At 42.0% G+C, this 1101915-nt stretch overlaps 4 protein-coding genes and 3 non-coding genes across 7 annotated transcripts; 2 read left to right on the top strand and 5 right to left on the bottom strand.

Moving 5' to 3' along the window:
* Positions 1-9231: 9231 nt before the first annotated feature.
* Positions 9232-9306, bottom strand: Trnat-ugu (transfer RNA threonine (anticodon UGU)). Its single transcript has one exon. It is a non-coding gene; the product is annotated as a tRNA-Thr (tRNA).
* A 43070-nt stretch (positions 9307-52376) lies between these two features.
* Positions 52377-210245, top strand: LOC126174576 (nucleolar complex protein 2 homolog). Its single transcript, XM_049921046.1, has 13 exons — positions 52377-52736; positions 75264-75463; positions 82629-82729; positions 89291-89400; positions 89756-89913; positions 109901-110125; positions 137365-137553; positions 139707-139826; positions 168521-168652; positions 178753-178968; positions 183102-183359; positions 184907-185022; positions 209276-210245. The coding sequence occupies exons 1-13, from the start codon at positions 52478-52480 to the stop codon at positions 209436-209438; spliced, it is 2247 nt and encodes a 748-aa protein (XP_049777003.1). The 5' UTR covers positions 52377-52477; the 3' UTR covers positions 209439-210245.
* Trnat-ugu (transfer RNA threonine (anticodon UGU)) lies at positions 58226-58299 on the bottom strand. The gene has a single exon. It is a non-coding gene; the product is annotated as a tRNA-Thr (tRNA).
* A 7432-nt stretch (positions 210246-217677) lies between the features above and the next one.
* On the top strand, positions 217678-607172 carry LOC126176520 (leucine-rich repeat serine/threonine-protein kinase 1). The gene is made up of 46 exons (XM_049923710.1): positions 217678-217905; positions 230682-230838; positions 230944-230984; positions 252095-252260; positions 449559-449718; positions 452391-452535; positions 471877-472013; positions 481644-481797; positions 484766-484889; positions 487469-487620; positions 487692-487919; positions 489562-489741; positions 491328-491473; positions 494263-494413; positions 496296-496472; positions 496555-496742; positions 497481-497681; positions 497905-498074; positions 498303-498475; positions 503102-503252; positions 503988-504265; positions 505585-505730; positions 505840-505984; positions 506098-506207; positions 506295-506434; positions 520613-520837; positions 527138-527260; positions 530289-530488; positions 534417-534573; positions 534749-534954; positions 535059-535219; positions 543846-544090; positions 544208-544374; positions 547075-547187; positions 552291-552480; positions 552574-552780; positions 561824-562075; positions 572805-572946; positions 573070-573179; positions 578861-578983; positions 583880-584075; positions 591619-591805; positions 601507-601761; positions 601897-602096; positions 602572-602705; positions 603078-607172. Exons 1-46 carry the CDS (start codon positions 217852-217854, stop codon positions 603453-603455), a joined length of 7845 nt encoding a protein of 2614 aa, XP_049779667.1. The 5' UTR covers positions 217678-217851; the 3' UTR covers positions 603456-607172.
* Trnas-cga (transfer RNA serine (anticodon CGA)) lies at positions 384225-384299 on the bottom strand. Its single transcript has one exon. It is a non-coding gene; the product is annotated as a tRNA-Ser (tRNA).
* A 4039-nt stretch (positions 607173-611211) lies between the features above and the next one.
* On the bottom strand, positions 611212-988942 carry LOC126174559 (serine/arginine repetitive matrix protein 1). The gene is made up of 9 exons (XM_049921045.1): positions 988774-988942; positions 757422-757515; positions 630994-631199; positions 626255-626330; positions 625844-625981; positions 624571-624634; positions 622829-624284; positions 615966-616223; positions 611212-612056 (listed from the first exon to the last, which is right to left on the bottom strand). The coding sequence occupies exons 2-9, from the start codon at positions 757513-757515 to the stop codon at positions 611916-611918; spliced, it is 2433 nt and encodes an 810-aa protein (XP_049777002.1). The 5' UTR covers positions 988774-988942; the 3' UTR covers positions 611212-611915.
* An 8254-nt stretch (positions 988943-997196) lies between these two features.
* Positions 997197-1036738, bottom strand: LOC126174543 (cathepsin B). The gene is made up of 6 exons (XM_049921044.1): positions 1036436-1036738; positions 1011986-1012195; positions 1009462-1009662; positions 1006834-1006981; positions 1001428-1001544; positions 997197-997929 (listed from the first exon to the last, which is right to left on the bottom strand). The coding sequence occupies exons 1-6, from the start codon at positions 1036553-1036555 to the stop codon at positions 997712-997714; spliced, it is 1014 nt and encodes a 337-aa protein (XP_049777001.1). The 5' UTR covers positions 1036556-1036738; the 3' UTR covers positions 997197-997711.
* Between the last annotated feature and the right edge of the window lie 65177 nt (positions 1036739-1101915).

Genomic DNA, 1101915 nt, shown 5'->3' with positions numbered 1-1101915 from the left:
ATCACTTAACTAATGAGGAAGTATTGAATAGGATTGGGGAGAAGTGGAATTTGTGGCACAACTTGACTAGAAGAAGGGATCGGTTGGTAGGACATGTTCTGAGGCATCAAGGGATCACCAGTTTAGTATTGGAGGGCAGTGTGGAGGGTAAAAATCGTAGAGGGAGACCAAGAGATGAATACACTAAGCAGATTCAGAAGGATGTAGGTTGCATTAGGTACTGGGAGATGAAGAAGCTTGCACAGGATAGAGTTGCATGGGGAGCTGCATCAAACCAGTCTCAGGACTGAAGACCACAACAACAACAACAACAAAGTAAGCACAAGGCTAAAGGCAATTGCTAGCAACTTAACAAGCACACATAAAAAATATCAGACTGCTCCCACATCACAAACGGAAAAGGTGCGCGCGCAGTCCCCAGCAAGCCAGAAAACCAATAACACACACTCCAGTAACCGAGCCAGCCTGACCACAGTAATTTCAACTCAGAATCTGGGCGCGTGAGCACACCGGGTCCACGCAAAAGACACTGCTAAATAATTCGCACCAACAGATACGGCTGCCCCCCCAGCGGGAAAACGACGGCGGCGACCAGGTACACACCTGCCGAAACTCGACACCCAGACTCCGGCACGCAGAAAATATAAGCTACAGCTGAAGTAAGGTGAAGTAAGGTGAAACGAACCCCGCCACGCAGTCCGGACAGAGCAAACACACAGAAAGCCTGCCCTGCAGTCCTTACAACTCCTGGGTGCGGAAACACAAGCGATATCGTGGTACATTTTTCAGAGGCATTGAACCTCGAGCAATCACGTGCGGGGATCCATCAGTTGTCCACTACACCACATCATCAACACGCCACACTGCCCAACGCCCAAATCAACGAGGCCCGCCAACAACGAGACCACACCTCTGTGCCGAGGCGGAAGGCAAAATAGCACCAGCTCGGTGCGAATCCAACTCCCGAGCCGTGCGCCCCCCCCCCCCCCCTCTCCCCGAAAAACGCTCCAGAGGGCAGCAGCCGCCTCAGCGTCTGCGGAGGCCGAACCAGACGGAAACAGAAACACAAGTCACTATCGATAGTGCCGGATACGCAACGCGCTAGAGAAATGGCATACTTGGATCCAGGACCGTTCAGTCTGCCGAGTGGAAGTCTACCATTGAATCATGCTGCTAAACGCAAATTACAAAGCATGGTGGAAAAACTAAAAACACTAATGGGAAAAATAATATGCCCCCACTAGATATGTGCCGTACCGAGCAGGACAATATTTGAGGCTGTTGCCAAATATAGGGACTTCATCATCATTGCAGCTGTAAATAAATGAGAAGCATCGATTGTGTCGATAGGCTTCCATAAAGCTTTTGACCGCGTGACCACCATTTCCTATTCAAAACCATGAAAAATTCGACCTCGGCGAATCCTTCATTAAAATCGTTTAGAACATCCTATGCAATGCTGAAAGGTGACAAGCCACTCTCTCACTTTAACTACTCTGTCAGTCAGATTACTATTCATATTTTAGGCCATGATCTCCATGTTATCCAGTACTACATTTTATATGTGTGGTTTACGACTTTTTTACATGAGGAAATGTGAGCAGAATGTCCTTATAAGTGCATGTGTAGCCTGCAGAGAACTTGTACCTGAGGGGCTGTAGTGGAGGTTATGGAGAACAGGGAGAAAGATGGCTTGTGGGCCACAAATGCTGTGTCCAGCGACCTGGCTGTGCTAGTGATTCGGGGAAGCAGCACTCTGTAAATTGTACCTGGACAGTGACCTCGGGCCATAGCACTCCACTCTTCTCACTTAGGTTTGGAGCAGGAGGGCACTGGCTCACAAAACATTTTGCCTGGGCCAGGCGACAGTCCGTTGCAAAGGTGGCCAGATGGCGGAAAGTGGGTGGCAGAAGCCATTTAAGAGAGACTGCTGCAATCTGAGCTTTTGTGCAAATGGCGGGACGATCATAAAGCTATAAGCATTCTCATGTTAGAAGCTGGTACAACACGATCAGAGCAGCTGGTGCACGTTTCTAGTGGAGGTAGGACTGTAACTCCCCTGATGCCAGGAAGTTGCCAACTGCTTTTAGCAAGCGAATATATATCGTATGCATGACTGTCTGGGAAGCTTAACAGCCTTCTTTCAGAAGTTGGAAATGGTTGGCCTGGAAAGATTAGATACCTTTGTCAATGATGGATTGTGGTCCCGTCTAGGTAGACATCTTTCTCCAAAATATGGCCATACTTACCGTGAGATCGACGCCTCCCTAGTCTAAAATCTTCTTTTCCAGACAAGGGAGATTTTGAGTCGTTGATTGGCTCCCTTCAGGATGTGCAAAGCAGAGGCTTGCTCCACCAGCGTGGGAACCCTGCTGATGTGTCTGGATTGGCTACTAGCTCAGCAGAACTTTTTTTGCTAATTTGGCTCCTGAAACTGATTGCGATTCTTTGCTTCGTCATCCTCTGGTCCTACTCTGGTGGAGAAACTTGAGTCTTTGCCTATTGGATGAGACTTGTGATATGTAACTTGTGGTGGACTAAGGGCTAGTGGCAGTTTCCAACTGTACCGACAGTGGAGCTTTGTGTCATCTTAGACATATCGTGTGTCACAAGAGCGAACTTATTCGTCCTGAGTAGGACGTTTGACAATTGCAGCACACACCGCCGTGCTTGTGATTCAAATTGGTTGGCAGACCAGCGAACGGGTGCATCTCACACTGAAATCGCCGGTATTTCAGGACTTTGATAGGGAAGTTTCCCACGTTCTAATAATCAGCACGCCAGTCCATGTAGTTTGCAAGTTTTCATGGCCACGTCAGAACATTACAGCTGCCGCTGCTCGCCACCCCTCGCCCACAATGTGCCGTTTTCTGCTGCCACCTGAATCAAGGTGAAAGGGTAAAGTATTGCTGCACCACCGTAGGGTTGTTAAATGATATTCACAGTTTCCTGTTCCCCATGAACCATCGTTTGTGGTGTGCCCGCTCGTAGTTGATTCCATTTGCAAAAAATTTGGCCTCACAGTGGATTCATGTAAACATAGTGTGATTGCGCTGTAAAGGAATTAATGCGGGGGAGGACTTATATAGTTTCCACCGCAATGAATGCTTTGCCAGTCACGCACCATTCCTTTCCTGATTTATGTTTGTCATTTTTTGTGAGATTTATCAGCTCGATTGTAGTTATAAAAAGATGAATAAAAACTTGTCATTATTTTTATAAACTTAAATACGCCATTGTATTCATTCATACTACCCCAGCCAGTCACATTTTTTTAATTTTATTGTGTTGATACATGGATACACCAGCAATTCAGAATGCAATTGTACTAAATTATTTAATCCGATGATTAATTTGAGTTCTGAAAGTGACTGCAGACAAAGGCAACGATAATGTCATGAGTAAATTCACTAATTTCATATATAAAAATGAAGGGTGTAGCTCACGATTTGAAGATTGTTGAGAAGATAATACTTTTCTGTATGTAAAGATAACATTTAGCATCACTTGGGCATATATATACATGATAAAGCAAGTAACATCTTGCAGTGCCACATCCCGAGCATCAATAAATGGCCAAAATATGAAACCCATAAAAATACAGAGATTGGTAAGTCAAGGATGTCCCCTCTCGATGAGATTGTTCGCATTTCGACTGGACCCTATGCTGGGAAAAATAGATGACACCACAACAGGAATCACATTGCTAGGCACTACATTAAAGTGCAAAGCGTATGCTGACGACGTTGGTTTCTTCGTGAGAGATAAAGAGGTCCTCAACTAAGTAAATGAAGCCCTTCAAACATTCACAGAAGCAGCATGGAGCCAAAATAAACAAGAACAAAACTGCCCTACTACCGAATGGGAGCAAAAAGCTGTATGAAAGAAGTACCTGGTACAAAGTTGACAAAACACTTAAGTGACCAGGGCTTAAAATGTACTCATGACCGAAGATTATGCTGGCGCAAAATTGAGAGAAGAGTTACACGTAATAAGAGATCTCTCCAGAACGAATGGCAACAGAGAGCTGGACCTACTCCAGAAGGCGAGGCTCATTAACGACGAACTCCTGTCTAAAATAGGGTTCCTCGCACAGGTGTCTTAACCGCCAAAGGAAACAGCAAGGTCCACTGAAGGAGCAATACATTAATTCCTCTGGCGTCGGGAAATATTCAAAGTGCAGGGGTCCATATGCACGCTAGACATCCACGAGGGAGTAGGCCTCACTGGCGTCTAGAAAGAACGCACCACACTGCTGATACACTGCTTCAGTACCACAACAGAGAACAACCCAAACACCTTGAGAGCCCCCCTGATAAATACGTACTGACCAGCCTCAGAAAAAGCACCAGTAAACATAACAACTATACCCTACAAACTGAAAAACCTGAGATAATATTTTGTACAAAAAGATTACGTATTAGACACAGCAGAAGAATGAGGACGATCAAGAAGCTCTATGCGAAATTGAGAGGAGAGGCGCAGTGGAACAATACAGAATCAAAGAAACCAAAATACATTTGGAAACAAGGATGGCTCAACCCACATCAAGGCGCAGTCAGTACGAAAGTCAGATAAACGTGGTAGAAGGCAAACAATAACACTGTACTCACCAATGAAAGGTCAGTGGCAGTTCACCTCAGACCATCAGGAAAATAACCGACTACTATTGCAAACGACACCTTGGAACGTCGTTTCCAATGTGGACAAACGAAACAAATATGGGAGACATGCAAGACTATGCTGGCATGATAAACAGAAGTACACTAGAATGGATAAACATCGAACTATTGACTGTTCCGGACATAAAACCATTCCCAGATCAAAGAAACAAACCACCACATGGATTATAGGCCAAACAGTGTATGCAGTAATAGAACAGAACCAACAAGAGGTTATGGAATATATCACACTTAATGGAGGAACACAATAAGTACAAAATGTAGAAAACAGAATTCTCGAACTTCCTCAAAATCGCCCTACAAACAATCTTTCGGAGAGCCATACCAGCCTCCCGACGTGAGTGCCTACCAGATCCCTGCAGAAGAAGCCCACTCAAGGAAGAACGGTGGCCAACAGCAACGCTCACTGCCGCCCAAGCACACCACTGCAGCCAAGGCCAGCGCCTGCCAGCTGTCCCATCATAACTGTCTAGTGCTTCAGTGAAATTTTCATTCAGTATTGAGTGCAATGTAGTTCGTGTTCAGTGTTTTATCAATGCTCTTGCCAGTGGAATAGTTAATGACAAGTAGACTGAAAAAACAAAATCCCCCCCCCCCCCATTCTGTGGAAAAATAAAAGCTCATTTACCAGATGCTAACAAATCTACAAAAATACTACTCACTTTAACTTTAAAAAATAATCAATAATCAATTCCATGTTTTCAAATAAAAATTGCAAATTTGTTCACACTTATCATTGCCAAAATAACTCATTTAAAATTAAAAATGGCCCAGTCAACCATCATGACACATACATAAATACAGAGACTGAATATCTATTAAAATTAAATGCAAACAGAAAAAAATCTCCTAGAAATGAAACAAACGAACTCAGTACACAAGAATGATATTAAATAAAAAATAACTGTATAAAAGGATAATAGAAAACGAAATGTAATGGATTCAAAACATACCTCATGTCTATTTATATATAACGAAATTAAATAAAGTTTATGTATTGTTAAAAAAAAGCGTTGTTGGCAAGCATGGTGCTCTTAGCCCTTGTTAGGCAAACTGATGAGCTGTTTGATTGAGAAGTAGCAGCTCTGGTCTCGTAAACTGACATACAGCTGGGAGAGCAGTGTGCTGAGCACATTCCCCTCCATATCCACATCCTATGATGCCTGTGCGCCATGGGTGGCATGGCAGCTGGTCAGTATAATTGGGCCCTCATGGCCTGTTCGTGTGGAGTTTAGTTTCTATATACTGACAAACTTTGAAAAAGCTATTTCAATTTTTAATTTCACTCTTAGATTATGACACATTATTTTGTGTGCTACACACAGGCACGTTATGATGACGTGGCGCTAGTAACAGCAAACTGGGTGTTAATTCAAGGCACACTCTCTCGCCTCCAGATGATACAGCACTTGTTTTGTCACAAATTAGAAATGCAATACTCAGAAGGCTTTTTGACATCAGCAAATAAAGCAACACATTTGTGATAGAACAAAGCAAATGTGTTTAAGAACTTACTGATCCTCAATGGTTAATAGACCTTGCATTTTTGACAGATTTACTGAGTAAGTTAAATATAATGAATATGATGCTTAAAGGAAACAACAAAAACCTCTTTCTATGAAATTATTAATTTTGTAAATTTTATGACAGACTGTCATCTCTAATTTTGAAGAATTGAAATTGTTTACTCATCAAATAACTATGGTAATTACAATTTTTGGCAGCACTCACTTATGTGAGCAAACATTTTCAGTTCTTAGCTACAGAAAACATGAATATTGTTATTGTATCACAGATGAGCATATGAAAACCATTCTGTGAATTTATACCTCAGAAATGAAAGCAATCATTCACAAACAGCCACTCAAATACAGCCTCCAAAATCACTTTAAATTTTTGTTTGTCCCAGATGTCACAATGTATTATTATTTCAAAATTCACACTTAATTTGCCTACTTTTATTCTAATTTCCTTTTTGCCATTGCTTGATTAAAATTACAATGAAATATTTGTGTTTTATATTTTTAATGTCATCGATACAGTTACAGATGCACAAAATTTTTAACAGGTGTGGCCCATATTTATTTCATTTTGGCACTCTATGGCTCTTGCTGCTAAAGTTTGCCAACCCCTGGTCTATGGTTTCCATCATACAGCCACAAACAAGTGATGTCACAGCAGACGACATGACAATTAAAACTACAGTGGAGACGAAAGCTGCTGTCTTTACATACAACAGTAAAAATTCTAGAGGTGCTTTTATCAGTGCGGTAGCAACTGAAAACATAAGAACAGGCATCTTGCAGAATAACATTGCGCCAAGGGCGAGATAAGAAGAATAGAGACACAAATATTTGGCTCAGAAGTGAATGACATTAAGAATAACATGTCGTTATTAAATACACGATGACTTATTTGTTATTCTGCAACAAATTTTCAGCTGTTGTACTTCATGCAACTTAATAAAAATAAAACGATGTTCATTAAGTCATTAAATACCCAGTAATAAAAAGAGATTTTTAGAGTTTCAGGTCCTATTAACAAGAGCCTGAGTTGACAAGTAACATTGACATGTAAGACATAAAGTCGATTTATATTTGAAGGAACAGAATGTCAGAACATTCCACAATACATTTCAAATAGTCATCAATGAAAAGGAACAGGAGGAGATGAAACCGTTCTTGGGGAGGAAGTTGTCACATGACATTGTTGGAGGCAGCAGTGTCGTCATCTGCTAATATCGGAAGTTAACCTGTGTTCGCCACACTAATTCATGCCATACTAATGTATTTATTGCTTTTGCGTCATCCTAGTTTTTATTTTAATTTATTCCTTTGCTTTCTAGATAGACTCCAAATGTTCTATGACGACCTGGATATATTTTGCAATTAATGTTCTTCCACAAGAAAGGTTTTACAATGACTGCAGAGAGCTGATATACTGTGTATAAATAAGAATGTAGATTGATCAAGCAGATTTCATGAAATAACCTTTGTGTAAGTGAAAAAGTCTGCTCTATTTCAGGAGAAAATTACTGCTATTTCTGATATCATCTGGGGTCAAAGAATACAATGGCTATCGTAAACAGGCTATATGTGTAATGCATAATGTCACATAAGTGACATTGTCAATTTCAAATAAAGAATACATAAGTATTAATTACTGACATTCTGCATACTCATTGTAATTATCATGTAAATGCCAACACTATTTGGCCTCATCTGTGTCACAGAAATCACTAGTGACAAGATCTGTAACCTCTTCTATTTCGTCTGTTATTTTTCCTGCTCAGTATATTTCTTTTCAATACCATCCTGGTGTCTGTAAACTTGTTTCCATTCTAGCTGGGTAAGATGGCGCCGGTCAGTAAGGACGTAGTTCATTCAGTTCCGCTAAAAAGTAGAATTTTATTAAACATTAAGTGTGTGAAATGCAAGAAAATTGTGCGAAACGGCATCCTTTGTGATAAATGTGATCTGTGGAACCATTTTAAATGTGCCAACGTCGACGAACAGAGCCTGTCCGAAGATAATACTGAGTGGTTCTGTACTCCATGCTGCAACGACGCTAGCCTGGACAATCTACATCTACATCTACATTTATTCTCCGCAAGCCACCCAAAGGTGTGTGGCGGAGGGCACTTTACGTGCCACTGTCAATACCTCCCTTTTCTGTTCCAGTCGCGTATGGTTTGCGGGAAGAACGACTGTCTGAAACCCTCCGTGCGCACTCGAATCTCTCTAATTTTACATTCGTGATCTCCTCGGGAGGTATAAGTAGGGGGAAGCAATATATTCGATACCTCATCCAGAAACGCACCCTCTCGAAACCTGGCGAGCAAGCTACACCGCGATGCAGAGCGCCTCTCTTGCAGAGTCTGCCACTTGAGTTTGCTTAACATCTTTGTAACACTATCACGGTTACCAAATAATCTTGTGACGAAACGCGCCGCTCTTCTTTGGATCTTCTCTATCTCCTCCGTCAATCCGATCTGGTACAGATCCCACACTGATGAGCAATACCCAAGTATAGGTCGAACGAGTGTTTTGTAAGCCACCTCCTTTGTTGATGGACTACATTTTCTAAGGACTCTCCCAATGAATCTCAACCTGGTACCCGCCTTACCAACAATTAATTTTATATGATCATTCCACTTCAAATCGTTCCGCATGCATACTCCCAGATATTTTACAGAAGTAACTGCTACCAGTCTTTGTTCCGCTATCATATATTCATACAATAAAGGATCCTTCTTTCTATGTATTCGCAATACATTACATTTGTCTATGTGAAGGGTCAGTTGCCACTCCCTGCACCAAGTGCCTATCCGCTGCAGATCTTCCTGCATTTCGCTACAATTTTCTAATGCTGCAACTTCTCTGTATACTACAATGGTCCCATAACACTCCCCTGTGGCACGCCAGAGGATACTTTAACGTCTGTAGACGTCTCTCCATTGATTACAACATGCTGTGAAATGATAATTAAATGGACACCCAAGCTGCAGACGGGCGTTGATGTACTTCATTGGGAACATGTTGAAAATGTGTGCCCCGACCGGGACTCGAACCCGGGATCTCCTGCTTACATGGCAGACGCTCTATCCATCTGAGCCATCGCGGGCACAGAGGATAGTGCGTCTGCAGGGACTTATCCCTTGCACGTTCCCCGTGAGATCCCCATTCCCAACATGTCCACACCACTACATTCGTAGTGCGCCTAATAGATGTTTGCCCATCATACTCATTACTCGTGGTAGATTAATCTACCAAGTCCCGTACTAGTTCGGGCATAGCGTGTGCGTTCGCACAGGAAGGTCAATGGCCGGGAAGCCATATTTTAACTATATATGACGGTAGTATCTGTTCCCGAAAGAACAGTTACCGTGGATGACCATGCAGCTTTGCTAGAAATGAAATGATAATTAAATGGACACCCTAGCTGCAAACAGGCGTTGATGTACTTCATTGGGGACATGTTGAAAATATGTGCCCCGACCGGGACTCGAACACGGGATATCCTGCTTACATGGCAGACGCTCTATCCTTCTTTTTTTTCTTTTTTTTGTTTTATCTCATTTTGTTCGTTTTCGTTCGTTGTACATGCTCTAGGCGGACGTCGAAAGACACCCGTTTTAGTTCGTTGTTGATCCATTAACTCAGTTTTTTTATTACAGAGGGCAGCTGGCCCTCTGACCGAAAACGCTGAGCTACCGTGCCGGCCATCTGAGCCATCGCGGGTACAGAGGATATTGCGTCTGCAGGGCTACAGTCGTGTTCAGGCACTCGGCCAGTGCACATCGCGCGGTGACGGGCGGTAGCGCGGGCCAGTGTTTACGTCGCGAGCAGTACTGAGGTGGAGAGCTGAGCGGCGTGTGCGAGCGCTGTTAACGTTTGTTTCTGTATAACTGTTGTAAGTAAGATGTCGACAGTTAACAGAGCGAACAGCGTTCAGTGTGTTTCCGATCGCGCTGCCTTGCGACCGACGGTTTTTGAAATTCATGATTGGATCTTTGAGGATCTGAAATTGCCTGAAGATATAGCCGACACGTTCCAGTTGGACTTTGTGCAGTACTTGTTATTTATCAAATTTATTTCGAGTGACACTTATGAGAAATTCGTTGAGGAGCATGCTGGTGTTAGACCATTACGTCATAATGATGGCAGTATTAGTAATGTCCAAATCGTGCCTTCGGGATACGGAGTGAGAACCGTCAGGATATTTAATGTGCCACCTGAGTGCCCTAATGATCTGATTGCACGTTCTCTTTCACTGTACGGCGCTGTTTTGTCAGTTACAAATGAAAAATGGTCGAGTGCATATCACTACCAAGTTAACAGCGGGGTGCGAAGTGTACGTGTAGACTTAAAAAAGCATATACCTTCGTATGTTGCCATTGGCGGCTGTCGTGCACAGGTAACTTACATTGGACAACCCCCTACCTGTTCGATCTGCCATTCAACAGAACATCTGCGGATGAACTGTACACGTCGACGTCCATTTCAACTTCCACGGGAACGTCCTGCAGACGGTAGTGAAAAGCTTGTTCTGCTATTGAGTCAGTTAGTCGCAGGGACTGTACCACCACCCCGGCAGCCGGAACGTGTTAGCGAGGCGGAGATGCCAGTTTAGGTTGAATGCAGTGCCGAAGACATTCGCGGTAGGATGGACGTCGATTCGGCACCGTCATCCTCACCCGGGCAGTTACCGCTGGATAGCAACGATGTGCCAGCCACCTCTGAAACTAAGCCGTGTGAGATACAGGAGCGGGTGCAGATCAGTTTGCCTGAACCACCCCTATTGGTAGAGACTGCAGCAGAAACGAAGAAAGGCCACCGAAGGAGAAGCAAAGGGAATAGTAGCAAAGAGGAAAAGTCGGATGATTTGAGACCTGTACACATGTCAGAAAGTGGCAGCGAGACTGAACCTCAATCTTCTTGCTCCGTGCGCTGCGAGGGCACCGCGAGGCAAGAACGCATTCGTGAACAAACACCTGAAGGCACTACTGAGCGCTGAGAGGGAACAGAGCACCGTAACGGCTAAAGGCCGGTTCCCACTAGGGCTGCCGCGCGTCAGCGGCGTGGTTGCCATGGAAACGGCGTCAGCGGCACGGCGCGGCGGGCTCTGCGTCGCGGTTTGACCATGTCGAACCAATTCCGCTGCCGCGTGACGCGCCCCAGGTGCGCGCCGCCAATCACAGACCGCGCTGAGCGTGACGTCAGGTACGCAACCCCGGGCCACAAGAACTTTCGCCGAACCGCTGGCGCGGACGCGGCGGCAGCTATGAAATACTTATCATCCGATTCCAAGGAAACTATTCGGTAGAAAAATTTGATTCTTGGGCATGTTACAGCCTGATATCTTCTCTCGATAAAGGGCCGAATTTCTTTTCGATATTCGTCGTGGTTACTTGCTGTATCGCATTTACGTAAACCTTTACACGAAATTTTAATGAGTGTGCAGAGGTAAAAACGCATTGCGTGGACTTTGCGTACAGTTCATTTTAGGTAATACATTATTGCGTATGAAATTTAGTCAACATATCGAAATTGCTTTTAAAGCTGAGAGCAGAACGATAGCTATCACCGCTCTCGAGATATTGGGTGATATGTAGGCGGACGGGCTGTGCGGTGACCACGCGCGGGTCGCTCGCGACGCGACCGATACTTCGTCCTGCTCGTTGTAAACCATGTGGTTGTATCAACTGCAAATTTCGTAAACGGTTCAAGAAATCTAAAAGCGTTTTTTTGCAAACGATAACTTGTAAAAAGTCATGTATTTCGTCGCATGATAAATATCCAAAATCTGTTTATCTACCGAGATATGAAAGAAACTATAGTTTTTCAGAAGGGATAGACGATTTTTTTAAACAGCATTTAATAGCGTGTGGATGAGAAGTTAAACAGAAACTAATTTGCTGGTATGTCATAAGATGTAATTTGCTAAGTATCTACAGCTATTGATTATTTCCTTTGGTAAGTAACAAACGTTTTTTTTTCTTTATCGAGTGTACTTTATTGGTTCAAGACGCGTTTCGCCTTTTACTTTAAGGCATTTTCGGACATATACGTTTCCCCTCACCTGGTCACATGCTGGAGGTTGAACTAAAACTTAGATTATGGAACATAAGCACATTTTCATGTTCGCTCTTTTTTCTTCTGTCATTAGCTGTAGACATTTTACCGAAACACTGATTTGAAGTCGTAACTACAGTGTGTTCACCTCATGCCCCTTCCTGTCTGATTTGTTTATGTATATGTTGCCAACCTAAAGAATTATATGCTGAAATTGTTTGTTTATTTCTGTTCTTCTTATATCTGTATATGTGTGGGGCTAGCCAGTGATAGTTATAGAAAGTTGAAAGTGAATGCAGTAGTTGTCAGACAGTGGTTGAAAGGTTTGGTGTTCAGCTGATTTCAGTTTTGGTTTAAATGTTTTGTGGAGGAGTGCATGGAAGACTAAATTCACTGCTTACATTAACAGATAAAATAGTAGAATAGCATTTGAACAAATGATTATTATCAGAATACTTTCACCCAACCCCTTTGTCCTCACTCTTTGACGCCTCATAATATGTCCTGTCAACTTACCCCTCTTGTAGTCAAAGTTGTGCCGTAATTTCCTCTTCCTACTCTATTTAATTCCGTACCTCTTCTTTAGTTACACGATCCTCATATCTAATGTTCAGCATTCTTATTGATCACCACGTTTTGAAAGCGTCCATTGTCTTCTCGACAGAACTGTTCATCGCCCATGTTTCATTTACAAGGCTGCACTCCACACAAATATCTTCGTAAAATAGTACCCAATCATTACAATTTATATTCCATGTGAACAAATTTTCTTTTTCAGAACGCTTTTCTTGCTATTCACAGTCTTCATTTTATATCCTCTCTACTTCTGCCTTCTCAATTACTACTTCCCTTTCAAGTCATTGAAGTCTTAGAAATGCAGTTTTGTTTCTGTACAAGTTGTAGATAATCTTGTGTCCCACTGTTTTATCGATGACATCTCCAGAGCTTCAAAGAATGTTTTAATTAAGATTGTCAAAACCTTTCTCTAAACATGCAAATGCTATAAACACAGTTTCGCTGTTCTTCAGTGTGTCTACTTAGTTAAGTGGTAGGATCAGTATTGCCTTGCATGTTCAGACATCTCACAGGAATCGAACATCGTACTTATGTTCGTTTGTACAACCCCTCCCCCTCTCCTGTCTACATATTCCTTCCACTATCTAGCCTTCTCTTATTTGCTTAGTTCTGGCTTGCCAAATGACTTCTTGACAGTTGCTTCTCCTTTGAGCAAAGTTTTCTTTGTTCTTTCTCATTTTCATTCCCTTATGTTTTCCAAGTGCAAAATCACGTTGCAATTTTGGACTTTCTGTCAACGTCATGTTTAGACATTTCTATTTCCAATGGCCTACTTTATTTGCTGCATTTTTATATTTTTCCCTCTTGTCAGATTTAATATTTCACGTTTTATCTAACGATTTCTACTGTACCTTCTTCCCGTTCTCATACTCTGCTGCATTCACCCCTTCTTCTCTCAAAGATATCCATTCGTATTCTAGCGGATTCCTTCCTCTGTTTCAGTCAGTCGTTGCATTACGCTAACTTTAAGATTATCGAAAAACTGTGGGTCTTATTCAAGTTCCATTTCTTTAATTTGCTACCATTTACTGTCTCTTTAGTTGTAAACTGCAGCTCATAACTAATAAAGTATTGTAGGTTTGCGTCTGCACTGGGAAATGTCTTATAATTTAAAATCTGGTTTCGAAAACTTTGTTCCAAATATGTATTATTCTTTCATGATTCTTAAGAAATGTGCTAGATAGTGAACAATGATGAATGGTAGTCATGCAATCTGTTTATGGTGAAATGAGAAAACATGCATAATGGAATATGTGAAAGAGTTCATTGTACAGAAAATGAAAAATTGGTATGTCTTCACCCAACTAGATATAGTTTTTCAAATGCACCGCGCGTTTCAGTGGGTCTTGCCCCGTACCTCAGTGGCTGTCCGTCATTGGCTACCGCTAACGTCTGCCGCTTCCAAATGGGAACGCCGATTCCGCGAGCTGCCGCGTCAACGGGGAAAGCGCTTGCCGCTGCCGTTGCCGCACGCCGCGCTGCCGCGCTCTAGTGGGAACCGGCCTTAAGAGGAAGAGCGACCAGAGCAGCAAGCAGCTGCAGCAGCGTTCCCGCAGGAACTCGATGACGTCAGTCGCAGCCCCGCGTGGTGGCCAGGCGGATGCGACCACGTTGACAGACCCAGCCGGAGGTGGCGGGCAGGGCGGCGCACGCACCGCGCAGCAAAAAAATGGTTTAAATGGCTCTAAGCACTATGGGACTTAACATCTGTGGTCATCAGTCCCCTAGAACTTAGAACTACTTAAAACTAACTAACCTAAGGACATCACACACTTCCATGCCCGAGGCAGGATTCGAGCCTGCAACCGTAGCAGTCACGCGGTTCCGGACGGAGCGCCTAGAACCGCTAGACCACCGCGGCCGGCACCGCGCAGCACCCCGACAGCAATGAGCCGTGGTGGCAGCAGAACGAGGAGATGCAGCAGTAGCTGCTCTCGCGCATGACCATCGCGCTGCGACATTTCCATTCCCTGACATGTTATTGGTTTTGACATTTCGTTTCGTACTCCAGACGTTCCAAACGAGTTTGGTTCAAAGCCGTCGAGAAGGATGATCCCACACTCAGAGCTAATTGTCCTCTGCACCATCGTGTGCGATAGCCAAACCTACAACGTTACCACACTTAACGTCAATAGAATTCAAAGTGCGGTGAAACGCCGTTCGTTAACTGATTTCCTGTATGGTACCAGCGTTGATATTGCCCTCCTACAGGAGGTAGTCACAGTCTTAGAAGTGCCAGGTTACGTTCTCATTGATAACATCAATCTCCAGGATTCTGTAGGCACTGCCATACTTCTGCGCGACAGTAACCATTTACGGATGTGCAGCGGCTGCCTAGTGGTTGTGGCATTTCTCTTCGAGTGAATGGTGTGCAGATTGTTAACGTGTACGCTCCCTCAGGTAGCACTCATAAGAGAGATCGTTCAAAATTTTATAAAAACGAGGTTCCCATACTTCTTAGCGCTTATCGTGCACATCTCATCCTCGGTTGTGACTTCAATTGTGTGCTTAACGACAGAGACCAAACTCCTAACACGAACAGATGTCTCGAACTTGAACATTTAATTCGTGGCATGCGTCTTCACGATACATGGCAACAACTGCACAGTGAACGGGTAGCGTACACCTTCGTAACCAGTCATTCTGCCAGTCGGCTGGATAGGATCTATGTGTCCGATGCCCTCCAGCGACACACTGTGAACTGTGACATAGCTCCTGTCAACATCTCCGACCATTGTGCATATCAGTGTTACCTTAACCTACAATGCCAGCAAATATACCGCGGGAAAGGCTACTGGAAATTGAATGTCAGCCTTCTGCAGGATGCCCAACTTGAAGAGGAGGTGAACATTACGTGGCAACAGCTCCAGCGGCAACGACGTCGTTACGATAGCGTTCTCCAGTAGTGGCTTCAGTGTGCTAAGCCTAAATTACGCCTCACCCTCATGAGCTACGCCCGACAAAAAAGCTTTTGGCAGAAACAGACTATTGAGTTTTGTTATCGCTGTTTGAGAGAACTGTACAGTCGCACTAACAATCCTTCTCGCGATATCGACGTAAAGATCAAACGATATAAGGCGAAAATCACGGCGATACAATGCCAACGAATGCAAGGCATCATCGTGCGAGCCCACCCCAAGGACGTTGCCGCCGAAGAACGGGTCTCTCTGTACCACATCCTGAGAACGACGAAACGGTGTAAAGCCATGTTGATTGAAGCCGTCGTTGATGACGCTGAGAATGCCATCACGAAGCAACGTGACATCATCTCGCACGTCTACGACTATTGTAGTGAACTTTACAAGAAGCAATCCGTTGATGAACACTCGTGCGACGATTTTCTTAGGACCTTGAGCTGTCGCTTGTCACAACAGGATAATGCAAATCTAGAATCTCTTTTCACAAAGGACGAAAGCCGACTGGCGGTTCACAGTGCAAAGAAAGGGAAGTCACCAGGACCCGACGGTCTCAGCGCTGAGTTTTACCAGCGTTACTGGAACCTCCTCGGTCCGACACTCCTCGAGATAGCGAATGAACTCTGGCACCTGGAAGTTATACCCAAGGCATTTACGGAAGGTATCATCCTGCCCTTACCGAAAAAAGGAAACAGCAGGAAGGTCGAAAACATGCGACCCATCACACTCCTGAATGCCGATTTCAAAATCATCACCAGATCGATTAAGCTAAGGATGCAAACCGTTATGTACAAGGTTTTAGGCAGTTACCAGTACAGTGCTGTGCAAGGCCGAAGTGCAATCTCAGCTGCCTGCGATTTGAGGGACATCATCTGTTCATATGCTGAAACCAAAGGACAGGGCGCTCTGATCTTTCTAGATTTTGAGAAGGCTTACGACCGTGTACGTCACGACTTCCTCTTTAAAAGCATGAAGAAACTAGGATTTGGACCTCATCTCACAGAATTAATTCGCAAACTTACTACAAACGCCTTTTCACGGATTCTCATTAATGGCCATTTTACAAAAGAAGTTTCCATTGAGCAATCCATACGCCAAGGATGTCCTCTGTCAATGGTTTTGTACGCCACTGCCGTAGAGCCGCTACTGAACAACTTAGCGCATAGTGGGATCGGACTCAGCGTCGAGTCTGTCACTATCCCATGCACTGCGTATGCTGACGATATATGCGTAACTGTGTCATCATCGCAACAACTTCTGTCAGCGGAAACTCTTTTACAAACCCTCACCTTTCTTTCAGGAGCAATACTAAATAGAATTAAAACCACAGCTTTGCAGATCGGTGGTGGTATCGGAGACATATCACATGTTACCTGGTGCAAGGTCAGGGATTATCACACAACCCTCGGTGTTACCTTTGAGGCCAAACCAGACAAATTCCTGACGAAGAACTGGTCACACATGCTTAATAAATTACGTGCTGCTTTGATACTTCACTCCGACCGTGACTTGAACATACTACAGAAAGTTAAGACCATCGAGATCGCCATTACGAGCAAGATGAATTATTTGGCGCAAATTCTTCCAATCACCGACCATCTAGCCAAGAGTATACAACAAGCGTTATGTTGGTTTCTTTTTAGGGGGCACATTTTCAAAGTTCAATTAGATACCTTAACCTTACCTTCGTTCAAAGATGGCCTTAACCTCATTAAAGTACACAAAAAATGTGTCACCCTGCTCCTAAATCGCATCAGGAAGGAGTTTCGTACCCGGTGGACCAGTATCATCACAAACCTCATTCAGCGGTGGAAGCCTCAGAGCCTTGACCCACCCGTTAATATCGCCGGCATTCCACTTTCTTACCGACATGTGCGACTGTACTACATGGAAATGAGCTACATTCGACACAACATCGTCGATAACGGAAGCCTGACGAACAGGAAGCTTTATGGCCATCTCATGACAACAAACCACAGGAATCGTCTCGAAGACAAACATCCACATACACATTGGAGTATAGTATGGCGGAATGTGCACAGCGACGTGTTACCGTCACGCGTCATAGCCGACTGGTATCTAACAGTCAACGATAAAGTAGCAACGAATGAAAAGCTACATAAAATAGGCCTTCATCCAACGCCCAACTGTGACGCATGCGGAAGAGTCGATACGCTTATTCATAGGTTCACGTGCGGACATGCAGAAGAAATTACTACATTTCTTCGTCAACGATTGTCGGTAATAGATCGTACGACACCCTGTGGTGTTGACCTTTTAGAGATCATTCAGCCGCAAAAACTGAGATATCCACGAGCAAAACACAACGCTGCAACGTGGATCATGGGCCACACAGCATCGTTTATTGTGCAGAATAGGAATGCTACTTTCCTCGACTATTATTCTTACATAGAAATTGAACACTTTCAAATGAGCCAACATTGTGACTACAGGAGGATATTTGGAAATATGCTGAAAATCATAATTACCGTTTAAATGCTTCTTTTTTTCGTTTTCACATTTCCCTTCTGTCGCAGAGCAGCGGAGCAACTTTCCTTCAACTATGAAGTGATAGTCCTTTGTGCACCATAAAAATTTCTGTTTACTTGGCCAAAAAAAAAACTCAAGAAGACATTTCATTTCTTATATTGCGCAACGGCAGCCTAGAAATGATATATACTTTTGTTCATTCTAAAAGAAAAACAAAACAAAGAAAAAAAAGAAGTGGTCAAAAAAAAAAAAGATGGATAGAGCGTCTGCCATGTAAGCAGGAGATCCCGGGTTCGTGTCCCGGTCGGGGCACACATTTTCAACATGTCCCCAATGAAGTACATCAACGCCTGTTTGCAGCTAGGGTGTCCATTTAATTATCCTTTCATTTCTAGCAAAGCTGCATGGTCATCCACGGTAGCTGTTCTTTCGCGAACAGATACTACCGTCATATATAGTTAAAATATAGCTTCCCGGCCATTGACCTTCTTGTGCGAATGCACACGCTTTGCCCGAACTCGTACGGGACTTGGTAGATTAATCTACCACGAGTAATGAGTATGATGGGCAAACATCTATTAGGCGCACTACGAATGTAGTGGTGTGGACATGTTGGGAATGGGGATCTCACGGGGAACGTGCAAGAGATAAGTCCCTGCAGACGCACTATCCTCTGTGCCCGCGATGGCTCAGATGGATAGAACGTCTGCCTGTAAGCAGGAGATCCCAGGTTCGAGTCCCGGTGGAGGCACACATTTTCAACATGTCCCCAATGAAGTACATCAACGCCTGTTTGCAGATAGGGCATCCATTTAATTATCATTTAATTTCTAGCAAAGCTGCATGGTCATCCACGGTAACTGTTCTTTCGGGAACAGATACTACCGTCATATATAGTTACAACATGCTGTGTTCTATTTGCTAAAAACTCTTCAATCCAGCCACACAGCTGGTCTGATATTCCGTAGGCTCTTACTTTGTTTATCAGGCGACAGTGCGGAACTGTATCGAACGCCTTCCGGAAGTCAAGGAAAATAGTATCTACCTGGGAGCCTGTATCTAATATTTTCTGGGTCTCGTGAACAAATAAAGCGAGTTGGGTCTCATACGATCGCTGTTTCCGGAATCCATGTTGATTCCTACAGAGTAGATTCTGGGTTTACAAAAATGACATGATACGCGATCAAAAAACATGTTCTGAAATTCTACAACAGATCGACGTCAGAGATACAGGTCTATAATTTTGCGCATCTGCTCGACGACCCTTCTTGAAGATTGGGACTACCTGTGCTCTTTTCCAATCATTTGGAACCTTCCGTTCCTGTAGAGACTTGCGGTACACGGCTGTTAGAAGAGGGGCAAGTTCTTTCGCGTACTCTGTGTAGAATCGAATTGGTATCCCGTCAGGTCCAGTGGACTTCCCTCTGTTGAGTGATTCCAGTGCTTTTCTATTCCTTGGACACTTATTTCGATGTCAGCCATTTTTTCGTTTGTGCGAGGATTTAGAGAAGGAACTGCAGTGCGGTCTTCCTCTGTGAAACAGCTTTGGAAAAAGGTGTTTAGTATTTCAGCTTTATGCGTGTCATCCTCTGTTTCAATGCCATCATCATGCCAGAGTGTCTGGATATGCTGTTTCGAGCCACTTACTAATTTAACGTAAGACCAGAACTTCCTAGGATTTTCTGTCAAGTCGGTACATAGAATTTTACTTTCGAATTCACTGAACGCTTCACGCAAAGCCCTCCTTACGCTAACTTTGACATCTTTTAGCTTCTGTTTGTCTGAGAGGTTTTGGCTGCGTTTACACTTGGAGTGAAGCTCTCTTTGCTTTCGCAGTAGTTTCCTAACTTTGTTGTTGAACCACGGTGGGTTTTTCCCGTCCCTCACAGTTTTACTCGGCACGTACCTGTCTAAAACGTATTTTACGATTGCCTTGAACTTTTTCTATAAACACTCAACATTGTCAGTGTCGGAACAAAAATTTTCATTTTGATCTGTTAAGTAGTCTGAAATCTGCCTTCTATTACTCTTGCTAAACAGATAAACCTTCCTCCCTTTTTTTATATTCCTATTAACTTCCATATTCAGGGTTGCTGCAACGGCCTTATGATCACTGATTCCCTGTTCTGCACTTACAGAGTCGAAAAGTTCGGGTCTGTTTGTTATCAGTAGGTCCAAGATGTTATCTCCACGAGTCTGTTCTCTGTTTAATTGCTCGACGTAATTTTCGGATAGTGCACTCAGTATAATGTCACTCGATGCTCTGTCCCTACCACCCGTCCTAAACATCTGAGAGTCCCAGTCTATATCTGGTAAATTGAAATCTCCACCTAAGACTATAACATGCTGAAAAAATTTATGTGAAATGTATTCCAAATTTTCTCTCAGTTGTTCTGCCACTAATGCTACTGAGTCGGGAGGTCGGTAAAAGGAGCCAACTATTAACCTAGCTCGGTTGTTGAGTGTAACCTCCACCCATAATAATTCACAGAAACTATACACTTCTACTTCACTACAGGATAAACTACTACTAACAGCGACAAACACGCCACCATCGGTTGCATGCAATGCAATGTTGCAGCAAAAGACCACAATTCATCTGATGCTATTCTTCAGCAATTGAAAGAAGAAAACGAATTACTGTGTGAAGGAATTAGACGACCCAAAGAATGCTGTGAGCAGAACGACCAGGAACTATGTAAAAGGTTGGTTAATAGTGAGTCATAAGAAATAGGTTATAGGCCTAATATCGACGCCAACTGGCCGCCGCTTAGAAACAGGCCTGGTACTAGTCAGGTAGAACAGTGGAATATTGTGCCTTTAAAAAACAGCACGAAATCTGTTAATAACCCGAAACGTGATATAACCCTTTCAAATAAGTATGGTATTTTGGAAGCTATCGATGGGGCAGAGAGCATAACCCCAGTCTGCATCCAAACCAATTCAAGGTCTAATCTACAATTCAAGCCAACAACAAAGATTAGTAAAGAAGTCCCCAGAAAGTTTGTACCTATGCCTAGAAGATCCGTAAACATTCAAATTCATGCTGATAGCCAAGGTACGAATGTGTATGCTGGAATAAGGGAGAAAAGCAACTTCAATGTTACTAGTTTTGTGAGACCAGTGGCATGCTACAAGGAAGCCATCCAAAGTCCTGTGGGAAGTATCAAGTCAGACCTCGACGTTACTGTACTACTTGTGGGAACAAACGATGTGGCGAGAAATGAAAGGCAAAATCTTATCTCCTCACTGAAAGACAGGCTGCAAGATCTTCGGAGTGCCAAACGTATCTGTGTTTTTTCTGTTCCAACACAGTATGATCTACCTGTATGGTCAGCCATCAATCAAGAGGTGAAGAAGGCTAACCAGGAAATGTTTAAGATGTGTAAACGCTTTAGTAATGTCACTTTCTTTGACCTCAACAACATTGGTAGGAGTTTTCATGCATCTCATGGTTTTCACCTAAATAGGCTAGGTAAAAGATTTGTCTCAGATGTTATTGTAGACATAGTAGAAAAATGTTGTCTGAATCAAGCTAATTACCATAATGCAATAGCCTTAGAATACAATGGTAACCACCCTGTACACTCTGATAATACTTTTCTAGTCTAACCAAGCACATTGATTTAGCAGTGAATAGTAATATCAGTGCTGATTCTAATTCCTCACAAAATAACCAATCTCAGAATTTGCTGCCTCAATGTGCAAGGGCTGAGTAGTAACTCCCTAATATTGAATGAATTTGCCTTAGAACATCAGTTTGATGTAATTTGTGTTAATGAACATTGGTGTAAATATGATGAAATTTGCTTTATTCAATTTGATGACTTTAAACTGATTAGTAACTTCTCCAGGGATAAGTGTATACACAGTGGTACTGCAGTCTACGTTAAAAACTCTTTGCTGGGCTATAGTAGCAAACTAGATGTGAGTTCTCTGTGTAAGGAATGAGTTTTTGAGGTATCAGGAATGTGTATAAATGACATAAAGTTAGTAGTTTTATCTCTTTACAGTTCCCCAGATGGTGATCCCTCTTTGTTTGTTGAAAAATTGGGGGAATTGTTTGAGTTTTTTAATGGTAACAAGTGGTAAAAACTATGAGATACTAATTGGGGGGGGGGGGGAGGGAGGGACCTAAATGCTGACTTTGATGTCACAGAAGATAAACCCAGTGTACGAGAATTTAAAAATTTACTTAGGCAGTTTAACTTTGTCTACCGCAATACCAAACCAACCAGAGGCTTGGCCTGTCTTGATAACATCCTAACAAACTATATAAGATCAACTTTTTCATGTGTTGTAGTCAACTTTCCCTTTTCTGATCATGATGGTGTATTTCTCACCTTTGAAAATTCTTTTGTAACTCACAATACATCTCATAAGTCCAAATTAGTTGTAACAAGATCTGCAGATAACACAAAATTGTTTCATTTTAGAACCCAGCTTAGTTCCTTCAATTGGTTTGATATGTTTGCTAAAATAGAACATTTGTCAGCTGATTGTGTCTTTGAGAAATTTTTTTCAATATTCAATACTTTGTTTAAAATGACTATTCCGCAAAGAAAATGTAAAATTAAAGTGACCACCAGTGAATCTAAAATCAAAAAGAGAAATAAAGAGTGGCTTACTCCTGAATTAGCCAATTTAAAGACTAAAGTTATGTTGTTTTTCGATCTAAATAAAAAGATAAATACTCAGCAATCCAAATTTTTCTTTACAGAAGCTAAGAAAAAATATAGAGTAGCTATTATTTAGGCAAAAAACAACTTAACACTAACAGTATTGAGGCATCAAAAAATAAATGTAAAAAAGCTTGGAATATAATAAACTCAGTCGCCAAAAATAACAAACCAAAAGAGGTAGCTGTTTCATGAAATTATTTTAACTATTTCTGTGTACAGTCAGTTAGGGATATTCAGAAAAATATCATTAAACCCGCGGAAACTGCTGCTCAAAATGATGGAAAATAATTTGGCGTTTAGGCATGACAGACATAATTTTTGTTCTCTGAAGTGACGCAGCAGGAGGTTTTAAATATTGTAAATAAGTGTAAGTCTTTGAGCAGGGCCGATATACACAGCATATCCTGTAAGATATTGAAAAATGTTATTGAATGCATTGTCAGCCCTCTAACTTATGTTATAAATAAGTGTCTGACACAGGGAATTTTCCCCAATGTACTGAAGTTATGTAGAGTTGTTCCTGTGTATAAGAATGGAGATGGAAAATGTCCGTCTAGTTACCACCCCATATCCCTCACTCCTGTTTTTTCTTGAGTATTAGAAACTGTTATGTATAACCAAATGTGTAACTTTCTAGATAATAATTCTATTATTTCCAAAGAGCAATTTGGTTTTAGGAAAAATAGATCAACCACTCATGCTATTGATTGGCTCGTTAAAAAGGTTCTCCACGTATTCGAAGATAAGGAGTTTGCTCTGGTCACCTTTTGTGATCTGAGTGAAGCATTTCATTGTGAGAACCATAAATTAGAGATTTTAGGTTTTCTAATCAGTGGCTTGGGTATTCTTAGGTCTTTTTTGGAGCATCGTAAACAGATTGTTTGTATTAATGAAGATAGATCCAATGTAGCCGATGTCCTGTGTGGTGTGTCTCTGGGCTCAGTGCTTGGCCCATTGCTTTTTCTGATCATCTCCGTCCCCTGCTACGCCTTCACTGTTGTGGCCTTCCTACCCTTCATCACCTTTCCAAAGGTTGCTTCCATCAACTCCCCCTCCCAGATGATGCCCTCTCTCCCTCCATATATCCCTCCTATCAACTCTGATCCTCACCCTCCCTCCTTTCCTCCGTCCTTTCCCTGGGCTCCCTCTTTCCCCTTCCACCTTGTTTTCTCCCCACCTAACCTCTCCCTACATCCCTTCTCCCCCCCCACCCCCGAGTCTTTTTGTATTCCCCTCCTCTGCCTTCCCCACTCCCTGTCACGTCTGCCCACCCCTCTTATGGGTCCTCATCCTCCATCGGCTCCTTTCCTTCTCTCCCCCTTCGTTTTTCCTCTCCTTACCCCCTTTTTATTTTCCCATCATCCGTCCAGTTTCCCCTCCACCTGCTATCGGCTGTGGTATGCCATGTTTGCCAACTTTTTAGTGCAGTGTTCAAGTGAATGTTCAGTGTTGTTCGTCTTTTCAAAGAGTTGTGAACAGAAACCATGCTGTCGCTGGGTGTGAATTTTATGTCTTTTGCGAACAGAAACCAGAATGTCGCCGTGTTTTTTAATTGTCTGTCTATTATTTTACCTGTCTGCTTCATATGTATTTTATTAGCATCATCATCCCTTTGTTCTATGTTTTAAGTTACACGATTTTTTCGACATGTCACCATTCAAGTCTCCAATTTTATCGCCTGTTTTTATTCTTTATTATCTTCATCCTTTTAAAACAAAGTCTGTAGGCTTAAGAGCGGCATACTAAGCTGCTGCCAGCCCGCCCCCTTCGGGGAGAATCGAAACTCAATAAAGAAAAAAAAAAAAAGAAAAAGAAGAAAAAGCTCAGCCAGCCAGTCTAATCTAGCGTACGTCTGTGGACACATCGCCCCGCGTTAGACAGCTTACTTACGTTCTTGTTCTGTGTACGAGTGGACGTGTTTGTTAGGCTTCCTTGTGACTCCGTTGTTAGAACTTGTTCGTTCTGTCATTCGTTGGTCGTGTCCGTCGTCTTCCGTTGTACTGCTGTTCGCGGGCCTATCCGCGGGTCCCGCCGCGCTTTCCGTCATTTCAACCCCGCGACCGTCCTGGTCGCAGTTACAACAGTAGTAGATTAAGTTCCTGTAATTTTAATAGTAGAGAGGTTTGATTGCAGCACATGATAAAACCTACTAAGTAATAGAGCTATACCAAATTTTAGAATTGTAGTATTAGTAACAGCTACTAGCAATTATAGTAAAGGTATGGTTCAGAAGTAGCGATCTACTGTTAGTTCCACTATAAAAATTCTAGAAGGCAAAGTTTTTATTCAAGCGAACTAAAACTTTTTTGTGCTTTCAAACAACTTACGTAAAAACATGTAAAAAATTAAGAAGATTCTGAATTAATTCATGACTATGTTATTAATGATTCTTTATTAAGATCTTCATTAAGATTCCTTGAGAGACGGACTGTGACAAATCGCGTTTTTGCTGTAAGAATGGATAGTGAACACGCGAGGACTGTACACCGTCCAGGAACGCTTAGAATTCGCCAAAGTAACTGTTAGTGTGCCATCCGGGATAATTACAAATCCGCATGGCAAGTGGCGACTATTATTTCCACTTTTATGGCGAGCATTTATTTCAAACATTCATTTGAGTTTTATTAGTCAGGGCGAAAGACAATCTGGTAAGAACATACCGTAGAGGTCACCTCTGAACTGCTAGTTGTGCTATTTATGACAGAAAGATTTGCTGTCAATTACACATAGTGAAATTCAAAGTGTTGTACTCGAGAGACTTTATTCAATATATCTATGAACTATAGCTTTATACTTTCATTTAAAATCATAGTCCTGATCCCGCTAAATAGTAGAATGGAAACATTTCTTTCAGTGGGCTGGATCAGAATGTGGCTGTGCAGATTGGAAACTAAGGTCAGTATGTTTTCCTTCGCTTTCTGGCTGACCACAAAATTAGTTGCCAGGCTCGCGAGAGAAAGACGGTGTAAAACCAACTATCAATCATCATATAAATTTTACCCGCCGACACACAGTGCGTCTGCAGTGAGTGGTCGCCGGAAACAGCCGCTCTCTGCCTAGGGGGCAGGTCGTGGGGGCTCTGTCGTTACATTTTAGATGAATAAGTTGCACTTTATTCTGTTGATGTAGGAGCGTTGCCCCAACGTGGCGGCCAGTGAGGGAGGGAGGGGTGGAAGGAGGGAGTAAGGGAACCTCGATTTTCGGCAGTTTGTGGAAGCCTATCAAGGAGAATCCATGTTCAACTACCAACCCCTCTGCAGACTTTCAGGACAACGATTTTCCTCAGTGCATGTGCTGCATTATGACCCGTTCATTACGAGTACTGTTTTTTTCACAACAATTTCGAAGTTTAATTAAAATTGTAATGCATTTATTCCAGCAGAATGGTATCATTATTTGGAATCAGTTACCTGGGCTGTAAGTGGTTTTTGAGCAGGCGTCGGTAGCGAACTCTGATGTCAAACAATGATGGATACTGTATGCTTACAGGTAATGCACTTTTTAAGCTCCTTTCTGTCCAATACCAGCACCTCGTCTGTTGAATATTGTTCCTGCCAAAAAGAATGAAGATAGTGCCTTACATCTCTGCCTTTTAGAGCTGTATTGCGCTTTTACGCCGTCCTTGTGTACAGTTGTGTAATTAGGCCTTATCATTGTGATTAATTACGCAATTAGGATCGATCTTTGTGTCAGTTTCCTCTCCCGCATCAGTTTCCATGAGTTACAGGTTGCACTTGCGCTTTCCATCCAATAGAATCAGGTTTTGAGTTCTGGAAAGGGCACAGCTATTATTAATTTACCGTCAATTCCAAGCGCCTATGGTGGTTTAATGGTGTTAAGGTGGTACACTTGGGCTTTCTGCCCATTAGGACCAGGGTTCGAGTCCCAGAAAGGGTACTGCCAATTTTAATTTCCCGGCAATTCCCGGGTGGGGGTGGGGTGGGATGCCAGAACAGCCTTGGGACAAAGAAGTCCCGCCAAAATTCGAAATTCCCACTAAAATTCAAAATTTCCTCCAATAGGGTAGGTTGGGGGGAGGGGGAGGGTGGGGAGGGGAAGGAGGTGTTGGGGCACACATGCAGGCTGAAAAAACACAATACGTCATCCAGGGGCAGGGTGAACGGGGTTGGGCAGGGGCGGTGGTGATTAATTGATCAATTTAATTAATTTGCATATCAGTTTTATTTCAAAATTGCCACTAGCCTATACTACTTAGAGATGTTAGCGGTTGTCTGCAGAATACACATCATCCTACTTTGGTTTACACCATTTGAATGGGCCACTTGCCTGGGGCTTGTACTAGCATGCATCTCTGTAGAACCCAGTCCTCCAGATCTGGTAAACGCACAGTCTACCGCCTTCCTGCACGTTAGTCTGTCTGTAAGGAAACCATGATCATACAGACGCCCAAAAAGTGGTCGAAATGTTGTGTGTTGTATGATGTGGTTGGTGTCTGTGCGGGTACTTGTTTTGTATGGGCATGATGCCTCTCAACCATTTCTGTCTCCTTGGCCATACACAAACATCATCTCGCCTTGTTCCCGACGTGATTACCAAACCACTCTGCTGTTTACCGTATGCTGCATCAATTACACAGTTTGCACCACACAAGGAACACACGACACACTATCAGGGGAACTTTCATCAATATCCGCTATATACCTTGGCACTGATACAGTTCCAGACACATGTTCATGGGACTCTTTTCCTCCATTCCAAGTTAGGAATACAGCAGTCAGGAATTAACTTAGTTTAGAGGAAATTCACGTGAATTTGACATAAGTCTATTTGTTGTTCAATCTGGTGGTTTGTGACACCTGCAAACGCCTTGGTCATATGGCATGGAATTGCACCAAATGTGAGTGAATTGCTAGGAGAAGAAGGTAGAAAAGAAAACTTTCACTTAATAATGTGTGGTAAATACAACTAACAGTGTTTTGTTTTCTCTCTCTCCCATTCCCATTGTGGAAATTAAACTGAAAGATGATGGTAATACCTGAAGACACCTCCCCTTTCATTATGTTTCAATGAGTAACATACAATTTAATTCATCTTTGGTGTATCGAAATTTTCCCTGATTGATATTAATCTGATGGACTATTAGGGTTAGTGTAAGCCACTAGTTGATCTCACAGTACTTACATGACTGGAGTAGCAGTCATAGAATTAAACTCAGCTGTAGAGACAGATGTTTGGACGCTGGAGGTGACCATTGTATTAGGGGCAGCATTAGAACTTTCCCTCGGCAGGAAGCCGATTCGCAGATTCCTTTGGAGTCACTGAAACGAGCTGTGGGCCTGGCTGGGCAGTGGTTTATAGGCCGCCATTCTGGCGGCCGACCTTGTTCCGCTAGCAGCCAAGCGAGAAGGTAGGAACGCCATGGCTGAATGCGAAATGACACTCCTTTAGAAACTGGCGGCGCCGGGCATCCTGACGCTTCACTGCTTTATTAGTGAGTGGATGTGGTATGGGAGCCTGGTCTCCTTATCCCGTGTGTGGGTCCAGACAAAGCAGCTTCGGGCTGGCGCCCAGCTAATGTGTTTATTATAAGAACATGTACCCTGTGAGACAGGACGATGAATTTCTCCGGATGTCATGTTTCTTATATGCTGCCGCGCCCTGCCAAGACGGGGCCCACTAAATCGTTTTATGGATGAGACAGAGCTGGTTTTCACTAGGAAGCTTCCCTCATCTTGTGAAATGCGCCGGGGCTTTGGCTGCAGGACATCCAGGCATTGTGTGCTGTTTTTTTTGGAGAATAGAATATGTACTGCACTGCAGTGATTGGTTGAGGAAGATCGGGTCTTCTTACTAGAAAACATGATGGGCATGGTAACCACTGCTGGGCCATGATAGGTTTATTTGAGAACATCAGGGGAATTCTTATTTTTTGATATGTTCAAAAAAGTTGTTATGTTAGTAATCACTTCTATGTAAGTCAATTGGAGACATTATTTTAATTGAAAAGTATTTCCAGCAAATTTATATTTAGAAAAGCCACCACTGTATTCATTTATTGTTCTTTAGCTCTGAGGTAGTGTTCAGTGTTGTATCCCTAAGTTATTTATGAGGACAAGAATTTTTTGTAATTGTAATCTTTAAAAAAGCACATTCCTATACTCAGATTAATACCTGGATTTACTTGCATAGTGGAAACAGGAATTTGTTAGGTTAATAGCAGTTTTAAACCTTTACTCTATTCCTCAAATCAGCATCTCACATTTGGGACACTGACTGAGCTCTCTACACTTCTAACACTGTGGATTAACTCAAGATCTTCTTTGCTTTGAATATTTAGTTGATGAGTGAAATGATGTAGTAGATGCATCATGTCTTCGGGTCTCACTATGGGTGCCCATTATTGAAACAAGCCGTTGTGGTTGTGGATGCCATAATGCCCACACCCAATGTTGCCATCAGTATTAGTTTGGAAACTTTTGTATTCCGAAACTTAAACGATAGAGAAGACTTTACCCTATCATTTGCTGCTGCTGCTTCTGAATATTAATAGTGGGTGCATGAATTCATCATTCTCAACATCAATGAAAATACAAAACGTGAGTCGTGTCCATATTTCTGTCCTATCTCTCAGATACTGTCCTTTCCCTCAATTTGCAGTCAGCTCGGCCACAAAAAATCACATTATCTGTCAAAAGAAAAACCAAAAGTGGATTCCCTTTCCTTCATTGAAATGAAAGAAATCTATTAAACCCAACATAGAATCAATCAGTTTCCCTTAAGATATGACAGCTACAAAAATAACTAACCATTATTGCATGATATATGTGCATTTAAATATGTTGCATGAGGTCGCTTTCTAGCTGTCACGGTTTTCCTCAGTACTAGTGTACCATATCTGTGAGAAAATTTCTCACAAAATATGAAAAAAAATTATCAAAAATCACCACATATACATTCAAGTTATGTTACAAAATGACCATACATGGAGAAATCATGCTAAAATTAAGAATGCTAAAATTAAAAATGTTTGCTGGAAACAGAGTGGTATTTTTATAGAATAACAAACAGCGGAATTAAAAGCTACTACGAGTGAGCATTCATTAATGCTAAATCAACAAAAAATATATAACAGCGAAAACCCCATATAGCACCTGATGCAAAAATTGCACTAATCTAGTCCTATTACAAAAAAATGTGATCCACGAGTACAAATGTCGATAAGACAACCCCTCCAAAATAATTTCAATGCTGTCAGTTTCAACGGAATGTAATGTGGTACTGAACCCTAACACTTCAACGAACACACACAAAACAAAACAACATAAAATTACTGAATAAATGAACAATATCAATGGCTATTACATGTGCACCACAGAGAGATGGAGAGGACTAGAGGGACAGAGAGAGGGGAAGAATGAGATGGACAGAGAGAAGGAGAGGTGTACATGGACAGAGAGAGTGTGGATAGAGGAGATGGGCAGGAGGGAGAGAGTGGGGAGAGGAGGGGGAAATGGAAATGAAAAATCTCACAAATTATACAGGTGACAGAGTCATTGTAAATAATTGGGAAATGACAGAATATTGCGATGAGTTTTTCATAAATGTATTAAAATCAGATCTTGATGTAATAATTAGCCTTAACAACATGAGTATCAACAGTTCTTTCTATAATATGTAGTGCATAAATTGCTGAACTAAATGTTTTGACAATTCAGATTAAGTCATAACTTATTTAATTTATTGTGAATATGGAGGGTTAAAATTTTTGAAGGATGAACTTGGCGTATGTATTATTAATTACATTTTAATCATATAGCCTCCTGAAACCCGTGAAAACATAGTTGGCAAATGCTGAAATGCCATTTTTCCAGTTAAATAAAAGTTTTTTCTGCTAAGATAATAAATTTCCTTGTAACTTTTGCACATACTGAAAGGTCATTTATAAAAATAAGAAAGAGTTGGGAGCTCAGTATAGAACTTTGCAGCACTCCTATACCTACTGCTTCCCAATTAGATGAAGCTATCGTACGTTTACATGATTCAGTGATGTTTTCTGTTTTCTATCAGTTAGGTACAATGGAAGCCACATTCCCACTATATCACTTAAGACAAAAAGGCTGCTTTTATAAGGAAAATTACATGGTTCACACAGCTGACAGCCTTATTTAGATCACAAAATATCCCAGCTGAAGTCAATATGTTGTTAGGCACTTCTAAAACATTATTGGTAAAGGAAAATATACCGTCATCAGTTGATAGGTCTGTTTGGAAACTGAACTGACAATGACCAAGTGCCTTGTGAATAGCTGTTTCACAATTCCCTTAAGTATAAGTTTGTCTAGAACTTTTGAGACTCGTGTTAAAAGGGAGATAGGCTGGTAGTTTGAAGCATCGGTTTTTATCCCTTTCTTGAATAGTGGTTTCATATCAGCATACTTCTACCTGGCTGGGTTGATTCTACATTAAAGGGGTTCATAAAATATATGACAAAGTATTACACAAATAGCATTATGACAAAATTTAAGTACACCAATTAAAATAACATCAAAGGCAGATGAATTTTTGTTTTGCATTTTACTGATGATCCTTTTTTCCTAACTGACTGTGAAAGAGGCTATGTGCATTTGTCTTATTTTGAATAAGCCACTTCCTGAATGAGATTTTCACTCTTCAGCGGAGTGAGCGCCGATTAAAACTGTGTGCCGGACTGAGACTCGAGCTCGGGACCTTTGCCTTTCGTGGTCAAGTGCTCTACCAACTGAGCTACCTAAGCACGACTCATGACCCATCCTCACAGCTTCAGTTCTGCCAGTACCTCGTCTCCTGCCTTCCAACTTGCAGAACTAGCACTGCTGGAAGAAACGATATTGCAGAGACATGCCCTGGCCACAGCCTGGGGAATGTTTCCAGAATGAGATTTTCACTCTGCAGCGGAGTGAGTGCTGATATTCCACCAGGAGTGCTAGTTCTGCAAGTTTTGCAGGAGAGTTTCTGTGAAGTTTGGAAGGCAGGAGACGAGGTACTGGCAGAACTGAAGCTGTGAAGACGGGTCGTGAGTCGTACTTGGGTACCTCAATTGGTAGAGCATTTGCCCGCGAATGACAAAGGTCCCGAGTTCGAGTCAAAGTCCTGCACACAAGTTTAATCTGCCAGGAAGTTTCAAGCCACTTCCTTTCAGAAGAAAATTGCCTCTTAGACGGAGCCCATACAGCCAGTTTTCTCAACAGTTGTTAGAAAGTGATTATTAAAGCCACTTGCAACTACACCAATTTCTTTAAACATATTTCCACCATATCTAATTTCTATGTTGGGCTGACTTTCACCTTCCTTCCTCACCTCCCTTTTAATAATACCCCAGATGGTTACTATTTTGTTTTTGGAGTTGTCAATTTCAATTTAATATGTATGATTTTGGAGCAGTTTATATTTCTTTTTAAGATTTTACTATATAATCTATAGTGCTCTTTTATTCCAAGCTCATCAGAAAGTCTTCAAAAAATGGTTCAAATGGCTCTGAGCACTATGGGACTTACTTTCTAAGGTCATCAGTCCCCTAGAAGTTAAGACTACTTAAACCTAACTAACCTAAGGACATCACACACATCCATGCCCGAGGCAGGATTCGAACCTGCGACCGTAGCGGCCACGCAGCAAGTCTTCGTGATATATATATATATATATAAAATATACAGTCTGGGAAATCTTTCAATTATTTATTGCACAAGAACTAAATATTGTACAGATGTCATACACATTGCATTTTGAAGAGAAACTCTGAAAGTTTTTCTTACAAACATTTGATATGCAAATCATGAGTGACCCGGCAAATGTCAATACGGTAATCGAATTCTTGTCATACCCATCCCAGCAGGGCACATTCGACTGCGGCAGTCGCTTCCCGTGTTCTCTCCGAGGGCTATGCTACATCAATTGGTAGACGCAGTACATACACCTTATCTTTAATGTGTCCCTACAGAAAAAGTCACTCAGAGTGAGATCTGCTGATTGGGGAGGCCTTTACATGAAACAGCTGTCCCCTTCTCCTTCTGTAGCATGGCCGATCCATCGATGCAGCGGCTCCGTGTTCAGGTACCCACAAACTTCACGATGAAAATGGGGTGGAGCCCGATCCTGCTGAAAGATGAATGGAGAGTCCGATTGCTTTTGAGTTATCAGCCATTGCTGCAACATGTCCAAGTAGGAATATCCAGTGACAGTGCTCTCGGTGAAGAAGAATGGCCCATACAGTTTTCAACGTGACAAGGCACAAAAAACATTTACCTTTGGGGAATCACGCTCAAATTCAATGCATTTGAGTGGATTCTTTGTCCTCCAGATTCGGCAATTACGCCTGTTCACAGCTGTAGCATAATTATTTTTGTCAAACTCCATCACACAAAAAGCTCGCTTCGCACCTGAACTCGCCATGTTTGCGACTAGCGCTGCCTATCGACAAATGACCAAACAAAGCTGTGGCAGTATACATGAAAAAAAAACATTCAGGGTTTCTTTTCAAAATGTGTGTTATCTGTACAATGTTTGGTTCTTGTGCAATAAATAATTGAAAGTATTCCTGGACTTCATTTACACTTTATATATATATATATATATAAAACTCTCTTTTGCCTTAATAAAATTTTTATTCCTTTTGTAATCTGGGGTTTCATTTCGATAACCTGGGGATTAATTTTTAAAGTTTTCTTAGAAAGTACTGCTTCAGCTGTACCGTGGATTCAGCTGTGAATAGATTAAATTTGGTTTTAACATTTCTTTCTTTTTACACTGGGCTTTGGTCAGTCTGCTGCAACTGATGACTGAAAGTTTCTAATGTGTAAAAGTTGATTATTTTAAAGCATCTAAAAACTGATTTAGGGAGAAACCAAGTAGGTTTCCATTTGGATGACGCCAAAGCTTCCTCCTCGAAATACTCCATATAGTACTTCTTTTGCCCACCCAATAAAACACGAATATTATTGGGAAGTGTCAAAGACGATCCCGGTTTGCGGAAGGCCGGCATATACCAGATTCATCGTCAGTGTGGGAAGACTTATATGGGACAGACAGTGTGCACCATCGAAGATCATTACCGAGAACATCAGAGGTGCACTCGACTTAGGTACCCCCAACAAGTCGGCGGTTGCAGGGCACTCTTTGTCTAAAAATCACGAAATAGACTGCCAACATTCCAGTGTCTTCGCACAGACATCTAAATACTAGAACAGCGTCGTTAGAGAGGCTATAGAAATTTGTACTAGGGACGGACTCATCAACCGAGATTGCGGCTATAACCTCAGCAAGGCATAGGAACCAGCATTGAATCTAATTTAAAAAAAAACGCTCAGCAAAGAAAACGAACGGGCGACCAGGGCGGACGAGGCAGTTACACCGAAGCCACCACAGACTCCAACGCCAGCGTCTCAGCGACCGCCGACGCGCGGCCGCGGCCAGAACGCCTCGCAGGGGGAGGGGTTGAAGACGGCTGCCCATCCTCAGGAGCTCAGTTCGTCAGCGGACCTGACGATGGCGACATGTCTGATCGCCGACATATTGTGCCCATTGGACACTATGGACTAGCAGTACACCTGTGGACTGTTCGAGAAACCTATGTTTGATTTGTTTGATTTTCTGCAGCAGTGTGTGTGTGTGTGTGTGTGTGTGTGTGTGTGTGTGTGTGGTGGTAGGGGGGGGGGCAATATTTGCAGACCAGTGACGTATTCCACAATCTTAAAAGATTTTTGGATGAATAAATAAATAAAGTAAATACACATAACCATTAAGGCCAGTCGTATAAACTTCATGATTTGTGAGACCAGGTATTGTATAAGTTGTGGATTTTATACAGGAAACAGTGTGAAGTGGAAGTTGTTAAACTAAATGTTAGCTGCTTCCTTGGTTCCCGGACGTTGCGTCGGATAATGTTGTAGAAGCTGCACAATATTTCGACTACACAGCTGCTTGTTATCTTCAGGTGCTGACTGACGTGTTGCTGTTTTTTTTTCCTTTATTGAATTTCGATTCCCCCCTAATGGGGCGTTCTGGTAGCAGCTTAGTACGATGCTCTTCAGCATGCAGACTTTTTAAAACGTAAGAAGATAAGAAACAATAAAAGCAGGCGATAAAATGGTGATGTAAATTGTAAAATGGCGGAAAATTGTGGAAAGTTGAGACATAAAACAAAGGGTTGGCAATGCTAATAAAATACGCATGAAGCAGACAGGTAAAAAGTAGACAGACAATTAAAAATCATGGTGACAGTCTGGTTTCTGTTCGCAAGAGAAGGAAAAATCACAACACTTCGGAAAAGACACACAACACTGAACACACTGTAAACACTGCACTAAAATGTCGGCACAAAGGTGACACACCATAGCCAAGGGCAGATTGGGGGGGGGGGACCTGGACAGATGAGGGGGAAAACAAGGAGGGAGGAGAGGAAAAACGAAAGGGGGGGGACCGAAGGAGGTGGAGGACTCATAAGGGGGGAGGGGCAGGGCAGACGCGAGAGGGAATGGGAAAAGGCAGAGGAGGGAAATGCAAAAGGACTCGGGGGAGAGAAGGGGGGCAGAGAGAGGGTAGGCAGGGAAAAAAAAAAGATGGAAGGGGGGGGAGAGGGAGCGCAGGAGAAGGACGGAGGAAAGGAGGGGGGGGGTGAGGATCAGAGTTGATAGGAGAGAGAAATGGAGGGACAGAGGGCATCATCCAGGAGGGGGAGTTGATGGAAGCCACCTTGGGAAAGGAGATGAAGGGTGTAGAGATGGAGGGTAGGGGGACACAACAGTGAAGACATGCAAGGGGGCAGGGATGGGAGAGGAGAGGAGCAACCAGGGGGTGAGGGGGATCAAGGCGGCGGGGGGTGTAGAGTATGCGGATATGTTCGAGGAATAGGAGCAGATGGGGGAAGGGAATGAGGTCATAGAGGATCTGCGTGGGGGAGAGGAGGCTCATACGGAAGGCGAGGCGGAGTGCATGGCGCTCTAGGATCTGGAGAGACTTATAGAATTTGGGGGTGGGGGGAGGGGGCAGATATCCAGGCGGGACTGGCATAACAGAGGATGGGATGGATTAAGTATTTGTAGGTGTGGAGGATGGTAGTGGGGTGCAACCCCCATGTCCGGCCAGAGAGGAGTTTGAGGGGTCAGAGGCGGTTGTGGGTTTTGGATTGGATGGAGCGGAGATGAGGGATCCAGGTGAGGTGACGTGTTGCTGCAATGGCTCGCCAATATATACGCTGGCTCCCTAGAGATGCGCAGACGCTAAGGGTTAAGGCTATAACATCATCGTAGACGAATCATACAGCTCGGCGACCTCCAGTGCCCCGTCACAGTGGTTAGCACACTGGACTCGCATTCGGGAGGACAATGGTTCAATCCCGTCTACGGCCATCCTGATTTAGGTTTTCCGTGATTTCCCTAAATCGTTTCAGGCAAATGCCGGGATGGTTCCTTTGAAAGAGCACGGCCGATTTCCTTCCACTTCCTTCCGTACCCCGAGCTTGCGCTCCGTGTCTAACGACCTCGTTGTCGACGAGACGTTAATCACTAATCTCCTCCTCCTCCTCCAGTGCCCCCTACCCTACAAACGGCCCACGGGCTTCTCATTCGCGACGCGGTAAAAGCTCAGCCACAAATAACGGCACAACGCACCTGCTGGCAGATTGTTGGCGCCCTGTTTAAGTGTGCAGACTTTGATTCTCCGTCTGTGTTGACTCAGATTCGTTCGGCTGCGGCCGACGACGCCTTAGTACCGCCAGTGCTGGTTCCCATGCCTTCATGAGTTAACATCCCGCTTCTCTATTGATAAGGTCGTTACTAACACGAATTTCGACTGCTTCTTTAGTGATGGAATCCTAGTACGTGGAAGCGGACGAAAGGATCTTTGTCTCTCCGTAGTTCATGCTGTGCCCGTGTGAAGAAAGTGTTCAGCCAAAGCAGACTTTTCTGGCTGACCCAGCTTCGGTGGCATGTTGTTGTGTTGTTGTGGTCTTCAGTCCTGAGACTGGTTTGATGCAGCTCTGCATGCTACTCTATCCTGTGCAAGCTTCTTCATCTCCCAGTATCTACTGCAACCTACATCCTTCTGAATCTGCTTAGTGTATTCATCTCTTGGTCTCCCTCTACGATTTTTACCCTCCACACTGCCCTCCAGTGCTAAATTTGTGATCCCTTGATACCTCAAAACATGTCCTACCAACCGATCCCTTCTTCTAGTCAAGTTGTGCCACAAACTTCTCTTCTCCCCAATCCTATTCAATACCTCCTCATTAGTTACGTGATCTACCCACCTTATCTTCAGCATTCTTCTGTAGCACCACATTTTGAAAGCTTCTATTCTCTTCTTGTCCAAACTAGTTATTGTCCATGTTTCACTTCCATACATGGCTACACTTCATACAAATACTTTCAGAAACGACTTCCTGACACTTAAATCTATACTCGATGTTAACAAATTCCTCTTCTTGAGAAACGCTTTCCTTGCCATTGGCAGTCTACATTTTATATCCTCTCTACTTCGACCATCATCGGTTATTTTACTCACTAAATAGCAAAACTCCTTTACTACTTTAAGTGTCTCATTTCCTAATCTAATTTCCTCAGCATCACCCGACTTAATTTGACTACATTCCATTATCCTCGTTTTGCTTTTGTTGATGTTCATCTTATATCCTCCTTTCAAGACACTGTCCATTCCGTTCAACTGCTCTTCCAAGTCCTTTGCTGTCTCTGACAGAATTACAATGTCATCGGCGAACCTCAAATGTTTTACTTCTTCTCCATGAATTTTAATACCTACTCCGAATTTTTCATTTGTTTCCTTTACTGCTTGCTCAATATACAGATTGAATAACATCGGGGAGAGGCTACAACCTTGTCTTACTCCTTTCCCAACCACTGCTTCCCTTTCATGCCCCTCGACTCTTATAACTGCTATCTGGTTTCTGTACAAACTGTAAATAGCCTTTCGCTCCCTGTATTTTACCCCAGCCACCTTCAGAATTTGAAAGAGAGTATTCCAGTTAACATTGTCAAAAGCTTTCTCTAAGTCTACAAATGCTAGAAACGTAGGTTTGCCTATCTTAATCTTTCTTCTAAGATAAGTCGTAAGGTCAGTATTGCCTCACGTGTTCCAACATTTCTACGGAATCCAAACTGATCTTCCCCGAGGTCGGCTTCTACGATTTTTTCCATTCGTCTGTAAAGAATTCGCGTTAGTATTTTGCAGCTGTGACTTATTAAACTGATAGTTCGGTAATTTTCACATCTGTCAACACCTGCTTTCTTTGGGATTGGAATTATTATATTCTTCTTGAAGTCTGGGGGTATTTCGCCTGTCTCATACATCGTGCTCACCAGATGGTAGAGTTTTGTCATGACTGGCTCTCCTGAGGCCATTAGTAGTTCAAATGGAATGTTGTCTACTCCCGGGGCCTTGTTTCGACTCAGGTCTTTCAGTGCTCTGTCAAACTCTTCACGCAGTATCTTATCTCCCATTTCGTCTTCATCTGCATCCTCTCCCATTTCCATAATATTGTCCTCAAGTACATCGCACTTGTATAAACCCTCTATATACTCCTTCCACCTTTCTGCCTTCCCTTCTTTGCTTAGAACTGGGTTGCCATCTGAGCTCTTGATATTCATACAAGTGGTTCTCTTCTCTCCAAAGGTCTCTTTAATTTTCCTGTAGGCAGTATCTATCTTACCCCTAGTGAGACAAGCCTCTACATCCTTACATTTGTCCTCTAGCCATCCCTGCTTAGCCATTTTGCACTTCCTGTCGATATCATTTTTGAGACGTTTGTATTCCTTTTTGCCTGCTTCATTTACTGCATTTTTATATTTTCTCCTTTCATCAATTAAATTCAATATTTCTTCTATTACCCAAGGATTTCTATTAGCCCTCGTCTTTTTACCTACTTGATCCTCTGCTGCCTTCACTACTTCATCCCTCAGAGCTACCCATTCTTCTTCTACTGTATTTCTTTCCCCCATTCCTGTCAATTGTTCCCTTATGCTCTCCCTGAAACTCTCTACAACCTCTGGTTCTTTCAGTTTATCCAGGTCCCATCTCCTTAAATTCCCACCTTTTTGCAGTTTCTTCAGTTTCAATCTGCAGTTCATAACCAATAGATTGTGGTCAGAATCCACATCTGCCCCAGGAAATGTCTTACAATTTAAAACCTGGTTCCTAAATCTCTGTCTTACCATTATATAATCTATCTGATACCTTTTAGTATCTCCAGGATTCTTCCAGGTATACAACCTTCTTTTATGATTCTTGAACCAAGTGTTGGCTATGATTATGTTATGCTCTGTGCAAAATTCTACAAGGTGGCTTCCTCTTTCATTCCTTTCCCCCAATCCATATTCACCTACTATGTTTCCTTCTCTCCCTTTTCCTACTGACGAATTCCAGTCACCCATCACTATTAAATTTTCGTCTCCCTTCACTACCTGAATAATTTCTTTTATCTCGTCATACATTTCATCTATTTCTTCATCAGCTGCAGAGGTAGTTGGCATATAAACTTGTACTACTGTAGTAGGCATGGGCTTTGTGTCTATCTTGGCCACAATAATGGGTTCACTATGCTGTTTGTAGTAGCTAACCCGCACTCCTATTTTTTTATTCATTATTAAACCTACTCCTGCATTACCCCTATTTGATTTTGTATTTATAACCCTGTAATCACCTGACCAAAAGTCTTGTTCCTCCTGCCACCGAACTTCACTAATTCCCACTATATCTAACTTTAACCTATCCATTTCCCTTTTTAAATTTTCTAACCTACCTGCCCGATTAAGGGATCTGACATTCCACGCTCTGATCCGTAGAACGCCAGTTTTCTTTCTCCTGATAACGACGTCCTCCTGAGTAGTCCCCGCCCGGAGATCCAAATGGGGGACTATTTTACCTCCGGAATATTTTACCCAAGAGGACGCCATCATCATTTAATCATACAGTAGAGCTGCATGTCCTCGGGAAAAATTACGGCCGTAGTTTCCCCTTGCTTTCAGCAGTTCCCAGTACCAGCACAGCCAGTCCGTTTTGGTTAATGTTACAAGGCCAGATCAGTCAATCATCCAGACTGTTGCCCCTGCAACTACTGAAAAGGCTGCTGCCCCTCTTCAGGAACCACATGTTTGTCTGGCCTCTCGACAGATACCCCTCCGTTGTGGTTGCACCTACGGTACGGCCATCTGTATCAGTACTAGGTCGTTTTTTACAGAACCCAGCGTAGTTTGCTCTCGCGCTGGAAGGCGGGAGACACATTTTATTTGATGTTTCTCGAACAGCCTGCCAATCTTAAAGGACACGCCGCCAACATACAGTAGAAAAACCATCCTCTTGGAGTTCTGTTTCTTCTGACTGTTCTAGAGCTTTAGTGCGCGCAGGTTTAAATGCACTACGGATCTGTTTATCAGAGTACCCGTTTTGTACAAACACATAGCGAAGATGGCTAATCTCTGCTGATAAGCTCTCTGCATCAGAGATCATCCTGGCCCTATGAACGAGAATCCGCAACACGCCACTGCGTTGAGATAGGTGACAGCAGCTCGTAGCTCGTAAATATAGGTCAGTGTGAGTCGGTTTGTGAAACACACTTTGACCCAATTAACCATCTTCCTTTCTGCGGACCAAGATATCAAGAAACGGGATCTCTCCATTTTTCTCCGTTTCCATGGTCAAGCAAATGCTACGATGGAGGGAGTTAAGATGTTCCAGAAATGCAGGAAACGTTCATGCTCCATGTGGCCAAACATCAAAAGTGTCGTCCACATATCTCCAGAAACATTTAGGTTTTAACACCGCTGCCTGAAGTGCTTTATCCTCTAAGTCTTCCATAAAAAAGTTAGCTAGTACGGGAGACAAAGAACTATCCATAGCAACACCGTTGGTCTGCTCAAAATATTGTTCGTTAAATAAAACGTACGTCGGCAAATGTTTGAAAAGATATAAGATGTCCTCCTCCAACTTAATTCCTATAAATAGTAATGAATCCACCAAAAGCACTCGTGTGAACAAGCGACAACATCGAAACTCACTAAAATGTCAGCTGGTTCGAGACGCAAAGTCTTCAGTCGCTGTATAAAATCTATTGAGTTTCGAATGAGATGTTCACATTTTTCTACTAATGGGCTTAGAAGAAAAGCCAGGTGTTTTGCCAGGTAATATGTCGGGGTTCCTATATTGCTCATGATATGGCGAAGAGGAACCGTTGCCTTAGATTCGTGGTGGAACTGGCGCTTGTACTCTTAAGCTCTTTTTAAGACTTCAGGAAACTGGCTGGATTTGAGGAGAGGATTGAGTATGATCTTCAATAAGTGCTTAGGCAGAGACATGAACTGATAGAGTCCTGCCCTGGGTTCTGTTAATATTTCTACCAAGTACTAGTTCTTTAGCATTTTTTCTTCCAGAGATATCTGACTCGAAAGAAGGCCAAAAAACTTGAATTTTTTTTTGCATGTTTTGGTTTACTCTTGGGTTACTATATTTTTCTGATTCAAGGTCAAAAGCTGTATAAGATTTGAAAACAGGAGGTTCCTTGTTGCTGTTCCCTTATACTAAGGAAGGTTCAATCGTTGTGGTTAGCTCGCTTCCACCACACACTTGTCGAGGAGCTCCTCAGATATTAGTCCACAGTTTCCGACGTATTGGGTATTATGAGCTCAAATTTTGCATGAGTTCATTACTATGGTATATCTGAACCCATCGCCAATATGAACAAAATAGGAAGTGGAAGGGTAGTAAACTTTTGAAAAGTGTGATTACTGGGGATGGAATGACCCATTTTCGTCTCCTGTGTTATTTCTTTTATAAATGTGATTGTCGCTCCTGATTTGTCCTTGTGCAAAATCCATGGGATCCAGCATTTGGGTTCCGTCTTCTTTGTATTTAACTCTTGTCAATGCTCTAATATCATAATCGGCACTATAACATTAATACCTATTCATATGGTTTCAGTTGACGCCATATTGAAAGCTGTGCGGCTACGCAGAATTTGTGGCATTCTGTATGAACGGTAGTTCTCGAGCGCACTACAGAAAGCCATAAGCTGTGACGCCACATTAGCTGCATGTGTGAACCAGGCTTAAGAATAAGCTACTGTCTGTCGTGGTCAGACAATCCACTCAGTATTTGACTGAAAGGACTACAGGCTTTTTCATACACTAATCAATAAAATGAGTGTCAGTCAGTAGGGCTTATGCAGCTATCTGTCACTCGAACAGCTATTTCTACTTCCGGTACCACAATCTAACATAACAGTCACGACACTCATTGCTGTAAACTAGAGGTGGCACCAAATACAATTCAAACTCGCGCGCCTCACCCAGCAGAACACGTTACGAAACAAATGAACGCCACACAGCCACAACAACACGTAATGGCAGCGAAAACTCCGCCTATGTTTTGAGTAATCAGAAAAACTGCATTGCCACGCGAACACAGGCAAAGAAGTAAGCCTATTTACTTCGCCAACAACACAGGAAAACGTACCACAACTTCAAAACTGTAAGTAACAGAAACAAAACATGATACAGTCTTATTTCCGTTCGTAAATGCATAACAAACAGAAAATAAATTACGTTTTTGATGTTTGCAGATGACAAGTTGTATATTGTGTAGCAGAACAGCTACCAAAACAAGAGGACAATAACATCATGTAAGCTATGTTACTGTTCGCCAGTTAAGTTATAAATGCAACCTTCACATAATGCTGTAAACGACGCAAATGTTAATATGTTAACAACAAATTTACAGTAAAAAATAAAAATAGAACCCACTGACGATAGCACAAAAGTGCTGAAACATGTATGGGTGAAACAAAAAGAAAAAAGGTGTCTTGCATAAGGCGGAACTTCGCATCCCATTTCCCCAATAACGTAACTGATAGAAATAACCGGTTAGTGGGAAGTAACGGTTACTGTGATAACCGCTCATCTGATACTGACAGTTGTTTCAATAACTGCCAACAGTGCCCCATTCCATCTGTTGACCGAAGACCGTACTACGCTTTCGCGTGATCTCATCGGAGACCTGGCTATGAAGGAGAGGATAGACCATTTGGAGTGCGTTCTGTATGTCATTGGAATAACTGTGAGACTGCGCCCCATCTGTTGATAGAACTGTGTATTATTTCGTGCGCCTTCGCTACTTTTAGCACAAACAATTAAATAAAGTTAATGTCAGAACGGTGGCTGATAGAAGCTGCAGTACAGGCATTAACAGGTACGGTTGCTCCCTTGAGCCACCGCCTTATATGTCAATTTAGTTTGAGCGGGTAGTACGAGGGTTACCATACGGAAATAACTGTCAGAGATAGATATTTTTCTCTGGCAGTTATTGGCTTACAGTTCCCGTTCTCTGGCAGTTAACGGGCTGTCACTATAGGTAACCTGAAAGTAGGTAACGGAATAACTGTGTTCCTGACTCAGTGACCCCAGTTAAAGCTCGTAGACCCTGGTGATATTTCCAGAGTGGATAGCTACTGGAGCGAACAAATATTTTCGTACTGTTACGGAAACAGCATCCCTTTTCTTCGTGATTTACGAAATATTTGAATTTTTTTGTCTTTGAGAGTTTGTGTAATATCAGAAGACAGATGTTTCTAAAAATTATTCTAAAATGAGTGCAAGTAGGCAAGTGGCAAGCTACAACACGTTCCTGAAGAAACACTTGTGTGAAGTTCGATACAACTGCAGCTTACCACATTGATATAAAAAAAAATACGCAGATGTCACCTGTTGCCACATTATATTATTCTAAGTGGGACGAGCAACTGCCAAACAGTGGGAGAAATATGCTGTTCATCTAAACACTAAGTTCTCAAAGCCAAGAATACAGTCAGAGGTGTTGTCATATGTTAAATTTGCCATTAGAGACATTTCATCCAATGACATATTTACTAGTTTATCAGTATCGGGTAAATACTGAACCTTCTGCTTTAAAAGGTGGAATATATTGTCACTTAACCCAAATTTTATTTTTACGGCTTCCATGTCCCTCTATAATATATGCACTGGTAGAAGTATAAAACATTCTGACAAAACCTGTATGCCTGAGTGCTATAATACAATAAATTTAGAGCAAACAGCTTTTTTTCCATCTTGCAGCACATTTCTCCTCCAGTGGCATGCTAATCTGGCTTACTAATAAGTCAGTGGCATCGTTTTTTAAATATCATGATCCTATAGTCTTCACATTGTGTTTCTGCTTCTTCACTTGATCCTTCTGATACAGTTTCTGTTACTGTCTGTACTTAAAATCACAGGCACTATAATTGTCCCATAATAGTTTTGCACGAAGTCTAGCGATCTGCACATTCTGATGCTTCACGCGCTTTTGCAAGAGACAAATAACTGCTCTTAATCTAAACACAGGTCTGAGTTGATGATTCAGATGTATCTGACTCTGATCTATGGAGAGCTGAAGTGGTTGTTTCTATGTGTGGGACTGTTTTATGGCTTTATACTAATTGCCGAACATTTGTGGCAGTTTCCTCTTCATTGCCAGCTGAGGTGGCTTATGTGGGACGTCGAACATTGTGGGTACTGTATTCCACACGAATTTATTAGTGTCTGCATTCATGAACTGGTTTGATTTGAAATGTAGCAAACAAAACTTAACATTATTATAAAGGTAAATAAGGTCTTTTTTCATTTGTTATTCTCATCTGCTATTCACTAGTCACTGTATGCTACTAAAATGAAACATTAGTCATTAATACACACATGTAGTTTGCAAGCGAATCTTGAGATATAGTTTAGTAACATAATGGTATATACACTACGTAATCAAATGATCTGGACACCTGGCTGAAAATGACTTACAAATTCGTGGCGTCCTCATTCGGTAAAGCTGCAATTCAATATGGGCTTTGGCCCACCCTTAGCCTTGGTGACAGCTTCCACTTTCGCAGGCATATTATCAATCAGGTGCTCCGAGGTTTCTTGGGGAATGGCAGCCCATTCTTCAAGGAGTGCTGCATTGAGGAGAGGTATCGATGTCGGTCGGTGAAGCCTGGCACGAAGTCAGCGTTCCAAAATACCCCAAAGGTGATCTATAGGATTCAGTTCAGGACTCTGTGCAGGCCAGTCCATTACAGGGATGTTATTGTCAAGTAGCCACTCCGCCACAGGCTGTGCATTATGAACAGGTGCTCAATGGTGTTGAAAGATGCAATCACCATCCCTGAATTGCTCTTCAACAGTGGAGAAAGCAAGGTGCTTAAAAGCATCAATGTAGGCCTGTGCTTAGTGACACACAAAACAACAAGGGGTGCCAGCCCCATAAATGAAAAACATGACCACACCATTACACCTCCGCCTCTGACTTTTACTTTTGGCGCTACACACGCTGGCAGACGAAGTTCACTGGGCATTCGCCATGCCCACACCCTGCCATCGGATCACCACATTGTGTACCGTGATTCGTCACTCCACACAACGTTTTTCCACTGTTCAATTGTCCAATGTTTATGCTCCTTACACCAAGCGAGGCATCGTTTGTCATTTACTGGCGTGATGTGTAGCTTATGAGCAGCCGCTGCACTATGAAATTCAAGTTTTCTCACCTGTGGTAGTACTTGCAGTGGATCCTGATGCAGTTTGGAATTCCTGTGTGATGGTCTGGATAGATGTCTGCCTATTACACATTAGGAACCTCTTCAGCTGTCGGCAGTCTCTGCCAGTCAACAGACGAGGTCGGCTTGTACACTTTTGTGCTGTAAGTGTCCCTTCACATTTCCACTTCACTATCAAATCGTAAACAGTGGACCTAGCGACGTTTAGGAGTGTGGAAATGTAGCGTACTGACTTATGACACAAGTGACACGCAATCACCTAAGCACGTCCGAAGTTCGTGAGTTCCGTGGAGCGCCCCATTCTGCTCTCTCACGAGGTCTAATGATTATTGAGGCTGCTGATATAGAGTGCCTGGCAGTAGGTGGCTGCAAAAAGCATCTAATATGAAAAACGTGTATTTTGGGGGGTGTCCAGATACTTTTGATCACATAGCGTACCTCCCAGCATCCTTAGGAAACCTAAAGAAAGACAATGTGGTGCCTTCTGCTTGTTGCTGCTGCTGCCATTTATTGCGCCACAGACGCTTCCGTTTGAACAAACCGTTGTACAAACAAAAATAAACAACCAGAATTTGCTTTCACGATCGCACCGAACTCGCCAGTTTTGCTTACTTACTGGCGCTCTGCTAGTGCAGAATATAACAAAATCGAGGCGAAGTGTTGCGACTGTTGTGTTGGACTATGACCGGTACTGGAATTAAGTTAAAGGTGTTTAATATGTTGGTGGCTTAATGAAAATTACAATGGTTAATTGTGATAATATTTAGCAAAGTGTTGTTGATGCTGACTAACAATAATTATCCCCAAAGCGCAGAAGGGCCTCAGGTCGTTTCTCTCTATAGTTTTCTAATTCCAGAAAGTGCCATTCGAGTTAGCCAAAATCTTTATTTAATCCTTTCTTAGAATATGAAGCAGAAATATACATCTAGTTTATTTATTTGAGGAAGCTGTAGGTATATTATTATAGTCAACACAGTTGAATGAGTAATAGTGAGTTATAGACATATAGTGCCAGTAACTATATTTGCACTTTCAGGTAAAGTACATCGAACACAACAACCAAGGAACATTATATTACACACATAACGTTCAGGGCGTACGATAACACCAGACAGGTCTATTACTCATATATTTCGCATGATGCACTTTGCCGCTGTCTCACACGAAATGCATTGTTCAGACAATTCCAACATCCCTTTTTGAACATGTATTTTGTGGTTTGCCTTCACAAGATAAACCAAATAGCCCCACAATTGCTCTTTGTCCAAGAGTTTCGTCAGAAGGTCAGCCAACATGTCTTCTATGTGCAAGTGGGCATGGTGATGTTCTGTCACTCTGTGTGGTCCTGGATAAAATGGTGCCTCATAACATTATGTTTTGTCCTAGCGCTAGTGACATCATTTTTAGCTAGGTTAATGACTCCATTACTGTCACACAAGATTGTTATAGGTTCCACACTTAATATGGGTTTTATGTCACATATTAATGTTCTTAGCCACAATGCTTCCTGTGTGGTATAAGATGGCGCCATAAACTCAGCCTCTATGGTACTCAATGTAACAGTTTATGCTTTTGACAGGACCATGAAATGAGGGCTGACATTAATTTAAAGGAGCAGCCGGTAGTGGAGTGCCTACCTCCCAATTCACTCCTCCCAGTCTGCATCGCTGTAGCTTTCTAGTCTTGCTTTACCTTCTCTATGCTATCTCAATTCGTGGTTTGCATTTCCTCCTAAATAACAGAATATACTTTTCACAGCTTTCCAGTGGTTTTCCTTTGGATCTCTGCAATACCTGCTCACTGCATTGGCGGCAAAAGCAATGTCAGATCGTGACGTTTGAGACAAATACTACAAACTCCCTACTGCTTCTAAATTTCGAATGTTCTTATCACATTCCGCATCTGCTTCATTTATATTTGACTTCACTCTTACTTCCACTGTAGTAGTTATGAGCTTACAATCACTCATGCCAAATTTCTTTAAGAGTTTTTCTGTATATGATGATTGATTTATGCTCGATTCTTGTCTCTCTTGATCCTTAGTGATCTGCGTATCTAAATAACGTTTAACTTCTCCCAAATCTAGCACCTTAAACTTGGTTTGCAACTGTTTCTTAAAAATTCTCATTTGGCTTTTGTTTTCAGTCAAAATAAAGAAGTTGTCCACCCATATTGCCATTATTATTGTCACTTCTCTTCCCCTTTTATAGTATATACTGGGATCTTTCTTAGATTGCTTCATATTCATATTTATTAGAGTTTTATGTAGACATCGATTCCAGCAATGTCCACTCTGTTTAGGTCCATAAATACTTTTTCGCAAACGCCAAATCTTTTCACTTTCTGATCTCGTTTTCATGATTTCTCTTGGTGAAATGACATACGTCTCCTACTCCAATTACCCATTTCAATATCCTGTTTTTACATCCATATGATGAATTGTTAGATTTTATTTTGCTGCTAAGGCTAAAAGATATCTCAATGACACATACTTGACTACAAGTGAAAAAGTTTCTTTGTAATCTACCCCTTGTTTTTGCGAATATCCTTTTATTACAAGTCGTGCTTTGTACCTTGGTGATGAATTTTGGGGGCTTTTCAAAGTGAATACCCGTCTTGCCTATAATGGTTTCTTATCTGTTTGCATATTTACCCATTCAAAGGTTTCATTCTGAGAAAATAATTCCTATTCCCTCTCCATCGCTTCTTTCCACTCTTGAGAGTTTAGGCCGCTCATTGCTTCTTCTGCTGTTGCTGACTCATCTTTAAAAGACTGGGCTGCATGCATCTGAAAATCGGGATATTCTTTCGATTTTGGTACGTGAGAAGAACGCCTTTTATTGTTCTCTTCATTTTGTTTGTCTTCAAAGTCATTGTCATCATAAATAGTCTCCAATTACCTTTGACTGTCTTCTTCCTGTTCTTCACTTTCTCTTTCTTCACATAAGGTTTTACTCATGGAACTAGGTGCAGTTACCTTACTAGTCTTGCCCTCTTCAGAGTCCTTTCTAAAGAATACTACATCTCTGCCTGTAATTATCCTTTTATCCAATGGATCCATTAGTTGGTAGCCCTTTGAATTCTCACAATAGCCTACAAAAATCTACTTTTTAGCTTTTAATTTCCATTTTCCTCTCAGCTGTTTTGGAGTGTGCGCCACTGAATCACACCCAAAAATCCTTCTTTTGTTTAGGTCAGGTTTCCTTCTTACCAATATCTCGTAGGTCGTTCTATTCCATAATGCTTTTGTAGGGTATCCATTGTTCAAATATACAGCTGTTGACACCTCCTCTGCCTAAAAATCTTTTGATAATCCAGCATCAGTTATCATGCTCCTTGCTTTTTCAGCAATGGTCCTATTAGCCCTCTTGGCAACCCCATTTGTAGATGGGCTGTACCTTATGGTAGTCTGGTGCCTGATTCCCATTTTTGCCAGACATGTTTTCAATGTCTGGTTAATATATTCTTTCTCGTTATCAGACCTGATGATCTTAATCATCTTTCCCATCTACCTTTCGACCAAGTTAGATATTTCTCAAAAGTGTCACTCACTTGGTCTTTGGAACTAAGAAAATAATCGTGAATATTCATCAATAAACTTTCGAAAATAATAACTCCCATCTAAGGATTCGCACTTCAGTGGGCCACGTACATCTGTATGTATTAACTATTAGACCTCTGCAGATTTACTTTTACTAGTCGTAAAAGGTAGCCTTGCTTGATTTCCTTTTATGCGTATCTTACAAGGGTCCTGGGATACACTGTAATTCTGTATTCCCTTTGCCGTATCCCTTATTAAAGTCATACTCTTTATTTAGGTGTGCAAGTCTGTGGTGGCAAAAAAAACCTTCCGTTGAGTATACTAAACGACTAACATTTCTATATTTACTGTCAGTGGTATCCAACTAAAAGTACCCCTTTAGTTACTTGCTGTAGCTATAACTTTACCATCTTTGTTGATTACTCTTGCTCCGTGCATGTCAAAAGTGACTGTATTTCCCTTCTTGAGAATTTCCCCTACAGCCAGTAGGCTACTCGCAACGTTTTTTTACATAATGAACATCATGTGTTGTAACCATATCAGATTCCCCTTTTACACTTAAATATAGATCTAGTTTCCCAGCCAAATGACATTGGAGCTTGCTGCAAACAGTAAATATTCCCATATGAGTCTTATCTTTAACTTCATAAAGAAGAGATTTGTCTTTAACAATATGCACAGATGCACCTGAGTCTAAAATCCATTCCAGTTGGCTATTATCCACATCTCCAAAATAGTAAAAACAGGAGAGTGCCCTACCTTTATTATTGGTCCCCTCTCTGTGCTATCAACAACATACCCCTTTTGCTGTATGTCTGACCGTGGGTTTATTTTTTGTCCGCACCAAGATGCAATATGTCCCTTTTTTGACATCTATAGCACCTCACTGAATTCTTCTTTTTCTTTTTTGAATAAAGAGCAGTTGCAGCCTCCTTCTTCAATATGTGACTGCTTGAAGTACTCTACATCTTGTAGGATTTTCACTTTAACGCTGTCGCCCATGATCAGTATACCTGATCTTCCCAGCCCCATAATCATAGGCGCATACCTTTCAGGCAGTCCTGCCAACAGTGGTGTTCCTATCCATTCGTCAACGATCTCAAACCCAATGTTTCTCAGTCGGTTCGACGTGGCTGTTATTTTATTGACGTATTCGTCTACACTCGCATTTGTCCAGCTGAGTGGTAATTAGCTCACATAATAATCCTACTTTCCTTGTACGACCTCCATCCTGAAATGCACTTCGTAATTGGTCCCAGGCTTTTTCAACGTGATTTTGCATCCCTATCCTTACTTGAATAATTCTGATCTGTGGATTCTGATCTGTGGATTTCATTGTCCCATCCACCACACCCCATAGGTCGTCCAAACATAAATACGCTTCTACTGCAAATTTTCACGATGCATAGTTTTCTCGACGCATAAGTCTTTCAATCTGCGGAATTTGGGCCGCGCTCAATTTAATGGTAACTTGATCTTTCTTGACGTAAAGAATAATACCGAAGAATAATACAAAAGGGTTGCGTTAGTGTTGTAAGGATAACTCATACTTGACGCAAGTGTACTATTTGGACCCTTATACTTATTCCAAATGCATCGCTGGTCCCATAACCTATTAGAGTCGACACAGTTGAATAAGTAATAGTGAATAAAAGACATTTAGTGCCAGTAACTATATTTGCACTTCTAGGTAAATTACATCGAACACAAAAACCAAGGAAAATTATTATACACACAAAATTCGGAGCTTACAATAGCACCAGAGAGGCCTATTATATTTCACATGATGCACTTAGCCGCTGTCTCACACGAAATATATTGTTCACACAATTCCAACATAAATAAGTTTAATTCTGACGTACTCCTCTTTGCTTGTTATTTTTTTTATCGTTTCTGATATTTTTCATACATCAGTCCAAAGATGTGATTATGAAAGGGATATATATTTTGTATCACTCAAGGAGATCTCCTTGGTATGACTTGGCTGCACTGCTTAGTGCTTATTAGAGATGGGCAAACTGAAACACGTAACTGTTTCGAAACAAATGAAACAGTACAATGTAATGTTCCGATACGCTGTTTCGAAACAGTGAAACAGTTTGTGTTTTGTAATGTAATAAACCAACACATTTTATCATCTTGAATGTCTACTGTATAAGTATGTCCATATAAACACAAATGAGGTGCGACAGCGCTAATCATGTCGCAGAAAGTATGAAACTATCACTCAAGCGTCTTGGCAGTTTCGTCCAAACATAAATACGCTTCTACTGCAAATTTTCACGATGCATAGTTTTCTCGACGCATAAGTCTTTCAATCTGCGGAATTTGGGCCACGCTCAATTTAACGGTAACTTGATCTTTCTTGACGTAAAGAATAATACCGAAGAATAATACAAAAGGGTAGCTGAAGACATAAGAACCACCACGAACGGAACTGGAGGTGGGAACAAACTGCAGAAACAATGGATATTCTACTGGGAGTCCCACATTCCGATAGTATCGGTAATATACCCATCCTGATAATTTCCATCTAGACAAAGGGAATCATTGTGGATAATAGGCACAGTGACTACAGACTCACAAATAACGCCAAATAATTCGAATAAATAACAAAATATAACAGAAAAAATTTTTGTCTTTCAAGGTGTTTAGAACCGTGCCCTTCCCGTACACCATTACACTATCAGTGATTTGTCAAACAGATTGCTTGCAATTATACCTATATCAAATTTATGTATATGTCTAATAACTGTCACTCTACGCCTTTTTTTATTCAAAATGTTGTAGGCTTACTTGCGTTTCTTAATATGATTACTGTACATGAACAGAGAAGCGTCTGTTATAAAAAAAAGTGTAATTTAACTGAATAATTTTCACATATTTATTATTTTAAATTTGAATAGTATGCGTTGTTTTATTATTTGGTTAGTGTTTATAAAGCAGATGTTACGCCATTTCGAAACAGGACAGTCAGCTAGAAACGAAGCTTAATTTTCGGATATCTTAAGGTTCATGCTATTGCTTGTCAAAAAGATTTCGACACTCTTGAAAGAGTTTCATGAAGTGGTATGTTGTGTTTCAGTACCTGTGCCGAGCCCGAATCTCGTCCGACACAGAGTGGAATGAAACATCATTGTTTCGATACAATTAGTCCGTTCCAGGCACAGATGGACTGAAACAGCCTTATTTTGAAACAACGATACAGTTTCTGTTTCTAGCTCGAGATCGAATCTGGGCCGAGACAGGGGCGGAATGAAACACCGCTGTTTCGAAACAGTGAACCACAACCGTTCCGAAACACTGAAACAGTTCCACGTATCGATACACTGTATCGAAACATAGAAACAGTGGCCAGGTCTAGTGCTTATTCTCTGTGATAAGGAGCGTGTTGTTTGTTGTTATGTGTTGTGTCCGTGGCCACGCGGTTATTGAGGTTAAGTTTGTGTTTTAGTAGTGTATGTGACAGCATAAAAAATGAAGATAAAATCGAAAGGCAAACCAATAACGAACCGGTTATCCACTGTCAAGAAATCCAATTTGAGGACCAAAAAGAAGAAATCTGGCGTTTTTCGGCCGCAAACAAATATTAAAGTGAAAAATTTTGAGAGAGAAAGTGACAGTGCAGCAGAAGAAGCGATTTCCGAAATGAGAGAGAAATATGTGAAGAAGAAAGCAACGTCTACAAAGAATGCAAGTCCAAAGGGCTTCGCCAGACCTAGGTTTTCTAACAATGGTTCGTAATCTGTGAAATAGCCCCTAGATTTTTAATTATTACTTGATGAGATAAGAGACTGGTGTAGAACCCAAGATTTTTGCGTAAATTTATTTATATTTTGCTATCTGGTATGTGATGTAAAGCTAAAACGGATTGCATCTTAAGCTTTCTAGACTGTGTGACAATGCGATGAGATGTTTTTCACAGTGTAAAAAATTGTATAGTCCTTTCAGATAGCGGTGCAGCAACTGTGGATTTACATTGTGTGGATATGAAGCTGTTTGTATGGCAAGGTGTCTGCAAGCTGCAAGTGGCCGATATGTGTGCCTAACATGTTTCTGAATGTAGTTTGTAGTTGCTTATGCGTCTTCCATTTTCGAATGATAACCATCAAAGGGTCTCGTAAACCAAGTGATGTGTAAATACTTTACTAGCGAGATTGACTTTCCAGATATTCTCTGATTGGGAAATTATACCTGTAAGGTATCGACAGACTTTGTATTAGTGAAGTAGTTCAGCGAAATTATGAAGTCCAACAAAAGAAGCCATATTCGAGTATCCTACATTTTCTGTACTGGTATATATTTCTCGCTTCCCGAGCACGGGGTCCCGGGTTCGATTCCCGGCGGGGTCAGGGATTTTTCCTGCCTCGAGATGACTGGGTGTTGTTGTTGTCGTCTTCATCATCATCATCATCATCATCATCATCATCATCATCATTTATCCCCATTACGGTCGGAGGAAGGCAACGGCAAACCACCTCCATTAGGACCTTGCCTAGTAAGGCGGTGCGGGTCTCCCGCATCGTTCCCCTACGCTCTGTAAAGAAGCATGGGACTTCATTTCCATATATCATAAGCTGTTAATCTAATTTCTAAAGTCGTTTGATACTTCAAAGAGATTGAAAGCTAGTCTCCACCGTTTGCTCGTAACTGTGAATTTGTAGTTGACTGCAATAAGATATCATTTATCTTTCATTCCTTTCAATTTCTACTGAAAGAAACTGTGAACCTATTAGTGCCAGTTGTTACTTCTCCAGCTAATTGCGTCGCCACTTGTGTATTTATTATCATATTTTGATTAGCTTCTGGTCTTTTGAGACAAATTCGAGGGCTGAAAGTCAGTAATTTTTATGATAGTTACTAGTTAGCTGCCCCACCACTCAACCTGGATGACCAGGTTGCATAATCACAATTTAATGCACTGTATTTTTCCTTTAACCCACATTGTAGACAATGTTTTGTGTGTTGATAGTGGTGGCCATAAGTATAAAGACCAGGTCGCTGCAGTTATCCCTGCTGGTCTCTTCATCTCTGCATAACTACTAACTTCATACAGTGCTGCACTCTAAGACAAATCCCTTCAGGAAGGACTTCCTAATACATAAATATATGTTAGATTACAAATACATGTTTTTTAGAAATCATTTTCTAGTTATTGCCAGTCTCAATTTTATGTCCTCTCGACTATGGCCAACATCAGTCTATTTCTACATTACATAGATACTCTGCAAGCCACCATACGGTGCATGGTACTCTGTACCACTGGTAGTCATTTCCTTCCCTGTTCCTGTCGCAAATAGATAGAGGGAAAAACAGCTGCATCTATCCCTCCATATAAGTCCTAATTTCTTGAATCTTATCTTCCTGACCGTTAAGCATAATGTATGTTGGCAACAGTAGAATCATTCGGCAGTCAGCTGCAAGTACTGGTTCTCTAAATTTTATGATTAGTGTTTATCGAAAAGAAAGTTGTCTTCCCTCTGTGTATTCCCATTTGAATCCCTGAAGGATCTCCGTAACACATGTTGTTTGAACCTATCAGAAACAAATCTAGCAGCCCGCCTCTGAATTGCTTCAATAACTTCCTTCAATGAAACCTGGTACGAATCCCAAACACTCGAAGTATTGAGGAATAGGGTGCACCAATGGTCTCCTTTATGGAGGAAACACCCTTTCCTAAAATTCTCCCAATAAACCAAAGTTGACCATTCATCTATACTACCACATTCTATTCCATATCACTTTGCAATGTTATGCACATATATTTAAATTACCTGACTATGTCAAACAGGACACTAGTAATAATGTAAGTGTGAATTACAGGTTTGTTCTTCCTGCTCATCCTAATTAACTTCCATATTTCCACATTTAGAGCTTGGTGTGGTTCATCACACCAACTAGAAATTTTGTCTAAGTTGTCTTTTATCTTCCTACAGTCACTCAACTTCGACACCTTACGGTATACCACATCATCATCAGCAAACAACAACAGGTTGCTGCCACCATCACCAAATCATTTATGCTTATAGAGAACAACAGAGGTCCTATCACAGTTCCCTGGGGTTCTCCTGATACTATTGTCTCTTATGAACATTCCCCATTGAGGAAAACGTACTGGGTTCTATTATGTAAGAGGTCTTCTAGCCACTTGCATATCTGTGAATGTATTCCGTAGCTCATACCTGCAATATGGCACTGTGTCACTTTCCAGAAATCTAGACATATGGAATCTGGGGTCAGCGGAGGCATCTGATCCTACCCATCGGCTTTGACCCGTTACGTAAGGGTGTTGTGGTGTGTGATGTCATGACAGCACTGAGTTTAGATTACGAGTATGTTGTGTTTGTAGATGTCATCTTGTTGCGGTTGGAGGTGTCCTCTGGTTGTGTGTGTAGGGTCTGCATGTTATGTGGTGTATTGGGTTCATTTGGGTGTTGGGGGTTGAAGTGTGCATTTATCGGTCGTGACTGTTATAGAAGAACTGAAATTAGTTTCAGTGAGTTAAGAATTAAGTTTTCGTTGTGTTTGTGTTATTGCGGTGTCGTTTGGTGTTATTGGTTTGCTGTTTGTCGCACGGCAAGTCATTTAATACAATTTTTGGCTTCTCTTGTTAGGTATGGATATGACTTCTAAGCTTAATAGTGCACGTCTGCAGGCTGAAATGGGGGACGACATGTTGTCTGTCATTAAGTTTCTGCAACTTTTTGGGCCTGTGGTGGAGATGGTGAAATGCAGCGTATGCAAGCAGAATATGTGAGTTGGATTTTGTGTGTGTGTGTGTGGGGGGGGGGGGGGGGGGAGATTGGCGTGGATTATTGTTGAGTCAGTGTTATTTACTGCATGTGTTGGTGGTTGATGTTTCGGTATCGGCACTTGTGGTGGATTTATGTATCGTAGGGGAAATACTCGATTTTGATTTTTTTGGTATCGTGAGTTGTATTTAAGCTATATAGATCATGGGAAGTGACCAATTCCAATGTGTCACTGTAGATATGTTTTTTGGTATCATGAGCTGCCGTTCACCTATATAGGTCAAGGGAAGTGTCGGATTCCAATGTGTTGCTATAGCTGTGTTTTGGTATCGTGAGCTGCTGTTGACCTGTATAGGTCAAGGGAAGTTCCCGATTCCAATGTGTCGTAGCTATGTGTGTTTTGGTATCGGGAGCTGCTGTTGAACTATACTGGTCAATGGAAGTGTCAGATTCCAATTTTTGCTGTTTTAGGCGTTGGTTTTGTGGTAGTTGCTTTTAATTTTGTGGTATCGACAATTGCGGTTGAGCTATGTAGGTGAAGGGAAGTGACCAATTCCTTTTGATATTGTAAGTGTAGCACAATTTGGGAATTTTGTGGTGTTTTGATGTCATCGTTTTGCGTGGTTTGGGATTTTTTTTTTTTTGTGTGTGTGTGTGTGTGTGTGTGTGTGTGTGTGTGTGTGTGTTTATATTTAGTTTGCCCCCACCCAAAAAACCCCAAATTCATGTGCTGTTCCCGTTAGTTTGGAGGGAGAGGTGTTTGTTTTATATGTATTTTAGTGTTCGTTGTCGTATTTATGTAATGATGTCATAGGCGCCATATTGGAGATGTTGAGAATGATCATTTCCGCCATATTGGTGACATCATGGGTCAAAGCAGATGGGTGGAATCGGACACTTGTGTAATCCCGGAATCTGCTTGTTGACCTTCATCCATAGTTCACAGTATATCGTGTGATAAATGGGTGAGCTGTGTACCACACTAGTGATGCTTTCTAAAGCCATGCTGATTCATGGACATAAGCTTCTCAGTCTGAAGAAAGTTTTATTACATTTGAACTGAGAATATGTTCAAGGATTCTGCAGCAAACGTAAGTTAGGGATATTGGTCTGTAATTTTGGAGGTCCGTTCATTTATCCTTCTTATTTACTGGAATCACCTGTACTTTTTTCCAATCACCCAGGGCATTGTGCTGGGTGAGAGATTTGTGATAAACGCAGTATATGTAAGAGCCAATGCTGTAGAGTACTCTTTGTAAAATTGAGTTGGGTTTCCATGCAGACCTGATAATTTATTTGCTTTCAAATCTTTCAGTTGTTTCTCTATGCCAGGGATGCTTATTACTATGTGGTCCATGTGGTAGCTTGTCCGAAGATCAAATGACAGTATTTTTGCAAGATTCTCCTGTGTGAACAATTTCTTGCATGTGAAATTTAAAACTTTAGCTTTCGATTTGTCGTCTTCAACTGCCACACCAGACTGGTCAACAAGGGACTGAATGGAAACCTTAGACCTACATAGCAATTTTACATAGGACTAGAATTTCCTCGGGTTCTCTGCCAGATCTTTTGCTAAGGTATGACAGCAGTAGTTATATGCTTCGCGTATAGGCCTATATCTTTTAACAGATGCATGAATCTCTACTAACCTTTGCTTGTCGTCACTTGTGTGTTCTCTTTTGAACCGAGAGTGCAACAGCTCTGCTTCCTCACATCTTCCGATTTCGTTATGAAACCATTATGGGTCTTTTCCATCCTATATCCACTTGCTAGGTGCGTAACTCCCCAGACCACAATTTGTAATCTGTGTAGACTTTGTCCATAATTCCTCTACACCCATTTTACTGGAACTTAAGTGATTTGACTTTATACTGTCTGAATGATATGCTAACAACTGCTTATCTGCTCTTTCTAGCAGAAACACTCTCCTAGTCTTCTTGACTGATTTATTAAATGATGACTAACTAACTGAAACCCTCAGCTGCCGACATGTGTTGTTGATATACCTCGATGTGGACAGCTGAAAATGTGTGCCCCGACTGGGACTCGAACCCGGGAACTCCTGCTTACATGGCAGACGCTCTATCCATCTGAGCCACCGAGGACACAGATGAATAGCGCGACTGCAGGGAGTTATCCCTTGCACGCTTCCCGTGAGACTCACACTCCTAACTGTCCACAATTCTACATATGTAAAGTACCTTATAGACATTTGCCCATCCACTCATTACTTGCGCACGCTTTGGCGATTCCCGTAAGAGTTTGGGCAACGTGTGCGCATTCGCACAGACGGAGGTCAATGGCTGGGTAGCCTTTTAACTATATATATGAAGACAGTAACTGTTCATGAAAGAACAGATACTGCTGATGACCGTGCAGCTTTTCCCTGGAATAAATGATGACTAACTAACTGAAACCCTCAGCTGCCGACAGGTGTTGTTGATATACCTCGATGTGGACAGCTGAAAATGTGTGCCCCAACCGGGACTCGAACCCGGGATCTCCTGCTTACATGGCAGACGCTCTATCCATCTGAGCCACCGAGGACACAGATGAATAGCGCGACTGCAGGGACTTATCCCTTGCACGCTTCCCGTGAGACTCACACTCCCAACTGTCCACAATTCTACATATGTAAAGTACCATATAGACATTTGCCCATCCACTCATTACTCGCGCACGCTTTGGCAATTTATTAAATTCCATAACCTTTGTTGCCACAATAACATCATGATCACTGATCCCCGTTTCAATACAGACATTGTCAACAAGGTCCGGCCTATTTGCAGCTACAGGATTAAAGAAATTTCCATTGTTTGTGGGCTGCTGAGCTGGCTGCTCAAGACATTTATTCAGAAAACATGTTCAAAAGTATCTCACTTGACTGTTTGTCTGTACTTCCCACAAAGAACCCGTAGACATCCCAGTCTTCTCCTCCAACTAGTATTGCACGATCTGGGTGTTTTTGCACTACTGACCACAGATTTTTTTTGAATGACTATAGAACTTTTACAGTAGGGTCTGGTAGCCAGTAAAAACATCCAACAATAAACTTAGTTTCACCTAGACCTGTTATACGTAACCAGGTAACTTCACTGTCACTTCGACCACAAGTAGATACAATATTTTTGTCAACTGCCATGAACAATCCCATCCTATGGCTTCCAATCTGTCTTTCTGGTATAAGTTCCACACTTTGCTAAATATCTCTGAGCTTTCCACTTCAGGTTTCAGCCAGCTCTCGGTCTCAAGAATAATTTGAGCATGAGAACTTTCCTGGAGGGCAGTATGTTCAGGAACTTTATTATGAATACTTTGACAGTTTACTGATAAAATTTTTGCAGTGGCAGTGTCTTTACTCTGACCACTGTCTGATTTCTCTTGCTGTGCATCGACTGGTAAGTGTTCCTCAAACTACTGTCTAGCCTAAAAAACCCTCATGTGGACACCACAAGCACTCTACTACCTGAGTAGCTGCTTCCTTTGTTTTGTGCACCCTTGACCTATCAAGGCAAGTCCTACAAATCTCCAAAATAGTTAAACTGATCAACTACCACTAGTGTCATTTCCCAACCTGATTCTCTCAGCATTGCCTGATAACTTGACTACTTTCTATTGTCATTGTTTTATTTATGTCTGCCCCAATAGCTGAGTGGTCAGTGTGACAGGGCCCGGGTTCGATTCCCTGCTGAGTTGGGGATTTTCTCCGCTCAGGGACTGCGTGTTGTGTTGTCTTCATCATTATTTGATCCCCATCCGGCACGCAGGTCGCCCGTTGTGGTGTCAAATGTAATAAGACCTGCACCAAGGCGGCCAGACCTGCCCCATAAGGGGCCTCCCGGCCAATGATGCCAAACGCTCATTTCCATTTTTGTTGATGGTCATTATTATCCCTTTTCAAGACTGTGTCCATTCTATTCAGCTGCAAGTATCCATTCCATTCAGCTGCTCCTCTGAGTCACTTTCATTGTCATGGCAAATCACAGAGCTTTTATTTCTTCTCCCTAAATTTTAGTCCCCTTCTCAGATTTCTCATTAGTTTCCTGTACTACTTGCCCGATGTACAGGTTGAATAAAATTGGGGATAGGCTGCAACTCTGTCTCATTCCCTTCTCAACCCCTGCTTCCCTCTGATGTCCATTGTGTCTTACAAATTTTGCAATCTGGTTTCTGTTCATGAAATAAATAAATTTTCACTCTCTGTATTTTATCCTTATTTTTTTCAGAATTTCAAAGTGTATGTTCAAATTACCATGGTCAAAAGTTTTCAGCAGACTTACGAATGTTGTAACATAGGTTTGCCTTTCTTCAGTCAAGCTTCTGGGATAGGTTTTAGGGTCAGTGTTGCCTTGTGTGTTCTATATTTCGTCAGAACTCAAAGTAATCTTCCCTGAGCTCAACTTTTACCAGTTTTTCCAGCCTTCATATCAGTATTTTGAAATGATGACTTACTGAACTGATAGTTCAATAGTATTCACATCTGCTGGTACCTACCTTCATTGAAATAGGAATTTTGAAGTTTGGGGATATTTTGTCTGTCTCATATGTCCTACTCATCAGATGGAATAGTTTTGTCATGGCTGGCTTTCCCACAGAACTCAATAATTCTAATAGATTGTCGTCTACTTCAAGGCCGTATTTCAGCTTAGGTTGTACAATGCTCTGTCAGATTCTTCTCACAAAATCATATCTTCATTTACTTTCTCTTCTTTTTCTGTAATTTTGCCGTAAATTTCATTTTCCTTGTTCATTTCCCTTGCTTAGTACTAGTTTGTTGTCTGGGCTCTAGTTCATACACTTGCTCCTGTATCCTCCAATGGGCAATTTAATTTTCCTATAGGCAGTGTCTATCTTTCCCATAGTCATGCATGCAACAGCCTTTCATTTGTCCTCTATCCATTTTGCATGTTCTTTCAAGCTCATTTTTTAGATGATTGCATCCTCTTTCACCTGCTTCATCTGCTGCATTTTTATGTTTTCTACTTTTCTACTTTTCAGTTAAATTCAATAAATTTATTGTTAACCAAGATTTCATACTAGATATTCTCTCTCTACTTATTTGAGCCTCTGATATGTTCACTATTTCACCTTTCAAAGCTACGAGTTTGGGTGCTATTGTTCCGCTTTTGTTCGTTACAGTCAATCACTGCCAAATGTTCCCTCTGAAATTCTCATTAATCTCCATTTCTCTCAATTTATCCATGTCCTGTATCCTTGATTTTGTACATTTCTGCAATTTCTTAAATAATTTTAACCTGCAGTCCATTACCAATAAGTTATGATTGTAGTCCCTATGAGTTCCTATAAATGTTTTTCTGTTAGAATCTGGTTCTTAAATCTTTGTCTTTTAAGAAACCTTCCAGTGTCTCCAGTTCTCTTTCACATTTACAACCTTTTTATGTGATTCTTAAACTAAGTGTTAGCAATGATTGAATTATGTCCCTGCGGATTTCTACCAGATGGCTGTCTGTATCATACCTCTCCCCCCAGTCTGTGTTCCACTGTTTTTCCTACTCTTTCTCTTCCTGCTGTTGAACACCAATTCCTCGTCATAAATAAACTTTCATTTCATGTCCCTTAACTATCTAATAGGCCTAATTTTTTTCTCCAATTATACAGTCTTTCTGTCTCATCATCATCATCATCATCATCATCATCATCATCTGTGGAGCTAGTACTACCATCGTAGCTGGTGGCTTCGTGTGTATCTTGGTCATGGTAATGCATTTGCTTTGCTGTTCATAGTAGTTTACCTGTAAATTTATTTTCTTATTCATTAATAGATCTACTCCTGCATTATCCCCATTGATTTTGTAGTTATAACCTTGCACTCACCTGCTTGGAAATTCTGTTCTTTGCTCCATCGTGCTTCACTAGTTCCTAGTGTGTCTACCCATTTCCCTTTTTAACTTCTCAGAGCTAATCCAGTTAAGGTATCTAACATGCCAATCCAACCTGTAGAGTGCCAGTTCTGAGTTGTCCTTTCCCGAAGATCTGACAGTTCTTTTTTACATGCAGAATATCTTACCCAAGAGAATGCATGCAGGAAAAATAATGGCTGCAGTTTCTTCTTACTTTCAATCATTCACAGTACCAACTCATCAAAGCCATATTGTCTCTAATGTTATGAGGTTGGATCAGTGAATCATCTGCAGATACCCCTCTGTTGTGGTTGCATCAAAGGTACTACCGAGTGAGGTGGCGCAGTGGTTAGCACACTGGACTCGCATTCGGGAGGACGACGGTTCAATCCCGTCTCCGGCCATCCTGATTTAGGTTTTCCGTGATTTCCCTAAATCGTTTCAGGCAAATGCCGGGATGGTTCCTTTGAAAGGGCACGGCCGATTTCCTTCCCAATCCTTCCCTAACCCGAGCTTGCACTCCGTCTCTAATGACCTCGTTGTCGACGGGACGTTAAACACTAACCACCACCACCACCACAAAGGTACTGCTGTCTATATCGTTGAGCACGTGAGCCTCCCCACCTTTGTGGAATCTGAGGGTTCATGAGGGAGGAAGTAGGCCTGTATTAAAAAATATAAATAAATAATGTGCCCTGCCCATATACAGATGTTATAGTTGACAATGCACACAGCCTTGATGTAAGGTCCCAGAAACAACACACATCTGTTTTCTACTTTGTTTTAACTAAAGTTGTTGTCTTGCTGGGAGTCTCATCCGAGATGTGGAGGAGGCCCTGCCGGCGGCGATAGAGAGCACTGGGTGCACCCGACTGCAAATTGTTGCTCATGTTGGCAACAATGACTCTTGCTGTCTGGGTTCAGAGGTCATCCTCAGTTTGTACAGGCGGTTGGCAGAGTTGGTGAAGGCAGAAAGCCTCGCTCATGGGGTGGAATCTGAGCTAGCTATATGTAGTATCGTTCCCAGAACCGATCGTGGTCCTCTGGTTTGGAGCCGAGTAGAAGGCTTAAACCAGAGGCTCAGACGATTCTGCGGAGATCTGGGGTGCAAATTTCTCGACCTCCACTATCAGGTGGAGAAATGTGGGGTCCCCCTGAATAGGTCAGGCGTGCACTACATGCAGGAAGTGGCTACAAGGGTAGCGGAGTACGTGTGGAGTGCACATGTGGGTTTTTTAGGTTAGAGAATTCCCTCCCTAGGCCCGACAAAACGCCTCCTGAGACACGGCAAGGTAGGAGTAGGCAAAATGCAACAGGGAATAACAATATTAATGTGCTAATAGTAAACTGCAGGAACGTCTATAGAAAGGTACCAGAACTGCCCTCATTAATAAACGGTCACAATGCCCACATAGTACTAGGTACAGAAAGTTGGCTGAAACCAGATGTAAACAGTAACGAAATTCTAAACTCAGATTGGAATGTATACTGCAGAGACAGGATGGACAATGAAGGGGAGGCATGTTTATAGCAATAAGAAGTGCAATAGTATTGAAGGAAATTGACGGAGATCCGAAATGTGAAATAATTTGGGTGAAGGTCATGGTTAAAGCAGGCTCAGACATGGTAATTGGATGTCTCTATAGGCCCCCTGGCTCAGCAGCTGTTGTGGCTGAGCACCTGAAGGATAATTTGGAAAATATTTTGAGTAGGTTTCCCCACCATGTTATAGTTCTGGGTGGAGATTTTAATTTGCCGGATATAGACTGGGAGACTCAAACGTTCATAACGGGTGGCAGGGACAAAGATTCCAGTTAAATTTTTTTAAGTGCTTTATCTGAAAACTGCCTTGCACAGTTAAACAGAGAACCGACTCGTGGCGATAACATATTAGACCTTCTGGTGAAAAACAGACCCGAACTATTTGAAGCAGTTAACGCAGAACAGGGAATCAGTGATCATAAAGCGGTTACTGCATCAATGATTTCAGCCATAAATAGAAATATTAAAAAAGGTAGGAAGATTTTTCTGTTTAGCAAAAGTGACAAAAAGCAGATTTCAGAGTACCTGACAGCTCAACACAAAAGTTTTGTTTTAAGTACAGATAGTGTTGAGGATCAGTGGACAAAGTTCAAAACCATCTTACAATATGCGTTAGATGAGTATGTGACAAGCAAGATTGTAAGAGATGGAAAAGAGTCACTGTGGTACAACAACCGAGTTAGAAAACTGCTATGGAAGCAAAGGGAACTTCACAGCAAACATAAACATAGCCAACGCCTTGCAGACAAACAAAAATTACGCGAAGCGAAATGTAATGTGAGGAGAGCCATGCGAGAGGCGTTCAATGAATTCGAAAGTAAAGTTCTATGTACTGTCTTGGTAGAAAATCCTAAGAAATTTTGGTCTTATGTCAAAGCGGTAGGTGGATCAAAACAAAATGTCCAGACACTCTGTGACCAAAATGGCACTGAAACAGAGGATGACAGACTAAAGGCCGAAATTCTAAATGTCTTTTTCCAAAGCTGTTTCACAGAGGAAGACTGCACTGTAGTTCCTTCTCTAGATCGTCGCACAGATGACAAAATGGTAGATATCGAAATAGACGACAGAGGGATAGAGAAACAATTAAAATCGCTCAAAAGAGGAAAGGCCGCTGGACCTGATAGGATACCAGTTCGATTTTACACAGAGTACGAGAAGAAACTTGCCCCCCTTCTTGCCGCGGTGTACCGTACGTCTCTAGAAGAGTGTAGCGTTCCTAAGGATTGGAGAAGGGCACAGGTCATCCCTGTTTTCAAGAAGGGACGTCGAACAGATGTGCAGAACTATAGACCTATATCTCTAACATCGATCAGTTGTAGAATTTTGGAACACGTATTGTGTTAGAGTATAATGACTTTTCTGGAGACTAGAAATCTACTCTGTAGGAATCAGCATGGGTTTCGAAAAAGACGGTCGTGTGAAACCCAGCTTGCGCTATTCGTCCACGAGACTCAGAGGGCCATAGACACGGGTTCACAGGTAGATGCCGTGTTTCTTGACTTCCACAAGGCGTTCGATACAGTTCCCCAAAGTCGTTTAATGAACAAAGTAAGAGGATATGGACTATCAGACCAATTGTGTGATTGGATTCAAGAGTTCCTAGATAACAGAATGCCGCATGTCATTCTCAATGGAGAGAAGTCTTACGAAGTAAGAGTGATTTCAGGTGTGCCGCAGGGGAGTGTCTTAGTACCGTTGCTATTCACAATATACATAAATGACCTTGTGGAAGACATCGGAAGTTCACTGAGGCTTTTTGCGGATGATGCTGTGGTATATCGAGAGGTTGTAACAATGGAAAATTGTACTGATGCAGCGAAGTGACGCATGGTGCAGGGAATGGCAATTGAATCTCAATGTAGACAAGTGTAATGTGCTGCGAATACATAGAAAGAAAGATCCCATATCATTTTGCTACAATATAGCAGGTCAGCAACTGGAAGCAGTTAATTCCATAAATTATCTAGGAGTACGCATTAGGAGTGATTTAAAATGGAATGATCATATAAAGTTGATCGTCAGGAAAGCAGATGCCAGACTGAGATTCATTGGAAGAATCCTAAGGAAATGCAATCCGAAAACAAAGGAAGTAGGTTACAGTACGCTTGTTCGCCCACTGCTTGAATACTGCTCAGCAGTGTGGGATCCGTACCGGATAGGGTTGATAGAAGAGATAGAGAAGATCCAATGGAGAGCACCGTGCTTCGTTGCAGGATCATTTAGTAATTGCGAAAGCGTTACGTAAATGATAGATAAACTCCAGTGGAAGACTCTGCATTAGAGACACTCAGTAGCTCGGTACGGACTTTTGTTTAAGTTTCAAGAACATACCTTCACCAAGGAGTCAAGCAGCATGTTGCTCCCTCCTATGTATATCTCGCGAAGAGACCATGAGGATAAATTCGGAGAAATTAGAGCCCACACAGAGGCATACCGACAATCCTTCTGTCCACGAACAATACGAGACTGGAATAGAAGGTAGAACCGATAGAGGTACTGAAGGTACCCTCCGCCACACACCGTCAGGTGGCTTGCGGAGTATGGATGTAGATGTAGATGTAGAATATACACACATTGTAACGAGAAGAGTACAGGTGGTCAGCTGTAGGTTTGTTGAGGGAACCACCCTGGTTTTTACTCGAAATGATTTAGGACATCCTAAATTAGAATGGTTGGACTAAGCAAAAAGCAGATTGTGCATTGGCAAAATGCTACAAAGAAGACTGCATGCAAAGCTCTGTGTCAATCCATCCTAAAATATTGCTCAAGTGTGAGAGACCCATACCAGATAGGACTAATAGGGGTATTGAATGGATACAAAGGAGGAGAACACAAATGGTCACAAGTTTTTTTAACCCATGGGAGTGTATCACAAAGATGCTTGAAGATAGACATAAAGTATCGTGTGAAAACCTGCTTATAAAGTTTCCAGAACCAACTGATTAATACAGGAATGTATTACAACCCTATGTTTGTCACTCTCAGGGGGTTTGCGATGACAAGATTAGACTAATTATGACACACACAGGCATTTAAGCAATCATTCTTCCCGTGATCCTTATGTGAATAGAACAGAAAGAAGCCCTCATAATTGGTACAATGGAACATACCCTATGCCATATACTTCACAGTAGTTTGCAGATTATAGATCTATTTGTAGACCTTTATTCTTCATAATCTGAGGCCATTGTGATAATAAATTCACCCACTCATTTGGTTGTAGCAAACATGCAATTCTCTTATATGTATATATAAATGGAAACACAGGAAGTAATCGTACGCTGTTTGTTGAGACTCTACACACTTGAGCACTGATTACCTTAAGACCACAACCATACTGCCACACCCATGTTAGTTAGAGACTTGATGGTAAGTAATCAAACAAAGAAAAAATGTTTTAGTCATAGATAACAAATATAGTGATAGGAACAGTTCTGGGAAATAAAAGTAAGGGAACTCAAGAAAGACAATATTATATCTATTGAAAATAAAACAAAGATGGTGTTATAAGTATGCTGATAAACAGAAACAAGAATTCATTTTATATCCTGAAACTGTAAGGTACTGGCTTATAACAAGCAAATCATTTCTCTTTTACTACCTACCATACTTCAGATGAGCAACTGTTTGTCTAGAATTGAAAAGAGGCGGGGGGGGGGGGGGGAGGGGGGGAAGAGTGGTTGCAGCAGCCGGGGATAGACATTAGAAGTCAATTGATATTACTGTATTGCATCTTTATTTATCTGGTGGGTTTCTTTCTCCTGTTTGTGTGAGGCAAGATGCTACTAATGTTAACCAATCAGGATATGTACCTTTTGGAAACATTTCATTTACAGTGTTGAACAAGGTATAATTGTCAAGAAATACAAAAAGTGTTATTGACATTACACACAAAAGTGACCAGTCTCAGTCTGATGATTGTAATACTAGTAACATACAAGAAACCACAATCATTGTTATTGGTAAAGCTACTGAGTGGTTTTCTCTTATGCATATGTAATCATAAAGTATGCTCATTGTGAACATATTTTGCTTATTGGAATCAATTTCTATTTTATTGTTATGCATGCAAGGTACTTCATGTTGCATATTTGTGTACCTGTAATGATTTGCAGTAAAGGAGGTGAAGCAGGAAGTTGTGGCTTAGAACTGTCAGACCATGCAGAACCTTGTCTATATGAAAACACATTGGCTCATATGGGTGTATTCCTATTTTTGAAGCCAAGTTTCTCCTATCTGGGAAGAGTAAGTTTCCTCAAAGAGATGAAACTCCTTGTAATTGGACTGGTTTGAGTTGTATCCGTAGCTACACTGCAAAGAAAAGAGTACATTGTGCTCTGCTATTGCAGCATTAGGTTTAGCCACATAGGGAGCAATAGAAGACCACAAACAAAACTGAAAACTTCACTAGCTTTTGAATGAGAAAACTCTCTCTCTCTCTCTCTCTCTCTCTCTCTCTCTCTCTCTCTCTCTCTGTGTGTGTGTGTGTGTGTGTGTGTGTGTGTGTGTGTGTGTGTGTGTGTGCGTGTGCATGCAGTTATATAGTACCATCTGACTACACAATCCTGGTACTCCAATTTGGCAGGAACAAAGGGTGGGGGGACAGCTCGCAGGAAGGCAGCAAGTGTACAGGATAGGAATGTGACGCATGGGCACCGGATCTGGTGAGATCGCGCAGTGCACAAGTATGATTATATGGAGGAGAGATTTGGGAAGGAGTGACAGAACAGAGCAAGGGAAGACTGTGGGGAAGAGGGTGTGATTGCAGGAGGTTAATGGAGATGGAGACCAGGAGGATTACAGGAATGAAGGATGTGTTGCAAGGATAACCCCCATCTATGTAGTTCAGAGAAGTGTGTGATTGGGGAGAGGTTGGGGGTGGGAGCGCAGTGAAGCTGTGTACAGGTGTGAAGATGACAGCAAGAATGGTTGTTGAAATTTCTTGCTATAATGATGACTATGACTACACCTGGCTGAACACACTAAAAGAGGTAAAAAATGAAAGCATTTGTCAGATTGTCAAGCACTCCGTAATGCAATTTATGATGTACGAGGTATGTTCCAAAAATTCCAGAATTTTGTCCCAAAAATTTTCTACTCTTACCTTTTACTTTTTGTACATGGTTTCCTTTGAAATACTCTCCTCCACAATTGATGTACCACTTCCAACAATGTTTCCAGTTCTGGAAGCCGTCTTTGGTATGCATCTTGTTGGATCAGTGCGAATTTTCTTTTATCTTGTTTGTTGTTGCAAATTTTCATCATTGCAATGGGTTTTCAACTTTGTAAATAATAATTAAAAAAAATCCTGCAGAGGCCAGGTCGAGAGAGTGTGGAAGTTGAGGCAGCACAGTGATTTCATTTTTTATGCAATAGTCACGCACTGACAGAGATGAATGTGCAGACGTGTTATTGTGATGCAAGAGCCAAGAATTGTCTCGCCACATTTCAGGCCATTTCTTTCTCACATTTTCTCTCAGCAACATGGCTTTGACATATGACCTGGCATGAGGAGCTTTCTGTGGTCTTGGAGAAGCTTTCCCGACCCATTGTGGAGATTGAACCTTGATCACAACATCATAACTGTAGGCTCATGTCTCATCACCAGTTGTGATTCTCTTAAGGAACATTTCATTCTCATTTGTGCGATCCAAACACTCTTTGCAGATTGAGAGGTGAAAATCTTTCTGGTCTTGACTCGGGAGCTGTGGGGAGAACTGGTGGCAGTGCAATGCATTCCAAGATGTTGTGTCAGGCTTTCATGGCATGATGGCAATTGAAATGTTACATTCTTCTGCTATCTCTTTGACAATAAGTCTTTCATTGGCACGCGCAATTTCATTGATGTTCCTGACGTGAGCACCGTCAGTAGACTTTGAAGAAGTCTTGAACGAGGGTCATCTATAACGTATGTCCGAGCACTTTTAAACCATGTTAACCATTCATAACACTGAGTATGGCTTAAGCACTCGTCATGATAGGCTTCCTGCATCATTTGGTGTGTCTCCGTAAAGGTTTTCTTGAGTTTCATGCAAAATTTAATGCAGATGCATGGCTCCTCTAACTGTGCCATCTTGAAATTTGCAAACTGTGCAGCACAACTTTCCACTTAATATAGCACCAAACAATAACTAACAGACATACAACAATGAAACTTCTGACAGTTACACATTAAACACAGGTGTGTGTAGGGATGTCGACCGCATTTTGCTCCAACACACCATTGGCACAAAATTACGAATGTTCTGAAATTTTGTGAACAGACCTCACATATGTTCATTGAGAAACTGGATGAAAACATTCCCTTTAAATGTCTTTTGCAGACTATACAATCATTGCTTTTCATGTGCCTTCCAAATATCATTAAATCCCTGTTCGAAAATTTGCAGGATCTGCATGTTTCTATGACAGCCATTGAAACAACATTTGCAGTTCTTGTTATGGCATGAGTTAGTATATTGTCAATATATTTGAGGGATTGTGTTTCTTATTTAAACCCCTCTTTCTTTATCATTTGAACTTAAATTGATTTTCTTGTTAATATAGGTGAGTCATTGTACTGTTCATTATTGAGATTGTCTCCATCAGTTATGTATTTAATTTGATGGTTATGTACTCTATAATGCTTTGTTGGGTGCAGTTGTCAGTGTAAGTGTAGGTGGGATTCAATTCAGTATGAAATAAAAATAAAACAGTTTTTGCATCCAGCACTTGTTTATTATGCCACTACACATTTCGGAGGTTCACACTGTTATCTTCTGGTGGAGAACTGTTTATTTACGTGGCTGGTTTTGGTGAAGAGTGCAAATGTTTTTTCAAAGTCACAGACCAAGGGCAGTGTAGTTTATTTTGCATTTTTTGCTAATGATGGAAGTTGTTTATTTAGAAAAGGCTCTAAAAAGAGGTTAAAAAAATATGAATTTCTGACAGTGAATTGTATTTATAGGGACGGCAGAGTCGTAAAAGATCTGCATACTATTGATTGATGTGTGCACTCCTACTGCACTTTACATTTACATTGTCACTTCAAAGATACTGTGCATGCTACAGATATGTTTGTACATAGGTTACATAGAAAAAAGATTAAATGGTGTGTACATAAACATGTTTTTCAATTTTAAACTATGAATGAATGGGCTGGACCATAGTATTGAGGTATGAATAACTCTGGTATTATATTAGGTAGCTATATAAACTTTTTATTTTTTGGGAAATATGAATGTGCTGCAGCATTGGATACAAAAATATTGGTTAAATGTTTGTTTTCCTTCTGCTTTTTTTAAAAAAAAAAAAAAAAAAAAGTTGGATAGTTGAACATACTGAGATCACACGCATCAAAAAAAGTTTTGCGTCACCCCGGTTTCCAGAACTCCTGAAGATACATGTTGACTGTTGATATTGTAACACAGGCAGAGTCCATTTGACTGTTCAGAGAGGTCACTAAACCTGCCCAGAGATGTAAACAACAATGCATGGGCAGTGCCTATTAGATGGAGGGGGTCCAACAGCTGATTAGTTCCAGTCATTCCACCAGGAAAGAGGTACACGGCTCATTTTGTTTGTAGTTCAACCATGCCTAGATGGTCAATACTGTGGTTTAATCGCATCCGCATTGTTACTTTGTGCCACGAAGTGCTCTCAACAAGGGAAATGTCCAGGCGTCTCTGAGTGATCCAAAGTGATGTTGTTCGGGCATGGAGGACATACAGATAGACAGGAACTGTCGATGACATGCCTCGCTCACGCCGCACAAGGGCTACTACTGCAGTGGATGACCGCTACCTACTGATTGTGGCTCGAAGGATCCCTCAGCCATGGGACATCGTGTTATGACTCAAACTGTGCGCAGTAGGCTGCATGATGCGCAACTTCATTCCCGACTTCCACGGCGAGGTCCACCTTTGCAACCACGACCCCATGCAGCGCAGTACAGATGGGCCCAACAACATGCTGAATGGACTGCTCAGGATTGGCATCACATTCTCTTCTCTGATGAGTGTCGCATATGCCTTCAACCAGACAGTCGTCAGGGACGTGCTTGGAGGCAACCCAATCAGGCTGAACGCTTTAGACACACTGGGTGACATAATGTGGGGCCGTCATACGCCGCTGGTGGTCATGGAAGGCGCTGTAATGGCTATACAATATGTGAATGCCATCCTCCGACCGATAGTGCAGCCATATTGGCAGCATATTGGCGAGGCATTCGTCTTCATCAACGACAATTAACACCCCGATCGTGCATATCTTGTGAATGAGTTCCTTCAGGATGACGACATCGCTCGACTAGAGTGGCCAGTATGTTCTCCAGACATGAGCCCTATCGAACATGCCTGGAATAGATTGAAAAGGGCTATTTATGGATGACGTGACCCACCAACCACTCTTGAGGGATCTACGTGAATCGCCATTGAGGAGTGGGACAATCTGAACCTACAGTGCCTTGATGAACTTGTCAATAGTATGCCACGACGAATACAGGCATGCATCATTGCAAGAGGGCGTGCTACTGGGTATTGGAGGTACAGTAGTGTACAGCAATCTAGACCACCACCTCTGAAGGTCTCGCTGTATGGTGGTACAACAAGCAATGTATGGTTTTCATGAGCAATATAAAGGGTGGAAATGTCTTTATGTTGATCTCTATTCCAATTTTCTGTACAGATTCTGGAACGCTTGGAACCGAGGTGATGCAAAACTTTTTTTGATGTGTTTACAACTACCTAATATAATAACTGAGTTGTGCACATGTCACTATTCTGGCACAGCCCGTTCATATTTTAAAAATGAAAAACATATTTATGTAGACACCAGTTAATCTGTGTATCTAAGCAATAGTATGTAGACCATTTACAATTCACTGTCAGAAATTCATATTTTTTAACCTCTAAAGTGCCTTTTCTAGATAAACAGTTTCTAACATTAGCACAAGACACAGAAAACCTACACTGCCCTGAGCCTGTGATTGTGAAAAGATGTCTGTATTCTTCACTAACCCCAGCCATGTAAATAAACGGTTCTACACCTGAAGATAGTTGTGTGGACCAGTAGTGGCAAAAGAAACTAGTGACTGATGCAGAGACTGTTTTACTTGTATTTCTCAACAGTAACAGCTCTCATAATGCTGTCCCTTCTGGGTGAAATATTCAATTCATTGTCAACTCAAATATTTTCTGTCACTTATTGTTACTTTCAAATCTAACAAACCATTGTGTATATGTAAGGAATCAGGTTGTGTGCTGTTTCTGATTCCATGTTAAATTGTAGATACTACTTCTTATATACCTGAATAATAAAAACAAGCAGATGGGAGGGACATTTTTTAAATATTTCAATTGGATGATGTAATGGTACTTTTTGTTTTATTCTTACTGTTGCCAGACCATAGCAGACCCTTGTTCCATATGCATGGGATACTTGAACTTCGTCATTAGTAGTCTCATCACTAGGGGGTTCAGTAAATACAAATGAGAACAAACAATCAGTAATTTACCTCGTTTTTATTCACATGTGAATTGATTTGCATGTTGTAATAATTTAACATCATATTGATTGCATGTATCAGTGGATAGTACCATTGATTTACTCAGTTAGTAAAAGTTTTACAATAAGAAAGTAGATCAATTTGACCATACATCTAACTTCAAGCAGTGCTATTGAGAGAAAGCTGTGTAAGCTGTCTGGCTCAAGTTAAAAAACAAGCTGATGCTAGTGACAAAAGAAAAAATCAGCAATGTGAAAGTTTCATTAATATAAAGACAATTCTCAGGATTCAAAGATAAAACATTAGTTGATATTTTTCTTAGTAAAATTACATTGAAAAATATTTAAAAACTATGGTTCTGGTAGTTGGGCACTTGACACTACACAGTGTAACTGGATGACTAAGTTAACTCGGACATCTGAGGAAGGCAAGGGTACTCAACTGCCATAGAGCAGTGCCAAGAGTGGCATTGTGGTGTTCAAGCAAACCTTCTGGTTGATTACTTATTTACACTAATACTTTAAATCAAAGAAGCTGTTAATTCCTAATTTGAATGGACAGAAAGTATGTTAAATGCCTTTTGGAAACGGACAAACTCTTTATGTGTCTGGTCTGGATAAGTTCTAATAAAAGGCACTGTTCTTTTACTTACATGTTGTTTTCATGATTTCCTTGCTTGAAAGTTTACATTTCGTACTGCTTGCCTGTAACATCATTTCTGTCCAGATTAAAACTGTATGTTAAACTGAGATCCAAACCTGGACTAGTTGTGGATCTAAACATGCCTCATAGCTCAGCTTAAAGGTTCAGTCTCCCAGTACCTGTATCTTATTCACCCAAACTCCAAAGACTGTCTCCTCTCTGCATGTCATGCTAGACTAGGACAACTCCTGGAAGAGAAAATGTAGTAAAGAAATACTCTAGGCTGTGTTTCCAGAATAAATTGTTCACTGTGCAGCAGGATTTTCATTGTAATGAAGCTTCTTGATAGACTAAAGCTTGGACATTTCATTTTGGGCTCTGTGCGTCAATTTGTAAAAACAGAACCCTTAAAGGATCACTTTGTTATCCATCTGTCTGTCTGTACATCCGACTGTTAAGAACTCTTTCCTCAGGTATCGGGAGACCTATCAAGTTAAAATTATTGTCACATACTGAGGTCGATAGTTCCTTGGCGGTGTAGAAGACCCGACCATTTATGTTACATATTTTGATACTCACAACCTTCCTCATCAAAACCTATAAGTTACTTCCTGTTGATCTAGAATCATGAAATTTGGCAAGTAGCAAAAGAAAATATCTGAAAATTGTTAATCAGTAATTATGTCAAACGAAAAAAATATTGTTTTGTCATTTTTTATCTGTCTGTCCATCTGTTAAGAGCCCTTTTTCTCATGCACAGGTTGCCATATGAGGTTCAAGTTTATATTCACACACTAATGTCTGTGGTCACTTGGAGAAGCGAAAAATTTTGATGGTATAAAAAATTTAACCTTCTAAGTCAGTGCAATGGAAAGATTTGGCCACTTACATCACATACTTTGATACTTGAAAACTCAGTCATCAAAATGTGTAGAGTGCTTCCTATTGATGTAGAATCATGAAATTTGGCAAGAAGCAAGGTTTCACAGCACAAATAAAGGAAAAAATCCAAAAATTGTTAATTTGTAATTATATCACACAAAAATAATAAAATAATATTTTTTGTCATTTTTTGTCCAGCTGTCTGTGTGCTTGTTAATCCCCGTTTTCCCCTCAAACAGTTTGGCACTGCAAATTCAAATTCTTGTGACAATCTGAAGTCTGTAGTCTCTTCGCAGTGTAAGAAATCTAATGTTTTAAGTTAACACAATCAAAAGATTCAGCCATTTATGTCATGTTTTGATATGTGCAAACTCACTCATCAAAACTATAGTGTACTTCCCACTGACATAGAACCATGACATTTGGCAATTTGCAAGGTGTCACAGTACAAGCAAAGTTTTAAAAAAATAAAAAAATTGGTGAACTGTAATTATACAACATAAAAGTTTCTTTCTGCCATTAGTACGTACATTACATTCATCATCCATCAAAAACACAATAGACAGACATTACTGCATGCAAATATATAAAAAAAAAGTGTATCGATGTGATAACAGGCATTTTTTAAAATGTCATTTTACTCCAGTGCAGAGAAAAAGATTCCTTCTGAAAATAATGTCAAATCTATTACTAGTTAAGGTAAAGATAGTTCCACATTCTGGCCCAATTGATTTCCATGTCATCTTCGGCCAATAGCATCATTGGATGCAATATGGAGGGCCGTGATGTCATCATGGTGTTGGTTTCTTGGCCTTGGAACTGCTGCTCCTCTGTTAAGTAGCTCCTCAGCTGGCCAATAAGGCTTGAGTGCACTCTGTTCCATTTCTCTCACCCTGGCAGTACCAGAAAACGAACCTGGATCCCCTGCATGACAGTCAGCTGCACTGACCACCCAGCTACGGATATGGACAAGTCACCTGTTAAAAAAAATTGATGTTTATATTGTTGCAACTGTAGGACTAAAATTTGCTATCTTCTGATACACATTTTTTGATGTGGCTCTTCTGTGTTAACTAATTATAGAACTTTCTGTTCAGAGGATATAAGTGACAGTGATGATGCTGTTGCTGATGGTGCTGATGCTGAACACACAAGTGATACAGACAATGAAGAGTTTATGAGTAATGAAATGTCCCTTAAAAAAATGGGAGAGCTGCCACCTGAACTTGACATGTCTGATAGTGAGTTATCAGATGATGAAGCAGATGATGTCCACAAGCCACCTGATGAATTGGAGGTAAGAACAATCAAGTAAACACAAAATTTACTGCAGGTTTTAATTCTTTCTGAACAGTGATAGTACATGGAGTTAGGGAAGTGGAATGTACTGGAAGTTAACTGAAAGTTAAGAGAACCTTTTATAAAACCTTTATTTGACATCAGTAACCCAAACAAGAATCTAAAATTGCTTCATAGTTGTACCTTTTTCTATCATATTACTCAATTCTAATCAAAAAGATTAATTCTTCAAATATTATCCATGCAAGTAAACTCTCTTTTCAATTTAATAGAACACCAGTTGATAAAAATTAAAATGTCGTAAAATAAAGCCTTACTAGACTTCTACAAATTACACTAATCTTTCAGCAACTATGCTCTAAACACACTAATTTTACAATAAGGCAGAAAATTTGTAAAGCTTTTCTTGTCATTAGCAAGCAGATATATCCATTTAAAAATATATGTAAAATATACACTCAACATTTAACTGAAACCAGAAAATTAAAATGAATGTACTTCTTAAGCACTACCAACCTCTACGACCGGTCTGTTTTCTCAAAACTTTAAAGGATGTTACTCTTTCTCTCTGACTTTTCATGAACAAAACTGAACATAATTTATCAAATTACCAACCATTAGATACAGTAGGACAAGAGCCCTACTTCCTTGACAGTCAAATTATACCTGTATTAGATTAAACTGTGCTACTTTCTAATTATGAAGTTAAAATCTTCTGGATTATTAGGTCACATCATATTTCTTAAAAAAATTGACGTTTCAGCTCATCTGCTGGGATCTTCTTCAGGATCTTGTGTGTCCACTGTAGATCAAGCACTGTTAGAGACCAGTGTCACCTTCTCTTGTGAAGGGCAGTTTTCCCGCACTTGTGCTGGAGAAGTGGAGTTATTGGGTAAAAAAAAAATAAAAAAAAAACAACAGCTTGAGCTACTATTGGTGGGCGATTGTCATTGGAAAGTAAGAGAAATATTCCCACACTAATGGTGAAGAATGGGATTATTGGCTATAACTCCTGTGGCTACCAGCAGTCATAGGTTAGAAAGGGATTTTTCCTGTACATTTGGTGAAGAGTTATTGGTTATACTTCCTACTGCTGCTGTTGATGGGCCCACATCATTGGCTAGAAGCGAAATGGACAGAGCATGAGAGGGGAATGTTATCCAAAATATTACTGTTCACGGAGGTGGGTTCCAGGGCATTGTTTGTATTTTCCCACACCATGGCCGTATATTTACTTCCTTGATGGTGGGGAGCTGTGTTGTTCGTTTCATGTTTGAGATGACATGTTATTCAGCTCCCCATGGGTCTAAGAGAATGACCACCTACATGGCTCCATGCTGAGTGTTACTCTTCCTCCTCACCATCAATGAGCTAGTGACCTCCATCAGACCACTGGTCACTCCCATGCTGTGCGTCATTGACTTTTGCATTTGATATAGCTCGCAATACAAACATGAGATCGGCATTTCTCTCATTGTACCATGGTCCATCATGATCCAGAATTCTATTTGAGTATCCGGAATTGTATATGTTTGCACAGTTCCAATTTTTAGGCCTCCTCTTTGATAAAGAGATGTGGAGCTATGTGGGTAATCATTCTCTTGGATTCGCGGGGAGCTGACTGATGTGTCAACTCAGTGCCTGGATTTTACACTACTCTTGTTTCCATAATTTAATCAAATATTAACTGAGGAACTACATCACCTTGCTGTTTAGTCCCTTAACCCCCAAGTGAGGAACCAACAAACATTCTTCTGTCTGCAGATTAAGAGGGGTTTATAAAACATCTTTCTATGAAATAGCGATGTTAAATTGTGCCACATGATGCAATGTTAAATTATAATTATTAAGAAATGTGTGTTTTTTTTTTTTATTTAGCATATGGTGGAACACATGGTGGTGTTATACACTATGTTACAAATGTAAAACTGTAGTACCAATGAAAAATAAAACATACAGTACAGATGTATTACATATACAGCACACTCGTTAAATGGAGAAACAGTCATTAAAATTAATTTGTCAGTGTTGACAACAGTGTCCAGAGTCAGTCAGAGGAAGTCTTTCACGTTGGCTTGATGTGATGTGAGAGTACACACCTGCACGATGTGTTGGATGGTCTGGGATATCTTCCTGCAACTGCAATGTAGATCAGATGCTGCTTTCTAGTTCTAAAGAAAGTCCTCACATATTCCATGGTTTGTGTGGATTCTGTGAGCTGTCTGTCACATATGTCAAGGTTCAAATGGTTCAAATGGCTCTGAGCACTATGGGACTTAACATCTGTGGTCATCAGTCCCCTAGAACTTATAACTACTTAAACCTAACTAACCTAAGGACAGCACACAACACCCAGTCATCACGAGGCAGAGAAAATCCCTGACCCCGCCAGTAATCGAACCCGGGCGTGGGAAGCGAGCAGATCAAAGGATGTGTAGATCGGTATGTGCTCCTGACGGTGCTTACTTGATCCATATTTGCTACCATTATGGCATGTATGAAAATCCGTAATTAGGAAGTTCTGTGCAGTTTTTATTGCTTGTTATTGGGATTGCAGCTTGTCAGATGTCACACTTGGGATATAATCAGGGAGGAAAGCTTGGGACTGTCCATAACTAGATGAAGGAACATCTGGTTCCAAAAACTAGCGTTTTGTCTTCTTTTGATAATCTCTGTCTACTGTTGCCTGCTTTCCCTATGTTCATTTAATTAAAATTATTAATGTAATTTTCCTTTTATGGATAATATTAAGGGAGTTTCCAACAGTACCAAGTTCCTGAATAATGTACAGATATTAACTGAAGTGAACACAAGCTGCGTGGCATTGTTAAATACATTGTGGCTCTGCTGTTAGTCAATGCAATCAACAAGTCGAGGACCTTTCAAGTGTGACACCCAAATACTTAAGGGTAGTGTTGCATTTTACAGATTTTCATTTAAATTGATTTACAGTTGGCAGTACACCTGTTTTATTGAGATATAAACGTGGACGTTGTTTTACTTTGGTAGACTTGAGCAGCTACTAACAAGAGTACAAGTAAGTATTTTATTCAAAGACCTACTGACATGTTCTGCACCATGATAGGTTGTTGGAAATATGATCCACAGACATGCAAAAAACTAAACTAAACTGCCACCAGATTGAAAATTTATTGTCTTTCCATATTCTTTCAGTTTCATCTATAGTCTTTCTTTGGCTACCATGTGCGTAAGCAAACTTCAGAATCATTTGCTTGCTGATTTTTCTCTAGAATAACTTTGAAACATATATTACATAACATATTATTTAGTAGCTGAGCTAGAGTTGTACCAGGGATACTTCTAGGAACTTTAGGAGTACCCTCATAATTGCTGTTAAATCAACAAATTATTATTATTATTATTATTATTATTTTCGATTATTCCCATTTAAGAGAGCGTTTGAACTTGAATTCCTTTATGATGATTATTTGTGTTTTTTCTGAGCCCAAATTTTCTTCATGTGTTCACTGTGTTGTTTCTTTCGCTCCGCTGTCCATTTGCATCCTGGTCTCTTCTGTGTTGTGGTGTCAAATTTATGTTTTTTGATGATGTTCCTGAATTCAGTTCTATTTTCTGCATCGTTTACTGTTATGTGTGCTTGTCTGAGGTCCTCTTCAACTTCTTTTATCCATTTTGTTTTTCCCCTGCCTGAGTTGATGACTTTAAGAATTCACTTTGAAATTCCGTTTTCATTCATTTTGTGGATATGTCCGTAGAACTGCATTCTTCTTTTCCTTATTGTATCCGTAATCTTGTCTGTGTATTTGTATAATTCTGATGTTGGTCTCTTCATCCAGATTCCTTGCTCTCGTATCGGGCCCAAAATTTTCCTGAGAATTTTCCTTTCTTGTTTCTCTATTTCTTTGATTTTAGTTTGCCCACCTATTTGTGTTGTTTCAGATGCATACAGTGCCTCCGGAAGTACGACAGTGTTGTAGTGCCTCAATTTTGCGTTAATGGATATGGACTTTTTGTTATAATAGTTCCACGTGAGTTTATATGCTTTCTGTAGTTTTTTTATTCTTTCCTCATTGGCCTTTAGGTTGATCCCTGATGGCTGGATGATTTCTCCCAGGTACTTCAAATGTGGTACTTGTACGATTTTCCCATGGGTTGTCACAATAGGCAATTTGTCTTGTGGCACTCTTTCTATGTACTGGGTTCTCTCATATGAGATTTGCAGGCCAGTTCTTTGTGCAATTTCGTGTAACTTCTCTATGGTGTTAGTGGCTTCTTTTCTATTATTTGTGAGGATTGCAAGGTCATCTGCAAAAGCTAAACACTTCAAATTGAATCTATTACCTTTTCTAATGCCAATTTGGATTCCTTTGACTTCTTTTTCCCATGTCCTAATAATTTTTTCAAGAATGATATTAAAGAGTAATGGTGAAAGTCCGTCACCCTGTCACACTCCAGTTTGGATTGCAAATGGTTCCGAGATATCCCCCATAAATTTAACCTTGGAGACTGTGTCAGTTAATGTTTCCCGAATGATTGCTCTTGTCTTTCTGTCAATGCTGAATTCTTCCAGCGTCTTGCAGAGCGCTACTCTGTCTATTGAGTCGTAGGCCTTTTTAAAATCTACAAAAGTAACCACTGTGTTTCGGGTATTTCTCATCTGGAGAATCATTTTCAGATTCCAGATCTGCTCTATGCATGATCATCCCTTGCGAAAACCAGCCTGGTATTCTCCTATTTGTGGGTCAGCTTGTTCTTCTAATCTATTCATGAGAACTTTTGACAGGATTTTATATGTGACCGGTACGAGTGAGATACCCCTGTAATTATTTGGTTCAGTTTTGTCCCCTTTTTTGTGGAGTGGATGGATGAGTGCGCATTTCCATTCAGAAGGGATCTGTTTTGTTTCCCAAATGTTTAATATGATTTTGTGAATTTTTTCCTGTTAATCTTTCATCATTTAGTTTCCATAGTTCTGCAATAATTACATCTTCTCCTGGGGCTCTATTGTTTTTCAGTGTCTTGATAATTTCTACTATTTCGTTGATGGTTGGCGGTTTAGCGTCAGTATTTGGTGTAGACGTCTCGTAGTGAACATCCTCTGTAGGTCTTTCGCAGTTGAGAAGTTTGTTGAAATAGTCTGCGAGGATTTGGCAGTTATTCTTCGTGTTAGTTTCTAGTGAACCATCCGGTTTCTTGAAGCAAAGATTGGGTGGCTGGTATCCTGCAATATGTTCTTTAAACGTCTTATAAAAATTCCTGGTGTTGTTCTTCTTAAAGTCTTGTTCTATCTCATCTAGTCGCCATTTGTCATAATTTCTTTTTTCCCTCCGAATAGTTTTCGATGTTTGTTTTCAGATTACTAGAAATTGTTGCCATTTTTCTGATGTTTTGTGACTATTGAAGTTTTTCCAGGCATTGGTCCTTTCTTCTATTGCTTGGTCACATATTATATTCCACCACCTGTGTTTTCTCCTTCTCGGGGGTTGACCCAATTTCATCGTGGATTAAATCAACAAATATTATATATGTTTTAAAACCTTCTTGTGAAAGCTTTTTTCAGTGAAGGGTATGAGATTGAGGGCTTGGTATGTGCAGGTGTGATCTCCCTGAAAACCATCTTGTTCAACTGGGTTGTTATTAACCTTCCTCTCCCTATGCACCATTGAATTTGTATCTTCCATTGTTTAGAGGAATGTTGTTATTTCCTTGCAACAGCTCTGTTATTTTGTTGTACATTTCATATACATACTGAAAATGCGTGACCATCGACACAGTTTTCTTGCTGAGAAGGAAATGTTGGGGACATCTGAGTGCAGAATACTCTTTTCTGCTAAAAAGTGCTTTACAGAGATGGCATTGTAGGCTATTATATTGTTCTGGTACAGAATCTGTAATTTGTTCCTCCACAAATTGAGTAGTTTGTCCCGTATTTGTTGTTTCTGCGTGGCTGGAACTTTTGGGTAGTACTTCTGAATTGTTTGCTCCTATTCAGTCTATATTGCACCCTGTTTATCTAAAAAAATGTTAGTATTGCTTTCAGTTTTGACTGGCTTATACATGATAGTTTCAGTTTAGGCAACATAGGGAGTCTTTCAGTGTATTGATTAGAACTAAACTCTACAATCAGACCCAGAGGACCATACAGTGCCAAGCTGACCTATCATCCTCTGACATATGGCACCATTTGAATGCTGTATGGAAAGGGTCAACATGACATTCTCTTGGCGGTTGTTGGATTTCGAGACCTTGGAGCCACTACTTCCCATTCAAGTAGCTTGTCAGCTGTCATCATGATGTTGAGTGGACCCCATTCTAGTCGTCTCACCAAGGAAAAATTCCTTCTTCACATGGCAGTCAGACATGCTGATCACTCAGCTATAGAGATGGAGAGGAATGGTAAAACATTACAAAAATTTGTAGCCATAATGGATGCTTGTATCATCCCCGCTGCATTGTAAGATGCAATCATTCTTCACTAGATGTCCTGTAGATCATGTTGCATCTCTTTCAAAAAATTAGACTATTAGTTATTGCAATGTAAAAAGTTAAATTTAAAAAAAAATTGCAATGTTAGTATCAGTAATGTGTAGACAGATTCCAGTTTTCTGCATATTTTATTTCAAATCTGTATAAAGCTGACTTTCATGTATATGATGTGAAACATTCTACCTAAAAGAACTCATGCCAAACTGGGTCGTTGCAAACTTTTGGCAAAGCAGCAGTTTCCACATCCTTTATAATGTGGAATATTTCTTAATAAAAATGATTTCTGAGGATGCAAAATAAGATTATAAAAATAGAGTTATTGGTTGATGAATTCTTCTCAGATTATCAGCTGAGAGGTGGTGTCGTCTTCACAGAAGATGATGGGTATGAAACTCATTGAAACATTGTGACTAGACGACACCACCTCTCAGCTGATAACCTGAGAAGAATTCATCAGTGGAATACGCCGAGAAAGGCTGCAATTGCATATAGAGTTTTTTGTTATTGTGCCTCTGCATACATTAGCTAAGTTCTCTGTGGAAGTATGTAAAGGTGCATTCTGTTATGAATTTCTCTGTGTTGCTCAATATGTAGGTTGTTAAGTAATGACAACTTCTCTTGGATGATAGTAGATCGTTTGGTTTTGACAGATTTATTATCTCAAAAGTGTCATAAAAATATATTTTCTGTCATAGGTGGCAAGTGATGAAACTGATGATGAAACTGTTCCAGAACCACCAGGTCTTGTTACATTAAAAATGGTAGAGGAGTGGCGAGAAAAGTTGAAAACTGATAAGTATGTATTATGTTTATAATAGATATTAATTGTTTTTGTATATGTGTTGTAAGAATTTAGATTTGTGATGAATATATCCAAATTACCATACTGTGAAATTAATTTTCTTTGTTTCTATTAAATTTGCAAAATGAGGAAAGGGAGACAAAAAAAAGAATTTTAATGGAACAGTGAATGTCTTCAACAAATTATATATTTATTTATATAGATTTTCTGAAATGGTATTAGCAGCATAACTTTTTTTAGATCTGGAATGCTTTAGTGCTCAGTATTCCCCTGTAGTAAAATATTGTATGTAAGGAATATTAACTGAATGTGAACAAAAATGAGTGTGTGTATGAAACCTGTGATGCAAAAGCATTTGGAATTTTGGATTTATAGCAGTGTAATGTGACCCTTCTAGTAGAATACTGCAATTACATTACAGTAGTTTCTGTATGATGCCATTTGGTGCCAAGCTAATTGAAACCTGTGCTAGTATGAGTGAAGTAAAGACAATTGAAAATTGTGGGAATGTACCAATTGCAAAGATTTGTAAAATTTGGTCTAAGAGAACTGTTTGGGATTCAATGTTCTATCCTGCTCAAAGCCAGACAACACAATATGACCTTTAGTTAGGTACCATGGTTATATGACACCATTGGGTGGGCTCTAGCTTTGCAGTCAGTGTTAATAGTAGATTTTGGTTGTCATCTCTTAGATACTCTCAGGCTTAATATATGTTTGTGGTTGACAACCACAATAACAGACTCAGACTTGCTACAGGTGAGATCAGGAACTGTGTTTTGATTTCCACATAAGAACCATCAATTAAGCTATGTATGTATATACTTTGATATGTTGAAAACCATTGTTAGAATTATTAGGTGAAGCAAACTTTAAATGTAATGCAGACTCATTGCTCTAAATTTCTTCATCTGTTTGATTAAAGAGGGGAAAAGTAGATTTCCATGAGGCAATTAACATACACACATCCTGTACTGAAGGGACTCCACAGTGCCCTTTTTTGTTTCCATAAGCACCTATGTCAATGAGTTAAAACCCGAAATTCACAGAAAATCTGCAGATACACTGAGGATGCCCCAGAATGTTGCTCATAAGCTTGTTGTTGTTGTTGTTGTGGCCTTCAGTCCTGAGACTGGTGTGATGCAGCTCTCTATGCTACACTATCCTGTGCAAGCTTCTTCATCTCCCAGTACTTACTGCTGCCACCTACATCCTTCTGAATCTGCTTAGTGTATTCATCTCTTGGTCTCCCTCTACAATTTTTACCCTCCACACTGCCCTCCAATGGTAAATTTGTGATCCCTTGATGCCTCAGAACATGTCCTACCAACCGATCCCTTCTTCTGGTCAAGTTGTGCCACAGACTCCTCTTCTCCCCAATCCTATTCAATACCTCCTTTTTAGGTATGTAATCTACCCAAGTAATATTCAGCATTCTTCTGTAGAACCACATTTTGAAAGCTTCTATTCTCTTCTTGTCCAGACTATTTATCATCCATGTTTCACTTCCATACATGGCTACACTCATACAAGTACTTTCAGAAACGACTTCCTGACACTTAAATCTATACTCAATGTTAACAAATTTCTCTTCTTCAGAAACGCTTTCCTTGCCATTGCCAGTCTACATTTTATATCTTCTCTACTTCGACCATCATCAGTTATTTTGCTCCCCAAGTAGCAAAACTCCTTTACTACTTTAAGTGTCCCATTTCCTAATCTAATTCCCTCAGCATCACCTGACTTAATTCGACTACATTCCATTATCCTCGTTTTGCTTTTTTTGATGTTCATCTTATATCCTCCTTTTAAGACACTGTCCATTCCGTTCAGCTGCTCTTCCAAGTCCTTTGCTGTTTCTGACAGAATTACAATGTCATCGGCAAACCTCAAAGTTTTTACTTTTTCTCCATGGATTTTTAATACCTACTCTGAATTTTTCTTTTGTTTCCTTTACTGCTTGCTCAATATACAGATTGAATAAGATCGGGGAGAGGCTACAACCCTGTCTTACTCCCTTCCCAACCACTGCTTCCCTTTCATGTCCCTCGACTCTTATAACTGCCATCAGGTTTCTGTAAAAATTGTAAATAGCTTTTCGCTCCCTGTATTTTACTCTTGCTACCTTTAGAATTTGAAAGAGAGTATTCCAGTCAACATTGTCAAAAGCTTTCTCTAAATCTACAAATGCTAGAAACGTAGGTTTGCCTTTCCTTAATCTTTCTTCTACGATAAGTCGTAAGGTCAGTATTGCCTCACGTGTTCCAACATTTCTACAGAATCCAAACTGATCTTCCCTGAGGTCGGTTTCTACCAGTTTTTCCATTCGTCTGTAAAGAATTCGCGTTAGTATTTTGCAGCTGTGACTTATTAAACTGATAGTTCAGTAATTTTCACATCTGTCAAACCCTGCTTTCTTTTTGATTGGAATTATTATATTCTTCTTGAAGTCTGAGGGTATTTCGCCTGTCTCATACATCTTGCTCACCAGACGGTGGAGTTTTGTCAGGACTGGCTCTCTCAAGGCCCTCAGTAGTTCTAATGGAATGTTGTCTACTCCCGGGGCCTTGTTTCGACTCACGTCTTTTGGTGCTCTGTCAAACTCTTCATGCAGTATTGTATATCGCATTTCATATTCATCTACATCGTCTTCCATTTCCATAATATTTTCCTCAAGTACATCGCCCTTGTATAGACCCTCTATATACTCCTTCCACCTTTCTGCTTTCCCTTCTTTGCTTAGAACTGGGTTTCCATCTGAGCTCTTGATATTCATACAATTGGTTCTCTTTTCTCCAAAGATCTCTTTAATTTTCCTGTAGGCAGTATCTATCTTACCCCTAGTGAGATAAGCCTCTACATCCTTACATTTGTCCTATAGCCATCCCTGCTTAGCCATTTTGCACTTCCTGACGATCTAATTTTTGAGACGTTTGTATTTCTTTTTGCCTGCTTCATTTACTGCATTTTTATATTTTCTCCTTTCATCAATTAAATTCAATATTTCTTCTGTTACCCAAGGATTTCTACTAGCCCTCGTCTTTTTACCTACTTGATCCTCTGCTGCCTTCACTACTTCATCCCTCAGAGCTACTCATTCTTCTTCTACTGTATTTCTTTCCCCCATTCCTGTCAATTGTTACCTTATGTTCTCCCTGAAACTCTGTACAACCTCTGGTTTAGTCAGTTTATCCAGGTCCCACCTTTTTGCAGTTTCTTCAGTTTTAATCTACAGTTCATAAACAATAGATTATGGTCAGAGTCCACATCTGCCCCTGGAAATGTCTTACAATATAAAACCTGGTTCCTAAATCTCTGTCTTACCATTATATAATCTATCAGATATCTTCTAGTATCTCCAGGATTCTTCCATGTGTACAACCTTCTTTTATGATTCTTGAACCAAGTGTTAGTTATGATTAAGTTGTGCTCTGTGCAAAATTCTACCAGATGGCTTCCTCTTTCATTTCTTACCCCCAATCCATATTCACCTACTATGTTTCCTTCTCTCCCTTTTCCTACTTTCGAATTCCAGTCACCCATGACTATTAAATTTTCATCTTCCCCCTCATACATTTCATCAATTTCTTCATCATCTGCAGAGCTAGTTGGCATATAAACTTTTACTACTGTATTAGGCGTGGTCTTCGTGTCTATCTTGGTCACAACAATGCGTTCACTATGCTGTTTGTAGTAGCATACCCGCACTTCTATTTTTTTTATTCGTTATTAAGCCTACTCCTGCATTACCCCTATTTGATTTTGTGTTTATAACCCTGTATTCACCTGACCAAAGGTGTTGTTCCTCCTGCCACCGAAATTCACTAATTCCCACTATATCTGACTTTAACCTATCCATTTCCCTTTTTCAGTTTTATAACCTACCTGCCCGATTAAGGGATCTGACATTCCATGCTCCGATCCGTAGAACGCAGTTTTCTTTCTCTTGATAACGATGTCCTCTTGAGTAGTCCCTGCCCAGAGATCCGAATGGGAGACTAAATAGGCCTCCGGAATATTTTACCCACGAGGACGCCATCATCATTTAACTATACAGTAAAGCTGCCTGCCCTCGGGAAAAATTACGGCTGTAGTTTCCCCTTGCTTTCAGCCGTTCGCAGTACCAGCACAGCAAGGTCGTTTTTGTTAGTGTTACAAGGCCAGATCAGTCAATCATCCAGACTGTTGCCCCTGCAACTACTGAAAAGGTTGCTGCCCGTCTTCAGGAACAACACATTTGTCTGGCCTCTCAGCAGATACCCCTCCGTTGTGGTTGCACCTACGGTACGGCCATCTGTATCGCTGAGGCACACAAGCATCCCCACCAACGGTAAGGTCCGTGGTTCATGGGGGGGGGGGGGGGCATAAGCTTAAGGATTTTTTAAAAAAAAATTATACATAATAAAGTAACTTTCAACTAAGAATTTATTTTCTCCAACATGCACCTGAGCCAGTATATACTGGCGGATGCAAGAAATGTCGTTATGCTGTGACAGAATCAATTTGTACTCAAATGCATTAAATTGGTACTTAATTGTGTGATTTGTGTACAAGAGTTTGTTGTTCCTATAAAGGCTCATTGTCTTTAAACTTCATACTGAAATACATGTGCAGTCTATGGAACTGTGTTCGTTATGTATTTTATTTATGGCACAGCTGGTAGAGATTCAATTCAGTGAACACCAAGAAGCTTACCTAAGCATTCACCATTACTTGACATAGTCAGTATTACCAGAAACTAACTGCTGACTTGGTGAGACAGATGATTTGCATGCAGTGTGCATATGCTACTTGAATATCATGCAAGGAAGATTCAACCAGTTGCGGTAACAGATGATATACTTCTTCACATGGAAGCATACCTGTCTAGAAGAAAGTGTGCTTTTGCATACAAAACTAGATTTTCGGTGTCTGCAGTGTGGCTGACGTTGTATTACAATTGACTCCATTCGTAATATCATCAAGAGTTATTTGTATTCAGGATGTAATATTAGAAACGACACAGTATTCTTCTTTTTTTTCCCTTTTTGTGCACAGGTGCAAAGAGCTATGAACTCCTTGAGGGAAGTCATTTTTCAGCGTAGGCTGTTGTTTTATTTAGAAATGAACAAATTATTTCTTAATTTCAAACAATTGAAAATCTAGGATGGAATGTAAGAATATTATGTATGTATATTATGTTATTTCTTAATATGGTGATTAGCTTATTTCGCCGCCTTGGGCATTATCAAGTTACAGTACAAATTGTAATGCAGATAGTATGCAACATGTGATTGCAACCCTAATTACAACTTTCCAAAAAAGTAGTAAGCATATGCACCACTATGTTATACTTAAAGTCCATATGAAAAATGGAGGACACACACACACACACACACACACACACACACACAATGCAGTCCTTACATGTATTTTGTCACTGTGCCAGCTAACTATACATTAAAATATGTAAGTGTAACTATTAAAATGTAAATGCATTTGATGTAGTCAGCATCTTAGAATCAAATGGATGTGTGGTGATATGTCATGCTAGGCCCTTCTAGCTGTGCCCCATAAGGCAAGGGCACTGGTGAGTGCCTGTCAACGTGCAAGTGGGCAGCTGCAGTTAGTACAAGCTACCTGCCTGGCAGTCCTATTGCCCATGTTTCTGTGTAAACCATTTTGTCACCCCCTGCCATTGGTGGAAGGCCAGGACAGTATAGTCTCATAAACTACAGCCCAGTTGCGTGACTGTCTGCACTTCAGCTGAACGCCCACCTGTGACCATTGCTGCCCATGGGTGCCCAGCTGCCAGCGGCTGGACACTTGAACTGGAACAGCCTACTATATGCGCTACAATTTTTACAGTAGCATGGTAATGCCCAAGGGGGCAAAATTAGCTAGTTGATACACCATGAAATAAAGTGTTTATTTCAAGGCAAAAATAACAGGCTACACAGGAGAGAGCCTTCTCTCAAGGAAGCAACAATATTGTGGATAACTGTTGCAGGTTTATCACAATGATACCTGTTTTAGGATGGTCCTGCTAACAGATCAGGTATCATTTACCAGAGAGAGCCCTCTTAAGCAAATCAATTTTCATATGAGAAAATCAGAACTCATTACTATCAGTTACAGTTTACAGTGGATGTAAAGACAGCATTTATTGGTAATCTGTTCTTTTCATTGCATGTAAACAGCCAGGCATACCATGTCTTCATGGAGCAGATTATTTTGATGTTATTATGTCACTTGCCATACACCGACAGCTATAAATGTAGCAGGTTAAAGTGTTCACACATTTTAGTGTCAAAACCCAGAACTTGAGTGTCTCTTGGACATTTTGTAAGGAGAGAAAATGTTCTTATATGTCCACTGGGGGTCTAAATCAAATCTTTATTAAATGATAAATGAGTAGACAATCCACAGCCACTAATATCCAGAGTATTTGCAACATATAAGAAGCTTTTCAAAAGTCTGAAGGTACTTGAATGGCTGTGTTGAAATTGACAAATTGTTATGTAAATTTTAGTTATAAAATCCGCTAATTAACACTGTTTGTGTTTCTATTTTTAGGACTTCGTCAACAATAAGTTGTGTTGTGAAAGCATTTCATGGTGCTCTAAACAGAGTGGCAGCAGAAGAGGATAAAACAGCACCATCACTCAGAGTTGTTGGAAGTTCAGGTAACTGTCATATTTATATTTTGAAAGTAAACATGATAAATTTTCAATTACCCCAGTGTAGTTTCAGCTCTCTGAGACTGCAGGCATTTGTGCAAGTTCCGTTTGCGGGAGAGAGAGAGAGAGAGAGAGAGAGAGAGAGTGTGTGTCTACTGCTGATAAAGGCCTTAATGGCCGAAAGCTACGATTGTGTGAATCTTTTTGTTGTGCCTATCGGGACTCAGCATCTCCGCTATATGGTGAGTAGCAACTTTCCTCGTCTGGCATTGTTACATTCCATCCTGGATTTTCCATTGTTCAATTACCCTCACTGTTATTTCTGCAAGTTATATTTTTGTTTGTTTGTATATTATTACAGTTTTCAATGCTGTTGTCCAGTTATGTGTACTTGAACTACAACCTGCTATCAAAAGCTTTCTGCAGTTACCTCCTGGGAAACGAATACCTCCGCATAAATGTAAGAAATGGGTGAAGATTAAAACTACACTCAGATGCTACCTAGCAGATTTATTAAAGGTTTGTGTGTATTTCTTTTTGCAGTTGTTTTGTGGAATTTGTGAATGTCTGGACATTTCTATCATAGATAAATGCTAACAGACTACTATAACTGACAAGTTTGTTTGCCTGGCCATCCTCCGCAGCAAGCAAAGAAATACTTCTTTCGTTAATAAAATTGCCTTTTCTTGCTGCAACTTAATTTTTTTTCCCAGAAACGTTTCGCCTTTTTCTTGCTCTAAGGCATATTCAGTGGGATCTGTAACAATACAGTTTTGTTATTTTTAGATTATCAAACAGTTCCCATTGCATTTCTTATGTAAATAAGTAATTACGTATAGTTTTCTGTGATCTGTGTTTCCTCTCATTCGGTCTGATCGGAAATAAAGGTGACCTCCAGACCAGATGAGAGGAAATGCAGATCACAGCTGACTGTAAGTAATTACTTATTTACATAAAAACATGACATGAACTGTTTGATAATATAAAAATAACAAAATGGTATCATTATAGATTCCTCTGAACAAGCCTTGGAGCAAGAAAAAGGTGAAACACATATGGGTAAAATAAATTAAGTTGCAGCAAGGAAAGGTGGCTTTATTTACAAAACAAGTATTACTAAACTGAGTTCACTTCTGACTGACTGCAGCATTCTCTCAGAATTGCTACAATTTATAGAGCAGTACATCCAAAAAAAATTTTGTTTAAAGTATCAAATGATGGCCAACATTGTAATGATGCTAAGATTTTGTGACACAGTTTCTTGCTGATCTGTTGTTTATACTGAAAGTGGTGTATGTTTTACATTCTGATACTGATTATGACTGTAGGAGTGTAACTATTGCATACTTCTTTGCTGACTGGAAACAAAGTTTGGATGTGTTTGAGCAATCAGTTCTGTCATGAGTTAAACAAGTGGACAAGAGCTGCTTCATTTTGTCCCTTTTTTGTGACTGGACCATCTTTGACATTGCTGTTGTTCAAAAAGACAGTAAAGATTCAAGAACCTTTCGACTGATTAAAATGAAGTTTAATTTCTCTGCTCTAATGATGTACACAGTTTTTCTTTCAGTAAATATTAATTTGTGTAATATGACTGTTCATATTACTTTGACAATGGTTTTGGGTCCAGGAGTGCTAGTAGAAATAAATAGAAAACTGCTTAGTTCTATTTAGCCAACCTAAAACTTGTAATTGTGGCAAAGACGAAACATTGATTGATACCGACGAAGTAGTTTTGTATGATGAATTTGGTAAATGTTAATTGACACTGAACTGCGTTTGTGAATTTCACAAGAAAGAGAATGTGTTCTTTTAGCAATGGCAAAATGATTTGTGAAATATAAAGAGACAACTGAGAAGAGAGACAACATATTGAGAAACTAAGTAGAGTGAATTGCACTTTCTGGTCAAGTCGAATGGAAATGATTCTAATAGATTCTGATTTTTGGACTATAATTGAGTCTTGTGAGATGGAACTTGATGGAGGTGGGCCAGTCGCTGATCAAAAGGCATATATATCATGTAAAGGTAAGGTACTAGCAAAAACTGTACTTTCCAGATGTGATGAGCTGCAAGTGCTTATACCAAATATGCAAACTCGTAAATAGTAAGGAAAAAATTTCAAAAATTATACACCTCTATGGATAGCAAATTTCACGCTGTGCAACTGAGAAGGAAGACTCTAAAATGGAGGACTATAAGTCTGTGGAAAATTATCTGGGGCTGAAAAATAAAACTGTAGCAGATCTAGTGGATATTGGTGATGAAATCGAAGATGGAGATATAGTAGTGTTTAATCTGCTTGGACTTTCACACAAATGTTATGCAACAGTTACAGCTCTGTGAAATTTTCCAGGTAATGATTTTAAGTGTACTACGGTTAAAAGACTGCTTGCTGATGATGCTGTTGATGTTATGAATATACAGGATGTACATAAAGTCCGGGAACACTTTCAATTATTTATTGCACAAGAACCAAACATTGTACATATATCATACATATGTCATTTTGAATAGAAACCCTGAAAGTTTTTTTTTTCCATGTATACCATGTGGTTCATGGTGTAGGTTCCTGTAGTCATGTCCTAGTTCATGAACCACGGGCAACGTATGAGTGGCCAAGTAAGTGGTCCCGACAGTCGGGATACCAGTTACTTTGGAATAAGGCTGGGCATCTCGGACATATTCTGAGTCGTGGTCACCTTTGTGCTCATACGGCAAAGACTACCAAATCCACCGGTTAGTCCCTCAGCCATTAGGGGTAAAACCCAATGGGACTCGGGGCAAGTAAGGCTAGCAACCTGCTTCCCTGGTACTTTAAATATGATGCTGGCAACAATCAGAGCAAAATGCCTTGGACCTTTGGAGGTGACGGGAGTCCCACCTCTAACTGACAAACCAGGGACTCCTAAGATACGACTTGGCAAACAAATGGTAATGAGATGGGGAGCTATTAATATCAATGGGGGCTACTCTGGGAAGAAGGTAGAGCTGGCAGAGGCTGCAAGTAAGATGGGGCTGGACGTTTTAGCTGTTAGTGACATTCGGGTAAGGGGTGAGAAAGAAGAGAAAGTGGGAGAATACAAGGTCTACCTGTCAGGAGCCAAAGCAGGAATAGCACAATGGGGGTAGGGCTTTACATCAGGAAAGAAATGGAACCCAGCATAGTTGCAATAAGGTATGTAAACGAACGACTGATGTGGATAGATTTGACAGTGTCTAGCAAGAAAATTAGGATTGTGTCAGTATATTCGCATTGTGAAGGGACAGATCAAGATAAGATGGATAGTTTTTATGAGGCACTCAGTGATGTAGTTGTTAGAGTAAAGGACAAGGACAGTGTTCTGCTCATGGGTGATTTTAACGCCTGGATTGGAAATCGAACAGAAGGGTATGAAAAGGTTATGGGTAAATTTGGAGAGGATATGGAGGCCAACAGGAACGGGAAACAACTCTTGGATTTCTGTGCCAATATGGGCTTAGTAATCACAAACTCCTTTCTTAAACATAAGAACATTCACCGGTATACTTGGGAAGGCAGGGGAACCAGATCTGTCATTGACTATATAACAACAGATCAGGAATTCAGGAAGGCTGTGAGGGACACACGTGTATTCAGGGGATTCTTTGATGACACTGATCATTATTTAATATGCAGTGAAATTGGGATTGTGAGGCCGAAAGTGCAGGAGGTCAGGTCCATATGTAGGAGGATAAGACTGGAGAAACTTCAGGGTAAGGAAATCAGGCACAAGTACATAACAGCGATCTCAGAAAGGTACCAGTTAGTTGAATGTAGTCAATTACAGTCATTGAAAAAAGGAATGGATAAGGTACAGGGACCCCCCAGGGGGTCCACAACTCTTTTGTGGATACGTGCGTAGCGAGCACGGGACCCCGAGCTAATGTGGCCTTCCTTCCTTTCCGGGCTGCATACCTTCCCATTCCGCATCCTTCCCCATCCCTATCTTCGCCCCTCCTCCCCTCACCTCTGGCTCTTTCCTTCCCTTTCTCCCTATCTGGGAGTATGGTTTGTGCCTACGTCCGGAGACGGACGCTCGTAAATGTACTGCATTCTTCGCCTTTCTTGCTTTTATGTCTTCTTCCTTCCTTTGTCCTTCCCTTTTTCCTTACCTCTTCTCTTTCCCTTTTCTCCGCTGCGGCGTTTGAGACCTCTCTTCTTTCCTTTCCCTTTCTCTTTCTTCCTCCCTGTGCGTGTCTGAAGGCCGACCCACGCCCTTCGTGCGTAGCCGGTGACGGGGTAACGCGTAATTCCCCGCCCCGGGTAGACAGGTAGGACACGTACGTACCCCCTGGTATCGGCCAGGCCCAGGGAGGGGTGATTACCCGAGCTGATACCTTCCGAAAATGCCGATTGGTCCCTCCGTCCGTTTGTCGGGAGGTGTGACCTGAGGTGTGAACAATCACCTAAGGCGGGAGTGCCCTCAGAGAGGGTCCCCACAAGGGAGGAGCGCGCCATCGGAGACGCCGGTAATCATGGGGGATTCTTCCGCAATGGTTTCCTCACCTTCCACTATGTCTGCTCACAAACGTAAGTATACTGAGTCTCAGCCACAGACGATTCTTCCATTGTTGCCACGGTTCCTTGTTGTTTCTCGGACTGATGAAGGTCACGACTTCTCCACGGTCAACCCTTTCATTATTCAGAAAGGTGTCGACGCAATTGCAGGTCCTGTAAAGTCTTGTTCCAGATTACGGAATGGCACCCTGTTGTTAGAAACACACAGTGCCCTCCAGGCACAAAAATTGCTGCGTACTTCTCTGCTCCACACCTTTCCTGTCCGGGTGGAACCGCACCGAACCTTAAATTCCTCACGTGGAGTCGTTTATACACGCTCCCTCGATGGATTGTCTGACGAAGAAATTCAGCACTATCTGTCTGACCAGGGCGTAACGGCAGTTCATAGAGTAATGAAACGGGTTGACACGAACATCATTCCAACCCGCACTGTCTTCTTGACATTTGACACAGTTCAACTCCCATCGAAAATCAAAGCTGGCTATGAGATAATTTCCGTTCGCCCTTACGTCCCAAACCCTACGCGTTGCTATCGATGTCAGCGGTTCAATCACACCAGCCAGTCCTGTTCCAATCCAGCCAAATGTGTTACGTGTGGCAAGGATGCCCATGAGGGTGCTTGTCCACCTCCATCCCCTCGCTGCATCAACTGTATGGGTGACCACGCTGCTTCCTCTCGAGATTGCCCCATTTTTAAGGACGAAAAGCTCATCCAGGAAATAAGAGTGAAGGAAAAGGTGTCGACCTTTGCTGCTCGAAAATTATTCGCCAGTCGCAAGCCCACCGTGCCTCAGACAGGAAAATATAGCACTGTCCTTGCTTCTCCTCGGCCAACAAAGGAGGCGGCCACGCAGACTTGCGACCTCACCTTTAGTGCCACGGTCGTCAGATCGGCCAGCGCAAAGATCGCTCGTTCAACCTCACCACTTTCGCCTGCCCACTCTATGGCTCACCCTTCGTCGGGTTCTGCTAAATCTCGAGCCCAAAAGTCGGACGCCAAGTCTTCGAAAAAAGAACATACTCGTGAAGAGTTTTTACGTACCGCAACTTCCCAACCATCGGTTCCTCCATCTAAACATCATTCTTCCAAGAAGGCTACAAAGAAACCCAGTTCCTCTCCTTCTCCGCCAAGGCGTGTCCCATCTACAGCACCACCTGGCGGAAATCGCCCTCGGCCGTCTTCTGTGTCGCCGAGGCGCACTGCTGGTGGCCGGTCAACCGGCCGATCGCTGGTGGCAGGAGCCGCTCCTGACCAACCTATGGATCAGGATCTTCTGCCTTCGGCTGACTGCCATTCCATGCTGTCGGTCGCTAGCTCCGAGCAGTCTTTGACTTGACAGCAACTTTGGTCCCAGTCCTCCATTTTCTGTTCACCCTATGTCCATTATCCACTGGAATATCCGCGGCATTCGAGCCAATAGGGATGAATTGTCGATCCTCTTAAGATCCTACTCGCCGGTCATCTTCTGTCTTCAGGAAACAAAGCTGCGTCCCCATGACCGCTTTGTTCTCCCTCATTTTCAGTCCGTCCGATATGATCTCCCCTCTGTTGAAGGCTCTCCAGCCCATGGAGGACTCATGATTCTTCTCCATGATACTCTCCATTATCACCTAATCCCCTTAAACACTTCCTTCCAAGCTGTCGCCGTCCGTCTTTCCCTTTCCGGATACACGTTCTCTCTTTGTACTGTATACATTCCATCGTCCACACCAATGGCACGAGCTGATCTCCTTCATCTTCTTGGTCAGCTTCCACCCCCCTATTTGCTGGTTGTGGACTTCAATGCCCACCACCCGCTTTGGGGATCTCCACATCCTTGTCCACGTGGCTCCATATTGCTAGACGTCTTCCACCAAGCGGATCTAGTTTGCCTCAACACTGGGGTCCCCACATTTTTGTCTGCCTCCACGACAACCTTATCTCATTTGGACCTTGCGGTCGGTACTGTTCCGCTAGCTCGGCGCTTCGAATGGTTCGCCCTTGATGATACACACTCGAGTGACCACTTTCCATGTGTCCTCAGACTGCAGCCTCAACTGCCATATATGCGCCCGCGACGCTGGAAGTTTGCCCAAGCCGATTGGACACTTTTTTCGTCTCTCGCGACATTCGATGACCGTCGCTTTCCCAGCGTCGACGATGAGGTCACACATATTACCGACGTTATCCTTACAGCTGCGGAACGTTCAATACCACGCACCTCCGAATTGCCCCGGCGCCCCCCAGTTCCGTGGTGGAACGAGGCATGCCGTGATGCAATACGTGAGCGGCGACGTGCTCTTCGCATTTTCCGTCACCATCCTACTTTGGCCAACTGTATCCGCTATAAGCAGCTCCGTGCGCGATGCCGTCGCGTCATCCGCGATAGCAAGAAGGCAAGCTGGAAATTCTTTATTAGCTCATTTAACACCTTCACTCCCTCCTCGGAAGTTTGGAGTCGGCTTCGACGGTTCTCAGGCGCGCCTAGTTTCTCCCCGGTCTCTGGGCTCACTGTCGCGCCTGACACCTTAGTGGACCCCGTCGCAATTTCTAACTCGTTGGGTCAGCACTTTGCTGAGATTTCGAGCTCTTCAAATTATCCGCCAGCGTTTCTCCCGAAGAAACGTGCAGCGGAAGTGCGACCTCTTGCTTTCTCCTCTCAAAATCACGAAAGCTACAATACTGTTTTCTCCATGCGGGAACTCCAACATGCCCTCTCATCTTCTCGCTCCTCCGCCCCGGGACCAGATGGTATCCATGTCCAAATGTTGCTGCATTTATCAACCCCTAGTCTGCGTTACCTCCTTCGCCTTTATAATCGAATTTGGACCGACAGTACCTTTCCCAAACGGTGGCGGGAAGCTATTGTCGTTCCTGTTCCGAAACCTGGAAAGGACAAACATCTCCCCTCTAGCTATCGCCCCATTTCTCTCACGAGTAGTGTCTGTAAGGTTTTGGAGCGTATGGTGAATTACCGTTTAGCTTGGTGGCTGGAATCCCGCAGTCTTTTAACACCAGCCCAATGCGGATTCCGGAAGCATCGTTCTGCAGTTGACCATCTTGTTGCTCTCTCCACTTATATCATGAACAATTTTCTCCGGAAACGCCAAACGGTAGCAATATTTTTCGATCTGGAGAGAGCATACGATACCTGTTGGAGGACAGGCATCCTCCGCACACTGTTCTCTTGGGGCTTTCGAGGCCGGCTGCCCCTTTTTCTTCGCGAATTTATGGCAGAGCGCACTTTTAGGGTGCGGGTGAACACTACTCTCTCCCGTACTTTCTCCCAAGAAAACGGGGTACCCCAGGGATCCGTGCTGAGTGTTGTACTGTTTGCCATCGCCATAAATCCAATTATGGATTGTCTCCTTCCTGATGTCTCGGGCTCCCTCTTTGTGGACGATTTTGCGATCTACTACAGCTCTCAACGGACCAGCCTTCTTGAACGACGTCTTCAAGGATGTCTCGATCGCCTCCACTCGTGGAGCATCGAAACCGGCTTCCGTTTCTCACCCAGTAAGACCGTTTGTGTCAATTTTTGGCGACGTAAGGAGTTTCTTCCGCCCTCCTTACATCTAGGTCCTGTCAACCTTCCGTTTTCAGACGTCGCTAAATTCTTGGGTCTTATGTTTGACAGAAAACTGTGCTGGTCCTCTCACGTCTCCTATCTTTCGGCTCGCTGTCTGCGATCGCTTAACACCCTCCGTGTCGTGAATGGTACCTCCAGGGGAGCGGACCGAGTGGTCCTTCTCCGCCTCTATCGCGCCTTAGTGCGCTCAAAATTGGATTACGGAAGCATTGTCTACTCCTCTGCTCGGCCGTCTATTCTTCGGCGTCTCGACTCTATCCACCACCGTGGATTACGTTTAGTGTCTGGAGCTTTTTACACTAGCCCTGTGGAAAGCCTTTATGCTGAGACTGCTGAACCTCCTCTGTCCAATCGGCGAGCAGTCCTCCTGAGTCGTTATGCTAGCCATCTGTCTTCCATGCCTGCTAATCCAGCCCATGACCTTTTTTTCGACGCCTCCTTTGATGTAGGGTATGCAGGCCGCTCCTCCTCCCTACTACCCCCGGGAGTCCGCTTCCGTCAATTGCTCGATTCTCTTTCCTGCCGCTTTCCGAAAACCTTTTTGACAACTTGGGGTACAGCACCGCCTTGGCTCCGTCCCCGGATCTGCCTGCTCCGTGACCTTTGTCAATTTCCCAAGGATGGTACCCCTACACTTGTTTATCGTCGGGCATTTGCTGCTCTATGTGCACAAATGACGGACGCCACGTTTATTTACACCGACGGCTCGAAAACATCATTAGGTGTAGGGAGTGCCTATATTGTTGGCGACACCCCAAATCGCTTTCGACTTCCCGACCAGTGTTCGGTTTATACTGCGGAGCTTTACGCTGTTCTCCAGGCTGTCCACTACATCCGCCGCCATCAGCGGATACAGTACATTATCTGCTCAGATTCTCTCAGCTCTCTCCTCAGTCTCCAAGCTCTTTACCCTGTGCACCCTCTGGTCCACCGGATTCAGGACTGTCTGCGCTTGCTCCACCTGGGGGGCGTCTCGGTGGCGTTCCTCTGGCTCCCGGGACACGCTGGTATCTGTGGGAATGAGGCGGCCGATATGGCGGCCAAGGCTGCAGTCTCTCTTCCTCGGCCAGCTATTCAGTCGCTTCCCTTCACCGATCTACGGAGCGGTTTATGTCGCCAAGTTGCTCATTTATGGCATGCGCATTGGTCAACACTTCCCCGTAATAAATTGCGGGAAGTGAAAGCCCTTCCTTGCGCTTGGACCTCTTCCTCCCGAACGCATCGTCGGGGGGAGGTAATTTTAGCTAGACTCCGGATAGGGCACTGTCTTTTTAGCCATAGACATCTTTTAAGCGGTGATCCTCCTCCACTCTGTCCCCACTGCTCTCAGCCGTGGACGGTCAGACACCTTTTAATTGAATGCCCCTATTTTAATCTGTTACGCTCCCGTCTACAGCTATCGCCTGATCTATCGTCGATTTTAGCAGATGACACGCGCTCAGCCGACCGCGTTCTCCAGTTTATTAGTGACAGTGAAATGACGTCAGTCATTTGAAGTTTTTTTTTTTGGGGGGACAACCACCCCCTGTCTGTACTGGATTTTTAAGCATTCTTTCTACTTTTAGTTTCTCCAATTTTATGAGTTTGTTTCCATTGCTGCTGGTTTTCAATTTCGGTTTTTTACTGTCTTAAGTCACGGGCTGGGCGCTAATGACCATAGCAGTTTTGCGCCCTTAAAAAAAAAAAAAAAAAAAAAAAAAAAAAAAAAAAAAAGTGGCTAAAGAATGTCTTGGAGCAGTAGTGTGTAAAAGTAGGATGAAGCAAACAGCTTGGTGGAATGATACAGTCAAGGCAGCCTGTAAAAGGAAAAAGAAGGCGTATCAAAAATGGCTACATACTAGAACTCAGGTAGACAGAGAAAGTTATGTTGAAGAAAGAAACAAAGCCAAACAGATAATTGCAGCATCCAAGAAGAAATCGTGGGAAGACTTTGGAAACAGGTTGGAGACTATGGGTCAAGCTGCTGGAAAACCATTCTGGAGTGTAATTAACAGTCTTCGAAAGGGAGGTAAGAAGGAAATGACAAATATTTTGGACAGGTCAGGAAAACTGCTGGTGAATCCTGTGGATGCCTTGGGCAGATGGAGGGAATATTTTGAAGAGTTGCTCAATGTAGGTGAAAATGCGATCAGTAATGTTTCACATTTTGAGGTAGAATGGGATAGGAATGATGATGAAAATAGGATCACATTTGAGGAAGTGGAAAAAATGGTCAATAGATTGCAGTGCAATAAAGCGGCTGGGGTGGATGAAATTAAGTCGGAACACATCAAATACAGTGGAATGTCAGGTCTTAAAGGGCTACACAGGATAATTGAAATGGCCTGGGAGTCGGGACAGGTTCCGTCAGACTGGACAAAAGCAGTAATCACACCAATCTTTAAACATGGAAACAGAAAAGATTGTAACAACTACAGAGGTATCTCTTTAATCAGCGTTGTGGGTAAAATCTTCTCAGGCATTGTTGAAAGGAAAGTGCGAGTATTAGTTGAGGACCAATTGGATGAAAATCAGTGTGGGTTTAGGCCTCTTAGAGATTGTCAGGACCAGATCTTTAGCTTATGGCAAATAATGGAGAAGTGTTATGAGTGGAACAGGGAATTGTATCTATGCTTTATAGATCTAGAAAAGGCATATGACCGGGTTCCTAGGAGGAAGTTATTGTCTGTCCTACAAGATTATGGAATAGGAGGTAAACTTTTGCAAGCAATTAAAGGTCTTTACATGGATAGTAGGCAGCAGTTAGAGTTGACGGTAAATTCAGTTCATGGTTCAGAGTAGTTTCAGGGGTAAGACAAGGCTGCAACCTGTCTCCACTGTTGTTCATATTATTTATGGATCATATGTTGAAAACAATAGAGATATGTGAACACAAAATAAGCAGTCTTGCATATGCGGATGACTTAGTTGTGATGGCAGATTCGATTGAAAGTTTGCAAAGTAATATTTCAGAGCTAGATCAGAAATGTAAGGACTATGGTATGAAGATTAGCATCTCCAAAACGAAAGTAATGTCAGTGGGAAAGAAATATAAACGGATTGAGTGCCAAATAGGAGGAACAAAGTTAGAACAGGTGGACGGTTTCAAGTACTTAGGATGCATATTCTCACAGGATGGCAACATAGTGAAAGAACTGGAAGCGAGGTGTAGCAAAGCTAATGCAGTGAGCACTCAGCTACGATCTACTCTCTTCTGCAAGAAGGAAGTCAGTACCAAGACTAAGTTATCTGTGCACCGTTTAATCTTTCGACCAACTTTGTTGTATGGGAGCGAAAGCTGGGTGGATTCAGGTTACCTTATCAACAAGGTTGAGGTTACGGATATGAAAGTAGCTAGGATGATTGCAGGTACTAGTAGATGGGAACAATGGCAGGAGGCTGTCCACAATGAGGAAATCAAAGAAAAACTGGGAATGAACTCTATAGATGTAGCAGTCAGGGCGAACAGGCTTAGATGGTGGGGTCATGTTACACGCATGGGAGAAGCAAGACTACCCAAGAGACTCGTGGATTCAGCAGTAGAGGGTAGGAGGAGTCGGGGCAGACCGAGGAGAAGGTACCTGGATTCGGTTAAGAATGATTTTGAAGTAATAGGTTTAACATCAGAAGAGGCACCAATGTTAGCACTGAATAGGGGATCATGGAGGAACTGTATAAGGGGGGCTATGCTCCAGACTGAATGCTGAAAGGCATAATCAGTCTTAAATGATGATGATGTATACCACCACAGCATAGTTTGGTAATTTGCCAACAGTCAGCGCTAGCCGCAAACATGGCGAGTTCAGGTGCGGAGTGAGCTTTGTGTGTGTTGGAGTTCGACAAACACAAGTGTGCTAAAGCTGTTCAGTGCATGCTTAGAACCAAGTTCGGTAAGAAGCCACCACCAAGGAAGGCCATTTACCACTGGCACAACAAATTCGTTACGACGGGTTGCTTGTACCCGGCAAAGATAAGTGAACATCCCAGTGTGAGTGAAGTGAATGTGGAGCACGTACAAGAGACATTCTTAAGGAGTCCAAACAAATCGGTGTGTTGTGCATATTGAATGTTTGTAAAAAAAACTTTCAGAGTTTCTCTTCAAAATGCAATATGTATGACATATGTACAATGTTTAGTTCTTATGCAATAAATAATTGAAAGTGTTCCCAGACTTTATGTACACCCTATAAACATTCTGCAGTGTCCCTGAAAGCTAATTCTAGTAATTCAAGGTACCAAAAAATGCCACTTATGTAAAATGTGACAAAGGATAGGAACAAACAAAGAAAGAAACCACACAAAGAGGTACATTTGTTTGTTATAATTGTCACAAAGTTGGTCACATTTTCAGAAATTGCCATGAAAAGGGGACATTTATGAGAGCTAAAGGAACAAGGTGTTCTTAGTATGAATGCTTTCTGCAGCACAGTTACATTGGAAAATGATGACTGAGTAATGGATTTTGGGGCAACTCATCACACAGTTCCAAATGAAAAGTATTTTTCTACTGTTTATAAAAATATTTTAGTTGGAAACATAACTTTAGCTGATAGCAGAAAAACCGAAGCCGTGGGTAATGCTATTGAAAATGTAATGATAATTAATAACAAAGTTTAGGCTAAAGAATTTACAGCTAAAAATACACTACTTGTGCCTGAGATCGGCCACCCAATCTTATTTGTGAGGCACTCACTGAAAACAATAAAAGGATTATTTTCGATAAAGAGTGTTGCCAGATCTAAGATGAATCTGCAAGAGAGCTCATGAAAACGTAGCAAAAAGTTCGTTTATATTATATAAATACAAAGCCATGTGCAGAGGAAAGAAAGTCAATAAACATATTGAGGAATAAAAAATTTAACACTAAGTCACTAGAGATGGGCCATTGTTGAATGATGCATGCCAGTAAGACGACAGTCAACAACATGATAAAAAAGAAAGCAGTTCTGGGATTATATTGTGAAAAAGGTGAAATAAATCCATGTGATGACTGTTTCATGAGTATATCGACATGTAGACTGTTTCTGAAAACTGTATCACAAAATTTGAAGAAATGTACAATCACTTCAGTACTTGTTCTTAGTGATCTCATGGGACTTATTCACGTTTCAAGTTAGGAGGCAAAAGATATTTAATGAGTATCATGGTGATGCAACCAGGTATGTATTTGTGATTTCTTAAAAAATAAAGATGAATATTTGAAGAATTCAAGAAATGAAAGATTCAGATGAAAAGTAAACCAGTAACTACTTGAAGAGAATCCTGACTGACAGTGGCTTAGAATTCTCTTCTAGGAAATCGTTGCAGTTCTGCAAATCTGAAGGGCTTTGGCATGAAATGACTGACATATACATTGCAGCAAAATCCTATAGCTGAATGCTTAAAGAGGACGGCTAGTGGCCAGTGTTGCTGCCTCTGGATCATGATGTCCCAGGCTCGATTCCTGACTGGGTTGGGGATTTTATCTGCCTGGGGACTGAGTGTTTGTGTTGTCCTCATCATATCATCATCATTTATGAAAGTGTCTAGATTAACTGTGTAAACATTGGGACTTTGTACGGGTGCTGATGATCTCACAGTTGAGCTCCCCACAAACCAAACATCATCTTCAAGAGGACAGTAATGGATATGGCATGGTCCCAGTTGCCAGGATGCATTTTACCAAAGAGAACTTGGGCTGAGCTGTTGTACACTGTGGCATAGATAAAGGGTGACAGTTATTGAACTATATGAAATAGAATTGTCATAACTTCTGAACGGTTTGGGTTAGGAATTCAAACTGCATGGTTGGCTGCGGGCATTATGGGAGTTAGTATGGTTTGGTTTACCAATGAAGCCCACTTTCATTTGGATGGGTTTGTCAATAAACAAAATTGGCACATTTGGGGACTGAGAAACAGCATTTCACAACCGAGAAGTATTTTCACCCTCAACGGGTGACTGTGTGGTGTGCAGTGTCCAGTCACGGAATAATTGGTGCGATATTCCTTGATGACACAATGACTAGTGAACAGTATGTGAAGGTTTTGGAAGATGGTTTCATCCCCAGTATCCAAAGTGACGCTGATTTCAACAAGATGCGGTTCATACTAGACGAAGCTCGACCCCATGGAAGCAGGAGAGCATTTGATGTCCTGGAGGAGCACTTTGGGGATCACATTCTGGCTCTGGGGTACCCAGAGGCCATTGGCATGGGCCTCGATTGGCCGCTATATTCTCTGGATCTGAACATATGCGATTCCTTTTTATGGGGCTATATTAAAGACAAGGTGTACAGCAATAACCCCAAAACCATCACTGAGGTAAAAACAGCCATTCTGGAGGTCATTGATGGCATTGATGTTCCAACACTTTAGTGGGCCATGCAAAATTTCTGCCACCTCATCGCCAATGATGGCAGGTATATTGAACATGTCGTAATCTAAATCCGAATATCTGTAGTGACATTTACATGTTGAATAAAGTGTGTGCACACCATAGTTTGTAACAAATTTACATATTTTTTCATATAGTTCAATAATTGTCACCATATAAGTAGGGACTGGAAAAATTCACATTTTGCAATAAATGCGAAATAGATGTGAATTCTACCTTAAAATGAAAAAATGCAGAAATGCAAAATTAGTTAATAGACATTGTATCCAGATGTGCTGTTTATCAGAGATAGTTTGCAATAGTTTAATTTTCTGCTTACAGTATTGAAAATATAAGCAGTTACTGGCATTGCACATAATCTGGCGAAGCCCAATTTGAAAAGATAATGTGAAACCTACTTACAAAATAAAGTGTACGAACACAACAATGTATCGATATGCTTAATGATCTGGTGCTGTGTCAAATCTGGATTGTTGAATGGTCTGTTTAAGATACACATCGCATAATGCAACTTAGTACTAAGCCATGGGACCTAGCATTTTATAAGAAAGAAACACATATGTTCGTTTGTTAGCTAAAGCTCAAAAGACCGTATAATGCAGACAGTTTTAATGTGGCAAATTAGATGGCGGATTGAACTGAAGTTGCAGCGAATATCACTGGAGGTCAGGCCTGAACTACATCGTTAACAATACTCTGCTAATTTCAATAAGCAACTGTGTGGTAACCATTCCTGAATACTTTGTGTTGTGCAGTGCCGGTCGTTTTCTTTCCTTATTTTGAAATAAGTGAAGCAACTAATCCTGGTCCGTCACGGATTTTGATTATGACCCGTACAACATTAGAACAGATCAGTGGTCCCTGTAACAATGTATCAGTTCTGCTGTAGGCTGCTGTCCAGCAAAATGGAAGTGGTGGTGTTTTCCCACATCACTCCTTCCCCTGTTCACGCTTGCGGTCATCTGTGACTATAGCCTATAGCACCCGTCCTCTGCGCTATGACGACTCGAAAATAAAATCTGTGACGCTTTTCGATGGTGCTTAAATTCTTCCCCTAACATTAAAATTGGGTTGCTGTTTGTTCGGTTTTACTTCTGTGCTAAGTGTCTTGTCAATTCTATCTGTAGCATTGCCAAGCAGTGGTCTTAGGGCCATGAAAGTCCACGAAAGATCAAAATTAGTAGTCTGCATATTTTTTAATTTTGAAATTGGGTGGGAAAAGACAAAATAATTATGTCTAGAAACACCTTTTATCAGAGAAGCATTCACTTAAATGGTGGAACAATGCTGCTGCTTTTCAACAGAACAAACATTTTTGAAAGTGCAAATACAGCCAAATGAAAAAAAACAGACACATTCCGGAAGAAAAATGTGTTGAAGTTTCTGCAAAAGCAGACATTCCAGTCAAAAATTTCCCATTCAGCATTTTTCAAAGAAGTAATAATTTGTATGTCTTCACTGATGTAGTGTGACAACCTGTTAAACGTGCGCGTATAACCATTTAAAAACAAAGGAAATAGGAGCGGATTTTGACAAAAATAAACATGAATTTTGCAGGAAGTAGAGGCAAATTTTGCCAGAAGTAGATGCTACATTTTTCAGTCCCTGTACATAAGAAATTGTTATGAATCACTGAAAAACGAAAAAACACCTTATGAATTGCCAAATAAGGGGATTAAGAATGGAAAGGCTCACCATGGTTTAATATCAAAATTTGGTTGAGGAAGCAGAGATTGTTCAACTGTTAGTTCAAAATTAATGTGGAAAAATTGACAGGCAAAAGTTAATAAAAACTCATATAACTATAAAAAGAGTAATGTGGGAAGCATTCAGATACTTCTAATATCATGCCTTGTTGTTGTTGTTGTTGTTGTTGTGGTCTTCAGTCCTGAGACTGGTTTGATGCAGCTCTCCATGCTACTCTATCCGGTGCAAGCTTCTTCATCTCCCAGTATCTACTGCAACCTACATCCTTCTGAATCTGCTTAGTGTATTCATCTCTTGGTCTCCCTCTACGATTTTTACCCTCCACACTGCCCTTGAATGCTAAATTTGTGATCCCTTGATGCCTCAAAACATGTCCTACCAACCGATCCCTTCTTCTAGTCAAGTTGTGCCACAAACTTCTCTTCTCCCCAATCCTATTCAATACCTCCTCATTAGTTACGTGATCTACCCACCTTATCTTTAGCATTCTTCTGTAGCACCACATTTCAAAAGCTTCTATTCTCTTCTTGTCCAAACTAGTTATCGTCCATGTTTCACTTCCATACATGGCTACACTCCATACAAATACTTTCATAAACGACTTCCTGACACTTAAATCTATACTCGATGTTAACAAATTCCTCTTCTTGAGAAACGCTTTCCTTGCCATTGCCAGTCTACATTTTATATCCTCTCTACTTCGACCATCATCGGTTATTTTACTCCCTAAATAGCAAAACTCCTTTACTACTTTAAGTGTCTCATTTCCTAATCTAATTCCCTCAGCATCACCCGACTTAATTTGACTGCATTCCATTATCCTCGTTTTGCTTTTGTTGATGTTCATCTTATATCCTCCTTTCAAGACACTGTCCATTCCGTTCAACTGCTCTTCCAAGACCTTTGCTGTCTCTGTCAGAATTACAATGTCATCAGCGAACCTCAAAGTTTTTACTTCTTCTCCATGAATTTTAATACCTACTCCGAATTTTTCTTTTGTTTCCTTTACTGCTTGCTCAATATACAGATTGAATAACATCGGGGAGAGGCTACAACCCTGTCTTACTCCTTTCCCAACCACTGCTTCCCTTTCATGCCCCTCGACTCTTATAACTGCCATCTGGTTTCTGTACAAACTGTAAATAGCCTTTCGCTCCCTGTATTTTACCCCTGCCACCTTCAGAATTTGAAAGAGAGTATTCCAGTTAACATTGTCAAAAGCTTTCTCTAAGTCTACAAATGCTAGAAACGTAGGTTTGCCTTTCCTTAATCTTTCTTCTAAGATAAGTCGTAAGGTCAGTATTGCCTCACGTGTTCCAACATTTCTACGGAATCCAAACAGATCTTCCCCGAGGTCGGCTTCTACCAGTTTTTCCATTTGTCTGTAAAGAATTCGCGTTAGTATTTTGCAGCTGTGACTTATTAAACTGATAGTTTGGTAATTTTCACATCTGTCAACACCTGCTTTCTTTGGGATTGGAATTATTATATTCTTCTTGAAATCTGAGGGTATTTCGCCTGTCTCATACATCGTGCTCACCAGATGGTAGAGTTTTGTCATGACTGGCTCTCCCGAGGCCATCAGTAGTTCAAATGGAATGTTGTCTACTCCCGGGGCCTTGTTTCGACTCAGGTCTTTCAGTGCTCTGTCAAACTCTTCACGCAGTATCTTATCTCTCATTTCGTCTTCATCTACATCCTCTTCCATTTCCATAACATTGTCCTCAAGTACATCGCCCTTGTATAAACCTTCTATATACTCCTTCCACCTTTCTGCCTTCCCTTCTTTGCTTAGAACTGGGTTGCCATCTGAGCTCTTGATATTCATACAAGTGGTTCTCTTCTCTCCAAAGGTCTCTTTAATTTTCCTGTAGGCAGTATCTATCTTACCCCTAGTGAGGCAAGCCTCTACATCCTTACATTTGTCCTCTAGCCATCCCTGCTTAGCCATTTTGCACTTCCTGTCGATATCGTTTTTGAGACGTTTGTATTCCTTTTTGCCTGCTTCATTTACTGCATTTTTATATTTTCTCCTTTCATCAATTAAATTCAATATTTCTTCTGTTACCCAAGGATTTCTGTTAGCCCTCGTCTTTTTACCTACTTGATCCTCTGCTGCCTTCACTACTTCATCCCTCAGAGCTACCCATTCTTCTTCTACTGTATTTCTTTCCCCCATTCCTGTCAATTGTTCCCTTATGCTCTCCCTGAAACTCTCTACAACCTCTGGTTCTTTCAGTTTATCCAGGTCCCATCTCCTTAAATTCCCACCTTTTTGCAGTTTCTTCAGTTTCAATCTGCAGTTCATAACCAATAGATTGTGGTCAGAATCCACATCTGCCCCAGGAAATGTCTTACAATTTAAAACCTGGTTCCTAAATCTCTGTCTTACCATTATATAATCTATCTGATACCTTTTAGTATCTCCAGGATTCTTCCAGGTATACAACCTTCTTTTATGATTCTTGAACCAAGTGTTGGCTATGATTAAGTTATGCTCTGTGCAAAACTCTACAAGGCAGCTTCCTCTTTCATTCCTTCCCCCCAATCCATATTCACCTACTATGTTTCCTTCTCTCCCTTTTTCTACTGACGAATTCCAGTCACCCATGACTATTAAATTTTCGTCTCCCTTCACTACCTGAATAATTTCTTTTATCTCGTCATACATTTCATCTATTTCTTCATCATCTGCAGAAGTAGTTGGCATATAAACTTGTACTACTGTAGTAGGCATGGGCTTTGTGTCTATCTTGGCCACAATAATGCGTTCACTATGCTGTTTGTAGTAGCTAACCCGCACTCCTATTTTTTTTATTCATTATTAAACCTACTCCTGCATTACCCCTATTTGATTTTGTATTTATAACCCTGTAATCACCTGACCAAAAGTCTTGTTCCTCCTGCCACCGAACTTCACTAATTCCCACTATATCTAACTTTAACCTATCCATTTCCCTTTTTAAATTTTCTAACCTACCTGCCCGATTAAGGGATCTGACATTCCACGCTCCGATCCGTAGAACGCCAGTTTTCTTTCTCCTGATAACGACGTCCTCCTGAGTAGTCCCCACCCGGAGATCCGAATGGGGGACTATTTTACCTCTGGAATATTTTACCCAAGAGGACGTCATCATCATTTAATCATACAGTAGAGCTGCATGTCCTTGGGAAAAATTACGGTTGTAGTTTCCCCTTGCTTTCAGCCGTTCGCAGTACCAGCACAGCAAGGCCGTTTTGGTTATTGTTACAAGGCCAGATCAGTCAATCATCCAGACTGTTTCCCCTGCAACTACTGAAAAGGCTGCTGCCCCTCTTCAGGAACCACATGTTTGTCTGGCCTCTCAACAGATACCCCTCCGCTGTGGTTGCACCTACGGTACGGCCATCTGTATCGCTGAGGCACGCAAGCCTCCCCACCAACGTCAAGGTCCATGGTTCATGCGGAAGATTTTGTCAAGAATCTGAGAAAATTCTGGTTTTGGTGTTATGCAATATCACTAAGAAGATTGAAGGCTTCTGTGCAGCCACCCATTGATGAGTCTGATGTGGCAATAGAAAAGAGCAATTTTTATGTATTGCCTTAAATGATCATTTATATATATATATATATATATATATATATGATATGGTTATAATAGAAGGAAACATTCCTCGAAGGAAAAATATATCTAAAAACAAAGATGATGTGACTTACCAAATGAAAGTGCTGGCAGGTCGACAGACACACAAACGAACACAAACATACACACAAAATTCAAGCTTTCGCAACAAACTGTTGCCTCAACAGTTTGTTGCGAAAGCTTGAATTTTGTGTGTATGTTTGTGTTCGTTTGTGTGTCTGTCGACCTGCCAGCACTTTCATTTGGTAAGTCACATCATCTTTGTTTTTAGATATATATATATATATATATATATATAAAAAGAAAGATGATGAGACTTACCCAACAAAAGCGCTGGCAGGTCGATAGACACACAAATAAACACAAACATACACACAAAACTCTAGCTTTCGCAACCAATGGTTGCCTCGTCAGGAAAGAGGGAAGGAGAAGGAAAGACAAAAGGATTGGGTTTTAAGGGAGAGGGTAAGGAGTCATTCCAATCCCGGGAGCGGAAAGACTTACCTTAGGGGGAAAAAAGGACAGGTTTACACTCGCACACACACACATATCCATCCACACATACACAGACACAAGCAGACATTTGTAAAGGAATGTTTCCCTCTATTATATATATATATATATATATATATATATATATATATATATATATATATATGAACTGTAGCAACTGTTATATTGGAAAATAAATTTTGCTTTGTTTTGTATTTCAGTTTTTGAGTGCTGTAACATCAGAACATATACTTTCTGTACTATTAAAGCACCTCCATCAAATGATTCCTTTTGTCACCAACTTTTCAAATGTTACAAAAGGATTAGTGAAGAAGCTGGTTGAGTTGTGGTCATGTGGAGAAGAAACTATCAGAGTTCTGGCATTTATGTGCGTATTGAGATTAACAACCAGTGAACAGAAATCACTGCTTGACAAAGTACTGAAGGTTTGTACACTGTTACAGCTCCTTATATTTTAAGTTTTCTGTCTGTTCATTGTTTGCTGTTTTTCCGTATACATGCATTTTGAACATCATTTTCTAAATACAATGCTCATAATTTGTGATGAATATAAGAAACACTATTGAGGTAGGTAGTAAATATACTTATGAGTTTGTAAATTATTCAAATGTATGTAATTTGTGTTTCTGCCTGCTACTTTGCTCTTTTGTGTTGAAATAGGTCTTGCAAACATGTTGTTAGTTTTTGATATATTGTAAAATAAAATCCGTAAAGGAACTACTAAACAGGGGAGCAGTGACTCATCTCACAGATGTATAAAAATTTGGTGGTCCCTTGACTTGACCGTTTAGCTTAGAATGAAAAATAGGACAATAGTCGATGAGACAATGATATAAGTGAGCTATAGCTGAAATTAATATGTTGATTGTGACCATTAGGTTAGTATTGTTTGGCTTATTAGTTGCGTGCCAGACTATGAGTCCAAAGCTCTGGGTTCAGTCCCTAGTAAGTCCTAGAATTTTTATCTATCACTTATCAAATCTTGTACCTCAGGCAATGTTTGTTAATATGAAAAAATGAGAAGTTCCTGCCTGGTATGGAGTTTATGTTAAATGTAGGTCCCACTGAATGGGCACTGGCTGGGGTACTGTGGGTCACTATTTCAAACCCAACCACTGTCAATTCTTTTTTTATGTAGGTTTTATTATTCTGGAAGATTCTCAAAATTTGTTAGGTTTGTAATGCTTGTATATTCTGGAATATTCTGTGTTTGTATGAATAACAAAACTCTGTGCCACAAGTTTAGTTCTGTTCTATCTGTTTGATGGTGTTTGTAATAAATGTGCTTTCAGTGCCAAGTGTTGGGCTTTATTAATGACCCAGCTTTTGGATTTGGACTTGATTGTGGTTATGACATGACATCATTTGGTGGAGGAGATGGGTATTTAAAAACATCAACATCACTTTGATTCCAAATAGGTACTGTAAATGCCTAGAGAGACAGGAACCAGAATGCAAGCCATAAATCATTCCCAAGGTTCAGGAGACAACTGGGTTTCAAAATAGCAACAAGTTAACTGCACATCAGGCATTCATCAGCATTTTCTAGAGATGTTAGTAAGGACCAGACGAAATGATTCAAAGGATTTGACCAAGTCTCCAAATACAACAGATGGGATGACATTATGTGTTTAGCAAATGTTTGCTTTTACTTGGATGGCACAGCCCAGCACCAGTTTGAGGATAACAAAGAGAAACTTGTTAACAGAAACAAATTCCAGGCCAAACTGAAGAAAACATTTGTTGAGACAATCAGCAGCAGGTCAGCTTTGCAAAAGAACAGTTGAAGGACAGAGTGCAACATCATGGGGAAATGACACAATGTTACATACAGAATGTTTTGGTGCTGTGTCACATTTTCGATCTAAATGTAACTGAAGCTGACAAAATCTCACACTTGATGAGAGGAGTTGCAGAAGACGTACCAGGCTCTTCTGACAGAGGATATCGCAGCAACTGAGCTGTTCATCAGGTGGTGGCAGTGCACTGAGAAAATGTAATGGACAGGGGCTAAATGAAAGAAGTATGACCGACTACCAAATGTTGTCCCTATGGTGTTTATTGACAACCACCACAACTTTGCCTCTCACATTCTCAAAATGGTAATAGTAGTAGTATAGCACTTTATGGCAGCCAACTGTCAGAGATCGAGTTATCAAGGGGTAGCAGCCATGAAAATCAACCCCTTATGTCAGGAGGTAGTAGAGAATATTGAAGAAGAGGTGTATCAATACTTTGCACCATGCTCCACCACCCGTCAGACGCAGCAAGAAGAATAGACTAAGCGGAATGTGAGATATGTGGCAGCTCTCAAATGACAACCCAGCATCCGACCAACACATACAACCAACAACTCTGTCAAGTATAATGCCCCCCCCCCCCCTCCCAAAAAAAAAAAAAAAAAAAAATTTGGAGAACAGAGCATAATATACCGCTGTGTTTCTACGTGAACACATTGAACACTTTGTACACTACTGTAGAGAAAGAAAACAAGTGTTCTAGGACTACTGTGTTGAAGTGTATTCAGACTGCAGGCATCCACCTAGATCCCAGAAACTGCCTCTCCCTCTTTGTTGCCCAAGAAATAATAATCTTAGGGCACCTAGTGAATGGCAATGGAGTCTGTCCTGATCCAGAAAAAATAAGAGCAGTCACATATTTTCCAACTCCTCAGCACATTTGTGACGTGAGAAGTTTTCTTGTATTGTGCTCATACTACCAGCAATTCATAAATGACTTCTGTACCAAGTCCCATATCTTGCAAGATCTACTGCAGGAAGACATCAATTTTTTCTGGAGAGAGGTGCAAAAAAGTGTTTCTTTATTTAAATGAAGCACGAACATCCTCTCCAGTCTTAGTGCTGTGTCATGAGAATGGCAAGACAGACCTTCATGCTGACTCTAGCAGTTATGGGATAAGTGCAGTTCTAGTACAAATTTAGGAGTGTACGGAGAAGGTGATAGTTTATGCCTCTAGAGTACTTTCCAAATCCAAGATGAACTATTCTACAGCCGTGAAAGAGTACCTAGCAGTTGTCTGGGCCATCAACACATTCTGGCCATATTTATTTGACGAGCCATTCACCACTGTGACATACTATAATTTTCTGTGCGGGATGATTATTTTTTTATTTGTTTATTTATTTATCCATACTTAAACAATATACATCATATGGATGTCATCAGTGAATGTACAAATAATGGTATGAAGTCTAAATATTTTCTTAACAAATGCCATTTACATTGTTTAATAAGCATAGGTATTTTAATGTAGAACTAACATACATAAATACAAAGCCCTGCATACATATTACATAAATGAAAGAAATTGTATTGTTTAAATAAATATACTAGGTGTGTTGATATGGAACTGACACAAATACATAGGCATGTTGTTGTTGTTGTTGTTGTTGTTGTTGTGGTCTTCAGTCCTGAGATTGGTTTGATGCAGCTCTCCATGCTACTCTATCCTGTGCAAGCTTCTTCATCTCCCAGTACCTACTGCAGCCTACATCCTTCTGAATCTGCTTAGTGTATTCATCTCTTGGTCTCCCTCTACGATTTTTACCCTCCACGCTGCCCTCCAGTACTAAATTGGTGATCCCTTGATGCCTCAGAACATGTTCTACCAACCGATACCTTCTTCTAGTCAAGTTGTGCCACAAACCCCTCTTCTCCCTAATTCTGTTCAATACCTCATCATTGGTTATAGGCAGAGGCACCTGTTTGTGGTGAAAATTTTTGCCCGATTTCGTCATTTTTAAAAAGTTATTTCGGTATATTTTTCTCTAGTTTTTTTTTTTTTCCACTTCGTCAATAATTTCGCTAAATTTTATTTCCACTTTTCAGCAGTAAAAGGTAAAGGAAATACATTTATGGCACATTTGCAGTGTAAAATCTTTTATTTTACATAAAGGTATGTTACCTTCCCGTAGTGTTCCAGCTGAGGGTAAGTCTCCAGCACCTTAAAAATGTCAATAGATCTGCGATTAGAGTACTATGTAACGAGTTAAATTACCACATTACCCAATTATAAGACTTTTTTAAGAGGGTGCTCGAGGAAAATTTATTTTTAATATAGGCCTATTCTGAGCAAAAAAATTATTGGCTATCGAGATTACCTAATCTATGCTGCGATTAGCAGACGGTAAATTAATTATTACACAAACCTGGTATGTATTTGTTCATCCTTTCTCTCAGCTTCAGATGATCAACTTTTTCCGTTGGAATATTAGCCTCAATGAAAGCTTGAGTAGTCGATAAAATGAATTCTTCTTTATCATTTTTCGCTCGTTTTGCTGCTGCAAGGACTTCCATGAGCGTAGCTTGTCTTTTTATACCAGTAGTTGTTAGCACCTTCTCCTTGTTCTTCTTATGGGAAGAACTGTTTCTAATGTGTTTCAGGCACGTGTCCTTCCTCTGCCACTCAATACACACGCAGTATTTGCCCATAAGTATCTTCCTACTTTTGTCGAAAACATAAAATCCTTCTGACGGAAATTCCTTTTCTCGGTCGAAAACTGTCACTACCATATTAATCGTCTATAGCACGAAAACAAAACACAAAATACCACGCTCAATGCACCGGTGATCCACAATGATTTCCAACACACAATAGTGAATACTCTGCCAGAACATTGTAGAATGTCTTTGGAATACTCGATATATTATATATATCGAAATGGTGTACAATAGATATCCGGATTGTATTACCATAACTCCAATCGAATTTCCGCAGTTAGGTTCAAATGATGAGATTTTGCAAAGTTTCGTCAATTATTTCGCGATTTGGCTTAAAAGTAAATAGTTTCGCATTTTCAGCAAAATGTGTAAAATTTCATGAAAATTTTGCGATTTCGTGCTTTGCGAAAAACAGGTGCCTCTAGTTATAGGCATAAATACATAATACATGAATGACAAAAAATATGATGTCAGGAATAACGTCTACAAGGTGTTTCCAACAATTCTTTGGTTTTCATATAAGATATTCATCCAAAGTGTACAGTTTACAGTTTTTTTTTAAAGAATACATACTGCTAATTTCTTTTCTATTCTATGGCAGCTTATTATAGATTATCATGCCTCCATAATCAAGACTTTCTGAGCTTTTAGCTTATTTTTTTCTATCTAAATGGAGGCAATGACTCAACCTTGTGTTATGACCAAGAATAGTGTTGTTCAAGCTATAATTGTCAAAATTATTTCTGAGATACTTTATGGTCTGAAAAATAAACTCACAAGGAACAGGTCAGAATGTGCAGGTTTTTAAATAATACTTTTCAATGAGCCTATTTATTGCATTTTGCCATTATTATTACAGCTCTCTTTTGTAATCTGAAAACTGTTTGTAGATTCTGGGTACTATTTTCCTAAAAGATTATTCCGTAGCTAAGGATGGCCTGCACATAACCAAAGGGGGCCGACCTTACACAGATGTCGCTGCATACTGATGCAAGAACTCTAAGTGCATAGCATGCTGTGGAGACCCTTTTTGAGATAATCGTGACATGTACATCCATTTTAGTTGGCTGTCGATGTGCAGTCCTAGGAATTTAGTGTTAGTTACATCTGTTATTGAAGTGTTGTGTAGTTTTAAATTTATGAATTTGTGCTTCTTGTTTATTCTAAATTACTTGCTGTTTGTTTTTTTAATGTTGAGAGTTACTCTGTTCTCTGTAGACCATTTGTAAACATCTGCTAGTGCTTTAGTGGCCTTTTACAATAGCAGGTCAGGTTTCTTGCTGGTAATCAGTATATTACTGTCATTAGCAAAAAGTACTTTTTCTCCATGCTCCACACATTGTGGGAAATCATTAATATAAATTAAGAGCAATTTTGGGCCCAGAACACTTCCTTGTAGGACTCCTATATTAACATACTGTGGCTCAGATAAGTGATTTACCACATATTTCGATGTGCTATGTGAAATTTCTACTCTCTGCACTCTGTTATATAGGTACGATTGGAACCATTTATTTATCATTCCCCTGATTCCCAGAGACTCCAACTTGTGTAGACTCGTGTAGAAGAACGTCGTGATCAATGGCATTGAAGGCCTTTGATAAATCTAGGAAAATTCTAGTTACATAACTGCCCTTGTCTAGTAATTCAAGAACAGTTTTTGTAAACTGAGCTATTGTGGTTTCAGTGCTTCTGCCCAGTCTGAAGCCATGCTGTTCCTTGCAGAGAATATTATATTTATTTAAGTAGCTCATAAGTCTATTTTTCATTAAAGTCTCCACTATTTTGGAAAATACTGGAAGTAAAGCAATCGACCTGTAATTTTTTATTTTTTAACATTACCTTTTTGTGAAGATGTATGATTTTAGCTAGTTTCAGGTAGTCTGGGAAGCAGCCAGTTTTAAAAGACTGGTAAATGATGCCAGTTAAAGGGGCTTAAATGCTGTGTATGCACTCTTTTAACACACAAACTGGGACTTCATCCTGTTGAAGATTTGTTTTTAATTGTTTTATGGTACTGCTTACTTCTCTTTCAGTAGTGGGGAGCAGAACCATTGATTTTTTTATGTAATTTTGCACTGGAGTGTCAGATCTTTTTGGAAATTTGCTCTGCAGGTCTTTTGCAATAGAAGTATGAGTTCATGAAGTTAGCCAGCTCTTTTTGATCACTGACTGTATTGACTTGATTTTAATGTTTGCGTCTTCCCCCCACCCCCCCCCCCCCCACCCCCACCCAGTCTCACGTTTAACTAAAGTCCAAGCAGCTTTACTTTTGTTATTTGTGTTTTTTATCAGTTTGTTGTTAGCTGACTTTTTAGCTGCCTGAAGTACCTTTCTATAGATTTTTTGTAGTTTTTGTAGTAGCTTACAAAACCACGGTCACTGAATGTATTCTTTATTCTGAAGGTTTGGGCAGATTTTGTAATCCCACTAGTAATCCATTTTGTTTTGCTCTGTGCTCCAACAGGAAGAAAGACTTTGGGAAAGGATTCTTCAAATTTGAGCTCAACCAATGACATGAGTGACAGAACTTTTTGTTGGCATCTGTTTGTGCATATACATCGTCCCAGGTTTCGTGACTTAACTCAACAGTAAAATTTTGCATGGCTGATTTGGAGTAGATTCTTTTGTATGCATGTAGCTTGGTAGCTTTTCCCAAAGAAACATTTATTTGTGCAATTTGACAAAGATGGTCGGAAAGTCCCAGATTTTTGAGTACTAAGTCAGTTTTCTGTGCCAATATCAGTGGCTATATGATCAGTAGTAGAGGCTGAGTGTGCCGTTATCCTTGTTGCACAGCTGACTAGTGATGTCATTCCAAAGCTACATAAAATGTTCAGAAAAGCATTAGTAACATTATCTGTGTTAAGATCTCCACATAGAAGGATGTTACTTTTAGTATTTGATGCCTGTTCTAGACACTCTATTACTTTTGCACAGAATATGTCAAAATCACCACTAGTAGAATGATATGCACATAATATGACAAGTTTTTTGGAAACATTTCGAGATGATAGCTTTAGTGCTGACACTTCAAAGAGTTTTTCTTCACCACGAGAGGCAATATCACTTCTTACTTTATACTGGAGTTCATTCTTAATATAAATACATGACCCTCCCCCTTTAATTGAAATTCTACAATAAGATGCTAATATATATGAGGGTAAAGTTACATAGACAATTTCACTTTCCTTGCACCAGTGCTCAGTGATGCATATAACTGAGCTATTTAGGGTTTGCAATTCGACTTCAAGCTGCTGCACTTTGTTTTTGATACACTGAATGTTTTGGTGGAACACTGTTGGACATTTAATTGTGTGTGTGTGTTTTTTGTTTTTTACAAAAGCACAGCTACCTTGGTGAAGTGCTTCCCTGCAGTTACCACTGACACTAATGCCTTGTTTAATCTTAAGCTACTAGAAGTATCAGCTACTTACGTAAGTTAATTTGCGTAAGACCATTAGCTGTTAAGCCAGTTTTTTCTTGTTCAGGGCTGCTGGGATGTTGGTCTGTGCTACCATTTACTATAAAAAAGTGTTCCTAATACCTCTGATATTTAGAATTTTGTTTAAGTCACCTTTTTCTCTGATAATTTTGCTTATTTTGTGACAAAAGTTTTTTGCCTTCGAAATTTAGGTGAACCCTTGTTTGGTATTAAGGCATCTGTCCAATTTACCTATATCATCTACTCTACATTTTCCAAACAAAGTACACAACTGTTTCATTTTGATGTTCGTTTTTGGAGTCACCTTGTTGACACACAAATTATATATTAGGTCATACCTATGAGCCTGAAGTATTGCCAAGTCAGCCAAAGAGATGGGCACTGATACTTCAGAAGTATGACATTACAGTGTTATTCAAAAGTGGATGCAAACACAAGGACTTCAACTGTCTTTATTTGACAGAAAACAGCATTGTGAACAAAATCTCAGTCATCACCACATTAAATGATGCACTGACTAACTCACCTGCTACACTATCAGCAAGGCTGAGTAGACTGCTGAAGCTCTGGAAACTGCAAGAATTCATGTAGAAGGCATTTTGAAGCATGGAGCCTCTCCTGCTTCTCCCCCCCCCCCCCCCCCCCACCACCACCACCACCACCACCACCACCACCACCACCACCAAGTGATGAGCACTGATTGTGAAAAACTTTTGTAATGAAGACTAGTATTGGGATGACAACTGAGTACCATCCACATACGAATGGTCACACAGAATGCTTCATCAAGACATTGGCAGATATGCTCTCAATGTACATTGATGTCAAACAGAGAGATTAGGTTATAATACTGCCCGTCATGACATTTGCGTATAACATAGCGAAGCAACACTCGTCAGGCTTCACAGCATTCTTTCTGGTCCCTGATCGTGAGGACAAAATGCCATTGGATACACTGTTCCCATTTCAAATGGATGACACTCAGGATAGAAGAAACAACACAGCTAGTTCATATATGGTCAGTGGATGACCAGGAGAAAGACCGAGAGCGCTTTAATGCGAAGCAGCGATCAGTGAAATACAGCACAGGAGACTTGGTATTATTTGTGCAGAAAGTGGGGCTATTGGAAAAGTTAACGAAGAACTATTTGGGCTGCATTATATCCTTTCCCTCTTCTTGGATGTCACTATAAAATTGAGGATTATGACCCTTTGTGAAGAACACAAAAGCACAGAGACATTCTCCATGTCATGCGATCTACAAGGTAAGCTGCAACAACTGTGCTGCATTCTATGTGGGCATGACAACCAACAAGCTGTCTGTCCACATGAATAACCATCAACACACTGTTGCTAAGAAACAGCTGGACCACTCTATTCCACCAATCCACTTAGAGGCTTTTTACTTCTCCCTACTACTATCAAGAGATGTACATTGATGATGACAATGGGAGGTTCAAGGAAACTGAAGACCAACTGAGTAGCCGTGAAGCATTGGTGGAAGAAGATATCTTCAATACACATCATAGCAAAGAGGGTATAGCAACATGGCAAGAATGCAAGGACCCATCAGTGCTTCCTTATGGAAGACCATTGAGAACATCTAGATCCAGGGTGCTGTACTTGGTTTCAGTGAGGACTTCTGAAATTGCAGGTTGCTGTTTCTTAAGGAGAGGAAGCAATGCTACAATCTCTTCTGCATGTGGTGTGGTGTAATGATTAGCATCGATGGCTGATATGCCATGAGTTGCCTGTTCAAAACCAGCTACCAGCAGTTATTTGTTATTTAGTATTTATCATTTCTAGAATATTTTTGAAATTTCTTCTGTTTGTATATTCTGCAGTATTTTGATGTTTCTATAAATAGCAACACTCTGTCCAGAAATACATTTCTTTTCTACCTGTACATTGGTGTCCCTAATAAATAAGCTTTCACTGACAACCTCGCTTTTGGATTTGGACTGTATTATGGTTATGACATGATAATAAAAAGATTGCAGTCACAGTCGTTCGATTGACTTGTCAGATAGCTTGGGATGTAGCATAGGTATGTATGAGAATGCTTCATTTTCATGTATTGGATTGGAAAGGTTATTAGATACCATTGTTGTTCCTCTGAGGATTTGGAATCTTCAATCTCAGATCACATCTTAATCACTGAGATTCACATGTTACATTGTCTTTATTAAAAGATTGTCATTAAGCAAATTTTATATCATAATCTTTCACACACTCCCAGTGCAGTAATGGTATCTACAAGCATTACCCTTCTACCATCTGTATTACTATCCAGGAGTGTAGTAATGGTATCTACAAGCATTACCCTTCCACCGTCTGTATTACTAACCAGTCATCCCAGAACTCGATACCAGTTGCATGTTGCCTATCTGATGACATCCAGGGCAACAAAAATTTGATTTTCAACATTTCACATAATTATTGACCAAATTTAAAAATTTTAAATGCTGCCATAATCTACTGAGTAAGGGGTATAATGTTATGTTAACAGTTAACACACTAAGACAATTAAAACAGTTAGAAACTTTTTATATGTCATGAGACAGCATAGCTGATTGCACACAAATATATGGACTTCATTTGCGTAGCATTTGGGAATGAGAGTCTTAGCGACTTCCAATAAACTTTACACATAATTTCAAACATTTACAAAAATTTTGCTTGCTGACACCTTCCGACAAATGTTGAAAGGAAAAAAGTGTTTTGCATACATTTCTGCTATTCATTCTGTAAGACATCAGCCTTAGACTTGGGGTTTTAATTTATTACTTCTTTACTATCATTTCTATTCATAGCACAGTTTGCAGACAGTGTCAGCATACCTCACAGAATGTAACTACAAAATTCTATCATTTTAGACACACAATTCAGGAGATATGACATCACAAATATTGAGATACATGATAAACTAGTTTTGCTTAAAATGGAGCACAAATTACCCACACTGTATTCATCCAGTGCTTCATAATTAGAGCACTTAGCAATTTCCAGCAACCTTTAAGCTTTATTTCAACCTTTTTTAAACGTTTTTTCTTACATACTGAATGTTAAATACTGAACACTTAAACAGTTTAGAGTAATGAAATGTTTGAAGCTGTTTTATATGTGGATGTTCAATTCTTTAAAGAATCAGGGATTTACTGCTTTTTGTATATTTGGTCACTATGTTAATAGTTTTTGTTGTAGATCTCATTAGTAACGATGTTGTTTATACCTTTTATGAGAGGTGTGTCTCATTAAGACCAAGTATGATATCTGCAATGGCTGGCAATATTTCAAACAGCACTTCACATAGCTTAGAATATTTTTGACTGCCTCGTTAGAACCTACGGATCTCTCTGTGAGATTCTTCTGTTCCTTTCATTTGTCAGAAGTGTTGCATTAGTTCTTGTTTTTAATGATATTATGAAAAGGATAGTTGCTACTCACCGTATAGTGGATAGGCACCAGAAAGTGAGCTGTTGGCCAACAAGGACTTCATCGGAAGTAGACAATATACATGCGTGGGCATGCACACTCGCACACCCACACCCTGGCTGCTGAGGCCAGACTGCAAGGAGCAGCACATGATGGGAGAGGCAGCTGGGTTGTGGAGTGAGGAGGAGAGGAAGGAATAGTAGGGTAGGGGTGAGGGAGGGTTGGTGGAGTTCTGCTTGTGCGAGCCTACATGAGCAAGGTGGAGAGAGGGTAGGACAGCTAGGGGCAGTGAGGAGGTTAGACGGAGGGTGGGGGTGAGGTGGGAGGGGTAAGGGGTGGCAGAAAAGGGGAGAAGTAAAAAGCCTCTAAGTGGATTGGTGGTATAGAGGGTGTGTAGTGTCAAAATGGAAACAGGGAAGGGGCTAGATGGGTAAGGACAATAACTAATGAATGTTGAGGCCAGGAGAGTTACAGGGACATAGGATATATTGCAGGGAGAGTTCCCACCTGCCCAATTCAAAAACACTGGAACAGGTGGGAAGGACCCAGATGGTAAAGGCTATGAAGAAATGAAGAACATCATGCTGGGCAGCATGCTGAGCAACAGAGTGGTCCAGCAGTTTCTTAGCAACAGTGTGTTGATGGTTACTCTTGTGGACAGACAGCTTGTTGGTTGTCATGCCCACGTAGAATGCAGCACAGTTGTTGCAGCTTACCTTGTAGATCACATGACTGGTTTCACAGGTAACCCTGTCTTTACGGGATATATCTTACAGTACCGTAACCTTCCTGGCCTCAACCTTTGTTAGTCATTTTTCTTACCCATCTAGCCTCTTCCCTGTTCCCATTCCAGTGCTACATAGCCCTCTGTTCCACCAACACACCTGCAGTCTTTTTATTTCTCTCCTTTTCCACTATCCCCCCCCCCCCCCCCCCCCCCACTCTGGCCCTCCATCTAATCTCCTGGCTGCACCTAGCTGCCCTACCCTCTCTCCACCTTGTCCCTGTACCCTTTTATTGTCCCCCAGCCTTACCCTGCTATCCCTCCCCACCCCAGCCTCTTCTTTACCCCCACCACCCATTTGCCTCTCCCATCATGTGCTACTGTTTGCAGTCTGGCCTCAGCAACCAGAGACACTCACTCACTCTCTCTCTCTCTCTCTCTCTCTCTCTCTCTTTCTCTCTCTCTCTCTCTCTCTCTCTCTCTCTCTCTCTCTCTCTCTGTGTGTGTGTGTGTGTGTGTGTGTGTGTGTGTGTGTGTGTGTGTGTGTTGTCTATTTATGATAAAGGCCTTGTTGGCCGAAAGTACCCTTTCTGACAGTCTTTTTGTGGTGCCTATTGTGACTTAGCATCTCCACTGTATGGTGAGTAGCAACTATGTTTTTTGTAATATTATTACATTCCATCTTGGATTCTCATTTTTAGCCATTTGTTTGGTGTGTTGTTGGTATGTGGTTGAAGAAAGTGAATGAGAAATGGTGTTCTAAAGCATCGCCAAAAGCCCTCCACTTTGAATATTGGTAGAAACTCACGGCATGAGAGTACAAGCCACTTCTGTTCACTTCCTGTGTGTACTATGCCCAAGCTGCTGTTGGTATTTTGTTGCACAGGTGCCTGTGGCATTGGTAACACAATGAAAATCTCATTTACACAACTGTAAAAACTTGTATGTTGCAGAAATATTTTTAGTTCTAGCACTTTCTTTTTATTATTGCTACGCTACTTTTAGATCACTATTTGTAATATTGCTAACTCTTTCTATATGATTCTATTGGTTGAATACAAAATGACTTGCGCGCGCGCGCGCGCGCACACACACACACACACACACACACACACACACACACACACACACACACCTGCCAACTCCAGCATCTAGGGCTGGAATGTTGTTGTAAATCTGTTTGTAATGCTCTAAGATTTATTTAGATAGAGATAGCCTACTGGAATGAGGTTCTTTCTTTATGCATCTGCTCTGCATCTTCATTGAAACTAGTAAAAAATACCAAACTGTAATATTTATAGCATTAGCAATAATGTCAAGGTAAAGAAATACTAATGTCTTTTTTTTCTGTGCTCCCAGAATTTCTTTCTATTCTTTCCAACATAAAATAGTGACCTACTTGCATGTAACAAATATTGAAGGTATAATGGTTCAAAAGATAGTGGTATTATTTTTCATCTTCCTCTCTGAAATCGAAGCCAGTGAGCAAAATTTGTGCAGTAGCAGAGAACTGCATCTTTGGTACATTGCTAGACAAGAGATATTGTTTGATTGAGACAGTAGGAAGCCTCCAGTGGGAAAATACATTTTTACTTGTAAACATGTCTGACACCACTATAGTTTTGCTCACCTTCTTATTACTTCCAGTTTTAAAATTATTTCATTTGAAAGTATGTCTGTGACTGAAGGATTTACCCACATTTGAATTTCAGGGGGGATTTTATTTATAATATATTTTTATTTTTTAAGATGCTTCTTTAGTAACAGTCTGTAACTGCCACACCAAGATATCAATCATTACTGACACTACAAAACAGTTCCATATGTATAATTAAATTGAATAAGGTTATTCAGTTAAAACTCATTACAATGCAGTGCAGTGATACACATTACATGTTATAGCAGCTTTTTGTTTTTGGTGAGCACAAATAATTTTTTATTTTTATTTTTGGTAATTTGATGAGTGCCATTAGATTTGGCTAAACATCCCTGGGTTATCTATTTAGATCCACCATTTGGTTGTGGACAATGGGAAACTAGGGGAAAACCATAAGAAGAGCCTTCAATTTCATGTCATATGTACTAGTATTTATCCTTTAGAAAAAGTTGTGCAAGGAATATGGATTAACAGATGAGGCTATCAGCTTATATAGTACAATAGACAGGATTAGACAAATTCTATGGATTCATGCACAGATGAGGACATGATCATACAGAATTACAAAAAATAGGCTGTACATAGGGAAATATCATTAGGATGGCTGAAGGACGGAATTGTTGAACATAAATTATCAAGTTTTATAGGAGGACAGAACTATCAAAGTAAATTAAAATATGTTCAGTCATTGTAAACATGAAACATTAAACATTTTTTATACATGTGTAACTTTATCCAGAGCCAAGCCAGTCAAGGTTGTGGTTGTGTTTGTTTCTGTGTGTGGTTTAGGAATACACCATCAGCGGTGACCTTAGGTCCAATATCTTGAAAATGCCATGCAGGAAATTGGGTGGCAGCTGTACATGTAACAATCATACAGCAAATATCAGAAAACATATGACATAATATATTCCCTGAAATTCATGTTGTACAACAAAAAATTTAATGTTGCACTCCTTATTGAAGAAAACAGAGGTACACAGATTTCAGCGAAGTCATTGTTATGACCACACAAACTAAAATCCGAGGATTTGGGAGAAAGCAGTCTAAGTACGTAATATATTTATTTGTGATATACATATCTTTAAATTGCCATCGAGTTCACCATCTGACATGATATGGATATCACATTGAAATACAAGTCAGTACTTGTTCCATACTCTGTCATAATACGTACAAGCTCAAAAGTGTGTCTTTGCTATTTATTGTTCACATTCATTTAAATTATCAAATACACTTAGCTGTGGTTCCGGTTTCACCCATTTGAACAACAATACAGTCTGTCAGCCCCGCAGCAGTTACATTCACAGCCTCATTATTCTTTTCCAAATCTTAGTGTGGAATGTTTGTGCTCATTCCATTTGGCACTGCCAAAATTCACGTTCATGGAGACAACAGCATTCATTACACACACAATTATATGATTTACACACACCATCTGTGTCAATGATTTTAAGCTTGCATTACGTTGTTTCTTTTCACGTACTGCTGTTTATGGTGGCTTAAAGTTCATAGACGTTCTGATCTGTCAGTGTTGCATATGTATGTATTGTCAATCTGTGAGTACAGCTCAAACTGCATCCTCAGAATACGAGATATTCGAGACCACAGCTCCCAAATCACATGTGAAAATCAGGCTACGTGAATGGCTATCTACTTATAATGCAAAGTCTCATCATAGTAACAACTAACCTAAACTGAACTAGGAAATAGCACCTTTGCTACATCAGAATTATACCTCTTTCACAACTTTACCTAGCAATACCATGAAAGGAACATTGTACCTGCTTAGCCCTCCGTGGCCCATTTACCTACCAGTACTTGTTCCTAGTCTGTTGTATAAAAGTCATGCACTGAGGTTCAAAAATTTTTTGCCACCTCATTGTGTTTCTCAAACTGGTTAAAACATCAGTATCACAGACAAGAAATCTAATTATACACTACATAAACACAAGGTAATGTGCATAAATTGCAGTGTTCAAAACTCAGCCAATTGCTTTCTCATATATAGGTTTCTGTTGAGCATTACTTCTGGTTTATCAATTTTTTTAAACATGATCAACATAAAGAAATAAACTGGGTCTTCAAATCCTACCACTTACTGTATCAGCAGAAAGTGACTTCTATGCATTCAATGCAAGTCATACTTTGTTATCAAGGAGATTCTTAAAATTGCAGCATGCAGGAAAATAAATATATGTGTTCATATGTTAGTAGTTCTACTAATGTTCTGTAGTTCATGAGAATTGCTTGCTGACCACTAAAATTAACATCATGTCCACAAAATAGACTTACTTACAGCTACACTGATATGCACACTTTCACATATCACAATTACCTTAATTGGAAAAGTTCTTTGTGATTATCATACACTTTTATGTTGGGTCACAACATAAATATATGCTATACCAAAAAAGCAATCAATTTTTGAAAACATCATGAATTAGATAGACAAAAAAAAAAAATCTACTCACCATGTGGTGGCGGGAGAACAAATGGGTATAAAATATTACATCTGCAGATATCCTGTCTTCCACCTTTAAGCTCTCACATTTTCAGATCTCACCCGATACGGTCTCCAACAATCAGTCTTTCTTTCTCATCACATCTGGTAAGTCTACATCTACATCCATACTCCGCAAGCCACCTGACGGTGTGTGGCGGAGGATCAGAATTGTACCTCTTTCACAACTTTACCTAGCAATACCAGGAAAGGAACACACTGACCCGAGGTCCTGGGTGATTTTTCCAAACTCTATCCCTTTTCCTAAACCTCACCAGTCCTTTTCCTTCACTCCCCTTTTTTCCCCTTCAATCCTTCTGCCAGAAGAAGGAGCCACTGGTTTCAAAAGCTTGCATACGTAATACCTGTGTTCTGCTGCTTCTTGGTCAGTAGATTTTTTATCTATCCAACAACATCATAAATATATGCTATTACTTATATCCTGCAAGGCAATCACTTTGAGTACTTACATTCACAGTCTATAAAGTACACATTACAACTTTCAGAGTTCAAGTTGTTCTTAGCGCTTCATAGCATCATAACAATGTCCTTATTTATACATAATTGACTACAACTATGCTAAAAAAATAATTATTGAATATCTTCACCCAGTATATGTAGTATGAGGTATGAATATATATTTGATGTGGAAATACATCAAGCTGATATTCATAAGAATGAATTGTCCCAGGTTATTCTTCAAGGAAATTTCTGTACTTAAATAGAGGGCATTTCAGTTTGGATTGCTGGCTAGCATTTAGATAGTGAGATTCATTACTTGGTCAAAAATACGTGGACTAGAACTCAGGCTGCAGCGTGTGGTGACTGTCATCCTCATTACTAATGATTATCAACTTAATGTCTTGGCAAAATTACCATGAGCAGCATCCATTTGCAATAAATCCACAATTCATCCTGCCCATCGACTTTAATATAATGTTTTCCTGAGGAGAAGACATGCTGTTGTAGTGCCTCTCACAATCAGGAAGTCGATTCCTCAAATACAATCAACTATGATGTTATCTGTTACTAGAAATGTGCTTTGAATAGCTGCATTTTCTAGCCTTAAAAACAAATGGGCTTTTATCTTTACGTTTTTTGACCTGGTACCAGTTGTCCCAGGATTTGCAATTCATAACTGACAAAGTACGTACTTTGATAGATTCACATACTCTCTTATACAAATTAGCAGACAGCACATTCATGGCTGCAGTGGTATCCAAAGCAATCCCACATGTTCTTGAATATCCAATAGTGATACTTGCTTTCACAGGATGACTAGTACAATCATTCAGTTCTTGATCTAACTTCCCATGTATGTCACTCCTGTCAGCATGTTTACATTATCATCACTGCCCCCACTCCTCCATTTACCGTATTTACTCGAATCTAAGCCGCACTTTTTTTCCGGTTTCTGTAATCCAAAAAACCGCCTGCGGCTTAGAATCGAGTGCAAAGTAAATGGAAGTTTTGAAAAATGTTGGTAGGTGCCGCCACAACTAACTTCTGCCTTCGAATATGTGTAGCGCTACACGGGCATGCTTTGCAGGCACAAAGATAAATACTGGCGCCAAAACCTCTGAATCAGTAAAAAAATTTAAAAAAAGGTGGAAGACGAGCTTTTTTCTCCGCCCTGAGTTTCGAACCACTGCATTTTCGTACATTATCCGACAAAGTAAATACAAATTCCGTATTGTTCATCTTCGAATGTAGCAGCATTTCAATGTACTACGAAAATCCGACTGGCAAGACTGTTTGGGATGTTTGTCAATATGGCCAACTCGACGTTCTGAATTTTTTCCTACCTGTCAGAAGAGATGGTTGCTAATAGGAACTTTCATGAATTGTGAATCACACGCAGTATTCTCTTCACCTTAAGAATAATACGAATATAAACATTTTGCCATGCATTCTTTCATATTTGCTGCTATCTCATTTAAACACTGTCTGCCTAATAAACTACGAAACTAGAGTGAGACAACAACAAACGCGGAAGAATATACATATCATTTAATGTTTATATTCGTATTATTCTTATGCCTAATAGTGATACAGTCAGAATTGAAGCACGGCAATTAACTAGATTTTTAAATCTAAGATGACTAATTTCTGTGCAGAATATAATGTACTAAAGAGGCGTCTGCAAAGATTTTCAAACGGAGAATAATTTTCGCTAAACTCTCGTTCAGAACATCTTCTATCATACGCAGCCTATTATTTGGTTCTTGTTGATCATTACCAAAGAAAACAGTAGTGTAAGTAACAACAAACAGCAGTCTCTTGCCATTGTTTCGATAATAAAACGATTCCTCTCTCTTTTTTTTTTTTTAATTGTAAGCGGCGGTAGCGCGCACAAAAGCAAGCCATGCCGCGAGCGGTGACAGGTTGTAAACACTCATTATCAGAATGCGACAAACAATGCATGACAGTACAGTAATGCATTTTCAGCTTAGAGTGACGTAATCACCTATAACAAAGAGAACGGCACTTATCAGATCAAAGAAAAATAAGCAGTCAATTCAAACCAGAGGAAGCACGTGAAAAAGGAAGGGTACCCATATAAATACGGACGGAGCGACTGACGCATAGCAATGGCTACCTGGTGCAGCTTAACTGCTAAGCTTACGACTTGAACCAAACTACTGTAGCTGTATCGTCATTTATTCGACCTAAATTGTGTCTCATATTACAATGGACCAACTTTGTTTCGATTTGGAGGTGTGGCCTAAAACTTTTCTCACCTCTTGAATTTCGAGTCTCAAACTTCAGGTGCGGCTTAGATTCGAGAAAATTTTAATCCTTGATTTCGAGTCTCATTTTTGAGGTGCGGCTTAGATTCAAGTGCGGCTTAGATTCGAGTACATATAACCATCATTCTAGGGATTAATGTGATCGCCCTAGCTTCTTGGTTCAGAAATGGTAGAAAAGTTATAAATCTCTTCCACTTCATATCTGGAGTCCAGCTGTTTCATTTCTGCTCCTGCCTGTGATCCTGCCATTGAATTCTGATAACTGGGCCTGTACTGGTTATCTCGCTGTTGTTGCGACTTCCTTTTAATAGTGTGTGGTGATCTTGGTAGACTGCTGTTGTAGGGCTAACACGATAAATTTGTCTGCTCTTCTTCACAGAACCCATGAGCCATTGCCAAGATTGTCACTGATCCATTATTAGTACCTTATTAAATGTTTGTTAAAAATGCCAGCTTGTTCCTGTTGTGATGTACATTACTTGGTCCAGCTTTCCCATCTATTTATATAATGTCATTTGAACCCTGACATTAACTCATCCAAGTTGATCACCAGAACATTAACCAATTTTTCTCTTAATTTGATGGGCAACTTAGCCTTGAGTACTTGTACAATGTCCCTGTTTGAGAGTGGTTCATCTCAATACTTGATTTTATTAATATACTTTTCAAACATACTTTCTGAGATTGCTTTTTTTTTAGATCAGTGGTTCTGGATTAAATAACTCTTTGCAGATTCTTTCCTGAATACCTGTAGACTTGTAATTAGCAAGGAAAGCACATTCAGAATCTTTGTAACTGTCACAAGATTTTGCTGCCTTCATGGTCCAAAGAGTAGCATCACCTTGGATGTACTGGCTAAGGAATGTGATCTTTCTCCATTCGTGAGTGAGACCAGGGTTGCCATAAGTTCTGGAAATCAAGAAATTTCAGACATTTCAGGGAAAGAAGGGAAATTCAGAAAAAAATACACTGGAAAATCTCATTTTTGCGTCAATGGATGAAAATGTTTGTTTGGAGACAATAGACATCATCACTGGCTGGGCACAGCCGAGCAGCTGCTGGGTTTTATGTGTCCCCTCCCAATTCCGTCCTTCCTCCGTTTCTCCTGTCCCCACCGCTCCCTTCAGTTTGCAGTCAGCACTGCCACCACTGCTTGCTGCTAGCCAAGCTGTTGCTGGTGAGAGTGATGGGGAGGTGTGGGGAGTGGTTTGTTTGTATCTCAGAGTATTCACACAAGTTATCCATTGCACGGATTTATCACTGCGGTCTCAATTCAGCAACACACTGTTGGTGACTTGTGACTGTGGGCATGAATAGCTGATCTCACAGAATTGGATTTCTGCAAGAGGCAGGGCTTTGTGATCAAAATGTGCTCAAACCTCCTCCTTACACTATGTGATCAAAAGTATCCTGACACCTGGCTGAAAATGACTTAAAGACACTTAGCCTTGATGACAGCTTCCACTTTCACAGGCATATTTTCAATCAGGTGCTGGGAGGTTTCTTGGGGAATGGCAGTCCATTGTTCAAGGAGTGCTGCACTGAGGAGCGGTATCGATGTCGGTCGGTGAGGCCTGGCATGAAATCGGCGTTCCAAAACATTCCCAAAGGTGATCTATAGGATTCAGTTCAAGACTCTGTGCAGGCCAGGACATTACAGGGATGTTATTGTCATGCAACCACTCCGCCACAGACTGTGCATTATGAGCAGGTGCTTGATCATGTTGAAAGATGCAATTGCCTTCCCTGAATTGCTCTTCAACAGATAGAAGCAAAAGGTGCTTAAAACATCAATGTAGGCCTGTGCTGTGATAGTGCCATACAAAACAACAAAGGGTGAAAGCCCCCTTCAAGAAGAACGCGACCACACCTTAACACCAATGCCTCCGAATTTTACTGTTGACACTACACACCCTGGCATATGGTGTTCACTGGGCATTCGCCATACCCACACCCTGCCGTCGTATCACCACACTGTGTACCATGATTCGTCACTACACACAAGGTTTTTCACTGTTCAGTTGTCCAATGTTTATGCTCCTTACACCAAGTGAGATGTTGTTTAGCATTTACCGTATGATGTGTGGCTTATGAGCAGCCGCTCAACCATGAAATCCAAAATGAGATTTTCACTCTGCAGCGGAGTGTGCGCTGATATGAAACTTCCTGGCAGATTAAAACTGTGTGCCCGACCGAGACTCGAACTCGGGACCTTTGCCTTTCGCGGGCAAGTGCTCTACCAACTGAGCTACCGAAGCACAACTCACGCCCGGTACTCACAGCTTTATTTCTGCCAGTACCTCGTCTCCTACCTTCCAAACTTTACAGAAGCTCTCCTGCGAACCTTGCAGAACTAGCACTCCTGAAAGAAAGGATATTGCGGAGACATGGCTTAGCCACAGCCTGGGGGATGTTTCCAGAATGAGATTTTCACTCTGCAGCGGAGTGTGCGCTGATATGAAACTTCCTGGCAGATTAAAACTGTGTGCCCGACCGAGACTCGAACTCGGGACCTTTGCCTTTCGCGGGCAAGTGCTCTACCAACTGAGCTACCGAAGCACGACTCACGCCCGGTACTCAACAGCTTTATTTCTGCCAGTACCTCGTCTCCTACCTTCGCAGGAGAGCTTCTGTAAAGTTTGGAAGGTAGGAGACGAGGTACTGGCAGAAATAAAGCTGTGAGTACCGGGCGTGAGTCGTGCTTCGGTAGCTCAGTTGGTAGAGCACTTGCCCGCGAAAGGCAAAGGTCCCGAGTTCGAGTCTCGGTCGGGCACACAGTTTTAATCTGCCAGGAAGTTTCATATCAGCGCACACTCCGCTGCAGAGTGAAAATCTCATTCTGGAAACATCCCCCAGGCTGTGGCTAAGCCATGTCTCCGCAATATCCTTTCTTTCAGGAGTGCTAGTTCTGCAAGGTTCGCAGGAGAGCTTCTGTAAAGTTTGGAAGGTAGGAGATGAGGTACTGGCAGAAATAAAGCTGTGAGTACCGGGCGTGAGTCGTGCTTCGGTAGCTCAGTTGGTAGAGCACTTGCCCGCGAAAGGCAAAGGTCCCGAGTTCGAGTCTCAGTCGGGCACACAGTTTTAATCTGCCAGGAAGTTTCATGAAATCCAAGTTTTCTCACCTCCTGCCTAACAGTCATAGTACTTGCAGTGGATCCTGATGCAGTTTGGAATTCCTGTGTGATGGTCTGGATAGATGTCTGCCTATTGCACATTATGTCCCTCTTCAACTGTCGGCGGCCTCTGTGAATCAACAGACAAGGTCGGCTTGTATGCCTTTGTGATGTAGGCATGTGATGTATGTGTCCCTTCACATTTCCACTTCACTATCACATCGGAAAAAGTGGATGTTTAGGAGTGTGGAAATCTCGCGTTCAGACGTATGACACAAGTGACATGCAATAACCTGACCACATTCCAAGTCCGTGAATTCCACAGAGCACCCCATTCTGCTCCCTCACGATGTCTAATGACTACCGAGGTTGCTGATATGGAGTACCTGACAATAGGTAACAGCACAAAGCACCTAATTTTCAAAACGTATGTTTTTGCGGATGTCCGGATACTTTTGATCACATAGTGTAGCATTTCTAGATACACAAGCTTTACTGATCCGGCTGTGATAAATAGCAGCCTAAGAGTTAACAAGACTGGAATCTCAAATACTTTGCAGTCATTCTCTTTGCAGAGTTGTTTGAGTACTAAGGGCTATGAAAAAGTTGAGAAAGAATTTGTAAAACTGCATGCTAAGCAAGAATTTTGGGATCTCTGCATAAGCTTCAAGATAAGTGAGATGAGACACATTCACTTGGAAAGACTTATTGCATGGTGATACCACCTGTCAGCACTTGTATACCTTTCTTTAAAAGAGTCTCATTCTGAGCCATGGTCAAGCCTATGTAGAGCAAGGTTTTTACATTAATGATGAAGAGTGTATGGTAGTCAACCAAATCACTGGTAGCCACATGTGAAGTATATGATGACCTGGAATTGGCTGCTGGTGTCTTCAAGATTGATGTTAACAAGAGAATGATTTTGGACTATCACATTGCTTGAGATCAGCATGACAAGGCTTTAAGGCAGAAACAGTGTGAAGAAAATGAAGAAGCCGAGAGAGCTAGTTGGAAGAGGTCTATCATCCACCAAGTTAATGGACAGAGGGCCAAAAGGTCACAGATTCTGGCTGAGAGGGCCACTGAGCTGAGTGGAATTGACGAAGAATGAGCTTCTTTCACACAGGAGTTATGGCTGTTTTCTGTGATTGATTTTAATTGTTTGTTTGACTTTCTATTGGTTGACAAAATACTCAGTATTATTTGGTAGAGACAATGTCACTCTGCAGGCTCTAGTGCTGCCATTCTTATTTTTGAAACATCAGTGTTATGTTATACAACATATTCGTTTATATTTCTTGTCTGAGGTTACACATTACCTCGTCTGGAAACTTCATAAACCCTGAATGGAGAAAAGAACAAAAACTTGCTCTTAATTTAAGGTTTGAGTAAACTAATTAATAAAATCAGAAATCCTTTAACTGAAAATAGCTTTTATTTACACCACTTATTTCTTTACTTTCTTTTCAGATCACAAATTTTGTAAAGGAGATGATAACTCTCTATTCATTTGAAACTAGACAATATAACACTTTTTGGAAATACAGAAGTCCTTACATTTATTGTCAGCTTACCTGTTTACTTACCCTTCAGAACTCAAAATTTACCAGGGAAAAATGTTAAATCTGTATCATCAAATCAAAGAATTGTCAGGGAATTTCACTTTGGGAAACTTGTGGCAACCCTAGGGACAGTACACCCCGAATGAGTGTATCAGTGCGACACGGTGTATGCTGCATGTGTCAAGTAAAAAGTCATGAATTGCATATGCCATATTAGATTTTCTACTAGTAATGCTGACGTTACCTTCAGGGCAGCCCTCATGTTTGTTCAATGGGAATTTGAGCTGAGGGTATTGCAAGTGCTGTTTTTTATTGTAACTCAACATAGACTGGCACATTGTGTCATTTCTATGTGCGAGTGATTTCTTATTGTATACATTTTCTTACATGTCCACAGTTTTCTTTTAAGTGAGTTTTTTTCTCTTCTGGAATGGCATAACACTGTTCAGCAAAATCTGGCACTACAGTTTCTCTTTAAACCTTTAAGTTCCATCTGGACTTGCTCTATATAGGCTTCTTGTTCAGACTGAACTTCAGTCAAGGTGCTAGTCAATGTGTCTTTAATTTTATTTTCAGGTTCTACTTTATATGACTTAAGTTGTTCCTTAGCTTTTTCTTCACGTTCATTAAATTGTGTGTCAATTATTGTGACAGTTTGTTTACCCTTCTCAGAAGTCCATTTAGACAATTTCTTGGGTAGTTGACATCTATGTGCTTCAAACAGCTCCATTAAAATTCATTCCTGCTCAGTGGAAATACGATGGGAATTTGTAGACAGCATCTGCTACACTTCTTTGGCCTTGGGTAATTTGAGCAACTTGATTTGATAATTGGTGAACAGTTTGTGCTATCTCTGTCTGTGCTAGGGTAATTTCAGGAACTTGACCTGATATTGAATCCACACTGATGAAATTTTGCCTACTGCATTAGGACAGTGGTGAAAAGAAATGTTTTCTGGAACATTTCTGCCATCTGACCAACTAGTTTGGTTATTTGAACTGTTGATTTTTCTAGTTGCAGGTCATGCTAAACATTACTTAATTCGGTTGTGTCTACTTTTTCCTGTTAGGCAATCTGTACATCAGTAATAAATAGATAAAATATTGTTTTTTTGTTCATAAAATTAATTTATTAATCTCTTGAATTTATTCTAATTTCCAAGATATACACATATAATAGCAGCTAATATGAAGAAACATTCTGGCACTTTTTCGCACCCTCGAGTACTCTGCAGCCCAAGGCTGCCCTCTTGTTCCTGTAAAACTACTCATAATTAAACTGCTAATGAAAATGAATAATCTTGTTGGCCAAATGTTAAATATTGACAGTACTAGAGCAAACTCATATGCAAGCACAAGACAGAATAGGAATAAATTGTGCTTTTTTTACCCTCCAAAATTGGTTTTCTCCCTCCACTAGCTGTAGTCTTGTCTTACAAACTTTATCAAACTTTATCATGCCCTGTTTGTTTCCAGTGAATAAGTTTTTTTTTCTTTCTTTTTTTTTTCCTTTACAGCTTATCAGATTTTTGTTCATGAAATAAAGAATAGACAACAATTGTAATTACAAAAAATCATATTTTTTACAGCTATTTTATTTCACCTTGTCTTACTGAAAAAATGTAACAGGGTAGTGCAGGCTTCTATTTACTGTTCTGTTATGATTGCCATTTCTAATATTGTTAACTCTTTCTATATGATGCCATTGACTCCGTAATTTTTTTTTTCACCTCAGCATCATCAGCAGAATGCTTTCCTTTCGTGTGTCTTTTCATTCTTGGGGGGAAAAAAGTCACACAGGTCAAGGATGGGTGAGGAATGAGAGTCATACCACTTGTAGTCAAGAATTGTCATACAGACAGGACTGTGTGGGCACTGGCATTGTCTTGATGGAAAAACCAGTTGTCCGACTACCACAAATCAGGCTGCTCCCACCACACACTGTTGTGCAATCTTTTTTCAAAACTTCCAAGTAGAGAACTTGGTTAATCTCTCATAAAAAAAAAAGCTGATCAGCTTTTTTTTCACTTGACAAGCTTTCTTGAATTCTTGCACTGGCTTGATTGACGCTGTGATTCAGGATTGTAAGCATAGCACCAAGTTTCTTCACCTTTGATAAATTAAAAAAAAAAATCTATATCACATTGAGACTCTTCTTTCAAAGCACAGCATGCTTTAACGTAACCTTGTCTTTATGCAGCAGTCATGGCATGAATTTGGTAGCCACCCTTTTTCATTCCTAAATCTTCCGTCACAATTCGTGCACTTAACTCCATGTCACTCCTGACAGCTCCACTCAGTAGTCTGTCATTGATCTTCGTTTATGATTGCACGAATGTTTTCAACATTATCAAGTGTTCGGGCCATGAAAGGATGACTAGAATGAGGTTTGTCATCAACTGACATTTCACCATTTCTGAAAAGGGTAAACTGCTCAGACACTTGAGTTTTCCCCATATCGATGTCCTTGTAAGCCATTTTTAACATTTCAGAAGTTTCTGTTCCACTTTTTCTGAGCAAAAACCAGAATTTCACCGCCACATACTGTTCAGGAACATGAGCAATTGTGAAAGCGACAGTCGCACAAAGCAATTTTCACTATAAACTCACTTGTTTTGACGTCCTTCAGTGGCAGCACTCGGCTTTTTGATGAGAATATTTGCCCCATGTGCTCCTAGTGGCAAAATGTGGAACTACAAAAGCTCTGACTGTCAAAAAATGAGTTCAGTTTCTTTTGGGATTCTCTTGTATGTTGAGATAGAAGAAGAAGAAGAAGAAAAAAAGAGACTGTAATATAGCAAAGAAAGAATACAAATTTTGCATTGTATCAATGCTGTTAGATATTAGCTCATTGGTGTCACTAGAAAGTGATTATGACTATATAAATGGGACATTTTTTACATCCCTCATCACTTTGTTCAAATATTTTCATAGCAGAAAGTCACCAGAAATATAGGTTTTGTGCAAACTGTCAGTGGCTATTTCTACATACAGTTGAGTATAAACACATGAAATAAATAAGCCAATATTGAACTGGAAATGGATAAAATCATTTTAGGCTGTGAAAGAAAAGATAGTAAGAGAAGTGGAAAAACCTATCAGTCCATCTCCAAGCTAGAGTCAGCTGCGGCAGATAAAGACAAAGTCTAAATATTGAACAAAACACAGTCCAACAAATAGCACTATTTGGTACACAAAGCACATGGAGTTCACTGTTGAATGCCAGTGTAGGTAGACACCAAAATGGCTAGCGCAGGCCCACTATCGGCTTATGTGGCCAGTTCATATGATACACTTGTGCCAGTCAGCTCATGGCATCACTGCCAGACATCATCATAGTTACAAGACAATGAGAAGGGAGATAGTCTTCTAAATGTAGTTCTGTTGGAAATGCTCACTAGGTAGGAATCACCTGATAATGATAAGTTGTACATTGTCAGAGTTTTTATAGCTCATATGGTTAAAACAAGGCTGAATGCCACCATATGAAACTAGCTGGTTGACATAAAAAATATATTATCATGAAAGAGGAAAATAAATTGTGGTGGGATTTCAAAATGATAAAAAGAATGTTGTTGTTTTGGGAATTTAATTAGTAGGATAGTCTGAAATCATTACATCATGTATTTCTGTTGTGCCCCGCTGCCCCAATATATTGTGGAATGAGCTGCACATGCAAATAGAAATTTAATTGTCTACGCCAAATACACGTTGCCCAGAGCCTCGCTGTAATATCTTGTGATTATTTGCTGAATTGAATTGAAGTACATGTTTTTATTTATTTTGATTACTTGAATGTTAAATATTATAAGAGAAAATCATAATGTATAAGATATTATAAATAATAAAACACTATACCTGCAACCTACATTAATATAATACTGTAGTATAGTTCTCACAATTAAGTATTTACATAAATGTTTCTTTATATTCACTATGAGTGCAGAAGAAGAAGCAAAATGTTTCTGTATTGTTGGTGGAATACATAAATATCTGTATCGTTTTCTTGTTTCAGATGATGTACATGGCATTTATAAAAAACTCAAAATTTGTCTCACCAAACACATTGCCTGCAGTTAATTTCATGAGACGATCACTCACCGAGCTGTATAATTTAGATGAAAACATTTCATACTACCACGTTTTCCTCTACATTCGTCAGCTTGCTATTCACCTTAGAAATGCTATTACTGTTCAGAAAAAGGTAAATATACTGATTTCTAACTATTGAATGTTCATAGAAAAGTTACTTTGATCTTTTTATCATATTAGCATTTGGCTCTGTCAGAACTAAATACAATTAAGAAAAATACTTTATAATTGTAAATGTTACTTGTTATCTGTTAAAGGACAAATTTAGGAACTGTGGCCTTTAATGTCATCTAGCCATTTTATGAAATATGTTTTTTCTTTAGTCTGAAATCAGAATAGTTGACTAATTCAGTACAGTAATATACACAGAAGAATGTGGAAAATCGATGCATTTTGGTTAGATTGACTCACTTTGGTCATAGTACTGCTCTCAGAAATAATTTCTGTACTGTCAGCATGTGTAAGTCATTTGCACAATCTAAAAATTAATATGCCTCATAATTATTGTCGTCGTAAGGTGCAGTTGAGATCATTTGCTATATAATTTTCAGATAACTTGGCTCCATTTGTTTCCAGAAACAATATACCTATTCAGAATTATTAAATTGTGTGTGACAGGTGAATTATGCTTGTTCAGTGAGCTCAAAATGATTTAATTTTAATTGACTGAATTCTCTCTCTCTCTCTCTCTCTCTCTCTCTCTCTCTCTCTCTGTGTGTGTGTGTGTGTGTGTGTGTGTGTGTGTGTGTGTGTGTGTAAATTTAGATTTCTTTTATAATTCATGTCACTGAATTCTGTATATTATCTGATAAAGCTAGTCTTGTTTTGTTAACTGCAGATCTAATGAATGCTGAGGATGATTGATTGTAAACTGAATGTTTGTGAGAAGATAAAATTATTTACCAGGCTGAAACCTAAATCTAGATAGCTGATTTTTTTTAGAGACAGTGCTTTCCTGATCAGTCCGTCTCAAGGTATTAGCTGCTACAGGTTTTGATACTTACTAAAGTTGCTATCATGTAGTGTTCCATGAACTGTGAATGGAACATTCAGGCTACTTTTTGGTAATAAGCAAATGAGCCTGATAATTTTTTTATTCCTTCATCTCTGAATGTATTGTCATTTATTTCAGTTGTCTTATGTTGTATTGACACATTTTGGTTACAGTCAGATCTTTATTTTTGATGTAATGATAATTTTATCTGAATATCTGGACACATGCTGTTGAATCACATTAGCAAAAATTTGGGAACATCTTAAAACAGTTTAAGTGTGTTTTCCTTTATTATAGTTGAGCACAGTGATGAGAAAGATAATGCAGATCAGTTGCAATGAGGTTGCAGTTGCATAGGGTCAGGAACACACCATAATAAATTACCACTTCCTTCATGTCTTGCTGTAATTGCTACTTTCAACAACTAACCTTCTTTTGCGTTATGACAGGTTTATTACATTTTTCTGCATTAGTGGCTAATGTAGTGTTCAAAAGGTAGCAGTTGTTAGAATGACATCCTCATTGGTATATATTCAGTTATATTTCTATTGCTGGTGGATGTTCTAGAAGTTAAGACATTGTATGTCTCTTGATTGTTTCTCTGTTGACTGTTTTGTATAGTTGAACAAACTTGGAAACTTTTTATCTTATTGTCTTTAAGCTAATTGGAAAGGTTAACGCAGTCATGTTGTAAAAGATTCCAGTTTCACTCAGATTTTCTTTACATATTTCTTAAGCCTGTACAAAAGGGAAACCAGCTACTGAACAACAGTCTCCAGTCCATTGGATGATAGTTATATTGTCCACTTGTGTCTGGCTGTGGTTTCACTAATACAAATTTCCTATCCCATATCTTTGCAAACTAGATTTCTTCTGGTGTTATACAGATCATTGAAAATATCCCAATAATTTAATAACAGAGCTATATGAATCTCAAACATTTGGATCCTTGCCATTATGCTCTTTCTTTAGCTCTCATTGTGTTTATCTATTCATCTGAGCTGTCCAAAACATTGCATTGTGTAACATTAAGCAGAGGAAATTTTATGGCTTGTTTGTGCAGTTATAACAATCTGTTGATTATAATAACAGCAAAAGAGTAGTTCATGAAATGAAAATTCAGTCTTGTTGAAAGATGCAAATGATTTGGAAATGTTTATGTTCAGAAAAGTAGAAGCATGTAAAATTGCAGGAATGGTGAAATTTTTACCATTTGTGCCCGTATATTAAGTGAAAATATATAGTTTTATTCAAGTATAAACAATTTGCAGGAAAACAGACAGGCAGTCTGTAATTGGCAATTCATGCAGTCAATTCATCTGTGGACTGACCTTTTGGGTGCATCGGTCAACAAACCACAGCTGCAACAACTTGTATATCCATTAGTACAGGTAAGATTTTGTTTGTATAACAGTGTTTACATATGACAATAGGAAGAGAAATGATTAAAAACCACGAACAAGACAAATGGGCCTGAGAAATAGTGATGCTGCTATTCATATGTAATGCAGGTTTCCATTCTTCTCTAGGTGACTGATATTTCTGCTGTGCTCTAAATTGAAAAGTAGGCACAGCAGTGGGGAAAACTGGCAACCATCAGAACAAAAAGAGGGAAACAATTGCTTTTGGCAGTTGTTTGGAAGATATTGTTATGAATAATACAAACTCTGTGTCACATTGTGTGCACTTGAGCAACAGTTAAGCACTATCCTGCATGGGAATGCTCCTAAAATGCTATTCAAACAGCAACACCAACTACATCAATGCATACAGTTTTAGTCAAGGAACCATCAGAACTTTGGGTCACACTGATTAGATTGAAAATCCACTTCATTTGTGAATGATATATCTTTTATTGCATGATTACTTTTGGAGGCCTGAAGCTCCATTGTCAGGTGCCACACACCACAACAAGAAGAGGGGTAGGACATGGGGCAATGTGTTGTTAACTTTACAAGAAAAACAAGTAAATCCTCAGGTAATGGCTACTACTCACATGGTTTGTTAAGTCACGGGTGTGGAATGGGCAGCCCAATTACGAAATATGCACTCGCACTTAGGAGACATTTGGAACTGCAACAGGAGAAACAACAGTAATTGCCACGATAAAGAGAAGACATGCCTCACATCAAAAGTAAAAATATAAACATCTGCAGTTTTCACATGAGCAGTGAGAGTAGGCTACCTCACCAGTACACAAAGAAGTGAATGGCAAGGTCTGTTGTCTTACCGGCTGTGTGTGGTAGAGCACGCAACTGGCAAATGAACTAATGATTTGGGGACAGAAAGTAAAACTGGACCATTCGCTTCATATATATAAGACTTGGACAATAAGGATGAAACAGAACCATTGTATAAATCAAAACATATAATTGTAATACACCCAAAAAAGAAGGAAAGAAAAAAATCTTCGTTCTAAAATGAAACCCAATATTTAGGCAACAAAAATTGGGTAAAGCATACAAAAAATTTTATACTAATATGAAGAAATGCCATATTTAAGAAATAATATAGGATGAGAGAGAGCAGTGAGATCGTACAATGTAAACCCACCTGCCTCTAGTGCTCATAAAGACAATAAAATGTAACAAAGCTACACTAATGACCAAGAGTGGCAAAAGCAGAAGCCAACTCTGTGCTAATGAGCATCTGATGCGTGCGCTCATGGGTTGTAGAACATGGTGTGAGCTAAAAGGTATGAAGTCAAAAGTCAACTAGATGTCAGACATACAAGATTGAGATATATAAACTTAAAAGTGTGTGACCACATGTCAACAAATACCGATAAAAAACAACCTATGGTTAAATGCTTCACATGCTCATTAGCCCAGAGCTGGTGTCTGTTTTTGCTACTCTAAGGTGTTAATGTATGTCACACTTTATTGTCCATAGGAGCAGTACTCCCTTTAGCGTGGCAATTTCTGTTAAGTGCAAGTGCATCTTTCGTAATTGGGCGTTCCGTCCTGAAATATTGCACAATGTTATCCCGGACGAGCCCCCAGTTGAAATACGGCTAACTGTTATCCCGGCTGACGCCCACAATTGAAATGCGGCAATGACACAAGTTGAAAATATGATCACTATTTTTTATTTACTTAAATTTGCCATATTTCGTGACAGTACCTTTTCCATTAGACGTTTACACGGCGATATAGTCTTGGCTTCAGTTGTCTAAGTATGATTCCACAATGCGTCTTTGTTGGTTGCAGAATTGACGTGGTTCAACGTGTTTCTCTCATTTTGGTGTTTCAAATACAGTTTCTTCAAATGTAGTTTCTTCTTTTTTTAGTTAATACAAAAATAATAGTAACATACTTCAAATTGTTCTTCCGTCAACACCATGGTCAACACACACCAAGAGTTAGCTGCAGACTTACTATAGTCAAAGATGACTCCAACGTCAAAGATGTTTTACACCACACACAATCTTCCAGTTGTAATCAGTCTCTTTGCTATTCTTCGATACATTTTCTAATAGTAATCAATATGCTTTTACTCTCAAAAACAGAAGTAAATTAACATATAAAAAGACAAATTATAATAAATCCTGACAAAAATATAAGAAAACATTTAAATTTGGTATCGACAAATACGGTAAAAAAATAACATCTTCCAGATCCATTACAACTGCTCCCCAGGGCTTTTGTTGTTATGGACATATACAACAAAATCCCGACCACACTCAGTAATGGATCTGTATTACACAATTAGTACATTAATGATGCAGTCTGATAACCTCTTCCAAATTTGGACTCTTTGAATCTGTGGACTTGTTACTGGCTGTTGTTGCAATACTTCCCCATCAATCTCATACACAAAAATTCAAGTAAAGAAATTATTTGACATGACAAATATACATGGTATAAATTATACATGAGAAATATTCTAACATACAACATACAGATTGAAAATAATAGAAAGGCAAAACTCATTTCCTACAATAAGATTAATTTTTTTTTTTTTTTTTTTTTTTTTTTTTTTTTTTTTTTTTTTTTTTTTGCAATTATTTATGTACACTTTCCTCTGCTACAATATTACTACAAATCACATTCTTGTGAAGAGTACTTTTGCTCCCCACAACATCAGTATAAACAACAATAAACTGCTCATATATCATGAGGCTTTATCTAAAATTGGTTTTGAAACTTATACCTTTGCATGCATGTCCTCACATGCATGCCTTCACCCACAGGGAAGACTTAGCTTCCAAAAATTAGAAAAATTCAGAAATGCTCACTATGGAGACTTTTTTTTTTTGTAAGAAAGTAAAATAAATCTTTCTCTCATTCTTTGTTACAGCAGTGTTTTTTTTCTTTTTTTTCATCAGTTTCAATTAATATGTGACTTCAAATTATTAATTTATACACGCAAATATACATACTTGGTTGTACAGGCAGTTTTGTTCTAACAAGCGTATTCCAGTGGAGGACTTTTGTTTTAGATGATAATAGGTTATTTAAATTTTTGAAATTATGATTTCTGTTTATACAGTTTTAAAGAGACAACATTCCTGAGACCAAATAATTTCTTTGACTTAGGATACACCAAACGATAAGCATTAGGGTGTGGATTTTCTATGACTTCAAAAGGCCCAATATAGATATCAAAGAATTTTTTAATTTCTGAAGTTAACATTTTTGATTTTTCATGAGATTTGACCAGAACAAGATCCCCAATTTTAAAAGTGGTTAATCTTACCCTATTGTTATGTCTTTTATTCCTCTTTTCCCCTTGTTTCCTCATAGTTTCCCTGACAATATCTTCTCTCTCTTGCATAGTTAAAGGTGTACATTTAGGAAATTCAATAAGTTCTGATATAAGATTTGGAGGTCTAATATTAAACATAATCTCATACGGTGAAAATCCTGTGGAACTATGTTGTAGGCTATTCATAATATCTTCAAAATTTCGAATGTGCTCAAACCAGGTTGGATGTTTATGGCTGCAATAGGTTCTACAAAGTCTCCCAATTTCCCTCATATATCTTTCTGCAGGATTGGTGGACAGAGAATAAACAGATATAAGTATATGCTTCAATTTTGATCTTTCAATAAACTTTTTCCAAATTTTAGAGGTGAACTGTGAACCATTATCTGATAATATAGCTTTTGGTTTACCCACCTGTGCGAAATAATCTCTTTCAATTTTTATTATAATTTCATGGCTAGTAGCTTTTTTCACTGGATATAGTTTAACTAATTTTGAAAATACATCTACCATAGCAAATATGTAACAGTGACCACCTTTACTCTTTGGTAACATTCCATATAAGTCCACTGCGATAAGATCTAAAGGTTTTTCCGGAATAATGTTTTGCATCTCTCCACCACATCTTTTATTGCTCACTTTAACTCTCTGACATTTGTCACAGGTTGCCAATTCTTTTCTTACCTTCTTTCCAATATTGTAAAAATAAACATTTTCTTGTATCTTTTGAATACACTTCTGTATCCCACAATGACCAAAACTTTCATGTATGTAAATGATCAGCTTATCAGCATCTGCCTCTGGCCAACACAGTTTCCAATTATCAGAATCTACATCTGTTCTCCGAAATAAAATCCCCTTATGCAATTTGTAAAATTTATCAAGTTTCTCATACCCCTTCTTGCCTAAACATTCTTTGATTAATTTCCAACTCTGATCTAAATTTTGATTTTTTCTAATTTTGTTACACATAGCTCTAATTGTTTTTTCATTTTCCACCCCTTTCAAGTATCTAATTTTAAATTGCTTTTCCTCCTCTTGTTCAAAAATCTCCTTTTCTCCCCCAATTGGTAACCTTGAAAGTCAATCAGCTACTACATTCTCAGAACCTTTTACGTGTTTGATTTCAAAGTCAAACTGTTGCAGAAAAATTGCCCATCTGGTCAATCTACTGTGGTATAATTTGCACTCTTGTAAGTAACTCAAAGCTTTGTGATCCGAAAATACTATGGTTTTATGTCCAACAAGGTAAATTCTAAATTTTGTAAAAGCCCAATGAATTGCCAAAAGTTCCTTCTCTGTGACTGTATAATTTTTCTCATGCTTGAGCAACATTCTGCTTGCAGATGCTATGGTACAATGTATCTTAACTCCATTCTCTACTCTTTCTTGAAATAACTCTGCTCCAAGCCCATAATTACTGCTATCAGTGTTCAAACAAAATGGTAAATTAAAATCAGGTCTGTGTAATAAGTGTTGCTTCCTCAACTCATGCTTAATTTTATCAAACTCTTCCTGACAACTTTTATCCCAAACCCAAACAGTGTTTTTCTTAAGTAATTGACTTAAACATGGTGCATTCAGACTCTGATCACTTATATGTTTTCGGTAATAACCGCATAACCCAAAGAACGACTTTAATTGTTTTTTAGTCTTAGGAATAGGAATTTCTGAAATTGCTTTAATTTTTTCTGGATCTGGCAAAATTCCCTTGTCTGTGACAACATGACCCAAAAATTTTAATTCAGAAACTGCAAATTTACATTTCTCTAATTTCAATGTCATCCCCCCTTTTCTAAGTTTTTCACAAACTGACTTCAAAATCAAAAAATGTTCCTCCCAATTTTGCCCTGTAACCAAAATGTCATCTACATAAATTATCAGTTTAGACGCAAGTTCTTGCCCCAGTACATGATCCAAAGCTCTTATAAATTCGGAAACAGAAGAATTTAACCCAAATGGCACAACACAATATTGGTAACTCTTACCATTGTACAAGAAAGCAATATATTTCCTAGAATTAACCGAAAGTGGTACCTGATGAAAACCTGAAGTTAGATCCAAACTTGACATGTATTTTATATCTGTAAATTTATAGAGTAACTCATCAATGTTTTCGGGATGGTCTGTCTGTCTGAACAAAATTTTGTTTAAGTGTCTAGAGTCCAAAACCAATCTTACTCCACCGTCTTTTTTCGAAACTACTACTAGAGGATTATTATATGCACTGATACTCCTTTCTATTATATTACATCCTTCCATCTTTTTCAGCTCTTTCTCAACAGCAGGTCTTTTTGATATTGCAATACTGTATGGTTTTATGAAAAATGGTTCATGAGATTTTACCTGAAGCTCACACTGATAACCCTTTACTCTACCAGGTATGTCACTGAAAACATCACTGTATTCCCACAGCAGATTTTCTAACTGTTGTTTTTGCTCCCCAGATAAATTTTGTGTTTCTGAAATTTTCAAATTTACTAAATTCCCAAATTCAACTTCATCAGTATCGAATCTATGAGTTTCAATATTCTCCAATCTATTTTCTTTTAGTAAATTGATACTGTCAAAATTTCCATTACTCTGATCACCAAGTGTGTTCACAAAATTTGTCTGAATGTATTCCCTTTCACTAGTTTCTATCAAAAGTTTTCTTCCAACCCAATCAAATGCTGTATTTACTTTTACTATCCAATTCATACCCAAAAGAAAATCCTCATTAAATTCCTGAATTACACAACATCCATGTGTAAACAACTTGCCTTCAATTAAAAATGTCACTAAAGCCTGGCTTTTTACCAATTTACTGCTCTTCCCAGTAGCACCTTTTATCTTTACCCCAACAACTGGCATTTCAACAAAATCTTTCCCCACTTTCAATTTCTTGCTTAACCTTTCAGATATTCCCGAGATTTCACTTCCTGTATCAATTAAACATTTACCAATCCATGACCCAATTTGACCTTTTATATAAGGACTGCAAAATTGATCACTTTTCTCAGAACCTGTATCCTCATGTAACAAATCACTTTCAATTTCCCCAAACCTATACTTATCAGAATCATATGGCATATCATTACATGTATTATTTGTCACAGTTATAAAATTTGCACAAGACACAAAATTGTCGTGAGTACTCTCTATTATCTCAAATAGCCAAGAATTTTCATCCAAATCACATTGTATACTATTGAAGTACTTATCCTTCAGCTTTTCAAAAATAAAATATCTCATCTTTTTCCACCACTCAGGACATACAGTTTCACATACATTAATAAGTATCTTTCTAAAGTTCTTGTCAAAAGAAATAGTTTCACTGTTCAGCCATATATTCATAAGAAATGTGTGTGTGTCATTAGAATCTGTAAAAGTTTCACTTAGGCTAGAAATTATACATGTGTCATCGTTATTTGTGTAGTCAGATTCTTTACCAACAACATCTAAATTCACACTTTCACATACATCCAGCTTGTGAGTCTTATTCATCTTGGTAACATCCCTGGGAATTTCTATAAAATTCTCACTATTTAATCCATTTTCAACCATGTGTATACCCAACTCCCTATTTAAACTAATAAAATACCTTTCCTCAACATCATCATCAATATCATCACCATCATTATCAACTTTATCAACAACATCATTATCATTATACATATTCAAGTCATACACATTCAAATTATCCCCCAAAATATTATTTCCCCTTTCTAAAGTTACCAGATCCCTTTCACCAATATTTTCATTCTCACAACATGCATTCTCTCTTTCATTCACACACATCTCTGAACTACTACAAATTACATCATCTGACAAAGTGTTGTTCTTTTCTGCCCAAGTGTAAAACTCTGTTAAATTAAATGGATCACAATTACTTTTATCTACTGTATGTTCTTGTGTACTGAAAATTTTATCTTTATCAATATTATTTTCCTCTTGAAATTTCTTCAATAAGTAACAACTAATGACCTCATGTGATAGCTTAGGTTTGGAACTGTCATGTTTCGGTTTATGATACTCACATCCATTGGTCCTTTCATTATGCTCACCTTCTGCCTCAACCTTGCGGACCTTCAAGGGGGCGTCTACTCGTTTTTTGTTTCCTGAATTACAACTTGTTCCTGCTTGAACTGCTGATTGTGGTTCTGCCAATGTCTCTGATCAACATTTCTGTTCCCATTCCTATGCCAAACATTACCTGATTGTTGGTAGTTTCTATCGTACTGATCTCTATCAAAATTTCTGTGATTTTGATCCCTAAAGTGTTCTCTATTTTGTTGATTATTAACACGAACATGTTGTTCTTGTTTTGGATAAAAATTATGGTCCTTCTTCTGAAAATTGTTATATCCCCCTGAATTTTGACTGTTATTTCTGCAAAAATGTTGTTCCTGTTTTGGATAAAAATTATGGTCCTTCTTCTGAAAATTGTTATATCCCCCTGAATTTTGACTGACACCATGATAATTGTTTTGTTCCCTTTTTTGAAAGTTATCATTTCCCCAATTTTGACCATTACCTTTCTGAGTAAACCCACTGTGTGTTGTTGTTGTTGTTACCCTATCCAACTTTTCAATATAATTGAGAAACTGCTCTACATTACTATCAGGACAATGAACTAAACTCAACTGCATTGCTGATGGCAATCTTCTCTTTAAGGTATCAATTTTGATCAAGTCATCCAAAGGTTTTGTTAAATGAATAAGTTTTTGAAGTTCACTTTTGCAAAATTGTTTCATGCTCCCATCTGATTCTCTATAGTTTCGCCCATTCAAAAATTCACTTTTGATTCTAGTTTGTTTAAGATCATCCCAAAAATTTTCCAGAAATTTTGATTCAAATTCTGAAAATGTCATCCCCATAGTTACAATCTGGTTTGCCCAAGTCAAAGCTTCCCCTTCCAAGAATTTTTTCACAAATTTAATTTTTATTTCATCTGGTGAGTGAGGTAAAAAACAATCCTTACAATACTGCACAAAATCAACGGGATGTAAGGGTCCATCTACCGAAAAGTGCTTCACTGGAATATTAGATACAAGATTACATGTGTTGAAATTGTAATTTTTGCTTTGAAATTCAATGTTAAAACTTTCAATTTTTTCGCGAAGTTCTTTGACAGATTTTTTGTTTTCTAAATCATTGCATTCTACTTTTTCTTCTAAAGTAACCAAACGATTGTCAGTTTTTTGTTCTACATTTTTTACTAAAACTTTTGTATTCTCATCCAAATTTTTAATTTCCCCTTTAATGTCATTAAAATCAATTAAATTTATTTCCCTATCTGCCCGTAACTCATTTTTTACAGTATTAATTTCACCGCTCAATTTAGCATCAATTTCATTTACTTTTGCTTCCATAGATTCAATTTTTTCCTCAGCATTGCCAACTCTGTTCGAAAGATCACCCACTTGGGTATTGACTGCTTGGACTTGAGCAACAAAATGTTATCAATTTTTTCATCCCAGTAAGTCTTATTGTCGTCAAGTGTTTGTTTAATTTCTTTCGTGAAATTTACAAGAAAACTTTTTAAATCAAACTTATCGGTTCTTTCACTTTCATTTGACCTGTCCTGATGTTCGAAGTCTATTAAATTACTACTTTCTACTTTAGGCACAATACTCTCGAAAATCTCATAAGTCATTGTGAAGAACAAAAATTTATACACAACAATACAGAACAAGATAAAAAGATTGTTTTAACAAAATACGATGGTTTCGTGACTTATCTGGAACACTCTTCTACTGTTGCAAAACCACGTTTTCCATCCATGTGATTGTTGACCAAAATTCTTGAAGTATTTTCTTCTGTCGAAAATTATATTTTTCGCCGAAACATTTCTTCTCCAAAACTTTTACTTCCCGATGAACACAAACACTGTAACACACATTCTGAAGAAACTGGTATTAACACACACAAATTTTCTTCCTCGTAGCACTGTTGAAAATCTCGTGAACACGACACCCCGGCTGAGCCCCCAGTTGAAATATTGCACAATGTTATCCCGGACGAGCCCCCAGTTGAAATACGGCTAACTGTTATCCCGGCTGACGCCCACAATTGAAATGCGGCAATGACACAAGTTGAAAATATGATCACTATTTTTTATTTACTTAAATTTGCCATATTTCGTGACAGTACCTTTTCCATTAGACGTTTACACGGCGATATAGTCTTGGCTTCAGTTGTCTAAGTATGATTCCACAATGCGTCTTTGTTGGTTGCAGAATTGACGTGGTTCAACGTGTTTCTCTCATTTTGGTGTTTCAAATACAGTTTCTTCAAATGTAGTTTCTTCTTTTTTTAGTTAATACAAAAATAATAGTAACATACTTCAAATTGTTCTTCCGTCAACACCATGGTCAACACACACCAAGAGTTAGCTGCAGACTTACTATAGTCAAAGATGACTCCAACGTCAAAGATGTTTTACACCACACACAATCTTCCAGTTGTAATCAGTCTCTTTGCTATTCTTCGATACATTTTCTAATAGTAATCAATATGCTTTTACTCTCAAAAACAGAAGTAAATTAACATATAATAAGACAAATTATAATAAATCCTGACAAAAATATAAGAAAACATTTAAATTTGGTATCGACAAATACGGTAAAAAAAATAACATCTCCCAGATCCATTACAGTCCCACACCCATGATTTAACAAGCCATGTGAGGATTTACTTGTTTTTCTTGTAAAGTTAACAACACATTGTACCGTGTCCTACCCCTCTTCTTGTTGTTGTGTGTGGCACCCAACAATGGAGCTTCAGGCCTCCAAAAGCAGTCATGCAGTAAAAGATGTATCATTCACAAATGAAGTGGATTTTCAATCTAATCAGTGTGACCCAAAGTTCTGATTGTTCCTTGAATAAAATTTTGTGCATTGATGTAGTCGGTGTTGCTGTTTGAATAGCATTTTAGGAGCATTCCCATGCAGGATAGTGTTCAACTGTTGCACAAGCGCACACAATATAACACAGATGGGGTTACATTATATGATCTAACCACACCCTCAACATATTTTATTGCCTAAATAGGGCATTTTTTTGATTTTAGTATAAAGTTTTTATATGGAGTACCCAATTTTTGTTGACTAGATACTGGGTTTCATTTTATTATGAAAGGTTTTTTTGGTGTGTATTACTGTAACATTTATCAAACAGTGGAAAATCCAGGATGGAATGTAACAATATTATGAAAAGGAAAGTCGCTACTCATCGTATAGCGGTGATGCTGAGTCGCAGATAGGCACAACAAAAAGAATGTCACAAATAAAGCTTTCGGTCATTAAGGCCTACATAAAAAATACACTCACACATATGCAACTCTCACACACGACTACAGTCTCAGGCAACTGAAACTACACTGCCTGAGACTGCAGTCGTGAGTGCGAGTTGCGTTTGTGTGTGTGTGTGTGTGTGTGTGTGTGTGTGTGTGTGATCTACTGTTGACAAGGACCTTAATGGCCAAAGGCTTTTTTTGTGACAGTATTTTTGTTGTGTCTATCTGCGACCCAGCATCTCCGTTATATGGTGAGTAGAGACTTTCCTTTTCATAATATTGTTACTGTAACATGTTTGTGTTACACCATGGTTCTCTTTCATTCTTATTATTGAAAAGGCCTTATATTTATGTAAGTGGACAGTCCATTTAGTACTGCAGTTTTATAATTCCTGTGGTTTTATTTCCATCCCCACCCACAGTAGTTCATATGCCAGTTCCCAGCATTGTTATGCCCAACTGGTAAACCAGCAGGCTGTTCATGAAGGCACTCCTCTCAGTGCTATGGTACCTAAGTGTGAATGTTTATGTTCTTGCTTTTGATCTGAGACATGTCCCGCCTCCTAGCATTCTGACTTGTGTTGTTTCCCTGTTGCATAGATGTGGGACAGATCTTTTTTTGAGTAAATAGTCCACCCATCCCACACCCATGACTTGGGGAAATCACATTAATAGTAACCTTTAACTGAGTCTTTACTGTTTTTCTTGTGACATTCTTACTGGATGATGGAACTTTGTGTCTGAAACTGTTCATGATTTTCAGCCTAATCAATACTTCTCAATGTTTCTGACTAACAGTAAGCCTGTTGAGCAGTGAATCAGTACTTGGAACAAATGGTTGTTGTACACTCCTGGAAATTGAAATAAGAACACCGTGAATTCATTGTCCCAGGAAGGGGAAACTTTATTGACACATTCCTGGGGTCAGATACATCACATGATCACACTGACAGAACCACAGGCACATAGACACAGGCAACAGAGCATGCACAATGTCGGCACTAGTACAGTGTATATCCACCTTTCGCAGCAATGCAGGCTGCTATTCTCCCATGGAGACGATCGTAGAGATGCTGGATGTAGTCCTGTGGAACGGCTTGCCATGCCATTTCCACCTGGCGCCTCAGTTGGACCAGCGTTCGTGCTGGACGTGCAGACCGCGTGAGACGACGCTTCATCCAGTCCCAAACATGCTCAATGGGGGACAGATCCGGAGATCTTGCTGGCCAGGGTAGTTGACTTACACCTTCTAGAGCACGTTGGGTGGCACGGGATACATGCGGACATGCATTGTCCTGTTGGAACAGCAAGTTCCCTTGCCGGTCTAGGAATGGTAGAATGATGGGTTCGATGACGGTTTGGATGTACCGTGCACTATTCAGTGTCCCCTCGACGATCACCAGTGGTGTACGGCCAGTGTAGGAGATCGCTCCCCACACCATGATGCCGGGTGTTGGCCCTGTGTGCCTCGATCGTATGCAGTCCTGATTGTGGCGCTCACCTGCACGGCGCCAAACACGCATACGACCATCATTGGCACCAAGGCAGAAGCGACTCTCATCGCTGAAGACGACACGTCTCCATTCGTCCCTCCATTCACGCCTGTCGCGACACCACTGGAGGCGGGCTGCACGATGTTGGGGCGTGAGCGGAAGACGGCCTAACGGTGTGCGGGACTGTAGCCCAGCTTCATGGAGACGGTTGCGAATGGTCCTCGCCGATACCCCAGGAGCAACAGTGTCCCTAATTTGCTGGGAAGTGGCGGTGCGGTCCCCTACGGCACTGCGTAGGATCCTACGGTCTTGGCGTGCATCCGTGCGTCGCTGCGGTCCGGTCCCAGGTCGACGGGCACGTGCACCTTCCGCCGACCACTGGCGACAACATCGATGTACTGTGGAGACCTCACGCCCCACGTGTTGAGCAATTCGGCGGTACGTCCACCCGGCCTCCCGCATGCTCACTATACGCCCTCGCTCCAAGTCCGTCAACTGCACATACGGTTCACGTCCACGCTGTCGCGGCGTGCTACCAGTGTTAAAGACTGCGATGGAGTTCCGTATGCCACGGCAAACTGGCTGACACTGACGGTGGCGGTGCACAAATGCTGCGCAGCTAGCGCCATTCGACAGCCAACACCGCGGTTCCTGGTGTGTCCGCTGTGCCGTGCGTGTGAGCATTGCTTGTACAGCCCTCTCGCAGTGTCCGGAGCAAGTATGGTGGGTCTGACACACTGGTTTCAATGTGTTCTTTTTTCCATTTCCAGGAGTGTATATTATGAGTGCTCCAAGAATTTTTCTCAAAGTGTAAGTCAGGTGCTTGTGCATAGCTGCTCATCTGATTCCTTTTTTTCCACTTTTTAATGTGATTTATTCAATTCATGTTCATGTAAGTAATTCCAACTTTTTGTTATTCAACTTTATATATGATTCTTTCAGTGTAAGTATGATAAGTATTTATGTAATGATTGTGTTTGTAGTAGCCTAAAATAATCTCACTATTTTTGGTTGTTAAAGTCATCAATTAGCTTAATGGAGGAACTTATCTTTTTTACAAACAACAAATAAATTATTAAAAACCATGATTTAAGATATCTAATTCTATAGAATATACTGTAGTACATTGGTAATGTGTATTAGGAAATTTCATTTGCTCATAAATCAGAATTCTTTCTTACTTACTTATACATGGCTTGGGCCTTAGTGTCCATATGCTTGCTCCACACTCCACTTCCATCGTTCCCGGTTGCGAGCCTTCTGCCACCACTCACCTGCTCCTAGTCCAATATCCTCAGTGTCCTTGTCAATATTGTCCTTCCATCTTGTCCGCGGTCATCCCCGGTACCTCCTTCCAGCTACAGCTCCCAGAAACACATCATGGGGTATCCACTCTTCATTCATCCTTGCTACATGTCCAGCCCAAGTCAACCTTCTTCTTCTTCTTATTCTTTTTATAATGTCAGACTGTGCATAAAGCTCTTTTAATTCTTTTTTTTTTCTCCCAAATTCTCCATTCTCCTGTTTGTGAATCTATCACAGGACCATATATTTTTTTGGAAGATTTTTCAGTCGAAAACAAGTAGTTTCCCTTTATCTGTTCTTCTAAAGGTGAGGCTTTCACAACCCTACATAACCACTGGCATAATCATACTTTGGTACAGCCTGATCTTAAAACTTCTTGACAGGGATCTTTTCTTCAGCACATTCTGAAGGCTAAAGTATGCTCTGTTGCTTCCGACAATTCTTGCGTTTATTTCAATTTCACAGTGGTTCTGATCACTGCAGAGACTACCAAGGCATTTGAAAGTATTTGACCTTTTGAACTGGAGACTGTCCACCGTGAGCAGGTCCCCATCTCTTGCTGACTTGCTCAGGACCATGTATTCTGTCTTATCTTGACCGACTTGCAGGCCTGCCCTACTGGTAATATTGCAGTACGAGCCTGCCATTCTTTTGAGTTCTTTTCTACTACCACTGATTAGGATTGTATCATTCGTGTATGCCAGTCGAGTCATTGACGTGTTGTCTAGGGGTATTCCAATGGGGTCACTTTTCATAAATTCCCAGTCTATTTTTTCTAGCACAAGGTTGAATAATATAGGGGAGAGGGCGTCTACCTTTCTGAGGCCGGTTTGAACTTCGAACTGTTCTGGTCGACTGGTACTTGTCTGCACTTTACAGAGTGTTTGTTCTAGACATTTTGCCACCAAGTGAAGTGGATTATTTAGATGGAAACTGAAATTCCTTTAGCACTCTGATTATAGTACCCCTGTGTACGCTGTCTAGGCTTTTTTGAGGTCAATGAAGATCATGTGCAGGTCTGTATTGTATTCCCAGCATTTCTCTGTTGTTTGACGTAGGGTAAATAGGTGGTCCACTGTTCATCTGTTGTGTCTAAACCCACATTGGTAGTCTCCTACAACTTCTTCAGCAAGTGGTGGTATCCTATTTAGGAGGCATCAGAATTCAAAGGCATTAATTAACTTTCCAGGTATTTGCTTTATTTTTGCAAGCCACAGTATGGTCATGAATAAAACCGTAAACCAGAAAGTGAAGAAGAAATTTCTTTTATTTCCATCTATTGTCACAAAACTTTTGGATCTTAGACTAATGGTTTCAATCAGCCAAATTTGGTGTTGTATTTTGCCAATCCCCCCCCCCCCCCCCCCTCCAAATCTATATGTATTCTTGCCAAATTTGTGTGGTTTTCTCGTTTGGTTTTTTCCCCCAAATTTGGTGTGTCTTCCAATATTGACAGCAGTTGTTGTTTTAATTTATTCCTACACAAATTGGTGTTGCTTTTTTTTTTTGCTAATTCTGTGTTGTTCCCCAAGTGACCCCCCCCCCCCCCCTCCCCCTTCGCAAATTTAGTGTTGACTTTTTTCCAAATTCAATGTTGTTTGTTGCCAAATTGCGTGTCCTATTTTGCAAAATTTGGTGTTTTTTTCCAAATTTGATATTGTTTGCAAATTAGATGTTGTTTCTTATTAAGTAAGTTTTTTTCCTTATGTAAGTTTTTTTCTTAAGTAAGTTTTTTCTTAAGTAAGTTTTTTTCTTAAGTAAGTTTTTTCTTTAGTTGGTTGTCTCTTTGCCAAATTAGGTGTTGTTTTTGCAATTTCAGAGGCTTTTTTCCATGTTTTAATGTTATTTTTGCCAAATTTGTTGATCTTTTTTGTCAATATCAGTGCCATTTTCCTCATCACATCAAAGTTTGTTGCACAGGAAATAATCTATCATTTAATATTACACAGCCTAGAGGAGATTAGAAGTCAAAATGCAATTTTAACTTTCAATGACTATCAGTTACAAATATTATTTAATTGTATAGATAAAAAATCTACTCACCAAGCCGCAGCAAAACACACACACACACACACACAAATGACTGTTGTGATTGGCAAGCTTATGGAGCCAGTGGCTCCTTCTTCAGGCAGAATGGCTGAAGGGGAAGGAAGAAGGGTGAAGTAAAAGGACTGGAGAGGTCTATGAAAAGGGGTAGATTTTGGGAAAGTCACCCAGAACCACGGGCCTGGGGAGTCTTAACTATATGGTAAGCTTGCTAATCACACCAGTCTTTTGTGTGTGTGTGTGTGTGTGTGTGTGTGTGTGTGTGTGTGTGTGTGTTTTGCCACTGCTTGGTGAGTAGATTTTTTATCTATCCAATTAAATAATTTATTTAAAAAGAAAGATGATGAGACTTACCAAACAAAAGCGCTGGCAGGTCGATAGACACACAAACAAACACAAACATACACACAAAATTCTAGCTTTCGCAACCAACGGTTGCCTCGTCAGGAAAGAGGGAAGGAGAAGGAAAGACAAAAGGATATGGGTTTTAAGGGAGAGGGTAAGGAGTCATTCCAATCCCGGGAGCGGAAAGACTTACCTTAGGGGGAAAAAAGGACGGGTATACACTCGCACACACACACACATATCCATCCGCATATACACAGACACAAGCAGACATTTGTAAAGGCAAAGAGTTTGGGCAGAGATGTCAGTCGGGACGGAAGTACAGAGGCAAAGATGATGTTGAAAGACAGGTGAGGTATGAGCGGCGGCAGATTGAAATTAGAAATTAGCGGAGATTGAGGCCTGGCGGATAGCGAGAAGAGAGGATATGCTGAAGGGCAAGTTCCCATCTCCGGAGTTCAGACAGGTTGGTGTTAGTGGGAAGTATCCAGATAACCCGGACGGTGTAACACTGTGCCAAGATGTGCTGGCCGTGCACCAAGGCATGTTTAGCCACAGGGTGATCCTCATTACCAACAAACACTGTCTGCCTGTGTCCATTCATGCGAATGGACAGTTTGTTGCTGGTCATTCCCACATAGAACGCTTCACAGTGTAGGCAGGTCAGTTGGTAAATCACGTGGGTGCTTTCACACGTGGCTCTGCCTTTGATCATGTACACCTTCCGGGTTACAGGACTGGAATAGGTGGTGGTGGGAGGGTGCATGGGACAGGTTTTACACCGGGGGCGGTTACAGGGGTAGGAGCCAGAGGGTAGGGAAGGTGGTTTGGGGATTTCATAGGGATGAACTAAGAGGTTACGAAGGTTAGGTGGACGGCGGAAAGACACTCTTGGTGGAGTGGGGAGGATTTCATGAAGGATGGATCTCATTTCAGGGCAGGATTTGAGGAAGTCGTATCCCTGCTGGAGAGTCACATTCAGAATCTGATCCAGTCCCGGAAAGTATCCTGTCACAAGTGGGGCACTTTTGGGGTTCTTCTGTGGAAGGTTCCGGGTTTGAGGAGATGAGGAAGTGGCTCTGGTTATTTGCTTCTGTACCAGGTCGGGAGGGTAGTTACGGGATGCAAAAGCTGTTTTCAGGTTGTTGGTGTAATGATTCAAGGATTCCGGACTGGAGCAGATTCGTTTGCCACGAAGACCTAGGCTGTAGGGAAGGGACCGTTTGATGTGGAATGGGTGGCAGCTGTCATAATGGAGGTACTGTTGCTTGTTGGTGGGTTTGATGTGGACAACCAGCTACAATGGGACGGCCGTTGGACAGGTGGAGGTCAACGTCAAGGAAAGTGGCATGGGATTTAGAGTAGGACCATGTGAATCTGATGGAAGCAAAGGAGTTGAGGTTGGAGAGGAAATTCTGGAGTTCTTCTTCACTGTGAGTCCAGATCATGAAAATGTCATCAATAAATCTGTACCAAACTTTGGGTTGGCAGGCCTGGGTAACCAAGAAGGCTTCCTCTAAGCGACCCATGAATAGGTTGGCGTACGAGGGGGCCATCCTGGTACCCATGGCTGTTCCCTTTAATTGTTGGTATGTCTGGCCTTCAAAAGTGAAGAAGTTGTGGGTCAGGATGAAGCTGGCTAAGGTAATGAGGAAAGAGGTTTTAGGTAGGGCGGCAGGTGATCGGCGTGAAAGGAAGTGCTCCATCGCAGCGAGGCCCTGGACATGCGGAATATTTGTGTATATGGAAGTGGCATCAATGGTTACAAGGATGGTTTCCGGGGGTAACAGACTGGGTAGGGATTCCAGGCGTTCGAGAAAGTGGTTGGTGTCTTTGATGAAGGATGGGAAACTGCATGTAATGGGTTGAAGGTGTTGATCTACATAGGCAGAGATGCGTTCTGTGGGGGCTTGGTAACCAGCTACAATGGGACGGCCGTCCCATTCTAGCTGGTTGTCCACATCAAATCCACCAACAAGCAACAGTACCTCCATTATGACAGCTGCCACCCATTCCACATCAAACGGTCCCTTCCCTACAGCCTAGGTCTTCGTGGCAAACGAATCTGCTCCAGTCCGGAATCCTTGAATCATTACACCAACAACCTGAAAACAGCTTTTGCATCCCGTAACTACCCTCCCGACCTGGTACAGAAGCAAATAACCAGAGCCACTTCCTCATCTCCTCAAACCCGGAATCTTCCACAGAAGAACCCCAAAAGTGCCCCACTTGTGACAGGATACTTTCCGGGACTGGATCAGATTCTGAATGTGACTCTCCAGCAGGGATACGACTTCCTCAAATCCTGCCCTGAAATGAGATCCATCCTTCATGAAATCCTCCCCACTCCACCAAGAGTGTCTTTCCGCCGTCCACCTAACCTTCGTAACCTCTTAGTTCATCCCTATGAAATCCCCAAACCACCTTCCCTACCCTCTGGCTCCTACCCCTGTAACCGCCCCCGGTGTAAAACCTGTCCCATGCACCCTCCCACCACCACCTATTCCAGTCCTGTAACCCGGAAGGTGTACATGATCAAAGGCAGAGCCACGTGTGAAAGCACCCACGTGATTTACCAACTGACCTGCCTACACTGTGAAGCGTTCTATGTGGGAATGACCAGCAACAAACTGTCCATTCGCATGAATGGACACAGGCAGACAGTGTTTGTTGGTAATGAGGATCACCCTGTGGCTAAACATGCCTTGGTGCATGGCCAGCACATCTTGGCACAGTGTTACACCGTCCGGGTTATCTGGATACTTCCCACTAACACCAACCTGTCTGAACTCCGGAGATGGGAACTTGCCCTTCAGCATATCCTCTCTTCTCGCTATCCGCCAGGCCTCAATCTCCGCTAATTTCTAATTTCAATCTGCCGCCGCTCATACCTCACCTGTCTTTCAACATCATCTTTGCCTCTGTACTTCCGTCCCGACTGACATCTCTGCCCAAACTCTTTGCCTTTACAAATGTCTGCTTGTGTCTGTGTATATGCGGATGGATATGTGTGTGTGTGTGCGAGTGTATACCTGTCCTTTTTTCCCCCTAAGGTAAGTCTTTCCGCTCCCGGGATTGGAATGACTCCTTACCCTCTCCCTTAAAACCCATATCCTTTTGTCTTTCCTTCTCCTTCCCTCTTTCCTGACGAGGCAACCGTTGGTTGCGAAAGCTAGAATTTTGTGTGTATGTTTGTGTGTCTATCGACCTGCCAGCGCTTTTGTTTGGTAAGTCTCATCATCTTTCTTTTTAAATATATTTTTCCCACGTGGAATGTTTCCCTCTATTATATTCATATCATTAATTTGAATCCAATTAAATAATTTTATCAATAATTGATTGTTTTCATAGTTACAAATATTAGTAACATGCCATTCACAGATTTATAACATTTTTCTGTGGCAAAATTACAAATTTCGTGATGTCTTCTACAAATTGCAGATTTTGTATTATTTTACTAAAAACAGCTGATTTTACATTCTTTTGTTTGCATTATTGTTTTCTCCAAATTTTCCTGTCTCTAGTGAAGACCATGTTCAGATCTGCAGGAAAACATGGGAAAAATAAATACAACTAGTGGACAGCTTACATATTTAAAACAATAAAATCTGCCATAATGAAAAATATTACTTTCATACACATGGAAAACATGCACTTAAAATATGATGATTTTGAACATCATGTCATTACTGTGGTAGAGATTGTATAAGGGACCAAGACTCGAACTCGGGACCTTTGCCTTTCGCAGGCAAGTGCTCTACCATCTGAGCTACCCAAGCACGACTCACGCCCCGTCCTCACAGATTTACTTCTGCCAGTATCTTGACTCCTACCTCCCAAACTTTACAGAAGCTCTCCTGTGAACCTTGTATAAGTTTCTTAACAACAAACTTAAATCTGTTTACATATTCAGTACCTGTTTTGGTGTTAAAAACAGTTCTGAGCTTGCAAATTCAACCATGGATACACACATACCAAATAATGCACCTCTAGCACCCCTGGTTATACAAAATCTCTACAGTAATGTCTGTGTAAAAGAAACTATTGAAATTATTAGACATAAACTGCTCATAATAAGATTAGTACTGCAGAATGTACAGAACTAACTGAATTTTTGGATTTTGCTTTAGCTTACAATGTTTTTTTTTTTACATTGAATGACAAAATTTATACACACAAACATGATCTTGTGATGGATATTAGTCTGGTAAAATTTTCTATCAAGGCTCCACAACTAAAATACTGTGCACAAGCAATTGGCAGCAGTCATCCAAAAATAACTTTTACCATGGAAATAGAAGAAGGTGACCCCACTAACTACCAAACCTTACTATTAAGAAAGTTCACAACAAAACATAAATTTTCAGTTTTCAGAAAACCAAAGTACAGATATCATCATAAGTGCTGTAGTTTGTTCAAAATTACTTTAGAATTGACAGTTCACCAGGTGTGCAAGAAAGCACGAAGTAGAGTTGCCATGTCCCACATGGAATTTAAGCATAATCTTCCGTTTCATTCTGCTCACTCAAACTTGCCTGTTACTCACTTATGAAGAGCAGACTTGCATTGATGTGTTGTGGAAGAGCTGCACTATGTTTTTATTTTAGTTTTATCTGCGGCAACGAATTATTGATATGATATGACAGTTTACACAAATGCATTTTCTGACATTGTTACTGAATTATTGGCGTTGGGGACTTTTTTGATATTGAAGTTATAGCTTGTGTCATGTTGGAAGGTGGCCCTACTTTCAGTCATTCTGCATGTCCCTCACAATTAACTGATAGCAGCCAATAAGATTTATTCTCTCTCCAAGCTGCTAGCTACGAGTTACAAACTAGACTGTGAGAATCTCTCTCCCACAAACTGCACTGTTCCCGTATTTTGCGAACGATTGAATTATTCAATCAGATGTTGATGTTACTTTCTTGTAACATTATAGCTGTGTATGTGTGATTTTCCAGATGAATATGTCAGGTGACGGCAAGAACGTGAAGTTCCTCACAAGCAACTTTAATTAAATTGCATGCCTATGGAGTATCGTCTTAGTCATGTGAGTGGTTTCGTGATTTCCTGTCAGAAAGATCACTGAATGTAGTAATTAAGGGAAAACCATCATGTAAAACGGAAGTGATATCCGGCATTTTTTCCTGATCTAATAAACTATTTAGGAGACAATCTGAGCAGCTCTCTTAAACTGTTTGCAGATGGTACGGTGATTTACTGTCTTGCAAAGTCATCAGAGATTAAGACAACTTAGACAAGATATCTGTATGATGAGAAAAGTGGCAATTGACTCTAAATAATGAAAAGTCTGAAGTCAGCCTCACATGTACTAAAAGGAATCCACTAAATTCGGTTTACAGGATAAAACACGCAACTCTAAAGGGTGTAAATTCAGATAAGTACTTAGGAATTACAATTACGAATAACTTAAAATGCAACAATCACATGGTTAATGCTGTGTGGAAAGCAAACTAAAGACTGTGATTTATTGGTAGAACACTTAAAAAGTGCAACAGGTCTACTAGATAACTTCCTCCCTCTTCTGGAGTATTGCTGTCAGGCGTGGGATCCATAGCAAAAAAGTTCAAAGATGGGCAGCTCATTTAGTGTTATCGTGAAATAGGGGAGAGACAGCCACAGATATGATACATGAATTGGGGTGACAATCATCAAAACAAAGGTAGGATTCTCTCTCTCTCTCTCTCTCTCTCTCTCTCTCTCTCTCTCTCTCTTCAGAGTGTGAAAGTACTTTGTCGGCACCCACTTACGTGTGGAGGAATGTTCATCATAATAAAATAAGAAAAATTAGAGCTTCAAGGAAACATAAAAGCGTTCGTGTCTCCTGCGAGCTATTCGAGAGGGGAATGGTATAGAAATAGCTTGATGGTGGTTCTATGAATGCTCTGCCGGGCACTTAATTGTGAATTGCAGGGTAATCATGTAGACGTAGATGCTTCACAAGCTGGTGAAGAGGTTTACGTCTATCATTTATAACTTCTGCAAATGTGAATCTGAAAACGGTTCTTCTATTTTTGACATTTTGACGACTCGAGAATGGACCGCATAAGCATGTGTTGGCAAGAGAACTGTACAGAGAACAGTAAAGAAAAGTGTTGGAGCTGCTGAAACCTCTGGAAAATTTGTTTTCGTGACTCCTGAAAAATCATCTAAATTGAAAGAAATCTGTAACACAAATAGATAATTTTGATAACAATGTTGTAAAGTGCCCCGAGTTTGAAATGTATTTGAGAAAGGAATACCCAACATCACAAAAACTTGTTACAATTATGCCTGAGCAAATTGGCTTCAAAGGTAGTGCTTTGTCAATGTAAAGAATTTTAAAATACATTGGTTTTAAACAAGTTAAAGAGAGAGTTTGTAATTGAAAGAAATGTCGTAGAAGCAGCACAAAGCAAATCCATTATAAAGATGCACAATAAAAGAGGAGAAGGTATTTCTACAGTGTATTACCTTAATGAAACATGGGTGAATAAGAATCATTCCATGAATACCTGTTGGAAAAGGAATGATCGTACTGGCAGTTTTAAAGTTACCTTAGAAAAAGGTTCTCAGATATTTAATCTGCATGTTGGGTCTTCTTCTAATTTGGTTCCTCAGAGTAAATGTGAATTTAGGTGTGTAAGAAAAATAATAGTAACTTCCATTCGGAAATGAATGCTGTCACCTTCAAGAAGTGACTCATTGAACAATTCTTGCCATACCTAGTTTCGAAGTCAGTCATTGTAATTACTGTGCCAGTTATCATTCAGCTGTTACAGAGAATTGACCAAGTATGAGCACCAGGAAAGGTTAGACAACTTTGGGGGTTTGCTGTGGCAACAGGTTATGCGAGATTGGTGGATTACAATCTGTGCCTCCCTCGTGGTGTCCCCACTCACTACTTCTGTCATAGTTGTCAACCATGAAGTAATTCTGGAATAAAAAATTCAGGATGAATTGTAATAATATTATAAAAAGGATAGTTGCTACTCACCACATAGCGCAAATGCTGAGTCACAGATAGACGCAACAAAAGGACTGTCAGAAAATGGTCTGTCAGCCAACAATGTCTTCATCGGAGATAGAACACACACACACACACACACACACACACACACACACACACACACACACAATAAAAAAAAGTCGTGTGTGTGACTTGCATTCGTGTGTGTGTGTTTTCTATCTTTAACAAAGTCCTTGTTGGCCAAAAGCCCTATTTTTGACAATCTTTTTGTTGTGCCTATCTGTGACAGCATCTGCACCATATGATGAGTAACTATTGTCCTTTTCATAATGTTGTTACAGTAATTCTGTACAGTCTATGATTCATGCCATCCACCATAACATAAAAAAGCCTTTTTCACCTCAGTGTCAGTACAATAGGCTAAAGAGACAAAAAATAATTAACAGGTGCCCACTTAAAAAAGCAGAAATTATAAAGAAAGAATGAAAACTATTCTAGTAGAATTTCACAGCAGTATGTCCAGGCAGAGAGAGAAATGTTACAGAAAATCTAATGTTAGTCATTTTTAAAGTTATTAAAACTCAAAAACTTCATGTAAAACGTAAGTTAAGAAGTGCATATGGCAAATTTGTGGCTCGAGGTATGCAGAATTGACTGTAATGTGATGACTATTATACCAGACAAACCAGCTGCTCTTTTAATGTAGGGTTTAAGGAGCATTTGCAGTCACATAGTGGAACTGCCTTGGGATTACAGTTAGCAGAAACCAGCCATACTATAGGGAGCATTGAGTATAATTTTCACATTCTCCACAGGGCACAAAAAGCACATGCTCACGATTTGTTGGAAGATCTTGAAGTGTATCAAGGCAAAAATAAAGAAAAAAAGGATCCAACAAAAGAGCTCAGTGGACAAAGCGATTTTGAGCCCAGTGCTTACTTTTTTTTTTTTCAACATTTTATGTTAGTCATCTACCACTTCTCTTATGTGTATTTTGCTTTGCCATTGCCTGTTATAGCGTCCATTAGATATTTTCTTAATTTTCTTAAATCAATCATATTACCTTCGTATTTGATTATTTGCTCTCTCTTTACATATTGTATTCCTAGACTGTGATGTTATTGACTGGAACAAATTTTTATGATCGTTTTCTTGACATGGCATGTTGTGGAGTACAAGAGTGGTTAAGTTCCTCTGATTATCTCACTTGTGCTGCATTCCTGTGGTTACACCAACAGAGGGTGCTGATTACTTACTTCAGTCTTTTTGTTTCATCCATCTGGCTTCTTTCTGTAGTTATTTTATGATTATTAATAAATTATTTTGTTATCTCCTTAAACGTGATCTTGAATATGTTTTTTTTTTTTTTTTTAAATATAAAATCACTACAAAAGTGTCTCAGAATCACTCATTTATATCCTCACTCCTACCTTCTAGATGCTTCCTAAAGTTGATAAAGCCAGCCACCTAGGACACCTCATTGTGGCCAGTTACTGTGCCTCCACAGGGAAGATCTCAGCTCTTGTGGACCAACACCTTCAGCTTATTACTCGTGTACCCTTCTATATTAAAGACGCAAACTATTTCCTTCACCAACTTTCCACAGTATGTATTCCTTTACCACCTGGCTCCGCCCGCATCTCGTGGTCGTGCGGTAGCGTTCTCGCTTCCCACGCCCGGGTTCCCGGGTTCGATTCCCGGCGGGGTCAGGGATTTTCTCTGCCTCGTGATGGCTGGGTGTTGTGTGCTGTCCTTAGGTTAGTTAGGTTTAAGTAGTTCTAAGTTCTGGGGGACTGATGACCATAGCTGTTAAGTCCCATAGTGCTCAGAGCCATTCCACCTGGCTCCCTGCCCATTACTGTTAATGCCATGTCCCTCTACATTAACATCTCCAGTGCCCAAGACATTGACACCTTAATTCCCAACTATTGATTGACTCCAAACACACAACCTCCTTCCTACTTACCCTGACCAACTGTATCCTCACTTGCAATTACTTCTCCTTTGGTGGCTCCCCCTCCAGCACTACACAAGCTTTCTAATCCACCACTACACTATCCTACTAGTCTTTTCCCTTACCTACATATCCCCCCCCCCCCAAAAAAAAAAAAAATCCCTTCCCAATCCCTACCCCTTTTCCACCCCAACTGCATAGTTCAGAGAAACTTGTGCAAGAAGAGAGTATCCAGATGGTTTGAACAGTGAAACAGCTGTTGAAATAATTTGTTTTGTGGTTTGTAGCATGTACAACAACTCGATGGTCAAGTTTGTGGTTTGCCACAGTTTGACAATGGCCCTTCATGCGAGTAGAAAATTGGTTATTTGTCATGCCCACATAGAATGCTGTGCAGTAATTGCATCATAGCTGATATATAACATGACTGCTTTAACACATGACGTTGTGATTTATTGAATAGGAAATTCCTGTGACTGGACTGTGGCGGAGGTGGTGGATGGGTGTATGGATGTATAGGACAGGTTTGCTCCTGTGTTGACCACAGGGGAGTAACTCATGTGGCGCAGGATTGGGAATAGAACTAAAATAGGGATGACAAGAACATTCCATAGTTTGGGTGGGTATCAGATGCTACATGGGATGGTATGAGTAGGATATCCCTCACCTCAGGGCAGGGCAAGAGGTAGTTGAAACCCTGGTGGAGGATGTGGTTGAGCTTTTCATGGCCAGGGTGATACTGGGTGATCAGAGATGTTGTGGTTGGTGGCTGGTTAACAGGTTTACTGATGTCAGAGGAGCAGATGGTATGGGAGATTTGTTTATGGATCAGTTGGATAGGATATTGTGTGTCCATGAAGTCTCTGGTAAGGTTATTGGTATATTTGGACAACTCCTCCTTTCCACAGCAGATGTGGCATCCATGGGGAGGTAGAAGGGGGGGGGGGGGGGCAGGCTCTAAGGAAGAGACTTTTTAACATGGAAAGGGTAACAGTTGTGGAAGTGGCTGTACTGTTGGTGGTTGGTGCACTTGATATGGTCAGACGTATTTATGGAGCCATCTGAGAGGTAGAAATTGACATCTGGAAAGGTGGCTTGATGAGCTGGGAAAGAACATGTGAAGTGGATTTGAGAGTAGGTGTTGAAGTTGTGAAGGAAAGAGCAACGATTGTCCTTGCCACGAGTCCAGATCATGAAAATATCATCCATGAATCTTAACGAGACAGGATGTGGAGAGGTGGTGAAGGAAGCAGGAATGGGGAATGTAGGATGGGAAGTTACAGACAATAGTATGGACGTGTTGGTAAAAAAAGGCAGAGGTTCATTCTGTGGGAGCATTTTAACCAGTGAAAATGGGATGACCAGTAGGGTGACTTATTGCTTTGGGTTTGTGGCATTTTACTGCAGTCTAGTCACAGGCATTTCCCACCCATTTAGAGGCAGGGCCATGTATGAAAGCAGTCATGTTGTGTGTCGGCTCTGCTTCAATCACTATACAGCATTCTATGTGGATATGACAAGTAACCAACTTTCTACATGTATGAATGGCCACTCCCAAACTGTTAAATGCTGTAAACTTTGGCCATCCATTTACTGAACATACTGCATGCCTCAACACAAATGACATCAACAACTGCTTCACAATGTGGGCCATCTGTATACTCCATTCAAGCCCAAGTTTCTCTGAACTGCTCTCTCTCTCTCACTCTCTCACTCTCTCACTCTCTCCTCCCCTCACTCTCTCCCCCCCTCACTCTCTCCCGTCCCCTCCCCTCCCTCCCTCACACACTCCCTCCCTCACGCACTCCCTCCCTCATGCACTCCCTCCCTCACGCTCTCACTCCCTCCCTCCCCTCCTTCCTTCATTCTTTCCTTCCTCACTTCATTCTTTCTTTCTTTCCTTCCTTGTTTCATTCTTTCTTTCTTTCCTTCCTCACTTCATTCATTCTTTCTTTCCTTCCTCGCTTCATTAAGTCTTTCATTCTTTCCTTCCTTCCTTCCTTCCTTGTTTCCTTCCTTCATTCTTTCCTTCTCCCCCCCCCCCACCCCCCACCCCTCCAAATCGATCCCATCCCAGAAGTCTAACATCGTCTCAAGTAGTGCCCCAAGCCCTTAGGTCTGCCTCAAAACCTGACACCTGAATTCATCTCCCTCCTCACACCATCAGCCCCCTGCACTTCTATCTTTTACCTACTTTCCAAACTCCACAAACCCTGTTCCATAGGTCTCCCTATGGATTTTCTCATTGTGGCTGGGTACAATACATCTACAGAATGGACCTATGCCTTTGTTGACCAACACCTCCAAACTATTGTCCATAACCTCCCATTCTGTATTCAAGACTCTGCTAACTGCCTTCACCATCTCCCCATAGTTCCTGTCCTGTTACCACCAGACTTCTTGTTGATTACTGTGGGTGTGACCCATAACTATAAACAGATCTGTGGTACTCCCATGCAAACTTGCATGGCATCTTATGCTATCTTATTAATGGTCATTTGGAGGAATCATTCCTATCTGGAGAAATCCTACCTATCCAGTCAACACCTAAAACAGAGTTGTCAGGTTAAGATTCATTGATAATATTTTCATGCTCTGGATTGATGGCCGAATGTTACTTATATGGTATTGTGTAAATACAATGCAATAAACAGGTGACAACATATACATGAGATACATGAATAATGTGACAGTAGTAATTATATTAATGTAGTATGGCACATCACTTTTATTTATAAATCAATTTTACAGCTGCAGTAATGTATGACTGGCCACCACATTTCCCAATTTATATGTAATTAATGCTCACAGAATATGGTATGTTTCCAATGTAACGTTTATTCTTTGTAATATAAATACTTGTAATGCTAAAACAACTACTTTACTGCAACTATACTTGATTCAAAATTTCAGTGCACCATAGATGTTAATATAATTGTTACTGTCATATTATTCATTTTATCTCACCCCTATGTTGCTCCTTGTATATAGCACAGTATTTAAATAATAACATATAAGTAGCATTCACAGAAGCTGATTAATGCATCTGTCAACTTCATCTGTAGTATTATATGCTCATAATGTAAGGTTTGTGTTTTAATTTTCATTATGTTATGTTATCCTTTAAAAATAGTCATACTGTGAAATCAAAGCAATCTGTATATTGTAATGTCTCTGAGAGAGAATGTCTCTGACACTGTTGTATTTATAAATCTGCAATCTTTGTGATAACTTCACATGTGGCAAATTCTTTTTGGTGTGTGTGTGTGTGTGTGTGTGTGTGTGTGTGTGTTTGTTGCTTAGCACAATATGGTGACGTACAAATTATGTAAGTGCTGGGTATATTTTGGAATATTCAAAAAATATTTTTGACGTGAGTACCGTAACCACTTAACCTCACATATTTATTTACTTTGTATTTCATCATTTGGAGGTTAGTTATTTTCACACAGGGCACTTCTAACACTGTTTTCTACCATAGGACACCAACACACCAAGAATATTTTGCCACAGTGGAAGGGTAAAAATCGAAAACTGACGATTATGTAAAGTGTATCTTGCAAATCATGTGAACAGCTGTCTGATGATGAACTTGCAGTTCGAAACCGGTTACAGTGCTATTTACCTAAGTAAATAGCAGTATTAATAGTGGCTGGTTGCTGTCTAATTCTTTGTAAGAATGAACTACATTAATTGTACGCAGCCATGGTCTCACCATGTCAGTTTTAGACAAAATAGCATTAGAGTATCAATACTCCTCAAAAGCTAGTTCGGATGCTATTTCCTGTTAGGTATTTCTGTGCTACTTGCATTGGTCCACTACAGGTGAGAGGTTGCCTTTCCCTTATTTTATGTATTGTTCCATCTAGGAATTTCCATTACTGTTGTAAATGAATTTTGTGTATTTTCTACCTGTTTCCAAATGTATGATGATTCAGATTTTAAATGGTTTTCATAATTTTTATGTTTCAATTTTATTGTAGGTTTCCATTGGAACCATCAAGTTAGTACCTTCTGCACAGTACTTTCCTCTTCGGTTCCACTGCCTTGAAATGTTAATAGAACTATCAGCAAATTCAGGTGTATTCATACCTGTGTTGCCTTTTCTTCTCGAGGTAAGTAGCATTATTTCTAAAAAAATTAATTACTGAAATTATAAGCTTTACCAGTTATCACTCGTAAGTTTGGTTCCGTGCAATTCCATTCCTGTCATTTGCCAGCCATCCTCTTCATTTAGCATAACTGTTGCATTATAAATCAACAACACACTGCCTTATAAATACATATTCAGGTGTGCCACTTTAAGTCTTCCCTTCAACATTCATTAAAAAAAGGCGTTTAAGCAATGACTGGTGTTGTAATGTGTGTCCAACCATTCTCTCTCTCTCTCTCTCTCTCTCTCGCTCTCGCTCTCGCTCTCTCTGTTTCATGTTTGTTATTAGACTTTCTTTTCCCACTGAGTGAGGAAGTAATGCCTTCATTCATTCCTAATTTGATGAATGTATCTGATCTTTCTAATTTTTTTAATTCCTGTTGTTCCCATATTTTTCACCCAACTTTGACCACAACCTTTTGTGAAAATCTTTCTGTACTCAAGATTTTTAGTTTTGGATGTCAGCAACTATTTCTTTTTATAGAAATCCTTTCTGGCTCATGTAATCCACCTTACTATGCATTTCTGGAGTCTTTATGGTTTGTACTTTAAAGATACAGGGTGTTTCAAAAATGACCGGTATATTTGAAACGGCAATAAAAACTAAACGAGCAGCGATAGAAATACACCGTTTGTTGCAATATGCTTGGGACAATAGTACATTTTCAGACGGACAAACTTTCGAAATTACAGTAGTTACAATTTTCAACAACAGATGGCGCTGCAAGTGATGTGAAAGATCTGGAAGACAACGCAGTCTGTGGGCGCGCCATTCTGTACGTCGTCTTTCTGCTGTAAGCGTGTGCTGTTCACAACGTGCAAGTGTGCTGTAGACAACATGGTTTATTCCTTAGAACAGAGGATTTTTCTGGTGTTGGAATTCCACCGCCTAGAACACAGTGTTGTTGCAACAAGACCAAAGGACCGAAAAGCGATACAATAAAGGATCTGTTTGAAAAATTTCAACGGACTGGGAACGTGACGGATGAACGTGCTGGAAAGGTAGGGCGACCGCGTACGGCAACCACAGAGGGCAACGCGCAGCTAGTGCAGCAGGTGATCCAACAGCGGCCTCGGGTTTCCGTTCGCCGTGTTGCAGCTGCGGTCCAAATGACGCCAACGTCCACGTATCGTCTCATGCGCCAGAGTTTACACCTCTATTCATACAAAATTCAAACGCGGCAACGCCTCAGCGCCGCTACCATTGCCGCTCGAGAGACATTCGCTAACGATATAGTGCACAGGATTGATGATGGCGATATGCATGTGGGCAGCATTTGGTTTACTGATGAAGCTTATTTTTACCTGGACGGCTTCGTCAATAAACAGAACTGGCGCATATGAGGAACCGAAAAGCCCCATGTTGCAGTCCCATCGTCCCTGCATCCTCAAAAAGTACAGGTCTGGGCCGCCATTTCTTCCAAAGGAATCATTGGCCCATTTTTCAGATCCGAAACGATTACTGCTTCACGCTATCTGGACATTCTTCGTGAATTTGTGGCGGTACAAACTGCCTTAGACAACACTGCGAACACCTCATGGTTTATGCAAGATGGTGCCCGGCCACATCGCACGGCCGACGTCTTTAATTTCCTGAATGAATATTTCGATGATCGTGTGATTGCTTTGGGCTATCCAAAACATAGAGGAGGCGGCGTGGATTGGCCTCCCTATTCGCCAGGCATGAACCCTTGTGACTTCTTTCTGTGGGGACACTTGAAAGACCAGGTGTACCGCCAGAATCCAGAAACAATTGAACAGCTGAAGCAGTACATCTCATCTGCATGTGAAGCCATTCCGCCAGACACGTTGTCAAAGGTTTCGGGTAATTTCATTCAGAGACTACGCCATATTATTGCTACGCATGGTGGATATGTGGAAAATATCGTACTATAGAGTTTCCCAGACTGCAGCGCCATCTGTTGTTGAAAATTGTAACTACTGTAATTTCGAAAGTTTGTCTGCCTGAAAATGTACTGTTGTCCCAAGCATATTGCAACAAACGGTGTATTTCTATCGCTGCTCATTTAGTTTTTATTGCCGTTTCAAATATACCGGTCATTTTTGAAACACCCTGTATCAAAATTTATCCACATCTTGACAATTCTCTTGCCCAAGTTTAACAGTTAGCCACCTGATCTGTCCTCCTGCTGCACTCATCGTTACCTTTTTTAAAAATAATTATTATGTCATTTTATAATGCACATTCCTTTTCATTAATCACCTGACTCTTCTTGTTCACATTCCGTGAGTATCAGCAAATACATCATGCTGATTTGCTGTCCGTGACAAACAACCTCCCTTAGTTTGTCTCTTCAGTATACACTGCCCAAAAGAATTAGGGGAACATAACTTTGGACATCTGCCATGTTCCATTGATCAATAATTGAGGACAAAATATGTTACCTCATTGTACTTCTATCTTTCACAAATAAAGTAGGCAACAAAATGTCATTACATCCTCGTTCATTTACACATCAAAAACTAAAATGTCTGATGGGCGTCAAAAGAAATTGGAAACAATCGTTCTTACTGCAGTCCCATCTGCTTGTCATTTAACTTTGAGAGATTCAGAAATATGTAAGCCCTCTGTGAGCATTTATCACTGCCTGACACCTATCTGGCCCACTCCATATAAGCCTATGGAGGTCACCCTGTAGTATCCATTCCCATTCTTCATTGAGTGATCTTGAAGAGTTCTTGAAGTGAAGTGTCTGGCTGAACAGGATCACGAAGAATATGTCGGGCTAACATGTCTCACACCTGCTCAGTGGGGTTTAGGTTGGGACTCAGTGTTTGGCATTCCATTACTTCAATGTCCAGGCTTCACAAGACATCCCTGACCATATGCGCCACACAGAACCTGGTATTATCGTGCATAAAAAGAAATTCACCATATGAAGCAGCCACCGCCAACATGGTCAAACAGGATCTGTTCGATTTATTGCATGGTGGTAAGGTGACTGTGAATGACAACATCCATACAGCTCTCAACACTGATGCCACCCCACACCATCCCAGAACTTTAGCCGAATCTGTCGATTTCCTGGATGACATCTGGTGGGCACTGCTTAGCTTGGCATCTCCACACATAAACTTGGCCATTACTGTACATCAGAGGAAATCTGTTTGTGAATAACACATTTCACCAGTGACGAAGTTGCCAATGGACATGGGAAAGGCGGAATTGAAGGCATGCTGCGAGATGATGTCATGTCAAGGGGTGTACTCAAACAGGACGTGTGGGTAGTAAGGTCCTGTCTTGTAATCTATTCCTTATAGTCCGATTGAACACTGTGGCTTCAGTGGCTCTTCTGAGATCATCTTGCAGCATTCTGGCAGTAGCTGTACTATGCCACAATCCAAAATTGGCTGAATATCAGTCTTCATGTGGGGTTGTATTGCGTCGGCGAACTTGTCCAACTTCTCTTGTGCATTGACCAGTATCTCTATAGCACATCCAAAACCTGTACACGACAGGCAAAGGGACAGTGGCATATGCAGCAACATGATGGAAAATCCATCCTTCTTGGATCAAACAGACTGCTCTTGCAAGATGCACTGCATTAAGATGTTGCACTGGATGTGCTTGGTTGAATACAATATCCACTAATGACAACTGCCATTGTGTACCTTACTAGGGAGCACTGGGACACCAGCACTCACTTCCTTTTGAGTGGTTACCTAACACTGTCATGCTAACACAGCTGACAGATGGTGAATGACTTTAGTTGCTGCGTACATTGAAAGCAAATATTTCACACTGTGCAATAAGACCACAAGTATCGCCTGTATCAAAATAGACTTAACGTACTGGACATTCATACATGTGTTCCCCGAATTCTTTTGAGCAGTTTTGGGATGACATCTCCAATGTGGTGTGTCAGAAAATTAATTATCCTTCTAAATGATTAATGGAAAATCTCATATAGAGATGTGAAACAAATACTAACAAAGAGATAGAGGGGCTGGCCAGTACTTACCTCAGCTCAGTACAGCCGATAGATACACATAAAACAAAACCGAAAATTTTCGGTTTTGTTTTATGTGTATCTATCGGCTGTACTGAGCTGAGGTAAGTACTGGCCAGCCCCTCTATCTCTTTGTTAGTATTAATTATCCTTCTGTACCAGTATGGTATACTGTAAAAAAAAAAAAAAAAAAAAAAAAAAATCAGTCCAGTCCACATGATCAAAAAGTCTTCTGAATGTATGAATGCAGTATATGCTTTTTTGTTTTTCCTTCATCTGCCTTCTATTATTAGCTGCAATGCTAAAGTAGATTCTTAAGTGCCTCTACTTCTCCTAAAACCAAACTGCTCTTCTCATAATCTACTGTCAGATCTCTCATCTACGCTTTGATAAAGTGCTGCTGAGTATTTTTGACCCATGCACTGCACTGAACTTAAAGTTAGCACATGGCCGCTGCCCTGTAGACTGCTACATATTCTTGGTGATTTACTGCAGTTTATGTACTTGCCCACATCACAATACTTAAATTTATTCTTTTGTTTTCATTTTTGGTACACAATAAATTTTCTTTTAGATGTTTCATATGCATCCTGTTTATTCTTCATTTTTTGTGAATTTGGTAATGTACACTCCTTGTCAATGTTCTGTTACCTGGTGTTTCCCAGTTAAACCTTTAATCTATTCCTTTTTATGTTAAGGATTAGAGTTCAGAATTAGGGCATTTCTATACTTTCTATTTGTAAGTCTGACATCAGGCATTCATTCCTAATAAAGTTTGAAAGAGCCATACAAGTGTCATTCACTTAGTCGCTATAAACACATCAAGCAAAAGTCAGGTAGCCTAAAGCAGAGCAGAACTCCGCAAGTGGTGACCCCCATTGTGATCAGTGGTATCTCATTCGAATCGAGTGATGGCTGATGAATGAATAGTATCGAGAATAGCAATGTGCCTGTCACTATTCTGGCTGAATAATCCTGTCCTTTGGTTTAAGCTAACAGAAGCAAGTTCCACTCCCCCCCTCCCCTTTGCAGGGATAACTAAGTTCGCATTCATAGTAAGCTGACTCAACAATCGATTCGTTGCTGAGGTGCAAGATATAAATTATGGCACCACTGGAGACGGACTCCTATCCCAAACTCAAGTAAGAATTGATTCAATGAGTGTCCACATCAAAAGAGGAACATATATGGCAAGTTCTTACTCAAGAAAATATGGTCGATAGAAAGCCATTCCAATTTCTGAGATGCCTATGCAGTAAGGTCAATGCAGTCGCTGTGGAGCAGTCGTGTGCTGCTGCCGATAAAAGTTATAGTTGTCTCTCAGACCTATATGCTGATGGATGCCGTGGCGAAGCTGGCCAAACAAATATGAGATGCAATCGCATCTGCATAGATCAGCACAGTTGCAGCACTTGACAACAGTGCAATGCAATCTCTGCAGCAATAGTAGCACGGGCTGACCATGACTTATTTGAGGCAAAGATTGAACTGTTGTGTGCCCAGGTCAGTGTGCTGTTGTCAGAAGACAGCACTATCAGTGTCAGAGATTGATACTAATGATCTTCAAGGAGTAGATCTTCTGGTGGTGTCGTGACTTTCAAGGCAACATACAGATATGCTGGCACCGCTGGTGTGGTGATCAGATGAAGAAGTGTTCATCACTGTGCTCTCACCCACATACAACTGGTGGTCACTAGTAGGTGCAGCCGATTGCCAGACGTCCTCCAAGCACCTGTTTGTCACCAACAGATGTGCCAGCATGAAATTCTTAGTAGATACACGGCCAGATCCGAACAGCCTGCTTCAAATGTCCATGCATCTTTGCCTGCCATCAACGGCCTTCCGTCTGATGGTGATCAACAGCCCATCAGTCATGACATACAGTGGATGGAACTAAACCTTGAACTGTACCATTCATAGGTGTGGGACTGCACGGTCATGGGCGTCACTGAGATGAGAGCAGACCTCATGGCACACTGCTGACTACTTCCAGACATTGCAAATGTAGTGTTGGCAGAAGAGCCAACACTGTGTTGCAAGAGGAGGCCGAAATGCACGCGTCAACTCACGCAGGTGGCGCTACGTCTGAAACAGGATACGTAATGAATGCTATAAAGAAAAGTACGTAGCTGCTGGAATACTTAACTTTAATCCATCATTTGTATACAGCATTCTTGATGATACAAGTGAGACTCTCTCTAGAAATGGTTAACGGCGCCTTGCTAGGTCGTAGCCATGGACTTAGCTGAAGGCTATTCTAACTATCTCTCGGCAAATGAGAGAAAGGCTTCGTCAGTGTAGTCGCTAGCAAAGTCATCCGTACAACTGGGACGAGTCCTAGTACGTCTCCCAAGACCTGCCGTGTGGTGGCGCTCGGTCTGCAATTACTGACAGTGGCGACACGCGGGTCCGACGTGTACTAATGGGCCGCGGCCGATTTAAAGCTACCACCTAGCAAGTGTGGTGTCTGGCGGTGACACCACAGCAAATGCTTGCTTAGTGAACAACGTCACCGGCTTAGCGATCACTAGTTTCCACCACAGCGCAGCAATTCTTAATGCCAAGTTGATGCAGGCTTCTGGGGGTGACTATGCAGAGTTGTTAAGCAACTACCCAAACTTGACCAGGCCACCTGGTGCTCCTAAGCAAATACCGCATGACTAAGTGCACCACATAAAGACGACAGATAGACCCCTTGTAGTGTGTCGGCCAAAATGTTTGGCTCCAAAGCGCTTAGCAAAAGTGAAGGCCAAATTTGGTTCTATGTTTTATGAAGGCATAATGTGGCTGTCTAAAAGCCCGTGGTCCTTATCATTACACTTGGTTCCAAATAAAGGTGGAAAGGTGCCCATGCAATGACTATCATGAGCTTAACCCACAACCAGTGCCTGACAGATACGCTGTACCATTTTTGAGGGTTTATAATTGTGTGTTACTTGGTTCCTGTGTATTCACTGTTCTGGAGCATGTTAAGTATATATTCAGATACCAGTAGCCGTGGAACACGTACTCAAGGCTGCCATAATAATGCCTTTTGGGTAATTTGGAAGCATTTTGATGACTTTTGGGTTATGCAACACCACTCAAACTTGGCAAAGATGTATAGACTCCATCCTCCAAAGGCTACCATACTGCCTTGCGTACATTGATGATGTCCTAGTGTTCTCCGCCAACTCGGAACAGTGTCGACAGCATCTGCAGGAGTGACTGGGTTATATGGAGCCATCCTGAATGTTGTCAAGTGTGTCTTTGGGCAGCCGGAGGTGACGTACCTTGACCATAAGATCTCTGCTGCAGGATCCCTTCATCGGCCTGAGAAGGTGGACACGGTACTGCTGCTAGCCTGGCCAACAGCAGTCAAAGATTCTTGAGTATGCTAAACTTCTGTGGACGAAACATTCCTCATGCTGCAGAGTTACAGGAACCTTTATGGTGGCATTATCGGTCTCAAAAGTTAATAGCAAGTCTGTGGTGAAGTGGACAGGCAATGTGTGTTTTGTGTGTGAGATAGTAAAGAAGAGCCGGGCCAATACAGCAGTTCTGGCACATCCATGGTTTGACGCACCACTAGTTGTAGTGATGTGTGTGAGCCATATAGCTGTCAGTGGAGCACTACAGCACAAGAACAATGGTCAGATAATGCCTGGCAACCACTGGCACACTCTCCACAACAACTGTTGCATTTGCAGAGGAAATGGAGCACACACAAATGTGAGCTCCTGGCTGTTTACCTGGTAGTAAAATGCTTTTGTCCTCAAGTCAAAGCATGAGTGCTCACAATTTATACAGATCACAAGCCATTGATGTTTGCATTCAGGTGGAACAGTGCCCAGTGTTCACCCAGACAGTTTAACCACTTGGAATTCATGCCTCAATTCACAAGAGGCATTAAGCACATATCTGGAATCGACAATCTCATCACGGATTGTCTATTGTGTGTTAACAGTGTCTCCAATTCAATAGATTTTTCCACACTTGTACATGTGCAGTGAGAAGATGATGAATTCTTTATGTAAGTCAGCAATGCTACATCAGCATTGAAGCTACAGCTGATTGACATTCCAGGGGAAAGAATGCAACTGTACTGCAATGTCTCTCATGGCTGACCTTGTCCATTTTTCTGTCACCAGTGTTCAGAAGGCAATCTTTAAACACTGTCCATGAGTTGTGCCATCTAGGGGTGCATCCAAGAATTTGTGTAGCATCTCAGCGTTTTGTGTGGCTAGGCGTGCAGAAAGACTGTCAGGAATGGGTCAGATCTTGTCTCAAGTGTCAACACTGCAAGATTACCCACCATATCCAAGTCCTAATCGCAGACCTCACAGATACCACCACTCAATTTGCCCATCTACATTTGGACATTTTTGAACTGCTTTACCCATTGAATTGGCAGAGGTACTTATTAAAAAGTTCGCTCAGTTGGCCAAGTTTTATTGTTATACTCACTGTAAGAACACTAGCTACCATCCGGTAAACAATGGTATGATTAAATGCTGTCACTGTTGTTTGAAGGCAGCACTAATGTTCCTCAAAGAGACCTGGTTATCGGCACTATTGGTGGTACTATTCAGTCTGTAAACGATACTCAAGTGTGACATTGGTTCGCCAGTGACAGAATTAGTGTATGGTGAGGCATTGTGTCTACTTGGTGATTTTTGTCGACACAGACACATTAGAAATAGCCACACAAGATCAGCCAGAATCTTTGCATCACTTGAGAGGGTATGTTTCCAGGATCCATCCTCTGGAAGCCTCACAGCATGGCGCACCACCCTCCTTCGTGCACCAAGATCTGGAACATTGTACACAAGTTTGCTCTACACTGCACGCCCCATATTCTGGCCTGTATAAAGTTCTCCAAAAACATACCCAAACAGTGGACATTCTGGAGAACAACAAGGCTACAAGTGTTTCATTGAACCATGTTAAATCAGCATATGTCTTCCACAATAGTCCACTGACAGTGGCTCGACAGAGGCATCCACCCACCTCAGATCAAGACGCTATATCATAAGCTCCGCCACTGCAGCATCCGTCTACTAATGCAGCTCCTCCTCTGATGCTGATGACTCATTCTGACTGCCAGGTGTGTTTCTTGGCATGATTAGTCAATGCCAACACTTTGCTTCCGCCTAGGGGACTGATGTAGTGCCCTACACATTAGCCGCCTTGCATTAACTAGTGCACAGAGCAGTGCAGTCTTTTTAGTAAGTGAATTGCAGCTGTCTGAACAGTTATGCTCGCAGCCACCAGGGGTACTGTGTTTTTTATGTTTCTATATGCTTTCTGTTTATTCTTTGTTTCTTGTGAATTTGTTAGTAATGTATGCTCCTTGCCAATGCTCTGTTATCTACTGTTACCAAGTTATAGCCTGTAATCAATTCCTTTTTGTCAAGGATTAGATTTCCAAATTACGCCATTTCTATCCTGTCTGTTAATAAGAGTAATGTCAGGTGTACATTCCTAATAAAGTTTCAAGGAGTCAATACAAGTGTTGTTCACTTGCTATGAACTCACTAAGCAAAAGTCGGTTAGCCAAAAGTAGTGCTCAACACGACACACATATAAAAAGATAAGTTCTAGGAGAAAAAAATAAATGCAATTGGGAGATTAATTTACTCAAGGCAACAGAGTAATACTGGTATAGTTTCGAATCTTTTTTAGTAGACTTGTATTCAGTATTTCATATGTGATGCAGTAGTTTCCACTGCCAAGAATATTTCTGTATCTTCTGTTCACCCAAAAAACATAATTTACACCTGTAAGTAGACTGTTTACACTGTTTTACCAGTGACCTAGACTTGTATGTTTACTGTCTGTTGGGGGGGGGGGGGGGGGAGATATTTATTTCTTAATAAAAACGAAGTTAATGATTGTTTCTTACAATGGATTTTAAAGTTTCTCTTTTCGTAAAATGTTTGAAGTTTTTTTTTTAATTATAGTGGTATTGTTGTGGTGCGATACCTATTTTCCAGCCTCCTGCAAAAAGCACCACAGTCTTAGTGATATTATCAACAGGCACAGTTTTACAAATAGTTAATGTAAGTTTTTAATTTGAAACTAAATATTATATACTTATTAATTGTTTAAGGTGCTGACAAACTTTGATTTTAATAAGAAACATAAGAAAGTATCCATGAAACCTCTGGACTTCACATGCATTTTAAGAGTGTCCAAAGGCCAGTTGCAGGAGAATGGATTTAAAGATGCAGTCATAGAAAACATTTACAAACTACTCCTTCAGTATATGGCAAATGAATCTCACAGCATTGCATTCCCAGATATGACTGTTCCAGCAGTGATTCAGGTAAATATTATTTCTCAGTTCTCTCTTCAGTATATTATCTTAGTCTGATATGAAAGAGTCTTTGTGTTACCATTATCTTACTAATTCACACCCCATTGAATGACAGACCATTCCAAGGTGAGTTGGCTTATGGGTTGCAACAATATTGTAGTTGTATGATAGGTGTAACCACAATGTAAGTATATCTGTGGAGAGGCCAGATTAACCCATGGTTCCTGAAGAGGGGTGGCAGTCTTTTCAGTAACTGCAGAGGCAACAGTTCGGATAACTGACTGGTCTGGCCTTGCATCATTGGCCAATGTGACCTTGCTGTGCTGGTAACATGGAATGGCTGAAAGCTTTCCAGAGAGTATGTAGCTCTACTATATAATATAGTGATGGTGGTAAAATAATCCCCAATTTGGATCTCTGTATGGGGACTGCTCAGGTGGAGTCATTACTAGAAAAAACAAAACTGGCATTCTATGGGGTGGAACATGGAATGTTTGGTCACTTGACTGGGAAGGTGGGCTAGAGAATTTTAAAAGGAGAATGGATAGGATGAACTTAGTTGTAGTGGGAATTAGTGAATTCCAGCAAGAACAACAGGACTTTTGGTCACGTCAATACAGAGTTATCAACACATAATCAAGTAGGGGTAATGCAGGAGTAGCCATAATAATGAAAAAGAAAATAGCAATATGGTTAAGATACTACGAACAACATAGTGAACACATAATCATAGTTGAGATAGACATGAAGCCAACACCTACCACCTTGGGAGAAGGTTATATACCAGTTAGCTCCATAGATGAAAAAAAGAGATTGAGAGAATGTATGATGAGACAAAAGAAATTTTTCAAATAAATAATGGAGATAAAAATTTGTTGTAGGGGACTGATATTCGATAGCAGGAAAAGGAAGAGTAGGAAAAATAGTAGAACTGGACTGGGGCAGAATTTTACACAAATCATAATTGAATAATCACCAATGCTTGGTTTAAGATTGATGGAAGAAGGTTGTATACTTACTGGAAAGCTTTTGATTGATTATAAGACAGAGAGTTTTACATTGCAAGTCATTTCCAGGCCTCTGGTCCTAACTTATTGATTATGTACTGCAGATTAAATCTGAAGAAATTTCAGAAAGGTGGGAAATTAAGGAGATGAGACCTGGATAAATTGAAACAACTGGGGGTAGTTGAGAGTTTCAGATGGAACATGAGGCAATGTTGAATGGAAGCAGAGGAAAGGAATACAACAGAAGATAAATGGGTAGCTTTGAGAGCAGAAATAGTGAAGCAGAAAAAAGTGTATACAAACAGCTAAGAATGAGATTGACAGAAATTGCAAAATGGGTAGAGGGCAATGAAAGGCAGTAGAAACATTGATGACTATGGAAAAAATAGATACTGCCTACAGGAAAAGTAAAGAGGCCATTGGAGAAAAGAGAAGTAACTCTGTTGATGTCAAGAGTTTAGGTGACAAAGACACTACTAAGCAAAGAAGGAAAAGCTAAAATGTGGAAGGAATAAATAGAGGTTCTTATAAGACAAGAAGACTTGATGACGATATTATATAAAGGGACTAGTAAGTAAGTGAAAATGAGATTGGAAATAAATACAGTGAGAAGTATGTGACAGACCACTGGAAGGCCCAAGCTGAAACAAGGCACCTGTAGTAGATGACATTCCCTCAAAATTATTGACATTCTTTGGAAAGTTAGCTGTGACAAAACTATTCCACCTGGCATGCAAGAGGTATGAGACAGTGGAAATACCCTCAGACTTCAAGAAGATTGTAATACTTCCAGTTTGAAAGCAGTCAGGTGCTGACAGTTGTGAACACTACCAAACAAGCCATTTAATAAGTCATGGTTGCAAAATATGGACATGGTTATTTACAGAAGAACTGGAAATCTTGTATATAACCACTGGAAAATAACTTTGGGCTCTGGAGAAACATATGAACACGTCAATACTGACCCTATGTCTTACCTTAGAAGATAGATTGAAGAAAGGTGAACCCATATTTATATAATTTGAAGATATGGAGAATGCTTTTAACAATGTTCGCAGGCAAGTGCTCTACCAACTGAGCTACCCAAGAACGACTCACGCCCCGTCCCCACAGCTTTAATTCCACCAGTACCTTGTCTCCTACCTTCCAAACTTCACAGAAGCTCTCCTGCGAACCTTGCAGAACTAGCACTCCTGGAAGAAAGGATATTGTGGAGACATGGCTTAGCCACAGCCTGGGGGTTGTTTCTAGTTTGAAATTTTCACTCTACAGCAGAGTGTGCGCTGATATGAAACTTCCTGGCACACTCTTTGAAATTTTGGAGGTATAAGAACAAGGTACCTGTGACTTTACATGTGTGAGCAGCCCATAGTGGCTTGCCTTGGATGTATTATTTTTTAAAAAAAATTTGTGAATAATACTTCATCGCTTGATTTTATTTTATATGCGACATGCCAATTTGAATGTTTAATTTCTGATGAAGGCACTCAAAGAAGTGCCGAAACCAGGTCAAAAGACTTAATTTTTGTGACCGAGGGCTTTAATTGCTTTAACTTCGTACTTATGTGTCTAACATCACATCAAATCATGCATTGTTAACTGGAATACTCACGTGTCAGAAAAATAGTATTATTGCTAATGTCACAAATGTCGTGCACCCCAAACTCACACTCCATAGAACCTCCCAGCTCAACCACCCATTTGCAGAGTATAGTGCTCAATGCTATGCACTTTGTGAACAGATAATCACAACTCATGCCATTGCATAATTTGCCCCCACCCCCTTCCCCCTGGCTCTTGATCTCTGAGCACAAATTAGTTTCTGTGAACTAGCCTTAGACATACCGTATTGTACAGACTATTAGACACACTTTTTTTCTTCAAAAAATTGCCTCCAAAATGCAGGTGTATCATATACTTGAAATTAATATAAAAAATGCAGTGTTTTAATTTAAAATTCCTTTCATTTTTAAAAATGGCCATATGTTCGATGTCGCGGGAAACCTGCCTGTATGGGATTCAAATGGCAGCAGCAGTGCACCAGTGCAACGAATATGAGTTGCGGGAATTCACAAGCTTGTTAACACTGTCTCCCTCCCAACCCGCCATCATAAAACAGAACACTGTCTAGCCTGTGACACGTCATTGCAGTTTACAGTGCCAGTGAACTTGAACTAAAAGTGAGTTTTTTAATCAGTAACAGTACAATAGTTTTATTAGTAGCTAACGACAATGTAGGAAAGGACAGATTGCTACTTAGTGTGAACAAGACATGTCAAGTTGCAGAAAGGCAGAATAAAAGACACTTACATAAAGCTTTCGGCTACAGTCTTCATCAGCAAAAGAGAAACAAGCATCATTTGCACAAACAAGCAAGCACGTATATGACCGCCAACTCCAACATATCAGATCGGAATGCCAGTATAAAATCAAACAAGTGTGTCAGTGGATAAAACAGTTGTGGTCTAAAGTGAGAGAAGAAATTATTATTAAATCTTTCAAGAAGTGCGACATAAGTAATGCTCTCGATGCCAGTGAAGACTTTCTGATATATGAAGAGAACAATGGTGATGATGAAGTGGAAGTCTGGATTGGTCCGGGAAGTGTGCTCAGGTAGCCAAAGTGGTTAAGGCGTCTGCTCGCAGTAAGGAGGAAATCCAGGTTCAAGTTTTCATTTGTCAAATTTTCATTTGTCACAAACAGCTGACGTCAATCTACATGCACAAAATGCGAGTCCATTTATAATATGGTGTATTATTTCATCCTCAATGTCTGTTGTGTCCCTATGTTGGTATTGGGTTCTTACCTAGTATCACATGAATAAGTCCCTTAATTTGAAAAATCTGATGATGTTGCATAAAGCAGAGGAGGACTGTCCCATTAAATGAAAAGATCCTATAAATTTTCTCATAGAAACAATTCTGTAAAGAATGTGACCGTTTAGAAAACACGTGCTAAATTAACAGTCTGTTTATTTAGAGTAAAATCGATGAAAGATGAGAATTATATTATTTTTGTGGGCTGTGATAAGCATTTCTTGTCCTAGAAAATGTTGAGTTACTGCCTGATATATGCATAATGTTTTCATGTTGAGTTACTGCTTGATATATGCATAATGTTTTCTTTTATGTGCAGATAAAAATGTTTCTGAAGAATTGTAAAAATCCCAATTATTGCAAGAAAATGAAACAAATTTTAGAAAAGATAGAAGAAAATGCACACTATATTGAAGAGGAACGAAAGAAAGTATCATTTGCACTGTCTGACAAAAAAGCAGTAAGTGCTTGGGAAAATGGTATAAAATTGCAAGGTACGCCTTTAGCAAAATTTTATACCAGCTGGAACAAAATGAACATACAGCAGCTAGCTAAGAAAGCAACAGATAATGTAAAGGTATGTTATGTTTTTTACATTATTGGAAATACCTTTTCTGGTGAAAACTTTACATGTCCTAAAAATTGATGTGTGTAGGCTAAATACATGACAGCAGTTTAATAATATCATTTCTTTATTAGGAACTCTTTATTAATTTGTTGCACATGATGTGTCATTTATTATCGGTATGCTAATGTTATTAGGAACATAAAGTGAAAGTCCTCCTCACCAGCTTTTCATCATCTTTCGAGTGTTACATGCTGAAAATCTATAATGGTTAGTTTGAAAATGAAACAATCTTTGAGTGTTGTCAATTCATCATTATTTTTCGGTATTCTTATAATTGCTATTTTTCATTTGGCATTTCAGTATGCATGTAATATTGTCTGAAAAGCTAGATAGCAGGTGGTTTTTGGACATGTTACTCAAGTTCTGTCATGTCTTGAAGAATTTAGGTCCCACGGTTGAGCATAGTCTGTGTAACTTGCTCTCTATTATAAGAAAACTAGTTTTTCAGATCACAATTTTTATGACATCATATCTCCTGAACTGGATGTGTCGTAAAATAATATAATTGTGTATGTACATTTGGTAGTACATGTGGATACTGTCTGCAAAGTGTGTTGCAAGAAAAGTTAATAGTACAGAAGTAATAAATTCAAATGTTGTTCCTGATAAACTGTCTTTCGTCCGTTATTTTTTGGGGGAGGGGGTATGTCAGTGCAAAAAAAGTATTTAAAAAATTTGAAATTAAGTGTAATGTCTGTTGGACGTCACTAAGTGCTCTTCTTCTCAAATACTGAATAAATATGGGCTGGGTAATTTGTGCACAATGAGTTAACCTGCCTCAAGACAAATACACAGTTTCTAACTTTAATACTGTTTGTGCTACACCTTTAACATAAGATTGTAGCTCTTAATGAGTAGATTGTGGCAGCATCCTAATTTTTTAAATTTGACCAATAATTATATGAAATACTGAAAAGCAAATTTTTGTTGCTCCTGGAAGCCATTGGACAGGCAACTTGCAACCCAAACTAGATAGACATTTTATCTGGTTAGTAATATAGATGTTTTTATCTTTTATAACCGTATTTAACTGCACTTGGATGTTGGATGCACTTGGATGTTGGATAGAGGATTTTGACATTTCTCTTTAGGTGACTGGCATGGATTAGTTAGTTCAGTAACAGGTGAAATGCATTTCCAGTACTAAGTTGTAGTGTGGTTCTGATTATGTGTGAAACTGTATGATCAAATATTCTGCAATTTGAACAGCAAGCTGATAGTCTGATTCTTTTATGATTTTCTAGAGGGATTATCTTCTAAATTCTCATCTGTCAAGAGCCTCTGTTAATATAAAACATCCAGACTGCAATTTAATGTTATTTCTATTAACTTGACTCGCAAGAAGTGTACTAAAAGCTTTACAGAATCAACAAGTAACAGAATTTTCTACCTACATTTGTAAGATTTCTTTACACCACAAAAGTTAACAACTTTTGTGTTTTGTTCACATTATTATATTTGATTCTTTTATATTTTACTGTGGCATCAAATTTCAGCTTGGAGATTACAACATCCCAGTTATAAAGAAGCCAGTTAAATCCACAGCAGGCGACGATGATGGTCCTGTGGAGCTGTTTCCATCCGATGAATCTGATGCAGATGAATTCTTTGGGTAAGAAGGCTTTGGGCTATACCTCCTGTACTGATTTTCCCTGCAGTTCCTGTTTGTTAGTCTTTGCTTGTTGCTGTGAATGTCCGTCCCTACATATTAACATCTTCTTCCTTTCCTAGCATCTTCCTGAACTCAGACCCACCATCTTATTTATAATAATTTTGGCTAACCACACCATCTTATTTATAATAATTTTGGCTAACCACACCATCTTATTTATAATAATTTTGGCTAACCAAATCCTGATCCTTAATTATTTCTCTTTCAATGTCCAATTTTACGAACAAATCAACAGAACTTCCATGAATACTCACAAGACACCTTCCACTACCATACTGTGGTCGAGAGTCATTGATATCTTGATGGTCTGTGTGCATGATGAGAACAGCCCCTGCTTATTTCTCTAGAACTTCAGCATCCATTTCCAGATTCGCTTCACGTGGCCATGCCCAATTAAATGAGCCTTCACCTTCCATACTGTACCATAAAATTTCTCTATCGACATCGAGTTCACCGACCACTTTGATAGTTATTATTTGCTTCAAATCAAAAAGTTGTCCCTCTGTGGTTTGAGGTCTGCGCAGATGTGGATATCCACAGCAATAACTGCTTCGCAGATAAGAATATGTAACAGTGCAAGCATCTGCAGGTATACCTTCAGATATCCACAATAATAATGACTTTGTGGTTAAAATTAAAAGGACAAAGTTAGTTTTGCAATTTTTTGCTATGTATATTATATGCTATCAGTGATAATGATGATAATTATTTTTGTTTTCCACCACTATTATTACCCATTTAGCATGGAATGTGCCGTTGTTGGCTTCAATGTGCAGTGTCCTGGAAAGGGTAGATGTGTTGTTGATGTCTGCAAGGGCTAAAGATGCCCTTTTTTTTATTTTGTGCACATTTACACATGCATCATGCTGCTGCCATACCAGCAGCTGGCTGATACTATTGCAATTTATGTCTCACTTTAAGTAAAACAGGTCACATATGCAATTGCAATTGCCAAAATTTGTCAAAAAGCTATATGAAAACTCTTTTAGGGTACCCCACTGTTTGTAATGCTTGCTTCATGGCATGCTCCTGATTGTGTGTCACATAACACACAAATAATATTATGAAAAGGAAAGTTGCCGCTCACCCTGTAGCGGAGATGGTGAGTTGCAGATAGGTACAACAAAAAGACTGTCACAATATAAGCTTTTGGCCACCAAGGCCTTTATAGAAAGTGGACGACAAGCACACATACACAAATGCAGCTCACACACACAACTGCAGCCTCTGGCAGCTGAAGCCACATTGTGAGCAACAGCAGTAGTGCATGGTGGGAATTGCAACTTGGTGGGGTAAGGACAAGGAGGAATCTGGGGTGGGGAGGGGGAGGGATAGCAGGAAAGGGCTGGGGGATAGGAAGAACTGCTGAGGAGCACGCAAGGATGAGATGGAGAGAGGGTAGGGCAGTAAGGTACAGTCCGGAGGTTAGATGCAGGGTAGGGAAGGGGGGAGGGGAGGTTTCAGAAAAGGACAGAATTAAAGAGACTGCGTGCATTGATGGAATGAGGGTTGTTTAGTGCTGGAATGAGGACAGGGAAGGGGCTGGATTGGTGAGAAAAATGACTAACGAAGGTTGAGGCCAGGAGAGTTACAGGAACGTAGGGTATATTGCAGGGTGGGCTCCCACCTGTGCAGTTCAGAACCTGGTGTTGGTGGGAAGGATCTATATGGAACAGGCTGTGAAGCAGTAATTGAAATGAAGGATGTTATGTTGGGCAGTGCACTCAGCAACAGGGGGGTCTACTTGTTTTTTGGCCACAGTTTGTCAGTGGCCATTTGTGCAGACAGACAGCTTGTTGGTTGTCGTGCCCACATAGAATGCAGCATAGTGGTTATATCTTAGCTTGTATATTACATAACTAGGTTTCACAGGTAGCCCTGCCTTTGATGGGGTCGGTGATGTTAATGACCGGACTGGAGTAGGTTGTGGTGGAAGGATGTATGGGACAGGTCTTGCATCCAAGGTCTATCACAGGAATGTGAGCCATGAGGTAAGGGGCTGGGAGCAGGGGTTATGTAGGGATGGACGAGTATATGGTGTAGGTTTGGTTGATGGCAAAATACCACTGTGGAGGGGTGGGAAGGATAGACCTCCCAAAGTCTCACCGTCCAACCACAGAGAAGCATTCCCTCGTAACTGAGTATCACTCAGGACTGGAGCAACTGAATTACATTCTCTGTGAGGGTTTCAACTATCTCTCATCATGGCCTGAAATGAGAAATGTCCTGCCCTCTATCGTTTCCACTCCTCCCACAGTGGTATTCCGCTGTCCACCAAATCTACACAATACTCTTCCGTTCCTACACAACCCCTGCTCCCAGCCCCTTAACTCATGGCTCCTATCACTGTAATAGACCTAGATGTAACCACTATGCTGCATTACATGTGGGCATGACAACCAACAAGCTGTCAGTCTGCACGAATGGCCACCAACGAACTGTGGCCAAGAAACAAGTAGACCACCCTGTTGCTGAACACACTGCCCAACATGACATCCTTCATTTCAATGACTGCTTCACAGCCTGTGCCATATGGATCCTTCCCACCACCACCATGTTTCCCGAACTGCACAGGTTGGAGCTCTCCCTGCAATATATCCTACGTTCCTGTAACTCTCCTGGCCTCAACCTTTGTTACTCATTTTTCTCACCCATCCAGTCCCTGTTCCCATTCCAGCACTACACAGCCCTCATTCCACCGATGCACCCAGTCTCTTTACTTCTCTCCTTTCCCCCCCCCCCCCCCCTGCACCCCCCCCCTCCCGACTCTACCTAGTTGCCCTACCTTCTCTCCACCTTGTCCTTGCGTGCTCGCCAACGGCTTTTCACTGTCTCCATCCCTACCCTGTTATCCCTTCCCTTCCTCGCCCCAACCTCCTCCTTACCCCACCCAGTTGCCACTCCCATCATGCACTGCTACTGTTGCTCCCAGTGTGGCTTCAGCTGCCAGAGGCTGCATTTGTGTGTGTGTGTGTGTGTGTGTGTGTGTGTCTTATTTTCAACAAAAGCCTTGATGGCCGAAAGCTTATATTGTGAAATACAGTATGGAATGTAATAATATATGAAAAGGAAAGTTGCTACTCACCATATAGCGGATATGCTGAGGCGCAACAAAAAGAATGTCACAAATAAAATTATTGGCAAAAATCATCAAAAATAGATGGCACACACACACACACACACACACACACACACACACACACACACACAAAAACAACACTCACAGCTTTATTTGTGACAGTCTTTTTGTTGTGCCTATCTGCGACTCAGCATCTGCACTATATGTAGCAACTTTCCTTTTCCTATATTATTACTTATTAACTTAACAAATGTAGTAACACAATTCAACATGACGACGACTTAATGTACATTTGATAAATAAACTACATTTCTAACTCTAACAATATGCAGTATGTTAAGGCTTCATTTGACTTACCAGTGTAGCGGAAATGTTCCACAGAAAGCATAATAAAATTCTTGTCATCAATTAGAACAGAAAGTTGTAAATTACAAAACATATCAAGAATATGACAGGCTATGTTTTATTAAAAGGTGTTCTTGATCGACCGCAACTTTCTTAGTAAGCGGAATGTAAATTGCTGGGACTGACTTCAGCTAACAAAAATTTAGGTCAGGGCAATGCTACCATCAGAGCTCTAATGTACCGAATGGGTTTAAATGCTTTGGCGCCCTAAATGTTAGGCGAACCTCTGTTATGAGGAGGCTTATTGATCACTATTTTATGGAAGTATAAATTGTTTTACCAGTATACACACATGACCACCAACGGCAGCATCTTGGGCCAGAATGCAACTATCAATTGGGATGCAAGCAGCAATCTGGATGGAGTGAGGAAAGGGAATGGGTAGTAGTGTACATGGCATAGTCCATATCAATTCAGGCAGGCTAGGAAAAAATCTTACCTTTGTAGTCTCAGATGATACTGAATTTAGCGTATGTTAAAGTGAAGGACTAAGTAAGAAACACGTATTTTTTTTCGTTTTCTCAAAAAAAAAAAAAAAAAAAACAAAAAAAAAAATCTGCTCCGAGATACAGCCTTCCAAAGGTGACACTGCACATACCATTTTGAAGATGCAAATTTTGGAAAAAAATTTAAAATGCTGTATTTCTGGAACAGTGCTAGATTTATTTATTTATTTAATTTGAAAGCTAATTGCTTTATGATTACAAAGACATCCTCCATTTGGACTTACCTGTCAAAGTTCTTTTACTATAGTGTTCTGAACTTTTTTATAATTTATGGAAAAAAAAATTTCAAAAATACCAATCCATAAAATTTTAATTTTTTGTCTGTTGATTAGTACCATATAGTTCTACATTCCCTGAAAAGGAGAGCTTCCACTTTTAGGTTGAACAGATTTTATAAACATCTGAAATTTTTGCCATACATAAAACCTGTTTTGTCATCATTTAACAGGCTCATAAAAATCAAAACCTAGCCTTATTTAAAATAATTTTAGTTTTGAAAGATGAGTAAGAGACTCATTTTCAAGCATTTTAAATGGTTCCAAAATGTGTGTGAAAGGTCCAAAGACTTAAAGGTTTCAATTTATAAAACTTCTGTGCACTCTGTTTTGTACTGAAATTAGCCAGTCAATGAACTAAAAATGTGTTCCACTGCTTCAGTATCTTCCTATATCTGTTGAACCAATAGGAACTGGAGCACTTACAGTCTTCAAAATATTGTGAACAGGGAGTGAGCACTGATGGTGACATTGCTGTTCTTCAGCTGGAAACCTGTATCCAGCAGCTGGTCCATGTGGTAGCATAAAGTTCACTACAATGTCATTTAAATCATAACTGTTGTCTATTAGTCTCTGCAATCCATCAGTCACAGTCATACAAACACACACACACACACACACACACACACACACACACACACACGCACACACACCACAAACTCCACCTTCTCAGGTTGTGAATCTGAATATTATCCTGCTGTTTCTGAGGTGTTGGCCAAATGAACGAATTTTCTTCTTTCTTGCTCTTTAAAGTGCATGCAAGGTGAGTTCACCCATCACTTTGAGTCCAAAAATGTGTCTTCTGAATTCCTTTCACAGGAATAGTTTGTTTGGACCATTCTTCTTTTTTCTGCTCACGGAATTCTTCGATTTCCTCTTCAGACAAAAGAATGAGGGCTGTGGATGTGTAAGATTTCACGACTCTTGTAAAATCCTCAGCATTCTGAATCACAGCTGTATTTGGTCTGGAAAGATTATGTTTTGTAGCATGGTGCTTCAGCAGGCCTCTTACACATCACAAGGCCCCTTCCTATGACCAACAGCACTGTATACCCCATCAGTTGGCACAAGCGACTTCCTCAATTCAGACAGCTGGTAACGATTTTTAAAATGAGTAGGAGCACCATCAGAAATAATAATGATCTTCTCTGCCCCTGTTTACAGTTGAAGAATTTTATGCATTGCTAGCAAAGCACTTATAACTGCAACACTTGTGGTCTTGTTTTGAAAATGTCAATCCTGTAAAGATTGAAACCTGGTCATTACTCCAATGATACCCTTGTACTTCGTATGGAATAATTGCAGACCAGTTCCCAGCAAAATCACAGTGAAGCACTAAATATAGTTCTTCAGCCTGTACACACCCTTTCACTTCTGCGGTGTGGTGGTGTTGCAATTTCTTCAGATGCTGGCGTGTTACTGCTTTCACTGACCGTTTACCAAGTTCATCACTGAAACTGTCAAAGGCAACAGTTTTCTTAATTAGTTTATTTTCCTCCCATGTTCCATATGTAATTTCTGCAGAGTCACCCACTACGTCGTCCAGTCCAAGTGTCTGTAAAGACATTCCTCGCTTTCCAGGGCAGTCACCACCTTCTTGAAACAAACAAGTCTCTCGCTTTACATCACAGACTACTAATGACTTCACATGCCCAACCAAGGTGTCATATGTTACATGCTCCAGTAAGTTCTTCATAGCTACCACACAAAGCTCCCCCTGCGAGTCCAGGGGTTAGAACAAGTCCGAGCTATTCCTGCCTGTCGTAAGAGGCGACTCAAAGGAGTCTCCCACGTTTCGGCCTTCATGTGATGGTCCCCTGTAGGGTTTGACCTCTATTTATCAAAATTTTCCCGAAGAGTGAGCCAATTGGGGAAGGGTGCTGTTCATGGTGCATCATGTCCATCATGCACTGAGATCTTTCACATCCTTTGTCGATGGTGTGCACTTTCGCTCATTCTCCAGCTGTTGTGCGAGGTCACCCACCTGGGTGCATTTTCTTCCATCCACTGCTCAGTATCGTTTTCTGTGCTGACAATGATAATGGACTTGTTTGCCCGTTGGCACTTGATATCCAGCATGGTAGCCATCTGTTGTGGTGGGGCCGCCATGTACCCTGTTGGTTGTAGCCCCCTGACCACACAGGGATCACTCTGCTGATGCCTGCGCTGTTAACTGTCCACATATGCCAAGGAGTAGGTGCCCATCACTCTGGGGCTTGGAACTCCTGCTGTGGCCATCCCGCCAGATGGCCTTCACTGCGGCTCGGTGGAGTGGGTGGCAACTGGGCAGGTGACACGCCATGAAGTGTAGTACATCATCTCTTGCTGGTGATCAACCACCAGCAGTCTGTAAGTGTTCATGGGATCAATTTATTGCATAGAAGTATGACCCAAAATTGTTCCCCTCCCTGGCCACACCATGGGAGGAACGCCAGGCTAAGGATAGCAGCAAAGCTTATTCGCCCTGGTACCTTGTATGCACAGGAGTTGATGGGGAATCTTCCATGTCAATGAAGCCTCAGTTTTTTGTGGAGCATTTAGAGAACAAGTTTGGGGAGGTGGAGGGCTTGCCCAAATTGTGGTCAGGGTCAGTCTTGATGAAAACAGCATCCTTCGCCCAGTCACAGGTATTACTCGCTTGTGACAATTTGGGGATGTATCTGTTATCATCACACCCCATAAGAGCCTAAATATGGTCCAGGGCATTATATTCCACAAGGACATTCTCTTGCAGTCTGATGACGAGCTGCTCGCCAATTTAGAGCGGCGAGTTGTTCATTTCGTCCCGCGTGTCCATCGGGGTCCGAGGAATAATCAGGTTGCCACCAGTGCCTTATTCCTGGAATTTTGAGGGTGACACATTACCCGAGAAGGTCAAGCTGTTGGTCTACTGTGTGATGTCAAGCTATATATCCCTTCCCTGTTGCGGTGCTTTAAATGCTGGAAGTTCGACCATATGTCTTACCGCTGTACTTCCACCATCACATGCGAGATTGCGGGTGTCCATCACATCCCAATATTTCATGTGTCCCGCCTCCCATCTGTGTCAACTGCAGAGAACATTATTCACCTTGCTCACCAGACTGCAGGATCTTACAGAAAGAGAGGAAAGTCATGGAATACAAGACACTGGAATGACTGACCTGCCGAGGCTAAGAGAAAATATGAGAGGCTACGTCCTGTGCATATGACATCCACTTATGCTGCCGCTATGACAACGGTTCTAGCACCTTCCGTTCTGCCGCATGTAGTTGGCTCTCAGAACCGTCAGACTCCACCTGCCCCCTTGATGGTGGGGGGCACTTCCCTCCCTGTTGCTCCTGCAGCACCTACTTCAGGAGCAACACCCCCTGCCCCCCACCCCAACCCCCACGGTCCTCCTCAGTCCCTGAGACTGACTCAGTGAAGCCCTCCCAGCTAGAACAGCCAAAGGTGCAGTGAGAGAAAACCAAAAAGAAGACCCCCAAGAACCCAGACATTGTGGAGGCACACATTCCACCCCTCCCTACAAGCTCTGCATCTGAGGATGAAGTGGAGATTCTGTCGTCCACTGAGGACCTAGATCTCTGTGGGCCCTCAGACACAATGGATGTCCATCGCACAGGTGTCAATCGGTGGCAGCAGGTGACCCTGAGGCATAACCTGCCTCATTGAGCGTTTCATGGCTTCCTTGCCTCATGATAACGTCATCCTCCAGTGGAATTGCTGCTTTTATTTCCACCACCTGGCTGAGCTACAGCAGTTGTTAAGCTTTACACCTGTTTTCTGCATTGCACTCCAGGAAACCTGGCTCCCGGCAATGCGGACCCCTGCCCTCCACTGCTCTAAGTGATATTACAGGAACCATAATGACTATAATCGAGTGTCAGGTGGAGTTTGCGTTTATGTCCTAAACTCAGTTTGTAGTGAAACTGTGTCCCTTCAAACCGCTTTTGAAGCTGTGGCTGTCAGAATAAGGATGACACAGGAAATAACTGTCTGCTGTGTATATCTCCCTCCAGATGGTGCAGTACCCGCAAATGTATTAGCTGCACTGATTGATCAACTCCCTAACCCTTTCCTACTTTTTGGAGATTTTAATGTCCATAACCCGTTGTGGGGTGGCACCGTGCTTACTGACCGAGGCAGAGATATCGAAACAGTACTGTCTCAATTCGACCTCTGCCTCTTAAATACTGGGGCCCCCACACATTTCAGTGTAGCTCAGGGCACTTACTTGGCCATTGATTTATCCCTCTGCAGCCCAGGACTTCTCCCACCTGTCCACTGGAGAGTACATAATGACCTGTGTGGTAGTGACCACTTCCCCATCTTCTCGTCACTCCCCCAGCATCATGCCCACGAACACCTACCCAGATGGGCTTTCAACAAGGCAGACTGGGAAGCTTTCACCTCTGCTGTCACCGTTAAAACTCCCCCACATGGTGCCACTGATGTTGTGGTTGAGGAGGTAACTACAACGATCAATTCTGTGGCAGAAAACGCATTCCCTCTTTTTTTAGCTTGGCCCCGGCAAAAGTCAGTATGTTGGTGGTCGCTGGAAGTTGCCGAGTCAGTTAAAGAGCGTTGGCGAGCTCTACAGGGAAAGAGGCACCCATCCCTAGAGCACCTAATAGCCTTTAAGCAGCCCCGTGCCCATGTTTGCCAGCTTATAAAACGACGGAAACAGGAGTGTTGAGAGGGGTAAGTCTTGACCATTGGGTGCCATAAATCACTTTCCCAAGTCTGGATGAAGATCAGATGTGGTTTTGGGTACCAGACCCCAACAGGTGTCCCTGGCATTACCATCGATGGTGTATTATCTATCAATGCAAACGCGATTGCCGAGCACTTCGCTCATGTGCCTACGTCGGAGAATTACCTCCCAGGCTTTCGCACTCTTAAACTGCGGATGGAAGGGAAAGTCCTCTCGTTCACTAAACGCCACAGTGAACCCTATAACACCACATTTACAAAGTTGCAGCGTCTCAGTGCCCTTGCACATTGCCCCAACACAGCTCCTGGGCCGGATCGGATCCACAGTCAGAAGCTTAAACATTTCTCGTCTGACTACAAATGACGTCTCCTCGTCATCTTCAACCGAATTTGGTGTGTTGGCGTCTTTCCATCGCAATAACGGGAGGGCACCATCATACCATTGCTCAACCCCAGCAAAAACCCGATTGATGTGGATAGCTGTCGGCCCATCAGCCTCACCAGCATTCTTTTTAAGCTGCTAGAACGTATGGTGTGGTGGCGGATGGGTTGTGTCCACGAGTCACGTGGCCTACTGGCTCCATGCCAGTGCAGTTTCCGCCATTAAGGAGACTATGAATGTGTGGAAGTCCTCAATGCGGGCCTGTCGCTTGGATTCCGTGGTGCTCTGCCAGCTCCGCATTGGTCACGCTTGGGTGACCCATGGCTACCTGCTTCACCATGAAAACCCGCCTCAGTGTCGGTGGCACCTGGTTGAGAGTGGCCCATGTCCTGGTGCACTGTCCTACTTTGCCCTGCGACGAAGTCTTAGGTCACTGGAATCGTTGCTGCTAATTTTATCTGATAATGCCTCATTGGCTGATTTAGTTTTATGTATTATTCATGAGGGTGATTTTTATCATTTGATTTAAATTTTAGCACATTCCTTTGTCCCTGTGTGTCCTCTTCCGTAGTGCTTTCAGGGTGGAGGTTTTAATGCGTTGCAGAGTGGCTGGCTTCTCCTTTTTATTCCCATGCTTTCTTGTTTTAATGTCTTCTACCTGTTTCTTGCATCTCTGAGGTTTTATTGGCCCCTTTTGTCCATTTAAGTGTTTGTTTCCCATCCGTCATTCTTGTGGTTTTTCCTTTCTTTCCGTTTTGTGCTGTATGTCTCGTTTGTTTTCTTCTGACGCTTGTGGCACTGTTTATTCAGAAGGAGGGACCGATGGCCTAGCAGTTTGGTCCCTTCACCCCTCTTTTAAACTAACCAACCAGCTCACACCCTTGTGGAATTATTTTACTCGGAATGAGGGACTGATGGCCTAGGAGTTTGGTCTCCCCCCCCCCCCACCCCCCCACCCCCCCCACCCCCCACCGCACCCCCTCCACCCCTCTTTGAAACAAACCAACCAACCATACAAAGTTCAAAATTTGCACAGTACACACACAGACAGACATCACTAGGTGGGTGTGGAACTACCCACTTAGGTCGTACCGCATAAAATTTTGATCTTCCAATATATGAAGTTGTATAGTTGCTCTTATAAATTGCAAAAGTTTCTTTAATACTGCGAGTCGTGTACCTCTTCACTTTCACAACTTTTTGACGTTCAACTGTTACAGTTATAGTGTCTCATGTGTTGGCACTCTGATGAGAAAAGTCCCATTTATCTTCCAGATAAAATGACTGCACTATTTAACTTGAGCTGCTTCTAGAGGATGACCATAATAATAGAGATCTGGTCTTTCAAAGACTCCTTTTACAGACCTCACATTTCTTGATTTGTCTGCCATGTACTTTGATACTGAGGGAATGTGGTTCAAAATTGTTTTCTTTGAGAATTTCTCTGGAATAATAGTTAAAACTTGCACCTTTTCACTGTAAGATGCAAAATATTCAACAGCTGAATTGATATTTGTGAAAAATATCTGGGAAGAGGTGAAAGAGTGCTTTGGTTCATTTTCTTCTGAAGATGGAATTTCTACTTTGAAGAGTGTGGTCAGTTTTGCTGTAGTGTATTCATCCATAGCTTCAGTAATTTCTCTGCACTTTCTTGGTGCATAGAGCGTATGACTCGACTTCACTGACCACAGTTTCTTAACATGACTAACACCTACCTCTGTAGTTTACTGATTCAGGGTATTTAATTCTTGCTCAATTGATGCAAAATCTGCATCACCTGCACCGTGGGAGGTTTCACCTTGTTCAGATATTATCATTGTTGTTATTCTGTCAAAACATTTAGAACACAAAGAGTCATCACTGGAAATATCTTCACTTTGAAACGGAGTCTTCAAATGAGAACACTTATTCTCCAACTTGAACAAAGCCTTTTTTTTTGTTGTCTTACATATCACTCTTTTATGGGTATGCAAATAATCAGCACACTTCACTCTCCTGTGACCCCAGTCAGAAGACATTTCAAACAGCCCTTTTCAAAGAACACACTGCAACCGTGTCAACTGCCAAATTCCTCACAAAAACACAGAACTCACTGGATTGTCTCAGATTTCTTAGAAATCTCTTCAGTAAACAAATTAGCACTGAACAGCTACAGTACAGAAACCTGCAATGAACAACCAATGAACAAAAAACTGACAAGAAACGACTAAAACTGTAAGCAATATCTGCAACAAAGAAAGTGATAAGAAATAACTGTAACAAAGACAATAGACATAAACATTGTAACAAAGAAATGAGTAAGAAACAACTTCAGTGAAAACATACATTACCCTTGAAAGTTAAAAAAATGATTTTTAAAAATAAAACCTGCCCAACTTAAAAGTGGAAGCTCTCCTTTACAGAGAATATAGTACTATGTGGTACTGATCAACAGAAAAAAAACTAACTTTACTGGATTGGCATTTTTGAAAATTTTTTTTCTGTAAATTATTTAAAAAATTCAAAAGGCAAATGGAGGATACCATTGTAATCATAAAGCAATTATCTTTTAAATAAAAAAAACTAACAAAATATCTAGAACCGTTAACAGAGATACAGCATTTTAAATATTTTTCTGAAATTTGCATCTTCAAAATGGTGTTTGCTGTGTCATCTTTGGAAGCCTGTATCTCAGGACAGGAATTTTTTTTGGAGCAAACAAAAGAACATGTTTCATACCTACTCCTGAATTTTAACATACGCTAAATTCAATAATGTCAGAGACTATGAAAGTAACCCCCCTGCCTGAAGTGATACGGATTATGCCACAGGTTGGGAGGGAGAGATACATATGCTGTCTGGTGGAGTGTATAGGGACTAGACTGGCAACAGGCGCAGAGTCAAGAGGTTGTGGAGCAGAAAGGTGAGGAAAAAAAGGAGAGGAGCGGGGAAAGACGGGTGGATGCATTGGCAGAGGGCTGCAAATAAACAGGAGGAGAGATGAGAATGGGGAGTAGATGATGGGACAAATGAGGTGGAAACTGTTGGGTGGAGGATGTGGGGACAGTAAGTTACTGTAGGTAGAGGCCAGGATAATTACGGGACCAGAGAAGATACGGTAAGGATAACTCCTGTCTCCACAGTTCAGAGAACCTGGTGGTGCAGGGAAGGATCCAAATGGCTTGAGTAGTGAAGCAACCATTGTAATCGAGTGAGATATGTGCAGCTGCATGTTGTGCCACAGTATGGTCTACTTTGCTCCTGGCCTAGTTTGACAGTGGCCGTTCATCTCGATGGACAGCTGGTTGATAGTCATACCAATGTAAAAGCTGTGCAATGATTGCAGCAGAACTGGTAAATGATATGGCTGCTTTCACAGATGGGTTGGCCCCTGATGGAGTAGGATAAACCTGTGACAGGACTGGAATAGGAAATGTTTGGTGGATGGATTGGGCAGGTTTTGCAGCTGCCTCTCCCACACGGATATGATCCTTGTGGCAAGGGGTTGGAACTGGAAGTGGCATAGGGATGGAGTAGGATGTTGTGTAGGAACACCACTTCAGGGGAGCGCAAAGTATCTCGGTTAGGGTGTGCCTCATTTCAGGGCATGATGATAGTTAATCAAAGCCCTGGCGTAGGATGTGGTTTGGTTGTTCCAGTGTGGGGTCGTATTGACTGGTTCTTGGGGGTGGTGGGAGGATAAGGGGTGTGAGGGGAAATGGTACAGGAGATTTGTTTGTAGACTAGGGCTGTGGGATAGTGGCTGTCTGTGAAGACATTGGTGAGACTCTGAGCATACTGAGCAAGGGAGTTTTTGCATATATGCCTTCCCCAGGTGAACAGTCTGTGTGGGAGGGATTTTTTGGTGGAAAGATATGACAACTGTCAAAATGCAGAAACTGTTGGTAGTTGGTGGGTTTAATGTGGACAGAGGTGCGGATGGAGCCATCAGAGTGAGGGACATAAACATCTAGTTCAGTGGTACACTGTGTTGAAGAGGAACATGTGAAATGGATGGGAGAGAAGGTGTTGAGGTTTTGAAGGAACAATGATAGTGTGTCGTGGCTCAGAGTCCAGATCATGAAGATATCATCACTTAACCAGACTAGGGGTTTGGAGCTCTGGGAGCCTTGGAAAATCTCCTCTAGATGGCCCATAAAAAGGTTGGCATAGGAGGGTGCCATGTGGCTGCCCATGGCTGTGCCGTGGATCTATTTATATATCTTCCCTTCAAATGAAAGTAGTTGTGGGTTAGGATAAAGTTAATAAGGTGCCTGAGGAATGAGATAGTGAGTTGGGACTCTGAAGAACATTGGGAAAGGTAGGGTTCAATAGCATTAAGACAACGGGTGTGAGGGATGTTTGTGGATGGGGAGGGAGCGTCAATAGTGATGAGTACAGATCCAGGAGGTAAAGGGGTGGGAATGGTGTAGTTGGTGAAGGAAGTTTTGGGTGTCTTTGATGCGTGAGCTAGATTACAGGCAGTTGGTTGGAGGTGTTGGTCAATGAGGGCTGAAATTCTTTCAGTGGGAGCACAATAACAGCCACAATGGGATGTCCATGATTGTTGGATTTGTGGATTTTGGGAATATGTAGAAGGTTGGTTTGCAGTGTGTCATAGTGACATGGAGGGAAATGGATTGAGGGGAGACGTTCTGGGAAGGGCCTAGGGCTTTAAGTGGGTATTACACTTTGTGTTGGACTTCTGGGATGGGATAACTCTCGCAGAGTGGATAGGTGGAGGAGTCACATAATTGGTGGAGGCCTTCTGCCATGTAGTTACTGCAAGGTTGTGTATGGTTGTTCTTTTATCTACTGAAAGGTGGGTGTTCTGAGGAAGGGACCTGGGAAAGGATGGTGAGGGTTTATTAGTCCTGGAAAGTGGCCAACAGGTGCTAGGTGTGAGTGGGGAGGATCATGGTTGGGATGATGGTATGGACTGGAAGAGGCAGGATTCAATGTTGGAATCAGGGTGGTTGTGGGTGGAGGGATTGTTGGAAGGGAAATGCTTCCACTGCAGGTATTGGGACAAGGAGAGTAGGTCTTGGACAAGTCCAGCATGGTTAAATTTGGTTGTAGGGCTAAATGCAAGGCCTTTGGATGGCACTGGAACTTCTGTGGAGCTGGGGGTTTTGGTGTAAACGTTAACAACAGTATTATGGAAATGTTTCAGCTCTGAGTTTAGTGGAGAGTTGGCAGGGAGTTTTGGGGGATGTGGCAAGTTGGAAAGGTCAGCTTGGCAGGGTTTAGCTGGTATCAGGGGTGGATGACGAGGAACACTGTAGGTTCGATAGGCGTTGTATAGCGGTGCCCTGAGGCAGGAATGGGATGTCAGCAGATTGGATAATTTATGGACGTCGTACCTGGAATGCTCCTCCAGGTGCTGGTGATAGGGATTCAGTTGCAGAGTAGGTATTGCAGAATGGTAGTACCCTGCGGATGGAATAGAGGTGTTTCTGGGATACCTGTGCCATGCCGATGTGTTTTTGCAGTACCGGGTTTGTGAGGGCCAGAGATTGGCAGAATCTGAAAAGCTGTAGGTCATTGTGAAAGGGGAGGTAGGATCCAGACAAAGGAATCTGTAAAGTTAATCCGTGTGGAGGGATTCCTGGCTTTAGGCAGCATTTGAGAAACAGGATGTGGGACTGGGTTCTAGGAAAGGGATACTTTTCTGAATTGGTGCAGAGAAATGGAGCCAGGTTCCATTGTGGCAAGAATGGTGTAAAGACAAGGGTATTGATGCAGAAATGGGCATAATAGGTGTTAATAGTTGTGAGAGGAGCTGTATAAGCCAAAAGACATGAAAGGCGCATGAAAAATACGTAAAGACATGCAGAAACAGGATGTATACGACCCGGGACAATCAGGAGATCCGGGAAAAATCCAGGAATTGTTTAGAATTCCTGTACGTTTTCATTGTTTTACTTTTCAGTAAAATTTTGTGATTTTGACTGGTAAGAAGCAATACTATAACAAAGGATATTACTCTATCCCAGTACTGCAGAATAATACTGCACCAAAAAAACATGTACGAGAGAGAACAAAAACGAAAATAAAACTTAAGTTTCAAAGGAAATGCGCCGTATACAACAACAAATCGGTGCTCATACAAGCGTCTGCCAACAGCGAAGTGTGTCAAAGGCTTTAGGAAGACTATGCAATGCTTTGTAACAACAAATTGCCTCCAATGAGCGTGGCGTGACAACTGTTTGAATTAGATTCGTTTGAGCAGTTGTGGGCAGACTCTTGCGCACGCGCAGTTTTGAGTCGTGTATGGGTAGTACCTTCTCCCACTTCTGGTTACAGAAGTGTGGCTGCGGGCCACTACTTTATATTGCCCCAGTTCGGAAATTAGTAAATCTGGAGCTGATGCACAGAGCAGTCTGACTTGTGGAGGGGAGGTGGGTCGTCTCCACGTGACCTGGGTTTACATTTAGTGATTTAGTTGTTTTCTCTTCGTTTGTTGCTCTCACATTAAATGATAACAAAACGGATTTTTGTGGCCGGGAGCTATCAAATGAATTAAAATATGTTCGCATTATTACGGAAGGCGAAAATATGTTATTAGTTTTAGATTTTATTTCCACCTTTCTGACAGTCAAACATTAATCGCCTTACAGAACAATGAAGTTATTTTTGCCGGTTTGCTAGAGAGATTTGGCTTTTATTAATCTTTTCTGTTGAGGCAATCAATTTATTTGAAACTAAGTGTGTAATTTCAGACTATTGGTTAGTTGCAACTGTTCACTGCATTTCAAGTGCACGTATGGCATTATGCCATAATAAAGAACATGAGATAATACAGAACATGAGATAATACAGTACTGGTACTCCAAGAAAATTTACATACTAATGTGCATTTTAAGCTGAATTATGCGTTTTAGTATGGGTCACGAAATTCCGAAGCTCTTGAAGTATTCTCTGGTGTCTTGTTTCTTTTATGACATAATGTAAAATCTTTTAATGTTTCACACGTACGAACAATGGGCTTCCTGCTTCATCGTAGGTGTGCAAGCGCTGTGACGCTTGTTATCTGGCGCTCTCTTGCAACTGCAGAAACGAACCTATTTCTAACAGGTCGCGGGAAAATATTACGAGTGGTGGTTTGAAAAGTGTGTCATTCAAAGCAGATTTCCTTTTACTTAAGATGAGCTATATGCGAGAATGTACGATGGATTTCTTAAATTACAAAGCGTTTGACTCTCATTTAAATATCAACTCTTTGAGGACGATCATTTAGAAGAATTTTGAGCCCAGAAGATCAGACATTTACATCATTATTAAAAATTTTACTGGCATGTTTGTGTGATGTATCTTAAAGTGTAACAAGCGCAAAAAAGATCAACATTATATTTAGAAGCTTAGCTTCTCTTCCAGCTTATTAATCTTCAAGACCAATATTATATGTGAAAGCTATGTATATTAATTTAAACCATTAACTTTTCTTATTTGTGTGTTCGCGCTACTTAAGAGTGATCTTGCTATTTGCTGACTACATCACGTGTCCTATGCCGTCATCAGCTGGCGAGATCACGTGACATGAGCTATGACTGGCTTACAAAAGCACATTGCAATCTCGATTTCAGTGCTTTGGAAAGTGACATGCAGTATTTGGTGAAATCGAATTTAAACCTTCGTAATACGAAAATATGCAGCGTACATGTGCTGCACATCAAAGGTCTTTCAAAACATGTTTTTCCCCCCAGAGTTTCGTTTTCTACAGTGCTGGGAAATTCTACTCTGGTATTTGAAACCATAAACATTCAAAGGATTGATGAGTCTTACAGTGCCGAATAAGAGTATACTGTCACTTAACGCGGAAAAAGTTTATCTTCACCCGGGAGAAAGTTTATTTTTAACCGGTAAATCTGGGAAAAATCCAGGAATTTTTTTTCCTTGTCCGCGTATTACACCCTGAGAAAATACGCACAGATATGTAAAAATACACACAGATACATAAGCGAAGAGAGAGGGAGGGAGTTGGTTAGGTCGAGGATCAAAAGTTCGTGTGGCAAGGGCAGGTGTGGAAAACAAAATCCTAAAGCACGTCAGGATGAGGGATGAAATATAATTATATAACTATTAGAGGAAAGAATCTAGGGCATCATCAACAGTCCACGTGGTCACAGAGTCTGTGTTGTGCACGCAATCGTTGGTACACTGTGGCTCAGAAGTAGATGCAATTGGGAAGGTGGTGAATAAACAGGAAAGAATATAGAGTGTGGAAAATGAGAAGAGTAATGCTGTAGAGAAGAGTACATACACACACACACACACACACACACACACACACACACACACACACACACACACGACCGCCAACTCCAGTATCTCATGCTGGAATGCAACTATCATGTCGAATGCAAGCAGCAATCTGGAGGGGTGGGGAAGGGGAAGGGGAAGGGGAAGGGATAGTAGTGTATGGGTGGGGAAGGGGGAAGGGGAGAGAGACAAACGCTGTCTCGTGGCGTGTGTAAGGATTAGACCACCAACAGGCACAGCTTCAGGAGGCTGTGGGGCAGGGAGGTGGGGAAACAAGGTGCAAAAAGGAGAAGAGCAGGGAAAGACGGGTGGATGCATTGGCAGAGGGCTGCAAATAAACAGGGTGGGAAATAAGAGTGACAAGGAGATGATCAGACAGATGGGATGGAAACTGTTGGGTGGAGGGTGTGGGTATAGTATGTTACTATAGGTTGAGGCCGGGATAATTATGAGAGCGGAGAATAAGTTGTAAGGATAACTCGCCTCTGCACAGTTCAGACAAGGTTGTGGTGGAGGGATGGATCCAGATGGTTCGGGTAGTGAAACAGCCATTGAAATCAAGTGTGTTATGTTCAGCTGCATGTTGTGATACAGGGTGGTCTACTTCGCTCTTGGCCACAATTTGGCAGTGGCTGTTCATGCTGGTGGACAGCTGGTCGGTAGTCATACCAATATAAAAAGCTGTGCAATGACTGCAGCAGAGCTGGTAAATGATATTTGTGTGTATTTTTGTGTATGTGTGTGTATTTTTGCATATCTGTGCTTGTTTCTGTGTATCTTTACATGTCTTTTCAAGAGTGCAGCTCTTCTCACAACCATCAACACCTCTTTGCCCATTTCTGCATCATTCCCATTTCGTTTACACCGTTCCTACCACAATGGACCATGGCTCCACCTTTCTACACCAGTTCAGAAAAGTATTCCTTTCCCACATCTTGTTTCTCAAATGCTGTGTAGACCATGGAATCCCTTCAAACGGCCTAACTGCTAAGATTCCTTTCTCTGGACCCCACCCCTCCTTTCACAATGACCTTCAGCTTTTCAGATTCTGTCAATCCCAGGCCCTTGCAAATGTGGCACTGAAAAAACACATCTCCACGGCACAGGCTTCCCAGAACCAACTCTGCTCCCTGTGAAAGATACACTGCTCTACAGTCCATACTTCATATAGCTCTTCTTTGAAATTGAATCGCTTGCTCACCAGCGCCACTTCCATACATTATCCAACATGCTAAAATCCTACTGCCACTTCATTGTACAACACCTATTTTACTCACAGTATCTCTCCTTGTCCACCCCTCAAAGCACCAAAACCCTGCATAGCCGACCTTCTCAACTTACAACATTCCACACTATTCCCTACCAACTCTCCATCAAGTCCACAGCCAAAACATTTCCATAACACTACCTTTCCACCAAAATCCTCAGCTCCACAGAAGTTTCAGTGCTGTCCAAAGGCCTCATCGTTAGCCATACACCCAAATTTAACCAAGTTGTACTTGTCAAAGTCATACTCACCATCTCCCGATCCCTGCAATGGAAGCACTTCTATGTCATCAATCCCTCCGACCAAAACCATCCTGATTCCACAATTGAACCCTGCCTCTTCCAGTTCATACTATCATCCCAACCACGATCCTCCCCACTCACACCTAGCACCTGCTGGTCACTTTCCAGGACTAATTTACCCTCACCATCCTTTCCCAGGTCCCTTCCTCAGAACACCCACCTTTCAGTAGAAAAAAGAACAACCATACACAACCTTGCAGTGACTACCTGGCAGAAGGCCTCCACCAATTATGTGACTCCTCCACCTATCAACTCTGCCAGAGTTATCCCATACCCTAAGTCCAACACAAACTGTAATACCCACTTAAAGCCCTGGGCCCTTCCCAGAATGTCTCCCCTCAATCCATTTCCCTCCTTGCCACTATGACACACTGCAAACCAACCTTCTACATATTCCCAAAAGTCCACAAATCCAACAATCATGGACATCCCATTGTGGCTGTTATTGTGCCCCCACTGAAAGAATTTCAGCTCTCATTGACCAACACCTCCAACCAATTGCCTGTAATCTAGCTCACACATCAAAGACACCAACAACTTCCTTCACCGACTACACCATCCCCACCCCTTGACCTCCTGGATCTGTACTCGTCGCTGTTGACGCACCCTCCCCATACACCAACATCCCTCACACTTGTGGTCTTACTGTTATTGAACACTACCTTTCGCCATGTTCTTCAGACTCCAAACTCACTACCTTATTCCTCATACACCTTACTAACTATATCCTACCCACTTCTCATTTGAAGGGAACCTGTACTAAAAAATCCATGGCACAACCATGGGTACCCACATGGAACCCTTTTATGCCAACCTTTTTGTGGATCATCTAGAGGAGATCTTTGTAGCTTCCCAAAACAACAAACCCCTAGTCTGGTTAAGGTTCATTGAAGATATCTCGATCTATACTCAGGGCCAAGACACTTTATCTTCGTTACTTCACAACCTCAACATCTCCTCTCCTCTCCTATCTGTTTCACGTGGTTCTCCTCAACCTAGTGTACCACCTTACCAGATGTTGATGTCCTCCACTCTGATGGCTCCATCCACTCCTCTGTCCACCTTAAACCCACCAACTACCAACAGTTTCTGCATTTTGATAGCTGTCATCCCTTTGGCACGAAAAAATCCCTCCTATACAGCCTAGCCGTCCGAGGATGGCGTGTGTGCAGTGACAACAGCTCCCTTGCTCAGTATGCTGAGGGTCACACCAAGACCTTCACAGAATGGCACTATCCCACAGACCTGGTCCACAAATAGATCTCTTGTGCCATTTCCCCTCACACCCCACACCACCCCCAAGAACCAGTCACAAAGGAGTGTCCCCTTCATCACCCAGTATGACTCTGGACTGGAACAACTGAACCACATCCTTCGCCAGGGCTTTGATTACCTATCATCGTGCCCTGAAATGAGGGACATCGTACCCGAGATACTTCCTACCCCTCTTAAGGTGGTGTTAAGTAACCCACCCAATCTCCACAACATCATAGTCCATCCCCATGCCACTCCCAATCCCTAACCCTTGCTACAAGGATCATACCCATGTGGGAGACTCAGGTGCAAAACCTGCCCAGTCCACCTACCCAGCATTTTCTATTACAGTTCACTCACGGGTTTATCCTACTCCATCAGGGGCCAGCCCACCTGTGAAAGCAACCATGCCATTTACCAGCTCTGCTGCAATCATTGCACAGCTTTTACGTTGGCATGACTACCAGCCAGCTGTCCATCAGGATGAACGGACACTGCCAAAGTAGGCCAGGAGCAAAGTAGACCTTGTGGCACAACATGCAGCTGAACATAACACGTTTGATTTCAATGGCTGCTGTGTTACCCAAGCCATCTGGATCCTTCCCTCCACCATGAGCTTTTCTGAAGTGCACAGATGGGAGTTATCCTTACAACACATTCTCTGCTCCCATAATTATCCCGGCATCAAGCTATGGTAACATACTGTCCCCACACCCTCCACCCAACAGTTTCCACCCTATCTGTCCTATCATCTCCTCCCCATTCACATTTCTCCCCCTGTTTATTTGCAGCCCCCTGCCAAACCATCCACCCTTCTTTCCCCACTTCTCTCCTTTTTTGCGTCTATTTTCCTCACCTCCCTGCCCCACAACCTCTTGACTCTGCACCTGTTGCCAGCCTAGTCCCTACACACTCCACCGGACAGCATATATATATATATATATATATATATATCTCTCTCTCTCTCTCTCTCTCTCTCTCTCTCTCTCTCTCTCTCTCTCTCTCTCTCTCCCGCCCCTCTCCCTCTCTCTCCCCACCCGTACACTACTATCCCTTTCCCTTCCTCACCCCATCCAGATTGCTGCTTGCATCCCACATGATAGTTTCATTCTGGCCCGATTTGCTGAAGTTGGCGGTCATGTGTGCAGGAGGCGTGCTTGCTTGTGTGTGTGAATGATGCGTATCTCTCTTTTTTACTGATGATGGCTGTGGCCGAAGACTTCATGTAAGTATGTTTTTATTGTGCCTGTCTGAACTTGATGTGTCTTCTTTACAGCAAGTAGCAATGTGTCTTTATCTACATTGTCGGTATTCCTACCTGGAGTTCCTGTTGTTCGATTTTGATTGGTATAAAGTATTGTAAGCTCACCCTGAGAAGTTGATGCTGTCTATTGTAAACCTGTGCTATTAATTGACTGTCCACATTTTGGTAATAGAAGAAGAAATAAAATAAAGATTTGCTCAACTTTCTAAGCCAGTAGTTTGGGGTATTACTTTCTTTTTTTGATCCATCAAATACTGCATTATTGCAGATATTTCGATTTGTAAATCTCCTGGAACTCCTCCCATAAGCTAACTTGTGAGCTAGCAATAACACTGGAACTGCATCATTTTTTTGTTTCTTTCAGAGATGAATTCACTTGAGATTCTGTTCCCGTGTAACTTATCCTCTGGATTGAGGACATGGTCTCCTTGAAGAAGCCACTTGCTGTAAAGCTGTTGCAGATGTGCCTTGATACGTCAATCACAGCAACCTTCTTTACTTTTAATTATGAGGTTATGGCACAAGGAAGTATTACTAGGTCATGTTGTCCTTTGATATCCTTAAATACCTTTGATATCCTTAAATACCTTTGTGAGAAGATTGTCTTTGCTGAAAGAATCTAGCACCACAGTTCTCCTTCGGTTAAGCAAACAGCATGGCATTCTGCCCCTGACAACTGTTGGGCTGCTGTTATTGTTCGTCACTCATTGGACCACAACAACCACCTTTGTTGTCCACTACCAGGCCGTGGGTGACCACAAACTCTACCAGACTTCAGCACCTCCGACACTTGTTCACTCCTACAATCCTCATGGCTTCAATGTCACTAATCCACAACTTCAGCTGATCTCTTCCCACTCACTTGCTCTTGCTTTTTGTTCTTCTGTTATTTTTCAATCAATTTCTTCTGGTCCTCGATTTAATCATTGATCCCCCACATCTAGCCTCCTCCCCAATTCCCCATGCCACCCTATACTTATCTGCCCCATCCTTGCTCTATACATCTTCCTTCCAGTTGCCTTAGACTGTGTCTCTAACCTCCACCTCTACCCCAACTATATCTGGACATACTACTACCAAAAAACAGTATCATCAGATTTGTGTGTGTTTGTGGGGGAGGGGGGGGGGGGGGGGGGCACGCTTGCTGCTTTTTTTTCATCCTGCAGTTTCCATTGGTATAATACATGTAGGGTTTCACTCTAATAACATTTTTTAGACAGTCAGTCATCTGTTATTTGCAATCAAAAATGTGAAAGAAGTGTCAGTAGGTTACTCTTCAAAATAAAAGTGAGGACAACACTCGTGCTTAAAGGAAATATATTAATGTGACCAACATAACAAATCTTGCTGCAATATTAGCTCATATTTTCAACATTTATCATTTGATATAGGTGCCTGTCTCTTGTCAGTGTCTCTTCTGTTTATAATTTTCGTAGACAAGTAAAAAGTTTCTCATAAGATCATAGAAATTGTTTAAAATCATAATAATGTAATGTATCTGTGACAGTTGTTTCTACACTGCACTTAAGTTATTCAGTAATAGCTAGTAGTCATGTAAATACTATAATGAAAAATGAAACTGAAACAGAGTTAATATAAGATAGCAAGAAGTGTGTCGATAGATACAGACAATAGTTAAAGTAGCTTTTGAAATGGGATTCCATCATATAGTAACAGTAAATGATTGGAAGAAAGAAAACTTGGGTATGGAAGTCACTCAGGATGGTCAGCCAAAGCAGATGCTACAGAACGCTAGAAGAATTAACAGTGAAAAGCCAGCAGTGGTCAAGATTTAAATATGTGGCATGTTCAAAGTGATCAAGAGGCTGCATACTAATCAGTGGTATGGGTGAGAGAGAGAGAGAGAGAGAGATCAAACAGATACGGTAAGGGTAAGTATAATCAAGTAGGGGGAGGGATTTATATTAGAATAAGTTCAGGCCAGGTGTATGTTGAAATCAGGCCAGTGCTGTAGAGTAAAGGGTAACTTGAGCACATGTGCACAAGCACGCATGTGCAAAAAAAAACACACACACACACACACACACACACACACACTCTCTCTCTCTCTCTCTCTCTCTCTCTCTCTCTCTCGCGCGCGCGTGCTCGGACATTGTGGGTTCCTTTTTTTAGGACTGAACAGACAAAGTGCAGCACAGTTCATCAAAATTACCCAATTGAGATGGTGTCATCGTTAAGACCCTGGATTCGCATTTGGGAGAAGTGAGATTTGAAGCCCTGTGAATCATCTAAATAAAGGTTTTTTTCTGTACATTGATTAAGATGAGTGCTAAGGTGGTTCCTGGGAACGGACATGGTTGATTTCCTTCCGCATTCTCATTCTGTCCAAGCGTATGCTCTGTGTCTATCTCGTTGATAAGATGCTAAACATAATTCAGTCTGTCTTTCTAACAAGAGTTTTACTGATTTAGTTGTAGTTATTTCATATTACAGTCTTAAGTAATAGTCTGAGATTGTAGGGTTTCTTAGATCACTACTGATTCACATTATTTGGTTCTACAGTGCTGAAGCTCAGTCCAAGAAGAAGAGAGGTAAAAGAGGAAGTAAGAAACAGCAGAATCCCAAAATTGAGACAAAGATAAAATCAGAGATGAAGATAAAGCCCGAAGAAGGAGAAGAGGTGGAGGACATTGTTGAAGATTTTGAATTTTCTGAAAGTGAATAGAATGACGTGTATTACTATTAAGTTGTAAAATTTGTATTATATACTATACTTAATAATTTAATATGTTGTAGATAAAATATGAATTAAAATTAAACACTTTGTTAGTTTTATAAATACTTTGTAAACCCGTTTACATCATACAGTTGAAACCCACTCAAGCATGATTTTTACCTTGAACACAGAAATTTGTAAACTATGTACATTATTCATGTTGTTGTTGTTGTGTTGTTGTTGTCTTCAGTCCTGAGACTGGTTTGATGCAGCTCTCCATGCTACTCTATCCTGTGCAAGCTTCTTCATCTCCCAGTACCTACTGCAACCTACATCCTTCTGAATCTGCTTAGTGTATTCATCTCTTGGTCTCCCCCTACGATTTTTACCCTCCACGCTGCCTTCCAATACTAAATTGGTGATCCCTTGATGCCTCAGAACATGTCCTACCAACCGATCCCTTCTTCTGGTCAAGTTGTGCCACAAACTTCTCTTCTCCCCAATCCTATTCAATACTTCCTCATTAGTTATGTGATCTACCCATCTAATCTTCAGCATTCTTCTGTAGCACCACATTTCAAAAGCTTCTATTCTCTTCTTGTCCAAACTATTTACCGTCCATGTTTCACTTCCATACATGGCTACACTCCATACAAATACTTTCAGAAATGACTTCCTGACACTTAAATCTATACTCGATGTTAACAAGTTTCTCTTCTTTATTCATCTCGGACAGAAATTTGTAACTGGTTTTGTGGAATTTTTATACAGAATCACATGTACAAAACTCAATTAAATACTAAATATTATTAAATATAATGAATCTTATTGATTCCACATTTGCCTGAAGATGGTATTTTGCCTAGTAGTAAAAACAAACCTTCCTTTCCGACATCTTTAGAAATGAAATGTTAAATCATTTTACTGCATCTAGCAACACGATATGGGAAAGGGGGGGGGGGAAGTAACTTGAGAGGTTGGATGCTTCTAAATGAGTAGCTTTGGAAAGAGGTTTTGAGATTTTAAAATTCCCTTAAATTTGAAATTTTACTGATTAAAAAGTTGCTGTAGTAGTAACCGCTAATTAAAAATTAAATTTTAGTACACCTGCAGCTGTAGAAAAGTTAATATATGCATATTTACAATAATCAAGTGTTATATGGTGACAATATTCAGTAACATAAAATTTAGCTAATTCATTGACATTTGTATGTCACATAATGTTTTTCTTTTATAAAGTATAGATCCTATGTCAGTCATTTGCACATAAATAAAACTGCAAAAAGTTGTATAATTATATAAGTTCATAGGCTTCCGCGGCCAGTCAGTCGACATAAAAGTTTTCAGCAGTAGTAGTTTTATATGTTATGACGTGGTACCATACCCAGAAAACTTTTATGTCGATTGTATAATTGTAGTTTCTTGTTGAACAGCTATCACTAAATAAGTTATCTAGAGTCAGAAAATCATGTTTGTCACTATGAAGCAATCAACTTAGGTGGAGATATAGCTAGCCTTTCACACTGTAGTAGTTGTGCCCGTTTCTCCACAATAATGGAGAAATAGCAGCTGATTGTAAAACTCAAAGCTGATCTGTTAGTAGCACAAGTAGAATTAGAACAGCTGATAGCTGCCGTAAGGTTGGAAATAGGGTGGATGACTGGATTATGGTGAAACACGTCAGATCAAGCGACAGCTTAAACAGATCTTTCAAGTCTGGTAGCTTTAATCTAGATGTCTCCAACAGCTCTGCAGCTCCGGAGACTATTGACGAAAGTCTGTAGACAACTGAACGCATTCAAGAACATTCAAGTAAGATGGAAAAATGTGCAAATTCATTAGTACTCATAAGATTAAAAAGACAAAGGAGGTCCTTCTGTTGAAGAGTAGCCATGTGAAGAGAATGTTTGAACTACACTGCCTTTTGTGAAAAGTGCAGCACTGAGAAGGAATTACCCAAACACTTGGTGGAAGTGGTGAAGGGTGTGCAAGCAATATGTGATACATTTTGCAGCAAGGTGGGCTACACGTAGGCCGAGCAGACCCTTCTCATGTCGGTCCAACAGTGTTGGTGTTGTGCCTAGTGTAGTCGGTGCATAGCTGTCACACAAGAAGGAAACAGTAGAGTGAGTGCCAGTATGCCTCGTCGATGTCAAAGGGAGCCATATCGACATGTAAGGTGAGTTCGAACGGGGCAGAATGATTGGTCTCTGGGAAACAGGGTTGTCATACCGTGACATTTCGCCTCGCACAGGGCATGCTGCTACGACAGTTATGCATGTGTGGAAGCAGTGGATAGAGAAAGGTTGTATGCAGCAACAAGTGGAAACTGGACCATGGAACATGACCACAGCTAGGGATGACCATCATCTTGTCCGCATGGCCATTACGGACCATACTCCATCATACACAGTGTCGGCTCGTCGCTGGAGCACCGCAACAGGTGTGAACTATTCTGCATCGACGTTTCATTGCCATCTGGTGCAGGCTGGACTGGTTGCACATGCCATTACATCGGCTTCCATTGTCCAGAAACCACAAGCTCCTCCGACTACAATGGGCACGTGAACACTGTCACTGGGTTGCTGAGTGGCAACATGTACTTTTTTCGGACAAGTCTCACTTTAATGTGTCCTACAGTGATGGCCTCATACATGTCTGGCAGTACTGTGGTAAGTGCAACCTAGAGGGCTGCATTATGGAGCGGCTTAGCGGACAGACACCAGGTGTGATGGTCTGGGGTGCCTTTGGTTACAACAACCGCTGTTATCTCTTAAGTATTGCAGGCACTTTGAACAGCAACCCAGCAACCGGTACATAATGAAGATTGTGGAGCCTGAGGTACTCCCCCTGCTTCAAGCATCTCCACAGGCCACATTTCAACAGGACAGTGCCTGGCCACATATTGTGTGGAATGCACAGGCCTTCTTCGAAGAGTGATGGGTACCATTGCTTCCCTGGCCTGCACATTCGCCAGACATGTTGCCCATCGAACATGTCTGGGATATGGTTGGTCAGCACCTGGTGCGTCACAGTCCTCCAGTAACTGGTGTCATGGATTTCTAGGCTTGGATACAAACTGTGTGGAGGGAAATCCCTCAGGAATGTATTCAGAACCTTATCGATTCAATGCCACAACATACAGCAGCTATAATTGCAGTGCATGGTGGCCACACAACATACTCAATAGTAGGGCTCAAAGTGTGATGAAGCAAGAGGGAATATTTTTACTTCTCCTCTTGTTTTGCCATCTGCCTCCGTAAATTCGTTTTTTCACTTTTAACTAATTACTATTAACATATGTGAGTGTAATCTGCATTTTGATGAAAGAGAAAGGTTAGCCCTCGGTTGTAAAGTATATATCACCAGATCTAATTTTGTGCTTAATTTTTGTATGTAATTGATTTTCTAATTTATTTTGACTATTCCTATTTAATACTTTCATTATAGAGTGAAATCAGTAATTGTTTCGTAACTTAAATTTTATTATTGACATATAAGCAAATATAAATTCTGTAATAACTGTAAACATCTGGAAGGTGAAATGCTAGTATTCTTAAGGGATCTGTTTGGATCTATTCAAAAACATGTTAGCAAAGCCAGCCCTTAGTTATTTCCAAAGTAATTAACAGTTTTATCAAAAGGATTTTTTTCTTATATTTGTTAATTTCATGATTTAAACAAATAATTTGGCTTAACACTTGTAGTAGAAGAAACTGTTAAAAAGAACCAATTTTTTGATGTATTCAGTTAATTTAATGAGTTAAGTTTTAATTGTAATTTCTGTAAATTTAACTTCGAACAGTTTATAGTCTCAGCACCTATTATTGTGAGGATATAAGGACCCGAGTTTTGGTCCTGAGACAGGCAGTCCACGGCAGAGTTTGACGAGAAACCTGTGTTGGTTAGAACAACAACAACAATGCTTCAACTTAACTGTGAAATAAGTGTTACACAATTAAGCCGTGTGTAAAAACAATGACAGTGTCTGCTCCATAAGTACCTTTCTATTCTTCAAGAACTGTGAACTTTGTGGTTAGGTTTTTACTGCTCATAGATGTTCAATAGTAAACAATGTTGCTGTATGTGGATGTTCACCTGAAAATGATTAATGAGGCTTATTGAAAGTTAAACAATAGTGCACTAGCCATATTAAATGTGTATTTGAGGGAGGGGGTTGTGAAAAGTGAAAGTAAACAACTGTGAAACGCAAATGTGCACCTGTTGGCTACATCATTTACAGTAGACAGTACTGCATTTCCACCCCAATTTTTTCACCCAGTATGTCGACACCGAGAACAACATACGAAGAAATAAAGCAGAGAACGTCGTCACAAAAGGACATGTACAGATTTGAAAAGGTAATCATTTGTTACTTGTCATTTACCTAACCTGTGGTATTAAATAAATTGAATTCATGTGTTTCCTTCTTGGTGTTGCAATTTTCACAAACGCTAGTGTAGTAAAGAAACCCTAGTAATGAATGTCAGGTAATTTGTTAGGCATTTTAACTGATGAACATCTCACATAGGAAGAGCATATCAGCTTCATCTGTAAAAAGATTATCAATAATATTTTCTTTGTGAAGTATTATACCCCCCCCCCCCCCAATTCTTAAACAAGTGTTCTACCATTTAATCCTCTCACACTTGCAATATGGGAGATATAGGGTGGGCCACCCAAGTCTACAGGGATAGAATTTTCAGGCTTCAAAAGAGAGCAGTTAGGTTAATTACTAATATAAGCAAACACCAGTCCTGTAGTGACTACTTCAAAAATTATAGTTTACTGACTGTGTATTCATTGTATGTCCTTGAGATTATAATGTTTGCAAAAGAGAATGATGAAATAAGTGTAATGAACACACACATCCATAATTACAACACACAAACCATGTGTGACTATCTTAGGATACTGTCTAATAAGAGCAGTCTCTTTGAAACTGAAAAAAAAATTCTGTAATAAGCTGCCAAATAATATAAAGCAACTTCATGGTAATCTCTTTAAGGACAACTTGAAACAGTTGTTAATTGAAAGATGTTTAAACTCGCTTAAAGAATTCTGAGCTGCAACACAGATAGTTCTACTTTTGTATACTGCAGTATACTAGTGGTAGTAAATGTTATAGAAGACTATATAATGTGCTATATGATGTATGTATTAATTATATGTAGGGTGTGATATTGTTATAAATGCACAAAAAAATGACGATGTCAAAGACTGTTAAGTTAATATGGACAAATAAAGATTGTTATTATTTTTTTAACAACTAATATTTTTAATGAAATGAATACCTCTAGCTGCATCCAGGTGTTGATATAGTCCATCTGAGCCACTGAGGACACATAGGATAGTGCGACTGCAGGGACTTATATCTGACACCCCTCCCGTGAGACCCACATTCGCAACTTATTGTCTCGCACTATATTCATGGTGCCCCTGCACAAGCTCTGTGTGAAATGTGCTGTTAAGTGTTTAAACGCAAACCTTCAGTAGTGTGTTAACAGAGCGAGGTGGTCACACATGGTCGCATTATATGTGACATGGTTTACATCTGAACAATTCTGCTAATGGTAAGAGGTTATTTTCACTATTCGGTGTAACCAGAACACTTGCTGCCCAGTCCGTGTGATTTCCAATATTTGGTGGCCGAGCGGTTCTAGGCGCGTCAGTCTGGAGCCGCGTGACCGCTACAGTCGCATGTTCGAATCCTGCCTCGGGCATGGATGTGTGTGTTGTCCTTAGGTTAGTTAGGTTTAAGTATTCTAAGTTCTAGGGGACCAATGACCTCAGATGTTAAGGCCCATAGTGCTCAGAGCCATTTGAACCAGTTTTTGATTTCCAATATTTGATTTAGGCTGAATTTTTCCTAAAGACAAAGGTGCTACACAGTGGTGGCCTTAGATGTAACAATTAGTGGAGAATCAGAAAAAGGCAGTCTTGGACAGCAGAAAGCATAACAATCAATTGTATATTTGGACTTTCTTTATCAAAACATAAGAAGCTTCTTAAATAAGAAAGATGAGCTTCTGATACAAATACAAAACATTGAATAATCTGAAGGTATTTCTGAAGATGTGTTATGCATAACAGAATGTTATTGGGAAATAACAGAAATTGAACACACACATTTACATGGGTGCAAGTTAACATCACATTACTGTAGGAGGAATACAATATCCAGTCACACTGTGACCATCTGACGGAAGCCTCAATAGCTATCTTTTGCAGTGCAGACTACGGTGAGACATGCAAGAAGAGAGTCAATGAGGTTCTGGAAGGTACCAACAGAAACGTGGAGCCATGCCAACTCCAGTGAGTGTCAAGCTGTGCTAAGTTTCCCGGTTGAGGATCCATGTGCAAACAACCCCTTCGAGGTGGTCCCACAGATTCTCCATTGGGTTTAAATCCGGGAAGATTGGTGGCCAGGTGATTAAAATAAAGTCATCCTGGTGCTTTTTGAACCACGCACTGCACTGTGGACTGTAAGACACACTTCCTGAGACTGCAGCTTTGTGTGTGTGTGTGTGTGGGGGGGGGGGGGGGGTCACCAATGAACAGCAGTCAGCATGGGTGCATGAACTAAACAGGTGTTGCAGAGGTCTATACACAGCAATATTCACTGAGGAGACGTTGCTGACAACCCCTTGGTTTATCTGGGTGGACATTTGCTCAACAGTTGCACACCTATTTGCCTCCACAACTCTGCAACTGTCATTCACCCATCATCTGTGGCCCATGGTGCACCACAGTTACCTTGGCACCAGTTTTGTATAATGCTATTTTGCCATGCACAGTATACTTGAACTATGCCAGCATGTGAACAGTTTACAAATTTAGCTATTTCAGGAATGCTTCCACCCTTGCCCCAAATGACAATGGTCATACCCTTTTGGACATCAGATAGATTGCTCCGTTTTCACATTGGGACAACTTCACTGTTTTCTGTCTCTCCCCAAAATGCTTTATATACTCTCCACTGCTAGTGCTAATATCCGTGAGTTGTTATTGCTCATTGACAGTGAACATAGGCGGTGGTCGCATTACTGTGACTGGAGTCATGGGGGAGTGGCCATATATACAAAATGTGGAATAAAGTCTCATGCTCTTGAAGGAACAATGCTTTGGCTGTCTTTACGAGTACGGTCAATATTAAGGAAGCAGCATTCTCAGTAAATGGGAAGGAGGTGGGTTAGCAAAAGACTTTGAAACCCATTGCCTGAGACACCGTTATCGTTATGACAAAACTAAGTTGGTCTGTGGGTATTAATATATAAAATACGTGTATTTTCTAACAGTTCATTGCCAATGAAGCAGTTAAGCTTACTTGCAATTTAGTGTAATAATAATAATAATAATCCTCATCGTCGTGCAGGGCCTAATGAAACCTTTCCTCTTTGTATGAACACCAGCGCTACTTTGGAAATCCAAAAGTAACATTTTTTCTTAAATAATTGCAATGACGATTGTTAATACAACAATATTGAACCTCCTGCCTTAATATTACAGTGTTTTGGAGTCTTTTGGGTAACGCTGATCTACTGCTTTACATAAGACATGGTGTGTTTACAATTTTCTGCTTAAGTCATTGTCGGCTCTTATTTATGAGTCTATGATTTCTACCATATGCTCCGTCATTGGACCATTTTTTTGGGTATTATGCATATATTTATTGGTCCCAATGTTTTTTGCATTATTAGTCCACTTAATTTTGGCCCTCGATTTACGTTATCAACACCTATGGCATAAAACCCGTTTTCTCACTGAGCTGAAATATCAGGTCCTAAAAAATATACAAATACGAGTCAACAATGACACTAAGCTTAACAGGACAGTATACATGACACCAAAAGTTAACAAACGCGGTTTTACTGTATGAAACTGGTATAGAATATCAGACGAACAGCGGACTCTTGCGTTGGTGGTCCGCTACAATAACCTTCTCTTTTGCGCGACTTCCTCTTCACGCTTTGAGAAGCTACAAAAACTACAAGAACTTTCACTGTCATCGGTAGCGTCGTCTGCAACACATCGAGACCCTTTGAGAGAGAAAGTGCGTCAAAAACTACAGAGGAATGGAAATAATGCAATGAACTTTAGTTATTTATGTCTATTCAGGTCATTTTGCTGTCTCTGTAGAATTAACGATGCATTACTGCAATAAATATTTCAGTTTACTAATGTCAAACGGGTTTGTATCTCATCGGCCAGACATGTCTTCGTCAAGATCTTTGAGCAGAATGTTTATTTAGAAATCATTGACAGTTTCGTCTGTACGAAAGAAAGTAAAATCATTATCTCAATCATGTTGCAAATTTTACGTATTAGTATTTCTTCTGGAACGATAATATCCTCTGTTGTGGCTACATTTAACCACCTTTCCGGCTGTATATGGAAGAAGTAAGTGGGTGTCTACTGAACCATGGATAATTTGACTCCTGAAGACGAAGATTTTCCTGGCAGGCTGTTACACCAGGTAATCTCAAAATTTAAAATGCATGTAAAATTAAGCGTCTGAATTTGATGTGTAGTATTTTATGTTACATGTATTAAGTGTCAAATATTCTTTTTTGTCTGTTGGACGAAAAATGTTAGATGATTAAGACAGCTTTTTGAGAAACAGGCCGCGGTTTGCAATGTTATATTAACAAACACTGTTTGAAGTTTCTACACAGAATAGGAGAATTAAGCTTCAGGAGAGAAGTACGAATCTTAAATGTGTTTCTCATTGATCATCATGGGTAATATAGTAGACAACCTGTAATGATGCAGCCTGTCTCATTGTTAGTCATCAATCCACGCCGTTCATTACATGAACACACTGATGTAATGTAGCACAAAGCAAACACAGAAGCGGTCACTCTTCTATTTCTTCCAGTTTGCATACAGCACTACTTGTGACATATACTTATTGTGTGGCATCCAAACAATGCAGCAGTCCAATGTGACACTCGGATATTTCTGTTTTGTACTGCTGTTTCGCCCCAGGAGAATTAGAAGTTCCTCATGCCTCCTGATTTCTCAGGTAAAGTCAACTTGCGTAGATTTTCTGTGTGTGGGTTGAGTGTGTTTGTTTTATGACAAGCAGAGACTATGTCTAGGGTTGTTGACAACTTCTGCATTCTCAAATATCTTGCTGTGGACAATGATAGCATGATTGTTGCTATCCATGAAATGTCAGTTCCCTTCAGGTAAGGGTTGCTCAATAGCATAAATATTCTGGAATCAGATGTGCATCAATCTTTCTCTATGTGTCTTCAGATGATTAGTCTTTGCAGCTACTAGCGTAGGTGGTACAAGGAAATTAATCAGTAATTTGTTAGGGGCTTTTTTCTCTTCTGTAAAACATTGGTAAACCCAGGCTTGCTATTTTTTTTATTATTATTATTTTTTCAAATGCTGCAGTTATCTATAATGAAATAGTAGCTAGTTTTTTTTTAATATATAATGGTTGAAAGTGGTCCAAAGATTGGTAGCTTGGTTAAATGTTCAGAAATGTGAAGTTGTGTGCTTCATGAAATGCAAGAACATAATATCCTATGCACAATATCAAATAGATACAGTTGGAATCAGCCAATTCATACAGATTTACATTTGCCTGTACCATACATCTGCACTCTAAAAACCACTGTTGTGCATGGCAGAAGATACCACCCCCCCCCCTCTATATCATATATTAGGATTTCTTAAACAACTGTTGCCAGGGAAAGGAACACCTCATAATACATATGGGCAGCTATGACAGATGAAATAGTGAAGGCAGCAGTGGATGAAATAGGCAGAAAGATCTGCGTCAAAACAAGGCCTCCTTAATAGGTGACATTTGTTGCAAGAATCAACTGTGACAGAAATACTCTCCTGATATGTAAGATATAGAAATACCCTCAGACTTCAAGAAGACTTTAATAATCCCAATTCCAAAAAAGGTAGGTGTTGATAGATGTGAGAAGCTCTGAATCCTCAGTTTAATAAGTCATGGGCCGCGCGGGATTAGCCGAGCGGTCTAAGGCACTGCAGTCATGGACTGTGTTGCTGGTCCCGGCGGAGGTTCGAGTCCTCCCTCGGGCATTGGTGTGTGTGTTTGTCCTAAGGATAATTTAGGTTAAGTAGCGTGTAAGCTTAGGGACTGATGACCTTAGCAGTTACACACACACACACACACACACACACACACACACACACACACACACACACACGGGATTTTCAGAGAATGACTATGCTGACACTGTGGCTTACTGTAGAAGATAGACTGATGAACGGCTAACCTACATTTACAGCATTTGTGTATTTAGAGAAATTTTGGCAATATTGATTGGAATACATTCTTTTAAATTCTTGACATATAAGATACATGGGGTAAAAAGGTATCTAAAATTTGAACAAAAACTGGACTGCTACTATGAGAAGTACATTAAAGGAAAACCCAATATTGTCTGGAAAGTTCAGGTTGTATGGACGTCTGGTTTCAACTGGAGGAGTTGTTGCCTGAATCATATGTGTAAATGTACATTGGAGAATGTGATGCAATGTCTGGGTGATCCACCAAAAGTGGTATTTTGTGGACAAAAATCTTCAGGCAGTGGGAGTAAATGATACTTTTGTTCTGTATTGCATGATCTGAAATACAGTGTTCCATTACAAAACAGGTGCAAAGCTCTGTCTGAAGACAGTGAAAATGTGTGAAAAGGACTGCAGTGTCATAAAAGAATGCTTAATTGACCGAAGCAAGCATAGACAGATTTCATTCACATTACAATCTAGGTTTAAGATTCATGAATGCACAAACTTGCAGAGGAAAAACAATTATAAACTACAGAAATCATATCAGGCATTGTCATAAGAAGGTGAAGGGTAAAATACTCATCTTTTCCACAAGCTATGGAAAGGGTTTACCTGTAATCATGGCAGAGAAGTATGTACAGTACATAGTGACAAGAAACACAAAACCAAACATACCATTAAGTGAAGTGCTCAGGTAGTGTGATAAATTGGTGAAAAAGTACCAACTGGATCATAATTGGCAGAAGTGGGGTTTCTACCCTGTCCGGCCATCCCAACTTAGGTTTTCCATGGTTTTGTCAAGTTGCTAAGATGAGTGCTGGACTGGTTCCTTTGATAAGACCATGGCCAACTTCGTGCCCTATCTTCACCTAATCTTATCATAATTTGTGCATGTTTATACATGTATATATTATTTATGACATGTGCTATATTATTGTGCTGAATGATCAAAGGACAAATAAATAAATAAAAATGAAAAAATTGATTCCTTTTATAGACTACCAAGCCCCCCCCCCCCCCTCCAATATAACCAGAACTTTTGAGAAAACCCTGAGTCCACCTGTGCATATGTTTCTCAATGATACTGTTGTCATTGAAGGAGACTTTAATTGTCCAACAACCAATTGGGTAGTTATAGTTCTGTAAGCAGTGGGTTTGACAAAATCTTTCTGTGACACAAAACAAAATGCATCCTCTTAAAAACTACATAGATCAGATAGTTTGGAAGCTCAATCATAACAGTAATATATTAGATCTAATGGCAACAAATAGACCTGACCTCTTTGAGGAAATCATGTTGAAATTGGTATCAATGACTGTGAGATAGTTGTGGCAAAAAAGAACTGGAAACTTAAACAAGCAGAAATATTTATAAGTTCAGTAACCTAGATAAAGAAACAGTAGTGTCATGTCCCAAGGAGAGGCTCTGGGCAGGATCTTATAGAGGAACTGTAGTTCAAGTTTAGAAGAATAATTGTCCAAGAACTAGATACATACATGCATGTAGTAGAAAGGTTTGCAATGGGAGGTACCATCCATGTTATACAGTCTCTATAAAGAAACTACAAAAGAAACAGGAATGACTGCACTTGAATGTAAAATAAAGCATAGGGCTCTCGATCTGTGGCAGGTGCTAATGGAAACATGTTTGTCTGTCAGAAGGGAAAGCTACAAAGACTGTTAAAGATCTCAAGAAACCCTAAGAAATTCTGTTGTTTGTAAAGGCTGTTAACTTGTGCTTTAGTGCCCAGACACCCATGAATGACACAAGAACTGAAATTGAGGAAGCAAAGCAAAAGTAGAAATGCTGAACTCCATTTCCAAATGTTGCTTTACAAGGGGGAAATGCAGAAGTGCAGCTCCAGATACTAGTCTCAGCAGCATTAAAAAATAGTTGGAGTGGTTAAAACTAAAAAGGACTCCTGAGTTAGTCTGTATTTAACTGTGATATACTGTAGGTGCTGGAAACGAAAGTCTGTGATCAGTAGATGCCTTTCACACCCATCTCTTGCAGAAACATTGAATGTTTTCTGAGCTTTAACGTAATGAAGTATCTCCATGCCAACCAACATGGATTTCAGAAACATTCACATTGTGAATCCCATCCTACTTTTGTCTACTGATGTTCTGAAAGCCATAATGCAAGGCAGCTCAGTGGATGCGCTATTTCCTGACTTTCAAAAAACATTTGTCTCAGCACAACACCAATACTTATTAATGAATATATGATCATATGGGTTGTTTGTGTTGTGGTCTCCAGTCCTAAGACTGATTTACAGCTGCTTTGCATCCTGTTTTTCATGAAAAGCCTCTTCATTTCCGAATAACTACAGCAGTCTACAGCATTTGGACCTGCGTACTATCGTCATTTCTCAGTCTCCCTCTACGGTTTTTACTCCCCATATTTCCCCCAATACTGTATTGATAAGCCCTTGATGTCTCAGAATGTGTCCTACCAACTGGTCGCTTTTTTAGTCAGGTTATACCACAAATTTCTTTGCTCCTCAATTTTTTTTTTTTTTTCAGTACTGCCTCATGGGTTACATGAACTACCCATCTAACCTTCAGCATTCTTCTGGAGCACCACATTTCAAAAGCTTTTATTCTCTTCATGTGTGAACTGTTTATTGTCCGATGTTTCACTTCCATACAAGGCTACCTTCAAAAAAGATTTCCAAACACTTAAATTTATATTTGATGTTAACAAATTTCTCTTCTTCAGACACACTAATCTTGTCATTGCTAGTCTACATTTTATATTCTCTCTACTTCAGTCACCATCAGTTATTTTGCTGCCCAAACAGCAAAACCCATCTACTACTTTTAGTCTCTCATTTACTAATCTAATTCCTTCAGCATCACCTGATGTGACTGCACTTCATTATCCTTGTTTTGCTTTTGTCAATGTTAATTGTATATTTTACTTTCAAGACACTGTCCATTCTGCTCAATTGCTCTTCAGAGTTCTTTGCTGTCTCTGGCAGAATTATAGTGTAATCTGCATACCTCAAAGTTTTTTTATTTCTTCTCCCTGAACTTTAATTCCTTCTGTAAATTTTTCTTTGGTTTTCTTTACTGCTTGCTCGATGTACAGATTGAATAACATCGGGGATGGGCCACAACCTTTTCAACCACTGATTCCCTTTCATGCCCCTTGACTCTAGTTTAACTGCTGTCTGGTTTCTGTACAAGTTGTATATAAACATTCACTTCCTGTATTGTACTCCAGCTACTTTCATAATTTGAAAGAGTGTACTCTGGCATATGGGTTGTCAAACAAAATTTGTTATGGAATTGAGAGTGTCTTGGCCAGAGAATGCAGAATGTGCCTAACAAGACAATTTATTAACAGATGTAGGAGTAACTTCAGGTGTGTCCCAGGGAAGTATGTTTTAACTCATGTTGTATATTAATAATATACCTCAGACTTTTTAAGGTGATGACACTCATTGATAATGATGTACAGTCTGAAAGAAAAAAGGACTTAACATTCAACCAGATCTTGATGCAATTTCAAAGTGTTGCAAAGACTGGTGACTTGCATTTAATGTTCAGAACTATTAAATTGTACACTTCCAAAAAGCATCTTCTTTCTCAACATTTGTCCCACAATTTAATGGGATTCGCCCGTTTGCCTCTTCATCTCCACTTGTCACGATATTGTGCTTCGTCAGGATGGAGACTTGCTATCAAGAGGTCTACATGGAGGGTATCAAGCCAGTGTTGCCTCAGACTCCCAACAGATCACTGACTAACAATTTTCAACAAAAACTCAGGTTTTTGTTATTATTTCTTGACCTGCTCAAAGTATATGCCCATACCCACATAGGTCCCCCATCTTCTAAACAGTAGGTGTCATGTTGTACTGCCTGAGAATGTCATCCTTGGTCACATTATCGTGAAGTGTCAGGTTACGTGTCGAGAGAAGCATTTTGATTTACTGTGACTGCAAATATCATTGAATCTCCATTGGAATTGGTCAACTCATTCAAATGCCACTGTGTTAATGTTCGTGGGGATATGGTATGGAACATAAGCTCAGTTGTGGGTAATGCAGGTAGCAGACTTCAGTTGGTTGGTATGATACTGGGTTAATGCAATCTGTCTACAAAGGAGATTTCTTGCAAAATATTCATACACTGCATCCTACACTGTCTGACAAAAACACCGAAGCACTCGAAACGCAAATGAAATAAAACTTCATGGGATTGAGTGGGAATGTGATGTTATTTTAGTGATTACAAGAGTTGAGTCAAATTTAGAAAGAACTTGACAGTATGAGCCAACTTATCAGTATGATATTGCACCCCCTCTGGCCTGGACGCGTGCACAAATTCCATTGGAAAGGCTGTCATAAAGTTGGCCCACAACTGTTGTAACTAGTCCTCAGTGTCCTGGATACTTGCACTGGTAGGGAGTTGACATCTGAGATGGTCCCTCGCATATCCTGGTGACATATCTGGGTATCTTGTTGGCCACAGGAGTACCTCATCACCACGCAGACAGTATATAGAGACACATGCCAAGTGTGGACATGTATTGTCCTTTTAAAAAATGGCAATCTGACACTCTCACATGAGAGGGTGTCCACAACTTGCCATGTGTGGCAATAAAGAAACTGGACTGGTTGTTGTGTGCATTTCTGGATTCATTGATGAAAAAGAGAATATTGGGGGAATAACCGTGGACCCTTGCTGACACGCATACAAAATTACATGTCACTGTGGTGGTTAGTCTGGCTGTAAGTTTTCCTAGAAATGGGTCATGTGTCTGAGCCCTATCAGAGCTGTGCTATGCGCTAAAGTGGAACAACGTGTTAACATTGAATTCCTAACAAAACTTGGAAAATTCACCACAGAAACTTACAGTTTTTTTAAACAAGTTTATGGTGATCAGTGTTGGACACACAAGGTTTTGATTGTGTTAAGAGTTTCAAGGATGCTACAGAAGACACCGAAGATGATAAAAAATCAGACTGCCCTTCCACTTCAGAAACTGAAGAGATTGTGGAGAAGGTCAGTGGAATTGTTTGAGTAGTTTCAGACCTTGCCTGCATCAATAAGGAAACCATTAGATTTTACATGATGATCTGGGCATGACAAAGATTTGCGTTAAACTGATGCCAAGCATCCTTATAAACGAGCAAAAGTGACATTGAATGGACTGCTGTGCTGACACTCTTGAAAACATTGAAAATGACCCTGATTATCCAACAAAGTAACTGTGTGTGGGAAATATGAATATTCTAATACAATCCAGAGACTAAGCGACAATCCAAGCATTGGAAGAGTCCTCAATCCCCTAGGAAGAAGGAAGCACATATGAGCAAATCAAAATTCAAAGCAATGATGATTATTTTCCTTGATTTCTGAGGGGTTATTTACATTAATTGGGTGCCCGAAAGTCAGACTGTCAATCAGGCTTATTATGTAACTCTTCTGAAGGCCCTCCATGTATGTGTGTGATGAAAGAGACTAGATCTGTGGATGAATCGCACTTGGGTTCTTTGTCAAGACAGTGCTTTGGCCCATAATGTGATGCCTGTGAAGATGTTTTGGTGAAAAGCAACATTCCAATAATGGAACATCCACTGTATTCTCATGACCTAGCCCCATGCAACTTCTTTCTATTCCCAAAACTGAAGTCTGCACTCAAAGGAATCGGGTACGAGTCCATGGATGCAATTAAGGAAAAAGTAATGAGCCTCCTCAACAGCGTAAAAGAAAAAGACTTACAACACTGCTTCCAACAGTGGAAAATTTACATGGAGCAGTGCAGCGATCGGGGTGGGGACTACATCTGAAGGGGACAACATTTAAGTTGTGTACATTTTCTCAGTAGAGTGTTGGCGCATGAGTCTGGTTTCTTTATTGCCACACCTCGTATGTCATACCCTGTGGCTTCATACACTATGACACCAGGAGTAATATTGATGTGCCTCTCCAAAACATTAGAAAAAATGGGACACCTCACTAGCCCTACTCGCCAGTGAGTCCATGCTTCCTGGACATGGCTCCAATCAAGACAAAATTGTTTGTGTTGTGGTAAAAAGTGCTAAAGAGAACGCGTTAAACTTCAGTTACATGATAAATCAGTTTAATCTAAAAGCTGTAAATTCAACTAAATACCTAGGAATTACAATTACGAACAATTTAAATTGGAAGGAACACACAGAAAATGTTGTGGGGAAGGCTAACCAAAGACTGCGTTTCATTGGCAGGACACTTAGAAAATGTAACAGACCTACTAAGGAGACTGCCTACATTACACTTGTCCATCCTCTTTTAGAGTACTGTTGCACAGTGTGGGATCCTTACCAGATAGGACTGACTGAGTACATCGAAAAAGTTCAAAGAAAGGCAGCACGTTTTTATTATCGCAAAATATGGGAGAGAGTGTCACAGAAATGATACAGCTTTTGGGATGGATATCATTAAAAGAAAGGCGCTTTTCGTTGCAACGGAATCTTCTCACAGAATTCCAATCACCAACTTTCTCCTCCAAATGCGAAAATATTTTGTTGACACTGACTTACATAGGGAGGAATGATCAGAAAGATAAAATAAGAGCTCTTACAGAAAGATATAGGTGTTCATTCTTCCTGCGCACTATACGAGATTGGAATAATAGAGAATTGTGAAGGTGGTTCGTTGAACCCTCTGCCAGGCACTTAAATGTGATTTGCAGAGTATCCTTGTAGATGTAGATGTAGATTAATGGCAGTATACGCATGACAAGATAATTCTGTAGTCGGGCTGCTACTAGTCTTCAACCAGAGGTGCAGGGTGTCACAAAATGTTGCAGAGAGTCCTTTATGTGTTCTCAGATAACAGGAACAGATGTTAAGGGGATGCAATGTGCTTGGTACACAATGTGGCAGTCCTCTCTTGAGGTGCTCAGATGTGAGTGACTGGAATCTTGATGACGAGCATGCCTGCCCTTTGGTTCCTATGCAGTCCAACTTTGGGCCACTATCACACGCGAGTGTCCCACAAATCTGGATATTGCCCAATTTGCTGAACAACTGGAGACTCACTGTGAGACCCCTTTCAAACTGTCAAACTCTGTTAAGTGCTGCTAATGCTGTCTCACACTAGTACACTGTGTCTCCATGTCCATCACAGTGTTCACACAACACCATCACACCCCCATATACCCTAGTAGGTCTGGTAACAACACTAGACACGAACAACGCTAACACTCTCTGACGGATTTCTACCTCTCACAGAGAATTGCAGCTCTGATCATTTTACATACAAGCTGATGGTGTGTACATATGGAAAGCTACATTGACATCTGACAATGTCTTTTGGGCCCTTCACTTTTTGTCAGACACTGTAAAGCATTACTCAGATGTGTAGGACCCATACCAAATAGGGCAGTAAGGGGTTATCGATGTACCGGGTGATCAAAAAGTCAGTATAAATTTGAAAACTGAATAAATCATGGAATATTGTAGATAGAGAGGTACAAATTGACACACGTGCTTGGAATAACATGGGGTTTTATTAGAACCAAAAAAACACAAAAGTTGAAAAAATGTCCGACAGATGGTGCTTCATCTGATCAGAATAGCAATAATTAGCATAACAAAGTAAGACAAAGCAAATATGATGTTCTTTACAGGAAATGCTCAATATGTCCACCATCATTTCTGAACAATAGCTGTAGTCGAGGAATAATGTTGTGAACAGCACTGTAAAGCATCACTTGTGACTTCAGGTAACCCCAAAGCCAATAATCGCACGGACTTTGGTCTGGGGACCTGGGAGGCCAAGCATGACAAAAGTGGCAGCTGAGCACACGATCATCACCAAACGATGCGCGCAAGAGATCTTTCATGCGTCTAGCAATATGGGGTGGAGCGCCATCCTGCATAAACATCGTACGTTCCAGCAGGTGTTTATCAGCCAGGCTGGGGATGATGCGATTCTGTAAGATATCGGTGTACCTCTCACCCGTCACGGTAGCAGTTACAAAATCAGAATCACGCATTTCCTCGAAGAAAAAAGGTCCGATAACGGTAGATGTGGTAAATCCAGCCCATACCATGACTTTCTCGTCATGCAATGGAGTTTCCGCGACAGTTCTAGGATTTTCGGTAGCCCAAATTCTGCAGTTGTGGGCGTTGACAGACCCTTGAGTGTGAAATGAGCTTCGGCGGTCCACAACACGTTACTCAACCAATCGTCATCTTCCGACATCTTTTGAAATGCCCACACCACAAATACCCTCCACTTCACTAAATCGCCAGGTAACAGTTCATGATGCCGATGGATTTTGTACAGATAGCATCGGAGGGTACGCCTAAGTGCCAACCAAACAGTAGGTGTGGAATGCCGGTGCGACGTGCGACTGCATGAGCGCTGACTTCTCCGTGCATAGGCAACTACAGTTTCCATTTCTTCCTGAACTGTCTCAGCAGCATTACGCCTTGTGTTCGGTTGGCCACTACGGGGTCTATCGTCTAAACGACCCGTGGCTTCGAACTTCGAAATCATTCTCGCCACAGCTACATTTGTCAACGAACCTTTACCCGTTCGAATCCCCTTCCTATGGCGTTAGGATTGTAACGCTGAACTAGCACATTCCCCATTCTGATAATACAGCTTCACTAAAAGCGCCACGTCAACATGCTGCGACTGTTGGCGCATCTGATTTTCTCTCTCATTATAGCTCCTTTTATACACAATTGTCATTGCAGTCACTGACATTTTGCTGTCCAGCTCCATCTGTCAGACATTTAGTGAACTTTGTTTTTTTTTGAGGGGGTCTAATAAAACCCCATGTCATTCCAAGCATGTATGTCAATTTTACCTCTCTACCTACATTATTCTGTGGATTATTAAGTTTTCAAATTTATACTGACTTTTTGATCACCCGGTATACAGAAAAATGCAGTGTGGATGGTCACACATTCATTTGATCCACTAGAGAACATCTTGTAGATATGAAAAACCTGAACTGGCAGATGCTTGGATAAGTGCCAGCTATCCTGCAAAATCCTATTTACAAAGTTTCATGAATGAATGTTAAGCAACAAATATAGGAATATACTACAGCCCAATATGTATTTGTCCCATAAGGACAGTGAAGATAAATTTATACTAACTACAGGTATTTAAGCAGTCATTCCTTCAGTGCTCCATATGTGAAATAAATGGGAAATACCATTTGCAATGCACTTTCCACGGTAACCTCATTTTCTGGGCATCCTGGTGATCCTCATCAAAAACAGATGTTGGACCATATTTAAATTTGTTGCACTGTTTGTAACTGTTAAAATAAAAAAAATGAAAGTCCAGGATGGAATAATGACAGTATTATGAAAAGGATAGTTGCTACTCATCATATAGTGAAGATGCTGAGTCACAGACAGACACAACAAAAAGACTGTCAAACAAAGCTTTCAGCCTATCTGTGACTCAGAATCTCCACTATATGATGAGTAGCAAGTATCCTTTTCATAATCTTGTGTCCAACTGTTGTCATATGTGATGAACGGCCACCTAAATTAGGATTGAGTTTTTGCTTGTATCACACGCATTTTCCCATCCAAAAGCAAAAAGTGAATCACTGAATGACACTAAACTTTCTCCATCTGGGTGAAAACCATCCAAACTAAGTGACAAATCAGAGTAATTTTTTAACACATGGAAATGCCAGTTTGTGTCAACAACAATGTCTTTCTTCAAACATGGGTACTTATTGAATCACCCTCGTCTCTGCACGCAAACACTGAAAAATGTAAGTGTTACCATGATTTTTTATTGTGTCAATGTACATTGCTACCCAGGCATTAAAGGAAGATGTGGAGCCTAAATAGATTGCACTTCCATGTTTTTAAACCCATAAATGCAAGTTTTTGATATACAACTTAAAATGTCACCACTGAAAGATTTAATCTGTTCTACATTTTACATGCTTTGTCAGCTGTTGCTTAGTTTGCCAGGTGTTAGTACAGTTGACTTCTTCTTCTTTAATGTGTCTGTTATCCCACATTTCAATTGGAGGTTCTCTGTTATATGTCCTTTCGTGAGTATCATGCTTCATCATATTTGTCCATTTCTTCCAAATCTTTTTCTACCTCTTCCTCTCATTTCTTCCACATTTTCCTCTATAATTCTTTGTTGTAAATAATTCCTATGCAGTAAATGTCCCAGCCAAGAGTTTTTCCTCATTGTGATCAATTTTAATAATCTCTTTCCTTCCCCTATTTTCTTCATTAGTTCTTCATTCTTAAGTCTATCAGTCCACTTCACCTTAACCATTTTTCTCCATAGCTACATTTCAAACCTTTTGAAATATTTTACTGTCCACTGTTCACTGCTGTATAACGTTCCACATCAGGTGTAACTTTTAGCAGATATTTTCCTTGGCTCTATTGGAAATCTTCTAGCTTTTAGCAAGTGCTTCACCTTTTCAAATGCTTTCTTTGCCACAGATAGTCTCCTCCTTAATTCCTTTGTACAGCTTCGCTTCCATGTCATTCAGCTTTCTGGGTACAGAAAGTATGTGATTTGTTCTATCTTTTTTCTGTGTAAGAACATTAAAAGTACCATGTACTAAATAGTTAATATTTATGTTGTGTCTTCTGTCTGTAGGTTTCATAGAGGATAATTTCATGCTTCTTTCTTGAATACTGTTATTGCAGTGAAGTGACACATTGGCGTAGTTTAATGGCAAGTCAGTTTAGTTTTAGCCAGAGAATTTAGTGAAACTGACACCATGTGAATTTAGTATTATACCAAATACTCGTGGCCTGAGCTAACTATGTGTTGTATATGCAGTATTCTTATTTGTGTGTTATGGTATAAACTTTGTTTTCTTCTTTTGTATGATTTATATACATTAGAAAATTTCATTACATACATATATCGACCTGTGAAACATGAGTGGTATTTTGTAATCCGTATATTTTGTGAAATATCCCTGTTGTTAGTCAGTAATTGTAAGTTATTCTTTCTGCAGGCAGCATTATGGGATAATGCCGAATTGTTGGAAGATTTATTGCGTGGAGAACAGGTTGCACACATCAACAGTCAAGATTCTTGGGGTCGAACTCCTCTTCACGCAGCAGCAACTACAGATAATTCCCGCTGCTTGAGTGTTTTGTTAAATGCTGGTGGTATGTTTCTTTATTTTTTTCTTTTGTTTCTCTGCTTTTTGTGTTGCTGTAATAAATTTCAAAGTATAGCATCAGTAACACAAATTTTATTAATTTTTTTTCCAGCTGATCCAAATATTGCCTGTGGAATAAGAGGTGAAAATAAGGTAATAAGGTTTTAGGGTTATAAATTATTTGTATTTTTTAACTCTTGAATGCACTGCAAGGCCTTTACTTGTGTGTTGTTAACAAGCTTGTGTTATCGAACTACACCATTAAGTGAATGCTTTGAAAGTGTGTTGTGTATGTACCACGTAATGAACCTGAAGTGTATAGCTACATCAGGAAGTTACTGTAATGTTTTTACTTAAATAGCTACTCATAATTGGTGTCACAGACTTGTAGAGAAGCTAATATGTGAGATATTGTATGTGTATGCCAGTACTGTAATATCCTTCTACCCTCATTTGAAATACTAGGTTATTATAAATTACTGAAGCAATTTCACAGGTTTACTGTAGCTATATTACAGTGCAAAAATACTGTGAAGGCAAAAATGATGCTGTCAACACCTTTCTGTGGTCGAACAGGGTCATGTAATAGGGCTGTGAGAAGTTGGATGTTCCTTCTGCAGTACTACAGAAAAAACTTGGCAGGAATGTAGCCACTGTACATGGTTGCTGGTAGAGGTTCCCACAAGGATGTACAGTTGCAAGGAGGCCAGGCTCTGGACAGCCACATGGCACTACGGAGAGGGAAGACCATCGTGTTCGGTGTATTGGCTGTGGAACATTGTACTGCATCTGCAGCAGCAATTTGAGCAGCGGTTGGCAGCACAGTGACACAATGAACTGTTACAAATCAGTTACATCAAGGACAGGTCCAATCCAAGTGCTCCGTAGAGTGCATTCCACTGGCTCCAGACCACCACCATTTGCAACTTCAGTGGTATCAAGCGTGAACCCATTGGAGGGCAGTATGGGTGTCTGTTGTGTTTTCTGATGAAAGCTGGTTTTGCCTTGGTGCTAGTGCTCACTGTGTGTTGGTTAGGAGGAGGCCAGTTGAGGTCTGGCTCACGACCTGTGTGCATGCTAGACATACTGGACGTGCACCTGGAGTAATGGTCTGAGGTGCAATTTCAGATGACAGCAGGATCACTCTCATGGTTATCCGATACATTTTTACTGCAAATTTGCATGTCAGTCTGGTGATACAACCTGTTGTTCTGCCATTCATGAACAGATTCCAGGGAGTATTTTCCAACAGGATAATGCTCACCCACCAACCGCTATTGTAACCCAACATGCTCTACAGATCATAGACATATTGCCTTGGCCTGCTTGATCACAAGATCTCCAATTGAGCACATATGGGACATAATCGGATGACAACTCCAGCGTCATCCACTACCAGCATTACCCATCGCTGTCTTGACTAACCAAGTGCAACAGGCATGGAATTCCTTCACCCAAACTGACAGCTGGCACCTTTACAACACAATGCATGCATGTTTGCATGCTTGAATTCAACAGTCTGGTAATTACACTGGTTATTAATGTACCAGCATGTCTCATTTGCAGTGGCTTACGTTAATCTATGATCTTGAAATTTTAATCACATAAAAAAAGTTACATATACAAATGTATTCCAAAAATTTCATTACTCAAATTAGCTTTTTTTAGTGGTGCAATACCGCCCCTACTGACATTGCAGATATCAAGTTCATAACATCTACATATACATAAATACTCTGCAAGCCACTGTTTGATGCAAGGCGGAGGGTACCCCATACCACTGCAAGTTCTCCCCAAGTCTGACTTAGTGTGTTCCTGTCAATCTGTTAAAAACCCTGTTGATATGAGCTCACAGTATGGTACGTTTGATTTTAGAGGAGGTGTAAACACTTAATCTTTCACATAACTTCACTCAAAAAAATTGCGTGGGTGTAGGTGGTTCACGGTGTGGGTTCCTGTAGTCGTGTTCTAGTTCATGAACCACGGGCAACGTATGAGTGGCCAAGTAAGTGGTCCCGACAGTCGGGATACCAGTTACTTTGGAATAAGGCTGGGCATCTCGGACATATTCTGAGTTGTGGTCACCTTTGTGCTCATACGGCAAAGACTACCAAATCCACCGGTTAGTCCCTCAACCGTTAGGGGTAAAACCCAATGGGACTCGGAGCAAGTAAGGCTAGCAACCTGCTTCCCTGGTACTTTAAATATGACGCTGGCAACAATGAGAGCAAAATGCCTCGTACCTTTGGAGATGACGGAGTCCCACCTCTAACTGACAAACCAGGGACTCCTAAGATACGACTTGGCAAACAAATGGTAATGAGATGGGGAGCTATTAATATCAATGGGGGCTACTCTGGGAAGAAGGTAGAGCTGGCAGAGGCTGCAAGTAAGATGGGGCTGGACGTTTTAGCTGTTAGTGACATTCGGGTAAGGGGTGAGAAAGAAGAGGAAGTGGGAGAATACAAGGTCTACCTGTCAGGAGCCAAAGCAGGAATAGCACAATGGGGGTAGGGCTTTACATCAGGAAAGAAATGGAACCCAGCATAGTTGCAATAAGGTATGTAAACGAACGACTGATGTGGATAGATTTGACAGTGTCTAGCAAGAAAATTAGGATTGTGTCAGTATATTCGCATTGTGAAGGGACAGATCAAGATAAGATGGATAGTTTTTATGAGGCACTCAGTGATGTAGTTGTTAGAGTAAAGGACAAGGACAGTGTTCTGCTCATGGGTGATTTTAATGCCAGGATTGGAAATCGAACAGAAGGGTATGAAAAGGTTATGGGTAAATTTGGAGAGGATATGGAGGCCAACAGGAACGGGAAACAACTCTTGGATTTCTGTGCCAATATGGGCTTAGTAATCACAAACTCCTTTTTTAAACATAAGAACATTCACCGGTATACTTGGGAAGGCAGGGGAACCAGATCTGTCATTGACTATATAAGAACAGATCAGGAATTCAGGAAGGCTGTGGGGGACACACGTGTATTCAGGGGATTCTTTGATGACGCTGATCATTATTTAATCTGCAGTGAAATTGGGATTGTGAGGCCGAAAGTGCAGGAGGTCAGGTCCATATGTAGGAGGATAAGACTGGAGAAACTTCAGGATAAGGAAATCAGGCACAAATACATAACAGCGATCTCAGAAAGGTACCAGTTAGTTGAATGTAGTCAATTACAGTAATTGGAAAAGGAATGGACGAGGTACAAGGACACAGTGCTAGAAGTGGCTAAAGAATGTCTTGGAACAGTAGTGTGTAAAAGTAGGATGAAGCAAACAGCTTGGTGGAATGACACAGTCAAGGCAGCCTGTAAAAGGAAAAAGAAGGCGTATCAAAAATGGCTACATACTAGAACTCAGGTAGACAGAGAAAGTTATGTTGAAGAAAGAAACAAAGCCAAACAGATAATTGCAGCAACCATGAAGAGATCTTGGGAAGACTTTGGAAACAGGTTGGAGACTATGGGTCAAGCTGCTGGAAAACCATTCTGGAGCGTAATTAGCAGTCTTCGAAAGGGAGGTAGGAAGGAAATGACAAATATTTTGGACAGGTCAGGAAAACTGCTGGTGAATCCTGTGGATGCCTTGGGCAGATGGAGGGAATATTTTGAAATGCCTTGGGCAGATGGAGGGAATATTTTGAAGAGTTGCTCAATGTAGGTGAAAATACGATCAGTAATGTTTCAGATTTCGAGGTAGAATGGGATAGGAATGATGATGGAAGTAGGATCACATTTGAGGAAGTGGAGAAAATGGTCAAAAGATTGCAGTGCAATAAAACAGCTGGGGTGGATGAAATTAAGTCGGAACTCATCAAATACAGTGGAATGACAGGTCTTAAAGGGCTACACAGGATAATTGAAATGGCCTGGGAGTCGGGACAGGTGACATCAGACTGGACAAAAGCAGTAATCACACCAATCTTTAAACATGGAAACAGAAAAGATTGTAACAACTACAGAGGTATCTCTTTAATCAGTGTTGTGGGTAAAATCTTCTCAGGTATTGTTGAAAGGAAAAGTGCGAGTATTAGTTGAGGACCAATGGGATGAAAATCAGTGTGGGTTTAGGCCTCTTAGAGGTTGTCAGGACCAGATCTTTAGCTTACGGTTAATAATGGAGAAGTGTTATGAGTGGAACAGGGAATTGTATCTATGCTTTATAGATCTAGAAAAGGCATATGACCGGGTTCCTAGGAGGAAGTTATTGTCTGTTCTACGAGATTATGGAATAGGAGGCAAACGTTTGCAAGCAATTAAAGGTCTTTACATGGATAGTCAGGCAGCAGTTAGAGTTGACGGTAAATTCAGTTCATGGTTCAGAGTAGTTTCAGGGGTAAGACAAGGCTGCAACCTGTCTCCACTGTTGTTCATATTATTTATGGATCATATGTGGAAAACAATAGACTGGCTGGGTGAGATTAAGATATGTGAACACAAAATAAGCAGTCTTGCACATGCGGATGACTTAGTTGTGATGGCAGATTCGATTGAAAGTTTGCAAAGTAATATTTCAGAGCTAGATCAGAAATGTAAGGACTATGGTAGAAGATTAGCATCTCCAAAACGAAAGTAATGTCAGTGGGAAAGAAATATAAATGGATTGAGTGCCAAATAGGAGGAACAAAGTTAGAACAGGTGAATGGTTTCAAGTACTTAGGATGCATATTCTCACAGGATGGCAACATAGTGAAAGAACTGGAAGTGAGGTGTAGCAAAGCTAATGCAGTGAGCGCTCAGCTACGATCTACTCTCTTCTGCAAGAAGGAAGCCAGAACCAAGACTAAGTTATCTGTGCACCGTTCAATCTTTCGACCAACTTTGTTGTATGGGAGCGAAAGCTGGGTGGATTCAGGTTACCTTATCAACAAGGTTGAGGTTACGGATATGAAAGTAGCTAGGATGATTGCAGGTACTAGTAGATGGGAACAATGGCAGGAGGGTGTTCACAATGAGGAAATCAAAGAAAAACTGGGAATGAACTCTATAGATGTAGCAGTCAGGGCGAACAGGCTTAGATGGTGGGGTCATGTTACACGCATGGGAGAAGCAAGGCTACCCAAGAGACTCATGGGTTCAGCAGTAGAGGTTAGGAGGAGTCGGGGCAGACCAAGGAGAAGGTACCTGGATTCGGTTAAGAATGATTTTAAAGTAATAGGTTTAACATCAGAAGAGGCACCAATGTTAGCACTGAATAGGGGATCTTGGAGGAATTTTATAAGGGGGCTATGCTCCAGACTGAACGCTGAAAGGCATAATCAGTCTTAAATGATGATGATGATGATGATGTAGGTCGAGAGGCCTTGACATGAATTGGTGATCATCAATCCACCTTGACCGATCAATCGATTTCTCAGTTTCCTGTTTAGGAATTCGCAAACATCATGATCAAAGTGGAGTGGAGCACCATCCTGTTGGTAGATGAGGTCCACATGTCAGGCTCAAGTTGTGGCATGAGCCAGTTTTCCACCATGTCCAGATACAAATGTCCTGTAACGATCTTTTAGCAGAAGAAAAATAGACCCTAACTTTAAGCTGTGAGACTGCACAGAACACATTAACTTTTGTTGAGACCTGAGTGTTCTGCATGATAGTGTTGGGATTTTCTGTCCCCCAGATTCACACATTGTGCCTGTCACAAAGATGTTGCTTCATCATTGAAGATGAATTTCTCACAAAACTCATCCTCTTCCATAAACTTCTACAACTGTGTTGAAAATCCAGAGTATCTGATTTTGTCTTCAGGATTCAGGGCTTGTAGTAATTGCAAGCAGGAGGCTTCAATTTCAATTTCCTTAAGATTTTCCAGATGGTCAGCTGTGATATGTTCAGCTTTCTGCTTGCTCTCTTCATAAATTTCTGTGGGCTACATGCGAAACTCTCCTGCATGCTGTCAACCGTTTCTTCGCTTGCTATATGTCAGCCCATTGATTTGCCCTTGCAGATGTATACTGAAAATTTAAAGTGTGCGTATCATTGCCAAATGGAGTTGGCAATTAGTGGATATTTGTTGAACTTTATTCTGAAGTTTCATTGCACCATTGCGGCATACTGATGTTAATGCATTTCAAGCACAACATAAATTTTCTTGATGCCTGCCACCATCTTGCCAAACTGCTCACTCCTGCACTCTCATGGCAGAAATCTGAAGTGCAGCTGCTACTGTGCAAAACTTCTTGAGCTTTCTATATGAGTGTCGAGTTTTCTCACAATATTGTCAGTTAATGCATATGTAGTGATTTTATGAAATTGCTTCAGTCATTTACAATAACCTTGCACAAGCATCTCCCTGCAACAGAATACAGTGAAGAAGGGTTTGAGAAAATGGACACTGCTGGTATGTGAATCACACATTGGTTTCTGATGAAATTACTCTGTTCTGCAGGTAGAACCCAGATTTAAATGAGTGAGTGAAGTTGGGAGCTACTACAATGGATATCAGCAGAGTCAGACACTGGGTTTTTTCATTAAATGGAAGCAACAGTATGAATATCAGCTAATCAGAAGTGTAGTGAATGCCCAAGCTCTCTAATGACTTCACCAAAAACAGCCTCCATAATGAGATATCATTTGCATTGACTGTTGGAGAACAGCTAAAAAATGTTGGAGCTTTCCATCATTGAACATAGTGTAGTTACCATTATTGATAAAGGGTTTCGAAAGGTTTTGAGCATGACAGGTACCGCAGATGACAACTAGCAGTAATAAAGTTTCAAGGAAAACAGTAGCCAACAATTTGTTGCATCATTTCAAAACAGAAAGAAAAAACTATGATGACATGGGCTGATTTCTTCAAACTTAAATAAAAAATAATGGCAATTGACAGCACAGCCTAAGAAAAAAAAAATTTAAAGCTGTATCCACAAGGAAAGTGATGGAAATTTTCTTTTGGAATTCAGAGCCTGTAGAACATGGTGATTTTTTTGGAGAAGGGGAAATTAATCAATCCTGTGCAATGCATCAGCAGCTAGAAAAACTTGAGCCACAACTTCTTCAGATTTGTGAAGTGAAAACTCTGGTGCTTCTATGTGACAATATTAAACAAATACTTAATCTTACGAGTACATCCTGATTACAGTGTGCTGTATATCTGTTAGTATGCAAATATTATTTCTTTTATTGCCCATTTTGTATCCTTTTTATTTGTGTCCTTTTTTTATAATTTTTTTTTACTGTTTTGATACTGCGCTAGTCAGTTTTTGCCTTTTTCTCTCTTTTTTAGCATATCATGTGTCTTCTTCTCTAGATTTTTCTCTCCTCCTGTGTCAGCAGAGAGCCTATCTTTTATTTTCCCTAAAACGTTTCTTAAATTTCACTGTACATTTGACCTACTTTTGCAAGTATTACTCTGCAACATGAACTGGTTTCCTGAGTATAGCAGGAGCTATGTTGGTCTATTTACAGTTATATTACAGATCAAATTAGGGTGTGCTATTACCTTGCAGTGTGGTGCTAAAAGTGATAGTGGAAAATACCTTCACAATAAACTGTGACAAACTGCTGTTAATGTCATTAATATTACTGACAGTGAGAATGAGAGAAGTATTTTAGTGCTGCAGAGAAGGCAATGGAATGAGCAATCAAATGATTACAAGCAGATATAAGTAAGTCAGCGGTGTGCAAATTACGGAAGGAGGGAATGATGGCGCATTGAACAGTATTCAAGTATCTGCCCCAAAGGAGAATAAGTAAAATGGACACAATAAATATTTCATTGATGATACAGACAAGTGTGTTATTAAACAGCATTTTATTTATTATGAACAGTACAAGGAAATACTATTTTTGCAAAAACTTCACAGCTTTTGCTGCACCAAACTGGACTTCCATGCAAACAAAAAGCTATGAGAATAACTGTTCCATCCATGCTATTTTAAGATTTCCCACCATGAAAGTCATTATTTGCAGATGAGAGAACATGCAGTAAACTCCCATTTATCCAAATTGCGTTTATCCGAAATCTGCTTTATCCAAACAAATTTTTCCAATTTTTGCTGCTCTTATTGGTGCTGTCTGACGCATCGTGCTGCTACGCTTTTGGCTACCTAGACTGACACTTGACAAGTTTCAACTTGTTTGCACCTGGAACCATGCATTTGCTGGTGTTTTCCGGCAGTCTACTGCTAATCAGTGCACTGGCACTTGTCAAAAGTCTGAGTGTTGTCAATTTGTGTGAGTGTTGGTTGAAGTTTTAGCGTGTTTCTTGTTCGTATTGTGTGGTTTCGTGCCATTGCCATCTACTGGAACTCCCTGGATGTACAGTACATACAGTATTGCTCTATGCAGCACAACAGCCCTGTTGAAACCGACAATGAGAGTGCAGCGGCAAACACTTTTTGCCTGGTATCGGTACATCAGACAAAGCCAAGCATTTAACAGTTTAATAGTGAACGTGCAATGCTCTGTTGTGTTGCTGCATGGTCTTGGGTAGGACAGGGGAGAGGGGATAGATGTATCAAATGTTTTCATGCGATGACTGCCACAGTGTGGTTTCAAAACTCAAAACCTTTGTCTAGTGCTCTTCGATTGTTGTCAAGTCTTACATGTGTGTTTTCTATTTAATGTTTCGTGTTTACTCTACATGCTTTAAAATGTCCAGATTTAAAAATGGCCAAAAACCAAAAGAGAATCAGTCGAGTGTCAGCAAAAAAAAAAAAAAGACACTGAACATGACTACGAGTGTGAAACAAAAAAAGAATGTGATTGGAACAAAAGCTTTGCACTTTTCAGAGAATTGATGCTGGTGAGTGACCTGCGAAGGTTGTGTGGATTTGAACATTGGTAGGAATACGATTACTGATTGGAAGACAAGTCGATCATAACTTGAAAAAAATTTTTCCGTCCAAAGTGTCAGGCAGCACAGTGAAATCTCAAAAAACAATGAGAAAAGGTGCACATCCTCAGTTAGAAGAGGTCTTGTTTTTGTGGTACAAACAAATAAGAGACAAAGGTGTGCCAGTTTCAGGTCCTGTACTTTGTCAAAAAGTGAAGAGTTTTTATGAGCTGATTGAAGGAAAGGAGCAAGAATTCCTCGGAAGTGATGGCTGGCTGGATTGGTTCAAGAGGCGGCATGCCATTCATGAAATTGCCATCAGCACAAATCATTATCCGGGGATGAAGCCACTATCGCTGATTTTAAGAAGAAACTGCACACAATCATTGACAAAGGTGGTTATACTGGTGATCAACTTATTAACAGTGATGAAACCAGGTTGAATTATAAAATGTTGCGAACAGAAACCATTGTCTCTAAACTAGAAAAACGGCATCTGGATATAGAAAAAGCAAAGAAAGAGCTACTGTCCTCACATGCAGTAATGCCACTGGCAGTCATTAATTGCACCCTAATTTAATTGGCAGATCCAAAAAGCCAAGAGCATTAAGATGGCAGCCAGCTGATAAACCTTTGCCATTGTGGTACACAAATCAGTCTAAGGTATAGCTGAACAGTGCCATCTTCAAAGAGTGGTTCCAGGGAGAGTTTGTTCCAGCTGTAGAAAAATACATGGAGGAAAATGGACTTCCTCGGAAAGCACTACTTGTTGTGGTCAACGCTCCTTCTCACCCAGGTGATTAAAAATGGGGTTGTGAAAGCTGTATTTCTCTCACCAAATGTCACATCTCTACAATGGACAAAGATGTTCTTGAGGCAATGAAAAAACATTACGGATGCAAGCTGCTGGAATTCTTAATCGGTGCGATTGATGCTGAAAAAGATTTTGTGCAAGCTCTTAAAAAAATCGATCCATTGGATTGCTGAAGCTTGGAATCAAATTCCTCCGATTTCTCTCTTTAGGGCATGGAAAAAACTCTTAGGTCATAAGGCAACTCATCAGTGGTGGGAAGAAGGAGGCAACACTAACTTAAGCTGACGTGCCAGAAACAGATGAAAATGATGTAATTTTGGTGAATTTACTGGAGAAGCTACCAGGTTGTGAAGACGAAATCTTCGAAGACGTTGAAGAGTGGATGGAAAACAAATTTTTTGATTTGATTGAGGAAGAAATCATCCAAGTTGCGACCAAGCAGAAAGCGTCAGAAGAATATGTCTCTAATGATGAAGCAAAGAAAAAGATTCCTCACACAGTTGGCGACAAAGCGATCCAAACCACCCTGGCGTACATCAGCCAACAGGAGGAGGCGACTTATCCCGAATTCGTTTGTTTCCAATGTTGGAGATATATTGCTGCAACAAAAGCTTCTCATGCCAAAAACCAGAATACAATTATAGACTTTTTTACTGAAAAGTAAATTCTAATGAAGTGTCCTAGAACTTCAATGCCCATAAGTTAAAAGTTTTTTGTCTTTTTACTTTAAAGTTCCTCTAGACAAACTTTTCATTCCTTTGAGTAATCTCTAGATTTGTTTCTTAATTTTGTACGGTAGTTTATTTTTTATTCAGAACAGTAGGTTGTAAAATTAAAACTTCTGTTTTTTCTTGCTGCCAAATAAGTCGGACTTTTTCTGTAAGAACACAAAATAAACTTGCTTCGTTATTCAGCATTTAAAAGCTTAGAGTTTTCATTCATACTGTGGCACCTTTTTAACACGTTAACACAATTTTTTCAGTTAAAAACATGCAGGCTTATTCACAACCATATCAATAACTTTCTACATACCCTATGCACGTTTTACAATCATATTTCACGGCATTGACGCAATTTGGGGTGTTTAATGTGTGAAAACGGGGACTTCGGTTTATCTGAAATTTTGACACTTGACAAGTGTCTTTCAATGAAGTACAACACCTGTGTGGGACAGAAACAAATTGTGATTCCAAGACATTTCTGAGTAAATATTCTGCTCTCGGAAAGCTGTTTCCTCCTCTGTTTCTGTCACCCCGATCATTTCAGATAAACGGGAGTTTACTGTACTAGCAAAACGATGCAAAGATGACATTTGTCCTCATAGGAAAAATTTGTTGACAGTCACTTGACAATAAATTTGCAATCTGACTTCTGTTGTGGTTAGATCATCTGCGCCCTAAATGTGACATATGCGTTCTTGTAATCAGTTTAGTTCTCTTTACATTTTGCACTTAGTGCAGTTAATATTTCACTTCACTTTTGCTTGCTCATTTAAACATCAACATAAAACTTCGTTTCATTTTTCACTGCACTTAGAAACACATAGAAACATCAATATAAATCATTGGTTAAAATGTTTCCCACAATACATATGCACAGCAATATTTTATGTCACCTGTGCACAGCAGTATTTTATGTCACCTGTGCATTTACACATCAATATTTATTTGCAATGTAGAAAAAGATAGCTTGCTACTTACCATAAGGAAGACATGTTATGCTAAAGACAGGCACAACTGAAAGTGTCTTTCAATGAAGTACAACACCTGTGTGGGACAGAAACAAATTGTGATTCCAAGACATTTCTGAGTAAATATGCTGCTCTCGGAAAGCTGTTTCCTCCTCTGTTTCTGCTATTTTATGAGCTGTTACACTAAGGTCATCTAAATGCTGTATTAACAATATAGGGAAGATAGATTGCTACTTACCATGAAGATGACCCTTTATGTTGCAGACAGACACAATTAAGACACATATAAGCCTTCGGCCACAGCCTTCATCAGAAAAAGAAAAACACAACATTCATTCACACAAGCAGGCATATCTTGCACACACGACTACCAACACTGGCAGCTTGGACCAAAATGTTAAGCTGTATTGTTATATTACATGCTTCATTGGCGTGTCCAACTTCAACTCAGAAATGTTCCTCCATTCCTTGTTTATTATACAGCAGCAGTCAGTCTACATATTTAGAGCCAGAACAATATCCTCATTGGTCACATTAATTATTTTTATTTGTTTAGACTATATGAACACCTGTGTTCCATATTCTTTACATTTGCCATAAAATGTAAGTTTCCATATATCTTTAGCCAGTACATCTTTTGGCTTGTCGTTATTACACAGAATTGTCAAGCCTTCCCCTTTCGGGACATAATAACCATTGTTCCTGACTCAGGGGAGTCCAAATACTATCATATAATTTTGCAAACTTCTTAATGCAGTCCTTGGGAATTTCTCATACTGGTTGAAGCATTGTAGCTTCACATGGTTAATGATCATAAGTGGACATTAAAATAAACTTTTGCTTGCAAATTTTGTGACTGTAATCTATCTCTTTACACATCAGTTAGTTGTTGCTCAGTTTTGCATGATACTGCTTTGGCTTGTCTGTTAACATATAATCTCTCTGTGGTTGTGTGTACATGAATGTATTTTGATTTCCTTCAGTTTTGGAAGGTATGGGTAGTTCTCTGTACAAATGAAACCCTTAATTTTCCACTAATGGGACATTCAGTACACAGCTTAATATATGACCAGACATAAACACCTATCAACCTCACTTATGCATAACAACTGGCGTCCACTCTGTTCTGTTGGAGCGATTTGGCACTCCTTGTCTGTAATGCCATTCCAAATAAATGCAAGTATTTAACTATTTGTACTGAATTATTAGGTGAGGTTCCAGTGTTTCTTTGTGTGCATTTGCTCTGACTCATTATGTATTGATACAAATTGTATTAACTGTTCATTGAAAGTAGTGATCACAGCTTAAAAACTGTATCATCTGATCAGTGCTATTAGCAAATTCATTCAAGTATCCATGAAGCCTTTCCACAGTCTTGACAGTGATTTCCTTGTTACCATGAAGGTTAGCTACTGTGTGACTCAAACTTTTTAAAGTTGCTTTGACTGTTACTTGCTCTTTGGTCAACTTAAGCAATTACCTCTTTTCATTTTCAATTAAATCAATATTTGAATTGAAATGTAAGGCATCCTTTTTATCTAATATCCCAGACAACATTTTACTAATTTCCCTCATGAAATTTAAGACACCTCGTTTCCTCTGTGTTTCACATTTTGTTAATAGTCCAGTTATATCTTGCAAAGTCTTGATATTTATCACATGTCATTCTAAGGTTTGTTCTATGGTTGTACTTTCTTGCTCACTTATTCCCAAACTTGTTAACTTTTTTTAAAAATAAATACAGATAAATGTGTCAGTCTCTCTGCCTTATTAGATTTCCCATGAAGCTCCCTGAAATGAGCATAGCTACAGATTTTCCATTTCACACTATAAATTTGTACTTTGCTGTAACTATTGTAACATAATCCTGGTGACAAAGGAAACTTATCTTTGCCAAAACCCTGATATTGTCCAATGGTCTACACCGCGGCAATACAGTTCATCAGGCCCAACACACTCGTCAGTTTCTTCATCTGAAATTCAAATAAAACTTCTATTTTAGTAGAACTCCTTTAATCTATTGGCATGCACCATTAAAAATTTGTTTCTCTTTCAACTAATGACCACATTTCAGCTTTTTTGACCTTACCACAGTGTCGCTGTGTATCTAGCTTATGCTTTCTACCCCTTCTAACTCTTTCATTGTATAATAGAACTTGATCACCTGTTTTAAAATCTTTTGAATTCTGATCTCTATCATAGTACTCCTAATTATTCTCTTTACACTGTTTGTTATAATCCATGGCACATTGGTGCATCTGTCTGATCTCTTTAAATTCAGGTACGTAATGTTGTAATTATAACTGACACCTGTGGCACCTTTTTGCAATGCACACAGTATGTTACATTGTGTGCTGAAAAACAACTTGTGATGTTTAATTTTTTGTGCTCTGGGGAGTGGTATTATTCACAAATACCACAAATTGGAACCATTGGTTGCAATCTGATTGCACCCTGTTGATGCAATGACTCAGAAATTCCACTGTATTTGTATGTACTCTTTCCAATGCTCCATTTGACTGGAGATTGTAAGAAGTAGTGTTTAGCCTACCAGTCTTTTACAATCTGCTCGCTTTCTGTAGTGTCACTCAGTATTACTGACAGTTTCCCACATCTCGAAATGATTATTTCCTCAAGGATATGAGCCACTGTACCTGAACCCTGCTTTTATATCAGTTCTGCTACTATGGACTTTGTTGCAGCATCCTTTAGTGTTACTATGTAATTATTATTTCTATGTGTTACCATCAACGGACCGACAATATCAATATCACATTTACTAAACACCCCTTGACGTTGGTGGTGCGACCAACGGTATTTATGTCATCTTTTTTTAAATTTTTTAAAAATTATGTTCTTGTGATTCCGTGATGACCATCTATGGGTGCATCATGGAATTGCCGCAAAATTTCCACTTTTTCTTCAGCAGTAATCTCCTGCCATTCATTTTCCTTGACTGTAGACTTTTCCTGCCTTCCATTTTCCCCAGTTTTGGCATCAGCTGACTGTACCTCCCTTATTCTAACCAGTGCATCAGCTACCTGCTCATTTTTGCTCTTTTTGTATACATTTTTGCAATCACACTCCTCTGATTTTAGTCTGAACTTCTTTAAATGTAAGGACAGATTGCTAATATTTGTGAGCCACTGCAGTGGTTTACGATCTGTACACATGGTAAACTTATGGCCAAACACATGCAAGCTGAAATGTTGGACTGCCCAAACTATGGCTGATAACTCTTTTTCAGTTGTGCTATAAGTTTATTCAGCATTGCTCAGATTTCTGGATGTGTATGCAACGAGGTCTTTACCTACCTCCCTTTGGCTAAGAACAGTGCCAATTGCTTGTGTCAGTCAGGATTATAAACTTTTTACAAAAATCAGGGTACAGTAATACAGGGAGGTTGAAAAACTTCTCTTTTAGCACTTGGAACATGTGCTCTTGCTTCGTGTCACTCGACTTTTTTCTCACTCCAGAGTTATTCTACCTTACATACAGTCTGCTTCAGACTTGTGCTAAATTGCGAAACTTCTGCCACTTTAATTTGAGGCATCTCAATAGAAACCACCTCCTCTCATGTATTAACACAGTAATCAAACAAGAGCTTTCTCATACTCTCACCAGTATTTCTGGTTGGTGCGTGCCTTCCTGCAACATCCGCACCCTTTATCCTCAAAATCCTCTCGTCATGAGGACCTAACTTTTTATTTTAGCCATCTGATCTTCCTTAGGCTCTGCAACTTTCATTTCTTGTTGGTGACACATCTGCCTACTGATATACGAGTACCTTGTTCACTTAGCCATTTCTTTGGCTTACTTTTGTTTACTGTCTCCTCTGTGTGATTCAGAGAAATATTAACTCTAGTGCATACACACTTCACAGTGTGTACTTGCACCCAGCATTTTTATCCCTGTATATAGTTTAACTGGCTTGGCCCTGAACCACAGGTTTTACTTTGCCGTAATTAATTACTATGCAATACTTCGTGAAGAAGTCTATCAGTTGAACTGGCAAAGGGAATATCCAGTTCCTCTCCTGCCAGTGAAACTTGTGTTTCACTCGTAGTGCCTGAGCTATTCCTAGATCTAAAACAGCTGTCAGCACTGCAAACTCATTTTTATTTTCACTGTCAACTTTAAATATTTTTCCCAATTCAGCGTAAGGCAACTAATCTTATGCTTTGCTGTCATTACCCTGCTTCTTGTTTTTCACAGAATACCACATGTTGTTGGTACACTCACTAGCCATGTGCCTTGGCCTGTGGCACTTGAAACACACAATTGGCTTCACTTTCTTAGAGGGACTCTGACTGTTTTTGAAGTCTCTGATTCTCTACTCGTGTGAGCTGATTATACTTTATGTGCTCATCAAAGATTCTCTGAATGACTACTGCTCTGCTTAATACTCCCACTTATGCCAAAAATCTTGCCAGTTTCTTACTCTGGCATTGCACCATGGGCAGCCTCACAAAATTGATGTTGAAGCAAATCTACTTTACTTTCCCAGTCTGCAATTGATTCCCTCTTTGATTGTTTACTGGAACCCTTTTTAAAGGCATAGAAGTCCAAGGTATATGTACATGCATAATTTTTGAACAATTTTTTTACTTCTATCCGTGAGTACTTTACTCCATGTAGGACCCCAATATGGGTATTTACAAATTTTAATGTATTGGATGGTCCACTTCATGCACTAGTTCAAAAGCAATGTCCACACTGTTTGTAAATTCATTGAATGCAGATTTTGTACCATTGAAATCCTGGAGAATAAGTTTAAGGGCATCACTGATGTTAATGTTATCTGCTGCTGCATTCCTGGCATTTGTAGTGTCAGATGAGGCTGTGACTTACTTTGTCTACTGAAGAGTTGTACAGAGACAAGCAGAAATTTCATAGCCACTGAGTGTGTGTCATTGCGGGTATGCTGTACTATGAGGGATGTGACTGCACGACTCCCACAGTTTTGCTTTGCTCTCCTGTGCAGGGCCATTGCCCACTGAGTCGCTGCTCACTGCACGTAGTTTGCGTGGACATTGCTGGAACTCACAAAGATGCCTTGCGCCCTCAGGACCGCGCTGCCTCTGCTGCCATCACAGCTGAGCTGTTGCCGTGGCGGCCTCTCAGGACTAAGGCCCCTGTTCCAGTACGTTGTTGCTCAGCCATTCCCATGCCTTCCATGACGTCGTGAGTCATGAAGATGGTCTGCTCTGGCCGCATTTTCCATTGTCCGGACATCTGACTCTTCCTTCTACTCTTCTTGCTCCACCTGTTCTCACTGGAGTGCATGTGATGCTTTTAATAGAGTTTCAATGATCTCAGTCCAGTCATGGCATTGGGCTTGGTCTGAATATATGTGAACTACCCATCGATCTCAAAAATCACATAAACTACCCCTCACATTGCTCCATAAATTGTTTACATATGTCTTGTCCTGGTATGTCTTGTTGTGGCATAGGATAGAGGAAGACTTTGAGAACTTAAAGGGGGTTGCAGGTCAGTCTGCAGTTACTGAGCAGTTAGAAGCAAATGCAGGAAGGTAAAAAGCTTCCCATGATGGCAGGTAATTATAAGAATACTTTACACAAGTTTAAATAAGTCAAAGGTCTGAAATATACGTACTTATTGCATTCGTACTAACTGGTGCACTGAAGGCTATTTCGAAGCATTAGAAAAAGCAAATAATTTGACTTTTGGCACAACAGATGTCAGTATCTGAATCTGTGGGTTGAGATCTAACAGAATCAGTAGTCACTACAATCATCATAAGGTACAAACATTTGAGGGGGCACTCCAAGTGAGAAAACAGACTTGTTGAGGAACACAGAGTTGATGTCCTGACAGTCTGACTAAGCATTCTTTTGAATAAAAACAAGAGTTTTTAAAGGATAATTATGACAGACGGTTCTCTCTATCAATCATCAGTGCGCAAATCCACTGGCGCTTTATAAACATCGACCAGTCTGACATGTGGCTCTTCAGCTCCCTGATGCTGTGGCCAACCACCCTCAGATGCTTTCCCTTCTCCTACTCTGTGGGTAGGAATGTTCCTGGCCTCTACGCTAACAAACTCTTATGTTTTGTAGCAACAGTGTTAAACTAGAAACTAAACCTCACTACTCTTCCTAAAATGCTAGCAACAACAGTGCTTTACGTTGCTTTGGCCCACCCTACGAGCGAAGACTGTTTCTCTGGGGTAGGCACTACAGTTCCAGCAGTTTAATTCATTTCCTGCCTCACTTGTGTGAATCCACTGGCACTGGTGTTCTCAGGAGTAAGTACGAGCTTGCTGCATATGCTAAAATGTGCCATTTTGTGATTGCCATTTACTGTGACACTTTACCAATTAATTCTCTGAACTGAAATTCCTGTCCTGGAACAGCTGCCTGGAGTCTCCGCAAGTCCACATGTCTCTCCCATTACTGTTTACCTCCTGAAATCTAAACGCTACAATTTCCACCTGCCCTCTGCTTTTTGTCTCTCTTTCCTGTCTTGGAGTGCCTTCACTGGCTTCCAACAGTCCCATACTTAACAATGGATTAGTCAATAAGTCATAAATACATGGGAGACTAACAGCTGATGCTTTTAATGCTACGTAATAAATGTCATGTGCCATCTAGCCTGATGCAAACTGTTTCATGTAACAATACTTCAACGACTTGGGCATCAGTTGTGCTGCTTTGTATATAAAAGCGGCTTTTCAGTTGGCCTCACAAGGCTGAGTGGGTCTCCTTCCAGATCTTTCAACCAGAGAAAAATTTGAGTTCATTACAGGGATTTGAACTAGGACTTTGGCATTAATAACCAAAAACACTAATCATTACATCACACAGCAGTTTGCTCACACTTCTGTGACATTAGCATTTAATTAATTTTGTGACATTATAAGAATTGAAAGGCTGTGTATCATACCAAAATAGTGTGTGCTGACTTCTGGGGCAGAGGTACTTTGAGAGGATAAAAAACTGAAAATGTAATAAAATCAGGTGGCATAGCTTTGAACAAAGGGTCGGCGTTATCATCCATGACTGAAGCAGCATATGATGAATCAACAGATATGGCTGATGAAGATAGCAGTGTCAGTGGAGAAGGTAATTTTATGGATAATGCCACCGAAGCATTGTGAGCCGCCAAGGTGAGATAAACTGTGTGTTCTGTTTCTGCTCATGTTGTAAACAGGTACTTCATTCAGTGGCACATACAGATATGTAGCGTGTCACAGTGCTGCACTTTTAATATTACTGGAGTGTACATCATTACTCCCTCCCCTCCACACTTCTTGGACATAAACACAATGGTGCTGCAAACCTGACCATGTAATCATTTTGCTTTGCCAAATAATACTTTATATGTAAATTGAAGGGGGAGGGGGCAGAAAGCACGGGAAATGGAAGGGATTACTAATGTCACGCACATTGGAAAATTGGAATCAGCAGCAACAAGTGAAAATGTGTGCTGGACTGGGATTCGAACTGTGGGTCTCCTTCTTACTAGGCAGGTGCATTAACCAGTGTGCCACCTAGACACAGTGTTCATCGCAACTGCGTGGACTATCTTGGCATGCCTCACTGCCGACCCCCATTCCCACTGAGCACCATCTATCCACAGCCCCTGTCCATTTCTCCCATGCTCGCTACTCTGAGATTCCCGCAGGAGGTCAGACGTACTTTTGCATCTGCACTGAAGAACGTGCATCCATTGCCCATCTAGGTGAACCAATTATATGAATGCAAGGTGTCTGTTCTTTCGGATGTGTCTGATTTCATTATTTCCAGTCTTGACATTTAGTTTCCAGGTCTGCGACTTGTCTGTTACATACCAAGCTGTCACATTGCTAAGACACTGGTCTCATATTCAGGAGGACTGAGGCCGAGATTCAGATCTGGCATTGCAGATTTAGGTTTTCCGCAGTTTCCCTAAATGGCTTAAGTAAAATTTTAGAGGAGTGGTGCATTTGAAAAGCACAAGTGCACTTTCCTACCCCTGCCTTCTCCAATTTGAGCTTGTGCTTCCCTTCTCCAATTTGAGCTTGTGCTCCAGCTGTAGAGATTTCATCATTGAAAGGCTGTTAATTGCTAATCTTTTGTCCTTCTTTTTTCAGTTTACTTTTATCTTTTATTTTTCTCTTGTGTAATAAATGTAGAGTCTGGAACATTGTAACTAATGTAGTCTCAATCGTTAATATCTTGTGTCATTCTAAGATTTTGATACTTGTTATTGAAGTTAATAGTTTTCAGTTTTGGAAGCTTTGATTTTTCTAAATTGTCCCCTAATAGTGTTGTATGCCTACACGTATTACCACTACCTTTTTGCTTTTGCTTCCTGTGAGGGGAGAACAAGCTACATTTTATTTGTATTAAAAAGCAAAAAAATCATACATTAGTGGCATTATTAGTGAAATCAGTTAGTGATATCAGATTTAATCTGTACCTGGGACATGTTAAATTCCTTTTAGGTAACAGCAGCCAATCTCATGGCCTTTTCAAACATGGCTAGAATATTACTGAAATCGATCCACATGTGAATGTTAAGAGTCATGGAAATAAATTACAGTCTTATATGATCAGATATTAAAATACATCTTGAGAAGGCACTTCTTTCATTGTTATACCGTGATGTTTGTTCACTTCCATATTCAGTGTTGATGAAGTTAAGGCAAAGTGTGGAATGCTGTTACAATTTGAGTCGAAATAAATCGTAAGATTAATCACAAATAAAAAGATGTTCTCTGAGGGTGGTGATGAAAATGACAGAGGAAAAGAATGTAAATGAAATTGCATGTACTGAAAATTTGCCATTCACTTACAGGCCTGCATCTGTAAATAGTGTTGTTTGTGATCTTCCTGGCTGTTGGAGAGTAGAACAGGAAATGTTTCTTTAATGAGAATGGGTCGTAGATAGCAAAAAACAAAACTTGCAAAAGTTGTAAGAAATTTGGGACACTGGGTCCAGGAGGAGTATATGAGGAATTAATATTTCATAGCAGTGTGCAACAGTTTGTGTCATGCTGTGGGGAAAGGAAAATAAACCAGATGATGTCCCTGTGAAAGAATATCGTTAAACATAAAGTTCAGCCCATAAAGCTGCTTTGTAAATATTATCTATAGCAAGTGAAAAATCTTTAGAACTTGTGTTAAAGCATTGGAGAGAGACAGATAAGAAGCAGCTAATGTTTTCAGAACTGTCTAAAAAGTTGCCAAAGCAAATCACCCGTTAGATGATTTTGAGTAAGAAATTGATGTTCAGAATTTAAATGAAGTGCACATGGGTCGTGCTCTTCATTCCAAGTTCACCTGTGTCAACATACTAAGTCATGCTGCTGCAGACATGAAATCCAGAGTCTTCAAATAATTGAATTGTATAGCAAAATTTCTGTGATACTTGATGCAGATTCAACAATCAGCCAATTGTCTTAAATGATTATTGATATTTCAGCAATGCTCCCTGATATGATGGAACCAGTTGATATTTCCCTAGATGTCATTGAAACAGAATGCATGACAGCTGAAGGCACAGTCAATACTGCGATGCAGGAACTCCTTCACAACTGTTCAACATGACTCTTTGTGGAGACATGGTTCCTGAATGGAAGATACCTGATAAGAGGCACAAAAGGAAGGAGCAGAAACAGGAGAAATATGTTAGAGATATTTCGATGCTGATTTGGGATCTAATTTAAACAATCAGATTCATCTGCAAGGCATTTCTTTTCCCCTTAATTCTAGATCATATACATGAATCTGAATTATTTGCTTACATTAAGGTACACGTTAAAAGCATGATGTAATTTCTTACTGAAATAATTTCCAAATGTTAGACATTGGAAGCTGGTCACTCCAGTACCATGTCACTTTTTTCCAGAAATCGGCACTGCATAATACCAATTGCAGCAGTCAGAATAAATATTATAACTTTATTTAAACTCAATGATTTCAAGTTTCTTACCTTGCTTTGAAAGACTGTATATATGTGTTTATAGGTCCCTCTGCATATCAGTGCTGAGCATGGATATGTCAATAATATTAAACATCTCCTAGCACATGGCGCAGATGTGGTGGCAACAGACAGCAGTGGCCTAACAGCCCTGGATATTGCTGAGAAATGTGAACATACAGAATGTATGGAAGTACTGAAAAGGGCAGCTGGTAAGTGTCAAGTTCATGCAGAGTTTTTGTTAACTAAGATGATGGATGTTATATTCAGATTTTCATCAATTAAGAGTTGTATACAATTTATATAAATAAAAATGATAATTACTGTCTTACATTACTGTTATTTGAAGCAGAGAGAAAAATGTGTAATTTTTCACTATGTAGTGACTTTACCAATAAGTATTTTTATGATTATTTAACTGATATCAGGTTAATGGTATTGGAAAGAGGAGGAAGAGAATTGACTAGTAAATCAGCATGTTGTGTACTGGATGACAACATAGCAAAGTATTGTATCTGGTAAATATGTAAATGGTACAATTGCTGTTACAGAATCATAACTTTCTTTGGCAAATGTGTGATATAAAATATCTTTTGTGAGAAACAGTACACAGAAAAATTACAGAAGCTATCTCGTACTCAAGAATATGAACATTGGAGACTAGAATATGAAAATTGGAGACTACAATAGTCAATGTCAGGTCATTACCACAGCTAAAAAACAGAAAACGTATTTGAAAACATAATGTAATTGGATAGATAAAAAATTTACTCACCAAGTGGCAGCAGGAGAACACACATATATATTTGGCTAATAGATAAGCAATTGTGAAATTTATGTAACTGAATAAGCACAAATGTGAGAAACATAGTTGTTTTACTGGTTGAATTAAAAAGTGACTGCAGAACACATCAGGAAACGGAAATTGGAATGTTATTGTCAGCTGTGTGTTTTTCCTTTTTAAAAAAGATGTGAGAAGACATGGGATTCCATTTTTATGAAAATAATAATGTAATGTTATTGCCAGAAGAGTTGAATTTTTCATCAACAGATGGTTCTTCACTTGAGTTAGTAGAGTATGGAGAGCTGTAAAACAACCCACAGTTGCTTACATTTACACATACAATTTAAAAGCAAAAGTCACTTTTCCACAGGGTATTTTACAGGAAGTTTGCACTAAATTATCTATTTCTACCAGGCAACAAGTCTCTTTAAATAACACCAGCTTAGCAAGATGAAGCTCTGTGTACGGAAAGATTGGCCATTCTTTTCCTCTTTGCATGCTGTCATCAAGTCACATCTGACCATACTGGATACTCCTGTTACGTGTGTAGCATATTGGATGTGTTGTGTATTTACAGTAGTTTCCTTTGAAGTAATGGAACAGTGTTGTTGGCTACACCTTTCAAGGCCTGGAGGGTGGAAAATTGTATGGGATTTGTTTACATTCGTTTATTGCATTGTCACAGGAAGCAAAGTGATAAAAAAGAAGATAAGAAAAGCATGAAAGATGTACAGATTTGTTTAGCAAAAACTACTCCAGAATTCTGCTGTTCGTCCTGCTGCTTGGATGTTCCCTTGTAAAAATGATGTTTTTCAATGTAATATCGGTACATTTTTTTCTGCTGCTATTGCTGATTTTTTCTGCTGCTGTTGCTGATGAATCACAATGATCAGTTTAAAGCTACTTATGACAACACTATCTATAGCCCGCTTCACGTAGGATGGTACTACCATGCATAGAGGCAGAGCGTAAGCAAGCCGTGGAGGCTATGAGGTCTGTGCGTGCGTGGCTGCAGAGAGCGGATAAACAAAAGTCTGTGTTGCTGAACTGTGTTGCTGCTGTGTTGCTGTCATCAATAGTCAGGTTCACTTGCCTATGGTGCATCGTATTATCTGTTCAAATCTATGAGAGGGAACAATACATTTTAAAACTGATTTTGATCAGTCGTCTACATGAGAGAAATCTTACTTCATGTCTTGACTTTGCGTCTGCTACTCCACAACATTAGCCTGCATGATGTCAGAAAACACGAAGAGCTGATGCAACTTTTTGGAGACATCAGGTACAATTTTTCTCAAAATGATGATTGTCTAATGACAAGATAATCGAAACTGGTTGTGACACTTGTCATTTATTGCGATTTAGACTTTATTATAAGTAAAAATGTAATAAACAAGAAAATTAACTTAAAACTCAAATCAAAATCATTATATACGCTTGACAGCTGTTTTTACTCCATGCATTTTTTTAAAAATGTGTATAATTTGTGAATGTATATGGGTGTGTCTGACTGTAGTTAAATGTAAATTCTTGTGAGTAAAGCTGTATTACTGGTATGAAAGACTAATGCAAAAGACTATCATAAAAATTGTCAGTATGTTATCGTAGTTCTTGCTGTCAAAGGCCATTGTGTGTGGAAACTAACTCATTCGACTCTACAGTGAGAGAATGCATTTATAATCCACTGCAGAGACAAATAGTTGACCATCTTCTATCAATAATTCGAGCGAATGCTGACCAATAACATCAAAAACCACCGATATCTCGACAGGTAACACTTCCCGTCATTTTGAGGCATTTTCCAGTCCGTGCCTTGATAATGATAGGGATGTACTTGTCGCAATATCAAAGTTCTTGACGAATTTGTTGAGCCGCATTCTTGCGAGTAATTAGGCATACAGCATGCTGGGCAGAGCTTAGCTTCTCCTTGAACAGTATGTTGAACATTAGAGTCTACATACTTTATGACATACTAATTCCTAATCAATAAAGCCTAGGAAGTTCTTGTATACCATGTATGCAATTGATATGTTGATATACATACTTTTTTAAGCCATGAGTCTTTAAAATGAAGAAATAATATTAGTGCACTATGTTCCAAAGTCTACATTGTAATACAATCATCACTGCTCTCTGAGTCCATGACTGAACCACCTAATTGTAGATTCAGGATAGGTTCACTGCTTCTGTCCATCTTCAACTCCTTATCAAAGTCTTCTTTCTGAAGCTTTTCAGTGTGCCGCACACAGTGTGCTTACGCTGAAGGAGATGTCGTCTATTGCTTCACGCACATGTGATTCAGGTTCTTTTATGTTGAATGTTTTGTTTTTTCCTGCACATATCCTTTAACCTAAGCCCAAATTAATTGTATCGGATTACACTCACAGTGATGTGAGTAGACGTGAAACTGTGTGACCACATTCATGTATATGGAAGTGACCACATTCATGTATATGGAAGTCAAATTCACATGTTCTTTTGTGTGACTTATATAAATTAACAAGCCACAGAAATTTGGCATGAGCCTGGGTTATAATGTGCAGAATATTTTTATTTAAGCCAGAGCACTATATCTGCTTTCGTGGTGTTTGTACTTAGTATTTTCTCTGTAACAGCTGACTGATAACAGGCATTTTAATTACTATGAGCAACTTTGAAGCAAGGTATGGCAAGAATTGTTTGGTGAACCACTTCTTGAAACTGACAGTATTCATTTTCAAATGATAGTCACTGCTGTTATTCTTATACCTATATATAAGTTTACTCTCTGGAATGAAACAAAAGGAAGAGCCACCATGCAGAATAATTATCCAAGAATTTTTCATACAGGTAATACATTTTTAACTACTTCCTTGTCTTGTATCATGCACCTTTATAAGAGATGTGCTTCATGCTGCATCTACACTATGTGACGAAAAATATCTTGACACCCCCAAAAAATATGTTTTTCATACTAGGTGCATTGTGCTGCCATCTACTGCCAGGTACTCCATATCAGTGACCTCAGTAGTTATTAGAGATCGTGAGAGAGCAGAATGGGCTGCTCCGCAGAACTCACAGACTTTGAACATGGTCAGGTGATTGGGTGTCACTTGTGTCATATGTGTGTCACTTGTATCATATGTCTGTAAATGAGTTGCCACACTCCTAAATATCCCTAGGTCCACTGTTTTCAATGTGATAGTGAAGTAGAAACGTGAAGGGACACGTACAGCACAAAAGTGTACAGGCCGACCTCTTCTGTTGACTAACAGAGTCTGCCGACAGTTGAAGAGGGTCGTAATGTGTAATAGGCAAACATGTATCCAGACCATCACACAGTAATTCCAAACTGCATAAGGATCCACCGCAAGTACTATGACAGTTAGGCGGGAGGTTAGAAAACTTGGATTTCGTGATCGAGCGACTGCTCATAAGCCACACATCATGTCAGTAAATGCCGAACGACGCCTCGCTTGGTGTAAGGAGCATAAACATTGGGTGACGGAACAATGGAAAAACATTGTGTGGAGTGACAAATCACGGTACACATTGTGGCTCTCCAATGGCAGGGTGTGGGTATGGCGGATGCCCAGTGAATGTCATCGGCCAGCATGTGTAGCACCAACAGTAAAATTCGGAGGCGGTGGTGTTACAGTGTGGTCATGTTTTTCATGGAGGGGGCACTATCAAGCAAAGGCCTACATTATTGTTTCAAGCAACTTCTTGCTTCCCACTGTTGAAGAGCAAATCAGGGATGGCGATTGCACCTTTAAAGACGATCGAGCGCTTGTTCATAATGCACGGCCTGTGACGGGGTGGTTACATAACAATAACATCCCTGTAATAGTCTGGCCTGCACAGAGTCCTGACCTGAATCCTATAGAACACCTTTCGGATGTTTTGGAACACTGGTTTAAAAATGGGAAGCCATTCCCCAAAGCACCTTCCAACACCTGACTGAACATGTGCCTGCAATAGTGGAAGCTGTCATCAAGGCTAAGGGTGGCCTAATACCATATTGAATTACAGCACTACCGATGGAGGACGCCACGAATTTGTAAGTCATTTTCAGCCAGGTGTCAGGATACTTTTGATCATATGGTGTATGTCACTCTTTCCATCAAAAAGTCTTTTCTTAACTTATTTGAAATCAATGTCTTTTAAAATTATTTGCATTGACGGAGTGCTATCTCTGAAGCGAATTTTCTCATGAATAACTGTAACAAGTTTTTGTGATGTCAGGTATTCACTAGTTATGTACAATTCAAACATGGAGCGCTTTAAAATATCATTGTCAAAACCATCCATTTGAGTTACAGGTTTCCTGAGATTTCAATACTTTCCAGGTGACACAAAACCAAATTTTCCTGAGGTTTCTATAACCCTGACTCTTTTATTTACTATTCTCTGTGTAGTTCTTTGCTAACATGTTCTTCTGCAATTCGCACTTGTATCTTCCAAATGTCAAAAATAGGAGTCCCACTTTCACATCCACGTTTGAAAAATTTGTAAATGTGGTAAACAAACCTATTCGCCTGCTTGTGAAGCACTTCACATCTACTGCATATTCATTTGACATATTTATTTGGCAATCATTCCAAAACATTTACAGATACACATTCACTTCTATACTGATACAATAAAGTAACATTGACAACTGAATGGATAATTCGGTTGGTCTGTGAATGAAACTGTATTTTCCCAAAGTATGGCGACAGTGCAGCATGCAGGAGAGTGATTTTCGCAGTCTGTTTGTAAATCATGGCTAGCAGTTCAGAGAGAGAATGAATATTACTGGTTGCATGCAGTCAATGGAGGGGGATGCGCAGAATGGCTGAAAATTGGACCGCCTTTCTACATGAAGTGAACTGTAACTGAGCTTGCTGCTGTAAAAGGAACTGCAAAAGTTGTTGCTGTCACTTGTAGTAAATGAAAGCAATACAAAACTCTAGGGTTTATTCCCATCACAAAAAATATTTTTGATACATATTTTGTTGCTAAGTTCTTTTAATAGAAACTGTTCAATATACTATGGTAGTCAATGTATGAGCAGCAGTACGATGGGCTCAAAATGACAACTGCCAGCAAGCAGACAATAATTTCTCTATGCAGAGCCTTCGCTTAGAAACAGCTACAGTGCCATTTGTTAGTGAGAAATATAACTGTTAACATTTTTGTATTATTTTTTTTAAAATTCTGTGTTTCTGGCTATTTATTGAAACTGCATTACAAGAGGGCAAATACGAAAAAATGTATAGTGTAGCCAAGGAAATAGTATTTCAGGGAAGGAAGAACAAAACAAATAAGCAGATAGAAGGGAAAGTGACCACATGCTGTTCAGAATAGATGTAAATAATATATTGAAACACTCTATGAAGTGGATCAAAGACCTTCCGATCTGCAGATTGAAAAGGAAGGATCAGTAAATGAAAATGAATGAAGGAGATTTTATCCTAGTTTCATAGGTAAATAAGGCATTGGGAGAACTTACAAACAACAAAGCATATGGTGTAGATGACATTCCAGCAGAAATGAAGTTTAAAAGAAACAACCGAAAATGAGTTGACCTCTCTTTGCAACTACATCTATGACAAAGGGGAATGGCCAGAAGACTTTCTCGTAAGTATAATAGTCCCAATTTCAAAGACTAATAATCCCAAAAAGTGTGAAGACCACGGGACAATCAGCCTAATATCACAGGCAGCAAAAGTAGTTCTTCGGATTATGAATAGGAGGCTATAAGGTATGCTGGAAGAAACACTTGGTGAAGAACAATATGGTTTCATAAGGGGAAAGGGAACATGAGATGCCATTGGACTTCTAAGAACCATTGGCGAAAGATACATAGAAAAGGGCAAAGAAGTCTATGCTGTCTTCATAGACCTCAAAAAGGCCTTTGATAGAGTGCAGTGGGATAAGCTGTTAGGTATCATGAAAAAGAAGGGAGTAAAGTGGAGGGAGAGAAAATTGATCGCAAATCTGTACCTGAATCAGAAAGCTTGGGTACGAATAGGTAATGGGATCTTTGAAGACAGCAAGATTGGAAGAGTTGTTAGACAGGGCTGTTGTCTCTCACCGATTCTCGAGGAAGTACTGGAAAGCTATTTGGATGGGATAAGAGGCGTCAGGATAGGTGGGCAGAAAATTGAATGTATACGATTTGCAAATGACATGGTGAACCTCGCAGAAAATCAAGAGGCCCCGACTTAAATGCTAAATGACCTGAATGGAGCCTGTGCAGCATATGGCATGAAAATTAATAAAAAGAAAACCAAAAGCATGGTGATAGGCCTAAATAAAAGAAAAGTGAAAATTAAGTTGGGGTCAGAAATCATAGAACAGGTAAGACATTCAAGTATTTGGGAAGTTCGATTAAAGAAGACATGGATTGCCAGCAAGATATCAAAGTGAGAATGGCTCTGGCAAAAGAGGCATTTCAAAATCAGACAAGACTCCTAACTAGTTGTTTAAATAAGGAATTAAGGAAGCCAACTGGTTAAGTGCTTAATATGGAGCATGACCATGTCTGGAGCAGAAACATGGACTTTGAGAAGCAGGATGAGAAGAGAATTGGAGCTTGTGAAATGTGGATATGGCAGAGAATGGAAATGACCAGCTGGACTGATTAAGTCAGGAATGAAGTAGTACTGAGGAGAATTGGAGAAGAATGGAGGATGCTGCTGATGGTGAAGAACAGGAAACTAAACTGGATAGGCCTCAATCTAAGAAGGGATTGCCTTCTAGTACATGCAATTGAAGGTTTCATTGCAGGAAAGAGAGGGAAGGGCAGAAGAAGGTTCCAGATGCTGGATGATGTCAGCAGGCCACAAGGAGGGTAACAAAGAATGAAGAGAAGCACGGAAGACAGAGAAGCATGGAGGGCCATGCAGTCAAAACCTCCCACAAGGTAGACAACCCAATGATGATGATTACTTTAACAGCAGTCTTTCTCTTGTTTTTTGAGTAGTAAGCAAATTATGGCAATCGTGCCTTAAGGATTCATTTACAGACATATTTTAAAGTATAATATTGTAACGGAAAATGCATAACTTTGTTAGTGACACTTCAGACTACAATGACTAATTGAGAAAGAACTTTAAATGCTAAAGATTGGGACTGTTTGGTGCTATGTATTTTTCTTATGAAGATTATAGTGTAATAGTATGACTTACTTAGATGTTAGTTATATAAAAGAAACTGTTTAAGGAGTGGTTACACAACTACTTAATATTTACTATTTTACCAGTTTCAAAATTGATACAAGCAACGTTACACACACAATTAAACTCAGTTCTGACATGTTTGTTGTCTCATTGCCACATCAGTACTTAACTACTGTAAAGTACTAACAAGTAGCCTACAGTATTTTCACCAAGTGGGCTGGTATGGTGGTTCAGACACTGGATTCACATTTGCTGGGAAGGTGATTCAAATCTGAGTCTGGGCGTCTAAATTTAGATTTCCATTCCTTACATTAATTGGGGCAAATACTGAGATGGTTCCTTTGAAAAGAATGTGGCTGGCTTCCATCCCCAACTACACTTGTGGTCTTCTCCTAATGGCCTCAGTCTTCTTTCTTTTTTATAGTATTTCCAGATGTATAGTATTACTTTGTGCAAAAATAAAACAGCACTTTTCAAAAGAGAAAGGGAAGAAGGCCAGTACTGCTTCTGTAATTCATTTGTACTCGCAGCTTATCAGCATGTCCATATGGATCATTGTGAAGGACGATATTGCTAAATCATAATCTTATTTGAAACATTACAGTACTCAGTAGTGCAGGCACCCTTAAAGTACTACTAGTCTTTTTTTTCCGGGTGTTCCTTTCATTTCAGGAATGCATTAAGTGCTAGTGGAAGATAATTCATCTCCTGTCTATGGAACGAGCATATAGACGGCTGTGAAATGCTAGGAAGTTTCTAGTAGGAACCATGTTATTGAAATATAGCAAACAATTTTCATAGCCATTTGGAGGAGGGGGGAGGGGGGGGGGGTAATGCTGACCACATCCGTGGTATTTTCGATAAACATGAATAACTGAGATGAAAGCAATGGAAAGGAAACAGTATAGGTAGAGATAAGAAGGAAATAATGAATTCCAGCTGCAGCAGCAATGCAACAGCACAACTTGAAAATTTGTGCCAGACTGAGACTTTAACCTAGATGCTCTCTTTAGAAAGGTTGCCTTAACTGTGTCAGCTATCAGGACAAGCTTTCTGTCAGACACAACTTCCCACTTGTTGCACTGCAATGACTCCCACCTATTAACCCCCTACTCATAGATTTGTGATTCTTGTATGAGTTCAGATGTTGACTGTGCCTTAGCTATGCTGTGCTCATAGAATTATAGATATGAGTGGCGTCTGTTTTACCAGACATGTCTGACAAAACCCAGTTCTAAGCACAGAAGGGAAAGCAGAAAGGTGGAAGAAGTATATAGAGGGGTCTATACCGGGGCAATGTTCTTGAGGACAATATTATAGAAATGGAAGAGAATGTAGATGAAGATGAAATAGGAGATATGATACTGCATGAAGAGTTTGACAGAGCAATGAAAGACCTAAGTTGAAACAAGGCCCCGGGGTAGACAACATTCCATTAGAACTATTGACAGCCTTGGGAGAGCCAGGCCTAACAAAACTCTACCATCTGGTGAGAAAGATGTATGAGACAGGCAAAATACCCTCAGACTTCAAAAAGAGCTCTTGGTATTCATGCAAGTGGTTCTCTTTTCTCCGAAGATCTCTAATTTTCCTGTAGGCAGTATCAGTCGTACCCCTAGTGATATGTGCCTCTACATCCTTACATTTGTCCTCTTGCCATTCCTGCTTAGCCATTTTGCACTTTCTGTCGATCTCATTTTTGAGACGTTTGTATTCCTTTTTGCGTGCTTCATTTACTGCATTTTTATATTTTCTCCTTTCATCAATTAAATTCAATATCTCTTCTGTTACCCAAGGAGTTCTATTAGCCCTCGTCTTTTTACCTACTTGATCCTCTGCTACCTTCACTATTTCGTCTCTTAAAGCTACCCATTCTTCTTCTACTGTATTTCTTTCCCCCATTCTTGTCAATCATTCCCTAATGCTCTCCCTGAAGCTCTCTACAACCTCTGGTTCTTTCAGTTTATCCAGGTCCCATCTCCTTAAATTCCTACCTTTTTGTAGTTTCTTCAGTTTTAATCTACAGTTCATAACCAATAGATTGTGGTCAGAGTCCACATCTGCCCCTGAAAATATCTTACAATTTAAAACCTGGTTCCTAAATCTCTGTCTTACCATTATATAATCTATCTGATACCTTCTAGTATCTCCAGGGTTCTTCCATGTATACAACCTTCTATCATGATTCTTAAACCAAGTGTTAGCTATGATTAAGTTGTGCTCTGGGCAAAATTCTACCAGGCGACTTCCTCTTTAATTTCTTCCCCCCAATCCATATTCATCTACTACATTTCCTTCTCTCCCTTTTCCTACTATCAAATTCCAGACAGCCGTGACTATTAAACTTTTGTCTTCCTTCACTATCTGAATAATTTCTTTTATCTCATCATACATTTCATCAATCTCTTCGTCATCTGCGGAGCTAGTTGGCATGTAAACTTGTACTACTGTGGTAGACGTGGGCTTCATATCTATCTTGGCCACAATAATGCGTTCACTATGCTGTTTGTAGTAGCTTACTCGCATTCCTATTTTCCTATTCATTATTAAACCTACTCCTGCATTACCCCAGTTTGATTTTGTATTTGTAACCCTGTATTCACCTGACCAGAAGTCTTGTTCCTCCTGCCACCAAACTTCACTAATTGCCACTATATCTAACTTTAACCTATCCATTTCCCTTTTTAAATTTTCTAACCTACCTGCCCGATTATGGGATCTGACATTCCACGCTCCGATCCGTAGAACGCCAGTTGTCTTTCCCCTGGTAACTACGTCCTCCTGAGTAGTCCCCACCTGGAGATCTGAATGGGGGACTATTTTACCTCCGGAATATTTTACCTCCGGAATATTTTACCCAAGAGGATGCCATCATCATTTAACCATTCAGTAAAGCTGCATGCCATCGGGAAAAATGCTCTTCATACCACAAACAAATAATGAAGAATAAACAGCGCTGGCACCATGATTTTGCCGAACTGAGAGTGTTGTGCTGACCGAAAAATGCTGCACTGCAGTGCTAAATGAAATGAGTGCTCTTCTGTGTACTTCCAAGAAGGACTGAGCAAATCCGAATGACAGGCTGGGCCTTGGTCCAAACGCGGCTTACACATGCTGCACTCGTGAAGTTGGCACACCATGGCCAGCCCTGGTGTGGAGGAAATATAGCTTGAGTTCAGAAGAATAGTTGACTATGTACTGAAGAGGTAAGTATCTAATAGGAATACTGTATGGGAGGGACACTGGATAAAAATGTGCCCAGTAAAACACTTCAGGATGGGAGGGGTGCTTCATGGAAGAAACTTCTGAAGACACAGAGACTACTGCATAATGGCTGTAAAACAACATAGAGCTATAGAGAGAGAAATGTTGAATAAACATGTTTGGCTGTCAAGAGAGCACTGTGTTAAGCCTTTAATGACTGCTATAGCAGAATATTATTGAAAGATTTGTCTGTATGTAGTGGCTGTTAGTGGCACCAAAGTTAGTGTTCAAATACTCTTGGACAAGACAGGAACTGAAATTGGGGATAGGAAAACAAAACCAGAAATGCCTATTTTCAATAGCCCTTTACAAAGGAAAGTCCAATAGTAATGCACCAATTTTATTCTCACACTGCTGAAAAGATGAGTGAAATAGATGTTAGTATCAGTGGCATTGAGAAACAGCAGAAATTATTCAAACTGAACAAAACTCCTGGGCCTGATGGAATCCCTAGTAGACTTTATACCAAATATTTGGCCAAGTTAGCTCCTCCATTAATCATAAGATACTGAAGATCCTTCAAACAGAAAACTGAAGATAGCACATCACACCCTTCTATAAAAGGACAGCATAAGTGACCCAAAACTACCATCCAGTGTCACTGACATCCATTTGTTGCAGAAGCTTACAATATATTTTGATATCAAATATGGTGAGTTACCCCAAACAGATGCTCCCTCATGCAGATCTGCGTGGATTCTGAAAATATTGATTGTGTAAAAACAAATTTACACTTTTCTCTTATGATATTCTGAAAGCCATGGATTAAAACAGTCAAAAAGATGCAGTATTTTTTGACTGCCAGAAAGGCATTTTACTCAGTACCACACATATGCTTATTGTCGAAAGTATGATCATATGGGGTATGAAGCAAGATTTGTGCCTGGATTGAGGATTTTTTGGTGGGAAGGACACAACGTATTATTTTTAACAGGGAGTTATCGACAGATGTTCAAGTAATTTAAGGTGTGCCCTGAGGAAGCATGTTGGGACCCTTCTTTTCATTTTGTGTATTAGTGACCTTGAAGACAATATTAGTAGTAACCTGAGACATTTTGCAGATTATGCAGCTATCAGTAACGACATACAGTCTGAAAAAGCTGCACAAATATTCAATCAAATCTGGATAAGGTTTCAAAGTGATGCAAAGAGTTAAAACTTGCTTTCGAAGGTTCAGGAATGTAAAATTGTGTGTAAGGCAAAATGAGAAACTATAGTATCATATTGTTACAATATCATTGAGTCAAAGGTAGAATTGATCAACTCAGTGCAACGGTTTGTAGGTATAGAAAATGGAATGATCCCGTAGTCTTTGTTGTAGGTAAAGCAGGTGACACACTGCAGTTCATTGGTATGCTAGGGAAATGTCATCAGTTTACAATGAAGGTTGCATACAGAACATTTGTGCAATCCATCTGGAATATTGCTGAAGTGTGTGGGAGCTGCACCAAATAGGGCCAACAGTTGATATCGTATGGACATAGAGAAGGGCAGCACAAATCATCACAGGTATGTATGACCCACGGCAGAGTGTCATGAAGATGCTGAACGACCTGAACTGGCAGAGACTTGAAGATAGATGCATACTATCCCATGATAGCATACTAGAAAGTTTCTAGAACCAGCATTAAGTGGTGAATCTAGTAATATATAACAACCCATAAATATTGCTCCCATAGGGATCGCAAAGACAAGATTAGCTAATTACAGTGCAGACAGATGCTTTTAAGCATCATGATCACAAGTACAAATACTTGTTATCAAATATAACATTCATACATCATCAAAATTCACGAGACTTCAGACCCTTTCATTACAAATCAGTTTCATTCTCGTTGCATGCTACAAGTATTTGTACTAAGATCTTCGGTATTGAAAGCTCTCAACTAGGAAATAATTTGCCATGTAATACCAGTGAAGTTATAAGTTACTCCAGTTTTAAAAATGAATTACAGGGTTTGTTCGTGGTAGCTCTTCCTTTACTTCTCACTGAATCCATATACAAAATAATCTAATCATCATATTGCTATCCAAATCCTTAAGATACATTTTTTACTCTCTGCCTACTTGTTCTCTATCTCTTTTTTTTATTAACTGTTATATTTATCTCTTTCTCATTGTAAGTTTGGTAGTGTTATACTGAGTGTAAAATAAGACATGAGTAATTGCCATAGTGCTCTTCAGTTGAAAGACCCTTTTTCTGCAGGCCTCCATAGTAGTTGTACCATGTACAAGCTTCTTCTGCAAAACTATTGCATTCTGCAGCCCCATGTACCTGCTTGCTGTAGTCAGGTCTTGGTTTCCTCTCTGTGTTGTCCACCTCTCTCCATTATAAACCTAACTATTTCCTGTTTCTTCAGGATGCATACTAAAGATCTCTTCTTTTAGTGAAATTGTGCCATAAATTTCTTTCTCCTCACTTTGGTTCAGTACTTCCTAATTAGTTATGTGATCTACCCATATAATATTCAGCATCCTTCTGTAGAAACACTTTCAGAAGTTTTTGTTTCCTTCTTGTGTGAACTGTTTATCATCTACATTTAACTTCCATACAAGTAGGGCAAGTCTGAGGATATTTTTCCACACAAGTGTCGTATCACTTAGTGCTGTATCCCCCCTTCTTTTTTCATTTTGACGTAACATTATTCCTGAGAACTTAAAAAGCTTTTGGTGGATAGATAAATAAGTAGGTCTACTGTATTGTAGTTGTAAAAATGTGTGCCATTTATTAAATTGAGTTGAAAGAATGAACAAATATATATTTTTTAAAAGTAATGGAAACTTTTAATCCTATAATTTAAGCATTATTTCATTATCACTTTGGAAAAAGTGAGACAGAAATACATGTCAAATATAAGCACTGTTTAACTACATGAGTTGTATGCTGTGTATCAAAGATACTCAGTCAACAGGTAAATTTTAGAAAATTTACCATGAAAGTAGTTGAAAGATTGATAAACATTGTCAATTTTTTATGTATGCAATTGAAAAGGAAAACATAAACTTTTGTGTGGTACAAGATACTAATATTACGAACATGAAAATAACTCTGTCTATTAAGTTTTCACAACTAAACCACTGAACAGATTTCAGTGATGTTTGGCATGGAGATAGTTTGAACGTCAAGGAAGAACATACACTACTCAAGAAAGTGTGTAGTACAAGATGTTTATTGATATGAAGAATGTAACGCAAATTAGAGAAAAATTTTTGCTTTTTAAAGAGTTATTTACCTTTGACTTTTGAACTTTATCATATTTGTGAAAATGCTGTCTTTGGTTCACGTGTTTTTTGTAATACAATTCAACATAATAGATACAATGCAGGTTTCATCTGTTTCATCTATACTTCCATACTAATATTATTAAATGTGAAATATAACTTCTGTTACATTTTCATGAGTACACTGGTGAAGTGATTTTGATGAGATTTGATATCGAGAGGGCTTGAACGCTGGGGAGTAACATAGGCTACTTTAGTAGGAAAAAATCAACCCCTAATGTGTGAAGTGGGGAATGGAACATCCTTTTTAACATCAGTGAGCATAAGCAGTGTTAAAATATTATTAAATTTGTTGCATAATGTATAACTACTTCGATAGCTCGATAAGTAACTGTCCATACCTCTCTGCAAACAACTTTATAGCAACACTGTGTGTGCTGCTTAATTAGGTGGTGGGGCAATTGCTGGCGGTGGAGGAGGGGGAGGGGGTGACACATCATGAGCTATGATTATCTGAACAGGCAGATGTGTGAGGACAGCTGACATTATTGCATGCACAGTAGCTTACTTTCTCACTGTCAGTCATCTTAACAAAAGTACTGATGAGCGAGCTTGGCTGTGGTAACACCTAGTTCTGTTAAATAAGTCATTTATAATTTTCAAAGCTGTTCAGCATATATACCGATGTTATTTCTATTGAATAAGAAGATTATATTGAAATTTTTCTAACATTTAACTTAGCAGCATCCTGTGAAATATAAAATTTGATACTATTGACTTGCAGCTATAGGCTCAGGTGGCTGAGATTGACACTCCACACAACCATTATTCAGGAAATGTTGACTTTTCAGCTTGGGTTTTAAAAACCTCCTTTCACTGCTAGAAGGATTCATAAACTTACAAATGTATTGGAAAATATGTCAATAAAATTGCATTTTTTAATCGTCATCACTTTACAGAGTTTCAAGATGAAGGCTTGTAGTTGTCCACCATCCCACATCTGCAGACCAAGAATATTGTGAAGAAAGCTGAACCCACTAATATTACTATCCAAAAGTTCACATCTATTTTGTGTGTGCAGGCAGCTGTATCTGCAATAATGTAGAAAAAATTACCGTAATGGTATGATCTTCCTCACTTTCATCAATGGATTCATCATCAGACTCATAAGTAAATTGTTTCTTCACTCTTCTGGGTTGAATTTTCTCTCCTTTTTCAAAGTGTGAAAGAGATCCAACTTTGTGCTCATTGTCATGCCTCTGGAACCACTCTCACCTCAGCATCCTAAGAAGCTGCTTGTTTTGCTTGGGCCTTAAATCGTCCATGCACACAAGGAAATACACCAGATAAATGCCTTCTGAAAAGACTTCCTAGTCATTACATTTACATTCAGTGATTACAAATTTATCTTGTACAGAAATAGTTTTGTTGTTATGATTAGTCTGCATTTTAATTCTCTACTTACCATTGTCATTTATTTTGTTGTCCAAATAGCAAAACTCATCTGTTGGCTTTAGTGCCTCATTTCCTAATCTAATTCCCAGATTAAATTTGGCTACTTTCATTAGACCACGGATTTTTAGGTCATTAAGAGTGCATTTTAGGCACTTAAAATAGGCTCTTTCAGTGCCACATTTACACTATGTAAAATCTGAAATAGGCCCTAAAAAGTATTCTGCAGAAAAACTAAACATAATGTAAAATACATAGTGTTGACATATGAGCATATTATTATTCGTTAAAAATAGGAAAACGAAACAGACAGGTTGCAGTACTGTGTATGTGTGTGTGTGTGTGTGTGTGTGTGTGTGTGTGTGTGTGTGTGTGTTCATCAGATATCTTAATTTAAAGTGTTTGCTTCAATTTTGATTTTAGTTCAACATTTGTCTTGTGTAAGTGGAACATTTTATCATTCGAAACTAATGCAAGAAAGAAATGAGATGCTGTATAGAAGAGCATATAAAAAGCTTTTGGTATTATTAAGGGTCAATGGTAGTTAATTTTATCAAAATAAAATTAAAAAAACATACAATATACTTTAGTGATTTTAGTTTTCCACCCATCCTGCCCATGCCTAGATTTTTGTCATAATTCAAAACTTTTGAAAAAAATCAAAACTTGGTGCATCATGTTAAAAACATTTATGCTTTGCCTTGCAGGTTTGACATTTTCACATCGTTTACTTCTCCTTTGTCTCAAAATTGAACTCTGCTATTTAAAAATGATAAAGTAAACAATTGAGTTCCGGTGTCTTTTAGTGTAAGTTTAAATGGTATTTCTAAAATACTCTGCATCACAAATGCTCTGGTGTCAAAAGATGTGAGAAGAAATTCGCAATTCTGAAATGGCAGGAAAACCTAAGAAGGATAAAAACATAACACCTAACCTCTTTGTTCCATGGTTGGCAGAATATAATTTTTCTATCAGTTGTATAATGCGGAAGCTCTGGTAGCCACAGTATTATACACCTAGATTTTCAACTGGTAGTTTTCAGCATTTTCTTCTGTTGAACTATTGGTTCACTGAAACTAGAATGAGTTTTGAACGATGAACATCTTACATTTCATGCGTCCATCAGTACACTCCGTACCAGTTCAGTTCGTTGGGTGGAAAACAAAAATTTGACAATGGCTTCGCTTTCCTACAGTGAGAGCCTGTGTGTAACCAAGTAGTGAGATGAAGTTTTATTACTAAAATGGCTAGGCAGCTTTAAGTCTCCCTTCTTGTATGTGTTTGTTCATCTGAGGCCAGTTCAAGGTCTATGAATTACTTCCTTTGTGGAAACAGGCAGTTGGATAGGATTATATGAGCTTCAGACATTTTTTTCCCCATATATTGCAATTCTGAAATGACAGGGAAACCTAAGAAGTATAGAAATATAACAACTAACCTCCTTGCATGTTTGGCAGCCTTGTAAGCAAATCTAATTTTATGAAAATACAAGAATTTTATCTTAAATTAAAGAAGTAGATACATTTTGTGATTTTAAAGCCAGAATAGGCAAAAATAGGTGTTAATATCGAAATAGGCTGTTTTAGGTGCTAAAAAAACTAATAGTTTCGAGTTTAATTAGTCATAAAATGCATAAGTACAAGTTTATTTGCAACTACGAACCCAGGAAAAGAATAGAGTTTTACCTAAAAGTTCGGAGTGTATTCATTGTCCATTTTTCAGATTTGTTGATATTCATCTTATAAGCTCTTTTCAAGACATCAATTCAGATCAACTGATCCCTGACACCCAAGCTAATCTTCCCGAAGGTTGGCTGCTACCAGCTTTTCCATTCCTTCTGTAAATAATTTGTGTCAGTATTTTGTGGCAATGACTAAATAAACTGATGGTTTGGTAATTTTCACTTGCCTTCTTTGGAATTGGTATTATAACATTTTTGTTGAAGTCTATTTTACCTTTCTCATATAGTACATACCAGTGGAATAGTTTTGTTGTGGAAGGTTCTTCCAAGGATGTCAATAATTCTGAGAGAATGTGCTTTACGCCAGATGTCTATCAGTGCTCATTCAAATTTCTCTCGTTTCTTATCTCCCATCTCACTCTCATCTACTTCCTCTTGCCTTTCCATAATATTGTCTTCAGGATTGTTTCCATAGAACTGTCTTGCCATCTGTGCTCTTTGATATTCATTCGGTACCTCTCTTTTCTCTTTAATTTTCCTCTAAGTGACATCTATCTTTCCCATAGTCATGCATACTTCTGCAGCTTTGAATTCTCCTCTAGCCATTTCTGGTTACCCATTTTACTTATATCAGTCTCGTTTGTTAATTATGTGTATTATTCCCATTTGCTGTCTTCATTTTCTGCATTTTTATATTTTCTCATTTTGTCAGTTGAATTCAGTATTGCATGTTATTCAAATATTTCTGGTGGACCTTGTGTTTTTTATCATCTGCTTCACTAATGCAGCTTTCACAGCACACAATTTATTGTATGTGTTTCAGTGATTGTATGTGATTCAGTTTCAGTCAAGAAAGAGAATATGAATAAGGTAATTATCACAATATAAACCATTTGTCCATTCTCATATACGATCTTTATTACAAAAATTATGTATGTGCACGCCATTAATTGTAACAAATGTGGTTCAGTATGAGAGAGTCTCTGAATGTTTTAATCTGACTATTGTAAATAATTTCATAAAAAGTAAAAAGATGGCCTTATGATCTCCTTCACAGATCTGAGGAAGGCTTGGGAATTCCATTTAATAAGACCATGCCTAGTAAAGTAATTAAGTATTCAGAACAGTGTTTGGGCTCATGGCTATTTCAGTACTTTGTCAAGCTATCAGGATAACAGGTATCAACATTTTTCCTGTTGTTGCAATTTCTCTCAGAAACCTTATGTACTGGCCAAATGAATAGTCATTAACCACATTACTTTTTTTGGTTTTGCTGTAGCCTCCTCATTCTTCCAGCTGGTTTGATCCAGTTTACAGTTTCTTTCTGCAATGTGCTACTCTTTTCATCTATGTATCTGGGTATATAAGTTTTTGCCCTTTTTTATGTGCCCTTCCAGTGACTAATTTACCATTCTGTATAAACTAAATCAATCTGCAAACGTGTTTCTTCTTCTGATAAGAGATTTCCCCTTTCCTTACCTGTCCCTCTCCTCTTTGTACCACCCCCTATTTTATGGTTCAAATGGTTCTGAGCACTATGGGACTTAACTTCTTAGGTCATCAGTCCCCGAGAACTCAGAACTACTTAAACGTAACTAACCTAAGGACATCACACACATCCATGCCCGAGGCAGGATTCGAACCTGCGACCCCCTATTTTATGTCATTGTCAGTTTGCTAAATTTAACATCCATCGCTGGGTGACAATATTTGAAGGGAAAACATCATTTGCTGCTGTGTGGTATCAGCGCTGCAGCTCTATTTCTGTGGTCGGCGTAAGTTCGGTACTTCCTCCTATCCCTGTTCGCCCCAGTCAGATCTCGCGCTGGTCCCGGTCGAGTGTCTCCCAGGCTGCAGTCACAGCGAAGGTCGCCCACTTTCCGTGCTGCCAACGGCCTGCGGAAGGCACAATGTCGGCAGCGTCTTTCCGTGCCTTCCCATACCCCTCTGCTTTGTTGACTTGGCGCCGCGCACGCCATTTGGCAAGAACAGGTGCAGGAAACAGCGGAAGGAGCGACTAGCGTCTCTCTTGTCTCAGCGAACTACCTCCGCGTCAGGCTGTCTGCGGGTAATGTTTGGGCCGTGAGTGAAGTAGTCGCCAGTGTGAAGCATATTTTGAACACGAAAGTACTTTTCTGTATGATCTCCGTATTAGAAGTGCTATTTCTGACTGAATGTATCAGTTGGCAGGACACATCCTGGGGCGTGTGTGTGTACAATAAGCAGATTCAAATGGATGATGGTTGCAGTAGTTATTCGGAAATGAAGACGCTTGAACAGGATAGACTAAATGGAGAGATGTATCAAATCAATATCCCGACCGAACACCGCAGTAACAACCTTTGTTTTCCACCAATCTGATAATCGGCTCACCATACCAGTAAAGGGAATCTACCGTTGAACGTAGTACCTAAACTACAACATTTCTCCTTATAAGGGTATGCAGTGCATTGGCTGAGGTGAAAATCGCATTTACTGTCAACATCTGTAGTCGACTGAGAATAGAGTCCCGAAACCTTTTTAAAGGTTCTGACTCTGACGTCATATAGTAGAATTATAAATTTGTTACCATTCACGAAGTGCTAACCGCAAGTGGTGGACTTCGTTTGATTGGTACGTTATTGGTAAAATGTATTGTCTACAAAAGAGACCACTCGCAAAACACACGTGCTACCCGTCCTAGACTATTGCTCAAGTGTGTGGGACTCACGCCAAATACGTCTAACGGGGATATTTGACGTATACAAAGAGGGGCAACACGAATAGTCACAGGTTTGTTTGAGTCACGGGAGAGTCTCAAGGAAATGCAGAAAAACCTGAGCTGACAGATGATTAAAGATACACGCAAATTATTCCGCGAAACCCTGCTTACAAAATTGTAAGAACCAGCTTTAAGTGAGGAATCAAGGCATAGGCTATACTATTGTCCCCTGCGTATCGACATCGTAGCAACTGCGAAGGCAAAATCAAATTAATTACTGCGTCCCCCACCCCCTCCCTACACACACACACACACACACACACACACACACACACACACACACACATATATATATATATATATATATATATATATATATATATATAAAGCACCCATTCTGCACTCCGTACGCGAATGGAACGGAAAGAAACCGTAATGCGTGGCGCTGTGGGATAACCTTCTGCTATGCACTTCACAGTGGTTTGCGGAGTATGGATGTAGATGTAGAGAGGGTGAGTGAATCGAAAATGTATTGCTTGCAGTTAACGTAGTAGAAAAAACTAGCAGATCCGAAGTAAGTTGTCGTTCACCATGATTTTCCTTGTGTCAGTACGTATCCGGAGAAAATATTTAAATGATCTCCGCCCCCTTAGCTGAGTGATCAGCGGACCGGGATTCGATTCCCTTTCGGGTCGGAGACTTTTTTCGCTCGAGGACAGTTGTTGTGTTGTCTTCGTCATCATCGACATGCAGGTCGCTCAGTGCGGCGTCAACCGAAAAGACTTGCAACTAGGCGGCCATACTTCCCCAGGTGGGGACTCCCGTCCATCAGTGCCATCAGATCATTTCATTTAAATGATAGTTGGTTTTGATTCGTCGGATGTTCTATATTCGATAGGCGTAACGCACACGCATTTAGGTCGCTATGATAACGTTTTAATGGAAAAATCTTCGACCATATTCGTAGCCGAAGGTAGCCGGCACGGTAGCTCAGCGTGGTCGGTCAGAGGGTTAGCTGCCCTCTGTAATAAAAAATTGTGTGAACGGATCAGTGATGAACTTGGACGGGTGTCATGGGAGGTCCGCCCCAGACAAATGCAACGAACAATAACGAACAAAATGAGATCAACAACAAAAAAAGTTAACGTCGCTGCTTTCGGTGCGGAAGGACCCGTGTTCGATTCCCGGCACTTCTTCAGATTTATTTATTTATTTATTTTTTTGAGGTAGGGGCATTTGTGGGGTCATATAAGGAGCTGCTTGAATAAAGAATCAGCGGCATCATCAGTATCCATCTATTGGCAATACAACAGATGGATTGATCATCACACGTCCCATGATCATATATCGTTCCTCGCACTGCCTTGTAGGCAGCAGTCGGCCACTCGCAATAGGCCTAAAGCCAAATTCGTAAGTGGCATTTACATTTACGGAAAAAGCTCCAACTAGCGGGATAGCACTGAAATATATAAGTTCTTCAGTTAACCTTATATCACTAACATGACATGTGAAATGTACCCGAGATGTACACAAAGCTAGCAGTGGTCGGTATTCATTGTGCTTTCCGAAGTAAATTGTTAATTGTGTATATAAAATAAAAGTAAAAAGAAGTTTGCAGACCAGTGTGACCCGCGTTCCTCGGTGACAGATACAGTTAAGTGCACAGTGAAGAATACTGGTACTGCAAGAACAATAGAAAAACTACGTCAGATAAATTGTAAGACTAATTGAAAAGAAGTAGTAACGCTTGAACGTTTAGTTACACAGTGCGTGGCCGATTTCGTTGCTGGAGGCACATTTCCAATGGGGCATCCCTTTGCGGAGTTGAGTGTTTATAAGCTGGTTCAAAAGCGTTAAGGAAGCGTGCGTCCTTGTATACGCTCCCAAGTCTAGTGACGGTAGAGTGTTTTCTTAGTGTAATATTCATATGGGGTGGCCTTCAAGGTCAGTGCGAGTATGAGAGCCCTCTGTACATGACGTACAGTAAAGCAGTTTGGTTTGTGACTTGATTCGTTGGTGGCAGTTTCCGCATTTTGATGGAAGAGGATGGGGAGCTGTCTGTGTGGTCAACAGTCAGAACCATCATATCTAGAATTAAAAATCGAGATACTTCTTACTGTACACGTAAGTACATACACTAACAACGCTTTCCAGTGCGCTGAGGATGTGTGAATCAACACACTGTGAAATACCGCTTACACGAGCTACAATCAGCACTCATCGTGCTATCTGGATTTAGGCAATTCAGTGAGTGGCATCCAAAGGGCTCGAGGTCGATTCTCTACAGCAGATGGTATGGATTTGCAACTCATCTTTAAGAGTTGCAAAACATGTTTCATCCACAGTGTGAAAAGGTGCGTCCTTGTTTTGGCGTAAGATCCTGCCGTCGGTAACTTCTCCTGATTACTCCTGAAAATTTAGCATAGAGCATTTCGATTGAAGATCTCTGAAAAGACAGACCGCAGAACTTAGAATTTGTTGGATGTATTCCAGTTTGTCTTCCCTTATACTTTTTACACTCTACAGCTCCCCCGAGTATGGAAAATTATTCCCTGGTGTCTTAACACATGTTCTAACTTGGTTTACTTCGCGGCTCACAGTTTTGATGTTAAGTTTATCGATAATTCCATTCTCATACTCTGTTACTTTCGTCATTCTTCAGTTTACTCTCTGTCTATATTCTGCACTCGTTAGACTGTCATTCCATTCAACAGGTCTTGTAATTCTTCTTCACTCTCATAGAAAATGGCAATGTCATCAGCGAATCCTATCATTGATACCCTTTTACCGTGAATTTTAATCACACTCTTGAACCTTTCTTTTATTTTCGTCAATATTCCTTCGACGCATAAGTTGAACAGTAGGGGCGAAAAACTGCATACCTGTCTTATACCCGTTTTAATTCGAGTACTTCGTTCGTGGTCTTACATTTTTACAGTTTTCTTGTATTACCCATCTTTCCCAGTAGCTCATTCCTATTTTTCGTAGAATTTCGAACAACTTGCCCCGTTTTCCACTGTCGAACGCCTTTTTATAGGTCGACAAATCCTATGAACGTGTCTTGATTTTTTAAAGTCTTGCTTTCATTATAAAAGTCACGTCAGAAATTTCTTTGTTGTGTCTTTACGTTTCCGAAAACCATACTGATTTCCATGTATTACATCTTCAATTTTCTTTTCCATTCTTCTGTATATTACTCATGTTAGAAAACTTGGATGCGATAGTTCTCGCACTTACCTGGCTTTGCTTCTGGGTCGTGTGGATGAAATTTTTCCTAAACTCTACGCCTGTGTAAGTTTGTAGTCTCATAGATTCTACACATCTACTTGAATAGTTGTTTGGTTGCCAGGTTTCCATTTCTAATGGCTCTTATCTACCGCTTCTGCCTTATTTGATCGCAGGTCTTAAAACCTGTGTTAAATATCGCCTCTAATACCGGATCCGCTACGTCATCCATATCGACTCCGTTTCTCCTTCTGGTACATCATCGAACAGTGTGACATCTGTATCGACTCTCATTTCTTCTTCTATCACGTCATCGGATAGTTCCTCCACCTCAAGTGGCCTTCCAATTTTCTCTTTCTACCTACCTATTCTACCATCTGCGTTTAACAGTGCAGTTCTCATTGCACCCTTAATGTTGAAGCCCTTGCTTTTAACTTCACCGAAGGCTGAACGTTTGACGTTGGTACTCACATCAGAATACCCTTAATGATCTAATGACGGCAGTAAGCAAAAGCCGGTCATATCGTGAATTATATAATAATGCGCGATCAAGACGGACAGTTATTATTGTTGTTATTATTATTATTATTATTATTATTATTATTATTATTATTATTTGCGAATTCTCCCAATAAATGGAAAACGTTAAACAGTCAAATTTTCTTTAGGATCGTCTTCTTGTTGCAATGGCTTTCATTCTTTCCGAGAGGGCTTGTTTACGTTCTTTCCACTCCTTTGCTCTGTACTATTTTTGCTTTCGTTGCTCCCATTTGTCTACTTTCAAATGTCGGTTGGTCTTATCAACCGTCTGGGATATGTCGTCCTAAAATTTTCCTAATGATTTTTCTCTTTTCTGCGTTGATTTCTTCAAGTTATTGTTTTCTGTTGAGCGTCAGTGTTTCGCTCGCGTAGAGGGCAGTTGGTTTTATGACTGTGTTTAATAGTGCCGAATTTTTGCCAGTCTGACATGGATTTTTTGTTGTTGAGGTTTTAGATCAACCCCAATGCGATTTTACTGCGAGATTTTTTCAAGGCCTGTCGGTTCTATGGATTCTCCGAGGGCGGGACAGTGTTGATTTTACCGTATTTTGTTTTCAGCTCGTGATTTCTGTCTTTGAACATAAGAGCTAAGTGCGATTTGCCATTCTTTAAGCGTCTCTTCGTTCTCTGCAAGTATCGCTAGATCGTCCGCAGATGTGGGCAGAGGTTGTTTTTGGGAAAGCCCAATAGGACTGGCTTCTTCAAAGCCCACATTTCTCGAGTTCTTTCTCCCATTCTTCTATAACAGTATCTAGGACGACGAAAAACATAATAGGAGAGAGTCCATCTCCTTGTGTCTCACCTCTTTGAGTGTCAAAGATTTCAGAGATTTCCCCCAGAAATTTTACTTTAGATTTCATGCCAGTTAGTGTTTGTTGTATTGAGTTCTCGTGTTTTGGGATCAAGTCCCCTCTCTTCTAAAATTTGGAATAGTAAGGGCATGTTTACAGAGTCGTACGCCTTTTAGAAATCTACAAATGTGGATACTAGAGGTTTTTGTCTGAGGGCTCGCTTTTGAGTATTGTTTTGACGTTAAAATTTTGTTCTGGGTGTGGCTTGTTCGGTCTGAATCCTGTATGATATTATGTTAATTTGGGTTCTCATTGATTTTGTGCTCTATCCAAGAGACAAGCCGATAGCATATTGTAGGTTAACGGTAAGAGGGAGAGTCCGTGGTTGTTTACATCTGATTTGTTGCCTTTTTTATGTAGTGGATGGGTTAGAGCAATCTTCCAGCCAGGATTTTTCTTTTTGCCAAATGTTTAGGATTATTTATGCAATTTCTTTGAGTGAGTACGGGCCTAAATTTTTCAAGATATTACCGTCCTCCCCTGAGTTTTCTCCATGTGTTGGTGGTGACGAACTCTCTTCTGTGATTTCTGGATGTAATTTCAGGAACCTCTCTTTGGGTCCAGGATGATTTAAAAGCTCTGAAAAATATGTGACTAGTTCATATTAGTTTTCTTTATTTGCGAAGGTTGTTTTACTATCTTGTTTTCGAAAGCAGTGGTTCTATGGCGTGAGTACCCTTTGATATGGTTTGAAAAGGTCTCGTAGAAATCACATGTGTTGTAATTTTTGAAGTTTTCTTCAATTGACTCCAGTTGCTCACTGATATTTTCGTTTATTTTGTCTTACAATCTTGGACATTTGTTTGCGAACTTCGAGGAATTCTTTCTGATAATATTCTTCTCTGGTGTGCAACCGGATCATAACGTCTTCATGACACAATATTTCCGCGGTCCAACTGGCCGCCATCTTCAGGTGAGAGTGCTGGTGCATGATCTCGCCGGAACTGACTTCCCAGCGCAAGCGTCGGCCCCTATATAGGCCGCAGAAGGTGCCGTAACTGCCCTCTAGCGCAAATAAACATACCGCGCCGCCAGTGGTGGAAACAGGCGAAATCGAGATATCGCTATCAAAAATTAAAAAAATTTAAAATTTTATTCCGACTATCGAAACACAGACCGTTGTTTTTTTAATGTCTGATAACACCGGGTCCCAAGTCTTCTTGTGTCAAGCTTTCTCCATCTGAAGTGGCATAAGCTCTTCTCGCCAACCTCCGCAGGAACGATGGATGACAGCTAGAAGCATGCAGGTAACGGTCCGTGTGCGTAGGCTTTCGATAAACACTGTGTCCCAGTGTCCCATCATCCTTTCTGTACACCAGAACATCCAGAAACGGAAGCTTTCCATCACTTTCCACCTCCATGGTAAACTTGATGCTAGGATGCAGGGAATTAAAATGATCTAGGAGGCGGTCAAGAGCTTCTCTCCCATGAGGCCACACCATAAACGTATCGTCAACGTACCTCCAGATAGTGTAGAGTAGGATGCGCGAACCTTCGACCCTGTCCCGACCAAACTGTGAGCGTTGTGGACGGCTGTTTAAAGACAGAGGATCAGAGAGGATCTCCAATGCTTCCTATGTGTTGCAAAGTTGGTAATGCGATTAGTAGCTCCGCCGTAGCTGTTTGGCAGGTGTGTCTTATTGTATTATTAATTTATGTAGATGACATACAGCTGGGATGACTGTCTAGAAACATCTGTCAAATCGATACTAGTGACTACCATGTACGACTATTCAGAATTATTGTTTACTTTTTTAAACCGCATGGAAATTTTGCAGTAAATTGTGACACCTATTCCAGTTGCGAGAAATTTTTCAACAAAATGATTTAGTTATGGCTATCTGACACTGTCAGCAGGAGAGCGATCTCTGAATTCGAAAAATGTAAAGAGTCCGCAGCTCGTGGTCTAGTGGCTAGCGTTGCTGCCTGTGGATCACGGGGTCCCGGGTTCGATTCCCGGCCGGGTTGGGGATTTTCTACGTCTGGGGACTGGGTGTATGTGTTTTCCTCATTATTTCATCATCATCATTCGTGACAGTGGCTAGATTGAACTGTGTAAAAAATTGGTTTGTGAAAAAAATTGGGACTTTGTATGGGCGCTGATGACCGCGCAGTTGAGCGCTCCATAAACCATCATCATCATCATCATCATCATCCTTACTATAGAAGTTTTATTTGCCCAGATCGCAATAAATACATTTATAGACAACTAGTTCCGGCACTTTAAATTGCCATCTTCAGATCGTCCACAACATCAATCATTGCGCCACTCAGTGTAGCGCACTGTCATCTAGTCATAAACATATTTGGAAGCAATTCTTTGAAGAAGACGCACCTGTGTAACGTCATATATCATACAATAAAACAATACCATTGATAAACACAAAAGTTTTTAATAAAGTACATTTGGTTCACAGGGTGTTGCTTGCTGTGTCGGTGTTGGCAGCTGACGGTACAAACATTATTCAGAATAGTGTAGGTTTACAGCTAGAGAACCTTAGAAACGTTTAACATGAACACTTATTTAGGTAATCACAGTACCCAATAAGTTGGTCCGTTGCGATAGTGAAACGACGACGTAAAGTAACTAGAAAAGATGTCACCACCAACAACAATAGCATAACGAATAGTTACTTGAAATTTATGTACATCACTGTCTGCTCACTCCTCGGGTGTACCATCCGACACCAAGCAACCTATTGTGAATCATTTCAGAGAATTTAATGTCACACATTAATTACAGTAATAATTTAATAACTACCAAGAAGATCGTTGTCATAGACACATGCGAGAAGAAAACTCAACCAAACATTTAGCACTAAAGCGCCCATGGCGCACTGGAGAAAAGTAGGACTTTTTCTAGTGTGGCCAGGACATGACTTTAACTCCCCTGCATCTTTTCTCATTGGCGTCCCGTGTGCCACAACTCCCAGTTAATCTCGTGAATCTTCGGAGCGGTGTTTGTGGGGCCGTGACCCCAGCCAGATCTTTTCTCATTGGCGTCCCGTGTGTCACAACTCCCAGTTAATCTCGTGAATCTTCGGAGCGGTGTTTGTGGGGCCGTGACCCCAGCCAGATGCGGCGCCCCAACACGTGTGTGGGATTAAATGGATTATCACACAGATGGGCGCTGTGTTACTGAAGGTGAACACACTGAGCACCTGTGGACGACGTGACAAGCGTTGATAACTGATCAGTGTCACGAAAGTGTATCTGTTCCTTAAGTTAGTCATTGGTAATCTGTTCAACTAGTTGAAGTGTAGTAGGGCATGAGAAGAAAAAAGTTGAAATAATTATCAGCTCATTTGTTTGAAATAATGTAAGATGTAACATAACATTTTCAATAGTTGAACTGCACTTTCATATTATACAACTTTCTGGACCATTTGTGCGTAGTTTTGCGCAGTTTGTTTTATTATCGCACTAAACAGTTTACTTGCAACTCATGAGAACTTGGTCCTAGATGGCATGGGAGTCTGATCCAAACTTTTAAAAGGCTTAAATGATGTGTATTGAGTAGGGAGGGATGATAGTCTGGATAAAACTATTGTTATTCAACGTGTCAGATTTCACGATTAGCAGAGGTGGAAGGAAATATAACCTTCGTGCGGCAGCCATTGCCAGTGACACCAGCAATGTTAAATCGCACCAATAGCCACATTTTTCAACTAATCGTGTAAGTTTAAGAGACTTGCAACTCCGTTAAATATTTGCAACAGTAAGGTATGGTATTTATAGACTTTTGCCGAGTTTTTCTCGTAAGCTCTAAACCTTGGTAATACAGGGTGTTTCACAACTCCTATTATAGGCTTCTAGCGGGCTTCTTACGACTACAGTGACGGCTGCGAGAAAATGGTACGTTCGCGACTAGGAGGGTTGACTGAGGTGCTCCACGGGCGCCCCGCATTCTCGACTTTGAAGAGCACGTCCTTCGTCACGTAGAAGAGAACCCCACGACGCCCGTACCGTGGCCTCCTGTGTGCTCAGCCTGTGTGCCACGAATCGGGAGATAGGAAAGTGATCCGATCCCCAGACTTACTTTACATCCGAACGCTACTTTTTCGGACGTGGGTTCCTTATAAAAACTGAAAGCTTGTAATAGGAATTGTGGAATACTTTTATGTCCTCCTTCAGGGGAAAATTTGAGCTTGAAACAGTAGAATATTGCGATTTTGAGGATGTACTCTGCACCACAGATATCCATATTTCTGAATCACTGGTTCACTACTCTGAAAGATTAATTCCTCAAACATGAATAATGAAATGATTAAGAATCGCATCGCCTGCAGGGATATACGAGGGTCATTCAGTAATTAAAGAGACAAATTGGTGTGAGGAAAAAACTGTTTATAGGGCAAGTTTGGTACTTTTATGGCTTTAAGTTGGCATCACTGGGATAAGTCCTGAACAGCTGATGTATCAACATTGTTTTGTTTATAAGCTCAAAAATACATTTCAAGATGGCTAGTCCGCTTGAAGCGTCCACATTAGTGGAAAAATGTTCTGTTACTCGTTTTTTACTCGATGAAGGCGAGAAACCAGTGAGTACATACTGTGGAATTTCTAAAGTTTATGGTGAAGGTTGTACGAATCGTGCAAATTTTTACAAGTGGGTAGAGCCGTTAAAAAATGGTCGCGATTCAGTGACTGACGAACACCGTTCTGGGCGACCAGTTGCGGTTTCAACTCCCTCACTTGAAAGTCGAATTGATGACATTATTCGTCCCGACCGTCTTGTAACTGTGGAAATGATAGTTTATATGGTTCAAATTAGTACTGGTACAGATCATCTGTAACAACCCGAAGTACCACAAAACGTGCAAGATGGGTCCCAGAGGAGTTGATGCGGCTACACAGGGAAACAAGGTTGAGAGTGTGCACGGAGCTAAAGGAACGTTATGAAAGAGAAGGTGAGCACTTCCTCAACAAAATTTTAACTTGTGATAAAACTTGGAGTCACTATTATGAGCCAAAATCAAACAGACAAAGCATGGAGTGGAAGCACACAAACTAACCAGTCAAGAAAAAAACCAAAACCCAAGCATCAGCAGCAGGAAAAGTCATGTTGACGGTGTTTTGGGATGCTGGAGGTCCAGTATTTTGTGGTTATCTCGAAGAGCAGCGTACAGTGAACAGCCAATACTACTCGGATTTGCTTTTAAACAAGGTGAAGCCAGCCATGAGAGAGAGACGTCATGGATCTCAGAGGAGACATGTGATCCTCCGGCAAACCAACGCGCGTCCTCATACACTACTGGCCATTAAAATTGCTACACCAAGAAAAAATGCAGATGATAAACGGGTATTCATTGGACAAATATATTATACTAGAACTAACATGTGATTACATTTTCACGCAATTTGGGCGCATAGATCCTGAGAAATCAGTATCCAGAACAACCACCTCTGCCCGTAATAACTGCATTGATGCGCCTGGGCATTGAATCAAACAGAGCTTGGATGGCGTGTACAGGCACAGATGCCCATGCAGCTTCAACACGATACCACAGTTCATCAAGAGTAGTGACTGGCGTATTGTGACGAGCCAGTTGCTCGGTCACCATTGACAAGGCGTTTTCAATTGGTGAGAGATCTGGAGAAAGTGCTGGCTAGGGCAGCAGTCGAACATTTTCTGTATCCAGAAAGGCCCGTACAGGACCTGCAACATGCGGTCGTGCATTATCCTGTTGAAATGTAGGATTTCACAGGGATCGAATGAAGGGTAGAGCCACGGGTCGTAACACATCTGAAGTGTAACGTCCACTGTTCAAAGTGCCGTCAATGCGAACAAGAGGTGACCGAGACGTGTAACCAATGGCACCCCAGACCATCACGCCGGGTGATACGCCAGTATGGCAATGACGAATACATGCTTCCAATGTACGTTCACCGCGATGTCGCCAAACACGGATGCGACCACCATGATGCTGTAAACAGAACCTGGATTCATCCTAAAAAAATGAAGTTTTGCCATTCGTGCACCCACGTTCGTCGTTGAGTTCACCATCGCAGGCGCTCCTGTCTGTGATGCAGCTTCAAGGGTAACCGCAGCCATGGTCTCCGAGCTGATAGTCCACACTGCTGCAGACGTCGTCAAACTATTCGTGCAGATGGTTGTCGTCTTGCAAACGTCCCCATCTGTTGACCAGCACGGCGTTCCGTATTACCCTCCTGAACCCACCGATTCCATATTCTGCTAACAGTCATTAGATCTCGACCAACGCGAGCAGTAATGTCGCGATACGATCAACCGGAATCGCGATAGGCTACGATCCGACCTTTATCAAACTCGGAAACGTGATGGTACGCATTTCTCCTCCGTACACGAGGCATCACAACAACGTTTCACCAGGCATCGCCGGTCAACTGCTGTTTGTGTATGAGAAATCGGTTGGAAACTTTCCTCATGTTAGCACGTTGTAGGTGTCGCCACCGGCGCCAACCTTGTGTGAATGCTCTGAAAAGCTAATCATTTGCATATCACAGCATCTTCTTCCTGTCGGTTTTCGTCATCTTCGTGGTGTAGCATTTTTAATGACCAGTAATGTATATCTCAACTAACCCGCGAAACCATCGACAATATGGGCTGGGAAGTACTGCCTCATTCCCCTTACAGTCCTGATTTGGCACCTAGTGATTTCCATTTGTTTTATGCACTGAAGGAGGCATTATGTGAGAAGATGGTTCAAATTGCTCTGACCACTATGGGACTTAACTTCTCAGGTCATCAGTCCCCTAGAACTTAGAACTACTTAAATCTAATTAACCTAAGGACATCACACAAATCTATGCCCGAGGCAGGATTCGAACCTACGATCGGAGCGGTCGCGCAGCTCCGGACTGTAGCGCCTAGAACCGCTCGGCCACTCCGGCCGGCAATGTGAGAAGAGCTTCCAGGACAACGAGGACGTGAAAAAGTTTGTGGGGAAATTGTTTCAAACATCAAGATAAAGAGTTATTTGCAGCCGGAATAAAAAAAAAGCTTGTAGCCCGTTGAAACAAGTGCATAAATGTTCAAGAAGATTCTGTTGAAAAGTAGAAAAAGTATTGCTTTGTAAAAATAAACTCTTTTTTCTCCATACCAATTTATCTTTTTAATTATTGAATCACCCTAGTACATATTGTTGGGATTTTCTGGTATATTGCCGTTGATCTACATCGAAGTAATGTCGAAACAATAAGTTTTGCTAACATATGTTTGTATCACATAGTGGTTGGGCCTAATAATGAAAAATACATCGATAAATAAAAAGATGTCACAAAGTGCAGTGAATTCTTCTTATGTGAACAGATCAAAGATGCTCCGATGTTTATCGAGATTGGTCTTCAGATATTAATTATTCGTGTATTTTAAATCCAGTTCCCTTTTTTTTATCATAGCGTATGGATTTAGACAGGCCTACGAGCCTGCATTTTGAAACCGTATACTCGCTCACGGCCAACTTGTTTATAGGAGCTTCACATGAGTCCACGGAAGAAGGAAGCTGACTGCCACCACTGCAGAAGTGTAATATCGTATTCGAGGAATAAAGGACGTTGTTTTTGCGGCGGACGATGTATGACGCTACTTAGTCTCCAGAATGACCAGGGTTTGCTTCCACTATCATGACAAATTCGCGATTGCAGCGTGCACTGTTGGTTTCAACGGTGTTGAACCATTAAAAGCGATGTAAATATCACAGTTGTTACGAAAGTAAGAACGTAAAAGTTCGGTGTCGTTCATAATTGTGCAAAGAGCTGAAAGGCGACGCTTTTCCACGACAGTCTTTTTTGGAATTCATTTAAGTGCCTAAGATCATTATATTTTTCATTTGGCATTTCTTCTCGCTCCATGGCCACGAACTTTGGTAATTCATTCACGCGGTTCAGAACTTCTCTTGGAGATCAGAGACGACCAGGAGTCCAAACAAGAGCAGCCACTAAAGAAAACGCGTTTCATATTTAGGGAACTGAATAGAACGCTCGCCGCACCTGCCAATACATTACGAGTTCATTCTGATTCAGATCTGCGCTTCTGTATAACGGCTCACAGTGAGAGCGTTCATGTCAGTAAGGATTATACTCTCTCTGTTTGTTTGCATTAAAACCTGAAATTTTCGTAGCGGTTCCGATCTTTTAACGTCACCTCTTGTAACACATGTATATAATGTGTATTTGTGCTTTCGGTCACTGGTATTGTACGAGCACAATGAGACTTCGATAACGTCTACCGGCAAATGGCTGACTTAACGCGGACACATGGCTGAATCCTGGAGTTTTCTGTTCCCTGAGTCAATTTGCACATGTGATTTTCCAACACCTTCTGTACAGTATAACAAAGTAGTTCCTTTGTCTTCCTTTCCAGTGCATTTCGAATGTTTAGGATATGGAGAGCTGGTTAGTAAAGTTATCCCTTGCGCTGTTTGTGGATAGGCGTATGTAGACAGTATTCGAATTTCCGGAAACAAATGTAAACTACTGGATGTCCTTCACGCTTTCGGAAGGCAGACAAAGCGTTTGTACGGAAGTATAAAAATGCTTAACCGTTGACAGAAGTTTTGAGGAAACAAATGTTCGTGTTTGGTGAAATCAGAACATTTTTCAGAGAGATCGAAACTACTAATGCCTAGTGAAAGTGGGAACAGAAATAAAAATCATTATAGCTGGTTCTGCCTCGGCGGATTATGTTCTCTGTAGATTAACTGTATAAAGTTCCATAAGCATCCATGCCGTGGCGCACCTGAGCCGTCCGATTGCATGTATAAATTATATAAGCAGTCTCACCCATAGTGAGTCACGGGTCACAAGACGCCATTTCGACACTGGCTCGGCGCAGGAGCGCTAACCAGGAAAAATTTACCACATCGAAATACGAAAACAGGGAGATGTTCTGTTCATAAAATATTTTCATCCTAACTAAATCTGCAGCTATTTTTTGTATGAAGTGTACCTTTCCGAATTGCAGTCAATACAGTCGGTTCCAAGAGTGTACGGAAACCAGCGTCGCGAAAGTAATTAATAATCGTCATAAAATTACAAAGCATAATTAACAACGATTTAACTGTGGAAATACTGTAAATAAATTGCTTCGAAAAACGAGTAGCACAAATTCGCACACACAAGCGACGACAGAAGTCGGAGGGCGAGAAATTAATTTATGTTCGTAAACCAAATCCTGTGTAATTGCAAATTTTATTTATACTTGATTGTCTGATATATTCACATACTTGTCTTTATATTATTCATAAATAAGCTGTTGCATCCTCAATCATATTGATGGAGTTGACGACTTGTCAGGGGAATGCGTGGGTACTAAACTTTCACAGGCAATTTAAACAATATTGCGACGTCCTTTCCCCATTCAAAGACTTTTCGTGAGCGATGGTCACTTTATGCTTAATGAATCGTCGCCGCACACCACTAGATTAGAAGTGAACACATTTCAAGTTCTATACTAAACGTGTCCACGGACTTTGGGTCTTGTCACGAGGGTGTTTTTAAGGGGTGTAAGGGTTGGAAGGGGGGGGGGGGGGCATTGTGTGTCTCATCGATACAGGTAGTCGCACCATAGGCGCAAATTAACAAAAATGGTTCAAATGGCTCTGAGCACTATGGGACTTAACTTCTGAGGTCATTAGTCCCCTAGAACTTAGAATTACTTAAACCTAACTAACCTAAGGACATCACACACATCCATGCCCGAGGCAGGATTCGAACCTGCGACCGTAGCGGTCGCGCGGTTCCAGACTGTAGCGCCTAAAACCGCTCGGCCACTCCGGCCGGCTGCAAATTAACAGCTGAGGAGTGTCTGTCGAAAAGCCAGAGTAACATGTCTTTTCAGCATTTTTAGCGGCAACAGTTGATTGCTTTAACGATCTGGCCTTGTAACATTAGGTAGCATGGCTTTGCTGTGTTGGTACTGCAAACACCTGACAGCAAGGGGAAACTATTGTCGTTATGTGCACCTTTAATGTGCGTCTTAGTGATGATGACATCCCCTTGGATGAAATATTCTGGGTGCTAAATAGCCTCCCATGTGCATCTCTGGGTGGACTTTCACAGGAGGATATGGACATAGAGAAGAACAAAACTGACATTTTACACGTCGTAGCATGGAATGTCAGATCTCTTAGTCGTGTTAAGCAGCTTGGAGAATTCAAAAAGGCGAATGGATATGTTAAAGTTAGAAGTAGTGTGAGTTAGTGAAGTTCGATGGCAGGAGGAACGGGCTTGTGGTCTGGTGAATACAGGGTTATAAATACAAAATGAAACAGGGTAATGTAGTACTACGTCTAATAATAAATAAGAAAACACGAATGAAGCTAAGCAATTACAAGCAGCATGGCGAACATATTATCGTAGCGCAGACATAAACGAAGTCAACATCCGCCACTGTAGTAGACGTTAATATGATGGTGAAGCGATTGAAAGAATGTATGATGAGGCAAATTATTGAGATACACTATGCGATAAAAAGTATCCGGACACCCCTAAAAACATACTTTTTCATATTGGGTGCATTGTGCTGCCACCTACTGCCAGGTATTCCATATCGGCGACCTCAGTATCCATTAGACATCGTGAGAGAGCAGAATGGAACCGCTCCACGGACTTTGAACGTGGTCTGGTGATTGGGTGTCACTTGTGTCATACGTCTGTACGCGAGATTTACACTCCTAAACATCCCTAGGTCCACTGTTTCCGATGTTATAGTGAAGTGGATACGTGAAGGGACACGTACAGCATAAATGCGTACAATCAGACCTCGTATGTTGACTGACAGAGACCGCCGACAGTTGAAGAGGGTCGTAATGTGTAATAGTCAGACATCTATCCAGACTATCGCACAGGAATTCCAAACTGCATCACGATCCACTGGAGGTAGTACGACATTTAGGCGGGAGGTGAGAAAACTAGGATTCCATGGTCGAGCGGCTGCTCATAAGCCACACATCATGCCGGTAAATGCCAAACGACGCCTCGCTTGGTGTAAGGAGCGTAAACATTGGACGACTGAACAGTGGAAAAACGTTGTGTGGAGTGACGAATCACGGTACATAATGTGGCGATGCGATGGCAGGATGTGGTTATGGCGAATGCCCAATGAACGTCATATGCCACCGTGTGTAGTGCTAACAGTAAAATTCGGAGGCGGTGGTGTTACGGTGTGGTCATGTTATTCATGGAGGGGGCTTGCATCCCTTGTTATTTTGCGTGACACTATCACAGCACAGGCCTACATTGTTTTAAGCACCTTCTTGCTTCCTACTGTTGAAGAATAATTCGGGGATGGGGATTGCATCTTTCAACACGATCGATCGCCTGTTCGTAATTCACGGCCTGTGGCGGAGTGGTTACACTACAATAACATCCCTGTAATGGACTGGCCTGCACATAGTCTTGATCCGAATCGTATAGAACACCTCTGGGATGTTTTGGAACGCCAACATCGTGCCAGGCCACACCGACCGACATCGATACCTCTCCTCAGCACAGCAGTCCGTGAAGAATAGGCTGTCATTCTCCAAGAAATCTTCCAGCACCTGATTGAACTTATGCCTACGAGAGTGGAAGCTGCCATCAAGGCTAAGGGTGAGCCAACACCACATTGAATTCCAGCATTACCAATAGAGGGTGCCACGAACTTGCCTTTTTCAGCCAGGTGTCCGGATACTGTTGATCACTGAATAATTCAACAGTTGGAAAAGAAAGAGAAGAAAAAATAGTAGGAGGATACCAACAGGAGAGAACGGAATGAAAGGGGAAGTCGCCTTGTAGAATTTTGCACAGAGTATAATCCAGTCATTCCTGACTCTTGGTTTAAGAGTCATGAAAGAAGGTTGTGCACAGGGAAGAGTACTGAAGTCACCAGAAGCTTTTGTGCAAACGAGGAATAGATGAAGAAATCTTGGGATGACACAGGAATGGCGTTGAAGTCGATGAAATGTTGTATTTGTCATGTTGTTGCGTCGTAATAACAGTCAAACGTCAATGTCGTACTTTAACTAGTTTTCTTTATAGCTGAAGTGATCTTGTTCTGTGTGTTTCGTTCCGTTGTGTAAATTGGAATGCTGTAGCATCATGGTTTTGCCGCTGGCGAAAATGTATGGCGAAGGTGTGTGTGGAGTTTCCTCTTTTACTTTCTACAATGAATAAATGAGAGTAGCTGAATTATGGCAGAACGTTTATTGAACAGGTTCCACGTGAGGGACATCCCGAAATGTAAACACTTGAAGTATCTGGTGACTAAACACGTGTCAAATAGCAGAGACCATAGGCATACCGGAAGAGAGTAGGGTGAAGTTTTACGTGAAAAATTGAGTATGAGAGGCTTTGGGCTACACGAATGCTGCAGTTGTGGAATGATGACGGAATGTGTATGAAATAACGAATTTCTGAAGAATGTTTGACCATTCTGAAAGTTATCCAGCTGATGAGATGCGCCGATTTGTTATTGTTGGTGAGACTTGGATCAATAGTGCAAGAAACAAAGCAGGTATCGAAGCCGGTGGCTGTACACCGATAAGGGGACGTCCATTTTATATGCCGAAAACGTTGTGGCCAATTTCTTCTGGGAGTTGAAATGGAATCTTCGTTTTCATTATCTGGGAAAAACAGTAAATAGCGAACTCATCACTCCTCTAACGCAACTTGATGAGACAATACGTTAGTAAAGACCTGTATTGCAAATTGTAAAATCACTCCTTAGTATAATGCACATCACCTTAAACCTGTTTTGAAAATTACTTGAGGCAATAAAGTACGAAATGGCCTTTTATAACAACACTTAGTGTGTGTCTCAGTGGTTCAGTGGTAAAGTGCCTCAAATCCGAAAGTCACAGGTCCAATTCCCGATCACTCCTAGAATTTTATTTAACAGTTCGTTCACATCTGGAAATTTTTACTACTGTGCAAAATGCACCTACATTTTACTGAAGGCTTCACGATAATTGACCGGTTACATCAGTTCAGTTAGAGCTAACAGCATACCGCCACCAGTAGGACTCTGCCTAGTATAGCACTGTGGTGTTCAGACCAACCTTTAGTTTGCTGACTGCTGTGCGTTTTTAACTGCACTTCGAGAGTGGGATCTAGTCCTGAAAAAATGTTCAACATACAACATTGACCCAAAACGGGATTACGTCAGAAATTACTGCATGTTTCTGATATTATTATTATTTTATTTATTTGTTTATTTTTTTGCAACTCGTCTCACGTAACGTATCAAAAACTTTACCGTGCTAAGGACGCAGAAAAATTCTCTTTATGTGCCAGCATTCTCCAACTACTTGTGATAGTGTGGTCTGAATCTGATACTGAACCTGTAACATCTATGATCACTCAGTACCCGAACCTTACAAATTCCCCGTCGTTTGTGAATGGGAAACGAGAACTTTATTAGGGAGAGGGTTTTTTTCAGTTCCTACTCTCAAAAAATGAGTCTTTGTGGGGTATTTAACGTGCAGTCTTAGATGTTTCCCTCCTATTTTGTTTTTCTTTTCGTAGTGCGCTATAGTTGCCTGAAAAAAATTCATGGATAGAATCAGCGGAAGTCTAACTGTGGCTATTGGCACACCTCTTAAATTACGCGCGGCTGTCAGACTTCACACGCAGTTCGTAGTTGTCACTGTCCGGTTTTAGACAAGCATGCTGTTGCCCCCCCCCTCCCCCCCCCCCCCCCCCTCATATAGCGACATCGAAATTGTACGTTCTGCTACAGGGATCAGGTCAAAATTCTCTGTTGACATCCGTGTCGGTCTCTGTACCATCAATTTTAAATTGGAAGTCTGGGAATAATGGCGCACTATGACGTTGCGTCTTTACTTTGACACGGGATTTTGGCTGTTAATTAAATTATTGTCTGCTCCCTCATGCTTGACACACTATGGGAGACGCGGTGCTTTTTCTGAAAGAGACGTGGTCACGAATATGAAATTTCATCCGCAGTTACATAATACGCCAGCTGATTAAGTTCCGTCGCAGTTTATCTGACAGTAATACATGCTTCGTAGCTGCCGCGTTTGTGTCTTGTGCATTGACATTGCTTCGACGATGTCCTTGAATAATCCTGTAGTTCCAATTTATGGCATTAGTGCGTAAAAATCGGCTAAAGACTCATTCCTTGAATATTACTGAATAAGACAATTTTTGTGCTACATGCCACATCACGGATTTCGAGTGCAAATACGGATCTCCTATATATCATTCAGCTTTACGGTGACTAGGTATGCCGTCTGGCTACTTAGAAGCCAATTATTCGTTCACACGTATTACTGCTTTATTATATCAAATACTTTATTGTATCGATTTTCAACAGGTGGCTTGCGTGTGGTCGGTGGTGTGTCGGATATACGAGAGATCAGTATTGACGGGAAGGGACAATAAAGCAAATAAGAAAGTGGAAGACGGTTCTTGCGATGGATAAGTGACATCTAAATAACAGCTAATGAAGCCAGATCTAAACTAGCTCACTTTATAGTTCAACGAATTGTAGGGGCACATGCATGACGTCTTGCGCTCTATATATCGCTACGCACAGTTCACGACCTATTTCTATTTCGCAGTCACGTTTTCAGAGTGCGGTAGCTACTTTTTCATCAAGGTCGTTCTCAAAGAAGTGAACTGAATGACATTTCCGATAAAGGTATAAAAGTAGGGTTGAGTAAAATACCATGTGAAGGAATCGACAATACCTTTTTTGGCTGGAGGGTTAGACACTGAGAGTAGTGTATTTTATGGCTTTTTGCACACATGTATATCTCTCCACATATTCCTTTCAGTACGTGGTTAGCGCCTGATTCCCATGATTATTGACGGTAACTTGAAGTTTCGCACCTTTGTTAGGTCAGTTACGAAGAAACCAATTTCCGTAGAACCTTGTGGTAGCGGGTGGAATACCCCAATACATGAAAGAAAATAGTGTCACGGAAAGTTTTTCACAGAAGTTAAACTGTTAGTCATGAAAGATGGACTGTCCACTGAATTTACACATTTCTGAAAGTTCGTTACTGCCATCTGCGTAGATCAGGAGAAATACATTTGCAGAAACATCAAAAATGGTTCAAATGGCTCTGAGCACCATGGGACTTAACTTCTGAGGTCATCAGTCCCCTAGAACTTAGAACTACTTAAACCTAACTAACCTAAGGACATTACACACATCCATGCCCGAGGCAGGATTCGAACCTGCGACCGTAGCGGTCGCGCGGTTCCGGACTGTAGCGCCTAGAACCGCTCAGCCACTCCGACCGGCGCAGAAATATCGTGAATAACTCTTACCATTTAGTAGGTCTGTGTTGGCGGCGAGAGAGCTTTTTCTGCTTGAACCAACATAAAAACTTAAAGCAGCTTCGCGTTATGGTTAATGTTTTTTTGGCTGTGTTGACACATTAGTTTCATTCAGGTAGACCGAACTGCTGCAACATCAGTTTCTCACTTGCTTGTGCACCTGGTTTATGTAACATTCCTACAGATGCAATAACAAACAAAATAATACAAGCCAATTAAAATTGGCTGAATTGTTCCTCTAAATCAGGGATGTCCAACCTTTTAGCTCACCTGGGGCACATAGGAAGAAGGCGAGTATTTTCGAGCTACACATAATATACTGTACTTAACAGTAATAATAACCGCTGAGAGAGAAAAGGAAGACGGTCGGAGATATATGGTTAACGCATTTAAGTAGTTTAGAGTTTATTATTTCATGATTCTTTATTCCAAGAATGCAATATGGAATTAGACATTTTATACAGTGTGCTCAGAAACAGCCTGAAAAGCTTGTAAGGGTGTTGCAGGGTTGTTTGTGTTGAGACATACTCGTTAAGATACGTTACGCCGTTTCCGAGTTAATTAGCATTGAAGTTAGCCAGTCAGGCCGTTGCGCGCGCGAATTCAAGTGGACCATCAGAGACGGTGCCGCTCGACGTGGTCTTCGTTTTACTTTCCTAAAACCGAACGACAGAGCGATACAAAACTTGGGTATGGGACGGTAGTAAAGATCGAACCCGAGCCAAATGCTGAGCAGTCTCGTGCGCTATCATCTACATTACGAGAACAACTGACACTATTTGCTTCTGATGGGCCGCTTCAGTTTGCGCCCGCAACGGCCTAATTGGCTAACCTCAATGCTAATTGTCCGCCTGCTTAGCTGGGCGGTAACGTGCTCTTGCTTCCTATTCACTGGGCCCGGGTCCGATTCCCGGTCGGGTTGGAGATTTTCTCCGCTCGGGGACTGGGTGTTGTGTTGTTCATCCTCATCATCGACCGCAAGTCGCCCAATGTGGTGCTGACTGAAATAAGACTTGCACTTGGCGGCCGAACTCGACTGGGACTTCCCGGCCAACAATGCCATACGATCATTTCATTTCAATGCTAATTAACACGGAAATGACGCGACGTGTCGATTTCTTTCCTTAACAGTTATTTCTCAGTAAATCTACCCTGGAACACCTTTACAAACTTCTGGCTGTTCGTAACCGCTCTGTATATGCTATTTCATTATTATGCTCACCTCTTGGGCCGCATGCGAACTGTGGACCCTGAGTTGGAAACCCCTCCTCTAAATTTTGGTTACACGAAACGTTAGCTGAATTGTCACCCCTTAAAGACTATTGCCTACGTAAAGAAGATATGTACGGTTACAACTTGTGGTACACGAGTAGGTTCTTGCACTGTTACTGACATATGTGGTATGCACTCGTAATTTATCTGGTTTCCTTTCACAATATTTGGAAATAGAAAATGTATCAACTAAGAACCGTTGTGTTACTTATTTTAGCTAAATTTACCTTCCATGAAACCAAACGTTCAGACCATCCTTTGCGTGTAATAATGCGCCTATCGTGACGATCATTTCACAAATAATGTTGACCTGAACACCGTAGTGAAAAATATAAGATAATAATAATAATAATAATAATAATAATAATAATAATAATAATGAAAGGCAAGTTTCTCGTACGTACACTGAGATGAGAAAAGTCATGGGATACCGATATGGCCGGCCGCTGTGGCCGAGCTGTTCTAGACGCTTCAGTCCGGAACCGCGCTGCTGCTGCGCTCGCAGGTTCGAATCGTGCGTTGGGCATGGATGTGTGTGATGCCCTTAGGTTAGTTAGGTTTAAGTAATTCTAAGTCTAGGGGACTGATGACCTCAGATGTTAAGTCCCATAGTGCTTAGAGCCATTTGAACTATTTGATACCGATATGCAGATATACAGATGGCAGTAGTATCGTATACAAAAAGTATAAAAGGGCAGTGCATTCACGGAGCTGTCATTTGTACTCAGGTGAGTTATGCGGAAGGGTTTCCGACGTGGTTATGGCCGCATGAAAGGAATTAACAGATTTTGAACGCGGAATGTAGTTGGAGCTAGACGCATGGGACATTACATTTCGGAAATCGTTAGGGAATTCAGTATCCCGAGATCCGCAATGTCAAGAGTGTGCCGAAAACACCAGATTTCAGGCATTACCTCTCACCTCGGACAAGGCAGTGGCCGGCGGCCTTCACTTAACGACCGAGAGCAGCGGCGTTTGCATAGAGTTGTCAGTGCGAACAGACAAACAACACTGCGTTAAATAACTGCAGAAATCAACGTGGGACGTACGACGAACATATCCGTTTGGACAGTGCGGCGAAATTTGTCGTTAATGGGCTATGGCGGCAGACGACCGACGCGAGTACCTTTGTTAACAGCACGACGTCGCCTGCAACACATGTCTTGGGCTTGTGATCATATCGGTTGGACCCTAGACGACTGGAAAACCGTAGGCGGGTTCAAATGGCTCTGAGCATTATGGGACTTAACTTCTCAGGTCATCAGTCCCCTAGAACTTAGAACTACTTAAACCTAACAAACCTAAGGGCATCACACACATCCATGCCCGAGGCAGGATTCAAACCTGCGACCGTAGCCGTCGCGTGGTTCCAGACTGTAGCGCCTAGAACCGCTCGGCCACTGCGGCCGGCGTGGGCGGGCCTTATGAGGCCCGATGTCGGTTGGTAAGAGCTGATGTTACGGTTAGAGTGTGGCGCAGACCTAACGAAGCGATGGGCCCAAGTTGTCAACAAGGCATTGTGCAAGCTGGAGATGGCTCCTTAATGGTTGGGCTGTGTCTGCAGGAATGGTCTGAGTCCTCTGGTCCAACGGTACCGATCATTCATTGGTAACTGTTAGGTCTGCTACTTGGAGACCAATTGCAGCCAGCCATGAAGTTCATGTTCCCAAACAACTACGGAATGGGACAATGCGCCATATCAACGGACCATAGTTGTTTGCGATTGTTTTGAAGAAGATTTTCGACAGTTCAAGCGAATGACTTGGCCACTCAGACCGCCCGTTATGAACATTTACGGGACATAATCGAGAGGTCAGTTCGTGCACAAAATCCAGCATCGGAAACACTTTCGCAATTATGGACGACTGTAATGACAGCATGGCTCCAAATTTCTGCAGGGGTCTTCCAACGACTTGTTGAGTGCGTGCCACGTCGAGTCGCTCCACTACGCTGGGCAAAAGGAAGGTCCGACACACTATTAGGAGGTACTCCACGATTTTTTTTCCACAGTGTATAACTTACACCAAACTAAAGTAATAGGTTGGTAACGGTAGCTATAGCGGTGCTAATTTGCTCTTGTTGTGCTCATCAGTCCGAAGATTGGTTTGATACAGATCACCACGCTAATCTGCACTGTGCAAGCCTTTTCATCTCTGAATAACTGCTGCATCATACATCCATTTGAACCTGCCTACTGTTTTCGATCCAAGCATCACAGTTCCCTCCACTACCAAACAGACGATTCGTTGATGCCTCAAGATGTGCCCTATCAACCGATCCCTTCCTTTATTCAGTTTTGGTCACAATTCCGCCCCCCCCCCCCTTCCCCCTCCCCACCCGTCTGAATTCAGTACGACCTCAATAATTATTCTACCTACCGATATAATCTTCAGCGTTCTCCTGTATCGCCACAGTTAAAAAAGCGTATATTCTATTCTTGTCCACGTTTCACTTCCGTAAAATGCTACGCTCCAGAAAGATACCTTAAAAAAAGAGTTCCTAACATTTAAGTTAATATTCAGTATTACCAACTTTCTCCTTTTTAGAAATGTGTTGCTTGCTGTTGCCAGTCTACATTTTATACCATCAACAGTTATTTTGCTGCCCAGATACCAAAATTCATTTAGTACTTTACCACTCCTTCAAAAAATGATTGATCAGTATTAAATGTGTTGGCATTTCCGTTTGTTCTAGTGTTTAGCTCATTCCTATTAATGATTATCTCTTCCATCTCTTTTGTTATTATCTTTCCTGTGACGTGCTATGTAAGAATGCGTGGCACGTCTCAACACTATTAGTCAGAAGTGGCACAGCGGTAGTGTTATGCTGCCTCCTGCACCAGGCCACTTGTGTTGAACGGAAATCGCGCTATAGCATTAACTAGCCAGCTGTGTGGCTGAATTAGTGGAGTTAGGAAGAGGAGGGAGGGCTACCGGGCTTATGTATACAATCCGTGTCGAGCTAACGACTGTCCTGAGACCTCAGTCTGAGACAGAGAGCGCCATAAGCCTGTACGAAGAAGCCTACAATGACTGGTGCGTAAAATTACTAAACACTGTGTAGTCTCATTTGCAACAGAAAACGTTGGGGGACGCATGCATTGTGAAAGTGAAAGAAACCTTTTCGACGCGTTACGGGACGCAAATAGCTCAGTCGTCACCATAATGGAACGCGTTAGTCTCAAACGCAACGGAAGACTTATTCTAACAGTGAATTGACAGTATACAGTCCCCACAGCATCAAATCAGTCTCGTTACATCGTCGTCAATGGACATATCCGCTTTAAACGGCAATACGTGTAGTCATGGCCTCATGGTAACTCCAGCTAATTGCTGCACTAGGAGGAAATTAACGCTGCGGATGTAGGCGGGCATTAAATTTAACGTCTTCCGCTCTAATTATGATTCGAGTTTTTGCAGAAATTCAACCTTCTTTGGTGCTGTCTTAAATCGAGATAGCGATCTGCTAACGATGTCTCTGATGTCTTCAATATGTCACTGACAAAAAAGGTGTGGTTATAGCCAAGGAGTAATGCACGGCGCCCGCAATGCCGGTCAGGACTATGTCGGTGTGTAACACCAAAGGAAGTGGAAATCTCAAGCAGACTGATAGAGGAAAATACACGTTTACGTGGAGAGATGAATAACAAGGCTTCATTCTTTTTATCACAAAGGTGGAAGTAACGCGACCTTTCTTGTTACTAGTCGTCGATAGCAAGTTGCAAAATGCAAGAGAACTTACTGCAAAATCTGGCAATTAATTTTCTATACAAGCATATGTAATATGTTACGTTCAGGTGCAGGATTATCTCGTGTCATACATCGATCTCATTTGTTTCCACAGTATTAATAATATATTTAAGAAATACTGCAATCATGGACATGTGGTTTATACCACTTCGAGCTGTAAAGTCTGCCAGACGGTGACGAAGAATCGAAACAAGGTGCAGGAAAAAAATAGTTTTTTTAGTAGCAGCTTTCGGTGTTATATGTTAAAAATGGAATGTCACGCATTGACACAGGCGGTAGTGATCATGTAATGTTGATGTGTTTCTTAGATTTGCAGCCTGGTCATGTTGCTATAGTTGCATGACGTTTTGTGTGATAACCTTCACGGTGTCATCATTTGAAACATTTCTAAAACCTCGAGATACAATTTAAAAAGTAGTAATAACTATCACGACACTGAAGTTAAACGTTTATGGCAACTAATGTTGTGTATGGAATGCTTACCTGCATGTCATAGTGCAAAATGCGTCGCTTGGTAGTTAACAACGTTGGCAAAATTGATGCTCTTTACTTGATGTTATACTCGTATAAAGTTAGGTGTAAAACAGTTTTAATGATCTTATCCAGAAGCTTGAGATCTGGAATCACGTTTTTCGAGATATTGTACTCCATTTTACATTCCTCCCCTTACGTAGTGCTCGGCAACTTAAGAATTGTTAGGCCGCGTGAGACTCGGTTATATTCGATGTTCATACAAGCGGTTATTAACATTGGTTTGCTCTGTATATACATGTCCATACTCGCAGAGAATATTGTACATGTCTGTTTTTCGCAACCTAAATCACTCTTCACGGAACTGAACAGTTTCCTGGTTTTATGTGTGAATGAAACTCGCATTTTTCTTTATAGTACCTCGAGGTTCGTACAACTTTTAACTCTATTTATGGAAGACATTTTTTTGTGATCATTTTCTCTCCAATTAAGTCTGTTCTTGTTTAGAACTTTCTACTCGCCCAGACGCCATTGAAAAAACGTTCAACGCTCACAGCCAGCTAAATTTAACTAGTAATTTTCCGAAACATCTCCGTCTGAAAAAAAAAAAAAAAAATTATATATATATCTACGTTTTTGAGTACCATCACTCGGTTGTGAACCCTGGAGACATTTCAACAATCGTTACGCTGGGAAAATCTTAAAGTTGAGATCCTGCGTTTTTGTTTTTTGTTGATATAACTTTGTGTCATGAGAGGCCATCGGAAAAAAAAATCAGATTTTTAAAAAGGTACTACGACCTAAATATAATTGTAGCGGTGTCTGATGTCATGAGATTTATCGCAAGCATTCGCAAAACGCATAGGAATGTAAGTAGGAATTTTCTCACGGAAATAACGTCAGATCCAAATTTCAGATACTGCCCGACTCCCTGGGATCCACACTAAATAGAATTAACAAAGCAGATAGAGAAGGTTCATAGGTTAGTTGTGTGATTAATCGCGATTTTATTTAGGTAGATCGAATGTGCCACAGGTATGCACGACAGGGTCTAATGTGAGGTGCCAAAAGAAAGATGCCTTGCTTCGTAAGATGTAAGTTCGAGACTCCACATTCTTAGAGGAACCATGGAAGAACTAATGCTAGCTGCATATATATAAAAATCTGGACTCATATGGAGGTGTGCAGGCATTCGTCCCGTGAGCGCACCATCGGCGATTGGAACAGGGAGGCAGACTAATGATACTGGTAAAGTACGAATCTTTTGCCACACAGTTGTGACTTAATCTATGGGGTGAAGTGTGTTATGAAAACAGGTGTCACGTAATAGCCGTGTGAGAAACCTGGTCTACAATGAGCAGGATATAAGCTGACGCGTTTGTGTTACGGGAATGAAGACGTTGAGGAAGAAAGGAACATTATTGTTTAAGGTCCCGTCGACGACAAGGTCATTACAGACTGAGCGCAAGCCAAGGTTGGGGAAGGATATGGGGGTGATACTATATTACGCAGAATAGGAAACACATGGCCAATTATCGCACACAAGTGTGAGTGAGGTTCGATTCCTCCCTCGGCACGGGTGTTTGTGTTTGTCCTTAGGATAATTTAGGTTAAGTAGTGTGTAAACTTAGGGACTGATGACCTTAGCAGTTAAGTCCCATAAGATTTCACACACATTTGAACATTTTTTTCCCCCGAGTATTCTACCAATGAACCGAAGTCTGCCGCCTGTTTTGGCTATGACTTTACCTACAAGCTGTATGACCGTTCCATTTCACAACCCTATATTTGAGGCACTGCTCAAAATCTTTCAGCCAAGATGTTGTTGTTGTTGTTGTTGTTGTTGTTGTTGTGGTCTTCAGTCCTGAGATTGGTTTGAGGCAGCTCTCCATGCTACTCTATCCTGTGCAAGCTTCTTCATCTCCCAGTACCTACTGCAGCCTACATCCTTCTGAATCTGCTTAGTGTATTCATCTCTTGGTCTCCCTCTACGATTTTTACCCTCCACGCTGCCCTACAATACTAAATTGGTGATCCCTCGATGTCTCAGAACATGTCCTACCAACCGATCCCTTCTTCTAGTCAAGTTGTGCTACAAGCTCCTCTTCTCCCCAATTCTATTCAGTACCTCATCATTAGTTACACGTGATCTACCCATCTAATCTTCAGCATTCTTCTGTAGCACCACATTTTATATCCTCTCTACTTCGACCATCATCAGTTAATTTGCTCCCCAAATAGCAAAACTCCTTTACTACTTTAAGTGTCTCATTTCCTAATTAATTCCCTCAGCATCACCCGACTTAATTCGACTACATTCCATTGTCCTCGTTTTGCTTTTGTTGATGTTCATCTTATACCCTCCTTTCAAGACACTGTCCATTCCGTTCAACTGCTCTTCCAAGTCCTTTGCTGTCTCTGACAGAATTACAATGTCATCGGCGAACCTCAAAGTTTTTATTTTTTCTCCATGGATTTTAATACTTACTCCGAACTTTTCTTTTGTTTCCTTTATTGCTTGCTCAATATACAGATTGAATAACATCGGGGGTAGGCTACAACGCTGTCTAACTCCCTTCCCAACCACTGCTTCCCTTTCATGTGCCTCGACTCTTATAACTGCCATCTGCTTTCTGTACAAATTGTAAATAGCCTTTCGCTCTCTGTATTTTACCCCTGCCACCTTCAGAATTTGAAAGAGAGTATTACAATCAACACTGTCAAAGGCTTTCTCTAAGTCTACAAATGCTAGAAACGTAGGTTTGCCTTTCCTTAATCTTTCTTCTAAGTCTTAGGGTCAGTATTGCCTCACGTGTTCCAACATTTCTACGGAATCCAAACTGATCTTCCCCGAGGTTAGCTTTTATCAGTTTTTCCATTCGTCTGTAAAGAATTCGCGTTCGTATTTTGCAGCTGTGACTTATTAAACTGATAGGTCGGTAATTTTCACATCTATCAACGCCTGCTTTCTTTGGGATTGGAATTATTATATTCTTCTTGAAGTCTGAGGGTATTTTGCCTGTCTCATACATCTTGCTCGCCAGATGGTAGAGTTTTGTCGGGACTGGCTCTCCCAAGCCTGTCAGTAGTTCGAATGAAATGTTGTCTACTCCGGGGGCCTTGTTTCGACTCAGGTCTTTCAGTGCTCTGTGAAACTCTTCACGCAATATCATATCTCCCATTTCATCTACATCCTCTTCCATTTCCATAATAGTGTCCTCAAGTACATCGCCCTTGTATAGATCCTCTATATACTCCTTCCACCTTTCTGCTTTCCCTTCTTTGCTTAGAACTGGGTTTCCATCAAAGCTCTTGCTATTCATGCAAGTGGTTCCCCTTTCCCCAAAGGTCTCTTTAATTTTACTTTAGGCGATATCTATCTTACCCCTAGTGAGATAAGCCTCTACATCCCTACATTTGTCCTCTGGCCATCCCTGCTTAGCCATTTTGCACTTCCTGTCGATATCATTTTTGAGCCAAGATGTGAGGATTGCTATATAAACTGTCTCGTTTTGATGCACTGTCCACGCATTTGCTTCAGCGTTTACTTTGATGCGGAAAAAGAGGAGGATCGGTCCACTTTTTGTGGGACGGCCACCCACTGCTGTGTCGGTGGCTACATCTGAATTTGGTTGTCTAGCCTCTAGCGCACGGACTGGTCTCAGTCGCACGCATTAGGCAATGGAGCAGCAGTGGCAGCCTCCGCCTTCCACGGCGTCCACCCAGCTGTGGCGGCAACAGCGACGGGTCGATTGCGCGAGAAGTCGACCAGCGTGGTTCGACCGTCGGCGAACACACGTGCGAGAGCGCCGCCGGCTAGCAGCCAGTGCTCAGCCGACGCTCAGCCCGGCAACGTCTGAGCGAGCGTGCGCTAAGTCGTCGTGCTCACAGTTCCGTCCTCGCGTGCCTCCCCGCACAGCATAATATATATATTATCTGTGCAGTAGTGTTCCTATATCGCATTGCTCACCAGGGATGCGCGTCGACCGCTGCTGCAGCCCGACTCTCGCCAACCACATCTGCCGTGCCAGTCTGCGGTAGCCACACGGTTAGAAGCCGACCAGGACCCTGTGGTGATGCTACAGCATAAGCCGCTATCGCTCGCTTCCCGTTCTCTCGGTCGCATCAACAATTTGGAACGCCTTGTGAATGCCTTGTGTTCTCTTGAATCGCGTGGGTAGCAGATACCTAGGAAAACAATGTGTTGCTGGTTCCCTGCAAGAATCTACCGGAAGCCAGTCAGATGCCTTCTCCCATCTATCTTCTACGTGATTTTTATTTTTTTCTTCCGTATCATTTTATCTCCTCGTGTCTAGCCCATCTTTTCTGTTGACTGTGTACGATTGCTTTTCGCACTAATAGAGGATTCATTTGCACGTAACCTTTATCGATGCCTGATCTTTTTGTCTCTTCTTGCAATACATCGCCTCATCAAAATCTCTCCACTTGAAATATTTACATATTTGTGCTCGAGCGTGGTAGCTTAAGACATGGACTCGCTTTCTGGGCACTAATCTGCTGTTCTGTTTTGGTTGCTCTTGCATCATTCGTTTCATATGTTGGATTTAGTTAGTGTATTTTTTTTAGGTTCACTAAATTCCTTGCCTATACTTGGATGCTTTTCGATTGTACAGGATCGCATATAGTATTCACGATTTTCATTTTCTCGCTGTAATGAAACTCGTTCACTTTTCGTAATATTCACTTTCTTTTATCCTTTAATAGCAAATAAGTATGACAATAATAGCTACAGTTGGTGTAATCCTCACATATGTTGTGCCCTTATAGGACTAGTAATATTGACTTATTTTCAAGATGGTGCAATGGTGTGTAAACACTGTTCTGTTTAAAACAGAACTCGGAAATGGCTAGAATGGAAACTTGTTAATTGCAGGCAGGTGGACTTTTAATGTCGTTGCCTTAAAAAAATTACGGTAGTTGTAAAGTTTACTGCCCAGAGCACTTTGCGTTTGCTCGTTTGTTTCCTCGTTACCCTTCTGTAAATACTGATAGCATCTAAAGTAGCGTTACACTTCATAAACTTACGTTCCATACTTGTTCATTTTCATTTGTTTATCCGTACGCTCGTAAGTGTAGCGATTATTTTTATTACTATGACTCGCATAGACCATGTGAATAGTACAGACATCGTGCTGCTTCAGCGAAATCGGTTCAGTTATGAAATTACAGAACGATTGAGACCAACTGCACCAACTTTATTGTCTCTTCGCGAATTCTCCGACGGGAAAAACTCGACGAAGAAACTAGACATGTCCTCTACTTCAAGAGATAGGGGTGGCGTAGATTATTTGATGTGTCTCAGAACAGTCGTTTTATCCATGGGATTTTGCCCTTTGTAGTGACCGATATGACATTGGTAAAACGAAGAATATCGTCGTTACTAAACAGATAGTTGACAGAAGTGAAGGATTGTGTAAACGCTCGTGAAAATTTACAACATAAACAGCACAATAATATTCACAGCTCGACATCTTCACTCTGGGAAAATTTGTGAACAAAGCACAGTCTGTCTCGGCCGAACAGGGCTCTTCTTATGTAAAATGTGGAGCGCTCTGTAGGTGACAACTATTATCGGCATCGGCTGATACGCATCGTCAAAACTGCAATTGATGCCGGCGATCCTCTCTACAAGACGTGCACCAACGGATGCCGGTGATGCTATCATACCATCCATATTCCGTACACGAATACGAACTATTCAGCCGATACCGGTAGTTACAATAAGTATACAAATTGCAGATAGTACTTTGTTGATACATTTACATTAAAAAAAACGAGTTCACCTGCCCTGGTGACATGGCCGCTTTCCTGAAAACTAAAAATTGTGAATCCCGATTACGTTCTACAAATGACTGAAAAAGTGTCAGTGTTTTAAGAGTCGGGTGGATACGGTTCTCGGAAATGTCGGAAGTGTGTTGCAATTAGGGATGTGCGTTGTTGGCAAATTGTCGACGCTGATTTATATTTAATGGTAGACGTCGTAATATCGATGGCCAGTAACAATAGACTCTAGAACATCGATGTTAAATACGGAAATGCTGAAATTGAAGAATGGCATATAAAGCAACGTACAGATACATCTAATATTATATTTATCAACCTTAAATACAGCAATGATTAAGATTACATAACTAACAACATTGTGTCTACAGACTAAAAAAAAAAGACATTTTCGAAAGATATTTATCCTTCATTCTTGCTATTTTGAGAAGGAGCATATCCTGCTATTGAGAACAGTCTGGAAAGTGATGATGTGGCTATATAGTTAAAATATTTAAGTGCAGTTTTTTTAAATAATTTCATACTTCTAATAGATCGCGTTTAAGATGTAGAAGGCTAAACAATGATTTTACTTGCATTTCTATTACAGTTCGCACGTTAGTCTTTTTTGTGCTATTTTACAACGTTCAATTCACAAATCAAATTTGGTTTCTCAGTTTACCCAAGCTGCTCACACTACTTGACATCACGAAAGCACGAAGTGAGTGAACAATAAAAAGCTTAGTCCACACACAGCTACAACACTAGCCAATGGTTTTAGTTCCACTTTACCTTCCCATGGCCACAACTGACAAGTGGTAAATGTGTTGGGCTTGTGTTGTTACGCAGTGAAGAAAATGCTGACTGGTAACAAGTAGCCTGGTCTTTTTGCCAGCATGATGGTCGATATTTTATCTTTAAGATCCGCGTTTTAAATACTTCAGTTTCGATATTGTACCGTTTCATCCGTGTTTAAACGTCATATATCGATGTTAATCGAACATCCTTGGATGCGATCTCCTGCAAATATGACGCGCTACGTGTCGAAGAATTATTGTCTCTGTTGTCAGCTCTTGGGCTCGCAATCCACAACAACCCTTTGCCGTTTGGGCCGGCCGAGAAAAAGCCTCTTCTCGCTACGTCGTTTTATCTCGGAATTGATGGCTCCGGTTGCAGGTGATTGCGGCCGATTGATGTAGCGAGGTAGAGTTTCTAGGGTGTGGAATTCGCGAGGAGCGGCAGTTGCATAATGCTCACGTGGGTCGACCCCGTGAGCCCCGCCGCCGCGATGCAGTCCTGCCGGCAGACGCCGCTTAAGAAACGCACGCCGGACGCCGCCTGCTCGCCATGTGGTCTTCGGCGTCGGGCCGCGCTCTCGTATCGATTGGCCGTGTCGTCGGCCCGTGCGTAAAGACCTCCCCCGACACACGCGCCGGGCCCATCACGCCACCCTTCCATTGTGGCCTCTGCCAAGTCACTCCACTAGGAGCACAGCCTCGTGTGAGACGGAGTTGACCCCTTGTTGTGCTCTCCATTATCGAGCTATCCCTTCCAGTAATATTTGAAGAAGAAGTAGTATCCGAGCTCGTAGAAGATCAGTTTGGGTTGTGGAGAAATGCAGAAACAGGCGAGGCCACACTGTCCTTGCGATTTTTTTCGAAGAAGAATGTCTGAAGAAAGGCAAACCTACTTTTGCAGCATTTCAAGACTTACAAAAAGCTTTTGTTAGTGTTGGACGGAATACACTCTTTGAATCTCTGAATGTAACGGGGCTAAAGTACGGGGAGCGAAAGGTTATGTACAACTTGTACGGAAACCGGACTGTAGTTGTAAAAGACGAAAGACGAGCAGTAGTTGAGAAGGGAGCGACACAGGGTTACAGAGCGTAATCAGCGTTATTCGATCTGTCGACTGACCAAGCAATGGAGGAAACCGAGAAGAAATTTGGCAAGGGATGTAAAGTTTTGATGTTTGCCGATGACACTGTAATTCGGTCAGAGACTGCTAGGTCTTGGAAGAGGAGTTGAATGGAATGGATTGTGTCTTGAAAAGAGATCATAAGCTGATTACTAACAAAAGTAAGCCATTCGCCTTCCCCACTACAATTCTTACATGCTCGTTCCATTTCGTATCGCTTTGCAACGTTACGCCTGAATATTTAAACGACGGGACTTTGTCAAGTAGGACACTAATGATGCTGTATTCGAACATTACCGGTTCGTTTTTCGTACTCATTTGCATTAGCTTCTATTTTTCTATATTTAGAGCTAGCTGCCATTCATCACACCAACTATAAATTTTGTCTAAGTCATCTTGCAACCTCCTACAGACACTCATCTTCGACGCCTTACCGTACACCACAGCATCATCAGCAAACAGCAGATTACTGCCCACCCCGTCCGCCAGATTTTTAGGTACATAGAAAATAATAGCGGTCCTGGCACACTTCTCTGGGGTACTCATGGCTCTAACAATGTCTCTGATGAACACTCGCAGTCGACGACAACGTACTGGGTCCTATTACTTAAGAAGCTCTCGAACCACTCATATTTGGGAACCTATTCTGTATGCTCGAACCTTCGTTAACAATCTACAGTGGGGCACCGTGTCAAATGCTTTTCGGAAACCTAGGATAATAGAATCTGCATGTTGCTCTTCATCCATACTACATAGGGTTTTTGACTGTTCCGTACCGAGCACGATCTCCACATCTCTCACTCACCGCTCGCCCGGCACTACGATGCACGAACAGTATGGCACAGACTTGAAGCAGCGCGGGTGCACTACATACGCACGCAATCGTCAATCAAATAAGCCAAAAATCGTCCGCGTCTCTCTTTGTATGCACTGAACGTCCCCTGAGAGTCCTGTCTGATATAGGATTGAGACTTACTGAACGAACATGGCACCAAGCGTTGGTGATATATCTGTTCCCTCTCACATAGTGTACGCTGAGGAATTGGCCCCCTTTCGTGGCTTATGTATATCTAAAAAGCGATCCGTCCCTGGTGGCTGCAAAAGTGCGCGATTCTCTTGCGCGTATAAAGAGAGTGAGAGAAAGGATGCGCAGGGCTGCAAACCAGTATCACTAACGTCAATCTTTGCACAGAGAATTTCCTAGCCTCCAGCATCATGACGTTCTTGGGGGGAAAGAACAATATCTTGTGAAACATAGCATTTTTTCCCCACACACAACGTATCTTCCAAATAGAGCATTCGTGTGAAAGAATCACATAAGTTACACTGGATGGCTAATGTTCAACAGAAACGACAGGAATGTCGTGGGCCTCAAGGGTGCATATAATACGGCTGGTTATGTTCTCAATATATAAATGGTTCATCAGATAGATCAGTGCCATTGGTTTATCAGACAGGATCAGCGGCACTCTCGTTCGCTCACGCTCTGTTGTCTGTGCGGAAGAACAGTTGCTGTACGATTGTAAGGAAGTGCAGAAAGATTTCCACAGTATTTCCACATGGCGTACATAATATGAATTCTACTTAAATATGAGTAAATCCAAAATAACGTTCATCACAGTGTAACAGTGCAGGATAGAATTCGATTAAAAGAACAGGGTAAAATTTCTGTAGTTTGTCATGGCTTTGAAATACCAAGGAATAATACTACGAAGTAATCGGAATTGCTGCTATGGGAAGACAGATTTGTTGGGCGGTCCGCGGAAACTGCGATGCATTTGTAACGTAAACCGCACATAAGATGATGTTGCGACCAATTCTCTAACCAAATGCCATAGACACGTAAACCAACTTGTCGTCGTCTTTTCGTTATGTTAGTCACTACACTTTGGCAGACTTCTCTCCGTCTTGAACAGTGCCGAGATACGGTGTTACTTTGTTACGAAGCAATAAAGTAATGTTATCGTGATACAAAAGGAATTTTCATTTCCTGGACATTTGAAGTTCCTTGAGGCTTTCCGCGTATGATGATGTATACAGGGAAGTCACAACGCTAGAAAATTGTAGCGACGCTTGTTGCAAGGAGTAGCAATGGACCCTCCCAATAAACAAATGTAAAGGATTGCATGTCAGTAGGCAGAAAGATTCGTTATTACATGATAGCACGCCCAGTTACTTCCATAAAATATATAGAGTATGCTTACGGAGAGATCTGAAATGGAACGACCGCATAAAATTATCACGACTAAGGCGGACACCACACTGAGGTTCATTGGAAGAATCCTCAGGAAATCTAGTCCCTCAACAAAGGAGATAGCTTATAAAACCTGCGCTCGATTAGTACTTGGATATTGGTCGTCACTCTGCGATCTGCACCGGATAGCTTTGATAGAGGAGATAGAGAAGCTCCAGAGACGAGCAGCTTATTTCGCTAAGGTTCATGTAGTAAGGACGAGAGGGTCATAGAGATGATCAATCAACTCCAGTGTCAGATTCCGCAAGAGAGACGTTCTGCATCACGGTATGGTTTACTGCTAAAGTTCCGAGAGTGTACATTCTTAGATGAGTGAGTAATTATATTGCTTAATCCCAAGTATATCTCGCGAAAAGACCATGAAGATAGAATTGGTGTATCGAGCCCACGTGTAGGCTTACCGACAGTCGCTACTGGGACAGGAAACGAGGGGAGTGGCAGTGGTACAACGCAAGATGACTTGCTGAGTGTAGACGTACATGAAGAATCCACGAGCTCCTAGTGGAAACAGTGAAATAGATGATGCAGCGCTTAAGCCATTGGAATCATATTCTATAGAACAGCTGTTCAGATGCTGACCCGGGCATCCACTTTAATGTTTTCCACGTTTTGCCTAAATCCATTAAGAGAAAGGCAGGGGTGCTTTTTATCTAAAGGACACGACCGATTTACTGAACCATTCCGAGCTGGTCCCCAGTCTCTAACGAACTAGTCGTCAATGTGACATTAAACCTTAAGCTTTCAGTCCTCCCGAGTGAAATACGAATGTGTCGCTGAACAGTGAAGAAATACTACACAGCGGTCTCAAACTTTACTGTGTGACGAGACTGGTAATAACGCTTTATCGATTGAATCAGTTTAGTTACTTGCTCGGTCTCAACGGATATAGTGCAAAGAAAATGGACGCTCTTGCGTTGATGTTATTACCCTTCTTGTAGATCACAGTGGTAATGAGTTAAAGTGACGCGCATTCCGTAAAACTTACCCACTCTCCAGAGACGTTTAGAGCGCGGAAGTCTCTATAGCGGTCAGCCCAATCCCTAAACAAAAAGGGGCGGGGAGAGGGGGCGGGGTAAAATAAAAGTAAAACTGCTGTTCCTACACAGATTCGCGTTCCTTATACAATTACGAGTTCAGTGGTTGTTGGCATGGGGCTGCACAGCCCTTGATTAAAAAGATGATGAATTTAATTCTCTTGATTGCGCTCTGTAACCACAGATAGCTTGTCTGAGTACAGGACTATCAAACGGTGAGGGCGGGGAAATTTCTGGGTTCAACTACCAGTTCAGAGTGGCTTAGTACTCTACAAGGTCTAGTGGTCAGTGGTTTGAAACATCCCCACAAGGCGACGGTTGCGCGAAGGGACACCGGCCTCTTCGACGGCCAGACGCCCTCTCATGTTGGCAGCAGGGACCTTTTCCTCTTGGAGGAGGCATACAGTGTGCGAGGACCCGAGTTTAAAAACCTTCTGAGAGTCGCTCTCTTGAGCTCAGTGATTGGTAATGTCACTTCGTGGCAATGTAGTTTAGGCTTTATTTCGCGACCAGCAGTCGTGCGACAGTATCTGCCATTTTACGCTTCATGTGTCCGTGTCCAGTGTCATGGAAGCAACCAGGCACCCTTATCCTCAGTTTTTCTCAAGCCATTCGCGGTAGAGTGCTCATTGCAAAGCCGACCGTGTTTAAGATTTAAATATTCGGTTATAACCGCGAGAGATCAGCATCAGCCTCCCGTTTTTATCAATGTTAATTCGATTGTCTTTGTCGTGCTGTCCCCTGTCCGTATGCTCGCAACGCGTTTCCACTCGTGGCTCTTTACCATAACTTGTGATACGAATCCTGGAATTCATCTTTGTTAAGTTGCATCAAAACCCTCTGTAAGGACTGAAATAGTATTCATATTTTGTATCTTTCCATGTACTTGTGGCTTGACCCACAGCAAGTCTGCAGGTAGCCTGTATAGTCCGAAGTTGTGAACTGGCGAGTTGCCGGCAATTTCTATCGAGACTGCCTCTCATTTCAGGTTGTAAACTACGAGAATATATCTGCTTTTCTCTTAGCTCTCAGTTACTAGGGTGTAGTCCCCTCCTGTTCTCTTCATTAACTAGTTAATTTCAACCAGCAGTCGAAATCCTTGCAGTATCCGACGCCATCATAGCCCGAACAGCAGCAGATCATCAGGTGAGGGTCTTCTAACTTCATGATAGGGAACACGGTGACAGACAGGACTTACTTCTTTCACTTCGATCCCTCCCAAGTGAAAAGCAAACAGCAAGCAACAGTACAAATAAACCAGGAGTCACTGACGTCACTGATGAGCCAAAACATTATGGTCGCATGCTTAATAGCTTGCTGATACACTTTTGGAACGCAATACAGCAGCGATTTCTGCGTGACACGGAATCAACACGTCTTTAGTAAGTTTTAGTACGCATGTCGCCCCAGATGTCTACGCTCAGACCGCACAATTGCTGTAAATTGCGGGCTGCCGGTTGGTGGCCGCGAAGCTGACGCCGAATAGGACCCAAAGATGTTCCACCAGGGTCAGATCAGACGAATTTGGTGGCCAAGGCATCAACGTGCGTTCACTGTTACGCACCTCAAACCACTGCAGCTCGATTCCAGTCTTTTGAAAAGGACTGTTATTCTACTGGAAGATGCCATCGTTGTCGGCGAAGACATAAAGCAGAGTGAATGCAAGTGGTCCGCAATAATGTTCACGTACTCCACGGCCGCCATGGTGCCATCAGTTACTACATCTCCTGTGGAAGTCCGGTGACTGTCCGTCATAACGTAGTAAAGCCCCCAACGGCCCGAGTCTGTGGCGCGGTGTATTTTTCGAGCAGCCGTTCACCTGTATGAGGGCGTATCTACATACGACCATCGACCAGCTGCTAAAGAAAAGTTATTCCTCCGATCAGGCGACATATTTCCATTGATCTACAGGCCAATATCGATGATCCCATGCCCACTGCAGTCGTAATTGAATTACAGGTCATTTACTGCGGAGACCCATGTTCAACAATGTGCTCTGAACAGCGTGTTCCGAACGCTTCTGCCTGCACCAGCACTGTGCTCTGTCCTCAGATCTGTTGCAGCTCGCCTTCTATCCTAGTTGACAGAACGGGCAAGCGGCGGCCTCCGAGGTCTTTGATGGGGTAGTAACGTCCATACCTTGTTGCCTACGTATGATTTTACCGTCCTTCAGCCGCTTTCCATAGATGCTCGTGACAACAGTAGCGAACAGATGACAGCTTCGTCGTTTCCGAGAGGCTCTTTTTCCCGGCACCTGGCCATAAAAATACGCCTTGTATCAAAATAGCTTATGTCATTCTCCATTTTAGACCAGTATCGAAGCTAGAATGATTCCCTGTTCGTCTCTAATCCTTACCGCGTCACATACCCACTTCGCGCTTCAGTCTCGCCGTGGGCTGTGGTCATAATCTTTTAGATCATTAGATTAGATTCCAGATCAGCGTTTTGATAAGGACAGAAAATACACATACCTTTATCGTATGGAAACCGCAATATCTAAGGTTCAGGTGACTAACTGGAAATGTTTTTATTTTCTTCGCACATTACCAGCTTTCCTATATGAAACGTGACAGTAGTCTGTAGTGTAATTGATTTTACTGTGTGTAACTGGTCAGTATGTGCAGAGTCTAATGTTGGTTCTGGTTTGTTGAACACAATGGTAGGACTGGGAGATGGTCAAACAGGGTGCAGGCACCTGGCTACTTTTCTCAAATACCACCAAGGGAACCTCTGAGTTGAAAGTGTCCACATGACAAGAGAGACACCATCGACACTGGTACATGGCCTCCATCTGTGGGGAGCTGCTGAGGGGCTTGAAATTTAACACAAGGCACTGACGGATCGCGTGTGTCGTTAAGGCCCGGACTATGCAGAGCACAGCGGCTACGCGCTTTCGCGGCTTCGCGCTGCTGAGGACAGAAGGGGGTCACTACGAAGATCCAAAGAAGACTGCACACTTCGTTACAAGTTTGCTTGCTCACGTTAGAAGTGCCTTGGACATACCGAGAGATAAAAAAGGGAGGCGCCGTAGAACAAAGACATTGCTGATTACACAAAGGATTATTCTTAAAATCCCATTAACCTTCTTCCGAGCGCAGGAAAGGGCTAGACTGACCACAGTTGTGAAATTAAGAAACTGAGTTTCTTAGAGGGATGTACAGAAGCTTCATTCTCGTATGAGGGAAGCATGGAGGCTAATGACACTGTTGTTGTTGTTGTTGTTGTTGTTTTCAGTCCGAAAATGGTTCAAATGGCTCTGAGCACTATGGGACTTAACTGCTGAGGTCATCAGTCCCCTAGAACTTAGAACTACTTAAACCTAACTAACCTAAGGACACCACACACATCCATGCCCGAGGCAGGATTCGAACCTGCGACCGTTTCAGTCCGAAGACCGTAGCTCTCCACGCTAGCCTGCCCTGTGCAAGTTCTTCTGTTGCCCAAGTCATCTATTACTTTTTATTGTTCCATTTCCTAATCTAATTCCCTCAGAATCGCCCGATTTAGTTGGACTACATTCTATTACTCTTGTTTCACTTTTGTTGTTCAAGTTGCAACCTTTTTTCACCATTCAACTACCCTTGCAAGACCTGTGCCGTCTCTATAAAAGTTTTTACAGATATTTCTTCTCCGCGAATTTTAATGGCTTTCTTAAATTTCTTCTTGGTTCCTGTTACTGCTTCCTCTAGTATACAGATCGAATTACGTCGAAAATAGGCTACAACTCTGCATTATTCCCTTCTCAACCATTGCTTCCCTTTCATGTACTTCGACTCTTTATTAACGCAGTCTTTAATCTGCGCGAATTGTGCATAAGTCTTTCGCGCCCTGTATTTTATACCTGCTACCATCAGAACTGCAATTTCAATCAACACTGCCAGAAACTTTATTGAAATGTATGAACGCTAAAACTAATTCTGCCTTTCTTCAGTCTGTCTTTTAAGATAAGTGATTCCACACTGACCCACTTTTTCCGCCGTTTGTGCGGAACCCGAACTGATTTTTCCCGAGTTTACTAGTTTTTCCTGTAACTAGGGCCTTATCGGCGTCGATGTTCATCCTATCTGTGTCCTCCCGGATGTAATCTCACCACCTAATTCTAGGTCTCCCTGTTCCTCTCGTTCCACCTACTGTCCTGCCGTATGGTATTTTAGGTAGTCTGTTATTGCTACAAGGCCTACCCAGTTCAACCTTATCGTCTTTAAGATTTCAACCAAGTCATGATGTTTGTACAGCTCTTTTAATTCTTCATCTTTTTCTAATCTTACATTCCATGTAATTTTCATCATATACCGATCCAAAATCCTTCTTCAGTATTTTTCTTTCGACTATTAACAGTTTTTGTTTATCTTTCTTTCTGAATTTTAATGCTTCACATCCGTATGATGGTAGTGGTATAATAGTCGATGGAGACAAGCGGATTTTTTGATAAGTTGATCCTTTAAGATTTTGATAAAACGAAAATGTGTTCTCGCTGTTGATAGACGTACAACTATTTCTATGTCCGTTCTACTGTTGTTAGTAAAGAGACTCCCTAAGTACTTGAAGCGGTCAACTGACTTGAAAGTGAATCGCTGTACAGCGAATGTTGCATCACTTTGGATTTCCTTACTTATGACCATATATTCTGTCTTTTCTTCATTGACACGTAATCCTGTTCTCTGAGTGATTTTGTAATAATTTTGCATCATTCTTATTAATTGTATTGTGGAACTACTTCTTAATACTACTTCATCTGAGGGGGCAAGTGCGGTAATGTGCAGCTCTTGTCTTTGGACTCCTTCTGGACTAGTTTTCCTAAATTCGTTATAGATCTTAAGACGAGGTTAAAGAAAGTAGGTGCCGCGCTGGATTAGCCGAGCGGTCTGAGGAGCAATCATGGACTGTGCGGCTGGTCCCGGCGGAGGTTCGAGTCCTCCCTCGGGCATGGGTGTGTGTGTTTGTCTTTAAGATAATTTAGGTTAAGTAGTGTGTAAGCTGAGGGACTGATGACCTTAGCAGTTAAGTCCCATAATATTTCACACACATTTGAAAGAAAGTAGGTGAAATAGCGGCCCCTTGCCTGAGTCCAGTGATCACCTTAAAAATTTAAGTTTCTCCTACAGGTGTCTACATATGATATAAAGTTCCATCAATACGGGTTTTTACTAATCTGATTAAATCTGATGACATTTCAAATTCTCTCATCATATTTAGGAGTGTCTGTCGGTGCAGGCAATTTTTTGTAACCATGACTTTTTAATGTTTACATCTGTCAGCACTCGCCTTCCTTGTAATTGGAAGTATTACGTTGTTCTCGAAGTCTGAGGGGTAATTCACTTGTTTCATATCTTGCATAACAGATCGTGCAAAGTAATAATCCTGTAACACTCCGTTGATATACTCGCCAAGCTTGTTTTACGCCTCAGATTTTATCTCCGTTAAGAATGACATTCCGTATTGTGTTTACTAGGAAGCGGAACTAGGAGTTCGGTCACAAGGCTGGTCTCATATTCCGTGCGCTCTACCTTATTGCGAGGTAGTTCTTTGCTTATCTAACAAGTATCCATTTAGGTTGTTTCTCCCCTTCTTAGCTACCTAACACAGCCGTATTAGTGCAAGATCTAGCGACGGGTAATTAGCGGAAGCTGATGGATGTAGCGGGTGAGGCGCCGTAAGGGGTGGGCGGACCTGTCGCCCTCGCAGTGGCCGGAACCTGCTGCGGAGGCCGCGACGGCGCCCGAGCCAGCTGCCTGCCTCTAGCTTGCCGCCTGTCCCTGGCAACGAGGCTCCTCGCCGTTGCTGGACCGCTGACGAACAAACCTCTCCGTGGAGACAAATACGGGGTGTTCAAAAAGTCTCTCCGCAGTGCCGTATGATTGTTAGCCTCGCGTGCCGTATGCCGCAGTGAATATATCGAAATGAAACTCAGTGAAATACAAGTTATTAATTTATTGAATATTCATTTTTACTGACGCTGGCTGAGATAAACGAAACAGTGGAATGTTGGGAGAGTCTACTTGAGGGGAAGTACCCCAGGCAGGCGAACAGTCATTCGGCACGCACGGCTAACAATCATACGGCACTGCGGGGAGACTTTTTGAACACCCCGTATTACTTAATATGTATACGTACACTACAGACCGTACGTAACGGGAACAACCGCGCCGCTTTGGTGACAACTTTGTCAGTGTGTAAGGTCTGACTGAATAAAATTCAGTGCCACAATGTTGATATCGATGATGGTGCGGGAATCCCGCAGTGCCAGAAGAGGTTTTTTATTGTCTTTGAATCGTCAATAAAGTGACAAGTATCGTAGACCAATGTCTGATTTACCGATGGAGGTCACTATGTATTTCCTAGGTTCGATCTCCGCACGGATGCGAAAGCGGCAGTTGTAGAAATAAGCGAGGGCAGGTTTGAAAAACTGCGTAAATCCTTACGTATTATAAAAATGTAAGGAAACACGTTTATCACTTACTGCAATAAAAGTGCCGCATGAGGGATGACATTATAATTTATTACTTCTTTATGACTAACTGTATTAACGATACATTTTGTAGGCAATATGCACATATACCACTGAATGTAAATGCAAAATTATTTAGTAGTACGAGGTATAGTTCAGAAGATACTACGTCATAAACAATGAGATGCGTGAAAATATGCCGCATTGGGTATGAAGTTTAAATTTATTACTTCGTTGGTACTAACACCATGTTGTTGTTGTTGTTGTTGTTGTTGTTGTTGTGGTCTTCAGTCCAGAGACTGGTTCGATGCAGCTCTCCATGCTACTCTATCCTGCACAAGCTTCTTCATCTCCCAGTACCTACTGCAACCTACATCCTTCTGAATCTGCTTGGTGTATTCATCTACGATTTTTACCCTCCACGCTGCCCTACAATACTAAATTGGTGATCCCTTGATATCTCAGAACATGTCCTACCAACCGATCCCTTCTTCTAGTCAAGTTGTGCCACAAACTTCTCTTCTCCCCAATCCTATTCAACACCTCCTTATTAGGTATGTGACTATTTTACCTCCGGAATATTTTACCGAAGAGGACGCCATCATCATTAACCATACAGTAAAGCTGCATGCCCTCGGGAAAAATTACGGCTGTAGTTGCCCCTTGCTTTCAACCGTTCGCAGTACCAGCACAGCAAGGCCGTTTTGGTTAGTGTTACAAGGCCAGATCAGTCAATCATCCAGACTGTTGCCCCTGCAACTACTGAAAAGGCTGCTGCCCCTCTTCAGGAACACGCGTTTGTGTGGCCTCCCAGCAGATACCCCTCCGTTGTGGTTGTACCTATGGTACGGCCATCTGTATCGCTGAGGCACGCAAGCCTCCCCACCAAAGGCAAGGTCCATGGTTCATGGGGGGGACTAACTCCATTTGCAACACATTTTGCATGCAGTATCCACATATACCGCTGAATGTACCTACAAAATTATATCGTTGTACGACTTACAGTTCAGGAAATAAGACGCCATAAACATTAAGCACAAGGCCAGATGCTGTGTGGTATGCACAGCTATAAGCATGTCACTCTGCAGGATGAAGAAAAATTGGCACACTCGCAGCGCGATTCCTCACATAACTGGCAATACAAAAATGTTTCCCACAAAGTTTCGTCGTGCGCGTAGTTCGGGTAGCAAATGGACGTTAAAGATCGGGAATCTGGCAACGCTGTAATCAGGTGTAAGTAACTATCTCTGTCAAGATACAGTAGTATTGCTGTGCAGTTGATGCAGTAGATAGCGTTCCGGGGTAGCATGCAGGAGGTTGAGTATTCGATTCTGGGTCGTGGATTATTTGTTTTTATTTGCTAAAAGTAGTCTGCGTGGTACTGTATCTGGCACCTTGATCGTCACACAGCGATTGCGGTGGATCTTCTACAAAACACTTGCAGTTATGCATTACGAACATACAAATGGAAATACAATCGTTTTCACTGGTCAGATTTTAAAGAAACCTTTTGTATGTTGTGGACGCGAATTGTTTCGCACCACTGCCACCACTGCATGTACTAGATTTCAAACTTGTTTTGTGTGTACCCTCCACCAATTGTCCAATAGATTAATGCCAACTATTATTCTTACCACGTTCGGGTCAATTACAGTCTGTTAGGGCCTTACGTCAACTGTAGAGCTAGCAAAGTGCTTTGCAAATAATTTCGATGGGAGTGTTGGGGAAGGGTACACACAAAACAGATTTGCAATGTAGTAGTTGTAGTGCCGCGAAAGAATTTGCGTCCACGACGTGCAAAAGGCTTCTTTAAAAGCTGGCCAGTGAAAACGTCCGTAATTGCAAATATTAGTAGAATATCGCTGTATGACGATTAAGAGCCCCGATACCGTATCACACGGACTACCTTTAGCAAATAAAAACAAATATGTCTCGATCCAGATTCGAAACCGAGACCTCCTGCATGCCAACGTAAAACACTATCCACTGCACCAACTGCACAACGCTACGTTATCTGCAGACAGAGGTAGTTACTGTGCATGTGGTTAAAGTGTTACCAGATTGCTAATCTGTAACTTCCATTTACTGCCCGAAATACTAGCAGGACGAAATTTTGTGAGAGATTTTAGTATTCCCAGTATATGAGAATCGCGCTGCGAAGTTCCAGTGCGTAAATGTGTCTTCACCCTATAAATAGGAAAGGCTATAGGACCTAACGAGGTGTCTGTTAGATTCTATTTCGAGTATGCGGAAAATCTGACCCCTCTTTTAGCATCAGTTAATCGTAGGTCACTCGAACAGCGAAGCGTACCACGTCATTGAAAAAAGAAAAGCGCGGCTCGTTCCAGTCTATGAGAAGGTTCACAACACCGGTGCTCAGAACTGTGAACCTATCTCACTGTGACCAATTTCTTTTGGAATTATGGAAGATACACTTTGTTAGAATATGAAGACTTTTTGTTAGAATATGAAGACTTTTTGGAGACTGGACAACGCCTTTGTCAGGATCAACATGGTTTCGGTAGCAGCGATCGTGTGAAGCTCTGCTTGATTTGTTAGTGAAATCGAGAAGGCGATAGATAGCTCAGATCAGCTCGATGCTGGTTTCTTGATTTCCAGAAAGCCTTCCATACAATCCCATATCGTCGCCTAGTAAACAACGTACTCTGATGAAGCAACCTTTGTGACCACGTGTTAATAGCGGGTTGGTCCACCTTTCGAACGCAATACAGCCGCGATTCTGCGTGGCATATATTCGACAAGTCATTTGGAAGTTTGCGGATGTGTGTGACACCAGATGTTCCTCGCTGGTCCGTAGCCGCGGAGTTGGCGCCCAGTGGCGTGACAGATGTATTCCATTGTGTTCAGATCAGTCGAATCTGACGGCCAAGACGTCAAAATTAGTTCACCGCCATGCTCCAAACCACTGTAGCACGATTCCGACATTTACTCGCTGAAAGATGCAATAGCCGTGACGGAAGGCAGCAGTCATGAAGGGATGCAAGTGGTCCTCAATGATCAGTAAGACCGCAGCTGTCAAAGTGTCTTTAATTACTTCGAAAGGTAACTCCATGTCAACATTTCCCAACAGCATACCCCCTAGCCTGCGTCCGTGCGATCGTAATTGACGATATGGTTGGTTGGGTCATCATGGGAACACGCTGTCTGCACCACACTTTTCTATAGTTTCTGATCCATTGTCAACATGACATCCCTCATAAAAACACCAGCTCCTTCCATATGTTTCTTCTTGCTCTAACCCTGCTTCTCTTGCTCGCCACTGTTAAAAATCATATTCCTCCTAGGTATGCCGGCCGGAGTGACCGGGCGGTTCTAGGCGCTACAGTCTGGAACCGCGCGACCGCAACAATCGCAGGTTCGAATCCTGCCTCTGGCAAGGATATGTGTGACGTCCTTAGGTTAGTTAGGTTTAAGTAGTTCTAAGTTCTAGGGGATTGATGACCTCAGACGTTAAGTCCCATAGTGCTCAGAGCCATTTGAACCATTTTTGAACCTCCTAGGTATGTTTTTTTTCATCTGTACGTGTCTCACAATCACATGATTTTAAACGTATTGTTTCACACTATCTGCTACATGGGAGTCCAGTTTCCGATATGTTCTAAATGAAGATACTTGCTGTACACGTGGTTAAGAGTGTTGCCAAATTGCCATTTTTGACGCTCATTTTCTGTCGAAAATATGAACAAGGCAAAATTTTGTTACTGGTTTTTATGTATGGGTAGTAGACAAGGAATTGCGCTGTGAAGTCCAAGAACGTGATTTTTTTTTCTTTTTTACTATGCATGTTAGCGACTTGGCCGATAAAATATGGTAACCGTTCGAAGGTGTTTGCAGACAACAGAATTGTGTATATGGATATGGCATCATTAGAAACTTCTTACTAAAACACACACACACAGCATGGGTGTCCGCCGCTCGTGGTCTCGCGGTAGCGTTCTCGCTTCCCGAGCACGGGGTCCCGGGTTCGATTCCCGGCGGGGTCAGGGATTTTCACCTGCCTCGAGATGACTGGGTGTTTGTGTTGTCCTCATCATTTCATCATCATCCAGGAAAGTGGCGAAATTGGACTGAGCAAAGATTGGATAATTGTACGAGCGCTGATAACCACGCAGTTGAGCGCCCCACAAACCAAACATCATCATCATCATCATCAACACAGCATGGGAACATGTAGGGGTCGTCTGCTGGCTGCACTGTACTGTACTCCTCTATATTTTCTGATCCATAGTCAACATGACTTCGCCGATTAAAGACCGTCTGACATCAGGACCCCAACGATATTTGTGCCTTGCCATTGAATTCTTCGTTTTGTCCCAACGGCGCTACGGAGAAAGCGAGACAGCACCTCACCACAATGAATGAGATGCTTAGCTCAAGAAAATGGAAAGAGGGTAGAGTTAGCCATCACAGATCCTGGGCATAAAATTTTATAATAAGACCCTTAAAACTTTTGCAGTTTACTGTGGAATGTCAGTTGCTGATTATTATTAACTGTTAATTTTTTTACCATTCCGTGCTCTGTGTTGCCTCAATCTATGTAGTATGAATTACGTAAGTGCTATGCTTTAACTGTCTTTCTGAGATTTTAAGGACATTATAAAATATTGTATTTTAGTTATCTCTTTAGTATCCTTCAGTAGATCATTGTACATTTTTATATCCTTGTGCTAAATGCAGTTTGGTGATTTTTGTTTGCGTACTCTTGGTAAATGTAAGGTTAGTTTGCCACTCCGGTAAATGTTTCTCTATTTTATTGGCGCGTCAGATTTGTTTGCGTACTCGAGCTGTCGACGACTTCCTGTGTCATCGCCAGGAGTTTACTGTCGTACTAATAACTCGTGTTGTTGTTTCGTGTGTAGGTGGCCAAAAGTACCACGTGACCTATTAGTACGACAGTAAACTCCTGGCAACGACGACAATGTAAGACGTGGAAAGCTCGAGTATGCAAACAAATATGGCGCGGCAAGCAAACCGAGAAACGTTTATGCAATAATGTCGCCGCGAAAAACTACGTTCTCATAACATACTACTTCCTCCGACACAGATCTCGTGTAATGGTCACAATGCTAAAATTAGGGGAATTTGGCCTCACTGGGAGGGGTACTAACAATCTTCCTTTCCTCATATCATCTGAGAATGGAATAGGATGGTGGGAAAACGGGGCTGGGTACCCTTTGATCCCTCCTACCCACCGTGCGCTGACTTGAAGAGTACAGATACAGCTATATGTACGGGTGTGATGAGTGCTTGTACAATGTATCGTGCGAATCATGGATGAAGGCCAACAGGCGCATTCCATCTTCCTAGATTTCCGGAACGCTATTGGCACAGTGTCACGCTGCAGGCCGTTAATGAAGGTTCAGACATCTGAACGGCTCGAATACTTTAAGTAATAGAGGCCAGTAGATTCACCTGGACGGTGAGTGTTCATCAGAGACAAACATATTCTCGGACTGCCACAGGAAAGTGCGATAGCACCTCTTTTGCTCTGTATATATGTTCGGTAGTGTAAGATAACTTGTGTGACTACCTTCTCTTCGTCCTGAAACCACTGGCGCTATGCAACATCAAACGGTGAGTATGCGTCAGTCTCTCTACCAATAGTTGGCGACACCTTACGTGTAAGGCAAAGGTAGACGCACTGACCAGGTTTCATGAATGAACCTCATACATAAATGATGTGACGTACAGAGTGAGCAGCACTCTGCGACTGTTTGCTGATTCCGCTGTGGTTTACAGGAAAGTGTCATCGTTGAGTGACTGGAAAAGGACGCAGGATGACATAGATAGAATTTCTGTGTGATGTTACAAATGGAAGCTTGTTCTACAAGTAGAAAAATATAATTTAATGCCGTCAGTAGAAAAAACAATCCAGTAATGTTACAATATGGTGTTAATGGTGTGCTGCATGGTAAAGTCACGTCGATTATATGCGTAAGCAGAAGGCCGTGTTCTCTACTGCTCGAGTTTTCTGGATTCTCACTACGACGGATTAAAGGAAGATATCAAAGCGATTCAGAGGCGTGCTGCTAGATTAGTTACCGTTGGCTTCGATCAAAATGAGTATTAACGGATGTGGTCCGTGAACTGAAATGGGAATTCCTGGAGAAAAGAGGTAGTTCTTTTCGCGAAACAGTATTGAGCAAGTTTAGAGAACGGGCATTTGCGACGGACTACAGAATGCTTTACTGCCACCAACGCACGTCTCCCGTAAGGCCTTTGAAGACAAGATAAGACAAATCCGAACACATGCGATAGTATATAGTCGTTTGTACCTTCGCTCAAGTTGCGAGTGGAGCAGTAAACGGAATGAGTAGCAGTGGTTAAGGTACGCTCCTTCAAGCACAGTATGGGGGTTTCCGAACTCTGGATGTTGTTGCAGGGCCGACCGTTGATGGCCGAGTGGTTCTAGGCGCTTCAGTCTGGAACCGCGCGACCGGTACGGTCGCAGGTTCGAATCCTGCCTCGGGCATGGATGTGTGTGGTGTCCTTAGGTTAGTTAGGTTCAAGTAGTTCTAAGTTCTAGGGGACTGATGACCTGAGATGTTAAGTCCCATAGTGCTCAGAGCCATTTTGTTGTTGCAGGTAACTGGGCCACAACAGAAAAAGAGTGGAGCATTATATTTCTTTTAAAAGTACCAAGTCGCAAAATACTTGGTCACTGGTAACCCAACAACAGTAATTAATACAGTTATCCAATACAGCGTAAACACTTGCAATGACATTACCTCCTTTAAGGAAACCAATATTTAAAAACGCATATTACAATCATACCAACACTGATAATAAAACCTGCGATTTAGTATCTTAAAATTGAACCTTTTATGGCAGTATTTCAATTATTGTTCTTCCTTAGAAATTTCAATTACCTTAATCTTACTTAAACCAATAATCAACTGCTTCCCTTCCACACTTACACACGAGCCAGAATAAGCATAATCAAATCAACTACCAAATCATTCAACTTACAAGAATATACAAGTGATTATACAAATTAGTTTAGGACTTACAGAAGACTCAGCGGGTGCAATGGTAACCAAATTATCTTTATGTTCATTAACATTAGTTTTGATACAATTAGAAGTGGAACATCGCTTTCCCTTTTAGTAATGTCTGGTCGTTGACGATCGCTGCTCCATCACACACCTTGTCTAACGATGTGCTCAATTCGTCAGACAATGTCAGCTCAAACACCTGAAACAGTTTAGTGTCTGAGGCAAAAAATAACAGTAATTTTTAGAAGACAAATAGTTTCAGCTGCAGCCACGTGACACCACAGTTCCCGCAAGCGGTCTTTACCAGCGTCATTTGCCCGCATCTCGTGGTCGTGCGGTAGCGTTCTCGCTTCCCACGCCCGGGTTCCCGGGTTCGATTCCCGGCAGGGTCAGGGATTTTCTCTGCCTCGTGATGGCTGGGTGTTGTGTGATGTCCGTAGGTTAGTTAGGTTTAAGTAGTTCTAAGTTCTAGGGGACTGATGACCATAGATGTTAAGTCCCATAGTGCTCAGAGCCATTTGAACCAGCGTCATTAATAAACAAACAGGCACAAATGAGCTTTAGCTAATTCTGTCATTAGTGAGAACCCCTTCTTTATGGATTTCTTTAGCACAATACACTGAAGCAACAATTCAGTCTCTTAACTCAAAAGGCTGCACAATCCTCAAAAGTCAAGGCTTTAAACACAAGCATGAGCAATGTATACTGGCACTCCATAAGTTAATGTTCGACCAAGATGATGAGCCTATAATATTGACGAATGAAAGTAGCTTTCGCAAACCTTTCATTAACCCAGCGGCTACATTAACACTTGAGTTATCGGGCCGCTTGAGACATGTTAGGTGTACCACTGTCTGCCTCTAGCCACCGTCTCTCTTACTTCCCCCGCCCACGAAGCTAACTGCTCTTGAAAGCGTAGGTTCCATAGAGTAAACAACGGCGCACTCGCTTGGCACCGCGCTTTCTACATCTACATCCATACTCCGCAAGCCACCTGACGGTGTGTGGCGGAGGGTACCTTGAGTACCTCTATCGGTTCTCCCTTCTATTCCTATCTCGTATTGCTCGTGGAAAGAAAGATTTTCGGTATGCCTCTGATTTTATCCTCATGGTCTCTTCGCGAGATATACGTAGGAGGGAGCAATATACTGCTTGACTCCTCGGTGAAGGTATGTTCCCGGAACTTCATCATAAGCCCGTACCGAGCTACTGAGCGTCTCTCCTGCAGAGTCTTCCACTGGAGTTATCTATCATCTCCGTATCGCTTTCGCGATTACTAAATGATTCTGTAACGAAGCGCACTGCTCTGCGTTGGATCTTCTTTCTCTCTTCTGTCAACCTTATCTGGTACGGATCCCACGCCGGTGAGCATTATTCAATCAGCCGGCGAACATATGTACTGTAACTTCTTTTTTTTCGGACTTCATTTCCTTAGGATTCTTCCAATGAATCTGTCCGGCATCTGCTTTACCAACGATTAATTTTATATGGTCATTCCATTTTAAATCACTCCTAATGCCTACACCCAGATAATTTATGGAATTAAGTGCTTCCTGTTGCTGACCTGCTATATTGTAGCTAAATGATAAAGGATCTTTCTTTCCACGTATTCGCAGCACATTACACTTGTCTACATTGAGATTCAATTGCCATTCTCTGCACTATGCGTCAATTCGTTGCAGATCCTCCTGCATTTCAGTACAATTTTCCATTGTTTTAACCTCTCGATATACTATAGCATCATTCCGATGTTATCCACAGCGTCATTTATATATATATATTATGAATAGCAACGGTCCTACGACACTCCCCTGCGGCACACCTGAAACCACTCTTACTTCGGAAGACTTCTCTCCATTGAGAATGATATGCTGACATGCCACTCAAACCCAGGTTTCTTTCTTCTCCGTACATTCCACTCAAACCCAGGTTTCTTCCTTCTCCGTACATTCGACCACTCTCTCTCTCTCTCTCTCTCTCTCTCTCTCTCTCTCTCTCTCTCTCCCCCTCTCTCTTTCTCCCTCTCCCCTCCGACCACTGATATCGCTTCTTTGAAACTTTGCCTGTTCCGCAAGTAACCCCCTTTCCTCCTCAGAGGAGTTCCACAAACATAGACAGGGTAGTCCAGTCAACCCAGATCGGTCCGTGCCGACATAAATCATCGTGCTGTAGACTCACAGTTTCGATGTAGACTACACAAAGAAAGGGACGGAGAGGACCATAACTACATAATCCATCAAGTTCTTGATAATACGGTGACGATTACCTATATACCTCCACTACCACTCACCATGCCGCCAAAATTATGTCGATAAAAACGTCTTTCACCGCAAGAAATCCTAGTGGGTAACTTTGACTTGGCACTCGGTACTACCGCTATGCGTTCACGATCTCGGCAAGGGAGGCTTCCTTTCTTTGGTTCCATAAACCACGCATGATTTTCGAAATGTTTTTTTGAAGAAGACCACTGCCGATATCTTTCCCTTTTCTCCTCAGAATAGTGTGTAATGATCTCTCTGTCATGAGTACATTGTCAGAATAACACAAATTCCTGTCGGACTTAATTGTATATATTTTTCATTTAGGCATGCTTTTTAATATAAAACGTACAGTAAACTCTGGTATTGATTTCTAGTGTGTGTTCTTTACATAGACGTACTTTCCTGTATTCTAACGAATTAGTATTCAATACTCGTGCGTCCCGGCCGTCCTGATTTAATATTGTCGTGGGAATGTTCCCAGTGGAAGACCGCTGTCGAAATCTCCTCCCCTCCCTCGTCAGACGGGCGGCCAGTGGCATCGCTGCGCGCGGGACATTAAACCCTCCCCTCCCGCCCGAGTCCATCGCGTGTCTTCTGAGTGCTGTCTTATTATCCTGCTGATTATAGATAGGCTAACGAAGATTTCTCGGTATTGCCGCTGAGTAACTACGTTGCTGAGTGTAGCCCGAAGCGGTCCACCGGCTGAAGTGGAATCCGTGAGCTTTTTGCCGTCAGTGCTCGGTATTGAGGGAGGTGGTGCAGTTGTTAAGTCACTGCGTTCGCTGTCTGGCGACCCGGGTTCATATCGCGTCTGGCCATCCAGATTTAGGTTTCTGTGCCTTCCCTCAATAGGTTGAAGCACAATTGCGCAGTGGTTCCTGTGAAATGGGCACGGCCAACTTTCTTCCGCTTGCTTCCAAAATCCGAGCATGTGCTCCATCTCCAATGACCTCGTCGTCGATAGTATTTTAACTCCGATTCTCCCCCTCCACCTCCTCCTCCCTCATCTTCATTTGCCCCGAACGTCCTCTGTAATTAGTTGTAACAATCCTAGCCGTGTCTACCCCTGCAGTCTTCCTCCTCTTACTTCCAGCGCCAAGTTAGTTATTTTTTTAGATGTGATAGCACATGACTCAATAATCATCCCGTTCATTTTCGCAAAGTTACATGTTGTTGTTGTTGTTGTTGTTGTTGTGGTCTTCAGTCCTGAGACTGGTTTGATACAGCTCTCCATGCTACTCTATCCTGTGCAAGCCTCTTCATCTCCCAGTACCTACCGCAACCTACATCCTTCTAAATCTGCTTAGTGTATTCATCTCTTGGTCTCCCTCTACGATTTTTACCCTCCACGCTGCCCTCCAATACTAAATTGGTGGCCCCTCGATGTCTCAGAACATGTCCTACCAACCGATCCCTTCTTCTAGTCAAGTTGTGCCACAAACTTCTCTTCTCCCCAATCCTATTCAATACTTCCTCATTAGTTATGTGATCTACCCATCTAATCTTCAGCATTCTTCTGTAGCACCACATTTCGAAAGCTTCTATTCTCTTCTTGTCCAAACTATTTATCGTCCATGTTTCACTTTCATACATGGCTACACTCCATACAAATACTTTCAGAAATGACTTCCTGACACTTAAATCTATACTCGATGTCAACAAATTTCTCTTCTTCAGAAACGCTTTCCTTGCCATTGCCAGTCTACATTTTATATCCTCTCTACTTCGACCATCATCAGTTATTTTGCTCCCCAAATAGCAAAACTCCTTTACTACTTTAAGTGTCTCATTTCCTAATCTAATTCCTTCAGCATCACCCGACTTAATTCGACTACATTACATTACCCACGTTTTGCTTTTGTTGATGTTCATCTTATATCCTCCTTTCAAGACACTGTCCATTCCGTTCAACTGCTCTTCCAAGTCCTTTGCTGTCTCTGACAGAATTACAATGTCATCGGCGAACCTCAAAGTTTTTACTTCTTCTCCATGAATTTTAATACCTACTCCGAATTTTTCTTTTGTTTCCTTTACTGCTTGCTCAATATACAGATTGAATAACATCGGGGAGAGACTACAGCCCTGTCTCACTCCCTTCCCAACCACTGCTTCCCTTTCATGCCCCTCGATTCTTATAACTGCCATATGGTTTCTGTACAAATTGTAAATAGCATTTCGCTCCCTGTATTTTACCCCTGCCACCTTCAGAATTTGAAAGAGGGTATTCCAGTCAACATTGTCAAAAGCTTTCTCTAAGTCTACAAATGCTAGAAAAGTAGGTTTACCCTTCCTTAATCTAGCTTCTAAGATGACTCGTAGGGTCAGTATTGCCTCGCGTGTTCCAACATTTCTACGGAATCCAAACTGATCTTCCCCGAGGTCGGCTTCTACTAGTTTTTCCATTCATCTGTAAAGAATTCGCGTTAGTATTTTGCAGCCGTGACTGTGACTGTGTGTACCAAGTTACATGTAGACTTACTTTTTCATCTACTTTATGTAATCCCCTTTCATTTCATACTTTGTAAATTTAATTGATATACCCAGCGCCCATTAAAATTGCAACTCTGTGAACACAACATGCAGCAAATAAGAGTGGAAGTGGGAACTCTTCTAAGTAACAGTTCTCATATTTGTCAGAGGAATGATAACACAGTGTACCTTTCTTTGTACACAGCTAATCTGTATCCAGGACTGGTTGCAAGTGCAGTAAGAGAGATTGTACAATTTGACTCAAGCAAAGAAGGAAACAGCAACCAGTCACTGTTAATAATGCTATTTTCTTATACAAATAGCGCCGTTACCCGTTCCGAACCGACAGGTTCGTCATCAGTCGGCTGTTGACGTTTGTATTACATTTTTTTTTTGTTTATGTTAGTTCTTGGCTGTTTTTTGTTCGAAAACTAATGAAAGCGACTGCGAATATAATATAAACGTGAACAGCGGTCTGAAGATGAACCTGTCGATTCGAAACCGGTAAAGGCGCTATATGTGTAAGTAAGTAGCATTAGTAATAGTGGTTGGTCGCTGTTTTGTTCTTTGCAAGAGTCGACTTGTATTTTGATCACAGCTACGGCCCCAAAAATACCAGTTTTCGGCAAAACAGGTGGAAGAAAATATTTGTTTCAAGTGCCATTAATAGAGAGGCACTTGTAGATCGTAGTAAAAAAAACTATTTCTCGTGTCTTTTAATGTCCGGGCTTTCAGAGGGAATCACAGTTTGGCCTAAAGACGATACGGTGTCTAGTAATGCATGTGATTTGGCACCTGAATCAAATCTGTCGGCATGCAACAAAGTACTGCCAACGGAGGAAAATGCGTTTTGTGAAAAAGTGGCATTTAGATCGTATTCCATTTACACTTTTCAAGTCTCAATTTGACACTCTTTTGCCGCAACCGCATGATGTAGGTAAAAGTAACGCCATCGTCATTCTTGGACAAGGAAAGATTACGCAGCGGGCAGCGGGTTTATCGTCCAGAAAATGTGTCTGAATGTTGGATGTTTGTGAGAAGATCGTGTTGTCTCCGTATAAGGAGGTGGAACGTTTGCCAGCACGTGTCGCGGCTGGACAGCGGTCTGTCGAAACTGTAGTTTATCGTTCTGCGGTATTGGAGCTCGCCTTGGTCGGAACCCTACGACTGCCATGCAGATACGGATGAAATCTATGGATTCAGGAGGGCTATACGTAACGACATGAAAGGTTTCAGCGCACCATGTGCGACTGAGGCCCGAGAGGATGGACACAGTGTTCACTCGGCCGTGCAAGGTCGTACAGCTTGGTCTCGTACCTTGAATAGGAAGTGGTCTTAGTTGCAGAGAGACAGGTATCTACACGGGCAGCGCGATGACGTCTGGAGCAGCACGGGGATCATTGTTGCTATATCCCTTCGCGACAGCAGAGATGCGCGCGGAGAATGTGTGTCGATGGACAACACAGTACACATAAGTGAGGAATCCCGGTTAAGTGCATAGAATCATGGTGGCTATATCTACGTGTGAAAGACATTGCCAGATTGGATTTACCACCATCATCATCATCATCATCATCATCATCATCATCATCATCATCATCATAAGGGACCCAGTATGGCGTGGTGTTATCTCTGTATACTAAATTTTGCGTCATGTACATCCCCAAAGCACCTAAAAACTCAGTCATGAATTGTTCCTGCCCTCCTGTTTGCTCACAGTAAGTAAAATTTCCATATTTTATATCCTTCCCGGTATTCCAGTTTTAATGGCCGGTAGTGTACCTAAATTCTGCTCTCAGACTGCATCCTGCATGCTATCAGTTTCTCTTTCCCAGTTTTCGCACAATCCACATTTCGTTTCCATTAAGCGCAGTTTACCAAATGTACAGTTTCAGAAATTCTTTACTCAAATCTGCATCAGTATTTGTAAATATACAGAGGTCTTTTGTTGAAAACTGATTTTTCGCTTGTGCCAGTCTACTTGTCGTGGTTCCCTCGCTTTGGCATACAGTATTTGCGTAATCCTAAGTCTCATTGGTTATCGTGATGTATAGTCTTCGTTAACTGTCTCTTTTCTCCACTGTTACAGTTGCCTGCCTACAAGACTATCAGATCCTCAGCCCATTCCACAAATTTTATAAAATCCCGCTTGCACCAAACGTTTTCCACGTTTCCTATAAGACTAAACAACGGCTGTCAACATTCGCTTCATAGTGACTCCCGCTATTTACCACCTTCCTCTTCACAACACTGCCAGTATGTACTTCATTATTCGTTAACGCTGATGTTGTTGATGGCAGTTATCAGAATTGTTTTTAATTTTTCTCTTGCATGACACTAGACTTCACTAACTTAACGTTCTAGCACTGAATCTCATTCTTTGGATTTTCCAGTTTTCCCATGTTGTCCACACTTCCAACATCGCACAATATGATTTGCAGCGTTTTAATCCCACTTCTTCACTCCTGATACCCTTTACTGGTCTATTCTACTGAAAGATTTGAACGGTGGCCAGTATGAGGTTGAGAAGTCTGCAACTAAAGAAGTTTTTAAACATGGGGTTTTATTTCACAACTAGAACCCCCAGTACTCCATTTTCATAATCTCAGAATATCTGAGTTCACTGTTTCGAAGAGCACTGTCCAGTCACATTAATGTGACCACCAGCAACAGCCTGAATAACAATCTTTTGTAGCGCGGACCGCTGCGAGACGTGCAGGAAGAGTGTCATTGAAGTTCTTGAAGGTACCGACAGTGATCTGGAGCCATATTGGCTCCAGTGCAGTGGCCAGCTGTGCTAGGTTTCTCGGCCGAGGGTCCATGGCACGAACAGCCCGATCAAAGTGATCCCACAAATTCTCCATTGGATTTAAATCCGGGTGTTTGATTGGTCAGGGGAGTAGGGCAAACTCATCCCGATGCTTTTCGAACCACACACGTTCACTGCGAACTGTGTGATACGTTGCATTGTCCTGCTGACAGATGCCATTGTTTTCTAGAAAAAAATAAACTGCATGTAGGGGATACGTTGCATTGTCCTGCTGACAGATGCCATTGTTTTCTAGAAAAAAATGAACGTCATGTAGGGGTGGACGTGGTCCCCAAAGATAGATTCATACTAGTGTTGATCCATTGTGCCTTTTTGAAAGACGAGATCACCCAGGGGTACCACGAAAATATTTCCCAGTCCATAGCTCTCCCTCTCCTGGCCTGGATCCATTGCTTTCAAACGTTTCACGCCGTACTCGCCACCAACGGCGATGGCGCATAAAACGTGATTCGTCTGAAAAGGCCAACTGTCGCCATTCAGTGGACGTCCACTTGCGGATAGGCTTTGCAACTTCCAACCTTCGTCGCCGATGAAAACTGCCACCACGGGTGCATGAGCCAGGCGCCTGCTGCAGAGGCCCATACCAACCAACGTTCGCTGAACGGTCGTTGAGGGGACACCGTTAGTAACTCCTTGGTTCATCTAGGCGGTTAGTTGCTCAACAGTTGCACGTCTATTCGCCCTACTCATCTCCGCAATTATGGTTCACCCCTGTCATCTATGGCCCGTGGTGCACCACAGTTGCTTCGCCACGGTATACTTCAACTACAGCGGCACGCGAACAGTTTACAAACTTATCGCCGGCCGGAGTGGCCGTGCGGTTCTGGGCGCTACAGTCTGGAACCGAGCGACCGCTACGGTCGCAGGTTCGAATCCTGCCTCGGGCATGGATGTGTGTAAAGTCCTTACGTTAGGTTTAATTAGTTCTAAGTACTAGGCGGCTGATGACCTCAGAAGTTAAGTCGCATAGTGCTCAGAGCCATACAAACTTATCTGTTTTGGAAATACCCGAAAGCCAATGTTCATGACCGTTTGGACGTCAGGTAAATCTCTCACTTTCCCCATTAACCAGCGTCTTCCTCGCCCCGCCATCGGCCTCGAAACGCTTTATACACCGTCCAGTGCTAGTGGTGCCACCTGCTGTATGTGAGTGGTTGTTGCACGTTGACGTCGAACATACGAAGCGGTCACAATATTGTGACTGGACCGTTTGTTACCAGCGTGTTCAGAAGAAAGATAGTGACCTGCCTCTCGCGACCTGCGTCTCATCCAACTGGCTTGTAACCTATTCGCATTCAAAGGTCTTGCTCATCCAATTTTCATTGTCACATTGCAACTCTATCAACTGAGTTCAATCTGTATGATACCCGTTACGTACCTGTCATTAGGATTATTTTCCGGGAGTGAATCATGTCACTGTCGTTAATCTGGAGGGTGCGTTTTGTTTAAGGCAATGCGAAAGTTAGCAGCTGTTGTACTGCATATTTTGATTTCCATATGTTAGAAGGAAACTCAGATGTGGAGATTCCCGTCGACAGCGCGGTCATTAGAGTGGAAATTCACCTACGTCATAAATTTACAGGCTGTCAGATAAGTTACCCGTCTTGTTTATAGGAAGCGTGTTGGAGCTGGTACCATATGAAAATGCAGGACTGTGAAATACTATTCGTGGTTTATCGAGGTAAACTTAAGGACAGGAGAGAAAGAATTTTCCCTAGAGCGTACTGCATGCTGCATTGCCTTCTTCGCAAGAGGTCAAATTTCCTGAGAGCCAGGGTTAAAAAGCAGTGGTCGAAAGGATAACTAGTTAAATAGCGACAAACCTGTTTGGAGTCTGTGATTTCTGAGGATTCAAGATGTGGCTGATAGAATCTGTGTTTCTGAGTGTGCACTCAGTGCAAAGAAATTGAATTATCAATCCCTCTGAAACAGGACCCAGGATTCCCCCACCGCGCCAATGTAACTTTGCCTCCACCATTATTTTTAATATGCCACATGTAATGTTCTAAACTTATTTTTACTGCTGGTCTGCGTCTGCTAGGGTTCATTAATATCTGCAGCACCTGCTTAAGACCTAGACTCGTGTCTTGTATGGTTTTAACGCTTTTCAGTATTTAAGAGAAGAAAACGCAGATTAACTCAGTCTTTTTCTCTGTGTGAGATAAAACCTTTCTCAGAGTTAGGATGCAAGTGCGATTCCTCTGACAATAATTCTGCATAAATCGCGTTTTCAGCAGTACAAGATAATGATTTCATATCTCTCTGACAGTCACGTCAACGTATAAAGCAAGCCTGTTGCACGGTCGATTAGCAGTAACTTGCTATTACTACAGATTACTGCTATTCTAAGTTGAAATGCCATTTTGAGACTTTGAATTGAAATATCACCACTGTTTACTGACGGAAAAAATTGCAAACCAAAAAAATAATTAATGCAGAGTAGTGATATTTCGAGACTACATTTGTCTAGGTGACATATTCAAGTGATTAACCCGTTAAGTACCAAATTTTTCTTCGACATTTATTTTTGTGTTGCCTGATTGACATAGACATGAGGAAAAGGAATATAAAATTTAAAAAAATGCATCAACCTGGAAATAGATGATTGATTTTAATCTATCCCCAAATGGGTATCAACGCACATGCCACTCTCTTTTTACATTTTCTTTTCATTTTGGGCCCGCATCTCGTGGTCGTGCGGTAGCGTTCTCGCTTCCCACGCCCGGGTTCCCGGGTTCGATTCCCGGCGGGGTCAGGGATTTTCTCTGCCTCGTGATGGCTGGGTGTTGTGTGCTGTCCTTAGGTTAGTTAGGTTTAAGTAGTTCTAAGTTCTAGGGGACTGATGACCATAGATGTTAAGTCCCATAGTGCTCAGAGCCATTTGAACCATTTTTTTTTTCATTTTGGGCCAGACAACAAAGCAATCAATATGAAGTCCCACATTGCACATACAACGCTGTTTCCTCACATTTTTCTTGCAAATTGCACATTTTCTTTGTCTCCCTAGTGTTGTGTGCGTTCAATCACATGTCCGATTCCAGAAGTCCTGAGTTCAATTGGAACACGCGAACGGGATGATTGTGGATATGATGGACGTCTTGCCATTTTCGGATCAGAAGCAGCAGATGATTGAACACCATCCTTGCCACCACCATCTGGAATTGAAGCAGTGGAATATTTTCATTCGAGAGGCAGTAGATGACGTGCGCTTTGACCAACGCTACATGTATTGCAGTGATGAACAATGGGAAGTACCATTTCTTACCTCGAATTCTCACACGATATTTCTGCACAATCCGGCCCAGCTTGTCCACACCTCCAATATGATTGTTATATTCCGACATCATACTTGGCTGTGGAACTTGCACTTCTTTGTTCTCAGCTTTTCTCCATCTCTTTATTTGGCTTACTGGATGCACTGTCTCATGGAAAAAGAATTTTACACAGTTGTTATCCTTCCACATTACTGCCATTATTTCCGTATTCTTGTCAAATCCATAGTCATAGGCTTCTCTTCGTTTATTCTTCATGCTGTTCTCAGATTCTTTTGGACAATTATTCATTCGGTTCGTATGGGCAGTGCCAGTTGCCCTTATTCTCATGTCTGAGAGCTCTTTCGTCAAACGGAAGCTCATGAAAAAGTTATTAAAATATATTTTGTGAAGTTCAGGAATATGCAGAAAAGAAATCATATTCAACACAACTGATCCGCCAAGTCCCGGAATTGAATCATCACTTGTTTCCTTCGATTTTCCTTCATAGACTGACATATGGTAACAGAAACTGCTGTGACAACAGCACGTGGCCCACTGTTTGAATCCAAATCTCACTGGTTCCCCGATAATGAACTGTTTTAGGTAATGGCGTCTATAATCAAACCATTTTCTCATCAATGCTCAGGATATCGGAAAAAAACTTGAAATTTTATTAAATTATTATTCAGTAAGTCCATCAACGGATGAATTTTAAAAAGTTTATTCCTTGCGTCAGGTATGATTCTGTTCAGATGTGTGTCATCATTGAAATGAAGGTGACGCTTTATTTCCAGATATCTGTTGCGACTCATACACTGTCGTTCACACCTTATATCAAACTCCCAATCTTCATTCCAATTAGCCATTCCAGTGGAAGAGCATGGTATACAGTGAAGACTAGTATACCTATGAACTTTTTTATGCATCCATTGGATAACTCATAGCTGTGATTATTGTTCTGTGTGGCATATCGGACACTTTCACTGACAATCGAGTTCAATAATAGTTCATCAAAAAATTCTTCAAAGCACTCAACAGCAGATTTTGCTTTTAGTGCTGCTACCAAATTGGATTTTCGACGTTCACTTTCTGCTGTATCAGGATAGATTTTAGAGTAAGTCGCATCTTCTGTTGTCCAATAAGAAGTGATGGTAGCTTTCACTTTCTTCTTTCGTTGGCCTACATGGTCCTCATTTTCCTTTTCTCCATTGGCATCAATTTCCAAGGTACCTGACACATCAGGTGGAACAGTATTTTCAGCTATATTTTCGTCGATATCTTCACAGTCAGAAATCTCATCTACACGATCTGGAGGGAGCTCGATAATATCAGTGGTCTCATTCACATCACCATCACCACCAAAAGAAGCCATGAAGTTCGGATAATTTACAATTTATCCAATTTCCCTCATAGAAAGTGCTTCATAGCGATTCATTGTGCCTGAGGAGTAAATAGAAGGAAAATAAAGTTTTACGTGGAAACTGCAATGAGCCCCAAATGGGGATCGAAGGTCAGACAGGTGTCATGCAGAAGTGAAATAGGTCTTCGAAATAAATGATCGATAAACATCTTCTCAAATCATTACAGAGCATACCTGTACGCACATATTGGAAGTGATTTACATAATAGTATAATGAACGCGGTTTTGAGAATGTGCAACTCTTGTACCATTGAAAAACGTAGCTTCTTCACAGAACTTAGAGCGTACAACTCACTAGGTTAACAACTGACGAAAGTTCAACGCAAGCGCTGGACAAAGGTCTGGATAAGCATGGCAGAAGGTAGCTTTCGCCGCCAGCATTCTTAGAATTACAAAATTTCCGTTGCAAAGATAAATCCCCAAATGGAGATCATGGCACTTAATGGGTAACATTGCAGGACCACAGGTTAAAAAGTGCGAGAAAAGCCATTGTAAATGTGAAACGCCGGTACATTAATAACCGGTTGACAGCAAGAATGTTGAATGCAAGCATGCAAACGCGCATGCATTGCGTTGTGCAGGTGCCGGATGTCAGTTTGTGGGATGGAGTTCCACAGCTGTTGCACTTTGTCGGTCAGTACGGGGACGCGAAGTGCTGTTTATGGATGACGGTGGAGTTGTCGTCTGATGACCCATATTTGCTCGATTGGAGACAGGGTGGGTTACATCAGTGGTGTGTAGGCGAGCGTTATCCTGTTGGGAAATACCTTCTGGAAAGCTGTTCATGAATGGTAGTGTGTTGTCGCCGCCAGACACCACACTTGCTAGGTGGTAGCCTTTAAATCGGCCGCGGTCCGTTAGTATACGCCGGACCCGCGTGTCGCCACTATCAGTGATTGCAGACCGAGCGCCGCCACACGGCAGGTCTAGTCTAGAGAGACTCCCTAGCACTCGTCCCAGTTGTACAGCCGACTTTGCTAGCGATGGTTCACTGACTACATACACTGTCATTCGCAGAGACGACAGTTTAGCATAGCCTTCAGCTACGTCATTTGCTACGACCTAGCAAGGCGCCATATTCAGTTACTATGTCTTCTGAACAGATAATATTGTGACTCATGTACCATCAAGAGCGACGTTCATCATTAATGGATTAAAGTTAAGTATCAAACCAATTACGTCCGCTTTCTGAATTCTAATTCCTTGTCATGTTCCAGACCTCACGTCAGTATAGTCCTTCCCTCCTCACGCCAGCCTGCGTGAGCTGAAACGCCTGCATTTCGGCCGCCTCTAGTAACACGGTGTTGGCACTTCTGCCAACACAACAGGTTGGACAACAGGTCGAATCACTAGATTTGCAGTCAGTGAGCGTTAGATGACTACGAGTGTGCTCCTGCTGTACTACGAAATCGCACCCTAGACCCTAACTCCAGGTATAGGTCCAGCATGTCTGGCACTCAGACATGTTTGTTGCAGGCCCTCAACTGGCCTCCTAACCAATACACGGCCATCATTGGCAGCGGGGCAGAACCGGCTTTTATCAGGGAACACAAGAGACCTCCACCCCGTCCTCCAATGAGCTCTCGCGTGACACCACGAACTCGCATATGACGGTGGTTTTTGGGGTAAACGGAGTGCACCCTACAGGGCGTCATGCCCGGAGTCGTCCTTGAAGTAACCGATTTGTTAGAGTTTGTTGTGTTATTGTGGTGCCAACGGCTGGACAAATTGCTGGCAGATGCAGTCGATTCACCAGAGCCATACACCAAACACGGTGGTCTTCCCTCTCGGTAGCACCACGTGACCGTCCGGAGCCCAGTCTTCTTGCGACCATACATTCACGTGACCACTGCTGCTAGGAATCACATGCATGGGCTACATACCTGCCAAGTTTTTCTGCAATATCGCAGACGCCGTTCAAACTCAGCGAGGTGTTGACAATGGCATCTTTGTCGCCTTAAAGACATTCTTGAGTGACATTAACCAGCCACGCCCAACCTCAAATGTAACTAACTCTCACGATCGTTACGGCGTGTATTTAAAGCAGATCTGATTTGCATCCTCGTAGTGGCGTTACTAGCGCCACCCTTATGCGAGTGGCGGGAAATTTGAATAGACTTCATCTTTCAGATGAATAAACACGCCTACCAACTTTCGTTTATGTCGCACAACTTTGTCGGTTAAATATCTCTCCCTCGTATTATCTAAGGACGCTGATTTATTATTTTTATTATTGTGGTGAAACGTGATCTGCAAAGCACTTGTCCAAAAATTTGACATACGTCTGTGTCATGCGAACTGTAAAAGTTACAAACTTTTACAGCTTCTTTTCTATACAGTATATAAATCGAAGGCACTTGCTCGCGTCCATCTGTATAAGGAGGCTAATCTCAGGAACTGCTGCAGGGATTGTGATCCGGTTTTGACTAATAGATATACTGATTCATGATGAAGGTTTTTACATGTAATTTATAAATATTTCGTACAAATTGTATGAATTACAATGAATTAACAAAGATAAGTTGTACAAACCATGCTATCGTAACGTAGCCAGCAGCCGCCACAACTCGAGAGAGCAGCAGTGTAGTGTATCGAGAAAGCGGCAAGCTGAATCTAATTTGCATCTGGTGTGGTGGTCCAGCGTTAGCGTATGGGGCTGGAAACCGAATGGTTGCCGGATCGAATCCTAGGTGGATAACTTTTTTTTTTTTTTTTTTTTCATTGTGCCTTTTCAACTAGCATTCACCTCTCATTGATGCGTATGTCGTAATATGACGACAATTTCGGACTGCCAATCTGCTTTTCCCATATGATAGCAATCGCAATTCGCACTCTTAATTCACTGCAAATTCTTCGAACAACGGGCAATGAGTTATTCAACATTTAAGTATCGTTATAAATATAACCAATAACGAAACGATAACCACCTCCTCATCACGTTGTAAAGTGAGACTTGAAATTTGAAATAATCAAATATTTGTAACCAATATTTTCCTGCAGTCGTTTGAGAACAAACATTCAGTTCCAAGATACAGGGTGGTTTGTAATTAAAATTTCCACTATGATAAACGAGTGATGGTGGGACAAAAATGTTTCAAATGGCTCTAAGCTCTATAGGACTTAACTCCTGAGGTTATCAGTCCCCTACACTTAGAACTACTTAAACCTAACTAACCTAAGGACATCACACAACCCATGCCCGAGACAGGATTCGAACCTGCGACCGCAGCAGGAGCGCGGTTCCGGAATTAAGCGCCTAGAACCGCTCGGCCACAGGCTCGTAGGACAGTGAAAGTTTGTGGAAACATTTGTAAGGACATGCGGAAAAGAAATAACAAACAAACCATTGAAAGAAACACATTTTAATTTCCACATGAGAGAGTAACATTTGTTAATTGCGTATCATGTATGCGTTCCAGGTTACAAATGTTGCTCCGTGTGAGACCAGCTGCATGCACGACAGTCTGGAAGTTTGTACGGACGCCATTTCGCAATTGTTCGTTGCACTTTCCGAACTGTGGACGGTGGAATATTCAGCTGTTGTGGAATAAGTTGTGCACTGCTTGAAGATCTCACCTTGCGTCCAGCGTTCTCAAGCCATGGCAACAGTAACTTCTTCGACAGTTTATGGCGTAGTTGTCCGTCGACCTCTCCCAGATGTAATATCCAAATCGCCAGTTAATTCGAATTCCCGAATCATGTTTTTCAATCCTGTGCGGAAAGAGGATCTCGCTATATTCCTTTAAAGCGCTGATTCTCGCGAAGAGCAGCAGCGCTATGGCTGCTGTTTTATAAAACAGCTTTACAAATAAAGCCCTGCTCACGTAGTCACGACCCGTGCTAACAGTCTGCAACTGTAATTTCACATTGAATCTTGTGTTTCAAATTTACGTCGCCGTACCAGCACCGGCGGTGATGACACTAACACTACCAACGCAGATCGTGCAGCGCACAGTCTGGACATCATTCCTATAAAGTTTGGTACCCGCGAGGTAAATAGCTTTCCGGCAGCACTGGCTTAGGTAGCGAAAGTTTAATTATAACCATCCTTTGTGTGGTGTTGTATGCTACAAGTAAAAAGTTTTCCGAAAAACTTCTTCAGCATCTTTGGTTCGTTTGCATACGGTACGGTCTTTCAGCAGCGCAGCAGATGACTCGACTTCAGCTTTCTGCCTTCTTTGTATCAAACCTAGATGTGGACACGATTCTTTGCGTGACAGGACGAAGTAGTCTGCCATAAAGAGTCGACAACAAAGAATATGATTCATAATATGAATGCTGAACCACGAGTTAAAGATGTATATCATGAGTATTTTTTTTTTGTATTTTTTCTTTTATTTGTGTCACTTCAAGCAGCTTCCGATACATATTTAATCTCTTAATCACACACACTCACAGACACGATTCGCATATAATATTTACATTGGTTGTAAACATATTACTTGCATTACAATGTCTTCCCATCATTTCCATGAGATGTTAGTCTAAACGCCCGTTCATGTGGAACACACAACGTTCATGCCTCCAGATAACTATCCTGTGGTGCGCTGGTTTGAATTTTATTCTTAACTCTGCGCATTGGACTTCAAGCAAAATACATTGAAGCGCCAAAGAAACTGGTAGAAGCATGCGTATTGAAATACAGAGAGATGTAAACAGGCGGAATACGGCACTGCGCTCGGAAACGCCTATATAAGACAACATGTGTCTGGCGCAGTTGTTAGATCGGTTACTGATGCTACAATTGCGGGTTATCAAGATTTAAGTGAGTTTAACATGGTGTTATTGTCGGCGCACGGGCGTCGACTCACAGTATCTCCGAGGTAGCGATGTAGGGACGAAGTGGGGATTTTCCCGTACGATCATTTCATGAGTGTACCGTGAATATCAGGAATCCGGTAAAACATCAAATCTCCGACATCACTGCGACCGGAAAAAGATCCCGCAAGAACGGCACCAACGACGACTGAAGAGAATCGTTCAACGTGACAGAAGTGCAACCCTTCCGCAAATTGCTGCAGATTTCACTGCTGGGCCATCAGCAAGTGTCAGCGTGCAAACTACTCAACGAAACATCATCGATATGGGCTTTCGGAGCGAAGGCCCACTCGTGTACCCTTGACAACTGCTTGAGTTGATAACTGGAAATATGTAGCCTGGTCGGACTAGTGTCATTTGAAATTGTATTGAGCGGATGGTCGTGTACGGGTATGGAGACAACCTCATGAATCCATGGATCCGGCAAATCATCAGGGGACTGTTCCAGCTAGTAGAATCTCTGTAATGGTGTGGGGCGTGTGCAGTTGCAGTAATATGGGACCCCTGCTACGTCTAGATACGACTCTGACAGGTGGCATGTACGTAAGCATTCTGTGTGATCACCTGCATCCATTCATATCCACCATTCATATCCATCGTGCATTCCGACGGAATTGGGCAATTCCAACAGGACAATGCGACAGCCTAAACGCCCAGAATTGCTAAAGAGTGGCCCCAGGAACAGTAATCTGAGTTTAAACACTCCCGCTGGCTACAAAACTCCCCAGACATAAACATTATTGAGCATATCTGGGATGCCTTGCAACGCGCTGTTCCGAAGAAATCTCCACCCCCTCGTACACTGACGGATTTATGGACAGGCCTGCAGGATTCATGGTGTCAGTCCCCTCCAGCACTACTTCAGACATCAGTCGAGTCCATGCCACATCGTGTTGCGGCAGTTCAGCGTGCTCGTGGGGGCCCTACACGATATTAGGCAGTTGTACCACTTTCTTTGGCTCTTCAGTGTACGCTGCACCACACCAGTCGGGCCGGATCGGTAATATGGTATAATATCGAAGCGTACACTCACCTATCAATATTTCACTTAGATCTAAGTTTGTGCGCACAGATCTTCAGAGTATGGCTGTGTAAGTGCCGTGGGAGGTGAGGATGATGTATCGTTCTGCCGTTTTAACCGACGTTCGGGGAAGTCAGTCTTTCTGTAATTTTTTTCTTAGTGGATCATCTTTCCCCTTATATCTTGCCTTCTCTCGCCAGTTCCACCTGCAGACTCACGACCCGTGTCATATTTGTTGTTGGCAGCGCGTATGGTTAGTCTGTGAATTAGCAGTTTTTCTAAGCCGGAATGTTTTCGACACAACACAAATCAAGCCACGTGGGCTAACCGTCAAGAGCGCAACTGATATGTATCCTGATCGAAAGGAAGATCCCTTTTTTTTTTTAACAGTTTCTTGCCATTTTCAAGATTGTTGGTTTTCACGATACTGCAGTCTCCGAAAATTGGCTGAAGAATTTGGAAATAAATATATGTAAAATTTTTATCGATTTTAGTAATTATTTGTTTCGAGCGGTGTGTGTGTGTGTGTGTGTGTGTGTGTGTGTGTGTGTGTGTGTGTGTGTGTGTGTCGATCATTACGTACCGCCTCTGAGTTGTTACATGCTTTGAATCCTCAGAAATATATCCTTTTAGGTGATGAGGCACTGACAGCAACCAGTTAGTCATTGATAATTTTACTGCTGCAAACCTGTTTTACCACGACGCGACGCTCAGCTTAACTGATTTGAAGTGTTTCTTCTACTGTTTTGAATAGCTCATATTGTTTAGCAGCTGTCTAGAGTAACGTGCTGGGTTTTGATATGAAAAGTATTTAGGGCCATGCTTGATATGAATGTTTGGTTGACTCCAGACATCTGCTAAAGACATAGCATCCATTTTTCAGTCTCTCTGCGGGAATAAATCACATTCTTTCCATACTCCGGGGTGTTTTGTGAGACCGTACTTCACAGTTAACTGCAAATTATTGCGACTTACCACTTTTAGTTACAAAATGGAGTAGAATGAGTGTGTCTGATCTTTTTTAAAAGACTACGTACTGCATGCACGACTACCTAGGTAATAAATAGCTTCCATTACTGAGTTACATTGTATGTAGAGGAAAGTGTTAATCTATTTGTCGTGACACACAAATATTTTGCAGCAGGATTAGTGAGAAGACAAACATATCTCTGATAAAGGGGACCAGCTGATAATGGCTCTGCGTACTGATTAACCTACATTCCTGGCTTAAGATGCAAATATGCCTGAGTGTGCCGTAGGCAGCCAGCAGCTGCCGTTACGTCATCATCATCTGCGAATATCACCAGTGCAAAAACTTGTGTGATTGTGTGTGTGTGTGTGTGTGTGTGTGTGTGTGTGTGTGTGTGTAAACTTCAGGAAGCAAACTGGCTTCGGCCATAAAGCCCGAGTCGTGGCTTAAAGTGGGCGAATTTCTAGGGAAAGCAATGCGTTGTTCTTGAAGTTCACACAGTGGAGTCAAACAGCATTAGCGTATGCGTAAAATTATGATGAATGATGATAGAGAAACCAGAATGCTAGTTAAAAAGCAACAAACATAGTGGAAAGGTAAGATGAATAGTTACAACGACCCTCCTTCAGTTAAGAGTTCCTAGGATAACCGGTGTCCGCGATCGAAAATTAAATCTCCTCCGCCATGTTGCTACCTCGAGAAAAGAGTAGAAAGCGTTCTGCATCCTGTGCTGTATCTGCTAAATCAAACCTCGGATGCTCAGATGACAAACGCGCGTAAAAACATAAGATGTTAGATTGACACTGGGTTGGAAAGTGGATCAAAATGGTGCGTCACTTAATAGACTACGATGGCTAAAACGAAAGTACTCCCTGTATGTAGTCTAGTTAAAAATTATCTACCCGCGACGAGACGGACGAGAGGAAGCGAAGGTGATACAAGGCATCAGCCAATTTCCCGAATATCAAGAGCGAATTAGGTGATCGGCAGTCTGGCGTCGTGGATGTCACTGACCGTAGCTATAGCATGGTTCTCGCATTTGATAAAAAAGTCAGGTCTCTCGTATTCTTCACCGAACCTCAAGACAGCCACTATGCTTAGCCGGCTATATTATCGCTGGTATTTTACTTATTTTGCCATTATTTTAAGATTTGGTGCGCAGAGATGTCCGTATTTTGCAATTTTTCATACACTCTTTCTACAGACCCGCATGGGCAGGAAGTGTGATTTACGTGTCTGCGCGACCAATCTACGTATGACGCTGGGGCCTGTGCACGATGACAGCATAAGACTAGTGAGGTTTTAGGCTGCATTTTTCCGACAGAAGCTGTAACACGGAGAACGTACAGTTATCACCACTCCACAGTGCAATTATTCGACACCCTATTGAGAATGCATGTTCGTGGCACAGAGAGGCGGGGGCAGGCGATCTTCCAACCGAACAATGAAACGACTCAGCAGCCTACATGTACGAAACTAAGATTGCCATAAAGTTCGCCGCTCGGTCTAGGGCGTCTTGTCATGGTCCGCGCGACTCCCCCCGTCGAAGGTTCGAGTCCTCCCTCGGGCATGGGTGTGTGTGTCGTCTTTAGCGTAAGTTAGTTTAAGTTAGATTAAATAGTATGTAAGCTTAGGGACCGATGATCTCAGCAGTTTGGTCCCATAAGACCTTACCACAAATTTCCGAATGTTGCCATAAAGTTCCAACCTGATTATTAATGACACGTGTGATAATTTTAAAACTGAGTAGGATAAAAAGATTTGTATCCAAATTCAAACTTTTAAACACATAGATAAATACAGAAATATGTTTCTTCCTTTAGAAAACCCAAATTCGTCATCGTTGCTCAAGGCAGAACCATATTTCCTTGATAACGTATCTGAAAAGAAACAAGAACAAAAGAGTGAGCTTCAACCTCATGAAGAATATTTTAAACCCAAGTTTTAGTTTATTTTAGATGAAGATCGCGATATTACAGTAGTGGCTGTAAAGAATGAGACCCTTGGGATACTACAGGTTGCGAGACTTCTCAATGCATACCTGTATCCTGCTTATTCTCTGAAGAGCCACGTTGTTTGGTGAAATCCCAGTTAGGCTCGCTCACGCTTGAGCGCTTCCGCTGAATTCTTTCGTGAGCTATGTGAGCTATGTGGCTCAGTGATGACGGTAGAGTTGCTTTGGGGAGGACTGCGGTTCAAACCTTTGGACGACCATCCACGTTAAAGCTTATTGTGGTTCTCAAAATAGTGTAAAAGAAATGCTGGGTTAGTTTCTTTGAAAGAGCATGATCAGTTTCTTTCCCAACCCTTCACCAATCCGAGCTTGTGCTCCATAATGACGCCGTAGTCGTCTTGACGTTAAACCTTGAACTTTCTTCTTTCCCTTTTGTTGTTCAATATGTACATTGAGGAAGCGTTAATGGAAACCAGAGGGAAATTTGACGAATCAAACTTCAGAGAGAAGAAATAAAAACTCTAAAGTTTGCCGATGACTTTGTAATTTTGCAGGGACAGCAGAGTAAAGAGTGGACAGTGTTTAAAGAGGAAGATATAAGATGAACATCAGCAAAAGCAAAACCAAGGGAATGGAATGTACTCGAATGAAATCAGGTGATGCTGAGGGAATTAGAAACTAGACTATAGAAACAATAGATGAATTTTGCTATTTGCTGTAACTGACGATGCCAGAAGTAGAGAGGACTTAAAACGCAGACTGGCTATAGCGCGAAAATCATTTCTGCAAAAAGAGGGATCTGTTAACATCTAAAATAGATTTAAGCTTTAGGAAGTCTTTTTCAAGATATTTGTCTGGAGTGTTGCCATGGACGGAACGGAAACATGGACAGTAAACAGTTCTCGCAAGAAGAAAATAGAAGCTTTCGAAATATTGTGCTAAGAAGGATGCTGAAGATTAGATGGCTACATCTAGTAACTTATAAAAAGGTACTCAGTCGAATCGGGGAAGAATATAGATTTTGTTGACTAAAAGAAGGGATCGGTTGATAAGAGATTCCTGAGACATCAAGGAAACGTAATGGTAATGCAGGGAAGTGAGTGAGTGTGTGTGTGCGTGTGTGTGTTTTGGGGAGGGCAGGTAAATTTATACAGGGAGACGAAGAGATGAAACAGGTTGAGAAGGATGTAGGTTGCTGTAGTTACCCGGGGATGAAGAGGCTTGCACAGGATTGAGCAGCGTGGTGAGCCACATCAAACCAGTCTTTAAACTGAAAATCACAATAAATCTTGGGAAGATTTATTTACTTCGAGTGTGTGGCGATGTTTCTCCTCGCAACACAGAGAGCGTACAGTACTCTCTTGCCAACATTCCTTGTTGTTTATACTTTCGTCGCCACTTAGGAACCTAAGTATGGATTTTGACTGTCATAATTAAATGTATTGATCATTTTTTGTCGCAATTCCAAATATCGGGCGGCCTTTGTTCCCAGGTTAGGTACGAAGGTAGGTACCTACTAAAACCGACTTCCTCATATAAAGACATAAACATACCGAAGGCGAGCAATCCAAAATCCGAAGAGTATATCTAATGTGTTGATAGTTGCAGCGAGCCCAACTTCGTTCATTGTCCAAACACGAAGCACGTTATTTGAGCAGCGGCTGTCGCTGAGAGTTCCACAAGTGACATTTACAGCGATAATACTATAAATATCCCAGTTAAGATCAAAACCATGACTGCTACTTTTGAATAGATTTCTTGTCTCGGAAATGTGCAAGGGGGCTAAGAAACGTCCACAGCCCCGACAGTCCGTAAACGCTCCGAGGCATCGAACTTTCTTAAAATGGGTTTATGTGCCTTTTGAACGGTATACTATGATCCTTAGAGAGGGTTGTAGAGATACCTTCATTAAAACATTTCCAAAAGAAATTTAATAAGGATATAAAACAATAAAAACTTGAAGGAAATAAGAAAAACGTGAAACCTGAGTGTGCCGGCATCATGTAGTTTGCCCACTCACATTTTTATTTTTATTTTTTTCAAATGTTAGCAGAACTGCATTCTGTCGAAGGCTCTTTTAGATTCCAGAATGAGATTTTCACTCTGCAGCGGAGTGTGCGCTGATATGAAACTTCCTGGCAGATTAAAAATGTGTGCCCGACCGAGACTCGAACTCGGGACCTTTGCCTTTCGCGGGCAAGTGCTCTACCAACTGAGCTACCGAAGCACGACTCACGCCCGGTACTCACAGCTTTACTTCTGCCAGTACCTCGTCTCCTACCTTCCAAACTTTACAGAAGCTCTCCTGCGAACCTTGCAGAACCAGCACTCCTGAAAGAAAGGATATTGCGGAGACATGGCTTAGCCACAGCCTGGGGGATGTTTCCAGAATGAGATTTTCACTCTGCAGCGGAGTGTGCGCTGATATGAAACTTCCTGGCAGATTAAAACTGTGTGCCCGACCGAGACTCGAACTCGGGACCTTTGCCTTTCGCGGGCAAGTGCTCTACCAACTGAGCTACCGAAGCACGACTCACGCCCGGTACTCACAGCTTTACTTCTGCCAGTACCTCGTCTCCTACCTTCCAAACTTTACAGAAGCTCTCCTGCGAACCTTGCAGAACCAGCACTCCTGAAAGAAAGGATATAGCGGAGACATGGCTTAGCCACAGCCTGGGGGATGTTTCCAGAATGAGATTTTCACTCTGCAGCGGAGTGTGCGCTGATATGAAACTTCCTGGCAGATTAAAACTGTGTGCCCGACCGAGACTCGAACTCGGGACCTTTGCCTTTCGCGGGCAAGTGCTCTACCAACTGAGCTACCGAAGCACGACTCACGCCCAGTACTCACAGCTTTACTTCTGCCAGTACCTCGTCTCCTACCTTCCAAACTTTACAGAAGCTCTCCTGCGAACCTTGCAGAACCAGCACTCCTGAAAGAAAGGATATAGCGGAGACATGGCTTAGCCACAGCCTGGGGGATGTTTCCAGAATGAGATTTTCACTCTGCAGCGGAGTGTGCGCTGATATGAAACTTCCTGGCAGATTAAAACTGTGTGCCCGACCGAGACTCGAACTCGGGACCTTTGCCTTTCGCGGGCAAGTGCTCTACCAACTGAGCTACCGAAGCACGACTCACGCCCGGTACTCACAGCTTTACTTCTGCCAGTACCTCGTCTCCTACCTTCCAAACTTTACAGAAGCTCTCCTGCGAACCTTGCAGAACCAGCACTCCTGAAAGAAAGGATATTGCGGAGACATGGCTTAGCCACAGCCTGGGGGATGTTTCCAGAATGAGATTTTCACTCTGCAGCGGAGTGTGCGCTGATATGAAACTTCCTGGCAGATTAAAACTGTGTGCCCGACCGAGACTCGAACTCGGGACCTTTGCCTTTCGCGGGCAAGTGCTCTACCAACTGAGCTACCGAAGCACGACTCACGCCCGGTACTCACAGCTTTACTTCTGCCAGTACCTCGTCTCCTACCTTCCAAACTTTACAGAAGCTCTCCTGCGAACCTTGCAGAACCAGCACTCCTGAAAGAAAGGATATAGCGGAGACATGGCTTAGCCACAGCCTGGGGGATGTTTCCAGAATGAGATTTTCACTCTGCAGCGGAGTGTGCGCTGATATGAAACTTCCTGGCAGATTAAAACTGTGTGCCCGACCGAGACTCGAACTCGGGACCTTTGCCTTTCGCGGGCAAGTGCTCTACCAACTGAGCTACCGAAGCACGACTCACGCCCGGTACTCACAGCTTTACTTCTGCCAGTACCTCGTCTCCTACCTTCCAAACTTTACAGAAGCTCTCCTGCGAACCTTGCAGAACCAGCACTCCTGAAAGAAAGGATATAGCGGAGACATGGCTTAGCCGCAGCCTGGGGGATGTTTCCAGAATGAGATTTTCACTCTGCAGCGGAGTGTGCGCTGATATGAAACTTCCTGGCAGATTAAAACTGTGTGCCCGACCGAGACTCGAACTCGGGACCTTTGCCTTTCGCGGGCAAGTGCTCTACCAACTGAGCTACCGAAGCACGACTCACGCCCGGTACTCACAGCTGTACTTCTGCCAGTACCTCGTCTCCTACCTTCCAAACTTTACAGAAGCTCTCCTGCGAACCTTGCAGAACCAGCACTCCTGAAAGAAAGGATATAGCGGAGACATGGCTTAGCCACAGCCTGGGGGATGTTTCCAGAATGAGATTTTCACTCTGCAGCGGAGTGTGCGCTGATATGAAACTTCCTGGCAGATTAAAACTGTGTGCCCGACCGAGACTCGAACTCGGGACCTTTGCCTTTCGCGGGCAAGTGCTCTACCAACTGAGCTACCGAAGCACGACTCACGCCCGGTACTCACAGCTGTACTTCTGCCAGTACCTCGTCTCCTACCTTCCAAACTTTACAGAAGCTCTCCTGCGAACCTTGCAGAACCAGCACTCCTGAAAGAAAGGATATTGCGGAGACATGGCTTAGCCACAGCCTGGGGGATGTTTCCAGAATGAGATTTTCACTCTGCAGCGGAGTGTGCGCTGATATGAAACTTCCTGGCAGATTAAAACTGTGTGCCCGACCGAGACTCGAACTCGGGACCTTTGCCTTTCGCGGGCAAGTGCTCTACCAACTGAGCTACCGAAGCACGACTCACGCCCGGTACTCACAGCTTTACTTCTGCCAGTACCTCGTCTCCTACCTTCCAAGTTTGGAAGGTAGGAGACGAGGTACTGGCAGAAGTAAAGCTGTGAGTACCGGGCGTGAGTCGTGCTTCGGTAGCTCAGTTGGTAGAGCACTTGCCCGCGAAAGGCAAAGGTCCCGAGTTCGAGTCTCGGTCGGGCACACAGTTTTAATCTGCCAGGAAGTTTCATATCAGCGCACACTCCGCTGCAGAGTGAAAATCTCATTCTGGAAACATCCCCCAGGCTGTGGCTAAGCCATGTCTCCGCAATATCCTTTCTTTCAGGAGTGCTGGTTCTGCAAGGTTCGCAGGAGAGCTTCTGTAAAGTTTGGAAGGTAGGAGACGAGGTACTGGCAGAAGTAAAGCTGTGAGTACCGGGCGTGAGTCGTGCTTCGGTAGCTCAGTTGGTAGAGCACTTGCCCGCGAAAGGCAAAGGTCCCGAGTTCGAGTCTCGGTCGGGCACACAGTTTTAATCTGCCAGGAAGTTTCATATCAGCGCACACTCCGCTGCAGAGTGAAAATCTCATTCTGGAAACATCCCCCAGGCTGTGGCTAAGCCATGTCTCCGCAATATCCTTTCTTTCAGGAGTGCTGGTTCTGCAAGGTTCGCAGGAGAGCTTCTGTAAAGTTTGGAAGGTAGGAGACGAGGTACTGGCAGAAGTAAAGCTGTGAGTACCGGGCGTGAGTCGTGCTTCGGTAGCTCAGTTGGTAGAGCACTTGCCCGCGAAAGGCAAAGGTCCCGAGTTCGAGTCTCGGTCGGGCACACAGTTTTAATCTGCCAGGAAGTTTCATATCAGCGCACACTCCGCTGCAGAGTGATAATCTCATTCTGGAAACATCCCCCAGGCTGTGGCTAAGCCATGTCTCCGCAATACCCTTTCTTTCAGGAGTGCTGGTTCTGCAAGGTTCGCAGGAGAGCTTCTGTAAAGTTTGGAAGGTAGGAGACGAGGTACTGGCAGAAGTAAAGCTGTGAGTACCGGGCGTGAGTCGTGCTTCGGTAGCTCAGTTGGTAGAGCACTTGCCCGCGAAAGGCAAAGGTCCCGAGTTCGAGTCTCGGTCGGGCACACAGTTTTAATCTGCCAGGAAGTTTCATATCAGCGCACACTCCGCTGCAGAGTGAAAATCTCATTCTGGAAACATCCCCCAGGCTGTGGCTAAGCCATGTCTCCGCAATATCCTTTCTTTCAGGAGTGCTGGTTCTGCAAGGTTCGCAGGAGAGCTTCTGTAAAGTTTGGAAGGTAGGAGACGAGGTACTGGCAGAAGTAAAGCTGTGAGTACCGGGCGTGAGTCGTGCTTCGGTAGCTCAGTTGGTAGAGCACTTGCCCGCGAAAGGCAAAGGTCCCGATTTCGAGTCTCGGTCGGGCACACAGTTTTAATCTGCCAGGAAGTTTCATATCAGCGCACACTCCGCTGCAGAGTGAAAATCTCATTCTGGAAACATCCCCCAGGCTGTGGCTAAGCCATGTCTCCGCAATATCCTTTCTTTCAGGAGTGCTGGTTCTGCAAGGTTCGCAGGAGAGCTTCTGTAAAGTTTGGAAGGTAGGAGACGAGGTACTGGCAGAAGTAAAGCTGTGAGTACCGGGCGTGAGTCGTGCTTCGGTAGCTCAGTTGGTAGAGCATTCTGGAAACATCCCCCAGGCTGTGGCTAAGCCATGTCTCCGCTATATCCTTTCTTTCAGGAGTGCTGGTTCTGCAAGGTTCGCAGGAGAGCTTCTGTAAAGTTTGGAAGGTAGGAGACGAGGTACTGGCAGAAGTAAAGCTGTGAGTACCGGGCGTGAGTCGTGCTTCGGTAGCTCAGTTGGTAGAGCACTTGCCCGCGAAAGGCAAAGGTCCCGAGTTCGAGTCTCGGTCGGGCACACAGTTTTAATCTGCCAGGAAGTTTCTCTTTTAGATTATTATTATTTTCCTAACATTGCTTAGTGATATATAACTGTAATGTTTTTCTCAATCCACTATCGATAGGCTGTTCCATTAAGAAGAGAAATCACAGTTAATATGATTGTAGACGAAGAGAAGAGAGACTTAACCATTTAACAAAGAAACTTACGCTCCTCCGCAGTCGATGTTGTTTGTGCAGTGGCACTCTACTCTGAGATATCCGGTTCGATTCCTGTTGGCCAAGAAATTTGCATCGCTTGTAGTTTGGCTACAATCGAAGAGGAGATAGAGCCGCGACTCTACGCTTCGTCCTGGGTTACATTCCGTATCAGGTGGATAAGGTGGGTGTGGCAACAATTCATACCTCAGTTCGTGTAATTTTGCCATGGCGACGGCACATGTGTGCGGACACGCATTGTCTTGATGGAAGATGACTTTCTTCCTTGCTAAACCTGGCCTTTTTTCGCGTACCTTTTTGTGCAATTTGTCCAGGGGGTTAGCATAGTATTCTCCAGTAATTACCGAGCGAGGTGGCGCAGTGGTTAGCACACTGGACTCGCATTCGGGAGGACGACGGTTCAATCCCGTCTCCGACCATCCTGATTTAGGTTTTCCGTGATTTCCCTAAGTCCAGGGGGTTAGCATAGTATTCTCCAGTAATTACCGAGCGAGGTGGCGCAGTGGTTAGCACACTGGACTCGCATTCGGGAGGACGACGGTTCAATCCCGTCTCCGGCCATCCTGATTTAGGTTTTCCGTGATTTCCCTAAATCGTTTCAGGCAAATGCCGAGATGGTTCCTTTGCAAGGGCACGGCCGATTTCCTTCCACATCCTTCCGTAACCCGAGCTTGCGCTTCGTCTCTAATGACCTCGTTGTCGACGGGACGTTAAACACTAATCACCCCCCCTCACTCCAGTAATTATTTGCCCAGTGGGGAGATAATCAACAAACAATTCCCTTCGCATACCAGAACACTGATGCCATGACCTTTCCCGCCGAAGGAAATGGTATTGCTTTCTTTGGTGGCGGAGAATCAGCATGTTTCCACTTCTTTGATATTGTTATTGAGATAAGCGACTTTGACAAAGGGCAAATTATTATTACGCAGTCCGCCCCCGTTAGCTGAGTGGTCAGCGCGGTGGAATGCCACGCGAAATGGCCTGGTTCGATTCCCGGCTGGGACAGGAGATTTTCTCCGCTCAGAGACTGGGTGTTGTGTTCTCCTCATCATCATTTCATCCCCATCTCCGATGCGCAAGTCGCCCAATGTGGCGTCGCATGCGGTAAGTACTTGCCCACGGCGCCAGAACTTCCCCGAATGAGGGACTCCCAGCCCAAAATGCCGTACTCTCATTTCCATTACTACGCAGAACCTGTGAACGAGTATCTCGAAAACAGCGAAGCTATTCGAAATTCACGCTATACTGTCTTGAACATCTACGAAAAGAGTTAGTACAATGGAACTACCATTAGACACTAAATGGTTAGACGTCCACGATTCCTGATGGCCAAGAAATTTGCATCGCTTGTAGTTTGGCTACAATCGAAGAGGAGATAGAGCCGGGGTTCGGTGGCATGTCTGCTCTGTAAAGTACGATAGATGATGATCTGTGGCATCTCTGCCTAAAGAGCAGCGCACGCAGAAGTGTTTCGGAGCACACCATTCATCGTACATTGTTGAACATGGAGCTCAGCAGCAGACCCACCTCTACGTGTTCACATGTTGACCCAACGACGATTGCAGTGGACACGGAACCAATCGGGATTCGACCGCCGATCAACGGAAACGGGTGAATCATATTTTTGCTATTCTAGGTCGATGGTCGCCTCCCCAAACGGCGTCACCGAGGTGAACGACGGGTCGGAACGTGCAGCACACCTCGGACGTAGGCTGGTAGGAGCAGTATTTATGCTGTGGGCGAACCGTCTGCAACCCTCTTGGTTGCTGTCTTCCGCAAAAGCAACATCATCTTTCAGCAGTGTAATTGTCCATGTCTCGGTGCGAGAAAAGTGATAAATTGTTTTGAGGAGCATTACCAGGTGCACCGGTTTGAAATGAGCGTTTTTTGTGAAAATGAAACACTAATTTTGAATTCAAAGGTAAAAACATTTTATTCAAAGTACTGACCATTGCTTTCTATACAGTTTGACCACCTTTCTGGCAATTTTTGGGCACCACGCCAATAGAAATGTTCGTCTTTTGAAGCAAACCAATCAGACACCCAATTTTCGACTTCTTCGTAGAAATCGAAGTATTCCTCAGCCAATGCGTGTCCCATTGATGAAAACAAATGGTAGTCGGAAGGTGCCAAGTCTGGTGAATACGGCGGGTGGGGTAGCAGCTCCCAGCCAAGTGTTTTGATTGTATCCTGAATCAGTTTTGCTTTGTGTGCAGGTGGATTGTCGTGTAAAAAAATTACTTTGCCATGTCTTCTGGCCCATTCTGGTCTTTTTTCGATCAATGCATAGTTAAAATTGATCATTTGTTGTCTTTAGCGATTAGTATTCACAGTTTCACCGGGTTTTAGAAGCTCATGATACACCACACCTTTCTGATCCCACCAAGAACAGAGCATTCTCTTCTTGCCTAATCGATCTGGTTTTGCAGTCGATGTTGATGGTCGTCCCGGATTAACCCATGATTTTTCCCGTTTAGGATTCTTAAAATAAATCCATTTTTCATCGCCAGTAACAATTCGATGCAAAATTGATTTTCTTTCATGTCTTTGAAGCAAAATTAGACAAATGGTTTTTCGGTTTTCCATCTGTCTTTCATTCAGTTCATGTGGCACCCATTTTCCACACTTTTGGACTTTTCCCATAGCTTTCAAACGGTCAGAAATTGTTTGATGTACAACATTTAGCATTGCTGCCATTTGCTTCTGAATCAAAGTATCATCTTCATCGAAGATTGCTTGCAATTCGGCGTCTTCGAACTTTTTTTGTGGTCTTCCACGTTCTTCATTTCTTGCATGAAAATCATTATTTCTGAACCGTTGAAACCATCTTTTGCATGTTGCTTCTGATAGAGCATGATCAACATATGCATCGACAAGCATTCGATGCGAGTCTGCAGCACTTTTTTTCAAACGAAAACAAAAAATTAATGCTTTCCGCAAATCATCACTTTATGGTACAAAATTCGACATGCTTAACACGATGAAAACATATGATGTTGTTTGTTCCAAGACTTGATGTATACTAAATATCTTTGACAGATGACATACCAACCAAACAAACAAAATTTCAGGCTCGTTCACTACAAATGTTCCCTATCGACACATTTGTATCTTAACGCTCATGTCATACCGGTACACCTGGTATATTGAACTCACGTTGATCTCTCGGCGATCAAATTCGCCCGATGTAAATCCTATGGAACCCTTCTTGATCGCTATCGGGCGCAATCATCGCGTATGCAGATCAGCGTCCCGTTATTTACGCGAATTACATGACCTGTGCGTATGTATCTGTGCCACATACTCCACAAACCTGGAACAAACTGTCGGATCCATGATACGCAACATCAGTGATGTATTTCTTGCCTAAGACGGACAAGCAAGCTATTATGCAGGGGGTCATAATGTTTTTGCTCATCAGTGTATTCACTTTAATTGCATATGTACATTGCGGTCGGTATGGTTTCCTCGCGGAGGCCAAAATTTCCTCACGTATATTTCATTTTCCGATATTACAAATTCTCCGTCTCGTCTGGTTTAGTTTAATATCGTAGACTGATTCTGAATAAAAGAATTTCGGATTGGTACCTGTTCTTTCTCGTTAAAAGCAAAGAAAGCTTGCTTGATCACCACTTCCGCTGTACTTGACCTCACGGCGCTCTAGATATTCACATTTGCGTGCATGGTTCAGGGTGCCCTTCCTGCTGTCAGACCTTCGGCCAAGTTACCGACATTGATATGTCTGGATCTCCTTGAATAGCGTTGTCGAGTAAGTATTGCTATCGTCGCTAAATACCACGGTCATTCATATCACTCCCGATCGTAAACTTTTTATATTTTCTTTCCTTCGGACGACTGTTTGAGACGCTAGATGATTTGCAATCGGCAGGAGCGCGGTTCGACTCTGTGTTTAGTATGTTGCTGCGGTTGGCATATAGAGAAGCGCAGATCTCTATCTTCTTCGTCTTTTTTTCCGAGGAACTGTTTGTCGTATATCACTGTACTACCGACCCTCCCCGATAATTTTGTTTTCGATCCATTTCAAAGATAATCCGTAACAACACAGTCGATACAGTAGACTCTAGACACATCTGTTGGAGACAGGCTAAACGATGGGAAGCTCCGTGTCTGCGACTCTTTCCGTAACACAAATGTGGCACTCCTACACTGAGACCATCTAGTCCCCTCCCAAACCCTCCATCCTCACAGTTGCGGGTGTTACTCGTCAGTCAACATTCTACAAAGGCCCACTTTCTCTGGTTTTGTTATCGCTCTGTTCAGTCCAGAGCTTGAAATTCTCCCATTCAGTGAAATATTGTGGTTCAGTTTCTTAGATAAATCCGTTCAACCACTGGAATTATCTTGTGTAAGAGGGGGTGCTAAGAAAACGGAACATCTATATTTACGAGCTGTTCTTATGTTTTCAACAAAAATGGAAGAAATGAAATCATAATTCTACATACCTTTAACCATGCTTTTATTATGTCGCTTTTTTGCATTTGATTTTAGACTAACATCCTGATGAGTTAGAAACTTGAAATTTTAAACGTAACTCAGTTCGGGATGGCCTTGCTTGCCTGGTGTGTGTGGTGGAGCGCACTTTGTGTACATCTGTCGTTTCCCCCCGTTTCCTGTTGGAGTGGTGAATGGTTCGCGGGAAGAACCATGCTGGTATGCCTCCATTTGAGCTCGATTCTTTTGTTTTTAACTTTTCTCGAGATATACTGAGGAGGAAGCAATATATTGGTTGAGTCAGGTGAAGAGAGATTGAAATAAACCTGAAATTTACCACGTGTTTGTTATAATCTTATCAAACTGTTTGAAATCGATGAAAATTTTCACACAAAGAAGACTAAAAGATAAAAAATAATTATTTAAATGAAAATCAGTTTTTAATATACCATCTTTTTAAATCGTACTAAAAAAATATAAAGTAAGTTTTCCTAGTCCCATACAGATTCCTAACCCTGTGCAGGTACTCTTGACAACTTGAGATTATGATTTTCTTTATATTTATGGGGTGCATGCATTTCATAATTGATGCATGATTATTTCACTTCGTCACCGACACACTACTTACTAATTGATGAATTACAGGCGTCCACGTTTTTCGTTTTAAATCGTAGAAGTATTGTCATGACTACCAAACATTCAGAATCACAAATTGTCAAGTTTATCTGTATGGGTTTAGGAATAGTGTGACACTAGGAACTATGCTTTTTAGTACGATTTAAATACCTGATTTGTAAAAACACCATTTTTATTTAAATAACTAGTTGACGAACTCAGCATTACCCGCATATTCAGTTTGCCAATTTTCTATTAGAAACAAAAAATGAACTGTGTTTGTAGTGCAATATCGAAAAAAATCATTTGTATGTGTTCGTGAAAACACTGTGAAACTATGAAACAGTCGTACAAAGAAATATAGGTAATACACAAATCTATAAGTACACTGTCCAAATTAAGAAACATAGCATGCAAAATACAAATTGTCTGTAATGTTTGTTTATTTCAGAACTTGATTATAAATAATATTTCTAATAACATTTCCATCGACATTTTTTCACGCATCTCAGTGTTTATGACGTCATATCTCCTGAACTATGAGTGGTACCATTATATAATTTTTGGGGGGAATTTAGCTGAATAGGTGGATACTGTCTGCTAAATTTATTGTTAATAGCATTAATAACTCAGAAGTAATAAATTTAAACGTTATGCATGATGCGGCAGTTTTTCAGGCATTTCATTGTTTATGACGTCACATCTTCTGATCTATGATAGGTAGGTGGTTTTTAAACTCCCCCCCCCCTCCCCCCCCCCCCGCAATGATCGTTGTCTGACGGTAAGGGATACACGGGGTGATTTTTTCCAACGTATTCAAACTCAAGGGATTGATCGATGAGAGGATACGGAACAAAAAAGGACTAATGAAGTTATGTCCGGAAATGCATGGTTTCCATGCGAGAGACCATTTATTCAATCATACATTGTTACAGAGACTGCGGTCTAATACGCGCCGTCTCACGCTTCCAAAGTTACAGTATGTGTTGAAAATAGTTTCAGTGTGCCTCAACGCATGCGTGTGTCTTAGCATGTTCCTTATCCCACGTTCACATCCGGCAGGCTGCAACCGAAAAGTGTCAAAGGCAGCATGAATACGCTGCTCCACTGTCTCAACATCTGGAATGGGTTCTGCATACACGATACTTCTGAGATGGCCCCTTAACCAGAAACCGCACAGGTTGAGATGCGGTGAACGAGTAAGCTATGCAACTGGACCCCTTCGTCCGATCCATCGACCAAGGAAGACACCATTGAGATGCGTCTGGTCGTTAACGGCGAAGTGGGCTGGAGCACCGTGATGTAGCAGCTATACAGCCTTCGAATCATCAATGGCACTTCTTCCAGCCGGTGAGGCAAAGTGACCTGTAAGAAATGCCGATAGTTCCGGCCCGTTAGGCGGCGTGGAAGGAAGACTGATACGGTCACCAATTACCCCGGCCCACACATTCCGGCTGCACCGGTGCTGATGATTCGCTGCACTATACCATGGGGGTTCAGCATACTATCCCACAAATGAAAGTTGAAGATACCACTCCGCGTAAAGGTGGCCTCATCTGTGAATAGGATGGATGACACAAATCCCGGAATCGTGGTTGCCTGGTGAAGAAACCAGAGACAAAACTGCTCCCATTGTGGAAAGCCTGTTGCTAGTAAGCCCTACAAACGCTGTTGGTGATAAGGATAATAACAGTTGTCATTGAGAATGTTCCACACGGTCGTCTGGCTTACCCTGTACTGTCGAGCCAACTGCCTGGCAGTGACACGGCGGTCACCTTCCACAGTTTTAATCACATTTTCCTCCAAGTCTAGTGTCCGAACATTGCGCCTACATCCTTCGTGATTTCCTGCTTCCTGAAACGACCATGCCTCAGACAAACGGCGAAACACTGTTGCAAACATTGAATGCTGTGGTTGTTGTCGGCGGGGATTGGTCTCCTGATACAACATTACTGCTCGCCGCCCATTGCCATTTGCCTTTCCGTAAGTAGACACCATGTCGACAAGCTCTCGATTCGTATACGGAACCATTGTGTACATCGCTGTTTCCACTACAAGGTGAGTCAGCAAGAGAAGTGAATCGGGCACAACTTTACCAGTGACAATGGCAGGAGAAGGCGCTAGGCGTGACGTTTGTGGAGCAGACCCACCCTCTAGGAGGAAACCATGCATAGTGTAACTGTGCCTGCATGACACAGCGCGTATTACACCGCAGTTTCTGTAACAAAGCATGACTGAATAAATGGCCTCTAGCATGGAAACCGTGCATTATACCTGTTTGTTCGGTTCCTCTCATAGATGAATCCCCAGAGTTCGTACACGGTGGAAAAATTCACCATGTATATACCAAGTTTGGTTGAAATCGGTCCAGAAGTTAATAGGAGGCGATATGGAACATACATACATACTTCATAATTCTCATATGTATGGCTTATTAATAACTTTTGTTGTTTACTGTAAGAGTTCAAAAGAAACTTGGACTTAGAATTAAGGTAGAACTGTGGCAGGGTACAATTTTGTTACTACCGTTCAAATTTGATGGCCTCATTATGACTGTATGCCTTCACAGGCACCTTTTCTCTTTAAGTTGAATCGAGCCATCTGGCTCAATGGTAAAAGCGCCGAATTCTCATTCGGGAGGGGCGGCGTTACACATTCCCGCCCAGACATACAGATTTAATGTTTCCATCGGTTCCGTAAATTTTTAAAGGAAAATGCAAGTGTGGTATCTTTGAGGAAGACGCGAACCATTTCCTTCCCCAAATCGAGCTTTTGCTCCGTCTTATATGAGTACATTGTCGGCGGGTCGTGAAATCCTAGTCTTCCTTGCCACAGCTGAATATGTATTTTACATCAGTAGCACGTACTTCTGCTACCCCCTATAGGGCCTGTCGTAGCAAAAGCAGCACGCCCTCAATACGCAGAATCAGCCAGTGATCGCGCTAGAACAGTAAAATACGAAATCCTCGATGGATTTAATCTTTACGTTCGCAATTTGATTTGGGTTTGTTCCTCTTAAGTACATTCACGGGGCCCAACCAGTTTTCCGTCTTCTTAGCTACCACAGCTCTTAGCGTTCTTATTTAGAATAAATAAAAAACGCTAAGGCTGTTTGCCGATTGCTCGTCAATAGCTATACTGTCGCGCAGCCCTGATACGGAGCAAGCGTAGTGCTGTTGAACTCTGCCAAGATATGCGAAGGCGGAGCTTGTAACTGATCACGCATGGATACGAATTCATTTGAGAAAATGTTAACAGGGATATGAATTATACTTTGTGGAAATCGTAACGTGGGCTCTGTATTAACGGTAGGCTGGAGGAACTCTCAAATCATCCCTTGTGCCGTCTGCTCCCTCAAGATATACCATGCGGATCCTGCGCCTCTGGCAGAACTGCGAATGCTACCCTCCCCTCCTTCCCCCTTCCCACTTCCTCACCAACCACCGCCGTAAAACTTCCTTTCTACAATTTATTCTTTGAAGATCTGGCAAATTTTGTAGTTTTGAATGGAGGTAAGACGAAGATTAAGCACCGCGAAACCTAGTCTAGAGTAGTATTTCATACAAAAACTACATAGATTAAACTTAGAGCTTAGGGCTTAGCAAGGAAACACAAGACTTTCAATGCTTTGACGTATGTCAGAATTTCTTTCGAGCTATAATAAGAACGACAGTACATAAGTAAAGCCTATTTCCACTCGTGTTACGCCTCCAGTTGCCGCCGCTGCACTGTGGAAGAGCAAACATTTGTTTCCACAAGATTTCAGCTAGCATAGATGAACAAAGTACCACCTCTCTATGAGTAGCAACTCCCTTAATATTATTAATCAGCCACAGAAGACTTTTTTCTCGATTCTGTTTTATTTACACAGCAGGTCGTACTAATTGGAGCAGCAAACCACTAGTTGGAAGACCAAGTAAATTACGTACCCCTTCCATATTTTTTCGTCGGTTCCTCCAACATCGCCAGTCTCGAGTCCTCAGTCGGGAGAAAACGGCAAAACTCGGAAGCCTGCGGTCAATCATATTTACTTCAGCGTCCGCACGCCGACCTTTGAGATGCTACACTGCCACAGGGAAGTGGCAGCAAGAACACCATTATAGAACATGAGCGAGCTGTGTAGGCGGACTCTGGGTGTACCGAGCGCACAGTTGCCACACGAAGCATGTTAGCGATAGATTTATGTTGGGTGGTAGTCGCTCCTTCATGATGTTACTTGGACGAAATGTCGCTTTAGAAATGCCACTGTGGCAGCAGCGTGGCTTTACAGTCGCGGTTCAAATGGTTCAAATGGCTCTGAGCACTATGGGACTCAACTGCTGTGGTCATAAGTCCCCTAGAACTTAGAACTAGTTAAACCTAACTAACCTAAAGACAGCACACAACACCCAGCCATCACGAGGCAGAGAAAATCCCTGACCCCGCCGGGAATCGAACCCGGGAACCCGGGCGTGGGAAGCGAGAACGCTACCGCACGACCACGAGATGCGGGCTACAGTCGCGGGCCGAGGACAAGGCTGCTCCATGAAGGCAGCATTAGGAGAACTCACATACCTCGGCCGGTTAAATCTTAAACTGTCGCTTTTTTCCCCCGCAACCTCTGTGCCTGCGTCCTTGGCTGGGGTCTATCCTCTTGGCCACACTTTAAGTGGTATGAGGTCGCCGGCTGGCTTAAAGGAGACAAGAGTACGATACCAGGTGGGAGCAAGCAACCACAGCGGCGCGGGTCTCCCGCGTCGCCCCTACGCTCTGTGAAGGAGTATGGGACTTCAATCATCATGCAATCTCTAGAAGGGTAGGGCGGTACCGAGGGTCTGGCGAGGCAGGCCCCCGGCAAGGGTGCGAACACAGAGGGGGCGTAAAAACTGATCCAAAAATGAGGCCTTTCCCTCGGGTCGCTGCTGTAAATATTCGCTTGTACCACTGTGTCATTTCTACAGTGTCCTCACGTCCAAGTACCATCATAAAGAGACAATTATTCCCGAACAAACGAATATAGCTAGAAGTGTTTATGTAGTAACATTGTGCATCATTCACACAGTTGCCGCTTCCACAGCTCCCTAATATTCAACACTATAGAGCGTGCTGCTACTTCTCTGTGGTACAGTTCGGTACAACTGTGTTAGAGCTAGAAAGCCAGCCAAATTATAAATATGTTTGTTTACAGACGACTGATGATGATTTGTATCAATAAAACGAACTGCGTCTGCTGCAAAAACACGCACTTTCTTAATGTTGCATAGACAAACGTAAAATACCATTGATAATTGTAAAACAACTAAGGACATTATAGCCACACAAATGAAGAGCGTAAAAGCTACTTTATTTCAGTGACAAAATCACTTAATTTGCTTCACCAAAAGCAAGGAAAAGCGAAGTTGTATAATAAAAACATAATTCCTGGAAATTTATAGTTTCTCTACTCATTAATTACAGCCTCTTATCTTTTACTGGCTTTTCCCGGCCACGAACTGCTGTAGCTCAGTCTAGTTAAATGTAAAAGAAACCAAGGAAAAAGCACGCATTTCTAATATGTATGAGAATCAGATATAAGTCATACTTTCCTTCTCCCCCCGTTCCTGTCCATCACCTCCTCTCCCCTCTCGCTGTCCGTCTCCTCCTCCCTCGTCTCCCCCCTCCCTCCCCCCTCTCTCCGTCGCCTCCTGTCCCCTCTCTTTCCCCCTTTCTCCGTCCATCACCACCTGCTCCCGTTTTGTGTCCAGCTTCTTCTCCCTCCCCTCTTTCCATCTCCTTCTGTCTCCCCTCCCCGCCCATCTCCTCATTTCTATGTCCATTTGTTCCCACATCTCTGTCATCCCCTGTTCGCCCCTCTCTGACCTTGAGCCTTATTGTTGTTACAAATTCAGATTCTGTAGTAGTATTCTAATCATAACTCGCTAAGACATGAATACAACTTTTCTGTTTGCTAACAACGTTTCATATACACACACACACACACACACACACACACACACCAAAAAAAGTTTATCACCTCAGTTCCGAGAGTTCCGAAACCTGTACAGAAAATTGAAGGAGGAAGCTTCGTTTGACATTGACCTTACACATCGTACATGTATGAAGATAGTAACTGTTCTCGAAAGAACAGATACCATTGATGACCGTGCAGCTTCTCTAGAATAAATGATAATTAATTGAAACCCTCAACTGCCGAAGGTGTTGTTGACATATCTCGATGGGGAGAGCTGAAAATGTGTGCCCCGATCGGGACTCGAACCCGGGATCTTCTGCTTATATGGCAGACGCTCTAACCATCTTTTTTTTAAAGTCTCATTTTGTTCGCTTTTGTTCGTTGCAGCTGCTCGGGGCGGACGTCGTATTTTAAGTTCGTTGTTGGTCGATTAACTCAGTTTATGTATTACAGAGGGCAGCTATTCCTCTGACCGAACACGCTAAGCTACCGTGCCGACATCCATCTGAGCCACCGAGGACACAGATGAATAGCGCGACTGCAGGGACTTATCCCTTGCACGGCTCCCGTGAGACCCACATTCCCAACTGTCCACAATCTATATACGTAATGTAACAGATCTTCAGAATATTAGTATGAACATCTTGTGCCACCTACACACAAAATCTTTCCATTGAATTTCCAGATGCATAAAACATTAAATGAGCAATGTGTTGGCACATGAAAATTAAAAAAATATTATGTACGTTACAATTCGCCAATTTGTGCGTAGATTGCACAAGATGTTTGTAATAACCTTTATGAAGATCAGATGATGGTAACTTAGTTTTACCGTAAACAGTTGTCTACAATAAAGCTATCTTGGCTAAGACGTTCTTCTTCTCCTAAGTAAAATGAAATTTACTATCAGATTCTGTGGTGCCTCAATGGAAATGAATTGAGATGCCACACACCTCTTTGATTCAAGTTCGTCCAACGTGGGGAATGGTTCCAGCAGACAGTGTCCTTCAGTGTGCTCCATAAAAAGTAGTCACAATTTGTCAAAACTAGCGAATATGGTTCCAAACCATCCTTACGCTATGAAAATTGCAATAATCCATCGCAGTGACTCTGTTCCCGTAGTATTTCACGAGAAAGCAGAACACTTGGTCGGGGCGATGTGGTCTGGCTCCGTCTTGCATGAACCGCTCGGTTCCAAAATTGCAATGTAACGTTCGCTAGTGATCGTTTCTCACAGGAAAAAGGGCCGATAATGCCTCTGCAGCATAGCACAGCACAAACAGTAACTGTGGAAGAATACGGTTGTTTCGTTTCTCACAAATTGTAATTTTCAGCATCCCAAAATGGCCAGATATATCTATCCCGACTCCACTCTGGTATAAATGTGCTTCCCCTATGAATCAGATGCGGCCGACATCAAATCCTTCATTTTCTATCATTGTAAGAATCTGTTTCGCAAAGTGAGTCCTGTGTCCCACCGCTCTTACTGATCTGGCTTTGGATTTTGAATGGGAACGAATCAATGCTCTGTCTCAATTTTATGCATGCTGCAACGCTTCAAACCAGTCTCTGTTGCAATTTTTCGGTCGGATTTCCTTGGATTTTGGTGAATAATTCCAGAAACCGTGGCGACAGTTTCAGGAATAACTTGAACTACAGTTTGTCTACGGCCAACATTCTCGGCTAGGTCATCATCCACGCTGCCTGTCTGTTGGAATTTGGCGAAGAGGTTGCTAGTGGTTTTCGCATCGAGTCATTATGGAACATTAAATTGTGTCTGAAAACTGTGCCTTGTTGCCGTATGACTGTGTTCTAACCTGTGGCATGCCAGTACCGGAATAATTCTCGCTTCCTATCACGTTTCAATAGTGGAACTGATCGCTCTGAGCTGCGGCACACTATTATAGAGCGTTTAAAATAAGTTGCGACTTCTGACAGTTCAGTGCGGAGGGAGTGGAGGGAAGCATAGTTGCCAGCGTATGTTGGGCGTGTCAACAGGTGACCACAATGTAATGCCTGATCCACTCGGAGCGGAACCTGTCAGGCTCGTTTGACTGCGTGAACAGCAAGGCAGCCGATTTCCGAGCTCTCTCAATAGATTTAAAGGGAACTATTCGGTACTAAACTCTCATTCTCACACATTTTATAGTTTAATTCGTCAGTTTCACGAAGAACCGCCCACCGTTGAACAGCTGTAGCATACTTGTTTTTGTCGAACTCCAACACACACAAACCTCGCTCCCCACCTGAACTCGTCATTTTTGCGACTAGCGCTGACTATCGGCAAATTATCAAACTACGCTGTGGTGGTATACAAGGAAAAAAAAAACTTTCAAGGGTTCTCTTCAAAATGACATATGTATGATATCTGTACAGTGTTTGGCTCTTGTGCAATAAATCATTGAAAGTGTTCCCGGACTTTATGTACACTCTTTATTTACGTTCCATTCAGTTTTTCTTAGGTTCAGTAATTGCCGCAAAACCAATTATCGTTTGTTTTATATGTTTATTCAATTCAATTTTGTTTAATTTAACTCTTTTTACAAATGAATTCATCAAATCAGTGAAAGATGACAATTATGGAAGTCGAGAAACCTCAAAAGTTTAGTGTAGTCGCTCAAGTGTTGGAAGTGTGAAGAGGGTCCGAACCCGATAATGCTCATTTCTTTTATCGTGAATCACATATTTTGAGGTCTTGCGTGAGTATTAGATTCAGCAGGTGGCATATCGCATTTGTTGTGTGAAACTGGTTCTTCTGGACAAAAAGTTTTATGAATTGTTTCTGTGCCATGTTTTCTAAGATTATTAATTTAAAACCACTCATAGGATTGCGTGAATACACTTAGTATATTGCCCGTAGGGGGAACATTGGTACTTCAGAAGACTGTAGAAGATATCACCGAAAACGATTTGAAATAGCACCAGTAATCACTTACTAAACTACAGTTCTTCATTTATTGGTTAACGTTAAGTCTGCAATATGTATTACGTTGAAAACTGCTAAAGTGCAGTATAAGATTATTTTGCCTGTCTTTAATACTTGTCGTCGAAGTTTAACACAAGTGATACTTGGACGATGTAATACTATAACTGTTGTGATTTTTAGGTCTTTCGAAATGGCTTACAAGCGCCATTTTCTGGTTGGAGATCAGACAAGGTGCACACAAATGATCACTCACATCTTCATGCGTCAGACGACGATTTGGACGACCATCGAAATGTACGAAAAATGATATAGTAAATCTGGTTAGTTACCCTCAAATCGGTATTCTATTGTGACTGCTGTTAACTTTTAGACGAAGAATGAAATGAGTTTCAGGTATCGTTGATGAGCAAGTATTAATTGCCAAGCAAATGTGGGAATAATCTCTACTAATTTTGAGACGGAGTACGCGTACGACAAACATAAAAAAACTGCTGCTGTAAGGAGATGGAATTCCTTTGGCCTATCCTTCGTCTGAGGAAGCAGCATTTTTGAAGCAGTTCCAACATCTTGTCGGACTAATAGGTCAGGTCGTAGGATAGATAGAACAACAAATAAAAATATAGATCACGTTTGATGAAGCCATAAACATAGTTTTGTAAAAAATCTGATCACGTACCAGAGAAATACTACGAAGGACGAGAGGTCGGAGAGAAAATTGTAGTTTGAGGGTCGCAAGTACAGTGCCAACAAACAACCAGTTTTATTATATAAGGGGTTAGGACAGTAGTTTGGAATGCGCGAAGAAGTCTTTTAGAAAGGACTCGTTCAGATTTTTCCAACCTGTATGGAAGTTATATAACGTGTGCTGTGTCTGGTGCAGTCTCTCTAGTGTTAGATGCGTACGATAATGAACTACGAGCTAGTGACATATGTAAATATTAAAGTATCAACAAAAAGATTAAATTACTGACAGTTGAACATGTAGTAGTCATGAAGTGTTGAGGTAACAGCGATACCATTCCACGCCTTTGCAGTTTTTTACAATAGCATGCTTGCTCCATGTAAAAAAGGTCCTATTAGGACATTGCCGACGAACAATTAGTACGCACGTTATACATCGCACCAGCATTGACTTTTTGGAAATTAGTATCGTCAACACACATGCCGTTACTGAGAGCTGAAAGGAAGAAAACGGAACATGGTAGCAAAGGTGGGAAATTTATTGGTCGTTGGACATTCAGTTGATGGGAGAAATGATCAAATTCTTTTCCAACGTAACGACAAAAATTCACCAGGATTTTAGTAAATTACACATACAGCTTGCGACAACCGCTATTTGAGTTTTCCACCATGATCGCTTTCTCCCTGAATTGTTAATTGCTATCGGGTAGTGGTATCGCCCCTATTCATTCGTCGAGCGATTCACCTATTACTCCAATCGGCTTATCTGAGCCCAATTTCACGTCCTCTCTCAAATGCTGTGATCTACGTGTATGGTTCACGTGCCTGTCTGCGGAGCATAGTTGCTGTTTAACTGAGTACCCGGAGTGAAAGTCTCAAAGACTTTATGTACCCTGGTACCGACGTGTCCCGTGTTTACCCGCCTTGCCAGCTGCACGGTGAAACTGCGCTGCAGCGCCAAACATTCATCCATTTGCCGCTAAGGTTTACAGTTTTGCATTTTCCGCTGGTATCTGTATAAAAATCAATTTCTCATCAACTTGCAGAACTCCTTCGTGCTGCGTCGTTTTTCTTTCCCTTTTTTACTTCTTATAGCGTATTTTCACTTACGTCGCCTCTCTTATGTTCAAAAAGAATTAGTTTTGTATAAATTTTCTACCTGTTCCAAGGCGTGTCACATCTGAATAGAAACTCTAGCGCTAGAATATTCCGGCAGTCAGTCAAATTTGTGCAGATCCTTAACGTATTCAAAAGTAACACGGCTTAGAACCGGAGAAATTTATAGGCAACTTGCCAGATAAACGCCATAGGCAACTATGTTGCCTCCAAAATCTTCCGGGTCGTATCAGAAACTGTTTATTCGTCAAGCGAAATGTAACTGCCGCTACGCGTTGTAGGCGCTGTCAGGTAACAGCTAAATGCAGGGATTTGTCACAATCGATTACTTGTGTAGCCTTGTGACTTATGCAACGATCTTGCGAAAAGCATGATTTACGTTGTTCGCGTCGACACACATTCGATTGGCTGCATTGTAGTCGCTGAAGCCATATGTATGGTGAGAACACGTGATTGTACGTTTTCTTTTGTGACTACGACGCGCCACGCACGGTATTTTGACCTTACAGAAACAGCTCGTATTTTGTCATAGGGAACTTTATGTATTCACGTCCCTTTTTTTTGTAATTTGCTTCCTAATTTGCTTTGTTATTAGATTTATTAATCTGTCAGGAAGTTTCATATCAGCACACACTCCGCTGCAGAATGAAAATCTCATTCTGGAATCATCCTCGAAGCTGTGGCTAAGCCATGTCTCCGCAATATCCTTTCTTCCAGGAGTGCTGGTTCTGCAAGGTTCGCAGAAGAGCTTCTGTGAGGTTTGGAAGGTAGGAGACGAGGTACTGGCAGAATTGAAGCTGTGAGGACGGGTTGTGAGTCGTGCTTGGGTAGCTTAGTTGGTAGAGCACTTGCCCGCGAGCCGGCCGGCGTGGCCGAGCGGTTCTAGGCGCTACACACTGGAACCGCGCGACCGCTACGGTCGCAGGTTCGAATCCTGCCTCGGACATGGGTGTGTGTGTGTGATGTCCTTAGCTTCGTTAGGTTTAAGTAGTTCTAAGTTCTAGGGGACTGATGACCTCAGAAGTTAAGTCCCATAGTGCTCAAACCCATTTGAATTTGAACTTGCGTTCAAGTTCGAGTGTCGGTCCGGCACACAGTTTTAATCTGTCAGGAAGTTTAATGTTTTGTTATTGATATTGTTACAGAAGACGTAGCTATTTCATTTTCATCTGCCATGCAAATGTACTACTATTGAAAGGGCGACGTCTGACCCACATCTTTTCATTCCCATATAGTAATGTAGCTTAGACATGAGTAGATTATTTGTTCCAAAGAATAATTGCCAATTTCGTAAACATAGAAGTAAATAAGTTGACATGTTTTCGACGTTTTCACTTTTTCCTGCGGTGTAGTACTTTGAGATGTATAATTTAAAAGAAAGCATTCATTGTGCAATAGAAACTATTAGATCTGCGTATGAGGATCAAACGAGTGCTTGTGAAGAACTTCAGTTTCATCAACTACGGCTTAAAAATTACTGACAGTACTTAATCTCTCGATCCGCTCTGGTTTGGGCATAGCAGCTAGATGCAGAAATCATCTTTACTAACATCTATTTTAAGTTAAAAATGAGAAACTGTGTTATATGTAAGACCATGAAATTCCATTATAACTCAGTCAAAAAAAAAATAATAATTTTCTGTTGATCACTTCAAATACACTCCTGGAAATGGAAAAAAGAACACATTGACACCGGTGTGTCAGACCCACTATACTTGCTCCGGACACTGCGAGAGGGCTGTACAAGCAATGATCACACGCACGGCACAGCGGACACACCAGGAACCGCGGTGTTGGCCGTCGAATGGCGCTAGCTGCGCAGCATTTGTGCACTAGCTGCGCAGCATTTGTGCACCGCCGCCGTCAGTGTCAGCCAGTTTGCCGTGGCATACGGAGCTCCATCGCAGTCTTTAACACTGGTAGCATGCCGCGACAGCGTGGACGTGAACCGTATGTGCAGTTGACGGACTTTGAGCGAGGGCGTATAGTGGGCATGCGGGAGGCCGGGTGGACGTACCGCCGAATTGCTCAACACGTGGGGCGTGAGGTCTCCACAGTACATCGATGTTGTCGCCAGTGGTCGGCGGAAGGTGCACGTGCCCGTCGACCTGGGACCGGACCGCAGCGACGCACGGATGCACGCCAAGACCGTAGGATCCTACGCAGTGCCGTAGGGGACCGCACCGCCACTTCCCAGCAAATTAGGGACACTGTTGCTCCTGGGGTATCGGCGAGGACCATTCGCAACCGTCTCCATGAAGCTGGGCTACGGTCCCGCACACCGTTAGGCCGTCTTCCGCTCACGCCCCAACATCGTGCAGCCCGCCTCCAGTGGTGTCGCGACAGGCGTGAATGGAGGGACGAATGGAGACGTGTCGTCTTCAGCGATGAGAGTCGCTTCTGCCTTGGTGCCAATGATGGTCGTATGCGTGTTTGGCGCCGTGCAGGTGAGCGCCACAATCAGGACTGCATACGACCGAGGCACACAGGGCCAACACCCGGCATCATGGTGTGGGGAGCGATCTCCTACACTGGCCGTACACCACTGGTGATCGTCGAGGGGACACTGAATAGTGCACGGTACATCCAAACCGTCATCGAACCCATCGTTCTACCATTCCTAGACCGGCAAGGGAACTTGCTGTTCCAACAGGACAATGCACGTCCGCATGTATCCCGTGCCACCCAACGTGCTCTAGAAGGTGTAAGTCAACTACCCTGGCCAGCAAGATCTCCGGATCTGTCCCCCATGAGCATGTTTGGGACTGGATGAAGCGTCGTCTCACGCGGTCTGCACGTCCAGCACGAACGCTGGTCCAACTGAGGCGCCAGGTGGAAATGGCATGGCAAGCCGTTCCACAGGACTACATCCAGCATCTCTACGATCGTCTCCATGGGAGAATAGCAGCCTGCATTGCTGCGAAAGGTGGATATACACTGTACTAGTGCCGACATTGTGCATGCTCTGTTGCCTGTGTCTATGTGCCTGTAGTTCTGTCAGTGTGATCATGTGATGTATCTGACCCCAGGAATGTGTCAATAAAGTTTTCCCTTCCTGGGACAATGAATTCACGGTGTTCTTATTTCAATTTCCAGGAGTGTACATTTAAAGGCGAATGAAGGTGTTGCTTCTCTGCGACTGTTTTTGTAGTAAATGGTTAGTTCCACGAAGAATAAAACAATGTCATTGATCAACTATTAATAGTTTACTGTTCATATATAGTCATTTGTTTTTGTGGTCCCCACTCAGCAGTCTGAGTTTTGCAAATAATATTGGAGTTATTCCATCTTTTACGACTGCATCTTCAGTGGTCAGTGTTTTGACTGATACTGTATTTCCATGCATTCTTCTACATACAGGCGTTCGAGTTTTAGCACACTCTACTGCACTGACAAACAACAGTTTTTCGTTAGTATTTTATACATCCACAATCACAGTATACACTACACAACAAAATACACGTGCTGAGAGTGGATATACAGGGTGGTCCATTGATCGTGACCGGGCCAAATATCTCACGAAATAAGCGTTAAACGAAAAAACTACAAAGAACGAAACTTGTCTAGCTTGAAGGGGGAAACCAGGTGGCGCTATGGTTGGCCCGCTAGATGGCGCTGCCATACGTCAAACGGATATCAACTGCGTTTTTTAAAATAGGAACCAACATTTTTATTACATGTTCGTATAGTACGTAAAGAAATATGAATGTTTTAGTTGGACCACTTCTTTCGCTTTGTGATAGACGGCGCTGTAAAAGTCACAAACATATGGCTCACAATTTTAGGCGAACATATGGTAACAGGTAGGTTTTTTAAATTAAAATACACAACGTAGGTACGTTTGAACATTTTATTTCGGTTGTTCCAATGTGATACATGTACCTTTATGAACTTATCATTTCTGAGAACGCATGCTGTTACAGAGTGATTACCTGTAAATACTACATTAATGCAATAAATGCTCAAAATGATGTCCTTCAACCTCAATTCATTTGGCAATACGTGTAACGACATTCCTCTCAACAGCGAGTAGTTCGCCTTCCGTAATGTTCGCACATGCATTGACAATGCGCTGACGCATGTTGTCAGGCGTTGTCGGTGGATCACGATAGCAAATATCCTTCAACTTTCCCACAGAAAGAAATTCGGGGACGTCAGATGCGGTGAACGTGCGGGTTATAGTAGGGAGCTTTGACGACCAATCCACCTGTCATGAAATATGCTATTCAGTACCGCTTCAACCGCACGCGAGCTATTTGCCGGACATCCATAATGTTGGAAGTACATCGCCATTCTGTCATGCAGTGAAACATCTTGTAGTAACATCGGTAGAACATTACATAGGAAATCAGCATACATTGCACCATTTAGTTTGCCATCGATAAAATGGGAGCCAATTATCATTCCTCTCATAATGCCGTACCATACATCATCTCGCCAAGGTCGCTGATGTTCCACTTGTCGCAGCCATCGTGGATTTTCCGTTGCCCAATAGTGCATATTATGCCGGTTTACGTTATCGCTGCTGGTGTATGACGCTTCGTCGCTAAATAGAACGCGTGTAAAAAATCTGTCATCGTCCCGTAATGTCTCATGTGCCCACTGGCAGAACTGTACACGACGTTCAAAGTCGTCGCCATGCAATTCCTGGTGCATAGAAATATGGTACGGGTGCAATCGCTGTAACATTCTCAACACCGACGTTTTTGAGATTCCCAATTCTCACGCAATTTGTCTGCTACTGATGTGCGGATGCCGCGACAGCTGCTAAAACACCTACTTGGGCATCATCATTTGTTGCAGGTCGTGGTTGACGTTTCACATGTGACTGAACACTTCCTGTTTCATTAAATAACGTAACTATCCGGCGAACGGTCCGGACACTTGGATAATGTCGTCCAGATACCGAGCAGCATACATAGCACACGACCGTTGGGCATTTTGATCACACTAGCCATACGATATCGACCGTTTCCACAATTTGTAAACGGTCCATTTTAACACGGGTAATGTATCACGAAGGAAATACCGTCCGCACTGGCGGAATGTTACGTGATACCATGTACTTATACGTTTGTGACTATTACAGCGCCATCTATCAAAAAGCGAAAAAAGTGGTCCAACTAAAACATTCATATTTCTTTACGTACTACACGAATATGTAATAAAAATGGGGGTTCCTATTTTAAAAAACGCAGTTGATATCCGTTTGACCTAGCGGGCCAACCACAGCGCCATCTGGTTTCCTCCTTCAAGCTAGACGAGTTTCGTTCTTTATAGTTTTTTCGTTTGATGCTTATTTCGTGAGATTTTTGGTCCGGACACTATCAATGGACCACCCTGTATATATAAAAGCAGGGTCACACTCATTCAAAAACCACAGAACCCGAAGACGTTGCTGTGTCATGGCGAGTAAGTGCCGCCATTACAATAAGCACTGTCAACACCCAAATCCAGGACGCGTCTGAAGTGGGAACCATCGGCATCCTGGTCAGCGTCTGTTCACACAATGTGCGGCTGGTCATAATGCGCCAGGAACTAACAATCCCTGGTTCTAAACACCCAGTGGAAACACTGGACCAACTTGATTACAAGCAAGTATGACTCGTGCAAGTAATAACAACATTACCCCAGGTGGTAACCAATCCACCCATCAACAGATGGCAACCAGGAATTCGGATTCTGGGGAGCCTGGACTTACACGATTACATCAGAGAAAGTCGGAGCTCTCTGGCAAACTTCCACTTTAAACACCTACATACATTGGAACCTTTAACATAAATACATTAATCCAACCAGGAAAACTTCTAAACCTTACAACAGAACTTGAAAAGCAAAAGATAGTAATACTAGCTTTACAGGAGACACGTTTTACAGATGAAGAAACATCAGATTATGGCAACTATCGCATCTTTAAGAGCAAGACGGATAAACGAATCGGAAGAGGAGCCCCCCATCTCGGGATGGCGTTTATCATACACAAGAGCGTGCTCAGCTCTATCAAGGAAGTTACTCCCGTAAATAATAGGATAATGACGATGCGCTTACAATGTGCCAACAAAACATACACAATGGTTAATGTTCATGCTCCCACAAACGGAGACAACAAGAAAAACCCCATAGAAACAGAAAAGTTCTGGGAAAATTTGGAGAATATAATGGCCAAGATTCCGAAAGATGATACAAAAGTTCTACTCGGCGATTTTAATGCCCAAATTGGTAGAGAGAAAATCCACCAAAAAACCGTAGGCAAATATCCTGCACATAAATTTACCAATAAAAATGGTACAAGGCTCGTCGAACTATGTAAGCAGAATAACCTGAAGATAATGTCAACATCTCTAAGAAACTGTCCAAGAAAACAAAAGACATGGAGATCTCCTATACAACAAATTGGCGAGTTTCAAATAGATCATGTGGCGATTTCATACCCAGTACAAAAAGAAATTTACGACGTCCAAGTACGCAGAGGAGCAAACATTGATTCAGACCATTACCTAACTAGAATTAAAATCAAGTTTACAGCACGAAGAAGTCATCAGAAGAAAACAGAAATACAGAAATATGACACCAAGAAGATTAAAGAATCTAAAGTAAAAGAAGAATGGGAGAAGGAAAAGGCAAACACATGGGAAGAATTTCATTCTAAAATCACGCGAATAGCTAAGGAAACTATTCCCTTGAAAAAGATATTCAAACACCCTTGGTGGGATTCAGACTGTGAAAATGCATTGGAAAGGAGAAAAAAGGCATTTCAAGAATATAACAGTAAAAAATCACAAGAAAGTCTACATTTATTTAACGAGGTTAGAAAACAGGTTTCAAAATCTATTAGGCAAGCAAAAAGGAAGTACACAAAGGCACAACTGGATGCCATAGAAGAAAATTTCCAAAACTATAATACAAGAGACTTCTACAGAACTTTCGCAGATAAAATACGAGGATATATCCCTCAAAATTTATGTTTCAGAAAACCAGATGGTAAATTAGCCCTAACAAACCAGGAAAACTGTCAAGTATTGGCTCAATATTTTTCTAACCTACTAAATTGCCCAGAACCTAGTTTAAGGTTTCCCAAAGAAATCAGTGCCAACGCTCAACCGGATTCATTACCACCAACACAGGAAGAAATCAAATGTCACATTAAAAACTTAAAAAATAATAGAACATCTGGCGAAGATGGCATTGTTGCAGAGCTATTAAAAAACCTAGGACCAAAGACGTTGCAAGAGCTCACAAAAATAATAACAAAAATATGGGAAACAGAAAAATTACCAGAGGATTGGAAATGTGCCCTTATTCACCTGTTACATAAAAAAGGAGACAGAACAAATGTCAATAACTACAGGGGAATCTCACTTTTACAAGTCACCTACAAAATTCTCTTAACATGCCTGCTGAAAAGAACACAAGAGCAGCTGGAACGCTAAATTGGTGATTATCAAGCAGGCTTCCGCCCCGGTCGCTCATGCATAGAACAAATATTTAATTTAAAGACAATATTAAAACACAAAGCAATTAGAAATGCCCCCATAATTTGTACATTTGTAGATTTTAAGAAAGCCTATGACTCAATTGACCGGCAATCTTTGTTTACATTTTAGAGGAACTTGGACTTGACTCCAAAACACTAAGGCTTATCAAAGAATCACTGACAGACACTGTATCTAAAGTTAAATTCAGGGGAGAAATCTCTGAACCTTTTCTCATAAAAACTGGAGTACGTCAAGGTGACGGGCTATCTCCACTTCTGTTTAATATAGTCCTGGATAAAGTCATTAAGGAATGGGAAAAAGAATTAAAAAATCAATCCTACTGGAAACCAATCCATCTTGGTAGAACCAAAGACAACGTGGAGGTATCTTGTTTAGCATTCGCGGACGACTTGGCCATACTTGCAGATGATGAAGAAATCGCCACCAAACAAATAGAGATCCTTAAGGAATGCGCGGATAAAGTAGGTTTACAAATTTCGTTTCAAAAGACAGAATTTTTCTGTACGAAATTCCATATACACAGTTTGAACACAAAATATGGAAAAATAAATAGACTAAAACATTTTAAATACCTAGGTGAAATTTTGGAGCCAACCGGAGGAGAGAAAGTTGCACAGAAGATCAGACAACAGAAAATGAAGAGAGCATGTGGTATGACACATGAAATATACAATAAAAAATGCATCTCCTCGAACACAAAAATCAGACACTACTGCGCAGTAATTAAGCCAGCAGCACTATATGCTAGTGAAACGCTCACACTCCACACAAAATGTGACTTAGAAAAAATACTAAAAGAAGAACGCAAAATTATGAGAAAGATTTTAGGTCCAAAATTAACAGAAGAAGGATACCGGATACAATCAAGAAGAACCACAGAAACTATATCAAACCTGGCAGCAGACATAAGAAGGCGAAGATTAAAATTTTATGGACATGTCACTAGACTTCCCCCCACACGACTCACCAACAGAATTCTCACTTACATAGAAAAAGTCAAATCAACAACACCATGGATTAGCCAAGTAAAATTAGATTTACAAAAAGCAAATATTGAACTTAAAGATGTCAAAGATAGAAAAACTTTTAGAAATAAGGTGGAAAAGTGGAGAAGGAAGCACTAAAGAGACCAGGAACAAAATGGACAGAAGAAAGAAAAAGAAAACATGGAGAACGAATGAAAGAAGTATGGAAGAAACGGCGTCAGAAAGCTTTGCGTGATCCTTCTGGGTCCATTCGCGATAAGTAAGTAAGTAAGTAAGTAAAAGCATGCAAATTACTCGTGTGTAAAAGAACATATGGAAATAATGCAGGAACAAAAAAAAGTGACAACTGACAACCGAAGATGTTTTAAATAAAGCGACACACGTGTCTGGTCCAAGTAAGACTTTATTACAGCCGCAAAAGACGGAATGACACCCATATTACTTGTTTACTAATAACAATTGCATTGTGTAGAGTGGAATCCAATCGATCTGCCTCGATACTTGTGTATTTTTGCAGATGTTCTGAGTGACTCATCGAACAGCTGGAGCGGCCGTTGCCTTCGCGTGAACGGAGTATACTCGCTGAACACGCTCACGCCGCCGACAGTAGGCTGAACCCGTGCATGTGCGTAATGCGTTTAACCAGCACGGTCGCAGGCGCGCGGCCCAGGCGCGGCAGGAAGTGCGGCCACGTTACTTTCTACTGTTTTCGTTGGTCAACTCGAGGTTTCACTTTTCGGTTTGCTGTCCGCTGCGTACTTGGGAAATTTTTTTCCATCATATAAGTAGGAGGAGACGAGAGCAAGGATGCTTTGCACATTCAGGTAGAGGCTTTCAAGTTAAGAGAATTAGATCTTTCAGCAACTGTCGAGCTCATATCGAGGTATGACATGTCAGTATCAAATGATGCAGACAACGACTATGGACTTAATATCGTCGGTCCGGAAATACATGATGTCACAAACCTTGGGGGCCGAAACTATATGGGATGGAAGAGGCTCCTAAACTGATTTCTTTGACATAAAGACGTACCTTTTGGAAATGTTATTTAGTTTCGTATTGATGTAGACAGTTTACAAATTATAGTGACAAGCTCGTTGGAACTGATCAAGGTGACTATCGCCAATCTCAGTGTATGCATTAAATTCGTCCCACTCTCCCAAATTCCACTAATACAGGGTGACACAGAAAAACGGGAACATTTCCACAAGCCAATAAAACTAGAAGTGATGAAGGAAAGAAAGTGAATTCATAATAATTGTAACCTTACAACTTTGCCACTTACGAAACATTGATGGCATTTATCATTTTTTAAAAATTACATCTCTTAGATGGCGTCCTCCTGTACGAATACATTCGTGAAATAGGCTCTTGAGATTCCTCATTGGCCGCTGCAACTTCTCAGCTGGGATACTGCGAATTGCATCCCGAATTCTCTATTTTAACTCATCCAGGATTCTTGGTCGAGTCCTGTAGACTTTGCTCTTGAGGTAGCCCCACAATAAAAAAATCACAAACGGATAAATCTGGCGATCTGGGGGGCCCGGGTATGTTACCGAATCGTGAGATCACACGGTTGCCAAATAATCCTCGCACACATGTCATTGATTGCCGTGCAGCGTCTGATGTCGCTAAGTCCTGTTGAAACCAGCCTTCTTGAAAGTTTGGAAAGTTGTTCAATGCAGGCGTAACGAAAGTTCGTAACATCTCCACGTAACGATCGGCATTGGCAGTTATTGTGTTTCCTTATTCATTTGCGAAAAGATACGGTCCGGTAACCCCATGTGATGAAACACCATACCATACTGTCACTTTACTAGCGTGTAAAGGGCGCTCATGAACGTCATTAAGATTTGTGTTTGCCCAGTAACGGTAGTTAGGTTTATTCACATAATCTATGAGATGAAATGTGCCTCATTTGGCATCCACAACTTGTCTTGAAATTCATCTTCATTATTTATTTTTGTTATCATTTGTTGACACGATCCTAATCGTAACTGGTAATCGTTGTCCTTCAATTGTTGCACCATCTGTAGTTTGTAGGGATGAAATTTTAAATCAAGATGTAGAATTCTGCGAACACTCTCTGGGGCATCCAACCACTGCTGCGTGCTTACGAATTGAACGCCGTGAGCTCCTTAAGACATCAATGTTCGCTGGAGAACGCATGCTTCTTGGTTGGCCTGTTGGTTTCTTTTTGAGGGCAGATCCAGTCTCTTCAAAGTTATTAATCCAACATTTTATTGCGTGTTTCGACGGAACGGCATCATGACGTCCTAAATTATAAAACGTCGTAATTCCCTCTGCGCCGCCGCTACCAAACCATCATTGTTTTTATAAAACATTTTTATGGCTAACGCACGCTGTTGTTCGTTCCACTGATCCATGATTACTGAAATGGCGGATTGTTTACTCGCTAACTGTAACGAACTCGCAGTGCTGCCTCTTGCCCATGGCTGCCACTGCTCATTTCAAACATTCCCGTTGTTCTGTGTCACCCTGTATATACCATATAAACAGCTAAAACCGTGCCAACAAATTCTTCATTATGTCTTTCTTCGGATTCCATAGTGGGTGGAGGTCGCATACTTTTATACAGCTGTACCACAATTTATTTTGATGTTCAAATATAATGTAAATCGATTTCAAGCCTGGCTTGAAATCGATTGTACGTTAATTGAATGTGAAATTGTGGTACAGCTTTATGGAAATATTCACTTTATTATTATTGGAATAAATTGCTCTTCAGTTTGTATCGGGTTTGGTAAGGTAAAAAAAAAATTCATGTAAATCAGGATCCCGATTTCGCTTTGACCATGGGACACGACCTCCTAGTCTAATGACGAAGGTATCTGTTGTTCATGTCCTGATGTACATTAATGTCCAAGTGGAGTGGTGTATCTCATGCTGAAACATCCTCTCGCTGACAATAAGAGGTACAATGTCCAACATATACCTAGGGGTTCGTGATTCATGGGAGTAATGAGCCTCCCCCTCCCCCCCCCCCAAAAAAAGCACTAATCACGAATGTAAACAAATACTGTAATTATATTAAAACATTTCATACAGTTTGGCAAAAGTGCAAATAAGATGTCCATGGGTTTTCCGTTGCATATTGCTGTTTGTTGAAGCTTCCCTTGATGAATGTTGGAAAGTGAACGCGATGTATCATGACTCGGACTTGGATAACAAATCCATTTTTCGTTCGTAACTTCCTGTGCTACTTAAATGAAGTTAGCTGCTATTTTGTGTCACTCACAACAACTTAAATTGAGCTGAACTAACTACCCATCACTTCAAGTATCGCGACATACTCCGAAAAACACACCAAATATTTGTGACAACCAGGATTACATGTCATTGAACGATTCTAATTGGCTATCGTATACTATTAGTTGATTGACTGCGATCAAAGATAACGAATTGCCAACAACAACAACAACAACAACAACATGCAATTGAAGGGCTGCAGGCACCGTAACTGCACTGTTGCCTACATTGTATTTTTATTATTAAAAATCTAATCATCTGTGCCTTGTTGTGCATACGCCTGACGGTACGTTATATTTGGGGTGAGGGGGATTTAGGTATGCCAGTGAGTGTCGTAGCACGTTTCGAATGAACACCGGTTAACGTGTACTTCTCAAACGACTTGGGAATAATAAGACATTGTTAGTTCATGTCGCTTCCACCCTACAAATCAACTGAGAACCATTGCTGTTGATCTGACATGAGCTAGTCGCGGTGATTTTCTTAACTACAGACAGGGTTACTGCGGCATATGAATACACAAAAACGGCTGGAAAGAGACGTCAACCACGAACAATACGAATTGCCCTGTGCAAGATAATCCGTTGTCACAACTAAACTGTGTGTCTAAAATAATTTGGCCTAGTTGTTTGCACACTTGGTCTATGGTTGCGATGTAACTGCTGCTTTGCACATTGTATTCTTCGCAGCGTGCATTTAGCAGAAAATTTGGCATGTGGTTGTTGGTCGGTCCTCTTCCACACGATCAAACTCATTTTCCTCAAATTCTACAACTCTTTGTAGGGAAACTTGACTTTAGCTATCCAGTTTCCTGTAATTTTCCACGTTCGGCGGGCGCTTAATGTCTTCCAATTGAGATGGCGATTGTTGAAGTTTTCTTTGTACATTTATTCAGCTTTCCACGTCCTGTTGCATCGTGCGTTAAATGAATCCCTGCAAATTCGTGTAACGAATAATGCTCCGTCTTCGACAACCAGTTATGAACTGTAACCTGTGGAAAACTTCACAGCGAACTCATCATGTGGCATCAACGTCCTTGCATGAGTAACTTGTTTTATGAAACATAGCCAGTTTACAAACGCGTGCCTCATATGCGTTGCTTATCAAAGTTCTCGTTATGACTGACATATTCATACGTTTCCTTATTGCTAAATATCCGCATTAGGATCATCTGCCCTTCATAGTATAATTTTGACCTTACAGGTTTAGAACAAACTGTAACTTTTATGTACACTGGGCTGACTGTAATGTCTCGTTGCACAAATGGCGATAAATAAAAGAACAATTTGTCTATAAACCTTTCTCCTTCGACTCCACATGCCTTATACTTTTCCCAGTGTAGCGAAGTTTTGAGCAAATGGCGCTCGTGTATAGCACTTTCAAGACAGGCCTACAGATTAGTGTCGGAGCCGAAAGATTTGCTGCGTGGAGATTGTAATTTAGCGTCCGGGCTCGAATTATCGTGACAAGGTTCGCTTTAATTCGCAACCTGTACGTCCAGACTGAATGGCCAAAAACTGTTTACGCTTTCGACAATGACAACCGTATCGTCCCTCATTTGAATCCTGGGTGATTGGCTTGCTTGGTACATCGGAACCAATTACGCACACTTGGTCTGCATATTAGTTGTACATTAACACTTACACTAGTGTACTCTCAACAGCTCACTATAATCAGTGCATTGCTTTGCGTTGAGCCGAGAAGGAAGCTTTCGTCTCCGTTCTTGCAGCCGATCTGCGGCTGGCTGCATGTCAGACGATACGCGGCATACCAGGAACTTCGGAACCTGTTCGGCGGTCGATGCGTCGAATACTCCGCTTATAATCAGGCAGCACCCAAGTGTGGAAAGCATTAAGACTGCCAACATCCAACACAATTCGTGTTGATAATTAGTTTACCGTAAACTATTCGAAGAGTCTATCAGTCGGGAAGAGCTTAGAGTTCGCAACACACATTCTGCGCATTATGCCGCGTAGATGCTTAAGGACTTACCATTGTTGGCCGTAATTCCAAAGTTAAGACTATTTGTATTTCGATCATAAAACTGTACAACTTGTAAATTCTTCAGTGTTTTACTTCCTACTTGGTTTCTCGCGTCACGGTTAAGTATTTGTACGGGAAAGTTTTCCCGGAATGAGCGATAAGATACTCTGTTTCATAGCTAAAGGAGGAAAGGTGCTGGCGTGTAGCTCATTCGGCATCGATGATTTGAAATCTAAATATCTTCGCCTATTAAAAGATTAAGAATTGCACTGTTGAGGGTCATCTGTTCTCGATGCGTAGGTTAAATTCAACGGTCTGTATGCATACTTCTCGAGGGTGCGATTTTGCTGACACTGTCCTACCCCGAATCTTCCGTTCATTTTCGTACACATCCATAACATTCCTGCAATGCTAGATTGCACGAACATTCACCAAAGATACCTACACGACAGATCTTGATATGCACCACACTCCGCTGCAGAGTGAAAATCTCATTCTTGGCCTTAATTGATAGCGTTGTTAGATGTCCTCCTGAGAGATATAGTGCTAAACATTGTCCGATTGCGCGTTAGATCGTCAAAATCACGAGACGGTTGGCAGACCCAGTCCTTAATGCTCCAAACGTTCTCAACTGGGGGGAGATCCGGCGACCTTGCTGGCCAGGATAGGGTTTGGCAAGCTCGAAGAAAACATTAGAAACTCTCGCCGTGTGCGAGCGGGCACTATCTTGCTGAAGTCTAAGCGCAGGATGGCTTGTCGTGAAGGACAACAAAACGGCGCGTAGAATATTGTCAATATACCGCTGTGGAGTAAGGGTGCCGCAGATGACAACCAACGGGTCATGCTGTGAAAAGATATAGTACACCAGATCGTCAGTCCTGGTTGTCGGACCGTATGGCTTTCGACGGTTGGGTTGATATCCCACCGTTGTCCGCGGCGTCTTTAGACGGGCGCAGCCCCGAATCATCCCGAAACCAGGTAGGTAAGCAGGTAACAGGACCGAATGCCCCCAAACGGACACAATGCGACAGAGCATTGTCCGCGCTAATGACCACAGCTACCTGTTTCGCAGTTCGCGGCAACTTACAGTTTCAGGGAAGGAAAATGTTGGTTTGGAAGGTAATACCTTCGGTTTTCAAAAACGGCTGAAAGATGGTCTAGCACGATGGCTGCAGAAGTTTTCTTAAAACTATTTCTATTGAGGAGTGTCAAGAAGAGCACAATCATGAAGAAATGCCTCATAACAAAATGCAGAGGCAAGAAACCATTTCTGGCCTAAAGAGAAAAGCCATAGAAGATATTTGTGAGAGACCGTCAAAACTAATATACCAGAAGTTAAAAGGAGAAGATACGCAAGATATAACTACGAGAGATGTGAACAATTTCGTAAATCTATTTACAAAGCTAGGCGCAAAATTCTGCCAACACTGCCCACGAATGCTGCAGATGTTCATGATGTTATCAACACGCTGAATGTGGAAACCACAGACGGGACAAAGTGATTATTAGAAAATAACACAGAGAAAAAAGTGATCAGATCAGATTTTGTGACTCTGCAAACCTTAAAACAATAACGCAGTGTGAATCTGTATATGTTGAAGGTACGTTCAAGTGCTGTCCAAAGTTGTTGTTTTTTTTTTCAGCTGTTTACAATATTTGGGTTAGTTAATGGCCATTACATTCCATTCATTCCATTGGTCTTCACAGCATGCATTTCAAAGCATTGTTGATAAATGTAGTGATGTAGGTTTGAACTTTTCGCCATCAACAATGTTTTCTGACTTTGAAGATAGCATAATGAAAGCTGGAAGTGAGGTCTGGCCTGATATTCGCATTCAAGGATGCAAATTTCATTTAACACAGAGCTGGTGGCTAAAAACACAAACATTGGGGCTTGCACATGACTACTACGCAAAAAATGAAATTGGAAGGTTTCTGTCGTACATATTTGATTTGCCCATGCTGGCTCCTGATATGGTTGGCGACTTTTTTGTTAATGATTTCATGGCCGAGATACCTGTATTGCAAAGACGTATAGATTTGCTGGAAATGTAACCATAATTCATAAAATGAACACTGAGATAGAATATATGTAGCGAAATCATGATTTGCTATTTTAATAAATTGATTATGAAGAAATAAAAGCTATAAATGATTCGAGTTTCTAAAAGTAAATGTGTAAATAAGGTAAAAGATAAAACTTTTAAACATACAATACACGCGAAAATTTTTTACATCTTCTACTGTAACTTCATATGCTTTCCTTTGCCTGCTTGGAGTATTCACAACGTTTAGAACTGCTATCTGCTTCAAAAGGGAGGATTCGGTCCCATCGTTTTTCAGACCCTTGCGGGCTTGGGAGGATTCGGTACCATTTTTCTGACCGCGGGAGGATTCGGGGCTGCGCCCCTCTGGACACGACTTCGGCCTGGAATCTCAATGACGGGAGTAGAATTGCCTTCAGTGATGAGTCCCGCTTCGAGTTGCGCCCCGAGGACCAGCGAAGATGTGTCTGGGGGCGCCCCGGACGGCGGTGGGATACCAGTCTGACTGTCCCCAAAAAATAATCAGAATCTGAGAGGCCCTGTATGTACTGTGTTTTCCCATCCTTCACGCATATCGCCAACCAACCTACCTATTATCTTAATGTGGTTTCGCTGATGCCAAGTTCTCTGCCTTTGGTGTTCCATACATCATCTTTGTATAGTTTTATTGCTTAGTTTTCGTTGTCATATAACGTGTATTCCACAGCACAGCATGCGCTGCAGATTCCAGTCCACTACCGCACCTCTGTTGTACCTACACACCACAGTCCATAGCTTTATTAGTTGACAGGCTGACATACGACTTTGTTTCAAGGACGAACTGCAGCGTAACGAAGAGGTGCATTTCCTGCGCTTGAAAACGCAAAATTTCCTTGTGGCCAGTCTTCTTTTAGAATTGGTCACTCAGAATTACATTAGTTTCTTTTACGATGCCAGCAACGTTACGATGTGACTGTAATTTTGGAACTAAGCGAGGTGGCACAGTTTTTAAGACCTCGAACTCGCATCCGGCAAGTTTTCCGTGGCGGCAAGTTTTCCGTGGTTTTCCTGAATCCGATAAGACAAACGCCGGGCTCATTCCTTTGAAAACACCCTTCCCCTATATGAATTTGTTCAGACGGAACATTGAACGATGACCTTCCTTCCTCCCTCCTCTTGCAATTCTGGACACGTGCTACACACAAGTTGCTGTTTTGGTTGAGAATATGTGCCATTTTCATTTAGTTGTGCTACTTGTGCAGATGGTCACGAGTGTTTATAGGTTTGACTTAAGATTAAAAGCTCGCCTCATATTAGATTCGGACTGTTTCGTTTTCGAAATCCACAAAACGTTATTGTAAGGCATTTATCATTAACTTTACGAAGTTCGAAGTAACGAGACAGTGACTTAATCAGCAGTTTTATTCGCATTTTCAAATGTTCACTTAGGACGTTCATGATGAAGAGCGAAGCGAACAACTGCCAAATTGAATGAGAAATCGGAAACTAGAGAGAGAGAGAGAGAGAGAGAGAGAGAGAGAGAGAGAGAAGGCGAGTCGTCATAACGATGTTTGCATTCCCGTTCCAGAAATGAGGAAGAGAATTAAATTATCAGCAACTGAATCTCATCATGTATGGAAATTTTCTACCACCTATAACAAAAATTAGTCTCAACGTACGGTAATCATATCAACAGTGATATATCACATCGGAGCGTGTTTTCAGTCAGCCCTGGAAACAGTATTACGTATTTTGTTCGCACAAGATAGTGTGGGGTTTGTGTCGCCGTTTTCAATGCTGCCTAGCATTTGAATACCTGACTACAGGACACACAAATGGGCCGCGCTATATACTGACTCGTGTTCGCGTTCGACACGGCTGTCCCAGGTGTAGGGTGCACCAACCATACAGCCAGAAGCAAGCGTGGCTTTCGTCTTGTCCCGTAGTACTTGTTCTACCTCTTACGTAATGCACAGCGCATCGACTGCTTGCGCTCGTGAAAACAGTAAAGTGAAAGCAATCTGCTAACTGGAATAACGCCTTCCATAAAGAGGAACGAAGAACGAGGAGCGAAAAAATACGTACTACCCACAATGTCTCATAAGAAATAAACGGCACATGAAATTTATCCAGGGCAAAAAATCTTCAGTAGAAAGAAGAATCATCAGTCAGCCACAAATTAAGGTCTTTTCTTAATGTATAAGAAATATAACATTATTAGTCACGAATTACGGTACAGCATCTACATGTTCTTGTAGTCGTAGGGGTCTAACTATTATAAAAATTCCATAGCAAAGTTGTACCTTGTAAACAGCTTTGGAGAATGATGAAAATCGCCGTCAACCGGAAAATTCATCCCAGCGTCGACATTAAACTTTTTTATGGTTCCCGAAATAACTACTGGTGAGTGCTGCGACAAGGCGGCTGCCGATTTCATTGCTAATGCTTGGGAACTGAGCCAGGGCTCAGTCTTAATTTTCCTAGCAGTCGACGACAGATCGAGCGCGAATCCTCATTCCGAATATTCGTTTGAAAACCGTCCTTCTTTAACTGGCACGGCGCTTGTCTTTCAGCGTCCTGTAAACGGACGTACCAAGCCGCCTGTTTGTTAACGTGCAATTTAATATGGGTCACGAACCAGTGTGCAGTTCGGTAGTTTCCACATGCTGGAAACACTGCCAGAGGTGAAAGTGACACAGCAGAAGAAAAGCTAGTACAGGGATCGAACTCTGAAGAAGCCTTCGATTGATGCTCTGACACGCAGTGACAGGCGTCACAATTCGGATAGTTATAGGGAAACCGTTAACTGATGTCCATTAATCTTAATTCCTGAATGAGATTTCCACTCTGCAGCGGAGTGTGCGCTAATATGAAACTTCCTGTCAGATTAAAACTGTGTGCCGGACCGAGACTCGAACTCGGGACCTTTGCCTTTCGAGGGCAAGTGCTCTACCATCTGAGCTACCCAAGCACGACTCACGCCCCGTCCTCACAGCTTCACTTCTGCCAGACAAAGGTCCCGAGTTCGAGTCTCGGTCCGGCACACAGTTTGAATCTGCCAGGAAGTTTCATTAATCTTAATTGATGTCCATTACCCATTTCCATTCTTACCGTAATTTCGCGAAGAAGGAGCAGCTTTTATGACACCTACACTACTTAGAGATTTCTCAACTGAAATCTTGCAACTTTCACTGCTTAGACAACGAATTGCCGTAATTTGGTTTAGACACGTTTTGCGGCGTATTAAATACGTTAACATTTGGTCATTGCTGGTCTATTGCATTCTTTTTTTCCTCAGGGCCAGACGCAAATAAAATATTATCATTGTTTATTTACGATCGATATCTAAGTACTTTCGTATTGTAAGATTACCAGCGACGTGCAACTCCTTGCTGATATACATTTTCCGACGAGATGCATGGATGCAGCTTCTCCCGTAAGCCTATACCGAATAAAAGTGGAGAATTTGAATATGCATACTACGCTGTGTGTCACGTCACATCAGAAATCTCCGTCACTGGGGTGGAACTGTAAAGGAGTCGTTGTCAGATGTGTCATGATCAGCCGGCCGAAGTGACCGAGCGGTTCTAGGCGCTTCAGTCTGGAACCACGCGACCGCTACGGTCGCAGGTTCGAATCCTGCCTCGGGCATGGATGTGTGTGATGTTCTTAGGTTAGTTAGGTTTAAGTAGTTCTAAGTTCTAGGGGACTGATGACCTCAGCTGTTAAGTCCCATAGTGCTCAGAGCCATTTGAACAATTTTTTTTTTTTTTTTTTGTCATGATCACCAGGCGCATGCGGTTGAACTCGAAATTTAATTTCAGGTTTTCCCATTAATTTCAAATTCTTATTTCAGTAATGGAGATACTCGTTTTTGGCACATCGATAGCACGTCAGATCCTGAAACATACAACAGACCTCTCTCTGGCCGAGATTTGACCATTGCTCTTGTTTCTCGCGGCCGTGAGACCAGGACCTTGAGGTCAACTACTCTACCTATTCCGCCACCTGCTGACCTTTCCCAGATGGCAGCTGTAACTTCCGACGATTCCAGTGAAGGCCAATAATAGAGAGAGAGCTTTTGGAGAGATAGGATAATTTTCTGCATTTGCACCATGTACTCAATGGAATGTAGTCGAATTAAGTCGGGTGATGCTGAGGGAATTAGATTAGGAAATGAGACACTTAAAGTAGTAAAGGAGTTTTGCTATTTGGGGAGCAAAATAACTGATGATGGTTGAAGTAGAGAGGATATAAAATGTAGACTGGCAATGGCTAGGAAAGCGTTTCTGAAGAAGAGAAATTTGTTAACATCGAGTATAGATTTAAATGTCAGGAAGTCGTTTCTGAAAGTATTTGTATGGAGCGTAGCCATGTATGGAAGTGAAACATGGACGATAAATAGTTTGGACAAGAATAGAATAGAAGCTTTTGAAATGTGGTGCTACAGAAGAATGCTGAAGATTATATGGGTAGATCACATAACTAATGAGGAAGTATTGAATAGGATTGGGGAGAAGAGAAGTTTGTGGCACAACTTGACTAGAAGAAGGGGGTCGGTTGGTAGGACATGTTCTGAGGCATCAAGGGATCACCAGTTTAGTATTGGACGGCAGCGTGGAGGGTAAAAATCGTAGAGGGAGACCAAGAGATGAATACACTAAACAGATTCAGAAGGATGTAGGTTGCAGTAGGTACTGGGAGATGAAGAAGCTTGCACAGGATAGAGTGGCATGGAGAGCTGCATCAAACCAGTCTCAGGACTGAAGACCACAACAACAACAACTCATAGAATTACATTCCATAGTTTTTCAGCTGATGATTCTACGAAGATCAAATTAATAAATATGTTTGTCTAACAATGCGAGGAAATTTTATTAAGAGCAATAACATCCATTCAGGATCTATAAGAATCTGCTGTTATAATCAAGGGTACGGCTGATACTGATCCGCAAATTAAAAGTATGCAAACACAAATGAAATTTGTTAATAAGATCTACTGTTGTACACTAGGAGATGCAAGTGAAGTATTTAATTGCAAGACATGCAGCCCATCGTCAACGGCATAGATTCACTGAAGCCGGTCATGTACCACTGCTACAACATAGTTTATTGACTTCTGTTAACTGGGAGACTACTACAGCTTAACTTGTCTCGCTATTTTCCCCACCAAAGCCGTCAGTGTATCAGTTTCTGAGTAAAGTGTATGAATGCAGAAACGATCGAGGCCATGAAAAGACCTTAGGTCAATTTCTACTTCTACAGCCAGAACATTATGACCACGGACCTACTGTTGATACAAACCCGTCCAGGCGTCACCTGGCGAGGAGTGACTGATGTTCAGACACACGCACGGTGCATGTACTATCACTGAGCGTGCTGTCCATGTGTAAAATGGGGAAAGCGCCCGATCTATCTGAGTCTGACCGAGAGCAGATTGTGATGACCCGAAGGCTTGCCCCGGGCATTTCGAAAACAGCGCAACTTTTCAGGTGTTCCGGGGGTGTCGTAGTGAGGGTCTTCAGCAAGTGGCGAAACCAATCGGAAACCACGCCCAGACTTCGTGCCGCTGCGCGGCCACCTCTCGTTACAGATGTCGGACGTCGTAGGATGGGCAGACTGTTAAAACAGGACAGGAGACGAAGTGTGGCGAAACTAACATCAGATTTTAATGCTGGGCAGATTACAAGTGTGTCTGATCACACAATGCACCGAACACTCCTAACGATGGGCCTCTGCAGCCAACGACCCATGCATGTGCCTGTGTTAACACTACAAAATCGGCAACTACGACTGAAATGGACACGGACGTCGGCATTGGATGTTAAGGCTGTCGCAGAGCGTTGCATGGTTCATGAATCCCGATACCTTCGACATCATGCCGACGGGAGGGCGCGAATCCGTCGTCTTCCAGGGGAACAGCTCCTTGACACCTGTACTGCAAGACGGAGACAAGCTGGTGACTGCTTCATTATGCTCTCGGGAACATTCACGTAGGCATCCGTGGGTCCAGTGGAGCTCGTGCAAGGCACTATGACGTCCAAGCAGTATCATACAGTGGTTGCAGACAACCTACACGACTTCATGACGACCATGTTTCCCAACAGCAGTGGCATTTTTCAGCAAGATAATGCACCATTTCACAAGGCCATGGTGTGATGGAATGATTCAAGGAACACAGTAGCGAGTTCCAATTAATGTGCTGCCCCCCCCCCCCTCCCAATTCGCCAGATCTGAACCCGATCAAACATCTCTGGGATGTGATTGAAAGTGGTGTCAGAGCTCATCGCCCCCTCACCGGGGTTTATGGAAATTAGGCGACTTGTGTGTGCAGAAGTGGTGCCAACTCCCTTCAGCGACCTACCAAGGCCTCATTGCTTCCCTGTCACGACGCCTTCCCACTGTTATCCGTGCCAAAGTTGGACATACCGGCTATTAGATAGTTGGTCATAATGTTCTGGCGGATGAGTGTATATCTGTACTAAACAAATCTCTGTAAAGTGCGTTTCATTCTTTTCGTGATTCAAACGAAGGAGTTGATTGAGCCGGCCGGAGTGGCCGAGCGGTTCTAGGCGCTTCAGTCCGGAACCGCGCTGCTGCTACGGTCGCAGGTTCGAATCCTGCCTCGGGCATGGGTGTGTGTGATGTCCTTAGGTTAATTAGGTTTAAGTAGTTCTATGTTCTAGGGGACTAATGACCTCAGAAGTTAAGTCCCATAGTGCTTAGAGCCATTTTTGTTTGAGATGATTGATTCTGTAGCTCACTGCGAGATGTGTAGTACAGTTTTAATGTCGCACTATCTACGGTAGTTAACAGTGAATCAAGATATTCCTAGATTCCTTCACGAAAATTCGTTTTTGAAGTTTCCGTCATTTGTAAAGGATCTTTCTTGTCTCATCGGTGATCAAATGGTGAAACACTGTTAACAATTTCTGGAGTCTGAGCCTGTGTTCCTGTGAGTAGATGCAAATGGCACAAAATTATGTTTCTAAGTTTGGTTTAAACAATTAATCGTACATTTAATGCAAATGAGCTATCAAATAGCTGTGTTCTTGTGCTTAGGCAAGTGGTAGGGTACTTACCGTAAGTACATCATCATGTGACTTCATAAACATTTCCATATGTGGTATAAATTAACAAATAAAGTTTCAAATCGAACTAAAATGTGTCACCTACGAATGGACAGTATGCAACACTGTTTACAAAAACAAACAAAACAAGTGTTTCGGTACAAAGTTTTGTTACGCCTAATACAGTTACCAAAATGAGCTTCCAAATCGCGATAGAAAATACGCTTAAAATGAGCACGAACGTTCTGTGCCGTTTCCTGTACATTTATTTCAGGGAGCGAGAAAATTACTGATTTCACCTTCTCCAGTAAATAGACGCCTACTTGCTATTAATTGCTTTACCATCTTCATTTCGTCGTGAAGCTCAAGCACTGGAGAGAGAGAGAGAGAGAGAGAGAGAGAGAGAGAGAGATGAATGAATTAAACATTTCACATACGCTCACTGTAAAGACGTAGGCAAATGATAGATTAGAAAATAGTAAAAAATCAGTATATTTTGCGTGATGACGTGTTCGGTACCTGTGTTGACACCTTGCTTTGATCTTTTGACAAGTACTGTGCTCGGCTTAGCGATCTAGAGCCGTTTTGGTGGAAACTACCTGTTCCACCATGGCTGCTTCTTTCACTGAATACAGTGCAGCCGAGCCTTTGCTGGCGTACGCGGGTGTGGCGTTATATAAACAGTGGCCCCGCATGCCTGACGAGTGGCAAACAGTGGACATAACCGGAGAAACGAGTTTTAGGTGCTGTTTTCTCGTTCACCACCACCCCTCTTCTTTTTCTTCTGAATACGGTTCGCGCCAAGTCCTGTCTGCTTTAATGATCTGGCATTGAGACCCTGTAGAGCGCCAAGGTTCTGGAAGACTAATACTTCCGTTATATAAGTAGACTTGCGTGCTCCTAAGGGAGCTCTTGCCCTTCACACTGATACTATTTTAACGAAAGGTCACGTAAAAGAAGGGGGTGATTAAAAAAGCTATGTAACAAGAGCTGTCAGGGACATAGTTTATTCCACAAACTGTTATGCAAGTACATGATAGGACACTGGCTTTCATTACTTTTCAAGATGGACACGATGCTGCAACCAGAAGGTCGAGGCATTTGTGACCCCGTAGGGAAAAATCTGGATTAGGCTGAGGTAGCTATCTATGGGCTACCTAAAGAAAATATGTGATAAAGTACTTGGATATTGTAATAAATATTTTATTTTCATTGAAACTCGAAAATTATCTATTGAATGATTTCTTGATGTCTTAAGCCGCCATTCTCTTTATTTCATGTACGGTTGTGCAATTTCGGCCTTAGGCCATTTTCAACTGTCTGAAAGAAAACGTTATACATTGGATACACCACTAGTGTCACTCATTCAAAAAAATCACCGCGGGAAAATGCATCGCAGTTGCAGACCCTGTGGCAAGGAAAATTATCGAACATTATCTTTTGCATTTCACTATAGTAGACACAGAAGTCAAGAATATTCACTGTTAATGAAATACTTGAAAAACAAAACGTGTCATTGGTCCAGTCAAGGTGACTGGTTTCCTTCATCGGGACAGGCAGTTTCCACGAATGTGCCTTAGTGTAATAGCTGTTAAATACTATTCACGTGTAAATAAATGTCAATACATGTCATATTTTTGTTGGTAGGCGTTTTTTTGGCATTTGATACAGAATAACATGTATTCGAAACAAGGAAGCTAAAAGCAGAAATGTCACCGTCGATGTAAAAATGCTTAAAAACCAGTAGAAAATACGTAATGAAAACAATTACATACATTTTGTTCATAGGAGCCTGTTTAGGCCTAATATTAGACAAACAAGACATTGATTGTGTGCACTTTTTAACTTTTGTCACACGGACTTTAGTAACAGTTTTCACGATAGAACACTTTTGTCCCCTTTCTTACACCAGCACGTTTTCATGAACCCACTCTTTGCATACGAAACACTGAATCATATCATCTTTTGTGTCATTTCCACAAAACCAAGCCTCCTTCCGAGACCTAAGCCTAGTCTTCTCTAAAACTTCTGAAGGAAACGAGAGCTGAGCTCCTGCTGACATCTTGGGTGTAAGTATGGTTTTGTAGACGTCTATTAGGCCTACTTGTTGTTTCCTTTTTACCCTTCCTTGTTTTCTACATCTACATCTACATCTACATCCATACTCCGCAAGCCACCTGACGGTGTGTGGCGGAGGGTACCTACAGTACCTCTATCGGTTCTACCTTCTATTCCAGTCTCGTATTGTTCGTTCCACTCTCTGTAAGCACTGCTAGTTTCAAAAATGGCTCTAAGCACCATGGGACTTAACGTCTTAGGTCATCAGTCCCCTAGAACTTAGAACTACTTTAACCTAACTAACCTAAGGACAGCACACACATCCATGCCCGAGGCAGGATTCGAACCTGCCTCCGTAGCGGTCGCGCGGTTCCAGACTGTAGCGCCTAGAACCGCTCGGCCACTCCGGCCGGCGCACTGCTAGTGATTTTGGTTTTCTTACCTTTATAAAAGCTTCTTACTGGAGCCAATTTGTGCGGTGTGGGAGAGATTTCATCCAAGGAACCTTTCGGCGCCAGTGTTGCTATGCTAGGTAGAATAGAGTCTGGCCTGTCTTGACTTTCAGATGCTGAGACGACAGCTTTTGACCAAGGCCTATGTAGTTGCAGAATTAGCTCACTGACAGGTGCTTATCCTACATCATTTATTTCAGACTGCATCACAGCTACAAAATGACAATCTTTTAAAACATTCCTTTTCAGTGGCCAGTGTCTTGTCTTTACAAAGCCATTCACTGTGTTAACTATTGTTCTAGCTGTCCGTATGCTTTACCGAGTTTTTCAATTAACTGTTATACAATTTATTGCTGCAAATTAATTTTTCAGTTAACTAATACCGGAAAGAGTGTTATATAATTAATTTTCTCATTAATCATTGCTAATTTTGTTGTTATTAATTATTCCATTGCTTATCACTCAAATTATTAGTCAATTAATTATTACTCGTGACATTGAAGCAGCTATCGTATTTGTGTAGTACGTAACTCAAACAGATGTTGCGAGAGTAGGCGCAGATACAGTTCCCATCATTGGGTCAAAGACTCATTCATGGAGACGCAGTCCGCCCCGATAGCTGAATGGTCAGCGTGACGGACTGCCGTCCTAAGGGGCCCGGGTTCGATTGTTGTGTTGTCTTCATCATCATTTCATCCCCATCCGGCGCGCAGGTCGCCCAATGTGGCGTCGAATGTAATAAGGCCTGCACCAAGGCGGCCGGACCTGCCCCGTAAGGGACCTCCCGGCCAATGACTCCAAACGCCCATTTCCATTTCCATGGAGACGCGAAGTCGCTCATTCAAAGAAACCCGCACGGCATTGCTCAACACCTAGTCTCCTCCAGAGCTCGTAAGTTTATACTCTGGATAGGACAAAATGGAGTGAATTGCCCCTACTTTCGAGTGATGGCTGCAGAAATTAAATCACTTACCATACGAGCCAGACGTTTCAATCATTAATACTAGTCAATTACAAGAACGTAGTGAAAGTCTTACATTTTAAGATAACAACTCTCTATCAACACGGGAAACATTTAATGACCGCTAAAATGCGCCTATTGTCAGTATGCACAGAGAAGTTGAACCGGCCCATCGATAGCAGCGCTACCTTAATTCCATGGGGCCACGTCACGAGAATGTAACTAACGCCCGTATACACTATACGATCAAAAGTATCCGGACACCCTCAAAAACATATGTTTTTCATAATAGGTGCATTGTGCTGCCACCTACTGCCAGGTACTCCATGTCAGTGATCTCAGTAGTCATTAGGCATCGTGAGAGAGCAGAATGGGGCGCTCCGCGGAACTTACGAACTTCGAAAGTGGTCAGGTGATTGGGTGTCACTTGGGTCGCCTGTACGCAATATTTCCGCACTTCTAAACATCCCCAAGGTCCACTGTTTCCGAAGTGATAGTGAAGTCGAAACGTGAAGGGACACGAACAGCACAAAAGCGTACAGGCCGACCTCGTCTGTTGACTGACAGAGACCGCCGACAGTTGAAGAGGGTAATAACGTGTAATAGTCAGACATCATCCAGACCATCACACAGGAATTCCAAACTGCATCAGGACCCACCGCAAGTACTGTGGCAGTTCTTATACCTTTGACAGTAGAACACATTTACCGGTACTGTTGTTGCTACCCAGGTTCCTGTAACATATCCCACTTGTTACTCGTCAAGGAATATGGTTCCGGTTTGATGGAGCGACACCTCACTTTGAACTGAGGGTTCATCAACACCTGGATCAGACATTTCCTGAAAATTGGATCCGCAGAGGAAGTGCTGTTTCATGGCCAGTACGTTCACCTGATCTCATCCCACTTGATTTCTTCTTGTGGGACCACATGAAAAGTCTTGTGCACGAGACGACGCTTGTCGAGAGTGAAGAGGATCTCTGGCAAGAATTCTCGTTGCCTGCGACACCGCTCAGACGACACCGGGGATATTAAAAACAAGTAGGAAAGAACTTCGTGCGACGATGCCATGAGTGCATTGATGATGGGAGGGGGGGGGGGGAGGAGAGGAGGAAAAAAAATATGATGATTAGTGCTTAACTTTCTGTCGACGACGAGGTCATTAGAGATGGAGCATAACCTTGGATTACGTAAGGACGGAGAAAAAAAGCGGCCTTGCCTTTTCACAGGCATTTGCCTTCAGCGATTCAGAGAAACCACGGAAAACCTAAACCAGGATGGCCGGACGCGGGTTTGAACCGTCGTCCTCCCGAATACGAGCCCTGTGGCTAACCACAACGCTACCCCGATCGGTTTGACGCTGGGGGACAACATTTTGAACAACTGTTGTGTAACTGTAGCAGCTTGTGAAACTTGTGTAGGCAAATTGAATTCTTTATTACTATACCGTAGACTTAGAATCTTCGGTCTCTCACATTACGGGCGCCGTTAGTAGCGCGTTAACGGGGGAAGTTATCTGAGGGTATTTGGGAGTATTCGGTGGGAATTCTGTAAGTCATGATCAGGGTTCAGGAGTTGGGTCCTTAGTTTTGAGCAGATTTCCGCTTATACTTTTCGACTTGGTCATTTCCGGACTAGGGGCGCTTATTTCAAATTGATACATTTATCCTCCTCCCACATCCATGAAACTTTGTAACATCATCACGGAATCTCCTTTTATAGCTGCTGTGAATGGAAACTGTAACTGTGTTTGCGGATGTACTGTGATACAGCTAGCTGCGTTGTTGAAACAGATGGCGGCTCCAGACAGTACATCTACATCTACATGATTACTCTGCAATTCACATTTAATTGCTTGGCAGAGGGTTCGTCGAACCACAATCATACTATCTCTCTACCATTCCACTCCCGAACAGCGCGCGGGAAAAACCAACACCTAAACCTTTCTGTTCGAGCTCTGATTTCTCTTATTTTATTTTGATGATCATTCCTACCTATGTAGGTTGGGCTCAACAAAATATTTTCGCATTCGGAAGAAAAAGTTGGTGACTGAAATTTCGTAAATAGATCTCGCCGCGAAGAAAAACGTATTTGCTGTAATAACTTCCATCCTAATTCACGTATCATATCTGCCACACTCTCTCCCCTACTACGTGATAATACAAAACGAGCTGCCCTTTTTTGCACCCTTTCGATGTCCTCCGTCAATCCCACCTGGTAAGGATCCCACACCGCGCAGCAATATTCTAACAGAGGACGAACGAGTGTAGTTTAAGCTGTCTCTTTAGTGGACTTGTTGCATCTTCTAAGTGTCCTGCCAATGAAACGCAACCTTTGGCTCGCCTTCCCCACAATATTATCTATGTGGTCTTTCCAACTGAAGTTGTTCGTAATTTTAACACCCAGGTACTTAGTTGAATTGACAGCCTTGAGAATTGTACTATTTATCGAGTAATCGAATTCCAACTGATTTCTTTTGGAACTCGTGTGGATCACCTCATACTTTTCGTTATTTAGCGTCAACTGCCACCTGCCACCTTCCACCTGCCACACCATACAGCAGTCTTTTCTAAATCGCTTTGCAACTGATACTGGTCTTCGGATGACCTTACTGGACGGTAAATTACAGCATCATCTGCGAACAACCTAAGAGAACTGCTCAGATTGTCACCCAGGTCATTTATATAGATCAGGAACAGCAGAGGTCCCAGGATGCTTCCCTGGGGAACACCTGATATCACTTCAGTTTTACTCGATGATTTGCCGTCTATTACTACGAACTGCGACCTTCCTGACAGGAAATCACGAATCCAGCCGCACAACTGAGACGATACCCCATAGGCCCGCAGCTTGATTAGAAGTCGCTTGTGAGGAACGGTGTCAAAAGCTTTCCGGAAATCTAGAAATACTGAATCAACTTGAGATCAGTTTTGCTATTTTTCTGCTAATTGTAGTTATTTGCAACCTGTTTGACGTATGTTGCGGTTGACTGGGCGCAACTATATGGCTTTTACCGCCTGGTTCCGCAGCCGCGTGACGTGCTTTATATAAGTAGCCTGAATGCTGCCGGAAGGTCACCGGACAGCGCATCGGCCGTTACGTAAATTTTCTGAAACCGCAGTGTAATGCGGGGTTTAAGGGCGTCGCTGGACTGAGATCGGATAGCCGCCACCGCGCACGTAAGCGAGCGCCCCGCCGGCGGAAGGTCCGAAGACCGGCAGAGGGGACAGGTGGCTGTGGCTGGCCCTGAGAGGCCGGGCGGGCAGCGCCAGCGACCTCCTGGGAATGCCGCGGCGCTCTCTGTGAGGAGCGAAGCCGCCGCCAGAGTGCCAGCCACCGCGCGCTCACAGCACCACACATTTTGTACAACTTTTTTCAATCCGTGGCCGGATGTTACAGCAGCCAGAGATAAATGTTTTCAAGGGCTAGACAGTCTTGGCTGCAAAGGAATTTTATCAGTTTTCCAGTGCCCGCTTCTTTAACTCTGACCTAATTCTCTTCCCATTGTGCTACCTGCTGCGAGCGGCGCACACTAGCTATACAGGTCTTCTAGCCCAGTAGCCAGTATTATATGCGGCCAGAAAATGTGCGACTGCATTTCGCACGTGTTTACGTTTTGTGACGCATTTCCGAATGCCTGGTCCCGTTTTTGGGGTTTTTTGTACTGCGCCATATACTGGACAAGGTATCTCCTGCCTCCTTGCCATGAATGCTGTTTTGGCTACGTTCTGATTCATTTTGTCTAATATGTCACTGCGTGAAATCTCTTAAAACTCTACAAGGGCAACTACCTACTGAGATCTCTTATGTATCTTAAACGTAACTTCCCATGTACACAACACTACAGGGTGAAAAGTATTTAAACCGACAAACTCTGGGAGGTTGTAGGGGACATCAAAACAAATATTTTTCCCTAATGTAATTTTTTCCTATGAGTAGTATTTAAACCGGTAGAGGAAGATTTCTCTGGCGGCAAATTAATTAAACCAACAAACACTTTTCCATTTTTTTATGACCAAGAGACAACAACTAGGTAGCAGATACGGCCCAATTAAATAGTCTCCAACAACACCGACCCACACATTAACGAAGAACCGCACTTGATGAGCGCTAGTAACTGTGGCATGTGGGTTATCCTCACTCCAAACATGCGATTTGTGCATGTTGAAGACTCCACCACGCCCGAACGTTGCTTCATCGGTAAACAACACAGAGGATGGAAATGTAGGATGCATTTCACACTGTTCTAGGTACCACTGCGAAAACTGTGCTCTGGGTGGATAATCAACTGGTTCCAGGTTGTGGACACGCTGTAAGTGAAATGGACGTAACAATTGCTCTCGAAGGACTGTTCTTACATTCGTCTGATTCGTCCCCATGTGGCGTACTATTGCTCGGGTGCTGATTGAAAGATCCCGCTCCACAGGCTGCAAGACAGCTTCCTCAAATTGCAGCTTTCTTACCGTGCGACGGTATCCCTGTCCAGGTAATCTGCTAAATGACCTGGTCTCACGCAGACGTTGGTACACAGCATCAAAAGTCGTATGATGCGGGATACTGCGATTAGGATATTGTCGTTGATAAACCCGCTGTGCAGCTCGTCCGTTGTGGTGCGCTATGTAGTACGCACCAACCATATCAGTGTACTCACTCCAGGTGTATCGCTCCATTAGTAAGCAGAGACAATGCACTACTACACTGGTGGACAGCAGTGGCCTACAACTGAAGAGCGTAATACGCCCTCTAACTATTGAAGATCGTAATACGGCCTCTATCAACTGAAGAGCGTAATACTGCCTCCATCGGTTTAAATAATCCTCGTAGGAGAAAATGACGTTAGTGAAAAAATATTTATTTTGATGTCCCCTACAACCTTTCAGAGTTTGTCGGTTTAAATACTTTTCAACCTGTATATTATGTAAATTGTTTTGAATGAATTTTCTGTTGTGTGTATTGGAGTCGTTGATGGACAAGATCAGTTACTGGCTTCTGAATACTTTGGGCTATTATATCCTATTTATTTTAATTTTAAAGGGGCACCAGCAATGTTCTTAAAATATTGATAACGACGTCTACCTGCTAAGACATTTGCGAGAGCGGCACCCTACGTATTTAACACCTGTCGTGCCAATAAGTTTGTTTTAATATTTTCCTTCTTAGTCCAAAGTTTTACTAAATTTTACTACATCGAGATCATGCTATTTGTAAGAAAAGTCTTTATTTCTCTTTGTAGGCACAATATGAAGATGACTTAAACTAGGCGGAACGTTGTTGTTGTTGTGGTCTTCAGTCCTGAGACTGGTTTGATGCAGCTCTCCATGCTACTCTATCCTGTGCAAGCTTCTTCATCTCCCAGTACCTACTGCAACCTACATCCTTCTGAATCTGCTTAGTGTATTCATCTCTTGGTCTCCCTCTACGATTTTTACCCTCCACACTGCCCTCCAATGCTAAATTTGTGATCCCTTGATGCCTCAAAACATGTCCTACCAAACGATCCCTTCTTCTAGTCAAGTTGTGCCACAAACTTCTCTTCTCCCCAATCCTATTCAATACCTCCTCATTAGTTACGTGATCTACCCACCTTATCTTCAGGATTCTTCTGTAGCACCACATTTCGAAAACTTCTATTCTCTTCTTGTCCAAACTAGTTATCGTCCATGTTTCACTTCCATACATGGCTACACTCCATACAAATACTTTCAGAAACGACTTCCTGACACTTAAATCTATACTTGATGTTAACAAATTCCTCTTCTTGAGAAACGCTTTCCTTGCCATTGCCAGTCTACATTTTATATCCTCTCTACTTCGACCATCATCGGTTATTTTACTCCCTAAATAGCAAAACTCCTTTACTACTTTAAGTGTCTCATTTCCTAATCTAATTCCCTCAGCATCACCCGACTTAATTTGACTACATTCCATTATCCTCGTTTTGCTTTTGTTGATGTTCATCTTATATCCTCCTTTCAAGACACTGTCCATCCCGTTCAACTGCTCTTCCAAGTCCTTTGCTGTCTCTGACAGAATTACAATGTCATCGGCGAACCTCAAAGTTTTTACTTCTTCTCCATGAATTTTAATACCTACTCCGAATTTTTCTTTTGTTTCCTTTACCTCTTGCTCAATATACAGATTGAATAACATCGGGGAGAGGCTACAACCCTGTCTTACTCCTTTCCCAACCACTGCTTCCCTTTCATGCCCCTCGACTCTTATAACTGCCATCTGGTTTCTGTACAAACTGTAAATAGCCTTTCGCTCCCTGTATTTTACCCCTGCCACCTTCAGAATTTGAAAGAGAGTATTCCAGTTAACATTGTCAAAAGCTTTCTCTAAGTCTACAAATGCTAGAAACGTAGGTTTGCCTTTTCTTAATCTTTCTTCTAAGATAAGTCGTAAGGTCAGTATTGCCTCACGTGTTCCAACATTTCTACGGAATCCAAACTGATCTTCCCCGAGGTCGGCTTCTACCAGTTTTTCCATTCGTCTGTAAAGAATTCGCGTTAGAATTTTGCAGCTGTGACTTATTAAACTGATAGTTCGGTAATTTTCACATCTGTCAACACCTGCTTTCTTTGGGATTGGAATTATTATATTCTTTTTGAAGTCTGAGGGTATTTCGCCTGTCTCATACATCGTGCTCACCAGATGGTAGAGTTTTTTCATGACTGGCTCTCCCGAGGCAATCAGTAGTTCAAATGGAATGTTGTCTACTCCCGGGGCCTTGTTTCGACTCAGGTCTTTCAGTGCTCTGTCAAACTGTTCACGCAGTATCTTAGCTCCCATTTCGTCTTCATCTACATCCTCTTCCATTTCCATAATATTGTCCTCAAGTACATCGCCCTTGTATAAACCCTCTATATACTCCTTCCACCTTTCTGCCTTCCCTTCTTTGCTTAGAACTGGGTTGCCATCTGAGCTCTTGATATTAATACAAGTGGTTCTCTTCTCTCCAAAGGTCTCTTTAATTTTCCTGTAGGCAGTATCTATCTTACCCCTAGTGAGACAAGCCTCTACATCCTTCCATTTGTCCTCTAGCCATCCCTGCTTAGCCATTTTGCACTTCCTGTCGATATCATTTTTGAGACGTTTGTATTCCTTTTTGCCTGCTTCATTTACTGCATTTTTATATTTTCTCCTTTCATCAATTAAATTCAATATTTCTTCTGTTACCCAAGGATTTCTATTAGTCCTCGTCTTTTTACCTACTTGATCCTCTGCTGCCTTCACTACTTCATCCCTCAGAGCTACCCATTCTTCTTCTACTGTATTTCTTTCCCCCATTCCTGTCAATTGTTCCCTTATGCTCTCCCTGAAACTCTCTACAACCTCTGGTTCTTTCAGTTTATCCAGGTCCCATCTCCTTAAATTCCCACCTTTTTGCAGTTTCTTCAGTTTCAATCTGCAGTTCATAACCAATAGATTGTGGTCAGAATCCACATCTGCCCCAGGAAATGTCTTACAATTTAAAACCTGGTTCCTAAATCTGTCTTACCATTATATAATCTATCTGATACCTTTTAGTATGTCCAGGATTCTTCCAGGTATACAACCTTCTTTTATGGTTCTTGAACCAAGTGTTGGCTATGATTAAGTTATGCTCTGTGCAAAATTCTACAAGGCGGCTTCCTCTTTCATTCCTTCCCCCCAATCCATATTCACCTACTATGTTTCCTTCTCTCCCTTTTCCTACTGACTAATTCCAGTCACCCATGACTATTAAATTTTCGTCTCCCTTCACTACCTGAATAATTTCTTTTATCTCGTCATACATTTCATCTATTTCTTCATCATCTGCAGAGGTAGTTGGCATATAAACTTGTACTACTGTAGTAGGCATGGGCTTTGTGTCTATCTTGGCCACAATAATGCGTTCACTATGCTGTTTGTAGTAGCTAACCCGCACTCCTATTTTTTTATTCATTATTAAACCTACTCCTGCATTACCCCTACTTGATTTTGTATTTATAACCCTGTAATTACCTGACCAAAAGTCTTGTTCCTCCTGCCACCGAACTTCACTCATTCCCACTATATCTAACTTTAACCTATCCATTTCCCTTTTTAAATTTTCTAACCTACCTGCCCGATTAAGGGATCTGACATTCCACGCTCCGATCCGTAGAATGCCAGTTTTCTTTCTCCTGATAACAACGTCCTCTTGAGTAGTCCCCGCCCGGAGATCCGAATGGGGGACTATTTTACCTCCGGAATATTTTACCCAAGAGGACGCCATCATCATTTAATCATACAGTAGAGCTGCATGTCCTCGGGAAAAATTACGGCCGTAGTTTCCCCTTGCTTTCAGCCGTTCGCAGTACCAGCACAGCAAGGCCGTTTTGGTTAATGTTACAAGGCCAGATCAGTCAATCATCCAGACTGTTGCCCCTGCAACTACTGAAAAGGCTGCTGCCCCTCTTCAGGAACCACATGTTTGTCTGGCCTCTCAACAGATACCCCTCCGTTGTGGTTGCACCTACGGTACGGCCATCTGTATCGCTGAGGCACGCAAGCCTCCCCACCAACGGCAAGGTCCATGGTTCATGGGGGGAGGCGGAACGTGTTATTGCCAAAATATAAACTAATGAAGACGGTTTTGCAGCCACGATTGTTCACCTCTTTAAAAAAAAAAATTATTCACTAACCTGCTGGCGCTTGAATGATCGTGAGTCCTTGAGTCCATTTAAGCACACTGAACAAGAAATTGGTCCCCCTCTAACACACCCCTAGGCTTGATAAATGCCCCAGTTCTGGGGTGATTGATAGTCCATGAGTTTCTTCAGCTATGCCATATACAGGGGCTGCACAAAAATACAGAAACACCACAAGAAATGTGTGCTTCAGCATAAATGCAGATGATAGTCTAGCCTGCAGGTTGCGCAGTTGCACAATATTTGACCACGAACGGTACCCGTGGAATATGTTCCGAGTGTCAGTCATGATCACAACAATGTTCTGTGTATGATCACAACAATGTTCTGTGTAGTTGCAGTGCATTATGTCGGAGCTGAGTGCATTCGAACGTTGGCAAATTGTTAGTGCTCATATGGGTTTTAGGGTGGGGGGGGGGGGAGGTGCTTCCGTAAACAAGGTAGCCGAAGTGTTTGGTGTTTCAAGAGGTACTGTGTTGAAGATTTATATTGCACACAGGGAAAGTGAAAAAACATCGTCAGCTAACTGAGAACGCAGACGAAAGTGTGTGTTGAGTGATGTTGACAGACGGTCGATGAGTCTTGTTACACACTGTTTCCAACTTATGGTCCTGTTTACATCTGGTGTACGCCCTAGGAAGCCAATGACGCAGACTACTTGCTGTTAAGAGTGAAACATTGCTAGAATTCATTGATGATTTGGGCAGTCGTATCATGCTATTCCATGGTCCCCATAGCTACTCAGCAAGGTCTCATTATTGTCAAGGATTATGTGACTATTTTGGGTGATCAGGTCCATTCCGAGGTACAGTAAATTTTCCTCATGATGGTTTCGAGATGACAGGGCCCCTGATCACAAGGCTCGCATCGTTTCGTGAGCACGAGGACAAATTGTAGCATCTGCTCTTGTCACCTGTCACCAGATCTCAATATTATTCAGCCTTTAGACTTTGGAGAGAAGAGTACGGCTTTTCCATCATCGTTACCACTATTTTGTAGAAAGAATGCTGTAAGACTCTCCTTGAAAACCATGCAGAATTTGTGTTTATCCATTTCGAGGCAACTTGAAGCAGTTTTGAATGCCAAAACCTTTCCTACACCGTGTTAGGCATAGTAATGAGTTGTGTTTCTGATGTTTGCATATTTTTCTCCGTTGTGTACAGTGGAAGCCAGTCGTTAGTGATTAGATCCCATGGTAGACGTACCAGACTGCGGTACCGATTCCATGGTCCCCATAGCTACTCAGCAAGGTCTCATTATTGTCAAGGATTATGTGACTATTTTGGGTGATCAGGTCCATTCCGAGGTACAGTAAATTTTCCTCATGATGGTTTCGAGATGACAGGGCCCCTGATCACAAGGCTCGCATCGTTTCGTGAGCACGAGGACAAATTGTAGCATCTGCTCTTGTCACCTGTCACCAGATCTCAATATTATTCAGCCTTTAGACTTTGGAGAGAAGAGTACGGCTTTTCCATCATCGTTACCACTATTTTGTAGAAAGAATGCTGTAAGACTCTCCTTGAAAACCATGCAGAATTTGTGTTTATCCATTTCGAGGCAACTTGAAGCAGTTTTGAATGCCAAAACCTTTCCTACACCGTGTTAGGCATAGTAATGAGTTGTGTTTCTGATGTTTGCATATTTTTCTCCGTTGTGTACAGTGGAAGCCAGTCGTTAGTGATTAGATCCCATGGTAGACGTACCAGACTGCGGGATGTTGACTGCTACGTTTCATCCGCCGTTCCAAATTATCCTGGGCATTTTATATGGAATTAAGACTGGTGATTTAGCGGAACAGTCGAGGTGCGATAGGGCGCCATAGTGTTTGTCAAACCAGGAACGTATGCATGGAGCCATGTAAACGCGACTAACGTTAACTTGGAAGATGGCAGCGTCAGCATCAAACCTCCCCAATCAGCTACTGCCCAGTTTCTGTGTGTTTTGGCAAACTGAAAACGTGTAGCTTTATATGCCGTTGTGAGAAATGGCCAGTTGCGAGGTACCCACTCCAAATGTTGTATATTGCATGTGGTATTATTCAAGATGTAGAAGAAAGGGCAACACCTGCCCACCGAGAATACTAGAATAAAACGTACTGGTTCATGTTCACGGTAACCTGGAAGAGTGGGTCCCAGTCGTGCTACGAAAAACACCCCCAGAACATTACAGATCCACCTCCAGTATGACCTACACCCTCCACTCACTCTGCGTTAAACGTCAGTGGACCATCGGTGGACTCGATGCTTTGCATCATTTGAAAAAGAGTAAAAATTGCGACTCGTTGGACTACATCAAACCTCCCCAATTAGCTGCTGCCCAGTTTCTGTTTGTTTTGGCCCACTGAAGACGTGTAGCTTTATATGCCGTTATGAGAAATGGCCAGTTTCGAGGTGCCCACTCCAAATTTTGTACATTGCATGTGGTATTATTCGCAGTGTTTGCTCGGAAACTGGTTGAGATGGAGAGCATTCAGTGATAGCAGCAATTCCTGCCGGGTTTGAAGCCGATTGCCATTGGGGAGGCGTGACAGTTGTTTCTAGTCCATGTTGCATGACTGCGAGTGGTACAACATTCTTTGCGAACATGACGGCAGTCTGCGTCGATGCACCAACAAATCAGGCTACTTCGTTCACAGCGTACTCAAGGGCACCTCTAAATACGGTAGCTCCTTTCTGCTATTTTGCCACATTTCCTCGTCGACCCATCTCACGTAGACGTGACTTCACTGCCATGACTTCCGCTAATGGCTGATGGTCATAATATGACTGCCTGGTATCAGCTTAACACCATCTACAGCGCCCCAGAGTTACCACTGTGCTCTTTAAAGGGGGAAACTAATAACTGGTCAGGTTCAATCGATCATATACCTTTTGTGTTTCTAAAACTAGTAAGACGTAATGTCGAAGCTGAATCAATGAAAATCCTGTATAAGTAGAATTAGTTGCCACTCCCTTTATTTGAGCCCGATAAATCCTCTACAACTGAGAATCGTTTTCGTGATCAGGCCGTCTTCAGTCCGAAGACTGGTTTGTTTCAGGTCTCCACGCTACTCTATCCTGTGCAAGCCCCTTCGTCTCTTCGTAACTTCCGTAACCTACATCCTTTGCAGCTTGCGTACTGTATTCAAGCCTTGGTTTCCCCCCGTCCCCACACCATCTTCCATTACCAAACTAACAATTCCTTTACACCTCAGGTTTGGTTCTCTCAACCGATTCCTTCTTTTAGCCAAGTTTTTTCTCCAGTTCGAATTAGCATCTCCTCATGATTTATTTATTCGATCTACCAATCCAATCTTCATTATTATTCAATAGTACCAGATTTCAGTAGCTTCTAGTCTCTTCTTGCCTGAACTGTCACTTTCGTACAAGGCTACACTTCAGACAAATACCTCCGAAAAAGGCTTCCTAACACTTAAATCTGTACTAGATGTTAACGAATTCCACTTTTTCAGAAATGTTTTCCTCGCCATTGCCAGTCTGCATTTTAGATACTATGTACTTCGGCCATCATCAGTTATTTTGATGCCCAAATAGTAGTACTCGTCGACTAATATTAGAATCTTATTTTCTAATAATGTTACCTCAGTGTCGGTTGATTTAATTCAACTACATTTCATTACCCTAGTTTAACTTTTAACGGTGTTCATTCTGTAATCTCTTTTCAAGAAACTGTATGTTTCGTCCAGTCGCACTTCCAAATCCTTTGTCGTCTTCGACAGGATTAACATATCATTGGCAAACATTAAAATATTTATTTCTTCTTCTTGAACTTTAATTCCTTTTCCAAATTTGTCTTTGGTATCTTCACAGCTTGCTCATTGTAAAGAATGAATAACTTCGACGACAGGCTAAAACTGTGTCTCACTCCCGCCTGAGCCATGGCGTGCCACATAACTGTATTCTGGTTTCACAAATTGTAAATAGCAGTTCGCTCCAAAATGTCGTGTCAAGGAGTCCAGCCAACATCGTCAAAAGCTTTCTCTAAATCTACGGATGCTATGAAAGTAGGTTTGCCTGTTGTTCACCTATCTTCTGAGATAAGTCGCAGGGTCAGTATTGCCATTCGTGTCCTGCATTTCTCTGGCAACCAAACTGTGTGTCTTCTCTGGGGTCGGCTTCTTCGAGTTTTTCCATTCTTCTGTAAATACGTCGTGTCAATTTTTTTGCAAACAGGCTTATTAAACTGATGGTCAGCATCTGACTTCTTTGGAATTGTTATAAGAGGCTGATCAAAAAGTTTCCATTTGAGGATGTTGGTGCAACGTATATGCAACGTTGCATGACTCTGATACGGGTATATAAGCAACGACATTTAGGGAAGGGATTAGTGTGGCATTCGTGTCTTTCCGACGTGCGCGCGGCAAATGTGGACTATGGCGACGTTATTATCAAATGCGTCCAAACAGGACCAATGTGTTGTTGGCCTTTTCATGGTTGCCGAAGGACAAACACCGGTTCCATTCTTCTGTAAATACGTCGTGTCAATTTTTTTGCAAACAGGCTTATTAAACTGATGGTCAGCATCTGACTTCTTTGGAATTGTTATAAGAGGCTGATCAAAAAGTTTCCGTTTGAGGATGTTGGTGCAACGTATATGCAACGTAGCATGACTCTGATACGGGTATATAAGCAACGACATTTAGGGAAGGGATTAGTGTGGCATTCGTGTCTTTCCGACGTGCGCGCGGTAAATGTGGATACGTGGACTATGGCGACGTTATTACCAAATGCGTCCAAACAGGACCAACGTGTTGTTGGCCTTTTCATGGTTGCCGAAGGACAAACACCGGTAACATTTATCGGAAAATGAAAAAAATGTGTCTGTCGAAAAGCACCGTTGTGGAATGCTACACCAAGGGATGCTGCTGGTTCATGATAACACACGTCCGTCTGTTGCAAATAGCCTAAAGCAGAAGTTACGCCAACTCAACTGGAAGACATTTGAGCATCCTCCCTGCAGTCCTGATCACTCACCATGCGATTTCCACACCGTCGATCCCTTAAAAAAGCAGGCAGATACGGACTACTTCACGCAGCAGGACACGGTGTTTCGCCAAACGGGTATTTTCAGCCTGGCGCGTCGGTGGGGATGATTGGCTCAATGCTCACGGCGATTTTGCCTTATTGACATACCGGTTCTGGACGGTATGGCCTCGAACGGAGACTATGTGGTCGCCCCTCATACATTCTTCCTGAGGTCTGAGGCTATTTCGGCTGCCTCATGTATCTTGCAACCAGGTTGAATAATTTAGTCATGGCTGGTCCTCCTAAGGACCTCAGTAATTCTCAGGGAATGTCGTCTGCTCCAGCAGCCTTGTTTACGCTTAAGTCTTTCAATGTTTTGTCTAATTCTGCTTTCGTTTCGGAAAGACGACGGTTCAAATTCGTGTCCAGCCATTTAGATTTTCTTTGATTTCCCTAAGTCGCTCCCTGCAAATACTGAACTGGTTCCTTTGAAAGGGTAGCACCGATTTCCTTCCCTGTCCTTGAAACATTCCGAGCGCGTGCTCCGTCTCTAATAACTTCGATGTCTATGTGACTTAACCGTCCTTCCTTCTAAGCCTTCTCGGAGTATTATGTCTCCTACCCCACTTTCAGCTACTTTTTTTTCTCCTGTTTCTGTAATATTGTTTTCCTTTATTACTTCCACGTTTCAGCTTTGCCTTCTTTGCTTAATACTGATTTGCTATCTGAGCTGTTGATATCCGTACAGCTGCTTCTCTTTTCCCCACAGGCCTTTTTAATTTTCCTGTAGGCGGTATCTACATTTCCCCTAGTTGCACATGCTTCCACAGCCTTGCTTTTGTCCTCCAATCGTTTCGGCCCAACCATTCTGTGTTATCCGTCTATCGCATTTTTAAAACCTCTGTATTTCCTGTAGCGTCCTTCATTTACTGCGTTTTTACGTTTTTTTCCTAACGTCAGTTAAATTCACTATCTCCTGTGTTACCCAGGAATATCCACTAAGCTTTATCTTTTCACCAATGTGGCCCTCTGCTGCCTTCACTATTTCACCTCTTCTACTGTCTTATTCCCCCCCCCCCCTTCTGTCCAACAATGCCTAATGCTCCCTCTGAAACTCTCAACAACCCCCTGTTCTTTCAAATTATTCGGGTCCCATCTCCTTAATTTCCTACCTTCCTGCAGTTTCGTCAGTCTTAATCTGCAGTTCATCACCAGTAAGTTAGGGTCAGAAGATGCATCTGTTTCTGGAAATGACTTGCAGCAAAAAATCTTTTTCCGGCATCTGTTTCTTACCATTTTATAATCAGAATGAGATTTTCACTCTGCAGCGGAGTGTGCGCTGATATGAAACTTCCTGGCAGATTAAAACTGTGTGCCCGACCGAGACTCGAACTCGGGACCCTTGCCTTTCGCGGGCAAGTGCTCTACCAACTGAGCTACCGAAGCACGACTCACGCCCGGTACTCACAGCTTTACTTCTGCCAGTATCTCGTCTCCTACCTTCCAAACTTTACAGAAGCTCTCCTGGTAGAGCACTTGCCCGCGAAAGGCAAAGGTCCCGAGTTCGAGTCTCGGTCGGGCACACAGTTTTAATCTGCCAGGAAGTTTCATTTTATAATCAGTCAGAAACCTTCCGGTGTCCCCAGGCGTCTTCCACGTATACAACCTAATTTCGTACTCATTAAACAAGTGTTAGTGGTGATTACATTATGCTCTGTACAACATTCTCCCTGGCGGCTTCCTCTTTCATTGCTTTTCCCCAGTCCATATTCGCATACTACTTTACCTTCTCTTCCTTTTTCTAATTTCGAATTCCAGTCCCCCATCAAAATTAAAATCTCATTTTCCTTAACTATCTCAATAATTCCTGTTGTCTCATTATACATTATTTCGATCTCTTCGTCATCTGCAGAGTTAGAAAGCATATAAACTTGTGCTACTTTGATGGCTGTTGGCTTAATCGCATTCCTATTTTCTTATTCACTATTTCTCCCACTGATGTGTTATCCCTATCTGATTTTGTGTTGATAACTACGTACTTATCTGATCAAAAGTCGTGTATTTCCTGCTACCACATTTCTTTAACCCCCCACTATATCGAACTTCAAACTGTCACTTTCTCTTTTTACACGATTAAGGGGTTTAACATTCCACGTTCCGACCCTTTGATTTCCGGTTTTGTTTTTCCTTATGACGTCATTCTCGTGAGTAGTCCGCGCCCGGAATTCCGTATGAGGGGACTATTTTTACGTAGGAAATATTTTACCCACGATGATGCCATCACCATTCAACCATACTGTAGAGATGTATATCCTAGTAGAAAAATTGACGGTTATAGTTTGCCCTTGCTTTCAGCCGTTCGCAGTACCAGCAAATCAAGGCCGTGTTGGCTAATGTTACAGGTACCCCTCCGTTGTGGTTGCACCTAAGGCACGGCTGGCTATCTCTTTCATAAGGGCATGCAATACACCCTGCCTCGGAAAGGTCCACGGTTCATGGAAACCCTCTCTAAGAAATACTACCCAACGTATCGTCTCAGTAAGCAAGAGGCACTTTCAAGCAATGCGTGGAAACACCTAGTTTGCCTTTATTAATTTTATTCGGAATTTTATATATACGTCTCCCGATTTTTCAGGCGAAGTATCTTTGGTGTTTCGGTATTTATTTGCAACTGTGTTTTTGCAGCGTGCAAAAAACAAATACAGTACATCAGTTCATCACACGTCCATACAACGTCTAGTGTCAACAGAAAACGTTGGTATGTTTCTCGTCACAAAGTTTGCTAAGTGGAATTTTGAGTGTTCATTAGATGTAACGGCCCCAAATAAGTCTAACACGCTATTGGGCTTAACGAAATGTGTTAACAGGGACAGGAAACACGAAGTAGTAATGAACATTATTCCAGCAGCGACTGCTGCTGCTACTGCATGTTATTGGTTGCTGCTGGACTACTGTACTGGCGATTCTCGTGTTTCGCTGCCGCCGTTACTACACGTCGTTCAACCGAATACCGCACTAAATTTATTTGTGACCACTCCACCCTGTGGTCATTCAAAATTCCAATTTGAACAGCATTTTGTTTATGAAGAGAAACAAACTAAATTTTTCCGTTGATAATAGTCGTCGATGAAACACATGATGACCGCTATTTATTTTAGCGGATTCCATCTACACATTGCAAAAACGAAATTGCGATGATCTGAAGAAACACCAGAGAAATTGCGCCGACGATTCTTAGGAGAGGCACCCAATGTATAGGTACGTATATAGCTATAAACTTGCGAATTTGGAGAAATCGAATGTTTAATTGTTTGGATTTAGAAGACAACTCACAAAGGAATGAATTAAAATGGATTCAGAAGACGTCTTACGCCGGCCAGTGTGGCCGAGTGGTTCTAGGCGCTACAGTCTGGAACCGCGCGACCGCAGCGGTCGCAGGTTCGAATCCTCGGGCATGGATGTGTGTGATGTCCTTATGTTAGTTAGGTTTAAGTAGTTCTAAGTTCTAGGGGACTGGTGACCTCATAATTTAAGTCACATAGTGCTCAGAGCCATTTGAACCATTTGACGTCTTAGAAAGAAATCTAGCGCACTTGAATCAAACATTACGGACGCCTAACATGAAAATATCTACCAGCGTATCCAAAATAACTGATATGTAAGAAAATCTTTACACAGGACTAACATAGTGGTTAATGACGATTGGTCCGCAGCTCGTGGTCGTGCGGTGGCGTTCTCGCTTCCCACGCCCGGGTTCCCGGGTTCGATTCCCGGCGGGATCAGGGATTTTCTCTGCCTCGTGATGACTGGGTGTTGTGTGATTATCTTAGGTGAGTTAGGTTTAAGTAGTTCTAAGTTCCAGGGAACTGATGACCATAGATGTTAAGTCCCATAGTGCTCAGAGCAATTTGAACCATTTTTGTTTGTTAATGACGATTAAAATACAACGGGTACATTCATTTGAAGATCTAGTTCGCAATAAACATTATACTGACTTAGCAGACAGTAACCAGAAGTAAAAGAAGCCGAATGGATGCATTAAAAGCCATTTTGAAAACATACGAGGAAAAATCTTGCAAGCAGAATACCTAGAATATCGCTAAACCTGCTCTGTTCTGAATTAGAGTGACATGAAGATAAAGGCCACAGGATAAGAGAAGACTAGAAATTTCGGAAATAAGATTGTAACGACAGATCAAGGAAGTGACTTGCTGAAATAAGTTTGTAAGTGAAGATATCCACAGGGAACGTAATATCAACAAAATGAAAAACGAAACTACACAACTACCATGGGCAACGTATCTTACATTTGCAACAAATTATCCAAGACCGTCTTCCGTGACAAGCGTCATATGGACCCAAAAGAAAACGAGTCGTTGCCCAACCTCAAGAAAGTGCTACTCAGCAATTACGTAAGTTTCGGAACTTGATTTTTACCCAACCTTGCTTGGCAGAAGAAGAAAAATACGAATACGCTCTCCCCCCCTCCTTCCTCCAGAATACCAAAACGAAAAAAAAAAAAAAACATTTCTGTCAGTAAATGTGTAATGTAAGTCCCTAGGCGTTCACTTTGGTGCATGATTTTACAACATGACTGGGTCCAAAACTTAGAATATTTTTATAGAATGTGTATCATTCCTCATAATATATCTTGTAGGTATGACGTTCAGTTGTTACAAAATATCTAGATTCTTGAACCTGGTTCCCACGCAAGACGCAGCTGATAGATTAAAAAACATTTCTACAAGTGGAGAAAACGGATAAGTGAGAAATACCTCTCTATTAGCGAAACAGTTTCCTGACCTCTTGAGCTCTCGCTTAGTCAGGTTCGATTGTATATAGCAGAAGATGTTAAAATTCTGTGGGACAGGATACTTAAGATTTGCAGCAAGCATTATTATCACTTTATCAGAGAACGGAGGGTAAGAAAAATGCGAAAATTATACGCGATCATGCGGTTGTAAACTGCTGATCTGTTTAATACGCAACAGAGAAATAGCGCAGAAAATCTGAAAAGGTACTGGTGGTATGACAGTATTGTTTCAGGGAAAGGTAAAGGTACCTGTGAAGCAATCCTCGCTTTACGCGTAGTAATGGAAATAATAATCAGGATCTTTTCATAAAATGCGTGTTGTTTTATCCTCATGCACAACAGATCAGTGTTGGACTTTTCCAACCGTTTACTTCTAATTATTCCCAGTGTCAATCAGATCTTAATCAAAACCTTGAAATCGGACGAAATTTTTGCATTTGGGAGAACCATGGTTCAAACCCGCGTACGGCCATCCGGATTTGGGATCCCCTTCCCCGCCCCTCCTAAATCGATTCAGGTAAATGTCAGTATGGTTCCTGTGAAAGGGCACGGCCGACTTCCTTCCCTAAATCGATGGGACCGATGACCTCGCTGTTTGGTCCCCTCCGCCGAATCAGCCAACCAATCAAGCAACCAACCGGATGCAATTTCAGTAGGTTGCGGTTGCGTGTGCGAGGTGACGTACGTGTACAGGCAGACCCACTCAGTGCGTTTCTATATTGGTATCCTGTTGGTGTTTTTTATGACAGAGGTGGGTGAAACTCAGTCCGTAGTACATAAAATCAAGAGAACAGCAGAGTTCTGCAACCCTTCATCTAACGGATACATCGCAATCAACATTTTCGTATGCCTCTCGTTGCACGAGAGGCGGCGATGTTTTTGTGATACAAGCGAGGACAGTGGTGCATAGTTCGTCCATCTCACATATTGCGCCACCGATTCTGCTCCCCGTGCTAACCAGATACTGCAACTGAAACGTTCTTCCACTGCCAGATAGCTCCAGTCCGAGTCAAGAGCCGCAACAAAGCGTGGGTTAGTGAACTCTGCTACGGCGGTTGTACCAGCCTGTGATTCTGCGCGTTATCGTCTTGGAAGATCCAACATGCTCTTGGAAACAAAGACTCCACCAGTGCTTTGACCTAATTTTAAGTTCAGTGCCGCATGATGCCCATCGCGATTACACAGTTAATAAGAATGTGGGTGTAATTGCTTAAAGAAACTGCGGGAGGAGGACGTCTTACGCCGTGAACTGATACGGAAAGCGGGAGGCACTATACGAATCCGTTATCTGAATAAACGACTGACGGCCTGCATGCCATACTCGGCAGTCAGATTGTGGTACACGGCGATGTTACACTTTCGTTGTAGCAGTTCTATTTTCTCAGTTCTCGCCTCGAATACCCATTAAGCCAAAACATATATCGCAATAGCTCCAGAAAGAAGCGCGGAATGACGTGGGTGCTGCTATCTTACAATCTGATTTCTTTGCGCTTCTGTTCATAATGTGTGGCTAGTATACCAATTCAGAGTGTAAAAATATGTTGTGACGATGAAAAATTGGCGAAGTGCGAGAACCACTCGCACACTGAGTGTTCCGTACAAGCAAGACCGTGTCAAAATCTCAGTCTACCCCGGACGTACAAAAAGAAGTGAACAGGGGATTTCAGTTTATATGTGTGTAGAGAGAACATATTTTAAAATTGCAGTGTATGTTCAAATGGAAAAAAAGAAATTTTCTATATGATATTACAATCTAACACGTTCTAGTTTTTTGCTTTACTTGTACTGTGAAACCGTGCTTCTTGGCGAATTTCATGATTGTTGGTCAACGGGGAACATCCTACAGGTTTTGACGAGTGAGTTTGTGAATATCAAAATATGTCACATAAACGGCCTTATCTTTTGATTGAAGTGACTTAGGAGCTTAATATTTTTGTCCTCCAAGGGACGACCATTGACCCTAATATGTGACATAAGTTTGAACTTGATATGTTTGCCCGTTCCTGAGAAAAAGGATTCTTGACAGACGGACAGACAGATTGACTGACAACAAAGTGATTCTGTAAGAGTCCCGTTTTAACATACTGAGTCAGAGAACCCTAAAAAACGATGAAAAAGAAGCAACAGGAAATGACGTTTCATCCATTTATTTCACCATAACCGTTTGGGGCTTAAGTCTATCTTCAAATACTGTTATAATTTTATTTGCACTTTATTATGTTACGCTAACGTGATTTTTATAGAATTTCTAGTATGTTAAGGCCAACTTTCTGAATATTAATGTGAACTACAGTTTGCGGCAACGGTGACAAGTTCGCCTTCTGCTACAGAACAACTGTACGACGCTGTACACAAGTGTCTCGTGTCCAACTTTGTAATTAATGTTAACACTCATTAGGTACGACTTCTGTACGTGAGAAGAATTCTGTGAAAATTACATTAACATAACATACTAAGGGGTGTGAGGATCTATCAGGAAATACATTTAAGCCTAATTACAGTGATACCTACACATTGTTATGACGAAGAAACCTTCAGCGGATGCAACGTTTTGGATTAATTTTCGGGTAACGGGAGGAGTCGAAGATTACGTGAAATGAAGAGTGATTGCAGGGTGCTCCAGGAGGAACGGTCAGTATTGAGGACCTGATAGGAACGATAGTTCGAAACAGAAAAGTCTAGTAAACATGAGTTCTAAAGTGCATACCTTAAGAGCTATGAGCGCTTGTTCAGCAGAAGAGATGTGTTCGACAGTAGCGAACTCTTAGCTCTTAAGGTACACATTTTAGAGCCCATGTTTACTGGACATCTGTGCTCCGAATGACTGTTTCTTTCATTTCCCCTCCTGGGACACCCGCTATTACTTAAACTGATAGAGATTTTAATCTTTACGCGTATCCATTTACATACTTTACATGCTGTGTACTTCGGGGACAATTTCGTTGAAATATAGGGAAATGTAATAACTAACAGTCGTTTGATACCCATATAAAATAAAATTATTTTCATCTCAGTAGGTAGATTTCAATATCTCTGCTGTTGAACATGTGTTGTTTGCGGGGGAAAAAAAGAAAAAATTAATGGAGTGAGGTGGCGCATTGGTAAGACACTAGACTTCCACTCCTGAGGACTGTGGCTCAGATTCCCGTCCAACCACCCGGGCTTATGTTTTCCTTGTTTCCTTCCTCATCCTTCCCACGAGCTTGTGCTTCATCTCTAATGGCCTCGTCGATGGCGAGACGTTAAACCCGTATTTTCCTCATTTCTATTTTCTCCCCAGAAACTTTTTTTAAGCTATAGCTATATAGCTTTTCTCTTAACATTAATTTAAGTCTTCTATATTTTTTGTAAAATTCGTAAACCGAAGAAGGAATTCCAGTAAGATTGTACGAACAACCAGTGACCCGCACGGACCACCGAGCGCTTCAACGTGCAGCTTCTGCAATACGGGGAGGTAAACCTGCCCAGGATCGAATCGGGCCTGCGGCTTAACGACGAGGGCTGGTGAGGCGGCCAGGCTGATCGTGGTTATTAGGCTGTTTCTCACATCCAACTGGGTGAATAACGGGCTGGTACCCACGTCCTGCCGCAGATACACGCATCGCAAACGTTTATTAAACAACGTTCTCACACTTGAACATAGATTCACTCTAGATGCAGACAAATGAAGTACGCAACATCCGTCTCGAGGGGGGAAGAGGGGGGAGGCGCTGGAGAGGGGGCGTCAGGAAGGCCAACCGCCTATCACCTGCCACGAATATTGCCTCTGTCCATATATACTGTTTGACGACTGCTAGGAAACACTGGCACTTGCTAGGGAACAACTGTCAGTTTCTGTGAAATAACCGCCAATTTCTGCGGAACAACCGCCAATTGCTACAGAACACCCGACCAATTGCTACAGAACACCCGACCAATTGTAGTAAAAGGAAACTTAGAGGAGAGGACGTGTTAACTGCAGCGAAGACTGTGCAAGAACGGTCTGTATGCATTCGACAGTTCATGCAATGCGTTGTTTGACAAAGGTGGTTGTGGAACCGTTAGGGTGACGTTGTGTGTGTCATGGCAAAATGTCTGCAAGACATCATATGGATGCTTAAGATCGTGAAGGAGCAGTTGGATACCTCGAAGCCAGTCTAAGTGTCACCGCTGTGGCCGCAGCAATGAGTGTGTCGAAAAGTGTCATCTCGCGATTAAAAGAGGCCGTTGAAGGTGGAAATGGCGTGCGAAAACGTGCCGGATTAACAGACTAATCTCTCATCTATCCTATCTTCTTTTTATATTCTCCTTAAAAAAGCAACAAAATTTTATTTATATATCGACCTTAATTTATTGTTATTTTGAGAAGTATCATTCTTTGTAAATGCTGTAGATAAAACAAAAGGAAAGAAAACTGTAAAAAGATGAAAAACGAAAATTGTAAGATGTACGACCTGTTTTAAACATCAGGTAACAGGTCTATAATTTGGCAATAAATAAATAAAAATAAATGAATTAATAGACGGACCAACACACTGCACGAGAATCGATCAGCAGGCCTGGTGGCAAAAGGAACAAATGTTTCACTCGAAGGCAGATCGCTGCAGACCTTACGCTACCAGTACACGTGTTTCTGCGAGAATCATTTCCCAGCATACACCGGTTTGTTTGCTCGGAAGCCTGTTAAACGCATCCCACTTCAAGCACGCAACTATCGAGAAAGGGTTCGTTGATGGAGGGAGCATGTTGGTTGAGGTCTGTAACAGTGGCCCAGAGTGATGTTCTCCGACGAATCCCTCTCTTTTACTCTGGCAAGTGATTCTGGCCACCAAGTGGAGTGGAGAGAGAGAGAGAGGGGAACACGTTACACACCACAGAATGATCATGAACGTCATCGGTGTGGACTACGCGTTATGCTGTGGAGAGACATTGTGCACAGTGGGCAAACACTGCTGCATATCTTTGCGCGAGTTTCCGTTCCGGCACAGCAGTATTGCAGATACGCGTCCCGACTTAATTGTTTGAGGACGACATTGCCCACCCATACAGGACCCATGAAGTACTGGACACACTGGGAAGTTAGATGTCGAATGTATGAGGTGGTCTGCGTACTCCCCGAACCTAAACCCTATCCGTGTCCACCCGAAACCACACGATCGTGCGGGTTCGGTTTTTATTTTTTTACGACAAACTGAATCTCTTGCCTTGCTTCCAAGCGACCTGCAACGATCGTGCAGGTTGTGCGCTACGCGTTTCTCATGTTTATGTTGCCATTCGGCGCCAACAGATTGCAGCACATGATGTTTAAGTTGATCGAGAAGTGAGTATTATGCCGGCGCTTGGTTAGTTGCTCATAATTAAGTTAAGTTGAATTGTTTCGCCGATTTGCTGGAGCTAGTTATTTTTAATAGTGTGTACAACGTTGTGATATTGATAATTATTAGTCTTCATATCTTTGCACAGTAATTGTGCGTTAAATTTGTACTAGCACGATTGTGCGGGTTAGGTGTTGACTGTGTAACTTCATCCTCGAGGGGGAATTGTTGATTGTGTCATTGGCCTCCCTATGTTACTGAATTTCATACAGTTTTAAATGGGAAACTTTTTATGCCCATTCCCGTTATTGTATGCAGGTTTATCAGACAATCAAATCCGTTCTCTATTAGAGGATTCGGATTTGAGTGGCATTTCGTCAGATGAAGACGACGAGCTTGATCCTTCTCCTTCAAATATTCAGCAGGCAGACGACCCGTCTGATGATGATTTGAGTGCCGAAGAAGTTCCTGAAGAGCGCAGGAGTTCACACAGTGTCACAGAAGGTGTCAGACCACTGCTTTTTCGGAGATCAAATTTTGTTCAGAAGTTTCCTCCTCTGGACCTGATGGGATACCAGTTCAATTTTACACAGAGTACGCGAAGGAACTTGCCCCCCTTCTTGCAGCGGTGTACCGTAGGTCTCTAGAAGAGCGTAGCGTTCCAAAGGATTGGAAAAGGGCACAGGTCATCCCCGTTTTCAAGAAGGAACGTCGAACAGATGTGCAGAACTAACGTCGATCAGTTGTAGAATTTTGGAACACGTATTGTGTTCGAGTATAATGACTTTTCTGGAGACTAGAAATCTACTCTGTAGGAATCAGCATGGGTTTCGAAAAAGACGGTCATGTGAAACCCAGCTCGCGCTATTCGTCCACGAGACTCAGAGGGCCATAGACACGGGTTCCCAGGTAGATGCCGTGTTTCTTGACTTTCGCAAGGCGTTCGATACAGTTCCCCACAGTCGTTTAATGAACAAAGTAAGAGCATATGGACTATCAGACCAATTGTGTGATTGGATTGAGGAGTTCCTAGATAACAGGACGCAGCATGTTATTCTCAATGGAGAGAAGTCTTCCGAAGTAAGAGTGATTTCAGGTGTGCCGCAGGGGAGTGTCATAGGACCGTTGCTATTCACAATATACATAAATGACCAGGTGGATGACATCGGAAGTTCACTGAGGCTTTTTGCAGATGATGCTGTGGTGTATCGAGAGGTTGTAACAATGGAAAATTGTACTGAAATGCAGGAGGATCTGCAGCGAATTGACGCATGGTGCAGGGAATGGCAATTGAATCTCAATGTAGACAAGTGTAATGTGCTGCGAATACACAGAAAGATAGATCCTTTATCATTTAGCTACAAAATAGCAGGTCAGCAACTGGAAGCAGTTAATACCATAAATTATCTGGGAGTACGCATTAGGAGTGATTTAAAATGGAATGATCATATAATGTTGATCGTCGGTAAAGCAGATGCCAGACTGAGATTCATTGGAAGAATCCTAAGGAAATGCAATCCGAAAACAAAGGAAGTAGGTTACAGTACGCTTGTTCGCCCACTGCTTGAATACTGCTCAGCAGTGTGGGATCCGTACCAGATAGGGTTGATACAAGACATAGAGAAGATCCAACGGAGAGCAGCGCGCTTCGTTACAGGATCATTTAGTAATCGCGAAAGCGTTACGGAGATGATAGATAAACTCCAGTGGAAGACTCTGCAGGAGAGACGCTCAGTAGCTCGGTACGGGCTTTTGTCAGAGTTTCGAGAACATACCTTCACCGAAGAGTCAAGCAGTATATTGCTCCCTCCTACGTATATCTCGCGAAGAGACCATGAGGATAAAATCAGAGAGATTAGAGCCCACACAAAGGCATACCGACAATCCTTCTTTCCACGAACAATACGAGACTGGAATAGAAGGGAGAACAGATAGAGGTACTGGAGGTACCCTCCGCCACACACCGTCAGGTGGCTTGCGGAGTATGGATGTAAATGTAGATGTAGAAACATTAATTACAGTACTGTTGAGGTCAGTGACAAAGAGGTGCGATCTGAGTTACCAATTTCGTGTATCATTCCCAATTTTCTTACTAAAATACACTCCTGGAAATGGCAAAAAGAACACATTGACACCGGTGTGTCAGACCCACCATACTTGCTCCGGACACTGCGAGAGGGCTGTACAAGCAATGATCACACGCACGGCACAGCGGACACACCAGGAACCGCGGTGTTGGCCGTCGAATGGCGCTAGCTGCGCAGCATTTGTGCACTAGCTGCGCAGCATTTGTGCACCGCCGCCGTCAGTGTCAGCCACTTTGCCGTGGCATACGGAGCTCCATCGCAGTCTTTAACACTGGTAGCATGCCGCGACAGCGTGGACGTGAACCGTATGTGCAGTTGACGGACTTTGAGCGAGGGCGTATAGTGGGCATGCGGGAGGCCGGGTGGACGTACCGCCGAATTGCTCAACACGTGGGGCATGAGGTCTCCACAGTACATCGATGTTGTCGCCAGTGGTCGGCGGAAGGTGCACGTGCCCGTCGACCTGGGACCGGACCGCAGCGACGCACGGATGCACGCCAAGACCGTAGGATCCTACGCAGTGCCGTAGGGGACCGCACCGCCACTTCCCAGCAAATTAGGGACACTGTTGCTCCTGGGGTATCGGCGAGGACCATTCGCAACCGTCTCCATGAAGCTGGGCTACGGTCCCGCACACCGTTAGGCCGTCTTCCGCTCACGCCCCAACATCGTGCAGCCCGCCTCCAGTGGTGTCGCGACAGGCGTGAATGGAGGGACGAATGGAGACGTGTCGTCTTCAGCGATGAGAGTCGCTTCTGCCTTGGTGCCAATGATGGTCGTATGCGTGTTTGGCGCCGTGCAGGTGAGCGCCACAATCAGGACTGCATACGACCGAGGCACACAGGGCCAACACCCGGCATCATGGTGTGGGGAGCGATCTCCTACACTGGCCGTACACCACTGGTGATCGTCGAGGGGACACTGAATAGTGCACGGTACATCCAAACCGTCATCGAACCCATCGTTCTACCATTCCTAGACCGGCAAGGGAACTTGCTGTTCCAACAGGACAATGCACGTCCGCATGTATCCCGTGCCACCCAACGTGCTCTAGAAGGTGTAAGTCAACTACCCTGGCCAGCAAGATCTCCGGATCTGTCCCCCATTGAGCATGTTTGGGACTGGATGAAGCGTCGTCTCACGCGGTCTGCACGTGCAGCACGAACGCTGGTCCAACTGGGGCGCCAGGTGGAAATGGCATGGCAAGCCGTTCCACAGGACTACATCCAGCATCTCTACGATCGTCTCCATCGGAGAATAGCAGCCTGCATTGCTGCGAAAGGTGGATATACACTGTACTAGTGCCGACATTGTGCATGCTCTGTTGCCTGTATCTATGTGCCTGTGGTTCTATCAGTGTGATCATGTGATGTATGTGACCCCAGGAATGTGTCAATAAAGTTTCCCCTTCCTGGGACAATGAATTCACGGTGTTCTTATTTCAATTTCCAGGAGTGTATGTATGAGCGCTGCAGTTCCAGAACAAAGACAAAGTACATAAAATGCAATCAGTACTTACGTCTTGCCAAAGGAAAGGGTTGTTTCAAATTATTTCACGAAAAGTGAAGCAGTCTGAACCATGCCTTTGTGTTACAAAATAAAAAAAAAAAATATTATTAATTTTTTTTTCTGCAGAATATGATTTGCAATCTATGTAAGATTTTTATAACAACTAATGAATAAAAGAAATGAAAGAATAATTTTTTATTCATAACTGTTCCTCAGGTAATTTATAATATCAAACAAATAGCAGGAAGTCAGAGAATAATTTTGGTGAAATAAAACCTGACCCTCACGATTGTGCTACTTGTTTTCCCGCTACATTTTTTATGGAAGAGTTTTTTATTATTTTTCCCAGTGTCTACTATGCCCAAGTATACAGGGAATTCAACTTTATTCACCATTAAAAAAAAAAAAAAGGTGTTCAGGATGGAAAGGGCTATAGGGAATCCCTGGGATGTTCTTGTCAGACGTGTTCCTCAACGAACCCCCACCCCTTTCCCGAACCGCGCAGGAACTGAAAACCGCCTTGAGAGAGTAGTGGCGCAATATCCCCCAACGTGCAAAATGTGCGTTAGTACCCGCGGAGGGCATACACCTTACTCAGAGCCCGATATCGAACTTTACGGTGGACGTCAGGCCTGTGTCAGAACGTTGTTTATGTCTTTTATCCTGCTTTCCATTGTGGTGAAGTCTGTACAATTTTTCGAGCGGTTCTAGGCGCTGCAGTCTGGAACCGCGCGACCGCTACGGTCGCAGGTTCGAATCCTGCCTCGGGCATGGATATGTGTGATGTCCTTAGTTAGGTTTAACTAGTTCTAAGTTCTAGGGGACTGATGACCTCAGCAGTTAAGTCCCATAGTGCTCAGAGCCAGTTTTTGTACAATTTTTCGTTGTAAATATACCACTCCACCTCTATTCCACGTGTACTGTGTACCATATCGTCCACTTGTAACTATTCGTGTTCAACACTGTCTCCGTTCCATAGCAATTTTCAAGCAGCATAGCAATGCCGACCTCGTGGACGAATCGAGAAAAAGAAGAGGAGGAGGTGAAGCTGAAGTATTTCATATAACCTAGTTGCTCTTAACCTACGTTCTCCTATCTCTTTGTGAAATGAACGACCATTCATTCGTCAGTGGAAGAGAACAGCGGGCAAGCGACAGCGTCAGACTCGTGTGTTAGTGAAAGCATCCGCCCTTGACTTTGTAGGCCGCTACTCCATTCCCCTGGTAGTGGCAATCAAGCGACTAGCTAACTCCGCAAGAGAGCTTGTGGCTCCAGCTTCTTGATTCCCTCCACACCCCTTTCTCCGCACTGAATAGTCCTGTGAGAGAAGCGTAGTTGTACGCAAAACTTCGGTGTACGCGCTTACTGCGTTTCATTTCTCAGTAGCTTTTCCCCTCCCTATGTATACCTGAAGAATATTTCAAGATTATATCTATGATTCATTCATATTTCATTTCATCACATACAACGTCCGCAGCTTGTCAACTGACAAGCGAATCAGGTTTAAGTCAGTTCTGTCAAAAGAACCGGCGTGTCTCTTTTCATTATTTCAGTTTCTCTGTTATCTTTCGCTACAAGTAATAGAAAGTAACTCTTCATATTTTATGGGTCAAGATTAAAATGTGTTACCGTGCTCTATCTCCTTCATCGACATCTACATACATACTCCACAAGCCACCGCATGGTGCATGGCATAGGGTACCTTGCACCACTGCTCGTTATTTCCTTTCCTGTTCCGCTCGCAAACAGATCGAGGAAAAAGGCATGCCTATATGTCTCAGTACGAGTCCCGACTCTTCATATCCTCGAGCTCCCCATGTGAAATTCACGTTGGCTTCAGTACAATAGCTCTACAGTCAGTTTCAAATACCGGTTCTGCAAATTATCTCAATAGCGTTTCGCGAAAATTAGGTCGTCCTCCCTCCAGGAATTCTCATTTCAGTTCACGAAGCGTCTCTGTAATCCTCGCGTGTTGATGAAATCTACGAGTAACAAATCTAGCAGTCCGCCTCTGAATTGTTCCGACGTTTTTCTTTAATCCTACCTGGTAGGGATCCCAAACAAGCGAGCAGTGCTCAAGAATGGGCCGCACAAGTGTTCAGTGTGTGGTCTCCTTTACAGATGAACCACACTTTCCTAAAACTCTCCCCATAAACCGAAGTCCACCATTCCCCTTCCATGCTACCGTCCTTAGGTGCTCGTTCCATTTCATTTTGGTCCGCAGTGGTACGCCCAGATATTTTAACGATGTAACTGTGTGAAGCAGGACACTGCTAAAGCTATATTCGAGCATTACGGGATTGTTTTTCCTGCTCATCAGCATGAACTTGCATTTTTCTACTTCTAGAGAAAGCTATTCTGCTACAGCCATTCAACGACGACAGCTTTCTGTACACTATAGTATCGTCAGCGAACAGCCGTAAATTGCTTATCACCTTGGCCACCATATCATTTATGTGTACATACTTTCCTGGTGACGACACTTTTGTCGCTTACAAACACTCACCTACGAGGACAACATACTGGGTGCTATTACCTAGGAAATCTTCCAGCCATTCCCATATCTGGGAACCCTTAAGCCTGCGATAGGACGCCGTATCAGACCTTTTCCGGAAATCCAGGAATATGGAATCCGCCTGTTGTCCTTCATCCATGGTTCGCAGGCTGTCATGGGAGAAAAGGGCAAACTGAATTTCGTTCAACCTTCTAAATCCGAACTGATTTTTGGATAACTTCTTTTCCACCACAGAGCCGACGAATCCTATGGTTGAGACCCTCCACTCTGCTCCAAACCAAAGGACGTCGATCAACTGTGGGATCAATGCTGCACATTGCGAGCTCTGTTTGCACCCTGCGAAAGATGCCAGCAGTCTTCGCCACGTCCGCCAGCCGCCCTTATAAAGTGAGGAACCCAAGCAACAGACATAATTGATGCTGACGTAAGCCAAACTTGCAGTCGACTTGCCCCTGCACACTAGCCGCAGGCAGGACCTCCTCCAAATCTTGGATGAGCACCCACCTCCTCTTCGTTTATAATGGCCAACACAGTTTCGTTTTGCAGAAGTTTGTTCCAGAACGTGTGGACACGAAAATGGAAAATTGTGATTGATAATCAAGAAAAATAACTTCATTCTCTGAAGATTCGTTTACTGTTATAACCGAAGAGCCGGGGGAGACGATGATTTGTTGCGGTGGTGCAGGTAAAAGCCTGAGCATTAGTTTTAAGCAACAAACACGATAGCAGCGACTGGCGTAATGTATACCAGAGCGTACAATACCTCCAGTCACACAAAAAGCAGGTATGAAAATGAAACTTTTACTTCCATGAACGGTAACGGGTCATCCGGATTGGGAGCACTGCGTAAAGGTATAAGACGCTGGATCGCTGACCCGGAAAGCGGCGAAGCTTTCACGATTCAGCGCCCCTTTTTTGCATCGGCACTCTTACAACCGCTTCCACCGCAGGTATTCCGCTTTCTTGCACCCAATTGTGTAGTTATATGGACGTCTGCCTACCTAACGGACTGTGCCGGGTATTGCATCTTTTTTCTCGTCATCTATTGAATGAAACGTTTTACCAATATATGGGTACTAAAAGCAGTTGTTACGGAACTATTTGTTTAGAGGCATGCGTCCTCAGGACGATGATACTTGGATTCCAAATCGATGGGCGGGCTTCTTTTTTGTCACGATCGGTTGCAATGTTATTCGCAGAGACCCAAGGAGATAGCATAAGAAAAAAGAATGCTTACGCTGTTCTGTGGCTTTTCCACTCAGCATTTGCAGCAGTAAGTACAATCTGCGCTGAAAACTGAGAGACGAAATCAGAACTGAAATATTCGGTCCCCAGCTTCCGCGTGCGGTGATATGAGTATCTCGGTTGGTTAAAACTGGGCACTGGATCCGAACTCACACAGATTCTTAGGTCTCTAAGCACCATGTCTCATAGATCGCCTCAAATGCATCAGTCTACGAGTATCTGTTTACAAATTTTCCAATCTCTAACAAAGTCATTCTTCGCCACGTCCTTACTAGCATATCTGCTACCAGAGGGCTGCTAATAGCTTGGGAAAGTAGGGGCAGAGAGAGACTGATCGACTGAAACTCTTAGTCGATCGATAAAGCCGTGCTCGGAAGGCCGAGAAGCTCAACAGTTCCCAGCGAAGGTCACAGCAGGCAGTGGCCTGTGCTTCGCTTTTTCCTGCCAGAATGGTTCCGACAGTTTCGACGAACGATCAGTTTCTGAGTAATTATCGCTTTGTGGAGCTGCATCAGTCTTGTTTGGATTTATCCCAATTTCTTGTCACCGTCCCAGGTGAATGTGAGGAGGGTCCATCAGTGAGCCATTTCTGTTTAAAGTGACATGTTGTACCATATCTAATAACTTCATTGACAGATGAGCTCGAATGAAAAAAAAAAAAAATCTAATAACTTCATTGACAGATGAGCTCTTATGTTATTCAAATGTTACTTCCCGATTAACTCGACCAAAGAAACTAATCCGTTAGTAGAGTCACCGTGCGTATACGAAGTTTGATTTTAAAAAAATAGTGACTGCTCGCATTAGTAATGAATTATTTAGCGTGGCGCGCTGCTTCTGAACCGTGGTACAAGTCTCATCAAAATCATTCGACTCGGTAGCACTGAGGAAGATGTATGTGAGGCCTACCACAAAATAAAGAGAATTATACTGCTGTTTTGTGTACTTACCATTACGTTCAGCTAATGGCTGTCGCCTGCGATGCATGACCATTTTGAGCCGACACACGTACGAATACGTTCCTGTAACGTTATGCATAAGCTCTCCTGTCTTCGGGTTTCTGCGGAGCGCAAGAACACGTCAGTAGTAAATCGCTCGCCCATTGCTATTGAGTTGATCGATTTTGATTAAATTAAGGTCATGGCTCAAGGTCGAGAAACAGTCACGTACAATTAAATTTCTACGTTGTCATATTTTGTACTTTTGTATTTAATGATTACTGAGCGGAAGCCCAAAGACTGCAGCGCTGTGTGTAGTGTGAGTGCCTCAGAATCTTACCTAAAGAACCATCTCTTGTATATAATCATCTACCGTGATAGATAGTTTATGTGCCTACCGAGTGGTCATTACTAATGCAAGAAGTGGAAAGTAAGCTGCGTTCGCAACCTCATTGCTGTACGATGCCCATTGCAGGAAGATAATATTCCAGCGTTCTGTACTACAGGCCTACCGTTCAAGGTCTCATCTGACTACCAGCGTGATCTGTGATGCGTACGGAATTTTGTTCGGCATTTTATGTTGTTTTTATTTAATTGTACTAGATAGTGATTCTAAAATCAGTATACTTCGCTATCTTTCCGAGACGATTAAAATATCACAGTGTGTTATATAATTATGGCTCCAGCCATCTGTGGATCGGCTCCAAGAGTGGAACGAAGTACAACATAAAGAGGCTAAGCCGCGAACCCAAGTGATAGATGTCAATAGTTTAACGGACTTCACAGTCGACCGAAATAATTTCGACTCTCCTTGGTAATGTATAGTAGCAGTTATGGAAACGCCTGTTATCAAATCATATGAAACGTTCTCTTCAGCTTTCGAGAATACAAGTACACCAGCATCATATTTTATTCGTTTGATGCTGCCTGTTGGCTTGTTTTCAAATGTTGAGTTGACGACACGTATCAGACGATGTAGCTTTCACTACATTTGTACACTAACAGCTACAAATACTCGTATTGCGCCAATGACTGAAAATCAGCTTTCAGTCGTCAAACGCTGAAGTTTGACGACGTGTACGTTGGTATTAGTGTGATGCTGCTTTTTCCTTTAAAGCTCGTTTGTTAACTGCATTTTTTCTTTAGTGTCATTCGCCGATTGAGACAACGTTGGATTAAAGTGCTGACCTTGTACCTTGCAAAGTCAGGCTCCTGACAGCTTTATTTGCATTTTGTATTTGAAGTTATTTACTTTGATTCCCACAGATGAATGATGGTTTCATTAGTGGAAGTCAAGGCTGATGTCAAAACGTAGTGTTCTGTTTCTACGGAATCACCTGTTGACAAGAAGTTGCATGAAAAAAACCCTCTCTCTAAATCGAAGTTGAAGTTTTACAGTTTTCCTTCTCGCTCCAGTCTCTCATTAATAAATGCGTTCTCTAGCTAATTACTAGACTAACTTTTGGCAAGAACCACCCACAACAGCCGGGATTGAACAGCAAAGTTTTAAAGTATTTAATGACACTTTCTCTCACCTCTTAATCACATTTTGTTCCACAAGTGTTTACTTGTTAGCTTTCATACTGCCACTTTCCGAACTGTGAACTTTCTTTGCGGCGGTGGCGTGACTTCATCCCTTACGTCAACTACTTTCCCCTCTTCTGCCACTTTAATCAGTTTCTCGGTGGAAAGTTCTTCAGCCTTGCTGCCAAGGAGCCCATGAATATCTTCTTCATCAGTCTTCATTTCTAGCTCACTCACGAGCTTCGACTAGCAATAAAGGAGCGCAGATGATGGGGCGCCGGCTCCATGCGTAGCTAATTAGACTGTGGATGATGATGGCAGGCTGCCAGAATCTGGTCAACCTCAAGAATAACGATACATTCTATAAAAATGTGTGTGTGTGTGTGTGTGTGTGTGTGTGTGTGTGTGTGTGTGTGTGTGTGTGTGCGCGCGCGCGCGTGCGTTCCACATCTCCTTCTAAACCACTGGACCGATTTCAACCACACCTGGTACACATGTCCCTTACTGTCAGGACTGTCAGGCGACAATCGCTGCAGGGGTAAGAACACCACCACCTAAAGGTGGTGGTAAGAACGATCTATCAGAGTTCAGGAGATATGACATCACAAACACTGAGCTGCGCCAAAACTGCCGCACAATGCTACTACCTCTATTCGCAATAAATTTCGCAGACAGTATCCACATATATCGCTAAATGCACGTACAAAATTATATCATGGCCCCTTTTACAGTTCAAGAAATATGACGTAATAAACACTGATACGGGTGAAAAGATAATGCCACATTTTGCGTGAAGTTTTAACACATTTATTCTTTACTACTAAGACACTCCAACAGTCGAGTCAACTGAAGGAAATCCCTGACACTTGGTAGCGCTTTTGACAGGTTTCCATTGCGAAGCGCTAACGGCTGTAAGCGAAAACAATAGCTGTCAATAGAGCTGTGAAGAGGTGTTGCCCTAGAGACGTTTACTAAATCGCGTTGTAGACTCGCGAAGCAGCTGCGCCCAGAGTACAGAAACTATACTTTCTAATACAAAACTGGCAAAATGAATACCAGGGCAATGCCGGATTTGTCACATAGTTCATCGTTTTTGATAAAATACAAACGTTTTCACCGTCGCGACCCCATTAAGGTCGGTCTTCTCTCCCTCCCTCCCCCTCGCTCCCTCCCACCCCCCTCATTCCCTCCCTCCCTCCCTCCCTCCCCCCTCATTCCCTCCCACCCCTCTCACTCCCTCCCTCCCTCCCCCCTCCAACCTCCCCCTACTTACTGTGTTGTTCAAAAGTTAACTACTTCGGTTTCTTGCCTGTGACACAACTGCGTGCCTATTTCCCCGCAAATATTGAGTGACAATATGAAATACTTTTGCACGCTACTTAATATTGTTATATCTACATCCCGATGTAGTGAAAATAACATTAAAGGGATTTCATATGTTCGTTGCTAATGGATGTCGTCTATATCCACCAACATTCTTGGCCTGACGTTCCTGGGCAGTATTTTTCTCTCCTCCTAGACTTGCGCAGTAGATGTCGATTTCCCAACATTCATGTACCGCATCCACTGTCGAAATTGTTTCATTCTTCTCGTTTCGCTTAAGGACCCATATTCCTGTTGAGGTGCGTCTGAATTTCGTTACGGCCTTCCTGAATTAGATTGTTCATAAGTTCTCTAAATTCTTTCAGCTAAAGACTATATAGTTTCAATAAAGTAAGGAGAAATTCCCCTTTCCCCTCCTACCAACTAACTTATTATGCTCAGCTAAGTTGTCGACGGAACGTGTTTTATTTGGAATTGCCTATGCAATAATCTTAACCGTGCTTTTGCTGTTCTTCTTTTGCTGTTCTTTAGAGTGCTTCTAGTGTTTTAAAATTGCACAGTATGTCACAGGTTGCTGTGGCACGAAGCTACACAAGTTCGTCAGAGTACGAATTTTTACATCGCATATATACTATGTGATCAAAAGTATCTGGACACCCCCCACCTCCAAAAAAAAAAAAGTTGTTCATATTAAATGCACTGTACTGCCACCTACTGCCAGGTACTCCATATCAGCGACCTCAGCACTCATTAGACATCGTGAAAGAGCAGAAGGGACGCTCCGCGGAACTCACGGACTTCGAACGTGGTCAGGTGATTGGGTGTCACTTGTGTCATACGTCTGTACACGAGATTTCCACACACCTGAACATCCCTAGGTCCTCTGTTTCCGATGTGATAGTGAAGTGGAAACGTGAAGGGACGCGTACAGCACAAAAGCGCACAGGCCGACCTCGTCTATTGACTGACAGAGACCGTCGACAGGTCGACAGTTGAAGAGAGTCGTAATGTGTAATAGGCAGACATCTATCCAGACAATCACACAGGAATTCCAAACTGCATCAAGATACAATGCAAGTACTATGACAGTTAGGCGGGAGCTGAGAAAACGTGGATTTCACGGTCCAGCGGCTGCATATATTCTCTATTTTACACCTACTACCTTTATAATATCCAACACTGCCAAAACATTTCTCTAAATGTGCAAATGCTACAAATGTCAGCTTGCCTTTCTTTAGACTATTTTCTAAGATAAGTCGTTGGGTCATTATTGCCTCGCGTGTTCCACCATTTCTCCGGAAGCCGCACTAATTTTCCCCGACGTTGGTCTCTGTCAGTTTTTCCATTCTTCTGTAAATAATCCGTGCCAGGATGTTGCAACCATGACTTATCAAACCGATGTTTCTATAATATCCACAGGTGTCAGAACTTGCCTTGTTTGAAATTGCTAATTATTACATTCTTCTTGAAAACTAGAGATATTTCACCAGCCTCATATATCTAGCACATCAGGTGGAATAGTTTTGTAAGGATCTCAATAATTCTGAGAGAATCTCGTCTACTCCACGTATTTCGACTCAGGTCTTCCAGTACTCTGTCAGTTTTTTCGTGCAGTATTGTATCTCCCATTTCATCATCGTCTACTTCCTCTTTGGTTTCTATAATGTTGCCTTTAAATTCACTTTCGTTTTATAACCCTTCTACATATTCCTTGCACCTTTCACCTTTCCCTTTCTTAACTCAGCACTAGTTTACCGTTTCAGCTCGACACGGGGTTCACATGTTCACATGTGTGTGAAATCTTATGGGACTTAACTGCTAAGATCATCAGTCCCTAAGCTTATACACTACTTAACCTAAATTATCCTAAGGACGAACACACACGTCCATGCCCGAGGGAGGACTCGAACCTCCGCCGGGATCAGCCGCACAGTCCATGACTGCAGCGCCCTCGATCGCTCGGCTAATCCCGCGCGGCCGACCGGGGTCTTGAAATAACTGTGTATCAGTGTGTGGGGCAGATGTTTGTAAACTGCTTGTTTCATAACTAACAATTGCTTGCTCCGTCGACGTTAGTGGCGCTAACTTGAAAAACAGTATACAGACGTTCGTAGTTTACCCACGGTCGAGTTTACCACTGTTTATAGTTCACGACTGTAGTCGGAGATGAAGCGTCATTCGGAACAGGAAGTTGCTAACATATATTTAATGCATGCTGCGGTGGGATGTAGTAACCGGAAAGTTGAACGAATGGACAGAGAAAAGTGTCGCAACAGGAGCCATATTAATTGGCAGAAATTGATCGCAGCGGGTATAGATTTACAAGAAATTGGGTCCTTCACGCCAGAGATATCTGTTCATAATTTCCGACAAACCGTTTCTTCGTATAGCAACATTTGAGGAGATGAATTCGGACCATGTTCTAGAAGGTTCATCATTAAGAAACCCACGTGAAATGCACTTTTTGAAAAATACGGTGTGGAGAATACTAGTGAAACAGCAACATTACCCATATCGCAGGCAATGAATGTAAGCAATGTGGCCCTAAGATTACGAACTTAGATTTCTTTTTTGTCCGTGGATTACGTTAGAGTGCATGCATTTAGGCCATAATTTTGAACCGTTTCTATGAGCTTAAGTTGTTACTATAAGGCGTAAGAAATACCATTAGCCCCTTATCTAAGAGTATTCGCCTGGATAAACAGACCTGCTGGAACGCCTGCTTCCGGACACGGCGAAGCGCGCCTACCTCGGATCGAATTTGCTTGGCTGATTAAGGACGAGGGCCGATGGCCCAGCCAACCTGGATGTGGCTTTTAGACGGTTTCCCACATCCAATTAGATAGATACCATGCTTGCATCCACGTTCCAACTCAGTTACATGCTATACAAACATTTCGAAAAACTTCCTGACACTTGCATACACACTTGTGACTATTGCTCATCGCGACGTTGGATCCCGCCTGATGGCCTGCGGGCACGTTACTCGGTAACAAAAGTATGTAAGCGGACCAGACACGGGCAGGGGATTGCCCTAGCGAAGATACGGGCTGCAACTGGGGACATCCATTCAGACAAGTGACTTTGACAAAGGGCAGATTATTATTACGTAGGGCCTGTCAACGAGTATCTCGAAAACGGCGAAGCTGGTCGAATGCTCACGTGCTGATATCGTGAGCATCCATGTAAAGAGGTAGGACAGTGAAATCACCAATAGGCGATAAATGGTTGGACGTCCACGACTCGTCACAGAACTTGGGGTTCGGAGGCTTGTCTGCTCTGCAAAATACGATAGATGGTGATCTATAGCATCTCTGTCGAAAGAGTACAATGCTTGTGCATGCGCAAGTGTTTCGGAGCACACCGTATATCGTACATCGTTGAACTTGAAGCTCTGCAGCAGGCGACCCCTACGTGTTCACACGTTGACCCAACGATATCGCCAATTACGATTGCAGTGTGCACGAGACCATCGGGATTCGACCGTCAATCAGTAGGAACGCGTCGGCTCTTCGGGAGAATCACATTATTGCCACACTAGGTCGCTGGTAACCTTCACAAACGCCAACATCGAGATGAACCGTAGCTCGAAACGTGCAGCGCGCCACGGATGCAGGCTGGTGGGAGCAGTTTTATGCTATGAGAGGCATTCTCCTTCGCTTGCATGGGGCCTGTGGTAGTAATCGAATACACGCGGACAGCTGCAAACCACTTGCAGCCTTTCAAGCTTGATGTCTTCACCGAGGGCGGTGTCATCTTCAGCACCATAATTGTCCATGTCTCGGAGCCAGAACTGTGGTACAGTTGTTTGAGGATCATTATCGTGAACTCACGTTGATATTTCGGCGACCAAGTTCGCCTGATGTAAATCCTATGGAACCCTCTGGGTCGCTATCGGGCGCCATCACCGTACATGCAAATCGCGGTCCGTTATTTACGTGAAGTTTACGTACAGTTAACTTACAGTTCATAGTAATTGACGGAAAGTCATCGAGTAAAACAGAAGTGATTTCTGGCGTTCCCCAAGGTTGTGTTATAAGCCCTTTGCTGTTCCTTATCTATATAAACGATTTGGGAGACAATCTGAGCAGCCGTCTTCGGTTGTTTGCAGATGACGCTGTCGTTTATCGACTAATAAAGTCATCAGAAGATCAAAACAAACTGCAAAACGATTTAGAAAAAATATCTGAATGGTGCGAAAAGTGGTCGTTGACCCTAAATAACTAAAATGTGAGGTCATCCACATGAGTGCTAAAAGGAACTCGTTAATCTTCGGTTACACGCTAAATCAGTCTAATCTAAAAGCCTTAAATTGAACTAAATACCTACGTATTGCAATTACGAACAACGTAAATTGGAAAGAACACATAGAAAATGTTGTGGGGAAGGCTAACCAAAGACTGCGTTTTATTGGCAGGACACTTAGAAAATGTAACAGACGTACTAAGGAGACTGCTTACACTACGCTTGTCCGTCCTCTTTTAGAATACTGCTGCGCAGTGTGAGATCCTTACCAGATAGGACTGACGGAGTACATCGAGAAAGTTCAAAGAAAGGCAGCACGTTTTGTATTATCGCGAAATATGGGAGAGAGTGTCACAGAAATGATACAGGATTTGGACTGAAATCATTAAAAGAAAGGCGGTTTTCGTTGCGACGGAATCTTCTCACGAAATTCAATCACCAACTTTCTCCTCCGAATGCGAAAATATTTTGTTGACACCGACCTACATAGGGAGGAACGATCACCACGATAAAATAAGGGAAATCAGAGCTCGTACGGAAAGATATAGGTGTCCATTCTTTCCACGTGCTATACGGATTGGAATAATAGAGAATTGTGAAGATGGTTCGATGAACCCTCTGCCAGGAACTTAAATGTGATTTGCAGAGTATCCATGTAGATGTAAATGTACGCGACCTGTGCGTAGACATTTAATGCCACATACCTCCATAAACCTTCCAACAAACTTTCTGATCTCTGACACGCAGAGTCAGTGATGCATTTCGTTCCAAAGACGGACAAGTAAGCAATTACGCATGTGATTATAATGTTTTGGCTCACCAGGCAGACACACAGGGAACACAAATTCCGTCTCGGGGAGAGCGGTCGCGTCAGGAAGAGCATCCGGCCACCCACTACTAACATTGCCAAATTTTTTATGACTTCGTATAGTATAGTGCCCATAGTGGCTACGCAGCATGCCGTTATAGATCGGATATTTGCACATCAATCTGTAATAATCATAAATTAGAAGCTTGTGTTGAATTACAGTAACAACAATTTTGGATCGTCTCCTAAAACTGTAACAAACTGTTGAAGGTGAAACGCGGACCGTTTTAGCAATTCCCCTAAGCTAGGTGACACTGTGCTAAAACAATGGTCTCGTATTTGAAGGATAGTGATTCAATTCCGGATGGTGGTTCAAATCCCCGTCCGGTCATCCACACGCAGGTTTTCCCACGATTCCTCTATTTCGCTTAAAGCATATGCCAGAATCGGTCGCCTTGAAAAGGAGAGAGACGATTTCCTTCTCCAACACGGACTTGTGCCTAGTCTGTGATAATTTCTTTGTCGACGGAACGTTGAACTCCAATCTTCCTTCCTTTATCAGTTCTTAGAGACAAATCTATGTCAAACATGAGAACAATAAGTATATCGAGTGTTTCAAAATGCACATAGAGATTTTAAGGCTTTTCAGCATTTATTGTATTCAACTTAAAATTGTAAACAATAAATCAAATGAAGGAGAAACTCAGACAGTTTAAATCACAGATGTTACAAATGAGCACCATTGGTCACAGATCACATATCGAGTCGATAGGCGAGTTCTTCCCAAATCTCGATCAGTGTGTCTGGAGTAATTGTTGCAACAACTGGTTCCGTCTTGTTTCTGAAGTCGTGTTGATCGGCTGGTAGCGGAGGCACATACACACGATCCTTTGTGAACCTACAAAGGCATGGCGTCAGATCGGGTGAACGTGGAGGCCAAGCGGAACAAGCGCTGTCGTCCGGCCCCTTGCGGCCTAGCCAGCGGACGTGTACAACGCCGTGTCGTTTAACCGGTCGTCCACCGTTGCTTCATCGGAAAGGCAAGGCCTCTACATTTTCCGCCGGGATATGGCACAGAAAAGATTCAATTTAGGGGAATCTCGTTGAAATTGTACCTTTTCGTGGGGATTTGCTGACAAACAGAACTGTTCCAGTTGCTCTTTCAAGCGATGCATTATTTATAAGTTGAATGCAATAGGTGCTACAATGCCTTAAACCGCTGACATTCATTTGGAAACCGGCGGTACGAATATCGTACTCAAGAGACTCATACGCAGTGAAGGTGAAAAAGACGAAACGTATACGCCAATACTGAACTAGAAAAGCCGGTTGTTTCGATACTAGAGCGTAATTAGCGCCACCTTTTGTTTCAAACCTAAACATATTCTGATCATACATAAAGGCTGGTAATGGGACCAAAGTTAGTGTCCAGCGACACAGAGGACACAGCAACTGAAACGCTTAGCTCCGTTTTCAAATGTTCCTTTACGATCATAAACACAGCAGAATTGTCCAAATTTAATTTCTGTAGCCCTGAGAAGGTAAGTGAAATAGGTATATGTGTTAGTGATTTCGAGAAACAACTGAAATCACGAAAACTGAACAAAGCTACAGTATCCGATGGAATCCCTATCAGATTATACAGGGTGTCCGATTTATCTTGACCACCCTAAATAACTGTTTGTCCAGATGCAAATTACTAAATGTTCCAAGCACATGTTCTTTAGCCATGAGGGGACCTCAATCAGCATGATTTCCTTCGTTGTAGTTTTGTTTTTTACAAAGATACGAACAGCGGTATGACTTTTTTAAATGGAACCCTGTATTTTTATTCGGTAATTCATTTCCTCACCTAAAAACCCATTAAAAATGTATCACAGTGTACCATTCACTGAAACACAACGTTATTAATTACATAACACAACACTGACTTCGAGCCCTGCATCACAAACTCGTGCACTTGTTGGAGTTGTCAGAAAACAAACGAAAACCAAATAAAAATATAACACAAAATTGACTTTGACTCTCCTGTACTACAGCCCAGGAGAGGAATATTCAAAGGTGCTCAAAGTGGTGACCCTGGACACCGATACACTGGTGCACTCGTTGAATGAAAGAATTATTTACTGCTTCCGGTGTTGCCCGCTTAAGAGAATTACAAGCAAGCACGATACTTCCTGAATGTCCTCTGGAGTTGTTGGAATATCAGATAGACAACGTCTTTAATGCATCCCCAAAGAAAAAAGTCCAGAGGATTTAAATCTGGAGACCTAGCAGGCCAAGTAACTGTTCCTCCTCGACCAATCCATCTGGCAGGATACCTTCGGTTCAGAACACGACGTGCACGCAAGGCATTATGTGCTGGACATCCATCGTGTTGATACCACATAAGCATTCTGGTTCTTAGCGGCACTTCATCCAGAAGAGGCGGAAAAATTCGCCTGGGGAAGATGGCATATGCTGTGCCGTTTAAACTACCATTGATGAAATAAGGGCCAATAATTGTAGTACCAAGCATCCCACACCAGACGTTAACCCTCCATTGACGCTGATCTTCCACCTGTCTAAGCCATCGTGGGTTGTCGCTGGACCAATAATGCTTGTTCCTTGTATTTACCTGTCCTTTGTTTGAGAAGGAACATTCATCGGTAAATAGAACATTGGAGAAGTAGTTCCGGTTGGCGAGGATTTGCTGCTGTGCCCACTGACAGAACTGTACGCTACTCTGGGAATCGTTCCCATGCAATTCGTGATGTAGGTGTACATGGTAAGGGTGAAACCGGTGACGTGTAAGAATACGATGTGCACTGGTTTTAGGAATGCCAATCTCGTGTTCAAGCTGTCGTGTGCTCATATGTGGATTCATAGCAACGGAAGCGAGAACAGTAACTTTAGTAGCTTCGCCTGTACGAGTGTTACGACGATTGCGTTGTCGTGGGTTGAAACTTCCCGTTTTCTGAAGCGTCTCAGTAAGTCGAGAAAACATCCGTCGGGAAGGTGAGTTCGTGTCAGGATATCGCTCTCTGTACAGTTCCGCGCCTGCTTAGCATTTCGCCTACCTTCAACAACAACAATAAAAGAAACGCTATGTCGATACAGTTTGTAGGAAGGGCAGCCTTTACTGTATACCTACTCTACACAGCAGTATTTAAAAGGACTAAACTGCTGTACTAAATGCACCCGTACATAAGAAAACAGTATTGCAATTACTGTTCTGCTAACTTACATTACCCATAGATGAGTAGCATTTCTACCTTCTCTTCGTTGGTGTACATTCTACTCACACAACTCTTCAACTGTCAATGGTTGACGGAATGACGGGTGTGCATTTTCCGTATGTTTACATTTGTCCTCTGTCAACGTCAGCACGTGGATGTGTTCCATTACCCCGAGTACCTGCACTAAGCGCTGGTAGCGTCAACGCCAACGTTGTGTTATGTAATTAATAACGTTGTGTTTCAGTAAATGGGACACCCTGTATACTGTATTTGCAGCTGACTTGACAAGTTGTTCACTCGTAATATACGGTAGGCCCCTCGAACAAGAAACCGTGCCCAGTAGTTGGAAAAAACACAGGTGACACTCGTCTACAAGAAGGGTGGCAGAAGTGATCCACAAAACTACCGTCCAATATCTTTGACGTCAATTTCGTGTAGAATCGTAGCACATATTCTGAGTTCAAACGTGATGAGGTGTCTCGACCAGAATGATCTCATCCATGCTAACCAACATGGATTATGAAACGCCGATCGCTTAAAAGCCAACTTTTTTCGTATGACATTCAGAAAGCCATGGAGCCAAGCAGTCAAGTAGATGCAGTATTTGTCGATTTCCGAAAAGCATTTGACTCTGTATCCTATCTACGCTTATTATCAAAAGTACGATCGTATTGGGTATTAAGCGAAATTTGAGACTGGACTGAGGATTCTTTGATCGGTGATGCAGCACGTTACTTTGTACAAAGAGTCATTGACAGAAGTAACTTCGTGTGTGCCCCAAAGAAGTGTGATGGGACGCTTGCTGTTCACGTTGCAGATTAATGACCCTGCGGACAATATTGACAGTATATGCGATTGCAGTCTTTCTCGGCGTATTCCACTGATGAATTCTTCTCGGGTTATCATCCGAATGGTGACGTCGTCTTGTCGCAGGCACACTTCGGCAGAAGGTGATGGGTACGAAACTTATTAAACGTTGCGACCAGACGACGTCACCACTCGGCTGATAACCCGAGAAGAATTCATCAATATTGACAGTAGCCTCTCTCACTTTTCGCAGTTGAGACAGTTGTCTATAGTGAAGTAGTCCTACAGTCTGAATTAAGCTGCACAAATATTCAGAGCTGGATAAGGTTTCATAGTGGTGCAAAGATTGTTAACTTTCCTTACATGTTCAGAAATGTAAAACTGTGCACTTCACAAAACGAAAAAAATTAATATCTTAATGATTACAATATCACTGAGTCAGGATTGGAATCAGTGAACTCATGTATACCAGGGTGTAACAGTCTGTTAGGGATACGAAATGAAACGATCACATATTCTCAATCGCTGGTAAAGCAGGTGACAAAATCTGTGGTTCATTGATACAATAGCAAGGAAATGAAGGGAAGATTTCTTACAACCGTGCGACCAATCCTAGAATATCGCTCAAGTGTGTGGAATCCATACCAGATAGGACTAACAGGGGATACTGAACGTATAAAGAGAAAGGCAGCACGAATGGTTACAGGTTTGTTCGACATATAGAATAGTATCACGGAGATGCGGAAAGAAATGAACTGGCTGACGCTTGAAGATAGACTCAAATTATCCCGTGAAAATCTACTTAGAACGTTTCTAGCACAAACTTGAAGTGATCAATCTAGGAATGCATCACAGGGATCGTGAAGACAAGATTAGACTGTTTGCAGCAATCATTCTGCCAGCTCTGCATACGTGATTAGAGCGAGAGAAAGCCCTAATAACTGGTACAGTGGGATGTGATCTGTGTCATACTCTTTAAGTGTTTCTCAGAATGTGGATACAGGTAAATATAGTTGAAGTTAATGATTGAGAACATAACGGTCAATTCTCAAAATTGTCTCTATACGTTCAAGACGTCTGTGAAGCTTTGTATGCAAATAACTTCACAATGTCTGAGTCCCTTTATTTGCACATACAGTCTGCGGCGTGAAACGTCCGTCGCTTACAGCCGGTGCACCATCGCCGCCTGGCTGTTTAGCATACAGCGTTTTGTTTTCACCGGCGCCATTTCAAAGCAATTGGATTCAGAAAGCGGGCTGGTAACGCAGCGGACGCAGCAGTCTCTTCCTCTATCGGAGGTAATTGGGCCGCTTCCTGCACGCGGATGGCGCCTCCTCTCCCTCCCACGCGCAGCACGTGCTGCTCCTGGGTGCAGGCAACAGCGTTCACAACAGACTCAACTTTATATTCAGAGAGCGCTTCACTCGCGAAGGTGAACCTCTTGTAGACCTGGACTGTCGGTGTCGTTAGACATATAACAATTACCGAGCTTGAAACTGCATTTAATACTAATACGTCACTGAACTCAAATTGCAGTGGAGTGCGGCTTCCAGTCTTCCTATAGTCCAATTAAAATTACTTGACAGTTGACGTCTGTCACTTGCCGCTACAGTGCTACCTCATCGGCAGCCGGCTACTGCTCGGTTATATGCAACACACAAACACCACAGGTCACTTCACAAATGCTGTTAATGTGTAACGCGGAGCAATGTTAGAAGAGGCCGGCGAGGGGTATGATGGAAATGCAAGATGCTCTGTCGACAGCTGATTTTAAGTGACAGTGACTGATCTGCAGCACACGACACGTCTCGTAGCCGCGAATAGGAACTCATGTCGTCACTTAACGACCTCCTGATGTGCAGTGTCTCCGAGAAAACGGCTGTCAGCGATCTGACGATCGCTTTGTTCACAGCAGTTAATGTTAACGTCTACGAACAAACTTAAGACAGAGAGATTTCACTTTCAGCCCTAAAAGCGAACAGTAATTTCTCGCTATCATTTATTACCTGAAACTATCCTCACTCTGGCTACACGAGCTGCCACATTACCGACCGATGGTCAGTCCTGATTGGCACTAGGTTGCAGATTATATGCGGCACAGGCAGATTCCAAACGAAAGAAATAAATAAATGATGGGAAGGAAAATAAGAGCAAGTAAAAGTCAGTAAGATGATAAAAATAGCGCGGCAGAGTATTGGAAATGAAAAATGCATTTAAACACATTAATTGAATAATTGTTAGATTTAGAAATTACAAGCCTTTGACGAGATTCAAACTTAAGTCCTTCCGCACATCGGGCCATATACGCTAAGTACTGCGCTACGATATTGCAATGGATTTGATTGTTATAAATATAACTATGCTGAAGCACTCGGAACGATGAATTGCAGTCTTCAAAAATTCGGCTTCACACAGTGTCGTGCGAAGTTTATCTATTTAATGTAAGTCAATCTCTGTGTGGGGGACGCTGAACCGCATCTTGTGTGGAAGTATCCAGCGTAGTTTGGTTAGTGCTCTGTATGAAACATGTATATTTCGTTAGCATCGTGTGTGTGTGTGTGTGTGTGTGTGTGTGTGTGTGTGTGTGTGCTTTTGCTTTTGGTGTGCTTACCATGTAGGATGAAATACGAGATAAAAGAACCAACCCAGCATTCGGGATCCAAATACACCAGGCAAGAAAACCGGACGAGGAATTTGAAGTGAAATGACCATTTCTTGTGTCAGTTTGGCAACGACGAACGGTTCGGGCGTGACTTTCAGTGTGCTGTGATAGGAGGAAACCAACTCCAACACGTGAAGTGTCAACTATCAAGTAATTTTAATCGGGCCATAGTCAGCCAAATTAAGTATATCTGTGATATAACTAAAGCTACTCATGCGAATGTTACATTTGTTGCTTAAACAGATTTTATCAGTCACTCTCTTACTGGCATAAGAAAAGCAAGATCTTATGCAGAAAGTATATCGTGGCAGTCGGCCGCAACCATAAACAAACGAGAACTTCAGGGAGACTGCCCGAGGCGAGAGAAGCGATGTGGGGGAATAAGCCTCGCCTCACTCTCGAAGGGCGCCATCCTACGCCGCGTTCTGTGCTTCCACGAAAGCAGAACTGACATAAAAGTCATAAGAATCGCTGATTCATTTTGTTGTGGTGAGAGTCTCATTCGAATCCCTTTATGCACCAGGAGTCTCTTCACTTATTTCAAAATAAGAAAAAGAAAAAAAGACAAGGAGTCCACAACCCAAAGCAAATTGCAACACATAAAGGATCTGGTAGTGGTTAAGCGCAATTGTTTGCTGCGGTTGGTAGTGGTACTCCAAGCCAGACCTCTATCGGTATCTTATGCAGCCATAATTAAAAACACTCCTACCTAAAACTGCCACGAAGTAGTGTCCCCGTAATATTAAAGAAGAGGAGGGAGGGGGCAGATTACAATTTAAGATCTCATCGACGACAAGATCATTAGAGGCGGATTGGCAAAAGGCTATCGGATGCGTGCTTTTCAAAGAAACCATTCCGCCAGTTGCCTTAAGCGATTTAGGGAGATCACAAATAACCTAACCCTCCAGGACAGCCTCATCTGGGATAAGGGGAGACGTGCTCGCCCCGAGTCGAATCCACCTGGTGGATAAAAGACGATGGCCGGTGTGCCGGTCAGCCTAGATGTTTTCTGGCGGTTTGCGAAATCTGACTCGGTGAATTTTGGGCTGATTTCCACATCCTGGCTCAGTTACCTGATTCACAGATATTTCTAAAACTTTATTACACTTTCACACGGGAAACGCTACGCACAGATATCATCTCATATATTATATGAGGTATACAAATTCTATCCCCAGGGGGGAGGGGCGACAAGAGGGGTATTCGATCACCATCTACCACTAACAGTGCCAAATCTAGATTAGCATGCTGACCTGGTGAAGATATGGGATAAGGCCAGAACCCCGCGAATGTGGATCTATTGTCTTGCCACTACACCACCTCGTTTGGTTGGACTGGTAAGCAAGTAAAGTTCATCGCGTTAAACTTTATTAAATTGTGGCATTTTTAACGCTTTCGTTGAAAGTTTCAATTGGATGTAACGTACAATTGTTTGATGGCAGCCATCTGAAGCGGCAACGTTTGGCATTTGAGATAACTGTAGCTATTAACACGTTGCTAATAATCTTTTTCATTCGAAAACTGAACAACTGGATGGACCAAAATCGAATTGGGTTAAATTTATCCAGACTTCCGCTGTGATTTTGACTACGTACCTCTGGTTTAACCGGTCCTAAATGTGGTCGCAGAAATGAAGAAGATAAAGCGTGCTCCGGTCCAGCAGTTCAATCCACCACAAAGAAAATACTGAAAAGAAGAGGGTGATGATATCACTGTGATAAGATCACAGTGGGCAACTGAATTACGTTATTAGATTCTGCACGAGAGACTGAATATGAGAAAGCTTTTTGTGCGTGGTAGTTGACGCGAGTGCAATTTTTTGGACAAATTCTACGCTTTAGCATGCAACGTTCAGGTCCAGTCTACAGGAGGCTTTCCCCTAATCGTGACCTCAGATCAAGCTTGAGTCAATGACCACACTCCCGCGTCCAAACAACAATCCTAACATCTACATCTACATGACTACTCTGCAATTCACATTTAAGTGCTTGGCAGAGGGTTCGTCGAACCACTATCATACTATCTCTCTACCATTCCACTCCCGAAAAGCGCGCGGGAAAAACGAACCCCTAAACCTTTCTGTTCGAGCTCTGATTTCTCTTATTTTATTTTGATGATCATTCCTACCTATATAGGTTGGGCTCAACAAAATATTTTCTCATTCGGAAGAAAAAGTTGGTGACTGAAATTTCGTAAATAGATCTCGCCGCGACGAAAAACGTCTTTGCTGTAATGACTTCCATCCCAATTCGCATATCATATCTGCCATACTCTCACCCCTACTACGTGATAATACAAAACGAGCTGCCCTTTTTTGCACCCTTTCGATGTCCTCCGTCAATCCTACCTGTAAGGATCCCACACCGCGCAGCAATATTCTAACAGAGGACGAAGGAGTGTAGTGTAAGCTGTCTCTTTAGTGGACTTGTTGGATCTTCTAAGTGTCCTGCCAATGAAACGCAACCTTTGGCTCGCCTTCCCCACTTATCTATGTGGTCTTTCCAACTGAAGTTGTTCGTAATTTTAACACCCAGGTACTTAGTTGAATTGACAGCCTTGAGAATTGTACTATTTATCGGGTAATCGAATTCCAACGGATTTCTTTTGGAACTCATGTGGATCGGCTCACACTTTTCGTTATTTAGCATCACCTGCCACCTGCCACACCATACAGCAATCTTTTCTAAATCGCTTTGCAACTGATACTGGTCTTCGGATGACCTTACTAGACGGTAAATTACAGCATCATCTAACGACGGACAAAGGCTGGTGACAGTCTTATACTCTTATCTAAGGTAAAAATAAAATAAAATTAAAAAAAAGTTTGTCGACTGGAAAGGTTATGTAGACTTTCTTGGCCGTAAACTATTGATGACAAACTCTTTGGTATCTAGCAGATCGGTAGCGTCAAGATACCGAAATTGTTTCGACAAGTGTCATACTAATCATCTTTTGACGAAGTGTGATACTTTGGCAAAAGATGATGAGTGTGACACTCGTCGAAACATTGCAGTATTTTAACGCTGTCACCCGACCGGAAACCCGAAAGCTTCGCTTTTCATGTGCAAAGGTTCTGTTTTCAGAAATTGTCGGGATGTAATCCTGTTACATTACTCGAACAGATCAAGTATACTAAAAGACTCGTTTGGTGCTTCGTTATTAGTTTGAACAAAAATAAATTGAAGCGCGACCAAGTCTGACACCGACGGAAAGTACTGATTTCACCGGTGTACGTTCGAAATGACATCAGCTGTCGCAAACCAAAAGTTGCATCTGTAGTAATTGTGATTAATTCCTTGAGCATCTTACTCTTTTGTTTGAACCCCAAATAATTTAGTCCTATTTCTTAACATGAAAAATAACTTAATGAGGAGAAATTGCCATCAAACGAAAATCTGATTGCTTCCATAATGCAGTGTTTTGCAATGTTAGATCAAAGTCTACTTTCATGGTAGGTTGGTAAAATGTTGAAAATAACGAGATCAGAAGAAAAACCGCTGAAGGAGATGAAGAAGCGTTGAAACACGGAAATAAAAAAAGAAAACTTCTCCGCAGTTACCAGTCATCCCGTGATCAAGACATTTGATTCTTATTCGGGGACAACATGGTCCGACCATCCTGATTCAGATCGCCGTAGTTCAAGAGAAAACTGGGCTGATCGTTGCCCAGTTGGATTTGCACTTCATTTTTAATTATTCCCAGCGTTAGGTGCGCTTTAGATATTTTACCCCTGTACTTACCAGTCGGAACCAACTTCAGAAAAACATTATGTTAAAAGCAATGGCGATGTATTTTGACTTCAACATCGTGTCATCGAAAACAAGGAAGAAGACTACTTAAGTGATTCGATATTCCGTGACGTAAAGATTCCTCCACCAATTTATACCAGATATTTCAAAGTGCTGTTGCGGTAACTTCACGTTCTTTGGGTGTACGAAGTTTTAGAACGGCCAAAATTTCGGCTATGCCCTATATTTTATATACATTTGGCAAACGCAGGATCCAGTCCAGATGGTTGTCTTTTATCTAGTTGAATTTGTGGCCTTGTTCATCTGTCCTTCAGTAGAGCCTAACAAGGAACTGTAAATTTCTGTGTACTTACGTGTGTCCTTGGTTTCTCATCTATGTTCTTGATTCATGGTACTTTCCGTATAGTTTTTTAGCATTATATGCCATTTACACCTGGAACGAAAGGTTACATTTCATTTTATTTTAGAATGAGTTTGCATCTTAGCAGATATCTTTCTTCCCTACTCAGATTGGTACAAGTTAGCCTTCCTATCATATATGTTATCCGTCTTCACCTTCTCCCCATTTTAACTGACAAAAAGATTGGCCATCCCTATATGACAATTTCATTCATATTCTTGATAATGCTTCTTGCCTTTGCAAGAGACGTCCTCTTTCACGAAACCGCGGGATACGTTTCGTATTGATGTGTCGGACGCAGTGTCCAAGAACCGTTTTTGGAATTTCTGCTGTTTCTCGTTTAGTTCGATCCAAATTATGTATGGAAAGCCAAGTCTCCCAGTATGCCTTCCTGAAGTTCCATTGTGTTTTTGAATGGTTTTGATTATTGCTACCTGTTTTCTAGTATTTAAGATTAATGATCGTTGGTGACTAATGGGAATGTTTGCTAGTATTTTTCTGGAATGAGGCAGGGGAGTTAGTGTAGTACTTGTTGTAATCCACAATACCTAGTACCGTGTGCTTTCACAACAACGAGCTGAGTTGTAGGATATCGAGCCCTTGACATAGCTGCTTTTCGGATGTATTTGTGTAATCCGATGTTGTTTGTATGTAGGCCGTTGTTAATCTAATACTATATTCATCCCACCTTGATGATAGATCATAGAATAATGGTTAAGGTTGTCGCATCTGTTAAGATTGTGGGCTCCAGCCTGTTTTTTATGTTTCTGTTCTAGTTTTTGTCCATTAAAACTGAAAAATACGAAAAGTTCATGTAGCGGAAACCTTGACCTACTGAGCAAAATAAACTTCAAGGAAAAATTAATATATCAAAGTAGCAACATTAAATGGTGTGTGCTGGTTAGAATATTTGAGATGGTGATGTTTCCGTCCAGTAAAAAAAGAAAAAAAAAGGCGCGACGTACATAGACGTGTACCTCGAATACGAGACCAAATTTTTTTGAATTCAGCTTTGGCAACAGTATTTTATGAGCAACTCGTAAATGTTGCTAATAATACATCTTCAGATATAACTTTTAAGTAAACTGTAAATATGAAAAATAAAATGTCTGCCAATCACATAATTTTTGATAACTCGTACGACAGATTTAGATCCTCATCATCAGCTGCAATGAGTGAATTTCTACTAGTGTTAATGAGTACAAGTGCTTCATCCGCTGGATGCAGTCAGTCATGTGCGTTACATTTGCTGATGCTACAAAATACGTAGGTACGTCCCACGTGTTATTCATAATATGCTATTACACGTGGCAATAAAATTACTTACAAGATGATACAGTTAGTCGTAAACTGTTCGCAGTTATCAGTAGCACACATTTTCAACACTGAATGGCAAATAAAAACAAAAACACTCCAAAGATAATGTAGTCAGAAGACAAGCAGTGACTTACAAGCAACGCTGCGGCCGAGGTGGTGGGAAATATGTAAAGGGTTACACTAGTATTAACTATGAGTATTTTATAATATACACACATCACCCCGGTTCCCAAAACTCCTGAAGATAGACGTTGACTGTGGATACTGTATCACAGACACAGTTCCTTTGACTGCTCAGAGATGTCACTAAACTTGCACAAAGATGTAAACAACCACGCATGAGCAGTGCATATTAGACGTAGGAGGTCCGACAGCCGATGAGTTCGTCATTCCACCAGGAGGGAGGTACACGGCTCGTTTTGTCTGTAGTTCAACCATGCCTAGACGGTCAGTACCGCGTTTCGATCGCGTCCGCATTGTTACTTTGTGCCACGAAGGGCTCTTAACAATGGCAGTGTCTCCAGGTGTCTCGGAGTGAACCAAAGCGATGTTGTTCGGACATGGAGAAGATACAGAGAGGCAGGAACTGTCGATGACATGCCTCGCTCAGGCCGCCCAAGGTCTACTACTGCAGTGGATGACCGCTCCCGACGGATTATGGTTTGGAGGAACCCTGACAGCAACGCCGTCATGTTGAATAATGCAGCCGCAGGACGTCGTGTTACGACTCAAACTGTGTGCAATACACTGGATGTTGCGCAACTTCACCCCTGACTTCCACAGCGAGTCCATCTTTGCAACCACGACACCATGCAGCGCGGTACAGATGGGCCCAACAACATGCTGAATGGACCGCTCAGGATTGGCATCACGTTCTCTTCATTGATGAATGTCGCGTATGCCTTCAACCAGACAATTGTCAGAGACGTGTTTGGAGGCAACCCGGTCAGGCTGAAGCCTTAGACACATTGTGTAGTGAGTGCAGCAAGGTGGAGTTTCCCTGCTGTTTTGGGGTGGCATTATATGGGGCCGACGAACACTGCTGGCGGTCATGGAAGGCGCCGTAACCGCTGTACGAAACATGAATGCCAGCCTCTGACTGATAGTGTAACCATATTGGCAGCATATTGGTGATTCATTCGTCTTCATGGACGACAATTCGCGCCCCCATCGTGCACGTCTTATGAATGACCTGCCTCGGGCTAACGACATCGCTCGACTAGAGTGGCCAGCATTTTCTCCAGACATGAACCCTATCGATTGTGCCTGGGATAGATTGAAAAGGGCTCTTTATGGATGACGTGACGCACTAGCCACTCTGAAGGATACACGCCAATCGCATCAATGCAAGAGTACGTGCTACTGTGTATTAGAGGTACTGGTGTGTACAGCAATCTAGACCACCACCTCTGAAGGTCTCGCTGTATGGTGGTACAACATACAATGTGTGGTTTTCAAGAGCAATGAAAAGGGCGGAAATGATGTTTATGTTGATCTCTCTTCCAATTTTCTGTACAGGTTCCGGAACTCTCAGAACCGAGGTAATGCAAAATTTTTGTGATGTGTGTATAATAAGGTGGATGCACAGTTGTTCTGTTCAATAGAGCAGAGAATGATGTGGTGCGGAGGTGAGACACTGGACTCCATCCAGATGCACAACAGTTTGAATTATCGTCCAGCCATCCAGATTTAGGTTCTCTGCCATTCCTTTGAAAAGGGCACTGCTGATTTCCTTGCCAACATTTCCCTGTTCCTAGCATCTACTCCAGTCCTAATAACCCCATCATTGAAATTATGTTAAGCTCCACCATTCGTTCATGCAGTCTGTGTACAAAAGACAGTAATTTATGGGCACAAAATCTTTTCCTTACCTTACATGGTTGCGTAATAGTGCATTTCAGCAGCTCTCAATTAACTGGAAGGACTAATTTTTGGAAGGAAGGAGAGAAAGGAGAAATGGTTGAGCATTCTGTAAATAAACAGCCATAGCATTTTTGGAGGAACCTGACAGTATCTGGCTAAACTGATTACCAACATAAGGCTGAACTTAACCGCTCATTGGTGTTCCATGGATTGCATAATAGGGACTCACTGCAGGAAACGTACCCCATGAACAGAGTTAGATGCAATCAGCAACCTCGGATCTCTTATTCGTCTCTGCAGAAGACAGAACATTTGTAAAGTAGGGCCCTACTCTCAATAGATATAGCGTTTTGAACAGAGTAGTAAATGTTGTCATGTAAAAATTTTTGTGAAATGTCTGCGATTACAAAAATATGTTTACTACAGCTATAGAAATTTCATAAAATCACACTAAAGTATTCTCGACACTGTTCATAAAAATTACAAAACAGTGTGCGATTCAGTACCTGAAATAGACTTAACTAATCTACTGCTACGCATTAATAGCCCCAGCAAGATCTAAACATTGTCTGTCTGATTTCTTTGCACCAGAGCAACTTACAGCATATACGTTTGGGGAACATATGTTAGTTTTGCATTGAATGAAGAAATAATATTGAGATTTAGTGACAAATGGTAATAGGTACACATGCTATTAGTCAATGTTCATTACATGCCCAGAATTTGTTCAGACAGGTATTGAATAAATACGTCTGACTGTTTGATGGAGCAAGATGAGCGTACGGTTTGCAAAAATGTTTATGTTCTGGAGGGTTGGGGATTGCAGCACCTGCCTTTTCCTGTGTACGTCCTTTCTTGCCTATTACACATTATTCCTCCCCTGTACATCTGTGGGTGCTAGAAATGTCTGTACTTATAGATAGGACTTACGTGCACCCTACATTTCAGTTTATAATGGTGTGCCATTCGGGGTACGAAATTTTGTCGTCTTGATGACATGTTGATGACTGTATGTACAGTGGAACTGGTAGTTGTTATGAGGTACTATGAAGTTAAAGAGACAGGTTGCTTATTGCTAGTAACTATTAAAATTAACAGTTGTTTTTTGCACACATTCATCTCCTTTCTCGTGCTTTTTAATCTATCGAGATGTGCAGGGAAGCCCAAGTGGAGTATGGAAAGTAAGACAGAAGTATTGAGAACCTTGTACTTTCATCTCGGTCAAGAGATATGCTTGAATAGTTTGGCCAGTAAGAGCATTGCCCGCAAAAGACATAAAAGGTTTTAATTTTTTGTATCGTGCACTCAATCTGCATGGGTCATGCTACTGTCATGCAGCTGCGCAACAGTGTAAATTAAATTCCCAGTGGAACTCAAGAAAAATATTGATAGCCTACATTTGCTGCCCTTCATATTTAAACTACACAAGTCTCTGACTTTTTGTTAGATTACTAGATAACCTTTGTATTGTGTGTGAAAGGAGTACGATACCATACCTCATGTGGTGTGCAGGTGAAGCTGAAACTAAAAGATCCAACTGCAGGACCAGGCCAGATTTATTGAGAAATGGTGCTCAACTGCTGCTTTGTTCTCCTTCCTATGATGCCGTTGGATGCATCTGATGAAGAGGCATGGGGTTTGCACATGGCCGTTGTAAAAGTTTCTGGGAGTAACTTGTTTTTTGAGTGGCTCACCACTTATTCTCATGAAACTGAGTGGACCTCATTCCAGAAAAAAAAATTGTGGCAGTCAGACCGTGAACCTCTCAACTATGGAAGTGCTCAAGTATAAGTTGAATACTTCAAAATAATTTCATTGGAAATCTTGGCTTTGGAGTATTTTCTCTACACAGAGAGTGCATATAATTTTACTTGTTGCAGATGTGTGATGTGTTACAGACAAATATTTGTTTCAAATTCTGTCATCTGTTTTGGTCTGTGGAAACTGTCTTGAAAATTTTCTCCTGAGGGTTTTCTCCCAAAATCACTATTAACTATCACGTATCCACATCACCTTAAATTGTGATTTACTTTGCATAGTCCTTTTCAAAACTATTGTTCATCTTTGGCTCTAATTGCTGTAATTTGTGTCAGTAGAGTTCAGAAAGAAATGATTGAAAGGAAAATGCTGTAGCATCATTCCACATTGTGTTCCATCTCTAATTCTCTCTCTTGCTGTTGTTGCTAACTTTGTTAATGGAAATCAGTTATCATATATCTATTTATGTAAATCCCAATTTTTTTGCTGGGCTCCATTTTGATATCTTTTAAAACATTTTTCATATAATTTTTCCCCACTGCTATTGTAACTATTGTTTTAAAAAATTATACTCTAGGTTCTTTTGGTCTTGGAAAGAACAACGAATACATAACATGGAGTTGTCAATATGACAAAGAAAGTGGATAGTGCAGGAACTTAAGCTAAATATGGAAGCTGAGTTATAAGGAACAATGCAGCAGCTGCACAGGATGTGGAGCTCAGGCTCTGGAACTGATACCTCGGCTGATCCAGCATATGATGCCTGCAGCTACTTTGTAGATGATATCAGTATAGGCAAGTTGAATGTTAGATCCATGTTTTTTATTTACATTGGCAAAAGCAGTTGCTTAGGCCTCTAGCTGCTAGTCTATATTTAGTTGGGTTTTGAGTGTTTTTGAAAGATGTATGTGGAATACTAATAAGTGTTGTGATTAATTGAAAAAAAAAGACTGTTTCTCGTATTGACATATATTTAAAGATGGCCTTAAATGATTATGTGTTTTACCAATAGAAGTAAATTACTGTTCCCTCAAATGTTAGACTAACAAATGTTTGTTTGGTTTATTAGCCTGTTGATCACACTAGTGTGTAGTATTTTAAATATTCTGTTAATTGAAAATTGGACAGATATTTAGAAAGGTATTCAGTGGTTGACTTGTGTCATTGTAATGCACCTAGCACACATGCACATTGTTATAAATATAATTGAAATTTGAATTGATTGCAAGATTTTGAATTTTCATATGAGCACAAGGTTTTACTTTATTAGTTACTTCCTAGAAAATGTAATTGAAATTCAAATTTATTGCACGATTTTTAACTCAACATTACCTGAGTAACAATGTAACCACCCCTCCTGCAAGCTAAATGTTATAAATTGCAAGTTATTTTCATCACACTATAGTTATGGATATATAGAGCCTTCTGTTCCAGGAATGTGGTCTAGTTAGGATTTTCAAAAATGCTAAGCATTTGTAGAATGAAAGTCGTAGGAAGTGTTGGGAGAAAACTATGTAATACTGATCAGTCATCACACTTTGAAACTTTGGATTTATAGTCAGATATATACTGATGGAGTCACCAAACCTACAATTAACAGACTAATAAAATATTATCTAACAATTTACAAAAACACAATGTACATTTTAATTTAGACTGTCCAATATGAATTCTGTTTTGCTAACCAACCGAATGATGAATATTCATGAGAGACTTTTTAATCTTATGCTTCAGGTCTCCAATAATTTTTTCATTTATTCTATATTGATGTTGTGATCTTGCATCTTTATAATATTTCATGTGGGAAACAGTTACTAGGTCACACTGTACACCTGTAGTTGACAGAAGAGCAGCAACAGTTGAATGTTACTTCTACTTTTCAAAACAGCTATTGATTAATGTATTACTTTTGATAAATGATGTCATGAGAAGTAATAAAAGATAGTTCTTGATATTATATTTTATAAAATTATTGTGCTATTCTTGTTGCAGATGTTAAAGAGACAGAGAGACAAAATTCTCATCAAACATTACGTGAAGCATGTCTGAATGGTGATGTAGCTCTTGTGAAATCTATACTACAACAACTGGGATCTGATGCAGAGCTTGTAGTTAACATGGCACCTAATGGATCCAACACACTTCTATTCACGTAAGTTCTCTACACTGCTAACAAGTGTTTATTATTGCCTTTCCTTTCTCAGTCGTTATGTCTGATTAAAAATGGAAAGTGACGCGGACCTTGATCAAGCGTGACTTCCTTTTAACTGTACGGTATATGTTACATTGCATTTAGGAACTTTTGGGTAATTGAACATGTATCAATAATTACAGAGTTCTGTAGTTGTATATATATATTTGGATGTAGCTGTATTGTGTTGATGTACTGGTGGATATTGTGTGGTATGACTCCTGTAGTTGATAGTATAATTGGTGTAATGTCAACTTTATCCTGATGCCACATGCCCTTGACTTCCTCAGCCAGTTGGATGTATTTTTCAATTTTTTTCTCCTGTTTTCTTCTGTATATTTGTTGTATTGGGTATGGATATTTTGATTAGTTGTGTTAATTTCTTCTTTTTATTGGTGAGTATGAAGTCAGGTTTGTTATGTGGTGTTGTTTTATCTGTTATAATGGTTCTGTTCCAGTATAATTTGTATTCATCATTCTCCAGTTCATTTTGTAGTGCATACTTGTATGCGGGAACGTGTTGTTTTATTAGTTTATGTTGTATGGCAAGCTGTTGATGTATTATTTTTGCTACATTGTCATGTCTTCTGGGGTATTCTGTATTTGCTAGTATTGTACACCCGCTTGTGATGTGGTCTACTGTTTCTATTTGTTGTTTGCAAAGTCTGCATTTATCTGTTGTGGTATTGGGATCTTTAATAATATGCTTGTTGTAATATCTGGTGTTTATTGTTTGATCCTGTATTGCAATCATGAATCCTTCTGTCTCACTGTATGTATTACCTTTTCTTAGCCATGCGTTGGGTGCATCTTGATCGATGTGTGGCTGTGTTAGATGATACGGGTGCTTACTATGTAGTGTTTTCTTTTTCCAATTTACTTTCTTCGTATCTGTTGATGTTATGTGATCTAAAGGGTTGCTATTATTATTATTATTATTATTATTATTACTATCAATGCAAATTAACCTATTTAGGAGTATACTGAGTACTTAGGAATGTTGTTTGATCTTCCTTTGTGTACATATTTCCTTAAATTTTGCCATGAGATTGTTTCTTCTATTCTTCAGATTTTCCATGTTAACAACATGTCATTTACATTTTTAAAAATTTCTTGCTCCGGATACCTTCTTTTCTGATACCTGCCAACTTTAGATCTCTTTTATACTTCCTCAATTCACTTCGTAGTTTCCGTTTTTGCTTTACTGCTTGCGTAATGAATTCAACTCTTTGTTTTTTAAATCTACGTGGTTGCATTCTCTTGATATGGCTGTAGAAAAAATTGTGTTTGTCTTCTGTTGTCATTGTAAATGCCTGTGTACTTGTAGCTGGCTGGTTGCTTGTCAGTCCAACCAAATTGCCTAAGCATTTTTTGTCTGAGTATTTTTATTATAACTTTTCATTCTCTTTTTCTTCAACGTTTCAGATATCTGCTTTCCTGTTCAAAATTAATGTTTCTGGAATCTAGAGTCATTGTGATTTTATGGTAGAACTATAATGTTTCAGTTTAATATATTTTAAGATGCTCTACTACTTGTAGACTTTTTGATGAGATGGTGTGCTCTTTCCAATTTTCCACCATGTAACATAATTAGCTTTCATTTCAGTTCCTTGTTTCTAAATAATTTAACTGCTCTACTGATATTGTAGGACTCACTTTATTTACCTGTATGGTCATTCTTTATTGCAAATAATATATTCTGCATGCTAAAATGAAATTTACAACCACAGTTTTTCTGCAATTTCTTTAAAGAGTTCAGTCTGTGTCTGGAATGTTTTGATGTCACAGGTCAGGTTGTATATATTTCCAAGTGTGTATTTCTCTGTGTACTATGCCATTTATTCATGAAGTAACTTCACAAATAAGTGGTATTGTACACAGAGAAAGACACACTTGAAAATGGGAATCATTTCCTGAAATATGTCATGCTAAGCATAAATGAAAGAAAATCATGACTGTTAGGTGAAATGTTATTTATATACAAAACCCAGTGTTGATGTAATTTTGTGGAATTTTGATTGCTGTGTTATGGAGAGTCTCCCAGGTTCCACCCAATGTCTCCTCGTCTCTTCTGTTGTCTTATTACTACTACTACTACTACTACTACTACTACTACGAGTTTCAGTAGTAGTATGGGGGCATTTTCACATATTATTATTAAAAAGTTAATTTTTATTTGAATGTAGACAAACATAGTTTTTACAGTTTATGTAAGTGACTGTAATCATCTGACATTTGAATCATCCAGTACAGTTTGAAAAGACAGAATTCATGCTGACCTAAAAATCTGCTTTTCATATTTCCTGTTTACTTACTTTCTGTAGTAACTGTGTTACAGGTATGTGCCATTGGGTTCTTGACTTACATTATCTGTAAAGTTTAATGTATGTTGATAACAATTAAAACTCATCATTCTGCTGTTCTAAGATATTAGTATATATGACATCACACAACTTACAGCATACATAGTCTCTATTTGTGGCTTGCTGCAGTACCAGTAGTTTACGTTGGAATTACAGTGAAAAGCAAAGAGTATTGAAATTTTTCTTGAGAACATATTTTGTGACCTGCTTTTGAGACAGAGTAGTTTATGAGTATCATTTACATTTATAAATATCATTTACAATTTATAGGGCATGTGAATCTGGGCGGAAAGAAATTGCAAAGGTACTACTCGAATATGATGCTGATGGAAGAATGCATCCTGTAACAAAATACTCGCCGTTGTATATTGCATGCTATAGTGGGAAAAAGGACATTGTTGAAATGCTACTGAAGGTAAGCAACACAAGATATAAATATCTGGCTGTGTGTATTATATAACGTATTACATATTTGCACTTCCTTTACATCATCCACTGTTGTATTGTGTTTGTAATTGCTGGCTTGCAATATGTGGGACCAGTTGTTTGATTTTGACTTTCTGCAGTTATCATCATTTAAGATTTGTAATTTTTAGGAGAGTTTTAGGTCTTACTTATTTGTGAAATACTGGAAATTACTAGAACATTTTATGTTTGTTTAAATGGGAACAGGCATGTGAGCTCTGTGTGTATGTCTGAGTGCAGTTAATAAAGGTACTTGAGTGTGAAGGGTTAGTTGCTGTTGAGGGGAGAGGGGTGGGGGGGGGGGGGCGGGAGGGGCAAACCAGAATACCTGCCTGGACAGAAATCTAGGAAAAAAATCTTGTTTCACAAAGCACTTAGCATCCAGCTCACGCTGATCCATCAATTATTCATATGATTTTGAAACACATCCATGTTGGCTTTTGAACATTTTTGAACACATTCTAAGTTGATTTCTGAACAAATCATAAGTTGATATTTGAATCTGTGTATAGTGTACATGATGTCTGTGCCAGGGGAATCCCCATTGTGTCAAGAAATAAAATCTTTCACGCAGATAAAAGAGGATGGGGCTATAAGACCTGAGCCGAATAAACCTGAATGGGTTAATACCAGTTGCTGTTTGTTGATGTAGTTGATTGGGTGTGCGAATTATAAGCATGTTTTAATTATTAGCAAAATCCATAGAATACTGGAGAGGAAATAAACAACTAACAGGAATAACAGGTAAGAAAGATTACGTATTATCATCTTGGTGTACCCAGGAGAAGGAAATTTGACAGAAAATTTTTGCCAGATCGGTACACTACTAAGGGCCAGTTGAACAGTCCCCAGTAGCAGCTGCTTAAGTTCTGTTCTTGGAAAAGAGCAGAACATGTGTTGTTAATAACACTTAAGTAGTGAATAAATGCGGGATAACTGAACTGGTGATTCTGACAGGTTTAGTGAACTTCTGGAGAATAAGTTTTGGCAGTGGGAGGAAGAAACAGAATGAGTTATGACATGTTAGTTTGTTAGAATGAGGAGGGAGAAGAAACTGGGACATCACACAAATTACGTGGAAGAATATGACAATTCCAAATTTACATAAAGTTTTTGTACTACTATAGTTTTGATCTCATGCTTGAGAAACTGGGGCATATGAATGAAACGAAACCATATCCTAAGAAAAACTTTCTGCTTGCAATAGGCCTAACAAGCATTTGATATTGCTAATTTGCGAATTATATTCTGTCATGTTATTTATGTAAATGAGGTAGATAAGTGACCATTTGTGTCAAAACAGTCACACTTATTTTTCATGTGTTGCAATTGCTGTGATATTAGAGGAGCCTATTTCATTTTATCTAGGAGACAGTAACAAAGTAGACGTAATCAAATTGAGAAACCGCACCACTCTTGGGGTACTACTCGTGTTAACAGCTTTTTCAGTACTAGTCAACGACATTAACAAAATCGTTCACTTACTTTGATGAGGTAATAGATCCTTTCACAAAAAGAAAAGCACGCTGTGGAAAGCTGTAGCAAGATTAGAGGAGAAAAAATGCTGGGGCCTAAGGATTCAAGAAATGTGTACTGTCTTGCTTGTCTTTACTGGTTTTATGTTTCATGTATTTAATTTTATGCCACGCAAAAGAGAAAGTTATTAGCTAATAGGCAGTAAAGAGTCCAAATTTCCTGAAGAGTTCTTATTCTCTCATTCACAAATAATCCCAGCTAGATTTAATTGCGAGTTCTTTTTTAAGAGTGATAGGATGTCAAACTGGCCGACTGAGAGTAGGAGAGGCACGACAAGACACTTTAATTTCCACTGTCCTGAATGTATGTTTGATGTCTTCCATTATGAAATATACATGTTTGAATTCCACAGAGCGAAATACAGTGAAGTGTGATAGAAGAATGCCGTGTGAAGTGGCGTGGCACTCCGCTTTGCACATTTAAGACCAAATAAAATCTTACATTTCCTTGAACATATATATTTGTATATAACAAGCTCTTCAGAAAGATGTGTGCTACAAAATGAATGTAGTTTTGAAAAATTGATTTTTTTAAATTGTTGACATCCTATCTCATGCTCAAGTAAGAGGAGAGGGGGGAAAGGCATCACTGTAAAGTTTTTGCCCCATTTTATAAATATCGCAGATACGGGTCTGATTGAAGATTTGGTTATTGTAAGTGCTACTTGAGTCTGAAGTCTAGTTTGGTGGAGACATCAGGTATCTCAGACACTGACATTGCCTTGGCCCCAATACAACCATGCAAAAGCTGTCACCTTCATGGGCAGGAATCCAAATACAAACAGCACTTTCCTCCTATGGTCCAAACTGTCAAGGTACCATTGGATACAAAAGTGTTGGCGAGTCAAATGCACATTAGATATTTAGCATTTTGTTCATGAGGTGCTGGCCAAGATCTGACTAAATGGCTGAAAAGATTGATCTTTTCAGTAAATACAACAGAATGGGATGACAAGACATGTCCTGTCAGTGTATACGCTTATTGAGACTGTACAACCCGGCAGTGGTTGGAGAACAAAGTGGAAAAGCTCAGTAAGTGGAGCAGATTTCAGGTGAAAATTAATAGAATAGTTGGTGACAACTAGCAGTAGGTCCACATAGCTAAAGAAAAACTGGAGTACAGAGTGTAGTGCCAGGCGGAGACAACATATTCCTGCACACTGTGTTTTTTGGCTTTGTGTAAAATAGCAAACCTGAATATGATAAAAGTCAGACAAGTCCTATTCTTAAGAGATTGTGTTGCATTGGATGTGTATCAAGTGGTGCAAGCACATCAAGGTAATGCACCAGAAAAGAATCTGGTGAAAGACATTCAACAGATTCCCAAATGCCGTACAGGTATCAGTCATGGAAGACCATCAGGACCATGCATTGCTAATGTGGCAAATAATAAAACGAGAAATGGTGTCAGAAACATTGGGTTTATGCCATAGCCATCAATTAACATCCAAGGTTCTCAGTGACACAGATACAGCTGGCTCTTCGATCATGCACAGAAAAATGGGTTTGTTGAACACTACCATAAAGAAAGCAGGGGAGTATTTGATGAAATTTATGCCCCAAGGCATCAAACAGGGCAACACTGTGGATGCCAAGGAGCTGCTGATGACTGCAGCTAACATGCATTTCAAATCCTATCACCATATACTGATCAATGTCACTCTCCAATGCGCCACAGCTATTTCCTGCCACCATATACTGCGAGTGAGGTGGCACAGTGGTTAGCAAACTGGACTTGCATTCGGGAGGATGACCCACGTCTGACCATCAAGATTTAAGTTTTCCGTGACTTCCATAAATCACAAGGCAAATGGCTCCTTTGAAAGGGCGCGCTGATTTCCTTCCCTATCCTTGACACAATCCAAGCTTTTGCTCCATCTCTAATGACCTTGATGTCAGTGGGATGTTAAACTCAATCTTCCTTCCTTCCTGTCACCATACAGAGATTTCAGTTGCATCCCCAGCCCCTGAAATTATTAAAACTAAATGAGGTGACCATTTATGAAGGTGAGGACAACACAGATGAAAATCTTTCATGATTGACAGATGACTAACCTTTCCAGGCACTAGTTGATTCTGGAGCATTGTTTTTGGTGAATATTGGTTGCTTATCAGTACCAACTGAAGATGATTGTGATCTGAGACTCAAAGACTATTGTGATTACATGAGGTGTGGACATGGCTTCTTTTTAGGTTAGAGGAACTCCCTCTGAAAGTTAGTGATGATCAGTCTGCCAAAAGCAAAGAGAAATCAGTCACATTACTCTCAGAGCATAACTTTTATCCTTCCATATCAGAAAGAGAGAATGTTAATATGACATTAGTGAATTGTAGGAATGTCCATTGTAACATCCCAGGATTAGTATCACTTATTAAAGTAATAATGCTCACATGGTGTTAGGAACAAAAAACTGGCTGAAACAAGACATAAATTACAACAAAATTCTAAATGTAGATTGAAATATATGATGTATGTCCACAAAGTAAGTTCTGTTTGGTTATATAAAACAAATGTGTACAGATACAGAAAAAAATATTTATTGTACAAAAATACAACTGTTAAACTGCTTTTCTACATAGCTTCCAAAATGTTGTAGGCACTTGTCGTAGCATGGCACAAGTTTTTCTGTGCCTTCTTCATAGAAGGTTGCTGCCTGTGTATTCAACCATGTGGTAACATGTTCCTTCAGCTCGTCATCATCGTTGAAGTGTTGACCACCAAGGACGGATTTTAGGTGTAAGAAGAGATGAAAGTCACTAGGAGTGAGATCTGGGCTGTATGGAGGATAATCAAATGCATCCCAGTGAAAGCCCTGTAGGAGTTGTTTGGTCACATTCATCGTGTGAGATCAGGCATTATTGTGGAAAAGAACACCACCTTTTGACAGTAATCCTCGGCGCTTGTTCTGTATTGCGCACTGCAATTTCTTAATGGTCTCGCAGTAACCATGTGCATTGATTGTTTGGCCTTGTGGTAAGAAATAAATCAGCAAAATGCCTTTTCTGTCCCAAAAAATGGTGCACATGACTTTTCGAGGTGTCAAGATTTGCTTAGGCGTAACCTTCGTTGGGGATGGAGTATGCCTCCATTCCATTGGTTGCCGTTTTGTTTCAGGGGTGTCGTACAATACCCAAGTTTCATCCCCCATGACTATCCGAGAAAGAAAACCATCACCTTCTTGATTGTAGCATGTCAAAACCTGAAGTGCACTACCCGTCAGTTGTTTTTTGTGTTGTTCAGTAAGAATTTTGGGTAACCCACGTGAGCAAACTTTTCGAAATTTCAGTTTTTCAGTAACAAATTCATGAATTAGTGATCATTAGATTTGTGGAACTTCCATAGCAAGGGCACTAAGTGTAAACTTACAATTGTGCTTGATCTTCTTTTCAGTTGTGTGAACCAGTTCATCAGTAACCACAGACAGGTGTCCACGTCGTTCTTCATCGTGCGCTTGATCACGTCCTGTAACCTCCCCCTCACTTATCGACCTTAATGACAGTGAAAAATTAAACCGCGTGTACCTAATGGAAATTTGGGAAAAGCAATCGTCACCGAAGTTAATCTGTCGGTAAAGAGGGAGGAAAGGGTTACATCTAAATGAAAGGGAAAATGCAAATGAAACTGGTGGAAATTAATTTTGAAAAGGGGTAAAGTTAATAAAGAAAGTAAATGTGCGGCCGTTACGTTAACAATTAACTAGTGGTAATTAGATATTTGAGATTTAGGAGAAATTAACGGTCACCAGTCCTATGGACAATTACTATAGTAACTGAAAAAGAAAAAAGCCAGACCCTCTCTGCCCGCGCTCCATGCGGCAGAGTTAACACTACCGAAGATCCTAAACACTCTGGTTCTCCACACGACCTATCGATGTATTCGTTCGATAGCATAGTTTTCCCTAGGCAAGACCCAGCGTAAAAATACAAATAATATTTACAAAACAACGAATTATACATCGACATAAATGCATAAATATACATATACAAATAGTAAAACAATTACAATATATAAAGACACAGAAATGTCATATCTTGAGGTAACAAAACAAGGGAAAAAATTATAGTACAATAGATGGAAATAGGAGGAGATGCATTTCCGGCGTTACACGTGCCCCACATTGTCTGAGGATGTTCGTGTAACCTAAACAGAATCAGAAAATGTCCCAAAAAAGAAACAGCGGAAATGCATATGCTCAAAACATCAACAAAATTTAGCATTCATCTAATTAAGCATGAATCAATTTTTAGACCATAATAATTGAGTGGAGGCACTCCTAATCTTATTCCACTCTGTCATCTTGCCCAAAATATAACAGGTTGACAACATATTAAAATTCATAGAAAACATAGAAAATGGTTTAGCTATTCTAAAATCGTCAAAATTCCTAACAGTATCAAGAAATGGAATTCTATTTACAAAATTAACCAGAGTACATGGTCATAAAAAACAGGTATATCAAAATAAGCAAATTAATAATTAATTACATAGAATACACATTTTATATAACCTTTTCATAATTAATATTCTTGTCATGAGAGTCCACTTAACGCTAACCAAGAAAATAATATACAGCAGATCGACAAAAACATAAATATTGACAGCAGAATTCTTTCACATCAGCTGTCCGGGAAGAAAAACAACTCCACCTTCAGAACCCGCAAGTACAAAGAATGCCGACTGGCACAAGAGCCGACAGCGGCTCCGCCTCGCCAGTACTGTTGCGCCCTCCTGTGTGGCACGCTTGATCTCACTCGCCTGTGTAACGGCATTTTCAGAATATCCGTTTCACTGAATTCTTTCGGAAAAACTCACTCCTGAGTAATCTCAAGCAGTCCATTAACACTATCACAGTGGATAACTCAACACTGTCCATCATTACACATGTACAAGCCTGGAACTTAAAACATCGTCTAAGTACATCGGCAGTGACTAGTAAAACACATATTCATGAAATCTTACAGATAGTTACAAAATCATATTTCCATTCCTTAATCTACTGTGACTCAGCTGAAAACTTAAACTAGCAGCTTGGATTTTTCAGTAGATTAATAATCAGTTTCTCTTAAATCATTTAGTCAACATTAATTACTTATTAATTACAACTTCTTTAATGTCCTCTTGGTCAGGCAAACGCATGGCAATCTATCAAATTCTTAAATCTTACACTCTATATTTACATACTGTACAAATTACCCATTCTGTGGTATTAATCAATCCTAGGTTGGTACAATTTCAAGTCTACAATCTTCCGTATACCTAATAGTTTTCCAGAGCTTGGATACTCTGAGCAATAAGCATTTGTGTGAGGTATACCAGTGACTTTATATGGTCCATTATAAACAAATTTAAATTTAGAGATTTCATTGTCTATCTCGCTCGATTCCTCATGAGATTTTACAAGTACTAAGTCTCCGATTGGAAACTTAGCAAAACGCGCTTTAGCGTCATGACGACGTATGCGACCATCGGTTTTTAGCTTCATTATTTCTGGCAAATGATCTTTTTTCACACCAATACTCGGTTTATGTGGAAACACACTCTTATTCCTCTTTATTACTTCATACAGGCCTCGTCTTTGTTCGTGTGTTACATTTGACACACCATCTACAATAGCTTCCAATTCACTTTCTACACTATTGTCAATGCCAAGATTCCTCACGTTACAGTACTTCAAATTCATACCTACGTCAATGGCCTCCGGCCAGTTAACAATGTGTATAGGCTGGTATTGCCTATGCACACCATCTCCTGCCTCGTCAAAACTAACTACTGTTGTGGTTTATAATTTATATAAAAACAGCTACCAGCCACATGTATGGTTTAAAAAGGTTTATTATCTTCAGACCATGACCGGTTTCGGATTTTTCTTTACAAATCCATCTTCAGATGGCAGATTACAAGCATTCTTAGTTGGACCTAGTTTTGTTTATGTTATTCATTTGCTGCATAAACAAAACTAGGTCCAACTAAGAATGCTTGTAATCTGCCATCTGAAGATGGATTTGTAAAGAAAAATCCGAAACCGGTCATGGTCTGAAGATAATAAACCTTTTCAAACCATACATGTGGCTGGTAGCTGTTTTTTATATAAATTATAAACCATAAGTACAACAGCCACGTTCCTTAACATGTCGACTTTCGACAAAATAGTGGTAACTACTGTTGTTTTATCTTGTGACGTACAAGTCAAAGTTTTGCTTTCGCATTTAATCACTGCACGGTATTTTAATGGCGAATCTAACCCGATAATTACTTCCGTAGTTAAGGCTGGCACGATGACAAACTCTTGTTCAAATCGTGCCCCACATATCTTGAAGTTGACAAAAATCTGTTTTGTGACCAGTTTACTGGCCTTCCCAATAGCACCGATAATTTTCACTCCTGTTACTGGCATAACTACGATACCAGGTCTGTCTTTCAGTAACTCAAATATTTTCCCAAATACAGCACTCAATTCTGCACCGGTGTCAATCAACACGCTTAGTTGTAGGCCGTGCATATTAACAGACACTACTATCTGTCTACACTTGTCCTCGACTGTTTCTTTATTTTCCCACAGTAAATCCTCGTCTATATCCAGGTCACTCCAGAAAAAACCATCTGGCTTTGATCCTAAATCCGGCTTATCTGGCGGCTTTTTCAGTCTCTGTTCACATACAGTTTTAATTCCAACACGTTTGTCCTGAGACTTAGTCTGTAGCTTCGCCTCCAATAACGAAACCTTTTCCTGTAACTCGTCAACTAGTGAGTGTTGCTTTGCTATCAATTCACTTATTGTCACCTTCGTTGATTCCTCTTTGGCCAGATTGATCTCATCCGCCAATCTACCTGGAGGAATGTGCCCCGTAGTATCTGCAATTACTTCCTCTGGATCTGCGCAACCCACATTGCTACCGTCTGACCGTATAACGTCAGCACTAACCTCATACACGCTGTAATCTACATGCTTTTCTACCAATCGTGTCCGGCTATCACTAAAATTCTCGTAATCTTTCTCCTCAATACTTTCGCAATGTTTAAACTGGAGTTTTGCGTCGGATGGGTTGGCCACTTCTAACACTATAACTTTCGGTAAAGTCAACCGGTCAGGGCCAGAACTTTCCGTTGCTACTTCAACATCCAACTCCTGCGGGACGAAACACGACGAATCTTGCTCGTGCTCCCCATTAACATCAACTATTTCTGGTAAAGTCTGCCGGTTAGGGCCAGAACTTCCTATCACTTCACAAACACTATCTTCCTGCGGGACGAGACGCGGCAAATCCTGCCCGCGCTCCCCATAAACACTTCTCCCGTACAGGCCCCTATAATTTCTTAGTTCGTCGTATAAGCGACCGAACTGCCTTAACCAGACCTCATCCCTCTCTGCATCCCCTCGCTCGGTGACGGACGTTTTATCCGACATCTGATCTTCTCTCAATAATTGCGAATCATTCTTAAACTCAATCTCCAGTTCCGCTGTGGGTGTTACAGCTGCTACTTTATAATCGATTTCCGGATCACTGCTTAAATTATTCTCACTGACAGTGAATGTATTTTCTGCTGCCGTGTCTACAGCTGATCTACTACTTGTGGGCGCACTCCTTTCTCTTAACACTGGCACACTCTCCCGCCGTTGATTATTCCATACGGAATTTTCATAACGATGACACCTCGGTTTTCTACTGTTATTGGGCCGCCAAAATTTCTCCACGCCCGGTCGGCCCCTCACCGGCGCGGCTAATGGTTTCACTATCTCGTCCCAGTAGATCTGCTCCCCGGCTGCTGCTGAAGTGGCTTATTACACCCTCTGGCGTTATTAGTATTCTGTGAAGCCCGTATCACGTTAGTATGATACTGGTTTCCGTCATTCCTGTTATTATTTGCACTGTACCGATTGTTATTACAGTCCGAGCCATTATTGTTATTGCTGCCATGGTTGCGGTACGCATTATTCCCATGGTTATCGTTCTTGTGGTTGTTGTGGTACCCATTGTTATTACCACGGCCTCTATCACTGTCGCGATTATTGCGCCAATTGTCCTCGTCCTCAACTCGTTCCAGGAAATCATTGATTGTCTTGTAATTGCTTCCTGCGTAGCGCTTTGTATCATCTGGAAGCTTCTTGTAGAGTTCCCAGACTATTTCGGATTCCGTGCAGCGATCACGCAAATATTCCAACTTGCGGATCCAGCCCTCACAAAACTCCTTCATCGAGCCGCGCGAATTCGCATCGAAAGACCTCAATACGACAAATTCGCGCCAGACACTTTGTTGTTTTTGCTCTGACCAGTATTCAGCCAGAAACAAATTTTTAAACTCGTCAAAAGTCAGGTTCGTAATGTTGAGGTTTAAGCCCCAACGCTTGGCATCACCAGCCAACACGTCAATAACCGCATTAATTTTTCTCTGGTTAGTCCATGATCTGGGTAAAACTCTTTCACAATTTTTAATGAAATCCGTCGCGTGTATACCGCCTTTTTTCAAGGGGTCGAACCGCTCCTCTTTCGTCAACAATTCCGAACTATTTGCACAGATTGGCACATAGCTCTGTTTTTTGTCAAGTTTCTTTTCTAATTCCGACACTCTCCTAATTACTTGGCAAGTGGTTGTCGCAAGCGTTTCCACTGCCCTCTTTTTCTCTTCGCAAGTATTAGCCTGCTTCCTCACTTTAATATCTACTTCGGACACTAAAGCCTTTAAAGTTTCCATCTTCTGTTGATCCTCTTTTTTTCACTAATTGAATTTGTTCCGTCACCTTATTCTCGATGATCGGAGCAACTGCTTCTCCTACACTTTTCTCGATTCTGCTAATTTCGGAATAAAAACGAGTATTTAAGCTCGCAATTTCCGCCTGAACGCATATCATTTCCTGTTTATGATTATCGATTTCGGTATTAATCACAACAATATCTTCTTTGATTTTATCAACTTTTGTGTTAACAACTCCAACATTGTTTTTAACAACATTAATAGCTTTGTTCTGATGTGACTTCTGAAATTTTCCCGGCGTATTTCTTCTTCTAATAATTTCCGGGTATGCAGCCGGATCCCGTCGACATTCTGCCACGATATTTCGGCCCAGAGACGTCCGGCCATCATCAGGTGAGTACACAACTACTGAAGAGCCCAGGTGCAGTCGCGGTATTTATGCCGAATCTCGCGCATGTGAAATGTACTGGCATCCTACAGCGCATGCGTCAGGTGTTGACATGCGCAGCATAGCCGAATTGTACGTGCTGCCCTCGGTGGTGGAAATAAAGGTTCATCTAGTCATTGAGTATCGAATGACACTGTCGATTCCGCTGTGATTGTATAATTTTAATAACAGGATTCCAATTTTTATCCAGCTGAAAGCCGTTGTCACGATTTATAAGATTATTGGCAAGACGTATTTCCACTGATTCCTTGATTACGGAATCCCAAAAACCGGAAACCGGGGATAAAATTTTTGTTACATTGTATTCCATTGAATGTCCCAAAGAAATACAGTGCTCTGCTACTGCCGATTTTGACGGTTGCCGCAGACGGGTGTATCTTTCATGTTCTATACATCGTTCATGGACAGTTCTTGTCGTCTGGCCAATATATGCAGCGCCACATTCACAGGGAATTTTGTAGACGCCTGCCTTCTTCAGTTGTAAATCGTCTTTAACGGATCCAACCAGGGCCCGGTTCTTAGCTGGTGGACGAAAGATAACCTTGATTTTATTTTTCTTCAGTAATCGGCCTATTTTCGACGACACATTCCCGGCGTATGGAAGGAACGCAGTTGATTTAAAGTCATCATCTGGGTCCTCAGTGCGTTGCTTCTTGTTATGATAGTTGCGCATGGCCTTCCGTATTTGGCGAGAAGTGTAGCCATTCTCTTTGAAAACCTTCTCCAAGTGTTCTAATTCTGCGTGGAGATTTTCATCATCCGATATTATATGCGCTCGATGTATTAAGGTACTGAGAACACCGGCTGTTTGTGCTGCCATCACCCAGCACAAACAGCCGGTGTTCTCAGTACCTTAATACATCGAGCGCATATAATATCGGATGATGAAAATCTCCACGCAGAATTAGAACACTTGGAGAAGGTTTTCAAAGAGAATGGCTACACTTCTCGCCAAATACGGAAGGCCATGCGCAACTATCATAACAAGAAGCAACGCACTGAGGACCCAGATGATGACTTTAAATCAACTGCGTTCCTTCCATACGCCGGGAATGTGTCGTCGAAAATAGGCCGATTACTGAAGAAAAATAAAATCAAGGTTATCTTTCGTCCACCAGCTAAGAACCGGGCCCTGGTTGGATCCGTTAAAGACGATTTACAACTGAAGAAGGCAGGCGTCTACAAAATTCCCTGTGAATGTGGCGCTGCATATATTGGCCAGACGACAAGAACTGTCCATGAACGATGTATAGAACATGAAAGATACACCCGTCTGCGGCAACCGTCAAAATCGGCAGTAGCAGAGCACTGTATTTCTTTGGGACATTCAATGGAATACAATGTAACAAAAATTTTATCCCCGGTTTCCGGTTTTTGGGATTCCGTAATCAAGGAATCAGTGGAAATACGTCTTGCCAATAATCTTATAAATCGTGACAACGGCTTTCAGCTGGATAAAAATTGGAATCCTGTTATTAAAATTATACAATCACAGCGGAATCGACAGTGTCATTCGATACTCAATGACTAGATGAACCTTTATTTCCACCACCGAGGGCAGCACGTACAATTCGGCTATGCTGCGCATGTCAACACCTGACGCATGCGCTGTAGGATGCCAGTACATTTCACATGCGCGAGATTCGGCATAAATACCGCGACTGCACCTGGGCTCTTCAGTAGTTGTGTACTCACCTGATGATGGCCGGACGTCTCTGGGCCGAAATATCGTGGCAGAATGTCGACGGGATCCGGCTGCATACCCGGAAATTATTAGAAGCTTTGTTCTGATTGTCTAGCTTCCGTTCAATTTTTTCAGACTGAGCTTCTTGCGTGGCAGACTGAGCTTCTTGCTTGGCAGCCTGAGCTTTAATTTCTGCCGATTGACTCTTGATTTCGTTAATCAAAACATTCAATAAATCAGTTAAATTCCCGGAAACTACCGGTTTTACTTCCGTAGCGGCTTCCTCTTTAATTGTTCCCCCGTATTCGTCATCAAGGGATTCACATTTGATTTTCACTTCCGATTCCGAAACATTTTCTAAAGTTTGGAATTCCATTTCTGCTCTTTGTTGCATTTCGGCGGTCGCGTCTTTCATGCTAGCCGCCTGCCCCTGAACAATGGGTACCGCAGTGCGCGTTTCCCACTGTTCGACCGATTGTTTGGTATCCAAGTCTACCAAATTTTGGTAATTGTTGCATTCACTCATTTTAATAATTTTCACTATAAATGCCAAATCTCAAATAAAATTAGGATTACTCCCACTACTTATCCCCGCTGACGTAACGGCCTGTTCGTAACCAGTACTTGGTTACAAGATTTGCACCATACAAAATTCGTGTCCAGAACAACCTCAAATCTGAAGACGGTCCTGTCACCAGGTCGCCAAGTGTAACCTCCCCCTCACTTATCGACCTTAATGACAGTGAAAAATTAAACCGCGTGTACCTAATGGAAATTTGGGAAAAGCAATCGTCACCGAAGTTAATCTGTCAGTAAAGAGGGAGGAAAGGGTTACATCTAAATGAAAGGAAAAATGCAAATGAAACTGGTGGAAATTAATTTTGAGAAGGGGTAAAGTTAATAAAGAAAGTAAATGTGTGGCCGTTACGTTAACAATTAACTAGTGGTAATTAGATATTTGAAATTTAGGAGAAATTAACGGTCTCCGGTCCTATGGACAATTACTATAGTAACTGAAAAAGAAATGTTATTACACATATAATTAGCACTAGAAGCGTGGCAACTGAAGGTTGACACGTGTAGTGTGAAAACTGAAAGTTTGTCAGAAGTAAAAAATTTCGCTACACTCTGACTTAATTTAGCAAACGAATTAATTAAACCGGAAAATTGAAAGTTAATTTAGTGACTGAAATTAATAGTGAGCTTTGTTTCTGAAGCACATCGAAATTCAGTATTTTAACAAAACTTGCACTCATAATTTGTGCTTGTGTAATCTAAATATTGTAGCCAGCAATGAATACTTTAACTGAACTTTGAAATTAAAGCAGTGAAATGGAATAATATTACTTTAATGCTGGCATTTGAATTTCAACGACACTCGGGTTCATTCCAGAAAACGAAGGGACCTTGCTTGGTAATGCAATTGGGACAATGAGCAAATGTTCATGCTAAGTTGCTGTAATTTTGTGATGCAACAATTTTAAAAGCTGAGGTCTGCCATACAGTTGTAAAACTTTACGTGCTTCCAGTCTTCCTTGTTGGTTGATTGAAGGTTTGAAGTCATCGATTGAGGAGGTGGCGACAGTCACTCATTGTCGGCCATTGCTATTGCAGAAGCTGGATGTTGGCGCGCCTTCTTCTCGACACGGTTGCCAGGCGAAACGGGCTCTTGATGTGCGCCAGCTAATGCTTCCCGTCTGTGACACCGTGTCACTGCGGCAGAGTTAACACTGCCAAAGATCCTAAACGACCAATCGATGTATTCGTTCGATAGCATAGTTTTCCCTAGGCAAGACCCAGCATAAAAATACAAATAATATTTACAAAACAACCAATTATACATCGACATAAATGCATAAATATATATATATACAAATAGTAAAACAATTACAATATATAAAGACACAGAAATGTCATATCTTGAGGTAACAAAACAAGGAAAAAAATTATAGTACAATAGATGGAAATAGGAGGAGATGCATTTCCGGCGTTACAGTCCTTTATTGAACAGTTTGACCCATCTTCTAACCATTGAAATACTCATAGCATTTTGTTCGTAAACCTCGCAGATTTGCCAATGAATTTCCTTTGGTTTAACTTTCTTTGCATTTACAAAACGAATCACAGATCTGATTTCACACATGGTGGTTTTTTCAATTCCGGCTGACATTATAAAGAAGCACTACAAAGCACACGTCGGCAGTAGCGATCTGAAAATGGTGTACATGTCTTCTCCTTGAGTCAGAGTAACTGCCGCGCATGCTGTGAAGCGCGATTGTAGCACTGCCATGGATAGAAATAGAAATGGAACTTACTTTGTGGACAACCCTCGTATATCAGAAGGCTAGGCTATCTGCTAATGTTAGCAGCATATTATTTGCCATAAAGAACTCGAAACAGTCTAGTGATGTTATAACGGAGTCCAAATGTGAAATAATCACGATAAAAGTAAGCATCAAAGGTGGGGCACACATGACTAGGGGAGCCTCGGGAGCCACACTGGCGGAGCACTTCAGAGAAAACATGGAGAATAACATGAATAAGTTTCCTGAACAAGCTATCATAATTTGGGGAGACTTACATTTGCTGGGTGGGAAATGAAAGGCGTGCAATTAAAACTGGTGCAAAACACAGGGATTCTGTGAGGCTGTTTTGAACGAATGATCTGAAACCTACTTCTGGTAGATGGTAAGACAATTGACCCAAAAGGGTAATGTTTTAAATGTCCTAATAAACTACAGGTGTTGAAAGAAATGTTAAGAAAGGTACAAAAACATTTTTGTGTATTAAGAGTGACAGCATACCAATTGCAGAGTATCTGATAAGTCATCTCTGAGGACAGAGATCTGAAGAACAAATGGAGAAAATTCAGAAGCATTATACAATACACCTGAGAAAAATATGTACCGAACAAGATTGTAAGGGATGGTAAGAGCCGGCCCACCATATTAACAATAGCTATGTTAGAAAGTTACTACAAAAGCAGAAGAGCATAATCACAGATTTAAGTGAAGTCACATTCTATTTTTTACAGACAAAAGGTGATTGGTTGGTTGGTTGGAATAATTATGCAGTACTCTTATTAGTGACAGCATCACACATTGATACCCCCATGCAGATATGCTGATGGGTGGAATATATTATGCATAACAATTTTTTGTGGGATGTAGCTTGAAATGCTGAAGAGGGTGAAATTAGCTAAAGAAATTCACAGCAGATGTGGACCTATGCAAACAAAAGCAGTAGTCTCACTATGCATCATCATCCACGAGAAGACAACTGGGTACCATCTGTAGATAATTGTCTCACAGAGCTTTTTAATAAGGCATTGAGAAATATGATCTAGGTGTGCAGTGACATTGAGCAGAGAGACTGGGATATGATACTGCCTGTCATAATATTCTTATATACAGCGAAGCAAGAGATTACCGTTTTCACTCCATTTTTCCTGAGCCACAGTCGACACACTGAAATCCATTGTCGAATGGATACTTTGTTTCTGTTTCAACCTGACAATTATTATGTCAAACAGCTCATCATCAGAACTAAAGAAAGGACACATTCCATGGTTCTTGAATGCTCATTATAAGGATCGTAAACATATAGCACCAGACACCATCCTGCAACCGACAACCCAGGTGATCTAATATGAATTTTTTTTTTTTTCACCTGTGTGGAAGATCAGGCTATCAGAAAAAATTATTGAAGCACTACTTAGGCCTCTTTCAAATTCCGTGTCAGTTGTAAGACACTGCCTAAGAAGGCAAGGGTCATAAGATACCACTGTGGAGACAAAAGCGCAGAGATGTCGTCCATATCTTTTGCAGGAAATCTTAGCCCTAAGGTAAAGAACTACAATGAGTCCTTCTAATACAAGGATCGTGAAGATGTATTTGATGATCAAGAAGCCTCAAAGGAAGTAACTGCATTTGAACATTGCATCGACCCATATGGACAGGACAATCCAGCCAGAATGTAAGGATCCATTAGCGTGAGCTTTAGAAGGACCTCCGACTAGACGTAGATTTAGGAAGCCAATGTCCACTCCAAAACAGCAGGTCATTTTTGAGAGGAAGGGCATCAGCACTTTGTGGTGTATGTCATCTCCCATGGTGCAGAGGCTGAGGTCGCTGGCTGGCTGTGTGGGTCACCAGTTTTACTCATGTGCCCTGCAAGTACGTACCATTTATGATTGGTAATTTTTGTAATGTTCTAGGAAAGTATCAGTCGTGAATACTGATTACCACTAGTAATTTATATTCACTGTTGATAACTTCTGATGCAGGTCATTATGGTAGTTTGGTGATAATAATTGTTTACAGAGCGTATGTTGTCTTACTGCATATACCCAATATACCTACTAGGTTTTAAATTTCCTTGCATAATCCTCTGTTGCTGCATTTGTGCCTTCAAAATGACAGGGTGTGCACCTCAAAATATCGGCAATTGTTAAAGACGTCACCCGCTTGCATTCTTGTAAGTTGTTTGAACATTTTGTACACCAGGAGAGGCTCAAGTTGTGTGTGTGTTTAAATAGGAGCAGACAGTTGATCTCCACCTGTACTTTTGTGTGTGGTTTACAAACATACTTTTAGTGTAAAGTGTGTGTGTTATAACTGGCGCTCAGTTGCAGATTCTGTATAACAAAAGGAGTATTCTGTACATTATAATGGACTAAGAATGAACAAAATTCAATATTTTTGATTATCGACTGATTATTATGTGTGAGGTATTTTCATTTTATCTATACAGAGAAATAGTGGTATCAAGTGTCATATTTCATATAAAATGACCAGTAATGTAATGTGCAATGTTCAGTAGATCCAGATAGAGCATCAGACTGTGACATATATTAGATGTAGGAAGACCCTATGATAACCTCTGGACAAAGGATATATGCACACCAAGGTGACAAAAAGTTATGGAATGGTGATTCACACATATACAAATGGCAGTAGTATTGCATACACATTGTATAAAAGGGCAGTGCATTGGCAGAGCTGTCATTTGTACGCAGGTGAAAAGGTTTCCAACACGATCATAGCCACACAACAGGAATTAACAGACTTTGAATGCGGAATGGTAGTTTGAACTAGATGCATTGGACATACAAATTTTGGAAATTGTCAGGGAATTCAATATAGTGAGATCCACATTGTCAAGAGTGTGCTGACATTACCAAATGTCAGGCATCACATCTCACCATGGGCAATGCAGGGCCTGATGGCCTTCACATAACGACCGAGAGCAGTGGTGTTTGCATAAAGTTGTCAGTGCTAACAAACAAGCAACACTGCATGAAATAACAGCAGAAATCTATGTGGGACATACAATGAAGATATCCGTTAGGACAGTGTGTTGAATTTGGCATTAAATGGATATGGCAACACATGACTGATACAAATGCCTTTGTTAACAGCACATCATCATCTGTTTGGGCTTGTGACCACATCAGTTGGACTTTAGACAACTAGAAAATTGTGGCCTGGTCAGATGAGTCTCAGTTTCAGTTTGTAAGAGGTGGTGATTGTGTTAGAGTATGGTGCAAGCTCTGTGGAGGCATGGACCCAAGTAGTGTACAAGGCACTGTGCAAGCTGGTGGTGGCTGTGTTTGCACGGAGTAGACTGGGTCTTCTGGTCCAACTGAACCAATCATTGACTGGAAATGGTTATGTTCTGTTACTTGGAGCCATTTGCAGCCATTTATGGGCTTCATGTTTCTGAACAATGCTGGAATTTTTATGCTTGACTATGCGTTATGTTACTGGACCACAGTTGTTTGCTGTTAGTTTGAAGAATATTTTGGATGATTCAGGTAAATGGTTTTCCCACCTGGACTGCCCAAAATAAATCCACTGAACATTTATGGGATGTAATTGAGAGGTCAGTTTGTGCACAAGAACCTGCGCCAGCAAACCATTTGCAATTATGGGTGGCTATAGAGGCAGGTTGCTACAATGTTTCTTCAGAGGGCTGTGCAATGACTTGTTGAGTCCATGCCACATTGAGTTGCTGCATCACACAAGGCACAAGGAGGCATGACATGATACGAGATGGTATCCCATGACTTTTGTCATCTCATTGTACAAAGCACTGACAGGTATTTGGATGACAAAAGCATGTAAATTGGTATTTTTAAGGGTCGAACTCAAGGTCTTTCAAAATAACTCATAAGCTACGTCTGGAAGCCAGGAGTGGTTACTTGAGATACGGCTGATGGTTAATGGGTATGAGGAAAGATCCATAGGCAATGTCTCAGTCACAAATCCGATGAAGGCATCACCAAGAAAGGCAAAGTGATGTTCTTTTACTCAGGTAGGCACCATATGCCACAAAAGTAACCGTGGAATAAGTATAATACTTTGAAAGAATATGCTAAAGCCAACATTTTTATGGGAGAATGAAATAAAGAACTTCAAGCATGTCCAGAATAAACTGCAAGGTTACAGTCATGGACCAACAGCAGAGTATATTCTGAATCCATTGAGAGCCTAATGTGCAACCATCTGTTTCTGTTATACTGTGATAAAATGAAAGTAAAAAAGGTCACCTTTCTGTACTCAACACTGTTTTTTGACTGTGTCCCCAGAACAAATGAGTCAATTCAGGTGTTCCTGAAGATTATCCCAACAACATTGACACAATATTGAGCTGAAGATGGTTTGAAGACTGGTATAATCAACAGTCCAGAAATTGCAGATTTCATGATGACTTGTGAATGCCAGTGGACGTATTCATTGTACTTTGTTTTGTCTCACTGATTGGGAATAAAATTTTTGGTGTTTGTTTCTTTGCTATGTGATTTTGATAGAAAGTATTTGATTACAAATAGAAAAAAATTATTTGTCAGTATCTGCAATCAGTGTCATTTATTTCTTATCTTCAAGATGAACTTGTTTTCTGATGTGTTGTTGCTAATTGTTTTGATGCAGAAATTCCCAGAGCTGGTCAAACAATATACAGTGGAAAGATGGCTGCCTCTACATGCATGCTGCATTAATGGGCATACACATGTCATGGAACTTCTACTTAAATACCAGTATCCCCCACACATAATGCAAAAATTCAGGTGACTATTTGTATTTCTTTGTGTGTGTGTGTGTGTGTGTGTGTGTGTGTGTGTTGCCTTGCCTTTGTAGGCACAGTGGCACAATAAAGTATTAAGTGTTACATGTCTTTGTGTGAGATTGAAAATGGTTATTTTCAGTGGAAAGTTGAAATGTCATCTGTCATCAAATAAAAGTGAACAGCATCCTTTAATTCAGTGACTGTTCTTGATAACACATTTAATGTATGTCGTATTGATTATAGATTTTGTTGTACCAGTTTTGCTCTTGTGGATAGTTTTCATTTATAATCATAAAACAACATTTTACAATCTAGGTTATTAGTAATGCCTTTTAGATGATAGTTGGTGACTTCTGGGGTCTCACATTACAAGATTTTGTGTGCTGTCATCAAATACTAATTGATTGACACATTGTAGTTATTTTTATTAGTTTTCATATATTTATTACTTTTGTTATTATCTTCACTCTCTTGTTTGTTTTTTTATTTCCACTTCCTACTGATCATTGTGTCTAATACGAGAATTAACTATTTTTATATGCCCTTTCTCTCTCTGGTTTTTCTGTGTTCGCCTTTCTTATACACTACTGTCAAGTGAACACACCTTTCTCTCCCTCCCTTTACCTTTCCACTCTCTGTGTCCCTTCCCTGTTTCTTCTTATTTTCCCCCACCATTAAACATAAATCTTAATACTTTTCACTTACCTCCTCCAAGCCTTTTATTTTCCTTTCCACAACGCAGACTGTCTCTTTGTGGACTCCATCTCTCATCCTTACTCCATCCTCTGTTGTGTCTTTCTCACTGTTCTCCTTCTTCCTTGATCCTCCTCATGTCCTTTCTATTAAACTGCCAGTGAGATGCTATTTATTTCACTTGAAATGAAAGTAAAATTGTAACAACATTTTGGATATCTGCAATTTATCAATTGCTTAAACTAGAACAGTTACACCTGTACTGAAAGACATAAAACATGAGGACTATATGTTCCTTTTTCTGTTACTTCTATGCAGATATTCATTTTATGTCAGATTAATAAAGAAAGAAAGTTGTTTCGGCAAAAAAGCATTGTTGCCTTTCATAAACTACTGGTATGTGCAAATCTACATTGTCCTAAACACACTGGAACGTAATAAAGTACTGCTGATACCTCTTCCATCCCAAATGCTTTTTGTTTGTTTCCTTTTCTGAACCTATGAGAGGTATGAAAAATACTCTTGGAAAATAAATGGATGTGGTCCAAGTATATGGACATATAAAATAAGGATGAAATTAATCTATAGCCTGCATGATGCTGCACACAGAAAGTATTTTATAAATAATTCAGGGATGCAACAGATTGATCAGTGTTAAAATAACGGATTAAAAGTGATGTTTGGAAAATATAGTGATCTGTAATAATAATATGTGAACTCAACATTGTATTTACTGTGTGCAACATGAAAATACCAAGTCAGATAAGGAAAAAAAAAAAAACATTGTTTTCTGAGGATAAAAGTCATAATGAATTTAGATTGTTGTCATTAATAATACATAAGAAAGGAAATTGACTTAGAAAACTATAAAATTACAAAGAGACATTATGGCTGACCAGTATTTAGTTTCAGGAGCTGAAATTTCAGTACTGCTGTCAGACATATGTAAATTAGTGTTCCAAAAGTTAGGGACAGCTTTACGCTTCTAAATGAGTCTGTTGACAGTACTGAATTTCATCTCCTGGAGATGAGTACCTGTTAGCCATCATGTGTCTTTGTAATTTTATAGTTTTCACCAGTGCTTGACTTATGAAAAAAAAAAAAAAAAAAAAAAAAGGTAAATGTACTGTGATCTTCCAGAGCATATTTTTGAAATTTAGACTTCTTAAAATGTTATTGTAACACTTTTCTGAATATTTTAAAAGTATGAATGCAACATTTGTTCTGGTAAAAAATAAAACTTCGATATGCACCACCAACAATCTTTTATTATTTACTGTTAAAAACAGTCTTGATCACGATTTATTTATCAAGGTGACCGGTTTCGACCACTACTGTGGTCATCTTCAGACCTACAAGTTGCATAGAAAGCTTTAATTAGAGGGCTACATACATTAAAGAAAATACATAAAGTTATAAAGCTATAAAACAATGAATTACCATTGAGTAGGAACCTCTTTCTGTTAGAGAATCACTACTGGAGACACCAGTGCATGTCTTATTATATATAATGGAGGCTCCGCCCACTTCTGACGGCATGATGTCAGTACTAACTAATGAGTTATAAGTTGAATAACAATTTTAAATTATATATAGTAAGACGTGCACTGGTTTCTCCAATAGTGATTCTCTAACAGAAAGAGGTTCCTACTCAATGGTAATTCATTGTTTTATAGCTTTATAACTTTATGTATTTTCTTTAATGTATGTAGCCCTCTAATTAAAGCTTTGTATACAACTTGTAGGTCTGAAGATGACCACAGTAGTGGTCGAAACTGGTCACCTTGATAAATAAATCATGATTAAGACTGTTTTTAATAGTAAATATCTGTAAGACATTGATCACTGCCACTCCCATAGTGTATTCAAAAGTAATATTTTATTACACGTTTCATTAATTAAGTTAAGTGTTCTCAATTTATGCTGTGTTACAAAAAACTAAATTACAGTAAGGTGAACCCATGTAAATTTGAACTATAAGGTATTGAAAAAGGGAAAAAATCTTAAATGCTTCTTAGCATAAAGTTTACAGAACTGTCCCAAGCTTTAAGAGGTTTTTATTGTCCGCCCCTCCTTTCTATCTTTCCTTATTGTTGGTGCCCATAATGGAATGCTGCCCATGAAGCAGCCAAGATTCCATGTATTTTGAAGGGTCAAAACAAGTCAATGGCACGCCATCTTGCACTGCCAGCCACTGCGTACATCTAGGTAAAGCACAGTCTAGTTCCACACTAAGTAGGCATAGTCTTTCATCGCTTCAATCGCAGCAGAAGTTGTATCGTATCGAATCTCAAAATCTGTGGTTCTGCTTTTTTTTGTCAGTGGTACCGGTACAGGGTACCTTTGCATACTGGCACAAATTGAGTTCTTGTTTTTGCTCATAAATAGTGGAACAACTGTTTTTTTGCTATGACTTACAAGTACAGTTAGATCCTCATATACAACTGCAACTACGTCAGTACTTAACAAGCTATCTTATGGTGTGTGGTGCAAGGCTATTGGTGTGCACTTTAACTCCTAACTAAGCTAAAGTCTGCCCGAACAGGCCATGAAGGGCCAATGGTACCAACCAGCTGCCATGTCATCCTCAGCCCACAGGCATCACCGGAAGTGGATATGTAGGGGCATGTGGTCAGCACATTGCTCTCCCAGCCATACGTCAGTTTCCGAGACCGGAGCCACTACTTCTCAATCAAGTAGCTCCTCAGTTTGCCTCAAAAGGGCTGAGTGTACCCCGCTTGCCAACAGCAACCGGCAGACCGGATGGTCACCCACCCAAGTGCTAGCCCAGCCCGACAGTGCTTACTTCGGTGATCTGACAGGAACTGTGCTGCCACTGCAGCAAAGCTACTGGCACTTTAACTACTGTACCTATTCCAGTCTCAAATGGTTTGAGGGAGGAATGGTTGTTGGTAAGCCTCTGTGTGAGCTCAGATCTGTCTAATTTTACATTTGTGGTTTGTGGCTTTTTCACAAGATATACATGATAGGAAGCAGTATGTATAGTGCTTGACTCTTCTAGAAACATACTCTCTCAGAATTTTAACATTAAACCATTCCATGATAAACTACACCTCTCTTGTAGCATCTGCCACTGGAGTTGGATGAGCATCTCTGTGTTTCTTTCACTCTTAACTAAATGAATGTGTGATGAAACACACTGCTCTTTGTTAGATCTTGTCTATTTCTTCCATCAGTGGTACCTAGTAATGGTTCATGATTGATGAGCCAACTGCCTTATCCCTACATCAAGTGTTGTTCCTCTGTTGGTCTTCCTACATTTCACTGTAATAGTTATACTATATTGTGGTATAGTGAACCATTCATGCTTTACTACCTGGTGATAGTCTGTTGAATAAATATTACTTTGCCCCAATTAATTATAGTTAATGAAATTAATATATGAAGTAGGACTTCTTCGCCCAAGTGCAGCTTTGATTTTACAAAAGAGATTAACAATTATTAGTTATTCCAAAACACCAGATAGCGTGGAATATGCACCACACCTAATATCAAGCTCGCCAAACACTTTTTTTCTTTTATGAAATGAAGACATAAGTTTTTAATGCAGTCACATACACTGACATCGGGAATTACTTTACTTCCTTTTTTATTCCTTATTGAGAACATGTTTACAATAGGTCTTTAGCAATTGCTAAGCATCAGTAAAAATTGATGTATTTCTGCAAGTGAAATGTGTGTATAACAGACATCAACTCAAAAACAAAGTGCCTTTTTCAGTACTTTCTGTCATGCCAAAGTTTACTCCACTGAATCTAGCAAGCAGCAGGGAGTACTGTATTGACTCGTGCATTACTTCACATGCATATTATCTCTGACTAGCAGGTAACTGACCAGCAGATACAGTGACTTCTCTATCTACAGCAGCATCACCTTCGAACAGCCTCAAGAAGATTTCAGTGTTATCTGCTAGGTCATTTATGTAAGCTGTGATCAGTAATGGTCTTATAACACTCCCTCTCAGTACACCCAAAGTTACTTTTACATATGAATACTTCTCTCGGTTAAAAATGATACGCTGTGTTCTATGTGCTTCAAACTTTTTAATTTAATCCCAAAGATGGTCTGATATTATGCATGCTCCTATTTTGTGCGTTAGGCGATAGTGCAGAATTGTGTAAAATGAGTTCTGGAAGACAAGGAACAAAGCGTCAACCTGGTTGCTGATGTCTGTGACTTCTGAGACTCACGGATAAAGAGGATGAATTGGGTTTCACACAATTGTAATCCATATTTGTTCCTGCAGAGGAGATTTTCAGTCTCAGGAAAGGTCATAATAAGCTAGCATAAAACATTTCCAAAATTCTGCATTACTGATATAAGTCTGTAGTTGGGTATATCTGTTCAACACCTCTTCTTGGAAATGAGATTGCCTGAGCATTTTTCCATTTGGAAACTATTTGACACTCCAGAAATCTACATTACAGCATTGTTACAAAAGGAGCAAATTCTTTTACAACTCTATGTAGAATCTTACAGTTATGCCATCAGGTCCAATCACCTTCCTCTATTCAGCAATTTTAGTAGATTTTCTATCTTCTGGTCAAATATTTTGATACCGATCTTTTATGCATTCATTCAATGAATGAAAGGAGTAGCTACATTTTCCTCCAGCACACAGTTTTGGAAAAAGGAATTTAATATTCTGGCATCTCTTTCTCATTCTTTGCTTTTATGCCATTATGGTTTCTTAGTGTCTGGAAAATGGTTTTTACCTCTTCATGTATTTAACATCAGGCAAAAACTTTTTTGAATTTTTTGTCAGATTGCTAGGTACCATTTTACTTTTTTTTTTAAACTCTTTGAACGTTTCACGCGTAGCTCTCCTTACATTTAAGTTTGGCTTCATTCAGCTTTCTGTCTGTCTACAAGGCTTTTGATGTGTTTAAATGTGCAGTGAAGCTCTCTTTGATTTTGGAGCAGCTTTTTAACATGACTGCAAAACTATGGCAGGTTTTTCTCATTCCTCCAATTTTCCTCAGCGAACACCTGTCTAAGACATGTTATACAAAACTCTTGAACTTTGTCCATTTACATTGAGTGTCTTCACTCTCATTACTGAATATTTGAGCCTCACTGCTCAGGAAATCTGAAATCTGTGTCTTGTCACACTTACTTAGCAGAAAGTAAATAATTTATGAGTAAAATAGACCACTTACTGAATAGCAGGCACACATGAAAGAGAAAGAAGACTTGCTAACTTTTGGAATCAATCCTCTCTTGAGCTCCAGTGCAAAAACACACACACACACACACACACACACACACACACACACACACACACACACACACACGGGGGGGGCACCCAATGTGTACGCGTGTATGTGTACCCATGAACTGAACTGCTTTGCAGTAGCCATTTCTATTGTTATCTGTTCGAAGCCAATTGCTTCAGGTGGTAATAGCTGTTGTGTATCTTTTACCTTTCCACATTTGTTTGACGTATTTCTGCTTGGGTCTTCCTTTGCTGTTCAATCCCTCCACTGTATCTGCCTACATTAATTACGCCATACTTTTATGCCTTAGAGTATGATCTATCCAAGTTTTTTGCCTCCTCATTATTATATCTCATAGATCTAGTTTCATTCAAATTCATTGCAGCACTTCATTATTTCTTTCCCTTTTCGACACAAGATATCTTTATGATTTGATGATACATACATTTTGAAGGCTTCAGTTCTTCTTTCCTGTGGTGGTCCCACTGTCCATATATCCTCTTGTACAACAGCATAATCCATACAGATACTTTCAATTGATTTTTCTGTTTCTAGATTTTTACTGTATTAAATAAATAGTTTTATTTGACTGTTTCTTGACACTTCTGCTGATTGGTTAATTCTACTCAATTGTGCTCCCACTACCAGATGTTATCTTGCTTTGTGAGAAAGTAAATTTTGATACGTTCTCCATTGTCACTAAATTCAAGACAATTTTTGCTTGTATCTTTATTTTACTCACAAATAATTATTTTTTAGTTTGCTTAGCATTAGAATTCCTATATTGTTCCATATTTACCAACATCTCTTTCAGCTATTCATCACTTTCTACCAGTATTTCGTTTTCAAAATTCAAACATGTAAATACTCTCTCTTTGGATGTTAATGCCTGCACCATTGTAATACTGAATTATAGTGGTGATAATAAGCATCTCTGTCTTTCACCTGTTCCTGTTTTGGCACATTGTTCATGGTATCCAAATCTTACTACAGCCATTACTTCTTTGTATGTGTATATGTGGGTAAAGGAAGTATTAAAGATGACAACTCACCACATAGTTACAGCATTGAGTCATTGTTAGGCAGATAAACAATACTAAGCATATTCGTAAGCTTTCAAACAAATTCTTCGTCAAAGTTACAATACACATGCAGATTAATTGTTCCAGGTGGTTACATTCAGGCAGCTCTGAAGCTTGAATAGGATAAATGGTTGTATCAAGTGTCGTGGTCAAAGGTGTGTAGGAGGGGAGCAGAAGAGAAGGTTGTGGAGGTCTGAAGGCTGGGAGGAAGAGGCAGCAGGTGCATTAGATATGATTATGATTCCAGTGATCTAGTTTGTCAGAAATGATAGTGTAAAAAGAAAAAAAAAGTGTTTCAAGTGAGTAGTGAGCAATCCAAGACAGAGGAAAATGATGATTAGGAAGCTGTAGTACACTTTGAAACAGCAGGGAGCTGTTCTGCATGGAGGGGAAGTCATGCTATGTGTTGTGTGCTTTGTTCTTTTTGTCATTCGCCATGGTATGGTGATTATAGTCAATCGCTGGTGATGTGCAGATCACAGTTTCAATTTTTGCTTGCCTCCTGCAATTATTCATCATTTAACATTAGTGATTTCTGGAACATTGTGGGACTAACTAATTTATGGAATATTAGAATTTACTAGAAAACTCTTGTGTAAATATAAATGAGAGGACTCACTGCTGAGGCAGGCAATTCAGCTTGGAATGAACTTTTCTTGTGTAGAGAATAAACATTCTTTCAGTCTGAAGTGTTAGTTCTTGTTGGCAAACTTACTCTTGTAACTGGTGCTCAATTCTAGAGTCTGTGTGACAGTATCTAGACAGAATCGAAATTTCCTAATTGTTTGATTGCTTGTTTGTCAACTCCATTTTTGATAGATGACAGCTTCCCCTTCATGATTTTTTTCCTATTGTCAGATACAGTAACACAGCAATTGCTTTTTTTAAAATTTGTTATAATGCTTCATGAATTATTTTTGTTGTAAAACATAGTTTCACTATTGAATATTCCCTAAAACAATGTTATTTTCATTAATGTTAACATCACCTTGTATCTTATTCATGGTTTGTCTTGTACACACAGTTTTGTGGCAGACGCAGTTTTCAGATTGTATAATATTTTGTTTTATTTCCTACCAAAATTCCTAGCAGAACTGGCTAGTAACCGGGAATTCCAAGTTGGGAGCACACAATGAGGCAGTGACTAAAAGAGGTATCAGCTTAGTGTTTTGTTTAAAAGACAAGGCAAAAATCAGGACAAATTAAATTGTGTTCAAATATTGCTAATGCCTCAGCATAAGTTAAATACACAGTGAGAGCTGATATTGCAGCACTAGCACAACAGGTGATCTTCCAGTATCTCCTTTGTCACTGGCAGTGTTGTAGGGTTTTGTTGATTAGCTAGAAAAAAAGGTGTACTACAAACACTATGGTGGAAACTGCTGCTCAGTCAATTGACCCTGAGCCAGAGAGTGCTGGCTACACTGCTGGTAACTCAAAGTATGTTGTGTGATGAAGTGCCATGATTTGCAATTCCTAGTCCATCAAGGGAGAGGCTGCTTCACTTTGTAAAACCATAAAGAAGTAAGATGAAGATGAGCTCATGTTATCAGAAGTTACTTTCAGTATACAGTTACTAGAATAATGAAAACTACATTTTATGGCCTTCGACTTCTTAACTACCAATTTTCTTCCATATCTTTTCTGAGAACTATCTTGGCAATGTGATTAAGTTCATGCATTTGTATCCATTTTTTTCAAATTACTTGGATCTCACTTTCATGAAATTTCATACAGTGACCAGAAGTGGAACTACTTAAAACAGTTATGCAAAGATTTCATTGTAATTATTGTTTAGATAGGTTCTTCTAAAATTGTATTATGAAGAAAAAACAAGATTAATGTTAAACAAATTCTCAATTTTGCTCAGGGATGACATAATGCACAGCATTTTTTTATGATGTCATTAAAGTCTGATTCTGCAATGTGTCTAGATCATATGATGTCACGTAGTTCTCAACCCAAGTTGTTGAAGTTCATTTCTTTTCGTGCTTCCCAGGAGTACTTGAACATGTCTAAATTTGACTAAGTTTGTGCAGCTGTTTGCATTGTTGATAAAACATAGAAGCTTTCACTATATGCCAGAGGCTAAACAGTAGCCGAAAGACCAATGAATGTAATAATTTCAAAAAAGTGAGCAAAGTGGTACCTGACAATGGTATCAGTTGCATGATCACTACATCAACTAATAGATAATACAAGGTGATGTATCTACATTTGACATTGAAGATGGAGCTCTTTCCTCACAAAAATAGCATCATCACTCTTAAAATGAAGTTACAAAATCTCATGAACTGTATTTTTAGTTGCTGCCACAGATGCCAGTTACTATCAGATTGAATTCATAGTAAGTTTCTGTTTATCTCACATGCTGACAAATACCATTCTGTATACATATTAAGAATAAGAGGCTCACACTAGGAAGTAAAGGAATACTTGCAATGTAGATGTAAGTAAAGATTCCTATAGAAGAGGCTCAACATAGTTTTAATATTAAATTTACCTCACATGTGAGCAATAGATACTTGTAAGTTAGTTTCATATGTGGTAAGTAAACATTATTTTAGTGGTTAGTAAAATTGGCATACTTAGTTATATACGTATTTCTATATCCTTTAGGGATCACACTGGTGAATGGGAATATGAGATGCCTTTCGACATTAATATGCGTGATGTAACAGGCCAAAATGTGTTGTATGTTGCTTCACTTCTTGGAAACTACAAAATGGTTGATCTCCTACTGAAATTTAGAGTCAAAGCATACCGCGTAAAGGTACGTATTCTTTACAATTGGATTGTTCGCAAATATATAGGTATTCACTTAATAGACTAATATTGCTTGTAACTGTTTTTGTACATGTTTAATCAATTTGCTTTGTTCTGAATTTTTCACGGTCATATGCTTCTTTTATTATTATTGTGTTCTCCCTCTATCTCTGCCAACTACTCCTTAGAATTTCATTTAACTCAACAGTCATGGGTATTCATGGAAATTTATAGAAGAGGATGTGAGATTGTTAAATTGCTGTTTTTGATACCAGAAAATTTGAACAATTTCTGGTTGTTATTAACAAAAATAACCAGTTGAAGTGAAGAAACAGGAAATAAATTGTAAAATCTCTTATTGAACTTATGCCACATATAACACTGTTTGCTTAGAAAACTTCACTTATTATCATGTTGGTAGATTTATTACAATTATTTTCATGCCTTCCTGCTATGTTTTTGGGTTGTTTGGGTAAGTGTAACACATGCCAACATTCAGCGAGATGAATGTGGGAAACTCCCTAGTACAGAGACAGGGTTTGTGGTACAGCCAACCCTTTTAATAGCCTAGAACTGGACCAAAATAACAGTGTATTATGCTGTGTTGGACCCCATGGAGATTTAGATGATCACTTCTAGAAATGAAGATCTTCTCTACCTTGGTTTTTCACATTCTTTTCTACTCTTCTAGCACAGAAAATCATTTTTTTTTTCTTTTCATCTGATACATTTGGATCCTTAAATGAAATACAGATGAACGCATCTACTGTATAGAAAGACCATGTTTTTCAAGGCCTACTACAGTCACTCTCCCACAGTAAAACTGGATGTTGTTTCAGCAACCTTTGCTGGGTCGTCTTTGGCCACATACAAATGGTGAAATACTGTTGTGATTAAGCTATTCAGCAGTACTGGTAGTAGGAGAATTTCTTGTGGGAATTGGGTATAACGCTGAACAGGTATACTACAGCCATATTAATTTGTGCTGGGAATAGGCACTGAGATTTGTGCACCAGTGTGTTCTAATGGTCCCTTTCTAGAGCTCAGTGAGGAGTTTATGAGGAAGAAACAGAGGATGATTTTGAGAGTCTGTTTTGGCAGTATTCTGCAAATATTCACTTCCAATTTGAATGCAGGACAATGCTGAAATTGCTGCTGTGCCAAATAAAAGGCATAATTTCCTGTGAGAAGCCTGTGTGAGAAGTCTATACCCCAGAATCCAGAAGGGGACAAATTCACTTGTACATTCACCCACTGCCAGCATTTGTCCTGCTTCTCTCTCCTTTTCCATAGCTAATGTGGTTTTTCCTCGTCACTTACCAGTCATGCTTGTCCTTACTACATAAGGCCACAATGGTCTCTCCCATCTTTGCCTGTGGCCTTTCTGACTTTGCTATTGCATGTTTGCTGTAGCTTTCAACTAACATCTCACTGTTGCACCCATCCCCATTCCACCCAGCCCAGCCAGTTGTGTCCTCCACACTGTGCTGCTATCAGTCATCCGCTCTCTCTCCCCCCCCCCCCCCCCCCACCCCCCCCTCCATTTTTCCCTTAAGTCTGTTATTTCATCAATGCTGTTTAACTGAAATTCAAGTTTGGTGTATGCCATGACCTAGTAGAAGAATGACTTTAGGAACTGAAAGTTTCCTTGCTGTTTGTAAAATTAGCTGCACCATTAATGTGCCACAATTGTTGAACAAAGGGTAGTTATAATGATCACCTCAAAAAAATCACGTAATTCATTTTATGTTTCTTGGCAGGTACATATCTGCAGTCCTGGTTCATGTTGAAATCCTTGCATCACACGACTTATTAAATATATGGCTAGAGGAGCCAAAACAAAAATACTCCAAGTGGAGTATTGTCCATAAATCATTTTCTGAATTTGAAAGGGAACTCTATGCTGGGTTGTTGAAAGTGTATGGAAACAAATTTACCATTGTTTATGACAGTGGTTTGGGGGATAAAGACTCTTCCACTGTAGTCAAATAAGTTTGTGTGTTGAATAATTAAGTGACTGACCATATCTCTGTGAATGAGAATTGCAAGAGAAGTGGAGGCCCTGTTCTTCAAAGATCAGCATATCACAATTGAGCTGGTAGTGCAAAAAGTGAAAATCAGTCATGGATCCATTTTCAGTGTCTTCCATGAGATGATGAATTAGCTTACGCCCATTCAAAAAGCCTGCTAGGAAAATTTTGTAGCTACTTCAGGGCAATCATGATGAGTTATTTAGCTGCCTAATCACTATGGCCAAATGCCTAGTGTGTCACTATTACCCTGTGATGAAGAAGCAAAGGAAACGATGGAGACATATTGATTCAGCACCACTGAAAAAAAGTAAGGGGCGAAGCATTAGCAGTCAAGGCTGTGCTGAGTGTTTTTTGAGACTGCTGTGGGTGATGCCACCAGATTATACTCATAAAGGTCAACCTGTCACAGTAGTATAGTGCTGAAATCTCCTGATGAGGTTATGGAATACTGTCAAGACAAAGCATTGTAGGAAGCTGTTCGAGGGGGTTGTTTCTGCTCCTTGGCAACACCACAGCCTGTTATGCACAGGGTTTAGTCACCCATGCTGTTTTTTGTAGAAACCATTGCATCACAGGTATTTCCACAAATACAACAAGGTGATTTTTGAAGCGGAACATTTCCTGGACAGCCAGAATACAGACATCAATTGTCATTGTCTCCAGAAACCCATCCGTCCATCATGAAAAAAATGTGTTGCATTAAAGAGTCAGTATGTAGAAAAGGACTGACACAATCACCAAGTTTCATGACCACAGCTTAATATTTTGGAGGTGATAATTTAAATTTTATGGCTACTTCTTGTTTGTGGATCTCCTTATAATAGTATTATGATCTTTTAATATGTTACTGCTGACATTGATAGCCCCTTGTCCTGACTATAATATTTGAATTGTCATTGCTCATTTATTAATATTAATATTATCTAATTTCAGTCATTACAGAAAGATGATGAGAATGATCCTGGCAGAGGTGGAGAGATTGTTAGCCCAACAAGGAGGCGTATTTCTGATGGAATTCAATCAATCATGGCTCGTCTTAATCTCAGTCGGGCTGGAGAAAATCAAGGTAGTTTTTAAGTTTAAATATGCCAGTCACAGTTCTGGAGCTCCTTAACTTAGCCATTTTAGTCTCTTCATGAATTTGAAGTTAATGTAAGTTCCTATAATACTTCTAATGAATCCACTGTCACTCATTTCCCCAAGTTTTATCTTCATCTTCTCCTGCCTGACATACCCTTCTTCTTGAGTATCAGTTAATGTTTGTCTGTTGTTGCCAGTAAAATCTAATCTCCATTATTATTTAACAATGAAAACAAACACTGCTACACATTTCTTCATGTATGAGTGTAATTTCTGCATGATAAAACCATTTTAAAAACCACTGTAGGCTGTCCATTTTATTATACAAGATGCCTTTGTTGCACCATGTATATGCATTATTGGCCTTTCATCTTGGAGGACAGCTGGTTGGTAGTCATGCTGACTTAAAACACTGTCTAGTGTTTACAAAAGAGTTGGTATATGGCTTGGCTACTTTTGCAGATCCCCCAGTCTCTAATGGGGTACAGTAAGCTCCAGGTCCCTTCCGAGGAACATTGGCCTTTCAGCACAAAAAAGGACAGCCATACACAACCTTAAAACATATCCTGATTTAATCATCCTTCCTGCAGACAAAGTCTCCTCCACAGTTGTGATGAGTCACTGTGTCTGCCTGGCAGAAGGCCTCTGACACTTTCCCATCCCAGAAGCCTGGGTTCAATTCCCAACTGGGCTGGGGATTTTCTCTGTCCGGGAACTGGGTTCTTGTGTTGCCCTCATCATTTCATCATCATCATTTGTTACAGTGATTAGATTGGATTGTGAAAAAAATGGACTGTGTAAAAATTGGGACTTTGTGCGGGCGCTGAAGACCGTGCAGTTGAGTGTCCCATAAACCAATCATCATCATGATCATCGTCATCCCAGAAGTCACAACATAACCTCCCATCCCCATTGAAATGCATAGACCCTTTCCAGAACCTCTGCCCCTGAGTCCACCTTTCTCCTCAACCCAATGACTCCCTGAACACTCACTTTCTACATGCTCTCCAAAATCCACAAATCCAGCAATCCTGGACACCCCATTGCAGCTGATTGTTGTGATCCCGCTGAAAGAATTTCTGCTCTTGTTGATCAACACCTCCAACCAGCCTTCCATTTCAAAGACCAACTCCATTTAGTGACATTCCACCATCTCCACCCTGTTACCTCTTGGATCCCTACTCGTCACTGTTAATGCCACTCCCTGTACACCAACATTCCTCATGCCCTTGGCCTTGCTGCTATCCAACACTACCTCTCCCTTTATTTGAATGGAAGATATACAAACAAATCCACAGCACAGTTATGGGTACCCCTCACATACCCCTAATCCCCTGACCTCACCCCCACGAATCAACTTCAAAGGGTCATCAATGTGGAAGACCAATGTTTAAGACCTGTCTGATCCACCAGTCTAGCACTTCTGGCTCCAGTCCTTATCCTACACCTTCAGAGGCCAGGCCAACTATGAAAGCAGTCATGTCATACACCAACTCTGCTGCAAACACTGCACAGCTTTTGATGTCGGTGTGACTTATCAACCAGGCGTCCATCAGGACGAATGGTTACCACCAAACTTTTGCCAGGAACAAAATTGACCACCTGACAGCACAAAATGCAGCTTAGCACAACACGCTCAATTTCAGTCGCTGCTTCCCAACCCAGGCCATCTAGATTTTTCCCTTCACCAACAGCTTCTCTGAACCATGCTGACGGGAGTTACCCTTGCAACATGTCCTTTGCTCCCAGAATCATCCTGGCCTCAATCTCCAGTAAATCCAGTGTTCCAAGTTCCAACACCCTTTACCATTTCATGCCCACACATCACCTTCAGTGTACACCACTCCCTGCTAAGCCCATGTACTTAGCTGGCAAACAAGCTTTTGTGTGTGTGTGTGTGTGTGTGTGTGTGTGTGTGTGTGTGTGTGCGTGCGCGCGCGTGCGCGCGCGTGCGCGCGGGGGATGCTCTAGCTCAAGAAAGGATTACTCCGAAAGCTAGCAAATTTTCTTTCTACTTTTCGATGAGTGGTCTCCTTTACTCCTAAAATATTTACATTCTACCAGAACTTTCCTATAACTTTAAGGAAAGAGAGTGTGATGAAGATTAGGAGGCATAATGTCTGAGAAAAAGAAATAGCACTGAAATGGAGGACATCACAGAAATGAAGCTGGAGAACTGTAAAACAGAGGTGATGGAAGAACAGACACTCACTTAAACACAGCAGAGAAGTAGAGCTTCAGTCAGCTTCATCTTTTAATCTACACGTACTGTGGTTGTTGTGCCAACATAAGTTAATTTCTTTGTTCAGACTTTTGCATTAGTTCATACTTAATTCTGGAACTGCTTTTGTCCTGATACATTTGAATCTCTCTGTACAAATTCTTATCCTTTCAAGATAATGAAATACTCATCATGAAAATATTCCATTTTCTGCATTTTAGGCTCTCTGTCATGTGTGCTGTATGCTTTGAGCAAAGTAAGATACCATCTTGTTCGGAATAAGAATATCATGTTCCACTATTAATCTTTGCTTAGAACACATACTAATAACTAATTCATTTCAGGTCAAGCTGCCAAAAATGACTGCATGCTAAGTCCTTTACAACTAAATATATACTGCAGCAACAACAGTGAAACAGCTCTTCATGTTGCTGTAAGAGGAAAGCATTATGAAGTAGCCAGTGCCTTACTACTTTGTGGAGCTGATCCAAATTTGGCATGCCGAATGTCAGATCAGGTATTGTATATGGGACCATTCATATTTGTGACAGATACTAGGCTTCTAAGTGTCTCAGTGCCTTTAGGATGCTATTTTTGCAGGTATCGTCACCTGACACTGAAGACGTTGGTACTATTAGCAGTTCCACTGCACTTGTTGAGGCATGCAAGAATCGAGATATCGGCATGACAGATCTTCTTCTAAGGCATGGAGCCCGTGATGATGATTGCAAGGCACTTCGTGTGGCTACACAAAATCGTGATGACATTCTTACTGCCAAACTGCTATCAACAAAGGTTGGTAAATTAATACTGTTCACAGGCTGTATATTCAAATGTGACATAGAAAGAAAGCCAAGCAGTTGAGGCCTGTGAATCAACTGACGTATTACACTTTGTATGTATATGTTTATTAGCTTCCCACAAAATCTCTAATTGCAGGATTTAGGACATACTTTCTTTGAATAAATATAGCTCAATGTTTTAATCTTTTTATTTTTCTGTGTTTGTTTAAGAAATACATAACATTTCTATATGATAATTGCACATTTGCTTATTGAAATTGTTATATTCAGCAATGAGGCTGTTGAAACTTCATGGCAGATTAAAACTGTGGGCCGGATCGGAACTCGAACTTGGGACCTTTGCCTTTCGTGGGCAAGTGCTCTACCATCTGAGCTACCCAAGCACGACTCACGTCCTGACCTCACAGCTTCACTTCTGCCAGTACCACGTCTCCTACCTGCATAGTGAAAATCTCACTCTGGAAACATCCCCCAGGCTGTGACTAAGCCATGTCTCCACAATATCCTTTCTTTCAGGTGTGCTAGTTCTGCAAGGTTCGCAGGATAGCTTCTGTATAGTTTGGAAGGTAGGAGACGCGGTACTGGCAGAAGTGAAGCTGTGAGGTCGGGGCGTCATTCGTGCTTGGGTAGCTCAGAATGTAGAGCACTTGCCTGCTAAAGGCAAAGGTCCTGAGTTCGAGTCTCAGTCCAGCACACAGTTTTAATCTGCCAGGAAGTTTCGTATCAGCGCACACTCCACTGCAGAATGAAAATCTCATTCTGCAATGAGGCTGTTATTAATCTGAAGTGAAAATGTGAAAGCTTAGGATTTTATTTTACCGGTACAAAGAGTGAAATGTGTGGAGGTATCAGGGGAGGGATGGGAGCATTGTTAAATCTGGAACAATCACTTGTACCTGGAAGAGATGGAGATGCACCTCCGAAGGTGATCACATTGCAAGCTGCAAAGCTTTAAAAATCTGGAGAATTTATTAAACCACACTATAAAAGCCATGCAAACAACGCTAAACTTCATGTACTCTCACAACATATATCTTGTGTGAATAGATTTACTCTAAATGAATACATGGCATGTAAAATAAGTTGCTAGGTGTCATCAAAGGAGAAATTCTGACACTTTGTGGAATGAATTACTGTCCACTTTCTTTTTCTTTCTTACTTTTAAAAGTCGTGCATGCTTTTATAATGCCTGTTGCCTTAATGTCATTGCTGTCGGGCATTGCTTTGCTAGTGTTTTCCATTTGATTACAGATCTCCTTTACAGTACGTGAAACAGATATATGCAGGTTCTCATAGTCTACTGCTGACTGCATTATATGACTGCCCTACACAATAAAAATAAAAATCATATTCACCAGGAGCCAGATTCAAATCCTATTCTTGTCACTTTGATTCAGAGTTTTACTTGGTTTTCTCTTACTTACATCAGGCAAATGAGTGGTGTCTTTGCAAACAATACTGTAAATTCCTACAGTACTAACTGTACTCTTAGAGAACATTATATACAATGAGGATTTAAATCCTAATACAGAAGAATAAAAAGAGGCCATAGTGCTAACAAATATATGTATGTATGAGCTGTAATGTTCTGAAATTCAATTAACCATTTTCTAAAATATTTTGTTTTATATTAGGCATATCCTGATCCCGAATACAGACTGAATAAAGCAGCCATGACAGAAGATGGAATTGGTTCAGTGTCACATTTAGGTCTCAGCAGCTTAACATACAGCTCACTCTTTCCAAATACAGCTGTAATGATAAACTGGCACAACCAACAATGTGATCTCGCACAGCTACGAAAACAGTGGTTGGTGAGTAGTGTGTTCTCTTTTCGTTCATTGTTAAAAATAAATTGCTGTTAAGACCAGAGGCGGCTACGTGAATGTTTAAGAGTTGCAGTTCTACATAGAATAACCATCAAATGCATTAGTCTTGTTTGTGTTTGATGTTGCTACCAGGTCTGAACAGTGTCTGACATTGAGTAATCACTGTGAAGGACACTAAGATGCTGTGTACTCTTGTGAGACAGTGTTATCAGCACTTGACAGAATTTGATAGAGGACACATTGTGGGTCTTTACATTATCCAGATTTGTGAGGCATTGGGATGTGACAGTGGCCTGATGTCAGACTGCATGGGAATGTAAGGGTAGGCGCTACTCGGAGTGGCCGCGTGGTTTGAGGCGCCACGTCACAGACTGCCGGAGGATCGAGTCCTCCCTCAGACATGGGTGTGTGTGTGTGTGTTGTTCTTAGCAATGTTAGTTTAAGTAGTGTGTAAGTCTAGGGACCGATGACCTCAGCAGTTTGATCCCTTAGGAATTCACACACATATGAAATTTTTTTGTAAAGGTAGGCATAATCATTATCAAGGTTCTAATCGATTAAGTCAGACCACCACAAGGAAAGATCAATATACTGTGTGCCAGGTACATCGTAACCCCTTCACATCTTAATCTGCCATCTGAGAATAAGTAACGGTCTCTCAGTCACATTCTGTATCATCCTGCACCATTAGCCAGAGACTAGCAATAGCTGGGCCAAGGAATTCCATCCCACACATAGGCTGCCATCAACACAAGATAAATAGCTGTGTTTGGAGTGGTGCTGTGACCAAGAAGCTTGCAGTGCTGATGAATGGCATTGTATTGTGTTCAGAAATGAATCATGGTTGTGCATTACCCGGATAACTGTCATCTGCTGGTATGATGACAGCCAGGGGAGAGGTCCCATTATTCTAATGCTTTGGAGGGACATAGTGGTGTTACTTCTGGCAGTGTGTTCTGGGGAGTCATCGGGCATGACTTCAGGCCACAGCTGGTAGTGATTGATGGAACTCTGATGGCACAACAGTATCTCACTGATATTGTGCATCCTCGTGTCTCACTTCTCATGCAACAGTATTGTGATGCCCTTTGCAATAGCACAAGGCTTATCCACATATGTCAAGTGTTTCTATGAATTGTCTGTGTGATGTTGAGGTACTCCCATGAGCAGCAAGACCTCCAGTTCTGTTCCCAACAGAACACGTGTGGCACCAGCATGGATGTCAGCTCTGTCCTAGTACCAATGTCCAGGATATCAAAGACCAGTTGCTTCAGGAAAGGATGCAATGGCTTTTGACACCCCTCCCAACTGAATCAGAACATGCATCCAAGCTAGAGGGGTGCAGTGTCGTGCTGATAAGTGAGTATTGCCAAGTTCTTTGTAAATTAGACTCTATGTTGTAATTACTGAGTTAACACCACATGTCCTCTCAACTCAGGAAGGTTCATTTGTTTTCTGCCTCTCCTTCTGAGTGCTTCACTCTTTTTGTCATATAGTGTATTTTCACCTTCATATTCTTAGCTTATTTTCATCAGCACAGTTTTAATATTTTTCTGATTTTTTTTTTCTAGGTTGATGCAGCTCTGAATGTCAATCCCAAGCTTAAATTAAATCCAAAGAATCAAGATATTGTTCTCTATGCAATCACAAGGATAGACTTGTCAAAAAATTCACTTACTTGGTTACCTCTAGTCATTTTTCAACTTCATAGCCTCAGGTATGTTAAGAAAATTGTGTGTTTAACTTTTATTTCCATAGTACCACACATGTACAATGTGCTGTGTAAATTTGATTGAGCATGAGTATTTCAGGGATGTGGAATGGTGAAAGTATGGACTTTCCTTTATTTCAGATACAACTGCATTCAGTATTTTCTTGGTATAAGATTGGTGATTTGCTCTAAGATCTCAAACGAGTCTGATCTGTCTATCAGATAATCTAGGTTTTTAGGGAGTGCCCATCACTTTATCTCAAAGGTTCCATTCTCTATTAAACCATATGGCCCTAATATTATCTTGAAAGTGAGCTGATTTGTCAACCAGTAGTTTACTCCTCCCCTTTCTTTCTTATGACTAGTATTCTTTATACGAGCTCCACAGACAATACTAGAGTATGTTCTTTGCAACCTAATGCTATACTAATATTTTACGAATAACAGATAACAAAATCAGTTTTTGATAAATTAAGCCCCTAAAATTTCCTCAGTGGCAATGAGTTATTGATTTTGTGTGTACTGGACTTATTATTTTGTTTTAGACTTGCAGTACTAGTACAGTACTTGACAACTGTGGATTTTCTGTTCAAGAATACTGACCATCTTCCATTTATTAAACTATGGAAACTCCAGGTAGAAATATCAACAATGCAAGAAAAGTGTGTGCCTGAGGTGTGTTACTTCTCTCTCTCTCTGTCTCTCTCTCTCTCTCTCTCTCTCTCTCTCTCTCTCTCTGTGTGTGTGTGTGTGTGTGTGTGTGTGTGTGTGTGTGTGTGTGTTTTTATTGACAAAGGCTATGGCCAAAAGCTATAAGTGAGTGTGTTTTAATCATGCCTGTCTGCAACTTGACGTGTCTTCTTTACAGTAAGTAGCAATCTGTCTTGTCTTAATGTTTTTGTAGTGGAATAGGTGCTCATGTTGCGCAGGCATTATACTCAAATAATTAAGTAAACAAATAGAAGTTTATGATTAAGAACTTAACACAATTGAAGTTACACAAGCATAGTTTAATTTGTGGATAATTCATCAAGTGACATTGTCTCTAAATGTTGCATACTTTACCCTAATCTGTAAACTATAAAATAATTGTAGAAAATCCATAGAATAATCCTGAAAATATGGAATGCATTGAGTTACATGAAAGCCAGGAAATAAAAATATTAATAGGTCCAATTTTGCAAAAGACAACATTATAATTGCTTGAAACATAAGCCAATACATGAAGTAGATTGCCATATGTTAATTAATGTTACTGAAGAATGTCTGAATGAGGATACACTATCAGTTATTTACAGATAACTAAATTTGTTTCCATTACAAAAATCCTATCGAATGCAGGATACAGCAGCTCCATGGAGCACAGTGCAACTGTCATTAGTATCTCCAACAAAGAGTAGAAAATAAAAGAAGGTCTGTGGGAAAGGAAAGAAAGTATAATATTATCAGCTGACAGGGTAATGTTATGGACTTCATGCAACTAGTGAAGAAGAAGAAGCTTTTTGATCTTTTGATCTCTATATCAACATGACTCATGTCAACACATTAGGTCTGCCACATGATTTCATTAAGTGTCAGAAAGTACAAGTAGCTGTAACACCACAACATTCTGAGCTTTCTAACCTTGGAAAGAAGGAATTCTTCTGATTGTAAGATCATTAGTTAGTATATTTTGAATTGAGTGAAGCAGTAATAATAATGGGTAGCCAGTTATCTATATTGTAATGAGCCAGTGTATTGAACATTTTGCATGTCAGAATGTGTGAAGTTGAAGTAAACATGTTTCCATCTATTAACTGACTAGGATGACAATTTTTTTGTATAGCTACTTTGAACATACTGCCATGTCTTTTTAGTATAAGAGGGTACTGTGGGGTCACATAGCAGGGAGAGGACTTTTATTGATTGTTTGGAGCAAACTTCAGAGCAAAGCCTAGAGAAAAACATCTGAAAAAGCATAGAAGCATGCCTTGCCTGCAAAATCAAATCCAGCCAGTATGCCATTTATTATCCTACATTTTATGGCATAACAAACAAGTCATACATAGGAAGAACATGGTAACAAATAGTCAAAATTCGTTCCTTGTGTCATAGAAAACTAAAAGGGAAGAATAAGAAATAACAACAACATTATTCACCTAAACAGCATTGCAGATAAGCACCCACTGCACAAGGTTCAAAGTATAATCATAAAATAAAACATAACAAGACTAATCTTCTAATGCAGTCTCAAGAGTTTCTGGGATAGCATAATTACAGAATACAGAAAGCACGGATCTTGGAAAACCTAATGGACAAAGAAAGATATTTAAAAATAACCAAGCCTTTGACTTCTGCTCTCGGTTTATTGATGTCTTGCTGATAATTTTATCAGACACAGACAATAAACTTCAAAGAGATGTGTATTTCATCGAAGAACATTGCAAGAGTTAAAAATAGCTGTATAAAACTTCACAACAGCAATGTGGGTGTATAAAACTTCATGACAGCAACATTACTATACAGTCAAGGTGGAGTCCAGGTAATGAACATAAGAATATGACTTGTTTCACCCTATAAAGATGTCTTGACCAATCTTCAAAATATTGTGTATGAACATGGAGCATCAGTTCCACTGGATTCCTGAAAAATACTCTTTGGTAATTTTGATTTGAAACACTTCTTCAAGATTAACTCATGTACCATAATCTTTATCCTGTTTGCTTCTTAAAACTGGTCTGTGTTGTTATCAGATTTGGTAGAAAATCCTTTTTCTGAAATGCTTTTCAATTAATATATACATTTTCCTATTGCAGGTACTTGAATGTTGCTCAGAACAAAATTGAAAGACTACCATGCCCAAATGAAGCAGGTTCACTTTCTCCAACACGAGGAGGAGGAAACAAGAATAATAAGTTTAGAAAAACTGGATATACTGCACCGGTATTGGAGGAAGTCTATTTACAGGTGACCAACTATACAGAATAAACAGAACTTTTGCTTTAGTTATTAACACACTGATTGACTGAGCGTGATGTATAGCAGTTAAGGTGCCAGGCCTGTATTTGAATGGAGTGCTTTTTAGTCTTAAGTCATTCTTTGTCGTGTTCAGTATGCACCATATTAAAGGAAAACTTTCATGGTATGGTATAACTCAAAGTATATTTTAACAAAGACAAGTCACTGTTACAAACTAATTATGCTTATATTATATGTTATTCATCCTTATACATGCTAGAAATAACTTTATAAAACTAGAAGGAAACCTGTTTCAGAAGAAGCTGCTAATTCCCCAGTTACGAAGCTGTTTATGTGCTAATGCTAAATGAATATTTACTGACTCCACAGACCTTTGTGAAAGAATAACATTTTATCAATTTACATTGAACAGTCTTACTTTTCCACTACAAATGTCCAATTACTGGATTTCGATAATCAGACATTTTCAGAATGATTAGCTAATAAGATGCAATTTTAATTTGCTTCTGATATTGTACAGACTTTGGAACCTGTACTGTTAAATCTGCCAACAGCTTGTTAAAGACCTTTGTGGAGAGTGAAACTTTACTAAGTGTTCAGGGAAATATTTTCTCTATCTCGTATTGTGGTTGTGTGTGTCACACTTAATATTTTTGTGGTTAGTACTAGTACCATTAAGCTGTAAATGTATTGGAATCTGAGCATAAAAATTGCAAGAGCCTTGTGGAAGCCCCTGTAAGATCTGCAAGTTATCCGTTTTATATTTTTATTTCTACTTTCCTAAATCACTTATGTTTCTTTAAAAAAACCACGATAATTTTCTTCCCCCTCCATTGAGCAAATGAACTAAGCTTTGCTCCAGATAATCTTAATATGTTAATGGTACATTCACACTCCTACCTCACTTCTACTGTTATCTACAGCCCACCCCTGAACACTGCCACCCTTCCACCCCCTATTACTGCATGCCATTCTGCCTGCAACCAGCGATGTGAACAAGTGGTAAAACACTGATTTATTTCCATGTCATTCACTGATTTGAGCTTTTGCTCTGTCTCCAGCAACCTCATCATTGGAGGCTGTTAAACTCTATTCTTCCCTATTTCTTTGTCTCATTAACAAAAGGAAAAATAATATTTAAAATGTACATCAAATATGGTGCAGGAAATCACATTTTTACAGTTTTGTAAATGAGTGAAACAAAAAGATTTTCAAAGCAAAGTAAGAAAAGAATTAACTAATATTCCTGTTAAAGTATAACTCTCCATAGAGCATTTATGGAGTTTTGAAAATAGGAGACACATATTGGTGGATAGAAGCCTCAGCTTGACCCACATATTTGATCTGTCTGAAAAAACCATCTGATGATGAATTGTAAAAATTTGAAAACGGTAACAGTACTTTGTGAGTAAAGTAACATGAAACCAATTTGTGGCTGGTAGCTGTACACCATCAACAATTTACACAGATTTAATGTGCCAGGATATTTTGAAACAACATACATTCTGTCTCTGGGTGTATAAGATTCAGTCTGTTGTTTCTTTAATTACATTACTGTATTAGGCTGCTGTTATGTATTATTTAGGAATTCTTACCACCAATCTTAAATAGCTTTGTGTAACAACTATTGATACATTTATTAATAAGGAAACAGCAAGATATTATTGATGAATTTATTAGTGAAAGAAGAATTATGGTCAAAGTGGAATTTGAGTAATAAGACAGTAAGAAGTACAACGCTGAGAGGCTGTGAAAATAAATAGTGACATACTGTTAGGTACATTTATGTATTCCGATTAAAAAATGAAGAAACGTCTTGTTTTATAGATTTTTTTAAATTTAATTTAATTTTTTTTTTAAACTTATGCAGGATAATCGACTGGAAGTTATTAGTGATGACATTTTCAAATTGTCATCTCTTGTGACGTTGGATATTTCAAATAACAAATTGCAAGAGCTACCATATGCTGTGTGGAGAGCTCCAAAATTGAAAGAACTGAACGCCGCATTTAACCTGCTGAAAGAACTTCCTATATCTCCACCAGAGGTAAAAAATTATGCAATGACTGAAAATATTCTGATAAAACTGTAAATTTAAAATTACACAAATGTGTATTAAAATTATTTAGGAGCATACTGAAGCCCAGAGTCCTGTGCATAGTGATGGTACAAAATCAGCTGGTGTAGCTGATTATGGTGACCATTCAGAATCGACCAGTTGCTCAGAAATTTCAGAAGACTTGAACCTTAGCAGTGAAGATCATCTCCTTGATGCGCAAACTTTCCACTCAACATTCATGAAAACCAAAACTGTCGAGTGAGTATCACGAACTCGTATTGACAATCATATAACACAATTAGTCTTTGAATGTTTGTAATACAATATGTCTTTGACTGAAACTAAGTTTTCTGTGAATGAATGTGCAGTTTCTTTTTAATCAGTTCATTTTGACTTTCAGATCCATATTGATATTTTGAATTGTAAACAGTTTCCCTTTTTTCTATTTCTGCACCACGACTTCGTTTCAGTAATTAGAATAAGTTTATATAGCTCATGGGCCACTGCAGATTTTTTTGTTTCCTTGTGTTTTAGTAAATGATATCTTATGTATAGTTAAAATATTGCAGAGTTTTTCCTTGCCCTTAATCCCATTTCCTACCTTTTTTAGTTTTGTTCCTTTCAGTCTCATTAATTATTTTATCTTCGTTCTCCCAGTTCCCCTACTCACTACTTCCTCTTTCCATTACCCATTACACATTACACATTATTCATATTCATTACGTCCTCCTGTGTGGACTATCTCCCTCTTCATATGTTATGGTTTTACTTCCCTTCACCTTCTTTCTTAGCCATTATTTTTGATATTGATGACATGTTTATGCAATCAACATGTATATTGTATGTTTCGATGTAGTAAATTACATATTAAAATGAAACAACTTTGTAAATAGCACTGTTTTTCTGCTGGTTTAATCATACTGCTTTCCTTTATCAGTAATACTACTAAAAATGAAGTTCATGTGGTTATGCATTTCCTCTTTTTGTTTGTTGTAGACATTTGGATGTTTCTCATCACAACATATGGAGTCGCAGTGTGGAGGTGACTGAGCAGATCATGCACACAGATGAAGAACATGACGAGAATTGCTCAAAGCTCTCAGCTTTAAATTTGGCACATAATTTATTCACTGGTGTACCAATAGCACTGCCTTGTTTGGCTGTAAATTTGACAAGACTGAACCTTAGCTATAATAGGTATTGCTTGTTCTGAAATCTCTTGTATTTCTAGATGTAAATATTTGTCACTGTAAATCATGACAAAAACAAAAGAGTAACGAATAGAATTCCAGGAGTGGTGTAATGTCATTTTAATTTTTGCACTTTTCTTGTAGTTTTGTCATGGCTACTTTGCTTCTCTTATTCATTAATGTTGTCACATTGTACTATGAACATACAAAATGTTGTTAATACTTCACAGCCTCCGTAGTATGAGCCACATCACATCGTATCCAAGTTCACTTAAGCAGTTAGATGTGTCACACAACCAAATATGTTGCTGGCCAAGTTTACCACAGATTGATGGTGTTGATGGTAGTGAGCATTCAGTAACTGCCTGTTACTCTCTGGTAGATGCTGGTATGAAAGGAAGTACAAAAATACCATTAATGCCAGGCAAGTCATTCTAATCAGTATTAATTAATATGACATGCAGTGGAACATTCACAAATAAATATATCATTCAATGCCTGATGGAAGTATGCTGTATGTATGTTTCATGTGCTGCCGAGAGATTATGAAGTCACTTGCTAAGTTAATAAATAGAAACACCTGAAAGCTTTCTTAACTTGTTTGTAATAAGTTTCTTTGTTCCCACAGGTCGACGATCATTAAGAAGTACCATCTTGAATTATGTTTGCACACACAGGCGACATCTTCGACTTGACAACCTCCGCACACTTATACTCTCTGACAACAACCTTAGCCGTATACAGTTATCAACAGATGATGATGGGGGAAGTTCTGTATCTGAAGAAGATGAAACTGATTGGGTATGGTCACTCTGCAACTACTGAATTGATATAACATTATGTTGAAAGAATTCAAAAAATTAGAATAGATTTAAAATCCTAATCTCTTACTTACCTAGGTAAGTGTTTCATTGGCTGTTTTTTAACTACATAGCCTCTGTGCTGATATTTAGATTATAGTGAAATTTAATTCTCTTTCTCCTTACGATAACACCAAATGAGGTACCACAAATTCAATATTCTAGGCTCTTGTTTTGAAGCACCAAGCCCAGAACTTTTGTAGAAACACTTGACACTTATTTCCACATAGAACATGATCCAAACACATCAAATGAATATGGTTTTATCATGAAATTCTGTAGGGTGAAAAAATGCAACCTTTTGACAGCTGCAGTGATACTGGCACTCCAAGCTGCTGGCCAGTACTAACAGAAGAACACCATGGTATCAACTGAGAAATTGCTACTTTTTATTCTGTTGCTTCCATATTTCCAAGTCACTAAATTGGGGGGGGGGGGGGGCGGCATTTCAAATACAAACAGGAAAATTTTACTAAACTAATTTCCCACCTCCTGCTACTGTTAAAATATAATAATAAAATCAGGCTGCAATATAATATATATAGTTCACTGTAACAGAGTCACAATCATATCATGGTAAATGCTTTAACATAAAAAATGAATTGTGACCTGATGTGACATAAGTTCAAAAGGAACTTGATTATGAGTATATCTGGATGCTTGTCACGTACTTGCTGATGGTTACCTCCAACTGCAGTTAGTTTCAGGAATTTCCTTACTGATTACTAACTCATGTTAATACATTCAAAACCAGGCACAATTTACATTCTTAGACATGACCCACTATTTATTCATGTCGAAGACTTTTTCGCGCTGTAGTTTCTTCTGTGCCATGCATGTGCCTATCACGTTTATCAATTCTGCTTCACAGATATCAAAATGTATGTATCCCTTGTACATTCTTTTTCCAGGCTGTAACATTTAGCCTTCCAACATGTCCACCTGTAGTGCTTCCTCCTGATTTATGTGCATATCTTAACCTGCAGCTGGCACATGTTCCATTAAATTCAGCACTGATTCAGTTCCTGTTCACTTTTGGCTATCACTGGTGCATCATCAGTGAACTGTATTGTACTAATTTTGTGTCCTTGACAAACAACAATAGTTTTTTTGATTCCTTCATTCCCTTTTCAGTGAACAAATAGACATCAGAGGTGACAGTGAACTTGACTTCCACCTTTCCTGGTTTTGGTGTCTGATACAAATATGTCTGTACAGCTTATTCTATTTCACTTTGAAGAAAGAGAATGAGTTTCCATTTCTTTGTTATAGCTCATTTTGAAAACCAAACACAGTACAAGAAGTCAGACAGTTCATCTCATAACGCACACATAGGTCAGTGTGGAAAGGCAGCATGAGTAAATACTGAAGTGGCCTATGCCAGACTCTAGCCTGCTGGCGCACATGGAACCTGGCCCACATCACAGCAGTTACAGAGTGCAGTGATGTATTTTCCATGTCAGTGTATACTGAGGCTCCTTAATCACAACCCCCATCCTCTATTTTGAAATGGCCTTTAGTTCCTAAAATGACCTACCCAGTCCAAGGAGTATGCCTGTCATGTGTAGCGTAGGTAGGGTGGAAATGGTTGACATTCTTCTGCTTTGGGACATCCGTTGAGTGAGAAGGCTGTGGAGATGCTGTTTCATTTAAATGGGTGTTGCCACCGAATAGGAGAAGAGAACAGTCAGTCAAAAGTTACTGAATGGTAGCTGCTGCATTACCTGCTGAGAGCTCATGACACCTGGCTCAGATAGCATAAGCACTGCTGATCCTGGTGTTGTCACAGTTGATCCCGAGATGTTTCAACCATCACCAACTGATGGCCAAGACGAGCCGCAGTAGATCTCTGGTTTCATCCTGGTGTGACCCCAAATGTTTGTGCTCACTTTCGCATATCAACTTGGGATGGTGTAGCACTGTCCTCCACTCCCATCATTGGTGTGAACAGTAAATTGGTGAGCATTCAGTGAGGCTGACTGTGAATCAGCTTGCCTTCACAGGTGGTACTCTGTATGATGGTAGAAAACTATTTAAGTTTCTTGCAGATGTGGTAACACAAAATTATTAAGCATCTGAATTTTTAAAAATATGCACAGTTGTCTTTGCAGTGTTATTGTATGCAGGGTGATACAGGGGCATGGTTAGATGTTTCATGTTGTTGCAAGTGCAGATGCACTTTAAAGTGGCTGCTGTAAGTTGCAATCCATTTATCAGTCTTGCATTGCGTGTACCCTCAGTGGCAAAGATATTTAGTAAAGTCGTAGTGGTGGCTGTCATGGCAGTGTGCTGTTAACTTAAGCACACATAGGAAGCAGGAGTATGAATTATTCCAGTGAGCCACATGGCTTCCAAGAAATGTCCCTTTAAATCAGCATCAGGACATTTGCTTGGGCTCCAGCCTTGGGAAAATGTTTGCGAAGGCACTGATTGTTGCGTTCTATGTACCTGGCAATGCTGGATGAGGTGTGTAATGTCCCCATCCAGCTTGGTTCAATCAACAGTCTTCTTATAAATATTTTTTATACTTGTAATTGATGAAGTAAGTTAAGAATGCAGTATAACAAAGAGTATGGTATAACAACCCTGCATATTTCATTCTCATAAATTAAGAATAGCACACTTTTGAAAGCTTGAAGTTGTTGCTTTGCAAAATGTTGACACAGGGTTGACTGTTGTGCTGTTGATAGTGTGATTGGCCTAGCTTGTTGCGTATAGGGCAGTGCTTTTCTGAAAGTAGGATCTTGCCTCTTAGCTATAGCTACATCCTGAAACATGGTGAGGAAGCCTTATGGCAGTTGATTGATGTCACAGCCCATTTGAAAGGTAAGAATTTAGTTGCTATTGATCCCTGGATCTGGTCCCATAGGCAATGTAGGTAATAACTCTGCATTTGAGCATTGTTATGATGAGCAGTAATAAATGGTAATGTGCTTGATTTTAATGGCTTCTTCACAACCTGGATCATCTGGATACTTTCCTCCACCATCAGCTCTTCTGAACTGCACAGATAGAAGCTGTACTTACAGCACATTCTCTGCTCCCAAAATTATCCCAGACTCATCCTACAGTACCTACTGTCCACACACGCTCCACCCAACAGTTTCTGCTCTCTCTGTTCTGTCACCTCCTCCCCTCACCCTCATTGCATGCCACTCTCTTCCAATGCACCCACCAGTCTTTTCCCATTCTTCACTCCTTTCCTGTTCCACTCCCCATCTCCTCCCCCCCTTACCTCCCCACAGCCTCCCAAAGCTGACCCTGGCAGCAATGTTCTGCTGCCTTCTAGTACTTGCACACACTGCCAGACAGTGCTCTTCCCACCCCCACCTGTGCTCTGCTATCCTTCCCTTTTTCATGCCCACTCCTGATGGCTGCTTTCCTTCAACACAAGAGTTACAGTCCGATCAGAGTGGCCAGAGATAGTCGTCATGTGTGCATGAGGTGTATCTTTGTGTGTGTGTGTGTGTGTGTGTGTGTGTGTGTGTTTGTCTTCAACTGAAAGCTTAGTAAGTAACATTTGTGCCTGCCTGCAACTCCACATGTCATCTTCATGACGAATAGCGATCTATCCTTTTCTAATTGTTGATATTTTGAAAATTTGGTAGATATAAAGCCCAGCATTGGAGCTGGTGTGCAGTTTGATGGACAGTTGGAATTTTGGCCCAGAAAGGGAATGGAAGGTTTTTGCTTTGTAATTGGGTGAAATTTATAGTGATGTAAAAAACATTTTAAATTTCTGTACACCAGTAGTAAAGGCTACAGCCTCTTTTTCATTTGAGAATGTTATTTTTATGTTGGAAATAATGTTTTTTACGCAATTGGTGAAGGCCACTTGGAAAGTTATGTGATAAGACTAAGCCGGTTCCATGTGAAGAGATGTCAGTTTCTAGGATCAGAGACAGACCTGGTTGATATGCCCATTGGCAGGGTGATAATTTTATCTTGTTTTACAGTTATTACAGTTACTCAAATTTTGTATTTTTCTGGCACAACAGATTCAAAGAGAGAGAAAGAGAGAGAGAGCGCGAACATCCAAGGATTTTGTTCATTAGACATTATGACAGCACCATCTTTTCTCAAGTGCCTCCAATAAGGTCCTAACATTCATTTTGTCCATCGTAGGTGAACCTATCATTTACCATACTAGGCAGTGCTTCCTTTCTCTAACATATCTAATTTTCTGAAAATAAATATTAGTTTCTTATTTCAGCACATGTTAAATCCACAAACAAATAACACTATGAGAAAGTTCCTGAGGTTCAGTGACAAAGTGAAAATTCAACTTCAATAACAAATAAGTGAATGTGATCCTTTAACTAGTATATTTGTTAAAATTCGTGTGTGATCCTAAAGAAAGTCATTTCAGTACTGTACTAATAATTTTTCTCACTATTGTAGATGTAGTAGACTTGTTGTGCTACAAGATTGGTCATACACATTTCTTTGCACTATGAATTCCACTGTCCTTGATAGCAGTAAGCAAAAAACAAGTTTTTTTTCTGGAGAGAAGATTCCTATCATTTTGAAAATAAATAAAAAAGGTTGTATCTTTTCCTATTTTCAGGACCTGTTAAATTCTCCTGCCAGTTCAAAGAATCGACTTATGTTTCCAAATTTGAGTATGTTGGATATTAGCAACAATCAGCTCCGTGAAATACCTCAAAACATCCATGAACTGAGTAACTTATCTGTTTTAAACGTCAGTGGAAATCCAGGTATTTATATACATTTTAACTGGGACCATTTGGTGTAGTGAAAAGCTTAATCATATATTGGTACTGTTACATATTGTCTTATTACATTTGCAGAAAGCGTGTCAATAGCTTGCATAAAAATATGATTTTTGTTGCTGTTAATCAGATTCAGAAAACCAAAAAGAAAAGGTTTTTCAGGCATTTAAATATTTGTCTTTCACAATTGCACATATTTTCATATTTTCCAGCCCACATTTAGTAAATGGTTTTATTAGAGTGCAATTATTTCCATTTATTCACTTAATAAAGGAAATAATTTACAGGAGAAATTGCCATAGAAATTTAAAAACGATCATTGTAACTGTTGAATCATATACTAAGTGGAAGAAAAGTAGGACTAGGCCATGATGCTCGTTTGCTGTTCTCTATGCTTTTTTTTGCTATTATTTTCTTTATACGCTGGCAGCAAATGCCATCATTACCACCAATGCAACCATAGTTATCAGTGCTAGGATGTTACTATAGTTTATTATTACTTATTAGTTTTTGATGATTTATTGTGAAACATTATCTTCAGACTTGACAACAGTTTTGTGTCAGCTCTGCCATCTTATGCGTTTGCTCCAATTTCAGCAAGAGATACTTCGGAAAATGCCAGTCTTCATCAGATTTTCTTAAATGTTTACTTTTTAATCGTAAATATTTTGTGGATAGATTTTTTCTGTATTTTTAGTGTAAATACTGTTTTATTTTCAGATATCTGTGAACTCCCACCCCAGATGGGTCTGTTATCCAGACTATGGAATCTGAATACACGTGGATGCAGTCTTCAGGAACCACTTAAATCTATGATTGATTCCAAGAAATATAAAACAATGGATGTAATTGGTTACTTGAAATCAGTACTTGAAGATGCAAGACCATATGCACGAATGAAGTTAATGATTGTTGGTGTCCAAGGAATTGGAAAAACTTCTCTTTTGGAGCAGTTGCGGCAGGAGGGAACTGGTTCATACAAAAAGAAGCCTGTTGAGGTAGATATTAATTTAGAAACTTCAGTGTAGGAAATCAAAATGCTTTGTTGTTAGCGTGAGAAGGTTGTGATAGGGTGCTAAATATGTGACAAACAGACGGCAGTAATTGTTTTCCAGGAATGAACATTTAGTAAAGAGTGAATGAAATATTGTACAAGTGAAGTGAAATGAGATGAGACAGGTCAGTTGAAAGAATCATATAAATGCAACTTTTCAGACTTTTGTGTTTGCTTCATGTTATTTTACCCAACATTCATCTTTGCTGTTCAGAGAAAGATTTGATTGTATGGCAGTGTAGGACATCACTGAGACATTAGGGGATTTGTTATTTGCATGGCTTTCAAATGTCCACTGCCTTATTGAATTTGTACATAATGGTAAAGTTCGTATTAAAACAAAGTCAATTTCTAGACACTTTGCAGTGAGGATATTTATCTTACACATCTGCACATGTGTCTCTCGTTCTGCTGTCATCAGTGCCATATGAAATTTTTAATGTGCTGGATTTGTTTAATCAGTCTATGTATTATAATTGTGAGGACACTTTAACATGATAGCTGTCCACAGGCATAAGAAAATGAGAACTTCAACTTCCATGGGAAGGGTAGAGGGGTGTGGGGGATCAAGGAACACCTCCCTCTCACAGGGTTGGCAGCCTACATCTGTGATTGTGCTTCTGTGGAAATGAAACTGACATCTGGTCATAGGGATCATTAGTCTTTTCTGGTGTTGTGGAAGCTGTACCCGCACCCGTAGGTGCATCAGGATTAGTCCCATTACTCGTTTGAAAATAAGAAAAGAAAACAGCACACAACAAAGTAAAGTGGATTACACAAGCTTCTGGTAATGGTGACCACAAAACTGGTTGCTGAAGTTGCAAATATCATAAACAAGGCACTTCAGGCCCAACCTGTGCTGATATGTCACATAATCATAGATCTAAAACCTCCCAGCTATAACTGTCATGTTAAAAGTGTCTGCACTATGTTATTGTTGTTGTTTTTGTTATCGTTATCGTTGTTTCTTTCCTCCGTTTCGTACTACACGTGTGGTGAGATCTAATCTATCTCCCCACTCTTCATTCACATGTTGTCTACTGTTAAGAAAAGTGGGAAATCAAAAATAAGGCATGTCATGTAATGAAAAATAGGGGTGTCATACTTTGATTTTCATACTACATCATGTTATATGATACAGTAGTGGTTCATTTCTCGTTCCTCTGTAATTCTCAGCAACTGAGCATACTTTAATCTTAATATTCTACTTAACAATGATAACAATTTTAATTTTGGAAGTCATTGCCAACCTTTATTTTTCAGCACTGGGCAAAAAGGATGGGCAATAAAAATATAAATGTGAAAACTGCAAGAGGATGTAACATGTCAACAGTTGGTGTAGACATTGGAGACTGGATTTATGAGAAGAAAATAAGAGGGCAGTCATCTTATGGACCAGTTGTTTTCAGGTTTTGTCTTTTACAGTGATGGATGTTGGAAATAAAATATATGACTTAAGGTGCAAAAATATATCCTTGCTTAAATTTGTAATATTTTGTTAATTTATTTTTGTTTTAGAACATGGGACTTTGGAGGTCAAAGGGAATATTATGCTACACATCAGTATTTCCTGTCCAAAAGAAGTTTGTATCTTGTTGTGTGGAGAATCCCTGATGGACAGAAGGGCATTAACGAGATTTTACAGTGGCTGGTGAACATACAGGTTAGCCTTTACAGGTGTTTGCAAATGAGAATTACATCTGAAAAAATTATTACCAGTGTTAAGAAATAGTTTCATGTTTTAAAGGTAATAACTATTATTATTCTTGCTGTTAGGCTAGAGCACCAAACTCGCCTGTCTTAATTATTGGTACACACTATGATCTCATGAGAGAACAGTATCCAGCATCAACATCAGAAGAACTTCAGCAGATAATAAGGGATAAGTAAGTGTAAAAAAGGATTTTCCCTTGTCCTAGTTAAAATGCAGTTTTTTTATATTTGTATTTAAACTTTTCATTTTGTTTTAACAGGTTTATCAACATAGTAGATGCTGAAAAGTGTGGCCTTCCAAGAGTACTTGACACAATAGAAGTCAGCTGTAAGACACGCCACAACATTAGACTTCTTTGCAATCTGGTTTATGACACAGTTTTCAGTCTGAGGTCACCAGGTGAGTCCTACATTTTCGTTTGGCATACAACTCTGTTTGTTAAATACAAAAGCATGGGTCTTCTTTTATAGTTTCTGGTAGAGTGGAAGCCATGACCTCCACCAAAATGCATTCTCTATAAAGGCATACAGCTCATTCTGTCTTCGCTAGTGGTGGTGCAATTATCATCAGCGATAAAATTTTATGATGTAACTAGAAAACAAAAAGCACATTTACAGTGGATGGAAAAATTTGCAATATTAATCTAAAATTATTTAGTTTGCAATTAAATCCACATTTTTGTAACCAGTCTTTCTTCATCTTTTTCTTCTTCTTCTCAAATACATAAAAAAGGATGTTTGATTCACTATACTGAGATTGTATGTTAGTAAATAAAATGACATACAGACACAGCCCATCAGTTGAAACAATGGATTAGAACATTGTTTTATGCTACCTGTCAGAAGTGGTTATAGATGAAGACAGACATTAGCATCCAACACAAGATTCAACAAAAGTAGTGGCCTCAGATTTCTGAAAAAAAAAAACTACTTCCTGTGAGGATTGTAAAAGCAAAATGAAAAAAGTCACAGAAGTGCCAGCATTTTAAAAGTGAACAACAATAGCCAAGTCTCAAAGAGATATTGTGTGAGCTGTGCTGCATGCAATAGGGCATTGTGCAGGTTGCCACTTCGAACCCGATCACCAGCAATTACTGTTTTTCTTGTTTAGTATTAATCAATACTGGAAGGTTCTCAAAATGATTTATGTTTGTAATGTTTGCACTCTCTATACAGGAGTTCAGTTGTGTTTTGTCGGTACATTGGTGTTCATAGTAGTCCAGTCGACAAAGGAAAATTAATGAAAAAATCATATATTTACAAATTTTTGTACATTTGGGGGGGGGGGAGTGTTGTGAACAACATACTAAAACTCCTGACCGGTGGTGTGTGTGTGTGTGTGTGTGTGTGTGTGTGTGTGTGTGTGTGTGTGTGTGTGTTTTCCTAGAGATCACTTTTTTATGTTTTTAAATATCTTGAAATCTGGAGCTTCCCGTGAAAATGCTTCCCAATACAAATTTGAAACTGTATTTCCTGGAAAAAGATACTATTCATTTTTTTTCTGAGACTAATAGTTTCCACATTCAAAAGCTGAAAAAATTGCAGATTATTAAAAATAATGTTTTAATAGATTAAAATTGATGTTTATTATCAAGTGAAGTGGGTTAAGAACAAATTTTAGACGTGTGTACCGCACAGTGCAGGAGAACCATATTAAGGAATAAATTGTATTCTGAGATATGTCAGGATGGAAAGGAAAGAGGGATGGAAGTTAGAAGCATGAAGATTTGGCCATGTACTTCCCTCCTTCATAAGTCTACAAAGTTAAGAGCGAGCATGTGGTTCCCCATTTTCTCTACCCCATTATATCACAAAAAGCAGCTACAAGGTATTTGGCAAAGTTATACTGACCCTTCCACAGCCTGCCTTATGAATCACTGGTGACGTAGTGCAGACATGCCTGAAGATGTTTATTTTCCACAAAGTGGGTTGGATTACTATGTGGTACATAAATACGAATTACTAATTATACTACTGCAAGAAATGCGTAAGGACTGAATCTATGTAAATCTGTGGACAGTTTTTTACACAGTTTGCGGGGGACTGGGTTTTTTGTCATCCTGTACAACAGCTGTTGCGTTCGTCCGGGAGAGGCAGCTTCCACCTCCATGACTGCTGCCCACTTATCAGGTCACAGATAGAGTATACCTCCCCAGCATTTCCTGTTCATTTCTCTCACTTGAATAGACAAAATAATTTCGCTGAGCTTGTGTTTATATAGAGGAGTTATTATCAACTGATTAAGTGAGTATTTACTTGCAGTTGTCAAATGGCTATTACCTAAAACAGCTCAACAGTTGGAGCCACACTGAAGAGCCTGTTCCAGATGTAACATGCAGGTAAAATGTATTCGACAATATTGATTTCTTTGCCTCCACTATCAATGACTGGAATACTTTTCACAGCACAAGGGGTATCAAATGCATCACCCCAGCCTCATTTCTCCCAACATCTGAAGAGGTCCAGTGGCTTAAATTGGCATCCCCTGTACCAGAAGTGTGCCACTTAGTGTTATGGGACTTTAGATACTTCAACAAACATCAAGCATGCATTACAGCAGATTATTGTGCTAGATATGAACATCACCAGTTCTGTTCCATCAGACATGTTGACACCCAACTTGCAAGATATACTGTGGAAGTGTGGAAAGTGGCTCTGCTCACTGCAGCCCATTCTGAAAGTGCCAGTAATTCCTGACTTAATGGAGATTTATGCATCTACCAGTAATGCAATTCATGGTGAGAGAATTTCTGGTCAATTCTGGTCAATTCACCACCAAGTGATTACAGCATGGTTACACAACTGTACAGTATGCTGTCAATGACAGTTAGCAGCAAGATCCCACATTTATCCATCCAATCCCTTTCCCACCAACACTACATTATCATATGTACAAATTAAGCCCTTCTCAGTCTTTGTTTATAGGAATGTATTTTCCATAAAAGCTCACGTAATAACTGCAAAGATGTACTCACTTATAAACTGAAAATAACTTCTACTATACAAACACAAGTTTGGTGAAATTATTTTATCTACTTATATAAGAGAGCTAGACAGGAAATACTGGGGAGGTATAGTCTGTCTCTAAACTGAAAAGTAAGCAGTGCTCGTGGTGGAGGAAGCCGCCTTTCGTAGGAGAATGCTACAGCTGCTGTACAGAATGACTAAGAATCACTGTAGTGGTGTAGAACACTGTGCAGAAATTTACAATATAGATTTCCATATGTTTTTCTTGCATTAGTGTTCTTAGTAATCCACACCAGTGTTCCACGTAGTATTAACATACTCTCTGGAAAATAAACACCCCTGGGCACATCAGCACATCACATTACCAGTGATTCATAAAGATTGCCATGAAAGGGTCAGATTTACTTTGTGAAATATCCTGTAGTTGCTTGTTGTGATGTAGTGGGGTAGAAAGAATGGGGAATCACTTGTTTGCTCTTCAGTCTACAGACCTATGAAGGAGAAAAGTGTGTGACCACAATCAGGCAACCTACTTTCCCTCACACTTGTAATCTCCACCCTCCCCCTCTCCACCCTGTTACAGACCCAGAATACAGCTTATCCTTTAATATGGTTCTCATGCACTTAGATGTGGTACACACATTTAATATTTGTTATTAATCCATTTCATTTGACGATAAACATCAATTTTATACCACTAAAAACTACCGGTAGTTAAAATCATCTGTGATTTTTCCATCCACTGCAAAGCAGAAACTATTAGTCCTAGAGAAAAAAATTAATAGGATCTTTTTTATAGAAAATTTAATATGGTTTTAATTTTGTACATATTCGCTGGTACCTCTGGATTTAACAAAAGGGTGTGGGGAGGGGGGGGGGGGGGCGGGCAACCTGTAAAGACCCTCCAGGCACATGCTCACACCTCACGATTCAGGATTTTTAGTATGTTGTTCGTGACACTCCCCTCCACCACTGTACAAAAACCTGCAATTACACAAATTTTTCTTGCTGTCGACCTTCTTTGGTCTTCCTTTACTGTGTGGTAGTAAACATGCTTTCATTACTGCTAAGTGAAACCCTGCTTTAGAATTGGACTTGATTGTGGTTAGGATGTTACATTGTTTTGAGGAGATACTGGGTAGTTGAAAACGTATGCCTCACTGTGACTCTAGTTAGGCAATATAGAAGCCATCAGTTACACAGACTGTAACCAGAATGTCAATAATACATTGTTCCCAAGGTCCACATGAATTTCAAAACAGCAGTAAGTGAACTGCACGAAAGATCTAACAACATTTTTCGGAGATGCTGGTCAGGACCTAACAAAATGGCGCAAAGTATTTCACCAAGTCACCAGATACAACAGGTGGGATGATATGATGTGTTTTGCAGATGTGTACTTTTACTTGGATGGCACAACCTAGCAGTGGTTTGAGAACAGTAAAGAGGAGCTTTATAGCTGGGACAAATTCCAGGTTGAACCGAAGATAACATTTGGTGACAACCAGTAACAAGTCTGCTTAGTAGCAGAGCAGTTGAAGAGAAGGGACCAGTGTAATGGAGAAACAACCCAGTCTTACTAGGACATAATGTTTTGGCCTTATGTTGCATTGTGAATCTGAATATGACAAAAGCTGACAAAATCCCATACCTGATTAAAGAAATTATGGAAAACATACACCAAGCGCTTCTGGTAAAGGATGTTACAGTAACTGAGAAACTCATCAAGTGGTGCCACTGCAATGAGGAAAAGTGCAAGAAAGATTCAGATGAAAGAAGTACGACAAACTCCTGAATGTTATCCCTATGGCATATGTGAAATAGTAAGAGAAGAGATACAGGCAGCAGTTTATGGCAACCAGAACTGTCAGACTGAGTAAGCAAGAGATAGCAGCCATGAAAGTTGACCCCATACATCAAGTGGTAAGAGAGAACATTGATGAAGAGATAAGCCGTTCTTTAGCACCAATCTCTGCAACTAGTCAAATGTGTCAGGTGGATGGACTCGACCAACTTAACTCTCACCACTGCCTTCAAACAACCACTCATCATCCAACCGATGCAAGTGCAACCAACTCCTCCGCCAAATATGACGTCCCGCAGCATAACAGACATTTGGAAGACGGAGGGAAAAAAACACTGGCATGGTTTCACTGTGGACACTCTGAACATATTGTACTCTACTGCAGAGAAAGGAGATGAGTGTTCAGCAACTATTACACCATCAGATGTCAACCATCGCAACAATTCTATTCACATCAGTCAACTGCAGATGATTATAGTCAACCTGTGGGACTAATTCTGACGCCTTATACTGGACTACTGTCACTCCCTAACATCCTGTAGTTGTTCCCCGTCTCATACAAAGGTGTCATCTGTTCACATAGCTGCCAGATTCAGGAAAAGTAAGCAAAGCAGCTGTCTGTGGAGGTGAGGTGCAAATCCTCCATGGACAACAGTTATCAAGATGTCAGGAAATCTTCATGATGTCATCATCAACAGCCAACCTGTCCAGGCATTAGTTGTCTCATGGGCATCTGGGCATCTCTTTCTGGAGTTTTGAATGCTTATCATAGCCAGGTAAAGGATACTTTGTTCCGTGATGTGAAAGCTATTGTGCTGAAAGATGCAAATAGGAAATGTTCAGCCAATGGGAACATGTATTACAAGAATAATTATCAGTGAAAGGAAACAGTCCTTCAAATTTTTCATTTTAACAGAACGTACTTGTAATGTTATTTTTGCACTGGACTTCTTGCAGGCGTCACAAGCAGCCATAGATTGTGGAAGATTGAATCTCCGGACCTACAAAGCTGTTCTCACAAGCACTCACAACAAAGATACCCCAGGCAGTTGTTTTCTTTCATTAAAAATGTTGTTAGCCACTGTCATCAGCAAGACAACTCCCATTCTCAGTCTAGATACTCATTTAAAGCTTCAGACTTTTGTTGATTTAAAGAAGCTACTCAGGATCAAAAGAGAATTCTACATACCAATGCTGATCACAAGCATTGCAGGTGGTCAAGGAGAACTTTGGATTGCTAACTGCCACAAGCAGCTGCGAATCATCCCTAAAGATGTTTGCAGAGGGACTGCAAAATCAGTCCAGGAAGAGCAGCGTAATGTCATTGACAAAGACACGTGCTTCACTATCACCACAGACAATGCAATAGAGGAAGCTACTGTGAAACACCCGATAGGCTCTGGCCCGACTGACAAACAACATGGACAAGTAGTAGCCATTCTGCACCAATTTTCAGGTGCTTTCAGGTCTGCAGTGGAATAAAGACAGGCCAAACAGACCATGGTAAAACAAAATATATCAACACTGTGGATCATATGTATAGGGTGTTGCCGACTGAATGAGAGGTAATTTGGGAGGAACTGATCACACACACACACACACACACACACACACACACACACACACACACACACACACCATGAAGGTGCTACAAGATGATTCATTCAACTTTCAGAGAGTGCTTGACATGCTACTATGGTCCTTGTGAAAATAAGGATAACACATGGTATTTCTGTATTGACTACCAACAACTGAATGAAATCATGAAAAATTATGTCTGCCGGTGCTGAGACCCTAGACCGCTTGAAAGGAGCAAAGTATTTCTCAACTATCACCATACAGTTAGGCTGCTGACAAATGGAGGTTGATGAAGCTGACCGGGAGAAGACTACCTTAATAACTCCTGGTGGCCTCTGTGAGTTCAAAGTTATGCCATTCGAAGTACTACGTAGTGCTCCACCCACCTTCAAATGTTCAGTGGACAACCTTCTTTGACACCTTAAATAGACAACACATCTCTGCATTGTTGATAACACTGGCCTGTTTTTTAAAGATATTTGAAGAACATCCATGCCATTTGACAACCATGTTAAAGTGTTATCAGAGTACAGGCCTCCACCTGAATCTGAAGAAGAGCTTCCTCATCACCCAAAAAATAAAAATATTGGGGCACATAGATAATGTCACTAGAGTCTGTCCTGGTCCAAAGAAAATGAGAGCATTCGCATATTTTCCAATTCCTCTGCAAGTCCAAGATCAACCACTGTACAACCGAGACAGACTGCCTTCTAGTTGTTCGGGCCATCAACAGTTTCTGACCATATTTATTTGGCAAACTGTTAACCATTCTCTATGCTGGCTGACTATACTGAAGGATCTGTGAGGTCAACTGGGCACACAAGCTTTAGGATACAGTGTCACAGTTGTATACAAAAGCAAACCTGAAGACAAGGACACAAACAGCCTTTTTGAGGAATCCTTAGGTTGAATGCAGCAGAGTGAATGAAATCTCAATCACTGCAGTGAATGCCATTGCTGCTGAACAACAGGAAAATCCAGCCTTCGAGAAAACTATAGAAGTACTGAAGAAGTTGGAACCGACCAAAGGAGAATCCCAGTTAATGAACTGAACATTGCATAAGAAGAAATATGATCCGACAGGGGAGAATTGGTTGCTTGTCATCCCAGCTCACCTACAGCCAATCATCTTTCAATTTTTCACACAGCTCACCAACATCTGGTCACCTGGGTTTTATAAAGATAAGGTGTAACATGTCGTTCTTAGAATGAGATGTCCCATGTCCTTGATATCCAGCGGCCAAAGAAAGGTGTTCGTGGGTTAAGGTATTGGTTAAGTAGAAAGCATCCATTTTCAGGAGGTTTTTTTTGATGGTTTGTGCAGATAGGAACTGTAGTGAAACTGTGCTATTGGTAATGTGGGCTGCAGATTGGTGCTTCTACCTGCTGGTGGAGTCATTTGCTCCTTGGGGCCATGAGAGAAAGGCATGGAGTGTATCTGACCTCTATGATGCCCAAGAAATAATCACGACATTGGTGTTGTTTTGTTGTACTATTGTTCTGAGTCTCTTGTGAGATGGATACATGACAACATCTAGCTGGAATGTAATACATGTATATTTGACTCATTAAGAGAAGTTGGAATTATACATTATAGGAAATACTTTGAGTTCAACTTTTCTGAGTGTATTATTCCATGGGAACAAGAATAGCCTCTTTCAGAATCTTCGTTGTAACAGATTGAAGTCCATGGGGTTGAAACTGTGTCATGGTTCAAGGGTACTGAATAGCAGCACTCTTGCAGCATTGGCATTGTATGGCGACCATGAGAAAAAAGTAAGAGAAGCAAGATACCTGAGTTACTAATAGACTACTGGATTGTTGCAATGGCTTATTCCCACACCTCCATTAGGGAAATAAAGACCAAGGAAACATTCCAAAGGCACTAGACAGAATCAGATGCAGGTATCACTGGTCAGGTCTCTACCTACCTGTTAGAAACTATACAAGCCACTGTCAGCAGTGCCAGTGATGCTAGAACTTACTGCAATTACCTTCATGGCATCTGGTGCCAATTCTGCTTGCAGCTGCACCATTGCACCAAACTGAAGGTTCCTGAAGTCAACAAAGGAGAATCAACGGGTAACAGTCTGCATTGACTACCTCACCAGCTATACAGTCCAAAGCTGTACTAACTTCAAAGCTCCAGATATTGCAAGGTTCCTTGAAGAATAATTTTGAAGCATGGAATACCCCATGTGATGATTTCTGATCATGGTCAAGTTTTTCATTCAAACTAGTATTAGATGTAATTTCATGTTGTCACATCACCTACGGGATGACTACTGTTCACAGACAAACAGCCTCACAGAATGCTTTAGTAAGACATGGGTAGAATGTTTTTGATGTAGAACAGCAATATGAGGTTACACTACTGTATGTCATGATATTCACTTACAACACAACAAAATAAGACACTACAGGCTTGTCACTGTTCTCTCTGCTCCACAGTCAATGGAGTCAATGGATAATCTTGCTGTTTCAACTGGATAATTCTCAGCATGATTATGTGACACATCTCATCACCAGGACTGAAGAAGCAAGACATCTGGCTCTCTTATAGTCCCTGGACACCCAGAAGAAGGGCCAAGAGTGTTATAATGCCAAGCAATGGCCAGTGAGATACAGCTCAGGAGACTCGGTAGTGATTTTTACTCCTGTGTGGAAAGTGGGTGTGTCGGAAATATTAGTAAAGCTCTACTTTGTGGCATATTGAAGCCTTCATCACTTTTGGGTCATCATGTACTAAGTGGAGGATAACAACGCTTCATCAAGAAGACAAAAGCACAGAGTTGTATGAAGGTGTAGTACAGTCCTGAAGCGCATATTGACAAATGTGGCTTCTCATTCCAGGAAATTGAAAACCTGCTCAATGATGACAAAGCTTCAGTGGCAGGAGCTTACTTTCAAGGGTATCCGAAGGAAGAAGGTGTGATAATATTACCAAAAGTTGAGAATGTTCCAGCACTGCCGCACAGAGGACCATTGACAAAATCTGAACACAGTGTGCTACAGTCAGCTCCAATGAAAACTTCTGAAAAAATGAAAAAAGACGGAACAATTTCATGAGCTGTGTTGCATCCACTGTGGCATAGCAGCTATTTTCACTGGCTGGCATGCTGCAAGTTGCCAGTTCTAACTCGATCAACAACAAATATTTGTTGTTTAGTATGTATCATTTATAAAAATTTCTTTAAATTTCTTATGTTTGTAATGTTTGCATATTCTGGAATATTCAATATTTGTGTAAACAGCAGCACTCTCCATACAGTAGTTCAGTTCTATTCAGTCTCTGTGTAGGGGTTCCTAATAAGCATGCTTTCATTGCTAAGTAATGTGCATAACTGAGGGCACTTCTTTTCGATTTGGACTTGATTGTGGTTATGGCATGACAGTATCTAAGGTCATTGTGCTGTACATTTTACCCGTTTAGAAACTTATAGGAAATATCCCATACTTGTGAAGAACATTCAGTCTGGATGCTACGAATACATTTTTATACAGGATATGATCAGTTTTCTCCCCTCATTCTTCTCCTGTCCTTGCTTTTTCATCTTGAATAATGCGTCCTGCAGGTTCAGGAGTTTGCAATTCACTATTGACAATATAATCCTGCTGAAAATGGCCTACAACAGACTTTCCTACAAGGACAAAATTTAAATGTAGTAATTTTTAGTATCAAAAATGTATATGGCACAGTATTCATACACAGCTTTATCTATGGGGCTTCTGAGATTGTCTGCTTACCTTCATGTGATCATTGCTGTGACAACAGGTTTTTCTAGATACTGCATTGGTCATGTTCTGTCTGATAGGTTGGAAAACAAGAATGGTGTCTCTCAAGAAACTGAAGTTTTTCATTCTTTGCCATTGCTATTAATACTAAAACATCTTTGGCAAAGAGCCATATTTAATGCCCCTTATTTTTTGATAAGTTTTCTTCCCCTCTCCAACTCTGCAACAGCAATTCACCAGTTGCAACTTACACTTAGATGGGTATAGAAGAGATTTGTTTTAGTTTTTCTACAACTAAATGTGTGTGTGTGTGTGTGTGTGTGTGTGTGTGTGTGTGTGTGTGTGTGTGTGTGTGAGAGAGTTTATCTACAACTAAATGTGCGTGTGTGTGTGTGTGTGTGTGTGTGTGTGTGTGTGTGTGTGTGTGTGTGTGAGTTTGTGTGTGATTTTTAACCATTGTTGTCATTTTTATTTACATGACCTACAATTTATCTTAAGCAAGATCCCTAAAACCACTGAACATCTCGAAGTGTCGTAGCTATAAGTCTCAGAAAGCAGACAGATCATACTGCTTAATTTTTGTAGAGGTATTGTTTGATCCCAACTGGACTAAAGGTGTGCAGTGTAAATGAAATGAAATGATTGTATTGCATTGATGGTAAGGATCCCCACCAGTGGAAGTCTGAGTGCTAGAGTTGCAAGTCTTTTCAGTTGACACCACATTGGGCAAGTTCAACATGACACCAATTCCCCACGAGGAGAAAATCTCTGACACAGGTGGGAATCAAACTCGGGTCCACTACATGGCAGTCAGATGCGCTAAGCACTCAGCTAAGGGGACAGACTGCATAGTGTAAGATGCAGCAAGACCTACTTGTCTCAAGATCATGGTCACTGCCCACTATGAAATTAGATTGGCTGCCACTGCCTGCTAGACCTATACCCAAGCTCTGTAGTGAGGCTGTAAAACTACTGCTTGCTTGCCAAATGATGGAAGGTCCTCATAGTGCATGAGACATAAATTCCTCACTGTTCCAGAACATTAGCAGCATATCAATTCTTTGTTCACTCTGCTGTGGCATCAGTTTTTGTAAAATATCCATGAGAAACAAGGGCATTAACATAAACTAGTGATACTTCTCATAGGAAAATTACCAGTCCCAACTCAGGATTGGTTCCGACTGCCACCATGGTTACTGAAGAGGCCCAGAAGTATTTTAGATTTATTGAGGTTACTGAAGAGTAGGTTCTGTGGGATATATTTTTAACTCTACATTTTATTAAGTTTCAAATAGATGCTACAACTATAAGGTTATTTTCACAGATGGGAATGAGGGGGGACTGCTGAGTTACCCTTAACATTAAACTTAGCTAACCAAATGATTTTTCAGTATCTAATGCATAGTTACACATTATCTTATGGCCATTGTGGCAAATGAGATGTCCTTGTTGTTAGAAATTCCCCACCTTCTATAAGTGCCTACATTGCTTTTAGTTTACATAATCTATATTTCCCAGATAAACATGTAATGAATATCCTTCTTCAGCAACAAAGACTGAAGGTAAGAGGTGTCATTCTGAAGGGTGCCAGGGCACATGAGAATTCAGCAAAATGAATTAGCAGATGTTTTAGTGAAGAAAATATGTATGAAATTCCTGTGCCTCAATGTGCTGTTCTCCTATAGTCTATCATCCCATTATTAAGTTAGTCATGCATCAGTCTGAAGAAGTGCACCCAAAAGTGATAGACAATAAGTCAGCTACTTGGTCACATCATCTGCTGTTTTGACCATTGTATGATGGGCTTAAGAGTAAAAGTGGATCACGTCCAAAAAATTGAAAATCTTAGTTATCAACAGTTCTTCAGATAAATTGTGAACCAAGTCCATACATCAATATCAGTGTGCTGGTTGCTGTAGTTACTTAACGCTATAAGACAATAGCATGTTCTGACATAGCTGTTGTGAGCCACAATACATTTCATAGTACATTACAGAAAGTCTGGAGGTAAAATGCGCCTGCGATAAAATGTATGTGGCTACATTTGCTTTGCAGAAGGCAGAAGGCTTTACCTTTCCCTAAGTTATTGACATCTATAGCATATTAAAAAGAAATGTGTATGTATACAATTTTGTCATTCATATTTCTTCAGTTGATCCCGAACCAAAACATAAAGATGGCTCTCACCATGTTAAAGCTAGTCAGTGATAGAAATGCAGGTGGAAATAATTGACCACATATTTATTTTATTGAGCTATTTATAAAGTTATTAATTAAAATTTATTAAAAGACAATTCCATTTTCCGCCATGGCTCTTATACAGTCTCATCATTTATATCACAAAATTAGCTGATTTCAGTGACTTGCCATTTATATGTGCTACTCCTATCATTGTTTCTTTACACCATCACCCTGTGAGTGTATAGAAAGGTGTAACTGTCATTTACACATACTGTTAATGTAACAAAATTGTTACATCCCATCCTGGATTTTAGATTGTTTGATTTTTAACTGTAATTTAAATATTTAACCATCATTGTAGTAGACTGGAATGTAGACTGTTGTTCTCTCTCAACCCATGTACAATGATTGTTCAATATTTAAATGACAGTCACACATTTGTACACATCCACACAAGGTGATGGTGTAAAGTTACAGTAATGGGAGTATCACTGGAAAATAACACATTGCCGAAATCACATAATTGTGTGATACGAGGGTGTGCTGAAAAGTAATGCCTCCAGATATTTTATGTGATAACTCTTAAAGCTTTTTAAACTGTAGTGTGCAACATGACAGAGTGTAATGTAACTACATCAAAAACAGCATGCTGTAATTGAGTTTCAAATTCAAAGAGGTTTTCCACAATGGAGTCCCCCCCCCCCCCCCCCCTCTTTCAGCATGACAATCCCTGACAATCTCAGACCACACACTAGTACTGTGACATTTGCAAAATCCGATGCCTTGGGTTCACTGGCATTCATCACCTCCATACAGTCCCGAATTGACACTATCCAATTTACAAAACTTGAAGAATGCCTTTGAGGGCTTCACTTTGGTAGTGGTGAAACAATGCAAACAGAGGTGAGACCGTGCATCCACCAACAAACATTCACAGCTATTGTATCAACAAACTTTTCTCTCATTGAAGAAATATGTTTGTCACCAGGGTGTGTGTACATGAAGAATAAAGGTGTAGAGTGTTAATAATTTCTTTTTAAGTTAATAGGTTTTGAGAGTTTTCACATAAAAAATTTGGAGGCATTACCTTTCAAGCACACTCTTGTGAAATGTACAAAATGCAAAGCATCAAAATTTGAAGTTAATATAATGAAAAGGTAAAATTTTGTAAGTACAGATTCATTAGACCAGGCAATTACAAACAAAAAACAAACTATGATGCTGTGAAATAGATTATATAAAAATTCAACAAGGGGAATAGCACAAAATGGCTGGTAACATTTTACGAATATACTGAATTAGTGAATGGAGGTGAAATGCTGTTATGTGGTGAAGAAGAAGAAGAAGAAGAAGAAGAAAAGGCAATGTTAAGTTAACTTGCTTGTAGGTTTGCAGTTTGGACCATTAATTACAAGAAAAAATAATTTAAGAGAATGCATTAAAATGAGGAAAGAAACAGAGGTGTAAGTTTAATTATATTTGAAGTCCACAGTGAAAATTTTGCAGTGTACTATTTTTATGAGTCGTGTCCACTAAATTGAAAATAAACTGTAAACAAAACTTTTATGTTAGTGAATATGTCTGTATACATTGTATATTAGATTAGTTCATTTTGTTCTTTCCACTGTATAAAATGTTAATGTTTAATTCTTCACCTACAGTTAAAGATATTACTTTAATTTTATATCAGTTTTACTCAAAAGAGTATAATATGGACTTTGTTCACTTTATAATTGTAATTTGTGCATCAGAATATTGATTCCCATTCCAGATGTTGACAGTTAGTGGAATGGGATGCTGTTCAGGGAGTGAAATGAAATACCATTCAGCTGTTATGTCTTAACATAGACACTTATTGTTGACTTGTGGAGGCTGGTTTGTGGTCATGTGAATGCAACCGCAGAATACACCTTTGTACACTTTTAACCTGTAGTGTGCAGGCCGTGCAGAAAAATTTCTTGTAGCTGCTGCTTTGTTCTGTGGGCAGTTAAGTGCCCATTGATTCTATTTTTTTTGTACATTGTTTGGTTTTTAGGGTAGTGTTCTCGCAGCTACACATAACTGATAAAATAACTTATCATATAGTATTTTTATTTTGTGTACAAAAACTCTATCAATAATGCTGTACTATCAATCTTACCAAAATAATCCCTTGAAATCTGGTACTTGATGTAAATTACGTGTCATTTAGTTACTGTTACAGATATTCCCTTGTCAGAATTTGAAGCTTTCAGGCAGTCTATCTGTGTATCAGTTTATAAACTGTTTTGTTAATTTATTCTTGGCATTCTATTTCAATTTTTCTGTTGACAGGAAGTAAGGAGTTACTTTTGGAACAACGTGTGCCAGCAAGTTACTTGGCCTTGGAAGATGTTGTCACACATCTGGCAGCTGAGAGACGACAGACTGGTGTGGACCCTGTCCTGAATGCCGAGCAGTACCGCGCTGTTGTAACAGCAGAAATGCAGTACCGATACCAGAGAACTTTCCGTGATGCAGCTGAACTACACCAAGCAACACTGTTCCTACATGATAATGGTAATCCTTTTACTCTGCTTGCATTTCATTTCAATTGCCAAATTGGCTGTGCAAATTAGCATTTATGTTTGCTTGGTTGCAGAAATAAGGTACTGGTTGTTGTGCAGGCAAGCTATTAGGGATTGTGTCTTATTATGTGTGGGGTGAAAAGACAATAATGCTCAGTATTTAGGGACAGGATTCCTCATGTAAAAATACACAAAACAGTGTATAAAGCCAATACAAAAGTCCTTACTGTGAGTAATAAGATAGCCAACTATGGATACTTCATCAGTTTTGTGTGTTTCGGAACTGAATTAAACATTTCTGGAACTATATATTTGCTTGAATATTTGGATGACATAACACTGTAATATAGTGAAGGATATATTTTCATATCCAATGGCATTCCTGCACAGTGTAATCGTAAATGTACCTTAATGCTCATTAGTCTGGTAAGCAGATATGTAAAGGTAGACTGCTGTAATCTGCAGCAGTAAATAAAGACTTTTGCCATTATAGTATATACTGACAATCAAATTTAAAGCAACTTAAATCACTGGGTCCTTTTTCTGGGAAAATTTGCAGTTCACAACAAAAAGTAAATAAAGTAGGAGAAATGGCAATTGAAGTTGTAGACTATCACAGGATGCATTCAGTGACTCTTGATAATAACATTATCGATTTACAAGAGTGTTCCACACATCATGGGCCATAGTAGCACAGTTAGCTAGTGAAATTATTTTAAAATCTGGCACAAGTAGTAGAACACTGCTAACAAAGACAAACTCCCTTGCCCATACAGCAGGGTAAGACAGTGAATTCAGCAGAATCCATTGGAGTGGAGTGATGTCATCGAGCCAAGCAGTAGTGGCAGTGAGAATACAATGATTTAGTATAGCCGGTGATGATCTGCTTGAGGTGGCTGGCTGAAGAGAACTATCTCTTGTATGCTTGGTGACCAGTTATATTGCCATCTTATTAATTCCCCAGATTGCTGACTTGTGTAGCCTGTGGTGTATGACAGAGTTACCACCACTTGTGATGGGTCCCTAACCCTACAATGTCTGTGGTCTCTACCATTGATGTGTTTTTGTCCACTGATACAAAGATATAGCACGATTCCATGATGATGGAGAAAGATATATCAATTTGAGATAAGGGACCCTGGGGGGGCAGACAGCTTTCAGAGATTGTAGTGCGAACATAAACATAAGCTCTAAACTGCATACTTTAAGAGATTTGAGAGCTTGTTCATCTTTGCTACTGTGAAATACATCTACTGAACAAGTGCTCATATTTTTCCTGTTTTGGTTCATACTCTGTATCACTCTGAATATTGTCTGCCCTACAAACTTATGTTCAGGATCGCTGGAACGGCTAAGGCGGTGGGCAGATAAATAATTTGGACAATTTTTGTGTGACAAGGCCATTTATTGGCAGAATATGCATTCAAATGGGCAACATGAGTCAGGCCTAGGGAGGCGAGGGTGAGCCAGAGTGTAGTGGTAGGTGATGAATACTTCACATCAAACCTGGGCAAAGTTAATGAATAGTTTTGTCTGCCATTTGGACTAGTCTGAATGGCGTAGTGGCTACAAAGACAAAGTTCACGGCGCCGCAGCACCGGGAGAGGCAGGTGGTGTTCACAGCTACAGAGCACGCGGAAGAGAGAGAGCATCTTGCCGACGGGCAGCAGGGTACATCCAGCCCGGCCATGCGGCTTCCTCTGCCCTGATTGGTCAGAAGTCGAGATACCCGCTGGGACGGCATGGAAAGTTCTGAAGCATGGCCCGGTCAGCGTCGCCTAGGCGGCATTACTTCATCAGCACACGAGGGAGGTGCATGATTGAGATTGCCCACCCCAATGCTGACTTGCTGTTGCCAGACCATGGGACAAGAAAACTACAGGCATCCGAAGCTGCTGGCTAATGGTTGTCCGTAATGAGATAATGAATTTAACCTTTCGAAATCAATTAACGATAGACTCTAGAATCCCCTACTGTCTGGCTCAACCTTACACTTAGCAGCAACAATACCAGTACATGTATTCCACTGTCAGAGGTATCAGAACAATTTTTGTTTGTAAATTCAACATGGTCATTTCCAGACCAGGGTCTGTTACCTCAGATTGATACATTTACTCTTTTCCATGATCCGTGAAAGTTTGTAACATCATCACACAATCATCCTCTATAACAGTGGATGAATTCCCTTACCTTCCCTAATCTTTCTTCCACTTTATTATTTTCACAGCTGATGACTTTATTTGTTGCTTGTCATATACTCATGTTTCAGTTTTTTGGGGAATAGATACAAAAATTCACTCTGTGCCATGGTTGAGCAGCCTGATTCCATTGGACACCAGTCTTTATTGGTAATGTCTAATAAAAATGACAGTCACCATCTTTAATCATTTTCATAAATACTGTTTCATAATTTCCATATAATTCTTCTGCACTGTAGACCTTACCTGTTGTAAGATGATTTACCAGTGTTTTGTCCACTCTTGTAAGTGGACTTCATCAAAGGGTATATAACACTACCACAGCAGTGAAACCTTTTCTCTGATGGGAACACGCTTCTTTTGTCACCACGACTGCCAGCTATAGCTACACATAGACACGCAGCACTCACAAGGCAGTCTCATCATGCATGGATGCAACCACTTCTGCAGTAGGTATACTATGTGTACTGATCTGTCCAAACTGCTGTAGGCACAGCATCACATTTCAAAAGCAACTCCCTTCTGATTTACCAGTGTGAGCCAATAAAATGCCATCTTACAATTAATAAAGAATATCAGCTCCCTACTCTTCCCTCCCACCATCTAATTGCGACAGTTAAATTTTATTTATACTCCTTTTAAGGAATTTTTGGGGATTGGAGGTAAGCCTGTGTCTTAAAGTTGTGTTGCGCCAATGGCATTACGTACCCTAATAGAAAGCCATTTGCAGCAGGGCTGAAATGTTGACACATCATTTTATAGCATGAAATAATCTACAGCAGTGAAGAATTTCAGGGGAAATTGAATCCAGCCATGAAAGCTTATGAACTTTCCCATGTTTCTTTAAATCTTCTCCTGTGCATGTGATAGAAAACTACAGGCTCAGTTCTTATTTCCTCTCTTTTTAGCTGTGTATTTCTCTCCTCTCTTCCAGTGCTCAAGTGCTCCAGGTGATGCAGTTAAGGGCAGTTGAGAAATTTGTCCCTTTAGCATTATTTTATCTGTTTTACTTTTCTTTGTGATGTTTCTTCGCAAAAGATTACTTACTTTTATTCATTTGTGTAATAATGTAAGAACATCTTTTGGGATTATTTTGCTTGCCCTGCTATGTAATTGATGCCATTTACCTTCAGATATATTTCTTTATGTTTTCAGAGTGCCTTAAATATTCTTTTTTACCATTTTCTCTGGTGCTGTACAGAAATACTTTTAGTCTACTGGTCTAAGTTTATTGTTATTCAAATGGAAAATCCCTAAAGGAATGAGGACAATATTATGAAAATGATAGATTGCTAATCGGCATATAGTGGTGCTGAGTCGCAGATGGGCACATCAAAAAGACTGTCAAACCAGTAAGACTTACTTCAGCAGCCAGAGACTGTGGTCATGTAAGTGTGAGTTGCGTTTGCATGAGTGTGTTTGTTTCATTCCAGTGAAGGCATTTTTGGCTGAAAGCTTTCTTGTTTGATGGTCTCTTTGTTGTGCCCATCTGTGACTCAGCATCTCCGCTTTATTGTTAGTCTTCGGTTGTTGTTGTTGTGGTTTTCAGTCCTGAGACTGGTTTGATGCAGCTCTCCATGCTAATCTATCCTGTGCAAGCTCCTTCATCTCCCAGTACCTACTGCAACCTACATCCTTCTGAATCTGCTTAGTGTATTCATCTCTTGGTCTCCCTTTATGATTTTTACCCTCCACGCTGCCCTCCAATGCTAAATTTGTGATCCCTTGATGCCTCAGGACATGTCCTACCAACCGATCCCTTCTTCTAGTCAAGTTGTGCCACAAACTTCTCTTCTCCCCAATCTTTGGTATATAATTTGAAATGACGATTTGTGGAACCAGTTAGAATGTGTATCCATTAAAACGTAGCGTACGTGTGTTATGGCCTTGATCTCACATTTAAACAGCCTCAAAAATATTCATGTACTATAATTCATTTCTTCCCACATTTTCAAACAGTGGAAAATCAAGCATAGAATAATGACAATACAGGGTGTTTATAAATTAGTTACACAAAAGTAACCTTTCATTGTGAAAAAGGTAAATAATGTACAGAGACATTTGATACAGGCCTGAATGCAGTATTTCTTTAAGTTCTTTTCCTGCTAACCATTGTTAGTTCTGACATTCATGCTAGGTGATATGTGCAAATAATTTGTTTCAACAATCATCAGGAAGTTGTATAACATTGCTGGGCACGTGCATTGAAATGATTGAACAATTATTAACAGTTTTCTTTGAGTTGGTGGCTTGTGATATTCAGTCCTGAATATCTCATTTGTGTGTGCCACCTATTGGGTTTGTCAGGAACAAATAAAATTTAAAGATATACTGCATTCAGTGCTGTATTTACCATTTCTGGAAGTTATTTATCCCTTTCACAATTAAATGTTACTTTTTTATAACTAATATATAAACGCCCTGTAAAAGATAGATCGCCACTCACTATATAGAGGATACATTGAGTCAAACACGCATAACGAATAGACTCCTACACATTTAAGCTTTCAGTCAAAAGGCCTTCTTAAACAAACACACAAACACACACACACACACACACACACACACACACACACACACACACACACACACACACACACAGTGCAGTGAGGGGTGAAGGATTGCAGGGTTGGGATGGAGGAAGGGTAGTGCTGGTTGTGGGTGCACGCAGGGATGTGGTGGGGATAGGGTAGGCCTGCTAGGTACAGCTGTCTCCACCATATCCCTACATGCTCCCACAAGCAGCGCTACACCTTTCTAACCCCTATCCTGCAATCCCTCTCTGTCCCCACCACCGTCTCCTCATTACCCCATAACATGCATTTGCTGGTCACAGTCCAGCCTCAGCAGCTAGACACAGTCGTCATGTGTGAGTTGTGTTTGTGTGAAGAAGGCTTATTGGCCAAAATCTTAAATGCTTAAATCTTTTTGGTGTGCTTATCTGCGACTCAGTGTCCCATCTGTGTGGAAATTTGTCTTCCCACATTTTGTTCCGCAGCACCTTGGGATTCCACAGCACTTTGGGGTTCCACAGAGAAGTTGCAGCATTAGAAAATTGCAGCAAAATGCAGGAAGATCTGCAGCAGATAGGCATTTGGTGCAGGGAGTGGCAACTGATCCTTAACATAGATAAATGTAATGTACTGCGAATACATAGAATTCTTTCTATGTATTTGTATCCTTTATTGTATGATTATATGATAGCGGAACAAACACTGGTAGCAGTTACTTCTGTAAAATATCTGGGAGTATGCGTGCGGAACGATTTGAAGTGGAATGATCATATAAAATTAATTGTTGGGAAGGCGGGTGCCAGTTTGAGATTCATTGGGAGAGTCCTTAGAAAATGTAGTCCATCGACAAAGGAGGTGGCTTACAGAACACTCGTTCGACCTATACTTGAGTATTGCTCATCAGTGTGGGATCCGTACCAGGTCGGGTTGACAGAGGAGATAGAGAAGATCCAAAGAAGAGCGGCGCGTTTCGTCACAGGGTTATTTGGTAAGCATGATAGTGTTACGGAGATGTTTAGCAAACTCAAGTGGCAGACTCTGCAAGAGAGACGCTCTGCATCGCGGTGTAGCTTGCTGTCCAGGTTTTCAGAGGGTGCGTTTCTGGATGAGGTATCGAATATATTGCTTCCCCCTACTTATACTTCCCGAGGAGATCACGAATGTAAAATTAGAGAGATTCGAGCATCCACGGAGGTTTTCCGGCAATCGTTCTTCCCGCGAACCGTATGCAACTGGAACAGGAAAGGGAGGTAATGACAGTGGCATGTTAAGTGCCCTCCACCACACACTGTTGGGTGGCTTGCAGAGTATAAATGTAGATGTAGATGAGAGCTGCAAAGGGGTACTATGAAAAAAAGAACCTTAGGGTCAAATGTAAAATGAAATTATTTGAGTGAAATATGTTTAGGCAACAAAGGTCACTTCATCTAAGCACTTGGAAACTAACCTCTTGTGCATTTTTAACAACACTGGTGTGTGATTGTTTCAGCAGGTTTATTGTAAAAGACATTGTGCAACTAAAGATTGGTAAATATTCCAAGTTTAAATTCTAAATTTGATTAAGTTTATTTGTCTTTTCAGGTGTTCTCCTCCACTATGATGATGCTACGTTGAAAGATTTGTATTTTCTGGACCCACAGTGGTTATGTGATATGCTAGCACATGTTGTGACTATTCGTGAAATTAACCCATTTGCTCGTACTGGTAAGTGTAAAAAAATCATTTAATACCTTTACCTGTCTTTGTCACATTGTCAACATTCCTGCAGAAATTTTTTTCAGTTAGGTAGTTTACACTATTTAATAAACAGTAGCATACATTTAAAGAAATTCTTTACAGTGAATTGATGGCTTTTCCATCATGTTATGTTGTTTTAGAAGTGCCTAGTTTTGGAATTTTGTGTGTAGAAACAGTGAAGTAAATATGTGAGGGATGATAGATAACAGAATATATTCTCGGTAGGAAACTTTTATAACCCACTACATATCCGTAAACATAACCTCAAGTACCAGCAATGATAAGTTCCTTTTTCTGGAACTAAAATGAAGAAAATAAATTAAAAGATTGTATAAGCAAGACTGGATGCATATTTAGTATGGGTTGGTGATCAAGAGAAGCCCATCAGATAACAGATAACAAAGAAATCTGGATTGAGGATGTTACTTTGGTTCTGAAAGCTAGTGACTTGAAGAGCTTACTTGTGTGCTTTTGTATGTGCCATCTGTGTTTACCTTGACTTAGAACTCAGGATGAATTTGCTGCTTTATTCATGAATGACCCAATTTCCTCTCTTTGTCTGGATGAGAAAACCCTTGGTTCAAAAGATAATGTTCTCGTAATGTTTTGACCTGTGCCATGTGTTGGCATGAAGTTTACTCATAACATAAAGATCGTCATATCCACCAGCTCAGCCGAGAATTATTTCTGGTTCAAGCTGCTGGAGGTGGTGGTCATGTGTGCATAAGGTGTGCTTGCTTGTGTGAATGAATATATCTGTGTGTGGCTCAGCCGAGAATTATTTCTGGTTCAAGCTGCTGGAGGTGGTGGTCATGTGTGCATAAGGTGTGCTTGCTTGTGTGAATGAATATATCTGTGTGTGTGTGTGTGTATGTGTGTGTGTGTGTGTGTGTGTGTTTTTTCTTTCTCTTTTTCTGATGAAGGCTGTGGCCAAAAGCCAATGTGCAAGTGTCTTTTAATTGTGCCTGTCTGAAACTACACATTTCATTGCTGTGTAATTGATTCCAGTGAATTCTATGAATTTTTAAAGTAGTAGTTTTATGTCTTTCAGAAGATGGCCTTGCCCTGGAGAGTATTAAGGTTCAAAGCCCAAGTAGCCATTCTCATGTACACTATGTAATCAAAAGTATCCGGACACTTGGCTGAAAATAACTTAAAAGTTCCTGGCGCCCTCCATCGGTAATGCTGGAATTCAATATGGTGTTGGCCCACCCTTAGCCTTGATGACAGCTTCCACTCCCACAGGCATATGTTCAATCAGGTGCTGGAAGTTTTCTTGAGGAATGGCAGCCCATTCTTTACAGAGTGCTGCACTGAGGAGAGGTATCGATGTCGGTCAGTGAGGCCTGGCACGTAGTTGGCGTTCCAAAACATCCCAAAGGTGTTCTATAGGATTCAGGTCAGGACTGTGTGCAGGCCAGTCCATTACAGGGATGTTACTGTCACGTAACCACTCCACCGGAAAGATGCAATTGCCGTCCCTCTCCATGAAAAACACAAGCACACCATAACACCACTGCCTCAGAATTTTTCTGTTGGCACTACACACTCTGGCAGATGACGTTCACTGGGCATCCACCATGTCCACACCCTGCCATCGGATTACCGCATTGTGTACCGTGATTTGTCACTCCACAAAACATTTTTCCACTGTTCAGTCGTCCAAAGTTTACGCTCCTTACACCAAGCAAAGCCTTGTTTGGCATTTACCGGCGTGATGTGTGGCTTATGAGCAGCCACTTGGCCATGAAATCCAAGTTTTCTCACCTCCCGCCTTCCCGCCTAACTGTCATAGTACTTGCAGTGGATCCTGATGCAGTTTGGAATTCCGGTGTGATGGTCTGGATAGATGTCTGCCTATTACACATTACGACTCTGTTCAACTGTCGATGGTCTCTGTCAGTCAAGAGACGAGGTCGGCCTGTACGCTTTTGTGTTGTATGTGTCCCTTCACATTTCCACTTCACTATCACATTGGAAATAGTGGACCTAGGGATGTTCAAGAGTGTGGAAATCTCGCATATGGTCATATGACACGAGTGATACCCAATCACCTGACCAGATTCGAAATCCGTGAGTTCTGCAGAACACCTTATTCTGCTTTCTCATGATGTCTAACGACTACTGATGTTGCTGGTATGGAGTACGTAGCAGTAGGTGGCAGCACAATGCACCTAATATGAAAAATATATGTTTTTGGGGGGTGTCCGGATACTTTTGATCTCATAGTCAATTACCATCATCTCCCTTGTCCATCTGAGGTACACTACCATCTCTAAGTATGTTGATGTCAATGGGACATCTAACCGTAATGGTAGAATGAAAAAAATCTAAAACTTTTGTGGACTATCTAACACAAAAAATGAAATAGGAAGTCTTATGTTTACTAGAATCTTTACCGAAACATCTTTAAGATATCCACGTCAAATCAGTGTAGTCTCAAGGCTTGTAATGTAGTATTAAGGGCCAGATTCTTCAAGAAATATGATTTTGAAGTATGAGTGATATTTGTTGGCTACAGAAGAAGTTATTAATGAAAGCTATTTCCATAAGTGAGGTAGGTTATTTTTTTAATTTAATATGACTTGGTTGTAATATAAACAATGGAAGGAATAAAGGTAATAGTTGAGGTGTTGAGCAGTAAACAGGCAGAACTGAAATCATTACAAGGCTTTCTGAGAGCTTAGAAGCTAATAGACACAAAATGCTAAATGTGTGTCTGCTTTTATTAAACTGCTAGCTCTGAAGAAGCGAAATGACAGTCTCATTCCTGTTTACATGCCTGTCAACTGCTCCATGCCTCAGTTAATGGTGGATGGGTGCCTTTACTCATTCCTCTGTCCTTTCACAGTTTGATATTTTAATATTCGTGCCTGTTGACATTGTTGTGATTTTAGACAATGATGAGCAAAAATTTGTAGATTGTACAGTGCTTCAGTTTCTGCTTCAAAAATGTGTTATCACATGAATGTTGTATCTGAATTTAAATTTTCAGGCGTGATGAAATTAGATGATCTGAAACATGTCTTTAAGTCATCAAACATTGGGCCAGTGGACACCCGTGGATACATTGTGAATTTGCTGAACAAGTTTGAAGTAGCACTAACATGGGACAACAGAACACTACTCATCCCATCATTGCTTCCCTCAGAAGAAAGTTTAAAAAGCAGTCATGTTCAGATAGTCAGGGTAAAGGTGCTGCAAATCATCTTCTTCTCTTTCTCTCTTTATTGTAAAATGCATGTTCTTTTTTATGAGCATTGCATTAGTATATCTGAAATCATGCATGTGTTGTATAGTTCTGAAAGTCTCAATAATTTTTCTGTTGTGTGACGATGTAACAATGTTGTTTTCTTCTTCTTTATCTTGCTTAACAAGCATGTTCCTCTTGTATTGTTTCATGTTATCATATCTTGCACCTTTGTAATTATCTGAAATTATTTTATTTAACATATTACTCTTACTTTATATTGTTTGTTTGTGGTGTTTAGCTATACTAGGGAACAGCGAAACTGACTGCAGAATGGGGCATGTGAGTTCTCTCATTCTTTGCCTTCTCTTCATTCATAACTGCCAATAAGCAGCTTTTGGCCTATCTGGCTTGGTCTCTGCCTCTTAACCGCACACTGTTGTTACAGGTCATTTGTGCCACAGCTGCCATCCAGATCACATCGTAAGAAGTAACAATTACCAGACACACACCTATTGCTTAGAGGTGTGGCAACACTGTGTTTCATTCATGCTTTGCAGTTTTGTTACTTCTGGTTCTTCACTACATAGAAGTGTTCTGTGTTGGTGAAGAGAGCTATGATTCAGTTCTTGCATGCGAGTTAAGAGATCACGTTATAAGACACACAGAGCCAAACAGTAGAAATCACATACTATGTGTGCAAATTACTGACATTCAGGATTATGGATGTGCAGAATTTACTTCAGGAAATCACTGATGATGTTATTGTGGAAGGCTGAGTTAAATACATACACAATCCCACAAAATTTGCAAGAAAATTACTGTCTATAGAAAGCCACCTGAGAAAAAATCATTAAGAGAATTTGATTGCTTAGTTCTTGGATACACTTAGTTCTTCAGAGCAGGACAGTTAAAAAATAATAAATTATATGTAGTTTTATGTTTCTTGCTCTTTTTTTTCCCAAACTTGTAAACACTGCTCCCTCAATACATTTCCTTTCCTATCATATTGTCCTTTCTCCACTCCTCCAAACAAAATTTATAAGTATGATGCAGAACAGCCGCCAAGTGTATAATAACTGTGCTGGCGTGTTTGTCATCTACATCTACATCTACACTCTGCAAACCACTATGAGGTGCATAGCAGAGCATACGTCCCATTGCACCAGTCATTAAGGTTTCTTCCCGTTCCATTCACACACGGAGCGCATGAAGAATGATTACTTGCATACCTCTGTGCATGCAGTAATTAGTCTAATCCTTCCTCACAATCCCTATGTGAGTAATACACAGGGGGCTGTAGATACTCCTAGAATAATAATTTAAAGCCAGTTCTTAAAACTTTATTAACAGACTTTCTCAGGATAGTTTACTATGTTTGTCTTCAAGAGTCTTCCATGTCAGTTCTTTCAGTATCTCTGTGACACTCTCCCATGAATTAAACAAACCTGCGACCATTTGTGCTACCCTTATGTGCATACATTGAATATCTCATGCTAATTCTATCTGGTATGGGTCCCCCATACTTGAGCAATATTCTAGAACTGGTTGCACGAGTGACCGCTAAGGAATCTCCTTTGTAGATTGATTGTGCTTCCTCAGTATTTTACCAATAAACCAAAATTGTGTTAGTGTTAGTTGTGGGGAGCAGAAGATTTGTATTGTCTGCTTTGTACCAAGATTAAAACTAACGTGCAGAACTGATCATTACGTAAATGTTCATATAATCAAAACTGAAATAGCTTTTTAATTTAACAGATGAATACTGAAAGTGTATTTTGCTACAATATGACTTAAAATACTGTGAAAATACATTAATATAGAAAGGCTCAAGAACGGAGCTGCGCCTGATACTTCAATACAGCATTTTTCAAACATTTTCGTGACGTATTGCTCCATAGTCGTAATGAATGACATATAAAGGGTCATTACCCATTTCTGGTTTTAAAACTTTTATTGCAGCTTGCTATGTGCTGATTTCAGTAATCATGTCATTTTCAAGTGTGTGCCTAGTAATACAGTGTGCATACATTTGTCGGAAAGCAGGGATTATTGATAAAGTTTGCTGAAGGCTTCCACATGGTGTTGGCAGGTGTATGACTAGAACTTGAATGATTGAAGAACACAAAAAATATAAAGGAAGCTACCTTCTATATGCGACCCTCCAGTTGTCATTTTTGCTGTTCTGTAGAATAGCAGTTTTAACCGTATTGCATTTCCTTTCAATTCATAGCATAACTCTTATAATCCATGTTATTTGTTCAATGCTCACAAGTTCCTTGCATGTAATATCATATTCAAGCTTTTTGGGAGTTACATTTCAGTTGTTTGACTATTTTGTTTTTATGCATATTTCTGTGTTGTTAAGACACATATTTAGCAATGTATATTGATCCATTTCAATTGTAAATTGTTTGTAAAATAATCCAGTTACTTGCGAACAATAATATGAAACCTTTGAAAAATATGGTATGTAAGCATGACATAAAATTAACATTAACATTAGCAAATTTTATTTTAATTTAGGTCTCAAACAAAAAACATTTGAAAAATACTGTGAAATTATTGATATTACAGTCTCTGCTAAGCTTAGTGAGTGTTAACTATCTTAGATAAATCTAGAATGTGAAAAGTAGACATTCATCAAAGATCCCATTCAGGTTTCAGTGTCCTGTGCTTATCCTGATATGCACCAAGCAAACTGATGATTGCATAATTTCTCCATTATATCAACACTACCCAAACAATGAAAAACACAATGCTAAATTCAGAACTAGTAGACATTAACTTCCTTTTGTGTCTCCCAACAGTGTTTGTGATGACAGTATATACTTGACATTTAACAGCACTTCAAGGTAGGTTTATTTGCTTGACTTATAACGAAGTAATGGAAGAAAGTTGAATAGAGTAATGATTCACCAAACCTAATATGACATTCAACTGAGTGTGATTGGAGCCAGCAAATACCTGGTGAACAGTATTGTGGCTGTTGTGACATTTGGAGTAGTTGTACGGTGAAAATTTATCTTCGGCTTGGCCTTCTGGTTTTGTACAACGACAGAATAAACACAAATGTTTACAAAAACATTTTAGACAACAGGACACTTTGACAATGTCTTGGTATTTTACCTTAGCATTAATAATTCCCCTGTATACCAGGACAAGTCTTGTTGTATACCAGATCATACTCCTACTTGAACACAAACATACATCTAGGAAAGTGCTCATTGCATGCACGATGTTGAACAACAAAGCCTGACGGTCATTACTCACCATACTTCATGATAAATGGTGACAAGTAAGACTTCTGTATATGAAATTAAGCAATAACATTTTGAGGAGAAAAGTGCCAACAGAAGCAGAGTTGTGAGGGTGGATTGTGCTTGGGTAGCTCAATTAGTAGAGCATTTGCCCGTGAAAGGCAAAGATTCTGTGTCCAAGTGCCAGTCTGGCACACTTGTTTTAATCTTCCATGAAGCCTTATATTCATTATGAATTAGATATAAAATTTTTACAGTCTTTTAGTCCTATTAAGAGAGGACTTTTCAAAAATAAAATGTAGCATGAAGAATTAAGTTAGTATTAACCCACATAAATGAGTTGCTACTATGCAGCACTAGAAGCGAGACAAAATTCTTTTTCTCTTTGAAATTTCTTAGATGCATAAATCCAAAATTATTTTAGTGTATTTTGATTAAATAATTTGTCAAAATCACATGGTGAATTACAAAGTGTCTAACATTTAAGTTTTTGCTCTTCCACATGTAACAAATGTATGTGCACTGCATGTTGAAACAGCTTGATATTAAAATAATAGAAATGGGAAAATGTCACTGTATTAATCTCACAACAATATGTTGGAACTGTAAATAATTTTTTATGTCTATTTATCATTGTTTGATTTTTTTTATTAAATCTGGAACTTTGTGTCAGATTCCAGTTCGGTCCCGTGGGTGGGCAGTTCGAACCAAGAAAATGGCTATATCGAGTGCTTCTACACTTGTTGGAAATTCATCTTTCTATACACAGAGTCCAGAAAAATTTCGCTTGCAAAAACCTCATAGCTCCCCAGGTGCATTTAGGATATCAGGTAATTGCATACAGCAGCAAAAATGTATTACATATAGTGTATAAGCTAGGAGCAGCTGTTCATCTCTCACTAACTATGGTCTTCTCAGTTGTTTAAGTAAAGGCAAGACCATAATGTTTGTCAAATCTTTCGTACTAAGGATGTTGATTTTGAAATCTTTATTTGTTGATATTAGGACCAACTGCACCAGAAGAAGGAATGGATGTCTCAGCAGCAATGCAATGTGAAATCACACACCGGTCTGACCCTGAATGTTCCATTCGGCGTTTGCTCTTGATGTCATATTTTCCAAGTGGTTTTTGGTCCAGACTTATCACACGAATTTTAGCAGATGATGCTATTGTAGATATTGTCAGGTCATTTTTCATTATGCCAAAGGAGGTGAGTTAACATTCTAAGTTCCACTGGTTTCTATAGTGTGTATTGAACATTACTTTTGTCTTGATAACTTGTACTTTCCAAAATCACACTGTCGTTCTTATTAGGTTGTTCAAGACGCAAAGTTGGCCCATGTTCTTGATGTCAGAGCTGAGTGGATTTTGTGGCAAACTGGAATGGAACTTCAGTATGCTGATACAGTTCTGTTTCGAATGAAGGAAGTTCTCCCTTCAATGAGAAACTCTCCAATAGACTACAGGCAACTGAGGTACAGCTTTTCTTCAGACATGAGAAGTCATAGTGTGCTTGAACAGATCTTTTGTGCATGTTTCTATGGTTTGTTACCACATCTGGAATGAAAACTTTGCAAAGATTTTGTAATAATTTTTTCATTGCAGCCAATTCATTTTTTTCTCTTTTTTTCTTCTTTCTTTATGCTTTTTGTTTCTGTGGTGTAATGAAAACTTCTGTATGTGAGTAATCTGGGGCAAGAGTAAAATACCTATTGTATACAATAAAATCAGTTTCTATGTGCAAGAAAACCAAAACATAATATGAGAAAAAAAGCATTTTTATAGGCATCAGCAGGACACATTCAGCTTCATTCTTTTCTGGTTTCAGTTTTTACAACCATCATCACTGGAAGGGAAACAGTACATCAGAAGGATCAAAACTGCATTCTATTCATACAAGACTCATTAGCAAACCAAATACAACAGTACCTCAAAATGGTATTAAAATACACACAATTTAACTATATAATGTCATTAGATAGATAAAAAATCTACTAACCAAGTGGCAGCAGAACACACACATAAAAGAAGGTTATAATTAGGCAAGCTTTCAGAGCCAGTGGCGCCATCTTCAGGTAGAAGTGTTGAAGGGGAAGGAAGAGGGTTGAAGGAAAAGAACTGGAGAGGTCTAGGAAAAGGGGTAGATTATGGAAAAGTCACCCAGAACTTCAAGTCAGGGGAGACTTACCGTGTGGATGAGAAGGAAGGACCGATTGCTGGGGACTGCACCGGATGACATTTGAAAACCTGAGAGCTTAAACGTGGTAAACAGGGTAATATGCAAGACAGAGGTTACTGCTAAAACGTTGTGTACAAGTTAATAAGAGTCAGAAGTTAAGTGCATGGTACATAACAAAGATGGGAGGGGGATGGCAAAAATAGACAGGTAAGAAAATGACAGATTTAGAAAACTGAAAGGGAGTGAAGAAATGAGTAGTTACTGTGAAGAAATGCTGAGACCGAAGAAATTAACGTAAATTAAGGCCATTTGCGTGGTGAGAACCATGGACATGTTTGTAGTACTAGTTCCCACCTGCGGAGTTCTAAGAAACTGGTATCTGGGGGAAGAATCCAGGTGGCACATGTGCTGAAACAGCCACCAAGGTCATAATTGTTATGTTGTAGAGCATGCTGTGCAACAGGATATTGTGTGATGCCAGTATACACCCTCTGCCTACACCCATTTATTATAACTGATGTAAAAGGCTGAACACTGTTTACATAGCAGCTGGTATATGAAGTGTCGTTTCACATCTCTCTCTCTCCCTTTGATAGTATATGTTTTGCCAGTTACAGGGCTGGTATAGGGAGGGTGCATAGGGCAACTCTTGCAGCATGGGCAGTCACAGGGATATGAGCCATAGGTTAGGGAGATGGGTGCAAAAGGAGTGTAGGGTCTGTCAAGAATATTGCAGAGATTGGGAGGGTGATGAACAATTCTGACCATGATCCCAACTTGATCCACCACAACTATCTCAAAATCATCCCTTATAAACATCCCAAGAATTCCTCACATCCAGCATTGCTTCACAATCCTTCCTCAGGTCCCTACAACTTGACCATAACCAGTCCTCTACAGAACTCCAGGCTTTACATTCCCTAAAAGCTAATGACTCCATCATTATCCTCCTAGCAGACAAAGGATCTACCACTGTGGTAAGTGACTGGAAGGAGTATGTAAGTGAAGGTGTACGCCAGCTGTCTAACACCTCTACATACAGCCTGTGCCATAAAGATCCCAACCTTGCGATTCAAAGTGACTTGCAGGCCCTCCTTAAAACTTCAGGCCCCTCACAAGAACTGTCACCTCAATCCGTAAAACTTCTCACTCCATCCAAACCACATATTCCCCCCTTTTACTTTCCTCTTAAGATCCACAAAGCCAATCATCCTGGCCGACCTGTAGTTGCTGGCTTCAAAGCACCCACCGAATGTATATCTTCCTTAGCTGTTCAGCACCTGCAACTCATAGTACAAAGGCTTCCCTCCTATATCAAAGATACCAATCATTTCCTAGATTGTCTGAAATCCATGCCTGTCCCACTCCCACCGCACACGTTGCTTGCCCCCATAGGTGCCACCTTATTCTATACCAACATCCCCCACATACATGATCTGTCTGCTGCTGAACATTTCCTCAGTCAGCACCCACCTGATTCCAAACCTATGACAACTTCTCTACTCATCTTAATCTACTTTATACTTACCAACAACTACTTCACTTTTGAGGGCAGACATACAAACAGATGAGGTGTATGGCAATGGGAACCAGGATGGCTGCTTCCTATGCCAACCTTTTCATGGGTCACTTGGAGGTGGCTTTCCTGGGATCCGTAAGACTTCATCCCTTGGTTTGGTTTAAGTACATTGATGGCATCTTTACCATATGGACCCATGGTGAGGCTGACCTGTTAAAATTCCTGGAATTTATGAATACCTTCTCTCAATTAAATTTCAAATGGTCCTATTCCAAATCCCATTCCATTTTCCTTGATGTTTATCTCATCCTCACCAAAGAACAGCTACTCACCGAATGCCATTTGCACACTTCTGTCCACATTAAACCTACTAACAAACAACACTACTTACGTTTTGACAGTTGCCATCCTTTTCATGTCAGGCATTTCCACCCATAGAGCCGTGGCATCCGAGGAAAACCTATTTATTTGGGTGCAGACTCTTTACAGAAATACACCACCATTCTTCACTGGCTGTAATTACCCCACCAATCTAGTTCAAAAGCAGATTCCTCAAGACATCACATCCAGTTCTGGTACTGCTGATACCTTCAAAAAGCAACTTCAGATCACACCACTGGTCACTCGGTATTATCCTCATCTGGAATGTGTTAATCTGCTACTTCTACAAGGCCATGACTTCCAAAAATCATGCCCTGAAATGAGATCCATTCTGTTGGAGATTTTGCCCACCATACCTAGAATAGCTTTTTGTCGCCCTCCCAATCTCCACAATATTCTTGTCAGATTCTGTGCTCCTTCTGCATTCATCTCCCTACCCTATGGCTCCTATCCCTCTGACTGTACCCACTGCAAGAGTTGCCCCATGCACTCTCCCACCACCACCTATACCAGCCCTGTAACTGACAAAACATATACTACCAAAGGGAGAGCCACCTGTGAAACGACACGTCATATACCAGCAGTTACGTAAACACTGTTTGGCCTTTTGTATCGACATGACTACAATCAAATCATCAGTTATGATGAATTGGAATAGGCAGAGGATGTATACTGGCAGCACACAATATTCTATTGCAGAGCATGCTCTACAACATGACAATCTGTTTCGCCACACTCACCATCTTGACTCTTCCCCCAGACACTAGTTTCTCAGAACTCCGTAGGTGGGAACTAGCGCTACAACATGTTCTAGGTTCTCACCACCCAAATGGCCTTAATTTACGTTAATTTCTTTGGTCTCAGCATTTCTTCACAGTAACTACTAATTTCTTCACTTCCTTTTAGTTTTCTACATCTGTCATTTTCTTACCTGTCTATTTTTAGCCATCCTCCCACCTTTGTTGTGTACAATGCATGTAGCTTCTGACTCTTATTAACTAGTATCTGATGTTTTAGTAGTAATCTATGTCTTGCATATTACTCTATCTCCCACCTTTAAGCTCACAGGTTGTCAAATATCTTCCAGTGCAGTCCCCAACAATCAGTCTTCCTTCTCATCCCGTCTGATAAGTCTCCCCTGACCAGAGGTTCTGGGTGACTTTTCCAAAATTTGCTTCTTTTCCTAGACCTCTCCAGTCCTTTTCCTTCACCCCTCTTCCTTCCCCTTCAACCTTTCTCCCTGAAAAAGGAGCCACTGGCTCCGAAAGCTTGCCTTATTATAACCTTCTTTTATGTGTGTGTTCTGTCACCGCTTGGTGTGTAGATTTTTTTATCTATCTGATTGCATTATACTATCAAAAACTGATTGTTTTCATAGTTACATAATTTAACCAGTGTCATAAATCACATAGACAGTTTGCATAAGAAATACTAACCATTGTTTACAGTAGCGCACATTTAGTATCTATCTGATGTACTACTTTTCTTCCAGTGATGATGGATTGATGGTTGTAAAAACCAAAGCTGGTTAAGAATGAACTTGAATGTATATGACTGATGACTACAAAAATGGTTTTCTTAAAATATTTAACAGCTACTGCAAGTTACTTATACAGTGTAACAAAGCATAATTTTTGGAAATTGGTGGATGGGTGTCTTGCCATCTATTCTCCATAACATAAGAAGTAATGCATCACAGTATCTGTCAGATAATGCACATGTTGATTCATAAGAAATTTTGTAATCACCTGTGCATTAACTTTATAAAACTCCAAACCTTTGTGTGCTGTGACTTGACTAACGTCCTTGATTGATATCACACATACTAATGTTAGTGTGTTGCTACTTACCATTTCATTATGTTTGGTGCACATGGTGGCTTTCATCTGCCCAAGTTCCTATCATTTTTAAATATTTTAACCAGTCATATCCATTCTCTTGTTTATGGATGGGTGCTTCATATTGGTACAATGTCAAGGGCTGAATTCCATAAGGTGTTACATCCTCTGTGTACAGGGACAGTACTGTTTGGAGATAAAATTTAGCCACTGGCAAAGAGAGTAGGCTGAAGCATTATAATCGATTTGTTAGAGAATGATGATGTATTTCTAGTGTTTCAGAAAATAAATAGAATGACAAGAGGAAAAAAGTGTTTTAAAACTAATACCAAGGAAAGGGATAGATTAATGTAACATGTATTTAGAGAAGAAGGCACTGACACAGGCCATTGATTGCTAGCCCTCTCAATTTCCCATCTCACAGTTGTTAACACTCTAGTTCTGTCATAGGCATATTCATTATGAGTTAAAAATAACTTTTTTCACCATCTGTTGGTTCTGTTAAGAGAGGTGTTTCAATAACAATCAAACATATCCTTGACGAACATAGAAAAGTAAGCCTTGTGTAATTCAGAAAGAAAGTGGTATGTGTTTTCTTCCCTCAGAATTAAGCACGTGAAGCTTGTATTAGGGATTGTTATACCATTAATCTAGTGTTGTGTTGTACCAAATGAGGTGTCGCAGTGCTGATGTAGTTGGTCTTGCATTTGGGATTAGTGAGGATAAAATCCCCATGTTTTTCATAGTTCTCCCAAATAAGTTATGGTGTACGTAGGATGGGTCTGTAGAAAAGTAAGTGGATGCATTTCTTTCTTATACTTGATTATCCAAACTTGAGCTCCACTTCTAATGACATCACAGCCAACAAGAGATTAGATTTTGCTGTTTTCTGTTCCTCCTCCTGTGCTGCAACAGCGACCTGTCAGTTAACAACCTACAGTGTGGAGGTTAGAGGAGTGGGCTGCAAAGAGAGGTTTTCAGTTTTTGCAGATACGTGTGTGTGTGTTCATTTTAAATGTTCGCATCATATTTTTAATTTACCTGACTTGCATATGAGGGATATCATTCTACATTTTAAAGACTCAGTGAGGTCTCTTGAGTCCAGACTGTAATGGTTACCATACTTGAGAGACTTGAAAGCCAGGACCCAGAAGGCTCTGTATGTCTTAAAGTGCCTTAGCCACAGGTCTTGAGTAGCAGACAGGACGCATCTGCTCCAGTTTTATAGGGCTTTCTTGCACTCGCAGCTAGACTATGGGAGCACAGTGTATGGTTCAGCGAGGCCTTCCTAACTGAAGATTATTGATGCTATCCACCATGAGGAAATTAGGCTGGCCAGGGTTGCATAGAGGACAAGGCCCATACCCAGTCTGTATGCTGAGGCTGGGGAGCTCCCACTCACCATCCAGCAGCAGCTTCTCAAAGTGTGCCAGGCATTTAAGTTTCTCACAGCTCCAACTTCGCCTGCATACCATACTGTTGCTCATCCACCTCCGGAATGCCTTTTCTCCGATTGTCCAATGCGACAAGGTAGTTTGGTATCAGTGTGCAGCATGTGCTGGAGTCACTTGGCATGGAGCACATACAACCCCAAATCCAGGGTTTTAACTGTCTGCCACCAAAATTCTGCAGAAGCCCAGAATAATTTTAGATTTGGTACAATACAGGAGAGATTGCACTCCTGGATATGTTTTTAATTCATTATTTTATGATTTTATCTGAGCACCACAACTCGAAAACTGTCTTTACAGATGGGTTGAAATGGGAGGACTCTGTTGGTTACTCTGTTGTTTTCCCTGATCGTGTCCTCAAAGCCTGATTGCCTCTAGACTTTACTGTCTTTAAGGCAGTTCTTGCAGGCACTGGAGCAGATGAGGCTGTTCACTCTCTACAATGCTTGTACTCTGCAAATAAAGTAGTCCAGAATATTCAGGATACCCTCCTTCAACTACATTGAGTGGGAAGGAGGTGTCTTTCTCCTGGGGAGCAAAAGGAGGCATGTAGCAATCATCAGTTATGGCAGTGTGTTATCCTCTGCATCCTACTACCTCACTGTTGAGATACACAGTTATGGTCGATGGGAAGATGAGTGGCTGGAAGTGACTGAGAATAAGCTGCATCTAGAAAGGCCCACTACATGGCCATGGTGCACCTCCTTCCAGCCATGCAGACAGAATGAAGTTCTCCTTACTCGTCTTTGCATAGGCCACAGTTCTCTGACTCATGGCTTCTTGCTCTGGCGAGAGTACCCTCCTGTGTGTGGTGCTTGCGACATACAGATCGCTGTACATCACATTTTACTAGACCAGGTGGCAGTGACAGATTTGCTGGCAGATCTATCCTCTATTTTAAGTGAGAATGAAACAAATGTGGTTAGAGTTTTAAGGTTTTGTGATATGTGTAACTTGTTTCCTCAGATTTTAGGGAAAGGTTCTTAATGTATTAACAGGGTGACAGGCTCCCCATATCGTTTGTAAGTGGTCGGCCAGTCACATTTCCCTGTGCCTTTCTTTTAGCTCTTCTGTGGTTTTACTTCTGTTTTAATCCCTTGTATAGCAGCTTTCACCCTCCTCCATTGTATTAAGGCCTGTAAGATAGAGTGATTGTGTGGGTTAATGCAAGTGAGGTGGGAATGAGTGCATATAGGTTTGCTCCTCACTGTGTGACAATTTTAGTCATTTTATCCATCTTCGTTCCTTTTAATATGTGCAAGGGCACTGATACCCTTGTCACTGAGCACCTGTAAGCTCCAAACGCGTTGCTTTCTTCATTTTTATGGAAGGTGTTACAGGTGTGAAGTGCAACAGCACCACTACTAGTGAGGAGGCAGACAGTTGAGGCAGCTTATTTAATATTGGAAACTGTAGAAAACAGGGAACTTCATTGTGTTATGTTTTATTTCAAGCCAAAAAGGTTACTTATTTTTATGTTTTAGAAGGCTGCCAATACTGTGTTGGCACATGACCTTACAAGTTTTATTTAATGGGATTTTATCAGTTTATATTTGTTGTTGCTTTGCTAAGAAATTTGTCTTTTTTGTCATTGTGTAGTAAAAAACACATATTTTCTATAGTCTGATGTGAAATCAAAACTAGCAGAATTATACATCTACAGGATGAGAGAAAACTATCATTTATGCATTGGTAAAGAAAATATTTTGTAGTAATTTTCCGATGTGTTTTTCTTAACTTTGTTCGAAAACATATTTCCATTCAGTTCTCATTAACAACTGGACAAGGAGGTGTCTGTACACAAGAGCTCATCAGAACTTTCTGTTCTGCACTTCTAACTTATACTGGAAATAGTATTTTGCTACAAAGGTGACCTTGTGTAGTCAGTAATTAAAATTTCACAGTGAGATGGCACACTGGTTAAGACACTGGATTCATATTTGGGAGTATGGTTGTTCAGAACTCTGTCCAGCCATCCAGATTTTTATTTTCTTTTTTTCCCTCATCAAATGCTGTGGTGGTTCATTTTAATGAGACATTATCCATTTCTTACCCATTGTTTACCAATCCAAGTGTTTGTGTGTTCCCTCTCTAACAACCAGGTGATTGGTGGGAAGTTAAGTCATAATCTTTTTCCTTCTTCCAAAGAATGAACATTGTCAAAATTGGTACAAAATGTAATAGTTTTCACTCTTCTGGCATTATATTTTGAGGCTGTATGCAAAGTATCAATCAGCTAGATCTTGTAAATTAAACCCATAACATTAGAATTATTCTCATGTTATTCTGTGCTCTATGATATGAACATTTGTGGAAGAGAGAAATGTTTTATAACATATGCCTACATTACCTCTTGCTGCTAAACATGTGGCAATGGTGCCTGCAGTTTTGTGGAGCTTCATGCTCCATGCTGGATGTAATTGGGTGCTGCACACTGAAATGCCTGCTGCACTGATAATTTCTCATTGTAAGAGACATTAACAAGAAGCAAATAAAATAAATACATTTTAAATATTTTTTAATTTTTCTTCTTTGTAGATTGTTTAATCAGTCTGCCATATTTGATTTTGCTAACATTAGTATCCTCTAGATGCCATGTTTATATCACACACATAGCTCAGATCAAATTTAAAACTGTTGCACTTTTTGAACTGTGTTCGTATTTACTAAGAATTGTTCAATAGTCACAAGTATATTTTACATTATTTTTTAATTTTTTTTTTTCCTCTGTAGGTTTCGTCTAAAACAGGAGGAAGCTTGGACTGATGTTGATCTAATAAATTCTTCTATACTTGAAATATATTTTCCTGTAGATACAATTGTTATAAAGAGACCTATCACAGATGAATATGCTGAAGGAGAACCTATAGGTTATCAGGCAATTGTTCTGGACCCTAGTCCAGAATGCACTGCAAAACTCCTAGCATTAGCTGTGGATCATATTGATATCTTACTAGAGGACTGGTACCCCACTCTCGGTAATACTCTAATGTCTTATTCCATCAGATATCTCTTTGTGTTATCATTATCATCGGTGAATAGCACAGTTATCATTTGTAGCTAATAATAATTATGTTACTTGTCATGAATGACAGGAACCAGGTTTGTGCACACCTCAGAAGGAAAATTCCTGGTTACAAGATTAGTACCTTGTCCGAGGTGTCTCGCATCTTTGGGAGACATGGATCCTATGCAGCGTATGGAGAGCTGGCACAGTCATGATCCTAATAACTTAGGAGTAGGTCCAAGAAGCTTGGCAGAGGTAAAAATAAATTATACTGATAATTTTGGACATAGAGAAAGAATTTCACTGTAGAGAGGACTGCCATATTCTAGTTGTGTATTGCAATAAAATATAACATAGATAAATCATTGGTAATTGTTGTGTAACAGAGAGAAATTTTAAATTGGGTACATATTTTTGGAGGTACTCATTACTGTATAAAATATAATGTCCAATATAGCAGGTACATTCTTTGTGTTTCATAAATGATTCAAAATACAGGAACAAGATGTTTTGCAAGTAAAAGTACAATAAGGGATAAGTTTTTTACTGTATTGTAAAAATTCTTTAATTTTATGAAGTTGCCAAAGTTTGTGCTTAAAAAGAAAAAACAGGATGATGAATGTGCTAAATATTTACACTGAGAATATTATCGATGGTTTGACCTCCATTCCCACTTAAACATTACATTATATGTAACCAATTAACTGTGATAACTATTGAGTCTTGTGATTTCAAACTAAATACAAGATCTTAAGGAGTTTTGAAGAGCCAGAAGAATTGGAATGACAGTTTGTAATAGATAGTACATCTCCTTTAGAAATCATGGTCAGAAAAATTTCGCAATATGTGGAACCAAAGAGACCCAAGTGTAACGAAGATGACTGTAGGCAAAATTAGAAGCTAAAGAAAATGTTCTTGACTGAATTTTCTCATGTTGAAAAATCAGAAGGGGGGGATCTGTTTTACTTGCTAAAAAGTTTCAAAAGCCAAGATCGCATAAATACTCTGGAAAACTACTGCATATACAAATCTGGGACATGTTTTATTAGATTCACCAGATCAATAACAACAAAATAAATGGAAATCATACTTTACTTTAACCTCATACAGTTTTGTGATGGCTTCGTATTAGTGAAGTTGCTAAATTTCAGGCAAAATCTTCTATTAACTGTAACTCCATAACTAAACATTTGCGGACCTATGTTTATATGAACTTTTTCCTTTAGTTTTACCTGTAGAACAACATATTAAAATATTTGCATATCTTTGTGAATCACCCTGTATAAAGGTTTGTCATAAATAATGGAAAATCCAGGAAGGAGTGTAACAATATTATGAAAAGGATAATTGCTACTCACCATATAGCAGAGATATTGAGTCACAGATAGGTGCAACAAAAAGGCTGTCGGATAGTTAGCTTTCGACCAACAAGGTCTTCATTGAAAATAGACAACATACCCACACATACTCGTGCAAATACAACTCACACACACATGATCACAGTCTGTCGCAGCTGAAGATAGACTGCAAGCAGCAGCGCATAACTGGGAGAGGCAACTGGGTGATGGGGCTAAGGAGGAGACTAGGGCGGGGAGGGAGAAAGATAGCAGGGTAGGGATAGGGGACAGTTAAGTATTGTTCGTGGGAGCATGCAGGTATGAGGGGGAGAGAGGGTAGAGCAGCTAGGTACAATTGGGAGTTTAGGTGGAGAGTCTGGGGGAGGGGGGCAATAGAAAAGGAGAGAAATAAAAGAGACTGTGGGTGAATTGGTAGAATAGAGGGCTGTGTAGTGCTGGAATGGCAACAGGAAAAGGGTGAAATGGGTAAGGACAATAACTAAAGAAGGTTGAGGTCTTGAGGTCAGGAGAGTTACGAAAAAGTAGGATATATTGCAGGGAGTTCCCACCTGTGCAACTCAGAAAAGCTAGTGTTGGTGGGAAGGATCAAGGTGGTACAGACTGTGATGCAGTCATTGAAATGAAGAACGTTGTGTTGGGTGGTGGGCTCAGCGATTGGTGGTCCAGCTGTTTCTTGCCCGCAGTTTGTTGGTGGCTATTCATGTGGACAGACACCTCTTTGGTTGTCATTCCCTTGAACAAAGCACCAGAGTGGTAGCAGCTTACCTTATAGATCACGTGAGTGGTTTCACAGGCAGCCCTGCCTTTGATGAGATAGGTCATGTTTGTGATGAGACTGGAGTAGGTGGTGATGGGAGGTGTTGCATCCAGGTCTATTATAGGGTTATGAGCCACATGAGGCATGGGGCTGGGAGCAGGTAGGGATGGCCGAGAATATTGTATAAGTTCGGTTGGCAGTGTACCACTTTGGGAGGGGTGGGAAGGGTAGTGGGTAGTACATTTCTCATTTCAGGGCATGACAAGAGGTAGTCGAAACCCTGGTGGAGAATTTAGTTTAGTTGCTCCAGTCCTGGATGGTACTGACTCATGAGGAGAATGTGCTACATTTTATATGTATGACAGCTCGGCATGAGGTCCAATTCAAAATGAACACATTTTATAACAAAAATTTTTGAAGACCTGAAGATGGCAGCATAGTCTGTTGGCACTGGTTGTTCGTAAATGAAGAAATATTTTGCAATCGTGTTCTTAAGTTGCAGAGGTTGGAAAGATGAGAAAAGAGCAATAAAGAAAGAGGGAAGAAACAGTAGAAGGAAATGCATGAAGAAGTGAAAAGCCACTGGTATGAATTAAACCAAGCAAAGCACAATATTTTATTCATAATAAACAATTAACATTTGTTTATTGTGTGTGGCACCCTTACTACAGTATCTCCTTTTTTCTAGTGGGTATGGAAATCATGTATATTAAGTCAAATTTAAAAAAAAAAGTAATATTAAAATAATAGTGATAAACAGTAATTGTTGCTTATTATAATGATAATGTGAAGTACATATACATGAAGAGAATTCTATATTGATTTTGATTTGTTGAAAAGGCACTCCATCAGGCTGAGAGGGATCGCCAATATGGACCACAAGTACGGAAGTCACAAGAAAGTTACACGTCAGATGTTGATAGTGGTGTTGGTCCTGATAGCACTGGCTCCAGGTATAACTTCTGATGTTACTCCAGTGATCCTGTGAGGAAGTTTTAATTATATTCTCTTTCCTTTTAACACAGCTGATAAAATATACACTGATCAGCCAGAACATGATGACCACCTACCTGATAGCCAGTATGTCCAACTTTGGCACAAATAACAGCAGTGACGCATCGTGGCACGGAAGCAATGAGGTCATGGTAGGTCGCTGGAGGAAGCTGGTACCACACTTTCACACCCAAGGTACCTAATTCATGTAAATTCTATATGGGTTGGGGGGGGGGGGGGGGGATGACGAGCTCTGACACCACGTTCAGTCATATCCCAGGTGTATTCGATCGGTTTCAGTTGGGGGACCAGCACATCCATTAGAACTCACCCTGTGTTTCTGTAAACATTCCATCACACTCCTGGCCTTGTGACGTGACACACTATCCTGCTGAAAAATGCTACGCCTGTCAGGAAACATGATTGTCATGAAGGGGTGTACGTGGTCTGCAACAAGTATACAATATTCCTTGACTGTCATATTGTCTTGCATGAGCCACACTGGACCCATGGACACCCATGTGAATGTTTTCCAGAGCATAATGGAGATTTCCCCCCCCCACCTTGTATCCATCTTACAGTACAGATATTGAGAAAAAAGCTACGCTCCTGGAAGACGATGGATTCATGCCCTCCCATCGGCGTGATGATGAATGTATCGGGATACATCAGATCATGCAACGCACTGCCTCTGTGTCAATGTCCACTGCCAATGGTCACATGCCCATTTCAGTTGTACTTGCCGATGTCATGTGGTGTTAACATTGGCACATGCACAGGAGGCTGTGGAGGTGCATCATTAGGAGTGTTCGGTGCACTGTGTGTTCAGAAACACTTGTATTCTGCCCATCACTAAAGTCTGATGTTAGTTCTGCCACAGTTTGCTGCCTGTCCTATTTTACCAGTCTGCCCAGCCTATGAGACCTTTTATCTGTAATGAGGTGTGGCCATCCATTCCCACGACATCTGGACATCGTATCACCTCGGTTTCACCATGTGTTGAAGACACTCACCACAGCATTCCTCGAACACCTAAGAAGCTGTGCAGTTTCCAAAATGCTCGTGCTGAGCCTCTGACCAGTCACAATCTGTTCTCGATCCAACTCAAATAGATCACAAGCCTTCCCTATTCTACACACAGACAGTGTGCTCAATGGTACTACATGCACCATGTGTGTGTCTAACTAGCAGTCATTCCTTGCCAGGTGACTTTGCTAATGCCTGTACAGGTTTATATTGATAGTGGGTCAGTGATCATAATTTTCTGGCTGATCAGTGTAAATGCTGTTCTTTGAGCAGATTCATAGCTTAAAATAACAATGTGTAGAATAAGTCTTACTTGGTTATACTTAAAGCCTATTTTACACGATGACATTGGATTGCGCCACTCGTTATGTGGAATGAGTTGCATGCAGATGAGCTCATATTTGACTGTAGACATGGCGAAACCAGTATACACTTCAGTTTTGTCATTTTGTAGGTTCATTAATCGTGTCTGAAATGAAAGTTTTGGCAGCTGCACGTCGCACGAGTTGTGATGGAGTTAAAACTTGTTGCATGGGATTGCTGCATAAGAAAAAAATAAGAAACGTGTTTCGATTCGTGACTGAATGAAGAAAAGACGTAAGCTCTGAAATAATTTGTAATGGAAGATCCAAGAAGTTCTTTTAATTACCTTAGAATGTCACCAGAACTGTTCAAGTTTCTTCTAAATAGAGTTCATTATGCAATAAGAAATAATGGTACTGTAATGCATGAAGCACTGCCGCCAGAACTGAAATTACATATCACATGTCAGGCATTACAATCGAGAACACTCGGCATGCCATATGATGCGGTTTAAGTTGGTGATGAAGCTTTTTCATTAACACCAATAATTATTTACATTAACAGTAATAATTATTAACATTAACAGCAGTACTCTCTTGAAATCTGTACAGTGGCAATATTTCAAAATTCAAACATATTTGAATGGAGAGCACTGCTGCGACTTTTTAAATAGATGAATATTGAATAAAGAATGCAGCTTCTTGATTTGTGTAGCCTTGCCTCCTATTAGCAATATTCCTTAAAAAGTTAAAAAAAATTGTCAAACTATCTGTGTTCTGATCACACGTGATGCTCTCAGGAGCAGCAATATATTGCTTATTTTTGTAATCGGCATCACTGAAATCTCACAAACACCTATGCAAAGCATAGATATCCAAAAAGCGAGCATTATACTCCATTCCTCATTGGATATTTAAGTTTGTCTACACTCTATGAACACATATAACCTCAAAACTCATGCAACTAGTGTTGCCAAAGTTGGAACATGCCAAAAGTGTTTAGTTTCACCGATGAGTTGCGCAAACGTGCATCGCGCATGTGCAGTGGCCAGTGGCGCAGTTGCCTGCAACCTAGTGTCGTCGTGTAAACGAGGCTTAAGGGTAAGTTGTAAGTAGAGGCTTATTACTTGTAATAATATCTGGAGCAGTTAAAAAAGCTTGATAACTGACATGTTGGAGTGATGGAAACTAATGTTGGAAGACAATTTCCTTCCAGTATACTAATGCTGCCACGTCTTTCAGATCACCTGTCTTGTATATCACTTTTTATTTGCAATTCTGATGATGGCACCTGAGGGAAAAGGGATGAGTGAACGTGATCACTCACTTGGAGGGCAATTCTGGGAGAATTTGTGGCTGATGTTTGTGGTGAACCAAAAAGGGAGTCATTAACTTTTGTGCGACTACTAAAGATTCATTACAACAGATGAAAAATGGTATTCAGCAAGTCCTGTGGGATTTGCCTATTGTTTCATTGATCAGTTCGCCAGCAGCCATTTATCCAAAACTATGTAATTTTTGTCACATCAGTCACAGGCTGCTGAGAAGCAAGGAAAACTTGTTTAAGTAATATCTTGGTAGAAGAGGTCCCATAACAAGTAGATAAAATCTAAGTGGTGGCAGTGATTTTCCAATTGCTTGCCCCACCATTCTCCTTGGTCTAATGCCAACCATGTGTTAGTTTTAATCAAGCATTCTCACTAGCTTGGAGATAATGTGTTGATTAAAATTTTTAGTTGCTCTTTAATAAGCATTTCAAAATGCTCTTTATAAGCAGGTGTGCAAAACTTAAGGATGAAAGTGTCACTGCCAACTAACATAGCTTAATGAAACTTTGCCCATACATAAAAAAAATTGCTGCAGCATAGTGCAGAAGGTACTTAAAAGAGATATGCAGTGAGACAAACAGAAATGTTGGTCACAAGGTTGTTAAGCAGTTTTTGTGGAAGGGTGTTTCATTTCTCCAGCAGCATGTTTGGCAACTACTGGATGGTCATTGGCACATGTGGGTGTGCTGCAATATATGTCCCCAATGCATCTCAAACATGCTCAATCGGATTTAAGTCAAGGGAGTGGGCAGGACAGTTCATGTCCTGAATATCCTCTCATTCCAAGAACTGCTCCTCCCGCACTGTTCATTGCAGTCACACATTGTCATCCATAAAAATTAAGTCAGGACCAAATGCACCCCTGAAAAGATGCACATGGCGAAGGAGTACAATATCAAAATAATGTTGTCCAATGAGTGTTCCATGTTTATAGATTTGGATGGCAGGATGTTCATGGAACATTCTGCCTCCACACTCCATAACATGTTGACCTCCAAAATGTTCATGTTTGACAGTGTTCCTGGTATATGTGATTACACACTTTCTCACATATTGCAATGATAAAATTGCCTTGTGTGATCAACTCAATTGTGGTGTTGTCTTGTTGCAACATTTCAATGAGTTTCATACCCATCATCTTCAGGAAAAGTGTCAGGATGCTGTGTTCTGCATACCTGTATAGCTGCTAGACTGCTGACCTCTTCTGTGGGTGGGCCAAGACATGTTTCAGGAAGCAGGTGACATATCAGTGGTGCTGTGCCGCATTCACCCACCATAGGTGTGGCACCGGTTTCTGGAGGCACTTGATTGGCCCACTACAGAAGAGGTCAGCATCCAGCAGCTACATAGATACACAGAACACAGCTTCCTGACACTTTGCCTGAAGATGATGAGTATGAAACTCATTGAAAGATTCCAACAAGGCACTACCACCACTTAACAGATCAACCAAGAAGAGTGTATCAATGTTCCAACATCTCACCATATGAGGGTATGTCCAGAATCACTAGTCAGACTGAATCTGCTCTCATCCAAGAAGAGCTTGTGACCCCATTCTTCGTTGGTCCAGTTTGTAGGCTCTTGTTGCTGTTGCTAATGGCGTCGCCAGTGTGTGGGTGTCTACAGAACACAGCTTACTGGACACTGTGCAAAGACACTGTCTCTGTGCAGTCACCATGCCTTTGTGGAATGCAAGATTGCACACCTTATCGTCCTTAATAAGTGTGGTTGCAATTGGTGAACCCTCCTTATCTGTTGCACAGTATAGTAGTTATCTGCTGCTTTAGTTGATCATATCAAGTTGTTCATATGTTGTGTTACTTTACCTATCACCTCCTTAAGTTTTGCAGTGCAGCGTATAATCAATGACAGAAGAGTTTCTACATCTGGCTTCTGTATCTTGTGGCAATGACTCTTGCCTGAAGGTTCATTTTATGATGTAATCCCTTTGTGTTAAAATGAAAGAAGTCGTGATTGGATTTAAAGTTATATCAGCTGTATGTAAAAACATCAACATTAAGGTATTTTAATGGCATTTTTATGTTAATAACTTCTTTTGCTACTGTTTGCTAGAATAATTTTATAGTTACATTTGGGAAGAGGAAAAAAAAAAAGAAAAAGAACTGGTTATCATTGTGTAAGATAGCAGGTTGCTAGTGAATGAGTTTTATTTCTGTGCCATCATTACATTTCAAAGTTAACTTTTTCTCTGCAAGGTTTTGCAACATATCTTTCGGTGGTCATGTCTTTTGCAAAGTTATTGTATGATAATGGCCTTGTAAATTTTATAAGACACTGCAGGTCATTTACAGTTTCTGTTTTAATTTATTCTTTACACAAATGCTTTCTGTTTCTCTTATATCTTTAGCTGCATTGGTATTGATCTACCTTCATTGATTTTGTGCAGCCGCAAGCCATCTGTTGAAGGTCACCCGGGAATTTGTGGAGAAGAAAGTTCACATTTACAAGAAGAAGTTGAGTCACCACCACAGTATAGTTGGATAGTTGAAGAATGTATCTTAGCTGCATATGACAAGAAAAGTGTGACGTGCCCCACACATGGTGATATACCTCTCGCCCAAGTAGCACCAGACACAGTGAGTTAATTTTGTAGTGGTTTATAGGAAGAAATGGTGCCCATAATCAAATGTATATACAACTTATTGAATTGATATTCTTTTTTGCCAAAGGTGTTTTTAGACTTAGGAGAAAGATACCTTATAAGACCGGGAAACATCAAGAAAGGTCGCTTATTGGGAAGAGGAGCATTTGGCTTTGTATTCAGAGGATCATGCAAAGTACGAGGTTCCAACAATTACATTGATGTTGCCATGAAAATGTTGCAGCCTGTTCAGCCTGGTCCAAATGCCAGGCAATCTGCAGTAATTGCTTTCAAGGTAATGCACATTTTTCCCAGAGAAATTTATATCTGAGTTGGAGAGTGCAGTGTTTCAGTTTCTTGTCAACATTTTTTTTTCCTTCACCCCCCCCCCCCCCCCCCCCCCCCCCCCCCCACTCTCCCAACTGAGTTTAGTGCTTGAGTGGCTGACGTTTCATTTCATTATGGTCACCAAAGAAAACACATTAAGATTAGTGGAGACCAGATGTTACTTATAACAGATAGTTGTAAAATACTTACTACTATTTCTAGTGTACTTTTTTGTGGATACAAGTAAATCTCTAAATCATAACATTTTATTGCATAAATTAAAAGAATCCAAGATGAGAGAAATATCCTTTAAATTACTTACCTAATAATTAAAAGACAGGAAACAATGTTTTAAGGTAACTTATAACAGGAATGAAAAGTTGCTAAGAAATAAATCAGCTTAAAACATATGTCAGTGAGGCAAGACTCAGAGGAGTATATTAGGGCCTTGTCTGTTCCTTTTTCATGCTAATAATTTAATTTAGTTGGAAGATTGAAACCTACGCAGTTGGCACATCCTTCGTCAGCTGGGGCAGTGATGTGCAATCCACTGTCAACAGTAGTTCAATGAGTCACAGTATTCTGTCAACTTACCTCAATACAAATACGCTAGTTCTAAATTAAGAGAAAACAGTGACAATTTAATTCCTGCATAACTGTAATCTAAATACAAATGTTACTCCATTTACACCTCTGATGGCACTCTTCTATATAGATAAGCACAAATTTATGGGTACGATTGTAGATGAATGTTTGTCATGTAAAGAACATATGAATCATATTTGTAAGGAAGTCAGTGGAAATTTGTATTGACTAAAATGCGTCTCAGCCTTCCTGAACTGTGTTACCTAAAGGCAAATATATTTCGGACTGAAAAATCCTCATCTTCAATATGATATTGAGATGTTGGGTGCGGTACTAGCAGTCTATACAGTCAGGCTTTTAGATCACAAAAAAGGCAGTATCAATGTTAGCAGTCATAAGCAAGTAAGAACCTTGTAATGAAATTTTCAGAAAATACAGGATGATTAAAAAAAACATATTTTACAAACTGACATGACATATCGGGCACACAACAAGGCTCAGTAATCACATACGAACAGGATGTTACAGAGGCCATCTGGGGCTACTAAACGACATTGCAGTTATTTAGTCACATGCTACAAATGGACACCCATTACAGAAGATGCGCAAAGTTTTGTTCAGGAGCATCAAGGCATGCATGATATTGATGCTGCATTCAGCAGCAAAACCTCTCAGAGATGCCTGGTGTATCTCAAAGATGACCTACTGCCACAACAATCCTGCCTACTGGGTCCTCTAGTGAGATAACAGGTCTTTCATACACAAGGCCCAGCAGATACTACCACAGGAAAAAATTGATTTGAGACAGATTGGGTGATCGTGATGGCCATGCGACTGATCCACCATGACCAATCCAGTGGCCGGGAAATGTTACCTGCAGACGTGTGCTCACTTGTCTGCTGAAATGCCTGAGATACCATCACACTGAAATCAAATACAATGATGAATAGGCTTGGGAACGTCATTCAGCATGTTTGGGGAAAACTCTTGCGGGAATGTGAGATACAAACAATGATCAAGTCAGTCTGGGAGAATGTACAGCCCAATTCAACAGCCTCCAACAGCGCCAGCCCACACATTAAGGGTAAATTGCCATTGTGAGACATGCACATGTGTAGCCTGTGGGTTCACATCCACATACTTATGAAGGGTGTGAAAACAGTCATAATCGTACCATTTAGCTGGTTCAAGAGTCTCATCATGACATTTGGTTTACACAGTGCTGCTTTCTTGACAAAGATTCATTGACTCCATGTTGCAAGGGTTGTCATTCTATTCAGGATACCTAGATGACATCCTCGTCTTTTCACCCATTGCATAAGAGTACCAGCAACACTTGATTGAAGTTTTCAAATACTTAGAATATCACGACTTGGTATTAAATACTGTTAAGTGTGTTTTTGGTAACCCACAGATTACCTCCTTAGGTCATCTAATTTGACAGCAGGGTCATTGCTGTTACTCAAGAAAGTAGTCTAAGGGCAGTTCACCTATCCTGTGAACAGACCCAGTGCACTCAGCTTTTGAGACTGCAAACCAAAGCATAGAAAATGCTGCACTCCTACCACACATCGCATTGGATGTATCTTTTGGGTTGGGGATGGAAGCTAGCCAGGCTGTTATTGGTGCAGCATTGCAACAGCAAGTCAATGGTGCTTGATAACCACTCACCTTCTTCCCACACAAGCTGTCCTTTTTGCAACAAAAATAGAGTGTTTGTGATAATGAGCTTCTTGCTATCTACTAATCAATCAAGTCCTTTCATCCTCAGTTGGAAGTCAAGAGTTCACAATATTTACAGACTACAAGCTATGTGTCTACATCTTCAGACAGAACAAGTGCTCACTGTGACAGTATAACCATCTGAAATTCATTCCCCAGTTCAGCACCAACATCTACCATATTTCAAATATTGACAATGTGATTACCAACTACTTGTCTCAAGTTAGCAGTGAACGAATGTTATAATCCGATGAGAGTCCGATCAGGGACTTTTAAAACTGTTGAATGACACATCGTCCACCCTTCAGTTGGTCAGTGTTCTGGGCTCAGATGTGAAGCCACACTGATTAGCCCAAAATATTACGACCACCTGCTTAATTGCTTGTTTGTCCGCCTTTGGAAAGATATACATCACTGATTCCACGTATCAGGGATCCAACAGTTTGTTGGTGGGTTCGTGCAGGTATGTGGCATTAGCTGTGCATGCACAGATTGTGTAATTTGTGTAAATAATGGACCACTGATTTGTGTACACGCTGATGGCGACCCAGATGGGTTCCATAGGATTTACATCAGGTGAATTTGGTCTCCGAGACATCAGTGTGAGTTCATTGTAATGCTCCTCAAACAACAATTCTGGCTCCAACGCACTGCTAAAAGATATCAAGAATGAAGGGATGCAGGTGGTTTGAGTTATCAGCGTGTCTTCGATTACTACCAAAGGTCCCATGCAAGTACAGGAAAATGTCTCCCCATAGTATAATATTGCTCCCACCAGCCTTTGTCCATGGCATGCTACACATTTTGTCCTCCGTTCACATCAGAGATGGTGTTTGTGGAGATAATCATTAACCTAATGTAGGAAAAATGTGATTCACACGAAGCGCTGACACATTTGCACTGATTGACAATTGAATCCTGATGGTCCCATGCCCATTGCAATCATAACTGACAATGTAATTGGGTCAACATGTGAATACATAGGGACGGTCTGCTGTGGAGCTCCATGTTCAACAATTTACGATGACCGGTGTGCTCCAGAACACTTGTGCATGCACCAGCATTGTGGTCTTTTGGCAGAGATGCTACAGAGCACCATCTATCGTACTTTACCCCATGTTCCGTGAAGAGTCATGAACATCCAACCATTTAGCATCTATTGGTAGTTCAACTGTCCTCCTACCTCTTTCTGTAGATGCTCGTGACAATAGCACATGAACGTTCAACCAGCTTTGCCATTTTTGAGATACTTGTTCATGGGTTCTGTCTAATAATAATATACCCTTTGTCATAGTCGCTTGTCTCAATGGATTTCCCCATTTGCAGCCCATATCTTCACTAGGGTGATCCCCGTCCGGGTCTGCTCCACTTATGTACTTTTGCCAGCGCATCACATGCCCACAAGTGTACCTGGTGGCATCCAATGTCGTGGTGGGTAGCGGTCATGAAGTTTTGGCTTATCAGTGTATAATGCAACATTTAAAGCAGAAGATCTCATCCTATCCTGCTCAATGCATTCTGCTTACATGTTTTCAATAGCCTTCACAGCTGTGCCATCCTAGCATCAGGTCATCAACTCACCTATTTTAATACTTTTGTGTGCCCTGGTATCCAAAGTGGTTGTTACAGGTGGGCTCATGTGTGCCTTCAGAATCACTGTAGCAAGATATTCCGTCTTCCTGCATGTGCCAGTTGGAGATTCTGTAGGTATGACTACACACTTTGTGCATGTACACATTAATATTGTAGATCCACTTCCACCATCAAATGGTCAGTGCTATGCATTAACTGCAGTTGACTGTTTCACTCATTGGTCAGAAAGTATGGCAGTTGACAGCACATTGGCAGAAGCACTAGCCTTCGCCTGTGTGTCAAATTGGGTATTGTGCTTTGTGCACATAACTATGGACCACAGCTGGCAATTCAAATCATAGTTATTTACACAGCATAGTAAATTCTGTGCCACACACTATCACAGGCAACCAGCAACCATCCAGGAAGCAATGTCATGGTCAAATGCTGGCACTATTCTTTAGAGGTCTGATGTCTCATGACAGTTGAACCACTGCCTTACCCATGGTCTTGCTTGGTCTTTGCACTGTGTACAAACTGGACTTTAATTCATCACCAGCAGAGCTAGTGTACGATGAAGCAGTCCGACTGCTTGGTGAGTTTATAGATGCAAGTTCTGTATGATTACCTGACAACAACCAATCAGACTTCATTTGTTGCCTTATGTGACATATTGCATGCATTTATCCTCGTCAAGTGCCAAGACGTGGAAGGACACCTGCCTACATGCAGTGGTGTCTTGCAAAAATACACGTATGTCATGTTATGAACAGACAATTTCAAACCATTGCTACAACCCTCATACACAAATGAGATCTGGATGTCAAGTGCATTTTCGTGCAAGATTTTTTGATGATGCTCTGCCTCCAGTGAAGTGGCTGATGGAGTGGTCTAGATCACTGACTGCTGTCTTTGTCAAAACTGTCAAAAGATTTCACATTCCAGCTGCCACAGGTGCTGATGTTTGGGATCAGTGGTTGATTTGTTCTTGTTGTGCATTGTGACATACTGTGAAAGTGTCAGGGTGTGAGAACTTCATTGCAAATAGAGACAGATCTCTACGAGCACTAATTTAATGCAGAAAACTGGTCTCACGTTCTTACACAATATCTTTTTCTGTTTACATTAATACGGGGCCATGAGTTTGATCATGGCTGGGTCGGAGATTTTCTTCATCTGGGGCTGGGTTTTTGCATTGTCCTCGTAATTTCATCACTCGGGAAAGTGGTAAGACTGGACTGTGAAAAGATTGGTAATTTGTACGGATGTTGATAACCACACAGTTGATCTCTCCACAAACCACATATCATCATCATCATCATCATCATCATCATCATGTTTACATTAATAGAAGTCTGTTATTCCTGGTACATTGGATGCACACCAGGAGAGCATAATTAACATAGAGATTCTACCTCATTGAATTGTCATACAGATTATGCTGAAATGTTGCTCATATGCACAGAAGCTAATAAAAGTTAGTCTGTCTGAAGCAGTCAAGGTGATCAGCATTATTTGGAATAGGTATGCTCAGCCAGAGAGACGCCCAGTAACCTGAAATCATAGGAACAAGAAATGAGAAAAGTCTAGCTGATTTCTGATAATTCATATTTTTTGAGAATTCTGACAAAAGTTTTTTCCTTGCTATGTACATTTTCCATGAAGATATCAAAAAATGAAAGCAATAATGTTGTTTTTGTGGAGCAACAACAATTATTCATTTTGTTTTATAATTTATTCATCTCTGAATACAACATGGAGAACCAAATGAAGTAGTACAATGCTTGGAACAGCGGACTGTTATTTGGGAGGAGTGACCACCAATTCATGTCTGGCCATCAAGATTTAGCTTCTACTACAGTTTCCTTGATTACATTAAGGTACCTACTACAGATTTTCCTTTGGAAGATACATGGCCAATTTCCTTGTTCATCTTTATTGAAAACAATTACTATTCTGTTTATAATTACCTCATCTTCCTTAATTTTTTCTTCAAACAAAAGAAATAAATACACCCAATCACACTCTACATTATGGTTCACAAAATACATTTTCATACAAAATGTAAGGTCAGAGTATAAACTGACATTTCAAATAATTACTGTGGGTTAATCAGGAAATCGTTTACACCGTTGAATTTTATGCAATTATTGAAAGAACAATTCACACAAGTTGCTACAGCCAGTGCAGGTATACATTTAGTGTCCTTTCCAGGATTATTTCATTTTTTATTACAGTGATAGAAGTTGGAGAAAGCTGTAAGATTTGAAAACCAAGACAGTATTGATAGTCTCTGATCAACTGCTTTTGAGTCATGATAAGAAACTGTGCTGGATAACTAATTGACATCAAACAAACGACCTCCATTTAATGATAAATAAATACCACCTTCAAACATAAAATTACTTTTCTGTTGCTGCTTACTGAATTTCAAAATCTGTGGGTCCATTTGCAGGTACAGGTAACAACTGAAACATTCTGTTGTATTGTGTGAGTATATTGTGTGACTGAAGGCAGCCTGTATTTATCACAGAAATATCACAGCAACAGTTGTGAAAACTTCCATTATAGATCAAATGAAGCTTTCAGTTTTGAGGAAATGCAACATTACCATCATAACACTGTTAATTAACTAAGCTGACATGATCTTGGAGTATTGCTTATGCCTTTTCTGAGATACTTGACCATATCCTACGTCTTTCAGTAGCTAAACGATTTAACGTAGGAGATCAGCTCCCTTAAAATTGCATGGGTTGCTATGTACTTTATTCCTCAGTTACAACTCTAGAAATATTCATGATTGACATTAAGCTTGTAGATGCTGAGTAAGTGGTTAAGGAGACCAAACAGCTGAGGTCATAAGTCTCTATTCATCTGCCAAGACAGAAGCAGGGTACCTGATATGTTTATGTATAGAATAAATTCTGTATGCAAGTGCAAGAAACTGTTCTAATTCAGAATGAGATTTTCACTCTGCAGCGGAGTGTGCGCTGATATGAAACTTCCTGGCAGATTAAAGCTGTGTGCTCGACCGAGACTCGAACTCATGACCTTTGCCTTTCGCAGACAAGTGCTCTGCCATCTGAGCTACCGTAGCACGACTCACGCCCGCTACTCACAGCTTTACTTCTGCCAGTATCTCGTCTCCTACCTTCCAAACTTTACAGAAACTCTCCTGCGAACCTTGCAGAACTAAGGTAGGAAATGGAAAATTGCCTAAAAACCACATCCAGGTTGGCTGCCCCACTGACCTCTCATTGTTAATCAATGGCCGGCATACCTCCCCATTGTTAAAGGAGTTGCGTTAACATGCTCAGCTACCAGGATAGGTCATTAAGCTCAAATAGTCCATATTATTCTAGTTACAAAGTATGATATCTTGTGTGTTCACTGCATTGATAACCTTTACCCAGAACAGCAGTTCTGTTGGTTTTAACATGTTGTAATGAATTTTTGAAACAGATGCAGTGATTATTTAAGTTTCTCCTACTTTGCAGGAACAAATGCAAGTAACTAACCTAACCTAACCTCAGATGATCAACAGGTATTCATTGGACAAATATATTATACTAGTACTGACATGTGATTACATTTTCACGCAATTTGGGTGCATAGATCCTGAGAAATCAGTACCCAGAACAACCACCTCTGGCCGTAATAACGACCTTGATATGCCGTGGGCATTGAGTCAAACAGAGCTTGGACGGAGTGTACAGGTACGGCTGCCCATGCAGCTTCAACACGATACCACAGTTCATCAAGAGTAGTGACTGGCGTGTGGTGACGAGCCAGTTGCTCTGCCACCATTGAGCAGAGGTTTTCAGTTAGTGAGAGATCTGGAGAATGTGCTGGCCAGGGCAGCAATCCAACATTTTCTGCATCCAGAAAGGCCCGTACAGGACCTGCAACACGCGGTCGTGCATTATCCTGCTGAAATGTAGGGTTTCGCAGGGATCGAATGAAGGATAGAGCCAAGGGTCGTAACACATCTGAAATGTAACATCCACTATTCAAAGTGCCGTCAATGCGAACAAGACGTGACCGAGACGTATAACCAATGGCACCCGATACCATCGCGCCGGGTGATACGCCAGTATGGAGATGACGAATACACGCTTCCAATGTGCATTCACCGCCATGTCACCAAACACGGATGTGACCATCATGAGGCTGTAAACAGAACATGGATTCATCTGAAAAAAGGACGTTTTGCCATTCTTGCACCCAGGTTCGTCAATGAGTACACCATCGCAGGTGCTCCTGTCTGTGATGCAGCGTCAAAGATAACCGCAGCCATGGTCTCTGAGCTGATAGTCCATGCTGCTGCAAATGTCGTCGAACTGTTCGTGCAGGTGGTTGTTGTCTTGCAAACATCCCCATGTGTTGACTCAGGGATCGAGATGTGGCTGCACGATCCGTTACAGCCATGCGGATAAGATGCCTGTCATCTCGACTGCTAGTGATTCGAGGTCATTGGGATCCAGCACGGTGTTCCGTATTACCCTCCTGAACCCACCGATTCCATACTCTGCTAACAGTCATTGGATCTCGACCAACGCGAGCAGCAATGTCGCAATACGATAAACTGCAATCGCGATAGGCTGCAATCCAATCTTTATCGAAGTCGGTAATGTGATGGTAAACATTTCTCCTTCTTACACGAGGCATCACAACAACGTTTCACCAGGCAATGCTGGTCAACTGCTGTTTGTGTATGAGAAATCGGTTGGAAACTTTCCTCATGTCAGCACGTTGTAGGTGTCGCCACCGGCGCCAACCTTGTGTGAATGCTCTGAAAAGATAATATCACAGATCTTCTTCCTGTCAGTTAAATTTCATGTCTGTAGCGTGTCATCTTTGTGGTGTAGGAATTTTAATGGCCAGTAGTGTATTATCTGCTAATTATTTGTTATATATAGTTTCCTTCCTTGTGCATATCTAAGTTTAAACATTGCAATGTTTTAAAATGTATATATTAACAATGTATGATTATCATGTGCAGTTAAATCTGACATTTGTCTTGAGAAATATACTGTGTTAAATGGTAATGAAATAGAACTGTGTGTGAGAAATTAATTTCATCTCCCTTTCAAATGAGTTTAAAGAAGTTGTGTTTTCATTTGTTGGTATAGGCAGCCCAAGGAAAATGGGATCGCGATCCTTTACAGTATGCATGTAAGGCATACTGTACAGCACGTCAAGAGCTCAACATTCTTCTGAATTTGCGGCATCCAAATATAGTGCCACTAGTGGGTGTCTGCCCACGACCACTCGCCCTTGTGCTGGATCTTGCACCCCAAGGAGCACTGGATGCCACCTTGAGACACTACAGACGCTCTGGTGCTCGCATTGGTGCTTATGCACTACAGGCCATTATCTTGCAGGTAGCTGCATTGCTTTAAATGTTCTGTTTGATTATTTTTGAGTAAGTGTTGTAATGTAAAGTTTATGTATAGATTTTATTGCTTTTTCTGTTGACGATGTTCCACAAGTGACAAATTACTTAAAATAAATTTGCGTACTTCACAGATAACCATGTTCCCAGAATGGCAGTTGTATTTTTTTACATGCCATGAATAATTTTTGTAAAAATCACACAGTTTTTCTTGCTTTCAAAGCTCCCAGTCAATGATAAAAGTTCTCACAATGAGTCACTGGCTCTAACCAATAAGAAAAAAGATACTTCAACTACTTTCCTTTCTCCTACCTTTAACTTTTTTAAGTTAATTTCAGTAGATTCCTGACTTAGCAATACACAGACTGCAAGTGCCATGATTTGTATCATTCCATTATTGGTAGGATTAAAAAGACCAAGTGTGATGACTCAGTGGTAAGACACTGGATTCACAATTGGGATGATAATGATTCAAATCACCATCTGGACATTGGGTTTTCTTAAATTATTTAAGGGAAATTATGGGATTTGTTCCTTGGAAAGGGCACAGCTAATTTCCTTCCCAATTGATCCCCAACCTGAGTGTGTGCTCTATCTGTAACAACCTTATTGTCAAAGGGATGTTAAGCCCCGATCTCCCTTCCTTTGGGAAGAAATAGATTGTAGGATGTGGCACACATGTATGGATTTAGTCACTCTGATTTTAAGATGCCATATTTCATTTTATAGAATGGTATATTAAAACGATTAATGGAAAATCTCATATAAAGATGTGAAACAAATACTAACAGAGAGATAGAGGGGCTGGCCAGTACTTACCTCAGCTCAGTACAGCCGATAGATACACATAAAACAGAACCGAAAATTTACATTCCTAGCTTTCGGAACAAATGTTCCTTCATCAGGGAGGAGAGAGGGGAAAGAAAGGGAAGAAGGGAAAGGACATTCAGTTACTCACAACCCAGGCTATGAAGCAACAGGGAAAGGAAAATAGGGAGGGTAGCAAGGATGGAGGCATGGTTGTCAGAGGGAAGCCAAAGATATTCTACTGTAAGTACTGTGCCAGCTTCAAACCAAAGAGGATGCATACAGAAGTAAAGAGGTATATAGTATAAAGATAAACACAACTATGTAAGATGAAAAGATGCATGAATGGCTAAAGAGGAAAGGGAAAGAGGAGAAGACTGAAGAGTAAATGGGAGTGAGGTTGTTTAACGTAGGTTCAGTCCAGGGGGATGGCGGGATGAAAGGATGTGTTGGAGTGCAAGTTCCCATCTCCGCAGTTCAGAGGGACTGGTGTTGGGTGGGAGAAGCCAAATGGCACATACGGTGTAGCAGGTTCCTAGGTCCCTAGAATTATGCTGGAGGGCATGCTCCGCTACTGGGTATTGGGCATCTCCTAGGCGGACAGTTCGTCTGTGTCCGTTCATGCGCTCAGCCAGTTTAGTTGTTGTCATGCCGATGTAAAAGGCTGTGCAGTGCAGGCATGTCAGTTGATAAATGACATGTGTAGTTTCACACGTGGCCCTGCCTTGAATTGTGTATGTTTTACCAGTAGCGGGGCTGGAGTAGGTGGTTGTGGGGGGATGCATGGGGCAGGTTTTGCAGCGGGGTCGGTTACAGGGGTAGGAACCGCTGGGTAGAGAAGGTAGTCTGGGAATATTGTAGGGTTTAACAAGGATGTTACGGAGGTTAGGGGGGCGACGAAAGGCAACTCTGGGTGGTGTGGGGAGAATTTTGTCAAGGGATGATCTCATTTCAGGGGTTGACTTGAGAAAGTCATATCCCTGGCGGAGTAATTTGTTGATGTTTTCGAGGCCAGGATAATATTGGGTGACAAGGGGGATGCTTCTGTGTGGTCTGGGGGTAGGAACATTGTTGTTGGACGGGGAGGAATGTATTGCTCGGGAGATCTGTTTGTGGACAAGGTCTGCAGGATAGTTGCGGGAGAGGAAAGCACCGGTCAAGTTATTGGTGTAGTTGTTGAGGGATTCATCACTGGAGCAGATGCGTTTGCCACGAATACCTAGGCTGTAGGGAAGGGAGCGTTTGATGTGGAATGGATGGCAGCTATCGAAGTGAAGGTACTGTTGTTTGTTTGTGGGTTTGATATGGACAGAGGTGTGGATGTGAGCTTCAACAAGATGAAGGTCAACATCCAGGAAGATGGCTTGGGTTTTGGAGAAGGACCAGGTGAAATTCAGATTCGAAAAGGAGTTGAGGTTATGGAGGAAAGTAAGGAGTGTTTCTTCACCATGAGTCCAGACCACAAAGATGTCATCTATAAACCTGTACCAGGCCAGGGGAAGCAGCTGTTGGGTCTTCAGGAAAGCCTCCTCCATGCGGCCCATGAAGAGGTTGGCATAGGACGGAGCCATCCTGGTTCCCATGGCCGTTCCCCTGATTTGTTTGTAGGTCTGGCCTTCAAAAGTGAAGTAGTTATGGGTGAGGATGAAGTTGGTAAGTGTGATAAGGAACGAGGTTTTTGGAAGATCTTCGGGTGGGCGTTGGGAGAGGTAGTGCTCAAGGGCAGAGAGACCATGGGTATGTGGGATGTTTGTGTAAAGGGATGTAGCATCTATACTATATACCTCTTTACTTCTGTATGCATCCTCTTTGGTTTGAAGCTGGCACAGTACTTACAGTAGAATATCTTTGGCTTCCCTCTGACAACCATGCCTCCATCCTTGCTACCCTCCCTATTTTCCTTTCCCTGTTGCTTCATAGCCTGGGTTGTGAGTAACTGAATGTCCTTTCCCTTCTTCCCTTTCTTTCCCCTCTCTCCTCCCTGATGAAGGAACATTTGTTCCGAAAGCTAGGAATGTAAATTTTCGGTTCTGTTCTATGTGTATCTATCGGCTGTACTGAGCTGAGGTAAGTACTGGCCAGCCCCTCTATCTCTCTGTTAGTATTTGTTTCACATCTTTATATGAGATTTTCCATTAATCGTTTAGATCACCTATATGGTCCACATCCTTCATTGTTTTGTCCCTTTTGTTAGCTATCACTTACGTCTGTCATCTTAACACTTTCTCTTCTTCAGTGTTTTATATATACATAAATAAATATTTTCGTCACCAACTGTGCTAGTTTCATCTTCCTCCTATTATCTTGTTCCGTTTATAGTCCTCTTTTTTATTTATTGATTTATTTATTCAACATTCCATAGTTTTAACGTTCGTTATTCGCTGTTTCCCAGCCAACAATCACTGCCAACAATCTCTTCCACACCTACCAGTATCATCCATTTCCGTCGATTTCTTGTTGCTGGCGATATTTTTGTGCCATTGGCTATCTTTCTCTGCCACAAGAAAATTTTTTGGGACATTTCTGCGCCACCCGCGATCTTTTTTGCGGCACTCGCGATCTTTTTTGCAGCACGCGCGACCTTTTTTGCGGCACGCGCGACCTTTTTTGCGGCACGCGCGACCTTTTTTGCGGCACGCGCGACCTTTTTTGCGGCACGCGCGATTGCTTTTTCGGCACGCGCGATTGCTTTTGCGGCACGCGCGATTGCTTTTGCGGCACGCGCGATCGCTTTTGCGGCACGCGCGATCTTTTTTCGCCACTCACTATCTCTGTTTTTGAGCAACGTGTGTTCTTTTCCCCTGATCTGGACATACTTGCGTGGTCTGGTCAACTTTTTCCGTATTTTTCTTATTTAGTGGTCTTCCTTTGGTATTGAACATTACCAACACAATTTCTTTCTTTCTTTCTTTCTCGTTCTTCCCTCCCCGTTTTATTCCTTCTTATGATTACTATTTCAACTTTAGTTATTTAATTTCCCTACCCACCAGTTACCCACTATGTATCCTAATCCTATACCACATTATTTACATTCATTCCGGAAACATGCATTCACCGTAGCCAAACTGCAATCCCACATACTTTTCCTCCGGTCCTGCTTAACCTTTGGAATTATCCCTAAAGGGCTTACCTTAAAAGTTCCCATCTCCGGGTGCAATTCCTCCTTCCACCAGTCTCTCCTGGACTTCCAGAACCTTCAATCCTTAGCCCTTACCCAACTTGTCCTGAATCTCTACACTACTTCATGTAACCACCACTCCCAACAGCTCCTATCTCTCTTCAAAGTCCTTCACCTCTCAAACCCTTGCTTGGAGAACACACTCAGGAACATCATCCTAGAAGCCAGCTGCAAACTTGAGTTCCATGCCACACACCACCTGAAAAAACTATCCACAGTGCTAGTGCAACACCTAAGAAGTGGGGTCCCTCTCCCTATCCCTCACAAAAACCAACCACAACAGAACCTTCAACAAACCCCTCTCATAGCCAACAAACCTAGCCACCCTACTCAACCTCCCCATCCCAGCACATACCCCACACAGACCAAATCTCAACTATAACCACAGTCAAATGCCACATATCACTAGTCCCAATTCAGTCCTAAACCTCTCATCCAGATCCCTCTCTCCTCCAGAGACATCTGTTCTATCAAAAGGCTTAACCTTTAGCCCCACGCCTAAATTCAACCACACTGCCCTGGTTAAAGATCTCCTCTCATTCACCCGGAACCTCAACTGGAAATATCACTTCACTACCCAAACACAGCCCCCAAATACTAGACCCAGTGTTGAACCCTGTCTAGAACAGTTCCGACTGCCTTCCCAAAGGGATCCTCCTCCCCTCCCCCAAAACCATCCCTTGCAGACATTTCAGGAATTCCTCACATCCAGTGTTGCCTCCCAGTCCTTCTTGAAGAACATCCCGACAACCCCCAACATCACCCCAGCTGAATCCCGTGCCATTAAGGAGCTGAAAATAGACTGCTCTATTGTCATCCTCCCGGCGGATAAAGGCTCCACAACTGTCGTACTTGACCGTGTGGAGTATGTGGCAGAAGGACTGCGTCAACTCTCCGACACCTCAACCTACAAAGCTGTTACCCAGGATCCCATTCCCTCCATCCAGACTGAGCTGCAAAAAATCCTAAAAATCCAAGGTCCCTCACAAGGCCTCACAACGGCTTCCATAGACTTACTCATTCCACCTGAGCCACGTACCCCTACCTTCTACCTATTACCCAAAATCCACAAAGAGAACCATCCTGGCCGTCCCATTGTAGCAGGCTTCAAAGCCCCAACCGAACGTATCTCAGCTCTGGTAGACCAGCACCTCCAACCTATCACCCGCAGACTCCCATCCTACATCAAAGACACAAACCACTTCCTAGAACGCCTCAAATCCATTCCCACTCCTCTCCCACCTGAAACCTTTCTTGTCACCATAGATGCTACATCCCTTTACACAAACATCCCACATACCCATGGTCTCTCTGCCCTTGAGCACTACCTCTCCCAACGCCCACCCGAAGATCTTCCAAAAACCTCGTTCCTTATCACACTTACCAACTTCATCCTCACCCATAACTACTTCACTTTTGAAGGCCAGACCTACAAACAAATCAGGGGAACGGCCATGGGAACCAGGATGGCTCCGTCCTATGCCAACCTCTTCATGGGCCGCATGGAGGAGGCTTTCCTGAAGACCCAACAGCTGCTTCCCCTGGCCTGGTACAGGTTTATAGATGACATCTTTGTGGTCTGGACTCATGGTGAAGAAACACTCCTTACTTTCCTCCATAACCTCAACTCCTTTTCGAATCTGAATTTCACCTGGTCCTTCTCCAAAACCCAAGCCATCTTCCTGGATGTTGACCTTCATCTTGTTGAAGCTCACATCCACACCTCTGTCCATATCAAACCCACAAACAAACAACAGTACCTTCACTTCGATAGCTGCCATCCATTCCACATCAAACGCTCCCTTCCCTACAGCCTAGGTATTCGTGGCAAACGCATCTGCTCCAGTGATGAATCCCTCAACAACTACACCAATAACTTGACCGGTGCTTTCCTCTCCCGCAACTATCCTGCAGACCTTGTCCACAAACAGATCTCCCGAGCAATACATTCCTCCCCGTCCAACAACAATGTTCCTACCCCCAGACCACACAGAAGCATCCCCCTTGTCACCCAATATTATCCTGGCCTCGAAAACATCAACAAATTACTCCGCCAGGGATATGACTTTCTCAAGTCAACCCCTGAAATGAGATCATCCCTTGACAAAATTCTCCCCACACCACCCAGAGTTGCCTTTCGTCGCCCCCCTAACCTCCGTAACATCCTTGTTAAACCCTACAATATTCCCAGACTACCTTCTCTACCCAGCGGTTCCTACCCCTGTAACCGACCCCGCTGCAAAACCTGCCCCATGCATCCCCCCACAACCACCTACTCCAGCCCCGCTACTGGTAAAACATACACAATTCAAGGCAGGGCCACGTGTGAAACTACACATGTCATTTATCAACTGACATGCCTGCACTACACAGCCTTTTACATCGGCATGACAACAACTAAACTGGCTGAGCGCATGAACGGACACAGACGAACTGTCCGCCTAGGAGATGCCCAATACCCAGTAGCGGAGCATGCCCTCCAGCATAATTCTAGGGACCTAGGAACCTGCTACACTGTATGTGCCATTTGGCTTCTCCCACCCAACACCAGTCCCTCTGAACTGCGGAGATGGGAACTTGCACTCCAACACATCCTTTCATCCCGCCATCCCCCTGGACTGAACCTACGTTAAACAACCTCACTCTCATTTACTCTTCAGTCTTCTCCTCTTTCCCTTTCCTCTTTAGCCATTCACGCATCTTTTCATCTTACATAGTTGTGTTTATCTTTATACTATATACCTCTTTACTTCTGTATGCATCCTCTTTGGTTTGAAGCTGGCACAGTACTTACAGTAGAATATCTTTGGCTTCCCTCTGACAACCATGCCTCCATCCTTGCTACCCTCCCTATTTTCCTTTCCCTGTTGCTTCATAGCCTGGGTTGTGAGTAACTGAATGTCCTTTCCCTTCTTCCCTTTCTTTCCCCTCTCTCCTCCCTGATGAAGGAACATTTGTTCCGAAAGCTAGGAATGTAAATTTTCGGTTCTGTTTTATGTGTATCTATCGGCTGTACTGAGCTGAGGTAAGTACTGGCCAGCCCTTCTATCTCTCTGTTAGAATGGTATATTACTATTATGTAAATATTTCTCGTCTATTGTTGTTGTTGTTGTTGTTGTTGTTGTTTTCATCATCATCATCTGGCTGAAAGCTAGTCTGTTATGGCACTCCATGCTAACTTTCTTGTGCAAGTCTCAGTTCCCTCCATTAACAAACAGGTGATTACTTGATGCCTCAGGATGCATATTAGTATCCTATCCCAGGGAATTTGTGTCATAAATAAATTTTTCTTTGATTCAGCAGTATGGAAAGGACAAATAGCTACTCATCTCATAGAGGAGTTTCAGACAGTTACAATGAAAAAGATAGTAGAAATAAGACCCTTAGTACCCAGAGAGAGTGACTGTGTGTGTGTGAGTTGTTATGAGAGTTCTACTTCTAAAGGACTTTGTTCGATAGCTGAAATATTTCTAGTATTCACACTGCTCGTGTGTGACTCAATGCCTGCTCTAGCAATATCTTTAGAATATGTTCTTCCCGTATGGTTGTTTTTCCTTGATTCAGTTTGGTACCTTTTTGTTAGTTATCTTATGCACTCATTTGATCTGCATCGTTCTTCTACAACACTATATTTCAAACACTTTTATCCTCTTCTTGTCTGTACTTTCTGTTGTCAATTATACACTTCTATATTAAGTTACGCTCCAGACTAATACTTCCAGAGAAAACTTCCTTACACATAAACGTATATTAGAGGTTACAATATTATGAAAAGGAAAGTTACTACTCACCATATAGTGGAGATGCTGAGTCACAGATAGACACAACAAAAAGATTGTCACAAAATAAGCTTTTAGTCAACAAGGCTTTTGTCAAAAATAGACCCCCCCCCCCACACACACACACGCATGCCTGTGCAATTCCAGACACGCAGCTGCCAGAGACTGCAGTCATATGTGTTTGTGCGTGTACCTGTGTGTGTGTGTGTGTGTGTGTGTGTGTGTGTGTGTGTGTGTGTGTGTGTGTGTGTTATCTATTTTTGACAAAGGCATTGTTGGCCGAAAGCTTATTTGTGTGCCTATCTGTGACTCAGCATCTCCACTGTATGGTGAGTAGCAACTACTTTCCTTTTCATTATGTTGTTACTTTCCATCCTGGATTTTCCATTGTTATATCAGATGTAAACACCTTTTTCAGAAACAGTTTTCCTTTGATTTCCAGTCTGCATTTTATAGCATCTTTACTTCTGCAATTATCAGTTATTTTATTGCTCAAATACTAAAATTCATTTACTTCTTTCAGTGTTTCATTTCATAAACAGATTGCCACATCATCACTTAATTTTATTCAACTACATTACATTAACATTACTCAACTTTTGTTGATGTTCACCTCATAACTTCTTTTCAAGGCACTATCTCATTCCATTTAACTGATCTTCTATGTCCTTTGCCTGGCAGAAGTACGCAATCAGCAAACCTCAAAGTATTTGTTTGTGGTTGCTATTCCCATTTAATCAGTGTACGCATTTAACAAAATTGGGTTAGGCTACAACTCTCTCTCTCACCCTTCCCACCGGCTGCTTCCCTTTCATGCCTTCGAGTCTTGTAACTGCAGTCTAGTTTCTGCACAAATTGTGGATAACCTTTTACTCCTTGTATTTTTACCCTTCTATCTTCAGAATTTCAAAGAATCTATTCCAATCAAAAGATATCTACAAATGTAGGTTAGCCTTTCTCCAACCTGTCTTGTAAGATAGGGTCAATATTGACACTTGCGTTCCTACCTACCTCCAGAACCCGAACTGATCTTCTCCAGCCCGCATCTCGTGGTCGTGCGGTAGCGTTCTCGCTTCCCACGCCCGGGTTCCCGGGTTCCCGGGTTCGATTCCCGGCGGGGTCAGGGATTTTCTCTGCCTCGTGATGGCTGGGTGTTGTGTGCTGTCCTTAGGTTAGTTAGGTTTAAGTAGTTCTAAGTTCTAGGGGACTTATGACCACAGCAGTTGAGTCCCATAGTGCTCAGAGCCATTTTTTTGATCCTCTCCCAGGACAGTTTCAGTCTTTTGTAGAAAACTTGTGTTAGTGATTTGCAGCATGTCTTATTAAACTGATAGTTCAGTGCTTCTTGCACTGTACAGCACCTTCCTTCTTTGGTGAAGTCTTATCGTATTGTGACTTTCTCAGATGTCTTGCATACCAAGTATAACAGGATGTTAATAATCAGAAAGGAATGTTTTTTATTCCAGGTACCCTTTTCCCATGTAGGTCATTAGACCAATAAGTATTCAAATTTTTATTACAAGTTTCATCTTACTTATTAAAAAAGCATTGTGAAAATAAGTAATCCTGCCCATACATAAACATGCAAATATATGTAAGGAAAAAAAATGAAACAACTGCAGCCATCATTTTGATGTTATTTTATTATATTGCAGCCTGTTTTTGTGACTCAGTAAGCCATCTTCATGCCTTAATTGATGCTGAGTGGTTGACCCCCAATCATCCAATTATATACACAAACCATGAATGGTCAACATCTATGAAGTGACTCCCATAGAATACTTTGAAAGCGATGTTGTGTTTGCAACCATCAACAACCTGCCCACCCCTGTAGTTTAAGGGACTGGCAATTCTCACATTCTACTGTTTGCACTACTTTATCTTCCCATACCTAACTCTGCAACCTTATCTCACTTACTCTGCAAAATCAAAATGTGAATAACATGTTACTACAGATGGTAAATAACTCCTGCACAGAAGACTGTATAAGTTTTTTCACATCAGATGTCACAGCCTTGAATTTATTAAAAGACAGTTCCTCTTTGCTGTTATAAAATCACAGTCATTTATATTGCACAATTAGCTGATATCAGCGACATATCATTTTCGACTGCTACTCTTACAATCGTAACTTTACACCTCTTGTGAGTGTGTACAAATATGTAACTGTCACTTAAATATTTAACCACTGTTGTTGTGGGCTTGAGCATTCCAAAATGTTGTTCTCAGTCAAGCCAACTACAACAGTTGTTCAATATTTAAATGACAGTCACACATCTGTACACATTCATACAGGGTGATGGTGTAAAGTTATAATGACAGCAGTAGCACTTGAAAATGATATATGGTGTTGTGTCATGTAACTGTGTCAGTGTGTGAGAAACAGTATGCTGTAACTGAATGTTATTGAAAGACAATTCCATTTACCATCTTTGCTGATTGGCCACGCATGAAGCACCCTCTCCTTCAGTATGACAATGCCAGACTATACATGAGTACTGCGAGATCTCCAACAATCTGATGCCTTTGGTTCACTGTCATTGATCAACCTCCGTACAGTCACAATTTGGTCCCATGTGATTTTAACCTGTTCTAAAACTTAAAGGTCACCTTCGAGGACTTATTTTGGTAGTGACGAAGGGGTGGAAGCAGATAATGATTTTATAATAGTCAAGGTGGAAAATGAAATTGTCCTAAAAGAAAACAGTTAAGTGGTAATCTTCAGACTCTCCCTCTTTCTGCGTGTTTCAAAAACTAAAATACTCTTTGTTTGTTTCCAGTGTGTTCCATTGTTTACAGCCTATGCTGCACCTTCAAAATGTTGATATGAAAAATAGTTGTATGGTTCCAAACCTCCTGTCCTGATATTTCTGATTTCATTGTAATTTCACATGTTATTCATTTATATTCATTACAGATTCATTGTAAATACATTATTATGTTCTCATTCACAGGCAGCAAAGGCAATAGAATACCTCCATCAACAGCACATTATTTATCGTGATTTGAAGTCGGAGAATGTTTTAGTGTGGGAAATGCCACCACCATTTCATGACGAAGCTGACAACTGTGTTCATATAAAACTAGCTGATTATGGTATGTTGTATCTCTTAGCTTAGCTTATTAATTTATACAGTTACTATTTGGGGAAAAAATATCATTGACACTTTGAACTAGAAGTTAAGCCTGACATTCTCAACAATAAATTCTCTATTTCAGGAATTAGTCGGTTGACATTACCCTCTGGAACAAAAGGTTTTGGTGGAACAGAAGGGTTCATGGCTCCAGAAATTATGCGTTATAATGGTGAAGAAGAGTATACAGAAAAAGTAATTTTTTGTTTGTCACTTGTGTTCTTGGTAGTATTTATTTTAATCCTCTGTTTTCCACATATGCGTGCATTGACTATTAACGTTTTTGCAATTTATATTTCTGATTCGTTTCAATGTATCACCTAGTTTCTTTAATTGAAATTACAGAGTATAAATAATGTTAAATTACAAAGGGATAGAATGGTTGTTCAGTACTTAACTTTAGAAGGTGTCGTTCCTAATAAAGCCAATAGAAACACTTAAGCACAAAATAAATATGGAATGGAAAGGTATGTAGGAATGTAAATAATTTAACAACTCACCATGTGGTAAAATCATTGAGTTGTTACATTAAGTACAAAATAGTAATCCTAAAATTAAATAACTCCCTAAAATGATTAGGTGACATTTTAGAACTATGTGTTTCTTTCTTAATGAGAATATAGGATTTGGTAAACAGAAGGGAGGGGGCAGAGATCACTAAGACAATTGTTTGAGAGGATGCCACCTGCTGTGAGGGTAAGGGGGATGTAAGGTAGCTAGTATGAATAATTATAATTGAATTTATGTATAACTATTGGATACTTCCGGTAGGTGGGTGCAAAGTGTTTTTCATTGTTCAATCACACAGGACATATATGGAGACTCTTGTGATATTGAACATTAGCTAGAAAGAGAGTCATTTTAATCAAACCGAATATATATTCAGTTAAAAACAGAAATCATAGAAATATCCATTTTTCCCAACTAAAATGAAATCCAGTCCTCTTTAGAAAGAAATGCGGTAGTATGATTATTGAGATGGTATGCCTTTCCTAGACATTCAATTGCAACTTTTTATAAACTGCTGAGAATTAAACCTCATTTATTCCATTCAAGTTACAGCACACTCGAGCTACTCTTAAGGTGAATTAGAACAGAATTTTTTTTTTCACATTTTTGGATTTTTATCTCATTATAAAATTTGCAAATTTCCAAATAAAATGATATATACATCACTTATAAACTCACATGCGAAGTATTCAATTTTATTTTTTAAGTATAATCTACACTGGTTGAAAATGTTAAAATTTTTACATGCATTACTTCAAGATCTAATAAAAGCTGTAATTTTATATATATATATATATATATATATATATATATATATATATATATATATATATATATATATATATATATATATATATATATATATATAAAAAGAAAGATGATGAGACTTACCAAACAAAAGCGCTGGCAGGTCGATAGACACACAAACAAACACAAACATACACACAAAATCTAGCTTTCGCAACCAACGGTTGCCTCGTCAGGAAAGAGGGAAGGAGAAGGAAAGACAAAAGGATATGGGTTTTAAGGGAGAGGGTAAGGAGTCATTCCAATCCCGGGAGCGGAAAGACTTACCTTAGGGGGAAAAAAGGACAGGTATACACTCGCACACACACACACATATCCATCCATACATACAAGACACAAGCAGACATTTGTAAAGGCAAAGAGTTTGAGCAGAGATGTCAGTCGGGACGGAAGTATAGAGGCAAAGATGATGTTGAAAGACAGGTGAGGTATGAGCGGCGGCAGATTGAAATTAGGAATTAGCGGAGATTGAGGCCTGGCGGATAGCGAGAGGAGAGGATATGCTGAAGGGCAAGTTCCCATCTCCGGAGTTCTGACAGGTTGGTGTTAGTGGGAAGTATCCAGATAACCCGGACGGTGTAACACTGTGCCAAGATGTGCTGGCCGTGCACCAAGGCATGTTTAGCCACAGGGTGATCCTCAGACAGTGTTTGTTGGTAATGAGGATCACCCTGTGGCTAAACATGCCTTGGTGCACGGCCAGCACATCTTGGCACAGTGTTACACCGTCCGGGTTATCTGGATACTTCCCACTAACACCAACCTGTCAGAACTCCGGAGATGGGAACTTGCCCTTCAGCATATCCTCTCCTCTCGCTATCCGCCAGGCCTCAATCTCCGCTAATTCCTAATTTCAATCTGCCGCCGCTCATACCTCACCTGTCTTTCAACATCATCTTTGCCTCTATACTTCCGTCCCGACTGACATCTCTGCTCAAACTCTTTGCCTTTACAAATGTCTGCTTGTGTCTTGTATGTATGGATGGATATGTGTGTGTGTGCGAGTGTATACCTGTCCTTTTTTCCCCCTAAGGTAAGTCTTTCCGCTCCCGGGATTGGAATGACTCCTTACCCTCTCCCTTAAAACCCATATCCTTTTGTCTTTCCTTCTCCTTCCCTCTTTCCTGACGAGGCAACCGTTGGTTGCGAAAGCTAGATTTTGTGTGTATGTTTGTGTTTGTTTGTGTGTCTATCGACCTGCCAGCGCTTTTGTTTGGTAAGTCTCATCATCTTTCTTTTTAAATATATTTTTCCCACGTGGAATGTTTCCCTCTATTATATATATATATATATATATATATATATATATATATTTTGCTGTGTTATAAAGGTTAAATTACGTGTTTGTATTGGTAGCACTGTAAAAAACAGTATCGTATCATTTCATAGTATAAACACGCATTGTATGTCAAAGTGCTAACATTTTTCTGAGGAAAAGTGACGAATAGATTGGTAAATCTCTCAAAAAACAGAAGAAACATGGGCTTCACAGTAATAGATTTTTGAGTAAAGGGAAACATTGTGTTCAACATGTGCCATGTGAAGTTACAGACAATGAAATACAGGCAAACTCATCAGTATCTAGAGAAACACCCATTAGTGCTTCGAAGATTAAAATAAAATGTCATGATACACAGTTTTCTCAAAACAAAAGTGATGTAAATGGTAGGTTAGGTTATATTCCAATAGATTTACACATTCTAACAAGGCTGTTAGGTGAATGTGTGTGTTGCAAAATATGTGGAGGGCCAATTAGTTTACATGAAGACAGCGAGGTATCAAATGGGCTAGCCAGGAAACTTATCATTAATTGTACCAGTTGTAAATATACTCACTCATTTTTGAATTTTGATAACTGTAAAGATAATTATTTTGAAGTAAATGTTAGGTGATTTTACGGATTGAGGGCTATTGGCAAAGGACACACTGCAGCAGAAACAGTGTGTGCCATGATGAATACACCATGCCCACCTTGTAAAATCAACAAGTATGCAGGATTTATTGGAGCTGCTGTGGAATCTGTTGCATGTGAGTCAATGAAGGGTGTTGTAAACGAAGCTGAAAAATAAATGATGGTATAACTGACATACCAGTAGCTTTTGATGGCACTTGACGGAAGAGCGGCTACAGTTATAGGAATTCTGTTGCTACGGTGACCAGTGTGGATACTGGAAAGGTAATAGATTTCCAGATTTTAACCAAGCATTGTTAAAAATGTAAATCAGGAAATGAAGAGGGGCATATCTGTGGCAGAAATTATGAAGGAACAAGTGGTGGTTTGGAGGCCTCTGCAGCTATTGAAATTTTTAATCGATCTGTGAATGAAAGGGGAGTGTGTTCTCAGGTGATGGAGACTCAAAAGCATATAACAGTGTAGTAGCCGCTCAACCTTATGGTGAGAAGATTATCACAAAACTGGAATGTGTTGGTCATGTCCAGAAGAGAGTGGACACCAGGTTGAGGGGTTGAGGAAGTTGAAACAAAGTTTGAGAGACAAGGCACTTTTTGATGATAAAAGCCATAAGACACAGGCTGACAGACAAAATGATTGATGAGTACAGCAGCATTATGGGATGGCCATTAGAAATAATATTGAGGATCTGTTGAAAGTGAAGCAGGCAGTATGGGCTACCATCTTCCACAGACTGTCAACTGATGAAAAACCAGTACACCATCTTTGCCCTCCTGGACCTGGTTCATGGTCCAATTACTTTAATGCCCAGTACTCAAACAGTTCATACAGCCATAAACATTCCATCCCAGCAGCCGGCATGGATATCAGAAAACCTATTTACAGAGATCTGGCAAATCCTGAATTACTGAAGAAGTGTCTGCATGGTCAGGCTCAAAATCCCAATGATTCATTCAATAATCTTATATGGACTCACTTACCAAAAAATGTTTTTGTTGGAATTAAAAAATTGTATTTCTTAAAGCAGTGGCTGAAATGCAGTTATTATAGTTCAGTAGACTCAGAACATACAGTTTAATGTCCAGTAAAAGTTTCATGTCAATGCTACAGTGGTTCCTGAAATACAGGGAAGCCAACTCACTAAATTTAACATTGCCAGGATAGGGCTTTCCAACTCCCCTCAAGTAAATGCGCATATGTGGCTCACGTGAGCACATCACAATCTTGTATGTTGAGAGTGTGACACTGAACTCAACAGTAGCAGATCACTTCATATTCTTCATAACAGCAAACAGGGAAAAGGGTGATGCCCATGTCACTTCTCTGTGCCCTCTTCCTCATAGAACATTGTTTCAGGTCTAATCAGACCCAGTGTACAGCAACCATACATTGGGAATGAACATCTCCTTACACGCTGTGCACTGCACATGTACAGGATGTGTTCCCTCGATGTGTGCTCTTGCTCAGCACTACCTGAGAACTTGCAGTAATATAGGACAATAGTGAAACTATACATAGTGTAAAAGTACATACAATACACTAACACAAAATATCATATTTTTGAGCATCAACTCCTCCCTTCAATCTGCTCTACTGGTACCTTCATGCTATTTCTTTGATCTGACAAATATTTATAGAGACACATACCAGTTTCATTCGGGAGGACGACGGTTCAATCCCGTCTCCAGCCATCCTGATTTAGGTTTTCCGTGATTTCCCTAAATCGTTTCAGGCAAATGCCAGGATGGTTCCTTTGAAAGGGCACGGCCGATTTCCTTCCCCATCCTTTCTTAACTCGAGCTTGTGCTCCACCTCTAATGACCTCGTTGTCAACGGGACGTTTAAAAAAACACTAACCTAACCACTAACACATACCAGTTCAAAGTTTACTATTTTTACTTTTGAAATATAGAGTATGCAAGTAATATGAGTGTCCCACTAGTGAAATGCACAAGGAATCGCTCCAGTGGTCTGTATTTCACATGCCTTTCCACCACAAATAACTGACATCACAAGATTGTCCTGTTATATAAGGTGTGGGCATGATTTCATCTCTTGTATCTTGGAAACAACAAAAAAACTAGAATTTTGCTCATCTCAGTTCTAAGACACTTAAAGGAAACATTTGCTATCATTTTTGGAGAGATTTGGAGTAATGTTTTAACACAAAAACAGAGCACTGATCTTTCAGATAAGTTAATAGTTATTTGAAGAGAGAAAGTAACATGAAATACCTTATATTCAGGTAGTTAGCTACGATCAAACATTTGAAAATCCAGGTTGGAACATAACAAAATATAATTAAAAGAATAGTTGCTACTCACCACATAGCCGAGATGCTGAGTTGCAGAAAGTGCAACAAAAAGGCTATCAGTAAGTTAGCTTTTGGCCTACTAGACCTTTGTCAAATCAACTATCCTTTTCATCATGTTGGTATTTAGGTAATATTACACAGTTTCTTTCTTATAATTACTTCCCATTACTTTCCGTGTTGAACAACAAGCACAGTATTTTTGGATTTTACTGAACCATTTATCTTGTGTTGTATTTTCTTATCCCATTACAGTGCTGTAATTTTCTCTCTTATTTTACAGTTGAAGGAACATCTTCCAGATAACTTCATGAAAATATTCTTTTTTTTCTTCAGGTTGACTGCTTTTCGTTTGGAATGTTTATTTATGAGCTGTTGACCCTTCATCAGCCTTTTGAGGGACATGAATCTGTAAAAGAGTGCATACTAGAGGGAGGAAGACCACCACTGACTTACAGGGTAATGTTTATTTTTGGTTTTTCAAGATCACTTTGCATTTTATGCAAGTTAAAAACATGTGCAAAAATGAGTAAGACTTTTCTCAGTAAGCATGAATTTCTCTGCAGTTGAATATGTGGATGTGACCGAACCTTCTAAACCAAAACTTTCTAGAACTCGTGTAGTTGACAGGATTGAAGCAGAAGTGTGGAGAACGTTCAAGACACTGATTTCATAGTATTGGAAGTGTTTTGTTGTCATTTGAATTACATCTCATGCTTCTTTCTTTATTTTTCAGATGTCTACTCTGTTTTTCTTGGCATTACATTCCAGGTTGTCCTTCATTTCACTGCATTCTCATAATTTCTGTAGTGTTTTTGTTTCTGTTTTTTTTTTTTTCTTAAGGATCAGAGTGTCTTTTTTCCCATGAACTCTGTTTTCAGTAAAGGGAAGAAAAACTGTCTGGGCTAATAGCAAATAATTTAGGGGGGGGGGGGGGGGGGGGGCTCTGTCACAAGTGATGAAAGTACCAGTGGTTACAAGTGACAGAACAGCATTTTTTTTTTTTTTTTTTTTTTTTGAGGTTATGATTGAAGAAAGATATACTCAAAAATTGGCTGGAAAATTAGGTTCACCCACTTGTAACACAGCCAGTGCGCAAACCCAGGTATCCTTATTGCATCAGAATATCTGAGGACTAAGAAGTAAGCTTATGAGTTGCTTATTTGTGTTGAAGAGTTACAGTTGAGAAAACCAATTGATATATTCTGCCTCTCTGAACATCATGTGGCTGCTGGTATAGATATGTTAAATGTTACAGGACTCAAATTAGCTTCTTACTTCTTTAGAGAAAATGTGGAGAAAGGAGGAGTTGCCCCATTTGTCAGAAACTGTTTTGATTTCAATAATATTGATATTAATAAATTTTGCTCAGAGCAGCACTTAGAAGCTTGTGCAACAGAAGTAGTATTTCATGATAAGGCCTTTATAGTAGTAGGTATATACAGATCACCTTCAGGGAATTTTAACCTCTTCATAAAAAATCTGGTAACCATATTGTCCCACGTCACAGTAAAACATAAGGAAATAGAGGTTACCAAGCGAGGTGGTGCAGTGGTTAGCACACTGGACTCGCATTCAGAACGACGATGGTTCAATCCCACGTCCGGCCATCATCATTTAGGTTTCTGTGATTTCCCTAAATCGCTCCAAGCAAATTCTGGAATTGTTCCTTTAAAAGGACACAGCCGACTTCCTTCCCCATCCTTCCCTATGAGATCGATGACCTCGCTGTTTGGTCTCTTCCCCCAAACAACCCAACCAAGGTAATGAAAATAGTGGTTGCTGATGATGTTAATGTGGATTCATTGAAAAGCTCTTGTCAGTGAACAATTATTGCATTCAATTTAGTTCCTTCTGTGAACTTTGCAATTAGGATATGTAAATGCTTTGAGACTGCTGTTGATAATATCTTTGTAGACAAATGTAGGGAAAAAAGTCATATCAAAAAATCAGTAGTAAATGGGGTATCTGATCATGGCATGCAGCATCTTGTGTTAAATGTTGAAACTTGTCAGCATAAAAAGTCTCTTAAATCGGAGTACAGGAGGGTAATAGTCAAAACTTGAGCAATTCAGGAAACTGCTCAAAGACATGAACTGGATAGATGTTTACAATACTTCTGACTCAAATGGAAAATATGAAGCATTCATTAATAAAGTTACCTTCACTTTTAAAAATTGTTTTCGCCTAAAGGTAACTCAAATCACACAGAAGTCAAAAAATAAACCATGGATTACACAAGGAATATAGAGATATGTGGGACAAAAAGGTAACTGTATCTACTATCTAGGAACAGCTCTGATGTTAGCATTGTAATGCATTACAAAGAATACTGCAAAATATTAAAGCAAGTAATCCAGAAATCAAAGCAGCTTTATTATGAGAAAAAGATAACTACATCAGGCAACAAAATAAAAACTGTATGGAATATTGTGAAGACAGAGACAGTTGGGGCCAAAAAGGAGATATAAGTTTAAAAAAATCTCGCATACTTTGATTACTTTCATTCTGTTATGTCATACGGGATCATATTCTGGGGTAACTCATCAAACCGAGCAAAAGCTTTTAGCGTGCAAAAGTGTGTAATAAGAATCATTTGTGGTGTAAATTCAAGTACATCTTGTAGAAACCTGTACAAGGAACTTTGTATTCTAACCACTGCTTCTCAGTATATTTATTACTTGATGAAATTTGTTTCGAGTAATATATCTCTATTTCCAACTAATAGCTTAATACATAGTATCAATATTAGGAATAAGAGCAATCTACATAAAGACCTAAAATCACTTACTTTGGTCCAAAAAGGGGTCCAGTATTCAGGAACACACATTTTCAGTAAATTGCCACAACCATTAAAATTTGATTTAAGATAAAGAACAGTTTAAACAGAGACTGTTAGGCCAGCTTAAGTAAAAATGTCTGTTGGATTTCAGTTTTGACAGCAGTTGATCACAACAGTCAAGATTAGGTATTTTGTATGTGATAAATTTATCACTGGTGCATAACAATGTTTCATTTTGACAGTGTATTAATTCTGTAAATATTAGCTGTTCCAGTTTACTGTGTTATATTCACCTATTTTGAGAGTCTCCTGGCATATGATCAGGGTAGTAAGTATTATATTCAAATGTTTTATGTTTTTATGTTATACTTTCTGACATGTTCCACACCCATGAGAATCATTTCATTTTTTGGGTGTATGGAACGAAAACTGAATCTAACCCTATCTGATCTCTTCATCTCCTAAGCTGAAACATTACCGTGTCCTACTATTGGTTTCCTTATTTTTCTCAATATGTTATAGCCTTTATACACCTAATAAGACATGCTAATGAATTACTGTGATGATATAAAGTCAGATGTGAAAATCATAAACTCTATTTATTAGACATATTTTTGTTTTTTCTGTGCTGCTAATCGTATGTTATTGTTTACGTGAATTATCATCTGACACTCAAGCCTGATACATAAGTTACCAAAACTGTTCCTAATGTTTTTTTATCTACAACTGTAAATATTCCATGCATTACTCTATTTGTTCTTATACACAATTGAACTTGTCTCCTCAGTCTTTCACACATCTCACATTGTACGTAATGATGAAGTTGTCTACATGCACAGGAATTACTACAGAAGTTTTTAATTCTGGGGAACTAAATAAGCTCTTTGAAGGTAAATGTAAAAAAGAAATTGAAATAATAAAACAAACAGCTGTTGCAAATGGCTATAACAGCTCTTTAATAGACACCCCAGAAACACTCAATAGTGCCAAAGCATTCACATCACAGTAATAATAATAATGTCCATAAAATCCCATTTGTGAGTAGTACTTCATATCGGATTGCCTATGTCCTCAAATGAAAAGCATAAACATATCATTCACCACTGACAACAAGATTGCACGGACATTACCTCACAACAGCAATGGAGTGGTCTCATTTACAAATATACCATCACACCAACGGCTTATTTCTCCTGTCGGCTTGGAAATATATGTACATCAACTAACAGCATAAATTGTATATCTATCTGCATATTTTTAAAGCATAACCAATGTATTACTCCACCCTTTACTTAGTTATTATGTGAACAGATATAGACTTAAGAACCCACTGATAAAGAAAAGTTTGCTCTCCTCCATCACTCCTTTCCCCCTCTGTATCTGAATCTCTCCCATCACCCTGCCCCTGATATCTCTCTCTCTCTCTCTCTCTCTCTCTCTCCCTCTCCCTCCCCCTCTCTGTTTCTGCCTTCTGCCTCCATTCTTTCCTCCCTATCTCTGAATCCCAGCTAAAATTATTATTTATGTGTAATTTTACCACTGTTAGCAATGTAATTATTGTGCTTAAAATTTGCAACATGTCACCTGATGTAAACGAGTATAAAATTTAGTCTATATAAACTTGACAGGAAAGGATTTGTATACCACTTAAAATATTTATTCCAACACATGTATCCAGCAACTCAAACAAAGATCTTGCAAACCTTTAAAACTTATTCTGAAATAATAGTGATGTTGTTGTGATATATATTCTTTGTACTTCGAGATAATGTTTCTGTTTTGCTGTATGTTCTTTGCACCTAGTAGTTTCCAGACACTATATTTGTTTACCAAATATGACAGTTAAAATATGTGGTGTTATGGCAGAGAAAGGAGCGTGTGACCACAGGAGGTATTTTAGTTTAGTTTTATAAGTCTCATTAATTCAGATCTCTGAGCTTGTGGTGATTTTCATTTCCATTTTCAATAGGAGTTAAAAGGCTGGATACCAGAAAAGTTACAGAATACCCACTTTTGTAAATACTGGACTGGTTCCCAAGTTCTGCCTTAGGTTATGTGATGCATGAACACCTTGAAACATGATGTCACATTTAATCTATGATATACACTAGACACAGATAGGACGTGTAAATGGGTTCCTCTTTGGGATGGTGAGGGGCAGGGCCGAGCTAGCAGCAACTTTAAAATGTGTTTGGAAGTTGTGACTTCATCATAATAACGGCATATATACAGGCCTGGTTCTCTGTGTAATTGGGGAGTACCATATCGGACCCAACATGACGATCGTTGGATGGAGGACACCAAAATGGATGAATGAATAAGCTTTACAGAATGTTCACAGTTTTGTTAAGTAAGTTGAAATAGATGAACAGTGGATTCTGTCTGTCTTACTATGCTATTATCAACACAGCTTAATGAAGTTTGTTATCAACTTTTATGTTGTTTTTATTATACCACTACACACACCAGCACACAGTAGCCAATTACTTCTTTTCCTTAAAAAGATACAGTATCATAATAAACTAATATTTTATTTAACTAACTCTTGAACTAATATAAAAGTTTCATTGCAGGAAACACTTTATCCAAGCTTTATACTTGATCTGATGGTGCTTTGTTGGTCTCAGTCTCCAAGAGATAGACCATCTGCTAGCCAGATTGTGTCAATAGCATCTGCACCTGAATTCACACACCTTGGAGATACTGTGTCCCTAAGTCACACTGCTCCAGTTGTTGCCACAACAGTTGTCAACATGCCACAGTCTGCAGGTAAATGACTTTACTGATTTTTATTTTTCTGTAATCCATCTGAGCATTTCTTGTATGGTACATGAGGATTCATTGATCAGATTTTGACCTTGATAATTAAAGAAAAAAATTATAATTTGAAAACTGTTTCACTTTTCATTGTTCAGTAGCTCACAAACTAAAACTTATACTTAAGGTCTACTATGCTGAGAAGAAAAAATCATTTTTAAATTACAATCAAACAGTGGAGACTCCAGGTAGGAATATCAATACCGTTGGAAAAGACTGATTGCTACTTATCATAAGGAAGATATGTCAAGTTGCAAACAGACACAAATATAAGACACTTACATAAAGCTTTTGGCCATAGCTTTCATCAGTAAAAACACACACACACACACACACACATGCACACATATGCAAGCACACCTCACACACACAATTGCCAACACCAGTATCTTGGGTCGGAATTCTGAGTTCGACTGCCATGGATTAAACATGTTGAGGATTGTATAAGCATTGTATTCTAGCTGTTACCCATGACTGCACTCACATACCATTAAAATGAAATGGAATGTGTGTATGGCTTTATTGGCCCGGAGATCCTGGTTGGGAAGTTTGGGATCTTGGTGCAGGTCTTTTTATTTGTGCCCATTTTGATGACTTGCAAGTCAATGACGATAAAATGATGATGACAACAGACACATCCAGATTTGAGCAGGGGCTGTGGGGGGGGGGGGGGGGGAGACCAAGCTAGAATTGAACCCAGGAACTCATAACCAAGAAATAACAACACTAACCGCATGATCACATGCTGTTCATGCAAAGTTGAACACAACGAAGAACTTGTAAGTAACACGAGACACACAGCAGTAAAAATGTGACTGACTTGTGATTGATGTTAGTATGAAAGTATGGATTAGACACTTATAGGAGTATAGAAACATTGCAATCAATACGTTGAATTGTATTATGTAGAACATATTGAAAAACAAAAACATTTCTCAAATATGATAAAATTCTAAGAGTAAATAGAATTTTCAAAGAGTTATTATTGTTCCTCATTTCACATTATATTCTTCACATCAGTAAATATGTTGTACTACACACTTTCTAAAGTAGCCAATATTCTTCCTCAGAGTTCAATATCAAATTTTATCAAAATCTGTTCAGCACATTAGTCATGAAAGTGTAACAGACAGAGTTTCTTTAACATGTATAATATTAGTATGGATTAATTGGGTAGTACAATAAAACCCTTTTTTAGTTATTCTGTTGGTACCCAAGTATGTGATAAATGGAATTTATAATGTTTGAACTTGGAATATCTTCAAGAATTTTGCAGGATACTGGCTTTGAGGATATTCTTCTGTAATTATAGGGGGTCTGTTCTTTTACCTCCCTTATATGCAGGAGTCACCTGCACTTTTTCCAGTGACTTGAGACATCGCGCTGAGCAAGAGAATCGTGATAAATGCAAGCTAACGCAATAAATGTAAGTTAAGTAAGTGGACAATGCCGCAGAGTATTCTCTGTAAAACAGAATTGGGATTCGTTCTGGACCTTGCGAGTTATTTGTTTTCAACTCTTTCAGTTGTTTCTCTACATCAGGGGTGCCTATTTCTACGACTCCGTACTGAAGTGTGTTTGACACTCAAATAGCGATATGTTTGTGCAAACCTCCTGTGTGAATAGTTTGTTAAATGTGAAATTTAAGACTTCAACTTTCCTTTTGCTGTCTTCTATTGCCATCCCATACTGCTGGATGAGTGACTGGATAGAAGCCTTCAACCTGCTTATTGATTTTATACAGGGTGAGTCACCTAACATTACCGCTGGATATATTTCGTAAACCACATCTAATACTGACGAACCGATTCCACAGACCGAACGTGAGGTGAGAGGCTAGTGTAATTGGTTAATACAAACCATAAAAAAATGCACGGAAGTATGTTTCTTAACACACACCTACGTTTTTTTAAATGGAACCCAGTTAGTTTTGTTAGCACATCTGAACATATAAACAAAAACGTAATCAGTGCCGTTTGTTGCATTGTAAAATGTTAATTACATCCGGAGATATTGTTACCTAAAGTTGACGCTTGAGTACCACTCCTCCGCTGTTCGATCGTGTGTATCGGAGAGCACCGAATTACATCCAAGGGTAACGGTGATGGACCTTAGGTACAGAAAAGACTGGAACAGCACATTAGGTCCACATGCTAACATCTTTTTATTGGTCTTTTTGACTGACGCACATGTACATTACCATGAGGGGTGAGGTACACGTACACACGTGGTTTCCGTTTTCAATTACGGAGTGGAATAGAGTGTCCCGACATGTCAGGCCAATAGATGTTCAATGTGGTGGCCATCATTTGCTGCACACAATTGCAATCTCTGGCGTAATGAATGTCGTACACGCCGCAGTACATCTGGTGTAATGTCGCCGCAGGCTGCCACAATACGTTGTTTCATATCCTCTGGGGTTGTAGGCACATCACGGTACACATTCTCCTTTAACATACCCCACAGAAAGGAGTCCAGAGATGTAAGATCAGGAGAACGGGCTGGCCAATTTATGCGTCCTCCACGTCCTATGAAACGCCCGTCGAACATCCTGTCAAGGGTCAGCCTAGTGTTAATTGTGGAGTGTGCAGGTGCACCATCATGCTGATACCACATACGTCGATGCGTTTCCAGTGGGACATTTTCGAGCAACGTTGGCAGATCATTCTGTAGAAACGCGATGTATGTTGCAGCTGTTTGGGCCCCTGCAATGAAGTGAGGACCAATGAGGTGGTCGCCAATGATTCCGCACCATACATTTACAGTCCACGGTCGCTGTCGCTCTAGCCGTCTGAGCCAGCGAGGATTGTCCACGGACCAGTAATGCATGTTCCATAGATTCACTGCCCCGTGGTTTGTGAAACCCGCTTCATCGGTAAACAGGTGGAACTGCAACGCATTCTCTGTTAATGCCGATTGACAGAATTGCACTCGATGATTAAAGTCATCACCATGTAATTGCTGATGTAGCGACACGTGAAACTGGTGACGATGCAGTATGTGCATGACACTATTTGACTCAGTCCACCGGCTCTCGCAGTGTCCCGTGTACTCATGTGTGGGTTCATGGCAACAGCAGCTAACACACCAACTGCACCCGCTTCTCCTGTGACGGGCCTGTTACAGACCCGTTTGCATGCTACGACCTTGCCTGTTGCATACAGTTGGCGGTAGATGTTTTGCAATGTGTGGCACGTTGGATGCTCTCTGTCCAGGTACCGTTCTGTATACACCCTGCAGGCTTCAGCTGCATTTCATCGACACTTGCCATAGCTGAGTATCATCTCCGCCTTTTCAGAGTTCGAATACACCATGGTCACAATTCCTACAACACTACACTATCACAGACGTCTGGTAACACAGTGTACTACAGTTGGTATGCGTGCGGAGACGAATGCAGAATAACAATAGCAGCAAGCGCTACATGCGGACACTGCGACAGCTAGACCAAACCACAACAGTGCACTACAGCCACACTCATAAACACGGTCATCATCGTATGCATGTCCCTGCAGATGCTGCTCGTCGACCGTGGCCCGTGTTTGTTACAACACGCAACTGAACGTCGGAGGTTTCAAGCGTCAACTTTAGGTTACAATATCTCTGGATGTAATTAACATTTTACAATGCAACAAACGGCACTGATTATGTATTTGTTTATATGTTCAGATGTGCTAACAAAACTAACGGAGTTCCATTTAAAAAAACGTAGGTTTGTGTTAAGAAACATACTTCCGTGCATTTTTGTATGGTTTGTATTAAACAATTACACTAGCCCCTCTCCTCACGTTCGGTCTGTGGAATCGGTTCGTCAGTATTTGATGTGGTTTACAAAATATATCCAGCAGTAACGTTAGGTGACTCACCCTGTATACGACCAGAATTTTCCTAGTTTCTCAGCAAGATCTTTCAGTAAGGTATGATGGTGGAAGTTGTTGTAAGCTATGCACGTTGAACTTCTTACAGATGTACAAATTTCTAATAACTTTTCCGAGTCGATATTTCTGGGTTCGTTTTTGGACTGAGTATGCAGTAGTCTCTTCCATTCTTAATCCATTTACGTGGTACATAGTCTCCAGAGCACAATTTACAAGCAGGTTAAACTTTGCCCGTAAGTCAGTCATATTGGATCTAAATGATGGCCATTCATTGTCTAAGTGGGATGCTATCAACTGCTTATCTACTTTTTCTAGCATAAATACTCTCTTAGCCTTCTTGAAGACTTCATTAACATTAAGGCATGCCTGTTTGTAGCTAGAAGGTGTAAAATATTTCCATTATGCATTGGTTGTGTAACTAGTTGTTCAAGGCAGTTTTTAGATGATGTATTCACAAATACTTCGTAAGACTGCCTGTCTGTACCGCCTGCAGTGAATCCACAGATGTCGCAGTCTATAGTCAGTAGCTTAAAGTCACCTCCAACTAATACTGCACTACCTACATATTTCTGTGCTACTGAGCAGATACTTTCCTTGAATGATTCTGCAACTCTTACGGTTGAATCATATGGCCAGTATAAAATCCGACACCTAACTTGAGTTCACCTAGACCTGCTATTTGTGTCCAGATAACTTCGCAGTCAGACTGCATTTCATCCTCTACAGACATAATATTTTTGTCATTGGCAATGAACAGTCCCCCTCCTGTGGTGTCTAATCTGTATTTTAATGTATGTTCCATCCCTTGCTAGATGTTTCAGAGTTTTCTACTTCAGTTAATAGCTAGCTCTTCGAAAGTTCAGGTACTTTGTTACGAGTACTTTGACAATTTACTGTTAAAATTATGCCCGGTGAAGTGTCTCTACTTTGTATGTGATATGATTTCACACTCTGTTTATCAATTGGTAATCATTCATTAGAGGGTCTCAAACTACCACCTAGCCTAAAAAAGCCCCATGTCCACAAGTACTGTGCTGCCCACTAGCTGCTTCCTTTGTGTAGCGCTCCCCTGACTTATCAGTGCGAGTCCCACAGTTCTCCACCCTTTAACACAGGTCCAGAAATCTGCAGCCATGGCCATTGCAGAATCAGCAGCGCCTCTGGTTGGGACCGTCCACTCAGCTCCCAGACAAATGACCCAATTGCCTCTGGGTACGATGCTTGGCTTGCATCACACGAACAAGGCTAGCAGTCTTCAGCACTTCTGCCACATGCCCACTTACAAAGAGAATGGGGAAGGCCAAACAACCAGCTTCCACACTGACTCTCTATCTCGAGCAACGCAACCATTTAATAACCCACCACTCACCCTGCAGTTATTGCAGATTCCTCACATCAGGTTTGCTGGAACGAGCATCAGCAGCAGAACCCATGTGCTAAACAAGCAACATCTGATGTCCGCCATGCAATGTGCCAGTTTCTTTGCTGGCTGACTGAGCTGTGGTTACTGATCATTCAAAAAAAGACAACCAAACAAATTATACTGTTCTACAGACTCTGCAAATGAATATGTTACCTTTACTAAAACGCAATGTTATAGCTCTCAAATATAAAAATAGGCAATAAATTTAATAATTAATCTGTTCAAGCATACAAAAACATGCAAATAATTTAAGAATTGAACTGTGAAAACAGATCAAAGACCTAAATAGGTGACTAACTAATCTGCTAGTGCTTGACCAACCAAAACAAACAAATGTCTACTGTGCCACAGACTGCATAAATGTACATGTTACCATTAATAAAATGCGATACTGTACCTCTCAAATACAAAAATATGCATTGAATTTAAGAATTAAACTATGCAAACACACAAAGGATGGAGCAATTAAACTATGGAAAGAAACAAAAAAGCTAAATACGGAACTTGCTAGTATCTTGGTGCGTCATCAATGAAAGCAGACTTGTTTGAAAATACAAGGAATAACTCCAGACTCTTGGACTGGTTGGGAATTTAGTCATAGCCATTTACTGTTTGCAAACTTTTACTGCTACTAAAGGAGATATTCATTGAAGGTGGGAATTGCTATGAAATCCCCAAACCACCTTCCCTGCGCTCTGGCTCCTACCCTTGTAACCGCCCTCGGTTTAAAACGTGTCCCATGCACCCTCCCACCACCACCTACTCCAGTCCTGTAACACAGAAGGTGTACATGATCAAAGGCAGAGCCACTTGTGAAAGCACCCACATGATTTACCAACTGACCTGCCTACACTGTGAAGCTGTCTATGTGGGAATGACCAGCAACAAACTGTCCATTCGTATGAATGGACACAGGCAGACAGTGTTTGGTGGTAATGAGGATCACCCTGTGGCTAAACATGCCTTGGTGCACAGCCAGCACATCTTGGCACAGTGTTACACCATCCGGGTTATCTGGATACTTCCCACTAACACCAACCTATCAGAACTCCGGAGATGGGAACTTGCCCTTCAATATATCCTCTCTTCCCGTTACCCACCAGACCTCAACCCCCGCTAATTTCAAGTTGCCGCCGCTCATACCTCACCTGTCATTCAACAACATCTTTGCCTCTGTACTTCCGCCTCGACTGACATCTCTGCCCAAACTCTTTGCCTTTACATATGTCTGCTTGTGTCTGTCTATGTGTGGATGGATATGTGTGTGAGTGAGAGTGTGAGTGTATACCTGTCCTTTTCCCCCCTAAGGTAAGTCTTTCCGCTCCTGGGATTGGAATGACTCCTTTCCCTCTCCCTTAAAATCCACATCCTTTCGTATTTCCCTCTTTCCTGATGAAGCAACCGTGGGTTGCGAAAGCTTGAAATTTGTGTGTGTGTTTGTGTGTCTTTTATTGTGTCTGTCTACCAGCGCTTTCTTGTTTGGTAAGTAACAGCATCTTTGTTTTTTAATATATATATATTGATATCAAAATAGCCAGATGCGTGAAAAGGTCACTCTGTTTCTTCCTAATCTTGGTTCCTGTAACTAAATCTGTTTCCCCTATCCCATCCCTTCACCAGAAGCCATTTTCCTGAACATCAGCACATTGATACTTTCATGACAATTCAGCCAACCACCACAGAGTCAACACTTCAACAACTGTCACATCTCAGACTCCAGTATTACTTTTCCCTACGCCGTTGATATATGTGAATGTCACATCCCTAGTAATGAATTGTCTCTGATGGTGTGATGGAGACTTCCTCTGCTTGGTTAAGTTAATAAACAAATACTGCAGAGTTCTAGGATGAGAATTTAGTGCAGTTTTTCGTTCACGAATCTCGTATGTGGTTAGTTATATTTGTTTTTTGCTCATGATTAATTAGAATTGTTGGCACTTGTCACCATGAAAGGAATGTTTCTATATAGTTGCTCCTTTGTGAGTATTGTGCTTCTAGTTACTAGTATAACTAACTTAGTTTGCCACTCCTCCTAACACTCTCTCTCTCTCTCTCTCTCTTTCTCTCTCTGCCCATATATAGTGCCATAACTCTCAATTGCAGCCACTCTCACAAGCAAGTGCCAAAATTATCCCAGCCGTTGACCTCCATCATCTTATAAATCATGAGTAGAACATAGATTTTTTTGTTTCAGAAGGAACTGTCAATGGTTCTGAACTATGGTTGGCATGCTCCAATGCCAGGGTGGATCTACTGCTGGCTAGTAGCCGTGGCTGGCTGCAGTACTGCAGCCTTTCTCTGCCTAAAAAGCCAACAGCAGCATGCACAGTCAATGGCAATGTTTGGCTTGGTGATAGCATTGGCCAAATACATGCATATGTGTGAGTACATGTTTCTGTAAGAGAAATTGTTTCATAGCTGTATTTAACCAAATTTGTATACTTTGATGTTAAAGAGCTATGCAGTTTTTATTTCAATACTAAAGCTAAAATCAAAACATCTGTTATTTGAAATACTATAGTTCATTGATAATTGTTGATATATATGCAAGTCAGTTGCTCAGTTTAATACCTCAAAATGTGTACAATGTAATGGACTTCTTATTTAAATGCAGGCATCTTCTAAACACAGTATACTTTTCTGACAAAGCAGTCATCATCACATTTAAAGAGTGTGTTATTTATGCATGCTTTATAGCACATTGCATTGGAAGCTCCTGATTGTGATTCAGCTAGGAACTATTGGCCATTCTGTTATAAATCAGCCTAAGCAACAACAATCATATTTCAGGATGAGTAATAGAGCATTGCCCTGAAAAAATGGCACATATGATAATCGCAACTCTATTTAAAATGGGAGCATGCTAAAGCAACAATTAATTCACGGGATTTGAAACTGCTCCACTTTATTGTTTATCCTAGCAGGTGCTGCAGAAATATCATGTAATCTACTTTGAGACTCAGTGATACAATACATGTCTCCTTTAAAACCCCAGAACGGTGTTTGAAAATTAGATGCAGTAGTATGTAATTAACTTACATACTTTTTTAGTTTTTCGTCAACAGATTTTCATAAAATGATACTGGTCACAAAATTTAACTGAAAGGAAGCTCGTGCTCTAGGTATTCTAGAAATCACAAATATTATGGATTCATGGAAAAGAAAAATATTGATTGTGAGATACTTGCATTGGAATCTGTCAATAGCAGTATGATAAATACTTAATTTTTCAGTAAATGGTCATGACAGTAATGACCTGTGAAGTAAAGCGGCTCTTGTATTGTGAAGCAACATAGTCCCATTTCGAACCTAAATCTGTAGTATATGAATTTTCTGGAACAGTTTTTGTAAATGAGTAGATCCCTTTAAATGGATTAATGGCTGTACATAAACAATGTCAGTTCTGCATATAAAGTGAGACAGAAAAAGTTTGCACGCTTTATTACAGAACCAATATTGAATGTGAGTTAGGAATGTGTGTCATGGATTTAGCTTCTAAAAATCAATTTTTCAAAAATACATTTTGTAATCTACAGAGTATGATTTGTGTAGTCTATAAATTTTGTTATGATAGTAGCATTGTAAATGCATTACAACTATTAAAATGTTTAACTCTGCACCTGATGTCATACTTTCTGTCCAGATGTTTGGGTAACTGGTGCCCATTGCAGAATTTGAGTTAATGTCAAGGCTCTTTTCATCTGATATCTTTAATTGACAGTTTTGCTGCATGACCCTACATTTCAGCTAAAAGCAGAATATTTATGTTATGAATACAGTTTAGTATGTGGTGAATGAATTTTCCAAACTGTCATGTTATAATGAACAAAAATACATAATAAGAGGCAGCAAAATTGTGTTTATAAGAAATATGGGTTCATGGAAATCAGTGTACCAAGAAAGTAGAGAACACAGCTAGAAATAAAGAACATAACCTTTCTAATTCAGTGTCAAAAATTGGGGTGGGGGATGGGAAGAAAAGCAACTGACACTGTTAACTATGAAACCAATTTTAGGCCATCGTATGGTCTGAGATGCCTTGGAAAGGGTAGGGAAAGAGCTAATTTATTGTCTACTTTCCTGAACATGCCTCCACTATGTGTAAGACTGGACAAAATAAATAAAGAAGTTTCAGGTTCTGTATGTGATACTGCCAAATTTGCAAAGAAGAAATCAGTAGAATAATTAGTGAAAAGTAATCAAAAATAAATAGACATTGGGGAAGATACCATGATAGTGCATCTCTTACAAATACTTTGGATCTCTATGTTTTTGTAGATGGGACCTGGATGAACAAGAGGCACAAATCTCTTGTTGTTATTACACCAGTAATTGACATTGATTCGAGTAAAGTTCTAGATATAGAAACTATATCTAAATTCTCCCACTTATGTAACTCTCAGGCTCTCCCAGCTTGGGTTGTCAGGTGTTCTGCCAGATATCAGCATCATACTTGCACAATGCTGATATCCGGCTGAACACCCGACGACCCAAGATGTCACTGCCACTTATGTTCAACGAGAATAAAGTCAGTCTTATACATAAGAAGTCTAATTACTTCTTATTTTATTGTTATATCAATTTAAACCCCATTAAGTACTCTCTCTCTCTCTCTCTCTCTCTCTCTCTCTCTCTCTCTCTCACACACACACACACACACACACACACACACACACACACACCTTTGGAGCTACTGTCCATATTTCATTATTCTAAAATGTACCTCTCTGTTCATTTGACGAAAATCTTGGCAATTCATTTTGAGTATTTTGAATTCTTAACTGTATCATTGCGGCAAATTCTTCATAGCAACCAATGACAGTCACTACTGAAGGAACAATGGCAAAGGTTTATAAGATTCTGCATGAAAAGCTTCAGGTTGAAAATAACTGCACTCACTGAATGTGTCATCTTCAGACACCCTAAACAAAAAAATAAAAGTGCTTGTTGACTTCAGCTAGCAAATCCTACAAAAATCAGTTCTATGCAATAAATAGCTGTGTTTAATGTTATAACTGGTGGTGTAACATGGCTCTACTACTTCTACCCTTACTCTTAAATAAAACAGCACTCACATTTTTGGGACCTGTTAAAAGTGAAACAGAGTGTGAAGTGTGGGAAAATACTAACAATGGAAAATCCAGATTAGAATGTAACAGTATTGTGAAATGGAAAGTTGCTAATCACCATATAGCAGAGAAACTGACTCACAGATAGGCACAACAAAAAGACTGTCACAGATATAGCTTTCGGCCAGTAAGGCCTTCGTCAAAATTAGACAAAAAACACACATATACACACTCACGCAAATGCAACTCAGACACATGACTGCAGTCTGAGGCAACTGAGGCAACACTGCGAGCAACAGCGCCAGTGAATGATGGGAGTGGCGACTGGGTGGGGGCAAGGAGGAGGCTGGGGTGGGGAGGGATAGTAGGGTAGTGGTGGTGAACAGTGACGTGCTGTTGGGGAGCACGCAGGGACGTGGTGGAAAGAGGGTAGGGCAGCTATGAGCAGTCAGGAGGGCAGAGGAGAGGTGGGGGGGGGGGGGGTAGCAGAAAAAGAGAGAAATAAAAAGACGGGTGCGATGGAGGGATGAGGGCTGTCTAGTGCTGGAGTGGGAATAGAGAAGGGGCTGGATGGGAGAGGACAATGACTGAGGCTGAGGGCAGGAAGGTTATGGGAACGTAGGATATATTCTAGGGAAAGTACCCACCTGCACTGTTCAGAAAAGCTGGTGTTGGTGGGAAGGATCCATATGGCACAGGCTGTGTAACAGTCATTGAAATGAAGGATGTCATGTTTGACAGCGTGCTCAGCAACAGAATGCTGCATTCTATGCGAGCATGACAACCAACAAGCTGTCTGTCCAAATGAATGGCCACCAACAAACAGCGGCCAAGAAACAAGTGGACCACCCTGTTGCTGTGCATGCTGTCAAACATGATGTCCTTCATTTGTGTGACTGCTTCATAGCCTATGCCATATGGATCCTTCCCACCAACACCAGCTTTTCTGAATTGTGTAGGTAGGAACTTTCTCTGCAATGTACCCTATATTCCCATAACCCTCCTGGCCTCAACCTTCATTAGTCATTGTCCTCTCCCATCCAGCTCCTTCTCTGTTCCCATTCCAGCACTACACAACCCTCATTTTTCCATCTCACCCTGTCTTTTTACTTCTGTCCTTTTCTCCTATCTCATCCCCCACCCTCACCTCCCCACCTCTCTGCTGCCCTCCGTCTAACCTCCCAACTGCACACAGCTGCCCTACCCTCTTTCCACCTCATCCCTCCGCGCTCCCCAACGGCACTTCTCTGTCTGCTACACCTACCCGACTATTCCTCCCCCTCCCCACTCCTGCCTTCTCCTTAAACTCACCCAGTCGCCACTCCCATCATGCTTTGGTGCTGCTGCTCCCAATGTCACCTCAGTTGCCTCAGATTGCTGTCATGTGTGTGAGTTGTGTTTGCATGAGTGTGTATGTGTGTGCTTGTCATTTAATTTTGACAAAGGCATTACTGACCGAAAACTATATTTGTGACAGTCCTTCTGTTGTGCCTATCTGCGATGCAGCATCTCTGCTATATGGTGAGTAACAACTTTCCTTTTCACAAGTGTGGGAAAAATATTGATCTGCATATTCTATGAAAATAGTAACCACATTGCTACATTTATTGAGAATGAAGGCAATAGAGTAACTTCAATTTGGTGTCAAACTCTTCATATGCATAAAGGCAAAATGTCAGAATTTCGTTCTGACCTGGATCATGTTGCATCTTGACAAATCACTAGCTCACCACGTGTAAAAATAACAATAGCTCTCCATAAGGAGACTCAAGTATAGAGACTTGTTCATCCATTGTATAGCCCTGATCTAGGTCCATGCATTTTCCTCTTGTTCCTCAAAGCAAAAGAAACCATCTGTGGTCATCAATTTGAATCACCAAAAGGAGCCACCCAATTGTATCTGTGGACCTCATAATTGAAGCCTTCATGCTTTGGTTTGAACAGATGCAGTGATGCATAGAAAATCAGCATACATTGAAAAGATGTATTCGGATGAGGTTTAAAAGATGATGATTAAGTAAACATCTCAAAACTTTCATAGTGTCCCTCTTGTATGTTAAAGTTCAGTAAAATTCATTTGTAAAATAGTAGTAGTCCTAAGCAATAAACTACTGATTAGTGAGAAGGGGTCATAAATTTTCATGATTGCATCTACAAACATGCATACATACTCCACAGGCCACCATGCAGTGCGTGGTGGAGGGTTCATTGAACCACTGTTATTCACTCTTGTCCCAATTGCAGATGGAGTGAGGGAAGAACAACTGTTGCTAAGCCTCTGTTAGAGCCCTAATTTCTCTCGCCTTATCTTCATAGTCATTACACAAGATTATGTTGCTGGCAGTAGACTCATTCTGCAGTCAGCCACAAATGTTTTCCAAACTTTCTTAGTAGTATTTTGCGAGAAGAACATCATTTTATCTTCAGGGATTCCCATTTGACTTCACAAAGCATTTCTGTAAATTCACATATTGATCAGATCTTTTGGTCACAAATCTAGCAGCACAGCTCAGAATTGCTTTGCCGTCTTCCTTCAATCTGACCTGGTGGGAAGAGCAAGCAGTTGAGCAGGACAAAAGAATGTGTTACACAAGTGTTCTATATGTGGTCTCTGTTATATATCAGCTACATTTTCATACAATTTTCCCAATAAATTGAAGTTGAGCATTTGCCTTCCCTACAACCAACCTTATATGCTAATTCCACTTCATGTTGATTTGCAGCATTATGCCTAGGTATTTAATCAACATGACTGCATCAAGCAGCAAACCATTAATACTGTATTCAAACCTTACATGATCATTTTCCTACTTATCTGCACTAGCTTACATTTTTTAACACTTAGAGCAGTCTGTTTTTCAACACATCAAACAGGAATTCTAAGTCATTCTTTATTGGATGAAGGCAAGAAAGTCACTCAATGATGACTATCCTGTACACAAGTGTGTCATCAGCAAACAGTTGCAAATTGCTGCTCACCCTATCTGTCAGATCATTTATATCATACTTTTCAAACTTTTTGGATTGACAGCTGTCTTCAATTGGACATAAAAATGCACTGCTTATTTCTCAGTTTGACATCTTACTTGAAGTGTGGGGTAAATAAACTTAAGTTTTGAAAAAAATGAATGAAGGTAGTTATTTCTTTATAAGTGTTGGCATAACATATTTTAATCAACTTTTAATGTTATTCTACCTTATCCTCACAATTAAATCAAAGGTAAGGATGAGCTTGCTTCATCATCATCAGTTCTTCAAATGTCAGCCCAAGACTGGGAATTACTACTCCCATCTCCACATTCATTTCAACCTGTTTCTTGCATTTATGACTATCAGTGATGAAAAACCTACATCACATAAGTAAGATATTGCAAAAGGTCTAAAAACTCTAAAGGCCTTGCTACTGGTTTGCTGGCACTCCTACTTCACCAAGCTCCAAAACTCATTCATTGGTGAGGAAGTGAGTGATTTCAGAGTGGATTCTCAAGAGATATCAATAAATTGCTCTTGTTCTCCAGTGCTAAGTGTTGGTGGAAGTTCTGTACTGAAAGGGTCTTTGATCAAGTTGTGCTGATCTTGTTTTGGGAAGTGCTTCAGATAGTAATCACACAGTTCAGTTAAATTATCCACAAACACAGACTTCAATTCTTCTCTCTGTCTTCTAAAACTGTGTGAAGAGGAGAGAAAACTTATCAGTTGAGGTAAAGGATCCTGGTCCAGAAACTACAGGGGTGGAAGTTGTAAGAGTCTGGCTTTTAATTGCATACCTTTAACTGCTGTGAGCACTTGCCCATCTTTGCTGCTGTGAAATGCATCTCTTCTACTGAACCTTTAAAGCTATGTCATTTGTTCATCTTTGCTACTGTGCAACGTATCTCTTCTACTGAAGAAGCTACCCATATTACTGGGCATTTTTACTTGTTATAGTCCATACTAAGTACTCCCAAAACTTGGAAAGCAAAGAGCTTGGAATAGAGGAGTTCCATTGTCAGAGAGCTCAGATTGATTTTTGCTTATAACTTACAACTCTGTCGTTTCTGGACCAGGATCCCTTATCTCAAACTGATATATTTACCCTGCTCAATCATCTCTGATGATTTGTAGCATCATCATGAAATCATCCTTTGTATCTTTATCATTCAGCTTCCTGTTTCACAATACTTGTTTCTTTCTGAAGGCTGTGAATTGGTCTGACAGTTGCAGAATGTTGGTCTTACTACTTTGAAGAGATACAGTCAATAAATGGATTTTCAATGATTTCTCAAAGGTACACCAGCAACCAAATGTAGTCACCATTCTACGAATTTCTTGGTATGCAAATGTTCCTCTTGAACAAGACAAGGATAAAAGTCATTCCTGAGTTAATACTTGCTTTTCAAGATATTCTTATGTGAAAGCCAATTAATAAATTAAGGAAATGGGCTCAACCCCCATATCAACACACATCTGATGAGAAACATCTCAACTTACGTGGCTGACATTTAATTAAGTTAATTCACTGATTTTAGAATGAACGTCAAGGGCTCGTGCTTTTCGGCACCACTACTTCTCGGTGAATATAATAGTGTGTACAGATGGCATGAGGAGTCTTCTTACAGATGAGAGCTTGCAATCCGGTATAACAGCCTGCCATGCTATGACCTCCATCTGTACTCACACGTACACAGTTTTCCTAATTTATTATTTTGGTCCATAAAAGTGTGTGATATTTCAAAAAAAAGAGGCCTGTTGCATTTGTTCCATGAGTTATATTCATGCAAATAAGAAGATCTTTGATCTTTGTGAAATTTATTGTCTTGTGTCAACCACCATGTAACAGATTAGATAGGCATTATTGTGTCTTCATTCAGCTGAATAATGGAATCACCATTACATTTGAGGTTTTCAGCCAATGGACCATTAATGTCATCATTCATATTGAGTATTTGATTTAATAGTGTTGTCTGACAATGGCACACTTGCCAGCTGCTTAACAGCAGACTCACCTATCATAATAGGTAACATGACCAGCTCATCTCAGGTGCACAGACTTCTGTGAGTCCTTGCATTGTTGTGGGGAAGAGGAGGTATGTTTGTATTTCTGTAATGATGAACACTTTCATAGGCGACTTTTGGCAATACCTGTGTCTCTGATTAACACTCGCCACCCAGGACAGTGTAATGGTGTAATGGATTGCATTACTTAAAAAGTTTTCAAGCCACTTGCATACCTGAGAACTTATCCAATATTCTGAGACCTTAGGTAACAGGCTGTAGTGGGGCACTGTGTCAAATGTTTGCTGGAAATGCAGAAATATGAAATCTGCCTGTTGCCCTACATCCATGGTTTCCATAATATTATGCGAGAAAAGGGCGAGCTGAGTTTTGCATGAGCTCAATTTGTTTTTTGCCTCTCTTGTGCCTGACTAAGATTAAATTAAGACCACTAGATGTAATTTTCATTCCTACAGTGTTCCTACCACGTTATTTAGTAACACTGCTGCATTTGTCAGATTCTGTGATGAATATCAAAAGGCACAAAATCATTATTATTATTATTTTATTCTTGATGATGCTACTACTGGACTAATCATAATATTTGTCTCAAGTGCAGTGTGTAGAAAGAATGGTCCTAATGAATCCTGCTTTGAAGAATATATAGCACAGTTTACAGTGATAAGTGATTCAGAGTTCTGTCTGTAGTGAAATGAACTGACTGGTGGGATAAATCCAAGAGTACCATCTTTTGTGTTTATGGAAAATTCAATGCTATGCTAAGCTAAGTCACTGAAGAACTGTGAAACAAAATGAACAATGTTAGTGCCTTGCTAGTTATGTGAGGTATCTTGCTCTTTTATATGTATCACAAAGATGGAAGTTGGAAGGTGTGAGATCCGGGTTGTAGGGTGCATGAGGATGAACAGTCCAGTGGAGCTTTGTGAGTTCTTTTCAGGTGCACAGACTTCTATGAGTCCTTGCATTGTTATGAAGAAGAACAGGACTGTTTGCATTTTTGTGATGATGAATACATTGCTGGAGTCACATTTGCGTGCGTGCCATGTGGGAGATTGGACAGGTTTGCACAACTTTGTTGCGACGGTCACCGCGTCCAATGACTTGCCGTGCTTTTGTTCACTGCCAGGTCTTCGTAGATGTTCTTCAGGCACCTGCAAAAGTCTGTGATGCTGTGGTTTTCCACCAAAAGAAACTCAATGATAGCTCTCTGATGGGAACGCACCTCTGTTGTAGACGCCATTTTGAAGGCTACATGTATTGCTGCCACATCTGAGAACTTCATGAAACTATAGGGGCTGAAGCAGGAATGTTCCACAATGTCCCGGAACAAATTCAACATTTTTTCATCGTAAATTGGCCCAGGAAAAAACAGTGTTGCATTGCATATTGAAAACCCCTTGTATAATTTTGACTTCAATGCACTAAGGGGATTCTGAACAAAAATCACTGCACTGACAAAATTTTGGAGCTCAAAATTCTATCCCTCCTTCAGAGAACTCAACATCCTATATTTCAGGAAAACTATGCTTGACTACATATGGTAAATAATGGTTGAATTATCTGTAATGAATGAGTGCCACTGCTTCCCAGGCAGTGTGTGTTTGTATGATGTGTCACCCATCAAAAATCTCTGGTACATGATTCATTGACAGTTTATTTCTTACCATCTTCAAACTGCCACTGTTCATACTGTGTGAGCTCGCATATAAATCAGAGAGAGAAAGAGTCCTCTAGGACATATCCAGACACTCTAATTTGCAAAGTCAGAGATTATTTACAGTTTTGTAATTCATTTGTGTTAATCATGTATATAACCTGTGAGGTAAAAGTACATTTCAGTTACATATATATTCATGTTACATTTTTCAGGAACATTAGTGTAATTAAACTGGAGCTTCTGTAACAAAGAAACAGCACCTACACGCCCAACTGTACAAAAATAATGTTGTTATAAAGTAATGGAATGTCACTTCATGTTCTTCTTCTTGATTCTATTTATTTTGTTACAACCAATTTAGGGGGAGTGACTGTTGCAAGCTCTTCAGTTATGCACTTGACCCAGATGCACCAAAACCAGCAGCTGTCTGCAGCCTGGTACCTCTTCCAGAACTCCAAAGGGTCGCTATTGGACTTAGCAATGGCAGGCTATTTCTGGTTCGCAGTGATATGTTGCCTACATCTCCCACTATGGGAGAAGGAAGCTTTGTTATGACTGAGTTGGGAAGCAGCACAGCATTACATTCAGTTACTGCTGTTTTTAGGGATAATGGCATGTAAGTACTAGCTTTCTAACTAATCACATATAAAGACACATTTTCACTTTAACTGACAATATTACTGTGATTATGAATCAGTTTGCTGTATTCTGTAACCATGAAAAGTAATGTCCCATACTGGTTTTCTTTCAGAGAGTGTGAACTGTGGTGTGGAGAATCTCAAGGAAGTATTTCAATATACACAATCCGAGACAATATTGTAATGGCCCACAAAATTATAAACCATTATGAACCTGTGATTGAAAATGTTAATGTATTAAATCTTATTTCTACCCATGTTCCAATATATTATGACAATGAAGAAGTTGTTGTTTGCTCTTACGTGTACCCAGGTATGATCATATAAAAATGAAAATAATCAATTTTTGACAATATAATGTATTCGGATTGATAAAAATCTACTCACCAAGCGACTGCAGGAAAATACACACATAAAAGGAGATTATACTATTGCAATCTTCTGAGCCAGTGGCTCCTTCTGGCAGAATGGTTGAAGGGGTAGGAAGAGGGATGAAGGAGAAGGACTGGGGAGATTTAGGAAAAAGGATAATTTCAGAAAAGTTATGTAGAACAGCTGGTCGGGGGAGACATACCAAATGGGATAAGAGAGAAAGTTTCTGACTCAGAAAGCTTGCAATTGTATAACCTTCTTTTATGTGTTTTCCTGCCACCACTGGGTGAGTAGATTTTTATGTATCCGATTACAGGTATGATTTTATGATTTTGTATTATCTCAGCACATATAAGTTACTAATTCTTCTCTTAAAATCCGTAATTAACAATTTTATGTATTCTTCTGTAACTTAGGGTGTGTTGTATATCAATGGGAAACAGCAACTCACACCATTGTCAATAAACTGGACTGTTCTAAGCTGGTTCCTTGCTCCGAAAGTTTGAAATCTATCAGTATTGAGGAACACCTGAGCCCAGGAAAGTGTCAGGTAAATTATTTTAATATTTCAAAATATATTAATCAGAACTTCCCAGGACGATAGTGAAAGAGATCAGAAAATGTTATCACATTGAGTCATCAAGCAGCAGTAGGAGGAGGAGGAGGAGGAGGAGAAGAATCCTCCAGTCTCATTTCATAAGCAGGGCTGCATTTTCCTGTCCACTACTTTCAATTGTCTTCATAGTTAGCCTTCTTGTCACATGCTATAATGAGTTTTTCTAGGCATTTGTTGTTAGCTTATTGCTTCAATATTAATATTTGTCCTCTCTTGACTCCTGAAAGAAAGATCCTGTTTTTGTTACTTAACTTTTTCAGACATAGGATAGGTGTTTATGTATGTTATGTACTTTATCTGTTACAGGTAACAAGTTTAGCCATATTAAACAGTGAGTTGTACATTGGTACAACATGGGGATGTATTGTTGTCGCAGAACTATCAACAATGCGCCCAATTACCGTGTTTCGGCCTTACGAGGAAGAAGTGAGAGCCATCATACCTTTAGTGAGACTTTCTGCTGATATTACTGGTTTCAGAAATACAACAGAGGACTGCAATACTGGAAAAATTTCATATCCACTGGTTGCTTCAGTAGGGAAAGGTTACCGCAGCTTAATTTCACGATACACTGATACTGTTGTCACACCTTCAATACAGAGTCCTACAAGTGTACCTGCCGATGCACGTAACCAAAATATGTATATAATTCTGTGGCGAACAGAAAATTGGGCAGCTGCTTAGAATCTCTTATTGTCATTTCTTGGGGTATATTTCGGTTACCTCATAACTATAGCACAAATTAATGACCTCACCTGCTCAGAGTGAAAAATCAAGTGATCTTGAAGTAATCATATAGTGAAATTCATTGACTCGCAGACATTGAGTTTCTTTTCTTATTCTCATCAGTAAAAATAAATGGATTTATTAATAAGAAATGATTGTGCACTGAAATCTTCAGTTGATATTATTGTGCCAGTGCCTCGCTTGACTGCTTGCCTTATACTTGTGATTTTTTGAGGAAAAAAATGTAGTAATGGTGTGAAAAGTTAATTTATTTTTGTTTGTTTAAATGTTCAGATGCAGATTCCTTGTATTTAAGTTCTGCTGCTTTGCAGCATTAATACTCATCAGGTACCGCAACTAATTGGTTGTCAGTGCATAGAAAGGAGAAATGGGAAGTTCTCTCACTGCTCACCATTTTCTGGGTTCAGTATACTTATCGTAATACTTCTCCAGGTATTTGAATATATTTTCATAACTGCATATTTTTCACTTATGAAATAATTCAGCAACAGTTTCAGTTTGTTCTGGAACACAAGCATTCAACAATATGAGTCTTACTTTGTTTCTAGTGTACTTGTCTGAAAATTGCCATGCATATACAATTGTATGAAAACTGACTATATCTGCCCTGCTTGAACAAATGAGAAGTATACATATGTGTAAATATTAAAAAATTATTTTTTTAACTTTTCTCAGAATGTTAGACAGAATTGCAGGAATCTCGTCAAACTATTAGTTAAATTTCTTTTATGACATTCAGTTCATTCAGGCTTTTAACACAAAGCATATTTTAACATTGCAGAAAACTGCAAAGCCATACTATTTGGTACACTACTTGTGATACTCTATATCGTTTATCATCTGATTATATCCTTCAGCCGCCCCAGAATGGTGGAACTGTTACAGTGAAACATAATGATTGCAGTCTTCCCGTTTTCTGACAAGCAGATAATGTAAATGTAAATTAAAAATTAATACGGTCATTGAAAAGGAAGGTGGGGATAGTGCAGCTTGGTACATGACGTGAACACCTGTCTGCAACAATTTCCCAAAGTTGTATAATTCTGGTTTTTACTTTCGTTGTGAGATCAGTTATTAAATTTCATATATGCCTTCTGCAACATCCTCTGCTTGTCTGCAACATCCTCTGCACATTTGAAACAGGTTGTATGCTTTTTAAAGCAGGAATCTTCTGACTTTGGTGAGGACTTCCTGGAAAGTAACTTCTGTTATGCTAAAGCAAATTTAGCAGAAAAATCTTGAAAACTTCATCTTCTGTGCATAAAATTCTTTCACTTAAGATTTCTGGAACACAACAAGTACAGAACTTGCAGTACCCGAAATATTTAGCACAACTTCATGTAAAACACTTCAAGAACTCTGTGGAAAGTGCTTTAACATTTTGGATATTGTGAAATTTGTTCACAAAGTTTTGTCAATTTTTTTGTACCAGTTTATTGTTACTTACAAGTGGACAGTCACTTCCATTGTCATCGTCATCGTCACCTGTTTCATCATATTCAGTCCACTTATGGCACAAATTTTGCAATAAACATCAGCAGCTTTCAGATTTTTTGTTACTAAAAATCAAATTTCTTATTTGACAAGATGTTCAGTTATAAAAATGAGCTTGAAATGCTCATTTTGAATGGCTACTGTAAGCGAACAAAAAAAAAATGTGGCTTTCTCATTATCTCAGCTCACTGGCCTACTGCTATGCTACTTTTCAATAATAAGTACTGTTTGCCATCTTATTGCATTTGTTTTAATTAAATTTTGTATGAAGCACATATGAAATAAATACAAAACTGAAGGCTTATGTAACAGACATTTAACACTCATCAGGCAGTTTCATAATTACTACAAAATGTGATAAGGAGTAGACGCACACAGAGTGCATTAAATATCTCAACATTCTGCACTCATTAAAATGGGTGACACTTTAGTTGTTAATTTAGCACATTTTGAAATAATATTTCAGAAATCACAGCTTGATAGTTTCAGTAGCACATCCTGAAAGGCAATGTTATTTTGTTACTGACTTCCTAAAGCTATAGTTTGAAAGTAGCTACCATAAAATAACACCCTCTCTCTCTCATTAGGATGCATCTGTAGAATTTTTTTTGGTAGAGAATTACTTGAGTTTACTGCCACTGACATTTAAACTGTTTACAACAAAAATACATTATTATTTGTAGAGCTTTAATTATATTGTTACTGTATTCATACAATTTTTTGTTCATGATAGCTCATTTATAATTAAGGCTTAGCAGTAGTATTTGAATCAAGTACCAATGCATAATTTCTTAACACTAGGTTCCTTTATCTTGAATGGGGAAAATATTTTGATAGCATTTAAATGAAAAGCTCCCCCCCCCCCCCCCCCCCAGAACAGATTTCAATGCAAGCATTTCTAAAGACTCACCATGTGTTGTTTACCTCAGCAGAGGATTTTTACTGTCCATTTGTAGCAATTTTTATGTGTTTTAAAAGTATTAATATTTTCTTTAAATGCTGTGATACCTATACAGCTGTAAAAAAATATGTTGGCCCAAAACTTCAGTCCTATGGAATATACTAGAAAAGTTGACTTCACAGCTTTTTTAGATTCTTGTGGTGTGATGATTACTGTGTTTGTAACAATTTGAACATTTTGTATTTGTGTTATAGACTTAATTTATAAGAGAAGCTTGAAGCAGTACTGTTGTTGTTGACAGTAATCCTGCTGTAACATTTGTAAGTCTGTATATGGTTGTGCAAATTACTGAAGAATTTCTAAAGTCTGTATTTCTAGTCATTTCAGTTACTCAGTGAATCCTGTAAATGTAAAGTATTAAAAGCAGCACTCACATCCAAATATATGTTTAAATGGAACATATTTTCATAGCATAGTGATTGCACATCTGTTTGTAATACTTCAGAAAACTGTATCAGATAAGAGGAAATAATTTTATATGAATTGTTTACAGAAAAAAATGAGGAAGCAATTTTTGAGAAAGTGGTTTCTTTGTTGTTGATGTAAAGTGATCTCATTATTTTACCTGTTGTAAACTGTTGTTAATTAATGTAAATAATGATGTACATATTGTTTCTGCTTATAGTAAGCAATAAATTGTTCATGTTTCCAACTGTTGTTTACCTATCAACACAATCTTTATTGAAGAAAAATTTACACCAATATTTTTGAAGTAGCAGTGACCTTTCCTGAGTAACACTTCCTCTCCTAATATAAATCTACAGATATAAAGTAATGCAGACATAGAGAGGTACTGGGGGAAGTACAACTGTGAGAGTGGATCATGAGTCATTCTTGGATAGTTTATTCTGTAGAGCACTTGTCCATGAAGGGGAAAGGTCACAGGTTCGACTCTTGGTTCACCATAAGTTTTGATCTGCCAGAAAGTTTCAATGCAGAAGTAATTCCCATAATTATCAGTGTTTGTTGTTAGAACATTTTATAGCAGTAGCCTGCAGCAGCTGCTTTGCCTATTAACATATAACTTAACTTTATCCACATTCCTTAGTTATGCGATTTATAGATGACGATGTCTGAATGAATGCAGTCCATTTTTCCGTACCATATGTGCTGACTGCAGAACTGAACTGTGGGATGGAAGGTTGATAGCTTGGTAGAGAATAGGATGGTATGGTTCGTAAAGCAAATACAGGATAGTGCAACAGCAGGAATAACAGTACAGTATTAATCAAGCAGAAACATCATCAGAAAATTCCATAATTCAATCCTTAACTATGAAATCATTTTTTGGAGATCAAATGCACAAGATATGGACACCATTGCACCATTTTCAAAGAAGTTTCATTTAAAAATTCGAAATGCATGTTAACTTCAATGATTAGAAAGTGTCCACAGAGGCAAAGTAAGTGATCGAACAAAAAACCAACCTTACATGTTTTCTGTATCATGTCTGCCAGATTCCTTACATCTAGAACAAAGACTTGTTGTGTATGAACTTCCCTATAATAAAGATTTGCGCAGACCAAGAAATCACAGGGCATACTTCTTCAAATCAGTCTGAATTCTTTCTCTGTTTACAAGGCATAAAAGGCACACGGTCACTTATCATAATCCTCTGCTATAAGACAAATTCTACAGGGTGTCTTGTCTGTGCCAAAGTCTCCAGAAGTTATTTAAGTCAATGCCAAGGAGTAAACAAGGCATCAAAATTGCACTATGATAAGGAAGATATGATAATCCATTTGAACTTTCTTTTTGACACTGTAGCCACATCTTACACAAAAAAGTTCAGAATGATATCATTTATAAATTAAAAGCTTTAAATATTCAAGTAGAGCTGTTAGCATCCAAAACAAAAAATAGGACCTCCTCTACAAACCCACCAAAGTCTGTGTACAGCTGCACAGGCATATGTAGTTTCTGATGTACTTTCTTCAACAACAGGAGCTTATATCCTGCTACGGCATTTCCTTTATAAAAGCAATCAATTCAACTAGTGGTATTTGTTTATGCATATTACACTCGGTCTGGTGAGAAATTCTGATAATGCTCGCCATAAAAATGGTACTGGATTTACACCAAAAACTAAATTTCCTAAGATATTTGGTGCGAAGGTGAAATAAAGAAGTGATATGTGGTACAAGTTTTGGCCATACAGTGAATCCAACAGGAAGATCTACAAGGGAAGCTTTATTGGATGTTCGAAATAAATGTTTTTCAAGACTCCATACAGCAGAAGACAACGACTTTGTAAATGGTATTATAAACATGTATGGAGTATCTATTTCCAAATGTTTTCTTTTGTAGAAGTAAGTGTCCAGTCATGCATGTGGTGGACCCTGCAGCGATAGATTTCCTGTCAAGTAGAAGCTTGTGCTTCACCTCTATTAATGTCATTGTTGACAGAACATTAAATGCTAAAATTCATCTTTCTTTCTTTCTGAAAATTTTATGTAAATTATCTGGCATATCATTGTTCTTTTCAAACCTAACCGTAGTTGAATATTTCATTCAATTATTTTTATAAAATCATAATCAGACCAAAGGGCGCAGCTTGTGGTCTAGTGGCTAGCGTTGCTGCCTCTGGATCACGGGGTCCCGGGTTCGATTCCCAGCCGGATTGCGGATTTTCTCTGCTCAGGGACCGGGTGTTTGTGTTGTCCTCACCATTTCATCATCATCATCATCAGTCCTAACAGTGGCTTGATTGGATTGTGTAAAAATTGGACTGTGAAAAAATTGGAAATTGGTACTGATGTCCGCGCGTTTGAGTGCCCTACAAACTGAACATCATCATCATAATGAGACAAAAAATTTATTATGGGCTTGTATAAATTTATTTGAAAAGGTTGAATTATAAGTCATTGGTATTAAATTAATTACAGCTGGATGTAAAAGTTGTAGAAAGTCCTTTGGTCATTGTTAGGAGTGCCCAAAATGAACGTCAATGTTGTACATTCAAATGATCAGCTCTATCTAATACAAAAAAATTAACACTGAAATATTCACTCCAAATATTGCAACATATCTTATTAATACCCCATACAACTCCTTGGTGAAGTTTGATTCGTTTCGTATTCATGGTTTGCACACATTCAGAAATGTGGGACAGAAGTCAAAGAAATATGTAGCACCGTTCTTGTTAGTAGCTTAGGTCGAGACTTGACATTGCTTTTTGTGTATATTATTACTTCTCCTTTCCTGTAGCCCTTTCTATACTAATATTCCTGGTCATCTTTTGTAGCTCTTCTGTTGTGCAGTAGTTTGGACATCTGTGGCTTATTCTATCAGTCAGAAGCATCACGATCTTCACACTAATGTCAGAGAATGCTAAGCCACCTGTCTCATGTGATTTTCAGTTCTGGAAATGAGTTTACTGTCCAAATTTTTATCTGAATTGCCAGCTCTTTTCCTGACATGCCCCTCTAATGTGCTGACAAGTTAGGTCAAGATATTTATTAGGTTCATAATATGTGCAAACTTATGCCATGAATCTCATGAAGTTGATATATTTTTAATCATTTCTTGTGAACTCTCTTACTGTAAATTAAGGCTGATAATGACCTATTTTCAGTTTGAAGATACTTATGACGGGTTGTATATTTTATGATGTAATGTATACAACCACTGTTTTCCAAAATTTCCACCAAAGAGTGTACTGAGCTGAAAGCAGATAAAGTTTATCATTAAATAGTTCTGAAATTGCTATAGCAGTATGCAATAGAGATGGGCAAACTCATTCATCCTTGGGAACTGTTCATTTTTACTCGTTCACCGTTCATATGTGCATGGTATATGGTTCTTATGAAAAATTGAAGATTAGTAGCATAGGTTTCAGAACAATGAAAGATGCCAAGAGGGGGCACTTGTCTCTCCCCTGGAGTACAGAGTTTTTATTCATTACAGAATTCTCACGCACTCGTAGAAGGAATTTCCATGATTCTGCAAAACCTCTCATTTAGCCAACTGTAGCATTCTGTGGCTGATCACAGTGAAATAATACAAGGTGGCACATGAAAAACCAACTCCAAGTACAGACTGCTCACCAGTTATGCATGATTTGTTGACCACTATGAGCAGAATACATAAATATGTAATAATTAGGCAGTAAAGAAATAACAAATAAGCTAATGCAAACAACAACTTCGAAACAATAGATGACGATTAGTGGGCGACATTGGGCACCACCCTGTGCCACTGAAATAATGCTGTAGAACTCATCACATTCTCTTTACAACATTTGAGACCAGACATTTGGTTGTAAGTTGGTCTGCATTCTTTAACAATGAACATTCTGTTTTACCTTGGATCAAAATGGACGGAAAATGGTCACTCGTGTGTGGCATGCAGACTTCCTTTGCATGTGTAATAACTATCTGCATTCTTTAACAATGAACATTCTGTTTTACCTTGGATCAAAATGGACGGAAAATGGTCACTCGTGTGTGGCATGCCGACTTCCTTTGCATGTGTAATAACTATAACTATCTCTTTGGTTGTTTATCGAAATAATGAAGTAAGCTGATATGCCCTTTTGTTACTGTTACAAATTTTTTATGTAATTTACATAATTATAAAATACATTTTAATTATTGGCGTGAATGCTGAATAGAATACGGAAAGTACCAGAAGTCCAGAGTTGAAGAAAGGTCTGAAACAGATCTAGAATAGGCGAGCGCAGTGAACGAAATGAACAACAACTCAATACTAAACTAACAACGGGCAGCCGGCAGTGAAACTGTGATGAGTAGCCACACAAAGATGAACAAGTCCGGCCAAGGAAGACAGAGACAGAGACGGGGATGAGTCAGAGGTCGTAACGAGACCAAACGACATGCCATTGCAGGAACAAGACTGACTGTTTCTCGTTCCCGGGAACTATAACTAGAAAGCTGCAACCGAAGTGAACTAAGAGAGATCATTCCTTAGAATTCATTCCTCGCTCCTCCTGTTCATCTTGGTGAACCGTTCCGTTGGATCCATTAGTTCGTGAACGACCCATCTTTAGTATGCAATCAATGTAATTTTGGTAGCATAACAAATGCCAACTCCAGTGAATCTGACTTTTTGTGTTTTCTAGTAGTCTGCATTTATGAGTTGATCATAATTGTACTCAAACATACTTAATCAGAATTTTGTGCCTCTTTAAGTGTTCTTAGTTAAAATTAGGAAAATAAGTGGAGAAAAAACTCATTTGTTGTAACAGTGACAAGACAGAAATACTATGCAATACTCATCTTTCATGAAGAAATATACAAATGTTTCTTTATTATTATTCAAAATAAAGAATATAATTTATGGATATTCTTATTACAAAATTATGGTGTTTTACTTCTCATTTTAGTGGCTGAGTTACAAAGCCTTGCAGCACAATGTACAGGTTAACTTTTTTCACTTATTAAAAAGCAAGCAGAAACAGTTTTACTTGATAACATCTATCAACAAGAGCTTTTAAAAAGTCCGTAACATATGCCATATAAATCAATAATTCTATACAGTAAAAATATTCAGACCAGTGATTTCACAAATAAAATGCGCACTAAATAAGTGACATCACAGTTCTCCTTAAAGCTCAAGTTCATTTGTGAATCATTTACTCACAATATCATTAAAAGAAGAAAAATTATAATTTTACAACTTCTTTTTGAGGCCATCGAAGCACTTAGCAGTTTCTCTATAAGTAATTATCATCACAGTCCTTCAGTTAGAGCAGCATGTAACTTACAACACAGCATTACTGAAATTATATTGGGTCTTATTTCTAAACCCAAATGAAGTACCAGTAAAAAAAATTGTTATTGGGGAAAGATAACACTCAGCATAGTTTAATACAATAACCAAGTAGGAGGATAGTGTGTATTTGAAATTAGACACCAGTTGATGGTGTTAGTTGTGACAAAATAATTTTCAGATTTATTCCCAGCAATCACTTATATGAAGAATCACATTATCACACATGGCATTGCACAGCACAAGGGGAGGCATACTGGCACAACAGCTGCACCTCCTGAGCTACTGCTCTTGGATTTACTGTAGCTTTCTGCTTCATATTTGTATTTCCCCTTTGCCCTCCTACCAGATGCCTGGAAAAAAATGAACACCAGATTCAGTAAAGTACAGTGGTTTGAAGCAAAACAGAGCAAGGCAATGAACGTTTGATACAACCTTTTTATTTCACTTTTGTATATGAGGTAACTTAATACAGATAACTAAGTCAGAAAAAAGTTTGTATAAGGAAGTCATTTTTTTACATCTTACAAGGAATGAGAAATATGTGTGAATTAAGTATTTTGAGCAGACTCATGTAAGATAGTCATGGAGTCTTTATCAACCACAAATACCGTCCAATACCCTCTAGTGATCTACAATGCTGTCACAGAAGATGATATGAAAATGGACAAGGTGGCCATTTGATGAAAGACAGCAATTGGTATTGGCATTGTGTTTTCTAATATATCATCCATACTGTCTCATAGAGAGCAGCAAGTTAGTTAAAGTTTATATATATTTAGGGGTTCTTCTCACACATGCTTATGATTATTATTACATTTGTAATCAGAAATATTTTTTAGATACATCAAAATGAAGCAAAAACATGTTAAATGTAGCTTGTATGGGTAGTCCTATATCACAGATTGAGGTGTGTGTGTGGGGGGGGGGGGGGGGGGGCACCATTTGAACGAACACCATCCATAATTCTGTGTTTCTCTCAACAGCAAAATGCTTCACCAAACAAGGTACTCGTGTAGTTGTGTATGACACTTCTGGGTTTATGTTGTCCATAAAGTATTTAATTTTATACTGTTATTATGTGCAATTGGTTTTAGGATCACAATGATTTTTATTAATGAAGAATTATCTGACAGTGTGCAAACTTATGGAACATGTGTAAAGAGCAGCAGAACTCATCTAAACTTATTATTCTAGAATCAAAAAATCACCTTGTTTCTTGCAAAAAAAAAAGAGAGAGAATTAAATGTCTGCATCTCAGTAGTTAACAAGGTTACGATAAGACATGATTCTCTATTTTATTAGGCCATAGTGGATAATGGGTCAGAGTGAAAGTAAATTATCCATATCTTTAGAATATCAAAAAGTACTGTAGTGCAACAGCTGCCTCGCCCTATATGAGGGATTTGAGTGAGCAATGCTACCCTGAGACCATGTTGGCTGAATTTTTGAAATTCTCTCGCTCAGAGTGAAACGGCCTGAAAGTTCTGCCCCAGAAAAAAATGCTCTGAGAGCAGCACTTGTGTACGGTAGTCCCAATTTCTACTTAAGGCAGTAAAACATGGTTTTTCAATGCAAAAAAAAAAATCATTAAAAAATTGAAGGTTGCTCTGTGAGCTGGGAATCAGTAAGAGAGACAGGCAAAAACAAATATATCAAGGGAACAAATTGGAAGAAAGATATAATTACGACTAGTGAAAATGGAATAGAGGTGGGTGAGACATGTAGGAAGGTGAAGAATAGATAGTAGATGGACCAATGAAATTCTTCACTAGATTCCAAAAGATAAGGAAAGACATGATGATGACCTAATCAAAGGTGGGTGGCTGTACTTAGAAAATATGCAGGAATGACAAAAATGCATAATATTGCCAAAGTATGTATGAAAAAGTCTAGAGCAGGCCTTTTTCCAGAAATGGAAGTCAGATGGCTGTTGTTGCTGCTAATGATGATGATAAATAAATCACAACAGGCAAGTTGCATGGCTTACAATAGGAGAAGGATGAGCTTATCACAATTGCTGGAGCTTAAATTGTGTCCAGTGCATGGAGATTTTATAATCATCACCAGCAATTTAAGATATTTTTCCCCTTTCTGTTAGGTAGAGGCAAAGCTGTTGCAAAATGTGTTGAACAGTAGTGAAATTAAAAATGGTACAAGTGCAAGACTAAACAAAACAGTTTTATGGCACCATGAGAACAGCAGATTATTGTTGACTGAGATTTTAGGAGACAGTGTATATCACGTAAGTTTCACCATATGGTAAAGGATGCTCTCTTTTTTGTAAGATGTGTAACTATTGACAGAGAAGACTAACAGATAACCATACCAATGCAGCTGCAGCTGCACCTGGGCTCCCCCCCACCCGCCACCCCCATCTGCCCATCAGATACCAGATACTGGCTTCAGCCATTAGCTCTCATGCTCAGATCAGAATCTGGGCTATATCTCACTGAACTAATGCCACATATATAGGCTGAGGAAAGCATATGTCACATGAACCAAAATTTGTGTCAGCACTGCCATTTAATGATGCAACCTACACTAGTGAGCAATTGAATTACCATACAAACAAATTCCATATAGAGGAGAACAGGTTCTTGTCACTACTCCTGACTATTGTGTTGCAGCTAGTCATGATTTCCTCCCTTGTGCCAATTCTTCATCTCAAAAGAGCACTTACACCAAACATCCTTTGCCTGTGCTAGTCTGCTTTTATGATCTCCTAGCTTCATTGGTCCTTCTCCATCCGTGTTCTGCTTCTGAGATATAATAATTCCTTAATTTTGTCTGCTTTGTGGCCCCAACTTTTATGTTAAGTTTATCGCTAATCTTATTTCTGCTACTCCTCATTACTTTCTTTATGCCGTTCACTCTTCATCTATTAGTGTGTGGTTCTTAGACTGTTCATTCCATTCAACAGGTTCTGCAAGTGTCATCAGTGAATCTTAACACTGATATCTTTTCACCATGAATTTTAACCTTACTTCTTAAGTTGCCTTATTTAATTCATTGCTTCTTCAGTATACAGGTTTGAACTGTAGAGGAGATAGTCTGCATCCCTAACTTGCACCATTTTTAATCTGAGCACTTTTCTCCTGGTCTTTCACTCTTATTGTGGCCTTTTGGTTCTTGTGCATGTTGTGTATTACCCATCATTCCCTATAGCGTATAACTATTTTTCTTGGGATTTCAAACATCTTGCACTGCTTTAAATTGTCAGGTACATGTTCTACATCATCAAATCCTGTGAAACTGACCTGATTTTTCTTGTATTGCAGTGCAAAGATGTTTCATCAGTCTGAAAACTAACAGATTTCAAGTAACAGTTGTTGGAACATCCATGCTTTTCACCAGATTCAGCAACCATTGGCTTTCAGTTATTCCCACATCTAAAGAAACCTGTGACAAGAATACTTTTAGCCTACGATTATAGCAAATATAGGCAGGTGTTTTACGAACCTGCGAGCATCACATTAAAGGTATAGGGCCCTACTTACTGGAAAACTGTTACACAAAGTGAACTGACCTAAAAGGCATATATAAAATTTCTCACTGAATATTGTGCACTTAGCATCTTGCATTATAACTAAACAAATCTGGAGGGCTGAAAGCTAAGTAATTTTGCACAATTGAAAATGGACCACTTAAAGTTAACAGGGTGCTGGTTGTGGATTTTATGGTTGTGAGCTCAGAGTCCCTTAACAGCATATCTCACAGTGTCACAAACTTAATGCAACTTAAATTACATCAGTATCCTGCAGTTAGTTCTCTGTCTGATATTTAATTTTCTTTCTAGCTTCCTTGCATGGAATATTTTGATTCCTGTTGTGAATCAGTCACTTTTATAACTTATAATTTAATTTACCTTCAGCTGATGTCAGTGTGGGATAGGCAATAATTTAAGGAGTAGGTGGCTGTTTTATGTGCATATTTTCTGCTTCCTATTACTCTGCTCCAGATTACCACTAAATACAATGACTGAATTATTGCTGAGCTCCTTAAATGTAATAAAAAGTGACTCAGAATATTACCCTGAAGTATGACACATTTGAACAACAATGTTGCTTCAAATTAAATTTCTCAAGCCGTTATTTGACTCTGTAATGGTTTTGGCACTTTTAGTGCATTAGGCATACTGGAAATTTTACTGTTCAAAATTAAAATGAAGACATGGACTATCATTGTTTTTGAAACAATAAGACTGCGTACAATACATATTTAGACTAAGAAAGTAATTCAATATACAAATAAAATTTTACCATTGCCATTGACTCTTCTTTCTTTGAAAAGAGCTCCACACCAGGTGGGTAGAACACGGGAGGTCCAGGTTTGTTGACAGTTCTTTCCCTTGCTTTTATTTCAGTTTTAGCTTTAGTTTCTTCGACTTTCACATTCTGCTGTGTTGGTGTGACAACAGCTACAGCATTAGTGTCAGCAGGCCCTCCCGGTGGATGAGCTGGACTGGCAGTCATCTGTTTTTCTACATTGTAGTGCTTGGGATGAGGTGATATATCAGTCTGAAACAATAAATTAATTGTTTGTCTATTGATAATGGAATTGTGGAGCACAATATACTAGAAAATACCATATGCAATGTTATGTCAATGCTAATTCCAAATTTTCCAAGGAATGTCAGTAAATCAGTAAGTGTTTTGCACAGATAAAACAGCTAACACTTAAATAGAAAGTTTAAAAGGCTCATGAGTAGGTGTAACTGGCAGTAATTTTTCAAAGGATGAGGAGACGTGTGAGGAAAGAGGAAGGATACTTAAAGCTCAGTGTACAGGTTGTATTAAAAGTTATGTTACAAGGCATGGTGATTATTAGATGGGTACCATGTGAGCATATTTTGCTAATAAACTTTTGTAAAAAAACACTTAGTTTGTTTGTTAACATCCCTAATATGTGGACGAGAATGCACGCGGTGTGGACCACACAAGCTAGGCGAGGAGTAAAGGAAAGGTGCGCAATATGACTGCCACTGACTTCGATACATTTTGTGTATCACCTGATGACGTCTTACCGAACCCTGGGAAAGTTTCCAGCATATCGTGGATGACTCAAGCTGTTACTCGTATTCGTGCAGAATGATCTTGTGGTGGCTCAACGGGTGTTTCATACACCACGGTTTTCATGTACCCCAAAATGAAAATCAAGTGGCATTATGCACGGTAAGCGAAGAATCAAGAGTTTGGCAAGACATCATCAGGTAATACACAAAATATATCGAAGCTGGTGGCTGTCATCTTAGACACCTCCTGTAAGTGCATTAAGCTGATCTTTATGGACAGTAATGTACATTGTCTCCTTGACTCCTTGCCTGGCTTGTGTGGTCAAACTGCCTATTTCCTCCTCCACATTAACTAGGCTTACATGGTACCCATCTGTCAATCAAAAATGCCTCACCTTTTGATACACCCTGCAGAGAATGATAACACTATCAGGAATGATGTTGTTATGAACTTGCTAAAACAACAACAACAAATAAATTTCTCCTCTCTGATATGCTGAAAGAGCATTTTAATCTCACATCAGTAACAAAATTCCCTTGTCTTCACAACACAATATAGATTTTAAATGTTTCTCTCTAGAAGGTAGCTTCAAGCAGACACGTAAGCCCATTTCCTTCAACCCTTTTCCCTCTTTCATTAGACAAAAGGCACTCTTGTTTTTGTAAAGTATTTTTGTTTCTTTTTTTGACTGCCATCAACTTAGGAGTACTTCTGTATCTATTTGGTCCTAATTTCACTTGGAAATCCTTTTCTTAAATAAATTATTCTTTTTTTTATAAGGAATAAACTTGCTGTTTCTCTATTCTGATTTTAGAACATATGGTGAATATTCAAACAAGAAATGAATTATAAAAAATCCAAACATTTTAAATATACATCATAAAATAAATATACTACAGTTAAAGCAGTTGAAATTGTGTTCAAACAAAGGCGACATTTTCCACTGAGGCTGTAATATTTATTAAGATCTCATGTTGATCACATCATATACACTGAAGTGCCAAAGAAGTAGAGTAGGGATGCATAACAGAGACATGTAAACAGGCAGAATATGGCGCAGTGGTCAAAGTTGCCTATATACGACAACAAGTGTCTTGCACAGTTATTAGATCAGTTACTGCTGCCACAATGCAGGTTATGAAGATTTAAGTGAGTTTGATCGTGGTGGTACAGTTGGCACACGAACGATGGGAAACAGCATCACTGAGGTAGCAATGAATTGAGGTTTTTCCTGTACCACCAGTCCATGAATGTACCATGAATATCAGAGAGAATTCCAGTAAAACATTAGATCTCTGACATCGCTGTGGCCGGAAAAAGATCCTGCAAGAATGGGACCAACGATGAGTGAAGAGAATTGTTCAATGTGACAGAAGTGTAGCCCTTCTGCAAATTGCTGCAAATTTCCGTGCTGGGCCATCAACAAGTGTCAGTGTGTGAACAAAACATCATCAATGTGGGCTTTCAGAGCTGAAGGCCCACTCATGTACCCTTGATGACTGCACAACACAAAGCTTTATGTCTGGCCTGGGCCCTTCAACACCGACATTGGACTGTTGATGACTGGAAACATGTTGCCTGGTCGGATGAGTCTCATTTCAAATTGTATCATGCAGATAGACGTGTATGGGGTATGGAGACAACCTCATGAATCCATGGACCCTGTATGTCAGCAGGGGACTGTTCAAGCTGATGGAGGCTCTGTAATGGGATGTGTGCAGTTGGAGTGCTATGGAACCCCGGATACATCTAGGTATGAGTCTGACAGGTGACAATATTATGAAAAGAAAAGTTGCTACTCTCATATAGTCGAGACGTTTAGTCGCAGATAGGCACAACAAAAAGACTGTCACAAATAAAGCTTTCGGCCAGTAAGATCTTCGTGGAAAAGAGACAACAACACCCCCCCCCCCCCCCCCCCACATACATACACACACACATGCAGTCTCAGGTTACTGAAGCCAAACTGCAGTCAGCAGAACCACAGCATGATGGGAGTGGCGACCCCAGGTGGGGCTAAGGAGGAGGCTGGGACAGGTAGGGCGAGGGATAGTAGGGTAGGGATGGTGGACAGTGAAATGCTGCAGGTTAGACAGAGGGCCAGGGCGAGGTGGGGAGGGGTAGCAGAAAAGGATAGAAGTAAAAACACTGTGTGAAATGGTGGAATGATAGCTGTGTAGTGCTGGAATGGGAATGGGGAAGAAGCTGGATGGGTGAGGACAGTGGCTAATGAAGGTTGAGGGCAGGAGCATTGCGGGGACATAGGATGTGTTGCAGGGAAAGTTCCCACCTGCAGAATTTGGAAAAGCTGGTATTGGAAGGAAGGATCAACATATCACAGGCTGTGAAGCAGTCATTAAAATGATGGATGTCATATTTGACAGCATGCTCAGAAACATGGTGGTTCACTTGTTTCTTGGCCACAGTTTGTCAATGGCCATTCATGCGGACAGGCAGCTTGCTTGTTGTAATGCCCACTTCGAATGCATCACAGTGGTTGCAGCTTAGCTTATAGTTCACATCACTGGTTTCACAGGTAGCCCTGCCTTTGATGGGATAGGTGAGGTTTGTGACCGGATTTAGTAGGCGGTGGTGGGAGGATGTATGGGACACGTCTTGCACCTAGGTCTAGTACAGTGGTATGAGCCATGAGGAAGGGGTTGGGAGCAGGGGTTGTGTAGGGATGGATGAGTATATTGTGTAGGTTCGGTGGACAGCGGAATATCACTGTGGAGGGTGGGAAGGATAGTGAGCAGGACACTCAGGGCAAGACGAGAGGTAGTCGGAACCCTGGTGGAGAATGAGCAACTGAATCACATTCTCCGCCAGGGTTTCGACTACCTCCTTTCGTGCCCTGAAATGAGAAATGTCCTACCCACTCTCCCTCCCACAGTGGTATTCCGCTGTCCACCCAACCTACATAATATACTTGTCCGTCCCTACACAACCCCTGCTCCCAACCCGTTATCTCATGGCTCATACCCATCAAAGGCAGGGCTACCTGTGAAACCAGTGATGTGATCTATAAGCTAAGCTGCAACCACTGTGCTGCATTTGAAGTGGGCATTACAACAAGCAAGCTGCCTGTACGCATGAGTGGCCATTGACAAACTATGGCCAAGAAACAAGTGGACCACCCTGTTGCTGAGCATGCTGCCAAATATGACATCCTTCATTTCAATGACTGCTTCACAGCCTGTGCCATCCTTCCCACCAACACCAGCTTTTCTGAATTGGACAGGTGGGAACTTTCCCTGCAATGCATCATATGTACCCACAACCCTCTTGGCCTCAACTTTTGTTAGTCACTGTCCTCACCCACCCAGCCCCTTCCCTGTTCCCATTCCAGACTACATAGCTGTCATCCCAGCATTGCACCTAGTCTTTTTACTTCTTTTCTGTTACCACTCCCCACCTCTCCTCTACCCTCCATCTAACCTGCAGCACTTCACTATCCGCCACCCCTACCCTACTATCCCTCCCCCTCCCTTCCCCAGCCTCCTCCTTATCCCCACCCAGTTGTTAAATTCCATCCGGGATTTTCCATTGTTTGATTTTTGAATGGCAGGTGACCGGTACATAAGCATCCTGTCCGACCACTTGAATCCATTCATGTCCATTATGCATTCCAAGAGACTTGGACAATTCCAGCAGGACAATGTGACAGCCTACACGTCCAGAACTGCTACAGAGTGGCTCCAGGAACACTCTTCTGAGTTTATACACTTTCGCTGGCCTCCAGTCTCCCCAGACATGAACATTACTGAGCATATCTGCGATGTCTTGCAATGTGCTGTTCAGAAGAGATCTCCATCCCCTTGTACTCTTATGGATTTACGGACAGCTCTTGCAGGATTCATGGTTTCAGTTCCCTCTAGCACTACTTCAGACGTTAGTCAAGTCAATGCCACATCATGTTGTGGCACTTCTGGATGCTTGTAGGGGCCCTGGATGATATTAGGCAGGTGTACCACTTTCTTGGCTCTTCAGTGTATAAACGGTATTCAAAATCATTGTCTTTCAGTTTAGTTAGTGGCTGAACTACAGCATATATTTAGTCAAAGGAATAAATCTATCGCAAACTTGTAGAATTTATGTTAACACGAAATATTAAAACATGGTAACAATGTGTTTTGTGTGGACAGTTAGATTAGAATTTCTAATCTGTCCATTGCTTTGTACACAGCCAAACGATGTACTGGCCTAATGTAAAATTTCCTGCTGCCTATATCTTTTGTCTACTGTTCTGGTCTCTTCAGTTAGTTTGTTACTGAACAGGTAGCACTAGCAGTAATGGGAGAAATAATTCTGAGGTACATATACAGGGTGTCACAAAAAGGTACGGCCAAACTTTCAGGAAACATTCCTCACACACAAAGAAAGAAAATATGTTATGTGGACATGTGTCCGGAAACACTTACTTTCCATGTTAGAGCTCATTTTATTACTTCTCTTCAAATGACATTAATCATGGAATGCAAACACACAGCAACAGAACATACCAGCGTGACTTGAAACACTTTGTTACAGGAAAAGTTCAAAATTTCCTCCGTTAGCGAGGATACATGCATCCACCCTCTGTCGCATGGAATCCCTGATGCGCTGATGCAGCCCTGGAGAATGGCGTATTGTATCACAGCTGTCCACAATACGAGCACGAAGAGTCTCTACATTTGGTACCGGGGTTGCGTAGACAAGAGCTTTCAAATGCCCCTATAAATGAAAGTCAAGAGGGTTGAGGTCAGGAGAGTGTGGAGGCCATGGAATTGGTCCGCCTCTACCAATCCATCGGTCACCGAATATGTTGTTGAGAAGCGTACGAACACATCGGCTGAAATGTGCAGGAGCTCCATCGTGCATGAACCACATGTTGCGTCGTACTTGTAAAGGCACATGTTCTAGCAGCACAGGTAGAGTATCCCGTATGAAATCATGATAACATGCTCCATTGAGCGTAGGTGGAAGAACGAAACTAAAATGAGCTCTTCAGTACTGGGCACCTACCACTCAAAAATCAAACAATGGAAAATCCCGGATGGGATGTAACAACTGGGAAATTAAGCGTTTCTGGACACATGTCAACATATCTTTTGTGCATCTTCAGGTTTTGGCGGTGCAAACACTGTTCCATTAAGTTTCGGGTGTGCAGCCGCAAGAAATCTCCTTCTTCTTCTAATATTTCGACTGTATAACGTTCAACTATCTTCAGAGTGAGCCGCAAGACTGCCGCTCCAGTGCTCGCTTCGTCTCTTTATACTCGTGTACCGCACGACTGCGCATGCGGCCACAGATGCAAATGCGCCGAGATACAACTCGCGCATTATGCACGTCTCTGCCGCCGACCAACGTCTTTGGCACATTTGCATCTGTGGCCGCATGCGCAGTCGCGCGGTACACGAGTATAAAGGGACGAAGTGAGCACTGGAGCGGCAGTCTTGCGGCTCACTCTGAAGATGGCTGAACATTATACAGCCGAAATATTAGAAGAAGAAGGAGATTTCTTGCGGCTGCACACCCGAAACTTAATGGAATAACATCTTTTCTTTATTTGTGTGTGAGGAATGTTTCCTTAAAGTTTGGCTGTACCTTTTTGTAACACCCTGTATATTACATAGTATGATACTAGTTCCAAAATTGATGTACCTATGCACTGAAATGAAACTTCATAGCAGTTGATGAACTGATCAGGGATATTTAGCTGAAACTATGGAAGTTTTGAGATTGCATGACAGAAAGTACTATTTATGTAACCATAATGTAGAAAACAACATGCACTCTTTCTTGCAAACCTTTGAAATGTGTGTATACACAAGAAAACTACCTAAATTTCCATGCACTGCTACAGCTTCAGGGAAAGATGGAAAGTCTCAGGATAAATGTGGTGTGTTTTCCTCTAATGAGCTAGACCTCCACTTCTGGCACAAGAAGGAAAAAACTGAGAAAAGTCATCAAGCTATGTAAAACAGTGAGATTAAAATTAATGACCTAAAAAAAGAACTTACTGAATGCAACTTCCTGTCTGTGTTTCTTCAAGACTCAGACATGAATTAATGTATACCATAACTAATATATTAAAGCAAGCATTACAAACTATAAGTAATCCCTCTTACCTCTGTATCAGAAAACGATGCCATAAGATCGTCCAGCCTTTTTGGTGGTTGACCATTTGGAGGATAATCTGGTCCTGGAGAAGATGTAGGGAACGGACGAGGCAGAAGTGGTTGCTGCTCCTCTGGATGTGGGTGTGGTGGATATTTGTTGGTGGTATTATGACTGGAGTGGCTTGAGTATTTGTAAGTGATGACAGTGGGTGGAGGATTTGGCTCTGCAGGTATGACCAGTGGCTGGTGTTGTGTTGGGAGGAGGGGTTCTTTCTCAGGCTGCTGATGTGGGGAAACGTGATATGTCACCGTGTGTTCTACATTTGGTTTGTGAGGCTGTTGATCTGGGTATGGATGGTCAGGTCCTGGTGGATAGGGATGAGTATGCAAAACACCGGGCTCTCCTGGGAGCTCATAAGTGTACGTTCTCACTGTTGTTGTAACTTTAGTTGGAGGTTGGTCTGGACCATCACGGTAGATCACAGTCTGAGTTGGCGGTGATGAGTGTTGTGTCGGTGGTGATTGTGGATAGTGAGATGGGATAGGAGGGGAAGTGTCAGGGTAAGTTGGTCTAGAATCAGGCACAGGACCAGACGTGTACGGAGGCTGAGTTAATGAACTGCTACTAGAACTGTAGTTGTAAGTGCGATATGCAGTGACAGTTGTTGGTGCACTATTGGGCTGTGGAGCATAACGATCAGGCTTGTCTGTAGTGTCTGCAGGTGGTGATGTCTGCAGCCTATGGGGAGGTGGTGAGGGCTCTCTGTACCTGTCTGGTCTAGGAGAGGGCACTACTTTTGACACATTTCTTGTTTCATAATACACTTCCTGTCTCTGTGGTGGAAGGGTAGATGAAGATTTCGTTTCATAATAGACATCGTGCCTCACAGGTGGAAGTGTAGACGTTTTTGTGTCATAGTAAACGTCCTGTCTCTGTGGTGGTAATGTGGAAGTTTTGTGTTCATAATAAACATCTTGCCTCGGAGGAGGAAGAGTGCTGGATTTCTCTGTTTCATAATACACCTCGTGTCTTGACGTTGATGATGGTGGAGGAACACCAACTCCAGGTTCAGCATCGTAATAAACTTCGTGTCGCACAGTTGTGGGGTAGGGTGTCGAATCCTTCGTCTCATAATACACTTCTTTCTGAAGACGACGGTTAGAAGGTGACTTGTCACGATATCTGGCACTTCCGTCAGTCTCGTAATAGACTTCCCTTCGAGTGACAGATGTAGCTACAGGAGAAGGTGAGCGTGTGCGCGTGGACCGTGCCGGTGGCGATGGCTCGTAAGTGAGTTCACGCTGTGCAGAAGTTGAGCGACGTGGCTGTAGCTGAGGCGCATTTCCAAGACTGGTGTCAGCACTCGCACTGCGGGCTGAACTGTACTGACGATACTGCACGGACCGAGAAACGTGCTGCTGCTGCCGAGTTGGAGGAGCTGGTGTGCTTGTGTCTAGAGGTTCCCTGCAGTTAGGCAAGATAAAATAACTGTAATGTTCTTAAATCACTAGAGATAAAGTTAGATGATGCAGCTATTCATGAATTTTTTCAGTTGTGATTTGCTAAATCTCTTGTGTATTCATCTTGTTATTTAAATAATTTACTATTTTAGTACTAATAAAGTAACACTGTTCTAACCTGGACAGTTGTTAATAGATCAAGGAAAATATTTACAGCACATTGCAGATACATTGTTAGTAAAATATATCACATTTTTGGAAAATCATCAGTTAATGACAGTGTAACTTACAACAATCCAGGGTCCACTCCTGTGCGTGACACTTCAACTCTATTGACTGTGGTGCTTGCAGTTCCTGGAAACAAGCAGAATGTAAGGTGAACTAAAATGTATGTAAAAATTTAAACAAAAAAATGCAAAGATTAGAAATTAGATGTACTTTTCATTCCAACTGATCCAGTGTGAGAAACTTCTCCTGAATGAAGAACATGCCAGAAAAACAATACACAATAAAAATTTTCAAGTAAAAACAAATATGTACTGTTCACAGATCCAAAGTGAAGTGGCCCTCAAGGACATGGAATAAGTCAAAAAATATTAAACATATTTTCATTTAAAATATTTGTATTTAAAAAGTAATAGCTTGTCACAAAACATGTAAAAGTTCTGTACACTGAGGTGCATATGATAATTCTTAGGCTGTTAAAGCCATTTGTCATCAAACAGAAAAATCATTTCTCAGCACTTGTTTACAATGACCACATTATTGCACTGAATTTTCAGAGTAGTCAGAGTTTACTAATACTCACATTACTTGATATTATTAGTAACATATACACATCAGTTGGTTCTACTCAGAACTTCATCAGTGAAGTAGAAGTTGGTCACCATTTAATCCAATGGGCTCCTCTTAAACTGAACTTTATTAGTATCAAACTTTTTATAGCTGCTGGCAAGTTACTGAAAATTTGTGTTCCTGAATAATGGACACCTTTCTGGGCCAAATAAGTGACTTCAATCTTTGTGAAGATTATTCTTATTTCTAGTATTTATTCCATGTCCTTAGCTGTTGGTTTGAAAAAGAGATACTATACCTTTAGTGACAAATTCAGTTTCACAAAGGAATAAATATATTGGGAAACAGTATTTCCCTGCAGAATGTTCTTGAGTTCATACCACATATAATTATTATTACATGGTTTTGAACCCAGAAAACTTTAGCTTGGCTTGATAAGTCACTCCAAAAAATAATCTCCTGTGACATTGTGGCATGAAGATAAGCATATTGTGCTAGCTTTCATATTTTTATATCACCTACGTCTGACAACATTCACATTACAAATAGATATTTGTTCACACACTGCAGCAGTTGTGTAGTACAATGAAAGGAAGTTATGGATGGAGGAGGTGGGGGAGGGGGGGGGGAGATGTGGTGATATTTGATAAGTATGACAATGTGATATGATTTAATGAAAATTCGAGGCACAGTGGCCACGACATACAGAACATTATAAAAGGACTTCGAAAGTTGTTAAAAAAATTTGTAAATCATGAAATAACTCACCTTGTGGTGTTCCAAAGCCAGCTTTTTGTGCCTGGTGAAGGTCAACAAGCAGGCTATCAAGTTCATTTAGATTCTCCCTTAACCTCACATCAGGTGTCTGGTCTGAAGGACTGCCAGCACTGCTGCTCAGTGCATGTCCTAGAAAAAAAATTTAAAAATGTCCAATGACATCCAAATGTAATTATCAACAGAAGAAATGTGTTTTTCAGGTTTTCATTTAAGTTATATAATTTGAAAATGTATTACATTTTCATGTCCTCAAACTAAGTTACGAAACAAGGTTAAAAAAAAAAAAAAAAAAAAAATATATTCTTATTCAATTTTCCATTTATATGAAAGGCCCTGGATACACCAACTTGCTCAAAGTGAAAGAGTTAACCTAAGAACAGAGAAGTAAAGACAATATCTTACCAGGCTGACCATCAGATGCACTGTACTGATAAGAGACAGTTTTGTATGCAACACTTCTTTGTTCTCCTGCAGCAGGCTGAAAGAAATAAAAACATGTATGCTCAATTTCAAGTTTTAACAAAGCATAATTGATCTGTAAACATACCTATATGTTCTAGATGTTGTGTCCTGTGAATCAATAATAGCCTTAAGGCTACATAACAAAATCAGCCTCATTGTGAAAGAAACATTAGTGGATGTAGTCTGAAAATAGTTTTGCAAATTAGAACATGCACCCAATAGATCTTAGTAAGGGTATTGAGTGATCTAGTCTGACACACGCATGTACTGTGCTGAGGAATAAAAACATGTCACCTTGTAGAAAATTTGTTTATTTGGAATACAGTAAGCTTCTAACCCATTCTCTCCTAACTTCTCTTAGGATGTTACTTTCTTGCTCCGAGTGAAACATATAAATATAACAGTTTTTGTAGTTCACGCCTTCATACCATATAGCACTTATGCACTCATTCCAATACACAGATTCATTGTGCCGTAACAAGACTAAAATAATGTATAATCATCTCATTGAAAACAAAAGAATACAAATTAATGATGATACCATGGAGTTAGCTGATGAGCTTTTGTAAAAATGTCCTAGTGTTTCTGTTGACGACGTGTACGACAGATCCTTTGATGAACAAGAGCTAAACCAGTTCACTCCTTGATCCTGTTAGTGCATGAGAATTGATGTGATACACAACTTTGGTGAACATTATAACAACATTTTGGTCTTAAAACCATGACAAAGATGAAAGTGCACATTGTAATCTAACTCCTCTACTGTAAAGCTTATCCAGTGTATGCAAACAATGATACATTCCCACACCAAAGAGGTGAACAATGTGAAACTTGAGTCAGGAGAAACTCAGGTTTCACACATGTCCCACAGATTTTCTGGTAAACTAAACTGAGTTATCAAAACAAAGCTTTGAGTACTTCTGAAACAAAAAGTTTACTGTCAAATTGTGTTAGCAGTTTTGATTTACGCTAATGAGACATGCACTTTTAATTAAAAACTAAGTGTTGCTCAGTGAACATAAAGACATGCATGTTGGAAATTACTAGGAGAGAGAACAAAACAGATAAATGGATCAACAGATGGGTGGCCAAAAAATGTGTGCTACATGACAGAAATTCCACAGGAGCAGCAACAATGTGTAATACTGAATACTGTAGTGCACGGAAAAGTCTATACACAGCCATTATTGAGCCGCGGATGTCAGATGGTTGATAAATATACCATTGTTCACCTTTGTGTTCAAGCTAACAGAGTAATTACTGTTTTTTTCTGAAAACACTAAACATATAACCACATCATCATGCAGTCACATATAATTCGTCACATTCACCTCCTGTCAATTGTAAAATGGCTGTAAGTACAGTAATATGATCAGGTGTAGTGTGATAGTTGTTTTGCACCTCACAAGTGGAAATTCATTGTGGGATGCACTGCTGATACCATCTTATAAACAATAGCTGTGGGTTCGTTGCAGAATGTGTAATTCGATACCATCATGCTTAGTGGGCAAAGATAAAATCAACAAAGCACTGGTGACAAATGATTATGTGTGCCATATTTAAAATTGGTGGTAATTCTTGTGAACAGAGTAATGGCCATCACTTACTGGTGGTAAGTCTTGTGAATAGAACAACTGCTGTCACTTATTTGTCTTCCACCCAGAAGAATGTTAGCAATTATGCAATGAAATATGTTGGGAATGCAAAACATTGTGTTTATACCTGGTTTTAAGTAATTAATGAGAATGTACATAACAGGTAGCCAAAGTATTTATAGAGATAGACTGAAGATAAACTTTCATATCATAATCTTATGACATCCTCAGGCATCCACTGCATTTCAAAAGGAAACTGATAGAACTAATGGAGAACTGTGAAACACATAGGCTGTGAGAGCAGCACATCTGAATGTCACTATAATGTCACATTTTGCAAATTACTCAAGAATATTGGGGTTAGCAATAGGTGGCATTTAGAGTGAAAATGTTAAACATGAAGGCCATGCTGTTGGAAATTTAAGGTAAGCTCTCACGTGCCAGCCCAACCACGAACTTAAGTCACATGTCTTTTAGTTTGAAATACATTGGTCATCTATGTGTGGCAACTGATACAGATCTCCTACAAGATAAAGAATGGCTTCCAATACAGATTGTCTGCCTTAACATTTAGTGCCACTAACAAAATTACTTTCTGTGGGATGTACATAGTCTCTGAACATTGTCTTCAGAACCTCTCTTTGAACAGTTCAGTAACTTCATTCAGGCTTCTCATGCTATCATTTTTGTTGGTTTTACTAACACATAACCAATCTAACCTAGACCTAAGACTACACTACAGGGCAGTCTTCTACCACAACTTTCATTCCAGATAAAACTGAGTGAAATAGAAATATTTCAATTCCAGTGCTAATGCTAACTGACTCAAACGATCAGTGTGCATTACGCACACACACAGTCATTCATGAACTTTGATAACAAGATATATGTTTACCCTGGCTATCAAAGATCACAAAGATATCAGTGAGCGTCTGTGTTTCCCCATACACGAGATATTCTGAGGAAAAGCATTATTGTTTCTAAGTTGTACTGTTGTAAGTGATGCAACATGGATGCATTATATGATAACAGAGATGAATCAAGAACATAGAAACACATACACCGAGCTGACAAAAGTCATGTGATACCTCGTAATATTACGTAAGACCACCTTTTTCCCAGCATAGTGCAGCAACTCAGCTTGGCATGCACTCAACATGTCTTTAGAAGCTCCAATGCTGCCTCTGTAGCCATCCATAATTGTGCAAGTATTGCCAATGCAGGATTTTGTGCACGAACTGACCTCTCAATTATGTTCCGTAAATGTTCGATGGGATTCATTTTGGGCAATGTGGGTGGCCAAATCATTCACTTGAACTGCCCAGGATGTTCTACAAACTGGTCACAAATAATTGTGGCCTGGAGACATGGCAAATTGTCATCCATAAAAATTCTCTCATTGTTTGGGAACATGTAGTCAATGAATGGCTATAAATGGTCTCCAAGTAGCTGAACATAACCATTTCCAGTCAATGACTGGTTCAGTTCCATGTAAACCATGCGCCACTATCATGAAGCCACCACCAGCTTGCACCATTCATTGTTGACAACTTGGATCTGTGGCTTTGTTGGGTCTACACCACACTCTAACCCTAGCATGAGCTCTTTTCAGCTCTTTCAGTACTCATCTGATCAGGCCACGGTTTTCTAATTGTCTTGGGACCAACCGATATGGTCATGAGCCCCTGAGGGGCATTACAGATGATGTCGTACTGTTAGAAAAGACACTCATGTCTGTCATCTGCTGCTATAGCCCATTAGAGCCAAATTTTGCTGCACTGTTCTAACAGATATGTTCAGCGTACATTCCACATTGATTTCTGTGGCTTTTTCTGTGCTTGTTTGTCTGTTAGCATTGACAACTGTACAAAAACTCCGCTGCTCTCAGTTATTATGTGAAGACATTGGCCACTGCATTATCTGTGGTGAGAGTAATGTCTAGATTTGGTGTTCTTGGCATGCTCTTGACACTGTGAATCTCACCGTATTGGCTTCCCTAACGATTTCTGAAATGGAATGTGTCATGTGTCTAGCTCCAACTACCATTGTGCATTCAAAGTCTGTTAACTCCCATCGTGCAGAGCCATAATTACGTCAGAAACCTTCCCACATGAATCACCTGAGTATAAACAACAGCTCTGCCACTGCACTGCCCTTTTATATCTTGTGTATGCGATACTACCATCATCTGTATATGTGCACATCACTGTTCTATGACTTTTGTCACGCCAGTATATAATTACAACCATCAAATAAGGTTTAAATTTCTCAATTTACAAAGGAAGTTGAGTAAATTGCAAATGCCTTTGCTGGATTTCTGTAAAAGGAAGGAACAACTTGTGCTGCCAGTTACTGTGGTAAATTAGAGTAGGCAGTCTGCAGAAAACAAATTACATTTCTGTTGACAGATGGGTAGCATTTCTACTGCAATTTAATACTTATCTGTCAGTGCATGTAAATCGTTACGGAGGAGGAGGAGATTAGTGTTTAACGTCCTGTCGACAACGAAGTCATTAGAGGCGGAGCGCAAGCTCGGGTGAGGGAAGGATGGGGAAGGAAATCAGCCGTGCCCTTGCAAAGGAACCATCCTGGCATTTGCCTGAAGCGATTTAGGGAAATCACGGAAAACCTAAATCAGGATGGCCGGAGACGGCATTGAACCGTAGTCCTCCCGAATGCGAGTCCAGTGTGCTAACCACTGCGCCACCTCGCTCGTTATGTCACTTCATTAGTGCTGTACTGGGATACCCCCGTTACAGTGACAAAAATGAATACAATGTTTTAGGCCCCAGAATAAGGAGCAGAACAGTCATTTGTTCATACAATTGGCACGGACACTTAGCACTGTACTGTGATATCAATGCACACACTTCTGCAGATTTTTGGACACAACATGACTTGGTGTAATAATGCAACAAATATTGGAAAAGCATGACTATTATGTTGAGAAGCAATGAGTACCAGTGCCACACTAGAGTATGTTAGTACACATGCTGTGGAGTAAGGGTAGTCTGTGAGAGCACTTGTTGCTCTACTTTCTGAATCGGTCTCATACAAGCTCACAATGTGCTCGTGCTTACTGACCTGCAACAGGGGGCTGGGCTCCCGCTCAGCGACCACAGTCGTGGGGTTGGCAGGAGACAGGTATTGCACCTGCGGGGAGCCGGACACCTGCTGGCGTACTTGACGTATTTCGCGGTACTCCTGGTGTTGCTGGTGACCGCCACTCGGCCCGTTCATGGCGCTGCGGCCTCGTGACACACTAGTCTGCAGGTCCTCCAGTAGTGCGTCTGTAACATGACGTCAGTTGTTTGACTCCTGTGCAAGCCAAGCTGGACTTATATGTAATGTAATACATGGAGCAGTCATTTATTTATTCATTTATATATTGATCTTGGTAAGTCCCATCATGTTGAAGAAGCTTTGAGGGAAAGAATACATCGACAGAAAAGAAGTTACCAAAAACTACTACTTTCAACTGTTGGTACAATGTACTGTCATTTAAAATAATCTCAATTAAATTTGACATTTTCAAACTGGAGCACACAATATATTTTGAAAAATACTTTTTCATCCACAGTTGTCTTGATCACACTTGGTGGGCTTATGACAGTTTGCTGGTTTCATTTACTATGAGTCATCATCGGAACTTAAAATCCAGAGAAGACTAAAATGTGAAATTACTATTAAATATTAAAAGTTTTAAAAATATTAAAAAGTGGAAGATAAAGAGGAAAATTTATAATAATAACAGTTCACCTTTTGTCTTTTCTTGATGTTTAGTTCTGATGGTGACTCAGAAGATTTGAAACTGATAAACTGTCAGGTTCACCAAACGTGACCATGAAAGTTGCAAATTATAGAGTATTTAAAAAAAAATAATGTAATGGGCTTCTTGTGTTCCAAATCACAAAGTGTACCTTCAGTAAAGTTGCTGCAGAAACCAATAGGCCTAGTTGGAAAAAATTATATAAACATGTTATTTGATTCTTCCATCACTGCTTGGTAGGACAACTTCATAATTATAAATGAAAAGCAGATAATTGTGAGTGTCCTACAGTAGATTTTGTGTTTTTCATATACAATTATACACTGAAGAGCCGAAGTAACTGGTACGCCTGCCTGATATCGTATAGGGCCCCTACGAGCATGCAGTAGTGCCGCAACACAATGTGGCATGGACTTGAACGTCTGAAGTAGTGCTGGAGAGAACTCACACCATGAATCCTGGAGGGCTGTCCATAAATCCGTAAGGTATGAGGGGGTGGAGATCTCTTCTTAACAGCACATTCCAAGGCATCCCAGAGATGTTCAAAAAATGGTTCAAATGGCTCTGAGCACTATGGGACTCAACTGCTGTGGTCATAAGTCCCCTAGAACTTAGAACTACTTAAACCTAACTAACCTAAGGACATCACACACATCCATGCCCGAGGCAGGATTCGAACCTGCGACCGTAGCGGTCGTGCGGTTCCAGACTGTAGCGCCTTTAACCGCTCGGCCACTCCGGCCGGCCCAGAGATGTTCAATAGTGTTCATGTCTGGGAGTTTTGTGTCCAGTGGAATATTTAAACTCAGAACAATGTTCCTGGAGCCACTCTAGCAATTCTGGATGTGTGCAGTGCCACACTGTCCTGCTGGAATTGCCCAAGTCTGTCAGATTGCACAATGGATGTCAAGTGATCAGACAGGATGCTTACGTACATGTCACCTGTCAGAGTCGAATCTAGACGTAACAGGGATCCCATATCACTCCAACTGTACATGCCCCACACCATTACAGAGCCTCCACCAGCTTGGACGGTCCCATGATGACATGCAGGGTCCATGGATTCATGAGGTTTTCTCCATACACATACACATCCATCTGCTCAATACAATTTGAAATGCGACTCGTCTGACCAGGCAATATGTTTCCAATCATCAACAGTCCAATGTTGCTGTTGACGGGCCCAGGCGAAGCATAAAGCTTTGTGTCGTGCAGTCATCAAGGGTACAGGAGTGGGCCTTCGGCTCCAAAAGCCCTTTCGATGATGTTTCATTGAATAATTTGCACGCTGTCACTTGTTGATGGCGCAGAGTTGAAATTTGCAGCAATTTGCGGAAGGGTTGCACTTCTGGCATGTTGAACGATTCTCTTCAGTTGTCGTCAGTCTTGTTCTTGCAGGATCTTTCTCTTCCCACTTCCAGTCAAATCAAATCAAATCATTACCTCGGAGATGCTGTCCCATCCCTCGTGCGCAGACTGTAACGCCACGTTCAGACTCACTTAAATCTTGATAACCTGTCATTGTAGCAGCAGTAACAGATCCAACAACTGCGCAAGACACTTGTTGCATTATACAGAGATTGCCAACTGCAGCGCCGTATTCTGCCTGTTTTCATATTTCTGTATTTGAATACGCATGCCTATTCCAGTTACTTTGGCGCTTCAATGTATAACCACTGTTCACTACAGCTGTATAATATTACCCTTCATGTTATTTGGTAATACAACTTGATTCGGTCATTCTCTTTTTTTCAGATGTTCCATGTGAACTAAGCACATTCATACATATCACCTTACGATAATTTGATTATTCTATGAATTTCAGTAGGCTTCATCCTTCACAGCTGAAAAACTGAATTCTGTCCTGTTCCGCATTAGTCTGAAATGAAGTAACTATCTTTATGTAAATAAACTTATCTTTATGTTAATAAACTCAGTGTCTGTTCATCTACTCTCTGCTGACGCCATATGCAGAGCAGTCGGTAGGTAATATCTTACAACACTTCCTACACTAAAAAGTGATGGTGGAATTCTTGAATTTTCATTATAAGGGTGTACTGATGATGAAGATAAACTGATCGGCTTTAATTCCATGAAACACTTGACTAATTCACAACCTAAAACTTCCATGAACGGACCTGGAACAATGGATGTGAACATATTGGCAATCCAGTGATACAAAAAGATGTACTTCAAGGTATTGGTTAATATTGTAATACAACTGGAAACAAGGTTTTCACATTGTGATAAACTGTTGTTCCTTAAGTTAAGCGATACTACTTACTTTGCCAATCACTAACAGTTGCATACAGAACTGGAGACTGTATTTTCTTCCAAGCGCAAGGAAACACTTCACTCTGTCAGTTTGTGAGACACTCAAAAGAATCACTAACAATAAAATGGACCCAATTTTTCTAAAAGCTTTCAAAATATTTTGTCCAAGTGCTACAAATCCAGCAACAGGTGCTTCAGTTGAAAGCAGTTTTCCTTGTCTTCAATGCATAAAAATGCATTTGAGAGATGGCATGATGCAGGATCGTTTACCAGCTCTTTCTTGTACCTCAATTGGAAAACTAGCAGTGCGAATACTTAAAAAGGCGACACGCATGGTATACGGCAATGTCATCGAAAACTTCAGGAAGAATAAAGTTTGTCGAGTTAACAACGCTCAAACGCAAAGTCTATCAGTTCGTTCGTAAATATGTAAATAAAACTTAGTGTTAATTTTATTGTAACCAATAGTTGTTACAGTGGTAGTCGTCGCATTGGTGGTCATTGGGAAACGCTAGGTAGGCCTGTCCTTACATTAAAAGGGAATAAAAGCGGATTTTCAAAATGTTTCCTGGGCTACCCGGAATTTTCGTTCATGATAGGCTACTGCAGCGAAAAAAATAGACTAATTACAGCACGGACTGAGGTATTTAATTAGTGATTCTTCTCACACAACAAACGTGAACAGAACGGGATGAATCCTAACATACGTTCCCATGGTAAATATCTCCCGCCATATGCTTCGCAGTGGTTTGCAGTGTACGGATGCAGATCACGATTATTTAGTAACCTTGAGACACGGATGGCGGTTATCGCTAAACAACCGATCGCAGTAGTAACGATTTTTTCCACGACAATTTAACGTGACTTAAAACGGCTCAAAAACCGGTTTCTTAACAACCAATTGTCGGTTTTTTATTTATATTATTTCCTATAATAAACGTACAAATCAGACAAGTACTGAAAATTTTTGTCTCATTCAGTTTTAAGGCACACTGAATCAAATTATTAAATTGTATACGCAAATAAAGCTTACTACGCCTGCAGTTCGCTGCTTTTCTCGAAGAAAAGATAAGTGGTTGAAAATTTCAAAAAATCACCAGTATTCTCTTACTGATTCTAATTTTTTTAAACTCTGCTTAAAAATCATGTTGTAATCGGGAATTATGTCACTATTTGGGCATTACAAAAAGTCAGTGCTAAAGGGTGAAAACTAAGGCTGAAAAACACTGCTTTTCGTGTTAATTTGTCCGTTTTCAAGGGCTGTAAGCCGATAAAGGCGTATTATGTAGGCACAGACAGCAGATCAGCTACTTCCTATTTTTATTGTATACTAAGAATGAATTTAATTTAATTTATGAATTTTAATTTATTACTCTTACCTTAATTTCCTTTTTCTTTTATTTTTCATAGAAATGGCAGACAAATTTTAATCTTTTAAAGCAAATGACGCATAGAACTTCGTTCCTACGTTACTTCGTAAAAATATTTCATTCTAGATTACAACGGATGTCCGGTGACGACAGTGAGAAGCCACCGTATAGACCAGGTGCGGGCATATCTTGCACTGCACTAGGTCCGTGTTACACGCTGCACGTGCACATGCACGTATACGTTAGAACAACGACACACGGCAACACAGACATTATCGTCTGGGCAATGCTGCAACAATTCTTATGCCATGTGTTTGTTGCTCCTTACTGTCGCCATTGTTATTAAAACAGCTTTTCCCTTCTTCTATAAGAAGCCAATATTTCAAACCAATGAAGATTTTACGAACAAAAATTACTCCTCCTTTAAAAAAGGTTCCTTTAAAAATGAAAAATTTTAGCATTGTTGCTGTGGATAATTGTTATTTGGTTTTTTACTCCGTTGTAAATAAAAACTAAAAAACTCCTGTTATAACTGAGATCAAACACCGAAAATACCTGTCATTCAGAACTAAAATCCCGATATCGGTTTTAACTGGTCTATTTTTCTCCATCCCTAATGCAAATGTAGATTGATCCCCAATAACGAGTCTAAAAGTGTCATGTGGCTATCCTCTCCGCATCCTTCTTGGCTGAAAACACTAAATGTGTGGGACCGATGACCGTCGCAGTTTGGTCCCTTTAATCCCACAAACCAACCAACCACTAAATGTGTGCTTGTATCAATAATTATGTCAACAGGACGCCATATTTTGTTAAGTCGAATATAAGAGGAAAAATTCGCAGGTCCTCTGTTTCAAGCCCTCATGGAGTTAGGCATATCGTGTAGCAGTAAAAGTAGATGCTTTTGTTATGGTACGGCGCCTACTTGGAACGGTGGGGATGTTACGTAGGCCACAACGGCTCCGCAGAAGCGGTCAGAGGCCCTCCTGTGTGGCTATTCCACTGACCGAGTGCGCTTTCCAGTGAGCCAAGTGTTGCTCAACAAGAGCTCTTTATAGACTCTGTGTTCATAATGACTCAAGAGCGCTTCAAGGATTCGCTGCGCTAGAACTGTGTATATTCACGTTTGTTGCTCTATACATGTAATACATAAGCTAGTAGGCGGAAGCTACGCTATGTACCAGTAATACTTTTCACCATCCTGTTCCTTTCACGGATGTTGCGAGGCAAGATTCACGATCACAATCCCTATGTTTAAGCTTGAATTTGACATATCTTACTGTCATGTTTATTATGCGAAGTATATTTCGGAGAAAGTATTGTGTTCTTGACTTACTTAAGAATATGATGTATAATATGCTTCTTATATACCGCGTAGCGACTCGCTCTTAAGCTAACTGTGGTCTGACAAAATAAACGAGGGTTCTGCCGTTACTAAAGGACTCTCTGCGTAGCGTATATGTGCATGTTTATTTGTCGTTTTTGGACTGTGTCTTTACATTGTGACAAATTTCATCAAATTTGACAGCTTAGCGACAGCATACGACAAAATTAACGACGGGTGTGTTTATGACTGTTGCCTTCAAGCTTACAAGAGCTAGTCCTATTTGCAACCGATGACTAAAATTTATCCTGAAAAAATAATACTATAGATGTAGAAAATTACAGCCATGAATAAAATAATACTTCTCCGTTTCTCGCTGACACATGAAGCGTCACTCAAAACATTTTAGACGCTATTCATAACCACAAATGTGCGAGAAAACGATTTTTGCCACTCACACACCTATTTCCACCTACCCCCACCAGACTCCCTCACTAACAGGAGGGACCAAGGGCTATCTACCACTACAATCGCGAGTGGGTGGCAGTGGGTGGTCATGGAATAAAATTTGCCTTCGCGCACACGCACTTATTAACGAGCTGATAACTATAAGAATGGTTTATCTGGAGCTTTCATGATGTATGAACATACGTCCTTAACGGAGCCCCTATTAATATCCAAATAATAGCTGCAGATTTACTTTATTGTTATTAACGTGTAAAGCAGTTCTGCTGCGATTTTGATGCGTTTTACTCTTGCCGTTCTTGCCGTCGTCTGGCACTAAAGAGCATTTCCTCAGAGTTATTAAGATCCTTGGAAGAGCAAGCCATGACAAAACTATTACTACTGATTAAAGCATACCGTTAAGGCCGGTATTACGCTATCAAATTTCTTTATCAAAGATTTGATCAAATATTCGTCAAATATACACTCCTGGAAATGGAAAAAAGAACACATTGACACCGGTGTGTCAGACCCACCATACTTGCTCCGGACACTGCGAGAGGGCTGTACAAGCAATGATCACACGCACAGCACAACGGACACACCAGGAACCGCGGTGTTGGCCATCGAATGGCGCTAGCTGCACAGCATTTGTGCACCGCCGCCGTCAGTGTCAGCCAGTTTGCCGTGGCATACGGAGCTCCATCGCAGTCTTTAACACTGGTAGCATGCCGCGACAGCGTGGACGTGAACCGTATGTGCAGTTGACGGACTTTGAGCGAGGGCGTATAGTGGGCATGCGGGAGGCCGGGTGGACGTACCGCCGAATTGCTCAACACTTGGGGCGTGAGGTCTCCACAGTACATCGATGTTGTCGCCAGTGGTCGGCGGAAGGTGCACGTGCCCGTCGACCTGGGACCGGACCGCAGCGACGCACAGATGCACGCCAAGACCGTAGGATCCTACACAGTGCCGTAGGGGACCGCACCGCCACTTCCCAGCAAATTAGGGGCACTGTTGCTCCTGGGGTATCGGCGAGGACCATTCGCAACCGTCTCCATGAAGCTGGGCTACGGTCCCGCACACCGTTAGGCCGTCTTCCGCTCACGCCCCAACATCGTGCAGCCCGCCTCCAGTGGTGTCGCGACAGGCGTGAATGGAGGGACGAATGGAGACGTGTCGTCTTCAGCGATGAGAGTCGCTTCTGCCTTGGTGCCAATGATGGTCGTATGCGTGTTTGGCGCCGTGCAGGTGAGCGCCACAATCAGGACTGCATACGACCGAGGCACACAGGGCCAACACCCGGCATCATGGTGTGGGGAGCGATCTCCTACACTGGCCGTACACCACTGGTGATCGTCGAGGGGACACTGAATAGTGCACGGTACATCCAAACCGTCATCGAACCCATCGTTCTACCATTCCTAGACCGGCAAGGGAACTTGTTGTTCCAACAGGACAATGCACGTCCGCATGTATCCCGTGCCACCCAACATGCTCTAGAAGGTGTAAGTCAACTACCCTGGCCAGCAAGATCTCCGGATCTGTCCCCCATTGAGCATGTTTGGGACCGGATGAAGCGTCGTCTCACGCTGTCTGCACGTCCAGCACGAACGCTGGTCCAACTGAGGCGCCAGGTGGAAATGGCATGGCAAGCCGTTCCACAGGACTACATCCAGCATCTCTACGATCGTCTCCATGGGAGAATAGCAGCCTGCATTGCTGCGAAAGGTGGATATACACTGTACTAGTGCCGACATTGTGCATGCTCTGTTGCCTGTGCCTATGTGCCTGTGGTTCTGTCAGTGTGATCATGTGATGTATCTGACCCCAGGAATGTGTCAATAAAGTTTCCCCTTCCTGGGACAATGAATTCACGGTGTTCTTATTTCAATTTCCAGGAGTGTATTTGGCAAAGATCTTTGACGTGGCGCTAAAAAGGGGTCAAATTTCAATATGGCTGACAACAACAGCTTGTTATTAACCTCAGCAGTTCCATGTACCACAATTGCACTGTGTGCACATGCGGAAGAGAAGTAGAGAAAAAAAGAAAACGTACCTCGGTAAAGCCGTGGGTTTTACGACGACACGATAAAAGCATTCAACAAAACTTGTTACGTGAGCTTATAGTGGAGGACATCAACTCGTACAGCAATTACTTAAGAATGGATGAGCATACATTTCAGTATTTGCTCAGTGAGGTGTATCCTCATATGACAAAGCACAATACTCACTTAAGAACTGCCATATCTACAAAAGAGAGGCTCACTGTAACACTCCGATTCCTTGCTACATGAGAGAGTTAGGTTAGGTTAGGTCTCGTCTCGTCTCCAATCTTCCTAATCTATTTTTGTATTCAGGGTGCCTCGTGTTATAAAGCACCTCATCAGCTTCATATATCTGTTTAATTTTGTAGTTGTCGCTATACACCAATTGTATTTACCGGCAATGTTAGTAAAACACTACAGATGACAGAACAGTGCAGCGATGCTAGCGCTCCACGTGGTAACATGTCACATTGCAGTGAACAGAAAGCAAGCGACTTCTTTGATCAAATCTACAGCGAGCATGGAGGTAAGGCCGGTATTACACTATCAAATTTCTTTGTCAAAGATTTGATCAAAGATGTGATCCAATATTCCGTCCAATATATTTGACAAAGATCTTTGACGTAGCGCTAGAAGGGGTATTACACTGTCATCAAATTTTTTGTCAAAGTTCAAGATGGCTGACAACAACTTGTTATTAACCGCAGCAGTTGTACGTACCCCAATTTCGGAAAAGAAGTGGGGGAAAAATGGAACCATACATACGAGGTTGACAGTCTTAAAGTCCTGGGATTACAACTTGATAATAAATTCAGTTGGGAGGAGGACACCACAGAACTGCAGAAAGGCCTTAACAAATCTGTATTTGCAATTCGAGTGTTAGCAGACATAGGCAACATAAAAATGAAAAAGCTTGCATACTTTGCCTACTTTCATTCCATAATGTCATATGGGATATTATTTTGGGGTAAATCTTGAAGTCAAACAAAAGTTTTCAGAGTCCAAAAGCGTGTAATACGTATTATTTGTGGAGCAAATTCACGGACGTCCTACAGAAACCTCTTCAAAGAACTGGATATACTAATTACTGCCTCTCAGTATATTTACTTCTCAATGAAATTTGTCGTAAATAATATATCTCTTTTTCCAACAAACAACTCAGTTCAAACATGATCTGCACAAGGACTTAAAAGCACTTACTATAGTTCAAAAAGGGGTCCACTACTCAGGAACACTCATCTTCAATAATTTGCCAGGAAACATAAAAAATTTAGTTAGAAATAAAGATCACTTTAAAAGGAGCCTGAAAAACTTACTACTAGCCAACTCCTCCTACTCCATTGGCGAAATTTTTAATAGAAACAAATGGTGTATTGTATTTATTCATACTATTAGTATTGTTATTTCAGCTTAAAAAAATCGACATGTTCCACATCCACGACGATCTCCTCAGCACGGATCTATGGAACGAAAAACTAATCTAATTTGGGTGAAGCCGTGGGTTTTACGACGACACGATAAAAGCATTCAACAAAACTTGTTACGTGAGCTTACAGTGGAAGACGTCAAGTCGTACATCAATTACTTAAGAATGGATGAGCATACATTTCTGTATGTGCTCAATGAAGTGTATCCTCATATCACAAAGCACAATATTCACTTAAGAACTGCTACATCTTCAGAAGACAGGCTCGCTGTAACACTCCGATTCCTTGCTACAGGAGAGGGTTAGTTATGTTAGGTTAGGTTAGGTTAGGTCAGGTCAGGTCAGTTCTGGTCAGGTCTCCAATCTTCTTAATCTATTTTTGTATTCAGGATGCCTCACGTTGTAAAGCGTCTCATCAGCTTCAGACATCTTTATTAATTTTGTAGTTGTCGGCACACACCAATTGAATTTACCGGCAATGGTTATAAAAACACTACAGACAACAGAACGCTGCAGCGATGCTAGCGCTCCATATGGTAACATGTCACATTACAGTGAACAGAAGACAAGCGGTTTCTTTGATCAAATATACAGCGAGGCCCTAGATTTGATCAAATATTGGACGACATTTGACAAAGTCCCTATTACACTATCAAATATCTTTGACAAAGATATTGGACAAAGATATTGGACAAAGAAATTTGATAGTGTAATACCGGCCTAAGAATCTTACCCCCATGACAGCGAGGCCCCAGATTTGATCAAATTTATTTGACAACAGACGAGATTTGACTAAGTTCTTTGACAAAGAAATTTGATAGTGTAATACCGGCCTAATAACGGCAAAATGCGCTATCTAAAACCGGCGCAGGGGCAACAGTGGTGCACCATGGGCCGTAGATGATGGGGGTGAACGATGGCTGTGGAGATATGTACGGACGAATAGAAGTCCAACTGCTGAGCGACTGACCGCCCAGATGACCCAAGGGGCTACCAACAGTGTCTATCAATGACTGGTAGGGGAAAGTTGCTGCATGTGGACTTACTCGGCTGGCACCAGCTTCATGCCCTCGTGCTGCTGCTGTTAATTGGCGACGAAGACTGGAATTTGCACGCCAGTACCGCAACTGTACGTCCACTGAGTGGTGACAGGCGGTCTTTCAGATGAATCACGTTTTATGCTGCTTTGGATAGACGGCCGTTGGCGTGTATGGCGTGAAACTTCTGAGAGCAAACACTCTGCAACAATCGTCGGAAGTGCCCTGGACTGTCTGGAAAGCACAGTGGACCAACAGAAGGATATGTCTAGCTTTGGGACCGTGTCCACCACTACATGCAGTTTGTTTTTCCTCGGCAGAATGACATCTACCGGCAGGACGTGTGATACAACTCACAGTATACGTGTGCAGTTCGAAGAGCACTTAGATGAGTTTACGGTACTCCCCGGTATTAAACTCAGTCGAGAATCCGTAGGACCACCTCGACTGGGCTGTTCGCCCCATGGGTCCTCAACTGAGAAACCTAGCGCAGTTGGCCACGGCACTGGAGTCGCCATGGCTCCAAATCCCTGTTGGTACCTTCGAGAGTCTGCAGCTCGTGGTCTTGTGGTAGCGTTTTCGCTTCCCGCGCACGGGGTCCTGTGTTCGATTTCCGGTGGGGTCAGGGATTATTCCTGCCTCGAAATGGCAGTGTTGTTGTGTCGTCTGCATCATGATCATTCATCCCCATTACGGTCGGAGGAAGGCAATGGCAAACCACCTCCACTAGGACCATGCCTAGTATGGCGGTGCGGGTCTCCCTACGCTCCTCGGAGTATGGGACTTCATCATCATCACCTTCGAGAACCTCACTGACTCTCTTCCTGCACTTCTCGTAGCGGTCGGCGTTGCAAAAGATGGTTACTTAGCCTCTTGTCAAGTGGTCACATTAATGTTACTGGTCAGTATATAATAGCCCCACACTCCAAGAAGAATGCAAGAATTTCAGCTCCGAAAAAGGCAGTTGCTGACAATTCTGAATATTGCACAACGGTCAGTTTAATAAGTCATGGATGGAAAATACTGACACGAATTATTTACAGAATAATGGAAAAACTGGTGGTACCACCAACTCCCTCCCGAAATATTTACTATCTGTCTCGAAACACTCTGTATACTAAAATGTCTTTTGATACTAATAGTACAGGGACTGAGGTTGGTACATCTGCATCTACATCTACTTGGTTACTCCGCAATTTCACACTTAAGTGCCTGGCAGAGGGTTCATCGAAGCATTTTCATACTACTTGTCTACCATTCCACTCTCGAATGGCCGGTGGGAAAAAGGAACACCTAAATCTTTCCGTTCGTGCTCTAATTTCTTTTATTTTATTATGATAATCATTTCTCGCTACGTAGGTGGGTGTCAACAAAATATTTTCGCATTCGGAAGAGAAAGTTGGTGATTGAAATTTCGTAAATTTCGCCATAAAGAAAACCGCCTTTGTTTCAGTACTGCCACCCCAACTCGCGTATCATATCAGTGACACTCTCACCCCTACTGCGCGATAACACGAAACGGTCTGCCCTTCTTTGCACTCTTTCGATGTCCTCCGTCAATTCTACCTGGTAAGGATCCCACACCGCGCAGCAATATTCCAGCAGAGAAACTGATGTTTCAGACGGCTGATATTTCTTAATAACGCTATTGACATGTCCACGCAGTCGAAGAAAATGTGATTTCGGTCTTCTTTACGGCAGTCGCGCAGAGATAATGATGTTCGAATCGATCGTGATTAAACATTATGAGGAATATAATGCCTAAGAATTCCCGTCTGCAGCTGAGCTCACGGTACCGAGGTCTTGTTGCCATCGTTAATACTATCGTATCACAATGTCTTCTGGTCGCCTGTGAGAATATCCAATATGTGTTCTTATATGCCTTTGTAGATTACTCTCTTCGCTAGAGCGTCAGCTATTTGATTCACTGGTGTGTCGATATGTGCTTTTGCCCAACAGTTTGCAATGCTGCGTCCCTTTCTAGTCAGCCGTGTCCCATTGGACGCTTTCTGCTTTCTATGCGGCCGTGGACGCAGATTTCAATGCTGCAGAGGTGACGTCAGGCGTGGGCTGGTCCAGCCGCAGTGTTCCAGTTTGCGACGGTCCGACCGCAAAACCGCAGGCGGTCGCGACCCTACGAGGTCCAGTGCGAGAAGCAGCATGAACAAGCCACTGCAGGATGGGTAAGGAATTCTTTGGTTCAAAGAACTCAATGGCGATTCTTCTTCTTACGGATGGGGCGTTACTTTCTGTTGTTACTTCACAGGTGTCCTAACGATGCACTGACCTCAACCTTTCTTTGAGAAGTTAGAGGATTTCCCGTGGCGATCATGTTGATGGAATTTTGTTGCTGTTAATAATGATAATGATGAAGCACAAAAATAGCGAAATGAGATAAAAGATATCGATATGGAAACGCCCTAGTTAAAAGTAGGTCCTAAGTTGTTGTCAACGATCGCTAGGTGCTTGTTTCAGTTCAGGGCAATCTAGAACACTATAATTACATTTACAGCAACTCTAGAGGCGACTACGTAGCATTCTAATATTTCTCGTGTAGAAACGCATGAATAGCAACTAGGTCATAACATATCAAAACTTCCTACTCCGCTAGTAGACCCGTTGCTCAGGCAAACGTACACCAACTAACCATAAGTCGACTATTCTATTAATTTCAGTAGGCTCCAACCTTCGCTGCTGAGAAACCGAACGCTGTTCATGTTCCACGTTAGTTTGAAATGAAGTAGCTATCTTCTGCTTGGCAATGTTAAGGGGTTTGTTCATCTGCATTCTGCTGGTACGATATGCAGAAGAGTCTGTACGCAATTTCTTACAATACTATCTACTTAAAGAGTGATGGCGGGACAATCAAATTTTCATTATAAAGGCATAGTTTCATTGCGTTTGTCTCATAGAAGTGACCCGTTGCAGAAACCACTCTGTACATTGCGTTGATCAGTTCCACGTTTTGTTATTTCTTGTACTTTAAAAACTGTGACCCTTGCCATTAAGTTGATAGACAGAGTTCAACACTGACATTCCCGGGAGTCAATATGAGCTCTATACTGTTCACCAGGCTTCCCACTACTTACGATTGATCCCTACGAATTTTGATAGTTCCGATAGTGTTGCCAGATGTCTCGTTTGTCGCAGTATATCATGACACGTCCCGCTTGGAGGACGCCAAATGTCCCGTCTTTCGGGGACCGTCAACGATTCGAAATATAATTTCCATTCACTTAAAATATGGTTAAGTACATGAAAATTCCGAAATGGGTTTCTGAACATGTCGATAGAGGTAACCAAAAAGTTAGAATATAGTGCGTCAGGAGGTCGCGATCATGCGATGCGCTAAAGGGATGCCTCAGAGCATGCACGGACTTTACGTTACGAAAACACCTAGCCGCGTGGCTTCCATTCTTATATTATTACCACCAAGCCGATCCTTTATGGACAGTGTTTGAACTTCTCCCCCTTTCATCTCACTGACTCCCCGCGACTTCTTCAATTAGTACTTTGTTGAATTGTGCTGAAGTGTGAGGGTTTTTTTTTTTTTTTATTGTCAGCCTAAAGCTGGTACAGCGTTTTTAATGAATAGAAAAGTACTTTTGAATACAGCTGTAACGGTGTACCAACTTTGTTCAGTATCTATTATAAGGTTATATAATGATTGAAAATTTACTTTTTTCACATCTCGACCTTTACGTCCATTTCCTGCCATTTTTAGCCAAAAGTCACTAAATTTTGCAAACAAGTTCTAGCAATACTGGTACCATCGCATCTGTGACCAGTGGAGACGCATCGTTCTGATGGCTTCTGCAAGCTAGCATCTAATCGTTCAAGGATGTTATCAGTATATCGAAAAATACCTGAATAAAACTATCAGATTTAAAGCTTCATTTATGAGAGGCCTGACAAAAGCAAACAAGACTATCCGTTTTACTAAGCAAGTGTTATCTTTTAGAAAACCAGCACAAAAGACTCTGTTGTGAGTTATACTGGTATCGAATAATACACTATATGAACTTCAAAGCGCTAAAGCGAAGCCGGCCGAAGTGGCCGTGCGGTTCTAGGCGCTGAAGTCTGGAACCGCGAGACCGCTACGGTCGCAGGTTCGAATCCTGCCCCGGGCATAGATGTGTGTGATGTCCTTAGGTTAGTTAGGTTTAACTAGTTCTAAGTTCTAGGGGACTAATGCCCTCAGAAGTTGAGTCCCATAGTGCTCAGAGTCAGAGCTAAAGCGAACCTGGACTCTAAAAATATGAATTATTAATTGTTCACTCTGGAGTTACGGCGCAATGTTTCACGCGAGTAGCCATTTAGACAAAAGTTGTATGACTTACACTGATTAGTCAGAACATTATGACCACCTACCAAATGACCTTTGGGACGGATAAGAGTGGCGACGCATCGTGGAATAGAAGCAATGAGGCCTTGTTATGTCGCTGGAGGGGGTTGGCACCACATCTGCAGACACAAGTCGCCTACTTCCAGTAAATTCCAAGGAGGGGGCGATGAACTCTGACGTCACAGTCAGTCACATCTTAGATGTGCTCGATTCGGTTCAAGTGTAGGGAGTTGAGGGGCCAGCACATCAACTGGAATTCGCCACTGTGTTCCTCGAACATCACACTGCTGGCCTTGTGACATGACGCATTATCTACACTCCTGGAAATGGAAAAAAGAACACATTGACACCGGTGTGTCAGACCCACCATACTTGCTCCGGACACTGCGAGAGGGCTGTACAAGCAATGATCACACGCACGGCACAGCGGACACACCAGGAACCGCGGTGTTGGCCGTCGAATGGCGCTAGCTGCGCAGCATTTGTGCACCGCCGCCGTCAGTGTCAGCCAGTTTGCCGTGGCATACGGAGCTCCATCGCAGTCTTTAACACTGGTAGCATGCCGCGACAGCGTGGACGTGAACCGTATGTGCAGTTGACGGACTTTGAGCGAGGGCATATACTGGGCATGCGGGAGGCCGGGTGGACGTACCGCCGAATTGCTCAACACGTGGGGCGTGAGGTCTCCACAGTACATCGATGTTGTCGCCAGTGGTCGGCGGAAGGTGCACGTGCCCGTCGACCTGGGACCGGACCGCAGCGACGCACGGATGCACGCCAAGACCGTAGGATCCTACGCAGTGCCGTAGGGGACCGCACCGCCACTTCCCAGCAAATTAGGGACACTGTTGCTCCTGGGGTATCGGCGAGGACCATTCGCAACCGTCTCCATGAAGCTGGGCCACGGTCCCGCACACCGTTAGGCCGTCTTCCGCTCACGCCCCAACATCGTGCACCCCGCCTCCAATGGTGTCGCGACAGGCGTGAATGGATGGACGAATGGAGACGTGTCGTCTTCAGCGATGAGAGTCGCTTCTGCCTTGGTGCCAATGATGGTCGTATGCGTGTTTGGCGCCGTGCAGGCGAGCGCCACAATCAGGACTGCATACGACCGAGGCACACAGGGCCAACACCCGGCATCATGGTGTGGGGAGCGATCTCCTACACTGGCCGTACACCACTGGTGATCGTCGAGGGGACACTGAATAGTGCACGGTACATCCAAACCGTCATCGAACCCATCGTTCTACCATTCCTAGACCTGCAAGGGAACTTGCTTTTCCAACAGGACAATGCACGTCCGAATGTATCCCGTGCCACCCAACGTGCTCTAGAAGGTGTAAGTCAACTACCCTGGCCAGCAAGATCTCCGGATCTGTCCCCCATTGAGCATGTTTGGGACTGGATGAAGCGTCGTCTCACGCGGTCTGCACGTCCAGCACGAACGCTGGTCCAACTGAGGCGCCAGGTGGAAATGGCATGGCAAGCCGTTCCACAGGACTACATCCAGCATCTCTACGATCGTCTCCATGGGAGAATAGCAGCCTGCATTGCTGCGAAAGGTGGATATACACTGTACTAGTGCCGACATTGTGCATGCTCTGTTGCCTGTGTCTATGTGCCTGTGGTTCTGTCAGCGTGATCATGTGATGTATCTGACCCCAGGAATGTGTCAATAAAGTTTCCCCTTCCTGGGACAATGAATTCACGGTGTTCTTATTTCAATTTCCAGGAGTGTATTTGAAAAATGTCGCTGCCGTCGGGAAACATGTTCGTCAAGAAGGGGTGTATGTGGCGTGCAACCAGTGTACGATACTTCTTGGCCGTCAAGGTGCCTTGCACGAGCTCCACTGGACCCATGGGTACCCACGTGAATGTTTTCCAGAGCATAAGGGAGCCGCCGCCAGCTTGTCTCCGTCCCACAGTACAGGTGTCAAGGAGCTGTTCCCCTGGAAAACGACGGATTCGCACCTCCCAGCGTCATGATGAAGAAGGTATCCAAATCATCAGTCCATGCAACGCTCTGCTACCGCGCCAACGTCCAGTGCCGATGGTCACGTGCACATTTCAGTCGTAGTTGCCGATGTCGTGGTCTTAACATTGGCACATGAACGAGTCGTCGGGGCTGTGGCCCATCGTTATGAGTGTTCGGTGCACTTTGTGTCCAGACGCACACTCGTACTCTCCCCAGCATTAAAGTGTGATGTTAGTTGCGTCACAGTTCGCCGCCTGTCCTGCTTTACCAGTAGTCAACCAACCCGACGACGTCTGGACGTGGTTTAATCTTGGTTTCGCCACGACACTCACCAGAGCAGTCCTCGAACATCCGACAAGTCGTACTGTGTACGAAATGCTCGGGCCGTGCCTTCGGGCCATCACAATCTGCCCTCGGGCAAACTCAGATAGATCACGCGCGTTCCTCATTCTACACACGGACAGCACGTTCACCGATACTACATGCACCATGTGTGTGTGTGTCTGACTGGCAGTCATACCTCTCCTGCTATCGCCTGGACGGGTTTGAGTCGACAAAAGGTCAGTGGTCACAATGTTCTGGCTAATCAGAGTATCACCAGTATACACTTGTTTCCAGTCGCTATCATCCTTCGCTTTCAATACTGCGCGCAAAAAGTATCTTCTTTGAACATATCAACAAATTTAAACCATTTCAAATTCTGTTACATATTACTCGTATAATATTTCTGTGGTCTATATAGTGTGCAAAGAGTATCTTTATTCAACAACAAATTAGAGATCACAAAAATTTTATATGTAACTGAATTTGAAATGCTTTAAATTTGCTGATATGTTCATTGAAGATACTCTTAGCAACAATATTGAAAGCGAAGATTGATAGCGACTCTGTGTTTTACGTCAGTTTTTTTTACGAGTATGTAAACGCGCTGGACACACTGGTAATTATACACACACCAACAAAAGTCTTACGTCAACCCGACATGACGTCCTGTACCGATCGGAAGGTCACCCGCTGATGTTGTTTGTAAACACACACGCAGTTAGCACGAGCACTACTTATGGGTGGAACGACCCCGGCGAATGGACTGTAGCATTTCAGTTGAGAGTAAAGCACTAGTAGGGACCCATAAGAGACGTCTGTGGAACAGCCATCATGCCACGAAGGGAAATAGTCCATCACGTTACGAAAAGAAGGCTTGTCAACCGGGGGAGAAGCTCGATGTGTGCACTGGAGTCAATCTGGTTTAGTGTGAACATGGAATTGGTTCCAACTGGCGGATTTACACCGCTCAGACCCTCGACGTTCGACGGGTGTGCAGGATGATGGGTATCTATGACTTTTGAGTCAGAGGGACAGTGGGCTGTGTGCTCCAGAACTGAATTCGGCGATGTAAGAGGATACTGGACGTAATGTATCGCATCAAACTGTTAGGAGACGATTGCATGATGTTAATCTCTATTCACGATGATCACCGGGAGCATCACATCGTACACCACAACACCGAGGACTCCGTTACAGATGGGCAAGAAATCATGCAGAATGGACGCCTCATGATTGGCATCGGTTGTTACTTATGGGCGAAACTTAGGTCTATTTGTTCTCTGACAATCGCAGACAACTTGTTTGGAGAAAATCCGGTAGAACAGACGCTGTGTCCCACGTGTGCAACAAGGTGGTGGAGGAGTGATGTTCTGGGTTGTCATTACAGGGGGCCACCGTACATCTCTCGTGCTTGCTGAGGGTAATCTCGGTAATCTCACTGCTCTACGGCACGGGGACGACATTCTGCAACTAGTAGTGCGACCGTATCGCCAAATTTTGGTGACAGTATCATCCTTATGGATGATAACACGCATCGTCATCGTGCTGCTATCATGCTAGAGTCACCAAAATGGAATGATCTCACCGTTTCCTGGACATGAACCCAGTCGAGCATGTGTGGGCTCGATTGAAACGAGCTGTTTTTGGACGTCGACAATGACGATATATCTGTGTGACTTACACTGAATCGACATTTGGAGCAGGGCTCGCTTGATGTTCTCGTCGATGGAATGACGCAACGGATTCAAGACGGCGTCGGAGCAACGGGATGTTCCACCGCGTATTGACGTTGTTCAGAAACGCTGGGAGAAAACCCTCATAGCAAATGGGCGATTTTATCATTACGCAAATATTCGTTTTTTTGATTTGGTGATGTGGCCACATTGCAAATGAATGTGTGCCTCCGAGCCAATTTTTGTTTTCTGTGCCATGAATTTCGAAACAAAGGTGTGGTGCAAAGCTTTTGTTGCCCTCTCCTTCACCATCACGACACCACACACGAACGCTGCGATATCTGCAACAATGGAGGCCTTGGGTTCCCCGTCTTCGTTCATCTTCCAAAAATCCCGATTTGGTCCTATCCGATTTCAAACTGTTTCAAAAACTTAAAGAACACCTTCGAGGACTTCATTTTGATAGTGATGAAGTGTTGCAAGCACATGTGAAGATGCGACTCCGTCAATAAAGTCAAAGATTCTGCAGTGACGGTATCGCTAGGAGAAATGTGTTCGTCGCCAGAGTGTCGTACGTTGGGTTGAGAAATAAATATGTAGACATGAAGAATAAAGATGTAGAAGGTTAATAAAAAGCTTTAAGCGTTCTCACAACAACAAAAAATCGGAAACATCACTTTTGAGCATGCCTTGGTATTAACTTTTCTTTAATGCCAAATCATAGGAACAGTATAACAAATCTTTGTAAAGTAGCACTAATTTCTCCATTCAGCTCAGATGACAATTTAATTTTACAATCGAACTGAACACTTTGTAAGAAAGATAAGTGGGTAGCATTAAGGTGACATTGTACGTGAAATTCGTTGAAATTTGAATTTCCTGTTTTCTACTCCTTAATATATTTTGTACTTTCCTGAACATTTTAGTATATAATACATTAAAATCAGACAATTGTGAGACCTTCAAATAATATTTTGAATGTCGACGTGTGACTGTCAAATTTCGCGGCTACGCCACATTTGAGCAGTCATATCTTGGGAACTACACAGTCTAGAAGGCCGTGAATTTGTTTGTTTTGTGCCTACTGCTACGTCTCAGAAGTTGGCATTACGAATAAACAAATCAGTCCTTTGTTTCTGATACTAGTTTTCGTTGAAAGTAGTGTGACTATCGGCTATTTTTGTAGTACGCTAACTTCTATTGCTTTTTGTACGTAAATAAATTAAATTACAAGAATATTATGGGAAGGCCATTAGAGATGACTGTCACAATTTAGAGATGATGAAAAGAGCTGTGTGGAGCACTTTCTTTCATCGAATATGAACCGATGAAGAGCCATGTCATGCTTTGTGTCCAATCAATTGGTATAAATATAGGCAAGCTGAATTTTCTGGCACCCTGCATGAATTTGCACATAAATATTCTCTTCCTTTGGCAGTAATGGAGGCAATCAAACCTATTTACAAAGATTTGGCAAATCCTGAGCTACTAAAGAAGTGTTTACATGGGAAGACCCAGAACGTGAATGAATCAAATGGCTCTGAGCACTATGGAACTTAACATCTGTGGTCATCAGTCCCCTAGAACTTAGAACTACTTAAACCTAACTAACCTAAGGACATCACACACATCCATCCATGCCCACGGCAGGATTCGAACCTGAGACCGTAGCGGTCGCGCGGTTCCGGACTGAGCGCCTAGAACCGCTAGACCACCGCGGCCGGCGTGAATGAATCCTTCAATAATGTTATGTGGTGCTGTGTGCCTAAAAATGTATTTGTTGGGCTTATGACTCTAAAGTTAGCAGTGTCTGATGCTGTAATGACTTTTAATAGTGGGAACTATGAAAGACTTTGGGTTCTGGAGACGTTAGGGGTAAGATTTGGACAGAACACAGCTAAAGGACCCGGGGAACTGGATGAGTTTCGTGTACGTGAAGCAGAGTTACCTGCTGAGCAAATGACCACTGGGCTGTTGTGACACTGAAGAAGACACAGACTATGGGCCAGGGCAATTCTAGTGCGTAAAAGACGCAGCAATCTAAGTCTGTATAAGAATTTGTAATTAAAAAAGTTTTGAACCTCAATATCTCTGAACAAAATTTCTTGCAACAAATGACCCGTTTTCTAAAAAAGTACTGATGGTAGAGACATGAAATTTTCACAGCATGCCAAGTATGAGATTCAATACATATGGAACTAGAATAATTAAAAAATCCTGAGCTGCTTCGTTTTTATGTTCATTTATTTACAAAACTCTGTCAAAAAATTGAGTGTTTGAAAAAAAAAGATAACATGCCCCACAATACAATTTTACTAATAATTCTAGTTCAGTGTATCTAGAAAGGTGCATTCAATAATTATGAAAAATTGTAAGTTGGTGTCTTAAAAAGTTTCCAAGATAATGAGTCACAAAATTCGATAATTTTACATAGGCGGCATAGGACATACAATGTCCCCTTAATTGATGTCGGAGACATGCAGTTCCCACATGAATTATTCACGCGATATACTGCTCACACACGGCGTTTATATTCGTAGGACTAACGAAACGTGTAGCTGCAGCGTAAAAGTGGTATGTGTATACAGCAGCTCCCTACTGCTTAGCGCCAATTACGGTCTTGCGGCCAAGTCCTGCGTGCGTCATGGTGTTTCCTCGCCACGTGTCGCTCGCTACCTTCTCAGTGTCCAGCTGTCTCTTTCAGGGCCGCACCGAGGGCCCGGCGAGACAGACAGGCCCCCGCCAAAGGCGCAGGCGCAGAAGGGACACAAAAACTGACCGGAGAGAGAAAGAAAGAAAAAAAAGGCGTTTTAAAAACTGATTGTGAGAGGTACAGGAGAACTCCTACAAGTCGTGTACGTATCTTCTGTCTACGAGAGGGAGCTTTTACTTTGATCAATGACGATAAAAGACACTGTCGTCACGGTATCATTTCACCCGTGTTCCAACATAAAACAATTACACAGCTCGTTCATGTTCATCAGTGGAGTTCTGGCTGATGCTGTCGATCTGCAATGACTTAAGATTTACTCGTTTCTTCTCGAGACGAGCGGCGACCAGATAGCTGTTTGGCCTTCTGCGGTTTCTCTAAATCACCTTTGGTGAATGCTGGGATAGTTTCTTTAACGAGGCCACGTTTTATTCCGTCCCTTATGCTGCTACACCAGATGTAGCGCTTCAGTTCTAATTGTCTCTGAGCTGACAAGATGTGAAACCGTAACCTTCCTTTTTCTTCGAAAGCTTCAGTGCTTTGGAGGCCGAGGGCAAAAAGATAAAACTACTCAACGTGATGATAGACAGATTGGAAATGACGGGCGTAAAGCGAAAGCCAAGGCAGGGAAGTAAAGGGTACCGAAGCTATACGACACGGAAGGAGACTAGTATGGCTGACGAATATCAGATAATGAAGGTTTAGCGATTTCGCCTGTTATTTAAGATGTGTGGGGTGACATCTTGACAAAGGTGGTTATTTTGCGACTAATGAGAGTGTAGGCCAGAACTTATCAAACTGCGTGTCCCGACACCCCGGAGTGTCGAGTAGCTGTTCCAAAGATGTCGCGGGACTAGCAGCATGTAAAACAAACGAAAAACTTGTAATAAAATAATACAAAAAAATCCTTCTCTTCGTTCAGTGTAACCAGAGATGAGGTATTAAACGAGTGATCGATATGTTGAATTCCACTATTCCAACTACGACACTAGGTGTCTTAAATGTGATTGTATGCTTTCCCGGCATATACAGCTGGCGAAGAGTTCTCGGGCTTCCAGCCGGGTGGCGCTGTCTTCAAACTGCGACGTTTCGACGAGTGACATACTCGTCATCTTCTGGCGAAGTCACCGCCACCCGGCTGGAAGCCCGAGAACTCTTCGCCACTAGGTGTCTTGATTACTATGCGCTGCTTTCTAGACAGAGAAGCGCTCGTAACAAAAACCACTGGAAAGGGTATGAAATCAGTTGTGGAAAAGACTGTTAAAATGACAAGTTACATTAAGAGCAAGCCTCTCAATACAAAACCTTTAGGTCAAATATGTGACTAGCTAGGACACAGCATTGTCACCTCCTCCTTCACACAAGAATCCGCTGGCTATCCAGACGGAGAATACTTAGTACTGAATATGAACTTAAGGATGCAATGCTGCAATTATTTGAGCAAGAAAACAAAACCGAGTTTGTGGACGCATTAGAAGAACGGCTCTGAGCACAAAGCTAGCTTTTCTTTCTGATTTATTTCAATCACTTAACAAGACAAATGCTAGTCTACAAGGTAAGAGTGCAAATCTCATTACCGCCACTGACAAAACTGCAACCTTAAGAGACAAAGTCGAGGTACGGTTTAGAAAAATAAAACAGAACGATTTTGAAATGTTTCCATTGACATCTACAGTTGCATTTAATAGAAAAATTCAACCATTGATAAACGACCATTTAGTGCTGCTGAAAGATTGAACAGATATTTCCCAACACTAGAGATAAAACAGTCTGGCTGAATGAGAAATTCGTTCGCGCTTTCCAGTACTTGTGGCGTTCAACACGTAGAAGAGGAGGAACGGCAGACGTGAAGAACCGTACTTTAAAACTTAAGTACCAACAACCAAATTTATGCATCTTCTGGATTTCTATTCAGCAAGATCATCCTCACGTACGTAAAAGAACACTCATAGTTCTGCTGTAGTTTTTTACAACATATAGTGTGAAAGTGCCTTTTCTAGTATGTTAAACGTAAATAAAGTTAAACTAGGAAGTATGAGAAAGGATGAGCAAATATGTGTGAATTTGTCCTACATTCGAGGTGACATAAGACAGATTTGTAACGTTCGTCAGGTCTACGTGAGCCATTGAATTCATAAAACAGTAGTAATGAGAAGTTTTGTATCTGTGAAAGGATATTTAATCTGTATTTATACTGTACTTGGAAATGAAATATGAAAATTAATATTCCTTTAAAATTTCATGTTACAGTAGAATCTCTTTTACTAATATTAGTGAAAGGATGTCTCGTGAAACTATACTTACTTGAAGCGGGTTGCTATGAGGAAAAGTTTGGGAAGCTCTGGTGCAGGCAATACCTGGAGCTACAGTTACAAGACACCAGTCTATGGACACTCAATTCTCTCCACAGCCGGCCTACGCACGAAAGAGGTAGCACACACAAATCTTGTTCGACAGATTCTTGAGTCTTAGATACTTAGGATTAATAGAGGAAATAGAGATTATCCGAAGAAGAGCGGCGCGTTTCGTCAACGGGTGGTGTCACTCAAGTGACAGACGCTACAAGACAGAAGCTGTGCGTCACGGAGAGGAGTGCTGTTAAAATTCTGACAACGTACAGTCGTAGCAGAGCTCAGAAAGACATTGCTTCCTCTCACATATATCTCTCAAAATGACCACAATTGTAAAATTAGACCCGGCGGGGTCAGGGATTTTCTCTGCCTCGTGATGGCTGGGTGTTGTGTGATGTCCTTAGGTTAGTTAGGTTTAAGTAGTTCTAAGTTCTAGGGGACTGATGACCCTAGATGTTAAGTCCCATAGTGCTCAGAGCCATTTGAACCATTTTTTGTAAAATTAGAGAAACACGGGTTAATACGGCCGAATACTAACAGTCGTTCTTGCTACCCGACGTTTGCGAAAGGAACTTACGATTCATACATGTCTATGTAGTCTAATGCTGAGCGAGTTTCCCAAATCTCTCTTCTCTCTGTCGTCTTCCAAAATTTAAAACTTTGCTTTCGACGTTTTACTAACTCATAACCTTCTGATTTGTACAGAAACTAAAGGTGAACAGCAGCATCCGTTGCCTCCCTTTGTCTTCTCAGCCAAACAATAAGAACTGTTCACAGATTGTTAGAACTTTGGAAAAACAGCGACATCTTGTTTGGTTTGTTGAAGCATTCGGTTCAGAAATGTGTTCACTATCCGGGAACACAAATTTTCAATAACTTATCAGCAATAATAAAAAGTTTATTAGTAGCTAAGGTACAAATGGAGAGTAGGGTACAGGATTTATTGGTGGCCAACTCCTACTCCAATGACGAGTAATTTTTAAGTGGAACCAACTGATGTAGATATTATTAATAATATAAGCTAATTCGGCTTCTGCATATTTTCATTGTAGTAATGCGAGCTGCGTAAATGTTTTTCTGTCTTCTTTTTGATGATATGTGGCTAGAATAGCCTAAAAATTACCTCGTATTTTTTCATTTAAATCTGTGGAAGGAAAATTAGCACATATATTCAAAGTATATTTACCTAGTTGCCTACCTATATTCTGTCTATGTGTGCATCATCTATAGGGGCTTGCAATTTTTGAGAGAGTACGAAGATTTGTAGAAAATTATATGATGGTATGAGTACGTGGAAAACATTGGTGCGAAGTCAGGAGCGCATAGGAAAGATGTAGAAAAGAGAGGACGTGAAAGAGTCAGGAAATAAATTAGTTTAGTTGAGTAAGTATCATTTTTAATTAGTCAAATTTGTAATATGTCGTTATGGTGTGGAGATGTGGAACGTGTCTATTGCTTTACAAATATAACAAGCTTCTTCAGTGAAAGTGCAGTAAGCTAACCCTTTTACGATTGGGTTTTACATTACATTTAATATAGGACTACGTTTAACTATAGTAACTGGCTCTACTTACAGACTTTATCTATGCAAGAGATGCAGTTGTCACAAAAACAAGATTTATGTCCAGTTTATCTTGACCATTCTGAATAGAGTTTTGTTCGAAAGCAAAATAAAAAAAAATGGTGTTTAGTTACAAGAGGACATTACCTAGCATGACTGCCTTTCTTGTAACTTTCTTCGTTACAAAGATATGAAGAGCAACTCGTCTCTTTTAAATAGCACCCTGTATTTTTATTCGGTAATCCACTTTCTCTCCTAAGATGCACTCAAAAAGGCATCACATTGTGTCGTTCTCGTAAACGTGAAACTATTAAAAACGTAACACACAATTGACTTCGGCTTTACTTTTCCAGAAACACACACGGAGTAATCTAACTCGTCCATTCGCTGGAGTTGACAGTAAATAAATGGAAACACAGGGCAAATGCACACTAATAATTCAGTCGACCGTCTTCAGCTGAGGACTTGTGTGAGTACGATGTGCACTGACGAAGAGAAGGTAGAAATGATTCAAATGGCTCTAAGCACTATGGGACTTAACATCTGAGGTCATCAGTCCCCTAGACTTAGAACTAATTAAACCTAACTAGCCTAAGAACACCACACACATCCATGCCCGAAGCAGGATTCGAACCTGCGACCGTAGCAGCAGCGCGGTTCCGGACTGAAGCGCCTAGAACCGCTCGGCCACAACGCCCGGCAGAGAAGGTAGAGATGCTGCTTATCTTCGGAGAAAGTAAGTTACTAGATCTGTAACTACGATAATGTTTTACCTTCTCTTCCTCAGTGTAGATTGCACTCGCATGATCTCTAAACTGAAGACATTTGATTGAATGTCGATATGCATTTACCTTTTGTTCCTATTTGTCCCTGTAATCTCCAACACGTGGGACGAGTTAAGCTACCACGGGTACCACCTGCAGTGTGTGAGAAGCCTCAAAGTCGGTTTTTTGTTAGGTCTTTTTGTAACGTCATATTTAATGAATGGTACACTGTGAACAGATCACGAGGAAGTGGATTACCGAATAAAAAATGTAGGGTGCTATTTAAAAATCTGCTGTTCATATCTTCGTATCGAACTATGTCATAAGAAGGACGATAATGCTGGTTAATGTCCCTCTGATAGCTAAAGAACGTTTGACTGACACTGTTTTCATATTTCTTCTGAAGAAAAATTCATGTGGCATCGCCGCGATAAACGGGACACCGTTCATTTAATTCATAAGGGAGGTAGTCGAATATTCTTACGGACGCATAGCTCATCTTGTGGTACATGAATTACAGGAAAGTGAAAAGAGCACTTGTGAACAGGAGGAAAGTGACTAACGGCAAGGCCCAGAATGTAGAAGCGGCTTCAGGAAAGGTCTTGCCGTGAAGCTGTTCAAACTCGCAGCACAGTGGCAGACACGCCGCCGTGGCTGATCCAGGCTGCCACCCACGCAGGCGCCATTTAAAACCGGACTCCAGCGAGCTCTAGCTGCAGCCGCAGCCACAGGTGCAGTTGGAGGGCTACGTTGGCCCGGTACGATGTCTGACCTTGTACGTTTTGCAAGGCTGTTAACCCGCCGTTTCTCCGCGTCACTGCTCTCTCGCGAAGGAACGTTGTTTGTGGCTTTGCGGTTAAGATGTCAGTGTACTGAACAAAAGGTTCGCTATTCATCACCTTCTGAACCTATCTGGAAGGGGCACTTACGTAAAAATGTGGCGTCGCTGAATAAAATATATGTTACTTCGGCAATCGATCCTGAGGTATGTCCCTTCCCACTGTCTAAACGAAGCGCCAGTTTGGAGAGAAAGGATCATCCATTAGCAAATGTTTCTGTGGGAGCAACGCACAGGCTCACTTTCGTGGCACGAGACAATGTTGAAGACAGATATATGGCGTTTTTGTTCACGAGTACATGTACTGTACGTGTCATTTTTTCCTCAGTGATCATTCAGTTCGATAAAGCGACAGATAATGTCACAGCTGTTGTGTCAGTATCTTAAGGACATCAAACGGGCCGACTTCGAGAAGGAGAGGCACCACAGGACGACATTTTAATTTGCACTGTCTATACTTTTACAAATAAATTCATAAAACTTTGTCAGCATGACCAGGAAGGATTTAGGATTCACACTCATAGCAGTGGAAGTTCAAAAACACGAAAACTAATATTTTTTAAATGTGAAATTTCATGATTTTTTTTCCACTTACTGTTGGCTGCATTTGTTGCTATAGGTATACTTTTCTTCATAAGTAAGAGAGATTCTTCGATGAATTTTGCACACCTTACAAACCATACTTACAGGTGTATGAAACTCTAGAATTTATTTAATCTATGGAAAAATGAATGGGCTGTTACGTTTTAAACTTCGTGTTGAGAGAAAACTCGAATTTTATAGTTAATTATCTCAATTTTTACCACAGTTTTTAACAGATTTGGGAAATTCTAGTGTTTCATACACCTGTAAGTATGGTTTGTATGCTGATCAAAATTCATCGAAGAATCTCTCTTACTTATGAAGAAAAGTGTACCTATAGCAACAAATGCAGCCAATACCAAGTGAAAAAACGACGAAATTTCACATGTAAAAAAAATTTGTTTTGTTATGTTTTTGAACTTCTTCTGCTATGAGTGTGAATCCTGAATCCTTCCTGGTCATGCTGACAAAGTTTTATGAATTTATTTGTAAAAGTATTGACAGTGTAAATTAAAATGTCCTGTGGTGCCTCTCCTGTTCAAAGTCGGCCCGTTTCACGTCCTACCCCCATTAAGGCAGTTTCACTACAGCAAACACAATTGCGTTTCGGTCACAAGGCTGTGAATGCTTATGAAGCAAACTGGAGTCGTAATTTCATACGAGACCGTGCCGTAAGCACTAAGCAAATGGAGGACGTTCGATGATAGAACGGATTCTGGCAGCTGTATGTCACAGGTGAACTGCATGATCGATGAATGCGTATCACTTGCAAGGTAAGCCTCTCACTGCACCCAACATAAGCTCATACAAAGGAAATACATTTACGAACTTTCTCTTCAGTACGAAAAGCTCATTCAATGAATTCATGTAGCGTCATTGAAAGAAAAAGAAAGAATACTCTATTAGTTACGCAGAGTCTTATGGTGCTGTTGAATCGTATTGATTCAAGTTATTTATCTAGCAGCAGCGAATTTCAATATTTGTGCCTACACCTTGTTTAAAAGATGTACGTATTTCTCTAAATCTTTTTATTTATATTTAAGACTTGATTTGGTTCATTCGTCATCAGTATGATGTCCAGTATGACTTCTTACTAATCACACTGCCACACCGAAATTTCAGAATACTTTCAACGTTTCCGCTAAATTTGGTAATAGATCACACGTCCAGTGCTTCAGTTTAGTTTCTCTTCTGAGAGTGAACTTTGTTTGTGAGTAAATGTCAATACGTATAGAGTGACAAACTACAACCGCTTGCATTCACGGTTGGTGTATCAGCAAAGGCACAACATTTCCAATGTTACAGCTCAACGCAATGAAGTCAAGAATATTCTGAGCTTGAGTGAACTTTGGACAGAGGAATACACTTTGCATCTCCGTGTAAATACATTAGTGTGACCGACTGCCTCAGATACTTCGCCAATCTCTTGAGCACTGTGTCACTGGCCTCGTTGTTGACAAAACACAAAGTTACTGAGATTTAAAAACAGTTCACGCTTGTAATGCGGAGTAATGATTAAAGCCTTCGGAGAAACAAAATGAGGAAAATTAATGAAGCGGCCTCTTTAACACATCGGCACGGAAGTGTATAGAGAAGATGCAACATCCCACTTGAAAAAGAACAAAACCTAGTTTATTTGTTGATCCGGTAAGTATATCATTTATTTAATAATGTTCCCTCTCTCAGAGCATGGTACCGTTGTTTCATTCCGACACCACATTGCACGTTTAGCAGAGAACGAGTGAAGAAGAGTTGATAAAGTTCCTGATCACAAGACTGTTCGTCGATCTCCCGAAGAGACACAGTGAACAAGGCTAGAAGGTACCGTTGACGGAGATGGTTAAGCCCCACAGCCCCTGTTGGTATAGACTGGATGTACCACTTCCCACTCTTTCTTTCCTATCCACAACAATATATAACACAAAACTCCACTGGACTAGCTCACCATTCACACGATACAGTTCTAATGACACACTAAACACAGATCGAAGGAAGTTAATGAAGAACAGTTTTCGCTGGTTTCTTGCCAATGACTCTATTTAATTAAAACGATCTCACATCTCGAAAAAGGCTCATCCTCAGAACTGTGCTTTAATATACCTACAGGCTGCATACCAGTCAATTTCTTTGATAAACAATCAAAATGCATATCGAATCAAGAGGAAATCGCACGGAATTGTTCGTCTGTAAGAGAGACATGCTGCGAGCTGCGTTGTCCACATCCCATACAAGTTATTTATAACACAAATTACGTTGTATTATGTGAGAAATAAAATATCAGGACCACGTGCAACTGAAGTGATAATCTGCTATCTGACTCTGTAAATATACACAAAATTAACGCGTGAAATTGCACTTTTTTCTGAAACATTATTTTATTTCTGAAACATTATTTTAAAGTATCTCAATGAAATTCGTTGTAACTTTTCAGGATTGATGAAGGAAGTAAAAAGATACACATTTAGATGTATCAAAAATCTGATAGATTTTCCTCCAGGCACATTTCAATTGTCTCGTGCGGAACAGTAAATTTGAACTGGCTTGTAGGCGCTAGGGAAAGTACATTCTTAATTATGCTAACGTCGTCTCCGTCGCTGTATTGTGTTTATATTAGAGATACTGTATATAAATTGTTTTCAGTGACCGAAAACAAAACAATGAGTTTACTGACCTCCCTCTTCTGTATGAGGATGCAAGGAGCAAGAGCCAACAAACAACATATCTGTATGGAGAACGGTTCCCAGAGAGGGATTTACCTTCTCATCTCACGTTTCAAAGATTTTATGGCAGTTTTCGCGAGACAGAATCTTTAAAACCACATGACTTCAACTTCGCTGATCTCGGAGCGTGAGGATAGTTCCACCTAAGCAGGTCATGTCATGGTCAGGTGCTGAAATTTCCCAAAGCTATACCCTTCGAAACTGCAGAGAATACAAGACCTAACAAATGAAGACCTTCTCTAGTAGTTGGACATCTGGCAAAGGATCATACGATAAATTTTAAGTCCTTTAACCTGTGTATTGTTCATTGATGAAATTTCTTTTACAATGGAAGGGACTGTCAGGAGAAATAATGGCCATGAATGAGACTTGGCAGGTTTCTGCGAGGCACTACCAACACAGCATTTACGCAAACGAATGTGGCATTCTACGTTACTGCCTGAGAGTAACGTTTTGTCTAACACTCTCCGGGGAGGAAATCTCTTGTGAACCGTTACCAGAACTGGATAATGTCCCGCTAGCACTAAGACAATGATTATGTTTATAACGCGACGAGGCGGTTTCACAAATTTGATATTCCTGTTGTCGATCATATAAAAGATTATCTCACAGAAGTTGGTTGGATCCGGTTTAACGCGTATGAACTATGGTAACGATTAGTTAATATGAAAAATACAAAGCTCCACCATAGCCCGCAGTCTGTGTTAAACTGTGATACCACAATAATAACTACATCGAAAAGGCAGTTCAGAGGTTGGAGGAAGGGAAGGACATACCACCTCCAAAAGGAAGCACGAGTCGTTCAAGCCGCTTCTATCATTCGTGAAACTGCCAGCCGTTTTGAGTGTGGTGGAGATTGTGGAATAACGTGCACGGAATGTAGTTTTATCTCCATTCCAAAGTCGGACAACAGTGAGCCGTAAGGCAGTTTGAACGCCATTTCACTTACCAATCCACAACCTCGCAATTGTGTGTCCGCGAGTTTCTTCGTCACATAAAAGAGTGAGTCTCCTTACCCCTCTATCATGCGAGAAACGTTGTAAACTTAACTCCTTAGGCACACTATACAAAGATATTCACGAAGTTCGCTTGCTGAGATGTGCTTTCAGTACAATGAAAAAGTTTAAATGAAACAGGTGTAATTCTCTTTAATCCCAGTTTTTGATCGCAAAAACATTAATTTACTATCGATTTCTGTCTATGACGAAAATCTTAAGACCTGTCTTATGATGGACAGATATAAATAACTGATTTAGTTTACATTATATAGTTTCATTTATTTTCTAGTTTTTTATGTTTGTGTTTTTCTGTCGTAAAACATGTCTGAAGATGACGAAATCTCGGCTTATCGACAGAGTCGTGGCGTTGTGTTGTGGCAACGTTTCGGCGAGTTCCCTGCTCATTATTTTCAGGCCTGAAGATGACGAGTAGAAAACTCGTCGAAACGTTGCGACAACGCGACGCCGCGAATCGCTTGGAAAGCCGAGAAACTTTGATCAGTGAAATTCGCCGAGGAAGCCTGCGTTTCCCTAAGGTCTGAAGATAGTCATGAGATACCGAAATCGATAGAGATGTACGTCTGCGATCAAGGGGAGTAAGGAGAATTAAAACTAGCACGCCCTAGATCGCTGTTTCTCTTCACTAACACGATGCTACAAATAATTTAAATGCACATGGCACCAGAATGGCTCCGGCTGGAAACACAGGTGAGATCAGTGAGGCCGGAGCACAATGCGCGTAACGGCGCTGATGCAGCCCGACCGGGCGCAGGTTGTCGCGTACCTCCCGGCCGTGCAGAAGCTCCGCCGTCGTGGTGGTGTCGCTGGGGCAGCGCCTGGCTCGGCGGCTCGGCTCGTACTGGCGTGCTGCGGTGCAGCGCCTGCCGACGAGGGGCAGCGCGCTGTCCGTGGGTGGCGAACGCCGTGGGCCGCGGACCGGGCTCCGCCTTACAAGGCACACCGGCTCACAGGCACGGCGGTCCAGGCCGCACCACGCCCACGTGTTGCCCTGGCAGTTATCACACGCCGACTCTCGCGACACCTGTTGTCCCACACGACGGACAGAGCACGGTTCGGCTGAAGACTGCCTGACGGGATTCGTGTCACTGCACGAGTGTACACACGAAAAGGTGAAACCGTGGTCCGTGCTTGGAAACAAGAAGCAACTAGTATAGTCCGTGCCTGTAGCATCAAATTCGCTTTCTACTACATCGAATGCGTTTTCTTGACAACCACAATGGAGTAGATTACACTAAGGTGCCGAAAGTCATGCGGCATCAATGTGCACGTATACAGATGATTGGAGTATCGCGTACACACGGTATAAAAGGGCAGTGCATTGGCAGAGACGTCATTACTACTCAGATGATTCCTGTGAAAAGGTTTCCGACGTAGTTATGGCCGCACCTACTCCTCGATTCTTATAAAGGAGTTGGTGGGGTTGATGAAAAATTATTATACTGCTGAGATGCTATACTATGTGCTCATATATTGTTATACATATAAACTGAAGATCTGCAACGTTACAATCATCTGCTTAATAGCGTGTTGGTCTGCCTTTGGCACACGACACAGCAGCGCCTCTGCGATAGGGTCAAATTCGACAAGTTCTTGGTAGGTTTCCGGAGGCATGTGGGAGCAGGTCAGGTAAATCGCCGTAGATTACGGGCCAGTGCGGGTCTGGCGCCTCGTAGCGTCCCACGAGACTTACATCGGGCTCACATCAGGTGGATTTGGTGCCCAAGACATCAACATAAGTTCAGTATCATGTTCCTCAAACAACCGTAGCACGATTATGGCCTTTTGACACTGATAGTTATATTATCTGCTGAGCAGGACACCGAGCATTACAGGATGCAGGTGGCGCGCAGTAAAGTGTACGTAGTCAACAGTTGTCATGGTGGCTTCGATGACTATCACAGGTCTCGCAGAAATGGGAATTTTTCTTCCCCCTCCCTCCCTTATAGCACAATAATTGTCGTAATTTAACCTGAATAAAAAAATGAAGAAAGAGAGAGAGAGAGTGTGTTTATAAAAATGTTTAAAAACCACACAAAACAATAAAACTCAACTACATACAATTATAAAAATTTAATTAACATACAAAATGTTACTTGGTTAGCCGCACAAAAGTTAAGATCCATTATATTTATTAAAGGCAACTACGAGGGGCGCTCAATTAGTAATGCAACACATTGTTTTCTCGGCCAATTTCGGTTGAAAAATGCGGAATTTGTCATTGCGAAATTTGTCGTAGTGTAATATTCCCGCTTCAGCCCTTATAGTTCCAAAAAGCTCCGAGGAGTGGCAGCACTATACGTAGCCTTCAAAATGGTGTTTGTAACAGAGATGCGTTCGAAGCAGAGAGCTGTCATTAAGTTTCTTTTGGCGGAAAACCAGAGAATCGTGGTTTTCATAGGCGACTCTAGAATATCTACGGAGTTTGGCGGTGAGCAAAAGCACGGTGAGTCGTTGGGCGAAGCGCCTGTTATCACAACAGGGTCTCGCAAATCAGTCCGATTTCACAAGGGCCGGCCATCCGCACACAGCTGTCACTCCTGCAACGTTAGACTTCAGCGTGTTCGTCCTCCCAACAAGGCAAACGAACTTCTCCGTCTACACGCAAACGTAGGGCCTCACGCAAATCTGAGCACCCGAGAGGAGATCACAGACTGTTCTTTCTCATCCACCCCGCAGCCCGAATCTCGCACTTTCCATTTGTTTTGCCCAATGAAGGACGCACTCCGCTGGAAGACGTACGTGTGTGATGGGGAGGTTATTGGTGCAGGAAGACGTCGACCGGTAGAGTGGTACCTCGCGGGCATACAGGCTCTCCCAGTAAGGTAGAGAAGGCCGTCACAGTGAACAGAGATTATGTTGAAAAATAGGGTTTTGTAGTCCAAAGACTGGGGAGTAATATGGTGTACTGGAATCCTGAGTAAAACCAACCTGCTGTCAGAAAAAAAAATTGTTGCGTTACTTATGGAGCGCCCCTCGTATTTACTAATACGAGAATATATTTTATTAATATTGTGTTTCAAGCTTTCATGCAATGTAAGAAACACAATTAAATAACAATTAACTTCCAGAAATAACTTTTACTGATGTAGAATCGTAGTGAATATAAAGTACAATTTAGTCCTTTTTGGAACCATGCAGAAATTCACAAGCCACTAATTTCTCAGTTTTATTCTCTGCAACGTTATTTCTTAATTTCAACTAAACATTGGAGAAGAGTCTCTCAATGGATGTAGTGGTGGTAGGGCAAGAATTTAGCTTTTCTTAAAAGTAATAAATCCTGTTGGTTTGGATACATCTCTAAAAATAGTGAAAGGATTCCAGTGCTTTTCCTTTCGTTCTTTTTTATTGTCGTCTTACAGGGTTCCATACCAGGACGTTCTAAAGATCTATCCATAGTTCGACAGCTTGTGCAATATTTGTACTGTCTGCCTGAAGAATGTCCAGGGCTCTTCAAACTGACATCTGTCGGAGATGATGAGTGGCATCTGTATAAACTATAAGATTATCGAAGATTTTGCTAATGTCAGCAGGGACTTCTTCAGAGTGTTCTGTTACAAATTATATTCATTTAGAATAAAGTGGTTGTAAGAATGGATTACTGTTTTGGATAAATAAATCATAAGAATTTAAAATGAACTATTTAATTGTCAGAACAAAAAGTCACAAAAACAATAAAAACTATAAAAACCCACTTAAACCCACAGGGTAGTTTTTCTGTTTAAATACCGGGGATTTCCATACCCAGCTCACTGGTCTGCATCCACGGCGAGAAGCATGTTTCTAGCAGCTCGGGCAGAGGTAGTTGCCGTTGTGGGGGCGCTTCGTTCTGCACGCGTCCAGGCGCCGTGCGCTTAGCGCACGAGGCACACGCCGCCGCGCTGTGGCGTCATCGCTTCAGTGGATGCCGCCCACACAACTCACCACTTGGCGATACAGTACGAATAACTGTTTGTAAACACACGCTGTGTCCTGTTTAGCGGGATTAACTACAGTTGTTCTCTGTTGCTCAACGGGACAGCGTCTGGACCACCAACTGTTTGAGGCACTTTCTCTGCACATAGATTCGCAAGCTGTATGAGACAGGCGAAATGTCCTCAGACTTCAAAAAGAATATAATAATTCCAATCCCAAAGAAAGCAGGGGCTGACAGATGTGAAAATTACCGAACTATCAGTTTAATAATCCACAGCTGCAAAATAATAACACGAATTCTTTACAGACGAATGAGAAAACTGGTAGAAGCCGACCTCGGGGAAGATCAGTTTGGATTCCGTAGAAATGATGGAACACGTGAGGCAATACTGACCCTACGAGTTATCTTAGAAAATAGATTAAGGAAAGGCAAACCTACATTTCTAGCGTTTGTAGACTTAGAGAAAGCTTTTGACAATATTGACCGGAATACTCTGTTTCAAATTCTGAAGGTGGCAAGGGTAAAATACAGGGAGCGAAAGGCTATTTCCAATTTGTACAGAAAGCAGATGGCAGTTATAAGAGTCGAGGGGCATGAAAGGGAAGCAGTGGTTGGGAAGGGAATGAGACAGGGATGTAGCCTATCCCCGGTGTTATTCAATCTGTATATTGAGCAAGCTGTAAAGGAAACAAAAGTAAATTCGGAGTAGGTATTAAAATCCATGGAGAAGAAATAAAAACTTTGAGGTTCACCGATGACATTGTAATTTGTCAGAGACATCAAAGGACCTGGAAGAGCAGCTGAACGGAATTCACAGTGTCTTCAAAGGAGGATATAAGATGAACATCAACAAAAGCAAAACGAGGATAATGGAAGGTAGTCGAATTAAATCGGGTGATGCTGCGGGAATTAGATTAGGAAATGAGACGTTTAAAGTAGTAAATGAGTTTTGCTATTTGGGGAGCAAAATAACTGATGATGGTCGAAGCAGAGAGGATATAAAATGTAGACTGGCAATGGCAAGGAAAGCATTTCTGAAGAAGAGAAATTTGATAACATCGAGTATAAATTTAAGTGTCAGGAAGTCGTTTCTGAAAGTATTTGTATGAAGTGTAGCATTGAATGGAAGTGAAACGTGGACGATAAATAGTTTAGACAAGAAGAGAGTAGAAGCTTTCGAAATGTGGTGCTACAAAAGAATGCTGAAGATTAGATGGTTAGATCACATAACTAATGAGAAGGTATTGAATATAATTGGGGAGAGGAGAAATTTGTGGCACAACTTGACTAGAAGAAGGGATCGGTTTGTAGAACATATTCTGAGACATCAAGGGATCACCAATTTAGTATTGGAGGCAGCGTGGAGGGTAAAAATCGTAGAGGGAGACCAAGAGATGAATACACTAAACAGATTCAGAAGGATGTAGGTTGCAGTAGGTACTGGGAGATGAAGATGCTTGCACAGGATAGAGTAGCATGGAGAGTTGCATCAAACCAGTCTCTGGACTGAAGACCACAACAACAAACAGATTCCCGCAGTTAATGGCACATTGAACAGAAAGGCCGTAGTTGCGACCCTCGAGTTTCTCCCAGGGGACTGAATACGAAAATAACTTAGGGCAGCCGAATAACGTCCTCGACAACGGCAGATGTTGAAACCCGCTTGGTTATTCGGCTGTCTTCTGTTCCGTAATGTGTCGCTGAGGATGAAGGATGGTGGTACCTGAGACAAGTTATTTATATGAAGCCAACCCATAATGATTTTTTAACTTCAGGCTGATAATTGTCAGCGCAAAGCTCGGCGTAAAGGGCTACTTCACAGCGTTGTCCATATGACCAGGTCATCTAAGACCTAGAAAATTTATCAATTGAATTAGTCCATCCTAAGGTGATCTTTCGTCAGAATGGGTATGGCGAGTAACAGATTGCATGTGCATTGTGCTATCGACTTACTGTGAATGACATGAGCGATGAAAATAATGAGGTGGCAGTTCAATGTACTGTTTTCCCTCCTTACGCTGATAATATTTACAAAGGCATTGGTTGTATTCTGGAGGAACAACGTATGAAATGTGTGTTTTCGACTTCCGTCTGAGATTAGGTCTGTAAAGAATGATCTTGGTTTGCTACGGCGAATTTTACCTTATAGCGTACACTTGTGTGGTATGCATCGGTGAAATCAGAAGGGTCGGGAAGGACCGGTGTGCGGAACATAAAACTCACACCCGCTTACAACTGTCTTCCAATTTGTGATTGCAAAACACTGTCTTGGTACCAAACATCCGACAAAATATAACAACATGCAGATTCAGTTACTGTGATGGTGTTACTAAGGAAGCTGTTGGGATTACATTAGCAGCTCGCCTTATTACTAGAGGTGGAGCTTTTTGCTTAACTCCTGCTTGGAATCTTGCTCCTTTCAAAAGTTATTTAGTAACATTATATGTGAACGGAATTATCCAACGTGAAGAGCCTTTGAATTTATTCATATGTTGCAATTTACTTACATTTTGTAAGTAACTGAAAATTATTCTAGGACACAACCAAATTTGTTCATTCTTAGAATTAATAAGCAACCACAAGAAGTCAAATTGTCGTTTAGATCCAAAAGCTCAAGTACACGCTTTGAGATCCACTGAGCACTGAGAAAAATACAGCTTTAAGTAACGTTTCACCCCGAGTTTAATTTATTTAAATTTCAACTTCACAGCACATGCGGCATGGTGGAGTCGTGTCCGCAGCACGTGGTCTAATGGTTAGCGTTGCTGTCTCTAGATCATGGGGTCTTAGGTTCGCTTCGCGGCTGGGTCAGGGATTTCCGCCGCTCGTGGACGAAGTGTTTCACTATTTCATTCATCATCACGACGGGCAAGTCGCCGAAGTACCTTCAATAGAAAGACTTGCATTAGGCACCGCAGACGAGATCTCCTGGCCAATAATGGTATCCAATCATTTCGTATCAGTAGAGTCATTATTGTCTTAATATGTAACATGTGAGCCGGCCGCGGTGGCCGTGCGGTTCTGGCGCTGCAGTCCGGAACCGCGGGACTAAAAAATGGTTCAAATGGCTCTGAGCACTATGGGACTTAACATCTATGGTCATCAGTCCCCTATAACTTAGAACTACTTAAACCTAACTAACCTAAGGACATCACGCACATCCATGCCCGAGGCATGATTCGAACCTGCGACCGGAGCAGTCGCGCGGCTCCGGACTGAGCGCCTAGAACCGCTAGACCACACCGCGGGACTGCTACGGTCGCAGGTCCGAATCCTGCCTCGGGCATGGGTGTATGTGATGTCCTTAGGTTAGTTAGGTTTAAGTAGTTCTAAGTTCTAGGGGACTTATGACCTAAGATGTTGAGTCCCATAGTGCTCAGAGCCATTTGAACCATTTTTTTTTGTAACATGTGAACTCTAATACACTGGAAAAATTACACCATGGAGGAAGGGCTTCTTCGTACCGAGTTTGGAGATATGGGCCAACGGCCTTGCCTCAGTGTAACACCGGTTTCCGTCAAGTCACCGTAGTTAAGCGCTGTCGGGCTTGGCTAGCACTTGGATGGGAGACCGTCCGGTTGTGCCGAGAGCTGGTGCATTCAGTCCTTGTGGGGCCAATTGAGGAGCTACTTGACTGACAAATAGCGGCTAGCGGCTCCCGTCATCAAAGCTGACAACGACGGGGCGAGCGGTGTACTTGCCACGTGCCACTCCACGTCCGCATCCAGTGACGCCAATCACCTGACAAGGGAACCTCCCCATCGCACCCCCCTCAGATGTAGTTATAAGTTGGCACAGGGATAGGCCATGAAAAACTGAACACAGATCAATCGAGAAAACAGGAAGAAGTTGTATGGAACTATGAAAAAAATAAGCAAAATATACAAACTGAGTAGTCCGTGTGCAAGATAAGCCACATCAAGGTACGTGTACACTAAGGAGCACCGTGGTCCCGTGGTTACCGTGAGCAGCTACGGAATGGAAGGTCCCTGGTTCAATCCTCCCTCGAGTGAAAAGTTTTTATTTTCAGACAATTATGAATGTTCATGCACTCAGACATGATCAACTTCGCTCTCCAAAATTCCAGCACATGTTAAGATTTGCTTGGACACATGCAGGGTTTGACGGTCTACACACGGAAAAACTTGAAAACGTTAAAAACGTATGTTTTGACAGAGCACAGGGAAAACTGTGCGACTGTGAAACTTGCATTCATTTGTTGCCGTTTATGTGACAAACTCTTACGTTTTCGTCACTTTTTTGGGAGTGATTATCACATCCACAAGAAAACCTATATCGGGCAAGGTAGAAGAAACTTTTTACCCATTCGCCAAGTGTGCAAGTTAGGTGGGTCGACAACATATTCCTGTAATGTGACGCACATGCCGTCACCAGTGTCGTATAGAATATTTCAGACGTGTTTTCCTGTGGAGGAATCGGTTGACCTATGAATTTGCGATCAAATGTTTTCGGTTCCTGTTGGAGAGGCACGTCCTTTCGTCTACTAATCGCACGGTTTTGCGGTGCGGTCGCAAAACACAGACACTAAACTTATTACAGTGAACAGAGACGTCAATGAATGAACGGTCAGATCGTAACTTTGCGAAACTAAAGTAAGTAAAATTTTTACTCGAGGGAGGACTCGAACCAAGGACCTCTCGTTCCGCAGTTACTCACTCTAACCACGGGACCACGGCGCTCCTCGGCTTACATAGTCCTTGATGTTGCATATCTTGCACTTGGACGTATATTTTGCTTATTTTTTTCATAGTTCCACAAAACTTCTTCCTGTTTTCTCGATTGATCTGTGTTCAGTTTTTCAAGACCTATCCACTGTATCAATTTATAACTAAATCTGAGGGGGGTGCGATGGGGAGGTTCCTTTGTGAGGATGACACAGCGGTCGGTCGGTACCGTTGGGCTTTCAGATGTCTGTTCGGACGGCGTTTTGGAAATACGGAATGGTGCGTGGTGCGTAATACAGGTTTCAGAACAACGGATGTATGGCCGTAGCACTGTGGTGGCGAGGAAAGTTGAAATCGTGAACTCCCATTATTCTTGCCTCGTGGCTATAATCTTGTATTTGTCAGACTACACACCAGAATGTTGTTGTTCGAGGGAAGTGATAATCGTCTCCCTATTTATACCTCTCTCGCATGATGCTAGCGAGAGTTGTATTTGCATATTGTGCAGTGATTTTCCGTTAGTTGAACATGAGGGGAAGCGACTTATTCTGTAATCGCATTTTGCGTGTTGCATAGACACAGATATCGTTACAAGATGTGGTGTGTGTTCTTACGTAATGGAGAGAGATAGCGTCTCTTGCAGGAATAAATTCACACTAGCCGCATATTCTCGAGTGAATTACATTTTCTCTTAAGTAATGTTCTCGTAGACAAGTATCTCTGCAGAAGATCTCGAAAAACGGTAGAACGTTGGTGTGAAAATAAAAAGCCTACAGCTGATGTGGCTTGGAGCAAATACCGGCAACTTATTTCAAATGTAAGCAAACGTATTGTATGGCACCCAAATTAAGTAACAATCACCACGGCTACCAAACAGTAAAGGGCTATCTACGGCAGAGCAGATTATGATGGAACGATCACACAAATCCATGCGTTGGAAAGGAGATGCCTGGCTACGATTCATAGGGAGGAGTTCACTTACGAAAGAGGTGATTTACAAAACTCTCATCCAGTGGTTCTGATTACTATTCACTGATCTGGTACAAACAAACGGTGTTAACAGAAAATAGAAAATTCTCGAAGAAGAATTTCCAGTTTAGTTATTGATTTGATCAATCAGAGCTGAAGACCCACGGATGGTATCATCCACGTGCATGGGAGACTCTCAAAAGATTTTGAGCATTACTCTTAAAATTCCAAGAACTCACCTTCCAAGAGAAAGAATCAGATTTCTTCGTCCTATACACAAAGTGCGTAATGACCACGGCAGCGAAATTGGCGAGGTTTGAGCTCAGAAGCATCCTTTTGTCCTTCCCGTCCACGACCGGAATGGAAAGTTTGTTCAAATGGTTCAGAGGCTCTGAGCACTATGGGACTTAACATCTGAGGTCATCAGTCCCCTAGAACTTAGAACTACTTAAACCTAACTAACCTAAGGACATCACACACATCCATGCCCGCGGCTGGATTCCAACCTGCGACCGTAGCAGTCGCGCGGTTCCGGCTGAAGTGCCTAGAACCGCTCGGCCACAGAGGCCGGCGGAGAGTTTGTGGCGGTTGTAATGATAGTGAATCTATACTATGACCTGAGAAGCAAGAATGAGTTTGTGAAAGTTGGGCGAAGATATAAATAATGTGCAGTCAATTCTGCAGAGGCCAAGAAACTTCTTGTAATTCTCTGCTTTCACATTCGTTGCCTTCGCCAACTCACAACCAGACTGATACATTACAGCGTAACCTGGACCTCGCGATAAGGTACAGATCAGTCTGTTACCACAACCAGGTTTTTTTGCTTCCATATTCGTTAACTGCGCCAATCCACAAACTACCTGCGGAATGCCTCTCAGCCCAGGCTCCGCAGAAATGTCACTCCGCAGAAGTGTCACACCGCACACGTGTTCCAACCACGGTGCAAATGTAGCTGTAGATTCAGGCTGGGGAAGGGCGCCTAAAAATAGAACTTGGCCTGGGTGACACATCAGATACTGAAAAGTCCTTTCTTCGTGGCCGACGGCATTGTTCAGCGATGTGCGGCGTACGCAACTCTGCTTTGCGACGTTAGCAATCTTTGGTCGACAATTAGAATTCAAAGTTCATTGGTGCGCCACATCCAGTAATGTGTTCATTTAACTACTACTTTGACCCACAACTCCTCTTCCAGTGATCTGGCCTCTGTTAATATCTGGTTGTACTTCGGAAAATCCCAGATCCGGCTACTTGAGGGATGTTACACATCGCCTGTTGTCACCACTCAGTCGCTTACCATCAACAAACAGAATTTCTTTGTTTGTCTGAGAATAAAACTGTCAGGAGAATGCTTAAAAGGATGAAATTTCGCTGTCACTCAAATGTAAGTACATTAGTTTACACAGAAAGAATACTGTTTATTCGTTTCGATTGATCTCAGCCAAGTTCGCTACGTCAATCATAGCCTTGACATAAAGCTGAAGAATCTGCAAGAAGAGTAAAATACATTATGAAACTTAGCTCGTTTAGAGGCTATGTAGTTTCATTTCAGTCATAACAAACTCAAGTTACATGAATAACAAAATGGGCAGTAAGAGCAGGCTGTTGGATGATGCTTCCACTTGGGCTCACAGAAGCACCCCACATGAGACATCGCGCTAACGCCAGCTAACACCGCCCGTAGCCTTGACAACTGCCTCGATTCAGCGAGGAACAGGGTCCAAACGTTTCTTCGGTACGTCGTATCCGGCCAAAGGCAGCCACTGCTGAGTGCATCCCGTGGAGCTGCTAAACCGTGCTTGTCTTGACTGCTACATTTGACAAGCAGTTTAAAATAGTGAATGCAAACGCCACTCAGGCCTTGGGCCTGCTCCGACTGGCTGACTGCTACCTACAGGGGAATACCAAGAGCGATCTATAATCTTGGGACATGTGAATAGCATGTCGCCAGTCCCTCCTAATTGTGCCATTGCTTCTTTATTTACGCCGCTCTTCATTTGGACTCTCGCAACTGAGTGGATCCCGTTCCAGACATCTCCAGAGAAATTCGAGGAGGCAACTATCTCCTGCGTCGAAGGCAGCAACGTTAAGCATTCGGCTACGAAAACGGTCATTGTAAATAGTTCCAAATAGTTTCAGCCATTTTCTATGGGATTAAGATCGGATGACACAGAGGCCAGCCGAGGGATGATATGCTGCCTGACTGTTCGCCAGGCCATGAACAATGCTTGCAGACCTGTGAGTACATGTGTTGTCGCCTTGGAATACAGAAGCATGTATGTCCTTGATAAATTTCTCTGACAGAGAAAAATGTTCTCCACAAATCAACATGGATTTAGTAAGCATCGATCTTGTGAAAAACAGTTTATCCTTTTCTCGTACGATATCCTGCAGACCACAGATGAAAGACAACAGGCAGATTCTATACTACCAGATTTGCGGAAAGCGTTTAACGCAGTGTCACAGTGCAAACGGCTGAGCAAAGTCCAAGCATAAGGAATATTTTGTTACATATGTGAATAGCTCGAAGACTTGTTAAATGATATCTCCCAGTGCGTTTCCTGGAAGGCTAGTGTTCGTCGGAGACAAAAGTATCCACAGCAGATCCACAGGGAAGTGCGACAGGACCGGTCTTGTTCACTATATACGTAGAGGATCTGGACGATGGGGTGAGCAGCAATTGTGACTGCGATTGCTGATGACGCTGTAGTGAACGGAAAGACTCGTCTCTTAGTCAATGTAGGAGGCTACAAGGTATAGGGTGACATTGTTAGAATTACTATTTGTTGTGATGAATAGCAGCTGACTCTAAATGTGCAAAAATTTAAATTAACTCCGGCCAGTGTACCGAGCGGTTCTAGGGTCTTCAGTCTGGAACCGCTCGCCCGCTATGTCGCAGGTTCGAATTCTGCCTCGGTCATGGATGTGTGTGATGTCCTTAGGTTAGGTAGGTTTAAGCAGTTCTAAGTTCTAGGGGACTGATGACCTCCGATGTTAAGTCCCATAGTGCTCCGAGCCATTTGAACCATTTTGTAAATTAACGTAGGTGAGAAGGAAAAACAATTCTGTAATTTTCGATTAAAGCATTAAGTGTTATGCATCTTAACACAGACTCATCGATTAAATATCTACGAGTATCGTTGCGAAACGACATAAAATGGAACGAGCACGTAAGGTTGATTGTAGGCAAGCCGAACTGTAGACTTAGGTTTATTGCGAGAATTCTAGGAAAGTGTAGCTCATCTATAAAGGCGACCGCATGCAGAATTCTTGTGACACCTATTCTTGAGTACTGCTCGAGTGTTTGGGATCCTCAGCAGGTCGGTTTAAAGGAAGAGACCGAAGCAGTCGAGAGACATACTGTTAGATTTGTTACCGGTAAATTCGATTGACACTGCCAGTGTTATGGAAATGCTCCTGTGGAATCTTACAGAGATCGTGTTGCCACACCAATGTTGGCAACGCGAATCGATACCACCGACATTAGCGAGCGCTCGCTGCAACCCGCAACAACATATGGAAGGCGCCCCTGAAGACTACACCTCACCTCTCAACACTGCAGTGCCCTCACCCTGAGGTCAATATAGTGCCGAGATAGCAAGAGATCTGCCCCAGTTCGTCACGTAATTTGAATGAGTCAACGTAACAGTTCAGGACCAACGTGGTGGTTAAAGTTTCTGATGGACTTGTTGATTTAAATGCGGAACATTGTATCTGAATAAAATGGTTCAAATGGCTCTGACAACTATGGGACTTAACATCTATGGTCATCAGTCCCCTAGAACTTAGAACTACTTAAACCTAACTAACCTAAGGACAGCACACAACACCCAGTCATCACGAGGCAGAGAAAATCCCTGACCCCACCTGTATCTGAATAGAACAGTTTGTTAATTAGTACACCAAGTGATGCTTTGCTAGTAAATGATGCTTGTAAATTATAAAGCAATTCTGTGGGAAAGATCTATGTCGAAGTTAAATAAATCTTTTATTCATTTATGTAATAAAGTGAACTAATATTTCATGTGTTCTAGTTTGATGTGCCACTTCACAGAGCAATCAAAGAATCAACACTTTTAGCCAGGCGGGAGTAGTTTCGTCTGGTTACAACAGTTCCGTGAAATCAAATGGGAACCTCTGGAAGAAGCAAGACGACATTTCCGCGAAACAGTGTTGAGAAAGTCTGGAAACTGGTACCTGTGACAAACTGTAGAACGATCCTACTGCCACCAAGATGTATCTCGCATAAGTACTGCGGAGACAAAATAAGAGAAATTAGTGCTCGTGCGGCAGCATATAGACAGCTGTTATTCCTTCGCTCCTTTTGCGAGTGGAACAGGAGGGAGAATGAGCGTGGTGGCTCGAGCATTATCTAGGTAGATATAGGCAGCACATTCACCATAAATACGTAGAAGAAAGGGTTACGATTATATTATTGAAAGATTCACACCGGGAAACGTCGAAGGAGACTACACGACTCCAGTTTCTGTCTTCTTAGGTTCACTGACGACGTGCAGCTTTAAGTGCCGCTACGAGCAATGACCTTCTGCGATGTACCCGACTCCAAACCATTGTTGCCAGTGCCTTCGCAACGTTCTTTCGGAAACTCCGTGAGACGTACCTGCATTGGCTCACAGCTTCTGTACATTTGAAATCGATTATCACCACTGATAAGGTGTGACACTCGACCCAGTCCCTGTCGATTAGTACCCTTTCACGACCACTGTTATTACGCCATCGTTACTTGGCTGCAGGTGGTACACCATTCCTTGTAGACATATTGGACTATCCACGGTGATACATCAATAGGTAAGGCAACTTCATTTGCAAGTGTGGAATGTCCTCAATTCTGTCGCGTCCAACACGTCGATCCGTTTTATTGCGTTGATACCACACAACCTGCTGGTACGTATGCACCACTCGATTGCCACGATTGAAAATGAGCGTGAGTTTCTACCAATGAATTTGGCAACTTGAGCCTGCTGCGAGGAACGGGCTTGCGAGATGCGAACCATCCCAGGCCGAGCCTTCAAGGTCGACCGCAGCGTAGCTGCAGAGCCTGGGGCAGCTACCAGAGGCAGGGGCGCACAGCCGGCGACCTGCCTTCCTGCCAACACAGCCTGGAAACTTGCGCTCTCGGTCTTTACCACTAACGAAGGAAGGCTTCAGACACAACGCCCCGTATCAGCTCTTATTTGGCAGCTTGTGCACAACCTAAGACGGAAATCTCTGAGATACACTGACGAAAAAATTGCAACACCAAAAAATAATTAATGAAGAATAATGAAATCACAGGTTAATCTATGCGCGAGTTAAACCATTGCAAATGTGAAACGCTGGTTTTTTAATGTTGAATGTAAGCATGCAGACGTTCATGCATTGTGTTGTACAGATGCCGAATGTCAGTTTGTGAAATGGAGTTCCATGCCTGTTGCTCTTTGTCAGCCAAGACAGGAATACTTAATGCTGTTTGTGGATGACACTAGAGTCGCCAGCTGATGATGTCTCATACGTGCTCTATTAGAGACGGATCTGATGATCGAGCAAGCCAAGGCAACATGTCGACACTGTATAGCATGCTGGGTTACAACAGTGTGTGTGGGCGAGCGTTATCCTGTTGGAAAAGACACCCTGGAATGCTGTTCACGAATGGTAGCACAACAAGTTGAATTACCAGATTGACCCACAGTTTTCCAGTAGGGTGAGTGCGATAACCACGAGAGTGCTCCTGCTGTCATAAGAAATCGCAACCCAGACCATAACTCCAGGTGTAGGTTCAGTGTGTCTAGCAGGTACACAGGTTGCTTGCAGGCCCTCAACTTCCTTCTAAACGAATACACAGCCATCACTGGCACCGAGGCAGAACCAGTTTTCTTCAGAAGACACAACAGACCTCCACCCACGAGTGAGCTCTCGCTTGACACTGCTGAAGTCGCAAATGGCCGTGGTTTCGGGTCAGAGGAATGCACGTTATAGGGCGTCTGGCTCGTAGGTGTCCTTCAATTAACCGATTCGTAAGAGTTCGTTTTGTCACTACGGTGTCATCTGCTGCTCAGATTGCTGCTGCAGGTGCAGCACGATGCGGCAGAGCCATACACCGAGCACAATAGCCTTACCTCTCGGTAGTGCCACGTGTGTGTTCGGAGCTCGGTCTCCTTGCTGCCTTACATTGTCGTGACCACCGCTGCCAGCAGTCATTTACAGTGGCTTCATTCCCGCCAAGTCTTTCTGCAGTATCACATTCATAAAAACAAATTCAAGAACGAACGCACGCCTGGAAGGACGCATATGGCGGAGGAATACCGTATCACAACACCACTGACTGTCGAGTGGCCTGTGTTCAAAGATTTGGAAGTCGGGACGCCTACGCAACATTATGCTTCACTGCACGATAGCACCTGGACCACCAAAACGATCATGTTCGATAACGTTCCTGACTACATTACGTGTTCCCACCTCTCGCCATATGAGGGTACGCGCAGCACTGTTCAACATGATCATTCCAATGGCCCAGGTATTATGATGTGGAGGGATATAGTTGCATGGGAGCGGTGACCTACAAATCTTTGACAACACTAAACTCACCAGAAAAGTTATTGTGACGCAGCTGTACTTCTTGCCCAAGTGCGTCTTTTCAAGAGCGCATTGGGCCCGGACTTCATTTTCATGAATGAATCCGGCCGGGGTGGCAGAGCGGTTCTAGGCGCTACAGTCTGGATCCGCGCGACCGCTACGGTCGCAGGTTCGAATACTGCCTCGGGCATGGATGTGTGTGATGTCCTTAGGTTAGTTAGGTTTAAGTAGTTCTAAGTTCTAGGGGACTGATGACCTCAGAAGTTAAGTCCCATAGTGCTCAGAGCCATTTGAACCATTTTTTTCATGAATGACAGTGGACGACAGCACAAACGGCGTAGGTGGACGAGCGCTTGGAACGCGACCATATTCGGCAAATGGACTGGCCTGCTCGCTTCCCCATTCCCATCGAGCACGTGTGGTATGCGTTGGGTGGCGTATTCCAGCACGTCCACATGCACCAAAGACCATTCAGAAGTTGTCAGCCGTGCTGGCGGAGGAATGGAAAGCCCTACCACAGGAACTCCTTAGCAACCTTGTGGCCAGCGCCAGAGAACGTTGCACAGCACGCACTGCCGTCCGTGACGGTCACACACCCTACTGAGGACCATGTCCCGCCTTTTGCAATGGCCAGAGGACCGTCAATAATTGCGGTGACTTCATTGTAATTACTTTGCTTGAATGACGTCTAACTTCTGTTTGTGTCATTACGTATTCCTTTCAATTGACTTCTGTAATATGCTGTAGCAATTTCTTCTATGCATGGTCCAAGTTTCATCGAAGTATGTTACTTGGCAGTGACACATCATGTAAAGGTTATTTTCGTACTTAACTTTTACACACCAGTGTATTTTCACAATCTGTAAGAGGAAGCGCGAAGAATCATCGCGTTATAGCATGTTGATGTGTGTTCTGTTATTCGCAACAAAGAAAGTTATGATGATAGATTCACAGGTGGACATTTGTTTACATTCCATACGGTGAGAGGCTTCAAGGACTGCACAAAATGCCTCTGTTAGTTGTTGCCCACGTTAATAGTCTTATTTACCTATACTTTGCATCCGAAGAGTTTGTTATTTTTGAATTCCCACTCCCTGTCCACCACTTGAAAAGCAAATCAACTGTGATAAGATGACATACATAAGAACGGCATCTTACGATACACCAACAAGAATTAATAACTCACTCGGTATGCGATCGAAGTAAGTGACTTTGGGCCTTAATGTCCTTTATTTAATAATGGATGGTTCCAGTTGTAGAACCGAGCGAGGTTGGGCAGTGGGAAAACACTGGACTCTTACTTATGAGGACGACGGTTGAAATTTCAGTTCATCAGTTCATCCACGTAGATTCAAGTTTTCTGCGATTTCCTTAAATTGCTTAAGACGAACTCCGGGAAGGTTCCTTTGAAAAGGTACGGCCAACTTCCTTTTCAGTCCCTTCCTAATCCGAGTATGTGCTCGGTCTCAAATGACCCTATCGTGAAGAGTGATTCTTTCTGACTGTAGTGCATTTAGGCAGTAGTCCGGAAAAGAAGAAGTCCCATGCTCCGAAGCAGACTTAATCAGTCATCACGCAAAATACAACTTCAGTAAGGATAGTTCTATGCGAATTGGTACTCCCTTGTATTCTACTGATTTGTGAGACATCATTCGAATTGCAAGCAGAAAGTCAGGCATTTTTCAGAGTGTTGCCGTATCTCCAGGTGACGGAAAGTGGGATAATAGATCCCTGAATCACCAGGTGATCAAATCGTGTACTCTGTTATTGTAGGCACAGTCGCCAGGCCGCGTTACCCCTTCCCATAGACGGTGGACGCTAACACTCGTTGGACTCCAGTCGGCTTGACTCTCCGCAAAGCCGTCTTCACATGGGACTACGTGGATCTTGAATGTAGCGTGGATTTTTTACGTCGTGGGGCATTTCCGGGAGCTAAAAGTGCAATCATGTACTTAGGATTTTCAAATCGTGCTATGAAGCGTGAACCGATGCGTTGCAACATCGGTTTCTACGTCATAAGCCGAACCGAGAAGTCTCTGTATATTTCTGAAGCTAAAGTGACTCATTTAGTGCTTTTTATAGTAGAACTTGCGCAGTTCAGAAATACATATATTTAAGGAACCTGCGCTATTAAATAAATGTAATGTCGTGTAACTAGGTCCTCCCGTCGGGTAGATCGTTCGCCGGGTGCAAGTCTTTCGATTTGACGCCACTTCGGCGACTTGCGCGTCGATGGGGATGAAATGATGATGATTACGACAACACAACACCCAGTCCCTGAGCGGAGAAAATCTCCGACCCAGTCGGGAATCGAACCCCGGCCCTTTTTAGGATTGACATTCTGTTGCGCTGACCACTCAGCTACCGGGGGCGGACACCTGCGCTATTGTTATATTATCTCAAATTGGTCGTTTTTGTTAGGAAACCTCTTCGTCCAAGTGTAAGTCTTGGGACAAGAACTTCTCCATGGGTTTCTGTCCAATGGCTGTGGAAATCTCCACTGATTATGTCAAGCGCAAATTTTGTTTGAGAGGAATTAGAAAGGTAGGAAAGACGATGTTAAGTCCCATAGTGCTTAGAGCCATTTGAACCATTTGAACATTCAGATACCTCACTGAAACTGTCCGCAGCAGAGTTCTAGCCGTCATTAAGGCGAAGGGTGGACACACTTTATAACGTCCACAACTAGGTGACCAGATAATTTTGATCGGATAGTGTACATTTCGTTATCGAGTCTTCATAGCGGATAGTTGAGGAGTTGGTTTGAGTGCGGTGACGCGATCCGCAGCTTACAGCAGTCTATACGCGTCTACCCGTCTTTGCAAAGAAAGAAAACAACTGCAGCGGTAGACACATTAACGGGAGGAGATCTGCGCAGCCCTTGGAACAATGCCTCCAGAGACGGGTAGAAATGTACGCGGGTCGTCTGCCGACTACGGGCTAGAGACGATGGTGACGTAACAAGGTGGCGAAGAGCAGGTTCGCGGAAAGCGGCGGTCAGCGGTGAGATCAGCCCGCATTTCACTCTCCCGCAGCTTCTGGTAACTGGGACGACCAGTTAGCTGGTAGCCGATGGCCTTATACGTGCGGACTCGGCGAACTGAGACTCTAGTCACTTTCGTGTTTAACCCGAGCGGTAAATAACGCGTAATTACCCGCGAACACAACGTTAAACCCTCCTCCGCCCTCCTCTTACTTCCCACTTTTTATTACTACAAAGAAAATTACAAAGTGCGTTGATTTTTTTAAAACAGTGGACACATAGAAATGTTAAGCCATGGATTTGACGAATCAACTGAGTGAGTTTTTAGGTGCTGCCAGACACTTCGTGATTGTTATGGCCGTATCATCAGATGAAATCTGCATCTTCTTGTAAGGTCATTGAGTCTCGCAGCCGGTGTCAATTTCTATCGAAATCTTTTCAGTTGCCGGCCGAATCATGTCGTGAAATTATGTGCGAACGTTTTGATCACTGCTACAATTGGTCTTCATCAGGCTATCTGATACTACTAGAGCAATTACTGCCCCAGTAGTATTACGTACACTGGTGAAGGTCATTTCCAGCAATGACCGAAACTAAGTTTGATCTTACATAACTTAAAGACACATGTGATTAATATGACAGTGCATACGATAACCATTGTAATTTTACAGCAACCCATCAGTGTGGTGCTCTCTCAATCATCCTCTTGCTCTTTCTCCTTTTACTTTCCCCTCAGCAACATTGGTAAACCAGTTGCAGTTTGCAAAAAATTCTTTTTTCCCTGTTGTTTGACACCTTGTCGGTTCATGGTATTTTACTGACTCGCCGAGTGCACAACATTTCCAAAGCCTCCAATTTAATTGTTTTATTTATCCTCGTACTCCATCCTGTACTCGTAGCGCAGTAGGTAACACCACTTGTAACCTCCCCCTCACTTATCGACCTTAATGACAGTGAAAAATTAAACCGCGTGTACCTAATGGAAATTTGGGAAAAGCAATCGTCACCGAAGTTAATTTGTCGGTAAAGAGGGAGGAAAGGGTTACATTTAAATGAAAGGAAAAATGCTAATGAAACGGGTGGAAATTAATTTTGAAAAGGGGTAAAATTAATAAAGAAAGTACTATAGTAACTGAAAAGAATATAATTATCACTAGAAGCATGGCAACTGAAGGTTGACACGTGTAGTGTGAAAACTGAAAGTTTGTCAGAAGTAATAAATTTCGCTACACTCTGACTTAATTTAGCAAAAGAATTAATAAAACCGGAAAATCGAAAGTTAATTTAGTGACCGAAGTTAATAGTGAGCTTTCTTTCTGAAGCACATCGAAATTCAGTAAAATACGGTTAGTCTTGGACTACCTCAACAATCATTTCAAAAGCTATTTGAATCCACGCAATTTAGAAATAAGAGATTTAACTTTGAACTTGAATTAAATGATTCTGAACAATTAACAATAGTATAGTACGTACGAAGCTGAGCTGCAGTCACAGGTAAGCTAAAACACGGTAACAAAACTTGCACTCTTAATTTGTGCTTGTGTAATCTAAATATTGTAGCCAGCTATGAATACCTTAACTGAACTTTGAAATTAAAGCAGTGAAATCGAATGATGCTGGCGTTTGAATTTCAACGACACTCGGGTTCATTCCGGAAAAAGAAGGGACCCTGCTTGGTAATGCAATTGGGACAATGAGCAACAAACGTTCATGCTAAGTTGCTGTAATTTTGTGATGCAACAATTTTAAAAGTTTGAAAAGCTGAGGTCTGCCATATAGTTCTAAAACTTTACGTGCTTCCAGTATTCCTTGTTGGTTGATTGAAGGTTTGAAGCCGTCGATCGAGGAGGTGGTGACAGTCACTCATTGTCGGGCGTCGCTGTTGCAGAAGCTGGATGTTGGCGCGCCTTCTTCTCGACATGGTCACCAGACGAAACGGGCTCTTGATGTGCGCCAGCTAATGCTTCCCGTCCGCGACACCGTGTCAGAAACTATCATCGCAAGTCGAGCGCAATTACATGCTGCTAAACCCCGAAAGCGCGGCAACTCGCGGGAGCTTCACACAACACACCTGCTCCTCTCGCTACTCCAGCCAGACTCCCCTTCTACCCGCGCTCCACGCGACAGAGTTAACACTACCAAAGATCCTAAACACTTAGGTTCTCCACACGACCTATCGATGTATTCGTTCGATAGCATAGTTTTCCCTAGGCCAGACCCAGCGTATAAATACAAATACTATTCACAAAACAAACCAATTATACATCGACACAAATGCATATATATATATATACAAATAGTAAAACAATTACAATATACAAAGACACAGAAATGTTACATCTTCAGGTAACAAAATAAGGAAAAATCCATAGTACAATAGATGGAAATAGTACGATATGCATTTCCGGCGTTACACACTGTCTCCAGGCTGCATGGTCCTGTATTTGATTCCTGGCCGGATCGAAGATTTTATTCGAATGGGATTGGATGTTTGTCTTGTCCTAACCAACTCGTCAAAGTAGCGTCAGGCAGATTTTAACCAGGCGGCCTAGCACCCGTCAATAGGATGTCGCGGCCATTAAGGACATACCATTATTTCTCACGCTCCATGCCACTAGAAAATGCTTCTTCCGATGTAGATGTCGATATGGATGTTAACAGGGTTCACTTTTTGTTAAATGCTTATCTAGTATTAGCAATTCTTGATGGTGTCATCCATGACTTGCAGCTTCCACCTGAAGAGATAATGAGCAGATATCTGAATTCCTTCACGTGGATGAATTATATATCTCCAAAAGCGACTTACGCCTTTTAGTCCATTTGATACCTTTTTTGGACATGTTTCTGTTCGTCATAAATTTGGCATATAGTTACTCATTTCATTGTTTCAGTGAGTTGTGTAGTTTCTCTTTAGTCTCAGCTTCACGGGCAATGTCACTTGTGAATCTGGTCATGATTTGTAGTACTAAAATGGCGTTTAGCTGCAATTTATCAAGTGGTATTGCATAAACGAATAGCTTTAAACTTTAAAACAACACACATCTCGCAGTTTAGCACTGCAAAAAATATGAATATACTATAACAGGACACAGTAAACGGGGCAGAAAATTCTAAATTTCACAGTTACGTACTTATGAGAACTTAACTTAGAAAAAAAAAATTATATTTGAGGGACTGCTAAAACGATCATTTCTATACTGGCTACGTAAATAATTTCTAACTTTGGAGTGAGAAGAATTAGAAACTTTTTCTCCAAATATTCCTTGTGACCTACAAAATAAAGGCACACGGCAGGAAAAACGGCAAGTGTATTTCTTGTGATTGTTCGCTTACGGTTCTCGCCTTCGAATAGTTCATGTTGGTCACCAGTCATGATCCATTCTTGCGTAAATTTCCTACGGACATCCACAGTGCCTTACAACTTTGATGACTCATGTCCATACGCTTCTTATTGTATCAACCAGCGTACATTTGAGTTTGTCAACACGGATGACAGAGAGCATCGTGTTTTTCTTTCTACACTGATGGCCATTAAAATTGAGAAAATAACTCAGTGATACTTCTTGTGTGTACAGTATAGTAAGAACAATATGTAATTTATTACACAAGGCTACGACTGCTGACGCAACAATGGCTAGAAGTCAGCTGGGCATCGAGTCGAACTGACCATGCTGCTTCAACTACCTGCCACAATTCATCAACCGCACAGTAGTGGAAATCAGTATAAAAGCAGGGTTCCTACGAAAGTTATGATACTTCGTTCGAAGCATACATGTATAGAATTTATTATGGGAATAGCAGATACATATGACAAACAGTCATGACGAAATTACGTAGTTTCTTTCATAGCACGAGTAACAAAATAAGGCGTTTGCATTTCCTCGATGGAAATTGATGTTATGTCAGTCGCTGTCCGGTTGCGGTATTGCACTGTTAGTACTTTCTTCAACCTCCGTTCTTGCTAATTATTTCAGAAATTCCCTTCGGCGTTGATTTTGTAAGGGTTTGTAGTTCTTGCAATTAAATTGTCGTCCACTCTTCTGGTAAGGCTCTTTTCATCTCACATACGGCCTCACATTGCCTTCGATTGCGATAAACAGCCTTCCAAGTATTCCCCAAAGGTTATCCACGGGCAATACGCAGGCCTCGGCAAGACATCGATACCCTTACCTTCAAACGACTTTTTGTGTGTAGCAGAAACGTGCACAGATGCCTCACCTTGTTGAAACATTAGAATTTCGCTCCTAGGTCCTCATACGTTCTAGTCAGTTTTGTCTCTAGCTTTTCAATATACACGTTAAGAGTTCATTCTAGTGTTCAGCCAAGCAATGCCTGACTTACCTTTAGCGCCGAAGACTGCCCGCCACCAAAATTTCTGCTGAATGAGATTTTTACTCTGCAGCTGAATGTGCGCTGATATGAGGCTTCCTGGTAGATTAAAACAACGTGCCGGACCGAGACACCAACTCACGACCCATTCTTACAGCTTACCTTAGCCAGTTCCTCATCTTCTACCTTCCAAACTTCGCAGAAGCTCTACTGCGAAACTTGCAAGACTGATACCCCTGGAAGAAAGGATATTCGGAGAGCACTTGCCCGCGAAAGGTAAAGGTTCCGAGTTCGAGTCTTGGTCCAGCACACAGTTTTAATCTGCCAGAAAGTTTCAAAATTTCTGCACGTTCTTACCTGCTGCTCTATTCTCAGATTATGCCAATAATATCGAAATCCATCCGACCCATCTAAATTAAACTTCTCATCACTGAAGATCACATTATCCCATTTTGGAGTCCGTGACACACGCTTTTCAGCGAACTCCAAACTAGCTGTTTGTGTTTGGGTGTTACAGTAGGTTTCTGCAGTCGTTTCCTGAATGCTCAAAAGTGACAATTTAGATCTCTCAAATAATTTTCTACTTTATCCGTATTTTTCGTTCAGTCCAAATCGTGCGCCCGATATAACAAAATTATCAGTCAACGTACTTGAAAGGTTCAACGTCTTTGCGATTTGACAATTAGAGAGCCCAATTTCCAAGTACTAACCGAGCTTTGCTTTTTCATCCCATGATAACTGTTTTCCGCATGGCACTGTCACACTCGTGGTTTATGTCCACAACACGCACTGTCACTAATGGTGACTGCGAGGCCCACGAGAAAGAAACACCATGACACGTAATTCACAGCACATGACAGCAAGTCTTAGAGTACCAACAGCCGTCTCCGGAGGGGACCGAGTAACTATTTCAGCCGAGTTTAATAATTCTTGACTACGTGTTTAAACGCAAGCAATTTCTCGACAGCACACGACAAAATAAAAACCTTTAGTGGGTACCTTTTCAATTAAATATTGATTTCCCGTGGGCCCTGCACGGAGCCGAGCATTCGCGACGTGTGGCGGACAAGCCGACTAGTGTGACGTCGCAATTTCGTTGAAGAGCTCGTATGTCTCGTTGGCCCCGTGGTTTCTGTTTCCAATCGCAATAAAGGCATGTAAGCTCGCACTAACACCATACACATACGATTGCCTTTATACCGAATTCCATTCTCTACCACCTCAATCGTTGATGTCTAGTTGTAAACTGTACAGCTAACATCAAATGCGATACCATTTGAGTGGATTTGTCGGTGTACTGGATGTCACATTACTGCATATTCATTGTGCGCTACTACTCCAATCGGCAATGTTAAATTACCTACAAATATTCATGCCTTTATACTGATTTCCACTAATGTGGAAAAATTACTGCTCATTATTTCCTGCTGCTGTGTTCTCAGATCGTGCCACCGAGCGAGTGGTGCCGTTCTAGTCTCTCGGCAATCCATCAACACATGTTTCCAGTAAGGGAGTCATCTGGAGACTGTGTTGCCCAGGACAAAAGGAGAACAGCCGTTTTATCGGGGCAGGCCAGGAAAGAACGAGCAACATCCGCTCTTGCTGAGCGATACTGTCATCTCTAAGATAGGGCACAGACACACATCAAACAAAGTTTTGCATCATCCCGATTCCCAGAACTCCTGAAGAGAGACGTTGACTATTGGTATTGTATCAAGGACACAGACCCTTTGACTGTTCAGAGATGTCACTAAACCCGCCCAAAGATGTAAACAACCATGCATGAGCAGCGCCTATTGGACGGAGGGGGCCGACAGTCGATCAGTTTCAGTTATTCCACAAGGAAAGAGGTACACGGCTCGTGTTGTCTGTCTTACAACCATGCCTAGACTGTTAATACCGCGGTTCGATCGCGTCCGTATTGTTACTTTGTGCCAGGACGGGCTCTCAACAAGGGAAGTGTCCAGGCGTCTCAGAGTGAAACAAAGCTATGTTGTTCGGACGTGGAGGAGATACAGACAGACAAGAACGGTCGATGACATGCCTCGCTCAGGCCGCCCAAGGACTACTACTGCAGTGGATGACCGCTACCTACGGATTATAGCTCGGAGGAACCCTCACAGCAACGCCACCATGTTGAATAATGCTTTTCGTGCAGCCACAGGTTGTCGTCTTACGACTCAAACTGTACGCAATAGGCTGCATGATGTGCAACTTCACTCCCGGCATGAGTCAGCCAAGTGTCCTATGCGTACTCCATCGACATAGGTTCCATCCCTACTACATCTCTCTCCATCAAGAGCTGAATGGAAACGATTATGAGAATCGTGCTAACTTCTGTACATGGGTATTAAGACAGATGTATCATCCATCTTGGTTAGTGATGAAGCCACAGTTGCCAATCGTGGCCAGCTGAACCGTCGAAACACGCACTATTGGTCCGTTGACAATTCCCGTTGGCTTCGTCAGGTGGAACGTCGGCGTTCATGGGGTGTAAATGTGTGGTGTGGGATAGCGAACCATCAGCTCACAATCCCGTTTTTCATGGACGGAACATTGAAATCTTACAAAATTATCGAAGCCTCGTAACAGACCATCTTCTACGGATGCTAGAAGACTACCTCTACAGACTGGGAGGAACCTGTGGTACCAGCATGATAGCTGTCCAGCCGATAGCGCACTAAATCCTGCAGCATTTCTTCACGATAGTTGTTAAGTCGTTGGACATGACGCGGAGGACCTGTACGCTGGCCTGCCCGTTCCCCGGGTTTGACGCCTGTAGACTTTTTTCTGTGGGGGAAGTTGAAAGACGCTGTCTACAAGGACATACCAAATACACCCGACGATACGCAATGACGTATTACTGCAGCCTGTTGAAAAGCTAGCACGTGTGCGGCAGTCGCTCCATACCAGACTGGAAGCGTGTATTTCCGCTGCTGGTGGTCGTTTTAAACACAACCTGTAATGATCAGGTATCTCTATTCTGTCAGAGCCCACATAACTAGCGTATGCTGTTGTGTTGTTCTTTCGTGTGTGATGCCACAGGTATTGTACAAGTGTCGGTGTGGGAATTTTTCAAAATTGCACTAGAACCCTGCAATAAACACCTCTGACGTTCTAATTCATCCAACTTTAGTCTTTAAATGCGAACATTTTAGGTTAGGCATTACCGTGACTGTTATTGACATTAAATGAAACAACAAGTTTACTGTTACCAGTCACCGTTTTATTTATTTCCACGACGCGTTTCAAAGGTTTAAACCTCCATCATCGGGTGGATTTACATTAGTTATTACGACATTTGTGTGTGTGTTGTGTTACGATTTTTGGAGGAACTCGTGGCACTGCCTAGTGGAGAAACAAGACACTATTTCAGAACATGGTTTTGAATTTCTTCTGCCAAAAAATTAAACTGATATCTAATGGTAAACATAAAAAAAGTAAAATACAGTACCTCCAGTGGTACTTAAAATCTGTAACATTTCACCTGATTGTTATTAACAAGTATGAAGTTTAAGCCATTTTAACATTTCACCTGATTGTATAAACGAGTACGAATGTTAAGCTGTTTTAACTTGCCAAAATCGGATTTATATGCCACCTGAAGTACACACACATATATTCGACACCTCCAAACAAACACCTCCAAACCCTTTAAATAATTATTCTGTAATAATGTTGTTACGATGTATATTATTTGTACTTTGCGATTATGTCTTCTCTTCTGCCATACGAACCTTGCGCCCAGCAGATTCCACACGCCATATTTGTTTATAAATGTGACAGTATACATGTGATGTGTTACGACAGCGAAAGGAACCTGTGACCACTGGAGGTACCCTATTTTATTTATTTTATGTTTACCATTGGATATCAGTTTAAATTTTCGTCAGAAGAAATCCAAAACCATGTTCTGAAATAGTGTCTTGTTTCTCCACTAGGCAGGGCCACGAGTTCCTCCAAGAATCGTAACACAACACACACACACAAATGTCGTACTAACTAATGTAAATCCACCCGATGATGGAGTTTTAAACCTTTGAAACACGTCGTCGAAATAAATAAAACGGTGACTGGTAACAGTAAAATTGTTTTTTCATTTAACTTCTTTAGTCTGTTAAGGTCAATAGGCATTGTTCTATTTAAAAAAAGTGTGTGTTTGTACAAAAAAATACTTTCCAAGTACCGGGTAATCAAAAAGTCAGTATAAATTTGAAAACTGAATAAATCACGGAATAATGCAGATGTTGTTGTTGTTGTGGTCTTCAGTCCTGAGACTGGTTTGATGCAGCTTCCATGCTACTCTATCCTGTGCAAGCCTCTTCATCTCCCAGTACCTACTAAGCCTACATCCTTCTGAATCTGCTTAGTGTATTCATCTCTTGGTCTCCCTCTACGAGTTTTACCCTCCACGCTGCCCTCCAGTACTAAATTGTTGATCCCTTGATGCCTCAGAACATGTCCTACCAACCAATCCCTTCTTCTAGTCAAGTTGTGCCACAAACTCCTCTTCTCCCCAATTATGTTCAATATCTCCTCATTAGTTATGTGATCTACCCATCTAATCTTCAGCATTCTTTTGTAGCACCACATTTCTAAAGCTTCTATTCTCTTCTTGTCCAAACTATTTATCGTCCATGTTTCACTTCCATACATGGCTACACTACATACAAATACTTTCAGAAACGACTTCCTGACACTTAAATCTATACTCGATGTTAACAAATTTCTCTTCTTCAGAAAGGCTTTCCTTGCCATTGCCAGTCTACATTTTATATCCTCTCTACTTCGACCATCATCAGTTATTTTGCTCCCCAAATAGCAAAACTCCTTTACTACTTTAAGTGTCTCGTTTCCTAATCTAATTCCCACAGCATCACCCGACTTAATTCGACTACATTCCATTATCCTCGTTTTGCTTTTGTTGATGTTCATCTTATACCTCCTTTCAATATACTGTCCATTCCGTTCAAGTGCTCTTCCAAGTCCTTTGCTGTCTCTGACAGAATTACAATGTCATCGGCGAACCACAAAGTTTTTATTTCTTCTCCATGGATTTTAATACCTACTCTGAACTTTTCTTTCGTTTCCTTTACTGCTTGCTCAATATACAGATTGAATAGCATCGGGGAGAGGCTACAACCCTGTCTCACTCCCTTCCCAACCACTGCTTCCCTATCATGTCCCTCGACTCTTATAACTGCCATCTGCTTTTTGTACAAATTGTAACTAGCCTTTCGCTCCCTGTATTTTACCCCTGCCACCTTCAGTATTTGAAAGAGAGTATTCCAGTCAACATTGTCGAAAGCTTTCTCTAAGTCTACAAATGCTAGAAACGTGGGTTTGCCTTTCCTTAATCTTTCTTCTAAGATAAGTCGTAGGGTCATTATTGCCTCACGTGTTCCAACATTTCTATGGGATCCAAACTGATCTTCCCCGAGGTCGGCTTCTACCAATTTTTCCATTCGTCTGTAAAGAATTCGCGTTAGTATTTTGCAGCTGTGACTTATTAAACTGATAGTTCGGTAATTTTCACATCTGTCAACACCTGCTTTCTTTGGGATTGGAATTATTATATTCTTCTTGAAGTCTGAGGGAATTTCGCCTGTTTCATACATCTTGCTCACCAGATGGTAGAGTTTCGTCAGGATTGGCTTTCCCAAGGCTGTCAGTAGTTCTAATGGAATGTTGTCTACTCCCGGGGCCTTGTTTCGACTTAGGTCTTTCAGTGCTCTGTCAAACTCTTCACGCTGTATCATATCTCCCATTTCATCTTCATCTACCTCCTCTTCCATTTCCATAATATTTTCCTGAAGAAGATCGCCCCTGTATAGTCCCTCTATATACTCCTTCCACCTTTCTGTTTTCCCTTCTTTGCTTAGAACTGGGTTTTGCATCTGAGCTCTTGATATTCGTGTAAGTGGTTCTCTTTTCTCCAAAGGTCTCTTTAATTTTACTGTAGGCAGTATCTATCTTACCCCTCATGAGATAAGCCTCTACATCCTTACATTTATCCTCTAGCCATCCCTGGTTAGCCATTTTGCACTTCCTGTAGATCTCATTTTTGAGGCGTTTGTATTCCTTTTTGCATGCTTCACTTGCTGCATTTTTGTATTTTCTCCTTTCATCAATTAAATTCAGTGTCTCTTCTTTTACCCAAGGATTTCTACCAGCCCTCGTCTTTTTACCTACTTGATCCTCTGCTGCCTTCACTATTTCCTTCCTCAAAGCTACCCATTCTTCTTCTACTGTATTTATTTCCCCCATTCCTGTCATTTGTTCCCTTATGCTCTACCTGCAACTCTGTACAACCTCTGGTTCTTTCAGTTTATCCAGGTCCCATCTCCTTAGAGAGGTACAAATCGACACACATGCTTGGAATGACAGGGGGTTTTATTAGAACCAAAAAAATACATAAGTATAAAAAATGTCCGACAGATGGCGCTTCGTCTGATCAGAATAGCAATAATTAGCATAACAAAGTAAGACAAAGAAAAGATTATGTTCTTTACAGGAAATGCTCAATATGTCCACCATCATTCCTCAACAATAGCTGTAGTCGAGGAATAATGTTGTGAACAGCACTGTAAAGCATGTCCGGAGTTATGGTGAGGCATTGGCGTCAGATGTTGTCTTTCAGCATCCCTAGAGATGTCGGTCGATCACGATACACTTGCGACTTCAGGTAACCCCAAAGCCAATAATCGCACGGACTGAGGTCTGGGGACCTGGGAGGCCAAGCATGACGAAAGTGGCGGCTGAGCACACGATCTACATCTACATCTACATACATACTCCGCAATCCACCATACGGTGCGTAGCGGAGGGTAACTCGTACCACAACTAGCATCTTCTCTCCCTGTTCCACTCCCAAACAGAACGAGGGAAAAATGACTGCCTATATGCCTCAGTATGAGCCCTAATCTTTCTTATCTTATCTTTGTGGTCTTTCCGCGAAATGTAAGTTGGCAGCAGTAAAACTGTACTGCAGTCAGCCTCAAATGCTGGTTCTCTAAATTTCCTCAGTAGCGATTCACGAAAAGAACGCCTCCTTTCCTCCAAAGACTCCCACCCGAGTTCCTGAAGCATTTCCGTAACACTCGCGTGATGATCAAACCTACCAGTAACAAATCTAGCAGCCCGCCTCTGAATTGCTTCTGTGTCCTCCATCAATCCGACCTGATAGGGATCCCAAACGCTCGAGCAGTACTCAAGAATAGGTCGTATTAGTGTTTTATAAGGGGTCTCCATTACAGATCAACCACATCTTCCCAAAATTCTACCAATGAACCAAAAACAACCATCCGTCTTCCTCACAACTGCCATTACATGCTTGTCCCACTTGATATCGCTCTGCAATGTTACGCCCAAATATTTAATCGACGTGACTGTGTCAAGCGCTACACTACTAATGGAGTATTCAAACATTACAGGATTCTTTTTCCTATTCAGCTGCATTAATTTACATTTATCTATATTTAGAGTTAGCTGCCATTCTTTACACCAATCACAAATCCTGTCCAAGTCATCTTGTATCCTTCTACAGTCACTCAACGACGACACTTTCCCGTACACCACAACATCATCAGCAAACAGCCGCACATTGGTATCCACCCTATCCAAAAAAAAAAAAAAAGGTTCAAATGGCTCTGAGCACTATGGGACTTAACATCTATGGTCATTAGTCCCCTAGAACTTAGAACTACTTAAACCTAACTAACCTAAGGACATCACACACATCCATGCCCGAGGCAGGATTCGAACCTGCGACCGTAGCGGTCACGCGGTTCCAGACTGAAGCGCCTAGAACCGCACTGCCACACCAGCCGGCCCCTATCCAAAAGATCATTTATGTAGATAGAAAACAACAGAGGACCTACCACACTTCCCTGGGGCACTCCAGATGATACCCTCACCTCCGATGAACAGTCACCATCAAGGACAACGTGCTGGGTTCTATTACTTAAGAAGTCTTCGAGCCACTCACATACTTGGGAACCAATCCCATATGCTCGTACCATAGTTAGGAGTCTGCAGTGGGGCATGCTTTCCGGAAGTCAAGGAATATGGCATCCGTCGGTTACCCTTCATCCATGGTTCACCAAACGACTCGCGCAAGAGATCTTTCACGCGTCTAGCAATATGGGGTGGAGCGCCATCCTGCATTTTGGTTCTAATAAAACCCCATGTCATTCCAAGCATGTGTGTCAATTTTTACCTCTGTATCTACATTATTCCGTGGTTTATTAAGTTTTCAAATTTATACTGACTTTTTGATCACCCGGTATTCTTAGGACCTGTTGATTGATTAACAGTACTAGCCCCTGACTATCAATCCATTCTGTGAAAATCGCACATTTATAGCACTTTCCATTCCCGTAACATCTACGGTGCAAGTTTTAGGTGATGCACCCTGTGTAGAACGTAGATGCGTTTGTTCGTGACTACTAGCTAATGATTTGCACATACCAGTATGCAGCAAGTCAATCTGATGTTTGTTTCACCTCGCCTTCATGGTGTCGGAGTTTTAATAACCAGCAAGCACTATACTGATGGCACCTTGTAAGCGTATTGTCATAACGCTGGCTGAGTTGTGGAATATCTTTGCGGGCAGCGCATTTTAGAGAGTCGAGCGCGGGACGCGGAACTGTCACGTTGTGTTGTGGGTAGCTCTGCATGTGAGAGGCATTGTTAGTATGGAAGTTGAAGTGTTGCTACAAGTGTTATTATAGTAAAGTGATGATATATGGAAATGGTTCAGAGGAAAGTGCGTCAAGAAGTAATTGAAAATGAGCAGTGCCTTCAATAACGTATTTATGCACTATTTCGTTGTGTGGCGCACAGCATCGATCATCCGCGCCGCGTTCGGTCTCCCGGAATGAACTAATGTCAATCAGTAAAAATCAGTTACCATACAAGAGTGCAGTCAAGTGCCAGTGTCTTGTAGCGAGCGTGAGGACGTGCGTTCGGTCATCGCGTTCCGCATTTATCAACAATTAGCCGCGCCGCGACGGTTACGTGCACGCTCCTACAAGTGAGAACTAAGAAACTGAAAAATTAACTTTACGAACAGTGTTATATCATTACTAGTGTCAAGGAGGACTATTATCAGGTATCTGTATGTGTGACGAGCTTAAGAACTTTCGTTGGATCATTCGGCTTCCGCATCATCAACAACCACCCGCGTCGTGTCGGTTACGCGTTCGCTCGTCTTGAGTGATAAGAGTCGAGGGACATGAAAGGGAAGCAGTGGTTGGGAAGGGAGTGAGACAGGGTTGTAGGCTCTCCCCGATGTTGTTCAATCTGTATATTGAGCAAGCAGGAAAGGAAACAAAAGAAAAATTCGGAGTAGGTATTAAAATCCATGGAGAAGAAATAAAAACTTTGAGGTTCGCCGTTGATATTGTAATTCTGTCAGAGACAGCAAAGGACTGGGAAGAGCAGTTGAACGGAATGGACAGTGTCTTGAAAGGAGGATATAAGATGAACATCAACCGAAGTAAATCGAGGATAATAGAATGTAGTCGAATTAAGTCAGGTGATGCTGAGGGATTAGATTAGGAAATGAGACACTTAAAGTAGTAAAGGAGTTTTGCTATTTGGGGAGCAAAATAACTGATGATGGTCGAAGTAGAGAGGATATAAAATGTAGACTGGCAATGGCAAGGAAAGCCTTTCTGAAGAAGAGAAATTTGTTAACATCGAGTATAGATTTAAGTGTCAGGAAGTCGTTTCTGAAAGTATATGTATGGAGTGTAGCCATGTATGGAAGTGAAACATGGACGATAACTAGTTTGGACAAGAAGAGAATAGAAGTTTTCGAAATGTGGAGCTTCAGAAGAATGCTGAAGATTAGATGGGTAGATCACATAACTAATGAGGAGGTAATGAATAGGATTGGGGAGGAGTTTGTGGCACAACTTGATTAGAAGAAGGGAACGGTTGGTAGGACATGTTTTGAGGCATCAAGGGATCAACAATTTAGTATTGGAGGGCAGCGTGGAGCGTAAAAATGGCAGAGGGAGACCAAGAGATGAATACACTAAACAGATTCAGAGGGATGTAGGGTGCAATACGTACTGGGAGATGAAGAAGCTTGCACAGGATAGAATAGCATGGAGAGCTGCATTAAACCAGTCTCAGGACTGAAGACCACAACAACAACAACAATCATCAAGATTATTAATTGGGATAAACATTTACGACTTAGAATGTAAACAGTGCAACCCGTGATTCCTTATCGTCTCAGAATATAGATGTTCGTACCAGACGTAGGACAGTGTTGTGCTTGACGTTGAGTGGCTCCCCTAGATAATTTCAGGCAAGCCAGCAGCAGTGTGGAGCAGAACAGTACGACCGCCGCTGGATTATCAGGTACGTGATGTGGACAGGGCGCACGGTCAAGCAACGGTCGAAACGACAACCAGTTTAAAAAGGGTTCCCCACCCCCATTAGTACTCCCGGGCGTGTTACAACCTGTACTGGGTGGCAGTGGGAAATTCAGGCCTGCCCTGGCGCCGCCCCCGGCTCCCTCTTGCGCAGCGGCGCGGCGCCCTGGAGTGACCCGCTGTCCGTGTTCTCGCTGGCCCACATCCTCTGGGCCGCTCTAATTTTAATCGGCCCCATTACTGACGCGTGGGACGCCTCTAGGAGCCCCCGTGCCTGCTACTCTCATGAAACTTGTTCAGCGCGCTGGCTTTCTGCCAGCACTGATTTCGCCTACGGCGCTGCGCGCGTGGAAACATTTCCTCTTCTGCAGCCGGCAGCTTCTGTGATGTCTGGACGATAACATGGCTGTCCTTCGAGGAAGAAAAACTTCCCGTTTATTAAGGTTCCATTACTGAGAGTAGGGCTTCCCAACGTGTGGTCCGCGGACCCGTTAGGGGTCCGCCGGCTCTTTCTAGGGGGTCCGCGACCACCTTTCACCAAATCGTGTAAAATAATGAGTAAAATTATTTAATAAAAATGTGTAAATCAAATTCATCACTATTTCTTTTTTCGTGTGAGAAACATGTGTACTTTTACTTCAGGTCGTATTCCGAAGCAGCGTTTGGCGGTTCCTAAGTGAGAACGCATACACAGTTTAGTGCCGGAGAATGCGGCTTCTCTGACAGACTCTTTCGCAGCAATACGGGGGTCGTTTGTGCGTCGGCTCACGGCGCTAGATGCGCTGAAACCTTTTACGCATGCGCGGAGTGAGATTTGTCGATTAATCACAGCGCTCGCTGGCACGTATGCGGCCCCAGGCATCATTAAATGTTAAACTTGTTTTGTCAGTGCACCACCTATTTCATAAGTCGATTTTTGACCAGTTTATTACTTCTAATATGGATTGGTGGCAGAAGTCAGGATCATTGAAGAAGGGTGCAGTTTCTCCACCGTCTTCACAACAAGGGAAGTTTCCAGTTGAAATGAATGAGGAGGGAGGACGACCAAAGGAAGACTTTACATACATTTGGACATTTTTCTTCGGATTTCACGAAAAACCACACACACACACACACACAGACGACTGTTACGAAATATGCATGCTCCTTACACAACAGTAGCCAAACAGTGGAAGTGAACAGACCATAAGCGGCAGCTTGTCAACAGCGAACAGTTTTGACGTGACGTTGATTGCTCTTGGAGGAAGGCAGCTCCATCGTGTGAAATTTCAGTTACCAAGTAGTTCAATCAGGCTATAGTGTCTTGAACAAAGGGAGTAAATCCACTAGTAAGTGTCTGGATACAGTGGGAATTCAAATTGGATCGTTAATTTCAAGTTGTTTTCATTCATCTGTAAACCAAAGACTATTGATACTTGGGGGGGGGTCATTGGGAACATGGCACTTGCATTAAGAAGCTTTCAGTTCCCATAGGTTTGACTCTGAAATTTAAAGTTACTGTGCTCTTGACTGACTAGGGGCCCGCCATGGGTTTTCGACTGAAGAAGGGGTCCGCCAGCTGAAAAGGTTGGGAAGATCTGGGCTAGAGGACAAATGTAAGCGTTTAGAAGCATATATCACTAGCGGAAAGATTGATACTGCCTATGGAAAAATTAAAGGGGCCTTGGGAGAAAAAGGAAGCCGTTGGATGAATATCAAAAACTCAAATGGAAGCCAGTCCCAAACAAAGAAGGGAAAGCTGAAAAGTGGAAGGAGTATATGGAGGGTCTGTTCAAGGGAGATGTGCTTTCGGGAAGAGGACATAGATGAAGAGGAGGTAGTGTAAGTAGACTTTTATGTTGGTAACGTCTCGTAGCGCTCTGTATGGAAATCACTGACTGTGCTGTGTGCAGTCTGTGGATGGTTTGCATTGTTGGAATATTTGCCATTGTAGTGTTGGGCAGTTGGATGTGAACAGCGCGTAGCGCTGCGCAGTTGGAGGTGAGCCACCAGCAGTGTTGGATGTGGGGAGAGAGATGACAGAGTTTTGAGAGCGGATGATCTGGACGCGTGTCAATCAGAAAGAGTAAATTTGTAATACTGGATGTCATGTATGATGAATTTTGAACATTATTAAGGTAAATACATTTTTTGTTCTCTATCAAAATCTTTCATTTGCTAACTATGCCTATCAGTAGTTAGTGCCTTCAGTAGGTAGAATCTTATTTAGCTGGCAGTATTGGCGCTCGCTGTATTGCAGTAGTTCGAGTAACGAAGATTTTTGTGAGGTAAGTGATTCATGAAAGTTATAGGTTATTGTTAGTCAGGGCCATTCTTTTGTAGGGATTATTGAAAGTCAGATTGCGTTCCGCTAAAAATATTTTGTGTCAGTTTAGTGATGATCAGAATAAGTAAAAAGAGAAATGTCTGAGTACGTTCAGTTTTGCTCAACTGTTTGAAAATCAAATAATGTAAGAGATTATCAGCACAGTAATTCATTAATTTTTCTAAGGGGACGTTTCAGTAGTAGATACGATAGTGCGACAGGAATTTCACACAGCCCTGAAAGACCTAAGTCGAAACAAGCTCCCGAGAGTAAATGAGATTCCGTTAGACCTGTTGGTAGCCTTGGGGATCCAACTACGACAAAACTCTTCCATCTGGTGTGCAAGATGTATGAGACAGGCGAAATACCCTCAGACTACCAGTTCCAAACAAAGCAGGTGCTGACAGGTGAGAATATTACCGAACTGTCAGTTTAGTTAGTCATGGCTGCAAAATACTAACACGAATTCTTCACATAAGAATCGGAAAACTTGGGGGAAGATCAGTTTGGGTTCCAGAGACATGTCGGAACGCGTGAGGAAGTATTGACCCTACGACTTCTCTTAGAAGATATGATAAGGAAAGACGAACACGCGTTTATAGCATTTGTAGACTTTCAGAAAGCTTTTGACATTACTGACTGGAGTGTTCCGTTTGAAATTCTGAAGGCGGAAGGGGTAAAATATAGGAATCAAAAGGCTATTTATAATTTGAATCAAAACTAGTCAGCAGTTATTAGAGACGAAGGGCAAGAAAGAGAAGCAGTGGCTGAGAAAGGAGTGATTCAGGGTTGTAGCCTATCCCCGATGTTATTCAATCTGTAATTGAGCTAGCAGTAAAAGAAGAAAAAGAATAAATTTAGAGTAGGAATTAAAGTTCAGGGAGAAGAAATAAGAACCTTGGGATTTGCCGATGATACTGTAATTCTGTCAGAGACAACACAAGACTATGAAGAGCAGTAGAACGGAATTTACAGTGTCTTGAAGTGGGGATACAACATGAACGTCAACAAAAGCAAAGGAAGGATAATGGAATGCACTTGAATTAAATCGAGTGACGCTGAGGGAATTAGGGTGGGACATGAGACCTTAACGTAGTAGATGAGTTTTGCTTTTTGAGCAGCAAAATAACTGATGTAGGCCAAAGCACAGAGAATATAGAATGTAGACTGGCAATTTCAAGAAAAACGATTCTGAAGAAGAGGAATTCGTTAACATCGCATATAGATTTAAGTGTCAGGAATTTTCTGAAGGTATTTTTATGGACGTACACATGTATGTAAGTGAAACATGGACGATAAACAGCTTGGACAGGAAGAGAATAGAAGCTTTTGAAATGTGGTGCTCCAGAGGAATGACGAATAATAGATAGGTAGGTCATGTAACTAACGAGGAGGTACTGAATATAACTGGGGAGGAAAGAAATTTGTGGTACAATCTGACTACAAGCAGGGATTGGTTGATGGAACAAATTCTGAGACATCAAGAGATAACCAATTTTGCACTGGAGGGAGGGCTGTGTGTGTATGTGTGTGTGTGTGTGTGTGTGTGTGTGTGTGTGTGCGCGCGCACGCGCCCGCGCGCGAGGGGGGGGGGGGAGAGGGGGGGGGGGAATCGTAGAGGGAGACCAAGAGATGAATATAGTTAGCAGATTCAGGAGGATACAGGTTGCTGTAGTTATTCGAAGATGAAGAGGTCTGCGTGGGACAGAGTAGTATGGAGAGCTGCATCAAACCATTCTTGGGCCTGAAGACCGCAACAAATGTGCAGTATCGGCTGTAAAGCTGTATGTATGAACATCGTATTAGAGAGGCCACAGTTGTATCACCTTCCAAGAATTCATCATCTCACGCATGCAAGAGTGTCATTGTGGCAAGTTGGCCGCTGCATGATACTTCATTATGAAAGGCTCGACAAGTGTATCTACACGGACGGAAATTGAGTGTTACACCATCAACACCGAACGATACGACACTGATACACCAGTCAGTGTTAAAATGTCGGCTCAACAACCTATTTACAGTGTAAAAAACACTAGAATTTACATGTTTCGAAGGTCAAGCCTTCATCATCATATCTGTTGCAAAAGAACCTCTAAAGGCGACCAATATCAAACATAAAAAAGAACAATAAAAATAAAATAATGTGGCTATTTCCCTTGCAGGCATGTCTTCTTTAGATGTACATCCACTCACCGCCAGACGGTAAAACAGACTAAAATAGAATGGCATATGTTCTCCTGAGTAATGGCAGTGTCATAATAACAGACATATGCGGTTAAGCGGCGCATATGTCTTCCTGGAAGCCGCAGCCCGTAAGACAAACACGGAAGCAACGAGAGTGAACACTCCGCTAACGTAAAAATGAAATCAAAGAGATACCGAAGAAACAGAGCTGATGCACGACCATGCTGAGCAGCCTGAAAATTCAGATCCCGTTATGAACAGAAAGCTAACGGTGTACAGTAATTGCAGTCGGTAAACAATTACCGATATTAAACATGCCCTGCAGAGTTTATGAAGAAACTGTTTATGTCACTTATAAGCTGTTCATTTAATGTGTTATGATAGCCCAAGCTATGTATAGTAATTTTCAACTGTTCTAGCAGATTCCGTTTCTTTGTTCTAACTTCGTATCCAGAACTGCGAGATCCTTATTAGTTGTCAAAATTGGGCGGCCCGTTTCATCGACACGCATGGCTTAGTCTGACTTCTCGAAATTTTTAAGCCGAAAAGCGTCCACGAGTTCTCTGTACTTTAACTAAAAATGTCCTACCAGTATGGCCGATTTAATCTGCATTGCAGTTGTTACTTTGAATTTTGTAGATAACAGCTCTCTTGCATTTTTCGACTTCATGTTGTAAATCGTTCCTTAGCACATGGTTGGTTTTAAATACAGCATCGACTTTAAAATATTTGAAAATATTAACCGCTTTTTGTGAAAGATTACCGAAGTAGAGAATTGTGACTCTCTCGGTATAACGAGCAGCACTTACACTCACGAAGCGCTCGCTCGCGTTACCTCTCTGTTCGTGTGTGGGGTATGGATTTCAGGAAGATACACGGACAGTGCACGCACATGTCTGTTATTATGACGCTGCCAGTCCCCAGGGAAGCATATGCCATTCCATTCTATTTTATCAGTTGAAGGTGAGGTGGATGTACATCTTAGGAAGACACAGCTGCAAGGTAAGTAGCCACGTTATTTTATTTTTCACCAGCTGCCGCATAGTCGCGAATATGAACAGTGATCCAATACTGACAAATGTTTTTTTTTTTTATTCCAGTCTCTGATCACAATATAAATTCCTTTGATGATGACCGGTTTCAGTCAGTAATGACCATCTTCAGATCTACCCAGTGGGCAGTCTATCGTTCAAAACAATACAGCATTTCATATCACAATATACTATCATACAACATCTACAGCTGCATTATACCTGGGAAATGTACAGATAACATAAGGTAAACCATACCTGTTCTACACCATGTCCTAATGTGACAAGGCCGTAATGGCATCGTCAAAACATATAAATATACTGGACACAGCATCGTCACATAAATCTAAAATACGGTGTAAAATAGGCCACATCGTCCACTTAGACATTTTGCTACTGGCATTATTGTACAAAACCTACTGAAGTACAGTAGGCCGGTCGTTGTGGCCGAGCGGTTCTAGGCGCTTCAGTCCGGAACCGAGCGACTGCTACGGTCGCAGGCTCGAATCCTGCCTCGGGCATGGACGTGTGTGATGTTTTAGGTTAGTTAGATTGAAGTAGTTCTAAGTTCTAGGGGACTGATGACCTCAGATGTTAAGTATCATAGTGCTCAGAGCCATTTGAACCTTTTTTTTTTTTAAGTGCAGTAACTACCAGATATCTGTTTGCCTATATCCTTCATAGATGTCGCAACTGTGGGCTTAGATGTAGTCATTATTTACGTAATAACCATAACCTGATAAAAACATATTAGGTAAAATACATGTACCGGAGTAGACTTTAGATCTGAAGATGGTCATTACTGACTGAAAACGGTCATCGTCAAAGAAATTTATATTGTGATCAAAGACTGGAGTAAAAAAAAATATTTTATTTTTATTGTTCACGTTTATGTTTTACAGTGGTCGCTTTTAAAGGTTCTTGTACAGCAGATCTGATGACGAAGGCTTGAGTTCGAAACGCGTAAATTACAGTGTTTTTATACCCTGTAAATAGGTAGTTCAAATGGTTCAAATGGCTCTGAGCGCTATGGGACTTAACTGCTGTGGTCATCAGTCCCCTAGATCTTAGAACTACTTAAACCTAACTAACCTAAGGACATCACACACATCCATGCCCGAGGCAGGATTCGAACCTGCGACCGTAGCGGTTACGCGGTTCCAGACTGTAGCGCCTAGAACCGTTCGGCCACTCCGGCTGGCAATAGGTAGTTGAGCCGACATTTTAACATTTATTGTTACAACCACAACCTCACTATCCATTATTCTTAAAATCCAAATGATACTCTAGCATTACCACGCCTGTGGGATACTTTGATTAACTTATCACCCTCATGCGACTTTGCTTTCAGTATTCTCTCTGTACAGAAAATGGTCGTTCCGACAAATAAAGAATGGCGCGAGGAATTGATGAGTATTGGGTGCGTCTAACATTATTGGAAGTTTCTGAGGTAAAGATCGTGACACAGCGTGCTCTGCCGTGCACCTACAGCTTATCGCCATTCTTCGAACTCTGAGGAAGGTCGAGTCACTGGCATGGGAGCATCGCATCCACATATGGCACAGACAGTCAGCTGTAGTAAAATCACTGCAGAAAAGTAGTGACGATGTGAACTCACGAGAACACTGTGCCAAGAGGATTGGCACGGGTTCATCCGAAGAAACTAAACACAATTCGAGAGATAATCTATAACCTCCTTCGTCGAGTCGAGAAGACTTTAAGTGTCCGAGCTTAAACTACTTGAAGATAAAATACTATGGGTTGTTAGAGGGCGTCTTCCTTCTTCAACACGATCGACGTTTCGACCCGTCTGCTGGCGTCGTCTTCAGTATCTTATGGTGCTCACGGATAATCTAAGGACTTGGATTTTATTTTCAGTGACAATGGCTACGGAAGCATGCAGCTTGCGTAAACTACTTGTTTCTCCACGTTAGAGAAGTACTTAAATAATGTCACATGTATTTGTACAAGATAGTTGTGTTGCTTCTTTGAAGCTAATCTGCTCTTTGTTGAAACAAGCGTGGAAAAAGTCACTTGCCTAATCAGTGTCTAGCTTTACTGAAGGATTCTACGGCATTCGAAGTCCTCATATACGAGGCGTGTTTTTTAAGTAAGTACCGTTTTGAAATTAAAAAAAGACGTGCTAAAATATCTCAATAATTTTATTTTTTCATGAAAGCCTGTACCTTAATCTACTTTTCTACATAATTTCCGTCAATATTGAGGCACTTGTCATAACGTTGTACCAGTTTTTGAATACCTTCCTCATAGAAGTCTGCCGCCTGACTTGTTAACCACTGCATCACCAATGTTTTGACTTCGTCACCGTCTTGAAGACGCTGACCGCCTAGGTGTTTCTTCAAGTGCAGGAACAGATGGTAGTCACTGGGCGCAAGATCGGGGTTGTACGGAGGATGATCTAGAGTTTCCCATCGAAAAGATGTGATGAGATCTTTGGTGTGATTCGCCACATGCGGACGGGCATTGTCTTGCAGCAGAACGATGCCCTTGCTCAACTTGCCACGTCTCTTGTTCTGAACTGAACGGCGCAGATTGTGAAATGTCTTACAGTAAGCTGCTGCATTGATTGTCTCATTACGAGGCGGAAATTCCACAAGCAATACTCCTTTTCTGTCCCAAAAAACTGTGCACATGATTTTCCGGGCAGAAATTGTTTGCTTAAACTTCACTTTTCTGTGTGAATCTGACCTCCGTACAGCCCCGATCTTGCGCCCAGTGACTACCATCTGTTGGTTGGTTGGTTGGTTTGAGGAAGGAGACCAGACAGCGTGGTCATCGGTCTCATAGGATTAGGGAAGGATTGGGAAGGAAGTCGGCCGTGCCCTTTCAGGGGAACCATCCCGGCATTTGCCTGGAGTGATTTAGGGAAATCACGGAAAACCTAAATCAGGATGGCCGGACGTGGGACTACCATCTGTTCCTGCACTTAAAGAAACACCTAGGCGGCCAGCGTCTTCGAGACGATGACGAAGTCAAAACAGTGGTGGAGCAGCGGTTAACAAATCAGGCGGCAGACTTCTATGACGAAGGTATTCAAAAACTGGTACAACGTTATGACAAGTGCCTCAATATTGACGGAAATTATGTAGAAAAATAGATTAAGATACAGGCTTTCATGAAAGAATAAAACTATTGAGATATCTTAACACGTCTTTTTTAAATTTCAAAACAGTACTTACTTAAGAAAAACGCCTCGTATAAAAAGTTTCGCAGGCTTTACGTGTACTAATAAGTCTGCCAGGTTGCACTCTGGAATTATTGAGCGAGCAAAACGTGCTGTGCATATCGCTAACATCAAACTAGAATTAGTTTGACTTCAGTGCCTCGATGTTTGGTTACAAACGCAAACTCCGAATCTTTAATACTATTTGTGTTTGTTCTGATTTTACTTAATTATTTGTTAGTGTCAGCAATGGCAAATCATTGTTGTTGCTACGGTTGCAAACCGAAATACATGGAAGAGCAAAAGGTAATTCTCATGGGTAAGTATCACAAGTCACGTCACTCTGTATCAGGCATTGACAGTTACTTACACTTGCGTCACTGTATTCAACATAAAACTGAGGAATCAAAAATATAGACCTATAGGAGCAAAGGTCAAAAAATAACGGCTATTGGGAGCAAACAGCTTATGTGAAGAATGTAGAATTGTGCTCTAAATACGGACGAATATGTGTTCATGAAATAAATTTATCTGGCAAACTATCCAAACTAGGGCCCATGCCCATGAGTAATTTTTTCTGGAAATTATCTGCTCTCAGAGTGTGGCCTTTTGCCAAACAGTCGGTAGTACGGTAGTAGCCCAAATTTTCTCTTTAATAAATGAATACGATTCCCATCACACCGAGAAATTGATGACTAAGTGTTAAACCTTCCAACAACGTATCCGGCCTACCTTCGAGCGAGTCAGCCGCTGCCAGTTGTGTGACTGACGTCAGACCTGGCTATGACGTCTACTGTGACGTCAGGAACAAGGTCTTGCGAGTCAACGAGGCAGAGGCGGTTCCCTGAACCATGTTTGGGCGGCGGTAGCACTGTGGCCTACTCAAGATATGCGGAGCACAATGCCGTAACGCCTGCTGCACGCGATGGTCTGACGGATAACGTCCTTGAAACTTGCGCGAATACATTTCCATTGCAGCGAATACCCATTACACGTACACCTGTTGCTGCGGCACGCGATTGAACTGCACGCCTGGCACGATATAGCAAATTCTCCATGTGGACACGGGAATGAATGGAAAATGGAATGGAATTGTCTGAAGCCTCCTGCCATGCACGGCACAAATATTGCTTTTCTGAGAATGCGCTTCGACAAAGGTGGATCAGATATGCAACTAAATAAAAGCTTTTACATTTTGCCACACGCGTTCCGTGTCATTTATTCTAAAGCTTCCTCAGTATCCTTGAATACTTATCCGTACACGGAGTGCACTCTACGTAAAGGGGAAATATTGATTTGTGCGTCAGCTTTGATGCAAACAGTTATCCTCAAACTAGTTTTAATGATAATTTTACTACCATCAGGTTTCTTTAAATTCTAAACATATATGGAATATATAAATTCCATCATGCCATTATCAAAGAAGGTCAAATTCAGTTGATTATAAGAAACTCGGGAATATTTACGATGCATCAACATCGAAGATAAAATCTTGATAAACAGTGTAACAGTTGGAACACTTCATGCAGAAGCTTACAAAGATTCCCGGTAATAAATCACCAGAAGAACGGAAGAATATATACAAAGAATTTATGAAGAAATTTTGGGAGGATAAGAGCGACCAAGTTTAAACGCAGTTCTTAAGCGGGCAAAGCGAAGAAAAAAGACTAAGCTTGAGTCACAGTCAAATTGAGCGCGGTTTAAAAGTTTTTGTGATTAGTAGCGCGTGTTTAAATACCATGCATTTTCTCTTGCTGTCACTTAGATGACACAACAATTTTAACCTATTATGCTTACTCATGACACTAGGCAGGCGATATGAGTATATATTCTGTGCAGTTGTTAGTGTCTTTAGTTTTCAACGTTTGGCTTGTTGTACAATATTGTCCTCGTGGACACAAGTCAGTTGCTTCCTGATGATGGCCTAATAAGCGAAAATCCAGTAAGTAATAAACAAATATTAGTGTAACAATATGTAAGTTGTTTGGTTTTCGACCTTAAATAAGAAATTAATCTGTCAAGATTCGATTAAAGGTACAATACTTTCACGATATATTTTAAAACATCGCCGTTTTCACTACTGTTTTTTTTTCCAATATCATGTTATATACACTGTTCGTTTCCCGGACTTGGAGATCTTCGAGTATGCGAGAGTGTCAGAAAACAAAAACAACGTCACCTAGATTTATAAAGGAAATGATATTCTAATGGTCGTTGCAGAGATCATAATGGTCCTCAGACAGGTAGGGTAATACATGAAGAGTGGACATGTTAAACTTTCTAAATACAAAAGCTCAAATTTTTCGGGAGAATCAAAACACCATGTATCTCTTTTTGTTGCATCCAAAAAACTGAGAAGGTATTCTGATACCACAAAACTCTGTTGCCCACTTCATCACTGCGAAAAATAAAGAGACAAATTACAAAATAAATAATATATTTGGGACTTTCCAGATGCCATATTACAAAACTGACTGGTTCTAAATGCCAATAAGAAAGTTTTTGTTTCAGGTACCATTAATGCTGAAGCACTACGTTTTATTTTGTACAAAACAAGTACAGAAATACAGCAGTAATTTTTTTGACTAGTAGAGATGTAATCAACGAAAACATTTATCATATCTCTTAACTTTATACAAGGGTATAACAAAATTAAATTCAAGGAAAATATTTCTTAATATTGATTTCTGTTTTTTACACAATTCAATTCTTGGGACCAGATGCTACAAGATTTATTATAGAATTCCCTGTTCTATTGCGAATGAATTCAGATATCTTCAACAGGTCGTTCTGTTTCGTAACTGATAAACGTGACTAGTCTTCTAGATGAAGTCTTTTGAATACATTGAGTCATTGACGTCTTTCCTTTCTGCTGTTTGAGTGCAAGAACTTTTACAGCTATTTGAGATGGATGAGAATGAGACACATTGATCATTCTACGTTTAAAAATCTTACACGTCTACATTGACATCAGTGTTCAACAGAATCTTGAAAATCAAAGAAGTCATTTTATGCCTTGGAATAACGTGGAACAGAATCATAGCTATAACTGACTCAACAATCTTGTGTAAATCTTCCAGTAATTGAACAATTCCAGTAATGGAACAAATATAGGAACATGCAACGGAGTACCGAGAACGTACCAGCGTTGGAAACGAGTTTTGTGAAAAAAATTGGCATATAGAACGTTTGACATTTCCACTCTTCATAATATATTCCCCTTCTCGTCACAATAAGTGGATTCTTCTCAGCTGAGGATCTGAGCGACCTGCACCTTCTCTCTAATCTTCTCCCACGAGTCTGTCTTTGCTCTCTGATGAAGAAGGCAGTCGTTCCAAAAGCTGGGCTACTTTTTTGTGGCTGTTATTACTTATAATTTCGCCTCCTGAACCTACGTACAGGCCACCTACTCTGTCGCCAGGTATACGCAAATTAACCACGAAGCTTACCATAAACATTTAAACACAAACATAATAAAGTGCATAAGATAATAAAGCAAATAAAAATATTGGCAACTTGCTTTAAGTGTACAAAAATGTAAAACTGTGAACTCCCCAAAACTCAGGAAAGAAGTATCAGGTGACTACAATATCAAGACTCGCAACTGGTATTACTCAATTCATACAGATACCTGGGTGGAACAATTTGGTTCATAGGCAGGGCACTGTGAAGAAGCAACCAGTGCACAATGGAGACTGACAACAAAACACTTGCGCCCCCGTCGTATCATGTGGCTCAAGTGTGCGGGACCCACACCAAATAGGACTAACAGGGGATACTGAGTGTATACAGAGACTCACCCTCGTACAACTCCCTATTTATTGCTCCCCTTGAGCCCGCAGAGTCAAGGTTAAACTAACTATAGTGAAGTTAAACAGTCATTCTTCCCGAGATCCATATGCGAATGGAACGGGAAGAATAATTAACCGCAGAGCACGAAAGGGGTGATAACGTTACATTGCTATTAAACCACAGTCAGCAAACCAGTGGAGTAAGGCAATAAATAGTTTAGCCATCGTTAACAACAATGTTTGCCATAAGGTTGCTCAAGAGCACGTGTCGCTCATGTGTCCAGATTGCCGGGGACGGAGAAGACATACCAAATGCAATGGGAAATTTTACGAGGGTTCAGTAATCTAGGATTAATAAATGACAGAATAGGGTATATCCTCTGCCATACACTTCACGGTGACTTGCATAATGTAGATGTTCATAATTCCTAGGCTCTTGAAGTCATACACCATCAAAACAAAAACATTTTCGAAAAGTGTACGTACAAAGTTACATTACTGCATTGAAGCTGTGCCGCAGTCTAATATCATAAAGCGTTCATGTGATGCGACAGAGTTAACAAGCATGTATGGTTCTGTTGAGAAAGTCATCAGTGGAGTAGAAGGAGTTGCGCCGCAAAAGTACTTTAGGCTCCTCTTACACTGTAAACTAGTAACTAAACTTTTTACGATTGTTGGCAAGGTACTGAAAATGTATGTTTCTGAACAACGGACACCTTTCTGCACGCAAGTGAATGAATCTTAAGTCATTACGACGGCTTATTCTTTATTCTGACTCTGTGAACTCAGCTGGCGGCCTGAAAGATATATATATATATATATATATATATATATATATATATATATATATATATATATATCTACTATTCATTACAAATTTAAGAAATAAATGCAATGAGAAGCGGTCGGTAGTATTTCGGTATTCATACCACCAATAATTCGTATTACATATTTTTGGAGCGGGAACAGGTACTTGTATGTAATCGGTAGTTCATGTAGTCCAGTGTTCTGAGCTCTTCACATCTCTCTCAAAAGTTATGCCAGAATAAAGCTAAGAACCAACAATGGTATCAAATTCTGACATGCGAAAGAAATTCAAATTTCATAACCATGGTATTACTCCATCTATAACATTGCCTATATTCCATATACTAAACAGAATAACCATAAATGGCTTCCACATTCCACTCAATAATTAAGATAACTAGTACTCATTTTTGCAGCTATTACAAGTGACTCTATCTTCCTTCACTTAGGATTTGACATCTATTCTATTCGCAGATTTATATCGCCGCTAAATGGATCTTGAGCTTGAGTGATAAGTACTTCACTGTCACTGGAAGGTCACCATTTTGATTCCCCATTGGCCACAGATCATCATATCAGCTAATTATCTGGTTTACTGATATGGATCGTGCTGGATTAAAGTGATGAGAAGGTCTTCATGAAATTTCTGTTTTGTTCAAACCGCAGCTGAACACTCACGTTAAAGTGGCCCTCTTTGAAATGAGAAACTGCTTCTCACTGCGATTTAGCCAAAGGCATTCCCCCAATATACAACACAGTTGTGATGGCACTTTTCACCCTTAAATAATCTGCATTTGTCGGCCACCAGAGTCAGGAAAAAGGCGTTAGCTAACACTGGATCTACCAGTACCATTGTAAAAACTGTACTGAGCAGTCAGAATGCTATGGCCACCTACTTAATAGCTGGTATGCCCACCTTTGCCATGGATAACAGCGGCGACGCTTCGTGGCGTGGAAGCAACAAGGCCTTGATAGGTCGCTGGAGGGAGTTGGCATCACATCAGCACACACAAGTCACCTAATTGCCGTAAATTTCGGTGATGACGGTGATGAACTCTGGTGCAACGTTCAGTAACATCCCATATGTCTTCCGTAGGGTTCAGATCTGGCGAGTTGGGGGGCCCAGCACATCAACTGGAACTCACCACTGTTCCTCGAATTATTCCATCAGATTCCTGGCTTTGTGTTATGGCGAATTATCCTCCTGAAAAATGCCACTGCCGTCGGGAAACATGATCGTCATGAAAGGGTGTACGTGGTCTGCAACCAGTTTGCGACACTTTTGGCCGTCATGGTGACTTGCACGAACTCAGCTGGACCCATGGGTGCCCAACTGAATGTTCCCCACAGCATAATGGAGCCGCCGCCAGTTTGTCTCCGTCTCGCAGTACGGGTGTCAAGGAGCTGTTCCCCTGTAAAACGACAGATTCGCGCCCTCGTATCGGCATGATGAAGAAGGTATCTGGAAGCATCAGACCATACAACGGTCTGCCACTGTGCCAACGTCCAGTGCCGATGGTCACGTGCCCGTTTCAGTCGTAGTTGGTGATGTCGTGGTCGTCGGCCGCGAAAACCCATGGTTAGTAGTGTTCGATGCACTGTATGTTCAGACACATTTTTACTCTGCCCGTCTGATGTTAGTTCCGCCACAGTTCGACGCCTGTCCTGTTTTGCCAATCTGCTCATCCTACGACGTCTGACATCTTTAATGAGGGGTGGCCGCCCAGCCTCACGACGTCTGGACGTGGTTTCAGCTTAGTTTCGCCACGTGCTGAAGACACACACCACAGCATTCCTCGAACACCCGACAGGTCGTGCAGTTTCCGAAATGCTCGTGCCGAATCTCCGGAGCCATCACAATTTGTTCTCGGTCAGTCTCAGAATGTTGTATACAAAATTCTGTGTACTTGTGGCAAAGTTGATATTGGAACTACCAAGAGGAACGTAAATACACGGCTAAAAGAGCACAAAAGTGTTTGCCGACTAGGAAAAATAGAGAAATCAGCTGTAGCAGAGCATGCTCTTCAGTCAGGAAATCACGAAGTTTTCTGAAACAGAAATTTTATCTACAACGTCAAATTATTATGCACGACTATGCAGAGAAGCCATTGAAATTTATAAGCATCAGGATAATTTTAATAGAAAAGAGGAGGCAATGAAACTTAGCGACATATGGACAGTAGCTCTGCAGAATGGCTAGAATATTTTATCTTTGACAAGACGACAATCGATAGTTAATTTTTATCTTTGACAAGGATTATCTCTGCTAATCACGTGTTACTTCGACCACCCCCTCTTTCCTGCAGTACATATGTCGCTCTCGGACGTCCGACCAGTCAGTCGGCAAGACTCAGCGGAAGAGCGCCTCTGAAGATGTCCAGCGCAGTCCTGGACGAAACGTCAGGAACGGAAGAGTTCCTTTGACCACGACCTCACATCCCGAAAGGTCTACCAGCAGCTAGTCTCAGATAGATCGCGCGCTTTCCTCATTCTACACATGGGCAGCACGCTCATTGATACTCTAAACACCGTGCGTGTGTCTGACTAGCAGTCATTCCCCGCCTAGTGACGCTGCTATGTCAGGACGGGTTTATATCGGTAGTAGGTCGATGCTCGTAATGTGGCTGATCAGTGTGTGGGCTGCGGTCAGCGCCTTTCCGTGTTATCATCCTGAATCACACAACAGTCATACCGTGCAATGACAATTCAGAAATACACTCCTGGAAATTGAAATAAGAACACCGTGAATTCATTGTCCCAGGAAGGGGAAACTTTATTGACACATTCCTGGGGTCAGATACATCACATGATCACACTGACAGAACCACAGGCACATAGACACAGGCAACAGAGCATGCACAATGTCGGCACTAGTACAGTGTATATCCACCTTTCGCAGCAATGCAGGCTGCTATTCTCCCATGGAGACGATCGTAGAGATGCTGGATGTAGTCCTGTGGAACGGCTTGCCATGCCATTTCCACCTGGCGCCTCAGTTGGACCAGCGTTCGTGCTGGACGTGCAGACCGCGTGAGACGACGCTTCATCCAGTCCCAAACATGCTCAATGGGGGACAGATCCGGAGATCTTGCTGGCCAGGGTAGTTGACTTACACCTTCTAGAGCACGTTGGGTGGCACGGGATACATGCGGACGTGCATCGTCCTGTTGGAACAGCAAGTTCCCTTGCCGGTCTAGGAATGGTAGAACGATGGGTTCGATGACGGTTTGGATGTACCGTGCACTATTCAGTGTCCCCTCGACGATCACCAGTGGTGTACGGCCAGTGTAGGAGATCGCTCCCCACACCATGATGCCGGGTGTTGGCCCTGTGTGCCTCGGTCGTATGCAGTCCTGATGTGGCGCTCACCTGCACGGCGCCAAACACGCATACGACCATCATTGGCACCAAGGCAGAAGCGACTCTCATCGCTGAAGACGACACGTCTCCATTCGTCCCTCCATTCACGCCTGTCGCGACACCACTGGAGGCGGGCTGCACGATGTTGGGGCGTGAGGGGAAGACGGCCTAACGGTGTGCGGGACCGTAGCCCAGCTTCATGGAGACGGTTGCGAATGGTCCTCGCCGATACCCCAGGAGCAAAAGTGTCCCTAATTTGCTGGAAAGTGGCGGTGCGGTCCCCTACGGCACTGCGTAGGATCCTACGGTCTTGGCGTGCATCCGTGCGTCGCTGCGGTCCGGTCCCAGGTCGACGGGCACGTGCACCTTCCGCCGACCACTGGCGACAACATCGATGTACTGTGGAGACCTCACGCCCCACGTGTTGAGCAATTCGGCGGTACGTCCACCCGGCCTCCCGCATGCCCACTATACGCCCTCGCTCAAAGTCCGTCAACTGCACATACGGTTCACGTCCACGTTGTCGCGGCATGCTACCAGTGTTAAAGACTGCGATGGAGCTCCGTATGCCACGGCAAACTGGCTGACACTGACGGCGGCGGTGCACAAATGCTGCGCAGCTAGCGCCATTCGACGGCCAACACCGCGGTTCCTGGTGTGTCCGCTGTGCCGTGCGTGTGATCATTGCTTGTACAGCCCTCTCGCAGTGTCCGGAGCAAGTATGGTGGGTCTGACACACCGGTGTCAATGTGTTCTTTTTTCCATTTCCAGGAGTGTATTAGCTTGTCGAGAACTGATGTTACGAGACCATGAAGCACAATGAAGTTGGCAGTTTAACGTTGCAGCGACTTGGAAATCATTAGTTTTAAAATGACGCAGGAACAGCTCAAACGGATAGGATGAAATAAGGAATTGGACGTGGCCTCGTGTTTGAGGGAATTATACAGATGATGACTCGAAATTATTGAAGTGAACCAAGACACACCTGGAACAGGGGGGCCTGTCGGTAGTTCGAACATTGTTCTTCCAAGCAAGTCTCACGCCTCAAGAAATGCACCACTTCGTCCGATATTTTGCGGCTGCTTGCTGCCTTCCTTACAGTGAGAAACTACAGCATAAGTAATTCATCACGCATTTGAGACATGTCTGACTACTATGATGGTGGTGTTGACGTAAAGCAAGGGGCGACAGCGTGATGGGAGACCCAGCAGTCAAAGTGCTCCAATGTCAGCGCAGTGCGAGGTCGCGCTCCCCGGAAGCAGATGTGCTAGCGCCACGGCTAGAGGGATGCGGTGGCTATTTTAGGAGGGCCAGCCAGCTGTTAGCCGCTGCAAACCGACATACGGCGGTCGGTACGCAATCACGACACGGCACCCACTAGCGAGTTAACTACTCACCTCAAACATGTGCACCTACGGGCGTATACATACAGGAGAACAACCACTACACTTGTGGTCTGTATCCAAAATGGATCAGCTATTGCATACCACTGCAATCGTGCGATCGTGACACAAAAATTAAAGCTTTTAAGGGATGCAAAATCGTATTTACAGAGATTCTGAAGTGTGATTCTGGTGTGCGATTTCCAAGGAACCTAACTGCTGAGGTCATTGGTCCCTAGACTTACACACTACTTAAACTAACTTAAACTAACTGATGCTAAGAGCAACACACACACACCCACGCCCGAGGGAGGACTCGAACCTCCGTTGGGAGGGGCCGCGCAATCCGTGACATGGCGCCTGAGACCGCACGGCCACTCCGCGCGGTAAGTGTGATTCTTGAAGTTTACCCGGCGTAATGAGTAATCAAGTCATGAGACTTCGGAATAGCAGCCGTATCTGGCCACGATATTTCGTTGAAAACCATTCAGTCATCTTCAGATGTGTGTTTCATTGGATATTATTGGTACGCATCGTTAAGTTTACATTTAAAAAATGGTGCGGTTGCGCATGCGCATAGGTTGCCGCTGCATGATCGCCGTCTGCTCCAATATTGCTCCATCTGAAGCACAATGGCACATGCGTAAACTCGCGTTCTCCGTCGAATTGCAAGCTCATGGAGTTAAAATTCGGCGGTGAAAATAGTAAAATTAACTGCCACTAGATGTAGTGTTTGGCATAGTTTCGCTTTTCTGAAAATTCATTGTACTGAATTTGATTAACAACATGTGTGTAACCTTGTCAAAACTATTGTTGCAACCAAGAAACTATTTCTTGATTTTAGTCTCAAGAAATCACAGAAAAAGAAAATTAATCATCAGTGCGTCTCCCGTGTAGTGAAGTACGACCGCCGAATTACAGCACAGTCGTAGAATTCTATCAGTAATTATTAATTTATGTTGACAAAGTCAGTTTTCTTTTTAAATTATTTTTTGTAGAAGCACATTATAGAATCACATTCACATGCAAGATGTATGGCTTACTGTAATGATTAACTCAAGGTCTGGTCTGAAAGTACGGATTTTGCGAAAAGACGCAATTTGTCATTCACAGAGCTTGTAACGTTGTTACTTTAATTTGCTATGAAAGCGGTGCTGATTGACAATAAAAGCGGTTTAAAGGCTGTGAGCTGTCTGGGGAAGTTAACCTTGCATTACTGCGCAACTGTTTCACCAGGTATCCAGTCTAGCTTACCAAATTCCCAACCAGACTAACATTAATTATAATCTTTTAATAGTCATACGACATCCAGTGATATATATATATATATATATATATATATATATATATATATATATATATATATATATATATATATAAGAGAATTTAAATAAAAAGAAATAAATCAGTTTATATTTGGAAATTTATTTTAACATTGATCATTGAAATTTCAGCATATTAAACGTGAGTCATAACTAAGCTGGTGCCTTATTTAGGACTGTGAAAATGTGAGTTTGTAATCTTACGGAACACATCAAATAGGGAGCCAAGATTGGGAGACTGCGTACAACACTGCATTCATAAAATAACACACGAAGAACGTTGAAACATATGCAAGAGAAAATTAACCACAACCAACCGATTCAATTTTCACCCAAAGAAGTTACATTCGTAGCACAATCCTGTCCGTCGTGTAATTACCACACACTGGTATACTAAATTCATACTAACTCTCTGTGAAATCTTCCCGAAAAGAATAGCTGAGGGCTATTTGATGCTTACACCACATGCTTCACGTGGTCAACTTGGTTTACACAAAGAGTGTAACTCCACAATAATTTTGATAATTAAAATAAATTACATCGAAACGCGATTTACTAAAGAAAAACCTCGAACTGGTTACTATCGTCTTACTATTAACCTGATGGGTCAAACAACTGTATAAGCACGTGGTACTGGTCTCACAAAGTACACCCCACGTGGGTTGAACATAAAGAAAATTTGCTATATTGAAAAATATTGTCAAGATGAGACGTTATAATCTCACGCACATTCGCATTTAAGATTGATGATCTTAGTTAGAGTTACTGATCAACACGTGGTTCCACTTTACTCACAAAGTAGTGACAAAGCAACTACCGGAAGATATTCTGAACTTCACACGCGAATTACACTGCGTTGCAATTTAAGATAACATCAGATATTTTAGAGCTAAACCTGAAATAAAGATGATTAAATTTTCAGTTAGGCTGAACTTAAGAAATCCATTGTCCTACGGACTTAGCAGACACGCGCTTAGCCGGAGATCTTACCACTTCAGACGCTCGCCACGGACAGACTGACCTGGTCCCTTCCTGAGGGGCGGCTCACAAATACAAACGGAAGTGGCCAGAGGGGCAGCTTCCTATACCAACATGACAAGGGACGGATAGGACCATACTAAAGATAGAAACCTCTCTGCTTTTAGAAAGCGTAGCTACCTGTTCCGACGTTGGTCCTACTGTTCTCTAGCAGGCAGGCTTGTCTGCTACCCTCAATCATGCAACTAGAAATACATTTGCTCATCCATCCTCTCACACAGAAGGGAAGGGGGATGACAGTATGTTATCATATACAGCATATAAAAGAAAGCGGATGTAGGTTCCGTATGAGACTGTGTGACATGAATTACATATAAATTGTGTTTTAAAGTGTAGTAGTGTGACAGATCGTTCTTGTTTATGTGTAAAAGTAACACGTTCCACTACTCAGTCTCGTCCCAGATAGTCAGAAACGCCACAGTAAATTTAGAATAGGAATTTATGCCGTAAATGACAACAGATTTAAGAAATTAACATGAAAGGAATCCAACAGAGACCTTTAAAGCTATCAGTCTACTTCCTATAAAAAAAAAAACAAAAAAAACCACCGTCCGAACAGGTCTTGAAGACGCATCGGTACCGACCGGCCGCCACGTCATCCTCAGCCCTTAGACGTCACCGGATACAGAGGGGCAAGTGGTCAGCACACGACTCTACCGCTCGTTGCCAGTTTCCGTGACCGGTGTTGCTACTTCTCAATCAAATAGCTCCTCAATTGGTCCCACAAGGGCTGAGTGCACCCCGCTTGCAAACAGCTCAAGTACTAGGCAAGCCCAACAGCGCTTAAGTTGCTTAAGTTGGGTGATGTGATAGGAGCTGGTGTTACCACTGCGCCAAGGCCGTTGTCGATCTTTTTCTTATAGGTGTTTAAAACAGAAGCTCATGATACTTTGACACAATAAATTTGTTGGATAACAATTGTTTTAAACTCAGTTACTTACGAAAGGGACCGTAAAACTCTATAAAGATGGTAGGAATATGTTTTTTGTAGTAAAATTTTGCTTGTTCTGATAGAATAACGTTGCGTGGACGCTTTACAAGAAGGAAACTGTGAGTTACCTCAGATGAACTAACAACAATATTCCTCGACTCTTTCTGATACATAGCAGCAAGTTTTGACTCTTAGTGAGTTCTTGTTTCTTGCTCTCAGCGCTGCAGTGATCAACAAGGACACAACCCTATATAGGATACACAGTGAAGGATGCCAAAAATTACATTTTGGCCGCTGAGTCCTACCGTTGCATCACACGGCATGTCAGGTAGTCTACAAACACAACCATGATCTTCGCAACGTGTTTATATTTGAGTGCGAGTACTTTAGTCATCCTGACAAACGTAGTTCGCCACTACACATGTCTTAAAGGTGTTTTCTCGTCATCTGCAACTACGATAGAAATGTTTAAATTACAATGAAATGAATACCAAAAATGGTTCAAATGGTTCTGAGCACTATGCGACTCAACTTCTGAAGTCATCAGTCGCCTAGAACTTAGAACTAATTAAACATAACTAACCTAAGGACATCACACACATCCATGCCCGAGGCAGGATTCGAACCTGCGACCGTAGCGGTCACGCGGTTCCAGACTGAAGCGTCGAAACCGCACGGCCACACCGGCCGGCCGAAATGAATACCCCTAGCTGCATACAGGCGTTGATATACGCCAACGGGGACAGTTAATAATGTGTACCCCGACTGGGACTCGAACCAGGGATCTCCTGCTTACATGGCAGACGCTCTGTCCATCTGAGCCACGGAGGACACACTTGATAGTGCGACTGCAGGGACTTATCTCTGGCACGCCTCTCATGAGATCCACATTCCCAACTTATTGTCCCGCACTATATTCATGTGCGCCTTCCCCTTATACTCATTACCCGCGGCTTTTTGCCGATTGCCGTAAGAGTTCGAGCACTGTTTGTGTATCCGCACAGAAGAAGATGGTCAAATGGACGGTGAGCCTTAACTGTATAAAGATGGTATCCGTGGAGTTCTATGGAAGGCTAGTAGTTATATCGTCTATATTTATATCGGACCCTGTCGAAGCAACAGACTAACACAATAACACAGAGTAGAATGATGTCAGTTTCAGGAAACATGGCGACGGCGGAATAATGAATTATTAGATTTCTCCGTCCATGCTACTTTTTTGACATAGTACGCTATACGATGTTCTTATTAATTAGACTTGCTATTCTCGTTATGGAAGATCTGAAATCGATAATCGCCAAAACGATGTACACTCTTACCTGTAGTGCTCTTAACTTCCACGTTTGTGATGCGTGAGTGTCCTTTATGTAGCAACGCAGTTTTAAGATGATGATGATTGTAATTTGAGATGGACATAAGAACATGGTTATTAATCCCTTGATCCATTCATGGCGTTCGAAGACATAGGTGCGAGACTTTATACAACGTAATGCTGCTGCCGGCCGGAGTGGCCGTGCGGTTCTAGGCCCTGCAGCCTGGAACCGAGCGACCGCTACGGTCACAGGTTCGAATCCTGCCGCAGGCATGGATGTGTGTGATGTCCTTAGGTTAGTTAGGTTTAATTAGCTCTAAGTTCTGATGACCTCAGAAGTTAAGTCGCATAGTGCTCAGAGCCATTTGAACCATCGTAATGCTGCTGTCATATCTACTCACTACATGAATGGCAGCCGACCGCTGTGGCCCAGCGGTTCTAGGCGCTTCAGTCCGGAACCGCGCTGCTGCTACGGTGGCAGGTTCGAATCCTGCATGTGTGTGATGTCCTTAGGTTGGTTAGGTTTAAGTAGTTATAACTCTAGGGGACTGATGACCTCAGATGTTAAGTCCCATAGTAGAATGAAATTTTCACTCTACAGAGGAGTGTGCGCCGATATGAAACTTCCTGGCAGATTAAAACTGTATGCCGGAACGAGACTCGAACTCGGGACCTTTTAGTGAAAGGTCCCGGTTCGAGTCTCGTTCCGGCACACGGTTTTAATCTGCCACGAAATTTCGAGTCCCATAGTGCTTAGAGCCATTTCAACCATGAATGGTTAACTAAACAGATAAAATTTAGATCTCATGAAGATAAAACTAAGGATATTAGTTACAGAAAAAAATTGCGAGTTAGTATATGTAGTTTGTGTCTACTGTGTTCAAGAATAAGTATAGGAAGGTATTTTAATGACTGAGACGTGTTTAGGAACGAAGAATGGGTTGGGTAGCGCCTCAGGGCTGAACGGGAAACGAAGGTCCGTCCTCCATGTCCTCGCCAGTTAAGATATTTAGCGATGCCCGCTTTAAATATTGTCATCATACCTGTTCCGCCGGCAGTAATGTACATAAATTATGGCTGTTATGTCATATGCTGAAAACAGTCAGTGGGTTTGCTAGTACAATTGAGGCCACATGTCTCGGGTAGTTGTGCGACGAAGCGTTTGAGTTGTTCCACAGCTGCACCAGCAGCTTAAGAGCATAGGCACTGTACGGAAACGCAGTGGTAGGTAAATTAGTCCTCGTAATGAAGTAGCTAGTTGGTTTACAATGAATTATAACGGGCTGGGGTTCTCGGTACTCTCTTAAATTGTGGCCGCGCTTCCTCGTTACGTTAATTAGTGTGACCAGCGGAACTGTCTCCCTCAGATGGGTCGACGTTGGCTACTGCCGGGGCCAGATTTAGAAGCGATGGCTGCGGTGTTGGGGCAGGGCCGACACGGCGCGGCCAGGCTTCCGCGAAGCCGGCTGCTGGCCCGGGCAGCGCGTGTTGGCAGCGACAGGTCTCCACTGCACACACAAGCAGCTGCATGCCTCCCGGGATGTCCCTTCCGGCTGCCTTCGGAGTGACAGAGCCTCACATTCACGGGAATTGCCCGCTTCCGATCAAGCAATGGCAGAGTCTGCAAACACCTGTAAATGCCATGTTGCAGTCACTTTGCTCATGTGCGCTACGTTTTGCGTCGTTTTATGCTTTCGCAGTCGCTTACAAGATTGCGGAGTACAAGTTATACTACGTAATTTATCAGGTAGTGTCACAGGCCCTCTGCTGTTCCTGATTTACATCAATGATCTAGGTGATAATCTGAGCAGCCCCCTTAGACTGTTTGCAGATGAGGCTGTAATTTACCGTCTAGTTCAAATGGCTCTGAGCACTATGGGACTTAACTTCTCAGGTCATCAGTCCCCTAGAACTTAGAACTACAAAAACCTAACTACCTAAGGACATCACACACATCCACGCCCGAGGCAGGATTCGAACCTGCTACCGTAGCGGTCGCGCGGTTCCAGACTGTACCGCCTAGTACTGCTCGGCCACCTCGGCCGGCTTACCGTCTAGTAAAATCATCAGACGGTCAATTCAAATATGTTCAAATGAGTGTGAAATCTTATGGGACTTAACTGATAAGGTCATCAGTCCCTAAGCTTACACATTACTTAACCTAAATTATCCTAAGGACAAACACACACCCATGCCCGAGGGAGGACTCGATCCTCCGCCGAGACCAGCCGCACATTCCATGACTGCAGCGCCTGAGACCGCTCGGCTAATCCCGCGCGGCACGATCAGTTCCAATAACAAAATGATCTAGGAAGAATTTCTGTATGGTGCGAAAAGTGGCAATTGGCACTACACAAAAGTGCGAGGTCATCCACATGGGTACTAAAAGAAATCCGACCAATTTTGGGTAAATCGCACAAATCTAAGGGCTAAATACGTAGGGATTACAATTACGAGCAACTTAAATTGGAAAGACCACATAGATAATATTGTGGGGAAGGCGAAACACAGACTGCGCTTTTTTGGCAGAACACTTAGAAGATGCGACAAACCCACTAATGAAACAGCCTACATTACACTTGTCCGTCCTCTGCTGGAATATTACTGCGCGGTGTCGGATCCTTACAAGGAAGGATTGACGGAGGACATCGAAAAAGTGCAAAGAAGGGCAGCTCGTTTCGTGTTATCGCGCAATAGGTGTGAGATTGTCACTGATATGATACGCGAGTAGGGGTGACAGTCACTGAAACAAAGGCGGTTTTCTTTGCGGCGAGATCTATTTACGAAATTTCAATCACTAACTTTCTCTTCCGAATGCCAAAATATTTTGATGACACCCACCTACGTAGGGAGAAATGATCATCAAAATAAAATAAGAGAAATCAGAGCTCGAAAGGAAAGATTTAGGAGTTCCTTTTTCCCACGCGCCATTCGAGAGTGGAATGGTAGAGAAGTAGTATGACAATGGTTCGATGAACCTTCTGCCAGGCACTTAAGTGTGAATTGCAGAGTAACCATGTAGATGTAGATGTAGATGTAGTGAAGTTGACAATACTTTCAAAACCACCCACCGCCAGTCACTGGTTTTTGTGTCTGGCGCTACCCTTGGTTCCGCGTTGTGCAAGACAGTAGTTGTGTGGAGATATATTTGAAGCGGTCGCCACCAAGTCGTGGTGCTCACCAGCACTATTTCGGTCTCTTTCGCATCAACGTATTTTTTAAGGAAAAAATTCGAGATTGTTCTATAATTTTCTCGAACTTCTGCGTACATTCTCGAATGTTAATGAATGTTTTCAAATGTTCTACAATATTCTAGAACACAACTAGGAAACGGCATATATTGTACTGATCCGCACTCCGTCATAATCGTCTTAACAGATGAGTTGCGCAACATTGTAAACACAGAAGAACTATTCATCGGAGAAATGTATCCAGTTGTAACGTGACATTGCGAGTACAGAGAATAGTTGTGTGAGCAAACAATTTTAGTACACTTCAACAAACATATCAGTGAATACAGAGCATGGTACTAGAGGAGGAAAACAATATTTAAATGTGTGCTTACAACGATGAACCTATACGAATCCGTAAACTTCCTAAATTCGTGCAGTGTTCCAAGTATGACCTTACAAAAAAGCTTTTGAGCAGCGTAGAAGCAGAAATACTAACAGCGAAAAAGGTAAGTTACTATTCATACAACGCATTCCACTCATTTTAACTAATTCATCATTCATGTTTTAAGTTTGGTCCCTTTACTTCCCAAATCTACCAACCATCTTTTAAGGTTTCAACTTCCGGTGCAACTAACGCACAATATGCACAAGGGCAAACATTCCAGTGTTGCTGAGTGTATTTAAAAGAACTGTGTTCCTTGCACGGAGAACTTTATGTAGCACATTCGAGTTTTATACAACAATAAAACTTATTCGTCTTTGCAGCCTAAAGCAAAACACCGAATGTAGTTTATAACATTATACAGTGAAGTTACATGCTGTGCAAATAACTGCACTTTTTTTTCAATTCAGTAAGCAAATGGAAAAAAGAAGAAGCGCAGCGGATTCTGTTCGGCCAGTATTCATACAAAAATTCGCACACTACGGATGTCGAGCAAGCCATTGACTTTGCTCTGTACGCACATAAAAAAATACGCTAGTACATGGACTGGGCTTACATATTTTTCCTCTAGGAAGCATTTTCCCAGAATTGAAGTAAAAGTAGTTTCCATCCCTAGGTTTTGTGCAAAGCTTTCGGAGATTTTTCTTGTTTGAAAGACAAATGTGACTCTATGATGGGTGAGAACTGGGGCAGGCCGCTCTAGCCTTTTGGGGTGCGGGATGAGCAGCAAGATTACGTTCTGTGTTGCTCGCGATCTTTGGAGTAAATGAAGTCAGATACTCTACCTTTGTTAATACTTAAGGTTTTTCTTCTCAATTGTAAATAACCTCATGCCTCCACAGGCGCCTTTCCACAATAGGTGAACGAGCAGTGATAATACACGCACCTACCACTGCCGCCTTCGCCCAGACTGCTAAGTAAACCAGCATCAAACAACATTTATGAAAGTAACAAAATATTTCATACCTTCTGCGATGTAGTCTACATGTTAATGGGAATCAGCTGTGATGGTTGTTTAGTTTTTGAATCAATATTATTGAATAGTAGTCCGGTTTGCTTCGTCTCGAGACAAGTGTGCAGGTGACAGGGCCTTTATTCCTTGCTGAAGTTAAGCTTTCTTCCGTTGGTAAAATCAGCTCGCTTAGTTACATGTTTAAAACACAAATGCGAATATGTCATTCGACGATGCCACAGGATAACGGAATTTAAAATATGAGCAGAGGCTAAATTAGCAATCACTTCTCTGTGTGTCCTTAGTAAGTGCACGTTATATATCAAGATAGCTGTTGAATATATCATGGCCATCATCCCTAAAATTTACTTTGTAGCAGTTTTAACCAAGGCACTACCACACAGAAGATTAGTAGCAAGTTTAGGTACATATAACACATTTCTTGCAAAAATTCTTGTGTTTTCGTTAGGTTTCAATATCCGAATTGCCAATTACCATAATTTCCGCAGAAAGCAATGTCTTGCTGGCAACAGTTATTGTAGGTGCCGATGGGCTTCGTACATGAAACAACCAGTCACATTGGTTTGTCATGTTGACTGACCCACCTGCGTCTCCTCTCAACACTGCTTTTGGCTGTTCATGTAAACACTATAACGCATTTCAGACGCGATTGGATTGGCAGACAACTACTTGCTTTTTAAAAAGTTGGTTAATGTGATGAAGCTGTTTTGTGCGGAGTCAACGACAATAAGTAGTATTGGACTAACCAGGCAGTTATTCATTTCATCTATCTGATTGACAAGAACCACATTTTATTCTTAAGACATAGAAAACATACAGAAATGCCGATATCTTCACTGAATTAGTCAAACTAAACTGCTAACAACTTGCATTGTGCGTAGCTGGCTAATTTGTAAATTGCTGAACCCACCCTTGCTTTTAGTGGCGAAGGCTCCCGACCACAGTATGCAACCGGTGATAAAACAGTCGCTAATTTGTACACAATAAGGTGTTCTTACCCGCTAAAAAGCTTTCTAGCTATCCCAGGTTCACAGGCTTTCTCCAGATACCATTCGCTTAAAACAACTAACGTCGTGAAGAAGCATATAATCTAATATAGGCTACCAAAATTGCCTCAGGCCTAACATGTAAAAGCGACAGCGAAATTTGGTTCCCGAGATTCGATTTTCGACTTTTGGAAATTGTCTTGCGCGTAATAGTAGCAAGTGTAAGTTAAAGTTATCATCGACCCAAAGGTTGATTTCAGTACCGCAGTGGACGTTGTACGCTCTTGCTTGACATCGACCTTTAAACTGACTGTTGAGACCAGTTGTAGAGGGACCTAAATATAGTTCGTCGTGGATTTCGAACTATGGTAAACCAAGGAATTTGCGTTAGTGAACCACTGACAGAAGTGAAAGAAACGGCAAGTGGCAGAAAAAGTCCGATGAGCGGCTGGTGCTCTTTGGTTTTGTAATCGGACACTGAGCCACTTGAATCATTTAGTTACACCACAGTTAGCTACAGGTCTAGAACGCAGAAATGCAAGGATTGGATTGCGGACAGTGCGAAAGTCGGTAATTGCTGTGTTTGGATTTGTACGTTTCCGGTGCGTTCATCAGAATATTGAGAATTAAATGAACATGGTGTGTACGGAATGAAGGTGTATGGGTCATTAGCCACGACAGTGGAAAGATAAGCAGGGAAAAACCGTAGGTGACAAGATGTACAGTGTACAGGGTGCGCCAGAAACAGCTAGTCGATCTGAAATGCCAGCCAGGTGCCCATATCCCGACAGATGGCGTGATACGTCACGTCTCGTAGCGAGCAGCGGTTCGTGGCCTTTAGGTGCGTGCCGTGCGTCGCGCGTGCTTCGCTCAGAGCCAAGTCACGCTCTTAGCACCCGTCTCTTACTCCTGAATTTCACAACTCGCGGCGGAAAAATAGTGGATTGATGTAACAGTTCATTTCCTCGCTGTTATTGAGGAATATGTTTGCAGTGGATCGCCATAAAATTAATCTCTAATACAGGGACGCTACCTAAGATTATCACAGTATGTTGTAATTTCTAGATTTCCATGTCTTAAATCTGGCATTTTGTAGCTGAGAAACTGAGGTTATAAAAGATTTCCCCGACGAATGGTGGATCGACAACTGTAACAGTGGGATAATGAGGGCGCAAGATAGGAAAATTTTTGGCGTATGGAATTAATTAGGTACCTTGAGAAATCCTGAATAGCCGCTTTGGTAAATTTTGTGGCGTGTAATATGTTATCGTGTTAAAGCTGCACTTCAGGCAGTCCTTTAGCGATTTTTATTCAGTTCCAGCCGCAAGTTGGTTTTACACTGCTGGCCATTAGAACTGCAACTTGACGGAGACGGCATGTAACAAAGGTCAGATTGGCATGCAGTGTACTACACGCGTGAATATCGATTTTTTATTTTGCGTTCGACAGCCCGACCATAGAAAATACGTATTAAACTATATAAAAGGCAACAAGGCATACAAATATACATCACCACAAATATACAATGAAATTTTGTGGCCAATTTTTGGCATTGTAAGTAACTATTTGGATGTCGTTAAGACATCCGTCAGTAAAATCAACCGCATCACAGCTTAAAATATGGTCCTTTGTTTGTTCCATTTCACAGTAACACCTCCGATTTTTGGCAATTCCTCACTTCACCATTTGTCTGCGCCGTCCAAATCCGATTCTCAGCCTGTTCAGTGCAGTCGCAGATCAATGCCCAGCAGTTCCACTGGTAAGTCAGGCACCAGGCTGCTGTCCTTCATGACTGCCAGCTGTCACTCTCCTTTGGGTGTTACTTCGTCTATCTTCAAGGGTTTTCTGGATTTGAGGTAGTCTTCTGGAGGCAAATATTGTTGGATGGGTAGGGTATCATTGTCTCTGATTGATATACCTACCCGCTGAGCTGCTGCTTGTCGTCGGATGTATGGAAGTTCAATAATTGTCAGGATTGGAAGCCAGGGAACTGGGCTGATCGTAGTGTTCCCGAGATTATCCTTATGGTTTCATGGAATCGGATGTCTACCTTTTGGGTGTGGATACTCCTGGGCCACATCGGAGCACTGTACTCATCAACACTATGGACAAGACCCAACGCTCAAGTGACTAATGTCCCGGCTGAGCCACTCCAGGGTGTTCTTGTTTCCATTTTCTGGGCTACATCTTCCAAGTAGTGCTCATGTGTTAGTGTACGGTTCAGTTTTATTCCGAGTTATTTAGGGGTTCTCTCGTGTCTAATTGCTTACATTTAGATTTAGTTCTTTGTTGCTTCCCTATTGTTTAGATGCATCACGGTACTTAGAGTTTTTATTGGGTTGATGATTAAATGCCAGTCACCGTAGTATTTTGGGGTGGATGGTAGACAGCCTTCCCGTGGCCCACCCTGACAGTGGGGCGTCTAGCGGATTAAGGGAGGTGGCTTATCAAGCACGAAGGACGTCAGCTCGAAACGAATGGCACCCAAATACGACGGCCGAACGCATTGCTGTCTCCCGACCTACCCAGACGAACAGTACGAATGGCAAGAAGAAGAATACTTGGGATTAATGATGAGAGCCCCCTGCCAGTCGCATTTGAATATGGAAATGATTAACGTTTCACCTCCCGTTTGTCGGGATCCGACGACGGTCATGCGAATGTGAAATCGATGGGTTCAGGAAGTCTATACTCAACGCCACGCAGGATCTTAGCAGTTCCACGCGACTGGGGACTGAGAGGACAGGGATATTGTTCATTCGGCAGTGGAGTATCGCACAGTAACATCGCGTACCCTGCGCTTGTTTCAGCTAAGACAAGTGTCCATATGGATAATTTTTTCAATTTAAATATAAATTGAAATCCATACGGATACTGTGACGACTTCTGGAGCATCACGGACTGTCAGCAGGGTGATCATTGTTGCGGCTTTCCTCGACATGCTTCAAAGACAGGCGTGCCAACATTGCTCTGACTGATGACAACATGCGACGTAGGTGTGATATCACCTGTTCTGCGAATCACATCACGACAGAATTTCCATGCGCGAACACTCCAAGGAAAATGAACGTGCCCATATTGAATTTGTCATCGTCATACATGTCCAGCACTTGCGACGGTACGAGGTGCCACTGGATGCACAACACGATCAACTCTGGTTCGCACAGTTTGTAATTTGAACATTAGCCGTTACATTTTTTTTCCTTTGGTTTCCAGGTATTCGTGGAAGCAATGTTCGGTAACCTAGTGATTCTCTCATGTCTGAATTTGTTACTTTGAAACATGACAATTTCATTGCAGCGCCTTCTCGTCTGATGCACTCTCGGCGCCGGCCGCGGTGGTCTAGCGGTTCTAGGCGCGCAGTCCGGAACCGCGCGACCGCTACGGTCGCAGGTTCGAATCCTGCCTCGGGCATAGATGTGTGTGATGTCCTTAGGTTAGTTAGGTTTAAGTAGTTCTAAGTTCTAGGGGACTGATGACCATAGATGTTAAGTCCCATAGTGCTCAGAGCCATTTGAACCATTTGCACTCTCGGCACACGAAAGAACTGTTGGTATTTCCACGTTGCTATTTCTCCTATATTAAATTCAGAAAAAATAAAATATCCAACTTCATTTTTTTTTATTTGCTTTTCCTTCAATTGGATGACCCACATTGTACCGTTCACTTCTTGGTAGCTATAAAACTGGACGTGCTTGCGTGAATACCTCTCTAAATAACGAATGACAAGGAATACACAGTGAACAACGTCCTACTAACGAACAATTGTGTTACAGAACATAAACGCTATGTGACTATGCATCACACCCTTCACGTGACACAACCTGTCGCTGATTTGCGGCCGTTTATAGTGTCGTTTGTGCATGTTTACCTCGCTGACGTAATGTGCCGAAGAGTCTACTGATCTGCCTTCGAAAACTGAATGTAATCTCTTTTTGGTAAGGTTTTACAGTATTTTTGAAACAGCGTAGATTGTGATTCACCAGCGTGATTGTGTACTGAAATCAAGCAGCACTTTAGACGCCACTTTAGTATAAACGATGGAGTAAACGCTTGTCAGTATTTTAATATGTATTTTGCATTACCATTGCGCGAGTTTTTGTTGAAACAGCACAGAAAGTAGGGTCGAGTATTTTACTACAACACCGCCACGTCTCAGTGCGTCTAGCTAGCTGCTGCGTGAATCCAGCTGGAGGTGGCTCAGCACTACATCTGAGAATAATTTCTCAAAATAGCAAAATGAAATCGTACATTCAATTAAAATCCTTGTGGGGGTCATCGTGTGTAATACTGAAAATACTAAGCAATCGACAGTTTCGGCCATATCGCTGCGGTTTTTCGCAGCGTGCGGCCATACACTCCCAAGGACATTAATTAAAGTGGCGCCAGTCGCGGAAATCAATAGATTTATGAACTGACATATGTTTGTTGAATTTTTGCTAGACGACGTGTAGTTTAATGAAACGTAGTTTAATGAACGCAATTGACTTAGCTTTAAACCACATGACAATGAAATGGTGGAAACTAGTTTGGCATCGTTATTCACAGCATAAAATCAATACCATCAAGCAAGTTATAAAAGAAATTAGTTCGAAACTATCGGCAGATTCCGCAGAAAGTGAAATTAGATAAAAAGAAGTAGATGAACTTGTCGGTGTTACTGTGTAGGTACCTTAAAATCCAATGTGGTGTCACGTAGTCAGGTTAAAGTACTGTATCTGCAGGAAATGTGCCACGCGAAGCGTGTTGTACTGATAGTTATGAAAATATGGTTTGAACTTTTTAATTAACTGATATGGAGAGCTGAAATTACTCTTTCTCCATACAGATATTTGCGATACTATTTTTTTTGTTTTGTTTCCAGGTGAATGATGGATTCCATGCACAAGCAACATGACGTTAACGTGTTCTTGCCGAAAGGAAGCCTGGCAGCTACCCGACAACCACAGAAGTCTTCAAGGTGTATGCGGAAAGTCGCAGTTTGCAGAAGGGGAAACCTGGATTGAAGACAAACAGTGACCAAAGACGATGGTGGTGCAAAGAGCTTCCTTATAATGGAGGTAATGGAGGCCACGGGGACAATGGAATCTTTGTGAAGAGGAAGTTCCACCCCTGTTACATATAAAGCTACGTCAGTTAATGAGCAAGTAACGACAATTTCTGTTTCACTTTCGATATAGCCCTCTTATCTGCGCAGGATAGGTCGACAGAATTGCAACAAGGGGTTATCACATTTAAGCGGTCAAAAGGACATCATGTGAAGAAGCGGCTAATTTGCTAGTGTGCACTGTGAGCGTATAAAAACACAAATGTCAAATCAGCTCGAAATCTGTAATCGCTGAACGACTCAACTGGGCAGGAAGAATGTCGCGAATAGTAACCAACAACGGCATAGTACTTCGGAGAAAATTGGTGGAAGCCAAAAACAAAGGACCGCATTCAACGATTTCAAAATGTATGCTAGAAAGACCTTAGCAGAGGTCAGAAATCTATTAGAATACATGGGCCTGTATTACAACCACATGTATGATAGTGTAATGTAAATAAGAGGTATATCTAATATTATAAATCATAAAAATTGCCGTACCGTATGCTGAAAATGATATTTTGAGGGAAATATGCGATAGCAATTGGCAACGAAAGGATTACAGGAAAGGATTACGATTACAGGACATGGCGTAAGCAAAGACAGAATTGTGTTCGACAACTGCCGTTGTGACGTTACCAGTAGGAAGTTAACCGGTAGCACAAAGAAAACTAAATATGTACGACGTGATATAGATCGTAATGAGCAAATAAATTTAAGCTGTGGCCTTTAAATCTCAACTTAATAACTTCTAAAGTCGCGACAAACTACGAAAGAAGCGCCAAACTAGTCCTTCACTGGTCAGGAATTTAGCCTGTGATATTAGGTTCCAACACTCCGGAAATATACAGGGTGATTCAAAAAGAACACCACAACTTTAGGAATTTAAAACTCTGCAACGACAAAAGGCAGAGCTAAGCACTATCTGTCGGCGAATTAAGGGAGCTATAAAGTTTCATTTAGTTGTACATTTGTTCGCTTGAGGCGCTGTTGACTAGGCGTCAGCGTCAGTTGATGCTAAGATGACGACCGCTCAACAGAAAGCTTTTTGTGTTATTGAGTACGGCAGAAGTGAATCGACGACAGTTGTTCAGCGTGCATTTCGAACGAAGTATGGTGTTAAACCTCCTGATAGGTGGTGTATTAAACGTTGGTATAAACAGTTTACAGAGAATGGGTGTTTGTGCAAAGGGAAAAGTTCTGGACGGCCGAGAACGAGTGATGAAAATGTAGCACGCATCCAGCAAGCATTTGTTCGCAGCCCAGGAAAATCGACTCGCAGAGCTAGCAGAGAGCTGCAAATTCCACAATCACTTATCTGTCCGTAACTACCTGAACGTCAACTACCCGAGGCGATGGATCGGCCGCCAGGCAGCCCGTGACAGAGCACTTCATCACTGGCCTCCAAGAAGCCCTGATCTTACCCCCTGCGATTTTTTCTTATGGGGGTATGTTAAGGATATGGTGTTCCGGCCACCTCTCCCAGCCACCATTGATGATTTGAAACGAGAAATAACAGCAGCTATCCAAACTGTTACGCCTGATATGCTACAGAGAGTGTGGAACGAGTTGGAGTATCTGGTTGATATTGCTCGAGTGCCTGGAGGGGGCCATATTCAACATCTCTGAACTTGTTTTTGAGTGAAAAAAAAACGTTTTTAAATACTCTTTGTAATGATGTATAACAGAAGGTTATATTATGTTTCTTTCATTAAATACACATTTTTAAAGTTGTGGTATTCTTTTTGAATCACCCTGTATATGACGCCACATATACAATTAAGGCAAGGACGGTGAATGATCACTTCAGTGGGGGTGAGCACCAGGCTCGAACTCTTACGGGAATCACCGAAATGCCGCGAGTTCAAATGGTTCAAATTGCTCTGAGCACTACGGGACTTAACATCTTAAGTCATCAGTCCCCTAAAACTTAGAACTACTTAAACCTAACTAACCTAAGGACATCATACACATCCATGCCCGAGGCAGGATTCGAACCTGCGACCGCAGCAGTCCCGCGGTTCCGGACTGCACCGCCTAGAACCGCACGGCCACCGCGACCGGCGAAATGCCGCGAGTAATCAGGGTAATGGGCAAGGGGCGCTATATCAGTAGTGTGTGGGTAGGCTGAGAATTTGGGTCTGACGGAAGGCGTGCTATAAGGATTGGAACATGGGAATTATCTGCCCGTTACATTAAAAAGGCGACACGTCAGAATGTAGTAATTTCCGGGGAATCACTCTCTTGGACGTAACATATAAGATGTTTAGTAAAACTTTAGCACCCAGACTTGAAGGGATGGTAGAAGAGATACTGGGGGACTATCAGGCTGGATTTAGGAGGAACAGATCCACGATGGATCAGATATTTTTATTAAGACAATTGCTAGAGAAGTTTTATGAGTATGACAAGCAACTACATCAGTTGTACATTGATTTTAAGCAAGCGTACGACTGCCTACATAGGAAGAAAATTATACATATCATGAAAGAATTTAGAATCCCACTAAAACTGGTCAATTTAACGGAAATGACAATGAAAGCAACAGTGTATAAAGTAAGAATAGAGCAAGAACTGCCTGGTGAATTCCAAGTACAGAGGGGGCTACGACAGGGAGATGTGATCTCTACAATGTTATTTAATTTACTTTTAGAAAAGTTGATGCGGCAAATGCCGATAAACCCAGTAGGAACAATACTTAATTGACAAGTTCGAGTGGTAGCATATGCGGATGACGTGGCATTAATGGCAAGGAATGTAAGGGCACTCAAGGGGAACTACGATACGTTAGAGGAAGCAGCAAGAGAAGTAGGTTTAGAAGTAAACATAAACAAAACCAAATATATAATGATGTGGGAGCCCAATATAAACGGATAAAATAATTCAATAATAATGAATGAGAAAGAATATGAAAGAGTGAAAAATTTAAATATTTAGGTTCTATAATAAAGGAGGACAGTAAATTAGCAGTAGACATTCAAGAAAGGCTAGCGAGTGGAAATCGTTGCTATTTTGCCTTGCAGAACGTATTTAATTCCAGGAATGTTAGCAGGAATACAAAAATCAAAATATACACGACCATATTAAGACCTATGATAATATATGGATCAGAAGGCTCAGTATTGACTTTAAAGGAGGAGAACTGGTTATTGAGATGGGAAAGAAAGATACTGAGAAGGAGTTTTGGAGCAGTGAGAGACGAAGATGGCTGGAGAGTAAGAACAAATGTAGAAGTACAAACACTTTTTGGACAGATGGAAATTGTTGTTAAAATTAAGCAGGGAAGAATAAGATGGACAGGACATGTACAGAGAATGCCAGAAACTCGGAGTGTCAAGAAATTTTTTATGGGAAAACCTGACAGGAGAAGGAGAAGAGGTAGACCTAAAAGAAGGTGGCTGGACGACATGGAAGAAGATCTAAAGGCGATGGGAATAAGAAGTTGGAGAAGGAAGGCGATAGACAAAGAAGAATGGAGGCAGCTGATACAGGAGGCCAAGGTTCTTCGAGGACCGTAGAGCCAACCAAGAAGAAGAAGAAGAAGAAGGAAGGCGCGCTAAGGCAGCCCGTGTAGTTGCGCTGACCACGGTATTGGGATGGTGCAGTGATCAGCGCAAATGCATAATAACCAGGAGACCCAGGACTGAATCCCAGTCCTGCACAAATTTTCAACTTTCCGCATTGACTTAAACCAATGCCCACTCACAGCAATGTCTGTAGTCCCGTTGTGTCTTACTCTGCAAGTAGTTACATGGGACACCGCGCGTGATTGGCCGAGCGGCGGCCGGCGCTGCAGTCATGGGCTGTGCGGCTGGTCCCGGCGGAGGTTCGAGTCCTCCCTCGGGCATGGGTGTGTGTGTTTGTCCTTAGGATAATTTAGGTTAAGTAGTGTGTAAGCTTAGGGACTGATGACCTTATCAGTTAAGTCCCATAAGATTTCACACACATTTGAACATTTTTTGAACAAGTTACATGTGACGAAAAAAAGTACGGTTTACACCATGCAATAAAGTCTCATTTCAAATTAAAGTTATAGTCATTTTTTTGGAAATAATGCCCCAGCAAATCCCATATAGATCATATATCATAGTCGACATAGTCGACTAATTCGTAGATTATCCGGAAGAGGCGCTACCACAACCATTACTTATCGCTGTCAGCTTTTCTTCCGTCGGCGGCCCGCATCTCGTGGTCGTGCGGTAGCGTTCTCGCTTCCCACGCCTGGGTTCCCGGGTTCGATTCCCGGCGGGGTCAGGGATTTTCTCTGCCTCGTGATGGCTGGGTGTTGTGTGCTGTCCTTAGGTTAGTTAGGTTTAAGTAGTTCTAAGTTCTAGGGGACTGATGACCATAGATGTTAAGTCCCATAGTGCTCAGAGCCATTTGAACCATCCGTCGGCGGTAATTTTAAAGTTCAGCCGAAGACACCACGAGATATACGTCTGTAGCAAGGTCGTTTGGAGGTTATCGCTATTGAGATCTTCGCACAAACGTTAGGCATTATGAAACTTAACGAAATACCTGTTGGCTTCTGTCTCGGTGGTGCACCACCAGCAATGGTGATTGGAACTTTCACAATGCCAGCCACTCGAACTGGCGAAACGTCAGACAATCAAACAATCGTAAGAACGTAGGCTTCCGCGGCCGGTGTCTTATTGAAATTCTTCTGGGTATTATGCCGCGTCATTGCTAAAAACTAATAAAAGGAGGAAAACTGCCGACCAGAAGCCGAACGCTGATTGGCGGACAGCTACCAATCGTTGACGACATGGACATCCACGAATAGCCTTTTTCCTTCCATCTGCCCTTACGTCATGACTAGCCAATCATATTAGAGGGCCAATTAAAAGTTTTACAACAGTGACGTCAGACACCGATGGTCTGTAACAAATAGAAGCACCTATCCCCATGCAAAACCAGTCGTGCCCTGAGGAAGGCCGCTGCAATTCGGCCGAAACGGTGGTTTTTATTTATTATTGTTATTAGTTTTTAGCAAATAAATGGTTCAAATGGCTCTGAGCACTATGGGACTTAACATCTGTGGTCATCAGTCCCCTAGAACTTAGAACTACTTAAACCTAACTAACCTAAGGACATCACACACATCCATGTCCGAGGCAGTATTCGAACCTGCGACCGTAGCAGTCGCGCGGTTCCGGACTGCGCGCCAAGAACCGCTAGACCACGGCGGCAGGCAGTTTTTAGCAATGACGCGGCATAATACCCAGAAGAATCAAACAAACGTGGGCCGAAGAACGCGGGAGTAGCCACGAAAGCGTTAACGATTTTGTATTATTGAACTTCTTTGACGTTCAGCTGCGCTCAGCGGAATACTTTCATTTCGATGTCCTTTCTCGAGTATTATGTAAGTTTGATATTGGCAACAGTGTTGAGGCGGGAAGTGAGACGGGCAGCAGGTGCACGGCGAGTGAGCTGGCTGGTGTTGGTGTGCTGGCGGTGACGGCGGCTTTATTTCTGCGCGAGGGCCTCTGCCAGGCGCCAGCATCGGCCCGCACGTGCCCGCTGCCCCGGCGCTGCAGCAGCCCGCACTGCTCAGCAAACGGCTAACGACCCTTCCGCCAGCGCAGTGCAGGTAACACACTATCTCCCAACTGGTGAACTTGAAATCTGGTTTCGCAGGACACATTGGATCAGGTTGAGGAAAGGGGCTCAAATCAGTTGCTGTTAATTGCACAAACATAGAAACTGTATTGCCGGCCGATGTGGACGAGCGGTTCTAGGCGCTTCAGTCCGGAAACGCGTGACCGCTACGGTCGCAGGTCCGAATCCTGCCTCGGGAACGGATGTGTGTGATGTCCTTACGTTAGTTACGTTTAAGTCGTTCTAAGTTCTTGGGGACTGATGACCTCAGAAGTTAAGTCCCATAGTGCTCAGAGCCATTTGAACCAAACTTTATTTTGCTAAAACACTTAATCACACATGCCCTTAAAAGAATTCAGAAACAATATGGCTGAAGGCCAGAACACAAGTTATTAAAATTCCCTTTAGGAATACACACGGCTGAAGGCCTTAGTTACAAAATAGAACTGATGGCTTACGGCCGGGATAACAAGAATAATAAGAAAATTTTAAAAAGTTTTAAACAAATGATCTTTGAAATTTTAATTTAAGACGGCTGAAGGCCTTTTCTTAAAACATTTCGCATAAAGTGCGGCTGAAGGCCATATGCTGAACATAGAACCACTCAAGACTTAAGGCCTGGGCCGGCCGCGGTGGCCGAGCGGTCCTAGGCGCTTCAGTCCGGAACCGCGCTGCTGCTACGGTCGCAGGTTCGAAACCTGCCTCGGGCACGGATGTGTGTGATGTCCTTACGTTAGTTACGTTTAAGTAGTTCTAAGTTCTAGGGGACTGATGACCTCAGATGTTAAGTCCCATAGTGCTCAGAGCCACTTTTGAACTTAAGGCCTGGATAACGAAATTAAGATAGAGAGGAAAATATTGAAATTTTCAAATTTTCAAATAATTTTAAAAAAAAATTTAATTTAATACGGCTGAAGGCCTTATCTTAAAATATTCCACATAAGGTTCGGCTGAAGGCCCGATGTTGTTGTTGTTGTGGTCTTCATTCCTGAGACTGGTTTGATGCAGCTCCCCATGCTACCCTATCCTGTGCAAGCTTCTTCATCTCCCAGTATCTACTGCAGCCTACATCCTTCTGAATCTGCTTAGTGTATTCATCTCTTGGTCTCCCTCTACGATTTTTACCCTCCACGCTGCCCTCCAACACTAAATTGGTGATCCCTCGATGTCTCAGAACATGTCCTACCAACCGATCCCTTCTTTTTGTCAAGTTGTGCCACATACTCCTCTTCTCCCCAATTCTATTCAATACTTCATCATTAGTTATGTGATCTACCCATCTAATCTTCAGCATTCTTCTGTGGCACCACATTTCGAAAGCTTCTATTCTCTTCTTGTCCAAACTATTTATCGTCCATGTTTCACTTCCATACACGGCTACACATGGCTTCCATACACGACTTCCTGACATTTAAATCTATACTCGATGTTAACAAATTTCTCTTCTTCAGAAACGCTTTCCTTGCCATAGCCAGTCTACATTTTACATCTTCTCTACTTCGACCATCATCAGTTATTTTGCTCCCCAAATAGCAAAACTCCTTTACTACATTAAGTGTCTCATTTCCTAATCTAATTCCCTCAGCATCACCCGATTGAATTCGACTACATTCCATTATCCTCGTTTTGCTTTTGTTGATGTTCATCTTATATCCTCCTTTCAAGACACTGTCCATTCCGTTCAACTGCTCTTTCAAGTCCTTTGCTGTTTCTGACAGAATTACAATGTCATCGGCGAACCTCAAAGTTTTTATTGCTTCTCCGTGGATTTTAATACCTACTCCGAATTTTTCTTTTATTTCCTTTACTGCTTGCTCAATATGCGGATTGAATAACATCGGGGAGAGGCTACAACCCTGTCTCACTCCCTTCCCAACCACTGCTTCCCCTTCATGCCCCTCGACTCTTATAACTGCCATCTGGTTTCTATACAAATTGTAAATAGCCTTTCGCTCCCTGTATTTTACCCCTGCCACCTTTAGAATTTGAAAAAGAGTATTCCAGTCAACATTGTCAAAAGCTTTCTCTAAGTCTACAAATGCTAGAAACGTGGGTTTGCCTTTCCTTAATCTTTCTTCTGAGATAAGTCGTAAGGTCAGTATTGCCTCACGTGTTCCAACATTTCTACGGAATGCAAACTGATCTTCCCCGAGGTCAGCTTCTACCAGTTTTTCCATTCGTCTGTAAGGAATTCGCGTTAGTATTTTGCAGCTGTGACTTATTAAACTGATAGTTCGGTAATTTTCACATCTGTCAACACCTGCTTTCTTTGGGATTGGAATTATTATATTCTTCTTGAAGTCTGAGGGTATTTCGCCTGTCTCATACATCTTGCTCACCAGATGGTAGAGTTTTGTCAGGACTGGCTCTCCCAAGGCCGTCAGTAGTTCTAATGGAATGTTGTCTACTCCCGGGGCCTTGTTTCTACTTAGGTCTTTCAGTGCGCTGTCAAACTCTTCACGCAGAATCGTATCTCCCATTTCATCTTCATCTACATCCTCTTCCATTTCCATAATATTGTCCTCACGTATGTCGCCCTTGTATAGACCCTCTATATACTCCTTCCACCTTTCTGCTTTCCCTTCTTTGCTTAGAACTGGGTTTCCATCTGAGCTCTTGATGTTCATACAAGTGGTTCTCTTTTCTCCAAAGGTCTCTTTAATTTTCCTGTAGGTAGTGTCTATCTTACCCCTAGTGAGATAAGCCTCTACATCCTTACATTTGTCCTCTAGCCATCCCTGCTTAGCCATTTTGCACTTCCTGTCGATCTCATTTTTGAGATGTTTGTATTCCTCTTTGCCTGCTTTATTTACTGCATTTTTATATCTTCTCCTTTCATCGATTAAGTTCAATATTTCTTCTGTTACCCAAGGATTTCTACTAGCCCTCGTCTTTTTACCAATTTGATCCTCTGCTGCCTTCACTACTTCATCCCTCAGAGCTACCCATTCTTCTCCTACTGTACTTCTTTCCCCCAGTCCTGTCAATTGTTCCCTTATGCTCTCCCTGAAACTCTGTACAACCTCTGGTTCTTTCAGTTTATCCAGGTCCCATCTCCTTAAATTACCACCTTTTTGCAATTTCTTCAGTTTTAATCTACAGTTCATAACCAATAGATTGTGGTCAGAGTCCACATCTGCCCCTGGAAATGTCTTACAGTTTAAAACCTGGTTCCTAAATCTCTGTCTTACCATTATATAATCTATCTGATACCTTCTAGTATCTCCAGCTTCCATGTATACAACCTTTTTTTATGATTCTTGAACCAAGTGTTAGCTATGATTAAGTTATGCTCTGTGCAGAATTCTACCAGATGGTTTCCTCTTTCATTTCTCTCCCCCAATCCATATTCACCCACTATGTTTCCCTCTCTCGCTTTTCCTACACTCGAATTCCAGTCACCCATGACCATTAAATTTTCGTCTCCCTTCACTACCTGAATAATTTCTTTTATCTCATCATACATTTCTTCAATTTCTTCGTCATCTGCAGAGCTAGTTGGCATATAAACTTATACTACTGCAGTAGGCGTGGGCTTCGTGTCTATCTTGGCCACAATAATGCGTTCACTATGCTGTTTGTAGTAGCTTACCCGCACTCCTATTTTTTATTCATTATTAAACCTACTCCTGCATTACCCCTATTTGATTTTGTGTTTATAACCCTGTATTCACCTGACCAAAAGTCTTGTTCCTCCTGCCACCGAACTTCACTAATTCCCACTATATCTAACTTTAACTTATCCATTTACCTTTTTAAATTTTCTAATCTACCTGCCCGGTTAAGGGTTCTGACGTTCCACGCTCCGATCCGTAGAATGCCAGTTTTCTTTTTCCTGACAACGACGTCCTCCTGAGTAGTCCCCGCCCGAAGATCCGAATGGGGGGCTATTTTACCTACGGAATATTTTACCCAAGAGGACGCCATCATCATTTATCCATACAGTAAAGCTGCATGCCCTCGGGAAAAATTACGGCCGTAGTTTCCCCTTGCTTTCAGCCGTTCGCAGTACCAGCACAGCAAGGCCGTTTTGGTTAATGTTGCAAGGCCAGGTCAGTCAGTCATCCAGACTGTTGCCCCTGCAACTACTGAAAAGGCTGCTGCCCCTCTTCAGGAACCACACGTTTGTCTGGCCTCTCAACAGATACCCCTCCGTTGTGGTTGCACCTACGGTACGGCCATCTGTATCGCTGAGGCACGCAAGCCTCCCCACCAACGGCAAGGTCCATGGTTCATGGAAGGCCCGATACTGAACTTTAAAACAAACTAAATTAATACACAGCTGAAGGCCTCGCACAGGACTTGAGACTGAAAGAAAATCACAATCAAAAACAACAGAACAGTGGTGCTCAGAAGTGTTCCAAGGGTCGGCCTGGAGAGGAAACTCTGACATAAGTTTAGGTGAGATAGGCAGCCAAGCGTAATACCAAATAATGGGATGGCAACACGACCTAGAGACGGCTGAAGAACCAACCAACAACCTAATCAATTCCCTTCCACCTGACCAACGTCACGACAACCGAAAATATCAGCGAGGACGAAGATACCAGCAGCACTGCGTCTTGGTGTCTAAATACAGTCAAGGCTCTAAAACCACTAAAAAAAAATTAACAACACCAAGGCTGTCGAACTATACGCCGTGCCGGACAGCATCAACACAGCGAGGAAAAGACACTGCCGGAAAACTACGTTGACGACCAGGGCAGGTAACCGGAACGTTAACGGCCACAAGGCACAACATACCGCTGGTGCACTTCACTAATAAGTTACAATCAGTTCAATAGTTAAACACCATACAGGAATTTTGCCGACTCCAGCACACCATATGTTGCTGTTTGCGGGAACGGCCCAGGAAGCAACAACCGGCAATGAACGAAGAGATGTCACAGCAGTTGAGATTTCGTAACAGGTTAAGTGATTACTCAACTCCAGCATCCAGGTTCGGTGGGCGACGAACTTTGCAGCTCTCGCAGCTAGCGCCTCACAAATCCGACAGCGCGTGCATATTGCCAACAGCCCCGGCCTGACCCCGTGCCGCGGAGACTTCCTCGCTGCTGTGTCGCAACCGACCGACTGCCCCACACACCACCACACGGAAATGTAGCGGTCACACCAAAGACGGTACAGCAGTACTAGAATCGATAAGCGCTGCTGCTGCTACTGACGGAGGCAAGTCAGCAACTCGTTACGGTAGTAACTCAAGGAGCAATAAGACGCCACTCGATTGTGAGAAAATGCCGAAGAAGGATCAGCATCAACACGAGCCGCCCACGACTCAGAACTGCCTCATTTTCCGTTACAATAAGATACGCCCATGTTGCCATGCAAAAGTGCTCGACAGGCAGCCTATGCAGAGGTTCCTACTGTACCTACTCTTTGTTCGCTCTGAGAGAGTGAGACACAGCAAGTCGAAGAGTGGGGGTTGCGATGTATTCTGTTAACAGCTGCCGTTGCGCCTAAGCTATGGCTTACGGCAGTGGTGGCCGACGGATTGGTGGGAGACTCATCGGCACAGCCGCGGAGAGATGAATCAGTCATACACGGAGGCGAAAGGCAAACAGACAGTAGGCTCACGGATAGTCAGTCCTCGGGAATCAGGAGTGGTGTCGCTATTTTCTACTACTAGTGTAGATTTCTAGTAATAATTAAAAGCATTCTTCCACACGAAGCACTTTGGTAACCCCACCTTATCAGAAACGTTCCCATCTGTTCCATACCTATGATGATGTGAAACAACAAGGGTATCGCATACTATTCCAGAGATGTCACAGAGAACGGAAAACTACCTTAATGAACTACAAAATAAACCGTGAGGAGGGCTGCAGACTCGCCGCCACGGTTGTCTGTTGTCGCAGGCCGGCGGTCTGACGGCGCTTGCGGAGCTGTCCCACCGTGCGTCGTAAACAGTCACCACACTGCAGGCAGCAAAAAATGGTTCAAATGGCTCTAAGCACTATGGGACTTAACATCTGACGTCATCAGTCCCCTAGGCTTAGAACTACTTAAACCTAACTAACCTAAGGACATCACACACATCCATGCCCCAGGCAGGATTCGAACCTGCGACCGCAGCAGCAGCGGCAGGCAGCAGGAAACGCTGAAGGCGCTTTCATATAACACGTGAGCAGAACTACGTCACGATGACAATTGCTGCCTCATTCGCCTATGACAAATAAAAATTCATGTCAAATATTCCCAGAAAATAGCATCTGATATCCTTCCCTCTTAATCCTGTCGTCCAACATAGTACCCCAAAACGCCCGGCCATTTATTTCGAGTTTGTTACAACAGCTTTTTCCATTTACCTGTCTCCTTTTTCACAAACAGGTACGTCGACTGTCGGACTGACTATTCGATTTTAGGCACTCAACTTCTCATTTTACCTGCTGAATGTTAACGATTAATAGGCCTCGCATCAGTTTCCACCTCTGTCACATACATACATGAGATCGCACTAAAATAAATGTCGTGTGACTAGGGCATCCAGTCGGGTAGACCGTTCGCCGGGTGCAAGTCTTTCGACTTAACGCCACTTCTGCGACGTGCGCGTCGATGTGGATGAAATGATGAATAGGACAACACAACACCCAGTCCCTGAGCGGAGAAAATATTCGACTCAGCCGAGAATCGAACCTTTTTTTTTGTAACCATATATATTTATTTAAATTTTAAACAACGATACATTTTTACAACATTTCTTTCTATTAAGATACTATATTCATACATTTGGTTAATATTACTGTCGTTTTTATAGGTTTTCGTTTGTATATTCTTTCTTTTGCATTTTTCTCTTATTGTTGTTCCATGACCAACTGTCGTCTTTTTTTTGGGTGAACCATTGCAGAACAGGCATAATACTTTATATCTATCGTCAAAAAAAGATTATGAGTTCAGATTTGTGTATCTGATGTACTTTGTGGTGCTACAGGCACGATGTGCATGCGGGTTTGATATCTTCCTCTAGTTAGCACTGTTAGGTGGGACAGTATGAGAGAAAACATCAGCATGGCAGATGGAGCATAAGTGAGAGAAATTTTTACATATACTACAGACTTAAGGTAAATTGAAGAAGAAAGCAAAAATAATGTCATATTATATAAGAGAAGCAGAGAGAAGAATATAAATTTCATAAAGCACATAGTAAAGGAAACATTCATTTTTTTGTGAGTAGTTGGTTTATTTTTCACTAACTAATGCTAGTATCGTAAACAATATAGTAGAAATAATGAAGTATATCTGGATATCATGCAACACCGCATAACCGAAACAGCTGTTGTCTTTTTTTTGTCACAAACAGACGTTTAGAAGCACTGGTAGTAGTATTGGACGTACTTTTGACTCTGATTTGGATGACAGAGGTTTTGTGGGATGCACTTTCTAACACTGATTTCACTGAGAAGAAACACTTTAGAAATTATACTTGACTATTTGAGGCGAGAGGAGAAACACTTTCTCTTTTATGGTGCACTTATTCACTTTCACTGCACACGTTATTCTTGTGGTGAGTGTGGTGAGGTGGCTGGTGGCGGTGCTGAGGGTCACAGGCTGGGGAGGACTCTGGCGATCGCTGTCTGCAGTGGAATCTGCGGGACGTTTTTGAAGTTCTCGCGATAACGTCTGTGCTGTTGGGCCGTCTTGTTTTTCTCCCATATATCCATCAGGAAGGCCAGCTGGTCGGTCTGCATCCTCGCTACGATGGCGCGTGCCGTCATGGCGAGGATCCAGAGAGTCGCCAGTCGCTTGGGTCGTGGAAATGGGTTGCAGTCTGGGGCGGTGATTGCTTCCACTCGGGCCCTCGGGTTTGACATTCTGTTTCGCTGACCACGCAACTACCGGGGGTGGACAGGGATCGTACTGGCAGTTCGTCACATGAGAAAAGAAGTCGCAACAGCAAGTTGGAACGGTATTACACACATCACTGTACTTGTTTGGAGGCATTCTCAGAATCATTGAAAATGCCTAGAGAAGAAGGCCTGTTGTCTCTTCTTGTCAATTTTCTGTATCAGTTTGTTTATAAAAAGCGAGAATAATTTTTCTTTCGACTTGCAGATTTTCCAGAGCAGGAGATAGTAAGAATCTGCAGAACGACCTGCAGAGAATTGACGGATGGTGCAGACTCTGGCAGTTGACCCTGAACGTAAATACATGTAACATATTTCGCGTACATAGGAAAAGAAATCCACTACTGTACAGCTACACTACTGATGACAAACAGCTGGAGGCAGCGCCTGCCGTAAAATATATAGGTGTGACTATCCAGTGCGACCTTAAGTGCAATGACCGTATAAAACAGATAGTGGGAAAAGCAGACACCGGACGTAGATTCATCGGACGAATCTTAAGGAAATGTAACTCATCCACGAAAGAAGCGGCTTATAAGGCGCTTGTTCGCCCGATTCTTGAGTGTTGTTCATCTATCTGGGATCCCTGCCAGGTAGGACTGATAGAGGAGATAGAGAAGATCCAACGAAGAGCGGCGCTTTTCGTCAGGGGATCGTTTAGATGGCGAGAGAGCGTTGCGGAGATGCTAAACATACTCCACTGGCAGACGTTACAAGAGAGGCGTTGTGCATCAAGGGGAGATTTGCTACTGAAATTTCAAGACTGCTCTTTTCAGGAGGAGCAGACAACATATTACTTTCCCCCACATACATCTCTCGTATTGACCAGGAGGTGAAAATTCGAGAAATTAGAGCCAATACAGAGGCTTACCGACAATCATTCTTTCCACGCACTATTCGCGAGTGGAACAGGGTTGGAGGGATCAGATAGTGGTATCGAAAGTATCCTCCGCCACAGACCATTAGGTGGCTTGCGGAGTACGAAGTACATGTAAGCGGTGTCGCCGCACGGTTTGAAACTTTGTGTCGCGCACTGCGCGGCCCCTCCCGCCGGAGGTTCGAGTCCTCCCTCGGGCATGGGTGTACGTGTGTTGTTCTTAGCACTAAAAAAATGGTTCAAATGGCTCTGATCACTATGGGACTCAAAATCTGAGGTCATCAGTCCCCTAGAACTTAGAACCACTTAAACCTAACTAACCTAAGGACATCACACACATCCATGCCCGAGGCAGGTTCAAAATGGTTCAAATGGCTCCGAGCACTATGGGACTTAACTTCTGAGGTCATCAGTCCCCTAGAACTTAGAACTACTTAAACCTAACTAACCTAAGGACATCACACACATCCATGCCCGAGGCAGGATTCGAACCTGCGACCGTAGCAATCGCGCGGTTCCAGAATGTAGCGCCTAGAACCGCTCAGCCACCTCGGCCGGCGTTCTTAGCATAGGTTAGTTTAAGTTACTTCAAGTTTTATGTAAGTTTAGGGACTGATGAGCTAAGCAGTTTAGTCCCTTAGGGATTCACACACATTTGAACATTTTGTAGATGTAAATACTAGTAGATGAATAAAATGGGATGACAGAAGCACGGACGGCGGTACAGACAGAACTGTTTCGAGCCTGAGTGACCGCAGGTTGTTAGAAGCGCGTGTGGGAGTACGTATTCAAAGAATCAGCGCTCACAGTCCTCAATAGGCCTTATGATATTTTTCTGTCGCTTGCCGCTTCTTTCGGCTGTGGCAATGACTTCGGAGATCACGTTGAAATGTCTGTCCCTCTTACACACCCACTCTGTACAGCAAAATAGGCGGCGATAAGCGGCAGATCTGACGAATGAGTACAATGCTGGTGTAGGAACAAGTGTTTCGGAGCTGACTGTCGGCGAACGTTGCTGAACGAGGGGGTTCGCAGCAGGCTGCCGCTATGTGTACCTGTGTGGACCCAACAACATCGTCAGTTACGATTGCAGTGAGCACGGGATCATCGGAGCTGAAAAGTGGATCAGTGGAAACGTGTCGCCTAGTCGGATGAGTCAGGTTTTTTGTTACACCAGGTCGACGGTCGTAGCCGTGTAGGCCGCCATCTAGACGAACGGCTGCTCAAAACATATCGCCTCACGGCCGCAAGCCGATGGGGTCAGTCAGTATTACGAGGGTCACTCCAAAAGAAATGCACACTACTTTTGTAAAAATACAGTTTTCATTCTGCATGTGTCAAAGTTTTACAGTGTGTAGATACATCCTTCCCGCTTGTTTACAAACTTATTTCAACCTGTTCCCGTGAGTGGCGCCGTCACAGCATGTCTTCAAGATGGTTGCTACACTTGACGTTCGTCGGAAGCAACGTGCTGTCATAGAATTCCTGTGCTGTGAAAAGGAGACAGTGGGAAACATCCACAAGAGGTTGAAAAAGGTGTATGGAGATGCTGCTGTCGATCGCAGTACAGTTAGTCAGTGGGCAAGCAGGTTACGCGATGAAAGCGGACACGGCAATATTGAGGCTTGTCCTCGCAGCGGCAGGCCTCGTACTGCACACACTCAAGACAATGTGCAGAGAGTTAACGAATTGGTGATTGCTGACAGACGCATCACAGTGAACAAATTGTCACGCTACGTTGGGATAGGGGAAGGAAGTGTTTGCAGAATACGGAAAGTGTTGGCGTTAAAAAAAGGTTTGTGCCAGGTGGGTTCGCAGGATGTTGACAGTGGCTCACAAAGAAACAAGAAAAACGGTATGTAGCGAACTTTTGGAACAGTACGAGAATGGTGGAGATGAATTTCTTGGAAGAATGGTGACAGGTGATGAAACATGGCTCCATCAGTTTTCACCAGAGTCGAAGAGGCAATCAATCGAGTGGCATCATGCAAATTCACCCAAGCAAAGATAATCCAAAACCACACATTCTTCTGGAAAAGTTATGGCTACGGTGTTTTTCGATTCCGAAGGACTCTTACTTGTGGACATCATGCCAAGTGGAACCACCATAAATTCTGATGCATATGTGATGACACTGAAGAAACTTCAAGCTCGACTGAGTCGTATTCGACTACATCGGCAAAAGCAGGATGTTTTGCTGTTGCAAGACAATGCACGGCCACATTTCAGTCAAAAAACCATGGAAGCGATCACAAAACCCGGATGGGCAACACAAACACCCGCCTTACATTGCTGACCTGGGTCCATGTGACTATCATCTCTTTGCGAAACTGAAAGACTCTTCGTGGAACAAGGTTTGAAGAAGATGACTCCCTTGTGCACGCTGCCAAACAGTGGCTCCAGCAGGTTGGTCCAGAATTTTACCGTGCGAGTATACAGGCGCTGGTTCCAAGGTGGCGTAAGGCAGTTGAGAGGGATGGAAATTATGTGGAGAAAAGAAAATATTATTTCTAAAGGATGTATCTACATACTGTAAAACTTTCAAATATGTAGAATAAAAGATGGATTTTTTTAAAAAAATAGTGTGCATTTCTTTTGGAGTGACCCTCGTACGTGATAGGGGACATTCATTTGGATTTCCGTGTGGAGTGTGGCAGTAATCTGAGGCACCATGACAGCTGTAGACTACGTGAACGCTGTGTGGACCGCCGGCACTCCTTCAAGCTTGACTTTCCTTCACGCTTGATGTCTTCTCCAACGGTAAGGTATCTTTCAGCAGGATAAATGTCCAGAATGGTGCATTATAGTGAGCTTATGTTGACATCTCTGCCAGCAAACTCGCGTGAGCTGAATACGGTGGAACACATCTGCGGGAATTGGGTGGACTTTGCGTAGACATCCAGTGTCATATACCTCCGCTAATCTTGGACTTGCCGAATCCATACTACGCAGAATTACTGTTGTACTGCGTCCCAAAAATGGACTAACACGCTACTGAGCAAGTGGTGTTAATATTTTGGCTCAAGTTTAGATGGCAGGTAAGTCAGTTTAGAGATCGGAGGAAGCCAAAGACAAACAGTTTTCGACGGGATCGTGCCTTCGAAGAACAGTAGTGTCGAGACCTGACTGAGGGCAGACTTAGCTCTTTTACACGCGTGCACATAAATGAGATTGACGCTGTCGCGGTGTCTCGTCACGTTAGCGGCGCCTAGGAGTGGGGAGGGTGATTGTATCGAGTGACGAGACAGCGAGAAATAACCGGGGAGTAGGCCAAGAGACGTGTCCTCTCCGCGTGATTCAGACTTCCTGCCCCCCGGCTCGCGCCACGCGCCGCCACACTAACCGCAGGGTCGTCCTCACCCACTCGCTGGCTACGCAGGAAAGCTGCGTCTCTTCAGGCACACCGAGATATGTGAGAAATGACGCAGTCACATTTTCTGCATACAGCACGACGCCACATCTTCCCCCCCCCCCCCCCCCCCCCATGACCGCCAGATTTTGTCATTTGTTCACGTGTCTGTTTGGCTATTACAGTTCTTGAAAATCAGTTACCACGGAGAAAATGTGGAAAGTAATGCGTGTGCCGCCGTACCTGGCGCTAAAATAAAATCTGAACCCATACGATATCGACAGTCAACTAATGAAAAAGAAACGCTTAGAAACACTATTTTTGTAAATAATAGATTTCAGCTATCAGTCGTCCTTTGGATTTTTTTTATTGGCAGATCTAGATTTCAGCTAGAAACTAGCCATTCTCAATGCACTATCGTTTTTTGGTCAATGCATGTAATGCCTGTTGGTCTGGCTTTGTACACAGTTCATTGAATACTCAATGAACTGTGTACAAAGCCATGCATTGAGCAAAAAAGGATAGTGCATTGAGAATGGCTAGTTTCTAGCTGAAATCTAGATCTGCCAATAAAAAAATTCCAAAGGACGACTGATAGCTGAAATCTATTATTTACAAATCAAAACAACGGTCGCTGCGTGCAACAGCCTCTGAATGGAGGGTAACCTGATGAACACTATTTTTCCATGTGGTGCAGCATAGGGCAGTAAAGCATTGGTTCAAAGATTCTAGCTGTGAACGGTGTAGGAACTACGTATGAGGCGCTAACTACGAATGATGAACACTCAACAATGGTCGCTGACTTGCTGAAAGAGTGGACTGTTGTTTCCAACATCGTTTCGGGTTTGTAAACGATCAGGAAGGCATCGACACGGACAAAACGTGAAAATGCAAGTATTTCGGGTGAGGTAGTTTTGTGGACCAGTGGAAATTTGAACCGTCCTTCCGAAGAACTATCTGACATCTTGCATGTGACACACCAAGCTGTATTATTAATGTTGGCGGCCGGCCGTTGTGGCCGAGCGGTTCCAGGTGCTTTAGTCCGGAACCGCGCTGCTGCTACGGTCGCAGGTTCGAATCCTGCGTCGGGCATGGATGTGTGTCATGTCCTTAGGTTAGTTATGTTTAAGTAGTTCTAAGTGCTAGGGGACTGATGACCTCAGATGTTATGTCCCATAGTGCTTAGAGCCATTTGAACCATTTGATGTTGGCGCCGGTTGCAGCTCACCTCAGGTCATCGACATTACTCAGCGAGCATACTTCCACATACACTAGACTTCATATTTTTTGTCTGGGACACATCATTCCGCAACCACATTAAAAATGTTTCGCATCCCCCAGCTCTGACCAAGGTTTTCGGAAGATTTCCTTTCGTTGTAAGGCAAATGGTGGAACTGGAAATCCCCTCTCAAATGTTCCCGCCTGGGACTTCCTTTGCCCTGTGACCTGCTCGCCTGTTACGTGGGTCACTCCAGTACAAATTCACCAAATTTCTTTAAAAAAATCTAACTTTTATCTATTCCTTTGGAGGTTGTAGAAACATTTTCCCACTTGTATTCAGTTGTAATTCAAGCTGTCTGCGCAAGTCCCACTGTCGTAGAACTTTGACAGCATGGCTTCTGCGCTAGATGTTCGTCTAAAACAGTGTTCTGTTCCGAGAATGAGACAGTGACAGACATTCATAAGAGACTGACAAAGGTATAGAGGCATGATGCTGTTGATCGCAGTGTAGTTAGCAGTTGGGGAAGCAGATTATCTGGCGAAAGTGGGCACACCAATATTCGGGACCTCTCGCGCAGCGGCAGACCGGGCACTGCACAGACTCCTGGCAGTCTGTAGCGGATCCACAGTCTGATTTCTGCTAAGAAACGCACAAACAGTGAACGAACTGTCAATCCGATCGGGAGTAGGAGAAGTGAGTGTGTGCAGAATATTGAGAGAGTTAAAGATGAGAAATATTTGGGCCAGTTGGGTGACGAGAAATCACCACCGAGTCGCAAAGCTTGGGTGGACAACATTGAAACATCCACCCAATCTTCCTGATCTGACACCATTTAATTACCACCTCTTCGGAACGGGAATTGAAGATTATATCTTCCTTGTGAAGAATGGTAAACGTGCTGGTCGTGCCTTCTACCCTGCAGAACTTACTTTAACGTTGGCGTAAGGCAGCTGGACGGAGATTATGTGGAAAAATGACATTTTATCTCTCAAGAAGGTACAACCTACTGAAAAAATATCAAAGATACGGAAAATGATTGGCTATTAAGAAGATATTGCATATTTATGTGGGAATGGCCGTCGTATTTGGCTGAAAACTTCATGACTCCTCAGTGGATCATTTTCGAGCAGTCCGTCCTACCTATAGTAGTACGGAATGAAAAGTGGTAGAAAAATTAAAAACGAAAAGGTCGTCCTAGGAAGCTGGTCGTACTAGCCATCCCAGTTGCCTGCAGCAATGCATGTTTATATTATTCTAAACTTTGTGACGAAACATCTATTTTTGGAATGGTTTTATACTACGTTTACACCTTCACTACTCATTACATTAGGTGTACAGTGCTAGAAAACGTCGGCTAACACACTTCAGATTACCGATACACCGTTTTCTGAATAACAATATGCAGATAACGTATGTGAGTAAAGACACGAGTTTCGAAATCGTTGAGCACAACTGCGGATGTTTTACGCCACTAGATATCCAAAGTAACCATAAACAGTGAAAGTGAGAAAGAGAAGTGGTCGAGCAAACATTCCTCGACATTAGGCTACGTAAAGGGTCATCTTCAGTAGAAAAAACGTACAGTGATTGAAGAAGGAATATTTTTATTTAAGTCCAGGATAGAGAAAAATAAACTGATAAAGGTCAGAGTAGGGAAGTGAACGTGGAATCGATCAAAATTTTCTGAATAACCGTAGATCGGAAACGCGCCGTTTGGAAGCCACCTGTACTTCCAGCACGCAGAAGCTCGTCCGCTAAGCCTCCCTGTTTGGGTATGCCAAGCAGCGCGATTCGGTCTTAACAAAGTAATGGCATTACGGTACACTTAGCGCAGTTAATGTAATAGTCGAGCTTTACCAATAGACATCACAGAAAATTCACATCTAACATAGTCACGGAAAGGATTTTACAGTTTGCCCAGCTTTGGCTGTTCACCTGGAACCATGATCTTCACCTAAATTAATTAAAGCCGCGCTCTTTAGCATAAGAGGTATTCACTGGCGCAAGTTAGTTTAAATGCGTATATTTCTGCGTACTCGTCGCTAATTGGCGGGCGTTTTATGCCTGTAGCTCCACAACGACGCATTTCAGACCTACCGTTATTAGGAAAATTTTTCTCGATACACTTAGCCTCCGCTGCTCTGATTAGCAGATTACTATTATACAGTATATGTGATACGAAATTAACCATCAATAATATCTGTATAGTAAATGCGGAAATTTAATAGAAGAAAAAATAAAGACCTGTCATGTCAGGGCTTAAATTTATTACACGAACAGATTTCCAGAAATACAGATAAATCGTTTATTCTCTGCAGCGTCTACTTCTACGACCGAGAGTGTTTATTGCAGCCCGAATATTGCGCTTTCATAAATGTAACATAAATGGTTAGTTGTTTCCTTCTTCCTGACGTCATTCCATTTCCATCGCACTTTCATCAATTAGTCTCTGCCGATTGTGTATCTAGAATTTGTTGGCGTCTCTGGACCTTTTATTATGCCACAACACTATCTTAACTTATGGGGAGGAGGACTTGGTGCACCTTCTGTATAGAAGCTGAATAGTTTATAGCCCGGCCAAGTCAAGTATGTTCCCAGAAGGAGAACGGTACATTTTGAAGCTGATGGAGTTGAAATCTGCCAGCGATGTAGTTCTTTCTTATTATTTTCTATTTCTCAGAAGTATAATACTGACGAAAATAAGGCATTACATTCCGCGCTGAACCTTTTGTTTGCCTTCAATACACCTCTCCATTTCCTTGCTCCTTATTAAGATTTATTAAAGTAATTGCTTGCTAGTAGTTTATTATTATCGTCTGTGTATGTTGTGACTTATTCAAGCAACAATGCCTCAACGAAAAATATATCCAATTACAGATCGCGCACTTTGACTTGCCCCTGAGTGGTGTGTGCTAAGAGCTGTGGTGGTAAATTCCTATGGGACCAACTGCTGAGGTCATCGGTCCATTGGCTTACATACTAGTTAATCTAACTTAAACTAACTTACGCTAAGTACAACACACACACCCATGCCCTAGGGAGGACTCGAACCTCCGACAGGGGCAGCCGCGCGAACCGTGGCAAGGCGCCTAAGACAGCGTGGCAGTATCTTTCAAAGTAACGGGGGTCGGCTCGCAGTGCATTGACTGTTGGGACAAGTTCTGCTAGGACAGCCAGATTATTCGTAGGCTATTCGGGAAGTAAGATCCGATCGGGCGCGAAATGTAAACCATAGTTAAAATCCGATGAAACTTTGCACAGTTGTGTTGGACAGTGTCTCTAGTACGCCTGTCTATGGCGTCTTCTCAGTTCTAAGCGCACAGTGAGCACGTAAAGATGCCTACAAAATACTGTCTCCCGCGAAGTATGGTGGCCAGGTGAGAGATTTCGCCTGTTGTCCTACAGTCCACATACATAACTGTCATACGGTTCCTTCTTCGTAACAATTGAAGACATGCACGGAAAAACGGGCTAACCCTCAAATGTAAAAACTTAGAGATAAGTGTTGCGATCTGTTGAAGGGTACGGAAACTATCAAAATTGACACTGGTCTCACCACTAAGTCATATTTATATATTTAAGTGATATAATCACTTAGGGGTGAGACCAATGTCAATTTTGATAGTTTCCGTACTCAGCAACAGAACGCAACACTTATCTCTAAGTTTTTACATTTGAGGCTTAGCCCGTTTTTCCCGCATGTATTCACTCCGCCGAGTTCTGCAGGGGCAACGAAGATGCTCCTGCAAAATTTTCAATGGGAGGTGGTTGATCACCCACAATACAGCCCGTAATTGGCTCCCCCTGAGTTTCATCTCTGGCTCACATGAACAGCTAGCTATGAAAACATTTCGGCAAGGCAACGAGCTGTGGGCCAGCGTAGAGAATTGGCGAAAAGCGCAGGGGTACCGTTCTAAGACGAGGGTATTGGAAAGTTGGGACAACGCTACGACAGACGTCTAAATCGGAGCGGCGACTGTATACAGAAGAAGCTGGAATGTTTAGCTAACAGTCGCAAATAAAACATTTTTAATTTTCACAGTGATTTCCATTTCGCGGCCGATCGGACCTTACTTTCCGAATAAAGAAACGAACATGTCATGGGTTAATATGTCGCAGAAGTGAAACATACTTTGACGGCGAATCACTAGTAAGACCAGGTACAGGCTTCTCGCTCGTTTTGGAAATAATATTAATAATCACTACGAACAACAGTGCAACCGAATCAACACTAGATTCACAAGGGTACTTACTGCTGCGACACACAGTGCTGTTACGTAGCTACGGTTGACAAGGAGCACAGCATTCTGGAGTGACACGAAGTCAGCCGGCTTTCACCGATCAGAATGGCCAGGTAGAAGTGTGTGAACTGCACGACAGAATAAATAAAAAAAAAAAAACAATTGTCTGTTCCTTTTCACCGCGATACGCAACATTGCCACCCTCATGACTGTAAACAAAGGCTGCGAGCTCTGTTCTGTGTTTGTGTGTTAGTGGATTAGATTTTTATTTTGTGAAGAGGCGGAGAATTAGTTCGAATTAACACAGACGGGTTGGGATGAAACTGCATAACAACGAAACCCACGCTGGCCAGTGTTCCAGATGAACAGACTGCCCAGATTCGACCCAATTCCGACGCACCTCCTAGTCTCGAAAGTTAGTGCTCGGTATGCTACATGATGCGAGTAAATCCATTGGTCAAAATGTCTCACAGTAACAGAAAACATTCAAAATCTAGGCGATGTCGAAGGGGCCATTTTTTATTAAGAAGACAGAAGGACACGCGTTTGAAATAAACGCTGGGTTTAAAAATCGATCCTTCAGTATCGATAACGAATTCTTTGAAACATAGTAAATCGATGTAAAAGATACAACACCGATACTCGATAATGGCACACAGGCTACTTGTTACCGCTGTAAATAAGTTTTTCGTGACTTAAATGAATCTTTTTGGGAATATGTCTCACAACGACACCAATAAAGCACTTTTGCTAGTTGTCAAACGTGGCCAAGCACACCATTAATCAACCACACCGCTTAAACCTCAGAGATGACAACCTTTCACGGTTCATTCTGTTCATGCTTTAGTGGTATGTGTCTCTGTCGTTTGAGTCTTGTTTTTCTTTCTTTTTTTTTCTTCATTGCTAAAATGATATTTCGACTTACATAAATACATCCTCCATTTATGATAAGTAAGATAACATTTGATCCAGTAAATATGAGTACTTACATAAAGGAAACCCACATATCCAGAATTAAGTTTCTTCTTTGTATTCTGTTAGTTGTCGAATAATTGAAGGAGTCAGCGAAAAAAAAAGTGCTAAACCTCAATATAGCAACGTTGAGTCTAGTCACGTTAAATGTAGTGTTTTCGAATGCGTCGCATACTGGTAAACAAGTACTTCTAAATTGTTGATGGTGTACAGCAACCAGCTAAAAATTGGTTTCTGATTATTTTATTCAAAAAGATCCTTTACCCGTTTCGGATTTACACAATTCATCACAAGACGGCTTTCAAGCTCTTGTCAAAACATATGATGCACTGGTTTACTGCTGACTTGCCGTGGAATGTCCATGTGGTGCATCTATTTTTGCGGTTTTCTTCCAACGAAATACAGTATATTCACAAATATGTTTGTATCTTCATCATCACATTCGTCAGTTTGCATTATACAATACTTTCGTTTGGTCAAAAAACGATTTTCCACTGTGACCACTTTTTTTATTCGCAAAACACTATTTTTTTATATGTTGTGAATGAAAACATGTGGTGCACATTGGGAATTCGTTTCGTGGCCAAACGAAAGTGTTGTATAATGCAAAATGACGAATGTGCTGATGAAAACATCTTTGCGAAGCCGGCCGCTGTGGCTGAACGGTTCTAGGCGCTTCAGTCGGGAACCGCGCTGCTGCTACGATCGCAGGTTCGATTCCTGTATCGGGCATGGATGTGTGTGATGTCCTTAGGTTAGTTAGGTTTAAGTAGTTCTAAGTCTAGGGGACTGATGACCTCCGACGTTAAGTCCCATCGTGCTTAGAGCCATTAGAACCATCTTTGCGAGTATAATTCATTGGAAGAAAATCGCGAGACCAGATGCTCCACATGGATATATCACGGCAAGTCACCAGTAAACCAATGTATCATTTGTTTTGACAAAACCGTGAAAGACGTCTGGTGATGAATTGTGTACATTCGAAACCGGTAACGGTGCTTTTTGAGAAAAATAACCGAAAACCAATTTGTGGCTGGTTCCTGTCGGCAAGTAATTTATTTCATACAACAGCCACTGTCTCCGACCATGTTTTTATTTGACAAAATTGCAACAAGTAGTTCTATTTGTACCGCCAGAAATTTGTACTATGTAAATTGTTTTGTCTTATTGCGTTTGTATTCAAATGGCTCTAAGCACCATGGGACTTAACGTCTGAGGTCATCAGCCCCCTAGACTAGGAACTACTTAAACCTAACTAACCTAAGGACATCACACATATCCATGCCCGAGGCAAGATTCGAACCTGCGACCGCGGCAGTAGCTCTTTTGCGGACTGAAGCGCCTAGAACCGCTCAGCCACAACGGCCGGCTGCGTTTGTATTCTTGTATTTGAATTTAACGAGCATATAATGTGCTCTCGTGTGTTTCCACTTTCTTCCGCCGACCCTTCAGTTTTATTCTTTTCGTATGTTATTTTGGAAGATACTGCCACGCGGGGTAGCCGCGCGGTCATAGGCGCCTTGCCACGGTTCGCGCGGCTGCCCACGTCGAAGGTTCGAGTCCTCTCTCGGGCATGGGTGTGTATTGCCCTTAGCGTAAGTTAGTTTAGGTTAGATTAAGTAGTGTGTAAGCCTAGGGACCGATGACCTCAGCAGTTTGGTCCCACAAGAACTTACCACCAATTTGCTTGCTTTGAAAGATAATTATTACAAATAACAAACAGTTTCAAACAGTTTTCACGCGGTCAGTTTTAACATTAAGGATGATTATGAATTGATACAGCAATGTAGGGACATAACATTCGCCTACGAGCTACGTCAGAGGTTATTTTATTTTTTTAACCCTTACGTTGTTAGGAAGCGTAGTCCAAGAAGTGGAGGGGAATTCCGTGATACATTCAAGTGGAGTGAGTAGTAAGAATCACTTTTTACGTGAATCGCTATATGAACTACCAACAGGTAATTAATAAAATCATTACAGTCTCTAAACAAAAAAGTTGTGGGATATGTAACGTAAATTATCCCTTTTTTGGGCCATCACCCCTCTGGTTTGTTGCGACTTGCAACAACTCCGTCTCCTACTTTATTTATTAATAAATTGATACGAGACATATTTTTATGCTGATTTTTAAACCATTGTGTACAATCATCATGGGGTAACATTGATGTTAGATACATCTACACTACTGACCATTAAAATTGCTACACCAAGAAGAAATTCAGATGATAAACGGGTATGCTTTGACAAATGTATTATACTAGAACGACATGTGATTACATTTTCACGCAATTTGAGTTCACAGATCCTGTAGACCCTGAGAAATCAGTACCCAGAGCAACCACCTCTGGCCGTAATAATGGCCTTGATACGACTGGGCATTGAGTCAAACAGAGCTTGGATGGCGTGTACAGGTACAGCTGCCCATGCAGCTTCAACATGATACCACAGTTCATCAAGAGTAGTGACTGGCGTATTGTGACGGGCCAGTTGCTCGGCCACCATTGACCGGACGTTTTCAATTGGTGAGAGATCTGGAGAATGTGCTGGCCAGGGTAGCAGTCGAACATTTTCTGTATCCAGAAAGGCCGTACAGGACCTGCAGCATGCGGTCGTGCATTATCCTGCCGAAATGTAGCGTTTCGCAGGAGTCGAATGAAGGGTAGAGCCACTGGTCGTAACACATCTGAAATGTAACGTCCACTGTTCAAAGTGCCGTCAGTGCGAACAAGAGGTGACCGAGACGTGTAACCAATGGCACTCCATACCACCACGCCGAGTGATACGCCAGTATGGCGATGACGAATACACGCTTCCAATGTGCGTTCATCGCGATGTCGCCAAACACGGATGCGACCATCATGATGCTGTAAACAGAACCTGTATTCATCCGAAAAAATGACGTTTTGCCATTGGTGCACCCAGGTCCGTCGTTGAGTACACCATCGCAGGCGCTCCTGTCTGTGATACAGCGTCAAGGGTAACCGCAGCCATGGTCTCGAGATGATAGTCCACGCTGCTGCAAACGTCGTCGAACTGTTCGTGCAGATGGTTGTTGTCTTGCAAACGTCTCCATCTGTTAACTCAGGGATCGAGACGTGGCTGCACGATCCGTTACAGCCATGCGGATAAGATGCCTGTCATCTCGACTGCTAGTGACACGAGGCCGTTGGGATCCCGCACGGCGTTCCGTATTACCCTCCTGAACCCACCGATTCCATATTCTGCTAACAGTCGACCAAAGCGAGCAGTTATGTCGCTATACGATAAACCGCAATCGCGATAGGCTACAATCCGACCTTTATCAAAGTCGGAAACGTGATGGTACCCATTTCCCCTCCTTACACGAGGCGTACAACAATGTTTCACCAGGCAACGCCGGTCAACTGTCGTTTGCGTATGAGAAATCTGTTGGAAACTTTCCTCATGTCAGCACGTTGTAGGTGTCGCCAGGGGCGCCAACCTTGTGTGAATGCTCTGAAAAGCTAATCATTTGCATATCAGAGCATCTTCTTCCTGTCGGTTAAATTTCGCGTGTGTAGCACGTCATCTTCGTGGTGTAGCAATTTTAATGGCCAGTAGTGTATGATTTTGTGTTGATTATTATCAGCTATCAGTGCTTAGACGTTGACGATGAAATCGAAATCATGACGTTCTTCCAACATCACTCATTGCTAGCCGTAGAGAGATGTGTGAGCATGTGGTGGGTCTACTCACCGAGGCTGTTGTCGAGGGGGTGCGGGTGCAGCAGCTGGCCGCCGCTCTGCGTCTGCGTCTGCACCACCGTCTGCGTCTGCCGCACCGCCGCCATCTGTAGGGCAAAGCAGCAACCATCACACACACCGCTGCACACAAAGCAGGCAGAGAGCTTACAAAGCTAGCAACAGCATAGGCTTCGCGTCTGAGGTTCTGGAGCACCCGTGCACGAAAACTCCTCCCAGACACCTCCGACCTCTTGCAGAAATACATTTGACTGTCGATAGTTCGAAATTCGAGTGATCGAAGAAAAAGTTCGAATAACTGATAATTAGATCTAACGATAGTTTGACCGATCGTGATGGAATTAAGAATCCTATCGAAATAAGGGTATCCCCAACAAAAGTGAAGTTAACAATGTGACTTTAGTTTAATTTCAATACTAGGCCCTATTCTCATTTATTTACAGAACGAAGCAGAAAGAAAAACTCAAATTGATTAACTTTTTAAACGTACGGCATATAGACATTTTCTAAAACACAAAAGACACTTCAGGTTTACCATTTATAGCAATCAGTGTTCTTTTTCTGCTTCTGTCACCTCCAGCGCGCCTGGTCAAGCGAATTTTCTATTGTGACCGTTGCCGTCTACTTCCGTCCTGATGATGTTAATTACGAAGCATTTCCAATGACAACTTTGCCTCGTTTATATTCACAAATGGAACTGGCTCTGCTCCTCCTTCTGCTACGTCATCGCCTTTGTTCTTGTCTCCCGCAGCCGGCCGGGGTGGCCGTGCGGTTCTAGGCGCTGCAGTCCGGAACCGCAGGACTGCTACGGTCGTAGGTTCCAATCCTGCCTCGGACATGGATGTGTGTGATGTCCTTAGGTTAGTTAGGTTTAAGTAGTTCTAAGTTCTAGGGGACTGATGACCTAAGATGTAAAGTCCCATAGTGCTCAGAGCCATTTGAACCATTTGAACAGATTTAGGGGTCTTGCTGGCCGTGGGAGTACCTCAACGTCACACGGACAGTTCATAGAGACAAGTGCAATGCGTGAACGAGCCTCGTTCTCTTGAAAAATGCCACCACGACACGGTCACGTGAAAGGTAATATATAAGAATGCAGAAGAACGTACCGTTCTGCCTCCAGAATTCCCTCAATCACCAACACCCGTAACCTAAAGTCATAAGCGGTGGCTCCCGACACCGTGACGCCAGCAGTAAGAGCACTGAATCTCTCCAAAACATTCAACGAATGGGGCCTCTCCTCAGGTTGCCGCCATACTCATCGACAGTGGCCATCCGGGGTAGTGCAGAACCTGCCACGGCACCATTCCAAACGCAGCCGTTTTTGTTGTGGTGTTAATGGCAGCCTACCCACGGTATGGTAATTCCCTTGTCCAGCCGTTGCTAATCTCTGACCAGTGATGTGGGATGACGCAGTGTTTTGCGAAAAGTACATTATTTGTTCTCGGGTGATAGCCGCAAATGTGAAGGCTGTACAATGTGCTTGGTGCCCAATACAGCGTTCCTTGCCTGTGGTAGTCGTTGTTGACCGTGGCCGAGCGGTTCTGGGCGCTTCAGTCTGGAACCGCGCTGCTGCTACGGTCGCAGGTTCGAATCCTGCCTCGGGCATGGATGTGTGTGATGTCCTTAGGTTAATTAGGTTTAAGTAGTTCTAAGTTCTAGGGGACTGATGACCTCAGATGTTAAGTCCCATAGTGCTTAGAACCCTTTGAAACCCGCCCCCCTCCCCTCCCCCCCCACCCCCCGTTGTTGACCGGGAACATGTGTGCCTACCTTCACGTTCTCGTGTAGTACGACATCGGGACACTTTAACATCCGAATGTCTCATCTGTATAATACGCGATTCGACCAGCCGGTCAAATGGGGGCCCACATTGAGACGTCTGTCAAACTCTTTCACGTGCTGATAACACTGTCTCACACGAGTATACGGCATCCCCGTGTATTTCACAGCAATCACTCGAATCTGACGCTGTTCACGCTCCTTATATGCCCTGCGGCGCCTGGTAACAAGACAGACACGAAGAACGCTAACGTACTCTGATGACCGTCCTACCTGTCACAAAAAGTTACAACTATAATCATCTATATAGACCGATGGCGTGCGCATGTAAAAAGTTACATTGACACCCGACCATGTCTTCTGGGTACCTCATTTCTTTTTGTTTCTTTGGTGGCAATGTTGATTATTTTTCACTGCCTGCATTGAAATTGGCGCTCGTCACTTTGAACAGTTGCTAACAGTCCAAGTTTTGTTACAAAGTAGAAAGGTTTTTGTGTAAATGAAAAACTAAATATTGATTTCCATTTCTTACTTCGTTATTTCAAAGGACTGTGCTCAGGATCCGCAACTTTGTGTATAATTTTAATCCCAAAGTTTGCCAAACCCTGGATGTTATTAGTCTGCGTATTTTGTTGAATACTGAAGCGAGCCCCTTGAGTATGAGACAACGTTAACGGGAAGACCTTTTTGCAAGATATGGCAATATTTGTGGTGCAAATAAGGATAAATCAGTATATTGCATTTGTATATTTTTACAATGATATCCAAGTCTAATTATCTTTAAATCACTTTCATTCACGTACTTGTACATAATTATGCACTTAAGTACTGGACATTTGTTCGGGCTTTCAAACGTCACCAATCTCATGAGTATTTTATGAGTCTGTAGTTATTTTAGGAGAGCTAGGAATTAAAGAACGTGTCTATGTAGGTTGTGAGAATCAAGCAAAAGATACATGCATAGTCATTAGTTCAAACACAAGAGCTGTAGACAGTTCAGACAACGAGCAACTGCAAACGTGTCTAGAGTTCAACCCAGGATCAGGAACTCTGCTCCATGACTGGTAATGAACATTTCATCCATTAACAATATCCCAGCGCTTTCCTCTAAGATGTTTTAGTTTGGACAGTTGGGTAAATTCATTGTGTCCGTAATTTTCGCTTTGTTTCTGGAACGGCTCTTTATATACTTTGATCTTTCCGATTTTTATTCAGATACCTGTTATCAACTATATCTTCTCAGATTTGTTTTTCCGGAAATGTTGCTGAATTACTCTGTTTTACTTTGATGGTTGCATAATACAGGCCTCTCTCCCTCTCTCTTTTTTTAAATTTTTTTTTATTGCTGTAAAGGTATTTTCAGGGAAATACATTGGATAAACCAGAAGAGTCCGTGAACGACCTCCACAATTTTTTCTATGGAGTAAACGAACGGATATCACTGGCGCAAGAACAGACTTTCAGAGCGTCACAAAAATGAATTTGTGCAGTTACATTTTCATGCACAATACATCGTTTGACCGTTCGATTCATGGTCACTTACAACACACATTTTCGAGGAAAATGCGTTGACGTTAACAACAATGAAGGATCAAATCACAAAAGGAGAAAATCACTAGCTGTGTAGATACTATCTGCAAGAAGGCTCAGGACAACCACATTGTTGAGGGTAATTAAAAAAAAAAAAAAAAGAAAGAAAGAAAGAAAAATAATGTGGTAGTATTAGTGAAGGGTCTAACGGGTATCTCGCCAAAAGCAAGCGTCGAAATATCGTGCCACTTACATTTGACGAGATACCCGAGAATTCTTCCTTTAACACATCATCCAGGAAGACTGCAATCTGCGGTACTGTATGGAGGAAGGCACTATTGACACGAGTAGTTCCCAGAAACGCCGTGGGCGGCGCCTCTGCTGCGGCCGCCTGTGATGTCGCCTCCGCTCCATGAAATTATTTAACATTTAAGCCTTTCAGCCAGTCAGAACCAGGAGCAGAATGTTGGCATCCTCATTCGGCAGTTCCATCTGCCACTTACAGCGAATATGTAAGGTGCTGATTCTGGCAGGAACTTTACAAGTTATTCTGCAGTGAGTTTTGGAAAACACCGTCAGTGATGAGGAGACTACCGTCCTTGAAATCCTCCCGCTCGGATCAGACCACCACCGATGCTTCATAAATGTGTGACCACGAATGAAATGTTTAAACGGGATACTGCGCGTGAAAATGTAACTGAACAAGAATGGTCCATCATTTTTAGGACGAACGAAAAGTTCGTCCTCCTCTTACCCCCACCCCCTTTCCCTTGCAGCCGGAAACCGACCGAGTGACGGCAACAGGGAACGGCGCTCATCGGAGACCAGCAAGTAGATGACAATGGCTTTCGTCCTCGGTGTTGGAGTTATGAGCAGCCTCTCTGTGAGTAGAGGCGATTTTAGCCGCGGGCACAGGGAATTGCACGCAGTTGCAGCGGTGGTGCAGTGTGCGGTACTGTATGGTGCCGTGGCTGGCTAGTGGCTACCCTCCAAGGTGAGCCGGCCTCTGCCTGCACTCCGCAACTCCATTCAGCAGACCGGTTGCTCTTCCCGCGCCTACAGGTCACGCCGCGCAACCTGCAAGGCTGCCCACCTGGCCGCAGGGGCTTACTGCACTCTAGAAGCTCAACCACAAGTCCCACCGACAAACTTTCACATGTGCCAGCATGGACCACAAAAAGAAACAAAAATATGTCGAGTCAACTTGCGCTCTAAAATTCATGATGTGATTCATGAGTTTCTCCCGGCGTATTTGCTAATCAAAATATCCACGGGTGTACTGCCGGTCTACAGTGTCCAACGGGCACAATATTTCGGCGATCATACATGTCGCCATCATCAGGTGAACTGACGGACTGAGCTCCTGTGAACGCGCCGGCACGGAGATCCGTGCGCTATGGCCGCCGCGACCGAACCCAGTTCCCTCTGAGCAGCCATAGCGTACGGATCTCCGTGCCGGCACGTTCACAGGAGCTAAGTCCGTCAGTTCACCTGATGATGACGACATGTATGATCGCCGAAATATTGTGCCCGTTGGACACTGTAGACCGGCAGTACACCCGTGGATATTTTGATTATAAAATTCATTTTCGATAATGTGAAACACATCTCTTCTAGTGCAAGCTCTTTGCTTTCGCTGTTTTGGGAGGTGATAGTAGAGACCAAAGCAAGAAAGAAATGTCCACTAAACATAAGCTCTAAAATGCATGTCTTAAGAGCTACGAGCACTTGTTCAGTAGAAGACATGGTTTTCACAGTAGCGAAGGTGAACAAGTGCTCTTAGCCCCTAAGTCGTGCACTTTAGAGTCCACGTTTACCAGACTTTTTTTCTTGTTTCAGTCGGTACTACCACCTCCGAAAGTTTGTCGGGTCAGTTCTGTTTCACCCTGTAGACAAGGCTATACAGGATGATAACAATCTATTTCGCAAACTGCCTATTGGCTTCTGCCTCGGGTTCTTCGGCCGACGTTCATCTAATGATTTCCCCAACGTTTTGCCAGCACGAGTCGCTGGCATTGTCAAAGCGTCACCCTCCATTGCCGGTGGTGAACTGGTTCACCACCGGCAATGGAGGGTGAAGCTTTGTCAATGCCAGCCACTCGTGCTGGCGAAACGTCAGAAAAATCATTGGATGAACGTCGGCCGAAGAACCCGAGACAGAAGCCAATAGGCAGTTTGTCAACAAGTGGCCACGAAAGCCTCAACAATTTTGTAATCTATTTCGCATTTTCTTTTTCTTGCCAATGTCCATAATAAATACACACTCTTTCTTGCACAAGATGCTGCGCTGTACCGGATCTTAGTTGGATGTGCTACATTTAGCATTATAACCATTTAACTTGCGATAGTGTAATTTAATTTTTTATTGTATTTCACATTGTCCATTGTGTACAGTGTAATTCAAAAAAATGGTTCAAATGGCTCTGAGCACTATGGGACTCAACTGCTGTGGTCATCAGTCCCCTAGAACTTATAACTACTTAAACCTAACTAACCTAAGGACATCACACACACCCATGCCCGAGGCAGGATTCGAACCTGCGACTGTAGCAGCAGCGCGGCTCCGGACTGGAGCGCCTAGAACCGCACGGCCACCGCGGCCGGCATACAGTGTAATTTCAACGTTACGAAGCAAGTTTGATGCACAGCACTATATGCAAGTGATTGTATGTTTTCCTGTAATGTTTGGTTACCTTATAACTAGCGTCTCTTTCAGACACTAGTCAGTTGTTTCCTGTAAATGACCTAATAAGCCGAAAACTAGTTTGAAAAAAAAAATCAGTACAACGAAAACAGTGTACTTGTTATTCAACCTTAAACAATACATTATTCATGAGATACAGAACCATCAACTCAGAAAGAGGACCAGAAGAAACCTTAAGGGAGCTGCATTCGCCAGGAAAAATGCTCCATTTAGACGATAGAAACAGAAAATGGCACAGTTACAAGCAATACAAAACCAAAACATTCGTAGAGATCAAACAGAACTATGAGTGGCTCAGCACTCAATAAACAAATCTTCATTCGGCTTAGGTAGGTATTTGCCATTCATGTATCTGTGCCAACAGAAACACTGCAGAACTGAACTAAAGAGGCTGGGACCGAAGTTAACTTTTTTAAAAAAATTCGGACCACGATAATCTTACAATTGTTGTTAGTCTGTTTTCTTGTTTAAGAAGAAGTATTTCATTAATAGAGTGTGTCTGACGCAGTGTTCATCTGACCATTTGCCGTTCCTAGTCTTGGAATGTCCCAAACGTCACTACATTTTTTCCCTACATGTTTCAGTTGTTCGTATCCTCTGGTTGAATAAGCATTTCCTCTACATCTTTTTTCGCGTTCATGTACTACGGTATTCTTGTTTTCGATTTCGAGTCAAATATGCCGGAGATATATTTCCCCATACGGTGCGATCTATTTCTGTTGTTTGTCCGTTTGCGCATTGTGTCGGCTATGATTTTATAATCTGGAGTATTGTGTAACTACTGCCTCTGTATTTATGATGAAATTGATAACTTTAAAAAGGTTAAAATACAGGATTGAAATATGTAAAATACTGAAAGTCACGATGTTACGATTGCTGTGCACTGTTGTTGAATAAGCAACTTCTCCTGGTAAAACGCAGGTAGGTGGACGCATGTGTACATGGGAAATGCGTGAATATGAGTAATAGGAACTGATGGATTTAGTGAGAGAGTTGAAATTAGAGGTGGGTGTTACGAGATTGGCTTGAGAGTGGAAGATGAAGTGGTGCGTAAAAGAGTCTCGATTAATGGAGGCCACAAGAAATGGTGAGACTATAGCTGTTGAAGGGACGGGTTTTTGTATTAAAGGGCAACATTTTTTTGCTGGGTATGGCGTCTGTGGAGGTGTAAGGTAGGAGGTTATATGGGGCCAAGCTTACGGAATATGTAGGGTATGTAATTTAACACTGTTAAACTAGCTGCTCTTTCCATTATTAAGAGATAGATTGCGAACACTCGGACTACACCAAATCGACTATTTCAGATGAAACTGCTTTGTCCGTCATAACCTAAAATTCTACGCAATAAAAGTTGGTTCTTATGTAACACAACAAATAGGTTCGACTAGTATACAAAATTGCTTCAAACTATCCGTCCACCTTTACACTAACGCTGCCGGAAAAAAATGTAACACCCTCAAGGACTATGTTCAGCGGCACCTGGGTGTAACATGAGCATAATCAGGGGTTGCAATGTTAAGTAATTCATCTGCCACGTTCATTGGCGATAAGGTGCTGCTCAGGAGACCTGTCTGTGCGTCCTCTGTTTTCAACTACATCTGCAGCTACATGATTTCTCTGAGATTCACAATTAAATGCCTAGGAGAGAGTTCATCGAACCACCTTCAAGCTACTTCTCTACCGTTCTACTCTCGAAAAGCCCGCTGGAAAAACAAACACTTAAATCTTTCCGTGCCTGCTCTGATTTCTCTTGCATTTGATAATCATTTCTCCCTATGTAGGTGGGAGCCAACAAAATATTTTCACATCCTGAGGAGACAATTGATGATGGAAATTTCATGAGAAGGTCCTTTTGCAGTGAAAGACTCCTTTGTTTTAGTGGATGTCAGCCCAATTCGTGTATCATGTCCATGGCACTCTCTTTCCCTCGTTTTCGATAATACAAAACGAGCTGCCTTTCTTTGAACTTTTTCGATTTCGTTGGTCTATCCTACCTTATGCGGATCCCACACCGCACAGCAATACTCCAGAGATGGCGGACAAGAGTAGTGTAAGAGGTTTCTTTAGTAGACTTGTTACATTATCTTTGATGTGCTTTTCCCACAACTTTATCGATGTGATCCAATGTAAGATATTCCTACTTGTAATTTTTACTCTACAGGCAGTAACTGTGTTGAGTTTAAAAGTGAACTGTGTTTGCAACATTTATTCTAGGTTAAAGTCAAGCCCCACGGACGAGTACGTGCTCCTACTGAACAGCTTCAGCCATTTGGACGGGGTCGCTTTGTGGGCCAGAGGGAACCTGGACGGATGTAGCGAGGGACTGCTGCACATGGTTGGCCCAATGTAGCAGTGGTGCGTCGCTGCTTTCAAATATGGTCTGTGGAGAGTTGCCGCACCTTTACACAAAGGGTTCTGGACGTCCGCGTGGCAGAGGCCGACGCCAAGATCGACGCTCTGTGCGAGCAGCGGTGGCCCATCGAACATCGTTCGAGGACGAAATCCGGTCACATGCTGCATTTCCTGTGTCATCAGCAACTATTGGAAACCGGCTGATTGCTGCAGGCCAGGCTACTACTAATACCAGGAAACTGCCAAAGGCGGCTGCTCTGCTGTCGCGAAAGAGCTGAGTGAAGAGTGTAATGGTACACTGTTAAGAGATGAGAGTAGGTTCTCTGTGTGCCCCGTGCTACTGACATTTCTTCGACAGGAAGGTGATGTGCTTTTTCAGAAGGACAATGCACGATCTCATACGGCTTCTATGACGCAACGTGCTCTACGGGGTGTACAGCATCTGCTCTGACCAGCAAGTACGCCATATCTCTCGCCAATTGAACACGTATAGGACATGATGAAGCGGTGACGTACTCGTTCAAGGCCTACAAGAAGCATTGCCGAATCAAAAGGTGCAAGGCGCTTGGGACAGTCCATCGGAGGATGCCGTTCGGCACCTTTGTGATCGTTTGCGTGCAACAATACACGCCTGCGTTGCCACCAACGGGGTACACTGTTTACAGATGCGATATTTTTGGCACCTTTTACTGTGAAGGGACGGGTTTTTGTATTAAAGGGCAACATTTTTTTTGCTGGGTGTGGCGTCTGTGGAGGTGTAAGGTAGAAGGTTATATGAGTTTCATATGGCCTGTATCTACACTACTGGCCATTAAAATCGCTACACCAAGAAGAAATGCAGATGATAAACGGGTATTCAATGGACAAATATATTATAATAGAACTGACATGTGATTACATTTTCACGCGATTTGGGTGCATAGATCCTGAGAAATCACTACCCATAACAACCACCTTTGGCCGTAATAACGGCCTTGATACGCCTGGGCATTGAGTCAAACAGAGCTTGGATGGCGTGTACAGGTACAGCTGCCCATGCAGCTTCAACACGATACCACAGTTCATCAAGAGTAGTGACTGGCGTATTGTGACGAGCCAGTTGCTCGACCACCATTGAGCAGACGTTTTCAATTGGTGAGAGATCTGGAGAATGTGTTGACCAGGGCAGCAGACGAACATTTTCTGTATCCAGAAAGGCCCGTACAGGACCTGCAACATGCGGTCGTGCATTATCCTGCTGAAATGTTGGGTTTCGCAGGGATCGAATGAAAGGTAGAGCCACGGGTCGTAACACATCTGAAATGTAACGTCCACTGTTCAAAGTGCCGTCAATGCGAACAAGAGGTGACCGAGGCGTGTAACCAATGGCACCCCATACCATCTCGCCGGGTGATAGGCCAATATGGCGATGACGAATGCACGCTTCCAATGTCCGTTTACCGCGATGTCGCCAACACGGATGTGACCATCGTAATGTTGTAAACAGAACCTGGATTCATCCGAAAAAAATGACGTTTTGCCATTCGTGCACCCAGGTTCGTCGTTGAGTACACCACCGCAGGCGCTCTGTGATGCAGCGTCAAGGGTAACCGCAGCCATGATCTCCGCGCTGATAGTCCGTGCTGCTGCAAACGTCGTCGAACTGTTCGTGCAGATGGTTGTTGTCTTGCAAACGTCCCCATCTGTTGACTCAGGGACCGAGACGTGGCTGCACGATCCGTTATAGCCATGCGGATAAGATGCCTGTCATCTCGACTGCTAGTGATACGAGGCCGTTGGGATCCAGCACGGCGTTCCGTATTACCCTCCTGAACCCACCGATTCCATATTCTGCCAACAGTCACTGGATCTCGACCAACGCGAGCAGCAATGTCGCGATACGATAAACCGCAATCGCGATAGGCTACAATCCGACCTTTATCAAAGTCGGAAGCGTGATGGTATGCATTTCTCCTCCTTACACGAGGCATCACAACGTTTCACCAGGCAACGCCGGTTGGAAACTTTCCTCATGTCAGCACGTTGTAGGTGTCACCACCGGCGCCAACCTTGTGTGAATGCTCTGAAAAGCTAATCATTTGCATATCACATCCTGTCGGTTAAATTTCGCGTGTGTATCACGTCATCTTCGTGGTATGGCAATTATAATGGCCAGTAGTGTATTATCATATACTCCTAGAGTGATGAACTGTTAATATAATGGTCTTTCCTTTGAAGGTGTTGCATTTTTCACCGACAGTGTATTTAAAACACTGTTGGCATGTGAAAACAACCGGCAACTTGTGAGGGACTCCCAATGTCATTAAGAGCTATGGAATTACCTGTATAACTTAAAATTACTTGAAAGACACATCGAAAAAGTCGCGTAGGGCTTGTTTGACGCCATGAGAATGACGTCACAAGACACTACAATGCGGAATTTGAGGCCGAAAGCGCAGTATTCAAGAGTGTGAAGGAAATGATAAAATTTGAGCGGAGCTGAAATTAATGTAAGACAGTCCAGTGCATGTTTATAAAATAATGGACACATAAGATGGTACGAACGTACTTGTTGTACTTGTTGCAAGAAGGCTGCCGTTTCCAGTTTAGTAAGAAAGGGTTCCCAGAGAACCCAAGGACGAGCGCCAAGTGCAACGTCGCACGTTTCACCGCCGTTGCCAGACGAGATCGCAGCATTATTCGCCCATTTCTGCGACAAAGTATCTGCAAGGTGAGGCGCTCGCCTGAAGGTACAGGAGTCGCAGCTTGCGACACGGCCTGGGTTTCTTCGGTCGAAGTCTGTCAGGGCCGTATACGATGCCAATGCAGCGCCGAAGCGAGAGCCGGGCTCAGAGCACTCAGCTCAAGTGAGCGCCCATCAGTCCGATGGAGTTAGCAGAGCTGTTTAGGCCCGAGCGGAAAGATTCTTCGTGGCTCGTCTCCAATGTGTATTCGCAGCGGACCAACTGCCGTGCGCAGTAGAGTTCTCTTTATTTCTGAGCATACGTCAACGCTCTTCAGAGACAGTGCTTAGCGGTTTACTGAGGCATACCTCAGCCTCATCTCCTGCTTCGCCTTTTCCCTCATCTTGTTCTTCCCCTTCTGTCCGTCGTACCTTTTTTTATAGACTTTGTTCTTGACTGCTATGTTCTCAAATAAGAAGTTATTTTTTGCTATTCCAGTAAGTCCACCTTATCCTCTGCTGATTAGTTACTTTTAATCGGAAAGAAAACACATCCCTACCACAGACACAGAAAAACTCAGTTTATTTAATATTTCAAAATAATTTCCTTTAAACTACGTGCGTTGCAACAGCCACCGAAACATAGATATTTTTGAAAGTGTCCTTTCAAAGTTTGACACTTTTTCCATTCTAATCGGCCAGCTGCATACATCTGTTATGTTTTTAATCTTATTTGTATTATTAGTCTTTCTTCTGTTCCGATGTACAGATGTCACATCACACTTTTTATCCGTAGATAAATTCAGCAGCTGTAACTGGATTTTAACATATTGTTGGTTATATCTCTGTAGTAACTACTAGCGAATGTATCAAGTATATTATTTACTAGTGTAGCCCACAATAATATTTTCATCTACCATACGGTATTTCATCTCACTCATTTATCGAGTACAAAGTTCCTACGAAACTTGCAGATACACATTGTGTTTTTTTAGGTTTAACTGTTGCACGCATGTAGTGCGGAACCTATATTGGAGTTTTGATAGTTAAATTTCATACAAGCAAGTGTGTATGAGATATATGGCTCTGAGCACTATGGGACATAACATCTATGGTCATCAGTCCCCTAGAACTTAGAACTACTTAAACCTAACTAACCTAAGGACAACACACAACACCCAGTCATCACGAGGCAGAGATGTATGAGATAATACGCGAACCTCCGGACATGTTCTATTTTCAGACCTGTGCACCAGGCAAAGTTGAAACATCAAAATGTCTCTAAATCTGTTACAATAAGCTAGGATGAAAATTGAAACTAAAGATTTTAAGTTCTTACTGTTTGATCATTCATTTCTGCCTAATGATGCCGACTTCGCTATAATCAAAATAGCTAGTAAAACCGAACATTTATGTGCCAGAGGACTGTGCCCAAACAGCAAATCACCAAAGAAGAATAAGCTTAAGTTCACAGACTTCTGCAATCCAGCCAATGAATTTCCTAAAGGTTTGAGAGGACAAATGAACAAAATCACCTACGACGTTCAATCTTATCCTTACAAGTAATAATTATAATGAGCTAAATGATGTTATGTTACATCGGTCTAGTCACATTAATATGACCACCGCCTATGTTCGACGCAGTGAGCAATAACCACTCAAACAGGGCAGTTGGCAGCACTATTGGTGGGTAGACGCGGAAAACAGTGCAGTCGTTGTCGTAACGCGGAAACGGAGCGATGTATCTGGCGCCCAAAAGGCCAAGATCATTGGATTTCCTTCAAAGGGTGGAAACGTTTCCGAAATGTGTAAGTTCGTAAACTGTTCGCGTGGCGCTGTGGCGAAAATGCACCGAGCGCGGCAAAATGGCGATATCCAAATCCAGCACCGAGGCAACTGTGGCGGAGCGCGGGCCATAGATGACAAGGGTGAACGACGGCTACGGAGATGCGTACGAGCGAACAGACGTGAACCTGTTGAGCAGCTGACCGACCAAATGAACCAAGCAGCTACCACCAGTGTCCCTCAACGATCGTTCACCAAACATTGGTCCGTGTGGTCTTCCGCAGCAGGCATCTGGTTCGCGCACCATCTACATCTACATCTACGTGATTACTCTGCTATTCACAATAAAGTGGCTGGCAGAGGGTTCAATGAACCACTTTCAAGCTGTCTCTTAACTGTTCCACTCTCGAACGGCACGCGGGAAAAACGAGCACTTAAATTTTTCTGTGAGAGCCCTGATTTCTCTTATTTTATCGTGATGATCATTTCTATGTAGGTGGGTGCCAACAGAATGTTTTCGCAATCGGAGGAGAAAACTGGTGATTGAAAGTTCGTGAGAAGATCCCGTCGCAACGAAAAACGCCTTTGTTTTAATGATTGCCACTCCAATTCACGTATCATGTCTGTGACACTATCTCCCCTATTTCGCGAGCTGCCCTTCTTTGTACTTTTTTGATGTCATCCGTCAGTCCCACCTGATGCGGATCCCACACCGCACAGCAGTACTCCAGAATAGGGCGGACAAGAGTGGTGCAAGCAGTCTCTTTAGTAGACCTGCTGCACCTTCTAAGTGTTCTGTCAATGAATCGCAGTCTTTGGTTTGCTCTAACCACAATATTATCTATGTGATCGTTCCAATTTAGGTTATTTGTGATTGTAATGCCTAACTATTTAGTTGAATTTACAGCCTTCAGATTTGTGTGACTTATCACGTAATCGAAATTTAGCTGATTTCTTTTAGTACTCATGTGAATAACTTCACACTTGTCCTTATTCGGGGTCAACTGCCACTTTCCGCACCATACAGATATCTTATCTAAATCATTTTGCAAGTCGTCTTGATCATCTGATGACTTTACAAGACTGTAAATGACAGCATCATCTGCAGACAATCTAAGACGGCTACTCAGATTGTCTCCTATGTCGTTAATATAGAACAGGAACAAAAGAGGGCCTATAACACTTCCTTGGGGAACGCCGGATATTACTTCTGTTTTACTCGATGACTTTCCGTCTATTACTACAAACTGTGGCCTTTCTGACAAGAAATCACGAATCCAGTCGCACAGCTGAGGCGATACTCCGTAAGCACGCAGTTTGGTTAGAAGACTTTTTGAGGAACGGTGTCGAAATCCTGCTCTAAATCTAAAAATGTGGAATCAATTTGACATCCCCTGTCGATAGCAGTTATTACTCCACGAGTATAAAGAGCTAGTTGCGTTTCACAAAAACGATATTTTCTGTAACCGTGCTGATTGTGTGTCAATAAATCGTTTTCTTCGAGGTACTTCATAATGTTCGAATACAATATATGTTCCAAAACCCTACTGCAATTCGACGTTAGTGATATAGGCCTGTAATTCAGCGGATTACTCCTACTTCCCTTTTTGGGTATTGGTGTGACTTGAGCAATTTTCCAGTCTTTAGGTACGGATCTTTCTGTGAGCGAGCGGTTGTATATAATTGCTAAATATGGAGCTATTTTACCAGCATACTCTGAAAGGAACCTGACTGGTATACAATCTGGACCGGAGCCCTTGCCTTTATTAAGCGATTTAAGCTGCTTCGTTACTCCGAGCATGTCTACTTCTACGTTTCTGATCTTGGCAGTTGTTCTTGATTGGAATTCAGGAATATTTACTTCGTCTTCTTTGGTGAAGGAGTTTCGGAAAACAGTGTTTAATAACTGTGCTTTAGTGGCACTGTCATCAGTGACTTCACAGCTGTTAATGTCGATTGCTGTTCATCCGCGACAAAGGTTGGAATCTGCAAGCCAATACCGTAAGTGGACGTCCAGTGAGTGGCGGCAGACGGCCTTTTCAGATGAATCACGTTTTATGCTCCTTTGGATTGACAACCGTTGGCGTTTACGGCGTGAAACGTCTGAAACCAAACACCCTTCAAGGGTCCAGACCAGAGGAGGGAGCATTATCGTGTGGGGAATGTTTTCGTGGCATTTACTGGGTGATCCCTTCATTCTGTAAAGCATAATTGATCAACACAAGTATGCCTCAATCCTTGGGGACCATTTCCACCCCTACGCGCAGTCTTTTTTCTTCGGCACGGAACATGTCACACAGCACCAAGTTTACGTGCGTGGTTCGATAAACACCAGGATGAGTTTGCCGTACGTCCAAGCCCAACAAACTGCCCGCATTTAAACCAAATCGAAAATATGTGGGACTAACTCGATCGGGCTGTTTGGGCCATGGATCTTCAACCGAGAAACCTGGCGCAGCTGACCACGGCACTGGAGACGCCATGGCTCCACATCCCTGTCCGTACCTTCCAGAACCTCACCGACTTTCTTCCTGCACGTCTCGCGCTGCAGGAGGTGGTTATTCAGGCTTTTGACAGGTGGTCGCATTGACGTGACTGGACAGTGTACAAGACCTCACCAAGTCCCCCTTGTTGACATCAAGCACTACCTGCAGATAACCCATGTCTCCACGTTTTAAAATGAGGCCTCCATCCACGTAGCAAGTACTCGCTCACTTTCTCACAAAAACTGGCAAACATCTGAGTCCTTCACACCCATGCAGGTGACGCACGGTTGCCAACAGTTTCAGGTTTCCGTAGCAAGAAAACAAGTTGCTGATCACCAAGGAATACTCAAACCCGCCTTGATACACGCAGCACTTTTAAAACCTCGGCTTCGCCCCAGAGGACCCATGACCCCTGACTTCCCCTCGGTACATCCAAAACCGTTCCACGACGTTATTTCTACATGCAGACCTTGCGGCCAATGAGCTTACAGCGCAAAATGTAGGCACTTCAGTCGGCCATTTCCTACCAATGTTCATCATAGTAATTGCTGTAAGATGCTGCTCCCTGCCATCGGTAGGAGAGTTTGACATCAATCACGACTGGTCACAAATTGAGGAAATTGTAAATAGGACAGCATGCGATTTCTAGGCAAACGAAAGAGGTCAGTTAAGGTGTGGTTCAATCAAGTGCGTCAGCAAAAGATTGAAGAGAGAAGGTTGGCTAACAAGAGGTATTTAGAAAATATGAGAGATGGAGAGTTAAAAGAAGAGGAGTTTGGTGGCCAGCGGAAGTGTTTAATCAAATAAGAGTGTTCCTGGAGACACTCTGCAGCAATTCTGGATGTGTGGGGTGTTGCATTGTTCTGCTGGAATTGCCCATGTCCGTCGGAATGCACAATGGACGTGAATGGGTGCAGGTGATCAGACAGGATGCTTACGTACGTGTCACCTGTCAGAGGCGTATCTAAACGTATCAGGGGTTCCATATCATTCCAACTGCACACGCCCCACACCATTACAGAGCCTCCACCAGCTTGAACAGTCCCTTGCTGACATGCAGGATCCATTGATTCATGAGATTGTCTCCATACCCGTACACGTCCATCCGCTCGATACAATTTCAAACGAGACACTTTCGACCAGGCAACAAGTTTCCAGTTATCAACACTCCAATGTCGGTCGGTGTTGACGGGCACAGGCGAGGCGTAAGGCTTTGTGTCGTGCAGTCATCAAGGGTGCGCGAGCGGCCCTTCGGCTCCGACAGACATTATCGATAATGTTTCGTTGAATGGTTCCCATACTGATTGCCCAGCATTAAAATATGCAGCAATTTGCAGAAGGGTTGCACTTGTGTCACTTTGAACAATTCTCTTCAGTTGTGGTTGGTCCCGTTCTTGCAGGATCTTTTCCTGGCCGCAGCGACATCGGAGATTTGATGTTTTGCCGGATTCCTGATATTCACTTACGAAATAGTCGTACGGGAAAATCCCCACTTCATCGCTACGTCGGACATGGTGTGTCCCGTCGCTCGTGCGCTGACTATAACAGCACGTTCAAACTCACTTAAATCTTGATAACCAGTCATTGTAGCAGCAGTAACCGATCTAACAACTGCGCCAGATACTTGTTGTCTTACATAGGTCTTGCCGAACGCAGTGCCATATTCTGCCTGTTTACATTTTTCTGTATTTAAATACGCATGCCTACACCAGTTTCTTTGGTTCTTCAGTGTAGATGAAGCCGAAGAGGACTGTGTCCATCACTGGACAAAACACATGTGCCAAAAAGTACAGAAAGTAGTACAGAAATACAAGAAAAAGGAGACGGAAACTATACTAATGTAGGAGAAGCGGGGATATTACAAGGAGGTAATAGAAGAAGCCGATTGTACCACTAGTTAAAGAAAGTAATCCAAAATTACAAAGAAGAAGAAACTTTTATTAAAGGCACAAAGGTGAAGATCCTGCCGAATGACACTGATGTACAACGGCGATGGGCAGAGTACTTCGCCGAATTTCTTTGAGGTCCCCATTGAGTCTCTTCCATGTAAGGTACCAGACACCGTACACAGCAAAGTAGAGACCCCCTAGTGAAGAAGAAGTACTGCAAATAATCAAAAACCTAAAGAAAAAAATACGGTTTTTGGCGAATATCAAATTGCAGGAAACCTATTGCAGAGTAAAGATCACTACAGGAATATTAGAGCATTTTGAAGTCAGAACTCGCCTTACGCAAGAAGACGCATTATCTCCAATATTTTACAATTTAATTTTAAAAAAGACAGACAGTGAACACATAAAATAAACCATCTGGAATAAAACTGGGGAACAAAGCAGTACATCGGCTTACATACGTGGACGATGTCGTTCTAATAAGTGGTAGCAAAGAGAAGTTGCAGCTCATGACAAATTCTTACAGAAATACTGCATAGAAAGCAGGATTAAAAATTAACGAGGAGAAAAATGAATACAAGTTCGTGGCCAAAATACCCAATCTTGGTACCCAATAAAAGTTGATGAAACAGCTTTTAAAAGGATAAACACATATAATTTATTTGGGAAGCATTTTTTAGGGATCAGTATAGAATGGAGACTCAGATTAAGGAAGGATCACAGCGGCAAATAGTGCATATTTTGGGCTACGGGACATGCTGTGCGGCAGAGTACTTTCTAGAAGTTTCAAAATCAAATTGCACGAAAGAGTAATTCTCCTGGTAGCTCTACGTGTAGATGAACAAAAACGGCTAGTCTTCGCGAGTAAGACATTAAGGAAAATTTTTGGCTTCTAAAGAGACAGCCAGTCACACGAATGGAGGATATTAAAGAAATAGAAACAGGCAAACATATACTCAAAAGCTGATACTGTCCGTAGGATGAAGAAAAGAAGATTGATGTGAGCAGGATAACTAGTTAGGACGGAAAAGGAAATCTACCACGAGTAGCATTCTCAGGATCTGGGCAAGGCAGAAGGGGCCGAGGAAGGCGATGGACGAGGTGGAAGGATGATATCAACAGGTATAGGAAGGCGATGGAGCGGAGTAGGAGAGAATGGACACAAGGAGCAGAAATGACAGGTGGAGGAACGTAGAGAATGCATGGTCTCCCAGGCCAAAGCGACAGTTAAGAAGAAGAAGAAAAAGAAGAAGGGATGGAGAAAAGCTTCCGTCAACGGAAACCGAAAAACTGACGCTGGTGTTCACAGTGGAGATCAACATTAGCCGATGGGTGCGGCCCGATAATGAAATATTGCAGGGTCAGCACTGCGATACCCCGTCCGTTAATGTCAGCTCCAAAACAGCTCACTCATACATCTTCTCCTGAGCCGACACCTGGAGTCTGAGTGGACAGAGAGGAAAGCCACACATCGAACAGTGGTTCTCCCCGCGGCGATCAGTAGCAAATGTGAACACGACCAACGATGACACCGGATACTTATTAGGGAGTTATGCCTGCCTGAAGATTCCATTTTTCTGTATAACTTAGTCATCCTCGTCAGGTGTTGCCTGTAACGGCTCAAAACATGCAGAATATGAAACAGTCAACGTCACAATGTACACCACCGGTAAAAAATCGCATCACAAAATATTAATGTAGAGTAATGAAATTTAAGGAATACATTTTTCTAGGTAACATATTTAAGTGATTAACATTGGAAATTAACAGGTTTACGTAAGCGCAAGATAAGCCATTGCAAATGTGAAATGCTGGTATATTAATAACCGGTGTAACAGCCAGAATGCGGAATGCAAGCATGCAAGCGTGCGTTCGTCGTGCTGTACAGGTGCCGGATGTCGGTTTGTGGAATGGAGTTCCATGCCTGTTGCCCTCGGTCGGTCTATACAGGGACGGTTAATGCTGCTTGCGGATGACGCCACAGTTGTCGCCCGATGATATCCCGTATGCGTTCCATTGGAGACAGATCTGGTGATCTAGCAGGACATGGTAACACGTTGACACTCTGTTGAGTATTTTGGGTTACAACAACGCTGTTTGCGCGAGTGTTATCCTGGAATGCATAGTGCATCGTCTCGTATCAGTCCATTGTCTGAATCTGCCTTTCAAACTGATCGCTTCCATCAACGGCTAGAGCTCTGTCCTACCACTCAGTAGTTGGAAAACTTTGTGCACCATCCCATATGTTGCAAAATTTCGGATAACCTCACCAGAAATTTTAAGTGTCGCAACCACAGATCTCCTTTTTACAGTTCAAACAGCACAACAACATAATTATTCGCCGGCCCGGGTGGCCGAGCGGTTCTAGGCGCTACAGTCTGGAACCGCGCGACAGCTACGGTCGCAGGTTCGAATCCTGCCTCAGGCATGGATGTGTGTGATGTCCTTAGGTTAGTTAGGTTTAAGTAGCTCTAAGTTCTAGGGGACTGATGACCTTAGAAGTTAAGTCCCATAGTGCTCAGAGCCATTTGAACCATAATTATTCGATAGTAAGAAAAAAATCAATCTTCGACACAGAGTGGTGTGTATAAAATCACATGCAACTACTGTAGCAAAGAGCATGTACCTCTATAACTACATGACTTCAATGCAATTCACACTTTTGAGCCTGGAAAAGGGTGCACCGGACCGCCTTCAGACTATCTGTCTATCGTTCCACTCTCGACATCACGCTGGAAAAACGGACACTTAAATCTTCCCGTGCGAGCTCTGATTTCTCTTATTTTAGAACGACACCCTACGTAGATGGGCGTCAACAGAGTATTTTCGCATTCGTTGGAGAAAGTTGGTACTTCAAATTTTGTAAAACGATCTCATCACAATGAAAAACAGCTTCGTTTTAATTATAGCCACTCCAACTCGCGTATCATATCCACGACACACTTTACCCTCTTTCGCGATAATACAAAACGAGCTACCCGTCTTTGAACTTTTTCGACGTCCTTCGTGAACCCTATCTGCTAAGGATTCGATACTGGACAGCGATACTCTAGCAGAGGACGAATAAGCGTAGTGTAGGCAGTCTCTTTAGATGATTTGTTGCATCTTTTAAATCTTCTGTCTATACAACGCTGAGTTTGCTTTGCCTTCCCACAAAATTGGCAACAACTCTGTGTGCTCGAGTGTTATCCTGGAATGCTGAACACGAATGACAGCACAACAGATTAAATCACCAAACTGAGGTACAATTTTGCAGTCGGGGTGCGTGGGATAACCACGAGAGGTGCTCCTGCTCTCATACAAAATCGCACCCCAGACCATAATAACACCAGGTGCGTTTAGCACAGACAGGTTGTTTGCAGGCCCTGAACTAGACTCTTTTCAACCAACACACGACCATCACTGGCACCGATGCGGAGACAGTTTTCATCAGAAAATACAACAGACCTCCACCCTGCCCTCCAATGAGCTGTCGCTTGGCACCAACGAAGCCGCAAATGGTGTCAGTGGAATGCACGCTACAGGGCGTCTGACTCGGAGGTATCCTTGAAGTAACAGATTTGTAACAGTTCATTATGTCACAGTAGTGCCAACTGCCGCTCCAATTGCTGCTGCAAATGCAGTACGATGCTCCAGAACCATACGCCGAACACGATGGCCTTCCCTCTCGATAGTGTCACATGGCCGTCCAGAGCCCGGTCCTCTTGCGATCATACATTTTTGTGGTCATCGCCGTCTGCAATCAGGTACAGTGGCTACATTCCTGCCAAGTCTCTCTGCAATATTGCAGAAGGAACATCCAGCTTCTCGTAGCCCTATTACAGGACCTCGCTAACTCAGTGACGTGTTCATAATGGCGTCTTTGTCGCATTCCTATCATCATCTCACCACACCCAATCTCAAAGGTAACTAAAGCTCACGACCGTTACAGCGCGTAATTAAAGCAAACCTGATTTGATCCTCACATTGGCGCTACTAGCGCCGCTCTTGTGAGACTGGTGCGAAACGTGCACAGACATTAGCATCTTTCAGATGCAGAAAACACGTCTACCAACTTTCGTTTATGTCACACAACACGTTCTTGGTGTTGCGATTTTTTTCCCGTCAGCGTGTTTTCTATCAAGACCTCAAAACTGAAGTCATAAAACTCGTGAAAGGTGACAGCTCATGATTTTCAACAAGTAATATTAATCAACTTACTCATAGTAACTAAAGTGTTGTGGACCACAAATTTGTAATGATATCGCTCGCTGTTCGTTTCCACAGTGAAAGATTGTGGGGCAAATAGGGGATGTGCGCAGTAGTTTTCTCATGGCGAGAAACGATAAACGTGGGCTACAGTGACGATTTTACGCTGTAAGAACCTAAATGACTGCAGTTACAGGACTGGAAGGGCATGAAAGGGAAGCAGTAGTTGAATAAGGAGTGAGACAGGTTTGTAGCCCTGTACCCGATGCTTTTTATTGTGAACATAGAGCAAGCTATGAAGGAATCCAAAGATAAATTTGGAAATGGAATTAAAGTTCGGGGTTTGAGAATTCTGCTAGAGACGGCAAAGGACAGTGTCGTGGAGATTATAGAACAAGTACCGACAAAAGTAAAACAAGGCTAATGAAATGTAGTTGAATCAAATCATGCTATCAGTAAAAATGGTTCAAATTGCTCTGAGCACTATGGGACTTAACATCTTAGGTCATCAGTCCCCTAGAACTTAGAACTACTTAAACCTAACTAACCTAAGGACATCACACACATCCATGCCCGAGGCAGGATTCGAACCGCTGTCCCGCGGTTCCGGACTGCAGCGCCTAGAACCGCACGGCCACCGCGCCGGGCTGCTATCAGTAAATGAGACACTAAAAGCAGTAGATGAGTTTTCCATTTGGGTAGCTAAATCTACATCTACATCTACGTGATTACTGAGCTATTCACAATAAAGTGCCTGGCAGAGGGTTTAATGAATCACCTTCAAGCTGTCTCTCTACCTTTCCACTCTCGAACGGCACGCGGGAAAAACGAGCACTTAAATTTTTCTGTGCTAGCCCTGATTTCTCTTATTTTATCGTGATGACCATTTCTCCCTACGTAGGTGGGTGCAAACAGAATGTCTTCGCAATCGGAGGAGAAAACTGGTAATTGAAATTTCATGAGACTAACTGACGATGGCCGAAATAGAGTGTCTGAACAATAAAATGCTACTAACACTGAGTACAAATGTAAGGAAGTCTTTTTCAGGGATTATCTGTCTGGATTGTAGTCTTGTACGGAAGTGAAAAATGGACAACGAACAGTTCAGACAATAAGAGAACCGACGCTTTTGAAATGTAGTGCTACAGAATAACTCCGAATGTTACTATTCAGTCCGGAACCGCGCGACTGCTGCGGTCGCAGGTTCGAATCCTGCCTCGGGCATGGGTGTGTGTGATGTCCGTAGGTTAGTTAGGTTTCAGTAGTGCGAAGTTCGGGGGAACTGATGACTTCAGATGTTAAGTCCCTTAGTGCTCAGACCCATTTGAACCAAAGATTAGTAGGGTGTTACGGATAAACAATGAAAACGTACTGAGTTGAATTGGAGAGAAAAGATTTTGATGGCACAATGTGACCAAATTAAGGGATTAATTAACAGAACACATCGTGAGGTATCAAGGACTTGTCAGTTTGGTAGAGAAGGGAAGTGAGAAGATAAAAACTGTAGAGGGGGGCCAGGATTGCCTACAATAAGCACTTCTAAAAGGATGTAATTTGCACTAGCAGTTCGGCGGAGATGAAGTGTCTGCAAAGTATAAAACAGCGTGCAGAGCTGCATCGAACCAGTCTTCAGATTGAAGACCACAACAACAACAAGCGTCGACAGCATAAAACATTTTGACTAAATAAAGACTGTCGGCTCCCAGAGAGCGGGAAAGAACTCGGCGCTTTGTATTGCGGGATTTTAATACAGACTGCACGATTCATTTGTCAAAGGAAATGTATCAGGGCTAATTTCACTCGTCTTGGAGGGCGGCCACAGTTCTTTGCTATTCACGAAGCGGAAAAAATGCAAAAGGGAAAGAAAATCACGAAAAACAGAAGACATCTGACGTTTGTTGTAAACCGGCACTAATTACCGAAAAGGAAAAGTAAGAGAGACATAACGGAGCAGAAATAGCGTTGGTCGCTACGCTGACAACCGCGATAACTCCGTCGCTGCCAGCACGGAGCTAACGTAAGCCTTTAAAGCCGGGACGTGCGCGCGACATTTGCATGCCGTGACGTACCGTATTAATGGCCTGCCCTCAGAGACCACGTGTGCTGCTCGCACCGTTGCCAACGCCGCAGCACCTGGTCGACGAACTGCTACCTCCTTCGCTTACAACGCAAGAACACTATTCATGTCTGCCACTGGTACCTTAGCCGACGATTTATAAACTCTCTTTCACAGTAAGGCTACGAAGAACCATCCCGTAATGACGAGTAGTGCGAAGTGTCGAAACGAAGATTCCATTAACGCGCAAAGCAATCTCAACTTAAAACATATGGTGTGAGATTAAATCACATGATAAGCGATTCGATGAGCCTGTATTCATAAATCAGTCTACTGATGACCTCAATATCTGAAGCAGAAAGGTTTCTTACAGTCCTCACCACAGCTATACGTCTTTTTTCTGTTTTATCCTTTTGGAAATATCCCTCCCTCTCTCCTACGTTGTATTTATCTTCATCTTTTTCCTTTGCCTCATTCTCCTCTTTTTCTTTCATCTGATTCTCCTCAGCATACTCTAACATTTCATTCACATCCTCCTACACAAACTCATCCGAATCCTCTTCTTCTCAGTAAATTCATTCTTTTCATCTTGACATCTTCCGATCCCACTTCCCTTCATCCTTCTGCTTTCCCTTCCTTTCCTTGGCAGGCCGCTGTGGCGAACGGTTCTAGGCGCTTCAGTCCGGAACTGCGCTGCTTTTACGGTCGCAGGTTCGAATCCTGCCTCGGGCATGGATGTGTGTGATGTCCTTAGGTTAGTTAGGTTTAAGTAGTTCTAAGTCTAGAGGACTGATGACCTCAGATGGTAAGTTCGATAGTGCTCAGAGCCATTTGTACCATTTTCTTTTCTTGTCATCTTATGCGACTCCATATTTTCTACACAATAGCCTCCTCCTCGCCATCCGTTCTTCTTTCTTTTGTTCCCAGTCAACTATTCCATCTCAAACGAGTGCAGGCATCGCCTGCAGAAAGAACAGCGACCATTATAAATTAAAATTACAGATCACTCACAAATCCATAAGACTTTCTTTTGTTGACAAATTCCTCTCGACAGACGTCTTCCGAAATGCAGTAGCTGAGGGTCACATGTCAAATACAATGTTTCAAATCGTTCCATTGAACGTCTTGGGAGGAGGGGGGGAGGGGGGAGTGGGGTAGAGCAAGTCATGGGGAACAGCTTTTGGGATAAAATGTTTGCTGACGTTTTCCAGCGACATTAGGTGTCTTTTGCAATTGATCATGCCCCTAAATGGAGGCAATGTGCACGCGTTCTACGGCGTTTGTATGCAACGTGTGCTGCCTATAATCCAGTTATCTGCTCTGTGTGCATGTTGAACTTCAAAAATACGTTCTAAGCAACAAAAACGATGCACCACGATGGAATTGTCCGAATGGGACGGAAATCGGTAGATGTGATGTACGTGTTCAGACAAAGAAATGATTACAGTTTCAGAAAAATAGGATAGTTTACTCAAGAGAAAGAGTTTCACAAATTGAGCAAGTAAATAACGCATTGGTCCACCTCTGGCCATTATGCAAACAGTTATTCGCTTTCGCTTCCGCAGCTCGTGGTCTAGCGACTACCGTTGCTGCCTCTGGATCACGGGGTCTCAGGTTCGATTCCCGGCCGGGTTGGGGACTTTCTCTGCCCGGGGACTGGGTATCTGTGTTGTCCTCATCATTTTATCATCATCATCATCATCATCATTCGTGACAGCGGCTAGATTGGATTGCGAAAACAGTGGACTGTGTAAAAATTGGGACTTTGAATGTGCGCTTATGACCGCGCAGTTCAGTGCCCCACAAACCAAACATCATCATCGGCTTCACATTGGTTGTTACAGAGTTGTTAGATGTCCTTCTAAGGGATGGATATGATGCCAAATTCTGTCCAACTGGCGCTTAGATCGTCCATATCCCGATCTGTTTGGAGGGCCCTGTCCCTAATGCTCCAAACGTTCTCAGTTGGGGAGAGATCCAGAGGCTTTTCTGGCCAAGGTATCGTTCGGCAAGCACCAATACAAGCAGTAGAAGCTCTCGCCGTGTGCGGGCAAGCATTACCTTCACAAAATATAAGCCAGAATGTCTTTGCACGAAGGAAAAAAAACGGATCTTAGAATATCGTTGACGTACTGTAATGGTGCCATGGATGACAACCAAAGGGGTGCTACTATGGAAAGAACTGGCACTCCACACCACCACTCCTGGATGTCAGGCCATATTGTGTGCGACAGTCAAGATGATATCCCGCCACTATCCGGAGCACGTCTTTGCTGGTCATCGGGGCTCACTTCTAAGCGGGAAGACCTGAAGACAGTTCTACTCCAGTTAATGAGTTTCCAGGCCGTAACCTGCTCATCGCCGTCGCCGCCGCCTACCCTGACATCTGCATCTAATAGATGGAGCACCATCAGTGTCAGGAGAGAAATAAAGTAGAGAGATTTGGAGCAGTGTGGTATCCACCTTTATTAGCCAAATCCTACTAACTAAAATTGCTTCTAAGCTGATACCTGCGGATCAGTCATCTGGTCTCGGCTACGCTGGTGGGTATCAACATGCGTTTGGTCTAGATTAGGGGGAATAAGGAATCATGTGTTTACTAAAAATTACAAGTAACTGAGAAGTCGCTGTTATCACAACAACAGGTTATCCTTACCTGGATGTGATTTCAGTCATAACGAGACTGTGTGCCATCTGTTTTACAGCATTGATACTACCATGAAAGTCACGTGTTATTTCGATTGTTATCAAGAGCAATTGCATTACAGCATTCAACGCCGTATTCCAGCGGTTGACCAACCTTCGTACTTCATTCTATGAATCTTGGGTCTCACGCTATCGATATATAGGCGTATCAGTCGTCGAAGAAATGAACCACGTATTTAAAACAGTATGTATAACAGTAATATACACGCCTCGACGGCATTACATGATATCTCCAGTTTGGACGCACCCTAGGTCCGACCTTTTGCGGGAATCATGATAAATGCTGTGAGCAATGAGGATGGTGGACAGTGGGGCGCGACGTGTGTATTGTGTGACAAGTTGAGAATTTGGGCTGGAAGGGAAGCGTGCTCGGACAGCCGAGCGATGAAGGCAGCCGCTCGCGCATAGCGCGAAATCCGGGTTCGATTCCCGGTTCGGTACAAATTTTCACTTGTTGCCATGAATTATTTCAATGCCTTCATGCGTCTGAGGTCGTTATTTCTCTTTCATTATGTTATTATTTATTTATTTATTTATGCATTTATTTTACCTGGCAAGATTAGGGCCTTCAGGCCCTCTCTTACACCTAACCAGGCATATTAAAATTGAACGAATTTCAGTTTGTACAGAACATTAAGGACATATAACGTGTTATACAGTATTAATGTTAAAGAAGAAAAAATAGAGATTATAACAGTAGTACAATGATAATTATAACAATAAAAAATAATTATAACAATCAAGAATAATAATAATAATAATAGTAATGACTATGTATATGAAAGTAAACATATTTTTCTTTTATGAATGTCAATCCTATTGCTAGTTGGGAATTTTCTCGTTATAGTCTTTCAGCTTGTGAGTTATTGTCATCGAGGAGAGATATAAGACGATAGAATGGGTTGAAAGAGATATAGAAGAGGTAGCTAGGTTAGAGGAAGAGAAATAGAATGGTAAAATTCGAAGCTATGGTGGAGATGAGAAAGAAAGAGATGAGAGGGGCACAACAATGGTGGCTATACCGTCCCTAATGTGTAAGTTTTGAGTTCCCTTAATTAAGTTATTAAAATTTATTTCTTCAGTTTCTGTTACAGATGTTTTCAAATTATTTATTTGTGGTGGCTAGCCCCAGATTACATTGTCCATTCTCAAACCATAAGCTACTTGTAAATGTTAACACACATTTCCATCAGTGCACACATATACAATAGCCATAACTGATATTTTTACGTATATAGAATAGCAATGCTTTTTCAGGATCCAGTAACTTCACAAAAACAAGTGGTGAAGCACTCTCCAAAAGTCTATGGTATAATATTCTGTACATATAAAAATAACAGTTATGGCTATTGTATATGTGTGCGTTGGTGCGAATGTATGTTAACATTTACAACGAAGGCTATGGTTTGAGAACAAACAATGTACTCCGAAACCAGTCACCAAAAATACAAATTTTTGGACGCAGCTATGACAGAAACTGAAAAAAATAAAATTTAGTAATCCAAGTTGCTGGTCTTCGCTCCTACATTATGTCGGAACTTCATAAACTTATGTTTTGATTCCCATCATCACACTATTAACATTTTCAAACTTACTTCCTTGCTACAAAATTTCAAGTGAAAGGATACGCAAATGTAAACCATACTCAATAAGTCTAAAATCCGCTCAGTTGCAAAATGTCAAAAATTCTTAGATAAACTATATTTACTGTAGATTGTTTTGTTCTGATGAAACTTTCTTTTTGCACGAGCATGTCCTCTTTTCACTTAAATTTTGTTCATTTTGTGGTAGCCGGCCGCTGTGGCAGAGCGGTTCTAGGCGCTTCAGTCCGGAACCGCGCTGCTGTTACGGTCGCAGGTTCGAATCCTGCTTCGGGCATGGATGTGTATTATGTCCTTAGGTTACTTAGGTTTTAGTAGTTCTAAGTCTAGGGGACTGATGACCTCAGATGTTAAGTCCCATAGTGCTTAGAGTCATTTGAACCATTTGAATCACCTTGTAGTAAAAGTTACATGGCGGATCCTCTTGCGTTTTTCGACTTCTGTGTACAACATATATACATCATATGCATCAAAATACACGTCATCTGATCCATTATCTAATATACGTTTTCTGAACTTGCCCTGCAGTTTCAGTTTTATTATGAAAAGTACGTTAAATGTAGCAAAGTATGTTTAAACAAGGCGCGAATGTAAACATTAGGCTACGCAACAGGTCTATGTGTTCCCATAATTTTTATTTGGCATCCACATTGGTTCACTTCACCAATCCACAACCAGATTATCAATTTTCAACATAACCTAGAAACCAAGCTACATTGCAGATCAGTCTGTCACCATAACCAAAATTTCATGAGGATTCCAGTATTACTCTCTACCCTGTCATGAAAAAACTGAGGAAGAATAGCTAAAAATATTAACGATGTTATCTCACGCACCTTTTTGTCATTTGGATTACTGAAAAATTTAACCACAGTAGTAGCCTTTGGAGGCGAGAACATAAAATTTCAGTTGAATCAATACATTTCACCTGGACGTGCCTGTTAGTTGTGACTAATCACAGTGTAACAGTTACTGTGATAAATAACAGCAGAAGCATTTTAACGTTGGTGGACTGCACAGGGAAACATGTTGTGAATTCATAAAATGTGATTTAAAACTGTGCCAATTCACAACGAAAAATACCAGTTACCCAAACGTAGCAATAACAGAAATCACTGTTATCGGAAAGTCACAGTGCAGCGCATCCCTAGTCTGGAGTGTGGCAGTTCCGTTACCTTTGTGACGCCACGGCATCTCCTCGGTCGGACAGTTGCGTATCGTACCGCCTCCACAGCGAAGATGTGGGCACGGCCGTGGGTGTGGGCGACGGCTGGGCAGCTTCGACAACAGCTGACCCGCGTGCCTGGATTCTGAGGGGCTTGGCCGGCGTTGCGCAAAACCAGCCAGGCGTCTCTCCGAGGAGCGTTCCTCCACACGGCGCGCCTCACGCTTCTACATCTACATCGACATCAGTAGTACGCAAGCGATCTCGCGATGTGAGGCGAAGGGTACTCCCTGTGCCACTACCTTTGCCCTCTCTTATCTGTTCAATTTAGTTCCGACGCGTGATTGTCGATGAAGCTCTGTATCACATCTAATTTCTCTGCTTTTGTCGTTGTGGTCCTTTCGCGATACGTGTATGGGAGGAAATAGTATGTTGCTCGACTCTTCTAAGAACGTATGCTCTCAAAATTTCAACAGTAAACTCGCCGTTACGCACGACGCTGCCACTGGAGTTTGTTGAGCTTCTGCGTAACGTTTTCGTGCCGAGTGAACGAACCCGTGACGGAACGTGGTGCTCTTCGTTGGATCTTATTTACCTCCTCTATTAATCCTGCTAAGTAAGGGTCCCAGACTGATGAACACGAATCAAGACTCGGTAGAATAATTATTTTGTAAGCCACTTATTTCGTGGATGAGTTACATTTCTTTAACATTGTCCATACGTGTTAGTCTGGCATCTGCTTTTCCTGCGATATCTTTTGTATGCTCCTATCACTTTAGATTGCTCCGGATGGTTATTCTTAGTTATTTTACGGTAGTTACTGTTTTCAACGATTTGTCACCAAAAGTGCAATCGAGCAGTAGTGGACCTCTTCGCCATTTTTACGTCGCAGTAATTTACGTTCACTGGCAGCTTCCAGCCCCTGCACTGATCGTCTGTAGATCATCCTGCATTTCGCTTCAGTTTTCTGGCGTCAGGTCAAAACAGAATTGGATTAAATTCGCACGGACTCCGCACCGTCAATGAAGACCATTTATTTTTAGATTAATCAATTTAAACGTGGTCGGACAAGCACCGAAAACGAAGCGTACTCCGGCCGTCCGGAAGAAGGAAACCACTGACAAAATCTATATTATGGTAACGCAAGACCGCCAAACAAAAATTCATAAGATTGCAGGGACTTGAAGGGTCTCAACTGAGCGAGTCCATAATATCCCGCATGGAGAACTGAAAATGAAGAAGCTATAGCTGTGTGCGAGGTGGGTGCCGCGATTGTTCACAGTTGAAGGAAAGCGCACCTGGCACAACGTTTCACCACAACGTTTGGTGATGTTTAATCGCAATCCGCAAGACTTTTTGCGCCGATTTGTGAGAGTTGGTGAAACCTGGATCCATCAGTAGGCACAAGAGTCAAAATGGCAGTACAAACAATAGAAAAAGGCTGGTGAAAGTGCACCGAACAAAGCAAACACCGCCGGCCGGTGTGGCCGTGCGGTTCTAAGCGCTTCCGTCTGGAACCGCGTGACCGCTACGGTCGCATGTTCGAATCCTGCCTCGGGCATGGATGTGTGTGATGTCCTTAGGTTAGTTAGGTTTAAGTAGTTCTAAGTTCTAGGGGACTGATGACCACAGATGTTAAGTCCCATAGTGCTCAGAGCCATTTGAACCATTTTTTGAAACCAAACACCATTATGTCAGCTGGGACGGTGATGGTCACTGTTATTTGGTATTCCCAAGGTACAATCCTCACAGATTACTTGGAAAAAGGCAGAAATATAACTGCATACTATTATGTTTCGTAGTTGGATCGTTTGAAACTTGCTGTGGCTGAAAAAAAGACCAAGGCTGGCTCGCAAAAAAAGTACTCTTTGACCAGCCTAATGGACCATACCACACGTCACCGATAACAATGGCGAAAGCCACAATTAATAAAATATTCCGGGCTATTATGCCGTGGTCGAATTGATTTCATTTTAAAACCCGACGTTTCGTCCCAATCTGCGGAGGACATTTTCAAGGGGGATCGTAGTTTTGTTGAATGTCCGAATGGCTCGCTACTGATTATAGCTTTGAACTGGTTTCTCATCCAACCTATTGTCTGGATTTAACCCCAAGTGACTTCTTCCTATTCCCTAACTCGAAAGTTTATTTCATGTATTTCACTTTGTCAGAGTACTTTAATTGTTGTTAGTCAGTATCTTTGAAACTTGCTGGCGAATTAAAACTATTATTTTCATAAAATAAGGAAGTGAGAGTTGTAGTCAACGAGTATTTTGCAGAGTTTGACAGAACTTATTTTTCTGATGGCCGAAGTAGGTGGATCGCTATGCCAAGTGTATACATCAAAGGAATCGAGAAGTAAGGTGATTTGTTTACGAATCAAACATGTTTCGTTGCTTTTTTTTAGCAGGGTTATCAAACCGCCCTCGCATAACATCCCTTGCGAAACGTCCCGGAATTTCGAAGCAGTCACCCAGACGGAGGCCTGCCAGGATTTCATAAGCAATACAGGCTGGTAAATTCTACATCCACATATTAATCCATCTTAGTTCTTGTTTTAAGCATTGTGAAAAGAGATATAGTGGAAAAAGCCATCAGTGTACTGCAAATATTACACCGTTTACTCGTTTAGAAGTGTTCTCACTTACTGAATGGTTCCAAATGCAAGAATTATTTCTGTCAATCTATAAACCAGTGATTAGACGCCGGAATATAACTAACACTCAAAACAGATGGTTCAAATGGCTGTAAGCACTATGGGACTCAACATCTGAGGTCATCAGTCCCCTAGACTTAGAACTACTTAAACCTAATCAACCTAAGGACATCACACACATCCATTCCCGACGCAGGATTCGAACCTGCGACCGTGGCAGCAGCGCGGTTCCGGACTGAAGCGCCTAGAACCGCTCGGCCACAACGGCCGGCCTCAAAACGGAGTGATCCTAATGTATTGATGGTACTCAAAACTGCTATTGTTGTTGTAGCTGAATATTGTGAAACTACGTCTCAATGCTGTTGAGATAATGTGAGTGTCATAGCCTCAGAAGCGAACGGGTGCGCCGTTAGCGCGGGAGCAGCCGGCCTCTCTCTGCCACCTCGAGGTCGCGGCAGCATCGGCGGCAGCGCAGGGGTCCGTGACGCAACGCCCCAGTACCAGCCAAGCCACCGGCCACCCGACCTGTCGACGGCAGCGGACCACCACGCCACGCCACGTCACGCCATACCTCGCTTCAGTAAAAAATACTACATTTTTGAGTTAGCGATTGTGTACTTCCAAGAACTGAAGCAGTTTGGTCCCTTAGGAATTAAATTACAATGAAATGAAAACCCTTAGCTGCATATAGGCGTTGATATAAGTCAACGGGGACAGTTGAAAATGTGTGCGCCGACCGGGACTCGAATCCGGGATCTCCTCCTTACACTGCACACGCTCTGTCCATCTGAGCCACCGAGGACACAGAGCATAGTGCGACTGCAGGGACTTATCCCTGGCACGCCTCCCGTCAGACCCACATTTGCAACTTATTGTCCCACACTATATTCATAGTGCCCCTGCCCATTATACCCATTACTCGCGGCTTTACTGCCGATTCCCGTAAGAGTTCGGGCACTGTTTGTGCATCCGCACAGAAGAAGATGGTCAAATGGCCGGTGAGCCTTCGGACATGTCCGAAAGAACAGATGCCATCTTCATATACACTACTGGCCATTAAAATTGCTACACCACGAAGATAACGTGCTACAGACGCGAAATTTAACTGACAGGAAGAAGATGCTGTGATATGCAAATGATTAGCCGGTGGCGACACCTACAACATGCTGACATGAGGAAAGTTTCCAACCGATTTCTCATACACAAACACCAGTTGACCGGCGTTGCCTGGTGAAACGTTGTTGTGATGCCTCGTGTAAGGAGGAGAAATGCGTACCATCACGTTTCCGACTTTGACACAGGTCGGATCGTAGCCTATCGCGATTGCGGTTTATCGTATCCCGACATTGCCGCTAGCGTGGGTCGAGGCCAATGACTGTTAGCAGAATATGGAATCGATGGGTTCAGGAGGGTAATACGGAACGCCGTGATGGATCCCAACGGCTTCGCATCACTAGCAGTCGGGATGACAGGCATCTTTTCCGCATAGCTGTAACGGGTCGTGCAGCCACGCCTCGATCCCTGAGTCAACAGATGGGGACGTTTGCAAAACAACAACCATCTGCACGAACAGTTCGACGACGTGGACTATCAGCTCGGACACCATGGCTGCGGTTACCCTTGACGCTGCGTCACAGACAGGAGCGCCTGAGATCTCTACATCTACATCTACATCCACACTCCGCAAGCCACCTGACGGTGTGTGGCGGACGGTACCTTGAGTACCTCTATCGGTTCTCCCTTCTATTCGATGGTGTACTCAACGACGAACGTGGGTGCACCAATGGCAAAACGTCATTTGTTCGGATGAATCCAGGTTCTGTTTACAGCATCATGATGGTCGCATCCGTGTTTGGCGACATCGCGGTGAACGCACATCGGAAGCGTGTATTCGTCATCGCCATACTGGCGTATCACCCGGCGTGATGGTATGGAGTGCCATTGGTTACACTTGTCCGTCACCTCTTGTTCGCATTGACGGCACTTTGAACAGTGGAGGTTACATTTCAGGTGTGTTACGACCCGTGGCTCTACCCTTCATTCGATCCCTGCAAAACCCTACATTCCAGCAGGATAATGCACTACCGCATGTTGCAGGTTCTGTACGGGCCTTTCTGGATACAGAAAATGTTCGACTGCTACCCTGGCCGGCACATTCTCCAGATGTCTCACCAATTGAAAACGTCTGGTCAATGATGGCCGAGCAACTGGCTCGTCACAATACGCCAGTCACTACTCTTGATGAACTGTGGTATCGTGTTGAAGCTACATGGGCAGCTGCACCTGTACACGCCATCCAAGCTCTCTTTGACTCAATGCCCAGGCGTATCGAGGCCGTTATTACGGCTAGAGGTGGTTCTACTGGGTACCGAATTCTCCGATCTATGCACCCAAATTGCGTGAAAATGTAATCACATGTCAGTTCTAGTATAACATATTTGTCCAATGAATACCCGTTTATCATCTGCATTTCTTCTTGGTGTAGCAATTTTAATGGCCAGTAGTGTATATACCCATAGGAATTCACACAAGAACTTAGATGCTCAATTTCCATCGATTGTTGGACGTAGTAGAATTTGATTTGAGTCCCTGCACGTAAACTTCTACGAAGTTTGGAAACTGAGAGACAGGTTCTGGCAGAAGTGAAGTTGTGCCCGCGAAACGTGAGCGTACAGATTGGAGTCCAGGTGTCGAAGACAGTTTTAATTTGCTACCAAGTTTAAAAGATACTGACGAACGACAAGTAAAGTACTTTGGAATAGGGAAGTACATGATATAAATTAGCAGCTGCGAATACGACCGACCATCATCTGTATATGGGAATGACAACAATGAAAATTAGTGCCGTAGCTGGACTCGAACGCGGATTTCCCGCTGTACGCGCGCGGTCTCCATAACCATTCTGGCTGTCCATGCACGACATGAATGTATATCCGAAGGGAGATCACATCGTTCTTCTTAATAACAAAGACACTTCAGTATAGTGTTTATCCGCCGAATTTCAAAAAAAAATGGCTCTGAGCACTATGAGACTCAACATCTTAGGTCATAAGTCCCCCAGAACTTAGAACTACTTAAACCTAACTAACCTAAGGACATCACACACACCCATGCCCGAGGCAGGATTCGAACCTGTGACCGTAGCAATCCCGCGGTTCCGGACTGCAGCGCCAGAACCGCTAGACCACCGCGGCCGGCGCCGAATTTCAATAAAAAGGTCCTCCCCTGTAAGGGAATTACAAATAATGTGTTTAAGAGTACAGGTTGTAGAGCAGGAACGAGGACGAATGCAAGTTTGGGCCTGTCCGTGAGTACTCGGATAGCCAAAGCGGTTAAGGCGACCGCTCGCGTAAAGCGGGAAATCCGCGTTCGAGTCCAGGTACGGCACAAATTTCCACTGTCGTCATTTCCCTTCGTATTCGCAAATGCGAATACATTTCATGTATGCCATAACGGCTGTAGTCACCGCAGATCTATGCCATGCATGTCCGAAGGAACAGAGCGTCGTTCTTCTTAATAACACAGGCACTGCAGAGAAAAGGTGATGCACCCAGAAGGGGATGGGGAAGTGAAATGTAACTTCACAGGCTGAACCAGTATATGATGTTATTTCAGTGATTAAAGTACGAGGCGTTTTTTTTTAAGTAAGTACCGTTTTGAAATTAAAAAAAGACGTGCTAAGATATCTCAATAATTTTATTTTTACATGAAATCCTGTACCTTAACCTACGCACTGACGCCATTACAGTCTGATTCTTCCTTGTTTACGTTGTGTACTGAGTGTTTAAGATGCCTCCGATAATCGTGAGTCCCGCCGACTGTGAAGTACGGGCTGTTATAAGATTTATTAGTGCTGAAGGCCTAAAAGCGATCGATATTCATAGTGAGATCTGTGCATTTTACGGAGAAAACATTATTAGTGATGGAATGGTAAGAAAGTGGGTGAGAGCATTTAAAGATGGCCGCACAAATGTTCAGGATCAACAACGGAGTGGGCGTCCTTCAGTCGTTAATGAAAGTTTGGTGCAGGAAGTGGACAATAAGCTGAGAGAAAACAGACGCTTTACGATTTCCTCCTTGCGGGATGACTCTCCTAATGTTTCTCGTAGTGTTTTGTACGACATTGTGACCGAGCACTTGAATTACCGAAAATTGTGCGCACGTTGGGTACTGAAAATGTTGACGGATGTGCACAAAAACAAACGTTTAGACAGTGCATTGACTTTCCTTGTGCGGTACCACAACGGTGCGAAATTGTTACGGGCGATGAAACATGGTTGGCCTACGCCACACCAGAATAAAAGCAACAGTCCATGGAAGTTGAGCGAGGGCAACGTTTGGCTGCAAGACAATGCCCGTCCGCATGTGGCAAATCAGACCAAAGATTTCATCACATCTTTTCGATGGGAAACTATAGATCGTCCTCAGTATAGCCTCGATCTTGCGACCAGTGACTACAATCTGTTCCTGCACTTAAAGAAACACCTGACGGTCAGAGTCTTCAAGACGATGACGATGTCAAAACAGTGGTTCAAATGGCTCTGAGCACTATGCGACTTAACTTCTCAGGTCATCAGTCGCCTAGAACTTAGAACTAATTAAATCTAATTAACCTAAGGACATCACACACATCCATACTCGAGGCAGGATTCGAACCTGCGACCGTAGCAGGCTCTCGGTTTCAGACTGTAGCGCCTAGAACCGCACGGCCACTCCGGCCGGCCAAAACACTGGTGATGCAGTGGTTAACAAGTCAGGCGGCAGACTTCTATGAGGAGGGTATTCAAAAACTGGAACAAAGTTATGGCTAGTGCCTCAATATTGACGAAAATTATGTAGAAAAGTAGATTAAGGTACAGGCTTTCATGTAAAAATGAAATTATTGGGGTATCATAGCACGTCTTTTTTAAATTTCAAAACGTTACTTAATTAAAAAACACGCCTCGTATCTAGTCAAATTTACAAAGGTCTTGGCAGTATGGACCCACTTATCCGTATGACTCTGGACTCCCTCTGGCCTAGATGCGTGCATTTATTCGTTTGGAAAAGGTGTGAAAGTCGTTATATCCCCTCCTGAGATAAGATGGCCCACAACTGTTCCAACTGGTCCTCAGTATCTTGAGTGCTGGCACTGGAACCGAGATGGCGTCCTAGGTGTTCCCACACAGCTTCTATCCGGGACATATTTGGGCATATTGCTGGCCCTGGGAGTAACTCACCCTCACGCATAGAGTCACGTGCCAAGTATGAACGAATATTGCCCTGTTGAAAAGTAGCACCACGACGCTGTCGCTCGAGAGGTAACGCACGAGGATGCAAGATGTCCGTGATACACAGTTGTGCTGTCAGAATGCTCTCAGTATCATTCGTGCCTGGAGTCATAGCTAATCACTGCCCACTGCCACCCCGCTGTGGCTCTGCAAAGCACTGAAAGACTAGAATCTAGGTCGCCGCCATATTTGTCAAAAACGGTCATCCGGGGCAGTGCAGAACCGCCGGATTGACCTCCAAATCTTTGGACATAGTACACTCACCGGTCAACGTCATTATGAGAATGTACTCCTTCCGCATGTGCGTTTTTTCAGGGATACATTCGGCCCTGACTTAATCTTTACGGATGACGAAGCGCGACCACGCAGTGGAAGACATCTTCCAATTAGAGGATGTTCGGCAAACGGACGGCCCGTCTCCCCCACCTTAAATCGCATCGAGTATGTGTGGGATGTGGTGCTTCTTGGCCGAGAAGTAACGGCTCCGGGCCTGCTAACACGACAGTGTCCGGGAGAACGGTGTACTGATCACACGCCCCTCCACACCGTATCCATAACACACTACTGACTGCTGGATGACACGGCGGTCGGTCGTACCCGATTGGCCCGTCTGTGGCCAGAACGGCGGAGAATTAAAGTAATTGACACGATTGTGGAATCATACACATTACACCATCAATAAACGTCGTCGCAGTGAGTACGAGGAATATTGGCAAACAAAAGTGCAGGTCAACGTGAAATTGTTGTACTATGTACGGCATTTGCGTACAGTCGCGTAGTGTGCGCCAACCTCCACTTGTACGAATACGGGAGTGTGCGCTGTTGCTACCTTCCCTCCCTGATCCCTTCCCCGTAAACACGACGTTGCTGCCGCCCTAGCCAGGTCTTCAGTTCACCTGGCCGAGTAATATCATTTTTGAGACACATCAGTGTTTACGGAGCTGATGCTACTTTTTTGTAGCTCGCAAACAAGTCAGAAGAAAATAAAACTACGTAATTAGCACGAAAAATGATAACAGTATAGAGATTTAATGGAGCTGCTTCGTCTAAGCAAAGTATATTGGCCAAGTTTCAGCAGTAAATACAGCGACATTGCAATACATTGCACTGCCACTGGGCTTGGCCAGCGGAAACACTCGACTAATGTCGTTGAGGGAATGTGGCATATTCGCCGCTTATAGGCCCATATCATTAACATCAATTTGCAGTGCGCTTTTGAAACAAATACCATGTTCGAACACGGTGAAACACATCGAAGGAAATTATCTATTGACACGTGACCAGTACTCAAATTGCGTTCCTATGCAGTATAGTCTCAGTTGTGCGACTTGATTCGTAATTTTCTGTCAGAAAAGTCGCAGTTTGTTGTAGTTGTCAGGAAGTCACGTAGTCAGACCGAAGTGATATCTCGGATTTCCAAGGAAGTGTTATAGAGCCTCTACTGCTCCTAATCTATATAAACCGTTTAAGAGACCATTTCAGCAGCTCTCTTAGATTATTTACAGATTACGATGTCGTTTACAGTCTAGTGTAGGCATGAGAAGATCAAACTGAACTGCAAAATGATTTAGACAAATATCTGAATGGTGTGAAAAGTGGTAATTGATCCTAAACAATAAAAAGTGTGTGGTACTCCACATCACGACTAAAAAAATCCGTTAAATTTGTGTTACACCTTAAATCACACAAATTTAAAGACTGTCGATTCAACTATACACATAGGGGAGGGACAGCCAAGAATGCTACACGTGTGCAGTGTTCATTTCATCCCCATCGACGCTCAAGTCGTCGATGTGGCGTCAAATCGAAAGAGTTGCACTCGGCGAACGGTCTACCCGACGGGAGGCCCTAGTCACACGACTTTTTTTTTTTATTCCATTCAATGCGATCGCCTTTCTCCACCTTACTGGGAGGGCCTGTATGCCCGCATGGTCGACGTTGGAGGCAACGTCTTCCTGCACCAATAACCTCCTCACTGCCTCCCGCGGAGTGCATCGTTCATTTCGCCAAACAGATGGAAGTCTAAAGGTGCGAGATCTGGGTTGTCGGGTGGTTCATGAAGAATAATGCGAGGAAGTCTTGTGAGCTCCTCTCGGGTGCTCGGACCTGTGTGAGGCCTTGTTTAGTCACGGAAAAGGAGACGTTCGTTTGCGTTTTCATAGCGATGAACACGCTGAAGTCGTTTCTTCAGTTTCCTGAGTGTAGCATAATATACTTCAGAGTTGATCTCTTGCACCATTAAGGAGAACATCAAACAGAATAACTCCTTCAGAGTCCCATAAGACCATCGCCATGACTTTACCAGCTGAGGGTGCGGCTTTGAACTTTTTCCTCGGAGGGGAGGTGGTGTGACACCATTTCATGGCTTGCCGTTTTGTTTCAGATTCGAAGTGATGAACGCTCGTAACGAGGACGCAGTACTGCTCGGATGGTCCTTCGTTGATCTTTATGGTCTTCTGTTGGGCGGCGAGGAAACAGCGGGCTCACAGCTTTGAGTATCCCAACTGGTGGACCAGTGAGTCAACACTCCCAACTGAGACGTCCGGTGGTGCTCTGTTGATCTCCACGAATGAGTATGTCCGCACGTTCTAACACTGCAGGTATCACAGATGTGTGCGATCAGCCGGTACGCTGGAGCTGGGATGTTTGCGCGACTTTGTTTCGATCATGACAGTTGCCTCGCCCAACGACTCAGAGTGCTTTTGTTCACTGCCCGGTTCTGTAGACATTCTGCAAGCACCTATGAATATCTGGCACAATCTGGTTTTCCGCAAAAAGAAACTCAGTGACAGCTCTCTGCTCGGAACGGCTGGCGGTGGTGGCCGAGCGGTTCTAGGCGCTACAGTCTGGAACAACACGACCTTTACGGTCGCAGGTTCGAATCCTGCCTCGGACATGGATGTGTGTGATGTCCTTAGGTTAGTTAGGTTTAAGTAGTTCTAACTCTAGGGAACTGATCACCTCAGAAGTTAAGTCCCAGTGCTCAGAGCCATTTGCTCGGAACGCATCTCCGTTACAGTCGCCATTTTGAAGGTTTCGTACAGCGCCGCCACCTATCGGAACTATAGGGGCTGAAACGGGAATGTTCCAAGATGTCCCATAAAAAAATTTTGCATTTTTTCCAACTGGAACTGACCGAGAAAAAAATTTGTTGCAATATTTACTAAACGCCCTCGTAGTTTCCTCGTCGCTTCACGCGGCCGGAACGACGCCAGGCGTCAGTCTGTTTCACCTTGGTCAGTGTATATATATTTCCCAACTTCTGTCTTCCCCTGCAGACCGTGTACATGAAGTGCAGATTCGGACTGTTTTCTAGATCCTCCCCTCTCTCTCTCTCCCTCCCTCCCCTCTTCCTCTCCCCCCTCCCTCTCTCTCCCTCCCCCCTCTCCTTCTCCCTGTGTGTGTGTGTGTGTTTGTGTGTGTGTGTGTGTGTGTGTGTTTTGCACTATAGCTTTAAAATGCCTGGAATAAATTCAACCAAACTTTGCACAAAATGGCTGGAGGAAGACACCCCTGGCACCTTTCTGTGCCGGGCTACGAAAGTGGTGAAATGTATGAGTGACTCTGGAACGCTTGAAGAAAATTTAAGCAAATTCCATGCACACAATTCCTACTATCTGGGAAAAAGTACTGTGGGGTTAAGATACCCCAAGCGTTCCTAGGATTGGGTTTGGAGTGGGTAAAGGTGGCATGTAAACTAACCTATACGTAATGTTGCTAGGCTAACTCGAGATATTTCCTACGACATTAAGGGTACTTTATGTTGAACAGAACAGAACTCTATACTCTCGACTAGAGGGAATTAATACTGCAGGTGATTGCTATCCAGTGCCTTTTTCCGACAAATTATTTATCTGCCTACAGACATAAATACAAATATTGATGTTTATAAAAGGACCAGGGAGTGTCGTGATAAGGTGTAAGTGATGGATAAATCAACTGTAAAAAGTTGACATTCTCACATATTTTTCATTCCCTACTCTATTGTGGGTAGACTCATACGGAGTCACGGACTTTTTAGCCATATTTCAGACGAACTCTAATAGTGCGGCAGAGGGTGTCACTGTTGGGTAACATTTGGGAGGGTGTTTCCAGTTCCAGCATCTGGCTTACAACCGAGGGAAACCTCCCGAAGACCTTGGTCTGAACGATGGTGTGAGAACTAGGGTCAATATGTCCCAGTCAAAAAATGGAGGTCTAGTGTCTGTGGAAGTTAAAATCGATGACTTTCTCGACATGTTCACTGTACCTACATCGCTACCGAATATGTGTGAACTCCTAAGGGACCAAATCGCTGAGGTCATCGGTCCCTAGACTTAGACACTACTATCAAGTAACTTAAACTAACTTAAGCAGAGGACAACACACACACTCATGCCCGATGGAGGACTCGAACCTCCAGCGGGAGGGGCCGCGCAGTTCGACATGGTGCCTCTAACCGCGCGGCCACTCCGCGCGGTACATCGTTACGACTTAGCAGAGAGATATTGTAGAACAAACTTTGTTCTTTTCAGAGAAACGTCCCAGTGTCTTTGCAGTGGAAATATTTAATAGGGAATCTCCAGTTCAGGTATTCTCCTGATACCCAAGACAAAAGTTCCGGGAACCTTGTTCGGAAACAGGGAGGTTGGAACTATTTTAATTTATTTCTGGGTCACCGTTGACTTTTCTTCCAGCCGACACTTGAAGTTTTGTCTTTATGTAAGAGTTAACAAAAAAGATGGATGGCTGCGGTAGGGCGGAGCCCATTAAGCCAGTTGTAGTTAATGCTGTTGTACCACTGTTTATTTATGATCGATTCTTATTTGGTTAGGAGACAGTTTGCAACACTGGTTGATGGGAGGAAGATGTTAAATTTCTTATCTGTGTCCGGTTCCATTGTACAATCTGACTGACATATCAGGAATTCCTGGTGTGGTGGAGTCCTTTGCTTTCAGTGCTAGCTGATGTAGTCTGTCTGTTCTTTCTTTCCCCTTGGATCATCCCATGTTCTGGCTAGTGTAGTTGATCTGTGAAGGATCTCGTTTACCCCTTCATTATTTACAAACTACTAGTTGAAGAAGTCTGATGCAGCTTCGAGAATGACGTGAGAGGCGTATTTGTATTTGAAGTTAGGTATCTGAAGTTCCTAAGTTCGTGCTGAAAGAGAGTTCATGGATCCAGGGCGTTACAATCTGTTGACTCGCTATGTAGCGCATTTCTCCTTGAATCTACCCCGTATTTTTTAATATTGGGAGTTTCGTGTAGTGAAACCACAGAAAACTGAAATCTGGATAGCCGAACTGGGATTTGATCCGTCATCCTCCAGCATACAAGCCCAATGCCTTATCTACTACACTGCCTTACGTTCTGCTAGCGGCTGTAGCCTTCATGACAGCAGTAACTGGCAGCACGTCTTTCCCTCATGTCGTAACGGAGAGATGCAGAGATAACCGCCACGTAACCCAAAGGATTTACTGTCTGCTGTCGAAAGCTCAACGGGATCTGCCAGCCGCGTCGCGAACGTGCGAGGGAGGATTTCACCGTGTCAGAGCGCACATCACTACTCCAGTACGGAAACAGCAGCTGCGCTATAAATAACAGCACGCAGCGCGGAAAATTAGGCAAGTTTCGTCCTGGCGACGAGGCCGGGGTGACGTTGATTTCCTCTTGTGTTGATTTGTGTCTTCCTGCGTGACTTTGCGTCTCCCAAGCGGGAAACGAATTACTGAAATTTCCTTCGCTAAGCTGGAGAGATCACTGAGTCATGGCTCCTAACAACACCAGCCAAACAGCAAACTACTACTAAATGGATGCTCCGTAGTAATGTTGCTTGCAACTGCACTTAGCGAGGGCATTTCAGTAAAAAAGAGAATCTTCTTTTCTCTCGTACATATGACGCGTCGTAAGCAGAAATGGTCAGCGCACTTTGAAATACAAAAACGCATTGCGTGTTTTGTTCACAATTAGTAGTGGAGGACTTCAGTTTATTTTTTGTCTGCAGCAATGTACTACAGAAACTTCGGTGAAAAAAATGCTTCCTGAATCAGTCGTTCTTTGGTAGTTAAAATACCAGCTGATTTGATCAGTCTGTATGGTACAAGACTCAAACATGGAAGTTCCAGTTAAACCCGTATCAACTATTTTAGATTTCACAGTGAGAAACCGGACAGTAATTTCGTAGCTCACCTTGTCATCCAGAGACCAACAGCGGTTGAAAATTGACCACCTTTTGCGACCGTCATCATAACATAAATTCACTGTAGGATCGTATACGTTCCTAGCTCTTTGATCGTTCTGCGAGGGTGACAGCTTATAGATGCCACCTCAAGCTGTTATGGACGGACGTTACGGGAGTTGGAACAATGGGAAGCCACTGACTGCGAAGTAATAATAATGTGTTTTTTTCGATTGAATCATTTTTGTTTCTTCAGAGAGACCATATCACGGTAGAACTCAACGGAGCGACAAAGGTCGCACTTAACAACTGGGAGACAGCTGGTGCTGTGATGAGGTTTGATGTACCATGCTGTGTTCATACGGAAGCTTGAGTGTTTTGAAGTGACTGAAGAATGGCACTGATTAATCTGCAAACTGACTATAACAAAATCTGCAAATGTGACACTTACAGTGCAAACTTGTTTTCCTTGGAGGATATACTTTTTTCGTGGCGACTTCACACTGATTGACGGCGTATCTGTTCTCCACCACTGTGGAAGATTACAACAATAGCCACATCTTCACGAAAGGGTACTTACTACCTGACTCCTAGTCGACATCAATAATGGACGTTAATGTGGTCACACTTGGTTCGGAAGCAATCAGCACGAATCCCTACAAAGGAACCCAATTTTCATCTCGGCAATTTGTCTGGCAAGGGGAGGAGTGGTATACAGTGCATGATCGCCAAGTATGAGACAATACGACGAGTTCAATCTGTCAACTCTCTGAAGTATTTCGTGAAATTTTTCCACTGTAGATGCCAATCACTGCATTGGATAGGAACGCTAAGCTCTGCAGCCCCTTGGATCCTAATCGTTAGCATAGCCAAGGTGCCGTAATCAGTTTTCACTCCTCTTCTTTCCTCAACAACACAAACGCAAACCCATACATTACACGTATCCATTACAGTCATCTACACTTACCAGATACGCTTATAATACAAAGATTAAAAAGTTCCTGAACGGAAGGCACCACTCGAAATAATTTCCAACTTGAAAGATGAACAACCTCTCGAGGTTTCCCGACAGTCTATTGCATTTCTCTCTTAGTAACTCATGATACATGATTAGAAGTGTTTCGTTTCATGAAAGCAGTACCGATCACCTCTTAGCCGGTTCAGAATCACAATTCTAATCACACGGTGTTTACAAGTAATTATGGAAATTCATCTTTACTCCAGTTCATACATTGTCATTACAGCTTAGGCCAAGAATAATGACAGAATATCGTTCGAAACTTCTTGTTTGATCAGAAGAGTGTTACGCAGTAAATTGCAAGGACAGACTGAAATATTTCTGCGAGAACAGCAGGCTGTTGTGTGGATTCTACTCGGGAGGGATGTAACAGACTGAAAAAACGTACTGCCGTATTGAAGATACACGATGAGGCTACGCTGCAGACACTCGATTACGACGTTGTTGTAGAGCATGACTCAATATCATGCTTTTGTTGGTTTTGCTATTATCACTTGATTTCAAACGACGGAGAGGATTTGGAGTAGTCTTAGGAGCACTTCATTTCACGAAGTGTACCTAAATACCACTTCCGGCACTCATCTAATCTTCTGCAGCCACAGAAGTCAAAGGTAGTTAAAGACTACAAGGACATCAGCTCCGACTGCCACACGGTGCAAGTTCGGTGAGCACCATCCGCCTCAGATGACTGGCGCTGCTATGTGAGACAAATGAAACACTAGAGAACATTGATCCAAGAGAAGAATGGAAGAAGAGCTGCAAAAAGTCTATACCTTTGTAATGATGCAATAAGTAAGATACGCTCCTACCTCACTGGAAAGCGATGGATGATGTTGGACGAGATGAGGGGGGACTGGGCCATGCTGGGAGATCACGACAGCACAGGACATTCAAAATGACCTGCTGTATGATTTTTACACATGTGAATGTAAGAAATGTTACTCTTTCTGTGATCTTATGAGAATAGTTCCTTTAGTTATTTTCTGGAAGTGTTTGTTTCAGTTCCAAAACACCAATATGCACATTTCAGCTGACACAGATGTGGGGAAACGATTGCAATCGGAGATAACTTTTTGCTAATGGACTGTGAATAATTTCACTCTGGGCGCCTTACAGACTGTTAATTTCTCTGATGAACCAATGATCACAAATTATGGTGTAGTGAACCGTCGTAAGATGTTTTGTGTCGTCTCATTACTACTATAGAGTCTGTTGCACCATGGGAAGCAAGGAGAGGATGTTGTTTAGTGGGCAGTATCCTCTTTCTATAACACAACTGAACGCTTGTATTAACAGAATTCTTTATTAACCAGAACAGAAAACTACTTATCTTAAGCTAGTCCATGTTAGCCTCACTGCTGGTGAAATACAAGTCCCATTATGCAGACTACTCTGGTCGCTACGTGCTGCCTAAGACAGAGACTCTGATTGCGCCTGCAACTGCAAGTGACTGGGCTGCGACTGATGACTCGACTCTGGCTGCGACTGACTGGGACCTCCGATCTGTGGCGGCTATCTAAATATTGGCGGTCGAGAGGGCGTTGGCGGCTCGTTTCTTGCGAGTTCGGCCTCTCTCCTGATGGGCTCACTTGCTCTGGCGCCTACTATCGATCTTCTCGCTGCCTCTTTGCCGACCGGAGTGCTGGCGACAGCTTACGCCAGCACAATATGCATTATTGGATCATGTCGATCTTCTAAACATGTGGTCTACTAACATGTGGTGTGGGATCCTTGGAGATGAAGTCGTCGATCCAAACTACTTTGCAGTACTCTGAGAGGTAGTAAGTGTAGAGTCGTTATCATTGCAAGTTTAGGTGCTCTCCTTGAAAATGTCAGTGCAGATATTGCAAGCTACACGTCGCAGTACGATGGTCACCCAGCTCGTCCTTAGTGTGATGATGAGCAGTAACTGAACAACAGATCTGAAAGACGGTTATGATGCTGCTGTCATTAGTCTTGGCCATCACTGTCACCCTATTTAATGCCAGTAGATTTCTATTTGGAATGGTACCCAAAGAATCGTGTTTATGTCACCAAACCTGAAACCCCATATGATTTCAAACAACGCAATTTCTTGCTCCGTGAGACTACCATCTTTATATACAGTTATGTACAATATGTTGCAACGACTCCTAAAACTTTGAACGTTTCTAGCTCCCTAACTAAAGTTGATAAACTCTTGATGTAAACCGATTTTTGCACAATTGGTTTAACTAAATTAGTTACACGTTACAAAAACAATGTTGCGTTAAAAATTATAAGTCGTTGCTGTAGCTGTCACGTAACCAAACTGTGCAGCATAATTAAAAGAGCGCTTCTTCGAAGAGCCGTAATTCTCTCCCATTGCGACGCATAAGTTTGAAATTGGCTCAAACGTGCTTACGACCTTTCTGTGTAATGGTGCAAAAGCGTAGGGCCCTGCTACGCCACCCTCGGGCTCGGCGACGCTTCAGACAGTAAGGTGTCGACACGTACGAAAAAGGGCCACAGCTCAGAAGTTCATGTCACGTGTAAAGTGGGTTAATGACGTCACATTAGAACCAAATTTCATCACAACTCTGGTCACAGGTTCCGTGTACGTGTCCTAAGATGGTAAAGCCGTCACGCTCCCTCTTACCCACATTTCATCCCCTTTTTTGGAGGTCAAAACCGCGATGCTCAGCGCTGAAACCATGCGGTTCTCTTATGGGTGGCCGAGGAAAACATTTCACGCGCACCACCACTCACAACCGACATGTAAATGCCTTAGGAGATGACATAAAGGGCGTAAAGGAAACCGTCCCTTCCATTGGGGTGTTGATTTCATACATCTCGTGGTCAAAAAACGACAGTTCACAATTCGATTACCAATAGGACGACGTTCTTGACAACCTTTGACACTGCTGACACCCTGCGGACGACTCAACACTTCTCTAAGGACATCGCGAGCCGCGCGGGATTAGCCGAGCGGTCTAGGTGCTGCAGTCATGGACTGGGCGGCTGGTCCCGGCGGAGGTTCGAATCCTCCCTCGGGCATGGGTGTGTGTGTTTGTCCTTAGGATAATTTGGGTTAAGTAGTGTGTAAGCTTACGTACTGGCAACGTTAGCAGTTAGGTTCCATAAGATTTCACACACACACATTTGAACATTTTGAGAGAAATGTCAGTACGTTCAGTTTTGCTCAGCAGTTTGAAAATCAAATTACGTAGAAGTTTTCCAGCACTGTCATTTATAAATTTTTCTAAGGGGATGTTTCACTAGTACATCTGCTGTTGTAAAGGACGTATTTGTCCAAAAATGTGTTAGACGCCACATCCTGAGCTAGACCATCACTCCGTAATCCTTTGGTCACTCAATACACCTTGAAAAGACACTATTCGAACATGAATCGTGCACATAAGACTGGAGGAAGGTACGAGATTGGCGTCCCGCCGGTATCAAGGTCACTGGCGCATTGACCCAGACCAGCAAGCAAAGGAGAAGAAATGGGCTGTTACCTATGTGTGCTACTGCTAAAGACTGCATATCATTCCTCATTCTTCGAATGCTGTAATTTATGACTGCAATTATCTGTCACCTTATTTATGTCATTTCATTGTAAGCTAGCCCTTTTTTGTTACTGTTTTTGTGGAATAATTAAAAAATTCAGGGAAGTACACGTCTACCGTGGAGCACCACTTCTGTATGCGCGGGAGGGGCCAGGCCGGTTGTGCAGGCTACGGAGTACGGGGTGCGGCGGCTATCCATTCACGCCTCGGCTGGCGTCCTATTTCTGCGCGACGGCGTTTCGACGTGCGCCACGTCACCTCCTCAAGGAGCGGCTTACCCCGTTCGCTTTCAGCACACGACTACAAAAATACGGCGGCTGACCCGTCTCTGTTACGGCAGCGCTCCTTGGCAGAGAGGGGGATGAATCACGGGGCAAGGTGCCTCAGCCGTGGGAGTGTCTGGCTTGACAGACCATTCACACGGCCGGACCAAACAGTTCTGTGCAGAGACCTCTGAAAGAAGGCTGTGGAGGTACAGGGCACGTTCATACAAAATACAGTTCGCCGACTGCTGTGTAGAGTATTTATATTGCATCTCAGAGTTCATTAATCTCAAGTTTCCACTGCTTAATGATCTTTGTTTAACAATGAGCTACGTATGCTTCGGTAGGAGAGGAAAAAATAGCACGTTTATTCAAAACCCAGTTACTTTGCCTCGGTACTACTACTCCCTCGCGCTATCATTTACAAAAATGGCTCTGAGCACTATGGGACTTAACTTATAAGGTCATCAGTTCCCTAGAACTTCGAACTACTTAAACCTAACTAACCTAAGGACATCACAAACATCCATGCCCGAGGCAGGATTCGAACCTGCGACCGTAGCGGTAGCGCGGTTCCAGACAGTAGCGCCTAGAACCTCTCGGCCACTCCGGCCGGCTATCATTTACAGTACAGCCTACAATGTACAAACCTTTCTATCCATTATAATTACTTCACTACTCGTAGAAAAAAGATCTGAAATTTTACTGCAAGGTGCGTTTCAGTCGCAGAACGTGCGGTATATTTCTCGCACCACATGAAGTGGTGGCTGTTACAATATCTTAAAGCCAAACATTTCCACTTACTGCACACTTTTACTAACGTGTGAATAAAAAGAAAGAAACGTCTCATTCCCTGTCGACCATGGTCCTCATGTTTTAAGTTAAGAAATCAGACATCGCCTAAATAAGTGACAAGTTCTATTTTAAAGCACAGTATTATCCTTCACTGAAAAAATGGTTCAGATGGCTCTGAGCACTATGGGACTTTACATCTGAGGTCATCAGTCCCCTAGAACTTAGAACTACTTAAACCTAACTAACCTAAGGACATCACACACATCCATGCCCGAGGCAGGATTCGAACCTGCGACCGAAGCAGTCGCGCGGTTCCGGACTGAAGAGCCTAGAACCGCTCGGCCACCGCGGCCGGCTCCACTGAAAAGCCTCTGCCATATATATAGACCTTTAACAATTAAATATCATACATTATTGTAATACGTTTCTCCAAATAATTTTAAGAAATTAAATAATCATGCGAAATTTTTAATAGGGGAAGTAATTAAATTTAAGCTTTATGTTCAAGGACATCAAAAGTTCCTCAAATTACACATACATCGTAAATCGAGATTTGCGGTTTTTTTCTATGTAATTTCACCTAGTTCATTTTCCAGTAGCATTGGGCGCACACCATTTGCGCTGGAGAAGACAGAGTGAAAGAATCGAAACAATTCTGCTATGAATAAAGAAAGATTACTTAAGACGGCCGAAGTGTGGAAGACGTGATTAAATTGACGCACACGAAACGACTTTTACGTGTGTGATGTGCCATGTTATTCGTAGAGAACTGAAGAGGAATTTGTTCATGAACATCTTTGTATAAGTTACATAAGGTGTATTCAAACGAAAATCGAACACCCGCTACAACGGGACCATGGAATAGTTACATTTAACAGCAATCATCACACGTGTTAAGATATTTCTCTTACTGGGAGACGAGATGCTCAATTCCTCTTTCATAGAACGCGGTCGGTCGTCTACGAATCCGTAACAGCACCCAATCGTGCACTTACTTTTCCGACTGAAACTGGCGTCCACGAAGGTCTTTCTTCAAGCCGTCAAAGAAGCGAAAATCACACGGTGGAAGATCCGGGCCGTACGGAGGATGTTGCAGTATTTCGCAACCAAATCGCCTGCGTCCGATTGGCCATATGGTAGGGGGGGGGGGGTGGGGGAAGGTCATTAATGTGCAACAGGATGAGGCTGTCCGACAGCATTCCGACAGCCCGAGGGTAACAGGCAAAGCCAACAGTGGAAACGTACCACACCTCAGTGGAAACATACCACAACTCCCCCGCCACAGAAATCCAAAGCTGTTCATTAGACCGGTCCTCTGCTCGTTGAGTTCCTCGAGCGTGGAACCACAATCGGTGCATAGAGCTAAGAAGACACTCTGCACAACTATGAAGCGCCATAAAATCAAAACGCCCAGGAATGTTGTCCGACGGAATCATCCTGTTGCACGACAACGACCACCCCGACACTGCCAAGCGGACGAAGGCTACGCTTCAGCGATTTGGTTGGGAAACACTGCAGCATCTTCCGTATATGCTGGATCTTCCACCGTTTGATTTTCACATCTCAGACGACCCCAAGAAAGATATGCGTGGACGTCGGATTCAGTCGGACGAGGAAGTGCAAGAGTGGGTGCGGTTGTGGATTCGTCAGCAGCCGATCGTGTTCTACCAAACAGGAGTTGATCGCCTCGTCTCCCAATGGGATAACTGTCTTAACATGTGTGGTGATTACTTTTTAGTGTAACCATCCCATGGTCCCGCTGTGGTGGGTGTTCGGCTTTCATTTGACTGCCTCTCATAATTCGCAAACCAAAGCACCTTAAATCCCAGAGAATACTGCGTACGACTATCAGCCACTATATGCACAACTGTTTGCGCATATCGACAGAAGAAAAAATTACCATATGCCTCCATTCGCATCTTATTATCTCTTACCTTATGCTCATGTTCCCTATGTGAGGAAATTCTCAGTTTTCCTAACACTATTTCGTAATAATAAAATCGCTTTGTATATATATATATATATATATATATATATATATATACACTCCTTTTTCCAAGTAATCTGTGAGGATTGTACCTTGGGAATACCAAATACACTCCTGGAAATTGAAATAAGAACACCGTGAATTCATTGTCCCAGGAAGGGGAAACTTTATTGACACATTCCTGGGGTCAGATACATCACATGATCACACTGACAGAACCACAGGCACATAGACACAGGCAACAGAGCATGCACAATGTCGGCACTAGTACAGTGTATATCCACCTTTCGCAGCAATGCAGGCTGCTATTCTCCCATGGAGACGATCGTAGAGACGCTGGATGTAGTCCTGCGGAACGGCTTGCCATGCCATTTCCACCTGGCGCCTCAGTTGGACCAGCGTTCGTGCTGGACGTGCAGACCGCGTGAGACGACGCTTCATCCAGTCCCAAACATGCTCAATGGGGGACAGATCCGGAGATCTTGCTGGCCATAGTAGTTGACTTACACCTTCTAGAGCACGTTGGGTGGCACGGGATACATGCGGACGTGCATTGTCCTGTTGGAACAGCAAGTTCCCTTGCCGGTCTAGGAATGGTAGAACGATGGGTTCGATGACGGTTTGGATGTACCGTGCACTATTCAGTGTCCCCTCGACGATCAGCAGTGGTGTACGGCCAGTGTAGGAGATCGCTCCCCACACCATGATGCCGGGTGTTGGCCCTGTGTGCCTCGGTCGTATGCAGTCCTGATTGTGGCGCTCACCTGCACGGCGCCAAACACGCATACGCCCATCATTGGCACCAAGGCAGAAGCGACTCTCATCGCTGAAGACGACACGTCTCCATTCGTCCCTCCATTCACGCCTGTCGCGACACCACTGGAGGCGGGCTGCACGATGTTGGGGCGTGAGCGGAAGACGGCCTAACGGTGTGCGGGATCGTAGTCCAGCTTCATGGAGACGGTTGCGAATGGTCCTCGCCGATACCCCAGGAGCAACAGTGTCCCTAATTTGCTGGGAAGTGGCGGTGCTGTCCCCTACGGCACTGCGTAGGATCCTACGGTCTTGGCGTGCATCCGTGCGTCGCTGCGGTCCGGTCCCAGGTCGACGGGCACGTGCACCTTCCGCCGACCACTGGCGACAACATCGATGTACTGTGGAGACCTCACGCCCCACGTGTTGAGCAATTCGGCGGTACGTCCACCCGGCCTCCCGCATGCCCACTATACGCCCTCGCTCAAAGTCCGTCAACTGCACATACGGTTCACGTCCACGCTGTCGCGGCATGCTACCAGTGTTAAAGACTGCGATGGAGCTCCGTATGCCACGGCAAACTGGCTGACACTGACGGCGGCGGTGCACAAATGCTGCGCAGCTAGCGCCATTCGACGGCCAACACCGCGGTTCCTGGTGTGTGCGCTGTGCCGTGCGTGTGACCATTGCTTGTACAGCCCTCTCGCAGTGTCCGGAGCAAGTATGGTGGGTCTGACACACCGGTGTCAATGTGTTCTTTTTTCCATTTCCAGGAGTATATATATATATATATATATATATATATATATATATATATATATATATATAGCATGGGACTTAACTGCTAAGGTCATCAGCCCCTAAGCTTACACACTACTTAAACTAAATTATCCTAAGGACAAACACACACACCCATGCCCGCGGGAGGACTCGAACCTCCGCCGGGACCAGCCGCACAGTCCTTGACTGCAGCGCCTAGACCGCTCGGCTAATACCGCGCGGCATAATTTTTTTTTCACATGACCATTTTGATTTCCTCTTTCATCTCTGTTATATTTGCATATGAATTATACCGCTCTGTTAGGGACGTAGTAACTCGTGCATGAATTCTTATTTTTCTCCTTCCTTCATCTTCCGAACTACTGAGTTCAGAATTACGACCTGTATCATATATCTGCTCCTTGACATGTAAACGACTTTACAGCATCCAAAAGAATAACCATCAAAACTTGAGTCTTTAATCCTTTAACCTACTAGTGAGAATCTTTTATTACAACTACTTCATTCTCTTCCATAGGACTGCCTGGTCTTACAGCTTACAACTTGAGAGAACGAGCTCGTTAGCTTGCAATGGCTGCAAGAAAAATACCAAAATCATCCATCGAATTAGTGAGCTCTCACTCTACAATGATGACTCGGAAGTTGATGAACCGCGAAAGAGCAAATGCGGTGTTACATGAATACCACATGACGACTCTCAGCAACGTAAAACACCGGAAAAAACCGCGCTCTAAGAAATGTTAGACTACTTGTCGCTTTATGTAGGTGTAATATGCAACCAGTCGCTCTTTGAATTTCATTCGATTTATGATAATTGTACCATTAACTAGATTTCGAGCCACTCCAGGCTCATCCCATCGGTTGGGGGTGTTGAAGGAACGTCGCTATTTTGGACCAAGTGCCTCTAGACGCCAGGGTCACGGTGCTGACTAAAATAACGGAAATTTAGCTGACGAAATGTTTAAGAAACGATCATTATGTTTTACATAAACACGTAATATAGACCAAAATAGTTACATGTAAATATAGTAATGTAGTAAATATCACACCCCTTGTTTATCTATAACTTTTTTGATCCACATTACACGTATATTATCAACATTTGGGAGAACACCTGCCGCTTAACGATATTCAATTACTATGGTTATAAATACTTAATTTAATGTATCATATGACAAAGATCGCGATGTGGCAAAATGTGATATCTAGCATGTTCATACTCTTTGTTCAAACAGTTAGTGTTTCCAGAATGAGATTTTCACACTGCAGCGGAGTGTGCGCTGATATGAAACTTCCTGACAGATTAAAACTGTGTGCCCGACCGAGACTCGAACTCGGGACCTTTGCCTTTCGCGGGCAAGTGCTCTACCATCTGAGCTACCGAAGCACGACTCACGCCCGGTCCTCACAGCTTTACTTCTGCCAGTATCACGTCTCCTACCTTCCAAACTTTACAGAAGCTCTCCTGCGAACCTTGCAGAACTAGCACTCCTGAAAGAAAGGATACTGCGGAGACATGGCTTAGCCACAGCCTGGGGGATGTTTCCAGAATGAGATTTTCACTCTGCAGCGGAGTGTGCACAGATATGAAACTTCCTGGCAGATTAAAACTGTGTGCTCAGATGGTAGAGCACTTGCCCGCGAAAGGCAAAGGTCCCGAGTTCGAATCTCGGCCGGGCACACAGTTTTAATCTGCCAGGAAGTTTCATATCAGCGCTCACTCCGCTGCAGAGTGAAAATCTCATTCTGGAAACATCCCCCAGACTGTGGCTAAGCCATGTCTCCGCAGTATCCTTTCTTTCAGGAGTGCTAGTTCTGCAAGGTTCGCAGGAGAGCTTCTGTAAAGTTTGGAAGGTAGGAGACAAGATACTGGCAAGGGTAAAGCTGTGAGGACCGGGCGTGAGTCGTGCTTCGGTAGCTTAGATGGTAGAGCACTTGCCTGCGAAAGGCAAAGGTCCCGAGTTCGAGTCTCGGTCGGGCACACAGTTTTAATCTGTCACGAAGTTTCATATCAGCGCACACTCCGCTGCAGAGTGAAAATTTCATTCTGGAAACATCACCCAGGCTGTGGCTAAGCCATGTCGAGTCCTCCCTCTGTAAGTTCCTCTTTTTAGCCGGCACGGTAGCTCAGCGTGTTCGGTCAGAGGGTTAGCTGCCCTCTGTAATAAAAAAACTGAGTTAATGGATCAACAACGAACTAAAAAAACGGGTGTCTTTCGACGTCCGCCTAGAGCAGATACAACGAACGAAAACGAACAAAATGAGATTTAGAAAAAAAAAAAAAAGATGGTAGAGCACTTGCCCGCGAAAGCCAAAGGTCCCGAGTTCGACTCTCGGTCGGGCACACAGTTTTAATCTGCCAGGAAGTTTCATATCAGCGCACACTCCGCTGCAGAGTGAAAATCTCATTCTGGAAACATCCCCCAGGCCGTGGCTAAGCCATGTCTCCGCAGTATCCTTTCTTTCAGGAGTGCTAGTTCTGCAAGGAGAGCTTTTGTAAAGTTAGGAAGGTAGGAGACGAGATACTGGCAGAAGTAAAGCTGTGAGGACCGGGCGTGAGTCGTGCTTCGGTAGCTTAGATGGTAGAGCACTTGCCCGCGAAAGGCAAAGGTCCCAACCTCGAGTCTTGGTCCGGCACACTGTTTTAATCTGCCAGGAAGTTTCATATCAGCGCACACTCCGCTGCAGAGTGAAAATCTCATTCTGGAAACATCCCCCAGGCTGTGGCTAAGCCATGTCTCCGCAGTATCCTTTCTTTCAGGAGTGCTAGTTCTGCAAGGTTCGCAGGAGAGCTTCTGTAAAGTTTGGAAGGTAGGAGACGAGATACTGGCAGAAGTAAAGCTGTGAGGACCGGGCGTGAGTCGTACTTCGGTAGCTCAGATGTTAGAGCAATTGCCCGCGAAAGGCAAAGGTCCCGAGTTCGAGTCTCGGTCGGGCACAGAGTTTTAATCTGCCAGGAAGTTTCAGTTAGTGTTTGTTTACCACTAAACCAAATGCACATAAATACAGTGTGTGTGTGTAAGCTTGCAAAATGTACGTTACAGAAATGAATTGGTCATGAGTACCACGGAGCAGTCCAACGTAAGTAAAACTTTGTGTTCTGCCTTACGGTATGTCTTGTCATGGGGGAAGCCTCGTCAGAGAGGTCCACCGCATGAGCGTCTAGGGAAGTGATTCCAGTGGTGGTTTCCCGTTGCCTCCCACTGATAATGATAATGAGGACAACACAACGCCCAGTCCCTGAGCGGAGGAAATCTCCGACCCAGCCGGGAATCGAACCCGGGCCCCTTGGCGTGACAGACCGACGCGCTGACTACTTTTTTTTTTTTTTTTTTTTTGCATTTTTTGTTCGTTATTGATCTTTGGGTTTGGTCGTTGTGGACGTCACAAGACATCCGTTAAAGTTCGTTTGCTGATCTTTCCACTCAGTTTTTTTTTTTACAGAGGTCAACCAGCTCTCTGACCGAACACGCTGAACTACCGTGCCGGCTACCACTCAGCTGTCGGGGCGGACCCAACGTAAGTGTCCCAACGCGTAATGATCTTTTCGTTCCGTAAACATTATGTTAACAGAATTTCTGTTATTTCTGCCACCATCACAACCAATCTTGTAATACCTCCATCTATTTACGAGCCTGCAGTGGCTCCCAAAATAGTTAGGGGTACAAATTCAAATAACGACTGGTTGCATATTATAGATACATATGTATGTTCTGAACAACTGGTACAGTTCGTTTTTCACAACGTATATAATGAATAGACTACTGTTTACATACACTACTGGCCAGTAAAATTGCTACACCACGAAGATGACGTGCTACAGACGCGAAATTTAACCGACAGGAAGAAGATGCTGTGATATGCAAACGATTAGCTTATCAGAGCATTCACACAAGGTTGGCGCCGGTGGCGACACCTACAACGTGCTGACATGAGCAAAGTTTCCAACCGATTTCTCATACACAAACAGCAGTTGACCGGCGTTGTCTGGTGAAACGTTGTTGTCATGCCTGGTGTAAGGAGCAGAATGCGTACCATCACGTTTCCGACTTTGATAAAAGATTGGATTGTAGCCTATGGCGATTGCGGTTTATCGTATCGCGACTTTGCTGCTCGCGTTGGTCGAGATCCAATGACTGTTAGCAGAATATGGAATCGATGGGTTCAGGAGGGTAATACGGAACGCCGTGCTGGATTCCAACGGCCTCGTATCACTAGCAGTCGAGATGACAGGCATCTTATCCGCATGGTTGTAACGGATCGTGCAGCCACGTCTCGAACCCTGAGTCAACAGATGGGGATGTTTGCAAGACAACAACCATCTGCACGAACAGTTCGACGAAGTTTACAGCAGCATGGACTATCAGCTCGGAGACCATGGCTGCGGTTACCGTTGACGCAGCATTACAAACAGGAGCGCCTGCGATGCTGTACTCAACGGGAACCTGGGCGCACGGATGGCAAAACGTCATTTTTTCGGATGAAACCAGGTTCTGTTTACTGCATCATGATGGTGGCATGCGTGTTTGGCGACATCGCGGTGAACGGACATTGAAAGCGTGTATTCGTCATCGCCACACTGGCTATCACCCGGCGTGATGGTATGGGGTGCCATTGGTTACACGTCTCGGTCACCTCTTGTTCGCACTTTGAACAGTGGACGTTACATTTCAAATGTGTTACGACCCGTGGCTCTACCCTTCATTCGATCCCTGCGAATCCCTACATTTCAGCAGGATAATGCACGACCGCATGTTGCAGGTCCTGTAGGGGCCTTTCTGGATACAGAAAATGTTCGACTGCCGCCCTGGCCAGATCTCTCACCAATTGAAACCGTCTGGTCAATGGTGGCCGAGCAACTGGCTCGTCACAATACGCCAGTCACTACTCTTGATGACCTGTGGTATCGTGTTGAAGCTGCATGGGCAGGTGTACCTGTACACGCCATCCAAGCTCTGACTCAATGCCCAGGTGTATCAAGGCCGTTATTACGGCCAGAGGAGGCTGTTGTGGGTACAGAGTTCTCAGGATCTATGCACCCAAACTGCGTGAAAATGTAGTTACATGTCAGTTCTAGTATAATATATTTGTCCAATCAATACCCACTTATCATTTATATTTCTGCTTGGTGTAGCAATTTTAATGGCCAGTAGTGTACATACATATGTTTGTTCTGAACTACTGGTATAGTTCGTTTTTCACAACGGATATAATGAATGTTAAACTACTGTTTAGATACCTCCACTTATGTCCTCCGATTAGTTACAAGACACCGAAGCGATTTTATTCCCGGTCATTAGTGATTGAAGTATGTATACCACAGTCACCTGAATGCCTCAAAGCACACAGCGTTGTTATAGTTAACAACGAGTCATGTACATGGCAAAGAACTAAGAAAAAGTAGATTTTTTTTCCACTGATCTCATCGTTTTCTCTCTCTCTCTCTCTCTCTTTGTGTGTGTGTGTGTGTGTGTGTGTGTGTGTGTGTGTGTGTGTTCCCCGGACCTGTATGCTTTTGCGTCATAAGGAGTAAATTAGCGCGACGATTTTTCACTGATGCATTACAGCCAACACGAACCCCAAGACAAGAACTGAAGTGCGGCCATACGCACTCCGCCCACACACAGAGTCCCGCAAGACCCGGTGTTTCCGCAGCAGCGCCGCTCAGTACTGGCGTTAACGAGGGGACGGCCTGCAGGAGCAGGGCAAGTGACTTCCAGGGTCAGCACTTAATTGTTGCGATAGTCCGTCGGTCGCCTTTTGGAGTCTCTCCTTCTGCGCTTCATCTATTGGTCTGAATTAAGTGTAATTGGCTAACTTAAGCAATCCCACAGCCCGCTATATATAGCGACCGGTCTGTGCTTCTCTCAGGAGTGGTCCCTTGCGTATCCTTTGCTCCGCAATGTGCCTCTTCGCCAGCGTAAGCTTCTGGGTTTGAGAGCCTGCTTTCTTCGTCCGGGTAAACCAGACTATATGTGTTTGAAATCTCTGCACTTTAAGCAATGGTAACGAAGTCATCGTCAAAAATAATTTGGCCGTGTCTGGGTGCCGCAGCCGTAAGAGTTTCCAGAAGGATCAAAGAGCAGGAAAAGCTAGAAGTTTTTATGTCGTAAAGACAGTCACGACCACTGTGTCAATAATAATTCTTATTTCAGATATAACAGGTTTCGGCTTCGAAACAATCCATTTTAAGATCTTTTCTTGTTAAAGTTTAGTCGCCAGTCAGGCAAATTATACTATTTATTTATAAAATAATTAATTTCGAAACTTTATCTGTTATCTCGAACGTCACAGGGAGCACGTGTTGTGAGCCGGTAATGAGACATAATTACTATAACTGTAGTATCGTTCTGATATCGCGATGCTTCACCAAAGTCGGCAACGCATGTTCATTCCACGGACGTTAGCGAGGGCTCGCTGCAATCCACAACGACGTGTGGGAGTCTCTCCCCCCCCCCCCCCCTCCTACACCCTACACTCGCCACAGCAGCGCCCTCTTGCTGAGCTCAATATAGCGTCGAGCTTTCCACCCAGTTCGTGACCTCATCTGATGGAGTCAATAAAGGCTGTACCTCAAGAGAAAACTTATTAATTAGTGCAAGAAATGATGCTTTGCTAGTCAAGGGCAGTTGTAAATTATCCAGTATTCCTGTGGCAAATAAGGGTGTCAAAGTAAATCTTTTATTCATCAATGTAATAAAGTGAACCGATATTTCATGAGTTCTAGTTCCCATGTGCCACCTCAACGACCAACCAAACAACCCACAATTATGGCCGGAGGATTATAGTTTCGTACGGTCATAACAATAATCGTCTCAGGACAATGTGTGAAGAACGTAAACATCAGAGTGAGCAATGATAATTCGTGCAGTTCAGCAGCCAAGTGGTCGAAACAGGGCCCCTAATATCTGAAAAGACTTTTGCGATGCCAGTCTGCTAAAGAACAACGTTTCGCTCACTAGAGAAGGGTGACTGTTCTCATATGGCTCCGTTGCTTACCGGATACACCGCGTGAGTGTCGTCTTTTACATGTATCACATGAAAAATGTGCTTCTTCGCAACTAATATACGCAGATTCGTGCCTATACTAACCGGAAACTAACATTTATTCGTAACTAGCTGTAGCTTTAATTACAACATTTAGAACACGCCTGTGGTAGTCTTTTCGCGAGCCCACAGTCCATAACGACGGGAATTTATTTTCCATCAACATTTCTAAAAAGACATTTTCCATCTCGCCTCTTCTACAATTGCACTCATTTTCTTCACACAATCACCTGATTTCGGCTGCTTGACATTTTCCAATTGGTACTCGTATTCTCGTAATGTTTCACCGTCACCATTTGTAGGTGTGCACAAATATGCATCTGTCATTTAAATATATAACTGCTGTACTCGTCAACAATTTCAAAAAAAACACTATTGCCGTAGAGGTATGCGTAAGTAAACATAAAAACGTAAAATGTCGCACACGACAGGAAAAAGGCCCAGGTCACAGCAATCTATAAACAGGGTAGAAAATCGGATGCACATAATTACCGGCCAATTTCACTGACATCGATTTGTTGTAGAATCATGGAACACACACTCCTGGAAATTGAAATAAGAACACCGTGAATTCATTGTCCCAGGAAGGGGAAACTTTATTGACACATTCCTGGGGTCAGATACATCACATGATCACACTGACAGAACCACAGGCACATAGACACAGGCAACAGAGTATGCACAATGTCGGCACTAGTACAGTGTATATCCACCTTTCGCAGCAATGAAGGCTGCTATTCTCCCATGGAGACGATCGTAGAGATGCTGGATGTAGTCCTGTGGAACGGCTTGCCATGCCATTTCCACCAGGCGCCTCAGTTGGACCAGCGTTCGTGCTGGACGTGCAGACCGCGTGAGACAACGCTTCATCCAGTCCCAAACATGCTCAATGGGGGACAGATCCGGAGATATTGCTGGCCAGGGTAGTTGACTTACTCCTTCTAGAGCACGTTGGGTGGCACGGGATACATGCGGACGTGCATTGTCCTGTTGGAACAGCAAGTTCCCTTGCCGGTCTAGGAATGGTAGAACGATGGGTTCGATGACGGTTTGGATGTACCGTGCACTATTCAGTGTCCCCTCGACGATCACCAGTGGTGTACGGCCAGTGTAGGAGATCGCTCCCCACACCATGATGCCGGGTGTTGGCCCTGTGTGCCTCGGTCGTATGCAGTCCTGATTGTGGCGCTCACCTGCACGGCGCCAGACACGCATACGACCATCATTGGCACCAAGGCAGAAGCGACTCTCATCGCTGAAGACGACACGTCTCCATTCGTCCATTCGTCCCTCCATTCACGCGTGTCGCGACACCACTGGAGGCGGGCTGCACGATGTTGGGGCGTGAGCGGAAGACGGCCTAACGGTGTGCGGGACCGTAGCCCAGCTTCATGGAGACGGTTGAGAATGGTCCTCGCCGATACCCCAGGAGCAACAGTGTCCCTAATTTGCTGGGAAGTGGCGGTGCGGTCCCCTACGGCACTGCGTAGGATCCTACGGTCTTGGCGTGCATCCGTGCGTCGCTGCGGTCCGGTCCCAGGTCGACGGGCACGTGCACCTTCCGCCGACCACTGGCGACAACATCGATGTACTGTGGAGACCTCACGCCCCACGTGTTGAGCAATTCGGCGGTACGTCCACCCGGCCTCCCGCATGCCCACTATACGCCCTCGCTCAAAGTCCGTCAACTGCACATACGGTTCACGTCCACGCTGTCGCGGCATGCTACCAGTGTTAAAGACTGCGATGGAGCTCCGTATGCCACGGCAAACTGGCTGACACTGACGGCGGCGGTGCACAAATGCTGCGCAGCTAGCGCCATTCGACGGCCAACACCGCGGTTCCTGGTGTGTCCGCTGTGCCGTGCGTGTGATCATTGCTTGTACAGCCCTCTCGCAGTGTCCGGAGCAAGTATGGTGGGTCTGACACACCGGTGTCAATGTGTTCTTTTTTCCATTTCCAGGAGTGTATTTTGTGTTCAGACATAATGACCTTTCTAGACTCTGAGAAGCTCATCTGCAGAAACCAGCACGGTTTTAGGAAACAGCGAGACACAGCTGGCCCTCTTTGTGACAGCTGGCCCTCTTTGTGCATGATATACAACAGGCTCTAGATACCGGCTCCCAGATTGATGCCATATTTCTCGACTTTCGAAAGGCGTTCGACTCAGTTCCGCAATGTCGCTTGCTCCAAAAAGTGTGCGCTTACGGTCTATCCGATGACATATGCGGTTGGATGGAAAGTTTTCTAACAGACAGGGAGCAGTATGTCGTCCTGAACGGGGTGACTTCAAGAGAAAGAAGAACTTCAGGTGTGCCCCAGGGCAGCGTAATAGGTCCGCTGCTTTTTAAAATCTGGTTGATGGTACTGACAGCGGCATTAGACTGTTTGCCGATGATGCTGTAGTCCACAGGAAAGTAGTATCACACGAAAGTTGTGAACAAATCAGTGAGGATTTGTGAAAATAAATGCATGGTGTAATGACGGGCAATTATCTCTCAATATTAGTAAGTGTAACCTACTGCGTATAACAAGGCGAAAATCCCCATTAACGTATGAGTACAAAATAAATGCCCAGTCTTTGGAAGCGGTAACATCTGTCAAGTATCTGGGTGTGACTGTTCGAAATGATCTCAAATGGAATGATCAGATTACACAAGTAACGGGTAAGGCGAACTCTAGATTGTGGTTTATTGGTAGAATCCTGAAGCGATGCAGTCCTTCAACAAAAAAAATAGCTCACAATACGTTAGTTGATCCAGTCTTAGAGTATTGTTCGTCTGTATGGGACCCTTACCAGTTGGGTCGGATTCAAGAGATTGAGAAGTTCCAAAGAAGAGCACCAAGATTCGTGACTGGTACATTTAGCCATCACGAGAGCGTTACAAATCTCATAGAAAGTTTTAAGTGGGACACACTTGCAGATAGACGGTGCGCTGAACGGAAGGGGCTGCTCACTAAATTCCGAAATTCGTTCTTCACCGAGGATGTAGAGCATATATTATTACCACCAACTTTCAAATCGCGCAATGATCACCATTCAAAGATAAGGGAAATTAGAGCTCGTACTGAGGCGTTCAGACGTCGTTTTTCCCTCGCGCGATCCGCGAGTGGAACAGAGGGGAGGGGGGAATATGACATTGGCGCGAATTGTGCCCTCCGCTACACACTGCTTGGTGGCTAGCGGAGTATATATGTAGATGTAGATGGACATTGCTATCCAGGCGGTGATTCGACACTGTCCAGTCTAGAGTAAATAGCAGTTCAAAGATGTACAGACAGGCAGTTATCACTGCCCAGGTGATAGCACCTGGCGACAAGTACCTAACTATTATATATCTTTTGTCGGATAGTTTGATATTATTATTATCATGTATGTACTTTATCTCGCATACACAAATGTGTTCAGGTGTAAGTCACGGCTGTATTCATTCCACAGGGTGCACTTAGGTACAGTGGTTTCTCCGACACGACACATTATGACTGTACATCAGCACCTTGTGATAGAATCCCCCAGGATCCAGACTGCAGACAGGCACTTGAGGACAAATACATCACAACAAGTGCTCCCCATGGCCGCCGTTCACGTGAAGGCAGGCTTCGGCACGTCTCCTCATTGACGCCTGTACACTTTCAAGAACCCATTGCATTGACAATTATCCACAGAGTTCACCGGCGCTATCAACAATGCTGAAATACATCGAAGCATTTAAATATCCTCATACAGGAAACTGCCCCAGGTTCAAGTCGGATGATCTGGGAGACTATGGTATTGGCGAGCCACGACCAAGACACTTGTATAATATTCTTGCTACGTATTACCAAGCAGCCACATGAAAGTGCGCCGGTGCATCATCGTGCATGTACCACATACGCATCCTATCACAATAAACGTTGCATTGGGCATTAACATTCCTTTAACATCGGCATGACCTCAGATGTGAAGTCCCATAGTGCTCAGAGCCATTTGAACCATTTTTTCACCGGTTGTGATCTTCAAGTGGCTCTGAGCACTATGGGACTCAACTTCTGGTCATTAGTCCCCTAGAACTTAGAACTAGTTAAAACTAACTAACCTAAGGACATCACACACATCCATGCCCGAGGGAGGATTCGAACCTGCGACCGTAGCGGTCTCGCGGTTCCAGACTGCAGCGCCAGAACCGCACGGCCACTTCGGCCGGCTGTGATCTTCAGTTCTACAGGGTGTTTCAAAAATGACCGGTATATTTGAAACGGCAATAAAAACTAAACGAGCAGCGATAGAAATACACCGTTTGTTGCAATATGCTTGGGACAACAGTACATTTTCAGGCAGACAAACTTTCGAAATTACAGTAGTTACAATTTTCAACAACAGATGGCGCTGCGGTCTGGGAAACTCTATAGTACGATATTTTCCACATATCCACCATGCGTAGCAATAATATGGCGTAGTCTCTGAATGAAATTACCCGAAACCTTTGACAACGTGTCTGGCGGAATGGCTTCACATGCAGATGAGATGTACTGCTTCAGCTGTTCAATTGTTTCTGGATTCTGGCGGTACACCTGGTCTTTCAAGTGTCCCCACAGAAAGAAGTCACAGGGGTTCATGTCTGGCGAATAGGGAGGCCAATCCACGCCGCCTCCTGTATGTTTCGGATAGCCCAAAGCAATCACACGATCATCGAAATATTAATTCAGGAAATTAAAGACGTCGGCCGTGCGATGTGGCCGGGCACCATCTTGCATAAACCACGAGGTGTTCGCAGTGTCGTCTAAGGCAGTTTGTACCGCCACAAATTCACGAAGAATGTCCAGATAGCGTGATGCAGTAATCGTTTCGAATCTGAAAAATGGGCCAATGATTCCTTTGGAAGAAATGGCGGCCCAGACCAGTACTTTTTGAGGATGCAGGGACGATGGGACTGCAACATGGGGCTTTTCGGTTCCCCATATGCGCCAGTTCTGTTTATTGACGAAGCCGTCCAGGTAAAAATAAGCTTCGTCAGTAAACCAAATGCTGCCCACATGCATATCGCCGTCATCAATCCTGTGCACTATATCGTTAGCGAAGGTCTCTCGTGCAGCAATGGTAGCGGCGCTGAGGGGTTGCCGCGTTTGAATTTTGTATGGATACAGGTGTAAACTCTGGCGCATGAGACGATACGTGGACGTTGGCGTCATTTGGACCGCAGCTGCAACACGGCGAACGGAAACCCGAGGCCGCTGTTGGATCACCTGCTGCACTAGCTGCGCGTTGCCCTCTGTGGTTGCCGTACGCGGTCGCCCTACCTTTCCAGCACGTTCATCCGTCACGTTCCCAGTCCGTTGAAATTTTTCAAACAGATCCTTTATTGTATCGCTTTTCGGTCCTTTGGTTACATTAAACCTCCGTTGAAAACTTCGTCTTGTTGCAACAACACTGAGTTCTAGGCGGTGGAATTCCAACACCCGAAAAATCCTCTGTTCTAAGGAATAAACCATGTTGTCTACAGCACACTTGCACGTTGTGAACAGCACACGCTTACAGCAGAAAGACGACGTACAGAATGGCGCACCCACAGACTGTGTTGTCTTCTATATCTTTCACATCACTTGCAGCACCATCTGTTGTTGAAAATTGTAACTACTGTAATTTCGAAAGTTTGTCCGCCTGAAAACGTATTGTTGTCCCGAGCATATTGCAACAAACGGTGTATTTCTATCGCTGCTCGTTTAGTTTTTATTGCCGTTTCAAATATACCGGTCATTTTTGAAACAACCTGTAATAAATAAAGTGAACAGCGGCGTATGAATACTTTTTCCATGACTGTGTATTCGTCCAACGTACGTCTTGGCGCAGCGCTCCTAGGGGGTGCCGTGACTGGAGGCGAGCAGCACAGGCTTTGTGGCGAGAATACACGACGCAAACACGGACGGTGTTTGCCGAGGGCGGCGTGAGATGTGTGCTGGCGGCTTCCCAGGCTGACGCGGCGCCCTTCACTGTGGTCGCCAAACTCACACAAGACAACCAGCTGTCGCCTATCCGGCGCTCTACGAGCTGTGCCGCCCACACACAGGCTTACGTGCACTGTGGATTGGTGGCCAGATAAGCAGAATTGGTGCAAATATTAAAGAAATCTGTAGATCAAATGTGATCACCGGCAACTAGATCTTGCCGATTGCTCTACTCTCTTCTTCTTACTTGTAGTATTTGAAGCTCAGCGTCCGGGATCAGTTTTGTAAAGGTGTACTACGCAATTCTCAAAAGAACTCGAAAAAATCGTTTTTGAAGATTAGAAGATTTTTGCGCTCTGTTAAGTACACAACATTTGCAAATAGCTGACATAATCGCTTGTAGCTAGGCGTGTTGTGTAAAAGATTTGTAATGGGAAAGTCAGTGATTCGAGTGTGACTGTCTGCAAACTTCTTTATTCACTTTTGTTAAAATTCTGTATTTAATATCAAATGGAAAAGTTAAATAACATATTGGATCATATTTTTCAATAAAAACAACTTTTTATTTTTAATTATTGATTGTATGACAAATTAAAATTTCATACAGACATGTATTGTAAAATGAAACTATTATATACAACAATAATACTGTTCAGTCTCTAGAAATGTAGAAAAGAGTTTCATTTTCTATTTGATGTTTCGTATTTTTGTGCTAAATTTTCATTTGTTGTGAAGCTGCCATTTTAAGCGATTACACGGCGGTGAACCAGTCACGGCATATTTATCATACTATGTGCGAGAGAACCAGAGGTCAGTAGTTAGTATGTGAGACCCCATAGGTAATATCTACATTCGGATTTACCACTCTTACCTACTTGGACACTTATTGTCTGTGTGTTTTCCTGTTTCAGCAATTTCTGGATTCTGATTCGTAGACTGGATACTGGCCGGCATTTACCTACACGGATGTGGCAAACACTCTAAAAATCCACTCAGGGTGACCGGTTGCTGATTCGGCGCTTCGGATTACTGCAGGTCTGGGTCACTGTACTATCTCGGAAAGTAGCGCAATACGAGCAGGTCGTTAACCACCTATTTTATGCACGTTTAGTAGTTTTAGATCGTCACCTGAGGCCTAATGCTGGAAACACCGTGGCCTGAATAATAATGCTCCAAGGTCCCTGGTGTAGATCACGCGGGCACGCTAACGCGTTGCACCTGTTGCAAACGCTGCCGGCCGCATGGAGTTCGCACAGCCGGAGCCCAGGTATTTAGAGGCAGGGCTTCTGTGCTGGCCTCCTGCCCTGCGACACTATACGCTGCCGAGGCACCACAGGGATGGGCGCGTTCGTGAGAGAATCTACGCCTCCTTTTAGTTTATGTATTCTGCGCAGGCGTATCTATGAACGTTGTTGTTGATTTGTGTGTGTGTTCTGTGTTCTGTAAGGTGACAAATGCTTTATGAGTTGCTTCAAACCGTGACCGTTTTACGTAAACTTAAGTAAAAGAACAGATTATTGTGTGCCCAGGAGGTGCAATTTCGTGGATGAGGAAGGAACAGTTCGCTGTAGCTCTATCAACTACTGAAAATGACTACAGGACTCTGACATCATTTTGTCAAGAAGCATTGTGTCTGCAAGTGTAGGCACTAAAAACTCTCTATGTCCTGAAATTGGCCCAGTTAAACATTTCTCTGACAACAAAGGTCACACTGTCTTATTCAAAACAAGTGGTCCCAATGGACGAACCAAACATATTGATATAAGACATCAATTGATTAGAGAAAAAATTGAATCGGCTGAAGCAATCACAGTCAAAGTAGTCCTGTACTCATGGAATTGGCTAGCTGAGGACACACAGGAATCTACATTGCTGTTCAGTGCAATATACTAGTGGAAGTGGTTTGCTGTTGCCTTCCTCCGATCTGTTATGAAGCGTTAAGCGTACATCTCTGACGTGTGGATAGGTGTGACAGCGACGTGTTGCTTTTGTGTTGTTGTGGATGAAGGGAAGGGAGAGAGTGAAACCCGGTGCCTATTCCTCTTTAGTAGCACCCATGGGCAGCCCAGCTTAACGTCAGCGTACGATGGACGGATCAGCGTCACTTGCCCTCACTTTATGAAACACTACAGAGAGGTTTTTCAAATCGTTCAACTGGCTCTGAGCACTATGGGACTTAACATCTGAAGCCATCAGTCCCCTAGAACTTAGAACTACTTAAACCGAACTAACCTAAGGACATCACACACTTCCATGCCCGAGGCATGATTCGAACCTGCGACCGTAGCGGTCGCGCGGTTCCAGACTGAAGCGCCTAGAACCGCTCGGCCACAAAGGCCGGCAGAGAGGTTTTTAATTTAATCCATCACGTTAGCCCAAAAACTTGGTGTCAGGAACTTGACGACACCTCCTGTCTCCCCCGTGTCGGCCAAATATTGTCAGTGAAAATTTCTCCTGGCAGCAGGGTCCGAACAGACTTATTTCCGAATCGAGGTCACCGCACAAGGTATCATTTCCGACTTCGACAACAGAGGTGGGTGCTCAAGTTATGGCAGAACAAATTCCGACAAAACGGATGCTCGCTGATATGCTGACGAAGGCGTATTCAAGAATACGACATCATCAAATGAGTAAGGAACTTTGGCTGAAATTAGGAAGATTCTACAAGCATTGATGCTAGTGGGGGTGTTGTAAATGAGAATCGATGCTTCCTGCATTTACTGTAGCCGCGCTGGGTAGCCGCGCGGTCTAAGAGCACCTTGCCACGGTTCGCGCGACTCCCCTCGTCGGAGATTCGAGTCCTCCCTCGGACATGGGTGTGTGAGTTGTCCTTAGCGTAAGTTAACTTAAGTTAGACTAAGTAGTGTGTAATGCTAGAGACCGATGATCTCAGCAGTTTGGTTCCATAGGAACTTACCACAAATTTCGAATTTAATTTACTGTATCCTTTGCCGACGTATCTATGAACATTTTCATTGATTTGTATGTGTTCTGAGTTCCAGGCGTGAAAGAAATATTTCATGTGTTACTTCAAGTCATGATCGTACTACTCAAATTTAAGAAAATCAACATGGCCAAAAACTGAATTTTGAACGCGCCTATGAAAGATAAGGGGCTGGTTAACGTGGTGTTAATCTTCTTGCATATCTAAAAACTGATCTCTCTGTACGTTAGAATTCATAAAACACGCCCTTCTTCGACAGATTTCGCATTCACCTATAACAGCACGTTATTATGGACGGAGGATCACCCACAGGTCCAGAAGCCATTTTGGGAATGCACCAGCGACATGTCAGGGGACTCCTGCCATTCTTCTTGTACTGTCGTGCACTACGGAGGGACCGTTACTAGTGGCGTGTTGTGCGCTCGACATTGGACTGCAGCCTTACGCTGGGGCGAGTTTCGTCAAATTCGATCAGTTCAGACCTAGTGCAAGAGCAGTTCACTGTAACGCGTTCTTACACTCCGCAAGCAATTGTTGTGAACGATTTATAGCACAAAAGTAACGACCATTATTTCGAACCATTTTTTCAAAGAAAATTCCGCACTGGCTGTATGAATGATTTTTATTAAACCTGCGACAGGTTTCGCACCACTTATCGGTGCATCCTCAGGCAGTATACGCTATTTTTAACATAGTAACGTTGAACATTGCCCTGTAGCCACCATTCACGTCCAATATACCGTCATCTGGTGAAAGCGGTAGTTAATATTTGAGAATCTTTTTTAAAAATTTTTTAAATGAATCAGTCAGGCCGTGTCCGCTGCCACGCGGCTCCTCTCAACTTGCACGGTCACTGCCGCTCCCAAAATTTAAAAAATTTTTAAAAAAGGTTTTCAAATATTAACTACCGCTTTCACCAGATGACGGTATATTGGACGTGAATGGTGGGGAGTGGCTACAGGGCAATGTTCAACGTTACTATGTTATAAATAGCGTATATTGCCTGAGGGTGCACCGATAAGTGGTGCAAAACCGGTTGCAGATTTAATAAAAATTATTCACACAGCCAGTGCGGGATTTTCTTTGAAAAAAGTTGAAGTTTAGCTGTGGTTGCCCGCCCTACAAAACAACACATTTCGAACCAGTTTAGGACTTACGGGCCAGCGAGAAGAAACAACTGAACATATGTTAAAGGTACCAACAACATACACAGATTCTTTGGTCGTGACATAAAGTGAGAAATGTCCAGTCGGATGCTCATCATTCGTTTTATAAACCAAATATGTTAAATAACATCGCTAAATTACCATTGCAATATGGATAGTATAAAATACGGTACATAAGGTAGATATACGATATTAAAATACACAAGAATCTAATATTAAAGTAATGCATGACATTTTCAAGGAAGAAGAAAGCTATCTTATGTAATTTCTTAAAATTTAAGAATTCTTTTTTCAAAAATCATTTAACTGTCTAGATCGCGTACGTATATATAACATTAAAATATGATGAGTAGAAAAGTTTCAGTTGTAAAGTAACCATCCTCAGATAACGGTGGTATGAGAAGCAGGTTGACCAAAACCTGGATGAGCCAGTAACAATAATACCATGCAATACCTTGCACTTGTATAAGAGGCGTGTTCAGTGAAAAATTTTGATTGTAGCAGCACAATAACAACGAGACTAGTTCTACACTGTGGATAATAAAATCCTTTGACTACATCTCGTCAGCTACAAAATAAAGCAGTTTTAAACATATAATAACATAGTCGCTACTTTCGGTGCTATCACTTGCCAAAAATTTATTTCGATGTCTTTAGATGTTTGGGAAATATTACTAGTGTCCACGTTACTACGTTTCCGTAGGAATACATTTCCTTTTACTGCAAGATTAAAATTGTTTACCTGTTAACCGAAGTGTAGTTCCTCCAGCGAGACAGTTTAGAGCTCTCTCCTCAGTCTGTACTGTCAAGGTCGGAAATCTAAGCTCAGTTATCAGCTCGCTACCAGGTTTTATCTGATACCGAGGTTCAAGTCCAAGTGCACGCGCTAGTGGAGTTGAACAGCTCATTGAGTGCGAACCTGCTCTCTAGCTGGGTCTTAATCGCGCATGCACAGCATTCATTACCGACAACACAGATGAGCTCCACATGGCGTCTCGTCTGCAGGCAGTTCAAGGACGAGAGACGAGTGGCACGGATTTCCCCTTCAGCAATTGAAAGTGAATGGTATGAATTATCTTCGGCTGCCATTTTTCACAACGTTCGTGTAGCGAAACATCCAGAGACGTAGTGAGCTCTGACTCACTGCTGTGTTACTTTGGTGCGGCTGGCGGCTGCAACCATCGCACTGTGGCCGATAAGTGCGTAAAACAGCTGCGGCGTGCGGCTCATAACAGTACATGAGCAAATTGAGTTTTCTCATTTCGTGATATAAGACCATCCTCGCGAAAACGAAGCAACGCTGCATCAGTTTCTAGAGTGTGTTCCTCGAAGTTTTATACGGAGAAAAGAAGAACTATTTCTGGTCTCACGTGATTCAAAATCTCTGTAGAGTAAACCTGTAAAAATATTTTTTACTGTAATGTGTTAGATTTGTAACGGTGTACCTTATAATTACCGTCAATAGTTAATAAGAAACTCAATTCCGAAGAAGACACATGATGACAGCTGTGGACACTACGACACCATCAGTTTGAATAGTCATAATTAGAAAATTGTGACACGAATTATTTACAGAAGAATGGAAAAACTGATAGAGCCCGACGTTGGGCAAGATCAGTTTTAGTTCTGATGAAATTTAAGACGCGCTTAGCAATATCGACCTTTTGTCTAGTCTTAGAAGGTAGAATGGAAAAAGGGAAACTTACATTTATAGCATTTGTTGATGTGAAGAAATCTTTTGACTTTTTGGATTGGAATACACTCTTCAAATCTCTGAGGGTATCAAGGATAACAAACAGGAAGCGTAATTTTTCCCGAGGCTTGTACAGAAAGAAGGCTGCCGTTGTAAGATTTGAAGGCAGAAATTGAGAAGAGAATGAGACGGCGTTGTCTGAACGTGTACATTGAGTAAACAGTATTGGAAACAAAAGAGGCGTCCAGAAAAGGAATTGAAGTTCAGAGAAAAGACAAAGGATTTAGGGTTTCCCGACGACGCTGTAATTCTGTCAGAGGCAGCAATAGACTCGTAAGGTCAGTTGAACGGAATGAATATGGATGGGTCTTGTAGCTGATGAAGAGGCACTCAGTCGAATGGAGGAGAAAAGAAACTTATGGAACAACCTGCAAAAAAGATGGTATCGGCTGATAGGACACATTCCGAGGCATCAAAGAATCTTCAATTTTGTAACCGATGGGTATGTGTGGGTGGCCTTGCGTGGAAGAGGGAAGGTAGGGGGTGGCGGAGGGAGGGGGGGAGAGGAGGAGGACAGAAATTGTAAAGGGAGACCAAGGTTTGAGTACAACAAGTATGTTCAAAGAACTGGAAGTGCAGTAGCTATGCAGAGATGAAGAGGCTACCACAGTCTAGACTGACGTGGATAGTTACACTAAGTGAGCAAAAGTATCCGGACACCTGGCTGAAAATGACTTACAAATTCGTGACCCCCTCCATCGGTAATCCTGGAATTCAATATGGTGTTGGCCCACCCTTAGCCTTGATTTACACTCTCGTAGGCATACGTTCAATCAGGTTCTGGAAGGTTTCTTGGAAAATGGCACCCCATTCTTCGCGGAGTGCTGTACTGAGGAGAGGTATCTATGTCGGTCGGTGAGGCCTGGCACGAAATCGGTGCTCCAAAACATCCCAAAGTTGTTTATGGGTTTCAGGTCAAGACTCTGTGCAGGCCAGTCCATTACAGGGATGTTGTTGTCGTTTAACCACTCCGCCACACGCCGTCCATTATGAACAGGGCTCGATCGTGTTGAAAGATGCAATCGCCATCCCCGAATTGCTCTTCAACAGTGAGGTGCTTGGAACATCACTGTAGGCCTGTGCTGTAATATTGTCACACAAAACAACAAGAGGTACAGGCTCCCTCCATGAAAAACACTACCACATCATAACACCACCGCCTCCGAATTTTACTGTTGTCACTACACACGCTGGCAGATTATGTTCACCGGACATTCGCCATACCCACACCCTGCCATCGGATCGATACATTGTTTACCATGATTCGTCACTGCACACAACGTTTTTTCGCTGTTCAATCGTCCAATGTTTACGCTTCTTACACCAAGTGAGGCGTCGTTTGGCATTTACGGGCGTGATGTGTGTCTTATGAGCAGCCGCTCGACCACGAAATCCAATTTTTCTCACCTCCCGCCTAATTGTCATAGTACCTGCAGTGGATCCTTATGCAGTTTGGGATTCCTGTGTGATGGTCTGGAAAGATGTCTGCCTATTACAAATTACGACTCTCTTCAACTGCCGGCGGTCTCTGTCAGTCAACAGACGAGGTCGACCTGTACGCTTTTGTGCTGCACGTGTCCCTTCACGTTTCAACTTCACTATCACATCGGAAACAGTGGACCTATGGATGTTTAGGAGTGTAGAAATCTCGCGTACAGACGTATGACACAAGTGACACCCAATCACCTGACCACGTTCGAAGTCCGTGAATTTCGCGGAGCGCCCCATTCTGCTCTCCCACGATGTCTAATGACTACTGAGGTCTCTGATATGAGTACTTGGCAGTAGGTGGCAGCAAATTGCACCTAATATGAAAAACGTATATTTTTGGGGGTGTCCGGATACTTTCGATCACATAGCGTGTATCAAACGAGCCTTTCCGAGTGAGGACCTCGACAACAGTATTCACTTGTAAACCAAATTTTGATTTTGAGTAAACATGCGCCCTTGACTCATGGATACCATACCAGAGCATTATTTACGATGCATTTCGAAGTATACTCTGTTGCGGTAAAAAGTAGCTATCACTGCGATATAGGTTTCTTCGTTGGGAATATTATCGACTTTTGTGTAATTTCGGAAGTAAATGCATTTCGTTTAAGTGCGTGGCGTGGTGCTCGCTGTGCAGCGATCGGCTGCAGCTGCCACGGTCTGTTGCAGACTAGCGACACTACTTCTCTCTGACTGTGAGCAGCGTGGTCGCGACGTTCAAATGGCCCATCTCCACCTAAAACCCGCACCCCTGACAGTAACGACGTCCTGAGCCACCTTCTACGGGTTACGACGCAACGGGACCACCCCGATATCACAGACGAACATGCCGGATGGTAAACAAACTCTGTGGTAAGGAACAGTGCAAGCAGTGTCGGCTGCTGTGTAAGAACACAAGAGCACATGACCACCGTAACTTTTGACACCTTGCGGATTTACTGCTTATTTTTCTTTGAATGCTGTTCATAAAAAAAAATGTTCAAATGTGTGTGAAATCTTATGGGACTTAACTGCTAAGGTCATCAGTCCCTAACCTTACACACTACTTAACCTAAATTATCCTAAGGACAAACACGCACATCCATGCCCGAGGGAGGACTCGAACCTCCGCCGGGACCAGCCGCACAGTCCATGACTGCAGCGCCTTAGACTGCTGTTCATCGTAATGTAGATGCGGTAATCTGAAATACTAAGTGTACCCAGCTACACTACACTGCTACTGCTGTGCAATGAGTGAAACTTGGCGTCAGGGTCGCCAGCACGCCTTGGGTTGCGCACTTAAAATAATATGAAACTGAATCTTATTCATAAGACACGGCGTAATTCCGACGGAGTGATTGCTGAAGGCCAAGGGAAAGACACCACTAGCTACCGGAATAAAAGAAGGAGCGTCAGCTGAAGATGTTTTAGAGATTGTGAAACGAGTTAGGCCATTGATATTGATTTTACATTTTACTAACTAATATGTTGGCAATACTGACTACGTCAGGTGCAGGATGTCTTAGCTTTTGTACTCAGAATATAATAAACAGAGATTACTCAAAGATTTGTTCGTCTTCCGTTTATTCCGGGACTCGTTCTATTCCGAGACTTTTTATTTCTGTGAGCAGCCTTATAAATTTTTATCCCAGGCAGGATGCTAAACGTCACCCAGGAATCCTCAACCTCGAGGACCAGGGTTTTGTTCTTCGGCCTCTCCTTCACCTAAGTGGGCTGCCTTCATTACCAGTTCGCACCTGCTACGGTCGCAGGTTCGACTCCTGCCTCGGGCATGGATGTGAGTGATGTCCTTAGGTTAGTTAGGTTTAAGTGGTTCTAAGTCTAAGGGACTGATGACCTCAGATGTTAAGTCCCATAGTGCATAGAGCCATTTGAACCATTTGAACCAGTTCGCACAGCCCTGCCTCCACTGAAAATATATAGTTAAGAGAAAAATGAAAGGCATTCTCAAACCTCGAAACCTAATACCGCTGAGGTCGAAGAAACAAGAGTTGGCCATGGGAGGCCGATGGAAAAGAAAACACGGGCAGCCTGGCAGAAGTAATGTCAGCTAAGTGCCCATGTGGTTGCCACCCATATACTCCCAAGAAGGGAGCCTTAGGACGACTACATTTCGTCTGTAATCTCACCAACCAACCAGTCCGGCATGGGTGTCTCTAGCAGGAGCGTAGCTCTCGCCAGCATAGCTCAGTGGATCACTGACACACACAAACCTCCCCACCAGCGATTGGCAGTGACACAAAAGACAGATCCGTGAAGTTACAGCCTTCAGTGAAAGACCACTAAATAAGTATATCCACGAGCGTGCTATTTGATCGAAAACTGATATTTTGGGGCAGTGGCTGTGTGCAAAACACAATTTGATCCTTGAAAAGAAGAAAACAGCAACCAGCCGCTGTCAATAACGATTTAGTTTACAGAAATAGCGCCGTTACCGGTTTCGAATTGAGAGGTTCATCTTCATACGGCTGTTCACTTTTAGCTTACGTTTGTCGTTTACATTAAGGGGGGTAGGACGCCAAACGGGCCGACTTGGAGCAGGAGAGTCACCACAGGACATTTTAATTTCCACTGTCTATACTTTTACAAGTAAATTCATAAAACATTGTCAGCAAGACCAGGAAGGATTCAGGATTCACGCTCGTAGCAGCGAAAGTTCAAAAACATAACAAAATAATTTTTTTACATGTGAAATTTCATCATTTTTTCACTCACTATTGGCTGCATTTGTTGCTATAGGTACACTTTTCTTCATAAGTAAGAGAGACTGTTCGATGACTTTGCACAGCATACAAACCATACTTACAGGTGTCTAGAATTTATTTAATTTATGAAAAAATGAATGAGCTGTTACGTTTTAAACTTTATGTTTAGAAAAAAATCAAATTTTGTAGTTAATTATCGCAATTTTTACCACAGTTTTTAATAGATTTGGAAAATTCTAGAGTTTCATACACCTGTATGTATGGTTTGTACACTGTGCTAAATTCATGAAAGAATCTCTCTTACCTGTGAAGAAAAATGTACCTGTAGCAACAAATGCAGCCAACAGTAAGTGAAAAATTGATGAAATTTCATATCCAAAAGAAAATTATTTTGTTGTGTTTTGCACTTCCACTGCTATGTGTGTAAATCCTGAATCTTTCCTGATCATGCTGACAAAGTTTTATGAATTTATTTGTAAAAGTATAGACAGTAAAAAATAAAATGTCCTGTGGTGCCTCTCCTGCTCCAAGACGACCCGTTTGACGTCCTGCCCGCCTTAAAACCAGTGTAATGTAAATGGGAACAACCTGTCGGTTCGAAACCGATAATGGCGTTACTTGTATAAATAAACGGCATTATTAACAGTGGCTGGTTGCTGTTTGCTTCTTTGTAAGAATCTACGTATATCCACGGGAATTCCGGATTTAGGAGTCGGCTGATGGAGGTCTGCTATTGTAGACTAAACAAAGAAATATAGGCAGTTCTACAAGCAACATTCCAAACAACATGAAAGCAAAAGAAATGTCAGTAGGTTGCATTCTGTCCTCGCCTGCCTCCGCACGTGTCATGTCGCATACCACAGCACGTATAGGCGCCGTGCGGTAGCGGCTGGTTGAGTGGGTTGGAGTACTCACGCCGCAGGTGGGGCAGCGGTCCGGAGAGGGCGTGGGTCCCCTGTGAGGCGCCATCCCGCCGCTGCGAAGCGCTCGGCCGCCGCTCGCTATCTGAGCGATGCTGCGCAGATAGCGAGCGCCTGCGTTACGTCACGCTCACCGTAATCAGCTCACGCACGCCGTGTCGCAAGCACCTGCGCATCTGCACGGCCGCCGCTGTTCGGCAGGAGCAAGGCCACCGCTGCAGCCCGGCGTCTGCATCTTACGAAGAGTGGCCGGACCCTGCGACCCACCGACAACGCAGACCTTCGGCATACACTGAGGTGGCAAAAGTCATGGGATATACACACATACAGATGGCGGTATTATTGTGGTGTCACCGCCAGACACCACACTTGCTAGGTGGTAGCCTTTAAATCGGCCGCGGTCCGTTAGTATACGTCGGACCCGCGTGTCGCCACTATCAGTGATTGCAGACCGAGCGCCGCCACACGGCAGGTCTAGTCTAGAGAGACTCCCTAGCACTCGCGCCAGTTGTACAGCCGACATCGCTAGCGATAGTTCACTGTCTACAGACGCTCTCAATTGCAGAGACGACAGTTTAGCATAGCCTTCAGCTACGTCATTTGCTACGACCTAGCAAGGCGCCATATTCTTCAAGAAGGTATTCTGAACAGATAATACTGTGAATCATGTACCGTCAAGAGCGACGTTCATCATTAATGGATTAAAGTTAAGTATCAAACTAATTACGTCCGCTTTCTGAATTCTATTTCCTTGTCATGTTCCAGTCTTCACGTCAGTAGAGTCCTTCCCTCCTCACGCCAGCCTGCGTGAGCTAAAACGCGCGCATTTCAAGTATCGCGTACACGAGATATAAAAGGGCAGTGCATTGGTGGAGCTGTCATTTGTGCCAGGTGATTCATGTGAAAACGTTTCCGACGTGATTCTGGACGCAATACGGGAATTGACAGATCTCGAATACGGAGTGGTAGCTGAAGCTAGACGCGTGGGACATTCCGTTTAGGATATCATGGGCGAGTTCATTATTCCGAGATCCACAGTGTCAAGACTGTGCCGAAAATAGCAAATTTCAGGCATCACCTCTCACCGCGGACAATACAGTGGCCGACGGCCTTCATTTAACGACCGAGAGCTGCGGCTTTTGCGTAGAGTTTTCAGTGCTAACAGACAAGCAACACTGCCTGAAATAACCGCAGACATGACGGTGGGACGTACGGCGAACGTATCCGTTAGGACAGTGCGGCGAAATTTGAGAATTATGCAGTTACGGAGTTGTTTTTGTTTTCAGCCAGTTACCGGATGAGCTGGTACTGGGACAAGTAATTACCCAGTCGAGAATATTAGAACCAAATCATTAAAAGAAGTGGCCATGGAAATCGGAACTTTGTAATGGATCAGTTTTGTAAGCAAGCTAGCAGAACAACAAGATAACATTAGCAAATTTCGTGTCAGCGGCAAAAAGAGCATATCTTGAAATTAGAAGTTTGATAGAAATTCCAACACGCCTTTGTCTGGTATTATTTCACAGCTGCCCTTTGTTACTCAAACTGTTTGTGGTACAAGGAAACTAACAATAAACGTATTTGATTATCAGTTCACACAGCAGCTTTCGCTGTCATAAACGAGTTAAGATACGGAGCAAAACACGAGTACGAAACCGCGTGTTATGCAAGGATTCGCTCGTCGGGTGCCTCAATGGGTGCCTCCAGGAAGCGAGTTAAGCAGCGGCCAGCCACGAAATTATCTGCGACACAGTATCGCGACAGAGACGAAAAGAGAAGAAAGGAAGGATGCATTTTGTGGGCATTATAAAATTGTGCCAAAATGTCTCGTGTACTTTGCGTTGGACAGAGATGTCGGCCCTTCCGATGTTGCTAAAATTTGAGATTTTTGTGGTATCAACGTTCAATACCACACTTGTTAGGGGTTGCAGATATCCGCCGTCCGTAATAGATATCGCTTGTATCAAGTTTCTAGCGAGCTCTCGTCCAATATTTGCTCGGGACATCAACTAGGAATGTAGCATAGCCTTCAGCTCATAGGAAGCAACCTCTAAGAAGGAGCTTAGTCAAGTAAGGCATATGTAATGTCTCTCTAGATATGTTTGTAATTATATGCATGCAGCATACGAAGAAGCCTGTAACACAAGTTTAGTACAATATATATATATTTTCACCAACGACTACTAATTATTTCAGTCGTTGCAGATACAGACTATGCAGCCAGCTCCTTACCGACTTCACTGCCATACCTGCAATATATGTTTCTATTTAGCACTGGCCACCTGTCATCATAACAGCTGACGACGATAAACATAACACTATTCATATACTCCCCATTATTCGGCTCGAAGTTTTTACACTCGTGACATGTTTTGACCGTGACTGGACTGTCTGAGACTTAAAATGAGAGTAATATGCGAGCCGGGGGTTGCGTGAAACTGTTTCGTCAATACATATACACTGATCAGCCAGAACATTATGGCACGGATAACACCGACGACGCTTCGTGGCATGGAAGCAATGAGGCCTTGGTAGGCCGCTGGAGGGAACTGGTACCACATCTCCAAACAGAAGTCACCCAATTTCCGTAAATTCCGGAAGAGGGGGTGATGGCCGATGGGCGATGAGCTCTGACGCCACATTCGTTCGTAACTCAGATGTGTTCGATCGAGTTCAGATCTGGCGAGGTGGGGAGACAATACATCATTTGAAACTCACTACTGTGTTCATAGAACCACTCCATTGCAATCCTAGCCTTGTGACATGGCGCTTTATCTTGTTAAGAAATGCTGCTGCCGTCGGGAAACACGATCGTCATGAAGGGGTGTACGTGGTCTGTAACCAGCGTACAATACTCCTTGGTTCAAAATGGTTCAAATGGCTCTGAGCACTATGGGACTTAATATCTGTGGTCATAATTCCCCTAGAACTTAGAACTACTTAAACCCAACTAACCTAAGGACATCACACACACCCATGCCCGAGGCAGGATTCGAACCTGCGACCGTAGCAGTAGCGCAGTTCCGGACTGAGCGCCTTAACCGCGAGACCACCGCGGCCGGCAATACCCCTTGGTCATTATGGTGTCTTGCACGAGGTCCGATGGACACATGGATGCAGTACGGGTGTCAAGGAGCTGTTTCCATGGAAGACGACTGATTCGCACCCTCCCATCGGCATGATGAAGAAGGTGTTGGAATTCATCAGAGCATGCAACGTTCTGCCACTGTAACAACGTCGGCCGCGGGGACCAATCATTAGTAGTGTTCGGTGCACTGTGTGCCCAGACACACTTGTACTCTCCCCAGCATTAACGTCTGATGTTAGTTCCGCAGCATTGTATGGTAGTGAAACATGGACTGTGGGAAAACCGGAACAGAAGAGAATCGAAGCATTTGAGATGTGGTGCTATAGACGAATGTTGAAAATTAGGTGGACTGATAAGGAATGAGGAGGTTCTACGCAGAATCGGAGAGGAAAGGAATATGTGGAAAACACTGATAAGGAGAAGGGACAGGATGATAGGACATCTGCTAAGACATGAGGGAATGACTTCCATGGTACTAGAGGGAGCTGTAGAGGGCAAAAACTGTAGAGGAAGACAGAGATTGGAATACGTCAAGTAAATAATTGAGGATGTAGGTTGCAAGTGCTCCTCTGAGATGAAGAGGTTAGCACAGGAAAGGAATTCGTGGCGGGCCGCATCAAACCAGTCAGTAGACTGATGACCAAAAAAAAAGAAGTTAGTTCCGCCACAGTTCGCCGCCTGTCTGCCCAGCCAACGACGTCCAACTGCAGTAATGAGGGGTGGCCGGCCGACTCCTCGACATCTGGACATCCTTTCACTTTGGTTTCGCCACGTGTGGAAGACACTCACGACAGCGATCCTCGAACACCCGGCAGATCGTGCAGGTTCCGAAAAGCTCGTGCCTAGACTCCGGCGCATCACAATCTGCCCTCGATCAGACTCAGATAGGTTGAACGCCATTCCCATACTACACACGAACGGCACATTCACTTACACTACGTGCACCGCGCGTGTGTCTGACTAGCGGTCATTCCTCGCCAGATGGCGGCGCTGTTGCCTGGACGGGTTTATGTCGATAGTAGGTCAGTGGTTATAATGTTCTGGCTGGTCAGTGTATGGCAAATAGATAACCAGCGAGCTTAATCTGGGAACTTTCTACACATGTGGCTTGAGTCCATTTTTCTGTATACGAACATATTACAGTGCAACCATCCCTGATGGCTGAGCACCTTGGTGCGCCGCTTCTAGGCTTCGGGGAGGCGCGCCGGTCCCAGATCGAATATGCCCGGCGGACTAACGACAGGGACCGGTATGCCAGCTGCTCTGTATGTCATTTTTAGGCGGTTTCCTGCGTTCAGCTAGGTAAATCCCGGGCTGGTACCACGTCCCACCTCAGCTACACGTTACGAAAACATTTAGAAAACGTTTCAACACTTGAACATGAGATTTACTCCATACGCAGACAGAGGTGTACACGAATTCCGTCACGGAGGAGTCGTGGCTTCAGGAAAGTCATCCAGTCACCCACCGCCACTACCGTTGCAATGGCAAGTGGCAAGGAAGAAGACAAACATACTTATTACAATGTATGACTGGACAATCACTTATTTTCACGCAGATTCAATCTTTTAAGTTACAGATGTGAAGCAATTTGAAATCGGAAATATCGTCATATGACTTCATTTGAAAGTTTGGACACATTTATGAATGTCTGCAGCATTGAAATTGTCACGCCGATATATTCACGACCGTTGTGTCTTAGATTTATTTACTGTATTCATAAAACTGTTATAAGACAGCAAACCAGTTGATGCGATACAACGCCGAGAGAGAGATGTTACGGGCAATTGGAGGTGTCAGACCAGTAATGATTTCTCGTATTGGATCGAGAGGTGCTGCTCAGTTGTCAGCCTTCTTGTGATGATGGAGCAGAAGCTCTTCCTTCCTCGTCTCGGGCTAATGCAGCGACGGTTAATTATTTCCGACTCAGGATAGGATACGTGGGCAGACAGAACAGGCTATATGCCACACACAGGGACATGGTGTATAAGCATTTTAAAACAGCGTTGGTAGATGTGACGTTGAACAGATACGTGCAACGCTCATTGTATGCGAACACTGCAACGAAAGCGAGACAATAAATGAAAAGGGATGTAACGGTGTAACAGTCTCTTTTCTCTCACTGATGGCGAATTGTCGAGAGCATGTAAGTAACGTGGTCCACACGCTCCAGTTTTCTTGCGACACACATACGTAAAGGGCAACAATTGGGCCAAAGTTATCGTACAAAAATCACCCCCTCCGTCCCCCCCCCCCAAAAAAAATCTCAGAAACAAAAAATGTTCGTAAATTCCCGTTATAAATTTCTAGCACTTGCCGAGGGGAGTGAGTACATAATATCTTGCGTACGAACCAGTGTCTGCAAGCGTACCGTTTTCATTCTATGACGGTTTTAATTCAGATGTCTAATCCATCCACTTCTGCTCGAGAAAATGAATTAGGAGTGACGCAGTACAATTAGTAGGTAACAATTGGAAAGGAAACATAATGAAACATCCATTTATCACTTAAGCACATTTGTTTGTATTAACACTTCAACATGACATGTTTACATATTCCAAAACAAAAAATAACCCAGCATACTGTACGTACAGAACAATACTGCTGAATTACAATACAGGCTTGATGTGGCGATCACCAACATTGTTAGAGACATTGTACCTACGAAGCGTGTTCTGCTACACACTCTACATCCCACCTGGTGCCTCTTCAGTTTCTAGTGCAGCGGTTAAAACTCGTGCAAACAGATCTGTCTCTACAGGAGTCTCGTAAATTAAAATTTGCATACGACCCTACAAGAAGTAGTCCATGCGAGTTAAATCCTCCGATCGCGGCGGCCACGCGGTTGGAGCACCTCGGCCTATCCATTCTTCACCATATCGTCTGTTGAAATGTCTCCGAACAGCACGTGAGAATTGAGGTGGTGCATCATCATACTGGAACCACATTTTCTGACGGCTATTCAGTGGCACAACTTCCCAGAAAGAGTCCAATACGTTTTATAGGAAGATCAAGTATACAGGACCAGTTAGCTTGAGTGGAAGGAGGTATGGCACATTTGAATTGAAACGGTACGTTTCCGGGCGCGGGTTCCTGTTCAAAATATTACGTACTCACTTCCCTTTACAAATCCTAGAAGTCTGCAACTGGAATTTCCGAACACTACATATACTCTTGCTGTTAAAAAAACTGTGCTGAAATGGTCGTTGATCGAAAACGGTCGCACAATAAAGAATAAATTGAGTAGCAGCCTAAGGTGTTGCGTAATGTAATTTTTATATCTTATTAACATCTTTCTGGCTTGAACTACACTCTCCACATACTGCAGGCAAACGCCTCAGTGAGCCGTCGGTGCTGTCGAATAGTAGAAAACAGAAAAATTCGAGACTCGTCGTCCCAGAGTACACGCCTTCAAACAGCTACTGTCTTGTTTCTGTATTTTTTAGTCAATTGAAGCTACTGTGAGCAATGGCCTTTGATGAAATACCCGACTCTACATGTCCAGTGCACGCAGTTCCCTCAGTAATGTTCGCTGGGAAACTGGTTGTGATGGACCTGCACTGAATGACAGCAGAAATTCCTGTTAGGTTGCAAATCTATGTTCATTGTCAAGATGTCATACTCGTCTCTTGTACCTGTCTGTTAAGATATTTTTACGACAAATGTCCTTACTCCGAGTTAAAAGGCCGCGAGTGGTACACCATTTCTCGTAGACATACCAACAATTCTGCCAACTTTATTCATGTATGGCAATGGGTACATCCACACACGATGGCTCCTTTCTGACGTTCTGTCACGTTCCCAACCATCATACTACGATAACGCTATACACTAGATGACAAAAGTTATACAATACTTCCTAATACCGTGTCGGGCCTCGTTTTGCCGGCATGCTGCAACAACTCGACGTGGCATTCACTCAACAAGTCGTTGGAAGTCGACTGCAGAAATATTGATCCATGCTGGCTCTACGAGCGTCCATACTTGCGAAAAGCCGGTCGGAGTGGCCGGGCGGTTCTAGGAGCTACAGTTTGGAACCGCGCGACCGCTACCGTCGCAGGTTCGAATCCTGCCTCGGGCATGGATGTATGTGATGTCCTTAGGTTAGTTAGGTTTAAGTAGTTCTTAGTTCTAGGGGACTGATAACCTCAGAAGTTAAGTCCCATAGTGCTCAGAGCCGTTTGAACCATTTGAACTTGCGAAAATGTTGGCGGTGCAGGATTTTGTGCACGAACTGACCTCTCGATTACGCACCATAAATGTCGGGCGATCTTGGCAGCCGTGTCATTCGCTCCTACTGTCAGGAATGTTCTTGAAACCTACCGCGTACGAGTGTGGGCGGTGACATGGCGCGTTGTCATCAATAAAATTTCCGTCGTTGACTGGGAAGATCAAGTCCATGAATGGCTGCAAATGGTCTCCAAGTAGCCGACCATAACCATTTCCAAGAACACAGCCCATTCTACGTAAACACAGCCCACACCAGTATGGAGCCACCACTAGTTTGCACAGTGTCTTGTTAACAACTTGGGTCCATGGCTTCGTGGGGTCAGCACCTCACTCGAACGTCACCATTAGGTTTTATCAACTGAACTCGAGACTCATCTGACCGGGCCACGGTTTACCAGTCGACAAGAGCCCAGTCATCCCGGGTTCGATTCCCGGCGGGGTCAGGGATTTTCTCTGCCTCGTGATGACTGGGTGTTGTGTGATGTCCTTAGGTTAGTTAGGTTTAAGTAGTTCTAAGTTCTAGGGGACTGATGACCTCAGATGTTAAGTCCCATAGTGCTCAGAGCCATTTGAACCATTTGAACAAGAGTCCAGCCAGCCCACGTGGTCGCGAGCCCAGGACTGACGCTGCAGGCGATGTCGTGCTGTTAGCAAAGACATTCGCGTCGGTCATCTGCTATTAGCAGCGGCTGATTCTTCCACCGCCGGTCAACACAGAAGTAGTAATCTTCCTTAAGAGTGTTTTTTAGGACCACTTGTTATGATCTCGATAAATATTGAGGGATTTTCGTGTGCCAAAGAGCCCTTACTCGCTGATTTATGTTCCTCAACAACAAGGATGCCCATTATCACCATATTTGTTCAACTTATTTATTGAAAAAAGCATTGAAAAACTGAAAAGAATAACCAAAGGAATTAAAATTAATGGGGAATGAATACACTGTATTTGTTTTACAGATGATATAGTAGTACTTGCTGACTCAGTAAAGGAAATGGAGTTTATGTTGCTAAAACTTGCCAAAATCCTAAGAGAATGTAATCTAAAAATAAATAAGAAGAAAACAAAAACTATGGTAGTAGGGAAGACAAAAGAAAATGGTAAAGTTAATATTAATCTAGAAGATGATGTTCTAGAGCAGGTTGAGAACTTCTGTTATTTGGGGAGCATAATCACTGACGACAATAAATGTATCATAGATATAAAGAGAAGAACGTCTAGAGTGTCTTAACATACGGATGTGAAGCGTGGACTCTGGGAAAGGCAGAGAAAAAGAGACTGGAAGCAATGGAAATGTGGGTATGGAGAAGAATGACGAAAACAAGCTAGGCAGATAGAAAAAAGTAATGAACAGGTCTTAAGAGAAGTGAATAACAGAACGCTGCTAAATTATGTGGGAAGAAGAAAGTAAAAAATGATAGGGCACATAATGAGACACAACCAGTTCCTAAAGAATGTATTTGAAGGAAAAGTTTTAGGGAAAAAATCAAGAGGCAGGCCAAGAGCAACGTATGTTAATAACATCAAAGAAGATACGTGGATAAAATCGTATGAAGAATTGAAGAGGACGACAATGGAGAGAGAGAGACGTGGCTAAATCAACAAGTCATAGCTTTAAGTTTATGATGATGAACTTGAACAACCCTGCACAACACAGCACCTGATGGAGGGAAACAACAAGGCCATCGTTGCTACCTTCTGGAAATGCTGACCGGACACGGAAATGAATCAATGAATGAATCTGTTGTCACAGCCCTTTCGCTGCACTGCCCTAACGCATTACTTCGTCGTACGTCCCATATTGATTTCTGCCGTTATTTCACGTAGTGTTGCTTATCTGTTATCACCGACAACTCTACGCAAATGCAGCTGCTCTCGGTCGTTACGTGAAGGCCGCCGGCCACTGCGTTGTCCGTGTTGAGAAGTAATGCCTGAAATTGGTATTCCAGGCACACTCTTGACATTGTGGATCTTGGAATACTGGCTTCTCTAACGATTTTCGAAATGCAATGTCCAATGCGTCTAACTCCAACTGCCGTTCGGCGTTCAAAGTCTGTTAATTCCCGTCGTGTGGCCGTAATTACGTCGGAAACCTTTTCACAAGGATCACCTGACTACAAATGACAGCTCCGATAATACACTGCGCTTTTCTACCTTGTGTACGCGTTACTACCTCCATCTGTATATGCGCATATCCGTATCCCACGACTTTTTTCATGGGATTAGTTGCGATTAGTTTGAAGTACACTCTGGATAATTCGAGCGCTACCGACATGAATCCCATCGAACACTTGTGGGACATAATCGAGAGGTCAGTTCGTGCCCAATCTCCCGCAGCGTCAACAATTTCGCAATTATGACCGGCTGTAGAGACAACACGTTCAATATTACTGCAGGGGACTTCCAACGACTTCTTGAGTCGACGGCACATCGAGTTGTTGCACTAAGCGGGCTAACAGGAGGTCCGACACGGCATTAGGAAATATCGCATGGCTTCTGTTACCTCAATGTACAGGGTGATTCAAAAAGAATACCACAACTTTAGGAATTTAAAACTCTGCAACGACAAAAGGCAGTGCTAAGCACTATCTGTCGGCGAATTAAGGGAGCTACAAAGTTTCATTTAGTTGTACATTTGTTCGCTTGAGGCGCTGTTGACTAGGCGTCAGCGTCAGTTGATGCTAAGATGGCGACCGCTCAACAGAAAGCTTTTTGTGTTATTGAGTACGGCAGAAGTGAATCGACGACAGTTGGGGCACTGAGAATCCGCGGGAAACAACTCAGTATGAACGTGACTCGCCTAAGGTGAACGTTTTCTGTGCCATTTCAGCCAATAAACTTTTTGGTCCTTTTTTCTTCGAAGGTGCTACTGTAACTGGACTACAGTATCTGGAGGTGTTAGAGAATTGGCTGTTCCCTCAGCTCGAACAGGAAGCACAACAATTCATATTTCAGCAGGATGGAGCGCAGCCACATTGGCACTTATCTGTCCGTAACTACCTGAACGTCAACTACCCGAGGCGATGGATCGGCCGCCAGGCAGCCCGTGACAGAGCACTTCATCACTGGCCTCCAAGAAGCCCTGATCTTACCCCCTGCGATTTTTTCTTATGGGGGTATGTTAAGGATATGGTGTTTCGGCCACCTCTCCCAGCCACCATTGATGATTTGAAACGAGAAATAACAGCAGCTATCCAAACTGTTACGCCTGATATGCTACAGAGAGTGTGGAACGAGTTGGAGTATCGGGTTGATATTGCTCGAGTGTCTGGAGGGGGCCATATTGAACATCTCTGAACTTGTTTTTGAGTGAAAAAAAACCTTTTTAAATACTCTTTGTAATGATGTATAACAGAAGGTTATATTATGTTTCTTTCATTAAATACACATTTTTAAAGTTGTGGTATTCTTTTTGAGTCACCCTGTATTAGTTCTACGATAAATTCGAGGCTGCCATCGAGTGATAACACAATTTGGGCTGAAGCACAGTACAAATTTTTGGTGTTCTTATCAACTAGGCACGACAACACACTCCGAACGGATTTATAGAACCGCTGCTAGAATCGTAACATGTAGATTTTGTCCACACCTAAGAACAGCACAAATATTCAGCGAACTAGAATGGGAATTCCAGGAAGAAAACCGTTGCAATTCCCGTGAAAAAAGTTGGATGTATTTAGAGAATCTATACGCGAAGAAGACTGGGCGACCGTTATACTCCAAACATCGTATATCTTATGAAAATACCACAAAAGTAATATAAGAGAGTTAGGGCTCTCACAAATGCAGACAGTAATTTTTCCCTCACTTAATACTCGAATGGAATAGAAAAGGAAAATTGATGACATTAGTAATGAAATAGTACTATTTACCCTCCGTCATGCGATATACAATACTTCCGGAGTACATACGTAGATACGGAGAAGTCGTAAGTGCCTATCAGCGATCACCACAGCAAAGTTACCATCGTAAAATCGCGCGTAGCTGTGTAACAAAATACGCATATCGCCTCACGCACGTCGGAACTGTAAACAACACTCCGTTCCTCTGTCGCAATGAAATTTTCTTCTTTCCTCGATGAGGCTCCACGATCGGCTTCCTATTTTGATGAGTTGCGAACAACTCTCCAAATTTGTTAAACGTTTTAAACCTCTTATCCAGTCTGTGCAGTGGCCGCAGTATGATTAACATGTGGCTACGAAGGCTTTCCCGGCGTAATAATTGATAATATTCTTCTCGGGTATGCAGCCGGATCATAACGTCTTCATGACACAATATTTCCGCGGTCCAACTGGCCGCCATCTTCAGGTGAGGGTGCTGGTGCACGATCTCGCCGGAACTGACTTCCTAGCGCAAGCTGCGGCCCCTATATAGGCCGCAGAAGACCCACAACGCGTGCGCGAGAAGGTGCCTTAACTGCCCTCTAGCGCAGTAAACATACGGCGCCGCCAGTGGTGGAAATGGGCGAAATCGAGATATCGCTGTCAAAAATTAAAAAATTTTTATTCCGACGATCGAAACACAGACCGTTGTTTTTTGATGTCAGATAACACCGGGTCCCAAGTCTTACTTAAAAGATAGCCCTTGTCTCTATTAATAAGATTGTCCATAGAGATTCGTTTATCTGACAATCTTATTAATAGAGACAAGGGCTATCTTTTAAGTAAGACTTGGGACCCGGTGTTATCTGACATCAAAAAACAACGGTCTGTGTTTCGATCGTCGGAATAAAAATTTTTTAATTTTTGACAGCGATATCTCGATTTCGCCTATTTCCACCACTGGCGGCGCCGTATGTTCACTGCGCTAGAGGGCAGTTAAGGCACCTTCTCGCGCACGCGTTGTGGGTCTTCTGCGGCCTATATAGGGGCCGCAGCTTGCGCTAGGAAGTCAGTTCCGGCGAGATCGTGCACCAGCACCCTCACCTGAAGATGGCGGCCAGTTGGACCGCGGAAATATTGTGTCATGAAGACGTTATGATCCGGCTGCATACCCGAGAAGAATATTATCATGATTAACATGTGTTTTGCACAAGTGCATTCTCAGTGGTTTTACCCTTTACTGATTAGAGCCCTCTCTTTCCTGCTGCCTTTTGGTAGAAATATATCTTTATGGTATCTGGCCGACTGACGGCCAGTGATGTAATTGCAGATCCTGTGAAAGTTCTGTGCAGTGGAAGTATTCTCGACTTCCACATTAAACTCCAATCTGGAAAAATTCCCCCCAACCCCATAAAGGAGTGCCCCAGATTCCGTGCAATTCTTTCGAGCATCCCTCACTGGCTCGCGAGAATGGCGACCGCTATTGGTACGTATTAAATTACTCTCCGGATTTACATTCGGATCGAATATTTACTCCTCTGAAGAGCATACCTATTGACTTGGGAAAGACGGAACGAAACACATGGGAATTAAGAAGATTATGACAACACGGCGTTTGCCCCTTTTACATGACCTGCTGGGCGAGCGAAGCGGAGTCCACGCTGGTGCTTTCTGACGAACTGCCTTAACAAGTTAGAGGCGTGCGGACTATGAGCATCAAAAGATACGACCTCCCGTCGGTGGAACATAATCCACCAGAAGTCGTGAAGATAAGAGAAAACAGATAAGCTCAGTACCGCCTCATTAATACTCTCAGCACACCGTCTAATCCTGAACGAGAATAGAACAGGTGTGGTACGAGTTGGAGCACAACATCGTATGGAACTGAATCGTGGACTGTGGGAAAGCCGGAAGAGAAGCGAATCGCAGTGTTTGAGATGCAGTGCTACAAAAGTATAATGGAAATTAAGTGGACTGGTAACGAATGAGATGCTCCTGAGGGTCTGTAAGGAAAGGGGCATATGACGAGCCCTAACTACACTCATGCTCATAAATTAAGGCTTATCCTGATACATGGTGAAACAACGCTCTGGTGGGCCGTTTGCGGGTTTAAATCACCTCGGGGTATGACCATGCGGTGCATTTGACCTGTGGTCGTCGCACAGTGACGCTGGCAGCAGTCCACATACACAGAGGTGTGTTGGTGCATGTCAGAGTACGGTGCAGCGAGTAAGTGTGCAGAAGTTTTCAGACGTGCTGATGGTGACAGTGTGTTGAAAATGGCTCAAAGAACACATATTGATGGCGTTATGAGGGGTAGAATACTAGGGCGACTGGAGGCTGGTCAAACAAAGCAAATCGTAGCACGGGTCCTTTGTGTGCCACAAAGTGTGATCTCGAGATTATGGCAACGATTCCAGCAGGCAGGAAACGTGTCCAGGCGCTACAGTACGGGACGTCCACAGTGTACAACACCACAAAAAGACCGATATCTCACCATCAGCGCCCGCAGGCGGCCACGGAGTACTGCAGGTAGCCTTGCTCGGAACCTTACCGCAGCCATTGGGACAGTTGTCTCCAGACACACAGTCTACAGACGACTGAACAGACATGGTTTATTCGCCCGGAGACCTGCAAGGTGCATTCCACTGACCCCTGGTCACAAGAGAGCTCGTAAAGCCTGGCGTCAAGAACACAGTACATGGTCATTGAACAGTGGTCCCAGGTTATGTTCACGGACGAGTCCAGGTATAGCCTGAACAGTTATTCTAGCCGGGTTTTCATCTGGTGTGAACCAGGAACCAGATACCAACCCCATTAATGTCCTTGAAAGGGACCTGTATGGAGGTCGTGGTTTGATGGTGTGGGGTGGGATTATGACTGGTGCGCATCTCTCAAAACGGGAATTACCTGTGCCCTTTTCCAATCTTTTGGAACGCTACGCTCTTCTAGAGATCTACGGTACACCGCTGCAAGAAGGGGGGCAGGTTCCTTCGTGTACTCTGTGTAAAATCGAACTGGTATCTCATCAGGTCCAGCGGCCTTTCCTCTTTTGACAGATTTTAATTGTTTTTCTATCCCTCTGTCATCTATTTTGATATCTACCATTTTGTCATCTGTGCAACAATCTGGAGAAGGGTTGCATGTCTTTGATAGAGGAACTGTAATAGATCAGGTGTATCGGGGCGTCATTTTGCACCAGTATGTACGCCTTTTCAGTGGTGCAGTGGGTCCCACCTTCCTCCTGATGGATGATAACGCACGGCCCCACCGAGCTGCCATCGTGGAGGGGTACCTGCCTGTTCTCCAGACCTAAACCCCATCGATCTCGTCTGGGACGCTCTCGGTCGACGTATCGCTACACGTCTTCAAACCCCTATGACACTTCAGGAGCTCCGACAGGCAATGGTGCAAGAATGGGAGGCTATACCCCAGCAGCTGCTCGACCACCTGATCCATAGTATGCCAACCCGTTGCGCAGCCTGTGTACGTGTGCATGGTGATCATATCCCATACTGATGTCGGGGTATATGCACAGGAAACAGTGGCGTTTTGTAGCAATGAATTTCGTGACGGTTTTCTCAGATCCGTGTCGCGTGTGTTCCACATGTGCCTATGCTATTAGCGCCAGTTTTGTGTAGTGCCACGTTGTGTGGCACCACATTCTGCAATTATCCTTAATTTATGAGCATGAGTGTAGAAGAAGGGATAAGATAATGAGACACATGTTTAAGACATGAGGGAATAGCTTTGATAGTAATATAAAGAGCCGTAGAAGGCAAAAACTGTAGGTGACGAGAGACATTGGAATATATAAACAAATAATTTTTTTAAAATTTATTGGCTTTTTAGATATGCCCATACAGCCACCTCAGTAACGAATGTCATTTCTAGCGATACGAAAATAAGGACAACACCCAGTCGCCGAGCGGAGAACATCTCCGATCCGGCTGGAATCGGACCCGGGCACCTTCGGTTAACAATGCGCCGCGTTGATCGCGCAGTTTCCGAGGCAGACCAACAAATAATTCTGGATCTGGGGTCGAGGCAGGCCTCATCAAACCAGTCAGAAGACTGTCGCGGAAAAAAAAGGATTACGCTCTCTTCTGGACTGTATGGTGTAAATTGAGTGGCCGAGGTGTCCGTCCGCCTTTTGTTGTACACAGAACATCTAAAAATGGCAGCCATCTCTCTTTCTCTGTATCGAATGTGAACTGGATGTTTGGTAGCGTGCTGTTCATATATTCCTTGTGGCCAGACCATAAACGTGTTGTCAACAAGGACGGCTGCTGGTCACAGCGCTCTCCAAGAAAAGGAAACGTGAAAATGTTGAACATTCGCGCGATGAGCCACCGACTGCATTCCTTCCCTTTTGCGGCGCTACGTCCAGCAAAATAGGGAGAGTCCTGCGAAGATCAGGTATCAGATGTATTTTCCGACCTCCTAAGAAGATAAAGCAGATGCTACGCCCAGTTAAGGACACTCTCGGCCTCAGGATTTCTGGGATTTACAAAATCCCATATGAGTGCGGAAGCAACTACATCGACTAGTCCATTCGCGCCGTTTCCGACCGCTGTGCAGAATATCAGCGGCATACTAAAAATCCAGAACTGGAGAAATCTGCAGTTGCAGCCTCACAAACAAACAGAAAATACTGTTTCAAGAAACAAACGTTCTGTCTCAGGCTTCCACATATTGGGACTCCATAATTAAAGAATGTGAAACAAGAAAGTGTGAGAAAACCTTCAATCGTTAGCTACAGGATCATTTAGTAATCGCGAAAGCGTTACAGAGATGATAGATAAACTCAGTAGCTCGGTACGGGCTTTTGTTGAAGTTCCGAGAACATACCTTCACCGAAGAGTCAAGCAGTATATTGCTCCCTCCTACGTATATCTGGCGAAGAGACCATGAGGATAAAATCAGAGAGATTAGAGCCCACACAGAGACAATACGAGACTGGAATAGACGTGATAACATATAGAGGTACTCAAGGTACCCTCCGCCACATACCGTCAGGTGCTTTGATTAGTGTGGATGCAGATGTAGATGTAGATGGTCGTTACGAATTACAGGCTCAACAATTTCTTGTAGTGATATTACTCCATAATGCCTAAGGGGTCAAAGTTTGGTAATTGCATATTATTGAAGTAAAACGGTTGCTTGAAAATAAAAGAACATTATGCGCAATAAAATGCGCAATTGGCCAGCGAGGTCGCCGGATCTCTTCCCAATTGAGAACGTTTGGAGCCTTATGGGCAGGACCCACCAGCCATCTCGAGATTTTCACGATCTAACGCCCCAACTGGACATAATTTGGCATGATATCCCTAAGAAAGACATCCAACAACGCTATTAATCAATACACGCCGAGTAACTGCTTCCGTAAGGGCGAGAGGTGGACAAACGCGTTATTGACTTGGCTTCTGAAACTGTAATACATTTTTTATCTGTACATGTACATCACCTCTACCGACTTCCATCCTGTCCCATTTTGATAATTTCTTCGTGGTGCGTCGTGTTTTCATTTTTTGGTCTTGCAGTGTCTGATTGGAATGCTTTCTGTAGAACTGTTCTTTTACACTGTGTAAGTGTTCCTGACACTAGTTTACTTGCTAGCACTGTGAAATACTGTTTGTTGCACAATTGTAACCCTTAGTGTGTGTAATAATGGCAACAAGGAACTTGGTTTTGCTGATAACGTGCAACAAATTCGTATGTAACGGGTGAAAACGGCAACAGAAAAAGAAGTAGGTGTTTTGACATGTCCTAAACAACGGAAGCTAGACCAAAACATGAAACCACTGTAAAATTCATGTTAGATGTAAAACTTCCAACTGATAGAGGCATGTGAGGAAAAGAATAAACAAAAAAGCATTGAATAGCACAGATGACGCTGAAACATACTTGTGTTAAACAAAGCTAGTTGAATAGTTTGTTGGATAAGGCTGAATTCCTACCCACTTTGGCCGAGCGGTTCTAGGCGCGTCAGTACGAAACCGCGCTGTTGCTACGGTCGCAGGTTCGATTACTGCATCGGGCATAGATGTGTGTGATGTCCTTAGGTTAGTTAGGTTTAAGTAGTTCTAAATGTAGGGGACTGATGACCTCAGATGTTAAGTCCCATAGTGCTCAGAGACATTTGAACCTTTTGAACCTACCCAGTTTTTCTTCGCAAACACGGAAAGTAAGAGGAGTTAAAACATCAAAGGATGATTACGAAATTACGTCCCCTATATATCGCTCAAGTAAAGGCGACAAGGACACAAGGACCTTAACAACAGCAAGCAGAAGGGCAAACTAGCAGTCATTTGACAAACACTCTTCTACCCTGAATTATACAGCAGAGTACAAGTGTAGAATTAAAGGTCATTATGTTTCTTGCAGAAGGTCGTTTTATTGCGCATAATGTTCTTTTATTTTCAAGCAACCGTTTTACTTCAATAATATGCAATTACCAAATATTGACCCCTTAGGCATTATGAAGTAATATCACTACAAGAAATTGTTGAGCCTGTAATTCGTAACGACCCATAAAACAGTGTAGTAGTACCACAAACACGTGACGACGTCCCTAATAACAGTTTCGCACAACCACAGTACGTGCGGGAACAGCTATCACAGATGTAATGTACATACAGAAAATGAGAAGAGTGGAATCCTTACACAGGTTTTGTCACTGTACCAGCAAACATACCACAGTAAAAAAACGAAAACGTAGTTACTTAAGTTGAAACATACATGGCGTAGGGGCCAAATCATATGCTTCTTCTTTGCCACATTGATGTGTGGTTCACATGCTGTAACCATAACAATTTTTACTGTGATGTAATTGTTAATGGCCAAGTTAACTGGGCATAGTTGTATATTGAAATAAAGTGATTATTTCTTGCACGAGCAGCAAAATGAGTTCCCATAAGAAATTTACAGCAGCTGCAGATTCATACAGGAAAAAGACTAAGACTATTAAACCCTGACCAGGAGATGCAGTGTGAGTGTACTTCAGGTCGGTTTTCGCCACTGGTGATGCTTGTAGGGCACTCCCTGGAATCAGCGATGATAGTGTCAACGGCAGCGCCTGTCGTCTGCGCAAGCGCAGGTGGTCCTGAATGACAAAGAGTCCGTCCGTATTAGGCCGGGCAGCGCCGCGTGTCGCGGGGAAAGCTTGGCTGCGGCCTTGCCCCGCTGACCGCGCTCCGCTGCACGCTGATGTCACCAGCCGTGCGGGTAGCAGCCTTCCCAGGCGCACCTCGTCCTTTCTGCACGCTCGCGTTCAGGTTCCTCCAGCTGTGTGCCTTTAGCCGACACGTATTCCTCTCTCCAGAGCAACCGAGGCAACAGAGGGGAAGGACTCACCAAACCTCCCTTTCCCCTGAAGAAAAAATATTTCGCTCAAAAAACCTCACGTTTCACCTACCAAGAGCTGCTGATCGATAATTCTTTATTTACAACCGGTTTCGACCTCTGATCTTCACACATCTTAAAGTTGATTATAATTGTCTGCATTACAGCATTAATAACACAAAAGCCATCCTGTATCACTGCCATCAATACATTACACAGTTAATAGATAAATGTGCGAGTTGCTCTATACTTATTTTACAATCTTCCGATTGGCCGCGAAATTAAAACCACAGCGAAAATCCGGTGAAGCTTTGCGTAGATACGAGGGTTGTCCAGAGAGTAAGTTCCGATCGGTCGCGAAATGGAAACCACTGGAAAAATCCGATGAAGCTTTGCACAGATGTGTTGGGCAGTGTCTGTAGAACGCCCGTCGATCACGTCACATCCCTCTTTTAAGTTCTGAGCGCACAGTGTGCACGTAAATGTACCTAGAAAATAGTATCTCCCGCCAAGTACGAGGGTCTTGTGAGAAATTTCGCCTGAAGTTATGCAGCCCACGTAACACAACTGTCACGCCGTTCCTTCTTCATGACAATTCTCAGCTGCACTCTGCAGGGGCAATGAAGATCCTCCTGCAGTTTTTTCAGCGAGAAGTGTTCGATCACCTACAATACAGACCGCAATTGACCCCCTGAGTTTCATCTCTGCTCGCACGAACCGCTGGCTATGAAGACAACATTTTGGCGCAGACAACGAGCTATAGATCTGCGTAGAGAATTAGAGGAAAGCACTGGCGGCTGCCTTCTATGACAAGGGTATTGAAAATTGGTACAACGTCACGACAAATGTCTAAGTTGGAGCGGCGATTATTTAGATAATTAGCTGGGAGTTGTGGCTAGCTGTTGCAAATAAAACATTTTTGATTTTTACAGTAGTGCCCATTTCGCGGACGATCGAAACTTACTTTCTGGATAGCCCTCTATATTGCGCAATGTCTAGTATACCCGTCAATCGCGTCTGTTCAGTTCTGAGCGGATAGTGAGCTCTTAAAGACACTAGAAAATAGTGACTCCGCACAGGGTGAAGTCTTGTGGAAGAATCTCGCCTGATTTCACGCAGTCCACATAACATAACTGTCATGCGTTTGCTTCTTCATGACAATTCTCGGCCTCACACTGCAGGGGCAATGAAGACGTTCCTATAGCGTTGCCGATGGGAAGTGTTTCATCACGCACAATACAGCCCAGACTTGGTTCCCTCTGAATCCATCTCTTCGTTCCCATGGACCGATGGCTATGACAACAGCATTTTCACACAGACAGCGAGCTGTAGATCAACATAGAGAATTGTTACTTCTATGACGAGGGTGTTGGAAATTTTGGTACTATGAAACGACAAATATCTACGTCGGAGCGGCGACTATGTAGAAATGTAGCGGGAAGGTGTAACTAATTGTTGCAAATAAAACACTGTTAACCTTCGTCTGCTGTTATAAGCGAATACGCTGAGTACTTCACACGTAAAAATCGAACTAGAGTAAAACATTAGAAGATGATTAACAGTGTTGGTACATTTTACTGTCGACCGTACACTGTATTTTACTATTGACGTTAGTGATGCAGAATTGCTTTTCAGTTATTTGACACCACAGTATTAATGCTACCATAAAGGCTGTTGTAAATAACTTCAAGATACATTAAGACGATCTGAAGATTGAAACCGATTGTAAATAAAGAGTTATTTATCAGCAGCTCTTGGAGATTAAAACATAACGTTTTCAAGTATTATGGCAACAGCCTTGCCGCAGTGGATACACAGGTTCCCGTCAAATCACAGAAGATGACACGGCGGACGGATGGTCCAGATGGGCCGTTTGTGGCCTGAAGACGGAGTGATTTTTTTCAAGTATTATCGAGCTGTGGGATACCACCTATACAAAATGTATTTTAGTGAAAGCATTTATATATTGACACTCATAAATTTCAAATTTTTCAGTTAACTTTCGGAGAATAAAGTAACATGAAAACTAACAGTCTCGAAAATAGCAACGAATTCTAGAAAATTACAAGCTATGACCAAAAAAAGATAATTTTCATATAGATTATAACGAACCCATTTATGGACTTTTTGTCACATGTGAAACTGGCAGTGCCGGGCGTTGTGGCCGAGCGGTTATAGGCGCTTCAGTTCGGAACCGCGCTGCTGTTACGGTCGCAGGTTCGAATCCTGCCTCGGGCATGGATGTGTGTGATGTCGTTAGGTTAGTTAGGTTTAATTAGTTCTAAGTCCAGGGGACTGATGACCTCAGATGTTAAGTCCCATAGTGCTTAGAGCCATTTTTTTTTTCTTTTGAAACTGGCAGTTAATATGCCGAAACCGGTAATTTGAATGTTTATAGTAAGTAATGGCGATCTTGCATTTTATAAAAATTAATACGTGTGTGTGTGTTTGTGTGTGTGTGTGTGTGAGAGAGAGAGAGAGTGTGTTTTCACATCCCCTAAACCATCCGATCGATTTCAACCAAACCTGGTACACATATTCTTTACTGTCAGGTAACTATCACAGTAGTGGTAACAACCACCTGCCTATCACAGTTCAGGAGATATGACGCCATAAACAGTTACATGCGTGAAAAGCAACTGCATCTTGCATGACGTTTAAATTTATTACGTCTTCGCTACTATCTCTATTCGGAATATATTTCGCAGATGGCATCTATATATGCCTCTGAATGTATCTACACAAATACATCAATGTGCGATACATAGTTCAAGCGATATGACGTCAGAAACGCTGAGATGCGTGAAAAAATGCCGCACTATGCATTAAATTTTAATACATTTATTCTGTGCTGTTAAGACTCTCCTACAGTAAAATCAACTTCAGGAAATACCTGGCAGCTCGCAGCGCTTCTGACAGAGTTCAATTGCGAAGCGTAAGCGTGTGTAGGCGAAAACAATAGCTGACTACAGAGCTATGAAGAGGCGTTGCCACAGAGACATCTACAAAATCCTGTTGCAAACAAGCGAAACAACTATCTTGTATAGCATGCATATTTCTTTGTTGACTGTTTCATAATTTCAACGGTGTTATCGTGAATACATGGAAATGAAATGTTTTCGATATTACACGAAGAGTACACCAGCGCCACTGCTGCATGGCGGCAGCTCTCGGCTCGGGCCGAGGTGGTGTTGTCGCTGCCTGAGTACTGGCTTACTCTTCGTGTTTCACCGTTCCTTTTAAAACACACATATGTAAAACGAATATCGAACTAGACTAATTTGGGACAAGTCTGTCGAATGTATCCGTAAGATTCCACCTTAAAAATCATTTTGTTTGTAGTGGCATACAAACCGACGCTTTCCATCAACGCTGGGCGTCGGATGAAACACGTGATGTGCAGCACATGTTTGGGTTGACTCCAGCGACACGTTGCAAAAACAAAATTGCAAATACCTGTCGAAACAACAGAGAAAATGAGCCCGACGCCTCTTAAGAGAGATACCATGTATCTGCAATCGTGGTCCACATTGAAATCTCGACGGCACAGTGCACCAGCACCACGATGTACCAGCAGGGCCTCCACTTTTCTTGTGATACCTGTTTCTTGACAGAGAGATGGTCGCCGCTTCATTCTCGGTCACTGTGACTCGTCAGACCAGACTGGAAGCGTCTGCGCCATCTAACCACTGTGTCACACGATAGGGCGCTGTTGCCGTAAAGGTCGTTCTACTAAAGATGGATTGTTCTAGCGTTGTCCCGATTCAAACGTTTAAACTAGTTATGCACGGTGCTCCACTTTATCAGTGGGCTGCGCCGTTTTGTTTTGGCTCCTTGCGCTACGGTAATGTGTCGTGGGGATTTCAGTGTGTACAACGGCTGCACGCATGTTTCTGCAAACGAACAAAACATTAATAACGTAATTTTTTTCCAAGCCGGCTGCTGTAGCCGACCGGTTCTAGGCGCTTCAGTCCGGAACCGCGCTGCTGCTACGGTCGCAGGTTCGAATCTTGCCGCGGGCATGGATGTGTGTAATGTCCTTAAGTTAGTTAGGTTTAAGTAGTTCTAAGTCTAGGGGAGTGATGACCACAGATGTTAAGTCCCATAATGCTTAGAGCCATTTTTCCAAGTGGTCAGTGAAGCTTTATGACACTTATCTCATTATGTTGGTACATATTGGCCAATGACGGTGGACAAGTATAAACTTAGCGTGCGGAATTTGCGGTGATGCAGCTTTTTAAAATCAGGAGTTTAGCGCGTGTTACAATTGTATAATTCTTGTCTTTGAAGTCGCCGAGAAAAAGTCACTGAAAGATAGCGAAGATTTACAGGGAGTCTGCTCTAGCGTGGAAAGAAAAAAGGAATTAATGTTTGCTTCCTGTTGTGCTGACTCTTTAAAGCTGGGAATCATTCGAGGTGTATTCGCGAAACAGTTGGCGTCAGGACTTGAGACCGCCGGCAAGCGTCGTGGAGGCCGGAGTGCGTGAGAAGCGACGCAGCCGAGACGCGGCGATTAGGCAGGTACGGACGGAGATACAGGCCGCCGCCAACAACCAGGGGCTGCGCAGCGCAGACAGTGTTCCTCACAAGCACAATGTCCTAGAGTTATGGCGACAGAGCAGCGCGTTTTCGTTCCCAACACTTCCGAGCTCATTCGTCCCCTTCCGTGCCACAATTGCACTACTGTCCATTACAACTGCAGCACCAAGAAGGATATCAAATAACAAAATTTTGCCTGTTGTGCATGATTAAATCTGTAGACAACATGCGAAATTTTTCTACACAGATCTGCAGCGTCAAGCAGCAGAACAGCTCCAGTCAACAGACTTCGGGTAAGAAATACGAGCACCCCACCTCTTTCATGCTGCTTCACTATGCCAGTGATCATCAGCTTTAGTGGCTGGCTTGGCAGCGAACCAAGCTCTCGGCTACGCGTGACGAGATGTCTGGCGGGTGAGGTATCTGGAGAACGTGCTGGCCACGGCAACATTCGAACACCGTCTGTGTCGAAGTAGGTGAAGGCGGCCTGAGTAACATGAGTCTCGGATACCTTGAAGATAGTGCACAATGACAGAGCTTAATACGTCAGAAATGTAACGCCTGCTGTCCAAATTACCGTCTGCGAGGACCAGAGGGGGCACTGTTGTGTACCCAATGGCACCCTTTCCCATCACGCCAGGTGTTGGGTCCGTATGATGTATGATGATGGCTTTCGTTCCCCTCGGAATTACCACACACGGATATGTCCATCGAAATGCTGTACACAGAATTTGGATTCGGTTAAAAAGACGACTTGGTGCCATTCTAACGTTCGGTCTTGTCGTTGCCCTCACCACTGTCGGTGCGCCTCTCTTTCCTGGCCGGCCGCTGTGGCCGAGCGGTTCTGGGCGCTTCAGTCCGGAACCGTGTGACTGCTACGGTCGCAGGTTCGAATCCTGCTTCGGGCATGTATGTGTGTGATGTCTGATGACCTCAGATGTTAAGTCCCGCAGTGCTCAGAGCCATTTGAACCATTCTCTCTCCTGCTGCGTCAGTGGTAACCCCAACAGTAGTCGCCGTGCTGACAGCCTGGGGTGCTCTAGACCTCATCGCACTGTACGTATGCAAACAAGTCAATTTCCTGACTCAATATAACATGATTTCGCTGTATGGCCTCCATGGCTGAGCGAACAAGGTATCTGTCCTCTCGGGCGCTAGTTGGGAGAGGCTGCATAGCTACATAGAACCCACATGGTGTTGTGTATGCTCCTCCTTAACACACGGACAACGTATTCCCCTGACAGTCGTAGGCTCTCGACATATGCCAGCAGCAATATCACGAACGACACACCATAGTCTCGGTAGGTTACGAGGCTGTCGCTGTCGTATTCTGACATGTGCTGACACACTTTTCTTTTCCTTACAGGAGGCGTAACACGATCTTCTCACAAACAAACAACATTCAAAGGACGTTTCTGAATGAGAAACCCGCTGCGTGATCTTCCAAACAGAATGTAGATGACGTTACTACTATCTACTTTCTGCGGTTGCGCTGAAATGCTAACTATTTGCCGTATCCAAGAAAGTAGTGCACTTCACGCCAATCTGACGTTCATTGAATGCCGCCTTCGTCACTTTGCAGTTTTAGTGACAAGAAATGTAGAACTCAGTGTTTCACCGCCGCCACTGCGGACATCGAACAGGATTAGGGTTTCAGCGTCTTCCACTTTCGTGACCCACCCCACCGTTCACACTGTCTTCCTGTCTCTCTTCTTCTTACATCCTGCAGCCAACCTGATTTACTTTCTGAGATACTGCTCAGCACAAATTTCGCGATTAGTTCTTACATCATCATCTTTGACGTGATCTAAGAGAATAAGGGAAATCAGAGCTCGTACGGAAAGATATAGGTGTTCATTGTTTCCGCGCGCTATACGAGATTGGAATAACAGAGAATTGTGAAGGTGCTTCGATGAACCCTCTGCCAGGCACTTAAATGTGATTTGCAGAGTATCCATGTAGATGTAGATGTAGAATATGTGTTTTGACAGTTTTAATTTTTATTGATGCGAATGTTTTGATTCGTCACCACAAACCTGGACGTGTGAACCTGAGGCAGAATTAGCTATTTGTAGATACGCATATTTCAAACTATCAGTAACGTGAGAGATGGCGATGGCTGAGGAACCTCATACCACACACGGCTCACGGTCCCGTGTTGGCGGGAACATTGCACTGTGGCCACTTCCGACAGGGAGCGAGTCCGAGGCCAATAGGTTCAGAGTCGGCAAAGACACTGTCAGTCGCAGGCCTTGTGCGAAATTGATCTTAGCGGGAAACTTAACACAGACAAATTCTTCTGTCATTCCTCTGGAAGGGACGTGTCTACGGTATCAACTGGGCTGGCAACCTGTGAAGTCAGTATAGTAGATTCTCTGCAGCCATCCGTGGAAGAAAGTCCAGTGGTTGTCGGGGTGCAACAAGACGTCGCTTCTATGCGGACAGTGTCATAGACGAGAGGTGTCGTGCGGCCGTCTTCGGGAAGAATAAGCCTCTGTTTCCGATACCGGGTCCCTACGCCACTGAGGTCACTGTCGCCGTTGCAGTATGAAAGTAAAACTCTCTGTCCGTGGCAAAACTCTGCCGCAGTTGTTCTTCTGATTTCTCCTCCGCTTATCGGATTTTCTATCTTTAGGAGCATTCCTGAGTTCAAAAATTCTCCGCATGTTCAGCCCAATAAACACAGATTCATTACAGAATGTCCCAGTTATAAATTTTAATAATATAAACTGTAAGCGTTGTAGGCTGTTGTTTCAAGGTCACACCTGAAGAAGAACTCAAACGATTTTAGATAAGCGTATGCGCGAGTAGTGCTTTATTGTTTCTCCGCTTGCTGCGCCACTTACGCAAAATGGCGATTTCTCTGCGTACAGCGTACTGCGCTCTGCAGTTTGCTAAAAGCAAGTCCGTAATTTCACTTCAATGTGCACCTCTTTTAAAGTGTAACTCTGATTGCTCATGTGTCAAAAATATCCTCTGATGGTATAGTCAATCCGAAACGACCAGGTGCATATGTAAAGGAGAAAGCACGAGATGACAAAAAGTGTCTGAAGAGGATGTTAACCATGTCAGAGCATCCTTCATTCGTAGTTATAAGAAATCTGTTTGGAAAGCAGGTCTTGAACTTCAGTTGCCACAGACGACAGTGTGGAAGGTTTTAAGAAAGCGTTTGCACAAGTGTCCATATCGTTTTCAGTGGTACATGCTTAAAAAAAAAAATGGTTCAAATGGCTCTGAGCACTATGGGACTTAACATCTATGGTCATCAGTCCCCTAGAACTTAGAACTACTTAAACCTAACTAACCTAAGGACAGCACACAACACCCAGCCATCACGAGGCAGAGAAAATCCCTGACCCCGCCGGGAATCGAACCCGGGAACCCGGGCGTGGGAAGCGAGAACGCTACCGCACGACCACGAGATGCGGGCACATGCTTTAAAACCAGATGACTATAGTGTACGTTACAACTTTACAAATGAAGTGTTGCAAAGGGCAGATGACTTTCTCGATCGTGTGGTATTCAACTATGAGGCAACTTTTCATCTAAGAGGGAAGATAAATACCCATAATGTTCGTATCTGGGGATTACTACATTCTTCATATAGATTCCAAAAATTAAACATTGTCTGCGCTGTGTCCCAATGTCAAGCGTGCAGACCTCTCTTTTCTTTCACTGGAGCTACCGTAACAGGGGTGGCTTACCTGGATATGTTGCAAGAATTGCTCTTCCCCAATCAGAACGTGAACCAGAAACTTTATTTGGCAACAAGATGGAGTTCCTCGTAATTGGCATCTCTTTGTAAGACAGTGGTTGAAAGTCGAAATCCCTGACTGTTGGATTCGGCGTAATGGTCAATATGACAGGGCTCTTTTCTGCTGGCCTCCACGTTCACCTGAGCTTACGTCGTGCAGTTTTTTCCTTTGGGGCTTTATACGAAATGATTGTGTCTACTCTCTGTCACTACCTAATGATTTGCCAGAGGTGGGACACAGAACTGAAGAAGCTATTGCTGCCGTTAGTTCGGACTTGTTGATCAGATTGTGCGAGGAATGGGATTATAGGTTGGACCTAGATGTAGATGTGGAAGTGTTTCCGGTATAACTAGAGGTGCACACACTGAACATCTGTAAGAAAGACCAGGTTAGTTTACCTGAAATGTGATGTATGACTTGTTGTAAATAATCTAAATTAAACTGTTATAATGTACCATTCAAACTGGGACATACTTTTATGGACCCCCTGTCGATTGTGTGTCGCAATCCTCACCCATCTAGCAGCAGTAGAATCGATCCACTGTTAAACCTTGCAAGTAGGATCGACCTTTTGCCCTGGAGAATTTCTATTTAGATTAAAACGTGCAGTTACTCTTTCAGATAAATCGTTCAGCTCGTGGTCTTGCGGTAGCGTTCTCGCTTTCCGCGCACCTGGTCCCGGGTCCGATTCCAGGCGGGGTCAGGGATTTTCCCTGCCTCGAGATGTGTTGTTGTGTCGTCTTCATCATCATCATTCATCCCCATTACGGTCGGAGGAAGGCATGGCAAACCACCTCCGCTAGGACATTGCCTAGTTGGCTCCTCGGCGTATGGGACCTCATTGTCATCATCAATGTTAATCTGGCGACCGTATGCCTAAGGCTGCGGTCACTGTGGCTCCGATATCGGTGGATTCCGCTGACTCCAACATCGGCCGGAGACGGCCGGTCTTTTAAAAAATGGTTAAAATGGCTCTGAGCACTATGGGACTTAACATCTATGATCATCAGTACCTAGAACTTAGAACTACTTAAACCTAACTAACCTAAGGACATCACTCACATCCATGCCCGAGGCAGGATTCGAACCTGCGATCGTAGCAGTCGCGCGGCTCCGGACTGAGCGCCTAGAACCGTTAGACCACCGCGGCCGGCGGTCTTTTAAAATCAGTGCGCCATTACGTGCGCGGTCCACTACAGCCGATCTTATCTCCCGAACGTACGGACTGAAATTCAAATCAGTTTGTTTTCTTCGGTCGCGTATGAAACATGGAGCGTGAGAAACTGACAAGTTTAGTCCAAACAAGATTGAGTTTGTGACATCCTGAGGACGAAAATAAAATTATTATTACTGTTTACTGGCATTTTATGCCAGTAGGGTAGAGTTTATACTAATATAAAGTGGTTTGGAAATGTGGTGAACGGTATGTATTTCCACTTTTAAGTGCTTCAGGTTAGCAGACTATCACATGCTACACTTTATACTACTATTTCACTCGTCTGCTAAATGACAGCTATTGAAGGTTAATTGACGTACGTCTTCACAATTTTAAATAAATACAGCGAAACAGAATGTTAACAGCTTGCTTTTCAAGAACAACACGAATTTTCTCGAGTATGTAACAGAACGTTTCTCCCGTCATCTCATATATTCGTAAAACTTGTCTGATTATTCCGATAACTGAGAACGGAATGTATAGTACTCGCCAAGTTCTTTATGAGACAGGAAAGCTCATTCACAAGCATTCGGCGTCTCTTTAACCGTAGAAGCCGCTATGCAGCACTCGTATCCAAGCACAGAGGCATGGTGGTATGCACCGTACCCTAAGTGGTTAAAATGTAACCTGCTTTACACATGGAATAACTTCTAACCTAACCTCCTCGACCCTGCCAAAAACTGACGAAGGAGATCGGACACCCTATGGCCATGCTGTCGGGCCGGCCGGAGTGGCCGAGCGGTTCTAGGCGCTTCAGCCCGGAACCGCGCGACCGCTGCGGTCGCAGGTTCGAATCCTGCCACGGGCATGGATATGTGTGATGTCCTTAGGTTAGTTAGGTTTAAGTAGTTCTAAGTTCTAGGGGACTGATGACCTCAGATGTTAAGTCCCATAGTGCTCAGAGCCATTTGAACCATTTGAGCCATGCTGTCCGCCGATGTTATCGGCGACCTCTGGCGACGTTGTGTGGCGACCGTTGTCGGAGCCACTGTCACCGCAGCCTTACAGTTAGTTCAGACAGTCGTAAGGCACAGTCGGTAGAAGTAATGACTCACGGGCAATAATCTCAGGCGGAGACCGACAGATGGGTACTACCACAATTTCCTTCCATGGCGTCGCGTGAAGTCTTACTGCGGAGCAAGACCGGAATGTACGCATTCATAGCGAAGTTCTGCAGAATGCACACTTCTACAAACAACGTCTGCATCAGTTCATCCATTGTTAGAAAAAAATGTCTCGCATTGAAGAGAGATTGTGCAGAGAAGGGCCAACACATCATCAAGTTTCACGGTCGCAACTAGTTTTTCCGAGACGATAATTACAACTTTATGACGACACCACGTTATTAATATCTACGGGCCCGCCTTGAACACTGAGAAATCTGTCTTACCTTGACACCAGTTTCATACTGTGCAGGGGCGTGGTGACTCGGCCAGCGTCTGACAGCTCCTCATCATACTCATTGTCTAACTGGTCAGCGTACCCCCGCCCCCCTGTGACGACTGTACAGTGCCGCCCGTGGCTAATCAGCTGAGACAATGCGCTGTAAAGCTTCGCAGAGAACTCCCCGTCCAGTGGAGGCCCCTCGAGAGCCGGCGCCAGCTGCAGATGGCACGCTTCCACCTCGCGGGCTGCCAGGTCAAACAATACACTATTCACGGTGGCGCTCGGTTCCCTAACGGTATAGAGTTCAAGACTAACAGTCAATTCTGCGCTGGTAAAGTCGACGTTGCCGCTCTAAAAAGCAATCACACGCACGTCTGAACTACATTTCTAGGTGAAACCCTGCATCACAGTCAGTCTCTGATACAGGTCGGCCGGCCGTGGTGGCCGAGCGGTTCTAGACACTTCAGTCTGGAACCGCGAGACCGCTACGGTCGCAGGTTCGAATCCTGCCTCGGGCATGGATGTGTGTGATGTTGAAACGTCCCCTTTGAAAAATTTATACATGACTATGTTCAAACTGACACACAATATTTTTTAGCGCAACGCAATCTGACTTTCAAAAATCCCTGCAAAAGAATGACCCTGACTAACATTAATCTATACCTTTCACAAATCACTTACCTCACCAAAAATCTTCGTTACTCGAACTACTGCAATACAGCGAGCGCCACTACTGCCAGCTAAATAAAAGATTCAAACTACGGAAGGCACTAACTACTAATAGGCATAGTTAGCAATTGAAAGATGTTAATAGAGAACAAACAATGTATTTACCTTAACAGTCATAATATATATAGTAGTTCATGACATTCAGTGTTACAAATTTCAAAACTCCGCCATCTCTCTCCCCACATCCACCACTGCTGGCGGCTCACCTCCAACTGCGCAACGCTACGCGCTGTTCACATCCAGCTGCCCCACTACAATGGCTGACAACAATGCAAACTGGCCACAGACTGCACACAGCACAGCCAGTGATTTTCATACAGAGCGCTACGTGGCGGCGGCGTTACCAATATAAGAACCTAAACAGCCTACATATAAGAACCTAAACAGCCTACTTAAGAATGTCCTTAGGTTAGTTAGGTTTAAGTAGTTCTTCTAGGGGACTGATGACCTCAGATGTTAACTCCCATAGTGCTCAGAGCCATTTGAACCATTTTTGTTTTTTAATACAGGTCGGGGCAAATAAAAGTTGCCCGGACGAGTGGTTACGATTGGACGTGAATGTATTTTGTAGCTAACGGAAAAGACCTACAGTTACTTCCAACAGGATGGAGCAACGGCCCATACAGCTGGCCGAATCTTGCAGCACATTCACACACTCTTCACGCCTGACAGAGTTGTTAGCAATCTGGTTGCGGCCCTAACCCCCCACCATGGTCACCTGATATGTCGGCGTGCGATTACTTTGTGTGGAGATCGCTCAGCTCTAAGCTGTATCGCAGCAATACTCGTGATCTTTAAGAACTGCAGCAGAACATTTCGGATGAAATTGCAGCAATGCCAGCAGTCCAGCTTCGATCCGATTTCAGCACCTGCTGACCAGGGTCCGAAAGTGCCAACAGATGAATGGTGGTCACTTTCAACAACTGCTGTAGTCAGGGTAGTGCTGTATTTTCTTTGCTCTGCTGTGTTCCTTTGTACTCTGGAATTCTGTTCCGCGGGCCACTTTTATTTGACCCACCGTGTAAAAATGCTTCGGTCTCGCAAACTGACACGGTCGGGAGAGCGGTGTGCTGACGACATGTCCATCCGTATCCAGCGACGCCTGTGGGCTAAGGATGACACGGCGGCCGGTCGGTATCGTTGGGCCTCCATGGCCTGTTCGGGCGGAGTTTTTGTGCTGATGATCCTATGTAGGCTGCGTTCCGAATCTTTTGTAGAACTCAGCAGAAATACAGGTATGCACTGGTGTTTTTCCTTAAGCCACTCAGTACAGGCTTCGCTTTGCGTCTCCTTAGGAAGCATCTGCAAGAACTCTCTGTAGACACTTATAGACGCTTCCAGGAATTCAAAACAATTCAAATTAAATTATCTTCTGTGAAGTGAAAATTTTGCACTACTTGATATGAAATGTGAAATCTGTATTCGGTACTCCTCAAGGGGTTCTTATCTTAGGCGCCCCGTGAGAAGGCCTTCTATCACAGAAGTCAAATAGGTAAATGGTTGCGTCATCACTTAGGGTACTGAACAATGACTGTGAGCAAATTTAATTAAATCTATTCAATGTTTGTTAACAGAAAACCTACCGTGGGGCGTTCTGTAGCATGGTTTGACAGTGAGGAATACTTTCCTAAGACTGCTCTCCTTGTGTTATGCTTGCCGCACGAAGCGGTACATTGTCGTAATTGGCCGTGTAAGTAATGAGTAAATATTGTACTGGCATGTACCCGCTATAGTCGAGCCATGACATACGCCTTATAATGTATTTCCTACGCGGTACGTACGTTAATGAACGTCGTTACGCATAAAGCGGCCAAAACATGTTGTTGCCGCTGGTGTTTGTTGACAAATGAATGATACGACAGATGACGAGGTGGGAACATGGACCGAACGGCTATTTTGTGATACCAGATATCACGGTTAAAGTTACATTCGATGTCAGATTTGCCGACCCCTGTGGTCGAGCGGTTCTAGGCGCTTCAGTCTGGAACCGCGCGACCGCTACGGTCGCAGGTTCGAATAATGCCTCGGGCATGGGTGTGTGTCATGACCTTAGGTTAGTTCGGTTTAAGTAGTTCTAAGTTCTAGGGGACTGATGACCTCAGATGTTAAGTGCCATAGTGCTCAGAGCCATTTGAACCATTTTGACGTCACATTTCATATCGTAGCTTTGAAGGTAAAATGCCGTGTTGGGTGGTTTCTGTATTATGGCTTGGGTGCAACGGAAAAAATGCTGTTTCTAGCTGCCGACGCATAGAAGAACTGTCAGAAATGCGTCGATTTGGTACGATTTGCTAAATGAAATGTCAGAAAATGCCACGCCGACTGTTAAAATGTTACCCTTCTGATAGCGTCATTATGTCTTGAGGTACAGCCTTCACAGCTAAGTATATTGACGGGAATAATTACCAGGGACGAGTATGACATCTGAATAAGTACAAACAGCTTGTCATCCTGCCTTGCGATGAAAATTGTCTGACGTAATAGGTCTAACGCACGGCTATCCGGGCGGGAAGGAGCGCCGGCGGATTTGTGTCGAGGTCCGGTGAGCCGGCCAGTCTGTGGATGATTTTTAGGTGGTTTTCCATCTGTCTCGGCAAATGTGGGCTGGTTCCCCTCATTCCGCCTCAGCTTCACTATGTCGGCGATTGCTGCGCAAACATGTTCTCCACGTACGCGTACGCCACCATTACTCTACCACGCAAACATAGGGGTTACAATCGTCAGGTGTGAGACGTTCCCTGGGGGGGCCCACCGGGCGCCGAACCGCACAATAACCCTGTGTTCGGTGCGGGGCAGTGGAGGGGTGAAGTGGACTGCGGTAGTCGTCGTGGGGTTGCGGACCACTGCGGCTGCGGCGGAGATGGAGCCTCAGGGCAGATGAGTAACGAAACATTTCCACTGCTCTTGAGTGAACCGAGGATAACAAATTGGCGGAATAAGAAAACCACAGACTTGCCCCTAGTCGGTCATGAGCTGTACACGGAGAAGAAACATAAGAGTAACAAACCCTTTCGGGGCAGTAACGAAGCGGTTCTTCGACTCTTGTGGAATATGCCTTAGTAGCGAATACATACTATATGAACAGCCCTTCTCGTAATGCAACAAGGTGCAAGTTAATTTGATTATCAAAGGTCTTCGCGGTTAACACTCGTGTACTGAGCGCGACGGAAAGCGTACTTTCGCTTTCCATCTTCTAGTGAAGTGGCGGCGTGCACAGTCCGCCTCCTTATGCAGGTATCGGCAGCGGGTATTTAAATCGCGCAACGGCCGTTCCATTTACGTAGCTGGCAACTCGCTTGCGCTGTCCAACGCTGTCCTACACAATACAGATAGTGTCAACACACCGCGAAAACCTTCATAGACCACCACGGGGTATTGTCGTGATTCCTCATCTTACGGGAACGAGTTTCCTTTCAAGCGAAAATAGCGGATATCCTGCGTAATCCTAAATAACACTGTCGAATTTTGGCAAGCGTGCGTTCGGAGGATATTATAGGTCAGAACAGATGAACAATAGAAGCAACTCGAGAACTTAATAGATTGTATGACTTCGTCTTACACGCGTGTCTAGTATGCTTGTGTATTCCATCATTAAAGGTTTCCCGAGCCGGCCAGAACCATAAGAATTTCCAGCTCGGGATGCCATTGACCTTAATCGGATCGCTAACTGACATCAGACCACGGCAGTATAGCACATTTTTGAGGACGCGAAAGAAAGAGTGTAAGTATTGGCATTTATTTACTGTTTGAGTTTATTCTAAGAATGTCTAGAACTTAAGAAAACATCCCTTCGATTTGAGGGTGTATTCTGAAAAACACTGGTAAGTTCATTTCAAAATAGTGAAAGGATTTAATTAGTAAAAGAACATTGTCAACGAAATTAGGAATATTTTGAGTTCCGTGTTTTATTACAATATAAGTAGTTGCAGATTTTTCAGTTCACGCTGTAACAATACGCGGAGGAAATGGCATTTCTCAAGAAATAGGTAGTCCTACTGACACGCACTCATACCTTGCGGACAATATTAATAGCAACCTCAGACTTTTCGCGGATGATTCTGTTATCTATATTGAAGCACAGGGCTGGAAAAAGCTGCACGAATATTCAATCGTATCTTGATAAGATTTCAAAGTGATGCAAAAATAAACAATTTGCTTTAAATGTTGAGAAACGCAAAATCGTGCACTTAACAAAGTGAAAAAACATATTATCTTACGACTATAGTATCAGTGAGTCGCGGTTGGGCTCTGTCAACTCTGGGTGTAACAGGCTGCAGACTTCGGTTTACTGGTAGAATACCAGGGAAATGGAATCAGTCTACAAAGGAGGTTGCTTACAAATCATTCGTGTACGACCCATACTAGAATGTTGCTCAAGCGTACGAGACCCGTGCCAAATAGCAGTAACAGAGGATATTGAATGTGTGCAGAGACGGACATCATCAACTGTCACAGTTTTGTTTGATACCTGGGAGATTGTGACAGAGATGCTGAAAGAACTGAACTGGCAGACTACTGAAGATGGACGTAAACTATCTTGAGAAAGCTTGCTTACAAAGTTTTAAGAACCGATTTCAAATGACGAGTCTGGGTATAGACGACAACCCCCTACGTATCACTCCAGCAGGGATCAGGACAGGATTACATTAATTACAGCACGTAAACAGGCGTTTAAACAGTCATTCATCCTGTGATCCATATGTGAATGGAACGGGAAAGTGCCCTAATAACTTGCCCTCTACCCTGCAGTTCACAGTGCTTTGCAGGGTACAGATGTAGATGCAAATACAGATTCTTACGACATCGATTCTCCATACTTAGTGTATGAAGCTGCGAGAGTGTAGAAACTTTCAGTAACACGCTCAGAATTTTGAAGAAGTTACTTCCAGAATGAAATTTTCACTCTGCGCTGATATGAAACTTCCCGACAGATTAAAACTGTGTGCCGAACCGAGACTCGAACTTGGGACCTTTTTCTTTCGCGAGCAAGTGCTCTGCCAACTGATCTAGCCAAGCACGACTCACGACCCCTCCTCGCAGCTTTACTTCTGCCAGTACCTCGTCTCCTACCCTTCAGACTTCACAGAAGCTTTCCTGCGAGCCTTGCAGAACTAGCACTCCTGGAAAAAGGATATTGCGGAGACATGGCTTAGCCACAGCCTGAGGGATGTCTCCATAGTAAAATTTTCACTCTGCAGCGGAGTGTTCGCTGATATGAAACTTCATGGCGGATTAAAACTGTGCGCCGGACCGATTTCGTGAATAATGTTCTCATAATTTTGTCAAAACAGTTGAATTTCCTTAAAAATAATCTTCGTCACTGTCCCTGCAAACCCGCGGAAAAAATTAAGAATGTGGAGATAATAAAACAGCTTACTACTTTCGCCAGTTGAGAATTGTTGAAGGGATCTCGACAAAAACTCACCGGTTTGTCGGCAAATTACGCAGCTATACATTCAAGATCATGAAACTGGTTTTCATATCGCGACAGTCAACACAAATTGACACGGAATTTTCTCCGAAACCAGAAGTGGAAAAGTACGGCGGCGCGACGGCGTTTAGCACCTAGACTCGGCAGGCGCCCAAAACCGGATTTCTCCTGCTCACCATGGATCGAATACCGAGCAGCATACAGTAGAGCACGGTACGGTGTTCTGCTTATCTCACCACCTGCAACTGTCGTCTTTCAATTTCCGTCGTCTATTACAGTCAGAAGAATTGTTCTTCATTTGTCTTCCTACCTTTGCATTTCATATTTCTCTCTCTGAGTTCTACTAATCTCGCACTAAGAGTACATACAAGTGTAGCTACCTTGACAGAGTCCTTCCAAATCAGCCCGAAACCACCGGGACACGAAGATAGCTAGCTGTTGCGGATACTGGGCGTCAGCTTACCTGTAACAGAAACAATGCAAAACTTTAATAGGCGATGCTCCTTTCAATGTGGTGGCACTACATTAACTATTATCTGCTGGAAATAAAAAACTGAAGGCAGTTAGAAAGACGGAGAATTAACAACAGTTATATGTAGCCCTGCCTAGGAGAGCGGGAGCGCATAATAATGAGGAAATGAACGCGCTGATTTTGTAGTTTCCGCAATGATGAAAGATGACGGGGACGTCAGGTGCAAAGACTGACATTCACAGCCGAAAATAGATACTATTTACTGCCCTTTTATTTCTACATCCAAACAGCTGTATTTATTGCTTTCCAATTCATCTGTCTTCGATTTCGAAGTCTTGAGGCTCCATCTTCAGACCCAAAATGCAAGAATCGAGGCACTAATTTAGTCAGTTAGTTGTCACTCAGTAAGTTGCACATGTCAGTTCAAGTTGGGTTGGGTCGATTGTGGGAGGAGACCAGACAGCGTGGTCATCGGTCTCATCGGATTATGGAAGGACGAGGAAGGAAGTCGGCCGTGCCCTTTCAAAGGAACCATCCCGGCATTTGCCTCGAGTGATTTAGGGAAATCACGGAAAACCTAAATCAGGATGGCCAGACGCGGGATTGAACCGTCGTCCTGCCAAATGCGAGTCCAGTGTGCTAACCACTGCGCCACCTCGCTCGGTCAGTTCAAATGTATTCGCTGCTGTTGAACGGTGGATGAGCAATTTCCTCCTGAAACACTTGTCAAAGAACTGTTCATGGCTTACCACATATTTTGCCTAAAAAGAAGCATAGAGGGGTCAAACTCGATTGTAAATTCAACTGGAAGGCAATAAGTACATCTGTTTGGATACAGAAATAAAATGGGAATAAATTATTTTTATGAGTGCTTAAACCAGTCTTTGAAAACTTACAGTGACGATCATCGTTAAAAAAGATTGTGAAGCTTGAGAAGCAAAGACTAAAAGAGAGATTAAATCTGCGACTTTAAAGTCATAGCTGTAGATTGGCGTCCTTGTCTTCTTCACTTCCTCTTAGACCTCCTGATGAAGGGCCATGTTACTCTTACAGCTTGATATTTGTGTATCTCCATTTGTCTACCATCTGGCGCAATGCTGTGGTACAGTGTTTCTGATGATTTATCAGTATACGTTTTGTCTATGAAGCAGCCAAAATAAGATAAAAACAAACATGACAGGCAATAGGCTGCCCACTGACGTAGAGAGTGGTGAACTGACAGAGCTAAAACAGTGCTGCCTTGTGAAAGTGAGAAGGCTGTTGACATAAAGGCAACAAGCATTCTACCGTTGTTGAAAATCACAAATCTTGTTGACAGCCGGCTCATTGGAACTATGAAGTTGTGTACGAAGAAGGCGCTAGCCCTTTACTGAATGTGAAAACTTCGACAGACGATAAAGATAATGAAGAAAATGAATTTCAGTGTAACTGATGTAGTGATACTTTCAACAATCAAAACGAATCGAATATATTAATCGTGAATGACTGTTAACGAAATTTTATATAATCCGTTCCAAATCCTTGAGAGATTTGAAAAGAAGGAAGATTAAAATGTTACACTCCGTCAAAGAAGAGGACATTAGAAGTGGGGCAGTAGTCCGTGTCAGAGAAAGAGGGCAGCAAATCGGCCTCAAATTTTTCACATTAATTATTCTATGTGCGATTTTGGGGAAACCACGGGATATGAGTTTAATGTGCCAGTCACTCGCTCAGTGAAAGTTGTATGTAAGTAACTAATCCTTAATTGTTTGTTTAACGCGAACCAAAATATTTCTACGTTCTTTTTTTTTTTAATTCTATCAAACGTGATAGACACCTTCGACCCACAGGAAGAACGTTCAAAGTATTCAGTCATGCGAGTTAAATGATGGAGGAAATAATGTCTGCAAGATCTAATAAAATTTGTCATGTTACTGGTTTCATAAGCATAACCAGTTTCCTTTTAGTCTCACCTTAGAGTAAAAATAAGACGAAATCACTAGAGGATCTTATCGGGTTTCTCATATGGAAAGAGATAGTCGGCATTCAACGCTTCTCCCAGGGTACTCCGCCGTGTCGCAAGGTCATAATCGTGCTACAGTGGTTTGAGTAGCATCATAGTGAACTCATGTTGATGTCTTGGCCACTGAAAAATGATTCAAATGGCTCTGAGCACTATGGGACTTAACTGCTGAGGTCATCAGTCCCCTAGAACTTAGAACTACTTAAACCTAACTAACCTAATTACATCACACACATCCATGCCCGAGGCAGGATTCGAACCTGCGACCGTAGCGGTCGCGCGGCTCCAGACTGTAGTGCCTAGAACCGCACGGCCACCCCGGCCGGCACTTGGCCACTGATTCCGATGGATTACGTGTTGGGCAGTTGGACTCCAGCTTCACGGCCAGGAGTTACCGCGCTGTAATTTACGGGAATTGCGTCATCTGTGCATTGCCATCTGGCGGCACATGGCTCTGGAAACCAACCAAGGACTTGTCCAACCCAAGTCATGCAGAATCGCTGCTGTATTGCGTACGAAAGATGGACCAAAAGGCTATTAAACAACTGGCCATAATTTTTTGTCTCATCAGTGCATACCACGAGAACCTGGAATAATTAACCTGGCGTTGGGAGATGCATTACAGGAGAGGAATTGTAGGGAGCGGACAAGGACTAGAACATGGAAAAAAGATAATAAAGTATATTGCGTGCGGTAGTTACATAGAGATGAATGATTAGCGCAGTATAGCATGAAACAAGTCGAAAGTTTGATGACTTTAATAAAAATCGAATGAACATGAAGAAAACCTGGTATCTCTCATACAACAGCTGATATGAATCTTAGATTCTAAGCTGCAGTTGAATTAGGATGTTCGAGAAACAGATGTGTAAATACCATCCGAGGCAGTACAAAGGACGAAAAAGGAAGAAGGGACAGAATGAGATTTACACTCTGCAGCGGAGTGTGCGCTGATATGAAACTACCTGGCAGATTAAAACTGTGTGCCGGACCGAGACTCGAACTCCGGACCTTTGTCTTCTGCGGGCAACTGCTCTACCATCTGAGCTACTCAAGCACGACTCACTCACGACCCGGCATCACAGCTTCAATTCTGCCGGTACCTCGTCTCCTAGCTTCCCAACTTCACAGAAGCTCTTCTGCGAACCTTGCAGAACTAGCACCTCTGGAAGAAAGGATACTGCGCGAAGACATGGCTTAGCCACAGCCTTCGGGATGTTTTCAGAATGAGATTTTCACTCTGCAGCGGAGTGTGCGCTGATATGAAACAACCTGGCAGAATAAAACTGTGTGCCGGACCGAGAATCGAACTCGGGACCTTTGCATTTTGCGGGCAAGTGCTCTACCAACTGAGCTACCCCCGAAGGCTGTGGCTAAGCCATGTCTCCTAAGCCATGTCTCCGCAGTATCCTTTCTTCCAGAGATGCTAGTTCTGCAAGGTTCGCAGAAGAGCTTCTGTGAAGGTTAGAAGGTAGGAGACGAGGTACTGGCGGAATTGAAGCTGTGAGGGCGGGTTGTGAGTTGTGCTTGAGTAGCTCAAATGGTAGAGCACTTCCCCGCGAAAGGCAAAAGTCTCGAGTTCGGATCTCGGTCCAGCACACAGTTTTAATCTGCCAGGTAGTTTCAGGAAGATGGGAGTTTAACATCTCATTGACGACAAGGTCACCAGACACGGAAAGCAAGCTTAAGTTGAGGAATTCGTTACTATCCTTTCCAATGAAACCTTCTCAGCATTTTCGATTAAATGAAACAGGAAAAGTCTAAATCGGAACAGCTACACGTGTACATGAGCCGCCGTACTACCGAATTCAGGTTCCAGCGCCACTCGGTCGATGCTACACAGCAACGAATGACAAGAAATACTGTAATCGAAAAAGTTGTTCAAATGGCTCTGAGCACTATGGGACTTAACATCTGTGGTCATCAGTCCCCTAGAACTTAGAACTACTTAAACCTAACTAACCTAAGGACATCACACACATCCATGCCCGAGGCAGGATTCGAACCTGCGACCGTAGCAGTGGCGCGGTTCCGGACTGAGCGCCTAGAACCGCTAGACCACCGCGGCCGGCTACTGTACTCGACACAGCTCTAATCCATACTACTGCTAAGTGGCTAACATGGGACACAGTTCCAGTTACAGACTGCCTGTCTGACTCCTTCCCCACGCCCGGGTTCCCGGGTTCGATTCCCGGCGGGGTCAGGGATTTTCTCTGCCTCGTGATGGCTGGGTGTTGTGTGCTGTCCTTAGGATAGTTAGGTTTAAGTAGTTCTAAGTTCTAGGGGACTGATGACCATAGATGTTAAGTCCCATAGTGCTCAGAGCCATTTGAACCATTTTTTTGACTCCTTCCAAGGGCAACACAATACAATTTCAGTTTCAGGTAATATATATAACTGTCGAACAATTTATAAATTTATAATGTTCTCATGATCTAATGTGTTAAACCTTTTCCGTAAGATTATATTATATATCTTAAGATTATATTTTAAGGTAAAGGTTAACACATTAAAACAAGTATTAAAGTTAGAAACTGTATATGTCTTGAAGTAGCAAATACACGGCGCGCAAATTATACAGACTATATTCGTCCAGTACTTAAGAATGAGGAAAATTATCGACTTCCAACAAAGTTTTCACATAATTTCAGTAATTTCAAATTCTTTCTCGTTTACACACCCCCAACTCATTTCCCCCACACACAAAATAATAAAATGAAAAAGTTTATCACTTCCTACATTTTCGCTGTTCGTGCAGTATAAAACTTCAGCGTCAGGCACGAATTTTTAATTTATTACTTCTTTACTGCTAATTCTATTCGGAATACATTTTGCAAACAGCAGCCACATACACCGCTGAAGGCACCTGCAAAATTATATCATCCTAGGAGACATAGTTCGGAAGATGTGACGTTTTATACACGGGAGTGCGTTCTTTACAGAGTCTGTGGTGGTGGTGGGTTATTGATGTAGATGCGATCGGGATCTTTACGTGCTGATGAGAGACAGCAAACAAGCTACCGCGGCTTGACGTCACTGGTGGGCTACCGCGGCACGTGCATCCTGATTCCCCTGGCTCTGTTTGCTCCCACTTAAGAGTGCCAGAGTCGCGGCCGGACGCACGGACAAAATATTTGCATTCCTGCAGCCCCGACCCTCTGCTGTGTGCGCGGCCAGTTATCGCGGACCGGGCGGGCCGCCTAATATTAGGACCGCCCCGCTGACCGACTCTCCGACGCCGTGCCGGCAGCATTCGGCGCTACATACGAGGGGCGTTTGGAAAGTCCGTGCAAAAATAAAAACTACTTAAGTGTTTGGGGTAAACCTTTTTTTGTTTTTCGATGGAGTCTCCTTTTAGACTTATACACTTTGCCCAATGCTGTTCTAATTTGTTGATCCCTTTCGAGCAATAGGAATTGCTCAAGTCTGCAAAATAGCTATTAGTTGCTGCATTCACCTCCTCATTTGAATAAAATCTTTGTCCCGCCAGCCATTTCTTCAAATTGGGGAACAAATAGTAGTCTGAGGGAGCCAAGTATGGAGAATAGGGGGGATGTGAAACGAGTTGGAATCCCGTTTCCATTAATTTGCGACCACAACTGCTGAGGTGTGTGCTGGTGCATTGTTGTGATGAAAAAGGACTTTGTTGCGGTCCAATCGCCGGCGTTTTTCTTGCAGCTCGATTTCAAACGGTCCAATAACGATGAATAATATGCATCCAGATAGTCGATGAGGATTATCCCTTGCGAATCCCAAACATTCGCCCTAATGTTTCCGGCCGAAGAAATGGTCTTCGCCTTTTAGGGTGCAGATTCTCCCTTGGTAACCCATTGTTTAGATTGTTCTTTTGTCTCAGGAGTATAGTAAAGTATCCATGTTTCATCCACAGTGACGAAACGACGCTTAAAGTCCTGCGGATTCTTCCTAAACAGCTGCAAACCATCCTTGCAACACTTCTGACGATTCCGTTTTTAGTCAAGCGTGAGCAATCGCGGACCCATCTTGCTGATAGCTTTCTCATGTCCAAATATTTATGCAAAACCCGTTCATTCGAGATGCCCACAGCACTAGCAATCTCACGCACCTTAACTCTTCTATTATCCATCGCCATATCATGGATTTTATCAACGATTACTGGAGTCGTAACCTCCACAGGGCATCCAGAACGTTCAGCATCACTCGTGCCCATATGGCCACTCCGAAAATTTTGCAAATACTTATAAACTGTTCTAATCGAAGGTGCAGAGTCATCGGAATGTTTATCAAATTTCTCTTAAGTCTCTTGAGGCGTTTTGCCTTTCATAAAGAAATGTTTAATTTCCACGCGAAATTCTTTTTCGTCCATTTTTTGACAATCACTCGACTTGATTCACACGAATGCCAAACACAGAGAAATAGACCAATATGGCTCAAACTTGGTGTGCGTTCTTTCCAAAGATGCTACTAACTAAATATGACCTCGATACGTCCCAGTGATGCCATCTCTTGGACTTTGCACGGACTTTTCAAACGCCCCTCTTACATCTCTCGAACAACGCACTATAGTCTTTCAAATTACTTAGTGTGTTAGTTACGTGCGCTGCACGTCATGTTCGCGATAAATCTTATGGTCTTGAACGAGTCATTTGAACAACGGTTGTGAAACTCGATGTACACTATCTGATCAACACTATGTGGACATCTCTATGTAATGCGGAATTGACCACTAGGAGTCACGAGAGGACGCGCCATTATAAAAGGTGGCGTGGATTATTGTGTTGTCAGGAGAGAAGCAATAACAGCAGAATGGCTACATCTGAAGAACTCAGTGACTTTGTATGTCGCCTTGTCACTGGTTGTCACTTAGTAGCAGATGCATCAGGGACATTTCAACACTTCTAAAGGTGTCCAGGTCGACAGTCGCTGATGTAACTGTGAAGTGGAAACGCGAAAGAACATCCACAACTGAACGAAAACCTGGCAGATCTCGTGTACTCACAGACAAGAACCGTCCACTATTGAAGAGGACAGTTGTGTCGGACAGGTTCTCATAAGCCAAACATTGTTGTATTCAATGCTAAGTGACGCTTGTGGTGGTATCAAGAGCGACGACAGTGGACGACTCCAAACGAGTGATATGGAGCGATGAACCACACTACACTCTGTGGAAATCCAATGGAAGCCACTTGATTATCAGTGCTTCGCTCAGTGTTGTGTTGTTGTGTTATAGCTAAAACCAAGCATTAATTTTAACAACTGAATGACTTGTTGTATTAGTATTACAGACGCAGGAATATAGTTAACCTAATTTCTCCGACATCCGCAATATTAATGCTGGGTTACGGTTTTTACATTTGACGAGGCGAAATGTTAACAAGCAGTTTGGAAGATTGTATTGGCTATTCTTTCTTCTTATAAGCGACACAATTGCAGTTCTTCAGCCAGTTCCTGGTTTGTTGCTCTGTGAGTCACTTAGTTCACCACTTCCATAGGAGCAGAAGGTAAAGCATCAGTTTGGTAGAAGCACTTAGTTTTCTGACGATTTTTCAGGAATGCGTGTGACAAGTGATATTACCGTCTTATAAGAAGTGTCATCCACTTCTATCCACAACGTCCGTTTCTTGCACAAAACAGACGTTTATGCTATATGACTTTTGTCGAAACAGTATCAAGATAAGAAGAATAATATACTAGAAACTTTGGTTAAAGGGGAAATTCTTGTAGTGAATTTTACAGGGTATTCGGAAAATCTCGTTACAGACTTATACAACCTGTAGAGGGGAGTGAGTACATAATATTTTGAAAAGGAATCCAGCTTCGTTAACGCACCTTTTCCGTACTAAATGGGTTCAAATGGCTCTAAGCACTATGGGACTTTACATCTGAGGTCATCAGTCCCCTAGACTTATAACTACTTAAACCTAACTAACCTAAGGACACCACACACAGCCATGCCCAAGGCAGGATTCGAACCTGCGACCCTAGCAGCAGCGCGGTTCCGGACTGAAGCGCCTAGAACTGCTCGGTCACAGGGGCAGGCGTTTCCGTACTACAGCCGTGTGAAAACATGTTTGCAGCGGGGCAGTCATGGTGGGAGGTTCTTACGTCGGTCTGAATGACGTCATTTGACGTCTATCCTGCCTTTGTGGCATGGTTCGAGCCTCATTCATGTGTCTGTGAGTGTCAGAACAACATGGTTGAGTATACGTCTGCAGAATACACCGCCACCATCACCTTGAAGAAAATGACTTACTGATACATAACCAACACGGGTGCAGAAAATATCGTTCTCGTGCAACACAGCTCTTTATTCCGATGAAGTAATGAGTGCTGTCGACAAGCGACCTCAGATCGATTCCATATTCCTAGATTTCCAGAAGGCTTTTTATGCCGTTCCTCACAAGCGACTATTAATCAAATTGCGTGCATATGGAGTATCGTCTCAGTTGTGTGACTGGATACGTGATTTCCTCTCAGAGAGGTCACAGTACATAGTGATAGACGGTAAATCATCGAGTAGAACAGAAGTGATATCTGGCGTTCCGCAAGGTAGTGTCATAGGCCCTCTGCTGTTCCTGATTTACATAAATGATCTAGGTGATAATCTGAGCAGCCCCCTTCGACTGTTTGCAGATGGCGCTGTAATTTACCGTCTAGTGAGAACATCAGACGATCAATTCCAATTACAAAGTCATCTAGGGAGAATTTATGTATGGTGCGAAAAGTGGCAATTGGCACTAAACACAGAAAAGTGCGAGGTCATCCACATGGGTACTAAAAGAAATCCGATAAATTTTGGGTATACGATAAATCGCACAAATCTAAGGGCTGTCAGTTCAACTAAATACCTAAGAATTACAATTACGAGCAACTTGAATTGGAAAGATCACATAGATAATATTGTGGGGAAGGCGAAACAAAGACTGCTCTTTGTTGGCAGAACACTTAGAAGATGCGACAAACCCACTAAAGAGACAGCCTACATTACACTTGTCCGTCCTCTTCTGGAATATTGCTGCGCGTTGTGGGATCCTTACCAGGTAGGATAGACGCAGGACATCGAAAAAGTGCAAAGAAGGGCATCTCGTTTCGTGTTATCGCGCAATAGGGGTGAGACTGTCTCTGATATGATACGCGAGTTGGGGTGGCAGTCACTGAAACAAGGGCGGTTTTCTTTGCGGCGATATCTATTTACGAAATTTCAATCACCAGCTGTCTCTTCCGAATGCGAAAATATTTTGTTGACACCCACCTAAGTAGGGAGAAATGATCATCATAATAAAATAAGAGAAATCAGAGCTCGAACGGAAAGAATTAGGTGTTCCTTTTTCCCACGCTCTATTCGAGAGTGGAATGGCAGAGAAGTAGTATGAAAATGGTTCGATGAACCCTCTACCAGGCACTTAAGTGTGAATGGCAGAGTGACCATGTAGTTGTAGATGTTCTGAATGGCGAAGCTCGCGGTAACGGAAGAGCCGCTCGTCGCATTTATTAATGGAGAGACGTCTACAGACGTTAAAGGAACCTCTGGCGTGCCACAGGGGAGTGTTATGGGACCATTGCTTTTCACAATATATATAAATGACCTAGTAGATAGTGTCGGAAGTTCCATGCGGCTTTTCGCGGATGATGCTGTAGTATACAGAGAAGTTGCAGCATTAGAAAATTGTAGCGAAATGCAGGAAGATCTGCAGCGGATAGGCACTTGGTGCAGGGAGTGGCAACTGTCCCTTAACATAGACACATGTAATGTATTGCGAATACATAGAAAGAAGGATCCTTTATTGTATGATTATATGATAGCGGAATAAACACTGGTAGCAGTTACTTCTGTAAAATACACTCCTGGAAATTGAAATAAGAACACCGTGAATTCATTGTCCCAGGAAGGGGAAACTTTATTGACACATTCCTGGGGGCAGATACATCACATGATCACACTGACAGAACCACAGGCACATAGACACAGGCAACAGAGCATGCACAATGTCGGCACTAGTACAGTGTATCTCCACCTTTCGCAGCAATGCAGGCTGCTATTCCCCCATGGAGACGATCGTGGAGATGCTGGATGTAGTCCTGTGGAACGGCTTGCCATGCCATTTCCACCTGGCGCCTCAGTTGGACCAGCGTTCGTGCTGGACGTGCAGACCGCGTGAGACGACGCTTCATCCAGTCCCAAACATGCTCAATGGGGGACAGATCCGGAGATCTTGCTGGCCAGGGTAGTTGACTTACACCTTCTAGAGCACGTTGGGTGGCACGGGATACATGCGGACGTGCATTGTCCTGTTGGAACAGCAAGTTCCCTTGCCGGTCTAGGAATGGTAGAACGATGGGTTCGATGACGGTTTGGATGTACTGTGCACTATTCAGTGTCCCCTCGACGATCACCAGTGGTGTACGGCCAGTGTAGGAGATCGCTCCCCACACCATGATGCCGGGTGTTGGCCCTGTGTGCCTCGGTCGTATGCAGTCCTGATTGTGGCGCTCACCTGCACGGCGCCAAACACGCATACGACCATCATTGGCACCAAGGCAGAAGCGACTCTCATCGCTGAAGACGACACGTCTCCATTCGTCCCTCCATTCACGCCTGTCGCGACACCACTGGAGGCGGGCTGCACGATGTTGGGGCGTGAGCGGAAGACGGCCTAACGGTGTGCGGGACCGTAGCCCAGCTTCATGGAGACGGTTGCGAATGGTTCTCGCCGATACCCCAGGAGCAACAGTGTCCCTAATTTGCTGGGAAGTGGCGGTGCGGTCCCCTACGGCACTGCGTAGGATCCTACGGTCTTGGCGTGCATCCGTGCGTCGCTGCGGACCGGTCCCAGGTCGACGGGCACGTGCACCTTCCGCCGACCACTGGCGACAACATCGATGTACTGTGGAGACCTCACGCCCCACGTGTTGAGCAATTCGGCGGTACGTCCACCCGGCCTCCCGCATGCCCACTATACGCCCTCGCTCAAAGTCCGTCAACTGCACATACGGTTCACGTCCACGCTGTCGCGGCATGCTACCAGTGTTAAAGACTGCGATGGAGCTCCGTATGCCACGGCAAACTGGCTGACACTGACGGCGGCGGTGCACAAATGCTGCGCAGCTAGCGCCATTCGACGGCCAACACCGCGGTTCCTGGTGTGTCCGCTGTGCCGTGCGTGTGATCATTGCTTGTACAGCCCTCTCGCAGTGTCCGGAGCAAGTATGGTGGGTCTGACACACCGGTGTCAATGTGTTCTTTTTTCCATTTCCAGGAGTGTATCAGGGAGTATGCGTGCGGAACGATTTGAAATGGAATGATCATATAAAATTAATTGTTGGTAAGGCGGGTACCAGGTTGAGATTCATTGGGAGAGTGCTTAGAAAATGTAATCCATCAACAAAGGAGGCGGCTTACAAAACACTCGTTCGACCTATACTTGCTCATCAGTGTGGGATCCGTACCAGGTCGGATTGACAGAGGAGATAGAGAAGATCCAAAGAAGAGCGGCGCGTTTCGTCACGGGGTTATTTGGTAAGCGATATAGCGTTATGGAGATGTTTAGCAAGCTCAAGTGGCAGACTCTGCAAGAGAGGCGCTCTGAATCGCGTTGTAGCTTGCTCGCCAGGTTTCGAGAGGGTGCGTTTCTGGATGAGGTATCGAATATATTGCTTCCCCCTACTTATACCTCACGAGGAGATCACGAATGTAAAATTAGAGAGATTAGAGCGCGCACGGAGGCTTTCAGACAGTCGGTCTTCCTGCGAACCATACGCGACTGGAACAGGAAAGGGAGGTAATGACAGTGGCACGTAAAGTGCCCTCCGCCACACACCGTTGGGTGGCTTGCGGAGTATAAATGTAGATGTAGATGTAGATGTAGAAGATCGTTCTCCACAACGTTCGAATCCATCGCATACCGCTTTGCCACAATTACTCAACAGCTTCGAGAAAGGGTACCTCCACCGTCAGCAGCCGTGAGTGTGGTGCTCCAAGCAGACGCCGCATGCCTGAGTTGGAAAAGGCCGTACTGCAACATGTTAAAGAGAACCCGTCAACGATTACACCAGCAGTTTCTTTGGCTATTAATGAGAGGAATTGTAAAACAAGTGATATACGGGATCAAACCTAATCAATTGCTTGTGAAAGTGATGACGTGGCCAATATTTTTACAAATGGTTATAGAACGGAAAGGGTACGTTTCCGGATATGGGTTCCAATTCAAAATACGAGGGCTGTTCAATAAACAATAATCATAATTTTTATGGTAATTCTCGCGTTAAAATTTAATCTTATGATATTTTGTTTGCTTAATGTGCAACAAAAACGCCGTAGTAGTTTCATTGATGGGACTCCTGGTTCAAGCCTGTGAGAGGCAGGCAAGGTCAGACAATGTTCAGTATCGCCTGCCGCTGCAATGGAGGTAACACGCGAGGAACAATATGTGGCTTTGAAATTCAGCTTTCGTCTCAACAAATCTTCAGCTGAGGCCTATACAGAGTCTGTTCTTCCCTACAGCACAGCTCAAAGGTGGTTTAAAATTTCAAAGAAAGGTGGACCCGCTGCTCCAGTTACTACTCTTACGGAAGAAAAAACCACTGCTACTGTCATTGTGAGAGAGGATCGACGAATTACCTTAAGATCACTTTCCGAAATACTGAACATTTCATTGGGTGCCACCCACACGTTGGTGACAGAAAAATTACACATGACACGTGTTTGTGCGCGATGGGTTCGAGAACTGTTGATTCCCGAACGAAAGGACATTCGCGTGCAGGTCTGCATGCAATTAAAGTTGATGTTAGAGGAGTTTATTTCAAACGTAATCACTGTTGATGAAAATCGGCTACGTCATTTTGATCCTGAGAGCAAACAGCAAAGCTCAGTGTGGAAATCTCCTTCATCACCAAGCCCCAAAAAAGCAAAAGTGATTGCTTCTGCTGGGAAAGTTATGGTCAGCTCATTCTCTGATATTCATGGAATGGTTTATCAGCATGTTGTACCTGCACACACATCAGTAACTGGACAATACTACAAGGATGTCCTGAAAACATTGCAATTCCGTACCAGGTGCAAAAGACGACATTTCCGTGAAGCAGGATGGACGCTGCATCACGATAATGCGAGGCCGCATATTGCCAATGTTGTTGCTGAATACCCGGCCGGTTCGGCCGAGCGGTTCTAGGCGCTACAGTCTGGAACCTCGCGACCGCTACGGTCGCAGGTTCGAACCCTGCCTCGGGCATGGGTGTGTGTGATGTCCTTAGATTAGTTAGGTTTAAGTAGTTCTAAGTTCTAGGGGACTGATGACTTCGGAAGTTAAGTCCCATAATGCTCAGAGCCATTTGAACCTTTTTTTTTGTTGAATATCTTTCAAAAATCAACGTGAAGTGCATCCCTCTCCCACCCTATAGTAAGGATTTAGCCCCATGTAACTATTTTCTATTCCCTACCATGAATAAACGCCTTCGTGGGAGGCATTGTCAATCATCAGAAGGAGTGGTGAAGGCTGCGGAGCCGATTTTGAAGGACCTCTGAAGAAATGGTTTCCAGCATGTATTTGGTTCAAATGGTTGAAAAGGCTCTGAGCACTGTGGGACTTAACACCTCAGATCTGATATCAGTCCCCTATAACATAGAACTACTTAAACCTAACTAATTGCCCGCATCTCGTGGTCGTGCGGTAGCGTTCTCGCTTCCCACGCCCGGGTTCTCGGGTTCGATTCCCGGCAGGGTCAGGGATTTTCTCTGCCTCGTGATGGCTGGGTGTTGTGTGCTGTCCTTAGGTTAGTTAGGTTTAAGTAGTTCTAAGTTCTAGGGGACTGATGACTTCGGAAGTGAAGTCCCATAATGCTCAGAGCCATTTGAACCTTTTTTTTTTGTTGAATATCTTTCAAAAATCAACGTGAAGTGCATCCCTCTCCCACCCTATAGTAAGGATTTAGCCCCATGTAACTATTTTCTATTCCCTACCATGAATAAACGCCTTCGTGGGAGGCATTGTCAATCATCAGAAGGAGTGGTGAAGGCTGCAGAGCCGATTTTGAAGGACCTCTCAAGAAATGGTTTCCAGCATGTATTTGGTTCAAATGGTTGAAAAGGCTCTGAGCACTGTGGGACTTAACACCTCAGATCTGATATCAGTCCCCTATAACATAGAACTACTTAAACCTAACTAATTGCCCGCATCTCGTGGTCGTGCGGTAGCGTTCTCGCTTCCCACGCCCGGGTTCTCGGGTTCGATTCCCGGCAGGGTCAGGGATTTTCTCTGCCTCGTGATGGCTGGGTGTTGTGTGCTGTCCTTAGGTTAGTTAGGTTTAAGTAGTTCTAAGTTCTAGGGGACTGATGACTTCGGAAGTGAAGTCCCATAATGCTCAGAGCCATTTGAACCTTTTTTTTTGTTGAATATCTTTCAAAAATCAACGTGAAGTGCATCCCTCTCCCACCCTATAGTAAGGATTTAGCCCCATGTAACTATTTTCTATTCCCTACCATGAATAAACGCCTTCGTGGGAGGCATTGTCAATCATCAGAAGGAGTGGTGAAGGCTGCAGAGCCGATTTTGAAGGACCTCTCAAGAAATGGTTTCCAGCATGTATTTGGTTCAAATGGTTGAAAAGGCTCTGAGCACTGTGGGACTTAACACCTCAGATCTGATATCAGTCCCCTATAACATAGAACTACTTAAACCTAACTCATTGCCCGCATCTCGTGGTCGTGCGGTAGCGTTCTCGCTTCCCACGCCCGGGTTCCCGGGTTCGATTCCCGGCAGGGTCAGGGATTTTCTCTGCCTCGTGATGGCTGGGTGTTGTGTGCTGTCCTTAGGTTAGTTAGGTTTAAGTAGTTCTAAGTTCTAGGGGACTGATGACCATAGATGTTAAGTCCCCTAGTGCTCAGAGCCATATGAACCATTTGAACCAAACCTAACTAACCTAAGGACATCACACACATCCATTCCCGAGGCAGGATTCGAACCTGCGACCGTAGCGGTCGCGCGGTTCTAGACTGAAGCGCCTATAACCGCTCGGCCACACCGGCCGGCAGCATGTATTTGAAGATTGGCAGAAACGCTGGGACAAGTGCATCGCCTTCATGGGAAACAGCTTTGAGAAGGACCATCAAAATTATGAGGATGAGTAAAGGTATGTTGTAAAAAAAGAAAAAAAGAAAAACATGATCATTCTTTATTGAACAGCCCTCGTATTATCTAGTCGCTCCCCTCTACAAACGCTAGAAGTTTGTAACGGGAATTTCCGAGCACACCGTACATTAACATTCTACTATCGAAATACTTCGTCAGTCATCGAGTTTTAGATCTGAGAAGCAACAAATAACTTTCCAAAAATGTATACGCAGAACTTTTTTTATTCTTAAAGGAACATTACCTGCGGAACTAAATATTAATTGTCTTCACACATCTTTCGGTGCAACCAAACGCTGAACAATATTTCTTCATTGTAATAAAGAAACCTATACTGAAAATACAACAATTAACACGAAGTATTCCAGAACTCTTCTGCAAATGGATACTGCCACAAGTCAGTTAATAGAGATGTTGGTTTCGGTATAATAACGTCATATGCGGTACATCGTCTATTATACGAAAGCTGCTCTAATCTTGTTGTCAAAGATAAGTATCCGTGCCTGAAGGTATCGATACTTTCCTTACAATACTATTCATGAATGATGTAACAATAGTTTTTCTTCCGTGCCGCGTCCTTGGCGCTACATGCTGGCCTGCGTTCTGTGATTTTTATTTATTCCTCTTCCTGACTGCCGCCACAGGCATTGCTTGGAGTCGCGAATGAGGTTAACGCTGTTTGTGATAAATAACGCGCAAAGGCGAACGGCCGCCACTGCCGTTTCTGCGGCACGCTAGACAAGTGCGCGTCTCTGCAGAGAGCCGCGAGGCTGTGTGTAGTGTGTAGAGCGCAGGCGGCGCGCAGCGGCCGGCCTTGGCGTTCCGCCGCCGTGTGCTGGAGATGGCGACGCACCTGCTGCCCGTCTGCCCCGGCAGCTACCCACCCTTTTTTATATACCTTGGATACTCATGCCTGCGTCTCAAGGGGCAGTTTCATTCTGAACTAGCAAAGCCTGAACCCTGTACTGTCGCGAGCTACAACTCACTGTCTTTCCACATTTAATTACGACTGATGTCCAAGGCCACTGATTGCTTCTGTTCGAGTCCGACTTAAAGTTTTTTTACTAGAAAAATTATTTTCCCTCTATGTTTACCTAGGAGGTGTGATTAAAAAGTAAAGGGATTTTTTTAGCCGGCCACTGTGGCCGAGCGATTCTAGGCTCTTCATTCCGGAACCACGCGCCTGCTACGGTCGCAGGTTCGAATCATGCCTCCGGCATGAAGGTGTGTGATGCCCTTGGGTTAGTTAGGTTTACGTAGTTCTAAGTCTAGGGGACTGATGACTTCAGATGTTAAGTCCCATAGTGCTTAAAGCCATTTGAACCATTTTTTTTATTTTTATTTTTTTTATTCCATGGTCTTTACACATCAGATTTATTTTTTGCCGGCCGTTGAGGCCGAGCGGTTCTAGGTGCTGCAGTCTGGAACCGCGCGACCGCTACGGTCGCAGGTCCGAATCCTGCCTCGGGCATGGATGTGTGTGATGTCCTTAGGTTAGTTAGGTTTAAGTAGTTCTAAGTTCTAGGGGACTGATGACCTCAGAAGTTAAGTCCCATAGTGCTCAGAGCCATTTGAACCATTTATTTTTTACCTTGTTGGTAAACATGTTCCTCATGCGAGTCTGCATTTTCAGTTGCTTTGAATATTTAGTTTTATATGTTATATATGTTTTCGAGTGCTCGGCGAATGTTTAATTTCGAAAAGATAGCACAAAGAATCTGCATAAAATTTTGTTTGAAGTATGGAGTAAAGTACAGCACACATTCGAAATGTTGACTGTGGCTTTTTGCGAATCTACTGCGAGTAAGATAAAAGTTTAAGAACTGTACATACGTTTTCTTGTCCAAAGAGAAGATGGACAAGAAAAGAACAGAAGCTACGAAATGTGGTGCTTACAGAAGAATGCTGGAGATTAGATGGCTAGATCATGTAACTAATGAGGAGGTACTAAACAGAATTGGGGAGAAGAGGAGTTTGTGGCACAACTTGACTAGAAGAAGGGATCGGTTGGTACATGTTCTGAGGCAACAAGGGATCACCAATTTAGTACTGGAGGGCAGCGTGGAGGGTAAAAATCGTAGAGGGAGACCAAGAGATGAATACACTAAGCAGATTCAGAAGGTACTGCAGTAGGTACTGGGAGATGAAGAATCTTGCACAGGATAGAGTAGCATGGAGAGCTGCATCAAACCAGTCTCTGGACTGAAAACCACAACAATAACAACAACACACGTTTTAAAGAGGGTCGAGAAGACGTTGAAGACGTTGAGCGTACTGGACGCCTTAGCACATAGTTACTGACAGTGTGAAAGAAGTAAAGAAAACGATTCTGTAGAATCACGGCCAGCAAGGTTGCTCATGACGTCGGCATATCCTTTGTCTCACGACAAGGAATTCTTTCGGATATTCTGGGTACGAGAAGTGTAGCAGCAAAGTTTTTTCCGAAATTGTTGAATTTCGACGGAAAACGACGTCGGGTAGACATCGCTCAGGAATTGCTGAATGAACTCAACAACGATCCAGAACTTCCAAAGAAGTTTATAACAGGTGACGAAACATGGGCATACGGGTATGTCTTCTAAACAAAGTTCGGATCGTCCAAATGGAAATTGCATGAAGACAAGACCGAAAAACATTCAACAAATTTGATCACATATGAAGGTTTCCCTGACTGTTTTCTTCGATTACAATGGAATATAGCATCATGCCTTATGGTCGTACGGTCAATAAGAAGTAGAAACTTCTGCGCCGTTTACCTGAATCAGTCCGAAGAAAACGACCGGAACTGTGGCACAACCACTCGTGAAAATAGCGTTAGATAACGCTCCCGCTCACACTTCAATGCTTGTTCGTGATTATTTGGCAAAACGCGAAACCGTTATGTTGCGAAAATAAAGTCTTCTTGCCTACAGGCATTCCCATTTGATTTCACGGAGCGTTTGCGTAATACTTGAGAGTTGATCGAATCTACCAATAACAAATCCAGCCGCACGACTTTGGATTCCTTCGTTGTCTTCCTTCAATGCAATCTGGTGGGGCCTCCTGACACTCCATCGGTATTCAAGAAGTATCATATAAGTCTTCTGTACACGGTCTCTCTCATGTAAGAGCAGCACTTTCCTAGAACTCTCCAAATAAACTGAAGTCGACTATTCGCCTCCTCTAAAACCGTCCTTGAGGCTTTACCTATCGTCCTTCAACTGTCCTAACAAAGATGCTCTGCGAAAAATAGACACCACCCTTCGGTCCACAGATTTGTCAGAGAAACACACACCGCTTCAACACTGCGCCATTTGTGTATTTAATTGGAGAATCATGGATTAGCACTCTGCAACCTCGCCACGTCACCGCTTGTATCATTCCTCCTGACCTATAAGACATGTTTGCTTCCCGACTGGAATGATGTTCAGTCCAGACCTGGTTGATGGCTGATGTCATGTAGGGACATAGTTCTTGTTCGTAGTGGTATTGATACGATTGTGGGTCGCTTCGAACGCATCTCATTTGCGTTCCATCACTGGAGATCTGAAATTTATGAAGCAACGTCAATTGCATATCTTCAGCCGTGAAACCCAAACATACTGCAACTATAGCCAGCTATTTTCTGTAGAACCATATCTTCTAAGAGACGAAGTTATAAGGTATCTGATTGTCTAGAGCATATAGAAACAAGCAGTTTGGCCTAAAATACACGGACGCTCGTTGTGTAAACGTAACGCAAATGGCAGCACTGCACAGCACTTGGAACTTCGGCAGTTGGCGAGAATGAAGAGTAATATCGATACCGGAAATGGCGAAGTTTCTGTTACATAAACAGCGAGTAACTACTCGTTTTCTTCTCTCGTACGTTCTGACACCCACTGAAAATCATTGCCACTTGACTGAGATATTTAGCGATGGTGTCATGAACGTGGAAAATGTGCGTTCATGGGTGTGACTGCAAAGACGGCCGAAAATCGTGTGACAACGAATCAAAACAGCCTCGGTCTCGCACCAGTCAATTTGATAACTTTTTGAAGTGAGTGGACAAAGTTGCTCTGGAAGTTCACCGGTATAGTGTGAATGATATCGCCTCCTCAGTAGGCGTTTCTGTTGGATCTGAGCACATAATAATGACCGAAAAATACCGAAAGTGTCGTCCATGAGGCCGCCTCGAATGCTTACAGACGACATCAAGGCTGTATGCGTAGCGGTTTGGCAGGCAATGTTGGCATATGATGGCGGCATAAATGGGACTTTCTCTTCAACAACTGTGACAATAGATGAGATATGGATGCCGTCTTTAAATCCTGGATCGAAGTGCCTGTCAGCTCAGTGGAAGTACACAGACGCACAGCCACCAAAACAATTCCATTTAAGGGCTAGAGCTGAAAAAGTTATGATGGCCATGTTTTGGGCGGCCTTGTTCATTGTGTTCAAAGATCACTGCGGTGGCAGGTGCGAGTTAACAGGCTGTCTTCAAGAACAAGTTGCTCCCCGCAATGCGAGAATAACGATTGGAAAAGCTGCACATATTCTCTTTCACCAAGACATTACGCCAACGTAACTGGCAACCGCAACGTATGAGTTTCTTCGTGAAAACTACTTATAAGTGGTTTCGCTTATTTACCTGAATAGGCTCCTAGCGTCTGGGTGGCTTTTTCCAACAATGGGAAACACACTTTGTGGAAGCACAGTTTCCAATTTTGCCGCCTTTGCTTCAGCGATTTTCAAGTGGTCAAAACCATTCCTACGGCCGTCCTCTCATGTGACGTGAAAACGCACGTGGACGAGGAATTGCTGACGTCACAGTGTGGAATTACAGTTTCCTTTACACTGCGGAGCGTGAAAAAAAAGAACCTACCATGTCGGAAAAATGACCAATAAGATGTGAGATAGTTATACGCCACAAACAGGACATAGCAGTTGTCATATTGTAAGGCGTTAAACATCGTATTTGTTGGGTTTTCTTTCTCGTACAGTACGTGGTATGAATATAAACTGCTTAAAAGCATCGGCAAATCGAGTATATCCCGAAAACGCGTCATTTTAGCTGCCATAATATGATAGGAAACTACTTATCGGTAGGTAAATGGTTTGTGTAGTTTATGTTTTTAGTGTTATAATGGAAGTACATCCTCTCAATGCAACGGTACAATGATCGTTTACGAAAAGCACGTCTTTTGGGAAAATCTGCATACTAGATAACAAATAATGACATTTGTAGATACAGCCTTTACACAGTTTACGTCACATACAGAGGCCTTGTTCTGTCGCAGCTGGAGTTCAGTTGATAGTGTCGTGAGCTGTTGACTTGTGAAGGGATATGTAACAGGTTCGCATCTATCTCCTTTCAGTTTTTTTTTTAACCTTTGGTTTTCTAAAAGTTCCGAGTCTTTCTTATTCTTTTTTAGAAGTATTAGGTGTAGTAGTCGATGCTATTTATTATAAATAAAGTATCTGCTGCAATTTTGTTGCCAACGACTGGAATGCTTCCCCAATGCCAGTCTACACCTGAAAGGAAACACAAGTTAAATACTGGGAAGTTTTACTATTTGAAACTTCCTGTAAATATATGCATATACTCGTCTCTGGGTTCATGGAGTGGCTCATGTTTGTAACTTGCCGCTAAATATTTTTTTCAATGATGGTGAGCAACTTTGAAAAAATTTCAGAGTACTGGTAGTCAATGCAACGTGGAGAATACGAATATTATACATTCACAAACTGACATTAGACATTGCTCCTTAGTCATATGCAATTTAAAACCAAAAATGAATCAACGAATAACTTCTACTAGTATATATCTCAGATGGTTGTAAAGCATTACTTAGTGTTCCTGTAGGAGCAATTCGCTGTTCAAGACATCGACGAGTCGAGAATCTTCTACGCGATTTTCTCTGCTTTTCTTCAACTAATTCTAACAGAACTAATGTAGCTATTTCATGCGCGTCCATTTTCGTTAAGAAATTCTGTGTTTTGCGAGCCAAATAAAGTCGACAACGGCCGCTGGAGAACGCTGAGAGGGCAAATCACGTTAACTAGGTCGTTCCGTGTGCCGCCGACGTGCTTCTCACGACGTCGGATGTCCCGTTTGCGCCCATGTTAACGTTAGGTGCCTCGACCAGTGTGAGGACGAATTAAGGAAGAGTTCGCAGCGGACACCGAATTATAGCGCCTACATTGTGAAAAGTGTGTACGCCTCCGAGATGATTACGTCGAGAAACGGCGTGAGTTTCAAATTCTGGAAAAAGAACACGAGAAACCGTAGAATTTGTGCGCACGTGCGTGTAGCCAGCGCTTTAACGACTGTAACACTGCGGCAGTGAAGAGAGGGAGGGAGAGAAGTTTTCCCGGAACTGCGCCAGCAGAGCAGTGCGCCGCGCCCAAGTGGACGGACGCGGCACACGCCCTGCCGCAGCCGCGCGTCGGCGGCCGACTGCGTGGGCGGCGCACGCGAGGCGCCGCTGCGCTGGTTGCGCGAGCTGCCGCTGCGCGGCGCACGCGGCGCTCACCATAGAAACGTCTCGGAAAGTGAGCAGCACTCCCAACGCGCAGAATACACTGAGGAGAGAATAGTTATGGGATACCTCCTAATATCGTGTCGGACCTCCTTTTGCTCGGCGTAGTATAGCAGATCGACGTGTCATGGACTCAACAAGTCGTTGGGAGTCCCCTGCGATTACTGCGCCATGCTCCCTCTACAGAGTGGTCCATTGATCGTGACCGGGCCAAATATCTCACGAAATAAGCGTCAAACGAAAAAACTACAAAGAACGAAACTTGTCTAGCTGGAAAGGGGAAACCAGATGGCGCTATGGTTGGCCCGCTAGATGGCGCTGCCATAAATCAAACGGATATCAACTGCGGTTTTTTTTAAATAGGAACCCCCATTTTTTGTTCCATATTCGTGTAGGACCTAAAGAAATATGAATATTTTAGTTGAATCACTTTTTTCATTTTGTGATAGATGGCGCTGTAATAGTCACAAACATATGGCTCACAATTTTAGACGAACAGTTCGTAACAGGTAGGTTTTTTTAATTAAAATACAGAACGTAGGTGCGTTTGAACATTTTATTTCGGTTGTTCCGATCTGATACATGTACCTTTGTCAACTTATTTCTGAGAACGCTTGCTGTTACAGCGTGATTACCTGTAAATACCACATTAATGCAATAAATGCTTAAAATTGAAGTCCGTCAACCTCAATGCATTTAGCAATACGTGTAACGACTTTCCTCTCCACAGCTAGTAGTTCGCCTTCCGTAATGTTCGCACATGCATTGACAATGCGTTGACGCATGTTGTCAGGCGTTGTCGGTGGATCACGATAGCAAATATCCTTCAACTTTCCCCACAGAAAGAAATCCGGGGACGTCAGATCCGGTGAACGTGCGGGCTATGCTATTCAACTGCACGCGAGCTATGTGCCGGACACCCATCACGCTGGAAGTACATCGCCATTATGTCATGCAGTGAAACATCTTGTAGTAACATCGGTAGAACATTACGTAGGAAATCAGCATACATTGCACCATTTAGATTGCCATCGATAAAATGGGGCCAATTATCCTTTCTTCCGTAATGCCCCACCATACATTAACCCGCCAAGGTCGCTGATGTTCCACTTGTCGCAGCCATCGTGGGTTTTTCGTTGCCCAATAGTGCATATTATGGCGGTTTATGTTACCGCTTTTGGTGAATGACGCTTCGTCGCTTAATAGAACGAGTGCAAAAAATCTGTCATCGACCCGTAATTTTTCTTGTGCCCAGTGGCAGAACTGTACACGACGTTCAGAGTCGTCGCCATGCAATTCACGGTGCACAGAAATATGGTACGGGTGCAATCGATGTTGATGTAGCATTCTCAACACCGACGTTTTTGAGATTCCCGATTCTCGCGGAATTTGTCTGCTGCTAATGTGTGGATTAGCCTCGACAGCAGCTGAAACACGTACTTGGGCATCATCATTTGTTGCAGGTCGTGGTTGACGTTTCACATGTGGCTGAACACTTCCTGTTTCCGTAAATAACGTAACTATTCGGCGAACGGTCCGGGCACTTGGATGATGTCGTCCAGGATACCGAGCAGCGTACATAGCACACGCCCGTTGGGCATTTTGATCACAATAGCCATACATCAACACGATATCGACCTTTTCCGCAATTGGTAAACGGTCCATTTTAACACGGGTAAAGTATCACGAAGCAAATATCGTCCGCACTGGCGGAATGTTACGTGATACCACGTACTTTTAAGTTCGTGACTATTACAGCGCCATCTATCACAAAGCGAAAAAAGTGGTCCAACTAAAACATTCATATTTCTTTACGTACTACACGAATATGTAATAAAAATGGGGGTTCCTATTTAAAAAAAAAAGCAGTTGATATCCGTTTGACCTATGGCAGCGCCATCTAGCGCTGGTTTCCCCCTTCAAACTAGATGAGTTTCGTTCTTTGTAGTTTTTTCGTTTGATGCTTATTTCGTGAGATATTTGGCCCGGTCACGATCAACGGACCACCCTGTATAGTCGTCCGTAACTGCGAAAGTGTTGCCGGCTCACGTATTTTGTGCACCAGCTGACCTCTCGATTGTGTATCACATGGATTCATGTCGGGAGATGTGGATGGCCAAATCATTCGTTCAAATCCTCCAGAATGCTCTTCAAACCGATGACATAGCGCGTTATCATCTATCAAAATTCCACCGTTGTTTGAGTATATGACGTCCATGAATCGCTACAAATGGCCTCCAAACAGCCGAACATAAACATTTCCACTCAATGATCACCGATGGTATCTGTTCTTTCTCTCTGTGCCCTCGGTGTCTCAGATGGATAGAGCGTCTGCCATGTAACCAGGAGAGCCGGGGTTCGAGTCCCAGTCGGGGCACACATTTTCAACTGTCCCCGTAGACGTATATCAACGCCTGTCGACAGCTTATCATTTGATCTGCTGATGGTGAGCAGTCGTTACGAAAAGAGTCACGGATCGTACTGCAAATAGCGACGGTGTCCAGTAGGATGTCGTCTTCTTGTGGCTTAGCGCGCGTTAGGGCAAGTCGGGGACATATCGTCACGCGCTGCCGCTGCATGCCTCGCGCAGAACGATAAGCGGCGCGAAGGTCGTGGATAGCAGCGACGAGCTGTCAGCTGTCACGAAGGCGGCGCCTCGGCCGATGACGGGGACTGGGCGCTAATCTGGGGGCCGTTCGGGGCATCTACAGCTGTCTGCAAGCAGTCTAGAAACTTCTCACTCTCAAAGTACGAGGGCAGTTCGGAGACTAGGTTCCGATCGGGCGCGAATCGGAAATCACTGTGAAAATCAAAAGCGTTTTATTCGCAACAGTTGGCTACACCTTCCAGCTACTTCTCTACGTAGTCGTCGCTCCGACTTAGACATTTGTCGTAGTATTGTACCAACTTTCCAGAACGCTCGTCATAGAAGGCAGCCGCCTGTGCTTTCCGCCAATCCTGTACGCTGGTCTAGAGCTCGTTGACTGTGCCGAAATGTCTTCATAGCCAGCGGTTCACGTGAGCAGAGATGGAACTCAGGGGGAGCCAAATGCGGGCTGTATTGTGGATGATAAAACACTTCTCATCGAAAACGCTGCCGGAGCATCTTCATTGCCCCTGCAGAGTGCGGCCGGGATTTCTTGCGAAGAAGGAAGTGCATGACAGTTATGTTATGTGGGCTGCCTGACATCAGGCGAAATCTTTTACCAGGCCCTCATACTTGGCGGGAGACACTATTTTCTAGGCATCTTTACGTGCTAACTGTGCTCTCAGATCTGAAAAAATGTATGGGTGCACGACGGCAAGGTCTTCAGCGCCCGCTCAGTAACAGATTGAGATGGGTGTCAAGAAAAGACTCAGAACAGTAAGATAAAACAGACCGTAAAACACAGGTAACAAACATGGAAAAATATGTGCCTACCCACACCGAAGCGTGGGACGATGCATTCCATCAGCAGTAAAATATGGACAACACAGGAAGAAAGTGGTAGAGGGAGCTAAAACAATATAGCAGATGGAAATGGCTGGCTGACAGCAAGGAAAAATGGGAGGAGCCAGCCACTTTGTAATACACTAAAACCTGCAGCCTAAAAGTTTAGGCCAGAGTCCAGACATATCAGAAAACTTTAAAACCCTAGACAGACACGTCTCATCATTAGCTAAAACACAGGGCAGATCCCCATCAACTTGTGCTTCTGCCCTTGCATCACGGTATAAAATGCGGTCTATTAAAATGTGCCGGACATAGATGTGCACACCACAAGCATCACAAAACGGGGGATCCTCCCGCCGTAATAGAAAGCTATGTGTGAGAGGACAGTGCCCAATCCGAAGACGCGTGAGGGTCACTTCTTCCCGCCTGAGCAACCGGCAGGAGGAACGCCACGGCCGAGTTGTTGACTTCACCAACCGCAGTTTATTGGCCGTCACCGCCAGCCATTCTTCCTCCCACAACTCCATGCACTGCTTGTGGAGTGCAGAAATGACAGACTGCAAGGGAATAGGACACTGGACCACATCCTGCTCTCTGCAGGCCTCCTTGGCAGCCCGATCGGCCTGTTTGTTGCCCCATATGCCTACATGAGCAGACACCCAGCAGAAGGACACCTCCTTACCCCGTCATTGGAGCAAGTACAGTTCGTCATATAACAGCTGGACCATCTCCTCAGTTGGGTACAGATTCTGCAATGATTGTAAGGCACTAAGAGAATCGGAGCAGAGAAGAAATCGATCGCCCCGAACACGATTCATCCGCTCCAGTGCCTGCAGGATCGCGTTGAGCTCCGCTGCGAAAACGGTATATTCATCAGGGAGGCGAATCCGGGTAACATGATCAGGGAACACTACAGAACAGCCAAGGAAATTCTCCTGTTTGGAGCCATCAGTGTAAAGGACGGTGAAACCGTGATGCACATCTAAAATGTCAAAAAACAGAGACTGGAATGTAAAATCTGGTGTACTATCTTTCTTAAAATTAGTCAAATCTAAAATAAGCCTGGGTCTCCGGAGGAGCCAAGGTGGAAATCTGCTCCAACCGCGACGGAAAAGACCAGCCATATCCACCGCAGAGAGGCGATCATGTGCGCGAATCCCATAGGGCCGCGTCGCTCGTTGCCGGTTATGAAATAGCCGTGCCAGAGGAAGCTGAGCAACGGTATGTTATGCAGGTGTGTATGGTGTGGACAAAGTTTTATACGCCTGGCGCACCGTAAGTGCCGGCCGGAGTGGCCGTGCGGTTCTAGGCGCTACAGTCTGGAACCGAGTGACCGCTCCGGTCGCAGGTTCGAATCCTGCCTCGGGCATGGATGTGTGTGATGTCCTTAGGTTAGTTAGGTTTAATTAGTTATAAGTTCTAGGCGACTGATGACCTCAGAAGTTAAGTCGCATAGTGCTCAGAGCTATTTAAGCACCGTAAGTAGCCGCCGCCGCATATGAAGCGGCGGTTCACCAGCCTCTGCACAGAGTCTTGATATGGGGCTAGTTCTGAATGCCCCAGTGGCCAACCGAAGCCCTTCATGGTGCACAACTTCCAACGTCTTTAAGTAAGAAGGCCTCGCAGACCCATACACCGTGCACCCATAATCGAGCAGAGATCGCCCAAACGCCCTGTAAAACTGGAGCAGACAAGTCCTATCGGCTCCCCATGTACTGTGGCTAAGACATTTTAAAATACTTAAAGCCTTAACTGACCGTCGTTTCAGGTCTTTAAGATGAGGTAACCACCTAAGCTTCGAGTCAAAAATGATTCCCAGAAATCTCACCGTGTCGTTAAAAGCAAGGACAATGTCCCTCATCCTCAACTCAGGAAAGGTTAAAACCGAACGAGAACGGTGAAAAAGAAAAGAGAGACGTGACGTGATAGAAGGGCATACTAGAGATACTGCTCAACACGTCTGTGCAAAACTTCATCGGATTTTCGCTGTGATTTCCATTTCGCGCTCGATCGGAACTTAGTCCCTGAATAGCCCTCGTAATAGCGTACCGATTAAGCAAGTTATTTTTCTTCGGCAGAGTATGAGCTTTTCTTTCCTGTGGCGTACGCAGTAAAATGACTTCGCCGTCACCACTTTCACATCTGAATGGTCTACTGCTTTCTAGTTGGTGGTACTGATAGACAGTTCCGCGTAACGCAAATGACGTCATTTTAAGCACGCGCATGGCAGACAGCAGTTGCTCGCGAGTACGTCACACTCGGAAGGCCACGTGAAGTCACGGAGTTGGGTAGGGGCAGCTGCCCAGCCTACGGAAGTGACATTCGGGTGCGTTCGTTAACCTCTAGGAAAAGTTGGAATGTTTCACTTCATACGAGCTGCCCACAGGTTTCGTGCATAGCACAGACGGCACAACGTTATACAGGACATTGTGCAAACAAAACAGTGGCTCCGTGACGTCGGAGAGAATATTTACACGGCGAAATTCGAAATTCTCTAGGAAAATTTAACCATCACTGGTCAAAATCATTAGTTCGCCTGAGAGGTAACGATGTACTCTTCTTCATGCCGTCATGGCATTTTCCAGGCAGACAATTCGATATTCTATGCGAGTAAATATATCGCACCGAGGTATGTCACTTCCATCGGTGATCCAAACGTCTATTTTATAAATAACGTGATGGGCAGTCACATGTGCCGAAAGGATGCATTAAAAAGAAACAAAATTATTTGTGGGGGCATATGATGGTCCTGCATGAGATATCGATTTGTTTGGAGTCTATATCAAGATAAGAACTTTGTTCACTCTGGTAAGTCAAGAGAAAGCACTGATGCCATTTATTCAAAAAGAGTCGCAGTTTCGTATATTATTTGAAAGCATAAGCCGTCTACTCTTAAGATGGCTCGACAAAGCCTCTGTACAACGCCACACTATCATGACGGTGCTAAAACTGGAAGTGAATAAAAGCCGGTTGGCAGCGTAGTATCGAGTTTTTCAGCTGTAGAGTATTCCAGCCGAAGTCACTGTTTCACGGAAGAGCTTACTCTGACGGATAAATAACTAGAGCGTGACAAGGAGACGTCAAACTGGAGGAACTGGAGCTAATTGCTTCTAATATCTGCGATCGCTTTCTGCGGCAGCTACAACCATTCACCGCATCTAGAAAAATTAGCGATTTTAAATTTCCGGTAAGATTTTCATCTTTGCAATCCGGATTCATCATTTAACTAGTATAGTGAATTACTGAACAGCGATCTGCTCGCATGGCTTAGGGGCGCACTGCCTTAGCTTGCGAGACAGGCGTGTTAGCCACACCCGGATCGAAACCGCCCGCCGAGTTAAGGAATGTTATCACTCGCGAGAGAGGAATACCTTTTGAATTGTAGTGCTACAAAAGAATGGTGCAGGTTAGATGGGTAGATCAGAGTAATGGTGAGCAACTAAATCGAATCGGAAAAAAACGCAACTTCACTAAAAAAAAGGGATCAGTTGATGGGACACGCCGTCAGCCATCAAAGAATTCCAGTTTGGTAATGGAGGGAAGCGTGTGTGTGGGGGGGGGGGGAGGGGTGGAGAGGGAGACTAAGGCGTGTCTACAGAAGGGAGGTACCAATGGATGTAGGTTGCAATTGCTATGCACAGATGAAGAGTCGTGCACGGAAAGAATAGTGTGGAAAGCCTCATCAATCCACTCTTCGGACTGAAAACACAGGAACAACAGTCAGAGTACTGATCAGCCGGAGAATTCAATGGTGTCCAAAATTAAAGCAACAAACGAAAATTTTCCAGGGTTGCCTTTATTTTACCACAAAGCAGTATAAACAGGTGATAGTAAAGTAGAAACAATGTAAAGAAAGCAGAACGTAAACAACTTCAACGGTAGACAACTTAATGGATTTGCACACACATTCCGACAACTGATTACTGTGCTCAGTATGGGGTGTAACCACCTCTGACAGCAATACAAGCATGACAACGACGGAGCATGCTGTGAATGGTGCCATCAATTCCATGTTGAGGCAATAGCGCCTATTATTCCTGCAGAGCCGCTCGTAAGTCTTGGAGAGTGGTTGGTTGATCCTGCCGTGATACAACCTGTCTCCCTCGTGCATTCCAGACGTTCTCTATGAGATTGAAATCGGAAGAGCGAGCACGCCACGCCATTTGTGCAATATCTTCCGTTTTCAAGTAAACATCAACTTCTTGCGCTCTATGAGGTCGAGAATTATCGTCCATCAATAAGAAGTCCGAGCCCATAGCACCGTGCAATCACCGCAGATGAGATCCCAAGATCTCGTCACAATACCTGGCAGCAGTTAAACCTTGCCAATTCACCCGTACAGTTTCACGAAGTGGTGTTCGAGTGGTCAACCTAATCCCTGCCTGCACCATTAGGGATTCCTCTCCATATCGGTCTCTTTCCGCAGTGCTTGGGTCCCGAAATTGTGTTCCACATTCCCTTTAGATGCGATCCGTCGAGAATCATTTTCCAGACAACATCGGGAAACATCTGTGAAGAGAACATTGTCCCACTGCTCGGCTGTCCAGGTGGCGTTTTGACGACTCCACTCTGGACGTTCTCTACTGTGAAGATACGTCGGAGGCACGCAAACAGCAGGTCTCCGACAGTAAAGGCCACTCTGCCGAAACCTGCTGTACACCACTTGCCTTGATACAACACGTCCAGCGGGTGCTGCGAGGTTAGATGCCAGTGCAGTGCTGTGGCACCACCGTCGTGCGCTTACAGCCAAATAACTGTCCTTTCTTTCGGATGTCAGACGTGGTCGACCCAGCGCTGGTCTTTGGGCTACAGTATCGGTCTCTATTAATCGTCACCACGTCCTAGAAACAACAGAACGATTCACGTTAAGCCATAGGGCCACATCGTTTTGCGACTGTCCTGCTTCCATTCTTCCTGTGGCCCCCACCGCAGACAGTCTGGTAGGTACCTTCTCTGTGCCATACTGCACCGTCTGTGACTGTGTACACACCGATTGTCGATGTGGGACTACCCGTCAAACACTACACCGTTCGATAGGTGCCCTGACGTCATCGTTGGCGTGGTTGACCGTTGACCTGAATGCCTTCTTCCGTGCGGAACACGATGTACGGACATCTGTTGACAGTCGGTATGGTTATATCGTGAATTAGACACAGGATGGAGAAATAACGGTTTGTTACTTTAATTTTGGTCGCCAATGTAGTTTTAATCAGTTTCTCAGAATCACGTAAGCTGCTGCTGGGCTAATTTCGCGCATGCGGCTCAGAAACAAGGCTCACACAATTCATTGGCAGTTGGCTCACTCTGCATGCCTCTCTTGAGATACGTGAACATTGTGACAACAGGAGGCGCATATAATCACAGAATTAATAGAAGTGACCAGACATGGATGAGTCATTGCCTTGTTCGAAATAGCGAGGAAAATGTTTACTGTATATTTTACCAGTAATCCTAATGGTTCTAGCAAGAACAATGTCGTAATGGCATCGCAGGTGACAACTCTAGGCTAGCTTCTCAGCAGGATGTCTTAGATCTTCCAACAAGTGATCTGAACATATAGATCTGCACGTTCGAATACGGCCAAACATATTGGGGGCATGACACAACCTATACACTCACACTCAAGACCCGCCGCCTTTAAGAAGAATGAGACAGCAACGTCCCCTTCACACGGAGCCACTGAGAAGCCTTCTCATTGGCGCTTCTTGTGGCAAACCATTGGTTTAAATGTAGCGCTCAGTGACGGTCTAGAAGCGCCAGTGGCCCACCGCTTGGCGGAACATTGCTTCCTTCAGCAGCCTTCACACGACGCCATTTGGTGGCTGCTACTAACCGCCCAAGCAGCGGGTAAAGCCCCAACTGAACAGTCGCCTAGTGACGTATTGGGATTGCTGCTCACGATTACTTAGTGGTGCCGTCACTTAGGTCATACCGTTAGCTAGAAATAGAAGTCAGTACAGAAGATTACATGTGTGAAGCTGTAAAAATCCGTAGATATGCAATGTGGATTGTGAGTAATATTCAGATAAACTGCAGAAAATTGCGGTTTTCAACGGACGTTTGAGGCAAACGTTCTCCAGAGAAGACGACGATTGGTGAGCGTCACTCACATTTCTTCTCGCTTGTGTTGAGTCAATGTGTTGATCAGAAACAAAATAATACAACACACAGCAAGTTTTTATAACTTCAACAAATTCTGGAGATACATTCAAAGGCCTATCAAAAATGATGCACTTTTCAGCAAGTACATTTAATATATCTTCTAGATCTATAGAGGCATTAATCGAAAACCCTTTGAAAAGAAATTGTCTCTGTATTAACGCAGTAAGAGAGATGACATACACAAACCTTAATCACCACCGGTTACAATAGGAAAGTAATCACAGCGTCCGTACCACTTCTGCCTGTTTTGATGAAATTTACTTTAATTTTCAATTTATCTTCTTATGAAGTAATGAATTCTTGAACACGGATCAATCTGGCGATCTTCTATTTGCTCCAACGTCAATGAACGTGAGTCTATGGTGGGAATCACACATAGCCAACAGCAATATCGGGAAAAAGTTTTTGTTGTTGTAATAAAACGACCCACAGCTTGATAACACGCATATTTTTACTGTTTGGAGCCGCCAAGCAATTGGGTAAACTGGCTGACTTTTTAGTAAGCCTTTCATTATTCTTCCTTCGAGAAAAGCTGAGGAAGAGCAGGAGGAGAGGGGAAGAGGGAGGGCGAAGTTGGAGGAGGAGGAAGAAGAAGCAGAAGAAATAGCGAACTGGAAGGGGGTGGACATGTATGAAAGGGAATCACGAGGAGACACGTATTCGACCGTTTTCAGTAGTAGTTCCCGTTACTGAGACAATTATTTCTTGTTTTCACCTAGTAAATGGAGCCACTCGTGATTTGCCAACTGAGCTAACACAACGAATGTGCAAAGTGAATATTTCGCGTTCATTGTCTCCTTCATTGCGGCTTTGCAATGATCGGCAAAGAAACAACGGGTTTACACTGATCGGCAATGAAACAATGGAGAGAGAATCGCAATATTATTGCAAGAAATGCGATTTTGTAATGTGCTTTGTTCCATATTTCTATTGTATCGTACACAGTAGAATTACTGCAAGGTGTACCTTTTACTTAAATTTAAAACTGTGTTGCTTTCAACACACGAATAAACAGGTTAACCACCTATGAGGATTAAACAAAATGTGGTGAAGCAATGTATCCTGGAAATTAAGAAGCTGTGACGAAATACATCAAAATACAGAAAAAATAACATAAACAATAAGGAAAAGAAGATTGATATTTTTTGGATTGTTATTCAGGTTGAATGATAATAGGCTGACATAAAACATATCTATACCTATCTCTGATAAAAGAAATAAACAACAAGCTGGATCGAAGAAGTCTGAAAAAATTCTGAAACGGACAACATAATAACAGAGGAAGCAGCAGGCAGGAATATTTTCAGCAGGAAAGTCTTAAGGCGATAGCAGTAAGAGATAAGGTGTAAATTGGTCCGAAAAAAGAAAAGGAAGAAACATAATGAAGTGTTTAAAAAATATGGAAGTAAAAAAAAGAGCAAATAGGAAGCAACTGAAACTGTCATGTGCTCCATAGCTGAACTAAATGGAAGAAAACAAAAACGTTGATACGGCCGCAGAGAGAGTGGCGGGGCGGTTAACGTCGGAGTTTGCCTCTGAGCACTATGCGACTTAACTTCTGAGGTCATCAGTCGCCTAGAACTAATTAAACCTAACTAAGGACATCACACACGTTCATGCCGGAGGCAGGATTCGAACCTGCGACCGTAGCGGTCGCTCGGCTCCAGACTGTAGCGCCTAGAACCGCACGGCCACTCCGGCCGGCAACGTCGGAGTTTGCTCTGGGTACCAGTTGGGTCACTGCATGACACTGTTGATTACATTATTTTAAAGAACGTCCTCACGGAACCACCAAAAGTGCTTGTTACAAATATTTGTTCACAGACAAAAAATATCGACCGAGCGACCATCTTCGGGTCACGGACAATGCTACATCAAGTTAAAAAAAAGTAGACAATCAGTTCACGTATTTGTCATTTTATTAGGCAGTATGCTGCTTCGACCTGTTTGTCATAAACACGTGTGTCTGACTTTTTTTTTTTATTGATAGTCGATCTGACTCAGACCGTTTGTGCAGGCGTTTATCAAATAATAGCCATTCTTCCTGGTCTGTACCCGACGGGAGGCCCTACTCACACGACATTTACATTCATTTATATGTAACACTGATACATCTCGCTTGCAACTAGAGAAGAATTGAAGATTTAAAGTTTATATCCTGAATCGCATCTCGTACACTGCCCATTAGTGCCAGAATACTTCGTGACGATTTACGCAAAGCGTGACAGCTGCTTCAATAGTTTCAGTTTGACAAGCTTTGTTTGTTGCTACGTCTGATCGATTGTTTGACAAACACGTCCATAGCAAACAGCTAATTTGACAAAGAAGTTTGATTGTATGCATGTATGCATGGACCTTAAAAGAAAGCTCCTTGGCGTCACATACATAGTTGGTTTCAGTTGGAAAAAGCTGTCACATTACACGTTATACAACTAAAAACAATTAACTATTTGATAGCGAAGAACCGTATCTTGAAGTCTGTCGCTTGGAGGAAACTATGAATAAATTATTCGTTGCCGGCCAGAGTGGCCGTGCGGTTCTAGGCGCTGCAGTCTGGAACCGAGCGACCGCTATGGTCGCAGGTTCGAATCCTGCCTCGGGTATAGATGTGTGTGATGTCCTTAGGTTAGTTAGGTTTAATTAGTTCTAAGTTCTAGGCGACTGATGACCTCAGAAGTTAAGTCCCATAGTGCTCAGAGCCATTTGAACCAATTATTCGTTAAAACAGCTTTTGGCGGTTTCATGATACCGTTCTTCAGATACATTGAAAATGTTGAGCACTGTCTACAGAAATGTGATTCCAGTGTTTCTACAAGTCACATCGCGGACAGGGCTGCATTTACCTGCATGGTATCTAGACTGCAGGGTGACGGACCGCGCACCAAGCTATTCTAAATAAAAAGCAGGTCTTAGTTTTGATACCGTGGTGAGGTTCATCTGATAATCTTAAAAGGCGTAGACGTGATCAGTTTGTGTTGTCTCATTCGGCTGAATTTTTCAGTAACCAGCTGGTATGAATTAAATCAGCATCCACGTCTCAAATCTCGCGCTCCCTTGTGCCAAGTATCCAATAGCTGCTGGACAACAACGTGACATGGAACTGCCAAGACCTTCAAAAGAATGGTTGACGAGTTTTGTCAGTACGAAATGAGTGCAGTTTAACAGAAAGCCAACGTCTTCCATACGTCATTTCATCCAAACTAGAACCTACAAAACTTCAAAGACCGTCTTAGGTCATAAGTCCCCTAGAACTTAGAACTACTTAAACCTAACTAACCTAATGACATCACACACACCCATGCCCGAGGCAGGATTCGAACCTGCGACCGTAGCAGTCCCGCGGTCCCGGACTGCAGCGCCAGAACCGCACGGCCACCGCTGCCGGCATCCGGCAAAGGAAAGTTACTAACGAGGAAACGGAAATTGGTACTCTTGCCACTATGGTTCGAGATCCTTGTGTTAGTTCGCGTCAAATTGCAAGGCAATCTGGCATGAGCCAGAGTAGTGTTGTTCGTGTTCTGCATCGCTATAAATATCATCCTTACCATATCAGTCTCCGCCAAGAATTAAACTGGTATGGATTGTATGCCTCGCATTGAATTCTGCCGATGGGTTCAACTTCACATTCAGAGGGATGACACACTTATTAATTCGATTTTATTTACTGACAAGGCCACATTCGCGAACCATGGAAATGTTAATTTGCATAACATGCATTAGTGGCCAACTGAAAATTTATGGTGGCTGCAGCAAGTTGCACACCAAAAACCGTGGTCGGTGAATGTATGGTGTGGGAATCTGGAGGACAGAATTATAGGTCCCTATTTCATCGAAGGAAATCTTAATGGTAGGAAGTACACCACATTCCTGAAAGAAACATTAGGTCTGTTATTGGAAGAAATACCTTTAGGAACAAGGAACAGAATGTGGTACCGCCCCGCACAATTTTCGCTGATGGCTAGAAATGATTTGCAGAGACAATTCCCAAATCTTTGGATTGGACGGGGAGGAGATGTGTCGTTGGGGGCTCGTTCGCCTCTGGCGTTTTTCTTGTGGGGATTCGTAATAGACATTGTTTATAAAGACGTTCCAACTACATCTGAAGATATGCGAGAGAGAATTGTCACAGCATGTGCTTCGATAAATGCCGATGTGATGAGGAGGAGGAGGAAATTAGTGTTTAACGTCCCGTCGACAAAGAGGTCATGAGAGACGGAGCGCAAGCTCGGGTGAGGGAAGGATGGGGAAGGAAATCGGCCGTGCCCTTTCAAAGGAAACATCCCGGCATTTGCCAGAAGCGATTTAGGGAAATCACGTAAATCAGGATGGCCGGAGACGGGATTGAACCGTCGTCATCCCGAATGCGAGTCCAGTGCGCCACCTCGCTCGGTGCCGATGTGATAAGGAATACCACTCAGTCCATTATAAGAAGATTGCAGCACTGCACTGATACCAGTGGTCATCACTTCGAACACCTTCTGTAAATGGACGTTCATTTCACCTTCGTTGACCTTCAAAGACCTTACTGTTACACATCACTGGATTCGTCTCGATAGCCGCTTTCAGAAAATAATTACCAAGCTATAGCATCCCATTTGAAAAAACAAAGTTGACCATCATATTTCTGAAGCGACACCAACTTTCAATAAAAAATCAACGTCGTATTATGGCCCCTGTTGTCCCATGCAACATTTGTCCCACAAACGTTTCAGCTCCTGTCACACATTCGGAGTTATTCTTGGTGGCAATAGTTAGTGACACCCTGTATACAAAAATGTAATATATGAAGGGAAAGCGTTGCTACCAAAAACCTCGAAAAGTTCTCGGCCGATTTACTTCAAATTTTAAACGAGACCCTATTAAACATTGAGCTGAGCATAGACTATACTTTTTTTTTTTACACAACAACGGACAGATATTCTGTTAACACCGACTGCGAGAAAGAAAATGATCAGCTGTAAAAATGAACAGTTTTGTTTCCTTGTCGCAGCCAGTTTTAACAGCGATGCATTTAAACCAAATTGTTTCTGCCACATGTATTCTTCCTTACTACATATATTTTCAGACATAAACTGCTGTTTTCTTTTCTTCTTCGCAGACGGTTTTCGCAGAAGACAGCAAAGTTGTATTTACGGTTTATCAGTTTATAATTAGAATGTTGTTGTTGTGGTGGTCTTCAGTCCTGAGACTGGTTTGATGCAGCTCTCCATGCTACTCTATCCTGTGCAAGCTTCTTCATCTCCCAGTACCTACTGCAACCTACATCCTTCTGAATCTGCTTGGTGTATTCATCTCTTGGTATCCCTCTACGATTTTTACCCTCCACGCTGCCCTCCAATGCTAAATTTGTGATCCCTTGATGCCTCAGAACATCTACCAACCGATCCCTTCTTCTAGTCAAGTTGTGCCACAAACTCGTCCCCAATCCTATTCAATACCTCCTCATTAGTTATGTGATCTTCCCATATAATCTTCAGCATTCTTCTGTAGCACCACATTTCGAACGCTTCTATTCTCTTCTTGTACAAACTATTTATCGTCCATGTTTCACTTCCAAACATGGCTACACCCCATACAAATACTTTCAAACAAGACTCAAGATCAGAGGCAGAGGGGGAAGAGAAGACTGACAGAGGGCTGGGAGTGAATGGAAACAGAGCGTAAAGAAGGAGACGGACAGAAAGAGGGGGCAAGAGGAGATGGAAAGACAGGGGAGAGGAGGAGGTGATGAATAGAGAAAGAGCGAAGGATGAGAGGAGGACAATGTGAGCGGCATGAGGGCTGTCCTGAGCCACAGCAACGCTGGCTGGGTGCAACTAATTTAGTAAAAAGAATGCTGAATTAAAGTCTTTTAATTCGAAATTTCCCCTAAAATCTTTTCTCTTTCGGGTGATTTGTCACAAAATTTCCCCTGGCAGGGCCCGCACCCAGGGTTCAGCCAGACCCTAGACACGGCCCGGCCGCGAGTACGCAGGCATCGAGGCGTGCGTGAGCCGACGACGCAGCGGTCGGCGGTGTGTGGCAGTGACTGCGTCTAAATGCGTCAGTGACGCACGCAGGTGCTTGTTCCCCCCCACCCCCCTCCTCCTCCTGTTTACATCGCGAAAACTGTGCACACATCGCCGCGCGACAGCCAAAGGCAGGCGCCACCGCCAATACCTGCAGCCGCAGTCATCGCAAGCCACGGGCTGGCCACGGCACGGCAAAACCTCTTGTTCCCAAAGTCTGATGGAGACCAAAGTTCCGGGTGGGAAGCTAATGATCATGAAATTGTCAACACTTGCTATAAACTCTTACAAAGAGGGTCATAATTGTGAATCTTCAGGTTTTCGCGGCGCAAAGACTGCTCCATTAAGTTTCGGGAATGCAGCCGCATGAATTCTGCTTCTTCTTCTAATATTTCGGCTGTATACCTTTCAGCCATCTACCGGAAGATCAGTAAGGACCCCACCAACAAGGTGGTAAGGAAGACGGCGTCGCTTTTGAATGCCTCCCCATTTCCACCGGAAGTCATACGAAGACTGAAACCAAGTGGCGCAGTGCCTCCAAGGCTTTATGGACTCGCAAAGATCCATAAGAAAGACGTTCCTCTACGTCCTATCGTGAGCAATATTGGTTCTCCCAACTATGATTGTGCCAAGCACCTGGCGTCACTATTGAGGCCGCTTGTGGGAAAATGTGATCATCATATAAGGAACTCTGCAGATTTCATTGGCAAATTAAAATCTTTGAAACTGAACACCTCTGATCTATTAGTCAGCTTTGATGTAGTGTCGCTATTTACTAAGGTACCTCTCTCTGAATCTTTAGATCTCATTGGAAAAAGTTTTGATAAGGAGATTTTAGCTTTGTTTAAACATGTGATGACCTCCACATACTTTTTATTTAATAACGACTTTTTTGAACAGACTGACGATGTTGCCATGGGTAGTCCTTTGTCACCCTTGGTGGCCAATTTATTTATGGAGGACTTCGAGGAGAAGGCCCTGGAGTCTGCTAGTTTGAAGCCTACAGTTTTTTGGGGGTACGTTGATGACACCTTCGTAGTGTGGCCCCATGGCGAGGACAAATTGCAGGACTTCTTAAACCATCTGAATTCCATCCATGGACAAATTCAGTTTACAATGGAAGTGGAAAAGGAGGGATGTCTTCCATTTTTGGATCTCTTGGTCCGGCGCAAAGAAGATGGCACTTTGGGTCATGCAGTATATCGGAAACCGACCCATACGGACTTATATTTACATGCAAATAGCTGTCACCATCCTTCGCAGACGAGTAGTGTTCTAAGAACTTTGGTACACCGAGCACACGTCATATCTGATGAAAGTAGTTTAAAAGACGAACTTTTACATCTGAAGAGAGTTTTTGAGGACAACGGGTATTCTCCACAACAGATACGTAAGGCACTACAAATAAAACCTAAGGTGTCTGTAAGGATTGCAGAAGATGACGAGGAAACATTTAAATCCATGGCTTTCCTGCCGTATGTGGGAAGCCTTTCATCCAAAATAGGACGGATCCTCACTAAACATAAAGTAAAAGTGATTTTTCGTCCACCGGCGAAGACGGCTGCACTCCTGGGTTCCGTTAAAGATGACTTACTACTCCGCAAGCCTGGAGTTTACAAGATACCATGTGAATGTGGCCTTTCATATATCGGACAAACGAATCGTACAGTCCAAGAGAGGTGTACGGAACATCGCAGGTACACTCGGCTCTTACAACCCAGTAAATCGGCTGTGGCAGAGCATTGTATTGATTCTGGTCACTCTATGGTATATGAAAATGTCGAAATTCTGACTTCTGTTTCATCTTTCTGGGACTCCGTAGTAAAAGAGGCCATTGAAATCCGCTTAACGAAGAATTTAATTAATAGAGACAGCGGTTTCACATTAGATAAATCATGGAATCCGGCACTTTCAATATTGAACTTACAAAGACATCGCTACAGTTCAGCTCCCAGTAATGCATCGACCTCCCAGCATAGATCGAACGCGCAGCCACAGACGTAACTCATGCATATTGTACGTCTTTGCCGCCGATCAACATCACTGGCGCCTTGTTTATCTGTGGCCGCATGCGCAGTGGCGCGGTCCGCGAGTTTAAAAGGATGGAGCGAGCGCTGGAGCGTCAGTCGTACGGCTCTCTCTGAAGATGGCTGAAAGGTATACAGCCGAAATATTAGAAGAAGAAGCAGAATTCATGCGGCTGCATTCCCGAAACTTAATGGAGCAGGGTCACAATTGTTTATAGCGTCGCGGCACCAATACTGCAAACGTCCATTTCAGTTCTTTATAAGCCGACGCTAAACCTTTTCATCTGCTTCACGGGCCTTCAATGCACTTTGCCTACTGACTGGTTACTTAATGGAAGTTATACACTTAAGAGCCAAAGAAACTGGTACACCTGTCTAATATCGTAAAAGCCCCGCGAACACGCAGAAGTGCCACAACACGACGTGGCATGGACTCGACTAATGTCTGAAGTAGTGCTGGAGGGATCTGACACACGTGAATCCTGCAGGCTGTCCATAAATCCGTAAGAGCACGAGAGGGTGGAGATCTCTTCTGAACAGCGCGTAGCAAGGCATCCCAGATATGTTCAATAATGTTCATGTCTGGGGAGTTTGGTGGCCAGCGGAAGTGTTTAAACTCAGAGGAGTGTTCCTGGAGCCACTTTGTAGCAATTCTGGACGCGAGGGGGGCAGGGGGGTCGCATTGTCCTGCTGTAATTCCCCAAGTCCGTCGGAATGCACAATGGACATGAATGGATGCAGGTGATCAGACAGGGTACTTGCCGGCCGGGGTGGCCGAGCGGTTCTAGGCGCTTCAGTCTGGAATCGCGCGACCGCTACGGTCGCAGGTTCGAATCCTGCCTCGGGCGTGGATATGTGTGATGTCCTTAGGTTAGTTAGGTTTAAGTAGTTCTTAGTTCTAGGGAACTGATGAACTGAGATGTTCAGTCCCATAGTGCTCAGAGCCATTTGAACCATTTAGACAGGGTGCTTACGTACGTGTCACCTGTCGGAGTCGTATCTAGACGTATCAGGGGTCCCATATCATTCCAGCTGCACACGTCCCAACCATTACAGTCTCCACCAGCTCGAACAATCCCCTGCTAACATGCAGAGTCCATGGATTCATGAGGTTGTCTCCATACCCATACTCGTCCATCCGCTTGGTAAAATTTGAAACGAGACTCTTCCTACCAGGCAACATGTTTCCAGTTATCAACAGTCAAATGTCGGTGTTGACGGGCCCACGCGAGGTGTAAAGCTATGTAGTAAGGAAACACGAGTGGGCCTTCGGCTCCGTAAGCCCATATCGATGATGTTTCGTTGAATGGTTCGCACGCTGACACCTGTCTATGGCCCAGCATTGAAATCTGCAGCAATTTGCGGAGGATAGCACTTCTGTCACGTTGAACGATTCTCTTCAATCGTCGTCGGTCCCGTTCATGCAGGATCTTTTTCCGGCTGCAGCGACGTCGGAGATTTGATGTTTTAACATCCCTGATATTCACGGTCCACTCGTGAAATAGTCGTATGAGAAAGTCCTCACTTCATCGCTACCTCGGAGATGCTGTGTCCCATCGCTCGTGCGCCGACTACAACACCGCGTTCAAACTCCTTTAAATCTTGATAACCTGCTTTTGTTGCAGCAGTAACCGATCTAACAACTGCGCCAGACATCTGTTGTCTTATACAGGCGTTGCCGGTCGCATCGCTGTATTTTGCCCGTTTACGTACCTCTGTGTTTGAATACGCATGCCTGTACCAGTTTCTTTGGCGCTTCAGTGTAAAAAAAATGGTTCTGAGCACTATGGGACTTAACATCTGAGGTCATCAGTCCCCTATAACTTAGAACTACTTAAACCTAACTAACCTAAGGACAGGACACACATCCATGCCCGAGGTTAGTTAGGTTTAAGTAGTTCTAAGTTATAGGGGACTCATGACCTCAGAAGTTAAGTCCCATAGTGCTCAGAGCCATTTGAACCAATGAAGCAACATCAACCGCAATCTTTCAGTGCGAGACGAAAACGCAGCACTTACCGCATCTCGCAGGACACAGGCGCCACCCGTACATCAACAATGAGGGTTTTGGCCATATAAAAAATAGCAGGGTTACAAAATATAAATGTTACAACATCTCACCGAAGACAACACAAGTCGTCGCGCGTTCAGCATGAAGTGTGGCTGACAAGCAATCTGGACGAAAATCGTCGGTTGCCCTATAACGAGCTGTTTACAAATGGTTCAAATGGCTCAGAGCACTATGGGACTTACAAGCTGAGGTCATCAGTCCCCTACAACTTAGAACTACTTAAACCTAACTAACCTAAGGACATCACACACATCCATGCCAGGATTCGAACCTGCGACCGTAGCGGTCGCGCGGTTCCAGACTGAAGCACCTAGAACCGCTCGGCCACACTGGCCGGCGAGCTGTTTACAGATGGAGCTAATTTCTGAATAAAAAGAGTGACAATAGTCAGACGTGAAACCTCACTGGATGGATTCATCGTAAGTAGTTGACGAATCGGAAGTGGTAATTTGGTGTGGGATATGGAGTTTTCGCATTTTTGGGCCCTTCGTCATTCAGGGTACACTACTAGCAGCCTGTTGACTGCAGGTTGTTATGCGAAGCTGTGCTGCCGTCGCTGTTGTCTGAAGACGGAACATTTTAAACTTTATTTCAGCGCTATGGTGCCACACCTCGTTACAGGCTAGTTGTCTGGGCGTACTGTTGTGGCGTAGCAAGACAGCCACGCCACTCGGAAAGTAGCCGAAAGGCACGCGTACACACACGCCGACTGGCGTGAAGTCTGGAACAGGAATAGTTATGAATACACTAAAGAAAAGTATGCAGCTCCTCGGATACTTAACTTTATTCCATCATTGTGGTACATCGCTCTTGACGATACAAGTGAGACTATCTCCAGATACGGTTAATTACAATCACTGTAAGGCAAATGGCGCCTTGCTAGGTCGTAGTCATGGACTTAGCTGAAGGCTATTCTAACTGTCTCTCGGCAAATGAGAGAAAGGCTTCGTACGTGTAGTCGCTAGCAAAGTCGTCGTACAACTGAGGCGAGTGCTAGTCCGTCTTTCTAGACCTGCCATGTGGTGGCGGTAGGTCTGCAAGTACTGACAGTGGCGACACGCGGGTCCGACATGTACTAATGGACCGCGGCCGATTTAAAGCTACCACCTAGCAAGTGTGGTGTCTGGCGGTGACACCACACGTACCTGGTCAGCGGCTTTGCACGTTGGTAATACCGGTTCTGCTCGATAACCGAAGTTAAACAACATTGGGCCTGGTTAGTAATTGGCTGGGTGACCGTCCGTGGAAATAAGATGCTGTTGGCTGAGGGACACGCAAGTCGCAGAAGTGGTGTCCTGTTGAAATACTTGCACCAGGCCTTAGTGCCACACGACATTATTATTATTATTATTATAGGCGTACCTGGCTATTCAGTTTTCCCAGAGATGGGTGCATCACAGAGGTCCAGGGTGGTGGGCGGTGGTCGCCACGTTTCCCGGACTTAATTCCATTAGATTTCTATTCTATTCTGTTTCTTTTTATGTTATCACCAGCATTTGTCTTGTTCTGTACAACAATGAGTAACTATACTCAAATGAAAAACACCATTCCCTATCTGTATAATACGTCACATGACCCCCGTTCCATTTGCAAATTACAAGTTGCATCCAAGATGGCGACTTCCAGTCCGACCTGTTAGTGTCGTAGCCTGAGAGGTCTTTCCCCCTCTCCCGTCTCATATGGCTGGAATTGACATTTCTGTTCATCCATCTGTTTTTGTTTTAGAAAGTTGATTCCACACCTATGGACCACCTTCTACTAGAGCAGTAAATACTACTACTACTACTACTAATAATAATAATAACGGACGGCAAATGGACCAAGGAAGATATCTGCATGATTGTAAGAGATAAGGAAAGACCGACACGATGGCCTAATGGATGGTGGGTAGGATGAATTATAAAACATGCAGTAGCAACTGCATTTTGGAGGTTATTCGGGGATATTTCCTTAGTATATTGATATATGGCAGCCATGGTCTGCGATGGTTCGTTAACTGGTGGTTCGTTAACTGATTGATAATAACAGATGATTGGTACGTTTTGCTGTCACAGTTAAGTTTCTGTCAAAATAGTTTCGTAACAATGAAGAAACCTTTAATATGCACTAGCCAAACCGTACAACACGTACCGCTGAGTAATGCAACAATCCTCAGACAGATGCACGAGTGCTGCTCAGCATAGAATCGTTGTGCCTCTCTTCCGTTGCATTCAGTGTTCCCACAAACCAGTTGCATATCGTCAATAAACCTATCCACACTGCTATGTATCACTGTCAACGTACAACTGACAGCGTCGGGAACACAAACACGAGACTACATCGAGCGATACTGAATTCAAAGAGTAAAGTGGGTATTACTACTGTTTAAAGCGTGTACCGTAAGTGAAAGTCGTTTGTTACCAAACAAGCCACGGCGCATACGCTTGACATCTGCAGTGTTGCATAGATACCTCCCGTTCAATGCACTGAAGTACACTGACGGAAAAAATTGCAACACAAAAAAAAATTAATGTAGAGTAATCAAATTTCGGCAATACAGTTGTCTAGGCGACATATTTAAGTGATTAACATTGCAAGGTCAAAGGTTAATGTGAAAAACCGGTGTAACCACCAGAATGTTGCAAGCAAACATGCATACATTGTGTCGTAGAGGTGCTGGAATTCAGGTTATGGGATGGAGTTCCATGCCTGTTGTGTTTGGTCGGTCAATACAGGGCCGGATAATGCTGTATGTGGATGACGATGGAGTTGTCGTCGATAATGTCCCAGATGTGCTTGAGTGAAGACAAATCTGGTGATCGAGCAGGCCAAGGCAACATGTCGACAGTCTTTATGTATGTTGGGTTTCAACAGCTGTATGTGGACGAGCAAACTACTCTAGCTCTGTATCCAGATGTGAGAGAGTGGAACCCATTGTTACATACTGGTTTCCGTAGCACGGCATGGGTTTCAGTTCAGAATCTGTCTAGTCCACTGCTGATAACCCAGGTGTTGAGCGCCCGTAAGCATATTTTTTACTATGCCTCCCCATTATAACTCGATTTCTGTAACCTAGGTTTGAAAGTAGGACGCAGTGAGTAAGTGAGGTCAGCACTTGATTCAGATTATGGCTTGGCCGTCGTAATTTATGGATCACGCCGTACTTTTGTTCCTTATCACCACCAACAGTGTCACATGCCCTCGCTCCATGATAAACTGCGACGAGATTCGGAATTTCAATCAGGATTTTGTACAAGATTCTGGTGACGAGAAACGGTACCCCTCCACATTTGGTCTTCTTGTTTTCACCGCGAAGATTCGAAACAGCTACCCCCTAATCGTTTGCAATAACAAAATACGAATACACTTTACACTGGCGCGTAAAGCTGTGAACTACACCTTCCGCTTTTTTGTGCTCCGTGAGAAAGGTCCTCAAATGAGTTTCAACAGCTGAAGGCCTTTTTTTGACCTATATTTGCATGAACGACCTTCGACGACGCAGTACAGTAATGAAAGTAACGCTAGTTGCCTTCACTAAAGGGGCGGAACGACAATGATAGACCTCCTCTAACAACGTACCTACTTGTTTGGTTTGAAACGAAACTCATTACGGGACAGCATTGCAAATCGCCAGTTCTCAGAATCCATTTACTCCCTCTGGCGTGCATAACATCCGCACGACTGCGCCGTTGCAGGACAGCCACAGTAAAACCAGTCCGACGTGCTGTGTGACGCCAGTGCACAAATACGGCGCCTGACATTAACCCCGCGTCATTAATTTATGAAGTCTGCCCTCGACACTTGCCACTTATCTTTAGTAACCTTTCGCAGCGACGAGAGACAGCGTGGTAAAGGCACGCGTTGAAGTCTTATTCTGAGATACGGAAATTCATTTGCACTTCTATTCCAACAGCATTAGATGTACGACCCTCCGCCAATTTAGTCGGTACAGTGAGGTCAAAATTGTCGGAATGAAAGTCGTGTATTCTCTCAAATAAGGTCTTCCTGTTTGCCACAACATGACACAAGCCCAGATCCTTATCGTGTGCTAGTAGTACCCTACTCTTGGAAGGAGGAAGGTACCATTGGAAGAATAGAAGCATGGAAGGGAAAGCAATGTACTTTGGGAAAGGATCGTTTTGTGTTTAGGAGAAGGGACACCCCGAAAGCAATTTCAGCGTTGTGGATAAAAACAGAGGACAGGTTTAGGAATTTTCGTATATTTGGATAAGTCTTTTAATGATATGGATTGGAATAAACTGCTTTACATTCGTAGTTAGCGTGGTATCAACTACAGGGATAAAAGGGTAATCAATTCTCTTTCTGTGGGCGGACAGTAGTACATAACACCGGCGAAACGGTATAACATACCAAAATAATGAATGGTAAGACAATGTTTGTCTTTTACACCACAGATATTTAATTTGTATATTCAAGAAGCTATGATTGAAATAGGCTATTCCAATGTGGGAGTTGTTTGTCTCTGGCAGAAAATCATCACGATGACTCTTGGTAACAGGAATAAACAAATTAGCGAATGGGATTCATTCCAAGTCATCACCTCTCAATGGCAGTGCAGTAAAATGGAATAGATGGAATGCCTTCGTCTTAAAGCATTGTCGATAGAAATAAAAAATTTCACTTCCTTTATCTGTCCAGCATAAAGCTCTAAACGTTCAATAAGTCTCACGGTCACCGGCTGGTGTGGCCGAGCGGTTCTACGCGCTTCAGTCCGTAAATGCGCGACCGCTACGGTCGCAGGTTCGAATCCTGCCTCGGACATGGGTGTGTGTGATGTCCTTAGGATAGTTAGGTTTAAGTAGTTCTAAGTTCTCGGGGACTGATGACCTCACATGTTAAGTCCGATAGTGCTCAGAGCCATTTGAACCATTTTTTAACCAGTCTCACGGTCGGAGTCACCACTTCACCTGCACATGTAAATACTGATGTTACATTTTGTATTTGAAATTTCACACCAAATGGTCATTTAAAAACGCAAAAGAAATCGTAATAAAGGGCGAGAATTAGGGGTGCCATATAATTTTTGTAGAAAACATGTAACGGTGAGAACGTGAGGAAGGAACATCGCAATTGGACTCGAAGTATGAGGAAGAAAAGCAGGTTTTGGTAAAGCACTATTCATTGTTTCACTGATAAAAATAAAGGGCGATTTAGAAACATTACAGTGAATGGACAAGTTATTTTGCACAGAAATAAGCTGCAAAAAAAATAAAAATAAAAAAAAAGGTTAACAGCGACAGCAGGTTTGAAAATAAAGTTAGAAATCAAAATTAGTAAACATAGGGGAGAAGTAGAAAGTATTTCAACTATATAAGTTGGCCGTTATAATGAAAACACATAAAAGATTAGAACATGCAAGGAAAGCTTGTAACGTTCCCTTAGAAAAATTATACATGACTGTGCTTAAACTGACACACAGTACTTTTAGCGCAACGCAATCTGACTTTCAATAATCCCTACAAAAGAATGGCCCTGACTAACAATAACCTGTACCTTTCATGAATCACTTACATCACAAAAATCTTCGTTACTCAAACTAGTGCAATTCAGCGAGCGCCACTACTGCCAGCTACATAAAAGATTCAAACTACTGAAGGCACTAACTACTGATAGGCATAGTTAGCAAATGAAAGATTTTGATAGAGAACAAACACTGTATTTACCTTACTAGTGTTCAAAAGTCATAATATATATAGCAGTTCATGACATCCAGTCCTACAAATTTACTGTCTCTGATGGACATAGGTCCAGATCATCCGCTCTCAAAACTCCTCCATCTCACTCCCCACATCCACCTCTGCTGGCGGCTCACCTCCAACTGCGCAACGCTACGCGCTGTTAACATCAGTTGCCCAACACTACAATAGCAAACAACAATGCAAACCAGCCACAGACTGCACACAGCACAGCAAGTGATTTTCATACAGAGCGCTATGTGGCGTTACCAATAGAAAACCATAAACAGCCTACTTACAAGCTATATTCAATTATATAAATCAAATGTCAAATATCGCTCTGAATTCAAGAAATAATTTTCTGAAAATGCCAATTTTGACGAAACACAAACATGGACATGAGGAAATTAAAAAAGAGGCAGGTGAGAGAGAGAAAGAGAGAGAAACAGAAACAAGGGCAGTTTAAAATGGAATACCACATAAGTGTACATAGCCTTACGTAAACAGATCACGAAATGAAGAACTATTTTTCTCCTTATCAAATGAATAGATAGGATAGTGTGCACATGCTTAGGTACCTAGTACCAATTACTTCGGAAACGGACGATCATCAGAGGGCATAATTTTGCAGAACGCGCAAAGCCTCTAAAATGTAACACGTACTATGGATGATTATCGATCCGGAAATAAATGCAGACGAAAATTTGTTGTCAAAACAGGCAATTTCAGTAGGCAGCAAGAGCAATTAGGTATTCCGTGATTTTAGCCCGAAGCACGGAGTGAGGTGGCGCAGTTACGGCAGTGGACTTCCATTCAGGAGGAGAGGGGTTCACTTCCCCGTCCCGAGATCTGGATTACGGTTTATTGGAATTTCTCTACATCTAACAGCGAGCTTGCTCTTCGTCTCTAATGGCATCAGAGACACGAGATGTTACACCCTAACTCCATCCTTTGTTTCATCCAAAACAGTATAATGACAACCGTTTTTAATGGTGTATACCAAATTTCTTATCGCTTTTGTGGGAGTTTGGTCTGTTAACACTATGACATTTGATTAATTCGGCTATATTATAGGTCTACATCACTCACAGAACACCAGATTTCAAAAGACCAGACAGTCTTACCACATTTCTCTGGAAACGTAAATAATATACTTTACTTTCTTCAGTTTCTTAATTAGTTACATGAATTAAAAAACGTCAAGGATATGTGCTTACAATAATTTACTGTGATGTAAGGAACACAGATAGCTTTGAAATAATCAAAAGGGCGAAACAAGCTAATAGGTTAATCATGAAATAATGTAATTTTTTCATAATAAAATAGCCTAGGCAAGAAAACAACTTCCGTCAAGACCTTCAAGGGCGTTGCACCACATCTGAGGAACTATTCTTAAAAAGCATTTTGTTGGTAGACTATCAAGCAATCAAATACTTCGAATGCCCATAACAGCCGACAATGAACAGTTCCGCTATGTACCTTGCGCAACATCTTTCCCAGTGGAACTTTGCAGGTCATTGCCATATAGTCCACTTACGCGAATACATTTTAGTCTTATGCATACTGATTGGGCGGTTCCGAAAGCAGACTTGAGTTCCCATATTTAAAAATGGTAATGTAGACAATATCCTTCCTCCGGCTAGCACACATACTGTTCTTTAAGTAATATTTATAGAAGGAAAGCAGTAAAAATATCGAAGTATGAATACAATTTCAATAGAGATGACAGCTATTGGCTTCCGTCTTCGTAGCTACCCACTATCATCGAAGGAAACATCCAGTCACGATGAGCAAGGAGCATAAACAATTACGAGGGTAATCCCAAAAGTAAGGTCTCCTATTTTTTTATAAGTACATAGACCTGTTTATTTCTACAAAGGTTTACATCAGTTTACAGCTTGAACATGTAGCTATTTTTCGACATAATCACCATTTCTGTCGGTACATTTTTGTAGACGCTGTGGCAGTTTTTGTATGCCCATGTCATACCAGCTCGCCGCCATGCTGTTCAGAAAGTTATGAACCTCTTCTTTCACCTCGTCGTCGGAGCTGAATCGCTGGGACCACAATTAACGCTGACAGGTACTGTGAGACTCTGAAAAAACTCAGACGGGCAATTCAGAACCGGAGAAGAGGAATGTTGAGCAACGGCGTACACATTCTCCATCACAACGCTCGCCCACACATCGCTCGGCAAACCGTTGCTCTCCTGCAACAGTTTTAGTGGAACATAATCACCCACCCACCCTATAGTCCTGAGTTGGCGCCCAGTGACTATCACCTGTTCCCTAGGTTAAAAGAACATTTGGCCGGAAAGCGATTCAGCTCCGTCGACGAGGTGAAAGAAGAGGTTCATAACTTTCTGAACAGCATGGCGGCGAGCTGGTATGACATGGGCATACCAAAACTGTCACAGCGCCTACAAAAATGTATCGACAGAAATGGTGATTATGTCGAAAAAGCTAAATGTTCAAGCTGTAAACTGATGTAAACCATTGTAGAAATAAAAAGGTCTATGTACTTATAAAAAGTAGGAGATGTTACTTTTGGGATTACCCTCGTAGCAGTTAACAACCGAGGCGGCACAACAACAATAATACACTACTGGTCATTAAAATTGCTACACCACGAAGATGACGTGCTACAGACGCGAAATTTAACCGACAGGAAGAAGATGCTGTGAGAAGCAAATGATTAGCTTTTCAGAGCATTCACAGAAGGTTGGCACCGGTGGCGACACCTACAACGTGCTGACATGAGGAAAGTTTCCAACCGATTTCTCATACACAAACAGCAGTTGACCGGAGTTGCGACTTTGATAAAGGTCGGATTGTAGCCTATCGCGATTGCTGTTTATCGTATCGCGACATTGCTGCTCGCGTTGGTCGAGATCCAATGACTGTTGGCAGAATATGGAATCAGTGGGTTCAGGAGGGTAATACGGAACGCCGTGCTGGATCCCAACGGCCTGGGCGCCAAGTCAGGACTATAGGGTGGGTGGGTGATTATGTTCCACTGAAACTGTTGCAGGCCTCATATGACAGGCATCTTATCCGCATGACTGTAACGGATCGTGCTGCCACGTCTCGATCCCTAAGTCAACAGATCGGGACGTTTGCAAGACAACAACCATCTGCACGAACTGATCGACGACGTTTGCAGCAGCATGGAATATCAGCTCGGAGACCATGGCTGCGGTTACCCTTGACGCTGCATCATAGACAGGAGCGCCTGCGATGGTGTACTCAACGACGAACCTGGGTGCACGAATGGCAAAACGTCATTTTTTTGGATGAATACAGGTTCTGTTTACAGCATCATGATGGCCGCATCCATGTTTGGCGACATCGCGGTGAACGCACATTGGAAGCGTGTATTCGTCATCGCCATACTGGCGTATCACCCGGCGTGATGGTATCGGGTGCCATTGTTTACACGTCTCGGTCATCTCTTGTTCGCATTGACGGCACTTTGAACAGTGGACGTTACATTTCAGATGTGTTACGACCTGTGGCTCTACCCTTCATTCGATCCCTGCGAAACCCTACATTTCAGCAGAATAATGCACGACCGCATGCTGCAGGTCCTGTACGGCCTTTCTGGATACAGAAAATATTCGACTGCTGCCCTGGCCAGCACATTCTCCAGATCTCTCACCAATTGAAACCGTCCGGTCAATGGTGGCCGAGCAACTGGCTCGTCACAATACGCGAGTTTCTACTCTTGATGAACTGTGGTATCGTGTTGAAGCTGCATGGGCAGCTGTACCTGTACACGCCATCCAAGCTCTGTTTGACTCAGTGCCCAGGCGTATCAAAGCCGTTATTACGGCCAGAGGTGGTTGTTCTGGGTACTGATTGCTCAGGATCTATGCGCCCAAATTGCGTGAAAATGTAATCACATGTCATTTCTAGTTTAATATATTTGTCTAATGAATACCCGTTTATCATCTGCATTTCTTCTTGGTGTAGCAATTTTAATGGCCAGTAGTGTAGATGGGCACCATTGGAGTTCTGAAGATGATCACTGCAGAGGGATCGAAACGTCAAGCGTGGACGAAGTTTGAAGAGGAATCTAATGAAGTCTAACATATCAGAATTTACTATCAAATATCAAGATTTGACAGGAAACTTGTGCAGCTTTTTTCAGAGAGTACTCCGTATGCACTACCTGATAAAAAGTATCCGGATACCCATATGCAATGCGGAACTGACCAATTGATGTCACTAGAGGCCGAACCGCTAGTACGAATGGAGGCAGGGAGTGTTGCGTTGTCACAGAGCGGCGGCAGTCAGCGCCAGCGCGCCGCGAAGAACAAGACACGCAGTGGCGGCGTGGAAGATGCCCGCCGCACGACGGCCGACGCCGCCAGTGAAGAGTCAGACTAGATTGAGGACATCGCCCCGTGCCGACATGGAAGCTGTCTGCGTCCTGTTGCGGAAAGCCCTCCACCGTCGCCAACATATGAAGTCACGAGCGGCGCGGAGCAAAGCACACACCAGCGCAACGACGTCCTCACAAACCTAGGACCACCCAAAACGGCTTCAAATGGTTCAAATGGCTCTAAGCACTATGGGACTTAATATCTGAGGTCATCAGTCCCCTAGACTTAGAACTACTTAAACCTAACTAACCTAAAGACACCACACACAACCATGCCCGAGGCAGGATTATAACCTGCCACCGTAGCAGCAGCGCGGTTCCGGACTGAAGCGCCTAGAACTGCTCGGCCAAATTGGCAACAGAGGACATAGACGACACAGACGTACGAGCCCGAGCTCCGCCGAAGATGATAGTCAATCGTGCGATCCAAACGGCGGAAGTGGACGGAGCAGAAAAATTCGCAGACCCCAACACTCCACGAGGAGACCGGGGAACGAGATAGCCGAGCGCAGCAGAGCGGCAACTACCAAAGGCGACGACCTGTTCAGTGAAGGCTGGGGCAGCGGTACAAGCCACAGAGATGATAGACAGCAGAAGAACGTTGCTGTCGAAACACGCGCAGTGATACAGGTGGCAACAGCACAGTTCCAGCAAGAGTTTTTGGACGTTCCCCCTGGTAGTAAGATGAATACCGGAACTGTCTCCCACAGTCCCCTCCAAATACGTAAACAATTGGGTGACCCCCATACCCAGGCGTCAGTTGACAGAAATACTACTAAGGAAGCAAAACAGTATACGCTACTCTAACTCATTGCTGCAAATACTTTCATCACTGCCGCTCTCGAACTGATCGCATTCCTCCCTACGACGAAGGAATGTAAAGTGGAAAAAAAAAGTTGTGTTGTCAGTGGAGAAGCAGTAACAGAAGAATGGGTCGGTGAGGAAGGGTTAGTGACTTTGAACGTGGACTAGTCATAGGATGTCACCTGAGTAACTAATTGATCACGGACATTTCAACCATTCTAAAGCTGCCAGAGTCGACTGTTGGTGATGTGAATGCGGAGTGGAAACGCGAAGGAACAACCACAGATAAACCAAAATCAGGCAGACCTCATGTATCAACCGACAGGGAGCGCAATCACTGCTTATTATTGGTGTAAGAAATCGCATGAAATCAGCGAAAGGAATCACTAGTGAGTTCCAAAGTGCTGCCAGAAGTCCAGCTAGCACAGGCAGTTAAAAAAGAATAGGGTAGAATGGTCGAACAGTTCTTCGCAAGCCACGCGTTTCTGTGGCCAGTGCTAAGTGCCGCTTGAGGTGGTCACTACAACCTACATCTACATCTGCATCTACATGGATACTCTTCAAATCACATTTAAGTGCCTGGCAGAGGGTTCATCGAACCACCTTCACAATTCTCTATTATTCCAATCTCGTATAGCGCACAGGAAGGATGAACATCTATATCTTTCCGTACGAGCTCCGATATCCCTTACTTTATCGTGGTGACCGTTCCTCCCTATGTAAGTCAGTGTCAGCAAAATATTTTCGCATTCGGAGGAGAAAGTTGGTGAGTGGAATTTCGCCGACCGGAGTGGCCGAGCGGTTAAAGGCGCTACAGTCTGGAACCGCACGACCGCTACGGTCGCAGGTTCGAATCCTGCCTCGGGCATGGATGCGTGTGATGTCCTTAGGGTAGTTAGGTTTAAGTAGTTCTAAGTTCTAGGGGACTTATGACCACAGCAGTTGAGTCCCATAGTGCTAAGAGCCATCTGAACCATTTTTTTGATTGGAATTTCGTGAGAAGTTTCTGTCGCAACGAAAAACACCTTTCTTTTAATGATGTCCATCCCAAATCCTGTATCATTTCTATGTCACTGTCTCCCATATTTCGCGATAATACAAAACGTGCTGCCTTTCTTTGAACTTTTTCGACGTACTCAGTCACTCCTATCTGGTAAGGATCCCACACTGTGCAACAGTATTCTAATAGAGGACGGACAAGCGTAGTGTAGGCAGTCTCCTTAGTAGGTCTGTTACATTTTCTAAGTGTCCTGCCAATGAAACGCAGTCTTTGGTTAGCCTTCCCCACAACATTTTCTGTATGTTCCTTCCAATTTAAATTGTTCGTAATTGTAATATCTAGGTATTTAGTTGAATTTACGGCTTTTAGATTACACTGATTTATCGTTTAACCGAAGTTTAATGCGTTCCTTTTAGCTCTCATGTGGATGACCTCACACTTTGAAAGGTGGCTACACTGAGCCACAGCGCCAGAAATCGCGCCAGAGAGTATTGTTCCGCCGCCTCCACTGGCAGTGATTATTGAGACGTAGCGGCAGCGTTGCCAATTTAGAGACTTTGTCGCTAGAAATGGCGACTTTTGCCTTCGTCTTAGCGACAAAAAAAACTTTTTAGCGACAAAAATTATTTAGCGACTTATCTGGCGACTTTTGGAGTACTGACGGCTCAAAACTATTTTGGGCCAGTATTTTCATTAACAAAACTAAGATTTTTAACTACAGACATTGGCTGAGTCAAGTTTGTCTGAAGAAAATAAAGTTTATGTGAAGAAGAGATGCATTCAGTTTAGCCTGAAACTCATAAAAGAAATTCAACAAAGACTGCCAAGTAAAGTTACGATCCTGAAAAAAATTTCAATGCTGAATGTTGAAGAAACACTAAAAGTGAATAAAAATAATGCTGTAGCGGATGTAGCCAAAGAACTGGGTTTTAGTGGCGATTTCATAGACTGTATGTTGCAAGAATGGCATAATATCAACTTCATTAGGTGGAATAACACTACTAACACTGTTTTATTTTGGAGTGAGGTTTTGCAGTATGAAAATGCCACAGGGGAGAATCCTTTTTCTTTGATTTCACAGTTAGCAATGACTGTTCTATGCCTACCGCATTAAAATGCAGAAATGGAAAGAATATTCAGTTCTATGAACATTATAAAAACCAAACAACGTAACGGATTATCGTTAAAGACAATTAATGCTTTGATCATATTGAGACCAGCTGAAGAAACAAAATAAAGATTGTGCGTGTTTTGACATACCGTCAGACGTATTGGAGCTTGTTGGAACGAACAAAAGTTACCCATTTGCGAAAAAACCAGTCGAACTGCAACATCATCTTTTGAACGACGTTCAACCCTCTACATCACCTACAGTTCTGTCAGAGCATGAAACAGAAGTTTTTCGATCTTCTGAGTGACGGCGATGAATAGCTCACATACCGGTATGTATATATTTTGTAACCTAATTTGTTTTCTTGCTTTCTTTTGTTGCAAATATAGTTGTATATTTCAAGTATATTTGACTACTGTGATTGAAACAACAATTTGTTTGCATCAATTATCATAACACGTTTAATTAAACGTTTGCGTATTTTATATATATGTTGTTGCAAGCGATGTGTCATTTAATTGAGACAATATAGCAATTACGTATGAGAGTTTTTATTAATATTTTATCCCCCCCTCCCCCACTGGCTTATTACACCATTCACAGCACGAAATTTTCAGTACACCCCTAGTAAAATGAGTTTTAGCGACTTTCTAGCGACTTTTGATATTGAATCTAGCGACTCGGGTTTTTTAGAGTTGGCAACACTGCGTAGCGGCAAGCAGTTCTTGCCGAGAAGTTGTGGTAGACACTGCTTGTAGCTGAAGTTAGAGTGAGATGTGGTAGTGGAGAGTGTTGTTCCATGTTTTATGCAGTGGTTTGATGGGAGAGATAGCAGATGTTGTTCTAATGGAGATATTGTAATGGTCAGAGTGCATTTCGTCAATATATATGGAGGTATTTTCTTTTATTCTTTTATTATTTGTGTGTCCTGAATAATGTGCCATTACAGGTTCAGTCAACAAAGCATCTGGCTTGTGTTCTTGTATTGGAGTGTAATTCTGCTTTCCTTACGCAATTATAGTATTTCTAATTTTCTTTTATGACGTCAGTATAATTGGTATTTATAAATTCTTGTTTTGTTGAAGAAGAACCGTGCCAGATGTGCGTTGAGTCACACTACCACACACAGAACAGCTACACTTGTGCTTTGTTGGCTTCGTAGATTTTATAGTTGCTGGGGACTTAATTAATTAACGGTGTTAACGAAAATTTTCTTACATTCTTTGTTGTCATTCAAAGCAGTCAGATTGCGTACTAATACTAGTCAGGGCCAGCCGTTTACGAGACTTACGTAATCGGACTTACAACTACTAAAATTATTTGCATTTTAATTTTTTATTTAATTAAGCCCCCATGCATGTGGCGACCGCTGCTTCGGATCGTCCCTTGGAATCTTCTGATTGTAAAAATAGTAGACCGTAGTATTGTTGTAGTAATTTGAGTTAGTAATTGTAGTCTATATTGCATGTGTAGATTTGGTAATTGGTATTCTTCTAATGGTATTTTTCAAAATTTATTTATTTTTTGTTGTCTTGTCTACGGGTTTGATAATTTAGTGCAATTATTTCAATGGTTCGTTAATCGTGTTTGAGGGAAGCATATAGTGTGAATGGTATTGTTGGTGATAACGTGTTAAATTCTCCGTAATTTTCGTATTGTAACGAGTTTTGTATGTTTTGCAAATGATTACGCGATCGATGAAAAAGGCGAAAATGATAGATAGTCAGAATGACGAAATTGTTGACCTGGCGAACTCGCCAACACAGGACAACAGTATCATGAATAATGGAGTTGAAAACAATTTAATAAGTCGGGAAGACAGTCCGGAATCAGTTCAAGATTTTTCTGAATCAGAAAATTCACAGAATACGAGAGTAACGATAGAAGATTCTGGAATAGTATCGAACACAGATAGCTTTACAGCCATGACGAAGGAAGCTGGTTTTGTGGGAAATGTTAGGGGCGAAAGGAATCTCGAACAAGTTAGTATGGAGCAGTTGATGAGTGCAATATTAAATTTTCGATCTGAATTTAAAACTGAGATGGGAACAATGGGATCACAGTTACGATCTGAAGTAAAAACTGATATGGGAACAATGGAAACACGGTTTAGATCTGAATTAAAAACACAGATGGGAACAGTGGAAACACGGTTAGACTCACTGGGATCACAGATGGGAACTTTGGCAACACGATTAGAAACTGATATGGAAACAATGGAAACACGGTTAGACTCACGAATAGGGACATGTTTCAAAAATATGAAAGATGAATTAACGAAAGAAATCAGAGAAGAAGTACAACCGATTTTGAATTCTCACAATAATAGATTAAGTGCAGTAGAGATTAGACAAAGGGAACAGGATAGAGAACAGGAAGAAAGAGATCGCGTGATAGTACAGAAATTTTCAGAGTTAAATTTACAACGTGCAAAAGATAAGGAAGAAATATTTGAGAGAATCGAGGAATCCGTACCAAATGACAGATTAAATAACCTAACACAACAGTATGAACAGTTAACTACTAAATGCGTTAATACTGAAACGCGAGTCGCGACACTTACGGAAGACGTAAATAAACAGAAAGAACAAATTGGTGACTTATCGGAAAGAGTGGAGGAGATTTCAGATAAATTGACAAGTCTTAGTTTAAATGGGGACAGAGATTCAGATGACACAGCTCCATTGCCATTTTCAGAAACCGAAGAGTACCAGAGCATAAATAAACATGTTGAAAATCAGGGAAAATTTAATGAACGCGTGAAAAGGGAATTTGAGGCATTAAAAAAGCAAGTCAAACAAATTGAAGGCGAAATCGTAGGAAAAGACGGCAAAAGAAATTTAGAATCACAGATACCAGAGGGGTTTGAAGAAAATAATTTGTTTCATTTACGGGATGCAACAAGAGAGCGCCAGGCGCGCGAACTTGACAATAATCGACATTGGGACTGGGACAGACGCGGTAGGTCTTTGTCGTCACGAGGCGAAAACTTTGACTATAAACACTTTTTGACTGTTGGGAAATTTAAGATCTTCCGCAATTCTAAGAATGACATACATCCATGTGCATGGTTAGATCAATTTATGTACGCACTCCCACCAAATTGGCCACTAACTGGAATTTATGTGTGGATATTTAGAAAACGAACCGGCGACGCGGATGCGCGCACTCATTAGAGATTGTAATAATCTGAATGATTTTTATCATGCATTTCTATCGGCATATTGGTCCGAAAACACGCAAGACAAGAGTCAAACACAGTCTTATCATGCAGCGTAATTTCAAACAGTCTGAATTCCGCACGCCAGCGGAATATTTTGAAGACATGATTCGAAAGAATCAGTTCCTTTCCAACCCTTATAGCCCGACTGAATTAATTCGCATTTGTTTAACTAAGCTGCCACAATCCATAAGACAAATTGCTTTAGCTGGAAGATGTAAAGACGACATCGAGACTTTTAAGACTTTGTTGCAAGAACTTGAGTATGACAACGACGACGGGACTTCTTGTAACTTTTTCAGTAACAGTAATTACAATAGATTTTCAGAGAAAAAGGATAGTGATCGGAACGGGCGTTATATGGGTAATTTTGACAATGACAGACGTAACAGACAGGACAATAGATACCAGCCTTATGACAATAACAGACGTTCTAACAGAAATTACACAGACAATTATAACAACGGTAATTCGTACCGGAATGATCAATCATATGGAAACAGTAATCGGTATCATCAAGACAGAAATTATTCAAACAGTAATAGAAATTCTTACTACAGAAATAATCAGGGTAGTAGATACAACAATAATTTCAGAAGTGACTGTCGAAATTACACAAGAAGTAGTTATGCAGACAGACAGGAAAACAGAAATTTTAATAACAGACACAACCAAGAATTTGTATCTAACAGACAGGAGGGACCTAATTGGCATCCTCCACGTGACAGAACTTCAGAGAGACAAGTGCAAATCGTAGAAATGGATCCGCAAAATGACGCGAATAATCAAAGACGTTACGCAAACAATCGACAATGACTAGCAGCTTCGGCTTCTGGCAGCAATATAGACGGTTCAGAAAGTAATGACACTACGACTTTACACTACGTACGCCTGGAAGACATGAGAGACATTTTGCTAGACGAAAAGGAAAATAATGTAGACGCATTTTTACATCCTGTTATTGAAGTATGTGTGGGTAAGAATAAGTTCACTGCAGTTTTAGATTCTGGAAGCCCATTGAACGTCATTAGTGAATCAGTTTTTCGTATATGTGAAAGGACTATTGCCTGTCCTGTGTTACCTATTTCTAAAACTACAATTCGAGGAGCGATTTCTGGAAAAGGTGTAGAAGTTAAAAACAGACCAACCTAAATTTCAATTGTCAAGGATACAAATTTTCTGCTAATTTTATTATTGTTCCATTACTCAGTACACAAATTATATTAGGTATGGAGTTTCTTAACGCACATAAGGCAATTTTGAACTTTAAAGAAGGGAGTGTGAATTTGACTGTTGCCGGAATGCCGATATGTTTGAAATTTTTCGAGTGTTTAATAAGATCTGAACCAGATACAAAATGTTTAAGGTTTCTTACTTCTGATGTTTTCGTTGAGCATTATGACGACAATGTGTTTATTCATGGCAATGACAATAGATACAGAGACGCGATGGATGATATAATTAATAGCAAAGAACTAATTAATGAAAAGGTTATTAAAGCTGAAGTGCCAGATGACGTTGCAAGAGAAGAGCTGCACCACATTTTGACTTCACATGCTACAGTATTTAGTCATCACACAGGAACTATACAAGGCTTACAATATTTATTTAAAGTAAAAGAACACACACCATTTCGCGGGAAAACGTACGCTATTCCTTTGGCTTACAGAGACAAGGTTAAGAATGAACTTCAGTACATGTTAGATCAGGGCATTATTGAGCCTGCAGTCAGTCCTTATACTAGCCCATTACACGTTGTTCTTAAAAAGGATGGGTTAATTCGCTTGGTTCTGGATTCCAGACAGATAAATAATATCATTATTCCTGAAACTGACCGTCCACAAAATTTAGATGAACTTCTTCAACATTTTCATGGAATTAAAGTTTTATCCACGATTGATATGCGCGCAAGTTTTTGGCAATAAGAACTCCACCCTGATTGTAGAAAATATACTGCCTATTTAGCCTTTGGTAACTGTTACCAGTTTCGGAAATTACCGTTTGGACTTACTGTATCTTCGGCAGCATTCATTCGTAGCTTAAATGAAATTTTACCTGTTTATCTTCGTGACAATATTACTTCATATGTTGACGACATTCTTATTGCTAAACATTCTTGGAGTGAGCACAACAAAATTTTGGATTCATTATTACGTATCTTTGCAAGAGTTGGCATTACAGTGAACTTAGAAAAATCCGAATTTGGTCGTTCTCAGGTGAAATTTCTCGGTCACATTATTTCTACAGAAGGTATTCTTCCTGATCCAGAAAAATTAGACGCTATTCGTAATTATGCTGTTCCTACCACAAAACGTGATGTTCGTAGTTTTCTTGGTGTCTGTAATTTTCTTAGACGCTTTGTTAGATTGGACGATTTGGCCACACCTCGTTTATGTGAACTATCTGGAAAGAAATCTAATTGGTGTTGGGATGAGGAAGCTCAGTCAGAATTTGAACAACTCCGTGATGCTTTAGTTGCTGCTCCACTTCTTTCACACCCGGATTTATCTAAAGATTTTTGTTTGGCGACGGACTCATCATACAAAGGACTAGGTGCACATTTATTTCAAGAGATAGAAGAAAACGGCGTTGTAGTACAAAAGACTATTGCATTTGGAAGTCGTGTTCTCTCTAAATCAGAAAAGAATTATTCGATTACGGAACTTGAAGCTTTGGCTGTTGTTTGGGCTTTTACAAAATTTCGCACATTTTTGTTTGGCAGACATACTAAGGTTTACACCGATCATCGAGCTCTTGAGTTTCTTATGTCGACAAAATTAACTCATGGCAGATTGTCACGATGGGCGTTGTACTTACAGCAATTTGACTTTAGTATTGTTTACATACAGGGTTCTTCAAATATTGTTGCTGATGCTTTATCACGTGCACCTATGGGTTTGAAACAAAGTGCTGAAGAGGACTGCAAGGAAAACAATTATTGTTTGATGTATATTCAAGGTGTTGCGTTTGAGAACTTTATTTCGTCTTCGCTCCAGGACATCGCTAAGGAGCAAAATAAGGATCCAATCTGGAAGGACATTAAGGAGAAGTGGAAGAGAAAGGAAAGCGTAGCGATTAGACAGCATTATTTAGTTCGCAATGACATTCTTTTTAAACGAAAATCGGTCGACAACTCTGTTTGGTTAGTTTGTATTCCTGATGAGTGGGTTAATAAGCTGATTTGGTATACGCATTTCAGTTATGCACACTTTGGTCCCAGAAAATGCTTTCATAAATTACGAGAAAATTGCTACTTCAATAATATGGAAAAACGTATTCGATTTGTTCTTGCCAAATGCAAATTATGTCAAAAGGCTAAGCCGCCAACAGTATCTCACAGAGCACCGTTGTTTCCTATCATTCCAGCGAAATTAAAGGACATGGCTGCAGTTGATTTCTTCGGTCCAGTGGTTCGATCTACTAATGGTTTTGCGTACATTTTCGTAGCAGTGGAGTTGACATCAAAATATGTGTGTTTTACACCGTTACGCAAAGCAACAGCTCGTTCAGTATCTAATGCTTTCATCAAACATTTTCTTAAAGAAGTGGGTCATGTTGATAAGGTTATATCAGATAATGGATCACAGTTTCGTTCTAAAATTTGGCTTCGTACTCTACAGCGTCGTAAAATTAAACCAACGCTTCAGAGAGATGGATGAAGGAAATCAATAAATTGTGTCTTTATTGTCATCAGAATCACAGAACGAGGGATCAGTATCTTCATATTTTTCAAAACATTCTGAATGAACTCCCTAATGATTCAACTTCTTTACCACCTATACTGATATTAAAAAACAAAGCACCGACAAATCGCATTTCTGAAATCGTTCCTTTTCCGCCTACACGGAAACTGCGGCATTCTGAAGTTGTCAACCTGGCTCTACAAAATATTGCATCTGCGGTTGCTAGAAGAGAGAAATCAGCTAAGCGTCCTGGTCGTTTAAAAATCTTGTCAGTTGGTCAGAAAGTGTTAATTAAGTCTCATCGTTTGTCTCACAAAGGAAAAGGCTTGTGTCGGAAATTTTTTCTGCTTTATAACGGTCCATATAGAATTCGCAAAATTATTCATGATAACACTGTCGAAGTAGAAACTCTTAAATCACGACGCTCTAAGGGAATACATCATATATCTAACGTTAAAATTTTTGTGGAATGATATACTTTTGAAAAATTTTTGTAGAATGACATACTTTTGAGAAACTAACAGTGGTATGTAAACACACGGAGAGTACAAGGATACCGCGCCGTGTTCCGGCGGCGGCACATACTCAAAGCAACAGTCAAGTCTGCGCGCCGCACAAGGCAGTCGTTGACCGCAAACAATCACTTCCTACGTCACGCGCCTACAGCTGATCGAGTGCTCAGTGCGAATGCACTGACAACCGTAAACAAATACACAGTCTTTCTCCGAATAAAATCAGTATAAAGCTATAATGACTTGATGAATTATGTATTAACATTCAGTATTTTTCAGGATACGGTTCTATAAAATATTTAAGAACTTCAGGTAAATTCTGTGCGTGTCCGACGTTAAGACGACTTGCTATCGAGAAAATTTCAGGAAAAATGTCATTTCGAAGAAGAAAGTAATAAACTAAAAAGGTAATTATTAATTGAGTTCATTTTCAGGTAACATATTTCCACTCAGGTACGTACTTTAGACGTAATTTGCTGCTCGCAATTACGTGATTCATACTTTGTACTAATTTCATGTTCTATGAATTTACTTGTGAAGCGACGTGCTTGCGTACGTTAACTGATTTTGACAATGATTATTAATGAACTGGATTGTTACTTGTGTATATTATGCATCGCTTGGCTGCACTGCTTTTTCACTGATGTCATATTTTTAATTATGTGCCTGCTGTGCCTATTTATTTAAATTATAATTGTCACCTGATTAATTGTGCTGATGTGGTTAGGTATGTAAGTTATACTTTGTGATTTATCTGCTTGCGCCTTCATGTTTACTTATTAAGATACGATGCTAATGACCTGTTTAGTACGTAAGATATATGTTTACTGCTATGCGTATGGATTGCACATTTACACATTTCTGCTTGTTGTCATAACTATACTTTAATTTGGTATATAGCAATGCTGATGTACAGTGTACAAACATAGAGTTTAGGTTACACTATGGTACTAGTTACAGATTGTTCGCTTGGCAGAGCCTCGTTGTAAGAATTGTGCTGCATCCACTTGTTGACATTCTGTTCACTACTGGTATATTTACTCGCTATTGCTTGCCTTGCTTACGCTCAGTGCCTTATATTTTTAAGATAAGAAAATGAACTGCTATAATTCGACGAACGACATTAGTACAAGAAACTTCATAGAAGTCACATGAGCTGGAGGTTTTATGAAAGCTGTATAAATGTATGCCAGTAGGAAGGAAGCTAACGACATGACATACCAACACAGTTATTACACTGCATTTTTCGTGAGCAATTGAAATAGGAAGTGACACTTGACACAAGAAATACTCCACATGTTTGCTTTTGTTTGCCATAATTCTTGAAGTGGTGTACACACTGTGAAATATTAGGATCATTCACACTCCGTAATCGTACTTAATTACTGAGAGTTATTCGAACTAAGTCTGTTAGAGGTCATATATGCATTCTTTGTTTATAATTCATAATGAGTAGAAGATTTTGGTCAGATGGATTACACAGAGGTTGTGTGTTGACAGTGTGTCTTCGGATTGTATGGGATGAGGAGGTTTGCATTAGGATTTTATCTGTACTCGATCGAGGAGACTGACTAGAGGAAAGAGTTGTTATGGAAGTGAAATGATACTGGCAATAAGGTTTATATGTATCGACGTATTGAAGAGGTATTATGGAGGTATTGAGATTATATGAAGTTGATTGGAGTTATGGTGTATAAGAGGTAAAATAAGTGAGGTGCTTTTTTTTTTTTTTTTTTTTTTGTTGTTGGTCTATATGGAACAAGGAGGATGAAGATAGCAGACTAGAACACTAAAATGGAAGGAAGATTGTCTACACACACTTTGTTAAATCACTAAGCAGTATGTACTTTTTTTTTTTTTGGAGAGAGGAAGTTGCATATCTTGGCACACTGACAGTTGTTCAGCAACCGTACATTTTGATCTGGCTTGGCAAACATTGGTCTTGACATGATGACTATGACGTTGACTTAACTATTATTGACTGTTATACATTGCTGTCACTACTACTTGATACACATGATGAACATGAAATTTTGACAGAAGTGGATTCACACAGTTAACACCATTCAATTACACAGTAGTACTTAATGTGGATGAAAGATGAGTGAGTGTGTTTTGTGTGTTTTCCTTTCCTAATCCTACCCACCTATCTCCTAAATATTATTTTATTTGTTTGTAGTGGCTTGCACTGACACCCATAAATATTATAGGTTTACTGATGTTTGTGTATTTGTAATAGTAATACGACAATTATCTGACATCATTTGTGTGTTTGTTATGATTTGTATGTTTAGTGTAAGAGCATTGATAATAATTTTGTAAAAGCAATTGTGTGTGCATTCAAACTGTTGTTCACACCTGCACCTGTTCAAATTGATGTGTGACACTTAGAAATGTTTAATTTCTGCTGATGAACTGTCTGATTAGGGATAGTGAATATTACGGACTGTTACTTGCACTTTTTCTACGTGATTGGTGCCACTAGGACATGTTTCATTTCTGCTGATAAACTCTGACCAACAGTGTGATTAGTGATAGTGAATATTATGGACTGATGTCTGCACCTGCTCAACATTGCTGGGTGCCACTGATGGACTGCTTCTACTGAAATGATGTCACTTGTTGCTGTCTGCACCTGTTCAACATTACTGGGTGCCATTGATGGAATTGCTTCTACTGACATGATGTCATTTGTCGGTGTCTGCACCTACTCAACAATGCTGGGTGCCACTGATGAACTGCTTCTACTGAGAAATGTGACTTGTTGCTGTGTGTACCTCTTCAACATTGCTGGGTACCACAAATGGAACTGCTTCTACCGAAATGATGTTACTTCTTGCTGTCTGTACCTCTTCAACATTGCTGGGTACCACAGATGGAACTGCTTCTACTGAAATGATGTTACTTCTTGCTGTCTGCACCTACTCAACATTGCTGGGTGCCACTGATGGACTGATTCTACTGAGATGATGTCACCTGTTGCTGTTTGCACCTACTCAACATTGCTGGGTGCCACTGATGAACTGCTTCTACTGAGAAATGTGACTTGTTGCTGTGTGTACCTCTTCAACATTGCTGGGTACCACAAATGGAACTGCTTCTACCGAAATGATGTTACTTCTTGCTGTCTGTACCTCTTCAACATTGCTGGGTACCACAGATGGAACTGCTTCTACTGAAATGATGTTACTTCTTGCTGTCTGCACCTACTCAACATTGCTGGGTGCCACTGATGGACTGATTCTACTGAGATGATGTCACCTGTTGCTGTTTGCACCTACTCAACATTGCTGGGTGCCACTGACGAACTGCTTCTACTGAGAAATGTGACTTGTTGCTGTGTGTACCTCTTCAACATTGCTGGGTACCACAAATGGAACTGCTTCTACTGAAATGATGTTACTTCGTGCTGTCTGTACCTCTTCAACATTGCTGGGTACCACAGATGGAACTGCTTCTACTGAAATGATGTTACTTCTTGCTGTCTGCACCTACTCAACATTGCTGGGTGCCACTGATGGACTGCTTCTACTGCAATGATGTCACCTGATGGTGTCTGCACCTACTCAACATTGCTGGGTGCTACTGCTGGAACTGTCAACCAATTGTTATGAAAACATTTTATGTGAATATTTGTATAAACTGATTTTTTGTGTATTACTGTTTGTGAAAAGTTATAAGACTCTTACCTGCTCATATTCGTCATTGCTGACGCTATCGATTGAATTGTTTAACCACATGATATTTCTGTAAACTATTATGTAAAGTCATATGTATGAAAGAATTTGTATTCCTTACTGTATTTTATATATTAGGTTATTGTAAGGTCAGTGCAAAGCCAAAATTTTATCTAGTTATATGATACTTACGTATTAATATTATCTTTTATTTTTGTCTGTATTTTTTTTGACGAATTTGGTGGTATTTTCACCACCAATGCTGGCAAAAATACCATCAAATTCTAGCCCGTGGAGGAAGGGCATATGAAAGGTGGCTACACTGAGCCACAGCGCCAGAAATCGCGCCAGAGAGTATTGTTCCGCCGCCTCCACTGGCAGTGATTATTGAGACGTAGCGGCAAGCAGTTCTTGCCGAGAAGTTGTGGTGGACACTGCTTGTAGCTGAAGTTAGAGTGAGATGTGGTAGTGGAGAGTGTTGTTCCATGTTTTATGCAGTGGTTTGATGGGAGAGATAGCAGATGTTGTTCTAATGGAGATATTGTAATGGTCAGAGTGCATTTCGTCAATATATATGGAGGTATTTTCTTTTATTCTTTTATTATTTGTGTGTCCTGAATAATGTGCCATTACAGGTTCAGTCAACAAAGCATCTGGCTTGTGTTCTTGTATTAGAGTGTAATTCTGCTTTCCTTACGCAATTATAGTATTTCTAATTTTCTTTTATCACGTCAGTATAATTGGTATTTATAAATTCTTGTTTTGTTGAAGAAGAACCGTGCCAGATGTGCGTTGAGTCACACTACCACACACAGAACAGCTACACTTGTGCTTTGTTGGCTTCGTAGATTTTATAGTTGCTGGGGACTTAATTAATTAACAGTGTTAACGAAAATTTTCTTACATTCTTTGTTGTCATTCAAAGCAGTCAGATTGCGTACTAGGCCAACCGTTTACGAGACTTGCGTAATCGGACTTACAGCTACTAAAATTATTTGCATTTTAATTTTTTATTTAATTAAGCCCCCATGCAACTTTTCGTTATTTAAGGTCAACTGCCACTTTTCGCACCGCACCATTCCGATATTTCTTCTAAATCGTTTTGCAGTTGTTTTGATCTTCTGATGACTTTATTAGTCGATAAACGACAGCGTCATCTGCAAACAACCGAAGACGGCTGCTTAAATTGTCTCCCAAATTGTTTATATAGATAAGGAACAGCAAAGGGCCTATAACACTACCTTGGGGAACGCCAGAAATCACCTCTGTTTTACTCGATGATTTTCCGTCAATTACAACGAACTGTGACCTCTCTGACAGGAAATCACAGATCCAGTCACATAACTGAGACGATATTCCATAAGCACTCAATTTCACTACGAGCCGCTTGTGTGGTACACTGTCAAAAGCCTTCCGGATATCCAGGAATACGGAATCAGTCTCAAATCCCTTATCAATAGTCTGGATGACTGGAAACGAGTGATGTGAAGTGATGAATCACGCTATGCACTGTGGCAATCCGACTGAAGGGTTTGGGTTGGGCGAATGCCTAGGGAACGTTACCTGCATCAGTGAAGTACGGAGAAAGTTTTGTTGTGGTAAGATGGTGTTTTCCACGGTTGAGGTGCCCGTATTGCGCTTATGAAAACGCTAAATGTGAGAGAGTATGAAGATACTTCACAGCACTGTGTACTGCATATAGAATATGCAGAATGGGGAGGCTATGATTGTATTAGCATGACAATACAAAAGAAAATGGTTCAAATGGATCTGAGCACTATGGGACTCAACTGCTGTGGTCATAAGTCCCCTAGAACTTAGAACTACTTAAACCTAACTAACATAAGGACATCACACACATCCATGCCCGAGGCAGGATTCGAACCTGCGACCGTAGCGGTCGTGCGGTTCCAGACTGTAGCGCCTTTAACCGCTCGGCCACTCCGGCTGGCTCATGACAATACAGCCTGTCGTAAAGTACCATATATGAGGCAATGCGTTTTGGACAATAACGTTCCTGAAATGGGCTGGCCTGCCCAGAGTCAGGACCTGAACACAATGGAACGCCTTTCGGATGCGTTAGAACATTGACTTCGCTTCAGATCTCAGCGTGCAACATCACTAACTTCTCTGGTTTCGGCTCTTGAGGAAGAATAGGTTGCCATTCGTTCAAACACACTCATTAGACACTTCACAGAAAGTGTCCCCAGCAGAGTTCAAGCCGTCATAAAGATAAAGGGTGGACACAGCATATGTAAATACATAATAGTAAATGTCTAGATACTTCGGTTACGCGATAAATCAGTCTAATCTAAAACCCGTAAATTCAACTAAATGCCTAGGTATTACAATTATGAACAACTTAAAATGGAAGGAACACATAGAAAATGTTGTGGGGAGGCTAACCGAAGGCTGCGTTTTATTGGCAGGACACCTAAAAATGTAACAGACCTACTAATGACACTACGCTTGTCCGTCCTCCTTTAGAATACTGCTGCGCGGTGTGGGATCCTTACCAGGTAGGACTGACGGAGTACATCGGAAAAGTTCGAAGAAAGGCAGGACGTTTTGTATTATCGCGGTATATGGGAGAGAGTGTCACAGAAATGATGCAGGATTTGGGCTGGAAATCATTAAAACAAAGGCGTTTTTCGTTGCGACGGAATCTACTCACGAAATTCCAGTCACCAACTTTCTCCTCCGAATGCGAAAATATTTTGTTGACACCGGTCTACATAGAGCAGAACGATCACCACGATAAAATAAGAGAAATCAGAGCTCGTACGGAAAGATATAGGTGTTCATTCCTTCCGCGCGCTATACGAGATTGGAATAATAGACAATTGTGAAGGTGGTTCGATGAACCCTCTGCCAGGCACTTAAATGTGATTTGCAGAGTATCCATGTAGATGTAGATGTACTTTTGATAAGGTTGTGTAGATAACTGCAGCGTCTGCAAGAAGTGTGAGGTGCCGTCTAAAGGGCCCTACAAACGTACCAAATTACGGGGTCCAATTTATCGGTCGTCCGATAAACTGGACGTGTGTAAAGGCTTCTCGACCAGTTTCTCTCCTCGGGCGACGGCTGGCTCTGATTACCTCACAGCCGAACCCTCGCCTCCTCCCTAACACTTCACCCAATAAATCGTGCGGTGTGTAGCGCTGTCGGACCAATTTCCCGATTGACGATCGTCTGCAGTCTGCGCGCGCGGAAATATAAAAATGGCTGATGTGGCAGACATCGAGGCAGACAGAGGCGTGACGTGAGAGATTCCAGAGAGCGATCTTCTGTTTCTTTCATTACTAAAAAAAAAAAATGGTTCAAATGGCTCTGAGCACTATGGAACTTTACATCTGTGGTCATCAGTCCCCTAGAACTTAGAACTACTTAAACCTAACTAACCTAAGGACATCACACACATCCATGCCCGGGACAGGATTCGAACCTGCGACCGTAGCAGTCGCGCGATTCCGGACTGAGCGCCTAGAACCGCGAGACCACCGCGGCCGGCTCTTTCATTACTATCATTTATTACGACTATTTACGTCACAAACGTACGATAATAAAATTTACTTGAATGTCATTTGTTTTTAAATTTGTTTTGCATTACCTGATATATTTCCTCATGCAATATGTTGCAGTTTTAAAGAATCGTTTATGCAATAATCGTGGAGATACAACAGCTCTGAATTTTAGATGCTCGTAACTTCTTCCAATGGCTAGAAACCGCAATGTGGCTAACGGCATCTCCTCGCAGCTTACAGCCTGTCTCGTGACCGTATTCTTTTTCGTTAAGAAAGATTTCATGATGTTCGGCTGCTCAAAAAATTATGTTTCATGTATTCTCAATTAAATATCTTCAACATTTCGCGGCCCTATCAGCAACTGTATAAATATTAATTTTAATTTTAATAATGAACAGTCTCAGTAACACCGTTTACCTAGAATTTCCAGAATGAGATTTTCACTCTGCAGCGGAGTGTGCGCTGATATGAAGCTACCTGGCAGATTAAAACTGTGTGCCTGACCGAGACTCGAACTCAGGACCTCTGCCTTTCGCGGGCAAGTGCTCTACCATCTGAGCTACCGAGGCACGACTCACGCCGGGTACTCCAAACTTTACTTCTGCCAGTACCTCGTCTCCTACCTTCCAAACTTTACAGAAGCTCTCCTGCGAACCTTGCAGAACTAGCACTCCTGAAAGAGAAGATACTGCGCAGACATGGCTTAGCCACAGCCTGGGGGATGTTTCCAGAATGAGATTTTCACTCTGCAGCGGAGTGTGCGCTGATATGAAACTCCCAGTATCCTTTCTTTCAGGAGTGCTAGTTCTGCAAGGTTCGTAGGAGAGCTTCTGTAAAGTTTGGAAGGTAGGAGACGAGATACTGGCAGAAGTAAAGCTGTGAGTACCGGGTGTGAGTCGTGCTTCGGTAGCTCAGATGGTAGAGCACTTGCCCGCGAAAGGCAAATGTCCCGAGTTCGAGTCTCGGTCGGGCACACAGTTTTAATCTGCCAGGAAGTTTCATATCAGCGCACACTCCGCTGCAGTGTGAAAATCTCATTCTGGAAACATCCCCCAGGCTGTGACTAAGCCATGTCTCCGCAGTATCCTTTCTTTCAGGAGTGCTAGTTCTGCAAGGTTCGCAGGAGAGCTTCTGTAAAGTTTGGAAGGTAGGAGACGAGATACTGGCAGAAGTAAAGCTGTGAGTACCGGGCGTGAGTCGTGCTTACCTAGAATTTACCTAGGTTTCAGTCGGGATAACCCAACCTTCTTCAGAATAACAGTATCTACCGTTTGTCCATAGTGGACATCGTCAAGCTAAAGCTACAAATCCATACATTATCGTCAAACTGTAAAACTTATCTGGCACTGCCTCGGCCCCACTTCGCGACCGTGTGGGTGAATTTGTTTCTTCGCACTAGCCACTTCTTCGCCCACAACTTTCTCTCGGCATTTCTTGGCTTCGTTACCTCTAGAACAGCCAAGGTACACCCCAGTTTTTAATTCTACGTCAAAAAATCGGCATCTCATCAATGAATTTACTACCAGTGGAAAAATCCTCCTATAGGGGCACCAAAGAGGCGGATATGGTCCTGTTTAAATGACTGATTGAAAACTGGGGCGCCAGCTGCCTCATTCTCACTTCTGCAGCGCCCTTAGAAAATTTCGCATGCATTTTGGCACGCGAGGATTTTCGCGCTGTTCTTAACATGCACCTGTCCTCTCGCACCCACGATTTCCCCTAACCGTAACTCGTTCTCATCCACATGTCCATCGCTATAAGACGGTCATACCCATCCACTCCATCCTGCCCATTTCACTGTCATCACCCCTTTGTGCCTCTCTGTCACTTCGTCTCCTTCGTTCTGTCCTACTCTCTCACTGTCACTGTCACTGCCTCCGTCTTGTTTTCTGTTACTGCTACTAGTTCATTTATCCCTTTCATCTACTGCTGTCTCTTCTCTCTGTCACTGTCTCCCTCTTCCTCATTGTCGTTTTCAGGACTGCCTCTCATCACTCGCTCTCACCCACTTCCACTTTCTCCTTCTCTTTGTGCCGCTCCCACTGACACTGCCACTATGTCCTTCTCTTTCTCTCACACTGCGATCGGCTCATTCGCTCTTTCTATATCACAACCAGTCTACTATCGTCCAGTATTTATTACTTCTCCGCCTCTTTCCCACTGTCACTGTCTCTATCTTTCTCAGCATAAAAAAAGCCGGATTGTGTTCACGTGCCAATATTTTGGTCAAAATTTTTAAAGGAGGGGAGAAAGAAATCAGCTGATATTCCACCGTTCAGTCAGAGTCTTGTAATAAAGAGAAGCATATTCGACTTTTTTGTGCTCCAATAGGAGCGTTTTTCCACTGGTTCCTTTCCTTTCCCTGCCACAGCGGGGCATGTCTGATATGAAAAGAACTTGATGAGTCAGTGAAGTTTTGACAGTTTACTTATGTGAAATAGAAATAACAAAAAAACTAGTTTTACATCTCATCATTTTGTACGTGCTTCAGTTCTACAACATAGGGTTCCCAGAATACTTCTGATGATAAAGGAGAGACACTTTAAACCGTATTTCTCCTTGCTGCGTCACTTTATAAACTATGTTTTCACCACTTATGGGATTTTACGTGCGTGTTTTACGTGTACAAGTAGGATAACTTTGAGTCTCTGTACCTCGGAACCAGATAAGAACATCAAGAAAATTTTCAAAGTTGTTCGATATAGGTATCTTGGAAATATATCGTGAAAGTTACAGCCGTTTCCTGTTTATAGCCATCTTGGAATCTACAGTTCGGTTTTGGGCTGTTTCTCTATGCCGGATAATATTTTTGAAAACTAGAAGATGGCACTTATAAATAAATGATTAGAGAATGAGCCGTTAAAATATGAGCAATTTTCTACAATTAGTTATTTAGAAATCTGCTGCTGACGACAACAAAGTGGTGAAAACGCTTTTTACGGGTTATGTCAGGAACCTCCCATGAACTAAACACCGTCTGCTTAAGTCCCTTAAGCTGCACCATAGACCTCATCTAGCGCAAAAAAAAGCAACCGATTTAACCCATTTGCCTGAGCTGGAGCGTGTAATATTGAAACTTTAGCCCTGTACTATGAGATAGTTACAGTAAGACGATCTTTCTGTTAGGTATGAAAATCGTTCTTAGCACAAGGGTTATACTCGTACAAAACACTTGATTTTACGACTCTACCTTTATATCAGCAACGGAACCCGAGGTGTGAACTGCGGAGAGATCCCGGTTTTATGCGCGGCGTTGTGGAACCTATTGGTAGAGCATGCTTTCGCATGCTTACCGATGAACTATTCGCAGCCAGCGACAGGAACAGAGCAGTGTTGCAATCGCTAAGTGCAGTTGGTCGGTACGTGTGTAGTCTGCCACAAAATTGGGTGGGTGGTTGGTCGGACGATAAACTGGTAACCGTATAGGACCCTTAATGGTAGGGCCAACATAATTTCCGAGCAAGAGAGGCGCCGCCTGACACGCAAGCTATTCCGCACCACGGCAGAGGGACGGTTCCAGGAAGACGTGTCCTCGCTGGAGAGCGCCGCCGCCCCCGCTTCTCGGCCACCGCTATCGCCATCGCGGCGCCTGGAATGCAGAGGACGGCCGCCGCGGTCAGCGCCCGCCTACTCGAGTCGCCGCCATCGAGCTCCTCCTGGCCTCACACCACCCTGCTACCAGGAAGGGCCGACAAGGGCGACTGCTCACTGACTGCTTCAGCGTTCCAGGGAAATTCACCGTGCCACCGAACATTATCGCAGAGTGAGTATCCTGCTGTTCTGTTACCTACTAGGTTTAAGGCGGGTACTCATAAAGTACTGTAGTAATCACCACAAAAATACGTATAAACTTTTTGTTTGTTGGCAGATACTTGTACGCACTACTGGTAACCATTTACAAGGGGCATTTGCAAAGTCCGTGCAAAAATAAAAACCACTTACGTGTTTGGGGTAAACCTTTTTCATTTTTCGACTTTCTCCAAAAAAAATGTTCAAATATGTGTGAAATCTTAAGGGACTTAACTGCTAAGGTCATCAGTCCCTAATCTTACACACTACTTAACCTAAATATCCTATGGACAAACACACACACCCATGCCCGAGGGAGGACTCGAATCTCCGCCAGGATCAGCCGCACAGTCCAGAGCTGCAGCAACATAGTCTCCTTTTAGACTTATACACTTTGTCCAACGCTGTTCTAATTTGTTGATCCTTCCGAATAATAGGAATTGTCCAAGTTTACAAAATAATTATTAGTTGCTGCAATCACCTCCTTGTTTGAATAAAATCTTTGTCCCGCCAGGCATTTCTTCAAATTGAGGAACAAATAGTAGTCTGAGGGAGCCAAGTCTGGAGAACAGGGGGGATGTGAAACGAGTAGGAATCCTGTTTCCATTAATTTGCGACCACAACTGCTGAGGTGTGTGCTGGTGCATTGTTGTGATGAAAAAGGACTTTGTTGCGGGCCAATCGCCGGTGTTTTTCTTGCTGCTCGGTTTTCAAACGGTCCAGTAACGATGAATAATATGTACCTGTAATAGCTTTACCCTTTTCCAGATAGTGGATGAGTATTATCCCTTGCGAATCCCAACAGACAGTCACCATAACCTTTCTGGCCAAAGGACTGCTCTTCGCCTTTTTTGGTGCAGATTATCCCTTGGTAACCCATTGTTTATATTGTTGTTTGGCCTCAGTGGTATAGTGATGTATCCATGTTTCATCCACAGTGACGAAACGACGCTTAAAGTCGTGCTGATTCTTCCTGAACAGCTGCAAACCATCCTTGCAACATTTCACACGATTTCGTTTTTGGTCAAGCGAGAGCAGTCGCGGACCCCATCTTGTGGATAGCTTTCTCATGTCCAAACGTTTATGCAAAATATTATGTACCCGTTCATTAGAGATGCCCACAGCACTAGCAATCTCACGCACCTTAACTATTCTGTCATCCTTCACCGTATCATGGACTTTATCAATGATTTCTAGAGTCTTAACCTCCACACGGCGTCCAGAATGTTCAGCATCACTTGTGCCCATATGGGCACTCCGAAAATTTGGAAACCACTTATAAACTGTTCTAATCGAAGGTGCAGAGTCACAGTAATGTTTATCAAGCTTCTCTTTAGTCTCCTGAGGCGTTTTGCCTTTCATAAGGTAATGTTTAATCGCCACACGAAATTCTTTTTGTCCATTTTTTGACAGTCACTTGACTTCCTTGACTCACACAAATGCCAAACACACAGAAATAGACCAATATGGCTGAAACTTGGTGTACGTTCTTTCCAAAGATGCTACTAACTAAACATGACCTCGATACGCGTCGGTGGTGCCATCTCTCGGACTTTGCACGGACTTTTCAAACGCCCCTCGTAAATCCACGCACCACCGTACAGCAGCACGCCGCTAGAAAATCCAAAACACAAGGCCGCACCCCTTTGCTTAGTAGTAATTTGTTCTCTGCATTTGAAGCGAGCTTCACTACAACAACAGATGCCGAGTTGGTGGAAGTTTACGGCTAGAAAAAAATGCAGTACTGTCAAGGACAAGTTCATTTTAGTGACGAGTGATGTGGAAGGCAGTTGATCATTGCGAAAGGTATATGATAACAAATTCAGAGCAAATGAAACACAAATATCACCGTAAGGCGTATACAAACAGTCGCAACAATACACGACATTCCCCCCTCTGGCGGGAACGCAGGCGTCTATTCTCGAATTCAATCATACAGTTGCTGAATGGCTTCCTGTGATAAATTGTTCCAAGCATTCTGCGCCTCTTGTTGGAGATCGGCAACGGTTCTTGTAGGCAGTTTCCGCTTCAGCATGCCACACTCGGCTTTAGTTGACGATAGGTCTGGTGATATAGCTGGCCAGGATAGTTGTTTTACACCACGAAGAGTACGTTGCGTCACAGACATCGTATGTGAACGTGCATTGTCCTGCTGAATCATCACCTTCCTGTCGAAGTAATGGCAGTAGGAGGGGGATAACGACCTGTGCATTGTAGCGAACACTGGTTACTTTACCCTGCAGAAACACCAGATGTGACCGCAAGTTGTGCCTGATCTCCCCGCCCCACATCATGGAGCCTGGGATGGCCTCATGCACTCCGGACTATTCCGGAGAAACACGCACTCGCTGAAAAACAGACGGCAGCAGAACGCCATTCCACACTGCAGTCGAGTCTTTCACACCGGAGTAACCACGCTTGGCGGTGTTGTGGTATCAGTGGTTGCCTGCTCGCAGGCATACGTCATGCATGTCCCTCTGCAAGCAGATATTTCTTAGTGATCGCTGGTGACACAGCAGGTGTCCGGTTTTCGTCCTTGGATGGTCCTCGGTCAGTCACCACTGGTTGCACAATGCGTCGTTCTTGACGTGTGCCTACCCCATGCGGACGTTCAGAACGCGGTCTACAGGTGTGGGAATGTTCCACAGACCACTGCTGAAAGCAGCGATACACCGCCGATACATTGCGTCCAACATGTGAAGCAATTCGCCGATGCCCTCATCCAGGATCCTGATGACCCACAGTGTAATGCCATTCTAATGTCTGAAACTGTACCACTCGTCGGTGGGGCATTTTTGTAGCCTAGATTGAATGTTGCGAACACTGTTCACCTCTAAACTCAGCACAGTCACTACTGACAGTCAAATCAGAGGGTGCACAGAGAGGCGTCCTTAGCGCCATTTGATCACCGATGACCGTGATAAGTGAATCATTGGCACTACAACCCCTCAGCTAATGGCGTGTCGACTGGAAGGGCATCAAGCTACCCTCTACCACTCACAATCTTATCCATCATAACAAGCCGACCCCGTGAAGACACCGAATCAGGTCAGGGAAGCTGGTGGTCCAACTGTTGGGTGGGGGATTGGTTGAACTAAAATTATTCTCGTTTGATGATCAATAAAAAGAGATCTATTGGCGATGACAGCAAGAATAATCAGTATTTTTTTGCGGCGCTGGAACTGTGATGTAAGCGCAGTTCGCCACGGCGGTCGTTCTCAATCAAATCTCCCTGGGAAATATTCATTTTATTGCATTAATATATCGCACACGTGAACACACAGAAAATCATCGTCATTATCATCGGTAATTAGTATTGCAGAATGTTGAGGTCTCTTCAACGACACATCGAGTTCCGTATTCAATAGTCGTCTTCGAAGTCAACCCACTGCCATTTTTTTTTCTAAGGTGACAATTCCAGGACACCACTAACCTTGCCCTCTTTCTGATTTTGTTTAACGCCTATCGTGGCTCTTCCAAGAGTTTTTCGGGCTGCTCTAAGCCTTCCTCTGGTGGATTCGTCCAATATTAATTTGGTGACTGATGTGTATGGTATGTTAGATAACATTCGTTCAGCGCAGATAACTGCGGTGAGGGACGAACTTCTACCTCCCCTCACTCTCTCCCTCGCCACATTCTTTTTTGTAATGCCTTAGGCGTTACAGTTAGTAGGTCATTATTATAATATGGTCTTCTCTGAATATAAGTAACTACTACTCCTTGCGTCGAATCTGACCGACTGTGGACCACGTAAAATTAGAGGAATTCTTTTCTCGGATGAGTTTGTTCTTCCTATCTTCCAAGTACATTTTCATTCTCTCGCACCGCTGTAGTTTTTGTTCCTGGGTGAACATCCTACAATGTTTCCTCTCTATTTCTAGAGAACCCTACAACTTTTTTATATAGATCCTGAATTTTTAATGTCTTCTTCAGTTACGTTCATGTCTTCGTTTAGTCTATCTTTGATCTACTGACTTTTGTTCCTTCTTGTTATAAAAATATTGGAAGATTCTTTTACTTAATCAGTTGTCCATTTTTAAATACGTCCACGAAACTGATCCGCTCCCTCTGGACTGTGTCCGAGATTTTCGGAATTTTTTGATAGATTTCTTTGTTGTTTCTTAGCTTATAGTTCCATTTTCGTCCACCGTGCGTCCCAAAATTTTTCGAAGGATTCTCCTCTCCTTTTCTTTTTCTCCTACTTTAAGTGTGTCAATATACCCTGCTGCATGCAGAGCGCTTGTGGCTACGCAACTGCTCCATAGTGTCTCTTCTTTGCATTAATGGAGATTAGTTTTTCTGTAGGTTTCCTTGGAGAGTTGATACGCCAGCAACATCTTAGTTCTGGCACTGTTTGTTTCTTTGGTCAGTCCACTGCTTTGAATGACATCTGCCAAGTACTTAAATTTTTGAACATTGTTAATTTTTTTCAAAATCTGTTTTCAATAATTTCGGGATATCTGCGATATTTATCAAGTGTTCTGCTTTCAATGTCGAGTTTTATGGGTCTACTTTCTTTGTTATTCAAATAACTACAACAACTAATTTCCTTATTCATTATTTAAAATTTGTAAAGGCACATTTAAAACGCTCGTAGTGTCACTCGAAACGATGACCTACGTTATGAGACAGTGATGTCTCTGTGAAAGTGTGGACTGTGAGTTTGAGAACAGTGACGAGGGCGCGGTAAAACTCTGCAGGGTACATTGTAGTTTACTTCTCCCGAAGACTGCAAATGGGGTGGCGAACTTGATGTAACCAGCAGAGTTCTTAAACGAGCTCTGTATACTCGTTTTAAATTCAGCAGCGGATCCTATGACGTCATCTCCGACTTGGCCGTCTCCGTACGCTTGGAGGAAACTCGTCTCGCTGTCTTCGCCGCCGCTGCCTTTTAGCTGAAAACTCGTCACTTGAATCTGTTGTCGGATACAAGTGAACTACGCCAGTATAGAAAGGGGAGCGAGTACAGAAGTTCGCGAGCACAACTGTTGAGCAGACGATTATTATTTACACTTGTTGGACATAATGTGTACACATGGTGCACGACATTAATACAACTCTAATATTACAACAGATGCTGGCAGTTTGCACCATCAGACGCCAGCCACGCTTGACACTGAATGAGCGTTGACCACCGCACACACTTGAACGCACCGGGAGTTTCGTTGATTGTGGCAGCTCCACAGATTCGTACGACGAATCTCCACAGGATCGCCATACATGAAAGATTTCATGGCTCCCCACAGAGAGAAATCAAGGCTCCATAAATCCGGTGAGCGTGGCGACAAGGGGACCGGTCCACCACACCCAAGCCATCTATGCGGAAATGAATTCTTCAAGTGCATACAAACAGCCAGTCCAAAATGAGCAGATGCCTCATCTTGTTGGAACCAGATGCGATGCCTCCTACCTTCAAGCAAGCCGGGAAGAACCCTATTCCAGAAAGCTCTGATAATTCGCGATGTTCAAGCGGGATGGTAAAAGATACGGTCCGAGTGGGCAGTTGGGACCAAACCCACCCACAAATTAGCTCTGAAGCGATATTGTGCCCCGTGGTGCCACACACCGAGGGTGTTTTCTGGTGCCCACAAATACTCACTGTGGTGATCGAATAAGCCATCCCTAGTGTATATGGTTTCATCAGTGAACAACACATACGCTGGGAGACTCACACCTCGGCCGTCCTGCTGCAGAAAGCCACACGTGCAGGATGGTCACCAATGTGCAATACCCGCACTCTTTGAGGATGAAAGGCGTATAAGGACTTGGCGTTTAAAACACGCTGCTTAATACTACGAGATATTCTTCAGTCTGAAACAGTGGCACATGTGTTGGTGCTTGGAGTTCAGCATACTTTCTTCCCTAACGACAGAACGCTCCGATCGTGGCCTGCTCTCACTAGCCCTTCCGCTCCTTAATGACCCGTAATAGCACTAATTTCGATGCAGAGGTGCAAAGAAACTCTGGTGAGGTAGATGTCTGGGAAGCGCTGTTGATAAATGCGTCCAGTGGCTCGTTTATTGCACTCGGCCATTCCATACATTAAGTGCATGTCTACAAGCTCACCGTTCGTACACCGTTCCACGCTCCTCGTAAGCTGGCTAGCACTCGAATGAAGAAACCCTCGCATTTCCCTCGAATACTCTCCTGTACAGCACCACCTGGAGGCGCCCCCTCCCAGTACTTCGTGTACAGCATCACCTAGCGGCGTACGACAATATTTGAAGCGATGGGTTACTATGCAATTCTCAGTCCTTATGATGTGCCCCACCTCCCCTAGAAATTTGCCGCAATATTTCTGGGACACCCAGTAGAGGACTGCTGTGAAATTATTATTTATTAAACACGAATCAACTATGTTATTTGGGTTGGACGAACTCTCAATGCACACTGATGCCTCGGTTCCCAGAGTTCCGAAACCTGTATAGAAAATTGGAACAGAGATCAACATAAATATCATTTCCGCTCTTATTATTGCTCATGAAAACCACACATTGCATGTTGTACCACCATACAGCGAGACCTTCAGAGGTGGTGGTCCAGATTGCAGAACACACCGGTACCTCTAATACCCAGTAGCACTTCCTCTTGCATTGATGCATGCCTGTATTCGTCGTGGCATACTATCCACAAGTTCGTCAAGGCACTGTTGGTCCAGATTGTTCCACTCTGCAACGGCGATTCGGCGTAGATCCCTCAGAGAGGATGGTGAACCACGTCGTCCATAAACAGCCCTTTTCAATCAACACCAGGCATGTTCGAAAGGGTTCGTGTCTGGAGAACATGCTGGCCACTCCAGTCGAGCGATGTCGTTATCCCGAAGGAAGTGATTTACAAGATGTGCACGCAGGGGGCGCGAATTGTCGTCCATGAAGGCGAATGCCTCGCCAATATGTTCCCGATATGGCTGCACTATCAGTTGGCATTCAAGTATCGCACAGCCCTTACGGTGCCTTCCATGACCACCAGCGGCGTACGTCAGTCCGACATAATGCCAATCCAAAACAGCAAGGAACCTCCACCTTGCTGCACTCGCTGGACGGTTTGTCTAAGGCGTTCAGCCTGACCAGGTTGCCTCCAAACACGTCTGCGATGATTGGCTGGTCGAAGGCATATGTGACACTCATCGGTGACGAGAACGTGATGCCAATCCTGAGCAGTCCATTCGGCGTGTTGTTGGGCCTATCTGTGCCGCGCTGCATGGTGTCGTGGTTGCAAAGATGGACCTCGCTACGGACGTCGGGAGAGAAGCCGCGCATCATGCAGCTTATTGCGCACAGTTTGAGTCGTAACACGACGTCTGTGGCTGCACGAAAAGCATTATTGAACATAGTGGTCAGGGTTCTTCCGAGCCATATCCGCAGGTAGCGGTCATCGACTGCAGTAGTAGCCCTTTGGCGGCCTGAGCGAGGCCTCTCATCGACAGTTCCAGCCTCTCTGTATCTCCTCCATGTCCGAACAACATCGCTTTGGTTCACTCCGAGACGCCTGGACACTTCCCTTGTTGAGAGTCCTTCCTGGCACAAAGTAACAATGCGGACGCGATCGAACCTCGGTATTGACAGTCTAGGCATGGTTGAACTACAAAGAACACGAGCTGCGTACCTCCTTCCTGGTGGAATGATCGGCTATCGGACCCCCTCAGTCTAGTAGGTGCTGCTCATGCATGATTGTTTACATCTTTGGGCCGGTTTAGTGACATCTCTCAACAGTCAAAGAGACTGTATCTGTGATACAATAACCAGTCCACGTCTATCTTCAGGAGTTCTGGGAACTGGGGTAATGCAAAACTTTTTTTGATTTGTGTATAATTCATCTCAACTGTAGAGCATAGCATGGAACTTTTTCGGGACATTATTCTTTCTCTTATGGACTAAATTTGCAACTCTACGATCTAGCACTTAATTTTTGTCCTACACTCTTCACAGTCGTACAAGATACTGTTTCGTTAGACACCATCTGATCTCCAGAGTCGTTCAGTTTTGCTCTGTCAGTGTTACACTGCAACAGCAGAGGAGTAGGAAGCAACAGCAGCACCACCGTTCTCGCGGAACTACAACGGGAAGGAAGGGGGCCAGTGTAGCTCTGATATAACAGCAGCGCCTTGATTTCTAATGTAGGCAACCCTCAACTATAGACTCGTACTCGTCCCGTTTCTGATCTGTAGTGCCCGTCCACGGGCGACGGTCATCAACACTACCACATGTTCTCGTTTCAGGGAACACTTCGGAGAGTATTGGGATTGTAATCAGGAGACCGGTGACCACCTGCTGTTTGGGAAATCTCCTCAACGGACATTGTTGACAGCGGCCATCTCAGTCACGGGCAGCGGGCTTCTCAGTGTCGAGCGTACCACAGCTGCGGCTCGTTGTGGCGACCTGGACTGCGGAGATTCCTCGGTCCAGCCCGGCTGGAGCGCCGTGGCGACTGCGGGGCGCGTCCGCTGCCGGATCGGCTTGTTGTTATGCAAAGCACGTGCTGGCTGTCGGCAATCGTAGTTATGACGTCCGGGAACTCTGGAAATAGCTGCACCAGAAGCGAGGCGCCGCCGCGACGCTCGTGGCCAGGGCGTCGCGGACGCGAGCTGCCGGCGCCGCATTGTCCCGAAAACACGCGTCTCGCCTTACACCGCCTCGCCACAACAAACGGAGAACGCGACTGAGGTCCGGCTTCGGAAGTCAAATACCCGCGGCAGTTTCACGCGCCTGTAGTCATCGGCAGCGGGATAACATCTGGCAAGAAAACTCTTCTCCGTTTTATGCTTTGGAGTTCTGATAATCAGACAACAGACGTAAAATATAATAATCCAATGAGGCACACCGGGTCAAGTGGTGCTGCGCTGAAGTCAGGAGAATCTGAGCTCAAATTTCTGTCTTCTTCTTTTATTTCATGGCCTTATCTAGTGTCGTCACGGGATCGGCGTGTTTGTTCCGGATTTGGGAATGACAGGATGCCCTTCCTGTCGCCACCGCTTCCCCACTGGGGCAGAATTTGTGTACCCCGTCCGTAAGCGTCTAGTGCTGCTCCATGGGGAACTGTGAGAGAGTTTTCCAAACGTTTGCGAATCGTGTAACTGAGGAGGGACCCGGTATTCACATAGTCAGATGTGGGAAACCACCTAAAAACCACATGCAGGCTGGACAGTTCTCGTCGTTAATCCACTGAGCGGATTCGATCCAGAGCCGGCGCACCTCCCCGAGACCCATCTACATCTACATGGATACTCTGCAAATCACATTTAAGTGCCTGGCAGAGGGTTCATCGAACCACCTTCACAATTCTCAGTTATTCCAATCTCGTATAGCGCGAGGAAAGAATGAACACCTATGTCTTTCCGTACGAGATCTGATTTCCCTTATTTTATCGTGGTGATCGTTCCTCCCTATGTAGGTCGGTGCCAACAAAATATTTTCGCATTCGGAGGAGAAAGTTGGTGATTGGAATTTCGTGAGAAGATTCCGTCGCAACGAAAAACGCCCTCTTTTAAAGGTTTCCAGCCCAAATCCTGTATCATTTCAGTGACACTCTCTCCCATATTTCACGATAATACAAAACGTGCTGCCTTTCTTTCAACTTTTTCGATGTACTCCGTCAGTCATATCTGGTAAGGATCCCACACCGCGGAGCAGTATTCTACAAGATGGTGGTGGTGGTGGTTGTTGGGATGTTTAAGGGGGGACTAAACAGCTAAGGTCATCAGTCCCCCAATTCTACAAGAGGACGGACAAGCGTAGTGTAGGCAGTCTCCTTGGTAGATCTGTTACATTTTCTAAGTGTCCTGCCAATAAAACGCAGCCTTTCGTTAGCCTTCCTCACAACATTTTCTATTTGTTCTTTCCAATTTAAGTTGTTCGTAATTGTAATAAGTAGGCACTTAGTTTAATTTACGGCTTTTAGATTAGACTGATTCATCGTGTAACCGAAGTTTAACGACTTCCTTTTAGCACTCATGTGGATAGCCTCACACTTTTCGTTATTTAGGGTCAACTGCCACTTTTCGTACCATTCAGTATTTTTTTTATAAATTGTTTTGCAGAAGCGGCGTACTAACGCGCGGGGCTATACGGGAAGGTTTGTGTTGAAAATTCTGTCTTGCGATTCAAATTAAGTTTTCTCGTGGTATTTCTGAATCACTTGACTCAATTGGTGGGAAGATCCTTCTACTGACGGATTCGCTCTCTCAGCCTTCTCAGAGTGACGTAGTACTCTCATGTGGCGATATGGTTACGACCCTGGACCGGGATCGAAGTTTACCGCGGCGGTATCCTTGTGTAAAGCATTTTCGGTTCGCTTGCATGTCGTATGTAGTGGCAGTCAGAAAAAAGTTACTGTCGGGGTACATAGCAAAATAGACGGGATCCTGGGAGGAAGAGGTAGAAAGCCTATTTTCTAATCACCTAAGAAGATAAAGGAGATGCTGCGCCCGGTTAACAACAGTCTCGGTCTCAGAGTCTCTGGAATTTGTAAGATTCCTTGTCAGTACAACAGCAACTAAATAAACCTGTCCATCCCTTTCGTTACCGACCGCCTGGCGGAAAACCAAAGACACATTAAAAAACCAGAATTTGTGAAATCTGCAGTTGCTGAGCTCAGTCTCACCAATAAACACAGAATTACGTCTGATGAAACTAAAATCTTGTTCCACGCTTCTACATATACATCTACATATACATCTACATACTGAGATTCTGTTAATTAAGAAGCAGTAGAAATTATAATGTGCAAGAACAGTTCAACCGGAACACCGATTAAAGTCTTAGAATGGCGAGGTCTCGACGGCTAGAATACACTGAGAAGTGCGCTTAACTGTTCACGTTCCTGCAATAGGGTGTCGCCGCCAGTGGAGACATGGACACAGTCTGTGGCAGCATGACGTAATGATGACGTACGCTAGCCAGTCGTAATCGTATGTGAAATGTAAACAGCAGTACTGGCAGTTGTTGCTGATCAACATGAAGCAGGATTTTCTCGAAAGATGATATTCTACCCTAATTTTAAGCGGAAATTAAATCGACAGTGATCTAAACACTGGATCGGGGTTCCAATGTCCGCTCCGCCATACACGTTTAGGTGAATTACGGGCTGGTTCCTCTGATGAGGGCTTGTCTTACGTCTTTCCGATGCTTGCCCTATCTGAGCTTGAGCTCAAATGTTCTTTCTCTTTTTTTTGAGTGCTTACGATCTCGATAACAAATTAACGTAACTAAATCTATATCTGCACTCTGCAGGCAGTCCTATGGTATAGCGCCTCTATAATCACCAATCTATAATCACCAATTCAGTGGTGAAAAGTATACGGGAAGAGCGATCGTTGGTAATCATCTGTACGAAATCGAATCTCTCTAATTTGACTTTCTTTATGTTTTTGTGAGATATGTGTAGGAGGAAAAAACATGTTGACTGACTCTTCTAGAAACGTACGTTCTAGAAAGTTTTACAGTAAATCACACGTGCTACAAAAAGCCTCTCTGCCACTGGAGTTGGCTGAACATCTTCGTAACTATTGCACGTTTAGTAAACGAATCTGCTCTTCGTTGGACCTTTTCCATCAACCCCACATGACAGTGGTGCCTGGCTGAGGAGCAGTATTTTAATTTCGGTCGAACGAATGTTTTGTAAGCCACATTCTTTGTGAGTGGACTACACTTCCTCAGGATTCCTCCAATAAATCTCTTTGCCATTTGCGTTTCCCATTGCTAGTTTTACGTCGTCGTGTCACTTTAAACTCCTCGTACTCATACTGCCGGAAGTTTAATGGAATATATTGTTTCCAGTGACTGTTTGACAGTCGTCGTGTAATCAAATAATAATGGACCTTCCCGCCTATTTGTGTGAAATACGTTACACTTCTTTACGTTAAAGATCAACTGCCAGCCCCCGCATCGAGCATCTATCCGTTACAGTTATTTATCCATTTCTCTACAATTTTTTAGCCCTGTGATTTATCAATATACAGGCTGATTAAAATTAAAGATAAACTTTCAAATCTCTGCAGAAATAACACCACTGGTCAGAATGACGTCAAAGTGCAACGGAATATTATCGGAGAAGGGGGCAAACGTATGACAGAAGGAAAATAAATAGTTACAAAATATAGCAATAAACGGCGCTGTAAGCATCATAATTTAATTGTGGTCGACTACAAATGACAAATGAATCATACAACAATGCCTAAGGTGTACGTTTGACGTTAAACAGACTGTACTGCTCAGTGTGCATGGTTGTACAGGTGTGATACTGTCAGTTACGTGAGCCCATCCACCACGGCAAGGTCAAATCACATCGGATGGGAAAAATCGGTTTTTAATTGTCCTGAGGCCAAAAACCGCATAAAAAGCATCAATCAGATCGGTTTTTAATTGTTCTGAGGCCAAAAACCGCATAAAAAGCATCAATCAGATCGGTTTTTAATTGTTCTGAGGCCAAAAACAGCATAAAAAGCATCAATCAGATCGGTTTTTAATTGTTCTGAGGTCAAAAACAGCATAAAAAGCATCAATCAGATCGGTTTTTAATTGTTCTGAGGCCAAAAAGCGCAGAAAAAGCATCAATCACGTCGGTTTTTAATCGTCCTGAGGCCAAAACCCACATAAAAAGCATCACTCAAAATGAAATCGGATTATTAATTTCCGTCTGACTGGCGCAAAAAACATGTTCAATATGCTGTCCACCGTTTCCTGCAACAAGTTGAATCGAAAAACAACATGTTTCACAACTGATGGAAGTGTTTTCGGGCTCACTCCAGAATGCGTTGCGCAAAGCGTGCCTTCGGTGCAGCAAAGTGTGCAGTCGCAACACTGAACAAAACATCTTTCAGACAGCCCCAACGCCACAAGTCACACGGATGAAGATCAGGTGATCGGGACGGACAGGCTGTTTAAATGGCGGCTGATAATTCTAGAATTTCCGAAATGGCGCTTCAGCAGCTGCTTAACAGGATTTTCTATGTGCGGAGGTGCGCCATCTTCCATAAAAATGATCACATCCACGCTGCTGGAGAGCTGGAATGACGTGGTTGTGCAAAAGACACTCATATCGCTTACCAGTGACGCTACAGCTAACAGGACCGGAAGAACCTGTCTCTTCGAAAAAATATGGCCCTACGATAAGTGATGCCGTAAACCCGCACCACACAGTGACCTCTTCAGGATGAAGTGGTACTTGTTGATTTGCGTGTGGATTTTCCGTTGCCCATATTCGACAATTCTGCGTATTGACATATCCCGTGATATGGAAGTGGGCTTCGTCTGTCCGCAAAATCTTTCAGAGCGAATCATTGTGCACTTCGATGCGAACAAGAAATTCTAAAGCAAAGGTCTCTCTTACTGGCAGATCAACATGAAGCAACTCGTGCATTGCTGTGGCCACTGCTTCCACTGACGATCTAATCAATTTGTTCCCTCCCTTTACCAGGTTGCACACCAAAAGCACCCCTCTTTTCTAATTTCCGAGTCATTTTCTACAGACCCACGGCAATCACCGGACCAACGCCTTTTTTCAGACCCTCCAGTGTCCGGAACTTCTGCAGAGCGTCATGTGCACAGTCATCATTCTTGTAATAGAACTTTACAAGAAAAGCGTGATCCTGCATTGAGACAGTCATGGCGAACGTCGCAGACGCGAAAGTAGGAAAAGCCTTGTACCCGGCATGCTTATACCAACTTAAATTAGTCGTGCGCGTGGCAGGTGTTTTCATTTACGTATTCTGACACATACAACACCATCTGTTGATCGATTTTTACACTGTTTTTTTTTCTTCTGCCATACGTTTTCCCCTTCTCCGATAATATTCCGTTGGAATTTGACGTTAGTCTGGCCAGTGGTGTTATTTCTACAGCGTTTTGAAAAATCTTATTTTAATTATAATCACTCTGTACAACAGCATGGTCCGTGAACAGCCTCATGGAGTTTACAACGTTATCTGTTAGGTCGTTTACATATCAGGTGGTTGCAATTAAAACGCATCTATTCAAGGAGGTCCAGTGTTAGCTGTAATTATCGTATGGCAGCCAAACTGGATAGATATGCCGGTGTGTTAATGCGGAACCAATTTACGTTGGGAAAAAATTAGTTCCAATTTTGGCCACTAGGTGCAAATCTGGTGCTGTACAGCATCTCGTCGACCCTGATTTCTAATAGTTAGTGTAAGCAGCGGATAATAATAAAATCAACATTATACCTTTCTCATTTGTTTGACCTTTTCTGCCCATATCACGTTCCTAATCCATTACATATGGAAACATTTCTGTACCTCTTTCTTGCATTCAGAGCGACCAGAAATGCATCTAGTGGCCAAAACGGGAACCATTTTTTTTTCCAGCGTAAGCCGGTTCCGCATTAGCGCATTAGAATATCTACAAAGTTTCGCTAATCACAGTCCACACTCGACCTCCGTGAGTAACTGCACTTTTATTATAATCACCCGGTTTATTGCGGACATTAATGGCCTTGAAACTTCCTGGCAGATTAAAACTGTGTGTCGGACCGAGACTCGAACTCGGGACCTTTGTCTTTCGCGGGCAAGAGCAGTTGCCCGCGAAAGGCAAAGGTCCCGACTTCGAGTCTCGGTCCGGCACACAGTTTTAATCTGCCAGGAAGTTTCATATCAGCGCAAACTCCGCTGCAGAATGAAAATCTCGTTCTGGAAACACCCCCAGGCTGTGGCTAAGCCATGTCTCCGCAATATCCTTCCTTCCCGGAGTGCTAGTTCTGCAAGGTCTGCAGGAGAGCTTCTGTGAAGTTTGGAAGGTAGGAGACGAGGTACTGGCGGAATTAAAGCTGTGTGGACGGGTCGTGAGTCGTGCTTGGGTAGCTCAAATGGTAGAGCAGTTGCCCGCGAAAGGCAAAGGTCCCAACCTCGAGTCTTGGTCCGGCACACTGTTTTAATCTGCCAGGAAGTTTCATATCAGCGCACACTCAGCTGCAGAGTGAAAATCTCATTCTGGATTAATGACCTTATAACCCTCCATTGGGGTGTACCCGGAATTTCCTTTACATCTCTGTTAAAAAGAACATGCTGTGTTCTATTTGTCTGCGAATCTTCAAACCAGTCACAAAGCTTTCTGGATGCTGTATGTGTATTTTGAACATTTGGTGAAGTATTAAAGGTTCCACGAAACCATCGGTCACCATAAGAACCAATGTGTTCAGTTGAAATATGTTACAGCTCAATACTGTGTTCCGAAGTGGAATTCAAATCAACTGTAACCTCACGAAATATAACTAAACTATCACTCTGTGTCGCTCTGTATTGGTTGACGTATCAAATTTCAGAGATACCACTGATATCCATAGGGTTGCACACGCGTGACCGCGCGAGAATGGCAATAGTGAGATCAGCGTTTTACAACGGCCCATCCTGTTCACTGGGTGAAAAATTAAATAATAAAAAAAGGAAAAAATGGCATGCATCGTCGGCAAAGAAATCAGACATTGCCACGACCTCTCGTTGCACATAAAACGGGCGTGATTAAGAATTAAATGAAAGTGGTCGTCTGCACGTAAAACCGAATAATATGACATAGATACCCAGTGACAGAACTCGCTAGAGGCGAGAGGTTCCCCAGAGAAGCTGTGCTAGAATGAGTACAGCTGTACTCGCTGGCGAGCGGGCAGTGGAAGAGGCACCAGACGAGATCTCGTCAGGGAGACAGAGCAACCTCTGAATGCAAGACACCAAGGTTAATAGGCGCGTCTGCGTCCGCGCATCTTAAATGAGGACGTGGAGGCGCGTTGCGTCACGTTTCAGGAGTGACTTCACTGCGAAACTCCAACGAGCAAGACAAGGATGTGCGAATTTGGCGAACTCGTCAAGCTGATGACCGAACTTGGAGCCTCGAAAAAATGTCTCCGATCACCAATAGCAAAAAAGTAACACGTGTATTTATAAATTTCTCTCACCAACTCCAAGAATTTGTAGAAGGCACTGAGAATAATGGTTGGAATAGGGAAGTATGTCCAGAGAGGAACCGTTTCCATGCAACAGGAATAAACAAATGAAACAATGTGTCCGTTGGGCGAAGGAGCTGTAGTAATTGACTATGATTCTGGAAATTCCTAGGTTAGTAATCAACTTAATTAATGTGGTTCTAATGCTCACTGTTACCCGCTATTGTAGATACTTCACATTTGCAATGTTTTTGGCAATGAGGACCAGCAAGCACACTATTTTTAACAATGCGGTTTATTTCAATCAATGCACAAATAAACTGTTTAATGGCTATGTCGGTTTCAACTGAGTAGCTGTAATCAATAGCCCATAAATACTCCTCATCGGATGGCTGCGTCAAAGTACGCTAGGAGTCAAAAATGGTTCAAATGGCTCTGAGCACTATGGGACTTAACATCTGAGGTCATCATTCCCCTAGAACTTAGAACTACTTAAACCTAACTAACCTAAGGACATCACACACATCCATGCCCGTGGCAGGATTCGAACCTGCGACTGTAGTGGTCGCGCGGTTCCAGACTGAAGCGCCTAGAACCGCTCGGCCACCCCGGCCGGCCTGAACAAGAAGAAATTTTGATTGACGGAACATTTTTCAAGATTGCGAACGCAGTTTGTGTTGACCGGCATACGTTTAGTGAAAAATTGTTTTATTACAACTTATCTAACATCGTAAATCTCGGAAGCTTCAATCAAGGATAAAAAAACAAGAAAGCACTGGCATTATCAAAATGGTAGAGGTGTCACATTTTTCCCAGTCATACACTCCTGGAAATGGAAAAAAGAACACATTGACACCGGTGTGTCAGACCCACCATACTTGCTCCGGACACTGCGAGAGGGCTGTACAAGCAATGATCACACGCACGGCACAGCGGACGCACCAGGAACCGCGGTGTTGGCCGTCGAATGGCGCTAGCTGCGCAGCATTTGTGCACCGCCGCCGTCAGTGTCAGCCAGTTTGCCGTGGCATACGGAGCTCCATCGCAGTCTTTAACACTGGTAGCATGCCGCGACAGCGTGGACGTGAACCGTATGTGCAGTTGACGGACCTTGAGCGAGGGCGTATAGTGGGCATGCGGGAGGCCGGGTGGACGTACCGCCGAATTGCTCAACATGTGGGGCGTGAGGTCTCCACAGTACATCGATGTTGTCGCCAGTGGTCGGCGGAAGGTGCACGTGCCCGTCGACCTGGGACCGGACCGCAGCGACGCACGGATGCACGCCAAGACCGTAGGATCCTACGTAGTGCCGTAGGGGACCGCACCGCCACTTCCCAGCAAATTAGGGACACTGTTGCTCCTGGGGTATCGGCGAGGACCATTCGCAACCGTCTCCATGAAGCTGGGCTACGGTCCCGCACACCGTTAGGCCGTCTTCCGCTCACGCCCCAACATCGTGCAGCCCGCCTCCAGTGGTGTCGCGACAGGCGTGAATGGAGGGGCGAATGGAGACGTGTCGTCTTCAGCGATGAGAGTCGCTTCTGCCTTGGTGCCAATGATGGTCGTATGCGTGTTTGGCGCCGTGCAGGTGAGCGCCACAATCAGGACTGCATACGACCGAGGCACACAGAGCCAACACCCGGCATCATGGTGTGGGGAGCGATCTCCTACACTGGCCGTACACCACTGGTGATCGTCGAGGGGACACTGAATAGTGCACGGTACATCCAAACCGTCATCGAACCCATCGTTCTACCATTCCTAGACCGGCAAGGGAACTTGCTGTTCCAACAGGACAATGCACGTCCGCATGTATCCCGTGCCACCCAACGTGCTCTAGAAGGTGTAAGTCAACTACCCTGGCCAGCAAGATCTCCGGATCTGTCCCCCATTGAGCATGTTTGGGACTGGATGAAGCGTCGTCTCACGCGGTCTGCACGTCCAGCACGAACGCTGGTCCAACTGAGGCGCCAGGTGGAAATGGCATGGCAAGCCGTTCCACAGGACTACATCCAGCATCTCTACGATCGTCTCCATGGGAGAATAGCAGCCTGCATTGCTGCGAAAGGTGGATATACACTGTACTAGTGCCGACATTGTGCATGCTCTGTTGCCTGTGTCTATGTGCCTGTGGTTCTGTCAGTGTGATCATGTGATGTATCTGACCCCAGGAATGTGTCAATAAAGTTTCCCCTTCCTGGGACAATGAATTCACGGTGTTCTTATTTCAATTTCCAGGAGTGTATATTACACTGGAAGAGGTAAATAAATTAAGCAATATGCTACGCACAATTACAATCTGGAGCGCAATAAAACAAAAACACAAAAAATAGAAGCTCTCCCATTCTTCCAAAACGATGCAGACTATATCTTCCCACGTTGTGAATCTTAATGAACTGTCATTAGAGGACCAAGTAGAAGCGAATAAACTTTCGCACACTTGTGCCTTCTTTTTCAATGTGAGGGCGAAGTTACTCTAAAAGTTATTAAAAGTTTCATCGTCCAATTGCAGAAAGTTGATGTAATCATCAGGTTCCGAGTGTAACATTTCCTTTCATGCGTATATTTCTCTCTCACTTAAACCATTCCCTTGATCAGCGTCTTGTTTCTTCTCTTCATTAAACAAAGTGCCAGAGTCAGTTTTAGGAATTCTTTACCTGCATTTGTAGACATCCCTACTAGTGTCAAAATACAGCATACCCGAACAGTATCTACTTCAAAAGTGAGTTAAAATTAACAAACTTCTTTGTTACTTGTACGAATTTGTTTGATAAATCCATGACTAGGTAAGAGCAAATCGGACGAACAAGTGTGATCGTTTCCGAGGGTCTTAAGTGGTGTTTATGGACTGTTGGTTACAGCTACTCAGTTGAAATCAGTATATCCATGAAACGTTTTATGTGAGCATTGGCTGAAATAAACTTCGTGTTTTTATATTGTTATAGTAGGTAGAAATATTGGTTGTGGTGATATAGTGGATAGAGCACTAGACTCCGGCCCTACCGAGTGAGGTGGCACAGTGGTTAGCACACTGGACTCGCATTCGGGAGGACGACGATTCAAACCCGCGTCCGGTCGTCCTGATTTAGGTTTTCCGCCATTTCCCTAAATCGCTTCAGACAAATCTCGGGATGGTTCCTTTAAAAGGGCACGGCCGACTTCCTTTCCTAAGCTTCCCTCATCCGATGGAACCGATGACTTCGCTGTTTGATGCTCTTCCCCGAATGTACCAACCAACCAACCAACTCCGGCCCAGGTAGTCCGGCTTCAGTCCCGCATAGGAGCGGTAATTTTTCCTCGTGCCAGCCCCCCGCCCCCCCCCCCCCCCCCACCTCCCTCCGTGACGGCATGACGGTCCCAGGTTCACTAAGCCTGCTATCAAATGAGTTTCAGGGTTTCTCCGGAGGTAAAAGATGGCCGGAGCGATGTGCCCGCAACCTCCCCCTCCTAGCGCACTGGAAAGGAAGTCTGCACTCTGCTCGCAGCCAGACCAATAGCCATTTCATGGACTTGCCCAGCAGACCTTTTTTTTAATCGTGGAATTGGAACAGCAGTGGAAAAATAGATGCTGAGTATACAGCTTATAACTGTTTCAGTAGTGTATAAGAACTGACATGAAATCGGAGGATGAGCTCCATTCAAAATCCTCCATTGCAACTGCGACCCGGTTCAGAACTGTTATGGAAATATATACTTATATGGGTATGGTGTCTGTTCTTTAGGACATGTCCGAAAGAACATACACAATATCCATATCCATATAAGTATATAGTTCTGGCAATACCGGCCATGACCTTCCTCTTCTGTGCAGATGCACACATATTACCCGAACTCTTACGGGACTTGGTAAAAATGTCTTCCACGAGTAATGAGTGTGTTGCGTAGGGACACTAGAAATGTAGTGTGTGGACGTATTAGGTGAGAATGTGGGTCTCGCGGGAGGCGTGCGCGAGATAGTCCCTGCAGTCACACTATCCTCTGTGCCCTCGGTGGCTCAGATGGATAGAGCGTCTGCCATGTAAGCAGGAGATCCCAGGTTCCAGTCCCGGTTGGGGCACACATTCTCACCTGTCCCCCATTGATATATATCAACGCCCGTCAGCAGCTGACGGTATTAATATATAATTCTAATTTGTTATGGAAATGGTCGACTTGCAGGATGAGAGCCCTGATAGTGGAAGAATGTGCCGTTAGGGCGATGCCTGACATTTCCATCAGGACACTCCAGATGTTGTACAGCGTGCACCCAATGCAAATAGTAATGCTGCATTTATCTTATAGCGACTTCTGCCAAGTGATTGAGTCCGAGCAGTTTCCATGCTGTTCAATCTCAGTATTATACCCAACTGCTACTAACAAGAACAACCACAGTAGCTAAACAGCCTAGAACTGAATGCCAAGTGTTGACAGATGTCAGCAAGTAATCACGCCGAAAAAAAATCAGTCGGCCCTGAAGAGACACCATGCTGACACCATGCAACGGCGCCTCTAGCCTTAATATGGCCTCAGTATAACGAGGAAGAGAGTCCAGAGTGTCCCAAGCTATGCTAAATCCATTCAGTGACAATCAGATCCGGCAGACCTATAAAATTCCAGGGGCGTTGACTGCTACGTTTCAGCCGCTGTTGTAAATAGTTCCAGACATTTCCTCTGGGATTAAGAGCCGTTGAGTATTCGGCAGTAAAGGTGCGATGGGTGCACGAGTGTCTACGAGGAGTGTTGGTTAAATAAGAAACGTATGCGTGCAGCCCTGTGAATACGAGTGTTGTCGTCCAGAAAAACGGTAGTGTCCACAGCGTACTCGTCACGAAGATATAGAAGAAAGGGCAACACTTGGCCACCGAGAATGTTGAAGTAAGTGCCCTGGTTCATTTTGAAGGTAACCTGAAAGAGATGACCCAAGTCGTGGTAGCAAAAGACCACCGAAACACCACAGAACCACCTCCATCATGAAATACACCCTTAGCACACTGCGCGTAAACGCCTCGTTAGACCGTTTGAACACTCGGCGTCTAGCATCATTTGAAAAGAAACAAAAGTGCGACTCATCGGGCCACACTATACGCCTCCAGTCCGGTACTGACCAGTTTCTGTGCTTTTTGGCCAATTGAAGAAGCGCAGTTTTTTGTGCCGCTGCGATCATTGGCCTTCGAGAGGTACCCGACTCTTACATCTTAACTGCAAGCAGTTCCCCTCTCAGTGTTCGCTCGGTCGAGACAGGCCTGCAGTAGCAATTCCTGTCAGGTTTGAAACATTGCTCACTAGTCTCCACTCTCGGGGGTTAGGATCTTTTTACGATCACTGTTCTTACGCCCTGTTACATGGCTGTGAGTGATACACCATCCCATGCAGGCCCACTGAACCGTTCGCTTTTATAACCAACATATCGGGCAACTTCATTCACAGTGCGGTCATGGGCAAGTCAAAACACGATAGCTTCTTTCTGACATTATCACTTCGACCTTGATGGTCTGGTACCAGAGCTACAGCATCTACAGTGCTCCGAGGCGATCAGTGCGCTACTTTGTCCAGTGAACGTATTTGTACTTACGTAGAACGTTCTAGCAAATTCCAATATTCCATAAATAGGCCCAGAACCTTCCAGGGGCTATACTGTGTGGCTGAGCTGCTGCTCCTCCTTCTGAGTTTTTTGCAACCCACAACACCTTCAAGTACAACGCACAAGATTTTTACATTACCTTGCTCGCTATACACAAACTATTAGTCCTACAGAAACAATGAACAGGACCTTTTTGTAGGAAATTTAATGCAGTTAAATTTTGTGCTACGATGCCTTTTCGCTAGATACCATAGTTTTCGAATTACTCACGAAAAGCGTACAAAAACGACCTTCAAACGCGTTTTTCTTCAATAACTCGAAAACCGTGGCCTCCAGCGAAAACATATCACAGTACAAAATTTAACTACATTAAATTTGCTGAAGAAAGGTGCTGTTCATTTTTCGTGTGGACAAATGGTTTGCATGTAGAGAGCGATGAGAATATGGAAATCTTACATGTGATATTCGAATGCGTTGCGGGTTGCATAAAACCCAATGGTAGGGTCAGCTCACGCACCCTGTATATTTTAAGCGATAAATAATTGTAGGAGGTGCTAACTGAACGACTGACAGCATGCGGAAGTATGACAATTCTAACGTCATGACTACAACGAATACAGTGACAAATATTGGTACCGACTCAAAATGATTGTGATGTTAGTAACTAACGACAGAGGAAAATACTGAAATTTGCTGTTTCATGTGACAGCTATCGAGCGCAATGTACGGGAGATGGGTTGTTCCGCGACTTTGGCCAATCGCTATGAGCGCCGTGACGCCCTGCCTGTCCCAGCTGTGCCGCGCCGCTGCGCTATTCTGGGCCTGGCCGGCTCCCCTCAGCACAACAATCACTTGCTGACCTCACGGCGCGCGAATAGCCGCCTCTGTTTACGCAACTGTTGAGGGACTCTCCAGCGACGTGGTTTCATGGACAACCTACTCGATGCCTTGACTAGTTCCCACATATTTTGAAGCCGTTCTGCCTTAACACGGCCGGCAGGAGTGACCGTGCGGTTCTAGGCGCTACAGTCTGGAGCCGAGCGACCGCTACGGTCGCAGGTTCGAATCCTGCATCGTGCATGGATGTGTGTGATGTCCTTAGGTTAGTTAGGTTTAATTAGTTCCAAGTTCTAGGCGACTGATGACCTCAGAAGTTAAGTCGCATAGTGCTCAGAGCCATTTTTGCCTTAACACGTTTCGACAACGGGGTCGTCTTTTAAGATTTCACAATCCGGGACTAAATGACGCTATTGAGATGTGAATTTAGTGTTGCTTTAAAATTTGTCATTCGTGTTGTTAAAACAAAGGTAGAGCTCAGAAATTGGTCAAGTAGTTTCTTTACAGTGAGCGGCTGAAGAAACAGTGTTGTGGGAAAAATAGGAAGTTCCCGTAAAGGTTTTCGTTCTTTTTAGGATTATACTTGTAGCTATACTTAACAAGAATGCATTGATTCGCTTCGTTCTGCTTTAGTATTGAACTAGTAACCACCCATCGCCGATTCTTCAAAGAATCAAACTCCCATGTATAAAACAGCTTCAAAGGTCTTGTTACTCTACAAATGAATTAATATTTGACGTGTAACATGTGAGCGAGAAAAAGTTTATAAAATATTTGAAATTACGTATTAAGTTTGTTGGAAGTCACTAATGCTCTCATCAACAAAAGCTGAATGTGTACAGTCTTTGTAATTTGCGCTCAGTTTTAAGCAAAATCTAGTTTTTCACGAATCTCAACGTTTATTGCTTCAAATCTCCTGAACTATGTGTCGTACGATGAGATAATTTAGCAGGTATATATCTAAATACTGTCTCCAACATGTGTTGTAAATAGAGTTAGTAATAAAGAAGTAGTAATAAAGAAGTAGTGAATCGGAAAGTAATGCCTGATGCATCATACACTACGTGATCAGAAGTATCCGGACACCCCCCAAAACATACGTTTTTCTTACTAGGTGCATTGTGCTGCCACCTACTGCCAGGTACTCTATATCAGCGCCCTCAGTAGTCATTAGACATCGTGAGAGAGCAGAATGGGGCGCTCCGTGGAACTCACGGACTTCGAACGTGGTCAGTTGATTGAGTGTCAATTGTGTCATACGTCTGTACGCGAGATTTCCACTCTCCTAAACATCCCTAGGTCCACAGTTTCTGATGTGATAGTGAAATGGAAACGTGAAGAGACACGTACAGCACAAAAGCGTGCAGGCCGACCTCGTCTGTTGACTGACAGAGACTGCCGACAGTTGAAGAGCGTCGTAATGTGTAATAGGCATACATCCATCCAGACAATCACACAAATTCCAAACTGCATCAGGATCCACTGCAAACACTATGACAGTTAGGCGAGAGGTGAGAAAACTTTGCCGAGCGGCAAGTCATAATCCACACATCACTTCGGTAAATGCCAAACGACTCCTTGCTTGGTGTAAGGAGCGTAAACATTGGACGATTGAACAGTGGAAAAATGTTGTGTGGAGTGACGAATCACGGTATACAATTGGCGATCCGATGGCAGGGTGTGGGTATGGCGAATGCCCAGTGAACGTCATCTGCCAGCGTGTGTAATGCCAACAGTAGAATTCTGAGGCGGTGATGTTATGGTGTGGTCGTATTTTTCATGGAGGGGGTTTACACCCCTCGTTGTTTTGCGTCGCACTATCGCAGCACAGGCCTACATTGATGTTTTAAGCACCTTCTTGCTTCCCACTGTTGAAGAGGTATTCGGGGATGGCGGTTGCATCTTTCAACACGATCGGGCACCTGTTCATAATGCACGGCCTGTGGCGGAGTGGTTACACGACAATAACATCCCTATAATGTACTGGCCTGCACAGGGTCCTGATCTGCATCCTACACCTTTGGGATGTTTTGGAACGCCGACTTCGTGCCAGGCCTCACCGACCGACATCGGTACCTCCGATCAGTGCAGCATTTCGTAATGAATGGGCTGCCATTCCCCAAGAAACCTTCCAGCACCTGACTGAACGTATGGCTACGAGAGTGGAAGCTGTCATCAACGCTAAGGGTGGGCCAACATCATATTGAATTCCAGGATTACCGATGGAGGACGCCACGAACTCTTAAGTCATTTTCAGCCAGGTATCCGGATACTTTTGATCACATAGTGTATTTTCTGCATGAGTAGCGAAAAAGTACTAATCGCTAAACGCTTTTCTTTTCATCGTTTTGTGGGGGATATCAGCGAGAAAAAGGTTCGTAGAGGTTCGAAATTATGTCTACAATTCGTTGGAAGACGCTTTAAGTGGTCTCATTCCCAAATACTGAATGTATATAACCAGGGAAATATGCGTGAGGCGAGTTATGCTGCATCAAGACTTTTAGATAGTCACTGACATTAATACTTGACTTCAGATCTTAAGCCTCTAACGTAATATTATACTCTCTTAATCAGAATATAATAACATCACTTTAAAATATTAAATTCGGTCAATAGTTATATGAAGTACTGACAAACTTTTGTTGCTCCTGGAAGCCGTTAGATAGGCATCCTACAGTTGTCACTGTCCGCTGTGAATATATTAGCTGTTTAGTAGTGGAAACTGGGGTGAATAGAAACAATTTTAATAAACTAATAATTTTAATTAGAAATATGAAAATCAAAATTATATGGGATGATATGTCTTGAGATTATCTTTAATCCGATTATTAGATTAGGGATGTAGCTCATGCTTTTATAAAGGAAAAAAACAAAAACTTGGTGTTTCTATCCACAATGCAGAGCGTTAGTCTTATTATATTTTTATTTATTGGTCTTTGGGATAATAGGGACATGACAAACATTTATTTAGGTTAGGTTAATCTGTTTTGGATCTATGAGAATAAAAAACAAAATTTATCTGGTTCACAAAAATTTTATTCAACACAAATCTGAAAATATTGAATGAATTGTGTGTTTTTTTTTTTAAATTGTTGTATCTCTAGTGACTTTATTGTAACATTAAATTGCTGAACTTGGTTCCCTTGGCAATACATGAAGTTACTGTCTTGCTTTCTCGAAGAAACATCAACGTAACCACTGGTTTCTAAATAACATATTTTACATGCATACAATGTAAATGCCTGGTTACTTTTTTATTATACATTCTCGAATAACTGTATAATCTCCTGTGTTGAGAACAGTGCCAGGCTGTGCTTCACTTCCGTCAAATTATTTGTCTTCCAAGAAACACGATTACTGTTTCTATTCACCCCACAAATTCCGGAAACACAACCCTACGTTTTCAATAAGACGAAACACTGGCCAGATTAAAGTATACTTGTAACTGAACTTTTGGTTGATGAAACGCAACTGAAAATTTTCTAATTATGTACTTAAAATAACACAATTCAGCCTAGTACTTATAAATAAAGTTGGAAGTAAGAAATTTCAACCCCACATCCGATGTCTGTTCGAAAATGTTAAATTGTGTATGAATTCCTAAGGGGCCAATCTGCCAAGGTCATCAGCCCCTAGACTTACACACTACTTAAACTAACTTATGCTAAGAACAACACACACACCCATGCCCGAGGGAGGACTCGAACCTCCGGCGCGATGGACCGCGCAGTCCGTGACATGGTGCCTCAAACCGCCAATACTGACGCCTGTCCACGCAATTCGTCCACCTCCATGACACGGTGATGTTTCCTGCACATAGGCAGGATTGTTCCGAGTTCCACGTTCTCTCCAGATGAGGGAACACGATTGTCCGGCTGAACTCAAAATCTTGACTCATCTGTGAACAGCACCCGGCGCCATTCGTTAAGACTCCAATCCTGATGTTCCTCCGGCCAGTTTCTGCGGGCTAAACGGCGTCGTGGTTATAATGGGATACACACCATAGGCCTCCGTGTGTAGAGGCCGCATTCCCGAAGGCGATTTCGGACTGTTTGTGTTTATATTGCGCGTCCTGATGCTGCGTGTAGGGTGCGTTTGCAGATGAGTTGCATTCAGCCTCCTGTCTTGACGGGCCGTTAACCGGAGATAACGGTCATCTCTTGCTGATGTTTCCAGAGGACGATCTTGGTCTTGCTTCTTTTCACAGTTCTTGTTGTCTCAAATCGCGTCCAGGTTCTGGAAATTATACTTTGGGACACTCCAATAGCTGCAGCCATCTCCCTCTGTGTCTGTCCCGCTTCCAACCGTCCTATGGCTCTCCATGCCATAGCTTCCGGTAAGTCACCCTGTTGTATGCACCTGCTCTCTACACTATCTCAACACAACTGCTGGTGTAATTCGTTTGGTAGAGTAAAGACAACACCAACCCCCTCTGCAGCAACTTTCCGTTATTACCACTATCTCAGTGACCGTAATGTTGTCTCCACTCCGTGCCGCCAGCTGTGGAAGAGCGGTTCTAGGCGCTTCAGTCCTGAACCGCGCTGCTTCTACTGTCGCAGGTTCGAATCCTGCCTCGGGCATGGATGTGTGTGATGTCCTTAGGTTAGTTAGGTTTAAGCAGTTCTAAGTCTAGGGGACTAATGACCTCAGATGTTAAGTCCCATAGTGCTTAGAGCCATTTGAGCCATTTCTCCACTCCATAGAACCGACAGAAAGACGTCGAACCATTTTAGTTCATTCTGCCGATGACAATACTTCAGAACCTAGTTTTCTCAACTGATCCCCCTAATTGTTTTGACCAGTGTATTTACGAGCTGTTGACGAAGCAACTATCAACCCATTGGATGTTGCAAGATGAACATAAATCAACCAAAGTTCCTCGTTTGCGAAGGACTTCCAACAAAAAGAACGCTTCTTTCTTCGGTTAGTGGGTGTCTTGTGACCGCTGCTCAAGATGACTGAAGAATGGTTAACCCTGAATGGCAGACAACAATTTATTTGCCACAACCCATCGACAGAATAAAGTCGTCATGAAGTGGGTCCCATAGTATGTCAAACGGTTCGTTATTTGGCGAAAGAAACATCGAATTAAAGTCTCCCTGTATTTATTCCCCGGATTTTGATTCTTCCTTTACGTCGAACAGATAATGCGTGCACAGCGAAGATCGTCAGGTGAACCCGTCCGCCGGCCGCGGTGGCCGTGCGGTTCTGGCGCTGCAGTCCGGAACCGCGGGACTGCTACGGTCGCAGTTTCGAATCCTGCCTCGGGCATGGGTGTGAGTGATGTCCTTAGGTTAGTTAGGTTTAAGTAGTTCTAAGTTCTAGGGGACTTATGACCTAAGATGTTGAGTCCCATAGTGCTCAGAGCCATTTGAACCATTTTTTTTTTTTTGAACCCGTCCAAAACACACGTTTTTTGAGGTACCGATACCGAAATGAAAAGTATGTTTCCAGAATTTCTTCGAACGTATGCGGAAACATTTAAATTTTACATGCAATAATTTTAGAAAAAATAAAACAATTTGTGCGAAAAAATGTTTTCCTGTCATCATTATTTTTGAAACTGAAAATTACTTAGGAATGAGTCATGTACGGGTATCTGTCAAAAAATAACGTCATCAGAATTACGCTACCTGATCAAAAGCATCCGGGCACTCCTACGAAGTGCGGAGTTGGCCGCAAGAGGTCTCGAGAGGCGGACCTGCCAATACAAAGGGATGGAACAGCCACAGATAACACCAGGACCAGGCAGACCTCGTGTGCTGACGGACAGGGACCATCGAGCATGACGCTTCTAAAAAATTACATGAAATCAGTGAAAGGAATCTTTCAGTGCCACCAGCAGTCGTCCTGGAATGACCATACGTAGGGAGTTAAAAACAACAGGGTGCAATGGTCGAGCAGCTCCTCAGAAGCTACACGTTAGTGTAGTCAGTGCTAAGCGACGCTTGAGACGGCTTAAAGAACGACGCCACTGGGCAGTGGATGACTGGGAACGAGTAATTTGGAGTGATGAATGACGCTGTACTCTGCGACGGAAGGTTTTGGATTTGGCGAACGCCTGGAGAATCTTACCTGCCAATGTGTGTAACGCCAGCGGTGAGGTGCCGAGGGCCGGCTGGGGTGGCCGAGTGGTTCTAGGCGCTACAGTCTGGAACCGCGCTGCCACGACGGTCGCAGGTTCGAATCCTGCCCCGGGCATGGATGTGTGTGATGTCCTTAGGTTAGTTGGGTTTAAGTAGTTCAAATGGCTCTGAGCATATGGGACTCAACTGCTGTGGTCATAAGTCCTCTAGAACTTAGAACTACTTAAACCTAACTAACCTAAGGACATCACACACATCCATGCCCGAGGCAGGATTCGAACCTGCGACCGTAGCGGTCGTGCGGTTCCAGACTGGAGCGCCTTTAACCGCGCGGCCACTCCGGCCGGCTGTTTAAGTAGTTCTAAGTTCTCGGGGACTGATGACCTTAGCAGTTAAGTCCCATAGTGCTCGGAGCCATTTGAACCATTTTTTGAGGTGCCGAGGAGGTGGTGGTGTTGTTGTAGTATGGGGTTCTTTTTCGGTGCTCAGGATGGGTTCCTCTCATTATGCTTAAGAAAGCGGTAAATGCGGAAGATTATAAACACATTTTACAGCGTTGTGTATTGCAAACACCACAGGAACAGTGAAGACGCGATGATTACTTGTGTCACCATTGTGAGATAAAGGGCGAGTGTGGCGCCCTGAAAATACTCCGAGTTCGCAGTTGGCGTGGCCGCACGGGCCGCTCGGCTAGCCGGGGCTCGTCAGTGACCGCGTGGTGCCGACTGTAGCCGGAGCTGGAGCGGTAGCCGCTGCGCGTGGTCCAGGCCGACTGCGTGGCTGGCAATTCCACGGTGACGCTGTGTCGAGGACTGTGCTTTGTGTCGACGAAGGAGATGTGTATGTCGGGACTCGTTCCACATCATTACGAAATATCGTATTCATGATCCATGGAACTAGTATTAATCTAATCTAATCTAATCTAATCCAAAGATGGCAGACTCTGTGAAACCATAATAACAGAAATTTCACAGTTCATGTAGAAATTAATAGTAGCCAGCGGAATCATGATACCTCAAAAAGAAACGTGTACATTACCATTATTTGCACGACGATTCTGATGGTGTAGTCAGATTTTCAATATCTTTATTAGTTTAAAGTTTAGTATCTGACTATAAATTATACAAGTAACACCAAGCAACGAATTTACAAAACCTAAACGTTTCATCCGATTTTATTGATCGGTGTGTCTTTTGAAAGCTATTAGTGTAAACCAACATTGGTATGAATTACAGGCCTGTAACTTCAATAATACATGAGTTATTGGAGGTCAAAGTGGCCGATTACTATTGATCACATCAGGCCATAAGTTCTCCACAGTTACACGAAAAAACGGTAGCAGCATGCTTATAAATATATTTATTCGTCTATGTCTTTCTTTATATCCAATATACACTATTCATGAACAAATTGGTCAAATATTTACTGTGTTTTAGAAAGCACAGACGCATTAGGCTACTTTTGCTTCTATTCCTTTGACGGCTGGTCCCGGCGGAGGTTCGAGTCCTCCATCAGGCATGGGTGTGTGTGTTTGTCCTAAGGATAATTTAGGTTAAGTAGTGTGTAAGCCTAGGGACTGATGACCTTAGCAGTCAAGTCCCATAAGATTTCACACACATTTGAACATTTTTTTTATTCCTTTGATATAAGTTTATTTAATCTGTTTATGTATTTAATAATGTGTCTTAGAGCGTGTTTACGGTCCAGCCGTAAGAATATTTATTTAAATTGAGGTTATTTAAATATAAATCCAGTATTTTGTACGTGCTTCAATATGTCTGTGACTGTGCATTGGCTTGGAGACATGGTGGGAGCGCTCTAGCCAATCACAGTGCTCATTACTACGATAGGCGGCGACCGAAGTCAATGGAGAGACTGTATGGAAGTGGGGGAGGAGCATCAGGTCGCACAGCACATGGGGGAGTGCTGGACTGCAAGGCGCAACAGATGGTCACAGCAAATACTTGGAGAGTGCTGAGCAGTTTGCGCGTGGTCGCGGGAGATAGAAATATTTCGTAGTGCCGACTTGTGCGCTTGTGAGATTTCCGTGGTTTCTGCAGTGAAGACGTAGTATGCATTTAGAAGTGAATATTTCGCGAGCTATGTTGTTGTTCGTAACTAATTATGTGAAGTAGGAATCTATTGTTTCCTTGTTATTCAACTTATATGTTATTTCATTGCTGGACCATCGACACCAATAACTGTTTTGCAGTAATAAACGGCATTGTTAAAGCTACTTCTTCTACCATACCCAACATTTAAAGTCGTTGAAAATAGTACCTGCAGATGTTATTTAATTGCAATCTTTCATCTATAAATTTCTATGTTGCATTCAAAATTCTCAATTGCCAAGTGATAGGAACCTTCGAGCATTCGATTCATGTGCATATTCATATTGTATACTGTAGACTCAACATTATTTGGCTTGTAATGCAGCAACTACGTATGCCAGCCCCTAGACAACGAAACGAGCCAAAACTTTTAATATTTCAACTCTGAGTCTGAGGGTACGTAATTGAGTGCCATCATTAATTTTTTTTTTTAATGCCCGCACCATGAAGATGCATCCTGTCGTAAGGCAGCACTTAAGAGGCGTTGGTCTGTGAACAAAAACATTCTTGAAACGGACTCGCCTGCACAGAGTGTCGACCTGAACCCAACGAAGCGCTTTTAGTATGAGTCAGAATGTCGACTTCGTTCCACACCCCAGCATCCAGCACCACTACCCCCTCTGGTTTCGGCTCTTGAGGAGGAATGGCGCTCTGTTAGCTTAATTAATGAGGGTAGTTGTGTATGTACGTGAGTGCTGAACATACTTGTGTATGGTGGTGACCAGTCTGTTCCAAAGTGCATTCGCCCACGACAAACAGGTTCCATCCCATCTTCATAGCAATAGTGGTGGTGGTGGGGTGGGGTGAGGGGCACCAATTATAGCTCGCGGTTACATTTTGTATTTCGCAGGTAATGAAACCAGTGCCCGCTACACTGAACGGGCTGTTATCCCCGCCCTATTGCCATTTCTTCCACAGGAAAGTGATGGGCTTTTCCAGCAGGACAATGCACGTCCACATACGGCAGTTGCAACCCGTCGTTGCTTTCGTGGTGCACAAGAACTGTCTTGTCCAGCAAAATCACCAGACCTCTCACCAAATGAATACGTATGGGACAGGATAAAACGCTAACTTACTCGTCCTCCATGGCCTGCAAGAACCATTACGAAATTGCAACAAAAGGCGCGTTTGCATGCGAAAACGTACGCCTACAATGCCGCCAGAGAGTAGGGCGGGTAGGGGTGAGGGTGGGGGGAGGGGGGAGGGGGAGGGAAGGCACCGTCTATTGATGCAACTATTCGGTCACTCTTCATTGTGAAAAACTGTGCTTCATTAGGTCTGAATCCTGTCACCTCACTTGTCAATAAAATCACCTTGTCCTTGAAGGTTCTGCATTTTTTTACATCAATGTATGAAGAATGTAAGTTATCACAACAGTAACTGAAATAATGTTTTCTTATTTACAATACAGGTGCGTGTAGCGCAGTACTGTAGTACTTTTAAATGATACGATCGCCCCGTGTGACACTACGGAAGCACCGTAACGTTCGTTCGGTAAACACTTGAGGTCGCTCTGTGTGGTGCTTTACACGTGTCCACTGTTGATATCGGAAACCAGAACTCCTGTGTAATCTTTCCCGCCACAAAGTCACAGTTCGTAGTAACCAATGGAAAGCCATGGACTAAAACAGAAGTAATATCTGGCGTTTCCCAAGGATGTGCTGTATAGGTCCTCTGCTGTCCTGATCTGTATAACAGATTTATTAGGTAATCTTAGCAGGCATTTCCAGATGAAACTGTTGTTTACCGTCTCGTTAAGTTATCAGATGTTCAAAACAAATTGCAGAATGATTTAAACAGCCGGCTGGGGTGGCCGAGCGGTTCTAGGCGCTACAGTCTGGAACCGCGCGACCGCTACGGTCGCAGGTTAGAATCCTGCCTCGGGCATGAATGTGTGTGATGACCTTAGGTTAGATAGGTTTAAGTAGTTCTAAGTTCTAGGGGACTAATGACCTCAGAAGTTAAGTCCCATAGTGCTCAGAGCCATTTAAACAACATTTCTTTATAGCGCGGAAAGTAGCAATTGACTCTAAATAATGAAAGGTGTGACGTCATCCAGATGAGTACTGAAAGGCGTTACACGATGAATCGCGCAAATCTAAAGGCTGTGAAGTCAACTAAGGGAATACAATTACGAATAACTTAAAATGAAAGGATCGCATAGTAGAGTGGAAAGCAAATCAAAGCCTGCGATTTACTGGCAGAACACTACAAAATGCAACAGGTCTACTACAAAGAGACTGCCTACATTATGCTTGTCCGTATTGCTGCGCGATGTGCCACCCGCTTTAGATAGGATTGACGGAGGACATGGAAAAATTTCAAAGAAGCGCAGTTCCATTTGTATTTTTGCGAAATAGTGGAGAGTGTGCCACGGATATGATACCGCCACCAGAACAGAACAGGGCATACGCGACCTTGTTTCGCGCTGGAGGAAGACCATAGAATACGATGGAGATTACGTAGAAAAATAGGGTGGGTACGTAAAACACCATTCTTTCGTGTGAGTAATTCTCATTATGTTCAATAAAAAATTGATGAAGAAAAAGAATGCGGTGCATTACCTTCTCGGCAATCCTTGTAGCTTGAAGCGGTTCGATGAACCCCCAGCCTGGTACTTTATTGTGAACTGCAGAGTAATAACGTAGATGTAGATGTTATGACCCATGTGCCTGGCACTGATTATCATCTCACTTCAGTACCGGTTGAGTCGCGACGTGCTACATGTCGACTACACATCTGTATGTAACAGGCTGCTCTGTTATCATGTCTACAATCCCACCATATGCCGCATCGCGCCACAACATTCGGACGTCAAATGGCACAACCCTTCCCATGATGTCTGGGACCTCGATTTATTTTCAGAAGCAAGTAGACCTCGTTAAAGGACTATTGTTGTATTACAAACGGCTATTTCCCGTGGATCCCCTTTAGCTAGTTTGACGAAAGAAGAATTAACCGCCTGTCAGCGCTGGAACTACGAATTGCAAGTAACAGCGTGATCTGATGACAGTCGGTGTTTCGCACCGGAATTCTGGGATGAGCGGAAGGGAAATGGGGACAAGGGTGCGCGGAGGCTGTTCCAGGTGGGCGGCCGGCGCGTAAACACAGGCGCGTGGCACGGCCCGCGCATGCGCAGTATTTGTCACTGGCGCAGCAAAACAAACTCGCGCTGTTCTCTTTGGCCAAACGCCCAGCAGCATCCAACGCTCACCTTATGCGTCTTTCTGACTTCTCCGCTACGGAAGGATAACTCTCCAGAGAGTGGAGGACATCTTTCGCAGAGATAACATGCGAGATTTGTCGTCTTCATCAATTTTACTATCGCGCGATAAATAAAAGAAGGGAGACTACACAAATGGAAACGGTTGGCGTCAGAAACTTTACTTAAATAAAACATCCGAAGGATGGAAGCGACGCATTATTGAATCATCATGATGACATCCGTCACAGACAAAGTGAGATTCGCAATTGACAAGACACTAGCTTCGTAAACCAGTCGAGGCTGTGCTAATCTCTGCTAGTCTTTCAGGCTTAAATGTTCTGTGTGGCAAAGGACGACGTTCAAAAAACAGTGAGTTGATCTAGGCGTTGAATTCGTGATCTGTGTTGAAAAATTGGCTTAGGCATGTGCTCGAAGAGGGACATGAATTTTCTCTCTATAACTGCCCAGACGTGATAACACTTGCAGTTCATACCAGTCGAAACTGCTAGTGATATTTAAAAGACACCTGGCATCGTGCTTTTCATTCAGCTTCTTTTTTTTTCTTTTTCTTCATCATCAGTCTTCTAACTGGTTTCATTTCGCCCGCCGCGACATTCTCCCTTCTTCATCTGTGAGTAACATACATCTGACGTCCTCCATTATTTGTGGGATATATGTATATCACTTAGGCCTCTGTTCATAAACTATTTGCCCTCTACAGCTCCCTCTACTACCGAATAATTTACTCCCAAGCGTGGTAACGTATGTTCTATCACCCTGTCCCTTCTTACAGTTTCCATGTATTTCTTTTCTCGTGAGTTCTGTTGAGAACCTCCTCATTTCTTAGCCGATCAGCCTACTTAATTATCAGCAACCTTCTGGTACACCATTCAGACGCTTCGATTCTCATCCTTCCTGGTTTTCATCTAGTATGGTTCTTCAAAGTGTACACATAGTCACATTACACTCTCCTTCAGTTCAAGATACCACCCAGTCATCTTGCTTTAGAAATTGCTTGGTTTGCCTGATTTACTTCAGACGAAGTGCTCGAAGTTTTCAGCTAGACCACAGGCGATTTCTCCCATCATCCTAGTGGTCTGTCTCCAGTAACGTCGTCAGTTGTGACTTTTCCTTCTTCACAGTACATTAAGTATATGTATGCCGAAATAAGTCAGTTAATGCCTACATGGCTAGCATGCGTTCGAAGACCAAGAGAGCTCGTTTGACGTTTAGTTGACCAGTTGATTCAGCCCATCGACCATGGCAAGGAGGTGATCTTTTGCTGGGTATCTGGCCTCATCGGGATACAGGGAAACTACATGGCCGACAAAGCGGCCAAGGAAGTATGTCGGAATGGTGTTGTCTGTTAATGTCCCATTCCGTTTCAGGCCATTGTCTCATTTTCTGGCAGATGCATCATGCGCCACTGGGAGACTGAATGGTTGAAAGTGACAGAAAACGAACTGAGGTCGCTCAAGACGACTACACAGGCATGGCGGACTCCACGTCAGCCCAGACACTGGAAGGAGGTCGCCTCATCGGACATAGCCCTTTAACACATGGCTTCCTCCTCCGACCGGAGGATCCAGCACTCTGTGGGGCTTGTGCGCCACTTTCAGTTCAGCATATTTTGGCAACATGTGTCCTATATACTGATAATAAGGCAGCCCTCAGTCTCGGTGGAGATCTGTCCACCGTCCTCGCCGACACTGATTCCAATATTACAAGACTGGTGAAATTTTGATGAACTGTCAGGATTCATCCCTAAATTGCTTTAATGCATTATCAACTGTCCAGCATGTGGGGACAGCCTTCGTTCACATCCATGAGACTCGCATGCTGAATTTTCGTCAGGGTGCTGATAACCATGATGTTGAGCGCCCCTCACCTCAAATCATCCTCATCGTTTGACGTTACTTATTCCCGATCTACAAGCTACGTGCTTTGGATGCTTTGGCAGTACAAGAGACACAGTGTGCTTCACGTTATCTTCGAAGATCGCAACGGCTTTGAATTGCGGGTATTCTGATCATCAAGCGCCGCCTCAGGGAAGTCGAGGCGGTCAAAGAGGCTACCTTCTGTCAGCATTCTCTCAGTACTTCACTCCAAGACAAAACATGGCTGAACAAGGTTACAACAGAACATGTGTGGTACTGAGCTCCTAGCATTTGCAGACTTAGAGCTAAGCAGACTGCCTGGTAGTACCTCAGAGACATTGCGAACACGTCTGATTAGATGCTTGAGATGAAGAACGTGTACTTCCAGTGCAAGCACCTTTATACTGTACATCGGTTAGGAGACAAAGATTTCATCGTATTCATTTGAAATTTTATTTACTCATACAACTACTAGACATCTGTAGACTCATTTTCCGCATGTACACCTACAATCCGCAAACCATGTACGGTGTTTGACGCATTCTACTCCCCTCTTCCCTATTTCATTTGCGACTGACGCGTGGGAAGAACGATTATCAGTAAACTTCCGTATTAACTCTTATTTATTTGACTCTTTTGTTGTGATCATTTCGCGAAGGTATCTAGGAGGAAGTAAGATGTTGCTCGTCTCTTCTCAGGACGAACTCTCTCGGAATTTTGATAGTAAACCTTTGCGTGATGCACGTTGCCTCTCTTGTAGCGCCTGCCACTGGAGTTTGTTGAGCATCCGGGTACGCTGTCGTGCCTACTAAACGATCTCGTGACGAAATGCGCCGCTCTTGGCTGGATCTTCTCTGTCTCTTCTTTTAATCCAATCTCGTAAAGGGTCCCAGACTGATTAACAGTACACAATAATAGGTCGAATAATTGTTTTCGGACCGAGCGAGGTGGCGCAGTGCTTAGACACTGGACTCGCATTCGGAAGGACGACGGTTCAATCCCGCGTCCGGCCATCCTGATTTAGGTTTTCCGTGATTTCCCTAAATCACTCCAGGCAAATGCCGGGATGGTTCCTTTCAAAGGGCACGGCCGACTTCCTTCCCCGTCCTTCCCTAATCCGATGAGACCGATGACCTCGCTGTCTGGTCTTCTTCCCCAAACAACCCAACCCAATCCCCAATTGTTTTCTAAGCCACTTCTTTCGTAGGCGAATGACAATTTCTTAATATTCTGCCACTGGTTTTTCGCTTTTCCTTTGCTTTTGCTGCAATTTGTTTGATGTGATCATTCCACTTTAGGTTCCCCCGAATGGTTACTCGTAATTATTTTACATTATTTAGCGTTTGCAGTGATTTGTCGCCAACAGTGAAATCGAAATCTAGTGTAATTCGTCGTGTATTTATGTGCTCTCATTTATTTTCGTTCCTGCTCAACTGCCAGTCCTCACACCAATCACTGATATTCGTTAGTCTTCTGCCGTCGCTACCTTCCTACACACTAATGCACCGTCTGTGAAGAGCCTCATAGAGTTCCGGCTGTTATCCACTAGGTTATTTATGTGTATTATATGCAGTGACTGTCCTATCAGACTTCCTATGATACTGTAAGTCGTTGTGCTCATTGCTGAGCGTCGTGCCCCTATTAACGAAGTAGCTCCATCCTGGACGGTTACCAGCTTCTCTTGGATCCTGTAGAAGACATAGACCAGAGATCATCTTGATCTGATCAATCCACCCGTTCGCTCCTCTTCCCCTGAGTCTCTAGCCCTCGAAATTTCCTTCCATGATTATTTTCTATAGGTTTTCTCCATCTCTTCTCACAATATGACAACTGGAGATTTGTTTGGTTGAAACGCGAAGAAATCCGTTTGGAGATACTGAGTGGCTCAATAACATACACCCTTGTTCTTCTTCCACTCCATTTTATGCACAACATCCTGCGCCAGCACCAAAACGCAAATGCATCGATGCGCTTTTTGTCTCTGGCTTTACGGTTCTTTGTCTCGCAACGATAAAAGAGACAGAAGACACGAGTGTTTCAACAAGCCGGACCCCTGTGGAGCTCATTATAGCTGTGTTCTACCAGATCTTGCTGAGCTTCTTCATAGCCACTCACGCTAGCGTGATCCGTCTTCTTATCTCATCTTCACAGCTTACCGTGTCACAGATGGTTGCCCCACGACAGTTGAAAGAATGCTTGGCTTCCAGTTGCTTTAATCGACTTGTGAGTTGAATCTGTACTCCTCGATCAATTATCATGAGTTTGTATTTGCTGAGTCTAAGGACCAGTCCACGTGATAGGCTAAGGTCCTTAACTTTTGTTAAGAGCTCTGCAAGTTTATCTTCTCTGTTGGCTGAATGCACGGTGTCATTAGCAAATTGAAGGATGTTAATAGTTCGACCATCAATCTAGATGCCTACAGTCCAGTCATCAAGAGCGTTCCTAATGAAATGTTTCGCATAGATGTTGTAGAGTTGAGGGGATGGAGTGCAGCACAATCTGACACCTTTTGATACACTGAAGAAATCAAACGTGCCAGCACTTGTCTTCACAGCTGCGAGGAGATTATTGTGTAGACTTCTGATTAGTGCTGACAAATGTTGTGAGGCACCGAACTCTGCAAGTACCTACCACGACTTTTCCCAGACAACGCAATCAAAGGATTTCCTATGGTCATGGATGTAGATGAAGGCAGGAACACGGAACTCCCGCGATTTCTCTATTATTTGTCGTATTTGATAATCTTGTCGAGAGTTCCTTTTTCCTTCAACAAAACCTGCTTGTTTTGTGAATATGTGAGGCTGAATGTATGGCTTCAAACACTGGTTCCAGATGTAAGCAAAATTTTGCTTCCCTGGGATGTGGCAGCAATGGTTCGTTAGTTGGAGCAGTTTTCCTGACTAGCCCTTTTCTGTGTAGCAGGATGGAGAGAGACTTCGACCAGTCTTCTGGCCACTTCCCCGTTTGCCATATTCTTGTACACATTGAATGCAGCACATCAATAGCTTCCTGCCCCATTTCCTCGATCATCTCGCCATTACATTTACGTATGTCGAAGTGTAAGTTCTGTCTGCATAGAAGTCTTGTACGCATTCATAAATCGGATCCGATACGCGGTAAGCTCAAATTTTGTTCATTAAATGACGGTGCGGAACTATATCAAATGCCTTCCTGAAGTCAAGGAACACGGCATAAACTTGGGCGTCGTTCTCTAAGGCGCTCGCGACCGAGCGGGGTGGCGCAGTGGGTAGACACTGGACTCGCATTCGGGAGGACGACGGTTCAATCCCAGGTCCGGTCATCCTGATTTAGGTTTTCCGTGATTTCCCTAAATCACTCCAGGCAAATGCTGGGATGGTTCCTCTAAAAGGGCACGGCCGACTTCCTTCCCCATCCTTCCCTAATCCGATGAGACCGATGACCACGCTGTCTGGTCTCCTTCCCCAAACAACCAACCAACCAATCTAAGGCGCTCTGCGTCTCATGGACGAACGGAGCGAGACGCTTTTCGCAAGATCTTTGGCTGGGTAATCCGTGATTTGTTTTATGGAGGAGACTTGTTATCCCAGTGTCATATGTGAGCATAAAACGTGTTCTATTTATTGTCTCTATGGGAGATTTTGCGTCGATGTACGTTCAATTGATGGTGCGTAGAAAAGTCTGTAGCCGCCTGCAATACTGCAGGTACCTGTTTTTCTTAAGTCGTCTGGATGAACATCTGCGAATAAACCTTATAATATTAATGGTTACGAGCCGTCTACTCTCTCACTGTGTTCTGCCACGTCTCGTTGCGCCAAAATAGCTTATTAGTTCCCAAGAGTTATTTAAACTGGTGTTAGTATTTGAAAACCTGATAGAACTCAGCGAAATGTCCAGTTACAGCATTGGAATCCAATGATCCAAAGATCGTAATTACCGAGAAATATAATATAGAAAAACAAATGTTCCACTCTACCCATGCAATCAGTATTGGTAATATGTTAAAAACTGTTTATGAACGATAAGTGACAACCAGGCAAACGGAAAATAGGTTGTTTACTTGACCGAGGTTGACCGTTGCATCGAGGGCAAGTATGCGATTATACTGGCCTCGTAACAACATAGCTGCGAGAGCACAGAGCATACGCCAAAAGATTGCAATTGTGAAGACAAGCGAACAATTCAATAACACTACGAAGTGTTCCAACAATGGAAAATATTTTGAACCTGACACTATAGCCATATTGATTCCAGAAAGAACCTTCCTCTACACATTTGATTCATGCAAAATACTTCCATGTAATTTTCATTTTTTTAACATCTCGACAATGTTTTTTTTTCATTTTTTCCAGTACGGCCTTAAGCTCGTTTTGCAACATGCTATGAACTGTGTATGCCCATATTTTCAAATACATACTTCCTCTTTACTGTACTTGCACTTCATAGGCACGTATGCACTTGAAAATGAACTATGTTCTACACCGTTTTTAAAATAAATGTTGTTTTATATTAGTCTAAGTGGTTATAACGCTGTCAAGTTCCTTCCGTTTCTGATCAAACGTATTTCTCGTTGAAAAATGGGTAAGTATTTACCGAAATGTTTCTTACTTCTCGAGCGCATTGTGATCTTAGTATACTTTGAAAAAGGCATCTCATTCGTACGCAACAACGCGTCAAATTTGCGAATGGAATTGGAGAGAAGAATCACCAACCCCTGTCGAAGCACATTATTTATCTTGGCTGTAATGTTTTGCTCCGATTTCTGCCTCATATAGATACTTACAAACAGGAAACCAAACAGCTTACATAGCATGTAGTGACACTACCTCTCACTGACCGGTACACTAATCTCCGTGTAAGGCTTATGCATGCAAACTGACACGTCAGCTAAGACGAACTGAAATTTGTGTATCCTTAAGTCAGTAACCAGTTCTGTAAAATTCGCTAAATAGCGAAATGACCACTGTGTTGGATCTAATTTCAAAAACAGACGACCAGAAAGTGCTGCAAGGACGCCAGAGGACTGCTCCAAACTCGGTAAGAATAAAGCACAAGGCAGTACCAGCTTCTGTGAACGGGGAAAGACAAGCTATACACGGCAAAAATGTTTAACTACGCTGGAATGGGTGAACCACTAAAAACAGTCGCAGTGACAGGCTTCCAGGTTGTGTTCGCCAACCAAAAATATCCTATCATCCTGTCTTTTGCACATTGTACAACAACCTGAGGTAACTCGTTTCAAAGCTTCCACTGCTTCAGCTCCCGTTCGATGATCTGTAGAGTATGGTGCGTGCTTGTCAATAGCTCCCATTGGCCGGAGTCCAGCGTCGCCGTATTTTAAGCTTGCGCTGTCCTGTCACTGTCATCATTAGCGCCCTGTAGCGTCTGACTCACCACGCCCGTTTATCTGCTTCCAGGAAACCACAACAAACACTCATATTTAAAGATGAAAATATGATCTCACTGCTGACTTTCCCCTGTCAAGTTATTTCCATTTGCAAGTTTCCACTGTTTCGCTGTCTCTTAGTTTGTTTTTGGTGCTTGGAACGGAGAACAGGGAAATTCGTAATCTTAAGTTCGGGGTGAACGTGTTACAATATGCTTGTGCCATTCTTATTCCTGTCCACAGGTGCGCTTCTTCTGGCAGTTTTGTCTTGTGCATTTACATAGGCTGATCTTAAATATGCAATCAAAGTTGAATACTGAGAGTATTTCCACATTATGCTGCCTTATGCATACATGTTGGCCATCGTCTGTCACGCCTGAAATACACGGGAAGCAAATGTCCAATCATGTGCATCCGTTAGTACGTTCACAAAACCTCAAAGGGCGATCTGTACCTTCAACAAGGCAGTACATCACCCTAATCTTCCCGACTTGCGTCAAAATGATTTGAAGAAAGATATTTATAAAGGGTCAGCTCCTATTGTTGAAAAGGAACTGCATGCTAACCTCTGGCGTATTAGACGGAGCTTGGGAAAACCACTTCCAATGCATAAACGTACTCATATTTAAGTGAAAAGCTTCTGTGAAAACAAGTCAAAAGGCTCGATTCAACTATGCCGCTTGGCAGTGGAGCCACACTTAGCGGTGTTTACACTGGACTAGCAGGTTCCGACCACTCTTGCCTTTCAATTTAAGCACATGTTTCTGAGTTTTTTCCGAACTGTTTCAATACCAGCATCAACAAGCGTTATATCACTATACTTGTCTTTGCAAGAGTTTTTAACAACAATAAGACATAAACTGCAAGAGATTTTAACCAAACTATGTGAGTAGATTTATCAATCAACTGTACATATCAAAAACATCATTGATAATTGCTGCACAAACAGGGCTCTGTATGTCCATGAAATAAGGAACTTGACTGAACTTACATTTACCAAGGAAGTAAAAACACGAAACTCAGAACAGCATTTTCGGCAACGAATAAAACTTTACAATAAATTATCCAAATAAATTACTGAAACGAACTTATTTAAACAGATAATTAAAAAAAATCCTATTAGGCAATACATTCTATACATTGAAGGTTTACTTAGATAACACAGAGTAGGGGTTTAGTAAAGAGATATTGCAGAAACAATCAGTCGACGCAAAAAATTCTAGTAAACATGGGCTTTAAATTGCGTACCTTAAAAGCTACGAGCACTTCATCTTCGACACATTGAAACAAATCTCTTCTATTGAACGGGTGCTCATAGCACTTAATGTATATATTTTAGAGCCCTTACTTATTAAGACTGTTTTGTTTCGAATGATCGTCCCTGTAACACTTTCGCACTACGTTTTTTCTTCTTTGTTTCTTTGTTACAAAAACAGTCTCCCAAAACTAAGTAACGTAAAGTACTAACACCTTATCCTCTTTCTGAGCTCAAAATGTTATAGAGGAATGCAGACTAGTTTTTCAGTCTCGCAAATGGGACGTTGCCGTACACAAAATGAACGCCATGCGTGGTCGCTATGGTCCTGACATCAGCTGATTGATTGTGTGTGTGTGTGTAGCGTTATGTTACGAAGCAATGCATGTAGTCTGTGTAGTGACTGGGACTGAGACATAGATGGACAGTGTAACACTAGCATTTTACATTATTAAAGAACTTCTTTGTAAAACAGTATTGTACAGTACGGGTAAACCGAATGAGATAGCACTTTTTTTAAACAGATTAGCCCTGTATTTAAGAGAGTAGTGGAGGCTCCAACCCTCATCTGTCCGTCCTGATTTAGGTTTTCTGTGGTTTCCCTAAACTACTTCAGGTAAGTAGCGGGATATGTTCCCATCAAAAGGCCACGAGTATATCGTTCTACTTTTTAAAAGAGCAGATAAATATCACGAGTATATCGTTCTACTTTTTAAAAGAGCAGATAAATATCTGGTAAACTTAAATAATGACAAGTGGATCCTGTTTTTGAGGGACCTGATGTGACTTTTCATTGCACAAAATTTAGCACTGAGTTCATCCCTTTTATTGCGAGGCGATTGTGTAATTGTTTCAGTCACCGGATAAAATTTTGCAAAACAAGTTCACTTTCAGAACGGAAGACCTGCATTCTTACCTCTCACACAATAATATGTTTGGACTTTCAGCAGGAATATACCGTCTTTTATTAGTAACAAATCCTTCTCTGCCTCCACAACTTTACTCTTGAAAAATACATCGGTCACGAAATTACGGTAACCATCCGTAAAAAGCGAGGGAGGGGAAACAAATTGCAAACATGGTTCTTCTGTAATTCGTTGTCAACAAGTTGAAGCCAAGATTGTTTTAAGAAGCGTACGAGTCTGTTGTCCTCTGGCACAATTGATCACGATTGAATGAAGAACTGAATTCCGTTCCATGCGGCTGTTATTCAGGACCAACGCGTCTGTGCAACCACCTAGAATATCCGATGTAGAGCTAATTATAGAAATGTTGCCAGAGCAAAACACTTGCTTCTTAATGGTACGATTATTCTGGTGATGTTATAAATTTTAATTTAAGAAATTGTTTACTGGAGGTGTGAAACACTACGGACATACCTTTAGGGAACAGAAAACACGGTTTTAATGAGAACGATATGCTGAAGTACAAAAACAGCTCCATTTGACGGGTAACTTTTTGAGCACGTGAAGATTGCAACATGAGCGTCCAGTCCAACACGCGAGGCAGGCAAGGAGAATATTTAGCTACTCGCCTTCTGCTGCAGAGTCCGGACCATCTGGAGCGAAAATGTTTGACAATCATCATGTTTTGGGGGAAGGAAACTGCCAACTACGTGCGACACAACTGTTGACGTTGTGAGATGCGTTGAGTTAAAATGTATGGGCTGTTTGGTTTGAAAGGGCTTGTTTCTGGTACATCACAGCGCCAGGTGGCACATTTAACTCGTCCCTAGGTCTGATGTAACCGCTGCATTTCTAATTGAAGAAAAATACTATCGGAGTTACATAGTCACGAAGTAAGCTATTCAGAGCGAATGCATTTTGCATCTCTCATGCTCAGCTACTCTTGTGATTATGATCTTGCTGTATGATTCCTGCAGAGGTGACCCGGACGGTTTTTGTTCAATTGATTTTTAGTCACGGGTTTTAGAAAGCTATATGATGCGGTACAAAATACTCTGTACGCGATTTATTCTAGATTACTGCTACAGTTTTTGGGAGGCCCCGCGCGTAGAGTAGAATCTAGAGCCAAGAAATTTTGAGACGAGATACTCGTGTTGCAGTCTGAGTTCGTTTAACATTTACGGGTTACGGATGTTGGAAACTGAGGGGGTCACTGGAGGAAAAGAGATGTTATTCGTACTAAAAGCTGTCGAAAAAAATTCTCCACGCTGTTCTGTTCCTGTGCAGACATCTAACAACTATTGTGACCTACATCCTTCTGAATTGCTTACTGTATTCATCTCTTGTTCTCCCTCTACAATTTTTACGCCGACACTCGCCTCCAATACTAAACTGGTGATCTCGCAACAGAGTTCTTCCTTTAGTGAATTTGTGCCATAATTTCTTTTTCCCCCATTTCGAGTCAATGTCTCTGCGTCAGTCATTCTATCTACTCACCCAATCTTCAGAATTTTTCTTTAGTACCACATTTCACAAGGTTCTGTTCTTGTATGAACTGTTAATCGTCCACTTTTCGCTGCAGTACGAGGCTGCACAGCAGACGAATACCTTCAGATGAGACTTCCTAACACTTCAATTTATATCCGTTGTTAATCTTTTTCATAAAAGCTTTGTTATTGCCAGTCTGTATTTTATATTCTCTCTACTTCGGCTATCGTAAGTTATTTTATTGCCCAGGTAGTAAAATTCATTGAATACTTTTACTGTCTCGTTTCTTTATCTAATTCCTTCATCAACACCTGATATAAATCGTTGTACCAGGCAAATATTAAGACAAGATTTGAATAGATATTACTACAGTTTTTAGAGAATAAGACTGTCATATATAACGGCATTCACACACACTCTTGATGTATACTGGAAATTGCTTTTGTGATGTTGCTCCTTCCAGGATAAGGTGCTGCGATCTGGATGCGAAGTTCTCAAGAGATCTGTAGCAAACTTTGCTGGACGTCACATCAGCAGATTCTTACAGTCTTTGCTTGTTGCAAAGAAGTGGTCATCTTCTGCAGGCAATGGAGGTGAATTTTATTACTATGCTGTCTAGCTGTTAAGAAACATGAAGTTGTTTGGAGATGCCGTAGTTCAAAGTCGCAGCACGTAGAAAAGAATGCAAATGATTGTGGCTGGTTTCTTCACTGCAAGGATGGTGTTAAACGTGTTTCATTTGTCCTTCAAAAGACAAGTCACTACTTAGTACACAGAGGAAACCCTGCTTCAAAGACGAAATTGTGTTTAAAAGTCATCTGTCCAAAATTACATATGCTTCTCGCATCACAAAAATTCTCCGACGCATTGAACTAAGATTTTGATTGCCGTAGATTATTCGGATTAACGAAAATCCGGAAACTCCAAAAAAAATTTGAACGACTTCGGTTAAATGCATTAAACACGCTCGTTATACTTGTTTCCGTGTAAACAAATTATCCATTATTTTAACAAAAATTGTAACTGGATGTTGACAAAGAACACAATGGGTTTTACATACTGAAATATCCACTATGTATATCTCTTTGAGGCCAGATAAGGACGTTGTTTATGCGTATCACGATCAAGTTGGCGTGCCTCCAGCATTAGTTCTGCCGAAGTATTTTTCGTTCAGCTGGATTATGGCGTCTTATGTCTTCAGATTGAGCTTAACTAATTTATCATCAATATTGTCATTGTAGACCAACAAACGGCGACAACTTCGTCATCAAGATCATTTCGCAGCCAGTCATTTTAAGTCAACATCTACTTCTGGTTAACATGGAACACTTGTATATGCTACAACGAATTCCGCAGGGTCAACATTGTTTATTCAATGTGGAGACTGCGCCAGTGGGCTCACAAACGGATGGACTTTGTGCTTTGGACAATGCCACGTTCTCTCTGATGTCATTTTACACTCTCAGCAAACGGGCAATAAGTACTGTACAACTCAATGTTGATTTGTTAACCAGCACCGTGTCATGATCCGTGAACGGATGTTGACTGGATTAACGCTTATCGTCATCGATTGTTGCCGCTTTTACTGCCAGTCCGAATGAACAGAAGATGAAGATTAATGTGGACCGGATAAACAAGGTTCCACTGTACTCGCAAGTGAAAACTCCACAGAAATAATGGAATTTTTCTTCAGATGAAGAGCTTTTACACTGTGGAATGCTGACTATATTTACCAGCAGGTACCAACATTGTCTTTTGAAGACCTGAGAATCCTACAAACACCGAATGCGTCTGAAATTATCTATTGTAGGTTCTTAGATGAATGGAACAAGAACTGGTCAATGAACCAAGTTTTCTCCGCTGTATAGTGTGGCCTGCGGTGTGGGTACGCGTAAACAGGCGCTGTCATACGTGCAGCCTGCGTCCCGCCAAAACAGACACCAGCTGTCGGGAACGCACGCGAGTCGCCTGCGGCAGGTAAAGGCAACCGCCGACAGCACGCTGCGCAACTCACCGGTCCTGTCCCGCTGATTCCGTCCGCTGAACAAGGCGCCGTCTATGTCACCGCCTCCTCTGCCGTTGCAGAACACTGCTGCGGGGTCGCCACTGGTCGCTGTCGCGTTGTTTCGGTCAACCCCGTTCACATCCACCGAACGTGCCAAATGCCGGGTTAAAAGTGAGACGAGACACGGCACCCCTCCCCTGGCCGCCCCCTCCCCCACCCTGGCTGACCATTCCCCCCACCCTCGGCTATCTCTGAGGCGCTGCGCTGCGGTGAGTTCCGCAGCCGGGCTCGGAGCAGTGTTTCTGTTTCGAGACCGGTGTCGGTTGCGTAACACTGTCTCACCTCGCAACCCGCTACGCGCGCGTTTCAACTTCGTTACTTTACAGCGCTACTAAAACTGTGGCCGGAAAATCAAAAATTGCTATGATTAGTGGTGAAGCTGTGGATTATCATTCTACTTCCTCGCAGATTACGAGCATCAAGCAGTCACTGAAGCTGTTGATGGTCTCTTAGGCAAGTTGCATCCAAACTTGTAAACAACCCCGATACAAACCACGGTGTATGCTCAGTATACTGAAACCATATTCACAATGCATGCTTTTCCTACTACCCGACAACTGTTTTCCATATTACACGGATACTAATAAAATTTCTGAGAGTATTCACTACTTTGAAGTGCATGTAGTACTTTAAAACTTTGACAGCACATCGTAACTAATGGCACTCATCGATGACTAAATGCCAAGAGTGAAAGGGAAAAGATTTTTAGCAAATAAATCTGTCTCAATCTGAAGCTCAATTTTTTTTACACCAATATTTTTTCTCAATATCTTACAATCTTATACTTTCACCACAGGGAAGCTTATTGTAGTATTTTGCAAGAGACACTAAGGAAAGTATCTCAACTTTGAATATATCTTTCCTCACTAAATAAACCCTGATATATATATGGCCATATATCACTGGGCCATAGGATGCTTTTCCCTCAGTGTATGTGCTTTTCCCTGGGTTTCTCCACCAAATTATTATAAGCTAATGTTCAATACAATAGAATTCTTGATCTACAACTTGCAAACTGTGCTGCCTGTAAGACATGATTGTTGGGCTTAGGTGGTCAAACTTTCATCTTCCACTTTGTTAACTTTAAACACAGTGAATGTTAACACACATTCTTTGTGTTCATCAGTACTATTGCTTAGCAAGTGGTGACAGAAAAGGGGTTCTGCAGACAGCCTTAAGAAATGCAATTATTTCAGAGATTGATTCACCTGGCAAGAGAAAGTTAAAGGTTTGAGGAAATAATGGTAAAGGGGTGGGGGAAGAGACGTTCAGTGACAAGCACTTCAATGAACACTGTGATACCTGTCCATCTGTGAAGGAGTTTGATGACTGCAAAGAACAGAGGTTTCTTATTTCAATGAGCTCCTTCAGGAAGATGTACACAGCAGGGGTGGCCATACAACAGCCTCCTCTGCTCTCTGCAACAAATAGGAGTCAGTCTGGTAATACTGCTCACATGCATTCGCAGGACTTTCTCCACTTGTTTCTGTGCTGCTGCTATGTTTTTCTTCAGTGATCTATTAAGGTGTTCAACTTTTGAGTGGGAATCATCTCCCAGGATAAAGATATACCTTATTATGACAGAACCATGAGCACAGTTTTCTCCATGTGCTAGGGTCAGTTCCTCAAAGCCATTTGAATTAACTATATCAAAAACTGCCATTAACCTAATAGTTAACAGCTATGGAAAGAACCAAGACCTGTTTAGGTCTTAGACTACAGTGCAAGTGTAGCTAGCACTAAGCATGCACACATGCTGGTGATAACTTCTTCAGTAACAGTCTTGCATTCCAAAACATTCCCAAGTACTGTGTTGTCACACAGAACACAAAAGACGAGAAAATAATTATTTCAACAACATTTTGTGTCAATTTCATACATATATGAAGGTGGTTTGAAAAGACTGGCTGGCTGATGTGGCAGAGCGGTTCTAGGCACTTCAGTCTGGAACCGCGCAACAGCTACGGTCGCAGGTTCGAATCCTGCCACTGGCATGGATGTGCATGATGTCCTTAAGTTAGTTAGGTTTAAGTAGTTCTAAGTTCTAGGGGACTGATGACCTCAGATGTTAAGTCCCATAGTGCTCAGAGCCTCTTTTTTTTTTTTGAAAAGACTGATGAAATAAACAAGAAAAAATGTTCAAGAAACACCTCACCTTACTTCACGATACAGTCTTATTTGAGGGATACACACTTGGTCCTGCTGCCCCCTCCAGTTTTTTCATCCCACCAGAAAAATAAGTTCTGTCAAATTCTGCAAACACACCTGTTGATTGCGACTATCACTCTCTCATTTGATGAAAATTTCTTCCCAGCAAATCAATGTTTCATGTTAGGGAACCACAAAGAAGTCATTTGGGGCTAAGTACAGTGAATAATGCAGATGAGGAACCAAAGCCTAATTCATGCAGTTCACCACTGTTATTGCTTTTGCGTGGGATGGTGCATTAACACAGTGAAAGAACACTCTTTTGCATGCCAACCTTTATCATCTTTCAGGCAATGCAAGTTTCAAATGATCCTACAATGAAGCATAACCAGGTCCAGTAATGGTTCTGCCTTTTCCAAGTAATCTATGAGGATTATTCCTTGGAAATCCCAAAGGAACAGTGGCAATCACCTCTGTTCTACAGTGCACTTTCACTACCCTTTGTCCATTGTTTTGACTGCAGTTTGATTGTCGTGTGTAATTGAACATCACCAGACATTGTGCTGAAATGTTCACACACACGCTTTTGGTTGACTATAAGCAATTGTGGCACCCACCTCTCAAACTGTTTCTTCACAGCCAATTCTTTGTGCAGGATATTATATACTTGCTCAGCTGAGTTGCCTACAGTCTCAGTAATCTCACGAATCTCAGCAATCTCGCATTACCCTATCATGGATTTGTCAGTGATTTCCTTTGTTGTGACCTCAATTTGATGGCCAGAGTGCATTTTGTCTTTGGAGACTGTCCGACAATGTTTAAATTCATTAATCCACAAGTAAATTGTCTTTAATGATTGTGCATAATCTGCACGAGTTTCATCCAATTCTTTTTGGATGTCTATGGCAGTCCAACTCTGCAAATGAAAATGTTTGATAACAGCATGAAACTTTTCTCCAGTTCCAATTGCAGTTCCACTGATCAATTCAGACAGCTGTCAGAACAGTGGACTGTACATTGAAATTCTTTATACAATCCTTGGAATAATCAAGCATACCAACTATGAAGGTGCAACAAAAATGTTCAGTTCTTTCCTGGAAATTTACCAGACTCATCAAACCATCCTCACACAGAAGAATTATAAATTTTGTACTGGGGGGGGGGGATCAGTCTGCGCAGAGTAAATATGTTTATCTCAATAGAGATGAATGAACTCCGTAGCATCATTTCTCATTTTTGCCTTTACATCAGCACTCCGAAAGCAACAATGCAGCATGTGGAGGAGCAAGTTTCCTCTCTTCTCTCTCCTCCCCTGTTCCCCTCTCCCTTCTTATTTCATTCACAAAAGGAATTTAGTGATATGAAACTCTTCTTCGAACATATTTTCTGAATTTCAATGGAAATGTTCTATGACAAGTTTTACTGTAACATCTTTCACTGTTTATTAAGCACTTTTGTGATACTCTTACATTGGTTAAAAATTGTTGGTAAAATACATAGCACTTCTTTAAATCTTCAACCTCTATAAATAATACGACTTAATACGGGTGCCAGATTGATGAAAGCAACTATCAGTAGAATGATAATTCCTCTCTAAACATATAACACTATTTACCCTCAGATTCATTACATGGAATTTTGTAGTGAGACAAAAGATTCACTTTAATTTGTCACATTCAGAAAATGGTATTATTTCCCCAGAGACTATCTGGGTTTGTTTGGCAACCCGGTACAAATCTTTCTATTTGACTATTTCAGCAATTTGTACACATTTTTGATGAAATAATACTGCACTGCATTTTCTCAATGAATTGGTGGCACATTCACAGGCAATGCTATATATCCCAGTTATGTTCATTCTGGGCAAATGCAGAACCGTATTTTGAAACACTGCAAGGATCACATCAGCCACATCTGACTGGAACCTACAGTAAAGTCGGCGACAGAGCACTGTATCAATGAAGACCACAAATTTGCTTTTCAGAACACCAAGGTGCTATGCCAAGCAATCGCCTTGCGGCAGCAATTTAACAAATCCAATGAAATATGTATTCATCAGAATCTGGTCAACAGGGATGAAGGATTCCAACAGAGCACTGCAGGGAATTCTACATTAGCGGCAATATGACTACAATGGGCCAACACCATCGAACTCACAAAATGCAAACAACATTTCCAGACAGATGCAAACAAGCACCTACAGCCTTGTCACCCTCTCTGCCTATTGGCTGGACAGTAGCCAGCTGCCGATAGCCACAGGTGGAAGGGAGACGGGGAGGGGGAGGGACAGTATCTGCAATATCTCGACACTTTGGCAGATGATGATGATAAGTATGACACTCTTCAAAACATCACATTATTGTATCTCTGCCACCCAGCTGGAATCCTAAGAGCTTTTCACCAACAGTAAATGGTAGGAGTGTCTGCATTCACACTTCGTTTCACTGCTTAGCAGTTACCTAATTTCGTCCCTTGGGCATTACCAAACAAAAACAAACACACACACGAGACAAAGAAACTGGTACACCTGCCCAATATCACGTATGGCCCCTGCAAGCACACACAAGTGCGGCAACACAATGTGGCGTGAACTCTTCTAATGTCTGAAGTAGTGCTGGAGTGAACTGACACCATGAATCCTGCAGGGCTGTCCATAAATCTGTATCAGCACATTGCAAGACATCCCAGATATGCTCAATGATGTTCAATGTCTGGGGAGCTTGGTGGCCAACAGAAGTGTTTAAATTCAGAAAAGTGTTCCTGGAGCCCCTCTGTAGCAATTCTGGATGTGTGGGCTTCGCACTGTCCTGCTGGAATTGCCCAGGTCCGTCAGAATGCACAATGGACATGAATGGATTGCAGGTTATAAGATAGTATGCTTACATATGTGTCACCTGTCAATCATGTCTAGACATACAGGGGTCCCATATCACTCCAACTGCAAACACCCACATGACAGGGCCTCCACCAGCTTGAACAGTCCTCTGCTGACATGCAGGGTCCACGGATTCATGAAGTTGTCTCTATACCCGTACACATCTATTCGCTCAATACTATTTGAAACAAGATTTGTCTGACCAGGTAACATGTTTCCAGTCATCAACAGCTCAATGCGCTGCTGACGGGCCCAGGCGAGGTGTAAAGCTTTGTGTCGTGCAGTCATCAAGGGTACACGAGTGGGCCCTCAGCTCCGAAAGTCCATACTGATGGCATTTTGTTTAATGGTTCGCATGCTGACACTCGTTCATGGTCCAGCAATGAAATCTGCAGCAACTTGCAGAAGGGTTGCACTTCTGTCACGTTGAACGATTCTCTTCAGTCGCCGTTGATCCTGTTCTTGCAGCACATTTCTCCGGCCCCAGCAATGTCCGAGATTTGATGTTTTACTGGATTCCTGATATTCACAGTACACTCGTGAAATTGTCATATGGGAAAATCCCCACTACATCGCTACCTCGTAGATTCTGTATTCCATCGCTCGTGCGCCGACTATAACACTACATTCAGGCTAACTTAAATCTTGATGACCTCCCACTGTAGCAGCAGTAACTGCCCTAACAACTGCACCGGTCACTTGCCGCCTTATACAAGCACCGCTGACCACAGTGCTGATTTCACCTGTTGTTATATCTCTATTCTTTGGTACTTCAGTGCATACGTCTATGTCTGTATCTTCTAGATCTTTGTTTTATAAATGTAATATAAATTATTCCTCTTTTTTAATTGTAACTGAAGTGAATCATTAAATGTAATAACACTAAAATACGAGCTGTTGTCAAAATTCTATAGAAGGACCACAGTTAGGCCAAAGCAGTTAGCAGTTGTAAGCAGATTCTGATTTGCCAGAAGTGAAATTTGTTAATAAACTGGGAAATTAATTAATTAATTGGACATCAGTATTTACTTGAAAATAAAAAAATCTGTTCCACATCAAGTATGTAATTAACAAAAGGAAAATCCACTACTTTCACTGCAAAACAGAATGGAGTATTACAACCAACAATCATTGACATTGATCTTTTCAAGCTATGTACATTAGAAATAATGTCATGGCCTCCTGCTATAGCACATGAGATGCTGCAATAATCTCATTTAATTACTTGAGGAAAGTGTAGTTTATGGCTAAAAAAGTGTGAATTTTGTACATATTGAAAGCAAGAGTGTTACATCTTACACCCACCTGATATGTGCACTGAACTTTTCACCTTAAGCCATTTAAAAAAAAAAAAAAAAAAAAAAAAAAAAAAAAAAAAAAAAAAAAAACACCATATCGATGTTTATTAGTACAGATGGTGATCTGTCTCACAACTGTCTTGAGAAAAAAAAGCCAAATCATCAACAATCTCTTGGAGCCACTGGAGAAATGTTAAATGTGCTGCCTTCTGCTGAATAGGAACACAAATCGACATACTGTTATTGCAAATACCACTCCCTAGGGATGCAACTATAATGTTCAGCCATGTATCAACTTGTCACTTCTGCCAAGTGCCATGTAGTGATTCCAGAGTTCAAGTCAGTGGTTCCTGTATAAACACTACAGTTCAGCTAAATATACTCCATTTTCCAGAATTACACATGTCGAAAATGTGTGAAATTTTATAATTTTGTGATAAAAGTTATATTTTGTGAACAAAAGCCATGATTAAGCTGGGATGAAATATTGACAATGAAGACACAAACTAATAAACAACTAATAAGAGATTTCAAATAGTACTTGTGCAGAAAAAACAAGGCATACGTTTACAATTACAGTTACTGCAGTAATATACACAGTAATACACACTTATCTTTTTTTACTTTCCATTATTTTGTTCGTTTGCTACTTTTAAAAATAGAAGTCACAAATTAGGATATTCAGCCTTCTGTTTTTATTGATATTGTTGCAATAATTGATTCCCCACACAACCTTTGGAGTGAAATTGCCTCTGTGCTAGAACTCACTTTTAAGTTTGCAGGTATGTTCTGTTTAGCGTAACGTTTTATTATTAATTATTTCATGTAACTCAATCTCCAGTAAATTCTATAGCCTCTACAATCTGTGATGCACACACACATGTTAATACAGTGATTCTTCTCCTAAACAAGCTCCAAAGGTGAAAAATGAATACATTTTACACTCCACTTACAAGAAGAGTCCAGAGGTAGATTTGTAAAGGAGCAATTACATAAAGCTAACAAATATGTTGACGCAAAGAGAGAGAGTGCGAGTGCGAGTGCGAGTGCGAGTGCGAGTGCGAGTGCGAGTGCGAGTGCGAGTGCGAGTGCGAGTGCGAGTGCGAGTGCGAGTGCGAGTGCGAGTGCGAGTGCGAGTGCGAGTGCGAGTGCGAGTGCGAGTGCGAGTGCGAGTGCGAGTGCGAGTGCGAGTGCGAGTGCGAGTGCGAGGGGGGAGGGGGGAGGGGGGAGTGCGGAGGGGGGAGTGCGGAGGGGGGAGTGCGGAGGGGGGAGTGCGGAGGGGGGAGTGCGGAGGGGGGAGTGCGGAGGGGGGAGTGCGGAGGGGGGAGTGCGGAGGGGGGAGTGCGGAGGGGGGAGTGCGGAGGGGGGAGTGCGGAGGGGGGAGTGCGGAGGGGGGAAGACTATTCTTTTTCATGCTTGTATAATACTATCCAACAATGTAGCAGAACAACTATAGTTCAATTCTTTAATCTTGGCGGCTCGCGCATGCCCGCCCAGACGCAGGAGATTGCTGCGTTGCCAGTTGCAAACGACACACGCGCCAAGAGAAACACACGCGCCAAGAGAAGCAGCGCCATAGTATAGTATAGTATAGTTCACATACTTATGTTTGGGGGGGGGGGGGGGGCGAGCACGCAGTTTATGAAGTAAAGCCACCACGGCCGCATTAACCCTTTTGCTGCTACAGAGACGTGCTCCCCGCATTCCGCACTGTGCGCGATTTTGTCATCACTGCACTGCTCGCCTGTGCAGACACAGGGTGCTCCGACTGCTTTGACACACTTATCATTCGATTTCACAAAAACTATGTGGCCCAAAAATTTGATTTTTACACATCATCTTGACTGATACCTTCCCCCCATAAATGACTTAATTTTGTTTCCATGTTCAACGCAGTTATTGTGTGGCATTAAATGTAGTAAACCATTGCACGAAATTTTGAAGAGTTTGTAGAGGTAGAAGTCCATAGCGTATACTTTCCATAAGGTAGAAGATTACTGTATAAGCAAAGGTCAAAGATATTTAAATAAATTAGGAGTTCAGTAAAGGAATTTTTTAAAACTATAACCAAACTTTATTGAAGTTCTGTCATATAAGTAGTACAAAATAAACATCTATATAAACAATGTGATGCATGAGCTCAAACAAGTTCAACAGATAACAGTATGCAAGCACTCAACAGCTTTCTAACAGTAACTTTTGTTGTGAAGGCACATACTGCAGACTACTAAAAATGTCATGTTTTATCACAAAATTATTGTATACAATGTCTCTCCTCAATGGCTGCAAAAATTTTTTATTTCAATAGCTTTTGCACTGGCTAAGCGGCACAGATATAATAAGGCAAAATCTCAGTTACAATAAAATATTGGCTATATGCCCCTCATTATATGTAGCAATGATTTGCTCAACAATATATAACAAATATAACTTTCAACAAATGTCTTATTGATTAGTGTTCCTCTCCCCCTCTTTCATCATCTTTTTTCTTGTTATTACAGAGTGAGTTACTCACAGTATGCATACAGAGAGGGCATTTCACAATCCGAAGTCACTGATGCATTATTCAAAATGACTCACTGAGTTTTGGGAGCCCTGCATTAATTTGGCTCTCAATTCCACATTCATTGCTTCCTCTCTTGATCCGGAAAAATCCACCATCACCCCAATCAGAGTTCCAGGAATTTGCAACAAGCCAGTATGGAGTGTCATCTAGCACACCCCAACCTATGATCTTGATCGCATGGCCACCAAGAGCAACACCAGAAACATGTTGATAAACACCTACGAAAACAAAATTAATATTAGGGAACAGCAAACACCTCTGCAATAATTCCAAACACTACCTAAATATTAAACAAAAAATCCTCCAACAAAACTATATCTTTTCTTTGTCAATGAATTGAAAAATCTAGTTTTTTCAAAGTGTTAAGATGCTGAAACCTAAGTCTGTTTGAAAAAGGTTTCATATTTGTAATGCAAAATTAACTATTTTTCAGCTGCTCCCCTTTCTGCCCATTTGAATTCTTAAGTAGTAATGCAGAAGTTGCAGGGAACCACGTTCACCACAGGGTGAGTGGCTGGTTGTTAACACTGGCTAGTTTTAACATGTTCATGTCACTTGAAGCGAAAAGTCAATGGGGAAGCTGGTTGCCTGGTCTCACCCATTCATCCTGTGATTGGACAGGTTGCAGCTCCTTCAGCTGGATCCAACCAGGCATACATATGGGAAGGGTTTACTAGTTATCAGGAGCTCTAATGCTAGATGTGTTATGGAATCCCTTCGAGAAATAGCGTCCAGGGCCGGAAAGAAAGTCAATGCACACTTTGTATGTCTGCCTGGGCAGCTCATCCAGACATGGCGGAGGCCCAACCTGTGGTCATCAAGCATGCAAGGTGCAGTCTTCTGCAAGTTGTGGCACATGTCAACATTAATGACATCTGAGGCCACCCTCACATAGTACAGGGGATTTGGCAGAAGTGCTGAAGACTGCTAACATCACTCAAAGGGTTCAAGCAGACCCCACAATTTGCAGAATCATGCATATGCATGGCATATGCATGCATGGCATATTTATTGAAAGGACAGACTGGATGCCATGGAGGGGGTGTGTTCATTACTGTCAACAAAAAATACCGTGTCCATTGAGGACATAATTGGGTCTATTTGTTAAGTTATCTAGACACAAATAGCAGGCCTAGGTGAACTAAATATAATTACTGGATGTTTTTACAGACTGCCCAATTTTGTTGTAACAATTGTAGAATTATTCAAAGAAAGTCTATGTGCAATAGTGCAGAAATACTCAGATGACACTTGTGAAGCATTTCTGAACATGTTTTCCGAAAAGTGTCTTAAACAACTAGTTAAGACAACCCCACTCAATCGAAATATTTCAGCCCTTGTAGCTACAAAGAGACCAGACCTTATAAACAGTGTCGGTATAGAGACGGGGATTAAGTGATTATAATGTCATTGTGACAATAGTTACCAAAGTTAATAGATTCATCAAGAAGGGTTGGAGAGTATGTTAGAATAAGCAGATGAACAGTTAGTAGCATCCCACTTAGACAATGAATGGACGCTATATGATACATAGATATGCAGTAATTATTGGCAAAGTATAACAGATTGTAAATTGCGCCACAGATAAATATGTACCGAGTATATGGATTAAAGATGGAAAAAGACTCACCAAGGTTAAATAATGAGGTTCAGAAATTCTTTGCAAATGATCTTGCTGTAAACACGAGAAAATTCAGGACATGTGTCTTATGTAAAATCTCTAAAAAGATCAATGGTTTCTACCAGTCACTTGTTCATCAGTCTCTTGTGGCAAGAGAAGACAGCAAACGAAAGCTGAAGAAAAATCATTCATGCAGGAGGACCACACACACATACTGTCATTTGACCACTGCACAGGTTCCCCTATGGAGCATACAGTAATAGACATCCCTGATGTAGAGAACCAACTGAAAGAGTTGAAAGCGAATTAGTCACCACGTCCATATGGAAAACCAGTTTAATTTTACAGAGAGAACACTGCAGCATTGGCCACTTACTTAGCTTTCATTTATTGTGAATATCTCACCCAGTGCAAAGTCTCCAGAGACTGGAAAAAAGTGCTGGTGACTCCCGTATAAAAGAAGGGTAAAAGAATGGACCCACATAATTACAGGCCAATGTTCTTCACATTGGTTTGCTGAACAATTCTTGAACATACTCTTGAGTTTAAACATAATCAATCAATGGAAAAATACTCCTATCAGAACACAAAAATATGAATATTTTCCTCTTTATTTAAAAGACTGACTTCAACCTGATCTCCTAACTGTAACGAACTCACACCAATTCGTGCATCACTAAAAGTCACTCGTACCTATCCATTCCCAGTTGCCCCTTCTCAGTCACTCCTTCAGTCCAACTCATTGTCATTCTCTCTGTTTCCCTGCCATTGTCTCCTGTATCACAGTGACAGTCCCCGTCACCCTGTCCTACCACCACAGTTTCTTCTCAGAGTCACTGCCTCCCTCTTGCTATCTCTTACTGCTAACATCTCATTCCTTCCTATTGCTGATGTCTTTTCTCAATGTCTCTGTCTCTCTCTTCCTTGTTGTCACTGTCACATACTCTGTCACCCACTTCCACTTTCTCTTTCTCTTTGGGAAAAGAATAGGAAAGGAAATCTCTAGTAGTGGTACAAGATACCCTCTGCTGTGTACCATATGGTGGCTTAGAAACCTTAGATGTATATCAATAAAAGTTGTGTGGTAACTTCTATTTCTTCATTATATATTAAGGTTGGCAGAACTGGTCACAGCTTTGTTGTGTTGAGGCATATGTGCTGTTCTTAAACTGCAACAATTTTATCTAATGCATCTCCACATTCTATTGCCCTCTTTTTTTAACACACAGAGTAAAGGGTAGAACTCAATGATAATGTTGTTCTTGGTGTGTTCAGTTGACCCTACAGGTAGCAGAAGCAGTACAGTGGAATAGGGATGAAGAAAGCATAAATCACTACATTATTGAAATGCAACAGAATCCACGAAAAAACTACAAGGATAGAAAATAAAATAATGTAACAGAAGTAATATTGCCACCAAAAAGCAATATTACTCTCCCAGCAGCTATTTTTCAAAAGTGATACTTGTTAGTGAAAGGTTTATTGTGACAACTCAATTTGCATTACTGGGGATGACATTCATAAAAAAGATAATTTGAACAGATTTAATGTTGCAGCTTAGCATTTATTCCCCATCACCTGCCAGATATTGCATCAATGAAAATCACAGAACAGTGGGAATTCACTTTCATACAAGCTAAATCACTCAAGATGAAAACAGAGAGTGCTAACGATAGAAGTGTGGTAATAGTCCTTTCCTGTGGGAAGGAAAATTCAGTTGAAGAAACTAAAGAATTACACAGAGACGATGTTCCACAGGTACTTTACTTCATGAGGCAAAATTCCAGCACAGCTGATAAGTTTAAAAAATACTATTCAACAAATTTCTTCCCTGTTATTATTGTTAAAATTCATATAATATTTTTCCTTGCTGCTCTTTCTGTCAACAGAATACTGAGAACAGCCTGACTATTACACCTCTTTCACCTGATAATATACATATTACAGTTATCTTCACTTTCTTTTCCAATTCTCACCTCAAACCCTACAAAAACCTTCTGCCTCATTATCATACCACTGATAATTTTTTCCACTTAGTGTCAGGCCAATATATTCAAACAAATGTTCATTATATGCAAATATATACAACACGTACCTGATTTATAGTGTACAAAGTCTTCATATACTGTAAATGCACCTTCAACAGGGCCATTTTTCATAATTTCAGCCTGTATCTGTTTGCTGCTGCCTTCAACAGAATATGCAGATTCACCTGTAATGTAAAATGTAGTTGCTACAATATAATTTTTTTAATACAACGACAACATGAATTAAAAAAAAAAAAAAAAAATCAACTTGGGTGAGCCACAATGACCTTTGTTGCCGAGAACCTTTAATAAGTTAAGTCTACATGCTAATTTTATTTTTACTGTCTCACTTTAACACTGACTTATGCAAAGATTGTGGATGTGGAACAAGAACATAATGCACAAATGTTCCATGACCAATAGCAACTACAGGGTGTCTACGTGGACAAGCAAAAAAAATTCCCGGATTTTTCCCGGATTTCCCGGTTAAAAACACACTTTCTCCCGGATGACAGTATATTTTCCCCTATCACTCCTTTGAATGGTTATGGTTTTGTACACGGGCGTACAATTTCCCGGCACTTTAGAAAACGAAACTCAGAGAAGAAGACACGTTTTGGAAATATCTTTGATGTGCAGCAACATGTACGCTGCGTATTTTCGTATTACGAAAACATACATTAGAAAATCCACCAAACACCGCATGTTACTTTCCGAACCATTGAAACCGAGATTTCGAAGCGCTTTTGTACGCCGTTCGTAACTCATGTCACGTGATCTCGCCAGCCAATGACAGAGGATATTCAGAGCATAGGACACGTGATGTAGTCAGCCAATAGCAACATCAGTGTTAAGTAGCACGCCAAACAGGGAAAGTTAATAGTTTAAATTAATATACATAGTGTTGTTACAAGAAAAGCAAAGCTTTCACATAAAATATTGGTCTCAAGCCGCAAGAGAAGCTAAGCTTTCGCATATACTGTTGATCTTTTTTTGCGCGTGTTACACTTTAAGAGATATCATACAAATGTGCCTGTAAAATTTTTAATAATGACATAAATGTCTGATCTTCAGGATTCGAGGGTTCGAAATGCTTCTAAATGGCTCGTCATCAGACGCCTGATTTTTAAATGAGAGTCAAACGCTTTGTGATTTAATAAATTCACGGTCCATTCTTGTACGTAGTTCAACTTACGTAAAAGGATATTTACTTTGAAAGTAACGCTTTTCAAACCACCAATCGTATTATTTTTCCGCGACCTGTTACAAATAGGTTCGTTTCAGCAGTTGCCAGAGAGCTCAGGTAACAGGCGACATTGCGCTTGGGTAGATATCATGACTTAGGAAGCCCGTATGTACGTACGTGTAAAAGATCATCAATGAAAGATGATACTGCAAAAGCATCGGAATTTCGTGAACCATATTAAAATATGCACATTTAAAGTGCTTACTTAAAGGCACACTCGTATGTCCAGATTCCCAATGAAGTACCGTAGACCCCAACCTGATATTAAGCTTTTAAGTGTGGTTTCCAGGATGTAAATTTTCTTGGAGCACCAGTACTGTATTATATCATGTTTGGTTCTTTATTATGGCATAATGCCATACGTGCTAGAAAATGAAAACATGCACTTGAAATGCAGCGAACAGTTGAAACTACCGAGTACTGTGGAATTAAACATTTCGTTTCAGATACACTGACTGCCTCTGCGGAAAAGATTAGCAAAAGTCAAATTTCTTTAGCAAACAGACAAAAATTAACTTCATTGTTCCGCAAGGCGATTAATGCTTGACTGTCAGAAAGGTGGAAATCAAATAAAATCTGAAACTAATGACATATTTCAGCCTTTAGTAATTATGTGAATGTGTTTTAATTCACTTGATAGCTCCCGGCCACGTATATCCGTTTTGTTTTCATTTGACGTGAGAGTAAACGAAGGGGAAACAGCAAAATCACTGAACGTAAACACGGGTCACGTGGAGACTACCCACTATAGCTCTGATTGTTCTGCGCATCAGCCCCGGATCTGCGACATTTGCGAACCGGGTCAATACTAAAAAAAATCGAATTTTCAAAATATGTTCATCTTGTAGCGTACATCTTTCTGAAAAGTCTGAAACCTAAAACGTATGTATTCGAGGAAATGTAAGACATATTATTTGGTCTTAAGTATGCCCAAGTGCAGTTCCATGCCTCTTTTTCTACTGCACGTCCAAACTATATTCAGGGGAGTGGAAATTTAAATGTCCTGTGGTGCCTCTCCTGCTCCCAGTCGGCGGTTTCTCTTAAAAAAAAAAAAAATCTCGCAATTAATAGCGGATGGGATTATTTGTAATCGAGAGAACAAGAACTCTTCGGAAAATCTGAACTCTTCATTGCCCATTAGTTAATAACTTGCTGTTTTGTGTGTCATAAAATTAAATATAGGATATATAAAACCAGTACTGACAAGAGATAAGCAAGAAATTACACATTTCTTCAAACCTTAGCTCCTAGCATTTTTTTCTCTCTAATCTTGCTACAGCTTTACATGGCATGTTTTCCTTTCTGTGAAAGAATCTTTTACCTCATCAAAGTTTGTCAAACTTTTTGCTACATGGAATATCGAAATGTAATTATCTAATACTGAAAAAGCTGTTAATACAAATAATACCCAAGACTGGTGAGGTTTCTCGATCTGATTACGTCTATTTTGTCACTGTCTGCTAGATAAAACAAAATAGGCCTTTCTAATACGGCAGTAATTTTATAACACACCAAATAAACGAGACTGTTTTGGCACAAATGGTCATTTTTATAACACGGCAGAATATAATCCAATAAGTATCAATATCAAATGCCTATTAGGCCTACTACAAGCAAAAAGCTTTATGTTAGTAAATAGTTTCACGTTTCATTCATATGCACCAGCTTCTCTAGCATGGCATCGAAAACTAGTATTACGAAATTTTTATATAAATTTGGAATAGTCTTATTCTTCCATAATTTGTGTGATGTCCTCGTTTCTTCTCCGTCCTCATTCTAACAAACAATCCTGTCATCACCAATTCTTTAGCTATTGCTGCCACTGTCAAAATTTGTTCGCCGATTAACTTCACTAACCCTGCCAGAATCACTGGTTTAGTTCTCCCGCAATTATTCTCCGGTTAGGCGTTGTTACGTGTTCGTACAACACGTTTTCCGCGTTACTTCCATAATAGAACTTAAGCGGCTGGTAGACGGGGACTGTACTACTGGTCCTTACTAGTGTAGCGATCTGGCCAAACATATTCTGTCAAAACTTCATTTTCTTGGACACACCGAGAAGATAATACATAATCTTTCTCACCTGTTATTCCTGTCAGTCGTTTATTTCCATTCTGATAGTATGAATCTATGGATTTCGATAGTAATTATAACAACGCTGAGCCGGCCGCGGTGGTCTAGCGGTTCTAGGCGCGCAGTCCGGAACCGCGCGACTGCTACGGTCGCAGGTTCGAATCCTGCCTCGGGCATGGATGTGTGTGATGTCCTTAGGTTAGTTAGGTTTAAGTAGTTCTAAGCTCTAGGGGACTGATGACCACGGATGTTAAGTCCCATAGTGCTCAGAGCCATTTGAACCATTTTATAACAACGCTGATCATTCCCACACTCAATCAGCCACATAATCAGACAGCGATTGCCATTCATCCATTCGGCTTTACTCCACTCAGCTCGTATAGCCCCATCCCCTTTTGTATGTAGAAAGTTTATTTCTAGATGCGACGAGGATTCTCCTGACAGACACATCACGTACACTATGCATGCATTCAAAAGTCGGCTTATGATTCATTCAGAAATCAACTTAAAATGTGAGAAGCGTTTCAAAATCATATGACTAATTGATAGGCAAATGTGCGCTGGATGCTAGGTGCTTTGTGAAACAAGTTTTTTTCCCCTCAAGAATATGAATTAGGTGCCCCCTTTCCCCGGAAGTATCTAGCTGCTTGCTGCGACTGCTTGCACAGCCAACAGCCACATTCCTGTTTACAGAAGCGGGAGAATCTACTACTCAAACGTGACACTACTGCGCATGCGCATGAGCCCGCGCGTTAACTGCTAAAACAAATCGAATGCAAACAGTTGCGACTTCACACTCATTGGAGGCAATTTGTTGTTATGAAGCACTGCATAGACTTCCTAAACCCTTTGACACATTTTCAATCGGCAGACGCTTGCATGAGCACTTGTGTCGTCGTTTTATATGGCGCATTTCCTTTGCAATTTAAGTTATTTTCGTTTTTTTCTCTCGTTTATGTTTTATTGTTGAAGTATTATTCTGCAGTAGCGGGATACAGTAATATCCTTTGTTAGTGCGTCGGTTCTTACTAGTCAAAATTACAAAAATGTAACTGAAAACTAAAACAATGAAAAATTCCCGGAATTCTAAAAATATCCCGGGTTTTTCCCGGTTTTCTCCCGGATGAGAAAAATCCCGGGTTTTTCCCGGATCGTAGACACCCTGAACTAAATACAGCACAAAGCACAACAATGAAGGCTTTTATCACTTTTTTGAAAAGTATTACATAGCTGACATGTCTACCACTAGTAGAGACAGGGGTGTCAAGAAATCAGAACCTAGTCTTTCCCAAAGTATTTGGAGTTACCTTTTTTTTTTATGTGGGATAGTTCATACATGCACACAAGTGATAGTAACTCATTCTTGAATGAGATATTACCTCCACTAAGGTCACCAGACAGGCACATACTGTTAACCTGTTATAACTGTGCAATTAAATATGACAAGTGCCTGTAAAATGGCTATGAAGAGCAAGTGAGTTATGCGAAGTGGAACTACAAGGACACTTGAATAATTTTTCCTATGCTGTCCCAAGGGATTATCTTCTTTAGCGTCACATTTCAAAAGCATCCAGTGTGATCTTGTCTGGATTGCTTATCAACCACGTTTCACTTCCATACACGGTTACACTCCAGACAAATGCCTTCAGGAAAGGCTTCTGATGTTAAATTTCTCTTTTTTAGAAATGCTTTTCCTGAAATTCCAGGTCTACATTTTACATTCTACCTACTTTGGCCACCATCAGTCATTTTACTGCCCAACAGCAAAATTAACCTTAACTATTATGGTATCATTTCATAATGTACTTGGCTCACCATCGCCTAAATTAATTTGACTACATTCCATTACCCTTGTTTTGCTTTTTTTTTTTTTTTTTACACTAACCCTATTTCCTCTTTTCAAGACACTGTCCATTACATTCAACTGCTCTTCCAAGCCGCTGACAAAATTACGATGTTGTCGGGAGGCATCAAAGTTATTTCTTCTCCCTGAACTTTAATTCCTTCTCCAAATTATTCTTTGACTTCTTTTACTGCTTTCCGTACGTATAGATAAAAAAACACTGAAGATAGGATACAACCCCTCTGACTCCATTAAAATATGTATTTTTGTTAAAACACTGATTATTGTACTGCTGCTCTACAGATATCTTACCATAATGCAGATCCTCAGAGTATGACACAGGGTAACTGTCTTCACACTGCTTCTCACATCGAGGTGTATTGCCACCCTCTCCAGAGCATGGCATTCGAGTGCCATTTACATGGTGTTCGCAAGGTGGTATTTCATAAGGCTGACATCCCTACAGCAAACAAAATCAACATAAAGACAAATCAATCATGAAATGTTAGGTAAATGTCACTGAGCACTACCAACAACTTGTGCTTACAGAAGACGCTTAAACCATCTATCCTCATCTGCCACAAAGTCCCAAATTTAACCTTGCACAATAGTAGTATTACATTTTTTCCATCAAATAAAAAGGGTCACGAATTGATGTTGCATGTGTGAATGTGTCAGTGAACACCCACCCTCCCTTGCTGTCATATAACGAAAGAAAATAGTGTCGATCAAATATTATTTCATCTGATTACACATTCAGAACCTTTGATAATCAACAGTCCACTAATGTATTCATTTTTACATCAATTTTATTACAAGTTCTTTTAATTTTCACTTGCATTTTAACCCTTCAATAAAAATTCAGAAAGTAGAAAAACATTATTGTACGCATTCCTGAAGTACTGTGGAACCAAAATTTGGAAACTATTTTGGCTGCAGTCATTTTGATGGAAGTTGTTAATTTACTCAAAATGGCAGCAACCATTCATGTTTTAAATGATTCCTTCTCTTTACAAGTGAAGGTTTAGGAACACAGTAAGGATCATTTTACCAACAGATGGGACTATGCCAAAATGTGAAACTTCTGTCAGCAAGAGATGTGATCAGTTCTCTGTCATAGCTGGTAGACTTTGGTCTTTCCCTTCCATGTAAGTTGGTAATGGCACCGGTTTTTTGGGCTGGAAGCTCGCTAGAGAGTGGAACCTCCACTTTCATAGAAGATCAGACCATTGCCATATGAGCCTCCTTTAGTTTCAGCTCCAATGTGGAGCAAAAGCTGCAGCTTTGTCTCCTTCGCAAATATGTTTTGCTACAGGCACTTGCCACCTTTCATTCTGTATAAGTTTAACAGAAGTTGGCAATGTCACTACATATTCATTTACATGCCGAGTGTGACTATCTTGCACTTCCGCCACATTCTAAGGGACACATGCGGGGTAAGATTCCACGTTGTGACGATTGGTATCTTATGATTTGGTTCAGCACTCTCTCTCTCTCTCTCTCTCTCTCTCTCTCTCTCTCTCTCTCTAGCACATTCTCTCCAGTCTTCATCTAGCCCAGCACCAATCTTCGTATAGCTCAAGCAAGTATGCCTCAAGCTGTGTAATTTCTGCACTTTACTTTAAATTTTTCTATTCGGGTATTATTCTTGACTAGTGCTCATTAGTGAACGCTGCCCTTGGCAGAATATTGTGAACCTATAATCTCTGAATACATTTTTTTTTCCTGCTAAATTTCGAATTGTGACCTTTCGCCTCTATCTTCAGTTTCCATACTAATCACAGATTCCCCACGCGAAAGAACACCGACATGTTACAAAGTCAGAGACTGGCTGGATAATCATTATTAGAACCCCAGCGATCTGTTTATGTGTTCTGCCTCTGCTAACTGCATCAAGCTGCTTTCACATTAGCTGGCTGGGGTGTGAGCACTGCCACCAGCCAGCAAGGGGGACCAGCACAGTCTACTTGAAGTACCTGTTAAGAATACACCCACCAAGAAAGATGAGGGGAGCTAAGAAACCAATGCAAACAGTTTGTTCTGAGACATTTCACCATTGAGAGGGAGGCAAACATTGTAGATGGTAATCTCCTGAAATGCCCTTATCCTAACAGCGAGTCTCCAAGAGCATATTAAGAGGCACAAATTCACCATACAAAATGTCTAAAACACATGTGCGAATTCTGCCTGACATCACAATCATAGGCAGCACAATTATTATATCATCCACGAAGGGTTGGGGTCTGCATTGCTGGAAACCCAGTCTCCTGAAGGGCAATGCAGAAGGCAGATGAAGAGCTTAAAAGATGTCATAGCTCAGCCAGGTGCTGAAAAAAAAACTGCTATTATTTCACTGGGGAATAATGTTGTGAAGAACAGTGTAGGCATGAATGGACCAAGGAGGCAGGTTATGCCTCTGGGTCACCTGCTGCCACTGGTTGGGGGGTTGTGGCATCAACAGACATAGGCAACCTGAAAATGGTACCAGGTTCTGGGATAGGCACTTAGTAGTATAAATTTATGATAAATAGCAACTAGTCACCGAGCACTACGAAAACTGCCCACAAAAAGTTCACAACGTAATTATATCACTGCTCTTCACAGAGCAACATAGTTAATACAATAACTACTCTATTGCCCCTGCCTTGAATTGAAACTAATTCATGTTACTTTTCACAAATGGTACGATATGACAATTCACACATGCTGTTTCCAAACAAATCTGAAATATTGCCAACATTAAAATTTCTCTCTAGCTGCAAAAGGCAATTACAACAAAAGTATTTTTATGATGCAACAGTTATGAAGCTACAATTAGCAACAGATTGCAAATATTTCTGTGAACAAATACCATACACAAAATATGTTTAATAAAGGCCATGAAATTTATGTAGTTAAAATGCCTGCCACACAAGCAATAAAATATAAATTTTTGCTTACCTGTGATGAATTGTAAGCTCCACCACTGACAATGCCTTTACGTTTCCAGTATGCCCATGCAGCTCCTGGAAAACCTCCGTTGCAACCAAACCCGCAAGAGTGACAACAAGATACAAGATCTTCTGCTGAGAAGTGGAAATTCTTTTCACCTTTTGAATGAATGCAAACTCTGTCTGACATTGCTTCCACTGCACCAAATGCCTAAAATAAACAAATAAATTGCTGTAGTGAAGACTGTGTGTCAGTTGCTTCACATGGGGAGGGGGGGGGGGGGGAAGAGAGAGTACATTTAACAGTCGTTGCAAGCATGGCACTGGTGCCCTGTGTTTGCTTGTAAACAAAAAGACTTTGGTGGCAAGAAGATTTTTATCCCATAGAGGGGAAAATGGTTCTGAATGGTTGAATCGGTCACCTTTTATGAAGCACTTACTTGATGCACTGTGGCATGCTTATCCAGTGTTAGAAAGCAAATTACATTACGGTAAATCACATTGTCTGCAAATTGCTAACCTGGACAATTAACATATTGGGATGGATACTGAGTTTACTTGTGTTTCACGTGCCATCTATTGCAAACGGATCGTGAGAACTCGCGTTTGCTACATGCTGCCTGTTGACTTTATGTAGTTAGGTGCTTACACCTATATGCAATGTAGCAAAAATAACTGCCTCTAATACCATTTCAGTCTTTAAGATCACCCTGCTTCTAGAGACGGCCCTATTCAGAAAACAAAGGGAAATAGACAATTCTGAAATACTTCCAGATGTTTTTTCTGACGAGTAACTAAATGTTCCTAATGAGAACGAAGACTGTGATGGAATGTATGTACAGTTCTGGGGACAATGACAGTGACATTTTTAGACTCTTAAAGAACCGTAAGGTGGCACTGTTAAGTGATTCTGAAAATAAGTATAAAGGTGCTTCTGTTTGTGTGAATGATTCAGTTTGTGAAGTGATAAAATGGACTTCTATGAAAGTAACAATCAACCATACATTCTACTATTTGAAGATCCTGGGGCCATTAAATTTTCAATGCAATGCGAGTCTGTAGCTTCTGTGATTAGCCTGATGTTTGGTAATGACATCTAAGAAATGGTTTCGCAGGGAGTTTTACACCTTCCATGATAAAGCCTGTGAAATGGAAAATGTCACCTAAAGCATTCAGGTGGTCTCCTGTTACACAAAGAGAGATGAAGAAATTCCTTGGGCTAATTCCTCTGATGGGACAAATAAGGGAAAAGATATAGATGGAAAGATTATTTTTAGTTTGAGTTGTAATAATTTTCAACAGATTTGGACATTCTGGCACTTTAACAACAACACAAAATTGAACAATAGCTCTGGAAAACTCTTCAAAGTGCACCCTGTGCTGGATTATCTCTTCAATAAATTCAGGATACATTATAAACCAAAGCAACAGTTGTCTTTCAATGAGGGGACAAGTCCATGGAGAGGACCCGCAAAAATTATGCAGTATGAGTTACTTGTTAGGATGGTGTGCGAGAAAGCTATAGGTTATATCTGCAATATGGATATTTGCACTGGTGAAGGGAAGAAATCTGAAGAATTTGTTCTCTCCATTCTTGGCAAATATCTTGGTATGTGGCACCATATACATCAAGATCATTGTTATAACAGTTCCTCTACTGCATAATTACTACTGAAAGACAATCAGAATCTGTGGTACTATTAGAATGGACAAAGATTTACCACAAATTCTGAAATGCAAAGCATCAAGAAAGAAGAAAGCCCAGAGCTGAGTTTTCTGTAGGAAAGGTAACCATCCTCTTAAGGAAAGACAAGCAGGACATCAGACATAACATTTCTCAATGCTTATGTCTCAAATACAGGAAAGAAAAATAGAAAACCTAGAGGATATATTGAAGCCAGTGTGTAAATCAATACATTGTCCACATGAAAGGAGCTAATTATGCAGATCAGTAGCTTTGATTAAACAGACAAAAAGGCATCCTCTATCTAATAAACAGTGGAATTTTCAATTCATATAGAATTTATAATGCCATGAACACAAAGGGGTAAGAAACATAAAAAGAAAAAGCATACACAGTTCTCCTTTCAGTGGTACAATACTGAATTACGGACTATGATAATGGAGGTCTCTGGACCTAGAGACACACATCACGCCCATTTAATACATTAATTATAGTGCACACTAATAAGATGGATTAGATTGTGATGACTATGTTTACAATTCCATTATGATTATCATTTACAAAATGCTTTTCTATATGCATTAAAATTGTTGGTTCATAATGTGAAGAAACATTTTATGTTCATATACTGAAAGGTAAAATGGAAATGAATCTTGGACAGGCAGTAGCAATCTGACAAAATTAAACTGAATACAATCTACTTCAATTAATGCCTCTCCTCCTCACTGTGTATATAGCAGCAATACTGGGAAAATTTGACACCTTTTGTAGACACCAAAATTAAAAATGTTCTTTACAACATTTAAAAAAAATGTTGCCTGGAAAAAAAGAAATTTCATTCTGAACTTACCCAACAGGAACCACAGGATCCTTGATCCCGAATCTCCTTTATTGTAGGGCAGAAGGACCATTTCTCACGGGAATCAAACTCCTCTGGAATTTCTAAGTCCTCTACTGCATGTCTCTGAACAGGTGGTTGGAAGAGGTAGGAATCTGGATGAACTCCCATCAGTCGTTTTAAGTGTTTCACCGGTGTTTCTTGTGGGAAGTTTCTGCCAGCCTGAAATAGTTTTTATTGTTATTACTATTAACTTTAGAAATCCTATAAGCAACAGAACTACTTTAAAACTTCAACAACTGATTTCTTTGACTGGCTTCATTATTAACAACAATGGACTCCTGTGATGAATAAAACTTCAGCTATTTCTCTAACAGTAAGTAATAAAATGCTATTTATGTTTATACAAGCTTAATTACTTGCCCATAACAGAGTGCAGTGGAAGATTCACTGTGAGCAAAACAGAAACCCTCTTGATTTACTTAGTGCCTCCTGAAGTTTATTCAGTTATAATAACTATAATACAAACTAAACAAATGTCCATTACTTATAATAAGCTGCTAAGGGTAATACTATTTTTTTTCGAAGAATAAAATCAATAATACAATGTTCATAGATTTCTACCTCTTTTGGAACACACTGTAGCTGTGAACATTGGGTGGCTGCAGAAATTTATCCAAGAGGGTGTAAGATTCTATAATTTTCATTTTTATATATCTGAATAGGTGAATCAGACAACATCCAATGCCCCAAGATTTAAATTTTGTATGAATTATACAAAAGTTATATAAAGGATTGCTTGTTATTAACTCAGCATTTCTGTGGTAGGTCATTTTTATACATATAGCAATAAACATATTAGTATACGTAAAGTATATCTTGATATAAATATGCCACCTTTTTAATTTGGTGATCTGAAATTACCTCCTCAAATGATGAAATTCAAATCAAATGTCATGTGGAGCTAATCAAATTGCTTCTGCTGTATAGCATTAATAAATTTAGAGAAGAAAAACTAGGTGGTGAAGAGGTGGTGATATTAAGAATTTTCTCAGCCTCATAAGGTCCACAAAACAAAAATTCAGTGATGATAGTGACGCTCCTTTGATTTCATAAAGTATCTTAAGTTTTCACAAAAACCCGCATTATTTTCCAACGGTGTGGGCCACAGTTATATGCCTCCTTAAAGGGTATTTGTAGTAGTTTAAATACTAGAGATTGTCACAGTACCATCTACAGCTACATCAACACTCTTCAAATCACCGTGAGATACATGGCAGAGGGCACATCTCATTGTACTTGTTATCAGGGTTTCTTCCTGTTCCATTTTCATATGGAGCATGGGAAGAATGAGTGTTTGAATGCCTCCGTGTATGGAGTGATTATTCTAATCTCATCCTCACGATCCCTATGCGAGCGATATGTAGGGTGGTGTTGTATATTCCTTCCCAGATTAATCGCTTAAAGCTGGTTCTTTAAACTTTGTTAATAGACTTCCTGGGATAGTTTACGACTATCTTCAAGAGTCTTCCAGTTCGGTTCCTTCAGTATCTCTGTCATACTCTCCCAAGGATCAAACAAATCTGTGACCCTTTGTGCTGTCTTCTCTGTATACGTTCAATGTCCCCTGTTAGTACGATCTGATATGGTTCCCACACACTATCAATATTCTAAAACCACAGCACTTGAGACAGTCGAATTCACAAAACGGCCAGTGCTCAATCACTAAGATTGGAAAACAATGTCGGTTGTAAGAAGGCTAAAGAAGTAAAGAAACTACAAGTATACAGACAACTCTCAAGATGAACCAAAAACATACCACACAGAATCTCTTCAAGAATGCAGTAACAACAACAACAACAATGAAGCCAAATATGATGAACCAGTTTATTAGAAGGATTGTATGAATTAAATTTAAGTCATTCCCAAATAACAGATTACTGGTAATTTCAAGGAATGGTGATGTTGCAGTTTTTCATTCTTGCAAAAACTCTACCCTTTCAACATATTTTTTGTAATACCTACAAGAAAATATGCATTCAGGCACACAACCCCACAGACATCTAAACTTCCACACTCACAGTGGTGGCGAAACTGATCATTCAATATCAATTATTGAAAGCTGTTGCCTGGGTAAATGGAAGTGGGTAGAGGGTTGTGGGGGGGAGGGGGGAGGAGAAAAATGTATGAGCAAGGAAGGGGTAGCAGGATAGTGAGAGACAAGTCTTTCGCAAGATGACTAAGCAGTTACACAACAAGGCAAATAGATTTCAATAGGATGGGCGTGTGTGTGTGTGGGGGGGGGGGGGGGGGGAGTGAAGCAGACAGAGGGGTGAGAATAATGGACAGGGTTGGGCGGAAATAGGGACAGGCGAGAGAGAGAGAGAGAGAGAGAGAGAGAGAGAGAGAGAGAGATTGCACATCGGTGATGGCGGCGGGGGAGGGGGGGGGGGGGGGAATGGCAAGAAAAGGCAGTGTACAAGCTGATGTGGAAGGAGCGGTACACAGCATATTTGTCAACTTGATAGTAAAATTTCTAGTCTGCCTCAGTTTGGCCGTGGCCATTCGTGTGAGTGGACAGTTAGTTACTTGATAGGACACTACTCTGGATGATGTGGGTCGATATACCTTACCTCAGGGCATGATGAGAGGTAGTCAAAGCCCTGATGAAGTATGTGATTTGCCTTTTCAAGACCAGGGAGGCAAAGGGTGTTTAGTGCTGGTTGGTGGAGGGTTAACATGGTTACTTGTGTCATTGGAGGAGATGCCATGGGATATCTGTTTGTGGATGAGCTGGATAGGATATTGACAGTCAGTAAAGGCTCTAGTAAGGATAACAATATATTTTGACAACTTCTGCTGTCCACTGTGGAACTGGCATCCACACATGGTGAGGCTGTGGGGAAGAGAGATTCCGACATGGAACAGGTGTCAACTGTCAAAGTGCAGGTACTGTTGGTGGTTAGTGCACTTTGTATGAACGGACATATTTATCGAGCCACCTTAGAGGTGGCGATCATCAGCTAGGGAGACGGGTCAGTGGGTTGATAAGGACCAGGTGAAGTGCATTTGGGAGTAGGTGTTAAGGTTATGGAAGAAGGAGGTATGGTTGTCCCTGCCAAGAGTCCAACCATGGAAATGTCATAAATAAATCCAATCCAGGTGTTGGCTACATACAGACGATTCCGACCACTGCGTTTGTGATACCATCAATGGCAACAGCAAACAGCTTTACACTTAGAACCCATCCCTGAGGGACTCCAGTTTCCGTTATGTATTTGGGTTACTGAGAACTGAACGTATCTGGACATGAAAAAGTCTGAGATATAGGAAACTAGATAAAAATGGATAAACTGACCCAGAAACCCCCTACATGCAGTGTAAGTAGTACACGACATCACCAAATGGTATTGTACGCCTTCTGTAAGCCAAAGAACAAATAAATCAAGATCTGCGGTGGACCGGAAAGCCCAAAAGTCACTTTGGAATCTTAATATATTATCTCCATCTCCAAGGCAACGGCACAGATGGCGATTGACAATGTGTTCAAATAGCTATTGTGGGTCCTTTCCCAATTTCAGGACAGGAGTAATACTACCTTTTCGCCAGTGAGGGGGAAATTCTCCTTCCTGCCAAATGAAACTAAAAAAGTGGAGGATATGTTTCATGTTGTTGCGCCAAACATGTTACAGCATTTGACTGTGGATTTTGTCGGGTCCATGGGACATACCTTCACATGCCACGGAAGCACTACGGAACTCCCATTCACTAACAGGGATGCAATACGACAGACCCATGTGCTTGGAAGAATGGCAGGTGGCACTCAGTTAGGTGTTTCTGTGTCCGGAAATGAAGATGGTAATTACTGCTAGCGGACACTTCAGCTAAGCGCACTGCAAAACATTTGACAACTACCACAGAATCAGTGCAGATATTACTATTAACAACGACGCCAGGAAACACTGTGGATGGTGGATGGGCACAAATGTGGTGAAGTTTGGTGCATACTTTAGACGATGGGATGAGAGCTCACATGGATGATACATGTTGCTCACAACATCATTCCCTTCCTTCCTTGATTAAATCCGCACTTTTGCCCAGAGTCACTCGAATGGTATTAAATTATCCATGGCACTTGCACCGCTGAAGCACCCTTTGGCATTCCCTGATAGCTCTGGCTTTATCTTCAGACCACTGTGGCACCAGTGGTCGCTGGAATGATCCAGACGTAGGGTAGTGTTGCTGCAGCAGTGTGAATGATAGTATCCTGCACCAATCTATTGATACCCGTCACTTGGCTAGCTGCAAAAGTGGCTGTAGAGGAGAAGCCTGCCACTCAGCTTTCCAAAGCAATCAACATGGTGCATGTTCTTGATGTCTGCAAATTGAGAGGGAGAAAACAATATGAAAACATTCACTGCCAATAGGATCACCATAGACTTGCCACTGAATCAGGGGTAAAGTACTCAGGTTGCAAACTGCGAGATCAATAGTCCAGTATGTTCTGTGGGCTGCACTGAAATGTTGTAGCTCCAGTGCTGAGTAGGCAGATGTCCAATTTCTAAAGGTAGTGTTCTAGTACCCAGCCTCTGTGAGAAACTGTCACCGCCCCACAGGGAATTACGGGCATTTAAGTCCCCCAGTAAGATGAATAGGAGGAGGTAGCTGTTCCACTAACTAACAGCTCGTGATAATGGAAAGGTCCATCTGATGGTAGGTAAACATTATAGACTGTCATCCAAACTGATACACACTAACAGCCACAACCTTTAGTTCTGTGGTAAAGGGGCACCTGTTCACTGAAAATATCAGAATATGAGGGTACAAACCCCACCAGACGCTCTCTCAAAATTAACATGATTAATACAACAGGGTTGGTAGTTTTTCAGAGGAGGGAAAGAGTTGCCATAAACCACATTTCCTGAAGTGCTACACCAATAATAAAACAAGTAGCTAGTAAATGACGAAATTTGTTCAGCTGACGAGAGCACATCACAGCTCCATTGAAGAAGCGTTGGAGTCAGGCCTGAGAAAGTGGTGGATGGAAAAGACGGGTGTGATTGCTTCGCTACCAGGCTGTAGTCTGCCTGTTTGGAGATCTGTCATCAATGTGCAGAGGCTTGACCTTTGCAAGGGTGGGGAGCAGAAAATCTGAAGCCTCAGAAAGTAGTTTATCTTTCTGCTTATCCTTCTTATCCTTGAGAGACTTCAATTTCTGTGAAGATTTCCCATTTTACCTTCCAGGAGCAAAGACGGTTGTGCTTTTCTTCGGCCTAAGGCCTGTGGCTGCTGGTCCTCGTCTTGAGGGCACCTTGAATGGTGTCCTCATTCCTGATGACGACAGAGTCCGAGAATGACTAGGCATCTCTGGCTGTGAGAACCACCAGTGCTACACAAGTAGGAGGCTTGGGAGCTGATGTTTCTCCCACAACTGGAATATGACCAGTGCCAGGAGGTGTCATGCAAGACCTTGTCAGCGCGTCAGGTATGGACTGAGGAAACAGTTGCAAAATCTGAGACCACATCAGTCTTGAAATTTTTTTTTCTTTTCCTTTTCTTTTCTTTTCTTTTTTTTTCTCCTCCAGTCATTAGTCTTCCAACTGGTTTGATGCAGCCTGCCACAAATTCCTCTCCTGTGCCAACTTCATCTCAGAGCAGGATGGATCCTCGATTATTTGTTGGATATATTCCAATCTGTCTTCCTCTATAGTTTTTGCCCTCTACAGCTCCCTCTAGTAACATGGAAGTCATTCCCTGATGTCTTAACAGATGTCCCATCATCCTGCCCCCTCTTCTTGTCATTGTTTTCCACATATTCCTTTCCCCTCTGCTTCTACGCAGAACCTCCCCATTCCTTACCTTATCAGTTCACCTAATTTTCAACATTCGCCTGTAGCACCACATCTCAAATGTTTCAACTATCTTCTTTTCCAGTTTACCCACAGCCCTTGTTTCACTGCCATACAATGTGTGCTCCAAATGTACACTCTCACAAATTAAAGTCTATGTTTGATACTAGTAGGCTTCTCTTGGCCAGGAATGCCATTTTTGCCAGTGCTAGTCTGCTTTTGATGTCCTCCTTGCTCCATCCGTCACTGCTTATTTTGCTGCCTAGGTAGCAGAATTCCTTAACTTCTGTTACTTCCTGACCATCTATCCTGATGTTAAGTTCCTCACTTTTCTCCTTTCTGCTACTTCATTACTTTCATCTTTCTTTGATTTACTCTCAATTCATATTCTGTACTCATTAGATTGTTCATTCCATTCAGTGTGTCAGGTAACTTCTTCACTTTACTCAAGATAGCAAAGCCATCAAGGGATCTTATCATTAATATCCTTTCACCTCGGATTTTAATTCCAACCCTGAAACTTTATTTCAGTCATTGCTTCTTTGATGTACAGATTGAACAGTAGGGGGAAACACTGCATTGCTGTCTTAACTTTTTTAATCTGAGCACTTTGTTCTTGGTTCGTCCACTCTTATTATTTCCTCTCGGCTCTGGTACATTCTGTAATTACCCAAATCTCCCTATAGCTTACTTCTATTTTTCTCAAAATTTCGAACATCTTGCACCATTTTACAGTGTCTAACGCTTCTTCCAGTTTGATAAATCCTTATAAACATGTCTTAATTTTTCTTTAGTCTTGCTTCCATTATCAGCTGCACCGTCAGAAATTTTTCGTAACATCTTGATAAGGCAGGCAGTCAAGCGTTTTATACGCTTGAATTTTCTTCTCCCTCTTAAGATCTAAGGACTGCGGTGAATGAGGAAGGTGCAGTTCCAGACAGTTGACAAATTGAGGGTGTTGGTCACAAGGGCTGCCTTCATGCCCAACAGATAGCCTCACTAGAACAGCAAGAGGACATGTGTCCGAACCTCTGGCACATAAAACATCTCATTGGAAGAGGAAAATAGGGCCCAACATCACACCAACCATGATCTTGACCTTCCCAGGCAAAATGTTTCCGTCATAGGCCAGAATAAAAGCTCCAGTGTCCACTCTATTACCTTTAGGTCTCTTATGGATTCGGCAAACAAAATTAGATGAAGCTCTTCATCAGTTTGTAGCGTTAGGTCCCAATGGAAGATAACATGTTTAATTCTATTGAGCTTGTTATGAGGAGAAATGGTGACTGGTATATCTCTTATCTTAACATGGGCCTGAAGTGCCCATGATTGGTTGGCATGTGATGTTTTGAACAGCAAAGATCCATTTCTCATATTTTCTATTGCTGCAACCTGCCCAAACCGATCTTCAGTATTTTCAATGAACCACAATGGTTTTGTTGTAGCGAAAGATCCGCTCTCAGTTTGGGAACAAACCAAGAACTCAGCAAACTGTCCAGTTCCATTTCTCCTTACCTGGCTCTCATCTTAAGGCTTGGTCAAAGATGAAAATGCCACAGGACTTTCAACCTCTGCATTAAAATCACTTCTCTTGATTGTTGAGACAGCCTTGCTGGCACCCTACCATTAAATTTGATCAATTTCATTGTGGATCATCTGCCCCAATGCCAGTCACTCTGATCAGAAGCTCTCCCTATGGGTGCCAACCTGCCAAGGCAAAGGCCACCTGGCACAGTAGCCAAAGTTGATGGGCACCTACTCCTTGGTTGGCAGGGACGTTACAGCTCATGCATTAGCAGTGTGATCCCTGCATTGTCAGGGGGATATCACCAACAAGGTACATGACAACTCCACCACAATGGACTGACAACTGGGCTGGATTTTGGGTGCAGAGGTAGATCCACTTGATTGGTAGGTGCAAAGGATAACAGCACACAGTAGAGAGCTGATACGCCACAGTATGGCATCCTCCTCCAAATGGCGTGCACTTCTGTAAAACTTGTAGTAAAGTGGAGGCCTAACCCAAAACGGGTACCAGAATTTAAAAAGCCAAAAAACGTGATGGCAAATGCCTTAAAAAAGTGTCAACCTTCAGAGGTACAAAGTATAGTCAAAATGCCATGGAACATGGCCAAATAGAGAGACTCCAATTAGTCGCCTTTCACAACATGCAGGGAAGGCCCATGGGTCTATTCCAGCCATCTCCCCCCTTTCCCCTCTATAGGGAGCTGATGTGAAAGGCCAAACATAGGTTTATTTTGTTGTGTTTTGTTTTATGGCACAAAAACAACTAGCGTTATATGTGCCCATGTCAAAAATGTAGAACACGAAGACAAAGAGAGGAGTTAAAAATGACTACACGTCAATCCCAAACAACGGAAGAACAAGACAGCTAAAAACAGGGACGTGGTGAAAGGTCTATAAAAATGTGCCAGAGAGAAACGGTGGTCCAGAACTAAAAATTAAATGGCCTTTGCCATACTGCTACAAGAGATAAAAAGTCGACAACCTTCACACCATTCACTAAAACGTCTGATAACTCAGACAGCAAACAAATGGGAACATAAGTGGTTAAACATTTCATCAGGAAACGGCGGACAGTCAAAAATTGGCCGCAAAGGGCACAAAGTGGTCAGGGAGTCCCACTTAACAAATGAAGATGGCTAAAGGGACAGTGCCCGATACACAACGTAGTTAAAATAATCTCTTCACAGTGAGAGGGCCGAGAGGAAATTGTCCAAGCCACTGGGACAGCGGCCCACAGCTTGTTCCCATGAAGGGAAGACCAGTGGTGATGCCAAAGTGACACCACCTGCTGGCAGACAGCAACACAGAGATCATTGGAGGGAATATAAGAACTAGCAGGCTGAAGTATGAAGACTGCAGCCTTAGCAGTAGCATCACCAGCCTCGTTTCCTGTCAGACCAATGTGGCCAGAAACTCACATAAACATTACAGGGGCTCCCTCAAGAGTGTGCAAGTGACAGCTTTCCTGGATCTGTTACACTAGGGGATGGATGGTGCGCAGCACACAGAGGCCTTGAAGGGCACTGAGAGAGTCATGCAATTGAATTGAAAAGCATGTGTCGCCGGATGTACTGCATGACCTAGTACAGGGCAAAGAGCTCTGCTGTAAATAACGAGCAGTGTTCCAGAAGCCGATATCGAAAAACGTTGGCGCCAATGATGAAGGCGTCCCCAACACTGCGGTCAGTCCAAGAGCCTTTAGTGTACACAAAGGTACTGTCGCAAAATTCGATGCGGGGGTTGTGAAACTGAAGGCCATAGAGCGAGGCTGGAATAGTGTCACTAGGAAGCGAATGAAGGACAAGGTGAACATGGTTCACCACACAAAGCCAAGGTGGTGAAGGGTTCACTCCCACCAGGAAAATTGGAAGTAGTGTGAAGTTAAGCTGCCAGAGCAAGAGCTGAAAGCGAACTCCAGAAAATAATAGAGAAGAGGGATGCACCCTATAGTGGCAATCAAAGGAGTCATCGAAGAAGGCAGCATAGAATGGGTGGCCACGCACGGCAGACAAATGGCATGCATATCTCCTGAGGAGAAACTGACAGCAGTAGTTCAGCAGCTTCAGCTCTCAAAAGGGCTTCTGTAAAAGGCGACAGTGCCATTATGGTGGATAGTACTGAGATGGCATAAGGACAGACGGATGTGCAGATGCATAAACAAAGCACCAATAGTCTAGTTTCGTATGGACAAGGGGCCATTACAAATGGAGGAGGATGGTTCGATCTGCACCCCAGGAAGTACCACTGGAGACATGTAGGACATTAACGGACTGCATACAGCGGGCTGCTAGGTAAGACATGTGGGAAGACCAAGAAAGTTTCCTATTGAGCATAAGCTACAGGAATTTTGTAGTTTCAATAAACGAAAGAGCAACAGGCCCAAGATGTAAAGAGGATGGGAGAAACCAATTGTGCCACCAGAAGTTCATACAAACAGCTTTGTCAGTGGAAAGATGAAAGCAATTGCCGATGCTCTGAGTAAAGACGATCAAGAGATCGCTGAAGATGCCACTCAATGAGACAGGTATGTGGAGCACTGTAACAGACGGCAAAATCGTCAACGAGAAGAGAACCGGACATGCCCAGCAGCAGTCAGGCCACTACAGGGTTAATGACAATAACAAACAGGACAAGACTCAGGATGGAACAATGAGGAACACTGCTTTCACAGATAAACGTATCCGACAAGGCATAACCCACACGTACCTTGAAAACTCACTCTTCTAAATATTCCTGAAGGAAACAGGGCAGGCAAACTGATTACATAACAGCTGGTATATGACATGTTGTTTCACAGGCAGTTTTCCCTTTGATAGTATATGTTTCACCAGTTGCAGGGCTGGTATACTAGTGGCAGGTGGGTGCATGGTCGAAGTCTTACAATGGGTACAGTCACAGGAGTAGGTCCCGTAGGGTAAGGAGATGGGTGCAGAAGAAGGGCAGGGTCTGACAAGGATATTGCAACGACTGGGATGGTGATGAAAAATTATTCTAAGTGTGGTGAGCAAAATGTTGGAAAGAATGGATTTCATTTCAGGGCATGATTTTAGGCAGTCACCGCCCTGTAAAAGTAGCTGATTAACACATTCAAGACCAGGCTAAAACTGTGTGACAAGTGTTGTTTTTGGAGGGACCAGCAATACCCAGACTGGATGTGATGGCCTAGAAATCTGCTACTGAATGAGGCTGGTGGGGTGATTACACCACCTTTCTTTTGGGCAGATCTCAGTATGAGAAAATACATCCCTCACTAGATGACGGGGAGGAGCTATACAGGCATTTAAAGTAAGAAACGTGCCAAAAGTTTTGAAGAATGTGATTAAAAGCTGACGAAATATTTAAAAAGATTATTATAAGGTGACAAATTATTACAACAAACAGATATGGCAGATTTTTTTTTACATTTATCATAATTCCCTATCAAAAAGACTCGTCAGGTCCATGATCCTGAATGGGGTATGGCCATTTTTTCCATCATACAAATTTATTAGTTTATGCAGTATTGGTAATCTCACTAACAAAATCTACATCATATTTTTACAACCAATGACATTCTAGACTATACACACTGGAAAAATAACAATAAAATATTTTTGGATTACCATTTCTTAGAAGTCTTGGCAAAGTTGAAGAAATCCAACTAGATTTTCTTTTCAAGATTTTTCTGAATAGTTTCCACCTCCCTTTATTTCCATCATTCTTTTACTTTCACGATTTGTGCAGCCTCGAGTATACCTTAGACCAATCTTGCTGTCTTTACATCTTTTCTCAAGTGTTTTTTTCAGTTTAGCTGAAGCTTGAGAGATATTCCTCCCGTGCCACTTAGAGGGTTGGTGTTCATTTTTCTTTTAGTTCAGAACAGCTGATTCTTTTTATGTTATTCATCTTTTTAATCTCCGCTTCAATATACCTTTGGTTTCGTTTCTCATTTTGCTTTTCTTCTAATTCATGTTTTCTTTTCCTCTCACGCTGTTTCTTATTAGAAATATAATTTGCATATTCCTCCTGTCCATACCTAATGTCAATAGAGACAAAAAGGAAAGGGGGTACTGTCCCAAGTAATGACTCACATTCAAAATACTGTTTGGCCATCACCAACTTGTCTCTCCTACTGCGCATTCTTCAAAATGGAATATCTTCTATGCCCACATTTCAATGGGAGAATTTGCCAAGTTTTTAAACATTTGTAACTTTAACTGTATGGATAAGATGTATCTTTTTGAGATAAGCTGCTGCCAGTAATTCAGTACCCTTGTCATCTAAAGCTGGGCCATCTTTTTTCAAAATGCAGACCTTTCCATTTTGTAGTAATTAATCTTGCCAGACATGGAACAACATAATTTTTGCAATCTTTGACATGTCACTGCAACTTCTGCTCTTTATTCTTTCTTTGGGGTCTAAAAACGTACAACTTTTCAAGGATGAGCTTAATAAACATGTCTTTTCCATCACATGATTGCAAGCTGCAATGTAATGTCTTTAGGCATTCTTTAGAACCACAACTTCTTATGTTCTTCCAGTTAACTTAGGTCTTGTTACTTGCCCACTAACAACTAGTTGTTTTGTTCAAGAGGAAGCAGATTATCCTATGTAAAGAGGCATTTATTTAGGGACAAGTTGGCCTCATAGAGAGCTTCACATAATTTCTTATGTAATGTTTCACCATCTGCTTTACTGACAAAATTCTTCAGTGATTGTTGTTATGCAATGCTTACACTCTAACCAATAAATATTGGTTGGTTGTATTAGGATTTGGTGAACAAGATATTTGCTTTGTATATTAGCAGTGAGTTAATGTGGACAGACATGTCTGCTATATTCAAATTCTTAATAATCTAAACTACATGTTCTGTGTAACTGCCTTTGCTTAGCACCCCTTTGAAAACTGCCAGGAACACATCAAATACATGTTCCTAAACAGTGCTTCTCCATCAATATTATTTTACTCTGCAAATATATAATCCATCTGGTTATGGGCCCAGGAAGACTGAATTGAATAACTTTCAACAGTGAATTGTGTAAAACTTATTACTGTTTGTGGGCAGTTTATAATTTAACGTAATTATTTTGCAACTGCACAAATGGTTTCTGCCCAAATACTACAGATTTGGAAGATCATGGGTCGAGAGAATTACGCAACTTTAAAGTCTGCAACAGAAGCTCATCTACAGTTGGACAACATTTGGGACATCATTGATGGAACCCTCAAGTGCATGGATTCAGTGTTCCAGAGTAAAGACTGTAAGGAAAAATCCAAATTAATTCTTCTAGTCAATCTGTATATTAATTTCATTTAGAAAACGCCAATATGGCGAAGACAGTATGGGACAATCCAAGAACTTTTGACGATGGAGGTTCAACTGGGAAAGTTGTGTTTGCCACGACAGCTAATGACATTGTATGGACGAATGTAAAAATGTTGTTGAATATGTAAACAAAATCATTTCCACTTCAGATCATCTAAGAAATATTGGATTCGTTCTCACAGATGAATAAATTTGTACTCTGCTACTTGCAGGGCTACCAGGTAAGTACTCAGTCATGATAATGGTCTTAAAGCATTTAGGGACACCAATTACAGGAGACAGCATAAAAGTCAAGATATCAAAAGATGTTACGAGAGTCCAAGAACATGGTGCTCAAGACAAGAAAATGACTCTGTATTCATAATACAAAAAGAAGAATCCTGTTCACATGCCAAACAATGGGACACTTTACATCATACTGCATGGAAAGAAACAAGCACACATAAAAAAGTAGGTTTCAAAAGGTGCAGAAAGGCAATTAATCAACCCAATAAAGATAAGGCAGTTACTGCACATTACTCTTATGATAAAACAAAGTACAAGTACAGATTGGTCTCTGGATTCTGGGGCAACAAAGAGCAATCAGTTTTATATGATGTACTTCCTAAAACACACAATGGTGTTTCAACAGTGGAAGGCTCTCAATTACAATGTGAACTTGCAAGAAAGGAACTTTAATTTGAATGTTAAAGGAGAATCACAACATATTACAGCACAGAATGTAATTATGTGATTAATGTTGCTACAAATTTGCTTTCAGTGAGTGACATAGTGAACAACAGCAACAAGGTAATTTTTTATAGACATGGTGTAGGATTTATACAATAGATGTTTACACTGGGAAAAATTATCTAGTGTATTCTGCTAAAAAAAATTATGATATCACAGGCTAGGGTCTCAACAAGAAAAGTATGGCCTTGTTAAAAGGTATGGCAATAGGGGTAAAGTATTGTAATAGTTTTACTTTATCTTGTGAAATTTGTATACAAGGAAAACAAGCGAGATTATCATTTTAAACAAGTAAAAATAGATCTACTGGGCCTTTACAAGTGACACACACAGACCTTTAAGGGGCTAAGGAAAAAGAATCTATTTCCTTACCTTGATTGATGGTTTATCAAGATATACCCATATTTATATCCTTAGAGCCAAGGACAAAGTGAGCGAAATATTTGCCAATTTTTTGCACCATGGTTGAAAGACAGATTGGTAAGAAGAAAAATGTTCTCTTATCAGACAACTGCACATGTCAAAAACAGTTTAGGCACCAACTGAGTGACTTTGAATTAGACATCCAACTACAAGTCACTATAGTTCAGCTCAAAACGGAGTAGCGGAACAGGCTAACAGAACAATTGTAGGATAATGAAGGAGCATGTTAAAGGAGGCACGATTAGCAAAATGTTATTGAGCAGAGGCAGTATTAATTGTAGCATACCTGGACAACAGGTTTCCAACTAAAACTGTAACAAGAGACCCTATCTGATATGAAGTGTGGACTGGAAAGAAACTTTATCTACATCGTATAAGAACTTTTGGATGTAATGCTACAAGACAAGTTCCCAAACAACTTCGAAGGAAATGGGACTCTAAATCTGAAAACCATATTTTCATCGAATACTACGAAGATTCAAAAGGTTACAGATTCATTAACCCTAAAAACAAAAAGCTAATTACTACCAGATATTTAATATGTTCAGAATTCTGAACATGATGACCAAGAACATGTAAAATGCACAAGTAAATTCAGAAAATAAAGAACTGAAGAAGTGGTTCAGAAACAAACAGATTCTTATTGAAGATGAAGTGGATAAGATCCACAAATCTCCAGCAGGAGAGGACAAATTTAGGATATTCATCACATACGATAAAACCCAAGTTATATCCAGATTTCGAGATTTATATGGCTGCTCAAACATTCAATTATGGAACTGCTACTGTTGAAGTAACCTTGGCCACCCTGAATGCAGTAACTACAGTCTCTCACACTCATGAATGGGTTAATGCATCACAAGGAAAGAAACCATTACGAGTGAGATGGGTCTCTAGTATTAAAAACCTTGAGGAAGCAGTATCAAATTTTAAAGTTTGTTTGGTATTTAAAGGTTGCTATCAGATAGAGGGCACAGACTATAAATAAAAAATCACACCTGTAGTAAAATATAAGTCTTTAAAATATCTTATGTTACCTTGCTATAAAAGAAAATTTATTCATCCATCACACAGATGTAAAGACCATATATATCCATGGAGAATTGGAGGAAGAAATTTTTCTGATTCTGCCAGAGGAAGCCAAGAAAACTCCTCGAGAAAAGAATGAAATTAGGTGTCTGGAAAGGAGAGTGTGTGGTCTTACACAGATGGATACTGTTGGGATCAGTGCTTAAGTAAAACATTAACAAGGATGAATACGAGTCAAGTCAGCAGATGATCATGGTGTATACCACAAAAAGTGACAGTTGAATGAGTATTTTAAGGAAGCAACTTCACTGTGAATTTGATAGGCATGATTTGGGGAAGTCAAAACAATATCTTGAAGTCAAGATCATAAGAGATGGCACCCGAGAAGAATTTTAAATTGACTAATCAATGTACACCAAGAGAATAGTAGACAAATTTGGCATGAATAATTGTAAGCCATGTGCCACACCTATGGAACAGTGTGACATAGCAGAAGATGAAATGTATAAAAATGAAGTAGGCCTTACCTTATTTGGATGTAGAGAGATCTTCCAAACCACATATTGGCTTAGCTACTAATGCTGTCAAAAAATTTTCCAAAGACCCTAAAATTGAACATTGGGTTGCAGTTAAGAGTATTTAGATAGTTAAAAGGAACTGTTGATTACAAATTTAAATACCTTAACACAGTCAACCAAAATTGCAGAAACAATAATAATGACCTTGATGGAATGAAAAAAGGCAGTATGGGCTACCTTCTTTCATAAATCCTCTAAGGATGACGACCATTGCCATGCGCACTGCCCACCTGCTGTGAGTCATGGAGTGGCTACCAGAGGACTGTTACTCAACGTGAGACCTACAACCATAAACATTCTTTGCCATTTACTATAATGGAAGTTATAAAACCTACATATAGGGATCTTAGTGACAAGATTAAAGATAGGACTCAAAATCCAAATGAAAATTTAAACAACTGTACATAAGAACATATACTGAAAGCTGCTCTAGTAGAACTAAATACTCTGAAAATAAGTGTGCTAGATGCTGTTCTAAAGAAGCAAGAATAAAATGAAGTGTGAAAAAGAGAAGGGAGGAAGAACACCACACGAAACAAGATGAAGATGGATCTGTGATGGATTAGTGCCATGCAAGTTTAATAGGAAATAGCAAGTTTTAACTTTAACTTGAATTTCCCAGAAGTTTAATTAATCATGTTCAGGGACACTTTGGCTAAAAACTTTTGAACTTAGAGCTGAAATCTTGTATACTTTCTTAAAGCATGCTTAACTAAAAATTAGACTGTTCTTGTGGCTTAAATTTGAAAATAAAATGGTTTTTTGAAGAAAACCCCTGTATTCATTTCCACAATTTTTGATAATCATACTTAAAATTTTTTGTAGCACAATTTATGACAGTACCACCTTTTCAATAGGTTGCTTTAAAGATAATAGTGCAAAGAACTTAGGAAAAAATAAACCTTCTACTTTGTATTTTGAGTAATGTGTACCTATGATGTACATAAATAATTAGCATGGTTTATTTCACTTGCAAAGAAATAAGTGCGAGAGCTAAAGCTGTGGTTCATACATGAAAATGTTCCCAAAAGATGTCTCAAAAGATTGTAAGCATTATATGGGCTTACAGATCTTATTCTTTGAGTAACACTGTTTAGAAAGCTCACAATTATTTCAAGGTTTCCCCTGGTATTCACCAATCAGTTCCCTTAACTGATTCTGTAAGAACTCTGTATCCTAGACTATGTGAAGATATTATGAATCTGTTTATTGACAACTGATTAACTGATCACTATTTCGCAGATATCTACGGTTTCACACATCTTCACAGTTCCATATAAATAATCTGATGCAAAACTTTTTACTACAGTATTTACGATGACTTCAATACATATTCTCTCAAACAATGGACAATCCAGGATGGAATGTAACAATATTATGAAAAGGGAAGTTGCTACTCGCCATATACCAGAGATGCTGAGTCACAGATAGGCACAATAAAAAGATTGTCACAAATAAAGCTTTCAGCCAGTAAGGCCATCAACAATGGATGACACACACACACACACACACACACACACACACACACACACACACGACTGCAGTCTCACACAACTGGAACCACAATGTGAGCAGCACCACCAGTGCATGATGGGAGTGGCAACAGGGTTGGGGTAAGGAGGAGGCTGGGGCAGGGAGGGGTAGTATGGTAGGGGTGACAGACAGTGAAGTGCTGCAGGTTAGACGGTGAGCAGGCGAGAGGTGAGGAGATGGAGAGGGGGGAGGGAGTAGCGGAAAGGAGAAAAGTAAAAAGACTTGATCCGGTGGTGGAATGACAGCTGTGTAGTGCTGGAATGGAAACAGGGAAAAGACTGGACAGGTGAGGACAGCAACTAACATAGATTGAGGCCAGGAGGGTTATGGGAACATAGGATGTACTGTAGGGAAAGTTCCCACCTGAGCAATTCAGAGAAGCCAGTGTTTATGGGAAGGATCCATATGGCACAGGGTGTAAAAAGCAGTCATTGAAAAGAAGGATGTCGTGTTTGACAGCGTGCTCAGCAACAGGGTGGTCCACTTGTTTCTTGGTCACAGTTTGTAGGTGGCCATTCATAGAGGCAGAGATGCATCACTCTCCCATATTTCCCGTGCTATTTCCCACAACTTTCCAGTGCCAAATGATCTTGTATCTCAGCCAACAAACCCCTCACCACCCCCTAATCCACCCTCAGACCCATGCTACCCATAGTAATATATATATTCTTTACTTTGATCCTTGTGACTTCATGCCAATTTTGCAGAGTTTTCACCTTTCACTACTGTCAAATCCCTCAGATTTCATTTTGTTTTGCCCTTTTGCATCCATGTCATGAATTTTCACACTATTTGGGTGTATTTTTGCAAAATTTTTCGGACATAATGCCAAGTTATTTACATAATTTTTCGCATTTTTTCAACCACCATGGATCCTCGCTCCCAGAAAAGTTTCCTCATCCCTAGCCAGGTCCCAGTCCCACATACTATTCCTGCATTGTTGCTTGGCTCGTGGAATCCCCCAAAATGACCTTACCATCAAATTACCCATCTGTGGCTGAGTACCAACTTCCATTTTCATAATATTGTTACATTCCATCCTGGACTGTCCATTGTTTGAGATAATATGTAATGAAGTCATCGTAAATACTGTAGTAAAAAGTTTTGCATTAGATTATTTATATGGGGCTGTGAAGATGTCTGAAACCATTGATATATGCAAAATAGTGATCAGTTAATCAGTTGTCAATAAACAGATTCATAATATCTTCACATAGTCTAGGATACAGAGTTCTTACAGGATCAGTTAAGGGAACTGATTGGTGAATACCAGGGGAAACCTTAAAATAATTGTGAGTTTTCTAAACTGTGTTACTCAAAGAATAAGATCTGTAAGCCCATATAATGCTTACCATCTTTTGAGACATCTTTCACAATGACCTGCACCTGTTCGGATTCTGCCAACCCTTTACCCTCACCAACACAGTCCTGCAAAACCATATTAACCAAGCCCAAACCTCCTTGCAGTACCTTCTCTCCATCCGCAAAATTCTCCTGCTGTGTAATCACAAATTCCTAGAATCTATAATACACATTGGTTGCCCTGCAGGAATTTGAGCAACATGCTCAATGCCACCTCAAAAAGCTCTCCATCCTGCTCACTTCCTACTTCCGCCATGGGATACCACTGTCCCTCAGTTCACCAACAACCTTCAAACCTCCCCCATGTCCCCTCATAACTGACAAACCCTATCTCACAGACCTACTATACTTACACCACCCACCAAAACTCCCTCCCACCACCAGACAGAACCCAGAACATACCCAGACTTTTCCTCCAGAAGCCTTAGCCCCACAGAAATAACAGTCCTTTCGAAAGGCCTCACCTTCTGCCCCACACCCAAATTCAATCATGCAGTGGAAACACTTTCACCAGCAACCCTACCAATCAGACTTAACCAAGGACCAATATTGAAACCCACCTTACTCAGTTCATTCCCTCATCCAACCGTGATCCACCCCCACTGCCCCCAAAACACCCCGTTAACTTCCCAGAATTTCTTAACCTGAAAACCTACCTCACCATCATTCCCCAAATCCCTCAACATGCAAACGAACCTTACATCTGCAGAAAGAACCGCAGTCTACCATCTAAAAACTGATCCTGACCTTATACTCCTACCTGCGTACAAAGGCTCCACCACTGTTGTTTTGAACCGTACTGGCAGAAGGACTTCACCAGATGTCGGATACTTCCACCTACAAACCTTGCCACAGTGACTCCATTCCAGAAATCCAGCAGCACCTCCAGTCACTACTCAAATCCTTAGGCCCATCCCAGAACCTCTCTACGAAGTCCATCTCTCTCTACTCACCCCTACCACTCCTCGCATTCCTACCTTCTACATGCTTCCTAAAGTCCATGAATCTAACCACCCAGGACGCCCCATTCTGGCCTGTTACTTTGCCACCCCCCCCCCCCCCCCAGAGAATCTCCCCTTTCATACATGACGCCTTCAACCTATTAAGCGGAATCTACCCTCCTATAAAAAAGACACCAACCATTTCCCCCCCACCAACTCTCCACAGTTTCTGTCCCTTTACCACACGATGCTCTGCTCATCATTATTGATGCCACCTGCCTTTACACTAACATTCCTAAAACCCACGGCATTACCATTATTGGACACTACCTTTCCCAATTCCTGATGGGTTCCAAACCAACCTCCTTTCTGGTTGCCATGACCAACTACATCCTCACCCACAATTACTTCTCCTCTGAAAGTATTACCTTCAAACAAATCCAGGATACAGCTATTGGCATCTGCATGGCGCCGTCCTATGCTAACCTATTCATGGGCCATCTAGAGGAATCCTTCCTAAAAACGCACAATCCTAAACCCCTCACCTGGTTCGGATTCACTGATGACATCTTTGCGATCTGGATCGAGGATGAGGACACCCTATCCACATTCTTCCAGAACCTCAACAACTTCTCCCCCATTTGCTTTACCTGTCCCACTCAAACCAACAAGCCACCTTCCTAGATGTTGACCTCCACCTCAAAGATGGCTACATCAGTACCTCTGTCCATATCAAACCTACTAACCACCAGCAATACCTCCACTTCGACAGGTGCCATCCGTTCCATACCAAGAAGTCCCTTCCATACAGCCTAGCCACCCATGGTCATCGCATCTGCAGTGACAAGCAGTCCCTCTTGAAATATACCAAGGGTCCCACTGATGCCTTCACAGACTGTAATTATCCACCCAAGCTTGTACAAAAACAACTCTCCCGTGCCTTATCTTTCCAGTCTCCCACCATCTCCCAAACTCTCACCATCTGGCCACAGAGGAGCATTCCACTCATAACTCAGTACCACTGGAGCAGAGCAACTGAATTACATTCTCCACCAGGGTTTCGACTACCTGTCGTTGGGCCCTAAAATGAGAAATGTCTTACCCACTATCCTATAATCCCTCGAAAAGTGGTATTCCACCATCCACTGAACCTACACAGTATACTCGTCCATCCTTACACAACCCCTGCTACCAACCCCTTACCTCATAGCTCATACCCCTGTAATAGACCTAAACACAACACCTGTCCCATACATCCTAAGCTGCAACTACCGTGCTGCATTTTAAGTGGGCATGACAACCAACAATTTGTCTGTCTGCATGAATGGCCACCAACAAACTGTAGTCAAGAAACAAGGGAACCACTCCGTGCTGAGCATGCTGCCCAACACAGCATCCTTCATTTCAATGACTGCTTCACACCCTGTGCCGTAAGGATCCTTCCCACCAACACCAGCTTTTCTGAATTGTGCAGGTGGGAACTTTCACTGCAGTACATCCTATATTCCCTTAACCCTCCTGACCCTTGTTAGTCACTGTCCTCACCCATCCAGTCCCTTCCCTGTTCCCATTCCAGCACTAAGCAGCGCTCATTCCATCATCACACCCAGCCTTTTTACTTCGCTCCTTTTCCACTACCCCCCTCTCCCCTCCATCTAATCTGCAGCACTTCACTTCACTATCCGTCACCCCTACCATACTATCCTTCCCCCCTCAGCCTCGTCCTTAACCTGGCACTAGTGCTCTTCCTGCTTGCAGTGTGGTTTCAGTTACCTGAGACTGCAGTAGTGTGTGTGTGTGTGTGTGTGTGTGTGTGTGTGTGTGTGTGTGTGTGAGAGAGAGAGAGAGAGAGAGAGAGAGAGAGAGAGAGAGAGAGAGAGAGGCAGGCTTTACTGGCCTAAAGCTTTATTAGTGACAATCTTTTTGTTGTGCCTATCTGTGACTCAGTATCTCCACTACATGGTGAGTGGCAACTTTCCTTTTCATAGTATCAATACACATTCTGATAGTTATATACTCTATTGGCATTGCTCATGGTCTGAAACTGTACAGCAATATTTGTTAGAACCTATGGGATACAACAGATTGTATTTGATTGTGTAGTAATCTTCGATACAAGTCCCACCTGTTCTACATCATACTACGGACCCTTTTTTAGTCTACAATAGAATCCTGTCACCACCAAGATTTCATTTTGTTAATAATTTTGATAATGGGTATAAAGCGATCATAAAATACACTAAAGATACAAATGAATGCATTGTATTTATCATCTACATTATGTGCACTGAACACTCCTATCACTGAGGATCCTTGATGTTAATAATGCTACTGAAAGTAAGATGGTTATTGAATTTCCTCAACATCAGTGAACTCAAGTTTGGATCTTAGTACTTTCCTGAGACAAGTATAGTGCATTATCATCTGATGATACTTTCATAACTTACAGTGAACATTTAGCCTCATCAGTGAAACTAAGTGCTATGTACTAATACAATTACTACATATACTTTCTTGCTGTCTGCTCGAGTGTGAACTTCACAGAAGAAAACAAACATAAAAAGAAAAGCATGTTTCACTTTTCTTCCCCATGAACATTAAATGTTTAAGATTCAGTTGATTACGTAAACACCAAAAAGTGAGAATTTTCTTTGTGGAATAAATATACTGACGGAAATAAGCTGCAATGTATTTAAAGGAACATTCCTGACATGATTCAAATAAACCTCTGCAAATCAATCAGTAGAACTATTTGTATCACATCTCACACTGACAATGACGTCGATGAAGACAGAATATTAGCTGGGATTAAGGAGGATAGGATTTGAAAATAGTCATGTCTTTTTAAAAGGTTTATTCCCAGAATTTACTTTAAGCAATTTAAGGAAGCCACAAAAAATTGAAGTTTGATGGCCAGAAATTGAGTTTAGAAGTCTGAAGCCTATTAGGAGGTAAGACCTCAGACACCATGAACAAAATTCTTGGCAGAATTGACTAATTAAACATACACAATTTTAATAACATCAAATAAAGTGAGTTATGTAAAATCTGACTTCTGCACAACTTCAATGCATTTACGTGATCAATGTAAATAAGTGTTCAGTTACAGTTCTAAACATTTTATTTCATTACATTCGAACTTCATCACATTGAACTCCAACATCCTGAAACGTGGGTCTTTCTACCATGAATCGTGTCACTGGAATAAATGAGAAGCACTCCTACTGAAATGGAATAATTATAGATGAAATTGGTTAGTGTACCCACTGCCTCTTCACTTTAATGATGAGAGACATAACCTACATGGAAGTTGCACCACCACTCTGGCCACCGTCCAAGTGGGCCTGAACAATAATCATGCCACCCCCCCCCCCCCCCCTCAGCCATGGCCTCATCGAGATGCAGTACAGAGTTTATGTGACCAGCTTAACACTCCGCCAGCCATTAGCGGGTTAGTGCACCTGGCGCTGCTGCTTCTGCTACTAGGTCAAGTAGCTCCTCAATTGGCATCAGCAGGCTGAGAGCTCTGTTCCAGCCCTTCCACAAAGGGAAAATCCATGGCAGTACTGGGAATCTCTCCCCCGTCCTCTGCAGGACAGTCAGTTGTGCTGAAACCGCAGCTGCAGTGGCAGATGAATGCAAGATGACATTTCTATATAAACTTTTCCCCTAAGCCCTTTTATGCTGTGTTATTTTACTGACAAATTTCACTTCAACAAGCACATAAAAGCATGAAAGACATGTTTCCTACCCATAGATGGTAAATGCCTGTTTCCTTACACTCAGTCCTATCATATATGTCACAAATGGAAACCACAGTCCCATTCACTATAGTCCGACTGAAAAGTGAAACTAATTGCACCTTCACATTCCTGTTTACATTGCAACCCACGATTTAGAGGGCTCTGTACAACTTTCAGCTCAAACTTTTAAGCGATTGAACACAGGAGTTTTTGCTCAGTGACATGGACATCTATGATAATTTTACTACATAGATCTGCAATTTAATTAATAAGTTTAGGTTACTAAAAATTTTGGAATGATGAATGTTTTTCATTTTTGAATGCCCAAGTGACTAAGCTTTGATATAGACCCTATATTGAAGCGAGCGTGGCAGCTACTGGAAGAACATTTATTCCTGTTTATAATCTGTGTGAACTTTTTCTGGGAGTCTAAGACACTCTGAGAATATGTTGCTAATGTGTGTAATTACATCTGAAAATTAAAAAAAAGTTTGGAAATTATTTTTGTTGCTAGCAGTCACTGAGCATGAGTATACGCGCACATTGTTTCGACAATGCTTGTGCAAGATGTTCAGTTACTCAAGCCACAAATCTAGTGTACAGCTTACACGAATGTTTCACTTCTTGATGTTTCTTTGTGTGACATGGTGAAAACTTTATATATCTAGCAACACAAAGTAGTTCTTAGGGCTAAACTTTATGGAAAAGTTTTTTTTTTAAACTTGCTTGTATTGCTATACCGTATACAGTTATTAATTTATAGACAACTGTGTAATAAATACTGAATAATGTGTAACAACAAAACCTATTATCTTATACGATTTGATTTTGGAAGGTTTGTGGTTACATCGTTTACCGTTTCGCTGCTTTTGTGGTTTACATCTTTTACTGTTGAGTTGGTCCTATTTAGCCACCTAATTGTAGCTCTGGTAATTAACAATTTTTTCAATGTACAAATTTATTATTCAAGCTTAACAACCATAAATTTAACAATAAGAAGTTATCTGTAGACAAGGACGAGAGAAAAGTAACTACAAGAATACCACTGTTTACAATTGTTTCTGAACAGAACGTATATTAAAGAAAGGTCCAATTGCAATTTTAACATTTGCTTCCTCTTCATTCTGGCCATCTTTCAAGTATTAATCTGTATGGAACTTTACAATGTGTTAGTAGGTCTACCATAACGTAATTAGTTCAATTTTCAATGTAGTCGTAATCGTAAACAGAGAACACAAAACAAAGGATTCTCAATGCACGACAATTATTAGCACTTGGGATAATCATAAATTAATTTACCAAATCTCATTACTCCTTGCACTTTTACTATAATAAAGAGATTATCAGTTTGTTTGTCAGTTTATATCACGACGATTTAATTAAAATCTGATGCAAGGGTCTGCGGATCCAAACTGTATATTTACTTAACTTAAATTTCTTACCTTCCATGTCGAATTTAGCGAATTAATGTAGTTTATGAAGTCATCTGACAGAATATCATAATCAGTTGGTTGACAGTAAACGGAATACACCGAAAGTAGAAGAAGTAATATGCGCCCCATTTCGCAAAGTTGTTCTACGCACTTCTCTTCCACAACTGACAAAGCGCTAGCCACCAGATCGACAGGATACTAGGGAAGTCAGATGACCCGTCAGACCCTCGTGCCGCGCGAATGAATCAACATAGATAACTCACAAACTCAGATAAGCCAATCACTACAAGTAGGCCTGTCCAAAGAAAGGCAGTTCTGTCTTACTTTACAAAACCTAAGCAATAGACAGTCGGAACATAACGTAGAGAAGCACACATCAAGTAGGCAAATACAAATAATCCGTCAAACAGCATGATCACATCACCTTGTAATGAGTGGGTTACGTAACTGATCCAGGAAATGTCGGTGGTGTAATTGTAGGGGAATACCTGACTTGAACGACTGGAGGTTTTCAGCTATTGAGATAGATTAAGGTTACCGTATAAAAACGACGCTTCACGTTTCTCCATACTATTTCATCCCACCGTGATTAAAGGGGATGAGTCGGCCGACTGTAAAGCTAGTTATAATTTCTTAAATACTGTAACTTTTTAATTAGCCACGATACTTCTGTAAATAATGATAATGTGATGGTAATTCAAAACAAGAGATCACGGTATTTAAGAGCAGTGACAAGCTTTAATATTTGTGACTACGACGGATTGACTGAGAGTTTGGTGATGTCCACACCTGCTAGCACTTGCCTTCTCTGAAGCTAACATTACATTCTTCGATGTTTGATGTTCTCCAAACGATCTCAATAACTCCGAGGGAATATCATTTACTCGAGATGCCTTGTTTCGCATTTCACTGATCGGGTTTACTTCTTTTCCCGAAACTGTAACTACCATCTCATTTTCATCTACACCCTCTTCCCTTTCCAAAAGATAGTCTCAAGTTTGTTTTCGTTGTTTAGCATTTCTACAGACCTTACTATTACTTCCATGTTTCGGCTTCCTCTACTTACTACAACTTTGCCATCTAGCTTCTAGATTTTCATACGTATTTTGGTACCTCCCTTGTCACCAGAGGTTTCTTTAATTTAGCTATAGGTACGAACACAGTACTGACATACAGGGAGCAAAGGGGTGTCTACAGCTGCACAGAAACCAGATTGCTATTGTAAGTACATGAAAGGGAGGCAGTATGGGCAGTTTAGAAGGGAGTGGGAGAGGGTTGTAGCCTGTGCCCCGTGTTACATAGCTGTAAACTGAGCAAGCAGTAAAGGGAACCAAAGCAAAATTTGGTAAAGGATTTAAAGCTGAGGGAGAATGACATTGTAATTCTGTTAGAGAGAGCAAAGGGCTTGGAAGATCAGCTAAATGGAATGGATAGTGTCTTGAAATGTGACTTTAAGTACAACAGAATTAAAATGAGAGAAACAGAACATAATTGGGCTAAATCTTGCAACAATGAAGGAATTTTGTGAATCACTGAAATGCTGCGAGTAATGAGGAAAGTGGGCAAGGGGCACTACATTTGTAGTGTGTGGATAAGTTAAAGATTTGGGTCTGATGGGAAGTGTACTAAGCTGGTCCATGAGGTTACAATGATCAGTATGTCTGGATGGCCCAGTGGTCAGAGCATCCGCCTAGTAAGCAGGAGACCTGGGTTCAAATACCAGTCAAAAACAAGTTTTCAACTTGCTTCTTTGATTTTAATCAATGGCTGCTCACAGCCAAGGTTTGTAAATTCCTCTTGATAAATTCGTGCTTAATACTATCAAATTTTAAATGATTAGCTATAAAGGGGTTACTACTGGGTGAAATCATACGTAGAAAACTGAGAACACATTGCAGAAACCAATCACCAAAAAAGAAAGGGTATAAAGATAAATTCCAGTCTTGAAGTTCATAAATAACTTTAAACCTTCCAACTCTTCACAGACTACTATAAAGGTTGTGGATGATACCAATGTATTTGTCAAAGAAAAACTAGAACTGAGGAACCAAATGGAATACAATCTGCAGAGAATAGCTTTGTAGAGATCAAGATTGCTATCTGCTGCATGTATGTTGTGCGTAAGTTTTTATTGTGACTGTCAAAGTGTTCATGTGCCCTCCGCCAGAGGTGCTATTTTTACTGTCGACTATTTAGTCTTTGAGATTAGAGTGCAACCCACTTGAATGTTAAGTGGCCTCTAGACAGACACAATATTGAAAATATCTTCCAGAAGCACAATAATATTGACTGTGTAGGAGTGATATTTAGATGTTGTGCAATAATATTAAGAACATCAAAAACTTTGGAAATATGTTGTGCTGCATGGAAATATTATGCCATCTGTGGGCAGTATTGATAATATCCTTACAATGTCTCACATCCTACACATAAGAAGGAAGTTAACTTTGTTGTTGTTGTGTGGAAAATGAGTTTGAAAGAGCATTTTATTAGAGAGCACCAAAGTTTATAAATCATTGCTGATGTTTTGGGATGTTAGTGCAGACGTGTTCAAAAACAGAAGAGTTAAGAATGAAGAATCGTATGATTTGTTTCTCAGAAAAAGGAACAGTTATAAAGGAAAATGATGTTAAAATATTAATTAATGCAAAATCAAACAATGGAAAGTCCATGTTGGAATATCAACAATTCTTTCTATAATTGTTAATTAACACCAAGTTATGAATAAAGTACGAGGGTCGGTCAAAAAGTAATGCCTCCCATTTTTTTTCTACTTAAAGAAATTAAGTTAAGTGAAAAATTTGAATTTGGCGCCATTCCTCAAACCTTCTTCTGCAATCCACTGCAGTAGTAACTTTCTGTGTCAACAGGTGGCAGCACAGCAGAAGTTTGTAAGATGGCCGACATCGATGTTCGTTTGAGACAGCGTTGTGTGATTGAATTCTTGAATGCAGAAGGTGAAACGCCCATACGCATTCATGAAAGACTGAAGAAGGTGTATGGTGTTGTGACAGTGGATGTCAGCACTGTTAGACGATGGGTTCGTCGTTGTAAGGAAGCTGAAGGGCAAACACCGTTGACTGACGAAAAGCGGAGCGGCAGGCCGGTGAGTGCAGTGACTCCACACAACATTCAGCAAGTTGATGACATCATTCGTGGTGACCGTCGGGTGACTGCAGATGAAGTGTGTCGCATTATTTCTCTTAATAAAGGCCGTGTGATCACGATTATTAAACAATTGGGGTACTCAAAAGTTTGTGCACGGTGGGTTCCAAGAATGTTAACCGATCAGAATAAAGAGGCAAGGAAAACAATAGCCTCCCAACACTTGCAGCGCTTCCGTTTGGAGGGAGATGAGTTTCTGAAAAAAATTGTGACCGGGGACGAAACATGGGTGCATTTTTTTGAACCCGAATCAAAGAGGCAGTCAATGGAGTGGCGTCACACAAGCTCGCCGAGGAAGAAAAAATTCAAAACTGTGCGATCGGCAGGGAAAGTTATGGCAACAGTTTTCTGGGATACAGAGGGTGTGATTCTGGTTGATTTTTTGGAGCAGGGATGCACAATAAATTCTGTTCAATACGTCACACCCCTCAACAAACTTAAAGCACGTCTTCAGCGAGTTCGCCCAACAAAATCAATGGCAGATGTTCTTCTTTTGCATGACAATGCAAGACCACACACCAGTCGTCACACCTCTGACGAGATTGTCAAAATTGGATGGGAAGTTTTGCCTCATCCCCCATACAGCCCTGACCTGGCACCATCAGACTTCCATCTGTTCGGGCCACTAAAAGAAGCTCATCGTGGGATTCATTTTGAAGATGAGGAGGCCGTCAAAACATCCGTGCGTCAATGGCTTAGGAAGCAGAGCTGTGATTTTTACCGTGCTGGGATACATGCCCTTGTTCAAAGATGGACCAAAACTGTAGAGATGGGCGGAGATTACATTGAAAAATGACAAAATGATCCTCAATGTTGTGGTTTTCAACCTATGTAATTGCATTTAAATTTCCTGACAATTAAACGTAGAAAAAAAAATAGGAGGCATTACTTTTTGACTGACCCTCGTATATATAGATATTTATCTCTGTGCATACATTACCTACCCAATCATTCTTTAGTGCATGTATTATTGCAAGATACATCTCCATAACTTTGTCTCAAATACTGTAAGGTGAAACTGCACAAGCAAATTCCAAGTCTTCAGTGGAACTACATCTCTCATTCTATTATTTATTTAGTTTTTGATTATGGGAATATGGTTGTCCACAGAAACTGATCCAGAGGGGATTGGGGGAGGGGGGGGGGGGCAATGTATATGGAGCACCAGTTCCAGTGATGCGTCAAATGCTGGATAATCAACACACAAGAAGTTTTGATAATTTTTTTTTTTTTTTTTTTTTTCAACGTCATTTCTCACAACAGGTCTTCATGAGTGATCTTCAAAGCTCCTTGAACCGCTCTTCCATCCAGCACTTCTGCTTGTCACAAAATGTAGCAATTATTCTAGCAGTAGTGTGTGTGTCATCCAACATTCCAAACCACAGTATTAAGTCACCATATTATTGACAATATTACCGAGTAGCCTTGGGAGAATGTCATCAGCGTTTCACAATGTTACAGTGAAATATTATCTATCATCTAGGGACTGCCTTAGTAGAGTACATAGTTAAGCAATATCCTTTCTACCCACATGTAAAGTTCCTCTTAAGCTGCTTTTCCTAAGATATTTTCCTTCTGTGTTGTGTTAAATAAAGTATTTTTCCGTGGTGTGTGAGAATTATATTTTGTGTACCAGCCTAGCTGAATATTACGACATGCAAACTTAAGTTGTTTTGATGGCTGATACCAAGTTTTTCCAAAAGTTCTCCACAAACATTCATTTTCTAACCACAAAAATGTCTTTGCATATTGTACAAAATACACATCTATTAATCCCTTCAATAAATCTAATCGATATACCAATAGCCACTGTTGATTCCATCTTGTTTCTTGTAGTATGAACTCGGGACATTTTAAAGTGAGATATCTACCAAAAATTAGCCAATAATAAATTAAGTGTAATCTTCTACCGCATCAAAATTCTTGAAGGATGTGGAATAAAGTGAATATCTAAACATGTGTAGACCTACTACGTTTAGGCAAAATCTTTATTGATATGTGATGTAGTTTCTAGGGCAGTTCACCAATTAGTAATAATTGTTTCACAGCTAAAAAGGGAATTATAGAAGCCATGGGGAGCACACAAATTCAAGCAAACTTTTCAATTTTATTAAAGGATATTATTCAAATTTTTATCCTTTATCCACATCTGTACCCATATGCCATTGTTCAATGTGTAAATTTGTAACACTTGGGGTAGGTTGTTTTCAACTGCGACCTCTATGAAGGTCAGCTGCTTGCCATTTCTCAGCCTGTCAGTTGATATGCAGAACTTTCTTTCGTGTTGGGATATCTGTTGGGAACCAAATTTTAATACGTCAGCAAACTATGGAATGTGTGTGAATCTTTTAATGCTGTTGGCAGGTGGACAAATGCCATATCAGTGTAACAGTTTTTTGTTGTAAGGTGAGGGTCTCACACACTGTTTGAATGAATGAGTGGTGGTTCGAGGTATGCAAAAGAGGCATCTATGAAACTGAGAAAAGGTGGATGTGGTTTTGGATTGTGGAGGATACTGGTGCCATCTGGAAAGAGATGTAATGTAAGTCTAGAATAAATCAGTAAGTGGTGACAGAGTCAGAAGTAGACTAAAATTCATGAAATGTGTTTGCAGTTGTGAATACAAACAACTGTCAGCTGTATAAGGGAACGATGACAATGAGAATTTGTACCAGACCAGAAGTTGGACCCAGATTTCCTGCATTATATAAGCGGTCACCTTACTGCTTTAGCTGTCCATGCATGACCCGTGACCAGACCCAGACTTCCATATGTCATCGATCCTGCACTATGAGCTGTACTTGTACACTCATTATGTAATTCCCATACAGGGAGTGATATTTTAACTGAAAGTCACTGCCCAATATCAGCAGATAAATATGATACTGTTGTGCCTGTGTTGTTAAGAAGAATGATGCAGGCAAGTCTAAAGGAACATTGCATCATTCTTCTTAACAATATAGGCACTGCAATATTGTAGAAGAAAACTGAAGGAGAATGATTAGACATCTGTCCCTTACTAAGCTTTAGTGGTGGTGGTGGTAGTAGTAGTAGTAGTAGTAGTAGTAGTAGAAGCAGTGGTAGTAGCAGCACCAGTAGCAGTAATGGTAGTTAGTGTAGTTAGTTGAAGTATGAAAGGTGGTGCAAACTACTCACAAAGTATTGTAACTAGTTTTCTCCTGCTTGATGCTACCCATCACTTGCGTGCATGAGCAAACATTGAAGCAGATTGTGGCCCATTGTAATTCTCAGATATGATCCTAGCAATCAGACAAGTGATGCTAACAATTTGGCAGGAATTCAACTTAGCCACATTGCAATCCCTTGTTTAGGTCCAATGACAGTTGGTAATCAGAGTAGAGGCTAAGAGTGTTGGTAGTCAATCTATGACATTAATCTAAAATGGTAGAGTTTCAGAAATGTGACAGCTCCCTCAGCTACTTCGATCATTGCACCTGTATGCTGAAAAACAAGCCACAAAGACTGTAGGGTGTGCATATATGTAGATTGAAGACAGAAACATTGCAAGTTTATGCCTATCTCGTGATAATTGTATGTTATGAACAATAAAAAATTCACATGCCTCTAAAAATTGTAATCCTGTTACAGATACCAACAGTGTTGATTTTTTGGTTTAAAGACTAAACTGTCTGAACTTGACAATCCTTGCAATCTTTGAAGACTACTCTCGCAGATTTGAAATATATATCTTTGTAGAACAATTTTAAGACATGTAATATATCATGTTTTACCAGTACTGCGACGAAAAATGCTCTTGCATGTATGCCAAAGGGTTGTTGTATCTTTTGTGCATAATATTTGGACGATAGTGTAGTCTCCATAACACTTCAGAACACCAGGAAACACCTAATGGCAACAGTGCTGCCACCCCTTATGCTTTAATATGTCAGGGAGCATTTGAGTAGATCAGGGAGCACTCAGTGATGAGACTGCAACCCCTTGATGCTTCTGTACGTCAGGGAGCAACTAATGGTGACAGTCCAGACCTCATTTCGCTTAAGTATCTCAGAGAGCACCTGATAATGGCAGCGCAGTCCCAGTGATGTTCAGTGCATCAGGAATCACCAGATCATAACAGCACAGTACTCTTGATGCTTCACCACATCAGGGGATATCTGATGATAATAGTGTAGCCCCCCTAATGCTTCAGTACGCCAGGGAGCACTTGGTGATGGTAGCACAGCATCCTGACAATTCTGTACGTCAGAGAGCAACTGATGATACAGGGAGCAACTGATGATGGCAGTCCAGACCCCATGCCACTTCACTACTTCAGAGGGCATCTGATATTGACAGTGCAGTCTCCACAACGTTCAGTATGTCAGAAATCACCTGATGGTAACAGCACAGTACTCCTGACACTTCATTACATCAAGGAACATCTGATGATGACATTGTTGTAGTCCCTCTGACACTCCAATACACCAGAAATTACCTGAGGGTGACAGTGCTGCCACACCAATGCTTCAGTACGACAAGAAATACTTAGTGATGACAATGCAGTGCCTCGACACTTCAGTATATCAGAGGGAACCTGTTGATTACAGTGCAGTCAATGTAACACTCCAGTAATTAAGGAAGTACCTGATTATGGGAGTGCAGTCTTGATGATGCCTCACTGTCAGGGACACCCGAGGACAGTGCAGTCCCCCTTACAATTTAGTGTGCCAGGGAGCCCCTGAGGATGACAGCATATTCCCCCTGATGCTCCAGTATATCAGGTAGAATTTGGTGATGACAGCACAAGCTTTCTGGTGTTTCAGTACCTCATGTTCAGTGCATCAGGAAGCACATAATAATGATAGTGTCCCCCTAAATCGATGCTAATGCCAGTGCTATGAACATTTTTCAGTGCACATAGTTTCCATTAACAGAAAGAAATTTTAAAAATGAAAATATCAATAAAACTAGGCAGCTGACACTAATGTTGTACATGTTGTTGGGACTACATAGTCGTCCCTATTACAAACTGGTGGCACTACCATCAGTGTGTGGAATAGGAGGAAGGAAAATTAGGTTTTGACATCCAGTAGATGATGTGGTCATTAGAGACTGAGAAACTTGGACAGGGCAAGTGTGAGGAAGGAAATTGGCTGTGTCTTTTACAAAGAAAACATCCTGATTTACATCTTTTTTAGCGAAACAAAGGGAAACTTAATTCAGGAAGGCTGAACGTTGTTTGGACCATAGTCCTCCTGAGTGTGAGTGTTCACTTTTTGTTCATCTGCATGTTTTGGAATAGGACAGAATGTTTTGGTATGGCCATGTCTGATGCAAAAGGCCAGGGATGGGCAACCACTCAGCCACATTCACTGTGCAGGTATAGTGTTTCTGTCTGCCTCCACCTGCAAGGGTGGGCACTGCAGCTGAGATCTGTATTCTTCAATGGAGACCACAAAGGGATCCCACATATTCCAGTACATCCTATCCTGAGCTGTGTCCAGATGGTGCAAACGCAACTCAGGCTGCCGCATGCACCTCACATCAGTGCCTTTACTGTGTTGCTGTCATCATTGTTTGTCTAGGCATGTGACACTGCAAGCTGCCAGAGACTGCAGGCTGCTTGCTTGTCTCATCACCTCTGCACCCGCCATCCACAGCACACACCCTGGGGAGCATTGCCACCACTGAGATTATTAAGGTGGTTGTAATTTGATCACTAATGAAACTGAATGCTTAATCAGTGCTGTCTCCATGATATATCAGAATGCAACTAGAAAATCACCTGCCACTCAACTGCTACTCTGCTCAGAGTGCCGAACTACCAACTTCCTGTCACAAACCACTGATTTCCACCATGTACTGTAGTTTTCATGTACTCCTGGCTGTTACAATTGGTGTCTGGCACGGAGTCAACGTCTTCAGCTGGATCCAGAACCATGTATTCAGTTGCAATGTCTAGCAACTAAACATAGTGTGGTGAGTACATCTTTTTTGTGTGTATTTTTTGCTGCAAGTATCACGTTGCAAACTGCATCCATTTGTGAAGTGTGGCAAGTAAACTTAGACAGTGTTCTGAAGAGATGTAGATATGAATGTTAGGTTTCACCTTGTTAGTATGGGCAATATGTCTTTTCATGGGCAAGGGTCTATGGCTCATGGCCTAGAACTATATAAAGTTTTAACAGTGCAAAGCACTTCAGGAGCTGAAGCTGAGTTTTGTCAAGAAATGTGTTACATTTAAGTGCGCTTCTTGTCATTTGATTGTGTTACAGTTTTGTTGTATTTATTGAACAGAGTCCCAACACTGTCAGAGTCTGACACAGACATTGTTTCAGAATGAGAGGCGATTAGATCCATATGAGAATGCACCGTATCATAGAGGCAGTATATCTGGTTGTGAACAAGGCGAAAGGCTCTTTGCCCTCAGTATGTAAAGTAGTAACTATGTGCAGCTACTTAGGTGAAAGAGTTAAGATACAGTAAGAAGTGTTATGATAGTATTGTGCTTAAGTAGCCTTGTCATTTGTGTGATTTATAGAGGGTTAATCGTGTCATATGATACCACAAGGAGCTACACTGGTGGAAACATTGCAGACTTTAGCCACTCAGAAGAACATAGTTCTGCACAGTAGAGTTACTCCAGACATGCAAAGAAGAGGCAGAGATAAGTTGATGAGTGACTAGTTAAAAACAAGCACTGGCAGGTTTCTCTTGATAAGGAATATAAGGCTTTTGGAGAGGCCTGAAGAAGGGAAAAGTGTAGCACTCATGCGGAAGTGGAAAATAAGGAGGAAGGAAAAGGGCAAAGTGAATGTGTACTGTACTCAAGTCAATGAGTGTGTGAGCAGCAACATGAGTGATATTGATGTGTTACAGTAGGACCTACAGCACTTGGTGGTGATGGGTAGTGTTTTAACGCCATGGAGCCTGGGCCAGATATACTGAGGACATGTGCCAATGATTTTTGTATCATGTGGAGAGAAACTGCAGATGGTAATTTTTTTTGCATATATTGTGCAGAGTGCACAGAAAGCTATGATAATGTGGTACTACCTCCTCAGAAGCAGGGAGAGGGTATGAAAAGAGAGAGTAAAATGTTTGTGTGAGACAACTGGTCAGGTTGACAAGGCTAAATCCTCCCAGGATTGCTCTAGATAAGAGGGGTATCATTCAAAAACTACTGCTGAATGACATATGGTGGAAACTGGGAGAACTCTGTTCCAGCTAGGGGAAACTGTCGCCAATGATAAACAGCTGCAAGGCTTGCCTGACATGGAGGACAAACTAGTCAAACTGTAGACAAAATTGCTAAGGCTCAGTTTGTATAATGTAGTATTGCAGGCTGCAAGGAAACATAACCTTGGCAGAAGGATTCAGTCTGTGATTATCATTACAGTGAGGGAAATAAGTGGAACTTACTGTCAACATATTGTGAGTAGTAGTATCATATGCGAGCATAGTTTTAGGGGTGTGTTTTCTGAGAAAACATAAGATGAACTATTGTCGCATAGACAAAGTTCCAAGAGCTATACGAAAGCAGTGAGTAAAGAAGCCACCGGAAAGATAGGAAAAAATGATGAACATAATAAATCAATAGTATAGGACAAGTCATTGTGAAAAAACGATTTGTTAAGAGGAAAAAAGTTTCCAGTATTATTTTGTTGTCTGCTAGATCAACTGAGTAATGTTTATGGACGAAATATGGGAAAAGTTCATCAGACTTGTAAGTACATGAAAGGGATGCATTTCCACAGTGGAGTTGCTTCAACATTTGCAGCAGTATTGAGATAACTAGCAACTCAACAATCACAGCCATGAGTGTCACAATATCTGGCACCTTGGTGATTTTAACTCTGCTTTGTGCAGCCTTCATGTGTGTCAGGTGGAGAACTGCCCATTCATGTGCACCTCCAGGACATCAACTGCTTACAGACTGGATCACCCATAGCCCCAGCATTACTTCAATGAAATATGGCCCAGAAGCTGCTGATATACATGAGGAATTTATCGAGTAAGTCCATGTATTGTTAAAAGATTGTTAGGGAATTTTTCAAGAGGACATAAACTGGTATTGTTACTTTGCTAGTTTGTAAGTTGTAATTTGATTGAGTAATGGTCTTGTATAAAAAGGAGGAAAGGCAGTCGGTTAATCAATGAAGTACCACTGAGGTTAAGCTTGCAGTGGTTTAAACTTATCGTTGTTAGAGAAAAGCTGAATAAACAATACAACAATGAGCCAAAATATTTTGACAACCAGTTTAATAGCGTGTTGCACCACTTTTCAGACACAGTAAAACAGAGATTCTGCTTGGTGTGAATTCTGCAAGTCCTTGACAGTATTCCAGTAGTATATAGAACCAGATGTCTATGCACAGTTCCCATAAATTATGGGACAGTTGTTTACAGGCACACAGCTGTCACCCGATATATGTTCCAGTGGTACAGATCAGGCACCTTTACTGGTCAGGACCTCAATATGAGTTCACTATAATGCCCCTCGGATCACTGTAGCACAATTCTGACCTTGCAACTGGCAAGGAAGATGTCATCGCTATATGAAGCCATGCAGGTAATCTGCAATAATGTTTGTGTAGTTCACTGCGGTCATGATGCCTTCAGTTACCACCACTGATCCCATGCAACTCAATGTACCTCATAGTGTAATTCTGCCCTAACTGGCCTGCATCTGTGGCATGGTGCATGTTTAATGCAGCCATTTGTCTGGATGATAGTATAGAAGAATCAGACAGTCAACCTGGAGTAACAAGAAATGTGATTCATTCAACAGGTGACAAATTTCTTGATCCACAGTGAAACCTCTGTGATGCTGTGACCACTGCAATCATAACTGATGATGTCGTTAGGTCAACACGGGAACACATTAAGATTGTGATGTAGAGCTCCATGTTCAGCAATGGCCTTTGAACGATGTGCTTGAAACACTAGTGTCTGCACCAGCATTATACTCTGTCTTCAGATCTGCCACATATCGCTGTCTGTCCTAGATTACATGTTTTGTGATGAGACATGGTCGTCCACACTATATGGTCTACTCATTATATCAGCACCCTTCAACCACTTTCCATAGGTGGTTACGACGGTAGCACGCCAACAGGCGACCGACTTCACCATTTCAGAGCTTCTCATTTTACGCCGCAATGCCACAACAATGTGGTCTATGTCCAAAACCGCTTATATCAGTGGATTTCCAAATTTGTGGCCCATATCTTTGGTATAATGACTGTCCATTCGTCTCTTTTCTGCTTATATTCTTTCCTTACTGCGTCACATGCCCGCAATACCATTAGGAGGCATTCAACCTCGCGGTGGGCAGTGCTCATAATTCTTTTGGCTCATCATTGTATGTAATTGTCAATTTGTAGGATGTATGTGGAACCTTTGGATAATTAACATGAGATTAGATCTGGAGACCGTATCTACTAAAGAGGGGAAGTGTGTAGGGCCGGCACCATTTTTTGCTGTGGCTGAATAAAGTAACGACACTGCTGTAGCTAATGCAAAATGCTGAGGATGGGCAGGCACTCAGCCAACTTCACCTGTGAGGCATACTGTCACTGTCCACCTCAGTTTTCAAGGGTAGGCACTACTGCTGAGAGCAGACTTACCCTAAAGGGTGCACAGTGGGATGCTGCTCCTCCTGCGCATCCTGTCCTGAGCTACGAAGCTGCATCCAGTGAGTGCTCACGAAACCCAGGCCACGTCATGTATCTCTCTTCAGCACCCTCGGAGAGTTACCGGTGTCATTGCTTCACTGGGTGCCAGACACTGCGAACTGCTAGAGACTATAAGTCGCTTGCTTGATTCAGTGTCTCCACACCCCCATCTATGGCACGTCTCCACACCCCCATGCACGGCACACACCCTGGAAGACATTGCCACCACCGAACGTTGCTAAGACTGTTGTAGTTTGATCACTAATAAACTGAATGTTTAATCAATGATGTTTCCATGATACAGCCGCTGCTCCCCTGCTATCCCTCCCAGGTTGGTGAACTACCAGCTTCCTGATATGAACAACCCAGTTCCACCACTCATTATAGTGGGCATACAGTCTTGGCCATTAGACACTGCTGTAGATGTGACAGAGGGCAGTTGCGGTAGTCAAGTGACATGAAGCCATCACTGAATGAGCTAACCAAAGGAAGACACTATGTTATATTGGAACAGGCCAATTTCTAACAGAAGTAACCAGATCACAAGATGTTCTACCATCTGCTGTTCAGAGACTGTTGCAACAATTTCTAACAACATGTTTGGTGTCGAGATGCTGCAGTCAAGTATGACCACAGGCTGTGATGCACACAGTAGTGACTTTTTTTTGTGACATATCAAAAAGAACACAGGCACAAAAAAATCATAATTAAGGACTATGTGTTCTACAGCAAGTGAAAAGTTGACATTATTGGTTACTGTATATAAAATTCTTTACAAAGATGTTAATTATATGAGACACTCACCATTCTGTTTATCACTCTCTGCTCGTATTGATCATTGGAGAAAACACCTTTAATGAGCAAGCCAACATGCACAACTGATCGCACCACATTGGACTAGCATTTATTCAGTTGACGGCCTGTAAAAGGTATGACGACATTCTAGTTGCATGACATGTCGAACTATTCCATTCGCAGTGGCGACAAAAGCACTCTCTCTTAAGTTAGCAAGCATCACAACACACCTTTCACGTACTAAGAGACCAAGATGTTGAAACAACACTTGCTGCAAATAACGGGATGCAGAGGGAAACATAATTTTGTTGCATGGATAATATTCTTAATACTCGTATCTACAAATATATTGAACCAACTTTTGTTTGAAATGGCACGATGTGCTTTTCTAACACCATACGAAAGCTCTTGAAAAGACAAGTTAATGCTGGCATTGAAACTTTTCGCAGAAGTAGCCGGGAAATTTGGTAGAATTCAAAGGAAAGAGAGGTAGAACAGGCTATTGCATTCAATAAAAGTTGCTGGACCTGCCATAATAATGTGTGCTTTACACTAACTGGACAGAAGTATCTGGGCACACTCATTTGCAGATGATACAAACATTGCAATAAATAGTAAATCAAATATAATTTTAGAAAGGGCAGCTAATCAAATTTTTACTGACATTAATAAGTGGTTCATAGCCAATTCATGTCATTCAACTTTGAAAAGACCCACTATATGCAGTTCAGGACCTCCAAGAGATTTCCTTCTGGTGTGTGTATAAAATATGATGACATGGAAATGGGAGAAATTGAGAGTGTAAAATTCTTGGGATTACAAGTTGATAGTAAATTCAGTTGGGAGCAACATACCAACGAACTGCTAAAGTGCCTAAACAAGTCTGTGTTTGCAATGCGAATGATGTCAGATATAAATATAAAAAAACTGGCATATTTTTGCTTATTTTTACTCCATTATGTCATATGGTATCATATTTTGGGGTAACTCCACAAACAGAGAAAAAATGTTTAGAGTACAGAAGTGTATAATAAGAGTAATGAGTAGTGTAAATCCAAGAACATCATTTTGAAACCTGTTCAAAGAATTGGGCATATTAACCACAGATTCTCAGTATATTTATTCCTTAATGAAGTTTGTTGTAAATAATACATCTCTTTTTCCAACTATCTGCTCAGTACACAGTATCAATACTAGGAATAAGAGCAATATACATAAAGATTTAAAATCACTTCCTCTTGCCCAGAAAGAAGTCCAGTATTCAGCAACGCATATTTTCAGTAAGTTACCAGCAACCATTAAGAGTCTAGTTTCAAACAAGGCACAATTTAAACACAATTTAAAAGAATTTTTGGTGGCCAACTCCTTCTATTCCATCCATGAGTTTCTCAACAAGTGCAGTTGACCATTTTAATGAAAATTTATTATACTTTAATTTTTGACGATACTTGGTTGTAACAGCCAAGTAACTACCTATTGTGTGAATGATGGATGTATGGAAAGCAGATGTAAGTCTTAAGTCTGTAAATAGTGGAAGTTTAGTTTTAAATCTTGTATATAATCTGACTGTTCCTAACTGATGATCACTGAAATGAATAATTTACTTTAATTTCTGACAATACTTTGTTGTAATAACCAAGAAACTAGCAAATGTCTGAATGATGGATTTAATGAGTATTAAACCTGTAAATATTAGAAGTTTAAATTTAATTCATATACATAATTTTACTGTTTATTGACTGAGGATCATTAAAATTAATGAAACTCAAGTTTTTGTAATTACATTTTTGTTCCACACCCAGGAGGATTCCCTCTTTTATGGGTCTATGGAATGAATAATTAATCTAATCTAATCTATGTAATGTGGAATTGACTGCTGGATGCCGCGAAAGGCTGATCCGTCAGTATAAAACGAGGCGTGTAATTACGTGTTTTCTGTAGAGAAGCAGTGACATCATAGTGGGTCAGTTAGGAGAGTTGAGTGGCTACGAATGTGCTAGTCATTGGTTGTCGCCTGGATAACAAACCCACCAGAAACATTTCAACTCTTCTAAAGCAGCCCAGGTCGATTGTTGGTGATGTGATTGTCAAGTGAAAATGCGCAGTAGCAACCACAGCGAAACCCAGACCAGGCTGACATCATGTGCTGACACACAGCGAGCTTTGGGCTTACAGAGGGTTGTTGTAAAAATAGCATGACATCAGTAGAAGTAATTATTCATGAGTTACAGAGTGCTACCAAGAGCTCAGGTAGTGCAATGACTGTGCACAGGGAGTTAAAAAGAATGGGGTGCAATGGTCTAGCAGCTCTTCATAAGTCAAACATTTTTGTAGTCAGTGCCAAGCGTCACTTGAGATGGTGTAAAGGGTGATGCCACTGGAAAGCAAATGGCAGAAAGCGACTGATGTAGAGAGACGAATCACGCTATACCCTATGACAAGGCAATGGAATGGTTTGGGTTTGGCGAATGTGAGGAGAATGTTATCTACTATCATGTGAAGTGCCGACAGTGAAGTACAGAGGAGGTGATGTTATGGTATGAATGTGTTTCTCGTGTTTAGGATACAGGAGGATATGAATTCATTTTACAGTACTGTAATATGTATAGTAGATTAACAATTCAGAGACACAGGCCAGGGTGGCCGAGCAGTTCTAGCCGCTACAGTCTGGAACCGCGAGACCGCTACGGTCGCAGGTTTGAATCCTGCCTCAGGCATGGATGTGTGTGATGTCATTAGGTTAGTTAGTTTTAAGTAGTTCTAAGTTCTAGGGGACTGATGACCTCAGAAGTTAAGTCCCATAGTGCTCAGAGCCATTTTTGAAATTCAGAGACGAAGATTGTTTGTATCAGCATGACAATCAATCTGTCATAGAATAGCATCTGTGGGACAATGGTCTGTGGACAATAACGTTCCTGAAATGGATTGGCCTCCCCAGAGTCCCTACTTGAGCCCAATGGAACACACTGAGGATGTGTAGGAATGTCAATTTCATTCCAGATCCCGGCGTCCAACATCACTACATCCTCTGGTTTCTGCATTTGAGGCGAATGGGCGGCCATTCCTCCACATACTTTCAGGTGCCTCCTGGCAAGAGTTCCCAGCAGTGTTCAAGGCATCACAGAGGCGAAGGGTGGACACACCCCATGTTAATGCCAAGTTTTAGATGTCCAGATGCTTGTATGAGATAGCGCATGCTAACTTCCGGCATATCAGACGGCGCTTACCAAAACTATTTCAGATGTGTGTACACACGACACTAGGACCGACTTGGCATGAGAGCTGACTTGGTCCAGTTTACTTCGGAATAGCCGAGTCCGGCTGCTTGCCTTTTAATACTGGCTTTCTCAATTTTTTTTTTTTTTTTTGAAAAGTTTCGATGCCAGCATGAACAAACTTTGTGTAACTGTATTCGTTTCAAGAGCTTTCGAATGCCGTTAAGAACGATATCGTTCTGTTTTAAAAACATCACACTCTCTTAAATATCTCTGTAGATCCAAGAATTAAGAACATGAACCATGCTACAACATTACTTGCCCATTTGCTAACATTTGTCCGAAACCTTGTTTCGATGTCTTGAACCGTTCACGAAATGAGAGGCGTGCTGTGTCTTACAGGAGTCACTCTTCATATCATTCAATTGCTCACGTGCTTAAGAGCGCACTCCATTCTCTTGTACTGACTTTATTCAGTCTGCACCCATTTCATACTATTTCTTTGTCTTCAGTCAATGTCCTCTGTTCATATTAGGCGACAACATTCTACGAGGTCTGTCTAAAAAGTATCCGATCTTTGATTTTCCCGCGCAAAATAGAGACGATAGCTTGGCGCCACTGTACACAGTAAAGGAAGAGACCTTTATGTGCATGCGTGAATTTTGTCCCCGCCTTCCAGCATGTCAGTCACTGTCTGTCAGTCGCTGAATGAGGTGCTACACAACGTGTTCTTCTTACCGATTCTCTCAAGATGACTGAACGTGTTGAGGAAAGATACTGCATAAAATTTTGTCAAAAGCTTGATGATTCTCAAAGCGAAACAATTCGTAAGATTCAGCAGGTGTTTGGAGAAGATGCGATGGGTATAACACAAATTAAGGAGTGGTTCAATCGATTCAAAAAAGGCCGCACATCAGCGGAGAGTGACCAGCGTTCTGGCAAGCCTCAAACTGCTCGGAGTGCAGCTGTTGTTGAGAGGGTGCAAAATTTGGTGACGGCAGATCGTTGTTTGACCATGCGGGAGATTGCCCAAGAGTTTGGAGTGAATAAAGATTTTGCACATGCAGTTTTGTGTCTTAATTTGAACACTGAGTGGCTGCGAAATTCGTGCCCAAGTTGTTGTCGTCGGAACAAAAAGACCTCTGTTTTGACGTTGCACACGACTTTCTGGACACCACCAACACTGATCCTGGGTTTCTGAACACTCTGATATCTGGAGATGAGTCATGGGTGTACGGGTACAACCCGAAAACAAAAAGACAGTCGTCGCAATGGAAGCATCCTGAGTCTCCGAGCCGCGCGGGATTACCCCAGCGGTCCAGGCCCTGCAGTCATGGACTGTGCGGCTGGTCCCGGCGGAGGTTCGAGTTCTCCCTCGGGCATGAGTGTGTGTGTTTGTCCTTAGGGTAATTTAGGTTAAGTGGTGTGTAAGCTTAGGGACTGATGACCTTAGTAGTTAAGTCCCATAAGATTTCACACACGTTTGAACATTTCTGAGTCTTCAAGACCGAAGAAAGTGCGGCAGGTGCGAAACAAAATCAAAGTGATGCTGACTGTCTTCTTTGATGCCCGTGGAATTGTGCATCACAAATACGCACCAGAAGGACAAACAATGACAAAGGAGTGCTATCAAAATGTTTTCCAGCAACTCCGTGATGCAGTTCGGCGCAAAAGACCAGATGTGGATGGCGAAAAACTGGCAACTGCATCACGACAATGCCCCCGCACATTCATCCACTTGATCCAAAATTTCTTGGCCAAACATGGAATTACAGCTGTTCGCCAACCTCCCTACTCTCCAGACACCCCTACTTGTGACTTCTGGTTGTTCGCAAAATTGATGATGCCACTGAAAGGACCCCATTTTGAGAGTAGAGAAGAGGTAATATGGAACACGACGACAGAACTGAACACCATTCCAAAAGAAGACTTCCAGAGGTGTTTCCAGCAGTGGAAGGACAGGTGGGCTAAGTGTGTGCCAGCACGTGGGGCCTACTTTGAAGAGGCCCCGTCAGGTATTCAAAATATTTCTTCTGGCCAAAGGTCAGATACTTTTTAGACAGGCCTCGTTTATTTTCCTCCAAGCATTGCCACATGAAAACATATGTCCTCTCGTAGCTGTTACTCAGGAATACATAACTTCTTCTGTTGCTTCTTCATTCTCCAGTTTTCACGTTGGTTGGCCTCTAGTTGTTTGCATTTATGTACACTTTTTTGCGCGGGATGAAATTCCACATGCAAATTGCTCAAAACAAGTTTTGTCCATCCTCTTGACTTGTACAGGTGTCTTCTTTTTTTAGTTGCAAACCTCTCTTTCAATTTTCTATCGATCACGGGAAATTGCTGTGTATTGGAATTCTCAGTGCTGTAAGAGAGCCTTGTCTCTCTTGTCGTGACGGTGTAATGCGGTCTCTATACACTGTTCAGTTTTTCATAGTACCTCGAAGGTCCATGGAAATGCATTTCACTTCATCATGTGTTTTTCATGCGCTCCATTGCAGCGTATAATTTCGCGAAGGCGAGTTCACAGATTCCTTACAGCTTTGCACGACATGTCTTGAGTTATGTCATTGAAAAATTGCACTATCTGGGCATGCATTTCCATAATATTCTGTGGTCTCAAAGGGACAGTGGCTCTTTCAAATACCCTGACAAAAAAATCGCATGTGCGTAAAACTGGGCTTGAAGGAGGACAAAAAAATCTCATGATGGTGCTGTGGTTAACGACGGAACATGACACGATTGCTGAATATTTCCTGTAGAAAATCCAATATAGAATTAACCATATGAGGTGTTGCGCCCTCTTGCATAAACCACAATGTGTTTATTGGAAGAGTGGTAGCAAGAAGATATGGCACCAAGTTATTTTCCAACATTGTCTCGTATCGGTCAGCAATGACAGTTTCGTTGACAAACACTGCTGTGATCAGGCTGCCCGCCCTGTCCCTTTCCCTCGTTTGTTCATGAACAGGAACATTTTGCGGTTTTTCTCTACCCCAAATCGAACAGTTTCCACTGAGGTGGAAATAAGCTTTGTCTGAGAACCATGTGTTGAATATTATTTCACATTCCTTCTGCCCATAATGGATACTCAGTTTTCTCTGTTTGTTCTACATAGTCAGCTTCTGTAACACAGTCATTTTGTAACGGAAAAGCTTAAGATCACTCTGTAAAATTCTTTTTACAAAGTACAGAACGACGGGACATACCCATTTCTCATGCCGCCCACCGGGATGACTTGTTTGGACCCGTAGCGTTGTGAAGTTTTCCGAAGAACGAACAGTCGGTAGCCGAGGTCGTATTCCTTCCAATGAACTGCCTCCTCCTCCTCCTCCTCCTCATCCTCCTCCTCCTCCAAAATTTCTCTTTCATTGTAGAATTGTGTTCCTTCATGCAGCCCAGCGCATGTGGAATATTGTCCTAAATCTTCTTTGCATTTCTGTGACACTTTTCAATTCAATGTAAAGGAGAACTGCATTAGCACACTGCTGAACCTATAAATGTCCATACCCGGCGATGGCGAAACACTAACTGCGAAGCAAGAGACTGGCGATATTGCAGCAGCACTACAGTGAAACAAACCACGTTGGAGCGACATTTGAATGAAATGTAACTAGAGGTATCATTTTTATTCACTGTTGAAATTTGTTGACTATTTGTGCGCCATCCTGTATCTTTGCATCGAAAAACAAAGACCCTCGGATGGCAGAGACCATTTATCTAAACCTACATTGTGAAAATTACTCTGAAGTGCATGGCAGAAGGTACTGGATTGTACCAGTTATTAGGCTTCTACCCATTCCATTTGCACCATTCACATTTGGAGAGTGAGAAGAAAGTTAAATCACTCGGATGTAATTGATCTAATCTTATACGCAAGACCACTACGGGAGCGATATGTAAGGGATTGTAGTACATTCTTAGAGTTATCATTTAAAGCAGCTTATTGAAACTTTACAGTAAGTATGCATTTTCGGAATAGTATGCGCCAGTAATAGGGTAATGGGTTATCAAATTGATAAGCAAATCAATGAAACTGATCCGTTAACTAACCCCACCCCCAAACTGCCAATACACACTGATTGGATGTTTTACAACAACAAAAAAAGTATTAAACTGCTTATGGAGCAGCAATACAGGAACCCTCTCTTATGATTGATAGGTTGTTGGATATGGTCTTCCATCAGTATAGTCCACAAAACTTTGTGCAGATCTGTGCAAGCGACTTCTACCACTGGCCTCCAGCCCCAATGGAACGATATGTGTGTATGCAATATGCTCAATATCAACACGCATATGGTATCTGTTCTTCGATATATCGGAAGAGAGCAAGAGTTGCGGTAAAATCTTGTAGGAGTTCCTATTTCATGAGTGGTATAGCTGGTTAAAGTTTGGATGCATATAGTTCTCTCAAAACTACACCGATTTTGCTCATAAAACTAACAGACATCACATGTGTCTGTTCTCATGGAATTATGACTGGTTTTATTATTATCGTCACGAATGCATGTTTAAAAATCGGTGTTACCACAAGTCTTATGTTATTTCACACTTCATAGCATCTAGTTATATAGCAGATGCACTTGAATTATAGCTCATTGTGGAACCTCAAAATGATAGTGTTTTTTCTCGACATGTGAGCGGAGTTGCTGCCTTTGGGTCATGGGGTCCCGTGTTCAATTCCCAGTGAGGTTGGGGATTTTCTCTGCCCGGGGACTGGGTTTTTGTGTTGTCCTCATTATTTCATCATCATCATTCATGACGATGGCTATAATGGACTGTGTAAAGGAATTGGACTGTGTAAAGGCCCCTCCCACCGGAGGTTCGAGTCCTCCCTCGGGCATGGGTGTGCATGTTGTTCTTGGCATAAGTTCGTTTAAGTAGTGTGTAAGTCTAGGAACTCATGACCTAAGCAGTTTGGTCCCTTAGAAATTCACACACATTTGAACATTTGATTGTGTAAAAGAATTGGAACTTTGTACGAGTGCTGATGGCCGCATGGTTGAGCGCTCTACAAACCAAATATCATCAACATCAGATTGAGTGAAACAGGCTGTGATGATCACATGGCTTAGAAAACTAGAACTCAAGAATCTGCTGCTATTGTGAGTGATTGTCTGTTGTATGATAGAAATTTTACACACAGGTCGGTAGAGGGGAATTGCGGAGAAAAAATGTCAAATGTAAGCATGCAAACCGGAATTGGTTTCGATGTAATGGAAGAGAGAGGGAGACGATAAAATCTAATAGAGGTTCTATTACAAGACAGGTTCTCACAATTTGTTTCATGATTGACGATGTGATGTAGCTTCATATTGCTAAAACGGGACTTGCCATAGTGTACAAAACAGTAACGACCTCTTGAATTAGAGCTTCTTGTTGTCGAACATAAAACGATTCTGGAATTGGTTTCGATGTAATGGAAGAGAGAGAGAGACGATAAAATCTAATAGAGGTTCTATTACAATACAGGTTCTCACAATTTGTTTCATTATTGACGATGTGATGTAGCTTCATATTGCTAAAACGGGACTTGCCATAGTGTACAAAACAGTAACGACCTCTTGAATTATAGCTTCTTGTTGTCGAACATAAAACGATTCTGTTTTTTTCTGACATGTGAGCAAATGGCTTGAAAGACTGTATTCTCTAATGTTATTTCGCATGTCTGAATGGTTTGTAACACACAAATGCATGATTTTTTATTTACAGACACTGATTTGAATGCGAGAGACGCTCTCAGGTTGTGTAATTTGTCCGTCAAGCTGAAAGAAATTGCTTAACATAGATGTTTTTTTCTTCAGAGTTTAAATTTTCGTTTTTTCTTTACTCCAGTGATAGTTTCAAAATAACGAGGACATTCAGCGGTGATCTGTAGTTTTTGCAGATAAATAGTGGAAGTTTTTTCCTGATTTTACATGCGGTGGACATGTATAGGGGGTGTACAGCCCGACCTCTGAATTTTGGTTTTCTGTAATCGGCGGCGATGCACTTTGTTGGATGTCGCAAAATAATGAGATGAGAATTGTATCCTGCAGTCGAATTTAAAATCTATATCGACTTTGCTCATAAAACTAAATGAAAATTTACTGCGCCAGTTTTTGTGGTGAAAGAACATTTATTACCATTACAATTGTGTTTTCCTTTTTAATAGATGCTCGCTTATAACTGATGCATTGACATTAAATACAATTGTTACAGAGCACAGTGTGTGGGTGATTGTCTTAGACAGCTGTGCCCTGTCCAGGGCGCGGCTACATTTTAGCCTCATCACCTCGTTTTGTTCTGCAGGCAGCCGACGTTATGGTCTTTTGTCTCGGCGAAGGGCCGATGCTGGACTGTCGCCTTTAGATGGACTGGGTGCCGCTTGTCTGCCGGCGGGTATGCTGCAGATAAGCGCATGGCGTGCTGTTGCAATTGACCGTTTGAAGAAGTCTGTGTCTCCTCGTAGGTGGAGGGTGGGAGGGAGGGAGGGGAGGAGGAGAGATGAGGAGAGATAAGAGGGCCGCTAACTTTGGCAGCTTGTGGTCATACAACGAGGACAATGCACGTTCAACTACTACCCCCTCTACAGTCTTTTGGGACGATGATTTGTCCTAGTACATTGCTTTATGACCCATTCATAACGAGTGCTGGCTTTTTTCACGACAATTTTGATGTGTAATTAGAGCAGTGAAGCATTTGTCGTCGGTTGTTGTAGGGTGTATTGGCTTCGATTAGCTGGGCTGTAGGGTGATTGTCAAGCAGGTGTCTGCAGTGAACTCTGACGTCAAACAGCGATAGACACAGTCCTCAGACATTTGCTTACTGGTAATACAATTATTCAACTTCTCTCTGTTCAACACCGGCATCCCATTAGTTTAATATGTTTCCCACCAAAAAATGAAGATAGTACTTCCCACTTCTGCCTTTTTCCCGCCAACTTGTAGGTGAAGGGTAGAGTTTGAGTGCGTCTGCCACTGGTTTGGACTTGTATTGTGAAATTTTTTCCAGCAGGATAACATGACTTATATGGTATCGTCAATTGTTGAGCTGTATTGCAATTTTAGGCCGTCCTTGTGTAGCGCTTTGATTAGTGTTGTGTAATTGGGCCGATCCTTATGATTAATTACGTAATTAGGACCAATCTATACTTCAGCTTCCAACCAAAATAAATAAAGTACACAACCTCTCCTGCATCTGGGTAGTTTTCGCGTGTTGGGGGGTGCACTTTGGCTTTCCATCCAGAAGGACCAGCGTTTGAGTCCTGGAAAGGGCATCGCCATTTGTAACTTTCCGCTTATTCCCTGGTCGGGGGTGGAGTGCGACGTCAGCACAGCCCTGGGAAAAAAAATTGTCACCAAAATTCGAAATTCCCACCAAAATTCGAAACCCCTTAGGTGGGGGGGGGCAGGGTGGGGGGGAGGGGAAGGGGGGTTGTTGGGGGGAGGTGGAGGGGCGGGTACCCATGTGCAGGTTAAGGAAAACACATGACATCACCCAGGAGCGGATGGAGTGGCGTGGATGTGGGGTGGGGGTGGGTGTTGGGGATTGCAAGGGTGGGTGTAATTAATTGAGCAGTCTAATTGATTTGCATAATAATGTGATATCAATTTGATCTTCAGGTGTCTGCCATAGTTATTTCAGCATCTCTGTAATACTCGCACACCTGTAGCCATTGATGCTGTCGTTCTCGGTAGATGTTCATTATCCCCTATCAGTCGTATTTGGCATCCCACACACTAGAACAATATTCTAGGATGGATCGCACGAGCGATTTGTAAGCAGTCTTCCTCGTAGGCTGATTGCACTTTCCTAGTATTCTATCAATGACCCAAAGTCTGCCAGTGAACTAATGAACAAATACACCACCCTCATTTGCCTACTTTTTCCCAATATCTCACTGCTGTCAATTTTTAATCAGCTTTCCGTACCTAGTGCAATGTGACTTACATAGTTTTTTAGGAGCATTGCAAAATCTGGCACTTTGTTACGAATGTTTCGACAGTTAATCACTAGAGTTTTAATATTCCAGCTTGTAGGGTGCATTTCTATGGATCTGATGCTGACACTTCAGGTCTCCTACTGCTATCGTTAAGTGGACTGGATGGAAAGTCACCTAATCTAAAAAAGAAAAACCCCTCGTATTACACCCCACACTCTGTTAGCTACCCCTAATGGGCACACCTGATCCATTTAAGGGGACCCTACTGTTCTCAACCCTAGGGCGTAAGCCCAAGATGTTGCAGGTTAGCTAGTCACAGACCTATACAAGTCTCTGGTTCAGTCCTTCCACTCGACTCAGAACAGGGGACCAACATTAACTCTGGGAACAGTACTGCAAATTGTGAGCTTCGTTGAAGCTCTGTGAGCAAAACTTTGGTACTCTCAATGTTCTCTGCCAGTCTTCTGAATGATTTAGGTATGACTTCAGGACTTAGACGATAGGCAACGTTTATTCTAACATGCGTCACAGTCTCCAGTTGGGTCATTCGAAGAGCTTGGAGGGTAGTTGGAACATCCTATTCAGCAGGAACCAATAGCGCCGCCTACAGTACTAAGATTCGGCGAAGATAATGTCAAAATTTTCCAGCTACTGAATCTATTTCTCTGTTAGGCCAGCGGAAGCAATCCTGTTCGAGATGATACTGAAGACGGCAGCCGATTACAGACGATTTGGGGAGCAGTAAATGCCATTCTGAACGTTCCGATCGTCTTCTGAGAAGACTTGAAAAACAGTGATTCGTGTCTTGACATCTACATTCGGCGTGGAACATCTCCACCAGCAACTAGAAGACGAGGTGTATGGCTATGGACTATGATCGTTGTCGCGCCTTCTCTCCCCAAGAACCAACAAGGAGACACCACTTGTGTTGTTTATCATGAGTGATATCCTACACAAACTTGGATTCTGGCACATCACCAGAATTGCAGCAACTCCAGTGATCACGTAGAAGCTATGAGCAAACCGCGTCGAGGCGGAATGCTTCAGTTGTCGGGTGGTTAGACACGTTGCACAATTCTGTACAATTTATTTATTTTGTTTTGATCCTCTGACATCTTGCACGTAAATAGGACAAGTCAAAAGAAAATGCAGAGGCGGTAAACTTACATTAATAGAACAAGTTTGACCACAAATATAAACGACTACGTTAACACGTTATCACATAAACAATTAATACAATTTATCGCACACGTGATTGCTAATAGCAATCTTGCTATAATATGTCTGATAATTGCACATTATAAAATTACACTTATTTCGATGAAATATTCATTTACAGAGTAGAAACTGTGGTCCATCAGAAACGGCTTCAGCGTTTTTCTTTATATGTACAGGGCTATTACAAATGATTGAAGCGATTTCATAAATTCACTGTAGCTCCATTCATTGACATATGGTCACGACACACTACAGATAAGTAGAAAAACTCATAAAGTTTTGTTCGGCTGAAACCGCACTTCAGGTTTCTGCCGTTAGAGCGCTCGAGAACGCAGTGAGACAAAATGGCGACAGGAGCCGAGAAAGCGTATGTCGTGCTTGAAATGCACTCACATCAGTCAATCATTACAGTGCAACGACACTTCAGGACGAAGTTCAACAAAGATCCACCAACTGCTAACTCCATTCGGCGATGGTATGCGCAGTTTAAAGCTCCTGGATGCCTCTGTAAGGGGAAATCAACGGGTCGGCCTGCATTGAGCGAAGAAACGGTTGAACGCGTGCGGGCAAGTTTCACGAGTAGCCCGCGGAAAATTGGCTCATGCCAGAACTGGAGACCGACAGCGCCAACTTCATCTTTCAACTGGATGGTGCTCCACCGCACTTCCATCATGATGTTCGGCATTTCTTAAACAGGAGATTGGAAAACCGATGGATCGGTCGTGGTGGAGATCATGATCAGCAATTCATGTCATGGCCTCCACGCTCTCCCGACTTAACCCCATGCGATTTCTTTCTGTGGGGTTATGTGAAAGATTCAGTGTTTAAACCTCCTCTACCAAGAAACGTGCCAGAACTGCGAGCTCGCATCAACGATGCTTTCGAACTCATTGATGGGGACATGCTGCGCCGAGTGTGGGAGGAACTTGATTATCGGCTTGATGACTGCCGAATCACTAAAGGGGCACATATCGAATATTTGTGAATGCCTAAAAGAACTTTTTGAGTTTTTGTATGTGTGTGCAAAGCATTGTGAAAATATCTCAAATAATAAAGTTACTGTAGAGCTGTGAAATCGCTTCAATCATTTGTAATAACCCTGTACATATAAGCTTTCCTTCTATAGCATCTTGAGATTAGCAAAATGACCGTGTAATTGAATTACCTTAAGAAGGACTCTGATCAGAATTGTTTTGATGATATGCATTGGATGTTCCTGAATGTTCTCTTACAAACACTGTTGTTACACAGGCGTAGAAGATTCAGTGTCTTTAGTGTAGGAGAAAGAGACCGACACGAATCTTGTCTTGGGTTGCTTATGAGTCTGATAACTCGTTTTGGGTACTGAATATGGGTCGACTACAAAGTTGGGTGGGTGGGAAGAGAGTGAGACAGGGTTGTAGCCTCCCCCCGATGTTATTCAATCTGTATATTGAGCAAGCAGTGAAGGAAACAAAAGAAAAATTTAGAGTAGGTATTAAAATCCATGGAGAAGAAATAAAAACTTTGAGGTTCGCCGATGACATTGTAATTCTGTCAGAGGCAGCAAAGAACTTGGAAGAGCAGTTGAACGGAATGGATAGTGTCTTTGAAGGAGGATATAAGATGAACATAAACAAAAGCAAAACGAGGATAATGGAATGTAGTCGAATTAAGTCAGGGGATGCTGAGGGAATTAGATTAGGTAATGAGACACTTAAAGTAGTAAAGGAGTTTTGCTATTTGGGGAGCAAGATAACTGATGATGGTTGAAGTAGAGAGGATATAAAACGTAGATTGGCAATGGCAAGGAAAGCGTATCTGAAGAAGAGAAATTTGTTAACATGGAGTATAGATTTAAGTGTCAGGAAGTCGTTTCTGAAAGTATTAGTATGGAGTGTAGCCATGTATGGAAGTGAAACATGGACGATAAATAGTTTAGACAAGAAGAGAATAGAAGCTTTCGAAATGTGGTGCTACAGAAGAATGCTGAAGAATAGATAGGTAGATCACATAACTAATGAGGAGGTATTGAATAGGATTTGGGAGAAGAGAAATTTGTGGCACAACTTGACTAGAAGAAGGGATTGCTTGGTAGGACATGTGCTAAGGCATCAAGGGATCACCGATTTAGTATTGGAGGGCAACGTGGAGGGTAAAAATCGTAGAGGGAGACCAAGGGATGAATACACTAAACAGATTCAGAAGGATGTAGGTTGCAGTAAGTACTGGGAGATGAAGAAGCTTGTACAGGATAGAGTAGCATGGAGAGCTGCATCAAACCAGTTTCAGGACTGAAGACCACAACAACAACAACAAAGTGCAGGGACCGATGACCTCGCCCTTTGGTCCCCTCCCACAAATCAACCAATCATCAACCGACAAAGTGCGTTCCCCATGAATGTTATTCCACATTCGATGGCAAACGGGAAATACGCTTGAGATATTTGTACTACTGTTTTTCTGTTACACCTTGCACTCGGTAGCAGTTAACAGATTGATGATAGTTCAGTTGTAAGAAGTTGAATATGTGCATTCTATTTCAGATATATTTCTGGGAATTTCTCATCAACTACTAATTTTAAAATTTTGCTTTTTATTTTCATTGTGTGATCAGTTTGTTGCTCTTGGGTGGATATATGAGAGTTCATGGCTAACGTTCTTCTGGTGTTCATTGAAAGTTTATTTTTTTCGTACCAGTGTATTAGCTCTATCCATGATGTGTCTGCTGAGTATTAATGGTCTTTTCGGTCTAACCCAGTAATAAAAATTCTGGTGTCATCTGCAAATAGTGTTTTCTGTTTGACATGAACAGTGGCACTCACAAGAAACGCCTTGTGTGCGAGGTTGCAAAAGGCCAATGATGTTTACGGCATTCGATGCCCCACATGTCTACCATGCAACCACAATATGGCTGGTAATGGCAACAGGGGACGGATCTGGAGGTATCCAGTGGTGAACACAGCATGAGGATACGGAGCCTAGTTGAACTGCTTAGTTGACAAATAACTAGCAATAGTGAAACTTCCTGGCAGATTAAAACTGAGTGCCGGACCGAGACTCGAACTCGGCACCTTTGCCTTTCGCGGGCAAGAGCTCTACCAACTGAGCTATCCAAGCACGACTCACGCCCCGTCCTCACAGCTTTACTTCTGCCAATACCTCGTCTCCTACCTTCCAAACTTGCCCGCGAAAGGCAAAGGTCCCGAGTTCGAGTTTCGGTCCGGCACACAGTTTTAATCTGCCAGGAAGTTTCATATCAGCGAACACTCCGCTGCAGAGTGAAAATCTCATTCTGGAACTAGCAATAGTGCTACAGTGTTATGGGTGTTGGTACAAAGCAGGGCAACGGCAAGGCCAGCCGGTGTGGCCGAGCGGTTCTAGGCGCTTCAGCCTGGAACCGCGCGACCGATACGGTCGCAGGTTCGAATCCTGCCTCGGGCATGGATGTGTGTGATGTCCTTAGGTTAGTTAGGTTTAAGTAGTTCTAAGTCTAGGGGACAGATGACCTCAGATGTTAAGTCCCATAGTGCTTAGAGCCATTTGAACAATTTGGTAACGGCAACGATAGACAAAACAAATATTGCACTATATCTACAAGTTGACATTTCGACAGAAAGGAACCCAAGGAATTTCACAGAGTGAGAAAGAAGTGGCAGATGAAATATTAGCGTTTCTGCAATATGAGTCAGTGGAATGTGTGGTGTAGTATACGATAGACTGCGTGGACAATGAGCATGAAGAGTACAATAATGGCGATACGTGCTTTAACAAGTGAATGTGATAGCCACAAAGTTCATCATCCTAGTCGGACAGGGAGCCACGGATTCCATCTCCAGTTAATGTAGTAAAGGACAGTCCTTGTCCAAGAAGCAGGCACTAAACATAATTACGTACATATAAAGTCATCCACAACACCGTAAAAAAAAAGAAAAAAAAACAATTATGAACAGATTTCGAGTAAGTCCGCAGCAATATGACCGTGTAGTGATAAGAAAAATTATGGATATTCAAGGCAGTACAAGGCGTACTTGTTACAAAAACTGGTATTTGCGAGTTTTAATTTACAGGATGTACCTGATAGTTTTCTACTACGTTGAAACTTCCTGGCAGATTAAAACTGTGTGCCGGACCGGGACTCGAACTCGGGACCTTTGCCTTTCGCGGGCAAGTGCTCTGCTGCCAGCTGAGCTACCCAAGCACGACTCACGCCCCGTCCTCACAGCTTTACTTCTGCCAGTACCTTGTCTCCTACCTTCCAAACTTTACAGAAGCTCTCCTGCGAACCTTGCAGAACTAGCACTCCTGAAAGAAAGGATATTGCAGAGACATGGCTTAGCCACAGCCTCGGGGATGTTTCCAGAATGAGATTTTCACTCTGCAGCGGAGTGTGCGCTGATATGAAACTTCCTGGCAGATTACGTTACTCACATCAAATTGCCGCGACATAGATTACAGTGATTTCACAGGAAGCCGTGGATGGTTGCATAACTTCAAACAGTGCTGCCGAATTGGAAGACGTAAGATAGCGAAATTTCAAACAAAGTGTCAACTTGACGATGCACAGCAAACTGTGGAAACCGCACGAAAATTTGTAGAAGAGATAAACAGAGTTATCCCATCATTCAGTAAGGCATTTGTTTTCAACTCCGCCCAACCGTGATGTGAAGAGGAAATACATATGAAAGGAACCCTGGAAATCAGAGGTACCAAGAGAACTGTATCAAGATCAGCTAACTTCGACGCCTTAACGCGTTTGTCTACAGTTATGCCGACTGTTAATCTGTGTGGTAAATTGGATGGGAAGTTAATTATTGTGCTGCGAGAAGTTGGAGGTGCTCTGCCCCCTATGATTCCTTCTCGTATGTGTGATCTTGCAAGAACAGTAGGTAATATTTACGTCACAGCAAGCAAGAGTGAGAAAATGGGCGAAAGAGAACTACAACTATGGTACGAGCACTGGTTTTGGCCAATAGATAGTCAAAATAAATTACTTGTGCTTGATTCCTGGTCTGCGTATAAAATTCATACTCATTTAGAGAAAACTATCCCTCCTGAAAATTGTGTGACATTGCAGTTCATATCATCTGGAACCAATGGACAATTTCAGTCTTTGGCTGTTTGTTTTTCCGTGCCTATAAACCACATTATCGCACTACCTGCGGCTACTCCTTAAAGGATAGCTAGTTTCACGATAAGCTCCACGACACTGTTTGGCCGGCCGCTGTGGCCGAGCGGTTCTAGGCGCTTCAGTCTGGAACCACGCGACCACTACGGTCGCAGGTTCGAATCCAGCCTCGGGCATGGATGTGTGTGATGTCCTTAGGTTAGTTAGGTTTAAGTAGTTCTAAGTCTAGGGGACAGATGACCTCAGATGTTAAGTCCCATAGTGCTTAGAGCCATTTGAACAATTTTCGAGTCAAAATCACTTCCAGCTGCAGTTTGCTTTCAAATCGGCCATTCCCTTTGTTTTTGGTCTCGTGTTAGATGTAACTTTCGAAGTTAAGCGCTACCGGGCTGGGCTTGCGCTTGGATGAGTGAGCGGTCTGCCGAATGCAGTTGGCAAACGTTGTGCACTCAGACCTTCTGAGGCAGACTGAGGAGCTACTTCATTGAGAAGTAGCGGCTCCAGTCTCGTAAACTGACATGCAGCCGGGAGAGCTGTGTGCTGACCACATGCCACTCCATATCCGCATCCAGTGACACCTGTGGGCTGAGGATGACACGGCGGCCGGTCGGTATCGATGGGCTTTCATGGTCTGTTCGGGCGGGGTTTAGTGAACATTAGTGTATTCCACTCTTTGGAATAGGTCCTGGATTCTGAGGGAATCATTGCGTATGTGCTGGAGCAGACATCAGTATTTTTCCGCCGCTGATTGCCTTAGCGATAGGGTGCATAATACTCCTAAGCATCGCAAGATGTACTCAGTCGCCGGCCGCTGTAGCCGAGTGGTTCTAGGCGCTTCAGTCCGGAACCGCGCTGCTGCTACGGTCGTAGGTTCGAATCCTGCCTCGGGCATGGATGTGTGTGATGTCTTTAGGTTAGTTAGATTTAAGCAGTTCTAACTCTAGGGGACTGATGACCTCAGATGTTAAGTCCCATAGTGCTCAGAGCCATTGGAACCATTTTTGAACAAACTGTTTCGCACTCGGTTGCATGCTATCACATTCCATCAGTTATCATCACCCCGTTACACCAGAATGATTCTGTATACATTCTTTATGACTGAACGTCCTGCAAAGTCAGTAACTCCAAAGGAGTTCGCCTTTGTGTTTGATGGTGCGAACCTTTTTAATCACTGTGGCGCCCTATTTTTCATTTGGTGTTCATGGTGCAAGTTAATGATTTGTTTTGAAATTTTCTCGAATGTCGACGATGGCGATTTTGTGAAATGTAATACATAAATTCCATAGAAGGTTGATCTCTGCATCTCCCAGACACTCATTTTCTGTTGCTCTCCAGGTGCTTCCTGTCGTAATTGTTAACACAACACTTTCAAATGAGCCTTACTAAAGATTGAAGTTGCGACCTCACGCTGAAGGGGTTCCTTGTCAGATTATCTATATACAAGAGAAAGAGGATTGGATCTAACGTCGACCCTTATGGCCCACCATATTTTATTGTAGTTTTTTTCTGATATGTATGCTGGTCTTCTTCAGATGTGTCCAGTGGTTATATCTTGTTTAAGAACAAATCTCTTTTCCATTTGTTTCGAATATCTCTAATTTCATTTCTTTCCAGCTTAATTAGTAGAGTATCATGACCAGCAACGTCTAACGCGTTGGTCAGATCCAAAAATTTTCCATTATTCATTTCCTTTTCATCTACAGCTTTTAGTGTAGCATGCAGGTAAATGGACTGCTGTGGCTGTGGGTCTAGACTGTCTGAAGCCATACTGATGATTTGACAGCAGTGAGTGTCTGTTTGTAAACTGTGTCAACCCATTATAAAAAAGCTTCTCGAAGATCTTTGAGATTAGGCTGGGCTACAGGTCATTAATTTTTGACAATGTCAGTGGAAATGTATAGAAGATTTGGAAACGTACCTTTGGAAAAGGGATAATTAATAATATGTTTCAGAGATTCTACACTATAATGTCCTTTTCGATTAATAACGCATTCTGGAATATCATCAGATCTACACAAAAGTTTCTTTAAGTGAGTATACCAGTATGACACGCACTCATGCTCTTCTCAGGCATGCCGTCCCATGAATTCAGTGGATGTCATGTTTTGGCTGCTATCATGTTCGGATCTTCGATCGCTACCAACGGTAATTAGATGGTTGTCCAGCATCGGAACAGCGTCCTCAAACCTGCTCTCCAGCCTTCCAGTTAAAATTTTGGCGATGGGTTCGTCTTTCAAGAGAATAATATACGGCTCACAGCTCCCATCTCGCGAACACCTTCCTCCAGGATGCAGAAACCAATCGAATTGAAATGGTTGGAGTTTTCTGCTGATATGAACTCGAACGGTCGTTCTTAGGACCCGATGAAACTTCCTGTGCGCTGCCGCTGGATCCGTACTTAAAACACTACATGATCTCATAAGTATCGCCGTTGAACAATGGACATGATTGAGCAGCAACGTCTCCATCGCCTTGTGAATATACAGGATGATTATAATTAAACTTTCAAAACTCTATAGAAATAACACCAGTGGTCAGAATGACGTGAAATTGCAACGGAATATTATCGGAGAAGGGGGGAAACGTATTGCAGAAGAAAAAAACATAGTGTGAAAATTGATCAATAGATGACGCTGTATGTGTCAGAATACGTAAATGAAAACACCTGTCATGCACACGACCCATTGAAATTGATATAACCACGCCGTGTACACGGCTCTTCCTCCTTTCGCGTCTGCGACATTCACCACGACCGTCTCATTGCAGGTTCGCGCTGTGCTTGTAAAGCTGTATTACAAGAATGATGACCGTGCAGAAGTTCCCGACACTGAAGGGTTTGAAGAAAGGCGTTGGTCCGATGACTGCCGTGAGTCTGGAGAAAATTATTCGGAAACTCGAAAAGACGGTTCTTTTGGTGTGCAACCTGGAAGAGGGAGGAAACGAATTGATTCGACATCAGTGGAAGTAGAGGCCACAGCAATGCAGGAAGAGTGGTGGTGTGCAAACTTGTAGCGCACGGAGAATTGCCCGAATATTGGACATAAGAGAGACTTTCCGAAGTTTCACATGTTTTGCACTGTTTCCTGAGAAAAGATTTTTGCAAGAATCAAGTATCTGCATAAGATGGACATCACGGTGTTTCCACAACTGTGAGAACTTTCCGAAAATGTCGTTTTCCAAGCACAAACACGTAAGAATATTTTTTAACAATCAGCTGCCCCAAAGATAGAGCGGCCGTAAGAAGGAAAGAAGGAAGATTAGGGTTCCACGTCCCGTCGATATCGAGGTCATTGGAGACAGTAGCTCGCAAGAGGCGTGCAACTCCCGCATCGCACCGTTGCTCACTAAGGCCGCCTGATCTCACGATATGTGATGATTTTCATTTTGTGGGGTTTGCGGAAGTCTCTGTCTCTGTGCATCCCCTTCCAACAACTTTGGGTAAACCGACACCGCAAAGCAAGGGCAGTGGTTACAGCAGCTCTGTACATCCTCACAAAAGGACGGAACGAGTTTCGTTATCAACTGGATGTTTGTCCTGCGCCTGGTGGAAGGCACATTGGGTGTTTTGTGAAAGGCAAATGAAATCTTTAATCCTAAACGTAATCGTAAAAAGCTCGTCAGTATTAAGTGTAAAATTTTAGAAAGCGTTCTATCAGTGGAGCGTAAGCCGCGATCGGTATAAAATGTTAAAATTCAGTAAAACAGTCTCGATCGCAACAGACGTTTATTCTGGTTCGCAACCGGTTTCGGTCTATAATTTACATCACCTTCAGACCCTATACACTGCAATACAATAGTAATGCGTATTCACTGAGATTTCTGTACAAAGAGATGGTAATATGGCTAAAAAAAAAAAACCTAGTACGATATTATACCCATGATGGCGGCTGGCGACAGTGGATGGAGCAATTTCCGTAAGAGCACGGACGGCAATTGCTGATTACGGTAGCATTACTCAAAAATATGTGATATAAGTTTCGCCCATAGCATACAGCATTATATCACTGACAACGAATCATGTACCTCTTACGTGAGACTTGTTACACTGAATGGTGTAGTCGAATGTACAAGTAAAATAGATACAATATGACGATGATGTTTGATTTGTAAGGCGCTCAACTGCGCGGTCATCAGTGCCTGTACACATTCCCAATCTGTACACAGTCCAGTCTATCCACTTTCATGAATGATGATGGAAAGATGAGGACAATAGAAACACCCAGTCCCCGGGCAGAGAATAGATACAAGAATTACATACATGAAGGTTCACAACAAATCCTGATTAATTTAAAAGTATAGAACCGAAATGACAGACATGATTTGATCGTTCTTGTATGTAGACTGCCTTCTGTGGGCATTTACACGAATCCGTTGAAAGCAATCATAGCAGAGATGGCTGTATTTGATTACCATGGCAATGGCTTGCGGGTATCGATAGTTACGCTCCAGCGAGGCCCACACAGACACCATAGTAGAGGACGGAACGCTGATGAAGTAGCCGCTGTCTGATGGCTTGGAAGTCGATCGTCGTGTTCCAGCTTTGATAGACGACAGCAGCGAAGAAACTGACTGCCACAAATTCGGACTCCAGTGGTCAGAATAAACCACTGAACCCAGGGGCGATTCTAGAAGTCGGTCAAGGGGAGGGGGGCTAATAGGGGGGAGGGGGTTTGGGGGAATGAAATATGGCTTAACAAAAGGAGAGTTGGGGTCCTCTACCGACAAACTGGTAAAATTTGGTGTTGCTTAAAGTAGTTTTTGGTGACTGTTTTGGAGTTCAGGGTAAAAAATGTGTATTAATAAATGATAAGACGCCTATTTTAAGTTAAATGATGTTTATTGGTTTATTGCCGCTGTTATTCTTTTGTTAAAATGAGTTTGGAATACATTGCAACGTATTTTGCTACATAATTATTAAAAAAAAGTGATTGTACCTGTTGGAGTAATATATTCGCTGATTTCTGAAGTCATTTTATCCAGTGTAATATGGTCTCCATAGGGTGGAGGGCCACAGCCCCCATAGCCCCTCCCCCCCCCCCTCCTTGCCCCGCCCCTGACTGAAGCAATCCATCACATGTGTTGTACACTACTGTCAAAGAACCTGATTATAAACTTGGACAAATGGTGGCTCCAAAACCTCTACGTACTATTTAGCATTAACGAAATATTTGATATAATAGTACATTGGTCTTATAAATGAATTCTTTGAAATAACATGACAAGATACTCAAAAAAATATAAATTTGTCGTCGCGTTAACTCACGACAGAAAATCGTGTAAATAAAAGAAGCGCATTTGGAATATGTAAAATACGCGTCATTTACGTCAGTAAGGGAATGGATGACTGTTATAGAAAACAGTTCGTCAAAACATGTAGTATTTATACAAAAATTATTAAAATCCTAAAATATTTGGTTAAAAGAGAGAATTTGTGTGGGCATCCATGTGTATAACTATGGTACAATATTATGTACTGCCATAATCTCCTTAACTAGTATTGTTGGTACCAGTGGTACGTGATGCTAAATGAAGGTCTTGATTTCTTAATTATAAAAGTATAAAGAGAAAGCTGCAGCAGTGTTACAGTAAATCGCAAAAAAGTTCAAAGAAGTATCTTTGTCTAAAATCTTCCTGTTCATACAACAGCTACAGCGTTTATTTTTAAAATGTGCATAAATTTTCATCTCCTCAAGCGTATTCAGTGGTAATCTCTTAGGTGCGTTATCAAGAATTCTCAAGCTGTTGTCAGTGGAACCTTCTGAATGCTTATTCTGTCCCAAATGTTGACCGAACAGTGACTTGTTGCGAGAGGTACCTAATACACGTTTCTTAAACCGCAAAGCATAGTTTGTTCCTGTCTGGCCAATATATTGCTTATCACAGTCTTACCACAATATTATATATACACCTGAATTCAAGTACATAGCATTGCGCTTCCCAATCGTGTGCCTCACTTTAGTTTTGTAGTACATTGTTAGTGGTGAACGTAATGGCCACTTCAGTGTTTTTAAATAACCTATTTATTCTCTCCGAAATAGTTCCTATATAAGCCGTTTTAGTAAATTTTCAAATAAGGGATACAGGACTGTTATTGAACTTTTGTAATTTACGCAATAAAGTGTGAACTACATTAGTGTTAAAAAGATTGACTACGGCAGCTTGCTTTAAAATATCTAATTCTCTCTCTGAATATCAGTGGGTTCAAGGGGCAATTTCAACATTCTATGAATCACAGATCGGAAAAATTATGTATGCATGTACGTAAAAGATATATAATTATAAAATGGGATGGTTCCTCTCAAAATAAACACTTCGTAGTCGTACGCGTAAGTTGAGATGTACTCCCAAGTTTCTATCTCAACTCATGTGGAAGGTACAGTCTTACGAAAGCCGATGAATCTTTTTGAAAGACTCTGTAGATATGCCTGGTAGACTTCGATGTTTCAAAGACCTATGCGTAATGCTCCTGGTTTTTTCCTTCTGGCACATGTCGCTTTCCTTTCTGGGGCCTAAAATCTTCATAAGCGTTTTCCTCTGTAGCTTTCTGATCTCCTCCGTTTGTGCGTCGCTGTTTTGAGTCAGATGTATGGATGCTGAAAATGAGTTACAAGTTCGTGGCGCCCTCCATCGGCAATGCTGGAATTCAGTATGGTGTTGGCCCACCATTAGCCTTGGTGACAGCTTCCACTCTCGCAGGCATACGTTCAATCCGGTGCTGGAAGGTTTCTTGGGGAATGGCAGCCCATTCTTCACGGAGTGCTGCACTTAAGAGAGGTATCAATGTCGGTCAGTGAGCGCTGGCATGTACTCGGCGTTCAAAAATATCCCAATGGTGTTCTATAGGATTCAGGTCAGGACTCAGGACTCTTTGCATGTCAGTCCATTACAGGGATGTCATTGTCGTGTAACCATTCCGCCACAGGCCGTGCATTATTAACAGCTACTCGATGGTTTTGAAAGATGCAATCGCCATCCCCGAAATGTTGTTCAACAGTGAGAAGCAAGAAGGTGCTTAAAACATCAATGTAGGCCAGTGCTGTGATAGTGGCACGCAAAACAACAAGGGGTGCAAGCTCCTCCCCCCCCCCCCCCCCCATGAAAAACACGACCACACAATAACACCACAGCTCCAAATTTTACTGATGGCACTTCATACTCTGGCAGATGACGTTCAGCAAGCATTCGCCATACCCACATCCTACCATCGGATCGCCACATTGTGTACCGTGATTCGTCACTCCACACAACGTTTTTCCACTCTTCAATTGTCCAGTGTTTACTGTCATTACACCATCGAGACGTCGTTTGCCATTTACTGGCGTAATGTGTGGCTTATGAGCAGCCGCTCGACCATGAAATCCAAGTTTTCTCATCTCCCGCCTAACTGTCATAGTACTTGCAATGGATCGTGATGCAGTTTGGAATTCCTGTGTGATGGTCTGGATAGATGTCTTCCTATTACACATTACGACCCTCTTAGCCGGCCGAAGTGGCCGTGCGGTTAAAGGCGCTGCAGTCTGGAACCGCAAGACCGCTACGGTCGCAGGTTCGAATCCTGCCTCGGGCATGGATGTTAGTTAGGTTTAACTAGTTCTAATTTCTAGGGGACTACTGACCTCAGCAGTTGAGTCCCATAGTGCTCAGAGCCACGACCCTCTTCAACTGTCGGCGGTCTCTGCCAGCCAACAGGCGAGGTCGGCCTGTACGCTTTTGTGCTGTACGTGTCCCTTCACGTTACAACTTCACTATCACATGGGAAACAGTGGAGCTAGAGATGTTTAGAAGTGTGGAAACCTCGCGTACAGACGTATGACACAAGTGACACCCAATCAACTGACCACGCTGGGAAAGCGTGAGTTTCGCAGAGCGCCTCATTCTGCTCTCTCACGATATCTAATGACCACTGGGGTCGCTGATATGGAGTACCTGGCAGTAGGTAGCAGCACAATGCACTTAATATGAAAAACATATATTTTTGTGGATGTCCAGATACTTTTGATCACATAGTGAATGTAATGCTTCTAGCCTTATCACTGCGCAGTTCGCACCGACGGATATAGATTTGTCTGCTTCTTAGTTTTCTAATTTGTATGATGGACTGTTGGTTGCACGACCATGTCTTTTCGGCACAAGATCTTCCTTTACCAAATCTTGCTTGGTATTCACCGATATGACTTTCTGTCTGCTTGTCTACCGTCTATCAGCGGTAGTTTTTGAGAGGATATTGCAGGTGGCTGATGTACCGCTGTAGCTACTCATACCATTGAGGGTCCCCTCCTTGTGTAATGTGCATATGATCGCCGTACTCCAACCCTCTGGTTACTTCCTCTTTTACCAGTTCGTTCACGAGCATTGTGATTTTTAAAACCATTTTATTACCTGCCAATTTTGTCATTTCAACCCGTACTTGCCCTTGTTATTATTTTTGATCCCCTTCATTTCTCTTACTTTCTCTTCTTGTGGTATCTCCTCCGACTGTTAATTCTCTTTAGATCCGTTCCTTTCTAGTTTTTTGAAAGGAATTACAAAATTCAGTAGTTCCTCAACGTTTCCTGTTAACATTTTACTTCCATCTTTCATATTTACTGCCACTACCAGTTTTATCGCTGAAGATTAAGCCTCTGCTACCGTATTCTCTCATTCTGCTTTTGAACACTCTGTAGAGCTGCCTTACGTCGTTTTTTTCTGGAGTTTTCTTCTCATTCAATCTGTTTGGCTTTACTTGTTTCCATTTAGTCCCATCGCACAATGTTTGCTGCCTGCTTTATAGTTTCTCGGTTACCCTCTCTCTCTGTTCCAGTTATCTGCCCTTAGTTAATTTTCTCAAGTAGCCCTTCTCCTATGATACTTCTTCCCATGCCTCATGTGTATCCATACCTCTAGTTGTCACTATTGCCGTACAACTGACACTGATGGATTAACACATTCGAGGCAGAACCGAGCAGTACTGAATGTGAGCTTGAGGGTGAACACAGAATTGGACATTATTGTTGTCAACAGCAAGTATCGTGAGTAAGAAGGACAGCATTGTTGCCAGACAATACACACAGCGCGCGCCGTCGACATCTGCACTGCTGTACAGATTTTTCAGTGTAATACAGGTACTGATATATATGGGGAAAGAAATCAAACGAAAAATTACTCTGTAACGAGCTACTGTAGGCCACAGGTTCTTTATACGTACGTACTCAGAGATTGTCCCTGAACAGTCTCCGAAATTTTATTGGTTGAGTTTATCTCAATGGTATGAACTCTCGATATATTTCATCATCATCTGATAGTCTTAAGAGCCTTTCGAATAAACTCATGGTCAATCGAGTAGACCGCAGCTGGGTAGCGCATCTGGCGTGTAAACCGGCAAAGAGACGAACACATTCTGAAATGTATGTGGATGTTTATTTTTCAATTTATCAATCAGGTACGTGACTAAGATGTGATCTATTCGACCGTCCTCTCATTCATTTGCTATTTAAACTGTAGAATACAGTCCAATTTTGTGATTACTGTGGAGTACATTTCTTTCTTTTGGGAAGTAGTTACTGCAAGAGGAAGACGATGTACTGTCAAGCGCTATACGTGTGATGGAAGATCCAGGTAGCTGTCAGTGGTGATTCCCCTTGGCGACAGTCGAAAACGATAAGCAAGTGGGTGCTTGTGCGCTGATTAGTTGACCTCGTGATAGGTTGATAACAACTCCGCTACATTGCAGGCGAATAATAATGCCCGAAGAACCTTCGCTAAGTTCGTACACGTATGTAACAAAAATCTCAGAGACTACTCTGTAACGAATCACAGTTGGCCACAGGTTCCTTAGACACACATAAAAAAAAAATTTTGCATCACCCCAGTTTCCAAAACTGCTGAAGATACACGTTGACTGTGGATATTATATCACAGACACAGTCACTTTGACTGTTCAGAGACGTCACTAAAGCCGCCCAAAGATGTGAACAACCATGCATGAGCAGCGCCTGTTACATGGAGGGGGTCCGACAGCTGATAAATTCCAGTCATTCCACCAGGAAAGAGGTACACGATTTGTGTTGTCTGTAATCCATCCATGCCTAGATGGTCAAAACCGCTGTTCGATCGCGTACGCATTGTTACTTTGTGCCAGGAAGGGCTCTCAATAAGGGAAGTGTCCAGGAGTCTCGGAGTGAACCAAAGCGATGTTGTTCGGACATGGAGGAGACACAGAGAGACAGGAACTGTCGATGACACGAATCTCTCAGGCCGTCCAAGGGCTACTACTGCAGTGGATGACCGCTACCTACGGATTATGGCTCAGAGGAACCCTGACAACAAAGCCACCATGTTGAATGATGCTTTTCGTGCAGCCACAGGACGACGTGTTACACCTCAAACTGTGCCCAATAGGCTGCATGATGCGCAACTTCACTCCTGACGTTCATGGCGAGGTCCATCTTTGCAACCACGACACCATGCAGCGCGGTACAGATGGGCCCAACAACATGCCAAATGGACCGCTCAGGATTTGCATCACGTTCTCTTCACCGATGAGTGTCGCATATGCCCTAAATCAGACAATCGTCGGAAACGTGTTTGAAGGCAACCCGGTCAGGCTGAACGCCTTGGACACATTGTCCAGCGAGTGCAGAAAGGTGGAGGTTCCCTACTGTTTTGGAGTGGCATTATGTGGGGCCGATGTACACCACTGGTGTTCATGGAAGGCGCCGTAATGGATGTACAATACGTGAATGGCATCCTCCGACCGATAGTGCAACCATATCGGCAGCATATTGGCGAGACATTCGTATTCATGGACGACAATTCGGTCCCCATCGAATGACTTCCTTCAGCATAACGACATCTTTGAACTAGAGTGGCCAGCATATTCTCCAGACGTGAACCCTATCTAACATGCCTGGGATAGTTTGAAAAGGGCTCTTTATGGGCGACGTGACCCACCAACCACTCTGAGGGATCTACAACCAATCGCCATTGAGGAGTGGGACAATCTGGACCAATTTGCCTTGATGAACTTGTGGATACTATACCACGACGAATACAGGCATGCATCAATGCAAAAGGACATGCTACTGGTATTAGAGGTACCGATGTGATCAGCAATCTGGAACACCACCTCTGAAGGTCTCGCTGTATCGTGGTACAAGACGCAATGTGTGGTTTTCATGAGTAATAAAAAGGACGGAAATGATGTTTATGTTGATCTCTACTCCAGTTTTCTATACAGGTTACGTAACTCTCGGAACCGAGGTGATGCAAAACTTTTTTTATGTGAGTATCTTAACACTCGCTGTATACGTTACATACCATCGCCAGCAATGAAAATGAAAAATCTAGAAACTCAAAAATTACTAGTAGTTATTCCTGATTGACAGTCTCCAAAATAAATATCTATTTTCTCTGTTCCCGAATACATATATGTCCTACTATCAGTTCAAAGGTATCCGGATTCCCATTAGTGGACTTTAATACGGGATGTGTCCATCTTCCGCCTTTATGATGGCTTGAACTTTGCTGAGGACACTTCCGAGGAGGTATCTGAATGTCTATGGACGAATGGCAGCCCAGTATTCTTAAAAAATCGAAACCAGAGCAGGCAGTGATGTTGGTCGCTGGAGGCTGGAGCGAAGTAGACGTTCTACCTCACCCCAGAGATGTTCCATTGAGTTCAGGTCGGAAAAACCCGCCCATTTCAAGAATGGTGTTCTGTACAAACCGTCACCTTACACATACTGCTTTATCACAGCGTACATTGTCATGCTGATATAAACAATGATCGTCTGCCAAATGTCCATCTGCTGTATGCAGCACACAGTGTGTAAAATGTGTTTGTATCCTTCTGCATTCAGCGTTGTCTTAATCACAGTAAGCTGACCACATCCTAAACATTAAAAACAACTCTCCCCAACCGTAACACCACCTTCTATATACTTCGCTGTTGGCACAACACATAATGGCAGGCAACGTTCTCCAGGCATTCCACAAATCCAAACCCTTCCATCGCATTGCCACAGGATGTAACTTGCGTCATAACTCCAAACCGCTCGCTTCCAGTCATACAATGCCTGGCGGCGCCGCTGTTTAGACCACCTCAAATTTCATTTAGCACTGTCTACGGAAATGAGTAGCTTATGAGGAGTTCCTCGACCATTGTACCCTATTCTTCCATTGTGCTGCCGCGCGGGGTAGCTGCGCGGTCTAGGCGTCTTGTCACGTCGGAGGTTCGAGTCCTCCCTTGAGCATGGGTGTGCGTGTCGTCCTTAGCGTAAGTTAGGTTAAGTAGCGGGTAAGATTAGGGACCGATGACCTCAGTAGTTTGGGCCCATAAGACCTTTCCAATTTTTCCATTGTGCTAGCTGGGTTGCTCGTAGCGCTTTGGAACTCACGAGTGATTCCTTTCGTTGATTCCATCCTGATTTTTTGTTTTGTTTTGTTTCTGTTCTTTTTTTATTTTTTTGCAACCACCCTCCTCAATTCTCCATCGTCTCTTGTCCATCAGTAAATGAGGTCTGTCTGGTCTTGGTGTATCTGTGATTGTTTCTTCTCAATTTCAGTTCAAAATCACGTTACCAACAGTACACTCGACGTACGCAGCTTTAGAAGGGTTGGAATGTCCCTGACTGATTCGTTGCTCAGGTGACATCCATTGCCTCGTCCACGTTCGAAGTCACTGGACTGTACTGACGGACTCATTCTGCTTTGCTGCTTCTGTACTGATAACACAATATTCCCTGCCTCCTTTTATACTCGTGGGTTCACCTCTCAAGGCATCCTACAGTCGATTCCGCACTACACAGGGATGTCCGGATGCTTTTGACCAGTTAGTGCAAATGAAAAATATGTAGACGGTAGGTAAGAAACGTGCTTAACAGCTATAACAACATTCTATTATGCTAAACTATTCATAAAGACTGTGGTGGACTACGATAGTAGTCGATTTTGTTAGAGAGTCATTTGGTGTCCAGTGTAAATTGAAAGTAATTGCAGAAGATCTGTTTCGTCTCTGAGTAATTACTGCAACCTACATCCTTCTGAATCTGCTTACTTTATTCATCTCTTGGTCTCTCTCTACGATTTTTACTATCCCCCCCCCCCCCCCCCCACACACACACACTTCCTGTGATCCCTTAATGTCCCCCTTTTTCTAGTTAGGCTGTGCCACAAAGCCCTTTAATACCCAATTCTTTTCAGCACTTCCCCATTAGTTACGTGATCTACCCGTCTAATCTTCAGCATTCTTTGTAGCACAACATTTCAACTATTCGTCATCCATGTTTTACTTCCGTACGTGGCTACACTCCAGCCAAATACTTTCAGAAAAGTTTTCTTAACACTTAAATCTATACTTGAAGTTAACAAATTTCTCTTCTTCAGAAACGCTTTCCTTGCCATTACCAGTCTACATTTACAGATTCTCTATTTCGGCCATCATCTGTTATTTTGCTGCCCATATAGCAAAACCCCTCTACTACTTTAAGTATCCCATTTCCTAATCTAATTCTCTCGGCATCACCCGATTTAATTCGATTTTATGCCATTATCCTTGTTTTGCTCTTGTCGTTAGTCATCTTATATCCACCTTTCAAGACGTTGTCCATTCCGTTCAACTACTCTTTCAAGTCCTTTGCTGTCTCTGACAGAGTTACAATGTCATCGGCAATCCTCAAAGTCTTTATTTCTTCTTCCTAGACTTTAATTCCGACTCCCAATTTTTCTTTTGTTTCTTTTACTGCTTGCTCAATATACAGGTTGAATAACATCGAGGATAGGCTACAACCTTGTCTTACCCCCTTCTCAACCATTGCTTCCCTTTCGTGCCCCACGACTCTTATAAATGCCATCTGGTTTCCTTACAAATTGTAAATTGCCTTTCACTCCTTGTATTTTACCCCTGCTACCTTCAGAATTTCGAAGAGAGTATTCCAGACAACATTATCAAAAACCTTCTCTAAGTCTATATATGCTATAAACGTCAACCCATAGTATGTGACAAGTTGAAGGGTCAGTATTGCCTCGCGTATTGCTACATTTCTCCAGGACCCAAACTGATCTTCCCCGAGGTCAGATTCTACCAGTTTTTCTATTGTTCTTTAAAGAACTCGTGTTAGTATTTTACGACCATGACTTATTAAAGCGATAGTTCGGTAATATTCGCTCCTCTCAGCACCTGTTTCCTTTGCTATTGGAATAATTATAGTCTTTTTGAGGTCGGAGGGTATTTAGCCTGTTTCATGCATCTTGCTCACCAGTTGGAAGAGTTTGAAATGGCTTGCCCTCCCAAGGCTATCAGTAGTTCTAACGGAATGTCATCTACTTCCAGGGCCTTGTTTCGACGTAGGTCTTTCAGACCTCTGCCAAATTCTGCTCGTGGTATCGCATCTCCCATCTCATCCTCATCTACGTCCTCTTCCATTTCTATGATACAGCCCAGACGTACATATCCCTCGTATAGACCTCTATATACTCCTTCCACCTTTCTGCTTTCCCTTCTTTGCTTAGGAATCATTTTTCATCTGCTCTCTTCATATCCTACCCCCATGAACCATGGACCTTGGACCATGGACCTTGCCGTTGGTGGGGAGGCTTGCGTGCCTCAGCGATACAGATGGCCGTACCGTAGGTGCAACAACAACGGAGGGGTATCTGTTGAGAGGCCAGACAAACATGTGGTTCCTGAAGAGGGGCAGCAGCCTTTTCAGTAGTTGCAGGGGCAACAGTCTGTATGATTGACTGATCTGGCCTTGCAACACTAACCAAAACGGCCTTGCTGTGCTGGTACTGCGAACGGCTGAAAGCAAGGGGAAACTACGGCCGTAATTTTTCCCGAGGGCATGCAGCTTTACTGTATGATTAAATGATGATGGCGTCCTCCTGGGTAAAATATTCCGGAGGTAAAATAGTCCTCCATTCGGATCTTCGGGCGGGGACTACTCAAGAGGACGTCGTTATCAGGAGAAAGAAAACTGGCGTTCTACGGATCGGAGCGTGGAATGTCAGATCCCTTAATCGGGCAGGTAGGTTAGAAAATTTAAAAAGGGAAATGGATAGGTTTAAGTTAGATATAGTGGGAATTAGTGAAGTTCGGTGGCAGGAGGAACAAGACTTCTGGTCAGGTGACTACAGGGTTATAAACACAAAATCAAATAGGGGTAATGCAGGAGTAGGTTTAATAATGAATAGGAAAATAGGAATGCGGGTAAGCTACTACAAACAGCACAGTGAACGCATTATTGTGGCCAAGATAGATACGAAGCCCACACCTACTACAGTAGTACAAGTTTATATGCCAACTAGCTCTGCAGATGACGAAGAAATTGAAGAAATGTATGATGAAATAAAAGAAATTATTCAGATAGTGAAGGGAGACGAAAATTTAATAGTCATGGGTAACTGGAATTCGAGTGTAGGAAAAGGGAGAGAAGGAAAAGTAGTAGGTGAATATGGATTGGGGCTAAGAAATGAAAGAGGAAGCCGCCTGGTAGAATTTTGCACAGAGCACAACTTAATCATAGCTAACACTTTGTTTAAGAATGATGAAAGAAGGTTGTATACATGGAAGAACCCTGGAGATACTAGAAGGTATCAGACACATTATATAATGGTAAGACAGAGATTTAGGAACCAGGTTTTAAATTGTAAGACATTTCCAGGGGCAGATGTGGACTCTGACCACAATCTATTCGTTATGAACTGTAGATTAAAACTGAAGAATTTGCAAAAAGGTGGTAATTTAAGGAGATGGGACCTGAATAAACTGAAAGAACCAGAGGTTGTACTGAGTTTCAGGGAGAGCATAAGTGAACAATTGACAGGAATGGGGGAAAGAAATACAGAAGAAGAAGAATGGGTAGCTCTGAGGGATGAACTAGTGAAGGCAGCAGCGGATCAAGTAGTTAAAAAGACGAGGGCTAGTAGAAATCCTTGGGTAACAGAAGAAATATTGAATTTAATTGATGAAAGGACAAAATATAAAAACGCAGTAAATGAAGCAGGCAAAAGGGAATACAAACGTCTCAAAAATGAGATCGGCAGGAAGTGCAAAATGGCTAAGCAGGGATGGCAAGAGGACAAATATAAGGATGTAGAGGCCTATCTCACTAGGAGTGAGATAGATACTGCCTACAGTAAAATTAAAGAGACCATTGGAGAAAAGAGAGCCACTTGTATGAATATCAAGAACTCAGATGGAAACCCAGTTCTAAGCAAAAAAGGGAAAGCAGAAAGGTGGAAGGAGTATATGGAGGGTCTATACAAGGGCGATGTACTTGAGGACAATATTATGGAAATGGAAGAGGATGTAGATGAAGATGAAATGGGAGATACGATACTGCGTGAAGAGTTTGACAAAGCACTGAAAGACCTGAGTCGAAACAAGGCCCCGGGAGTACACAACATTCCATTGGAACTACTGACGTCCTTGGGAGAGCCAGTCCTGACAAAACTCTACCATCTGGTGAGCAAGATGTATGAGACAGGCGAAATACCCTCAGACTTCAAGAAGAATATAATAATTCCAATACCAAAGAACGCAGGTGTTGACAGATGTGAAAATTACTGAACTATCAGTTTAATAAGTCACAGCTGCAAAATACTAACGCGAATTATTTACAACGAATGGAAAAACTGGTAGAAGCCGAACTCGGCTAAGATCAGTTTCGATTCCGCAGAAATGGTGGAACAAGTGAGGCAATACTGACCCTACGACTTATCTTAGAAAATAGATTAAGGAAAGGCAAAGCTACATTTCTAGCATTTGTAGACTTAGAGAAAACTTTTGACAATGTTGACTGGCATACTCTCTTTCAAATTCTAAAGGTGGCAGGGGTAAAATACAGGGAGCGAAAGGCTATTTACAATTTGTACAGAAACCAGATGGCAGTTTCAAGAATCGAGGGGCATGAAAGGGAAGCAGCGGTTGTGAAAGGAGTGAGACAGGGTTGTAGCCTGTCCCCGATGTTATTTAATCTGTATATTGAGCAAGCAGTAAAGGAAACAAAAGAAAAATTCGGTGTAGGTATTAAAGTCCATGGAAAAGAAAAAAAAACGTTGAGGTTCGCCAATGACATTGTAATTCTGTCAGAGACAGCAAAGGACTTGGAAGAGCAGTTGAACGGAATGGACAGTGAGTTGAAAGGAGGATATAAGATGAACATCAACAAAAGCAAAACGAGGATAATGGAATGTAGTCGAATTAAGTTGGGTGATGCTGAGGGAATTAGATTAGGAAATGAGACACTTAAAGTAGTAAAGGAGTTTTGCTATTTGGGGAGAAAAATAACTGATGATGGTCGAAGTAGAGAGGATATAAAATATAGACTGGCAATGGCAAGGAAAGCGTTTCTGAAGAAGAGAAATTTGTTAACATCCAGTATAGATTTAAGTGTCAGGAAGTCGTTTCTGAAAGTATTTGTATGAAGTGTAGCCATGTATGGAAGTGAAACATGGACGATAAATAGTTTGGACAAGAAGAGAATAGAAGCTTTCGAAATGTGGTGCTACAGAAGAATGCTGAAGATTAGATGGGTAGATCACATAACTAATGAGGAGGTATTGAATAGGTTTGGGGAGAAGAGCAGCTTGTGGCACAACTTGACAAGAAGAAGGGATTGGTTGGTAGGACATGTTCTGAGGCATCAAGGGATCAGAAATTTAGCACTGTAGGGCAACTTGGAGGGTAAAAATCGTAGAGGGAGACCAAGAGATGAATACAGTAAGCAGATTCAGAAGGATGTAGGTTGCAGTAGGTACTGGGAGATGAAGAAGCTTGCACAGGATAGAGTAGCATGGAGAGCTGCATCAAACCAGTCTCAGGACTGAAGACAACAACAACAACAACTCTTGATATTTATACATCTGTTTCTCTTTTCTCCAAAGGCCGCTTTAATTTCTCTGTAGGCTGCATCTATGTTTCTTCTAGCGATATATGCCTTGAAAACCCTACATTTGTCCTCTAGCTATTTCTGCTTAGCCATTTCGCACCTCCTGTCAACCTCAATTTTAGACGTTTGTATGCCCTTTCACCTACTTTATTTATTGTGAAACGTCCCCTTAGACCAATTGTACATATGAAACGTCCCCTTAGAATAATTGTACAAGCCTGTGCTTAACCTGACACACAATATTATTTAGCGCAACGCAATCTGACTTTCAATAACCCCTACAAAACAATGGCCCTGACTAACTTTAACCTATACCTTTTACAAATCACTTACCTCACAAAAATCTTCGCTACTCAAGCTACTGCAAAACAGCGAGCGCCACTACTGCCAGCTAAATAAAAGATTCAAACCACTGAAGGTACTAACTACTGATAGGGATAGTTAGCAAATGAAAGATATTAATAGAGAACAAACAATGTATTTACCTTAATATTCATAATTGACATTCAGTCTTACAGATTATCAAAACTCCGCCATCTCTCTCCCCACGTCCACCACTGCTGGCGGCTCACCTCCAACTGCCCAACGCTACGCGCTGTTCGCATCCAGCTATAGCAGTTCATGACAACAATGGCAGACAACAATGCAAACTAGCCACATACTGCACACAGCACAGCCAGTGATTTTCATACAAAGTGCTATGTAACGTTGCCAATAAAAAACATAAACAGCCTACTTACATAGCCCCCATGCTCCCCACAAAAAATTTTACAAATTTTTTTGGGCAGTGGCCAATACAGATTTGAAAAAATTTTTCATAATTACAATAACAAAGATATCAAATGCACACACTTATTTATACAATGTTGGTCAACAGCTAAAATTTTTTTTCACAGTCAATAAAGACAGTCCTGATCATTCACCACAGTAAAACTGCCGTTTCTTTTATCAAAGTCTGAGCAATAAAGACAATGCACACGGAAGTAATGGATGTCCATGCAGTCTTGAAGAAGTAGTGTTGTCCTTCCAACAGAAAGACAGTGCTGACTCTTGACATGCTGACAGGTAATGCGCCACAATGGAGCAAACCCACAGCAGAGTCATTCGAAGTTCTGACGAATATTGGTAGGTAGGTCATCACAGTGCAGACCCACTGCAGTCCTGGTAGAGAGTATTGGTGGGCCACCAGAGGTGCAGACCCACTGCAGTCCTTGTAGAAACTGTGGTACTGGTGAGTCAGCAAAGGTGTAGACCCACTGTAGTCCTGGTAGAGATGGCCAGCAGCCATCTGCTGCGACTGTGCAGGTGCACAATCACCATCGAAGAGTCTTGCAGAGAAGATAGCAAGTCCATAAACCACCACTTGTGCACGCACAAAGTTTTTGGGAATTGTCCTTAGAACCAGCAATGCTGTTATCCAGTCCCTTGCTGAATTAGCAACACACGTGCAAACACTAACAGTCCCTACTTCTCACATATTGTCCATATACTATGACCAACAGAAAAGTGTGCAGTGAAATGAATGCTTACAAGTTAATAACATGATGAACTGGTGTCAATTACGATTATATAACATAAGAATACAATTACAAAGATACAAAATACATCATTAAAAACATAACAATACAGATAATATTTGTAGTAATAGGGGCTTTACAAAAGAATAGAAATAAACATATACATCAGTGTTACAGGAATTATGACATGAGTACAAAAATAAAAGATCAGAATCACTTTTGAAACATCAACTTCACACATGAGCATTAAAACAGAATAAATAATGTCTAAACATCTTTACAAAGAAAATAACAGAGTATTAGAAAAATTCTACAGCATAGCTCTCATCAGCTAAACACATAAAGACAGGAAAAACACAAATACACAAGGGTACACAAACACATAGTGGGATAACACAAAAGGAAAGGACAGGGTTTGTTTTCAGTGTAACATTTGGTACTGCAGTCCACCCCAAAACTTCATTTCGTATATCTTTCCTCGTATTTCATCCTTTGTTTCCACCAAAAAATTCTATCTAAGCATGCTTTCTGTATTTATATGTTCACACATTGCTTACCTCATCATTTATTTCCAAGAAAATCCTACCTATACCTCGTTCCCGTATTCTATTCATATTTCTTTCAAAATAATTATTTCTGATTGTACCATACTCATTTGGGCCCAAATCTTTCTTCGCAATGCATTCTTTACCTATTCTCCATAGTCAGTTTCTTATATAGTCTACCCCCTCTTAAGCTAACTTAAATCTACTGAGCTCAGATATATATACCAAGGGACGAGGCAATGCAGCATGACAACAAATCAACACAAACAGAAATGACAAAAAATGCAAATTGGCAAAGCTAGCAGCATAAATTAGCAAAGCAAGTGCAATATTACAACTAATATAAGGCACTGTGCAGGAAACAAGAAAAACTAGCTTAGAAGAGTAACACAAAGTACAATTCAGTAACACTATGCCTGGCAAACAGCAGCAACTTATACCTAAACATGACATAGCTCAAGCAGAAAAAATATTACAGTAAAGACGATAATGCAGACAAGGGAAATGTATATTCACATCTTAATGTCTTATGTAATTAAAGTGGTGCACCATAACAACTTATTGTAAAAAAAATATTACCATGTACTTGAAAAGAAAACTATGTGTCCAGTTACTAGTTCGTTCTTATTGTTCTTTCCTTTCCAAGTGCTCCTTTTTTAAAGAATGTGGATCATAAAATAATTATTTAATAGATCTGTTGACAGAAAGAGTTCACATTATCAAATGCATTTTATTTTATCAAAGCAATGCTGTAACACAGCTGGAAACCAGATATCAAATGAAATAAGCAACTACGAAAAGCAAAGCATAAAAATATCATTCAATAGTCATGTGGCATTTCGTTTCATAAGTTAATTGCTCTCAACTCTCGTAAAAAGACACTTGTCATAATCAGGTGTGCAGATGTACGAATATTTCCCATCAATTCATAAGCATTTCAGTAATTAGCACAAAGTGCGAGTAATCATATGTTTTTAAGTAACGAGGGTGTCGCATTAGCGATGAAAGGCACTCCCTAATGGCTTGTTCTCCAGGTGTTTGACACAGCTGTGTGCCCGCAACGCATTACAAAAATCATATGTTTTCAAGTAACGAGCGTGTCGCATTAGCGATGCCCTCTACAAAGAATTGTCAACAGCGAGTTTAATGGCCTCCTTTTGTCCTTCTCTTCCACCTGTGCCTCTGGCACACCCTAATGGCTTTCTTTTCTACCTGAGCGTCTGAAAAGGCTTGTTCTCCAGGTGTCTGACACACCTGGGTGCCCACGTCGCATTATGTGTAGGTGGTCACTTAACTTTCTTACGGAAATATTTACGACAGCAGTTTCCGCTACAGTGACAGTCTCACATAAAAACATTTCACAGGTCAAGAATTTTATTGACATAAACATACCTCAACAGCATAATACACATCGTCGTCGTAAAAATAACATCATAAAACCTCAGTCAAATCTCAAAATCGTCGTAGCTTCCTCCAATAATTTCAAAACCTAACAAAATTCTCTGCTCATGTCAAAAGTGTCATCTGCCTCCAACGTACTTTAAAATCATACTCCCTTACCAAATACATCATTCAGAGTTCTCATAGTATCACAATGGTTTCAAAAAAAAATTATAAACAGTTCACAAAGTGCAGACAAAGTACAATTTCTTAAGTGTGAAGTTATCCAACGGTGTAATCACGTAATCATCTGTCACTGACGAAATAAACAAGTTTGTCTCTCTCCGTTAAATGATCAGATAGCTGTGTAATTTATGTGTTAGAGAAATATGGTACCGATGTGTTAAATTGTATAAGCAAATACCATATTAGCTAGGGCTCCTTGTGCTTGCCAAACACATAGTACACAAAGTAGGCGTGTACCCCCCTGAGGTTTATTGTAATTATACCCTCAGGTGTTACAGATTACAGCAATGGAATGAAATGTATTGCGAAAAACTTTCTTTGTAATTCAAAAATCTTTAAAAATAAATGTTTTAAGTACAAAATTAATCACTTAAATACGTGTCCTGTAGCGCTAAATGTGCGTCTTGCTGTAAGATAATCTCTGGGAAGTGTCGTAGTCATTGTCCTCCGAAAGCTAAGTTCTGCAGAAGTCAATGTACTTACCTCATGATAAACAAAGTGAAATGCTTTGCGTATAGATAACTTAGTTATTACGCTTATTGCCGTGATGAGGAAAGTACTGTGCTGTAACGTATTGTTGTCCTACGGAAAAGGCTGTCTCCTTGTAGCTGTACCACAAACATTACTACTAAAACATGTTTTACTTTCCAGAATAATACATAAAACTGTGGAGACATAAAACAGAAACACCGCAAAAGCAACATTGTAAATTGTCACTCATTAGTAGCGTCGTGATAAAATCGTGTAGCTGTCACATAAACTAACCACTGTGTCATCTGGTATCTCACAGAAAGCACCTCAAATCCAGAATCCACTCGTAAGCAAACCAAAATGTTGCATGTTAACAGTTTCTCAGTGTGACAAATTGTACAAGTAGCGTGAAGTGAAAATTGCAAAGACTAAGTTAAAAAAGCAGATTATCTGTCAATAAATGGTTTTACATGAGAAATGTGGTGTAAACCTTTACTCTTCCTAGTACGAAGAGTTTCAACTACAACGCAATTAACATGTGGTATACGTCCGTAAAGAATACGGGAATTTTGCTCAAGGTTAGCGTCAATGTCATTTTTCTCGGAGCCAGCCGGCGCACGCGGCTGCCTGCGGTGTGAGTCATTGTCTGTTTCTTTGTTGGCGCGCGCCGTTACTGGGATTAGGAGGCCTAACTTCCACAAATTCGCCTTGCCGAGAGGGCCCAGCTCTGTTTAAAGCTCGCCAATTCTGATGCAATTCAGGTCTGTCGTTACGATCATATCGGCTGTCGTCATGTCGGTAGGTTCGATAGTTTCTTTCATGTCGGTCATGTGGTGGAGAATTTCTCCCAGAATCGTAACTACGCGCTGGACCGTTGCGTCTAAAGTTATTCTGTCTCCCTTGATAATAGTTATATTGGTTCCCATATTGTCTGTTTCTCTGATTGTCTCTGTGATAGTCATTACTGCGGAGAGGTGATCTTTCCCTGTAATTATTACTCTGCCAGTGGTTGTCATATGGGTGGTGTCTGTTTTGGTCACGATTTACGTTGTGAGAATAGGTTTGTCGTGGCCATTTATTGTTTCTGTCGTCACGGAATTGTGACAGATGTGACCTGTAATGATTGTTTTCCTGTTTTCGCATCCCGCGACTGTCTGTGTCAATTTCCAGTTCTTGTAACAGTCCCTGAAAAGCTTCAATGTCGTCTTTGCAACGTCCTGCTAAAATAATATGCCGTAAGTGTTCAGGTAATTTGATTAAGCAAATGCGGATGAGTTCTGAGGGGCTGTATGGGTTTGACAGGTATTGATTCTTGTGCAACATGTCTTCAAAATATTTCACAAGACTGGAAAATTCAGATTGCTCGAAGTGTTTCATCATTATGATGCTATGTTTTACGCGGTCTTGTGTGGCTTGAGACCAATATGCTGAGAGGAAGGCATGGTAAAATTCTCCTTCACTGTGGCAATCGTGAATGACCGATCGCATTCTTACAGCTGGTTCATTCTCCAAGTAGCCACACATAAATTCTAATCTGTGTTCTAATGACCAGTTGGGAGGAAAACAATGAGAGAATTGATGGAGCCACGCTTGTGGATGAATGTCGTTGGCAGAATTCTTGAATGTTTTGAATTTACGTGTAGTAATGAACAGCTTATAGTCAAAGTCATCATGTCGGCGAGTCACATATCGCTCATTGTTACGTCGTGTCGGCGGTTCCATCTCAAAATTCGGTGCACCTTGCCAATTCCTTTCATAATTACCGAAATGCCCTGTGTTATTATTTTGTGGCTTTTCCGTATTTATATGTCCCTCTTCCCTTATTGGGGCGCGAGTGTCCTCTGAAATACGTAATTCTTGTATTACCTGTGTCAGCTGATCTTGTACTTCCCGCATTTCTCTTTTGTATTGCGTATTAATTTGATTCTGATTTTGTTTGAATTTTCTTATTTGTTCATACTCTTCTGTGTCAGTGAAGGCTACGGGTCTTGTGTCATTCAGATCATCATCTACCTTTGTAGATAAGTTAGTGACCTGATCCGAAAGTTCAGCTACTTTCTCCGATAGTGAACACATTTCCTCAGTGTGTTTTTCTGAACCAAGTTTCAGAGTGTCCATTTGTGTTGAAATCGAATCTACTGTGTTCTTTAAGTTTTCCTGAGTTTTTGCCAGTTGCGTAACCGAATCGGTAGATGCAACTGAGTCAATTTTAGCTTGCAAAGTGTCGTGATTTTCATGAACAATAGTTTGCAGCTCTTTTATGGCTGCTTCGTGATTCTGTAATGCATTTTCATGCCGCGAAAAAATAGGCTGAAAATGCTCACAAATTTGTGTTTTTACGTCATTACAGACTTTTTGACATTTCGATTCAATGTTATGTAATTCAGTAGTTAAATCTTCACGTGTTTGTTCAAGTGTGGTGTCTAACTTCCGAAGATTTTGTTCCATTGTGTCTAACTTTTGCTGTGTTTGTCTCTGGTGTTGTTCCATTGTGTCTAACTTTTGAAGATTTTGTTCCACTGTGTCTAACTTTTTAAGATTTTGTTCCATTGTGTCTAACTTTTGAAGATTTTGTTCCACTGTGTCTAACTTTTTAAGATTTTGTTCCATTGTGTCTAACTTTTGAAGATTTTGTCCCATCTGTCTCTGATTTTGTTCCATTTGTTGCATTAATTGCAATAATAATGTATTAGTGTCTGGAATCTGTTTCTCTATGCTTTTTAGCAGTGCATTTTGACCGGCAACATTCACATTTTGACAAGCAGAAAATGTGTCTTGACTCATTTGAGAAAAAGGTGAGGACCCAAAACCTGAATCTACAGTATTTGCAAAATTGTGTCCTATCATTTCGGATTCCTGAGGCGAGCTGTTGCCGACCGATCGATCGATAATGCTTCCCTGTTCACTACCTGTTTGACTGTCTACGCCATTGTTTGACGCCCGCTCCATTTCCCTATGCACAGTTACCAAATTACTACTTTGAACATTAGTTAACTCATTACACAGTGGCGCTAACACATTGCTTTCGTCTTCACTGTCGTTTCTTAGTTTACTTTGGAGCCGAGTGTTACGTTTTTCACACGCCATTATTGAGACAATATTTCACACGATAACACACAAAAACACAATTTGAAGAGCAAAAATAAGAGAACACATTAACATAGCACTGAAAATAATATGTAGTTAATTACAAGCGCAGCTGCGAAATGCTTGTTGCAAATCTACATGCATGCCACAACTGTTTTACATTACAACAATGAAAGACTGCAACTACAAAGGAGATTCTCTCTACAATTACGCGCTAGCAATAAACAAAAGCTACACTAAATACACAAACTACAAGAAAAAATCAGAAGATTCCAGTGAGGTATCCTAGGCTAAGGGTCGACATATGAAACGTCCCCTTAGACCAATTGTACATATGAAACGTCCCCTTAGAATAATTGTACAAGCCTGTGCTTAACCTGACACACAATATTATTTAGCGCAACGCAATCTGACTTTCAATAACCCCTACAAAACAATGGCCCTGACTAACTTTAACCTATACCTTTTACAAATCACTTACCTCACAAAAATCTTCGCTACTCAAGCTACTGCAAAACAGCGAGCGCCACTACTGCCAGCTAAATAAAAGATTCAAACCACTGAAGGTACTAACTACTGATAGGGATAGTTAGCAAATGAAAGATATTAATAGAGAACAAACAATGTATTTACCTTAATATTCATAATTGACATTCAGTCTTACAGATTATCAAAACTCCGCCATCTCTCTCCCCACGTCCACCACTGCTGGCGGCTCACCTCCAACTGCCCAACGCTACGCGCTGTTCGCATCCAGCTATAGCAGTTCATGACAACAATGGCAGACAACAATGCAAACTAGCCACATACTGCACACAGCACAGCCAGTGATTTTCATACAAAGTGCTATGTAACGTTGCCAATAAAAAACATAAACAGCCTACTTACAATTGCATTTTTATATTTCCTCCTTTCATCAGTTGAATTCCATATCTCTTGTGTTATCCAAAGACTTCTACTGGGCCTTGTCTTCTTACCTATTTGATCCTGTGCTGCCTTCACTATTCCACCTCTCAAAGCTACCCATTCTTCTTCTATTGTAATCCTTTTCCCTGTTCTAGTAAACCATTGCCTAATACTCCTTCTTAAAATCTCAACAACCTCCCGTTCTTTGAGTTTATTCAGGTCCCATTTCCTCAATTTCCTATCTTTTTGCAATTTTTCAGTTTGAATCTACGCTTCATAACCAGTAAACTGTGGTCAGAGTCCACATTTTCCCCTGGAAATGTATTACAATTTAAAACCTGCTTCCTAAATTTGTAATTAATCTGAACCCTTCCAGTGTCTCCAAGTCTCTTCCACATATACAGCCTCCTTTCCTGATTCTTAAACCAAATGTTAGCGATGATTAAATTATGCTCTGTGCAAAATTCTACCAGGCGGCTTCCTCTTTAATTCCTTTCACCTCTATTTATCCTTCTCTTCCTTTACCTGCTGTCGAATTCCGGTCCCCCATCACAACTTAAGTTTCGTCTCCCATAACTAGTGAATAATTTCTTTTATCTCATCATACATTTCTTCAATCTCTTGATCTGCGGAGCTAGTTGGCATGTAAACTTGTGCTGCTGTAGTGGGTGTGGACTCCGTGTCTATCTTGGCTACAGTAATGCATTCTCTACGCTGTTCTTAATAGCTTACCCACAATCCTATTTTCCTATTCGTTATTAAACCAACACCTGCATTACCTCTATTTGATTTTGTTTTTACAGCCCTGTATTCACCTGACCAGAAGCCCTGTTCCTTCTGCCACCGAACTTCACTAATTCGCACTACATCTAAATCTGACCTAACCATTTCCTTTTTCAAATATTCTAACCTGTCGGCCCGATTAAGGGACCTAGATGAATGGAACAATATTTACTTTCAAATGTGACAGTCTTCTTTTTATTCTGTCTGGAGGCGATGGGTGATCTTTGCTGCTACTTCATGATAATTATCCTTTACTTCATCTTAAAGACCTAGAATGACGAAACTCAGCAATTGGAGTAATAATAATGAGTCATCCTGTTTGTCTAGAGAGGAGGGGGAGTGAAGCCTTCATTTTCGCCCCACTTTTTAGTCACACAGATGCCTGAGAGACATGGGTGACTTTGTCTTTGATCGTGATCTGGTTAGATCTCTCACAGTGGACGGGTCACATTGCAGGGGAAACGTGACAAGTACCAGGATATATTGCAAACCTGAAAATACGTCACGCATTTGCCCTAGAGGCGTGAGTGGTGACCTTAAGATCTTAGACCCGGTCCTGACCCAGTAATGAGACTCCCGATGATTATAACATGTAAATAACACTGATGAAATATTCTCAGATTATCAGCCGGGTCGTAGTGTCGCAACGTTTCGGTGAGTTTCCTACTCGCTATTTTAGTCGAAGATCTTGACCTGAAGATAACGAGCAGGAAACTCTCGAAATAATGCAAGAAGACGACGCCACGGATCGGCTGAAACACAAGATTTGATCAGTGAAATTCGCCGAGAAGGACTACTTTTCCCTGTGAAATAAATTATGGAACAGATTGGATGTGGTAGACACATAAGAACGAAAAAGAGAATCCTAAAATAGGAAGAGGTCGAGAGTAGTGTAAAACTGATAACTTTATAAAAAGGTTAAAAGAAACCAGAAAAAAGCACCGAGGAGCCGATAAGTGCAATCTGCAGAAAAATTTCAGATTTACCTTGAGGCTAGTTTCGTCATACATTACATATGGCTCTTTGTCACTTATCCATACCGTACCAGTGAAGTCCTCGTTTATCTGCGGTTGATGCAAGACTTTATCAATACCGGATAGTGATAGCGTTGAAAACAGTTGTTGGATCACTGCATCCACTGCTGTCTTGTGCTTAGGCCTATAACGCCTCGCTTCCCCACACTGATATGTATACGATCTTACGTAAAGAGGTTGTAAAACTCCCATCCAAGTTTCACAATACTCTTCTTCTCATCCCCAGTTCCAATCTTATTGGCCGGACGGGATAGCCGAGCGGTTCTAGGCGCTACAGTCTGGAACCGCGCGACCGCTACGGTCTCAGGTTCGAATCCTGCCTCGGGCATGGATGTGTGTGATGTCCTTAGGTTAGTTGGGTTTAAGTAGTTCTAAGTTCTAGGGGGCTGATGACCTCATAAGTTAAGTCCCATAGTGCTCAGAGCCACTTGAACCCCAATCTTATTCCCGTCCTAGTTTACCTTTCCCTAGAGAACGGGTCACAAATCTCTATTTACCACGTAACCAGTCGAATCAGTTTCAGTAATGATTGTTTCTCGTGATTGAACTATGATATGGAAAATTACGGCTTCAAATTAAAACAGTTCGTTATGGCTAACATACTTCTTATTTATTGCTTCATTTCTTACACAAATATGAACTGAAAGAAACATGCTGTCGGGAAATGTTTATTTGCCACGCTTTCATTAAATTAGTCGAGACTGAGAAACGTAACACGAATAATTTTGCCAATTTCTAGCATGCTGTCAATAACAGTAATTATTTTGATGATAATTATAATTTTGTCTGGCACAATGACCAGTTGCAAGTCTTTTAATAGGATGCGAATTGAGTGTCCCTGATCTACCCCAGTTATTGAGCCGGAAAAGGGGTACTTACAGTGCAGTTTAACATGGAGTCCTAACCAGATGTCATTCCTAATGACCCTTCACATCGTTGAGGGGTGAAAGCTAGATTAAAGGCAGTGTCAAAAGTTCTATGCTCCGATCAGGATTTGATCCCGCGGCATCTGGGTTTCCAGATAAGCTCTTTACTACTACATCACCGGGCTCGTTATTTTGGTGATTAAGCAGGGCCGACCACCCTACCTTAACTAAAAAATTAAGCCCAGCCGCCACACACCGCAAAAAACATCGGTACATAATTCTTAAAATATTATTTGTTGCTGCTGGATACACGTCGACCAGCTGTCGCTACATGACTGTCAATATTTGACATTTCTGCGATTTGAGGAGTCGCCAGAACACCACGTGGTTCGGATTCCATTATCAGCTGTAGTTTCCTTTTCCCTGCCTGGATATAGTCCAGTCAAATAGCAAATATTGCTTGCAAAAGGTGGGGTAGAAGAGTTTAGTTTTTCAACGCGTTCATATGGTTGGAAAGATTAGAAAACTGAGTTTTTCCAACAAAATTTCGCTTGGGAAAACTTTCTGCAACCAAAAAACTTGGAAAATTTCGGCCTTTTTTCAGTTTTTTCAAAATATCTCAGCTTCATTTGCCCCTATCGCTTTGACGTCTATTTTCTTTTTTAAAGAGCACAAAATTCTCTACAAATTTGATTCTTGCCATTTTTTCTTCTCTCAATATCTTAGGCGCTACAGCGCCTCAAAATATACCATTTTTTCAAATTTTGAGCATAGTGGCGAGATACCTTATTTTTGAACACTATTTTTTCAGTTTCTGTTTGTGTAGTATAAATACATTATACATCATGTTATATGTTGGAATTTACCACCTCACTTTCAGGTATTCAACTTCTCTGTATGCAACATGAGGATTGCTGGGCACCCAACTATTGTGATTCTTACATCACTACCTGAAGTTCACTATGGGCCACCTCAGCCCTGGTATTTGTAAAACTATAAATATAAAAATACATCATTAAGAGACATAGACACACACACACACACACACACACACACACACACACACACGCACAAAATAAATTGTCTCAGGAAACTGAACTATTATTAGCTGCAATAAGCAACCTAATTAGGTACGTAATTATTCTCGTGTATAAAACCCACACAGTTGACATTAAAAATAGGTAGCTTTATTACAATTAAAATGCATTCTCAGTTACTAAAAATGTTGACAGTTCCGGGTGTGTAGTACTTGTAATATCGCACTTAAGCGCACTTGAGGCAGATATGAGCATCACTTCCAACGTTTTGATGGGCCAGGTTCCTCAGTGTCACCAGAAATACCTTGAGTTACGAATTAAGGGGCTGTACATAGAGTTGATCCCAGATTGACCTCTTCTTTAAACAGCGAGTCAGCCTCAGCAAGTTCGTTGATTTCGTCAGCGGTTTCCTCGACATCCTCCATAACATCTTCTTCACTGTCTTCATATAAAAATTTTGGCACGTTTTCACAGTTGACCCCAATACATTTCCTGCAAATTGAAGAACATTTCAAAACCGCTTTTCTGCAGGAGCACTCTCCGCCACAGTTCAGCTTGCATGACCATGAAACAATGTGAAGAAGTGCTTCAGGTGCTGGATCTTGGCTCATTATAACGGTAATTGGACCGTGGTCACTGTGATTCCAGCCCCATTTCTCAGGAGGTTTCCAGTTTCCCATCCCACTTTGGACTTGTTGGTAAGTCAGCAACGAATGATGTTGTGCAGCATCTTGTGTAGGTGGCAACCATGCAAGATTCAGTTTGCTTTCTGTGGCAGACTTGGCGCCTAGCTGGTACCGCAAATGGTCTAGTGTGTGCGAACTGCTGACACCTCCACTATACAATGCGATAGTAACCTGTTCTCCTGCTGTTATTATTTCTTCACGGGTAGCATGTGGTTTATTGAACGTGCAAAGCGCTGAGGTTAGGTGTTCATTTTTCACAACAATATTGCAGCACTTAATTTTTCCTTGACCAAAAAAAGCGGATGTTGTATCACATCCGCTAAAGGCGTGAGTGAACAGAATATATTCACTGTCAAACTTGTAAGATGCAGTGGAAAACCACTTGTCTTCTGCATTTCCTCTTCCTGGCTTTAAGAAAAATAAGTTTTCAATGCCTTGCCCCAAACCGGTCATGAGCACAAGCAGCTCAACATCCTCTCCTACAATGACAGCACTTCCAAAATCTTTGATTCTTGAAATGGCAAATTTTACAATCATAACGTCAGCATCTTCTTGTGTCTGGTGCACTTCAATGCTACACTCCAGAAATTCCTCTTCAAGAAGTGTGATCAAACGCATCTTGTTTCAATCAACTGTAGAAAATGTACGGCACCTGCATGCAATCTTATTACATATTGTAACACAACTAAACTTCACGCAATCCAACGTGAATGTGTTCGTAGTTACTGAATATGATGCTGTTTGTCCTGGCCCTGCAGCAGAGTGAGATGGTAAATTCCAATGAATAACATGATGTGTAATATGTATATACTACACAAATAGAAACTGAAATAACAGTGTTCAAAAATTAGGTAATTTGCCACTTTGCTCGAAATTTGAAAAATTGGTATTTTTTGACGCGCTGTAGATACTGGGAGTAGAAAAAATGGTAAGAATCAAATTTGTAGAGAATTTTGTGCTCTTTAAAAAAGAAAATAGACGTCAAAGCGATAGGAGCAAATGAAACTGAGATATTTTGAAAAAACTGAAAAAAGTCCGAAATTTTCGAAGTTTTTTGATTGCAGAAAGTTTTCCCAAGAGAAATTTTGTTGGCAACACTTGGTTTTCTAACCTTTCCAACAATATGAACGAGTTAAGAAAATAAAATCTTCTACCCCACCTTTTGCAAGGTACAGGCTTTTTTTCTGACAGTTTGACTGGACTAATAACTGAGATAGATTAGGGACACGCAAGTCGTCGAAGTGGCGTCCAGTTAAAGCAGTTGCACCTGGCCATTGAGCCATGCAAAACTGTTAACTCGATATGCAAACTCATGAGAGCAAAAGTCTAAGAGAAGTGCCAAAAAATGTTAAATAACTGTGCTTCACAGGGTGTTAAGGTGCATCGAAATGGATGTGGAAGCGAGACGTAAGCATAGAAAGATATCAATGGTGCGTCGATTATCTGCTTCATCCGTCACACGACTCGCCAGACTGCAATAAGCAGTCAGATATGACATTCCCGGCACAGAAACTTATAGACGCTGCGTGTCGAAAAATTACTACAGGTCGTGGCTGTTGGGTGACCTAGTGACGTGGCGCAGTGGTAAGACACTGGATTTGCATTCGGGAGAGCGACTGTTCAAATCCCTGATGGTCACACGATTTACCTTTCCCATGGTTTCCCGAAATTGCTTAAGGCAGTTGCCGAGATAATTCCTTTATAAAGAACACGATCGACTTTTTCTCTCATCCATCCCCAATTCGAAATAAAAAAAAATGTTGAATCAGAACACCTTCAGCATTCTAAATTTCCAGTATTATTTTATTGGAGCAAACAGCTTCAGCGCGACATCACTCTGTCTTCGGGCCCTTGACCAACGTATAGTAAGCACCTGTGATCCAGTCAAAATAGGGGCCAGTATTTGGTGACCGGTACCCGTAGATTTCTTCTGACACAGCGATCCGTTCGATCAGTACTTGTCGACTTGCTTTGCACTCGCTGGTAGTACCCCGTGTACTATACTTCTAGTATCCACAACGGCGCTCGGGGTCAGAGTACAGAGTTATCAGACCTGTTGAGGGGCATATAACGCCCCTAAACTGGTCGTGGTTTAAGCATTGGAAAAAGACTCTTACAACTGAATGGGTATTTTCAACCTCTAATAAAAATGGGTAGTTACATTGTATCTAAATGTGATGGACTGGAGGTTACTGCTCGTCAGGATGAGACTCTTACCAGGATTGATTAATAGAAGATCTGAAGCGGGGCAGATATTTTGTCGGCGCAACTCCTGTGGTAAATGCTACAAAATGCAGTGCAGCATGAAAGCTTAATTGATCATTGTTCTGTACAACTATTAGTCTGTGTTCCACTACATTCTCACCATTAAAACAGTTATCTTCGAGATATACAACAAATTTGGTCTTCCTGGTTTTGGGATGCAATTTGCTTTTTGCCATTAGCGCTTCTATTTCTGCAATTGTTGTATCACAGTTTGGCAGCCGTCCAACAGTGAACCCATTCTGCAGACTGCGGAGTGTACTTGGTTCGGATTTCAGCAAAACGTATGTTTAAAGGTAAAGTGATATGCTAACACATTCCAATTATATATCTCTATATATAAAAGGCAGTGTCCTGGCTGGCTGACTCACCATCGCCGTGCCCAAACCGCTAACAATGGAAACTTGAAATTTGGAGAAGTTGTGAATCTTATACTGTAGGTGTCGTTTACGACGACATTAGAGCAATTTTAGAGATACATCTCCGAAAATTATTAGGTCTACAACTTTGCTTCCGTCGTTTTGCAATAGACAGCAGTAGCGGCAAGTAGGGTTCGAGTGGTTGGTCATAGGTGTAATACAATAAGCTTCGGCATCTGTAAACTTGATACCATAAAATATTAGTCGATTTGTGATTGCATCATAAGGTTATTCTCGATTGAGTACGTCAACTTACGTACCCACTTCTCGCCATTTGCGGGAAGTTTAAATTTTCTGCTTTAACATGAAGAAATCTGCGGCTGTGGCTCTTAAAACGCTGGGTAAAACCAATGGTGAGGGAACTATTAGTGGAAGAACGTGCAGATAATGTTTTCAACGCCTTAAGAACAGTGATTTTGATGTCGAAGACCGACATGGCGGTGGAAAACAGAACGTTTTCGTAGCTACTGAAACAGACGAAGACAGCCACAGTACATCATTATCGAAAGCAGTTCATGCGTTAGAGTCCAGCACTGAAATACAAACGGCCACAATACAGCGATAGACACGTGAAGGTAATTTTGCAGCAGGTCAGTGCTCGACCCCATGTCGCAAAACCCATCAAAATATACATGGAAACGTTGAAATGAGAAGTCCTATCCCTCCCGCCGTATTCTCCATACGTTGCTCTCTCTGACTACCACCTTTTTCCATCAGTGGCATACAGTCTGGCTGACCAGCACTTCCGATCTCATAAACAAGTGCAAAATTGAATCGATTCATGGATCCCCACGAAAGACGCCCAGTTCTTCTGCCACGGCATTCGTATGCTATCCGAAAGACGGGAAAATGTAGTGGCCAGTGATGGGCAATACTATGAATCATAATTTTTTTGTAAGTTTTTCACAATAAAGCCCCGAATTTCGAGAAAAAACGGCGGAAGCGAAGTTGTAGACCTAGTAGTATTTGGTTTCTTGGTCAGAAATAAACAAACACGTGTTTCAGCATTTTTGGAAATTTAACCCTACGGGGTGAAATAATGGGCGAAAGCTTTTTTTGAAAATATATCATTATTAAAGAACCACTAAAGTAGTTTTGAAGCTACATCTATGAACATTAGTATTTGACTTCTCGGTTACAAATAAAAAAATACGCGTTTCGGTGTTTTTGGAAATTGGACCCCCAAGGAGGTGAAATTGGTGATGAGGTTTTTTTATGAAAATATTTTATTATGAAAGCATTTTTGAAGTTAAATCTTTGAAAACTGTTGTTTGTCTTCTCGGCTAGAGACGAAAAAAAAAATAGGTGTTTCGCTTCTTTG

This window comes from Schistocerca cancellata, chromosome 1 (genome assembly GCF_023864275.1).
Source record: "Schistocerca cancellata isolate TAMUIC-IGC-003103 chromosome 1, iqSchCanc2.1, whole genome shotgun sequence".
NCBI classification, from domain to species: Eukaryota; Metazoa; Arthropoda; class Insecta; order Orthoptera; family Acrididae; genus Schistocerca; species Schistocerca cancellata.
This window is presented reverse-complemented; position numbering and strand designations above follow the sequence as displayed.

Coding starts and splice junctions, on each gene's coding strand:
- LOC126176520 (XM_049923710.1), top strand. CDS start 217,852: ATGGATAATTTGACTCCTGAAGACGAAGATTTTCCTGGCAGGCTGTTA. Junction 484,890..487,468: donor TCGGGCTGGAGAAAATCAAG/GTAGTTTTTAAG, acceptor AATTCATTTCAG/GTCAAGCTGCCAAAAATGAC. Junction 584,076..591,618: donor CAACATGCCACAGTCTGCAG/GTAAATGACTTT, acceptor TTTTTGTTTCAG/AAGGAACTGTCAATGGTTCT.
- LOC126174543 (XM_049921044.1), bottom strand. CDS start 1,036,555: ATGGGGCGCATATTACTTCTTCTACTTTCGGTGTATTCCGTTTACTGT. Junction 1,006,982..1,009,461: donor GAGCTTACAATTCATCACAG/GTAAGCAAAAAT, acceptor TGTTTGCTGTAG/GGATGTCAGCCTTATGAAAT. Junction 997,930..1,001,427: donor CTTTGTACACTATAAATCAG/GTACGTGTTGTA, acceptor TTGTTTTCGTAG/GTGTTTATCAACATGTTTCT.
- LOC126174559 (XM_049921045.1), bottom strand. CDS start 757,515: ATGGCGGCGGTGCGGCAGACGCAGACGGTGGTGCAGACGCAGACGCAG. Junction 631,200..757,421: donor CCCCCTCGACAACAGCCTCG/GTGAGTAGACCC, acceptor GTCATGTTACAG/ACGCACTACTGGAGGACCTG. Junction 624,635..625,843: donor TGGCTTTGGAACACCACAAG/GTGAGTTATTTC, acceptor GCTTGTTTCCAG/GAACTGCAAGCACCACAGTC.
- LOC126174576 (XM_049921046.1), top strand. CDS start 52,478: ATGAAGATAAAATCGAAAGGCAAACCAATAACGAACCGGTTATCCACT. Junction 75,464..82,628: donor AGCCACCTGATGAATTGGAG/GTAAGAACAATC, acceptor TTTCTGTCATAG/GTGGCAAGTGATGAAACTGA. Junction 139,827..168,520: donor TTGTATATCCATTAGTACAG/GTAAGATTTTGT, acceptor ATTTTATTGTAG/GTTTCCATTGGAACCATCAA.